General features: G+C 45.1%; 1 protein-coding gene across 5 annotated transcripts; it reads right to left on the bottom strand.

Annotated features, from left to right (window-relative positions):
• Positions 1-54,232: 54,232 nt before the first annotated feature.
• PRLR (prolactin receptor) lies at positions 54,233-904,626 on the bottom strand. 5 transcript variants are annotated; one of them, XM_069627118.1, is made up of 12 exons: positions 904,336-904,626; positions 505,897-505,983; positions 341,391-341,637; positions 281,895-281,965; positions 127,804-127,931; positions 112,856-112,988; positions 109,802-109,971; positions 101,186-101,346; positions 87,870-88,011; positions 74,359-74,458; positions 73,251-73,320; positions 54,233-59,552 (listed from the first exon to the last, which is right to left on the bottom strand). In XM_069627118.1, exons 5-12 carry the CDS (start codon positions 127,880-127,882, stop codon positions 58,569-58,571), a joined length of 1,839 nt encoding a protein of 612 aa, XP_069483219.1. In that variant the 5' UTR covers positions 127,883-127,931; positions 281,895-281,965; positions 341,391-341,637; positions 505,897-505,983; positions 904,336-904,626; the 3' UTR covers positions 54,233-58,568. The 5 variants fall into 5 exon arrangements, with proteins under 5 accessions (XP_069483219.1, XP_069483218.1, XP_069483217.1 ...); XM_069627117.1 differs by lacking the exon at positions 341,391-341,637 and adding an exon at positions 849,829-849,939; XM_069627116.1 differs by lacking the exon at positions 341,391-341,637.
• Positions 904,627-1,153,433: the final 248,807 nt, after the last annotated feature.

Genomic DNA, 1,153,433 nt, shown 5'->3' on the forward strand with positions numbered 1-1,153,433 from the left:
TCAAGTAATTTCTTAGGAGCATCTGGTCTCCCTTTTGAATAGGCAGTTCTTTTGTAGGTTCCCGAGTGTTGTTGATTTCTTGTATGTCGTTCTCCGACCTCCCCTGTGTCTGTCAAATCTGTTGAGAGATAGAAGAGCCGGTAGAAACAAGTGAATTGACATACTCGTGCATTTCTGTGCCAAATATCTCAGCAGTCCCCTCACAATCCCTGATCGCCCATGTGGGTCGAGCTAACAGGAGTTGCATTTGGCATCCTGTCACCAGCTCGTGGGGTGTGAGGTAGTGATCTGACCCGGGCTTGTTCCGCAATTCGAACTGAGCCAAGGGCAGGCAGTACAGCCAATTTTTCTTTGTGCTTTGTTGTGTTTTAGCTATGCTTTCTTTCAGGAGTCCATTGAGGCGTTCGCAGACACTATTCGCTTGCGGGTGATATGCACACGAGAACTTGTGTTTTATCCCTAGCAGGATGATTATGTGCTGGAATAACTCATTTGCGAAGTGAGGACCATTGTCAGACTGCAGGACCTTGCAGACGCTCCACCTTGGGAATACCTCTCGAATCAGAAATTTAGCTGCCCTTAAGGCGTTGGCATGGGAACATAGGCTAGCCTCTATCCACCTTGAAGAAGGGCAGACCACCATGATCATGTAGCGGTAGCCTTAACATACATTGATCATGTCAACATAGTCGATGTGGAGGTGTAGAAATGGACCTACGGGCCGAGGTATTACTCCTCTTATCACTCTTAGTGTGTGACCGGCAGTGAATTGTTGGCATGTTAGGCAATTACTTATGAAATTGGATACATGGGCATTTAAATCAGGACAGAACCATCATTCTCCAATGCGTGCTGCAATCACTTCTTTCCCTGTATGTATAGGATGGTGTAGTTTTGTTAAGGCTATTTTTAATAGTGCAAGGGGCATTACTACTTTTCCAGTGTTTCTAGTAGGTGGTTATAGCTTTCTTTCATTAGCATTTGTCTCGGCCTCCTCTCTCTTTTTGTTTTTCTTTGAGATCCCACATTTCCCCAAAATAGGAGGCATGTTTTGCGTAGAAATCTGCCGCTTCATTCTCTTTTGAAATTGGGTCTTCCCCATTAGTATGTGTTTGGCTCACTAATGCGAGTTCTGCTGGGAATATTACAACCTCTATTAGTTCTCCCAACAGGAGGGACTGTTGTACAGGGGTCCCATCCGCTCTTCAGAACCCCCTTCTTCACCATCTTGCTAGGCAAGAATGTACTATTGAAGTTACGTAGGCACTGTCCGATTATATAGTAACCCATTTCCCTTCGCTTTCTCTGTGGGCTAATATCAGCACCACTAGTTCTGCTGCTTGCGCCGAATATTGAGGGGGTAATTTAACACATTTTACTACCTCGCTCGTTCAATCTTCTTTCAATCTTACCACTGCCGCCCCTGTTCTCCTCACCCCATCACCTTGATCAATTGTTGATGAACCGTCAATGTAGAGTACCTCTCCCCCCTCAAGCGTATCTTCGTCTACTTTATGTGTCTCTGTGTAGACCTCAATAGCCTTTGTGCAATCATAGGCATATTCTCCTTTTTCATATTCTTCTGCCAGGAATTATGCTGGGTTCACAGTTTTGCACCTTACTATCTTTAGTTCACGTTGTGACAGTATTATTTCGTATCCTGTTGCTCTCTGTGTTGTCAGTGTACTTTTTGGCTTGTGCAGAATCGCAAAGAGGGCATGTTCCACATAAAGTGTGGTGCACCATCCCATAGTTATACATGATGCTTTTCCATGCTGGTTTTTTGTGTGAGTACTGCCTTCATGACCACCCCATCGGAGTGTTAGAATATAAAGAACTCCCTTTTGTAATCTGGGGTACCCAGGATCGTGGCCGTAGATATTGCCTCATTTAGCTCATGGAATGTGTCTGTCATTTCCCATGTCCATCCCAGCTTTTTTCCTACAATTTATGCTTCCTTGAGTGCTGTAAGTAGAGGACATGTGTATGTGTATGTGCTGTAGTCAAAGACACATGCTCTACAGCAATTGCATAGGCTGAGGAACTGTTGTAATTCAAATACTGTTTTTGATTAGGGAGTGTTGAGTATGGCCTGTGCTCTCATTGGTGCTATATGCCTGTCTTTTTGAGATATCCGATGACCTATGTACAGTACTTCCTTCTGGCAATAATGCAACTTTGTTTTGTCCACTTTATACCCTTTCTCTGCTAACACAGTGAGCATGTTAACTGAGTCCTTCCGGCACTCTGTTTCTGTTGTGCTGCAGATGAAAATGTCATCCACTTATTGTAAAATCGTACCACCTGTCTCAGTGTTGCATAGATCCATCTTGATCACCCTATTGAAGATAGATGGTGATTCACAGTACCCTTGGGGCAGTCTAGTGTGTTTCCACTTCGTGTTGCAGTCCATGAAGCTTGTAAGATCCTGTGAATCTGGGTGTAATGGTATTGAGAAGGCGTTTATGAGGTTAATGACCGTAAAACATGTAGCCTCAGCTGGAATGCCGCAAAGTATTGTGGCTGGGTTAGCCGCTACTGGGTATTCTGCTTCTACAATGTGGTTGAGAGGTCGTAAAGCTTGGATAAAATGCCACAAACCCCAGTTTACCTTGTGGGCGGGGTACACAACAGTGTTGCAGGGGGATTCTGATGGCATTAGGATGCCTCTTTCTATGAGGGCACTTATTGGGCCTCATTACGAGGTGGGCGGTAAGGAGTTAACGGCGCCGGTAATGGTGCCAGAGCCGTTAACCCCTTACTGCCCCATTACGAGGTCTCCTCACGGGACCCGCAAAGGGCGATTGGTTTTACCACGTAAAACCAGGCGTCCTTAGCGGGCCCCGCGAGGAGACCAGGGAGCTAACAATGGACCTGTTATTAACGGGACCGTTGTTAGCTCCCCCCCATTCCCATTGAGCCCTATGGTGGCTCGAATGGGAATGGGGATGTACCGGGTCCGGGTTCCTCAAATGAGGAATTATCGGGTCCTCCAAGGTTGGAGTGGCGCGGTAATTCGTCATTTGAGGAACCCTGACCCGGTATGCGGCAAGGAGGTAACCATGCCGCAGTTACCTCCAACCTCGGAATGAGGCCCATTGCCTCATAAATGCCCTCGTCTGCTTCTTTTGATAGGTGGTATTGTCTTACTTTGGGCAGAAATGCTCCTTTTTTCTTCAGCTTTATTTTCACTCCTCCTATGCTTTTGATACACCCTATGTCATAGGGACCTGTGGTCCATAGTGAGTTGGGTACTTTTGCCAAATCTTCCTTGCAGAACGGAGGTGGTACAAGGAGAGGCGCTTCCAGTGCCATTTCCATTTTCTGGGCCACTTCTCTGTATGTCAAGCGTAACCAGAAGTATACACTCATCCCCAGCATCATCTCACTCTCTCCCTTTTCTTGCGAGAAAAGTTCTTCATCTGACACTTGGGGTCAATCTACACCAGTGATCTTCAGAGTTTTTTGGCCAGGCCCCACCGAACATAATTTGGCAGGCTGGCCCCCCCAAAAAGGCCAAATGGACAGTATGTGTTGCGTGCAGTCACCACACCCTACTTCCAGTACAGTCCCTGGGCTCCCCCACCTGCTCCCATCACAGTCCCTGGGCTCCCCCATCCCACTCTCCCCACCCTGCTCCCACCACTTGGCCATGGTTCCCTCCCATCCTGCTCCCACCACAGTCCCTGGGCTTCCCCTATCCTGTTCCCAACACAGTCCCAGGGCCAGTGGCTGCTGGTACATATTTTAAGTGGAGGGGCATAACTATTTCCCCCAAAGATGCCATAGCGACCAAATACAGTGAGGGAGCCTGAACCAATCAAGGGGGTCTTGGGGGGATTTCCCCCACCGTGAATTTTTTTTTTTAAATAATGGGTTAAAATGTTGGATTGCAGAGCATACTTTAAAAAAAATTGGTAAATAGCTAAACAGTTTATAATTGGTGCTGAGGGGCCCAGGGGACAGGCATAACATTTTTTACTGGACATCTATGATAGATGTTCAGTAAAAAGATACCATCCCTGTCCCCTGGGCCCAACTGGGCTAAACACAATCAACATGATTACATGTGTATGCAAGGCGCTAGGGTGCCAAGGAGGAAAGCATGGTATTTTTGACTGGACATCTATGATAGAAATCCCGTAAAATAAATACCATCCCTGTATCCTGGGCTCCACAGTGCCTCAGAAGGAGAGCTGATTTTGACAGGTGGGATTCATACAGCAATCACTCTATCATTCACCCGAGCATCCATCACCATACACTCACTCATAACACAAGCATACACGCACCCATACACATATTTATATAAAAAGAAAACAAACATAAACATACCTTCTGCATTGGCCTGCGTGTGGGTGCTGAAACGCCCTGCTCCAGGCTGCTCTGTCCGCATGTGCGAGGAGGCGCAGGAGTTCCCCCTCGCACATACAGACATGCAGTGCCCAAGCCAGCATTTCCAATGAGCTATGCAATGCTGGCGAAGCAAAGCGCCCCAGCACTTGCATGGCTCAGTGAGCATGTGCGGCTGGGGAACTAAACTGAACTGTCAAAGGGAAATAGTGTTTCCCTTTGACAGTTGAGCCAGCCCAGGAGCCCTGGCTCCTTAGTTCCTCCATAACGGGTGAGGGGGCCACTGGGTGGGCACCCTCTCGCCATTATGTATGAGCCGCCAGGCTAGGACTGGCCAATAGGTCAATAGGGAAATGCCTGCCACAAAATTGCAAAATGCTAGTGTGGTCCAGTCAAAATGGGCCACCTTTGGGGCCAATGTGGGCCAGTTTGAATAGCTACTTCACTATGTAGTTAGTAATTTTGACCATTGTTGTTTAATAAATACTCTTTAAATATCACAATTTACTTACATTTCAACACAAAGCACCCCCTTGGGTACTATTCAAGCAGTCGGTGACTAAAGGAATGAATGTCCATTTACAACTGCGAGCCACTTTTTCATTGGTGCCTGAGACAGTTTCATGCTTCAGCCCGACCATGTGAGCTGCCCAGTCCATTTATTCCAATCCAAAAATAAATAAATAAATAAAACGGTATTTAAAAATATATTTTTTTTTTACATTTGATGCTGGGCTCTCACGGCCCCCCAGGGATGCGATCATGGACCCCTGCGGGGGCACGCCCCAGTTTGAATACCGCTGATCTACACCCTTCTGACCGTGCGATGATCGCCCTCCATTCCTTTCCTTCGTCGTCTAGGGCGTGTACTGCAATCCAATCTTCCCTTGCCACAATTCCTTCTATGGATACAAATGTTCCTTCCTTCTCATCCGTTGGTGTCTCTGGCCTAAAGAGGTACTCACCTGGCTTTCTCCACACCTTCCCTGCAATCCCGGGCAACCATGCGAATGCCATGTCTGTCCTGTACTGGAATATTTCGGGGTCTACTGGCTCCCCCCTCTGTACTCTTTTACCGCAATAAGCCTGAAGTATTTGCCTGGCTGTGAGCATGTGGATGCCTGGTGTGGATCATACTATGCCCTGGTCAGTAAAGGAGATGGTCATGTTTAGTCGGCTTATAATGTCGCGTCCCAATATGTTTACAGGTGCTTGCTTGGAGTAAAGTAAGGGTAGGGAGAAGTCATGATCTCCTATGGATAAGGAGATGTTATGAGTAAAGGGAACCACTTCTCAAGCCCCTGAAAATCCTTGAGTGTTCATGGCATTGCCTGACAATGTATATTTCCCCTCCCATACGCATGACCTAGTCCCCCCGTGTCAACCAGAAAGGAAAACCTTTTGTCACCTATCGCCACCTTTATGCGAGGTTCCTCCGCAGGGTTAAATGTTACAGATAGGATGGGACACAAGTTAGTCTGTGGGCTGTCCTATTGTGGGTATAGGTATTGTCCATTCCCAGTGTAAGGGTTGTGTCCCATTATTGTGACCCCTCGCATTCTCGTTACTGGCACCACCACCGTGGTGTCCATAGGTTGTGGTAAATTGTCCTTCAATTGAGTCAGTTGCTGTGCTGTTTGTATATGTTGTTGTAAGGGTGCTGTCATTTCTTGTGGTTGTTGCTGTGTTTGTTGTGGATGTAGTTGTTGTTTCACTGGCAGTGTTTGGTGTTGCACCTGTGGCTGGGGTATGCTTTGCTGTGGTATAATTTGCTGTTGTCCTGTCTAGTGGGGGTCCTGTGCGTAGTACCCATTGTGTCCCCCTTGGTAATTCTGTTGTCCTTGCTCACCCCATCCTTGTTGCATTTCCTCTGTATCTGCGCGTGCGGGAAATGTGGCCTATCTGGCTGTACGTTCAGCACTGGGGTGGTTCCCGTGCCAACCATGGGAATCCTCCTCCTCCCACCCCTGGGCCTTGCAGCCCCTGCTGTGGGTAACCCCGGAACCCGCCTCCTGGATGGTCTGCTTGTGGCCCGAAGCCCCGCCCTCTGGTAAACCCCCCTCTCTATAGTTATTCTGATACCCGCCCATACCCATATATCCCCCGCCCCCATTTGTTGTGTGTATTGCTGTGCTGTGTTGTATAGCGGATTCTGCTGTTGAAGTTGAGGTTGGGGTTGTGATACTGTTGTGTGAGTTTGTGGGGCTGGTCTGGTGATGAGTGCCCCTTCTAGAGCATATTTAGCCTCATCTGCTTTTCTGTACTCTGCCTTTTGTTTCATTTTCTCTTGCCATAATCTACAATGGTGCACTATTGTGAGTTGTATTTCTGACCATGCGTTAGCTTCCATCCCCACCAGTTTCTTCAGCTGTCTCTGCACCTGCTGGGGTAACCCTTGTATTAAAATGTGATAGAAGATAGCTAGCGTTTTGTCCCACGGCTCCCAAGTCTCAAGGTGCCAAAGCTTCTGAATCTCTTGGATGTAGCTAACAGGATCCTCATCCTCAGGCCTCTTGCGTGGCGTAATTGCTCCTATGTCTGATGTGTCAGGGTATTGCGTCCTTAGTGCCTGCCATACCGCATGCCTGCAATTGGCAAATGGTGATCCGTCATCTGTAGTATTTTGGGTGGTCACCCTAGGTAACCCCACCCTTCTCCAAATGTCATCTGCTGCGTCACCCAATTTTGATACTAGCAACCCTTTGATATCACCGACTGGCAGTCTGTGCCCTGCCGTAAATTTTGCCATTTCGTATATCCATTTCCCTGCTCCCCCACTTAAATATGGCAACCTGTGCTTAATGTTTTCCTTATCCGTGTGTTTCCAGGGTACGTACTGTGGCCTTGTCCCTCCTCTCTCTAATATTGGCATCTGTGAGTATTCAGCCCTTTCCTTTCTCAGGTGTGCATCTATACTGTCGTATCTGGATTGACCCTCTCTCGTCTTCCATGTCTGCCATTATGCCTGTAACATCTATATTGCATGACCCGTGTGGAACGTCCCGTGCTCCTGTGTACCCACCCGGCTGACATGAGTCTCCTCTATTGTGTGTTACTGCTACCCCGTCTCTCCTGCGCCCTTGGAGGTCTCAGAGGCTATTGGTGTAGGGTGTGTGCGGGGCTGCTTCTACGGTTGTGTGCTTAGTCGTGTTGCTAATGTGTTGTCCCCCGCCCCTTTCATCTTGTGTCCTGCATTCCCATGACATTCCTGTGCCAGTTCGTGTAATATAAAGCTTTTTGAGCCCTTCCTTTTCTACGTCATCACTGTCGCTGTCACCATCTGCTTCTTCTTCCTCACTACAAAATCCATCTGAGAATGTTACTTTACGTGGGTGTGGATAGCGCACCATTACAGTTTCAAGATCAATGTTTGTGAAGTCACCTGTGTTGTCTTCTTTGTTCCCCCCCTTGCCTGGGACTTCGGGCCCCTTCGTATGCACCTCAACTGGTCTTATGCTATTCTCTGTGTATACCTTCAATGCCTGCCTGTTCTGTTTTTCTTTCCGTTCCTCCTTGCCCCTCCTGTTCTTATCCAGTTCTTCCCTTATTGCTTTGCTTACCCTTTGAAGTGCTCTCTCGTCTTTGTCCATCTGATTTTGTGCTCCCCCTGCCCTCGCCAACCTTAACTCCTTCAGTCTGCTTTCTCGTTTAGCTTCATCCCTTTCCTCTTCTTCTATTGTAGTTCCCCTCTTCTCTGTACTCACCTTGCTTTTCCCTCCTGTCGTGTTCCTCTCTATTACTTCTCCCTGTTCCCTTTCCTTCAGTGCCTCATGGTCCCTCCTTTCCCGTTCCACCTTCTCCTTCTTTTCCAGCTCCAACTGCTCCTGCCTTTCCAGTTCCTTTAGCTCCAGCTGTTTTACTAGCAAATTCCTTTTTTCTTTCAATTCTGCTATTTTCGCTTCTAGCTTTGCTTCCTCTTCTTCCCGCAATTTACCTTCCCTTATATCGTGTGTTGACTTTCCTGTCCCAGCTCCAACCCCCCTATGGCCTAAGTTGAGCCTTCGACCTCCCCTGTAGTGGCCCCTTGTAACTTCAAGAGCACTTCTGCCGCTATCCATTCATCCGGGCCAATTCCCGCAAATGTGTTCTTCGCCTCCCACAGCCCACCTCTGTCGAGGCCTGGGCTGTCCACCTCTACCCTCGTCCCATCTTGCGGGGCGTTAGGGGCATGCGCCTTTGGGGCATACAGGGGTGGTTCATATGTGGGGTTTGAGTAACCCTCTGCCGCTGTTAATTCCTGAGGCTCCATAGCCTTCCTTAGTTCTCTAATCGGGTATAACCCCTGCTCCTTCTCCCCCTCCTCTACGTCATCCGAAACAATGCTGGGAGGTGCAGGAGGTAGAGCACAAGAGCCCTCTCCTCCTTCTGTGACCTCCTGTACACTCATCATCCCTGGGTAGTACCCCTGAAACATGCGGCAGAGCACAAATATCTCCATACGGTTAGCTAACTTCTTCCCCTTGTATGTGTTGTGTAGGTATGTCAGCAGTGACTGCAGCACGTCCTTGGAGAAACTGCTGTTAGGCGGCCATGGTACGGTTACCTTTCCATCCATACCATTTGTCCATTCCACACTGTATTTTACTATTCTATCTTTATAAATGGGCAATGTTTTAGAAATGTGCTGAATAGGGGTTATTAGTGTCCCGTGGCCCCCATATGAGGTCCCCCCCCACCCCTGTTGTACATCATCATTTGCTTGTAATATTACCTGACCTCTAGTTGAGCATTTTGATGTTCTACTGTCAGCACATGTGTAAAAATGTAGTTTGTTATACAGTTCAAGTTTCAGTTGTCGATGCCTATGGCCCACTACGGCCTCGCACCATGCGCGTCGTACTCTTGTACCATCCCGCCTTCACTAAGGCTGAAATACAGTTCAAATTTCAGTTGTCGATATCTACCGCCCTCTGCCACCTCGCCTTCACTAGGGATGCCGCTGCCTGGCACACCCCCTTGGTCATGCACCGCCGCTCTCCGCGCACGGCCTCCTGTTCACCTAGCCAGTATTTTCAGCACCGAGCCGCCAACCTCGTACTCATTGATAACACGGTGTCCTATGCAATGGCATATGGGTGACGTCACCAGACGAATACTTCACAAACAATTTGTCGATGTATTACGCAACAATCCCACCATTTCAATCCCACATCTATAATCCACAATTCACACAGCTGTCTTCCCACCTCCCCTGGAGTGGAGTATACTTCATCAACTCGTCTTGTGATTAAGCAGCACCCGTCTCGTCGCCTGACGTGTGATACATTTCTCACCATGGAAACTTAACCAGTAAATCACCTTCCGCAATCTAAGATAGCGCCAGCTAACTTTTATGGGAATCCGACATCTATTCACCGAACTAGAACGTTCAACTCATAGCAAAACCACACCCCTACACATATGTTCACTGTCCAGACCTATTGGCATAACAATCCTTATTTCACACGGGAGCCTGCTGCCCCACATCTGGAACGTTCACTAACACAAAAAAGGGACCATCTCTGCTCCGTTCCTTGCAACACGTGCCCGACACCACTTCGGTGCTGAACATTATGACAATGTAACATTACCCTCCATCTTATTTACACATCAACCCACCAACACAATAGTTGGTTGCTGGTTGTGTGGCCCACACTTACTTTAGTTTCACGTCTGCTGGTGGCGCTCGGCCGCTGACTCCCCCTCTCTCTTGGCTCGTCTCACCCCCTCTGGACTGCGTCTGGACTACTCGCCAACCGCGGGCAGGATGATTTTGAAGTCACCTCGCGACGACCAATGTCCGGTTCTCTCCTAATTCCCAAAGGTCTTGCAGTCCACCGGGGTACCACGGCAGAGGGGGCATCACCTGGCTGAGCTGACATCCCAAACGATCTCGCTGGGGCCTCACTCTTGCCCCCTTTTGGGGACCTCGATTTCTTTGGGACAAGGGAAGGAGTTAGGGCTTTCCGAGAGCTGGAGGTCCGCAGACCCTAGGTACAGCACTGCCGGCCCCAGAATTTACCCTAACACTAGTCATTAGGCTCCATCATGGCAGAAAAAATACAATCGGAGGGACCTTGATGCATGAGGGATTTTGGGTACACTACACGTCACATTAGGGAGAGTGTTACAGAAATGCCCATGTCGACGTCCCCTTTCGATTCTCGAAAGACAAGATGCAATACTCTGCGGTTACCACTGGATGTCGGACTATATGCACAGCATGTGAATCTAAGCAGATGCAATCATCAGAAATGTTATTACGGTGAGTAAAGCATGTCTTATATCTCTTCACAGATACTCATATTTGCTTCATGTACAACAAATAAGACTCTGCTCTAAGCCCCGAGCTGCACGGTGCCTCTCAACTTTCAGCCTGTATCTCTTCATCGATTCAATGCTCTGCCTTGTCTTTCACTTTATTTGACCTGCGCATTTGACTCTGTACTCGTGTCCAGTGCACATAAGAACACAACTAAGGAATGGGAAATTATGGCTGCACTCCGTCGTTTCGCTCCGTTAACCGCTGCTTTTCTGCAGACCTCCCACTCTCCTTCTTTGGGTTGGGGTGGTAATTCTATGCTCTTGGGCCTCTTTAACTTCCTGTCTCTTTTCCTTGGGTTTTCTTCTGACCAGTGCCCTGGGATTTACACATTTCCTCCTGCCCTGGCCCTTGTGCTCTTGCCTTTGGCCCCTTCTCTATCTTCCCTGCGCTTTGCACTGTGGTGTCTCACCCCCTTCTTGGATTCTTACAGAGCCAGAAGTCTCCCCACTCTGGGGTCCCCTCTTAATTGCCCTGGATGATGGGACTTACTTGCTTGGGGGGCATTGGTCTTTTGTCTTCTTGCTGAACCCCCTGCAGCGGCCTGGTTTGTTAATTGTCTCTCTTTTAGCTTTGAGGTCCGTTGCTTGTCTTGAAGAAGACCATCCTCGTAGCCAGTGTAGAAAAGCATATTCCATGGACTCTTCTGTATGGTTCCATAGGTAAGCTTTATTCTAGTTACACATTACATTGTTACAGTGAACGACTGGGTCCCATCACCCAGGCTAGGCTTCTCCAACTGCTCTCTCCTGGAACCTTCTCGACAGCATTCACACCCAAACATTCTCTCAGGCACAACAACATTCTCTCAGCATCATCATGCACCTGCATTCACTCCAAGCACTATACAACAATTATATACACTAACAAGCCGCTAGCCATGGTTTTCAACATAATACTAGCCAGTGGCCACAGCATTTGGCTGTGTTGACTGTGTATTCTGACATATTAATGGGCACTAGCTGTGGCCTTTAGCAATGGCCACTGACTACAGCTTTCAACGTTGTGCATGGTATTTATTTATTTTATTGATTCGGATTTGTAGAGCACGCAACAGCCCGTGTTTAATTTATTTTGGGATTTACCTGCTAGTAAAGCATTGCAATAGTCTAGTTTAGCACCAATAGTTGCTCTGGTTATTGATAGACAATTGGGTTTGGATAGGTATGGTTTTATGGCATTTATGAGCTAGGTGGTGTGCGCGGATGTGATACCGCTGACCTGTCTAGTCATGGATAGTGTGTAGTCTATGTAGACCACTAGGGTCTTAACAGATGTAGACACAGGGATGATTGTATTATCGATGGTGAAGTTGGAGTACGGTTTGTCTATTTTGGCTAGAGTAGTTTTTTGATCTAGTACAATTATTTCGGTCTTATCCCCATTGAGGCAGAGGCCATTGACTGCCATCCAGGCCTGGATGGTGGTGTATATTGTGGAAGTGCCTCGGCATCTTTATGGTATGAACCAGAGAGAGGTAAGAGTACTTCAGTATCGGCAGCGTAGTTCGTGTACGCAATACCAAGTGCATCGAGCTTGTCGAAGAGAGGCTTCGTGAACAAGTTGTACAGTGTGGGTGCTGTTTAAGAGCCTTGTGGGACTCCGCAGTGGATGGTGGTGGGTGCAGCGTTGGCTATGTTAGAGAATACCTTCATTGTTTTGCCTACCAGGAAGGAGGTAACCCAAAGAGCTGCTTCTTTAGAGAAGTTAGCTGAATTTGTAAGGTCTGATGTGAGGGTCTTGTGGTGCACCAGATCGAAAGCAGCCGAGAGGTCTAAGAGTAACAATAGGGCTGACTTGCCTTTGTCCATGATTTGGGTGATCTGATTCTTTAAATCCACCAGGGCTGTTTCAGTGCTGTGTCTTTTTCGGAAACCAGATTGCCTGGTCCCAAGAATAGAGTTGGTTTTGAGGAAGTGTTGGATCTGGTTATGGGTGGCTTTGTCCAATATCTTGAGGAGGAAGGGCACAGTGATTATTGGTCAGTAGTTATTTGGTTGTAGAGGGTCGAGGGTAGGCTTTTTTAGAAGGGGGTGGATCCAGGCCTCTTTGAGGCTGTCAGGGATAATGCCTGTTCTGAAAGAAGCATTAATGAAGGCCGTCAGGAGCGGTGCGAGACAGTGAGCACGTCCTTGAATTTAGGATGACATATGTCCCCTTTACACATAGAGGGTTTGAGGTTTTTGAGGAGGTTCATTACGTCTAATTCAGTGATGTTACTGAAGGTGAAGACTGGTTTAGTGGAGTTAGTTGGAGCGGGAGTTGAATTGGTTTGCTTAGGCCCAAGATGTAGAACCTAAGCTGATCCTGGATTTATTTTTGGAGGAGATTGATTTTGTTTAGCATGGCAGATTGAATACTGGCACACCAGGCTTCATCTTTGACGATTTTATCTGGGGTGTTGGGTGGCGAGATGAGCTTGTTGAAGATTTCCTTCGAGTGCGATTTGGCATTAGAAATGCGTACATTAAATGCATTGGCTTTGGCTTTGGTGATGGCTGCTTTGTATTTGCAGGAGATTAAGTTGAAGCTGTTTTAGGCACTGTCACTTGGGTTAGTTTGCCAGTTGTTTTGTGCCTTGTAGGAGCGCAGGGACTGTAGTTCTTCAGTGAACCAGGAATTGGAGTGTAAGGATTTTCTTTCTTTTTTACATTCAAGTGGTGCTATTGCATTAATTGCTTTAGTGAGAGAATCCTTGTAAATGTCTGCTAGGGTATTGTGATCATTGAAGAGGGCTCTAGCTCAGGGATATTAAGGTATGGGGGAATATTTTAAAACAGTGATGGCTACTAGGCATGGCTTTTAACAATGCACATTGGTATTTTTTAACATAAGCAACCACTAGCTATGTCCTTTGGTGCTGGCCAGTTACCCCAGCCTTTGTCATGGCCAAGTCCACAGCCTAAATTGTTATTAAGGTAATCAAAGTTTTCATGAGCTAACTTATAAATTATGTTATGTCTAATTCCATTATTGATGTAATCAGTTATATACAATGCAATTAGTGATGGCATCAGTGATGTGATTTGTAATGTCATCAGTGTGCCTATACAACATGTAATTAGTGATGTGATCTGTTAGGTCATCATTGTGGTCATAGTCTGTGCAACTGGGGGTACGAAGTTAAGGTGGCTTTAGCTGAATTTCCAGGGTTTTATTGCATTAGGTTCTCACCTTAACGTCACGTATTCACAGAAAGAACATTGTTAAAGGGATGTTATGGTTAAGTTGCCCTGATACAAACCTATGAAATTCAAGGGACGTTATGGTTACAAGTAAAACAAAACCCCAGAAATTCTCCAAGCTAAGCAACCATAACTCCCGCCACCACTGTGCACCACGACTAACACCCAGGACATCAACAATGAAATCACAAATGACATCACATATCTGGCCCACTTGTTTTTGTTCACTGACATATCTAGGCCAGGTATTTCTGTTCACCGACATTCAGAATATGAAAAATCAAAAGGTGCTATATATCTAGACATTAACCTTGTCATAGGTTCTTAAAGTACTTTCCTTAGGGTTTGGCCTCAGCTCATGGTGCACATACACAGAGTAATAAGCAGGCCTCACAGACACAATTCATGTGTATACATGAAGATGAACTTTAATGTTATTGGTATTTTCTGATGATGTTTCTTTCTTCCTTAATTTAGTTTCCCTGTATGTGCCTCTGATTTGTATGCATTGTGGGTCTTCATATGCATTGTTTGTACTAGCACAAGTGTATAGTAAATCTTGAATTGTTAGCTATTTATTCTATGTTTAACATTACTTAAAATTCTGATAAGTTAGCATTAATTATTTTATTATCGAAAATAACCAGATTAAAAATATTGTACTTCTATGATGCATGCTGCAGCCATTGCCTATGTGTATGTGAGATTAGGTATTAACAACAACACTCCACTATAATGTTTTGTTTAGAGAAGTACATTCTTTAAAACATAATGTAGTTCATGATAGGTCTCCCGATCACCCCTGACATCTTGTTAACAACATTATAAACAAATCCCCTTTTCGTCAACATTAATTTCATATGTGATGTCATCAGTGACATTTGTGATGTCATATTTGATGTCCTGGGTGTTAGTCTTAGCAGTGCACGGTGGTGGTGCGAGTTATGGTTGCTTATCTTACCATAACTGGGGAATATCTGGGGGTTTTCGGTTTTACTTGTAACCATAACGCCCATTTAACAAATGTTTTTCACTGATTTCATAGGTTTTTATTAGTGCAACTTAACCATAACTACCCTTAAACAAAGTTTCTACACTGACAGGGTAATTCATAGAATTTCGCACAAAACTGGCGCACGCGGCTGGCGCATAGTGTGCACGTGCGAATGTCTGCGTCAGCCGCGTGCGCTAAAATCGATTTCCGCGCACAGCGTATTCACGGATTTTAGCCGTGGCGCAGAGACCCTGCAGCAGCGGCAGTTACGCCCCCAAGAACGCCCTCGCACAAGGAGAAGCCATCAAAATCCCCAATTCAGCGCAAAGGGCCGCGCTAACCCTGGACCAGTTTACAGGGCTGCCAAACAGCAAAGCCAAGCGGGGAACGTGTATTACTGGGGTGCACGTGAAGTTTCACACGCGAAAGGGCCTGTGTGAGTGGGGTACGTGTATTATGGGGTTTGCTGGAAGTCTCACACGCGAAAGGGCCCTGTGCGAGCGGGGTACGTGTATTTCAGGGATGCGCAGGAAATTTTACACGCGATTTCAGCAGGGTATGTGTATTTCAGGGGTGCGCGGGAAGTTTTACACACAATTTCAGCAGGGTACATGTATTTCAGGGGTGCGTGGGAAGTTTTACACGCGATTTCAGCAGGGTATGTGTATTTCAGGGGTGTGCGGGAAGTTTTACACGCGATTGGCCTGGGTACGTGTATTTCGGGGGTGCAGGGGAGTCCTACACGTGATTTGGCAATGTGGGTCCTCCCAGGTGTTCCCTCTACACCCTCCACGGACCCTGCAGGCAGCCCACACCACAGGGGACTACCCTGCACCCCTGGTCATGTCCCGCAGGCAGCCCATCCACCATGGGCATGCCCCCCAGCCAAGCCACATGTCACCTTGCACTACTGATCAACAACGCATGACCCCCAGCACCCCCAGCACCCCCACCCCCAGCAGTGCAGGGGACCTGCCAGCAGGCCCCCACTCATGACCCCCTGCACCCCCACCCCCCAGCAAAGCAGGGGCACCTGCCAGCAGGCCCCCACTCATTTCCCCTGCACCCCCACCCCCCAGCAAAGCAGGGGCACCTGCCAGCAGGCCCCCACTCATGTCCCACTCATATCCCCCTGCACCCCCACCCCCCAGCAGTGCAGGGGCACCTGCCAGCAGGCCCCCACTCATGTCCCACTGATGTCCCCTTTCACCCCCACCCCCAGCAGTCAGGGGCACCTGCCAGCAGGCCCAGACACATGTCCCCCAGCACCCCCACCCCCCCATCATTGACAGGCACCTGCCAGCAGGCCCCGACACATGTCCCCCAGCCAACACGTCATCACAATCCAGATCCCTGGCTCTTATGGCCACACAAATCCCACCCCACGCCACCCCAGTCCAAACACCCAACCAAGCTTTACATCCACTCCAAATTGAAATCCCCATTACATGATAGATCACAAATAAGCAGTATGCACATGAGTACAAGTCTGTCAGACCCACACAATGGCAACACATGACTGAGAAAACCCACATTGTGACATGCTTGAAACCAATGAGAGAAGACCACACATTGAAGTAAGGAACAAAAATGTATTCAAGTCAAAATGAAGGGAATGAAATAAAAACACACAATAATGCCAATAATAATCAAAATGCAGCATGTCCCAAAAAATGATAAATAAATGAAATGAGAATCCAAATTAATCCAAATGAAAATGTGTCCAAAGTCACCGTCCAACAAAGCAAATCCAAAGGGAAAGAAAAGCGTAATATCCATTGCTCCATGGTGAAGAAAAATAAAGATGAAGGAGAAAAATCCACTGTAAAACTATGTACAAATAGCAAATCCAGGGTCCATGAGCCCAACGACATAAATGAAACCTACAATGAAACCTACCTAATTACTAACTATCTACAAAAATGTGGGGCAAAGTCCATGCGCCCCAAATGAAAGAAAAAAAAAATGAAACTTAACACTAATGAACTATATACAATGGCGGCGGGCAAGTCCAACGGCTCACTTGTTGATGTCATGGGCCAGGGCATCATCGAACTCCTGTTCAATGTCTTGGAGGTGGGCCTGTTCTCTGGCCCGGAGGTCTCGCAGGTATAACGCCATGTCGACCTCCAACTCCCTGCAAATTCCCTCGAGGCACTCAGCCCGCCTCAGCGCCCTGCGCATGGAGTTTTCCACCCTGACCATTGTGAGCCGTGCCTCCTCCGCCCGCCGCCGCTCCGCACCTATCTGCTGGCCCAACCGCTGCCACACGGAAGACACTCCAATTCCAGGGTGTCCTGCCCTCCGGCCGATGCCTGCCCCTCTGATGTAGATGGCCTCGAGCCATGATGCCTCCCACGTTGAGCCTGCCGCTGCCTCCGACGCAACTGCCTCTGCCAGCACAACGGCATCCAGGCTGATGGAATCCACCGACGCCGTCGTGCACGTGCCCTGCTCGATGATGCCGGCACATCCTCCATCTGCTGGGGTCCAGTTGCTGTGATGTCCACCCCTGCTGGACCTCCGACTCCCGACTGTGGCAGGGATGGGATCCCCACCGAGCTGGCTGCATTGGTCAGGCAGGTCCACAGGGGGCCCTGGTGGCATCTGGGCCGGAAGATGGCATGGAGAACGACTGGCGCATAGTCTCCACAGAGGAGGAGTGGGCCGCCAGAGTGGCCGACCATGGACACTCCCAACTGGGCCACGTTGGCATGCTGCTCTTCGTGATGACGTGCATGCTCCCCCCGGGAAGCACGCACGTCATCACGACCTTCTCCATACGGCCAGGGGTCCCCTCGTCCGCAGGTAGAGGAGTGTCAGATGACATGGACATCCCCCCTACCTGCGGACGGGCCTGGGATGGGGCATCCCTGGTGGTGCATGGTGGTGCAGTCACACGGTCAGGGACAGCGACATGCACAGGCCCCTCTGCGGTGACCTGTGCTGCCTCCTGCCCCTGGCCCTGGACTGCACCACTTGCACCAGTGGTACCACCCCCACCAGGCCCCATGTGCGGCTCAGTAGCGGCCTCCTCCTCCTCTGTGGAAACCACCAACCTGGATGGCTCCACACCGTTGCAAACCCCTGTGGGGGCTCACCCACCGCTTCCGCTGCAGCCGTAGTGGCAGACGCAGCACCAGTCCCCCCACTCCCGGACAATGGTAAATTCTGGGAGGGTGACTGGGCCTTGCATCGCCGGCCGGTGGGTGCATCCCTGCCGCTTTGCACCACACTGCCATCTCCGCCCTCTTCATCACTTGCCGCTGTATAGAGGGAGACATAGAACACAAGCATCAGGGTACTGTACAATGGTGCCCTAGAGAGGAAGCAATAGCAGATGAGTGGCACTGTCAAACATCACTTCCATCATGTCCCTCCACAACACATGGGTCAGTGCAGGAAAAACACATGCAGTAACAGGCATGGCGCATGCTATGAACATTAGCATACATGTCCAAGGGACTCTTGAAACATACAATGCTGGTTTGAAACTCACATGCATCATGGGTCATGCCTATCACATGCACACACTTCAGCGTAGTTTCATCCATCTGGCCTCGTACACCCCAGGCACAGTGGATACAAGGATGAGTAGGCTGCATCAGTGAATCTGAACATTGTCACAGACATGTGTCATGCATCCATGGCATTTACAAGTCACAGACACGCAAGTCAGACACACAGACATGGACAACATACATGTCCATGACAGCAGCACCCATCTCTCACACCCCATCCATGTCCAATAACAGAGACAGGCATGCATTAATGTGTGCATTCCGCATGCTGCTCCGCATGTTGCATTGTAACACATGCACCAACCATGTGGTTCACACATTACTGGTCTCACATGCATGACCATGATGTCACTGCACACACACATACGTACATGGCCTATGTCACACATACAGGCAAGTATCAGACAACCAGCACCCTGCAACATGCCCTGTCTCCCACAGCAATGCTTGGCCACTTACCGCTCAACTCCGGACGGGTCTGCCTCCAAAGGATCTGGGCATGGAGCGCTGGGCCTATGCGTTCCAGGACCCTCATCTGGATGGTACTCATGCTGCCCCGGCCGCCCTCCTCGAGGCGCCGGGCCTTTATGAGGGTCTTGGACCTCAAGTCCTCCCAGCGCTTCTTGACTGTCTTGATGTTGCGGGTTGCCACCCCCTCCGCGTTGATGGCAACCACAAAGTCGTCCCAGATCCTATCCCATCCTTCCTTGTTGGCGCGTGATGTTCCGAAGAGGGCATCATAATGCCCCAGGACATGCTCCACCAGGACACCAACTTCCTTCTGAGTGAAGCTGGTGGCCCTCTGCCCCTCTGGCTGGGGGTCGCCAGTGGTCTCAGATGGTGTTTGCCCCGACATGGCGACCCCCGAGGCAGGCGTGGGTGGGCAACTGGGCCCTGGGGCTGGGCTGTGGAGTGATGGTATGCCAGTCGGGAGTCTTCTGTTCCAGCAGGGGTGGACACAGCAACTGGACCCCTGCAGATTACTGATGCGCAGGTACCAAATAGCAGGGCACGTGGGCAGCAGGCAGTCAGGCAGCAGCAGATGGCAGGTGGGAGCGTGCTCGGGGCTCTGGGGGGCAGGAAAATGGCCTTCAGGGCAGGAGCGTGGTCTTCCGTGTGTTTTCACATGGCCAGCTTGATACGGAGTGATTTGGCACGTGAAACAATTGCACGTCAGCGTGTAATTCGAGGAAAGGCCCTTAGCGTGTAAGCGCGTCAGCACACGCACGCGATTCCATTGGACCAAAGGCCCCTATCGCGTAAGCGTGTAAGTTACATTACGCGCGCGGGCGTTTCCCTCTTAGCACGTGATGACAGAGCACACGTGGAAAAACTGCACGTCCAAGTGTCATCGCGTGTAATTGGATGAAAGCGCCCGTGTACACGCGTCTCTGACGTGTACATGTGGGCCGGTTTAAAAGCTGCGTGTAGGATGCCATTTCCTTGTACATGCTTCTCATGGAGAGCAAGTGGGTGAAATCTCTACTTCTTGTCGGTTCACACGCAATTACTTCACAGCGTTTCTAGTTCGTACTCCCTGTTACCTCTGACAGATCTTTTCTGATTTTTTGTTGGGCCCGTTTCCTCAAACAGAGTTCACTTCTCCTTTTGTCTTGTCTCCTCAGACAGCGTACAATTCTTCTTTTGATGGGGTGTTGCACACGCGCATATTTTTCACGTTCTTTTTCCAGGCAGATGGTGAGTTCTGCACGTACTTAGCAACTGTGCTTGCCCCATGTGTCGCGTTCCCCTTCAGAGGTCATTGTAGGCTGCGTGTATTACGCGTACGCTTTTTTTGTGTTCCTGGATGCCACAGCGTAGTGCGGGTTCATTTTTTCACGCACGTGGTCTACAAGGGGTTGCGTGCACGTTTATTTTTGATTTTGGGCTTCCTGTGCGTTACGTGACCCGTCATCTTCCCCCAGAGGTTACAGACAGCTTTCCTAGAGGACTAGGGTACGAATTCCATCTGGTATCCTACCCCTCTGACCCCCAATTGCCCAGGACAATAGTTTACTGCAACTCCCATATGCACAACAACATCAGTGCCATGGTTGGGAGGCGACCAAGCGGTAAGGGAGGCAAAGGTGGCCGACCCTCAAGAGGTGGGCGTGGTAGTGGACGTGGCCGGGATTTTCAGGGTGCATCTATGTGGAGGAACAATCAGGGACACCCATGCCCCCCCCATGGTTGAGGGAAACGTGGTTGACACCATCCAAGCTCAGCCCCTGTTGGACCAGCCCATTGTGGCACCTGACCTGGCACAGGATGACTCCCTGGCTGACTTCCAGGTCAGCAAGTCTAGGCCAGGTGTGGCGGTGCAAGTTTTTGTCACCAATCCACGTGGATCTGGGGCAGCTATGTCATCTGCTGCCCCAAGTATGCAGGGTGGGGAGGCTGCAGGGGCAGCTGCAGCTCCATCCGCCCCAGCTCTGACTCTCCCAGCCAGGACAGTGTAAGTCCCAGTCCATCAAACTGACATTCCCCCTGCCAACATTACCCTGCAACCAATGCCTGCATCAAGACCTATGGTCATTGTGCATTCCCACACTCCTACTACCCAGTCCACCAGTGATTCTGCCCCTACTGACCAGAGCGGCGTAAGCCACTCTAGCTCTGCTCCACCTTTAAAGAAGAGGAAGAAGGGTGCTCTGGCACGACAGGCTGAGACCCCAGACATGGCTACACACTCCGGTACCTCAAGGAAGCCTTGCTTCAATGATTTGGAACTTGATGCACTTGTGGGCTATGTGTCGGCACATAGCCACGAAATGCTGGCGACTGCAGGGTGCAAGACCACACCTGGTCAACGTAAGGCACACTGGCAGACCATCGTCGACCGCATAAGTGCCCTTGGATTTGTGAGGGGCTCAGCTGATGATTGATACAAGCGGTGGAATGACCTGAAACGCAGAGCAAAAAATAAGCTGGCCTCAAATCATGCCGCTACTCTGGTGCCTGGTGGTGGGTCTCCACAAGAGGACAACAAACTCACTGAACATGAGTCTGTTGCTGGGGCCTTCGTCACAGAGGAACAGATCCAAGGTGTGGGAGGACTACCTGATTATGATGCATTGGCCTGTGAGTGCCCATGCATGTGTGTGTAATGCATGTGTATGTTGTTTGGGTGACGGGTTCTGATTGAGTGCCAGGTGAGGGTGTGTGTGTCTGAGTGGTATGGGTCACCCATGTGCTTCATCCAAAACATTCAGCGGCCTTGGATTTGGTTGTGACAGTATCTCTTCTGCCCACATTAGTAATTTGGCTCAACATTACGGCATTTGCCCTTGAAGTGGCATCTTGCAACAACATTGTTTGTATTTTTCAGTGTTCGTTCAGGCTGATTGGTTCAATTCTCCCACTTTTGCTACGCATTCCTCAGCCCTATTGTCACATTTGTGACATGCTTCTGTCATTGATGAACCCCACATTGGACCACATGTGTTACCTTGTTAGATGAATGATTTGACCATTCAGGCTAATTGAGTATTGTCCTGATCAAAGGAATTTTTGGGGCCTGTTTGAATGTGGAACATGATAGTTGCTTCCTGTCATGTTGAAGTGACAAACCATTGATGTGTACTTTGGCCTGCAATCACTGTATTTTTGTACACAGGATGTGTTGCAGTGTGTGGAACATGCCTATTTTGTCACACTATGTAGCACTTTTCATCTCATCATGTCCATCTCACATGGATGGCTGACAATATTCACTGACATATGTATGTACTTGTGGAATGTACCATGGCTATGGTACATGCCATCTGTGTGATGGCATGTGTCATGTATGTGTATTGGACATGCCACTCACAGGCCAATGTGTGATGGCAGTGCTACCCAGCATGCTGCAAATGTGTTGCTCTTCCATGTTGGTGTCATCAGTGTCTGCCTTTTGCCTCCCCTTCAAACTCAGTGACAGTGCATGCATGGGAGGGTTATAGTCATGTGGGACATATGTAAATCATGTACTGGTTCTGTAGCTTGTCAGGCATATTTGTGTGCTATTGTGCTAAGGCCTGTTTCCATTTTGTGTCTTTCATGTTTTTGCAGGGGATGACACACTTGATGCTGTTGAGGTTGAGGAGATGGTGCAGACCCAGGAGGAATTTCAGGCACGACCGGGCACCAGTGGGAGACGTGGTGTGGTGGTGGGTGAGAACCCAATCTTGCTGCAGAGCATTCTGTTGAGGGGTGCCTCTGGTTGCACCTCCCCAGACCTCTATTCAGGTGCTGATTCTGATGATGAGACCTTTGTGGCGTCGCAGGTAAGTGTTCTTGGCGGGGATTCTGTTCTGTCCAACCCACCTGTACCAGGGGTAGAACCCTCTATGGGGATGTCAGTGTTGGTAAGTCCACCTTTGGCGGTTACGGATGCAGGGTCACACTCCACAACATCTGATCTTGTTCCTGGGCCAGCAGATCAGAGGGGGAATGCAGTCCTGCAGCCTCAGGCAGTGCCGGCACAGCAAGGCGTAGATCGCCTTGCCCCAAACAGGTGTGGTGCCCGCCAACGCTGTGGCAGCAGCAGAGGGTGATGAGAGCGACAGCAGCAGTTCTCCCACATTGGCATAGCCGTGCAGGCCATGAGCCCATGGAGGTGTTTTTTTCCCCAACATCCACACAGGTGGGTGTTGGTGCGCACCCTATACTCGGACCTCCTGGTTCCCCCCCCCCAGCCCCCACATGGCCATTTTTTTTTTTTTTTTGCAGTGTGTTGCCTTGTGTGGTTCCCGTGGGCATCCACTGTATTCCTGTATTCCGGCTGGGCACATGCAGGCTTGTCCTGAGTTTGGCTTAGATGCTTGGGTTCGTGAGACACACACCCCTCCTGCTTCCCATTTCCATTGGCTTGCAAAGGGTGTACCCAAGTGACATTGACATACACGGTGACGTAGGACTCCCATGAGCTGTGTGGGCAGTCCATAGTCAATACTGTGTATACATTCCTAGTGGATATTGTTGTTGAATTGTACACTGCATGGTGTATTGCTATGTGCTCGTGCATCCTGTCTTTCGCCTAATTTGCAGGTTAATTCCTCATGTCTTCACAAGGCCGTCTACTTTGGAGATGGAGTTCATGTTGTAAGCAGTGCAATTGGACATTTGCGTGGCAGCAGCACTGTACAGTTGGAAGTGGCCGATGTGCTGGCATGATCAGGTTGTAAGACTACCACTACTTTAACTTAGTACTGTCATGTTTATGCTATGTTTGAGGTTGTGTAGCTGCATTGTATTGTTTGTAAGTATTTGGTCATGTGTGTTGTTAGTTCTACGTTACTGGGAGCATATTGTGTGGGGCCAGTTTCCATTAAGGACACTGTACTTTGACACTTGTGTCATGTTTTGGGGATTGCTTTGTTTGCTCTCACATAGCATGCATGACATACCATGGTGTGTTGGGTGGCGGTGCTGGGGAGGGGTTGGGTGACATGACACTGTTGTCATGTTTTTTGCAAGGGGGTAATGATTTTTGCAGCATAGAAGTGTGTCTTTTGATGACACAGCATTGGTGGTGTTTGTGTAGGTAGGGATGCACACAATGTAACACTTCCAGGTGACCAATCTCAGGCTGGTATGGTTGTGACAGTTGACTGTCCCTTATGTCATCATCATTGATTGTCAGCTGCTATGTGCTAGGGCTGTGTGCACTCCACAGGGGTGTGATTTTAGGTGAAGTAATTAGCCACCAGCTGCGTACGGGCTGCCTCACCCCGTGCCCTTTCCCCTCCCATTCGCAGTGGGCGTGCATGTGGTTGGGGATGTGGGTGGACCCTGGATAGATGGCATATACTGAGGTGATGATTCCCTTGGCATCACATACTACCTGGACGTTGATGGAATGCCAGTGCTTGCGGTTTCTGTAGATGTGCTCTGATGCCCTGGGGGGACGTAGAGCCACATGGGTGCAGTCAATGGCACCCAGCACTTTGGGGAAGTGTGCCACCCCGTAAAAATCCTGGACGACAACCTGCCTTTCTGCAGGTGTTCTAGGCAGGTATATGTGCCTGTGGACTGATGGGTGTGCAGCCATGATGGCCAAGACCTGGTGTAGGCAGTGTGACTGCGTGGCCTGTGACACCCCCCTACCCACTATAGCAGTTGTCCGTTGAAATGATCCAGTGGCCAAGAAGTGCAGTACATTGAGGACCTTATGCAGGGGGCTGAGTGCTTGGGAGCACAGGGTGGGTGATGTGAGGTCATCCTCCCACTCACTGACCAGGTCGAGTATTATGTGAGGTGGAAACCTGTACCTCCCATACACCTGGTCATCAGGCATCCCAAAAAGGCTGGTTCTGGGTGTAAAAATTCTGGGCCTGACTATCCTCCTCCTCCTCCTGCGGTATCCCACGAACACTGCTGCTAGGAACGGTATATTCATCCTGGCGTCTGTGCTCGTTTGTTGTTTGCGCGCACTTTTATGCTGCGCGGGTCCACGTATGCCTACTTCCTGCTGGCGTACGTGTTTCCGGATTAGCGCGTCTTTTTTGGCGCACACGTTAGCCCTGTTCGATTCCATGAATACGTGTTTTGAAGGTGCGTGTGGGTGTTCCGCGCACTTGCCTCCTGTATTTCCCCCGTGACGCCCACATTTTCACGAGTTGTTCCCCATTCCACGCGTCACGCCCCCTGTTCCTCCTACTTTTGTTGTGTGTGCCGCGCTATGTGCGATTTCACTGTGCGCTTAGCGCACGCTGTTTGGAGACGTGTGCGCCAGCGTGCGCCACGCAGAATTTTGGCGCACATCCTGGAATTTTCTCACGCACGGACTTCCATGAATCGCTGTGCGCGGGTTTCGCTGCGATTTTCGCACTGGCACTGCGATTCGCATGCGTTCGCACGCTTGCGCTGAAAATATCAGCGCACATTAATTCCATGAATTTCATAGGTTTTTATGAGTGAACATATTTCATATATGACAGAACTGTAAACCTCCTTTAACAAACATATTTTGTGCAACGCATACTGATGTGTGTCATCAGCAGCGCATGCTGGGGACGCAAGTCATGGTTGTATTGCCTAGGGCATGAGGCTCGACCATGACCCCTACCCCACCAAACCACCCAGATTATCCACTGCACCTACCCTGCATCCTAGTTTAGTGTCTACTATATCGTCATAATATGACCAATGGTCTTTGCTCATAGCTTGCAGTCATGGCCAGTCTCCACAATCCATGGGGCATGTGCTTCAGCCATGCCGCATTCCCCAATAAGCAAATCAGAGTAGACATTTGTCCTTGCCGAGGGACAGGTCCACTGCCCATGCAGTAAAGATATATCACAATTTTTTGTATTTACGTTTTGACACTTTCAAAGAAGTAAAACACAGGACAGATTTGCAAAAGCATGCTTTCAGGTCCTTGCTGAGGCCCCTCGCGCAACTTTTCTGCAATCCTGTCCTGCACTTAGGGCTGCAGCCGCAAGCAGAATTTGTTTTCCCAATTAAACCTAGGGCTTCGTCCATGTTACATGCCCTAGTAAGTATTAAAGAGTAGACATTCGTCTTGCCGAGGGCCAGGACCACTGTCCATGCACCAAAGTTATATCACCATTTTATGTACTTACATTTTGACACTTTAGAAAAAATAAAACATAGGACAGATTTGCCGAATCATGCTTTGAGGTCCTTGCTGATGCTCCTCGCAAATGTTTGCTGCAGTCCTGTCCAGCATTTTGGGCTGTAGCCACGAGCAGAATTTAATTTCCCATTCAAATTTTGAAAAACGTTATCGCATAGCCGGTCCCCGGTGGCCATGCCCACTTTAACCCCAATGCCGGTCTCTCATGGTCATGGCCAGAAGCCAGATTGTCCAAAAGCCATGACCCGGATAATCTGGCCACTGCCCATGGCCACAAATTATAACTCAGTCACCAAAGGTATATCACTATTTTTTGTAACTACATTATTACACTTTTCAAAAAATAAAACACTGACACATTTGCAAAACCAGGCTTTCGGGTCCTTGCCAATGCTACTTGCACGAGTTTACTACAAATCCGTCCAGGTTTTATTTTTTGATAAATGTCAAAATATACGTACAATAAATAGCCATATAACTTAGCTCCCACTTGACAAAATCCATTCAGACTTTTCGCAAACATTCAAGGTTTGGTCAATAATATTTCTAAAAGCTTTTGTGCAGATTTGTCAAACAGCAACAAAGATAAGCCATCTAAAAATGTTGAGATCCCCCCTCTAATTTGGCCCCTCTTGACAATATCCCGCCAAACTTTGCATAAACATTAAAATCTGGGTCTAAAATCGTTTTGCAAACTTTTGTGCAGATTTGCCACAAAACACCACATTTATAAGCCTTTCAAATATTTTGGGACCCCTGCTCTAATTTTTACTGCGATGTCCGTGGACTACGGGCGCAGTTTGCAAATCCAAAATGGAGTCTGTTTAAAAAGTTTTGCGCACCTTACATTTTTAATTGACCAATGAGTGGACGCGTATCATGTCTGCAAACGTCTCTCTGATTGGTCCATAGGCGGCCACGGATTCAGAATAAGGAAATGAGTCCGCACACCGGTCCCAGGTATCACCGATTTATTTTTTTACTTACTTTTTAGCCATTTTAAAAAAAAAAAGCTACTGGGTGGATTTACACCAGTTTTGCAAAAGCACGCTTTCGGGCCCAAGCTGATGCTCCTTGCGCAATTTTGGTGCAAATCCGTCAAGTGGTTTGGGCAGTATGCGTGAGCAACATTTCTTTTCCATTATGTCTATGAGGATTTAAAAAATGTTGGGACCTCCCCAATATCTTTACCCACCTGGACTAAACCGCAGCAAACTTGGCAAAATCATTTTGAGGTGGCCATATACTTTTTTTATAAAGTTTGCTGGGATTTGTCAAACGGCACCAAAATAATAAGCCGCCCAAAAAGTGCTCTTTCCATGAGCTGAGCGGCTTAACCATAACTACTGCAGGCCCTGTAAAATATATATATATATGTGTGCGTTCCACAACAGTAGTAATTTTCAGCAGTCTTTAGAACAAGAGCGCGAAGGTAATAGTGTTTATTTAACAGGAATGCTTTTTCCTTATTTAGATAAGCCAGCGTTTTCCCCATGGATGAATTAAACACTTAACATCAAAATATGAATTCAGTAAATACATGGTACATTCATTTGAATCAATATCAATAAAAAACACACTTTAAGGGTTGGTTGGTGTCTTATTAAAATTATAGGGTGCTAACATTCAATCATGTTAAAAACTCAACACTATCAATTTAACAGGCATGAAAGACTGCCTCGCATTCTTTTTATTAAAATGTCACAATTATTAATCATGTTGCATATATAGTACTTCTAGGTGCCAAACAACCTATATCCTCAGAGACAACAGTTCTACTGCTAGGGAACACTATTAAACCAACAAAGTATGCATGTAAAATCTACAAATTGCATGTTGTAGAAAAAAAACACACGTGTATTAATTGTCAGATAAACTGCATTGTCAAATTCACCCCACACCCCCGCCCTTTTCCGCCTGTCATGCAACCTTTATCTTGTTCTCATCTTGCCTGTGCAGCATTTCTCTACTCTCATCTGTAGTTTAATTATAGCCTATTTTCATACTGTTTAATTAGCTGGCCTCAAGCCCAAACCCCACCAAAGGCAGTGCACTTTGATGGTTGTTGAACAAGACTTTCTAGAGATTTCCTACTGCTGGTCAGGCACTGCCAACTGTATGTAGCATGTTCTGTATAGACACCAATACATTCCCAATGTTGACATTAACAACTGTAGTTTGTCTTAAGAGTGACAGGTGATGTGTTCAATATCTTCTGACTTCATATGCTTTTTTCGAGCTCTGTTGCTTGTAGCTTTATTATATATTGCAAGAGATTAGTAATCCAATAACCTAAACAAAAATTACTAACTATCTACAAAAATGTGGGGCAAAGTCCATGCGCCCCAAATGAAAGAAAAAAAAATGAAACTTAACACTAATGAACTATATACAATGGCGGCGGGCAAGTCCAACGGCTCACTTGTTGATGTCATGGGCCAGGGCATCATCGAACTCCTGTTCAATCAATGTCTTGGAGGTGGGCCTATTCTCTGGCCCCGAGGTCTTGCAGGTATAACGCCATGTCGACCTCCAACTCCCTGCAAATTCCCTCGAGGCACTCAGCCCGCCTCAGCGCCCTGCGCATGGAGTTTTCCACCCTGACCATTGTGAGCCGTGCCTCCTCCGCCCGCCGCCGCTCCGATCTGCTGGCCCAACCGCTGCCACACGGAAGACACTCCAATTCCAGGGTCGTCCTGCCCTCCGGCCGATGCCTGCCCCTCTGATGTAGATGGCCTCGAGCCATGATGCCTCCCACGTTGAGCCTGCCGCTGCCTCCGACGCAACTGCCTCTGCAGTTTAATATAGTTTAATATAGTTTATCGTACACATTCTGTTGAACCTCCTTTTTTGGTTCTTGTAAAAGTGAACAATTGATGTATGTGCTGTTCATTCAAAGGGTTGATTTGGCTTGGATAGTTTGTGGATATGCTAGTCCATTTTTCGTTGGAAAATATGTTTCCTCCATACTTATGGAATATTCCAAAAATCCTGTTAAGAAAATGACCACCATCCCTGTCAGCATTACCATCTGGTTATGGTAGCGGAAATTAAAGCAGAAACCTGGTGCTACGAAAACCAGACGATACAACCAGATTTATGCGTGAAGTGCACACAACTCTGGGTTAGCTTTGTGCGTTGAAGCAGGATCATGGTACATTATTTAAACATCTAGAACAGTCCTTTTATCAAACAAATTTACTTTTTCTTTGCCAAAGCCTTTTTGACTCCTCAGGTATGTTTATTTTTTTAACTGAACAGCATTTGAACATCCAACAAAGAATATTTAGGAGATATTCAGAAGGTGAAATTATCTTTAATTATCTTTTATACCAGAGACCTACATTTTGAAGACATTCAATTTGTATTTTGGGTAAAAAAAATAAATACATCTGAAATTTGAGGGGATTCTTTTGAGAACGTCTGACAGTAATTGGAAGATTAAAAATATTTGAGGATGTTTCAGACTTGAACACCCTCAATTCCATCTACAATCCAATCCTGGATGGCAGATAACTGGTTATGCCTCAATATTGAGAAAACTGAACTTCTGTTGATTGGATCCCCGTCCACCTTGGGCAAGCTGGACAAGCAATACAATTGCTTCTCTGTCGACAATATTTCCATCACTGTGTCACAGGTGATTAAGACCCTCTGCGTATACTTAGAACCTAACCTGACCTTGGACAGGCAGGTTAACGTCATAGCATCCTCTTCGGCCTATCAGTCCAAACTTATCAACTCAGTTAGGCCGTTCCTATCCCAACAGAATTGTCTCACAATCGCGAGAGCAATAATTGGCTCTAGATTGGACTACTGTAATGCCCTTCTTGTTGGAACCTCAGGGAAAAACATTGCAAAATTGCAAATTGCTCAAAACAATGCCCCCGGGGCCGCCACTGGTCTCTCACATAGAGACCATATCTCAGGACTCAGGAGGCAGGTACAATGGCTCCCAGTCAAGGAGAGAATAATCTTCAAGACCCTTGCCCTGACCCACAAGTGTCTCCACGACCTGGCACCCCCCTACCTGGCCCAAAGGATCTCCAAACCCCTCTCCTCCAGGCCAGCCACAACGCCATACACTAACCTGATCACTGTTCCTAAAACTCTCAAAACTTGTGCTGGCGGCAGCAGCAGCTTCCCCACACAGGCTGCATATAACTGGAACACCCTACCTCCTCAAATCAGGCTAATTGACTCTCATGCAGCCTTCCTCAAGGCTATCAAAACTAGACTTTTTGTCTGATATGTTTGTACTTAACATGCTCTGACAACCGCAGCATCTGTAACTATGCAACCGGTGTCACACTTCTCTTGTCAAAGAACCTTCCATGGGCGGCATTCATGTAACCCAGAATCAAGCCTTCTTAATCTCCTCTTTTAGTGCCTCGATGCCCATGGGCTGTAGTGTGCTCTACAAATCTAAATAAATAAAGGTTGATAAATGAAGAATTTGTATATTCACTGCCCCAGTGAGTGTGGAATTAGAATGAATGTAAGAAACATGCAGTTCCTCGGGATGAAATGTAAATGAGTACTTGTGGGGGTGATCACCACCTTTTCACATAGAATAGTGCAAGGTTTACATTTTTCATAGGACAAACAAGGTTTTATTTTCTTAGAGCTAACTTTTATTGAATCCTTTGTTATGCCTTATGAGAAAGGAATCCACATCATTTACCGGTAGTGACTGGGGTAGTTGTATTTTGGCTACATTTGTGTGCCAACTAATCTCTTCAAATCAAGTAGAAAGGGAAGCTATTTTCTAACAGTGGTCTGTGAAGGCACATCGCCTGGGAAACTGCAAAACACCTGCAAGATCCCAGTACGATTTATGGAGATTTAAAGGGAATAATTGATTGAAAAACAGCTGAGCTGGATGGAAGCCAATGACTCTGAGATCAAAGGAAGAACATTACCATGGCTGGAGATTACAAACAACATTATAAAATGGTGTTCCCATTTCAAGCAGCGTTGAAAAAGACAGTGGTTGTAACTATATGGTTGATAATAAAATTGGCCATGTGTTTGACAAACGCCATCCACTTTTTCTGTGTACATAACAGGGGTTTTTACTGAATTAAAACACATTTTTTCCACCGTGGAGCAATGAAATGCTTGGGTAGTTCAGCCGGTGACAGGAGATCCAAGGAGCAGGTACACTAAACCACTAAGTTACACATAATTAAAAAGAGAGGAGGAGAGTGGGGGGGTAGAAGGGCATTCAAAGAATAAATTAAGCCTGGCATTGAAACAAGTAAAGTCACTCTCTCTCTCACACACACACCTTTGAATAAACTAACATATCCGATACCTGCAGTAATTAACCGCATGCATTGTATAGAATTTCTACTCTGAACAGAACCACAGTTCATCTGATGAGTGATCCCCAATTTACATATTTCAATTAAAAGCCTAGACTTCGGTTTCAAAGGTGCACTCTCTGAAGGAGCAGGGATGTGTGAGCAGTTTAGCAGCAGTCCATGCTCCTTGCTTCCTTATGGCTGCTTTGCGGCAGAGGCCGGGCAAGGAGAGCAGGCAATATGCAAACATAAGCAATAAATGATAAGTGCTAGTGCTGCAAAGTTTCAGGGGTTAGCCTCAGCTCTAAATAAGTACCAGAGAAAGACATTTCAAGCTTTCAATGTCCTTTATTATCCCTCCCTCCCAGCCATACGATCAATTCTAGGTCCCTCCGAATGAAATAGGATATACGTCTTATCTTGTGCACCTTACACACATACCCATTAAGAACAAATTGGTGCTCAGGAAATTTCTCATACCATTCAACTGGTTCCGCCTCTACCACAACAGGTCTCTCAGCAATGGGATGAATTATTATCTGCAACGTCTTAGATACCTCCACTCTAAACATACATCCAGCCGTTGGTGCAAGGGTTCAACTCACTGGGTTGCTTTGAGCAATGTCACATAAAAAATCCCTCTCCTGGATCCTAGGACTAGATGTACACCTACCTAACAGATCCCGGATTACTCAAGAAGGGAAATCGCCCAGACCTACTTGTCTGGACCATACCGCTCAGCACAGCCTCATAATTAAACACATTCACTTTGGAAAAATTTGTCGTTCTTAAATGACAGTTTTAGGTCTGAAATGTTCTAGATTGCACACAGATCATGAACTTGCCCCTTTTCATTCTTTATCCTGAAAAGTATGTTATATACTGCTTGCTTCGACAGCCAAATTCTGCAGCAAAGTATTTTTACTAAAAAATGTAAACACATCTTCAACCTATAGCCACAAGATGCATCTCAAGGATACCTATGCCAGAGGTTAAGATTAATTGCAAACCTTCCAGCCATCACCTCTTGTGTTTTGCACTAGTTTGTGGGACCTCATGCAGATTTTTAAACAGTGAGAAAATAGAGCCTTTGGACAGTCTCCTTCCCAGTCGGACATACGGTATGGATACGGGCCCTAAAATGCTTATAGCTGGCCTAGGGCAGACCCCATGGCTGATGGTTATGTTCAACACATTTGACACAAAGGGACCAAGAAAAGGGTCGCAGGCCTGAGTATACCCTTACGGGTTCACATAGAAAACTCAGGTTGATCGATTCTGTGGGGATATTTGCACAAAAAATGTGTAAATTTTGTATTTTTAGTTCACCCTTTTACTTTAACAAAACTGCTTCACAGATGAAAAAATGATTTTATTTGGTTTCTCTATCCACAGGGTATAAAAAGGAGGTACAGATAGATATAAATATATTGTGTACTGGTATTCCTTTGCTTATTTTAAAAAAAGAAGAATAGTGTTCCAAATCTCCCGTGTTTGGTCATATTCAAATAACCCCAGGGGTTATTTGAATATGACCCTTTTAATTAAACACTAATTGTTAACCACTCGTGATAAATAACGTTACTGTTCGCCCTCTCTGGTTAAAACATAACCCCCCCCCTTTTGTTTTCCAGATTCCAGAGCATGACCATTGTCTCATGTTTTTTCGGGAAGTACAAATTTCATTCTTTCCAACCACACGGATACTCGCAGGGACCCCTTTAACTAGGTAAGACCTAGGTTGAATTCACAACATGAGAGCACTGATAAACAACTGTGACACTGCTCAGAAACCATTATGGTGCCATTCACTTGCCTTTTTGTTCCCCCCCGCCCACTTATTCCCCTCCCATCTGCAGGTGGGATCCCCCAGCACGATCCAACCAGCTACCTAGACATTGACACATTATCCTGTAAGTGTCTGTCCAGCCCTGATGAATGTGGCCCTTGTGCCCCTGAAACTAGTAGGCTTCAAATATCAGGAAGAGTCTCAGACGAGTAGACAATGAATTCAAAACTCATCTGGGCTTCTGATTCATGACTCCCCACAAGAAAGATGGGAATAGTCTAATAACCTTCAAACTGGACTTTGAAAATTAAGGAAAATCATGAGAAAGATCAGAAGAGAAACACGGGAGATTTGGAATACTATTCTTTTTTTAAAATAAGCAAAGGAATACCAGTACACAATATATATGTATATCTATCTGTACCTCCTTTTTATACCCTGTGGATAGAGAAACCAAATAAAATCATTTTTTCATCTATGAAGCAGTTTTGTTAAGGTAATTCTAAGTACCCCTCTAGAGGGCGAACTAAGAATAAAAAATGAAAACATTTTTGTGCAAATATCCCCACAGAATCGATCAACCTGAGTTTTCTATTGTGTGAACTATGTTCAACACATGCCAATTGCGTAGTACTAATGATCCACTGCAATTGGTGCTTGGCAAGGGGTAAGTGTGGTATTCTGTACTTATTTGATTAGCTGTGAAAAGCCTAATCTGCACCCAACTAGCAGGCAGTGTGATCAGGTATTTAGTGCTGCTGGGGCTATCATCTCAGACAACAGGAGACCTCAATGATGCACAAGAGCTTACCTTTTTGAAAATGGAGTAGCATCATATTGCCAAAGCTTATGGTGGGAGGAAACACCAGCTCCTATTGATAGACCACATAACATAATTCTTCAGAGAAATGTTTGAGTACAAGGCAGCTACAGTTGTGCCAATGTTGGGGAAAGGTGTTGGTGACTGACTTGGACAGTAGTGGTTAATACAGAATAATGTAACTGGTCAGTGAGATGACCACGTCTCTTTAGCACAATGTATCAGCAGTGAGGTGGACTCTGCCAACGCCAGCAATCAAAGCCACATAATAACCTCTACATAGCATTACTTTTTCATTTACTTCTGCCTGCTTAACCTGAACATTGAAGCAGGACCGTACAATGAGTAAGGTCACACAGCACATTTAATTTTAGATATATTCAGTGGAAGGACTCAAACTAGTTGAAAGGAGTGTGTAAGGTCAGGAGGCATCAATATCAATACATATCAAATGTTATAAGTGTCATAAAACAATACCACATGTTTATTTTATTATTTCATCAAACCCATGGTACTATTAAAACCTCAAAACAATTTATCAAAAAACTAAGATAAAAAGTACAAATCCACAAAAAAGTGCTAGAAAGTGCTGCAAGTGATAAGTGCTGTAATGGTATGTCGGAGGCAAATAGTTCACATACCTAGATTGTTAAGCATATATATTATTCCCCAATTTATCAGAAAAAAGTACAAAAATGTCTGAATAAGACCAATATCTAAGCAAGACCGCCACTGAATACAATTTATTTAGTTCTTTAAACCAGCAGAACCAATATCTACATTCTGGTGCTGCACTAACAAACATGAGGCTCTAGCTCCCGCTGGAGACAATCCTGCATTACTACTTTCCATGCCTAGTTTTCCAGTACTCCCCGACTATCCTCTTTCAGAGTCACTTAGAAGAGGAAGGGGTGGTGCTCAAACATGGCAGTGATGGCTGTCATAGAAAAGCACATGAGGTCAATGTCACTAGCTGACAGAAGAATATGTGCCTGCATTCATCGCGTTTCCTCTCCTGCCCAAATGACACCATATTGTGAAGTTTGCAACAGCTAACATGAACATGCACTGCTAGTGGTGGTAAAGCAGCCAGGCTAGTCGATGGTGCCATTGGGTCAAGCTATGCTGGACTCGACGAGGCTGATCCAGACGATATTAGCTGGTCAAGAGTCAGGGGTATGGGGATTGCTTGTGTAGTGTATTTTAAGTACTTTTTGGCAGGTGGCTCACTCAGATGGAAAACACTGATCTGACATCCCCATTAATACAGTACCCTACTGCACAATTCAGTGCAAAGAACAGATAGTGAGGTATTCAAAAATGAGAATGGATTTAAATAAATAAAAGCAATTTAGACCAACTCCGTCTCCCAATTTAATACAATATGATATATTTATACAAAACAAAATTGTCCCTGCCAATATGAATGCATTATGAATCCACAAAGGCATCTACTGTCAATCACAACAATCCACATATAAATACACGGTAGTCTAATAAACACCAAATATACTAACATGGGTTTCTCTATGAACATTGGAACAAGTATGGTGCTAGAGAAATTTACATTACTCACTTAAAAAATATCTTTGCAACATCTGCCCAGGGTACATGGAAGGTACTGAATGTTGCAGCTAGAGGCCATATAGCAAGCACCGGCTAACATAGAGCTACATGTTAAGCCATTCACATGCAAAAGCAACTTGTTTTTATTGGCTCATGTTTGCATTCACTGATCCGGTCCTTGAGAATCTAGATTTTCTGCTCTGAATCCACATGTACTCTGTTTCCTGCATGTGTGGTTACAGTTGTCTATAGACATGCATTGTGACTCATTAAACTAGGATTTGTTCTTTCCCCCCATCAATGGTGTGTGTGTGGCTTTCCTTGCACATTAATGGATTCCCTTCTATCCAAAAACATGAACTGGTTTAAAAGGGCCTATATGTAATGCTTTCAACGTATACTTCATTGCACAAACATCCAGACTATAGTATGACCTAGACGGGCAGCATCAAAGCACAAGATCCTCCCAGGTGATAGTGATTGAAACTTGTGTTGATCCATGATAGGTCATAGTGCAAATCTAGTACTAACTACATTTGCAAATACTTGTCTCACTTTGCAGGAACCATAAATATATAAATAAGGAAACAGTGCATGCTTTTTTTCAAAGGGCAGTCCCTTTGCATTCCCATTCCATTTCTCTGCCCAGACGTTATTCCAAAGTTGGTCAATAATGGGAATTGGTATGGGTTTCTTTCGATTTACTTTTTAAGATGCAACTTCTGATTTTGGGATAAGCAGCCAGGGACCTAGTCAGTCAGGCATCATTCTGGCAGCAATACTCTTAAATTCATGTGGCTAGTTTGGAAGGAAATTCCCCAGCCCAGACTGGACATCTTTGTATGGGTTGCTATGGTTTTGCTCTCTCAATGGACCAGGCTTCCCCTTCTTTATGAAATCAATCCTTTTGCTCAACAGTTCAACCCCCTTCTTAATATTCATCACCCCAAGTCATCTTCCATAATTCGTCCTTCGATCCTATGGGCATCCCATTATATTTCCCACTAACTCCACCCATGGTTTTCCACAGAGGGGTGGTATGTCTTCCACATGGAAAAAAAAGGTTGGAGGGATGTTACTCTTTCTGAAGAAAAGCTAATGTTTTTTATCCTCTAATTTCTTACTCCCTTGTTAATGAAACTTATATTTTCAAATTCTGCATGTTGAGAGAAACATTTTGACCTATTGAATGTGGATTCTCCTTGACTATTTAACACCTTTTTGCCATTTTAAAGCAATTTCCAAAATCACAACATATACCAGGTCAAGATTCCGATAGAGTTTAGTTTTATCTACAATACATCAAAAACTCAGATTAATCGGAGCTTGCAAGACTTAATTTCGTTTTTACACATTTTAAGTGAGATTTCTTTTCATTGAAATGCATTGGGATTTTTTTGGTCTGTTATTGCAGCAGTTCTCTTCAATAGGGCAGAGACAACATGGTCTAAATAATTTTCCATGTTAACACTATTCCCAGTAAATGGTCTTGGTGGTGCATACATTTAATGACCTATAACCTTGACTAGTCCAAAGCAGCTGGCTAATGTTAAGCATCTGAGTGTCAGTGACCAATTATGTTGACGCCCCATAGGCTAATGTATATTTTACATTGATGGATGATGAAGTGGCCACAGATTCTCTTTGAATATTGAAGCTTTGTGTTCACTAATCCATGCCTACAGGAGATGTATGTAGTGTATCTGCTTTAAAGCCTGTCTTCCATAGAATGAAAGAACATTTCAAAGTTGTTTTACAATGTATCTGACCTATCTAGACCATTTAATTACTTTCTATTCATTTCCAACTGGACTGGGGGCCCTGAACTCTTCAGTATGCCTACAATCCTGCCAGATTCCCCCTTCTCTTCTCACCGGACACTCATTGCTACGCCTCTTCAGCTAGAAACCTTGGTGTCATCTTCTTCTCTTCAAACACATTCTCTACCTTCATCTCTAAAACTTCAATGGTGGCTCGCCTCAGCCTCCTAATTATCAGGAAAATCAGGGACCTCCTTCCCATCAAAACCACCAAACATTGCCTTTTCACTTTGGTCTTCTCTTAACTGGACTACTGTGATGTGATATGATTGTTTATTTATATAGCGCCTATACACAATGTGTTTCAAAGCGCTTCAAGGCAAGGGAGGGAACAAGGGAAAATACAACCACATTCTTACAGGCCATGAACAGTAAGGATGTGAAATTAACTATCGTACTAGGCCTGACGACATTTCAGATAGTGCAAGAGCTAAAACATAGATAAGGAAGGGAGGGGGGAGAGTGGGAAGGAAATGGAAACGGACAGGCGACTACCGTACTACGCCTGACGACATTTCTGGTAGAGCCGGAGAAAAACAAAAGGTGAGGGAGAGGGGTGCAGAAAGGGAGGGGAGGAACAAAACAAGCGACTATCATACTAGGCCTGACGACATTTCATATAGTGCTGGAGGGGTGGTGGGAAGGAAAAAAACAGTAATGGGAGGGTGGAAGAAACAGACGAGGTTGCTATCATATTAGGTCCAGGGACAATTCTGATAGAGTAAGTGCATAGAAGAAAGTAAGGAGAGGACATATGAAAAGAGAGAAGGGAAAGGAGGAGAGAAAAAAGAGTAAGCAGTCAAAAAGATTGGAGAAGCAAGAGTGGAAAGCGAATACAATTGCAGAGGTCAGTAGTAACACATAATGTTGCAAGCCAGGATACAAGATGAAGATGGGAACAGCATGATTCAGGGCCACCATGAGCACAAGATGCAAAGGAAGTCCAGCATGAGAGTTGAGAAAGAGTGACACACCGTGAATGAATGAAGTCCATAAAAGTCAAATCCAGCATTGGCCACAAGACAGTGGAAGGCACCAGGTGGGCAGGGCTTGCTAAGTGGTGAAAAAGAGCAGCAGGCAGGAAGGTACCAGGTGTGCGGGGCTTAGGCCAGGTGACCTAGATCCACTTGCACCTGCTCCCCATCTGCAAAGGAAAAGAAGCTGGAGGGCTCAAGTAGGGAAACAGAGCGGCAAGCAGGAAGGCACCAGGTGGACGTGGCTTGCTAAGTGGTGAAAAAGAGCGGGAAGCAGGAAGGCACCAGGTGGGCGGGGCTTGCTAAGTGGTGAAAAAGAGCAGCAGGCAGGAAGTGCCAGTATCCTCTTTGGCTTTTCAAACTATACATTCTGCCCCTTGACAAGATTATTAACTTTGCTACCAGCACTCTTTGAACTCCCTCACTTCACCCCTACTTCCTCCTATCATGCTCACTATCCCAAACAGGGCCAAACTTACATTTCTGCTACTAGTCCATAATTAGTTCATTTGTAAGGCACCACTGTATCCATCCTCTTCTATCAACCCCTTCAACCCCTACAAACCCTCTCATAGCCTTCACTCTGGAATCTGGCCCACACTGCGATTCCTCTTGCTTTTTTTTCTTGCTCTGCTTACTTGGCACTCACTCCACTCTGGAATTCGAAAAACATGATCCAGATAGATCTAGTCAAAAGCAAATGGAACACCCCCTCCTCGCTTCTGAATGATCCTTTTGACTCACCTCTTCACTCTCTTTTTTCCGCCACACTAGCACTTAATAGTTTGAGGTCACAGCTCATGCCTACACGCTGACACTTACTTTCTCCACCATATTGTTCCCGGTATCTGTCCTATATACCCAGTCTCAAACCCAGTCATCCCGCATCTTGAACTCTCCCCCATTATAATAGGCTCACTGCCTCCATTTGTCTGCTTTATTTCTGTGTGTACCTTCCTTGGCAACCAAAAGAACTTGTTTCTTGTATGTACGCAAATAAATACAAAATAAACTATTCCATTTTGAAACCAGAGCAGGTGCTTGAAGCAGAAATATATGTTAACACATGCTACTTTTTCTATGACAAATTAATGTGAGTCTTAAAAATGAAGTGAAAACATTTCTTAAGCAGTTTATTAAGGGTTTATGCCCTGGTTGCCAATCATATGACCTTCCAAATGTTTCCTTATCCACCAACAATGTTGTCCAGGATAAGCCCTGAGAACCGATTTGGGAAGGTGCTCTGGTTTCATAGGTGGCGTCAGGTGCTGAATTGCTCCCCAAGATTATTTTTTTAAGATTCAAGTTTCCTCTGTGGTCTTCGAATGCATCTCTAGGCTGATAGGTTCTCATGCATTATTGAGCATTATTGGAAGCCTCTTGTTTTAAAGCATGCCTAAAGCTTTCATAAAAAGGCATCAGACTTTAAAGGTTGAGAAGCTTCTTACAGAGGTTCTTTGGCTTCTTGACTGCCCCATTGCGTAGAAAGTGCTCTTGTAAGAAGCATGCCAAAAGCAAAACAAACAAACATATGTTGAAAATCAGCATTCTTCGAGCGCAAATTAACACATGCAACATTTTGAGTTATGCCATCAGAATCAATGATAAACAAAGGTTTGTAAGATCTAGAATTTTGAACACTAAAAGCTGCATTATGGTAGATTGACAGTTCCTAGGGTGAGTGGTGGGAGCATGGGTTAATAAGGGGAAAAAGAAAGCAAGACACTATTTGATTTCACAAGTGATTTAATTGCCCTGTATTAAAATACAATGTTGACATTGCTGGAATAATGAATGCACATAGTATCTATCATACTAAAATAATGTATTTATGCCTTCACCCAGTGTGGGGCACTGCGTAAACGAGCAAAATTCTGTGCACAGATTTACGTGAAGTAGTGGATACACTTGTAGTACATAGCTTTAGCCACTGGAAAAAATATTTCATTTATATATTATACATTATATAAAATTCTATTACAAATGCTTCAACAGCTTTTAAGAAGATTATATTTTCCACTGACAATTTTCACACAATGAACAAAAAATCACAGCCATTCACTTTCACCGTACCCGCATCACTTCCCTTCACCCTTACATTTCTGCCTAGAAGGGCCTAAAAAAACACCCCATTTCCTGTCCAAAAGGGACCATTTTCCCTCAGTAACCCTGAGATGCAGCTTACACATAATGTGCCAATTAGGAACCCATGGCCATACCACCGGTGGACAGTGACAAGCTTCTAGTTCTCCCAAGTTTCGGATAAAGTGGGGTTCTAAAAGATTGGCGTGTCCTTGAGCAGAGAGCATTCGCAAATCAGAATCACAATTTCGATACCACCTTTGATCTGCTCCAAAATCTAAATAAAGGTGTCCTCCGGCACATAGTGGGCAGTCATGAAATAGCATCAGGCTGTATTTTCTTTGTGTCAACATAAAGATTCAAAATGTCACTGATGGCTAGTTGTGTGCAACTATACTGTAAAGTTTATAACTATCCCTGGTTCACTTATCTCACAGGATATGTGAGGTACCTGATTGCCCTGTATGAAAAATGTGACTGTTCTCATTGAACATAAGTGTATTTTGGCATAAGGTATAGAAACATTAAGCAAGTCATAAAATGTGATCGTGTCCTGAGCAGCCCCTTCCGAACCAAGGTAAAAGTTTGTTCTCCTGCAGTGCACATAAAATAAAAGACTAGAACAAGTAAAGGATGGCACAGGGCTAGAAGCTTCGACAGAACTACCAAAGCCAACACGTGATGGTGTTATTGGAGGCTTTAAAAAAACAATTTACATGCCAGAGTTCTACATTAAAATAGATCTTCATTTGCATCACCCTAGAAGTCCATGTGGTAAAGAGATTCAACATCACAAGACTTAGAAATGCTTACTAGAGGGATTTTTCTAATACACAATTGTATTGAACCTGCATAGCACTGTGCATTGATATACTGTACATTTCCATAGATAAATACATACCAGTCCAATGTGAATGTGGTACACAGTGTACAATGATTGATGGATAAAACAAGTTTCTTATCTGAGCATAATTAACAGTAAAAAAGGGAAATAACCAAAGTATGCACTACATGAAAACATTACTGCCATCTGTAGCATAGATTAGCAGCCTCCATAAAGGTTTGGAGACTGCAAAGGTTGAATTATCAGTGTTATAAATTATCTTTTCATTAAGCAGCATCTAAAATGGTTTCAAATTTACTTTGCCCCAACTCACTGACTCATCACCAGAAAATTACACTATTAAAAAATAGATTTGGAAACATGTTGGCTGCATTATATGAAAATAAAGAATTATAGGCGTCCTAAAATGGTTAAAGACCTGTAGCCTATGCATGTGGTGTACAGTTCAGGGCGGGGGGGTGCAATGTTGCTCATAGGATGGAATTGAAAGGCCCACTCTCAGGCAAATTGGATTTTCTTCTAGAACGTAGACCCTGGTCCACAGAAGATCAAAATGTCCCATAACTCATCCCGTTGAGAGAAACTATGGAAGTATCGTGGGTGCTGCCATAAACCCACCTAGATGTCCAATATTGCACACTACATCTTCAACTCCAACCTCACATGCACCAAGAGCAGCTATTCAAGTGCAGAACATTGCCCTGCTGGAATTCTTTTACAGTGACCATCTGCAATTGCTTGTGGATCGCAGAACCACTTCTGCATTTTTGAAGTCTGATTGCATGTTGTATTTTGTGGATGATTATATATACGATATATATAGATAAAGGGGCACTTCCATGCACTTTTTCAATTGAAATAATTACTAGATGAACCTACAAGAACAGCAGTCTTACTCTCCCCAATGTGTCCCTGTGGGGAAGACATTTTACAAATTTGCTAACTCGGCTCCCTTTCCAGATTCTGGCTATAGTTCTGTTCTTTTTCTCATAGCAGTGGATAGTCGCATAACGTTAACACAGGTTTCTTTGCGTTTTCTTCACCGATCCACACCTTTTATCATTGCACATTTATAACCGATAGTAGAAGACATTTGCGTGATTGGATCGGCTGTGTGTGCTGCTGCATAAAGAATGCAATAACATTGTTCACACATTTCTTTAATCACCAAGTAAGCCTTGGAGAAGAGAAATTGACTTGGATGAAACTATTATTTTTCCCCCAAAACAGGTTCTCTAATCTGCCTCTGTGGGGAGACATAGATCTCTCCAATTTGTTTTAAGATTCTGGCCTCATTTCTGTTTATAGTCTATCAATATTAGGTTTCACTACTGGAAACATTCAACACTGAAGTGTAAAGTTGAAAAATGTGCTTCCTGAAGTAAGGGAGAATATTAATACATTGTAACAAAAGAACCAGGACCAGAATCCAATTGGAAGGAATGAAATTGTGAATTAAAGATACTTGTACAAGTCGAATGCTGTTTTCTAAAGTTAAACTGGTGATAACATCAATGTTTTATTTAAACATGCATGGGGTGCTCGTTGGAGTATATTGTTTCATTGATGAGGGGAACTTGATAGATTGATTCTGGGGGTGTGCCAGTGCCTATTGGCTAAGATGTAGAATGATAAAAGGCGTGGAACAGGAGAGAAAACACATAGGCCCTCATTAGGACCCTGGCGGTAAGGGGTTTGCGCCAGCGTTAGCTGCGCCGACCCCTTACCGCCAACTACGAGTTCCCATAGCGCCATGGTCATTTTTCCGCCCGCTTTTTGCGGGCGTAAAAATCCATGGCGCTATGGGACCTTGGTGTTAATTACGCCACCGTAATTTACGGTGGCGTAATTAACGCCTTCCCCACTCCCATTGAGCCCTATGGGGCCGAAATGGGAATGGGGAAGGGTAAATGGGTCAATGGGGACTTACCGCCCCGCCGACCTCGGAATGGGGCGGTAAGTCCGCCATCCGCCATGGCGTAAAGGGACTTTGCGCCATGGCGGAAAAGTCCGCCGACGGCGGAAAAAATCCGCCAGGGTCCTAATGAGGGCCATAGAAACCAATACACATTGCTATCAGAAAATGTTGGGAAGAATAGACTACATTTAAAACAATTTATTATTTTTTTATTTTAAGAGAGGCTTTCCTGTTTCCTTATGTCCTGCACGCTTACCGACGCAAAATGTAAGGCATTATGCATAAGCAAAGTTACATGGACAGGTATATCTTCGATCTTAGATAACAATTTTGGAAATTATTTTTAGTGTGGCTATAATGGCTTTTAGGTTGTACTCATCAGTACAAAGCACTGTCAAGGAACAGAAATGTAAGAGCCAGATCAGCAAGAGGACCTAATAAAGTAACAGAATGATGGATGGAGCAGATTACTACTGTCATGAGTGCTCAATATAGAGCAATGGCAATAGCCAGTGAATTCACCACTACAAGATGGGCGATCCATATTGAAAGCAATCTTGTTCTATTTATCTTTGCAGAGTGCTAAAGAGACAGCAAGAGCTGGATCCGCTAGGAAGGGGCTGGGGGCCATGGGAGGAGAATCCAAGAGGAAGAGGTTCATATTGGGGCATGCCTCACAGCAGCTGTTGAAGGAGGTTCATAATGGCAATGAAAGCCATTGTACTTCTCATGCCACTTACTACTCATGGAGAAAATACAGATGTTGAGAGGACCCAAATTAGGCCCAATTCCTGAGTCCAACATACTGTTACAGTCTTATTGGTGGCACATTCCAAGAGATGGCAAAGAACCTTTTGTAAGGCCTCCCCGAATATCTGAGCCATCAATGCTTCCATAGAAATAAAGCTCAGTGCAGATGAGCTTTGCTTATGGCAAGGAATTTAGAAACACAAAGTACTTGGTGCAGTGATTTAGTCAAGTAATCGAGTAGCAAAAACTTTATTAGAAAAGTAATATTCTTCATTAAAAATAAATTCAGAATTCTAAATTTGCCCACAGGAAGCCACACTCTCCAACACGATTAGCAAGTAAATGAATATTGACCTATGCCAAATCCTAAAGAAGCATACATTCTGCATAACAGATATTCCAAGGGAATACCTACCTGATATTACTGATAACTGTTGCATATTATTTTAACAATAACCACCCATTCCACAGGCTGAAACTGGTAGTAACGGCCTGAGAATAGCGATGGCCTTTAACAAGGGTCCTCAGTGCAGTTAACACCCGTTTCAGTCCATGGAACAGGTGATTATTACTATTAGCACCCCTGTTTACCAATCCGGTAACCCGGGGGTGATAGCAATGTCTTTTGTATGAATGAACGGGATTCCTTGCAGCGCCTGGTCATTCATACAAAAGACTGTTTCAAGATGGCCACCACGGAGCTGGAAGACAGGGCTCCTTTTGGAGCCCCTCTTCCATTTCCATGGAGGCCAGAAGGAAGATGGAGCTGTAGCAGCGGTGCTGCTGCCACTGAAGCCATCAGGTAAATGGTGGTGGGAGGGATGGGAAAATGAAGGAGAAGGGATGGGAAGTGTGGGTGGGGGCTCAGATGGCGGGGCAGGGGAAGCAGCCGTCAGGTTGCTCAGAACACAGGCTTGGATTGTGGGATTCAGCCCGCGATCCAAGCAACCTGATTTGTTGCTTCCCCCACCACAGGTTTAAAGATAATCAATTTAATTGTGTACATTCCAGAACTAGAAATGCTGGTTAAGATGTTGGCTTACTTAAGCCAGGCACTTAGTCCAATGCATTTAGTACTCAGGGCTGATTCTAAGATAAGTTCGTGAATGTCTATAAATAGCAAGAGGGACACATGTTTTTACATACAAAAAACAAAATGTATGATAGCAAAATACAGGGAATATATATATATATATATATATATATATATATATATATATATACACACACACACACACACACACACACACACACACACACACACAAACACAAACAAGCCCTAAAAAGATTAACATAAGCTTTATCAATGGAATAACAAAAAAGTGCTAGGTTGATATTTGTTAATAATTGCACATTCCTGATGCTTAAAAATACAATTTAAAGTTAATTAGATTTGTATGTAAATATGTTCATAGGATTTTATACTGACATCGAACAAATATCTAAGACAGATAAGGCCGTCTGAAAATAGAAGCATCATTTTTGATTAAGCTGTGAAATGCATTTAAGCGAGACTTATAAAAATGTTCAGATAAATATCATCTTATAAATATCCCTTATACTCATACTTTGAAAAGGTGAATCTGTAATAAATAAATCTTTTGAATGACATGACCTATGTACAAATGTACCGAATAAATGTACCGAAAATAGGCTCTAATTTATACAATACATGTATGACCCGGTAGAGGGCGGTGGAATCATAACTGCGTAGATTTGGTGTGTTGACAGCGATGTGCAATAACTGCCTTTTCCAGAAGCAAGCATATATTGGTGTTCTTCGGTGGAGCTGCGGGCTATGCACAATGTCAGACAGCCTGAACTAAAGCATGGACACTGCTCGTTTTGCTGTCACCACTGCACAAAAATCACATTCTCTTTCCATTACAGCATGAAGTGAGGAATGGATGAATGAAGTAGCCATTGGCAATCACTCTGCCCATTTCTTATTCTTTTTATGCACAAAATGAGTTCAGGTGAATGGTCACAGGTCCTGAAAGGTTTGTGGAAATGTTCATTTGTGGGCACTGAACGCATAACTATATATAGATTTTAAACAAATAAATGCACACATCAAGTAGGTTTTTCGGGGTGGAGGCTCAGTGTGGAAATTCTATTTCACAAAGTAAGATATTGCATGCTCCCAGCATAGTAATTAGCAATATTGTGAGGAGTCTCAGGTGACGACTGGCTTGTGGCTGGTCCCCTGATCAAGTTCACAAACTCTTCCAGATTAAGGTTTTCTAGAATCCCCATGGAAAAGTCAGGAAGATAATTGCTCAATAAAGGAGTTATAAATAAAAACCCATGATGAAAGCTCTTTTTAGAGTAGTGCTCTCTGAAATCCCTGCAGATGAAGGTTGAACAAGCGCAATTGAACTGTAGGTTTGCTACAAAATGCCTCGAAACAGTGATTTTGTTTGTAATCGTCCTTTGCCAAAGAGTTTCTGCAGGGTCCCCAGGGTGAGGGCTTTCTGCAGGGTCCCCAGTGTGAAGGCTTTCTGCAGGGTCCCCGCGGTGAGGGCTTTCTGCAGGGTCCCCGGGGTGAGGGCTTTCTGCAGGGTCCATGGATGAGCCCTCATGCAAGCTGCCTAATTGGGTTTTTGTCCATGGTAATGCAGGGTTTCTGTAAAATTAGGCAATCAAACTTTTCCGTAAGATCCCCAGGGAGAGATTTCGCAGAGCAGTCACCCTACGTGTTATTACAATACATTTCATGAGGTTTCTGCTGAAACCTTCTAGGATTGTCGATCGCTGCTATGAGTTTTGTAATTTATACCTGTGTTTTATGGATATCGCTGCAGAGTTACAATTTATTATTGCCAGAGAATGGAAGAAATCTTGAAACTACGTTTCTGATCAGTGACAATGAACGGAAACCACTACATAGTTTTGCTAAACTCCTGATATTACGAATAAATGAATGAATGAATGCAGCACTCCTTGTGCTACACCAGGGATTCCTGAATAACCCTTTTATGGAAGGCCTCTTTAAGTGAACTGTTCAAATATAGCAACGAACTGTCTTCACAGTCTGGCATCATCTGCTAGCTCTCAATTTGAGAGGTGGCAGGGGCTCAATTTACATTATGCTTAAGTGCATCGTTAAATAGCACAGGAGTGCTCATTTTAAGTGGTTGCACAGCATACAGCTAACTCACACTATATTGAAATCATCTTCGGCCAGTAATTTGCTTGCAAGACCAAAAAGCCCATCTAGAGCCACTCACGGTGCAAATGGAACACAAAATTAAATGGTTGGTCGGTCTCTCTCGTCAGTGAAGTATAACCACTTTCACACTTCATAGATTATAGCATTGATGTCCTGATGATGAAACTGATTTTGTTTTGGCTCTTATTTTGTGTTTCCATTGTTAATCTGGGGTTGGCCATTCCTGATACACTGGGCGACCCTTGCTGTTGCAGTGGGGATTCAGCAGCCGATGCCCCATCATTGAAGTAATTGCAACCCCTGGCTGATGCCCCTGCACCAATCTCCAAACATCCTTATGACCCCATCTTCTAAGGCTGTATCAAGCAAGGCACAGCTGGGTAGGAATCGGACCAAACTAGTTTTCTAACATGTCCAGACCAGTCACTGCAATGGGGCCGATCCACAAAAGTCATCCTTTTCAATGGAGCATAATATGAAAATATTTGATCCAATCTTGTATATGTGCCTATATTTGCACATTCTCCGTCACTGGGTTATCCTGCCCTCAATATATTCTCTCTTTCTGGCTTCAGTTAAAGGTCTACCTGCTTTCTATTTGGTCATTCCAGAACAGGATCTTTTTCAATATTCACAAGCTTAAAATCCATCTATGAGAAACGCAGTTCACAATTCCATGAAATATACTTCATTTAAATTATAAATTAAAATGTAAAAAAAAATTAAGAAATGGGACGTGCATGAACCTTATCAGCACAAGCCAAAGCTGCGTTTGTAGACATGCTATACCCTATCACAGAGACCTCTTCCACCCTTACGTTAGATGAGGTAAGGGCCGTATTTCATGTGTTCGCAACCACTATGTACAGGTGCATTAAAAAAAAGCTAGAATACATATATGTAATTTCCACCTTTATTTCCTGTTTTCTACGTAGAATTCTCCTAATAGACAGCAATGAATGATTCCAGATAATGGACGAGCAATGTATGCTTGCTAAGGCAGCTTAATTTAAAAAGCAAAATGTCAAATATCAGATACCGCTTAGATTTGCTACTCAACAGGATGTGCACTGGTAACTAGGTCACCATGTGACACCCATACAGTTGAGAACCACCTAGTACCTGTGCATTCTTAGAAGGGACATTTGATGCTTGAATGTGAAAAACGCAGACTCACAATTTTGGAAAGAACCTTTGAGAAAGTAAGCAAATTCCATCCCAGTAGGATATTGCAAACATAGGCATTCCCGAATTTAGGTTGTAACGGGGACCCCTGTTACTTCATCTGAATAGGACATCTTACAGTGTTCATTCACCGACCCCACAGGAGGAATTCCTTAAGGTACGGCAGATCCAAAAGAGGTGGATTCGAGAAGCCAGACTAAAAATAGGATGTACATTTTTAGTGACCATCACACAGTTCAGGACGTTGATGCTACTGGAAATCTGATCTCCTCACTGCTGATTCAGAATGAGTGACAGGTGATGTAACCGAAATCCTACTTCCTCCAAATCACTTTGTACACATGGTTTGTTCAAGACAGGAACTCATTGTAATAAGACCGGGTCAGCACAGACGTACTCTTTAGATTTCAGGCATGAGCAAAGAAATGAAATTCAGACACCCCTACAGCCAAAATTCAATTTTCTAGGAAATGTGCATGATATAGCATTCAGTAACGCTGTTTCAGCATTTAATTAAAGAGGCACTCCACTTTTCAAGAGGACAAGAGCCTGTGCCTTCCTTGCCAGGATCACGACCCAAGATTGTACACACTTTATCCACTGAGCTATTTTACACCAATACCCATGTGACATTGATATCATGTAGCCAGAGATCTACAATTCGTTATAGGATTTGCTTCTTTGCACAGCTTCAATTGTGCTGCAAATTTAAATTGTCTAGATCTAAAAAAACTCATCTACTTGTAGAAGAGCAATGACTTCCTTTTGCCCCAGTTCCATAGTGAGGCCTTCAATGTGGATTGGGTGTATTCTTTCCACGTCCTTCTCACTGCTCTCAGAAAAGCACAGTCTGCACCATCTTTCTGATGAGATGGGAAACGAGCTGTGCGGATACAAACCTGCATCCCATTAATAGTAATTGAAGAGAACACGTTGTGAGTTTCTAGTCTTCCTCAGGGACCATCACTGCTATGGTTTGATACTACAAGACCATAGTATCGAAAACAGTCTTCCTTCCCCTCTGCACCCCAATACTTCACAATGTACTGGAAGCTGGCTGTAAACGATCGGAGGGTCTCTGTTTTCATCATCTAGTTAATATGCCAGTGGACTGGTTGAAAATTATTTCTTCTGAATCCATTTACAACATGTGTGCTGTTGGACTTTGATCTTTTTTTTTATCCAATCAATGGTACGCCCCATTGTCTTTCTGCAAGACTTGCTCAGTCCAGTTAGCACAAATAATCAACTTAATTAGGGATTTGGCATCAAATGGAATTCTCTGTAACAGTCGACGTTGAAAAGGATAAAAGGATATTCGCAATCAAACTGATCTATTAGAAGAACCTTCTAGCATCTTTGAACTGTAATGCTCAACAGGGTGCAGAAAGGATCACCCTAGAGCTCAGACCTGATGGCAAACATGTGTAATGGCTGTGTGACCTGTGAGATTGAAATGTATGCACCTTGCTGCCCCTGCATAGCTGGGCTAAGAAGGCAGCTAGTGACGAACCGCCCCTCCCGGAGGACCTTTTGTTTCTGAACAGACCTACTCTTCAGTACAATCCACTGAACGCTTACCGCCACAATATGCACACGCATAAAAAGGAGTACTGCGTACAATCCACTGAACGCTTACCGCCACAATATGCACACGCATAAAAAGGAGTACTGCAAACCTTAATGCCCGTCTTCATTTCTAAACTGAAGCTAGATCCAAATGAAAAAAACAATATATGTAAAGAAAAATAAAGTGCATGTTGCGCTTTTCACAGCAGTCACGACAAGAACAGACTTTTCAATTTACTATATGGGATACTCACACCTGGTAAACATTCACAGATTCACACGCGTGCATAAACACACTGTCACCACCACATAAAGGAAAATGACATAGCAATCATTCTCATTTAACAATATATAGTGGTCAGACTAAAAAACGGTCACTCTTAAGACTGCTTTGCTACTGCGGTTATACCGCATTCGTGCCAAATTTACCGGTGCAAAATAACACGGCGCAACCTTACAGGGTGCTGCAAATGCAGGCGTCATAAAAGCAGTGCTGTTGAAAGTCATCCATATGTTAAGGGGGGGGGGGGGGGGGTAAATGCTGAACCATGGGTAATGCACACACAATGAGCCAATTCCGTTCCCATTCCTCGTGTAGTTCAGCAGTGGTGTGCGCGAGAAGGCGCATGCGGATGAATGGGGGTGGCAGTGAAGAATTCACGAAAATCTGATTCCCTCGCTCTGCAGAATCCTCAGCCATCCTGGCATCCAAGACTGACATCGTTTGGACAAGTACTTCGAATATCCCCCTTTGAATCGTATTGTTCTGTATTCGTGCCTCTTTAACATTACTGCTAGTCTGGACAGTAGTCGGATGCTCTTTTACGCGAGTAATCTTTTTCTCATAGCATTGGACTACTTGGTCTATCTAACAGCTTTATATGCGAGAATCTGAAGCATAACCCCACGCACACCTTTTACACAGTATTCACAGTTAGAATTGCAAATGTGCCCATTCAGCAGATACTTTCTTTAAATTACTTCTACATTATTTTTAAACACTCCTTTATTTTCCTGGCAACAGAGGTGGCCTACACTGGGCCATTCTGCAGCCTTTGATGGGCAGTTCTATGTCCTTACCTTGTGTGGTAATGTTAATCAGCAAGCCATGGCTTTACTACAAGCAGATATGCTTACCATTCATACATTTTAACATTACAACTCTAATATTGCAATTTTCTACACATCTTCTCAATAAAATTAACATGTTACTAATACACTAACCTTTCTAAACAGGAACAAATAAATTAGATAAACCTAGTACTTTAATTCAGGGCTGCATTCTGGGCTGTTGTACGGATTAGAAATCAAGTGGCAGAAGGCGCCCTTGGTTAAGAAGGTTTTATTACAAAAGGAGCTGCTCATAAACTGCAACTAACCCAATTCGTCTAGACCGATCCTTTTTCAGGCTGATAGGGCTGTTTTCCTTCACCTTATGCGACAGGAATTGGACAATATATTACGGGGCATGCTGCTGGTGCATCTGAATCGAAACACAAATACCAGAAAATCGTGCCAATGGTTAACCCCTCCACCCCCAATATAGAGGTGGGTAGCACCACCTTGGAGACAAAACTAAAAATCCTCTTCAATGAAAGACTGTACATGTGGCACAAAAGCAAGTTATTCATCAAATTTGCCGATATAACAAAATCGGAGAACAAAACATAGCAGTCTTTCAATCAATAGGAATTCAGGTATCTTTACGTCCCTAGGGCGGACACTTAAATTTGGCACACACTGACATTTGCCTTGAAGGCAAAGCCAAAAGGAACAGCAGAATTGTCCAACCAACTCAACAAATGGGAGTGCCTCAGAACAGAGCACTTCTGAAAGTGCCTTGACGGCATTTTGTAGGTTCCATGACCTCAGCTGCTCAAGTCTTGACTTCGAGATGTATGCAAGAGATTTATAAGGCACAACCCTAACTGCGGGGATGGTGTGCTGTATAAAGAGGAGACACACCTCAGGGTCGAAGGGGGGGGGTTACAGGCAAGGAGCGGGGGAAGAAAATAAAAGGACCCTTAAAAGCCAAGCAATTGTGTGTGGCGGCAACTGATCAGGAGGAAAAGGGGGAAAAACATGGATGAAAACTATAAAATTCTATTGTTGGGTAGAATCCCTGTGATGCAACCCAGAATATTACTGAGTCACTCACTTGCTGCCTTTGCTTGAATAGGGCACTCTCAATGCCTGTAGACCCGGTTTATGACATGCAGAAACAAGTCTAGAAAGGGTTCCATCTCTTACATCCTATGTCACCTCCTCTACTTCCCAAACATGATCTCCACTTTCAGCCTCGCAGGATCTCGCCATACTTCGCATTCTCCCAAGCCACCACCAGAGCGAGCTCATCTCAAGCATAGCCGCCATCCACTCTCTGTATTAAGCAATACATTCGTCGGTACATACACCTCACCGGAGACCCAGATGATGGCTAGTTGGGCAAACTGGAATGTGCACCAAAAGCCTTGCTAGCAAGCCACGCAAGCCGATGCTATTTTTATCCCTGCACGTGCCATATTAGAATCTTCGAACCAATATGACTCTCTATAAAGATACTACTTTCCTTAATATCAAAAGGCATTCAGACGGATCGTATGGACTAGGGACAATCCTTTACTCCTTCCTTGAAAGCCATTTGTGTGTAAGTTTTTGACTGCACACACAAGTCATATCAAAATGATGAGGTATGTTTTTTTTACTTTCTCCTACAGGAGAAATGGGAGTTTACACCTGAATATACCTTTTCCTGTAGGAGAAAGTAAAGAACATACCTCATTTTTGGCATGATGCGTCTTTGCACTTAATTGGGACCAGCTTTGAGTTGAACTTTTAGTTTTATTGGAAGCATTTCTGAGGTAGCGAGAGTAGGAGCCTTCCAATTCTGGGAAAGGGGTTATCATGCACACACACCTTGCCCTAAAAGCACTCTCCTTCTCACTGTGGACAAGATCACCCAACCAAACGACCACATTCGGCAAATCAGTCATTCGGACCAGTTCAAGTGAACCATCTCTTGGATTGTACTACCCATAATACAAGTATGTTCTTAACCGTATACTAACCTGAGATGAAGGCCAAGTTATGCTCCCCTTAAAGCAACGAGAACGCAGAACAGACAGCACAAAATAAGCTTTAGACAAAATGATGGACAAATCCTGGTGGTTTTATCCAAAGTGCATCGCTACTACTGGCAAAGAGGACTCTGCCAAAGAACGCAAATTAGCAAGAAAGGTCAACATTTGGAAAAGGGAAGTCTAGGTCTCAAAGGACTGAGGATGGTGGCTTTTCCAGTTTATTGCATTAGGCACAAAGCTTTAAATCAAAGAGTCTGGGTTTCAGACCCAAGCATGGGAATAAAACCCAGACGCTTGGATTTAAAGCTCTGTGCCTAATGCCATAAAGTGGAAAAGCTACTGGCCTCAGTCCTTCGAGACCGAAACTACCCAAAGCATTAAACGAGCACCCAAGAAGTGCAACAGCATGCGTTGGCCTATCCTTTGCTTCGACGGCGAGTCTGCCCATTTCTATGATTATTTGACTATGTCTGGAAAAGCATCAAAGGGCCTCCCTTAAGTGTGGTCCATGTATATGAAGCTCAAAAAGTCCCTAATGTTTAAGCAACTCACAACCTCTGCTCTTAGATTTGTCCACGCCCAACCTCTGCCACGGTGGAAGGAAACCAAGTCTGATCAAATATCATGGATGAAGGCCAGAAGAGAGGTCAAAGTGGCCAAGTGTAAGATGGACAACAAAACTCAAGACTTGTGGGTAGAGCGTAATCAATAGTGGGTGCTGCTGTTGAGAAAAGCACCATGACTGGATTGAAAGAACATAAGCAGAACCCTTGGTCAGTCCTTTAGCATGCGCATGATTATTGCAGTAAAAGGTCCCTTTTGTCTAACAGTGGGATCCAAGACCAGCCTGTTGCTTTTCTGCAACAATCTCTCCACTCCCACATGCGCATTGTGACAGAGTGTGCACCCTTACAGGTGCACAGATTGGGTACAGCACTGGGCCTCATCACGAGTCGGGCGGTAGCCCTTAAATGCGGTGGTAATGCTATTACTGCCGCATTAAAGGTCCGCCCAAACATGAGTCTGGCAGCATTTACCCCCAGCTCCAAGCTGGTGGTAAATGCACTGGAAAACATTCCCATTTTCGGGCGCAGTGCTATTTACGCCGAAAATGCCCATTTGGGTCCAATGGACCCAATGGGGAATAACCATTGCCGCCCAAACCAGCGCTAATAGTGCCGGACCAGATGGTGGTAACGCTATTAGCGTGGGCGGTATCCTGGCGGTAATACCGCCAAACTCGTGATGAGGCCCACTATCTGAAATGCCATCAACACTGAATTACCATGGCATAAGGTAAAACATAGGTTAAGACCCCTGAGCAAAAATATGGCACATATCTTGGGCAAACCATGGCTGGCCATGCAGAAAGCATGGACTAACAGGATCTGACAATAATCATAAAAACATGGAAGGAAACCCCATTTCAGATCTTGCTCAAAAATATTTATGATTATCCTCTTTCACAAGAACAATAGATTTATAATCATTCAAAAATATGTATCATATTTAAATGTTCATATTCCTTCTAGGCCGGAAATGCCCAAATATTGAGCAGATAAGTCTTAGAGCCCTGAGAGAGAAGAGAGAAATAGATCCAAGATCTCCCCAAAACATGGATATTTTTAAATAAATCACATGACACCAAGAAAGTATCCTATACAAAATACAAGAATGGCCTTCCAGAATCACAAACTAACCATCACAAAACACAAAGACGAGTCATAAGAAGAAAATATTGGCACATAGCTACACTTAATGTAGATGACATCACAACTCACATTTTCTGGTCCCCGCTCATCAATCTTGAGACTGTCTGTCTGATATCAGGACTTGCCCAGGAGCACTGGAGCACTGTTATCAGCCAGGACGCAGGTCTAGCAGAATCAATAAAGCGCTGTTAGCAGAGGACGGCCATCTAAACTGGATGCCAATACCTATTTCTGCAGGTTTACTTGTAACTCATTTTATTACAGAGGAGGTTGGTCCCAACCATTATACCCACCTAAGATGTAGGTCACTAATAGCAGATGAACGCCCCTAGATTGCTGCTACACAGAACATTGTAAAGACTTGCAGTAACACTCATGCCTGCATTTCATGCTTGCACATCAACCGATGGCAGTGGGGACTTTACCCCTGAAAGTGGGAAGTTAGAAAATTGCCTGCTTTAGCTAGTGATAGAAAAGTATTCATCAAAAATACACTGCTAAGTGTATGAGGATATAAATACAAACTACTGAGGTTAAACTATTTACAGTAAGGCTGTCTATAAGAAAGCGTTTAGTGTTGTGACAGGTAGCTGTAGAGTGTCGTTGTGCATTAGTGTTTCAGTTGAGATTTGTGTCCATAATGATACGATCCATCTACACTAATTTCTAAAAGCGCATCAACTTCTGTTGGGGTTCCTGGACGTGTCTGATTATTAGTGTTTGGTGCAGCGGCTCATCTGGTTATAGAGCCCATTCCATCGGACATTTCCAGGAGTGTCAACCAAGCTCCTCCTTTCCACAATATGGCGACCTCAGAAGGGGGCCACCATTGGAAGGACCCTACTGAATGGTTGCAGCCGTCACTGAACAAGAAAGTTGAACGGCTTTCGAATAATCGCTCCCTCAGTGCACAGATAAGAGGCCCTCTTCATTTGTTTTCCATGTCAATATCACATTGATTACACCCTACCACACCCTTGGTTTTGGGACCTTGGTAATGGCTTCGTGCAGTCTCTAAACTTTGTATTTCAATGCGTGTGAACCAGGGGGAGGGGGGGGGGACACCTAAACTACTAATTGGACAGTAACAGCGGAGCCAGAGTGTTGAGGAGTAATCTGGCAAAGGGCAGCACTCCAGCGGTGTAATGGCACACGAGAATGGTCCTTGGACCAACCCAATCAGTTTGTCAGAATGCCCAAGTACACTTAATAGTACAGGATTCTAACAGACATTTACATGAATATGCAAGTTAGTCCACCACCAGTACACTGGAAGGTGCGCACTTGCTCCAGCTGCCACGTTGCATCTAGCCCCCTGACACGCATTTGCGACTGGCTGGAATCAAGCAAACATGTTGTGAATGTCATGCACATATCGCGTTTGTGCTGTTAGGACTTAAAAGGACCTATTATCATTAATATTGTTCAGTTGTAATGCCCAAAAAGGTGCATAGTAGTCCACAGCAAGCACATGCTGCAGAGGTGAGCGAGGCGTGCATGATGAAGTGAGTCCAGGAGCCACAACAATACTAATGGGCAAAGCTTGGCCAGGTCTTCAGCTAGTGAGACTAACTGCATCGCTCTCCCTTATCAAATTGCAAGTTCTTCCTGATGAAGGTTCATCAAGGCATCAAAACTAATGGGTTTTCAAGCTGGTAAAACTCATTCCTTTTTTCCAGAAAACATTTGAAATGCTATTTTTCATCTACGGTGTTGTAGCAGGCTAGTAAACGATCAACGGGTTGAGCCCGACAGACTGTCCTGTCACTAAAGGGTATGCATCTATGCTTCAGTGCACCCTGGCTGTAGAGTTCCCTGCACTGTGGACATTGTCAGCTGCAGCTTTTCACGCCTTTTCTGAACATGTGAAAAGTCAAGTACAACAGAGACCACAAGGACGTCTGTGGAGATGGTCATATGCCATTCTTACATATTTTGCACATAATTAAGATTCGAGTCAATGCAAACAAGTAAGCTGGGTGAGCGGTCAGACCTTGTTGAAGCCTTATTCCGCATCCCATCAACACTTTATATTGTCCTTAAACTTCAAGAGGGCAACACAGGTCAGACGCTGCACTTTAAGAATCTTCCCTTCTGCTTAGCCTCTTTGGCTTTTGGTTTGGTTTTTTATTGTAATACAAATTAGCAGAGACTCCAACTACTTTGTTTCTCATCCAGGTTATTGAACCATTGCTTTTCAAGGCCACCTTTGTGTTTTATTAGATGTCTTGTTGTTTAAGGCCCTGAGATTTCACAGGGATTTCCATGCAACTAAGGGAGCGATGATTCCAGATAAGACGGGGCATTGCCACTTCATTTTTCAGAATAAAGTCAGACGATGGTGCAACAGGTGTATAGGAGATGCATGATCGAGGCCTTGAGCCCATAGTGGGTTTACATGCTAGCTGATTGCAGCAGGTGTGTGATTTCAGAAAAATGTCTATGGCAGACATCTTTCAAGCAGAAAGTAACAAATGGCATCTTTCACAAACATTGTCTAAAGGAGTAGCTCTTTGGTCAGGGTTTAATTAATAGTAGCAATTGATAAAGGCCATGAAAACACACACACAATCAGTGTGAAAGCAACACTGTACTGTCAGTTTGTGGGCTTTGGTGATGGAGTAGAGAGTGACTGGGGCAGGCTAGCAGGGCTCAGTGAATCATATCTGCTAGCAACGTGCATGCATGATTGCAAGTGGCACAGCCAACCTCCTGTGGTGAGCAAGTAGCAAGACCCTGACCCATAAAAATGCTCTACACATAGCAGCGTATGAAAATATATTGCTTAGGGGTTTAAAGATGTTATTATATACTGAACTCGGGTCGTCCACATTTATAACCGACTACCCAGATAAAGGCCCATGTGGAGCAGATGGCAAACCACCACTATACTAAATGCTTGAAGATGGAACAAAGGGAGGATCTTACTTGATCACAGTACCTATAGTCTGGCAGAGAAGCATTGGCGCCGGCTGCGTGAAAAGTATTGCACCGCTGCCAGAAAATACGGTTGATGAATTTCAGTCATGCAGTGAGGCAGTCCCATAAAAGGTGCTGCAAAGAGGTGCCCTCCATTCTCTGTGTTGGTACGGACAATGTAAAATGCTTCACACACTGGTGTCGATACCCTAAGCTTGCCCATCCGATGAATAAGAACACAGGGCAATGGCCACAGATTCACTGATCCAACCCCAACCCTCCCTACTCCCCCCCCCCCCCGCTCAACTTCTTCCAAGCACTGCATTGATGCTTAGTCCAGCACTGTGGCTTTATACACTAAACTTGCAACAATAACCCTTTCTTCTTAAAGTTACATTCATTTAACAGGAACACATCATTCTGTGGATACTTGGACATTCCATCAGTAGATCAAAACCATCAAGGGCAGAGTTCTCCAACACAATGCTTTCAGCAGGAATCCCAGGGGGGAGTGGGCAGTTGGTGTAACCAACTACAGTAGAAACGCCCATGTTGACCAATCCTTACCTGCATGTCCTCTCAATAGCCTTTGACAACACCATGCTCAACTAATAGCATATCACCCTATCAATATGCATAGTGCAAGATGCAAACAATCCCATGTCGGGCCTGCCAGTGCAAACGACATTGGTACCGGAAGAAACCGCTGGACCTTCAGTTTTTAAAAAGTACTTCTCTCGTGGCACATGACACTCAACCTCTACCTACATATGGCAATTTCTTTTTTTCTTCTTTTACTGTGGCCTTTTCAATGCTAAATTGAACTGCAAGTAATGCCCCTTTTTCGTAATGTGCATTTTTGACATCTGCCATGAAATTTGCTTGGTATGTATTTTTTTCTGCCGCTCACATTACGTACCTGGGAGCGAGAAAGGAATCAGCAATATTATAAAACAATATCATTTGTTCTGCTGTTAGCTCTTAGAAACTACCTACCTCATTGAATACAAAGCATAAAATATATGGACACTAGTAGGCTCTAGGGGTATCCAAGGTTGTAACCACTTAAACATATCGATTACTCTGTGGCTTTTACTCGAGTAAGTACTTATAATGATCAAACTTTCTTTTAACTGAACAAGGGGACAAGGGCACTGGGGTCCATGTAGCCCTGTGTGCCCATCGGACCCTTGCTTTCACTTGGACCCCCTGCTGTAAAGTTGCTCAATTTACTCTCAGCTCGGTGGTGCTGAAGGATCTGTGAATACTCCTTATAAGGTTCCCGGAGCGTAGACATGCTCTGAGACCCAGAGTCCTGCATAAGCACAAGGATGTTGTTATCCTCCACTCGGGCAACCTTGGTGTACTCCCTGCTCTGACTGGCAGAGGGATAGGGTTCCCTTCGCCCATGGCTTTCCTTCTCTTTTGGTATCAGCGCAAGTGCATTGTTTTGGTGGACCTTGTGAACTTCCACGTAATCCATCGTCTTTGGGGATATGAAAGATGCCTTCATGTTGGGCAGCAGCCACATGGTGTCCTGATCAACAGCTCTGGAGTGCATGTATTCCAGCTCATTCTGCTTCCCTGTGCTCTCCTCGCTAATCGTCTCAACAGTTTTAAAGTATCTCGGCTGCTTTTTGTCCTCATTGGTCATTAAAATGGACGAGACATTGGCATTCATGGCACCAAGAGCCAATTTACAAACTTCAGTAATGTTGTGGTAAGAAGATGCAGGAGTCGGATTGGGTAGTGTTCCTCCTTCAGGCCAAGGATTGGGCTTTCCATCACTTAGCATTGGCAGCTTCCCATCAGATATTGGGCTCTGGGCAGCCACATGTATGCTGCTTTGTCTAGCAGCATTTTCTTTTATCCCACCTGATTCAACAGTTTCAAATGCTGACGGGCTGTCGCAGCTCCCTCTACCGGAGTCATTGTCCGTCTCCACATGTGGGGACTTCATTGACTGGTTGGGGTGGCCTTTTTCATGGTTAGTGATCAGTTGCTCTTTACTGTCGTCCACCTCCAGGAATTCCACCAAAAGATCCTCACAATCAGATGTTGGCGGAAATCCTTGGCATCCCAGGGCACTCAGCAGTTCTTCCGATTTCCCAGTCTGAAAAGAAGAAAGGGAACCGTAAATGTCACATGAGGTGAAGAACACATAAAAGACAGATAAACCTGCACACATATATGAAAGGTTCCATAACTAAAAGCAGCATTGGCAAAGTCAACAGATTCTTGGTTATCATTTGTCAACTTCAACCTCAAGTCCCGTCATTATCTCATCACATGCCTAGTGTAAACATCAAATATAAGGTAGCCACAAACGTGCGACTGCTGCAAACATGTTAAGTATACCCTACGATTCTCCCAAAAATGTCATCATAATCTTGGTCCAGTCACCTTATGCAACATGCACTTTATAATTGATGGAGGTTTCGGTTCGCAGACAAAACGCTTACTAAAATGACCCAAACAAAACATTACGGTTCACACAAACAAACAAATAACAGTAGATTAGTCATTGACCAAAGTCTATACCAATAGTTTTGGCTCCAAAATGCCTTGGAGCCAAACATTAGCGGGCGGGAAGAGAGGGAATTCATCACTGTGCAATAGCAAGCCCGAGCTGCTAGTTTTTATGGGCTTTCTGAATCAAAAACATTCAGGTCTCCCGGCATTCTTTGCACTTGGTTTAGGGTAATGTGTAGTGCTGTACCAACCCTTGACTTCGAGTAAGTATTCAGCCAAATTCCAGGTTAAAAAAGAAAACTTCCACCGGCAATGACCTCAGGGGATTAGTGACATGTAGCAACATGTCGTCCGCATTTAAAGCTACTTTGTATTCCGTACCCCCGATACAGAACTCTTAGACCCGGGACTCGCTCCTGATTTTCAGTGCGAGATGCTCCAATGAGAATGTGAAAAGTGTCAGTGAAAGGTGCCTGCCCTGCCTAGTTCCCATCCCTAAACCGAGCCATCATGAGTACCCCCTCATTAACCGAGACACATGCCCTGGGTGCCGAGTATACTGCCATGATCCCTCGCAGAAGTCTTTCCCCTATACTGCACTTAATCACGTCAGCTTTCAGAAAGTCCCACTCTACCTTGTCGAATGCCTTTTTGGCGCCCACTGAGAGTAGGGTGGGGTCACCTGCTACCCTCTTTGCCTCATGTAATAGGTACAACGATTTCATCATTGTGTCTGCCCCCTGCCGGCTTTTGATGAAACCCCCTGTTCAGGGTGCATCAGTCAGGGCATGTACTACTCAAGCCTGGCCGTAAATTCCCTCACATATTTTGGCATCAATGTTGAGGAGGGAGATGGGCCGATAAGCTCCACAAGTCCTAGGGTCTCTACCCTCCTTTGGTATCACTGTGATGAGTGCCCGGGTGAAGGAGTCTGGGGACACACCACTCTCGAGTATATCATTAAAGACTTCTGTCATAAAGGGGGAGAAATGCTTCATGGAATGATTTATAGAAGCTAGCAGAGAACGCATCTTCGCCTGGCGCCTTGCCCAGCGGCATCTGCGCTACCACCCTCTTAATCTCTTCCTCTATAATGGGGCTCTCAAGGACCCCAGACTCATCTCTAGACAACTTGGCCAACGGGAAGTCTGCCAAGTATGTGTCAATACCTTCTACATCGTGTGTAGACTGATTTATAGAGAGCCTCACAGAAGGATGCAAAAGCCTCCTGTACCTGCTCCGGTGTAGACACCGGAATATTATCGTTTCCCCCTACCTCCGATACCCACCTCTCCGCTCGTTGCCCCCGCAGCCTGGCTGTTAAGAGTGCATCAGCCTTATCCCCCTTCTCATAGAATTTTTTGCCTGAGGAAATGCAGGTTCCGAATCATTTTCCCCTCAAGTAGGCGCAGTTGTTCCCTCTTCCTCCTGGCCTCCGCAAGGTATTCTCCCTTTCACGCTAATTATGACTGTGCCCTCTTCCAGTATTTTAATCTCATCCCGCAGCCCATGTTCAATGATGGTCCACGCTCCTTTTTTCTGCGCTCCCTCTCTGATCAGTTTTCCACACCAGGTTGCCTTCCCCTCTTACCACACCTTTCTCTTTGCTACTTCGTGCATGTGATTAGTGATAAAGAATTCCCAAATCTGTTTCTGGAGCTCTACCCGAAACACTGGATCCTTTAAGAGGGATTCGTTGCACCGCCATCTAGAACCCCTAGGATTCATTCCCAGGCAGCCCAGGAACAGGGTGACCAGATCGTGGTCCGACCACGAGATAGTATGAATCTCCACACCCTGAGCCACATCCCATAAGTCCCTCAAAATGTACAGATAGTGTAGCCTTGTGAATGTTCCATGAGGGGATAAAAAGAAGTGTAGCCCCTCTCCTGGGGGTGGAGGTAACGCCAGATGTCCCGTAGACCATATAAGTCTAGTGTCTCCCAGATCTTACCATAAGCCGGTTTCGGGGGCCCTTGCTCTGTCACGCGTCCCTTGCCAGTCCGTCTCAGAATCCGCCCCACCCACCCAAGAGTTGCAATCACTTCCCAGAACCAGGTGTACCGTACTTTCATATAGTATCTTGGGATGGGTACCCTTCATAAATCTCAGTTGCCCCTCGTTAGATGGCAAACGTAAAGTTCACCTGGCGAATGCCCCCCGAGACAAGAAGGGCTCATCCCTCCACATCCGACCAAACCTACTATGTCACCAACCAGAGTGCCTTTACGAACCAGAATGCCCACCCCTGCTTTCCTACAGGGGCCAGAGCTCTAGAATTCATGTCCCACTGTGCCATTAGGGATCCTCCTTTCTCCCACCCCCTCATGTATGCAATCTCCTGTAGAAAGAGGATATCCAATTCTGATCGCCTAAATTCCCTGGCCACCAAGGATCTCTTTGTTGGGGAATTGAGGCCCTTAACATTCAGGCTACCAACCCTCAGGGAGCCCAGTTACTGCCTCCATCTGTGGCAGCCATCATGTTACCCCACTGTGGGAGCACCATCTGCGCTATGCCACAGTGTCAAAATGGGAACATCGTCTTGTGTCAAACTCCAACTAGCTTCGAGACAACCTCCATACACCCCCCCAGCTTCCCATCAACCCCCCCCCCCCCCCAACTCCCTGGCGCTTGGCCCACCCTCACAATCCATCCTCGGATGTGGCCGAATCACCTATGGGACCCGCTAATCAGGTTGTTTCAACTTGGACCCTATAACCATTGAGCCGTCTCCTCGCCCCTGCTCCCAACTAGTCCTTTGGCACCAACAACGTGCAATCCCCCAGTGAGCCTTCACCCTGAAGACCCCAACACCCCAGAGGCAATTACTTCATGAGTGTAGATTTTTAAAGTTTGACCCTTCAATTTACCCCCCCCCCCCCCGTTCTCCAAGCCATGGGATAGTCAGTCATATGTGCAAGGACGCTGCTGTTTCAGGTCAGGTTTCTGCTGCTGGGGAAGCACTTCCCTGTACTTCCTGGCTCTGGGAATACTTTATTTTCCTTGGGCCCTTGACCTTCCACTGTCTCTCCTCGTTGTTCTTTACCTGCGAGCCCAAAGTGGCCTCTGCATCTCCCAGAAGCCCATTCTTCGCTCTGTTGATCTCCTCCTCCGTGACCAATTTGTGTTTGTATCCATCAATTTCAAAAGAGAATGGGAACCCCCATCTGTATCGGACCCCTTTAGCCATTTGGTGAGGGACTGACAGGGTCTTCTCTTGGCGAGGGTCAGGGATAATAGGTCCCGAAATACAGTGATTCTGGCCTCGCCGCAGGTAACAGGCCCGACCTCCTAATTCTCGAGGATCTTGACATTATCTGGGTAATTGTGGAGGCGTACGAGGACGGATCTGGGTGCCCTTTGGGCATCCCCCGCTCGGTGTATCATCTCGACTTTGATTTCATCTCTGCAGTCATTACCGAATGTAAGTTTCGTGATTTTCTACAGGTTTCTTTTCAGGTCTCTCTCCGTCTCCCCTTCTTCATTTATCCTGAAGATCCTGAGATTATTTCTCCTCTCACTGTTCTCAAAGTCGTCCATTTTTAAAGAGATCTCAGCTTGTTTGCGCTCCATTTTGGCCATTCTCATATCCTTTTGCGTTTCTAGTATGTCCAGTGAGGACTGGTTGTGTTCCACCTCCTGAAAGCCTCACCTTTAGCTTATCAATCCTCTGCGTGACCTTATCCACCTACCTGCCGATGTCTGCTCTCATGCTTCTGATCTCATCCATTATTGAGGCCACATCCTTTTTTGTTGCCATGAAGTCTTCCTCCTCCGCCATGGTCACCCTTTGACCCACAATCCATATGTCGACCCTCAGGGTGTAACCGTATCTCGAGAGCCTCAACGCCCATTCCATATGACACAATGGTCTCCACAGTGTACACCCTGAGGGAGTTTCCCCGGCTCCTGTCCTCGATTGAAAATGGTTCACTTCCATAGCTTAGGTTTTAGTTCCTTACACGGGGGTCCTAGAGCGGCTCCTGACCGTACTCCGTGTCAGGGCCCCCCGTAGGTAAGGCAGTCTCCTTCCCAATCGGGTAAACCCCAACTTCTGGTCCTGCAAGGGCAGCCTTCCTTGTAATTTCTCTGTATATCGTTATTGGGCAGGGGGTTGGGGGATCGCCACCACCCGTAGCGTCTGGTGAGGTGCACTGGGTCCACATTGGTCTTTCTTTTCCACTCCTGTACCACCCTTGGATCCAGGGAATAGCGCACCTGTGTCAAGTTTCTCCCACTGTCACTGGGCCGTCACAGTACTTGGTAGGCCTCTTGACCCCAAATGCAGGCACACGCCCGTCTCGGGGGCCCACATCTTCTGGAGTCCCTGTGTGCCCCGAGAGTGTTGCACGGCTGTTCTAGATTCCTCTGGGAGTCTCGGTTCCCCCGAGGCCCTAGACTTGTTGCACCTGACGCCCCCTCCTGCTTCTGATTGTGCAAGCTGGCTGTCGGCCCCCTCCACCCCAAGCAGTGTCAGGGGTCTCACCTCCACCGCCGTCCCCTGGTGCCTAGGGTGTGCAGAGGCGCTTCCACCACTCCAAGGTCTTGCTGGGTTGTCCCACCAGGCCCAGATAGCCAGGTTGTGGGTCCTAAGGTTGACATTCAGCCTCTCCTTGTGCCCTCCCAGTAAGGGCGTCCATCACTAGTCGCCACCCTCGGGAGGGGGGGCACACGCCCCAGTGCTGGGGGCCCTCACCTCCCTGTGCCCATGAGCACCTTGCGCACCTTGGGTGAACAAGGACTTCTTCTGGGGGCCTGCGATGTCTCCCTTGGGCCCCTGTTTGGTGAGCTCCTCCTGGTGGTTGGGTCATGCGTGGCCTACAGGGGGCCCCTCCTGTGGTATGTCCCGCGGCTGGCTTCCTCCTTTATCTCGTGGGCCACCAGGGGATTCGAGGATGCATCTTCATGCCTGACCTTATAATGATGGCCTTCTGGATTCACTCAGATGGATGCAGGGTGACGTGGCGGCAGCAGCCTTTGTTATATGCGCCACTGCTGCGTGTCTGGGTGGGGGCCACCCACCTGTGAGTCGCTGGGCCCAAGGCGCTGATCTCCACACGTGAACAGTGTCCTTCTCCAAATGCTGGGCCTCAGCTGTTCTTCCCTGACTTCTGAACTGCAAGCGTCACAGGCGGGGAAAATTACTTTCACTTTCCCGCTTTCCATGCGGCAGCTCTGATCTCCGCTCTGCGCTCCTAGTGCAGCGATCATGCCCGTTTCTTCTCCCCGAGTGTCAGGGGGGTCACAGTCCACTCATCCTCGCCGAGGTATTCTGGGGGGTAGGGGTTGGGAAGTGGGGGCTCAACTTTCTGGACCTCGTGGGCTACGAGCGCACATTTAGGCATCTGTCATCCTTGTGTCCCCTGGTGGCTTCAAACAATATGTCAGGGTTCAAGATCAATAGTTGGAAGTAGGTCCCCACTCCCCTGAACAAGAATAAAGATTGAAACAGATGGATTTGCGTTCCTTGGAATGCAGGTTAGCCTGGGCCCACTAAGGTACTTAGGGATCAACGTGACTAGGGAGCTGTGGAGACTTATACAAAGCTAATTTTGCCCCATTGATGTCCAGACTCAAGGGTGATCTGGAGAAGGGGAGTATGCTCACAGCCTTCTTGCTAGGGAGCCTTAACACCCTCAAGATGGTTCTCCTCCCAAGGATCCTCTTTTTATTCCAAAAGCTACCCATGTAGATCCTAGACGCGTATTTTCAGGAAACTAAGGGCGCCATACTGAAACTCCTCTGGCAAGGGAAGAAGGCTAAGATCCCCACTGCGATCCTCCCCCTTCCGAAAGAAAAAGAAGGGGTGGGTCTAACGGACATGAAACTCTACTACAAGGCCGTTAAGAGCACCAGGGACCAAGGGGTGCCGCGCCCTCCATCTCTGTTATCGGTGCACTAGCAGCCATTTGGTGGAAACTTGTAAGAAAGCCTGTGCTTGTGGTGCCTATTGTGTGTATCAAGCGAGAATTGTTATAGTTTCCACTCATTCGGCGCGTGTACTGTTTGTTATGCTGGGATTTACCCCATTGCTTTTTCGGCGCCTGAAAAATGCAGTTCCACAAAGCTTGTGATTTTCATTTCTTTCAATCTTTTATTCATCAATTGATTATATAGCAGGTGGTGCCGACATGCGTTTCGACCTAACAGGTCTTTTTCTAGGCTGGTAGGTAATGTAGAGGGATTGTTTTGGGTCCTGCTTGTTGCAGGCAGGTCAGTTAAGTACTGGGTAGTTGGATTGGCGAGGGCTTGGTCCACCCAGTTACATGGTTATCAGAGGTCAATACTTCTCGTATTGTATGCGTTTCTGCCTCCGGGTTGACGAGAGGTATTGACCTCTGATAACCATGTAACTGGGCGGACCAAGCCCTCGCCAATCCAACTACCCAGTACGGTTGCACTATTCTGAAAAAATGTATAAATCCTAATTTCACAATCTATATATCCATCTATTCTGCTCCACCTGAAAAATGTATTTTTTCGGTTCCTGACGAATACTTTGAGTTGTTACATTGCATTAAAGTAAGATGACAGCAGGAAATATGGAGGGCCGAATAAAAAAAGTGTAAATATCAGACTAAAGTCAATAGGTTTGTGTAGTTGAGAGGAGGAGTGGCGAGGAGAAGTGAAAGGTGAGCATGGTTTAATCCCATGGCAAAAACCTATGGAGTGACTTAGGTTCTGGGGACTAGTAGGGCTGAGGTAGTAAATTATGAATGAGAGAACGGGAAAGGGAATGAAAGAATGAGTGATAAAACTATAGAGAACAAGTGATTTTATTGTGTCCCTAACAAACCTGGTCACCATCCTATCAGCTGCCCTCTATTTCATACACTAACTTCATCTCATCTGAACACTACACCTCTTCCCACCAATTTGCCATACACAGCCATCTAGCAATCCTCAGCCCATGGACCTAAACACGAAGCAGGAAGTGAGCCGAGCAGTCCAGTAGAGAGCAGAGCCATCACAGTGCTGCAGACGGGAGAAGCCCGAAGAGCCGGAGAGGCCTACCCCAGGCCCAGGAAGTCTTGGTGGCAACCCAAACTCCCCACAAAGGTAACGGGAGGTACAAGAGACTCGAGTGGACATTGGGGTGAAAGAGGGGCAGGCTCCAGCAGCTCTATGTGGGCCCAGTAGTAGTAAGGAAACTATTGGGACGGGCAAACTGAGCATCCAAGGAGAACTTCCTTGTCGCAGTGGCAGCAACAAGCCGACGGACCAGCAGGGAAGGGCCTGGGACCCCAACACAAGCGCACTGAGCATCTGAGGCGAACATTCTTGTTGCAGTGGCAGCAACAAGCCCACTGACCACCTGAGAAACGTTGGGAGGCAGATGTATATGCCATCCATAGCTTCTGCCCAACCCCATATCCAATATCACACAGGTGAAACACGTTACTCACCAAGACAACCATACCACCCTTATCCCTGGCAGGTGCAACAAGACAGACAATCTAAGCTTAAAATGGCAAAAACAGTCTAGCTAACATTGTAACATTAGTAGGCGCACGCACTAGACAAGAAGTAGATATGCACTCCACATGACGATCATGTACACTAGGTCAAATATGCATTTATACATGAAACATCCACATGACACCAACATAACCATTGTATACGGTGAATGCAACATGAACAACACGCAAGTATAGCTCACTAACATAGAAACCAGTACAATTGGGAAGCCATCTTCTGTAAAATGGATGCCACGGCATGCTTTTAAATAGGCCAAGGGATCAAGACTTCAAGAGAACTCGAAACGCTGAATCCACAGAACTGCAGAGCTGTGCAGAGATCAGACGGTAGCTGGCAATTAAAGCCAAGGTTAAAGCAAGATAGGGAGGATGGGACCAGCAGAGCTAAGGCATGAGATAGCAGTTCCCCAGATGCAAACAGGATACTCCCAACTTCATTAACAGTATCTCTGATGGAAACCGAAAACGCTACACCCACATTAAAATAAAAAAATAAATAAAAAAAAGTTAAAATCCCAACAAATAACAGGTCAAGCACAAAGTAATTGCGCAGTCTCATGGTCCAAGGATGAAGGATGGGATCTTTATATGAACAAAGAACAGTGCATGGGCATCTCTCCCCCTGCACCCTGTCGGGCTCATATCTTGACGACCTGTCAAGTGTCCAAGGTTGGTTAGTACGATCAAAATTCGTAGTGTTTCACCGCCCATGGAATCATGCTCCATCCAACCCTTTAACGAAGAGATGATGTAGTCTTACCTTTATCAAAATAAGGGTGGTCCCATGTGGGGCCATCAGATAGGCCTAGTCTAATCAATATTTAACTCTTTGTGATCTATATGTAACCATACTGATTAACTGATCCCCGTAGGTTTTGTAAAATTGTGATGCTATGATGCCATATATATCGCATTCAAGGTACAAAGAGTTGTTTTGGATTTGCTCAATGAGAGCGTCAAAATTGTAATGCTTGTATGCTGTGCCTGCTTTATTTAAATGAGAATAATGTTGGGTTTTGCCTTGGAGTCCGGTTTCGTTTGATTCCTATTCATCTGGCATACAAGAGACGTTTGGGCCTGCCTTAACAGAAGAGTCTGGGACCCTAACGCAAGTGAACTAAGCATCAGAGGAGACATTCCTCATCCCAGTGGCAGCAATAAACCCAAGCTGACCAACAGAGAAGGGCCGGGGACCTGGACATAAGTGTACCAAGCATCCGAGGAAAGCATCCTCCTCGTAGTGGCAGGGAAAGGTTCAGTCAGGCCCCAAGAAGGATTTGGGAATTTGCTCATTCCATGAGAAGGGTGCGAAAGAAATATCAAGTTGAGAGATACAAAAAGGATTTCTCAAACACATGGAGAATGGGGTCATTCTCCTGGTGAAGAACCCGAAAGCTTTTTTGATACCCTCAAGTGACACCAGGGGAAGGGAGTCATTCCTCCTGGCTTTGTTGTGAACTATATTGTAATGTGTGGACCATTAACAGGAGAAGGGAAGCATTCTCCTGGTTCGGAAAGTTGACTGGTGCAAAGGTTTGTTGAAACAACAAGCCAGGCTAAGAGAGTCATGCCCCCCTGGTATTCTTTTGCCAAAGAACATTTCTGGGAATACCACCCAAACACCAGGAGAAGGGAGTCAATCTCCTGGAGAATGAACTTTGTTAGCTTATTCTTTAGTTGTAGTGTAAGGGATAGAAGTAGGTTTTGGCACAAGACAGTGGATTTGATGTTGGTGGACATTCTCAGATCCTTTAGTGTTCGTTACGATTTGAGACAGGGAACCCCCTCTTAGAAGATAGGCATAGTGAGGGTATACATACACATTTTTGCCAACCAAAATGCCACCCTTGCGTCAGCATCCATCTTCGACACCCTTACATTCTGCTCTCATCAGCACTTCTGGTTTCACATTTCTTCTCTCCTGCCAACCCCGAACCTCCAATAGCAAATAGCAGCAACTTTACATTGGATGTATTCTCTAGGAAGATTTGGAAGAGTGGGGCTGTGGGCGGTGGAGGGCAGTCAGGCCAGGCTATACAACCTCAGCAGCAAGTACCGCTCTACAATGCGTATCCAACAGCGCACAATGTTGGTTTATTTATATAGCGCACTGAACCCTCAGGTATCTGGGCGCATTACAACGTTGCAAGAAGTACATGGGCATAGTTCATATTTATAGCATCTAGATTACACAATATTCCATAAGAAATACATGGGCCTGGATAGGAATATACAGGAGCTAGGTTATAACAACATTACACATATATACAACATGGCAGATAATGCATTGGTTATGCTTCTTGGGCGAAGAGCCAGATTTTAGTATTTTTTCTGAAGCCATAGTAGGATGCTTCAGATCTTAGGTCAACAGACAGGGTATTCCAAAGTTTGGCTGCAAGCACGGGAAAGCTACTTCCGCCTGCTTTCTGAAGCTTGTATCGTATCTTGGAACTTTGAGGCAATGTGAGTGTACGGTCCTAGTAGGTCTGTCCGATGTGTTTCTGTCGAATTTGCAAGCCAAATATTTGGGGGCCGCTTTGGATAGGAATTTGCAGGTGAGGGTTAAAGTTTTGAACTTGATTCTATGATTCTCCATGTATCATAAAACACGCTGATAAAAGGGGAGCAAACGTTCTGAATGACTGTATATTTATTTGCTGCAACTATATTGAGAGAAGGACGGAATGGCTATAGTAGCTGCCATGGGTGCCACCATGGCTCCTAATGTAACACCAGCAACTCAATACTCAGATGGGATATGTGATGAATCCTGCAGTCATCACCAAACCCCAAGTCTCACCCATGTGGCCAGGGAAAGGCAGCCGCTACCTGATCCTAACCATCTGGGTGGAATTAGGAGTGAGGAGCACATGGGAGGAGATGGTTATCAGGGGGAAGTGGTGACTCCGCCAGGACAGACGCAGTATTCATCATCCTCTGAGTCATATTATTCCTAGATACCAAATGGCATGTGATCAATGTAGAAGTCCCTTGCATATAACTACTCAAAGAATCTGTCAAAGAAAATCATCTAGACAGAATAAGGTTGGTGCCTCTGGGGTTCAGGAATCAAATCAAATGTGAAATCCTTTAATGGGCATGATGGGATTGCAAAGCCTTCTTGCAACCTCCCCTCACCCTTATAACTCATTATATTAAACAGTCACACTGAACTGAATATAAAAAGATGAATACCCTTGTGGACTTCAGTACCCATAATGCTTATTGTACTGGGACGAGGAGGAAGGGCTCAGAGGAAGTGAGGATTCAGTATGCTATTAACCAAAAGGTGCAGTCTAGTTCTTACAGACCAAGGCACCTGGGCTGGACATTTATATTGAAATCCCAAAATGAGGTCCAGCTGGAGGAAGGCGGTGAAGGAGATACAGCAGGCAGTGCGGAAGGCATTGCTAAAGCAGAGGCTGACAGAGAGGCTGTCCGGGGTGCAGGAACAGCCACCAAGAGAAGAACGCCAGTTGAAGCCGTCAGACGATGCACAGCGAAAAGCAGCATGTTTAGAAGAAACACAGCTAATGAGGATATATGCTCCCAATTCAGCACACAGCATGTCGGTGAGCGAGAAGCCACGTGAGAGCAACAAAACTATCAGAGCTCCAGGGGAGCCCACCTGAGGTATGCAGAACATGGAGAGAGAGAGCAGACAGGACACCAGAGGTCTGCCACAACAGCCGACTGCCAGAAGGAGATGCCAAAGAAAGCCATTGAGTTGGCCAAATGCTAACGCTGACCCCGGGGCGCTCCGAATAAGACAATTATTAATAGTACATAATTTGGAATACTGAATAATTAAAGAAGCAGAGCAAAAGTGGCAAAAGCCTAAGTCCCCTTATATGGGATATCAATTGGGGAAACTTGAAACCCACACTGCCAACAGTCAAGAGGCTGTCAATAAGTCTTTAAAATACAATCTGAAAACAATGCTTCTATATTGAATTTCCAGTTTGGGGAAAACTAGAAAACACATTCCCAGGAGTCCAGAGACTGTACGACAAGGCAGTTATTGTTCAGGCCTCCTACCAAGAGAAATTGTTGTGGACAATACTTGGAATCAATATTGCCCTCAAATGTAGTTGTAGGAGTTTTCTCCCTGGCAGGCGAGTATACTAGGAAGAAGAAGATAATTTGAAGAAGTACGTTTCTGGCAAAAGGTGTGGTGGAAATAACTTGTTAACATTAAGAATTAACAAGCTGTGGCATCAACACAAGTAATTGCAGTGCTATGCTGACATAAGTATTTCACTTGAAGAAGGTGTGATATGCTAGTGATTGGTGGACATTTTTTTTAAAAGAACTATTGCTTTGTTTTTTTTTACTTATGTTTTGAAAGAAAGACATTTGCCTTTCCAAAAGGATACTGTGGAGAACAACAGTGGTCTTGATTTGTGAGAAGACATTAGTGGCATCAAGGTGAAATTCACAGTGGTTGCAAGAGACTTTTTGTGTTGCATTGAATGGACCTGTGTGGAATCAAAATATTCCTGAATTGATCCAGGTGAAAGGAACCCAACTCTGGTCACAAGGAGGGCTTTACAGAAATGACAAATGGTTTTGTTGAACTAAAAGATAGCCATACATTCCGTGTATAATGTCATTGTATGCATTAGTGCGAGGGTCAGAGACTTTTTGGATAGGTCATTTTTCTTTAGTTTGCGTGGTAGGGACCCTCCTTGTTAGGATTGGGAAAGCTAGGCATTTACCCCACCCTTTTTCATTTAATAAATGGCAAACCTTGAGAAAACATTACCTTTGTGTCCGTCTCGAATTTCTGACCCCTCAAAGATAGCTAACATCTCAGCTGACAGATCTGTCATATGGCCAACATTTACGTTTGCACAGAAACAGCAGAGACAAAAGACTGTAAGATGCATGAGCCAAATACTTGTTCAAAGCTACACTCCAAAGTTGTAAAAAGTAATCTCTAAAGAGCATCAAATGACAAAAGCTCTCCTAGGAGAAAAATCAATCAGACTGCTCAAATAGTGCATGTGAATACCTAAATACATTTGTTCAACCTGCGACAGATTCTGCCAGGAATCTTGCCTAGGGTTCTATGTTCTTAGATTGCCAGGTGCTCTTTTGCTGAGATGTTTGCCGAATATTCTCATCCGAAGAAAACTCAACATTTTATTTCGGGGTGGGGGTACCTCCCCAAACCCCCTTCTCAATCATCTAGTCTCTATTCCCCCACCCTTCCAACCCCCCATATTTTTCGATGAATATTTGCGGTCAAATAAATTCGACAAAGAAAAATCCTGCCGATGTAACATCGTACCCTTGCCTGGAATGTGGCAAGCAAGTCATTGACTCAAGCTCTAGGACAAGCAGGGGCATCATGAACTGAAGGAATTTAGTCCGGTGCACACGAGTTGAAAATTGGACAGCCTCTGCTAGGGGCAGGGGAGCTTCATAGACATTTAGCAGAGCCATCTAAATGTTTACCCAATTATGCCCGATTAGAGGGATACGTTGCTCTCTGTTTGGAGAAGGAGTGCACCAAGCTGAAATGTTTTGAAGGGTTTTGGTCTTCCAAGGCGTTTGAGTAATCTGGTGCAGCATCATATGGAGATAAGTACTGCCGGGATTTGTAAAAGCTGCTAGAAGCAGGACAATCAGACTTGCCTGACTGGACAGCAGCTTCTAGTGTTGTGATCCTATTCTCCAGTGCTGGGATGTCAGTATTTAGGGGAGGAGGGCTTGACGGTTGAGAATCATTGTGAAAGGGTTTATGCTACTATGGCATCATGGCTGGAGGCAATTTCGTGCGCATGGGGAATAGTTGAATAATTGCTCCATCAGCTTCAAGACTATGCCAAGGGAATTCAGCCTCTGTGCCTTACCTTAAGCAACTGCGTATCAAAGCCCATAATTTTAGGTCCTGGAACAGGTGGCAGGATGCAAGTCAACATGCTAGAAAGATAGATTAAAGACCAGGGTAAGAACCAATGCAACAAGTAAACAGGTTTTAAAAACATTACAAACATAGCCTCACAGGAAACTCATAACATAATTATGTTAATTGTTATAATTCTATTGCCATGTATTCTCTCAAATCTGTTGCTCAGACTAATCTACTATATAGGTATTTCGCCAAACGTATGTGACTCAGAGTTGTCCAACTGCAGGCTTGACAGGTTTTCAAGATATCCCTCATTAATAGTCACGAGAAAAAAATGTGCATATATTTACAATCATTGCATGTAAATTTACCTCATGAATATTAATGAGGGGTATCCTGAAAATCCAACATGTTTCCGTCCTTCGAGGCCTGGAGTTGGACAAGCCTGGCTCTAGCTGGACATCAAGACTGTCTTAGTCATTTGTGTAGCTGTTTTTCATGCAATGGACAGCATGTCAATTCCTGCAGAATTCTATGCACAATTCATTGTGAATTCAACCCATGCTACCACTGGAAGCCAGCAAGGCCTATTTAAGATGTGCAGTGCGCCTCTTCCAGGATAGAGGTTATTTCACAACCATCTGATCTTTCAGGGATTTCCTGCATATTCAATGTTGAACTAATTTTACGGAGGATGGATTGTGTTGTCATGGTTGTGCCCTCCCCTCCCGCCCCCCCCCCCCCAGGAATGTCTGGATTGCCCTCATCAGTTTTTCAATGATCTGTAGTTATCCAAAGGGCCGAACCATATCCAAGATGGTTTTAATTTTTCCAATCGGCCCATACTCTCGCTATTGAAATGCCATTGTAGAGCAGGCACATGTCATGAATGCTGTGCTTCGAGTTCATCAATACTGTGGGCAAGGGCAATTCCCAGGTCTGGCACGAAAAACTCAAATCCACCCCATGGTATCGGCGTATGCACCTAAACGCATTTTTCTGCTGGGAGTCAACATAGGCCAGCGGTATAATCATTAGAACCCCGTACTAACTATTTGTAGCGACATGAAAAGCAAGGTTAGATCATTGTATGCAACAGATCATTTTACCTGCAGCGTTTGAGAGCCACTGTCCAGATGATGGTCAAGCAAATGACAAACGATAACACAGCTATCGAGATCCATAAGGTCATATCCTTTCTTGGGAAATCTACAAGGGATCATTAATTAAAGTATGGATTATCCATAAAATTGAAGTGATGGTTCGGTATTACATTCATGTTTCTCTTTAGCTATGTTGAAACAAGATTTCTCAAAATGGTTGTGATTTTTGCTAATCCAAACAGAGCGTCGACTGTTTTTAAAGCAATGCAATGTTTTTCCCACAACATGGTTTGAATGGAGTACCCTTTTATCACTATGCAATAAAGACCTCTTGAATCCTGTAATATGAAATATTACAAATAAAAAACGTAAGACAAACGTAGTAACAAAATCAATAAAAATTGAGAGACCATACAGACAAGCTCTGAAAAACAATATTGCGAAATCAGAAAAAAAAGATGTTTAACTTGGCAAAAGGCAGCACAATTGAAAATAAAAGTACACAAAAATGCATCACCTGTCCAATTGCTGCTACCATTTGTTGGGCAACTGATTGCCATATCCAATTGCTGGTGCAGTTTTCAGCATCTTACTTTAAAATGGTAGGTTTTTATAATGTACCGTACATTTGTGTTAATGGTTTAGTATATGTATTGTATTGTAGTTGTCACTTATATAGCGCTTTTTCCCCATTTGCATGGCTTTAGCCCGCTTTGTGGTAGGAATGCCCTCAGGGACCGAAGTCCAGGTATCGGAATATTCTCAGAAAAGGCTTAAAAAAAGGCTTAAAATGCATGTGCGCATTTGGCCAAGATTAGGTGGCTTGGCTAGGTTACAGTAAGCAACTCATGAGGTCAGGCATGTGAATGGGTGCTGAGGGAGGTCAAGACAGAGTGCTAGTGCAAACTACACCGAAAATTGTCATAGGATGTCGCTGCATTCTAATGGCAGAGTTATTGAGGCAAGTCTGGTGTAATGGTGAAGTGGTTATATGTTCACCTAGACCGAATTTGTTGCAGTCGTAGCTGCATTCAAAAGTGTGTGGATGGATAGCCTTGCCTGTGGCAGATTTCCACCGAAGTGGTACGTTTATACATACTTTAAGCTCAGATGGAGCTCATCTTTCATGTTGCTGTGTTATTGATCGTCTGTGGGAAAGCCAGCTACCTTCGTGGCCTCTTCTAGGCACTATGAACAGGCTACGCTCAGGTCTACTAAGTGCAATAGACTGGCTGTCCTAGATCATCTTCCAGCTGAGATAGGCATAGAATCTAGGATAATGGGATCTCTGAATGCAATAGACAGGTTACCTTTATAGTCTTACTAAATAGCTTCCAAGTTCTATAAACGCTACCAACAGGAATCTACTAAATGGAATAGCAAGGATATCTGCATAGAACCACAGTGCGTTACAATTTCTAACTTAAGGACTCAGATGTACAATGGAGGGCTACCAACATACATCTTCAAGCATAGTGGGCGTGCTAACCTTATAGGCACAACACAAGATGTCCACTCCCAGTCTCATCTAATACCACACACTGCCCACTCTCTGACCCATCCAACTAATACAAGTGCAATACAGGTGCCAGCCCATCCTATTACTTCTATGTGCAACCTCATTTCCAGTCATCACAGTTATTCAGGTACAAAACAGTCATACCCAAATTCTTCTCCAAGTGCAATGCATGTGCTAACCCACACAATTGCCTCCAAGTGTAAAACAAGAGCTAACCATTGCAGTTTTCTAAAAGCAATAAATTGCTATACTTCAACATATTTCTCAACGCAATAAGCGTGCTGACCTATAAATATCCACCAAGAGCAGTACATGTTCTAATCTTCAATTAATGTACAGTACATGTGTCAACTTACACAGAAAGCTCAAAGTGTGATTTAAGCAACTTGCTGCCAAGTGGTGGGCTTAAAGATGATTTCCCCATTAAAATGATCATTATTCTCAGATTTTTCATAAGCATAACATCTAACCCTTCTTAAACTATTTCGATACAAGGTGAAACATTCTTCTATGCCAAGTACTGGAAGGTCATTAGGTCCCATTGATTTGCTTGTCCAATATAGTAGTCTTTCAGGCTTCCCTAACTATTGTCTTTGGGTGTGGATGTTAGTGCAATAGCAGTGAAATTGCTTTTGCTGGCTCTAGGGGTGAAGTGGGTCCTTCTTCGCCCCACTACTGCATATATTTTAGTTGATAGCAATTGTTTAGGTCTTCCCGACAGCTATAACCATACTATTCTCTTCTGAATGCTACAAGCTAGTATTTTACCCCAGTAGAACTGTCTTTTTGCTGGTTTTAGTTGGGAGTTGGGTTTACTTAAACCCTTCACTGTTTAACATAGATTGTAATATATAGTCACTGTAACCATGGCAGACTCATTAAGAAAGAGTGATGTGAAAGAAATCTATCCAGAGCATTTGGTGCACGAGTTATGTTATAGAATATATAGAGCGCACATTCGTCAAAGGCAGCTTGGCGTTAATAGTTCAATCCAAGTAGGAGGGCGCACCTAAACATGAGGTAATTCCCTAGGATTCTGACATCTCATGGCAGTGCATTCCACAGCTTGGCGGCTGCTACTGAAAATGCACGTCCGCCAGTTCTAACCAGTTTATAGCATGGGACCTCCAGAAGATAACCATACGGAGAACCCAGGTTGGAACAAAAAGCTGGAATTTAACCCAAAGGTATTAAGCTCCCAATCCATGTACGGCACGATGAATGACAGTGATTTAAACCTGATGCATTTTGTCACAGAGAGCCAATGAAGGTTCTGAATAGGTGTAGTATCCGTGCCGTAAGGGGAACCATTAGCCACCCGAGCCATTAGATTCTGGAGTCACTGAAGGCGCTTGATGAGATGCAAAGGCTGTGCCAAATACAGTGAGTTATAGTAACCCATGTGGCTCATTACCAGGGAGGCAACCACGGGTGCAGAAAAGTGTCTCAGGAGAAAAGGCAGAGCATGAACAATCTCCCCCTCATTTTATGGGTGAAGGAGGGGATTACAAAAAATAAAAAGGATCACCTTAAGTGGTGGCCTTTGAAGACCACCTTTTTGCACTAGTCGAAAATATTTTTTGGGTGAAAATGTAGGTTACAGGCATCTGGAATATGAAAACTGTTTCAACTTTGTGTGCTTGCGTCCATGTACGGACGAAAGGGACCCCTCTTCTCCTATTCTGAACTGCTTTCCTTGCCATTGGTTGCATTTCTTCCCTTCTGGAGGTAGGGCAAGTGTGCAACACATTACTAATAAACAGAACACCAACTTGATCCCACCCAATAATGTTACATTGTTACATGCAACAATGCAATATATTTCAATTTAAACGTTAATTAGTGCCTTTGTAGTCTAATGTGAGTTGGAGGGTGGAGGAAATGGTGGGTGGTTTCTGGATGTGGCGATTCGGTGGAAAAGTTCTGGGTACCTGTTCCCTCTGTGTGTGGTTCGGGGTTTGGTTGAAGATTAGTAGAGATGGCTGCATTGGAGCCATCTAGTAAGTGGAGGTCTCCTGGTGAGGGTTGGGTATTTGGCCGCATAGTCAAAGAATGGGTCCCATATATTCAGGGTTCTGTTTAGGGAGTCCGAGCGGATTGCTGTGATTTTTTCTGCTACTGCAATCTCCCAGCATTTGGCACACCATAGGGCGATCGAAGGGCCATTTTTGTCTTTCCATAATCGAGCCATGGTGATCTTTGCAGCTAATAGCAGGTGGTTGCATAGTCGGGAAATATGACCTGAGATTGGGAATGCTCGATCGCCGGTTTTGCCCAGGAGGACAATTCCTGGGTCCCAAGGGATAGAGAGGCCAGAGATTTCTTTAATGTGTTTCAGCACTTCTTTCCAGTATATTTCTGCCTTTGGGCAGCTCCATACTAGGTGATAGAGAGATCCGAGGGTTTGGCACCCTCGCCAGCATGTGGCGGGAAAGTCCGGGTTGGCTTTATGGATTTGGGTGGGGGTGATGTAATATCTGTAGCACAGTTTATAGCCTCCTTCCTTGTTCGTGACGCATTGTGAGCTTTTATGTAGTCTGGACCAGATTTGCTCCCAGCTTTCTGCTGCTATTTCCCGGCCAATATCCTTTTCCCATTCCGTCATATTTTTCTTTCTTTGCTGGGTCCGATCTGTCTAGGAGCCGGTATATGATGGATATTTTCCCTTTGTTGGTCGGGGATGTTAACGTGAGCTCCAGCGCTGTTGGTTCTCTCGAGCATTTGTCCCGGGTCCTTCTGTGCGACATCCAGTGTCTAATTTGTGAGTATCGGAATCTTTCCCGTTCCCCCACTCCAAATTTTGATTTGCATCTCTCGAAGGTGATGGGTAAGCCTTCAAGGAAATCGCTAGTTTTTGCCAGACCCCCTGCTATCCAGGCAAGAAAGTCTCGAGGTGGGTTTCCAGGGATAAATTATGGGTTGTTCCAGATGGGTGACATGGGTCCCAGGGAGCTGCGAAGTCCCCATTTCCGCGCTGCGGATTTCCAGCATTGGGTTGTGATGGTCATGGCAGATAGTGGCCCGGAGTTGGCTTGAGGTTTTAGTAGTGGTAGGTGTGGAAGGTCATGTAGGGGGACCGGGCACCAGGATTCTTCGATTTGACGCCATAGCGGGGGGTCTACTTCCTGCACCCAAGCGAATGCGTGCGATAGTTGAGCTGCTAGCGAGTATCTGGCTAGGTCACGGACACCCATTCCTCCTAGTGGTTTGCCTTTCATCATGATTCGTTTGTTGATCCTGGGCCTCTTCCCACCCCAGACAAATTCCATTAGTTTCTTCTGAAATGCACGTATGGCTGGGGGTGGGATTTGTAGTGGCAGGGATGCGCATTGGTATAGCCATCTGGGTATTAGGCTCATTTTCACAGCTGAGATTCGTCCGAACCATGAGATTTCTTGTTGTTTCCATCTTTTGAGATCATTTTGAGGGGTGCTGAGTAATAGTGGGATGTTCTTTGAGTATAGTCGCATTGGGTTTCCGGTGATCTGGACTCCGAGGTATTCTATGGCGTCTTTGGCCCAGGGAATTGGTGAGAGCGGTGCGAGGGCGGCCTCGTCCAGGTGGGTTAGATTGATGGGTAGTGCTGAGGATTTGGTTAAATTGACTTTAAATCCTGACATGGTGCCAGACTCCTCGTTCTCTTTCCATAGTGTCCCCAGGGAGGCCGCAAGGTCTGTAATGGTTAACAGCACGTCGTCGGCATAGAGTGCGATTTTATACTCGTGATTTCCCGCTTGGATTTCTTTTATGGCTTCATTTCGCCTGATTCTGGCGGCGAAAGGCTCCATGGATAGAGCAAAGATCAGGGGCGAGAGCGGGCAGCCTTGTCTAGTGCCTCTTGTGATACGGATGTGTTCGGACCTTGTGCCATTAACTCGGAGTTGTGTAGTGGGGATTTGATAATTAGCCATGACCCATGATGTGAAATTGGGGCCGAAGCATTGGAGGACCTTGTGAATGTATCCCCAGTCCACCCGATCAAAGGCTTTGTGGGCGTCTAATGAGATTACCGCCATTTTTGTTTTAGATTTGTGAGCGCCTTCAATTAGGTTTAGTACTCGCCGAATGTTGTCATGTGTCTCTCTGCCAGGGATAAATCCTGTTTGGTCCCGGTCGATTAGGCTTGGAAGAGTTGGGCCCAGTCTTCTGGCTAGTACTTTGGCAAAGATCTCCCCATCATTGTTTAAGAGTGATATGGGCCGGTAGGATTCTGGGAGTTCGGGGTCTTTTCCGGGTTTATGAAGCAGGATTGTGATTGATTCGGCCATGGATTTAGTGACGGCTTTCGTGGATAGGAAGGAGTTGAATAATGCAGATAGTTGTGGGGCCAGAACTCTGGCGAATCTTGTATAGAAGGCTGCGGTTAGGCCATCTGGGCCTGGGGCGGAGGGTTTGAGAGCTTTGATGGCTTCAATAATGTCTTCTACTTCAATGGGAGCCTCCAGATGTTCCAGATGTGCGGGGTTGCGGGGCGGCAGTCCGCTCAGGTATTCTAGTAGATCTTCTAGTATTAGCGGGTCACTGGACATTATAGATGTATGGTATCTCAGGAGTTTGTTTATTTTCTCCGATTGGGAGAAGAGCAGTTTTCAATTTCCTCCTCGTAGTTCAAGTATGTTGTTCCGATTACGGAGTGCCCTCAGCTTTTGTACTAATATCCTGTTTGCTTTGTTTCCTTTGGTGTAGTAAAATTGCTTTGTGTACGCCAGGGATTTGGCTGTCCGGTCGGCACAGTGCATTTCCAGAGCTGTTTTCGCCTTTCTCAGGGCCCGCTCGGTTTTCCTTGAGTATTGAGTTTTTAGCTGTGATTCGTGTAGTTTTTAGCTGTGATTCTTTTTCTAGTTTGGAGGAGGCTATGTTTGAAATCCTTTTCTGTTCAGCTCCGGCCCCTATTAGGACACCCCTAACCACTGCTTTCATTGCGTCCCAGATTGTACTGATGGGGGATGTTTGTGTGGTGTTCTCTTCAAAGTAATTTATCAGTGAGTCCTCCACTTCGGCTCTTATGCTAATATCTAGAAGGAGCGAGTCGTTCAGTTTCCAGTACCTTTGAGGGGGGGGGATTTCTGGCCTCAGATGGTTACGTTTACGGAAATTGGGGAGTGGTCAGAGATCATGCGTGTGTGGATTTCCGTGCCATTGACACAAGGGTAGAGGATACCAGGGATTAAGATTAGGTCAATTCTGGAGTATCCCTTATGAACGTTGGAGAAATGTGTGTAGTCTCTTGAGGTGCCATTTTGTATTCTCCATGCGTCTACTGTTTCTGTTTCTCTGAACAACTTGAGTAATGCCAGGGCCTGCGTGTAATCGTTATTCGTGGCGGGAAGAGTTTTGTCTATCAGAGGTTTAGGGACGGCGTTGAAATCTCCGCCAATGAATAGGTGGCCTTCCCGGAATGATAGGATCGTTGGTAAGATGTCGTTTAGGAACTTGCATTGGGAAGTATTGGGACTGTAGATTGAGACAAACGTGATGGGAAGTTCTTCGAAGATGCCTTTGAGTAGCAAATAACGGCCCTCCGGGTCTCTCCTTATTATGATGTTGCGTAATTGGATTTTGTCGCTGAGAAGGATTGCCACCCCCCTTTTCTTTGAGCCAGAGGTGGCGAAGAAGGACTGTTTGTATCTCTTGAATTTTATGCAGTGTTCATCCTCTGCGAGGAGATGCGTTTCTTGCAATGGGACGATGTCTCTGGCCAGTTGACCCAGACGGTGTTCTACCGATTTGCGTTTTCTTGGGGAGTTCATCCCCTGTATATTCCAGGAGAGGAATCTTAACTCACTTGTATTAGCCATCTCTGGCAGCTTGGCGTTGAGGCTGTCTTGTGGGATTTATCCCTGGATTGATCTGTGGGTTTTGGATAAGGCTTGATGTGTGTGATGAACTGTGGGTTTGTTTTCGTATGTTGTTGCATGTTGTGTTGCAGAGTCCTTGGATGACTCTAGGGACAGTGAATAATCGTGATGAATGGTACAGTCCTGTAAATTTCATTCATTCTTCTTTCTGTATCTTTACTCCTTTCCCAACGTTGAACTGGTAGAGGGAACGTCTACCTACTGCCACTGGGGAACTTGTGGCACCAATGCGCTCTGTGTGGCCAACTGGGCCGCCAAGACGAACCGTGTGGAAGCTCGCCGGAGGAAACGCCTCTGTATGGGTGCCTGTGAGTTGCTTGCGTTAGGCTCCAGAGGGGCCTCATTTGTTCTTGGGTGAACGCTGCATGGGGGTCCACCGCCTCCTGGACCGAGAATCTGCTGTCGCATGCTCAGCCACCATCGCCGTCTTTTTTCGGGGGGCCCCTGAGTCTGCGTCGTCTGCTGGGCTTGGACCATGACCCTCCAGGGGAATCGTCCCGGGGGGGGGACGAACTGGTACTTCGGGTTCGTCGCTGGGGACAGTATTGCTTGTGCCCATGAGTTTTTCCGCTTCTCTCAACGACTGTATTTGCCTCTGTGCTCCATCCCATTTAAATTTCACTGAGGTGGGAAAACCCCAGTGGTATGGGATTTTCTTCTCTTGTAGCCAGGTTGTCAAGGGCCGCAAGGCTTTCCGTTTCAAGAGTGTTGCGCTCGCTAGATCTTGGTAGAGTGAGATCATGGACCCTCGGAAGGTGATCTGTCTCATTTGCCTTGCTTCTCGCATAATGTCCTCCTTTATCTGAAAAAAAAATGTATTCTGGCCACAACATCTGGGGGGAGTGTGGAAGTCTTCCTTGAAGTGGTTCTGTGCACTCGGTCCAATTCTAGTGGGGAGTTGTCTGGGAGGGTGATGATAAATCAAAAGAGGTCCGATATGTAAGCTTTCAGGTCTGACTCCGGGATAGTGGTTGGGATCCCTCGGACTCTGATGTTGTTCCTCCTTGATCGGTTTTGCGTCAAGGATGTTGCATCTAGCTTCGAGGGCGGCTATCCTGTCCTTGTTATGTTCCTCTTCGAATCTTTGGTCACAGACTTCAGATTCAATTTCGGCAGTCCGATGTTCCACTTCCCCCATTCTTTTGTCCAGTGTGTTTCTTTTCTTTGTGATTTCCTCAGAGCTTTTTTGGATTTCCCCGGTTAGGGCCGCTAGTAAGTCTTGCAGATCAGCTTTAGTTGCAGCTTGTGGCGGAGTGGAATCTGCTTCTGCAGCTGGTGGGCAACTATTTTTGTTAGTATCCCCCGGCGGGTCGGCTTTCTTGGCTCTTTCAACAGCCGCGGATGTCATGAGGGTGACAATGTCCGATTGTTTTTGCGCTTTTAGACATTGTTGTGGAAGACTGGGAAGAGTGGCAGCTCTTCGGTGTGGGTAAGACAGTGGGAGCTGTGTGATATCCGGGAGGTTCTGGGGCTGGGACTCCAAGTCCAGAGGCGGGAGTCGCCTGAGTCAAGAGGGATCAGTCTAAGGAATTTTGGGGAGGGGGGTCCTGGAAGCGAGAGGAAGCCGAAGTTGGAGCAGTGGCTGCGCCTGTGTCCAGGATAGATCAGGAGGGGTCTGTCGATGTGGGGCTCGAGGGGCTGGGACGGCGAGTCCGTGGGGCCTCTCCCCGCCGCACCCCTGGAGCAAGTAGGCCGCATTCCCGCTCCCTCCCCCAACTCCTCACCTCCCGCCCCCTATGTTGGGGGGTCGCTGTGCAGCTGTAGAGGATCCGGGCACTTCCCGTAACCCGGGGTAGCTTGGGTAAGTAATGGGGGTAGCAACCCCTGCAGGTCTGTGGAGAGGTGGGCCAGGAAGGGGGGCCAGAAGATATACGGTGGTAGCAGGCCGATAAGGGGAGGGGGCGAGGAGCACCGGAGTTGGGGTGCAAAACCGGGTCTCAGCTTGATGTGATGGGCGTGCTGGCCCGGGCGGCTGGGGGGGGAGGAGGACCGCACAGTGCCCCGTGTGTAAAGAGGGAGGCCCGCAGGTCGGAGCCTCGGGGGATGCTATGTAGTTTTTTGAGGAAGTTCGGGGAGTGCAGGCTTGATGGACGGCTGGCTTCAGGTGTTGGGGGAGCGACCTCGGGCCCCCCGAGGAGGGCCACAAGCAGGCGGCCGTGCTGGGTATGTGCCTTGCAGTGACGCTTGACTCCGGATTCGGGGGGGGGGGGGGGAGGACAAGACCAGTTGTTGCGTCCCGGCAGGCGGGTGAGGGGGGAGAGGCGGCTGCTACTCCGCCCGATGTGAGGATCCGATCCGGGCGTGGATGGAGATCACTCCCATCGGGATGCCGCTGGCCAACGCTGGGTCATTAGCGTTCGCTGGGGCTGCCGGGAGGTTGGAGGATTTGTGCTGTAGGACGTATGTAGGCTGAGGCCCGTGGGGGGGAGGGGGTACCGCTGCTTAGGGCAATGCTGGCTGGGGAGGCAGGTTGCCGGGCCGGAGGCGGCGGGTCTCAGCCGCGGGAGACAAGCAGGAAACACCGGTTCGTCATGTTCGGTGGCCGATCGGCAGGGCTTCTGTGTCCGCACTGCCCCCTCCTGGGCTACATCCGACGCTCGTAGCTGCGGCGGCCATTCCTCCGCCGAGTGGGCCCCGAGGCGGTTGAAAGGATTTCTGCCGTCGTTTCAGGTTGAGGCCGGGACCCACTCGGTCGATGGGTGCTGGGGGGGGGGGGGGGTTCCCCTCGCCTGTAGATTGAATTATAGGTGAAAACGGAGGGGGAAAACGGACATTATCTGCAAGGGCGCATTGGGCCGGACGGGACCTCTCAGGGAAGCATTCCTGTTGAGTCGGCTCCAGGCCACGCTCCCCGAGAATTGGTTCTTTTTAAAAATGTTAGTTTTTAAATTCAGTGCTCCAGCAAAGTGTGTGGCTATCCCCTTCCACAAACATACTATGGCCCGATTCATAGAAGTGTTTTTTTTAATGGCGCAATCCCATAGGAAAACGTTCCATGAATCAGGCCCTATATGTGCCTGTTCACAAAAATATATTGTTGCTTTAAAAAAAAAAAAAAAAAAAAAATGGAGTGGTAGAGGTTAAAAAGCTGCAAAATAAAATGTACGCATGCCATATAATGAAGTCTTCTACGTTGATGAAATTACACGCAGCGGATACACACAGAATTCTACAATAAATGTAAAACTAAATGCAACAATGATCTCTCACAGTAGCGCCAAGACAGGCATAGAAGTGCCACATAGGTACAGATCAGTTTCAACCTACGACACCCACAAAAAAAAGGAATATAAAAAGACCCCACCCCCTTTCCTTCTGGCGATTACTCTAAAGCAAAACTTGATAATTAGATATGGTTGCGTTGGGAGAAAATAGTGCCCAAAAACTCAGATATTTCTGGCCTGCGCGACGTTGAGGCCTGCAAGAAGGCTCATGACTGAAGAGAGACGCCGGGGCAGAAAATGAGCACTAGGGCCATGACAGCTTTAGCACTTCCTGGTTGGGCTGGTGGTTGGGGTTGAATAAAATCACTGAGCCTTATGCAACTCAATTGGTTCTCTTACCCATGGATATTCCATTATCTTATAGAACCACTTCCATGACCATCCAAGATAAGTTTATGGCCTTCTACAAGTTACCTCCTGTCTTTGCTAAGAGTAAACCTGCTTCACTCCAAAGATGTTACTGTAAAAAATCGTTTTAGTTTTTGATCAATACCAAGAACGAGAAATACATTATTCATAAGTATGGATTGTGTACATCGAGTACGTGTTCTCTAACTAATATGGGTGACGTTTCCAGTCTTATTATAGAATTTATACACCTTGTGAATGTTGCTATGTTTAAGGAGTTTCTTATGATACCTCTATGAATAATGCCAACGCATGAGCTCAGTGGAAAACATGTGCGGTGTCCATCGATTTATTCGGGGGCCTTACGTAACATATTTTTGGAGGCCATGCATTGGGCTAACTAGTAAATGGAAGGAGACACTAACTTTTCAGCACTGGTGAGGAGCAGGTCTTACCCATCCAGGTTGCCGGCAAGATCCTTTTTTCATTACTTGGTTGATTGCGACATCCAGATCGATCGAATTTTCACTAGATCTGGACATATCTACTGGATTACATTGCATCCATCACTGCGAATGCGATTACATCACATTTTTACAACTCATTTCTACAAAAATAAATGCGGACGGGGGAACACCCTGCAGAATGCCCCCCCACCTTAATGATTACCCCAACCCAACTCATCGGCACACCCAATCACTCCTTCCCTGCAGCTCTCTGGTCGGCCTCTCTTGGACCTTCTCCCACTTGCAAGGCTAAAAACCTCTGGGTCATTTTCGACTCTGCACTCTCCTTCTCTCCTCACATCTCTGACGTCTCTAGGAAGTCACACTACCAGATGCACCTCCTTAGAGGTATTCTTCCTTTCCTCTCCTTGCCCCAGAAGCTCACCGTCTCCAGAGCCCTGGTCCTCTCTAAAATGGACTACTGTAACAGCCTCTATCGAAATCTGCCTGCCTCCACTCTCCACCCTCTGCAACTTATCCAGAACAGGACTGCGAGACTTGTCCTTGGCCTCAAGCCCAGGGATCTTATCTCTCCAAGACTGAAATCACTGCACTGGCTCCCAGTGGCTGCGAGGATTAAGTTCAAACCCCTCTGCATTGTACACAAGGCCTTCTGGGGCTGCAATACCTTCAACTCTCTCTTCCTAAATATCTTCCTTCTCAAGCTCTTCGCTCATCCACCTCCACCTCCATCAGGGTCAGCCGCTTCTCCAAGCAACGAGTTGGTGGCAGATCACTCTCTTCGGCAGGGGCCTCTCTCTGGAACAGCCTTCCTGCCTCCCTGAAACTCGAGGAGAACCATCTCCGGTTCCGGAAACACCTCAAAACCTTCCTCTTTGCTTCTGCTTTCTCTCCTCCCCTGCCCTGCTGAATTCCTGACTGAAATTGCACTGGTTACCTGGCCACCCTTTCTGATCTCTGTCCCAGGCCCCGTCAATTGCCCACCTGCACTGCCTCCCTGGCAACCCCTGCACTTGGGGACCGTTTTTCTGTATCCCTTCAGTCCGCCTACCAGCACGTATGTCTGCACTTCATTGCACTTACCACTAGCTGGCTGTTTTATTTATCTCATTTATTCCACTTTCCCCATGTACTGCACTTTCCCCTCTCCCTTCCCCCCGCGCACTTTCCTTTCTCCCTTCCCATGCACTTGAGCGATCTGAATGACACCTGGCCTAGTAGGATCGTTGTCTGTCCTCCCTTTGTCCCCCCCTTGCCTCATCCCGCCTTGAAACACTTGTGTATAGGCGCTTTATAAATGCCATATCATATCATCATCACCCCATCTATACTTTCGCTGAAATCCGTTGTAAACAATGCAGTTAAATTGTATTTGCAGTAATAGACTGCAATGAAATTCACATATCCCGATGTGGACATCTACATACATAGTAAGAGCGCCAATTCATTAGGGGGCCAGGTGTAGATAACGGAAATGAAAGAATAGAGGGGGGAGCTCCACACAAGAAGGTCAAGATATACATTTCTCCAATTGATCTTTTTGACACTGGCTTAAAAGAGTGAAACCATTTCAGTGTCAACCATCCCAGTGCTACTGCTGTTTCTATATTTAGTGATTGAGCAGTTCAGAAGCACCCATGTGCCGTTTCACCCCCATCTCGGATGCATACATGGAGACCCTTGACTGATGCTGGTGTAGTTTCAGCACAGAAGCTACGGGTAAACTCTCAATGAAGGCAATTGTACATTGAGATTTTAGATGCGCTTCAAGTAAGTTTGGGGTATTGTATAACGCAAACCTAGCACTGTAGCCAAGCGATGTACAAAAAGAGGGTGCAGTGGAATACAATTGGAAGAACACTGCAAGGATCTTGACATCAACTGAAATGTAGAAGGTGGGGCCATTGGTGTTGCGTTTCATTACATTTTGGGGTGGGGCTAAACTACTGCCAGCTTAAAAAAACTGGAAACAATATCTTTGTCTAGGGAGAGGATACTGTTGGTGAAACACTACTGCATAATGAGCACAGTACATAATGGAGCTAGCAATTCCTTGCAAATAGGACTATTGGATTGCAGGCAAAAATAGTTGACAACTTACTGTCCGGAATCTGGATATAACTTTCTGGGCTCCACATGCTCCAGTAACCATGGTCAGGCTTACAGCGAACTTGAACAATGTAGTTTTCACCAGGATTTAAACTGAACACCTTGAGCTGCCTTTGTTTCCCAACATGAAGTGTCTGAAAGAGGAAGAAAAAAATACATTTGTATACATGGCATTAGAACCTCCAATTTTCCTTCCCCTCAACGCACAAATAACAACTTCCTGTGCAAGTGAGGTGAAACACCCGATATCAAGCCTGCTCCTAAAGGCTTTACTGTACTATACAATTGCTCCCTGATTTAGATAATGGAAGAGGGTATTTAACATGCAGTATAGCCCTCAGTGGAGGGATATCATCACTGGAACATCCCACTCCTTGGAAAGCTGGGACACAAGGTACCATCCATTGAACTCCGACATACCACTAAAGTGTCTTCAATTAAGCTTACAACATTCCTATCAGCCTTCTACCCGAGGAGAACAGATCAGATCATAGATCATGAATGCCAAACAGAAGGGACAGTCTCCACCGTGATCAAGAAAGACAGTTGGTAGCATGAGTGTTGGTTGGGCAAATTATTTATGTAACAAATAGTAGCCCATGATCCAAAAACACAGGATCGTTGGTCAATGATATGTGGCCACATGTAACAGAATTAAGGGGAAACAATCCTGGGAAAGGAAAATGCATAAGATGGTGGGCAAAAGGGGTCAATTAACGAAGATCAAAATGTCATACAGAAGCTCCCAGAAAATGCCAAGAAAGAAAATGAAATATTTGGTGATGCAACTTCTGACAATGAGAAATCGCACACAATGCAATCAACTGGGTTGCAGACCACTTGCTCATTGCACCAAATCTGGGGGTTAGGGTGGGTAGAGAGCTCAGGCCTTCCAAACCCCAACTACTCTAAAGCCCCAAGAATGTGGCAATTAGAGTTTATTTCTCTTCATAGTGTTTAAGCCTAACAGAGGAGGTTTCTAAGGCCTTCTCCGTTTTTGGCAGATCTGGTTCCAAGCGCACCACACACTTGGCCACGCATAGACATCAGGAAACCGTGATTTAACAAAGAGCACTCTATTTGGGGTCATGGTTTGGATCTACCATGACGTAATCCTGGTTGGAATACCAGCTAAAGAGTTAAGCAGCAGATACCTTAAAGGACTACCATCTTCCCTATGTTCGTAATTGTGTTATATCCACCTTAAAGGGATAATCAGGGGGACTGCCACTGGGTAGCTTCTCATTTGTCATTTAGCCAGTCAAGCTATTAAAAAAAAAAAAGAGGGCCAATCTCTGCAATTCAGTTTTGGGCCTGTCCTCAAAGAGTGCAGTTTAGCCCAAACTGTGAGGCTAGCACACAAGCACTCAGACCTGCATGGCAGCACGGCTGCAGATTTCCCCTGGTGCTCGAAGCAGCATGGAATTCCCAGAGATTTAAGATGGGGCTATCACTGTACATCAATAACTGTATAGTACACTTCTATTCAAGACTCAATGTTATTTAGAGAAATAATTCAAATCAGTGACATAATTCAAATCAGTTACACATTTCAATTAAGTGGTGTTGCCATCACAATCCCCCCCCCCCAAACCTCAGGCACCCTTACCCTAATCCCTACTTCAGCAGCATCGATGGCACACTTGTGGGTCTCGCCCTTCTGCAAGCAGGAAGCTCGCCTCACCAGTCACATTTTACTCTTACGGTCATGCTGCAGTCTTCAATGGCTTGCTACCCCTTCTGTCTAAGAGACACAATGTGCAACACAAATGGTCTGCGTTATGTGCAGGCGCACTACATCTAATTCCAGCATCTGTTCAACACATAGGAACAGAGCTCGACTTATAGATGCTGCTGCCAGTACGGATGAGGTGCCAGGAACTCTAGTTTGAGTGTTTAGGGTTGGGGTGGGTTCTCCTCAGTTCAAGTTCACTCACTTCTGCAGCCACCATCAGCAGCAAAAGACATACACAGCAGCACTGCATATTTAACTAGCCCCAGAGGCCAACGGACACTAGATACTTAACTGGCAAGTTCCTGCAACCCAGCTGCATGTTAAATTTACATTTCAAAGCACGAATTTAAGAGTAACACTCTTGCAAGTTCAATATGATCTTTTGCCATCAGATTTTCACAATCTTCTCAATAAGGATGAGAAATATTTACAGAGCAACAATTTCTTTCTGAAAACCCAAAACGTGTTTACTACTTGGGTTGTAGAAACTCACTCTTAATTCCAGCAGACTTACAACTTGCATCCTCACACAAATACCAGACACCAAATAATATAGCAGGTACATCAAAACTGCCAATTTAATTGGATTAAAAAAAAAATAGAGCATGGAAGTTGCCATTTTCCACTGATATTTCATCACCCCATGCGGGTTAGGTTTTCCTTTCATTTGCTAAACTGTTAGTCCAGTTATATAATAATGTACACGTGATAACACATGTTAGGAGCCCACATATGTAATACTAGGTTTTCTTTTTTTTTTTTACACAAGGAAATGAAGTTCAGCCAAATGAGAAAAGTGCAAATGATTCTGGAAGGTGAGGCTATGGCCACACGTTCTTCACGATTAGCAGCTCACACAGATTCCCAAAGTCAGAACGAGCTCAATTCTCAAAAGAAAGTTATTATTAACACCAAGTGGGGTATAAGACGATGGTGAATGTATGCCACCGTTAATAAGCCAAAACATGTGTCCTAAGGGACAGAACAGGATGAAAAGGTGTACTTATTCCAGAAAAGTAAAGCTACCAGTTTGTACGAGACACAAAGATTTGCATGTAAGGAACACGACTTGAAATTATAGAACTGCTTCTTCTCACATTAATATCTTGGAGGATAAACTGGATGTTCTCCATACAAAGCTTTAGCTGAATTTTTTATACAGCGCATGGTTTAAAATTAAAACCTTTCACCAATTTCCAGTATATAACTCCCAAAACACAAATGTCAATACAATTATCCAAGAGAAAGAAAAGTAAAACTGACCAGTTTACACTTCCAACCTTGGAGAACTTAATTTTACAAGCGCTCCAGTAAAGAAAATATTTCCTTTAGGAAAGAAGGCCAGTGACATAGAAATGTACTCTCCCTGCCATCAGGATAGACCACCATTGTTCGGCCAAGATCAACGGTTGCTCGTTGACAAAGTTTCCCAGCCACTTCGTCCTGGCTTCGACTATTACTGGACAGCAAAGCACCAGATGTGTCAGCGTCTCTCTGCAATTCTGTTGCATACAAAGTCAACAATTAAAACCTGCAAGTTGGTCCATTGTTCTTACGCCTTAGATCTCTCTAGTTGGGAATAGGTTTCATCTTTAGCACAGGAACAGCCGACAATAATGGGGATTTTGGAAATGTTTGCAGGTACTTGGGGAGCGACTTTCAAAACATATTTTCCTGTAGCCTTTAAGTTCAGTTCTCTCCTCCTGGGGCTTTTTCAGTCCTGCTCAAATAAATTGCGCTTTACTTTTGTGGGGTTAGTTAACAGAGCCTTAGGAGGAATCCAGGCTCTTCAAAATACTTGAGCATATAATTTTCCATCCGTCAAGTGTGGCATCCATTCCTTCCTGTAGCACAACCTGCGCTATTTTAAAACCCAAGAGGGGTACTGTTGTAACACATTTTCTTCCAGTACAGGCTCAATGACTTCCAGACAACTGTGGCATATAGGGAGGTTAAACCCAATTCCATTCCAATTGCCTGGTTTGGATTTCCTGTCGGAAGACCGAGCACCTTCTTCCAAAATAAACCCTCCAATAAGAGCCATACAGTCGCCTTAAGGGAGAAGAATGCTTCAGCTCCGTAGGTGAGGATAGGGACCACCTTCATACGAAGAAAAGTCAGAATAGGAGAAATTGAGAATTTGTAGAACTTTTTTGAAAAAGTCCTTGCCTGTGAGGATAAATTTGCCACTTTGCTGCGTAAGATGACAATCTGGGAGCATCGATGATGCTAGCATTTAGACACATTCCCAAGTACATCATCGAGCTCACCTTAAGTAGTTTCTCTCCGTTGAGATGCCAGCAGTTCTTATTTCAATTATCAGTACTGTGGATTTTTTGCATTTATTTTTAGGCCACTGGCTTTAACATAGGTTTGTAACGCATCCAGTTGACGTTGGAACCCAATAGATGTTTGGTCCACCAGGATGCGATTTTTCATGTACAGCAATCTGCCCAGTGTCTCACACGTGATTTTTGGAGGGAAACACCATGCTGTGTTTAAATCCTGATGAACAGATGACTGAATTAGCAGTCATATTTTAACGGAGCAAGTGGGTTAGAGACCTCCCTTTCCAATTTCACAAATTTCTCTGAGATTCCATGATCAATCCCTGCAGACAGTTTTCTGAACAAGCATCTTCGAAAATACCTCACTGGACAATGTGTACATCAAATGTGAGGCAACAGCAATTTAGTGGCATTATTTTAGGTGGTCTGTTTATTTATTGTTGTATCTACATGCCACCTCGGGACCAATCACGTTTAGTTGAGAAGTTGTCAGACTTCATCCCGGGACTCCAAATGCACCATTATTCTAGGGGACTTAATTCTATACATTTACTGCCTTGTAAACCAGCCAGCCTCGACATTTCAGAACACCTCTACTGCGTTGTATGCAAGCATCCAGCCTTCAAGCCCCCCCCCCCAACACACACACACACACACCTTGGCTTCCAATGTGTCATCTTCACAGAATTCCCTTGCAGACACCACAAGTCCTGCTTCTCTCGTGATAGGATCACAGTTTGCAAAGCTTGAGAAGTCTCATAACCAACCTCTCCTCACCCACCAGGGTTCTGTTGAGCTCAGACACATGGAGCTGGTCACTTTGGATCTCACCACAGATACCTTCAAATTCCTTGATCTGCAGACATACTTACCAGACTTCCTGCTGACTAAACTCCTTTATGATTTCAAAAGAACGGTTGATGCCCTCACTCCCATCATTTAAACAAACTCAAGCAAGCAGCCATAAGAAATCACCGGTATGACACAGATTTCACGCTCTTATAAATGAAAAGCACTTGGGAGATGCTGGAGAAGATTCAAAAGCATGAAAGAGTCAGCAAAGGCTATCATACAACTATTGTAAGAAAGAAGAATGCCAAATACATTTCCACACCGCCCAAGATAACATGGCAGATGAACTCCTCAAGATCTATTGTGAACTGAGATCCCCTGAAGTCAGTCTCCCAATCATTTACCGACTCCCTTTTGACCTTTTTGTGTGACATGATCATGTCATTTCAGACTTCTATTTCAACTTGCACTAGAGCACTAGACAAAAAGGGGGATTTCTCCTTCATGGCTTTCTAGCCAATCTCCATTTATCAGTTTTGATCTGGTAAAATAAGTCAACGCCTCAACAGGACAATTCTTCCTCCGCTCAACTGAGACCATAAAGGAGAATATGGATACTTATCACCACCTTTCTCCAGCCTGATCATCCGTTTGCTTAAGACAGGAATCTTCCTGGATCGGTTCAAGAACTCTCGCCTTTCCTCAATGATGACCTGAACATCCCCTCCAACTAATGGGCAATTTTTTGAAACACTCCTTTCCTCAGAAAAATCCTGGAAAAAGCTGTAATCTAAACAAATTCAGTCTCATACATTCCATCTTCTCCTTCACAAGCACCAATATACCTTCAGGTCAGGTGTAGGCCGGAATGAGCCTTCCCTGCATGAGAGATGAGCTCCTGTTGTCCCAAGGCAAGCACAGATCTGGGCCATTTTGTCATGGGAATGTTGCTGCTGCATTTGTTGCAGCATTGTTTATGCTAATTTCTATCACCAGGTCTGCTCAAAACATGACTCAGACCATTCTCGCCCCACCTTTTGGTCATACGCTGATGACATGCAGATGGACTTCAGTATCAGGGGCTCTTCCACTGACCCACCTCACATTCTTGTGCCTCTTACATACACTGGATTAGATGATTGAGAACTGCATCCATCTTAAGACATCAAACACTAAAATCTTACTTCAATCCCTCAAGATCTCCATTTCTATCAGTGGCCTTCGTTGCGGTCCCTCATGCATTGAACCATGGTGAAAAAAACCCTGGTCATTTTTGACAGCAGGTTGCCATCACCCCACATTCAGGAGAATTCTGATAGATCCCCCTTTTTTAGCTACATATGCATAAATACAGCCTTCTCTTCTCAAACCTCCGAAAGGGTGTAGGTTACTCCAGCAGTTGTGATTGTAGGAGGAGGAGGAAGCACAGGACAGCTGGAAACTTAGGTACAGCAGGGGCTTTGCTTTATAATGACCTTCCAGTGACCTTACGGATGGACGCAAACTAGCTTTACTTCAGGAAGAAGCTATAGAAATGCTCATTTATAATAGTGCTTGAACTTTGCGCCAAGCTCTGCTCGCATACACTTTCTTCAGGCCATCACTGTCTGGCCTCTCCTCCTCTCCCTCTTCTTCCAGGATCTCCTGGCTACTAGCACTTTCCTTTGTCCAGTACTACTTGCATCTCTTCCAATGGCATGTATGCATTATTGCTCTACTTTGTGGTTTTCTGTACTCTCCTGCCTCTCCCTTGCACTTAGTGATCCGAATGTTTCTCAGGTCTGTGAAAGATCAAATATCTGTCCCGATGTACCTTCTCCTGGGAAGTGCTACAATGCAGCGGTGTTCGCACTTGGCGCCATTCAAAACTTTTATTAAAATAATATCACTGCATAATAAAACTCAGCTTCTCAGAGTGATATTAGCTAAATAAATCTAACACATTAACGCAGAAGAGCAATATTTGGCAAAGCAATGGTGTTTTTTGATTAAAAATGTGTTTATTGAGTGTTTTTATTTTAATATAAGAAAATGTAAGCTAACTTGTGTTACGCAGCAACAGTAACATTCCCCCATAAAGTGCCACCTGATCATGGTACTGCACATGCAGAAACACCATTTGTCAGTGAATACTCAACGAATGAGCATGCCTTTAGTCACACCTGCACCATTCTGAAACACCAGCCAGAAAATGAAATGGGAAAAGATGCTTTTTGGCATTTTCCCTTGTTAGCACTGAAATCTAACAATGACATGGAGCAGTGTAAGCAGAAGGGAGTTAGCCACACCCCTAATGAGATGCAGTTCTGCAAATATCTGTACAGCTAGCCGGAGTTAAAGCTAATAAGCATGCCTTCGCAGCATTGGAGATGTGTGGGTAAAGGAAGGCCAGTCTGGTTCTTATTCAGCCCAAAGCCTTCTTGGAAGAAAGGAGCAGACCTGAGCCAAGTCAACCATCGGGTCCCTTCCCTCTTTCAGCAGAGTGGCAATCCAGCAGAACATGGCCACAGACTTTTCATTGGTGCAATTAGTTGAATCAAACGTGTGTGTGGAGCCCAGGGCCAAGGACTGGTGGCACCATGTGCTTCTGTTGCCAACTGCCCAGAGACCTCGGTTGTGTACCTGCCAGAAGAGGTACATGTTCTGCAAGTGCTGTCTGTTGGTAGGCACCTTCAGTCCTCAGGAAATCATAGGATCACTCATTTTTGTTTCTGCCTGAAACAATAGTCTTGTACTCCTCGTACAGGCTTCCATTTGTACAGGGCAGATACTAATTGAAGTGTGAAATTAGCAAAATATAATGTTGCATGCTTTACATGCAGTTTTTTTGCCATAGCTTGGCACACAGAGCCAAGCTCAGCTGATCCTTTGAAATGGCTGGCTTTCCCACCTCCACAAAGCATAGTCATCAGTATCTGTCTCTCGTCCAGAGTTTCATCAGGTTCTCGACGGATCACTCCACAGGCCTTGGTTCTTATGAAAGACCCTGCAAGAGTTTACCTGGTCTAAAGATTCTCTGCATGCGCCCTGCTCTCAAAGCACACCTGTCTAAACTGCTGGTTGTGTGCCTATACGCCTCGCTACATAGTGTACCATGATCTCAGTGAAGGAATTCATCCGCCTGTGCCCATATTTAAGACTTGTGCCTACTGCCATTTACAACCAAGTCCTCACGTTGTTCATCAAGTCGAGTTCCTCCACCAGTGTTGGCAAACCTGCCAGACCATCAACCTTGGTGAATTTGGAGAGCCGGAGCAATTGGGTAGGGCTCTGAACAAGTTTGGGTTTTGCAAGGGAATCAACAGTAAGAGTCGGACACAGTGCCATTATGTTTTTGGTCATAGACATTTATTAAGACGAAATAAAGAAAGGGTTGGGAGAAAAATCCTTCCTCGCCTTAACTCTAGGAGGGGTTTCCCTGCCTCAACAAAACTAAGTTCCGGCTATGTCCGAATTTTGAACAAAAAGCGTCCTCTGTCTTGTGTCCAAAAACCCTAAACTGAGCCTTACACGCAAAACTCTATATAATGTGCAACTCAGTGTTTCTGTAAGCTATACACTTCTATCTTTCTTCCAAAGTTCCAAACAAAGTTTGAAGGTGCAGAAAATAAAAGGAATAAAGTTCCACCAGGAAAAGGGGTCCTACCCTCCGCCATGTTTCTTCTGGTCTTGCGCGTCTATTCAGGGCTTCTGGAAAGAGTCAATGTTCCACTGCTTCACAGGGGTACGAATCTTCCTCTGCGTTTCTCCTGTCATTCAATGTTTTACTTCAGTTTCAAGGGGGACAAATCCTCCCTTGTGTAGAGGAGCAGCTACATGCCTCTGCAGGAAACCCTGCCCCCTCCCTCCTATATCTTGGAAGCCTGAGATTGTGCCGTGTTTGACATCAGCAGTTGTGCCAATACTGCAACGCATGTTCAAAAGAAGATAACCATTGAGCTAACCATATCGAACGTATCCCTGAAGAGATGACAATTTGAGGGAGGACCTTGCTGAAGGAATATAAAAAAAAGAGCAAAGAAAGAAGCCTGTGACGTCAGAGTATGAACGACTTCTCAGGATACTGGCTGAAAGGGATGTATGGATCCTACAGAAACTAATTACGAAGTAAAGAATAAAGTGAACTTTTAAATATGAAAAGAAGATTACACATGCACAAAGTGCTGGAGAATCAACCGTTTAATAATTGTACAGATGCTGAAACGCAAGTAGACTGAGTTATCATAAAAGCTGGCTATATGTAGTGAATAGAATGCAGGTGACGCCGCCATTGTATAGAAGCTGGACATCGGTATCGCAAAGGCCAAGTTCAAAGACAATCTTCATGGCAGAAGGCTTGGGTGATGAGAGATGCTGGGCTAATTGGGTGGGGAGGTAGAACCAGGCTCATAGTGTTGCACATGGGTCTGCAAAACAAAGGAGGTCTGGGAATCTCTCCACCAGCACGAACACAGCCCAAGCCTGTTCTTGGGTGAATAACCCCTGGGAGAGACTCTACCAAGTCTTTAGCTCACTGTCCCTTTCACAGAGAAGAAATGTCCCAGCATATCAGTCTTTGTCCTGCCCAAGGGCAGTCCAGCACCGAAATGCTAGGCAATTCTCCTCAGAACAAGAGTACCAACAGCAACCCCATAGACGTGTTTCAGCCTTGTTGGGCATCATCAGTGAGGTGAAGCTGGGGACTAAGTGAACCGAATGTTCCAGACATGGCACAAGGATGCCAACCAATTATAGTGGTCTATATAATGAAGGACCTTCTAGTTTGAAGACCAATGAGAGACTGTTTCTAATGTTTCTGAAGATAAAATGTTTTAGAGGTAGGCATATGTTGTCCACCTGACAGTAGGCAAATTACAATCCTAGTTCCTATAGATGATATACTTAGATGTTCCCCTTAAGCCCAACCCAATCCCTAGTAAATTTTTTATTATTGCCACGTAGTATGACATCACCTCTGACGTGTTTTAGTATAAAGTCTATGTTGTGTGAAAAGATTGCTGAGAGAAATTGAGCCTACGTCCGTTGATGTTCGTTGTAACTCCCCGTTTGAGATAATTGTTAATAAAACAGTACTTTGTCATCTTCCTGAGTTGGTTTGGTAATTTGGACTTGAACCATTCTGTGTGAACCCATCCATTACATGCACGTTCCTAAAGGGTCCTAAGCTAATATTCTTTTGAATATTTAAATTTCTCAATCAATGGATCCGAGGTATCATTAAATGGGTATGGTTCTTCCCCTTTCCGTTGATTGTCATTGTTCCACAATTGTGAGAAGGAATTCTTTTGACCCCTAAACTTTCTCAATCCTTTTCCTAACCCTGGTGTACTCTCCTGCCAGGGTACTTGCAGCTTTATTACTTCTCCCATTCTCTGGGTCTCAATTAGTCTTTCAAAGAGGTATGGTTCTTCACTTTTTGTATTGATGCCCACTATTTCAAGGAGGGATCTTGACCCTTGTGTTTCACAATCCTTTTACTATCCCCGTTATACCCTCCTGCCAGAACAATCACAACGTTGTTATCTATCCTTAAGAAGGGGTTACTTATCCTTAAGAAGGGGTATTATTATTCTTTTTATATTGGTTATCACTATTCCACAATTTCAGGATGGGTTTTTTACCCCCAAGTTTTCTCACTTCTCTTCTCTCTCCCTGCAAGGGTATCGAGCTTGGGTGCGGGTTGCAGACTCACACATTGCCTGGTTTATTTTCCTGTAAGGGCTTTTAATGTCCTCACATGGGTGTGAGTCTGTAGGGAAAGTTAGCAGATGTGCAATACAGATGTGCAACATAGTGCAGTGTGGGGTTTAGTGATAATAATTCTAAATTACTAACTGCTAACAATACTAATTGTAGCACTACTGACATTAGCATATAGACTGGGGCCATAGGTCATGTTGCAGGCTGCAGGGGCATGAACATTCACACTGCAATGTTAGTTAATAGAATAAATGCAAAATTAAAAAGCTGACCATCGGTGTGCCTTGCAGATTCTGGATTCAGGGCATGAGGAGAGAGCAGGATAAGCTCTGGAAATAAGAGTTTAATTGTTCAGACTTGCGTAAATCAGGACGCAAAAAGGAAGTTTTGTTTCACATTTTATCGGATTCGGTGGTGTGTTGGACAAAATTGCTGTGCAGCGCAGAAAAGATCAGAAAAGGTTGGAAAGTTACTGGGTGTATTGATGGATTAATGATACCAGGGTGGTATCTGAGAATAGGAGAAGAAACAATAAAGAACTCATACAAAAAATGTAGGTCGATGGGAGGTGAACGAAAGAGGGCATGAAAGGTGAAGGGAGGAGAAAGAAAGGGGTTGGACATGCAAAAAGCAAGAACAGAGAAACTAGGCGAAGGAGAAAAATGCAAATAAAGGAAGTCACATTGGTATTTCTGGCCGGCTAGCTGAGCTGTGACAGTGCAGGCTATGGGGAGACATGAGCAGCATGGAGGGAGCAGATTGTGGCAGCTGTAAAAAAAGAAAAAAAAAAAAAAAAAAAAAAAAAAAAAAAAAGGTTTAACCAGTGCAGGCAGAAACTGCATACACAGATCTTGGTGAGTATTAGGTATCACAAAATAATAATTAGGGCCCTTCCCATATTCTAATTAGTTAAGTGTCAAAATGGCCATAAAAGAGCAAGAGCTCATTTGATTTTGAAGCGCTGAAGTAAAACTGGGTTTGCCTGTGCATAAATTGTAACTTGTGGAGAAAGGAATGCTAACATTTGCCAGTTATCTATTTCTAAGGATTGCATTTCAATCCGCCAAGTTTGAGTACTAGCTAGATTCGCTGAAGAGAAAGAGAAATCACTGCTCCAGGTGGGGGTTGTCAATGGAGTTTATAAATATACCGATAAAATGTGAATATAAAAGTAATGATGAATCATGTAAGCTGTGTTTATATGTTTTTTCCCTTTTTTAATGTTCTTGTGCATGTGTGTCCATGTGTGGCAAGTAGTTCTTACGTGTTGGCTGTTTTTGATGAAACATAATATAACAAAAAAATAAATAAATAAATAAATAAAAGGAGTGCTGTGGTTAACACAGACTCTAAATTTATTTTGGATTCTGAAAAAGGTGCGAGTGCGTTTACTGATTGGCATGATACCAAGCTTTGCAAATGTGCTCCCTGGAATGGTACATAAAGTGTAGCAACAAAGAGTTGGCTATGAACAAATTCTTACAAGTCCCAGACTCACTCTTTGCTTGGTTCACTATCCTTCCAGGGCTTTTCCATTAACTCTGGCTTGCATTCAGGAAATAATGGTTTTTAAGTATTGGGTCTCCGACCCCTTCTTAACAATGTTTGTATTTGTATGAACTATTCCGGTTCCTTTAATTAGGCTCTCGTGCTGTCAACAGTACGCATCATTTGTCCTCAAGCACCCCAGTGTCCCATTTGCTCTAACTGGGCTTACTGGTCTGCACTTGCCGCTTTGGCGTTCCTCGCGTATCATCTTCTTTGCTCTCTGCCTGCTGACTTGGAGTTCGTCTGGTTAGCTGCTTGGTTCCCACTTTGCCTTCCCTTTGCTGCATTATTGCTATGGGCAGTTGGACCTGCAAAAGCAAACGTCCCACGGCTTGGTTTTTCTTTGTGTCTGTGTCACAGAGAGTGTCTGTCTGTCTGTCTGTCTCTCTCTCTCTCTCTCTCTCTCTCTCTCTCTCTCTCTCTCTCACAGCATTGGTTGGTGTTTTCAACAGACTAGAACACTGCGTTGGCTTACCGCTTCTAGTCATCCTCATTACTCCATCCAACTTCCTCGTTTCACTACGTTACAAGGGGAGGGGATAAATAATTGGCCATTTTTTTCTATCTTCATCACAATAAGCCTTATAGGACTGTTGCAAAGTCACATGGGTGTCATTAAGAATTACAGCTGATGGATTATTTGGATTCAGCATTTTCCTGTCTCCCTAGAGTTTGACCTCCCCTGTGTGGTCCTCCTGCAGATAGCCACCCCCAGGGTCAAAATCAGGTAGCTTCTGCCTTTCTCTGGCTACGTAAGAGAAGCTTCCCTCCAGGGAATCAGTGATGATTTTGCTAGATTTGTCACAGTATGGATTATGCTTCATCTCTCTTCCAGCCCCACTGGGTGGTCCACTGTGCAGCTATCCATCCATGCCCTTCCTGTGGATATGCCAAAGTGAATATGCCCACACCTGTCCTGCCCAGGAGGTCATGACCCACTCTATTGTCCAATGCACCTAGTTATCTCCAGAGGAAGACTTTGATATTGCACAGGAACAAATGTCAGCCAGCTCAGAGTCCAAAACCTTCATCTCCGCTCACAAAAGAGCCCATAATGTTGATGGCTACCATCAAATTGATGGTAATGATCCAATCTTCTAAAAAGGGGCCATTTATGTTGATAGATATAGAAAAGGCGGGTGTCACGATGAAAGCTTATGAAATTACATTTTATGCTAAGTTAAATCGGTGCCAATGACCAATAACAAAGCGTATCAAACACTTACTATCTCAAACTTTGCTTACCTCCCATTCCTGTGCTTTCTCGGGTTTGAACTGCACCTCATATTCGACCGTTACCCAGCCAGACTTGATATCAGCCTTCGATGGTGGAGACCAATTCACCAGAAGATGTGGAGGGTTGTCGATTATAGAAAGCGACACGTTTGAAGGAGGTCGGAACTGAACTGTTTAGAAAGGAAGAAATACAATAGTTATTTTGTACACATTCAGACCCCTGCCTTTTTTCGAACTTAAAATATTTAAAAACTGAATACTTTAGGTTTGAGGAACTGTGGAAGCAAGCAGCATACCACTGATACTCTATGCCCAAACACTCTAAACCCAAGACTACAGAGAATTGCAAATTAGAGCCAATATAAAATATGTACACTCATTATGTTGATGCAACTAGACATCCATAAATGAATGCCCTTTATCGTTTAGGTTCACCTGCCTTTCAAAACCTCTTGTGAAGATCTCAGTACTCCCCTTCAATGTACTTGGAACTTCAGTCCTACTGCCTCCTTTTGTGTTTTTGCGGTTATGTGGTGCTTTATATTGCATTAGATTACATTTAGCGAGAAATTGCACATGAGGGACACAAAGCAAGCAGGTGTTGTTTGGTTATTTACCCACCCATTGACTGCCCACGGCCATACTTATTTCTATGGCCATTCCCACCCACTTCCTGCCCCTCCCACCCAAATCACATCCTCCTGGCATCTCTCAGATAGCTTTATCAAACGTACCATCTAACTTTGTGATCAAAGTGTCCGTCATTGTTTTTTCCAAGGCAGTCGTCTGAGAGTTAATGACGCAACTGTTAAGTGCGCTTCCGGTGTAATAAAATCATTTAAACCAGATCTGTCTTCAGCTACTTGATTTATAAGCACAATGTGTGTCCTTCACGGCTGGCAAAGCCAACAGTTTTCACTTGTGTATAAGTATTAGACATTTGCCAGGCACTGCCATTATATGGCTGGGTACTAACACCATTTTGCAGTTGCTAACATTGATGCAGGTTAATACCACGGTAGTGCCTGGCAAGTGCCTTTCACATGCTTACACAAAAGCCCAAACTGCTGGCATTGCCAATGCTGGTTTTAAACTCGGCTGGAGCTCATCATATGTGCCATTTCCCCAGCAGAGGGCTGCACTAGTAGCCCAATGTTGGTGGTAAAAATACTTTTTTTGTATTGATGGATATCAAAAAACAAATTAATTGTTATTGCAAAGTGTTCCAAGGTTTGCAGATCTTTATTTTTACTATTCGATGCCAAATTGTCATCCACCAATACAGAGATGGCAATTGCAACCCTTATATTGCTTTCAACTACTTTAAACTACTCTGCAATCGCCTTGAGGTAACCCATGCACAACTGGACAGAGGGCTCTCAGTTGCAATGGGTGCATCAGGTTTGACCAAAGCACTTCCAGCATACACAGGCTACATCAGCTGTTTGGCCTAAAGGCTGTTCACTTAGACCAGCCATATTATTTATCTGGGAGGTTTTGATGTGGTCAGGATTAGTACATTTTACAATTGGAGAATGGCACAGTAAAACGTTGGGTATTTATTCCCTGTTCCGATAATACGATATTAAATGTATATGATTTTTCCAAAACACAACAACAGTTTATATTATATCTGTGGTATTAGGTTTACATTCTTTAACACTGGTCTTCTCCCAGTCCCGGTTTTAAGGACGGAAAAGTGGTGCATGGGTATATGTTTGACAATTGCATCGGAAGCGGCCGATATATGTACCTTTTGATTCGTGGTGCCATCAGTGCGGCTTGACACGCTGTAACGTTAGGACGTGTGAGGGTCATTTCTTCTAAACTAACCTATCCTGCTACTACCCGAGTTCCGGAGCTGCTAGAGTTGGAATCAGAGGGGCTGCAAGCCTGGGCCATGGCCTGGGTGTCTTGTCTGGAGAAAAGTCCCTGAATCAGTAGTGGTGACAGAGTAGCGGGACAGGGGTTGCTAAGAGGGAGAGCCTTAGGGGCTCTTGGGTGGCGCTGTGTAAGCTACCAGAGGATGGATTCTGGTTTGTATACAGTGCTTTCCCCTCTCCCTGCTGCCTCTGTACCTTGAAGTATTCCTTCAATCGAAGTGTATTATATGGACGGTGTGGTTAGGTGCCGCGTATGACATGTACATTAGTTTGAGTGTCTGAAGCGGCCTTGGTTAGTGGTGAAGGTGCGGCTTGGCACTGTTGGCTAGTATGGTGTTCCCTGTAATCCAGGATGGCCAAACTTAAAAGGCAGAGTCTTACGAGGTACTGTAATAAGCCAGGAGTTGTTCTCCTGTGTTGGGAGTAAATATTGCCAGCTGTGAATTACATTGTTAATGCGGATTGCCTTACTTTTAGTGGCTATTATCCCCCTGGCATTTCTCCTCCAACGTGTATCCTTACGCCTGGGAAAATTAAAACCTATTCCCTGCATAGTAAGGAACAATAACATGGTAAAGGCACCTTACAGGAGAGGTGAATATAACAAGAAAAACATACAAGTGATATTGGAAATTGTTCCCACCGAGGCAAGTAACATTGCAGGGCCAATTTCAGTGGCTGGCTCAACACCATTGACTGGATGGATAGGTGTTCCATTGGTGGAGAATAGTAAGATAACTGATTTCTTTGGGGTTAAACGGGTCTCTACTGTGGGTGAGGCTTTAAGTGACGATACAATGAGTCCTGCTGCGGAGGATCTCATTGTATTATTTGGCCCCTTTGTGGTGATCATTCAAAAGCAAACACCTGTGGCTTTGAACCAACAGCCACAACTAATGATGGTGGGGGACGAATACCACTTTTGGAGGAAAATATCCCTTCTTTGTATAATAATTGCTTATTAAATCTGTGTATTAATCTGAAGAGAGAATTGTTTGGACATGTGCATAATAAGCCCCCAAGCTTACAAGAATACGCTGGAAGTAGAGGTTTGGACATTAATTTGTCCAGCTCACCAGATTTGGTGAAGATAGCAGAGGAATTGAGAGAAGAAGGTGGTGATCTGAGTATGGCCCACACTGCAAGTGTATCTAAATCCTTTACCTTGTGTATGTCAATGTCTGGATAACAGAATTATGCAATGTGGTAGCCAATAGTGTTGATATTGTTCTTGAGGATGTTTCTCAGGAAGATGCTCCTATTCCATTAATGGAATGTACTTGGAGTAATGCGGATGGAAGGCTGAATGATGAAGAGGAGAATGCATCTGCTCAATCTGATGGGATTGTTCTTGAGAAAGTGGAGGTTTTGGCACATTCACCTGACATTCAACAAGACCTAGATAAGGGTAAAGTTATTGAAAATCAGAGAAAGATTAAAAGACAGCTATGCAAGAGAACTAGAAGGAAGAATAAAAGGAAGAGATTACAGAATGTGGAAGGCATTATTTGAGCTGGTCTTGCCCGTACATTAATACATTCGATTGATGACTCTGCATTTGCTCGGGTGCTGGTGAATCGGGACAAATCTCAGAGGGTTCTTCGAGAAGACCAGGCCAGAAATCTGCAGTCAAATCTTGATAAGTGGATCAAGAAATCTGTTGGTAAAGAACTAAAGGATTTCATTAGGCCACAAGTTCTGAGTGTGTCCTCAGGTAGTAACGAAGGTTCTGTAGCTAATAGTGCCAATCATGACACCAGTGCTTATAATCTCTTACAAGCTGGTGAGCTCTCAGCTGAAGATCTGCCTGTAAAGGAAAAGCCTGTGCTTGCTGCAAATGATGGTGGAAGTCGAGATCACTGCATTGTGTCTGTTGTAGGTCCTAAGGTGGTTTTTGGGATGAAATTGAATATGGGCTTATCAGTTAGGTCTGCTGAGCCAAGACCTTGTGAGAGTTTAATGTTTACTGAACTCTTTGCAACTTCATCTAGTCTGTTCTTGAATAGAAACTGTCCAACAGATTCATTGTGTTCCATCATTGTCTGCTATATCCAGTTTAGATACTGAATTGCTGGTCATTCCTGAGAATGTTGAAATGTGCCATTGAACAATTGTGCATTTTATATATCACCAGTTATAGTTGATCTGGTACTTTCTAAATACAATGAATTCCTGAAACTGGGTTTTGAATGCGAGATGTTTTGGGAGAAACAAGATGATCTGAAGGATTTGGAAGAGTAAGGGCTAGGACAGACACGACTAGATACTACTAGAATCAATCGTGTGTTTGTAATGTGCACCGTCACCAAAGGCATCATGGCGTAATAGATACCGAAAGTGGACAGTTCAAGCAAATGGGTAGGTTTTTAACCTGTGTTTAAACAACTCACAAATGTCAGTGTCCTGTAATGACACTGGCAATGTGTTCCAGAGTTTCAGGCCAGCACTGAAAAGTGCACTGTCTTGCCTGGCATCGCCCTCAGAGGAGAGGCTAGCAGCCATTCAAGGAAAGGTGCCACGACTGTCGTCGACGAAGACGGCCACAGTGCGGCCCATGAAGTTGTTACTAGGCATGGCATTGTCCTGCATCTACTTTGCCTCTGGTAAAGCTGCCAGTGGTTCTGGATCTTCTCATCAGAGAAGGAGGCACACTCCATCACGAGCCAGGAATGCTGAACCAGAGGGGTTGGCTCCTGCAGCCCTAGAGTTTGGAGGTTAGGAGTTACTAGCGGACTGCAGGGAAATCCTCGCCAAGGACAGGGCGTCGTCGATCTTTAAGTGCTACGGTCACAAGTGGAAGCGTTTCGCTACGTGGTGGTATTCACAGAAGATTACCCCTCTGGGGGGTCATTGCCCTACTGATCCTCCCGGACTTGCCATCCTTGGCCTAGGCTGGACTGGCTCACGCATCCATCAAGGTACATCTGGCGGCTATCTCCCGCTACACCAGGTCCCCAGGAAGATCTTCACTTGGTCCCACGACTCGTCAAGGAGTATCTCAAAGGACTTCTGATCTTTTATGCTGGTGAAGACTCCTGCCCCAGCGTGGGAACTCAAAGTAGTTCTGGCGAGCCTCATGGGGGGCCCCCTTCGGGCCTATGCATCAGGCAGCACTCAAGTTTCTCTCATGGAAAACTGCTTTCCTTGTGGCCATCACCTCTACGAGAAGGGTAAGCAGCTGTACCAGACTTTCCACAAAGCAAGGGTGGTGCTTGTACACACCCCTCTTTCATGGCGAAGGTTCAGTCGGGATTCCACCTTAACAAGCCTTTGGTGTTACCTGTTTTTTTCCCTAAACTTTTGTCGCTGGCGGAAAGGGCCTTGCACTCACTGGACATTGCTCATGCCCTGAAGTTCTACGTGACACGCACAAAGTTTTCTGAAGACTTCACAGCTGTTTGTGAACTTTAGTCCTGTGAACCATGGGAAGGCCTTGTCCAAGGCTTCCATTTCAAGGTGGCTCTCCAGATGCTTCATGCACTGTCATCGGTTGGCGAACCGACCGCTGCCCGGCTGTCCGAGAGCCCACTCCACAGAGCAATCGCTGAGCTATCTGGTGTGCCCCTGCTGGACATCTGAAGGGCTGCTACGTGCAGGTCCACGCACACCTTCGCGAAGTTCTACTCCATCGACAGGGATTCCAGGGAGGAGCCCAGAGTCGGGCAAGCCGTGCCATGCAACCCGTTTGCCTGAGGTGAGCCTGTTCAAGAGGTAAGAGTTAATTGCTTCTTTTGAGCCTTAACACCTACCGTGGTTGTGTAATGTTGTACTGCTATGTATTCGTTATTCGTGAGCATGTGAAGCCATGCCAGACCCCATGCTGCAGGAGTTTTAAGTTACTTACCTGTAACGATTGTTCTCCAGCATAGGTCTGGTATGGGTTCACAAGCGAACCATCCCTCCGGCACCTCTACAGCTCTTCTTGGTCAAACTGCCATTTTACGTGCTTACCAAATCTGAAGATGGCTGCCAGAGGAGCGGCTTAGGGAGAGGACTGTCATTGGATGGGGGCAGTATGACCCAGAGGACAGTGATTGGTTTAGAGGAGAAGTACAGTTTTTAAGTGAAAGTGAAACTGTTTTTTCTTTTACCGAGGATTCGCAGCCTGACGGCGGGGAATATTCATGAGCATGTGAATCCATGCCAGACCCATGCTGGAGAACAATAGTTACAGGTAAGTAACTTAAACCATATATGTAATTATGTATGTGCTAATGTTCATAGTATAAGGCAACAATTAAATGCATAACTAATATAGAGATTCCCATTTATATTTTCCCTGACAAGCAAGGACAGTAACCTCATGCAACGCACAAGTCCTTTGGAAACTCCGATTATTATGTTTGCTACAAGCCGGTATCATCTTCAAATCCTGTTGCATCATCTACAAGGCTGTCATCCTGAAGTCCCCAAGCTACTTCGCTGAGGTACTCAGCATCTCTGGAGGCCTGCGATCCAACAGAAGTAAGGAAATGTTCAGACTAGAATTAGGACAGTGCAAGAAGGAAAGACGCAGAAGACAGGCCTTCCCTGTCTACGCTCCAAGACTCTGGAACCTTCTCCCCATCAACATCAGACTTGCCTCATCACTTCTACAGTTCAGGAAAGAGCTCAAGACCTTCCTCCTCAAGGAACGGCTCCTACATAACACCTTGGTCCACACACCCTACACTCCCCACCCTATCTGCTCCCAACTGTCCCCCCCTCTCCTCTCCCATGCTGCCAATTGTCCACCTTCCCGGTTAGCTCCCTGCTCCTTTATTCCCTGCTTCCCTCAATGTGTTCTTCCCCCTATGATTGTAAAGCACTTTGTTGCTTCCCAGAGCTAGGTCCGTGCTCAATAAATATCCTAATAATAATAATCAAAAAGATATACTTGAATAAGCAACAAGTTACCACCAGCATAGGTATGAACACAAATAAAAACTATTACTAAAACTAGTTGGTTAAAAATTAAGCAGTTTTATGATGAATCATGAACCCAAGCCAATTAAAGACTAAATAAGGAATCATTCTACAATGGACAGAATGTATGCTCAGTATCCAACCAAAACCGGTGAATCAACATACTACATGGTTAATTCTCAGCACAAATTTCATCCTTTTTTGTTTTTACGCTTCAGTGATTTCAATTCGATTACTCGTACACCATTTTTTTTCTCCCCCCTCATTAATCCTATTGATTTCAATGCATGTTTTAGCTTGGATACTATAAAATGACTGGGCAGGAAGGGATTCATCTGTTTTGTAATAGAATATTTAAGATAATTTTGAATGCATTTCTGGAAAACCTACAAGAAATTGTGTAGTACAAGATTAGATCAACAACTTCATGTACAAAATAATTGTTTCAATACAAAGGCCCTGGGGAAGCAAAAACTTCAGTCAAACATGCATCGGCCTAAGTGCATTAGATCAATGTTTGTAAATGGTCTTTCTTCAATGTACCTTAAGTTCATTTGATCCAAGTTCTGTAAAACCATTTTTTCTAACTTTTTTCCAATTGCTCTTTTGTTACAGTCTGTTTACATAGCCCACAATCAAAGAATTAATTTATCAAAATGTCTTTCATAACAAAAGCAAACTTGAGTTGTCAGAAAGTCCAGTGCTGCAAAAAAACAAAAAAACAACAAACAAAAACAAAAGATTCTTGTTGCGGATTTTAGGTATAAAAATGACGTTTACACCCTGAAGGGACTTACTTTGGAGTAGGCTTATATTGAGGAGTTTTCAAATGCTGAAATGTTAATGGGACAAAGCCCAGCGAGCAATAACTTTACAGAGAAATTGGCCATTTCCACTCCAAGTATCTCGCTTGTGTCTGCTGCAGCCTACAATAAAATACTTATGTACCGCTTAAAAGAAACCAAGATAGGGGGAAACTACTTGCAGCTTGTGAAGCCCAGCAGCGACAAGACCATGACATGTTTTCAAAGCTTGTGATAAATGGATTGTATGGAAACAAAATCACATATTTCTGCATTTTCTGAAATCCAGATGGATTCCAGACCAAAGGGGCTTCTGTGCAGGCTACGCCAGCCCTCGAGCCACAGAGTATTGATTACTGGTGGATCTTGAACTCCAGGGGCCATGTAAGATACACCTATACACACTCTACTGGAGAGGTCGAGGATGTAGATCACAGTTCAAGATCACAGTTGCGCCACAATAGTGGGCAGCAGCCAAGAGCTTACACACGAGTATTGAACAACTTCTACCTCACTGAAATAACAAACGAGCACAGTTTGTTTGTTCTAAAGATCATACAATATAATAAAAGGCCAGATGCCCGTTTGTCTGATGCAGTCATGCACAGTAGAGACTGCCTGCTTTGTGTTTTGTCACTGCTAGAGGGAGCTGTTGCCTTAGGAAATATATAAGGCCAGAAGGATGTCTGTCCGGTATTAACAATCTGAAAATGTCTCTCCGCGCGCACTTTGGCCCGTGTACACGGGCTTTCACACTAGTATAATCCTAATCGAGGATGGAGCATTGTGGGTAGCAGAAACACAAAATACAGGGTGTGTCCCCAATCGATGCTCAACTGCGTTTAGTGAGCAAGTTGTAATACTTCAGATTGACCACTAGATGACCAGCTATGCAGTGCACATGACTAAACATACTGTAAGAATATTACTTGGCAGATGCCTCTGAAAAGAACAAACAAAAAAGCAGTTTGAAAGGTTCCTGCCCTCTTGCATTATGTGGAGGATTTATTTTCATTAATATGCCCAGGTCTTACCTATATACGCTACGTCCACGAACAGTGGCTCAGAGACGGTAGTGCCCGCTGCATTGCTGGCATTAACAATGATGGTGTACATGGTCCAGATCGAGGTGTGCTTTTTATCAAAGAAACAGGAGTTTGGGCCGGACGTCTTGTAGTCTGGGCACTCTGAGTAAGTGGTTTTTCTGAAATGAAAAAGAGCAAAAGTAATCATGCCAATTCACCAACGGTGTTTTCCAGAACAAAAACTACATTCTGCAAATGTATTTATTTCGTAAACCATTTGTCCCAGCTTGCACTAACTTGTCCCCACCTGAGCTGGTCCCCAAAATAGTCCCAGATTCCAGAAACACAAGCAGGATCATCTTTTTGGGCGCCTTTCCACAGAGGTGCATCACTTCTCGTCATCCCAGCATGGGGATAAAGCGTTTATACAACTCTTTGCATCATCGGTCTCCTAATTTCTGGAGGTCTTGCTTTGGCTAAAGGGTGGCGACCTTGAGGTCTTTCTGGTCTAGGAATTAATTTAATATATAGAAACCAAAACAATACAGGAGTTACTAGCAACTCCACCCTTTCCTTCTCCGCCCACATCTTTGAGGTCTCTAAAAAGTCGAAATTCCTACTGCACCTCCTCAGAGGTACTCTGCCTTTCCTCTCCTTCTCCCAGAAGCTCATGGTGTCCCAAGCTCTGCTTCTCTCTAGGTTGGACTATTGTAACAGCCTCTTTCTAAATCTACCTGCCTCTACTCTCCACCCTTTGCAACTAATCCAGAACAGGACTGTGAGACTTGTCCTTGCCCTCAAGCCCTGGGATCGTATCTCTCCAGCTCTGAAATCTCTCCATTGGCTCCCAGTGGATGCAAGGATTAAATTCAAAACCCTCTGCATTGTCCACTAGGCTTTCTGGGGCCTGGGATCAGAATACCTTCAGCTATCCCTCTGCAAATACCTCCCCTCTCAAGCTCTTTGCTCCTCTACTTCTAACTCTCTCAGGGTCAGTTGTTTTTCAAAGAAAGGAGCTGGCAGTTGATCTCTGTCTTCGGCTGGGGCCTCCCTCTGGAACAGCCTCCCTGCCACTCTAAAACTTGAGGAGAACCATCTCCGGTTCCGGAAGCACCTGAAGACCTTCCTCTTTTCTTCTGCCTTCGCTCCCCCTCTCCCCTGCTGATCTGTTCTCTTTTAGCACTGTGTCCTCTGTGTCCTCTGTCCTCGGTGCCCAGGTACCTGTTCACCCTGCCATCCTCCCGCACTGCCTCTGGGCCACCCCTTGCACTGGGGTCTGTATCATTACCCATATAGCCCCCACTTTTTCTTCCTGCACTTGTCAGACCTACCCTGTCTGCTGCCTTATAGCTAGTACTTGCAAATTACTGGCTGCACTACCACTGTTTGTTGCCTTTATTATTTATTTATTATGTATCTGTTTCAAACAAGAGGAACGGTATTGCCCAACTACTGTGGACTTATTTCCTATACAAATGTTCAGGCAGCAAAACAATTGTAGATGCACAGTACGACTATACACCTACTACAAAGACAAGTTGCCTTGAAAAGACTGAAAGGGCCAACAAGCGTGTTGGCCAGGCTGTTGCGATTGCACACATGTGTGGCCTTGACTAGGCTATGTAAAACATCTGTGCAAGAGCATTGCTGACACTAATTTACTTAAGATAGTGAATAAATATCAGGCAATGTGTGGCTAATATACGAAGAATTCGAATAATTGTGACAATTGAAGGCTAGGATGTGTAGTATCACCATACCGGTTGCCATGGTTAGGCTGTATTAATTGACTGTGTGTCTTACTGGCTAAGACTCAATTGTGGAAATTGACTATATACGTGGCAGTGTGGCCATGTTATGTACACATTTAAATGGAACATTTGAAGATTGAATATGTATGAGGTTTTCTAACTTGAAAAGAACTGGCTGCACATGACCGCAGTGAGCTGCACACATTCCTTGGATGTGCCGCAGACTCTACGCATTTTACCAACGTGCAAGTAAATCGGCATCATCTAGTAGTACACGGCGTACGTTTCTTGTGTTCACCCCTGTGATGGAACTAAAGTGATGAACGTGCCCCTTTAGGAATGTATTCTAGGCAATAAAGGTGTGGGGGCTATGCTAGCAACCATGCCATCACCAGGTGGGCTGATGCATGGTCCCGTTTTGCGAAGTTCATGGCAGAGCGAACGGCATCGTTTTGAATGATCTGGGGTTTAATGGGTAGGAAATGTACCACACTTAGATGGAGTGTTGGGGGTAGGAAATGTGTTGCTCCTAACTAACCCTACTAAAAACTCATTCGCAATACTCTCAAACTCCGAACTAAACTCAACCATGCCTCTACCGCACCACAAACCGCACACACTTCACAACACCCAACACAAAACCATTCAGTACACAATTATACCTCAACACCACATGACGGCTACCAACCGAAAATGCATCTACGCTCAGCGACCAGTTTCTCCGAATGGAAGCTGCCAGCAGCACATCAAAGCTCGCCTGCCCTTCTCCGTCTCGATCCCACTAACATACCTCCAACCCTCCTTCCATTGCAGATCCGCCAGAGTGCCAATGGACCACGTAAGTGGCAAGAGTGCACTGTACAAGCTCGGTATCCAGTGATGTTACTGAATATAAAATAGAGAATTCAATTTTAACTAATAAATAAAATAGCGAATTTGTTCACAAAATGTATACGGGGGTGGGGTTTTAAACAGGGCAAACGGGATTTGTTGAGGGACCGCCCAAAAAACGCTATTTTTTCCGTTATTTATCATTCTTTACAATTTCATTCCCTAACTTTTCATTCGGTAAAATCACAGTAATCCTACAAGATCCATTGACATTAACAGATGTTTCTATCACCGTAGTGTTTTTTAGCTACAACCTTTCCTCTAGGCTGAGATTGCCGGCCCATAGTTTGTTAACCTCTAGCTGGAAAGATGGACACATGACAGTCCTAGCAAAGTCCTCTCATAGCAATCTTAGTATATCCCATGCACAAACAAAAGCTTCGGCATTGCTGGGCACTTGGCTGGAAGCAGAAATCCTTACCCTTCAGTTTTGTACAGCAGACTGTAGTTGGTGGCAAGTCCTCCATCGGAACCCGGTTGCCACCAACAAGAAAACGTTTCCTTCTCGGGAGTGCGGCACTTAATCTGTTCCGGCTTGCCAGGAGGCGATTGCCCTATTGGAGAAATACAAACATTTCAGTGAAGAAGCCGAGCAAGTTGTGTTTGAACATAGTATGTTCCCCTTCATTTCTTCTGCAGGCCATTTCTTTTTTTCTTTAATGTGAAACTCCTGTCTGTAGAAACACCTTCGTTCATATTGGGCTTTGTTAGGCTTTTGTGGTATTAAAATATGTTTTGGGGAAAATAGAAGCCCAATAGCCCAGATAGTAACCAATGTCCAATTTAAAGAGATACCCATCAATGACACGCACTTATATTCTTTCTAGGAAAGATCTTTCAAGGCAGCCATGAAATTTTAAAAGAAGCTCTTTATTTGATCCCCTTACAAGGCCAATCCATGGTTCCGGCTCAATACCATATCCAGGATTCAGAAATCACAGGAGACACAATAAAAGGGAACCAAAATATAAAGAAGAAAAAACAATAACGAAAAACCAAAACTAGGTGTGACGCTAAAAAACCACACAGGGGTCTGCAACCTTTGGCTCCCAGATGTGTTTGGACTACCATTCCCATGATCTCCTGACATTGACTATGCTGTACAGGCCGGATGGGAATGGTAGTCCAAACACATCTGGGAGCCAAAGGTTGCAGACTGGGGTGACGCAGCAGCACTAGTCCTGTGTGGCAATAGTGTGTGGGAAACGTACACTTCCATTCCATGAACTCAATTGCACCTAGACACTTGCTAGCTGTGCAGGGGCTGGCATAACGTTTAGAAGAAGCAGGTATAAAGATCACAGACGTCTCCTTGGCTTGCCCGGGATGCAGCTTCCTTATGAAGGGAGGTTCATTTGCCTCAGAGCCGATGTCTGCATAGTCCTACATGTGCGGCCTGCCACATCCTTACTTAGTGTGTGTGATCTGAAGCATATCCACAGTTCTTGTGGGCCTCCCAAGACCAGCCTACCAGGGAAGGACCACCATATATTCCCGCCATTGCACCGATTGTATGGCCAACACAGGCATAGGAAGGGTCCCAGGTGAGAGTACAAAATATTCAGGCACTATACCAGCACCTCTGCAATTCCATACGGCTGCAAAGAAAAGCATCACTCACCTGTAAAGGTCATTCATTTTTCGGGAAAAAGCTACCATTTGTTGAAAAGTCTAAGCTCCAAAAGAGGCACCAGTAGCCACACCAACCACCCAAGAACAGCAAGCGCCATTCCAAGCAATACAGACAACCCGAAGGCTCACTGGCACTTTAGTGCAATAGCAAGCCTCTACAAGCCAAAATAGATGTGTACACATCTTGACGCAGTGTAAATGCCAAGTTGCTTCCTTTAACCCATGGACCTTACACGAAAGTGTAGAGTGAGCAGGCCCAGACCGTGCCCATTGGTCACACTATCCGAAGCAAAGTAATAAAGAAACGTCAACAGTGGAGTCTGTCAAACTGCATGCTGCAATGGGCTTGCAAGCAAGCCACGCAAACCGTGCGCTACGAGAAAGCAGTGCCAACAGATAGCGCTGCCACACGAAGTGGTGGACTGGTCTTTGACGCTGGGATTTACTTTCCAGTTGTTGTATAGTCCTTAATTTCATTGAAGCAAACTAACTACGAGGTCAACCATTCACCTGAAACAAAACGAGTGCAGCACAACAATCCAGGTTTGACCTCTGACCACACTTGGATCAACAACACTTAAGGAGTCAAAACATGGGTGTTGACCAATCAACAGAGGCTGCATCAGGTAAGTACTGGCCTCTGCTTCTCAGTAGAGAGTCTAGGCACCAGTCCGACTCAAATAATGAGCCAAAGTCACGTGCTTGGGCAGAAGGCCAATAACTCTTCGGTCTTGGACAGCAAACTACAGGCTGTTGAGTTTTCATCTATGTATTTTGCAGACAGGATTGGCGCTTTGGTCAGAAAAAGAAAAGAAATCTACAAACAGGCAGCAGAGACACCGCTATTAATGTACCTTATCGGAGTGTGTGGGTAGAGATAGGCAGTTGCTGAGGCGCCAGCAGTAACAAAGGCGTGTCTATGTCAGCAAATTCAGGATTCCATTTTTGCAACAAGTCTAGATGCGTCAGTGAGCGTTCTAAATGGGATGTCAAAAAGGGGGGAGGGTGAGGACCCAGGTTTTCTAGTTAGCCAGCGTACCGTCAGCTTTGTTGCAAATGTCTGCAAAGTCTGGATTTTCTAAATGTCAAAAGGAAGAGCGTTCTGATGATGCAGGCCACTAAAGGGAGGATAGTTCAGGGTCAACACGCTCGCCTTGGAAACAAGGCGAACAGAGCATCAGTGGTTCGATTCCTGCATCCGCGCTTAGAAACCTCTGGTTATTAAGCCGTTATAAATAACCGATTACAAATACAATTTACAAAGAACACGAGTGGAATCATATGGCAGTGGGTGGGCGAGGGACATAGAGGTTAAGGAGGGTAAACCAGAGAGTCTGAGTGGGGGGGAGTAGAGAGAGACAAGACTCAAGTAGGTCGTGGGGAGGAAATAGGCCAAATTGATTTACAAACAACGATCAGAAACTTGACAAGGGAGAGATTCTGCGCAGAGAGCAATCACAGTGTGGCAATGGCACACACAGGAGGTGGGGAGAGTTGTGAAGGGTATAGAGCAGTGGTCTTCAAACTTTTCTGGCCTCACCCCCCTTGAGCAAAATTTGTTCAGGCCAGACCCCCCCCCCCCAAAATGCCAAATGGACAGCGAGTCCAAATGGCTATGAACTATTGCATGCCGTCACTGCTGTCCCAGTGGAATCCCCGAGCTCTCCCCACCCTGCTCCCAGCACAGTTCCAACGCCAGTGGTGGCTGGTGAATTTTTTAAGTGGAGGAGCATACATATTTCCCCCAGATATCCTATAGCGACTGAGTGTAGCGAGGGTGCCCCCACCAATCAAGGGAGGTTCGGGAATTTCCCCCTGGGAATTTTATTAAATAATGGGTTAAAATGTTGCATTTTAGAGCATACTTTTGTACAAAAAAAAAATTGGGTAAAAAGCAAAACAGTTTGCAATTGGCACTGGGGCAGTCACAGATATCCAGTAAAAAGATACCATCCTTGTGCCCTGGACCCCACAGCACCTAATGCACTCACACAATCAACCTCATTATGTGTGTATGCAAGGCGCTGGGGGGCCGAGGGGAAAAGCATGGTATTTTTTACTGAACATCTATGATGGATGTGCAGTAAACAAATACCATCCCTGTCCCTTCAGCTCCTCAGTGCCTCAGAAGGAGAGTTGATTTTGCAAGCATACACTCATCCCTACACATAATTAAATTAAAGAATAAATGAACATAAACTTCTGCCTCAGTCCTGAAGTTTCCTCCCCAGCGCTCCAGTTCCTGCATCATGAACAGGAATCGGGAAGCAAGAGCTTCCTGGTTCCTGCACATGCGTTGGGGGCCTGTGCATGGGTGCTGGAATGTCCCGCTCTAGCCTGCACGATGCGTATATGCAAGGAGGTGCAGGAGCTCCCCCTCGCACATTCAGACATTCAGTTCCCCAGCCAACATTTCCAATGAGCTATGCAAGGCTAGCGAAGCAAAATGCCCCCAGCCTTGCATGACTCATTGAGCATGTGTGACTGAAGAACTAAACTGTCAAAGTGTTTCCCTTTGACAGTTCAGCCAGCCCAGGAGCATCCTCAGCTGTAAAAAGCAGCGAGGGAGTGCTCAGTGTTCCACTGGGCTGGCCGGCTCCTGGGCTCCTCCATAATGGGTGAGGGGCCACTGAGTCGACACCACCTCACCCATTATGGACGAGCTGCCACTGCCCCACTTTTTCTTTCCACCATTTTTTTTTTCTTTCAGGTTGGGTTCTTGCGTTCCTCAGGAATGTGGCGCCCAACACAATTTGAAGACATCTGCTATAGAGGGTGCATGTAGCCCAGCTGTATTTAGTCAGCGGTGGCAATCCAAAGACTAGAGATGGAGAACGCAGAGTAGTCCAGAGCAATAGTGCAGTGCACGGCTGGTTGTTTTGCGATGCTCAAGTTCCCGTTAAGATTGCTTGAGAAATCTTTTATTTATTTATTTTTTAAAATATACGCTCCAAACATAATAATCCTTAAGAACGTATTTTTTCCCCACAAAAACACACTTGTCCCACAACAAACCCCGTGTGTGGAATGGATTGTAGAGCCAGACATACATTTGATGCCTATGAAGACAAATATTTCTGCATCCAGGTTAGAGAAGAAGCCAAGAAAAACATCAAAAAAAAAAAAAAAAAAAAGAGTGCCACATTCACAGCAAGTTACATATAAACCAAGAGTGGTCACAATGAGCAATCCCTAGTCCCTGTAAGCGTGTGTGGCCAATTGGACTAGCATGGGGTCGCTCACACTTGGGCTTCACACACTTCCATGATGTTCAGTCTGAAACTTTAATGGTGGTATTTGGCTCCCTGAATTACCGTAGCACGGCAGGACAGATTAAGAGCAGACCTTCCTTTCGGCACGGTTGGCCATGCAAATACCACCATGTAGAACTTAAAGAAAGTAGCTCGTGCACTGTTGATGAGAAGAATTTAGCTATTTTAGTTCTTGGGACATGGGCAACAGTGCCCGATTTACCTGCCAGGGGACTTGCATTACATTCAGTGCAGCCAATACCACTTTTATAAACATCTCTCGATTGCTAAAATGGAAACACTCACTTACCGAATTTCTGGTTTAACAATGTTCAAAATTCTCTGACCATCACCACTACATCAGAAAAACATATTAATAGAGGAACCCTTGCATTGCGTTTGCGGGGGGAGGGCGGTCGACTTGCAGAAGTTGTGATATTGTGAATGTCAAAATAAATATGGTTGAAATAAAGAGGAATTAAATGCTTATTAGAGAAATTCGAAACAGACTTCTGGCAGAGCGTGGTGCTGGGTTGGGAAGTGAGGAGGGGCGTAGGTGCCGAGGAGCTACGAGCCACAGACTGCACGGAATCGATGCATACATGAACAAATTAAAACGGAAACTAAGTACAGAAAAAGAGTCCACTGCATGAATGGCACAGCCTGAGCCGGGAAGATTTCTCTCGGGAGCAACCCATCAAATTCGCCCTCTACCAGCAGCTGTGGAGAAAGCCTTCCTCAGCGGCACGGACCCGTCGAGGCTGCAGAGGAACGCTCACTGTTTTGTGGAGGTATTCATTAAGATTAAGTACAAAGAAGGGGGGAGTAACCACAATTCTCAAAATGCCCTGCCTGGTACAGCATTTTCCACCGCCATCACACAACAGTATCTCAGAAGACCAGGAAATGACTTCCACGGGCATTGGCAGCCAGTTGATGTTGTGACTTGTCCTCAACGTTCAACCAACACTTAGAAATCTTTTCCAGAGTCCACTACCATCCCTTTGTAATTCTGAGGAACATGTGGGGGTTCCACAGCACCCCTGGGACTTTAGAAGCTTCGCAGCACCATATTCAACAGCTTAATAAGCACAGTTCGCCAATCAGAAAATGTCCAGATGGTACACTGGAACCGCGCCACCCCCACTCCAAAAACAAGAACTAAAGTAAAGATGTTCTTTTCACCTCACACAATGTCTGGCGACCATCAAAGACGGGATTGTAGACCACTATAAAGCTTCACAAAACAGACATCCTGCTAACCGATCAATACTCTCTGCTGGGGTGGTAAGCCACTTATAGCTAGAAGGCAGCATCAGGCTCCCCGTGAACTGTTGATGCAATAACGCCTGGCCAGACTGGAGAGCTTTCTTGGGAGAAAACGGCCTTCCAACCAAATTACAGGCTGGAGCAGACCCAAGCTCCTCAAGGAGGTCAAATGCATCATTACCAGTTGGTAAAGCAGGTCACCCACTGGTTATGGCTGTTAACATCCAGCAGTCACGAGAGTCCAGGGGCCACTTGAGGGAAGAAACTAGAAGCACAATCTCCAAATGCAGTATTTTCAGAGCGCAGGCAGCTTCACACAGTTAAAAATGGAATCCCACGCAAAGAGTGCAGCCCAGGGGAAGGAAGGCTGGAGCGCCACCATCTGAAAAGACAATGCGCCTCTTCCATTTCCATGCCAGCACTGAAGAGAGAGGAGTGGAGCAGGCGGAGGGCCACACTGGAGGAGAGTGCCGGCTCCGAGAGCCAGAAGGGAGTTGCGTGGGAGCAGAGAAGATGAGGCGCAAGGTGTTTGCCAGGCCAACTCAAGAGCGCGAAATCAAAGCCATTACCAGCAAGTAATGACCGCATTCGGATCCCTCTGCTTTGCTAATAGTGCAAACTCTTGGAGTGCTTAATTTCAATTCAGTCCTCGATCGAACAAGAACTTTGTCAAATATTTTAACTGCGCATAGATGAAAACAGGGGTTACAACTCCCCTAAAATAATGAGCGACAAATCTGAAAAATCATTGCCCTACATATCCAGTTGTATATAGAAATGTAGTCTTAGCAACTTTGTGCCTATCACAATCATGCCCCTTACCATGTAAACAGGCATTCAAATGATCCAAATGTGAGGGGGAGGAGAGGCGGTTGCAGAGGGATAAAGGAAATGGGGGTTTTGGGGGGAGACTAACCTACTTGAATTATTTCACATTCATACCAAAACTCCAATTCCACCCCCCCCTCCCCATCAATGAAGATGGTAGACAGAAACGTCAGGAAGATCCTTGTACCTCCTACCCATTGAAAACCAAAATGTTTCATGCCTTCACAGTCCGGTGTGCAACCCTGAATAATGCTGGCTGCCCACAAGTGTCCCTCTAACCACTTGCAGAGCCCGCCTCAAACGCCGGGTGCCCGTGCTACCTCTGGAAACAGGAGTCCCGCTGCCCAGCCCGCTCAAGTCTCTTGCTTGGGTGCGGTTTTAACCCTCTGCTCCCTGGACTGCAGGTGCTGAGGCACTGCCACCAACTACTGTGCGACCACCCATTCCTACCTTGCCTCTGAAGGACAGTCTGCAGCCTTTGGCCAAACACACAGGGCCAACTTGCATCTGCGGCGGCACCTCAGTCTGAAAAAACATGGCCTTCCCCTTTATAAGCTGGACCCTGAATGCGGTTCCAGGAATCCAAAGACGCCATGGTCACTGCCTTGACCACTCTCCATTCTATTGACATTCGCCTGCATCCGACTCACGTTTTCTTCACCCACAAGTGTAAGAACTTATCCAGGAATTCATAGAAGATTGCATGGCGTTAATCTTCCCTACCCTTGCTCTCAGATTCCAGATCAGGAAGCCTCTTGCAACACCCACCCACAACACAATGAGACCTCCGGGCCTCATGACACCGCCATCTTGATTTTTTTTTTAAATGTCTTGTTATGGTTGAAGAAGAAAATCAACCTTTCAATGTACACCAATCTAAATTAAAATCATCAGAAAATAAATTCGTCATCACATGTAATTTCGTACATAAAAGCATGCGACAATAATGAGAGTGTAAAATACATATTTCATGGTTCATTAGAGGGTTAACTCTAAAAATATATCGTTTTTTTACTTAACATTTGTTCTAGTGTGATTTTTAACATTTCTACAAGTCAAGAAAAAGATAAAAAGGAGAGAATGCCGTAGAGTTGGACTAAGTCAGCCGAAGTCATGGTCGCAATTCTGACACATGCGCGCTGGCTGCTGAAGATTCCGTACCACAGAGATTCTCATGGTAGGATTAAGTAGTCTTGAAAAAAACTGTTGCAAGTAAAGTTTCGCCAACAACATCGGAGAGAATACAAGCAAATGTCTCAAAGTTCATGGATCTTGGCAAAATGTGCCTACATTGTCAGACTTGGTAAAGATTCCTCGATTGGCTAGAGCATCCTTCGTCAGCCAGAAGTTCAATCGAAATCGTAAGAAAAAATCCCGTACAGTGTGCATGGGAACTTCACTAGATAAGATACTGGGGTGTGAAAGGTTTTTAAATTGAATTGTTCAAGTTTGAAATGTTGGTGAGCCTAACACCATATCGCCATAGTTTTTGTTTGGCTCGTGTTGGATTGGTCAGTAAGAGCTCAGTGGAAATATCAGCCACTGCCATGATATCGGTTATATGCTGTCTCCAAATTGCCATAAAATGGTGTTTGGTGGAGCTCACATAAACGGATAAGGCGTATAGTGGGGAGGTAGGGTTTGAGGCTAATAAATATTTCCTATATAAGAAGCACATCTTCCAAACAGAAGAAATGTTTAATGATAGCACGGCCACTTCATGCCTCAGTATGCACATTGATTGACTGTCAGCGATAGAACTTGCTTCCTAATTAGAGCCGCCAATCGCAACCAAAATAATTCTGACCTATAGGCTCTGGTTTCAGCACCATACGTAATTATGGGTACTACCTGTCGATTATAGAATTTGAGTAGTCATATAGTGGAATATCTGCTATATTTCGTATGGATAATGCAAGCTTGAGAAGCAGCTGTCTGAACTTTCTTCCTTCGTTCTAAAGAATAAGGGAGATCAGAGATACGATTATTGGTATTTAAACCTAGATAGATAGTGGTATTCATTGACCACTTGTAAACGAGTTCCATGAAGGTGCCAGGTATAGGGGTATTTTTTGATCTGGTGCCTAGATGCACAAATTAAAATGTTGGTCTTTTCGAAGGACTAAGTCATCTGCATAGAGCAGCCAGGGTACAGTTTGTTCACCTCGTTTTGGAGAGTCAGAGATGGCTTTGGCAAAATGATGCCTCATGTCCGATACAAAAAGAAGTTAACAGAGGCCAGTTAAGGCCTCTAAAAGGTAGGAAGAGGGGCCGACAGTTTGCCTTCTGAAGTCGAGCGAATCTGGATTGCTGTGTCAGTATGTAATTGTGAAATCAGAGCCTGGATGTGGGTAGGACAGGCTACGTTGGTTAGCTTAATTCTTAGCAAGTCTCTGGACACAGAGTCAAAAGCAGTCTTAAAATCAATGAGAGCCATCTAGACCGGCTACTTCGCTTGTTGTTCATGCATTTTTATCGCGTTGATGGGTTATAAATTGAATGCCGTGCCTAGTCCCAGGATGAAACCCATTTGAAAAGGATCATGCAGGTCTTGACAGAACATCCAACAGTTGAAATCTCTTAGGATTAATTGAGCATACAGTTTGCCTGGAGCATCCAATAAAGCGATGGGACGATAGTTCTCTGGTGAGAAAATTGGCACAATGATGGACTTTCGCCATAAAGGTGGAATTTGTTGCCGCTTCACAATACGAGTGAAAATGCTGTTGGGAACTTTGGCCCTGGCTTCAGGATGTGATTTTAGCATGGTGTTACTAAGCCCATCAGGCCCTGGTGCTCTAGAAGAAATTAACTTTGAGATGTAAAAAATAATGTCTTCTAGATTAAAGGCGATGGTGATGTCATTGGAAGCTGTTTTCACCCAGGGTTGTTGACAAAAAGGGGCAGGGGCATACAAGGTACGATAGTAGTGATCACAGACTTGGGAGCGCGTTAGTCTGCGTGATATGATTCGCCCGATTGAGTAGGCCCTAAATTAAAGCTGAATTTTTGGAAGCTAATGTCTAACATTTGTTCTGTGTCTTTCTGCATAATTAAGGCTCTGCGCGATTTGACCAAATTTTTGTATTATGCTTTTGCTTGCCTCAGCCTTAAGGATCTAATCGCAAGTGGCAGGCTGGAGAGTTTTCTTTTGCAAAGGCGAAAAGCGGTTTCCATTTTGTGTAACTCGAGATCATATGCATGTTTGTGTTTGTGGATGCACTTGGAAAATGAGGACGTTTGCAATTTGAACATCTGTAAAGCCACTACATAAAGACTAGAGTATATTTGCTCTGGATGTAATATGTAATCTTGATTCAAAAGGAGTGTATTTAGATGTCTCAGGCAATTCGGGGTCTATCTGAATTGGTTTATACCACCAGAAGGTGCAAGGGCAGGTCTGGAAAACTGCAACTTGGCTGAGGGAAGAGTCCAAGTTAATGACAGAAGCTTGTGATCACTATGTCTCAGGGGCTTGACCAGAAAACGTTTGATGATTGGACATAACTCATAATCTGTGTAAACATAATGAATGATCACTGTTTGCTGGTCTCTTTTCCACGTGTTTTGAGGAGGGGTGTCGCCAGGAATTGCACCATTGAGCACGATTGTCTCTCAGCCATAAGAGAAGACCAACGGTGTACGAGGGCTGCATTTTGAGGGGTGCCTATGGACAGACAATGTATACTGACATTGCCAGCTAGGAGGATATGCCCTATTGATTAGATCTAATACATATCCTAAATCTTGAAAGAATGTATCTGCCTTTATGCTACAGTGATTCCAATATAGGTGGATTAAGGCTAGTACTTCGAAGGAGACTTGATTTTTACTAGTTGAGTGAACATATTTGGAGAGGCCCACGGTTCAAGCTGTAGGCAGTTTTCACCGCAACTAAGAAACCAGCCATTGGTCTGCCTCTGGATGAAGCTTTGGCTGGAAGCAGTGCGACGTTATAGTTGTCCCAAATAGGGGGTTCAGTTAGCCACATTTCCTGAAGGGCAACGATGTCATAGGTAGTTAGTGGATTTGAGGTCGTTGTTAGAAGATGTTTAAAGCCCCTAGTGTTCCAACTGGCAAATTCGTAAGTGTGGATGTTATCAGTCTTGAGTTAATTTTGGTTCACGTAACGCGATTGTAGCGAACAATTTGATATGGAAGCATATTCTGTCTGTCGGAGCGATTCAAAGGCTCCTTGAGTGCAAGTTACTTTCAGGAGGTAGAAAAGGTGAATTATAATTTTTTTAGCGGGTACTATCGCCTGAAAATCCAGGCGTCTTAAGTTTGTTTGATGAAGGTTCCCGAGTGAGAAAAAAAAGCCCAGTTGGAACAATGGCGCTCTGGCTGAGTACTATGCCTGACTGTATCCAGAGTCTTGCAATTGATAGATCATTGTCATGCAAGAACTCCACTTGCGCTGTGTCAGAAGACCAAAGATCTTCCAGGATCGGAACATTATTAAAGATGTTCAGAATGCTAGTTCTGTTCAAATCATAAATGAAGGAGCCACATCTGCATTGAAGTAGTAAGTATTGATAGCAAGGGGAGGCATGTAGGACTTCCTTATGTTTAAGCATGGGCTCTTGCAAAAACCTCTGGGTCCGAAGAGAAGCAGTATTACTTGTTGGTAAAGATGGAGACCATAATGCAGATTTGACTGGAGGCGACAATGCTCTTGACCTATCTGCCAGGGCATGTTTCTGCATTGGTCTGTTAGAATTCCAAGTACTCACGGCTGATTTGCTTTGTCTGGTTTGGGGCAAAGAGGTAAATAAGGCAATCGACTTGTCAATTTCAATGCGCCTTTGTTGTAAGGTTAAGTTATTACTGCGAAGAGGCAGTGATTTGTGGGGGGCGAGTCTAAAGGCACACAAGAGAGGACTGACTGCGTGCACGGGATAGGCTCTGGGGCTTTTTTGTCATGAAGTTCTACTTCTTGTAGGAGGTCATCAAGTGTTTTGTACTGTAAGCAGACGGCAAAAGTCGAGGGAGAGGCTTGATTTGCAAGCTTCTTCTGCGTATCTCTTTTGGCCCGAGCTAATGTTGCATATTTTTTAGTAATAGCGGACTTGGCTATCTGGGACGGTTTGCTTGGCATGGTTAAGGAGTGAACGAAGTGCCGCAAGCCTGATGGTAGTTGTGGAAGATTTCATGTTTTTTGTTTTTTTCAAAATCGAGGGGTTTAGCAGATTTCTTCAAATTAGCAATGATAGTAAATGTTGGTTTAGTCAAAGGTTGAGGGATCGAGACCTCGGCATGAGATTGGGCATCAGGGACTATGACGACTAAATCAGCTAAGATAGGCATAGAAGCGGGAATTTCTCTGACGGATGAGGTCCCTTCCTCAACATGCATCTCACTGAGGTTACAGTTGGAGGGTAAAATCCTATCGATCTGCTCCCGAAGTGGGATCGTCGCAGATACATGCGAGTCGTGTGTTCTAAGAGTTGCAATATCAAATATGTTTTTGAGTTAATTTTAGTGTCGACATTTTCGAACAGCTTGGTTAATGACAGAAGAGCTGTATTCGTGGCACGAAGCCCCAGTTCTACAAATGGAGTAGCAGTGGCTCAAGGGGAAATAGACTGGAGTGACCGCAGGAGCGCCAACCTCCTAGTAGTGGGATTAGCAAAAGAAAGTGAGAAGACAGACGAATTATGGGTGGAATTTGCAAACATGATTGGCGATTGGGACGGGTTAGTCGGACGGGTTTGGAAGGGAAGTAAGAGGTGGTTGAAAGGAGACAGCTGTGTGCAGGGGTGAAGGGAAAGAGGTGGCATGAGTTAAATCAACAGCAACAGGGCAAAATGCCCTGTTGCTGTGGATTAGAGACATAGACTCCATGTCTAAGTTTTGAACAGCACTGGCTTGATTGCTTGCACAATTTCTTGGATTGTAGAAGTAGATGTTGTAAAGGAGAATTGTGCACCTGAGCAGTGCGAGCAGCACTGCCCATAGCGTTTACATCGATTGAGGGTTGAGATGGTATGGCTGGATGGCAAGATAGGGCAGAAGGCTGAGATGAGCTTGCTATCAACAGAGAGAAGCCAGCCGCTATTAAGTAATCCAGTGGCGTGGAAAAATCAATTAATGGCATGTTGGCACCGCTGTGTTCAATGGGGGGCTGGGCGGCTGTTCTAAGGGTCGGATTATTCTTCACAGGTTTAGAACTCGTCTTGGAAGAGGGATCGGAGGTGCAGAATCTCTGTTTTACTGGCATTAAGGCACAGATCATTGGTGGCAAACCACTCCTGAATAGCAGACAGACAGAGATGAGAAAAGGTGAAGAGATGACATAGGGGAGCTTGAAAACGAGCTGAGTGTCATCCGCATAGCAGTGAAAGTTGGAGCAGAGAGCGGCAGTGCGGTGGGTGAGAGGTGCCAGGTATTGGTTGAAAAGCCAGGGAGAGAGGTTAGACCGCTGGGGAACACCACAAGTAGAGATGGAGATAGAGGAGATGAAGGACCCAAGTTGGATCTGGGAGGGTCGATCAGAGAGGAACAAGGCCAGCCAGGCTCAGCCCCGATTGGTGATACCCAGGTTATCACAGAGACGGTTGACCAGGATGGCATGGTTGACCGTGTCAAAGGCAGAAGAGAGATCGAGTAAGAGGAGGACCGAGGGGAGATTAGAATCAAGGTTAGAGAGCAGGTCTTCACGGATATTAAGGAGAGTAGTTTCTGTGCTTCTGGCTGTTCTGAAGCCAGACTGATGGTCATCGAGACAACCAGCAGATTCAGTGTGAAGATCAAGCTGGGAGATGGCCAGCTGGCCAGCTTTTCTAGGAGTTTGCCCAGGAAAGGAGTGATAGAGATTGTGTGAAAGTTAGCTGGGCAGGAGGGGTCGGCTGAGGGTTTCTTGAGAAGAGGGTGCACAAGGGAGTGCTTTAGGGGGGGAAGGGAAGGCTCCAGTGGCGAAGGAGTGATTGCAGAAGTCAGCCAGGGCGAGGGTGTCAATGTGGTGCTTCATGGTTTTGGAAGAACAGGGGAAAAACCTGTTTTGACGAGACGTTCATAGATCTGACTAGTCTAGAAACCTCATCAGGGGAGAACAGAGGAAAGGAAGAGAAAGAGGGAGGAGGGGTGGCCATAGGGGGGCCGGAGGAAGAGGAGAGAGTAGGAGGAGAGGAGGACGAAAGGTTGGACAGGACGTCCTGGGTTTTAGAGATGAAATGAGAAGCCGGGGGCCATGCAAAGAGCTTGGGAGAGGGCAATAAGAGAATTACTGGTGAGGTGAGAGTGTTGGAGCACTCATCAGTAACCAGCTAAATAGCAAAACAGCACTTTTCAAAGCACTTCACACAAATGCACGCACAGCCTCTTAGTATAGGTACTTCCGGAGTAAGTGGTTGGGGCCAACCTGCATTCCACAAAAATGTGTTAAAATGCTGTATAATAGCGCTTCTGCAAATAGCACAGCAGCCATGGACAGCGAAATAGCACTTTACACAAATGCGTGCAGTTTCTAAATGTCACTGGGCCTAGTAAGAGTGTTGTTTTTGTTTCTCCCTTGTTCCCCTACCTTTGCCTGGACGCACTCTGAAACACTTGTGTACGAGCGCGATACAAATAAAATATATCATATCATAATCACGTGTCTGGGGTTGGTCGTGGTACTCTTGTTCAGAGGAGAATTACCTAGCATTTCGGTGCTGGACTGCTCTTGTGGGTAGGACCAGACTACTAAGACAATTGATATTTCTCCTTTGTGAGGGGTGCAGTGAGCTAAAACGTGCTTGTAGACCCTCGTGAGTGAGAAATTCCATAAAACAGGGTATTTGAGACATGAGTGCTCTCACTAGAGGGGCTCCCCCGCACCCTTGTTGTATTTGTACCAATAGTATAACCCGGTTACAACTACAGCTTCTAGTACTTAAAGAATTCATACACTCCCGAAGAGGCGAATCACACCTGTAGCCAAAATACAGGAGTCCCTACTCCCAGGTAGGTTTCCCCATGAACAATGTGAAACATAGGCCTCAAGTATTTGCATATACATCCATAAACACCGATATTCAAAATGAGGCTGAGTGTACGGCATGGTCTCACTCACTATGAAAGTCTAGTAGCTACCCCTGAATAGATTTAAAATTAACTAGCAATGTAGTATATATCAGAACCGAAGTCCACCCCATTAAAACACACACACACACACACCCTTCTCGAATATTTCACATCAATGAGGAATGAGCGGGCAACGTCACACAAAACAAAACGCTGCTGAAAAGGTGCCCACTGATGAGTTTTAAAGTACATTTCAAACTTTTGACAAATGTGTGTTGGCATTTCGGTCAAACTGCAGGAGTGGAGTACTCTCTCAAAACAACGTATGAGCCGTTCCAATGAGAAATCACTCAAGTGAGGGGTTGATTCCAAGACCTTTACTCACCATCCATCATCTCCGTGTTTATTAGAAGCAGCAGAAAAAACGTGATGGCTGAGGCAGTTACTTTTAGTTTTCGTCGCATGTTGTTGCCTCACTTCTCCTCCAGTGGGAGTTTCAGCGTCTCTGGTTCACTGGCAAAAGAAAAAAAACATTTAAATCTGGAAAAACGTATTTAAAAGAGGTTTTATATAGATACAGTGACGAGAATCGTTTGGCGTCTATACGATAGCATTTACCTCGTATGAATATGGCCACTGGAGGTCAGTAGAGTACCTTAAATGACCTCCAGAAAAAATGATTCGCGGTTTGAATAATACGATTAAAACAAAGCACATTTAAGAAAGCACATACGAAATCTAGAGCGCATCACTGTATGCTCACAGTACGAAATGAATACGAGGCATCACAATGGCAAGCCGTCAGCTGAAGGCTTAGTAAAAATGTGTAAAACCTGTATTTTTCCTGATGTAATATGTAGCCGAAAAAACTAGACTGCTCCATTTGAGTTCTTGAAGGACAACAGATCGGGAGGATTGAGTTAGTTTTACTCCATCCATATTTCCCGATTCGGGACATTCGGCTTGAACTAGGCATTACCTCCTAGAGCACAATATTTAACCTAAAGCGCTCGGCTATATGTCTTTAAAAGACCTGCCAGCGACGATGCCATGTTCTGTGCATTTGGCAAGCTACTTAGACAGTTGCCTTAACAGATGTAACACTTTTACAAATCTTTGCCAAATCATACACTGCATGCAGTGCCGGCCTTAAGGCCAGCAGCGCCCTGGGCGAACTGGCGCCCCCTCGCCCACCGCGCCCCCCTGGTTAACGGGGTGGGTCAGGATGGGCAACTTTTTTTTTTTAACCTCCTCGCTGTGGCGAAGAGGTTAAATAGGTGCCGTTAGCACCCCATTGTCATTCAATGACAATGAGGCGCCTGCCACCATGCCAGCTCAGGAGAGCGCTTGAAAGACTCCCCGGAGCTGGCGTGGTGGGGGCTAATGGCGCCTTTTCTTGTGAAAAGTGTCCACGGCGGAGGGGTGCATTTAAATGCACCCACCGCCGCGGGCACCTTTTACAGTAAAAGGCCGCCTGCTGCGCCTTGCACCACAACGCCAGCTCGGGGAGCTCTTGAAAGACTCCCCCGAGCTGGCGTGGCAGGGGCAAAAGGCGCCATGGGGGGCGTGGCGCCCCAGGCGGTCGCCCGGCTCTCCCCCCCCTAAGGCCGGCTCTGACTGCATGGCTCTCATGTGGTGCTAGATTTACCGGCTGGTCCTCTGTTGGGCTTAGGGCATCTAGGCATAGACTGAAAAGGGCATTGCTATGGGACTGGAGCAACAATGTGAATTATCTGACAAACAAGGGAAGATTGGCTGAAGTTGTGCAAGAACGTTTTACTTTTCTGTTGCTGAAAAATATGTCCGGACTTTCACAAAAATTGTAGATGACATTTTAGAAGTGGAGAAAAAAAAGGCTATCTGTTACAGGCAGTCTCTTCTCGCTTAAGGTTCTAGATTAAACATTCCCAGTGCTGAAAGAAAATGGCGTCCAGAAGACATGTACTCTCACAATGTGTGTTGGTTTCTCGGTATTCAGAACATTGGACAAGACGCGGCTTATTGTGCATCTGGCAATTCCATGATCTTCTCAAATTCACTGTGGGTGCGCTGGACTCAGATCATGGAATTAAGCACATGGATTCTCTGAAACACATCTGAAATGTTAACATCTACATTTTGATGTTACCAGATGAATTAAGGTGAATGTTACACTGATTGTATACTGTAATGATAGGTTTGCCTAGTATGGAAAGTTTAATAGAACACGCTGCTTGTAATGGCTATACTATATAATGACCACAATTTCCGATAAAGGATTTTTCTGCACAAGCAAATTTTACAACAGCAAAAGAATGGGGGCGGTCTATTTCCAGTCTTTATGCAAACAACAGAAAGTGAGGCATTAACACTTCAGAAATCTACCAGACGGCTTCATCTGGTTAGCCTAGAAGACACTATAGAGAGGGTTAATAGTAAAAAAAATCCGGGCCAACAGTTAAAGTACTGTTATTCCCCAAGCATAAAAAAGGAGACCGTGCAATGCCTCAAAAGTCCCGACTATTGCACACACTGGAAGCCGCAGCAAAAGTACTTACCGAGGCCTGTTGACCAAAGTCCACTACTGACTAAAACATTTTCTCATTCAAGTCAGCCTGGAGAGCAAGGTAAGGCACCATTTCTAGTCTCTAGGCCTTGTCGACTACACACCTGCCTTGGACTGCAAGATTATGAGCAAAATTGGCTAACTGTGCAATTCCAATGGGCCTACTCAAAAGGATCGTGGTCTCTATATGAACACTATCGGCCATGTTCGACTAAATATCAACTGCCCGCTGAGCTATACTAGACCTACTCAAAATGCCCTGAAACAGGGACTCACCTCACCTCGAGAACCACTCCATTAGTGCCTGGCAGACCTTGGAGCCGTCATCAAATCCACCAATTACTGCCCCGTGCAGAGATGCACTTTCATGGCTTGCATACAGGGGGTAATGCGGTGGCGTAAAACTCCGGCTGCATGCGTATATATATATATATATATATATATATATATATTTATCTCTCTCCCTCCCTGCCGCCCCCAAAATATAAAATGCCTTTTCACATCTAGGCTCGTTACAGGAGCTATAATTGGACCAAAACACTACTATTGGACTTGCACATCATTAATTTATTGCCACTGGGTTTCAGCAAATTTGCACAATTGATAATCACACAAAAAAAAGAAGGATCACTTAACCATCATTATACATAATCTACTTATTCAATTAACTTTCACATTCTTAAAAAAAAGACAGGGGGCCTCCTCACGTGTTTGGCGCTGCGGGAAAAAATTGGATGCAATTCCTTGACCGCCACTTTCCTGCACCGCCAAATTACAAGTTTGCCAGGATTAGGAGTGGTAAATCAGCCGATTTTTGGAGGGGAAGTTGAGGATGATGCTGAAGGTGACTCCTCCACTTGTCCTCCGCCCAAATAAAAAACATCCGTGGAATTAGCACTCGCAATTCCACCGCTCGCAATTCCACCAAGAACCTCATTGGAGTCCAACGGACTCCAGAAACTGGGAATTGACACCACCTGCCTCCACTTGTAACCCAGGGGTAAATCCTCGGGCCCAAGTGGTGGTAACTGTAAATCTGTTTGCTGGTATCTCAGAGGATTTACCTACAAAATACCTCCAAGCTCATAATGAGGCCCGAGGTCACAACCACCTTGATGTGTCCTAAAATGTAATAGAAAAATGTGCAAAGAGCCAATAACAATGGAGCTTGTTCCCTCCATCATTCCCAAAAAGCATCTGAATGCAAAGGTCACGATTATACCCATAACCTCTGAATTACACCAGACCTTTCTGGGATAAAATCCAATGTTTAGTGGTCTGGGTGGCGCCTCCTGTTCTGATCCCAGGATTTCCTACCTCTTATGTAGTAGGTTCAACCAGAAGTACATGTATGTGTTGCAGTTTTATCTGGGAATTTCTTTATGTACAGCAGTAACGCTCCACCTTTCATTGGAAGAACAACAAATCCTCGGCATAGGATTCTAGGATGTTGCTCAAGTCCCACATAGCGCTTATTTTTCTGATCCTATCCAGCAACCAAGGCACGTCTTCATGTTGGATTTCGGCAGTGGTCTCTGTGCTTATCCCAATTTCATCCCCAAAACTGGTAAAGATCTTCCATGACATAATAGCCCTACTTAATGCTTAGCCCAAGCACAAAATATTGTAATATTATGGTTTCATCCAAGATAAATAATTGTATAAAAAGTGTCGTTATTGGCCATATTATGCAAGAATAGAAATTCAAAGAAGGCCCTTCCGTTTTATTCTGTAGATCGCAGTATTTTTTTCGAAGTTCTTTCGCTGTTGAAAGATAAGCAGTGGCTTGACAGCAAACGCTTGCAAAGTAAACGCCATCATGCACATAGTGGAGAAGAAGCCCCACCCACCTCCAGGCATTGATCAACCACACCTGGCAGGCCCCGAGGTGAATGAGAGTAACCCTGGCGGAGGCCACCCTGGTACTCATAAGTACCTGGTCTCCATTGAGAGGCCAGAATGCTCTGGTTACTTACCGGTAATCTTCATTACTCCTAGTACTACTCTTCCTAGTCACTGTACTTACCTCATGTGGCCGCGCCTCATGAGGCAAGTTCTGTGACGAGGAAAAGAGCCTGATTAACAGGTCAAATACATCAGTGCATCATAAAGTAAAGAGTGTTGTTGTGCCAGTGCTGCAAAGACTATTGGGCAGTCCCCAGACCCCCAAAATGTTGGGTTATATTGACTTGACATTGCGGGCCTACAGAGCCATGGCGTGGCAGGACAGCACACAGACTATAAATGGTGGCAATTACTAAAGACAAGAATTGTATGGTTAGCGCCTGCATTGGTAAACATCCATTTTTAGGCAATTGAAATTGTGATGGGGTTCTGGGAGAGACGGGGGGGGGTTAGTACTTGCATGTAAGGGGAGTGATTGGAAGGTTGGGGGGAGAGGGAGGAGGCAGTAGACTGCCCATTTTCACAGCAGTCCTTAAGTGTGCGATTTCAGACGTGGAGAAACTTCACTGCTTGGAACATTGAATCTGCACCGGAATAGTCCCATTACACTGTGTAAATAAGTATGTTTGAACTCCCAGTGCTTTAAGTGGGGCAAGGGTTTGCGGTAGGGTGACCAGATGTCCCGGTTTTCCCGAAATCGGGTCCCGACATGACTCTTTCTGCGTGAATGGGGGCATGAGATGCTTTTCACGCCCCCATTTCCTCACCCTCCAATGAGAGGAGTGTGCCTGTGAGTACACACCCTCCCTGCCCCCCGCAACAGGCCAGAGACATAGCAGTAGGACTACTGTTTTATTTGTATTTATCTTAGTCCTACTTCAATGTCTAAGGCCTGTCCCGTTGGAAAAAAAAAATCTCATCACCCTGGTTTGTGGGGGGTGGGGTCGGACAAAGGGCATGGCCTTAGTGGTGGGGGGTTCAGAGACAAGAAGCAGGGTTCGAAAATGAATAAGCAGGAGCTAAAGGCAGCTCCTGGGTATCCAGCATTAACCAGCAACCAGGAGCTACCTCTGGGGAACAAGGAGTTAGTACGTAGTGTTCCACAAATCTACTTTTCACATCAGGTGCAAACATAATCATTATTTATGACTCGTTCTACTTGTGTATATATTTCATTGATTCTATAAAGATTTTTCTAAACAATTAACATAGGTTTATGTGTTGGCATCAGTTGGCTTGTGGAGCCAAATGTAGCTCTTGGTAGCAAGCTAACAAGGCTCTTCTAGGCTACAAGCAGGAGCTAAATAGCTTCCAGCTCCCCTCAATTCCGAACCCTTAAGCAAGAGGCGTGGGGCACCCTCTCCTTTTGTTTCTTAAGCACCAACTCAGACCCTCTGCAGGCACCACTTTCAGGTATCTGAGCAAGTGATTACGAAACAAAGGGAGCGGGGGCACCAACAAAAAATTGTGGCACACCTCCTGTTTCTTTGCGAGAGGTACCAACACCCCAGACATCCCTTTAATTCACCATAGCCATGTGGCTAATGGGCTGCCTGTGAGGCTGGGGCCTCTCAGATTTTAGTATTCAGAAGCTCCAACCTAGCAGGCAACCCTTTTACTGTACAGCTCCTTTGCAGTCAAGGGCTGCCTGAAGTGTTTGGTGCTTCTAAGGCTAGTCGGGAAGGCTCAGCTTGGGAGCACTTCTGGAACAGTACGCCCCGTTTTGATGCAGGCATTCGGTGTGGCCCATTTAGGCATGCCCCTTTCGCTGCAGAGCCCATTTTGGTGCGGCCACATTGCCGCGAGGGTCGTTTAGATGCGCCTGACTTTGCAGCCTATGTGGAAACAGCCCTCGTGTTCAACCAAGCTTTCTTGTTATCGTTTCTATGACTCAAGTTGGATCCGTGTTTGAAAACACACTGCCACGAGCAGCACATTTAAAACACGTACAGATCATTAGAAACCCCAAAGGATGGGAGAAAAGGCAATCCTTCACTGCTGAACCTGTGACCAGCGAGTTGAAAGCAGAGCTTAGCAGCAGGCACTTAGCCCCCTGCACGGTCTTATCGATAGCATAGGGTTTGTTTCTGCGTAAGGACGATTATTCCGGCCCGTGCTGCATCTCGCTTTGTATAGCCCTCTGCTCACACAGTCACCCCTTCTCAATGACAGCTATTCGGAGTATGTGAACGATGATCCTGGTCACTCGGCAGCCGACACCAAATCATACCCTTTTACTAACTTTCGCAGTGGCGTTTTCTTTGCGACAGGTGGGGAGCTGCGACGTGTTTGTGGTCTTGCAAACAGGCACACATATGTATGCCCTGTAAAGAAATCCGTAAGGAAAAGAATGTACCACAAAGCCATCGGCAGCGTCAAGGCATGCCCCTCACCCACCCCCTGTGGGGCACTATCCATTTTCTAGGACTAGCTTTAAATGGTACAATTATGAATTCACGGTCACGTGTCCATTATATGTAACTTAAGTACCACGTATTGATGTGTTCAAAGTACTGGCAAGTAAGATTCTGGCAGGTAAAGGCACAGAAGCACAGCGAGGAATATTGCTTTGCTGAGGATCACACCCCTTTGGTCATATGGAGAGGGATGCCAGGATTCGACTGCTTATCACATGGTTCCATCAATCTCCCTTACCATAAACTATAGGTTCATTTAAAACACACTGGAAACCTTTGCGCTGATTGATTATCTGATCTAGAGTGCAGTGGTATTTCAAACGTGTCCTAATGATGGCAGGCTTTGTTTCTGTGCGCCAAAACATCCTCGCGCCTAAAGGTCCCAACGCCCTGTTGGCCGCGTCCAACCGGTTGTGCTGAAACGGGACTTGCGGCAAAACGGCTGCACCAAAACGTCTGGCATCCAAATGGTCACGCTGAAACGTCCTGCTCCACTTCTTGAAGACCGCCTACTTAAAGCCCCACTCCCAACATTTGAAGTATTAATCTCCCGCACAACCCCCTCCCCACAACTCCCCCCCCCCCTCACCACGAATGTTTAGCGTTGTTCCACGCCTGAACTACATATTACAAAGCTGGACTACAATGTGAACAACCACTAGTCAACTAACCCACAGTAAAATAACATGCGTTACAGTGCATAGAAACTGGGGGAATCCTGGGCCAAGCGCTGTGAATACCGGTTATTATTGGATGAATCCAATACAAACACGATATCCTGTGAACCAACATTACACCACAGTGCGCATGGTTCACTTTCTAGCATCTTCTAACTTTGGCCGGGTTAGATCAGACGACATGAAGAATGGTTCTTGGTTGCCTGTTGACTTTTTATATCAGTAGGCGACCTCCAGATACACATCACAATGCGTGATTACTTCCTGCCGCAAATGACGTCTTTATATACATAGGATCAGCAAGACTAGCGCAAGCAACAGCCACATAGGTTCTCATTTGCTGCAGGGACGTCATTTGGGGGTCGCAACTGCCACCCCTGTGGTCTCCTTTGCTACCCATAAAAAACATTATTATTTTAATATAAGCTCCAGGACTGGCTGTGGCCAGCACCATGTAGCACATTGTTTCTGGAGGGCTGGCAACAGCAATAACAAATAATTTGTCTTTCTGGAATTCTATACAATAATTGCTAGAGTCATTAAAGGTTTATTTCAGACACACTTCAGGGGGTAAGTCACTGATTTAGTCTGTTCTTAACACCTCAACTCAGCCTTTCATCCTTCTAATGTCGATACATGAGTACCAACACAGGTTGGGTGATATTTTATGTATATTTCTTCTATATAAAGCGCTTAAGCGTAAATGCTTTATAATAAACACATCATCATTCGACGTCTGCTTGCACTCACAGTGATTTGGTAATATGGGCCTATACACTGCGATATTAATGAAACCTATGTCGATCCATTCTTGCATGAAATGTATCACAATTTAGTGATATCGTAACCATATTTTTCGTTGTGTACTTAGAGACAATGCTATGTGATGCTTCTTGTTTTGTCAAGGGGTGAAGGTCATTTTCCATCGCTTTCCGGGTTGGGTCAAATTACATCTCTTCCTGTGATGTCAATAGAGATCATGTGTTGTCACTTCCGTTCCCCCTGGCATTTTGGTAAAATTACGTCCCTGATTGGATGAAAACAAAATATATGTTTAGTTTCACACACTTTAGTCAACAGTCTGCTTTTTTAAAAATCAAAACGTATTTGTTGGGTTGGAAGATGCTGTGCTGCAACAAGGGCATTGCGAGAAAAAATATATAGAGGCTTTTCGGCCAATATTTAGAGTTTTCTAAACCCCTCGACGTGGACCACCACCTTCTCAAGCGAGTCTATAAAGCAGAACTTCCATCGATACCCACTAGAGGGCACGGTTGTGCTAGCATCCCTCACGTTTAAAAATATTGTGTCTATTTTTATAATCTCATCCGACCCTGTTTGGAAAAAGCAGGACGCGGTTCTAAAAGGGTAAACATAAGCATTGGTATAGCTAAAGGTTTTGGCTTTTGTGTAGGCATAACAGAGGCCTCGCAATAATGTTACTCGCTGGCTATAAAATGGCAAGTGAAGTGCCAGGCTATTATTGAAGTCTATGTGAAAAGGACGAGTATACTCGTCCTTGGCACTTAAGGGTTAATACCTGGACATACCGTGACAGGGCCGTTCAACTGGTTATCTAAGGCCTTGAGTAGCCAAGTGCCAAAACGGTTGGCTTTGCCCAAGCCTGTTGTCAATAGGATTTCAGTGCAAAGAACAGATGCAAAGACAAACATCCGGCTTCCCAATGAAGTGGTTGAGGGCACGCGTGGTTAAGACATTTGTTTTAATCCAGGAGCTCATTCACAGGTGCAATGAAGCAATTACCCGTCACAAAAATACTTCTAAATAGTACAGAGATCCGGGCTGGTATGGGGTTGAGAAGGGCAGATTGTTCACAGGAATGGCCATATGGTCTAGCATTGGCAGACAAAGCGTGGGTGAGAAGCAGGGATGCCAAGTACGGGGGTGCTGCGGGGCCCAGGGAACCCCCTCACCCCCCACAGAATGAAGTCCCTTTGTTCCATCCATACCGTCTCTCTCTCTGGCGGCACGGCTAAAAGCCGGGTGAAAAGCGATGTTTAGAAATTGTGGGACAGATGCAAAGCAAGAGGCTTGTGCTTTGCATCTGTCCCTCAATTTCTTAAAAATCGTTTTGGGTTGGGCATACTTCTACATCTGTGCACCAGATGGAGAGGTACACCCAACCCCAAACTATTTTTAGAAATGGAGGCACAGATGCATAGCAAGTCTGTCCCTCAATTTCTAAAAATCGTTTTGGGTTTGGTGTATTTGTACATCTGTGTACCCCTCTTGGCAAGAGGGGTGAACAGATGTAGAGGTACACCCAACCCAGAAGGATTTTTAGAAATGGAGGTACAGATGCAAAGTGAGGGAGGGGCAGGGAGAGGGCAAATGAGACTGTTTGCATGTCTCTGAGTGTGCACGTGGTGAGGGTGAATGCTATAGGCGGGGAGCGGAGGCGTATGAGCCAGCACTTTCTAGCAGAGCTGCCATATTTGAAATGGGGCAATGCTGGTACTCCTCAGTTAGCTCGCTATACACTTGATGGGATAGTACTGCTGTAACAGGGCTTCTATAATTGTTGAATCTTCTCAGTGATAATACTATGCTTTGGTTGAGGCAATGCTAGTTCATCTTAGTGGGGCCGCTATACTTTTGATGGGACAACATCAGCACTTCTCAGTTGAGCTGCTACACTCTTATTGACAAGGCCCCAGCACTTCTCAACAGATGTATTTCTTTTTATTTTAATTGGTTATTTATAATGCGTGTACTACCCAGAGGTTTCTAAGTGCTGACTGAGGGAGCAAACCTGTGTTGTGTGGACCGAGGGAGCGAACCTGTGGTGCGCGGACTGAGGGAGCGAACCTGTGGTGCGCGGACTGAGGGAGCGAACCTGTGTTGCTCCGTGTCGTCTTGCTTCCAAGGCGAGCACGTTGCCCCTGAGCTATCCTTCCGATACTCTAAAGATCGGAAGTACATTTAATGATACAGAACCAGAACTATTGAGCAAGTCTGTCATCATCAGAATAACTCAACACTGTCGTGGTTTTACAAGAGCTCATATTTAAAGGGATGGAATTACTCAGAATGTAGCAGCACTATTCAATAACCCACAGTTCTTAAGCATAGTTCATGTGAAAATACTACACTTCTCACCGTTTGGACAGTACTGCCACTTCTCACAGAGGCTTCTACACCTTTCATGGGGCAGCACTGATCCAGCCTACTGCTCACATGCTCAGAATTGTCATTTCTCAGGACTGTAACACTATACCATTGTGTTCTGTATGTTGAGTGTTTCTTCACCACCAATGGGGATTCATGGCTCTCATCCAGTGTCTAAATAGTAGATCGGTCTACATTCAATTGGCAACAGGCATGTCCGGAGCTGCCTGCTGTCCATAAGCTGCCGCTCAGGATGTTGGGAGCCGTGATGGGGCAAGGGATAGAAGGCTCGAGCCTGTCGGATAGCAGAATCAGCAGGGTCTTAAAACCTGCTCACTCCTTCTAGAGGAGCCATGGGCCAAATGAGCCTGATCCCACATACAGGGGGTTGTTACCCCTTTATCTCTCCTAAATGAAAGAATGAACCCTCTCAGACACAAGTTATCACCCCTGCCCACACATTGAATGAATATGGTATGGATCTATAGATCGAGAAAACTGGGGTGACAATTCAGAGTGTTTTAACAGAAATACAATTGTCTTCCCAGACGGGAGACTGACTCCATTAATATACATGGGGTCACTGAGATGACCAAGAGTGAAACTGTACATTCAGTTGTGAGATTACCAGCAACAGGTATACTATGCTCCAAGGAGTGAGGCGTCCACTCAATATATCACACGGTTTATAGGTGTGAGACCCATCCTGAATGCTTGCCCAAAGAGCCTTAGCCAGAGTTTCACACTGAAGAAGCTAGCATGTGATCCGGGGTCTGCAGCCCACAACACGCAGGGGATTCCCATGCTCCCACTTGCAAGATTTGCACCAAATTAGTGAGATTGGTTACAATCTTTTCTACAAAGTATTCGCATAAAGAGCCACAGAGAGTCTGTCAAGGGGCGCTACCCGATTGCGCCTTAGACGGAGAAGACAGAGATTGTACTAAGTCGAATAGTACCTTAAATTGATCAATTGCACCTTCATTGTTCACCCTGAAGAAAGATTGCTTGGTAGCAAGAATAACCTTCTTATATTTAACGGGGGCTTGACAAAAAAGTCTCGTCAACCGACCTATAGCCGGCTCTCCATTTTCTTTAACCCTGCCTGCGCTTAAGCTTAAGGAATTACGAACGTTTTTTTAATTTGCAAAGCTTACGAGGAGCAATAGAGTCAGCGGCATTACTAAACGCTGAGTCAGGGTAGTAGTGCAAGAATCAGCATTCGCACAGGCAGAAGCAATACGAGTGCCTACATCCTGCCGAGAGGCAGACTGCCATCTACCTTTCCAAATCTCCTGACAAAGAGGCTTGAAGACTGCGAATGGCACAATGGGATGATCAGACCAAATGGCAGGGAGCACTGGGGTTAGTGCTTTAGGGGAAAATATAAGATCTAAAGCGTTACCCAGCCAGTGGTCGAAGTGTATCAAAAGAAGTAGTGAACTATGTTCCCTGCTGGCCAGCACCTACTCCCCACAAACCCCATCACCATGTCCCCTCCCACACACAATACAAACCCTCAAACACATTCACCTGCTGTTTAAGGGGACGTTAAGTGCAGTGCACTGAAAGTGCACGTTTTAATTGCTTCCTATACGTTCATTTTGAAACGAAACCGTCCCGGACGGTTTCTTTTTAAAATAAAAGTATAAGAACAGTCAAATTTAATTAAAAAAAGTAGAGGACCACCGCTCCCGAGTCCTGACTGTTCCCGCTCACTTCGACCACTGTACCCAGCAAGTGCGTGGGTTCCACAACCTGCTGAGCGAAGCCCAGGTCCGTCATAGCAACCAAAAAGTGAGATACTGAAAGAACACTAGCTTTATTTACAGGGAGATTAAAATCGCCCACAATAAGTAGGTTAGGATGTTTCAGCCGCAGCTCAGTTTCAAATGTTGGGAAATCACCACAAAAGGAGCAATCGTATCCAGGTGGAAGTTAAACCAGTAGGATAAAGTGGTAGTGGCAGAAAACGAAATACCAACTAGCAAAGACTCCATCTTGAGGTTATGGTCGACCGACATAGTTGGGATTTTAAAAGAAGGATTTAAAAAAAAAAAAAAAAAAAAAAAAAATTTAAAAAAAAACTATCACAGCAATACCCCCACCAGCATGGAGGATCAAATGTTTGAAATGGCCTGTACATTACCCCTGCCATTATCCCCTATGGACGGGCAGGCGGATAATGAACAAATCGAGCAGTAAGGTCTTCGCAGCAAAGATCAGAGGCTGAGGGGTCTCCAAGGAGCAACGACTTAAATAGCCACCGCTCGTTAAAAAGAATGCGAGGATTACAGACTTCCTCTGCAAAATGGTTTTTCGAAGCCAGAGTAGGTTGGGGTAATAGCAACCGCCCAGGTCAATTTAGAAGCAGGGCCTAAAGCTTCACCCTTAGTTACAGATGCAGAGATGCTCAAGCATACAGAGGTGCATCTGGAGCAGGGTGATCTATCCAGTGCGCTGGCGACCAATTTAGCTTCCATTTACTCGGACGACCAGGACGTCCATGTTTGGTGGGGCCTGCATCCCCTTCATTTGGACACACTGCTTTTGATGTGGAGAGCAGCGTCGGACGGGCCTTAATGGCGTTAAATTATGTGTCATCTGTGTTTGCCTTGCTATTTGAGAATATTAACACACAATTCTGCTCGAGGCAATTGGCAAGAAACTAGACAACGCAGCCGACGAGGCAGAACTGAAATCTTGGTTGAACCTAAAAGAGCACAATGCAAGTACAGACCTATCTCAGGTGATATTGGTGCTACGACAGGCTCCTGGTTCATCAGTGTTCTGCAGACGCTGTGGTGGTTTACATTGATATGCATAAAGGATCCAAATTGACACATGGCTTGAGGCAATCGCCCTCTGTAGAAAGTGCCCCCTCCGTAAAGGAGACGGATCACACACGGGAAAATATAGTGTCAATTACAGAACCCGGTTGCAAAAAAGCTTTGGCCAAAACCAAAACCAACACCAGCAGCTAAGAAGACCAAGACCGCTAGAGCTCCCAAGTGCGGACAGAAATCGTCCAGGAAATTCTTGCAGAATTTGACCATAGAAGAATCTTTTGCACACGAATCATCGAATAAAGTCTCCAATACATTTAAAAGAGCAGCTCCAGGCCAGTGGAAGAAAACAGCTCACTTTTGGACTCTAGTTGGTGTGGGCAGTAAGGGATCACAAGGTTTCCGATGAATAAATAAATAAATAAAAAAGGTAGAGAGAATATTGAGTCACGTCAAGTGCAGGGGTACTTCCGTGCAACAGAGGACATGGGAATGTCTCAAAACAGAGTAGTACTGATGGATCCACCAAGGTGTAAGCTGGGTGGTCGACAGATAACTTCTAGAGCGACACCAGTGGTTAGCGTCTTGAGGGGGGCAATAGGGGAGGGAACAGTGTAAAGTGGTAACGGTTCCTGGTTTGGAGGTAAACTGAATGGATTTAAAAACGGCTCACTTGAACCAAGTAAACAGAGGTATGAGTCCGGCCCACACAGTATTATATTAGAAATATGTAGATGGGACAATGAGCCACTCATTTTGAACCACTCAATCCTGGCGATAGTAGCTGAGGTCACCAATCTGAGGGCCATATCAACTAAAGATATCTATAGGGTGGAGTTTTTTTTTTTTTAAATCATCAACGGGCGGATCGTGTAATTGCCGATATGGCCTCCAGCTTTGTACTAGAAAATATACTTTGAGAAACAGTCCTGCTTAAAATGATGCGTTTTGAAGTAAAGGAAATCAGGTTTGAATCACCCAATGAGAATTGCACTGTTGGGCCTCCAACAAAAATAAATTGTGTACATAATGCCTATATTCTGCTCCCAGATATGACCTGAGTCGCGGGGTGGTGGTTGCCCTGAGGAGGAAGCCTCCCTCTATGGAGTCCAGAGATTGGTCATGGCAGATGGGGAGCAGGTGTCAGTGGATCTAGGTCACCTGGCCTAAGCCCCACCCACCTGGTGCCTTCCTGCTTGCCGCTCTTTTTCATCACTTAGCAAGCCCCACCCACCAGGTGCCTTCCTGCTTCCCGCTGTTTTTCACCACTTAGCAAGCCACACCCACCTGGTGCCTTCCTGCTTGCCGCTCTGTTTCCCTACTTAAGGAGCCCTCCAGCTTCTTTTCCTTTGCAGATGGGGAGCAGGTGCAAGTGGATCTAAGTCACCTGGCCTAAGCCCCGCCCACCTGGTACCTTCCTGCCTGCTGCTCTTTTTCACCACTTAGCAAGCCACACCCACCTGGTGCCTTCCTGCTTGCCGCTCTGTTTCCCTACTTAAGGAGCCCTCCAGCTTCTTTTCCTTTGCAGATGGGGAGCAGGTGCAAGTGGATCTAGGTAACCTGGCCTAAGGCCCGCCCACCTGGTACCTTCCTGCCTGCTGCTCTTTTTCACCACTTAGCAAGCCCCGCCCACCTGGTGCCTTCCTTCAGCATCACTATCTTGTGGCCAATGCTGGATTTGACTTTTATGGACTTCATTCATTCACGGTGCATCACTCTTTCTCAACTCTCATGCTGGACTTCCTTTGCATCTTGTACTCATGGTGGCCCTGAATCATGCTGTTCCCATCTTCATCTTGTATCCAGACTTGCAACATTATGTGTTACTACTGACTTCTGCAATTGTATTCGCTCTCCACTCTTGCTTCTCCACTCTTTTTTACTGCTTACTCTCTTTTCTCGCCTCTTTTCCCTTCTCCCTTTTCCTGTCTCCTCCCCTTACTTTCTTCTATGCACTTACTCTATCAGAATTGTCCCTGGACCTAATATGATAGCAACCTCGTCTGTTTCCTCCACCCTCCCATTACTTTTTTTTTCCTCCCGACCACCCCTCCAGCACCATCTGAAAGGTCGTCAGGCCCAGTATGATAGTCGCTTGTTTTGTTCCTCCCCTCCTGCACCCCTCTGCCTCACCTTTTGTTTTTCTCCGGCTCTACCAGAAATGTCGTCAGGCCTAGTACAGTAGTCGCCCGTCTGTTTCCATTTCATTCCCACTCTCCCCCTCCCTTTCTTATCCATGTCATAGCTCTTGCACTATCTGAAATGTCGTCAGGCCGAGTACGATAGTTAATTTCACATCCTTACTGTTCATGGCCTGTAAGAATGTGGTTGTATTTTCCCTTGTTCCCTTCCTTGCCTTGAAGCGCTTTGAAAGACATTGTGTATAGGCGCTATATAAATAAACAATCATATCATATCATATATCATATCCAAAGCACTGATCAGGAAAGGTGATGCCAAGGAATGAAACACGAAACATGGATGGTCTATATTGTCCTTGAACTCACTTGAACACACACATCTATTCACGGATCCTTTGTGGGACTAATCCTAAAAGAGCACTTTTATTCCAGGAAACCTGGCTTTGATCTTTTTCAGTTTTTGACATTAACAGCATCCATCTCCAGGCCACCACAAGGCGAGTGGCAGGAAAACCAGTAGGCGGTTTAATGTGTGTAATTAAATCATGCCCCCGGTTTTTCTATTGGACTTGCCGGTGGGGACGCAAGTCATTGAACTGAGCCTTTCTGGTTCGATAACCAGGAAGACACTCTTTCTGAAGGTTTACTGGCATACCGAGGTGGCCGAGCTTCGTACATTTCGAGCGACTATAAGCGATCATGTATTTACCTGGAAATGCCAACATGTTCACGTCTCCTTTGGGGGCTTTGCCATCATTGCAGGTGATTTAAACTCTTCATGTCCAGGAGAGGAAGGCAATGATGGCATCCATGGTGTCAATGTGAGTTACTGTGTTTCAAGAACCACAAAGGAGAGAAATGGCCAAATATGGTAGGAGTCTATGCATGCCCAAGTTGAACGGAAATGTAAACGGGGACATGCCAGGGAAGCATACATGGTAGAGGGGTACAGGCAGTCCAGTTATAGATTCTATCTTTACAAACCCTTTGATGTTTGCCATCTACGTTGGTCAATGGAGTGATCATTGTTTCCTAAACCTTAAAGCAAATTTTGGCTGGTTATTAGAAACCCCACGTGGGCCATAGAATCTACCGATTAACGCAGGGAACCCTAGATCATGGAATAAGGGGACCATGATGAAATAGAATGACTCTCTAGCTGAAACATTCAATAGAACAACGTTTGCTTGGAAGACTTCCACATTCTCTTTGGTCAACTACGAAAGATTCCTGGTTGAAAGTCAGAAATGCATTTTGAGTGGCAAAAGAAAACCGATTAATAGGGCTAACTACACCCAAGCATATGACGCAAATGTATTACATGTTAACCGCGCTATGAGGCAAAAGATTGAAAACAAACCAAAAAAGCAATATTGCGGTGAAGGCGCAGGATAAGGACATTGTGCAAATTAAACATCAATATAAAAACTGGTGCAAACAGCATACAAGGTTAAAACAAAACGACGCAGAACTCATGCTAAAACTACTTGGGCATAATGATGTCAGTAATTTATGGAGGGTTATGAATTCACTGCAAGGTAGCCAAGTGGTCAAACAGTCAAACGCAGTTGAAGAGGCCCTTCTGTTGATCTAAAATAGTGTTCTTCCACTTATCAGAGAACGATTGGGTAAGGATGGTTTGGTTAGTTCACTTGAAATAGACTCCCAGTTAGTCGAGGATATTCTTGTGAAATGCAGTAGTTCAAGGGCCCCGGGTCCGAACAACCTATCAAACCTCTTGTTTAAAGGTGATTTGGCCCTCTGGGCCTTTATACTTACTCCACTCTTCAAAGATTATCGACAAGGCTACCTATCCTTCCTCATGCCGCACCTCACATATAGTGCCGATTCATAAAAAAAGAAGGGCTTACATCGGACACTTGCTGTTATCGTCCGATACCTTTGTTGGACGCCGACAGCAAGATTTCAGCCAGCATAGATTTACAACACTTAACGGACCCGGCCGCAGACATCGGGAGAATCTGGAAAGAACAAACCCGATTAAGGAGAATTCACTCCACTAGTCTAAATGGCTTTATCCTGAAATGTTTCCATACAATAAGGTCTATGTCGCATCCATAGACCTAAATTCGTATTTCAACACAGTGAACAGAAATACGCTGCGCAATAAATTACTTGACTGGGGCATTCCATCGAACCGGCTTAGACTCATAGTAGGGTTACATGAGCAGACCAAGGTTCAAGTTAGACTGGAACAACATGGAGTCCTATTTAGGGCCCTTGAGAGTAATACAGGACTGAGGCAGGTGTGCATTCTTGCCCCCTGCCTCTTTGATCTATGCAGATCAGATGTGGGAGATCATCTTAAAAGATAGATGAATGGTCTCCCCAAAAACAGATATTCCACATATCACTTAACTGCATACGCAGAGGACTTTACTTTTCAATTAGACCCCTTTAGGTCTGCAGAGACTGATCACAGCGTTTGCCGAATATGCAGCCTCAAACCCCTGAAAAACGTAGGTCTCCAGAACCAACATTTGGATGATCGCTAAACGAAGTAGAAGGACGTCCTTTACCGGATACCTGAATTCTGAGGTTTGGGAGGCAGTGCGGAGCATTGCATGGTTTACTTAAGATGGGAAACCCCAAATATACAAGAGGCAACACTTTGATTGGTTAATGCATGAGGCCACACTCATGGCCTCCCAGACGCTGAATATAAAACTGAAGTATCGTAGATACTCGTTGACCTCTAATTGGTTTATAGAGCCAAATGGAAGGATATCCCCCCCCCCCTCCTTCCCCCCCTCGGGATTCATTATACACCAATCTTGCAAAGGGTGTATGGGGAGGGCAGGATTCTGAATTGCATGCCTTTGTGGGGTTCTGTAGAATGGGCTTTTTGCAAATGGGACGATCGGTTGAAGATATGCAGTTTAATACAGGAGGGGTAAAAAGCGCTTTGCAACAAGAATACTGGATTCAAAAAACAGAAGGCTGCCATGGATTCAAGTCCTTGACCATTTACAGTGCGATCACCAACGACTGGGAACTTTGGCGTTCCATTTCAATCTTTTTCCATGTCCTTTAGCAAGGCAGGAATTTAGTAGATTTCGATGGAACCTACATTTAAGGTGCGAAATGATTAGGCGGCGACAAGCAATTTATTATCTACTGTCTGCACTTATTGCCTAGGCGAGCTCTAATAGTTCATGTGTGCATTCCCAGTCATTTGTGGAAAGCGAGGACATGTGGCAGAATAGTGGGGAAATCCATTTTTCTATCCCTAGCAGTGATGCGCTTAAAAAGCTGTAAATCTGGAGGGTTGAGAAAAAAAAACATAAAAGGCTATGGGGTTTTTATATCTGTGTTCACGATGTGTGGCAACTTGCGTGTTATCGGTTATGTGAAGACTGCGCAAGATGCTCTTTATTGATATTACTTTTCATGTTTTTTTGTTGCAGTAATGTTTCTAAATTGTTATATTTTGTTAAGGTTGCATTTTTTCAACCTAAATACAATAAAAACAAATAATTGTGCTACCTGGCCATACAAGGCAAAATCTGGAAAACTGTGCAATTACCTGGGCATATGGTACACGTGCCTGGCATATGTCCATCTAATACCTATAGACACGTGAATTGTTAGCTTTGCCAAAGCTGGTTTTGAACAGGACTTCAGATATAAATCAGGGGGCTGGGTAAGGCATTTTATTGCACCAGTAACACATTTTGCGATTGCAAGTAAGCCATTAGCTCTCAGCAGACTGCTATAAAATTAAACGGGCAGCTCCTCACATAGCATCTCTTTCTTAGCTGTACTGCAGGGGCTTACGGGTGGCTCTGAATCGCGACCTAAAAGCCAAAACTAAAAATGGTGCAATGACGGGTCAAATCCCAAAAGTCCTGGCAAAATTGGAGTGTCTGGTCACTCTGCTGACCAAGACTTGAATACGTGTGGGGCAACCACTGATTTGTGTCCAAGGGCATGGAAAACACTTTGCTCTATGGACATGCGTTTGTGGGTTGCACAGGCACTCAAAGAAATGCATCAGACGCAACATAGTGCAAGTGATAACTACTGGGTTGTGGCGCACAGCATGCGCTCTCCCTTTTTTTTTTAGATGAAAAGATGCAAGTTCCGATTCCAATTATAAAAAATGACAATGGTATCCCATGAGAGTTTATAATTATGGGAATATAAACTTGCATCTTACCCAAGTGTGGTATTCAATGGGGTTGAGCCCCTCGCTGCACACGGTCTCCTTTGCGCACTGTTGAGCGGCCAGTGGCGCATAGAACGTCTGGCCCCAATGCCTCATCTTAGCACCAGGGACGTCATTTCACCCAAATCCCAGGGATACAGGAAGTGACATCACACGACCCTTGACCACAGGAAGTGATGTAATGTGACTCTATACCTACAACCTTTCACCCCTTCACATAATACAAAAGGGCACCACGTAGCAATGTTCCCAAGTACACTTAAACAATATGGTTACGAGATCACTAATGTGATAACATTTCATACAAGAATGGATCACCAGATGTATAATTAATATTAGTGTGTAAAGGAACATATCACCAAATTCCTGGGAATGCAAGCAGACGTCCAAGGCCAAATAAGAACAATGTATTATTAAGCTCTTTATATAGAACAAATATACACACAATATCACCCAACTGTGTTGGTACCAACCTCAGAAGGATGAAAGGCTGAGTAGGCCTTGCCGGGATTCGAAGATGCAACCTGCAGATCACACACACACACATTGCAGCCGCGAGCGCTCAACCCACTGAACCATCTTGCAGCCTATAGTAAAATGAGCAATTACATGTCAATGTTCTCAAAGTCAGAAACCAAATGACACTCTGTAGTGGATACCACTAAACTGGTTACTGAGATTCAACAGCAGGCCAGCTCATCTGCAGGTCTGGTGCAAAGTTGGCCACATGTCAAGTCTGTGTGGATCTACTTTTCAGGCTTCAGAGGTTGGCAAAATACACACCATTGCAAGGGAGACCCCTGGCAACCCTCAAATGACGCCCCTGCAAGCGCAATTGGCATACTCCGCGTGAACAACCTGCATTTGCTTTCCTGGATATGTAGGCAGGGCAATCTGATGCTGTGTGCTGGCACAGAGAGTGGGTGAGAATCTATGTATACGCATGTATGCATGCCAGGTGTTTGTCTAAGTGCACATACGAATGAGAGCGCTGCAAGTGCATGTGTGAAGGCGAATGCGCTTGTGAATAACAGAAAAGGTGCATGGATACGCGACTGGTGGGTGAAGGGGTATGAACGAGCGTGTTCTGTGAGCAAGGCTGGGGACATTGGTGCAGCCAGCATGGTTTTTATTGTACAGTGACATGGCATGTTTTACTGGCATTTTTGGGCACATCCAACTTGACGAGTGTTATTACATGTAGGAGAGCACTACATTGAGGCAGGCAATGGATTTCTCTCTTTTTTTTTTTTTTTACTGTTGGGGTCATCTAGATTTACTTGCTTTAAAAGTCACAAGTCAGAAACTGGAGCCAACATAGAAGCAACCTGTGTCAGTAAAACAGCTGTTTTGGGTGTGGAAACGTGATCTGTTCAAAAGTCCCTCTCAAATACAATGCCTCACTGGACTTTCAAAATGAGGATTTTTTAACAGTGATTTGGTTTAGCGTCACAAAGTCTAACTCATGCGCGCTTTTTGTATGGGAAGTGAAATCAATGTAATCTCTCTCACACATATTATATAGCAAACCTAACTAGAAAGAAATTGAGGGCTGTACAATAAAGGGAGGAGTGGAACGTAATGGGGTATGGGGAAGGTTAGTCTGCTTAGCCTACGGTCCTCATTCGTTGGTAATGTTCTTTGAAGAACTGGGTCTTCGGGTCTTCCCTGAATTGCAGGATGGAGCCAGCTTGATGTTAGAAGGAAGATTCAGAGCCAGGGAGCATAGCAGGAGAAGGCGTGAATTCCAATCTGGAGAAATCTTCAAGTGAAATGGCACGATTGTTTTAGTCCTGCAAGGAGGTGTGCTCTGGCCTGTTGTAAAGCTTTCAGGGGACCAGAGCAGTGGTTGGGGCACCTGCCAGGAGGGGGTTAAGACCACCCATGTGGGAGAGCACTTGGGCCTGGACCAATCTGACGAGTTTGATTTGGTGCCGGAGCAAGCTGGTACCATGGTGTTTCTTGGCGAGGTGTGTTTTGAAGTAGAGGTCACCATCGATGGTGAAGCAGAGGGACTACACTAAAGGGGAGTTGGTGAGGAAAAGCAGTCAAAGGCCATCGGTGTCAGCCAGTTTTGAACTTCAATGCATTTGTAGGCACACCCGAGGAGGCTGAACCCTGTTTTAGTAGGGTGGTTTCTGGTAGGCACTCCACACTCTGGGTTTCTATTGGTGAATGCCATTGAGGCACTTACCCTTAAGGTATATCATCAGCATACTGGTGGATTTAGAGGTGTAATTTAGCTAAAGCGGCCTCCGGTTGCTCTGTTTAGAGGTGGAAGATAACAGGACAGGGGAGTGAGGCTTGTAAAGCTCCCCAGGTCACTCGTATTGTTGGAATCTGCAGGCGCTCATCTATGTGAGCTTGCGTCTCTTGGGGAGGTAGAATTCAATGCCCCAAAACAGGCCTTTGGTAGCGCGTTGTCATCAACTGTCGAATGAGGCAAAGAGGGTACCCAGAACCATGAGCCACGGGTCGCGTCTGGCTGCGAGGAGTGCCTTGCCGAGGACCAGGCCGGCTACACCTAGGTTGCTGTCTCTTGCTCCGATGGCGGACTTGTATTCTTGAATTAGGTTGTGTTGGGTGATCTTTTTGTGTAGTTGGAGTGAGACCGTCTTCTGGATCCTGACAATGAAGGGTAAATGGGCGATTTGGTGCTAGCTCATCCGTGTGGAGTGTTGGAAGGAGAGGTGCGAGAGCCTTTCTTGTGAATGTCTTCAGGATGCAGCCTGGAATCTGGTCACCTTCTTAGTGGGTAGCCTTGAGTGATACATGAATGCTAGAGTTCTGACCATCTTGTGGCATGCCGTGGTGGTGGCACGGCAGGGGTGTTTATAATGGGTAGGGTATCTTCAATGCAGAGACGGATAGGGTCTGAGGGACAGGTTTTTTGCATCGCTCTATGGATTTGGCACGGATACGGCCAATGCTGCGTTTGATGGCCTTGAAAAGGGGCTCTATTCTTGTTGGAGGCTTCCGCTATGGATGCTACATAGTAATTTGCTCAAGTGATGAGGGTCCTGCAGAATGAGCAGAGACTTTTTTTTTCAAATTGACAGATCTTCCTTGCAATTGTGTTTTACTCGAGACATGTTCTTGTTTGTTGATTTCAATGGTGCATGTATGATGGTGTGCAATTGAGCTGCTTTTGATAGGGGGATACCAGGCTGGTGAAGTTTTCCAACAAGGTGTTCAAGGGAATATTTCTGAATGAACGCTGAGATGTCCGTTAGTTCCAGTTGCCCTCAATGCAAGGGTTTTGAGTGTGGATCTTGATGGGTATAGTTGCGCGGTCAGTTGAGTTGTGTAGGTGGAAGGTAGTTAATGTCTGGAGATGAGGGGAGTACCAGATGAAGAGTGATGCCTTTGGAGTAGGTGGGGTCAGTCATGCACAGGAGAACAAGAGCTCTTTTGGCTTTCTTATTTTGCTTGAGTTCATGGCAGATTATGATCTCCCCGGAAGACGTGGATTGAATGGTGGACAGTTGATGCAGATAGGAGATCAGCAATTTCATCCAGGAAGGCTTGGTTACTCTGTGGTAGATCACGTGGAAGTAGCAGGACCATGTGGGCGACTAAAAAGGATATGACAGGAGCTCTATGGTTTACTTGCTTTCCAAATCCTGAGGCACACATGTCCAAGCAGTCTTGTGGAGGAGTACAAGGCCCCTGCCTGATTTCGCTTACGGTTGAGAAATCAGATGCTATATTCAGCAGGGGCAAGGACGTGCAGGGTATGGGAGATGGTAGGGGCAACCTATGCTTCTGTTATGAAGAGTGCAACAAGATTGTGCAGGCAGGGGGTATCAGCAAGGCCTGCTGCATGGAGTTCAGCAGAGTGAGTGTTGATGAGCACAAGGCTGCTCATGCATGGTTGGAGTGGGAGGGGTAGCTGCGAGTGGGATTTTTAAGCGGTTGTAGGGTTAGAGCTGGAATGGGACTTGGTGCATGCAGTGTGTTGGCATGCAAGTGTTGGGTGGCAGCGTTCTGTAGTGTTTTGCAAGGGTTCCGGCCCTTGGCCCTTTCCAGGGCTCAACAGGTTTTCTGGTTAAAACATATGTAAGTTTAGTAGCACATATGTTCTAACTTTGAGCGTACTCTCAGACGGGGCTTTGGCATTGGCGCTTCCCAACCAGGCTTCTGGAGACATTGCTGATGGTAGACCGCACCAGGATTGCTTTGCCTTCAGTCTTGCCATACTTCACTGCCAAAGTTGGTTATCTAAGTATTGGAATAGCTCCACTTTTCTTATTGTGTGCAATTTCTTCTGGAAAAATGCTTGTCATTTCGAGGCATGAAAAAAAGTAACATTCTGAGTTGGGATTTCTTCAGGAGCCCTATGGGGATGGGCCAGACACCTTTCCCCCCCGATTATTTGCTCCAATTCTGAAGGGGATTTCTGCCAGTGGAAAGATCATTAGAAGACCACACGCAAGATATCAGACTTCGATGCGCCGCCAGCCATGTGTTCTGGAGCAATCGGTAGATTTTAACATTCAACAGCTGAAGCAAGGTCAATGCCTCGTTAAGGAGAGCAGACCAGTGTTAATGGGCTGCAGTTAAAAAGAAGCAGTCAAAGCTCCCACGTTTCCCAATACACCAACCAGTAATTGACCACCGCACGCCACCTAATTTGCCCAGGTTTGAAGTGCACTTGGTCTTCCGATTGATGTAGCCTTGTTTTTGGCACAGGTTTCTGCACCACATTTGCGAAAATGATATTGAAGAGCCGAGTAATTTGACAAAATATATTTAGGACATCAAAAGAAGCCCCTTCAGGAAAGTACATTAGGTGTCGGGCCTTGGGAACTAAGAAGGGGAAACAAAACCTGGACACGAGGTGAACATGTTTAATTTACTTTAGATGACTGAGCAAAAGAGTCTTGATAAGCTGTGTTAAATAAAAATGTGGTTAAAGAAAATCTACTTAAGCAGAACAAAATTAATTGGCGCTTGTAAACCAATGGCATATCCGCGTCTACAATGTGGGTTTGTTGCATTAATGACATGTTGCTTCAATTAAACAGAATATTAAAGAATCAAGCTTAAACAAGATTCTGTTCGTTTATTAATTGTCCCAAGTGTATGTGTAGGGCCCTTAGGCACTATTTTAATAACAAGCTTTACTGTGCAAATAAGGGCCCGAGATGAAGATGCGCGTCATCCAATAAGACATGTAGGCCTCGGATACTGATACCTCAGCAGTCCAGATGCACGATACAGTGAGCTAAGGAAACTTTTAGAAATGACAGTACAAGATGAAATAGGCAGCGCATAGACCCACCCATATAATACACCTGAAAACCTTGCTTTAAAGAATTTTCTAACAAAACTGAAATTGACTAAGATAAACAAGGGTGCGGGGGAGGTGGGGTCTTCCAGCAGCAATGAGCACCCACAGAAAAATGAGAAACATGCTTCCGTAGAGTGAACATAGGTAGAGGGGAAATGGGCCGATTGCTCACACCTTCTGATGCAAACGGCCATAGTAAAAAGATTTAAGACAATTCACTTTTGCAAGGGATGTCCAGCACTGAACACAAACCTGACATCTTACTCACAACCCTACAGTTCTTTCCAGAGACTGTACATACTAGCTTGAAACCCTGTGCCAGGACTGCTACACATGAAGTACAACACATTTTCTGGTAATGGCAATGGTGGATTCACATGTGATGGTGGAAGGATCCAGCTGGCAACTGTGCAGCCGTTGTTGGTGCCTGGGAGGATCAGAGTGCTCCGTACCCGGGAGAGCCCAAGCCCTGTATTGATCGGCGCTGCTACCTGGGACAGCCGTACGAACTGGAGATGTGGCAACGCAGTGCGAGGCAATGCAATGCAGTGGCATTGTGCGAGTGTCGCCGAGGCCGGATCAGTGAGTGTGCAAGGTTGGGGCCGGGGGTTCGTCGGTCCCCGACTTGTGAAGAGCGACCGGGAGGACCACATACCTACAGCGCCGTTTGGATGATCATCTTCTGAAAAATCTGGGATGAGGTGGGAGGCCTTCCTCGGGCACACCATGGTGTGGGGTACCTTTGGTTGATGATCTGTGACAGGTCGTATCACGTGCTGCGTTATCAGGCGAGGCCACACAACCAGTCATATTTGCGATCCATCTTCCTTCCCTATTGGATCGGTGTGGAATAGATACTACAGCCATCACCTGCATAATGGTTAAAGGAGACCACAACCAGAGGAAACTTTCCTTTGAGAGTGGCATGGTGTTAAAGAGACCTATGACCCCAGTGAAGGCTCGACCAGTACTGGAACGAGTGGATGAAGGAATGGAACAGGACAACAGTCCAGTAGATGGGGGGTCAAGAAACTTTGTTGCAACTTAAGGCCGACATAGGTAAACTGAAAAACAAGATGGACAACCTGACGAGAAAGGTTGATCTGCTCCAACTGTGGTTGGATAAATACAGCACTAGGCTTGATGAGGCGGAAAACCGTATTTTTCGAATTTGGAAGACATCCGCGACAACCTCCTCCAAAATCAGATCGATTGAGGAAACTCTGAAAGTGGTCATCACAAAGAATGAGGACCTGGAAGGACTTCCGAGACGAAATAACATACGACTGGTCGGGGTAAGTCACAGTTGCTGGGGAAGATGGAGGAATTTGTTAAATTGCTGTCTAAGACGATACTCGGTCAGACTGAACTATCCTCCATGTTCACTGTGGAATGTGCGCATAGGATTTCAGCCCCTAGGCCGACTCCCGTAGCATCCCCCGCAGCACATTATTGCACAAACCTTTAATTACAGTGATCGGGATGCTATCCTGCGAATGTCCTGGGTGAAGGGAAGCCAGTCATATGGTTATCAGATACATTTCTTCCTGGATCTCTTGGTGGCGGTGCAAGTGTCCAGAAGAACTTTTGCAGGCGCTCTGACACAAACACATTAAATATTCCATGCTGTTCTCTGCCAAACTCTGTGTCCAACATAATGGCAAGAATCAATTCTTAACCCCGTACAAGACTGAGCGCCTTTGTAGATAATATCTGACATGTTCCTCCCCTTTTGGACTCGAAACAACATGCAAGTGGAACTGCAAGTTCGGAGGGGTCCTGAAGAATCATTGTTGGGAGTTTCTGGTGACTTTGCGATTTTGAGTAGGGTCCTTCTAAACAGGAGATGGGTCCGGCTGAGAGGTTACCAGGTTATTATGCAGACCCGCCTCGGGCACCAATAGTGTGTAAAGTTCATTGGGGAAACTGGGGGAAAGGGCAGAGCCTTGGCCAAGATCATGCACCCCATTGTGTGCTCCACTTCAGATTGGTTTTTAGGAGGGAGGGGGCGAATTTTGGTTGCCTTGTTGGGTAGTGGGCGTGAAGTTGGGGCTGTTCGTGTTTTTGTTTGTTGAATGAGTGGCGAGGCTTGGGGGAAAGGTGCCCGAAATGTCCTGCCATGAGGCTACCCTGTTGAAGTGGCAAGGAGTGAGTGGAATGGATGGGTCCAGTTCAGCAAAATTGTCTAACCTGGTGGTGCATGGGTCCAGTACAAATTGATTTAACCCTGCATGGCAATCGAGGTAGTCACCTGGAATATTATAGGAGGGAGGGGGTGGGGGAAGTCACCCTGGAAAAAAAACAAGAAACCCATATATGAAACGTCACAATATAAATGTAGTGTTCCTCCAAGAGCCAAATCTAAACCACACTTCCGGAGGTAGTAGGGTTGTGTAGTGGGCTTGTCACAGGTACTATTCTTCATACTCCTCCTACGCTAGAGGGGTTGCCATATTGATTCATAGTTCCCAGAGGTTCCGATTGCAAGAAGTGCTGAGAGGGAGCAGATCAGGCAATGATGGTGAAGGTGATATAGAAGGGATCCTTCCCCTTTATCTTGGCTAGCAGTCATGTCCCCAACCTGGACATTCGTAGATTCTACAATTGGGAGATAGAAGGGCTTGATAAAATTTCAGACTATGTGGTGATCTGGGGGTTGAGATTTTGATACCGTCCTGGATCCAATGCTGGATAGGTCCAAGGTCGGGTCAACGGCCTGCACCAATGTATACCCAATGTTTTCATTTTGCAACATCTATGACCTGGTTGATATATTACTGGTGAGACACAACCAGAGGGGCTACACATTCCACTCAAGGGTCCACAACACACAGATGATATGCTTGTCTCCATGATCAATGCATTGAGGTTTGGGGACGGTGACCTCCTTCCACGCAAGTTATCAGATCACTCCCCAGTGACGTTAGAATGCTGCATTCCCAAGATGTGAGATAGAAGGGCAGGTTGTCGATTTAAGGCTGAGGCCCTTCGGGTTGGGGCCTTTGATCGGGAACTGCAAGAAGAAATTGGCTCCTTCTTCACCATCAATAATGGCTCAGTTGACTCACAGGGAACACTTTTGGGAGGCGTTTAAGTTCTACGGGAGGGATGTGTGCATTGCAAAAGAGACCGGGGTCCTTCAATCAATATGATCAGACCTCAAGGCTAACTAAGAAAGACTGCTGGGTCTGGAGGAGGGGTTTCAGATAAGGGGGATGGGCGTTAATGGAGATTTGCCAAGAGTTGCAGAAGTTCAGAAAGAACACTTGGAGAGAAGTGAAATACCTGAGCAGGTCCCAACAAATGCACCAATATGGGGAAGGCCAGAAACGTGGGGCACTGTTGGCTTGGTTGCTCGCAGTGGACAACAAACCATGCCATGACGCAGTCATAAAACCACAGAGATTGCCAAAGCATTCAGAGAATAAATACTATAGTGAATTGTATACTCCAAGAAACGTGTGGCTGCAGGCACAAATCAAACGATATCTGTTCAATATTGAGCTTTACTGGCTGACATGTGAGCAGAGGGAAATACTTAACCAGGATATAACCGTCAGGAAAAATATTAAAAAGTTCATTAAATATTTTCCAGGGACAAAAGCCCTCAGCCTGGTTGGGTTAAGGATTGAATTTTATAAAAAAAACACATGCAAACGTCCTGGCCACCTCACCCCCTATCTGCATAACCTGTAACTGGAAGCTGTGGAGAGGGGCAGTCTTCCCCACATGATGAGGAAGGCACTGATAACTACTTCATAAAACAGGGAAAGCACCTGATAACTATGCATCCTATCACCTTATTCCTCTTAATGTCGATAACAAAATATATGCTTAACTATTGCCGAACAGGTTGCTTCTATAAATGTCGGGTTTGGTGATAGAGGATGAGTCAGGGTTCATCCCTGGAAGGAATACTACGTATGGTGTGCGCTGGTTCTTTGGGATTCTTGATATAATTGACAGAGATACCAGCCGTTGCAGTGTTTTTGGATGCTGAGAAGGCATTTGACTCCATTGAATGGCCGTACCCATTTGCAGTGCTCGATAGGTTGGGGCTGGGAAACCGGTTCACGTCTCTGGTGGCACTTCTGTACAAGTCTCCGGTGGCCAGGATTGCAGTGATTGGGTCGCTCTCAGAGACACTGGTGATGGGGCTGGCGACGAGACAGGGTTGTCCCCTCTCTCTGCTGCGGTTTGACCTGGCCACAGAGATTTTAGCAGCACTACTGCGGGAACAACACATACAAAAGTGCATCCAGTTATATTCCCATCAAATGATCACTTCACCGCAGAGAGATGTTATAATTATAAATGAGCCACAGGTGAATTCTATGCCGGTAGATAATACAGCCGATGAACCGTTGTGGAGACCACTCTGGTGTTCACATGAACTATGGAAAATCTGTTTTTTTCCCTCAGGCAGACCACAGCAGTTTTTTTAGGACGATTTTGAGTTCAGGTGGGATGTGGCGAACACAATATCTGGGTGTAGAGAACCAGGGACCTAGACGGGTTCTTTCGGAAAAACTATAGTACATCTTTAGACGATCTTAAGGTCAAGTGCAGAGATGGCAGGGTCTTCCTTTATCTCTGCTGGGATAGATGGCCCGGATTAAAATGATTACACTGCCAAAATGTCTCCCTCTCTTTTTTTAATGTCCCCCTCTACCTTGCAGTACACCTCTCTGGGTGGGGGTACAGCCAAGAATTAACTTCTTGCATCCCCTTGCCAATGGTGGCCTTGCACTTCTGGATTTTTAAAGGAGATTATTTGTCTGCACAGGCATACTTTCCGTCTTTCTGGTACCTTGCCCGATCTACCAGACCACATGTGCAGATAGAGAGGGGGCGATGACCGCATTGTTGCACACATTGATTATGAGCACGCCTAAAGGGACGGGCAAAGTGATGGATATAGTCATGTGTAAAACCGGCACCTGGAAAAGGCTGGCTGTTCATTTAGGAATGACATCCTCTACTCCCCTGTGATCCTAGCAAAATAAGCGCCGGTACTGGAATAACTCGTGAACGAGTACACATCAGTCTCACAACCAAGTTCGGTCTGGTTGTGTTTGGGTGCGTTTTCCTGAAGACACCTTTCTGACCATAGAATCCTTTATAGGGAAAAAAGGTACCACTCCTCTGGATATCTTAATATATCTCCGGAACAGGAATGATAAGATAGGTCATTTATAACGCTCCTGTACACAAGTGTTCTAGGCGTGACAAGACAGGGCAGATAGAGGGCAGACAAGACAAACGATCTTACTAGGCCTTGTGACTTTCAGATCTTGCAAGTGCGAGAAGGAGAAGTGCTAGGGGAAAGGGAGGGAGGAGAGCAAGGGAGAGGGGAGGGGAAAACAGGGCTGCAATGCTTTGAGCTAGCAGAGCAGCGCAGCTCTGAGTAGTGTAAGGAGAACAAGGGACTGTAAGTTACAGTCCCTAAATGCGTGGTAGGCCTGGATTTCATGGTAGGCCCCCAGGCAGTGCAAGGGTGATTGATCAAGAAAGAGCTTGGTACCCACTGAGACTCTGGGTAGCTAAGCAACCAGTCGGTACAACAAACCGGTAGGTCAGCAGGGGAGGGCGAGAGAGAAAGCGGAGGAGAATAGGAATATTTTGAGCTGCTTCTGGAACTTCAGGTGGTCTGGGCCAAATTTGACAGGGGTTGGGAGGCCATTCCAGAGGGGGGCACCTGCAGAGGAGAGAGAGCTACCCCCACTCTGCCTGGAGTAGCGTCTAACCTTCAGAGAGTTGGAGGTAGCTAAGCCAAATGAATTCAAGGCATGTTTTCCATCCTTTCCTACAAAGCCACTCACGTTCACATTGCTGCATCAAGTGATCAAGGCCCGGGGTGAGGACCGGCTAGTCTGAGATTTATAGATGGCTTCAGGGTGCCATTCCCAAAAGAATGTATGTCTCAAGAGGGTGATGGGAAATGTGTTTAGGCCCTGTGATTCCCTAAGAAGATTGGGCCTACATAATGGGTCAAAACTAGAGGGTATCTCTGAATGTCCATTATATGTTCATTCATTTTAATTTCATGCAAACATAATATACGGCAGTCAAACTGCACAAATATTAACCCTGGACAACACAAGTGCAGGTGCTGCAGACAAAGCTATGCAGATTCATCCACCTGGCATAGGCTTGGCCCACGATAACAGAGTTTTGGAGGGCGGTGTTTAATGTTGTGTCCCATGTTGCAAAAGAACAGGTGGCAGCAGATCCGGTGTTGGCGTTCCTGGGGCTCAATCGAGACACCTTAACATATATGCATAGTCTGGTTGGGCTTCTTCTGGTTTTAGCCGACAAAAGGGTGGCAGTGGCGTGGTGGAGGGAAACGGGGCGAAGGGTGGAAGCTTGCCTGTAAGGCATTACTTATTGTTATGACATGGTCACTGGGTACCTATGCATTATGCCTTCGCATGTCCGTCCCCCTAATATTTGGGGCCCTTACTTGCAATATCTGATGTCAATGCCAGGGGATGTTCCTCCCGAAGGTCACTAGGACAATTTTCTTGTTGTGCCATTTGCCCCCTGGCTTAAACTCATCCCTTCTGTCCCCTTTCCTACATCCTTGTGGGCTTGCCCCAACATGGGGACTGTACCGGGGCCTTTGGAAGCAACACATTTAGCTTCCCCCTTTAAATTTAGTATAGCGCACTCAGCCGCGGGTACGCCCGAGGCCCCGCCCTCTGGTGCCTCACCCCAGTCCCTTTTTTCACAAGTATGGTGTTGGACCCGGCAGCTGGCTCAGAGAATTCTTGAGCTTTCTGCTTGCTCCCCATTTTCTTTTTCAATCTTATTTAACTTTGAGAAACCAAAGGGTGTCTAACTTGCTAGTCCCCGGGGATCTCTCTCTCTCTGAGGTCAAAAGGGAAAAGCCATTGCCTTTGGATCCAGACCCAGGGGGTGGACCAGTGCGGGAGGATAACCTGGGTGAGGGATCTTCAGGGAGTGTGGGTGAGACAACCGACGGCGAGACGTGGTATCCCTTCCCATGCCCATACCCTGACCATATTTTATAGGATTCTTTGACATCCCAACCCCCCCTTTTCTACACAAAAGACTGGGCAGAGGAAGGAGGAGGAATGAGAGAAAAGAGGCTAACCCTTGCATATCCCATTGGACATGTCCCGTTAATAAGGTCAGGCAAAGTCAGGCACTTGACCTTAATCACATACATCTGATACCCATTCGCTCCCCCCACACGGATAAAAGGCAGAACATGGAGACAATCTCAGAGCAAGGTGGAACACGTGAATGAGCAGATCTTCCAGGGAAAAGGCAAACTGGAGCAGGATGTCTGATAGAGGGACCAGAGTGAAGGGCTGGGAAAACCTGAACATCCCTGCAGGAGGTCGTTGCCTGCCAGAAACCCTGAGAGATACCCATGGAACTAATAAAAGAACTTAGACAAGAAGAAGCCTGCAATGTGTTTCACGATTGCCAGCGATGCCAGTGATCCTCTCGGGTGAACGGCAGAGTTGGGGAGGCGATTTCAAGCCTGTGGTATTAACCTCGACTCATGAATCAAAGCAGTAGAAAGCAGAAAATAATGCACAGAACCGATGAGTTAGCGAAAGACATGAAAGGCTAGTTTGTGCAAAGAAAGATTGAAGCCACAACAGTGTATCTCACAATTGAAGGTTGCGTGTGTGCGGACGCAAAAGAAAGCAAACCTGTAGAGAACTGTGGAGAATATGACCCAAAGTAACCGAGTGGTCCAGCGAAAGGAAATAGCCCACTCAAAAGTCTCTGTGAAATGATTGAGGTTTGTTATACAACACGTGAATGAACTGTGAAATACGCGATAGTTCAGAGTAAACCTGACAAAAGGGAAAGTTAAACAATGATTGCTTTAAGACAAAGACTTCTTTTAAACATTTTGAACTACCCAGACCAAGAGACACTGGGGCCAATATCATAAGGAAGAGCTGAATAGGAAGTCAAAGTGGTTCTGCAGAGTTTTTTTTTTAGTATAGGCCATTTTGATGACATAGACCGAGACTGACCAGGACTGTGTCTTCTTTATTATTTGATGGTAGAGACTACTCCCAACATTGCTATAGGGCAAAGTAGGAGTTTTTCCAAACACCAAGATTTTAATAAAGGTTTTGAAATTTGTAACTTTTGTGTCAGTGTCATAATTGTGATAGAATGCCTCTTACACTTCCCTTTGGTGCATCGCCTGCCGGGGGATGTCAGCCACAGGAGGATTCATGAGATGTGCCTCATGTGACTGCTTGTTCCCAGTCTTAGAACCCCCATGCACTCAGTCTTGAGTGTTTGCGGCCGACCACTGCTGGGATGCATGTTCGGCTTGCAGCGCCCTCGGTGACATGGCATTGAAAAAAATCGATTGTCGCTGTGGAGGGAGATGTTCCACACTTCTCCGCCTCCTCCCCACTTTAAGGACTTTGTCACCAGGACCTCTCATCAAGGTAGGCACACAGTGCGGCAAGGCCTTCCCTAGGGTTCCCACAGATCAGGGTTCTTCAAATTCAGGTTCTGGCAGGTCTGTGGCCTCCCAAGCTGATCAAGTTTGTCTTCTACCCCACGGGGTAGGGGATCGTCAAGTGCCACCTCCTAGAGTCTGTCTGCAGCACAATCCAGTACGGCTACTGGCACAGGTGCCGAGATTGTCCAGCCTACCGGAGCTCGCTCGGTAGCGAGTCAGGGCGTTATGACTACCGGCCGTCCGGCCAAGGACTCAGCACCTACAAGGATTGATCAAAGGTCAACACCTCTGCTTTGGGTACAAGCTGTATCCTTCTGTGTCTGAGGCCTCTCTTGGCTCAGGGCCTCTGCGACCTCCTACCCAGAGCATGGTGCAGGGCTTTAAAATGGCAGAGAGGCACGTGGTGGAGCATGCCAGGCTGGTGGCCATCTTTGATCCGGCTCAGGGCCCACCAGTGCTTTCGCCCATTGAATGGGCTTTGCAAGATCCCTTTCCCAATGGAAGCGGCAGTGGATCTCATAGCGCAGGCTTCTGGTCCCCTCAGATAAATCTACCCATTACAGCACTATGGCTACACGCACCAGGCGCCTTAGCATTTTGACCAGTAGCAGAGACTCAGCGCCTCCAAGAGCCGGGTCCCTAGGGCTGCTTCATCGAGCACTTACCTTTTCATTATGCGTTCCCCTCACATGAAGGGGTTCCTGAAGGACATAATGAAGGAGGTCATCCCGCAAGTGTGCTGCCCCGACCCCCTCCTCTGGGTACTCGTCCTGTTCCTCCAGTGCCGGCCGGTCCCGTGCTGGTCCACCCTTTGTCCAGGCCCTACTGGTTGTTCTGACCCCTCCATCTCCTCCTGTACCACCAACGCCTCCTCAGCAGCCGTTGAACCCATCTGCAGCTCCTTACCTAGGGGGGACCTTGATGGCACTTGCGTCCCAGGGCCCGGATTCCCCTCAGTATGTAAAAAATGGAGGGGAGGAAAACGACGACACCCAGAGCGATGAACCCTCGGCTTCCGTTAAGGCCATTCATAACTGCTTTCTGGGCCTGGCGGACTTCTTGGGTGTCCATCTGCCCGGGGAAGTCCCCCAGGAGTCAGGAGTGCTAGCAGAGGTCTTGAGGAAAACACACCACCATCCGGTTTGGCATCCCTCTCCATATGTTCTGCAGGTGGTGAAAAGGGTCTGAGAGAAGCCCAGGGCCAAAACCCAGTTGAACAAGAAGTCGGACAGCAGGCTGATAGACAGGGATTCAATCCTCCTTGCCTCCCACCCGCATTCTCATTCTTTTTGTAAACGAAACAATCGTTTTCGTCATCTTCCTCCATGGGAGCTACCTCCAGTTGTCTCTCGAAGGAGGACAGTGTCCTCGAGTCTCTGGAAAAGCACTGTTATTCCATCAGTATCCAGAAAGCAGTGCTGTATCCGGAACCTGAGAGAACCACAAACCAGACAGTTGCGAGCAGATCCGGTGCTAGACAGATTCGGAGAGCAGAGCTGACCCAGATAGCCGGGATTTAAGAACCACCTGCCGGAATTCCCGTCCAACCTGACCAGACCGTGACGAGGCCTATTTCAAATTGATATTGTGAGTACCTAGCAGAACTGTGCAGAACCAATCTCTTAGTTAAAATAATCTAATCCAAACTATTTTAACCTAAGTAGAACAGCCTCCTAGAAATCGTGTCATCTGTCATTTTTAAAAGCTGCACAACTGTCACCTGTCAATTCTGCAGCTGCAAGCTGTCACCTGTCATTTTGAGTTTTACTATAAATCTGAAAATCTACCTTTTATTAAATCGTCCGCATCTCTTAAACCGTTTGGGCTAGGAACAAAATTCTGAAAAGCTTAGAATCTAGGCTTTCCAATGAACCTATAACCGACTTCCTACTCCCTATATTTTTTCCGCAATCGCGAGACACGCACCCGCAAAATTTACCACGATTTGCGATTTGGCCCGATTTCTTCATCTGTAGAAATCAGCAGCTTGTTGCTTCTCTTTGTTAAAATCTGTTTGCAACCTGGTAATAACTCATAGGGCATTGCTAAAGTGAGCCTGAACTAATACAACAAGTATCTCTCACTCACCCTGAACCTCTAGAGGGAATTAAAAGCAGTTTTAGCACCTTTTCACTTCCTTGCAAACCATATTAAAGTAATTCGCCTGTGTTTAAAACTCATCCCTGTTTTCTCTAAGCTTGCTGGGGGAACTGGAACTGTGTATTGCATTATAAAGTGTGATTTGTTGGGATTCTTGAAGACTGTGTGCTCTCCTTCCATTTCTTGTATTGCATAGGGGGGGGGGGGGAGTGAATTGTCAAATGAAAAAGTGATCATATTACCTTTTGCTAAAATCATAACAAGTTATTTCTGTACTGCATTTTATTCCACCTTGCATTTCCTTGAAACCATCAAGCATTTTCAGCTACCTCATCCTCTACACTACTCCCAAGTAACCAAATCAGTGTACCCATGTAACATTATCCATTGTTGATCACGGTCATATTCTGAAGTGTGATATCAGTTATCAATTTATTTATAAAGGGTGATAGATATATATTGTTGAATTGTCCAAATAAACCTTTTAAATTTGCAAAACAAACCTACTTCTTGGCTCAGTGGGTCAGGGGGATTCTAAGAGGGGGTGTGATACAAGGGTTGTCATCCAGAGTACTGAACTGGACATAAAAATACATCAATAAGGGTTTTCCTCAGCATCCCAGACTAGGCATTGACTTAGCTGTAGTGTTGATTGAATATCGCTTACAAATGCCATGGCTATGACCCCACAAATTTGGTCTATGGCGAGGAAACCCCGTTAGTACGGAACAAGACGCACTGGTGCATCATGTAAATCACCACCGGGGTCCCCGATCGTAAGGCCGCTTCGGTTCTCTCAGCTGCCGGAGCTGAAAAACCATCTATCAGCATATACAAACTCACCAGGGGTAGCGATCGGTTAGATATTCGCCTGGATGTCCATGCCCCCTCTAGTCTGCCATCATGGCCTGATTTTGGAACTGGCTGCCTGGTTCACGACCCGGGCAGCGACATTGCCTACTTTCCATCAATCTTCGCTCCCCCTGTCGCAGACTTAATGGTTTTGGCCCCCAAGTGCTTGTCTGCCCCACACCTAGGCCACGTCTTGTGAATGCACCCCCCCCTTGTGAATCTGTCCTTGAGTCTTTGCCTGTACTGGTCCCTACTCCTCTCCTAACCACTTGCCTGCCACAAACCCCTAGCTTTGGATCCAATGGATAGAGACAGATGGAGCAACTGGAATTACCGAGGATAAGTCTCCCCCTAGCTCTGCCAGGAGCACCTGGAGTGAGAACTCAATCTATGATAAAACATGCTTTTGAGATAGCTGCACATATTGAATATTCTGACACAGATATTTGTGCCCTCACGGAAACTTGGGCACACAGCGCCGCGGGTCCATCACTTAACCCGGCCATACCTGAGGGATACTCAATGCCGAGGTCAGACAGGCTGACGGGCAGATGGGGTGGGGTGGCTTTGATTTTTAAATCCCATCTTACAATCTGAGAAAATACAGGGACCATCACGGAAGGCATTGAGTCCATGCAGGTTAAAATAGGACTCAATGCTGAGACTACGCTCAACCTACTTTACAGAGGACTTATGTTGGCACTATCAAATCACTTAGCTTCCTGTTTAAAACCCTGTTCCATTTCATTGTTATGGGTGATTTTTTGGCTAGGCCACCAGGACGATAATAAAGGCCTAGAACTTGAGACAGCCTTGGATAATCTGGGCTTAGTCCAATTTAATCGTTATGCCACTCACTGCCTAGGTCACACTCTGGCCTGGGTATCAGCCACAAATGCGCTTATCAGGTATCTCCTGGTCACCCCTTGCCCATGGTCAGACCACCATTTTATTAATTTCACAATCCATTCAGCCTTTCCGGCCAAGAACAGAAGCAAAAACTCTCGCCACCCAGGTTACAAAACCACGACTCCTCACACTGGAAAAAATGTATCCATTGCTGAACATATTCCGCTCTTCATGCTTAGTAAGGAGTATGTCTAAGGCCCTCAAAACCACTCTTACTAATATTACAAATTTATTGGCCCCAGAAAAAATGAGGAAAATTAGATACTTGCTTAAAAACAAGCCATGGTTTACACCTTCCCTCTGCACGCGCACATCCTCAATGCTTAAACTGTATTATAGTTGGAAAGGGAATCCCATCTCTAGCTTCCTCACTGCATACAAAATGGCTGCCAGAGCATATAAAGCTGCCTTATTGGAAGCAAAAAAGAATTCCCTTAATGATAGGATTGTCTGCTAAATCAGAGACGACGAAAACACCCTTAAGGAGCAAGAGTCCACCTTAGCCCCAGCAATAGGCGTAGTGACGAAAGACACAGCCTGGTGTCAAGGGATCCAGGATGCCATGGGGGCGAAGTTACAGGGCATCAAGGCCAATATCCTTAGGAAAAAAGTTGCCGCCTTGAATGAGGCCACCATAACAGGTTGTAAGGAATTCAAATGTTTTTCTCAAATGAATTCTCCTTCTCACCGATTTCCTTGGAGGAGCTGAAGGAAGTTGTGGTTCAACTTTAAGACCACTAGCTGCAAAGGGGACCCATATTCTGCCGTCATTATTGAAACCTGTCCACCAACCCTCCTTGATGCCATATTTGAGTTTCTTAATGTATCATTTAGAGAGGGCATTGTGCCTGAAGATTTGAAACAGTCCTGGGTGACCCGGCTATTAAAATAACCAGACCTATCTAAGGAAGACCCACTGAACTACAGGCCCATTACAAATACTGCCTTTCTGTTGAAGATCTTAGACAGGGTTGCCTATAAATAGGTAGCCCTTCATCTTAACAATTTCTCTATTCTCAAGCACCGACAATCAGGCTTCAGAGCCGGTCATAGCACCGAGACGACTTGCTGGAGCTAAATCGAGGCTTCTTTGACTCACAGATAAAGGACAGGCCTCTATGCTCATGCTTTTAGATCTATCCGCCGCTTTCGACCTAGTAGACCAAACTTTGTTGGTCTCCAGGCTCGAAGAGGTGGCTTTCTTTTCTCCATCAGCTTCCCGCTGAGACACCTCTTTCCTCCACAATAGGGTCAGTTTTATTTGTTCAGAAATTGCAGAAGCGGCTGCAATGCAGATTAAATATTGAGTTCCACAGGGAGCCAGCCTGTCCCCCTGCTTCTATAACATCTTTACCATCCCATTCTTTGATATGTTGGAGCAGAAAGGGATTTGGTTCACCAGTTTTGCAGATGATACCCAGTGTATCATCCCGCTGGAAGGCTCCCATGTCTTTGATGAAGCCAGGCTGAATAAAGCCTACACATGCATAGACAACTGGATGACAGCGAAGGGATTAGCTCTTAACAAGTCTTAGAGCTCATGATTGTAGGGCCCCCCCCCAGCACACTCGCCAAGATGGATCCAGGATACGGGAGTTTCCAACTTGGCAAGGTGAATATTAACATTCAAGAAGGTGAAACCCCTTGGGGTCATCTTAGACCAGCATCTTTCCATGAGGGTCCACGTGGAGAGTGTGGTGTCTGGAGCAGCATACTAACTCAGGCTCTTCGCCCACATACGTCCTCTCATTTCCCAGGCCAACGCAGAAACCCGAGTGAGAACCATAGTAGGCGCTAAAATGGACTATTGGCACCTCCCAAAAAAATGTGGCCAAATTTCAAATAGCACAGAATAATGCCCACAGGGCTGCAACTGGCATCTCAAGACGTGATCATATTTCCAAGGTCAGGAGGAATGTTCACTGGCTCCCCGTCAAGGAGAGAATTACCTTCAAAACACTTGCCGTGGCGCTCAAGTGCCTGCATGGTCTTGCTCCACCTTACCTAGCTCAACGAATCAGCCTTCACACTCCTTCCAGGCCCACCAGAGCGGCCTATACTAACAGAATCATTGTACCCCCACACCCGCAGAGCGAGAGCAGGCGGTACAAGCTTTCCCAATATGGCGACAACATATTGGAACACCCTTCCCCCCTGCATTAGGGGGATTGACTCCCATGCGACCTTCAGGAAGGCCATCAAAACTAGACTCTTTGTCTAACAACGTATTTTCCCCATTTGCTGTGTAACCTGTATTGAAAATGCACACTGCCAGTTTTCCGAAAAGCATTTTAATGTTCACTGTAAACTACAACTACTGTCTGTTATCAAGTATTTCTGCTGGGGCCTCATTCATGTAACCCTGAATCAAGCCTTCCTAAGCTTTCTCATAGCGCCTCGATGCCCGAGGGCTGTAGTGCCCTCTACAAATACAAAAATAAAATAAAATATTATTGTCTCCTGATCGGCATTAGCAAAGCCGATAGCAATCGCCTGCAGGTGATTCAAAACGGGGCCGTTAGGGTGGTCATGGGCCTGGCGAGACGCGATCAGGCCTCTGCAACGAGAAAAGCCCTGCATTGGCTCCCAGTGGAGGTGAGATTTCGTTTTCACCTACTTATGATCACCTTCAAGTGTTTACAGGGAACCCTGCCTGGTTATCTGAGAGAACTGATCATGTTTAAGACCCCTACCAGAACTCTCAGATCTTATAAGTCAAAAATGCTGACCATTCCTTGAAGTAGATCAAAAAAGGCATAAAAGGGAGCCTTTGCAGTGGCGGCTCCTGCTGCCTGGAACAGCATCCCCTGGACCTCAGTCTCCTAGTGAAAACTCAAAATCTTTTTTTAAAAAAGGTTTAAAACATGGCTGTTCAAATGATCCCGGGACTGCCCTGCTTCCAGATTCCCTGTTGGTGCTGACTCACTGACTATGTGCTTATGTGTTGGTTATTTTTGTCATGTCCGTGTCATCTTTCCTCTGGGTCCATTCAGACCCATATTAATCTCTTAAAGTAAAGTAAAAGTAAAAGAACTGGTTACCTTCACTCTCGGGTGCTAGCTCCTTCCTTTAACTGCCCCACCCCCCCTCAGGCCGGCATGACCTTTTCCCATGGATGTCACCCCTCTCCCATATCACCAGACAAGGAGGTTCCTATCCGAGGGTGCTCCTGTGCACAAGTGCTTTCATAAGTAGTAGTTATTAAAAAAGTGCTTTTGACCTGGATTGTGGCACAGGGAATGGGAGGGTAGGGGAAGGGAGGAGAGAATTTGCAGGGGAAGTTCGCCAGTACCCTACCTGAGGCCTTGGGGCCCCAGCCCGTGTGCCAATCCTTGGTTTCTGTACCCAGTGAGACATGCGTTCCTAAACTAGTGAGACAGCCTCAGGCTGAGCAGTCACTACAACCCAAGAAAGCAGGTGGTCTTTCCATCTCGTGCACTAGCCCAGCAACGCTGGTGGGTTGTGCCCCAAATCTTCAGAAATCTATCTGCCTTGGGGCGAGTGAAAGTAGCATACAATGTTTTTGACCAAGAGTAGGTTTACTCAATCGTCATTCGTCATCCACATGGGGGGGGGGCAAGAAACTACTGTATTCCTTCATGGGCTACCGAAGCTGCCCCGTGCCTGGCGTGAACCAAGGACGCCCTCGCAAATAAATGCCTCCATTGGCTCCACTCTATTGGGAAATGTGCCTCTGTGACTAAGGAAGCCATGGTGGGGTGTTCTAGAATGCCCAGGGAGGGCGATTGACTTTTTGACTTTGTTAAACTGGTTTTTAGGGACAAGCAAATGGCCAAGTATTTCTTGGGGAGATCTGGGTGCCACGGATGGGTACCCAACAGTGGGATTGTAGGAGTACACACCCATACCTGTGACAAATTGGCCCCTTTGGCACTGGCTCAAGTACTAATGTTTTATCTGGTGCAAACCTCACCCCCTTGGGAGTGAGGTTACTTGGGAATCAATCTGGCCCCAAGCAACTATAGATTGAATGATGGTTGATGTTTTTCCTTTTCCCCAGGTTGAAATGTTTGGAATTGTATTGACAGATTTACTTTGATGGTTGGTCTAAGGCCGAATAAAGTTATGTATGAGATGACGAGTTACATGCTCCTGGCCACTTCTCTGCTCCAACAGCCCCTCTGCAAGTACGGTGGGTTGCAGCCTCATCCAGATTGCCCCCCCCCCACTGGCCTTCGAGACCCTAGTTTTCAATTTGCTGCAGTTGCGCACCCAGGGTCCCGCCCACCTTCAGATCTCCAGCGGGGGATTCCTGGCGCAACAGGGCGGGGGAACATCCAGACCCGGCCAAGCTGGCACTGGCGGCCTGGTTCCTGACCAGCTGTGGCTTCAACATGCTCAATTTTTGGATGACAACTGGGACATCATCCGGCAGGCCAGGAAGCCCTCAACTAGGTCCCATTATAAGAGTAAATGGACTAAGTTCTGCCATTGGGCTTGTGACAAGGTCTGGACCCCGTCACCTGTCCTCTGGAAGACATGCTGGCTTTTTCAGCACACTTGACTTGCTCTGGAGTTTAGGTGGATACTTGCCGCACTTACTTGGCGGCCATTGGAGCTTACAAGAATTCCTCTGAGCATGTGTTTGCTGTGGCCAACCTAGTGGTTAAGGCCCACCTTGATGGGTTGTCTAGGCTTTTTCCGCCTGTGCATAGGCAGCACACAGTTTCAGACCTCAATGTGGTCCTTGCAGCTTTGCAGCGCAAGCCTTTTGAGCCAATGGCCTGTGAACATCCGCTTTGTGACATTAAAGACAGTTTTACTGGTGGCAACCAGCATGAGCGAGCGGCAGGCATTGTCCTTGTGCGAGCCCTTCACTACGTTTCACAATTACAAGGTCATCTTGCGCACTCACCCAAACTTCTTTCCCAAGGTGGTCTCTCCATTTCATCTGAAGAGATCTGCCTGTCGGTGCTCTTCCTGAACCCACAGTCAGAGGCAGAGAGGGCCCTGCATTCCTTGGACCTCGAGAGGGGCCTCAAGTTTTCTCTCTCTCAGAAGAAAACTTTCAGGAAGTATGAGGCGTTGTTTGTGACTTTTGGGGGCTCCTCCTCCAGCTTTCAGGCGTCCAAGGCTTCCATCGCCTATTGGATGGTTCAGGCCATTTCAGAGGTGTACACGGCCATGGGCAGGCCTGCTTCCGAGGGACTCATGCCAATGCGGTCAGAGCCAAGGCCACGGCCGCTGCGTTTCAGAGACATGCTTCTTGGGATGTCCTCAGCAAGGCAGCTCTTGCTACTCCGTCTGCCTTCTGTAAGCACAACTCATTGGACACCAGCTCCAGGCACGATGCAGAGTTTGGTCGGGTAGTCAAGAACCTTTTGCTTCGTCCTAGATATGAGGCGGTTATCACAGCTCCACCCTATGTTCTTGAATCACCCAGAAGGATGGAGGAAAGGGGACGAGACATATGATAGTCCATAGTCCCCTTTCCTCCAAACGTCCCACCTGCCTTCCCCCGCTAGTATTTCAAGGGCTAATATGTAATAGGCGTAGCCAGGTATCCTAGCGTCCGATGTGTTCAAAGGGGACAGAGGTGATGCGCTGGAGGGAGGGGGCCTCGGTGGGGCGCCCCCGTGTGCTATACTAAATTTAAAGGGGAAGCTCATTTTTTCGCTGCCAAAGGATCCTGTACCGTCCTCATTTGGGAGAAGCCCACAAGGATGGAGCAAAGGGCACTTTTCACTATGCTGAGTAACTTAATTCATTGAATACGATTTTTATCCGTTTGGAATATTTTCCTAGCTAGCTGCCTAATGGTTAGTGTTGTAGATTTATTCCTTTCTTGTGTGTGTTGGGGTTGTGCTTGCGGTACCTGCTGTGGGGGTCCAAGAGCTGTTGGGGTGGGTTGCTATGGTTTTCCGGTTGACATGTGTGAGGTGTCACGGTTTCTACCATCATTGATGGGTCCCTTTGCCACTCATGTATTGTTGAGTTGTATGTGAAGAATAAAATCAATAAACAAATACAAAATAAAAAAAGAATTGGCCAATACCTACAAAAATAGGATGACTCCCATTTGTTACATTATAGAATGCCATTCGTCAAGAGATTTAGAAAGCAGCTACAAATACACATACCCCAGCCTCACCAGAACAACAGTAAGAACTAAACAGCATTTCAAATATCAGAGGTTTCAATCAAAATCAACAAACCAGACCTCCTTGCAATTAACCATTCAGATTTCTTTCAAAGAAACGACGCACCTTTTACACACCACCAGACTGGGTCCGTGTGTCCTGCCACCAAGCTGCTGAGGGCAGTGAAATGTGGGGCAACCCTTACCTCGCAGTTTGCTTTTCACTTTATTGAACAGAAAATCACTTTATATTGAATAGTTTTACTGTAGAACATCTAGATGGATTAGGTGTGAACTATTTATTAGTCCTTTAAAGATCTCTCTGTGGAAATTAGCAGTTATCCCCCAGGATGTACAGCATCGCTGCACGATTTTCCTTCTCCCCTCCCCCCCCCCCGATGCCCACTTGGTTATGTTCTTAATTTGTTGCGTTTCATCTCTGAACTCACTTTGTGTTAACCAAACTTATGCTTATGAGATGCTGGTTTATTGTCAAAATCAAATAAAAAGATTTGCTGAAAAAAAAAAAAAGGTTTTTCTGAGAAATGCAAGGAAAAAGGTCAATAATCCTGATCGGAGACTGTTCTTTCTAGACAGTGCTAATATTGGGGAGCGTGGCCCTTTTAAAGGCAATGCTCCAAGGCATGAAACAACAAAACACGCTATTAAAATTTGTAACAATATTATTAGGAGTTTTGTGAAGAGCTGCACGCAGACACAAAAACACTTCAGCGGATCAAAGGGGGGAGTGGAGGCGGAGGGAAGAATCATTCGGTAGAGGAAAAGAGGGGGTTGCATAATATCCACATTAAGGCCAGCGGCCACTTCCAGAAGGCCAGTCTACTCAAAGGGGGTCCAGGATGGAGGGGCCAGTGGCGTTCACACTTTGCGTGGGAGAAGGTAGGAGGGTTGACTCTGTAGGGATCATGTGGGAAAACATTGCCTGCTGTGCAGGGTTAAGAATAAGCTCCCATTTGGGAGATTAGGTTTTGTAGAAAGCGAACAGTCTTTGGGCAGCAGAGTGAAGATTAAAGTGCTGCCAAGAGCGCAGAGGTACCCCATTAAAAATGAGGACCCCTGCAATCAAAATCTATAATGGGCTTAAAGGAGCCCATTATTTGTACAACTGGCCACCAATGAAGGTATCTCGTAGCTGGGGTGATCTGAGAATTCCTGGAAAGTTTAAGGATAGTTGGGCAACCAAGCTCTGGATTGGCTCTTTGCCTTACTGCACGATGTCCCCCATCTGCTGAGCTGGTTTCCCTTTATACTGTTGGAGCTATGCAGGATTCTGGCCTGCTGCAGTTCCAATGGTTTTAAAGCATCATTTCTAGTTCCGACCAACTGAGATGTTAACTTGATTGGCAACTGGCTCATTCCTAAGCCTTAAATCATTACACAGAGATCAGTAAAACTCTTGACAAGTAAACCAGTACAGATTAGGCAAAATATTACATACTCTGTTAATAGTACACTTTCTTTTTTGTAGATGTGCTTTGAGAGGACCTGTGCTACACAGCACAAAGTCAGTCCCTTGCAGTCTCTGGGAATAGGTTATGTCCGGCAGTCTCGGATTAAACCCTGTGGAGGCCCATAGGCAGTCGAAATGTACCTCCCTCCCCCACCCTCCTCACAAATGACCTCCCAATATGTTTTTAATTTTCTGCACCGCTTTATTTTAATGCATTGTCACGGGGCCCCTAAGAGGAGTGTGGCCCATAGGCTGGTGCCGACTTGGCCTAATGGATAACCCGGCACTGACGCCTGGCCTGTTGCACGATGCATCTGCTTCAGTGCATGGAAAAAAATCAGCACTTATGTAGTTTACTGTGTGATCCTGCAATTACTGATGAGCAAGAGCAGTGGCTTTTTGACACCCAGCATGCGATCCTCCGGCTTGCATTAACATCTACACACAAAGATGGTTTTTATTGAAAATGTGCAAAAGGTTACACATTTTCATATTGGAGGAACAACAAGGAGCACTCCAAACAGTAGGAAGACAGTTTCAAAAGGCGAGGTTTCCCATCATAACTGTAAGCAATTATGGACTGGATCCCACTAAACAATGAAATCACAACGGCTTTAAATGCCCCTTATATCATGCAGTTGAGTTTAAACAGAACCAGTACAAATGCTTTAAAGAAAAAAATAACCAATAAGATTGCGTATTTATGCAGCCATGTTCCATGAGGAATATAGGGGCATGTACACTTGTATTTTAGTATTCTGCGAGGAAATGGAGAGGTTAGGAATTGAAAAATCAAATAGGAGGTTTAGTAAATTAACAGAACCATTACATATTTAAGTGTTATTATAAATTACGCCATCATAAACATTACATTTGATAAAATATCACAGGTACCCTAAAGCTGGGAACTTGGTTTCAAGTAAACAGTATGCTATGAAGAACTCTGCCCCCACAAGACAAGGAAGGTGTAGGCCTATTTCTCCATCAGTGTGATCCACACATTAAAAAGGCTTAATGGACATCTTTGTTTACCCAGAACAAAAGCGTGTGTGTAAAAATACAAAATACATATTTCAAACTCAGTATCTTTGTGGCCTTTTGTTTTTAAGACAATCGAGGTACCATAGGTTCATGGTCCGGTGGATCAGTAAAGTCCCTTCTTAATAGCACTGGCCTCGAAGAGAACCTGACCTCAGATCCTGGCATAGAAATCTGTTCCATCCATTAAAGTAGCCTAGTAAAACGATCCCTTTGTTTCACAGAATATCTGTCTTAGCGGATGTATTCCGTTGATAAAAAGGATCAACACACACACCGAATTTAAGCTACATAGTAAACATGTTTTACCTAAGAATCCCTTCACTCCCCACTTTGACACCCTGCAGTGCTTTTCTCTCTGCGTGTAGCTCATTGAAAAGTGACAAATGAGACATCTCTTGTTTTAACCCTTTGTCCAATTTGAAACCCAAAGACTGATTTAAAATTGTGCGGAATAGGGAAAATCACTTGCAAATAAAATAGGATCTCCTAAATTATATGAATTAAATCATTTGCATATTTTAATAATGGTTACGCTTCCATTCCCAGACACATGAAACATGTCTCTGAATTTAGAATATTCTTGCAAATCTGAATCTATAATTCGTATTAGTACTCGGCGCAGTTGTTGCTCACATACAAATCGATTGGTTTGTTTACAAGCCTTACCTGATGGTAAGCCCTTTAACACTTTTGCGTGTCCCTCGCGCTGCTTCTTTTTTTTCTTTTCTGGCCACCATGGAAAGGGAAAAGGGACTAGGCGTAGTCCCTTCTCTCTCTTCCATGGTGGCCATTTTCTTTGTTTACTATGGCTGCCACAGAAAGAGAAAACAGACTGTTTTCCTGTCCACTGCAGCATTTCTTTTTACATTTATTTCCCCCGGATGCAAAACGCTTCGAGTTTCGCAGCCAGGAAAATAAATGAATATTAATAAAAAGACACTGCCGGCCATTACCGCATAAGGGTAAGAGCTTGTAAAACGCAAGCACATTGGCCCTCGTCCGGGCATTACCTGCCTTAGAAGGCTCCAAACAGCATTCGTAGTTCTTCCTGCAACTGACCGCCATGGAAATGGAGAACAGATTAAGTAGTCCTTTCGCCCTTTCCATGGCGGCCATTTGTTTACGTGTTTTCACATATTTTAATGGCCACCATGGAAAGGGAGAAGGGACTACACGTAGTCCCTTCTCCCAGATCCTTTGTACGCATTTTATTCTTTTGTTTCTCGAGTCAAGTTTGCAGCGCCGTTTCTCAACTAGTGCCAGGGTACTAATGGCAAAATGACCCTCTGAGAGGGGCCATTACCGGTCGGGCTTCTAACTATGGCCCCGGGGGTATTACCCCTCCCATAATGCCCCCCCTTCTCGTGTCATATTGCCTTTTTAAAAAGGCACTGATCCATACCAGGAATTCAAATTTAAAAGCAGTTCAGTACAATTTTAATGTCACATTTTTAAGGGAAGCAGGAGAATTCAAGGAGTTAATACAAGCAAATAGATGTGTGCTGCCCTCATCCCCCTTGACCTATCTGAAGCATTTGACAAAATCGACCACGCCACCTTCATAGAAAGACAGACGCCACTCCCTATGCATCAGGGACTTTAAGATGGATCTCCCATTTCCTCTCTAACTGCATGCAAATCACCATCCTCTCTCCCTTCTCCTCGCCCCTCCCGCCCTGTCTCTCAGTGGGGTCCCTCTCCTCTCCAACCTCTATAAGGCCCCTCCCTATGCTTATCTGCTACAGCTACGCCGACATTCATGATCATTTTCAAGATTCCCAACTCCCCGGCATCCCCACACCCAGACCATGCCTACTGCCTCATGGTTATCGACCACTGGATGACAGCCAACCACCCCCTCCTCAATCCGGGCAAAACCAAAACCTTGATTTGCAGCAAGACATCACTGCTCACCCAACCCACCCCCTGGCTGTGCTCCCTAGGGAGCCCCCCGCGTGTCTCGCAGCATTCACCACAGCAAAGAACCTTGGATGCACCTCAGCTCGGGCCTTACTCTCTCTCTCGCCAAATCAATGCTGTCTCCAGATCTTGTCACTGGCACCTCCACCTAAAGCAATAATCGAAGGGGAAACAGAGTGTAGAGGAGGACATGGTGGCCGTTTTATGGAGCCGCTAAACAAGGCTTCTCCATCTCTGGATCAAACACAAGGTTAACAGACATCCCTTAACTAAACCCAAGTCTAGCAAGAATGGGCCATCAAGCCTCCTTCACTGCATTCTGGGACTTGCGGTCTTAATTAAATTATGGAAAAAGCAAAAACAACTGCTACAATGCGAAGGATAAAAATAGGAGTGAATTCCCTGAACCTACCTTGTCACAAGGTTATGTATTGGGTGAAACTGCCTAATATGTACGCCGTGTGTTGGAACCGTGCCAAATTGGTCGCATGCAAAAATGTCAAAGGTGATCCTCGGTCAAAAAGCTACTGTGATTTAATTGGTCAGCTTGAGCACAACTTTAGCTGATCACGCAGCTACTTACTGCGCCTCTAGCCTGTCTCACAGGCAACCCGTCAGCAGATCGTCCTTTTTATGTTATCGATGAAAAGGTCCACATTACTGATTCCACGCACTCCCAAACTGTCGCAAAACAATCCCTCTACATCACCCAATGCCTGTATAAGTTGCGCATCACCAGTTTCCTTATCTTCTCCTTTTTCTCTACAGAATAAGATCTGGATACCCAGGGAACAGTGACAATACACAAACCTCTAGACAAGCCAGGTGCGCCGAGTACACTGCAGTGGTAATTTGATACAGTATGAAAGCTGTGCATCACTACTTAACGTACTCCGCGAGCAGCTCGTCTCGCTCCGCAAATTGCTTCCGATATGGTCACACCTCATGCACTGTAGTCCGAGCTCTCAAGTTGTCAGTGGCTCGACCAGTCCTTTATTTTTCTATACTCACTGGGAATTTTGCTACTATATTTATAAAGGGAATGCCCCCTGTTAGGAGCGAAGTGATAAAGTATTGTTTTTTCTTTGCATTCTGGGACAGGTAATCCTGGATTTATTTTTTTATTACAAACCTTATACAACTACACTGATTAACATAAACATAACAAGTATGCTTTTGTTACTGTACCCGTTATAGAGTTTTCAGTTTCTTTAAAAATGGAATTGGACTAAATAAACTGGTGTAGGCAGTGCTTTAAGTGGCCCGGGGCCCTGCCAGGGCCCCCAGTCCCACCACAACATTGGCGAGACACATTATCCCGCCACAGCCACACCCACGAGAGGCGATGCGCCCACAGCTTTGCACTTCTGTCAGTCACTGTAAATTCCTCTGGTGACCCTCACGCAAGGGGTCGCCATAGGAATTTACTGTCCCCTTGTCCCGCCCAGGTCGCTGAGGCATCTTTAAACCCTCAGTGAACCTGGGGATTCCTTGACATATTTCGAGGTTTATAAAAGATGGTTTGAAAAGTACACAATTCAAGCAATCTTTCAGAAAGCTTTGACGACGGACAATGCCCCCTCAGGCTTTATCCGTCAAAGTTTTATACTTTTCAAGCCATCTTTTATAAACCTTGAAATGTTTTAAAAAGATGGCTTAAAAAGTGCGCTAACCATAAGGTATGCAGACAAAAATATAAATGTTATATATTTGTGTGCGCACCTTACTATGGTTTGTGTACTTTTCAAGCCATCTTTTTTAAACATACAAATATGTCAAGGAATCCCAGGTTCGCTGAGGGTTTAAAGATGCCTTATGCTACAATATGCTACACATTTCTGTTAATAAAAGATGGCTTGCATACTACACAAAGCATAGTAAGGTACGCATACAAATATATAAATGCTTATATGGTTCAAGCCATTTTTACCTGTTTGGGATTTGCCACCAGGGCTACACGAGTCATGTCACGTTTCTCAAAAATGCAGATGCATTTCTCCTGGAAGAAGGAAATCAGTCCTCCATGAAGATCAGGTGAGCAACTTCCCATCTATGCATAGATAACAGTCAGTAGTTTGCGATAAAGCATCAATGATCTCAAATCGACCAAGGTAGTAGTCCTGCATTTATAATGAGAAGGGGACAATACATCTGCTAAACGCAAAGAATAAATCTTGGATTGGGAGAGGTAGGAGACGGAGTCCCCTCTTCCCAAATAAATATTACTATGGATAGAAGCGGTCTCGTACTTCCACCAGACCTATGATCGGAATGAGGCATAAAATTGATACAGGCACCAATGAAAAAGTGGTCCACGTCAAACTGAGCATTAACCAACAAGTTGTTTTGGGTAAATGTGGTGCAAATTGTCTATTTTAAAGAATATTTGTTCAATAACTCTGGTCAAAAATACTAGCTTCACAATGAAGGACCTCTTCAAACTGTCCTACTTTGGCCCAAAAAAATTGGCGCCCACTAGCATGTTGTGCTTGCAGTTCGGGCATAGAAAGCCCGAACTGGTCATACCTCACCTTGAGAATGGAAACAAGAGAACAGGTAGGTCGTAACGTCATTGTGCTAATCGGGCTCCAGCTCCCCACTGAAATGTGAGCTGAGGGGCGGGGCTTCTGTGCTGAACCTTTAACAGTTCAAAAATCAGGAACATGGTCCTGGGACCTGGGCGCATTTTTGTTTCTTCCTAGGCAAATCTACAGTTTGCTTGGCTTGGATGATCAAGCACTGCCCGCCCCCTCCCCCTCTCCCCCCGAGTCACAGCTCTCCTGAGACAACACAGGGGGAGCCCTGGCTCTACAGACAGTGCCGTAATGAACTCGATAACACGTTTCTTTTGTCATCAGCAGCATAGCATTTCTTTTGCATGATGGCGAATTTCCAACTGAAAGACCACCAGTCACTTTGCAAATCTGTCACAGTTAAAGCGAGCAACACAATAAAAACACACTTAGACATTATGGGTATGAACAAATATTTCAAATAGCTTGATATGCTAAAAAGTAAAGTTTGCTTTGATGTCCTTAGTTGAATGTTTAAAACCATACATAACACGCTGGAAGTTGGTGACGAATCTCCAAACCTAAGTGAGTTTATTACACAACTTCAAGTGCTGAAAATATAGTAGGTAAATAGATTGTTTGCCTTTTTCAGCTTATAGTTTTCCATTTAGGATGTGTAAAATAATGGTACACAGATATTATTTTGGCTCAACATGCTGCTATAAGAATTTACATGTGTCATGGTCTTTACTATGCAATTTGTGTATCTTGCAAGTAAACTCTATTTGACAGATAATATTATTGTAGGCCTTGACAACCAAAACTAAAATATTTGTTCCAAGAAGTAAAGCATGGAAGAAGGGGTCTGTACTGCAGAGTTGTCCCTGCTTCGCTGTTTAGCTTAAATGTGTGATCCTGGGCAAATAATGTAATCTCACCCTGACTTCAACTGAAAAAATTGGAGTGCTTAAATGTGATTACGTTCACACCAGTCCAATAGGTCCGTTTTAATAAGTGTAGGGACAAATTGGTGTAACCTGTTGCTCCTCTTCTAGTGGCTCCAATACGGTCACATAGAATTGCCTTATTGCTGCACTGGCCCTCCTCCAGTCTGTATCACTTGGTTTGACAGGTAGGCCTCATTACGAGGTTGCCCATAGCCAGTCTGTGCCACCGGCGGGTTGATGCCAACCCTGTAACACTGTTTCCGCCGCCTGACATCTCTGTGCCAGCAGGACATTACAAGTCCCGGCGGCCCGGGAAGCCAGGCAGTGGGAAATGTTAGTCCCCATTTCCGTGGAGTCGCATAGGACTCCACAGGAACGGGGACTGGGAAGAACTTTCTGTTCGAACTGTTGCTAAAGGTGCCAGTGCTTCTGTGACAACTCTGTTTTTCGGGGCCATTGCAACTGGTAGGTCAGACCTGTCGGTGTAGAGGCCACGAAAAGCAGAGTTGTAGTCTGCCAGTCCGGAAAGGGTGCTGGTACATTGCTACCGGCACCCTCATTTATGGACCAGCAGACTTGTAATGAGGTCCATAGTCTCACCAGCCAGTCGGTGCACCAGAGATTGTAGTGTAACGGACTGTGGTTGAACCAACATTATATTTTCTCCCCTGTTGCTCCCAGCCACTGTAGGTGCTTGGTCCATCCAGAGGGTATACACGCATTTCGTCGACCACTTTTTCATCGTGGGACTTTTCATCGCCAACATTTGTTTTTTGTAATTTTTTTGGGGGGGGTGTTTGTGCGGGTTGGGGTATGATTATTTAAGTAAGGAGGGCGTATGGGGGGCACAGCCCCCCCATAAATAAAAAAAAACATTAAAAAATGTTGCTGATGAAAGGGTCGGTGATGAAAAGTCCCACGATGACAAAGTGGTCGACGAAATAACGTAGAACCCATCCAGAGTACTTGCCCCACACTGCTATTTCCTATTATGCTAACATTGATGTGTGCAGATCTTAAAAGACATGGTTCTGTACGGTGAACGTTTTAGATATTTTGTCAGCTGTGTGGAGCAGTGCTTAATGTACTTACTCATGTTATTGACAGAAAATTGAAGCGTGTTGCTTCTTGTTTTTGCCACCGACTCACCAGAGAGGCACAGACCAAAGAAGGGATGTACCAAAGGTCCAAAGCACAAGGGAGCCAAGGACCAGAGGAGAGTTCACCAGAGTAGCCAAGGACCAGAGGGGCAACTGACGAGAGAGGTTCACTTTTTACCTTAGTTTTACTTCATTCTATTTTTAATTTTGGCTGCAGGCCGAAACTATTGAACTGGAGTACAATTAGCCTTCCAATGGTATTTCTAAGCAGTCTGCTGAGAGTTAATGCTTAGTTACAGTTGTAAATGGCTTCTGGTGTAATAAAAAAGCCTCAACCAAGTGTGCCTTCAGCCATTTGATTTAGATATGTTCCATGCACTGCCCTCCTTTTAAAAACAAGCAATCACAAAACCAACAGTTTTGGGTTGAGGTATTAGAAAGGCATTTGCAGGTTAATGCCATCATATGCCTAGGTAATCACTAAATGTTCCAGCCGTTGCCATTTTATCACAAGACCATACAATTACATCAGTGCCTATCCCATACTTGCACACAAGCCCAAACTGACGTCTTTGCCAGTGCCTGTTTATTATTCCAGGCAATGTATAGTCTAGCCACAAGAGACATTGTAGATGGCAAATCAAAAGGTCAAACCCCATACGCACAGTCCTACCTTCCCTCCCCATCTGCCACCAACCCACTCCCATCTTTTCGGATGCAGAGTACCACAAGTTCCTTTTATCCACTTCCACCACTGTTACGAATACAGCATTTTTAACATGAACAAACAACTTTCTTGGCTCAGGATGCAGCGCCGACTCTACTTGAACGTGCCTCCTCACTTGCAAACTGTTTTTATTCAAAGAAGGTGTGGTTTTGCAATCTAATGTAAGCTTTGTATGGAATTTAAATTCATTGTGACGTGCATCAGGAGTGACGGTGCCGACAGGCAGGTACAGGTCAGGAGCACCCGAGTCTTAAGTGATGATCTTCTTCAATGGGTTTGGGGATATGTTATGAAATGCGGAGAACCCGAGGTCTGATCCCTTGAAGTGCTTTGTGGAAACCTTTGTTCCGTAAAGCATTTAATTGTTAACACCTGCCTTCATATACATACATTTTTAGGCAATTGAAATTGTGATGTGCGGTTAGTACTTACATGCCAGGAGAGTGATTGGAAGGGTAGGGTGCGGGGGGGACAGGAGACCAGTCATTCTCACAGCAGTCCTTGAGTGGGGGTTTTCAGACTTAAGGAGAGGGTTAACTGCTTGTAATATTGAAGCTGCACTAGAATAGTCTCATTACAATGAGTAATGAAATTAGATGCCCCCACACAAATATGTTTGTCACTCCTCCACCGTCTCTGAAGTTAGCGCCTCTCCCAACATTTGAAGGGTTAGCACCCGCCTACATTTTAGCCTAGGTGCGCCCCTGGATGTGTGCACTTGCATTCTGTTAGGCAGAGAGGTGAGGGAAGCCTTTGCCGAAACTTGCAGTGTTAAGGTTTCACTGTTTTTCTGCAGAAAAATGTACTTGAACAAACTCAGTAAAAGTTTAAAGCTGCTGCTTTCAAGAAAGACTTCCATCGCCTCTCTGCATATTGCGTTTTATTATTATAAATTGTTATTATAAAATGTATGAAGCACAAACTAAGGCCCATAGGATTTCTAGGCGCTGAGCGGGAAGGGGCAGGCTAAAAAATACTCTGATGCCAAGTGCTCTAGCAGAGAGCAAAAAATAGATTGACCAGATGCGTCTTCAGGGCTCTCCGGAAGGGAAGGCAGTCAACTAAAGTTCTCAGGCCTAGCGGAAGGGCATTCCACTGGATAGGCACCAGGAGTGAGAAGAACGACCCCCCCCCCCAGACGCTGCCGCCGAAATTTGGGAATCCTAAGGAGCTGATGAGAGTCCGACCACAAGTTTCTCATTGGACAATATCTTTACAGTTTATTTTTCAAGAAGCGAGGGCCCACATTGTGCATGGCTCAATGGACAATACACAGCATTTTGAACTCAATACTTGCCGCCACCGGTAGCCAGTGCAAATGATGTAGCAAAGCTAAAGAGGGAGTCAGTCGAGGCACCCTGAGCGCCAATCCAGCTGCGGCATTCTGAAGGACTTGCAGCCACTGAATCTGGTACTTAGGTTGTCCCAGATGAGCGCTATTTCAATAGTCCAACAAACCACTTATGGTGGAAGTCACCAATGTTGTCCGGTTTTCAGGGGAAAGCAAAGGGAGAATTTTCCATAAAGCCTTCAGTCTTCCAAAACCAGTGCTGCAAATTGCAGAAATCTGAGCCTCTTGTGACCCAATTAGGTAGGAATTGAACTAAGACTTTTCACTGAGGCACAAGGGAATTGGCAAGGGCCAAGTGACTCCGGCCAGTACTGTAAATTCCAGAGGTGGCCCTTCTCCTGGGGGCCAACCACTAGGACCTCTGTTTTGCTGCCATTTAATTGCAGCCAATTGGCTGCCATCTAGCTTTCCACTTTCTCCAGTCTTGCAGCTTCTCGGGAGGTGCTGCTTGGGAGGAGTCCAACCAGAACATTAGCGGTGTATCATTCGCGTAAGAATAAATAAAGAACTCCACATTCTGTGAAGAGGTCCACCAGTAGCCGAACATATAAATTAAAAAGAATAGGAGACAGAGCTGACCCCTGCGGGACTCCACAGAGTAATGGAGCCAGTTATACTTTTTTGCTCGAGCCTGGACAATAAAATCTCATGATCCACAGTATCAAAAGCCGCAGTGAGATCTAGGAGAATAAGCACTCCAGTCTCTCTGCGGTCCTAGAGCAGCGCGAGATCGTCCAGTAAGGAAATTATGGACTTGGCCCCCACCTTAGGACGAAATCCTGACTGGAACGAATGCAGGCAGTCATTCCCCTCAAAAAACGAGGAGACCTGAGGGGTAATCAATGCCTCCAGCAGCTTAATCGTAGGACGCAGGGAAATGGGTCTGTAATTTGCCAGCAATCTGGGGTCGAAATTAGTTTCTTCAAAAGGGCAGTACCACTGCATGTTTGAGGGCAGGCGGACCCACACCCATTGGAAATAAATACTGGAATGCCTGAGTCAGCATGCCAATAGCTCTATGAGGCAAGCCTTTCAAAATATGCAAAGTGACTGCATCTAACGGCAAGACAATTTAAGGCCCAAAATGGGATCAAGTTCAAAGTTGTTTATCAGACATGTAGAAAGAGTGCCATTTCTAACCTGAGTCTGTGCGGCCGTCTCCAGAGTTAGGTGATCTTTAATGGCCTTACGGATATCAACAATTTTTCCCTGAAAAAAAGTACTAATTTCATCGCATCTCAGCTGAGCATCAGGTTGTTTACTGAATTCTCAGAGGGACCAACTGATAGCTCCTTAGCTACCAGGAACAGTTCTCTGGAGCCACAAGATGCCTCAGTAATCCTAGTTGCATAGTATTTTGCTTTTGGGGAGCGGATCATCTGGCGATAGCAGAGCACAGCTTGCTTAGGAAAGGTTGCGTGTGTCGGCATCATGTATCAGGCGCCATTTTCTCTCCAAGCGTCGGCACACTTGTCTCTGAGCGCTCAGTTCCAGAGTATACCACATCTCAGAAGTTCTACTAGATAGGAAGACTCGGAGCTACTTTATCGGCAACCCTCTATAGGGCACTCAACAGGGATGGAAAAAGGGTCATCACCCTTCTCCCTGGATAGCCGGTGATCCTCACGTAGAGACTATCATACCTGTCTGATCCACTTTATGCCACTGTCTACGAAATTGTAGACCATGAGATGGCTTAGAAATTCAGGGTGGGACCTGAACCCTGAAACAGAAAGCGGACCAAAAACTGATCAGACCGGCACCGGAGTGCAGCTAGAGACCTTACCAGCGTCAGCAAAGATAAGGTCCAGTAAATGACTACTCATGAGTGGGAAGATGGTTCCACAGACCCAGGGAGAGGTCTGTCAAACAGGTCACCAAACGTTTTGCGTAATGATCCTCAGGCTCATCAGGATGAAGATTAAAATCCCACAGCGCCGCCGGGTTTGGGTGGATCGGGTGCAAGTTGGCCAACAATTGAGCTGAGGTAATAGCAAAGTCAGCGCATTTCGCAGAAGGTGGTCGATATACCAATAGGAAGAGGAAGGCCATATTCCTGGGGGATTATTGCCAAGCCCCCACCTCTATTAGAGGGGACCGGTCTATATGCACTGCAGTATTGGAGGCTGGCATTAGTTGACACAAATCTGGGCTTTAAAATGTAGTATTTGATAGTTGGTGCCCTCACCAGACTATGGTGGGGGTAGTCGAACAGTGACTGGGAAGTTTGCCCTGCCTATTTTCTGAAGTGTCCCCTCCCATCACCGCCTAGCCCCCTTAGCCCCCTCGAAATGTATGTTTCGTTGCGACCTTGGTCGTTAACTTGACTACATCCGATCCAGTGCCCGCGTACACTTTACCAATCGTTAACAGATGCGGGTTTGAGTGGATTATGCTTTCATCATCGCCAGGGGGACGAGCCAGAAAAACGGTGTAAACTCGCACAAGCACAATACGTCCACTAAAACGGAGGAAGAGAACCTGAGGCGGTGTGCGTACCTTCTAGAGATCAACAACATATATTAAAAGTGGGCATTGAAGCAATTTGTCTGTAACACAATTTCCTGTCTAATTTACGGGGTTGTTTTCACGTGTGCCTGAGTAAACATCGGGCCGCGCCCGCACCGCCCATTCGCTCCCCCTCCCCCTCTTGCGTGGATATACTTTTCTCACGCTCTGAGAATGCTCTGCAGATGAGGTCAGAAACATGTCAGACCTTCCGGCCTGCTGTGCTTCTCCCCTTGCGTTCGGAACACACAGTACTTAGCTGGCAGCCATGTCACGCGGGTCATCCTCACACAATGGTAGGCCACATATTGCCTAAAACAGTACAAGGCACGCTGGGACTCGGAGGCCCCTCGGGAGGCCATTTTATAATGAAGAGGTCGAACTTCAAGTCCCAGCATGCATTCTTTGTCGCCCAAAAAGCTAGGACTGGTAAAAAAGAGAACCTTCACGTCGCTCATCTATCCGTCCAACATTAGTAAGATATCCTTCACAGAAATCGTGGCAGTGTAGGGGACTGCTCCCCCCGCCCCCGCCCCCGCCCCAAACCGCCCCAAAAAACACACATACACAGGCTGCCAGGAGCTGCCTCGCTCCCACACAATCGTCCCACTTAGAAATGGTTTGTCCACCCCCGTTAGCTTGCATCCTGGGACTTGTGGTCCAGCATTTACAAACATACAAATACCCGAATTCTAAGAATTAAACCAGAGCTGGGTAGTCTTATCAAACCTGACACGGAACAACGCAGAAACGTTGCACTAATTGGTGTCTACCTTACCATGACAGAGAAATCGTTGTTTTGTTAACACTTTAGCTTCCGGTGCAAATCCCATAGAGAAATGTCCTTTTGGCTCGAGATCTCTGGTCCACACTATGGACTGGTCCTTAGGGTGGCCAGGTGACTAGTTTACATGTCACCAGACACTCTAGTTTTCCAGTGCTGGCGCTTTCCTGTCGCGCGCCTTTTGTATCCGGGACTTAATCAAGACTACACGTCCCAGAATGCATTTGTGTGTCAAATGCCCGTGAGTGGAACATGGTGGGTAGTGGCAAAACGAGCAGTGGCGTGTCCAGTCCCACCCACTCATTGCCCCAAAAGTCACATTTGCTGTATTAAGTTTCCCACGACGGTAGGATAATATTTATAAAATCGTTGCTCCTGTTGTCACATAATCAAAAGGTAGTGGGCATGGCCTATTGGTAGTTGCCATTTCGGATCCACATTTCCTGATAACCAGCTTGGACTGGCCTATAGGGCAATAGGGGAATGCCCGAAACAAAAATGCAAAATGCTAGTGTGGGCTAGTTTCTTTGGTCAAAGTGGGCCACTTGTTTGGCCCATGTGGGCCACTTTGATAAAATTACTTCACTGTGCGACTAGTCGTTTTGACCAGTGTTAGTGAATGAATAATCTTTCAAAGGCACATCTTGCATCACATTTTATCAAAAACCACTCCAAACCCTCCAACCTTAGGTATTACTCAGACAGTCTGTCACAAAAGGAATGAACTTCCATTTGCAACTGTGGGCCACTTTTTCATTGGTTTTCACAGTTTTATGCGCAGTCCGAACCTGATGATAACGGTGAAACAAATGTTCAGTCCCTTCTACGCATCTTCGGCAACTCCAGGGGAAGGCAATGCGCTCGTCTTGGAAGCAAGATGACGCAGAGCAACACAGGTTCGATCCCCGGGTCCGTGCTCAGAAACCTCTGGGGATTGAGCGCGTTCTAAATAACCAATTACAATTACAGGTGCTTCATCCAGTTTGATCATTTGATGGGCGTGCATCCGAGCCCGGTAAATGAAAGCCTGGGCCTGCCTGTTTACTATACACTTCGTTCTCAGTCGTCACCTGGATGCTGAGCAGGACTCTCTGATTCGGAAGCCCCCTCTATGCGGAAATCCAGCTGAGTAGGAATATAATCAAAGGCAAAGCCAGGAAGCGAATGTAGTTGGTCCCAGAGCAGCCACACAGTGCTGCTGAGTGGGCATTTATAGATTTTAGGTGGGACTTGCCTGCTCAGACACTACCCTGTTTACGCCTCACGATAATGTGTAACCTTGAAAATGAACTACGTGATTTATGTGGCTTTATTATTTAAAACCAATCAATGAAACAACTCAAGGTGGGCGTGCTTTTGGGCATCTCGCAGTCAGGAAGAGCGATGCCCGATCTCGCCAGCCACTTCTCTTTCCCAGCGCACTTTGTTATGCACCCAACAGTGTCTTCCCACTGTCTTAAGCTCTGGTGCCAAGTCCCATTTTGCATTTGCAAGCGGGACGTTTGGTTCCTCAGTCTTTTACCTACACCTTTGATTCTTGGCTGGCACCCCTTATTTGTACAGTGGGCCTTCCTCCATTCTGACCCGTGCTGCCACACCTGAGTGGGTGCATGGCCGCTCAGGTACCCTCTAAAAGTACCCTCAATTACAGCCCTTTTCTGACAATGCCTTAAAAATGTTATTTGCAAAGTTCTTGATGCCCTTGGTTGACAAGTGTACACCGTCTCGGTGAAATAAATCAGGGTTGCTTCGGGACAATCCGTGGCAAACAGAGGTTAACCCGATGTTTTTGCAAAAACTCGCTAGGCCCTTGTTCAGTTTTGTCCATGAAGTTTCTACCGCTTTCCTGGCGATGGCCCCACGCCAGTGCTGCCTGGGCCCTATCACCGACAGAAGGATTTCCATGTCCTTCCAGCAATGGGCTATGCTTCCCAGTGAGTCTCGGGAGGATAGCTCAGTGGCAACATGCTCACCTTGGAAGCAAGACGACACGGAGAAACACAGGTTAAATCCCCGGGTCTGCGCTTAGAAACCTCTGGGTATTAAACGCGTTATAAATAACCTATCATATCATATCCCTTTGAAACTGTTTTCTCCCCAGATTTGGCAGGTCATTCCTACCTAGGTGATTTACACAGTATTCTGGGGGGTTCCCTGAATCCAACTAAATCTGACAGACTATATCATATATGTCCTCCCAAAGCATTCCCGGCATCCCCTACCAGGCGGTGATCATTTTTTGGAAATACAGGCCTTGGTGGACTTCTTCTAGCCACCTGCCTGCCTATGTCACACATGAGTGACCCACGCTCCATGCCTACCTGAATGGGTCATCACCCGAGGGAGCTCTTTCCAAATACCAGCTTCCTTTTTTCCCCACTCCCTTGGGGACCAAACCCCCACCCCGCCACCCACCTAAAGGGAAGTTTGCCGGCCCTATGCAGGAAAAAAGTGGCTCTCAAATTCTGCTGGTTTCCAGCCTGCCTCTTTAATTGCTTCCTTTCGAACCGCCAGAACCTGGAACCGGCTGAAGGCCCTGCCATCCTTGCGGATTAGAAGCTGTTTACCTCGCTGTGGCAACGGGAATACTCCTGCGATGCAAATGTGGCAGTGTTTTGCTGCTTCAATGCAACACAGAGTTATTAGCCTCCCTTTTTCGCGTGCTGGTCTGTGTTGGATTTCCTGAACAATATTGTCACGCAATCTTTTCCTATGCTACCGTCCTCTAGTGCCAGCCCGTCCACCGCCAATTATGTTCTTGCCACTAGCTCGTCTATTCTAAATGCCCCCAGGTAGGCAAGGGCGAAGGCTGCCCTATATTAAGCTGTTTCATATCTGCTGGAGCATGTGCTAACCAGCACGTCTAGCAACTGTAATAGTTGACTACAGATGGGGGGTCTTCTTGCAGCTGGCCTGTTCCCCTCCAGCTTGGCCCAACCTTTCAGCGCATATCTTACCAGCGGGCTGCGTGTTGGATCGGTACCTCCTGCCAGTTTAACAGCATAAGCTACCACAGCTGGGTGTGTTACCCCTCAAGACCTCCTCTTATCCTGGAGAAATGCCGATCCCACAAATGTATTGACATGGCTCACTGCAATTTCCAGAACGTCCGCGGACTTTATTATTTCCTTAAATTTCGTAGACGCTTACTGTATTGCTTAGCCTTTTTTTTGGTCCAAAGCTTTCTTGGCCAGGTCCAGTATTAATCCCCTGGGCTCTTCCGTTTGTTCCATCAATAAAGCATCTGTCTTAATGGTGCATTCGCCCTGTCAGGCGTTATGCTTTCGCTGCGTGCCCTGTCCTGTTTGCGCCTTCCTGCTTCCTCATCTGCTCTTTCAGCACGGCCCAAGCCTCTTCTGGTGCTGTCATCATCTCCTGATCCGCGTCCGGTCTTAAACGCCTGAAGGTTTCCCACTGCGAACGAGACAGGGTGTCCGCACCATCATTCCATTGCCAGCGATGTGCCTGGCTTTTAGCATCGTATTGTTTTTCAATGCAGGTCATTATTGCCCTTAATATTTCTAGCGCCAGAGGGTATGGAGTAGAAACCCTGTTGATTACTTGGACCACTGCCATATTATCTGACCATATTGCCAGTTTGTTGTTGTGTAACTCCTCACAATCATAGACAGATAGCAACCCATATTGGTTCAATCTCGAGCAGGGCAATGTACCTGGTCCAACCATGCAAGTGCCAGTGAACCATTTCCTGCCAAGATAGCACCACAACCGCTCCTGCAGGCTGTATCAGTGAATAGCGCCCTTTTGCTCTCCTGTTTAATCGGTGTGCGCCAGATAACCGTGCCATTGGAGTTAAGCAAACACACCCCCCACATTTCCAAATCTTTCTTGGTATTCCTACCCAGCCTTACTCTGTGGTAGTTCCTTAATCGTCCTCCGGTTTTTAATTCTATAGTCCTTTGAAACACATGTTCCTGGGGTATTACCCGGCCTGCCAAATTGAGTTTTCCAGGTAGCGACTGGAACTCCCCCACTGCTGCCTTTTCCTTCTATTTTAGTGACTCAACCATTCTCATTAGACCTGTTACTTTCTCCCCCAGGTGCCAATAGAATGACCCACTCTGCTGTTATCTTCTTAAAACGATCTAATGTCCTTTTGCAGAGGTTGGACCCCTGTGGTCCCACAAATAAAAGCCATCCAAATAATGCACTATTAGGGCCTCTGGCATGACCCTTTGCAGTGCCCATTGCTAACTTACGTTCTCAAACTATGCAGATGAAATGGAACACCCCATTGGTAAGCATTTATCAAAGTAAAATGTGCCCTCAAACTGGAAACATAGCCAAGGATGTGATGCCTTATGCACCAGAAGCAATCTAAATAAAGGCTGACGGAATGTCTGCTTTTGCCAGCCAAGCCCCTCGGTCTGCTCTTTTGACCACCCCCACCACCTCCTGAAACTCGGCGTATGCTACTGATGCTCCCATGCTGGAGATGCCATTGTTTACAGACTTGCCCAGCGGGTAAGATAAGTGGTGTATTAGCCTAAATTCACCTTTCTCTTTTATTTTGTTTTATTTTGGCGGAACTAGACCCAGCCGGGAGCAGTTGTATTCCTGAAAGGGGATTTCGTCCCCTACCCTGCCCAGCTCAGTTTCTTTCTGGATTTTCGTCCTGACTAGGACTTGGTTTTCCGTGGGAGATTTCAGGTAAAGGGGGAGGTTCTGCGAGCTCTGGCCTTTAAAGGGAATCAAAAAAGCCTGCCTGAAACCTTTCTGAATAAAACGTCCTGTTTCATTATCTGGAAAGGCCTGTAACCATTTTTTCATTGCTCCCACTCTTATAGGTGATCGCCCCAGTGTAAATGGCCCTTCATGCGTTTTTGGCATCAGAATATTTGGGGGTTCTTGCTGAGGTTAGCTTTGTGTACTCGCTGCTGCTATGTTCTGCGCCTCCCCCAATTACAAACGCCTTTTTCGAATTTCCAGTATATTTAGGGGTTTCCTTGAAAAGACCCTCCCACTCCCCCCTGTGGCATGGGTGGTATGTATGTAACTGGTGTTGTGCTGCAAACTCTGTTGGCTTCCATACTGCCTCTTCCGAAAGGGCTGCCTCCTAGCCAGCTGATAGTTGCCATCGATAGGCGGGTAGCTGCTCTGCCAATAAGGTTTACCTGACTGGTTGTTTGGGAGTGGTTGTGATGCTTTCGTTTTTAATACGCTAAACATGTACGAATTGGTGTCTTCCTCCTCCCACCCCAAGTCGGGATAGCTATCCCTCTGCATATGGACTTTGGACACGCTATATTCATAAGCTATTAAAGCTGTGCCTTCCTCTAGATATTTCTCCATTATAATGGTAGCCACAATGTGGACGGCTGACAGCCAATTTGGCAAGTTCTGCTCTACTGGTGATTTCTTAAGCATACATTTTTCATCTCCTTTTCTGTCCTCCTTGTTAACGTGGAATCCCCTCCTTTGGTATTCGAGAAGTGAAAATATTTCTATAATTTCTTTACGCCAAATTATTTTTGTTACCCTTTTTTCAATGTGCCAGGTCAGGGTCTTATTAATCCACCTATGCACTGGGGTGGACCAGTGCAGGAGGATCACCTGGGTGAGGGCTCTTCGGGGAGTGGGACGCCGGATGGTGATGTGGGATGTATTGACCCACTTTTGCTCTGCCATGCAGCATCCCTGTGTTCTGATAGTGCCAGAAATCTTAAAATGGCCGCAAAACCCTTGTGCGCGCCAAAATCACTGAAAACCGTGCGCTGCAAAGCACAAAAAGATAGTGGCCCAATCTGCCATGCATGTTGTCAGTGGTGGAACAGAGATCTCACTCCTGAAACATGTCACTGGGCTTCACAACAAGTAAAAAGGGAGCACAGAGGGAAAAGCAGTGCTTTGCTGAAAGAAAACCAAAATCTTGCTTTAAAATCTTTTTTCTTGGTTGCTGAAACTGCAGAATGCCGGTACAAGACAACCTCAAACATCCAATATTCTTGATGGGTGCTACAATTCATTTAGTTCAAGAAATTATTGGGATATTACAATGTCCTGGAAAGCTGAATTTGTCAAAGAAACATCCACAGCGAAAGTTGCCTGCCTGTGGAATCTGTCAAAATCTGGGCACAGTACCCTCGGCCGCCTGTCTGACAGGTGTCAGAAGCCTGCCTGATTAACTTTAAAAATGTACAAGCTGAAAGCAAATGCTTGCAATGTAAATGGCATGTTACTGAGAGTAACCTATGTTGTAATTGTTAATCCCATGGTTTAGAATCTGAAATAAGTGTTCTAGCTGCCTGTTTTGAAATTACAAGTTGGTTTTAAGCAAAAGGAAAAATGCAACAGAAATAATATTTAAATTAAGCCTGGCTGAGCTGCAAGAACTTGAAAGGCAGGTTTCTTCCCAGAAGGAGGACACTTCCCCCCCAGCTGAAACTCACAGGGAGGTGCCAATTGCTGTGGAGCCAGAAGGAGACTGGACTTCCTCCAGCTCAAAGGAATGCCAAGTGTCAAGGGTCGTAAATGGCTTGGGCCCAGGAGGAAATGGGAGGAGAATGCTTCTGAACTGCAGGGAGGCAGAAGGAGGCGGAGACAAACAACCATTTGTGGCTGGACATTCACAAAGAACATTTTGTTTAAATACATATAACTTACCACTTTAATTTGTTAAAAACACCAAAATAACATATTTGTGAATCCAAATTCTGGCTGCACATTTTAAAAGGCGCCAGAACTCTGTCAAATGTTCTAGGAAGAAACAGTGGAAAAAGTGATATTACACAAAATGTATTTTTGATAGAAGCATGAAACTTCATACACTTATGCCCATGTCCAATGCGCACATTTGTACACATTTTCTGATAAACTGGACATTGTGTTCCTGATAAAAAGGGCGGAATTCGGTGGAAAGCAGACACAAGATCCTACAGCGACCGGGTTTTGTGGAGTACCTGCTACTCAAAATATGTAATCTATATATATGATTGTTATAGAGGTTGCACACATGGAAATATGTATTGTACCAAAAGTAGATTTGGTGTTCAAGAGGCTAGTGGTGGACTCTATGCCTCGTAAACCCACATCATCATGGTGACACCCTGTTCTTTTCCTCCTATCAAGCAAGAGAGGAGACCCTGGCCAATCCCTGGAAAGGGGGCGCGCTTAGGATAAGCCAGCACACACACCCCTTTATGATAAGCATGAATAGAGACAGCTGAGGACTGGAAAAGGACACAGAGATTCACCCACTAACCGATTGCTGGCGGAGCACCCTTATAGAGAACCATCCATCTTCCTTGCTCCATACTCCAGAAACTTGGAAAACAGAAAGGCCCATTCCATTAGTTGAACCATTTTCAACTAGGCCTTAAATTCTAGAACCATAATCCCACCACCAAAGGGGAACATCAAACAAACAGCCGGTTTGTGCTGTACTGCTGCCTGCTAAAATAATTATCATCAGAACCAAAAGATCCAATCCAGTTGTGCCGTGCTGTGACCAGAGAGCTGTGAACAGAGCCATTCCAGACCCGATGCAGTCCTGTGCCGTGCTGTGAACAACCCAGTCCAGTCCGGTGTGCCCAGATGTTTATCCCAGAACCCTTTCCCTTCCCTTACCACAAATCTTGACGGACCACAATCCTGACGGTTCTGTTTGAAACATATCTAGTGAGTATCTATAGAATAGGACTGTGTCACTAGCATATGTACTGTCCATAGTAATTCCTATCTTAAACCCATCCTCTCTTGTATTCATAAACAGTAGTGTTAGGAGTATTTTGAATTGTCGGAACATTTCTTGCGCTAAATTTCTCTCATTTGTTTTCTAAAATCATAAGTCATTAGTGTTTGTTGTGAGTAAATAAATTGAATCCCAGAAAGAAAGTGAGCTTCCACCACGTGAAGGGTCCCCGGCCAGGACTGTGGAGATTCATGTGTGGCATTCTCTTTTTCTATAGTCATAATCTAGTAAAAGAAATCCTTTTTGTCTTTTAAAATTGCATTCCTGTTTTCCAATTTTTGCGCCTATCTGAAAAAAACGACCTCCACTAAAACAAATCCATACGGTTCTCCCGTAATCGCGATTACCAGGCACGGAAAAGTTTTCCTCGAATTTCGTTTTAGGTCATTTCTGACACGTGTTTAACAGCTTTTGATTGCTTCCAACCCCAGTTTTAAGATTTCACATTGTGTTTTAGTATTAAATCATTGCTAGTGTTTGTCTGCAACTATCCAAAGCGGCTCCCATAACAATTTAAACAATTTCAGCAATTTAGCCCATATTTAGTATTTTACCCAATCCATTCTCAAGATAACTTTTTTTGACAGCTTGCCAATCAATTCTGTTTTTCTCTTGCGTTGCTGGGGGGAATTGGGATTGTTATTTTGTTTGAATTCCGCCATTCCTGAATACCTGCTCTCTCCTCCTATCTCTTTACATTGCCTATTGGGGGAGTTGAGGGGTGTGCAGGGGGAAATAGTAACCACACTGCTATTTGATTTGAACACACACACAAAAGTATTATTTCTGTGCTGCTTTGTTTTTGCTCATTATTACTCATTGTGATTAAAGCGATTGCTTAGTGTTACATCACCCCACTGGTGATTATTGTATACCCATAAACATAGTGTGATTAAGTTATAACTACATAAATAAATATTTTAACTTTGCAAACCAGCCTGATTCCTGGTTCAGTGTGACCGGGGAGGGAGGGGGTTCCAGGAGAGGGGCGTGGATAAAAGAACGTTTAGACACAGATAAATAAGGATTTCAGTTGTGCATTACACGCTAGGCGTTGACTTAGGTGAAGTGCCGGATTGAAATCACTTACAGTGAGACACGGTATCCCCTTCCATGTAAAACCTTTACTGTTACCTACGTATCCTATCACATAGGATACGTAGGAACTGTACCCCCCCCCTTCCAACACAAACACTTTCACACCGACAGTCTGCTCTGGGAGAAAACAGACTAACACTCGAGCAGTATACCTGACGTGTCAAATACAATGTTCAGGCGAGGTCAGGCAATTACTGACCATCACTCACATCTGACTTCCATTAAGCCTCCCCACACGGATAAAAGGGGGAGCACAACAATTTCAAGATGGCAGCTAAACGAGAGAAGAAAGATGGAAAAACAGGAGGGGATTGCAAGGAGGGAAATTCCCCTGACCTTTCCAACAAGAAACCGTTACTTTCAAGAGCCCTCAAGTTTAGAAAGCGTAAGATCAGGAAACCCGGCTGAAGAATCCTGTAGTGTATGTCAGAGATAACCGGGTCCCTCCTGCATCATTAATCAAGGTGGGCAGATGCAGCAGCCGCTGTGGTACCATCCTTGGCTGCAAGAACAAAGCAGCATCAGTGATATTAAAACAGCTGGAGAGTTGGGGACACTGATACAAGACTGGTCTGTGTTGAAGCCTAGGTTGCAAGCAGCAACATTGTATGGCGACCACTGGAACAAACATCGCTGGAACGCGTGTGATAAAAGACACAAGTAAAGGTGAACTGCTGATGAGTTTTTGAACTTTAAAAACAAGATACAAAACCTTTGACAGAGTGGACTGGCACTGTGTGGGTGCTCAATCAAAGGTCTCTGTAAGGTATCCAGCTAAGAAGCATCAGAAGTGAAAGTTAAAGAGTTATATTAAGACGAGAAGAAAGAAGTGTGAATCAGAGTGGTCCTGCGATGGGTCAAGCAAAATCCTGCACAGTCAAAAGTCTTCGATTTTGATATAGTAGAGAAAGTTTGGAAAATGAAATAAATTTGGTCCGAGCCCGGCGGAGGGAGACCAATTGAAGGTTTTGTGTTAAAGTGGGTCTGAGCCCATGGGAGGGGGACCTGGGTTGAACAGTGAATCATCAGAGAAATTGTGCATATGAGAATCCTGAGGAGCAAGGAACATTGAATGTTTGTTTTTCCCATCAGGCCTTCTGAAATAAGAGACTTTGAATGTCAAAGAGACTTTTGCGCAGAAGGTGCTAATACTGGTATTTTGAACTGCATGCTTGTGCTAGAAATGCCAGAGTATGTGCTAAGCTTGAGTGTGCCGCCTTGTCCCGTGATGAAAATGTGGGGATGGGAAGCAAACTGCTCAACTATCCTGACATATCATTTCTTGTACACTTTTCTTTTGTACAACATTGTTTCCCACACCATTTGTATTTAGAAGTAAGGATTGGCAATAGGTTTGTTAGTATAGGCCCTTTTATTTTGACCAGACTCCACTAGGGCTGCGTTATTATTATTTGATGTTCGTAGCTTGCTCCCATTTTTAGATTTAGGATTAGATAGGCATTTTTCAAACCCATTTGTAGTTCAATAAACACAGTTGAACTGTGATCACCTGTGTCTGTCATCACTGTTGATTCCATGCCTTCCTTACAGTGCCCTCTTGAGGCGTTTTGCCCATCCCAGATCTGCAAGAACGTAAAAATGTCAGTATAGATTTTCCCATTGGCCCTTATCGGTGCCTGTGTTGTTCTTCTTCTTGCTTCTTTTCCCTGTGCTCTCTTTTGATGCTGTGCCTGCTGCTGTGCTGGTTTCTGCTCCGCACTTCCACTTCTGTCCTCTTGGGATATCCACTGCCTCCGCTCCATCCGCCATCCGACTCGCTATCACTGCTTTCCCCGATTAGGACGGGTAATTTCTCTCTGTTGCTCCCCACGAAGCAGTGTCTCATGGACCCACTCGGCACCAAAATCCTTTTCCGCAGCTTTGACCCAGGAGAGCATTTCCCTCTATCTTGCTCCCTGTTCCACCATTGCCGCGGTTGGAGCTACGCTTCTCCTGATCGTTCTATTGGTGTGACTGTCGCTCCTGGCTCAGCTGGTGCCTGGGTAAGCTGTCCATGTGTCCCGGGGTGTGCGAGTACCATGTGTTATGGGGGCTGGCCATGGACATCGCACCGGCCCCCTATGGGTGCTATGGGACACCAGCACCTCGGAAAGGGGTTGCCGGGGGGGGAGACACCCGATCTTGGATGGGCAGGGCAGTCCTTACCCCAGCACATGTGGACCCAAGCCGCCTTGCTGGCAAGAGGGCGTGACGACTATGAAGTATGACAAAGTGGCACTATGGCAGCGGTTGCACTGAGATGGATCAAGGGGAATGCAAATTCCCTCCTGCGAGATCACAAAGAAAGAGCACTTTTACTAAATGGAATGGAATTAGAAACTCGAAAGAAATACATCCTTTTTGGAGAGTGGTCCTCGGCAACAGCAAACAGTTGTAGTTAAGGTTAAATATATCGCAAGGTTTCTTTTTACAGCTTTACGTGGCGCACAAGCTAATGTGAGTAATCTTTTTTAGATAATCATGATAGAAGAATGCCAAGTGTGCCCTTTATGGAGGGGCAGGTCCTTTCATCTGTGTATACAGCCGCTTGGGTTCCCATTACCGCCTCCATACTAAGCCAAGCAGGGGCAGGCTGAGGCATGGCCGTTGCCTAGGGCCCCGTGCTCTTAGGGGCCTGGCCCTGCAGCCACCAGCTGCCAAGAGAAGGCTGCGCGATTCCAGTCCAAGGGCTGTTTCTGGTGCCCTTTCTAATGCGGCGACACAGTCCTCTTGCAACCCCCTGTGACTCTCTTCTGCCACCTTCCCAGCAGCCCGTCAGTCCCAGTGGGGCTTCACGGGACTTATCACACCCTATGTTGTAGCAGAGCGTTTAAAGTGGAGGTTCTGTAGTATTAATGGTCCATTTAAGAGCCATTGTTTTGGAAAAGGCATTCAAAGGGGGGTAGGTTTATTCTGAAAGCGCATACAAAAAAGACGAGTTTGCAGACCAAATCTGATGACACTGAAGACAGTTAAAATATGGTAACAATATACATTTATGAACTATATCTCTAGTATTCATGTGTTCGCTTTTGGTGTCTCAAAAATACATTTTTTTGTGTAAAATGTCACATTTCACTCTCAGCATACAAACATGCCTTTGTCAAATGATACAAAACACTTGGTTACCTTTTCACATTACCTTTTGTTATCTGTTCAAGTCTTGAAAGACAGACTACAAGTGATTTTCGTATCATTTTGTGGAATTGCATTCTGGGATTTGTGGTCTTCAAGTTGGGGTGAAAATAATGCAACAGTTGTACTGTGTTTAACATATCTCTATAAGGATTCCTATATTGCTGTAGCACTTTTCATGTACTCTTTATAAAACAGAGTATTGTTGGAAGCCAAACGTTGGGCTGAGGAGCGGAAACGATCGTATTCAGAGGTCAAACTGGTTGTGATGCTTTACCAGGTCCATAGATGTGGGACGCGGTTACTGGACTGAAGTTGTTCTCCCTGGCCCACTGCTGATTTTCAGGGTACAAGTTGAGGGTGCATGTGGGTTGACAGCGTGCGCCCACTTTTTACACAGTGCGTACACTATCCTACAGGGTGCTTTTGAGGCTGGCATGCAAAAAACTGCTTGTTTGTTCAAGTGTTCTGCCACCAGGATCTGAACCCAGGTCCTCAAGCACCCAGGGCACTCACCCACAAAACCACATCAAAGAGTCTTCAAAGCACATCTTGTATTGCTGTTTTCCGTTCCATGGGATATTTCAAGATAGATTTTTGGGTTTAAAACGTGTGCACCTTTTATTCTTTTCTAGCAGTGTTATAGGAAAGTCTCCTCTATCTGGGGACTTTTCAAGGATTGATGATTGCGTTTTTGAAAGACAACATTCATTTGTGTTCTGCATTTTCTTCTATTAGGAAAGGCCAGTTGAATTAAATGTCTTACACTTTAAGATACGTTCAGTCCCTGTGTGTATGTTAATGAGCCCCCCAATTTATTTGGGACTTGAGCTCCATTATTAAGATTTGAAGACCTGCAGAATTGCTTCCCCTGACTGCCTCAGTACCTTCCCGGTAAATAGGCTGTGCTTCGATTGCACTTTAAGGCACTATGCCCCGTTACTTAACGGAAATCTTCATGACTGTTTCCTGCTTTTCTGCGTCACAGTACTTCATTTTGGGGTACCCGTCTCTACAAATGTTTTAGCTCACACTGTCGGCTACTCCAAAATAAGCCTCACTCCTGATATTGCCACATATATAAAACAAACAGTAAACATTCCTAAATAATCAAGGTCAGTTTATTGGATTACACGGATATTAATGACTCATTTTGTGACATCAGCTTCTGCGATGCAAATAAGGGGTTCCCGCACATATTTTGCGGCACAGGGCCCCGCAAGTCCTGGAGCCGGCTCTGGGAACCAACCCTGTCAACTTCCGACATATCGGTCTTGGGTGCCTAGAAGCTTTGAAACCCGTTATTAAGCGCTATGCCAAACCAGACAGATATAAACATATAGAACGGCAGCAAGGATATACCCGGAGAACATTACAATGCCCCTCTATGAATGCTGCCTCCCCTAAAACAATACAACAACAGAACACAGCGTGCACAATACATACAATGGATGCATGGAGGGAAGCAGGCGCAGTCGCTGGCGGTTCCTAACTCGGGAACGGGGTCTGACAGCTCGCTGACGCCGCCCGCCGTGCTCCCCTGCTCTTGGGCGCCATCGGCCTCTGCCGCTCGGCTCTGGGCTGCAGCCATTACCGGCCTCCCTCTTCAGCGCCGCCTTCCCGGCTCTGCAGGCCGCCTCTCTCCGTCGCCGCGGTGCCTGCCCCTGGTCCAGGAAGATCCTGCGGCCGTCGCATCCATCCCCACAGTGCGCAGCTCCTGTGGGCCGAGCGCCCTCTCCTGCCGTCACACAGCTCCCGTCTGAGCAGCTCCCCGGGAGGGAGTGCGGCTTCGCGCTGTCACATCCCTCCCCCGTGCTGACACACCCTCCTGCCGGCACGCCTGCATCCGCGCCGAACAGGTCACCTGCCCCGGGCACACGCCGAGGAGAGGGGGCGCTGGGATTAGCATCCCGCTCCTTGTGGCGGAGCGAAGGCAAGTCAGGGACAAGGCTGCTGCTGCTGCCCCTGCCCGTGTCCACCGCACTCCCAGCCCACCGGGCCGAGCACACGCAGGACGGCGCAGCTCTGCCGAGCATCCAGCTTCACAATGACCAGCTGAGCACCCGCCGCCCCCCGCTGTTATTTCCGACCCTGAGACAGAACAGCTCCCCCGAACGGGGACATCCTCCTGTAAACACACCTCATCCTTCCCCTCCTGCGCCGTGCACCGCTCCTGCTGAGGACACAGAGAGCGGGGGTGAGCCTGCGCCTCTGCCTCGCACTCCTCGGCCCACAGTGAGCCGCTGTGCGCATATCACAGGCGCTGGCGCTTCGCCTGTCTCCATCACACCGATACCATACGCTCCCCGAGGCAGCGCCTACGACGAGGCTGCAGGCCGCACTGCACCCAGCCGCATTCACGGGCTGAGCGAGGGGGGACGGGGTAGCCTGCGCCTCTTACTAGCAACCCTTTCCGCACTGGAAGCCCCCCCACCCCCACTTCACGAAGCACGGCAAGAGGCCAGGCCGTGCCTCGGGCTGTCTCCACACCGACCCAGTTTCCTTGGTTGAACAGCCACACGGCCCTAGAGTCTAGACCGTGCCTCTGCCCATTACATCCATCCCCGCTCTAAGCAGCGCCCCTTGGCTGAGTACACATGCGGTGAGAATGCGCCCCTGGCTGCCATGCAGTGCCACTGCGCTCTGCACTCATGGTCGGCGATGCTATGCCTATTTCATCACGCACAGCTTTCCAAGGAGCGTCTCCCCTGGGCTGAGCACAGACAGCGTGGGCGGCAATGCTGCTCCATCGCCACTGAGTAACTACCTGGGCTGGGCAAACACGCAGGGCAGGAGGCGATGCAGCACCACTGCCTCAAGCACCTCCACATTGACAAGCTTACATAGGCTACGCATGTCATTGCTGACCTGCACTGGGGTGGTGGGGGGGGGGGTGGTTCTTGTGTTCTATCTCCCCAATGGTGGCACCTTAAGGTCCCCCTTTGCTATGCGTGTTCCAAATGCCGCCAGGATGCCAGAGTACCGGGGGGCTAAAGGGACCCGGTGGACCAAGGATGGAAAGGGGACAACCCAGTGTGCGATTTGGAGGTTGGTGTCCATGAAGTGTGAGCTCCTATACATGGCTGGGCTTTTGCATGCAAACTGTGGTCCTCTTCTAAGATCATCTGTTATGCTCACATCCCTGTGCCCAAAGCCATCTTGCTTTGATTAGGGCTCACCATGTCTGTTCCCTCTGGGGACCTTCAACACCTGGCCAGTTGAACCCCACCCCTACGGTGGATAACAAGTTGATTTCCAGGCAGGAGGAGGCCAAGCACAACCTTTCCTTAGTGCCCAGACCTTAAATCCATGACGCCAAGGCGTAGGAACCAAGCATCACCTCACTGATGAGGCACGCCAAGGCCCAAACATGTCAGGGGCTCTGTGTGTTTCCATGCAGACGGGACGTGGCCCAGCAGTATGGGTTGGAATGCTTGTGTTCGTGACAGCACCAAGGATTAGCTGCATAATTGTGCAGATGGGGTGAAAAACAGTGGATTGGAAGGTTTCCCAAGCCAGAGGTTAAGATTTATTCTAAGCCTTCCAAATATTCAATGTCTTGAGCGGACAGTCTACCCCGAGTAACCTCATGGGGCTTGGATATGCCCAGGCAAGCTTAGAAGAGGCGAGATGGCTCTCCTGTCTTCTGATCCATAGCTCTGCTCCTGGATTTCTAGGAGAACTTGGCTCTGTATCCTGGCCACTCGTCAGGGGGATGGGTTGTTCTGAGCTGTATGGACACCTGCAGAGGCTAAGCGGGTTTCTGTATCCTTATAATCCATTGCCATTCCAACACGCTGAGCCTAGTCCTTGTTTCGGCCTTGCAGCCCTTGCTTCACTTGTGGGGGCAGTCAAACGGATGGTGTCGGCTTCCTGGATGTCAATGAGGCCTAGGCAGGATGCTGTGCGATATCTGAGTTGACACCTTCCTTTAGTTGGGCTTCGGATCACGTGCATGGTTGTGGTGGTAGATTGATCTCTGTGAATGAGTCGGCATACGAAGGATCCGATGGAGTGTAGGGGGATATCAGCTCCCCATTGGAAGATCTAGGACCCTGCCTGGGTCAAAGTCGGTTTGTCAGAGATTTGATGGAATTTTTTCTCCCCCATGATGTTTACTGTGCCACCCGAGTCGACCAGGAAGCATAACTTTCTGCTGCATATCTCCACTGGTATTCTGGGTGCCTCTCTTGCTTCTTTCTCATCTACGATGAGATTTACGTATTCATCTTGGGTGTACTGGGCGTACTGGTGACTTTCATGCTCCAGTCCATGAGGTGTTGTTACGTAATAGCTTTGGCATGGCTGTGGTGGTCCATCGTATTCATCCTGAATCTGCTGGTTCTGGTCATACGTCTCGAGCTCTTTGGTGTCGTTATCAGGAACGTGGTCCTCCATTACCCTCACATACCGTCTCGGCCCCTGCTGGTATGGGCGCATCTGGTATGTCTGGTTCTGCGGGGTCCGACTGTATATCCATGCGGTGGTGGCATGCCTAGTGTGGGGAACGGTCTGCCTTCTCTGCAGACTGACTGGAAATGGTCTTCTCTACCACAGTTCCCACACCTCTGGGGGAGCGCGGGATGTGCCCCATAGTGAGGAAATGACATTCCACAGTGGTAGCACTGCCTCTGCATCCTAGGGGCTGTCTGGTATCCCCCGCCAGAGCTCTTGTCTCCACATCTCGAGTTGCTGGGTTGTATCACCGCAAACAGCTCACCTTTGTCTTGCTTGGACGTTGTGTTACCTGATATCTGGGTTGCTTGCACATCTACTCTCTTGAAAATCCTGGCGATTTCGCCGACTTCATCGATGGTGAGAGGTTTCTTGAGCAGTTGTTTCTTGAGCATCTATGATACGCACCCTTCAATCACCCAGAGGAGAATGGCTTTGTCTAGCGAGCAGGCGTGGAACTGGCAGTGTGCCCCTTTGATCTTCAGCTGGGTGATGAATTTGTCCACTGTCTCTTCCACTCGCTGGTTACACTGATTGAACATGTACTTCTCATAGTCTCTATTGGGCTCAATTACAAGCCTCTTGTTGAGAGCTGTGACCAGTGCCGCAAAGTCAGGTTGTTCGGCTGCGGGGATGGTCTTAATGAGTGTCTTGACTTCATTGCCAGCTATATTGAGGAACATGCTGCGTAGCTTCGGGGAGATTTCCTCACCTTCTGCTTCTATAAAATTATTAAAGTCCTCTAGCCATTCTACCCACTGAGGGCCCTTGTCAACCTGTGGGGTCATAGAGAATGGGGGTGGCCATGTAGTGGCAGTGTATCTCAGAAGAGGAACTGGACCTGCCTGGGGTTGCATAGCTGGACCAGGAGGTGCGCTCATTGTGGCAGGCGCTGAAAGGAGTTGGCTGTCCCACCTGGTTGGTGATCCTAGCTGTCCCACTTATTCTTCTTGGCTTTGTGGTTTGTGGGCATGACACTGCCCTCTGGTGGCAGCTGGCGGGTGGTGTCTTGCACGTGCATGCCCCTGCAGCAGTGGATGCCCGGGTGGGGTTGCTGGTTGGGCTGTCTCTGGGGGATGCAGGCTAGGTCCAGCCTAGGTGAGCAGCGAGCGTCTCCGCCGCTGCGTTATAGCTTCTGGAATCAGCAGGAAGAACGGGAGCCACCTGTTTGGAGCTCCACGTGCTCCGCGTGCTCTGTTGATCCGCTGGCGGACTGCCGCACGGTGCTCTCCTTTGTATCCGCCGCCCGGGTGAAAATGTGTGGTGGTAGCAGGAGGAGGAGGAAGGCGGGCCCGGTGTCTGGTCCTTCAGTAGTGCAGGGGCGGCCACGGACGACGGCCGTGGATGCGGCTTGTTGGCAGCCGCAATATGAGGCACAGCTGAGCAGGATCGCCCGCATGCCCAAGGAGGAGGATTCTGGTGTGCAAGTGCAAACAGCCTCGTCACCAGTTGATACGGCCTTGCGGCCCTTCAAATGATGGACGCACACCAGGGGAACGGATAACGTCTTCTTTATGTAACATATAACTGGATACTGACTTCCCTTTTCTTTCCTCTCAGCCCCTCCCTCTTCCCACGTCATGGCACACTTGGTACTGTCCACGCGAGCCTATGTCTACCTTAAAGAGACATGAGCCCTCTAACAGCCCTCCTTATGTAACGTATCGCATGTTTTAGCACACAAGAATCTATGTGTGCCCTGCCTCTTTGCTCTATGGAGAATTGCAATCAGTGCCGGCCTTGGTGGCAGCAGCGCCCCGGGCAGAAAAAGAAATATTTGGTGCCTGACCCCTCCCTTACCCCGCCGCGCCCCTGGTCAATTGGGGGGGGCGGGGGAGTGGAGGCACCAAATGTCTTTTTGTGGTGGGAGAAATGTCATTTTAAAATTAAATGCGCTCACGGGAGCCGGCGCATTTAACAATAATAGGGTGCTGCGGTAACCTATTAAGATGATTATTGCCCCACTCCTGCACAGGAGCAGGCTGGTAATGATCTCAATAAGGTGCAAGCACGCTATTGTTGTTAAATGCGCCCGCTGCCACGAGTACATTTAATTTCAAAATGACACTTCAACAACGCCAGCTCGGGGTAGCCCTTAAAAGGATCCCCCGAGCTGGCGCCCTGGGGGCTAATGGCGCCACGGGCGGTCACCCGGCCCGCCCGACCCTAAGGCCGGCTCTGATTGCAATGCACTTCTAGGACGGTACCCCTGTGAGGCCTCACGGGGGAAGAGGCGGCTGACTGACAGGGACCCTGGAGCATAACATCGTTCGGATGTGATGCCACGCTCTGCCTCACATCCATCTCCACCCTGAGAGCTCCCCTCATACCCCCCTGGCATGAGCGCCCACAGGGCAGGAGGAGATGCGGCAGCTTTGCTGACACGCACAATCCACCACCAGCTGCACCCCTGGGCGGACAACACAATGTGCATTATGTGTTTATTTTTTATTGTCAATTTGAAAGGCACCCTCTGCCATCAGACTTGCTTTGTGGTGCCTCAAGTAAAAAGTGGGCACGATGGGAACAGAATATACAGCATAGCTTGTCAATGGAGCAACAGCCTGGTTGTTCAGATCAGGTGAAGGGGGAGGGGAAGGGTTGGTGGAACAGCAGGTCAGTAAAGCAAAGTGTGTAGGTCCAACCGTCGACTAGAGGAGTGTTCAGAGGTTGGAGGGGCATTTTCATCGGGTCGCGGCGGAACCTCAGGTAGAGTGTGGTGGCATGCCTAGTGTGGGGAACGGTCTGCAGCATAGACAATGTGATGGAACTCAGACGGGCCCAAGAGAGCAGGGGAGGAGGGAGGCATCAGTGGAAGAGTGAGGCCAACCACTCTCCAAGAAGATGGAGCCAACGAGTGCTATGGAGGGCAGAGGCCATGGATGATGGCAAGTGCAGGCGGTTGAGGGGGCAGCCCAGAAGAGTGAGGAGTAGAGGTGGCAGGGCGGAGCAGGAAGCTCCAGAGGGGAGGGGTGATGGAGCAGAGTGCTGACACCCCCGTTAGGTTGTGAACGCTTGCGTAAAAATCCACTTCTGGAGGAGCTTCTTGAATCTTAGCTGCGTTACCCCAGACTGCAGGGAGATGGGAAGGTCCTTTGGCAAGGTAGGGCCATCCTAAGGGCTAGGCCTCAATTCCACCTGTACAGCGAGAGGGTCCACGAAAAAACACGCATAGGGCAGAGAGTGCATTGCTCTACCTCTGCCTCGCGCCCATGCACACGCTGAGTGCGTAAAGGTCAGAAGGCGGTGAGGGCCGCCTGCCAGGCAAACAGCTCCAGCTCCCTGGTATTGGGCACACTCAGCGCAGTGGGTGATGCTGCGACTCTGACGCATGTGCAACTGTGTTTGAACTGGTGTGTATAGATGCAGCTCCGTAGGGTGGCTAGGCATCCGGCATTAGGCAATCTGACCACAGTCCCGGTTTTGTCTGCAATCAGTCCTACGCAAGCAACAACATGTGAATGCACGCCCAGCAGCTCAGCCCTTCTAATGCTTGCAGAGTGGGGGCCCATTTCAACAGGATGGTGGGGGTGGGGCCCTGCTTGGAGTGGAAACAGTCTGAGGCACCGTGGGGTGGATACATTACAATGGCGACACAGATGAGGTTAATAGCCGCCGATCATCATGAGGAGGCCAGCCAGCAGAGAGCTTCGACACTGCCCACTGAAGAGCTCTAAACCATTCTTTGTCAGCAAGTGGCTGATGTGGAGGATCCAGTGTTAAAAGGCAACGAAGTGAAAATACTTCTGTATATCCAGTGTGAAGAGAACACACAGCTCGCAATGCAAGCGCCGCAAAGCGCACATTTTAAGGCCCAGAACGAAAAGAGAGTAATGAACATATTGCCACGTTATGAAACTGCTGACTGACAACGTGGGGCAGTTGACGAGGGTGGCCCCTTTTATTTGAAAAGCTTGAAAGGCCCTCACGCCGTCCTTGTTCGGTTTTGGGGGGAGAGGGTGACAAAAGGCAGTACTCATTCAACGGCGCCATGGCCCCCAAACTGAAGCACACAAAGGATACACAGAACCATAAGCACACTTCACGTTTCAGCCACATAGTGGTGACGGAAGACTGCGCATACAATTGTATTAGGATGGATCGGTAGCGGTCCAGCGCGGGGAGCCCCGGTTCAAAAAGTACAGCCAGGGTTTCCCCAGCCGAGTTAATGCCCTGGCGGAGGGTCGAGCGGGGTGCAATACATGCATTTGATACATGTGGCGAGAGCGTACAGACCGATGCCGCCGCCCCTTGCATAAATCCCCGCGCGTCCCTGCAGAGATGCTGGCGTCCGCATGGTTTTCTGACTGGCAAAATCGGGCGGTATCCATAGGGTTTCATGGAAATGTGACCTACACGGCAAGCAGCATGTTGTGATTATTTCGGTGAATGGATTTACTTTTGGGATAGTCTACATTTCCGTGTCAAACCTACTGTCCGAGACACAACAAACAACATTTTACAGAGGATGTCTGACAGGCGTCTGTTATTATTCAGACTTATTTTATACTGAGACCCCCCCCCCTTGTGTACAAATATTCATTCGGAGTCCCTGCACAATCTATAACTGCTTATTTTATTTGTTTATTTGTATCGCTTATACACCCCCCCCCCCCCACACCTCCTCCTGGCCGCCCTTATGGGCCAGCCCCACAGTTGAAAGACCACTGTTTAGAGTAAGCAGTTTGTGGACTGGCCTGTAACACAATCAGGAATGCTTTATTCTGCATTACGAAACATCTGTACTAAACGCAGCCCTAGTCCTGAGGTGCACTGAAGCCGTGTTTGTATCCAAGCGGGGGTTGCCCCGGAGACCTGGGGCGCGCAGGGTTCTTTTCTCCAGGACATTACCAGAGTTCCCCCTAGAGCAATGTCTCTGAAAGGCAAGCACGCCTGCTCAGGGCCTTACTCTGCCCTGCTCTGGCACCACTCGCGAATCCCAGGCGCGCGGCCAGTCAGGAAGCTTTGAAGTTGCATTTTGGCCAGTCCTCTGAGGAAGTGGGGACTCAGGAGCAAAGGAAAGGCCCCAACGAGTTCACTCTCCCCTCTGCTGAGGTATGCCTCTTTGTTAGCCCGTTCCTTCCCTGCAGCAGCCCTAGCGGGTGGCCCCTGTGACTGGCCCGCTCTATTCTGAGCACACGCTCCCTCTCCGACACTGCTCCCCACTCCCCCACCATGTCCCCGGCTCCCTCCTAGTCGCCCATTGGTATCTATGCAGCACACCCCCCACAAGCTGTAAGCGATACCACCCCCGTCAGCAAAATCAAGGTCAGCCACGTGACGCAGTGGCAAGGTATTGAGTTCTCCCCCTCCACGCCTATCCTCCTCTCCGCTGCGCTCATCTGATCGCAGAAATACAGCGCATTACACAGGCAGGCTCCACACTTCATAGAGCTATAGAGTTCCCCATGGCATCAAACTTGCATGCCGCTGGAGGGGTGGCCCGCTCTTGGGTTACTCTGGCACACGAGCATATAAATTACCCACACTCCAATCGAGCGTAGCACGCATGACCTCTAAACTCCATCTCACGACTTGTGTGCTCCAGGATAAGCCCACCGCGCTATGAAGCTGCGCCAGTGGCAGATGTGCGCTATACACCCGGCAATGAACCTATATCATAGCTTATTATAACACATCTACCGGCTGCGCCGAGATTACTGTAGCTTTGTAAGGATGGCTCCAGAAAAGACTTCGAAGTGGATGTATTTTTCTTCTGATTTTTTGAAGTTGGGATCAAAATGATTGTTAGAGAGTAAACATGTAATTCCCTCCCCCAATGCGTGCACTTTTCAGGGCGGTAAATTGTATTTTTAATAACTTTTTGTAATCCACATTTCTTTGCATCTCATGCAGATTAAAAGACATCTTTGAGCTTAGAATGCCTCTTCGGATCGGCCAGTAATGATATTAGAGCTTCCCCCGTGGACAGCACTCTGGTGGGGCCTTGGTTGTGAAGCTATTTGTGGTGCTGTGTAGGGGGAAGCAATGGGCAAAATCTTCAGCAAGAATATTTTGACTCCCTATTTTCGTGTTCAAAATATTTGCCTGTTAGGGAGTAAAAGCGGTTGGTACACAGTTTATCGCTGGGCTAGGTCCCTGTTTACAGAGGTGAACTATCCAATATGTAAATTAGTAAAGGTCCAAAAGGTCGTTGCCCCTAATGGATGCAGAAAGGATTTTAGGCAGTGCTCCAGACAGGATTTTGAAGTGGCAGTATTTTACTCCGTATTTTTTAATTTGCGAGTACCATATTTATCAGGGAGTAAAAAAAGTAAAGGCCATTGACAGCGAGTATTTGATAAGCGAGTAAACATGTTTTAACTGTAAAACAAAAATGTTTTTGTAAAGAATATTTCTTTGCACCTAGTTAATCATGCACGTTAAAAGCTACATTTTTACCTCTTCAGTTCAGGCAGTAATAATAATGGTTTCTTGTTGTGGCACAAACTTGCTCCGGCGCTATGTGTACTACTGGCCATAACATACCCGCGGAGATGTGTGAGTCAAAGCAGGGGGACAGAATCCTTCCTATGTGTCTGTTTCCTATTTTTTTTGGGAGTCCTTCCTATGTGTATGTTTCCTATTTTTTTTGGGAGTCCTTCCTATGTGTCTGTTTCCTATTTTTTTTGGGAGTCCTTCCTCTGTGTCTGTTTCCTATTTTTTGTTGGGAGTCCTTCCTATGTGTCTGTTTCCTATTTTTTTTTGGGAGTCCTTCCTATGTGTATGTTTCCTATTTTTTTTGGGAGTCCTTCCTATGTGTCTGTTTCCTATTGTTTGCTGGGAGTCCTTCCTATGTGTCTGTTTCCTATTTTTTTTGGGAGTCCTTCCTATGTGTCTGTTTCCTATTTTTTTGGGAGTCCTTCCTATGTGTCCGTTTCCTATTTTTTTGGGAGTCCTTCCTATGTGTCTGTTTCCTATTTTTTTTAGGAGTCCTTCCTATGTGTCTGTTTCCTATTTTTTTGGGAGTCCTTCCTATGTGTCTGTTTCCTATTTTTTGTTTGGAGTTCTTCCTATGTGTCTGTTTCCTATTTTCTGTTGGGAGTCCTTCCTATGTGTCTGTTTCCTATTTTTTATAGGGAGTCCTTCCTATGTGTCTGTTTCCTATTTTTTGTTGGGAGTATTTATATGACTTTTTCTTATTTGGGAGTTTTTAAAACTATTTTTAAGGAATAAAAGTGGCCAATAAACCCCTTATCTGTGGGGCTGGTTTAGGTGGGCTGAATCCTGCCAAGTCCCAGATTGTGGAAAGTTACAAAACGCACTCGAAGGTGAGCCCCTGCTGAGTCCCTCTTACGCTGATATTGTTTTTTATTTTTCAACAACAAACAGATCACCCCGCTTCATCCCTTCACCCACACACAGGTTTCCTGCCAAGCACCCTTGTCTCTCTCACCTTTTATCTGCCTCCAGAAATGTCATTGTAGGTGACATGGCATTAGGAATCAGGATATCAATCATTGCTTCCCCTCATAACCTCTATTGTGTGATCCTGGGCACATAATTGCATCTCACTCTGCCGCAATCCTCTTACATGGCAACATTGTTATTCACTACAACATCGACTGCTATAAGAACTAAGTGATGTATAAATGCTGAAAGAAACTCCTGTGTTTGGTGATTTTGCCAGCGTGTTCACGCTGCTGGCATACAGTGCCCCCAGCGGCACGCCTGTTTACTCCCTATACAGATCAGATTGGAGAGGGGCCTAGTTTGCAAGGGCATTCAGAGGAATGGGGATGCCAGTGGGTGCAAATCCCCCACTAAAAACAGGAATGGCCACGGCGCCGTTAATTGCTCGTGGCATACACACGTAGCACGAAGACCTTACAGCAGAAACGTGACCACTCTGTTTCTCGTTTGCTTGCAGGCTCCCTTACGCAGAGAGAGATTTGCAGACAGAATTTTGGGTATACTGAAAGTTTATGAGCAAGGGCTCTGAACAGGGTACAAGGCTGGTGCAGCTCATACGAAGCTATAGCTTTCACCCCGCAGCGGGGGGGGGGGGGGGGTGGGAGGTTGCCATGGCCGGTAACGTTCAGCGAGCCCGAGGCAAGCTAGGCCCAAGCGACGCGAGGGCTGTGGGCCTTTGCCAGCCAATCAAAAAAGCATTCATAATGACCTCAGGAATAGATCAATTACTCACATCCCAATACCAAAAGGAAGGACAGAATTACTGTTTTGCTCCTGAGGAAGGGATGGAAATCCGGAAAAGCATAGAGCAAATTTATGTTTTGAAATATTTAATCATTTGAAACAGTTTGTGTCTTGAATTTTGTTTTTTGATACAAATCATGCATTGAACTGTGAAAAATTGATATATTCCTGAAGTTACTTATAATTGATCATTTTTTTATGTATAAAAATGTCTTTTGAAATACTACTTTTGTTTGTTATACAATACTTAAACGTGTGCAGGCGACGCGATTCTGTTCCACAGTTTCTGGACACCGATTTCGTTCACTATTGTTATTGTGCAACCGAGTGCCGGGTTGTTTTTCTGCCCCACACCCTCCTACTATCTTTAACATTATTGACTGTCTCACCAAGTATGCGGTCTGCTCGTGGACAATAGATTGTGCTGGTCGCTTAACGCGCCCGCAACGAGACGGCCGCCATATTGTCTTTACAATGTCTTTTGAATGCAGTAAATCACTCTTAGCTGCAGGTAAAGCGGGTAGTAAAATGTCTCTTGGCAAAGGAAGGCAAGCATGCTGTCGCTGGCCCTCAGACACACCGCTGTCCCCGGAGATTTCCAGGCTTTTCTTCTGCCCCTTTCTATGGTTTGTTTGCCCCATGCCACAACTGCTGCTTTGCCGGCCGTCTCTTCAGCTTGTCTATTTTGAGAGCTCCCAACCTTGGAAAGGACAAGCAGCGAGTGACGAGCAGAGAGCTGCTGCCATGGAGAGATGAGTGCCAGAGCCCGGCATTGAGAAAGCACACAACGGGCAGGGCTATCTAGAAGAACGTGTCCCTCCCAGTGAAGATGAGGGCAGAAGGGCACAGACCACCGTCATCCAAGCATCTTCTCTGAATGGCAGAAGGCATGTTTAGGCACGACAAGAGTGCCCACTTTCCATGCTGTGACTCTGATGCTCTTTCTTGCTGGCTGCTCGCGTCCATACTGCCACGCTGGGAGGAACTTCTTCAATGGCCAGTCCCACAGTGGTTCTTGGGCTTCCAGCCAGGGTGACTCTTCTCCGAATGCGAATGAGCAAATGAAGTCAGATAAATAAATATGCTCTATTCTTGTCCCGCTGACATGGGCTACTGATGCACAATGATTTGCTATGCTTGAGCAGGGCACACTGTTTTGCCTCCTTTCTCCCTCCGTACTATACTGCAGCAAAAAATAAATATAAAAGTGCTCTAACAAAATCCACAGGTGTCACAATGAAGGATACCTTATGTCTTCACTCAGCGCTGAGTGCCTATCAAATCCGGGATCCCAGTGATTTAGTAATTTTACACAGATTTATGGAGGAAGTAAATGATCTCACTTATGTATTGTGCAGCATGATGCTATAAAACGTGTTTTCCATTTTGCCATCTGCGGTGTGTAGGAGGCATGACATTAAGCCATGTGCGCACAGCATATGACCCACTTCTTCCAGAAGAAAGAATCGAGACGTTCCAAATACGGATCACAGAAACTCTACATGCTGTAGCATAGAAGAAACTCTTTGCCCCTTCCCAAAAGAAAATGGCTGCCCGATGGTTTATGCCCCACCTCAGAGCCCTGGGGAAAACAAACCAGAAACTCGAAGAACAGATAACTTCTCTATAAAGCAGAAATTCTAAAAGGAAAGATTCTGCACTATGCCGAACACATCTCAAAAGCAAGCAACACACAGAAAGAGATTCTGAACAGCATCAAACAGATAAGAAACCCGCCATCTTGCAAAAACGCCCCCACTACCTCCCAGGAACTCTCTGATGACCTTGTAAACCACTTTAAAAACAAAGCCATAAACATCCAACAAGTCATCAACACTGTGCCCAAAGCCATTAGCAACCATATCACCAATGCACGAACCCCAGAGGACACCACACACTGAACTATTCAACTCATTTGTTTTAAAAAACTTCGTTTATTAGACATTTGGCGGTACAGTATACATAGCGAACAGTAAGAAACAAACCTATCAGGGAAGTTTAGGTATGTTTCAACAGCCTGTGACACAACTTATAGCACGCCATTTTGTTCATTGTTCTGCAGGTGCTCCGTTCTCTGGCTTTGATCCACATGTCTGTCCACTCAAGTACCCGCGGAAGGCAGACCAAATATCATGGGGATGACAGCCCGTTGGCAGCAGAGTGGCATACAATTCTTCCATGTCATTGGCCCAAACTACACTGGCCATCCACATATCAGCAGACGGTGGCACAGCACCTTTCCATTTTAGAAGTATGCATCGCTGCCAGCAGCAGTCCAAGGTAAACAAAAAAACCTTTGGGTTACAATAGGCATATTACCCGGGACCTCAAATATGCATGTATGGGGCGTCTCCTCCACCCAGACCTCAGTAATTTCAGACAATATTTACATATCTCAGTCCAGTAAGTCCTCAGTCTCGGACAACCCAGTACATGTGTAATAGGTCAGCACTCAGAACGTAGCATCTGGGGCAATTGCCCTCACATTCTAGATTTACAAATTTGGTTCTGTCTGGGGCGTGATGTAGACTATTTAGAATTCTTTTTAAAAAAAGAGCCTGTATTTTGAGTTATTTGGACCTCCTTTGTCCATTTGCATATACCTGACCATTGTGCATGAGTGAGATGAGGTTGTAAATCTCTGCACAACGTGCATCTGGCACTAGACACAATGGGAGGCACGCCACACTGCACCAGCTCTAGCAGACCGGATACCGCTCTCCTATCTCCAACTGTACAGAGTATGGATGTCAGACACATGTGTGAAGGTGGTTCTAGTGGAAACGTGGAGCAATGCACTCTAAATGCTGCACACATGCGTCTATAATGTAGTGCTTGAAGCGGTGCTCCACCCACCCCGTATGAAGTGTCCCTCTGTCAATATGTCCCCTAATGTGTGGAAGTGCGCCACCTGCCAGGACGTACAAATAGCATTGTCCTCAGTAGGGCTTAGAACTGGGTTGTGCCAAAGAGGGAAATAGCCTTAAAAAGGGGTGGATACCCCCAGAAGACCTAATAGCTTCCTGCAAGCCAATAGTGTGATGGCCACCGGAATGAGCAATCCATCTTGTTTATAATGAGTTTGCAGGTTGGTTGCTTCTGCCACGTCCACCTCCTGCTGGACGTGTGGAGGGGCTCTGCCTACCCCCAGCCCGTGTCCTGTGAATTGCGCCCGCACAACTAAAAATTCCTCTTAAAAATCTGGTGCTCTCAAGCCTCCTGAAGCACATGGCTGTGTCAATCCGGCCCACTTCATTCTAATGGGTCCAGGTGCCCCAATGAACTCTGAGCAGAAACCAGTCAATTCTGTAAAGAAGGCTCTCCCTGGCCACATAGGTATGTTCTGAAATATATTCAGCTGTTTGGGCGGTATGGTCATCACCAGTAATGAGATTCTGGCTAATAACGAAATTGGTAGCTCACCCCATCTTACCAGATATATGATCGCAGCAAAACCATATATGCCCCATGGTTGCAATCGAACATGTAGTCGTCCAGGTGCGAGATTATTGTCCCCAAATACCTAACCGTTTCTGCTGCCCACTTAAGGCCGCCATGATTAGCTGGCTTCCTGGTCTTACGTTTAATGGGAATACTTCAGACGTGGCCCTATTTATATATAGGCCTGAATATTTTCTGAAAGTGTTTACTGCTTGAATAACAGGTTCAATATTTTGGCCTAGATCCCTCAGAAGAAGAATATCGTCTGCATATAGAGATATTGTTTTTGGGTATGCCACCCAACCTAAAACCCTTATTTCTGAGCCTGTCTCTAATAATGTCCAATAGCAGCTCTACCACCATCACAAAAGGGGGCATCCCTGCCTTGTGCCCCCGGTCAAGAGGAGAGGCAGCGGCAGCATGTCATACGTTCACACCCTGGCATAAGGCTGTGTGTACAGAAGTCTAGTCCAGCACACAAAAGCCTGTGCCAAATGCACACTTCTCCAGGACTCTAAACATAAATGGCCAGGATACTGAGTCAAATGCCTTTTGCATGTCCACCAAGATGGCCTTGCGTCGCTGGGTCCAGGAGAGATTTCACATGAAATAATCTACAGAGGTTAAAGGTTTTAGAGCACCCCGGATAAACTCAGATTTATCCAAATGGTTCGATATGGCATAAGTGGTAAGAGCCTGATCGCTATGAATTAAGCAAATGTTTTAGCCTCTATATTAATGAAGGACAGTGGGCGGTATGAGCCACATACCTCAGCCGGTTTATCTGGTTTGAGAAGTAGTATTATTATAGCTTCTCTCAGCGTCTCTGGCAATATGCCTAGAGAGAGATTCCTCCCAGAGTCGTAACATGTATGGGGCTAACAGTTCTCTAAATTCCTTGTAAAATTCAGAACACGGTCCATCTGACCTGGGCGCCTTTCCATTAGGTAGTTCATAGATAGCTGTGTGGATTTCTTCTGTTGACATGGGAGTCTCAAGCTGGGCACTAGCTTCTTCAGAAAGCAGGGACATGGGGATCCTGTCTAAGTATTGAGTGAGCTTGTCATCAGACACCTCGTTATGTGGGCAGTAAAGATCAGGGTAGCATTGATTAAAAGTATTGTTTATGTCTTTAGTTATTATTGCATACTTTACTTCTGGCTAGTCGCGCAAGTAGCCTACTTGTTCTATTCGCTTTACTGTAGTGCTCTGTCATCTGTGGTCTATCAAGATATTTAAATTACCGTTGTGCTGCCTCCCAAAAGCTATCCAGCTCAGTTTTAATCTCTAATCTAAGCAGATGTGTGGAGTTCCTAGCATAACTGTGATGAATCAACATCCGGGCACAAGTGGTGAATATCGGTTTCTAAACCATCAATTAGTCCCACACATCTAGTACACCAGAAGGGATCCGAACAGGTTTGAAACACAAGTAAATTATAAACCTCCTTGTCCAATTTTGGTAACATGGACGGAACAGCAGGCTTATCTCTGCACGGTCGTGGATCGTTTGGTAGTTGCAACACAGTGAAAATGCAATTCCTACCCAATGATAAAAGGGACTGTCCAGTATAAAAGTATCTACTTTATTATTATTACAAGAGACAGACTAGCACACTACAAAATACAGCCCACCCTGTAAAGGAACAAATAGGACAGACAGTTTTACGAAGGAAAGAGATGCACTCTGGATACTGACAGGAGGGTAGTCGGTAAAGCAATCAGTCTTAACTGTTCAAGGTTATTTGGTTTCAGCAGCAAGGGAGCAAGATGTCAGTAGGGGCCTTCGGAGAAGGACCAGTTGGACAGAACCACAATGCACCTTGTGCTTGAGATGATCTTGATGCTCGACAGCGTTGAGTCGGTTCCAGGATGCTTTGCAGCTTCTGCGACAGAGTTCAAGATGGGAGCCAGTTGCTTGTATCAGGCAGCAGTCAGTTCGGCAAGCGGGGCTGTAAGGACGGCTGCAGACTGGCCTCATGGCAGCTCGCAGTCAAGAATCGATGTCTCTGTGCTGGTTGTTAGATCTGGAACGCTGGTCGAGGCGTCTCGGACTGCTTTAGTGACTGCAGCGTGACAACAGTCAGTGGTGCATCCGGTCACGGTTAGAGGGTTCGACTGCCTCGAAAATGTCCTTAAAAGATGGACGCTGGTTGATGCTTGTTGTGGCACTTCTAGCTTTTACGCTGGGCTTGTGTCATCCTATATGGAGGGTGGCCCAAAGAATGTTTGCAGGTAACAGCCTTGTCCTTTGTTCAGAGATTCTCTGGCACTTCCCATCTAGGAAGTTGCTGGCAGAACATAGCAGTGTGCTGGTTGTGTACCAGTTCTTGAGCTGCTGGAAGGTCCTCTGAGTCTGATATCTCTTTCTGTTCCCTGGGAGATGTTTAGGGGAAGGATCTTGCTACCCTCTTGGAACTCCTGGCCTTCCTTCACTGTTGGAAGCTGTAAGGCAGACTGTACCTTCAGTCAGGTTCCAAAGGAGTCCTTCTTCCTTCCTCCAAAGTCATCAGATGATCTGCCAAACGAGGGGCTCCACCCTCTTTTAAAGCTTAATGGGCCTCACTGATTGGTGCAGAGCAAACCTACCTTATTGAACCAATCCTGGGTTCCCACCAACAATCTTCTGTTATGCGTGAGGTCATAACCAGAGAGCTCTGCAACAGGAAAGGTAAGGGGTAACAACATGTACTACTAACTCCCACCGAAATAAACATTACCATACCATACCATACCATCTTCCTGTCTGTTGTGGATCAACGTGTCTCTCTGGTTAATTGAGCTCTCTGTGACTCCCGATCAAAGTGCAGGTTTCCCTTGAAGTTTGTGGCGAGGACAGACTTTCTGTCTCCATCAAATCACATACTTTCAGCCTCTGTTAGGGGGTTGCCTGCAGGGGTTGCCTACTGTAAAAAGTTGTCCCGGACATGAAATTCACTGCCCTACATATAGACGGTTGGGAGCTAGCGTCAAGTAGATACATTGCATATCAAAGAGGTGTTAGTTTCCTGTCCGTTGTGTTAGTTCTGTGACCAGGCCTCTTTGCAGGCCTGCTTTCATTTAACTCTCATCAGTATGCACTACCGCCACGCAGAACTTTACAATAGAACAGGGTGGACCCATGGAGCCTTTGATATTTAATTAGGCTGGCCATGGCAGTAGAAAGTTGTTGCCTTCCCCCTTCCTGAGATGCTTTGATGCGCCTGTGGTTGTCACATTCCAGCTAAATGGGACAGGGAGGACTGCGCTTGTAGGCTGTCTCCCCCCTGATTATACTTGACTATGTGTTTGTTGTGCGGCGAGCATAGGAAAATGTGTGCGGATTAGCCCCACACATTTTCTGAGGTTGATCTCACATCATTCCATTTCTTACAAAATTTCAAAAAAGCACAGGTGAGCACACACTCCCCATGCGGATGGTCGAATTCCTCACAATAATGGGTCTCAAGTTCCTTAAGTCAGCCTTCAGCTTTTCCGATGTCTCCCCTAATTTGATTCAAGATACCAAACTCAGTGGATGCAGCTATAGCCCATACAAAGGTTTTAAAAGCCTGCCAGAGGGAGGCTGTGGACGCGACCAAACCCACATTGCGGTTGAAAAACAGTGTAATCTGGTCATGTAAGTTCATGGTAAATGCTGGATCTAGTAGTGTTGCTGGTTTGAACCTCCACGGGGCTCTGCTGCCAGTCCTGGTGAGACGTTTAGGACCAACTTGAGAGGAGAGTGATCCTAGTGGGTGCTGGGGTGTATTTTGCATGCTGAAACGCTATGGAGCAAGTGAGACGACACCAGCCAAACATCTATCCTGAAGTGTATTTCATGTACTGAGGAGTAGAATGAATATTCCCTAGCTCCCCTGTGCAGCGTCCTCCATGCGTTAAGGAAATCCTCTTCCTCTACACCCTGTTTTATTTCATGGGCAGTATTGGAGAGTGACCTGGTTGCTGTCCCTGTGTGGTACGGCGTTTCCTCTAAGATAGTGTTAATATCTCCACCCCAGATCACTGTGGCCATGGGGTAACCCCCGCATAAAGTAAAAAGCTCTCTGTAGAAGTGAGCTTTGAACAGATTCAAATTCCCATGTACTATTAATTAAGGACCTTGTGTGTCTATCCTAGTGTCCAGCACCTGGAATCATTGTGATTTATGCACTTGGGTCATTAAGCCTCTGCCCTGTGTCGAGTATAACATGTAGAATTTGGGGTTGCACCATTGTTTTGCAAAGGTAACGGACAGGGCCGAGGTCACATGCGTTTCCTGAAGGAATAATATGTGATCACCATTCCTCTGAACACGAGACAATACCTTCTGAGCTTTAACTGGGATTCTCAGGGCACGTACATTTCAGCTAATAAGCGGGATCCCCTCTATCACCTGATGTAATAAAGCCATGCAAGCCAAAGGTGCCATCTGCAACTAGTTTACCATAGCTGCATATTCTACCCCACCTCCTCCCATTTAGTGCCCACCAAGTGTCATTTTCATGTTCCACTCCAGTTTCCCAACTGTATCCTCCACCCTCCCCCACCACAACCCAAACGGTGCCAGTGTATTGAGTCCCACTCCAAACGGGTAATCAAAAACCGAAACAATGCATTTGCAATGGGGCTAACTTTGCATGCACCCAGCTTCGACCGTCTAAGAACAAAGTAATGAACCAAAGGTTAATAATAGAAGACACTCTCCGTTAACACGCTCTACATGGGCTATCATACAAATATTACCAAACCATTTTGTGCTTTACCTTCAGGAGGTACTGAGACGCCGAGCCACCGGGTGAGGGATCTTATCTTCAATAAATGTTTCAGCAGCATCAGCTACTGTAAAGAAGTATGTTTTGTTCTCAAACTGGAAACTGAGTGGTGCTGGAAACAATGTTGCATACAGGACATTCCTCTCCCTGAGAAGTTTCTTCACTCTGAGGAAAGATCTTCTCTCTTTTTGTACTGCAATTGAGTAGCTCGGATAGAGCTACCTGGGGCTGGATTCAAAGCGGAGGTCAATCATCTCATGAGCCGTTTTAAGAAAAAGATCTTTGTCTTTGAAATTCAGGATGCAAGCAATTATCGGGTGCGGGTAGTCGCCAGGCTTGGACCTGGAAGCCAGAGCACAGTGTGCCCTCTCCACTACAATATTTGCCAACATCAGGGGATCCACAATATTTCTCGTAGAAGCCCTTATAACGCACTCTCCATATTACCATGCAGCGTCTCTTCAGGAGCACCAATTAAACATATGTTATTTCGACATAATCGCGACTCAAGGTTGTCGCACTTCGCTCTTGCTGCCATCATGTCTTTCGTTAAGAAGTTAATGGTGCCTTACATTGTCGCAATGGCGTCTTCCGCAAAGCTGATCATATCCTCTGCTGTGTTGATCCACTGCAACTCCTTCTCAATCTGAGACTGAATGTAGATAATGTTCACTGTGATGTCGTCCAGCTTGCCATTAACAATATCAAATCCCTTCTGCATGGAAGTGAGAATTTGTTGAATATCAGGTGGGCTCACCGATTGTGTCCCTGATCTGTCACCATCACCCGCAGGGCCCTGCTGCAGCACGCGTCCCTGTTTAGGAACAGGGTGTGTAAATCCTTCCATGTCGCCCTGCCTTTGCCCAGCTTCTTTCGTCTTGCTATTCTTCTCTGACACAGATGGCCACCCCATAGCCCGCTCACCAGCTTGGCAGCCCACAGAAGAAAGATGCCCAGAAAGCGTGTCTCTCTGTGAGGGAGGCGGGAACAAGAAGGCCGCTGAACGGTGGCTGTATCTCACTGCAGGGGCCAAAATCCAACGTGTCGTTAGTCACAACAATCTCGCCAGGACAGCAGATTTATATAGACAATGATGGCTGACCAGAGAGGAGAACTTATAACTTCTTTGTGTCAATTCAGCAGGAAACCCACTGTGTAAAGGGCCGGCACTTAGCCAAGCCGATGCTCTACTGTCTGCGTGCCACGGCCAAGAACATTGAATGACGGGTGGTGGCAACCACTTGCCCACAGTGTGCATCTTCCAGCATCAGCAGCCGATGCAGTTAGCTGGTTCCTGAGGGGCCGAGCTGTCCCTCCCCCTCACTGCCGCAGGGCCACCCATGTGAGGGACAGCCTTTGCCCACGGCACAGGCCATGCATCGGATAAGGTGCTACACTGGTGAGGGTCACTGACCGATGGCCATCAGCCAAATCCCAGGGGTGTCAGAAGCTGCAGGAGCAGGTTAGCTTTGTCAGGCCTGAGCGGAGTGCACCCCTACATTGAGCAACCACCACTGGAGCATGACGCCTCGCTAAAAAGCAGCCATCTTGTGCAGCTGCTCCACAGCGCCCCCTGAACTACTTAAATCTGATGTTGAAAAAAGACTTCACTAAACTATTGAAGGAAAGCATAAAAAGCAGGCTTGACAGTAGTCACTTGCCAAACAGACATTAACAAGAACATCCTCAGCAAAGAGACACCTCTAGAATACTTCCGCAACCTTATGAACCATTCACTGGAAAAAAGAACCGTAAAAAGAAGCTGCTACATTAAACCACTTCTCAAATATCACTCAGGAAATACAGACAATCCCACCAACTACCGGCCTACATCAAACATCCCATGGCCCGCCAAACTGCTAGAAACCTATGTGTATGGACAATTCCTCAAACACGTGGAAACCATCCACCTACTAGACCAGTCCTCAGTCAGCTTGAGGCCTGTGAGAGGAACTGAACCAGCTGTACTCTCCATCTGGGACGACCTAAAAATGAACTCAGACTATAAAATCACTCCTGCCCTGATACTATTAGACCTTTCAGACGCTTTTGAAACAGTCAACCATGCAGTCCTCATCAATAGGATGCAAGAAGCTGGAATAAGCAACATTGCATTGCAATGCTTGAAACAAACCCATATTTTCCTCTTTTTTAAACATTTTATTTTAGATCTAAATGAGTGCATGGAGACCATGAAATCGCAGTGGTGCAATTTATCAAACCCATTACCATAACATGACATGATTTGGGTTATGCAGGCTCCTCCTTGCCCTCACCCCTTTTCAATATTCTATGCACCTTCACCTTGATTAATCTAATTGGGTCCTTCACTCTGGTGATATACAAGAAGTGGTCAAATCGACACACCCTTCCTATGGCTGCGTGCATATAATTCACAGCTTAAGGGGGGCAGAGAAAGTGAAACTTGCCGCATACAAAGCACACATTCACCTTGTGGGCCCCAATTCAGGCAGACAAACCCCCACTTTCTGCCACCTGGGCCCGGGGCAATGACCCAGCCCCTCAATTCCCCCTGAATAGACAGTTTAGAACCGAAGAATAATTTTTGCCATAGATCTGTTGCTTGAACTTCAAATCTAGGATGTTGGATGAACTGACGTCATCCACCAGATAACATGAGACCAAACCATCTTTTCTTTACAGATAATGGGATCAAAGCATTGGGGCAGTTGTGACACTGGTGCTAGTCAGGACAGCTCCTCGGAACTTCCAACAACACCAGGATTTTAGGAACACCACATACTTTGTAAATAACTGATTTAGCTTCACTGAATTGTGTGCTGAAATCCTGAAAATCAGGAGTGGATTGTGCTCTTGAAGACTGGGCTTTCGTGCCTGCCCGCCAGTATATGCACATCTGTAGTTCAAAGTTGCTTTAAATAGCCACTGAATATTGGGGCAGGTGAAGACCCCAGTTGCTCCACATTATTGAAAATAAGTTGAACAGTCTTATATACAAACCAAAATAAAGAAAAAAGCAAGATGATGCATTAATTCTAAGAAGACAAAGGGGAAAATCTCACTCCCAAATATCGTATGCTAAATCCCAGGAAAAAGCATTACTGTCTTCAGATACCAAATTACAATGCTTGAAAGCTGGTGGGAGCACTCGAAAAACGAGCCTATCACGCTTGATTTGATGGTAACTGCGTACCCTGTTGCATGCAATGTGTTCTACTCAGGACATTGTCCCACTGCCCTATGATATGAAATTGGGGGCTGCTTCCTGCAACGAGGCCTAAATCTTTAGTTTTCCTGAAGCACACCATGCTAATATAATTACAAGGTTTATATATAATGGCTGAAGCATCTAAGATCTCAGATTGGGAATAGAATACATTGGCAGCAGCATTTCCAGAAGTCGATTGCGGTGAGTTACATTATTCAGTACTATTCTCAGGTGAGACAGGTATTTGAACCTGAACCCCAAGACATCGCTACATTTCATTGTATTGACCGACCAGTGACAGAGCAGTCTAATAAGGTGAATTGCACTGATACTGCATAATAGGCCTTGAAAACAACCAGGTGGTCGAAACACGTGTCGGCTGTACTGCTGTATTCACATGTGGAATAAAACACATTTTGTTGATACTATAGATTTGTGCGATAATATATGTTGGCACAGCTTATAATCAGACCGCAAGTTGCCCTCCCTGATCTTTAATTCTTTTGTGCATTTTACTTCAAATCATAGTGGATGATTTGTGGGGAGTGTGGCACTTGCTGCCGATTCTGAATTCATAATCTGACAGTGGTAAAGAGCGCACAGGAATCTATATAAATCCCACTACCCTTTATTATGAATATGATGCGTCAATTTGACACAGTACATAATGGACTGGCATCTGTCAAAACATAAAGCAATTTACAGTGCCCTACTTTTACATCAACACTAAAAGTCTGATTCTGGTTTGAAGGGATGGTGAGACTTTGCCAGAACCTGGGCAAGACATGAATGGTTAGGCTTTGAGTGCACATACTTTCTGCGTTAAAGAAGTCCACTTCCCGCCAGGTTGCACGTTTTTGAAATGATACATACCAACCTTTCTATCACACCGACAACAAATATTAGTGCCCTGCTCACACTAGCATGGCGGATCTCATGCATGAATGTATAGGTGAGTTTTCAACCAGCTAGCGGGTAAGATAGCTCAGTGGGTTGAGTGCTCAGTGCTGCAATCTGCAGGTCACAGGTTTAATTTGTAGCAAGGCAAACTCGGCCTTTCATCCTTCTGAGGTCGATAAATGAGTGCCAACTTTGTTTGGGTGATATTGTATGTAAGCTCTCTGTAAAGCGCTTTGGATAAAGTGCAATATAAATAAATAATTATCATATGAGAGGACAGCCTTGCAGGTGACCCCATGACATGTAAGTCAAGTTGCCTCACCTTTGCAGTCAAGCGACTCTTTGCATTCAGAGATTTGTTATCAGTGTTGGCTGGTGATTTATTTAAGTATAGGGGTGTAAATATTTCTCAGTAATCGGTGCAAGTGATCGAGCTAGCAAGCTCAAACTAACCAAGAACATTTTTAAAAGAATGAGTTAAATGTGCCCACTTTAGAGCATTTAAAACTTTTTTTTAAAAATGTGGTTAAACGCCGTACAGTTTACAATCTGTTCTGTAGCGTAACACACGAAAAAACCCTATAGCTGCAAGGTCATCAACAGTACACAGGAGCATTTTCCAATGCAGTTTAATGATGCTTTTGCATTTAACATATACCAGCATTGCCATTGTAAAACACATTCATGTTAGCTTTGCACAATAATGTCAGTATTGCCACTCTTACAAGACATTGTCATGCTGGCTGTGCCAACATATGCCAGTAGGATCTCACTGTAAGATTACACTCATATTAGCTATGACCAACAATACCATTGTTTGCAATGTAAACACACACTCACATTGGCTATGCCCAATAAAGCCAGTATTGCCATGGTAAGAACACACACATGATAGATCTACCAAATAATGGCAATATTTACAATTAAATAAGAGCTCATGCTGGCTGTGGCAATATTTGCCAGTATTCCCACTGCACAAACACACCCCTTCTGTGCTCCCTAACACAAGTATTGTCAGTTGAATACCACTCATTGGCTACACCAATATGCCAGTATTTCCCATCTGATTACCGGAACCTTCCACATCACTCTATCCCCTCCTCCCACCCTACTGAAAACATGGCGCCTCGTCCCTGAACCCCCTTCTCCCCTTGCAAGCACCACCACCTCATCTCTTTTCCCACGTCAACTTAATCCAACCCATACCAGCATACACATAAACAATGCGTTCATTCACAAAGACACACACAACTGCTTGATGGGCAAATACACAGACACACATACATATGCAGACACACACCCTTTTTGATTTAGCCAGTCTAAAACAGGAGGACTATACACCACCACAGACAGGATGCCAGGATACCTGGAGCAGCAGGGAGAAGTGGCAATCACATGCCAGTCAACACTTCACCCCAAGTTCTGTGTGCTGCGCATGCCCCGGCAGCATGAAGCACACAACTTGTGAGGGACTAATTGAGCAGGATGTGCTGGAGCAACTCATTTTAGTTTGAATGCAATGCTCTTCATTAAATAATGCAAAATCAGAATGGATTGACACTGAAATATCAAGTAATTAATGTTAAACAGACACAACAGAATTTTCAGAAAAACATGTTATGTTGTTGGCTTTAATGAGAGAAAAAGGTAGTGCCAATGAGTTTCTGTATTGTTGCTGTTATGTGAAAGGGAAAATGCCGACTTACACAACTTGAATTTTAGTATTCTGCAAGGAAATGATAGAATCTGTATTACAAATCTTATGATAGATCCAGTTAAATCTAATGAAAGGCCTACACGTAGTCAGTAAAAATGACCTAGAACATTTTCATTTTACATTTAACCTCAATATTGTCAACTTAGTTTGAACTCTGAATTGGTTGTTTGTGCAAGTGTCAGCCTTCTTGAAATAATTATTGCAAAGGCCACATTATCCATCACCTTGATCAAGGAATTAAACAGGCTAATTTCACAGTTGTGTTTACTTGAGAGAACAGGCCTGTTATCAAAATAGAAAAAACACGTCAAAATAAATTGCAGGACTAGAGTTTTAATGATCGTCTTTTGCTGCGCTTTGTGGAAGGGGACCTTGGGAATAGATTGATATGGGTCTGGTTGACATTAGGTACAACTTCAATAGAAGGATATGCTTACACAGACCAGAACCTCCGATGGCAGAGCAATACGACAGCATGTATAGTGTGTGTGTTCCATTAGGGATTAGCCATAAAAGAAAAGGTCACCAATTTATGCATTTGTTAATTGATAAAATTCAAACAAATGGTTTCTGTTATTGCAGGGGCAACATACTCAAGATGAAAAGCAAATCAAATAATATATGTCAAAAATCAACCTTTTTAAAAATGAGCATTCACAAAATACTGGCGAAAATACGTTTTTAGTTATAACTTTGGAAACTTTGGTTCTATAAAAGAAAAGATACAGATGTAGTTTTCAGTGAGAAAACAGAGTTGAAATGCATATAAAACGGATTTTAAAATGTATGATTTATTAACAAATACACATTTTAACAACACTGTTATTTATGTAGACAAAAACATAAAGTATGTCTCTTTATTTAGAATATTCATGCACATCTGATCTTTTGCATCTTAATTGTTAATTCCCATGAAAACCGGATATTATGGTAAAATCAACCGGTTTCGGATACCTAGTCGAACTAGAGATCATTCTAGCTGAGTAGTTTATAGTATGTGAAACACTTGTGTATAGGCGCGTTACAAATGCCATATCATATCATATCATATGTGCAAGCTTAAAGTTTTGATTCTTTACATTCAAATCACATCACATTATCTGGTTCATGTCCTACCTTTCCAACCTGTAGAGGAGCAGATGGACGTGTTTTCCCAAGCTCCTTCCCCTTCACCACCGTCATATTGGAAAAGCAGGAGAAGAGCCCTATATGGGACCCCATTTGTTGTCTTTATACTGCATTGAGTGTACAAGAGACAATATGCACTCAGACAACAATACTGAATGTACCCTTGTACTGTAAGGGTGCAAGGATGTCAGCGAAGGGTGGAAGGATGTCAGCATGCAGCAGTGGACATTATGGAGCACTGATTGAAATCTGATGAGGGTAGAGTGATGTCATGAAGCAGATACATGAAGACGTACTGAAATTATATGAAAATACTTAAGAGTGACAATGTAACTGATGCAACAAGAGAAACATGTACGAAATCATGCATCATATTTGCAAAGACGACTGAAAATACGCAGGAACTCAAGATAGATGAGACATATAGAAGCTTGCTATAGAAGAAAATAAGTGGATTGGATGGCCATAATGGGAAAATGGATGCCGGACCGTGTAAGATTATTTTCAGCTACCTCAGAGAGAGACCAGGGCTGCAGAGCCAGGAGATGTTGGAGAAACAGTTTTGCAATTCCCGTGAGGAGAAGACACTTTCTTGCTGCTGCTGCTGTATTTTGTCAACGTGCGCTGGGAGTTCTAAGAACTCGCGCATTTCGCATTTCCATCTCGCCTGCTCGCTCGCTTCCAGGAGGAGGCGGAGCGCTGTGCCGTCACGTGACTGATCACCTGACCTATCCAGGCACATAAAACAGAGCTCAGCACACCCTTGCGGCGTTAAGCCCGACAGGCGTAAAGGCCAACGGCTGTTGAGCGGCTGTTTGGTGCTGGTGGCGCGATAATCAGGGAGACTGCGGAGGAACTACCTCTTTGATCCCTTCTCAGCGCCCACTCCCTCTGTGCAGTGCGCACAGGCCACATATTGAGTACTTTAGGTGGTTCCAGCTAGTCTGCCTACGGCTAGCATTATTGTACTCTCTGCAATGACTGCCCAATCAGGCCAGGGAGGCCCCCAAACAAGGAGGAAAACGATTCAACAACGACGGATGCAGAATCCGTGGACAGCCTTGAAGGCAGACACGGCTTCAGACACTTCAAAGGTAAGCACTGCTTCACAAAAACACGCGTCTAAAGCGCAACCTGAAACGGTTGATTTAACAGGAACAAAGCAATCACTGTTAATTGCTGTGTCCCCTTCCGACCCCTCTATGACTTCTCCCTCGCACGATAAATCCTTTGATGCCCCAACAACGAACACAACGTGCGCAGCAGGCAGCAAAGAGGTGTCAGAACGAGTAACAAATGACTGTCGGTTGTCACCAGGAAATTCCGAAAATCCTCTTACCCTGACAAGTTTTGCTCAAGCTAATCCTACTGCCCCTGTGCCACCTCCTGCGCTGCCCATATCGCCACTACAAACCATTGGTAATCAGATAGTTGACGGAGGCGCACACACTACGTCTGACGCCATCCTAAAGGGGGCAGTGGGAGCTGCGGGGTCTGAGGGATCTGTGCCGGCACTCACGCCTGGGGACGCCGAAACAAATGATTCATTAGAGAAGGCTGTTCCACACATAAATGTACCTCAACAAAGGCCACTACTAACTCTTGACAACTTACTTCCGATTGGCCTAAACTTGTCAAGAACATTTTCATTCAACAATACATCTCAAGCCACGCCTAACCAGATCACCTCAGAAACAGCTGATGAATTTTTTTCCCCTTTTGAACTTACGGATGCAGAACTAATGGAAGCCTCACAAGATGAGGAGGGAAACGGGCGCCTACTTGAATCTGATGAAATCATATTAACTACACAGACCTTAGACACAGACCACGCAACTGTAAGAACCATTCCGGCAACTGTTGACACACCGCGGAGAGCTCCTCGGTTTCTACAATCCAAGGAATATACGACGTCTAACACCATTCAGTCTCTCCATGGCTACACAACTGCAAAAGGCAGTCAGCAACATACATTCCAACGATATAGTCGTAATCACATCGACCATGCTGATCTCCTTCATAGATTGTGTGACAACATGGGACACATGCAGATGGGGAACTTCAAAAAAATTTGTTCGCCAATACGTGACAAACAAAATGGCGGTGGTACAGGAGAAAGTACCTCAAGTACACCTCACGTCAAGCCAAGAGGTCCAACATTCAACATGGACCCCTCCAGTAAATCGAGAAATGAGAATTTAAAGTCTACAACATTACAATCTTCTCAGGAATTACCTATTACCACGGCCGCTACCTCGACGCTGGCAAAAGATCCCAATTTGGAGAATTCAAACAGTTCACATTTAAGTCTGTCAGACAAAACCAGCACTGAGTCAAAACCAAGTTTGTCCTCAGCAGCTGCAATGCAGATCTACAATAATGTTCTAGCAGCCTCGTCTGCGGCACTCCTTCCGTTTTTGAAAATGTATGAGTCACTCCACGAGGCCTACAAAGACCAGACGTCACTCATAATAACTCTAAAAGAAAAAATGGATAAATTCGACTCTGTGACACACTTCCTGCAACTACGGTCGACACAAGAAGCAGAACAAACATTAAGATGGCAAGAGCGCCTAAGTGACCTCGCAGCGCGTCACCACTGCCAGAATGACTCTTTAGCCGACGGTTTGCTTGAAGCCGTAAAATGGATGAGACATTCAGCCATGATGAACCCAAGCATCGAAACTACAAAGCTTCAAGTGCCCTCACGATCGAGCAAAGATCCTCACAACCAGCAAGTTCAAACACAGAATACAAATGCAAATGTTTTAATTTCGAACAACACTGATGCAGCTAGTGAATCTTCAACTACGACCGGCCAGCAAGTAGTTAGAGTCCAGGTCGTGCAACCCCCCGAGTGTGGTTCCGTGTCTTTTCCGAACGAACAAGCAATCTGTTTCAATCCAAAACTGACTTCCAAAATATCTACAGCCTCATTTGGAATCTTCGAAGGTCCGGCAAAATCACTAAAGGTTTCCACGAGGCAAGTTCAAACAACCCAGAAACCGAAAGGCAGGCAGTCAGAGCCTGGGAAAAAATTGCCAGCTGAAAAACATGTACAGCATTCAAAGTCACAGAAATTCATCAGAAACGTAACACACGACTGTAGAGTTGGCTTATTCGAAAGAGCTGAACAGCCAAAAATTGATGACCAAAAAATTGTTCAGGAAGTCACAAACCACAGTAGAGGAGGCCGTCATGTCTCTCCGACAAGCAAGAGACAAAGAGTTGACGCAGACCGTGAAAGTCCCATGAGCAAGTCACCGGGATCAGCAATCGATATATCCAACTTTTCTACTTACTCTGATGAAGGCACAGCCAATCGCTTAATCGTTCCTTCCAATATGGCCACCGATGACATCCAACATGAATCCTCGCATAGGCTAAATCCAAGAGCGGGACAGGAGGCAACCTATGATAATAGGTGGACAAAGCCTGAGGACTGTCTAAATCTGCCTATATGCCTTAACCCAAAAAATCCCCGACAGCATGAAAAAAAGCAGGTCCGATACTCATCAAAAGCATCCACATCTTCGAGATCTGGAGCTAACTCGCTAATCTGCAAATTGAAACTACAAAATCTACATCGAGAAGACCATGATTTGAACCTAAACCGCAAAAACGTACTGAAACTATTTTCTTGCATTCCATCCCTCAGAACGATTTTGTCGGAGGACATTCAAATAGTTGAGTATGCTTCTGAAAAGTGTTGTGACCAGGTACTGCTACACATTTCCTCAGGATCAGTTCAAAATACAATTCTGAATGCACTAGAGGAATTGTTAACATTTGGGTTCGACATATCGGTGGAACCGACGAGCTTCAGGTCCGACATCGAAATGTCCAATACAAAAGACACCTTTCAAGGGACCCAAGAACGACGACGTGCTGAGCTTCGTAGAGAAATGGCAATCTCAGTAACCTCATGTACAAATCTTAATCATCCAGTGAAAAATGGTAGCCACACTAACATCTCTGGTCGACGTTAGCCATCAATCAGCAGTAAAAAGCGTACTCGTGAATTTATTTCATGGAATACTAGAGGATTCACTCACCTATTCAACAAATTTGAGGCTGACCTGGAAAGGGTCTTTGTCATTTGTCTTCAGGAGACATGGTTGTGCGAGCCACCATCGAGGGACGGTTCCAGACTCTATTAAATCCTGCAATAAAAAATGTAAAGGGGCGACCCTCTTCTGGTTTGGTCATTATGATCAAAATAAACACCAGGTGGCGCCTTGTTGATTCCTCCAGTCCTAATCCGTTCGTACAAAGTGCACTGCTCCAAACTACAGACGAAGACCAAGAAACAAGGAAACACCTGCTTATTATAAATAGTTACTGGAATCCGGCAAAAATAAGCACCAAAAAATTCATAGACTCAATAACAACCTGCATTGATCAGACATTGCTAAACTACAAGAATCTATCAATAATCTGTGCAGGCGACTTAAACTGCTCCTGGTTCAAATTCGATCATGCAACCAAGCAGTTCAAATTATCATCATACGATGAAGTAAAAAGTCGGGAGTCCAAATGGAGGCAGGCGCTATGCAATAGAAATTGCAATATGGTAAATGGACAAGTTCCGGGCGACAAACCACCCCAAAAAACCTGGTCATCCCCATACGCCCAATCAATAATTGATTACTTTTGGGTATCAAAAAGTTTCTTTGAAAGTGACATAAGACTATCAATAAGCTCAATGTCAAGTAGTGATCACAATCTGCTTCGGTTGGCCTGTATGGTAGAATGGACGATTGAGCAAAGAAAATACGATCTCGTAATTTCCGTAAACAGTGGCGGAAACCGGCTGAAGATGGATAGACCAACGATAGAGAAAATAAGCCAGAAATTACGGCGGACCTCTGAACAGTCTGTAAACTACGCACCGTTACTATTTGATTTCATCACAGTCAAATCCGCTGATCGTACAATGGGCTCCAAACATAAACACCTCTCATCTTCAATCCTGACACAAGCAAAACAAGTTATGAGACGAGATATAAGAACCTTAAAGAAGTCCCACAAATCGGACAGCGACACAAATGCAATCAACAACGCCATACGCATACGTCGCCAAAAATACCGTAACTGGTTAAAATCGCAAAAATCGATAATCGAGCAAGATCAAGCTGAGTACCTGATGAGGCATTTAGTCCAAAAGAATTCCTGAGAAATCTGGGCAATTTTGAACGCAGGAAACTCGAAGCACCACTCACTACCATCGAACGAGATTGATGCCGACTCATGGGAACAGCATTATGGCAACATCTTTTGTAAAACAGCTAATGAGGACGCTAGAAAACCTGCACAAGAGACAATATCTTGGGAACTTCGAATAACAGGACCAGACATAAGACTCGCCATACGATCCCTGAAAAATTCCCACGCAGCAGGCCCAGATTTAATATCAAACATGATGTTGAAAAAGAACGAGGAGCAATGGGCAATCTTCATCGAACTATTATTCGCCCGTGTGCTTACATCAGCAACGATACCTGACTCCTGGCGGAACGCAATCATAGTGCCAATCTACAAAAAGGGCAATCGGGCAGATCCAATCAACTATCGCCCGATTGCCCTGCTGGACACTATAGGTAAAATCTTTGCATCTTTTTTACGTCAAAGGCTGGCTGCGTGGTCTATGTCAGAACAAATCCCTGATATCCGGCAAACAGGTTTTACCAAAGGCGTGGGGGTGGAGGTGAACCTGTTGCTCCTAAACATTCTCAAATTAGAAAGCCAAAAGGCAAAGACGAGACTATTTCTCGCCTTCATAGATCTGAGGGGTGCTTTCGACAATGTAAACCGAAACAAACTGTGGCAAAAACTGGCAAATTGGAACTGTCCAAGAAACCTCATCGAGCCAATTAGAGCACTATATACGCAAACCACCGTCAGCATAAGACTAAACAACGAAGGCACCCTATCCAAGCGGATACCAACCAGCATAGGTGTGAAACGGGGATGCCCATTAGCTACTGAACTCTTTAAATTGTTTATTTCTGACATCCCTGCTCATCGCAAAGATGTGCGATGTTTTCCACCAAAACTGAATAACATCGAAGTAGGATGCATAATATATGCTGATGATGTGGTTTTACTGGACAGAACCGAGATAGGCTTGCAAAGCCAATTAACAAACCTTCATGACTACCTGCACAAAAATGACCTGGAGCTAAATATTGAAAAAACTAAGATCATTATTATTAGCCACAATCGTCCGAAAAGACAAAAAATCTTCAAGTGGAAAATCGATGACATCTGTCTTGAAACAGTCAATTCAATCAGATATTTGGGAATCATCTTTAACAACTCAGTCCATGAACATCACTGGAAAGTTGACATGGTCAATCGTATGACTCAATTTGGCATTCAGGGACAGTTGCTGAACAAAACGTTTGGCAAGTTCACTTTAACACCGGTCTTGATTTTCTATACCCAAAAGGTAGTACCAGCAATCACCTTTGGATCAGAATCCGGTTGGAACATAGATGTCTCGTTTTGGCAAAAATTGGAAGGAATCTTCTGGCGGCGTGTTCTGAAGCTTCCAACCTACATATCAATGACCCAAATCAGATACGAACTTTCACTGAATTCTCTACATTCGCATGTAATGTGGAAGTCCTTAACAGTAATGCGAAAGATGAATTTGTTTCCGACAGCCCCTGCATTCCAAATTTTCTCTGCGACAAGTAACACAGGGAATTCGAAACTTCTCGATGAGTGGAAGCAATCATGCTGAGAATCTTAGCCACTGCTGATCTCAACCTGAATGATCTACTAGAGAGACCACAACTAGCAAAAAAAAAGTTCGAACAATGGTGCTGGATTTCGAACAATGATTCACGTCTCTTGAAACCGACCACCTTAGACGCTGGAGTTGGGGCACTTAAGCTAAATGTTACAAGCAACTACCTAAAACACTGCCCATCTCGACATCATCGTGAGCAGTTCCTAAGGTTTCGTTTAAATGCCATAAAAACGAAAGAAATGATGTGGAGTCGTCACTTTAAAGAAGTGAGTAACAATATATGTCGTTTCTGTCACTGTGAAACCGAAACTTCTGAACATCTCCTCACTAGATGCAAAGATACCACCGCCAAACGGATGACGCATCTGGGAGACTTCACTCCTGTGGACAGTATTAGTCGAGATTGGTGGTCACATGCGGCAGCCGGACACTGTATAAAATTAAGCTGTGCCGTAGTTGACTACTTGGACTCTCTACGTCTCGACACAAACTTTATTTGAAACAACGTTTCCTCCAGGATTTTCAGAAGTGGCTCGAGCGGACGGTAATAGTCTGATGGACCTTTGCTTGTTTTGGAGAAGTCCTCTTCTCTTTTTCTTCTTCTTCCTTCTTTTTGGATACATAGGACCACATTGTAATAAAAGTCTGATGTCACAATGCTTGCATTGAGACATGTCAGACTGGTGTTTCAATAAAAAAAAAAAAAAAAAAAAAAAAGAAACAGTTTTGTATGCAAATGAAAGAAGAGTCTATGTTGACCTGGGATCAAGGATGCTATTTTAAAGAATAGCTGCAAGGCACAAAGGGAGGCAAATGGATAAAGCCATGAACATATGACATATTTCTCTCAGATTAAAGAAGAAGAAAACATTTGCAAGACCCAAGTATTGGACAATTAAAAGTGTCTAAAGTCTATACAAGATGGAGTGAGCAAGTCTCTAGAGGCCAAGAGGAGCAAGAACACTCAGTATAATTAATTCAAATAGCAGTTAATAAGTGGTCAAAATGGACAAATGTGTGGTCACTTCACATGTGATTCAGAAGTTGAAAACGTATTCATTAAGCTGTGGATGAAGATAGTGATGTGCGTATACTCCCTTGAATGTCCCAGAACAGAGAGCAGGCTACAAGGTCAACTACAGACAGGAAACGTTGGCTCATGGCTGGACTGATGAGAGATGATGGACTTACGTGATGCTAACCAAGCTGAAAGTCCATGGTTGGGTAAGAATGCCAACCAATCGGAGGGTCTATGGGGTAACCTGCTGTAAAATGTTGCATAGACCAATCCGATGCCATTTTTTCTACTATAATCAGTATTACACAAATCTAGAAGTAGTTTGAGGTGTGTCTTACAGATAAGAGGCAGCCAATGATGTACTAACCCATATGTATATCATAGGTACATTTGTTCTCCTAACCAATCCCTCCCTTCAACAGGTTTTACAGTTTGCCACATAGGATGAGGCATATTGAGGTATAAGACCTCTGTATAATCAAGTTTGTGTGTGAGTGAGCGAGCATCAGTTTGATGTCTGCCACTTTGCCCTGCTTTATTGAACTGAGAATAAAGTCGTATTTTGCTATATACTTTTGAGTCTGCCCAGTGATTTGGTTTGAGATTTTTATTTCTAATTCCATCTAGCACAAGAGACGTTTCAAGGTGCTAGGGCACAGACTGCCAGCAGTTTGTTCAGATGGACTTCTCTAGATCGCCATTGCTACCCGTCATCTGTGGAGTCCCGCAGGGTTCCACCCTCTCCCAAGTGATCTTCAATCTATACATGGAGCCACTGGGAGCCCTCCTAGCCACACACAACATCCACATATACGCAGACAATATGCAACTATACCTCAAGATGCACTCCTTCAAAGACATCCACAGGCTCAAAGCCTGCCTTTCGCTGATCTAGTCTTGGATGTCCAGTGCCTACTTGAAACTCAACCCCTCCAAGACCCAATTCCTACTCCTCACCAACAAACACCAAACACCCAGACATACAGACCTCGTTACCAACCATTAACCCTGAGGGCTGCACACACAAGCTCACCTCCTGCACCAAGTCCCTCGCGCTCCACATCAACAAACACCTCTCCTTCAAGACATACATAGCTATGAAATCTCAGACAGCTTGGTATCAGCTCTCCCTCCTGCAGAAAGTCAATCCCTTCCTCCCTTTGGACAGCTTTAGATCCTATCTCTCCAGGATGGGGTAAAAGCCCTCCCCGAAGGCCTCCCGTCATCCTCCCTTGTGTCCTAGAGAAACATCCTTCACACGGTTGCACTCCTCATGTCTCGGGAGGATAGATCAGGGGCAACGTGCTTGCCTTGGAAGCTAGACAACACGGAGCAACACAAGTTCGATCCCCGGGTCCGCGCTTAGAAACCTTGGGTATTAAGCGCGTTATAAATAAAATATCATATCATAGCAATGGTCTATGCAGATACAACCACATCACCCGGCCCTCGTCGACCTTCACTGGCTCCACTGCATGCATAAATCACCTTTAAGTCTTGCTGCATCATCCATAAGGAAGTCACCCTCAAGTCATTCAGCTACCTCACGGAGAAACTCAGCATCTCCAGCAGACAACACACCACCAGAATCCAGGACACGTGCAGACTTGATATCCACCACTGCAAAAAGGAAAGGACCAGAAAATAAGCCTCCTCTGCCTAAACTCCAGGACTATGGAACCTCCTCCCCATCAGCATCAGATTCACATCCACTCTCCTACAGAAAATAACTCAAGGCCCACCTGTTCAAGGAGTCTTTTCTCCTCGACACCTATACACCACTTGCAACCGGACTCCCTAGATGCTGTACGCCACTCTTCTCCCCGCTACCCTGTACAGCCTTAAACCTCCTATGCACCCCTCTGTATCCTACCCCCGCTGTATATCTGTTCTGGTGTTAACTCTGAAAAGCATTCCATTATGCATTTGTACTGTTGTATGCCTCTGTGAAGCACTCCGTTGTGTATCTGGATTGTATGCCTATGTAAAGCGTTCCGTTGTTTCTCGAAGCTAGGTCCGTGCTCAATAAATACGATAATAAAAAATATTACATATGCTATTGTTATTGTTATTTTCATTGTTGTTTTTCTGCACTTTTATTTCACCAAGCCGAAATAACGTTATTTAAAAGTAAAAATATAATTCTTATTAACATCACATGTTCATACCAGGGATTATAACTAAAATAATTATCCCAGGCCAGCTGCAATAATTATCCCAGCTTTGATTTCACATTCCCGAGGGGGAAGTCTAAATAACTAACACATTCCTATATGACAAAGAGAATTCAATGGACCAATGGACGCAAGTAGGAGGGTTCTGGTGGGAGAGTAGTGTAGGGAACCTATATTAAGCTCTGTTGAATCAAAAAATGATGTGGTTTGAATTGTGAGTTAACTCAAACATAGAAAGAAGGGAGCGATTTTTGGAACTCCGAAAAGGAAAAGGGCATGTGCAACAGGAGAAAAGCGGATTGATATTCCAACTGGAAGTAGCTGATGGAAAATCTCCATCGGAGGGCCTTCTACAGGTGGAACTGAATGCAGAGGCCTTTCCCAAGGCAGAACCAGATTACCTTAGTGGAGATTTGGCATTCGGTAGGCAGAGTAAAAGGAAGAGCTTATCTGTCAGTGATGTCTGAAGCCGGTTCATGTCCCTACCTGCCCTGGCTTTGAAAGACAAACCAAAAGTGAGTACCATTACCCCAAATTCTCTAGACAAATGTCCCAATGTATTTATTTATTTATGGAAATTACAGGATAGCAATGTATTTTTGGCACCAAAATGCTTACAACATTTTTAACACTGATTTATAGAGCAGAGGCACAGTGGGTGAGGAGATGTGGATATAACACCAGATAATGCAGGGGAGGTAGAAAACTTTACTTAAATTCCAAATAGCAATTACAAGTATTTCAGGGAACCCTGTTTACAATCTATGTACTGGGGATTCTATTACAAGAATTGAAATGTGGAAGGAGTTTTCTTTGCAATTGGTGTCTCCCATGATCAATGAAGCAATAGCAATCTATTCCCTAATTTTTTATTTATTTTTTAATAAAATGTTTATTGGTTTCTACATAAAAAGAAAATTAGCAAGCTCTAAATTAGCACTGAAAATTACAATTTAACCATTTACATTCTCTCCTTCTGTTTCCTAATAAACCTTCTCAACTTAAAGAAAAAAGGAGTAAAGAGATAGAGCATAACAACAATCAATCAACTAATCAATCTTCTTCATGTTTTTAGAAGTAAAAACATTGTATAAGCCAATTATTTACAATTAGCAGAAGGATTTTCAAGAGGGCAGCTAAATAGTTTACTTCAGTCTATGCAGGAATTGATGACGTTTTGATTTCCAACAGAATTGCCTCAATGAACTTTAACACCTCTAGGTACAAGGTGGTTCTTGCTCCCGTAATTATCCATTCCCACCACATTGATCTAGTTCGGTGTGAACTATTAGTTGAATCTTCGTCAAATGCAAGGTTCGTAAAGCAACCAGTTTTGGACAGGCTGTTACCCAGTGGCATAGAGTTTCAATAAATCCCTTATCTCCACAAAAATGGCAGGCTGCTTCCTCTCGCGTTATCATTTTCCTCCCCAGGGCTATTTCTTTTGTATGCAAAATGTTTAATCTTACTTGTAGTAACAAGTCTCGATAAAAGCACAAAGGAAATTTCTTCAGGAATGTGGGTAAATTGTTTATACCCCTTTTTTCTTTTTCTTTCGATGGTATATGCCAATCACAGTTTCTAGCTGCCACTGTTTCTATCCAGTCTTGTTCAATTATCTTTCTTTTTATTTTCATGGGATTAGCAACAAGCTCATCTTTACTTAGCTGGCGCTCGTGCATTTTAACGGAGATTTCCGCACGCCAATTTTGAAATGTCTTATCATGTTCCTCAGTTTCATCTGTAAGGATTCCAAATGGTGAATTTATTTCAATTAACTTGGTTTTTTGATAGAGGGCTATTGATTTCCACAATACCATGCTCTCAAGTGATTGCAGTTTTAGTTCTTCACAAATGACTGCTATCTTGAGGGCATCGGGGAGATTTAGGCATTTACGCCAAAAAAGCCCTTCTAAGGACGGCCAAATTTCCAATGGTAGACACATCATACCTTCTGCTACATATGTTAGTATAGCTGTGACCCTTTATAAAAGGTCAAAAGTGGTATCAGAGAGTATCTACCATATTTCTGGTGAATACGTTCTCCTTGAGCAGCTAATCTCTTTGTTTTTAGCCGGAGTAATTGATAGTGCGCGTTATCATTGCAGTTTTTATTAATCAATACTCCTAAGTAGGTCATTGAGTTGACTACTTCTAGTTTGATGTTATTAATCCACCAATTTTGGTTCCTAAGATTCGACAGACGAACCAAACCTAACTGTAGGATGTTTGATTTATCAGCATTGATTTTCATTTCGTTTGTCGCGAAATATTGGTAAAAACATTGTAGTCTTCTTTGTAAGCCTACTGGAGTAAGGTCTATGAACACAATGTCGTCTGCATAAAGGATCCATGGGATTGGTTTATCATTTATTTTTGGTGGAAAAGCACAAATCGTATTTTGGGCAATTCTCAAGTCAGCGATGTAAAGGATAAAGAGGAAGGCGGCCCGGGTGCAACCTTGTTTTAATCCATGCTGTGTAGGGATTCTTTTAGAAAGCGTGCCTCTGTTTGACAATCTGATTTGCACCGTGGTGTTAGTATAGAGAGCTTGGATTGCCTCGATTAGATCAATTGGACAATTCCAATTTTTAGGCTTCAACCATCATTTCTGTCGATTTAGATAGTCAAATGCTTTTTCTAGAACTAAAAAGGCTGTGTAGATTCTTGAGTTTGCTTCCAATGACTTTACTTTCAAGTTTCTCAATATGAAGATGTTTAGGGATGATCCCACCCCCTTAATAAATCCTGTTTGGCGTAGACCTAAGATTTGTGTGTTCTTTTCCCAGTTTTTTAGATCTCGAAGAAGTATGGAGGCAAATACTTTCCCCATTGAATCTAATAACACTATTGGGCGATAATTATGGGGGTCTGAACAATCTCCTTTCTTGTAGATTGGAACTATTAAAGCCTCACACCAGGAAAGTGGAACTTGATTTGTTGTTAAGACTTGTTTATATATTTGCAGTAAGACCATGCTCCATTTTTTAGGATTTTGTTTTCAAGAGGTGGTTTGAAATCCCACCAGGGCCTGCTGCTCTTGAGGAACTAAGTCTGATAATTCTCATCTCAATATCTTCTTGGCCTATGTCTATTTGCCATGAATGTGGTGGATTTAGATGTGTAAGGTCTAGGATTGTTTGTTGTACATGTAGAGGGTTAGGTAATTTACTGAGTTGTAGTTCCTCTTGTACTGCGAACAGGTTCCAATAATGGTCACACCAGCTCAGCTCGCTAATTTGAGTTAGCATATTTTCTGTTCTAAATCTCCCCCTGTTGTTTAACAATGTCCAAATATCTCTGTTATTCTTCTGGCAAATTGTTTTTAGCATCTCTTATGCTTGCATTTGCAATCTTTGGGATTTTGTAGCAATCAATCAATTCTATATTTTTGTTTCCTTAGCTGCACCTCTCTCTCCAATTAGGGGGTCTTTTCCTTTTTAGACTATGAATATCCGCTTGCATGGTCCTTTTAGCATTATATACAATTGGGTCATAAAGTGTCTTTCGAATTGTTTCTCCAATTTTACAAGGTTTCAAAAAGTCTTGTAAGATCCACGTATATTCTATTTGGTTTGAGTTAGTAGCAAGGTCTTGTTTAAATGTAAGCCCAATCTTTGTGATTTCATCTGTATTAATGTTTAGCCTATTATTGGCCCATGATACATCTACTGGGATCATGGTCTTCCTGGGTTTGTTGCTACATTCCACTTCAAAAGCCATTCCGATTAAATCATGATCACTTGAGGATTGTGGTTAAATTACCAAAAGCTTAATTCTGTCTTTTAGGTTGCCCAAAACAAAGAAATAGTCGAGACAGTATTTTAGGGGGCCTGTGCCCCAAGTGCATCCTCCTGGAGTATCTCCAGTTGTTTGACCATTGAGCATGTGTAAGTCTCTTAAATTTATTTGGAGGTGCCAAAAGCCTGTGTTGTCAGTAAGTTCTTTTTCACTTTTCGGCAAGCCTTTATTACATAAGAGATGGATATTAAAGTCTCTACAAACTATTATTTGAGCTTCCATATCACTAGTTATCACCTTGCCAATTTCTTCACTTAGAAACCTCATCAGATTTTTTCCTTGAAGTAAGTTAGACTTCCCATAAAAGTTTATCAGTGTGATCTTTTCGCTGGCATTGTTATGGGTCCTTAGTAAGGAGAGAATCTGAATGTATTGATTTGGACAGCTATGTGAGTGCACCTGTTAATCAGAGTCAGTTTTTATTAAAGTTAGAAGGCCTGTCTGAATAGGATCTTACAAATAACCCTTTCCCTGCTGTATTTAGAAAAGGCTCATAGCCATCACAAGCAGGGATGTTTCGCAACCAGGTCTCTTGCAAGCAGATTATCTCATATTTTAATAGGTCCTGTCTCTCTTCATTAAAAAAGTTTTAAACCATTGCGTGTTCCAACTGGCAATCCAGGACCAAGAGGTTACATCCAAGTTCTTATTCTATTGGCTCTTGCATTCTGCCAGGGTTTCCACTAGCCAAGTCCAAGGCATCTCTTTGTTTGAAGTAGCTGATTGTTTTTTGGTTTCTGTGTTAGTCACCGAAAAAGATATTTTCTTTAAGGCTTCTTTATCTATGGCTATCTGCTTTACCATAGACTTTACTGACTCTTGTGACTTTGCCTGGAAGTTCTGTTGATTGGGCTCAGTGTGGTTTGTATAGGATTGTTTTTCTTTACTTTCTTGCACTTTACTTCTATGAGGGTTCTCTTGGTGTTTTGATTGGGTTAGACTAGGTCAGTTCTTTAGATTACTTGTCCTCATGTTAGAAGCAACTTTCTGGATTGATTCACGTGTTTTTGCAAAGCTAATATCCCTCTGTGCTCTCTGATGGGGTGGATTTTGATACTCTTGTAGATCATATCCCAGATGCAAAAGATGTACATTCTGTTCTAAAATGGCCATTTTAATTTTCCGTTATGATAAATGGAGAATAACTACATCCACTGATTTTTCAATAGGGAACTTCACTATCTTAATATCATTTTAGGATATATTTCTCAGACTGGGTATAAATTGCAGTCATTTTCTTACTGTTAATCGATTTAGAATTGGTGCATTCCGTTCTTTGTTGATACGTTCTAAAAGGAGTTTTATATTTCCATTCCTCGATCTCAGGTTCGTTTTCTGATGGCTTCTGCTCCTTATTTTCCGGGTGGATATTGAAGATGTTCTATATTCATTTTTGGCATAGAGTTATAAGCTCTAGGGCTTCTACTTCGTGATTTCCTTTTCATTCTTATTTGTTCTCTATTTTGGGCAGCTGTATCTTTCCTTTTCTGTTCTAGTGTTCTAAAGACTTTTTCATCGTCAGCTTCTCCCATCCTTGCCTTTTCTCTATTTTCTGTTTTATTTGTATCTTTAATGTTGAGATTATCTGAGATCTTGGCTGCAAAATTTTCAATTTCAGCCCACTCAGCTTCGGATAGATTATTCCAGTGAGAGTCATCCTTATCTTTCTCTAACAGATCTACCAGCTCGCTTAGGGCTGCCAAATCATCTGCTGCCCCACTTTGCTCTTCCCCAAAACTATCGTCACTGAACATTGATGGATTTCATTACTCTTGATTGGGGCCTTGTCCACTAGGGCTAATTCTTACTTTGCTTTTTTTGAGGGCTGGTCTATGTCCAACTTGGGTGGAGTATGTAAGTTTCTGAGAAAGGCACGCGATCCGGTAGGTTTCTTCTTTTTTTTTGTCATAGGATGGTTCTTTGATTTCTTCAGTTCTTTCGTCATGACTTTCTCTTGTAATTTCTTTGTGTTTTCTTTTGATGATATAGTTTCTTTTTCAGTGAAGATGGAGAGTAAAATTTTGCTGCATTCTATTGCTTTCTCCGGCTGAGTTAAGTCCACCGACATTACTAGTGTGTCAGCATTCATTATCTCTATAGAGGGGGCGTCAGTTTGATATTGTGGATCACAATCTTTAAATGATTTCCACATAGTATGCATCCATCTACCGTCTTCCAAAATTGCTTCCATTAAGAGTGTGTTGTCATTGGCGTCTCTACGAGCCAAATTTGTCAACCTATTTTGCCATCTTATTGAAGTTTCTGCTTCATTATCTATGCGAGATTCAACTTTTATAACCAGGTTTTCGATTGATTTTAACTTGGTTTTCATCATTGCTGTTAATGTATTTTGGTCTCACACAGCTTCATGCAGAGATTCATATAACTTCATAAAGGGTGACAATGAGAGGGAAATGGAAGCAAGAATGATTCTCTGGAGTTACCTCATATCAGTATTCGTTGGAAGCAAGGCCGGGTTTGTCTCTACTAATTCCCAGCTATGATCCTCTATACTTTATTCAGAAGGGCTGCTAGAATCACTTTGCTTACTGTTTGATCGCTGGCTAGAGACTGTAAAGTTGGCGCTCTTATTCAATGTCATTTTGGAAGTTGATAAGTTGTAACTTCCCAGATTTAGTTTCATCATGGGATTTGGTAAGGATGGTATTTTCTTTGATGGTCAGCTTTATTGAACTTCAACGCATTTACAGATTACTTTATTGGTGAGAGGGTTATAGAGATGTTAGATTCAATCTCTGCCAGCCTATTCTGAAGGGAAGTCAAACTTTGTCTTTTTTAGTAGAGATTTTTTCTGCCAATTTGGTCAAGTCTTTGGCAAGCTGTTCTGCAATGTCTGAATTCTTAAGGCTTATCTTTGCAGCACCACCTTCATAATAACTATCTTTCTTTTGAGTTACTTGCTGATTAGGTTGAAAAGATAGTGGAGCTAGTTGTTAATTTGCCACTGTGCTCAAGCCATCTCCTTTATTGTACTTCTCGTTCTCTTTATTAGAGATGTCTTTAATAGCTAGATCTTCAGGGATAATAAAGACCTCATCCAGATAATATTTAGGTAGGTCCTCTGAAAGGTCACTTCTTCGTTCAGGGGAGGATGATCATTCTGGTTGACTTTAGAAGGAGTGATTACCGTGTCTGTTTGTGGCATATTTTGAATTGATGGGCTTGTTCCCTCAGGCCTTATATTAGTTGTCATTGTGTTAGCAGTTGTGTGTGATGGCTCTTCTGCAACTGTTACACCTGTTAAGGATTTCAATCAGGCGATACACCCTGGTCTCAGCCTAGTATGCAGCACACAACTGAAATGCTTATTTTGTTATATATAAGTTCAATATTTGAGAGATACACCACTCATATCACACCCCCTTTTCAAATACCCCGGGTCACAATGGGCCAGGATCCAGGCTGGTAGGTAAAGGTAATATTTATTTAGAAATTCAAGAAAATTACACACTTTTTAATATGGGGCAGCAATCACCAATGAGGTGATAATAACAATATGAATGTAAGCAATGCACTTAGTTTAACCTTCTATTGACACAACTACAAAACACCAGGGAATAGGAGCACTTTTGATTTTAGGTAAGATAGCACAGGAGTTAGAAGTTGTGGGATGTATTGACCCACTTTTGCACTGCTATGCTGCATCACTCTGTTAAAATGGTGCCGGAAATAGCAAAATGGCTGCAAAACCCTTGTGTGCGCCAAAACCCCTGAAAATCACGCTTTCCAATGCACAAAAAGATGACTGCCCAATCTGCCATGCATGTTGTCCGTGGTGGAACAGAGCTCTCACTACTGGAATGTGTCACTGGGCTCCACAACAATTGAACGTGGAGTGCAGAAGGAAAAATCAGTGCTTTGCTAAAGGAAAATCCAAATTTTGCACAAAATCACCTTTTCTTTGTTGCTGAAACTTCAGAATGCCGGTACAGAACACCTTCAAATATTCAAAATTCTTGCTGGGTGCTACAGACCACTTAGTTTTAGAAATCATTGTAAACTTGCAATGTCCTGAAAGCCTGAGAGCATAAAGAGATTTCCACAGCAAAAGTGGCCTGCCTGTTGATCTGTCAAACATCTCTGTGGAGCAGAGGGCTGCTGTGATGACCACTGTCAGTGGCCTGCCTGATTAAACTTGAACATGTATAAACTGAAAATCAAATGTTTGCAATCTAAGAGGCCTGTTACTGATAGTAACCCATGTTGTAATTGTTTTGATCCCATGGTTTAAAATCCTGAATGAGAATTCTAGCTGTTATTTGATAACAAGTTTGTTTTGTGCTAAGGAAAAGGCCACAGAATGAAACAATTAATTTAAACCTGGCTGAAGCTGCAGAACTTGAATAACATGTTTGTCTCACAGAAGGAAGGCCTTTCCCCCCAGCAGGAAATCACACAGATGTGTTAATTACAGGGAAGGAAAGAACCTGGTCTACAGTGGCAAAAGGCATAAGGAACAATGACAAGTAGTAGTTGTAGAAATTTGCTTAAAAATTGGACATTGTGTTCCTAGTAAAAAGGGCACAATTCTGTGAAAAGCAGAGACAAGATCCCACAGCTACAGGGTTTTGAGGAATAGCTGCTATGTAAAATATGTAATCTGTATATGTGATTCTTATAGAGGTTGCACATGTGGAAATATGTATTTTGCCAAAAGTAGATTTTGTGTTCCAGGGGCTAGGGGTGGATTCTCAGCCTCATAAAATTGCACCATAAAGATGACACTCTGTTTCTCTCCTCCTATCAAGGCAGAGAGTAGACTCTGACCCAATCACCTTTCAAAGGGGCAAGCTTAGGCTAAACCAGCCCACACACACCATTTATGATGTCATTTCATAGGATAAATAGAGACAGCTCACCACACATAAAGACAGGCAGATTCACTCACTATCCTGTTGCTGGCAGAGCACCCTGCTGCTGAACTCTACATCTTCCTTGTTCCAGACTCCAGAAAACTTGGCAAAGCAAAAGGCCTATTGCATAGCTGAACCATTCTCAGCTAGGCCTCAAATTCCAGAACAGAACCCCACAAACCTAAGGGTAAGCATCATAATACAGCCAGGCTGTGCTGTTACTGCTTGCCTGATGGAAATAAATATCCTCAGAACCAAGAAGGGCAGATCCGATCCAGTCCTGTGCCGTGCTGTGACCAGAGCGCCTTGCTGATCCAATCCAGTCCTGTGCCGTGCTGTGACCAGAGCACCTTGCAGATCCGATCCAGTCCGATGTGCCTAGCTGTCTTTCCTAAACCCGATCCAACCTCCTGACCAGAATCCTGACGGTCCCATTTAAAAGCATATCTAGTGAGTATAAATAGGAAGAATTGTGTCACTAGCATATGTACTTTGCATAGTCTTATCCCTACCTTAGAACCATTGTATCTTGTATTTAGAACCTGTAGTGTTAGGAGTATCTTTGCCTTGTCTGAAAACTCTCTCCAACCCATACTATCTTTGCTCTAGAACTAGTATTGTTAAATCTCTGCACTGAGTTTTTCTCATCTGAAGAAGGCGAGTTTCCTTAGCAGGCAGTCACCCTGATCAAATGACTGTGTTCCTGTGTGGTATTCATTTTGTTCATAGTGATTTTCTAGTATAAGAAACCCATTTGTCATTTTTAAAAGTGCAGTCCTGTTTTTTATTCTTGCGCCTATCGCGAAAAAATGACCTCTACTAAAACGTCTGTAACTTCCTCTGTTTTTGTGCTAGAAACGGAATTTCAACGTCTGCTTGTAGGTAACATCCATACCTATACATCACACCCAAATCAATGTGATTCTTCCGTTATCATGAATATCGCACGGTGAAATGTTTGCCGCAAATTTTCATTTTGGGAAATTTTTACACGTGGTAAACAGCTTTTAATTGCTTCCGACTTGAATTTTAAGATTTCAAATGTTTTCTTGGGATTAACTCATTGCTTGTGTTTGTGTGCAACTATCCAAAGCGGCTCCCATAAGACTTTATAACAATTTCAGCAATTCTGATCATATTTGGTGCTTTTGCCCGGTCCATTCTTAAGATAATCTGAAAAGCCATTCTGACAGCTTGACAGTCAATTACGTTTTTATCTTGTGTTTGCTGGGGGAAAGTGGGATTGATATTCTGCTTGAATTCTGCCATTCCTGAATACCTGCTCTCTCCTCCTATCTCTTTACATTACCTAGTGGGGGTCGAGGGGTGTGCAGGGCGAACCTCTAACCACAGTGCTATCAGATCTGAACCAACACAAAAGTATTATTTTCTGTGCTGAATTGTTTTGCTCACTACTTACTCCTGGTGTATTAAAGAGATTATTTAGTGTTACCTCACCCCATTGGTGATTGTTGTGTACCTCTTAAGACATATTGTGATTAAATTTTAAATACATAAATAAATATTTACCTTTGCAAACGAGCCTGATTCCTGTTTCAGTGTGACCTGGGGGTTCCATGAGAAGGATGTGATATGAGTGGTATATCGTTCAGAATAAAGAACTTTTAGACAAAATAAATAAGGATTTCAGTTGTGCACTACAAGATAGGCGTTGACTTGGGTGTGCGCCAGATTGAAGTCACTTACAAAGTTCCCCCTGCAATGGTCCCTCAACGCACAAATAATCAATTTTAAGTGGATAAACAGAATCATCAGGTAATCAGGAATGACAAATAAGAAACAGAATAGAAATCCGACTTTCCCTCCCCAAACAAGAGAGAAAAACGGATTTAAACCCTGGCAATGCTAAAATGACACTTGGAAATGGATGGATAAACCATGAATGTGTCTAAAACTCTTGAAACAAAAACAATTCTTTACTGGAGCAACACTGGAATGATACTAGCAATCACAAGCAATTGATTGAGCAAAAGCATACAATTCAAAATTTAATGGAAGATTGAAAACAGTTCAGGGTTGTTGTCGAAGAGGAAGTACCTAATCTCCCACTAAGCTTCACGTCCGTGGTGGTCTCCGTGCTGGATTCTTTATATTGCTGCGTTTTCATGAATCAAATACCTTTTTGAATAGGTAGGGAGAGGTTCTGCCCTGATTATGAGGATACAGGCTCTTCACTATCTGTATAAAGGGACGAGGGGTTCAAAGGACAAGCCCCACAGTCTCCACATGGCTACTCCGTTAACGTCTGCTTATTAGCTTCTTGCTTCAGCCGGCAGCAAGAAATCAGGAAAGAATATTGTGTTAAAAGTACTTACAAGTTTCTCATCCCGCCAAGCCAGATTACTGACCTCTTCCTTCTAATAACAGACGACGATGGAACTTTGCGAGGTAAGGCGGGCATCAGGAGCAGGAGGAGGCCACAGCTCTGTGGATGCATGCGGCAATGGCTCCCGGCTAACTGCCAACTGCTCACTTGACCCACTTAGCCCGCTTCGCTCTGCGTTTTATTGGGCTTTTGAAAGCGGTGAGCACCACGTTGAAAAAGGGGGCGGAGCCACAACGTTCTCAGTGCTCCACGTTGAATTAAAGGAACATGTCCACAGCGATCCAAAGGCAGGAAACAGGGTCAATTAAACACCACAAGCAGGTCAAAAGCAGGTCAAAAGCACAATATCCTGCAACTGCTCACTTGACCCACTTAGCCCGCTTTGCTTAATGAATACATTAATCTGGGGTGTTGAGAGGGTTTACCTGATTCCTACAGAATACTGAGGGAGTTAGCACTACTGTCCCAGTGTTCCAAAAAGAAACTGAATACCTGAACCCAAGACTTTAAAATATTTGTGATAATTTTTTGTGTCTATGTCCAAGCTAGGAGCCAATAGTCAATCACCAATAGTGTTCAAGAATTTAGATTAGAATTCGTCCTCGAATAAGATATCCATATTTTGAGTTAATATTTTTTCTCTGATGCGTACACTTGTTGATGGTTTCAGAAAAAACTAAGTGAGTTGCTTTGTTTGAAATTTTACTGGAGAACAGTCTTACCTTTTTTAATCAAACAATCATCTATTTGTGTGTCTATGCAGTGGTATGTTGTATTCTACTGTCTAGAATAGTTATTCATATTTTCTTTTCTTTATATAGACGTTTGTGCGAAATGGAATGAAAACATTTTCTGTAAACAAGCTCAAGTTATAGATTGCGGTTGACTTCTCTAGGGGGAGCACCATTAATTCCTTCATTTATTATTTAAGATCAAATGACATATTAAAAACAGCCTGTGTCTTGTCTCAGATTGTGGGTTGGGATCGTTCTTAGATCAGGGATATTTCTCCTTAAACAAATCAAACAGTATAGATGTAAATACATTCCATGGATACATGTCATTACATGAACAAAATGGCGAAGCAGTGTCCATGTGACAGATCCTGAAAATCTAGGTGTGCAAAGCACACTCTGCCGTGCATGGACATTGGGCCTGCACGGTTTGGGGAACTCTGTATAAATGGGGAACCAGACTTTCCCATAACTTCAGCTGGCCAGGCACTATCCCTCAGCTGTTTCTTGGACTGGGCCTGCCAGCTCTGACTCCTCAACAGTGGGCAGCTGAGCTGTCCATTGTGGATGAGCTGCCATTGCTTGTTTGGTTTTCCAATGCTAAATGCTTATCGAAAATGTTTTATCAAAACAAGCTAGGCCAGGCTGGAGGTATCTTCATACCTGCCACGGTGTAACTTAGCAGCTGTGTGGCTGTTTGCTGGTCATCCCACAAGAATCCTGGATTGTGTGGTTTTAAACGTCTTGATGGGTGAGGTTGTTCAAGAGAAACCACTAACATTTTGTGAGTTCTAGGTCCTTTGAGCTTCCAAACTGTTACAGCAATAAAGTTTGAAAGTATTCTTGACTTCAAACTGTGACAAGTCACACTGATCTGCCTGGGCCTGGTATTTAGGGCTTACCATATTTTTCCTATTTTAACGTGATTGCGCTGGAAATAGAAAAAGGTTTTCCTATTCCCAGCGCGTGTATACTGGAAATAGAAATAATGACGTATGTGAGCTCGCCCACGCGAACATGTTTTCGTTTACATTCATAAACATTGTGTTCATTTGTCAGGCTGTGGCAGCACCACACATTTCCTCCAGGGGGCAATTAAGTGAAACCCACTGTGGGAAGAAACATGTCAAGCATTCAGAAGAAGGGCAGATTTGTCATATCAAAAACTATAGTCAAACAAGCAATTGTTTCTTTGATATCTTTTGTAATTGTGCATTTCAGCATGAAATAGCAGCAAAAACACATAGGCGTCTGATTACAAGTCTGGCGGTAGTGTTAAGACGTCTTGTGTTTTACAGACCACATGCTTTACCTCTCCACAACATTTTGAGTCCCGAGTTTGAGAAGTGAAACACTTCAGTCCACCGGCTTTTATGGCGCGGTAGGAGCCGCCAAACAAAACCATGACCATCCGCGGCAATCACCCCAGTCTGCGTGCCTCTAATCACGCAGACCCTTCAAGTTACTGCATGACGTAGCAGTGGTTCCATTCGGTGGCCTTCCGAGAGGTAATACGGTCAAAAGCAGGCCACACAAGGTCCTTTTACAGTGCAGCCTTCCCAAAACAACATACTACCCTTGCCAAAACATTAAAACAATTGTTGTTTACTTCTTCCCATAAAATTCTTGACCCCACTTCGTGGCCATTAATAATCTTATCTTTGCGCGCCAACGTGGAACACATGTTTCCCTTTTTACCATCTGATTGGAAGGGACTCAAATTTCCGCTGGCGCAGCATTTTTGTTATTGTAACACATTCCCGGCTAAGATTATGCATCGGCCACAATGGCCTTGCCCCCACTTTCGCCTGAATTAATGCTGATGGTCCTTGTTTGGCCAGAGGTCAGGCGCACTGCGTCTAGAACGGAGTGACATTCAACCAAATGGATTAGTCCGTGACCCTGTGCAAAAATACTCCCCATAAATGTTGCATTCATCACCCAATCTAAAGACACCTCAATACCACCTAATCACAATGACGTCATTAAGAAGGAGCACCTTCCAAATATGTATTCATTTTACTTAACAATTTTGCCACAGCCTAAGCCATGCCCAAAGGCACCCGAGCACAGTACAACAACAATAAAGAAGCAGCCAAAACAAACCCTCAGGACACACCTCACTCACTGCAAAGTTCCCTTCCTGCAGACTAAGCATGAGAACATGAATTTAGATAAACCCTGAATTTTTGTTGGGGGCCTGCGATCAGTGTTGTAGACAGAGGCAGGAGGCGGCTAGTGTTGCTGAGGCTGAGGCAGAGCAATGGCGCTGGCTTTAGTTCAGGCCAAGGTAAAACATTGCCATGGGATGGGTTAGTTATTTCTTGGACATCCTAGAGTTTGTTGGAGGCAGCTAGAAGCTTTGCATTCAGTGACTGAGTGTGGCCACCTTTTTATGATCACTAGGGAGGACAACATACAGAGAGGAGAACAGCCCAGGCTTCTTTGGAAGCAGGATATTCACATTCAGTGGCAGTAACGGAGCGTGCAATACATGCGCCACATTTTTGTGACTATCACTCAGGAGGAGATAATCCCAGTGACCATTTACCGTGACATACGCACACATGTAACATTTGTTGTCAGTGATCAGCGGTGGAGAATCCTATAGTTGGTCAGAGGCAGTAGATTATATTCAGCCCATTTTCAAGAAACAAGGGAGTAGAGAATCCCACTGACCACTGGGCAAGACCTGTGCACACATCATATTTCTTTTCAGTGACCACTAGGGAGAAGGCAATCCCAGAGTTGGTTGGAGCAGGAGATTACAGTCAGTGGCTGGAGGTGAGTGTGCAATACATGTGCCAATTCTTTATCGGTACTGGGGAGGAGAAACTCCCAGTGACCACCCACCTTGCATTTGTTGTCCATGACTAAAAGGGAGAAGACCATTCCATGGTGGGTCGGACACAGGGGTTTGCAACTGGGTGTGCAACCAACAAGCAATCCTGCAAATGGGAAAAAGAGAGTTTGGACAAGGTCAGCTGAGTACCGCTGAATCTTGTATGAACTTGTGAATATTGTTGAATATACAGTGTGGCACTCAGTTCGACATGTCTTGGCTTACTGTGGGTTAACAGCACCTGTGATAAAAAAAAAATTAAATTAATATTTCTCACACCGGAGTGTTTCCTGAAGTCTAAGGACGGGTAGGAAAAATGCACATATATTATCGACAGGTTTTATGTTAAAAAAATGTGGCATTAGACCCGGAAATTTTTAATTCAAGATCTTTGAGTTTTGGATACGTGATGAGGAAAAATGGAAAAATTACTCCTCGATGGAAAACTTCCTGCAGGGAGCCACTGTAGTTTCCTTGGCAGGAGGTATTATGTCTTGGACATCTTGTTCCTGTTGTCGGCTTCGCTGAAGTGTGGATTGCAGTTTTCACACGTGCAAGTTTATATTTAGCAGAGCCTACTGACATTGGATTTTCCCAAGCCCATACTGGGAATGACTAACCACTGGACCACAGTGTGAAATTGGTATTTTGCTAAAAATGCCTTTATTGGAAATGCTGGAAGCTACTAGCAGTTGTCATGTTACTTGGATGTCTTTCCATCGCTAAGGGTTAGCTGGAGTTAACCCAGGGCTTTCACCACCAATGACAAAGGAGTGAAACTCACCCTCGGAGCCCACTCCTGAGACCAGCAAAAGGGCCCATTTCTTCCCCAGGAGCAGAACACATTGAAAGCCATGCTTGTTGCAATGAACACTTGGGCTTTCCAAAGTTATTAATGTCCCTGAGGGAGGAGATTATCTGATTATTTTATTTATTATTTGAACACGCGTGCATGGAGATGCCTAACGAGACCATCTTCTTTGCATGTGGTATTGAAGGCAGAATGAACAGCAAATCAGACATTGCAGTCAACAGTACGGCATGGGGATCGGGTTAGACACTGCTCAGAGTCCAAGCCGCTGAGAAATTTTCAACTGAAAGGAAGATAGTCTAGAACACTACCACAAAAGCCTGTATTGTCCTACTCAATTGTGTCAAAACCCTGCAGAGATCAAACAAGACCAATACATTGACAGTGCCAAGAGTGGTCTCGGTGTGACCGCCAGGACAAAAAAAACAGATTAAGAGCCCCCCAGCAGATTATTTTCACCTATGAAATTAGACACTCACTGCCCACTAACCTTGACTAACATTTCCAATCAAGGCACGATTGCCCGTTTACAAGCAATCTGGAAAAAAATGCCTCCAGTAGAGAGTAATCAAAGGTCTGCGGTCGTAGTGGACAGGGAAGTTGGAATTAGCTGTTCCCCCTTGAGGGATGCAATCATGAGCAGGGGAGGTTAGCTGCGTACTGCCCAGTGTCCTCATCAGGATGGAGATGGATTGTGTACAGTACGAGATACTGTACAATTTCCTGCACATTCTCTATTTAGCTTTTAGTGGGGCTGCTCCAGAAGCAACTCCAATCAGCACCAATGTAGCAGTGTATTAACACCTGATAGGTCAAGAACAGGCAAGCGTTCTTTGGATACTGCCCCAAGCTTAGAGTAAATGAACAGTTCGGTGAAAGATTGACCCAAAACCGTATCAGCCTTCTGTTGACTGTTCTGTACAAAACTATCTACAGCTATGATAAAAGATAAGAAAGATCGAGTGTCCACCTGATGGTCATCCACTTATGCCCAATAATTAGATCCAAAATATTTGAGTAGATATTGGATATTTCAGACAGCCTGTTCTGATACACAAAATCCTGCCAGTTATTGCCTACAGAATTAGCACCATGGGTTGGGCTCATAGCAATCCAGGAATCAGAAAGCTCAGAAAGTGGGCTGCTTTCCAGGCTCCACGAGTGGAAGCGCCCCTCGGCCTCTGACTCACTTTTCAGCATGCTCTCCCTTTGCATACATCCTGCATTTAGCATCCGCAAACGTGCAGCATGATTGGCTAGAAGAAACGTAATACAAGAAATTAAAGGTTATCATTAGATCTTGTGACTTTCTTGACTTACTTCAGTGAAAGTGGATCCGTTTGGATGTTGATTACATCATGTAATCCACACTAAAAACAGACCCCGTCTCACTGACGTAGGAACGAAAATAAGTTTGCTTGTTATTAAATTTCTTCTACACTTTAGCAACTGTGCTGCAGTTTTGTAGGTGCTAATGGCGATATTAAGCATAGCAGCAGGCCGACTCTGCTGGTAATGGCACTGCCGCCTAGTTAAGACCCTCGCTTCGCTCTGTCCCGTTACTTGGGTGACGAGCCTGTGTTTGCCTCTACCGCCATCCCCACTCCTTCCCCTCCTCTTGACTCCCCTACCGACTCTGTCGTCGCCAATCTTCATCTTGCTATCACTAACATTCTTGACATTATCGCCCCTGTCATGAGGATCTGCTTAAAACCTGCCTCCAAGCGTAACTGGTATGACTCCAATCTAGCTGCTCTGAAACGCATGTGCAAAGTTTCTGAACGGAAGTGGCAGACCTCAGGCACATCCTCTGACACACTTGCCTGTCGCCTACTCCAAAGGCAATATAATCTCTCTATCCTCTCCAAGAAGAGGGCCCACATCCAGACCCGACTCTTATCTCCGAAGCCTCAAAGAACACGGCTGAACTCTTCTAGATCTGCAAGGAACTAGCCAATCCATCTGCAGTCACCACCTCGCCTCTCCCTTCTCGGGCCCTTTGTACTGCACTGGCCACCCATTTCATCTCCAAAACTCAGGACATTCTGACTGCTCTCTCTCCTTCCCCTTCTTCCACTACTCCCCCTATCCCCTTGCCTCCCTTGGCCTCTGTTCCACCCCTCCTACTTTCTCCTCCTTCTCACCTATCACAACATCTGAGGTCTCTAGAGTAGTTCACTCTATGAAGGTCTCATGCAAATAGGTATCGCCCTGCTGCTACAGAACCATTAAGGACAACATCTCCTCCCTTGCTCTGGCTCTTGCTGACTTCTGCAACCACTCCTTAGCCTCTGGCTCTTGCTCTTCCTCGCTCATGCAATCCCCTGAGCACCCCCTGCTAACAAAGCCTTTAGCCGACCCTTCGTGTCCGGCCGACTACCGCCCTATCTCTACGACACCCTTCCTTGGGAAACTCCTTGAGAAGTTGGTCTTCCCCCAACTGACCCAATACACTGAGCTCGATGGTTGTTCACATGACCATCAATCTGGATTCCAAGCATCCTGAGGGATGGGAACTGCTCTTCTGAACACCCGTGAAGAACTGCTCACAAATCTTGACTCTAAAACTCCTGCTGTCCTCATTCTCCTTGACCTCCCATCCGCCTTTGACACGGTCAACCACTCTACTCTCACAAAGCGGCCCCATGATACCCCTGGTATCTCAGACCGGGCACTGAATTGGTTGACCTCCTTCCTCACTGATCGCCCTTCCCAGGTGCTCCTGAGCTCCTTCTCCTTCACCACCACCCTCCCTACATGTGCTATTTCCTAAGGCTCCATCCTCTCGCCTTGGCTTTTCAACATCTACCTTGCACCTCTTTCACACCTGATCTTTACCTTCTCTCCTTATTCCCAGTGTTACGCAGATGACACATCACTCTTTGTCAAGCTCCATTCTTCATCCTCCTCTATCATCTCTGACTGCCTGTCTGGTATTCAGTCTTATTGCGCCTCCAATGATCTCTGTCTTCATGCCAGTAAGACCAAGATTCTTCCTATCGGGACACCTGTTAAACCTTGGGGTCATCTTTGACTCCTCTCTCTCCTTTACTTCTCACATCTTGGTCCATGCCAAGAAGGCCCACTTTCAACTTTACCTCCTTAGAGGCATTCTCCCTTTCCTCACCTAGCCCCAGAAGCTCAATGTCTCTAGAGGGCTGGTCCTCTGCAGGCTGGATTACTGTAATAGCCTCTTCCTCAACCTGCCTCTTTCTTCACTCCACCACAACTAATCCAGAATAGGCCTGCCAGGCTTTTCCTTGGCCTCAAGTCCAGGGACCGTATCTCTTCAGCCCTAAAATCTCTCCACTGGTTCCCGGGTTGCTGCAAGAATCAAATTCAAGACTCTTTGCATCATCCACAAGTCTGTGTGTGACCTGAGATAACACTACCTGCAGCTTTCTCTTACTAATTACTCAACTTCCAGATCCCTTCGATATTCTTGCTCCAACTCTGCTGGTCAAACGCTTCTCCAAGCAGAGAGCTGGGGGCAGATCCCTCTCTTCAGCTGGCTCCATTCTATGGAACAGTCTTCCTCTCCATCTCCGTCTTGAACCGGACCAACTCAAGTACTGCAAACAACTCAAGACCTTCCCTCTCCCGTGCTAACCATCCACCCTGTCGCTGAGAATGGCAGCCTGCTCCCTCAAGAGTCCAATAGTATTGCGCCCCCCACCCAATTGCCCTCAGCACCCCCCTGCATTGCCCTCTGGGCCCACAATTGCCCTCAACACCCCCTGCACTGCCCTCTGGGCCCACGCTTGCCTGTCAGGTGGCTTGCCATCGTTCTGCACTTATCTGTTGGGTGGCAGACATCCCCCCTTTGCCTGGAACATCTCCGCCCATGCGCTTACCTGTTGCCTCCCAACAGGCCCCTCTGGCACTCTCCCCCACTCTGGGGGACCTTAATAGCACGTACCCCCTCCCCACCCTTTTTTTTCTTTCTCTTCACTGCACTTGCATGCTCTGAATATCACAAGGCCTAGTAGGACCGTTGTTTGTTTTTGTTTATTCACTGTCAATTTTCAGTGTTTATTTGCCCCCTTGTTCCCTTCCCGTTTGACTTGTGGCGCTTCGAAACACGGTCTTGCTGTATAAGTGCCTTATAAATATGCAACAGCGCTGCATAACTGGTCTCCTTCCAGGGCAAATAAGTCTCCACTGATTCAAACATGGCCGCCCGACACAGAATCTCCAATGACAATACTGTGAAATGTTCTAAGCCTGTTTCGCATGTGGGTGGTAAATGAACACAACTTAAAATCACAAAGTAGGTGCATCCCGAACGTACATTCACATATTCTCAAAGATTTGAAACTGTGGGTCGAGCAACATTTCATAGGTTTCCTGAAAATAGCAACACGGTCATCCCGTGCGTCTCACTGTGTCTATACATTTACAACATTCCAATATCCAGATGTGTTTGTATAGGGCTAATATGTTACTCATTCTGCGCCCTACTGGTTGCACCGCACATGCGTGCCTACAATTGCTATACACTAATAAGTAAGTGCTCTGCTGCAGGCCACCGCTTTTCACTCCTTCTGCACAACCCCCTCGACCCCAAAGAATCAAGCCTCTTTTCTCTTCCGCAAGCACCTTCCTCACAACATCATCCACTAAATACTGTTCCAAACCCCTCCCTCAAGCATCATTATCCCCTTTCCTCCCCACATCCCAGCTTCTTGATTTCTTCATACCACCATCCACATATTGCTAGAGCTAATTCCCTCCCTTTGAGTGCCACAATCCTCTTATCTCTTCCATAGCCTCGGGCCTAGCATCCATCCCCTTTTCTCTCCTCCCTACCCCCGTTCCTGGCACTGTTCCTCCCGCCCCTTCCTCATTTTATGCTGCAATTTCCCTGTCATGGCTTGTGTGTGGCCCTAAGAGCCAGGCCAGATGCCCTGGCTTGGTCATAGTCATGGGATCCTTGTCTCTCCCAGCTCTTTGACACATACATGCCAACATGCAAAAATCCATTTGAGACATGCCTGTCCAGACTATTTTTACTATCTTTGCAGCCTGGATTTTTACTGGGGAAATCCAGTAAGTCCAAGACGACAGAGATGGAGAGGCTTTGCTGGGCCCCAATGTTAGAGTAAAGCTGGCTAAGTGTGGAGTTAGATTGAAATATAAAAGCCAGTAGAAAACAGTGATTTCAACATGAGGCCTAGTGAATGAGCGAGAATGGTCCTCCCTCCCTTTTGTTAGAATGTACAGGCATTCAGCCGGAAAAGTGTGACACTTAGAACTGGAATATTGTTAACTGTGTCTAATGGATTACAAGGACATGTGGCATTTCAGATGCTGACTTTGTGTAAAGTGCACATGGAAGGAAATAAATACATTTGAATTACTGTGGATTTGGAAGCTAAAAGGCAGGAATGATGCCTTACATTTGAAAAACAAAGTCGAATGACAGACTGCGTTTTCCCGAATAAAGAGACTTCATTTCAGCACATAAAATGACAGCATTTATAGGGAAAGGCCTATTTCGTTTTTGCATAAATGAACACTGGTTCTTCGGTAACTGTGGCCTATTTGTGTGAACCAGAGTAATAGTGAATCTACCTCTATTCTAATGTAGTAGAAAAGAAGGTTTGTATTTATGAACAGCATGTCTAGATATAATGCTAAAATGATATATGTAAGCACATCTTGTCGGTTTAAAGCCGTATTTCCTGACGACTGGGCGCAGCTGGGGTTTTTCGCACTAAACTGAAAGGGTTGTGCCTTTGAAAATTTTAACTCAAGACCTTTGGCTAAGGACCCCAGGAGAAGATCTGGTTGTCAATTTAAATGCTAAGATATACAAAGAAGTAGATTGAAATTTTGGGATTTACAGATGACACAACCTACAGAAATGAATATTAAGGTCAGGTTCCCCATTAATGGTGATCTTTGAAGCTCAGGAAGAGAGGGTAGAATAAACATTGGCTCGAGCAGGTGGCTGGTCACATGCTTAAGGAGAAATAGAAACTTAAGAATTGGAGGGGGTCATCTGAAAGTGGGAGCACCTATTATGCAGTGCCATTGATTAAGCACTGAATACATTTTCTCGAATAAAAAGTGCATTGTGTTTCCCACTAAGCTCACCCCAGGTTCATTTTAAAGGGGATAGAAAGCCAGTTGGGACCATGTTTAAACAAAATGTTTGTGATGTACATAACTTAAGCATGATCAAAATTATGATTCTGACATTTTCATAAATTTGAGGAATTGGAAATATTGACAGTTTAATAGACAATGAAACTAATGTTGGAACTATGTAGTGTCAGAGTTGTAACTTTTTTGGTACAGCAGCAAACCGCAAAAAAAACAGTGTCTCTTTCCCAACTCGCCATAAAATGTAGTATGTTAATGTTAATGTTAAAGGACATTTGTACCGCGCACTATCACCACTGGAGTGGTCCCCTGGCACTCTGGCAGCTCTGAAAGAGGAAGGGAGGGTGTGTTAGTGGGAGGAAGCTGCAAAAGTGCAAGAGAGCAGTGATGTGCTGTTGGCGGCCTCAGCCCAGTGGGTCAGTTGGCTGGACCCGGGGTGTTTGCAGCCGGTAGTCGTTGTGTACTGTTGTACTAGTCTATGTGTTTTTTGTTTTGTTGTTGCAGTGTAGTGAAGTTTGTGTGGTTTGTTGTGCTGTAGGTTTATGGTTGTGTTTGGTCAGGAGTTTGAGAGGTGTATGCAGAGGGAGAAATTGTTAATGGAATTGGTTAGTTGACATCTCTGTCCTGAATTGGCCTGTTGGGCTAGCATAGTCTCTCCAGATGGGACGGGGGCACCCTGCGCCTTTGTCCTGGTGTGGGCCCATCCGGCATTCAGTGTCCCTTTCACATCTCGCTCCCACCTCCACCAGCCTCCCTCACAACCCCACCTGTCCTCCCTACCCACTCAAATGGCCAGTGCCCCTGCCAGTGTCCACTAACTCAGTTAGTGTGGTGATTGGCAATATCCCGATAATTCCACAACATTGTGGTACCTAGTGGCAAGTAAGGGGCGAGTGGAGATGTTGGATGGGATTGGCTGGGGTTGTTAACTCTGTCTCTATGGGTGTCGCCTGTGTTCCAGTTCTGCCCGACGTCACCTGTCTAGGTGCCGTGGGTGGTTCTCAGTCAGTTCTGGGGCTTGTCATTGTCCTTTCCGGTTTAGTCATTCTTTTTCCTTTCTGCTGTTTAGGTTTTCAGTTTTAGTCGGTGGTGTTGAAGAGCCAGGTTTTTAGCAATTTTCTGAATTTTAGGTGATCTTTGGTATATCTTATTTCTTTTGGGATGTTGTTCCAGGTTTTTGCAGCTAAGTGGTAGAAGGAGGTGTCTCAAAGTTTTCTTCTTTAGGTACAGTTTTAGTTCCAGGCGGATTTAGTTGCTTGACCTGAGGAGTCTCTTTGGCTTGTAGATTGTTATTTTCTTTTGTAGGAATTCTGCTCCTTGTCCATAGATTGCCCCATGCGTTATGCACATTGTTTTGAAGGTGTTGCATTGTTTTACTGGGAGCCAATGTAGTGTTTTTAAGGCAGGAGTGATGTGGTCTCTTCTCAATAGTTTGAGGAGTAGTCTGGCTGCTGCATTTTGGATGTGTCGTAGTTTCTTCAGGAGGTATTCTGGTATTTTCGAGGTAGAGGCTGTTTGCATAGTCGATTCTTGACATGATGAGGGCAACAATAGTGAGTGTTTTGTGCGTGAAGGAGTGGAAAGGTAGGATTGTTCTTGCTGTGTGGAGGAGGAAGAAACATTTCTTGACTGTTGCATTTATTTATGATTCTAAGGTTAGGGTGTTGTCCATCAGGATGCCCAGATTTTTTACTACCTTAGATGGTGATGGTGCGGTTCCCATTTTCGCTGGCCATGGGATGGCAGTTTCCTTCTCTTGGTCATTGGATATGATCATGATTTCTGTTTTTCCTGGGTTGATTTTCAAGTTGTTGGCATTCATCCAGTTGAAGACTTCTTTTAGGCAGTTGGTTAGGGTTGAATGATCGGGTTGGGTGGCTTTTATTTTGTAGATGATTTGAGTATCATCTGCGTAGTTGTAGCATGTAATGTTGTATTTTTTGAAGACTCTGATAACTGGGGTCTGGTAGATGTTGAAGTACACTGTTGATAGTGAGGATCCTTGTGGTACTCCACAATTGTTAACTCGTGGGGTGGATTTGAAGGGTTTAATCCATATGGTTTCTGTTCTGTCTGCTAGGAATGATTTAGTCCAGCGTAGTGCTGTGTCTGTTATGCCTATGTCTTCTAGTCTTTTGGTTAGGGTGTCATGGCTAACTGTGTCGAAGGCTGCAGAGAGGTCGAGCAGAATAAGGGCTGAGGTTGTGTTTGAGTCTGCATTTGTTTTTAGATCATCCCAGATGGATAGTAGCGATGTTTCCATTCCTCTTGCCGGTCTGAAACCGACTTGAGCTTGGTCTATCAGGTGGTGTTTTTCGACGTGTTCTTGTGTTAGTTTGTATACGTAGGTTTCCAGTAGTTTTGCCAGGTCGGGATGTTTGAGATTGGTCTGTAGTTGGAGAGGTCTTCTGCGTCGCCACTTGTATTTTTTACAAGTGGTTTGATATATGCTGATTTGAAGGTGCTCGGTACGGTTCCTGTTGCTAGTGATAGATTTAGAAGGTTTCTGTAATGTTCTGCTGGCGTTCCTTGTGCGAGGATAGATTTGTGAACCAGCTTTCTTGCTGTGTTTTACCAGCATTGTGAATGCCGCTGCTGATATTTCAGGAAAGTTTTTGAGTTTGTGCTGTGGTTCAGAGTTAGGTTTGTTTGGTTGTATGTTGTGGTTGGTTGGTCTCTGTTGAATGGTTTGGCGGATGTCATTGATTATTTTTTTTAAGTGGTCTGCCAGGTCGTTGCATAGTTTCTCTGAGGGGGTTGGTGTGTTATCACAGCCTGGTGGGTTTCTCATTTCTTTTATGATGTTAAACATTTCTTTTTGTGTGTTGGCGGCATTGGTGATTCTGTCATCATAATGGCTTCTCTTCGCCTTTTGAATTTCCTTCTTGTATGCGCGGATTTGTTTCTGGAGTTTTTTTGTCTGGGCTGTATTCTTTCCTCCATTTCAGTTCCATCTTTTTCTTTTCCTTTTTCATGGTGCTTGATAGTGTGGTGAACTATTTTGCCGTAGCTCTTTTTTTGATGGGGTGAATGTTTTTTCTGGGGCGAGCTTGTCAATTGTGTCTGCAATCCAATTGTGTAATAGCTCTGCTTTCCCGTCTAGGTCAGCTAGCTCTAGTTCTGTAGCCGAGGGTTTGGTTAACTCCAGTTGTTCGAATAAATTGCTTTCTTTGACATATTTCCAGTTTCTTTTTGTGGTAGTTGAAAGTTTGAGAGGTTGGATGCAGACTTGAGTAGGCAGAGTGATCCCGAATGGGATGATAAGGTGGTTGCCCCACAGTATTTGCATCGGCAGTGCCGTTGTGATGAGTTTTTCCTTAGTGAAAATTGCGACCAGGGTGTGTCCTGCCGAGTGTGTTGCTCCTTTTACTAGTTGTCGTAGTTTCATGGTAGTGAGTTGTTCAATCAGTATCCAAACATATATAGATTTAATTAGTTATCTGAAAAATGTGCATAGCTGCAATGTTGTTAGATTTTCAGAACCAAAAAAGGGTAAATTCCACATGTCATTTTGAGATGACAAATCTTTCTCTTCCCTCAGCCTACATCATACATATCTCCCAACTTCTGGTCCTATAAGCAGTCAGTGGGTGTTTTGGTGGGAGATGAAGGGAGAGTGCTAGCCAATCCTTACCATGTAAATTATGATAATGTAGGAGTGTCATCAGACCTATAAGAAGTCAATTTTGCATCAGAAGGGTTTATTTTCACTTTATTCCTGGAGATAGCCTGCTGCCGGACTCTTGCGAGGAACCTCTAGCAGAGAGGCCTAAATCCTTGCATTGGCCACAGTGACAGTGAAATCAAGAAGCTAGCTGGGACCCAAGCCAAGGTGCCAGAGGGAGTCTGGGTGCAGGAGAAAATTCTTTACTGAAAATCCTTGACCAGATCTGTGCTGTCCTCAGAGGAGCCCTGCTGTTTTTCCCTGACCAAAGCCTCCCATGTACTCAGAGATATCGTAAATGCCATCAACAGTCTGAGGGGGAAACTGCCAATGTTAATCTCCATCTCTCATAGCGGGTGCGAGGGGGGAACTGGGAAGGCCCTTGGCACATTGTATTAAATCCAATTCAAATCAATTCCACTATAGAAAATCACCCTATCCATTTAATTTGAATTGTTTTGGGAACAACCCACCTTAATCCTTTCCATTATATTGCGGGGATGGGGGAAGCTGTGTAGATAATTAGCGCAATGAACTGAAGTTAAATCAATTATTTACCATTTAGAAAATCACAGGATGAGTGTTGTTAGAATTCAAAACTAACAAAGTTCATGCCCAGTGTGTTATAGCCGGTATAGACCATAAAGACTTGGGGGACGGTCCTTCTGAAATCCCTGACCCCTGTCCCGAAGGGGGGAGTCCATAATCCCAAAATAAATAACCCTAAACTGGTGCTATTAAAGTGAATATAAGGGTGCAAAATGAAATTCCCCCCTTTATTCCTTTATATCCCAAACCAGAATTGCCAAGCATTGCTTCTCATTTGAAGGTGTGTTGAAAAACGATTTCCTTTTGAGTTCCTTTTCCCAAGCTTGCCTTTTAAATAAAAGTAGAAAAACGATTCCCCCATTTGAGTTCTTTTTCCCAAATTTGCCTTTCAAATGAAAGCCTAAAAACATGAAATTTCCCATTGATCACAATGCCCAAAGCATTGCCTTTCCTTTGAATGTGTGGTGCAAAACGATTTTTCCAATGTATTGTGAATGTTTTCTATTGGTTAATTTGCAATTAAATCTGATGTAAGTTGTGACTGCATATTTCAAAACTTCTACCTGTGTTGTTTTAATAATGGAAAGTAATTTGGAGTTGTGATATTGTGTAGTGCCACAACATTGATGGTTGATGTTGGTTGATAGTTTGTTTTGTCAAACCTTAAATAAATAAATATTCTTGCTATACACTGGCCTGGTTCCTATTGCATGGGTGACATAGGTTATTTGTTGGGGTTGGTGCAAGACGGGTTGGAGGCCTCAGTAATGTTGAATCTGTAGAAGCACTTTGGGTGCGCACCATCTTGCTTGCGGGGGGAAAGGAATTTGCCTGAGTTGAGTGTGACTGTCTAATAAACTGCGACAAAGCGCAATATCAAAACTAAGATTGGAACAGCATCTTGCAAATGAAGTGGGGCATGCCTCCCTTACCAAGGCCTCTTAAAAGAAAAGGATGCAGCTTTGCCTGTTCAGGTATTTATCTTCTGGCTTGGCAAAGGAAGAGCTGTTTCTATTAATAAGCAGTAACTATTTGATTTGGTGTTCTTTTTCCCCTGATACTTTGTATAGTTGATTGTTGTTCTTTCCTTTTAAAGTACACTGTTTTAGCTTGTAGAGACCATTTGGAGGCATGTTGGAAGGTAGCTAAGTCTATACAAGATGGTTTTCTCTTCTAACAGAGTAATGGGGGGTAAGAATGTCTCCTCATAGAGTTGAGCTTACGTACCTCCTTGCATTACTGAAAATGGAAGTGGAATCTAAGGAGAGGTAACCCTGCCGGTCTCCTATCTATTCAACAGGTTGGATCCCAGTTAGAGTAGATTACATTCGAATTGAAGATATCCTATGGGATCAACTAATCCTGAGCTACACCAGGTGAATGAGTTGGTGTTGGGCCACGATAGTATATCAGTGATGATAGTAGCTTGCATGAACACATGAATCCCTCATATTGATAGAGTGTATTCTTTATCTTGAAGTTGCAGATTGCCATGAAGGTTCTAGAAAGAAAGAGTGAATTGTTTCTCCTGAGGAAGAGATAGAAGTCCGCAAACGTGTAGAGAACTGATCTATTTTTGGAAATATCTAATTGTTTTAAACATTTTTTTGTATTTAATTTTTTGTACTGGACAACTATTATGTATGGAAATGTGAATCATGTGTATATTCTTGAGGGTACAATTATCTCTACATGTTTTTTAACTTTATAACAAAAGAATGTGTGATTGAATGTATTCAGATAAATATTTGAAAATAGCAACCTAAAGTTTTGTTTGTTATAAAACACTTGGTGTGCAGGGGATGCAAGTGTTCCACTGCCATTGGAAACCGGGTTCTTCACTAATATAATGAAAAAGGGGAGGATTGGATGACCTGGTAGCCAACCAGCATGGGAAACATCGGGTTTCTAAGAAGGAGACCAGCTAACGTTTGCAGGTTGCACACATTGGTTGAAACTTTTTGTTGAAACGTTGTGTTATTGGATTGCATTCTGTGCTCTGTTGCCATTTGCATGGTCTCTTGGTGCTTTAGGATCTGAAAAAGGTGCTGGATGGGTTTGTTTAGTAGGGGCGTTGCAAGCTTTTGCGTTGGTTTGCACAATTCGGAAGAACCCATATGTTTCTAGAAGGTATTTGTCAAGGGCACTTCGGCTGTGTGTATCCAGAGGATAACCTTTTGTGTGTGCAAAGTCCCAGGATCCGATTGGTTGTGATTGTGCTATTGAAATTGGTGGTAGTGATTTGGTGTACTGGTGCTTTCAGGTTGTGCTGGGAGGAGGTGTCTAAATGCTGTGTGTGGATGGCTTAATCGGTGTGCATAACATGAGCTGGAAAATCAAATGTGAGTTTTTGAAATATTAAAGCGTTAGCCAAGCCTTCTCCGAAGTTCTGGAATGCATGATCGCATGTTCCACCAGTAGCAGAGACAGCTTTTGGTGCCGGGGCCGATAATAGGGCACCAGCGGGAGGCTGGGTGGCGCACTGGGCACCAGGTGAGAGCCAGAGGGTGCGGCCGCCCTCCCCTCTCACCCCTTACAGCCACCCCCCCGGCTCCACCACTGTGTTCCACGATTGGCTTTCAGATCCCAAGTAGTAAAAGGGAACTGTGGCCAGAGTCCCCCTGTTTTCTGTCAATCTGTGTCGAATGGAGCAGGCCCATTCTGCAGGCACGTCCCCAAATGTAGCAAAGGTATTAGTCAAAGCATAGGTCTCCATTTCCACAAGACACCCTGTAAAGATTACTTTTATCTATTTTAATTTGATATTTTGGGGGACATGGTGCAGGGTGGCTAGTTTTTCGAAATAAAAAACGGAACAGGCCAACAACATAAAAGTAGGACTGCAATGCGACGGTTACAATACTGACTACCTTCAGTATTTGGAAAAGGGGGTATTTGGGGGGCCGGGGGTTTCAGACATTCTCGTGGATATTAACTGTGTGGATGTGTCTGTCACGTTACATATGTGAAAAACAAGAGCGTTAGCGCCATTTGCAATCACAGGCCTTGCTGTGTAAACCTTCTCAAGGCGTCGTGGAGACAATATCCGTTAATGCTTGTGGTAGTCAACGGAAAGGTTGGGTGTTCCAGCCCGTTTTGGGATAGCAGTGAACTGACAGTACGCGGAGATGTACAATGGAATGTTTATTTGCGTTATTATAACGGTTATGTGGAAAGGTTGTTTGGCAATCAATGCATTGGGCATTCCTTTGCCAAAAGCGGGACTGAGTTTCTAAATATTCACGGAACGGAGGAACAGACTGCCCAATTACGGGACAATCCCAACAAAATCGGGAAGTCTGGTCACCCTATTCAATTTAGAAATGAGTTGTACAGTGCAGGTCATACCTCTACTATCCATCTATCGGTATGGACCATTCTCTGTATTGTACTGCAAAGGGACTGAGAATGCCAACATCTCAGATGCCCCCATTTATATCTTCTTTGGGGACCCACGTGTCATTTTTTTTCTACCATGAAAGAATGCATTTGGGCAGTTTTTCAATAAAGTAAAAAAAAAGTTTTGAACTTTGAGGTGGTTCTTAAGATTCCTCTGTCCACCTCTTGGAGGTATAAACGAGAGTAATTTGCATGATGTATTTCCCCTCAGGTGCTTTTTAGCACATACATTATTCCCAGGAATGCCATGAACACCTCCTGCTTTATTATTTGGAGGGTGGCAAGTACAGACCGCATGTGGGTTCTTCGAGTAAATGAAGTCCACATTGTTTAGGAGAAATGAATACTGATGTTAATAGCGCAATATAAAAACAGCCGTGAAATTAAACGGCAGCTCTTCAGTGCGATGGGGTGGGGGGGGGGGTTCGGGGGGGAGTGAAGGTAGCGGGAGTCGCACCTGCCTAGGTTTAGCAGTCAGCATCCATACATTTTAGCGCCAGCTTCAGAGGAACTTTTAAATCACCCAACAAAGGTCTCCACGGGCCTTCCCTTCACATCCATAGCTTACCCTACACTAGATTACACAGGATGCCTATTTCAGAAAAGCATTTTGTTGCCAGTTTTGTCAGGTGGTGGAGATGGGGTACCTTTTCCAAATAAGGGCAAACCTGGAGATCAATTTGAAGCCCTAATTTCTGGAAATGTTCGGAAATTGAAAGAACATATGGACACGAGTCCTTGGCAAGCTCAATGCCTGTACCAGAACCAGCGCCTCGAGTCTCCTACCAAGCACAGAGGGCAAACCAACTCGCACTATAGGGGCCGCTCCTTTAGTGTAGCCTCCCGCGTCTGCAGAAGTCTCAGAATCCTCCAATCAGAAGCACAACAATCTTTTTTAAGTGTTAGAGCCTCGCCCTCCCAAACCAAAATGCCACCACGTGACTGTTGTAGACTGAACAAGAATAGACCACCTTAAAAGAGGGAAGACCTTAAGGGTCAGGAGGAAGGACAAGGCACGGGGAACAGGGGAGGAAGAGGAAGGCTACTAGAGCCCGAATAAAGAAGGTTGCATACGCCCACACCGTGCCCAGAACTCTGTCCATCCCCACAATACTTGGCCCAGTTATCAGGACCATAACAGAGACCAACCCCTCAGCTGAAAGCCATATGCCATCACATTCACATACAACCCCTCCCACCCACGAGGCCAGGCCAGTCAGACTAGCGAGCTGCACGCTGTGTGCGTGTGTACACACTTTGCACTCCGCAGAGCATGGCCACCGTGAAGTGCTCTGGGAACCTAGACCAATCAGCGCACAGGGCTTTCGCTACGCACGTGGCGCCTCCTGTCTGGGGCTCATTTTGTGTCGCTTGGTGATTTTACTGCGAGCACAGGATGTCCTAAACTGAGCTCCCAGGCACTGCCAGCTTCAGACACGGCATGCTAATAATTAACTTGTGTTGTTGTTAGTCTCACGCAGCCCAAGTAGAGGGGCTATGTTTTGCACAAAAACATGAACTTGTGGTTTTCTTACAGGTAAGGCTCCCCCACCCAACCAAATAGAGCGAATTCATCTGTGACCGACTTGCAAGAGCACGCAAAGGATCTATTCTGCCCAGTGCAGGGGTTTCATTTCCTGGCCTATCTTGTTGCATTGCAACCTGTGCCAAAATCCGATTCCCACTCAATTTGGGTAGTTTTATTAGCTGCTTCTGTCTGTGTTCATGCACTTTTATTTAAGGTTCTGCAGCCTCAAGTTTTCAGTACAAGTTTCCTTAAAAAAACAGCATTGGCAAAGCCAATACGACTGGCTCTTTTTGCAGGTGTTAGTGTTTGCTTTTGGGTGGTCAGTAAGTTGGATGGATGAGGTTGATTGTGTGGATGGCGATTGAATGGGTGGAGGAGCATGGCTGTTTAGACTGATGGTGGATTTGACTGTGTGTATATGTGGGGATGGGTGTGCAAAGGGGATGTGATTCTGCAGAAGGATGGATCGGTGTGATCAAGAATGTCCGCAATTGTGCATATATATATATCAGAGCTTGAAGTTGAAGGGAACTAAAGGGTGCGCCTTTCCTTTCCTTGTTTGAGAAATCTACAAAGGTCCCCTCACTACCTTTCATGCAGCGGGCCACTACTTCACAATACGAGAAGGCCACTTTTCTTTTTTATATCCCCCCTATGGGAATTCGAACCAGTGTTCTGCGGTTAATACACTGGTGCCATAGCTCACTGAGCTACAATCATAGCTTACTGAGCTATCCTTCCGAGAAACCCTTTCTATGCTTTTTTGATTGCTTGTTTGGGACATAACGCCTATGTTCGAATCACCACACAAAACGGCATCCACAGTGATCAGCGTTTGTCTCTTACAAATAAATATGATCAACGTGAGATTGCAGCAGGTGCACCTGTGTGTGGGCAATGGAGCTGGTTACGGTGTTTGGCATGTCCCTTATGAGGTGCAAGGGGGCTGATTAGAAGGGGGTGCCTCATAAAGTTTAGTTACTGTGGGGAACATACTACAGTTTTAAAACACAGTGTTGGAGGTTGAGTGGGGGAGAGACAGCGCTTCAGCCGGGGGCTTTGCATTGGGGGAGAGTGGGCAGGGATTATGGCCCACAAGTGGCGGACGGTTCCACCGCAGGAAGGTACACTGTAGCTGGAAGGTTCACAGAGGGGTGGGCGAATGGGAGGGGTGCCTGAATGGGACACATAGCTCTGCAACTTCGTTTGTACATTTTGGCCACTGGCTTGCATGACAAAGTTTGGATATTTGAGTGTGATTGGATGAGTGTGATTGGATGGATGGATTCATGTGATTGAATAGGTGTGATTGGGTGTTGGGGCACGGGTGGTAATAGAGGTATGCGTGAATGTATGGGTGTGAATGTGTACATGATGCATGGGGTGGTGCTGCTTGTTGGTTGGATGGATGGGTGTGAATGTGTACATGATGCATGGGGTGGTGCTGCTTGTTGGTTGGATGGATGGGTGTGAATGTGTATATGATGCATGGGGTGGTGCTGCTTGTTAGTTGGATGGATGGGTGTGAATGTGTATATGATGCATGGGGTGGTGCTGCTTGTTGATTGGATGGATGGGTGTGAATGTGTACATGATGCATGGGGTGGTGATGCTTGTTGCTTGGATGGATGGGTGTGAATGTGTACATGATGCATGGGGTGGTGCTGCTTGTTGGTTGGATGGATGGGTGTGAATGTGTACATGATGCATGGGGTGGTGCTGCTTGTTGATTGGATGGATGGGTGTGAATGTGTACATGATGCATGGGGTGGTGATGCTTGTTGGTTGGATGGATGGGTGTGAATGTGTACATGATGCATGGGGTGGTGCTGCTTGTTGGTTGGATGGATGGGTGTGAATGTGTACATGATGCATGGGGTGGTGCTGCTTGTTGATTGGATGGATGGGTGTGAATGTGTACAGGATGCATGGGGTGGTGCTGCTTGTTGGTTGGATGGATGGGTGTGAATGTGTACATGATGCATGGGGTGGTGCTGCTTGTTGGTTGGATGGATGGGTGACAGTGGATGGAAATAATTGCAGCTCAGCAGCAACTGGTGTTTTTTCCAAACCATGAACCCACGCCTGGAAGAGAGATCACCAGCTACAGGGGACATAGCAGCAGTTAAACGAGGTAAGGAGACGTGTGGGCGGGGCACCTACATTACAGTACCCACCGTTCCCCCATGCACTCTACATACCATCCTCTCCCAGCATTTTTGGGCATACCACTCCCCACGGGTACTCCGGGCGAAAAGAGAGAAAAATAAAAAAAGAAAACACCTTCACCCCAGCCTTCTTCCTTCCCTGCCTTAGTTTGGTCTTTCTGGCATCGCGCTTCTATGGTTCACATATCATCTTTCAGATCGTTACTTGTCTGTTTCATGGGGCGGTTTCTCCTCTGACTTTTGCTCTCTCCAGTTTTGTGTTCCCCGGACTCAGTACTTGGCCCTCTTCTCTTTTCATTGTACACTGCTCCTTTCTCAGAACGTATTTCCCCCTTCAATCTTTCCTCTCATTTCTATTCAGATGAGTATCACCTATTCTTCCTTCTTGGCTCTGTCTGACTCTCTTAATGCCAATGTCTCCGCCTGTCTCTTCTCTCTGCCGTTCCATAACGGATGCACTCACATTGCTGCACTTGAATCCCACAAAAACCGCGCTTCTCTTCTTTCCTGCTTCCATGCTCTCTTCCTATGCCTACCCCTCGGGCATAACAATGCCTCCTGCTTTTCTCCCCTTCTCTTCCTCAGCGAGAATTCATGGAGTTATCTTTGATTCAGCTATCTCTACAACTGCCCCCACGTTCCACTACCACCTCTACACTATTCGTCCTGCTTGTCCTTTCCTGTCTCCCCATGCTACTAAACTTCTTATCTGTTCCCTCGTCCTTTCCCATCTCGACTACTATTCTTCCCTATTAGTTGGCCTCCCTGCCTCTCTTCTTGGACGTCTCTGCTCTGTCTTCAACTCAGTTATCCGTCTCATGTTTTCTCTACTAAATCGGACCTCGATTGCCCCTAGTCTACATTCTGTGTCTCTCCTCTCTTTTGACAACTGTCTCCTATTCCACTTCCTCTGTACAGTCTACAAATGGACTTGCGGGCTGGCTCCATCCTTCTTATCCCTCTTTATACTCCAGCTTGCTCTCTCCCATCTGAATATCTTCACCTCTGTGCCCTGGCTCCCTTCTGTTCTTCTCCCTCATGCCAAAACTCTGGAACTCTCCCCCTCTACCTCGCGCTCCACCAACGTTCTTCACCTCTTTCGCACTAGTTTAAAAAAAAAAACGACTCTCATCACTATGCCTGATCGTTCTGCTGCTACATTACCATGATTTATTCTTACATTTATTGCACCACTTTTATTCTAATCTGTGTTCAGCACTGTGGTGAACGCGCTATACAACTTTAATAAAATACAAACAAGCCGAAAGGGTGCATTTCACTGCAAAATGTGTTAGAAAAATTTGCTGCGAAATCATGCAGCTTACAACTGGTTCTGTACGCTAGCACATAAAAACCATCAATAGATGGATTGTAAGTCACCACCTGTGTTTCCACTGTAAAACTCTTTCATGACAGTGCCCACAATATATGCCAATTTCCCACTGTAAAGCACATATTCATGAAGCCCATGTCTATAATATATACGTGAGCATTGCCCTGTACAATTCTTACATGCTGGATTCCCCCAAATATGCCACTATTGCCACTGTAAATGTGTAGCATGCCACTTGCTATGATGTCTGTGCCATGTCACCTGCCAGCCTGAGCTCGCGGCAGTGTACTCAAGGTTCGAGGAGGAGTGCGGACGCTGGCAGTTGGAGATGCAGACGGAGAGAATGGTGAAGACTGGCAACGCCTCTGTGTCTCCTTGAAGCCACATACTACAATGACGGCGAGGATGGCATCCATCTAAGCCCCGAACCCCGCAGCACCCCGCCGTGTGCACTCACTGCCGTGTGCCGTCCGCCGCTATGCATGCGTTGGTTCATATCCCATCCTCGTTGCCACCATAGATATGCATTCTTCGCCCTCTTCTTGACTGTGGTAACTGCCAATGCAATTGGTGGACGGCTTCTTGGTCCTGGAGCATCTTGAGAGGTGACCTTTGCCTTTCCATATGCAGCAGATCATTTTCAAAGCCGGGCATTCCGGGTTGTCTGCCCAATGGTTTGCACTATCGTACCTGAAACATCTCCTTGGAGTGCTCCTCCTCGGACTGTTTCTTCTCCTTATTCGAAAAGGCATTCTGCCTCTCCTGTCTTCTCTCCACGTGGGTTTCTGCATTCTGTCTACTGTTTTCCTTTTTACAGTATTATCATTGACAGCTGATATGGTGTCATTCACTTTCGGCAAGTTTATAGGTTGTGGTGTGACTTCTGTCTTTACGTTTGTGTCCTTCATTCTGGCTTCTAATACTTTGACACATTTCTCTGTGTGCTCTACTTGTTTAGCTACCCTCAGAACAGTGTCCAATGGGGAGTCATCTTTTGACCATAATTTTGCTCTAAGTTTTGCACTGTTGCACTCTAACATAAATTGATCTCTCAAACGTTTATCCAGATGATTGTTGAAATTGCATGTTGGCCAGTTTTCTCAGGCCTGTGATGTACTGCTCCACACTTACACCCTCTTCTTGCACTCTTTTTCTAAATTCATAGCGCTCTAGTATTGTACTCAACTTATTTTTGTAATGTTTACCAATCTTTTTGACACCCCTTTTTTATTAATTGAGATCTTCATCCTCATCTTCTGAGAGATCTGGTAAATCTTCGAATTTTTCTTAACCAGCAGGACCTAGACAATGCAACAGGATGGAGTTCATTTTTTGAATTTTTTATTTATTTATTAACATTTGGTTTTAACTTAAACCTTAGCTATACAAATACAGATCCCAACAACCATTAACATTTACTATTACATACATTTCACAAAGTACAAAATTCTTCAATAACAAATTTTTAAAACACGCCAGAGACCCAACCTCGCTGGGAGCACCCTTACTTTCTGGCGACCCTCCTCAGGGTACACAGATTACCCAATTCCCTTACTCGTCTGTTGATGCTCCCCTTACGTTTCTCCCCCTCTCTTTTTAGATTAGAGTTATTTGTCCCCTATCAATTTAAACAAATCCTTCACAAAGGCTAAAAGAGCCAAAGTCAGCGAGGTGTGGGTGCTTGACATCAGTCTCCCCCACCACTCATGCACTGACGCAGTTGTAAATATACAAAAGTACTTGGCCAGCTATTTTGTTAGAAGCTCGTTGCAGCCTGGACAATGCAGCAAAAGATGAAGCAGAGTTTCACGATCATGATTGCACAATCGACACTGGTAACCATGTGACTCCTGCGGCCTTCTTACTTCCAGGACTTCCTTAGTTGTGTAAAGATGCAACCTCACCCTCATGAAATTGTCCCGTTTAAATTTACAAGGAAGTTCCTCCTCTCAACGCTGTAGTTTGTACAACAAATTATGCTGGCATAGTGCTCAAAGGATGTTTTACATCTTTTCCAGGGTATTGCACGTTCTCCTATTTCAGCCAGAAAGAAAGCTGGTGGGTGCACACTGCTGAATGCCATTGTCGAGGCGGAGGGTATTGTAGAAGTTGAATAATGATGATTGTCAGCTTTATTCTTGCTACAGCAAACTGTCTAGAAATGTGGTTTAGGATTTGTTTGAGTCAAACGCTGGTTATAACATGTTAGCAGTGTTAAGGTACCTTTATTATACTTGTAATATTGGAATATGTGGCTCGTGCACCATGTAGTGTGGTCATAAATGTTTAAATCCCTTCTTTCTAGGTTGGAGGCAAGTGCTCTTATACACCGTACTGTACCGTAGAAATAGCCGCATTTGCCCAGAAACAGTCCTGCAGTTGGGGACGAAGAGTGCTTGGCAGCACTCGTCGCAACTGAAGGACTGTTTACTATAGGTGGATGCCGTTCGGCTTAGTGTCCGCTGCCTTAGTATTTCAAAAAGTCATGCACAAACTCTTCAATGGAGACAAAGGAATATTATGCTTCCAAGATGACATCTTAGTCTATGCAGACAGTTTCAAGCTTCACAACGAAAGATTGGATGGTGTCTTGAAAAAATTGCATGCTGCAGGCATGACTTTGAGTCAGGAAAAATGCAAAATTAATAGAAAAAAAATTGAATATCTAGGACACGGTATCTCATCCGAGGGCATACATCCCAAAAGACAACTTGCAGAAACAATTGAAAACATGCCTAGACCAGTTTCTCATGAACAAGTTTGAACATTTCTAGGAAGGGCGGAGTACTACTCCAAATGTATTCGTGATTTTGCAAAACACACTACATCCATGCATGAACTTACCAAAGGGAAGAGTATGTTCAGTTGGAGTAAAGTGTGTGAAGAAGAGTTTGAATTCATCAAAAAGGCCCTGTTGAGAACTCCTGCACTACAGAATTTCAAGAGTAACGGGAAGACGATTATAACAACTGATGCCAGCAATGTTGGTCTAGGTGCAGGGGTAACTCAGGAAGAGAATGGGAAGGAATTTCTCTTAGGCTTTGCCTCGAGAGTACTCAAGGGAACAAAGAAGTCGTATGCCACCATTGAAAAAGATGAATTGTCGATCAAATGGGCTGCAGACAAATTTAGGAATTTCATCTGGGGCATGAATTTTGATTTCCGCAGTGATCACAAACCCTTGGTGGAAATAATTACGTCAAAGGGCCTGGATAAGGAGTCAGGCCGTATCAGAAAGTGGGTGTCTCAACTGCAAGAATACAATTGCACAGTAAAGTATTTACCTGGTGTGAAGAACTTTGCAGCAGACTGTCTGTCAAGTCTGACAACCGTGGTGGAATTGAACAATGAGAAAAATCAGGAAGTGGTTTTAGCAATAGTCTCTGTGCCAGTGCTGCAGGAGGAATGGGAAGGAACCCTGAGACAGGATACTAGTTTAAGATGACTCAAACAAGAATTGGAGGCAGACAACCCTCGCAAAAGAAAACTTTTTGATGAATTGGGAGTTTTACCTTTCTGGAATGGAACAGATGATCTGTGTGTCCAGGGAGAGATGATAATGCGTGGTGACAACATTATTCCACCATATAAAGTTTGTGAACGACTCATAAGCCTTGCCCATGAAGGCTACCAAGGGAATAATAAAACCAAAGAGACGATAAGAAGTGACTACTGGTGGTCAGGCTGTGATCTGAAAATTGAAATAACTGTCAGAGATGGTATCCTTTGCAATAAGAGTGACAAAGTGTGTGTGAGTTCTACAGATAGTCCAGAATGCCCATGGGACAAATTGGAAATGGATGTTTGGGTCCTATGTGGAGTAATGGAGTACAATCCTTTTGCCTGGTAGTCATTGATTTGCTAACTAGGTGGGTTGAAATATTGATCAAACCTAAGATAACAACAAATGTTATCGAGTTTTTAGAAGAAATTAGTAAGCAGGAAGGATTGCCCAGAGTCATTGTGACTGACAATGGGTCACAATTTAGATCAAAGGAAATGGAGGAATACTGTCAGAGGAACTTCATTGGACGTTAGAAAAGCGCCATATACCATCCCCAAACCAATGCAGTTGTAAAGCGTTTTAATAAGGTTTTGAAAGAAGCAATCAGGTGGGTTTGGGCTAATGGCAGTGACTGGGAGAAAGCAGTGAGAGAGGTGATTGTTGCTCACAGGATCGTTGCTCACAGGTTTACCCCTCATTGTACAACAGGAGCAAGCTGGAGAGCGTTGTTAGTAATAGCAGGTGTAGTCAGTTGAGAAACAAAGAAGCCCACCATTGTGCTGGGACTAGGAGACACCGCACTCTTCCTACTATAGGAGATAAAGTGAGAATCAAACTTTCTCCTGCTCTCAGAGATGGGTACAGTAAATGGTCCAAGCCAAATGCAGTGAAAAATGTGTTTAGACATACTGTCAGATTGAATGATGGGAAAGTATGGAACATGGAGAGAGTGTCTTTGGTGATGGGAATGGAGAGAAGAGAGAGAGAGAATGCTGATGAGGGAGAGAATGGTGCTGAAAAATATCAGGCAGATAAATAATTTACTGAGAAAGTGAAAGCGAAAGTGTTCGAACACTGCAGAGGTAAATTTCCCTTGCCTGGTCATGCAGCTGGGAATTTTCTCCAGCCAAGGTTGGGGAGAACCTACCGGAGACCAAAACATCTGACGGAATATGTGTATGAGATGAACTTTGCATAGTCCTGTTAAGTAATCTGTGAACAGAAGGGGATGTGTAATATGGCACCTGCTATGACATCTGTGCCACGTCACCTGCCAGCCTGAGCCCACGGGGTGTGCTCGAGGTTCGAGGAGAAGTGCGGATGCTGACAGTTGGAGACGAAGATCGAGTGAGGGGCGAAGACTGGCGGGGCTCCATATATATATATATATATATATATATATATATATATATATATATATATATATATATATATTCTTAAGGACCCAAGTTATTCCCTGTAAAAACCTCTGTGTCTCCTTGAAGCCACATACTACAAAATCACATAGATAAGAATGGATGTCAGTTGTCAGTGCAGGCCCTACATTCATGGAGCTGATACAGGCCCTCATCACCACAACACGCACACATATATACGCATTGCATTCACAACACGCACACCTTTTCCCCCTTTAAAGGAAATATGTATCTGTCCATGATGCCGGTGTCCTTGTTCAATGGCTCTCTTCTGCCAGGACTCTTCTTCCTGGCACCAGCCAGCCAGCATAAGCAGCCATGTAGGCTGCATGACATGGGGCTGGGGGTAGTGTTTTGTTACAAAAATGATAATCACACCAGTGACAAGGGCGCACATATGTCATGAGCCATGGGGATAGATGGGCCAGGCCAGTGGGAAATGGGCATGTCTGATCAAAAAAATTAAACAAGTCAGTATTAACCCGCAGCCCCTCCCTCCTTCCTGTGGCTGCTCTGGTCGCCCAGCTTAGTGTCTGCTTTGGGTCTCACTGAGCCATATAGAAAGGGTTGCATAATTTGCTCAGCCGCAGGTGGCTATTGTGGATTGGGAATTCAGTTTCTATGTAGTCTGACAACATGAACAGAGTCCGCGATAAGCAAAAAGTAATAACATGAATGCAAACACAATGTAATGCAGCACTAAAGTTGAAAACATTTAAATTTACCAAGCAGCAAAAAACCAAAACATGCATCCAGCATAATAAACATGTCATACACGTGTCATGCTTCGCAGAGCATCTGGCGTCCCTGTAAATATGTACCTGCAAACGCTCTGGCAGAGAGCAAGTTCTTATAGACAGACCTAATAAACTACAGGTTTGGGAGTCATGCAGCAGGAAGGTCACTGAATGTTAATCACACACATTTCACTACTCAAAAGTGGGTGGCAAAAGAAACCTGGGAAATGATTATGGAGAAGAAAGTAAATAGAAAGGAAACTTATTCTGATTTGGGCATTGCCATATGATTTGCTGAATTTCTACTAAAAATACAGGTTCAGGTTGCCTTAAATCGCATGAGCAATATGCATATTCTAAATGCATACATTATTTAATAATTGTGCACTTAGGAGCATAGGTGTTTTTAATACAATATATAACACTTGGGAACCCTCTGAACAGACCAGCCCAAACACCTTGACATTTGAACAAGTTGAAGATAAACTAATATGGCATTCCTTCACGAATTGGTTCACTCCCCAGCTAAATTAAACGTGCTGTATTTTTAGAAATAAAAAATGGTGCTTACAATAAACACTACTGTGTATATCATTTTCATATTCAAGAAGAGTTCAACATGACTGCTAAGGAGAATCTGCTGGTAAGGTGCAGTTCTTTGCACTTGAAAACAAGTGCATGATTATTTTGGTCCGTAATGAAGCTTTATTTGTGCTTCGTGTATATTAGCACATGGAGATCGTTTTTTACTTCTTTTTAGCCAATCAGAATGGCCAGCGTGCAGTCAATAACTACTGGTATTCACTGAATTCTGAACATTTTCACTTCAGGCCGGGAAACAACAATCCAATTTTCAAGGTAAGATTTCTTTAAATAAGACTTCTCCACTATGGAAGGACCATTGTTTTCACTGCAACACCTATTTAACCATCAAAGAGGAAGCTGACTGGTGGGAAAATGCGATCACTTTCTTACAGAGAAATTACAGATTACTTTTTAAATGAGAGATTATTCATGCTCATTTTAAACCTGGTCCAGTTTAACCAGGTTTGCAATTAAAATACTTAACTTATGAAGACAACCTTGTTATTTAAATACTACAAAGTAAAACAGGATTTAATTTACTATCTCAGTTTGCCTATTTACTTTACTCTCTATTAAACTGTTTTTTACTTCATCACTAAAACTCCAAAACATGTATTGCTACAACCTGTATGTGCTAATAGCCTTCTAGACATTGATAGAGATCATTATCGCTTGGGATAGTGAGCCTTCCCCAAAGAGAGAGAAGAAAGGGATGGAGAGAGAGGGGAGAAAGATCAGAGTGAGAAAAGAGAGAGTCAGGTAGAGACGGAGAGAGAATAGAGAGAGTGTTTTACTGTGGCAAAGTAAGGGAGTGAAAAGCAAGCCGACTTGTTCATGTGTTGCTATGACCTATTATTCTTCTTGGCACGTTTGTTTTTCGTTTAGAGTGAAACACATGCAAGCAGTCTGGTATAGCTGAAGCGGGAGTTGAAAAACAAGAAAAGGATGGATGTGGATGGATATATGGATCCTATCCTGAAGATGTCTATCTATCAGGAAGGCCTGGGGTAGGTTGATTGCCAAGCTGATGGATGATTGACGCATGGCTGGATCAATCAGTGGTTGGGAGAATGGATGAATAGAGGATGTTTAGATGGCTGAGTAAATGGGTGGATGGATGAAGGAAGAGAGGGAGTGATGGTCGGGTGTGCATGAATAGATGGCTATAAGTGAACGGATGGGTGATGAGTAGGATGATTGGTGTGATAGATCAATGCATTTAGATGGATAAAATCACGTGAAAGGAGATCAAATTAAAAACGAATAAAGGAGAAAGACACATGGATGGATCCTTGGATTAATTCACTGAACGAGGTGGTGCACAGAGAGCTCCAGCACAGGAATGGCAGCCTCTTGTCTTTTACCTTGGAAGTAAAAAGCAAGTTCAACGCGTATCTCTCTGGGTTGGGTTGCGTTACACCATTTGCGGGTACTTCATAGTGCAGTGCTGGTGTGCAGTATGTGATTATGAAGCTGCAAACATAATATGTGGGACACAGCGACCTCTTTGTGCACGGACCATTCACTTACAGCACAGCTCGATGCACTGAGCGGCTAGTGTTTGTTTAAATATACTGTCAACCAAACCATTGCATTTTCCCGTGCTTTGGTTGACAATATATTTGAGCAAATAGAAATATCCCGTCACGCAGATCCCAAATGGCCGGCAGCAAAACGCGGCGTACGATTCCATTCTAGGCAGTACCCAATGCTTTAAGTGGGCTGGGGCCTGCCGGGGTGAGGCCCCGTCTGTCTCCCAAAAGTGGGGTTGAGCCGGGGTCCTGCCGGGGCCCCTTGGTCCCACCACAACGTTGGTGGGATGCATTATCCCGTTGCAGCCGTGACGGGAGATGCGCCTGCCATTAGGTCAGGCAAGTTGACAGAAGTGCCAGCCAGCCACAGTGTTGCTGTGACTGGCTTGCCCTTCCGTCAGTCACTGTAACTTCCTCTGGTGACCCCTCACACGAGAGGTCACCAGAGGAAGTTAGTGTCTCTTTGTTTCCCCAGGTCGCCGAAGGGTTTTTAACCCTCGCGAACCTGGGGACTCCTCGACATATTTCGAGGTTTGTAAAAGATGGCTTGAAAAGTGCACAATTCAAGCTATCTTTTATAAAGCTTTGCCGATGGACAAAGACGCCCCGGGCGACCTGGGGAGATGGATTTCTTATCCCACTTAAAGCCCTGGCAGTACCAATGAATGGCACTGAGCATTCATTGCAGTTCTGAGGCCAAGGGAAATCAGGGCCTAGCCGTATGGAAAGACTGCCTCTGTGACTGCTACTATTTGTACAACTCAAAGCACTCATAATGAAGAGTGAGTGAGCCCCTTTTATTCATGGTCTGGCAAGGACGCTCGCGATCTGGAGCCCACATTCGCTGTAGGGGGCAGCCACTTTGCTGCTCACACGCCCCAGTCTCAAAGCGCTACAGGAGGGTGTTATGGGAGGTAGAGGATCATTTCTTTTTAGTGCATTTGTGAACATATGAAGGGGTTTGGAACGAATTAAAAGTGTAGTGGGAGATGCTCTTTAATAACCACAGGAAAGGTGTGTTTCCTTTTGCAAATGAGAAACTCCTATTTGAGTGCATTTTAATATCTGCCTTCGTAGCCATGATAGGTGTGCGCTCTAGCTCCCCGCTGCAGATATAAAGGACTGTGGAATGTGTAGCCATGATAGGTGTGCGCTCTAGCTCCCCGCTGCAGATATAAAGGACTGTGGAATGTGTATGCTTATGGTGGCCCTAATGGATTGGAAATCTCCTTCCTAGGTAGTTTATGTGACCAACGGCAGGCCTAGACGAAAAGAATAATAGCACCACAAGCACAATCTAGTGCAGCACCAAAAGGGGAAACAAAACAAACTATTTTAAGCATCACCCAGTATCTCGCCCCAACTTAAACAGTTTCAATGATGCAACAAAATGGCCACTGCCCCGGCAGACCTTTCTCCAGTATGCACTTGTTATACAGGATGTAGCAGCTCACTTAAACAAGGGGCCTAATTTAACATGCCTCTTCATGAGGTCTGGTGGCAAGCAAAACTGTAGCCATACCTAAAAACATACTTTGGTCCATCATTTGGGGTCAAAGGCAGTGGTGTAGCAGGAGGCCCCGCCAGCACATGTCATGCAATGGGGCCCCCCTCCACCCCATGACATGGAGGCTGCAAGATCCTCTGCAGATGACAGGAACAAGTGCTCCTGGCTACTGCAGGGAGCTGAGGGCCCCGTTCTCTGGACCAATGGACTGAAAATAAGAAAATGTATTTTCTTTAAATGTGTGTGCCTGCGTGTAAGTGTGTGTATATATATGCATAAAATGTAATGTGCATGAATGAGTGAGTGCATGATGTGATGTATGGCTGCCTGTTTGCGCCTGTGTGAGTGTATGGTGAAAGAGTGCACACTTAAATTTATGGGTGGCTGGGTGTGCACGTGTGAGTGTATGGTGAAATGGAGCACACAAATGTATGGGTTGCTGCCTCGGTGGGCCTGCATGGTGAAAGGGTGCACACTTAAAGGTATGGGTGGCTGCCTTGGCGTGCCTTTATGGTGAAAGGGTGCACACTTATATGTATGTATGGCTTCTTGGGTGCACCTGTATGGTGAAAGGGTACACACTTATATGTATGGGTGGCTCGGTGTGCGTGTGTGTGTATGGTGAATGGTGTGTGTGTGCACTGAAACCTACATTTCGGGGGGGACTTACCCTTCAAATGTTGAAAGAGGCGCTAACTTCACGGATGGTGGGGGGCAAACCTATTTGTGTGGGGGCATCTAACTTCGTTACGCATTCTAATGACTATTTTAGTGCAGCTTCAATGTTACAAGCAATTAACTCTCTATTTTAAGTCTGAAAGCACCCACTTACATACCGCTGTGAGAAGGAGTGGTCTCCTGTCCCCTCTGTACCCTTCCAATCACTCCCCTGGCATGCAAAACTAAACCCACCTCACAATTTCAATTGCCTAAAAAATTATGCATTTGAATGTAGGTACTATCAGTGAAATTCTTTACAACATATTTTCCTGTGCTGCCCGACAACGGCTCTGTAGGTCAGCCAGGTCGAATCAGCATAGCCCAAAATATTGGGGGAGGAGGGCTGAAGCCCATTCAGCTCAATAGAGTTGCGCCACTGCTTGTGTTTAATGCCTTGATTACATATTGGTAATATTCATTACTCATAGCCCTATTTTTCCTCGTCGCAGTACTTGTGTATGTGACAATTTGCCTCATACACAAGTATTGGAATGAGGTAGTGGGAGATGGAGGTAATCCCTGGCTTAGTTACCTGTAATCTTCACTCATAGTCCCACTCTTCCTCGTCCCAGTACTGACCTATAAGGCAAGGTGCCTGGTATGTAACCACTGGGACAAGGAAGAGGGACATGGAGGTGGGCTGAGGAGCTGATTTTGGGGTTTGGGGAGGGAGAGGGGATGTGTGGGGGGAGGTGGGTATTGTGCAATGATTTTGTAATGGTCATCCATGTCCAGGCTAAGCGGGCATGATATGTGGTACTAGTGGATAGAGGCATTTTGGTGCAGCCTGTCTGGTCATTTCTTAGTTTGGCTTGAATTTTGTTAGCTGAGTATCTCTGAAAAAGCAGTCCTGCTATGTGTAACTACCAGGCTAGACTGGCATAGGTGTTGCCAGTCTAGCCATTTCTTACTGTGACATTGTACATTTCTCTCAGCATCTGTGATAAAACAAACATGATAAGTGTTATTGCTTTGACTGGCATTTTGGTACAAACAGTCTAGGTATGTCTAAATGTGGCCTGACATGCTTTACTGTAATATGTTATTACTTGTCTAGACTGGTCTACATTGTGTGGCCAATTGGACATGTTTTCATTGAGTCATGACATTTTTAATAGCAAAGCATTAAATTAATTAAAACATTAATGTTCCTGAGCACTGTTGGTGACTTTCATGTATTGGATTTTGGGATTGGTGTTACCCTACAAAACAATTTACAAATGCTCTGTCTTTTGTTGGGAAGGGGGCAAGATCTTCCCACATCCCCAAGTGCTACATAATATGTCAAAGGCCGCCACAGGTACTGGAAGAGCCCAGGGAGAAGATGGGTGCCCTTGAAGGCTTCTATACGATTACATTATTGCATGCTTTTTAGGCGCAGTGCACATGCAGGAATAACAGCCATCTTAAATATTAGCAGCCATATATTGCCACAAAGCTTAAACGTAGCGCAGCAGTCTGCACCCCAGGCCTAGGCTGCGTACATGGCCAAAGGAATGGGTGTATCCCAGGCACTGATGAGAAAGGCCAGAGCTACACAGATCCATAAACCCTTCATTGTCCTAAAATGTTGCCATCCTTTGCACCCTGGGAAGAATGCGCCCTGCAAGGCTATGGGAGAAGGGCTGAGTGTCTGTGAACAGCGCAATCCCATGAGAAGGAGTGCACAGGCCTGCAACCCCCACCAGTCCAGGCTATAGCACACCAAATGCTCTAGCTTTAGAACCTCTGATTTCCAAGGAACCAGCCAGTCCCAGACCACTGGTCAAAAACCTGTTAGACCCCCGATCGATCAAAAAGATCAGAATGCAGGGCATTCCTGCCTTCTCTCCCAGGTCACGTGATTTGGCTATGATGTGCAGTGAGGGATGATAGCCCAGCACGATGGTGGAAGACCTTGGAGAGATGCCTGCCTGTCTGGGAGCGAGTGAGGTGTGTGAGTTGCTATGACCTCGGCTTTGCCCCTGGGCCCCTGTCTGCTTCTATCAGGTGCTTTGTTACATAGATAGAGATGTGGTGTTTAGTTTGCAATATGAGTGCCACTTGGCCGCCTTCTGACAAATGATGACTCTAGCATCACCCACGTGGAAGAAGATGGATAGACTAGGCTGGTACCAATAGCCTGGCCTCCCCTATAGAGCAGTCATTTATGTGTAGGATCGCACCAATCAGCCGCACAGGTTTCTACTGTATGTAATGATGTCACTGATGACACTGCACACCTTCATAATGTGTTGCTCCTGCAGATTTTGGCAGAATGTACTTTGTTGGCGCTTTTCCCTTTTGTGTGGAAATAAACTTTGTTATGCTTACAAGAGGTCTATTGTGCCTTTTTCTCTAGTGGGTTGTATTTTTTCTGGTGTCAGCTTCTAGGGGCTTTCCTGCACTTTTTAGCCAATTTTTCTCAGAAAGTGTGCTTTATAATGCATTAAACACACATATATAGATATATATATATCTTTCTCCTCGTGCAGTGTGCGGCATGCCCCTGCAACAGCATGTTTGTGCGTATTGCGCACGCGTGGTAATCTAGGCCGGCCCAGAGTGTGGCACGGCGTGCAATTTGTTGCCGAGCTGGGGAAGGTGGGCGTCAGCATGGCCTGCAGGGGGTCCTCCAAATGGCGTATACTGTCAGTTCCTGTAATTTGTCACCAGGTGCTCGACGGTCATGTGATGTCACTTCCACTACCCCTGTGATTTTGGCAAAATCGTAGCGCACGCTAGGAAATGGACATTGTTTATACTAGAATTCATATTTCAGGATGATTGCAGCACAATTCACTTTAAGACAATAACTGTAAAGGTTTTACCTGTGATAGTCATGTGTGCAGGGGGGAAGGTCCTGACCTTATCTTCCTGGAATAGCTGATTTCTTTGTAACCTGGAAGAGAAAAGTGATCTCAGGTTAACACCATGACTCGTGCACTCTGAAGCCAATAACATTGCTGCGATTCCCCTACGTGCATGGTCAAAGTAGTACATTTCACCTGTATACATGGGCGGTTGTATGTCCACTGTGCCTACGACTTCCAGAATATGATATGTGTCGCAATTTCCCCAAATACCGAATGTGCGGCCTTGGCGACAGACTTACCCACGAAATGCGTCCGCTGCACAGAGGCAAAGCTGGAGCGCCAGGAGACTGGTCCTGGGTGGTAGCGGTGCACTGTATAAATCAACATAACATAACATAACACAGAGGCAAAGGTGGACCTGCCAGATAACAGATCCATGTCCAAGCCGACCGATTCTCTCGAAAGGCTTCCACCCGAAGGGCTGTGACAGAGATATTGACTGGAGGGTGCATTCCCTTGGGCTCAAAAGGAGGACGCTTGTCAGGTTTCTCTTGTCGCTCGCTTATCATGGATGATGGCAAGACATGGTCATGGTCGTCATCATTAGCAGCGCGCGGCTCCCCTGTAGCGCTCTTGTAATCAGCAGTAGTGGCTCATCCAAATCAGCAATGCTCACGATATCAGGGGTTCCTGGTCTAGCCGAAGCCAAGCTTCGAGGGCCAGATGAAGATGCCTGGGGCCCATTTCAAAATGATGTCTGAGGGGGGGGGGCTTGCTTTCAGCTGGGAAAACCCACCTGCATATGTCAGCAACAAAAATACATTGATGCATTGCAGATTGCTCTTTAAAAGGAAAAGGGTAGTGGGAAAAACAGTGTATGTTATAGTGCCTGGAGGCTATTCAAATGGCAGCGGTGCGTGGTGTAAATCCCATTAACATAAGATAATATTTCTCAGAGCAAGCAGTTTGAATATGTGCAGTTTTGTATCCTCAGTGCACTCACCTGATCGCGCAATCAATATATTACAAGGGATGGGGAGACTTCTTGGGAAATGACTCGTTTTGTTTTTCATCCTTCACCCCATGTTTATATCCGCCCTTGAAGATTACAGGTCTCCTAGATTAGCATAATGCTAAGCAAGCGGCTTCCTTGCTGAGCACATGCACCGCCCCCAGTCTCAGATTGCGCATGGATCCTCTGACAAACTCCTATGGAACCCAAAGCAAGGGCTTGCAGATTATCCTGGGAATATGGAGTGTGGGGTCCTGTGCACAGAAGAATCAAGTTAGGTGGTGGATAGGGGAGCTCAGACCCTAAATGAGCACCGAAGAAACGTCTTGAAGCGTTCATTGCCACAGACAAGTCGGGCGGGGATCTTCAGACAAGTAGGCAACATTCTCCTTTTCAAGCATTACCACTTGGGCAGACCTGCAGGAAATGCATACCAGCCTTCCTCGGGGAAATGTCCTGCTGCCCCTTTACCTTTCCCCAATCATCTGCATTCCCAATGCTCCTGCTACTGTCACTGAAAAAATCGACTTTTCCCTTATTCTTCTTCTACATGCCACACTGTGCCACCTCCCGCAAAAAGGTTTCAGACTTCAGAAGTACCCCAAATAACACAACATCATGAACCTCGTCAATGGTCAGCACCCTATACATACTGCTCTCCGGCAGGTGCATTAACCCACTGTCTAATCTGACAGGCATGGCCAACTGCGCTCCATACCTGCAAATAAATGAGTCCTCCCCTACCTTCCCCCTAAAATGGCTTTATAACAATCAAGGACGTTGCCCTCAACCAGCATACTTTGTACTCACCAGTTCAACCCTCGCTTCATTCATTCCTTTAATTTATGACCTTTCTGCGGTCGACACAATTGTCCGTAACTTTGTCTCTCCATGCTATTGATTGATTGACAGTTTATTTCTATAGTGCCTATACACAATGGGCCTCATTACGAGGTAGGCGGTAGCCATGGTGCTATTAGCACCATGGCTACCCCCTTACCGCATTCCGGGTCCGGGTTGTCGAAATAGGGACTTACCGGGTCATTCCAACCTTGGAGGACCCGGTAAGACCCCATTCCGAGAACCATTCCCCATTCCCATTCGAGCCCCCATGGGGCTCAATGGGAATTGGAATGAAGCTAATAACAGGCCCGCTAGCAGCGGGCCCTTTATTAGCTCCCTAGTGTCTTAGCGGCTCCCGCTATGGGTGCCTGATAAAACCAGGTGCCCATAGCGGGACCCGCTAAGGGACATCGGAATAGGGTGGTAAGGGTTTACCGGCACCCGTCTCCTTACCGGTGCCCGTTAACCCTTACCGCCCACCTCGTAATGAGGCCCAATGTGTTTCAAAGCGCTTCAAGGCAGGGAGGGAACAAGGGAGAATACAGTGACATTCTTACAAGTCCTTGATACATTAAGAATGTGAAATTAACTATTGTACTCGGCCTAGCGATATTTCAGATAGTGCAATAGCTTTGACAATGATAAGGAGGGGAGGGGCGGCGGGACTTGCGAATTGCTGTCACCTTCTTTATTCACCTCCAAAGTAATTTTGATGTTATTTTATTTTAGGATTTTAATATAGCGTGAACAAGGCAACAGGTGCAACAGGGAAATGTACAATAATTACATATATGAGAAATATCACAATAAAAATTATACTATTAAAAACACCATTCAGATTAGAACAAAAACACTTAAAAAACTGAAAATAGATAACAACAGATCAATAATTAAAAATTAATTAATGATGCCTACTGCTGCTTCTGTGGCAGTAAATACTTCAAAGAGCTGCATATACAAATAGATGCGTTTTTATGCAGAATGGTAAATATACATACAATGTTATTCATAAACCACTTAGTATCAGCACGAAGTCTGTGTCTAAGCGCTACAACTTTCCGCTAAACCCCAGCTCACGAGTATTCAATCTATGTTGAGGTCTTGAACAGCTGAGTTGATTAGCGATAGCCAGACTTTGAACCAACACACAGGATTGAGCAGCAGCAGCAGCATTAGTCCACTGAGCTATTTTATCAGCTTTAAAAATATGTTAACTGCTATTTAAGTGCGGGCTACAGGGGCAACGGCATCCTTGTGCAAAAGTGCTGAATTTTGATTGTAGCACAGTACATTGGCTGTGCATTTATATGATGGTTAAAGCAAAAGGGGGCTCCTTTGAAATGGGTGAAAATGGACTAACACAAATGACCTTCCCAAAGACCTCTTGTGGCTTGAATGGCATCCTAGACCATCGGATATTGTGCTCATGAGGAAAATAAGAATGCGCTTTTCTTCAGTATAAGTGACGCCCTTTATAAAAACAAACACTGCATTACTCTGTTCACTATTTGATGTCCGGCGATAAGGGCAGACATATATTTCGTTGACTGCATCCTGAAGGCCATGCAGGACCCACGCGTGCAGTAAGGCACTACAATGCAAACAGTGAACATGGGGGCCAAATTGCTGCTTCCCAAGCGTAAACAAAGCAGCAACATACATGACAAATGAACACCAACCAAACGACACGGAAATGATAGTTTTGAATAGCTGGAAGCTTACATGAGCATGCACGCTGGGTCCTAGCGTCAAATGGTTTGCATTGTTGGGTCTGTAATTCGAAAGCTTGTTAGATGACCACAGTTGACAATGCTCCCTAGGTTTTCTTGTGCACCGGGAGCTGTGTACATGTATGTATGTGTGCGAGTGTCTGAGACGCTCTTTCTGCATAAGCATGCATGCAGTTGAACACGCATGCATGTGACTCACCAATGCCACGCCAGGCCTGGTGAAACATATCCCATGCTGTCCCTGGGGGTTTAAACTGTTTCCCTCTGTAATTTAAGACAGCAAACAAATGAAAAGCCGGAGATTGGCTGATGTCCACGCTTGATAGTGGAGTATCACGTAAGGAGAATACGCTATTGGGTTTCACGCACAGGAGCCTCTCTGCTGCACAGAGGGACAGCGCCTTATGTAATGGTAGGCTGGACCTTTCCTCACAACACCCATTGACATGCAGGAGAGAGGTGGCCATCAGAAACCACAGGTGTCTCGGCTCATTAATAATGTGCAATCACGTGAGACGACATGAATACCCTTACAACTATCGGCAGCACCCAGTCAGCTGTGGGCAGATCATTGGCGTGTAAGGTACGTGTAAAGCCTTGTATTCCTCTCCTCCCCCTTCTTACTTTGATGGAGGCCTTTTCTTCGCGGGGGCCGTGGGGCACCCCTGTGCCTCCATTTATTGTCTGTTTTCAGGTAACCGTGAAAAGAATGGTAAGATGACTTGGCACCCCGTCAGAAGACTTGTGACACACAGTTCAGCTATTGGAGGCTATTTTACGTCAAGCATTTGAGGTATGTTCTTCATAACATCGGACAAACATCCGGGCCCATGTGTTTGGGTAATCTTTCCTCGACCACAGTCTGATAGAAATTAATTGGGCGAAAATAGTGAAAGTGTTTTGCAAAATGTGGGTGACGTTCCGAAAAGACTGCACACAATACCGAAAGTGCGAATGGATGAGAATTGCTAATATCATGCACAGAAACAAGCTGTTGTTAAAACGCGGCAAAGGTTTGGAACTAAACAGTTGGCCGATTGCCGTACGAATTTCAGGGCATTATGCCAAACAACTGACATAAAATACGCACCTGGAGAAGAAATCAGTCAAAATCGGAATACAGATTTTGGTTTAAAAATAGAAATTGGGTGAAGAAGGGTTTAGGTACAAATGCTGGAGGAGAGGTAGAGGTCCAAGAGGGGACTATGGGCCCGGACCGTCCCATAAAAAAAACAAGCATTGGCAATGCCAACAGTGTAGGCTTTTGTAGGCATGGGAAAAACGCTTGCCAGGCAATCCCGTAGTTGTATTAACCAGCTGTTGATGGTAGCAGGTGCAACACCGTCTGTACCTGGTCTTCTAATAGAAGTGCCTGGCAAATGCCTACAACTTCAGCGAGGGACATGCATAGTGCTTATAAATTGAGTGACTGAAGGCAGACCTGCTTAAGACATTTGTATTACACCAGTAGCATGTTTACAGCTCCAATTAAGTAATTAACTCTCAGAAGATGGTAACGCTTGATTAAAGCAAGGTCAAAGAGTTCTCATGAGGAGGTATTTTGGTCATAGAAGGGCAGCAACTGGGTGGGAATGGCCATAGGGATTACCAGGGCCATGTCCAGTCAACGGGTGGATAAATAACCAAACAACACCTACAAGCTTTGCATCCCTTCTCATATGCCATTTCTTCCTATCTGTACTGTAATGCATTTATTTCGTCTTGTAGGTGACGCTAGCACCACCTAATAGACCAAACTAAAAATGGCATTTCGCATGTTTTGTCAAAAATGCATTTGGGAACAAAACACATTGATGAAACATACAGCCGGGTTGGATGCATGTTACGCTACATTCAGCATATGACAACCACCCTAAATTCATCTCTGCAACATTTGCTCATCCTTAGTACCTCATGGGATGAATTTAGGCAAGTCAAAGTGTGCTACTGAGGCATAGTAAATCACATTCCCAGTAAGAAGGGAGTGAAATCGCATGCCCGCTTGTGCCCACGTCTGCCAAGCAGACTTATATTCTACTTGTCAACATATAGCTGGCAAGACGGAATGGGCGGATCATGTTAGCAAATCATAAAGTCTAGATTACAGGCCATATATTCAAGTATTGGCCTGCAAGCCCTGTGCTGATTCAGGATCATCTGAGGGTGTAAAGACAGCGCCATGGAAGAGGCTACTCCTGCCTTGGAGGGAAGCCCCTATGTGGAAGGACTGAGGGCTCAAAGTTAGAATATATGGAACGCAGGGTGTCCTGCCAATTATTAACTCAACATACAGTCATTTGTGTTTGTAATGATTATCAGATGTAATGGCCAGAATTAATCTGCCTTTCAAACCCATCAAGAGCCTGGTTCTGGGTTCATGGTGTCGTAGACTAATGAAATTAGCTACAACATGCTTTCTCGAGATGACCTTCTCAAATTGTCCGAATCAGTTTTATTCCTGTTTTATATTACATATAATAATTCATTTTGCTGCTGATTAATCCATTCTTATGAGTTTTTCGCTTGTTTTCCTTTCGTAGTTATACAACAACACAATTGTGGACAGTGCAATGTGTGAACAGCACAAATGTATGCAAGGGCAGTGATTATGAGCACTGCTTGGAATCCATCAGACAGTTCATAAAACATATTGTTACAAGTATTTTTTTTTTTAAAGCATTCAGCGTAAAAAAAAATACAAACTTTTGCTTATATACACATTTTTCCCTCATCCACATACACAAGCCAAACCTATTATTTTCTTTCTTTCTTAGTTCTACATCAGATTGGATCCAGGTTTGTCTGTGTGTTAAACAATTTTTGTCCATTGTGTTTTTGAACCATTTCAAGTCTCTTTAGCATCGATTCAAGAAAGATTCCCAAGGCTTTAGTAGTTTTCCTATTTGGATTGTCATATAGGGCTGACCACCATAGGTCAGAATCTAGATCACATGCTGGAGACAATGTTGGTTGTAATAGGCATCCCATTTCGGTTCTGAGTTCAGGGCAAAACATGATTAGGTGTCGAGTCGTTTCATCTTCTTGTTTGCATAATCTACAAAGTTTTTCTTTTACCAGGCCATATCTGACTAGGTTTGTCCTTATTCTTAGGATGTTCAAACGGAAGCACATTATTAGATCTCTATGATTCTGATTGGTGCTTTTTTGTAGATATCCTGGCAATATCTGTGGGTATCTAGTTATCTTTTTAGACAAGGTATGATGACTCGAGTTCACTCTCGCACATTCTGTTTCTGCCCAATCAATTGATAGCAGAAGTACTTTTACCCTCTTCGGATGTTGACATAGGGCTCTCATTGATACGTTCATATTTTGCAATCATTCCTTGCATTTCAGTTTCCATTCGTCCACAGGCCAAAAGGAAATTCTTCCTCCTTCCTTCTTTAGTATTTTGTATTGTTTTGAACAATCTTCCAGCAAGATTTTTCTATAGGTGGCCAGTGTTTTCCAGACTATTCGAGCTTGCATAGAATACAATCCCAGCTCGTGCCGTATAATACTTATTGGGACACATAGAATTTTCAGCAGTTTACGCCAGAACCTGGCTTCAAGTTTGTCCCACGCTTCCCATGGGATCCTCAGGGCCATTTCTCCCGCGTATGTTACGGTAGGGATTACTTTAGCGTTGTAAAATTCTACAATCGGGCGAATGGAGAATTTACAGAACTTTCTTTTTAGTATTAATGCCTGTGATGTTAGTTGATCCATTTTTCTCTGTAGATGATCAATCCAAGGTTGCTCACTCCAGTTCGCGCTCACGATTGCTCCCAGGTATTTTGTGTCTTTCACTATTTTTATTGCTTCATTCTCTATGTGCCATTTGAAAGCTTTATTGGTAGTAGGACCTGGTTTTGCGATTATCATTATGACTGATTTTTCTTGATTAATTTTTTGTTTGATTTCTTTCAAGTGAGTGTTTAATGCTTCCAGTTTCCTCTGTAGCCCGATTGGGGTTTTGTCCATCACTATAAGATCATCTGCATATAGTAGATGACCTATTTTTGTTTCTCCTATTTTAGGAGAGCAAGCTCTTGATGGTTCCAAACAGTCTTTTACAACCAGGATATAGAAGTTGTAGAGTATGGACGCTAGTGGGCATCCTTGTTTAAGCCCACACTTTGTTACGATTGCCTTTGTTAGATTTTCCTTTCGATCCAATCTCACACGCATCGATGTATTTGTATGGAGAATTTTAATGGCTTCTATCAGATCTCTCGAACAGCCTTTTTCTGTCATTTTAGCCCAGAGAGTTTGTCGATCCACTCTGTCGAAAGCTGCCGCCATGTCTATTGAGGCAATAAAGAGTTTTTGGTTTTCTTGGATGGTCTTTGTTTTTAATAGATTTAGAATAAGGTGGTTCAGACTACAGTCTACTTTTTCTACGAAGCCTGCTTGTCTATGATCGAAATTATCAGAAGTTTGAATCCATTCCTTTAATCTTTTTAGTAATATACCGGCAAGGAGTTTACCTATGGCGTCCAAAAAAGATATTGGACGATAATTCTCTGGACATGCTCTGTCTCCTTTTTTATGTATCGGAATAGTAATTGATGTTGTCCAAGATTCTGGAATCTGCCTTATTTTTACTATTCGTGTAAAGAGTACAAAGCACATGTTTGCCCATACCTCCGGGGCTTGCTTTAATATTTCATTTGTCAGGCCATCTGGCCCTGGGGCTCTGGATCTGCTCACTTTTGTGATCAATGCTAGGATTTCGCTTTTCGTAAATTTGATGTCCCAGCCATTTTCCTTGTCGGTGACTGGAGGGAATAACTCATTTGCAAGCTCACAGTTGTATTTTGCTTCAAAATATTGTTCCCATTTGCTTTCATGTATAGGATTAAGTTGTTCTTCACCTTGTTGATTTCCTTTTTGATTTAGCAAAGACCATAAATATTTTGCGTTTTTGTTTCGTATTGCCATAAGCATCTGTTCAGAGTCCTTTTGAAACAGTATCGCCCTATGGGATTTGATCCAATTTCGATGCCCTTTTTTCAGTGCCTTACTCTTTATTGCCATATCATCACAAGCAATATTCTGTTTTTTCAGGGCTCTTAAGTCTCGTGCTAACTGTCATTTTTTCCCCGCTATTTCAGCATTAAAATGGTGCACCCTGTTTTTTGTGTTCCTTCTTTTAGTTTCGGTGGCCACTCTGAAAATTGTAAGACAAGTTTCATACTCAACATCTTTTCCTGTTTTAGATTCCCATTTTTTATCGATTTGGTTAGCAAAGGAATCACTTTAGTGTTATTCTCAGTCTGTTTCGACCCTCATTTGTATCAACTTCAATTGGCCAAATATTCCTTTGTTCCTTGTCATTTTTATTAGCGATATTTGTCTCTGAGCAAGTGAGTATTAGAATTTTATGATCACTACTTTTTGTTGGTAGAATATTTAGAGACATTATTGTGCCAAAAGTTTCTCGATCTACAAAGAAGTATTCCAGAGTTGCGATTGAATTGTACGATGCCCATGTGGGTTGTCCTACTAAATCTCCTTGAACATTACCATTCACTTGTAAAAGGTCACGGTTCTCCATTTCCATTTGCCATTTTCTCGCTCTCGATTCTTTTTGTCGATTGTGACTTGTCATATTTGCCTGATTATTCTTATTTTTATCACAGGTGATGTTGAGGTCACCACACAGAATTAATGCCGTATTATCGTATTCTGATCTCAGTTGATCTAGATGGTTGGTAAGTGTATCCAGTAAAGTTTGTCCATCTTTGGCCTTAACATTCCAATACAAGTTAAAGATAATTAGAGTATTTGTTTTTCCTCTTTCGTTTGGATTGCCATTTCCTTCTGCTTCTTGTTGCAGAATTATTATTTGTATCTGAGAGGATGGTTGAATCGTACGGATTACTTTTCCACCGTACGTATTCTTTATAATGGTTAAGAGGCCTGCAGAAGGTCTACCTTTTTTTCCGTTGAGAGCTTTGTTCAGGTAACAGGTCGCACCATGTAAATATGTTTTTTCTTGCAGCCAACACTCTTGAATGCAAATAATGTATGCGGTCAAAATTTTGTTGTTTATTTTTTCAACCAAATGATGAAAACCTCTAGTGTTCCAGGAGGCGAATTTTGTTTTTCTTCGGAGATCCTGGCCATCGATCTAGTTTTTTGTTTCTTTAGTTTTTGTATCCAGTGTTTCTGCTAGCCATCCCCATGAGCTTTCTGTATCAATTTTTGTTTTGATGGCATGCTCAGTATTCGATTCGGCGGCCAGATTCAATTTCTCGTTTCCTTTGATTTTCATCCGAAGAGCATTTGGGCCCCGTAGTACTGTTGGAGAGAACCGTATAGGTCTATAGTCCACTTCATCATCACTTTGGTCCCCGTAGGCCTGTTTTAGCTCTTTGGAGCTTTTTTTCTTTGGTATATTCTTTTTAAGATCTTTTTCACTCTGTTGTTGATTTTCTGTTTTGACATCAAAACCCAGTACTCGGAGGTCGTCTGCTGCTTGCCATATTGAGTTCATGACCGCCTTTGATTTTAAGTGTATGCATATTCTGTCCATATGTTCTTCATGCGGGAATTCTACAATTTTTATGCCTTTCGGTTCGATAACTCTCAATTGTGGGACATTATGCAGGAGTTTCATTAAATTTGATCTATTTAAGATCAAGCCATCCTTTGCTCTTAAGACTCTCTCCATTCTTAGTTGGTATAAATGGTTTTGGTTATTGAAGGGCTCTGGTTTGTTCTTATCGCTCCTTCTATCCTTTGTCTCACCGCGTTCATAGGAGCTTTTCAATCCTGAGCTCTTATTTGCGTTTGTGCTCTTTCTTACCCGACCTTTGCTAGATTGTTCAATCACGGTGTTAAGCAAATGTTGTTGCTTTTTTTCCAAATCCTTTTTCTTCTCAATTTGCATTCTTTTTTCATGCAGAGTTTGAAAGGTCAAAGCCGGGGCTTCTAGACTTTCCAGTGATTTGTTTTCTTTGTTTCCAGGTACTTCACTATCCTCCATTGACTCTTGCGAGCTTTCATTCTTATATACTGATAAGAGTAGTAGTGATTCTTGCCTATTTGACTCATTTAAGGAACTTTCTAAAGTACTCTCTAGTTCCACATCTTTGATATATTCTCGATCCTGTTTTTTTATTTGTAGTAGATCATCCTTTTTTTTCATCATGTGCACTTGTTGAATAGGATTCGGTGTCTCTTGTCCTATAGGCTTTAGATTTCTGATAAACTGCCGTGTTCCTTCATATGTCAATCTTTTTTGGTTTGGCAAGTTTTTAGACTTTTTGTCTAATTTTTCCACGACTTCTTTCTGTCTTTTGTGTTGTTTTTCTGAGTCGTCCTTTGGTTTGTCAACCTTGTCTGGCCATTTTAATTCTTTTATATTTTTAATGGAGAATAATGAATAAATACCATTATGCTGGTTTTGGCCGTCATTATGTTGTGAGGCCTGTACCATTTGCCCGTTGTTCAAGGCATCTTCCAAGTTTCTTTCAGTTCTTCGATTGCCTGTTGGCAAATTTCGAATATCCGTTTGATCTATCACACAAGACCTTGCTGTTTCAGTTTTTCTACTCTGAAAGTCCGTCACAATTACCCTTCTTTGTTCCTCACTCGGCCTTGGGGTTGTGTCCAGTTTTTCTGTTAGGGTGCTTTTGTTCTCAGATTGGATGTGGTCTTTTTGGCTCTCTGATTTGAGTAGCTTGATGGTGTCACTGAAACAGTGCAAAAAAGCTCTCTTATCTTGCCGAGCCTCTTCAATTAGGTCACTTAGGGTTTTGATTATGCCATTTTCTGACTCTTTTTCTCGTATCTTTCTTTCTTTATCGACCTCAAACTGTTTTTCCACCTTAGTTAATTTGGTTTGGATTTGAGCCAATACGTGTGCTTGATCCTTACAGTTTCCGTGTAGTGCCTCATATAGCTTTAAATATGGTGCAAGAGTTATCGTCATCATTGACCCTACAGCAGCTTGCATGTTTGCACAAATGTCTATTAATGGCCATGGATGATCCTTTTCTTTCGCTTCCACACTATTGGGGCTTGGCACGATGTGTTCTTCGTCATCCGGCTGTGTGGCTGAAGTCATGCTGCTGCTTATTTCTTGGGGTACATCTTCATTTTGTTACAAGTATACAAATAGTATGCATAGTACAACAATTCAACATCATCATTTGGTCTATGTACGTGTCCTAATCTATGACCTAACATAGGTCGGGCTGCAGATAAGAAGTGACCAATCCTGGGTCTACGTCAGGGTTTTATTCCCTCGATATAATATGGACTCTACAACCAGGTGATTACTGGGTCCATGGACGCTTCAGCTGTAATTGAAGACGCCTTCTTCTAGGCCTTGGATCGTGTCTCTCTGGAGAAAGAGCACACGTTTATACTTAGTATGGTAAAGGTTAAAGGATACTCAAGAAGCTGGCTCTTGGTGGATTACAATGCAAATAAGTAAAAGTAAGGAAGCCATGTTTTACTTTCTAAGCACCACTGATCTTGTGAGTTCTTCCTTAGGGAAAAGGTAGAATGTGGAGTTGTTTCTATTAGACTCTGGGGGCTTTCAGTGAGCCATTGTAGAGGGGCAAATAGTCGCCATCGCTAGGTCGAAGAACATGTACCCCCGGGGAGCGTGCAGAAGGCTCTTCCTGTTTTTAGATAATCTCTGTGGGAACAAACAAAGGTACTTTGTGTAGTCACGTGCGGGGCGTGGGGGGGAAAGGGAGAGTACCTAAGGATTAAAAAGTAAGTAAGGGGTAGCTTGGAGCTGGAGGGAGCTCCCTATGGCATCTGTCGGATGGAAATTACCTTTGCAGTTCGCATGCTAGGTTGTTTGCTGTTAACGCTTTAGTAGCAGCTGTTGAGTCAAAGCTTGGAATCACTAAGAACTCATAAAAGCCTCTGCCCGTAGGCTGCTGTAAGAAATGCAAAGAGCTGTAGAAATGTAACTTAGTTAATGGGGGACAACCTTGGAGGGTACAGTATGTAACAGCTTACCTCCTCCATGCGGGTTGTGGGGAGGCGAGAAGGTGCTGGCGGCTGCGAGTGAGCACCTAGAGACCGTTGCTACGGCAAGAGAGGTGATGGCTATAATGGTGCATGGGTGTAGGATTAGTGGCAACTAGGCAAGAGAAGCATGCCTGCACAACCCAGTATGAGGGCGTTGGGGCCATATCCACAATTGTCTTATTATTGTTTTTTGTATAAATACGAAAGGAAAAACAAGTGAAAAAAAAGTGCTAAGAATTGATTAATCAGCTGCAAAATGAATTATATGTAATAGAAAACAGGAATAAAACTGAGTCGGCCAATTTGAGAAGGTCGTCTCGACAAAGCATGTTGTAGCTAATTTCAGTAGTCTACGATACCATGATCCTAGAAGCAGGCTCTTGATGGGTTTGCAAGGAAGATTCATTCTAGCCATTTCTTTTGGTAATCATTACATTCACTAATGACTGTATGTCGAGTTAATAAGTGGCAGGACACCCTGCGTTCCATATATTTTAACACATGCCCCTGCCCCATGGAAGAACCGACTCCCGCTCTAGTTTCATGAAAGAAGCTACTCCTGCTCTAGTGGCATAGAAGAAGTTACTCCTGCTGTTGTGGCCTGGAAGAAGCTGTTCCTGTCGTTACACATTTTAGAAGCTACTCATACCCTTGTGGCATGGAAGAAGCTACTCCTGCACAATGGATTACGATACTCTGCTCCTTGCAGTATGGAAGAAGGTACTCCTGCCCTTTTGGCACAGAAGAGGCTACTCCAGCCCATGCAGCACTGAATAAGCTACTCCTGGCCATGTGTGCATGGAAGAAGCTACTCCTGCTCTTGTGTCATGGAAGAAGCTACTCCTGCCGTTGTACTATGGAAGAAACTACTACTGCCCTTGTTCCTTGGTAATAGCTACTCCTGCCCTTGCAGCATGGAAGAAGCTAATTCTCCCCTTGCGCTAAGAAAGAAGCGACCCCTGCCTTTGCAGCATGGAAGAAGCGACTACTGCCCTTGTGGCATGGACGAAGCTAGTCCTGGCGGAATGGAAGAAGCTGCTCCTGCGCGAAATGGAGGAAGCTACTCCTGCCCTTGCAGCATGGAAGAAAGTACTCCTGCCGTTTTGGCATGGAAGAAGCTGTTTCTGCCGTTAGGCATTGAAGAAGCTACCCGGGCCTTTGTGGCATGGAACAAGTTACGCTTGCTTTTGCACAATGGAACAAGGTACTCTGGTCCTTGCGGTATGGATGAAGCTACTCCTGTCCTTGCAGCATGGAACAAGGTACTCCTGCCCTTTTGGCACAGAAGAAGCTATTCCTGCCCTTGCAGCATTGAAGAAGCTACTACTACACTTGCAGAATGGAAGAAGCTACTTCTGCCCTTGCATTAAGAAAGAAGGAACGCCTGCCCTTACGGCATGGACGAAGCTACTCCTGCCCATGTGGCATGGAAGAACCTGCTCCTGGATTCAGCTCAGGGCTGAGCCCCTCACCCCTCCCCCCCCCCGACCAGAGATAAGATGCAGTAAGGATGGCCCTTTGTTTTGGCTCCATACTGTGTCTCTCTGTGTCCTGGGTCTGTGGCACTGAATGCCGCAAACATTTCAAATGAAGCCCTCCCCTGTAGGCCTCATATTGGCCATATGGGTGGTTGGGCTTGGAGGGGAGGGCTTAGAGACAGGCCACCGGAAGCATTGAATATTTTGCTTCCGTTCGCCCGCAGTCTAATGCAGGCAGGAGCAGGCCCACAGGACATAACGCCAGCCGAAGCAGACAGCAGCATGTCCGGAGAAGTTGAGAAGCAGGTATATTTTTTTTGTTTTTTTGGTGTCATTTTGGGCATTTTGGCCCTTTTTTTCTTCGCCTGCTACTTTTTGTCTTCCCCCGAGGACCGCAATTCTTTTATTTGCCCAACAAGCCCCACCCTCTTGCCCCCACCCTGCATGCTGTTTTTTCCTGGTCATTTATAGTGCCCTCCCAGTCCCCACCCGTCCCGGAACATTGCCCCCCCCCGCTCACCTGCACCATTCCCTGCTCCCCACCAACCCTGTGGCTGATGCTATGCACCCCCGCGGAACTAGTGTGGCTTCATCCAAAAAGGAGGTAGTGAGGCTCGGGGAACTTTTGTTGAGTGGTCCGGGGTGGGGTACTTTGTTGAGTGGGGGTAGCCAGGATCACAAACTTTGGCTCAAATTGTTAAATTGTTGGATATCAAGGTCTACAGTTATGTCTTATAGAGTTTACTTACAAAAAACACAAATTGCATAATAAAGCTACATGACAACATGTAAAAGATGTTAAGCCAAAAGAAACCATTGTGGCTTTCATTTTCACATCCTGAATGGTAAACTACCAATCCCAGAATGCAAGATAATGGCAACCTAAACAATCAAGTTAACCCCACTGTACTTTCAGTGATTTAGGAAATGTAATAAAAGAAGTTGTGTAATAAATAAAGACAGATATACAGATTCTTTGTCACAAACTTACAGCTCGTTGTTATGATGTGTTGTTGCTCACTTTAACTATCACAGATTTGCAGGGTGGTGCTTTGCGAGCTCTTTGAGTTGGAAATGTTCCATCATGCATATGAAAGGTTCTGCCACTGATAATAGAAATGTGTCTGAAACCTGCACTCCTTAACAATCTGCAGAGCCAGTGAGTCTGCCTAGCTGTGACTTGGGAAACTTGCAGTGCTTAAATGTCCAGCCTGAGCAGATTCTATAAAAATCAATGTTTTGTTCTCCCCATTAATTCTGGAATTGTCATGTTACCTGCATATTTTCAAAGTGCTAAGAGGTCAGAAAGCGCCCCCCCTGCCCTGTATTTCCTGGTCCCCTGGACTTTTCAAATTTTAATCGCTGTCCCCACACTCCCCTACACCATTCCCCCAGTCTCCCGCAACCCCAAACCCCCGGTGGTGGCAGAGTCTGAGTCTCAGGCTGCTCTGCTGTCTGATATACATCCTCATCCCTGAAAACAAGGGAAAAGGGGGCTTTTTTAGTGTATTTCATGAAGGTCTGCACCAGGTCTCTTTTTTTATCACTGGGCGGTGGCAGGCACAAGTCTTAATGGAGAGTGCTAATGTCCCTCTTCTCTTTGAAGTCCCAGCTCACTGGGATGGGGCCATTGGCATTCCAAAGCCGCTGACTACCTCCACTTCATAAGCCCCTGTTTATTTTTATTTACCAATGACTGGTCTGTGAGTATCTAATTTGTTGTAATGTAAACTGTGCTAACAATGCATTGCGTGTTTCATATTTTCTCTATATGGTTGTGTGAAACAGTGGCTTCTGTGTTGTGACCTGTTCTCCTGGCTGGCCAAAGCACAGCATTAACATTGTGTGTTAGATTTGTTGAAGTTTTACTGGGCTATGGCAACACACACACACCACAGACCACCACAGACACAAGTTGCCTGGAAGTTTAAATATTTTCTTAGTAAATAGAAGAGACGGATGCTGGGTATCTACTCCCTAATATTACCAATAAGAAGTGAACTGTGTATTGTTTGACTATACTATTTTTAATGCTCATACATTATCTTAACAAGTTAAGAAATATACATAAATACTAAAGAAGAGTGAGAGCATGTTTAATGTGTTTCTATAAAAGCCATTATAATGCAAGTGGTTTACTGAAACTGCACGGAAGATACTTATAGCATCTAACATTAATAAAAAAAATAATGGGTAAAAAGCATAATACATATATTCACTCAGAAGGTGGACACAAAACAATGTTTCTGTCCAGTAGTAAATCTGCCCGGCTCTCAGGGGTAGTAGTTTCACTTGCACTAGAGTGCAGGGACAGAAATTCCAGAGGGTCCTTCTGGTACAGCAATACGGTCTAGTGGAAAACCTGCCATAGCTTCAAGTGGGCATTTAGACCACCTTTGGGGTGATGGATATGCTCCGGTATGCAGGGCATGATGTAGAACATGACAAGGCACTCTTGTCCTTGTAATCAGGAAACACCTTTACTTGTTTTCTCTTGAATCCGGAACTTTTTTTTGTTGTTGGTGGTAGTACTCCACCTTGCAACTGTACCTTCTGTTTAGCGAGCATGTCGTTCCTCCATCCCAGTCGTGTTGCTCTGCCTTTTGAGGGACGCTACAACCTGGATGATTATAGAGGGTTAGAGTAGGAGCAGTGATGGCCTACTGGAATGCAAGTGGAAGGCTTGTATCTCCTTCTTACTTGGCTTTAGTATATGCAGTACATGCTAGCCAATGTTTCCACTGTTCTGCGCTCCCCTTGCACCAAGTTGGCGACTACGTCCAAATGCGGTCTTATAACTGCCAGTGATATCACTTCCCTATATTTGGGCACCCCCCAGGAAATTCATAAGTAGGTTCCCCTGTTTACTGTCATAATCGGAGGCGGCGGAGGATGCAGCTGGCGCAATGCCCAGCACCGGGGCGGGAGCAGACAAAACAGCAGGAGCACGCCCACCAAGGAATTCTTCTTCCATTGCCTTGTATGAGTAAACCAAATTGGGCGTGCTAAGGACATGCATGTTTGGAATTGCACACAATAATTAATTGACTCGAGCGCCAATTAGTGGAGGAAAGGAATTGCGCAAGTGAGAAGTTCCGGTTTCTGTTTTCAGCAGTGGAAACTGGAAAATCAGGTTCCTACTATTTCGTTTCTCAGAAGATGTTTCTTAGCTATAGGGTACAGCTGACGAACACCAAAACTACGACATTTTCTTAAGTTTCGAGCACCTTGTACACAGTCAGAGATGTGGCAGATGGCTGCATGCGAGAACTAACCGCATTTTCCTGTGGTGTTTTCATATGAAGTTCTGACGCCCCCCTGAACCCCATGACCCTTTTCTACCCCCTTTGCCCTTCCAATCCCCCCAAACCGAATTCTACTGCTATCCTGTATCCCTACCGCCTCAAACCCCCTGAGGTAAAATGCAGTAGGTTATCACGATCCGGCCAGTCAGCGGTGGCCAAATGGGGGGGATAACGTAGGTTTAATGCATCAGCTTGTCTCCCTCCCAACTGGATCGGGGTCAGATGGAGGAAGGAATTTGCGTAATGCAATTATTTTGAGGTGATGGCATTAATCCCTTGACTCGATTTACTCATCAGACAAAGTATATGGAGGGGGAGTTCAGGCCCCGGATGTACATTCGGACCAGTTTAGCAAACCACAGATCTGGAATGTATTTAAAGCTCTGGATTTAGGGAAGATTTCATGGTGTATTGTGGCATTTGAAGGAGGTGGCCTAGAGATTTGCAGTTTGAAACCATTATATATGGTCAATCAGGTCCAATTGACTTGAGACTTGAGCTCCGGATAGGCGAGGCTTGACTTTTTATGATCTGCTTGTGTTAATGGGTCAGGTGACTGATGGACCTGCCAGGGGTCACTGGAATAGGTATAGTATGATATCTACCATTAATGTCTCTATAACTATGTCCTTAAGGTGATCATAAGGGTCAATTTAGTGGGCTGTAGGGTCTTATGACGTAAGCTTGTGGACCAATGAAACCCTGTCCTTTTCACTTGCTACTCTGGGGACCTCAAAGTACCTTGGGGAAGACAGGGAAACAGGTACCTGGTCCAAGGAGGACATTTCGGACTGAAGAGGGTATAGGTTCTCAAGTCAAATCTGACTATTGTACCATAACCCTTCTTTAACCCATGTTTCTGGCAACTGCTTGCTGCCGAAGGATGTGAGCCAAACGAAGATGTATGCACAGACAAAAATGTTCTCACATTACAGAGGGCGTTTGAAGACTTTCTGCCGGTCAACATATAAATATAACACCCAACAGCCATGACGTACTAAGTTTCTCAACTACTACTGCTCTTGACCGGCTAGACTTCTAACAACACAAATGCAGATGCAGGCGATTTGCCGGATCCTTCCACCAGAAAGCCATGCACTGTAGCAAGGTACACTATGAGGGTACCCTATTACAGCAGACTGAAACCCTCATATCTGAGATAACTAGCACCATATCAATCAATACAACTGTGAAAATAGGGTACCCCGCCATAATTCAATCTATTAAAAGGGACCAGGAACTGGCTTCCGTCCTCCCTTGTGCCCCTGAGAAGTGTCCTACACGCGGCTCCACGCCTCATCAAAGGTCTACTCAGATACGACCTTCATCGACCTTCACTGGCTCCCACTGCACATACAAATCACCTTCAAGTCTTGCTGGATCATCTATAGGGCAGTCGCCCTCAAGTCAGCCAGCCATCTCGCGGAGAAGCATCTCCGGCAGACGACGCACCACACGAAGGCAGGACACAGCAAGCCTTCTCTGCCCACGCCCAAGACTATGGAACCTCCTCCCTGTCAACATCAGCCTTGTCACACAGTCCTACAATTCAGAAAAGAACTCAAGACCGCCCTCTTCCTGATTTTTTCCTCCCCGACATGTAGGCCATCACGTCGTCCCTGCGCCGCTTACTTGCTAGACGCTGTTCGCCCCTCTCCTCCTATCACCCTGTACAGTTGTACCCCTCCTCGGTGTCCCTCTGTATCCTACCCCCACTGTATATCTGTTCTGCTGTTACCTCTGCAAAGAGCTCCGTTATGCATCTGTACTGTTGTATACTTCTGTAAAGCGCTCTGTTGCTTCTCGAAGCTAGGTCCGCGCTCAATAAATACAGTAATAATAATAATACTACTAATAACCACAGGATTCCCTTCCAAACTATCTGCATCACCATCCAGGCCATCCACGACACATGCTAAAATTGCTTAGGACAGTAGAGAGGATTAGGCAATAATACCTGTGGGGGGGGAGGGCACGGGTCTCCATTAAGATGGACCATAAGCCCCTGGTTGCCCTTGCGCCTCTTACTGTAGACCTGCGTAAATGAACCAACAAATCTAAACTCAGTGATTTTAGCGAATAGTTCAGGTTCCCGGAAAGGCAGCAGAATAGGCAGGGCCCATGGTGCTCATTAGAACAGAAACAGACTAGCTCACTGTTCTCAAGTAACCGCTTTACTCTAAACTGCTTGTTTTGGCCGCTGGCCCAGTAAAACATGTGCATCCCTGTAATACACTGCTTTATCTCGACCAAACATAAAGTACTGTCACATGTGTCTTTGTGTTTTCTATGCTGCTGATAGCTTTGTGATGTCAAGCCACTAGTGGCCATTTTCCATAATAACTCACAAATCGCCCACATATTTGTTAAAGATTTCTGTAAGTAAAAGTTTAAAATAATACACAACATCTCATTAGTCCTTAACAATGGGCTTGCATATAAAGTACACACATTTCTCCTTCCGGTTTCAATCAATTCACTTGTTGACCACCGAGCATCATATTTAGCTGGCAAGATGGATCAGCGAGTTAAGGGCTCGCCGCAGACATCAAGGCTCAACATGCAAAGCACAAGTACAATTCTCGGGAGGACCACCCGAGCCCTCTATGCTCCTGGGATCGGTAAACAAGTAGCAACTTTTATGAAAGCGCGTAGGGACAGGAGGAAAGGGCATGAAGCACTAAATAAAAACGTGGTATTATTAAATTACTTTGAGGAAGGATATTTTTACCAGGCAAGCCCCCCTTTGAATAATTTGCAAACCCACATAGTACAGTGCTGGGAAGGGTAAAGTGTCAACATTAAGGCCAAAGTTGCCATCCCCAATACCATAAGTACAACATGGTATGCTGGTAGAATCCATTTGGACCTATGTGGTTTATAGAGTTGACAAAATAACGTGAAATACAGAAATGTCACATTAGCTTCAATGCATCAGAGACAATTTCTTTTTTGTCCATAGAGACCAATTTGGTTGACCAATTCTGCAATAGTCTCCTCCTCCTCTGGCAACCCAACTCTCGCTTTCCAAGTTTATAGCAGACTAGCGGCACCACCCGGCTTTGCACGGTCTGCAGCTGACATGCACGTGGGGGTCTGCTATAGCCTTGTGTATGTTTTATACTGTCATAACTTGCTATTTTTTGAAAAATTGCAAAATCGACAATCTACCGAAATCACCTATAGTGGAGGGCCGACCCCACACTGTTCAGGGCGAATGGGTGAGGGTGGTCAGATTTCACTATCGCCAGTACACCCCAGACTGGTATGTCGACCTTGGGCCAAACTTTCAGCCCACCAACTGTTATGGGGCTGTAGCAGCCCCCGAACATACAAACACACTTTCACAAATATATAAATATATATAGATTAGCTAAGGCTCAGATTGTTTACCCACAAAATATTAACATCATGTTAGGTTTTCAAGAGAGCCACATTTATTATTTTTATACAGTGCCCACAATGCTATGCCTCCATTTCGGAGCGCTATTGCACGGAGGAGAGTTGTACAAAAGGCAGGCAAAAGAGGGAGGTGGAAAGCAGCAAGGAGGTGAAAGCAATGGCGAGGAGTATAGCAATGGCGAGGAGTATAGCAATTGCGAGGAGTATAGCAATGGCGAGGAGTATAGCAATGGCGAGGAGTATAGCAATGGCGAGGAGTATAGCAATGGCGAGGAGTTTAGCAATGGCGAGGAGTATAGCAATGGCGAGGAGTATAGCAATGGCGAGGAGTATAGCAATGGCGAGGAGTATAGCAATGGCGAGGAGTATAGCAATTAAAGGCCATCGTGGGGATTTTTCAACGCTTTCTGCCATTTCACATGCACATGTTCTATGCAAAGGTATGACGGATAGAGTGACAGAGCGGGTAGCCTGTCACATGGAGTCATCTGAGCCCCCCAGAACCTTAGCAACGACTCTGGTGGCGAGAAAGCAGGTTTTTGGTGACTGAAGTCTAGGATGACCGATACTAACAGAACATTTCGGTAAGACCCCTTGTGTAAATCAGTAGGCCGCCTTTCAGACGGCATACAGAGCTTTGAAGTCTGTGCACTTTTTGATTTGGGTCCAATCCAGGTATCCCACCACTAGACAGCTTTGGTGATACTTTTTATGGCCTTGACGTGACGACCTCATGATTTGGAGCCATGTGAAGTTTTCGATTGATGTAGATGTATTTTCATTAGCCGTGGTAGTACAGTGCTTCATGGTCCAGCACATATGAGAGCAAGCGTGGCAAGGCCAATACGTTTTGGCTGTCAGATGACCAGTACCATGTTAAATGTCCCCATAGACTTTATGCCATGTCTAAAGGACACCAATAAAGTTCAGACAAAGGCACACAATCACAACCATGAAAGCACATAACACAACTTAGGAACATACTTCAAACAAAAAAGGTAGGTAGAGCAAAATGAACACTTGTTTTGCCAAGCCTTAGACATCTGGTGCTCTTTCCATTAAGTTAACTGCAGGCTTTTTATGTTGCAACTAAGGCACACACCGGATGTTAACTTTTCAGCAAAACACAACGCAAGACACATACAAAAGAGGCAATACTAACATAACCTAGATATCATTATGTGTTCTGTTATCACGTGGATCCCAAGTCACCTGGGACGTCTTTAGCCATTCCTGGATTCATGTCCCAAATCACTTTGCCTGCCAGGAATTGCAAAGCGATGCTGGCTTAAAAGGTAGAATAGCTGGACGGTGTGACACATGCCAAGTGTGCATGTGACAGCAATCAATTTTGCAAAGTTCAGGCGAGACCTTGTCAGAAGCTGGCGCTTTCTGGGTGTCATTGAATTGGACCCGAGCTTACACACCCATTATGTTTTTTACGCAGCGATGGCACTATGATCCGGCCACCTGAGTCAGCGTCACTTAAATCCTAATCAATCATCGCAGAAAAGATGCACCTGCCATGGCTGGACTCATCACACCAGCAGAGGAGCACATCCATTATTGATTCAAAGACAAATTGCACCCAGATCAGGATATTAGGTGATGTAAAGAAGAACCTTCTGCATCCAAAATTCAGACTGATAATTAATGGATTGCATTTCTAGAGAAGCTGTTATAAAAACAGACTCTTCAAGGCCACCTTTAAACATAAGAATTTCTTGTCTTCTGTCCCTGGGAAGCCGCTTATCATGTTGAAAACATTGGTCTCCAGCAGGTCTTCTTTTTTTTTAAACTTTATTTTTGGGTTTTTCAATTTAATACAAACATTCTCACCCACATTAGGGTGGATTAACTTTGCGCCGTCCCCATTCCCAGACGCCTCGCTCCCCCCCTACACCCTGCCCCACGTTTGATGCCTCTATGGTTCTGTCCTTCCCCTCTCCGTAACACTCTTTTGCTGTATTAGATCGAGAGATTAGGCTGGTTACAAGTTCGTGCCCTGTGTTCATTGGATTCCTGATGGGGAGGGAGGGGTCTCCTCAGCTTCGTTGATCAGAAATAATACTACTGGTCCCCAGATGTCCGGTGGGTGTGCATGTAAGGGCAATAATTTGACAAAGTCTGTCTCCATGTCCTGGCAGTAGAGGATGTTTTTGTGCCAATTGGAGACTGTAGGGGGGGCCCCCTGACACCAAGACATGGCGACTCTCCTGCGGGCGAGTGTTAGTAACAATCCTGCAAGTTTTCTTATTGACGACGAGAGTAGTCTCGTCATTCCCAGCAGAGCCGCTGTTGGGATGGGTTGTGTCTCTTCTCCCACGATTGCAGCCGTCGTATCCAGGACTTGGTTCCAGAATGGTGTCAGCTTGGGGCAGTCCCAGGCGAGGTGGACAAAGTCGGCCATGGGGTTCCCACATCTTTCGCACTTTGGAGATGCCTCAGGATGTTGTTTGTTCTTCTTCACCGGTGTGAAGTAGGTTTGATGCAGGTAGTTAAAATGAATCACTTTAAAGCGTGAGTTGAGAGCAATTTTTTGTGTTTGTCTCAAGATGAATGTCCAGTCTTCCTCTGGGATGGTTATTTGCAGGGCCTTATCCCATCTTGCTTTTGCACGGGTATTGGTAGGGGTTGTATCGGTGATGATGGATGGTCGGAGGTTGCCGTGGAAAGGTGGGAAAAAGCGTTTGTAGGGTATATCTAGTTCTGAAGTAGATGAATGTGTCAAGGGCGGTGTCGCCGCCTCTCAGTTTTGTTTGCTGGGGAGTCATGAAAATGCCTTCTGTGAAAAGTTCGCCCAGAGTGTTTATGCGCAACTTCTCCACCCATTGGTGAAAGACCTTCTCTGACGTCAATGGGATTCTTGGTATAAATTTGACAGGAAGGAGTGGTGAATATCGTGTTTGAACTTCATACTTTTGGGCGATTCTCTTCCAGATCTTGTACGTTGAAAGTACTATATTCATGGTGTTGTTGGGACCCGGGAGCTGGCTGATGATGACTGCCCTTAGCAGATTGGGTGTTGCCAGGGCCCGCTCTATTTGTACATGTGGTCTGATCATTTGCGTGGAGTACCAAAAGCTGAGGAATTGTGCTGTGCCGCTCAAAAGTATTTCTCCAAGTCTGGATGGGCCAATCCTCCGCTGGACACCGGGAGGGTCAATGTTGAGTGTGCAACTCTGGCTAGTTTGCCCGCCCACAGCAGCTCTAGGACCATGCTTTTCAGTCTCTTTAAGAAGGGTTGTGGTAGCAAAATAGGGATGGTATGATGCACATTCCTCTGGCGGTTTGCCAGGTTTATGTAGGAGTACTATGTTGGCCTCGCGGGTAGAGTGAGGGAGGGATCCTTTTTCCAGTGCCTCCTCGTAAACTTTGGCGAGGAGGGGGGCCAGGGTATTTGCAGATGCCTTGTAAAATTCTCCCGTCAGGCCAATTGGGCCGGGGGCTTTGGAGTTTGGGAGGGTTTTGATGGCCTCGATGATCTCCTCTGGTATAATGTGTTCATTGAGGGGTTCGTGTAACTGGCCCTCTACCCAGTATAGTTCTGTGTTTTCTAGGTACTCTCGTAGAGCGTCTGAGTTTGCGTTGTGTTTTGAGCTGTATAGTTCTTGGTAGAAAGTCCTGAATTCCTCTGCAATTCCCTCGTCGGTGTGTATCGACACACCTTGTTTGGAGCGTATTCCTTCTATTGATGTTAGTTTTCTGTCTGCTTTTATCAAATTTGCGAGGAGGGCCCCGGGCCTTTGGCCTTCGCCGTATTGGCGGACTTGTCCGTAGCGATTCAGGAACTTTATTTCGCGTTCTGCTGCAGCACTGAACTTCTGTAGTTCCTCTTTTAGGGCAGCATGTGAGCCCGGATCATTCGTGTTTGGGCATCTAAGCTCAAGGTGTTTTAGTTGCTCTTCGCTGGCGGTCAATTCCCGCCTGATGAGTTTAAGGATGCCGTTTTCTTTAGCAAGGCAGACTCCTCTGGTGAAATACTAAGTTTCCCATAACGTGCTCGGTGTGGGGACAGTACCTATGTTGGTGTCTAGGAATGCAGATATCTCCTCCATTATTTCGGATGCGAATACTTGGTCCTGCATGGAGCCTGCTATAAAGCGCCAGCGCTGTAATGGGGGGGTTTTAGCTGGATGGACTGCAGATAAGGGTTACTGGGGAGTGGTCTGAGAAAGTTTTTGGTAGGATTTGGCAGGGGCCACATATCAGTGGACTGTTCACCGAAATAAATAGGTAATCAATCCTGGAACTCGTGTTGTGCACTGCCGAGTGGAAGGTATATCCTTGTTGATCTCCATTTTTCACTCTCCATGCATCAACGAGGTCGAGGGCTCTGCAGATTTCCCGTATTTGGAGGCTGGCTTTGGAGATGGGTAGTAGCGTGGTCCGCGATCTGTCTCTCGCGGGGTCTAGGGCTGTGTTCATGTCGACTCCCCAGACTATGGTTGCCGGATCTTGGGCGGAGAGGTGCGTCAGAACCCAGTCAAAGTTGTTAGCCCCATCCACATTGGGCCCATAGGAGTTGACGAAGATGATTTTTTTGGCCTGCCACAATGACGCACACCAGAAGTGATCTGCCCTCGGAGTCTTTTTCTGAGCGTACTAAACAAAAGTTGATTCTCCTGTTAATTAGGATTGCTACCCCTCTGGAGTAAGACGAGTATGAGGAGAAGTACCTGTGACAGCCCCAGTTCCAAGCCCATAGGTGTTCTTTTCCAGGAAGTAGATGCGTTTCCTGGATCATGGCCACGTTGATCTCATGCCTTTTCAAGTATTGTAGAATCTTCCTGGTTTTAGAAGGGAGGTTGCCTCCTCTAATGTTCCAAGTTGCGACTTTGAATTGAGTGTTTAATTTGTATGTTTAGTTTGATTTTGCTTACACTATTCGGAGGAGTTGTAGCATATCTTGGTCCGGAGCTTTGGCTGACATCTGGAGGGTTCTTTGGTGGTCTATGCAGGAGAAGTAGTGGTGGCAGGTAGACCGGAGGGCCGATGGGGGGCATTGAACTAGTGGTGCATTTCCCTCCCTTTTTTCCTGATTCCTTCCTTTCACAGGCAACCCCCAACTCGCACGTATGTGAACTAGAACAGGTGGTGGTTCCTGGCATGGCCAGGCCGTCGACTGGTGTCCCATCTATTAACAAAAAACTGTTGAATGAACAGATACTGTGCTAGGGGCACTCGGGCTTCCCAAGTATCCCAGCCCCGTGGTATTACGTTTAGTGTTTGCTTCGGTGACTTTGTTGTGATTAGCCAAAATGTTTCTCGCCTCCGACTTCCTTCGGTTATGGTGGGTTCCTATGGTTTCTCTCCCTCTGTGGTCGAGCCTGATTGGGATTCCGATTTGGGCAGCCTACCTGGTCTAGGAAAGCGTTTGTTTCCTCTGGTGACTGGAAAAAGTGGACCCTCCCACCGTGTTGCATTATAAGCCGTGCCGGGAAGAGCATTGAGTAGGCTATTTGGTTGTCTCTGAGCCTCTGTCTGATACTGGCGAAGGATCTTCTCTGCGTTTGGACCGCGGGGGAAAAGTCTGGGTAAAAGTGGATTTTGTCCCCTTCGTGGAGGAGATCGCCTTTCTCCCTGGCCAGTCGGAGGATGGTGTTGCAGTCTCTATACTTAAGTAGTTTCGCGATTATTGGTCTGGGCGCCACTCCAGGGGAAGGTCTGGAGGATGGAATTCTGTGTGCCCTCTCTACAATGAACAGGTGAGATAAAGCTTCCCGACTGAAGAGGGATGTGCAGAGCGACTCCACATAGTCTTCCATTTTCATCTGTGATTGGTGCTCCCTCACTCCGATGATTCGGATATTATTTCTTCTCGAGCGGCCCTCCAAATCTTCGCACTGAGCAATGGTCACTTTCATTTGGGTCTCTAGTTGTGACACTTTACTCAATAGGGTTGTGGCGCCATCGTCTAGATTGGATACCCATTGCTCAACTTCGTTTAAGCGTTCCGTGTGTGTGTCCATGCAATGTTGTAGGAGGTCCACCTTGGATGAGAGGTCATCCATTTTATTGTTCAGACTACCTTTGCCCTCCTTCAGCTCTAGCAGGAGTCCCTTGATTTCAGATGGGCTGTTCTCTGTTTCCATTTGGTGGGAGCAACCAGATATGGGCTCCAAATCCTCTTGTTGCCTAGGGGCTTTCGGAGTTGTGCTTTCTTTTCTTGGCTTGGGCGCTTCGCCGAACTCCCAATGAGGAGGGGAGCTCGTGCCAATCTGTAAAAGGTGGCGGGGGGATTGAGAGCTAGGGCGGACACCTTGTGGAGTGCGGCCTGACCACGTTTATCCAAGCCTCCGCTGTGTCTCTTTCTCTGCCTTCCAGGCCAGGGGTTGAGGTTGGTTCTGGCAATGTCGATGGTCGCACCCACCACTCCCCCCTTGGGGGGATGTCCTGTCGAGGGGGTTTCTCTCACTGAAGTGTCTGGAGCACCCGGCAGCTAGGGCCTGAGAGGCGTGCTGATGATTCGCACCTTGTGTGTTGTTTTTTGTGGGGGAGACCTCCTCCGTGGATATGGGGCTCGGGTGGGCCCTGCAGGGGTGTGGGGGTCTCTCACTGCCCCCTCCGCTAAGGGCAACAGTCTCAAAGTGCTGTGGCTTATTTCCCCTTCTCGGAATGGTGCGCGTGGGTTGGAGCCTGCCGTGCAGCGTTTATCCTGGTGGCCCACTTGTGATGGTCTGTGCGCCGGGGGGGGGGGGAGATCTAGCGTGTATATCTTGTGCTTGTGACCACGCTCCCCCCTCCTTCGCGGTACCATAATCTGACTACAGGTTACGGGGCGCCTCGCTCCGATCACCGTCGTTGTCGGGTTTCACCGGGTTCTCCCTGCTCCAATATATCCAGAGCGGCACAGCAATGTCCAGGGCTCTGAGACCCAGCGGCAGCTCCCAGCCCCGCACCCCGGGTGCCGGCGAGCAGAACTCTGAGGCTCCGGAAGTCCAGAGCGAGAGGGGGACAGTTCGCTGCTCTCCTCCCTGCCTCCCGCAGTGTGGGGAGCATGTCGCTGATGTGGTGCGTAAGGCAGGCACCCTCTCCGGAGCTGCATTGCAGATCCGTCTGGAGCGGGGGGCAGGGTTCTTCACGTGACCACTGGCTGCTGCTGCTTTTCTTCGGCGCTCGCTTATGCCGCCGCCTCGGCAACCCAGAGCGGTCGCGTGTCCCAGGTCGTACGGGCTTCGCTCGCTGTGGGGGCTGCCTTGTGTGGCCTGGCGGCTCGCGGGGCTCTCCTGGATTTCTCAGCCTCAGGGCTGGCAGGGTCGTTTGGGGGCACGGGAGGGACGATTCTGCCCCAATTTTCACAGGATGGCAACAGGACAGGTGGGAAGTCGGAAGCAAGGAGGGATAGGACGTTGTTGCACCGGGCACGGCAGGATCACGCAGGATTAATACGGGGCTGTGTGGGAGCTCAGACCAAGGTGGCCATCTTGGTTGTCCCTCTAGTGCCCTCTCCCAGCAGGTCTTCTAAATTAGACTTTGTTGAGACACTCTTAAAAGTCACCATCTGCATGCGATTTCTGATTCTGAATGTATTCATATTTTCTTTTGTAGCGATTCTTGTGATAGGAATATCTTTCCTGAGAGTGGGAGCAAAATGGTAACAACAGGAAAATGGGAGAAAGAAGGGGTTGAGAGTCAGAGAATTGAAGTGGTCAGAGGTAAATTAAAATACAAGAGAGAGAAGTAGAGTCTTGAAGAATCAGAGGAAGTGGCAGGGTTCCCCTCGTGTCAACGATGAGCTGATACGTTCCTTCAAATAGGAGCTTGGGCAGCCAATGGGCGGTTTTGAGGTGGTGCCTTGGAAAAGTCACTGTGGCAAGGAGGAAAGAGTGTGTCATGCTGGCTGGTAGATCTTCAGGAATTTCTTGTGGTATGCAGGGTCTTGGATCAAATTGTGTACCAACCTGAGAAGTTTGAATTGGATTAGGGTGCAAGCTGTTTCCATGGGCAAACAATGTTGACTTGAACATGCAGAAAAATGCAAAGCTAAAAGAAATTGTAAATATTTGTACCTTGGAGCACGATAAGAGAACACAAACCTCTCCCCATTAACCCTGCCCTAAGAAGACTTGCAACAAGAAAACTGCATAGGTGCAGTGACATTTTCAACAGACTTTTGCACTGAGACAATATGTGCCGGGGTACACACATGATAACCGAAAACATCCTAAATAAGTTGCTATGGCACTTATTTCTATTAGCAACATCTAGGTCCACGCAGGGGGTCTGCGTAAAATTAACTACAATAAACATTCTATGCAAAACCAAATATAACAAGAAATAGTCTGTGGTCCACGCAGGTGCTCTGTGTACTCTATGACCCATGTCACTCAGATCAACATTTCCATCTCTATCCCTTATATTTCCATCATCAGTCACACTATCAAACCATCTATCAATTCTCACTTCTTTCACCAACTCGTCCAGATCTTCTTCCATCCATATATTGGGCCTCATTACGACCCAGGCGGAGGACCATGGTGCTATTAGCACCATGGTCCATGCCGGTGTCCGCCATGGCGGAATGGGGAATTACCACCCCATTCCGAGGTTGGCGGGGCGGTAATTCCCCATGCCGCCATGGCCCTTCCCCATTCCCATTTTTGCCCCATAGGGCTCAATGGGAATGGGGAAGGCGCTAAGTACGGTGCCGCAAATTGCGGCACCGTACTTAGCACCAAGGTCCCTTTGCGGGTTCCTACTTTAACGGCTGGTAAAACCAGCCGTTAAGGTCGTGTCCCGCAAAGGGACCTCATAATTAAGCGCTAATAGGTTAACGGCGCCGCAGCCTTTTGTGGTGCCGTTAACCCATTAGCGCCTGGGTCGTAATGAGGCCCATTCATCTTCTTCCTTTAAAACCGTTCAACTTCATCTGTTTCACATTCCATCTCCATTTACTTTATCTGTCCATATTCTAAACAGTACTGTCTTCAATTCTAACAGACCTGCCAAATACCTCTCTTATCCTTACAAGATCAGGAAATTTAGAGCCACCTTTCCCGAGAGGCACACCCTTTTTTATTCTCACATAGTCTCCTGGTTTAAACCTACAACCATTAAAACTCCTTTTGTTGGAATTATCCTGAACTTCCTTCAAATCCTTTGCAAATATTTTCATATTGACCCATTCAGGGTTTAAAATAGTGTTGGGTTCCCTGCCCCTCATAATGGCCAACAGTTATTTTCCTGAATCCTTACATATGATGTTCTCACACACCATAATTTCTCCTCAATGGCTTCTCTCACATCCTTATTGTTTCTCACTGCTTGCTCCACTGAATCCACCATCACCATATTGCATCTTTCCACTCTCCCATTAGTTTGGGAATGATAAAGTGATGAAAAAGTTCTGTTCAATCCCAACTTTAAATGCATATCTTTGCATTTCCATGGTCTTAAACTGTACCCCAGTGTCACTCACTATTTTCCTTGGATAGCCTTCCCTTTTGAAAACCTATTTCCAAAAATGTCAACTTTCTTGATCTAATTTCTCTCCCAAGTTCACAATATGGTCCTACAATATATATTCCCATCTGTTCCTAAACTACATTGGGTTTGGCTACCTCCAAACTTTCCACTTTCTGTATTTTACATCGCTTGTCTGAATTTTGACATATCAGGTCAATTCTTACAAATCTCTCCACCATTAAATCCATGTCTGGCCACCAGTACTTTGCTCTTACATTTTGTTTAGTTATAGTAGATCCTAGATGCCCCTCATGAGCCTTTTCTATCAAACCTTTCCTCAATTCTCCTGGCAGCACCAATTTGCAACCTCGTATTACCACATCACCTTCTAAAGAACATTCATCCCTGACTTCCCAAAATGGCCTACACCCTTCATCCAGTTCACTTTTAGCCAGCCAACCCTTAACTGTGAACTCCTTTACTTTGCTAAGTACTTCATCTGTCTGTAAACTTCTCAGCCACTCACTCCTAGATAAAACATCTTGTACAGCTGCTGCCACTTCTTCCTCTTGATCTACCTCTTTAATTTCTTCATTCTCAACTGGCAATCATGAAAGGAAATCTGCTACTCTATTTTTTACACCTGGAACATACCTGACCGTGAAATCATAACTTTGTAATCTTACACTAAGTTTCGCTATCCTTTGTGTGGCCTTACACAAACCCTCTGAGTCAACAATTCCACCAGAGGTTTGTGATCTGTAAACAAAATAAATCACTTCCCCACATATATTTATGAAAGTTATTTATGCCCCATTCACATGCCAATAGCTCTCTCTCGATAACTGAATATCTTCCTTCGACTTCCTTCACTGCTCTTGACGCATAACAAATTACCCTTTCTTGTTTATCCTCTACCCGAGTCAACACTGCTCCCAATCCCACACCACTTGCATGTACTTTGAGTACAGGTTTCCTTCCAACAACAAACCCACCAAGATTAACAGCATTACAAATACTATCCTTAATGTCTCTAAATGCTTCCACCCACCTTTCATTCCAATCAAAACTTTTATCCTTTTTTAACAGTTTCCGTATAGGTTCCGTGAGGCACGCAAAGTCACGTACAAACTTGCTATAATACTTACAGAGCCCTAAAAATGACCTCACACCATGCTTGTCTACTGGGCTAGGAGCATTTTTTCTGGTATTCACAGCATCTACTTTTGGTCGTTACCCTTTACCATTTACTATATGACCTAAATACTCCACTTCACTTTCTCTGAATTTACATTTGCTACCTTAAGGCCTGTCGTAGCTAATGCTTCTAGCACCAAATTCAATCTTTCATCATGTTCTTTGGACCCCGTTCCGAATACAATTATATCGGCCTGATATACTAATGTTCCTTTGAGATCTTTTAACACCTGGGTCATTGCTCTTTGAAACACAGCTGCTGCTGAAGTGAGCCCAAATGGAATCCTTTTGTATCTAAACATTCCAAAAGGAGTAATGAAAGCTGTCAAATCCCTGGAATCTCCGATAATAATTGATTTCATGATACGCGTTAGATAATGCTATGTAGTAGATACATCTGCCCCCTCTATACAGTTTAACATCTCAGCTCTAACAGGCATTGGGTAATTATCTACATGGATATTTTTGTTCAGATCCCTTAAGTCTACACAAACTCAAAGATTGCCATTCTTCTTCACTGCTACCATGATTGGAGTCATTGATAATGATGATTCTACCTTCTTGATCACATCTTCCTTTTCTAATCTCTCCAACTCTGTTTCCAAATTCTCCATCAATCCAAATGGAACAGGTCTCGACTTCTTGTGTACAACTGGTATCACATTGGGCTTTAGAATGATCTTATGAGCATATCCTCTTAGTAACCCCAACTTTGTCTTGAAAACCTGTTCACCTTGTGTCTTTTTTTCTCTACATTCTTCCTTTCCTTCTACATACAGCACTGACTGGCTTTCGCAGGGGTCTAAACAAATTCTAAGCCTAGATTGGTCTTTCCATCCTAAAACATTCACCTCTTTCTTGGCCACATATATTTTGATCTCGGCTGAGCAGCCTTTGAACCCTCCTGGCTTTTGAATATCTGACCAGTGAAGCATCTTTTTTAAACCTTCTGAGCTTAACATTCGCCACTTGTTTTCTGTGATAATTGTATATGGCAAACAACTATCGACCATCAACTCCCACGCCGAATTATCTCACACTTAGTGCAATTTAAATCATCATCATTAAATCTTTTCGAGGCAGGCACGACTACCCTCTCTTCTTCGGTGTCTGAATCTTCTTAATTTACTGATATTCCTTTCTTTCTTCTGCATACTACAGCAAAATGTCCTCTGCCTTTACATGCTGTGCATATCTTGTCAATTGCAGGACAATTTCTAGGTGATACCTAGTGCCCTATCCTTCCACATCTAAAACATCTATCTCTATCACTGCCACTTTGTCTCCTGTATGTGTTTCTCATGGTGATCTTTTGTTTTCCTCCAAAACTGTTGCTTTCTCGGTTCCTGTTCTTGGAATTAAACTCTTTTCTCGATCATCCATCTCATTACATGGTTCCTTTTTCTTTTTAACCACTGCTACCCGTGGCTGGTCACTTGTACTTGGCACTTCTTCTTCATTGTTTTTGTCTGCCTGTTTTACTTCTTTCTTTTTGTCTTTTATTTCTTTTGAACATTTCTGAGTGTGTTCAATTCTCTTCGCGATTGCCAATGCTTGTTGTTAAGACGGGTCTCCTATCATCCACAGTCTGTCCTGAATTGTTGAATCCTTGGTGTGTATTATTATTTGATCCTGTATCAATTCTTCTCTTCTGTTGTTAGCACCGGATCTACAGGTCAATGCTAATTTCTTCAATGCTGAATTATAATCTTCCACTGTTTCTTCTTCTCTTTGTACCCTGGTATTAAAATAACATCTATTTATGGCTACATTAGTTTCCGGTGCAAAATAGTTATCAAGTTGTCTTATAACTTCTTCATGTGCATCCATGTATCAATAGTAGTTTCTTTTTTTCTGCAGCAAGATCATCATGTTCCACAGTCTTTATGTAATTTCCCCAATATTCCCTTCATTCTGGCCATGGCGTCGTCGGCTGTCCCACGTTTGAAAGGAAACTCTCCAGGGGTGGGGGGTGTACAATAATCCCTTGAATTGCCATGGTACTTATGTGTGTGTAATCTTTGTATATAAATTCACTTAAAAAATGTTTTTAAAAAACTCCCCCCACTGAGACGAGGAAGAGCAATGTGACTCTGTTTATATTTTCTTTGTGCCAAAATGGCGTTGCGTAAAATTGATGATGTAAGTTCTAATTTCTTCCATACAGCATTGAGGCCTTCATTGGTTGCTCCCTATGGGCACACTAGCACACTGTTGTAATTACAAATCCAGCCACATGAGCAGAGCCCATGCACGGACGGAAGGGGCTGCTGCTTTGTTGCTGCGCCTACTTTGTTTCGTTCAGCCTTCCACCCTGATAGCGATCGAAATGGCAAGGAGAACAGCGCTTCTACCAGATCTGCAGATTTGTAACACTGCTGCATGGCACTCAACGTGGGTCCGCTCCACTGGCGCCCATCAAATTGAAGTAATTGAAGTAAGTCACTGACTCTTAAGTGACATTAACAATTCTTTATTAGATACACCAGCGGCTGGCACAGCTCCTTCCTCCACCACCCCAGCTCTTGTTACATCCGTCCCACCCAGAACCTCCTTCACTGAACCGTATCATCATTCCAGATTCCAAAGCACTCCTAGGCTATCACAACAATTCTCTTGGAACATGCAACATAAGCAATGTTCCATGTTCTGGGAAAGAGCGAGAGAAAGAGAGGGAGCACGTGGAGAAGAGTGCCGGTGGAGCTAATGTTGGATCAATAAATCTCTTACCTAAATTCTTGTGGCTCCTTGATGTTTTTCATTTCCTAAATTTCCTTATGAATATTATGTACCAATACAGGTGTGTGACGAATCGACTTCCGGGGCACCAGTGGTGCGGGATGAATATCGCTTTCTAAACCATCAATCAGCCCCACACCTCTAGTACACCAGAAGGGATGCAAACAGATCGGAAACACAAGCGTATTATAAACCTCCTTGTCCAATTTTGGTAACTTGTACGGAGAGGCAGGCTTATCTCCACAAGATCATGGATCGTTGGTTAGTTGCAACACAGCTAAAATACAATTATTACACAATGATAAAAGGGGCTTCCAGTCAAAGTTGTATACAAATATCTACATTATTATTATTCAACACACAGTTTAGCACACTACAAAATACAACTCACCCTATAAAGGAATGCAGAGTACAGACGGTTTCAAGAAGGAAAAGGTATACACACTGGATACTGACAGGAGGGTAGTCGGTAAAGTAATTCGTTCAAGGATAATTGGTTTCAGCACAAAGGGAGAAATGGGTTGTAAAATGTTACCAGGGTCCTTCAGAGAAGGACCAGATGGACAGAACCACAATGTGCCTTGTGCTTGTTCTTGGTGCTCGACAGGGTCGAGTTGGTTTCAGGGTACTTTTCAGCTTCTGCAACAGAGTTCAAGACGGGAGACAGCTGTGGGTATGAGGCGGCAGGCAGTTTAGCTAGCGTGGCTTGACAGACGGCTGCAGACTGGCCTACATGGTGGCTCAGGGTCAGGAATGGTTGTCTCAGTGCTGGTTGGCGGGTCTGAAGCACTGGTCGAGTTGTCTTGGATGACATTAGTGACTGCGGCGTGACAACAGTCAGTGGTGCAGTCGGTTGCAGCATGCGGGGCTCGACTGGCTCGAAAATGTCCTTTAAGGCGGACGCTGTATGATGCTTGTTGATGCACTCCTCCTGGCTTCTTCACTGGGCTTGTGCTGTCCTTTAAGGCAGATGGCTCAAAGCTGAGAAGAGTGTTGCAGGCACTGGCCCTGTCCTTGGTTTGGTTCAGAGACTCTCTGGCACTTCCCACCTAGAAAGCTTGCATGCAGAGCCTAGCAGGGCATGCTGTGTGCTGGCTGGGTACCGGTTCTGGAGCTGCTGGAAGGGTCCTCTGGTTTCAGTATCTCATTATGTTCCCTGGGGGATGTTTAGGGGAGGGATCTTGCATCCCTCTTTGAAAATCCTGGCCTTTCTTCACGAGCGGAAGCTGTAAGGCAGACTGTACCTTCAGCCAGGGTCCAAATTAGTTCTTCTTGTTACTCCTTGTGAAGTCTTCAGACGATCTGCCAAAAGAGAGACTGAATCCTCTTTTAAAGCAAAATGGGCCCCAGTGTTTGGTGTAGGCTAAGCCTACCTTAATGAGCCAATCCCGGGTCCCCACCAACAATCTCCTGTATGTGTGAGGTCATAACCAGAGTGCTTTGCAACAGGAAAGGTAAAGGGGTGAAAACATGTGCTACTTAGTCCCACCCATCTTCCTGTCTGTTGTGGATCAAATGGTCTCTCTGGTTAAATGAGCTCTCTTTGGTTCCTGATTAAAAAGCAGGTCTCCCTTGAAGATGTGGCCAAACCAGACTTTCAATAACTGCCAAACCACATACTTGTACGTTCTGAATGGGGTCACCCTGCGTGAATGACTACTGTAAACAGCTGTCCCACACATGACCATGACATTGCAGTGCCCTTGATACTAAGAGTCGGGAGCTGGCTTCAGGTGGACACAGATGCATATCAAAGGTGTTGGGGGTTCCTGTCTTTTGTTAGCTCTGCGACCAGGTCTCTCTTGGGCCTGCTTGAATAATGAACTCTCATCTGTATGCATAGCTGCCACCAACAGGGCCAACAAAGGATAGGGTGGATCCATGGAGCCTTTGTTATTTAATCAGGCTGGCCATGGCAGGAGGAAGGTTTTGCCCTCTCCTTTTGAGATGCCTTGATGAACACCTGGCTGTCACATTCCAACAAAATGTAATGGGTGGGGTGGTACCTGTAGGCTGTGTCCACCCAGAGTACACAGGTCTATGTGTTTGTTGTGCAGTGAGCATAGGAAAATGTGTGCAGCTTAGCCCCACACATTTTCTGGAGGTTGATCTACCATCATTCAATTTCATACAAAACATTTTAAAAAACCAGGCGAGTGCACACCCTCTGTGCGGTTGGTCAAATTCCTCACAATATGTTTCACTAAGAAGAGGGGAGATGTGTGGCCTTCTCTTGGAACATAAGACATGTAATGAAATAGTACTTCCACCATATAAAATATAACTATAAATGCAATATTTCACATTCCCGCTCAGGGCACATAGGTCTCTTATACCTGAGGCACGGCTACATCTAGCGTTCTGGATTCACCTTGTCCATGATTATACACCTCCCATTGAGTTGCCACTTGAGCAATGTTAATGGAATTGGCAAAACACTTAAGTACTTGTACACCTGAGGGTTTCATGGTGCTGGATGAGACTGATCAGAGGAATGGTTGAGAGCTGCTCTCTTGAGAGGTTATCGCAGATGGATGGAACATGCAGAGGTAATGAGTTCCAAAGCTGGGGTGCCAGCACCAAGAAGGCAGAACCGCCAAAACATTTCCTTTGATATGGTGGACAAAAAGAGGAAGGGTATTGCTAGATTACGGAGAGGAAGATTGTCACATGGTTACTATGTCAAGTATGATTGGCCAGGGCCATAGAAACAACTAAAGGTGTCATTATAACTCATCTATACTGCACGGATTGTATTTACCTTGGCTGGATGAAGGCCTGAGAAGATAATTTGATAACACACAGAGGGCACTCATAGATCATTGCATCGGGGGATAACGCAATGAGTTACCTCACGCACTTGTATTGCCACCTTTTCCTCTGAATGAAATCACAGAAATTGTCATCTGCGAAAAGCCTTTGTGTGGTTGGCTTTGTTATTCTTACATTTGTTCACAGGGACCCACCTGGCTTCTTTATCCACGAGAATCCCTTCCAGGCATTTCTCTTAAGAGGCATTTCTGACCTTGCTTTAAAACAAGTCGCCCTGTTGGCCTACCCAGGACACGCTATTTTTATGTTGGAACATTCATTTTGCTTTTCACAAAGCAACGTTTTTGTTTCACTTCCAAAGCAAACCCCCTACAGTCTTTAGAGCAGTCATTACCATGACGCTGCTTTGCAATTAAGTAGCAAAGATTCTGAAAGGTCAATGCGGCAAGCCACACTGCAATGCCTGCACCTGGGAGAGGGGGCAGATTATTATTACTATTATGACTGTGGTATTTCAGAAGCACAATAGAGTGCTTTTCAGAGGTAACAACAGAACAGATATACAGCAGGGGTGGGATACAGAGAGACACAGAGGAGGGGTACAGCCGCACAGGGTCTCAGGGAGTAGAGGGGCGGACGTCATCTAGCAAGTTAAGTGGAGTGGGGTGGGGGGTGACGTGATGGCCTAGGTGTTAAGTAGGAGAGACTCCTTGAAGAGGTGGGTCTTGAGTTCTCTTCTGAATTGTAGGTGTGTGGGGGCAAGTCTGATGATGACGGGGGAGGTTCCATAGTCTTGGAGTGTAGGCAGAGAAGGGTTGTTTCTGGTCCTTTCCTTTTTGCAGTGGCAGATTTCAAGTCTGCACATGTCCTGGCTTCTGGTGATGACTTGTCCATCAGAGATGTTGAATTTCTCTGCGAGATAGCTGGGTGACTTGAGGGCGACTGCCTTATAGATGATGCAGCAAGACTTGAAGGTGATTCGTGTGTGCAGAGGGAGCCAGTGAAGGTCGATGAGCGCTGGGGTTTTATGGTCGTATCCAGAGGCATTGCTAGGTGGGGGCTGAGGGGGCTCTAGCCCCGGGTCTGTTGGTTGTAGCTCCGGATAGAAGCGTGAGGGCTACAACTAAAAGGCTAGCTAGCCCAGAGTCCCAACAGTCCCAACATTAGCATAGCCTCAGATCTTTTTCATACCTAGCAACACCCCTGGTCGTATCTGCGTAGGGCGTAGGCCCTTCATGAGGCATGCGGCCATGTGTAGGACACTTCCCAGGGGCACAAGGGAGGGGATACCTTCAAGGAGGGCATTTCCCCCATCCAGGTGGGATAGGACCTGTGCTTGAACGGTAGATCTAACACTGCCCGGATTGATGAAGGGCTTAACTTTCTGCAGGAGGGACAGCTGATACCAAGCTGTCTGCGTTTTTTTAGCTATGTGTGTCTTGAAGGAGAGGTGTTAGTCGTAGTGGAACCAGAGGGACTTAGTGCAGGAGGTGAGCTTGGGTGTGAAGCCCTCAATGTTCATTGTTGATAGCCAGGTATGTGTGTAAGGGTGTTCGGTGTTGTTGGTGAGGAGTAGGAAATCGGTCTTGGAGGGGTTGAGCTTCAAGTATGCACTGGACATCCAAGATTGGATCAGCGAGAGACAGATTTTGAGCCTGTGGATCTCCTTGGTGGAGTCAATCTTGAGGAATAGCTGTGTGTCGTCTGCATATTGGTGGATGTGGATGTTGTGTGTGGCTAGGAGGGCTCCTATTCGCTGCATAGATTGAATATCACTGGGGAGAGATGGCACTCTGCGGGACTCCACAGTTGACGGCAACCATTGGCAACCTAGAGGAGTCCATCTGAACAAACTGCTGGTGATTGGCGAGGTAGGACTTGAATCAGCCTCGGACAAGGTCGCTGATCCCCAAGCACCTATGTAGGGAGTCCATGAGTGCCTGGTGGTCTGCTGTGTTGAAAGTGGATAAGAGGGTGAGGAGAAGCAGGAGGCAGGGGTGGCCATCATCAAGGATGTTGAAGGCATCATCAATCACCTGTATGGTTGCAGTCTGTATGCTGCATCTGGGTCTGAACCCGGATTGGAACGTTTGTAGGAGATTGTTGGTGTAGATGTGTTGCTGCAGCTGAACGGGTACCACTTTCTCGATGACCTTACCTAATAGTTACAAAGGTTGTTGGGATCCAAAGTGGGTTTCTTTTGTGGAGGGAGGATTTGTCCTGTGTTTAGGGCCGATGGGAAGGTGCCTTGAGTTAGGGAGCAGATGGCTAACTATAAGATGCCCTTTACATATATGCAGTAAAATGTGACCACTATCCTCATAATAACAATGCATGTCCTTTCTAGAGTGCATTCTGCTACACCATTGGCAACACAATGCTATGATAGGTTATTTATAACATGCTTAATACCCAGAGGTTTCTAAGCTCGGACCTGGGGATCAAACCTGTGTTGCTCCGTGTCTTGCTTCTAAGGTGAGCACGTTGCCGCTGAGCTATCCTCCCGAGACAAGCACAATGTTACGAACATCAGCTGGCAAAGGTGGCAACTTTCCGGTAGGCCAGTGGTTACCCACCTTCATTCTGTTTGTGGTGACCTAGGCTATTCTCAGAGACACCAGTGATGGACAATCAGCCAGGCCTTATTTGTCTTTGGGTTTTATGTAGCAGAAAGCAACAAGCGTTTGCAAGCCTTTTTCTGCGATAGAAATTACATATTTCTCTGTCTCGATTTTGGTTTTGGTGCATATAATGGTGCTTTTGCAACAACCTGTGGCCAAAACAGTGCTACAGAGAGAGGTGGAGAGAAGGGGTGTTAAGGAAGGAGCAGAATAATTTGTTGGCATAGCAACTGGCAATGCTTGGGCCTTGTATCGGCCACTGGAACCAATTCGTTTTTGATTGTTCCTACATATCAACCAATCAGGGATTGTTTTATTAAATGTGTGTCAATCAGGAGTTAGGATGTAGGAAGGTTCTGTTCCTCTTTGAGCAGCATGCACTCCTCTCAGGCGTCTGTGAGAGATGTCTGCAGGAGCGTGTGCACTACACAAGTAATGTCCTTGCCTCAGCTCTCTCTCCTTCACTTTGCAATTTTTAGGCTAGCACAGGGTCAGTGTCCAAGTGGTGCACGGGTAGAGCAGGCCCACCAACCCCTGCCACCACCATGCTGCTGCTGCACTAGAAGTCCTTCCAGTGAACGCGTCAACCCGTAGACTTCCAGCCCAATGGGCGAATCTACTACTGCTGAATCACAAACCAGGTCTCCTGGGATTGAGTGACAGCGGGGCGTTTTTGCGGGGGTGGGAACACGGGCTCAGACAAACCTGGCTCCCCGCCTTTGTATGGCTCATCGCAACGAGATTAATGGCTGTCTTCTATTTTTGACCTGATGTATATTCTGGCTTCATCCACCCTCCATAGTTCTCTGTGCCCTCCTTACTAATTCGACCTTGAAATTACGTCGAGGCATTTTATCTTATATCTGCCCCCATTTCACCCCATCCCTATAGATTTGTTTTGCCTCCAAACGTAGCCTTTGAGCCAGACTTTTTATAACACGGCTGAGTTAAAGCCACCGACTTTCTGATGATAGGTGCAACTTGATCACTGAATTCAGCCATGGCACTACGTGCCTTGCCCTTTATTCTCCACCAGCATTCAAGGAAACAGCTCTGTTACCCCTGCCAGGTATAAATGGCCCAACCTTTGCCGTCTGCTTAACCCATTTACAGCAAGAAAGGCTGCACAGCTCCGGGAGTCGGCTGGGGACCAAGGGAGGCGCTGCATTCTCTTTTTCAAAGCGGCCGCCTTTTACCGCGTGCAAGCGGAAATAGCATCTTAACTGTGTGTGCTGCAAGCTGGCATACTAACAATTCTGAGTGCTCTAAGAAAAGAGGCCCTCGGTGCAGAGGGCCACCAGAAAACCTCCAGACTTCTCTTTAGGCCAGTCCGCCAATGCATGCACAGCTAATGGGGCCACATCACCTTCGTTCTGCTATGCAATGTTTTCTAGGTGCGATGTAATCATGCAATGTCTGTGGAAAGGCTCAGCCTTTCACCTCTCTTGAGTCCATACGAGTGCCCCCCAAACACACCTCATAGAGCCCAGATTTAGAAACTGCAGCGAGAAAATTTTCGAGCAGTCTGGTGTTGCATTGTGACTACAGAGCGCGCCTAGCAGCCTTCTTACTGCCACACACCTTTAGGCAGAGGTGAACAGAACTATATGAAAAGAGCTGCCTCACATTGGGAAAACACTGGTGACTGGCTGAGCGCCTCTCAGAGACACAGAAAAGCCGTACCTAGGCTTTACCTAGGCCCCATGTATTTGCTGCATTCATGCATATAAACGTAAAATGGAACAAAACAACTGCAAACTCCAAAACCAGTGTTTATGCCCATGGTTGGTTTTTGTAAGTACTCCTTTTGTAGGGACTGTGGCAGCCATAGCAGAACATGTTTGATAAATAGTAGTGGAAAGGGCACTTTACCTTTTTAAAGGGAACATCCAAAATGATCCCGTTTTCTGCTCAATCGCGAGCTTCCATGTAACAAAAATACGATTTGAATTACAAAGTAAATCCTGTTACTTTAACTTTACAAAGTCAACTAGTCCTTTGCCATGACATTGCTTGAGTTTTGCTGGAAGACTGAATATTTATTTTACAAAAGGCACTGCAATAACCTCAATGTCTCAATGTCTCCACCGATTAATGACTAAGGCCCTCATTACGACCCTGGCGGTAAGTAATCTACATTACCGCCATGGCGTAATCATTGTTTACGCCATGGACCGATGGTGTAAAGAGCGCCATATTCCGACCCATCGCGCACGAGCATTACGCCATGGCGGTAATGTAAACTACACCATGGCGTAAACAGCCCTTACCGGCATCGAATGCCGCGCTGGGTGACCTACCGCCACCCATCATTGCGCCGACCGTAATCAGCGGGCCCCGTAATCAACGGGCCCCGTAATCAGTGGGCCCCGTAATCAGCGGGCCCCGTAATCAGCGGGCACCGTAATTAGCGGTCACCGCAAATAAGCGGAACCGGAAGTAGCCTCATCGCGGCGGAGCGGGAAAGAGCACAGCGGCCATCTTTAAAAACACAATCCATTGCCATCCTACCCAACCACACTACATTCGACCCTGAAACCCTGTGAATCCCATTACCCACCCATTTCCTCACCCAACCATGCCAAAAGTTGTCAAAAAAGCCTGCGACAGGCAGCGGCAGGACCGCTTCAGTCGCGAAGAGTTAACCATGCTTGCAGAAACGCTGCAGGAGAAGGCAGACGTCGTCTTCTCATCAGAGATGACGAGACCGGCCATAGCCCGGAAAAAAGCAGCATGGGAACTCGTGGCACAACGCGTCAGTGCCGTAGGTACCACCCCACGCACCACCAGACAGTGCCGCAAAAGGTGGGATGACCTCCGGCTCCGAGTAAGGGGCATACTGTCAGCAAACCGCAACCTGGGACTGGCAACTGGCGGTGGAGCAGACTCCCCACTGAAGATGCAGCCATGGGAGGAGACATGTGTCTCATTGATCGGCATAGAGTGCATTGAGGGCGTCGGCGGAATGGAGAGAGGAGCCCCGGCATCAGGAGACACAGGTAGGTGCCTCCAATGCAGCCTTGCAAAACACCCTGAATCACACTTACATGGGAATCACAATGTCGCCCCATATGGCAAACGGAACACATCAGCAGAAGACCCACACCCTGCACACATGCAGCATGTACACTCTACAGCAGGCACACAAATTCCTGCATGCTCAACCCACCCAAAAGTGAGACAACCTGTATCTCACGTCCTACCATCTATCCATCTAAACCATGGCACTCATCACAATGCCTGCTCAATGTCCGCTGAACCATCAATAACACTTTCCCTCCTCTGCTCCACCACAGGCTCACACTCGGACACTGGCAGGGACGTGAGTGGCACCACCCCAGCCAAGAAGACCAGGACAGAGGGAAGAGGCCACCAACCATCTACCTCTGCTGGACTCATGGCCAACCCACAGCAGGCCAAAATTCCTGTTGCCGAACAGCCCAGGGCAGCAATTCCCCCCGAGGAAAGGGACATGATGGCCCCCACGGCAGACCCACAACCACTGCCGCCCACTGAGGGGATTGTGTCTGCGGGGAGCAGTACAGTCGGGGAGACTGCAGCCATCGCAGCCTTTTCTGACAGCGATGTGGCGAATGGGGATGATGACATGGAAGGTCCCCCCAACACCCAACTTACCTCCCCACACCTGTCCCCATGTAGCCTGCATGGACAGGACACACAGGGGCAATCCCCTGGAGGTTCATGGCCAGCCACTCCAAGCCCAGTGGGAGTAGGGGAGGAGGGGAGTAGTCCCATTGGGCTTGCAATTGCAACCTCCATTGTGCCTGATTTCAGCCAGGTGCTGGACCAAATATCAGCGAGGCAAGAACAACTGGCGTCAATCCTAACGCAGCATGTTGCTGATTGTGGAGGTGCCAGTTCAGGCATGGAGAGGTGTGCTGACAGCATCAAGGCAGCCATCCAATCAGCAAGCACGAACATATGCACAGAACTAGCCGCAGTGCGGAATATGATTGCTGAACTGATACGGACAATCATGGACACAAGGCGTACCGAGCAGGCCGGTACCTCCTCAGCTGCAGGTTCGGCCCCATCCAGCCCCGTCCGCAGGTCATCCAGGACCCGGAGGAGTACAGGCAGGGGGGCCCCAGGTTCCGGGACAGGGGGCTGCCAATAGTGCCCGCCCAGTGGACCACTAAAAAATTACCCACTTCACCACAGGCACTGGAACTCCTTTGCAGGGATTTCTGGGGGGAGGGGGGATTGGGTGTGTTGGGGTGTTCAGGGGGGAGGGGGGATTGGGTGTGTTGGGGTGTTCAGGGGGGAAGGGGGATTGGGTGTGTTGGGGTGTTCAGGGGGGAGGGGGGATTGGGTGTGTTGGGTTGTTCAGGGGGAGGGGTGATTGGGTGTGTTGGGGTGTTCAGGGGGGAGGGGGGATTGGGTGTGTCATAACTTTTCAGAAGCACAATACACTTTTTCGTTTATCACAAACCAAATGTGTGGACATTGCTCATTGTGTATGTGTGCTTTATTGTTGTACAGTCTACAGTGTGCATATACCAGACACACACAGTGCCCCAAGTGCCGTCCACATGTTACACGCACACGCTGTGTGTGCTAGAAGTATTGGTCAATGAGATTCTGACGCATTTCACGCCCCTCCTGTGCATTGCTGCCTCCTTGAGGTGCTGCCCCATCCCCACCCTCATCATCCTCATCATCAGGTGGTTGCAGTTCTGCGTCAGAAGGCATAGGCACGTTACGTCTGACGCACATATTGTGTAGCATGACACATGCCATGACGATCTTCGCAACCTTCTCATGGCGGTACAGGAGTGCCCCGCCAGACCTGCTGAGGCAGCGGAAACGTGCCTTCAGTAGGCCAAAGGCCTGCTCTATCACCACACGGGTACGTGCATGGGCATGGTTGAAGTCCTCCTCATGCTGGTTCTGTGGGTTCCGGACTGGTGTAAGGAGCCACCTCTTCAGGGGATAGCCTGCATCACCCGTAAATGGGCAACAATGTATGTGTCAGGAATGAGATCGCTTTCTGAACATGACGCGCCACCATGCCTTGCATTCAACTGTTACTTTGCACCAAATTTAGTTGTGCTAATGGGTTCACACTATGCAACCGGTATATGTTCATGGCTCTCATGTACTGTTTTGCATGCCAAGACACAATGCAGGGGGGACAATTGCCTTGTGAGTGCCCATCCACTGTGTCCGTTCAGGCCGTTACTTTATGTGACCTGGCACGTGTCCTGTGATGTCAAAGCTCACATGATTGCAACATTGCTGTCTGGCTCATTATGACCCCAGGGAACAATACTGGTGTCAATGGGGGGAGTTTGTGGGTCTTGCTGTCTGTGTAGTGGTGCATTGATGTTCCTGTCTGACATGTGCCTTCTTTGTGCGCAGTTATGGGGGACAGGCCTTTCAGTTGATGGTGTTTGGTGACGTGCATGTAGGTGCGTTCCTTTGGAGTCAATGTGGTCACATTTCGTACGATGCACTTGCAGATGGTTGTGTCATGGTTGGGGTACACTTTCATTCACATGTTAGGGCTGATTAGATCAGGCATCATGTATACAGTTGTCAGATGACGTGAGTGCTGCATCAGGGTATGATCTGGCTACTGCTAGTCGCAGACATGTGACGTATGCATCATTCCCCCCTCCCTTTCTGCCAGGTGAAATATGCATTGGTACGTCGATCACCTACACACTTCGCATTTCCATGCTCATGACATTAGACTCACCGAGTAGGCAGGATCTTGGGCCTGCATGTCGCTCCATGTAGCGTGGTATTGTGGAGTTCCGAAGGACCATTGAATCATGGGTTGATCCGGGGAATCGGGCACAACAATGTGTGAAGATCCTGTTGGAGTCGCAGACCATTTGCACGTTGATTGAGTGAAATAGTTTATGGTTGCGGTATGGTACCTCCATGGCATGTGGGACCACCAATTCAACATGGGTGCAGTCGATGGCACCAATGCAACCAGGTATGCCAGCTAGTGCATGGAAACCCACTTTGGTGTTGGCAATCTCCTGGGCAGACCGTGGCAATGAGATGTGGTCGTCTGTGTGCTTGAGGGGGGCATCGAGCACTTGGATCAGTGTACGTGAGAATAATGGTTGGGATATGCCATGCAAGTGGCCCACTGTGTGCTGGTAGGTGCCTGTGGCCAGGAAGTGGAGCACGGACACGACCTTCAGTAGGGGCGGGATGGCGTGGTTGTTTCTATCATGCTGACGATGTCATTGTGTATCATGTGCACAATGTTGGTGATGGTGTCCCGGTCCAGTCGGTACAGGGTGTGGATCTGCTCTGTGGTGAGGTTGAATGGACTGGCTCTGATGCGTGGGATTGGGGGCTGCCTGCGTGGTGCCACTGGCTGTGCTGGTGGGGCTTGCTGGCCCTGCCTTGCCCTCCTTCTCCTCCTGCGTCTCCTCTGTGCAGCTTGTTGTTGTTGTTGTTGTTGCAGTTGTAGCACTCGCATTGCTATCAGGTCCTCCAGCCCCAACATTGCTAGTCCTATTGGTATCATTGTGGAGTGTGACTGGGGCTGGTAGGGGTGGGGTGTGCTCTTTTTGCACTGGGAGAGTCTGTATTGCCTCCACCTGTGCTGATTCTGTGCACCTGTGGCAGCTGGGTACACTGCACATGGCCTTTTACGGTTGGTTTGCGATGGCGGAATTAGCGCCATGGCGGTAAGGTACTTTACGGCCTTGGCGATGGCGTTAGGGGCATGTCCGCTTGGTTTGTGATCTGCGTAGCTTTGCGCCATGCCGGTATTTACGGCATGGTGGGTCGCGCGCGCGCGATCTTGGTGCTGTTAGCAGCACCGTAAACTACGATGTCGCTAATTGCACTTTCGCGGGTCATAATCGGACCTAGTGGAAAACGATGCCGGTATTCATTTACCGGCATCGTTTTCCGCTTACCGCCTGGGTCGTAATGAGGGCCTAAGAGTGGATGACAAAAGGGTATAACCCAGAGGATGGATTACTGACATCTCAAGATGTCTCATGTAAGGTGCGGGATGCCCACTGACTGCTGGCCTTTAAAAATCCATCATTGTACGCTCTGCACTATGGCAAAATGAAACTATGACTACTTGACAAAAATACAGAATTCCACAAGCCTGAAATCCAGGATGTGTAAGGAAAGTAGTTATTCTACTTGTGGACTCTAAAAACAGAGAATGTAAAAAAGCCAGAAAGTGCAGAACTACTAAAACCTGACAGGGTACAACTTGAACTCTTTGTTTCTGTATATTTTCCCAAAATATTAGTTTGAGGAATTGCCATCTGGCAAGGGTGCAAAGCCCTGGCTTTTTACATTTTGTATTGACAGATGGAATGAGGGTACTTCCATCTCAAAAAGGGGTAATCTGCCAACCCGATTGCCCTTTCTGTCAACACCATGCCAAAACTATAGTGCACTCATGCCCTGCATAGGTAGTCTGATCCGTGGCACCCGCTCTGCCCGTGGCACGGAGCACATTTGAAGGTCACGAGACGCCCACTTGACAGCTGCAGAGACAGCCAAGTCCCTACAGCACTGTGACAGTACTTAGGAAATGCCCCACGTACCCAAAACTATGATGATCATAATTCACCCATGCTGGTGGCAGGGGAAACTCTAAATAAGAGCTATGCCTATGTTCAGGAGCTACTTGTGATTACAACTGCCACAGTCCCATTGATATCGCACATGCTCCTGTCCCCGTGAGTCAGCTCTGTTGTGGAAGGTGATGTGCATACTGGTCAGCCAGGTGCAACCAGCCAAATGGCAGGACCAGAAACCAGAGGGCTGGGCCTCCTCTGTGATTTCTTTGTGAGGGCAGGTAACACCATCTGCCCGAGACAGCCGCAAAGCAGGCCACTGTCCCAGTCCCTGGCAAGGGAGCACACCCATTCAAAAGGAAAAGCCTTACACCAGGGTGCTGCATTTCTAAAGGATTTTGTTCTGATAAGAGATGTGGGAAAGGGGGTGGGGTCATGATAGGCAGGAGGTCTCTGGTCAAGGGAAGGAGGCTTCCACCATCTTGATGTCCCTCCTATGTCTCTCTCTTTCCTGTCCCCTCCACTTCCTCTAGAGCAAAGCACTTTGGGTGAAGGGCAAAGTCCACTCTGTTCAAGAGTATAGATTGGACCACTAAGGCAGGCTAGCTTTAGTCCAATCACCTGAGGACGTCTGGCCTTAAATGAAGGGGTCTTCCTCCCCTTCAACAGATTCGCTCAGTTCCTCTCTCTTTGTCATTTCCAAAGCCCTCAGCCTGAGGTCAAGAAGGGAATATCCAAGACAGAAGCGAGTTCTGTCCGCTACCACTCCCAGGGCACATCAGGAGGAACCTCTGCTGTGGATCAGGACCCACCGCTCTGCACCAGAATCTCCTACAGTGGGAGAGCTGACCCTCAACCGAACCATTCTATCCTCAAGTGCATTCTACACTGTTTGTCCCTGTACATTCTATATACAGACCAAAAACCATATGTTATCCCTGTGTTAGAATAGGCACTCTTGTAAATGGGCATCCCATAGGTTCATCTGTTTGGCGCCTTAAAAGCCTACACACCTTGAATTGGCCACCTGCTTGAGATTTAACTGTGTATGTAACATAGGGTGCAGCTGGTGAGAATGTTCCGCCTATCCCGTTGCACTGTAACCCATTCACAAAACCTAAGGCTTCCTGCAGACTTAAATTCCATTCCTTTTGCATTGCATGGAGAAAGGTGATCAAGTTAATGTTTTTTCCACATTTTCTAATTTGAATAGTTTTCCCGAGAAAAATGTTTTTATCGAAGGTTTGGGGACTCATTTGTGTGAGATGTGGGGTAGATTACAAAATTCAGATCTTCCACAAGGGGTGAGAGATCTGAATGCTTTGGCACTTTCAAGGGACACGGAGCAGAAGGTATATGGACATGTTGAAAAATTGTTTGAATTTAGGAAAGATTTTGAAAAGTCGCAAGATGAGGACGACGAAGATGATAGAATATATGTACAGACACGGTTCCTTCCGTGCCGTAGATCGGCACCTGAGGAAGTACGAATTTGTACTAAAGATGCGGTTCGATGGATCTCGGATTCATCGATACCGCCAGATGAAGTATATGACACGTATAGTCAGTATACAGTAGAAATGCAAAGAAAGGTAATTCAGGTGATGGTACAGCACCTGCAAGAGGAATATGTAAGGAAGAGGGTTAGTTGCCCCATAGAATTATTGGGGATTTGTAAAAGGGCTTTCTCGCCCGATACTTCTACAGCTGCCTTAGCGCTCGACCTGGCTCTATTGCTTAGTAAGCGGCCGGAGGTACCTATATCTCAGTTGCCTATGAGAGAGGTTCCTCCGACCCTTGTCCCAAATGTTGAGATCCCCGCCAACGCTGGGACTGGTGCCCCCGCTGTGGATATCCCTGCACATTATGTATCGCAATTTGTTCACGTCCCGTTTTCACGACAGTAAGTGAACACAATTAGACAATCAGTTCCCGATATTAGGAAAAACCCGACGGGGTTTAACAAAGAAATAGAGTCCGTTTTACAGTCCTCTGTGTTCACCTTGAGTGACATTGACTTGTTATTCCCTGTACTCCTACCCGTAGATGTATGGAAACAGGTTCGGACAATAGACGATGTGCCGGGGTTGGGAGATACGTGGGCTAATATGATTAGAATTGATGGGGAAAGACCAGCTGGTGAGAAACCACCACAGGTAATACTTACTTTACCTGATAGAATTGTCGCTAAACTAAAAACTATAATTCCAGAGAAAAGGATTATTTGGGACAAGCTTACGGCCTGTGTCCAAGGGAAAACTGAAGGCGCCACTGAATTTTTTAATAGATTCTAACAGGTATTTTCTGACTTCAGTGGACAGGATTTAAGTACAGAGTCGGGGAAAAGGTTGTTCGTGGACAAATTTGTACGTGGATTGTTACCTGACATCCAGTCACAGATTATGTCCTCTGAGAGCGCTTGGCAGGCAAAATCTCAATCCGAGGTTTTGCACATGGCCCAGTATTATGAGAACCGTGTTAATAATGATAAGGAAAAAATTGAAAAGAGAAAGCGAGATTTGAAAACCAAAGTATTATTACAGCAAATTGTTAGAAACCCCAGAGGAGGCACGACACAGACTAGAGGTCAGTACGTCCCAAAAGGAAATGCTCCTTTGACTCCTGTGAATATTAATCAATGTGCTTATTGCCGCCAGGAAGGTCATTGGCGAGCACAGTGCCCTGTCCTTCGCCAGAGGTCAAACAGTGCGTTTGGGGGTATGGGTAGACGACCTAGGGGCTGCCCCGGAGCAGGGGGCCCTGACAGAGGTCAGCTTTTACAAGATCCTCAGCAACCTTTTTCACGGGAAAATCAGACCTCGAGTATGGACTCGAGAAACATATTTGATCACCCTTCTGCTGCCTACCTTTCTGAAGAGCTTCCTTCTGACGAGGCTCTGTTCCATTAGGATTGCCCGAAGCAGGGTTTGGAACCTTCGCCTATTCCCGTTAATCAGAAAGGCCCCTACGTTGAATTATTAGTAGGGAATAGGAAACACCAGTTTTTGATCGACACTGGAGCACAGAAGTGCTCCATTGATCATTCTCGGGTTCCAAACATCCCACTTTCAGGGCAAACAAATGTTTCTGTAGGGTTTTCTGGTATACCAACTGTCTGTCCGGTTTCTGCGCCGATATCCGTTTCTTTGGGTCCCTTTACGGACCATTGTCCTTTTCTTCTCACTTCAAACTGTGGAGAGAATTTGCTGGGGTTGAATTTGTCAAAGAAATTGAACGCAGTAATTCATTGTTCTTCGGATGGAGTGCGGCTGACGGTTTCACCACAGCAACTTCCTAATTCTCCGTTTTTGATTCGACCTTTACCTCCCGAGTTTAGCATTGTCCCGGAATGTTTGTGGGCAGTGGACGACAATGATGTCGGAGTGTTACAGATTGAGCCTGTTAAAATAGTTCTGAAACATGGAGTGAAACTGCCACGCATCCCGCAGTATAAAATATCAGTAGAAGGCGAACATGCTTTGAAATGCATTGTCTCCGATTTTGTGCATCGTGGGGTGATCGAGGAGATTACAGGTAGTTTATGTAACAGTCCGATCTTGCCTGTATATAAGAAAGGCGACAATGCAATTCCATACCCGTTCATAATCGATCTCCGTGCTATTAACAGAGTGGTCGCCCCACAATTTCCTATTGTGCCTGATGTGACGTCGATATTGACAATGATCCCTGCTACGGCTACGCACTTTAGCGTTGTGGATCTAAAAAACGCCTTCTTTAGTATTCCTATACATAAAGAAAGCAGATATTTGTTTGCGTTCACCTTGGGGGGACGCTCATTTACATTTACAAGGGCACCCCAAGGGTATACTGAAAGTCCCAGCATTTATAGTAGAGCTTTGAAAGAGCAGCTCGACACCCTTGAACTGCCACCTACTTGCACGCTGCTTCAATATGTTGACGATTTGCTTTTGGCTGCAGACTCTGAGAGTGCCTGTAAAGAAGGCACTGTACTGTTGCTTGTTCATCTAGCTAAAAATGGTCACAAAGCTTCGCTTAAAAAAATTTCAATATTGTTGTCAGGAGGTTGCCTATCTAGGCTACCTCCTGTCAAAGGAGGGGAGAAGATTGACACCTGAAAGAATAAAACACATTTCTGGCATGTCTGTTCCAAATACACAGAAGGAAGTCAGAGCCCTGATAGGTATGGCTTCTTACTGTAGGTTGTGGATCCCGAATTTCTCACTAGTGATAAAACCGATGTTGGCTTTGACGAAGAAGGGCATTTCTCTGCCACTGCCATGGGAATCGGAACATCAACGATCATTTGAGCTTCTCAAAACCGTGCTATGTTCGGCACCGGTTCTGGGTACTCCAAATTATGACAAGGCCTTTGTGTTGTTTGTGCATGAATGTGATGGATGTGCTTTGGCACAGGAACATGGAGGGAAGAATAGGCCGTGCGGCTACTACTCCTCCGCCCTTGATCCTGTCGCATGCCCTTTGCCAAGATGTTTGCGAGCTGTCGCTGCTGCTGCCGCGTCTGTAAAACAGAGTGAGGGAATGGTCCTAGGCCATGATTTGATTTTGATGGTAGCTCACTCTGTTGATATTCTATTGAACAAAACCCAAACGCAACATCTCACCTCTGCGCGGTTAACAAGGTATGAACTAATTCTGTTTGCCCCTCATATTCAAATTAAAAGGTGTTGTGTTCTTAATCCGGCTGAACTCTTACCTTTCCCGCAAAACACTGTTTGCGGTGACGAAGAATTACATGACTGCCTGTATACCACTGAACAAGAAACGAAGGGCAGGATAGATCTCATAGATACTCCTTTGGAGAATGCAGAAGGGGAGCTGTTTTGCGATGGCTCCTGCTTCAAACTTTCGGATGGTACATCTACAGCTGCTTATGCAGTTACTACATTGAGCAAAGTTGTCGAAACTAAGAGAATTTCGCATAACTCCGCGCAGGCCGCAGAGATTATAGCGTTGACCCGAGCTTGTGAACTTTCCCAAGGGCATTTAGTAAATATATATACAGATAGTCAGTACGCATTTGGGGTGGCTCACAACTTTGGAAAGTTCTGGTCGGAAAGAGGGTTCCTGACCTCACATGGGACCAAGATCCAGCATAGGCCCTTGATAGTGCAATTACTCTCTGCCCTCTCACTCCCTAAACAGTTAGCGATCATAAAATGTGCAGCACATCGGAAAGTTATAGATGATGTGGGCAAAGGGAACGTTTTTGCGGATTTGATAGCCAGACAAACGGCCACAGACCTTAGCACGGACATGTATGCCTCGAGGGAAATGAGAGATGCTTGCATAATGGATGAAGGTATTGGGTCTGTGCGAGATATTCAAACTGATGCCACGATAGAGGAATCTAAAAAGTGGGCTGAAGGAATGGGGAAACTGGATGATGAAGGGTGTTGGGTGGATACATCTGAAGGAAAGTGGTTGCTCCCTGATTCATATGTATTGGCAATGGTTACGATGGCACACGGTCCTACGCATGTGTGTGCCCAGCAGATCACGAAAATGCTAGAACAAGTTTGGGTAAATGACAAGATTCTGGAGACTGTAAAGAGGCACGTCCAGAACTGTATGATCTGCTTACAGCACAATGTGGGGAAGGGGACAGTGACTCCAAGGGGAAGCTTTGGGCCCCCTTCTGTTCCCTTTGAGGTTATTCACTTTGATTTTATTGAGATGGAACTATGTAATAATCTAAAATATGTTCTTGTAATTATTTGTGCCTTCGGTAAATGGGTCGAGGCTTTCCCCGTCAAAGATGCTACCGCCATGACCACTGCAAAGATTATGGTAAAAGAATTATTTCCTCGATTTGGGCTCCCGAGGATAATCTGGTCGGATAATGGTCCTCACTTTATCGCAGCAGTAATTTTGCAAATATGTACAGCCCTATGTATTGAGAAACGATTTCATTCAGCTAGACATCCTCAAAGCGCTGGGTTGGTGGAAAGACACAATGGTATTCTAAAGAATAAACTTGCAAAAACATGTGCTGATACCAAACTAAAATGGCCAGATACCTTATCTATTGTGTTATTAGCTATGCGTACCCCACCTCCGACTAGAACTGGGCTTTTTCCATTTGAAGTAGTAATGGGGAGACCTGCTAACATTTGGGGTCTCCCGAAACCTAAAGCCCTGAGGGAAGTGGAAAATGTATTGCTTGTAGACTACTGTAACCAGTTAACTAAAAACCTGTATTTCATTTATCACCAGGTGCACTCTGCTTTACCTGTACGGTTCATGGGCCCAGGACACGATATACAGCCTGGAAGTTGGGTCCTAGTGAAGGCCTACGAGAGGTCTTCCTGTCTCGCGCCTCGCTGGCGGGGACCCCATCAGGTGTTAATGGTCACCAGGACAGCAGTGCGGGTGGCTGGAAAGAAGAACTGGATTCACGCGACGCATGTCAAGAAACTTCCTCACCCGACCCCACACGCTACAGAAGAAGCAGAACCCCTCGCTGACGCTACAGTCTCTGATCTTGGAGTAGCAAACAGCGCTGTGAGTGCGTCAGAGAAGTTCTCTGAGCCTGAGGAGCTTGGGGAACAGTCCATTTCGTCTCCGCACTCTCTTGAAAAATCACTTCCGGAAAACACTGTTTCGAGCTCTGCGACTTCCGTCGCCTCCGACACGTCGCTTCCCTCAGGGAGTGACGATATCTTACTTCCGGACCAGTCAATTTTGGGTACCACCAGGTACAACCTTCGACCAAGGAAATAGAACTACGGCACAAGTTTTGCGTGCATTCGGAAAAAGGAAGTGATTGGAAATTCTCTTGTTAAGAGAAAGTTTTGTTGAGCAAAAGGGATTCTGCTGGCTAGGGTTGGGAAGGACTAAGAAATCGCGCGACCGTAGCGTCGCCAGCAACGAACATTGGGGTCGTCGATTGAGGAACTATGATGCCTGCCACCTCCGCTGCTGCCCATCGTATTGGACTTGCGAATAAGGGGGTGACCAAATTGGACAATGAACAATGTGCCTGGGCCCCGAAAACGTACTGTTGTGTGTTGATAATGATAATTGTTATTTTTGCAACTGCTGCTATAGGACTTTGGTATTTTGAAGAAATCTATCCTCTGAAACCTTTATTACCGACCGAGATTGTACCAACTGTTTTGACTCCCTCTGTACACCTTCACACTCTGTCCCCTAGAGACTCCCAACATAGACAAAAGTATCATAATAACACTCTGATGATAGTAATGAATTCTACTCATGCCATTTTTAATAAGAGTAATTGTTGGATTTGTACTCATTTACCGCAACATGGGAACAAGGGACTGGGATGGTATATACATCCTCTACCTTTAACGACTGCTTACTATGCCTCTCTTAGAGCACTATTCTTTGGCAGATGGAATGATAGCATCTCAGGGAACTTTGATGGAACTAATTTAAATGATTTCGAGAAACGTGAATTGATTCCCTGGGATGCTCGCTTTTCGCAAATAGAAGTAAACCTAACGTCGCTTCTATTAGGCCGTCTGACAAACTATCTCTTCCTTTTCAAACTCTGATTTCCTTTAAAATGGCTCTGATAGGCAATAAGGACGCTGTACCTCCTTCTTATTCTATAAATCATAGTCCTGACTCGGTTCCCTTCTGTGTACAGAGAAATGGCACTAGGCCAATGGGAGATTTTGAAGCTTGTAAAAACGTTGTAAATTTGACTGGGGAAAACAGGCCTCTGTATGTAGAGGGCCTGTTTATTTTGTTTGTGGTAGTTTAGCATTTCCCTGGTTGCCCAAGGATTGGCAGGGAACCTGTTATTTAGGAATATTGTTACCTGGGGTATTTGTAGCAAGTACATTAGAGATTTCTAAGGCTCGCCCGCGGCGAGACGGCAACGGAGATACCCCTGGGCAAGTATTGGGGGACATAGCGAAATCAGTTGTGCCCTTTTGGGGACAAATAACAAACTCAGAGAACATTAGGGGATTAGCAAGGGTACTGGAGAGAACGATCAACCAGACCACGGACATACTCTACAATATGACCTTAGAGCAAAAGGCAATAAGATTGGTAGCACTTCAAAATCGGATGGCATTAGGTGTCATCTTGGCAGAACGAGGTGGAGTATGCAAATTAGTGGGGCCCGCTTGTTGTGTTTTCTTACCAGACTCCTCGCCAACAATTTTTAAAGCCATACAGAACTTGCATACTCTCAGTTCTGAAGTCCATATCCCTGTAGGAGACTGGAACCTTAGTACTTGGTTCTGGGATTCTTTGCGATCTTGGGGTTGGAAGGTGCTTTCCGTTATTCTGGTTATTTTGGGGATCCTGTTATTCCTGTGTTGCTGTTTTCAATGCCTCCCAAGTATATGTGGAATGATAGGGGGGTGTTGTGCCCAAGCAGTGAGCGCAATAGGGCATAAAATATATGCCCCAGATACAGCATCTAAAGAATTCATGTTACAAGAGGTTTTTATGAATGACCTTATGGCTATAGACATTACAGACAATGATGCGGAATCTATGGATGATAGCACATGGAGATATTTTCAAAAGTATTAGGAATGATGTTTAGCACTTGGCATAGGCCAAAAGGAGGGTCTGTCGGAATCGAAATAATATTATACCTCCTATCGCATTGTTTGAATGTGTGTTGGCCTACGCCAAGTTGTCTAAAAACATTGTGGAAATAGATTCCGCGGCAAGGTCTTGACCTTAATGTACTGTGTTCTCTCGCAATATGGAAGTCACCCTGAACATCAAAATGGAGGTCGAATGACATTTCGAGTGGGATTCTGGCCGTTGTGACCTCCGCATACATGAATGAATAATATGCCTGCAGGCCACTTGTTGGGGTCGCGAACTGAGACCTTGTCCTATCCCTGGCCTATGTGTAAATGAACAACTGTATCAGCGAAACTGATCGAAATGCATACATTATGGGATTGACCTGGCAACGAACTCTAGGCCTGGTCCTAAGAATGGTTAACCCACGAGGGGGTTGGCCAGAGCTGGATAAAAAGTATAAAAGCACAAGTATCCAAATGTACGGTCTCTCACACTAACACAGCGAACTACCGTTGATAGTTCGTTCTGTTACTCTGAGGGCCGAATAGCTATCCGTTTGTCAATTGACTTTTTGGTAATTGTTGTAGCTTTTGAATAAAGCACTTTGTATGTTCTTTGTAACCTGTGTTGGTGTGTTTCCTTTGGGCTTCCCGGCTTCATATCAATTTCTCTGTTTCCACACTTTGGGCGATCAGAGAATTTTGAGAACGAATTTTAGCTTCTATTTCTACATATTGATGAAACGCTGGATGAACCAATTCCTTTTGATCGAAATGACATTCCAACTGTTTACAGAGGGTGTGTGCCAGAAAGGAAGGTGGCATGAATGATATGTGGGCAGACTTTGGGAGTTTTAGCTGGCACTTGTACAATGCAATTACAGATGTTCATTACAATGGTTGCACCCAAACCTGGCATTCCCTGTCCGCCCTACTGCCACCCATGCCATTTGGACAAGCTTAGTAATTAGGGCTGCAATATTTAAGAGTTAATTTCTGGATAATCAGTCTACTTCCGCTGGTGATTAAGTCAACCCACCCTAGCACTGCCACATACTGGCTGTTGCCATGATGACCACATTTGGTCCCTTTGCTCTGCAGGGGCACTAGGACAGTAGTGTTACATATTAACTTTAGGATGGCATATTATACCCTGGAGACAGGCGACGTGAGTATTCCTCACACGAGGAGTTACGTTCTGCTATGCAGGTTCATGAGGTCCAGTAACGCAATGATCACCCGTAGGCCTGAGTGTGAATCTTGAATCTCCAATCAAGATTGCAACATGCCGATTTATGAGTGGTGACCCAGTCGTTAAAACACAATGTTAAAAAATGAGCCATTGTTCTAGGAAATGGTCCATAACATGCTGTGGTATCTGTTGACTGAAATCAGCTCACCAACATCTTAGAGATTGTGGATGTAACATTGCATACTTTTTTACCCAACGATGACACTGTGGAAATCGTATGGTTTATCAAGATATGAAGACTCATTTTAAATTACATTTAAAAAAGTACAGCAAAATAAAAGAGGTGATGGCTGGAAGGTTTAGAATGAATCTTAACCTCTGGCATTGCTCCGGGCAACCCTCCAGACCATCGTTCTTCACCTGCCAAGTCATTACAAAGGGGGAAAGACCATATGCAAATCAGGCTTGGTGCCACCTCAAAAGGGGTAGGCCAACCCAAAGTGCTAGGTCACATATCATCTGCATGAGACCACAAGCATCCCCAAACATGTTCCGGCCTCGACCTTGGTTATAGTAATAAATAAAAAGCAAACAACGTTCAGCTACAAAAACACTGTTTTTGTTTAACAAATACATTTCATTATAAAAAACGAATGCATGAAATACCATTTACAAAGGAATTGTAGCTTTCTTATGTTAACGTGATGAATACCTCTTGTTGCTCAATTGTTCACACCACTGCTTGAATGCATATCTTCAACCCATTGGGAGCAAACTATTGTTGTATGTGTTTAGCAGCCCCAGTTCCCAGTGGAGCAACCTTTTTGTTGCAATAGGCACGACAAGAAGTGACATCACATTACCTTTCAACAGTGAAAACATTTCGAAAAAGGGAGGTTGGAAGAGATAAAAAGAAATGAATATCTAAAATATTACTGACCAATAAGTGCCAAACTAACAAACCACTTCCACAAAATGCCTAGTCCCCAGCCGCTTGCCAGGTGGTCACGTAGCTGCCTAAAACCCGCTGTGTGTGTGCTTCGTGTGTGCGAGGGACGGTCCATCGTATGGCACCTCCCACCCCATTTACAGAACAACATGTACGCACGAATCAGCCTACTCCCCAAATCATTCGACATGCATGTCTATCCACACGCTAACCTTCACACTTATGAAACCCTATCGCCACCATTGAGGCCTTCGGCCTCCTTTTTTCTAAATAGCCGGAACCTTTTACAATCTCTTATTGTGACTTTCATGTAAAGGCCTCTCCTTTTAAAACCTTCAAATGCCTACCTCAAATTCCTACCTCAAATGCTTCCAAATAATACCTTGACATTCGAGGCAAAGGTCTACCCTTCCTCTTTACACACACGTTATCTCCACCTGGCCAGGACAGCCACAGTATGCATCCCTCGCCAACCCTGACTATTCGCGTGTTGATCATCATTGCACCCTCTGATTGCCTGCATACGGCTCCATGTCATTTCAATGAAATTCATTACTTTGTGGTAATTTACTGCATGGAAATCACTTCCAATTTGTACTTCAAATATTTTTTTTTATGGGGTGTTCGACAGCCAAGCCTCCCTTCCCCTTTCACTACCACCTCTACTCTAAACTCCTGCCCACCCCTCTTTTAACCGTTAACTCACAAATACATATAAAAATGTGAAGTCATTACCACAAAGTAATTTACTTCATGAAACCAACGGGACACCCTGCATACTGGGTGACGAGAGCAGCCCTTAAGGAAATCAGTCAATGGGCCTCATTACGACCCTGGCGGTACGGGGTTAACAGCGCCGTAAAAGGCGCCGGCGCCGTGAACCCTGTACCGCCTCATTACGAGTTACCCTCGCGGGACACGGTAAGCATGCCTGGGAAAACCAGGCGTGCTTACCGGGTCCCGCGAGGGGAAGAGGGAGCAAACAACGGGCCAACTCGTAATGGCCCGTTGTTTGCTCCCTCTCCCATTCCCATTCAGCCCTATGGGGGCTGAAATGGGAATGGGGAAGGACCGGGTCCTGGTCCATGGAGGGAGGAATTACCAGGCCTTCTGAACTCGGAATGGCCCAGTAATTCCTCATTCTGAGGACTCGGACCTGGACGCGATTTCAGCGGCAGCCATGCCGCCAATAGCGGCATGGTTACCGCCGAACTCGTAATGAGGGCCAATGTACCTGCTGGGTAGCGGGCATGGGCTGATGTTTATCAAAAGTAATGACCCAATAATCCGCTACACCTTTTGCCCGCCCTGCCGAAACCATGCCAATACTTTTGATAATCTGTTCAAAACAAATTGACTTGAGGTGACCCTCGATCCCCTTCCGGCGCTAGATACTAGATGCACGCAGAATGAAGTTGCCTGGCCATCTGAGGACAAAGTTGGAGACAGGGTGCTCCTGGCTAGGAAGCCGCTCTGGCGTCCTGTGAAGGCTCTGCTGCAGGTAGGAACCTTGAGCGCTGTGAACGATCCCCTCAATGTAATATGCTCTTGCCCCCTCGGCACGTACTTCTCGGGGGTGTATGGGCTCGACATGGAAAAAGTGAGACAATGCCTCTTTCTTTCAGCAACACGGCAGACTCGTGAGTCAGGGGAATGAATGTCCGTAAAAGTGGCAGTCATGTTTGTGGCAGAGAACAATCTTTTTGACAGAAAGTCAAAATTAATTTAATAAAACGCGTGCACATAGTTGCGAGGATTAAGGAGTTTAATTCTGGGCATCTGCTGTGGAGCACAGGCATAGCTTACCTTTTATGTAGAATTGGTATGGAGTGAAGAGTGTGTTTCCTTAGGAGGGTTGCGTAATGTGGAGCTTTTAAGCAAGCTGAGGTCCACGGTGTTCCCTGCATAAGGCCAGCGTTTACCGAGTGCACATTTCGAAGCCTGTTCAAAATCGCTTTCCCACAGCATACAGACCTTTCTCATAAAAAATCCGCTGTTCTCAGAGAAGAAGAAAATAAATGAAACATAAGCGTTTCTTTCCTCCTGCATTGGGCTGCAAACACAGGTTTGGGGGCGAAGGGAGGGGGGTGAGGGAGAGAGGGAGGGAGAGAGAGAGAGGCTTAAAGCGTGCTCTCAATTGTATTTTTTTTTAAACATGGTAGTAAGAACATCCCAATTGACCCCCAAATTGAGCTGTATAATTTGCCTCTGTGTAGAGACATTGTAAAATGAATCTCTCCAACAGAACATGTCAAACTCAGGCCGTTTTACTGCTGTAAGAATCTTTTAACAGGGAGCTTCACTACAATGAAGCAGTTCTGACTTGATGAATGTTGTTCACAGACTAGCAGTGGCACGTTCCTAATGGGTCATGGGGCTGTGCCCTGCCACGAAACATTGAGGAGCAAGAGGAGTTATGTTATGTTATGTTATGTTATGTTATGTTAAAGGCAGTGGTCAAAGTGTACAACAAGAAGTAGTGGAACTATGTTCCATGCTGGCCTGCCCCTGCTCCCCACAAACCCCATTGCCACAACCTCTCCCACACAAAGTACACCCCCCCAAACACTTGCACCTGCCGTTTAAGGGAACGTTCAGTGCAGTGCACTGAAAGTGAAGGTTTCAACTTCTTCCTACACTTTTATTTTAAAATAAAACTATTCCGGAACGGTATCTTTTTAAAATAAAAGTATAGGAGCTGTACAAGGTAATTTCAAAAAGTATAGTTGCACCGCTCCCGATCGCTCCCGCTCACTTCGACCACTGGTTAAAGGTACTTATATAGCGCACCGTCACCAACAGAATTGGTCCCCAGGAGTGACACCTGATCACACCCACCAGCAGCAGCAAGCGGCGGAGGAAGTGCTGCTGGTTCGGGTGCTGTTGGGGGAAACTTAAATTCCCATTTGCACTGCCTGTGCAATCCCCTATGCACGGGTGGGGACATTCTGCCTCCCCTGCCTTTCAAGGCCCACTGGACATGTTGACTGAGGTGCTGCAGGCCCATTTTATGCACTGGGCAACTCCTACGCATCCCTGATAATCCATGTTTTGGGGAAGCTGCTTAGCGGCCCAGATGCATGTGCTCTAAGCAGGACCAGTGGAGAGTTATTGAATCGCACCCCTCCATGCTTCCCACATGCATGCAGTGATCCTGTGACTCTGATCCTAACCTGGCTGCGGCAACGTGGACTCTCAAGGCGAGCTGGTGGAGCCAGTGGGTAAAGCACATCTGGGTGTGTATTTATCTGTGTGCGTGCGTGTAGGCAAGGAGTTGTCTTTGTGCATGAGTGTGTGTGTTCATGTGTATATGTGTGCACCCGTGAATCTGTCTTTGCATTTGAGTACAAAGTGTATGTATCTGCCTTGGGATGAAGGCCAGTGCTTGGCTTGCACGGGGAGGAGATGTGGGCTCGGAAGGTGACTACGGTGAGATTTTTCATGGCAATCCCTGCACATTTTGGGCACTGACTGCAAGACAATGTGTTCAGGAGAAATGCTGTCATAAATTAGCATAGTTGGTATGAAAATGTCTTCTTACAGTGGCGATATTCATAGGTGCCCCAGGTCTAAGGTTGCTGCATTTACTGGTGATGCCTACTTAGGCCTCTCTCCCTCTACCCAGATGTCTCAACATGTCATTGCATTGACTGCTGTGCCTTCTTTAGGCCTCTCTGCCTCTATCACAGTGTCCCAGGTCTAGGGTTGCTACATGTGCTGCTTTGACCCTTTACCCAGGTGTCCCAAATCGAAGTGGCATTACATTGTGTTATTGTTAGCTGCATTCATTGTTGTGCCCCTATCCAAATCAAAGAGTTATTGCATTGACTGTTGTGTAGGGACTTAGGCCTCTCTCCCTCTCCCTCTATCCAGGGGTACCCGGCCTAAGGTCGCTGCATTTACTGCTGTGGCCCTCTACCCAGGTGTCCCAAATCGAAGTGTCATTTCATTGACTGTTGTGCCCTCCTTAGGCCTTTCTCTCTCTATCCAGATGGCACAAACCGAGGTGCTGTTGCATTGACTGTTGTGCCCCCTATTTAGAAACTCTCCAACTGCACAGGTTTCCCAATTCTAGGTGTGACTGCATTGCCTGTTGCACCCCTATTTAGGCACTCTCCCTCTGTCCAGGTGTCCCAATTCTAGGTGTGACTGCATTGACTGTTGGGAGATAGAACTAAAACAAAAGAACTCTGAGGGTATACTACTCCTGATTCAACAACCATAGCCAAAGGACCCCCAAGATAAATAACAAAACAACACAGGAACTAGAAAAGAAAGAACAATAAAAAAAACCGAACCACAAAGATCTTTGAACTGAGATCTCAGTTATCGACAAGGATCAGGAAACACACCAATCCAAAGAGGACACCCACTCAAAGGAATCCAACCCACAAGCCACACATCATGCCCCGCCTCAAGAAAGACAAAGAAGCCACAACAGACAACAGAAACAATAAGGAAACCCAAACCGCTCGGGAAGGTATCGTACAGCACGATCACACAGCTCCAAAAAACTGGACAATTAACAGCCCAAATGGCCCAAGGAGACATACAAAGAACAGAGCAAAGACAGACTACATAGCTCGCTACCTCTCCACATATGACTGGGTGGCAAGCACAAATGGCTCAGCACCAGAGAAACCTACATCCAACAAGGTTACGAATACAGACCCCACCAGGACACTAAACCCAACACGACTAATAATAAACCACTGCAACCCAGTCTACACCATGGACAATACCCCAACCAGATTCAGGGACAGGTTAGAACTCATCCCCCTATACACACCCTACATCACCAAAACTGGAACATACGGTTACCTAAACAATTTACCACCCGGAACGAACCAAAACTAACCAACCGCGCCATAAACTTTATCAGTCTACTTGACAAGGAGACTGATCACCAAAGAACCACACTGCCCAACAGGTTCGACCAGGAAAAACCACCAGCAACGGAAACCCAACCGACAACACAACGGGCCGAACAAACAATACAAACAACAACCCAAAAGGAAAATCAAACAAACTACACTGCAGCCTTCTCAACGTTAGACTCATGGCAAAACACTCAATAGAAATACATGACCTTCTAAGTGAAGGAGGCACAGTCGTGCTCTTTCTCACAGAAATCTAGTTATCAGACAACTACAAAGAACTCGCAAACAAAGCAATAACGGACAATTATAAATTAATACACGTCAACAGAGAAAACCGAAGAGATGGCGAAATCGCAATCATACACAAAAAACACATCTGAGCCTCTAAGCTCATCACAACCAACGCAGAAAACTATTAAGCCCTCTTCTTCTAGATAGAATTCAATGACCAAACCAAAATAGTATTCCTCCTGATCTACAGACCGCCCTCTTACAACCCCAACTTTGTAACGAAACTAGCGGACGCGGCCGCCATGATATCACTCCACCACGACAACCTTGTCATACTGGGAGACTTCAACATATGGTTTGAAAAATCAAACGAGTCCACAGCAAACGCACTCTGCGCACTCCTCAAAACTTCAAGCAAATAGTAAATGGATCCACCCACGACGCCGGACATAACCTGGTTGCAATTTTCTGCAGGGAAGGACTATGCACATCCGTTCCACCTAAACCACTGGTATGAAGCAACCACTACTTAATAGATCACATCCCAAACCCGCCTAACGGCTTTAAAGGAAATACTCCATACCAGCAAGAAAAGAAACTGGAAGAAGCTAGACCTAGAGGCCCTAACAAACCTTCTAGACTTAACCCTCCCAAGCAAAACAGAACCCACCGAAACAACCATAGACACGACAGAAGACACACTCTTGGATCACCAAGGCCCTTGACCAACTGGCACCAGCTAAAACATTCAAAGCAACACCAAAGAAACTGGCAGCAAAATGGTTCACAGAAGAACTGAAAGAACTAAATGGAAATAAAATGGAGAGAACCATACACACGACAAGACAAAATAAAATACCAAAGACATTTTAAACTATACAAATCAACAGTCCTCAAAGCAAACTAGTTCTACTACGCCACAAGAATAGACTCGGCAAACAATCCACAGAAAGAACTTTTCAAAATTATCAAAGAGAAAGAAAAAAAAAGTCTTCCTGCAAGAATTCCAGCACCCTGATACAAGCACTTTGTGACAACATTACCAACCACCGAGAACAAATATAGACACAATCCAGCATCAACCTAGACCGGGCAAATACAACCATGACTGCCGGACCACAGACACCAGGCGAATCACAGATTATAGCAAAACTCACCTGCCTAGAACCAATCACAAAAGGAACCCTAGCCACACTGATCAAGGACACCAACCTTGCAGGATGCCCAAGGGTGCACCGCCTGCCTGACATTTTCTAAGGAATCCTCAACCACAGAACCCCGGCAACACACTTCAGGAACCTAATGAATCTATCACTCAAAAGAGGACTAGTACCGTCCTCCAACAAATCAGTATACATTAAACCACTGATAAAAAAAGGAATCCGAAAGTGCAGAAGACCCGAGCAACTACAGACCGATATCTAACCTGCCCTTCACAGTAAAGATCCTGAAGAACCACATGTACAAAATCCTTCTTAAGTACGTCGAAACAAACAGAATACTCCACCGGTCACAAGTTGGCTTCAGACCAATGACAGGAACAGAATTATCACTTCTATCGATATGGGACAACGTGAAAATAAATGCAGATGACAATGTCCAATTGGCCCTCATACTTTGACACAATCAGCTACACAATACTAATAAAACTATTGATGCAATGTGGCATACAGGAATTCACACTAAAGTGGCTTACCGCATTCCTGACAAACCAAACCGAAAGAACCTACCTATCACCGTTCACCTAAAACAACAAAAATATATCCTGCTGAGTCCCACAGGGATTCAGCCTCTCTCTGCTGCTTTTCAACATCTATATGTGCCCACTGATGAAAATCATTTGAACCCAAAGACTTACAACCTACAACTGATTGTGAAAACAAACAGAACCCAGGAACAAAATAACATCCTCAACAACTGCCTCACAGACATCTACAATTGGATGGCAACGAACAACCTTAAACTGAACCCAGCAAAAATTGAAATAATGCTCTCACCAGCAGGTTTCGACAGAGGGATCCCGCAACTGGACTGGCTGATTGGCATGGGAATGCAACCAGAGACTACTGATGTAGTAAATAACCAAGGAATACTCATGGACACCGGTCAAAGCAATTACCATAAAATGCTTCTTCCTCCTACGACTACTCAGAAGATTACTCCCCTACCTCTCCTTCCCCCACAGAACCCTCACAATCATATCCCTGATACTCACAAGAATTGACTATGCAAACAGCCTCTACCTAGGAATGCCGGAAAGACTTTACCAAGAAACTCCAAAGAGTGCAAAATATAGCAGCCAGGATCCTTTTAAGACTAAACAGAAGAGACCACATCACTCCAGCACTGAAAAGCCTACACTGGTTAACAGTAAAAAAAAAGGTGTCAAATTCAAAGCACTCAGCATTGCCCACAAGGCCTTACACAGACATTCCTCCAAGATAGGATTAGCCGGTATCGCCCAGGAAGGGAACTAAGATCCAGCAACGACTTACATTACAATAGAGGGAAATTTTTTTAAAAAAAGGTAATTCAGCAGAACAACGTTCTCGCGTTCAATTGGTAACATCTGGAACAACATGCCCAAAGAAATTCGAACCACGAAAGACCACATCACCTTCAGGAAACGGCACAAAACTTGGCTATTCAGCAGACAATGACAATGAAAACCTCGAAGGGACACCAACAACACCACAGACAACCTGAGAGTAGACGAGATGGGCCAAAGAACCACAAACAAGAACCTGACTAGATACAGTCAAGTGGCAACCTAAGAACCGCACCAGAGGCTCCAACAAACTGACCGACTTACTAACCCTTTTTCTCCTTCCTGCGCTCCTCAGACATAACTGACGCCACTACACCAGACTATGGACTAACCACTATACACATAAACAAACAGAATCATTACTATGTTCACATCCAGCCTCTAAAGATGATGAAGAACACCTAAAGTGATCCACCCACATAGTCCACAAAACCATCAACAACGCAACTCAAAACAAAGATACCAGATTGATTTACAGCTACGGCCACCCGTGACTCGGAATCCCTTATGGACACTATCTAACCAGTGTGCACAACTGAAACCCACCATAAGCCACACAACACGCCAACACCGACACCAACACAAACACAAACACTACCACAAATCTGAGGCACTGAATCTTACCCATACGGTTACAATGCACGAGGCGTCTGGCACAAAATACCACATGCAAAACAACACTCACAGCTGCCAGTTCCTCTTGGTTGTAAATCTATCCTCTCACTCTATCACCACTAACCTCCCCACACCTCTTTCTCTTGCAGAGCCACGCAAGCACCTGGAGACTGCCCCTGGGTCGTAGCAGTGCACGGTATACATCATTATAACATAACATCATTAAGCAAAGCCAACATGAGCGTTGGTACAATGGCAATATTGCCAATATCATGCACAAGCAACTTCAGTGTGTTAATACAGTGGCAATACTGGCATACATTCAAACAGTCAGTATGACAATGCTGTCTTACAGTGGAAATACTGGGATAAATTGCACATCCAAAATGTTTGTGTTCTCAAAGTGTGAATACTGGCAATATCGGTCACAGATAAAATTAATATGTTTTGACAGTTGTTATATTGGTATTATTAGGCATATCCACCGGAACTGTGTTTGTACAGTTTTAACACTGACATTACTAAGCAATCAAGAGTGCCTTTGTATAGTGACAATTGTGGCATGACTGACCTCAGAGAAAATGAGTGTGTTCTTGCAGTAACAATAATGGCCTTGTTATGCACAGCCACCACTGGTGTGTTTTGACTGTAGCAAAAGTAGCATATAATGGCACGACCTATACAGAAAATGTCTTCTTGCACTGACAATACTGCCATTATTATTCACAGCCTTCATGAGTGCATTCTTACATTAGCAATCTTGGAATTATTGGGCCCAGCCAACACGTTCATTATTACATGTGGCAATACTGGCATTATGCTGCACAACAAACACATGGGTGCCTTTACAGTGGCAATACTGGCACAACTAGCATGAATATATATAGCTACAATAGTTATACTTAATTATTGGGCAGAACCAACACAAATGAATCGATACAGGGGCAATATTGCGCTTATCATGCGCAGTCAACATGAGTACGCTCTTACAGTGGGAAAACGGGCACTGTGGGGCACAAGTAGCATGGGCGTGTTCTTACAGTAGCAATACTGGTATATTCCTGTGCACCTTTGGTGACCTGGCATCTACTGGATTTTTTTCAATTGTTAACTCGCAGAATTAGTTGAAAATTGTTTCGGTTTTTCCAAATATTAACAAAAAGTGGGTCGTAAAATGCAAAATTTTAACCCATGATTTAATTAAATTTCTCTGGTGTAGAACCTCCCTCAGCCACAATTCGATTGTTGGGTCCACCACTGTACACTTGGTCGTTCACCGTTATTAGTGGGTATTATTTACACTCCACCAGTGAAAATACTCACCACCTGTCACTGTTGCTGAGACTACTCAATCTAACTGGACAACTGGGACTCACCTCAGATACACGTACAGGGCCATCCTAGGCAAACCGAAATATACATTGTGGAAATGACTTGTCTTTATTATTACATTTTTGCTGCCTTAAATCAACACATTGAATAGTGTGGCTTGATGGCCCCATTCTCTTCTTTCTCTTTTCTGAACCAGTTGTTCACCGACGTAGCCAGCATGACAATTTACTTGTGTTTCTCTCCCATTACAATGTATTAACATGCCTTTGCTTCCACATTCTGACGCCACTACATTACGAGCTTTTAAATAGTTGTATCGAATTGCTTTTTGAGAGAATAGCAGCTGACAGATCGCAGAATACATTGTACAGCTGCTGCTTAATCGGTTCTCAAATTGGATGATTTGATTCTGTGTTATTCGTTTTTATTAGTCATTATCTGTATGCCATTTTGTGTTAACCCTTTCCATTCTAAGACTCATGTGAATGTTGCATGGTGATAAATCCACTGTTGGCCAAAATGCAGTCTTCCCCGATAGCGTAGGCATACAGTTTATTTCCCAGGATTTCTATAAAATGCCTGAGCAGTTAGCTGTAGTGTGGATTTCTGGGTGTAGGAGTAGGAGGATGCTTGGCAAATGGCAGTGGCACTGATGAACCTTTTAATTGGAGGGGTATAAATATTCCCCACAGATATGCCAGTGCAACCGAGCATTGCAAGGGACAAACCAACCAAGTAGACTTTGGAGAGGGTGTGCGGGTGGGTCCCGGGAGAATTTTTTTTTTTTAATAATGGTTTAAAATGGTGGCTTATACAGCACAGTGTCTGTGAAAAATTTAGTCAAAAGCCAGAAAGTTTGCAATTGGTTTTGTAGAGTAAATCCAATTCAAAAATATAATAGATACACGTCACCAACAATACACAGGACAATTTCCCAATGCATTTTCATAATCCCTTTGCCCACAGCATATGCCAGTATAAAAACCTTTCCATGCTGGCTATGCCCAGACGTTTCCAACCTGGCTGCACCAATATATGCCTGTATTCTTATTGAACATGCTCGCGTTTGCTTTGCGCATAATGCCAGTAATTATACTATATGAAACCATGGGCACGCTGGCTCTGCCAATATATGGCAGGATCCCCATGTAAGGACATACTCATGTTGCCTTTGCCTTTATAAATGCGATGCTATAATAAGAAGACATATCCAAACTGGCTGCACGATGTAGGCCAGTCTAGACATGTAATAACAATTATCGTGTTTAGCCTTGATGCCTAGTAAAAATGCCATGCGACAGTAAGAAATAGCAAGATTGGCAGCACCAAAATGCCAGTCTAGCCACATTATAACACTTATAATGCTTGCTTTATCATAAATGCCCAGTTCCCAATGCCATGCCACAGTAAGAAATAGCTAGGCTGGCTGCACTAAAATGACAGTCTAGATTAGGTGATCCATACATGAGGCAGACTTCCCACTTTGACAAAAGCAGCAGTTGCTAATTTTGCAAGATGCATGCTAACACTTCGCTGAGCTTGAGCCCATGTCCGTGCATAGTAAGTTATAAGAGTGCCCCTTTTAATCTGCATTTTTGTTTGTTCTTGTGTGGGTGAGGGTGTAATGACTTTCCTGCTCCCATCATATAAGTAGAGTGGTGCAACTGCCACCTCTAATCCTATGCACTCAGTGCCTATGCTTCCAAACATTCCATGCGTTATGTAACCTTCTGCATGCAAAACAGTACATTGCAAAATAGATGTACCTAGAATAGGGTACTGTGAGTAAATGGTCAATGAGGCAGGGGTGAGCACACACCGCATGCCCATTTCTCCCTGAAATAAACAATAGCTTAATGGTGTTGTGGCTAATCAGTAGTTAGAAATTGTGAAAAAAATGACATGTATATAGATGTACAAAATCCCAGAGCAGACTGTTCCTGATAAACAACAGGTGGCACCAGAGGATGATAGCGGGAAACACCTATGCAATTCGTACACAAGGAGCCAAATCGATTGGCTATGCCAATTCTCGCTTTATGAATGGGCCCTTGGATAATTTCGTTTTACTGTTTTCGATCATGACATCCTATGCCTTTTTGCATTTTTTATAAAAAAGTAAACCTTCTTTGTAATTTACACACATTTTGATAGTCATTACTTGTAATCCTTGTACACCTGCGCGGAATAGGCCTCCAAATGCCTGGGGCTGACATCAGCTGCCTGCTGTGGTGTCCCAGGTGGTTAGACCTGACAAACCTTCAGGTACTTAATGTTTTCTAGATCTCCATCCATTTAAGTATATGGTCAGTCCAAAGTATGCTAACATTGAAATCGCAGCTCGCTAATTTATAGAGACAAGACATCAAAAAAGCACAACAACACTCTATTGTAAGAACAATACAAAAGAAGCAAATGTATTGAGGATCGGGCCTCCCGGGCGCTGCATACAAGTTTATTTACGTAAGATAATATACAATAATCTAAGCTGTGACTTTGCTGTAACTGGCCACTTTCAGAGCTGCCTGGAGCAGGAAGTGCCCAGTGGCTGTGACTGAGCATTGGTAGTCACTGGGAGCCAATGTACCAAAGAAAGGGCCAAAAGCTGCGCAACCGGAAATGCGGCAGATACTCCTAGAGCGCTGGTTATAAGGCCATGCACCCATAAAGTATATAAGGCCAGGTTATGAATGTACTCTTATGTATATGCTCAGTGAGTGGGGTGGTGAGTGGTGTCTGGTCACCAGCATAGAGGGCGCATCAGTTTCAGGTCTACTGGCTCCCATTTAGTGCGCTACACGCAAGCGCTAAACTGGGATGGTGGCTGAATTAGTCACCTGGCTGATGAAACAGCCATGCTGTCCACATGTGTGACCGATGTGATAATGCATAAACACATAAAAGAGAAGAGGATCCACATATGTCACAGACCATTCTTAAAGAAAGTCCGTCAGGAGCATTGCCGGGCCGCGTTATCTGAGAAAGAAACTGGTAAGGCACTATCCTGCTAAGAGGCTTCGGTCGGAAACACAATTTCTGTTCATATTCCTAAATTTTGTTGTAAGTGTCTGGGTGGCCGATCCTTTTCGGTATTGGCCCCCAGCCTATAGAATGCCTTGCCATTGCATTTGAGAGTTCAGACCGATTATCTTCCCTTTAGGAAGCTATTAAAAACTCATCTCTTCGGTTTTCTTTCTGCTCTTTAAGCCTGTGGTCTTGTCTTTGTAAAACTGCTCTTCCCAGTGCCTTGATGCCTTCGGCCCATAGTTCGCGCTTCATAAATCCTAAATAAATACATATAAATATTACATATAAATGGAGAAGAAATTCTAGATATATGTAAAGAATTCAAGACTGGTATAACCTGTTATAACTATGCTATTGCCAAAGCTAAGAAAGTGTTTTCTGCTTCATGAATAGAAGAAGCCTCTAATTTTTCCAAAGAGGTATTTACAATTTTGAAAAATTCATCTCTCACAACTTCACCATCTTCCTTGTTCTGGTGTAATGAGACCCAGACCTTCTGTCCTGAACATATTCTAATGATTAGAACTTTTAAAAGTCCTTTGCAAGCCACCCTAGCCCGGGGCAATAGAAAATTGCCTACCTCATGTTCAAGCTTGTTAGCATCATTGAGCCAGGATATCAATACATTGCTCGAATTCCACTCTGTCTCTATGATAGACACTCAATCCTTTTTGGCATTGTTAAAGCTTACAAATTGCCCTAATGTTCTATGCCCTTCTGTTCTTGTGAAGGGACGTGATAAGTCTCTAAATCCTTTAATCAGGGAGTGTATTAATACTTCATTTAAAGAATGCCATGTCTCAGAGGTCCTTAAAGAAGCATGTGTCAATCGTTTCATGAAGAAGCCTAGTCTTAACCTGGGGGATTGTGCTAGCTACTGACCATTGACTAATACCCCCTTTCTTTGAAAGGTTTTGGACCGGCTTCAAGCATATCTTGAATACTTCACCATTTAAGGAGATTGCCAATCCAGTTTTCATCCCAGTAGAATAGGGTTAGTGGCTGGGTATCAAAGATGCCTTCCTACAGAACGTAGATCATGGTCAGGTAAGACTGTTGATACTCCTTGACTTCCCCGTGGCATTTGATACCACTGGCCATCTTATTACGTTGTATAAAGGAGGTTGCTCAAGTATCGGAGAAGTCCGTTAACTGGATTTGTTCACTGATGTGTAAAAGAACATCCTGAGTCAAAGTTAATGATTATATCTCTCAAACTGATGCAGCAATAGACTGCGGTCTTCCACGGGGCTCGTGCATTTGTCACACTCTTTTATACATGAAACCGCTCCATGATCCACTTATAGAGCATGATGCAGTTTTATCCAAATTATGCGGATGATATCCAAATAGTTTTTTCTAGCTTGACCAGGTTCCAGGGACCAACGTAGCCCATAAACAACATATTTTTTGGTCTCATTGAACAATGGATGGCAGGAAACTGGCTTGGGTTGAATCAAGAAACAAATGAAATTATGCGTGTTACATCTCTTTTCATCTCTCAAAATCCCTGGTTAGCTAGCTGCATTTTTCTCTTGGTCGACATTTTATAAAAACACAAACTAAAGTAAAAATGTAGAAGTCGTTTTGGATTCCTATTTATATTCGAACCCTCAAGTTAATCAAGGGTTCAGTACATCCGTTTCTTTCAGGAGAACATTGTGCTACTATAGCTCGAGCCATTGTGGGTCTTGTCTGGATTATTCTAATGCTCTTTATGTTGGCATCACCAAAACTGTTCTGCCTCGTTTACAGGTTACACAGGTTACACAGAGCACAGCAGCACGCATCATCATCACCAATACACCTAGACATGCTCAAGCCGAGAAAGCGCCATTGGCAGCTAGCAAAAGCAGGGAGAGATTTTAAACTCCTAGCTATGGCCCATGAAGCCCTACACCTTACATCCATAATCGCTGGAAATTGTATACTTTCTGGAGATCTCTGCGATCTGCTTCTCGTTACACAATGATTATTCACTGCTTCAGACTGGAAAAAGGCCTGGGTAGATCCAACGCTGTTATTGCTGCCAAACTCTGAAATTTCCTCCAGGAAGAATTTAGCTGTATTGGTAATTTGGTGATCTTGAGAAAGAATGAAATCTCTTTATTTTATTCTCCCTTATTTCCATCTTCGGAGAGTATTATAGGATGAGTGCTTGAGTACCTTTGGGTTTTAGCACCTCCCCACATTCATAACATTACATTACATTCTGTCCAGACCTCAAAAAATAACGGTGACTGTCAGAGTCAGGGACAGCTGAAGATGCGTGGAGATCATTTCAAAATGATGTTTGGGGGGCCGCTTGCCTAGAGGTTGGAAAACCGGTATAAGACAGAAGTGTCCTGCTTAGGTCATATAAGAGTGGTTTTCTAAGGCATTTCCAATGCGAGATTGTTTTGGTTTTACCGTTGAGGGTGCATAACATAAGCCCCCACCTTGAACATCATTAATCTCCAAGCATACTCACTGCCCCACACCAAAGAGCTGAATCCATGGTAAAAGATGTCTGTGAAGTAAACACCTGCTAAATTGGTTTGCTTTGCTGGGACCTGCACATTGAAAGTGACACAGCCTTTGGTTTGTGAAAACTGAAGGTAGGATGTGCCATATACGAGCAGTCCCGCCTTGCAGCTTTTTTCTATGGCAAAGTCCAAAGTAAATCAATAGATGGAGGGGGTGAGTAGCTTTTGATTATCATGGGACAGGTTTACTGGCCCCTACACAAGAGAACAAGGAACGGCAGGCAGCGGGTGGCAAACCCTTAAATGACCACTAAACAAACGGGTGCCCTCAAGGCGTAGTGGTCAATTTCAACTGAAACGTTTGAAAGGACCCGGTGCTGGGCGTGGTCAGAGTACCAAACTCCTGTCTCTGGAATATTCTGGAACTTTGCATCTGCCCATCCAATGTGCCGTTAAGGAAGCTGTGAAGATGTTCTATTCAAACTAAGAGGGGCCGGAGCCCACCTGACATCTGAGTTCAATGTAATTTACCATTCACAAAAATCAGGAAATTAGACATTATTTTCGTTGACGCCGACCCCTTTATGTCACAATAAATCTCTTGTTCAGCGAAGTGCACAAAAGGGGACATGTTTGGCATGTAACAGAGTTCTGAGAGTGAACAATGTGCCAGGGGATAGCATTGCAATATAGGCTTCATTGATGTCCACACTCAATTCTCCTCTGCACGCACTTTCCTCATGTGATGAAATAGAAGATAAGCCGGAAGTATGTTAAGAAAGCAAAGACATTCTTGGGTGTCTGACGCCAACAGACTTCCATTTAGTTTCAGGCCTATGGATGTCTTGTGTATAACAGGAGGGTCACGTCAGCTATTCTTCAGATGTGAGGTACAGTTGGAGGATGAAGCAAATAATCCAATAGATTTCTGGAAGGCTCTGCAGAGTCCCACGGGACACCTCGTGCTGGACAAGCACGGAAGGCGTATGAGGAAGGACATTTGCTAGCTGGTGCAGAATGCTCCTTCTTGAGATTAAACACAGAGTAGATTTAAAATCTGTTGTTGAATTCGACGTTGTGTAGAGAAAAAATCACTAGTACGGTCCACAGGACCAGGTGGTTATCTGCCCATATATTTGGGACCATGAAACCAATCATTATCCTGATGCTGAGTAAACCTTTTTCAACCTTTATGTAGCATTTTTCGTAGACATGATATCAACCCAAGATACAAAAATCATCTTTCAATGTATATTTACGTTAGTGCATACCAACTGGAGCGGATGTATTCTGAGCAAACCAAGCACATACGTAGATGATGAAAGTAGTCAACGGCTGCTGCTGTAACACCAGTAAATGCAAAAAAATGCAGTTCTTATGAAAGATTGTCAGCATTTAGAACTTGCACCAGGACCCTATATCTGAACGTCTGGATTTAGACAGGATTCATTTGGAATATGTATCTTCCATTTTATTGTGCTATCCAATATCCGTTGACCAAATGTCGTTCACTCGTTTTAGTTTTTTATTATCTTTTCCTGGAGGATGAATGGCCCGTTGGATACTATGAGGATGCATTGTAGAAGCACAATCTTACAACTATAGCCGCTACATTTTAATGTTAGGATTCCTGCTAAATTCTTCACAGAAAGGTTCAATGACTTGATTGAGGAATCTGTTCATCCAGGCCCATCAGGATTTGGGTTCGCAAATAATTTATCCGAATGGGTAAATGTCTACTTACGACTACTTTCTCCTAAGGCAGCACAGATAAAACTCAGTTTGGAAACAAAGCGAAAAAGGAGTGTCCAAATATCAAATGATAATTCTAGTCAGGACTCAGACGTTGCATAAGGATGCATGTGATTTCTTTGAAAATATTTCACCTAATGGAGATTTCACCAGATCCATTTCCAAAATCTACTTTTTACTTTTTCTATATATTTTCTTTAAAGCGGGGGAGACCACCCGCAACCTCCCCTCACCCCCCCAACCCTAACTTATACCGTTACCCCAATCCCCACCTATTATGCATTAAATATATACCATTTCCCCAAACATTTTCAGTGAAATAAATTCAGTAAAATCTCATTAGGTGAAATGGTATTCAAAGAAATCTACCTGTAACGGTTGCAGAATACTTGCTTTTCAACCATGATTAGACAAGTGTTGACAATCAGTGAGGAACAGGCTGCTTTTTTAACCAGAATGCCATGAAACATAGCTGCACCAAGCATACGACCCGGACACAGAAGGTAGGAGGAGTAAGGAAGAAGGTTGATCTCATTTATTTCATTTCAAGTTCATGGGCTGAACCTGGTGATAAGCTGGTAGTAAGCTTGCATCCTTCCACCAAAGCAGTTTCATACATAGAAGGCCTGCATTATACATTCCCAAGGCTGCATTGAGTTGATCCCCCAGCCCAGTGTCGCAGATACAGGTACCGCACAAGGTAGCTAAAGCACTCCATTCTCCAAAATGACATTTTCATCAACATGCACTATTTTCAGCTGTAGAGGCAAGAGGACAAAGGCTGGAATAATGTTTCTTTTATTTAGAATAAATGTGCTACATATACTATGTCCCAAAATTCTTGTTAGGGGGAGGAATGGCTTGCATGTGGTAAAAGATTTCACCACAGTGTGACAATTCATAATCCTGACAAGAGCCAGAGAGTCATGTTATAGGTTAATTTTCGCATAAAGAGAACATGTGTGAAAAGTCTAGACCACTGTTCATTAATATCCTCTGGCAGACTAACATTGCTGTACTACTATAGCTAGGAGATGAAAAACCAAGTATTCAACTTTATCACCCGCATGTTCGACCCACCCTTATCAAACTTCCCCTGCCTCCGCCTATGAACCCAGAACTGGGTGGCTCATTATGCGACACTGATCACTTGTTCAAGTCCTTCTTCTAGTGTTCCACCCTCCACGGGCTGCTACATCTTTCAAAGAGTTGAGAGGTAGAGGCAAGAAGAGAAGAGGAGAGGTAGGCCCACTCTGAGAGGGAGAAGGCGACCTGGTCAGGTGTCATGTGGATTAGGCCTGTGTAGCAATGACAGGGGCAGGGATCCACTGCGGGAAGATCAGGACTACTCCACCTCCTGGACAGCTAGTTCTTGGTTCGGAGAGGCTATTGTAGCCATCAGGGAGGAGATTGTCAAAACTTGTGACAGAGCTGGCTGAGAACCATATCTCTGTGAGACCGAGGACATCCAGATCAAGTTATTCGAGGAGTCGGCAGATATCTGAAGAGGGTTCAACAGCAGAGCGAGAGTTGAGAGTAGTGAAGTGGAGCAGATTGCCACATTTGAAAGACGTCCGTGGAGGGATACAGGCATATTGTGGAGGTGCTAGAGGGGCCCAAGAGTGGGTAGAGGAAGAAGAAGCAGATGCTAGACAGAGAGGATGATGCGGGTGCCAGAGGGGTGGCAGAAGAGGGATGTGGTGGAGGAGCGAGAAGGGTGTTGGTAGTAGTAGCAGGTGAAGGAAGGAAGTTAATAAGACACAGAAAACGTCTATCAAAAAGGAGGAGATTGGGCTGAGAGCCCCGGACCAAGATGGTCCAATTCAGATAGACATTAATGATGGCCTTGGAGGAGTGGAAGGGCCATGAGGGCCTCCCATGCCGTGCCACCCTTAATTGGAGAAGAGGAGAAAGGGGAGAGAACAGAGACCATATGAGGGGTCCATAGGACCGGAGAGGGAACGACAAAGAGGATGTCGGTAAGGGTCTGTCTGCAGGAAGCTCTGGTGTAGGTATCAGCGATAGGGAGGCCTGGGTTGGTAACCAGGATGTCCCTCTTGAACTTCTTCCTGCCAGACTTAGTAAGCGGGATAGGATAGGAGATAGAGTAGCAGTTGGAGAAGATGGGAGAAACAGCAAGCACCATAAAGAGTGTAAAGGAGGGAGGGGAAGGGCCTGACGGAAGAGAGAGAGATGTACAGCCCTGTGGCACACAGTTCGTGGTGGGCAGAGGAGGGGGCAGGGACAAAACAAATGAAGACGCAGGAGGAGAACAAGTAACACACACCAGTGAACGGCACGCCTTGCGGGGGGATGTAGGGTGTGGGGGTCTAAAGAGACCCAGTAACAGTGCCACAGTGACCAGAATCAAAACACCCAGATCCAACTTTCCTAAAAGGGGTAAAAAGGTTAAGATTTTGTAACACAGCACAACCGCCGAGTGGTGGGGGTGAAGGCAGTAGATGCAGTCAAGATGGCCATCCCCTTCATAAACCTTCTTTAGACCGCACGTGGCACACGGGCGGAAAAGAGGCTTACCCGACATTATTGCCAGCCCAACAAACAAAACTCGTAGGAGTTAGAAGTGGACCAAACAGACAAACTCGCAGGAGTTAGAAACAATTCGATAAGTATTTGAAGAAAATACACGAGGAGATCCCACTATCTTTGGAGACGGTTGAAATCTGAAGGGACCCGCGGGGGCGGGGCTTATATACCATCACGTCCAACGGGGCGTACGTGGGCGGCCCCGTAGAGGACGCAGACGGGGATAGGGCAGAAGTTTTTTCCTATTGGAAATGACTATATATATGTGTACCGAGGGTTCCCAGTCTGACGACGGGGAATATTATAAGCATGTGAATCCATGAAAGATCCAATGCTGGAGAAGTTACGTAAGGAAGAGGTGATGTGGTTAGAGTGGCGGTTCCAGTGATGAGTTAGGCAGTGGTACAGAGTTCCACTACGTAACAGCAGTGTCGAGTACAATCGGAAAAACTGTAGGGTGTTTTCTGGGTTCAGGTCTATAGTACATGTACTGGTATAATTGTCTTTCAATCAGAAACTGGGATGGTGTGATTGGTTTGTAGCTATAGTAAAAATGCTTTTGCACCCACTATTTCATTTGATGATCTCACAAAACTTTCAAAGGTAATCAGCCTTCAGTTCCTACATATCCATACTACTACCTTTTTGGTATGTGAGGTTTAAGAACTCTCACCTACGCTGGCCAGCCAACACTGTCATCCATTCTCAGCACGCCAGCCATTGGTGACCCTTCACAATGGGTCATGGACCCTCCCATTATGTGTGGACCAGCACTGAGTCACACAGAGCACTCTTCCCTCAATCAATCTGATGAGGCGCGCTTAGTTATCGTTGCCACCTTCTGCCTACAGTCACAGCTTCCTTGCACACCCTTGTGTGCGATGGGAACCCAGACATGGGGCGCTGCTGTGACTGCAGCCAGAAGGTGGCGGCCACAAGAGCCAGCCTGCAGGAGGCCCTATGGATGTCTAACTGGAAGCCCAGCATGCGATGGCCAGTTCATGCTAAGCATCTGAATCTGAGCCCTCAAGACACATGGCTGTCGGTTTTGTTATTGTTGGAAAATTAGTTAAACATTTTTTTTTTTAAATAATACATTTTGAGGATAGCACACATTTATGACTGGCGGGGTTGGGAAGTGTGGGGCAATGAAACAACAGCTGTGAGGGTGAAGGGTTCAAAGGGGGCAAGATGGCATGAGCCATGTGGAGAGAGGCTGTAGACAAATGTCATGGGGTTATCTTAAGCAGAGACTACTGTTAGGGTTACAGGGACTTGTAGGTGTAGGCGCGCATGGTAGCAGCATTCAATATGAGGGGTGTGTGATTGAATGAAAGAAGGGCTGGGGAAGATTTGGGGACAAGAAATGAGCAAAATGGAGTGAGCCACATGATGAGATGCCTCAGTGGGGTTTGGTATATAGTGACATGTTTCATTTACTGAGAACTTTACATGTTGACAAACAAGCGAGGTAGCAGCAGAGTGACAGGAGCAGTGGTGTGCGAGCATTGACACGCTTCATTCGTAGTGACAAACTGAACGGTGCCCGTTAATTGGAAATGGACTATCCAATGGGGTTGCTGTTCGGGAGAATTCTCATTTCTGTGCTGATTCCCTTCAGCCTTAGAGACCCCAAGCTCTTTCGATGGACTGCAGGAAGCATTGGGTCCAAGCTGAAGGAAAAGGTATGTTTTCAAACAAGATGTGTTTGTGTGTGAGCCCGTGTGGACGCAGAGGGGGGGAAATGGGCACTTTTGCTGACAGTGAAACTGTGATAGCTACATGGGGCAGAACTGGGGCAGTCACGATTAGGGTGAAGAGCCAGGGTAGTGGGGGCAATTGGGTTGGGCCTGGGGCAGTCAGAGTGACATAGCTCAGAAGAGGGGCAGTGAGAGTCACGTGGGCCAGAGCTAGAGCAATGAGAGCCGCCTGGGGCAGAATGGGTCCAGTGAGGGAGAGCCATGTGGAGCAGAACTAGGACAGTGAGGGTCAAAATGAACAGAACTAAGGCAGTGAGGGTCCCATGGGAAGGAATTGCTGCAATGAGGGTCACATGGGGAAGAACTGAATCAGCGAAAGCCACATGGGGCGCACATAACTAGGGCACGGTTACTATGTTTCATGTGATCCCTACAGGACAATTAGTACATCCTCTGGCTTTTTAACCAATAGCACCACAAAGCCTTGCTCTAAAATCCACCATCTTCCTCTATTTGTAAAGACATGTTCATAGGGGGACAACCCTTGCTACCCCGAACTCAAACCCTCCTTAGTTTATGTGGGTTCACTGGCCCAGAAACCCTGGGATCAGGAAATACCCACCACTTAAAGCTTGAAGCAGACGCCACTGCTGCCAGCTTTCTACAATGAGTGGAAGGGAGAGCCCGCAGCGCGAAGAGCCAGGCACAGGTGGGGTGGCCGTGGGGGCTCGAGGTAAACACACACAGTGGAGACTTCCAAACTATTTCACTTTCGAATTCATTTGTAGTCATCTTTGTGGTTATGGGACGATGCTCCGCTTTGCAGTTGCATCGTGTACATGGAATTCAGGGGGGTGTAAAGCTTTTGCATGGGGGTTGAGGTGGTGGTTGGACTTTTTAAAAATATGAATTATGCCTACCCAATGGGATGTATCTACCCCCGGTCCTCGCAGCCTTTCACTGTGGGACATTGTTAGCGGGCGATCCCGCCGCCCCCGTGAGCCCCCACACCCCCGTGCACACAGAGACACACGGAGACCGATGCTGTTCGTGTGGGCTCCCCGGTGGCTCTGCTGCCGCCGGGCGACGCCCCTTTATTTATATGGTACGCGACGGAGTGAACGTCACTCCGTCGCGTGCTTGCCCTTAAAGGGGCCACGCCACACTCCTCCTTTTCCATAACAACAAACACAAAGGAGGATACAATTGTTCTACGTTCTACAGCACACAAAACTGACTAATCACTACTTTACAGCACACACATTAGGAATCCCACATTTATTGGCAACCACCCTGGATCCCCAGCGGTGCCTTCACACAGTCCGGCGACCCATCGCCAACATGACCCCAGATCAGTCCGTCACATAGTCACTCAGGTGGGCAGGTTTCCCACGCCCTGTTCTCAGGGGGTACCTCCTGCCACTGTCCCTTACCGGAGTACTTTAGTCGGTTCTTCCGCAAACAGGCGAGTCCATGGTGGGGACATCTCCTCCACTATCGTCGGGTAGTTCTTCGCCAGCCTCTACTCGATTCGCTCCCGGGTCACCCAGTCTCCTAAAGAAACTGGCATTTCTGGTCACCGACGATGTCCCATCTGATGCAGTCACCATAGACCCCTTCACCGCTACAACATCCAGGGGGGCGGGCTCGTATGTGAGGGAGAGCTTACCCTGCGGATGACGGTTCCTCACTAATACCTCATCCCCTGGGGCAATGTTGGGTGGCTTCAGACCTCTTCTCATGTTCTCCGCCCGAGTTCTTGCCAGCCGATCTTCCTCCACCTGCTCATTGTCAATGATGGCGGGCTCTCGGGCCCCTACCTCAGGTACGACATCCCGAGGGCACCTCTGGAAGAGGGCCTCCGCCGGTGCTACTCCCGTCGATGAATGGGGAGTGGTTCTGTATCCCCGTAGGAATACATACAGGGCCCTCTGCAGACATTCACCCTTGCCGTGGGCGATCCGGAACACCTTGTTAAGGGTGCGCATCATGCGCTCGGCCTCCCCGTTTGCCCTGGGCCAGAGGGGTGTGACCTTCCTGTGCTGAATGCCATAGTTCTTTAAGAGTTCAGCAAAGCTCTCACCCTGATACGGTGCGCCATTGTCAGTGCACACAACCGATGGAAGGCCATGGGTGGCGAAGATCTTTTCCACGGCGATCACTACGTCACCAAACGCCAGCGACTCCACAAATTCCACCTCCGGGTATCGCGACCACTCGTCGACCATCACTAGGAAGTGCGTCCCTCTAGATGTAGAGCTGAAGTCAGCATGCACTACTTCCCATGGCTTGGTTCCCCTAGGCATTGTCTCAATGGATGGGTCCCGCTGGGCTGGGGATGCGGCCTGACACCACCGACACGAGGCCACAAACTCTTCTACCCTCCGCTCTAGCTCCGGGAACCACACCTTCTGGCGAAGCCGAGCCTTTGTTTTGGGCGCCCCTTGATGGCCCTGGTGGGCGAGAGCGATTATCTGTGGGATCTTCGTCTGTGGTACCACTATTCTGTCGCCTCTCAGCAGGAGTCCCGATTCCGAGAATGCAAGTTCTTCCCGCACCTTCCAGAGCTGTTCCAGTGCCACCCTGGCTTCGCATGTTCGACGGTCAAGCGCTTCAAGCATCGTCTTCCACGCACCTTTTTGCATGGCCAGTCTTAGAATGGCGAAGCACTCGTCATCATTCGACGCCAGCTCCAGCTCCTCCACCTGCATGGAGTTGGGGGTGGCAGACTCAACGACGAGACGAACGTGTTCATCAGCCTCCTCCGCGGACACAGACGCCCAGGCATCCCCACATGGGTGACGTGACAGATAGTCTGCAGCGTTGCTTACACCAGGCCGATACACCAGCGACACGCCGTATTCAAGCAGGGCAAGCATCCAGCGCTCTATCCTTACTGGTGGTCTGGAGGAGGAGCCTGCCATGATGGGTAGCAGTGGTTTGTGGTCAGTGATGACAGTCACAGGACGCCCTAGAATGTATAGGCGAAAATGCCTGCAACCCCACAACACCGCCAGGGCCTCCCTCTCGATTTGCGAGTAGCGTTGTTCAGTGTCCGAGAGTGCCTTGCTCGCATAGGCTATTGGCCGAACTTCCTCCTCGTGCCCCACTTGAGTGAGGACCGCCCCCAGACCATAGGGACTGGCGTCCATGACTATTTCCGTCTGCAGGCTAGGGTCAAAGAACGCCATGGTGTCTTCTGCCGCTAGGGCACCCCGGATGTCATCAAATGCCGCCTGCTCGAGGGGCCCCCACTGCCACACGGAGTCTTTCTTGGTTAAAGATCTTAGAGGCTCAGAGCGGGACGCTAGATTCCTGATGAAGCGGCCACAATAAGTGACCATGCCCAAAAAGCTCCTCACCTCAGCGACGTTTTCAGGTGGGCGGGCCTCTCTAATGTCCTTCACCTTACGGGGGTCGGGTGACACCCCATCCGCTTTAAACACGAACCCAAAGAACTCGATTGTTGTCCTGAGGAATTCGCATTTCTCTTTGTGTAAGGTGAGTCCCAAGAGACGGAGGCGCTCAAATGTCTTTGCAAGGCGGGCCATGTGTTCTGCCTCTGACTTGGAGTGTACTAAGATGTCGTCACTGATGTTGATGACCCCATCCAGATCTGCTAATGCCCCTCTTATGATGTTTTGAAAAACTTCCGCTGCAGAGGACACTCCAAAACTCAGCGTCTTATACCGATACAGGCCCCGATGGGTGGTGAAGGTGGTGATGTATCGGGACTCAGGGTGCAGAACCACCTGATGATATCCTGCCCTCAAGTCCAGCTTGGAGAAGAATCTCGCCCCCTGTAATTCTGCAATGATGTCGTCCATGGTGGGGGTTAGGTGTCTCTCTCTTTTGATCGCCTTGTTGGGCAGGCGCATGTCGACACAAATCCTTACTGCATCTGGTTGTTTGGGCTTCCGTGCGACGACAATGGGTGAGACCCAAGGAGTGGGGCCTTCCACCTTCTCAATTATGTCCAGCTGAACAAGGTTGTCCAATTCCTGGTCTACCAGATCCCTGAGGTGAAACGGTATGCGCCGGTGCTTCAGAGCCACCGGTTGTATGGACTCATCAATGTGCAAGCGGACTGGTTCCCCCACTAACTGTCCAATGCCTTCAAAGAGGGATGTGTGCTTCTCCAGGAGCTCCTGGATGTCGTCAAGATATACGTTGTATGCGAATGTCACAATCCCCAAAGCTTCAGCAGCTGCGCAGCAGAGGAGCGTGTTGGTGCTCACCGGCGTGACGTAAAACCTTGCCCGAATGCCTGAGTTGCCATATTGAGTGTCAGCCACAAACACACCATCCAGTGGGATTGGATGGTTGCCTCCAAATGTGAAAATGCGCGCTCTCGGTGCCGCCAGCGGTGGTGGTGCCTGCATTGCATCATAGTGTTGCCTGGCCATCACGTTCACGGACGCCCCCGTGTCCACCAACATGGGTACTGAATCCCCATTGACCAGTGCGTCGCATCTCGGCTGTCTCTTGGAGTGCGATTTCAGCATTCTTACGCATGACACGAAGAAAACATTCTCTTCATCTTCTTCTTCCTCCTCACCTTCTTGAGGGGGGCCATCGTCGGCCTGGTCCACCTGGGCAACGTTGGATGTTCTCTGGGGGCGGAAAGAGCCAGCCCGGACAGGTCCCCTGGGGACCATTTTCGGGACCGTCCATCTGCACACTCTTGCAAAATGGTCTGTGCCCCCACATCGTCCACACTTCACTCCCGCTGCTGGACAGTCTGCTGGGTGCGGGAGGTCATATCCATATTTTAGGCACGAGGACTGCGCCACTTGGGGCCGTGGACTTTGAGTATTCATGGGGCGTCTTGATCCGCGACCTCTTCCGACTGCGCATACCTCTTCCACCCTACCAGGGCGCACACCCGCTTCCATCCTAGATGCCCGCAGCTCCGACACCTCGTGGCACCTCCCCAGTTCTAGGATGCGGGGTAGTGTTATACCAGGCTCGCGCAGGATTTGACGCCTCAGCTTACCAGAGGAACAGCCTTGAATGAGGTGGTTGCGAATCATATCATCAGGGTCATTCCAAGCACAAGGTGCCGCCAGCCTGCGCAGCCGCCCATAAAACACATCCAAAGTCTCGTCATCTTTCTGTCTGGTGTTGCCCATTAGGAACCGTTCGTAATCCACATTGGCCATGGGCAGGAAGTGATTGTGGAGCGCAGTTTTGGCGGCATCAAAAGACCCATGCGCTGGTTGCAAGGACAAGAAGATCTCGTGCACAGCAGGGCCTGCAGAATACAGGAGAGTGGCCAACTTACTGTCGTCACTCGTCTCCATCGTGGCCCTGAAGTACATTTCCAGCCTGTCCATCCACATCTTCCACCTCTGTCCCAGGCTTGATGGCGTGCCCGAGACATCAAACTCTGGCATTGGCTGTAGGGTACCGGGAGGTCTCTGCAATGGTCTTGGTGGAAGGGCAGGCGGGGGTTGGGCTGGAGCAGCAGCCTGCTGTTGGGCCACGGCGGCCGCTGCACCTTGATCCATGGTGTAAAGCGCACAGGCACCCCGTGATGGGGCCGCAACTTGGACACCAAACACAACCAGTACCTTGATGAGGATCCCAGCCCCTCAGGTGATTCAGATGATGTCCAGGTTCGAGGGTTTTCCAGGCAAATGTAGGACCACCAGGTTCCAGACTTCAGCCGGTGTAGGATTGAAGAATCCAAAAATCGAGCAGGGTAGGCCCCAGTGTGCATCCAGTAGGCCTCCAGGTAGCTCCACCCTTAAACTCGATGAAAAACAGTGAAAATGCAAATGACTTGCATTTCCACCAGCACGTGTTGCAAGCAGTGACTGTCCGCCACTGGAATCTCCAAAAATTGGATCCGGATCTCTCACAGATGCTTCGTTATGAAGCCGTGAGTTTCCGAGGCCTTGTAGTCAAAATGGCCGCCGGCCACGCGTGTCTCTCCCCTCTCCGCGGCCAACATTCACGGATGCGCTCACACGCGATCATCTGCGCATCTCGAAAACGTTGCCACCTGTCCCAGGGATCGATCCGACTTCGTCGCCATTGTTAGCGGGCGATCCCGCCGCCCCCGTGAGCCCCCACACCCCCGTGCACACAGAGACACACGGAGACCGATGCTGTTCGTGTGGGCTCCCCGGTGGCTCTGCTGCCGCCGGGCGACGCCCCTTTATTTATATGGCACGCGACGGAGTGAACGTCACTCCGTCGCGTGCTTGCCCTTAAAGGGGCCACGCCACAGACATCTTACCAAATTTTACTGTGGCACATGGGCAGCTGAATGGACGGGGTCAAGCATTGGGTACTGGGGTGGGGCCCAAAAGGGAGTAGGGTGGACGGGGGGAATGGGGTCTGTCCCCCATAAAAAAAAGGCTGCTGTGAAATGGGGAAGATTCCACTGATGTACATAGAAAAGGCCATGCAGGTGGAAATGACGGTGTAATATGGAAATCACTGCCGCAGAGCGAGCAGAGGCACTGTCCGCCTAAGGTCTCAGGGCCTTCTCACAATATTGAAAACTGCTTGTCAGTGGTCAGTGTTTGACACTTACTAGTAGCTTGTTACTATACATGATTTGAAAAAAATGTGAACCAAACCAAACCGAACCAGCAGACATTATGGAAATAAACTAGACAGACTACAATGGTGTGTTTATTTTAGTAACCCCGTTTTACCGCTTTGATAGAAAGCACTGATTGAGTAGTTAGCAGGCGTTTTCATGGGAAGGAGAGAGGTTTTCAGATTTCAGGTATCCTTTCATGATTGCGTTGTAGGCAAGTGAGGTGCACAGACACAATGGACATTGCTGCAGGGGTGGGGTAGTTCAGGATACGGTCAGCCCCTGGCTAGAAAAGCTTTTTAAAAATGTTTTTCACCAAGGCAAGTTGGCATGGCTTTGGTTTTCAGGGGGCAATGGCTTGAAACTCGGGTCCAGCTTGAGCGAGCCACTTGACCAGAGCCAGCTTGACCGCCTCATGGCTTGCCCAGCTCTATTGGTAGCTAATCACTCGGATCCCTAATTGTTTGCATGGAAATCCTATTATACCCATGTTGCGTGGGGAAACTTAAATGGGTAAATAAAAGCAATGAGAAAAATTCAAGTATATAGAGGCTCATTAGGAGTTGCCGGTCTGGAAATAAGGTGCCAGAAACAACTTGTCCCGGTACCTTTCCATACCAGCAAACTGCAAGTCTGCCAGTAGGGGCTGTGATATACCGGCAAACCTGACCTGCTGGTAGTTCAGGACCCTATTGGCAGACAATTGCCACAATCACCGGCACCAGTAATACCAGTGCCAGTGATTCCAACATCCCCATGGGAATGGGCAGTTAATGGCATCCCCACGGCCTGTAGTATCAGGTTAAGACCGGGATATCAGGCGGCAAAGACGGTACAGTAGTTCCCTGGTATCGCACCAGCGGGATACCGGGCAACATCTAATAAGCCCCAATGTCTCACTATGCAATGTGCAAGACCAGGACTGGCTGAAGGCGCCAGCCACGCATTGCATAGGGACACGTGCCACCCCAGCCCACTCCCTGGACACGCCACTGATGAAGGCGCCCCGCAGGGGTGTTGCTAGGTCTGGAAAAGATCGGAGGCAACGCTAATGTCGGGATTGTCGGGACTCGGGGCTAGCTAGCCGTTTGGTTGTAGCTCCTGAGATTTTATCCGGGGATATTATATGATATGATAGTTTATTGATTAGGTGCCTATACACGATGTGTTTCAAAGCGCTTCACAACAAGGGAGGGAACAAGGGAAAATACAACGACCATGAACAGTAAGGATGTGAAATTAACTATCGTATTCGGCCTGACGACATTTCAGATAGTGCAAGTGCTAAGACATAGATAAGGAAGGGAGGGAGAGTGGGAAGGAAATGGAAACAGACAGGTGACTACCGTACTAGGCCTGACAACATTTCTGGTAGTGCCGGAGAATTACACGAGGTGAGGGAGAGGGGAGCAGAGAGGGGGGCGAGGAACAAAACAAGCGACTATCGTACTAGGCCTAAGAACATTTCAGATAGTACTGGAGGGGGATACAACCTAAAACCCAGGGCTATAGCCCATTCAGGCCCCCCTTGCAACGCCTCTGGTGACACGCATTGCATGGGGACACGTGACGGCTATGTCTATGTCTGTGATGCTGTCAGTGGGCAGTTTGTGCCAGATGAACATGTATGGGGCAGGTGCAGTTTCTGTCGAGCCCAGTGCGCTTTCCTAAACCATTGCACCTATAATGAATGGGGCTGTACTCTGAGTGCTTGGAGGTGAGTTTCTGGAGCGTCGTGGATGGCGTCTATTTTTATCCAGAAGGATCACCCCGCCCTAGTGCATCCCTGCCCTCTGTAATTGCACTATAAGTGCACAAGTAATGAAGCTCCTTATTCACTGATGAACACACACTGCCCATGGAGGAGATGGGGAGAGGGAACAGCAGCTGCTTGCCATTTAATGGGGTGTGTACATCCAGACACGCTAAGCAGGTTCCATGCATTCCCTCTGCTTGCCTTCTGTAGCTCAATGAAATAAGAAGAGGAATAATTGCGTTAGTTTCTATATTTATAATTATGTGTTTGGACACTATTTCCGTGCCGGTGCTTTATTTTGAGGGTGGCAGCAGAGCTTCGCCCTGTGGAAATGATACTTATTTCTTTACGTTAAATGAGGCACCCATCATTATTTATGTTGAGGATACTGATAAATCAGCCATGGGACACGTTGCCTTGCGACTGCTATCGCTTGCAACACTCAATCTTCCCCAAAAACCACATCACAATCCCAAAATGAGTCGATCCACAGTGTTCGAGCCATGATAGTCAGGAGACCGTTGCGGTGGTTGAACAAAACCAAATCTGGCCAACTCTGCGGACCTTAATTACATGCACCAATGTCATCTTCATTGGTGGTTGGTTAATATTTGGACTGGAGGGGCATAAATATGTTCGTCAAAAACCCCAGAGTGGCCAAGTGTAGCGAGGGAGACCTAACCAACCAAGTGTGGTTCAGGGGGAGGGAGGTTAGCCCCCTCCCAGAATTATTTTTCAATGATGGGTTAAAATGGTGCATTTTACAGCTCACTTTAAGTAAAAGAAATTGAGGAAAAGGCCAGCTAGGCCAGATAGTTTCTAATTGGTTTTGTAGGTTAACTCATGACAAAATCCAATAGATGTGAGTCACCAACAGTGCACAGGAGCATTACCCAATGCATTTTCATGATGCCTTTACCCACAATATATTCCATTACAGAAACATTTTCACACTGGTTGTGCCCATATATGTCCATAATGTCTGCATCAATGTATGCCAGTATTCCCATATAAGAACACACTGTTTGTTTGACATATAATGCCATTAATTATAGTATAAGAAAACGTGTTCACGCTGGATCTGCGAATATGTGGCAGTACCCCCACATAAGAACATACTCCAGTTGGCTTGCCATTAAAAATGCCATGCTACAGTATGAAAACATGTCCAAACTAGTTGCATCAAAATGCCAGTCTAGCCACGTAATAACACATCATGCTTGTTTTATCATAGATGCTCAGAAAACAATGCCATCCCAAAGAAAGAGCTAGACTGGCATCACCAAAATACCAGTCTAGCCAGGTAACACATCATGCTTGCTTTATCATAGATGCTCAGTAAAAAATGCCATGCCAAAGAAATAGCTAGACTGGCAGCACCAACATTCCATTCTAGCCAGGTAATACAACTTATCATGCTTGCATTATCAAAGATAATTGGTAAAAAAAATGTTATGCCACAGTAAGAAATGGGCAGACTGGCTGAACCACAGTGCCAATCTAGCCACATAATGACACATCATGCTTGCTTTAGCATAGCTGCTCAGTAAAAAGAAACCATACAAAAGAAATAGCTAGATTGGTTGCACAAAAATGCCAGTATAGGCTGTAGTGACACTTATCATTCTTGCATTATGAAAGATGCACAGCATGCCACAGTAAAAAAACGTCCAGACAGGCTGCACCAAAATGCCATGCACTGACACTTTATGCTTATAAACCCTTGTTGTCATCCCGTATTCTTAGCAGTTGTAAGCACAATGGAAGATGTCACTGTTGTTATCTTATTTTAACTGACAAATTTAATGTATATTTTGAAAGTATTATATTATTTGTGATAAGGTTTTGCACTGCCAGTTTAACCTACATTTATGTGTCAGTGCACAACATTTTACATTTTATTTTGATAATGTGTATCATGTGAGAATTGTTTTACTTGCATATACATTTATGGCACTAAGCCAAAATACAAATGTTGGCTGACCATGTAGTAGACCTCATTAAGCTGGCGTTATTAGAGTTGCTCAGTAATGAATACCATTAGCCAGGTAATAACACTTAACATGTATGGTTTATTGAAAGATATCCAGTAAAAAATGCCATGACAAAGTCTACAAAATGGCTAGACTGGATGCACCAAAATGCCAGTCTAGCCACGTAGTAACACTTATCATGCTTGCTTTATCAAAGATGTCCAGTACAAAAATGCTACGATTACAGCATCATTCTTTACTGGGCATCTTTGATGTTGCCAGAGTTCTCCTCCACCAACCACCCCTCTTCCCCAAGTCTGCGGCCTTGCACAAATGCACACCACCACACACATCCACACAACGACATTCACAGCTCATTCACACAGCAGTCACTTGTGCACCCAAACTCTATTCTCACTCATTCATACGTGATCCCAGCACCCACCCTATGCATCATACACTCACTCAGCATTCACTCACAAATGCATGCATGCATAATACATTTGTCTTACTGTATACCCAGGCTCTCAATGCACTCATCTCCGTGCGCCAGCAGCAATGCGGAAACCATCGGTTCCCATGACACACAAACAGGAAGCAGACAGCGCTCCCTGCTTCCTGCATATGCGATGAAGATCCTGAGTCCTGCCTTGATGGTATCCCAGACCGTTTGAATGTGCGGGGAGGTGCATGAGCACACCACACACATTTAAAGGCACAATTCCTAAGCCTGCATCCCCAATGGGCCATTCAAAACTGGACAAGCAAAACACCCCCAGGCTTGCAAGGCTCACTGATCATGCACACTGGGGAACAAAACTGTCAAAGGGAAACCACAGTTCCCTTTGACAGTTTAAGACAGCCTATGAGTGCTCCTTCAGCTGCAAAAAGCTGGTAGTGTAGTGCTCAGTTTTTACACTGGGCTGGCTCAGCTGGGCGAGCGTATGGGCGGGTGAGTGCCCCCCTCTCCTATTATGGATGAGTTGTCACTGGTGATCCCAGATTTGCATCAAAACTTACACTGCCAGCAGTATCCATTGGGATCCTGCCACCCCTCCAATAAGTGCATGACACGACAGAAGGCCAGAAAACACTGCAATTCCCCATTCTATTTCGGAAGAATTGCAAGTGCACCAATGATCGATACATATGTTGAGAAGAATCTCTTCAGCCAGCCATACAGACCAGGTGCAGCACAAATCTATCCATGTGTGAATAAAGAGCCGCAAACCATGGTCAGAGACATTTATATGGACAGCCTGGACTAAGCACCAAGAAGCCATGTTGCTGACGTTGTTAGAGAAACCAAGACGTGGCAGCGTTAGATATGAAGCACACGTGCCATCCACACTTTGTGACATAAACACACACTCAAATACATGAAGAACATGAGCGTACAATTCTATAGTTAGACAGACACATATATATACTGTCATTGCTTTTATTATTTTTGCCATTAGCCAAATGCAGCAACGCAGAAACCACAAGGCACAAGAGATCCTGAGCAAAGTTTGCAGATGCTTAAAATGAAAATAACCCTATGGAACTGCAGGAGCACCTATGGGACCTGACAGAGCCAAGTATGACTAACCTATGGAGAATATAGCACTGTATGGACAATGTAGAAACCACATTATAAGGTTTAGGAAAACTACAGCAGGCCTCAGACCACTGAGCAAGAGACGAGCTGAGCTGATGCAGGCTAGACAGAGAGCAAGATGTGTAAAACAGGATCCACAGCCAAGGTCAAGAGATACAGAAGATATTACAGTCCCCAGATGACAAAGGGCCTAGCAGCAGGAAAAGGGTATACATCCTTATAATTCTGAGCTGCAGAGCTCATTTTCGTAGTCTCCGAACATGTGACGCGGCTGAAGCAGACAATGGACAGCGGTGGGAAAGGAGAGCTGGTCCCAGGCAGCCAGACACAGCCAGACACAGACTGCAACAAGTATGCAACAATATGTAACATGTGTTGCGCTGGACAGGAGAGCACTCTCATAAGTCAAGGTGGTGCACACAAGTTACAATACAGACACATAATAATTCTCATCACCTTGAAGAGGTACACAGTGAGCTGAGAACCTTTATGGGTCCCAGACCTGGGGACGTCAGCTCCAGCCAATCACAGTTTAGTACCCTAGGGGTGGGTAGCAATGGGTAAAAACCAATGGTAAGTCCACAACACTGCAACAATGTTATAGTTAGTACATTGGGGATGGAACAGGCCAGCAACCTGATATGGAAGAGTCAATAGAATAACATGTATAAGTACCCATATGGGTTATCATGCTCCTGATGGCTACTCCCAGGCTGCAATAGGTTTCTGGAGAGAGGCCCAAGTAATGACGGAGCAGCGACATGTTTCCAAGACAAAAGTGGCCTGAACGCCATTTACTGTGTGACATGCTGAACATTTTCCGAGTTCTTGTTTCGATCCCTGTTGGTTTTGGCTGTAATAAACCGCAGTTTGAACTTGCAGTGGACTGAGTATTCTGTGTATTCTGGGGGAGGGTGTTGGGCCCTCCAATTCCATGAACTTCCAGTATCGCGCTGGCACTACCTGGGAGTTCTTCCCAACACCATAAACAAACCCTGTTTGCTATTCAATATTGCAGAGCAGAGCCAGATCTTGCTCACATTCAAAGTTCTATGTAACTCTAACCAAATGCTCAATTCTATCGTATCCTACCCAGTGTAACAAATGGGTCCTGGGATGCGTCTTGTGTAAACCAGATATCGGTCCAGTGGTAGACCTATAGAATGGGTGACACATAAGCATAATCCCCAATGCAAAATGTAACTACCCAATGGCATCTGGGGTAGAGTCACTCTTTTGGGGACCAGTAGCATTCAATTGATGCCGTAAAAATCACCCGCCCCCTTTCCGAAGATATCTCATTCGGCTCTAACTCAATGACTATAAAAATGTGTATTGGCACCCTTTGTTTTATCACCCATTGTTTTATCATTGTCATGAACACCAGTTCTCAGAAATATCAATGCATCTGGTGTCACCAAGATCACCCGATATATATATATAGATATATATGTATATATATACATATATATCTATATATATATATATATATATATATATATATATGTATATATATATATAGGCATCACTATAAAGCGCCTAGAATGTCTGGTCTAGGGGATTGCTCGCAGAGCAGTCACTGATCGAACCCTACCTCATTTGAGAGTGCCGTTTTTCCACCCATAATTCCTGCCTATAGAAACCGACAGTTTCACCATTGCCTCTTTTTGCTTGGCTGGCAACCATTCTTTGGCATACCAAACCATAGCTTTCTTCACATAGCAGAGAGCCCAGGAACCACACTAATCTTGGCCAGGAGACCAGAGCCCACGAATCAGAAGACTCCACCATTCACTCCCCTTAAAACCTAAAATTAAGTAACTAATTGGCCAATCAGAGAATCGTGGTTGTCAATCAACATGAGGCTAGATGTCAAACATGACACCAAGCACAGGGTAGGCATTTGCTGAGATAGTACCAAAATGTGAAACATAGTGCTATACAAAACAACTAAATACAACACACAATCTTTCCAGGATAGTTAAATTGTCTAAAACACACATAGCTGTGATAAGGTATGTGCGCCTATAACTTAAAACTCCATGAGCAATAACAATCTCAAGACACACACTCACACAAAACACACACACACACACACGCTCATTATAAGTTTGTTTGGATTTAAAAGATGCTGTCAGTTGTCAGGGAGAAGCTGGCCAGTTAAAACAGGGCAGCAGATCCTGAGTGACACCTGGTCACAAAACAACATGTGAAGGCAGCCTTTCAGGCGTGCAAGGGAGCAAATCAAAGAGGTTGAATCCGGGTTCGCCAAGGTTTTACTAGTTGCCTTTATCATTTCAGGTGTGATTGAGAATCCATGAGACTTTTCCGAGAGTCACTTCCTGCCCTGTACCGTCCAATCTAATGCACTGTGTGGCAAAAAGGTTTTGCAAAACCTCCCTCTTGCGTAATACTCAAGCAGACTTTTTCAATTGTAGGCCACTTTTTCATTGGTACACAAATCGATTTTGTGTCCAAGTCCGATCCGGATCAAATCCTCTGTTGGCATGGAGATGTGGATGCAGGATGGGAGGCCCGCATAATCCGTGGACTTTCACCACATGCGTCCTGATGCTGCACAACGAATCTCCCTCCTGCCTAGCAGGGCTTCCGGTGGGTTGGTAACAAAGATCAACCAGAAACCCTGATGTCTGTTTATTGCAGGAGTTGCACGTGAAACATATTTGACGATTTAACTTTACTCTTTTTTTCATCATCAGGTTTAAACGTCGGTGGAAAAGAAACAGACATTCATAGGTTAATGAAGACAATAGGGGGGACCTACTTTCTCCAAACCATATGCAGCCGCAGAATTAAAGGAGAGCTCGCAATTTGCATTGTCTATGCCTGTGGCAAAGGTTTATAAATAGATCCTATTTCCATCCACCGCTGCCCACTCAGATCACTGCTGCTCACACATGCAGGCATCTACTGACCTGGCCTGAACACACCAGGTACAGACACATCCCCCCACAGCCCAAACATTAGCCAAGGCATCCGTGGCTGCAGATAGGAACTGGAAGGAGGAGCTTTACAATCCTTATTTTGAGATGTTAGGCGTACAAAGATTGTTTAAGTAAAACTCATTTCCCAATTTCGTCTGGTGTCTTTTTTATATATATAAAATATATATATTTTTGTTCAGTGTATGGTATATCAATGTAGAAATTGAAATGTGTCATAATTGTTTTGACTTTTTTAAAAAGTTGTTTTAATCAGCTATATAAAAAAAAATCAAAAAACAATATATATTTTTAAAACATGGTCATTTTACTTGTAACCGAAATAGTCTGCGTAGCATTCATTCACATAAATGGGTAGAAGCGTAGTTCATCATGTTGGCTCTCTTCCCACCGTGTGGAGCAAAGGTGCTCGGTGCAAGGTGCTGCTCCTGCCTTTGCCCTAAACACATCATTTGAGCGGTGCAGGTGGCATACGGAGTCAGGCACATGCACACCTCTCCCCCCCTATGTTTCCTTATTGGGAGTTGTGAATTGATTTTTGCTAACTACGTGCATCTGGAGCTCTGTGTGCATCACTATAGAGAACCTACCTTTATACTACCTTGCTTCCAGAAAGGCTGCAAAGCGGGTGTCTGGTCAGGACTCCTATGTACCCCCAAAACCATGACATCTAAACAGGAGTGTTTAACACCAAGTGCTGTGGTGACCCACTGGGTTTAAATTTACTTACTCTATGATATGATATGGTTCATAAAGCGCCTGTACACAAGCGTTTCTAGGCGCCACAAGGGAAGGAAAACATAGAGAGGACAAGACAAACAATCCTAGTAGGCCTTGTGTCATTCGGATCGTGCAAGTGCGACAACGTGAAGTGCCGGAAAAGGGGTGGGGGAATGTGCAAGCGAGAGGATAGGGGGAAATGCGATCAGGGCAGCATGGCTCTGAGTAATTGCAGACGGGGCGGAGCGGCTTGGGTAAGTGCAAGGAGGCAGGGGGCTCTTGGAGTCACAGTTATAGCCCCCAGGTGTGCGGTAGGCCAGGGGGCAGTGCAGAGGAAGACTGGTCGTGGAGGAGCCTGGCATCCAGTAAGACTCTGACTGAACTAAGCGCCAGTCGGAAACGAGATAGGTATGTAAGCAAGGGAGCGAGAGAGAGAAGGCAGAGGAGAAAAGGAGGGTCTTGAACTGCTTCCGGTACTTCAGGTGGACCGGCTGAAGTCTGAGAGGGGCAGGGAGGCTGTTCTAGAGGGAGGCAACTGCAAGGGAGAGAGAGAAGCCTTTAGAGTTCTTTGCTTCACTTTTACGGCTATCCAGGGATCCGAACCATTATACTTAGATAATAAAACAAAGAGGCATCTCCCTGGTAGAACTCGTAGGTCCTCCTCTCACATTACCCTTGCAATGGCAACATACTGCAAAAGACGGGAGGTTGCACGGAGTTCTTGACACTTACATCTGGAATCCGGAATACATGCCCACTCATATAAGAAACATTTCTGAGTGAGCGAATTTTAAAAAGCCCATCAAAACTAGGCAGCAGTACATCTAACCTAATAAATGTGAAGGAAACACACATTCTGTTCTTGAGTGACACGTATGCGGAGAATAGCAAGCTTGTATTATGCCCAATAAATCCATCGTCCACATTTCTGGTACCTTGCACACATATGTTTGTAATCAGCGTACTGACCTTTCAAAACCTTTGCTTACGTTTTTGATAAGGAAATGAGGAATCATTTCTGAAGAATACTTCTTATTCAGTACAGTTTCGAAAGAACTGTTGTCATTCATTTGAGCTATCGTAGCTGGATTTGGAATCTGCAGAAGGGTGTACATATATATCTCTTGCTAGGTCTCAGATAGTATTCAAAGACAGATCTGAGTATGGACTTAGCATATCAGTTTGCCCTATATGTAGGGAGCATTCTCATATATGAAATAAGTGGTTTAATGTGATGATGTTCCCTGGGAAAAAGTCGCCACCCCTGCAACCCCAAAAGCCTTCCCCCAAATAGTATAGGACGGGTAAACTTTTCTATTCCAACTCCAGTCCTAGAATATTTGTCGAAAGTGTGCAATTTTAGTGGTAGTGCAAATTTGGGGAAATGTCACCCCCCCAGGTGACCTTTTCCCAGGCGACATTATCACTGGCTACCAAATAAGTTACTTACCTATAACTATTGTTCTCCGGCATTGGTATCTTTCATAGATTCACTTTCTGTTTGACTATTCCCCGTCGTCAGGCTGGGAGTCCTTGCTAACATTAAAGCTGTTTTGTTTCACTTTTGTGCACTATTAGAGTCATTTTGGGTCATATTCTCCACAGCCAACTAGACAGGTCTCCCTGCGTGGAGGCCATCCTCAGACATGGCAGCGCACGTGATGTGGCAATATGAGCCAAGAAGAGCCATAAGAGAGTTTGGCGGGAGGGTCGCATTTGAATCAATGAACAATACCAATGCTGGAGAACAGGAGCTACAGGCAAGTAACTTATTTCTTCTCACATGCTGTTTGAATAAGATTGCAAAGCAGTACATACCACCAAAAATGGGCAGAGGCATAGGTCAACAGAAGTAACCAACTCACCTCAGGAACGCTCACCTCACGCAAACAAGTTGTGAAGCACTGCCTGGCCAACCCGGGACTCCTTCCTGGAATCCCTATCAACAGAGTAGAACCTCATGAAGGTATGGACAGACCTCCAAGTGGGTGCCCTGCAAATGTCCAGCAGGGGCACACCGGCCATGAACACTGTAGTAGAAGCCACAGCCCCCATCGAATGTGCGCTTGGTCTGATTGCAAAGGCCATTCAAGGACAGTGTGAAATACACACTGTTTTGGAAAGGAAGACTTTTAAAGGTCATTGCCTTTGCCGAAGGTCCGAAATACATGATTAATTGGGATGATTTGCAGAAGTCTTTAGTGGTCCACATAGAACTTGAGGGCTCGGCCACCTTCGTCGAATGCAAGGAGAATTCAGCAGGAGATGATGGAGAGCCAAAGAACACCGGCAGGACTAATGGTTCATTAAAGTGGGATGAAGATGGGACCTTTGGCATGAAGGAAGGGGTCGTGCGAAGGACCAACCTGGACCGATGAAAAGTCAAGTAGGGAGGCTTACAGGAGAGAGACTGTAGTTCGCCTACCCAATAGGCAAAAGTGATGGCAATTGGGAAGGCAGTCTTCCAAAGGATTAACTTCTAACAGGCTGTGTGCAGACTTCTTGAAAAGAGGACCCATCAGCTTGGACGGAACTATGTTGAGATCCCATGCTGGAGCAGGAGCTGAGACAGGAGGGAAGGAGCGAAAAAGTCCTTTAAGGAATTCCTTGACCAGTCTGTGAGATCAAAGTAAAGGCACATCTTGGGAACGCGTATAGCGTGAAATAGCTGCCAAATGCACCTTGATGGAAGTGTGTGCTTCCTACAGAAACGAGAATGCATCTCTCAGACTCCCCATCTGAGGAAACCTGCTTGCATACATTGTGCATTTCTTCTTGGCTGCCGTCCCGAATAGATTGACTTCTGGATGCCCACACCTGGAGAAGATGCAGAGAACCTGGCCTTGCAGAAGCTCCCATTCGTGGCAGGATCTGAGTTCTCTGCTGAGAGAGTCTGCTACTGTATTGTGGATCCCTGGTAGATGAAAAGGAATCTGGACCACATTGTGTGTCAGTGCCCACAACCACAATGCCTAGGCCTCTGCTGACAAAATCGGTGAGCAGGTACCCCCTTGTTTGCGAATATAGAACATGGGGGTGGTGGTGTCCGTAAAGACCCGAACCACTAGGTTTTCCAGTCGAGGCTTGAAGGACTTCAAGGCCGATAACACCACCTGCAGCTCCACAACATTGATTTGAAGCGTTTTCTCATCGGGAGGCCAGAGGCTTCAGGCATGGAATCAACTAGTGTGAACTCCCAAGCCCTCCGGGGAAGCATCTGCTGTGACCGAAGCTGATGGGCTGGGGGGCGAATGGTAGCACCTTGAGTGAGATGGAAATGAAGGCTCCACCATTGTTGAGTGTTGCAAAAGGGACGTTTTAGATGATGTTTGTCCTCCCAGGATCTGGAAATCTGCTGCCAATGGGTATCCAGGATCTCCTGAAGAGGTCTCATTCAGAGACTGCAGTGTCAGATCAATGGGATGCATGAGGACAGCATTTCCAGGAGGGACTTGAGAGAGAGGACTGAAGCAACTGACCGTGTGACAGCTGGAGGAACTTTGTCAGAACGGACTTCACCCTCTCCTCAGAAGGCACGGTTACACATGAGAGCATGCTTAAACGTGACCCCAAGAACAGTGTGTTCTGAGATGGAATTAAGCAAGACATTGCAAAGTTCACTGAGAAACCTAGCGACATCAAGCAGTGGATCGTCTCCTTTGTATGATCTGTTGCTAGTGGAAGTGATGGGGCCCACACCAACTAGTCATCTAGATATGGGTATACGTGAATCCCTGAAAGACAGAGGTGGCCTGCGACTGGAGCAAGACATTTGGTGAACATCCTTGGCACTGATTTTAGACCGAAGGGCAAGGCCTACAACTGGACGTTTTTTCCTGCAACCTTGAAGTGAGAAATAGGCTTGTGTTGCCGATGAATTGGCATATGAAAGTTTGTGTCCTCCAGGTCTAGAGAGGAGAGGAAATATCCTTCTTGCAGCTGACCCAAGATATGCTGGAGTGTGACCATGTGAAAGATTTGAGACCTGAGGGATTTGTTGACCCTGCATAGGTCTAGTATAGGCCTCTAGCCTCCCGATTTCTTCTTTTCCTGAAAGCATATGGAGTAACTCTGGTACCTTGTAGATGAACTGGGACAATTTCGATTACTCCCTTTGTGAGGAGGGATTGCACCTCCTGCAGGAGAAATGGCAGGTGTTTCCTGCCTTTGGAATGGAAAGGATTGAGGGGAGAGGCCCAATGAACTCCAGAGTGTGGTCATGCTGAGTGATGCATAGCACCCATTCGTTGGTGGTGATAGTCTTCCACTGCGTGACGAAGTTGGTAAGCCACCCCCCTACTGAGGTGTAGAAGTGGAGGGTCAGGGCCAGAGCCTGGTCAGGCTACTTTCGGAACCTGGCTTGTGGCAGAAGAACCTCATCAATGCTGGTTCCCCCAGTAGACCTGTGATCTTCCTTTGTAATCCTCTTTGGCATTGCTGGAGGGTGACGTCTACGGCTGGTAGCAAATGGAAGTCTACCACCTTGGACTGCACTTCAGGCCGGAAGTTGGTGACCTTGAGCCAACATTGAGGGTGAAATACAGCTCTGTTTCCCATCTGGCGGAATCCCGTCTCTGCGATATCCACAGCAATGAAAATGGCATGGTCTGACACTGCCTTGCCTTCCCATTGAAGTGTAAGCGCCTCCTCACACTTGTCATTAGGTAAAAAATCAAGCACCAGGCCAAGCTTAAACCAGAGCTCTCAGTCATAGAGGTGAAGATTGCCATACAATTAGCTGCCTTGATAGTGGTAGCTGCTGTGAAAATGAGACGTTTACCAAAGGCGTCCATCTGCTTGCCTTCTTTGTCTGGAGGTACCATACAAGTGGAAGAAGGGTTGACAAAGCATTTCCGTGCAGCCCCTGAAATGACAGAGTACAGGCTGGGAGGAATGCAGAGACATTTAGGGGCAGAATCCGGAGCTTTTAACTTCATCTCAAAGCGATCTTTCTTGGGTGGTGCTGAGAAGGGATTACTCGTCACCAGCAGACCATCTTCCCGAATATTGTTCAGCACCGCTATGGCCACCACAGATTTTCTCGTAGACTCACGCCTTTCATACACCTCCTTCTTCTGCTCCTCTGAGAGAAGGTAGAGTAGTTTCACTGCCTGAGATAAGACTGCGTGAAAAGAACCAATTTCATTGGGTGGGGAGATTCTTGAAGGCAGATCTGCCAACTTGCCATCATCTGCCACCAGGTTATCAAACCCATCAGTCGAGTTGGTGTGTACAAACCCAGCAGTAGGATAGTCATCAACAAAAGTATCTGTATCAGTGGGATTGGCTGGCGGGGAAAGGACAGGTACCTGAGAGGGGTGTTTCGATTGGTGGCGGAAGAACTAGGCCTTCTTCCACAGGAAAAACATGAGGTTGTGAAGGAGTAGGCAGAGATGGAGCAGAAAGACAATGCTGACGCTCCAAGACTAGTATCTGCAGTGTGGACAATATATCTATAGATACATCCTTGAGCCTGAAGGAGTAAGGAATTGCACTGGCCTTGAAGGGGTGCCTGTTTCAACAGGTGTCTGTGTGGGAACTGCAATGGGAGAGGGTTCCTGTTGAATCAGAACATGCTTCATAGGTAGCCCAGCGGATGCCGATGGTGCCCGTGGGGGTGGCATGTTCTTAGGTGGGAGGATACCACTGTCATCTTCATCCAAAAAAAACCTTCTTAAATGCCTATGTCAGTCCCATTCAGTAACAGTTCTTGAAGGGGGGCTATAACAGGACAGGGGACGGCATGTGGCACATATGGGGCCAGTGAGAACAGTGGCTGCGCAAGAGTTGGCCTTAGAAGGAACAACAGTGCTGACAGTGACCATAGGCGTCAATGAGGACATCGACAAAGTCATCGACAATAGAGCAGCCCAGTGCTTTACATCTGTGCATCCTCTTGCCTCCCTTGGATGCTAGGCCACCTGGTGAGTTTGCCTGTGCATTGTGCAGCCTCTCCATCTGTCCCTTTTTGTTCCTCCACCTCAATGGCACTCCGCGTCTCCCCCATCTATTCTAAATGTTACTACATCACCTATCCCTCCTCTCTCAACTCTGGAAAAAAAAAGATTCAAAAAGATCTCTTAGCCTCTAATCCGGGCCTACCTATTGCTGACACCTACATTAGTGCTGCTTCCAGACAGACTATCACTGATATCCTCTTCTCTGTCCCCTCTCCAGACCTATGGACCTCCCACCTGATCTCTACCCCCATGTTTTTTACCATACTGCCCATTACTAATGTACTTTCTTCATGCATGTATGTGATTTCTATGTATAACTAAGTTCTGTTTCTATTCGCTGTAACTAGCGCCACAATGCCCCAGGGCTGCTGCGTGCTCAACAAATATGAATAAATAAATAAATACCCTCTCCCCTTTTTCCTCTTCACCTATTAATGGCGGCACTAGATGGGAAGTACTCCTGGCATATTTCTCATCCTCTAGGTGCATCATTAATGCCTATCACACTGGCACTGCCATGGCCCAGAGTCCTCAACCCAATCTTTTTCTCTTTGACCAACGCCTACCGGCCCTCATCAACTTCCTTCCTTTCTCTGCACTTCCTTTACCGCCTCCCTGCATCCCTCCTCGGAAAACTGTCAAAGGTGGTAACTGGCTATATTTAGCTACTCTGATCACTCGATTTGCTGTCAAACATTCTTCTGACATATGCCTCCTTCTTGAAGACTTTGATCTCGACGTCCTCACTCTCTTCGAGACGTGGTTCAATGCTCAGTCACTACTTTTGACTCCCTTCTCCCTGATGGCTACACAATCCTCTACAAGCCTCAGCCCAACCGACCTGGTGGTGGAGTAGCCCTAATCTTCCCTGAGTGGGTCCCTTTCTCTCTCATACCCACCCATTCCTACTCCTCCTTTGAATGTCTTGTCTACAAGCTTGGTGTCTCACTGACTCTCTCTCTCCCCCTTGCCACTATCTACAGGCCCCCTACCCCTGTGTCTGTCTTCCTTTCAGAATTGGCTGACTTCACCTCTTCTCTTCTGACCTCTACCTCTAAACACCTCCTTCTTGGAGACTGCAACATCCACCTTGACTCCACTGCTTCTGCATCTTCACTCTTCCGTAATCTCTGTGCCTCTCTCTCCCTCACTATTCTCCCCTCCGGCCCTATCCATTCTGCCGGAAACACTCTAGATGCCTTCATCCCCACCGATCTCCCGTTCTCCAACCCTCTCACTACCCCTCTCTCCTGGTCTGACTACTTTCTCCTCTTTTCTCATCTGGAACCTCACGGCCCCCTGACCGTGCCTCCACCAGCACTGCCAGACTCCTTCGTGGTCATCCGACCGATGAAATGAGTGTCAGCTGCTGTGTTTGCCTCCACCTTGATCACTCCTTCTTCCCCTCCTCTTGACTCTCTCCCTGGCTCTGTCCTTGCTAATCTTCATCTTGCTATCACTAACACTCTTGACATTCTTGCCCCTGTCATGAGGATCCACCTGAAATCTGCCTCCAAGCATAACACCTGGTACGACTCTGATCTAGCTGCTCTGAAACACAAGTGCAGAGTTGCCGGACGGAAGTGGCAGACCTCAGGCTCATCCTCTGACAAACTGCCCTGTTGCCTAGTGCAAAGGTAATACCGTCTCTCTATCTGATCCAAGAAGAGGGCCCACATCCAAGCCCGTATCTCTGGAGCCTCTAACTACACAGCTGAACTCTTCAAAATCTGCAAGGAACTAGCCAATCCATCTGCAGTCTCCACCTCGCCTCTTCCTTCTTAGGCCCTCTGTACTGCACTGGCCACCCATTTCACCTCTAAAACTCAGGATATTCTGACCTCTCTCTCTTCTTTACATTCCTTCATTCCTCGCCCTCCTCCCCCTGCCTCCCTTGGCCTCTCTTCCATCCCCAACCACCCTCTCTTCCTTCTCACCTATCACAACGGATGAGATCCCTAGAGTAGTCTGCTCTATGAAAGTCTCATCCAAACAGGTGTCTCCCTGTTCTTCCAGAACTATTAAGGCCACCATCTCCTCCCTCACTCTGGCTCTTACTGATTTCTGCAACCACTCCTTAGCATCTGGCTATTTCCCTTCTTCTCTCAAGCTCTCCCTTTTGCACCCCCTCCTAAAAAGCCTTCAGCCGGCCAACTACCACCATATCTCTACTACACCCATCCTTGGGAAACTCCTGAAGATGTTAGTCTTCCTCCAACTGTCCCACCACACTGAGTCTGTTGGTTGTTTACATGACCATCAATCTGGATTCCGAGCATCCAGAGGCATGGAAATTGCTCTCCTGAACACCTGTAAAGAACTGCTTGCAAATCTTGACTCTTGCTCTTCTCATTCTCCTTGACCTCTCTTCCGCCTTTGACAGGGTCCTTCCTCACTGAGCACCCTTCCCAGGTGCTCCTGGGCACCTTCTCCTCCTCCATCACTCTCTACATGTAGTGTTCCCCATGGATCTTTCCTCTCGCCTTGGCTTTTAACATCTATCTTGCACCTCTTGCTCACCTGATCTCTGCCTTCTCTCCTCATCTACTGTGTTACACAGATAACACACAATTCTTCTTCAAACTCCCCTCTTCCTCCTCCTCTTCCTCCTCCTCTCCCTCCTGTACCATCCCTGACATCCTGTCTGCTATTCAGTCTTGGTGCACCTCCAACCATAACTGTCTTAATGCCAGTAAGACCGAGATCCTTCCTTTCGGGACACCTGCTCCCCGCTTCCATCCTGCACTCTGGCTGGCCTTTATGGGCTCACCTCCCTCTCCTTCCATAGAGGCCAGAAACTTTGGGGTCATCTTCAACTCCTCTCTGTCCTTTACTCCTCACATCTTGGACCTTGCAGAGAAGGCCTCTTTCAACTTCTCCCTTTCCTCGCCTTCCACCAGAAGCTCAATGTCTCCAGAGCTCTGGTACTTTCCAGGCTAGATCATTGTAACAGCCTACTCCTCAACCTGCCTCTTTCTTCTCTCCGTCCTCTCCAACTAATCCAGTATATTGCTGTGAGACTTATCCTTGGCCTCAAGCCCTGGTATCCTACCTCTCCAGCTCTAAAATCACTGGCTCCCGGTTGTTTCAAGGATCAAATCCAAGACCCTTTGAATTATCCACAAGGCTGTCTGGGGCCTGGGACCATGTTACCTGCAACTGTCTCTCAGTAAATACTCTCCTTCCAGATCCCTTCAGTCTCCTTGATTCAACTCTCTGCTGATCAAACGCTTCTCCAAACAGAGAGCTGGGGGCAGACTTCTCTCCTCAGACCTCTCTCCTCTACGTCTTGAACCGGACCACCTCAAGTTCTGCAAACAACTTAAGACCTTTCTCTTCAAGTCCCCATTCCCTCTACCCCTCCTGTGCTAAACATTCCCTCTGTCACTGGGATTGGCGGCCTGGTCCCTCAAGAGCCCAATAGTGTCCTGGCATTCTGCCCAATTGCCCACAGCACCCCCTCCCCTTGCACTGACCTCTGGGCCCACACCAGCCTGTCGGGTGGTTTTCCTCCACCCTGCACATACCTGGTGGGCGCTAGACTTCCCTCTTCGCCTGGGATGTCTCCGCCCATGTACTTACCTGTTGCCTCCCCAATGGGCACCTCTGGCACTTCCTCCCCTAGGGAACCCTAATAGCACTTACTTCCACCCACCCCCCCTTTTTTCCCTTTTTCTTTTCACTGCACTTGAACGCCCCAAATGCCACAAGGCCTAGGAGGACTGCTGTTTGTTTCTATTTATTCATTGTCATTTTCATTGTTTATTTTCTCCCTTGTACCCTTCACTTGTGCCTTGTCGTGCTTTGAAACACTGTTTTGTTGTATACGCGCCTTATAAATATCCAGTAAATAAATAAAATGAAATAAATCCTTATGGGTCTTGGAGAACAATTGTCAGATGGTGCAGTTATTCAAATCATGGTCCGGGTATAGACAATAGAGGAATTGCTCATGAAGATCCTCGATGTTCACGTTCTTGAGGTAACAAATCGAGCAGGCCTTGAATAGGCTTTTCTTCCGAGTGTCTGCCATGATGTCAACAGACTCGTGACAGCCTCAACGGATCGAAGCAGGACCGCAACCCCAGATGCAACAGAATAGGCCGATTTTCCACACCAGCCGGCAAGAATCTTAAAGCTAAAATTAAAAAAAGTAGACAAAATCATCAAAGATTGAACAGAGATTTTTCGAGGACCTCCAACACTTAACGTGCGGTACAAAACCTGAAGATGGCCTCCAGCTGTGGAGCTAAGGGAGACCTGTCTAATTGGCTGTGGGCAATATGACCCAAAATGACGCTAACTGAGCACTAGTAAAAAGCAGTTAAAACATTTAAAGGGAAACTGTTTTAATGTTTCAGAGGATTTCTCGCCTGACGACATGGATATTCAAACAGCAAGTGAATCTATGAAAGATCCAATGCTGGAGTAATATGCATTATTCTTGCAAAGTTATTATTCGTGCATTCCACAGGTTTATGCACTGCTTTGTGATGCTTTAATCTGAACAATTAACAATAACTAAGTGCAAAAATATAAACAGTCTGTCTTCATCTTTTGTTCAATAAGATTTGAGCTCTTATTAATGCAAGGGAGTGGATTACACAATTGTGATGTTTGACAATTGCAATTTTCAAAGCAACAGCTATCTACTCAGGACGGGCCTGTGAGGAATTGCCTGCCCATTTTATAGATTGTACCTTGCAACTACAATGTTCAGCATACTATGACCAAAGGTGTCCTTTGGATGCGTAGCTCTGTAAGAGCAGTCTATGCCTCTAGGCAGTAGAACTACGTAATAACTAACTAAGTTCTCTTATATCTGCTATAGTACTGAGAATAATAGAGTCAAACCTGGTAACTACTGGGACGAACGAACCCAAAGGAGTTATGATGAATATAGCACTGACACAAAAAAAGGAGTATCACGATGAACTGGGGAAGCCCCAGAGCTCTGTCATAAAATGGGGAGAGGCAAGAGAACATCAGAGCAGAGAAGCCCCGGAGCTTCAAACCAGCTATGAGGGGGATGCTGGTTCACATGGGGAAGACCTGTTTCCCGAACTGCTGAGAGACATTAGGAAACTGATGCAGGGATTTCCCTGGTCAATCAACAAAGTAATGAACAGCTAGGAAGCTGACTACAGTCCCAACAGGTACACGCAAGGGGGAGGCGGTGGTGAAGACGGGCAGAGAGTGAGAACCCCACAAATACCGCACACCACGACACACGTCAAAGCATATTGGAGAAGGAAAAGTAACAAAGTGAATCCCGTCCTGACTATCGTGAAACCCGAAGAGGAGGAACATGCTGACTCGTGACGCAGCCTCATTACAAACAAGGTAATTGTGAAAGTGGGAGACCCGGGGAGGGTGGCACTGTTATATGGCGCTGTTATAAAGCCAAGAGACATTTGTATGCCTACAGGAAACAAATATAATGATTGGGGCCATCCTCTTAGTCCCAGTGAAAGAGACAAATATAAGAAATGGAAAGTACAATTCCTTAATGCTAAGAATGAATATAAAGATTACTGCAGACAGTCTACTCGTCCTAGTGATTGGCAAAAGTATAAGAACAGTGAAGATCACTCAGGAACCCCTCATTCTCATCCCAGTGAATGGCAAAGGTCCAAGAAGAGTGAAGATCACTCAGGGACTCCTCATACTCATCCCAGTGATTGGCAGTAGTACACAAAAATTGAAGATCACTCAGGAACCCTCATACTCATCCCAGTGAATGGCAAAAGTCTAAGAAGAGTGAATATCACTCAGGGACTCCTCATACTCATCCTATTGATTGGCAAAAGTATAAAAGAGTGAAGATCACTCAGTGATTCCTCATACCCGTCCCTCTGACTGTGAATACTTGGTCAATAATGAGAATCACAAAGGGACTCAGCCTACTCATCCCAGTGACTGTGAATACTGAGAAAGAGTGCAAGTCATAAGGGGACTCGGCATATGCGTCCCAGTGAGCGTGAATAATTGACGAAGAGTGAAAATCACAAAAGCACACTGCCTACTCATCCCAGTGAAGGCAGATACTTGGTGAAAAGTGAGAAACAAAAAGGGATTCAGTCTACTCGCCCGAGGGAGTGTGACTATAGTAAGAAGAGTGAGAATCATAAGGAGATTCAACCTCATTATCTTGGGGAATGGAAAACCTATGAAAGGGATAAAAGAGGTCACTGGGTACAGTACACAGATCCCAGTGTGAAGATAAATGTATCGAAAGAGATAATTAATAATAAACCAAGAGCTCCTGAACTGAAAGAATTAATACCAGTAAATGAGCAGTTTCCTACAAAACATGGGGAGAGCCACATAAGTAAAGGTTTGAAGGATCACGTGCCTAGAGAGGGAATCCTGACAGTTCCAACAGAAGTAAAGAGTGCAAAGTGGAGCAATCCTTGGAAAGAATTGAATAGACTGGTAGAGGAAATAGCAAGAAGCTATTTGAAAATTCGATACTGAGAGACATTTGCTGGTTACACAAACCCAAGGAGACGAGAGCCATTCTCCTGGTCTTTAGTTATTTAGGACAAGTGGTAGGGTCAGTGAAGATTAGCTTTTGGAAGGCGGACAGTCTTATGTTGGACTATATACAAGACTACAAGCACCCTAGTTTAGTTGTGTTAGGTAGGGCAACCTTCAGAATAGGGAAAGTTAGGCATTCTTCTGTTTTAGAGTTGGTTCCCTTATGATCCACTATGATATATTCATATCATTGCATCATAAGCAGTATGCAATACCAGTGCTTGCACACCCTTTCCAGATCCCACTGACATGTGGCCTGCTGCATTAAGGAATTAACTCATAAATCAATCTTAGAAGAATTAGGAACACACATGCATACTCTACCTTACACCTAGGGGCCAGGCATAATACTTTGTATTGCACGCTCGTGGCTTTTTGTTACCAACCACATTCACCTTCTTATATGCCTTGCCCTTGGACTAGGCCACTTTCTGGAGTTGGTTCAAAGTCCTAGAATTTTTATTCCGGAACCCATAAATGGACCCCACCCCCAAAGTATTTGAAATCTACATAGCACTCCTGATTGCCTGGGCATGCCCTCAGGCCTCTCACACACCCAACACTAGACATTTTCTATCTTATAACACTCCAAAACTGCCTTGCAATTCCACGGTTTATTTTCTGCATTGTCGCTATATAGATGATCGTCCACATGTCATGGACAAACCTAAAGTCATACCAACACAAAGCATTTCCATCTGCCAAACTCCCTCTGCACATCTGCAGCTTCCATTGGTGCCGTTCCCCCTTGCCACTTACCAGCCGACTAAGGCCTAGTACTAGGTGGGTGGGCACTATGCCACAGACAAGGAGCAGTGCTTTGAAACTACTGTGGTGGTGATTTGGTGCAGTGCAAAAGAACTGTAACATACAGTTTCGTAGCATAACATAACATACATTTGAATATGACAGTAGTTGTAACTTAGATTCTAACCAGATATCGTTTAATTATCCAGGAAAACTATTTTAAAGGAATGTAAACACAAAATGAATCTCGGTCATGTAAATGGCAGCGAGCTGTACGACTCACATAACAAAACTTAATACAACATATATTATATAAGCCATATAACCAGCATCTACTGTCTTTACCAGTTGTTAAATGCCCGCCAATATATCATATCCTTCTAGATCGAGGGACGGGTGATTAACTGGGGATACTGACCTAGCCGAGGGCCTAAAGTTGGCGGAAGGTTCATTAACCCAAGTGATAATGATCCGTCCCGAAGGTCTATCTGGCTATTAGCACATATCTTTAAGGTTCCATGTAATAATGTCGCCACAAAAATCTCGCCATGCAAATATATCGCCGAAAAATGGTCGTTTTTTGTGGCAACATTATTGCATGGAACACGCGGGGGACACCCCCACAACCCCCAAACTTTTTTTTTGTCTTTTTTTTTTTGGCCCCTGTCCCCATATATATGGTCACCCAAATAATATTGTCACGACCTTTTCCCGGCGATATTATTTACGGTGACCATATATATGGCGATATTATTACCTGATACCATCTTTAACAGTTATACATTTTTAGAAGTGCTAGTGGTGAAGCAAAAACGTTATGTTAATAGTCAGAAAAACTATTGACAAACTGAGTTATTAAATTAAATATGTTTTTCTTTTGTATTTAAATAAAGTTGTCTTCAAATATTTAGCATTTTGATTGCATACTTGGTAAAACTGGATCAGGTTTGACATGTGCATACATTAGGTGTCATGTCAAAGTAAGCAGTTCCCCTTTAAGAAAGTGGGAGCATTTCCCCATGTTTTATCTTCTCTTTGTTGTGTTAAATAAGATGTTGCAGTGAAGAAAAAGATCTTCCCACAGAGAAAGAGTTTTGTTGGAAAACGTCTTGCCTGGAAATTGTATTGTTGTTTCCCTGTTTGCATTTGAAGACACAGTGTTCAGAATGCAGTCAATACCATAGATATTCACTGAACTCTGAACGATTTTACAGTCTTGAGTACAGCAAAGGCTGTTAAGGATTGCCTTTTACAGCCAGGATAATGCCCACCTGAGCACTATAAGGTGATGAGGTTAGCCTTCGGCCCAGCCACCAAGATGATATGCATTGAGACTGGGAAACATGATCAAGGCTCTCTCACTCTTGTGTGAAAAAAAGGATATGCTGCAGAAGGAGGACGACATTCGTCACTTCCTGTCCTAAAAAGTGGCAACGGGCGCTGGAAAGACATCCAGCACACATATCCCTTCCTCTTACCACATTGCTTCAATGACTTCTCTATTTGACCGCAGAAGTGGTCGCCCAGACCAGGAGATCCAGCACACAAACACAGAAGTGAAAAGAAACCAAATTCTGTAGGCAGAGAGAAAGCAAGGGGCAAAGAAGGCGCTCCGCCACATACATGTAGGACATGTGAGGCGCAGTTTTCCACTGGGAAGCCCCTTATCCCTAGTCCAAGAAACTTTGGCGCTATAACAGGAGTTTTCACCAGCATTCGAAGCAACGTAATTGGATGTAACCCACCAAGGATTTGAAACTGGGTGCAGATACATTCCAAAAGATCACTATTCATAAGGAAGAGCCAAGTGAATTAGCAAAGAACATCTGTAGAAGACAGCTTTTATATCTAAACATCTGAGGGCCTGATTCACAAAGCCGTGCACTGGAACAAGTCACGAGGTGCCTTTGAGCATCCTATACTTGCATTTGATTTCCAAAGTTTACAACGGGTGCATATGTAAGCTGCCTTTGTGAAAGTATTTGTGGTATGCAGTCATAAGGTAGACATACACAAGGAAGACAGGCTCAAAGGTCGACATGTACAGACGATAGAGAGGGATAAAATATAGACATTATAAGGTTGACATGAATATCTGTCCGAGAGAGATGTGAAATGAAGAATGGGGACGGGTGTGAACGGGCATTAAAGGGAGCGTGGGGGGCGAGAGGGGGGGGCAAACTCTCATTATGACAATAAAAGACATCGGTACGAAAGGGAAACATTGAAAATAAGTGTACCTAGGGTTGCAAGGGTAGAAGGGGAAAGCAAGACGAGGATAGGGTGAACAATCCCTTATTTAAACATGACAATCCTTTGACCTGACAGTGTTTCATTGTCAAAATGTAACACATTTTTCATGTTAAAATGGACATGTCAACCTGTCAAACTAGAAATTATATCGTGCCTCCTATTGCTATGAATATATGTATATTAGCCTACGCCAAGCTGCTAACAAGCTGCTTATAAACTAGATGTGAATAAACTCGCATTGCATGGTCCTGACCTTAGAAACCATGTAAACTGTCATTTTGGGTCAAGCCGCCATTTTAGGTTTTCTTGCTCTATAAAGTCACCATATGAGCTAAAATGGTAGCCTATGTTATTCAGAACAGAACTCGATTGTCATGACCTCTGTACAGCTAATGTATAACTTGCCTGCAGGCCACTTGTTAGGGTCATGAGCTGAGACCTTGTCCTTCTGCTGACCTGTGTGCAATGGATTACCTGTATCACCGAAACTGATCTATAATTGAATGAGAACACCTGCTTAACTATATTGTATAAATTAAGTCCCGCATTGTAATGTTAGGCCTAGAGCATACATTATTACCATTTCTTCTTGTTAATGTATAAACCTAAGATTAACTAGATTTGACCTGGCAAGGGACCCTAGAGCAGTAACTTATTTATGGAATGATTAACCCAAAGGAGGGCTGAACAGCAGGCTTGAAATGTATAAAAGCCTGACTGTTTCAATGAATATTTGCACTCACTGAGCACACCGAACCACGCTGGAGTTCGCTGTGTTGTACTGAGGGTCGATAGCTATCTGAATTTTGTTCTGTTCTTTTGTAACTGGATTCAGTATAAAATAAAGTACTTTGTATGTTCCTTTGTAACCTGTGTTTGGTGTGTTTCCTTTTTGGTTACCCTGCCTCATATTATTTCCTTGTTTTCACAGTTGCCGCCCGGAATAGGTACCCTCAAGATTGATGCCGGATTATTGAAGGTTGACGCACGCTATCGGACCGGGATCGGATGGTGTGACATAACGGGCCCGATTGAACGAGACGCGACACCTCAACAGCGCTGCACGATCCGTTCCCTGGACGATAGCCGTGTGGTCTGAGACGGCATCTTGACGAGGGTCAATTTTTTGAGGCGGCCAGATTTGCCGAAATCACCATACACAAGGTAAAATTCGTTAGGTAAGTCCTTTGTAAACCGATCGGTCCTCCTTAGGTTTGGTCAGGTGAGTCGTTACCCGACTCTTAATTCAACCCTGACAATTTGAATTTGGCGCATTGTATCTGCAAACACAATTATTGGCCAGGTAACACCGAGTATTTGAGAAATGCCTGGGAAATTGTCTAGCTGCTTTAGGGCATTATTCCGCAGCGATAGACAATCTTTTGAATTTAGCCGTCCGGCACCACAGGAGGGGTCACCGGCATGTACTATGTACTGTAAGCATGGCATTGGAAGTGTAGTATTTAATAAAATTTGGCACAGACAAACCAGACATGCCTCCGAACTTCAGTGGCCAGTCAATGGTAGTTTTGAGATCCCTTGTATTGAATATTTAGAGTCAGTCTTGTTAAAAAAGAAGTCCAGACCAGCAGCATTTGATGTTTTGCAAAATTGGAAAAGAGAAGCGTTGCAGCAGCTTAAAAATAGGGAAAAACATGTGCGCCGTCATAAAACAAATGCTGAAAAGGCGTTGTTATATGATCAGGACAAACAGTCTGAGTCGGTTAGGAATATGGACAGGGCTTTCTCACTCGGTATTCAGAAAATCTATCCTTCTTAAGATCTTCATGTTTCTGATGAGTTTATCGACAAATTGTTAAATGATTGAAGGCCTGGAGCCTCTGCACCACCTCCGTATGTTCCTCTTCCTCCTGCTGTACCTCTTCCTGCTGTTATTCCTGCTCTTCCTGCTCAACCTGTTGTTCCTATTCCTCCGGTTGTTGTTCCTCCACCTGCTCCTCTGCCTCTTCCCATTGCACCAGTAATAGTACCTCCATTGAATTTGCCTGCACCCTCACTGCCAAGTAGTTCTGTACCGCTTGTAGTTGATCAGGGTGCGGGGTCGAGGATTGTTACTCGTAATACTGTTCCTACAGAAAAGAAACAGGATTTGTTTGCATGGGCTAAGCATTGTATGGAGAGAGATGATCGAGCTAATGTTCTTGCCACACTTTCTAATATGGATAATTTTCCTGAGAAAAATGTTTTCATTGAAGGTTTAGGGATTCATTTATGTGTAATGTGGGGTAAATTAAATAATGCAGACCTCCCACAAGGGTTGAGGGACCTGAATACTTTAGCGTTTTCAAGAGATACTGTGGAGAATGTACATGAGCATGTTGAGAGGATATTTGAGTATAGTAAGGAGTTGGAAAGGTTACGGAATGAGGATGACGAAGAAGAAAGTATGTATGTACAGAAACGATTTCTTCCGTGTCGTAAATCGACATTTGAGGAGGCGGGAATTTGTACAAAAGATGCGATTAGATGGATTTCAGACATATCGAGAACTCCAGTTGAGGTATATGACACATACAGTCAATATATGGTAGAAATGCAGAGGAAAGTGATACAGGTAATGGTAGAGTACCTGCAGGATGAATGTTTAAAGAGAAAGGTTAGTTGTCCCACAGAGTTATTGAGCATTTATAAGAGAGCTTTTTCACTTGACACTTCTTCAACTGCTTTAGCGCTCGACTTAGCTCTGTTGCTTAGTAAGCGTTCGGAGTTGCCTACATCTCAGTTGCCTATGAGAGAGGTTCCTCTGACATTTGTCCCAAAGGTTGAGATTCCTGCTAATGCTGCAGCAGGTACACCTGCTGTGGACATTCCTGCACATTATGTATCGCAGTTTGTTCACGTCCCGTTTTCACGACAGGAAGTGAATACTATTAGACAAACTATTCCTGACATTAGGAAAAATCCGACAGGGTTCTATAAAGAGATAGAGTCAGTTTTGCAGTCCTCAGTGTTTACCCTAGGCGACATTGATTTGCTATTCCCTGTACTCCTGCCTGTAGATTTGTGGAAACAAGTTAGAACTATAGACGATGTACCAGGGTTGGGAGATACATGGGCTAACATAGTTAGGCTTGATGGGGAAAGGCCAGCTGGTGAAAGACCACCTCAGGTGATACTAACTTTGCCTGACAGAATCATTGCAAAACTGAAAACTATAATCCCCGAAAAGAGAATTATTTGGGACAAGCTTACGGCCTGTGTCCAAGGAAAGTCTGAGGGTGCTACCGAGTTCTTTAATCGGTTCAAACAGGTATTCTCGGATTTCAGTGGACAAGACTTAGGCACAGAGTCTGGGAAAAGATTATTTGTGGACAAATTTGTACGTGGATTGCTGCCTGACATCCAGTCACAAATTATGTCTTTTGAGAGCGCTTGGCAGGCGAAATCCCAAACAGAAGTACTGCACATGGCTCAGTACTCCGAGAACCGTGTCAATAATGAAAAAGATAGAGTCGAGAAGAGAAAAGGTGATTTGAAGACTAAAGTATTGTTACAGCAAATTGTTAGAGGCCCCAGAGGGGGTAGTTCGCAGATTAGAGGTCAGTATGTTCCACAAGGGAATGTGCCCTAGGGTCCTGTGAATATTAACCAGTGTGCCTATTGTCGCCAGGAGGGTCATTGGCGTGCACTATGCCCCGTCCTTAGACAGAGGTCGAATAACACATTTGGAAATATGGGTAGACGATCTAGAGGTCGCTCGGGTGTAGGGGGCCCTGGTAGAGGCCAGTTTTCACAGGATCCCCAACAACCTTTTTCACAGGATAATCAGACTTCGAGTGTGGATACTAGAAACATATTTGATCATCCTTCTGTTGCATATCTATCTGAAGAGCTTCCTTTTGATGATATTTTGTTTCATTAGGATTGCCCGAAGCAGGGTTTGGAACCTACACCTATTCCCGTTAATCAGAAAGGTCCCTACGTTGAAATGGTAGTGGGAAATAGGAAACATCAATTTTTGATAGACACTGGAGCACAGAAGTGCTCCATTGATCATTCTCGGGTTCCAAACATTCCACTGTCAGGGAAAACCAATGTTTCTGTAGGGTTTGATGGCACACCAGTTGTTTGTCCGGTTTCTTCACCGGTACCTATTTCTTTGGGTCCCTTTACGCACCACTGTCCATTTCGCTTGACTTCGAATTGTGGAGAGAATTTGTTGGGGTTGAATCTGTTGAAGGAATTAAATGCAGTAATTCATTGTTCTTCTGATGGAGTGCGTTTGACGATTTCACCACAGCAATGTTCTGTTTTGCAATTCTTGACTAGACCTTTGCCGCCAGAATTCAGTAATGTACCAGAGTGTTTGTGGGCAGTTGATGACAATGATGTCGGTGTTTTGCAGATTGAGCCTGTTAAAATAGTTTTGAAACATGGAATTAAGCTGCCCCGTATTCCACAGTATAAGATCTCAGTTGAAGGCGAGCGAGCTTGGAAGAGCAGTGTTTCCGATTTTGTGCATCGTGGGGTGATTGAGGAGATTGCAGGAAGTTTGTCCAATAGTCCGATTTTACCTGTGTACAAAAAAGGTGATAATGCAATTCCATTTAGTTTTATAATTGATTTACGTGCCATTAATAAAGTCGTTGTTCCGCAATTTCTAATTGTGCCTGATGTGACGACAATATTAACCATGATTCCAGCTACGGCTACTCACTTCAGTGTTGTGGACCTAAAGAATGCTTTCTTCAGTATTCCTATACATGAGGATAGTAGATACTTGTTCGCGTTCACCTTAGGGGGACGCTCATTCACATTTACTCGTGCACCTCAAGGTTATACTGAGAGTCCTAGTACTTATAGTAGGGCTTTGAAAGAGCAGCTTGATACCCTTGGATTGCCCCCTACTTGTTTTTTGCTTCAATATGTTGATGATTTGCTTTTAGCCGCTGACTCTGAGAGCTCTTGTAAAGAGGGCACTGTGTTGTTGCTCATCCATCTAGCTAAGCATGGTCACAAAGCTTTGCTTAAAAAGTTTCAATATTGTTGCCAGGAGGTCACCTATTTAGGCTATCTCCTGTCAAAGGAGGGAAGAAGATTGACACCTGAAAGAATAAAACACATTTCTGGCATGTCTGTCCCAAATACACAAAAGGAAGTTAGAGCCTTGATAGGTATGGCTTCTTACTGTAGGTTATGGATCCCAAACCTCTCACTAGTGATAAAACCGATGTTGGCCTTGACGAAGAAGGGTATTTCTTTGCCATTGCTATGGAATACGGAGCATCAACATTCATTCGAGTTGCTCAAGACTGCATTATGTTCGGCGCCAGTTTTGGGCACACCGAACTATGAGAAGGCCTTTGTGTTGTTTGTGCATGAATGTGATGGATGTGCTTTGGCTGTATTAACGCAGGAACATGGAGGGAAGAATAGGCCATGCGGTTACTACTCTTCCGCCCTTGATCCTGTTGCATGCGCTTTGCCTAGATGTTTGCACGCTGTCACTGCTGCTGCTGCGTCTGTAAAACAGAGTGAGGGAATGGTCCTAGGCCATGATTTAACCCTGAAGGTGCCTCACTCTGGAGATATTCTATTGAACAAAACCCAAACGCAACACCTCACTTCCGCACGACTGACAAGATATGAATTAATCTTGTTTGCTCCCCACATTCAAATTAGGAGGTGCTGCGTTCTTAATCCGGCTGACCCCTACCTTTCCCGCAAAATACTGTTTGCGGTGACGAAGAGTCACATGACTGCCTGTATACTACTGAACAAGATACAAAAGGCAGAGTTCATTTGAGGGACACTCCTTTGGATAACCCACAAGGGGAGCTGTTTTGTGATGGCTTCTGCTTCAAACTACTGGATGGTACATCCACAGCTGCTTATGCAGTCACTACATTCAGGACGGTTGTGGAGACCAAGAGAATTACGCATAACTCTGCGCAGGCCGCAGAGATAATAGCATTGACTCGAGCTTGTGAGCTTTCCGAAGGGCTAACAGTAAACATATATACTGATAGCCAGTATGCCTTTGGGGTGGCTCACAACTTTGGGAGACTTTGGTCAGAGATAGGGTTTTTAACTTCGCATGGCACCAAGATCCAACATGGCTCCCTGATAGTACAATTGCTTTCAGCGCTTGCGCTCCCTAGTCAGCTAGCAATCATTAAGTGCGCAGCACATCGCAAGATTATAGATGATGTAGGGAAAGGGAATGCTTTCGCTGATCAAATAGCTAGACAAACTGCCGCTGATCTCTTCACGGAGATGTATGTTTCAAGGGAGACTATAGATGACTATGCAATGGATGAGGGTGTTGGGTCTGTACGGGATATCCAAGCCGATGCCACATTAGAAGAATCCAAGAGGTGGGCTGAGGGCTTGGGGAAACTCGATGATGATGGGTGTTGGGTGGACATGGTTGACGGGAAATGGTTGCTTCCTAATGAATATATAGTAATGATGGTTACCATGGCACACGGTCCCACACATTTGTGCGCTCAACAGATCACGAGAATGTTAGAGAAAGTCTGGGTAAATGATAAGATTTCAAAAATTGCCCAGCATTATATCCAGAATTGCATGATTTGCCTACAACACAATGTGGGAAAGGGGACAGCAACTCCAAGAGGTAGCTTTGGGCCTCCTTCTGTCCCGTTTGAAGTGATTCACTTTGACTTTATTGAAATGGAGCGATGTAACAATCTAAAATATGTCCTTGTGGTCATTTGTGCCTTTAGTAAGTGGGTTGAGGCTTTCCCTGTTAAAGACGCTACAGCCATGACCACTGCAAAGACCATGTTAAAGGAATTCTTCCCACGGTTCGGTTTGCCGAGAGTTATCTGGTCGGATAATGGTCCGCATTTTATCGCTGCTGTAATTCTACAGTTATGTACGTCATTGCAAATTGACAAACGATTCCATTCGGCCAGACATGCTCAGAGCACCGGATTAGTGGAAAGACACAATGGTATCATAAAAAACAAGCTCGCTAAGACGTGTGCCGGCACCAAACTAAAATGGCCGGACGCCTTACCGATCGTGTTACTTTCAATGCGGACAACCCCTCAAGCTAAGACTGGGCTCTCTCCATTTGAGGTGGTAATGGGGAGACCTGCCAATATCTGGGCTCTTCCGAAGCCTAGGGCATTGAGGAATGTAGAAAATGTATTGCTTTCAGACTATTGTAGCCAGTTGACTAAAAACTTGTATTTCATTTATCACCAGGTACGAAACGCTTTACCCGCGCGATACGAGGGCCCAGGCCACAGTATACAACCTGGAAGTTGGGTTTTGGTCAAATCCTTTGACCGATCTTCCTGCCTTGCACCTCGGTGGCGGGGCCCGTTCCAGGTCCTGCTGGTCACCCAAACAGCGGTGCGTGTCGCAGGCCGGAAGCATTGGATCCACGCGACGCATGTCAAGAAACTTCCTCACCCAGTGCCACACGTTACAGAAGAAACAGAACCCCTCACTAACACTGCAACCAATGATCCCAAAGCAGTGAGTAGCACTGAGAGTGCGTCGGAGAATCTTTCTGAGCCCGTGAGGCTTGGGGAAGCTGCCATTTTGTCTCCACACTCTCCGAAAATTTTGCTCCCAGAAATTGCTGTTCCAACTTCACTTGCCTCTGATACGTTGCTTCCAACGGGAAGTGACAACATCTTGTTCTCGGATCAAACAATACCAGGCACAACAAGATACAACTTCCGACCACGAAGATAGACATACGGCATGGTTTTGCTGTGCATCTGATAGACATACAGCACGGTTCGGCTGTGCATTCAAGGAAGGAAAGGATCATCAAGGGCTTGCTTTTGCCCAAAAAGTTGAGGAAGGGGATTCTGTTGGCTAGGGGTTGTTGAAGGACTAAGAAGCCGTGCGACCGTAGTGTCGCCAGCAATGAACATTGGGGTCATCGATTGAAAATCTACAATGCCTGCTACCGCCACCGCTGCTGCTCGTATTGGACTTATAAATAAGGGGGTGACCAACTCGGACAATGAACAATGTGCCTGAGCCCCGAAAACGTATTGCTGTGTTTTTATGATAATATTTGGTTTTATAATAGTCACTGTCTTAGGCCTTTGGTATTTCGAAGAAACTCATCCTTTAGAGTCTTTGCTGCCGACTGAAATTGTGCCCACTGTTCCTACAGCTTTTGTACATTTGCATACTCTGTCACCTAGGGACTCACAGCATAGACAGAAGTATCACAATAATACCTTGTTGCTTATAATGAATGCAACACATGCCATTTTTAATAAGACTAATTGTTGGGTCTGCTCACATTTACCGCAACATGGGGATAAGGGGCTAGGTTGGTATATTCACCCTTTACCTTTGACAACTGCTTGTTATGCTTCACTTAGAGCACTGTTCTTTGGCCGATGGAACGATAGCATCTCGGGGAACTTTGATGGCACTAATTTGAATAGTTTTGAGAAACGTGTTCTGACTCCCCTGGGATGCTCGCTTTTCGCAAATAGGAGTAAGCTCAATATTGCTTCTATTAGGCCTTCTGATAGACTGTCTCGTCCATTCCAATCTTTGATTTCCTTTAAAATGGCTCCGATAGGCAGTAAGGATGCCGTGCCTCCTTCTTATACTGTTAACCATAGTCCCGATTCAGTTTCTTTCTGCATACAGAGGAACGGCACCCGGTCAATGGGAGATTTTAAAGGTTGTGCCAACGTTGTAAATTTGACTGGGGAAGACAGACCTTTGTATGTAGGCGAACCTATCTATTTTGTTTGCGGTAATTTAGCATTTCCATGGTTGCCCAGGGATTGGCAGGGAACTTGTTATCTAGGAATCCTGTTACCTGGGGTGTTTATAGCAAGTACTGTAGAGGTTTCGAAGGCTCGTCCACGGCGGGACGAGAATGGCGACACTCCAGCACAGGTTTTAGGAGATGTAGCGAAATCATTCTTTCCATTCTTTGGGCAGATAGCGAATTCCGAGGATATCAGGAAACTAGCGAGAGTACTGGAGAGAACCATCAACCGGACCACAGATATACTCTATAATATGACTTTAGAGCAGAAAGCGATCAGATTGGTAGCGCTTCAGAACCGGATGGCATTAGATGTCATTCTGGCTGAACGTGGTGGAGTATGTAAACTAGTGGGGTCCGCTTGCTGTGTTTTCGTACCGGATTCCTCCCCAACTATTTTTAAGGCAATACAGAATCTGCACATTCTTAGTTCAGAAGTGCATGTTCCCGAGGAAAATTGGGTTCTTAGCGCTTGGTTCTGGGACTTCTTTCGGTCTTGGGGTTGGAAAGTGCTTTCAGTCTTGCTGATTATTTTGGGAATTCTGCTATTTCTTTGTTGTTGTATCCAATGTCTACCAAGTATATGTTCAATGCTGGGGGGATGTTGCGCTCAGGCGATAGCTACAATAGGACATAAAGTGTATGCCCCGGATAAAACCTCTAAGGAGTATGTACTGAAAGAGATCTTAGTAAAATATCTAATGGCGATAGATATTTCTGACAGCTATTCAGGGTGTATGGACGATGACACATGGAGTTATTTGCAGGGAGATCAGAAGTAGTTTAGCACTTGGCATAGGCCAAAAGGAGGGTTTGTCAAACTAGAAATTATATCGTGCCTCCTATTGCTATGAATATATGTATATTGGCCTACGCCAAGTTGCTAACAAGCTGCTTATAAACTACATGTGAATAAACTCGCATTGCAAGGTCCTGACCTTAGAAACCATGTAAACTGTCATTTTGGGTCAAGTCGCCATTTTAGGTTTTCTTGCTCTATAAAGTCACCATGTGAGCTAAAATGGTAGCCTATGTTATTCAGAACAGAACTCGATTGTCATGATCTCTGTACAGCTAATGTATAACTTGCCTGCAGGCCACTTGTTAGGGTCATGAGCTGAGACCTTGTCCTTCTGCTGACCTGTGTGCAATGGATTACCTGTATCACCGAAACTGATCTATAATTGAATGAGAACACCTGCTTAACTATATTGTATAAATTAAGTCCCGCATTGTAATGTTAGGCCTAGAGCATACATTATTACCATTTCTTCTTGTTAATGTATAAACCTAAGATGAACTAGATTTGACCTGGCAAGGGACCCTAGAGCAGTAACTTATTTATGGAATGGTTAACCCAAAGGCGGGCTGAACAGCAGGCTTGAAATGTATAAAAGCCTGACTGTTTCAATGAATATTTGCACTCACTGAGCACACCGAACCACGCCGGAGTTTGCTGTGTTGTATTGAGGGTCGATAGCTATCTGAATTTTGTTCTGTTCTTTTGTAACTGGATTCAGTATAAAATAAAGTACTTTGTATGTTCCTTTGTAACCTGTGTTTGGTGTGTTTCCTTTTTGGTTACCCTGCCTCATATTATTTCCTTGTTTTCACAAACCTTTGCATCAGGTCTACTTTGACATCTACATCAACGACATACACATGTCGACTTTTGTAGCAAGTCAATCTTTTACTGTGTTCCTATTTACATGGATATCAGAAGCCATGCAACCATCTTTGTGAAGCTCAGCTGAAAGTGAGCAGCTCAGAGATGCAGTACACATTCAGTCCAGTGTAAGCTTTGTTTAGCATGTCCGCCGCCGAGGAGACTGGGCAAGAGTTAGGCAGACACACAGATCAAACAACGCATCTCCTTATTTTTGACCTCCTCTTCAGTCATTTACGAACATTATCACTGTCCTCACATTTATCACCAGTGAACATTTTACTAAACATTCTCTTTTCGTATTTACAAAGGATTTGCATATTCTCCATGTAATTGTTGGCTTACTTCTGGTCTTCCATAGCTAGAGCCCTTTTTTATCTGAAATATATATCGGCTACTGTACCCTCTGCCATACATAATAAGGATTTGGGTTGTTTGCCCGCAACGGAAAAGTTCCTGGTGGAAAAGACTGTAGCTAACTTGACCAGTACGGTCAAACAACCCAAAGTTATTGCTTCCCCAACATACCCCACAAACACCTCTACCCTTACTTACCTTTTGCTTTTGGCAGCACACTTCGTTGTGTGCCGCCGACTCCCTGCAACACTGTTCCCTTCACTTATGTGCTTGGGCACCGGCGCCGAAGGGTCCTTTCCTTTTGTATTTATTTTTTATTTACCTACTTTATTCCCCTATGCTGGGGACACCCCGCAACTTCCAATCCGAAAATGTCGAACATGGTGAGTGGGGTACACCCCCGCAACCCCTGCTCCTCATGTTCAGTATTTTCGGATTCTCAATGGAAATGCCAAAAAAGACTCTATTCCTTTGTACGAATGGTACAGGCCCTTTTCTGTCTTTTGTACCATTCGTACAAATGGATGCAGTCTTTTTGGACGCTTCCCATAATAAGGCTGTTGCAAGTCACCAAGGTGCTCTGTGACCAAATAGAGGAACAAAGCAGAAAGCATAGCTCCTTTATAATGTTACAGGTGACCTGCAATACCTGTATTACATATGATAGGGGGTATTGTTACTTATAATAAAGGGCTGCGTTGCTATGCAACGGCGTCTTGCTCACTCTAATGGGAGAGATGCTTCCCGTGTCGATGCATATAGCTCATGTAGAATCCGCGAGGATGAAAGAAAACACCATGAAGCAGTTTATAATGTGGTGTCCTCAGTTTAATACAGTGCGCATTTTAGGGACTTTTTGGGCTTGAAAGCAAGTGCTAAGATTGAGATGCATTCTTGCACTCCTGTGTTAAGCTCGAGCAGTGAGCAAAATAACTATGCTACTATCAACAGCTCCTTATAAACAAATGTTTTTATGACTCCACTATGTCACGTGCATGTATTGCAGAAGAAAGGGAATCTGAAAAGTTATTCAAGGCTTCCAATGAGTGCTCCAGTGGCAGATGGAATTCTTCTCTGTGTTGGCTCAAGCAGCAGGCAATCCTTCTCATGTCCTGAGCTGCTACAGTGACAGGAGTCTTCTAATGTTGCTCGTTTAGCAGAGTAGTGATGGCACTGCTGGACTGCGTGCTATGGGACGCAGCAACCCAAAGCCTATGCTGTAGGGACACTGCAAGTCACTAAGAAGTTCTGTGAGCGAAGACACGAAACCACAGGCGAGATGACTTGCAACCAGTGGTCGAAGTGTACGAAAAGAAGTAGTGGAGCTATGTTCCCTGCCGGTCTGCCCCACTCTCCACAAACCCTATCGCTGCACCCCTCCCACACACAGTCGAAACCCCAAACAAACACATCTATTATTTAAGGGAATTTTCAGTGCAGTGCACTGAAGTGCAAGCTTCAACTTCTTTCTACACATTTATTTTAAAACTAAACCCTTCCGGAACGGTTTCTTTTTAAAATAAAAGTACAGGAGCACCGCTCCCGACCGCTCCCGCCCACTTCGACCTCTGCTTGCAACATCCTTATAACGAACGCATGGTTCTGGGCGCCTAATCCGACTGGCATTATGATCCTTTAGAATGTCTGCGCATTGGGAACTGAGCATGTGCGGCGCTATCCTGACCTTGAGACCCAACTAAAGGTCTGTGTGGGAAAAGGAAACTGCATCAGAGCACAGCGCTGGGACCCCAACGGAGAGACTGACGTCACAGCCGGTCCATCCTCACATCCACATTCAGAAGCTGAGTAAAGCACTATACTTGGTGCAATGTTGCATGTTAATGTTGGGGTGAGTGTTGTGAAAAACCAAATGAGCATCAAGCCCAGTGTGCATTATGTATGCAAACCTATTTGTCAAATATAGTAAGCTGTGCTCACTCTCGTGTTCAAAAAATGCACTTTGATTTATGCTAAAGGCAGCATTGAACCCTCAATTGGGTTATTTACCCCCTTCTACATTCTCATAGGGGTATTTGGCAAGAGGATAATATGAGTGGGCTAGACAGTTAACCTTCCATCAGAAAATAATTTGTATAGTCGTTCTAGGTTTTGAGAAAGTGCTTTGATCAGTAAAAGAAAACATGTATACTGGTTTACTGGAAGAGATTATAATAAATGAACATTGGAAAATTGTCAAAACTGCCCAGTTACAAAGTTGTTACAATAAAAGCATTTCCTTTTTTGTATAGCTTCATTTGCAAAAAACACAGCTGCCTCTTCCTCCCCCCCCCCCAAGATACCTGTTTTCTTTTCTTCTAGTCATGAAGCTGCCGGCAACAGCTGTAGTGGCTTTAGCAACAATTTCACTGGCAATGAGACTCTTACCCACATAGAGGGGAAAGAGAGAAAAAGAGGGGAATGGAGAAGGAGTAGAGAGGGGAGTGAGAAAGCGAGAGTGGGGGGTAGGGAGAGAGATAGGGGATAGGGAGAAAGAGAGAGAGAGGGGTAGGACAGAGAGGGGGTAGATAGGATATAGAGGGGCAGGGAGGGAGAGAGGGACAGAAGGCGGACGGAGAGGGAGAATGAAGGGGTATAGAGAGAGAGGGAGAGAGAGGGGATAGGGAGAGAGAGAGCGGGATGGGTGGGAGAGAGGGAAGAGAAAGGAGAGAGAGAGCGACCTAGATTGGCATATGAGGCGCGCCAGGTACAGCTAGTTTCTTATAATAACATTGTCATTTTTTACAAGAAATACAGGAGCAAAAGTAGGTTCCTCCAATTTTACAACGTCGTCCCCAATTAATGGACTCTTGTGCCTTTTTATCCGTTCAATCGTCTTTCCTCGACTAAGCCCCTTTCTCAACTTGTGCCCATATTTATTTATTTTTAAGTCATTTTCTTTATTGTCTTAAGGGTGTGACACTTTAAATAATGTGCTGAGCTTGTGAACAGAAGGCTGTTTTTTGCTTAGCATGCCCCCTGCCGGTGTTCAGGCACTAGACGAGCTAGCAACAGTCCTTTCCAGGCGTTGGCATGTACTTTGCTAGAGCCTTGCAGCCTGTAAGAGGGTCTGCCTGTGCCATGTCCTTTCACTGCACGAGATTGTCAGGAGCCATTGAGACTGTGTTTGGGGGCCCACGAGCTCCTTCAGGTGGGAGGCTCTTCTGTAGGTTCATTTAACGTTTCCTGTCCTCGGTGGATTCTTTCTGGAAAGGTCTTTGAAGCAGTGCAGGTTATGTTCTCGAGTTCCTTTGTCTCTTTTTTTTATTTTGGTGGATGGTGCTTCCGGTGTATGCCATCAAAGGAAGCAGAATGATGTGTGCTACCATCAAACCAGGAACTCAAGTCCTTTAAGTGAGCTTTACTTAAGCAAAGTACGGGTAGTACTTTCGCATGGATATGTATAGCTCAGTGGCAACGCGCGTGTATAGCTCAGTGGCAACGCGCGTGCATAGCTCAGTGGCAACGCGCGTGTATAGCTCAGTGGCAACGCGCGTGTATAGCTCAGTGGCAACGCGCGTGTATAGCTCAGTGGCAACGCGCGTGTATAGCTCAGTGGCAACGCGCGTGTATAGCTCAGTGGCAACGCGCGTGTATAGCTCAGTGGCAACGCGCGTGTATAGCTCAGTGGCAACGCGCGTGTATAGCTCAGTGGCAACGCGCGTGCATAGCTCAGTGGCAACGCGCGTGTATAGCTCAGTGGCAACGCGCGTGCATAGCTCAGTGGCAACGCGCGTGTATAGCTCAGTGGCAACGCGCGTGCATAGCTCAGTGGCAACGCGCGTGCATAGCTCAGTGGCAACGCGCGTGTATAGCTCAGTGGCAACGCGCGTGCATAGCTCAGTGGCAACGCGCGTGTATAGCTCAGTGGCAACGCGCGTGCATAGCTCAGTGGCAACGCGCGTGTATAGCTCAGTGGCAACGCGCGTGTATAGCTCAGTGGCAACGCGCGTGCATAGCTCAGTGGCAACGCGCGTGTATAGCTCAGTGGCAACGCGCGTGTATAGCTCAGTGGCAACGCGCGTGCATAGCTCAGTGGCAACGCGCGTGCATAGCTCAGTGGCAACGCGCGTGCATAGCTCAGTGGCAACGCGCGTGCATAGCTCAGTGGCAACGCGCGTGCATAGCTCAGTGGCAACGCGCGTGTATAGCTCAGTGGCAACGCGCTCGTCTTGGAAGCAAGACGACGCAGAGGAACACAAGTTTGATCTATGGGTCCATGCTTAGAAACCTCTTCGGTATTCAGAGCATTACATTATAATTAACACTTTTATTTCAGTTTGACTTTCATCACTGTAAGCCTATGTGGTCTTGGGGCCTGACAGATGGTTTATCTTCCTAGAAATGCCAAATAATATTGCGACTAGTAGTTGTATTTGATTCTTATTACAAGCTAGTTGTGACATCATTAGAATATTGATATCTGTACCCCGCCAACCTAGAGTGCTCTCTTTCTATCTGTCTCTTTTATTGTATATTCATAAGGCGCCTATGCACAATGGCCCTCATTACAACACCGGCGCTGAACCATGGCGCTATTAGCACCATGGTTGGTGCCGGTGTTGTAACGGGTCCGCCATGGTTCAATGGGGAATTACCACCCCATTCCAAGGTTGGCGGGGCGGTAATTCCCCATTGAACCATGGCCCTTCCCCATTCCCATTTTCGCCCCATAGGGCTATGTGGGAATGGGGAAGGCACTAAGTACGGTACCGCATATTGCGGTACCGTACTTAGCACCAAGGTCCCTTTGCGGGTCCCTAATTTAACAGCTGGTGTAGACCAACCGTTAAGGTCGGGTCCCGCAAAGGGACCTCGTAGTAAGGCGCTAAGTGTTTAACTGCGCCGCAGCCTTTTACGGCGCCGTTAAACACTTAGCGCCAGGGTCGTAATGAGGCCCAATGTGTTTTCAGGTGCCACAAGAGAAAGAAGGGGGAAAGGGAACAAGGAGTTAAAAAAGAATCAATAACTGTCCTGCTAGGCCTTGTGACATTCGCTCGTGCAAGTGCAGCAGCAAGAGGTGCGGGGGTAGCGGGGTAGGGGGGTGTAGGGATCTTGGGGAAGGAGGGCCCAGGGTTAGGCAAGTGCTAAGGGGAGCCCAGGAGGACAAGTGCCAGGCGATCACTATCAGGTGCAGGGAAAGGGGTGTACCGGACTCGAGAGTGGTGCCAACCCTCCAGCTTGGTCTGGGAGGGGACCCAGAAGGGCAGTGCTAGATTGGGCGGATGATGAGGTATACTGGGCGAGGGGGTGAGGGGCCTAGTGCCCTGTTATTAGCAAGGGAGGGCAAGAGGGAAGGAAGTAGAGAAAAGCACGGTCTTGAGCCGCTTCCAGAAATTAAGATCTGGCTCAAGTCTGAGAGAGGCAGCGAGGCCATTCCAGAGGAAGATCTACCACCCACTCTCTGCTTTGAGAAATGTCGGGTCTGCAGAGAGTTGGAGCTAGAGGTCTCAAGTGCTCTAGCCGGGAGGTATTTAGGCAGAGGCTTAGACAGGGTAGGGCCTGAGCGAGCAAGGCCCACCCAAAATCAGTAAATGTCAACAGCAGTAATGTGTGGGCATTTACAGATGTTGCTGTCACTGTGGTGGGCACAACTATATCAGCACCATGCCCCACTAGTTACACAATCATGGCTACGCCTCTGCATTTAGGGAGAGAGAGTTTGATGTTGTGGGGTCCCAGGCCCCAGAAAGCATTGTGGATGATGCAGAGGGTCTTGAATTTGATCCTTGCAACCATCAGGAGCCAGTGGAGACATATTAGGTAAGGAGAGATGTGGTCCCTGGGCTTGACGCCAAGGATAAGTCTCACAGTCCTATTCTGGATTAGTTGGAGGGGGCGAAGTGAGGAAAGAGGCAGATTGAGGAAGAGGCTGTTGCAGTAGTCCAGCCTAAAGAGCACCAGGGATCTGGAGACATTAAGCTCTGGGGGAAGGTTAGGAATGGGAGAATGCCTCTGAGGAGGTGAAGCTGAAAGTTGGCCTTCTTGACAAGGTGTATGATGTGAGGGGAGAAGGAGAGAGAGGGGTTGAAGATGACACCAAGGTATTTAGCCTCACAAGAAGGGGAGGGGAGGGGACCCAAGGAAGGTGGCCAGGGAGTGGGAGGGAAACAGGGAGCAGGCGTCCCAATTAGAAAGATCTTAGTCTTACTAGCATTAAGGTAGAGATCATTAGCCGTGCACCATGCCTGAATAGCAGTCAGGCAAGAGAGATGAAGTAGAGGAGGTAGAGGAGGGAAGCTTGAGGGAGAGCTATGCTTCATCGGCATAACATTGAAAGTGAGGAGAGAAGGTGCAGATCAAGTGGGCCAGAGAAGCAAGGTAGATATTGAAGTGCCACAGTGATAGGATAGATCCCAGAGGGAACCCACAGGTAGAGTGTGAGATTGAGTAGAGGTTTGGGCCCAGTTGCACCTGGTAAAGTCCGTTGGATAGGAAGGAGGTCAGCCAAGCCAGTGCCAGGTCTGTGATGCCAAGAGTATCACAGAGACATTATATGAGGGTGGCATGATTGACTGTGTCAAAGGCAGAGGAAAGATCGAGGAGGATGAGAACAGAGTGAGAGTTGTAATCAAGATTTGAGGTCTTCACGGGTGTTCAGGAGTGCAGTTTCCGTGCCTCTGGATGCTCTGAAGCCAATCTGGAGATAGCCAACAGATTCTGTGTGTTGGATCAGTTGGGGGATGACCAACCTCTCCAAGAGCTTGCCCAGGAAAGGGGTGATGGGCGATAGTTAGCTGGACAGGAAGGGTCAGCAGTCAGCTTTTTCTAGGAGAGAGAATGCACAACAGAGTGTTTGAGGGGGAGTGGTAAAGAACCAGTGGCAAAGGAACGGTTACAGAAGTCAGCCAAGGCAGGGGCAAGAGGGTAGATGCTGTCCTTGATAGTTTTGGAGAGACAGGGGAGCACCTGTTTGGAGGAGACTTTCATAGAGCAGAATACTTTAGAGACCTCATCCGGTGCAATGGGTGAGAAGGATGAGCCTATCGGGGAGGGAGAGAGGGGGGGCCAAGGGATGCAAGAGAGGTGGGGGTAGGAGGGAGTAGCGGAGAGGACATAATGTCCTGAGTTTTGGTAGTGAAGTGGGAGGCCAGTGCAGTACAGAGGGCCTGGTAGGGGAGAGAAGAAGTGGAAACTCAGTAAGATTGGCAAGTTTCATACAGAATTTGAAAAGTTCAGCCGTGTTATCGGTGGCCCCAGAGATGTGGGCTTGGACATGGGCCCTCTTCTTAGAGCTGATGGCTAGTCGGGATTGCCTTTGGAGCAGGCGGAACACCAGTTTGTCAGAGGGCGTGCTTGAGGCCTGCCACTTCCGCTCAGCGACTCTGCACTTGTGTTTCTGAGAGGCCAGGTCAGAGTCATACCAAGAGTTGCACTTAGAAACAGGCTTCATGCGGATCCTCATGACAGGGGCAAGGATGTCCAGGGTGTTGGAGATGGAGAGATGAAGGTTAGCAAGAGCTGAGTCAGTATGAGAGTCAATAGCAGGGGTGAGAGGAGGAATGACGGTGGCGGTAAATGCATAGACTGACACGTGTTTCCTCAGTCAAATGACAGAGAAGGAGATTGGCACTGTGGGCAGAGGCGTAGTCGGGGGGCCCGAGTTCTCCAAATAAGAGGAGAGCATTGTCAGACCAGGAGAGAGGTGTACTGAGAGGGTTAGAGATAGGGATGTCTGTGAAGATGAGGGCATTGAAGGTGTGTCCGGCTGAGTGGGTCGGACCAGAGGGAAGAATTGTGAGGGAAAGAGAGTCACAGAGGTCACAGAAGAGTGTAGTGGCCGAATCAGGGGGGAGTCAAGATGAATGTTGAGGTCTCGAAGGAGGAGAAGCTTGGTGGATGAGGTCAGGAAAGAAGAGGCGAGGTTGTTCCATTCTGAAAGGAAAAGGGAGATAGGTCCAGGGGGTCTGTAGATGGTGGCGAGAGCGCGGTAGAGGATAGGAGAGACACCAAGCCCACAGATGAGGCATTCAAAGGCTGAGTAGGATTGAGTGGGTATGATGGTAGCAGGGACCCATTCAGGGAAAATCAGGGCCACTCACTTTGTGAGTGAGAATCAGGTTGCCAGGTACGTGTTTGATAGAGGCACCCCAGCCGTTGCTGACAGCTGCAAGACCAATGAGAGACCACGACAGATACATTGGGGGTTGGCTGCGATACTGTGCAAAAACCAACTATTAAAAAATGGAAATTATAGAATTGCACTAGTTTTGTATACTGTGCCTTTTAGAATTTTACAAAATTAATTTATAATCCTCACTTCCAGACTTCCAGCATATATTTTAGTTTTAATAAGAACATTGTACTTGTTTTTACTGAGAAAAGCACATTATCAAAACCTTCACTAAAATTGTGAAATATTTTCTGATAGAACGCTATCAGTCCAAATTGGGCAATACCCCTCGGACAGACGGGGACTTGACAAACAACACCTGTGAGGATTCCAGCCTGCTTTACATGAATCAAAGAGCATTATGGGAACATAAATTTAACTATAGATGTTTATCTTTAAAAAATATGTTTGTGATAAAGGGGTCACATGCTTAAGTCACTAAATAGATAATGCTCAGATAATGCTCACTGGGCTTAATGCTCCTATCTTTTTTCACAATACTCACCTTAACATTAAACTTTTAACCATATATACTTCTTTGTACAGCTTCTGGATCTAGATGCGAGGATAGAATGGCCATGACACAAGTCATTCCAGTGGAGTCAGAAGACTATGTAGATATAATCGTTGATGTCTTGCAGGGAGAACTACGTCAGTGGTTGGTTCTTGCAGTGGTAGGCTTTGTAAAAGCTCTGGAATTAAGAGATTGCCACAACATAAGCAATCTATGACCTCTTGTATTTCGGAATGCTAGACTTATTGGTTTTGGGAGGATTTATTTGTACAGTTCTTTTCTTTTTAGTATAAGAGCATACATTGTCGTGAATTAGCGTTGTATTGATGAAATAAGGATACGTGAATTAGCGTTGTATTGATGAAATAAGGATACGTGAATTAGCATTGTATTGATGAAATATGACATGTTTGGAATCACTTTGTTGTGAATATTTTTAGGTATGATATGTGAATTAGTATTGTATTGATGAAATAATGGCATGTTTTTAATTGTTCTTTTTGTTATGCATTTTTGATGAAATGTCTTTCATTGAAGACTGTCCTGAAAGGAATTTCATTATTGTATATTTTATTTCCTTGTATTCTATTCATGTTTGTTAATGGCAAATGTTGCCAAATAACAGAACACAAAATAGATAGTCTTTCTTCCCCCCACCCCCACGCACAATTTTAGCTAGGGTCTCAGCGTAAGAAGGCTGTGCTCATGCTCAGTTTCAATGCACAGACATCCTAGAAGATGTAGGCATATACAGTGCTGGTCATTGGGCCGGCTCTCGGCGGATCCGAGATCTAGCACCAGATGTGTAGCCGATCTCGGGATCTGGCCAGAGTCAACCGCCCAAGCCCATGAACCGCGCTGTAAAAAAGAAAAAAAAAGCGCCCGCGACGGCAGCACTGCCGTTTTGCCGTTTACCTTTGGCACTGGTGTGTAATGCACAATGCTCGCTACATGTACAACTGAAACGAATCAGTTGTACATGTAGCGACCATTGTGCATTACACCAAAGCCGGCGGTAAAAGGCAATGCTGCCGTTGTGGGCGCTTTTATTTTCTTTCTTTTTTTAAGTATTCATTTGATCGGATGGCCACTACCAACCCCGCCCCCTCTAGATCACGCCCCCTCTGGCACCGCCCCCAACGCCGCCCCCACCTCGGCCCTTGTGGGATCCCCCACCACATTTTTTCCATTTCCACCACTGGGCATATATAGGATGGACAGGAGTTTATCAAATAATTATAGACACACACACATGTGCACATGTATTATAAAGACATTGTATACAGGCTTTTATATGGATATTGCAGTCTGCCATATATTATAAGCTGTATAAATCCACAAATGTTTCCTTGAAACTAAATCAAGAACACGTTTAACACTCAACAATATATCAATCACGTCGATTATTTCCTTCCAAAAGGAATTTGTCTTGTGACCAGTACATATAGATTTGACTCCATGTTCCCATTTATACGCCAGCCTTTCCCACCCCACTACCCTCCTAATTGCACTTAATGAAATAGCCAACGTTCTGTTGTCCATTGAAGTCTGTAAATCAATCCTTGGTTGTGCATCTTTTAATTGGTCTCTGAACATTAAGGCACGTTTTGGGTGGAAAATGGCGCACACATATGAGAGATGTGGCACACAGCTGTTACAGCTTCAATGGAACTGTGCATGATGTCCCACATGACGGGATTAAGTGGTGACTCGAATTAAGGGTCTTATGTCACTAGTTGTGTGTCATTAGCCAAACAATGACACACAACTAAAAGCTAGGAGCATGTGGGGCTGGGACTGCTCACTCTGATAACATGTAAGAAACAGTGATCACATGTTTGCCGAACAAAGACCATGATGAAACTCCTATGGAAGCCACACTACTAGCTCGGACGGAAGCCAGGTGGTGAAACTCATATGTATGAATTAACCTATGACTGCATTGTCATGCCACCCCTGTCCTCCCCGTTCATCCCGCCTTTTTGCAATGCTATACATCATACATCAAAGACACACAATGCAAACTGGTGCCTCCACTGTAGAGTTAGGGAGAGCTGGAAATGGGCTTTTCACTTCAATCTCACAAAGTGGCAAGTGGCGGAGCCAAGCCCAACATTCCTCACCGGCTCATAGACTACAGCTGTGGTGCCGTCAAGCTTTGTTATCTGATGCGTATTTATCTGGAACAGGCTATTAACTGGCACCGTCCCTTGCCATTGATAGCACCTTTCTAAGTGATGAAATGCAGGATAACCAGCTTGCAGAATCCAGATGACAGAGTTTCTGGATCGTAGAGCTGGAATAAATATCACCGAAGTACAGGAAACGTTGTTCTGCTGACATTCAGCTTTGTTTCTTCTCTCTCCACTTATCTGGCACAAATGGTTCCCCAAAGGTGCCGGATAATAAAGCTTGTATATTGTTGCCGGTCGCTTATGTATTGTTTTATTTACAGGGATATTTCAGATTGCCCACAGAGAAAAGGAGAGGAAAATCCGTAGCACGTGCAGTCGGGCACTGTTCGCCCCCGCGCCCCATATATAACAATCAATCTTTAGCTTACTGTGCATGAATAACTGGGACCAAACCAAACTCGTCTTATTGCGGCAAAACAAGGCTGCAGCGTATTATGACATTGTAAACCCCTAAACAAGCACACCTTAACTACTGGACCATCCTTCGTGTAAACCCCTAAACAAGCACACCTTAACTACTGGACCATCCTTCGTGTAAACCCCTAAACAAGCACACCTTAACTACTGGACCATCCTTCGTGTAAACCCCTAAACAAGCATACCTTAACTACTGGACCATCCTTCGTGTAAACCCCTAAACAAGCACACCTTAACTACTGGACCATCCTTCGTTCCTGGACTCGAGGCATCTTGTGCTCTTAGACCAGTCCTCCTTATTTGCCAGATCTGTAGCCACTGCACCACTTCACCTTCAACTCTACGGACCACCCAGACGAGAAGCCTCTTGACATTTAGTCTAAACCTGCAATACCTCGACCGCCCCCCTTAAAGCATTAAGTCCGACATCGACAGCCAAACTGTAAACTACTCAACAACTTGTCTCAATACCACAGAAGCATAACTGCCAGGGCATATCCCTGTTCCAGTTAATTACAGAGAATACATCCATAATTAACAAGCCAAGTACTTCACCTCCAGTTACATGCTTAACAACTCTTAACTACAACCGGCAGGATATGCCATACACCTGGGGCTCCCTTCTGGGTCCACCTCCCGGCAGGCAGCCTGACCACAGCTCACCGAGAAACTAACCAACACGCAGAAACAAAGCTCCAAACACCAGGCTCCGCCTCTACACCACATGACACGTGTAAGCGCCCAGTCCCGTTCAAGCTGGGCTCTCTGGCAGGCTCCTATCTGGCTCTGAAGGGGTTGACCATGAACAGAGACACATGACAGCACATGCAGCACCATAGGGGAAAACAAGGGGCAGGACCACCAGGTTAGTGAAAAGCATGCGTCTGGACATGGCTGCTAAGCGTGCACTTCTCAGATGGAGTGCAGGCTATGGAGCTGACGATGGAAAACGTCCGATAAATGAAGGAGGCAGCAGGGTAACCCCTGCGGGGTCATGCCGCCGGGAGCTGGGGCCCTCACCCAGAAGGGCAAAGGACGAAAGGGCGGGACGGCGCCAAAAGCCGAATGGCCCAAAAGCCCGCGAAGGGGAAACAAAAGGAAAGGGGCGGGGCTTGCAGGATATAAGCAGGCGGGACCAGGGACCAGGCAGCTCGCTCTTGCTCTGGGACCCGGTCGCCGTCACCTGAAGCGCAAGGAATTTCGTTTGGAGCCCAGCTGATCGGACCTCGGAGGGTCGGGAGAAGGAGAAGCACGAAGCGGCGGCTGGAGGAGAAGACGAAGGACTGGCAGCTAGATCGCCCGCCCAGCAGAAGGAAGGAGGATCAGCGGCAGAGCAGGCGGGATCGCGCAGCCGGTGGAGGACAGCCGGCGGGCGTGGAGGAACGGCCCAGCCGGTTGGGAGCCGCGGCGGTAGAAGCCAGAAGGAAACGGAATGGGTCTTCGCTCTTCTGGACCAGCGCCTCTTGGGGGCCTAAACGGCGGGGGCGTCTGGTAGGAACAAATAAGGCTCAGCTTCCCCCCCAAAACAAACGGTGCTCTCCCCACCCACGGACCCCTGCACGGGCAGGATAGGAACAGGTACAATGGGTCGGGGGAGTTGGGGGCCTACTATACCAAGTACAGGGGGAAGCAAAGGAAATCCGGCAAGCAAGCGCCACACGTACAGAATGGGGTCAATAGTGTGTACAAATACTTCTGTTGTCATGGAAATAAAACTGCGGCCAATTTTGCCAATTGAAATCTTGTGTCATGCCAATTCATGGGGGATAAGAACAGTGTGTGCATGCGCAAAGATAGGTGGGAGCAAAGGCAAATGGACGGCTGCAGGGGTTATTGTCCTCTGAATGGGTGCAGCACTGCTTTGCCTGACTATAGCCCAGCTTCCCTGTAATGTCATGCATACTTCACAGTGCTTCATTTAATGAGCGCTGTTGCTGAGTTTCCTTTTGTTTCATCCATTTAAGCCGGCAGTTTTAAGTCAGCAGAGCAGTGATTATTTTGCTGTGTAAACCCTACCCCGCTTACTTTCTTTTGTTAGCTGTCGAATGCACTCAGTAGGGCAGAAGGGAGTTGTTCTCGTCAGTCAGTAACGATGATTCCGTGGCAAGGTTTACAGAGAAGTTCACAAAGCCTAGAAAAAGAGGTATTATACAGAAGACGGACAGCGCCGGCTCAATGTATTGTTTTATTTACAGAGATATTTCAGAGTGCCCACAGAGAAAAGGAGAGGAAAATCCGTAACAGGTGCAGTCGGGCACTGTTCGCCCCCGCGCCCCATGTATAACAATCAATCTTTAGCTTACTTTGCATGAATAACTGGGACCAAACCAAACTCGTCTTATTGCGGCAAAACAAGGCTGCAGCGTATTATGACATATTTACAACCATAAACTACAAAACACACACATACATGTTTTAATAACAGACGATCAGCGGCCCTTTTCGATCAGTCTTTCTCTTCATCTGCACAGCCCTTCAACCTTTGACCTATTCTTATTCATCTCCAGTCATCTCACTTTTTCTCATGCTCACCTCTTTACTTTGCACACTTTGGTCTCACTCCCCCAACCTCCCGGAAGCTCCCGCTCTGGGCGAATCACATTGACAGCCGCCATTATGTGGGGAGCGCCATTATGCTTTTCTTTCCACCAGCAAGGATGGAAGCTGACAACCAAATGGGGAGGCGCACCACTTTATCTGACCTCCCTGCCCCGCTGTGTTAGGCTAACGGGGGCTACTTACTCCTGGTCGTTCTTGTCCTCTGCCAGCAGGTTAGTTTTGGCACTGCTTGATCGCCTGTTTAACCACCTGCGGCACTACATGAAAACATATCCGACTTCCTGACATAGAATAATGTTGGGGTGTGGTTGGCGGAGCAAAGTTCTTCTGCCGCAGGGGGTTGCACGGTGGTGAAAGAGACCAATCCCCCTGCATCCACTTAATTGAGATGCCCCACTGGGGCCTCTGATGTCACCTGTTGGAGGTTGCGAAGATGCCTTCGCCCCCCAATCAGGTCCTTCCACATGGCAGGGGGCTTCCTCCCTTTCCTGCTCCAGAGTCTCTTTTTATTCTGCTATTTCCACTTCCCACTGGGTCACTCTATCCGTGGCCCCTGCTTCCTGTCTTCTCCAGAGGAGAAGGAGGCAGGGGTGCTTGGCCCCTCGGCCATGTTAAGCTCTGGCACCTCTACCCCCTTCTTCCAGGGGGCCGCACCATATGCATCTGTCACGAACATCTGGGTACAATCGGTTCAGTCAGTGTTGAGGGAAAGGAGTGGGAGAAGAGCAAGCTCATCTAAATGCAAAACAAAAAAGCGAGATAACAAAATAAAGGGTGAATTGAGAGGATTAGGAGCAGTTGCACGAGCATAGGAAGTCCAAAGGAGTAATGGCCACCCATCTGTTGAGGCCAAGAGATTTCCTGAAAGGAAAGTGGTTGTGTGTTCAAGAGACCAATCCAGCCATCTGCCAAATAGCTGCCACCGAGGAATGCTATGGAATTCAAACCCAAGACTCTGCTTCGCCTTGCAGGAACATATTTTGCCTGCTTCCTGTCATGGGTACGTTGGTCCATTGCTCTAGTAGTCTCTGCGAATGAAGCAGCGGATTTTGAGGTGCATACAGGCTCTAACAGGAAGCTGATGGAGAGACTGAAGAGCAGGCGTCACGTGGCATCTGGGTCAAAGGCCCGAATTGAGCCCAGCTGTTTTGGACCACATTGTGAAGCAGATATGCTATGGAAGCCCTTGGTTATCGCTAAGTCGTTGTGCTTCCTGCATCATACGTAGGGAGGTTGGAAGGGGAAGAGGGTGCATACGTGTCCAGTCAACAGGGCTGACGCCTTTGCATTTTCTCTATAGCGACAGAAAGCCCCTCCTCCCTGTCACTGAATACGAAGAAGCAACCCAGTGAAGCGAGGCAGGCCAACGACTCTCCAGAGGGTTTGGAGTCAGCCTGCTTCCACCATTCATTTGCTGGTTAATAAGGGGGCGCAGCGGTGCATTTTACTGGCCCTTTCTAAAAGAAATATGGGAAACCCTCATAGTGTACGACATCAAGGGGTTCTGAATGCATGAGATGTTTGCTACAGTGAGTGAAACTGTACAGCTATCTTACCAACCTCAGGATTCATCCCTCTACTACTGTAGAGCTGTCTTACCAACCTCAGGATTCATCCCTCTACTACTGTAGAGCTGTTTTAGCAACCTCAGGATTCATCCCTCTACTACTGTAGAGCTATCTTACCAACCTCAGGATTCATCCCTCTACTATTGTAGAACTGTCTTAGCAACCTCAGGATTCATCCCTCTACTACTGTAGAGCTGTTTTAGCAACCTCAGGATTCATCCCTCTACTACTGTAGAACTGTTTTAACAACCTCAGGATTCATCCCTCTATTACTGTAGAGCTATTTTACCAACCTCAGGATTCATCCCTCTACTACTGTAGAACTGTTTTAGCAACCTCAGGATTCATCCCTCTATTACTGTAGAGCTATTTTACCAACCTCAGGATTCATCCCTCTACTACTGTAGAACTGTTTTAGCAACCTCAGGATTCATCCCTCTATTACTGTAGAGCTATTTTACCAACCTCAGGATTCATCCCTCGACTACTGTAGAGCTATCGTACCAACCTCAGGATTCATCCCTCTACTACTGTAGAGCTGTCTTACCAACCTCAGGATTCATCCCTCTACTACTGTAGAGCTGTCTTACCAACCTCAAGATTCATCCCTCTACTACTGTCTTACCAACCTCAGGATTCATCCCTCTACTTTTAAACACTTCAACATTGGAAGTGAATCCCCTGTTACTGGCCAATATCGCCTCAGTACTAACACTGCAGTCTCTGAAAGTGACTGACACCTCAATTGTGTTATCTCCAGCAAGTTTAACACTGCGCACAGGTTCATTTAGGGTGCAGATTCCGAAATCTAAATACGTAAATATCTTTACGCCCCCCCCAGCCCCTCCGCCCCCGCATTGCTAAAGAATACTCAGGACCTATGCCAGCCGGTCTCCATGACACCAAGATCTGAATAATTCCCATATGTTGGTATGATGGGCGCAGGAGCCCATACAGCTTTGCAGGAACCGATGGAGATCTTCAGGCAGGTGGTGGCAATGCATTGTGCACCGAAGTAAATCACTGCTCTCCCCACATGCAGATCCCAGATGATGGCCCGTTGACATATGCCACCGCTCCATTGGCCAATTAGTAATGCACACAAAAGGTCCACCACCTACATATTTAGCAACACATCTTCATATAGGGGTGGACAGATGGCATCAAAGGGCATCATCTTGCAAAGAGTACATCTGCCCACACAGGTACAATGCCTCCCTGTTCTTCCCTTGACCTGCAGGAGCGGTTTTTGGCAACGCTTTTCCATATTTGCTTGTAGCTCCATCAGCTCTGTGATATCTGTTTCATTTGCTTTTCTTCTTTTGACCAGAGCATGAGCAAGAGAACACAATGTTCTCAAAAGGCGCCATTTGTTTATCGGCAGCTTAATGACCTCAGAGAGTTGCTGTGCGATGCCGCTGACATGTACTAGATTTATAGCAAAATACTAATAAGTTGAGCTATTAAACACTTGGCAATATTGCACTATGTTGAAGTCGTACAACAACTACGTTTTGGCAACATGATTTATTAACATCTTGTGACACAAGCAACCCAGGTCATAAGGCAGGTCATAAATAAAATGTGTTTAAACAGGTATTGTGTTGTACCTTAGCAAAGTGACTGCCAAATATTTGTGAGTACAGTATCCTGTCATACCGGTTCTTTTGTGTTTACTTAATGTGCACAGATACCAGCATAGCCTACCAGGTCAGCCAATTATGTGAAGCATGGACCATGTGTCAGAACCTTGATTACTGATCCTCACTTCTTGCTTAGGCTCTCTGACCGCTCCATTCCATTTTGAGCTCTGCTGTTAATTTTCTATGCCTGCTCCCTTTCCGTTCTCATATTTCACACTATCTTACACTCGTAATTAGCTCTCCATCCCTAATCCTCCTCCATTGTGCTACTTATGCATTATTTTTAAATGTGTTCATGGCCTTGCGCCTTCCTCTCTTTTAGCTCTGATTCCGTTTACTCTCCTTGTCGCACCCTTCGCTCTTTCCTTCTTCTTATTGGTGTTGTCATGACTGCCAAGAAGAGAGGCATACATTATAGACATCCTTCGAAGTTTTGGCAATATTGGAAGCTTGGAGGAAGACTTAATAGGTTCAACAGAGCTAGAGTTCATGGGAAAGGACAAGCAGACACCAAGCTACATGGGAGTCAGGGTACAAAAACAAGATGGCGTCCAACAACATCACTCAAAGTTAGGCCTAGGTAGTGAAGGGTATCACTTCTGGGATACAGGTTTGCAGCATAGAAATCAGATGGTAGCCTGAATATCATTGCTTAGAAACATCTCAGTCAGCTTAGGCGTGTGCTTATAGTGCCCTAGTCTTCCCACGCCAAACCGTTGCTTCAGTCTTCACTTTTCATCTGCTGGAGATTTATTTCTGGCCCTCTCACCCTTTAGTTAACTACAGTTTTTTTGTCCTTAAAACTCTGTTGAATTTTTCAGATAGAATCTTCCAGAAGTTTGGGCTTTTTGTTTTTCCTTGTTTCCTTTTTTTGAGGGATGACCTTCATATATAGACTAGCTTTTCCCCCCACATAGGCATGTTTTATTTTATGCTCTTTCCCTCCTCTGTAGTTTTTAGAACTGGGTCCTGGATCCCTAAGAATTCAGGTTTCTGACAGATTTGTTATATTGTGAGGTCCCTGCACATTGTATGAAGGGTTCAACATGTCTTGGTCATAAGAGTGCATTACTCTTCTACCAGTGTTTGGAGGTGTTCTTATGTGGCTCTCCTTATTTTCATTCTTTTCCCTAGTGGGCACCTGCCAATCTCGCATATATGTATAAATGGTTGACCTGAGGTCAAAGTGGAATCTGTTGGCCTAGAGTCTCAAAGTAACCACACTGTTAAAAATGGAGCACTGCTTTGTGTTCTGTTTTCTATTTATTTGATAGTGCATTGTTTTGTCTTTTTTTGTACAGTGCTTTGGTGAAAGCGCTCTACAAATTAGGATTAAATACATAAACAAAATATTTACTTAAATATGTGAATGATGTTTTAAAAAGTCACCTGTTAAGTCAGGACAGTTATAAGAAAGCTTCACTGACTTAATTTGCAAGTGATCATAGGCAAGTATGTGATATTGATAATGTTAGCGGTAACGCTACTCTACCCAATCATCCCAGAGGCAGAGGGTATAACGACAGTTCCAAATGATTGTCACAACATCTGCTGTGACAGACATTCACCATGAACCTTTGGCATTATTATGGGAATGAAACATATTTTCAATAAATTGACGCGAACTACCAAGGGTGCAGGTTTTTCATCCAGTTGTGCTAGTATTTACATAAAAAATGTGACAACACCTTTTCAGTCTAAATTGCGGAACGCAGGTGGGGCATTTTGGAAAGTATGTATTTTCATAGAGGTTCAACTCAACTGGTCGAATTCCCACCCTATACTACTGGATCCCAACCCACCATGTACTGTTTGGTGATAAAAAAAAGGTAAACACATTTTTTTTAAATGAGACGTGTTGAACCTCGATCAAAACACGTAAACTGGGAAAGGATTTATGAATAAATAATATTTTAAAAACTTGAAACCTCCAAAGGATCTTCTATATGCAGTTTTTAAATGGAAATCATAATACTGCCCTCCATAACACTTGTAGTAAATATTGGGAATTCTCAAGTATGCTTGCTTGATATTTTGAAACAGTAAAATCAAGACTGAACGTTCAGTGCTTACCCAGAGAAAACTGGAAGGTATGCGTGTGTATGCAGACTCCTTTCATCGACTTGCCACCACACAAGGTGCGTTGCATATTTGTCATATTGTTTCATATGCTGATTTTTTTAATAATACATTTAGAAAAAGTATAGGGCCATTAAGTAAACAAGGCTTTCAGGAAAGTAAAACAAGTCTTTGTGTCCGTTCAGATAAAGGGCATGTTCTCAAGCCTTGATCGTTATTCTTGCAACAATTTAGTCAGAGAGGAGTTTTTCTATGGTTAATACATAGGGTTCAAAATAAATATTTGACATTTGTTGAACATTATTTGTAATGTTTTTAATCAAATGGCCATGTGGTGTAATCTAGGTGGGGGAGTCCACATGCCAAATTCATTATTCAACACAAATAAGACCCTTCATTGAGCATGCAGATACTGACGTTTAATATATATATATTTTTTTTTTAATTCTTGTTTTAACCATAAGATTTTTACAAGAACATTTTTATAAGAAAATTTCAAACGTTTTCAATATAATAGTCTAAATAAAATTGATGTTCATATTCTTTAAAACATTCACAGATTTTTGTTATCTATGTGCACAATGTATACATATTCAACAACCCCCTTTTTTTTTTTTTTTTTTTCCACCCCCCTCGCCCTCTTCCTGTGTGTGTTTGTTTCCACATGTTTATAACGATTTTATATGAGTGCAGGGGTATCTAAGCACAATTTATTAAAAAAGTTCACTGATGCAATAGATAAACTCATATTTGCTGAGTTTAAAAGGAAAGCCCATCTCAAGGATGCCTGAACCGAAGCAACCACACACATATTTTTTGTTCCGAATATATTGTGTCTGATTGAACAAAGTGCTGTGCAGTCTATTAATAGATGTTTTAAGGTTTCTTTTTGAGACACATCAAGACAGAACCGGCAAAAATTCTCCGACAAGGGTATTTGCTTACGCTGAGCTAGGATGTCTCTAGTCAGCCATAAATTGAATCGTATTCGCATGAATGCACTACGCATGTATGGAGATGGTGACTTTAGCAAGTATTTTTCTGGGCATCTCATATTTTTATCCGGATAGAGGTGCGTATCAAAGTGTTTATATTTCAAACATGTTTCACGATTCGTCCGCCAATCGTGAATATACACTTTATTTTTTGCACGGACGGGATTCAGGATCAAGGTTTCAACATCAACATCTGTTGCTGCCATTATTCCATATACATATGTAGTCCATTTCACTGTAAATTTCTGAGGTGAATGAAATAGATGTTTTGCCAGGACAGCAATTATGGTGTCAGATTCAATGTTCGTTAAACATTTCCTGAGCAAGGCACAGAGCTGCCAATGATATCTGGCCCTAAGAGAAATGAGACCAAGTTCGTATCTGATACACGCAATGGGTACAGATTGAGGCAGATTCAAGAGAGTTCTCCAATATTTGGCTTAAATTTTGTCGAGCTCCTTCACATCTGAAATGTCTCGAGATTCCAGGCCATAAAGTATTATTGGTATCACTTTCTGCTGCCAATAATGTAAGATAGACTCCACTGAAAATTTGCCGTATTTGTGTAATATCAATTTGGATTGTGATATTGCAGTTGTCACTTTGCTTTGTAGTGATTGAAAATGCTCTGTTACTACTGAACTGGCTTCAAAATGAGTTCCTAAGTATTTATAGCTTGACACAATGTCAAGAACGATGTTTTTTACCCTCCACACAAACCTTGTTCTCTGAGATCGTTTCACAACGGAGGCTACAATTTGCGATTTTTTGATATTCATAGATAATTCGTTGTCATCAAAATAGATTGAGAGTACATCAATTAATTTTTGAAGACCCGTTGGTGTCTTAGATATTAGGACTAGGTCATCAGCATACCAAAGCGCTTGAATTGTAGAGCCATTCATTTTAGGTGAGTCAGAGGGTAGATTGAGGAAAATTTCTTGTACATCATGAATGAAAAAATTAAATAGCGCTGATGCCAGAATGCACCCTTGTTTTAATCCTCTCGATGTTTTGATGACTGTAGATAACAGGCCAGCAGTAGATAGACGTACTCGTATAGATGTGGATGTGTGAAGTGAAATAATGATGTCCATGATGTCTTGAGGACACTGAGCTTTCCTTAATTTTTGAAAGAGTTTTATACGGGAAACCGAGTCAAATGCAGCATTTAAATCTATAAATGCAAAAAACAATGAGGTTTTAGTTTGATGAGCTTGAGCTTTCAATGTATTGAGAATCATGAGGTTTACTGACGTCCCTAGCCCACGCACAAATCCAGTTTGATTGTTATCACGATGCTTGTGTTTGCATGTTCAGAGGTTAAAAGCCGATAACACTAGTCGATTAAAGATTTTACCTGGAGCATCCAACAGTGCAATTGGGCGATAGTTTGTTGGTGCCCAGCGATCCCCTTTCTTAAAAATTGGCACAATGACCGATGAGCGCCATGAATCGGGAATGCTGCGAGTTTTTAATATACGATGAAAGATGTTATTTAGAATTTTCGCCCATATCTGGGGATGTTGCTTAAGCATAACGTTGGTGATACCATCTGGTCCTGCCGCGCGGGAGGAAGACGATTTAAGAATGAGCGCCTCAATTAGGTTTTCAGAGCATTCTAAATTCCATGAGCCTGAGGAGTGAGATCCATGGTTATGTGTATAAAAGGCTTTATCCGAGTACAGTAGAGCAAAGTGTGAAACCCAAAGATTTTCTGGAACTCCATTAAGTTGTGATTTTAAATTATTCAAGTTAGAGTTCAGGTTGAGTATCTGCCAGATTTGAGCAGAGTTCTTGCTTGCTATAGCTGAGAGAAAAATCTCTCCATCCTGTTGAAATAATTTTCCTCTATACATACGTATCCAAGATCTGTGCTGCACTTTTAACCTTTTGCGAGCTTGAAGCCGTTCGGGCCATGAAAGCTGTTTGGTTTGTCTCAAACCTCTATAGTACTCTTTTTTTTTCTGTGATAATTGTTGATCAAATGTATGCTGATGAGGTCGGTTTGAAGGGAGGTAAAAAGTTCTGTATATGGACAAGGTGTCCACATAGGACTGTGATGTCTGAGAATCTTTTTGTTGTATAATGCTTTTATTCAATGCAGCAAGTTTGGTCGGGGTCCATCTAAAGCGAGATTTAGCATTATTAATTGATAAATGTTGTGGCATCCATTCCGATTTGGCGTGGTCTTGTTGGTTAGCTCCTAACCATGTCAATCTTAACATGTGATGATCACTTTTGATTTGGGTTATTACTTTAAATTCTTTAGACGCCATGAATAACCCTGCAGATAAAAATATGTAATCGATGGTACTTGTCGTCTTTCCTCTATACCATGTAACTTGATGAGGTATATCACCCGGGAGTGAACCATTGGCCATTCTCATGTTAAATTGTTTCATAATATGGTTCCACTTGACATGTTCAGCTGTTTTGCTCTTTGATACGTTTTTGACCAAATCAATGTTGAGATCGCCGGCCAGAATGATATCTGTTATTCCTGAAGTTTGTGCAATTAAGACAAATATTTTGGACAGATCTTTATAGAAACGGTCATCTGTGATGGCGGCTGGATTTCTGTAAACATTGATTAGTGCCAATTTTTGGACTTCATTCGAAAGTTTAACCAACTGTATAAATTTGTTTGGATTGTCCCATGCCTGTAGTTTAAATTTAGATCCCAGTTTAACAGCGACTAATAATCCTGCCATGGGTCGCCCTTTCTGGGCTGTAATCGCTGGATTGATTAAGATGTCATGATGATCCCATAAGGGAGGCTTACTTAACCAAGTTTCTTGGAGGACTATAATATCTGCATCAACCAGAACAGGTTGGACATTAGTAAGTAAATGGGAAAAACCTCTGGTGTTCCAGCTAGCCAGGGTTACTAAGCCATTATTTTTGTTGGAGGAATCTGGCGTCAGTGATGGTTATGATTGTGAGATGGTTAGAATCTCGGGTGTCAAATCAATGATATTGCATTTAGCACAGTGGCATATATTTGGTGATAGCTTTGTGTTTGCGTCTTTTGCAACGGTGGATTCATAGTTTCTTCTTTCTGGATCTTGAGCAAGTAAAAATCCCATTGCAAAGAGCTTCATTTGAGCCTGCCATAAATAGTTCATTACTAACCCTGATTTCATCCATAATCGGACTATGCCCAGGTTGGTGTCACAGATAAATTCTACTTGATTAATATCAGATGATGTGAGATCATCTAATTCGGGCACATCGCTAAAGATGTTTAAGACGCTTGCACGGGACAAATCATATTGAGGATAAGGAGCCGCACGACATTTCAGGATTAGTGTGTGGAAGCTCGCTAGTTCTTTTTTTCTTATGAGATCGCGTGTTTTTTGTTTACTCATTGAGCCTTGATTTTGAAGGATTTGATTACAATTCAAGTTACTGCTTGTTTCTATCACTTTTCGGCGTAAGTTAATGTCGTTAGCATCCTTGACATCATCAGAGAAACGAACTCTTGACAACTTTTCCGATGAGTCTTGTGACACGGGCGCTAAGTCCAAATGAGTTGCCAAATAAGAGTCGACCATTAATTTGATTTTCTCATTTGGAGTGTTCCAAAGGTCCTCCATTCGTGATGTAATTACTATCGGAGGACCATCACTACGCCTTGACGGAGTTTGGCTTCTATCCACGGAGCATTTTACCCCACTATTCTGTGTGTTTTTTTGAACTTCTACATCGTGGATTTCTGAAGTGCATTGGGATACATGTTCTCTAAGTTTTTCACAAGTTGGCTTGTCGTGATCAGCAGCCTGTTCAAACTGACGGGCATTATTCGCACAATTCTGCCCCTCACAAATCTGTCGATTAATTTTAGCTGTCGGATCACTTAATTCAGACGTTCGCCTCAGAATATATAAATCTACTGCTGCTTTGATTTGATCGATTTGAGATCCCACTGGCAGCAACGATGCATGTTCCACACTTTTATCGGCATCTATTGATTGAGCTTTTACGCTAGTGTCAGAAGTCATGTTTTTGTTAATTGATAAAGGGTCATTTAATTTCCGTTTTTCCAATACTGCAACCAGTTGGCTTAGAGGTGACTGTATAGAAAGTTTATTTTGTGCATTCAAGGTTGGATTTATTGAATTAGTGACAGGAGACTTGTGTCTCAATGAGTCATTTTCGCCTACTTGATCAGTGTGCATAGATACAGTTTTGGTCATATCCACTGTATGTGATCGCATGATGCGATTATTTGTTTTAGTAGATCGTTTTGTGGATTGGAAAGGTTTAGTTACCAGGTGCCTAGATCGACCCTTATTTCGTTGATGTTTATTAAAAAGTTCATATTGGGCTTTGTCATTTTGACATCTTGATGTTCTAGGAGAACTTTCCACACTTATCCAAGAAGTATTTTTGTGTGAGTTTTCGTTGTCTGCCTCTTCCATTGGATATATAATTTCATTGAACATAGGCAGAGTGGAAGACTGGATTACAGGGATGGCCATGATCTCAATGTCTTGGGACAGATCATTAATAGGTTCAGTAAACTGACACAAAGGCTCGTTTTCTTTTACTTGAGCTTGAATCCAAGCCGAAATTTGGTCGATTTTTGCAGATTGTAAAGTTATTTTGTTTTCAAGGGTTTCAAATAATTTAAACAGACTCTGAATTGTCGTATTTACTGCCATAAGAGTAACTTCTAATAGACCTGTGTTTGGAGGGACAAGTCCTTTTTCACGAGAAGATTCGCGATGTCTTGGTGTAGGGAGTATGTAAGATGCAGATTCCGAAATGGTTGAATCCATTGAGCCACGTTTGTAGTAATCAACATTAGATTTGTCTGGAGATGTGTTTTCTGATCTCTGCATGTTTTGCTTTTGTTCTTTTGGAAAAACATCTCCGTTGGTTGCGAAGCTTTCCTCCTCTGAGATTTCAGGGATTTGGTCCACATGTATTTTTGGATCTTTTTTGTGTTCCAACTGGGTAGTTGACTGTATCATGGTATTATCGGAGATTGGCAGATTATTTGGATCATCCCCATCGCTGGGCAAGACTTTATTTATCACCGGGTCTAATTGATTTAAGTCTGGCACAAGTGTCATTATGTTTGAGCTCATTTCATTGGTTTCTTCATTGTAACAGGGAGACAGGTTTATAACGGACTCCGTTTGTGATGATAAAGCCGCATTAGACAAAACTTGATCATTAGGATCGTCATTAGATTCTTGTGGCGTAACAGGTAGAATATGAGACGAAGAGAGATTTTTAATCATTGGGCAAAATTGTCTAATATCTTTATTTGCCATTTGAGTTTTTTGTCGTGTTTTTGCGCGCTGTGTCAAAGTAATAGAAGTTGTTGACTGGATTTTTAGCAGATTGTTGTGTTTGGATCGCGTAGCAATTGCAACCATTGGGCTGTTTGCTACATCCAGCACAAGCATTATAACTGACTTGGGTGAAGATGCCATACCGTGCAGTATGAATTATAGTGTACTTTTAGTTACTATTTAACTCACTGGGCAACACAACTCTGAATATTGGTTAGAAATAAGTATAGGCTTTGACTCACGATTCGGGATCAAAGAGGGAACACCTCCACAGTCTCCCGTCTGCTAACCGCACCACCAGCGTACAACAGCCGTATAACAGCCAATAGGCTTATGTCCACCGGGTTTACAGCCACAAGGGCGGTGGCTTCCGCAATTCAACACGTGATGAAGTCATGTGCAGGTAAGGACACGCCTCCTCCAGGAAGCGTGTAGACGATTCGAAAGTGGCAAGAGCCTCGGACGGCTCGCAGTGCCAAATCAGGTCAGTAGGCTGCTGTTGCACAGTTCACAGCCTTAGATGTGTTCCACCAAAAGGAACGCTCGCACTGAACAGCCGGCAGCCTCCGGGCTTTAAAGATGCAATTCAACACGTGATGAAGTCACGTGCAGGTAAGAACACGCCTCCTCCAGGAAGCGTGTAGACGATTCGAAAGTGGCAAGAGCCTCGGACGGCTCGCAGTGCCAAATCAGGTCAGTAGGCTGCTGTTGCACAGTTCACAGCCTTAGATGTGTTCCACCAAAAGGAACGCTCGCATTGAACAGCCGGCAGCCTCCGGGCTTTAAAGATGCAATTCAACACGTGATGAAGTCACGTGCAGGTAAGGACACGCCTCCTCCAGGAAGCGTGTAGACGATTCGAAAGTGGCAAGAGCCTCGGACGGCTCGCAGTGCCAAATCAGGTCAGTAGGCTGCTGTTGCACAGTTCACAGCCTTAGATGTGTTCCACCAAAAGGAAATCGTTTAATATTGAAATGATAAATCAAAGTCTAACTATAGGTCCAATAGCTGCTGTGAAACAAACCACTTTGGGATGCCACTGCACCTGCCAAACCTCTGGGAGGAAGGGCGCGGGCCCTTTAGCCACATTCCAAAAGTGATGAGGTTGGGTTCACTCCTTGTGCCCAGTGGACCCTTGTACCAGAGCTCGGGGCCTTGCACACAAAGGTCTTCTTTGCTGGTTGGGAACACCTGTAATTGCCCCTGGGCAGATATTGGCAGACCTTTCCTTGCTCTGCATTTGATAAATAGTATGTAGGCAACGTTGTGCTGCCCTGCCTGCGCTGCACATTGACTTATTCTATTTACTCATGCCCACTTTGATCAGCCAGTGCTGGATTAAGAGTTCTCACTGCTATGCGCAGTACCTTTTGTAAAACCACAGCTAGATTCGAATTGTTGATCAGCCCCAGATTTCAATGGTTACCTTTGTATTTTTGTATATATTATTAACACAGAGACATAGGCAAACTCACATACTTGTGTATAATCTTTTGCAGAGTGTGGTTTCTTGGAAAGCACAGCAACTACATTTCCCAGCATTCCACTGCCTACTAATTGAAACGTCAGGCGCTTCAGTGTCAAGCCGGTCTTCAGTGTCCTTGCCGAAACTCGGCGAACAGGCATTGAAGGCTTTCAATCCATTGACCAAGTAAGTCCTGGTAAATGATCTTGACCCCGTCCTACACCAACGCAGAAATACGCATATCCAACACCTTCCTCGATATGGCTATTTGACAACGGAGATCCGATAATAACTAGGAAGTGTCCAACACATGACACAGTATCCACTCTATAAGGAGGGACTAAAACACTATGGGTTACTCCACAGACCTAAATCTACTATTGGCGAGTCAGAGAGTAAAACATATGGCCATTGTAGCCCGGTACCCGGAGGCAAATGTAGACGCCTGCGATAAGTTAGCTACGCCACAGGTGAGCCCATGTCACTCTTCCGAAGCTAATATACTGCCCAAACAGAATATGACTGAGCGTCAGAATGAGATGACCTCAAATACCAGACCCACTGAAGTTTGTCACCATCTGCCACCCTGCACCCTACCACTTCAAAGAAATATGACCACTAGCACAGATAACTCAATGCTAGGGAACCACAGTCATCCCATTCTAGAGAACATGCAGGCGATCTCACCCCTTAACACATCCCATTCTCGCCATACTGAAGGATTTCGAAATCCATGCCAGCACAACGACCCAAACTTCCACATTCCAGGGCACACAATCCAACAACGGCGATATCATAAAAAAAACATCCTGCGACCTCTTAACCCCGTACCTCGTAAGGATTCCAATAAGGACAACATATCTAGTCCCCAGACAGTAAAATCACTTAAATTGGCCTCACTAAATACCAGGTCCCTCAATAAGCATGCCCTTGACATCCAGGAATATATTGTTAATCACGATCTTGACATGCTGGTTATAACTGAAACCTGGACCATTTGAGGCTAGCGGCCCAATGATCACACTAACCATTCCTGAATGCTTGTCCCTGAAGTCCCTGATCTCTTGTCAAAATAGAGATCAGGGACTTGGTGGAGGCGTGGCAATCTGATCTCCAGAGCTGTACTACCAAAATGATGACCACTACCTCTGTATCAGACCCGCCTGATCAGCTTGTTGATGTCTTCACTAGTAAGTTTGGATGCTTATTAGACACATGCACTACTCAAGACTAAATTAGTTCCAGCAATGCTGGACATCAAAAATGGTTCTCAGAAGAGCTTAGATCCCCGAAATCAGACAAAAGAAAAACCGAGAGACGATGGCTAAAATGCCCTTCACCTGAAAACAAAACCACACCAAAACATTAGCGGATTCCTACAAAACCACGATTAACGAATCCAAAAAGAATTTCTTTAATAAACAGATAGAGGAAGCAGACAACAAAGCAAACAATTTATTTGAAACCCTAAAACTCTTGGAGAAAACGAAAGCTCAATCAGCGGTGTTTGTACCCATGAATCATGACTACACGAAAGCTCAACTTGTTTTTTCCATGCTAAAGTAACCCAGGCCAGGGACAAAATAAAAAAAGAACATTCAGCCCACAACACAAGCAATTCAACTCGTTTAAAGTCCCTTGCCGACATAGACTTCCATGCATTTAACTTCGACCCAGCTTCCATCTTGGATCTACTGTGTATCCTGAGCACAGTGCACCCGTCAGCAGGTCCAGGAAATGCCCTACCCCCGAAAATGACCTTTGTGGTCCTGGAAAATATTTAAAATGTCACTGTGACTGCCCTACTAAAACAACCTGGATTAGATCCTAAGACAGCATCAATTTAAGGCCTATAACCAACTGTAACTTCTTATTAAAGATCTTGGACACGATGGCCACACAACAGATCCAGATGTTTGTAGAGGCCATTGGTGTACTACATCCTAGACAGTCAGGCTTTCGACCATCCCATAGCACTGAGATAGCCATTGTCGATCTTCAGACACATACACTGGGAATCATGGACAGGGGAAAGGCTGGCCTACTAGTCCTTTTGGACTTTTCGGTGGCATTTGATCTCCTGGACCATGAGCGCCTCCAGAGAAACGAAGAGAAACTGCCCGCTGCTTAGACAAGACATCTAAGTGGGTCCACTCATTACTGACCAGACGACTGTCTCATAGTCTGCTGGGGAGATGCCTCTACAACCCACGCCCCTACTTCTTGCAGTCTACCTTAGGGGTCTTATATGGCCCTGGTACTTTTCAATGTATACACTAGACCTCTCAGTAGCCTCTTGTACGAATCTGGGGTCTTTTATAACAACTACGCAGATGCACACAGTTGTTCCTGTAGATCTCTGGGGATTATGACATAGACACAGTAAACTTAGAACACACCTACGACCGGATCGATTCATGGTTGAGGGGAAATTGGATGTGTCTCCATGGGGGTAAAACAGAGCTATTATTTTTGGGATTGTCCCAGGCAAGAGCCACATTGAATTCCAACTACCAATCTTTTCCCATCAATGAATGTAACATCCCTGTACTGGGCAGAATAACAACTCTTGGCATACACCTGGACACCTCTCTGAGTGCAGAAACACATACTAATCAGGTTGTAAAAAACAGTATTTACTATCTAAGACTCCTAAAAAATATACGCCACTTTCTTCATGAAAACAACTGTACCACCATGGCGCGGTCTGTCATCTTGTCCAGGATTGACCACTGCAATGCCCTTCTTGTTGGTGTTGAAAAGAAGAGCATGCAGAGACTACATACTGTCCAGAATAATGCCGTCTGCATCATCAAAAAGGTCCCAAGAAGAAACCATATCTCACTTTGCAGACAGGCACTGCATTGGCTCCCTGTGAAGGCCTGATTACAATTTAAGGCAGCCACCATGGTGCATAAATGTATTCATGGGAAAAACTCTGCCTATATGCCTATATGAATTTCCTAGTGACCCACTATAAGCCAACTAGATCACTGCGCTCATCCAATTTGATGCAGGTAAACTGTCCACCTTTGAACGGACTACAGGATTGGGCAAATCCTTTTCCATACATTTAGCTAAAACCTGTAATTCTCTTCCTCTACGACGAGAAACCAACATCAGAGCTTTCAGAAGATCCCTCAAGACCCTCCTCCTCGAGTCATTTTACGGCCCCTGCTAATTGCTCTTCACCGTGTCCTGTGATATTGTTGTCTCCCTTGTGTATTTGTGCGCCCCGATACCTGCGGGTTACGGCACATTATAAATCTATAAATAAAATAATCAGGACATATGATGGGTCCCTATCAAAGCCCATGTTTACAATGTTAAATGTTAAATCCTAAAGGTATTTGTACCGCGCACCGTCACCAACAGAGTTGGTCCCAAGGCGCTCAGGCGGATCTGCAAACGAGAAGGCGGGGTGGGTTAGTAAGGTGGAGGGGAAGTAGGATAGTGAGAGAGGTGGTGTCCTGTTGGCGGCTTCGGTTCGGTATACACTGTGCGCTGAGCTTTGGTGCAAGTATCAGATCGATGTCAGGCCTTGTGTGCTGTTGGTGCCACTTATGTGTTGTTTGTTTGTTGTTGCAGTGTCGTGGAGTGCGTGCGGTTTGCAGTGGGAGAGGTGGTTGTGTAGGTTTTTGTATGAGTTAGGTATGCAGAATTTTTTTGCTTTTTTAGTTAGTGGGTTATATGTCTCGCAGCTGACCTTTGCTGTTTAGCTAAATGCCTAGGGTTAAGAATCCTGTATGTGGGGCAGGGGCCCAGGTCTCACGATACACTACGCATCACCATACAATAGACAAAGATGGAGAGTATATCTAGAATTGAGAGTCCTGTACAGTGGGAAAAGGCGTCGGTTCCATAGTAATTTGGTTTCCACATGTGAAAGACAGAGGTGGAAGCTACTCCTGGATTCAAGGGTTCTGTAGAGTAGGGGAAGAGGCCTAGGCTTCACAATACATTATACCATACAATAGACATCGATGGGTGCTATACCTGGAATGAATGTCATGTGTAGCGGGGGAGGCCTGGGTTCCGCAGTGAGTTTTAACAGGTAATAGAGAGAGAAGGAGGCTACACCTAGATCTGAGATTCCTGCAGAGCGGATGTGACAGTGGCCAATGTTCTCAGCCAAGTGCGGCACTTGCCAACATCCACAAATCAATCTAGATGCAATCAAAATGGAAACGCATTTGAAAGAGTCTTCAGCACACTTATTGTGTTAAAATGACTGCCGCAACAGCGGCATTACCACGCTTAGAGTACTACCAGCACTGTTCAGAGATGTGCCTTGTCAAAATGATATGGCCTACCAATGTACCCAGGAAACTATTATGTGCAGCACCATGATTTGAACACGTGACATTCATCATCCCACAAACTCTCAAGAAAATAATGCTTCTGATTCCATGAAAGGCCACTGTGGCAAACTTCACAAAGAAGTGACAAATGATGCTGTTCACAAAACAATTGGGCGAGATCGTCACAGAATTCATTCACAGTACGTGCACAGCCCCAGGGTAGTGCACTGCATGGAACCGAGCCGCAGTTACCCCTATATAAAATGTATCATTCTCGTAACCGTACCCATTGAAGGAAGGGGGACCTCCATCGCTGCTCGGCTAAGCTTTGTAGAATAACATTTGATTTTTAGACAAGGATTTCAAACATGGCTTCCACAAACAGATAGACTGGATGACTCTTATTTGAAATAGATTTTTAACATTTTACACAATCATAACAACTGTAGATCAGCTAACGGTAAAACATATAAGAAAAGCATTCACCCCTTGATCTCCTAAGTAACCTGGTTGCCAATATATTGAATGGTTCCTTCTCCCTGCTCTCCCTTAAGGCTCTGTAATGGTTCATTTTGTCTAGTTAGATCTAAACATCCCTACTCCCTCCTGACTTTGACCAGCAGTGCCTGGCGCCATCTAGATGCGCTCACATGACTGGTCATGTGACCCTCTCCAGTACCTCTGGACTTACTGGAACTGAGGCCGGGGACTGCTTCCTAGTTCCTGCCTTTGACCAGCAGCACCTGACGCAATACAGGCATGGTTATGCGGCTGGTGCACGCAACCATCTCAACGTGTAAGACCGTCTCCCTGGGGCATCCTGACCCCAGGCATCCTTATTAAAGAGCTGTGAAGAACGTGACAAACACTCTGAACATGGGGAGACCATTTTCACCAATTCACTATTTATGTGTATAGCCAATAACCACAAGGCATACCCAACAAGGATACAAGACTGCATCACCACTGTGTCTTATCCAGTGGTTTATCTTGATCCTGACCCTCTTTCGCTCGCCCCACAGCCCTGGGCAGAGCAGGTTTCTTTTGTATCACATTTGTTTGTGGCTTATCTTCCCTTTGGTATCTGGTCCCAAAAGGAGAATAGATCCCTCCCCGTTTCCCTTTTCTTCTTGCCAGAGGGGACAATCCCCGTCCCCTGGTCTTCTCCGGATGCCATGGGGGACAATCCACCTCCACTGCTCTTTCCTATTGCCAGGGGGGACAATACCCGTCCCCTGGTCTTATTCAACTGCCTTTGTGGGTCCTCCCACAGTACCAGTATGGGTGACCTGGGAGTGATTTCCTGTCCAATGCCCTCTAGGTTCTCCTCCCGATCCCTTAGGTAGACAAATGGCTTGGTTCCCTTTCCCTTCGGGCTGATCGTATTTGGTGCTCATCAGTGTAGGGTACCAGGAAGAGTGGGGGGGGGGCACTACCTTTATAGTACTCTTCCTGAGGGTTGGCATCCCATCCAGGTTTAAAACACCCGAATATGTGTCTCCCTCTTTCCGGATAGCTGATAGCTGTACCTGCCCACCTCCTCTACCAGGTTGGTATTGTACCTATCAGGGGACATCCCGCTCCACTGGGCTCCTCTTCGGTCAGAGAGATGATGGCTGTCAAGTGGCGTTTTCTGCTGTCCCGCTGCCGACACTCGCACCATGCGCTGAACCCTTAATCTGTGAACTTTCATCTTCTTCATGGTCCCGTTGGCATCGGCATCCTCTTCCCATCCACTCCTCGACTACTCACTCTGGTGGTCACTGTGTTCTCGGCTTCTGCTGACCTGTTCCGCTGTGGTTTCCTCTTTTGGTCTCCACTGCTACAATTGTGACCACTACTATTCCTCTCTTTCCTGCGATCAAAAGTTAATTTCTTTAACTCCTGGCGGCTCGGTTTGCTGCAGCACTAGAATGGTGCCTCTGTTTCCAGTGGGCCTTTTCTGCCTCCATGTTGGATTTTCTTGCTCTGGTATCCTCTTGCCCGCTGTATGCTTTGGCAGTGCAGACATACACTGGGGAGGAAAGACAAGAAGGGATAAATGATAACTGGGTATTATTTATGTGTTCTGAGGTCCTCCCTTTTCGGCTATCATATAGTTTGTGGGTTTGGCTTCTCCTTGAAGTTGTCTCCATTTCATTGGAGTTCTGTTCCTCGTCAAATGGCATTCATTTAGGGAAACTTGTCTACTCTGTTTGCCCCTGTGAGCGCATGCTAGCACTGGTCTGCTTGTCTCACTAGATCTGAGAACTCTCTTAACTCTTGGCTATGTGCATATATTACAATGTCTCGCTCTTGACTTTTTCTTTAATCATGCTGGTGTCAACTGCCACTCTTATTACTGGTTTCACACATACATTTTCAATCTCTTCTTTGCACTTTAAATCACACATCTTGCAGCCATTTCTCCTCTATCCTTATCTTCTCTATTCTTTCTACACCCCAAATGACATGTCTACTCCTATTTCTGTACATCTCTCATCTGGGCCTTCACCACTTTTGGCACCCCCCATCATCTGTAATCAATATCAATCTACTCGGGATCTTTTTCTCTGATCCATCCTACACTTTATCTGTCTTACTGAGACTTGGCTGACCCCTTCTAACACTACTATTCCTGGCTTCCCTTTCTCCTTTATCACACCATTTCTGGTAAAGGTGGGTATTTGTATCACTCCCTCTGGTCTCTTTCTCCCTCTCTTTCTAATCTCCCACAGTACTCCTCCTTTGATAATCACTTAGTATCTTTCTCCAAAATCCTCCCTCTTGCCTTTCTTGTTATCTAAAGGCCTCATGGTACTTGACCCTACTTCATTTCGGAGAGGTTCTGCACTCCCTTCCTTTATTTTTTCTACCCTTTAATGTTTCCTTCTTTCTAATTTGCGATTTAAGTCTTCATCTTAATACTACTTACTCTTTCTCTTCTTGATTCCACCATCTTACTCAAATCCCCTCCCCTCCTTCTGATGTCTCTAGTTCCTCTCTTGGCCTCATGTTCTCCTCATTTTCCTCAAATGCAACTAAATGTGCCTTCCCAGTTTATTTCTTCCCCCTGGCTTCCTTTCTCCTCTATTTTACTTTCTCATTCCACCTTTATCTTCAATTTTCGTGAACTATGTTCCCTTGACTCTTCACCCTTTCTCTCTTCTCTATTTCCCTCTCTTTCTCCCCACTGTTATATTTTCTATTGGCTACACAAGCTACCTCTATCCTCTCTCGTCTTCTTTCTACTCTTGATTCACTCCTATGAATGATATGATAAGTACCCAGCCTATGCCTGTGTTTGCATTTAGACATTCATATCTAGCCTTTGCCTGTGTTTGCATTTTTGACATTTATACCTAGCCTATGCCTGTGTTTGCATTACGACATTCATATCTAGCCTTTGCCTGTGTTTGCATTTTTGACATTCATTCCTAGCCTTTCCCTGTGTTTGCACCTAGGCACTCGCATCTAGCCTATGCCTATGCCTACAACCACAAACTCGCATCCAGATTACGCTTGTGCAGCATCCTGACAAACCATATCTAGTCTGGCCTATATTCAAAATTACGCTGCACAGCCATTTATTGTATCCTATGCGAGAAATCAAGCCTAGATAACCCGTGTCAGAATATAGTAGCCACCCTGTCAATTACCCGAAGAGGCTTAATTTGCATTAAATAATATTTTCAGACCCTTGCTCACTATGCCCACACACATGACGAACCTTACCAACCCTTTATTCCCCCCCTGCAAGCCTCACTACTAATCTTAGTAACCATGTCCCACCTGGCATGTTCTGAGCCCCCTTGTAATACTAATCTAGGGAACTTCGGAACTAGCCCATGCCCTAGCCTTCCTTGTATCCTAGAGGCTAGAAATGCTAGACTCCGTTCACGGCTGAGCAGAATACATGACCCACTTGTTAGATCACTACCTCCAATCAACATTAGAACCACCTACCATGCTGGCTCTAAGACTCCTAACAATACTGATCCAGACCACGATGCTACCAAAGCCAAGATTTTCCAATAAATCCAAAAGATCCCGTCAAAGATCTCCACCCTCCACTACCACCAAATCTAACCCCCCTATTAAAGCAGCACTAATAAACGCAAGGCCACTAATGGCACATGCTACAGACATTGCCGACCTAATAATATCCAACAACATCGACTTAGCTATCACTGAACCCTGGCTGCACAAAGCAGCAGGACCCCTACTTGCCTTAGCCGTCCCAGACGGCTTCACTATAATTAGACAAGACAGAGTAAACGCACGAGGCGGAGGGATCGCAATTATTGCCAAATCCAGCCTCGCTATGAGACTTGGCCAAACCCATAAGACACTCTCATGTGAAACCCTGACAGCCAAACTCCCTCTAACCAACTCTCAGACATTAACCATCCATCTCATTTACAGACCACCCGGACCTTTAGGAACTTTCGAGGAAGATATCCACACCATCCTCTCTGACAATCTTAAAACGATGTCTCAAAGACCAGTCCTAGGCGACTTCAACTTAGGTTATAATGACCCTCTTGATCAACAAGCCACAACCATAGCTAACTCACTATCTGAACTGGGACTATCTCAAAACGTTACCGAGCCTACTCACGCTAAAGGAAGAACTTTAGGCTGGGTGGCAGAATACAATTGCTCAGCCAACATTACGGCTATCACGCCCAATCCTTGGACTGACCATTTTCTCATAACCTTCTCACTCCTAACCACTAGACCACTCCTGCCTTCTATACCTACTGTGCCTCCCTGTCCAACTAGAAACATACCGTGCTACCAGCCATCCTGCCCACTCTAAATCAACTAGATGACAACCTTGACCCAACCACACTTGTCAAGGAATACAACAAAATAATGCTAACCACATTAGACAGTATCACACCCTTGAAACTCAGACCTAGCAAGCCCAAAGCACACCTCAACAAATGGTTCACACCCCGACTCAAGGACCTTATGACTCCTAAAAAGGAGCTGTGAAACCACATGGAGACTGCTCCCAACCACCGCTAACCAAATAAAACTCTCAGACATCTCCTCCAAATACAAAAAAGAGATCTTCCTCGCCAAACGCAAATCATACAACAAATGTATCTCAAGTGCCAATTCTAGTACTAAAGAACCATTCTCCATACTCAAAGAACTCAAATCCCCCATCACCACACCTGGTACCTGCACTAAGGACAAAATATGGTGCTCTGACAAACAACAGGCCCTATCAAATAAAATATTCACCCTTCAAAACAAACTATCTCTAAAAAATAAAATCCCTCATCCACCTACCTAACCCTACCACTCCTAATGTCCTACCTAAGGACATTACAGTCAACTTAACCCCCCGCTTCTATTTTACCAAAATCTGTACCCTTGAGGTCGAGAAAGTAATACGATCACTCAAGCCCACCAACTGCCAAGGAGATCTCTGCCCAGCTCATCTTATAAAAAATGCGGCAAGAGACTTGGCCCCCTTCATCTCCAAACTGATTAATGCCTCATTCACTTCTGGCACCATCCCAAGTAATCTCAAACAATCGTGGGTGCTCCCACTCTTAAAAAAACAAACCATAGACCATATTCCGACTAAGTATCGCCCCATCACTACTGTACCCTTTCTGCTCAAAATCCTCGACAAAGTGGCCTATCTCCAGATCCAAACATTTCTGGAAGAGCATAAACGCCTGGGAGCTCGTCAATCAGGTTTCCGACCCCAAAACGGGACAGAGACGGATCTTATTGACCTGAAAGCACAGGTTGATGAGTTGAGAGACAAAGTCAAAACAGCTCTCCTCTCACTTCTAGACCTCTCAGCTTCCTTCGACCTGGTAGATCACAAGGTCCTTTGCAGACAGACACAGCCGCCAACTTCTCAAAAGACTCAATAACTTGGATTGAATCCTTCCTGAGTGACAGAACCATGAGGGTTTTCATGCCTACAGCAGCAGCGGACCCTATCCCTATCACGTGTGGTGTCCCCCAGGGATCGTGCGTTTCCCCCACCTTGTACAACATATTCACCAAGCCCCTCTTCGATGACCTAGGTCATCTGGGTATCACCTACACTAACTATGCAGATGATACCCAAATTCTCGACCCACTTTCCGGGGATTATGAAGAGGATTTGGCCTTGGTGAACAGGATGTATCTCATCATCCAGACATGGATGGCCATTCACGGTCTATGCCTGAATGATGACAAAACGGAACTCATCATACTGAGCACACATGCTAATATAAAAAACTACGACAGAATTACTTATCATTCATCATTGACGATAATCTGATTAAGGTGGCAAAAGAGGTGAAAACACTCGGGTTCTACCTTGACTCCACCTTATCCCTAACTAAACAAGTTAACGCCCTGGCCTCTGCCACAGCCTACACATGCAAGTTGATTAGAATGGGCAAACCCTTCTTATCAGGCGATAACTGCATTGTGCTAGCTAGAGCCTTGATTTTATCTAGGCTCGACTATTGTAATGCCCTCTACATCGGCACCAACAAATCCATCACACAAAAAATCCAGATCCTCCAAAACAATGCCCTGAGAGCGGCAATAGGTGTGCCTAAAAGGTCCCATATCTCAGCAATAATGTGCCAAAACAACTGGCTCTCTACCTTCAACAAGATTCACCTAAAAACAGCCTCCTTGATACATAAGGCCCTGAATAATGCAGCCCCAAGTTACCTTGTAAACAGAGTCCAAAGAAGAACCTCCTTGAGACCTACTAGACTTATTAACTCTAACTGTAAAGTCACTCCAAGATTCAGACTAACCAAGATTGATGGTAACAGCTTTCAGGTCAAGGAGAGATAGTAATTGTTGTTCTGTGCTGATATAGTGTAACTTTTTGTTTTTAAGATTATTTTAATTGCGCCGTCTCACCTTTAGAAATTTTAGCAATTGTACTGCTTTGATAATAAGATTAGTCCTGGTCTGCCTTGGTCTCAGTCATGCTTCTTTTCTGTTAGTGCTGAAGATTCTGTGACATTAAAGCATCCATCTGTGTAATTGCTGCATTAGAAGCAACCGAAAGCAGCGCGAGTAGAAACACATGCCCACAGCTGCACCGAACTACAATCCCCACCAGGATTGTAGTCCGGAAGGGAATTTCTGCAGAAACCCGGCGCGAACGCGCCGGTGCGGACGAGTAGGAGCCAGTCTGCGCCAGTTCGCGGTAGAACACGACCACCTCCCTTAGCCGTTCTACCTAAAAACTACACCCGTGCTGCTGTGCACTGTAAGAGCCCACCAGCAATACACTGATTCCTAGGTGAGTTCACCTTGGCTCATTACAAGCCATTAGACTATACAGAGGGAAGGTATGGGGATTACTAAGTTGGAAAAACATAGAATTGCTTTGAGCAAGATACCTACAACAAAGGAAGAGATAGGGGCCATTAATGCATACACTCAGTTACCACACTATAGAGCCCCTATAACATTAGCTAGCCCCAAGAAAAAGAAACAAAAGGATAACAGTACTGAGCAGACTAATCTCCAACAGCAGGTCCTGGGGACTCTTAAAGTTTGTCTACTGAATACCCGGTCCCTCAGCAAACACTCAGAGAATATCCATGACCTTATCATGGAAGAAAAGCTACATTTGTTATTCCTCACAGAAACATGGCTTAAAGAGCCAATCGGACCTGTATGCAATAAAGCAGTCCCAGAAGGATGCACCCTATACCATCAGAACAGGGATACAGGGGAGGAGGTGGGGTAGCCGTAATTGCAAGAGAATCATTCAACCTCTTTAAAGTCTCAATGTCCTGCACTGGCTGTGAAACCCTCCACCTTAAATACTCCCCAACCCCTAGAGTGTGCATCAACTTTATTGTACTTTATAGACCTCCCTCGCTTGTTTCATACTTTAGCTGTGAGATTACCCAGCAGCTCAATGCGCTGAAATCTACTAACTTTTCCTCAATCTTAGTCGGCGATCTTAACAGATGGTATCAAAATCCCCTGGATAAAAAAGGCTATCAGCCTCAAAAAGTCTTTAAAAACCATTGAGTTTTCAGTCCAGAATAATGAACCTACCAGCATGAAGGGCAATCAGTTAGATTGGGTTGTAAGACACAACCTTACTACTCAGAACATATTAACCCAGCCGTGTATTTGGTCGGATCACTTCAAAGTTTTGTTTGAGATCTGTTTACCAGATACACCTAGCCATAAACATAGTCCTCATATCAGAACTACGAGTAGAAATTTCAAAGGTATAGGCCGAGAACAGCTAGAACCCTGCCTCCGCCAAATAGGTGAATGCTTTCAAACTGGTGACACATGCGAGCAACTGCTACAATACTATACGAATCATATATCAGAGATGGTAAATCAATATGCCCCCCTTAAATCTAAAATGGTCAGAAAAATTAGCAACCGTCAAAGCTGGTTCAACAGCACACTTCGGGACCTTAAGATAGAAAAACAACAACTAGAAAGAATCTGGCAAAAATATCTCTCACCTGAATCCAAGGAGCAATGGAATCAGGCGAATGTTAAGTACAGAAATTGCATTAGAATTGCTAAAGCAGAACACTAGAATAAGCAGATTGAGGCCGCAAATAATGCAGCCAGTAAGCTCTTTGATATTCTCAAATCCCATGAGAAACCTACATCCATGCCCCCCCCATACACTCCAATGGAGGAGGACTGTGAAATCGTAAAAAAGGTCTTTGAAAATAAAACTCAAAAAGCTAGAGAAGCCATCATCCTGGCCAGAGAAACCGCCAAGGGGAATTCCATCTTCCTAATGCGGCCAATTTATAGCCCTATGAATTGGACAATTTTAACTTTCAACCAATCTCAGAGGCTGAGATGGTGAAGGTGCTAGCCAAGATGAAACCATCTTCCTGCGCTGAAAACCTAATCCCTCCCAAACTTATTGTGGAAAACAAAGAACTGTTTGGCCCAGTGCTATCCAAGATATCAATGCATCCTTCCATGATGGTAAGATTTCTAAAGCCATAAAAAAGGTGACCATCACAAAAAAACCAGGCCTGGATCCTAAAGATCCCAATAATATGCGCCCTATCACTAATACCAATTTTGTACTAAAAATCATGGACAAAATTCCTTCAGGACAACTGCAGGCACACGTGGAAGCCAACAACATCCTGCATGAGCAGCAGTCGGGCTTCCATGCTGTCCACAGCACGGAAACCGTAATGTTGGATCTCCAAACACGCATGTTTTCCATAGTAGATAAAGGCAAAACAGGGATCCTAATGCTTTTTGGACCTAAGCGCCGCCTTTGACCTTTTTGATCATACACTGCTACAACATGTTCTGGAGAAAACAGCGGGGTGCTCCAAGGCAGCCCTGGCATGGTTAGTATCCTTTTCTACAAACCGTGTAGCCAGAATACACTGGGAAGAGAAGTTTTCAACATCTACGCCTAAACGCGCAGGTGTACCACAGGGTGCTAATATCTCCCCTCTTCTCTTCAACCTATTCATGAAATATCTATGTGTACTCCTAGAAACCATCGGCGTTCACTTTACTAACTACGCTGATGATACACAGCTGGTGTTTGAATTGGATGGAGAATATCAATTAGATAAGGAAAAGATTACAACCATCTATAATCTGATAGACAAATGGATGAAAGACAATTGGATGTGCTTGAATAGTAAAAAAAATGGAATTTATGATTTTCGGTTCCTGTCAAGCAAGGGGTAAGCTTGGTAAAGAATTTGAAGAGTTTACTATCAAAGACTCATGCATTAAGGTGGTCCCCCACGTGAAAACACTTGGATGATGCTGGAGGCGTCCCAGGGATCAGAATCACAAACAAACTATCTTCACAAAAATAATGCATACTATATCAGGCTATTGAGAGCTATATGCCCTCTTCTAACCGAAAATAATGCAGCCACAATAGCCAGGGCCATTATACTGGCACGCCTTGACTATGGCAATGCACTGCTGCTGGGAGCTTCCAAAAAATGCATCAGTAAATGCCAGATAATGGAGAATAATGCAATCCGGGTCATAAAAGGGATCGACAGAAGAAGCCATGTGACAGAAGCTAGAAGATCCCTCCACTGGCTTAGAGTTGAGGAGAGAATCCTCTTCAAATCCATGACTCTAGTACACAGATGTTTGTATGGAGCGGCTCCATCTTATGTTAGAGCCAAGTTCACACGATACATCCCTAATAGGGCACTAAAATCCCAAACATTAGGCAAGTTACAGATACCCCAGACATCCCGAACTATGGGTCCTGGGAAATCTTTCCCGGTTTGAGCAGCCCAGCAGTGGAACAATGTTCCAGCTACCCTGAGATCAGAGCCAAATCTGTAAATTTTTAGGAAAAATCTGAAGACCCATCTCTTCAAATAACGTGCCACTCCCAAGCCTCCCATCCACTGTTCGCCCAACATGAATCTGTCTCTCTGCGCCCTGATGCCTGCGGGCTACCAATGCATTACAAACAAACAAATAATAAGGCTGCCCAACTTTGGAACTCCCTTCCTTACCACATCAGGGCAGAGCAATCATACCCTAAATTCAGACTCAGTTACATCAACTGGCTTAAGTCGAACGACAACTAATCGACTAGGCACTTACCATGCTGGTTTTTGTATATTTGTTCTATATTGTTCTTTTGTATATCTGTACAGCACACTTGTGCGACCTCTTAATGCCTATGTTTAATGCCTATTTCTGCAATCTTTATCTCCACTAGGCATAATTATCGAATCACTTTTTCATCACCGTTTATAATCATGTAACCTGCTAATATGTTTCGCATTATCTGTACTGCTTGCACTGTGATACCCTTGGGTCCGGTGCGCACCATATAAATGAATAAACTAAACTAAAGTAAACTCTCTCCATCTAGTCTTTTTTCTCCCTCTCTCAAGCCTCTTCAACCGTGGCTATCTGCAACTCTTCATACCCTTTGTGCTTCCATTCGTCGAGCTGAAAGATGTTGGGAAAAAACACTGTGCAGCTTATATTACAGCTCTTTCATCTCTCCACCCCTCCTACAATTACGTCCTGTTATCAGCTCAAAAGTGCTATTTCTGTGATACATTTCTCACCCATGCTGATCATCTTTTTAAGCTCCTCAACCAAATTATTTTTCACAGTCCAACTGATCCCTCTCTCTTCTCCTCTTACTTCCTTTCACTTTTCTAATGACGTCAACTCCAAAGTCTCCTGTCCACATTCTTTTTTCACCCCTTCTCTGCACGTCGATTTGTCACCCTCTCATCATTCGACCTCCCTATCTTCCATCACTCTGTTTCCAACACTGCATCTTTATTAACAAATGCTCACCCAACCGATACTTCCCTTGATCCCATTCTCGTTTCTTAAATTACTTGTCTCTATCTTACTTCTCTGTTCAGTATCTCTCTTTCCTTATCCTCGTTCCCTTCCTCTTTAAATACCCAGTTATTGTTCCCATTCTAAACAAATCTCCATTGACGCTTCAAAACCTGCTAATTTCCTACCCATTTCTTTACTTCACTTTCTTTCTAAATTGCTTGACAGTGTTGTCTAGACCCAAGTGTTCTCTTTTCTGAACCTACTTTTCCTTCTTTGTCCATTCCAGTTGGGTTTCCGTCCCTCTCATTCCACAGAGACAGCTCTTCTCTTAATCTCAAACTCTCAGCTACTCATGCTAAAGCATCCTCAAAACTGTACTCCTCAATCCATCAACTGCCTTTTACACTGTCTATCACCCCATTCTTATTTCAACTCTTATTTATCTCTGGAAAGCTTTGTCTGTGTTCCAATGGTTTCATTCTTATCTTTCCAAGCTTACCTACCTTGCTTCTTGTGCAGGACGAATTGTCTCCTCATTACCTACCCAAAATTCAGTGCCCACAAAGTCCTAGAACCTCTTCATTTTCTCTCTAAACCACCCCCTTTCTGCCCTTATTAACTTATTTAACTTTTCCTGTCATTTCTATCCAGATTACTCACAGATCTTCTCCTTCACATCCTTTATTAACGCTCTTCATTGAACTGTTTCCAACCAATCTGACCAACTAGAGGCAGAGGTGTTAGCCTTGTGATTTGTTAATCCAGTCCATCTGGCCCTTTCCACTCAGACTAGCACCCTTTTTCCCTTTAACTTATCTCTGTCCAACTTCTTCCAGCACCCTGCAAACTCCCTATATGCAGGAGCCAGTAAACAGATCACTAACAAAATACACATTTTACAAAACAATGGTCTTAGAACAGCACTAACAATCCCAAGATGAGAACATACCTCAGAGGCCAGAAGAAAAAACAAATGGCTTTCAATTAAGGATAGGATTCAATTCAAACTAGTTTCCACCACCCACAAGTGTCTAAACAATGCTGCCACACGATACCTTCAAGAATAAATCACCAGAAAAACCACCTCTCGCCCTACAAGGGTTGCCAACTCCTGCAGCATCGCAGTTCCCAGATTTAACCTGAAAAGGGCAGGTGGGAACAGTTTCCCTGTGCAGGATGCTAAATACTGGAACACCCTCCCTCTGCACCTCAGAATAGACCAGATCTTCCCAAGCTTCAGGAAAAACACAAAAATCTGGCTAGCTTCGAATGACAGCTAAAACTACCTGATGCCTACAATTCGAAGACCAGACCAGACCTCTTTACAGAACTTCTAGATCCTTTGCTTACACCTTTCCACCTTTCTGTACTTTACTTGATTCCTGCTTGACCAATGTGTTACCGTTTATTCTGTATATTATGTCTGTAGTTTATCTGTGTATGTAATTGTATATAATTGTAAATATAATTGTAAACTCTCTGTAACTTTAAGTTATGCTCCCAGATACCTAAAGGTTTGGTGCAATTTACAAATCAATAAAACAAACAAACAAACAAACAAACAAACAAACAAACAAACAAACAAACAAACAAACCCCTTTATACTGTTATTATAATTTTACTGGCCTTTTGCTATCCCCAATTTCTTCTTCTTTAACCTCAACATATACTTCGGTTCTCTGTCCACTGAGTATACAATATTACTCCTGGATGACTTCAATCTCCCAGAGATGTCCAACAACTGTCATCTCTAGCTTGGCTCCAGACTCACTAACCCTTCTCTGGTTGCCATCCAACTCCAACCAACACACTGTCAGGGAATCTTTTGAGACATGATCTTCCCCTCTTCTTCCATCATCGTTTTTGCCATTGACCCCGCGCCTTGTGACTAATCCATCCTTCACTTTGATTTTTAAAACCCCAGATGCCTCACCCTGTACCCTTCTTCTACTCACATCAGTAATCACAAATTGAGACCTGACTCCCTGCTTTCCCTCCAAGCTCTCTACCCACCCAATGCTAACTCTTTCAAGCGACTTTCCTGGACTACCTTCACTTGGCTCCACTCTGAATTCTAGATCCCATCTGTAAGCCGACTGCTTAGAACCTACATGTGCTCCATCTTCATTGCTAGTTAAAGTCCCACTCAACCCTTCAGCCCATCCTTGTCTCCCGATCCCTGCTCATGCACCTCTTCTCTCTTAACTCACAACTTCTCATCCTCTTCAAAATCAGAAACCCTGATTGCAGTTCCTTCTCTCCATCCTCTTTCCTTCTTCTCTTCACTACCCCTCTTCCCCTACACTCTCTACCAGCATTATCTCCCAACACTGCATCTGAACTAGCACCTATTCACCAGTCTGCCTACATATCTGGTGCTCCCAATGGCCCATTTTCAGCACAGGCTGGCACTATAAAGCTGGTCATACCTACCCCCTCTCTTTCTGGCCTGGTTTAATGTGGATAGTACCATAGCCAGCTTCGAAAAACTATCAGCTCACTCTGAAAACCCATCCAACTATCAGTTGGCCCTTTTGGCCTCGCTACACAATAGTTCTATGATGCATGGTTTATTACTACCTACTTGGAGGCGCAAGGACTTTGACACCATCTCTATTTTGGTTTACCTAGTGGCACTTGCTAATGTCTCCAACTTTCTTGGTACTCACCACTTCAAACCTTCATCTGTTCTCACCAACCTTGATCACTTGACTGCAACTTTACAATATATACCTCTAGTCTCAGCAAACATGTATATTCCTTCTTCTCACACTAGTCATTTGCAGGCAACACTCATTTATTTTATTTTATTTTATTTATACATTTATAATGCCTCAGAAACCCGCGGGTATCAGGGTGCAACCAAAACACGAGCGAAACAAAACACAAAATGACGGGACAAGGAGACCTAGAGGGGTAAGTATGGGTTGTGGGTGTTCACTTAAATAGGAAGGTGTAGAGGAGGAGCCAATTGCCCCTACTGGAAGTCCTGCCCCTGTTTTACCTGCATGTTGGGAACCGTAAATTGTGACAAGTAAAATACCAATAATGATGCCTATAACACAAAAAGCCTTTGAGACGAAGTATCCATTGAGAAAGCATTCTTCATGTATCTTCGGAGAGCTGACGGCCTCTTAGGAGAAGTCCCGGAGGAAGTGTGAAGATTAATGCAAGAGGAGATTGGTGATGTCACATGAAGCAAAGACGACACGCCAAGAAGAGATGCCAAGAGAGAAGGCAAATGGACATTATAGAATCTGATGACGAAATAAAGAGTCGAGTAACATTTCATTTGCGGAATGAAGATTGCACATGCGTAGAACACTGAATAAAATATAAGTCGCTTTATAACTGTACAGATGCTGCAACATAAGTAGACTAAGTAACCATGAAGGCTGGCTATGCGTAGGGAATAGACTGCAGGGGGTGTCGCAAATATATATGTGTATAGAATCTGGATGTTCCACGTCGCATTTTAGCAAGCCAGGACCTCAGTAGCAAAAGGGCTGAAAGTATGGCGCAGCAGAGAAAAGCAGCTGTAGGTGGAGGAAGAATCGAGAAGGCTTGGCTGGCCCAGTACCAAGGGTTGAGGCAGCCAAGAAACTGGTTATCTATTCGAAAAGATACAATGAACGTGAGAAGTGAGGCGAGCTCCTGTTGAGGTGCAATGGAAAAACACTATGAGTGTAAAGTTTTATTCATTTAATAGTATTAAATGAGAAGAATAGGCTAAAACACGGTCTCCTGTCACATGGGGTAGATGGAAATAGACTTTGGGCAAGCAACATCGAGACTGAAGATAAGAACGTGCTTGCACTCACTTCTATTCTCAGGCGCAGTGATATTTTGCAAGGCCGAGTTCAAAGACAATTCGAATGGAAGGCAGCAGGAGTGATGATGGATGATGGGCTAAAAGGGTGGGGAGGAATGGTCAAGTCCACCCACAAGCACCTGGGGTACCAGCTTGTGTGCTGCTAGCGAGTGGAATATTCCAGAAGGATACAAGCGTGCCACCCAATTATAGAGGGCCACGTAGCAAAGAGTCCTATAGTTTAAGAGCCGATGAAGCGTTGTGTATTTGATGACAATGAAGATGACTTGCACTAGGGGTGTGGATAGTTGTCCACCTGATTATAGAGACCCAATCATAATCCTATCCCCCATAGAAAATATACTTAGATGTACCCCACAGACAAACCACAGTCGTAGATAGGTTTTCTTAGTTTGCCACGTAGTATGACATCAATGATGATGTGTTTTTGCAATAAAAGTGTATTATTTCATGTAAAGCGTTGTGAGATATGCTTTGAGACGTCCGTTGGTGTCCGTTGTACTCCCTGTTTTAGACAATTGATAGTAAAACAGCTAAAGTTTTGCCAACTTCCTGAGTCGGCCTTATTATTGGTGTAAGAGTAAATTCATCATCCCCATCCATCCAATCAAGTGTTACCTCGCTTGAAGGGCCGACGGGTTCAAAGGATTTCAAGGTTTGTCTGAAAGGCTTCAGATCCAACAGAAGTCTAAATGTCGGTGGTAGAGCATTCCAAAACGAGGTTGCTTTAACAGGGAAGGATCTGCTGATGCCCATTGAGCGTGTTACTTTTGGACCCTGAGTTAGCCCTAGGGAGGAGGATCAGAGACTTCTGGTCAGTTGATACGAAGGTACCAGGGCTTTGAGGTAGTCCGGGAGTGTGCCATAAAGACAGCGATGGTGCCCATTTTAAAGAGGATAAAGAGGATACATTCCTGGACGGGCAACCAATGGAGTTCTCTCGTGTGGTCGGAGATGTGTAATCTTCTGGGAATGTTTTTGACGATGCGAACAGCGTCATTTTGAATAATCTGACATGTCTTGAGATTTGTTTTGGAGACCCCAAATAGCAAAGCATTACAGTAGTACAGTCTGGACAGGATGGTAGCTTGGGCAATGGTGACACAGTTCTTTTCGGGTGATAAAGGGGTGGATGGTCCTAAGCAGCCATAGGTAATAGTTGCAGGTTTGATTAAGGTATTTTACTTGAGCATCCGAGTTGAGGGATGCCTCAATAACGACCCATGGTGTTTTTGCTTTCTTTTGGATTTCAATTCTGTTGTCTTGCATGTAGAAACTGCAGTATTGTGGGCTGAGTTTGGCACGGGCCTGAGGGGAGCCAAATATTAGAAGCTCCATCTTGCTGCCATTCAGGCACAGCCAGTTTTCAGATATCCAGCCTTCAATAAGGCAATCAATGTTAGACAAGGTAAGAGAGTCCTTCACATGGTCACCACTGAACTCGATGACCATTTGGGTGTGATCAGCATAATTTGTAAAACATTACTTCTTAAACACCCAATTAATGCCATAACTGCCCCCTCACATCTCCTCTGTCTCTCACCTTTCTCTCAAGGTTCTGTTGCTTCTGCTAAATTCTCCCAAAACAAAAGTGATTTTACTCATGGTCAAAAGCACTACATCCCTTTGCCTATATCCTTTCCACCTGATCGTGCCCTCTACAGAGAACAACCTCAAACTTCAGCTCGTCATCATAATGTCCACTGTGACCCTCCTGAAAATGAGATCCTTCCATCCGTACCTCACCTTTCAATCTACTAAAACCCTGCTATCCACACTTGCCCCAGTCATCTCATGCAACATTACCTCTCTACCTTTTCCACTTTTAAGACGGTATTGAACTTTTTCACCCGCACACTCTTAAACATCCCTCTTTCCTCATCCACCTTTGCCTTCAACCTCCATGCAGGATGGCGCTCCACTCCATGTACATTACTAATTATAATCTTTAAGCTGTGCCTTGGCTTGCCCCCTCGCCTCATACCTGTCTATCTCTGTAACCTGTTACTCCCCACCTCACAAGTTTGATCCCAATCATTCCTCAATCATCCTGTTCCTCGCCCAGGCTGAGCTACTTCTGCTTTCGGACTTTACCCTCCTTGCTTCTTACTACTGAAACTTTTATCCCAGAGATCAAGAGCACAGAAACAATGGGCCTCATTACACGGATGGCGGTAACTATGGCGCTGTTAGCGCCATGGTTGCCGCCGGTATTTTACTGAGTCTGCCATGGTGAATGGTGGAATTACCGCCCTATCCCAAGGTGTGTGGGGGCGGTAATTCCCCATTCACCATGGCACTTCCCCATTCCCATTTTTGCCCCCATAGGGCTCAGACGGAATGGGGAAGGCGGTAATTACGGTACCGCAAATTGCTTTTACCAGCCGTTAAGGACGGGACCCGTAAAGGGACCTCATAGTAAGGCGGTATGGGTTTACCGGTACTGGTACCCTTACCGGTACCAGTAAACCCTTACCGCCATCTGTGTAATGAGGACCATTGATTGGATTCAAGATGGCTTTACAAAAATCCTCCAATACCTGGAAGGTGCCCCTTGAATGCAAAGCAGTAGCATCTCTTCTCTGCGATGCGAGGCCTGGATCCCAGAATATACTTGTAAATGATGTATTTCATGAATCAGTAAATTATGTATTTGGTAAAAACTGTAGAGTGATCATAGTCAACACTGTCTGCCTGTCTTACCCCAATGACATACTCCCAACTTTCTCCTACCCCACCATTTGTCATGTCTGTTTCCAATTTCCATGAGTATGCAGTACTTTGCAAAGAGCTCGGGAATCGCAATGTTTTGGCCACCGCTTCACCTTATGTACAGTGTTTCTCTTCAAGGCACAATGCAATGTCTGTAGCCTCTTGGGCGGGTGAAAGTGAGACTCCCTCCAAATGCCATAGAGTTGAGAGATGCACACTCCTGCCACTGACGTCCCTCGCCGTATCGCTGGCCCTCCCGCTACCTTACACAACCGTACACTGCAAAATTCTGTCCCGCTCTGCCTGCTTGAAATGATTGAAGGCTGCACCCCAGTGAAAAAAGGCAACCACCCCTTCTCTGGACCTCACACAGTTTTAAAAACAAAGTGATCCAGTTCCTTTATGGCAACTAGGAAATTTATCAATGTATTCCCAATCCGTAACGCTATGAGAATCAGATCATACTTGTGTTAAAAGAATTGAATTACACAAATGCTGGCTAGCATATATCTGTTATGTTTCGTCCTGTTTAAAAACAACCGTTCAACTTTGTATAACCTGAATAAAAACCATCAGATCGAAGACTCCTTCCAGCCACACTTCAGATGTAGTCAGTGAAATTGACACTGGCATTTTAATTATTAATATCACTGAGCATCCTGGCACGGTGTTTCCAATAGGAAGAGACGGCTTGTTTATTGTGAAGCCGGTTCGCATAGGACGCGTCGAGCTAGCTCAGATGCCTCAGCCAATGAGCGCCCGCGTTCCCACAGAAGCGAGGGGGGGTGGAGGCGCCCGCTGTGCCATGTGTGACTAAGCTGGGGAGTTTTACTGGCAGATGTTTGAGCCGAATGTGGAACTAAAGCAGTCTCTTTAAGAACCAATTGTAGCTCCGCACTTTTGAGAAAGACACATAGACATGTGTGCCCTGCTAGAGAGGTAAAAAACAGCAAAAAGGAAGGATACAGAAAAAATAGAGGTAAGCATTACTATTACTAAAATAATTAAGCTAAAAATGAAGACAGCAAAAATAACCTGTCTTTGATTTCAAAGTATAATTTTAAAAAAAAATCAAAAGAAAACCTCTTAAAGCCAACAGCAGTATGGTTTAGAGCAAGTGTGGAGAAGGGTGGCTGTATAAGCTATGGAGGAAGAGGGCAAAGTGCTTGCCCCTTTGGAAAGTGTACCTTCCAGGTGTGACATGGGTAAGTGCAAATGAAGGGGTGCAGACTTGAGTTTTGGAGTATCCATGTACACTACTGTCACCCTTTCATACACCGCTTCATACGCAATTCCTTGCACACCGAAGCATTTATAGTAATGAAAGGTTTTATTAGCCAACTTATTGGTACTGAATTCATCCGACTCAGAAGGAGCCAGGGCTGAGTCGGCACTGCCAGTTTTTGAACATGCAAAGTGCGGGCTCGCCCCAGGTCTGAGGTGGGGACTTAACCTGCTGATCTGTCTTTCAGGACTAAATCAACAAGAGACAAAAAAACACATTCTTCAAAAAATACACACACAGTTGGACTACAGTTGGACAGGATTTCCTTTTGTATTAGAACAAAATCTAATTATACAATTAGTTATTTTAAGTGGCTTCATTTAAAATTGCTATTGTTACTGTTAACATGGCATTCACTGTAATATTGCTTGTTTTTACCTTTACATTAATATTGGTTCATTTTCTTTATTCATAGGATATTGAAATATACACATTGTCCCTATTTTTGTTCGTATGGCATAAATAAAGCATGCATTATCATTGATTAGCCACAGGGAAGACACGGGCACTAACTACTGCGAGGCGAGGTTCAGAATACACGTTCATATTGTCTTTTGCACAGAATAGGCGGAGCTTTCAGAACGCGTTATTCAGGCTATCTTTTCCCTCTGGGTTGTCATCTCGCGGATGGCCACCTCTGAGCCTGTGAGCCATGGCGCTTTCCCGGGAAATCTTTGCTCTTTGAGCGAAGTACTGTGCAGGGGATAGCACTATCGCCACCCAGTCCCAGGTGGCCCTATTGTCACCAGGAGCCCTCCTCTTTCTGGGCTGGTGCCAGCGAGGAGAGTGGGTGGTGCCCTGGGCAGTAAACATGGAAAACATGCGTGTGCCGCCAGCACTGAAAGTAAGTATCGTGCCCTGAGAAAGAAACACATAGAAACAAAAGACTCTGGTATAGAAACGGGGGGAGGGAGGCAGAGGGCGGTCTCCGAAGTCTTTTTTTTTTTAATGGGAGTTTCTCTTTATATTCAAGCTCACGACTTCCTCAGCCTGCCCTGACTGTCTACTTCTGAGTATTTGAACCTCTCTCGCACTGTGCTGCGGATATGGTATGTGTCTCTTCGTATAGGAGGTGAGAATATATTACATGTTCCCTGTTTGTCACTTACATACCGGACATCTGCCATTGGCAGAGCGCTGCAGTGCTTTCCATACATCTGATTGGTCACTGTTGTGTGCCTTGGGCGCCAATAGAACATCGTCTACGTGCATAGTCGGAGTGATGCGTTGAGTGTGTATAATAAGGCATATGCCATGGTGTTCTCTATGCCACTCTGTCCGATGTCGCAGAGTGTATGGTGTGCATTTGTGGCTGAGGGTCAGTTGCTGCAACAGAGTTTAAGCAAGCTAGAGTGATGAGTAGTGAGTGTTGATGGCCTGCTCTGCAGAGACCACCTCTGGTACCTTAACAATTCCTTGTGGCGTAGGCGTAAGGCACAGCGTGAGGCCGAAGGGGCAGCAAGTTACATTTGGATAACATTTCCGCATACTTTTATTTCGCTGAGCTCTCAAAACCCGTCTTTTCTCTTAACATAGCACACACCCTTTAGTACTGTAAATATCTTCAGCAATCCTCTCAACAGCATGTTTGTTACTACGTTCTTTTCTATGCACCTTTTCCTTTTTTTGTTTTTCTTACTATGGATGTAAGCTGCTAACTGTGAGACATACTGTGCTTCCTGACTTGTGCGGGAAATAAATAAATAAATAAATAAATAAATAATTAAATACATTTGCATTTGGGCCTCGATTTAGAGGTTGGTGGAAGGAGACTTTTGACTCCCTCCACCAATCTCTTGGCCTCCGACTCATTTCGGAACAGAGCTACTGCCAACTAGACTGTAGCTCCACCTCAACCACCCCGTCTTCCTCCCTTAATGTTGCCTACATTATACCAAGTGGTAGAAATAGCTGCTCGATTACCAGAGGGAGCTGATGGGTGCTAGCAGAAATGGTATCAATCCTGCCACTCCTGGGCTCATTTTCGCTCCGCTTACTTGTGCATATCTGTGTAGTCCTCAGCACTGTGGGTTCCATACATCTTGGCACAGAGGCTGCCCCCGAGGCCAGAGCTGGCATTTTGCCATCCTTTCCACCAGGAAATCTGCCTAGATTTTGATCAGCCTCATTCCCACTGCGCCTAGCAGCTTCTTTCTTAAAGGGCGCAGTGACTCCAATTTACTAGCCTCACTCACTACACTGAGGCCTGAGTGTCTATGTAGTTTGGCTGCTCTAGCAAAACCGCTGGGTTCACGTTAGCAAACATAATCAAGCATACCTGAGCAAGAGCCTTTGCACTAGCGTAGAAAATGATGGTCCAATGCATTGAATGCAGCAGCTGCAGCTGGAAGCACCGGAAGAGCTTATTAGGGCACCTCAGATAGATATGTGGAAATGCTGCTTCTGTGCCGTGTGCCAATCTTAATCCTGACTAGCAGGTATCCGAAGGGATGTTCTGCTTCCAAATGGAATTGGTAGAGCTCCACTTCAGGTGTTTCACAAGGACACTGTTACCTGAGGTTTGCCCCAAATCCTTGTTCATACATGTGTACAGAGTGCATGACCCGGGTAGGTGCAGGGGCGAGGATTGCCCTTTGTCTCACCACATTGGCATCATATCAGTACTCATCAGGACTTCCCACAACCCCAGTGCTAAATGGCATGAATACTTGAAACAGAGTTCTACCTGTTTCTTGGTTATGAGTGCACCCTAACATGATCCCGCTTCCAACACGCGTAGCAGATGTGTGACCTCTGTGACTGATATGCCAGGTATGCCAAGGTTTTGTGACCTGTGCAGGTGGATCTCCACTGGGATTGTCCACTTTGTAGTAGATTTGTATTGTGCTGTGATTGTGTATGGTTCAGTGCACCCTTGTAAATTGGATCCTTGTACTGGGGATTTAGGCTAGGAACTAGGATGGCCATACCAGGTTACAACACAAAGGATTCACTGGTAAACAGAGCTGGACATTAGGACAGAGTGACCTTAGAAAAGCGGTGGTGGCAACCTCGATTGGACCAGTCCGATTGGGTTTAGTAACCTCGATTGGACCAGTCCGATTGGGTTTAGTAGAAGGGGGCTATTACTTTTGGGTGAAGGGTAGTACTCGTCTTTCCTGTCTGTTCCATTGTAGTCCATTATTATTCCAAGACAGCCACCCTCCACAAGGTGGCATTCAGCAAGAGATGGCCCGTCTCAGTGGCCTGAAGGCTCCGGTGTGGGAGCTCTGTGCTTTCATCACATCCATGTGTGTGACCCGCTTCGGCCTAGTGTTGGTAGCCTTCCATAAGCATACTTGAAACACCCTCTATGCAATGAAAGGGATTCGTGGAGCTACACTGTGGCATAACAGGAGATGGGGCCGTAGGCTGCAACCTGATGTCTGGTATAAAGTTAAACAGCCAATCATAAGGTGACAGTATTGGTGTTGAACCCACATACAGGACTTGGGCCTCCACCTATCCTGTGGGTGTGTATGTATGAAACAGCACCAAAGAAAAAAATGGTGCATCATAAGATAATAGGAATCATTGTATTGAACACTGGCAGACCTAGAAAACATAGAACTCCAACAGGCACAATCAAAGAGGAAGGATAACTCAAGGGCAACACGAGATCTTGGAAGCAAGACAACGCAGCACAACACAGGTTCGAATCCGCATTATGAATGAACAATAAAATAAATAAATAAAACATGTTCGAGGGTGCTGTTATTTTCTGGATCAACAAGATGTAAACCCAGTTTGGCTATTGATGGATTGGATCTAACTTGATACACAAATATGACAGATCTTTTGAAGGGGCTCTAAGATGCCTCCAATTGCTTACCCTTGTGACAGGAACTACTAATCACTAAGAACAGTGCCCAAGACAGCGTGCTACCACCGCAAGCTCCCCAGTTCATTTCTAGGGAAGCCCAAATGAGCACCAGAACAGTGCTGCAGCTGCCAGACTCTTTCTTCTTGTGAAAGCACTCTTGCAGATAAAGCGCCTACATGGATTATCTCAGCTCTTTTAGGAGCTCCTTGGAAGGAACTGGTGTAGCACTCTGAAATACAACACCCAAATAGTGACCGGAGCACCTGCGGAGACACCCCTGAAGAGTATTCTGGTGCAGCACTTTGGCAGGAGTGCATGTGTTGTTTTCTGTACTAGCGCTCGAACCAGCACCTCCATCAATAGGCGAAGTTGGGGGCACATAAGAACGTTGTTAGTTCCCATCCAGAATGAATAATAAACTCAGCCCTGCAGGCAATGCTCGGGGAGTCTGTGATGGCTCAGAGATGCAACCTGGCTGATGGCACTAACACAAATCAGGCAATGCTTCAGAGGTTTGTAAAATCCCTCGCCCCACATCCTGCAAGATACTGTACAAGGGAGAGGCCCTGTAGAAACCAACGCCCCCCAAGGAACACTCTTCCTGTCGACTCACTATCCGCAGATGCTGCAGTAATGTCACAGCTCAGTAAGGGAGGAAAGCAATGCAACCCTCTGCTCAGCGGCGCTAGCTCCCTGGGGAAATGAAATGCAACACAGGGCAAACACAAACACTATTACTAACCCCGACACAAGCATTGGGTTAGACTGGCACCCATTTTATGGCAGTGCCCAGATTTCTGACTGCCACTGGCTGTGTTCTCCTTACATGTCCTAAAATGCTGGCCAGTAACACACCACCAAGGATATAAAGGGGGTGCAGCAGCCTCCATTTGATTCTTCTTGTTCTGTTCATTTAACATAGTATACGATGTTTGGGTTATAGGTAGCACGGGTCTTGCCAGTCACTCAGCCCCTAAACCCGTAGCACATGCGCAGTCCAAGGTAGGCCACAGGCACTATGAGTGAGAAGAGATTTGGCCGGGGCTGTAGCCTCACTGCAAGAGGCATGCTTGCCTCTCTGGTGATTACTTCATAGGCATCGACATTCACCTCACCATGGTGTCCAGGCGTCTGACTAGCTTGGCTCACTTCTGCCCCTTTGGGGTCCTAAAATGGCGGCCTGTAATACCACACCTCTTAAGAATAGGGAATCGAAAGTCTGCCACTGTTGGATTTTTCTAATTTTTCCCCATCCCTACTTACAGTGCACAAGTCCCGCTTCCTATGTGGGTCTTTTCCTCCCTTGAAAGGTAATTATAATTTGCAAGTCTTGCCATATTCCTTTTTTTGGGAGGGTTTAATGGGCGATTCAGTCCTTGCAATGCAAAATTATAAAAAATGAGCTGCGCTATCCATTTAGAAATGCATTCCTCTCTTGCTGTGCAACACCCTGAGTTAATCTGTCATGTGTAGGCTCTATCAGTCATTGGAATACAACTTTACAGTATGCAAATTTAACATACATAAGCACTACTTTTTTAAATATACCAATTTAACTAGAACAAATAATCTTAGAACATCCTAGCCATACTGTCATTTTTAGGCATTGTTATACTTGTGAATGCAGTGTTATAGTACGCAAGCCTTGAATTCTTTTTCTAGGTTATTTAACCAATTTGAATTCAAGACCATAAAATCGAAACCCAAATGTATATGTGTGATGAATTGACTTCTGCCCCTCTGGAGTACAACGATGAATAGAGGCTAAAATGCCCACTCAGCCTCAAACTTCTACAATCCAAAACCCAACACAATCATAAAGGTATGGAGGCCCAGTTAAAGCGATATACCTCCTTTGCCTTTTGTGGAAACGTGGGCAGAGGGAGGGCTATGCTCTTAAGAGGGGTGTGAATGTGATCCAGTAGTGACCCAAACAAGACAGTAATACAGTCTAAAATAAAGGGAATGTGCAATCAAGGGTCTATAAAAATATGTATACTTCAATCAAACACATCAGCTACAACAGAACTGTCTAGAAAACACTGTACAAAACCCACCCATGTGGAAAGAACAGAGGAGATGCAACAGAACGAAGAATGTTGCACTCTGAGTATGAAGACAGGGGTGATAATCAAATTATTAACCTCAAGAAAGGATACGTCTTTAGATGAAAAAAGGTGCAAAAGTGACCTAACCGTCTCCATGGACAAAGGGGGCAGTCATTGCTCAAAAAGAACTTGTTTTCGGCTCTTAGACGGTTCAACAGCGCCGAACCTCGGCTTCGAGTAATGGTGCTAGCGGATCAAGATCTGTTCTGGTATGGTGGATCGTGTGTATCCAAGCGGCAAGTGGGGGTTTTGAGTGGGTTCAAATGTGGTAGATCTGCTAGGCTCGAAGGCAGCTTTCATTGGTGCTGGTCAGGGCAGACACCAGGATCTCTTTGAGGTCGGGCCGGGTTGAGTTGGGTTGTAACCAATGCAAAGGGTTGATGAGTAATCCTGCAGCAGTTCGAGTCGGCATGTGGCGGTTATCGAAATTGTGATCCTGTTGCTCCAATGTGCGGTTGACCACTGCTGCAGTTTGAGGGCGAGTCGAGTCAAGTGACTCTCCAGCAGGGTCAGGACCCGCCGGTCGAGCAGTTCCCCTTCTATTACTGAGGTGACTCCTCTCTGCCTTGGACTGCTCCTTCTTCACCTCAGTGGTTGAGAGCTTTGGAAAGTGCAACTCTCCCAAAAGAGGTCCAATGAATCATTCTTAGTTGCTGTTCCAGAGTGAATCAAAGAAGTTGTGGGAGACCACTTCTTTTAAAGGGAAAAGTATACAGGTGATTGCACTAAAGCTAGCCTGCCTCTGTGGTCAAATCCCTGTTCTTGGAAAAAGTGGAATTTTCCCTTATGATATTACACCATAAAGTGCTTTGCTCCAGTGTATGTGGAGGGGGCAGGAAGGTGAGAGAGCAGCAGAGAGAAACAAGATGATTGAAGCCTTCCTGCACTGTACAGAGCACTCCTGACTACTCTAACCCTGTGCCTTCTTTTCTCACTATGATTAAAGGTCTTTGGAAAGGCTGCACCCTGGTGTGAGGCTACTCCCTTTGAAAGGATGTGCTCCTTTGATGCCTGAGTTCAGGGCAGCTGTCTCTGGCAGAGGGCATTACCTACCCTCACAAAGAGATCAAAGAAGAGGCATGGCCATTCAGGTTCCGGTCCTGTCATTTGGCAGGCTCAGCCTCTCTGGCCCGAACACATATCACGTTCCACAGATTGAGCTGGTTTACAGGAGCTGGCACATGTGTGATATCAAAGTGAATGTGGTTGCAAAGATCATAAATAGTTCCATGCACCATGGCTTAGCCGCGGCTTAGCTTGATTTTAGAGTTTACCCTGCCACTATCATGGATTATTTATGATCATCATAGTTTTAGTACAGTGGTTCGTATCCTAAATGCAGCTCCCATGTTGCAGAGACATGGCTGTCAGTGCAGCTGCCAAGTGGGCAGCTGTGGCCTCTGAACCGGCTCTGTGCCACTGTTAGAGCAGGTACTACTAATCCGGATACCGATGGAGCAGGGCACATGTACACACTATGCCTTTGACATGGAGCTTATGAAACGGGAATCTGATCAGGAGATTACCCTTTAAGAGAGAAAAGTACCTGCATCATTTTATTATTTAATTAAAATAAAAAAAGCCAGGGCCTTCATACCCTTTCCATTTGGCAATTCATCAAAATATGCGCACATTGGCTGATGAATGCCTGCTTTTGGATCAGCTTTTCTTTTATTTCAGTCTCTCTCAAGAATCCGTTCTCTGGTGCATATATGATTTTTTTCCATTGAATAAAACCTATGCTCTCAACAGGAACACAAACCACAGAGAGACCTTCTCTGTGAGATGGTTTAAAAATAGTAACATTCATCTACTACCGTAGACACATGTGCATACATGTACTACATTGATTCACACACAAATCATCTACCTTTCCCCCTAATACAAGAGACCACCACCCAGTGGAATACAGTCTTTGACCACTGGGCACAGGCATGTGGATAGTACAGAGAAGCACCCTACTGTAGATTGGCACTGCATAGAATTCCAAAACCCACGCCTTTGATAAAACATGCTTACAAAGGATTCAGTTTAGTTTCGTGCATCCATGTTAACCTTATAGGTTAATGTAAAAAAAGCTTCAAACATTGACGTAGCACTGATGCAATGTTAAAACTATGCTACCTTTGTCATGAGGCAAGGGTTGTAAGAACGGCAGGTTTTCAAGTACAGTACATTCTGTTCCTCAGTCCTCAGCCTGCATCCGGAAAACTGCAACATGAAACAATAAACTATGACTTTTATTAAGCACAAAATAATAAGAGGGAGTGGGGCACCCTATCTATCCCTAATCCTAAAAGGTGTTTCCCTGCCTCAACAAAACTAAGGAACATCTGAGTCAGGATGTTAAAGAGTGTCCTCTGTCCAAACCCTAAACTGCCCCTTACATGCTAAACTCAGAATACTGTGCACAGGGGGAATCTGCAAGCTATGTGGATATATCATTCTATCAATGGTTGAAAGCAAAACGTTCTAAAGTGCACAAAACAGAAGAAATAAAGTTCATCTAGGTAAAGGGGCCTTCCCTTTCCCTAGATTTCTTCTGGTGTGTTAAATGTTGCTTTATCACAGTTCAAGCAGGAGAACTCTTCCCTTGACTCTCCTTCATATACACAGCTTCTTCAGTATCTTTATCGCATTTCACTTTGTATATTCATCAAACTTAAAAGGGGCATGAATCTTCCCCTTTTTCCACCAATTTTCAAACAGGGTATGGTTCTTCCTGTTTCCACTTAGTTACCACAGTTTTCACAATATTTTTCTTCCTCTTTTTGGTTTTCCCTTCTACCAGGATGTCACACACTTGTTTCCCAATATATAGTTTTGTTTTCTCTTTTTGCACCTTGTTTACTTCCCTGCTGGAATTTTCAATCTTGGTTCACAAATATAGCTTAGTTTTCTTTCTGTACTCCTGGTTTACTCGCCTGCCAGGGCGTTTCACTCTTGGATAACACATACACTTTCACTTCTTTCTTTTACTCCACTTTTACTCTCCTGCCGGGATGTTTCACTCTTGGTTTACTCAGACAATTTCACTTTCGTTCTTTAATCCTGGTTTACTCTCCTGCAAGGATATTTCACTCTTGGTTTACATCTACAATTTCAACAGCTTCATATAATAACAATCGTAATAATAATAATATTCTTTCTTTATTCCTGGTTTACTCTCCTGCCAGGATGTTTCACTCTTGTGCATCGTGTGAGTCTCAGACTCACTATTTGCCTGGTTCACTAGCCTGCCAGGAATTTTCCAATCTTCAATTTCTTTCCTTCTCCTCCACAAAATAACATTCTTCCATTATTGGATCACCAACCGTTTCTTAGCAAATTTCACAATTACATTAATTGCCTTTTTCAAGTATTTGGTTCCTGACCATTTTCAAAACATTGTCCGGTTTAGTATAAGTCTCTCTTTCCCAGTAATGGATCATTAATTCTTTCATGACATTGTCTGTACATTTTTAAGGCTTTTTCCCCAGACAGCGGGATACAGCCCCTTTCTCATTTTCACTTGTATCCGTCTCTCTGCTGGTTTCAATCCCTCTGTCACACGCTGTCAAGGTCAAGCAAGCTTCACTGCTTATTGCTCCGGTAACCCAACCTCTCTCGTTGGTCTTACCAGCAACCTCCAGCATCCCTCATGTTCTACTATCCTTCTTGGCTTCTCAGCACTGACTGGGAGTGTGACCCGTTAGTCGCTCAGCTCCCACTTTCTTCTCTGCCCCTTCAGACAGCTCCGAATGCCTCTCGCACCAATGCAGCACACATTACCTCATCAGCTCTTCTCTGCCACCACTCTTGTTGGCTTCTGTGATACTTTGCATAAAACGCTCACGGTCAGCGTTCCAATGAGCACCAGCACAAGCTGCGTTCTTCTGCAGCCTCTGTCTCTCCTTGTGTGTCTGATTAGTTGTCTGTGTTTTAAACTTCAGGGTCCTCATGATTACTTTCTAAAGACTAGAGCACTGTGTTTGCTTCCTACCTCTAGTGATCATCAATGCTCTATCCCTCTTCCTCGTATCAGTACTACAAAGAGGAGGGGGAGGTAAACAAGGAGATTGATTATGCAGACTTGGAAATCTTCATCTACGTCACAGTAAGCCATGCAGGCATGTTGTAAGGGAATATGAGTGTTATTCAAAATCACTATTGAGGGGTCATTCTGTTTCAACAATCCCTTACATCCTTGAAATTGGCATTCCCCCATGTGGTCCTCCTGCAAATATCGACCCCAGGGTCAGAGTCAGGTAGCTTCTGCCTTTCCCTGGTACGTAGCAGAAGCTTCCCTCCAGAGAGACAGTGGCGGTATTGTTAGGTTTGCCACACCACCTGGACAATATTGCCTTGTATTTTCAGGATCCTGGCAGTGACTGAAATCTGAAAGCTGTAATTTATTTTTCCTCTTATCTAACATTTATCAGTGAACGTAATGGTCTTACTTTGGAGACGTTGCCAAGCCGCTGCCGTTTATGGTCACACATTGAGGACCCAAAAGTGGACTGATCACGGATGGCGGGCAGGGAGCAGGACGAGAGAGACATGCAGAATCCTAAACTAACATTTATCAGTGAACATAATGGTCTTACTTTGGAGACGTTGCCAAGCTGCTGCAGTTTATGCTCACACATTGAGGACCCAAAAGTGGACTGATCACGGATGGCGTGCGGGGAGCAGGACGAGAGAGACATGCAGAATCCTAAAGGGGAGGGATTTTGTGCCTTAGACTTGAGCATTCTCATTTGCAAAGACTGAGTAGCCTGTGGCGGGACCTGGAAGGCCAAGCCGTGGTGTCCAGAGGATCCCTGGTGTCTACCTATGTGTGGCCAGACACTCAAACACATCATACCTCCTGCTCCTAGGAGGGCACTAGAGTGGAAAGTGCCAGTATGGGATTCTTGAGACATTATTCAGGCAAGAAATGGATGTAGAGGAAGAAGTTTTCATTTCAAGAAAAGGGGTGAACCCATCTCAGGGAAGAAGAGGAAACAACAACATTTTATTGGAGAGAACTCCATAAAGGCCTTTTCAAGCACTTATAAAGGCATGGGAGAGACACATGAATATCCTGAGTAGCGGATGGCGAGGATATACAGCTCAATATATAGAAGTGTCTATGGTACGGAGGCACAGATAGGATGGCTCAGAGGTTCCTATGATAGCCATCCATAGAGATTTATGGCATTACAGGAATCGTTATGTGGCTCTTGTCTGACTATTAATGTCTTTTTGAAATGCAATATCTACGACTTGTAAAGCGCTCCACAGATTCCCAAAGCTATTTCTGTGCATAATAAATACCCTAATAATAATAATAATAATAATAATAATAATAATAATAATAATAATCCAATCATATGGTGGTGAATAATATGGTGGCAGTGAGCTTATGAATTGGGTCATCTTTACTGCCGGATTTTCACTGACTTTGGTAAAGTAACATTTTGCCACTTCCAGAATAAGGGGCAACATTTTTGGCTATTATGGAGATTCTTGCATGCCTGCTGCTGCCACATAAGGTAGCCACTGGCAACAGATAGACGGATGGCGGGCAGGGAGCAGGACGAGAGAGACATGCAGAATCCTAAACTAACATTTATCAGTGAACATAATGGTCTTACTTACTTGGCCTTGTTCCATTTCTATAGGTCCCATTTCTATAGGTCTATGAAATGGTAGCATTGGCTGGAGGATCCAGGCTGTTCTACCTGCCGTACATTTTGAGGAGAATCCGTGGTTGTGTGACACTGTCTGCAAGAGCATGGAACTCGGTGTCTGCCATACATTTCCCGAGTGGCTAGGTAGATGCTATTCACTTGATGAGCTTGTACGATATTATGATTTAACTGGATGAATGAGCAGAGAGCCATTGCATGTTAGGTGATAATAGCAACTATCAGAACAGTGTTTAGAAGCTGAAGAAACTTGGAAGGAACGAGCTATAGAAATAACCACTAGACCAAGACCACTGAAGAGCTTGATGTATGGGATTTATAAAAAACGCAAATCCAGCAGGGGGCAACGGGGAGCTGTATTTAAGGGCTGCACCCAGGTGATTATAGGTAGGGTTCTGGGGTAGCATGGGGTGCTTAAATGGGTAGGGAGAGAGGGCATGGGGAGTTACAGACTGGTAGAAATAGAGTTGAGTGGGGCAGCCACCGATTGGCAAGATGCTCTTTGAAGAGCGGTTTTTAGGTCCTTCATGAAGTGCAGGTTGGAGCGGGGCAGTCTTTTCTGTGTTGGTAACTTGTTGCAGAGAAAGAATGCAGGAGAAGGCATGTTTCCTGGTTCTTTCCCTTTGGCAGTTCTCTGTGTACAGTCTAGCAATGTTGTGCCTTCACGTGGTGCCTTGGCCTCTGGAGAGAGTGAGTTCATGGACAGGTAGAGTGTTATTTGCACTATGACTGCTTTGGAGGTAATGAAGACAGTCTTGGGTATGGTGCATGCCTGAAGGGGGAGCCAGTGCAGTTGTTTGAGAATGGGAAGGATGTTGTCAAATGTTCTTAGTCCTGTGATGAGGTAGGCTGCAGCATGCTGGATGGCTTTCAGTTTGGCCGTGATACCATTTGGGATTCCTACGAGTAGGGTGTTGCTGCAATCCAGGTTGGAGAGGACTGGGTCTTGGACAACAGCTCTGAAAGTTGGAGCATGGATGAAAGGCTTCACTTTGAGGACGAGCACAGCTGGTACCAGGCTCCTGGTGTATTTTGGGGGATGTGTGTTTTGAAAGGGAGGTTAGTCAATGGTGAAGCCAAGAGATTGTTCACTGAACGAGAGTTGAGGTGTGAAGCCGTTGAGATTCATGTCAGTCAGCCAACTCTGGACTTGGGCATGCTTGGTGGGGTTTCCTAGGAGAATTAATTCAGTCTTTGTCAGGCGCAGTACCTGAAGCACAGTCATAGATGAGGGACAGATGGTGCTTGAGTAGATGGCTGCCACTGATGCTATGAATCATTAGGTAAAGTGCGGAGAAAGTGGACATGCCCGCTGGGTGGACCCTGCAGGTCATGAATTGTTTGCCTTTCCTTTCGGTCCTTAACGTTTGGTGGACTCAACCCACACATGGCTTGTAGATGGCCATTTTTAGAGGTTCTTGGCCACCACACACAGCAGGCGACAACAATAAACCTTAAAACACAGATTGTTTTGCGTTACATCATGAAAGCTGATGTTGAGCTTTCAGGGTAAAGCTCAGTGAGCTGGCTCTGACTTCATATTCAGAATGAAGCAGGTTGCTGAGTGTCTCAGCATCTACAGATAACATCCTACTCTGCCGATTCCTGATGCATGTGGTGAAAAGGATAAGCACCCCTGTGAACATGACGGGAACAACTCCGTTCCTAGTTTGCATTCTGGGATGTGTAGTCCTTCATGTGCATCACAGTGGGAACATAATGCAAAGCTCAAAACCATGCCTGGGTGGTTTACTGACACCTGGCAACGGACAATCTGAGAGCTCTGAACATGTAATTGATCCATTACCATGAAGATCTGGAATTCTAGCAGCCCAAGGCAGATACGTCATTCCTTGATTAACTTTCTTAAAGTTTCAGGTTGCAAAGCACATATACAACAGCGTGAACAGTGCAGAGTGGCAACATTTGAATATTAAGACACACTGAATTTAGAAAAAGTGAGACAGTTGCAAAGGGGCTGTGATTGCAACTCGGAACATGAGCTCCTGTGTTGCTAGATATTGTGCGTTCTGTGCAGCATGAATGAATTAATTGATGGAACTCTAAAGGCCAGGCGGTTGGGTGGGAGGGGGAGCACAGCTACTCAGGTAGATACGCGGTGTTGTGTAGGCTCATGCATGCAAACTAGTGCAGTTTATTACACTTGCATGAGGCAATGGTTAGCTAGTGGCGCCTGTCTGTCTACCTCGTATCCTCTGCCAGTTAAATGGTATTTTGGACTGTGTTGCGCCATATCTTGTGTAGAATCCAGTGTTGCTCTGTTATGTAAACAGAGTTTATCTCAGGGGATGTGTGTGAAACAACACACGCGGATTCCCAAACAACCCCCGCCCCTGCTTCATTGAGTGTCCTCGGGTGACACAGGAAGGAAGCCGCTGCCGTTGTTACGAGGTTCAATCACAGGTGAAACCAAAGATCGTTAAGACGTGATGGTCTATAGCGCTGCCTGGCTTCCAAACTATGGCTGTGAGCTGTGAAAATAGATGAAATAATTGCAGGGGTCTAGTTCTAAAAATAAAAGTGGGGGGAGCTCATTCCCAACGCGATGGGATATGACATCACCAGAAATTAGCATACCAGGGCTAAATCTGCGCATTTCACTCAGTTGTCTTTGCATAACCAAACCAACTGCACAGGACCAATGGGCATTTGCCTTTCATAAAACCAACATACACAAAAAACCAAGAGAGGATGCTTACTTCTAATAGGGTTTGAAAATGTTAAAGAGGGTGCATCTTTTAAACCCCAAGAATCACTATTAATGTTTGCCAAGGAGCGTGCAGTGCCGAAATGTTACATTTCACCTTTAGTTGTTTATCTTTCACCAGGTTATAGGTTCTAGTTGTGAAGGGCCTGAACTTGGCGACCGTGGTTTGAATTCCCAGGTCACGCTTATATTTGTGTTTTTGCATTTTTGAAGAAGACAGTCAAAGTGTCTTGTTTTACACAAGGACTCTAAAATACCCTGAGGAATGGCGTCTGCCCTGTGAAAAAAAGTGGGGGATGCCGTACACCTGCTCGCCCTGGGTAATTGTCAATGATAATGCCAATTGCGTGCCACAGGCCACATCCGCTTTCCAAGTCCCTGAAGGCAAAGAAAAAAAACAGGACTGGATAAGCACCTATTGATTTGAATGGATTATGTTGACAACTAAGAGTAACTGCCAGTATGAAAATCCATGCAGTAGACACCCATAAAAGTCACGTGAAGTTTGAAATGAAGGCGGATATGGTATTCCACTACTCTGTCTGACAAAGGCATCAGAATTAGGTGGATCGTAAAAAGTGACGCTACACACTTTTATGGCCACTTTTTCTAAACCGCCTAAAAATGAAATTGACCCCCATTCGTTTAGAAATTATTTTTAGTGCACGCTAAGCCGCCCAATGCTGTGTCAAAGCGCGGGGGTGGTGGGATACGAAGATGAGAAACGGATATCACGGCAAGGCTCATGCCGCATTCCATGCGTCTCTCAATGTAGAATGCCATCTAATCTTTTGAGAAAGGAGGTAATCGGCAGCAGTTCATCCGGTCCACAGTGCAATAGGTCTACATGAAGCATTAAGGACCTTGGAGCCAGTCAAAGATGCTCAACTTGCCTCTTAAACCACTTTCAAGCTAGAGAGCTAGGGACAAGGGCATATGAATTCCAGAAACGGGGCATCACTCATCAATGCCTCTCCAAAACTGCACCTTCCTACCTCTCACAGACTGGCCCCGCCTAAACATATCAGACCCACACGCTCCTGTAACAGTCACAAGCTGATCGAACCCACATTCAAAAGTTCAAGAGATGGTGGACCGGCCTTCCCTGTCACTGCCCCCCTGCTCTGGAACTCCCTAACACTTGCTCTCAGAACAGAACCATCTTACAAATCCTTCATGAAACAACTTAAGACGGGGCTTTTCAACTGACTATTTCTCCACCTGCCATGACACTTCGCTGACTCCTTATCCCGCTGTAATGCCCTGACATTGCAACTTGACATTTCATTGATGCTTGCTATCCTCAAGTTTATCTACTGTACCTCATGTTAACAGCGCCCAGTTGTCTGTGGGCTCACGTGGGCTTTACAAATGCAAAATAAATAAGGGGCTAAGGGGCACAATCTATTTATTTCATTTATTTATTTGGATTTGTAGAGCGCGCTTGCAGCCCTTGGGCATCGAGGCGCTGGTACAAGCAGTTTGCTAGCAGGATTCATTCAAGGTTATGTTAGCAGCTCCCGACATTGGGAGTTATTAGTTACACATCTAATTGACGAGAGACAGTGCACATTACATGCGATAATTGATCAGTAGGTAACCTCATTGAGTTTCAATATCGGGGAAGCGATCATGCGAATAGCCTATCTAGTCTTATTGACTAGCTTTATAGCTAATAGTGGTACTAGCTAAGGAACCGGTGACTGGGCCTCACCCCTCCAGCTCTCTTGAACCCTCCCATCTGTAGCCAGAGTCAGGCTCACTGTCTGTGCTTTGAGTGATCTGGGATCTGTGATACTCTAGAGGAGGCCTAAACCAGTAGGCAGAGATAACACTTTCAGGATTCTGATTGATGGTCGCACTCTGGGCAGTCCCACACCAGTCCCAGCGCATCCTCCCCCAGTTAGGTACTTTTCGCCCGCAACCCTAGTTCTAAATGATGAAACTGGATTGCACTGAATTGCATTGTATATGTTTTATTTGTATCAACCTGCGAAAAATCTTTACCATGCTTTGCACAATGCTAATGAAATGAATCAATGAACCCATTCATCCCTTCATTCCTTTTTACCCTGCTAATTAATATAATAATGGGCATCACCTGCTCCATTCAGTTCATTATTGGTCACACAGCGCCTATGTACATGTCTGGAATAAGTTTTGGCATATTAGTGGTATGTCAATTAATGTAACACTACCTTGCGGATGAAAAGCAATTTGTAATAATTGATGAAAATAATTGTCATTATGCCTTGAGAAAGCAGGTGCATTGGAAATGCTTGTTGGCAGTGCCTGTTTAGGGACTCTGGAATAAAAATAGAAGGAAAAAGAATGACGACTTAGATCAGGGTTTCCTGTTGGTGAGTCACTTCTTATGGGGCACTTTTGCAGCACTGGTGCAACAGTTCTGCTGCTCGCCCCTCGTGCTCTTCCCGCTCAGGTCTGCTACCCCACCTCTGCTCCTGTTTATTCCCTTGCTCAATGGCCCTCCCGTTACCTTCTTCTGTGTTTTTTGTCTGCCAACCCACCGCTCAGAGCGCTACCAATATGTCGGCTAAGGTGGGGCTGTGTTCTATGCTCCTCCTGGTGATTCCCTGCTTCTTTAACATAACAAGTGCATTTGTAGAGGGCGCTTTCACCCCCAGCGGGGCATCTTGGCACTATTGACAGATAGATGTTTATTGTTATTCAACTTAATGGTACTCATTTCATCGATCCCAGAAGAATGAAGGGCTGCGTGGACTTGCCGGGATTCGAACGTATGATCATGAGCTCAAACACAGGCCCCTGCAGGGGATGCATTTGTGCACTGAGCCACAGACCCTGCTTCTTTCCTGGAGGGCACCCCTGTTTTTATTCTTCACAGGGAGTACCTGCAAGATCCCCAGTTTTTCTTGTTCCTGCTCCACCGGCTTTCTTCTGTTACTGCCCACCCCTTAGTTGATCCCACTCTGCACCTTTGTTATTGGGGCCAAGCTAACCTGACACGTGGCAACATACCCACGACAAGGTGACTCGGTTCTGTAGACTCAGAAAGTCTGGTTTTATTGGTGGTAGTGTTTTAACATGGAACAATAACGTTGCATTGGGTGTGCGAATCCTAAGACTAAATCCTTGCAGAAACAGGGAATCTAAAGACTAAAACCGTGCAGAAACAACCTTTCTGACAAAGAAGAAATCTGCTGTGCAAACACTCAAAATTATCTGGGCAACCACACTGTGCATGCAGACACCTCTGAGGTGGAAACCCTGCATCCAAGCCCTTCTCTGGCGGGACGTTCATTACACTGCCGAGGCAGGAGGGATGCCTTTTTAAAGCACCAATACACTTCCTGAAGGCCTGTTGAATACAGGTAGAAGACTGCATAAAAGAGTTTTAGTATATGTTTCTCTCTTTGTTTAAATGATTCACCCTGCATGCGGTTTAAGAATGTTCAGAGCTCTCACAGCCACTAAACATCTACCCTGAGCAACAAAGAGAAATCTAGCATATGATAAAGGGATGGAGGACTATGAGCCCCTTGGACACAATTCATACTTTTTTCAACTTCCTCATTGTGAGGAGATGCTGAACTGCACTGGGAGTGAGTAGAACTGAGGGTAGACATGGGGCCAACCCAGGAATCATTACAGCTCTGCCACCTGCTACTATCCTCTTTAGTTTATTTGATTACACATATTCAAAATGGAAATGTTATTGCAATATTATTGCTATAAAGTCAAGGTCATTTTCCAAAATTCAACAATAAAACGAATCAACCAATCACGTTTCTTCTATTGCTCATCTCTGATGTTGTCTGTCAACAAGACCCGTTAATCTCTCCTTCTATGGCTCGAGGTAGGTGTGGTCCCCATCCCAGTAACAGAGTGGGGGGAGTCTTGAGGGCACCGTGCCATCATATGAGAATGATCATATCTGAATTGACAAGGTTACGTCGGGTGAGCTTAAAAGCATGCACTTTGCTCTAGAAAATTATCTCCGCGTTATTGCTCCAATCACAAGGATGTCAGACAATACCACAATGATAATCCGTAATGAGGCGGAGACGTGTATGTGTGTGGTTCTCTGCATCCTTCAGAGATCTCTGTCATGGGTTGTGTAAGGAACTCATGGTGGCAACAGTAAAACAAACACAAGTGATCACAGTTCAAGGGTGTTTATTAAACTGCATTCATGGGTGAGGAAAATGCCTAAACTAAACCTAAAGCTAAAATGAGAGCAAGCTACGACCATCAAATAATAATAAGGCAGTCCTAGTAGTGTCTTGTCAAATAAAAAGGGCTTATACTAACATTTTTGAAAAACTTTTGCCAATCCTTACCACTAAGTTACAAAAAGAATGTGGGATTCTTTTGTGTGGGAATGTGGACACTGTTCACCAGAAAAGAAAGAAGTGTTCACAAAATGATAAGTCAGGATGGTATAGCAGGGTCTTCCTTTCCCACGTTTTTAGCACTGGACAAGGCAGGACTCATCAGCACAGCACACTCCTGGGCCTCTCCAGTACAAGGTTCACAAGTCTATTTCACGATACCCGAACCTTCAAGGGTCAAGTTTTTTTCCTCAAAGTCTCTTGCCTTAGAAACCCTGCTGATAAAAAAACAAACAAAAGTTCCTTCAGTGGTTTTGCACTGTAGAAAATGGGGCTTCTCCCTAGGACCTCCATCCGCCGGTCTTGGATCCTCTTTACAAAATGGGCCTGCCTCCGTCGGATTCACTACAGCCTTTCAAATATCACTCATAACATTCAGGAGCTTTAATGTCTTTTAAACAAATAATTCTGTGGACAACCCTCAACCGGGTTCACTCTTATCGACACACTGTTCCCGGGTGTATTATTCTTCACCCCAACTGGTAGGCATCCCTCAGCCGGGTTCACGTTTGCCACATATACAATTCACTCTCTCAATGCAGGATTCACTCTCAGTAACCTTTCCCTTGGCATCCCTCCGTCGGGTTCACATACCCACCTTTAACACAGTTCATGAATTTCTAACACAGTTCATGATTTGCTCATTTTCATCAGCGAGCATGGGTTCCCATCTCCTAGCTTTCTTTCGGCATCCCTCTGTTGGGTTCACACATGCCTTATTCCACAGTTCAGCATCTTATCAGAAAGTGGGGTTCCTTTCCCCTAGCTTTCTCTCTGCGATTGAGTCAGATAATTTTGATTGTACAAGGGATTTGATGTGACCCTTGTAGGAGCACTCTGACATCACACGGCACCCTTTTCTAGGGCCTTCGGGTACTTGCAGTTTCAACACAAAACAAAAGGCGCCAGCGAGAGTCCTTCGAATGAGCACTCCTGCGGCGCCTGACCACTCTGCAGCTGGCCATTGTCTAGGCTTTTCCCAAAAGTTCAAACACACACAAGTTCTTTCTTCTCAAGTTCCATGCGTTCATATAATGTTGACAGTCGTAACCTTGGGCTCAACACAGTTTGGTTTGCTATTAGCTTCCTCCGACTCACTGGCTGTGTTGAACCCGTTGGCTTGTCTTGCTTCTTGAGTCAAGGACGGTACCATGATAGCCAGTATGCCTCCCCGTCTTTTTTATCAATGCGGGAGGCCCCAGTGCACGGTTGACATCTGTTCCTCCACAGGCCAGCTGTGACTCCCGGTCTTATTATTTCCATTTTGGAAGCATTGCGGGTCTGAGTTGAAAAGGCAAAGGGCTATTCCACCTTCATCGTCCCTCCAGGTCTCACAGTCTTTCTCCTCTGTTTGAACTGTCGGTATGGTATAGCTGTGTCCTGGTGCGTTTGGCCTTCCTCGTAGTCTGCTCCCGTGCTCTGTCTTTTATCCCCGTGGGGAAGGTAAAGGGTCCATCAGGTGTGCCTGGTTATTGTCAATTGCCTGACTCTGTCTGACCCGTGTTTTGGGACATGTCAGGTAAACGACTAGCGTGTTAGTCCATTAACCGTTAGAGTGTAAGAAAGTGTTTGTGTCAGAAAAAGGGACGCAGAGCTGCTAAATGTATTTCAGGGTAGAATGGGGAAAAGATGTTACAAGCAAGGGGGTACTGTGTATTGCCCGTCGGTGTCCCATTTCCACTCCTCGAAGACCCCTCATCCAGGTGATGCTCCCCCACTGGGCCACCCCCTGGAAGTGGATCCAATAGCGATGGCTGTGTCCTGGCCACCTTGATGACAGATCCCTGGGGACTAGTAAATGAGACACCTTCAGGTTTCTCACAGTAGATAACGTTATGTATAAAATAGCACTGACCTATAAGCACACCATTTTTTGGATTGAAATGCCTGTTGTTGAGCTAATTTGCATTCCCACAACACATTGCTCAGTGGAACTAAAGTGGAGGTGCACTTCCATGGATGGCTTCTTGGGTGATGCTGTGGCATGTGTGCTGAAATGGTCTATTCTCTCTCTCCCTTTCTCTCTTCCTGCCTCTCTCTTTCTCCTCTCTCTCTTCCTCTATCACTCTTTGTCTCAAATACCACAACTGGATTTAGTAGAAACCCCTTCTGGAAGTTCCACTAGCATGAACTACTCACATTTGAGATGAAGCGGACTCTATTCTATTATTTGAAGGTGGGGGTCTTTCATGGGAATTTCACATGGTTTCAAGCAGATGCACTGGGTGAGACACCGTTTGTTACATATGTTCTGAACAGCTATGAAAAAGGTTTCAGTGGCGATGTGTCCCTCCCCATCATCCTCGCCACTAACTGCCCTTCCTCCCCTTGCCCCATCATCCTCGCCACTCACCGCCTTTCACCACCTTGCCCCATCATCCTTACCACTCAGCAACCTTCATTCCCTTGCACCTTATCCTCGCCACTCAATGCCTTTCATTTTTGGCCACCTCCCTGGATCCCTTTGCCTTATCATCCTCGCCACTCACTGCCCTTCGTCTCCCTGACCCATCATCCTCACCACTCACCACCCTTCATTACCTTACCCCCTTATCGTTGCCACTTGCTGCCCTTTATCCCCTTATCCCTCACCCTCGCCACTCACCACCCTTCATCCCATTGCCCCCGCAACCTTGCCAATCTCTGCCCTTCCTCCCCTTGCCCCATCAATCATCCGCGCCACTCACCACCCTTCATTCCCTTGCCCCGTATCCTCGACACTCACTGACTTTCATTCCCTTGGCCACCTCCCTTCATCCCTTTGCCCCCTCATTCTTGCCACTCACCCCTTTATACCCTTGCCCCCTGAGCCTCCCCACTCACCACCCTTCATTGCCTTGCCCGCTCATCCTTGCCACTCACCGCCCTTCATTCCCTTGCCCCATCACCCTCGCCACTCATTGCCCTTCATCCCATTGCCCCCTCATCCTCACCACTCACCGCCCTTCATTCCCTTGCCCCATCACCCTCGCCATTCACCACCCTTCATTCCCTTGCCCGCTCATCCTCGCCACTCACCGCCCTTCATTCCCTTGCCCCTCATCCTCGCCACTCACCACCCTTCATTCCCTTGCCCCGTATCCTCGACACTCACTGACTTTCATTCCCTTGGCCACCTCCCTTCATCCCTTTGCCCCCTCATTCTTGCCACTCACCCCTTTATACCCTTGCCCCCTCACCCTCGCCAATCACTGCCCTTCATTCCCTTTCCCCCTCACCCTTGCCACTCACCACCCTTCATTCTCTTTCCCCCTCACCACTCACTGACCTTTATCCCCTTGCCCCCTCATTCTCGCCACTCATCCCCTTTATACGCTTGCCCCTTCACCTTCGCCCTCTCATCCTTGCCACTCTCTGCCCTTCATTCCCTTGCCCCATCATCCTCACCACCCTTCATTCCCTTGCCCCCTCACCCTCACCACTCACCTCCCTTCATTCCCTTTCCCTTCACCTCACCACTCACCGCCCTTCATTCCCTTGCCCCATCACCCTCGCCACTCACTGCCCTTCACCCCCTTTCCCCCTGAGCCTCCCTACTCACCACCCTTCATTGCCTTGCCCGCTCATCCTTGCCACTCACCGCCCTTCATTCCCTTGCCCCATCACCCTCGCCACTCATTGCCCTTCATCCCATTGCCCCCTCATCCTCACCACTCACCGCCCTTCATTCCCTTGCCCCATCACCCTCGCCATTCACCACCCTTCATTCCCTTGCCCGCTCATCCTCGCCACTCACCGCCCTTCATTCCCTTGCCCCTCATCCTCGCCACTCACCACCCTTCATTCCCTTGCCCCGTATCCTCGACACTCACTGACTTTCATTCCCTTGGCCACCTCCCTTCATCCCTTTGCCCCCTCATTCTTGCCACTCACCCCTTTATACCCTTGCCCCCTCACCCTCGCCAATCACTGCCCTTCATTCCCTTTCCCCCTCACCCTTGCCACTCACCACCCTTCATTCTCTTTCCCCCTCACCACTCACTGACCTTTATCCCCTTGCCCCCTCATTCTCGCCACTCATCCCCTTTATACGCTTGCCCCTTCACCTTCGCCCTCTCATCCTTGCCACTCTCTGCCCTTCATTCCCTTGCCCCATCATCCTCACCACCCTTCATTCCCTTGCCCCCTCACCCTCACCACTCACCTCCCTTCATTCCCTTTCCCTTCACCTCACCACTCACCGCCCTTCATTCCCTTGCCCCATCACCCTCGCCACTCACTGCCCTTCACCCCCTTTCCCCCTGAGCCTCCCTACTCACCACCCTTCATTGCCTTGCCCGCTCATCCTTGCCACTCACCGCCCTTCATTCCCTTGCCCCATCACCCTCGCCACTCACTGCCCTTCATCCCCTTGCCCCCTCATCCTCGCCACTCACCGCCCTTCATTCCCTTGCCCCATCACCCTCGCCACTCACCACCCTTCATTCCCTTGCCCGCTCATCCCCGCCACTCACCGCCCTTCATTCCCTTGCCCCTCATCCTCGCCACTCACTGCCCTTCATCCCCTTGCCCCCTGACCCTCGCCACTCATCACCCTTCATTCCCTTGCCCGCTCATCCTTGCCACTCACTGCCCATCATCCCCTTGCCCCCCTGACCCTCGCCACTCACCGCCCTTCATCCCCTTGCCCCATCCTCGCCACTCATCGCCCTTTATTCCCTTGCCCCCTCATCGTCGCCACTCACTGCCCTTAATTCCTTGCCAACTCATCCTCGCCACTCACTGCCCTTAATTCCTTGCCCCTCATCCTCGCCACTCACTTCCCTTCATCCCCTTGCCCCCTCATCCTCGCCACTCACCGCCCTTCATTCCCTTGCCCCCTCATCCTCGCCACTCACTGCCCTTCATCCCCTTGCCCCCTCATCCTCGCCACTCACTGCCCTTCATCCCCTTGCCCCCTCATCCTTGCCACTCACTGCCCTTCATCCCCTTGCCCCTCATCCTCGCCACTCATTGCCCTTCATCCCCTTGCCCCCTCATCCTCGCCACTCACTGCCCTGCATCCCCTTGCCCCCTCATCCTCGCCACTCACTGCCCTTCATCCCCTTGCCCCCTCATCCTCGCCACTCACTGCCCTTCATCCCCTTGCCCCCTCATCCGCGCCACACACTGCCATTAATTCGTTGCCTCCTCATCCTCGCCACTCACTGCCCTTCAGCCCCTTGCTCCCTCATTCTCGCCACTCACTGCCCTTCATCCCCTTGCCCCTCACCCTCGCCACTCACTGCCCTTCATCCCCTTGCCCCTCACCCTCGCCAGTCAATGCCCTTCATCCCCTTGCCCCCTCATCCTCGCCACTCACCGCCCTTCATTCCCTTGCCCCATCACCCTCGCCATCCACCACCCTTCATTCCCTTGCCCGCTCATCCACGCCACTCACCGCCCTTCATTCCCTTGCCCCTCATCCTCGCCACTCACTGCCCTTCATCCCCTTGCCCCCTGACCCTCGCCACTCATCACCCTTCATTCCCTTGCCCGCTCATCCTCGCCACTCACTGCCCATCATCCCCTTGCCCCCCTGACCCTCGCCACTCACCGCCCTTCATCCCCTTGCCCCATCGTCGCCACTCACTGCCCTTAATTCCTTGCCACCTCATCCTCGCCACTCACTGCCCTTAATTCCTTGCCCCTCATCCTCGCCACTCACTTCCCTTCATCCCATTGCCCCCTCATCCTCGCCACTCACCGCCCTTCATTCCCTTGCCCCCTCATCCTCGCCACTCACTGCCCTTCATCCCCTTGCCCCCTCATCCTCGCCACTCACTGCCCTTCATCCCCTTGCCCCCTCATCCTTGCCACTCACTGCCCTTCATCCCCTTGCCCCTCATCCTCGCCACTCACTGCCCTTCATCCCCTTGCCCCCTCATCCTCGCCACTCACTGCCCTGCATCCCCTTGCCCCCTCATCCTCGCCACTCACTGCCCTTCATCCCCCTGCCCCCTCATCCTCGCCACTCACTGCCCTTCATCCCCTTGCCCCCTCATCCGCGCCACTCACTGCCCTTAATTCCTTGCCCCTCATCCTCGCCACTCACTTCCCTTCATCCCCTTGCCCCCTCATCCTCGCCACTCACCGCCCTTCATTCCCTTGCCCCCTCATCCTCGCCACTCACTGCCCTTCATCCCCTTGCCCCCTCATCCTCGCCACTCACTGCCCTTCATCCCCTTGCCCCCTCATCCTTGCCACTCACTGCCCTTCATCCCCTTGCCCCTCATCCTCGCCACTCACTGCCCTTCATCCCCTTGCCCCCTCATCCTCGCCACTCACTGCCCTTCATCCCCTTGCCCCCTCATCCGCGCCACACACTGCCCTTAATTCCTTGCCTCCTCATCCTCGCCACTCACTGCCCTTCAGCCCCTTGCCCCCTCATTCTCGCCACTCACTGCCCTTCATCCCCTTGCCCCTCACCCTCGCCACTCAATGCCCTTCATCCCCTTGCCCCTCTTTCTGTATAGCACCAGTCTGCTGCTGTCGTAGGGGCTGCCACAAAGCTCTCTACGACATTGTAAACCTTCAGAAATATACAACGATAATCACAAGATTTTGAAAAGCACCTAAGCAGGCCCGCCTGCGGGTGATAATCAGATTGGTTTCTTATTCTGGCACACTGGGGTAAAATATATGGATTTACGAAAAAAAAACATTAAAACCGGTCACAGTTTGATCATATTTTGTAGAGAAGATATTGTAAGGCAAAAATGCAAAACAGTAGACTTGCCAAGAACAGGGTAGACGCGTGACTCACTGGTTACCCAATGTTTCACTGCATAACTGCACATGTATTTACTTATCTATTTGGAAGTCAGACGTATCCTATTATGTGAGCATTTGAGATTACACATGACATATCATAGCAGCAGCTGAACATGTCTGTTTATAAGTACCCATGTGGTCATTATGACAGGCATAGGATGGCATTCTTATGGCTTTTAAAACTGCATCGTGACATATGGCAATCAAAACCTATTTCCATTGCCACTGATTTTCCTCCAAATGAGACTATTCTAAATGTCAGGGGCTCTACTGAGGTAGCAACATTCACACGGTAGTTCATCTTCAGCTACCCTGCACAACCAGGGTAGCCTAGACATTAGTGAGGCTATTACATGCTTGAATTTGCCTTTAAACATGATACAATGCCAGCGCCAACATACTTCCAAAAATATCTGTTCCTAAAGTTGAAAATGGGAACTTATGTGCATACTTGCCTTGCTCATAAAACCCAAAGACTGGACTTCCAGTGTGTTAACTTGCAGGATAACAGCACAGCATCTGGCTCATCGGGGAATTCATAACAGCACAGACTTCTGCCCTCAAGTGAAGTTCTTTAGCACGATGGCATTACATTTGCCACAGAGGATTACTGTGAATAAGATGCAGCGTTGATTCAACAAGCCATACGAACCCACCAAACATTAGCCTTAACCAATGTGACTACAGGTCTATGCAAAGTAACCACGCCTTCAGCTCCTGTTTGTTGCAGTAACTGGCTGCAGCTGGTTGTCAATTACTGGTCATTAACATGCAGCAGCCATCCGTTTCAATGATGATTGTTCACAATGGCCCTCTATCAGGGTCAAACATGATACGCAGCTTCTTCCTGTCATGTGACTATGGCGGCACGGGTCGTGTGCGGTCACTTTCATAAAGTGACTCCACTGTCCAAAACTCTGGTTTTAGTCGCGGGACAGAACTGCTAACTCAGTTTGGTATTCTGTCTCCGCGGTGAGTCGCTACCTGGATTGCTCGCCCCGCAGGACTGTCTGAACAGACAGTGCTTGAACGCATCAGGCAAAGCGCTTCTTTCAAGATCAAAACACGTGACCTACTTGCTCTCATGCAGTCAGGTCTACCTGCCACCCTCTTTTCGGGTATGGGGGTAGGGCTGGCTGCCTTCATAATGGTGATACGGGGCTGCTGGGCTTGACAATGTTGTTTTAGCCTGAATGTAGGGTCATCTCTACTCTCCTTTCCTTTCACGTTCTTCTTTCTCTGCACTCACTCTAAATGAGACACAGAGCCAAACTTGGTTCCACCTCCTTTATTCTCTCCCCTCACCAACTGCCATTTCCTTTTTCTCGCTCCTCCTCTTCCTCCCTTTCCCCCCAATGTTGCCAGTGCCACTTTTATTAAGGAAGCCCTTTCCTTAAGGTCGCCCCACAGTGTTATGCAGGGGTGTTGCTAGGTCTGGAAAAGATCCGGGGCTACGCTAATGTCGGGACTGTTGGGTTTCGGGGCTAGCTGGCCTTTTGTTTGTAGCCCCTGAGATTCTATCCGGGGCTACAACCAAAAGACCCGGGGCTATAGCCCCCTAAGCCACCCCCTAGCAACGCCTCTGGTGTTATGATACAACAAATGTGTTTGCTTCTGTTGACAAATACACATGAGGAACAGGCCACCTGCTACATATGGCGAGAGTAAAGGTGACCGACCCCTCAGCTGCACTTACGGATTACCTTATGAAGGTGAGACACAGTGAAGTGCCCTTTCTGTGGTTATATGCCAATGTGTTTTCACGATATGCCATGCCTTGGGTGACCATAGCAGGGGCTTCAGGTTTCCAGATTGATAATGCAACAGGTTGTCTGCTTTCAAACCAGTAGAATACAGTTTCCGCTAGATTCATACGCATCCCATAGCTGTTCCCTCCTCTCTATAAAAGGGAGGAACAGGAACACATGTTCGACTCAGCGACTTCGCCTCCGAAAGAAATCTACTAGCAAGACAACTGCAACGCTATTCACCAGAAAGAAGATCAAGGAGCACCCGCACATCAGCCTCAACGGGGAGAACATCAAGTGGGAGAGCAGCAGCCGCTACCTCGGTGTGACCCTGGATAGCAAACTCAACTGGGGAAGCCATATCGAGAATACTCAGCAGAAGGCAACAGGAAAAATGGTAGCGCTGTACCCACTCCTGAAGACCAAGTCCATGCCCCTCCAGACAAAGATCAACGCCTACAAGGCGAGCATCAGACCTACCCTGACGTATGCCTCTCCAGCATGGATGACCTACCATGAGCGACACCGGAAGAGTTTTTAGATAGTCCAGAACAAGGCTCCGCGGATATCGTCTGGAGCTACAATCTTCACAAGTATAGCAGACCTTCACAGAGAACTGGACATTGAGATGTTGGACGAACATCTAGCAAAGCTGAATAAGAACTTCTGCCTTGGACTGGATCAGAAGACTCATTGCCACCACTGCAACCCCTTTTGACCGCTACCCGTGGTTCATGAAAGTGAAGACCTCGTTAAACCAGCCCTACTGTGACAAGTCCACACAGACCAAGAAGAATCATAACCCACGACTACATACTCAACCCGAGAAGATGGAGTAATGACGCTCAAGCCTCGGTATCCAAAAATAACCGTTGATAGATCAAATCTATCAGTAAGAAGAAGACAGACAGGGCAGGACATGTTCAATAGACACTTTGACTGGTGCAGGGCCAGATGGGAACCTCTGATAGGGCCACTGAGCGTAGCATGCAGCATTGAACAGCTCAGGGAATCCTGAGTCACCCAATGGGCCCATGTGAATTTGCCCAGGGGCATGGTCTTCAGCCGTGGCTCTGACCCCTCAATGCCATAGATGGCCCACCTGGTTGCAGTGGTCATATTGACTGGGCCCACTACACACAGAATTGAAAGTATGCATGGATAAGGGATTTTGGCATTCCTCGAGCCCCAAACCCCATTATGCTATTGGACATGGCCTGGGCTCCTGCCCAGTGGATACTTTGACCTGGAATTGGCATTGCTGCCATGGCCAGTGGCCACTATACCACCCAAATGGTCACTAGCCATAGGCTGCTTGGGTTTCTATCAAGGCTTGGGATTCTATCCACCGGCCACAATGGTGGCTTCCTCAAAATGATGCCTCTGGCAAATAACTAGAATGACTCTCTTTCAAGAGCTAAAATTATTTTGCTGGGTCTGGGATCCACCCACAAAATGACCCGCAGACCCAGAACCAAATAGTGAGTAAAGTGGCTCAAAAGTGTTATGTGGGTCCACAGATTGTAGCTGCTTAGTGTTGGGCCCCTTTTAGCTAGATTTCAAAGAAGCAGCTTGATGGTTTTGCACCAAATTTGCAAAAGCATGCTGTTGGACCAGTTACCCACTCCACGTGAATGCGTCTAGCGACTTGGGCTACAGGTCAAAGCATACATTAGCCTACTGGAAATGAGCGGAAAAGTAAACGTTTTTGGACTCCCCTTATAACTTTGCTCCCACCCCCGATGAAGGCTTTGAACACTTTCCAATAAAGGTCAGAATCTTGTCTATATTTCATTTGTAAAGTTTCGTGAAGATTGTTCAAAATACATAGTTATATAATTATATCCTATCCAAAAAAATTGTTCTTCCAATTGGGAATCTAATTTACCAATAACTGAAGGGTCTACAAATACAACTATATTCAAGTTTGCACACCTTCATAAATTAATGCATTCTTTTAAATGAATGTAAACAAACATACCTACATACACAGATACATATTTGACTTATTTATCCTACAAATCCCCTAAGCAAACAAACCTCAGTGTGTTCTATCAGGTCTATGTTGAGTCTCCAACTCCCCTCTCATAATGTAAAGCAAAATTCCAGGAAAATCAGAGGGACGAGTTGCCTCCAGAGAGGGACAGGCAGCAGCCATTTAATAAATATGTTTTTTTTTTGGAGAAGAGCACAACCTTCCAAAAATGAAGATATTTAAGATTTTGAGTGTCTTACCCCAAAGTCCCAGAGTGCTAGGACAAAAAAAGGTTTTGGCTGGGCACCACTTTACCCCCAACCCCTGCACCTGGCAGGAGGGTCAGGACTACTGCTGTATGCAATTCCTCTTGTGGCAAAACAACACCACTTTATTAGGACATATCTACACATTGCAAGGGCGCCGAAAGGATTAAAATACTGTGATTATAATGCAGTAATTTGGTAACAATAGTGACATTCAATAATTACCAGGTGCAGAGTAATTACCCGTGTTTTTCAGACTTCATCATGTTTCAAAATGAAGGGAGTGGCACGTGACTGTGGAGCAAGTTTCAGGAGCGGTTGGGAAATCTGCACAGGTCTGCTCTTGGCGTGGGGACGCAAAGCTTTGCATTTGCAGCCTTGTGGGTGGGGGTGCACTTCAGCGCGTCTTTTCTGGGCAACATATCAAAATAATCTAGGTGTGGCAGGGTTTGCCAGTCGTTTCACTACTTAGCACAATGAGCAAAGGGTGCTTGGCATGGGATTGAGTTTAATGCCTTTCTTTCCCTACAACCACTGGGGCCAGCCTGGGCCATTTATAGCAAAACAACACACTATGCTTTTGCTAGTGCTAATTTATTTGTAGAGCACCCACTGCATGACATATCTTCTTAATTGGTGCTTGGTACTTTTGGCAGCTTACTTGGGCAGGAAGGGTGGTCGTAGTGTGGATCACCAACCTCAGATCACTGAAAGCAATATTGTCTGCTAAAGTATAAAATCACATTGGCAGGCGGCTGGAGGGAAGTTAGAGTCTGGTGGAATAGATATGGTCAGCAACTCGCAGAAAGGGCTGCATGCCCTTAGATATGCCTCAAATCAATGCTATGTTGGTGCCAGGGGATCTTGAATTGGCCACTTTAGTCAGATTACAATAGGAGATTCCGTTACAGGATCAGAGGGGAGCCCACTGGCTCCCACCACCCAGGCTACATCATTGTCAACTGTCCTGGGTGGAACCTCCACACACAGCATTCCACTCAGTAATACCCAAACATTCCATTCATGACCTCATACATCAAACACTCAGCATACATACAGGCATACGATTAAACAGCCTAACAGGAACGAGAATATCAATCCTACCACCTCTCTTCCTTCATACACCAACCCTAACAGTGCTCTACTTTGCTTTTTTTCTAATGCGTAAAAAGCCTACAGGCATCAGAGCGTACGGAGGGACTCCAGACAAACAGTTATCACGGGACATCAAGAGGAAAGCCAGCAGCGAGAATAAGACTTACTCAAACAGCCGAGTTTTTACATATTTTCGAAATGAAAGGAAGTTGTTTACTTGCCGAAGGCTCAGAGGCAAGAGAGTCCATGCCTTGGGAGCCAAGAATGATAAAGACCTACCGTTACCATTAGTACGGTATATACTCCTATGGTCGTCCCCTTTTCATCATACTGTATTGGCGTCCCTAGCTAAGGATGGGAAACAGAACCTTTTTCACTCTAAAAACTTTGCATCCCCTTTAAATTTAGATGCGCGTGGGGGTGCATCCTGGGAGCATGCGCTCCCGTGTCTCCGCCCACCGGCGCCACTCTTCAGTCCTCTTTTGCACATCGACAGGAACGGACCACTTCACCAGCGCTCCTGGGTTATACCTCTGGCCTTGCAATTCCACATGCTCTTCCCCGAAAGCTTTCTATTTTTCTTCTCTCTCTATTTTCTTCTAGATTGTCAGAGAAGACTCAGTCCTCTAGTGCCATGCTCCTCCCCGGTGCATGTCGACGACAGCGGATTTTAGCAGGTGTTTGGCCTGCAAGGGTTCCTTCCCCACATTGGACCCCTATGTGCTCTGCCTCTGGTGCCCTCAAGAATCGTTTGGCCAGGTGGAGGAAGCTGTTTGAGAAATCACCTCCAGAGGACCTCAAGACTTACGTAAGGAGAAAGACCCAAGGTAGGTGCCCTATTCTCCTCCGTACCCCGCAAGAGTGACTCCTTCCCAGATCCTAAGTCCAGCAAGGAAACCAGAGCTACTGGCCAACAGTCTGAGGGGTCACAAGACTCTCCCGGTCCCACCGCTTAGGGGCCACAAGCCTCTTGTACCGGGGACATCCCCAAGGGGCTTTACTCTACTACCGGGATCGTACCTGAGGGGGCGCCTACACACAGCACTACTGGCGTCATGGCCGAGGGCTGTCCGCCTCCCAGGTCTCTACCTGAGTTGCAGGGAAGGTCTGAGCCTTCGCTTCTTAGCTCTTCAAGCACCGGGCAGCAGGTATGTGGCATGGGGCATGACAAAATGGCCACCAGGCCAGAGAAGATGGCGGCTCATCCTGGCTTCTTCCTTCTGGAAAGCAGGCATAGGAACACACATCTTGGTCGGAATGGACCCCTCGCATGACCTGGTCCACGTCATACCCAACCACACTGCACAGGGAAGGTACACAGCTCCCAGTCGGGCTGCGGCAAGGACCCTCAAGACCTCCGCAACCACAGGGCACGGCTCCCATGCCTCCAGGCCCTTCCCCTGCATGCGAGGATAGGTTCTTCGAAATGTTCCTTACCCTCATGAAGTCACCGCAGATGGGCACCATCCTCAGGGGGGTCATCAAGGACATGCTACCCCTGGCACAGCCTCAGGCTCCAACAGGGTTGCAGACCTCGGTACCGGTTCAACCCTTGTTTGCCGCTCACACCAGGCACGCAGGTTTTTGCCTCTGGCACAGCCTCCGCATCAGCCCCCGGCACTGCCAGTCAGCCCGCCACAGCTGCCCGCGCCCAGCACGCCTCTGACACTCCGGACCTGCAGGACAAGGCAGGCGACACAGACGAGGAGGAGGACCAGGATATTCCCTCATCTGCTAAGGCTTTCCACAAGAGGCTGGCTTGGGTAGCAGAATACCTGGGGATTCCGTAGCCTCAAGTCAAGCAACCTGAGGCAGGTGTTCTGGCTGAAGTACTGACCATCCGCCCAACCACAAGAACAGGCATCCCTCTGCAAAAGGATGTAGAATCCCTTGCCAAGAAGGGGTGGGTGAAGCCGCACTCAACGCAGCCTACCAATAAACGCCTGGATGCCACCTATAGGCAGGCAGAAGGGGACTACCCTCATTTTGTCGGTGCACCCTCAACCGCATTCGTCTGTTATAGCTGCAGCCTCCCTTTACTCCAAGCCACAGTCTTCATCAGCTGCTCCAACCTCAGCACTCCTAGGGAAGGAGGAAAAGCTGTTGGAATCCTGCGGCAAAAAGATTTATTCTAATGCCACACTCCATCTGCGGCAAGCCAATGCTGACGCTATGCTGGCTGCAGTGAATCAAAAACTGTGGAGGGCGATTGCGGACTTCCTCCCAGATCTCCCTGCACAAAGTCAGGTGCCCTTTCGGGCTCCAGATTGGCAGAGGCCAAAATTGTGGCCCAAGATATCTTGGAGTCTACAGTTGCTCACATCAACACAGCAGGTAGAGCGATCTGTATCTGTATTAACCCTGATGTGCGGGAGCGCATTCTAGACCTGCCATTTGATGGGGGACTTGTTTCACTTGACCATGTACGAGGAACTGGACAAAAAGAAAAATAGCTCTCAGACAGCTAAATCCTTGTCAATCCTGAAAAAAGTCAGCACCCAAGGCCTATAGCCAGAGTCACCAGCGCTCGGATAGAGCATGTACCTTTGGCGGATTCAGTGGCTTTCAGGAGCGACGCACCAGGCAACCAGACCGGTCTCCTAGCCAGCACAGGCGCAAGCAGCACAAGGCCTCTCACAAGGGGTTTTTCCAGTCCCCCTCCCAGGCACCAGCCTCAGAGGGTAAAATGTTGTGACAACATCATCCAGATCCACGAGTCTCCGGTGGGGGGCAGGATTGCCCTGCACTTCTGTTCATGGCAGGCAAGGTTCGCGGACCCATGGATCCTCTCTTTAGTCTCCATAGGCTTCTGCCTGCCAATCCCCCCATTTCCTCTTTCCTCCCCTCCATTCCCACAGATTTGGACGACAACTCTTTTGGCGGAAATACACTCGCTCATCACTAATCAGGCGGTGCATGAATTTCAGCCTTGCAACAAGGCATGGGCTTCTATTCCCGAATATTCACCATTCAGAAGAAGAACAAGACTAGCCTGAGAGTTGAGACCTTTCTTCCTTTGTACCTTTCCCTACCCCTTCAAAAGTTCAAGATGGTTACTCCAGCGCTTATTGCAGTGACTCTGTGTGGTGGAGACTGGATGTGCTTCCTTGAGCTGAAGGATGCTTACCTGCACGTCCCCATTTGGGAGCCCCATCGTTCCTTCCTGAGGTTCAGGATCATGGGCTTTCATTCTCAGTACAGGGTCCCCACTTTCAGCCTCAACTCGGTCCCAAGGGTCTTTACAAGGTTAATGAACTTGATAGCAGCCTTGCTCAGGGCGGAGGGCCACCACCTTCATCCATACCTCGACGACTGGCTTATTGTAGCAGAGTCTCCAGAATCAGTAATTCAGACAGCTTCAGCACTCATGCACATGCTATAAGATCTGGGGTTCTCTACCTCAAGAAGTTGCAGTTACTCCCCACTCAGTCTTTACCATTCCTTGAGCTAACCTGGGATATGAGGGCAGAGAGGATCTCCCCCCCCAGCAGAAAAGATCACAGTGATCAAGAAGGCCACGAGGCATTTTCTCAGCAGACTAGTGACCTCAGCTTGGTGGTACCAGCACCTGCTCGGAATAATGGCGGCTTGTCTCATGGCTGTGCCACACATAACACTCAAAATGAGGAGGCTGCACCTATATTTCTCAGCCTCTTGGAATCGGGAGACGGGCTCCCAGGCAGCCCTAGTCAGCATACCACAGCTTCTACACCTGGACTTGGAGTGGGGAAGTGCAGAGACCAACCTGATAGTGGGCAGACGTTTCCGGTAACATACTCTGGAGATCACCATCACCAAGGACTCATCGCTAGAGGGATGCTGGGCTACACTGGACAACTACAGTGTCCATGGGGTATGGGCACGACAGGAACAGTTGGGACACATCAACTGGCTTGAGATGATGGCCATCTGGCTGGCTCTCAAAGCGTTCCTCCCCATTATCAGCAGCAAGTCAGTATGCATTCAGACAGACAGCCCCACCTGCATATATTACATCAACGAGCAGTGAGGTACCAGGTCTCCTACCCTCTGCAGGCTATCCATCAACATTTCGGAGTGGGCACTGTCGAACAACATGTATCCGTCAGTAGTCCATCTTCTGGGGAAACGAACTTGGAAGCGGACAGGCTCAGCAGGCTGGGGATCGACAACTATGAGTGGCAGTTGAATGAGGAGGTCCTGAGTGGGATCATCCACAGATGGGGTCACCCACAGGTAGACCTATTAACGATCATGAGCAACAAGAGATGCCACCAGTTCGCTTCATGGCTTGGGCAAGGCAGAGGATCGCTGGGGGATGCATTGCAGATTCCGTGGAACAACATGAATTCATAAGCCTTTCCCCCACTCTGCTGATTCACAGGGTCTTCTGCAAGGCCAGGGAGTCACGGAACCTTCGGTTCATCCTGATAGCCCCATGGTGGCTGGCAAGACCTTGATTCTCAGAACTTCTCAGTCTGGTGGATCAGCCCCGGGTACCACTCCCATTGAGCTCAGCCCACTTACTGTCCCAGGAGGGGGAAACAGTGGTTCACCCCGCTCCGCAGAGGTTAGTCCTGGAAGCTTGTTCCTGAACAAATCAGCTGGAAGCATCTACACTTGTCACAGGACAACCTGGCTATCATACAAGGGGCAAGACTCCACTAGAAATCAATACAGGAGCAAGTGGACGAGGTTCTGTCACTGGGCCAAGACCAACAAGATTGACCCGCTTACATCCTCACTGGACCATTTGCATCTGGCCCATTTAGGTGTGCAGGTGGACAACTGCCGTACGTATCTGATGGCCATATGGGCATACAATAACTCCGGAGATCACATCTTCTCCTCCTCTAATCCGGTGGTTAAAAGGCACTTGGCAGGTCTCATCAGATTATATCCTCCTGTCAAACGTCCACATCTGGTCTGGGAATCTAGCATGGTACTGGGCGCACTGGCACACATAATCTTCGAATCCATGACATCAGCAGACATCCAGCTGGTTACTATCAAGACTACCCTACTGGTTGGCCTTACATCAGCACGCTGGATCAGTGAAATTCAGGGCCTGGTGGTGTCAGAGCCATATACAGCATTTCACCAGGACAGGGTTGTGCTTAGGACGCATCCTGCCTTTCTCCTTTAAGTCATTTCCTCCTTTCAACTCAACGCGGAGATTGTACTCCCACATTCTTTGCGGATCCTAAGGATGAGGCGCAGAAAGTACTGCACTGTCTGGATGTCAGGCGTACGCTGAGATTTTATCTGGACAGAACAAAGACCTTCCGTAAATCGGTGGCCTTGTTTGTCACTTTTGTGGGTCAAAACCAGGCAGTCAGGCCTCGAAGGCTTCCATAACGAGGTGGATGGTGATGACCATCAAAGAGGCATATGAGGGGCAGCACAGACCTTTGCCAGCAAACATGCATGCCCATGCCAATAGAGCCAAAGGCACTGCTGTGGCTTTCCAAAGATACGTCCCATGGCAGACGATCAGCAAGGCAGCTACCTGGGTTTCCCCATCGGCCTTTTGCAAACACTTCTGCTTGGATGCCAGCGCCAGGTCGGACGCAGCATTTGGCCGGGCAGTTTTGAAGAACTTGTTTTCTTGACTGGCAACTCTCCTCCCTGGGGTTGCATTCAGTTGTAATCGCCCATACAGTATGGGGGAAAGAGGACGGGATGTAGGATTAATTATAAGTTACTCACTGTAGTGACTAACGTACTCCTAGTCCATAGTCCCCTTTCCTCCATACGTCCCACCATCCTTCAGTGTAATATCTCAGTGTCATTAGGCAATCATAATATTGTCGACGCATCAAAGGGGACTGAGGACTGGCGCTGATGGGTGGAGTCAGGGGAGCGCATGCCCCCAGGGCCGCGTCTCTGTGCACTTCTAAATTTAAAGGAGAAGACAAGTTTTTCTGGTGAAAAAAGTTTTGTTTCCCGTCCCTAGAGAGGGACGCCAATTCAGTATGGAGAAAAGTGGACTATGGACTAGATGTACGTTAGTCACTACGGTGATTAACTTAGAATTTCTCCGGCATGTAAGCAGTCAGGCCTCAGTAGACCTCAGTGCTCTTTTTGGCTTGTGCCTAGTCAGTCTAATCCTGAGGTAGGCAGGACCATTGCCATGGACACATTTGTGGGTCAGGATGAGGATTTTAAACTGGGCCCGAACAGCTACTGAGAGCCAGTGCAATTCTTTCCTTATGTCCGATATGTGTGTTTTTCAGGGAAGATTTTTAGCAATGTGAACAGCATCATTTTGGATGATTTGAAGTTTGTAAATACAACTTTTGTTGGCGCCACACAAAAGAAGCGTTGCAGTAGTCCAAAATAGGTACTATAATGGAACATGCTAGCATAACACTGTTTCATTCCGAAAGGAAAGGAGTTATTTACTGAAAACCAAAACCAAACTCGTGCTCATGGGTGAATTTAACCTAGGTTTCAATGACCCCACAGACCAGAAGCCCATCGCCCTCACCACAGCCTTCTGTGAGAACAACCTCACCCAAGCAGTGTCCGTTCCGACCCAGTCCAAAGGCAGAACTCTCGACTGGATACTATCAGCCAATATTCCCACCCAAGTCACCGCTATTAACCCTACACCTTGGACAGACCACTTCGTTATTCAATTCTCCATCACCCCCACACCCAAAACTCCTAGAAAAAAGGATGAACCACCACTCATCACTGACAGGCACACCCGTAAACTAACCAAAGAAATATCACCTCTCTAGAGCCAGAGTCAGACAGTATCAACCCTGAAATCATTCTCAATGCCTACAATTCGGCTAACCTCAATGCCCTCAACCAGCATGCCCCCCTCAAAACCTCATCTCATAAAATTAACCTTCACCACAATTGGTTCACTGAAGAACTCATCACACTCCACAAACTGAGACACGCCAAAGAAACCTATGAAGGAAAGACCCCCCCACCCCAAACTCGGCCTCTGCACACAAAAAGCTATCATCACCACCAAAGCCAGCATTTATACCACTCGAATCAGTGAAGCTAGCTCCAACACCAGAGAACTTTTCAAGATCCTCAAGCTCAAGGAGCTTGAAACCCCAGCACCCCCACCCCATCCACTAGCTTCACCAAAGATAAAGCCTGGTGCTCCCTGGTCCAATCAGCCCTTATGAATACAACTCACAATCTTCGCAAAAAAAACATCACAATCAAATCCCTGCTCCTCCCCACCAAGGACACCCTCAACCCAGCTGCCCACATACCCCCAAACCCCCTGTTTTCAATTCTCTGCCATCTCCCCTCACGATGTACTTATCACGATCCAGCACCTCAAAGACTCTAACTGCATAGGTGACATCTGCCTGGCCAACCTCATCACAATCTGCGCAGAACCTCTTGCACCTTCCATCCAAAAATGTATCAATGCCTCCTTCAACAACCAAACAATCCCTAACTCCATCAAAGAAGCATGGGTCACACCACTCCTGAAAAAACCCACCCTGGACCCCACCCTTTCCACCAACTACCGCCCCATCCCAACAGTGCCCTACCTCCAGAAAATCCTCGACCACACCGCCTACTCCCAACTCCAAACCCATCTAGAAGCAAACAACCTACTTGGCACCAGACAATCCGTCTTTAGGCCCAGACACAGCACTGAATCTGGCCTCCTCGATCTTAAAATCCAGCTTGATCACATCTGCAACACTGGAGACCTTGCCATCCTCCTCCTACTTGCCCTCTCGGCTGCCTTTGACCTCTTTGATCACGACATCCTCTGCCACCACCTCACAAATTCACTCAACCTCTCTGGCGAAGCAGCCGACTGGATAAAGTCCTTCCTACGCGAATTAAGCTCCAGAGTCTACGCAGGGTCTGAATCTGCAGATCCCACCCCTGTTTCCTTTGCTGTCCCCCAAGGATCCTGCCTCTCGCCCACACTCTTTGACTAACTGGATAAACTAAATATCCCCTACAACAACTTTGCGGATGACACGCTGGTCCTCCACAAACTGACCGGCAAATACGAACTTGACTCTGACAATGTCAACTGGGCCTGGGTGGCTAACCACCACCTCTGCCTCAATGATGATAAGACAGAACTACTCATCGTTGTCCCTCCCTATCACCTCAAACACCTTGACCCTGCCTTCACCTCCTTACGCATCAATGGCAACATTACTGCTGTCTCCACCCATGTCAAAACACTAGGGGTCTACCTTGACGCTGAACTAAAAATGCATAAACACGCCAAGGCTGTTGCCTCATCTGCTGCCTACTCAACAAAAGGTATCAATCTATCTAGGAAATTCCTCACTAGCGACAACTGCCTTACACTGGCCAGAGCCATCATAGGGAGCAAACTTGACTACTACAACACCATCCTTGCAGGTACCTCCCCAAAAAAACATAGAAAACTGAAGCTAATCCAAAACAACATGCCTAGAGGCATGTGGGGATGCAAAGATCTGACCACATCTTCCGCAAAGCCCACTGGCTTCCAGTCCAGGCTTGCATTGAGTTTAAAATCCATTCCATCACTCACCGCTGCCTACACAACACTGCCCCACCCTACCTCACCCATTGCATCTAAAAAAAACTTCTTACGTATCCTGCACTCTTCCGCCTTTACCTTACTAAATACCCCAAGATTCTCTAGAAAAAGAGGAGGAGGAACTAGCTTCACAGTCATCGTGCCCACCCTCTGGAACATGCTACTTCCCAACATCAAAGAAGACCCCTCTTACATGTCCTTCCGCAAAAACATCAAAATATTTCTGTTCAACAAGTGTGACCAAGTGTGATTGACTAGTGCTCTCCCTGTCCTATTATATGCCTGCATGATAACTACTGGATGATAACATGTTGGTACTGTGTGTCTCTAATGTACTGAATATTCTGTAACCTCTATTGCCGTGTTACCTCCGGGTCTTGGGTGCTATCAACAAATGCAATAAAGAAATCAAAATAAAAATACATTTGTCCAAGGTGTTTAAGGTAGAAATGTGAGTTTTTTGTATGTAATTAACTTCTGATTTCACACCCAGGGAGGCTTCAAAGAGCACGCCCTGTGTTTTGACTTTAACTAGGACTGGAATTAATCCGTTTTGACCTCGATTGGGATGACCCAAATATCATTGACATAAATACATCCTGGGATATACATAAAATAACACAAGCAAATGAAAGCATGCTCGCATGCCTTGTGAGCCACATTTATATCTGACAGAAGAAGGATGCTTCGGCGCACGATATGGAGTCGAAGGTGGTGGCGAAAGAGGTCATATAATATCTGTGAGCAGGGACTCTGAATGAGGAGAAGACCGCAACGTAGGACCAGGGGTCAAAGTGGGGGGCGGGGGGCTAAAGGGTACGATCTTCCTTACTTTATGCAACCCACAATACCATACCAGGATGGCAACTTTTTTCAAAGTACGTTTTTTTTAATTTCATCCCATTGGGGACTCAAACCTGATCCTGGGCTGATATTGAGCCAGTGCAACATTGCGCTGCGCTATCTCGCAGGTGCTGGAATGGAATTATTTATCTTAATAGGCTGCTTGGGATACAAAACCCATTCCCAAGCAGCCAAAACGGCCAACTTGATTGCGATCGGCATATGAATGTCTGTAGGCTCAGACTTGTTAGCAGGCAATGGGAGGGGTGTGTCTGTGGCTGGCCGTGCTCTTTAAGAGGTGCGAACTGAGGATGGCGAAGGGGAGGCTTCATGAAGGTGCATGCTGAGTGGGGCAATGACACACTAATGGAGGTCATTTAAATGCATTTTCTTTCATTGTGTTTTCTTCAGTCTTAAAAGAAGTATTGTAAAACACAATGTTGCAGGGTGAAGTGGACAAAAGGAAGGACCCAGGTATGGGGTTTGAATGGTGAGAGGTGGTGACCGTTAAGATGGGGGGAGATTGCAGAAAAGGGGTGGGGCAGAGGAAACATAGTTCCACTACTTTTCTTTCTACACTTCGACCACTGCGTACGGCACTTAGGCTAACAGAACCAATTGCTTTTTCAGGAATCTCCTACACTGCCAGCGGTTTGGCTCTGGGTGGAAGAAGATCTACCGGGAGTAGTTTCGATGCTGCAGGGATTGACCAGCCAAGTGTTTGTGTCTGTCCCGGCGATGGCCCCCAGCTTTAGGTAGGCTGGCAACTTGACTGCCGCTGCAGTGATGCCTTAAAAAAGCAAACATAGCTTAGGGAGATGATGTCCTTTGTGCCCCTCCTACCTCAGCTGGGCTACTTCCTCTGCACTGTCTGCAGTGCTGTGTCCGCCAGCACAGCACACACACAGGCATGACGGTATATTGGACAGCACACGCCAGCTAGGGAACTCCTTCCCCTACAATGAATGAAGCGCACAATAACATGTTTTTTATCGTCTCGCACCCAACTTCCACAAACACCCCGTGTCACAATGGACTAGGAACCAGGCCAGTCTGTATCAATAAGATATTTATTAATATTTTATTTAATGAAAATGGAAAATCAACCAAATACACAGCCACCAATGTTGTTGAACCACAAATACAATATCCTATCTAGAGCGACCAAGTGGAAATGGGCGGTTACACTCGCTTTTGTTATAATGACAAACAGGAAAATACAATCAGGTTGAAATAGACTGTTACACTTGCTTTTGTTTAAATGTCAAAACAGCAAAATAGCAATTCCACCAAGTGATAGCACCAATGGTTTAGCACTCCCCCTGCAACCCTCACCCTAAACCTCAAAGAAACTTGAATCCTTTGAATGGAAGACAGTGGCAAGGAGTAGGAATAGAGAGGGTTTTGGGGTAAAGCCCACCACCACAAGTTGGGATGCCAGCAAAGAAAGGGAAAACCCGATTTTGGATCAAAATGGCAGAATGGGATTTTGATTATTACTCACAACTGCTAGGGGACAGAATATAAGAACATTTGTATTGCTTACACTTAGGAGATAGGCAAAGTTTTAGAGAATACTAATCAGCACATCAGGGAAAATATACATGAAGTAGGAAAATCATTTTTGGGAGAAAGCCAATGCAAAGGAAAAATACTATGTCAAATGAAAATGCATTTATACTGAGGCTTACAATGACAGACAGCACATGGAAGAGGTTTAGTTTACAATAAAAAATCGGTTTTCAGTGACAGGACAGAGGCACATAACAGGTAGACTTCTAGGCAAAGGGGTTGCTCACACTAATGAACCCAGTTGGGGTTTAAACTGACAGGTGCAAATAGGAATTTGTTTGGTAATGCACATAATACACTGAAAATGTGGTTTTTAGTTACAAGGAGAATAATTCTTTTGAGGCAACACTTTAATGACTATAATAATTGAATAAGAACACCAGGAACAAGATGGTTGATTTCGAATTGCGACAATCTTGTACCACAAATTTCAATGGGGGAATTAATTGATTTGCTTACAAAAATACTAAGGATTTACACAGACATCTGAGAGGTTTTTCAAAGGAGATATGCTAACATACACAGGCAAACAAGAGATTATTCTATGGGGGGATGACTGGGCTGCATAGGCAATTGGGGTTTTCAATGGGAAATATTGGATGTCCTACTACAAAAATGAAGGGTTTATGCAATTTAGGGCTGGGGTTATATGCTACCTACAAAGCAAGCCTTGGTTTAGGATCCAGGAAAGCCAGCTGCATCTCAGGACACTCTGGACAGATAGGGCAAGGGTCTGGTCACTGCACTCTCAAAGATGGTAAGGTTCAGGAGCCTTCTCTCCGTCCTCCTTCTCCTGTCTCCTTGGTTTTTGCATGTGCCCAGAGTCCTAGTACAGTCCCACTTATATAGCAGAAATGACATCATTAATTTTACAATCAAGGGGGAGTACCCTGTAATTATCCCTGCCACTCTGATTGGACAGCTACCATCCCTCTCTCTGCCCCCTGTCAGGATTGGTTCAGGGGAGGAGAGCACCATCTGTCTGTTTGCATTTATTACCATCCTTTGTGCTCATTACAGCGTTTTGGCAAAAACGAGTTATGCATCATAACTTTATAATTATACTAGCAACACCCTTATGAAATAGATATTTGGTTTTAGCTGGTCATGGGGAATTAGATAAGCTGATCGCTAAATCCGTACGATGTAGCATGGCCATGTGGCATATCTTTGTCATTTTCATAAAATGTACAACAGTTATGAATCTGCAAATGATCAAGCGTGTTCCTAATTTAATTTTCCATCTTTTCACCAACTGTCACATTTGTAATATGTTCAGATAACCCAGAAAATTAGTCTAACTGGCCATTACAGTCCCCAAAGTCCCAGGTAAAATCAATTTATATCCCCAAAACCACCTGGAAATTACATGAAAAATGCCAGAAAAATTGAAATAAATCCTTAGTCTGATGGCTGTGCAAAAATGCCTAAAAAGAAATAGTCTTTTTATATTAATTGGGAATGTTGTTTTCAAAATGTGGGCGGGCCACTTTATCACCCAGGAGCCATTTGTTCCCCTGGGTCAGCCTGGGACCAGAGGGTTTTTATGAATCTCTATGAAATTGACAGTTTGCTCTTTGAAGTGTGTGCACCAATGACTCACACCTTCTTGTCATATGTCAGTCACATGTTTCCTTCCTTTGAAATCTCTGGGCTCCTGCCATCATGTCTGCAGAATAGGGAATTTTGACGCCCTCATCAGTATCACATTTTATTGCAGGATTGTTAGAGGATATGTGTGAAAGCCAGCTGAATGTGCGGCTTGTCATGGTGAAGTTCCTGCCTCAGCAAAAACAGTTTTTTCCTGAAGTAGTGTCTCTTCACAGGTTACAGGGGTTTTGTGGATGAAACCTAATATACAATTTCAGCAGCCGCACAGACCTGCAGAACAGACCGGACCACAGGGCCCAACAGGAGCCACTGTCTCAACAGGACAACCCATTACCACGGACCAGGACTCCATATTGGGCTAAAGATTGTATACAAGAACCTTGATAAAGACCCAGGGGTCGAAACACGTGTCGGCTGACAAACAAGGGACACAATTGCCCCTAAAAATTTACTAAAATGCATACTAACTGTATGCCTAATTCAACTCAGTAATAGCACAAATAAAAGCAAAACCGTGTATCGCATCAACCACTGTGTTAGATCTATTCTTTGAACTGCTGAAGCAAGATAAACCAGGAGAAAAGCAAAACCGTGTATCGCATCAACCACTGTGCTAGATCTATTCTTTGAACTGCTGAAGCAAGATAACCAGGAGAAAAGCAAAACCGTGTATCGCATCAAACACTGTGTTAGATCTATTCTTTGAACTGCTGAAGCAAGATAACCAGGAGAAAACTTTCCTTTTCCACTAATATACATTTGCTTTGGTCACTCCCCACATCATGGAATCTTTTTCCATATTGGCTTTTTTAAAGCCGTTTTTATTTGCAAATACAAGTGCAGGCCGTGTTTGCTTTTAATGTTTAAAATCCTGTCTTGCAGGTCACAGGATTATTTGCTTCCTTCTCCTTGAATTAATTCACATTGCTGCTTGTCCATAGATGATGAGGGGTAGGCCTCTTTCCACATGGTTCTTTAATTTTACATAAGCACAAAAGAAAAAACCAGGCCGTTTTTGGTTGCAGTGTTTAAAGGGCTGCTGTTCATGTGAATAGGAAAGCAAAGCAGGGTGGTTTTTGGTTGCAGTGTTTAAATTCTTGCCACTCACGTGAAAAATAAAAGTAAAGCAAGGCCGTTTTTGCGTTGCAGTGTTCAAATGCTTGCCACTCATGTGTCAGAGAAAGCAAAGCAGGGCCGTTTTTGATTGCAGTGTTTAAATGCTGCTGTTCAGGTGATAGGGACTGCTGTTTGGAGCCATTAAATGCACTCCACACAGGGCGGCAATCAATGCTGCTGCACAACAATGAAGAGCTGTTAAGTTCCCCCTGCAGCCAACAGCAGCCCCTCCAATCAGAATGTAGCACACAAAAGAGCTAATGATGGGTTATTAGTGACTTAACGGTTTTTGCCTACATTCTGATGGGAGGGGAGGTGCAGCGGGTGTGGTAGTTGGTGTGCACAAAAGATTCTCATCAGGAGTGCTTCTGATGTCACACAATGCCCTTTTATAGGGGCCCCCTACTTTTGTCTGTGGCCCCCTGTGTATCCCTCCTAAATTTGATTCCTGGTGACCCCACTGGGTGAGAGGAGGCAGGTTTGCGCCCCATCTTAGAAAGATCCCATTGAAATAGTCTAGGCGGGCCATGATGAAAGATGGGACAAATATATTTCTTTGTGGGATCTGTAGAGAGGGGAAGGATTGTTTTTAGTGATCAAAGGGGGTAATCATAATTATTATTTTTAATAACACCCTTAATACTGAAGAGGTTTCTAAGTGCGGACCCAAGATTCAAACCTGTGTTGCTGTGCGTTGTCTCGCTTCCAAGACAGCGTTAGCACTGGGCTATACCACCCGTACCATGCAGAGTCTCAATCATTACATTTTGTTTACTACGTTGTTTGGTGTGTGCCATGAAAGCGAGGTTGCTTCAACGATATCAGCGCATGCAAAGACATTCCTCTTACGCTGCCACACTTTGCAAAGGGAGTCCTGCTTGGGTACACTTACCGTTATCTGTGGCACGATGCAGGAGAGCATGCATTCTTGCTTTGCATTCGCTTACATTTGTTGTGTTTCTACAAGTGTAGTTTTTCCCCCGGGCGCTGCAACCTCGTACCACTGCTAAATGCTGCTAATTCAATCCAGGACTTGCTGACGCCATGGCCGGCACCTCACAGCACCGTGCAGAACATGTTACACTGCCTGGGGACACAAACGCAATTACTCTTTGATGGTACAAAATGGACATTTTCCAACTGATCGCTAACGCATCACGAGGTTTAAATGTTCCCGTTCAATTCAGGACATGGCTTGGACTTTTTCGGTCTCCCGCCAATTAAAGAGAAAACAAGCCACTGGCGTTCGGCTGCTGCTAGAAAGTGCACCGGCGGATGTCAGCGCAAGGAGACTGGTGTGTACTGGCCGACTCAATTCCATGTTCCGATTTCGGTTTACGATTGGCCGCGTAATTTATCTGTTGGAACAAACTGAACTTTTGCCATCAGCGGCTGCCACGCTCCCTATAATTTACAGCGCTATAAACGCGCTGGATTTTAATCAGCGGTGCCTTCTCGCTGCAGCCCAGAAGACTGTTGGATTTGGTTCCCGAGCGCTTTTATCGGGGCAGGGTCCCCCTGGGATCAGAATTTACACAGCTATGTTCATCTCACCCACACAGACATGGCAACCCTGCCTGGAAACCTTGTCAGCTAAATGTGGGCTGCTGTTATAGCCATTTTCCTTTCATAGTTGTTATTTAGTGTACTCGGCACAATCTGATGGAATATACCGAGAATGTTCTTAATTAATTAAATCATCAACTTGGTCTCAGGAATTGCCAAAATCAATGTCACCCGTCTTTTCTAGCGAGCGCCCCCTCAAGCTAAGACTGTTCACCTACTTTATGGGGAAATTCCTTACAAATTAATTCCATTCACCACCCCCCCCCCCCACTTCCCCAAAAGTCCTACCAGGTAATTGTTTCAACATGAGTTGCGTGCATGAAATGGCCGTAGACGAAGTCGCATACCTTGCCCTTTCACCGCTAAGGCGCTATATTCGGGACTTGCCGCATTGGTTAGTGGCTGACAGAGAGCAGGCATGCTGACGTCTGAAGTGCTGCATGTTTGTGCTGCACCATCAGCAGCTGAAAAACCGCACTGTCTGCTCAATTCAAGATGTAGCCTCCCACGCGGAGGCCTGCAGAGCCATCAACTGGTTTCTCAGGGTCGAAATGCCTTCTTGAGCAAGGAGCAGGTGATTATCAATAGATGTCGACTTCATTAAGTCACCGGGGGCCCACTGTTTATTTTCACCTGCACTGACAGATTGTGCCGCCCCATTTCTGAATGCGAGAGCATTCTCAGCTCATCATCAGAGCCTCCCGCACAGATCTGAACCTCCCTCCATCAGTATCTACAAAATAACTAAGCAACCAGGACTAGCACCTGCCTTCCTAGCCATGCTCAACACCCCCATCAAGCTGGAGGCACCCCCGACTTTAAAACAGCCTTTGTTAAACCTCTCCTGAAAAAAACAACAACTGACCAAACGACCCCACTCCATTTACCGCCTCATCTGCACTGCACCATTCATCGCCAAAACTCATGTGAATTTCATCAACGAACAGCTGCAGCAATACATTGAAATCAACAACCTCGCGCCACGAGTCATAACATGGATGTAGAGCAACAAGAGGAACAGAATCCATACTATGGGGGTCATTACGGGTTTGCCGGTAGCCCGCCTGTAATACCAGTAGGTTACCGGCAAAACTGCCTTTCCGTTACCGGCGCCTGATATCCCGGTGTTACCAGGATATTACGGGTGTCAGCAATGGCGGTAAGTTCCCATTCCATGAAGTCCCATAGGACTGAATAGATTGGGGCCAATCTTTGCCAGTAGGGGCCTGAACTCCCGGCAGGCTAGGCATGCCGGTAGTTCAATGCTCCTACTGGCAAACTCAGAGTGTCGGTCCAGTAAAAAGGCCGGATCTGGTATTGCCAGCCTTTTTTCCAGCATTTTTACCAGACCGGCATACTCATAATGAGGCCCTATGTGTGGAATCGAATTTACAAAAGAACATGGCTGACACACCTGGTGCACACATCCTACTGAACGTTTCCTCCGCCTTTGATTGGGACGGCTAGAGTGGCATGGGGATTGGGAGTGAAACACTAACACCAATGAGCAGACAGAAGGACTACATTGCTCTGGAGGACTATAGCATGCAGCATTGTCTGACTTCCTCACACTCCCTTTCACAAACATTACTTTCACCATCTTAATTCGCACAAGTGCCTACCAGTGATGCCACTTGCCCATTGAGCCATACTGACAGGGGGCTGTGGCATCACCCACAGTTCACAGAAGTGCATTGATGCGGACTATGCCACAAGGTGAGAAGGTGGGGGTCATGTCTACCCTGACTTTGACACCCTCAGTTCTTTAGATTCTGATATGAAACTCCCAGGTTAACAAGTCTCCAGCTGCAGCAATTCTGGTGTGTCTTTTATTTTCCGATTGATCTGTTTGATATCGAAGAGAGTGCTGCATGGGGCAGCACAGACCATAGAACTCCCTAACTGTGACCCACAATCATGGCTACACTGCCGGACCCTACACTCCTGGCCTTCCTAGGCTCTGGGTCCTCAGGAGAGCACCGACTTGGCTTGCTTTGAGGGGTATGCCATTTCCTTTTGCCCTAGATCAGTAACCAGGCGGCGTCAGGTCGCACCTTTTCCCTTGCAGCTCTGCAGCGGTTTCTTCTGCATGCAGCGCGGTTTCCTTTCCCTCATACAGAAAACCATCCCTTTCGCAAGTTAGATACATTGGAGAAACTCCTCCATTCATGTTGCTAAAAGCTTCAAAAGCAAGCATATGCTTCCTGGTTTTACTTCTATTTTCAAAAACATAGATTTGTAGGGTTCTTGTCGCCGGTGCAAACACTCTTGCTACCCACCCACCCACAGAATGTAAAGAATGCAGAACTAGAAATGCAACCATTTTAGAATGCAAGAATACAGGACTGGGTGATCACAGCATGCACTGGATACAATATTGCTAGAATTGAAGGCGCAAAGGCTACAAAAATGCAAGAAGAAACAAATACATGGCACAGAATGTAGCATGGCAAAGATAAAGGGAATTATGAATGCATTCATACAATAATGCAACCAATGAGAAAAATGGAGGAATGCAAGACTACGGGAATTGCAGAGTTCTGTAGCACAGACAAAATGTGACATTAAATATTGCAGAAGCATATAGAAACTGTGCCCATGCAGCTTAACAGCACTCGATCAAATACCAGCTGCTGTATGAACATGCTCGCTATTAGTGATATTGCCATGCCATGATAAGGCACAAGGTCCCATAACGATCACTTGATATGCATGCAGATTGTGCCATCGGCAGACACAGACTTCATGGCATCCGCTACATTTAGGCGGGCCTCTTGAGTGTGGCGGTAATGGAAGAAAACAGGCAGTATTTGGGTTGCCGCAGCTTTCACTGATGACACTCATTGGCGCGGGACGTTTTTACCTCTTGTGGTATTTCACGCTTAATGCTTCAATATAAACACTCAGGGCCTGATTCATGGAATTTTTTGCACGGCTCTGAGTGACTTTGCACTGCTGAAAAGTGACTTTGCACTGCCGACACAAACCCTGATTCATGGAACTGTGCAAAGTGTATTTTTGCCGTGCAAAGTCCGTGCAAAGTCATTTTGTACTGCACAAATTATTATGCACTGACTTTGCAGAGACCTTGCTCTGCAAAAATACACTTTGCACAGTTCCAAGAATCAGGGTTTGTGTCAGCAGTGAAAAGTCACTTTTCAGCAGTGCAAAGTCACTCTGAACCGTGCAAAAAATCCCATGAAGCGGGTCCTTAATGATTATAAAGTGTTATAGTCTCAACAAATCAATAAAATACCCCATACCCCACCCCACCCCACCCAAAAGCTGGAGGCATACATATTCCTCACACGTGCTTCTTGAAAACATTATACCCCGTAAGCTCATCCGTTCTACTTATGGCGCAAAATGTTACAGGGGACCCCACCTCAGAGATTCACATTGTCATCCCCGCGATGCAAAAATGCACAGAAGGGTCTTTAATGAACCTTCTGAGTGTTTTTCTCTGGTGTGAACTAACCACATATGCCCCTGTTACAGGTTTGGAAAGCCACGTTGACATGTTTTTATAAAACGGCGCACGGTGTGTTTATGAAATACTGCATGAGACCGCGTCCACAGGATGTTGTCACGGCCCTAATGGTGGTAAGCCGAGAATCCAGGCAGATCCGCGAAGGTTACCACACGCTGCAACATTAGATGCCACATGCAGTAATCCGGAGGGAAAATAGGGCGACGTGGTAATGACCCCCTTCCAGGCCATTAGTCAGAGGACTAGGGATGTACTTGACACCACCAAGAGATCGATGTTTATGTAAATCCTGCCACCTGGCGGCCATTTCCATGGAAACATTATCACTGCATGCCAGAGATCCACAAGTAGAATCAAGTCAAAGGACAGAGGGGTCGGGGTAACATCTGTCAACATGTTTGACACGCTGTCAATAGGGCATGGCATGCCAAGACCCACCACAAAATAAGAAACGGAAAACAGTAAAATACACATTTTAAGATATTAAGCAACACACGATGAATTAAATAGGATCACACATGCACAGAAGGTTCAGAAAACCTACTGTAACTTCGTGTTGGTGAGGCTCTGCCCCCTGAATAGTTATTACAGACAACTGACACCTGGAGATAATGGCCTGGACATCGAAGCCACACACAGTGAACTAACTGCGTGGTAATCGATTTGCACATGCTCGGAATATTCGAATGAATGAAGATTCTGTCAAAGAACGCCTGAAAACATGTTACTTTCTGTATCAAGAATGGACTTTCTCCCAACAGGAGACGGCTGCAACCTTTGGATCTCCAGATGTTCTTGGACTATATACCCCATTAGCGCCAGACAGCAGAGGCAATTGTGAAGGATCATGGGAATCGTAGTCCAAAACAAACCAGAGAGAGCTGCAGGGTGCAAGCCCACGCTGAAAGCAGAGACCTTTCAAATACTGGAGAATTACTGGGGCCACAAGCCAAGAAAAGTTAAAGACAACGGCGCATTGGGATCATGTTGGCTGTCGCCTCACCAGCTGGTAAATAAAAAAAAGGAGTTGGGAGTAAAGAAATAACAAACGGCTGCAGTAACCACGGAAGCACATAGTGTTAAATCAGATGATGAAACCATGGACTATTACAATTTCGGGATTGAACGGCGATATCACCAGCATATAAAGAAATGGAGCCGGTCCTATCCACAATAACATTCAAGCAGCTCTGGACCTGCTGCCCCAGATAGCCGTCATTTCCCAGGCCCTGGACAGCGAGACCACATGACGCCCTGGCAACGTACTGCATGTAGGAAGGTTCTATGTTATTAGGCCGAAAAGATTTGATCACAGTAGATTTCGTCTAATTTTTTTCAAGGTTGATTTTATAAAACGGTTGATTTTGCTGCAAATGTATGTGGGGGAAGACCCCCCCCCCCTCACACGAAGCTCCCCCTTAATGCCCCTACATTAATTATTAGCCTAACCCCCCCCCCCCACAATATTTGCGGCAAAATCCGGTGAAACAAATTATACGAAAACCACTTCGATGGAATCTGCTCCGACCAAAGCTCATGTAACCTGTTTGCACTGTGCTTTATTAAAAAATAAAAGGCTGCTATGATGCAGCGGAGCGCTGTACATGTATAATGAGGGCACGGGATGGGTTGACCCTCCCTGCCTCCTCTCTAGGAGCCTGGGGTTGAGGAGGGGCTCAGGGAGGTGGGGAGGTCATGTGGAGTGGTCAGGTGTTGTCCATTCGGTGTTGCCCGCAGCTGCTGCTGTGAAGAACACCACTTCCAGAGGGACTCAAAGGTCAGAGGCCTTTTTTGACATGCCCAAACTTGAGCGAGAGGTTTGTGCTTGTCACGGCATGCCAGCAAAAAATGCGACTTTACTAGGCTGCCCTCTGACACGATCCTGTTACGTAATGCCGCATAAATCAGTAATAATTAACCACAGCTTGAAGCTGATTATTTTTTCACGGCGTGAGATCTAGAGCGAAGCCCGATTGAATCTATTAACGTGGTCCTGCCGAGTGCTTCAGGACTTTGCCTTCATTAGTGCAGCGTGATGTGCCAAGTCATTACCCCATAGAAGGCGCTTGCAGGGGGATCTGAGGTCTTAGAGGCTGGCAAGCCTTGCCTGTTGCGCACTCCTTCGCATGATCCTTAGATCCTGGGCTCATGGCGTTCCCGGAAGCATCCCCGATGCAGCTTTTATCAGCGACCTCTTGGGATGAAATCAATCCTTGCTTTTATAAGCGGGGAGCCCATTCGATTAAGGAGACTGTTACTGAGAGGAAATGTGTATCGGCCAATTAAAAGAAGCCAGCTTCAGAATACGCTGCTGCCCATAGAAAGAGTACAGCAGAACGCTTGGAATCGAGCAGGTTGTTATGTCCTCGTCACAGGCGGAATACCAAAGGAGAAACCATGGATAGTTGTTATATTTGAAATATTTGTAAGTGCATACATCCATCAGTGCCTGGGGCAAAAGTGGGTTGGAAAATATACTCACTTCCCCCAAGTGGGTCCAGTAAACCATTGAGACAGGGCCTTCCTCCTCGATGTTGCCTGCATTGCTTAGAACTCTGGCATGGGCCCGCGGACTCACACTGAGGATAAGGTGGGGAGAGAAGGGACGGAGGGAGCTGGTGTGGCCCAGAGTTCCAGACTGCCCTCCCACCCCCACTCACGCAGTGGAGAAACTTTGCTGAAAATGTTGGGGGGGGGACATGACCTCTGAAGAAAAGGTGCCCAAAATAGTGTGCCATGAAAGTTGGGGGGGGGGGCAAATACCCCTGTCTCCCCTAAAATTACCCCCATGCGCTCACGCATAACATTTGATGAGCAAGGTGATTGGCTCATCAAGCACTGCCATGGCTTGCAGGTGTCCAACAAATCAATATTTGTACTACTGATTTCTCAGCCATGAAGCACCTGAGAAAGATTGAGTTGACAGTGGCCCCTTATAAAAGCCTCATTCATTAGTTATTCATTCAGGAACTATAAAGAAGGCAGCCCTCACGCCGGGATACAGAGCGTTATCAAAGATACCTTATTAAGGCTCCAGGTGATAATGTCGCCTGGAAAAAGTTGCCAGCTAGGCGACTTTTATTTTCCTGACCCCTAAAATACTTTCCTCAAATATTCTAGGAGGGGTATAATTTTATATTATAAACTCCAAACCTAGAATATTTGGTGAAAGTGTTAGATTTTACAGAGGTTGCATTTTTGGAGAAATGTCGCCCCCCCCCCGGCAGTCATTTCCTGGGCGACTTATCACTGGACACCCTTATTTACTACCTTGAGGTTTAAATAATCTGGCCTTGAGGGTTGATGGAAAATAGGGAGATATTTAAGGGACAAGCTATCATTCAGTGAGACCTCCCCATGGACTCATGGTAGCCCCTCACGCCAGAAGCCTCAGCTCTAGCCCAGACACCATCCACAGACACTTCTATGACTCCTGCCTTGCGTTTGCCTAACAAGGATGTGAGTGGGTCTGTGGGCTTTTGGTGGGGGGAGGGAGGGATGAGTGACTTCAACACATGGAGTCAGTCACTATCTCCCAACAGAACTATCTGACATCACAGCCCTCCTAGTGCACAGTGGTCAAGCATAGACTTGTTCATTGAGTGTGTGCTCATTCCCAGAATCCCTCTCACGTGTCCACCTTTGGGCACTGCAAGTGACTGCATGCAACACTCGCTGTGTGTGGCAACACTTTTAATGGCTGCCACGATTATTCATTAAAGTCGGAGTCGAATGGGTAAGATACATTCATGTGTTTTGAGGAGCTTTCCTTTGATAGTACATTTCAGGAATGTTGCTGTTCCGTAAAATAATCTGGCATGCGTGTCACATGCTACATGTGTCATGCCCCCCATGCTTGGTCTTACCTTGCCGTTATTCTTGCCACTGATCGTTGTTGTCATTTCCCTGCTTTAGGACCCTCAGTGGAGCGTGGTCACTATGGCCGAGAGCGCCTAGAAGGGAAAACACATCATCACTCATTTGGAACAAACAAAGCCGATGCGCGTCAACAGAGCGAAACAAAATAGATCTTTTCAAAGAGCACATTCTGGGAAACCTAAAGAAACCTTCACGCACAAGCCCACGTGCCTAAACATCCAAGGGACATTGCATACAGACGCTACAACGTACAATACAAGTATAGTGAATGTATTTACTGTGCTGGAGATAGCAGCCAATCATGTCACGGTAACTCTGACTAGATACAGTAATACCATCAGCGGATTTTATTTACACCCTTTCACCATTTATATAGAGCCAACTGCAAAGCAAGTCACTTCGTGGCACCCAAAGTGATACAGGTGAAGTTTGCAAACCAAAGGTCACATGTTTTGACCAAAACCCAAAAAGCACAATACTTGTTGTGTCTTGTCTTTATGTTATGCATTCTATCTACTGAGCAGCTTCCCTGCCTGCCATCCCAAGGGTTAGAATGCGGGTGAGTGTTGTGACTGACAGCCCACTGAATGTTGTTGTATGATGATTCATGAGTGTTCTTTGGTTGTCAGTTGAGGCCTGAGCTGCAGATGCCCGAGGGTGGCTGGTGGGTGTCTCCCTGCAACATACTCATAAGAGCAACTGGAACCTTGTAACATATGTGAATAAAGCTATGTGAGCTTCTAATATGGAGCCTGGAGCCATCTGTCATGATGTCCTGTTTACTGAAGAAACCCACTTTACAACACTGTGTAGAAAACATGAGGCGTTTGAACTGTTTGCAATGACAAGAGACAAGTGGCATTTCAGAAACAGGAGTTGAACTAATGGCTATTAATGCCAGGTGGGAGGTTGCCTCAGTGGCGTAACACAACATGTGGGGGCCCCCCTGTGAGCCACGCTGAGCCCCCCCTAACTTGACAACAAATCACAGGACGCGCTACACTCTGGCTGCCCTAGATTACCACACTTGCGCAATACGCACAAACGTGCTGCTGCGGGGGTAAGCCGCACACTGCACTAGGAGAAAGATATAAATATGTGTTTTAATGCATTATACAGAACACTTTCTGAGAAAGATTGGCTAAAAGGCCAGAGCGTTTGCAATTGTTTTGAGGGTAACGCTAATCCAAAAATCCAATAAATGCAAGTCAACAACAGTGCACATGAACATGAATGCTTTAATTAATGTAATGCTTTGCTATTAAAAATGCCATTCCACAATGAAAACATGTCCAACTGGCTGCACAATGTAGACCAGTCTAGAACCGTAATAACATATTACAGTAAAGCATGCCAGACCACATTTAGATATACCTACACTGGTTGCACCAAAATGTCAGTCAAAGCAAAAACACATATCATGGTTATTTTATAACAGATGCCCATAAAAATATACAATGTCGCAGTAAGAAACGGCTCAACTGGCTGCAACCAAATGCCAGTCTAGCCAGTTAAATACACTTAGCAGGACTGCTTTATCAGAGAAGTCCACTTAAAAAAAGTCAAGCCAAACAAAAAAATGACTAGACTGGTTGCACCAAAAAGTAACCAAGGGATTAAACACAAGTAGTGGTGCAACACAATTGAGCGACTGGGCTTCAGCTCTACCCTCCTCACAAATCCCCCCTGAAATTTTGGGCTATTTTGAATCGACCTGGCTGACCTACAGAGCTGTTGCCGGACAGAACAGGACACAGATGTTAAACGGCACCTGGGTTTTGCTGTTAACAAAGGCCCGGTAATTACTAACGTAAAGCATTTCCCTGTTAGTACCTGCATCCAAATGCATACTTTGTTAGGCAATTGAAATCTTGATGTGGTTTAGTTCTTGCATACCAGGGAAGTGATTGGAAGGGTAGAGAGGGGAAAGGAGACTGCTTATTTTCCGAGCAGTCCATAAGTGGGTGCTTTCAGACTTAAAGGAGAGAGTTAACTGCTTGTAACATTGACGCCGCACTAGAATAGTCTCATTAGAATACACATACGTTTGCCTCTCCCCAACCGCCTGTGAAATTAGCATCTCTCCCAACATTTGAAGAGTTAGGCCCCCACCGGAAATTTAGGTTTTGCTGCGGCCCTGAACACAAGCACACACATCATTCACCATACGCACACACACACACACGCACACCCAGCCACCCATACAATTAATTGTGTTCCCTTTCACCATACAGGCACACCCAGGCAGCCACCCATACATATAAGTGTGCACCCTTTCACCATACAGTCACATCCAGGCAGCCACCCATACATTTAAGTGTGCACCCTTTCACCATACAGACACACACACTCAGGCAGCCACCCATACATTTAAGTGTAAACCCTTTCACCTGTCAGGTGTATTGACCCACGTTTGAGTCATTAAGCTGCAACATTTGGTGCTGTGGGCTTAGAAAATCCAAGATGGCCAAAAAGCCCACATGTGCGCCAGAATCCAGGAAAACTGCGCAGTTTGTGCGCACACCAAAATGGTCACCTAACCTCCCACCCACCAGTGCGAGCGTGATGGGCCAGGGGTGCCATGAGTGGAATGTGTGCCAAAGGAAAAACAGCAGTGCCTGTTAGCTTAAAAAGCCCTTTGAAACCACCTTGGTTTCTCTGAATGCAAGCTAAAAATGCCTATGTCAAACATTGCCGGATATTCAAAAATCTCACTGAACACCAGCAGACATTTGGCAGAATGAAGTTTTGTGTGCATAAAACATCTGGAAAGAAAAAGAGCCCAAAACAATGTTCATAACAAAATTGGCTGAGCTGTGGAGGTCAACAGCTTAAGTTAAACTGAACTGAAAACCACTAAAATCGAAATGCTTAAATTAAATGAGGGACCTACTTTTGAGTGTCACATAGTTTGTAACTGTTGAAATGTCATAGTTTTGAACTTAGAATCAGAACTCTAGCTGCATGTGTAAAAATTGTCAGTTTGATTTGAATGTAGAAAACTGGGAACAAAAAGTGACATTTAGCTGAAACCTGGCTTAATGAAACTGGATTCTGCCTGACAACTACCCCCGACAGGAGTTGAAACTGGATCAACAGCTGTGTTCCCAGGCTTGGCTGCATTCTGCTGCCCCCACAAAAAGGAGGTGACACCTCTCTGATTGAATTACCTGGGGACTGCAGGAAACTGAACAATGGACTCAGGCAAATGTTATATTGGGGGAAGGGGCGTAAAGTGGCTTCCTCTTGGGAGAAGTGGGAGGAGAAGTGCCTGTGAGAGCCAGCTGAGCTTGGGGGAAGTGGATAAACCAGTTCTTCCACCATGTGATGTGGGAAGCCACACCCCTTTTTGACCAGGGCATAAGTTAAAAATATAGATAACTCAAAGTGCGGACTGGTCAAAATTATATAAGTAATACCATTATTCTTGTGATTTTTCTGTGCACGTTTTAAGAGGCGTTAGGAACCTGTGGTGTATTCAGGAGGGTTGCTACCGGAAAATAGGGTCTCACTCCAAATGTCTGCATGTTAAAAATCTGACACTTCATCAATTTATGTCCATACTCCTTGCGCACATGTGTGTAATGTTTGGTAAATGTCCGCTATTGGTAAACCAGTCAAAAAGCGCAAAATGTTGTCATTTTTCAATGCAAGCCCCCAGGAAGATCAGAGGCAGACAAGCATGGACCATAAGGAATATATAATGTGTACATGTAATTTCAACAAATTGTGTATCTGGGAAATATGTATTTGAATCAAATATAGATTTGTGGGCAAATTGACCAGGGGAGGATCCTCTGACCCATAAACAGACCTCATCATAATGACAATCCATTTCCTTCCCCCAATCATGGGAGAGGGGAGAATTGGGCCAATGACAAGTCGAGAGGGGCAGGCTCAGTTATGCCACGCACACACCCATTTTCAAAACACATAAAAAGAGACTGCTGGGACAGGTAGAGACATTCAATTCCATTTTCTGCGGGACGCTCTGCCGGGAGACTCCAGACTTCACATCCATCAATCTTCAGAGACCAGAAATTTACTTCAGAACTTAAAGCAAGGGCCTAAACCCACAAACTGAGAACTCTTCTCAGCAGGCCTCAGCATCCTTAAAATCATTTGCAAACTATTCCACAGCCGGGCGAGCTGTCTGAATTCTTTTACCAAGAACTTTTGCCAGGACCCAGAAAGCAGTGTTACATCCAGAATCCACTTGATCCGGACCGGAAAGCAGAGCAGTAGCCAGAACCAGAGGCCACTGTATCCAGAGAGGCTAGACCAGCAGAGCAGAGCTGACCCAGACCGCTGTGAGCAGAACCAGAGATCCGGATCGCTGTGAGCAGAACCGGTGCCTGATTGACCCGCCGAGCAGACACAACCGCCGCCGGACGTGTTGACCAGATCTGTGACGAGGCCTAGTTCAAATTTATATTGTGAGTACCTAGCAGAACTGTGCAGGACCAATCTCTTAGTTAAAATAATGTAATTCAAGCTATTTTAACCTAAGTAGAACTGCCTCCTAGAAATCGTGTCATCTGTCATTTTTAAAGCTGCACTCGCGAAATTTACCGCGATTTGCGATTTTGGCTCAATTTCTCCACTTGTCAAAATAGCAGCTCCGTTCTTTCCTTTGTTAAAATCCGTTTGCAACCTGGTAATAACTCATAGAGCATTGCTAAAGTGAGCCTGAAATAATACCAACAAGCATCTCTCACTCACCCTGAATCTCTAGAGGGAATTAAAATCAGTTAGCACATTTTCCCATTCACTGCCATCACATTTAAAAGCATTTTGGGCCTGTGTTTCAAACTTCTGCCTGTTTCCTCTAAGCTTGCTGGGGGCGGGGGGGAACTGAATTCCGTATTGTATTTGATTGTATTCCAGAAGACTGTGTGTGTTACTTCCATCTCCTTGCATTGCATATAGGGGGGGGTGAATTGCCACCAGGGGAAAAGTGATTACATTGTCTTTTGTTGAAGCCATATCAAGTTATTTTCTGTACTGCATTTCATTCATCATTGCGTTTCCTTGAACCATATAAAGCATTCTTTCCCACCTTTTTCTTCTGTTCCTATTCATAAGTTACCTCTTGCTGATTACTGCTCATATTCACAAGTGTAATATCCATTATCAATTTATTTATAGAAGTGTGATATATATATATATATTGTTTATATTTCTCAAATAAATCTTTTAAATTTGCAAAACAGACCTACTTCTTGGCTCAGTGGGGTCAGTGGGTTCTAAGATAGGGGTGTTATATAAGGGTTGTCATCCAGAGTACATGAACTGGACCTAAAAATATATCAATAAGGGTTTCCCTCAGCATCCCAGACTAGGCATTGACTTAGCTGTAGTATTGAAGTGAAGCCGCTTAACACACCATACACTCACACAGGCAGCCACATATACATTTAGGTGTGCACACTTTCACCATACACTCACACAGACAACCACCCATACAATGAAGTGTGTACCCTTTCACCACACAGGCACACCCAGGCAGCCACCCTTACATATAAGTGTGCACCCTTTCACCATACAGTCACATCCAGGCAGCCACCCATACATTTAAGTGTGCACCCTTTCACCATACAGACACACACACCCAGGCAGCCACCCATACATTTAAGTGTGCACCCTTTCACCATACACTCACACAGGCAGCCACATATACATTTAGGTGTGCACCCTTTCACCATACACTCACTCAGGCAGCCACCAATACATTTAAGTGCACCCTTTCACCATACACTCACACACGCACAAACCACAGAGCTCCCCCCACCCCATGACATGGAGGCCTCCAGCCTAGGGGCTCCCATGTCATTGGGTGGGCAGAGCCCTTGGACTTAAAACATAAATAGCTTCTTTTTGTAGTCACTCTGCCCTCATAAAGAAATGATTTCTGTTATGGTGTAACAGAAATAATTTCTTTATGAAAGCAGAGTGGCAACAACAAAAAATGTAATTTTTTTTAAAAGTCCAAAGGGGACCCCTCCCAGGACATGTGGTGGCGGGGCCCCCTGCACTCCGGAAGGCTGCAGGTACCTCGTTATGCCAGTGAGTAGCCTTCTAATTTATAAGATCAGACAGGTCGAAGAAACTGTGAGATGCAATGGTTATGACAAAATATCTGTACAGTTATACTCTGTACTGAGGAGGAAGGAGTTAAAGTTTTGAGTATTGATCTGGAGTACTTGCTAGTTTAAAGCTCAAGGAGAATGAGCTGAGCTGAATTGTATGTTAAAGGAGAAATGTGAATTAAAGCGACACGTGTATATGGATGTCATTTGGTCGGAGTTGAATTAACAGCTGTTCCGACTACATATATGCTTCAAGAAGGAAGCATGCGTGCGTTTGGAAATAAAAAAAGGTTCTAATACAGCACAGAGGCTGGAGCGTCTAGCACGGTTTTACTGGGGGCAGACTGTGTATTGTGAACAATAATGGGCGTTTAGAGTGTCCCGGGTGACATTGGAAAAGTGCACTCATTCCCAGGAATTGGGATGGAGTTCCGCATCTAACGGAACAAACGGAAAGCCTGGAGGTGTACTTTTGAAGTGTTTCATCTAGCGATGAAAGGCTTATCTGGGATAGAGCTGTAACCATAACCTTAATGACATAACACGCCACAAGGTGTGTTGTGTCTTGTCTTTATGTTATGTACTATATATACTGAGCAGTTTCCCCAGGCATTGTTGCTTGCTGGTTGTGAACTAACTCGAGTTGTTAAGGTGATAAAATGCACTGGTGCTTGCTGGTTGCAAACTAGCTCAAGGAAAGGGTTTCTCAATGTGCTTCCAGTGGTAAAAGGCATTGTTGCTTGCTGCTGGTGAACTAACTTAAAGGCATTGTTGCTTGCTGGTGGTGAACTAACTTAAAGGCATTGTTGCCTGCTGGTGGTGAACTAACTTATGCAGGAAGTTGTGATAATGTTTTCCCAGTGGTAAAAGGCATTGTTGCTTGCTTGTGGTGAACTAACTTATGCAGGGAGTTGTGATAATGTTTTCCCAGTGGTAAAAGGCATTGTTGCTTGCTGGTGGTGAACTAACTTATGGAGAGAATGTGTAGCGCTGTGTATGACTACTCTTAGTGGAGTGGAGAATAGCTTGCATATCCACGTATGTGTCTATTGTTGCATGCATTTATACAAGTAGGGATGGCAAGGCACTGGAGATGGTCTCCATTGGGGGAGTTAGGTGGCTTGGAGCTTAACGCTAGAATAGTGCAATCCTCCGATAGGTATCCAGTTATTTAATCTAATTTTTTTTTTCGAAATACAATTATGTCGAAAACATTTTGCCAAATTTTTTTTCTTCGAATGTATTATTTTTTAGTTTATAGTTTTTTTTGTTGTTTCATAAGTAAAAAAAGGTTTCTAAAAAAAATGGTGGGTTGGGGGAACCCAAAAGGTTTTTTTTTAAATGGGGGCTAGGGGGAACCCCCTATTTAACCCCCCCATTTAAAAAAAAAATAAAAAAATAAAAAAGACATTCGAAATATTTTTTTTCGGCAAAATGTTTTCGACATAATGGCATTCGAAAAAAAAAATGCCATTCGAAAAAATCACTATAAACCCTTGTGTTGATGGGTGTTGTGGTTTGTCCGTGTTGTCCGTGTTTGCATCAGTTGCTGTTGTGGTTGTTGGTTTACTCACCTCACATGCAAAGAGAAGGAGGTGTGCCATGTTTTGTCATTGTGCAACGTATCATATGTACTCAGCATCTTAGGTTAGGCATTACCACATGCAAAAGGGAAGGAGGTGTGTTGTGTCTTGTCTTTATGGTAAGTATTATATGTACTGAGCAGATTCCCTGCCTGCCATGGCAAGGGTTAGAATGCTGCGGGCTGTTGTGATTGACAGTCCACTAAATGTTGCTGTATGATGATTCATGAGAGTTCTCGGGTTGTCAGCTGAGACCTGCGTTGGAGTTGCCTGAGGATGGCTGGTGGGTGTGCCCCTGCACCATAGTGATAAGGGTAACTAGAACCTTGTAACATATGTGAATAAGTGAGCTTCTAACATGGAGTCTGAAGCCATCTGTCATGGTATCCTGTTTACTGAAGAAACCCACTATACAACACTATGTTACTTGTTATGTATTTTTAGATTACATGTTAAAAAACATCTAGGGTTCACAATGGTTAAAGTTCTTAATACAAATGTTCTACAAATAAGTAGCCTAACGCAATATATGTGTTCTATAGATACATTGATACACAAAGCAAATCCTGTGAAATACCAAACCTATATAAAACAGGCAACTTGGTACGTATGCTGCGCTCAGTGGCACCACGTAGAAGTGTGCTCTTCACCACAGGTAACCCATCTTCTACACACACCTCACATTCATATTACAAAATGCAGAAAAAAATAAATGATAGTTTCTTACCTTCGCTTTCCTACCAACTCAACCCCCCGTGCTCTTCTTCCTAAAGCTAGACCCCGGTCCATCTTTCCCCTCCTGAACACTTATAACACGTAGCTGAGTTGCAATTATGTGTTTTATTTATAAGGATCCATTTCTTTATGTGCACTTTGTAACGTGAATTACCTTAATTAGGCTAACAAACTCATTTAGTTTGCTTATTTGCAAGCTTTTGTGGTATTTTACCACTTCCTCGGGCAAGGATTGAATGAAGCCTTTGAAAAACATTACAGCATTATAGCTTAAACAGCCCCTCCCGGAAAGACCCCATTATCTGCGCCACCTGTGTACTGATTGTATCAACACTCTATTCAAGCCTTGGCTAACACAGTACAAGCAAACTGAACTATATATATATATATATATACATATATATATATATATATATATCCATATGTATTTGTCTTGCGATTTACTTTGTTTACTTATTTATTTATTTATGTATTTATTTTTACATTTGTATAGCACTAAGCCCAGAGACGTGTTTACTTCACGAGTTACTCAGATGACAGTGCAGGCATAATAATAGAGAAGCATAGCTTTCAGGAAAATAAGACTGTTTTTAAGGCTCTCCGGAATGTCCAGTAGCAGTGTTCAGCATGTAGAGTGAGCGGTAGAAGGTCCAAAGTTTGGCCGCAATGGCTGGGAAGCTTGTGCCTCCAGCTTTAGCCCAGATTTAGGTAAGGTGATGCAATGAGCATAGGCTGGTCTGGTGGGTCTGGTGGATGATGCTATGGAGATGTTTTGGGATAGGTACAGTGGGGCATCCTTAGATAGCCATCGGTGCGTGATGGAAAGAGGTTTGAATAGAATCCGTTCACGGATGGGGAGCCAGTAGGCTTTTTTCCGTGCGGCAGTGATATGTTCAGAATTGGGGCTGTTCACGGCAACTCTGAGTGCGTTATTCTGAATGACTTGCATTTTCCGGATGTTGGTGTCAGCGGTGCCTGCAAAAAGGGCATTGCAATAGTTGAGTCTTGATCCTGCAGTGGCTCGGGCAATAGTGAGGCAGCTTTCTGGGGAGAGGAAGGGTCTGGAAGAATTTATTAGCTTCGTTGTGTATGCAGCAGAGGAGACGATGGCATTGGCATGCTGTAGGAGGAATAATGTAGAGTCAAGGTAGACACCAAGCGTTTTTACAAAGGGTAACACTGGGATTGTGATGCCGTCAATGTTGAAGGAGGCGTATAAGGAGTCAAGCTTCCTCATCACTGATGAGGGGCCTACGAGAAGAATTTCTGTCTTCTCGTCATTCAAACATAGGCGGTGGGTGTCCATCCAGGCCTGGATGCTCATGTAGAGAGAGTTTAAGGTGTTGGAGTCATCAAGGTGGTTGACGGTGAGGGGAAATAAGATTTGCGTGTCATCCGCATAATTTGTTTAGGATATGCTGATGGACTCAAGGAGGGCAAATAATGGCATGGTGAATATGTTTTATAAAGTTTGTGAGACGCAAAAGCCTTGGGGCATACTGCAGGTGACAGGTGCTGGTGGGGCACTGGCATTCTCTGCAAATACTCAGAGGGATCTGTCCCCTAGGAAGGAGGTGATCCAAGATATGGCTTCCGGCAAGCAGTTGGCTGGATAGGATAGGTGTTGGCTAAGGATATTGTGGTCCACGAGGTCAAACGATGTTGATAGGTTGAGAAACAACAGGGTGGGATTGCCTTCATCAATCTGAATCATTAGGTCGAGTAATGCTGACTCTTCCTGTGGCCTGGGCGGTACCCAGCTGATGGACACCAAGAATATGGTTGGCTTTCGGGAAGCGCTGGATTTGCAAGTAGGATACACATTCTAGGAATTTTAACAGGAAGGGGACTGATGTGATGGGACAGGGATTGGTTGGGATGGAGGGGTCTAGTGAAGGTTTTTTGATGAGGGGGGAGTACCCAGGTTTTCCTTGAGGCAAGTGGGTACTGTGCTCGTGGAGGGTGTCCAGTCATTTGGTCGACAGACAAATGGTCGACAGACAAATGGTCGACGCAATTTGGTCGAAAGACAAATGGTCGAATTTTTTTTAATTTATATATATATTTTTCAGGTTTCGTTTAGGAAAAAAAGGTTTTTTTAGCAAAAAAAGGGGTTTGGGGGGACCCCCCCAACAAAAAAAAAAAAACAAGTGAAAATACAAAAAAAAAAATAATTCGACCATTTGTCTTTCGACCAAATTGCGTCGACCATTTGTCCTGTCAACCATTTATTTTCGACCCAATGACCGGTAACCCTCGTGGAGAAGGTGGCGTTGTTGAATGCTGAAATGAGGGGAGCAAGGATGTGGGCGCAGTCTTTAATAAGACTCAGCGGACAGGATCTTCTTTGCAATGAGACAGTTTAAGACTTTTTAGAGTGGTAATGACTTCATGGTTAGAGACATTAGTGAAGTAGAACAAGGGGAGATATTGTATACTGATAGTGAGGGGGGAGTGATCATCTGAGAAGCTCGCAAGGGGTCAAGGATCACGACATACCTCACAAATCAAGGTAACCCCAGTACTGGGAATAGAAATGATTTACTGAGGGGTCCCATCAGCCACCAGGAGATTTCAGGGAAGCGGCTCGGGTGGGTGTTATATGTTTTCAATCCCCCCAGCCCAACACAAAGAAGATTTTTCCTTTCAGGAGAGATTAATCACTAACCCCTGGAAAATAACCATGAGAGGAAAGTTTTGTTTCCTATAAAGTTGCAAGCAAAGTTTAAACGTTGCCCACCTTTTAAACCTAAAAAGACTGTCGTTAAATATTTTCTACGGTAGTGTCCTACCAAGCCATTTCACACACCTCCTGACCTGACGTTCAAGTGGTCTTTATGCGTGCCCTGACATTGTAGATTCGAATCCCGTCCAGGCAACGTGCAAGCAGGTCAAAAGCGCTGAGAAATCTGAAGGATGCAAAAGGATTTCCCGGCTCCGAGATCCACTGAGAAATGTCATGGCGTATCCCGCATCCGGGAAAATCCGGCCCAATGACCAGCAGTGGGCAACCCTTCAGCATCTCAGAGGTCCTGATACAACTGAACGATGCCCAAAATCTCCTGTATGCGAACGGATTCTAGTCCTCGTTCTATTATACTAAGGAAAGACGTAGGTGTGTTATATGTTGCATAATGTTAGTTAAGGTATTACCTAAACATTAACCAAACTGTAAATGACTTCAGAAAGGCACTAAGGGAATGCAATATGTCACAGGACCCCACTATTAACCCCAATTTCCCTGATTGACAAACAAGATGAAGGAACAACAAGCAAGGGGGTAAATGCCCCTGCGTGCAAAAAACTAGATGCAGGAGGAGCATGCAAGTGGGTAAATGCACCTGCGTGCAAAAAAACAAGATGCAGGAACAACAAGCAAGGGGGTAAATGCACCTGCGTGCAAAAAAACAAGATGCAGGAAGAGCATGCAAGGGTGTAAATGCCCCTGCGTGCAAAAAACTAGATGCAGGAAGAGCATTCAAGTGGATAAATGCCCCTGCGTGCATAAAACTAGATGCAGGAAGAGCATGCAAGTGGATATATGCCCCTGCGTGCAAAATACTAGATGCAGGAAGAGCATGCAAGTGGGTAAATGCCCCTGCGTGCAAAAAACTAGATGCAGGAAGAGCATGCAAGGGGGTAAAGGTATATGGGTGCAAAAAACAAGCTGCAGGAAGAGCATGCAAGGGGTAAAGGCCCACGCATGCCAAAACAAGATGCATGAAGAGCATGCAACGGGGTAAAGGCCCACACGTGCAAAAAACATGATGCAGGAAGGGCATGCAAGGGGGTAAAGGCCCACCCGTGCAAAAAACAAGATGAATGAAGAGCATGAAAGGGGGTAAAGGCCCACGCGTGCAAAAAACAAGATGCAGGAAGAGCATGCAAGGGGGTAAATGCCCCTGTGTGCAAAAAAATAGATGCAGGAAGAGCATGCAAGGGGTAAATGCCCCTGTGTGCAAAAAATTAGATGCAGGAAGAGCATGCAAGGGGTTAAATGCTCCTGCATGCAAAAAAATAGATGCAGGAAGAGCATGCAAGGGGGTAAAGGTATACGGGTGCAAAAAACAAGATGCAGGAAGAGCATGCAAGGGGGTAAATGCCCCTGTGTGCAAAAAAATAGATGCAGGAAGAGCATGCAAGGGGTAAATGCCCCTGTGTGCAAAAAATTAGATGCAGGAAGAGCATGCAAGGGGTTAAATGCTCCTGCATGCAAAAAAATAGATGCAGGAAGAGCATGCAAGGGGGTAAAGGTATACGGGTGCAAAAAACAAGATGCAGGAAAAGCATGCAAGGGGGTAAAGGTATACGGGTGCAAAAAACAAGATGCAGGAAGAGCATGCAAGGGGGTAAATGCCCCTGCGCACCGAAAACAAGATGCAGGAAGAGCATGCAAATGGATAAATGCACCTGCGCGCAAAAAACAAGATGCAGGAAGAGCATGCAAGGGTGTAAAGGCCCACACTCGCAAAAAACGAGATGCAGGAAGAGCATGCAAGGGGGTAAATGCCCCTGAGTGCAAAAAACTAGATGCAGGAAGAGCATGCAAGGGGGTAAATGCCCCTGCGTGCAAAAAAAAAGATGCAGGAAGGGCATGCAAGGGTGTAAAGGCCCACCCTTGCAAAAAATAAGATGCAGAAAGACCATGCAAAGGGGTAAAAACCCACACGTGCAAAAAACAAGCTGCAGGAAGAGCATGCAAGGGGGTAAAGGCCCACGCATGCTAAAAACAAGATGCATGAAGAGCATGCAGGGGGGTAAAGGCCCACGCATGCAAAAAACATGATGCAGGAAGGGCATGCAAGAGGTAAAAGCCCACCCGTGCAAAAAACAAGATGCATGAAGAGCATGCAAGGGGGTAAAGGCCCAGGCGTGCAAAAAACAAGATGCAGGAAGGACATCCAGGCAGTAAAGGCACACACGGGCAGAAAACAAGATGCAGGAAGAGCATGCAAGGGGGTAAAGTCCCACGCGTGCCAAAAACAAGAAGCAGGAAGAGCATGCGAGAGGGTAAAGGCCCACGCGTGCAAAAAACAAGAGCATGCAAGGGGTAAAGGCCCATGCGCGTGTTACTCCCACATCTTCTAGCTGCAAGTCCACTGATTCACCAAGGGGCCTTGCGTGCAGGAGGAGGGACTGTGTGAGAGTCAAGGTCTGCAGCTCTTTCCTGCATATCTAAGTGTTGTTCACACTCCCGACACACGCATATAAATATGCACTGGACACCAGCCCCCACGGGGATAGGTGCTGAGGCAGCCCTCCACCTCACTGGCCTGAGTGAGGAACAGGTTCGGTGAGCCAGACTTTCAGTGACAGTGGGGCGATGGGCCACACTTCGAACCCAGGAACCCGACCTCTCAGACACGCCTCCTCCCTCCCAATTGTTCTCCGCGCAGTAACCCTGAGCTGCAGATCAAGTACAGATTATACGCGCTTTGGCAAACCTCGAGTGATAACAAAAGGGAGGACACGATGTACTTTTGTGAGCTTGAATATAAACTTGTGGTTAAATATTCGCCTTTGTTTTGAGATCTTTGCAGCTCTTGAGGTCTGATCGTAGATCAATGAGCGTGACTTGTGGGGGAATGTATTCCAGGCCACTGCCCCCAGGGCCTGAGAAGAAAGTGCTCAGTGATTAGCCAAAAAGGGAGGGGACAAAACAGGGCTGTGTAGGAATAGCCACTGCAGTGACGGCATCAGGGCCTTTCAAGCTTTAGAAATGAAAGGAGCCTCGAACCCCAGGAGGTCCCCCAGTAACTGCCCCCATGTTGCCAGTCAGCAGTCTCACAACCCAGCAAAACATCAATTTCTCTATTTTCGTTTTGGGGCTTAAGATGTGCACTTTGCAGCGATCGCATTACAAGCTGCGCTTTCTCTTCCCCATGGTATATACAGAAGGGTTATCACACTATTGCCTTCTAACACTGGTTCCCCCACATCATTCCCTTGCTGACAAAGAAGGGCTTAGAGCTCTTCATTGAGCATTTAGTGTTTACGCTCCCTGCTGGCTGGATCCTGATAATCAGCAGCTATTAACCTTATCTTTGTTGCCATTGTAATGTAGGTACCCCAGGGGTGCCTTAGACTGTTTTTGCTCTCAGCGGGAGGAGCCCCATTCACCCATCATGTTGAAATGGGCACCCACACATCTTTTGCTGGGCCTGATCCAAGGCCTATGCATTTAGAAAAACAAAGCATGGGGAATAGGTTGTAAACTGTGGCTAGGCCAGCCTGTTAATGGCTTTCGTCCCATGGGCAGTTCATCTAAAAGCTCTCTAATATGTTGCCTGCAAATGGTGCCAGGTGGAAAACTGGCATACCAGGGTTGGTAATGAAATGATGCTGTCCCGGTTAGTGGTGGTGCTAAATGGATGATTTATGCACCCTAGACATAATGGACAGACCCGGCTGAAGATGTGAGTGTGCTGCGACGAATCCCAGGATGTTGTTATAGCTTCCATAGGGAGAGGTCCTTTTCGTGGGACCAGGGAGGTGAGGCCACTACCCAATGGTTCCCCAGCGGGGGTGGTACTCAGAGGGTGGATCTCGTGTGACGACTATAGTGGGAGAACAAAGTATTCACCCGCCCCCTACACCTCATATTCATCCCCACTCCCTTTAATCCCATATACTTCTATAGTGTGATCCCATATACTTCTATAGTGTGATCCCATATACTTCTATAGTGTGATCCCATATACTTCTATAGTGTGATCTTCTATAGTATGCAAGACGTAGAAAGGACTGGAATGAGGAAGAATAGGTAGGAATACAATGAAGAGAAAATGGCGAGGCAGAGGTGCGGATCCGCAGGGATCATTCAGATGAACCTATCTGAACGGTCTAGTCTTCAGCCACAGAGCTTACTGAATGCAGACATTAAAACTGATAATGGACATACCGAAATGTCAGATGGTCCGGAGAGGTATCGCAAGAGGGACCGATGCTTAAGGGGGAGAGCAGCAGGACAGGCCGGGTGAACTAAAACAATGGCTGGGGAAAGTTCCAGCAGCACAGCACTTGAGAACCACATGGTCCAGCTGGGAGAGACATGCCGAACAGACACAGAAACTGGGGAGCCGCTGCAGGAAGCCAAGGAGAGCCAGAGAGCGCCAGCGAAGCAGAGAAGGCCATGGGAAAGCCTGCGATGGACCAGAAGTCTGCAGACAAGACCCGAAAGGTATTTGGGTGGCCGAGTCTTTGGCTGGGGGTCCCCAGAGGGTACAGGAAATCCTAAAACCCACAGTAGCTGGAAAGTGGGGAACAGGATAATTGTAATGGGACACTATGAGAAACGCTATCAACAAACAGTAACAAAAGGAGTAGGGTCTGGGACCTTTACAAACGAGAGTCACAGCACACAAGAAGGATATCACATCTTCTTTGTGACATTACTTGGAGAGAAGGCAGCCCAGGGATGTAAATTAAGAAAGAGGAAAGTAAAGAAAACTATGGCAATAAAACATATGATGACAGTACTTGGCAGAGAAATAAACCAAGTCAGTATGTGAAATCAAGAAACCATAAGGAGAACTGTGACAGTGATACACACAAAGACGTTACTTGGCAGGGGAGTAAACCAAGCCTTTATTTGAAATCAAGAAACCATAAGGAGAACTGTGACAGTGATACACACAAAGACGTTACTCGGCAGGGGAGTAAACCAAGCCTTTATGTGAAATCAAGAAATGATAAGGAGAACTGTGACAGTGATACACACAAAGACGTTACTTGGCAGGGGAGTAAACCAAGCCTTTATGTGACATCAAGAAACCATAAGGAGAACTGTGACAGTGATACACACAAAGACGTTACTTGGCAGGGGAGTAAACCAAGCCTTTATGTGAAATCAAGAAACCATAAGGAGAACTGTGACAGTGATACACACAAAGACGTTACTCGGCAGGGGAGTAAACCAAGCCTTTATGTGAAATCAAGAAACCATAAGGAGAACTGTGACAGTGATATATACGAAGACAGTAGTTGGCAGGGGAGTAAACCAAGTCTTTATGTGACATCAAGAGGCCATAAAGAGCACTGTGCAAATAATACAGGAACACAGAGCTTGACAGGGCGAGTAAACCAAGTCTTTATGTGACATCAAGAAATCATAAAGAGAACTGTGAAAGTGATATATACGAAGACAGTAGTTGGCAGGCAATAAACCAAGTCTTTATGTGACATCAAGAAATCATAAAGAGAACTGTGAAAGTGATATATACGAAGACAGTAGTTGGCAGGCAATAAACCAAGTCTTTATGTGACATCAAGAGGCCATAAAGAGCACTGTGCAAATAATACAGGAACACAGAGCTTGACAGAGCGAGTAAACCAAGTCTGTGTTTGGGACTAAGAGAACTGATAGAGTTGGACACCAGGTCTGCCAACCAGGGTCAGGGACCCACCACAGGCATGGAAGAGCACCCACGCTACTCCTTTTTGTCGCAGTACCTGGTAGAAGCAAACCAGACCTACCAACCAGGGTCGAGGACCCATTTCAGCTTGGCAGAGTATCCAAGTCACTGCTCTTTGTCGCTGTTCGTGGTAGGAGGAGAACAAGCCTGCCAACCAGGGTCTGGTACTCACTACAGTTTGGAGATGCATCCAAACTCCTCTTCTTTTCCACAGTGTCTGGTGGAAAGGAAACAGGTCTGCCGGTCAGCGTCAGGGAACAAGAAACAGGGAAGAAGCCTGAGAGGGGCCAATTGGGGAACAGAGATATTCCCCCACACATTAATGAACTGTGTTATAAGCCTGAAGAAGAATGGGGTAAGGGAGACATCCCCCAACAGTTGATGAACTGTACGAGAGGCCTATGGAAGGCTGGGAAGGGAGACATTCCCCCAAAGCTTGAGGAACTATACATTCCAGAACTCTTTTTGTACAGGCCAAGGGAGTCATTCTTTTCTGCTAGGAAGACCATATTTTAGTTAGTTTTACTTAGAGTGTAAGGATAGAGCTAGGATTCTGCCATTGGACATTGGGACTTTTGCTTTTGACATCCTGACTGTGACACTAGTTATTTTGGTTGAGGCAGGGACACCCCTCTTGAGTTAGGGCAAATAGGGTTTTTCTTTTTCACTTGAATAAAAGTGTATGCCAACCACTATGACCCCTCCATGTCAGAGTCTTACTTCTGCATCCTTACTGTGCTCATTTCAACTTGATTGGTGTGCCCCCCCCCCTTGCTTAGAGCGGAAAATAGGATGAAGCACCGATGGGGTGCATACATTATAATGGAGTCAAAGAAATACTGCTGGTGGTTAATAGCCACCGATTATCACAAGACGGACAGTCAGCTGGGACCAGAAACACTTATGGCCCTCTAAATCGCTATAAATCCTTCTTTGTCAGTAAGTGGCCGATGCGGAGGAACTGGTGTTAAAAGGCAACAAGGTGATAACACTTCTGTATATATTACTAAAAGATTGCAGAAAGGAAACATGGGAGCAGTTAATGGTGGCCCCACTGAGTCTCGAGGCCCCTATTAACTGAAAAGGTTGAAAGGCCCTAATGACATCACTGATAATGGCGGATTTGGAGAAAAGGTGTAGAGGAGTGACATTCTGAATTTTTATCCCCGAAATTTTGCAATTCTTGTATTTGTTTGCATCAGGCTAATGAATATTTCAGCCATTTGAAGGCACCATATAATGTGGTCTCCTACTTGCCTGAAATATGTAATAGACCTGCCCAAAGCAAAAATGGTGACAAATATTGCTACTGCCAGAAGCAGTGAATTTGGCTGCCGTTTCACCATACCTGCAAAGAGGAACGGTAGGTGGAATCTGCCACTTTCTCTTCACTGGTGAATATTTCACCCACTCTTAGTTGGACACCCTTCAGGGATGCAGTTGCCCGTCTCTCATCCGAGTGGCCCTTTGAAGCAAGAGGGAGGAGCAAGGGGCACTCTCACAACCAATCAGCGCAACAGCCCAAGAGCTCACGATATGAAGATTTCAGAAGAAGCACAAACACAAATACAACTGTTACTGAACTAGCAGTGAAGTTTAGACCCAAAATGTAGTCAGCATGTCATTATTTCCCCACTCTATTCCATAGTAATTTCACAGGAAAATATACAAAAACGTCTACAAAATAGTGTTGAATAGAAGCATACAGTATCTGCCTTCTCAGAACAGAGCCTGGATGAAGAGGACATTGACATTGGCTAGTGGGTACCCTCTCAGCTATTAACATAATGCTGTCACTGCCAGGCTCTTGGTCCTGACAGCGAGCTAAGAAGAGAATGTAATCAATATCACCAAGCACATGTGGCTAAGGTCAAGGCATTCTGGCATTGCCCAAAGAAAGTATTTGGCTGCTGTTAGGAAAGATTGCATTGTCTTGGGAGGATAGCTCTGGGGCAACACGCTCACCTTGGAAGCAAGAGGATGTGGAGCAACACAGGTTCGATCCCCGGGTCCGTGCTTAGAAAGCTCTGGGTATTAAGCGCGTGATAAGTAACAACCAATTATAATTTATGTGTAATTTTCCTTCCAGTTGTGGACCCCCCAAACATTTTGCTTTTGTTTGGCTTTCCTATCCTGAGTTTTACCAGTGGAGCCAAGCCTTCAGCTGAACTCCCCTGGGCTTTTGCTTACTTGTTATGGGGAAGCTGACACATCCTTCAGACTGTCAGTACGGGGAAACTAAGTTTCCCCTAGTCTTTGTCAATGTTGCCATTTCTTGGTAACTTTTTAACAGTTCACAATGTACCTTCTAGTACCGCACCTTGGGGTCCTTTTTGTTTTATTGCCCTAGACATCCTCAAAGGATTTTTCATTGATTGTACGAGTGTGCCTGGGATGAACTGGTGGCAGCAGTTACTTTTTATAGTGTTTTACTTCTTTTTACTGAATCACATCGTGTTTACTGCATTTGGTTCCAGACTGTGGCCAGGTCTGAAAGTGGCCGAGCCACAAAGTCTTTTGTTCTGTCCCATTGCCTTTTGCCCCTTGCCTTCACCCAGGTCGAGTAACCCAGGATTTTCTTATTTGGACATGCAGCCTCCCGCGAAAACCGATCTCTTTCGCAGGCTTCTGCCTGTCATGTGTGTGTGCCCAGGAAGCGGGTTGGTACTGTCTGGTCCCAATCCACAGTACTGGTGCCAGGATGTCTGGAGTGCCTGAATGACTGAGAACACAGCGGACCGTGATTAGTCCACGACTGAGATGTCTGCAAGAGAGCAGATCTTCTATTGGAAGTCCTCGATTTTTGCGCAAAGCTAATCTTGTATAAGATAAGGGGCTCTCCATCCATTCCCGGTCGATCACCTGAGTTCACCCAAATTACAGAAGGAGTCAAGTATCCTGCACAGAAGAAATGGACTTGTGAACCCGCCGGCGTCACTTTTGAAAGTTTGGCACCCTTCGCCCTCTGCTATCCCGTCAGACCCCTGTTTTCTTCATTAGTCAAGAAGGCCTGCCAAAGCGCTTCGCCCTTTTGAATAGTGGTAACAGCTACTCTCGGCACCCCCTACTTACCCACCGAACGAGCCACTTTGGAAGTGTTCCTGGACCATCCAGTGAACTGACCAGCTCTACCGCAGGCTATCCCTTTGAACCTCTGCATTCTCAAGTTGAAACCTGTTACTTGGGACATTGCTTGCTTGTGGTTCCGTGCTCTCTCCTGCCAAATTTCACAGGCCTATCTGCTCTGGGTCCAGAACTAGGAGAGTGTCTAATGGTGCGCACATCCGTGATTCCCGAATCACTACCTGTTGGTGACAGTCGCTGTAGGTGTCTTGCTGACCTGCTCTCCTGTGCTCTAAGGCCTGCTGCACTGAACTTTCTTCATACCTCCTTCGGAAGCTGAGAAAAGGCAACTGTCTCATCATGGATGACCGTTCTCCCCCGCAACTGCTGAGAGCCAGAGCACTGTGAAACTGCAGGCCTCGAACCTACTAGCGACCTCAACTAAACTAGCAAAGTTTGGTCCGGACCGTGCCGAGGGTCGGTGAGTACTTGCATCACTTACCGGGGGCCCCTGGCACAAACGATCCATTTTACGCACGAATATTCCCTAAAGGTATTCGCTTTTGGCTGGGTTAGCCTGCGCTCCCTAGCTATTCTCACCTTTTGAAAACTGCTCTGTCACCAAGGGCAGATCCTACTCGAATAGTGGGAATCAATTCTTCATTGCCCCAAGCCCCTTCCTGACTTGCTACAGCCCTCCTGAAGAATACCAGTTATTTGCTTCACTGGCGTGATCATACGTCTTTATGCACAACTTTACTGTTGAGCACAAGGCTCCCCACTTCTTAGGACTGGACTCAAGTTAGGGAACAACTCCAAAGAATTGTGTAATGCTCCTAGTGTGTTAATCAACCCTTCTCTTTACAGGTTGTGGCTGTGTTATCTTCATTTTTTGCGCATTAGGAAACATATTCTATATATGTTATATAACAGAGTATTTTGTGTGATAACTGTTTTTGCATCACTAACGTGTACTTGTGTCTATTGGTCCGGCCGACAATAAATGTATAGATATTTTTCATATACACTTGTCTAAGAGTAATTTGTGGTTCGTTGCTGTGTGTGCTCATTATGGGCTTCCGATCACTCTCACCCCTCCTGAGACTTAGTCTTGACCGCCTGCCAAGCTAGCTAGATTGGCCTGGCTTGTCCAGAAGGTTCCCCTGTTTCACTAAACCAAGGGTGGCCTCCTATACCTCTGCCCACCAGGTCAGAGTTCAACTAAATGACTGGAACAAAATGGTTTGCCACAAAGGTTGTGGGGGCAAACACCCTTGCCCCCGCCCTAAGATCACACCCATAGCATGGACTCACTCAGATCACTTCCAGCTGTGTTACCTGCACTTTGTCTTGTTTCCCATGGAATGAGTGCGCTTGGTTTAGGGCTCAGCACATGATAATATCATCTGTTAGTTTCGACTGTGCGGCAGTCACTGGCTCATTATTCAAATACACAGAGCTTCAATGCCACCCAGATGTTCTAGCACTGCTTCCTTTCCTCCATGAAGCCTTCAGCTACAATTTTCTTCAGGCATTCCAATATCCTTATGGAAAAAAAACTATTTCTGATGTATGCGCATGCAGGAGGGCTCCAAATGTAACTACAACAGTTGGTGATAACACAATTATTTGATGGGAGCGTCAGGTAATTGCTTTGAATTGGAATTTTTGTGGCCGTAAAATACGGACCGAAAATCCAGACTGCTCATCAGCAGAGCAATGTATGAGCACAGTGGCACAGTAAATATGAGGCAGGCGTGCCTAAACCCCTGAGTCATGCCAAGGCAGGACTCCTAATGCATGTATACTCTCTCTTTACTACCAACAACCAGGAAAGCAGTCACACATTCATGTGTATTTATTCTTTATTTTGTATTGTCATATGGTTGCAATACAACACATATGAAATGTTTTATATCATGAAATACTTTATCCTATTCTATTTTGCTGTGTATTATATGGATTCTTATGGTTTTTATGTTTCTGTAAAGACTGAATTATCGGTCTATATCACAATTAAAAATTATTATTATTAACAACACATATAGATTTAAAATATTAAACATAAAACATCATAGCTGCATCACTATTCTTCACAAATACTCACTGTAAAGCTATCAATTCAATTCATACAAATTCAGCTATAATTAAACATCATTTCACATTTTTAAAAACCTCCCATTTATTAAAATGGCTTTATCAACAATTAATAAGACTAATCCCTAAACGGGTTCTTGGTTAAAAACACATTCCACCGAACACAGGACTCGTCTCCCCGATAAATATGGCAATGGATCGAGGAGTTTTAATCAAATTGTGCACTCAAAATATCCCCTGTCTGTTGAGCTTGGCCGCTGAGCTTCCGGTCTTAACGGGTCTTTCTTCTCCTTGAAAGCCTATGCAGTGTATCAAAGATCCCAGAAGTTGAACGGGTCAAGGGAGGAAATCCCAGGCTATCTTGAATGGTGATAATGCACCACTCTTATCACCGAAGCCTCATCCTTTCCCACCCTCTGGTCTGCAGAACTTGCCACAATCCTGGTAAGTGTCGGGGTGATTATCCCGGGGGCCGGCAGAGCCGTCCGCGGACCTCCGGGCTGGGGAGGCCCCAACTCCTCCTGCATCCCCAAAAGGAGTATGAGACACACACACAAGGAGCAAGGTGGTTCTGCTGTTTATTATAACAACGGCAGGGATGGGTCTCGGATCGTACGCGTCCGATGAGACTCTCACTCTTAGTGGGGCTCACAGGCCCTTTTTACAGCAGTATGACGCGCTATCCGCGTCACCTGGGAAAGTTAGCAAAAAACCTATCGCCACTCTGGATTGGTTCCCCGAGTGGTAAGGTTAGTATAGGTAGCAAATGGAGAAGGATATTAGTGGGTAAGGATGGGTCAGGTGGTACACTTGGGTTGTCCCTAATAGTTGTTACTTTAGAATCGTTACAAAGGGACCCCTGGTGATTGGCTAACACTAATGGCGTCAGTGATGAGCCCCCCTTTGTTCTGATTGGTTCTCCCGCCAGCCCCCAAGCCTGGGACCATAGTCGTTCCCAGCTCGCGGTGTACCTGTCATTAGCAACAATGTGCAACTATGTGTTTGTGCAGGCAACGGACAGGTCTGCTCATAGGCTTGTGAGCGGGTTGTTCCCATCGCTGTAGGTGTCCATCTTGCCGCTTCGCTGTTGCAACCTGTGTCCCAGACGTGGGACCCAGGTGGCTTTCTGCCTCGTGAGCCTGGCACCTTGTCAGTTCGGCTTGGTCACGTGTGGAGAGACCGTAGCTGGAGCAGAATTATGAGCATTAGATTTGTATTTTGCTTCTGTGGGCTTGGCATTTTACAGATATAACCTTGGCGCTGGGCTCGCGGCTTGCCAGTTGCAACATCGTGGCCTTGGCTGCAAGTTCTTGCTGGGGGCTCATTCTGCATGATCAGCACTTGTACTCTTGTTCTGAGAGGATTTTCATGGCGAGGCTCTTGCCTGGGTGACTCTTGCTTGCGGCCTACCCGGGCCTAGTACATGGGTGGCGGTACATAATCCATGGTATGGGAGTCTCGGGTTGACAGGGCATCACAAGCAGTATTAGATATACATGATGGTGTCGTCATATGGGTGGGTGGCGGGAGAAGCGTCAGCAAGCATATACACGAGCTCTTCAGGCGTCTTGCATTTCTGCGGTATTGTGAAAAGGCCTACGTGAAAAATAACAACGATGCACATCAGTGGGTGTGTCAGTCACCTACGTCATAGCACTGTGTATGTTCTTCGTGTAGGTTGGTGTGTGAGTAACCAGTGTGCATGGTGGCACGTGTGTTCTTGGCCGTTGGCTATGTCGTTATGGCATCTCTAACGATGTGGATACTTGTGGCTGTTGTTCTTAGTCGAGCTCATCCATGTCGCAGGCGCCGACTTGAGCCGGGCGGGCTGGTGCGGGGCGTGCTGGTGGGCATACTCCTCTTATGTGTAAGTTTCTGAACCAGGGTATTTTGTCATCTGGTAAATAGATGAACCCGTCTCGTGGGGGGTGTCTGGGTCGTGATCCTCTTGGCCATGGTCTGGATGAGATTGGGGGGAGGGTGTTGTCCCATTCTCCCACTTCATAAGATTATTGCACGATCTAAAGAAAGCGATTTACACAGTCGGTATATCAGGAAGAATACCAAAGAAGATCTGAATGTTCTGAAGAAACAGTGTCTTAAGGTTTCTTCCACTTATTCTTTTTATTTCCTCTCTTAAAGCCCACATCAGTGGGACATTGTGAGGGCTTCGACCACATTTGGCGGCACATGTTATTCCTTATCTGAGCACCCTGATATCCTATCTGCTCTTTTCTATGCCAAGGCAACATAATCCATCTCAGATATTCTGTTTTGTCTTGGGTTTAGCGTACAGCGTAAATATTTTTGAAAATGTGACAACTTCCTTATCTGTCTGCAATGTTTTGTGAGCACAAGTAAATAAATAAGATATGAAGCGAACTTGACATTGCAGGTTTTTTAAATACGTGAGAGGCTTATGTGAAAACCTATACTCAATGCTCCTATAATTTATGTTTTTATTTTATTTATTGGACATTTCTATGGTGCCTATTCGCAAGTGCTTCCAGAGGCCACAAGGCAAAAAGAGGAAGGAGGGTGGGAGAACATGGGGAAGAAAACAACAGTAATGGTCGAAGTCATCAATGCGCTAGCTGTTGGACAGGTTACAAGGCAATCATGTTTTTAACAGTCAGGGAGTGTCATGGAGTAGGAGCCTTTGCAGGGGGTCCTCTAGATTAAGAGGCACATTTTAAAATGTTTGTGGAATGACCAGTAAGACTGCACAGATCTCAGGGTCAGTGGTAGTGCCTTCCAGAGTTTTGCCGCAATGACTGGGAAGCTGGTTGAATACTATTAGTCCCGGTTAACAAGATAATGATGCAAGTTCACCATCATATTTATCTATTGTGGTGAGGTTCTGATGCCAGGGCCAGCAGAGTGACAAAAGCAGGTACCTGAGTGCAATAGCCACTACCACTACCACTTACAAACCTATTTATATCGATGGCTCTTTCTCAACCCTACGGTATGAACTTTCCTGCTACTACACACGCATTAGCTGCTCGTGGTATATGCTGTACTCCGTGCACTATTGGTGTTAAGGGCAAGAGAGTATTAACACAAAAAATTAGGCAACACACAACTGTATAAAGGCTACTAGCAACAACCTGAAAACCCAAAGATAGGTCCAGATCGTAAAACCAAACCCTATAACAAGGTTTTATTTATTTTACTTATTTAACTGTGGGGTGGACTCACATCTACTCAAAGAAGAATAGAACAAGGTTGTGACTGAAGACAGGAGAATAGAGCGAAACAAGGGTACTATCCCTACCTAAAGTGCGCTCTTAGCTAGGTTGCGGTGTTACAACGCCTGTCTATTAGTGACAGAATAAGAGTAAAATTGCCACTTCTATAGTATGTAATACATTCAACCTTGAGAGTCTCAGCCCACTCTCTTCTCGATTGGCTTAAATCGGAAGAGACTAGCAATAATTTGACACGAATTGGCCTATACGGAGTCAGAGGCATCAACACGTGACAAGCAAATGCGAGTCACGTGACGCACGAAGGAAAGGCCGTCGCGCCCTTGTCTCCTATTCCTGCGAATAAGAAGCTGTTGATGCCATGTAATGATGGGCACGAGGCAAAGGGGTACGAAAGAAGGAGTTGTGCACAGTTTTGTCAATGCAATTGATTGTTGATGTGGTGCACTAAGACCTGCAGTTTCTTTTTTGAGCTGTATAGCTTGAGGCTATTCTGGGCCATCCCCATTTCCTTTGCTTTTCAGGCCTCTAGATAGTGTCTTGAATATAACTTTCACGCCCTGCTGTCGGGGCTAACATGGCGTTTAATGACCCGCCAGCCCGAGCTTTGGTAGGCCCGAGCGAAGTGAAAGTTATTTGCACCGCAGGATTTCCCAGAGTGTGGATAATTTTCTTTTTTTTGTGTGTTTCCCATGAATGAAATAAAAAGTCAAAATATGTTAAAAAATGGCTGCAGTCATTCGAAAAGGGACATAGTCCTTTTTTGATTTTTATGGCAGCTGTCATTTTAGTTGACTTTTATTTACTATCTCCATAGTGGAAATCACGCCCGGGAAAGGCAGATTCCGATTGGTCAATCTGCCTTTCCCGGGTGCGAATTGGCTTTCTTTACCCATGACCTGCACGTAGGTTTGCGAGACATTGGTATCTGAGTGGATGGTTCTGTACGAGGTCCATCAATGATTAGAAAGCAGGGCTCAAAATGTTTAACCATGTGAGACACAAAGAGTCCCAGTTATGAGGTTGCCTAGAGTAATGCTCTGTTCTCTGCAAGAATGACCGGAGCTAAGTAATTGGGGGTGGGGGTGGTTTGTGACCCTAGCACCTACAGGCGATGACGCAGTGTGTTGTGATCTTTTGTGTTGAATACTGCTGAAAGATCTAGCTGGATGAGAAAGGACAGAGAACCTGTGTTGGCAATGTTTAAGAGGTCATCCAAGACTGATGCGATTGCAAAGCCTGTGTCATGCTTTGTGCATGTATGTCTAGCACTTAAAAAGTACACTGTGAGCCTCCTAGTCGAGGTGAAGTTACGCAGATAAAATGTACAGGGCAGTCCTGCTATTGGCTGGCAGCATAGTTCAGAAGGTTTAAGGGAGGGATGTTGTAGGGTAGGGGTGGCTGGATTTTGGGACACTTCCCTTTTGCAGTGAGTTGTCGATACATGATTTTAGGGGGGTGAAGATCTATGTTTCAGTGATCTTTGCAGTGCGGGAGTCACCTGACTTGTTGCCTGCTCTGAGACATTGGACCCATTGCAGGACTCTAGCTTCTACAGTGGTGAATTAGAATTCCAAGACCTCTGGAAGAGGGGGGGCTGCTTTCATGGGGTGTTGCAGATTAGGTCCGGCGTTCTGTTTTCTGTATTTTGTATGTCAAGCATTAGCATAGTTCGCTGCAAGATCCTGCATTTGAACGATCGCTGTTGTGGTGCAGTCATGGGCTCTAAAGTTCTGCACCACTTTCCACAGCTCCCTGGGTTTGTTGATGGTTTCCAGGAGTTTTCTCGGCTCAGAATTGGATTCCATTTTTGGAAAGGTGAATATGTGCCAAATGACAGAGAGATGGATATATAAGATGAGCTGTGCGCTGTTTAGAGAATACCGATAGGTTGACAAGTATGGTTTCTGAAGTTTGCTGACATCAAATGGAGTGGAGGAGGGCAGCTTTGGTTGCAGCCATGATTTCATGTGCTTTAAAGAGTTGCTTCGGAGGCAATGCACATTTTCTACGAGTTTAGTCAAACTGTTCATTGTAGATTTCCAACCCCTCCATTCCTTTTGCTTGATAATGCCCCATCCATTGCGTGGTGGTTATTTTGAAACTTCAGAGAAAACAACTGAGTAAATATCCTTCTGAACTGGCTGCACACAAAGAATTAAAATGCTGATAATTTTGCCGGAAATACTTAAAGATAATACCACATTACTACAACAGCATTTTGGAACATCATTTATTATAAATCTCTTCTTCTCATCCCCATTGTCCACCACACATAATGCGCAGAGACAGCTGGAACTTAGCTAATGCGTTTCGGTCCAGATGGCCCTTCATCAGGGCAGATTCTAAAAAACAAACATAACACATGTATGACAGCGAATCACAGATTCTAAAAGTGAGTCTTAAGTACATGCACATTACCACCAAAAAAGCTATTTTGAAATGTCAGCAAAAAACACAACACTATATAAAAAAAGCTGTGGATGTAGAAAACTGGATACTTCAGACATCCCACTGCCCAGCTTTCATAGCTGATCAACAGTGGTCCGACCCGAGGGGATAAAAACCTATTTGGAAGACAAATACATTCAAGTTTTATTTTTCCTTTGTTCCATTTGAGCTTGTTGCCTATAAAATATGATAAAGGTATTTAAAAATCATATATTGTCTTCTTATTGTATTTACTGAGCATGAGCTTAGCTTTGAGAAGGAACAGAGCACTTTACAGATGTATACAATGGTTTATAGTCAAAATGTCGAAAAAAAATGTCGACAAACAAAAATGTCGAAAAAAAATGTCAAAAATAATAATGTCGACATCCTATACTTATAATGTAAAAAGTCATTTTTTCGAAAAAAAAATGTCGACAAAAAAAATGTCACTTAAAACTATCAACACCTCACCCAACACCCCCCTGCCACCCCCCCACACCCCCCACCACCACCCTCCCACCCCTCATACTCAACACATTCTAATTATATATTTATTTATTTATTTTTTCAATAAATAAATAACCAAAAAGAGTATCATTTACTATTGTGGGGGGTCCCCCCCAACCCCCCCTCACCCAACACCCCCCTGCCACCCCCCCACACCCTCCCCAACCACCCTCCCACCCCTCATACTCAACACATTCTAATTATATATTTATTTATTTATTTTTTCAATAAATAAATAACCAAAAAAAGTATCATTTACTATTGGGGGGGGTCCCCCCCAACCCCCCCTCACCCAACACCCCCCTGCCACCCCCCCACAGCCACCCAATCACCCTCCCACCCCTCATACTCAACACATTCTAATTATATATTTATTTATTTATTTAATCTTACAATAAATACAAAATATCGAAAAATGTCGACATTTTTGTTTGTCGACATTATTGTTTTTTGACATTTATTTGTCGACATTTTGACTGTCGACATTTTGACTGTCGACATTATGACTGCACACCGTATACAATAATACACATACACAACGTAGCACTTTACAGAGGTATACAACAGTACAGATGCATAACATAGTGCTTTTCAGAGGTATGCAACAGTACAGATGCATAACGTAGCGCTTTACAGAGGTATAGAACGGTAGGATACAGAGGTAGGATACAGAGGGGCACAGAGGAGGGGCACAGCTGTACCGGTTGCTGGGACGTAGAAGGGAGGGCGTTGTCTAGTGTGTCAGGTGGTGCAAGGGGCGACGTGAAGGTGTTGAGGAGGAGAGTAAAGTGTGAAGCATAGTCTTGCGTATGAGCTGGTGTCTGGTGATGGGGTGGGAGAAAAGCACACTGGGAGGGGGCATTGGGGCAGGCTCATTCTGTACAGCATTCAGGATCCATTGCATGTTGCGTCTCTGAGCCACAATCCTTTCCCACTGTGCTCACACATTCGGGTGCCTCTTACATGTAGGGATGTTTCCAGCGTTTCCTAGACTCTTTTAGTGAGGGGAGAAGAGTTGCACAAAAAGGGACTTGGTGGATTTGTTGGGTGCAGGGATCGAAATTAAGATCAGATAAACAAGAGCTAAAAGCAGCTCCTGGGTATCCAGCATTAACCAATGACCAGGAGTTTCCACAGGAAGCCAGGAGCTAGCACATTGCATTCCGCAAATCTAACTCATCACTTCGTCCATTATTTATGACCATTATGCTTTAAATGTCAAATCGATGTGTCCTAATGTTTGTTTATTGAATGTCTCAAATGCACATAGTAATATTCACAAAGGTGTGTGTGTGTTCGGCATCAATTGGCCTGGGGAGGCACTGGGCACATACTGACCCTTTTTGGGGTAAAGCACAGTCTCCTGGGGGCAGAAATCAAGCATGGCTTGCAGTGGCAGGTTATTACTGAATTCCTGGCTTTGCTGTGGGAATCGGGAGAAGCCAAGATGGGGGGTGAGCTTCAAATGAGGAACCCAAGGTGGCACAATCCTGTGACTCACCCCTAGGCTCAAAGCAATGTGTTCCTACTGAGTTGTCCTCTTATCCACTTCCATGCCCTTGGTCATCAGCAGAAGAAGAACAATAAGAAATCAAAAGAAGCAGTGATGCTTGCAGTGCTTCCAACAGCTGATGCAGATTGGACTACACCCACCCCTCCCTATGTCCCCCCTCCATTCTGCCAACTTTTAAACATCTGCTCCAGCTTCTGCTGGACACCACCACTTCTTCTCAACCTGCTTTTCTTCCAAAAGCGAACACCACCCCATCCCAGCTACAATCACGACGCTCTTCCGGCGCAGGATGGTTACCCGCTGCAGCAGTCTCCATGGGGCTCCCAGGCCAGGGCGGACAATGAACAAATGTAAACCCAAAGCATTTTCTCATTGATCCTTTTCAGCACTAGGCCCGGCGAGCAGAGGTACTATCATTCAAGTGGCAACACGCCGCAGCTATCGGAGTGGTGATATGAAGAATTAGGAAGGATGCACCCTCACTATCACATGCACAATGGCACCACCATCACCTTGCAGGAGTATACACGGGAACGTCAACTATTTGGCGAAATGTGTCAATGTTCCCTGCGCACCTCCGCTCTTCACCTCAGCCCACAGCGCCTCCCAAACCATTGTGTCAGGATTGCTCCAGTTGTTGCCTGGGTGTCACAAAGAGCACACAGCCATATCTCAGCTACAAACCACACTGCATCTTGGCCTCATCCCCATTAGCACCCTGATGGGGGTCGCTAGCCAAACTGAATGCTCAGAATGCCCCCCCCCCCCCACCCCTTCACTTTAGCACCCGTGTAGTTTCCTACACAGGTGCTAATGGTGGCTTTGTTTTTTTTTTAAATAAAAAAAAAAAGAAACTTACCTTGGCTGTGGCGCCCGGTGCCATGCAGTGCTGCTTTCCCTGAAATCTGTTTTCATGTTGATGACGTCACAGTTATCAACAGTGATAATGGACTTCTAGGACACAAGCACTGTGCTGCACTGGGTCGCCTAGCCAAGGTAAGTTTCTTTTTTTAAATGTTTTTTTTTTAAAAGACACCATTAGTACCTATCTAGGAAACTACACAGGTGCTAATAGCGATATGGCTCTGGGCGGTGTGCAGACACTGGGCCTCATTACGACCCTGGCGCTAAGGGGTCTGCGCCAGCGTTAGCTGCGCGGACCCCTTACCGCCAACTACGAGTTCCTGGAGCGCCATGGTCATTTTTCCGCCCGCTTTTTGCGGGCGGAAAAATCCATGGCGCTCTGGGACCTTGGTGTTAATTACGCCACCGTTTTTTACGGTGGCGTAATTAACACCTTCCCCACTCCCATTGAGCCCTATGGGGCCGAAATGGGAATGGGGAAGGGTAAATGGGTCAATGGGGACTTACCGCCCCGCCGACCTCGGAATGGGGCGGTAAGTCCGCCATCCGCCATGGCGTAAAGGGACTTTGCGCCATGGCCGGAAAGTCCGTCGCTGGCGGAAAAAATCCGCCAGGGTCGTAATGAGGGCCACTGTCAGTAACGGCACAGCCGCCTTCGTTAAGGGACCCTCGCGGCATATCACCTCATTATAACATTCTAGAAATGCAAAAATGCTCCAGGCTGTTCTATCTGTAACTCACACAACCATGCAGTTGACCTGGTAAAATGTACCTGCGCCACACGAAGCACCACACACGTCCTAACCCCCTTGGCTGTAGCCGGATTGCTGTGTCAGGTGACATTCAGAAGAAATGTAATCTCCCTCTGCTGACTGAGAATATTGAAACAGTGCAATACTATGCGGAATCACCTGTATGCACTGTGGGGCTGTCATTTCAATGTGGCTATCACAGTCTGCATCAAACTAGCGGGGCTCTCAAAGACATGCACGTTTTCATCTTTTGAAATAGTGATTGTTTTCAGCATGACGGTGAAGGGAGAGTAAACATCCTTTGCTCGGGTCACCTGCATGGCATTCTGCCTCCCCAAGACCCCCAAACTAAGGACCCCTATCTGGCATCCTACCTTACCACCTCTCATAACACGTGATCCCTGCCAGACGGTCTGTGTCTGCAACCCCCACAATGAAAGGCCCATACATGACCCTGTGCCTTCCTCCCCCACCACAAAACCTATGCCTGGCATCCTGTATTCAACTCCTTCCCCTATGCCATAGCACATACGCAGGGAATATAAGCAATGATGCTCAGGTGGCAGAGGTGCTGCCACCGCAATGGGACAGGCTTAATGATCTTCTTTTTAGGGGCAGGTGGTGATGGAGTGGTCAACCTGCCCTGGTGATCGATTGCCAGGGAAGCAGTGAGAGAGATTGGTGGTGACCGCCTGCTGCTGGCATATCAATGCAGGGTGAGATTTTTTTTGGGAGGGGAAAGGTGCAAATGAGGAGCATGGCTGCCCAATATTGTAATGTCACGAGGATGCATAGTGCGGAGGGGACAGATGGAGGAATCATTGACACTCACCGTGTCTGCATTAACCAGAAATGTCCCTTCCATGGCCAAATATCCCAACCAATGCATAGCTATGAGAGGCAGTAGGTCGGACAGTCACAGTCTGCCCCAGCGAGGTAGGGCCTCATGGCTTGAGCACAACGGCTGGATGCGGAAGGCATGTGTTTGGAGGGAGATAGGCAAGTAATTGTCAGGGCAAAGCATAGCCATTGCCTTAGCTATGGGTGTGCAGTGGGAGGGAAAGCACTCAAAGAATCCCTGGTCCACATGCCAGCACCTCCTCTCAAGCCATCGCCGTCTCACCTCGAAAACCGACACCTTTACTTGTGGTTCACTAGGTAGCTGACCAGCCTCAACCCTACCGTCCATGGAACCGCTCATTAATAGCAGCGTACATGTAACAGACAGTTGAGGGTATTTGTCCTACACTAAATTATTTATTTTCACATTTATTTCTAATGAATTGTACAGAGGCTTCCAAATGGTTGATGATAGTAGTAGAGATGGTATAGACTGCTGAAGAGGGCCATCGTCTATAGGAACCTTGAAGTGCATCCATCATTGAATGCCCATCTTGCTAAAAGCTTTGTAAATTAAGACTACTGTTAGTGTCAAACCTGTGCAGTTCCCTCTGGGACCACTGCAAAAGATTTAGGACTACAGGCGTTGGCGGTGAACCCACTTGGTAGCAGTCTGTACCACACAGATTCACTTGGTAGCTGTGGCTGAGCAGTCAGACTTCTCTCAAGAAAAGTTGGTCAGTATGTGGAGTATACAACATAGGGCAATTCTTCCCAGCAAGACAAGCAAACACGCAACGAGGCTTAGTGTAAAGATATTAAGGTATTTATTTATAACACAACATCTATGGAAAACACTAAAGCAAATCACGGCAAACAAATCAAACACAATTAATCTACGAAGTAGAAAACGATCAATCCCCCTAGCAAAATATCGACAACTCTAGGTTCTACCGGTACCACTTATTTTCAGACAGAGGTGTATACCTCAACCTAGATGACACTCGAATATTAGTTAGGACGGGAGAGAAAAAGATAGGCAGGTTATGAAATCAACACAGTTCAATCCTATGCGGATAAAATGCAAGGCAGGAAGGCAAGAATCACAATAGATCGTAAAGTTCAGAGGCCAGGCCCACTCGGAGAGAGGCAAGGCGCGATGTCCCAAAAAGTCTCTAGTGGAGATGCATTCAAGTCTTTATAGCAAATTGTTATCGGCAGATTGAACCAGTTCAGAACAAAGAATGAGCAAAGCTTGGAGGCGACCCAGCGGAACGGAGAGGATTAAGACACCTCACTCGAACCGAACGAAAGGGAAGCCAGGCGGACACAGTACCGTGTTGTGGAGGGCAGCTCCGGCGGGGGCAGTTGTTCCTGGTGGTGGATGCACGTCGGGTCTTGGCCAAGAGTAGAGATGATCTCGTCGTCGAAGGAAAGTGAAGTCCGGTGCACCACCAGGGAAGAGACCAGCCGCGGAGTGCTCCGCCACAAGGCACCACCTTTTGGTCGCGGTACAGGGGTAGTGGCTATCCGGTTGCCGAGGTGCTCTGCACGGGCAATTCGACCACTGTGTCCTGAGGCAAATAAAAAGCAAAGGGGACTGGTTGTTCCCACCAGCCAGGGGAAGAGACTCTCCGGCAGGGAGATCTCCTCTGTCGTTGGGAAGTGGTGAGTCGGTTCCGCAGGGCTCCACCGGAGGTGTCGTCGTGCAGGTCGGCTCAGCGTTACCCTCGTCGGATTCTTAGGTCCTGTGGCGACTTCTGAAGATCCAGTCCCAAAAGCCCTGCTTTTATGCAGAAGACCCCCATTCATTCAGCCTAGCTGTCAATCAACACATGCTAAGTGGTGAGCGGGAAGGCTCACCACCTGGGCCAATCACTCCAGAGTGCGACCTGAGTTGGCAAGGCAACTCGGTCCAGGGTGCCTAAACCCCCTCCAACTCCCCTGAGGTAACCCAGAGAGAATGGCACCACTTTGGAGGGCCTCTGTACAGAGGCCCGCCAAAAGTGGAACAAAGGGCTCAACCTTTGGTTTAGGAGTCACAGAGGCGAACACAGACGCCATTTTAAAACCGAGTTCTGGCAGAAAATACCACTCGATAAACTTATTTAAGATAAGTAGATCGGTGGTACGTCAGAAATTAATAAGAAAAAGTATCAATCTCCAACAATGGGACGAATCCCAAAGGGTTATGTTCTGGATCGAACATAACAAGTAGTTTCCACTGCCACCAGCCAAAACTCGACGAGGGGGGACGGGACAGTGCCCCCTCGAGTAACAGATCCAGGATTAATCGAATTACCCCTACTAGTACGTCCACAATAAGATGGTTGGTACTAGTTCTGTTAGTAAATTTAGGTCTAGTAAAGCCAATGGTGACTTTACATGCCCGGGGAGACAGTAGTCAGTCCCCGGGAATGGAGTCTATGGTGGGGGACCCGCTCGGGCGCCCCCGTGTTACGACACGTAGGGTGCGGTGTAACACACATAGAAAAACATATGAGACCCTATGGAGTAAAAGACCCCATAGCCCATCGAACACATTGGCCCTCATTACGACCCTGGCGGAAATTGACTGACCGGACCGCAACAGCGTAAATAGCGTTTCCGCCATAGCACGAAGGAGCAAAGTGCGGCCAATCACGACCCATCGGGCACGAGCATTACGCCATGGCGGAATCCGAAAGGCTGCGATGGCGGAAATGACCCCAAAACGGCCCTTACCGCCGCCGTACGCTGCACCAGGTGCAATACCGCCACCCATCTTAGCGGTCACCGTAATGAGCGGTCACCGTAACGAGCGTGCACCGCAAATTACGGCCACCGTAAATATACGGAAACGGAAGTAAAAGCATGTGGCCGGAACGGGAAACAGCACGCCGCACAACTATAAAATCCGAATCCCAACACAACCATAAAAAATCCGACCCTGACACACATCCCAACCCGTTAGCAACCCCAGTTAAAAAAATAAATATGGGAAAGGTAGCCAAGAAAGCGTGTGACCGCAAGCGGCAGGTACACTTCTCCCGAGAGGAACTGACCGTGCTCACCGAGACCCTACAGGAAAATTCCGCCGTCGTCTTCTCCAGTCAAATGACCAGGACGGCCCTTGCCAACAAGAAGGCCATATGGGTCCTGGTGGCACAGCGCGTAAGTGCGGTGGGGACAACACCCCGCACGCCACAGCAATGTCGCAAGCGGTGGGACGACCTGCGGATCCGCGTACGCAGCATACTTTCTGCGAACAGGAACATCGCCACAGCTACCGGGGGGGGTTCAGAGTCGCCCATCAAGTTGACCCCCTGGGAGGAAATCTGCGCCTCCACCATAGGAATGGAGAGCATAGAGGGAGTCGGAGGGATGGAGAAAGGAGTGCCGACATCCGGAGAATCAGGTAGGTTGGCCAAGAGAAACAATGCGAAATCCACAAACCACGAACATGTGCAGTACCATGTGACCCCATAGTGCAATACATACTTAGCCCTGACAGCGCCCTCTAAAAGTCAGAATGAACAAACAAATCAATCAAGAAGCCATAAACAACCCCTACATGTGCAGCATGCACCCCCTAACTGCAGGCAGCCAAATGAATGCATCCCCAATCCACACGAAAATGAGACCACCTCCAAGGCCCAGTCCCAAATCAGCCTCATGTACCACCCCAATGCATTTGATACGTTGCCATTCCAAATCCGACAGACCCATAACTAACGCTCGCCCCTCTTTACTCCACCACAGGGTCCGATACCAACGACGAGCTGCAGGACACCCCTACCAGCACGCCTGCAAAGAGGGCCAGGACCAACGTCCCAAGAGCCTCCACCTCAGGTGCAAGGATCAAGACACGGCAGCAGCAGGAATCAAGTGGCAGCACACTGGAGGGGACTGCAACAGGCACCCCAGCAGCCAGCAAGTCCACAACCCCAGCACCACAGGTCCCCCCAAAGAACGTATCTGATGGCACTGCCTCTGGTGGTAGCAGCAGCATAGGTGACACAGCTGTCATGCCAGCATGCTCCGACACGGAAAACAGTGCTGGCGACGTAGGTACCATCCATGACCTTTCCCAATCCCCCTGCATGTTCCATCCCCTACACCATGACGAAACCACGCAGGGGCACCCTGAAGACGACGACTGGCCAACCCCCACAAGTCCTGTGCCAAGGCAACATGTGTTGAGCAGCCCCCCTGTCACACCACCGCAAATGTCCATGGCCCAGCAGAGGCAACAGTCCCTCGACCTGCTGATCGAGCAACAGCAGGAAGCGTCCACGCTACTCAAGGACCATGCAAATGAATGCGGGGGTTCCAGGGCAGCCATGGAAACATCCACCGAGACACTCAGGGCACAAATAGAGAAAAGTAGTGAGAGCCTCAGGGGAGAAATGGAGAGAAGCACCGAGAGCCTGAGAGCACAAATGGAGAAAAGCACCGAGAGCCTGAGGGGGGAACTGCATGCGACGTCCAAAGACGTCTGTGCTGAACTTGCTGCTGTGCGCCGTGTGCTCTCGGAGCTCTCACAAACCCTCAGAGACATGCATGGACGCGAGCAGGCAGAGACCTCATCCGTGGCAAGTTCCGTCCAGGGCAGCCCCCAACGCAGATCTGGCAGGAACCTGCGCTCCACGGGCAGGGGTGCCCCTGATACCCGTAGAGGGGGCTTGCAATAGCGTCTACCCACGGACAGCATGCATATTTGGACACTGGTGTTGGGGGGGGAGGTAGTAGGGTGGAGGGGGTGTGTTGGGCTTCACTGGGTGGCGGGTCCATAGGGTGTATAAATCAAATCACATCAACAATACAGCACCTCATTATCATCCAATGACATGTGTGGACATTGATATTTGCGTACGAGGCCTTCATAGGCGTACAGTCCACAATGTGCCTGTACTACACACACACAGTGCCACAGGTCCCCTTTCCGTGTAATAGGCACCATGCGTGGTTGCTAGAAGCATGCATCTATGATGCTCTGTCGGATTGCACGTGCATCCTGTGCCTCATGGACTCCTTGAGGTGCCTCCACATCCCCACCCTCATCATCATCATCATCTTCAGGTGCATGCAGTACAGCGTCAGGGGGCATGGGCACATTCCTACGTATGCACATGTTGTGCAGCATGACACATGCCATGACCATCTTAGAAACCTTCTCATGGCTGTATATGAGTGCCCCGCCAGACCTGCTGAGGCTGCGGAAACGAGCCTTCAGTAGGCCGAATGCCTGTTCAATGACCACACGGGTACGTGAGTGGGCATGGTTGTAGTCCTCCTCATGCTCGTTCTGTGGGTTCCGGATTGGTGTAAGGAGCCATCTCTTCAGTGGATACCCGGCATCACCTGTATGAGACGAATAAAGGGTGTCAGTGGAATGATAGTGCTAAGTAGCCCCCCCCCCCCTGCAAGGTCATTGACGCATCAAATGGGCCACGATGTCATGCATGGAATGAGACTCACCGAGTAGCCAGGATCTGTGCCCTGCGTGTCGCTCCATGTAGCGTGGTATTCTTGTGTTCCTCAGGACCATAGAATCATGGGTAGATCCTGGAAATCTGGCACAACAATGCGTAAATATCTTGTTGGAGTCACACACCATTTGCACATTGATTGAATGAAATTGTTTCCGGTTGCGGTACTGGACCTCCATGGCATGTGGGACAACCAATTCAACATGGGTGCAGTCGATGGCACCAATGCAACCCGGGATGCCGCCAAGTGCATGGAATCCCACTTTAGCGTTGGTAATCTCCTGGTACGTGCGTGGTAGTGTGATGTGGTCGTCGGCGTGCTTCAGGAGGGCATCGTGCACTTGGAAGAGTGTCCGTGAGAACAGTGGCTGTGAAATGCCATGCAACTGTCCCACTGTGTGCTGGTAGGTGCCTGTGGCCAGGAAGTGGAGTGCAGACACCACCTTCAGTAGGGGTGGGATGGCGGTTGGGCTATCTATCATGCTCACGAGGTCAGCATGTGTCATGTCCACAATGGCGATTATGGTGTCCCGGTCCAAACGGTAGAGGGTGTGGATCTGCTCAGCAGTGAGGTTGAACGGATCGGCTCGGAGGCGTGGGATTGCGGGCCGCCTGCGTGGTGGTAGTGGCAGTGCTTGTGGGCCTTGCTGACCCTGCCTTGCCCTCCTCCTCCTCCTCCTCCTCCGTCTCCCCTGTGCGCCCGGTTGTTGTACCTGTTGTTGTTCGTCGTCTTCTTGTAGTTGTAGCACTTGCAGTGCTATCTGGTACCCCAGGCCCAACATCGCTAGTCCTGCCGGTAGCATTTTGGAGTGGGAGTGGTTGTGGGAGGGGTTTGGGTCTGCAATATATGTGCTGTCGGCCTGTATGGCCTCCACCTGTGCTGATTGAATGAATCTGTGGCAGATGCAATCCCTTCTGGTCGAGCACGGCCCGCACGTAAGGCTGCATTTGGCCGCATGGCATCTTGGGATTGGAATCATGTATCAAATCCCGATGGCAGTGTGATGTACTTTGACTGATTTTCATGCAATGCTCCCATTGTTACACATGCTATGATTGCAGCCGCTTACATACCTGTGAAGAGTCAGTGGTATGTAGGGCTCGATCGATGGCCGACCCTCATGCAGCACAGTAACGTACTTCACCGACGGGCGTGGCGTCCCATTTGTGATTGCAGCCAGTTAGCATCATGACACACAGCCGCACTACATTGATGTAATTGTGAATGCAAGCGTTCACAGAAGCCTTTTCGACGTAATGTTGCAAGTGAGGAATTCGAAGGCCAGCATTTTGGGTTTTGAAGTAGCGGCGAGGATACGCCCACAGGTCTGGCTGGAAATGTAACGTTCTATTGTAGAATGTCCTTGGGACATGGCCCATAACGAGCAGGCAATGAATGATATGAATTGAAGGGGATGCGCAATAGCGTAGTGGACGATGAGGCAGGACGTTCCCAAATCCATCTTGCTTCACAACACTACAGATCCGGCCAGGGGCACAGTGGTTTTTGCGGACTGCATTACGCACAGACGCGATGGAAGTTTCACATATTATGTGAGTGAATATTCATGCGTTTTCATTGCGGGATGAGGGAATGATGTGTGGATGCATGGACTGATGAATCCGTTTAGGGTCTGCCATGTACATGGGTTTTTTGGTTCACTCCCCTTCCCCTGCGTTATGTGATGCAAGGCTGCCATAGTGGGACATACGTCTCTCTGCCCTTGTCGGATCCTCCCTGTCTCGACGCGCCTTCATACACTTGTGTCTAGGCACGTTACTAATCCCATGTCATGGGTTCTATCTTGACGGACGCATGCACAGTAACCGACGTTGCCAATGGTGTATTTAGCTCGATTGGTTTCGTTGTGATTCGATACTGGATTAGGGGTGTGTATATTCCTTTGGAGTGGGCTAGCATGCATATGGGTGTGGATTTGGTGTGTTGAATGAAGATTGTAATGCATCATGAGACCCGTAATGCAATCGGTTGATTTGTGTTTCTTTTGGGTGACAGGTATCTCCTGCCCTATTGCAGATGCCATCTCTACGCCACTCCTCCAGATGGTTTTTACTCTCTACTCCTGCAGCTTCGGGTGAATCAGTGGAGCACCATTTCGATCATATGGGACGATCGCCAATGGGCCACATGCCCTTACGCTGTACTGGTGGCTAGGTGCAACATTTCGGCCTTTCAGCTCGACTAGTGCCTGCCTCATGGGACGGACCTGCGGTTCTTGCCGCTTCCATGTTGCCTTTTGGAACGTTGATGTAAGCCCTGTGTGCCATGATGGTACAGGGCGTCACACAAGTGGAAGCCGGTCAATTATTGCAGATGCAGCCCTCAGTGATGATGGTTGTTTTGGTGGGATTTTGCAAATTGATGTGGGGCCTTTGTCATTTGGATGTGCATTTAAATTGTATTCCGATATTTGTCGTGTTGCGTTGTTCTTTGCAGGTGATGTGGCGATTTTCGCTTTGTGGCGGTATGTATTGCGTGATGATCTGCTTTGTGTTCCGCCTTCTGAGTTGAGTTGTGTGGTACAGTACTGGCCGCGTTTGCCTACGTAGCACAGTATGGTCACGGATAGAGGCTGCCATTGTGTCTGTTTACATGATGTGCTGTTCAGGGGCGGGGGATTGGCTTTTGGCCGACTGGTGCCTGTCAGCCAGGTCGATTGGTGGAATGATGGGTTGTTCAGAATGTGGCTGGTCACAGGTGACTGTGTTTGCGTGCGTTTGTTGGAGGGGGACTGGGGTCATGTCCATTGGAATAGCTTCTGTATTGATGCCATCTGTGCCCTGCAGCTCCCATCGGCCCCTCTTGGGATGAGCCTGGCTGCTCAGTCACTCTGCCAACTTGTGTGGTACATGCTTCTGCTGATGGTTGGTTTGTTTACTGGCATGAGTACAGGGCTGGTGCAATCCCCCTCAGGATGCTGTTGTGGATGTTGCCTTGCGCTGGTGGCAAGCGATGGGGGACTACTGTTGTTTTGTGTCATGTGTTCTTGATTTTCATTTTGATGTGTTGTACCTTCACATGCCTGTGCTGCGTCAGTACGGCTATGGTGACATGCCGTACATGGATGCCCACTCACGGGGCGCTTTGAGCCCCTGCATGCTTTTCTACGTTGGCATGCATGGGTGAATAGTGGATTTCACTGGTTGCATAGTGTGAGTACATTGCGCCTGCCAGGAGTTGTGCAATGAGGCCAGGGAGTGGAGTACAGGCACTCAGTGGGCCATTTACGGTTGGTTCGCGTTGCCGTATTTCTCGCCATGGCGGAATGGTACTTTACGACGTGCTTGATGGCGTTCAGTACATGTCCGCTAGGGTCAGAATTCGCGTACCGTTGCGCCATGGCGGTGATTCCGGTTTTGCAAGGCGCGCGTGCGCGTACTTGGTGCAGTTAGCGTTGCCGTTCACTGCGGTGTCGCTAATGGCATCGTACTTTACGGTGACGGGTCATGATCGCAACGAGCGGTGTTCGATGGCGGTATTGCATTTCCGCCATCATTTTTCCATTTCCGCAAGGGTCGTAATGAGGCCCATTGACATTTCAAAGGAATTACACACATACATGTCCAAGAGTGGGAGAAAAGAGTCCCACTCTTGGCAGGATGGAAAAAAACAAACTCCAGAAATACAGCAAAGCTGCTGGGGACTCACTAGGTTAGGAAATTCAGCCTAAACAGAGAATTCTCCCTAACAACTACCTTTGTGGCTGTCTACGAGAAACTCCACACCTTTTCAGGCCTGTGGCCCCGTTACTGTACCATGATGCTCTCAAGAGTGAGCTACCACCAGTGCTTTAAGTGGGCCGGGGCCTGCCGGGGCCGGGCCCCGGCAGTCTCCAGAAAGTGGGGCTGAGCCGGGGCCCAGCCGGGGCCCCCCGTCCCACACAACATTGGCGGGATGCATTATCCCGCCACGGCCGCGGGCCGCGACGGGAGATGCGCCCTTCATTATGTCGGCCAAGCTGACAGAAGTGCCAGCCAGCCAGAGCGACGCTGAGGCTGGCGGCACTTCTGTCAGTTAGTGTAACTCCCTCTGATGACCCTCATCAGGGTCATCAGAGGGAGTTACTGTCCCTTTGTTTTCCCTCCCCAGGTCACTGACCCCCGCGGGCTCCGTGATCTAATATGCAGATTAAATCACGGAGCCCGCGGGTTCGCAGAGGGTGAAAGACGCCTCGGGCTCAGTGATCTATGTGCTCTGAGCAGATAGATCACAGAGCCCGAGGTGCTTTCTCCGTCGGCAAAGCTTTATAAAAGATGCCTTGAACTGTGTACGTTTCAAGCCATCTTTTATAAAGGTAGAAATATTTCTATGTTTATAAAAGACGGCTTGAAACGTGCACAATTCAAGGCATCTTTTATAAAGCTTTGTCGACGGACAAAGCCACCTTGCGGTTTGTTTTATCCGTCATCAACGCTTCATAAAAGATGCCTTGAATTGTTTACGGTCAAGCCATCTTTTAGAAACATAGAAACATGTTACAAATATCTATGTTTATAAAAGGTGGCTTGAAAAGTACACAAACCATAGTAAGGTAAGCACACAAGTGTGCGTAACTTACTATGGTTTGTGCACTTTTCAAGCCACCTTTTATAAACATAGAAATATGTAACATTGCTATGTTTATAAAATATGGCTTGAAAAGTACACACACCATAGTAGTACGCATACAAACATATAAATGCTCACATACATTTATATATTTGTTTGCGCACCTTACTATGATTTGTGCACTTTTAGGCCACGCCCACAATGAAAACCACGCCCCCAAACGAGGGCCCCCCCTCAATTTCTTACCCCACTTAAAGCACTGGCTACCACCAACATAACTAAATACCAACCTAGCCACACTAAGGCATTTTGAAAAAAACAACTTTGAACAGGCTGCTCCTCCATGTCAGTATGGCCTCTGTTTTTAAGACAGTGGACCATTGCCTCTTCTTCAGAAGAAGAAGGGGGCGATGGTCAGCACTCAACAGATTTTTACTAATACTTTACTGGATCACACACTGATGTTTTCCAATGAGTAAATATTGACCGTCATTTCTATGCCTGTTCTTCAGGGGTCACTGCGGGGGAGTGGGTATCCCTCTGGCCAATCTATCTTCTGAACGATTGCCCATTGAGTAGAGATATGCCCTTTGATGTGTAGCTTTAGATCTTGCACTCATACGCCACTCTGATATCGTAGTAGGTTATCCATACATCTGGATGATAATTCCCTTTTACTTTGTCCTGAAGAAGACTTGGATCCAAACTCATCGATGAGCCGCACCATGCTGAGCTCTATAAACCCACCCATGACAGAAGGCTGCTCCCACAAAGCCGCCGCAGCCACCTGTGACCATTGAGAGATCAGGATGTTTTATTCGTAAATATTCGTTAATCCTGGCCCCAGATACTGACCACTACGTATGATTTGCAAATGGAAATGTACAGTTTTTTTCACATGCACCCATCCCAAAAAGCACCTCACTTATGTCTTCATTCATAGATCACCTTCGCTAAGGCACTTAAACCACACATTAACTTGACATGAACTTTCTAGCTTAGTAGTGCAAATCTGCCGAATTTTGAAGCAGTGAATTCTTGATGAACTCTTTGACTGCCATTAACAGTACATAAATATGTCGGAAATTGTCTCATTTTGCCCTGGAACCAGATATGTTTTTTCTCGTGCCAGGCTGTAACCCAGGAGGCAGGTCGGCAGCCCGGCAGCCAAAGGGTTAAGCATATTAAGTCCTAACATGTATTTTGTTTGATGCGCTCTTATTGGTGCACAGAAATAATCTTTTACGCCACACACATTGCAATATGATAACATTTTTTAAAACATTTGCCCTCGTGGGAATAACACCGTATTTTTCAATTTCACATTGCCACTGTATAATGAAGAGCTAAATGCCCATGGCAATATGTGCAGGCCTTAATCTCCACATCTATGAATGAAGTTCAACCTTACAGCTTACACTGACACATGCTCAAGTTAAAGGATTTATTTCATAAGTGTCTTGCATCTGTCTTTTGGCCTATTTGTGAAGATTGAGCTAAGCCATGCCTAAAGTCACAAGGTAGTTCATACACTGTTGCCAATTCAGAATGCTTTATTCGCATAATCAGTGGATGGGGTAGCTGATATATACTGTATGTCTCATGAAAGAACGTTACCTTTGCAACATGATCACTAAGGGCAATGCTGTGTCTTAGATAACATAGACCTTAGAAGACTACGTTTCTGCCGAGATCTCAAACTTCTTCATGTGATGACTACCATTTTGTCACTCCAGGCATTCTGAACCCTAACACTACTTGCCACGTTGTGCCTGCTTTTCCTCCCAGCTCTTCATTACACGTTATCCTTTAGCACTGTGTGTGCTCACATGACATGCCTCTGGGTATTGGAGACTCGTCCATTTAGGAACTGTTGGCTGCTGTCAAGACATCAAGCCTTATATCTGCCTATTCTTTATTGACCCCGTTTTTGTTTGTTTATTTATTTCTATTGCGCACCAAACCCAAAGGTAACAGGGCGCAGCAGTAAGGAAATGCATAACTTACAGGGTTACAAATAGGTCACAGTAATAGAAAAAACAACATACAAAGTATATTTACATTTTCTGCTTCTGGACCTGGGTATGTGCAGCCTTTGTTCTTATGGCCTGTACAAGGAAGCCCAGTACATGTTAACTAGAAGGGCTGAATACCTTGCACAGGACTCGGGATGCCACCAGCTTGCATTGGCGTGGGTGATGCTGATGGACCTCCCATCAGCATCAGAAGAAACACTCTTAGACCTCTTGAGAACCAAGATCCAATGTACCACTTCCCAGCCGGATGTGTCCAGTGGATGCATTGGTGTAGGGGTTTTCAAGTATTCGCTCCACAATCTTCTTTAACCATAAGCCACATTTACTAGGCAGTGGAACCAAGACACTTTAGTTTAGGAATTCCCCCTTTCTCATTGACACCCACTATATGTTATTTCACTTCGACAGCAGCACATTCAACTGATTTGACTATTTTGCATTCAGTCCCTCTCCTCTGTGTTCTATTGTGCCATTGGCAGAGGTATGGCTGTTAGAGTATGCCATTGCAAGCTGGTATAAAGACATATAATTGGAAGGCATAATGAGGGGTTGGTGAAGCATGAGCATTTCTATCATTGGTGGTATCTTTTAATGTGCCATCTTATAGGTTCTCATATACTTGTCTTAATCTCCCTTTTCAGATGCAATAGTTATCTTCTGAAGAACTGCCTCAGTGAATAACCTTTTTCAATGTCTGTGTGCTATCCTTTCTTCACACATGCGGCTCATGTACCCTATACGAGGTGCTGAACCCAACCTTTCAAAGTGTGTACCGACCTCTCTTGGCACCCTTCGACTTTTGTGTCAGAGCTCCATCCTAGCTTCTCTCCAGGCTCCACTCACATTTGCAATAGTGTTGGTGCTGTTACTGTTGGAAAGGAGCTGCAGCTGCTTTGACTTCTGACGGATGCGTCCTGTGTTGTAATCCCCTCATTGTCCCACAGTCAGGAAGGGATGACAATTCAAATAGATTGGGTTGGTTATAAAGCTCTACATGGTTATGAAACCTAAGAACTCTTTGGCATCGTTCCAACTCAGGACACTTTGTATTCTATTGATGCCGCTTGAATGAACTTGATTGACCCTCCAAACCACTTGAAGACCCTCCTACCTGGCATCACTCTGCCAAACGAATGTCTAAGTTAGTGAGTAAGTAAGCAAATAAATAAATAGATAACTACATCATGAAACTTCAAACAGAACCATGTGGATTGAAATGCTGGCTAGAGTGTTACCATGTATATGCCCCTGTGCCAATGTAAACATAAGGGCCTGTGTGTTGATAGTGTCCAACAAGCCGGCACTCCCCTTGAAAAGTATCAACCCAACATTCCATATGACGGATTGGTCTATGACAAATGTCGGCACTGGGATCAAATGGATCATTCTGCACCATTTGGAAGCCTTTGGTAATAAAACGGGGAGTAAAAAGGTTTCTCTGATGGGTATTAATGCTCACATTTTGCATCAGAGCAAAGCAAAGGTATTCGAAAATGTGTCCACGCAAACCAACTAAGAAACAAGCAACCAGAATTTGCTACAAACTAACCAATGGCATATTTCACCTTTCAAAAATTTAATGAAAATAGTTTCCCCCATCCTTATTATGAAAGAAGCAAATATGCCACCCTCCACTCTAGTGAAAATGATTCTGTGAGAGGTTTGGAGAGACACTCTTGTACCAAAGTGGTATTGTTATGAGCAGTGGAGTGGGGCAAAGGGTTAAGAATAAATAGGGACTAGTAAGTCACATTACACACTAAGTGACTTAAACCAAGTACCATAACAGAAGAAAGGTGGCAGATGGCATTTCTCATCCACTGTGTTTAGGCCAGATAAAGTTCCATAGAATTAATTCCTATTACAACTTGCAAAGCAGACCCGTCTCTGACAGCAAGGCGAAGTCCATCTGCGAATGAGAACTTTCACTCTCTGCAACAGTCTATAGAACTCTAGACTCGGATTGTTCAGAATTTTCATAATGGCTACCAGACCGATGAATACCAAAATATTTTAAGGGTGGCTCACATGGTGGAGATTTCAATGAGCCAGCCATTTTAATGAAGCAATTCTGCAGGTGGCCTTAGTAGAAATAAAGAATATTGATAAATATACACACAACATCCATGCATTGGAGAGTGTCCTATCCTCACATAGCTATGTAGTCTAATGTCAGCGGTACATGAACAGGCCTGATCCGGAGATGCAAAGGCTGATCTGCATGTGATTGCATCCGAGAGAAAAGGCAAACAGTATTGGAGGGAAGCTAAGGACGTTAGAATGATTCCTGTGCGGGCCAATTGTGTGATATTTATTTACCATGTGAATAAACGTTGTTATGTTTTGAAAAGGTTCAGCACATTGTAATATGGTTGTTGGAAACATGGTTGTGTCACCTAATGAAGGTTCAACCCGTGAAAGTCTCGCTCAGTTGGGGATTGCTTCCTTTAGAGGAAAGTTATCCTTAGAATATTTTGAAGATCCTTCTTTTGGCACAGGACTTACATATCCTCATAGGATCCCTGACTGTAGCTTCCCTGTAGCATGCTTCCCCGTCAACTGCTGAGACGGAATCATGTATGTTCAATCATGCTGATAGGATCAGATTTCTAACGTGGGATCATCACATTACGGAGCATTCAGACTTCATAATTGAGTCAAAGGAAGATCTTATCGTAATAGCAGAAACCTGGCTTTAGGACGTAACTTTACATACTGCTCAGATTGCTACTCCAGATGGATAGAACATCTTGTGATCGAGAGGGGGGTGTGGCATTGATTTTTAGAGAGCACCTAAATATATTTAAGTCTGCAATTCCAGTTTTTGATCACTGTAAATCAATGCTTGTTAAAATGACGTTAAATTCTACGACTACACTTAATATTTCCATACTTTATCATCCTCCTAGGTTGACCCCGATATTTGACTAATAACTTCTAGCCTTTCTATGGGCTGTTTTCAAACCATCATTAACATTTTTGATTCTTAGAGACTTTAATTTATGGGCTAATGATTTGTTAGAACAAGTTGCCTCCGAATTGTTGAACCTTTTTGAGGGTCTTTGTATTGTATTTGAACAACAAGTAAAAACAGCTACACATAGAGGGGGGCGATATCCTGGGCTGGATTGTGACAGAAAATCAGGTAATCTTGTCTAATGATATTCAAATGTATATCTGGTCGGACCATTTTCATTTACAGTTCGAAATTCCACTCTTAGATTCTCTCATTAAAGAGAGTTGTACGGTTTCACAACCAGTCCTATACAGGAATACTCGTAAAGTTACAAGTGAGGCGTTTGAGTCATTGGTTGTCCCTCAGTTATCTCTTCTTAAGGATAACATACCCCTTGATGATCTTGTTGGCCAATTCGGAATATAACCAATGATGCTTTTGATACGTCGGCAGCATTGCGTACTATTCTTAAAAAGATAACGACCCATAATCAGTGGTTTTCAACTGAAGTTCTGGCAGCCAGGAAAGTAAAACGTATGGCTGAACACAGCTGGAGAAAACATCCCTCTAATTCTACTCTTGGAGTCTATAAGATTGCGGTTGAAAGCTTTAAGGCAACTATTTCTAAAGCTAAAGAGATTACATTAAATGTGTGAATTAGTGTAGCTAAATCAAACTGTAAAGAATTATCCATTATTTTACATGAATTAAAAGGCAAACCTAATGAATCACATGTTGTCATTTATAACAACTGGTGTCAAATAATTCATGATGGTTTTACAAAGAAATTTAACCCACATCAATCCTGTATCACAGATTGTGTAAAGAGACTAATAAATACAGGAACTGCGACAACTGTTCACTGCTTATCAGTGACAACAGATTCGCCCACTTCTTTTGTTTTTATGCAAGTATCGGAAACTGATGTTTTAAATATAGTGTCTTCTTTTGTTTCATGGGTCACTGGTTTCATAAAACGCTCTTTTTTGGAAGGTTTTATTCCTAAATGCCTCAAGGAGGAGTGGATATCACCATTGTTAAAGAAATGGAATCTTGATCCCAACGACCGTGCAAATTATAGACCTACAACGAATGTTCCTAATATGCTAAACATTCTTGATAGTGTGGCTTACCATCAATATCAGGACTTTGTTGATCAACATGGTATTCTTTCATTGGGACAATGAGGCTTTCGGATGAAACATGGTACTGCGCCAGCGCTCTTAGACTTAAAATCTAAAATAGTTAAAATGATAGAAAAATGCAGTTTGGTTATACTTCTACTTCTCAACCTATCTGCCGCTTAGGATACAATCATGAGATGTTGGCAGAAAGACTGGTTGGGATTGGAAAATACTCGGGAATAGCTGGGAAATGGTTTAAATCTTTCCTTGGTCCCAGGATGGAAAGAGTGGTTAAGGAAGAGTTTCAGTCATAGCAGGTTCCTCTTAATTGTGGAGTGCCACAGGGCTCATGCCTTTCACCAATATTGTTTAATGTTTATTCTGGACTAGTGTATGAATTTCTGGATGGTCTGGATGTGCAGTTCGCCAATTATGTAGATGATGTCTGGATCATTTAACAAAGATCTAGCAAGGACACATTAGGTTTTTGGTGCCACTCAGTTGCGGATGGCGTTGAACTCACTTGCCTTAAATGATAAAAAAAACAGAAAATCTCCAGCATAGGGTCTGGCATGGATTCACATGCTCATGAATATTCCCCGTCGTCAGGCTGGGAATCCTAAGTATAAGAAAAAACTGTTTCACTTTCACTTTAAAACTATATTTCTCCTCTAAACGAATCACTGTTCTCTGGGTCATACTGCTCCATCCAATGACAGTCCTCTCCCTAAGCCCCACCTCTGGCAGCCATCTTCAGATTTTAACCGCATGCTTCAGAGTCCTCAAGTTGCTCTCCGGGCTATTTGTATGTGTTTTTCGATGAGAAAAGTACATTTTTTGTTTCAAAGAGCCCGTGTGCCCTTTTCTTCATCTGCCGACAGGAGGGATCCATTGTCGGTGAAGTTCTGCGTCCCGCATTGGCTAGGATTCATCAAAGATTCTCAAAAGCCATCTTGGGCCTACTTTGCGCCCTCTGACTATGATGGAGAAGACGTAGGAGGAAATGTCCCTCTTCAGGCCCTGCAAAAAATGCAGGCTACAGAATGTGTTTGTGGAGGACAAGCACCTACAATGCCTCTTGTGCCTTCACCCGGACCATAAGAAAGTAGAGTGCGAGATATGCCTTGGTTTTTCTAAGAAAATGATGAAGGATAGACATAGTAGGCTGGTGGCATAGCTTAACACAAACAAGGCCTCTGACCTGTTCTCCAAGCAGGGTCATGCCTCGTCCATGACCGGCCGATCCGAGGAGCGGTCTTCTAAGTCCTTTGAAGGCGCCTTGTCTGTGGGGGCCCAAGATAAGGCCAAGATCTGCAAGTCCGAGTCCACCAGTTTTGGCGCTGGTGCAGGTCCCAAAGTGGATGGGGCGCGATCAGATCAGCATCACCTTTAGGCCTCCATTGCCAGCCTAACATCAATCTCCTCTTTAAAGAGGAAGTCATCTACCTCGGCTACGCTATGGGAGAAATCTGAGAAGCCACAGACAGAGGAGAAGAAGGTCACGCAGACTAAGCAGGCTCAACCGGCACAGGCAAAGACCTGTTGGCGACTCCATTGATGGCTACTACTTCCACGGCATCTACAGGCGCTGATGCTACGAGGGTGGCTCGCACAGCGCAGAAAGTGTCCCTGCCCTGACGGTGCGATACCACTGCAGAGACTTTGACAAAGTCTGCAGGCACCCCAGAAGGGGTGAAGATACCGGCCCAGGTCTAGGTTCATAACCCTCAGGAAGTAAAAAAAAAGGGGGACAGACTCTTGTGGAAGATGGCTTTCCTTGTGGGCATCACCTCTGCTAGATGTGTGGGTGAGATCCAGGCCCTATGGTACTGCATACACACCCCCTTTCATGCTGAAGGTTCAGTCAGAATTCCACCTCAATGAGCCTTTGGTGTTACCTGCTTTCTTCCTGAAACCTTTGTCGCCGGCGGAGAGGGCCTTACACTTGCTGGACATTGCTTGTGCCCTGAAGTTCTACGTGACAAGCAAAAAGAGTTTTCGGAAGACTTCTCAACTGTTTGTGAACTTTGGTCCTGTGAACCATGGGAAGGCCTTTTCTAAGGCTTCCATCTCTAGGTGGCTCTCTGCCTGCATCACGCACTGTCATCGGTTGGCGAACTGACCGCTGCCTGGTCGTCAGAGAGCCCACTCCACCAGAGCGATTGCTGCAACAATGTTGTTCCTTTCTGGTGTGCCCTTGCTGGACATCTGCAGGGCTGCTATGTAGAGGTCCACGCACTCCTTCATGAAGTTCTACTGCATCAACAGGGATTCAAGAGAGGAGTCCAGAGTCGGCCAAGCAGTACTACACAACCTGTATGCTTGAGGTGAGTCTGTTCCAGAGGTAAGAGTTCATTGCTTCTGTTGGGACTTGCCACCTCCTGTGGTTGTGTGATGTTATACTGCGGTGTATTTGTTATTCATAACCATGTGAATCCATGGCAGACTCCATGCTCGAAAGGTTTAAGTTACTTGTAACTATTTTCTCCAGCATGGGTCTGGCATGGATTCACATGCAAACCCTGCCTCTGGTCCCTCTGTGGTCATGCTGCCACTTTACATGCTACCAAATCTGAAGATGGCTGCCAGAGGCGGGGCTTAGGAAGAGGACTGTCATTGGATGGGGCAATATGACCCAGAGGACAGTGATTGGTTTAGAGGAGAAATACAGTTTTAAAGTGAAAGTGAAACAGTTTTTTCTTCTACCCATGATTCCCAACCTGACACCAAGGAATGTTCATGTGCATGTGAATCCATGCCAGACCCATGCTGGAGAACAATAGTTACAAGTAACTTAAACATTATCATTCTTGGAATTGGTGCTAAATTGAAAAAACTGGATCCCCAATATAGCAGCATCTTGATTGCTGGTAACAATATTCACGTCTCCGAGAATATAAAAACACTTGGGGTGTTTTTTGACTCGCAATTAACCTTCAAGAAGCATGTCTCTCATCTGAGCGCTTCCTGTGCCTATATGACCCATTTGCTATGGCAGATTCGCCCTTACCTTTCAGAAAGAAATTGGGCTTTGATCGCAGCAGCAACGATAAATACAAAACTCGATTATTGTAATAGCCTTTTGGTCGGTATCACTAAGACGAATGTTAAAAGGCTACAAGTTATTCAAAACGGACCAGTTTGTGCAATTTGTGGCATAGATAGACGGTCTCATATTTCTACGGCTTGTCGGAAACAGCATTGGCTCCCTGTTACTCAGAGAATTCAATTTAAGGCATCCAGTATAGTATACAAATGTTTGGCTGCTGATACCCCTTTATATTTTGTTCTCGAATTAAGAGAGCGCCTATTAAGCGCACCCTGCGCTATACGTTGCTTTTCTGGCTCACCCTCGTTTCTCCTTGAAGAGAATTGGAGGGTCCAAGTTTGATTCATGGGCTCCCATCACTTGGAATTCTTTGCTGTGTTCGATTAGATCTGTTCCAACAATCGCACAGTTTAAAAAGTGCCTAAAAATATTTCTCTTTGACAATGGAGCTGATAGATGATCTGTGATTCATTTTTTACACCTTTTTTCTCTATGTTATTTAGTGTATGTCCATGTGAGCGCTCGGAGGCCTTTGGGTGAATTGGCGCAATGTACAAACTCTATAGAATAAAATAGAATAGAATAGGACGCAAAAAGGGATAGGTCTTTAAATCAAAGTCAAATCTTGTAAAACGCTGAAAAGTTACTTGAGTGTTGAACAACCCAGTAGACCTGTGAGTATGAATATATTGCTACCCCAGAGTCATCCACGGAACATACCGAGTTGATCCCATCGGTCGCTTCACGGGTTTTTCCAGACGGTAAACCCCTCTTTTCCCCACAGAACTTGTGAGCCGCACGTCAGAACTTTCAGCATTCGATCCTTTTCTGTTTATGTCTTCTGTCGCCACCCTCACCAGCATTTTCTGCCGCTTCCCCATATTCATCACGGTCCAGAGCTTTTACCCGAAACATGGTGTAATATATACATTCCATGACGTTCTTTGCAATCTGCCTTCCTGTTGTTCGGCTCTTCCGATGTTCACTTCAGTCACTTTGAAACACTCCTGTCAGCGATGGACCAATGATTTCATTCAACATTACAGGTGCTCTCTCATTGGATGAGTGGCTACAAGATAATCCAACCAAAACAGAAGACAGACTAACACGCAACCCCTCATATTCTAACAGTATTGAACCACCAAACATTGCCAGTGGAATTGGTAGCTAACATGCTACTATATACAGCAGTGATTTGGATTCCATTGAGTTAAATTGATCTGAAGTAAATACACAATCTGCAACTAAATGGGCTGTGAACACATTAAAAGTTTGGCTAACTCAAAAAGGCCTTTCACCTAGTTTTTAACTGGAACCTCTCCTTGTACTGGCTTCCCTATTGCGCCAATTATATGCCAAAGTGCGCACTGTATCTGGCACCGAGTACCAACCACAAAGTTTAATATCTCTATGCTCCGGAATGAACTGTCATTCAAATATTCCACCCTTTGGTCTCAAAGTAAACATCATGCACAATAAGCAGTTTTTCTCAGAGCCAACAATGTGTTTGTCAGCATGATCAAACGTGTCAGACATGATTGGAAAGACCTGGCTGTTCACAAATCTCTCCTTTCACATATGTACATGCAAAAGCTGCGCACTTCCAGCATTTTCAACACTGAATATCCAGATACCTTGCAATTCAAAGCGTGGTTTGATATCCAACTCCGCTTCTCCCGCCGTGGTCGAGAAGGTCTCAGAATGTTACCTGATAATGCCTTCCAAGTGATGAAAGACTAAAATGGAAAGCAGTATGCAACCCTCACTTCCAATGAACTTACAGAAAATCACCACTCCTTCCTCGAAAGGCACCGCAGTGTCTTGTGGCAGAATGTATGAAGTCCCAAATGATGCCGACTGTCCTGTGCATTCACTACTCTGTTACATGTCAAGGTTCCCAAGCAATTAACCCTGCTTTTTTGTTCTACCACGAAGATTGAAAAAGGAACAATGCACAAATGAAAGAATCTGGTACACTAATCAGGCTTTGGGCAAAAATACTCTTGCCACCCTTATGACCATAATAGGCAAACTTGCCCACCTCAGCACAAAATACACCAACCACTCAATTCCTGCCACTGCAATACAACTTCTTGCCAATGCCGGACTTGAACCCAGACAAATTATGTCCGTCACTGGACACCGACATGCCTCCTCTATTGAAAGCTGATGGCAAACTCAACCAACCGAGCGTAGTGACTAGTCAACAATCCGCCACCATGCTGAATTGAAAATGTACCCATCAAACAAACAGTCCATTGCACTCATCTAATTTATTCCCCTACTGTTTACCCATCTCCGAACTTGCTCCACTTCGACCGTACCTTCTTCCACCACCTTTTCTACTAATAAGGTCATTGGCCCTCGCCGGGGCGTTCCCCCGACCGGGAATCCCTCACCACCACAATGTTCCTTCCCTTCTGTCTCTGGCGGACGCTGTAATTCCCCCTCTGGCCCACCACACGGCTGGATGCTGCCATCTTCCTCTGCCGGGAATCGAGGTATGTGTTGTTCCACCCCCATCCCTCCAATGCAAAGAATCCCCTCCCCACCCTCCCAACGCCACTTAACTTCTTTTTTGTCCATTTCGGGAGTAAACACGCTGGGAACACTTCTGTGCCCAGCACGTCCACTCCCGATCTGCGACACTCCGTCATGGAAAGGAGAAGGGACTACAGGTAGTCCCTTCTCCTTTCCATGGCGGCCATTTTATTTCTTTACATTTTTCCCAATTCTTTTAATGTCCGCCAAGGAAACGGAGATGGGACTTCTCCCTTTCCATGGCAGCCATTTTGTTTGTTTACTTTTTCACAGTCATTTTCAATGACCACCATGGAAAGGAAAAACTGATGTCGTTTTCCCTTCCCTGAGAGCAATTTGTTTGGCATTTTTATTTTCTGTTCCGAAATGCCAGAGCGTTTCGGATCAGAATAAAATGCTCTTAGTACCCCTGTCTTATGGACCGGGGTACTAATAGCCATAGGCCCCTCGCAGGTGTGGGCATTATCACTTCAGATAATGCCCCGTGGCCCATAGTTACGCGAGGGCCTTAACGAAGGCCCCGGGGCATAACATGAAGTGGTAATGCCCCCGTGCTCAGGGCCTATTGATCAAATAACACCCTGCACATTTAAGCATTATAGTGGTACTGTCTGTTATGATATTTGATTCTTGCTACAATTTTCAAGTTAGTATTCTGTTCATTTTAAACTTTTTGCATATTATTCAAATCATGTATTAATTTTCCCAAATTGCTAATGTGTTCAAAATGTTATTCAATAAATAACTGCCTGCCGTAATATTTGTTTCTTGCAGCAATGTTCAAGTTAGTATTATGTGCAAAAGTTAATTCAATGAATGTTGCCCATATTCTCAATAGGCACCATATTGAACTTCCGACATGGCCGCCATACATCCAAGGAGAACACAAATTGTGTGGTCTAGTGTCTCACCTAATTGTAAGCAAGGCAACTTTAAGGCAGCGCTCGGCATCAGCCTTTGCCAGTTAAGGTCAGGCAGCAAGACTGTGACACCGTTCAATTTAGTATCCTGGGAAATACACCAGGAAACTAATAGCAATAAACCCCTCGCCTGATGGGTGGGGGGGCGGGTTTGGATTACTGGGTTTGGCCCCAGGGCCTTCGTTAAGGCTTTTGCTTCGCGCTGGCCTGTAACTGGGGCCCGGTGGATTACCGGACCCGGTAGTGCCCCCCCAGCTGTGGGTTTATTACTTAAGTAGATTTGTTCATTATTTTCTTTATTCTAGTTATCGACAAAGAAAACAACAGGATCACCCCAGTTTAGCAACATTGAACTTGATGGACTGTGCCTATTCAATTAGGTAGTGGTGTCTAAATGAAATAGTGGACCTTAGGCACACCTCAGCCAACAATCAAGAATGATGGTACTATACTTTAAGAAGCAGTGCTGCTAAATGCGCATACAATGACATAATAGAACGTAATGCTACAATATTAAAGTCCAAGAAAAACAAATTGGAGTGAAATAATAGAAAGAAAAGATTTTTTTTTTAAATACAGAAATTAAGGATCCGAATTAGAGAAGACAGCACAATGTAAGCGGACCAGCTAACAGGAAGTTATGTGTCAGCTCGGGGTGGACTAAAACCCCATTTTCAGCAACATGGATCAGAATGGCAGAATGGATGGCAAATCTGCCACCCCCATCAGCTCACCCACGGTGTGGAATTTAGGTGTTGGCTCCATCAGCAGAATCTGGGAGGCTGACAATTCCTGAAAATAAGGGTGCCCTGCTATTTCGCAAAATGACAGCGTGTCCTGATTAGCTACAATGGCTGGTGTTCCAGCCAATCAGGTAACCAGAATACCTTGGACATTCTTATTGTCTAGGTTGCCAGGCATTACAATGAATAATGGCCCTGCCTGACCTGGCGCCCTTATGGCAGAAATTGTAATAGAATCCTTGGAATTCCTCTTGATAACAGCCCGGGAATGCACTTCCAATTCCACTCTGCCCCAAAATATCTCCCCACACCCCACATTGGTGCTCCAGACTGAGATATTTGCTTGATGCACAGGTTACATGTCTTACCGGAGTGGATTCATTTTTATCAAGGTTGATGAATTGATTGCTTTTAAATCGGTCACTAGTACCTGTTTACAGTGCTACAAAGTAGTGACGCACTTGAAAAAACGGATGCCCCTGATTCCTTTCAGAAAAAAATGATATTCCAACTAACCAATTTGAGTAGTCCTGGAAGTGCGAGTCTTTTGCTGTCCCATAAGCATTCTGGTAGATCTGTCTTTTGTGCAAAAACTTCAGCTTTTTCCAGGAGAATCTAGAACATTTTTGCAGACCGTTGGGAATGCTGAGATTTTGTGAGCATTCCCAGTTTTCTCATGCTCTGTCCCCCTGCGCAGAACATCCGACACAGAACGAACGCCATATGCTGCCGGAAGGAACACAACGTCCAGAGTAATTGCTGTCCTGCTTTGAAGGAAAGATTTGCCCGCACACACCAGAAAGCCAAGTCACTGGCACGAGGGTCTATTCCCGGACGTCAGATTGATGGGGACCCCCGCACTCAGGACCAGTCGCGGGTGTTTTTTAGGAGCTGCCGCTGAGGGCTGACGAGCAGAGCCTTGGAAACGTCCATATGCGGGGGCTGCGTGCAATGCGATCCCTGAAGGAGCGACAGCGCCTCCGTCTCACCTCATCCTTCCGCGCACACTGTTCCGTAATCCAGCAAACACTCACGCGGCGACTTCGGTTTCTGTTACTCGGCGTGAGTGACTGACTGCGCCACACGCCATTACATGCAAAAAGGGAAACATAACGAGGGAAAAGGCCGCCCGCCCATTCCTTTCCCGCTCACGTGCAGACATGGATTATTTATTATGTGTGAATTTCCAATTTACCCCTCAAGAGTTACCATGAGAAAAGTGGTTCTGTGTGCGTTATCGTGTATTCGGCCGCCTGAACCAGGAAGGGAACACGGCGAGCTAACCCTTGGTGCAGAGATCTCCACTGACAACCTTCTTGGCCAGGTTGTTAATCCTGCGTGGTAAGGGGTGGGGGGAGGGGGAGATAGGGGAGTCTATTTTACAGTATTTAATTGAAGGTCAATTAAAACATCTTTTTGTTCTGCTACGAAATGGCAAACCAGCTGTATTGAGAATAGTTTGTAATAAACCAAGTTTTATAATATTTTGCATATTTGATCTTTTGTTTATTGTGTCTCTTTCATGCTGGAAGTGGTTGGAGGAGAGATTGTTTTTTTCCCTATCCAGTCCATATGGTGCCATACTCTGAGGGTGACTGGCTTGCCCAACGTGCTCTGCTGGCTGCAGAGCAGAATTTGTGGGAATAAATAGTACTTTCGATTGGCGTTTAGTTCCGGCTTATTGGTGGAGCAGCCATCAATGGCCAACTGTTTGAGTACACCTAGGAAGACTGAGCGATCGCCTAAACCAAGCACTGCAGCGATGCCTTCCACAGAGCCCTGAGTGCCTACATCACTTGTTATCAGGCCCAGCTAGAAAAGACATCATGGCTGGAGCCAGGCAGCATAGGAAAGGGACACTGCTCGCACCCGCCACATCCAAACCCACATCCGTGGGCACGGTAGAGGTGGCTCCTCCAAAGCATGGGAGAACATTAACACTGCTCCCTCTCCTTTTCAGGCAGCCTCCCTAGGTGGTTAGCCGGAGGTCGGGGAGTCTGCTTGCCAGGAGAGGTAGCAGCCGTGCTGTCCCCGCTTAACCACACACCCAGACTTTGGAGCTACTGCGCGGATGGTGTGCTAGGGAATTTAATAGCAGTCCCAGGCAATGTGAGGGAGTATTGCATTACATGGCAGTAAGTTGTGACGTTGTGAGGACCTTGTCAGTTGATGACAATGCCTGGTATTTTTCTCAGTATTTGGGCTTTGGATGGTGTGAGGACCGGAAATGAACTGAACACTTGGGCATTTGGTTGAAATCTCTGGCAATGTTGTGCATACCAAGGCCTTTGCTTGCAGACCGCACAAATTCTTTGAAATCCTGCTAGACATGCAGGTCGAGTAACTTAGTGTACCTACTCGACCTACGAGAAATGCATACGACCCATGGCAACAGGTGACACAAATGTTAACAGTGCTTTTTGCAAAATGGTGCACGTCACCATAATACGATTTCCTGTTTGGCACAATGCTGCCACATAAAGGGCAGCAACACAGACTGAAACACTTATTTGACATGCCAATCTGTGGTTAATGATGTGAGCACATGATCATTTAATGGACAATCCTGGCAGTGGTGCGGTTCCTTGGTCTTTCGGTGGACATATTTCCTGTATGATAACAATACATGTCACGTGATGTGATTACCAGTGCACGTTATGGAACTGCCTCTGGCATATTATGGTAACTGGGCTTAAATAATGAATGCCTGGAAACTGCCTAGTCTGCCCACAAAACAGTAAAGAACATTGGCTTTGTTAGTGCTTGTTTTCCTCTCTACAAAACCCAACCTATCTAGTCAAAATCTAGGATTTAAAATCTCATGTTTCTTGTTCCTATGGAGTGCTCCAGGGCTCAGTCTTCTCCCCCAGGCTGCTTAATCTATATAATGAGCCCCGTGGAGAACTATTTATTAACATGGGTGTCTCTGTCAACCATGCATGAGAACAATGACCATCTATATCTCAAAATCACCTCTGAACAAGCAACCTCCAGGGCTCGCAATTAGGATTTGTTGACCAGAAGCAAAAAGTAGCTCCCGGGTATCAATCATCAATTGTTAGGCAGGAGCTGCCACTGAGGAACCAGGAGGTTGTAGATAGTGCGCAGCAAATCTAACTTGTGTGCAAAATGCAAACTCTAACCTTTTGTCAGGTCTTGGAGTCGGATGCTTCTAGGAAAGAAGAGTGGCCACGGAAGGGATAATATTACTGGGGGACCAGAACTATGCCCCTGGGAGGCCAGTTTATGATTCACCAGGCACCAGGGCTAGCTATAGTACTGGCATGTTGCACTAGCCGGTTCCAACAGTAAGAATGGATTTCTGCGTCTGTTATTGCTTGTTGAAGTTCTCCATTCCAAACTTTATCCAAAGTTAAGAAAGTCAATTGAATAAAATCCAACGACTTCAAAAGAGAGAGAATTTGTCGGGCGAAGTTCCCTTCTTTAGAATGATTCCATTTAGATGAGTTAAGTCATACCTTGACACGGGAGACAACCCTCTATTCATGAAAATGCAACACTCAGTGAAAAACAAGAGTCTAGGCCATTCAATGTCACAGGCAGACACTTATCAGTTGCTTGCTGTCATTGGTGATCTAGTGTGAGAAGTGAGCTTTGAGCTTGGCAGGCTCACAAGAAAACATGGATTTTTCACTGTAGGCAGTTAACACCCAAGGTTTCAGTCTCTTGAAATGCATGGCGCTTAATAAGTGCTGCATTGTGTGAAAGGCCTTCATCACGACAGACATAATGATAATGAAGTGTACTTTGAGACCATATATCATTGACGAGAAGTTTTTTGCATCTCAAACTCCTCTGCGAGTTCCTAGGTGCTCCACCCTTTCCTTCTTCGCCCACATCTCTGAGGTCTCTAAAAAGTCACATTTTCAACTGCACCTCCTCAGAGGCACTCTGCCTTTCCTCACCTTCCCCCAGAAGCTCATGGTATCTCAAGCTCTGGTTCTTTCTTAGTTGGACTATTATAACAGCTTCTTTCTAAATCTACCTGTCTCTATTCTCCGCCCTCTGCAACTAATCCAGAACAGGACTGCAAGACTTGTCTTTGGCCTCAAGCCCTGGGATCGTATCTCTCCAGCTCTGAAATCTCTCCACTGGCTCCCAGTGGATGCAAGGATTACATTCAAAACCCTCTGCATTGTCCACGAGGTATTCTGGGGCCTGGGTCCAAAAAACCTTCAGCTATCCCTCTGCAAATACCCCCCTCTCGAGCTCTTCGCTCCTCTACCTCCAACTCACTCAGGGTCAGTCGTTTTTCTAAGAAACGAGCTGGGGGTAGATCTCTGTCTTCAGCTGGGGCCTCCCTCTGGACAGCCTCCCTGCCACTCTAAAACCTGAGGAGAACCATCTCCGGTTCCAGAAGCACCTCAAGACCTTCCTCTTTTCTTCTGCCTTCGCTCCCCCTCTCCCCTGCTGATCTGTTCTCTCTTGGCACCGTGCACCTGGCCACCCTCTGTCTTTTGGGCCCAGGTACCTGCTTATCCTACCACCCTCCCGCAGTGCCTCCGGGCCACCCCCTGCACTGGGGTCTGTACCCATACAGCCCCCCCTTTTTCTTCCTGCACTTATCAGACCTACCCTGTCTGCTGGCGTAAACCTAGCACTTGCAAATTGCTGGCTGCATTACCACTGTTTGTTGCCTTCATTATTTATTTATTGTTATTTCTCTGTTTCTCCTCTGCTTCGCACTTTCCACCTCTCCCTCCTTCCATGCACTTTTCCCCTCCCCCTCTCCCATGCACTTGCTCGTTCTCAATGTCACTGGGCCTAGTAAGATTGCTGTTTTGGTCTCCCCCGTTCCCCTCCCTTGCCTTGTCGCGCTCTGAAACACTTGTGTACGAGAGCGATAGAAATAAAATATCAATCAATCAATCAATCAACCTGCTGATGAGCTACTTTAACTACACCTCTTTCAGGAAATGTGCTCCAAAGGTGCACACACTGTAGTTGCATCCGAAATGCTGCACAGGCCTTCTTGCTCTGAGTATCTAAGCTTTGGATGCGAAGTACATATAGCGAAGATCACCAGAAGCCAGCAGTGCACCTCAGGACTGCAAACGCCTGTCAACAAGCGTCTGCTGAAACAAATGGGGTACCAAATAAACCACATTCTCAAAATGTGGTCACATTTTTCAATGAAGAAATGAACAAACATCCAGAATTTCTAGATCTGGGTAATTATTGAGCCAAGTCAAACACAGGTGATTTGAATTTGAAAAATGTATGGCAGTATCAAAAGAGCATTAGACGAAGGGTATGCTTTAATAGCCAATCACCAACACCAGTCTCCGACAGAGCACGGCACGCCATGCTTATGTATCTTCCTAGCAAGTCTATCCCAGAACTAAACAGGACATGACCCATACATAGCAGCCAGAAGTCTAGGGAAAGGTGAGGCCAGGGAGCTCTCTTGCAGCAGTGGCTCCTGGGAGCATTCTGGGAGCATTTCTGTTCTTTCTCCAGAATACCTCTGTGGTGTGGAGCAGCTGAGAATGGTTTAAGTAGATTGCACACTGCCAGCATTGTCAGACACACGATCGGTGTCGCCTATGGAAATACTTGTGACAAGCCTTCTCAAGTCCCACTCTTCCGAGGGGCTGTGAGGTCACCCCTCTGAATATGTATGTTCTGAGACGTTGAATGTTCTGGTCAAATGCACTGAGACGATTCCAAGAACTTCAAGCAGCATATATGCTCCTGTGGACACCAAGATCTTTCCATACAGTAAACTAGTCTCAGGCTTATTATAGCAGAGCAGAAGTCTCCTGGTGGACAAAGATTTTTACAAAGAACTTGTGTGCATCCTCTGTGTGTGTGACATATTTCTTTCTGCATCTCGACAGCGTATGCCCTGGAGTGCATATGTTATTGGGAGTAGACATCAGGGTGTTCTCAAGTGAGCCTTGAGAAATCTTTAGTCGGTCAGGGAAAATGCTCAGCCGCAGTGGCTACATTCTTATTGGGCCGTGGTTACACGCTGAGTAAAGTATGCCACTAACTCTTCATTTGCATACTGCTGTTTCTAATAGGACACCACCTGAGTAATTCTTTGCACCGCGTCTGTTTCATAAGCGCGTAACACCATAGGAAGTGACATGCTCATCCTTGGTGTAACAAACAGTTTTAGCGGGATCAACTTCCCGGCTATGGGGATTGACATTAGAGTGTTCTCCAGGAGCCCACAGTTCAGTGTGGCCTTGTACAAGTTAGGAACTCGCCTCATATGCACTACCTGTGCTCTTTCCATAGTGTCTAGTCCCCCACATCCAGATAGGAGGGAGACCAAGAGGGGTGGGAAGAATGGAAAAAGAGGTCAATCATCCAGGTTCCAGAAACTGGTGAGTGAGAAGAGCAGCTGATCCTCGGAAAGGAACCTCATTGGCCAATGCTGACCACAGAAAAGAGGTAGATCAAAGGTCTTGGGGCCTCATTACGAGTTTGGAGGTAGCCTTGGTGCTATTAGCGCCATGGCTGCCTCCAAACCCGTGTCCGTGTAGTCGGAATGGGGACTTACCGGGTCATTCCGACCTTGGAGGACCCGGTAAGTCCCCATTCTGAAAACAATTCCCCATTCCCATTCGAGCCCCCATAGGGCTCAATGGGAATGGGGAAGGAGCTAATAACGGGCCCGCAAACAGCGGGCCCGTTATTAGCTCCCGGGTGCCTTAGCGGCTCCCGCTAAGGGCGGCTGGTAAAACCAGCCGGCCCTAGTGGGACCCACTAAGGAACCTCGGAATGCGGCAGTAGGGGGTTAACGGCACCGGCATCCTTACCGGTGCCGTTAATCCCCTACTGCCGTACTCGTAATGACGACTTGGTCATGTAGTGTGTTCCAGGGGAGTCCTTGACTTTTATTTTAACTGAGCGCACAGGGGTGCCTATAAACCTACATGAAGATAGCCAGGGGGATCTGCGGATGATGCCCGCTTGATGCCATCTGGCTTCAGGTGCAGGTAAGCACCAAAGGGCTTGCCGATGCAGTCTGTGCCACTCGAGATGCTCATTATAGCTCACCAGTCCTCAGTCCTCACCTGTCCGATCTTTGGGGGTAGTGCGACTTTTCAGACCCTCTCTTGCATTAGGAAAAATCGCCTTAAAGCATGGCAGAGTGACAGGCCCACACCTCCAGCTGCCTTGCCAGTATTTGGCAGCCGCCTCGCTCGCCACCGGCGCGTGGCAGGGCTCATTGCTGGGGCCGGTGCCCATTTATATAAACACCTACACACAGCAGGGCTCCATCAGTCGGCTAGACACCACGTGGCTCGTGTGGGTTCTAGGGATGGTGCGCCTACTCGTCATTTTATATTAGCTGCCTTTTTACCGAAGTTATAAATAAAGTGTTTATTAATACGGATGATGATGAATGCAGTCACATAGTAATGCCAACCAATCATTCTTTGTTTGCTGTTTTTGCTTTGCTGCCTCCTTGCTATTTGGCTCTCAATAAAGTATGCTTGAAGTTTAAATTAAGAAGGTGGCAGTGCCTATGTCTTATCCTGGCAGTGCTGCTCAGGAGGTCTCTGTCCCCTATCCATTCCTCTCCTCTCTGGGAGTAATAGACTGGCACTGGGACTGGAGCAGATACATGATGAATACTAGAGGTAAAGCGAGTGTTGATTATTAAAAAGTACAAAGTACACAACCCAGAGGAAATTAGGTAGCTGATTTCTTTTCTCCAAAAAATGGCAATAGAACAATATACCTCTAGAAAAGGAGGAGGCACCTTTAGAGCAATGCGCATGTGCTGCTATGGGTACACAGGGCTCTTTACCAACCCCTCACTTGAAATTGCTGATGCCTCATTGGACAGAAGTCTGGTCACCGACACCTGTCAATGTCAAATCGCAGTACGCTGGTCAAGGCCGCCTGTTGACTAGTGTCAACCCTGCGACAGGAATCACCGATGGCATCTACTCCAACAGCATGAACCCTGGGAGGTCCATCTGCACCTGGAAGTCATCTGATAAGCCACTGGTGGTGGTAATACGGCATCCATGTACCCAAGGAGCTGGTGCGAGGGGCAGTCCAGACGATTTGAAATGGAATGTATTCCTTTGAAGTTCACTTATTATTTAGTCTGGGTACAGGGAAGCTGGGAAGCACTTGCGTAGGACCTGTCCCCTTAGGAGCTCTTCTCTAAGCTGCTCATTTTCAAAAGGAGAGGAATAATCACATCTTTCTCACAGAGCCTTGACATGTCATGGAAAATATAAGGATCCAACTTTCAACTAGCGTCCAACAAACGATGAATGGATATAGACCAACGCTCTTTCTGTGCGTGATACCCGTCTATCTGTTTTTATCTATCTGTTTTTTATGTCTCTTTATATCCCTCAAAGACTTTAAGGTCCACCAGCTCTGCTGATCAGCGAGTACATGCCAGTTGATTCTGATTTAATCTTGTAACTTGTTAGCCGGGACTATTCATGTCTATTCGACCAGACGTATGAAGTCCGCTGTCCAAACACCTATGAGCTGCAGGTTCTCAACTAGAAGAGAAATTTGCTCCAGGGCCATTTCAATGTGCCCGCCCACCTCTCTATCGGGCTGTTTTCATGCATCCAGGACTATCTCCACGTATCCGCCCATCTGTCAATCAGCTTCTCAAAATATCAAATGGCGTGCAGTCTCTATGTGGTACACAGGAATGCAAACAATATCAAACAGGAGATATTTTGAGTTGGTGCTCCCCAATACACCTCGATGAACATTACTGCTGGATAGGTTGGTGAGTTCACCTGCGATCGTTAACATAGAAGTAAATGATGCTTTTACTGATGCTGAGGGGTTGGTGGGGTGTGTAGGATAATGGGCTCAGTCAGTGTGTCCATAACGTATACCACAAACACAAGAGTCTTTTCATTCTTAAGTGTTGGTATCACCATCACCAACTCGAGGAAACTATTTTTACCGATGTTGGAAGGATAAAAGATTGAGTCAGACCATGCCGCAAGTTTGAAGGTGAAACATTTGTGTTAACTATAGAAGTCTGGCATCGAGTTGCTGACGACCCACAATCCAATCACATTTCCCCTAAGAAAAGGAAAATGAAAGGGACAAGTCAACTCTTGGATTGGGGATAACCCTTAATCCGAATTTTTAGAAAGAAAATCACACCTAGCTAGTTTGTGACTATATCAGACTAAAATGGTGCAATATATCAGAGAATGTCAGAAGACAGGCAGCCATCAGGCTAGAGTGGAAAATGTGTGTTGATGTGGCCTAGAAAAAATATGGCACAATTAGGAGTGAAGAAAGAAGACTTGGCTGAAAAGATAGAACATAGAACAGAACCATTTGGTAATCAAATGAGAAGCAAACACAGGTGACATAATGGCCTGAAACTTTTTAAAACATTAAATGCAAATCAGTTACAACTAGTCTTTTCTCAAAGAGCAGCAACTACAGACCAAGAGTCAAACAAGCTCCATATTCCCCCACCCAAAAGATAAGACTTGAATCATCTCTTGAAAAGAAAACCGAGTTAGGTGCAGACACTGGGCCTCATTACAAGGCGGGTGGCCCGGAAATAAGGGTGCCGGTAGCAACGTACTGGCACCCTTTCTGGACTGCCAGACTATGGTGCTCCCGGCAGGTCTGCAGGCATGGTTTTCATGGAAGCGCCAGCACCGTTAGCAATGGTGCCACTACTTCCGTCTTACTGCTTATTGCTTCCGTCTTAGTCCACAGGAATGGGGATTACACTTTACGCCACCTGATATCCCAGGCCAACAGGACTTGTCCCGGTGGCACTGGGATCTCAGGTGGCAGAACATTGTTACGAGGTTGGTGGCCACCTACCTGCATCACTGGTGGGTTACCGCAAACCTTGTAATGAGGCCAACTGGGATAACTCAATGCCTGGATAATGCTTGTAACGCCTCAGAAAGTATACGCTCCTCCTGCAGTTGGCGACTGAGCCCATTTTCTCATGATATGCTGTGGTAGTGGGCATTAGACATGCTGGGCTGAGTGTCATCAGCTTACTGGAAGCAAGTCCAAAACGATAAGGGCCTCAGTGCTAACTGTGTGGAAGTGGCCTCATGGCTGTGGCAAGGCCACCGCTGGCTCATCTACATCTTTCTATTACAGAAGCTCCGATGCACCAGGTGGAGGGTCTTGCTGTACTGCCAGCGGGAGTGGAAATGGGTGGTTCTGCAACAGCGTGGGGGTGTTCTCCATGCTAATTCACCCTTGTCCTGCTGAATCTGCATTATTGCACAGCACCGCTGCTCTAAAGTTAGGCTCATTTCTAAGGGGGCATGCGCGGGTCTCTCTGTTATCTGAGATATGTGAGGGTAAAGGGGACTGCTATCTCCTTTAAGGAGGGGTCAACAAGGGTACCTTCCCTGATGAGGGGGCGTGGGGTGATCCCTGCTACCGGGTAGATGTAGTTCCCCCCGGAAGATAGTTGAGCAAAATGGCCAGGCATGCATGAAACCGGGCCAGTCTGCTCTTTTACTACCTGCTAGAGCCAAGTTCAACACTACTGTATGCATGCTCTTAAAAATAAGAATTACATTTACCTTGGAACTAGGGATATATGAGTCACTCCTAAGAGTGATTGGGGTTATTACGAGTTTGGAGGCAGACATGGCGCTATTAGCGCCATGGCTGCCTCCAAACCCAGGTCCGGTCTGGCTGAATGGCGACTTACCGGGACATTCCGACCTATGCGGACCCAGTAAGTCCCCATTCAGTTAACCATTCCCCATTCCCATTTGAGCCCCCATAGTGCTCAAAGGGAATGGGGAAGGCGCTAATAACGGGCCCGCAAATTGCGAGCCGTTATTAGCTCCAAGGTCCCTTAACGGGACCCACAGAGAACGGCTGGTCAGACCAGCCGTTCCTGCTGGGACCCACTAAGGGACATCGGAATAGCGCGGTAAGAGTTTAAAAGCTTAAGAAATTGTACTCATCATTATTTCATGGATAGAAACTGTAAGTCAGCATACTGAAGCCTCTTGTGTAATTGACATTGGCTTTAATTTCAAATCACATTTTGTTGAGGGAGAGGAGCAAACCATCACCTATGGCACTCATATTAAACACAACGAGGTTCAGAGCAATGGCGTGTCCAGGGAGTGGCATGGGCTGGCACGTGCTGCACATGGAATCTGATTGGCCACCCCAGGTGTCACCCGAACATCTGAAACTATGATCGTTATGTGTGTGCTCGTACTTCATGACACCCCTGCAAATGTTAGTGTCGTACTTGGGCCACCCCAGTCAAAAGAGTCTGGCCACACCACTGGGCCATAGAGCAGACCGTCAAGGAGTCAGAAGCACGACTGTGAAGCCTTTGATGCGATTCTCAGGTCAGGGATAACAACCACTTTCAATAGTATGAAAATATCAGAGAGCGAGGGAATGGCTACCACGGCAACCATCCGCTTGGCCACTATAACTTTGTTTCAAGGGATAACAAACAGCTGATATGATGATAGGTCAAAACAAATTTAAGTTTAAGTTGACCAACATAATGCACTTTAGCCAGGCACATGAAAACTAGATGTGGGAGGAGAGGTGTCATGTTTCACTGGGCTCAGGGTAGCTTCTTGCTTTGGAAATGAATAGGTAACACATACCATCTTTAACACATACTGTGGGCAAGCGTAGCATTCCTTGAGTATTCTTTAAGCAGAAAGATCCAATGTGTATACAACAAACTATACTTGCAACACACAATGAAAGGACTGAAATTAAGGTAAACTGTGCAACCCCATAGTGAATTACAACGTCATCATTACTCATAATTATCTCATGAACTTACACACCCATCTGATCACTCAGCCACCTATGAAACCCCCATCCAGTCACTCTTACTTATGATCATGTCATCGACTCAATCATTCTTTCGATCATTCACTTGACCCAGTCCCTGACCTGATCTGATCTTTCATACTGTGCATGTCTCGGCTTGCCTGGGTATGCCTGTGTGCTCCTACATTGGTCCCATTCCAGGGGCATGGTGGTCAATGTTGTCCACAACAGGGAAGGCAACATGGTTGGGGGGAGGCAGGATTCAGAGAACTGTCGTCATCTGAGGTCTCTGTCCTGGCTCGACCAAGATCCACTTCCCAAATCCTCTTGGGGGTTGTGATAAGGCAAATGTTTGCGCCAAGAGCTACCACAGTGTCCGTGGTGTTCGGGGCGAGGGGTTGTAATCATATGGTGTCACTGATATCCAGTGGTCTCTGCAGGCAGTCTGCAGAAGCACAGACACTTGTCGGAGGTTGGGCTGCAAATAGTAGACTGTGACTAGCAAGGTTTTATGAAAGCAGGTTATGGCAAAGGCACAAGAGCTACAGCAGCCTGGAGATAACATGGCGTTGGATTACAGACAATGTGGCAGATGAGATTTGGAAACACTAAACCCTCTGGAAAGAAAAGGGGCAGAAGTACTTCGGGGGAGGGGGAGAACCTGGGTAGGTGCTACAAAAAGAGCTGAGACGTCTCACAAGGAGCACTTGAACCTAAGAAGTCTTGAGAGCCACCAGATCTTGAGAGGTTCTGAGAACCCCTTGTGCCAGAGAGGTGTTGTGAACCCTGAGAAGCGCTTGTGCCCAAGAGGTACTGAGAGCACTGAGATGCACTTGCAATGTGTGTGCAAAGTGCTTAATGTCTATGGCTTAACCATGGTCAGACTTTTGAGCCTTCCACAGTGCCATGGTGAGCAAAGGCATGTAAAAATCATGCCCAAGAAAACAGAGCAAGCAAAGCCCCTCTGTTCACTCCCCTGAACCCCAATGTGTAGGTACTACACAATGGAAAGCTGGAAGGAAATATGGGCACATTTAACTGAGGGTGGATTTCGGCTGGGGCTTCCTATGGACAGAAGTCCATCTCCGTCCTTCCTAGTGGTTCCTGAGTCTTTCGAGGGCTTTAAAGTAATGGTTATATTGGTGTGTGAGGCAGGAAACCGCTCCGTTTGGGTGCTTATTGGAGCTCATTTACATATTACAGCCTTTGACTAGCCTTCTCACCCTCGGCCGCAGTTACTGTGTCCTGTTAATAGAGGGCATCATGCAAATGTTAGGTCAAAACAGGGATGTAGGGTGCAGTTAACAGATTAGGTTTCAACGTCTAACATTCTAGTTTTTCTTTTTTGGTGTGTAGGGAATTTGCTATATGCTGTCGGATGACTGCATTAAAGGCTCTTTAAAATTAGTAATTTAAAACATTCTAACAAAACCTCAACACAATATAACATGACCAAACCAGCTAGAATAGAAGAAAACCAACATCATATTGTCCCCCCTCTTCCAAAGGAGTGCACCAGTACATACAATTGCACTCAGGTACATTCTAGTTAACATGTATTTAGCTTTGGGGAAAGAACACATTGATCCCAGCAGATCCAGACATTACACAACATGTTTCTACAGCTTGAAGCACGACATGGTGTAGCATAACACAACACAACACAGAGTATCATACCAAACTTAACTGAGTGTAGCACTTCAAAACAGAGCAGGGAAGAAATATTATAGCTTAGTGCAGGCAAATAGCAAAACATGCTATCACTAGGCATCCCAAACAAATATTTATGCAACTCAGCAGAAATAGCACCGTAAACATAGCATACACACACTGTGATCCAGACTCACCGTTTCTGGGTTTGAAGTCTTCTGCTGCTCTTGGGAACTAAAAGGTGCTAAGAATGTTGAGAATGATTGAGCAGAAGTGCTTGGAATCTGGAGTGACAGATTGCTAACGACAGACCCCAAGCATGGCCAAATAAAAGTAACTGCTATGGGGGGAGTCTCAAGGAGGACACACTGAGATTGAAACCCTGGTGGATAAAACATGACGGCATATATAGCATGTTTACGCCATTCAGTTTTCTCTCTCTACACCATGCTATAAGAATATCATGGAATCCCAATTTATAATTAGGTGGTATGGCGCTAAAGGTAAGAACATGTGGTCAATTTCAATACCACTTGCTTTGAGTGTTACCATCCTACTCACAGTGAAGCCCAAACTGCTTTATGACTCAATCTGTGGCATATATATATGTGCAAATATACATATTTACCCCATGCATTACATTCTATGCAAGCGCCTTGAACAAACCCATGGTTGTACAGGTTTTTAAAAACAAGTGGTATTTAAAGTGCGAAAGATTTTTGCCATTACCCCCATACTCATAATGACGCCCACAGAGACTCAAGTGCAGAGGCCAGCCTTAGAGCCCCAGCTCCAGGTCTGAGGTGAGCAGTTTAACCACAAGCTGGGTAATGGGTGCCGCGTGGCTGCATGGATGAAAATCAGTCCCAAAGAAGGAAATCATTTGCATATAAATCCCAATAAAACCAACAGATTAAATGTTATGAGGACCTGGGCAGAACATCAAATATGTAGAAACACGTTTCACAATATTACTAGAGATGTTTAGACCCAATGAAGTTCAGGTTACCCGTAGTAAGGATGTAAGAAGGTCATTTACATATAACATACTAAATTAGAGATTATTTGCCTATTTTTTCCATTCACTACAAAAACGCAAATGAATTTACCATTAGGCAAGATGATGAGGTTAACAGCTCTAAATTGCATACCGTTTCCCGGCCTTCCTGTTACAGGGAAGTGCTGAACACAATATACTTCAATGAGGAACACACACAAAACAAAGGACTTCACCATGGAAACAGAAAGCGGTGCAACGAGGTGGGGCATGATTCAATGTGATGTGACTTGTGGTGGAGGCAGGTCACACAAAGAAATAAGCATTATTAAATCCCATAGGTTGTTGCTGTCATAGGTACAGCCTCAGATGCCCCCAAAGAGTCATGCCAAGTCCAACAAACACCAATAATGCTCACACCATTAAGAGTGGTAACGATCATTGAATTACTTAACACAAAACAGGCAAACATTTCAAACACAAAACAGAACTAATCAAGCACTGTTCTGTCAAACGTGAGTATCTGAGACTCGGCAGAAGCAACCAATTGCAACTAAGGTGCACACAGGGTGTTCACCTCTCAGCAAATCACAATTCCAGACAAATAGAAAAGGAGAGAATCCTGATACCACTATGGCGGAGGTGTATGAAAACACATTTCCACCTATCACTATGTTTGACAATACTTTTTCCTCCACTAGGACTTGCTGAAGCGGTTCCGATGAGCTAAAAACGAAAAGAGAAAAATACTTCCAGTTTTTTTTAGGTTTGACACATTTATGCATCCGTTTTTGGCATTTCTACAAGTGAAGGCAATACGCCAAAACCGACATCACAGCAGCTTGCATAGTATTGGACGGCATGATGACTTGTTGATTGATTCTAAGCAATACACCATCTATCGTGCTCATGTTTACAATCTCTCAGATGTTTGTCTGGAAGATTTTGAAAGTTGCCACAAAAATAAGTTTGGCTTTAGCACGCTCCATGCAGACCAATACCTGGGAGACGGCCTTGTCCCTGATGGTTGTCTGGGAGGCGTGAGGTCTTCTTGCCAGATTGTGGTCTGATAGTCAGTGCTGGAATTGGGCCACATTTCAGAAACGGGCAAAAACTGTCTCCCGGAATCCAGATCCAGGGAAAAGAAAAGCCCATGCCCGTGCTGCCCCACCCTGCACCTGCAGTGATCAGCTGTTGCCAGTGCTCTGAGGCATACTTCCGGGCAGTGCTGGGTTTATTATTTGTTGTTTGCATTTAACCTATAAAAGTGCAATTACGCGAGATAGCTGCCGATGCAGCATCAAGTGGGTGATTTGCTGTCACTTAAGAGGAGTGGATTAGTGGATGATTATAAATGGGAGGAGTACATGCGCTGTATGCTATGTGAAGTAATGGCTTCCTTCGGTTCCATATCATATTGCCGCTTTTTGAAGGCTGCACAACAGATTTATTTCGGCCGTTATTGTGCGGCCTTCAAACAGTCTATATATCACCCTTTTGGGCAGGGAGGGATCACCGCCCCAACCACCAGGCAAGATGTTCTCCTGCCTGCCCCACCCCCATCTCAAATTAATAATGACAAAAGAAAAAAGTCAAACAGAAAACAGACATTTTTTAAAAAAATTCAAAAGAACTGTTGAAAAAGTAGATTCACAAGCCAAATAATAAACGCTGTGTGAGCTCAATTCTATCTGCATGATGTGAGCTGGATTCTAGTATAGTGTCACTCTATCTGCATGATGTGAGCTGGATTCTAGTATAGTGTCACTCTATCTGCATGATGTGAGCTGGATTCTAGTATAGTGCCCCTCTATCTGCATGATGTGCATGATGTGAGCTGGATTCTAGTATAGTGTCACTCTATCTGCATGATGTGCGCTGGATTCTAGTATAGTGTCACTTTATCTGCATGATGTGAGCTGGATTCTAGTATAGTGTCACTCTATCTGCATGATGTGAGCTGGATTCTAGTATAGTGTCACTCTATCTGCATGATGTGAGCTGGATTCTAGTATAGTGTCACTTTATCTGCATGATGTGAGCTGGATTCTAGTATAGTGTCACTTTATCTGCATGATGTGAGCTGGATTCTAGTATAGTGTCACTCTATCTGCATGATGTGATCAGGATTCTAGTATAGTGTCACTCTATCTGCATGATGTGAGCAGGATTCTAGTATAGTGTCACTATCTGCATGATGTGCATGATGTGAGCTGGATTCTAGTATAGTGCCACTCTATCTGCATGATGTGAGCTGGATTCTAGTATAGTGTCACTCTATCTGCATGATGTGCATGATGTGAGCTGGATTCTATTATAGTGTCACTCTATCTGCATGATGTGAGCTGGATTCTAGTATAGTGCCACTCTATCTGCATGATGTGAGCAGGATTCTAGTATAGTGTCACTCTATCTGCATGATGTGCATGATGTGAGCTGGATTCTAGTATAGTGTCACTCTATCTGCATGGTGTGAGCTGGATTCTAGTATAGTGTCACTCTATCTGCATGATGTGAGCTGGATTCTAGTGTAGTGTCACTTTATCTGCATGATGTGAGCTGGATTCTAGTATAGTGTCACTCTATCTGCATGATGTGAGCTGGATTCTAGTATAGTGTCACTCTATCTGCATGATGTGAGCTGGATTCTAGTATAGTGCCACTCTATCTGCATGATGTGAACTGGATTCTATTATAGTGTCACTCTATCTGCATGATGTGAGCTGGATTCTAGTATAGTGTCACTCTATCTGCATGATGTGAGCTGGATTCTAGTATAGTGTCACTTTATCTGCATGATGTGAGCTGGATTCTAGTATAGTGTCACTCTATCTGCATGATGTGATCAGGATTCTTGTATAGTGCCACTCTATCTGCATGATGTGAGCAGGATTCTAGTATAGTGTCACTATCTGCATGATGTGCATGATGTGAGCTGGATTCTAGTATAGTGCCACTCTATCTGCATGATGTGAGCTGGATTCTAGTATAGTGTCACTCTATCTGCATGATGTGCATGATGTGAGCTGGATTCTATTATAGTGTCACTCTATCTGCATGATGTGAGCTGGATTCTAGTATAGTGCCACTCTATCTGCATGATGTGAGCAGGATTCTAGTATAGTGTCACTCTATCTGCATGATGTGCATGATGTGAGCTGGATTCTAGTATAGTGTCACTCTATCTGCATGATGTGAGCTGGATTCTAGTATAGTGTCACTCTATCTGCATGATGTGAGCTGGATTCTAGTATAGTGCCACTCTATCTGCATGATGTGAACTGGATTCTATTATAGTGCCACTCTATCTGCATGATGTGAGCTGGATTCTAGTATAGTGCCACTCTATCTGCATGATGTGCGCTGGATTCTAGTATAGTGTCACTCTATCTGCATGATGTGAGCTGGATTCTAGTATAGTGTCACTCTATCTGCATGATGTGCGCTGGATTCTAGTATAGTGTCACTTTATCTGCATGATGTGAGCTGGATTCTAGTATAGTGTCACTCTATCTGCATGATGTGAGCTGGATTCTAGTATAGTGTCACTCTATCTGCATGATGTGAGCTGGATTCTAGTATAGTGTCACTTTATCTGCATGATGTGAGCTGGATTCTAGTATAGTGTCACTCTATCTGCATGATGTGATCAGGATTCTAGTATAGTGTCACTCTATCTGCATGATGTGCGCTGGATTCTAGTATAGTGCCACTCTATCTGCATGATGTGAGCAGGATTCTAGTATAGTGTCGCTCTATCTGCATGATCTGCATGATGTGAGCTGGATTCTAGTATAGTGTCACTCTATCTGCATGATGTGAGCTGGATTCTAGTATAGTGTCACTCTATCTGCATGATGTGAGCTGGATTCTAGTATAGTGTCACTCTATCTGCATGATGTGAGCTGGATTCTAGTATAGTGTCACTTTATCTGCATGATGTGAGCTGGATTCTAGTATAGTGTCACTCTATCTGCATGATGTGAGCTGGATTCTAGTATAGTGTCACTCTATCTGCATGATGTGCGCTGGATTCTAGTATAGTGTCACTTTATCTGCATGATGTGAGCTGGATTCTAGTATAGTGTCACTCTATCTGCATGATGTGAGCTGGATTCTAGTATAGTGTCACTCTATCTGCATGATGTGAGCTGGATTCTAGTATAGTGTCACTTTATCTGCATGATGTGAGCTGGATTCTAGTATAGTGTCACTCTATCTGCATGATGTGCGCTGGATTCTAGTATAGTGTCACTCTATCTGCATGATGTGAGCTGGATTCTAGTATAGTGCCACTCTATCTGCATGATGTGCGCTGGATTCTAGTATAGTGTCACTTTATCTGCATGATGTGAGCTGGATTCTAGTATAGTGCCCCTCTATCTGCATGATGTGCATGATGTGAGCTGGATTCTAATATAGTGTCACTCTATCTGCATGATGTGAGCTGGATTCTAGTATAGTGTCACTCTATCTGCATGATGTGAGCTGGATTCTAGTATAGTGCCCCTCTATCTGCATGATGTGAGCAGGATTCTAGTATAGTGCTACTCTATCTGCATGATGTGAGCTGGATTCTAGTATAGTGCCACTCTATATGCATGATGTGCGCTGGATTCTAGTATAGTGCCACTCTATCTGCATGATGTGAGCTGGATTCTAGTATAGTGTCACTCTATCTGCATGATGTGAGCTGGATTCTAGTATAGTGTCACTCTATCTGCATGATGTGAGCTGGATTCTAGTATAGTGTCACTCTATCTGCATGATGTGCGCTGGATTCTAGTATAGTGTCACTTTATCTGCATGATGTGAGCTGGATTCTAGTATAGTGTCACTCTATCTGCATGATGTGAGCTGGATTCTAGTATAGTGTCACTTTATCTGCATGATGTGAGCTGGATTCTAGTATAGTGTCACTCTATCTGCATGATGTGCGCTGGATTCTAGTATAGTGTCACTCTATCTGCATGATGTGAGCTGGATTCTAGTATAGTGCCACTCTATCTGCATGATGTGCGCTGGATTCTAGTATAGTGTCACTTTATCTGCATGATGTGAGCTGGATTCTAGTATAGTGCCCCTCTATCTGCATGATGTGCATGATGTGAGCTGGATTCTAATATAGTGTCACTCTATCTGCATGATGTGAGCTGGATTCTAGTATAGTGTCACTCTATCTGCATGATGTGAGCTGGATTCTAGTATAGTGCCCCTCTATCTGCATGATGTGAGCAGGATTCTAGTATAGTGCCACTCTATCTGCATGATGTGAGCTGGATTCTAGTATAGTGCCACTCTATCTGCATGATGTGCGCTGGATTCTAGTATAGTGCCACTCTATCTGCATGATGTGAGCTGGATTCTAGTATAGTGTCACTCTATCTGCATGATGTGAGCTGGATTCTAGTATAGTGTCACTCTATCTGCATGATGTGAGCTGGATTCTAGTATAGTGTCACTCTATCTGCATGATGTGAGCTGGATTCTAGTATAGTGTCACTCTATCTGCATGATGTGAGCTGGATTCTAGTATAGTGTCACTCTATCTGCATGATGTGAGCTGGATTCTAGTATAGTGTCACTCTATCTGCATGATGTGCATGATGTGAGCTGGATTCTAATATAGTGTCACTCTATCTGCATGATGTGAGCTGGATTATAGTATAGTGTCACTCTATCTGCATGATGTGAGCTGGATTCTAGTATAGTGCCCCTCTATCTGCATGATGTGAGCAGGATTCTAGTATAGTGCCACTCTATCTGCATGATGTGAGCTGGATTCTAGTATAGTGCCACTCTATCTGCATGACGTGCGCTGGATTCTAGTATAGTGCCACTCTATCTGCATGATGTGAGCTGGATTCTAGTATAGTGTCACTCTATCTGCATGATGTGAGCTGGATTCTAGTATAGTGTCACTCTATCTGCATGATGTGAGCTGGATTCTAGTATAGTGTCACTCTATCTGCATGATGTGAGCTGGATTCTAGTATAGTGTCACTCTATCTGCATGATGTGAGCTGGTTTCTAGTATAGTGCCCCTCTATCTGCATGATGTGAGCTGGATTCTAGTATAGTGCCCCTCTATCTGCATGATGTGCATGATGTGAGCTGGATTCTAGTATAGTGTCACTCTATCTGCATGATGTGAGCTGGATTCTAGTATAGTGCCCCTCTATCTGCATGATGTGAGCTGGATTCTAGTATAGTGCCCCTCTATCTGCATGATGTGCATGATGTGAGCTGGATTCTAGTATAGTGTCACTCTATCTGCATGATGTGAGCTGGATTCTAGTATAGTGTCACTCTATCTGCATGATGTGAGCTGGATTCTAGTATAGTGTCACTCTATCTGCATGATGCGAGCTGGATTCTAGTATAGTGCCCCTCTATCTGCATGATGTGCATGATGTGAGCTGGATTCTAGTATAGTGTCACTCTATCTGCATGATGTGAGCTGGATTCTAGTATAGTGTCACTCTATCTGCATGCTGTGAGCTGGATTCTAGTATAGTGCCCCTCTATCTGCATGATGTGAGCTGGATTCTAGTATAGTGCCCCTCTATCTGCATGATGTGCATTATGTGAGCTGGATTCTAGTATAGTGTCACTCTATCTGCATGATGTGAGCTGGATTCTAGTATAGTGTCACTCTATCTGCATGATGTGAGCAGGATTCTAGTATAGTGTCACTCTATCTGCATGATGCGAGCTGGATTCTAGTATAGTGCCCCTCTATCTGCATGATGTGCATGATGTGAGCTGGATTCTAGTATAGTGTCACTCTATCTGCATGATGTGAGCTGGATTCTAGTATAGTGTCACTCTATCTGCATGATGTGAGCTGGATTCTGGTATAGTGTCACTCTATCTGCATGATGTGAGCTGGATTCTAGTATAGTGCCACTCTATCTGCATGATGTGCGCTGGATTCTAGTATAGTGCCACTCTATCTGCATGATGTGAGCAGGATTCTAGTATAGTGTCACTCTATCTGCATGATGTGAGCTGGATTATAGTATAGTGCCACTCTATCTGCATGATGTAAGCAGGATTCTAGTATAGTGTCACTCTATCTGCATGATGTGCATGATGTGAGCTGGATTCTAGTATAGTGTCACTCTATCTGCATGATGTGCGCTGGATTCTAGTATGGTGTCACTCTATCTGCATGATGTGAGCTGGATTCTAGTATGGTGTCAGTCTATCTGCATGATGTGCGCTGGATTCTAGTATGGTGTCACTCTATCTGCATGATGTGAGCTGGATTCTAGTATGGTGTCAGTCTATCTGCATGATGTGAGCTGGATTCTAGTATAGTGTCACTCTATCTGCATGATGTGCGCTGGATTCTAGTATAGTGTCACTCTATCTGCATGATGTGCGCTGGATTCTAGTATAGTGTCACTCTATCTGCATGATGTGAGCTGGATTCTAGTATAGTGTCACTCTATCTGCATGATGTGAGCTGGATTCTAGTATAGTGTCACTCTATCTGCATGATGTGAGCTGGATTCTAGTATAGTGTCACTATCTGCATGATGTGAGCTGGATTCTAGTATAGTGTCACTCTATCTGCATGATGTGAGCTGGATTCTAGTATAGTGTCACTCTATCTGCATGATGTGAGCTGGATTCTAGTATAGTGTCACTCTATCTGCATGATGTGAGCTGGATTCTAGTATAGTGCCCCTCTATCTGCATGATGTGAGCAGGATTCTAGTATAGTGCCACTCTATCTGCATGATGTGAGCTGGATTCTAGTATAGTGCCACTCTATCTGCATGATGTGCGCTGGATTCTAGTATAGTGCCACTCTATCTGCATGATGTGAGCTGGATTCTAGTATAGTGTCACTCTATCTGCATGATGTGAGCTGGATTCTAGTATAGTGTCACTCTATCTGCATGATGTGAGCTGGATTCTAGTATAGTGTCACTCTATCTGCATGATGTGAGCTGGATTCTAGTATAGTGTCACTCTATCTGCATGATGTGAGCTGGATTCTAGTATAGTGTCACTCTATCTGCATGATGTGAGCTGGATTCTAGTATAGTGTCACTCTATCTGCATGATGTGCATGATGTGAGCTGGATTCTAATATAGTGTCACTCTATCTGCATGATGTGAGCTGGATTATAGTATAGTGTCACTCTATCTGCATGATGTGAGCTGGATTCTAGTATAGTGCCCCTCTATCTGCATGATGTGAGCAGGATTCTAGTATAGTGCCACTCTATCTGCATGATGTGAGCTGGATTCTAGTATAGTGCCACTCTATCTGCATGACGTGCGCTGGATTCTAGTATAGTGCCACTCTATCTGCATGATGTGAGCTGGATTCTAGTATAGTGTCACTCTATCTGCATGATGTGAGCTGGATTCTAGTATAGTGTCACTCTATCTGCATGATGTGAGCTGGATTCTAGTATAGTGTCACTCTATCTGCATGATGTGAGCTGGATTCTAGTATAGTGTCACTCTATCTGCATGATGTGAGCTGGTTTCTAGTATAGTGCCCCTCTATCTGCATGATGTGAGCTGGATTCTAGTATAGTGCCCCTCTATCTGCATGATGTGCATGATGTGAGCTGGATTCTAGTATAGTGTCACTCTATCTGCATGATGTGAGCTGGATTCTAGTATAGTGCCCCTCTATCTGCATGATGTGAGCTGGATTCTAGTATAGTGCCCCTCTATCTGCATGATGTGCATGATGTGAGCTGGATTCTAGTATAGTGTCACTCTATCTGCATGATGTGAGCTGGATTCTAGTATAGTGTCACTCTATCTGCATGATGTGAGCTGGATTCTAGTATAGTGTCACTCTATCTGCATGATGCGAGCTGGATTCTAGTATAGTGCCCCTCTATCTGCATGATGTGCATGATGTGAGCTGGATTCTAGTATAGTGTCACTCTATCTGCATGATGTGAGCTGGATTCTAGTATAGTGTCACTCTATCTGCATGCTGTGAGCTGGATTCTAGTATAGTGCCCCTCTATCTGCATGATGTGAGCTGGATTCTAGTATAGTGCCCCTCTATCTGCATGATGTGCATGATGTGAGCTGGATTCTAGTATAGTGTCACTCTATCTGCATGATGTGAGCTGGATTCTAGTATAGTGTCACTCTATCTGCATGATGTGAGCAGGATTCTAGTATAGTGCCCCTCTATCTGCATGATGTGCATGATGTGAGCTGGATTCTAGTATAGTGTCACTCTATCTGCATGATGTGAGCTGGATTCTAGTATAGTGTCACTCTATCTGCATGATGTGAGCTGGATTCTGGTATAGTGTCACTCTATCTGCATGATGTGAGCTGGATTCTAGTATAGTGCCACTCTATCTGCATGATGTGCGCTGGATTCTAGTATAGTGCCACTCTATCTGCATGATGTGAGCAGGATTCTAGTATAGTGTCACTCTATCTGCATGATGTGAGCTGGATTATAGTATAGTGCCACTCTATCTGCATGATGTAAGCAGGATTCTAGTATAGTGTCACTCTATCTGCATGATGTGCATGATGTGAGCTGGATTCTAGTATAGTGTCACTCTATCTGCATGATGTGCGCTGGATTCTAGTATGGTGTCACTCTATCTGCATGATGTGAGCTGGATTCTAGTATGGTGTCAGTCTATCTGCATGATGTGCGCTGGATTCTAGTATGGTGTCACTCTATCTGCATGATGTGAGCTGGATTCTAGTATGGTGTCAGTCTATCTGCATGATGTGAGCTGGATTCTAGTATAGTGTCACTCTATCTGCATGATGTGCGCTGGATTCTAGTATAGTGTCACTCTATCTGCATGATGTGCGCTGGATTCTAGTATAGTGTCACTCTATCTGCATGATGTGAGCTGGATTCTAGTATAGTGTCACTCTATCTGCATGATGTGAGCTGGATTCTAGTATAGTGTCACTCTATCTGCATGATGTGAGCTGGATTCTAGTATAGTGTCACTATCTGCATGATGTGAGCTGGATTCTAGTATAGTGTCACTCTATCTGCATGATGTGAGCTGGATTCTAGTATAGTGTCACTCTATCTGCATGATGTGAGCTGGATTCTAGTATAGTGTCACTCTATCTGCATGATGTGAGCTGGATTCTAGTATAGTGTCACTCTTTCTGCATGATGTGAGCTGGATTCTAGTATAGTGTCACTCTATCTGCATGATGTGCGCTGGATTCTAGTATAGTGTCACTCTATCTGCATGATGTGCGCTGGATTCTAGTATAGTGTCACTCTTCTGCATGATGTGCGCTGGATTCTAGTATAGTGTCACTCTATCTGCATGATGTGCGCTGGATTCTAGTATAGTGCCACTCTATCTGCATGATGTGAACTGGATTCTATTATAGTGCCACTCTATCTGCATGATGTGAGCTGGATTCTAGTATAGTGCCACTCTATCTGCATGATGTGAGCTGGATTCTAGTATAGTGTCACTCTATCTGCATGATGTGCGCTGGATTCTAGTATAGTGACACTCTGTCTGCATGATGTGCACTGGATTCTAGTATAGTGTCACTCTATCTGCATGATGTGAGCTGGATTCTAGTATAGTGTCACTCTACCTGCATGTTGTGCACTGGATTCTAGTATAGTGTCACTCTATCTGCATGATGTGAGCTGGATTCTAGTATAGTGCCCCTCTTTCTGCATGAGGGGCACTATACTAGAATCCAGCTCACATGTGCATGATGTGAGCTGGATTCTAGTATAGTGTCACTCTATCTGCATGATGTGAGCTGGATTCTAGTATAGTGTCACTCTATCTGCATGATGTGAGCTGGATTCTAGTATAGTGTCACTCTATCTGCATGATGTGAGCTGGATTCTAGTATAGTGCCCCTCTATCTGCATGATGTGCATGATGTGAGCTGGATTCTAGTATAGTGTCACTCTATCTGCATGATGTGAGCTGGATTCTAGTATAGTGTCACTCTATCTGCATGATGTGAGCTGGATTCTAGTATAGTGTCACTCTATCTGCATGATGTGAGCTGGATTCTAGTATAGTGCCACTCTATCTGCATGATGTGAGCAGGATTCTAGTATAGTGTCACTATCTGCATGATGTGCATGATGTGAGCTGGATTCTAGTATAGTGTCACTCTATCTGCATGATGTGAGCTGGATTCTAGTATAGTGTCACTCTCTCTGCATGATGTGCATGATGTGAGCTGGATTCTAGTATAGTGTCACTCTATCTGCATGATGTGAGCTGGATTCTAGTATAGTGTCACGCTATCTGCATGATGTGCATGATGTGAGCTGGATTCTAGTATAGTGTCACTCTATCTGCATGATGTGAGCTGGATTCTAGTATAGTGCCACTCTATCTGCATGATGTGAGCTGGATTCTAGTATAGTGCCACTCTATCTGCATGATGTGAGCTGGATTCTAGTATAGTGTCACTCTATCTCCATGATGTGCGCTGGATTCTAGTATAGTGACACTCTGTCTGCATGATGTGCACTGGATTCTAGTATAGTGTCACTCTATCTGCATGATGTGAGCTGGATTCTAGTATAGTGTCACTCTATCTGCATGATGTGAGCTGGATTCTAGTATAGTGCCCCTCTATCTGCATGAGGGGCACTATACTAGAATCCAGCTCACATGTGCATGATGTGAGCTGGATTCTAGTATAGTGTCACTCTATCTGCATGATGTGAGCTGGATTCTAGTATAGTGTCACTCTATCTGCATGATGTGAGCTGGATTCTAGTATAGTGTCACTCTATCTGCATGATGTGAGCTGGATTCTAGTATAGTGCCCCTCTATCTGCATGATGTGCATGATGTGAGCTGGATTCTAGTATAGTGTCACTCTATCTGCATGATGTGAGCTGGATTCTAGTATAGTGTCACTCTATCTGCATGATGTGAGCTGTATTCTAATATAGTGCCACTCTATCTGCATGATGTGAGCAGGATTCTAGTATAGTGTCACTCTATCTGCATGATGTGAGCTGGATTCTAGTATAGTGTCACTCTATCTGCATGATGTGAGCTGGATTCTAGTGTAGTGTCACTCTATCTGCATGATGTGAGCTGGATTCTAGTATAGTGTCACTCTATCTGCATGATGTGAGCTGGATTCTAGTATAGTGCCCCTCTATCTGCATGATGTGAGCAGGATTCTAGTATAGTGCCACTCTATCTGCATGATGTGAGCTGGATTCTAGTATAGTGCCACTCTATCTGCATGATGTGCGCTGGATTCTAGTATAGTGCCACTCTATCTGCATGATGTGAGCTGGATTCTAGTATAGTGTCACTCTATCTGCATGATGTGAGCTGGATTCTAGTATAGTGTCACTCTATCTGCATGATGTGAGCTGGATTCTAGTATAGTGTCACTCTATCTGCATGATGTGAGCTGGATTCTAGTATAGTGTCACTCTATCTGCATGATGTGAGCTGGATTCTAGTATAGTGTCACTCTATCTGCATGATGTGCATGATGTGAGCTGGATTCTAATATAGTGTCACTCTATCTGCATGATGTGAGCTGGATTATAGTATAGTGTCACTCTATCTGCATGATGTGAGCTGGATTCTAGTATAGTGCCCCTCTATCTGCATGATGTGAGCAGGATTCTAGTATAGTGCCACTCTATCTGCATGATGTGAGCTGGATTCTAGTATAGTGCCACTCTATCTGCATGACGTGCGCTGGATTCTAGTATAGTGCCACTCTATCTGCATGATGTGAGCTGGATTCTAGTATAGTGTCACTCTATCTGCAAGATGTGAGCTGGATTCTAGTATAGTGTCACTCTATCTGCATGATGTGAGCTGGATTCTAGTATAGTGTCACTCTATCTGCATGATGTGAGCTGGATTCTAGTATAGTGCCCCTCTATCTGCATGATGTGAGCTGGATTCTAGTATAGTGCCCCTCTATCTGCATGATGTGCATGATGTGAGCTGGATTCTAGTATAGTGTCACTCTATCTGCATGATGTGAGCTGGATTCTAGTATAGTGCCCCTCTATCTGCATGATGTGAGCTGGATTCTAGTATAGTGCCCCTCTATCTGCATGATGTGCATGATGTGAGCTGGATTCTAGTATAGTGTCACTCTATCTGCATGATGTGAGCTGGATTCTAGTATAGTGTCACTCTATCTGCATGATGTGAGCTGGATTCTAGTATAGTGTCACTCTATCTGCATGATGCGAGCTGGATTCTAGTATAGTGCCCCTCTATCTGCATGATGTGCATGATGTGAGCTGGATTCTAGTATAGTGTCACTCTATCTGCATGATGTGAGCTGGATTCTAGTATAGTGTCACTCTATCTGCATGCTGTGAGCTGGATTCTAGTATAGTGCCCCTCTATCTGCATGATGTGAGCTGGATTCTAGTATAGTGCCCCTCTATCTGCATGATGTGCATGATGTGAGCTGGATTCTAGTATAGTGTCACTCTATCTGCATGATGTGAGCTGGATTCTAGTATAGTGTCACTCTATCTGCATGATGTGAGCTGGATTCTAGTATAGTGTCACTCTATCTGCATGATGTGAGCTGGATTCTAGTATAGTGTCACTCTATCTGCATGATGTGCATGATGTGAGCTGGATTCTAATATAGTGTCACTCTATCTGCATGATGTGAGCTGGATTATAGTATAGTGTCACTCTATCTGCATGATGTGAGCTGGATTCTAGTATAGTGCCCCTCTATCTGCATGATGTGAGCAGGATTCTAGTATAGTGCCACTCTATCTGCATGATGTGAGCTGGATTCTAGTATAGTGCCACTCTATCTGCATGACGTGCGCTGGATTCTAGTATAGTGCCACTCTATCTGCATGATGTGAGCTGGATTCTAGTATAGTGTCACTCTATCTGCATGATGTGAGCTGGATTCTAGTATAGTGTCACTCTATCTGCATGATGTGAGCTGGATTCTAGTATAGTGTCACTCTATCTGCATGATGTGAGCTGGATTCTAGTATAGTGTCACTCTATCTGCATGATGTGAGCTGGATTCTAGTATAGTGCCCCTCTATCTGCATGATGTGAGCTGGATTCTAGTATAGTGCCCCTCTATCTGCATGATGTGCATGATGTGAGCTGGATTCTAGTATAGTGTCACTCTATCTGCATGATGTGAGCTGGATTCTAGTATAGTGCCCCTCTATCTGCATGATGTGAGCTGGATTCTAGTATAGTGCCCCTCTATCTGCATGATGTGCATGATGTGAGCTGGATTCTAGTATAGTGTCACTCTATCTGCATGATGTGAGCTGGATGATTCTAGTATAGTGTCACTCTATCTGCATGATGTGAGCTGGATTCTAGTATAGTGTCACTCTATCTGCATGATGCGAGCTGGATTCTAGTATAGTGCCCCTCTATCTGCATGATGTGCATGATGTGAGCTGGATTCTAGTATAGTGTCACTCTATCTGCATGATGTGAGCTGGATTCTAGTATAGTGTCACTCTATCTGCATGCTGTGAGCTGGATTCTAGTATAGTGCCCCTCTATCTGCATGATGTGAGCTGGATTCTAGTATAGTGCCCCTCTATCTGCATGATGTGCATGATGTGAGCTGGATTCTAGTATAGTGTCACTCTATCTGCATGATGTGAGCTGGATTCTAGTATAGTGTCACTCTATCTGCATGATGTGAGCAGGATTCTAGTATAGTGTCACTCTATCTGCATGATGCGAGCTGGATTCTAGTATAGTGCCCCTCTATCTGCATGATGTGCATGATGTGAGCTGGATTCTAGTATAGTGTCACTCTATCTGCATGATGTGAGCTGGATTCTAGTATAGTGTCACTCTATCTGCATGATGTGAGCTGGATTCTAGTATAGTGTCACTCTATCTGCATGATGTGAGCTGGATTCTAGTATAGTGCCACTCTATCTGCATGATGTGCGCTGGATTCTAGTATAGTGCCACTCTATCTGCATGATGTGAGCAGGATTCTAGTATAATGTCACTCTATCTGCATGATGTGCATGATGTGAGCTGGATTCTAGTATAGTGTCACTCTATCTGCATGATGTGAGCTGGATTATAGTATAGTGCCACTCTATCTGCATGATGTAAGCAGGATTCTAGTATAGTGTCACTCTATCTGCATGATGTGCATGATGTGAGCTGGATTCTAGTATAGTGTCACTCTATCTGCATGATGTGCGCTGGATTCTAGTATGGTGTCACTCTATCTGCATGATGTGAGCTGGATTCTAGTATGGTGTCAGTCTATCTGCATGATGTGCGCTGGATTCTAGTATGGTGTCACTCTATCTGCATGATGTGAGCTGGATTCTAGTATGGTGTCAGTCTATCTGCATGATGTGAGCTGGATTCTAGTATAGTGTCACTCTATCTGCATGGTGTGAGCTGGATTCTAGTATAGTGTCACTCTATCTGCATGATGTGAGCTGGATTCTAGTGTAGTGTCACTTTATCTGCATGATGTGAGCTGGATTCTAGTATAGTGTCACTCTATCTGCATGATGCGAGCTGGATTCTAGTATAGTGTCACTCTATCTGCATGATGTGAGCTGGATTCTAGTATAGTGCCACTCTATCTGCATGATGTGAACTGGATTCTATTATAGTGTCACTCTATCTGCATGATGTGAGCTGGATTCTAGTATAGTGTCACTCTATCTGCATGATGTGAGCTGGATTCTAGTATAGTGTCACTTTATCTGCATGATGTGAGCTGGATTCTAGTATAGTGTCACTCTATCTGCATGATGTGATCAGGATTCTTGTATAGTGCCACTCTATCTGCATGATGTGAGCAGGATTCTAGTATAGTGTCACTATCTGCATGATGTGCATGATGTGAGCTGGATTCTAGTATAGTGCCACTCTATCTGCATGATGTGAGCTGGATTCTAGTATAGTGTCACTCTATCTGCATGATGTGCATGATGTGAGCTGGATTCTATTATAGTGTCACTCTATCTGCATGATGTGAGCTGGATTCTAGTATAGTGCCACTCTATCTGCATGATGTGAGCAGGATTCTAGTATAGTGTCACTCTATCTGCATGATGTGCATGATGTGAGCTGGATTCTAGTATAGTGTCACTCTATCTGCATGATGTGAGCTGGATTCTAGTATAGTGTCACTCTATCTGCATGATGTGAGCTGGATTCTAGTATAGTGCCACTCTATCTGCATGATGTGAACTGGATTCTATTATAGTGCCACTCTATCTGCATGATGTGAGCTGGATTCTAGTATAGTGCCACTCTATCTGCATGATGTGCGCTGGATTCTAGTATAGTGTCACTCTATCTGCATGATGTGAGCTGGATTCTAGTATAGTGTCACTCTATCTGCATGATGTGCGCTGGATTCTAGTATAGTGTCACTTTATCTGCATGATGTGAGCTGGATTCTAGTATAGTGTCACTCTATCTGCATGATGTGAGCTGGATTCTAGTATAGTGTCACTCTATCTGCATGATGTGAGCTGGATTCTAGTATAGTGTCACTTTATCTGCATGATGTGAGCTGGATTCTAGTATAGTGTCACTCTATCTGCATGATGTGATCAGGATTCTAGTATAGTGTCACTCTATCTGCATGATGTGCGCTGGATTCTAGTATAGTGCCACTCTATCTGCATGATGTGAGCAGGATTCTAGTATAGTGTCACTCTATCTGCATGATCTGCATGATGTGAGCTGGATTCTAGTATAGTGTCACTCTATCTGCATGATGTGAGCTGGATTCTAGTATAGTGTCACTCTATCTGCATGATGTGAGCTGGATTCTAGTATAGTGTCACTCTATCTGCATGATGTGAGCTGGATTCTAGTATAGTGTCACTTTATCTGCATGATGTGAGCTGGATTCTAGTATAGTGTCACTCTATCTGCATGATGTGAGCTGGATTCTAGTATAGTGTCACTCTATCTGCATGATGTGCGCTGGATTCTAGTATAGTGTCACTTTATCTGCATGATGTGAGCTGGATTCTAGTATAGTGTCACTCTATCTGCATGATGTGAGCTGGATTCTAGTATAGTGTCACTCTATCTGCATGATGTGAGCTGGATTCTAGTATAGTGTCACTTTATCTGCATGATGTGAGCTGGATTCTAGTATAGTGTCACTCTATCTGCATGATGTGCGCTGGATTCTAGTATAGTGTCACTCTATCTGCATGATGTGAGCTGGATTCTAGTATAGTGCCACTCTATCTGCATGATGTGCGCTGGATTCTAGTATAGTGTCACTTTATCTGCATGATGTGAGCTGGATTCTAGTATAGTGCCCCTCTATCTGCATGATGTGCATGATGTGAGCTGGATTCTAATATAGTGTCACTCTATCTGCATGATGTGAGCTGGATTCTAGTATAGTGTCACTCTATCTGCATGATGTGAGCTGGATTCTAGTATAGTGCCCCTCTATCTGCATGATGTGAGCAGGATTCTAGTATAGTGCTACTCTATCTGCATGATGTGAGCTGGATTCTAGTATAATGCCACTCTATATGCATGATGTGCGCTGGATTCTAGTATAGTGCCACTCTATCTGCATGATGTGAGCTGGATTCTAGTATAGTGTCACTCTATCTGCATGATGTGAGCTGGATTCTAGTATAGTGTCACTCTATCTGCATGATGTGAGCTGGATTCTAGTATAGTGTCACTCTATCTGCATGATGTGCGCTGGATTCTAGTATAGTGTCACTTTATCTGCATGATGTGAGCTGGATTCTAGTATAGTGTCACTCTATCTGCATGATGTGAGCTGGATTCTAGTATAGTGTCACTTTATCTGCATGATGTGAGCTGGATTCTAGTATAGTGTCACTCTATCTGCATGATGTGCGCTGGATTCTAGTATAGTGTCACTCTATCTGCATGATGTGAGCTGGATTCTAGTATAGTGCCACTCTATCTGCATGATGTGCGCTGGATTCTAGTATAGTGTCACTTTATCTGCATGATGTGAGCTGGATTCTAGTATAGTGCCCCTCTATCTGCATGATGTGCATGATGTGAGCTGGATTCTAATATAGTGTCACTCTATCTGCATGATGTGAGCTGGATTCTAGTATAGTGTCACTCTATCTGCATGATGTGAGCTGGATTCTAGTATAGTGCCCCTCTATCTGCATGATGTGAGCAGGATTCTAGTATAGTGCCACTCTATCTGCATGATGTGAGCTGGATTCTAGTATAGTGCCACTCTATCTGCATGATGTGCGCTGGATTCTAGTATAGTGCCACTCTATCTGCATGATGTGAGCTGGATTCTAGTATAGTGTCACTCTATCTGCATGATGTGAGCTGGATTCTAGTATAGTGTCACTCTATCTGCATGATGTGAGCTGGATTCTAGTATAGTGTCACTCTATCTGCATGATGTGAGCTGGATTCTAGTATAGTGTCACTCTATCTGCATGATGTGAGCTGGATTCTAGTATAGTGTCACTCTATCTGCATGATGTGAGCTGGATTCTAGTATAGTGTCACTCTATCTGCATGATGTGCATGATGTGAGCTGGATTCTAATATAGTGTCACTCTATCTGCATGATGTGAGCTGGATTATAGTATAGTGTCACTCTATCTGCATGATGTGAGCTGGATTCTAGTATAGTGCCCCTCTATCTGCATGATGTGAGCAGGATTCTAGTATAGTGCCACTCTATCTGCATGATGTGAGCTGGATTCTAGTATAGTGCCACTCTATCTGCATGACGTGCGCTGGATTCTAGTATAGTGCCACTCTATCTGCATGATGTGAGCTGGATTCTAGTATAGTGTCACTCTATCTGCATGATGTGAGCTGGATTCTAGTATAGTGTCACTCTATCTGCATGATGTGAGCTGGATTCTAGTATAGTGTCACTCTATCTGCATGATGTGAGCTGGATTCTAGTATAGTGTCACTCTATCTGCATGATGTGAGCTGGTTTCTAGTATAGTGCCCCTCTATCTGCATGATGTGAGCTGGATTCTAGTATAGTGCCCCTCTATCTGCATGATGTGCATGATGTGAGCTGGATTCTAGTATAGTGTCACTCTATCTGCATGATGTGAGCTGGATTCTAGTATAGTGCCCCTCTATCTGCATGATGTGAGCTGGATTCTAGTATAGTGCCCCTCTATCTGCATGATGTGCATGATGTGAGCTGGATTCTAGTATAGTGTCACTCTATCTGCATGATGTGAGCTGGATTCTAGTATAGTGTCACTCTATCTGCATGATGTGAGCTGGATTCTAGTATAGTGTCACTCTATCTGCATGATGCGAGCTGGATTCTAGTATAGTGCCCCTCTATCTGCATGATGTGCATGATGTGAGCTGGATTCTAGTATAGTGTCACTCTATCTGCATGATGTGAGCTGGATTCTAGTATAGTGTCACTCTATCTGCATGCTGTGAGCTGGATTCTAGTATAGTGCCCCTCTATCTGCATGATGTGAGCTGGATTCTAGTATAGTGCCCCTCTATCTGCATGATGTGCATGATGTGAGCTGGATTCTAGTATAGTGTCACTCTATCTGCATGATGTGAGCTGGATTCTAGTATAGTGTCACTCTATCTGCATGATGTGAGCAGGATTCTAGTATAGTGTCACTCTATCTGCATGATGCGAGCTGGATTCTAGTATAGTGCCCCTCTATCTGCATGATGTGCATGATGTGAGCTGGATTCTAGTATAGTGTCACTCTATCTGCATGATGTGAGCTGGATTCTAGTATAGTGTCACTCTATCTGCATGATGTGAGCTGGATTCTGGTATAGTGTCACTCTATCTGCATGATGTGAGCTGGATTCTAGTATAGTGCCACTCTATCTGCATGATGTGCGCTGGATTCTAGTATAGTGCCACTCTATCTGCATGATGTGAGCAGGATTCTAGTATAGTGTCACTCTATCTGCATGATGTGAGCTGGATTATAGTATAGTGCCACTCTATCTGCATGATGTAAGCAGGATTCTAGTATAGTGTCACTCTATCTGCATGATGTGCATGATGTGAGCTGGATTCTAGTATAGTGTCACTCTATCTGCATGATGTGCGCTGGATTCTAGTATGGTGTCACTCTATCTGCATGATGTGAGCTGGATTCTAGTATGGTGTCAGTCTATCTGCATGATGTGCGCTGGATTCTAGTATGGTGTCACTCTATCTGCATGATGTGAGCTGGATTCTAGTATGGTGTCAGTCTATCTGCATGATGTGAGCTGGATTCTAGTATAGTGTCACTCTATCTGCATGATGTGCGCTGGATTCTAGTATAGTGTCACTCTATCTGCATGATGTGCGCTGGATTCTAGTATAGTGTCACTCTATCTGCATGATGTGAGCTGGATTCTAGTATAGTGTCACTCTATCTGCATGATGTGAGCTGGATTCTAGTATAGTGTCACTCTATCTGCATGATGTGAGCTGGATTCTAGTATAGTGTCACTATCTGCATGATGTGAGCTGGATTCTAGTATAGTGTCACTCTATCTGCATGATGTGAGCTGGATTCTAGTATAGTGTCACTCTATCTGCATGATGTGAGCTGGATTCTAGTATAGTGTCACTCTATCTGCATGATGTGAGCTGGATTCTAGTATAGTGTCACTCTTTCTGCATGATGTGAGCTGGATTCTAGTATAGTGTCACTCTATCTGCATGATGTGCGCTGGATTCTAGTATAGTGTCACTCTATCTGCATGATGTGCGCTGGATTCTAGTATAGTGTCACTCTTCTGCATGATGTGCGCTGGATTCTAGTATAGTGTCACTCTATCTGCATGATGTGCGCTGGATTCTAGTATAGTGCCACTCTATCTGCATGATGTGAACTGGATTCTATTATAGTGCCACTCTATCTGCATGATGTGAGCTGGATTCTAGTATAGTGCCACTCTATCTGCATGATGTGAGCTGGATTCTAGTATAGTGTCACTCTATCTGCATGATGTGCGCTGGATTCTAGTATAGTGACACTCTGTCTGCATGATGTGCACTGGATTCTAGTATAGTGTCACTCTATCTGCATGATGTGAGCTGGATTCTAGTATAGTGTCACTCTACCTGCATGTTGTGCACTGGATTCTAGTATAGTGTCACTCTATCTGCATGATGTGAGCTGGATTCTAGTATAGTGCCCCTCTTTCTGCATGAGGGGCACTATACTAGAATCCAGCTCACATGTGCATGATGTGAGCTGGATTCTAGTATAGTGTCACTCTATCTGCATGATGTGAGCTGGATTCTAGTATAGTGTCACTCTATCTGCATGATGTGAGCTGGATTCTAGTATAGTGTCACTCTATCTGCATGATGTGAGCTGGATTCTAGTATAGTGCCCCTCTATCTGCATGATGTGCATGATGTGAGCTGGATTCTAGTATAGTGTCACTCTATCTGCATGATGTGAGCTGGATTCTAGTATAGTGTCACTCTATCTGCATGATGTGAGCTGGATTCTAGTATAGTGTCACTCTATCTGCATGATGTGAGCTGGATTCTAGTATAGTGCCACTCTATCTGCATGATGTGAGCAGGATTCTAGTATAGTGTCACTATCTGCATGATGTGCATGATGTGAGCTGGATTCTAGTATAGTGTCACTCTATCTGCATGATGTGAGCTGGATTCTAGTATAGTGTCACTCTCTCTGCATGATGTGCATGATGTGAGCTGGATTCTAGTATAGTGTCACTCTATCTGCATGATGTGAGCTGGATTCTAGTATAGTGTCACGCTATCTGCATGATGTGCATGATGTGAGCTGGATTCTAGTACAGTGTCACTCTATCTGCATGATGTGAGCTGGATTCTAGTATAGTGCCACTCTATCTGCATGATGTGAGCTGGATTCTAGTATAGTGCCACTCTATCTGCATGATGTGAGCTGGATTCTAGTATAGTGTCACTCTATCTCCATGATGTGCGCTGGATTCTAGTATAGTGACACTCTGTCTGCATGATGTGCACTGGATTCTAGTATAGTGTCACTCTATCTGCATGATGTGAGCTGGATTCTAGTATAGTGTCACTCTATCTGCATGATGTGATCTGGATTCTAGTATAGTGCCCCTCTATCTGCATGAGGGGCACTATACTAGAATCCAGCTCACATGTGCATGATGTGAGCTGGATTCTAGTATAGTGTCACTCTATCTGCATGATGTGAGCTGGATTCTAGTATAGTGTCACTCTATCTGCATGATGTGAGCTGGATTCTAGTATAGTGTCACTCTATCTGCATGATGTGAGCTGGATTCTAGTATAGTGCCCCTCTATCTGCATGATGTGCATGATGTGAGCTGGATTCTAGTATAGTGTCACTCTATCTGCATGATGTGAGCTGGATTCTAGTATAGTGTCACTCTATCTGCATGATGTGAGCTGTATTCTAGTATAGTGCCACTCTATCTGCATGATGTGAGCAGGATTCTAGTATAGTGTCACTCTATCTGCATGATGTGAGCTGGATTCTAGTATAGTGTCACTCTATCTGCATGATGTGAGCTGGATTCTAGTGTAGTGTCACTCTATCTGCATGATGTGAGCTGGATTCTAGTATAGTGTCACTCTATCTGCATGATGTGAGCTGGATTCTAGTATAGTGCCCCTCTATCTGCATGATGTGAGCAGGATTCTAGTATAGTGCCACTCTATCTGCATGATGTGAGCTGGATTCTAGTATAGTGCCACTCTATCTGCATGATGTGCGCTGGATTCTAGTATAGTGCCACTCTATCTGCATGATGTGAGCTGGATTCTAGTATAGTGTCACTCTATCTGCATGATGTGAGCTGGATTCTAGTATAGTGTCACTCTATCTGCATGATGTGAGCTGGATTCTAGTATAGTGTCACTCTATCTGCATGATGTGAGCTGGATTCTAGTATAGTGTCACTCTATCTGCATGATGTGAGCTGGATTCTAGTATAGTGTCACTCTATCTGCATGATGTGAGCTGGATTCTAGTATAGTGTCACTCTATCTGCATGATGTGCATGATGTGAGCTGGATTCTAATATAGTGTCACTCTATCTGCATGATGTGAGCTGGATTATAGTATAGTGTCACTCTATCTGCATGATGTGAGCTGGATTCTAGTATAGTGCCCCTCTATCTGCATGATGTGAGCAGGATTCTAGTATAGTGCCACTCTATCTGCATGATGTGAGCTGGATTCTAGTATAGTGCCACTCTATCTGCATGACGTGCGCTGGATTCTAGTATAGTGCCACTCTATCTGCATGATGTGAGCTGGATTCTAGTATAGTGTCACTCTATCTGCATGATGTGAGCTGGATTCTAGTATAGTGTCACTCTATCTGCATGATGTGAGCTGGATTCTAGTATAGTGTCACTCTATCTGCATGATGTGAGCTGGATTCTAGTATAGTGTCACTCTATCTGCATGATGTGAGCTGGATTCTAGTATAGTGCCCCTCTATCTGCATGATGTGAGCTGGATTCTAGTATAGTGCCCCTCTATCTGCATGATGTGCATGATGTGAGCTGGATTCTAGTATAGTGTCACTCTATCTGCATGATGTGAGCTGGATTCTAGTATAGTGCCCCTCTATCTGCATGATGTGAGCTGGATTCTAGTATAGTGCCCCTCTATCTGCATGATGTGCATGATGTGAGCTGGATTCTAGTATAGTGTCACTCTATCTGCATGATGTGAGCTGGATTCTAGTATAGTGTCACTCTATCTGCATGATGTGAGCTGGATTCTAGTATAGTGTCACTCTATCTGCATGATGCGAGCTGGATTCTAGTATAGTGCCCCTCTATCTGCATGATGTGCATGATGTGAGCTGGATTCTAGTATAGTGTCACTCTATCTGCATGATGTGAGCTGGATTCTAGTATAGTGTCACTCTATCTGCATGCTGTGAGCTGGATTCTAGTATAGTGCCCCTCTATCTGCATGATGTGAGCTGGATTCTAGTATAGTGCCCCTCTATCTGCATGATGTGCATGATGTGAGCTGGATTCTAGTATAGTGTCACTCTATCTGCATGATGTGAGCTGGATTCTAGTATAGTGTCACTCTATCTGCATGATGTGAGCTGGATTCTAGTATAGTGTCACTCTATCTGCATGATGTGAGCTGGATTCTAGTATAGTGTCACTCTATCTGCATGATGTGCATGATGTGAGCTGGATTCTAATATAGTGTCACTCTATCTGCATGATGTGAGCTGGATTATAGTATAGTGTCACTCTATCTGCATGATGTGAGCTGGATTCTAGTATAGTGCCCCTCTATCTGCATGATGTGAGCAGGATTCTAGTATAGTGCCACTCTATCTGCATGATGTGAGCTGGATTCTAGTATAGTGCCACTCTATCTGCATGATGTGAGCTGGATTCTAGTATAGTGTCACTCTATCTGCATGATGTGAGCTGGATTCTAGTATAGTGTCACTCTATCTGCATGATGTGAGCTGGATTCTAGTATAGTGTCACTCTATCTGCATGATGTGAGCTGGATTCTAGTATAGTGTCACTCTATCTGCATGATGTGAGCTGGATTCTAGTATAGTGCCCCTCTATCTGCATGATGTGAGCTGGATTCTAGTATAGTGCCCCTCTATCTGCATGATGTGCATGATGTGAGCTGGATTCTAGTATAGTGTCACTCTATCTGCATGATGTGAGCTGGATTCTAGTATAGTGCCCCTCTATCTGCATGATGTGAGCTGGATTCTAGTATAGTGCCCCTCTATCTGCATGATGTGCATGATGTGAGCTGGATTCTAGTATAGTGTCACTCTATCTGCATGATGTGAGCTGGATTCTAGTATAGTGTCACTCTATCTGCATGATGTGAGCTGGATTCTAGTATAGTGTCACTCTATCTGCATGATGCGAGCTGGATTCTAGTATAGTGCCCCTCTATCTGCATGATGTGCATGATGTGAGCTGGATTCTAGTATAGTGTCACTCTATCTGCATGATGTGAGCTGGATTCTAGTATAGTGTCACTCTATCTGCATGCTGTGAGCTGGATTCTAGTATAGTGCCCCTCTATCTGCATGATGTGAGCTGGATTCTAGTATAGTGCCCCTCTATCTGCATGATGTGCATGATGTGAGCTGGATTCTAGTATAGTGTCACTCTATCTGCATGATGTGAGCTGGATTCTAGTATAGTGTCACTCTATCTGCATGATGTGAGCAGGATTCTAGTATAGTGTCACTCTATCTGCATGATGCGAGCTGGATTCTAGTATAGTGCCCCTCTATCTGCATGATGTGCATGATGTGAGCTGGATTCTAGTATAGTGTCACTCTATCTGCATGATGTGAGCTGGATTCTAGTATAGTGTCACTCTATCTGCATGATGTGAGCTGGATTCTAGTATAGTGTCACTCTATCTGCATGATGTGAGCTGGATTCTAGTATAGTGCCACTCTATCTGCATGATGTGCGCTGGATTCTAGTATAGTGCCACTCTATCTGCATGATGTGAGCAGGATTCTAGTATAATGTCACTCTATCTGCATGATGTGCATGATGTGAGCTGGATTCTAGTATAGTGTCACTCTATCTGCATGATGTGAGCTGGATTATAGTATAGTGCCACTCTATCTGCATGATGTAAGCAGGATTCTAGTATAGTGTCACTCTATCTGCATGATGTGCATGATGTGAGCTGGATTCTAGTATAGTGTCACTCTATCTGCATGATGTGCGCTGGATTCTAGTATGGTGTCACTCTATCTGCATGATGTGAGCTGGATTCTAGTATGGTGTCAGTCTATCTGCATGATGTGCGCTGGATTCTAGTATGGTGTCACTCTATCTGCATGATGTGAGCTGGATTCTAGTATGGTGTCAGTCTATCTGCATGATGTGAGCTGGATTCTAGTATAGTGTCACTCTATCTGCATGATGTGCGCTGGATTCTAGTATAGTGTCACTCTATCTGCATGATGTGCGCTGGATTCTAGTATAGTGTCACTCTATCTGCATGATGTGCGCTGGATTCTAGTATAGTGTCACTCTATCTGCATGATGTGAGCTGGATTCTAGTATAGTGTCACTCTATCTGCATGATGTGAGCTGGATTCTAGTATAGTGTCACTCTATCTGCATGATGTGAGCTGGATTCTAGTATAGTGTCACTCTATCTGCATGATGCGAGCTGGATTCTAGTATAGTGTCACTCTATCTGCATGATGTGAGCTGGATTCTAGTATAGTGTCACTCTATCTGCATGATGTGAGCTGGATTCTAGTATAGTGTCACTCTTTCTGCATGATGTGAGCTGGATTCTAGTATAGTGTCACTCTATCTGCATGATGTGCGCTGGATTCTAGTATAGTGTCACTCTATCTGCATGATGTGCGCTGGATTCTAGTATAGTGTCACTCTTCTGCATGATGTGCGCTGGATTCTAGTATAGTGTCACTCTATCTGCATGATGTGCGCTGGATTCTAGTATAGTGCCACTCTATCTGCATGATGTGAACTGGATTCTATTATAGTGCCACTCTATCTGCATGATGTGAGCTGGATTCTAGTATAGTGCCACTCTATCTGCATGATGTGAGCTGGATTCTAGTATAGTGTCACTCTATCTGCATGATGTGCGCTGGATTCTAGTATAGTGACACTCTGTCTGCATGATGTGCACTGGATTCTAGTATAGTGTCACTCTATCTGCATGATGTGAGCTGGATTCTAGTATAGTGTCACTCTACCTGCATGTTGTGCACTGGATTCTAGTATAGTGTCACTCTATCTGCATGATGTGAGCTGGATTCTAGTATAGTGCCCCTCTATCTGCATGATGTGAGCTGGATTCTAGTATAGTGCCCCTCTATCTGCATGATGTGCATGATGTGAGCTGGATTCTAGTATAGTGTCACTCTATCTGCATGATGTGAGCTGGATTCTAGTATAGTGTCACTCTATCTGCATGATGTGAGCTGGATTCTAGTATAGTGTCACTCTATCTGCATGATGTGAGCTGGATTCTAGTATAGTGTCACTCTATCTGCATGATGTGAGCTGGATTCTAGTATAGTGTCACTCTATCTGCATGATGTGAGCTGGATTCTAGTATAGTGCCCCTCTATCTGCATGATGTGCATGATGTGAGCTGGATTCTAGTATAGTGTCACTCTATCTGCATGATGTGAGCTGGATTCTAGTATAGTGTCACTCTATCTGCATGATGTGAGCTGGATTCTAGTATAGTGTCACTCTATCTGCATGATGTGAGCTGGATTCTAGTATAGTGCCACTCTATCTGCATGATGTGAGCAGGATTCTAGTATAGTGTCACTATCTGCATGATGTGCATGATGTGAGCTGGATTCTAGTATAGTGTCACTCTATCTGCATGATGTGAGCTGGATTCTAGTATAGTGTCACTCTCTCTGCATGATGTGCATGATGTGAGCTGGATTCTAGTATAGTGTCACTCTATCTGCATGATGTGAGCTGGATTCTAGTATAGTGTCACTCTATCTGCATGATGTGCATGATGTGAGCTGGATTCTAGTATAGTGTCACTCTATCTGCATGATGTGAGCTGGATTCTAGTATAGTGCCACTCTATCTGCATGATGTGAGCTGGATTCTAGTATAGTGCCACTCTATCTGCATGATGTGAGCTGGATTCTAGTATAGTGTCACTCTATCTGCATGATGTGCGCTGTATTCTAGTATAGTGACACTCTGTCTGCATGATGTGCACTGGATTCTAGTATAGTGTCACTCTATCTGCATGATGTGAGCTGGATTCTAGTATAGTGTCACTCTACCTGCATGTTGTGCACTGGATTCTAGTATAGTGTCACTCTATCTGCATGATGTGAGCTGGATTCTAGTATAGTGCCCCTCTATCTGCATGAGGGGCACTATACTAGAATCCAGCTCACATGTGCATGATGTGAGCTGGATTCTAGTATAGTGTCACTCTATCTGCATGATGTGAGCTGGATTCTAGTATAGTGTCACTCTATCTGCATGATGTGAGCTGGATTCTAGTATAGTGTCACTCTATCTGCATGATGTGAGCCGGATTCTAGTATAGTGCCCCTCTATCTGCATGATGTGCATGATGTGAGCTGGATTCTAGTATAGTGTCACTCTATCTGCATGATGTGAGCTGGATTCTAGTATAGTGTCACTCTATCTGCATGATGTGAGCTGTATTCTAGTATAGTGCCACTCTATCTGCATGATGTGAGCAGGATTCTAGTATAGTGTCACTCTATCTGCATGATGTGAGCTGGATTCTAGTATAGTGTCACTCTATCTGCATGATGTGAGCTGGATTCTAGTGTAGTGTCACTCTATCTGCATGGTGTGAGCTGGATTCTAGTATAGTGTCACTCTATCTGCATGATGTGAGCTGTATTCTAGTATAGTGCCACTCTATCTGCATGATGTGAGCAGGATTCTAGTATAGTGTCACTCTATCTGCATGATGTGCGCTGGATTCTAGTATAGTGCCACTCTATCTGCATGATGTGAACTGGATTCTATTATAGTGCCACTCTATCTGCATGATGTGAGCTGGATTCTAGTATAGTGCCACTCTATCTGCATGATGTGAGCTGGATTCTAGTATAGTGTCACTCTATCTGCATGATGTGCGCTGGATTCTAGTATAGTGACACTCTGTCTGCATGATGTGCACTGGATTCTAGTATAGTGTCACTCTATCTGCATGATGTGAGCTGGATTCTAGTATAGTGTCACTCTACCTGCATGTTGTGCACTGGATTCTAGTATAGTGTCACTCTATCTGCATGATGTGAGCTGGATTCTAGTATAGTGCCCCTCTATCTGCATGATGTGAGCTGGATTCTAGTATAGTGTCACTCTATCTGCATGATGTGCGCTGGATTCTAGTATAGTGTCACTCTATCTGCATGATGTGCGCTGGATTCTAGTATAGTGTCACTCTTCTGCATGATGTGCGCTGGATTCTAGTATAGTGTCACTCTATCTGCATGATGTGCGCTGGATTCTAGTATAGTGCCACTCTATCTGCATGATGTGAACTGGATTCTATTATAGTGCCACTCTTTCTGCATGATGTGAGCTGGATTCTAGTATAGTGCCACTCTATCTGCATGATGTGAGCTGGATTCTAGTATAGTGTCACTCTATCTGCATGATGTGCGCTGGATTCTAGTATAGTGACACTCTGTCTGCATGATGTGCACTGGATTCTAGTATAGTGTCACTCTATCTGCATGATGTGAGCTGGATTCTAGTATAGTGTCACTCTACCTGCATGTTGTGCACTGGATTCTAGTATAGTGTCACTCTATCTGCATGATGTGAGCTGGATTCTAGTATAGTGCCCGTCTATCTGCATGAGGGGCACTATACTAGAATCCAGCTCACATGTGCATGATGTGAGCTGGATTCTAGTATAGTGTCACTCTATCTGCATGATGTGAGCTGGATTCTAGTATAGTGTCACTCTATCTGCATGATGTGAGCTGGATTCTAGTATAGTGTCACTCTATCTGCATGATGTGAGCTGGATTCTAGTATAGTGCCCCTCTATCTGCATGATGTGCATGATGTGAGCTGGATTCTAGTATAGTGTCACTCTATCTGCATGATGTGAGCTGGATTCTAGTATAGTGTCACTCTATCTGCATGATGTGAGCTGGATTCTAGTATAGTGTCACTCTATCTGCATGATGTGAGCTGGATTCTAGTATAGTGCCACTCTATCTGCATGATGTGAGCAGGATTCTAGTATAGTGTCACTATCTGCATGATGTGCATGATGTGAGCTGGATTCTAGTATAGTGTCACTCTATCTGCATGATGTGAGCTGGATTCTAGTATAGTGTCACTCTCTCTGCATGATGTGCATGATGTGAGCTGGATTCTAGTATAGTGTCACTCTATCTGCATGATGTGAGCTGGATTCTAGTATAGTGTCACTCTATCTGCATGATGTGCATGATGTGAGCTGGATTCTAGTATAGTGTCACTCTATCTGCATGATGTGAGCTGGATTCTAGTATAGTGCCACTCTATCTGCATGATGTGAGCAGGATTCTAGTATAGTGTCACTCTATCTGCATGATGTGCATGATGTGAGCTGGATTCTAGTATAGTGTCAATCTATCTGCATGATGTGAGCTGGATTCTAGTATAGTGTCACTCTATCTGCATGATGTGAGCTGTATTCTAGTATAGTGCCACTCTATCTGCATGATGTGAGCAGGATTCTAGTATAGTGCCACTCTATCTGCATGATGTGAGCAGGATTCTAGTATAGTGTCACTCTATCTGCATGATGTGCATGATGTGAGCTGGATTCTAGTATAGTGTCACTCTATCTGCATGATGTGAGCTGGATTCTAGTATAGTGCCACTCTATCTGCATGATGTGAGCAGGATTCTAGTATAGTGTCACTCTATCTGCATGATGTGCATGATGTGAGCTGGATTCTAGTATAGTGTCAATCTATCTGCATGATGTGAGCTGGATTCTAGTATAGTGTCACTCTATCTGCATGATGTGAGCTGTATTCTAGTATAGTGCCACTCTATCTGCATGATGTGAGCAGGATTCTAGTATAGTGCCACTCTATCTGCATGATGTGAGCAGGATTCTAGTATAGTGTCACTCTATCTGCATGATGTGCATGATGTGAGCTGGATTCTAGTATAGTGTCACTCTATCTGCATGATGTGAGCTGGATTCTAGTATAGTGTCACTCTATCTGCATGATGTGAGCTGGATTCTAGTATAGTGTCACTCTATCTGCATGATGTGCATGATGTGAGCTGGATTCTAGTATAGTGTCACTCTATCTGCATGATGTGAGCTGGATTCTAGTATAGTGCCACTCTATCTGCATGATGTGAGCAGGATTCTAGTATAGTGTCACTCTATCTGCATGATGTGCATGATGTGAGCTGGATTCTAGTATAGTGTCAATCTATCTGCATGATGTGAGCTGGATTCTAGTATAGTGTCACTCTATCTGCATGATGTGAGCTGTATTCTAGTATAGTGTCACTCTATCTGCATGATGTGAGCTGTATTCTAGTATAGTGCCACTCTATCTGCATGATGTGAGCAGGATTCTAGTATAGTGTCACTCTATCTGCATGATGTGCATGATGTGAGCTGGATTCTAGTATAGTGTCACTCTATCTGCATGATGTGAGCTGGATTCTAGTATAGTGCCACTCTATCTGCATGATGTGAGCAGGATTCTAGTATAGTGTCACTCTATCTGCATGATGTGCATGATGTGAGCTGGATTCTAGTATAGTGTCACTCTATCTGCATGATGTGAGCTGGATTCTAGTATAGTGTCACTCTATCTGCATGATGTGAGCTGGATTCTAGTATAGTGTCACTCTATCTGCATGATGTGCATGATGTGAGCTGGATTCTAGTATAATGTTACTCTATCTGCACGATGGTAATAGTAGGCACAAAGACACCCTTGTCAAGATCAATATGAAAAATTAAAACATTTGCATGAATGAATATGAATACCCAAATATAAGTGGCAGGAGGCCCCGATTGTTTCAATTCTACTTAGCCCATAGTCCTTTCACAAATAGGGTTGTGTCTTCCCTCTTTCGGGCTACTCGCTGAATGTGAACCCCTGCGCTCACCCATGTAGGTCGCAAGGCTAACAGTTCGATTTAGACAGAAAGCTCTGAGCGGTCTCCAAGCGGATTTTCTAAATCTTGTCTTTTTCAATATCCTTTACTTAAAAAAGACATTTTCACTCCTTACCCTTCATTCAGGTCATCCTAGTGCATTTTCTTTCCCTGCTTTTCATTCTCCTTGATCGTAAATTGAAAACCAGATTAGAATTTGTTCAGCTAACATTACTTTGCATGCTGGTAATTGTAGGCTTTCATTCAGGATGCACAAAACTACTATCATACTTCTTTTGCTCAACATGTTACTTTCATGATTTTAGTTCGTTGGGAATGTTTATTATGCAATAGGTGCACATTTCAAGGCATCCCTATAACCAGATGCAGACTGTGAGAGTGCCAGTAGATGGCTGTTCGGCTGTGCGCTACTTTCTTCCTGCTCTACTGCTCGCATTTCTATTGGTTGAGGCCAGCCATCCTACTTGTTCTAGGAAGCAAATGTATTGTGGAAGCCGCGCACACCTTGAGAGTGCCAGTAGAGTGCTGTTCGGCTCTTTGGCTGTGTCAGCTAAGTTGCTGTGACTTAACTTTAAGTAAGGTACAATGTTTTTCAATTACACTGCTCTCTTCCGCATTATGAACATTGGGGCAAAAATTCCAGTAACTGCACGCACTTATCATTTGTGCTATACGCCGGGTGGCACTAATGCGCGGAACCGCAGCCAGTCATTGGCAGATTTGGTTTCTCCATCCTCGGTGGTGCAGAAATCAAAAAAGGATAAAGCAACTTTTGAGGATGTTGTGCAGCAGATCATTACGCTCTTTCCCTGTGCTATTCAAGTTCAGGAGTGTGTTTGCTTTCTAATAATGAATCACTACTTCTACAGATAATTTCTGATTCTCCGTTTGACAATAATTCTTGATCAACCTTTGTTACGTCTTAAACAAGGAATCCATGGGCTCAGCACATCCTGGGTCGTCGCATGCCGTAGCACAAATCTATGACAACATTATTGGCACTAACCTCTCCGCTTTGACAAATATAGCTGCTCTGTTCGCCTTGGCCACCCAGGAGCATGAAGCAAGTGAGCGGTCTTCACTATCTCGCCTTGTCTAAGATAAACACGTGGGGCGGGAAGCGATGGCTGCCATCTTGGATGCAGTGTTTGGCCTATGCTCATCTATTATGAAAGAGCAGCATGAATTGAGTATGGTGGTCTCCGAAATCGTGAACATCATTTTGGCTAACAGCAATAAGCCTATCTGTGAGACCGATAACTCATATTGTTCTAATCCTGCGACCAATGAATCGCTTGAATCTGCCAATTCGATTCTCTTTGAGTCTACAGCTAACGAGCCACCAGAGAGGGAAGAGCCGAATGAAGATGTATCGAATGAGGTGAACCGAAATTCGGTAGTACAAGTTTGTGGCACTTCTGCCCGACTGGAAGCTGAAGGAAATTGTGTTAATATATATTTCTCTTTTGTGGATTCATGTAAGACTGAAGCATCAGTCTCCTCTGAGAATAATTAAATGTCATATAGCAAGCGTAAATGATTACTCCATAAGTGAAAAAATAAGAAATGGCAGAAACAACTAGCAACAGCACTGGAAGTACTAAACAATTAAGAAAGAATTGCTGTAGCCTTGGCAGAAGTGGATTCGAATCATATCAGATGGGCTGTTACTGGCACTAAAAGTGAGCAGATTCCTATTGCTCAGGTGTCAGGGATAAATCATAAACCTACCTGTTGTCCAGTCTTGAGTGGCCCTCTTCACATGTGGCTTAACGCACCAAACAAACTGAGTTGTTCGCCTAACTTAACATATCTGGAAGCCCTGGTAGCACTCTTTCCCACTAAGAAGTCTATACCAGCTCATTCTGAAAATGGCAATCAACGCTTCTCTACTCAGGGAGATGAAGTGTTTAAACAGTGTTTTTCCGAATGATGAAGCTACGACAGGTGTACTGGCCTTGAAACAAGCAGTTACGGATTCTACTGGTGAGAACCCCATGCACGCATGGTTCCCTGCAGGTGTTTTGGGGGAATCTGTGAAATTGATGGAACTATTTGCCACGGTGAAAAGTCCGTTTTTAAATCGAGGAAGATTTTTTTAACGTTTCCATCATATTCCCCAATTAACCTCAATCTGCTCGACGGACATTGTTTTGGTTGAACTGCCTGACCTATATAGCACAACTAACTGGGCATTTAGTCCAACGTGTTACCCCCTTCAGAGTTCAACTCATCATGTCATATTCAGAATCTTTGTTAAAACCTGTCTTTAGCATCATAGTGTTTAAAAAAGGTTGGGCAGCCTTCTGGTGTGGGTATTTGGATAGGGCTCGCCCACCTAATTCCTTTCCTACAGAGAGATTGAGCTTACTGAATGCTATATCCAAGCCTGCAATACATAGAGCTTCTGAAGTGTTTCTGAGCTTCTGATGTGGATTCGATACATTGGATCCCAGAATCAGTAAAATTGCTGAATAATTGAAATGATAAATCTTGGAAGGGCTGTTGCCTCCTCTCCTGGAATACTAGGGGTTGTAATTATTTTCTTAGCTTGGCCGGCCAGTTAATGCTGATCCAACGTGACAGAACATATGTTCCAGGAGACATGGCTTTATATGGATATGATATGATAGATTATCTATAACGTGCTTAATACCCAGAGGTTTCTAAGCGCGGACCCGAGGATCGTACCTGTGTTGTTCCGTGTTGTTTTGCTTCCAAGGCGAGCATGTTGCCCTGAGCTATCCTCCCGAGACAATGGGCCTCATTATAATGTTGGCGGGTACGGTGTGAACGGTGCTGGGAAGGCACCGGCACCGTTCATACCGTACCGCCGAATCACGAGTTATGCTCGCGGGTGTCTGACAGGATGCCAAATCTTACCTGGCGGGCTGTGCGGCACCCGCGAGCAGAACTCGTGATTGCATCAGCATCTTTATCAACGGTGCCGGTGCATCCATGCTCCCCACCCCCATTCTGCCCTATAGGGCAGAATGGGGATCGGGAGCCCGGCAATACCGCCACCCGCGAATGGGATATTACTGGCCCATTCAACTCGAAATGGGCCGGTTATTGCCCAATCGTGGGTGCCGGTAGCGATTTTGGCGGTAGCCATGCCTGTAAAATGGGTACGACTACCACCAAGTTCGTAATGAGGCCCAATGGCTTTAATATCTTATTTAGACCACCTATTAGTAGCGGGAGAGGCTGCCCTTTTGGTGGACTGTGTTTTAGAGCATATTTGTCTTTTATTTTGGCTCAGTTTGATTCTGGAGTTACATCCACCTATGTCTTATTTGCTGTCCTGTCAACAAAGGCAGCACTGTGTGAGGAAGCATTGTTTGTTAATCTAGATGTCCCTCCGTGTGGGAAACACACTGCTTCTATTCAATCCACACTTGAGTTCATTATTGAAAAATTGAAAACTATCCATCCTAAGGCGGGCAATATAGTGGCAGAAGACTGTAAGTCCTATTGCTCTGCTGGATTAGATGATTCACCTTTTCCTAACACTGAAAAGTATGATTGTAGCTTAACTTCATTATGGAATGTGGATGTTGTGAATAGTAAGCAACTTAGTAATCAACGGGCGAGACGTCGCCAGTGGCTGAAATTCATGTACAAATTTAAATTGCAACTTGTTGACCCCCTGCTATTTTCAGCTGCTGATACCATCGATACTTGGTCTAATGGCAAAACCTCTTTGCAAATCGATTCTCCATTCCTGAATTATACTACCAAAAATCTCCTAAAAGCGTTTTCAAATGGAATCTACTGCCCATAGTGATCATCGTAGAATTTGGTTTACGGTTGATTGGGCACAGATAAAGTATTTACCTTTATTACAAACCAGTACTGATGTCAACGACCAGGGAAGCAAGATACTGTGGTCTGAAGCTAATGTTGTCAGATTTAATACCATGCTGAGTTCTTGTATTGAATTGAATTCCTCTTGTTTGTGGGATAATCACCTGACTATTTTTGATACCCTTGCTAATCTGATGAAATATGCCACAAAAACTACGGTAGCTTGCTTTAATGCAAAGAGTCGCAGAAATACTTATGACATCATTGTAGTAAAAGGAAGAAGTAACTTAGGAAAACGACAAGACAAACAAGGGCTTGTAGGTCACTGGATAAGGATAGGAAATTGAAAACAATTGCGCAATTATACTTCAAGTACACAAAGTTGCTTAGGATGCATGAATATGATGCGAATAATGCTAATTGGCGTTTAATATTCAACATGGTTAGATCTAATGACAGCAAAAAAATCAGACATCTTTACAGGACACGTTTCACTGAGGGAACGACAAAAGAGGCGAACCTGATTATGGAAAAACAGCAGGTTGCACACATAAAAGATGTCTATTGCTTTGGAGATAGTGAGTGTACTACATTAAAGGATACTCCCCCACATGGAATAGGCTCCCCCTTTTTTTGATGTTCGTGCCTTGAAACACTTGTGTATAGGCACGTTATAAATGCCATATCATATCGTATCATGATGGCTATTGATAGATTTAAGAAATTGCGGGCCCCTGGCACGGATGGCATTGCAAATGTCCTTGTGAATCGTAATCCTGAACTCTGGGCACATTTGTTTTTTAAGACCTTTGTCATAGTTTGGAGTGCAGGAGAGATTCCAGGTAGTTGGAAATAGTCCATTCCTGTGCCTGTGTCTAAAAAAGGGGATAGGGATGATCCTCTGAACTATTGTCTATTGGCAATGATTGACTCAGGATTCAAGATCTTTCCCACTTTATTGCTAAAGAAAGTCAATCAGTTGATTGATGAAAGTAGGTTGGAAATGAGTGGCGTTGCAACAGCGTGGGGGTGTTCTCCATGCTAATTCACTGAGTCTGCATTATTGCACAGCACAGCTGGTCTAAAATTAGGCAGATTTCTTGGGAGCATTTGTGGGTCTCCCTGTTATCTGGGACATGTGAGGTTAACAGAGAACCCTATCTCCTATAGGGAGAGGTCCACAAGCCCCCCACCCCCTTGATGAGGGGGGAGGGGAAGTGAGGCAAACAGATCCCTGCTACCCGGTAGATGTAGTTCCACCCGGAAGACCCATAGATGAGCAAAATGGCCAGGCATGCATGAAATTGGGCCAGTCTGCCCCTTTAGATACCCGCTAGAGCCAGGTTGAACTACTTTATGTATGCTATTAAAAATAAGAATACAATTTACCTTGGAACTAGGGATATAAGAGTCACTCATTAGAGTGATTGTGTATTTCCAAGCCACTAATTGTAATGCAGTGTCCCAACTGGTGGCCGACCTTAGTTTTGAGTTTTGCTTGTCTTAGGGGATTTTACCTTTCGCCCCAATAACCCTGCCGACTTACAGGTGGCTCACCTCATTTTAGACTGTGCGGATCTGGGCCTTGTCCAGCTGGTGCTTGCTCCTACCCATCACCTGGGGAATACTCTGGATCTCATCTTTGCCCCTGCGTCCCTTGTTACATTATCTGCTCATTTGCCTGTTCTGTGGTCTTATTACATGGTTCTTCCTACCACCGTGGATTCTCCCTCTGGGCTTTACCCTCTGGTATTGCCCCGCCCCCTAAGAGGTTCTGGGGTAAAGGTAAACACTCTGATGTTGCTTTGGCTATCACTCATCTTCAGCCAGTCGATGCTCTCTGCACTTTTCACACTTTTGCCTCGATGCTGCCTGACATTGCTGATTCCTTGGCACCCCTCAAGGCCTACAGACCCTGTACTCGCCCTTCCGAACCCTGGTTCTCTATGGACCTGGCAGCTCTCCACCTGGCTCGTAGACAAGTGGAGTGCAAATGGTGTTTGTCGTACTGCTCTTAGTCTCGCCTCGCCCTCCGCCAGGTGACGACTGTTTACCAGGTGGCGATGACGCAAGCTAGTGTGTGTTTTTTGCCACCAAAGTTAAAGCCACTACCAACTCTTCAAAGGAGCTCTTTAGGGTAGTTCACTACCTCTGTTCACTTTCCCGTGCGCATGGTGGGACTCCCTCTCAGAGCCTCTGTGATTCACTGTTCACCCTTTTTGACGATAAAATCTTCTCTCTTCATCAGAAAATTCTGGCCTCTGCTACTGCCTGACCGGCTATGGTGAGCCCTAGTCCTCCTTGTGCTCCCTTTCGGGTTTGGTCCTCCTTTCCAGGTTTTTTTAAGAGTCTGCTGTTTCTTTGGTGGTGCTTGGTCTTAAATCTGCCTCCCGGGGGACCCTATTCCTCTTGGCATCCTGAAGGATATCTGCCCTGGCATTTCGCACTTGCTCACTGCTGCGGTCAATGAATCTCCCTCATCTGCTCACATTCCGGTCCTCTTAAGCACGCTCTCATTCTCCCTCCCCTTAAGAAGCCAAACCTTGATTCTTCAGTTTTGGCAAACGTCCGTCCCATTTCTCTTCTCTCCTTTCCTATGAAACTCCTGGACAATTTGGTTACTCCCCTCCTCTGCTGCTTTCTTGAGGAGTCGGGCTGTCTTGACCACTTACAGTCTGGGTTTCGGCCCCAGTGTTGAACTGAGTCTGTTCTGGTGCCAGTGGTGGATGACTTGGCACAGATCATGGATCAGGGTGGTACCACCGGCCTGATCCTCCTGGACCTATCCGCTTCCACTTACACAGTCAACCATGGCATTTTGCTGGAACAGTTTCTCAGGCTTAGTCCTGAATTGGCTTGTGTCTTTTCTAACTGATTGTTCCCACTCCCTTTCACTTCATTCATTTGTTTCGATTGCGCAGCCCCTCACCTGTGCGGTGCCTCAGGGTTCTGCACTTTTCCCTCTTCTTTTCGTTTTACATATTCGGCCACTTGTCAGTCTGATTCACTCATTTGGGTTTCAGTGTTTTTCTTATGATGATGACATATAGATCCCGTCAAGACTAGACCTATCCCATTCTGCCTCGGCGGAACGCTACCATTCCTGCCTGTTGGCTATCCATCTTTGGATGGGTAAAAACTAGCTTCACTTTAATGGCGAGAAGATGGAAGTTCTAGTATTAGGTCCATCTCCGGTCCCTGCGGGATGGTTTTACCCGATTTGGACCATCGGAACTTGGTCCTCTGCCCACGCCCTCTGTGGTGGTGAAGAACCTGGGGGTTAAGCTCTCTGCGTCTCTGTCTCTCTATCTATGCAGAGTCAGGTCAGTGCTGGCTGTCAGTCAGTTCACTTTAAACTCTGGATTCTTCGGAAAGTGCTTCCTTATCTTACTACTCATCTTCCCTCTTTGGTTGCATCCTCTCTCACTGCAGGTTCTTTAGACTACTGTAATGCTCTGTACCTAGCTCATCCAGCGTACCTTCTTCAGCGGCTGCAGGTGTTGCAAAACTCGGCAGCCTGACTGGCAGTGGCTGCTTTCCGGTTCTGCTTTTCCACAGTGATTCTGGAAAACTGCATTGGCTCCCAGGGGCAAAGCATATTAAATGTAAGCCTTTATGCGTGGTCCACCGTGCCTTCTACGGGAAAGGTATGGGCTTCCTGCAGGTGAAATTTAGCCCCTATATTCCAACTCGGAATCTTCAGTTTCTTCTCTGAGAGTTACCGTGCCCCGGTTTAGGCTGGCTCGCGTAGGCGGCTGCTCCTTTTCTGTGGTGGTGGCTTCCCTGTGGAACTGCATCCTCTCTGTTCCTGCAGGCACTTGAGGATCACCTTTCTTTTTGCTGTGCCCTGAAACCCTATCTTTTCACAGCCTAACTGCTGCTTTTGCTGGTTGGTCTCTGAACTGCCTGTGCCAAGATGCCCTTGCTGGTGAATGTGCGCTTTATACATTTGCTTTACATTTCTAATTGAATGTCACTGTTGATAGAGTTGAACTAAAAAGCTTAAGAATATTTACTCATCATTATTTCATGGATAGAAACTGTAAGTCAGCATACTGAAGCCTCTTGTGTTATTGATATCGACTTAAATTTCAAATCACATTTTGTTGAGGGAGAGGAGCAAACCATCGCCTATGGCACTCATATTACACACAGCGAGGTACAGAGCAATGGCGTGTCCAGGGAGTGGCCTGGGCTGGCACGTGCTATCCCAGGACTCTGATTTGCCACCACAGATGCCACCCAATTATCCTAAACTATGATCATTATGTGGATGTGCGCTCCTACTTCATGCCACCCCAGCATAAATCAGTGTCCCGCTTGGGCCACCCCAGTGAAAAGATTATGGACACGCCACTGTGCCACAGAGCAGACCGCCAAGGAGCCAGAAGCACGACTGCGAAGCCTTTGATTAATTTCTCAGGTCAGGGGTAGCAACCAATTTAAATTGTATGAAAATATCACGGAGCGAGATAATTGCTACCACGGCAACCATCTGCTTGCACACTATCACTTTGTTTCAAGGGATAACATCAGCTGTTTCTCTCTTGATTACTGATTTGATGATAGGTCAAAACCAATTTAAGGTTAAGTTTAAGTTGACCAGCTTCATGCACTTTAGCCAGGCACATGGAAACTAGATGTGGGAGGAGAGGTGTCATGTTTCACTGGGCTCAGGGTAGCTTCTTGCATTGGAAATGAATAGGTAACACATACCATCTTTAACACATACTGTGGGCAAGCGTGGCATTCCTTGAGTATTCTTTAAGCATAAAGATCCAATGTGTATACAACAAACTATGCTTGCTACATCCAATAAAAGGATTGAAGTTAAGGAAAACTGTACAACCCCATACTGAGTTACAACATCATCATTACTCATCATTATCTCATGAAATCACCCACCCATCTGACTACTCAACCACCTATGAAGCCCCCTCATTCAATCACTCTCACTTATGATCATGTCATCGACTCAATCATTCTTTCGATCATTCACTTGACCCGGTCCCTGACCTGATCTGATCTTTCATACTATGCATGTCTCTGCTTGCCTGGGTATGCCTGTGTGCTCCTACATTGGTCCCATTCCCTGGGCAGGGTGGTCAATGTTGTCCAGAACACGGAAGGCAACAGAGTTGGGGGAGGGGGGTCGGGATTCAGATTACTGTCGTCCACAGAACCCTCTGTCCTGGCTCAGCCCATATTGATTTCCCAGATCCTCTTGGGGGTTGTAATGAAGCAAATGTTTGTATTAATAGCTACCACAGTGTCTGTGGTGGTAGCGGATAGCTGCATGGTGTCACTGATATCCAGTGGTATCTGCAGGCAGTCTGCAGAAGCCCAGACATTTGTCTGAGGTTGGGGTGCAAGTGGTAGACTGTGAGTGGCAAAGTTTTATGTAAAAAGGGTATGCCAAAGGCACGAGAGGTGCAGCAGCCTGGAGATAAGATGGTGTTAGATTAGAGGCAATGTGGCAGATGAGATTTGGAAACGCTAACCGCTCTGAAAGAGAACGGAGTAGAAGCACTCCCCGAGAGGAGGATGACCTGGACTGGTGCGAGGTGCTATAAAAGAGCTGAGAAGTCTCACAAGGAGCACTAGAACCTAAGAGGTCCTGAGCACCACCAGAGCATAAGAGGTTCTTAGAAGCCCTTTTGCCTGAGGGGTGTTGTGAACCCCGAGAAGCACTTGTGCTCAAAAGGTACTGAGAGCACTGAGATGCACTTGCAATTTGGGGGTGATACGTGCTTGAGCCTTAGATGTACTGGTAGATGCAAAAAGCTCTTGAGCCTTACAGGTGTTGAGAACCCTGAGACAAACTTGAACATGAGCAGTGATGAGTGACCTAGGAAGTTATGTTTTCTTGCATAGGCATAGTGCCTCCTCCCATAGTTTATGGTGTTGAAGTGCTTTCGTCAGTCAGAGAGGCAAAGGAGGAGTATGATAGAACATTCAGTAGTTTTAGTGAGGAGCAAAGTCAGGTAGATAGTTGGGATGAGGGCAAGTGATAGATGAGAACAAAATGTTGGAGGAGCTATGGGTACAATTATCATGGGACTCAAATGTATTCTACAGGGCGCAGCGCCACAAGGAGAAATAGCTGGAGAAGAATCGCTGGCTGAGCCAGGGGGTATGTCTGGAATGTACTCACTGCATGGTGAGTCTGAACATATTGAAGCCACATCAAAGAAAACAAAGTCGGCAAAGCCCTTCTATTTACTTCCCTAGGCCCCCAACATTTGGGAGGGGCTGTATGTCAGAAATCCGAATTTGCCAAGTTTTCAAAGGCTCCCGGAAATGCAAGCAAAAAGAGCCTCACATTTCATGGTTTCCTCATTTATGTCATGGTTACCAAAACCCTAGGATTGTGCGCAAAGTGCTTAATGTCTATGGCTAAGGCACAGCCAGACTTTTAAGCCTTCCACAGTGTTATCGTGAGCCAAAGCACGTACAAACCATGCTCCAGGAAACACTGCGCGCACAATTCCTCTGCTTACTCCCCTTAGGTCGGAACGGCTTGGGACTATAGGATGGAAATCTGGAAGGAAATATGGGCACATTTAGCTGAGGTTGGGATATCGACCAGCGCTTTCTTGGGGATAAAAGCCTCAGTCTGGCCTTCCTGGAGATCCATGAGTCTTGCTAGGGGCTTTAAAGTTTTGGTAACATTGGTGTGCAAGGCAGGAATCCTCTTAAATAACATATTTATCCCATCAGAACAAGACATTACACACCATGTTTCTACAGCTTAATGCATGATATGGTGCAGCATAACATAGCACAGCAAAGAGTAGCATACCAAACCTGAGTGTAGCACTTCAAAACAGGGCAGGGAATGGATAATATAGCTTAGTGCAGGCAAATAGCAAAACATGTTATCACTAGGCATCCCAAACAAATAATGATGCAACTCCACAGAAACGGCTGCAGGTAGCGTGTCACACACATGCACAAAGTGCACACATACATACAGACACACATACAAACATACCATTAAATGCCACCGATTGAGTCATCAAGCAGTTTGGGCTTCACTATGAGTAGGATGGCAACACTCAAAGCAAGTGGTAATGAGATTGACTACATGTTTTTACCTTTAGTGCCATACCACCTAATTATAAATTGTGATTACATGGTATTTTTATAACATGTACAGAGAAAAAATCTCCATGGTGTAAACATGCTATAAATGCTGTTATGTTTTATCCACCAAGGTTTCAATCTCAATTTGTCCTTCTTGAGACTCCACCCATAGCTGTTACTGTTAGTTCGCCATACTTGTAGTCTGCCGTTTACAATCTGTCACTCCAGATTCCAAGCACTTTGGCTCAATGATTCTCAACATTCTTAGCACCTTTTAGTTCCCAAGAGCAGCAGAAGACTTCAAACCCAGAACGGGAGTCTCATTCCTTCTTGAGCACCTTATCTATCACTTGCCTTCATACCAACTATCGACCCGACTTTGCTCCTCACTACCTCTACTCCTTTGGCAGGCAAAAGCGCTTCAAAACCATAAACTATAGATGGAGGCACTATACCAACAAAAGATAACACTGTGCTCCAGGCTCACCGTTTGAAGTCTTCTGCTGCTCTTGGAAACTAAAAGGTGCTAAGTATGTTGAGAATCATTGAGCCGAAGTGCTTGGAATCTGGAGTGACAGATTGCTAACGACAGACCCCAAGCATGGCCAAATAAAAGTAACAGCTATGGGGGGAGTCTCAAGGAGGACAAACTGAGCATTAAACCCTGGTGGAAAAACAAGACGGCATATATAGCATGTTTACACCATGCTTTTTTCTCTCTGTACACCATGCTATCAAAATACCATGGATCACAACTTTTAATTAGGTGGTATGGCGCTAAAAGTAAAACGTGCGGTCAGTTTCAATACCACTTGCTTTGAGTGTTACCATCCTACTCACATGAAGCCCAAATTGCTTTATGACTCAATCTGTGGCATATGTATTTGTGCAAATAAATATGAATATTTACCCCATGCAGTGCATTCTATGCAAGCGCCTTGAACAAAACCCATGGTTGTGTGTTTTTTAAAAACAAGTGGTATTTAAAGTGCGAAAGATTTTTGCCATTACCCCCATACTCATAATGACGCCCACAGAGACTCAAGTGCAGAGGCCAGCCTTAGAGCCCCAGCTCCAGGTCTGAGGTGAGCAGTTTAACCACAAGCTGGGTAATGGGTGCCGCGTGGCTGCATGGATGAAAATCAGTCCCAAAGAAGGAAATCATTTGCATATAAATCCCAATAAAACCAACAGATTAAATGTTATGAGGACCTGGGCAGAACATCAAATATGTAGAAACACGTTTCACAATATTACTAGAGATGTTTAGACCCAATGAAGTTCAGGTTACCCGTAGTAAGGATGTAAGAAGGTCATTTACATATAACATACTAAATTAGAGATTATTTGCCTATTTTTTCCATTCACTACAAAAACGCAAATGAATTTACCATTAGGCAAGATGATGAGGTTAACAGCTCTAAATTGCATACCGTGTCCCGGCCTTCCTGTTACAGGGAAGTGCTGAACACAATATACTTCAATGAGGAACACACACAAAACAAAGGACTTCACCATGGAAACAGAAAGCGGTGCAACAAGGTGGGGCATGATTCAATGTGATGTGACTTGTGGTGGAGGCAGGTCACACAAAGAAATAAGCATTATTAAATCCCATAGGTTGTTGCTGTCATAGGTACAGCCTCAGATGCCCCCAAAGAGTCATGCCAAGTCCAACAAACACCAATAATGCTCACACCATTAAGAGTGGTAACAATCTTTGAATTACTTAACACAAAAAGAGCCCACATATTAAACACAAAACAGAACTAATCAAGCACTGTTCTGTCAAACCTGAGTATCTGAGACTCGGCAGAGGCAACCAATTGCAACTAAGGTGCACACAGGGTGTTCACCTCTCAGCAAATCACAATTCCCGACAAATACAAAAGGAGAGAATCCTAATACCACTATCGCGGAAGTGTATCAAAACACATTTCCCATCTACCATTATGTTTAACAATAGTTTTTTCTCCACTAGGACTTGCTAAAGAGACTCCTATGAGCCAAAAACGAAGAGAATAATACTTCCAGTTGTTTTTAGGTTTGACACATTTATATATCAATTTTTGAGAAAGGTCAACACTTTGGCATGCCTACAAGTGCAGGCAATACGCCAAAACTGGCATTGCAGCAGCGCGAGTATTGGACGGCATGGTGACTTGTTGATTGATTCTAAACAATACACCGTTTATCGTGCTCATGTTTACTATCTCTCAGATGTTTGGCGGTAAAACATTTTGGATTGTTGCCATAAAAATAGGATCGACTTTCGCACGCTCCATGCAGACCAATACCTGGGAGACAGCCTTGTGCCTGATGGTTGTCTGGGAGGCGTGAGGTCTTCTTGCCAGATTGTGGTCTGATAGTCAGTGCTGGAATTGGGCCACATTTCAGAAACGGGCAAAAACTGTCTCCCGGATTCCAGATCCAGGGAAAAGTAAAGCCCATGCCCGGGCTGCCCCACACTGCACCTGCAGTGATCAGCTGTTGCCAGCGCTCGGAGGTAGCACTAGGGGTTATTATTTGTTGTATGCATAGCTGCAGACGCAGCAGCACATGGGTGGTTACCGTCACTTAGGAGGAGTGGATTGGTGGATGATTATAAATGGCAGGAGTACTACGCTGCATGCTATGTGAAGTAATGACTTCATTTTGTTCCATGTGATATTGTTGCTTTTTGAAGACCGCACAACAGATTTATTTCTGACGTTTTGTGTGGGCTTCAAACAGTGCATATATCCAACTTTGGATGGAGGGATCACCGCCCCAACCACTAAGCAAACAGTTCCCCTGCCTTTCTCCACCCCCATCTTCACTCACGTTGGTAGGTTTTCTCAGAAATTGTGTGGTGCAACCCCCAACGCCTCTGTCCTCCCCTGTTGCCTCCTCCCTTCCCCCCAAATCATTCCCCCCAATGCAGGCATACTGTTTCTGAAACAAAAACACAAACACGCCCACACGTTTACATATTTACACACTCCTTCGACCCCTTCCTTCTCCGCCCCCCAACTGACACAAACAGACGAACACTCAGACACACACACACACATTTAAAAAACACATACCGGTGACACTTCCCTCTTTCAGGCCATTCGCTGCCTGTGAGCCTCTGTGTACACTCCTGAACCTTTCATTGGCTGACAGTTCAATGTAGAAAGCAGAGTTCCTGAATTGGTCGTTTTCAAATTCGTTAATTGAAAAAAAGACATTTCCACTCCTTACCCTTCACTGCTTTTCTTTTTGCTTGATCTTAAATTAAAATCCAGATTAGAATTTGTGCAGATAAAATTACTTTGCATGCTGGTAATTGTAGTCTTCCATTCAGGTTGCACAAAACAAAAATACTATCATACTTATTTTGCTCAACGTGTTGCTTTAACGATTTCTAGGTCGTAAGGAACGTTTATTATGGAACCAGTGCACATTTTAAGGCATCCGTATAACAAGCTATGTTAATTTAATTATGTATGTGTTTATCCAATTTTCCTCATTGTTGCTAGTTGCGTTTTTCCCACATAGAGGTTGCCCATAATGGAGGCATTGAAGGGCTTACAGTCTTTTGATCTGTGAGTCCAGGATAGCTCTATGACTGTGTTTGAGATGTTAGACTTGTGGGGAAGTCATGTTGAGGTGACTGTGAGTGGGAACTGGTTGCGTTAATTGTGTTCAGGTGTGGTTGGATAGGAGTAGCAGATTGAATGGGGGAGGAAACTAAGTAGGGGGTCGTATGTCTTTATACCCTCATATTTTCACATCTCTTCAGATAAATTTCCTCAATGTTATGACTTAACTCTTCTCAGCAAGGGCATATTAGTTGTGCCTGTCAGTGGTCTCGTCACTATGTTTGTTACTTTTGTGTCTATGTCATCGGCCCGATGCCTGCAGGGTTTCTGAGCTATAGAAGTAAATAAATAAAAATAAAAAAATATTTGCTCTTATAGTTACCATTATCATGAGTGTCTCCCTTGACACGGTGCAGTATGTCCGGCTTTAAAGGTAAGGGATCATTTAAGCACTAAAATATGTGATATCCATTGACTATTTCATCTACCCTGCTCGACCATCCTGTTGTTCATAAATACCTTCACCCAGGACTTGACCAATTCCATCCATCCATGCATCGATTCATCCAAATATTTATATCTGTACATATTCACTTTCACTTATTCATCAATAACAGTAGGTATTTTGGAGTGGCAATTTACTAGCCTTGTTACAAAGTAGAACCATCGTACTTTTCTACTCGAGACAGAAAAGCCAACTGTGGGGTATAATCAAAGGCCCCAAACTGAAGGTCCAAGTGAAAAATGGCTCCCTGTCATTACCACAGTAAAAGCAGCATTTTAATTCACAAAGGAAGAAGGAATTCAAAGGTCCCTTTAACATGAAAAACTGGATTTTTAAACACTGACACAAAAACGGCTTTGCATGTGTGTTTCCAAGTTAAAGCAGTTTAAATGTGAGGGAAAAAGACATGGCACGTGTTGACAAAAAGTAATGTATATTATGTTTTTTCATGCAAAATACCAGCAGACATCTGAAAATAAAAGCACACTCAATTTCCATGAAAAAATTTCTGTAGGCCCGAGGCAAACCCTTTGCTTGCTGTGGGACAAATGTCACAAAGAACCTCACCATGGAAAGCCTGGGTTACACCCCCCCCCAGCTATTTTACAACTGCAATAAAATGTGACTCACTTGGAAGGTGTGGAAAACCAAGGGCCCTCTAGACTTGCTGTCTCTGCAGGACAATTTCCCTTGGCTGGAGCATGATTAGAATGAAAGCAGGAAGTGTGAAAACAGGGGCTACAATTAAGGGAGGCTGAAACTCCAATTTCAAAGATCAAACACCAATCACAAAGAGACCAACAGAAACACTGGCTCAGTGAGGAAAAATGGCGTGGAGGTAGGGAAGTTCATATTTGTACACAGGAAGATCCCCTTTGTTTAAAAGGTCTATTATAACTTAGGTCTTTTGCTCAGCAACCATAAGTAATACTGAGCACATGTATGTGTCAGTTATTAGGTAATTTCCAGGGTATTTTGGTGACATAAAATTCATCCACCTACGACTCAGAGAACTGTAATTGCCATCTAAAATGGGTCTCATGCTGATCCGAAAATGTTCCAAATGTGAGAGTTGGTGAACGGGTGGAGGGTAAAATTAGGAATAGGGGTAATAAATTACATGTTCCTAACTATTACAATTTTTGGTAAAAATTATGGAAAATTGTCACATCGCTGTGCAAAATGGTGTGGACCTGGCTGTCATCTCATTTAATTCCCCATGATTAGTTGAATTGGAAAATATATATATTATGGCAGTTGTGAATACAATTATGATATTTTGCTACACAACTTGGTTTTGCAAAAAAAATTGACATGAGAGCAAATGAGGATTGTAAATGGAACTGCCATATGTCTGCCCAAGACCCTTAAACCAATCCATAGAGTGATGGGCTGGAGTTGGGAGTAGAGAGAAGGTTAACTGTCAAATCATAGTTGCGAGAACTCTTGCAGAGTACTCTCCCAATATTGTCAACTTGATGGTGTCGGTGTCATCACTGCTATATAAGGGGGCATGCACTATGAGGGGGACAGAGCTGCTGAAACTTACTATCTGACAGCTGCAAGGAAACACCAGAGGAGATTGCTGAGAGTGCATCTGGGGGGAGCTGTCTATTTCTAGGAAGGCCAGAAATTCTGACTGGGTCCTGTGGTGGGGAGTGGGAGGCCATCCTTGAGAGTGAAGTGACCATATCGTGGCCCTATCTTTCCAGAGGGTCCTGACATGCAGCTAGCTCTCCTGAACTTTAAACAGAGTTGTTCAATGTAAGTAGACTTGAACCCTTTGTAACCAAAAGGCGGGGAATCTGCTGGCCTTAAATACTTTCCCTTTATAGTGTGTGGGAGGGTGGTGACAAAACTGTGTCAATCCTTAGCCTATTTAACTAAAAATATTAATTTAATTAATTTCCTTTGGCAGAACACTATGGGTTGATTTTTGTTGAAATTCGAAATTAACAAAGCTCACTTCCCAGTGTGAGCTGAAAAATAATTTCATTGGGTAATCCTTTTTGTCCTGTTAACCCCGACTTCTTTAACTCCTTAAGTGCCAAGGACGAGTATGCTCGTCCTTTTTGCATAGACTAGCATAATAGCAGTTAAGGGGTTAAGGAAGAGGGGTGTCTTTGTTCTTACATCAGTCAAATCTTCCCCAATGCAGGCCTTTCAGCAGAGGGGGGGTCTGAAATCCAAAACTTTCCAATCATCCTAATTTTTCTGTCAGACTTCCAAACCCAGACCAAAGTAGGGGGAGGGGGTCTTAAAACAAACATCTAAAACACCAGGTGTTTATTTTAAACCAAAAGTGTGGGTGAAATCAAAATTGGCAGATGTATTTGTCCAAATATGAAAAACCAAACTGTTGGCCCCTTAGGCGCGCAGCAAAATCGAAATTGCACAGAACTACATTCGTAAATTGTGTTCACTGACCAGTGCTAATTATTTCTTGAAGTGAAGTTTGTAGAAAGAAAAACATTGTGATTTGTGTCCTTTTCAACTCACTTGTGTTATTTATGTTGAGAGAAGTTTATTGTGTTGTGCCACGGATAAAGTGGTGTTTGATATTTCAGTGCGAGTTTCGTAAAACATCTAATTCAAATAAATAAAAATATCTATTATCTTAATACCCCAAACTGGTTCTTGGCTTAGTGTGGCACAGGGGGAGAAAGCCTTGGTGATACTATATGTTGTTCAGACAGGGCTGAGCAAACTCAATATTAAAAAATATTTGTTTTGGCACTTTAACCGGGGGGGAATGGTCCTTCCTGTGTTAATAGTGGTCCTCAATAGATATTGTTACACACCTCAGAAGGCAACCTAATCCAAGAGTAAGAAATGCAATTTGTGAAATTTGCAAAATATTTTTAAAGCTGATACAAGAAAAAGTATAAACCAGAGCCCTGCATTCTGGGCGTTCTCTGGCAAACTCATTGGATATTATGTTATGTTGGTTGCTTGCATCACACTGTACAGCAGACTCAAAGTATCACTCTCAAAGAGCTAAGAAGACTGCTCATCATCTGCTGGTGTTGAAGTAAAACATTTGTGGACAAGAAGAAAATATAGCTGCAGAAATGGGTGAATTCTGGGAAATGTTTGCTTATAGAAAATAGTAAGGAGAGTGACAATACTTCCTTCATTTAAATTATGTGTGGGCTTGGAAACAGTGGGCACTGGATAGCGGGATATCAGCTAATTTGTCCTTTAGACTAATTAAAAAGAGTAACAGGTGCGCAAAATACTAACTTCTGCCCCACTTCAGCAGCATTTCAGAAATTCTGCAGCACACATGGGAACATCAAAGTCTGCAGTACTTGTTTTGAACGGGCCACCCGTATACACTTAATGGTCTTGCAAATGGTGATGAGGAGAGAGGAAATAGCTAAGGGATGGAGGCAAAGCGTTATGGCCGGGTTTGCTAGTTACTGCATTAAATATTTCTAACATCTGCATTGGCATCTCCAACATAAAATAAATAAATATATATATTATAGCGTGGCGGTTGCTGCACTATAGTTAAGTTGAGTAACAAGTTCCGTTAGAAACCTGAAAATTGAATTGCTACTAACTTTTGACATGAATGACGGATTTGGCTGATATTTTGCAAACAAAGTGTTTGTCACAGGCCTCCACCCCAGACTGGACATTTTGGGAAAGATTCATTAAAAAATGAAAATGATATTGAGAAAGCAAAAAAACACTGTTTTCGGCCTCCTCCAGAAATTCTGCCCAGCATGCAGCATACAGCAAAAAACGCTGGATGGAATTGGACCAGGTACCTAACAAGTTGGGCACAAAGTGTTGACTCGATTTCTGGAAGGGGTCTGGGGTTATTCCATCCAGCACTTGTTAAAATATTTAATAGAGAAGGGGGTGCCACTGTGACTAATCAAATGCCAGGGCACCAGTTGTCCAGGGATGAATATCGGTTTCTAAACCATCAATCAGCCTCACACATCAAGTACACCAGAAGGGATTCGAACAGATTGAAAACTCAAGCAAATTATAAACCTCCTTGTTCAATTTTGGTAACGTGGACGGAACGGCAGGTTTATCTCCAAAAGGTTGTAGATCGCGTTAGTTGCAATATAGCAAAAATACAAATATTACCCAATGATGAAAGGGACTGTCCAGAAAATGTTGTATACAAATATCAACTTTATTATTATCACAACAGACAGTTCTAGCACACTACGAAATACAACCCACCCTGTAAAGGAATGCAGAGGACAAGCAGTTTCAAAGAGGGAAAAGGGATGCACTCTAGATACTGACAGGAGGGTAGTCGGTATAGTAAATAATCGCAACAGTTCAAGGATACTTGGCTTCAGCACAAAGGGAGCAATGGGTCATAAAATGTCACTAGGGGCTTTCAGTGAAGGACCAGGGGGACAGACCCACAATGCACCTGGTGCTTGTAGGTGTTCTTGGTGTTCGACTGGGTATAGTCGGTTTCAGGTGCTTTGCAGCTTCTGCGACAGAGTTCAAAACAGGAGACACCTGAGGGTATCAGACGGCAACCAGTACGGCGAGCAAGGCTGGACGGATGGCTGCAGGCTCGCCTACACAGCAGCTCGGGGTCAGGAATCGTGTCTGGCTGGCCGGTGGTTCTGAAGCACAGCTGTTCCCATTGCAAAGCCCATGAGCACATACATAGTATAAGAAAAGGGAATCACAATGACATGCAAAATGGCATTATGGGGGACATCAACAGGAATTCGCTGAGTTAAGCTGGTCATGACTTCCCACACCTGCTGAATTTCTAAGGTTTTTTCAGTGAATATTGTAATAACTGTTGGAAGAGCATAATGCGTATTTCCGTCACCTTAACATATTGATATTTAAATTATGCCAAATGCTTAAGATGAACTATTTAGCTAAAGGTATACGTTTCATCACATTTATTTACTGTAATCCATGGAGTTAGCTAAATACAATTAATTTGTATTAGATTTTCAATAGATTGAAATTAAAACTTTCTTATACACTTTGCAACTATCATATTTATTTTATATCAAATGTATCACATAATGATATGATATGATATTTTATTTGTATCGTGCAAAGGCAAGGGAGGGGAATCAGGGGACAAAAACAACAACGATCTTACTAGGCCCAGTGACATTGAGAACATGCAAATGCATGGGAAAGGGAAAGGGGAAAAGTACATGGAAGGGGGAAGTGGAAAGTGAGGAGCAGAGGAGAACAGATAAATAATAAATACAAATAAATAGATAATGTAGGCAATAATATGAATTGGATTTCTATATGTTGTATCAGTGCACTCAATGTTCTCAAGAAAGTTAGTTGCCATTGCGGCAGGTGTGTTATTTTTGGGATGGAGCCGCAGCTTTGACACTTATACCATTATATATACATGAGAAATTTCACAGATGTAGGCTATGCGGGTTTACATGAGTAACAAAATAAAATCCATGTTTTTCGGTCTAAAGTCTTTCAAGGAAGGATGGTCCTACTGGACGTTCCACTAGGCAGAAGCTCCCGACCTTTAAAATGGCCGACTAAGCTGGAGCAGCCATGTTCCAAAACCGAAAGGCCTGGCAGTGAAATGGGAAGCAGTCCCATGCCATGCGCTTTGCATAACTGCCACAGCTAGGTCAGGTTCTTAGCACCTACAGACCTTCCGCGTCTATAGACTACTGACAAGACTGGGTTTTGGACCTCAAAGCTGTCATGTCCCCCCCTCATTAACTGCATTGGGATGTATATTGGTCTTCAGACAAAATCCTGCACGGATCCTAGGCAGGGGTGGGCTGGGAACCAAAAGAGGCCCTGGAAATAATTTTAAAAAGTGGCCCGATATTTCACATTTTCAGCACGCCCAGCTCGTTTTTTATGGGAAAGTGTGGAAATACCAGGGGTCAAGTCCTAAAAAAGAAATTGTGGGGGGACTATTTAGCGTAGCTTTCCATAACCATACACACAGGATGAATGGCATGTGCCTTTCATAACATCAACACCCACTAAAAACGGAGAAGATATTTTCTTCTAATAGTGTTAGAAAATGTTAAAAGGTGTGTATGTTTTAAACTCCAAGAATCAATGCCAATGTTTGTCCTGGAACATGCAGTCCAGAAGTATGCCATTTCAACTTTATTGTACTATATTAATTACCAGGTTATACGTTGCAGCGTTGAAGTGACAGTCAAATGTTTTGTTTTTTACACAAGACCTCTAAAATACCCAGGGGACTGCGTCCAGCCTCTGAAACAAGTGGGTGGACTATGTCCACCCGCGTGTCCCCTCGACTTCAGGCCTGGGAAATACCACACAAAAGGGGTGCAGAGGCCTGCCGGGACACTTCCAGAGTTCCCTGTAGGCCTGCCCACCCCTGGTGTCTGGGGGCTCTTAACCATATGCTGCATTCGGCTTCGGGAACATATCTCCACGCCTTCTATGACCCTGTAAAAGGTCAAATGTTGCTGCACTAGCGGCCGACTGCACACCAGAGGTTGACTTCCCGAAATGCACTGGGCAGAAGCCAGCCAAACTAAAAAAGGGTTTTGTTGAAGGAATGTTCCATTTCCAGGGCTCGTTTCCCTGGGGCACAGCCCCCTAAGCCCCAGTGTGCATGCTTTTCCAAACTCTCACCAAACATTATTCCCTGTGAATCCCCATTTCAACCCGGTGGATGCCACCCCCCCATGCTTAGACGTTACCACGAGGGGCAAAGAGCATATTCCAAAAACTCATCAATGAAAAAACAAATAAATAACAACCACATGGGCAGCGGCTCTGTCTCCTTCCTTCCCAGAGGATTCTGGCAAGTGTCTAGTAGATGTCGGCAGGCAGGATTGGCCCACCTGTGCGCAGGCAATGCTTCACAGCCACATCCCATCAGTTATCAGCACATTCCCCGCTATGAGTAGTGGGAGGAGCTCAGCAGGTCCCGATCAGTTTCATTTACATTGATGGGCAGGGAGGGTGTGCTGAGAATAGCTCTGCAAAACCCTGCTTCCAGTTCCCAGGCGCCACAGTCATGCTGCATATCCACCCCGCACATTCCATATTGCGAAATGCCACCCCCGTGCTGCGGGAGGCGCAGCGGTGTGTTTGCATGTCTAAGTAATGGCCACACACCTGACACTTTGGCTGCCAACACCCCTGTGAATGCAGAGAAGCGGAGGATCTGGTGAGATCATGTTGCCCAGCCCTAAACACTTCACTCGCTCTGGTCCAACAAGTCACTCATTCATTAAGCCTTAAAGTGCCAGAGTGTGAAGTGCCTACTTCACCTTTCCAGACACATTGAAAGATATCCAGTGCCCTTGAAGGCTGCTATAGGCGACAGGAGGGGCTGGGGCTTTACATATACAAATGCCCCTCTCTTGAATCAAGCAAGGGCCCACATAAGCCTAGAGGGTCCATCTGCACAGATCCACCAGCCTGTCATCCGGAAAGCTCCCCTGAAAGGCCCAGGGGGCTTCCTAGCAGGGCAACGAGTTTGGGCGTGCAGGGTGATAGGGAGAGGAGTTGCAGCGCAGAAATGGGCAAGACCAAGTGAAGCACGTCGTGTTCCTAGAGAATGGGGGAGGACACATTTTCAGGGAACAAACAGAGGAAATAATCCAATGAGCGACCCAACAAAAAAGCTTGACAGATACGGAAGCATTTGTTTATTTATTTATTGTTTGCATCTTTGGCGCGTATACAATATGAACATACTGTTTCAAAGCGCCCACAGGCCAGGGAGGGAGTTTGGGAAATAAATTACAACAATACAATACAATATTTAAGAGCAGAGGGGGAAGAGGGAGGCGAGGGCAAACCTACTTATGCCTTGTGAGTATTCAGAACGTGCAAGTGCAGATAGGAAGAGGGAAGAAGGGGTAAGTGCTGGGGCATCCAAGCCCATGGGTGAGCCAAGGATGAAGGGCTAGGAATGAAGAGTGCTACACAGCCTGGGTCGCGGGATGTGTAAGTGCGAGTCTTCAGCGCGGGGGGTGTGCAGATACAAAGTGCTGTGGAAAGACAGGAGCTGGTAACAATTGGTGTGGGAGGTCAAGGCCCCAAAGACACATAAGGGCGAAGGACACTGATTCAGCAACTGTGGGATTAACAGACTAGAGAAGGAGGGAAGTAGGAGGAAAAGAGGAAACTCTTAAGGAGCTTCTGGAAATTGAGAAGATCCTGCTCAAGGCACAGGGGAGGCTGTTCCAAAGGAGGGAGCCCACAGAGGAAAGTAAGCGATCCCCTGCCCCCTGTTTAGCAAAACGCTTTACAAACAAAGAGTTGGTGCCAGAGGAGCGAAGTGGTAAGAGGGAGAGTATTTAGTGAGGTTAAGTGAAGATAGTGTGGTCCCCGGGCACAGACCGCTTTGTGGATGATGCAGAGGGATTTGAATTTAATCTGTGCAGCAACTGGGAGCCAGTGAAGACATTTTAGTGAAGGAGGGATACGGTCCTTGGGCTTAAGGCCAAGGATACGTCTTGCTGCTCTATTCTGGATAAGCTGCAGGGGTCGTGGAGTAGAAGAAGGACGATTCAGGGGAAGGCTGTTACAGTAGTCAAGTCTAGAGAGAGAGAACCAGGGCCTGAGTCACAGTGAGCCTCTGAGGGAAACTGAGAAAAGGTAGAATTCCTTTGAGAAGGAAGAACTGATAGTTGTACTTCTTGCCAATGTCCTGAGTGTGAGGGAGGAAAGAAGAGTCGAAGATGACTCCAAGGTTCCTGGCTTCAGTTGAAGGCACAGGGGGAGAGGCCAATGTGGAAGGCCAGAGTGACGAAAAGGAGGAGGGAGTAGGGGGATAGCTCAGTGGGTTGAACGCTCGCTGCTGCGATCTGAGCGTGCTCTGCAGGTCGCAGGTTCGAATCCCGGCAAGGCCAACTCAGCCTTTCTTCCTTCTGAGGTCAATAAATGAGTACCAATTTCGGTTGGCTGATATTGTATGTAAATATGTGCTCTGTAAAGCACTTTGGATTAAGGCGCTATATAAATAACACATCATTATCATTATCAATGAGGAGTCTGAAGAAGAGCTGTGTGTCATCTGTGTAACACTGGAAGTTGGAGGAGAAAGAGGAGATGAGGCGTGCAGGGAGAGCAAGGTAGATGTTAAAGAGCCGGGGGGAGAGTATAGAGCCTTTGGGGACACCACAGATGGAGATGGAAGTAGTAGAGGAGAAGGAGGCCAGGATGACTTGGGAAGAGCGGTTAGTGAGGAAAGAAGACAGCCATTCCAGTGCCCATTCCGAGATACCAAGTGTGTTGTGGAGCCTTTGTATGAGGATGGAATGGTTTACTGTGTCAAATGCAGAGGAGAGATCGAGAAGGATAAGGATAGATGGGGAGTTGGAATCCAGAGATGCGAGCAGTTCTTCACGGGTGTTCAGAAGAGCAGTGTCCATGCCTCTGGATGCTCGGAATCCAGATTGATGGTCGTGGAGGCCACCGACAAGTTCGGTGTGAGAGTTAAGTTGGAGTAAGGCCAGCTTCTCAAGTAGCTTCCCCAGGAGGGGTGCTGGAAATAGAGCAATAGCTGGCAGTTAGGGTCAGAAGATGGATTTTTCAGGCGTGGGCGTCCAAGGGAGCGCTTAATGGGGAAGGGGAAAGATCCAGTGGTAAAAGAGTGATTGCAGAACTCAGCGAGAGCAGGGGCAAGAGAGCCAATCTTATCCTTGATGGTCCTGGATGAGCAGGGGGAGACCTGTTTAGAAGAGACTTTCATGGAGCGGACAACTCTGGTAACTTCTTCAGGTGTGACAGGAGCGAAGGAGGAAAATGAGGGAGTAGCAGGGAGGGGGTGTGGTGGGGGAATGGGATGGGTTGTGAGGGAGTGTAGAAAGGGTGGTAAGAATGTCCTGGGTTTTGGTGGCAAAGTGTGAGGCCAGTGCATTGCAGAGGGCCTGGGAATTGGAGGAGCGAGACTGCAGAGGGTTTGGCTAGTTCCCTGCAGATTTTAAAAACTTCAACCGTGTTCCTCTGTTGATGCAGCTCGGTAATGCGTAATTTGGGGAGCACCCATTGGTTTCTAAGGATTTCGAAACAAAGGGCCTGATTCACAGAGCATTTTTCAATGGGATGGCACCATTATAAAAGGCATCTGTGCATCAGACCCAAATAGATAAAGTGTGACAGTGCATGTGTAATGTTGCCAGGAAAGGCCAGCGCAGGAACAGAGGCTAAGCAGAGTGTCCTGGTGCTGCAGGCATTCCGATGAGAGAGTGAAAAGGGACACTGGAATGCTTGCTACTATATGGTATGGCTATATTTAAAGGTTATTAAATGAAATGTGGCTGCGTGTCACTGGACACCGCTCAGTTCATGTCACAGGTGGCAATGGCAATCTATTGTTAACTCAGGTGAGCTGGCACCTAATGTTTGCAGGGCAGACACATACTGAAATGTGCCTTATTGGTTTCCTCTGCCAAGAGGACATTTCTATGGTGGCACACACATTTTTAAAACACGTTGACGCCATGAACCACTTGTGTACAGGCGTGTTATAAATGACTTATCATATTATATGTATGCGAAGATGTGAAAGTCCGAGGAAATGGTTTCAACAGTGGGTTGGACTGGTACTGATAATAACATAGCATTTAATTTATACATTGCTTATTAATTACTGGATTTCAGGGCACCCACGTTTGCTTTACACTTTCGTAGAATTCCAGGGGGGCAGATTAAATAAAGTGCACTGAAGCCTTGTCGTTTTGGACTAGTGCTTAGAAAACGTGCAGTGAGGTTTGTAACAGAATTTAAAATAGCCGACTAGTGAAAAGAAATGACAACTGCATTGACACACAAATGCAAATACAGCATTTTGCAGGAGTTGGTCACTCCATGTTTCCATATATAATTGCCAGGATAAATATTGTTTCCAACAGCATCCATTTTTCCAAGTTGTATAGACCTGAACTAGCAAAATGCAGGACATTGGTTATTATCACAAATGGCTCAGTAGCAGAGAAACTTCTAGAATCTTCCCCAAGAGTTTCCACTGTCATCTTCACTTTGGGGAGGTGCATTACTAGGTGCTGGTGCTCTGGGTATAAGCTCCCGCCCCCACTGCCCAGGGGCAGGTGGACTCTGAGGAGGGGTGGACGTGCGGGACCTTTTGGAGCTCTTGGAAATTGCACAGAAATGCGTGAAAAAATGTGTTTATTTGGTACCAATTCCACCCCCCCCCTCCGCCTCCCTTTAAAATTCGCATTTTCCGGTGCAAACACGTTTGCAGTTTCGTAATTTCACATCAATTTTTGCAGATGAAATTGCCGCGCATTTTTGAAAATGCAGCAATGCCTGCAAAATACAGCCTTTTACAGAGGTGACATTTTATGCGTGAAATGCCTTTTTGCGAAAGCGATACATTATCATATTCTGGAATTTGACTAGGCCGCTGAAAGTTCGCGCACCCCTGCTCCTCGCTTGTTGGTCGGCTGAAAGTTGGCACACCCCTGCTCCTCGATTGTTGGTCGGCTGAAAGTTTGCGCACCCCTGCTCCTCGATTGTTGGTCGGCTGAAAGTTTGCGCACCCCTGCTCCTCGCTTGTTGGTCGGCTGAAAGTTTGCGCACCCCGGCTCCTCGATTGTTGGTCGGCTGGAAGTTTGCACACCCCTGCTCCTCGATTGTTGGTCGGCAGAAAGTTCGCGCACCCCTGCTCCTCGCTTGTTGGTCGGCTGAAAGTTTGCACACCCCTGCTCCTCGTTTGTTGGTCGGCTGAAAGTTCGTGCACCCCTGCTCCTTGTTTGTTGGTTGGCTGAAAGGTCACTCACCCCTGCTCCTCGCTTGTTGGACGGCTGAAAGTTTGCACACCCCTGCTCCTCGTTTGTTGGTCGGCTGAAAGTTCGCGCACCCCTGCTCCTCGCTTGTTGGTCGGCTGAAAGTTCGTGCACCCCTGCTCCTCGATTGTTGGTCGGCTGAAAGTTTGCACACCCCTGCTCCTCGATTGTTGGTCGGCTGAAAGTTTGCACACCCCTGCTCCTCGTTTGTTGGTCGGCTGAAAGTTCGCGCACCCCTGCTCCTTGTTTGTTGGTTGACTGAAAGGTCACTCACCCCTGCTCCTCGCTTGTTGGTCGGCTGAAAGTTTGCACACCCCTGCTCCTCGTTTGTTGGTCGGCTGAAAGTTCGCACACCCCTGCTCCTCGCTTGTTGGTCGGCTGAAAGTTTGCGCACCCCTGCTCCTCGCTTGTTGGTCGGCTGAAAGTTTGCACACCCCTGCTCCTCGTTTGTTGGTCGGCTGAAAGTTTGCACACCCCTGCTCCTCGTTTGTTGGTCGGCTGAAAGTTCGCGCACCCCTGCTCCTTGTTTGTTGGTTGGCTGAAAGGTCACTCACCCCTGCTCCTCGCTTGTTGGTCGGCTGAAAGTTTGCGCACCCCTGCTCCTCGATTGTTGGTCGGCTGAAAGTTTGCGCACCCCTGCTCCTCGCTTGTTGGTCGGCTGAAAGCTTGCGCACCCCTGCTCCTCGCTTGTTGGTCGGCTGAAAGTTTGCACACCCCTGCTCCTCGATTGTTGGTCGGCTGAAAGTTTGCGCACCCCTGCTCCTCGATTGTTGGTCGGCTGAAAGTTTGCGCACCCCTGCTCCTCGCTTGTTGGTCGGCTGAAAGTTCGCGCACCCCTGCTCCTCGCTTGTTGGTCGGCTGAAAGTTTGCACACCCCTGCTCCTCGTTTGTTGGTCGGCTGAAAGGTCGCTCACCCCTGCTCCTCGCTTGTTGGTCGTCTGAAAGGTCGCTCACCCCTTCTCCTCGCTTGTTGGTCGGCTGAAAGGTCGCTCACCCCTGCTCCTCGCTTGTTGGTCGGCTGAAAGTTTGCGCACCCCTGCTCCTCGCTTGTTGGTCGGCTGAAAGTTTGCGCACCACTGCTCCTCGATTGTTGGTCGGCTGAAAGTTTGCGCACCCCGGCTCCTCGCTTGTTGGTCGGCTGAAAGTTTGCGCACCCCTGCTCCTTGTTTGTTGGTTGGCTGAAAGGTCACTCACCCCTGCTCCTCGAATGTTGGTCGGCTGAAAGTTTGAGCACCCCTGCTCCTCGCTTGTTGGTCGGCGGAAAGTTTGCGCACCCCTGGTCCTCGCTTGTTGGTCGGCTGAAAGTTCGTGCACCCCTGCTCCTCGCTTGTTGGTCGCCGGAAAGTTTGCGCACCCCTACTCCTCGCTTGTTGGTCGGCTGAAAGTTCGCGCACCCCTGCTCCTCGCTTTTTGGTCGGCTGAAAGTTCGCGCACCCCTGCTCCTCACTCGCTTGTTGGTCAACAGCACTTTGGATTCCAGGCATGGAATAGCACGAAAGGGTGTCAAAATTGGTGCTATGATTAGCCAAAGAAGGGTATGCAATATATTAACCACAGAAGGGTTATGAACGATTGCACCTTGCCAAGATTCGAACCCATGACCGTTATGGTGAACACAGATTCCTGAGGTCAACGCTTATTCTGCTGCGCTTTTCAGAGGCACAACCACTTACCTCAGTCAGATATGTTTACCCAATGTAAGGGCATGCAACACACCAACCTCCAAAGGGTTATTGAAGGAGTGCACCCCCACCCTGCCAAGATTCGAACCCATGACCATCAGGGTGAAAACAGATTTCTGCAGCTAAAGTGCAGAGCTATCAGACTTGACTTTCAGGAGCGCCAACACATACTGCAGCCTTATATTTTTACCCAATGTTCCAAGGTGCATGCAAAACATGAACCTTGGAAGGGTAAGGGATCAATTGCACAATGTCAAGATTCGAACCCATGACCGTCAGGGTGAAAACAGATTTCTGCAGCTAAAGTGCAGAGCTATCAGACTTGACTTTCAGGAGCGCCAACACATACCGAAGCCTTATATTTTTACCCAATGTTCCAAGGTGCATGCAAAACATGAACCTTGGAAGGGTAAGGGATCAATTGCACAATGTCAAGATTCGAACCCATGACCGTCAGAGTGAAAACAGATTTCTGCAGAAAATGTTTAATGCGCTGAGCTATCAGAGCTCAAACACCTCGGTGAGCTATTTTTAAGCAATGTGAGGGGATGCAGTACATCAGCCTTAAAAGGGTTATTGAACGATTGTACCATTCGAACCCATGACTGTCAGGGTGAAAACAGATCCCTGCAGCTGACGTTTAATGCGCTGAGCTCTGAGACTGGCTTTTAGGAGCGCCAACACTTACCTCACTCAGCTATTTTTATCCGTCTTAATGTCACAGTACAATAGAAGTGACTCATGCATAAAATGAGCAATTTTACATCATTTCAACACAGATGCTTTCTCAACCCTTTCTGTTCCTTCTTGTTCTGCCCCTTGCCAGATCTGATCTTGTGTCCCACCGTGCACCTCGAGGTGGCGCAATCTGCAGTGCTGCACTCTGAATAGAAAGACTGCACGTCCAATCAAATTATAGGTGCAATGCATGTGGCATTAATCACAAGGGAACCTCCCCTCTAAAAAGGGGGCAAAATCCTAGCAATGTGTCTGAATTGCATCCTCATTCCGATTCAGGCGCAATACGGCGCGGATCCGGGAAAACACGAAAAGGCGTGCTTCTCTGATATATCCGTGTCTTATGATCTGGATTTCCACTGTTGGCGTGAGGCACATAGCGGGACATACACTCCATGCGCCTCCTTACTCCAAGAAGGGAAACCGGCAGTGCTCTGCCCACAGGCTTGGAATCCTGCACACTAGCTGGAAAATTGCCACAATCTGCCAGAGCACATGATGGAGGTGGTCCTCTGCAAAGGAAGCACCAGTTCATTCACAACGAGATCTTTGTAAATCCTTCCACAGAATTGCCTGACAAAACATGCCCTTTCCTTGCAGAACACTGATTGCAAAATGCTTCACAATCTCTCACCCATCTGCAGAATGGTAATAAAAAGGGAGGGATAGTGGGCACAAACACCTACCCACTCTAAAAGTAGCTTAACCAGATTGATATGATATGATATGATATGGCATTTATAACGCACCTATACACTTGTGTATCAAGGCGCGACGAGGCAGGGAGGGGAGCAAAGGGAGGAAAGACAACGATCCTACTAAGCCAGGTGACATTGAGATTGCACAAGTGCATGGAATGATTAAATAACAGCGACTCTAAAGCATTCTACAAAGGATTCAAGCTGCAACGCATCGGCAACAGATCACTACCGGACCCAGGAATCTGAAGCATTCTATTGGACTTGCAAGCAGCAATGCATGGGCAACAGATCACTACCGGACCCGGGAATCTGAAGCATTCTATTGGACTTGCAAGCAGCAATGCATGGGCAACAGATCACTACCGGACCCGGGAATCTGAAGCATTCTATTGGACTTGCAAGCAGCAACGCATGGGCAACAGATCACTACTGGACCCAGGAATCTAGAACATTCTATTGGACTTGCAAGCAGCAATGCATGGGTAACAGATCACTACCAAACCAGTGACTCCAAAAGATTCTACAAAGGCTACAAGCAGCAACACATCGGTAACTGATTGCTACCAGACCAGGGACTGGAAAGCATTCTACAAAGCGTGCAAGGAGCAGCACATAGGTAACAGATCACTGTCAATCTAGTGACTCCAAAGCATTCTACAAAGGCTGCAAGCAGCAATGCATCGGTAACTGATTGCTACCAGACCAGGGACTGGAAAGCATTCTACAAAGCGTGCAAGGAGCAGCACATAGGTAACAGATCACTGTCAAACTAGTGACTCCAAAGCATTCTGCAAAGGCTGCAAGCAGCAATGCATCGGTAACAGATTACTACCAGACCAGGGACTCGAAAGCATTCTACAAAGCGTGCAAGGAGCAGCGCATGGGTAACAGATCACTGTCAAACTAGTGACTCCAAAGCATTCTACAAAGGCTGCAAGCAGCAATGCATCGGTATCAGATTACTACCAGACCAGGGACTCGAAAGCATTCTACAAAGCGTGCAAGGAGCAGCGCATAGGTAACAGATCACTGTCAAACTAGTGACTCCAAAGCATTCTACAAAGGCTGCAAGCAGCAATGCATCGGTAACAGATTACTACCAGACCAGGGACTCGAAAGCATTCTACAAAGCGTGCAAGGAGCAGCGCATAGGTAACAGATCACTGTCAAACCAGAGACTCCAAAGCATTCTACAAAGGGCACGAGCAGCAACGCATCGGTAACAGATCACTACCAGATTAGGGACTCCAAAGCATTCTAAAAAGACTGCAAGCAGTAACGCATGAGTAACAAATCAATTACAGACTAGGGACTCCAAAACATTCTACAAAGGGTGCAAGCAGCAGCATAAGGGTTACAGATCACTACAAGACAAGGGATAGGAACGTATGGGTAACAGATCGCTTCCAACACCGACACACATGATTGTGTACAGTACTCGAAAGTGCAATGGGAACATGCCACGGTGGCTTTAAAAAGTCAAACATCAGCACATTTACATCTATATGGATAATCCCATGAAGAGCTGAGAAGGTCAGTCTCCTGCGCTAATGCAGCGTAACTGATGCTCCTGGATTAAGTGATGAAGGGATTTTGTACAATGGATTTCCTTCTAATTTAACTCCACTTTAGGGACAAGGCTAGAGGTTACCCTTTCAGAAGACGGACAGCAAGTATGGTTTATCCATGACTTCTTTAGAGCCCGGACCAGGTCTGTTCAGGGTTGTAGTGTTTTACACTAAGTGTGCAAGGTGCCAGGCAAGATAGACGTGCTGGTGAACTCAATGTTCATGCCGGTGCTGCAAAGGCGGTGCCTAAACATGACCAAGATTTGAATCTTTCAGAAAAAGATTTTAACATTCGAGGGTTAGACATCATTCTAATATAATGGTGCCATTGGAATCTGAAGGAGGTAGAAAGTACATGTAGAGACATGTGCCCACGTTTCGATACACTGAATGGGCATGCATGGTCAAAGCGGACCCCAAGACCCTCGCCTGCTGCTGCAGCTATTGGGGATACCAGGATAGGCAGCCATTGGCAATGTGCAGGGGCAGATGTCTGGGCCTCTAAAAGTACAATCTCAGTTTCTGCCCCACTTAAAGGGGGCGGGGTGGGGTAGTCTCATTCTTCCACCATTAGCTAATACTGAAGGATTTGGGGGGAATGCTTTTCGAGTCTGCCTCCTCCCCCCACCACCACCTCTGTCTCCAGTTTTTCCACCAAGTGGACACGATTAGCGTGGATCCGGAATATGTAAGTACTCATTATTCCAGCCGCGCGGAGCACCTGAGGAGGAGCCCTGCGGATCTTTGCAATCAGATGGGGCACATGCTGGCCTAGCTCCCCCTCCCTCACCCCCCATTGTTTCTGGAGCCACAGAGGCAGGTGTTTGTTCGTCCTGCTGCTCTCGCTTCATATTGTCAAACATGAGTCAGGGCATGTTAATACATCAGACACAGAAAGTATGCAGAGAGCCTGCACAGCATTGCTTCCCATGGTGCCATTCGGCCAGTCAGCAATTATTATTACTAGTTCCTTAAAAGTTAGAAAGAGGGAGAGAGAGAAAAAAAGAGAGCGCAAGGGGTATGTGTTTGTGTGTGCATGCATGTGGGAGAGAGAAAGAAAGAGACTAGTTATTTGAAATTTGTAAAGAAAATGATATATAGAGAGGGAAAGAGAGAAAACATAGGTTAATAGAAAGAAGAGAGAACGAAAGTGAGCTAGATACATAGAGAAGAAAGGGAGCAATGGATAGGCAAGAAAGAGAGAGAAACAGAGGCTGAAAAGAGGCAGGATGTACCCTAATTCCACACTATAAATACCATTTTTTTAAATAAATAAATAAAGGAAATGTCCTTTACATGTATGAATTAGTGTAGGTTTTAGATCCAATAATTTAGCTGAATGTCTTCTTGTCTTCACATTTCCCCAAAGAGCTGGCCCACTGCCTTTGGATGTCAGTCTGTCTTTCAGTGTATGATATTTTTCTGCTTCCAGGGTAAAAGGATGATATAATTATAATTGCTGTTTTATAACGCGCTTAATAAAAACGAGTGGTTTCTAAGCGCACGATCGTGTTTCGAACCTGTGTTGTGTTGTCTTGCTTCCACGACAAATGCTTTGCCCCTAAGCTATCCTTCCTCAGAGTACACACATTATGAAGGCACACTTAAAGGCATTAACAGTACGGCGGCTGTCCTTTCTGGTAACAACCTGCAAGCATAGTAGTTGGACCCAGTTCATGGAATCTGCCCCTTCAATAATAATGCTCAGACCGCGTGGCACACTCCACTGGCTGACACATTAACTGGATACCATGAAAATGCATGGGGATACAAGGTTCTCGGCCAAGTTCTAGAAGGCATTTGACAATTTATGGACACCAAAGTCACAGAAGTTAGTTCGTAACCCAATAAAGAGACATTTTTCTATCATGGCGTACAAAGCATGGCCCCTGTGCAGCATATATACACAGACATATACCTATGCAAATACATATACAGTGAAAATAACGTTGTTAAAGGGACGGTATGGTTAATCTGCACTAATGAAAACCTATGAAAGAAACTGAAAAACTACGTTAAAGGGACATTATGGTAACGTTCTACTAATAAAACCTGTGAAATTCTGTGCAAAAAACTTTTGTTGAAGGGATTACAAAGTAAAATCGAAACGCCCAAGAAATACGCCGTAAGCTATGCAACCATAACTAGCACCACCGCCATGCACTTCTAACACCCTGGACATCAAAGACGACATTACAAAATACATCATTGATTTTCACTGAATTTCAATGGTTTTTATACATGGAAATGTTTCCTGATGTTACAGCACTACATGAGTTCTTGATAATTCCTCTTATAACATATAGGAAACAACAATAAACCTTCTTTATCAAACATATCTTTTGCAACACATACTGATGTGTGTTGTTTTCAGCAGCGCATGCTGGTGCTGCAAGTCATGGTTGAATTGCCTAGGGCATGAGACTCGACCATGACCTCAGCCCCACCATACCAGCCCTGTTATCCACTGCACCTCACCTGCATCCTGGTCCAGTGTCCATTATACCCCCATCATGTGATCAATGGCCAGAGCTCACATCTTGCAGCCATGGCCAGTCTCCACAATACATGTGGCATGGATTTCAGCCATGCCACAGAATGCATTAAGCAAATCAGAGTAGACAACCCCATTGCTGTTCCCAGAAGTGTTTTTCCTTTCAAGCCTATCACGATTTTACACATTTTATCAGCTAGCTGGTCCCTGGTGGCCCATTGCCATTCCCAAGTGGCCATGGCAGTGGCCAGATTGTCTGGGGCATGGCCTTCGGCCATGCCTCAGTCTCCAAAGTTATAATCAAACTTTGCACAAACATTCAAAGGTGGGTCTGTAGCCTCTTTGCAAACCTTTGTGCATCTTTATCAAATGGCACTAAAGATATAAACCAGGGGTGTCCAACTCTGGGCCTCGTGGTGCGGAACCTGATGGGTTTTCAGGATGTGCCTCATTAATTTTTAGAGGAAAAATGTGCAAACATTTAGAATCATTTTATGCACATTTATTTCATGAATGTTAATAAGTGGTATATTGAAAACTCAACATGGATATGAACCTCGTGGCCTGGAGTTGGACAACCATGCTATAAGCCATCTAAAAATGTTGGGACCTCCCCTTTAATTTTGCCTCCTCTTGACAGAATTCCACCACACTTTTAACGGTGGATCTACAGTCCTTCTGCAAACATTTGTGCAGATTTCTTTTTTTTAAATTGTTTATTCAACAACGAGATTTTTACAATATTGTTGTCCATTCACGTCTTTCTTAATCTACTTGTGTTACACGTTTGGAGTTAAAGAGTCTTTACTGTCGTTGTAACCGTCTTTCTACCTGATCACGAGCGGACGTTGAGAAGATTGTCAATGATGTGTTCCAGGATTTTTGCCGTGGCGATTTGCCAACTTGTTCTGTCGCCCCCGATGAGCCTGCACCACCATGTTTCTTCCTCTTGTAGGATGTCTATTCCAGCGACATGAGATATTGGTGTCTTATTGCGCGAGTTGCAGGACAAACCATCAGTAGGTGTCGTATTGTTTCTTGTGATGGCAGCGATGTATCAGGGCATAATCGACATCTAGAAGATTGAGCAAGACCTCTGATATGTAGAATTTTGCTCGTTTTCAATAAATTTAAGTGTGCGCGCAATATTAAGTTGCAAGCCTGTCTATTCGGAAATTCCTTTATCAGGTGTTGCAGTTTGTTTCGTTTTTTCGTGTTGACTGGGAGATGTGAAGTGAGATGTGATTTTGCTGCTGTTTATATTGTCTTTGCCCAGTCAGCATCCGTAATTTTACGTAAGGTTCTGCACGAGTTATGGACGAGTTCTTCTTCGTCTGATGCAATCATGTGAAGTAGAGCTTTATTTTCACTTTGCCAATTTGTCAGCATGTCAGATTTGCCTGTGTCCATCTCGCGTTTGATCATCTTGAAGATTTCGTTACTGTCAGCCATTCTGCACTTCCTATATAACATGATTTTATTACAGCTCACAGTGCATTCTAGGGACTGGAGGCTCAGTTTGCGTCTTATTACGACTCCCGAGGTTGAGTTTGGGAGCTTGAGCACCTGTCGCCAGAACGAGGCTTCTAATTTGGGCCATAGTTTCTTTGGGATAGTTGGCATTGCTTCGGTGCCATATGTTACAGCGGGCACCACCTTCATTTTGTAAAAATTGATTGTCGGAATAAGGGAGAACTTCCCAAATTTGCTGTCAATGGCCTTTGCCAGGGCCGCTAGCTTTTTAATCTTTGCGTACAGCACTGATTGCATGGTGGTTTCGTGCGTCGAGCTGTCCAGATGTACTCCTATGTATTTAAAGGTTTGGACGATCTCAATTTTTGCTTGTCCCAGGTGCCAATTTGTGTCATTGGTTTTCCTTTAGTGTTTTTGTAAAATCATGATTTTGGTTTTGTCTTTGTTCATTTCAAGAAAGTTGTCGTTTGCATAGTGTAGGATGCCATTGAGTTGCCGTTGCAGCCCTATTGGCGTCTGGTCGAATAGCGTGAGGTCGTCGGCATAAATGAGGTGTCCAATCGCTGTGTTTTCGATTTTTGGAGGAAAAGCTCTGATCAGCTTCTCGCTTTCTTGGAGGTCCCCAATGTAGGCCAGAAAAAGGGCTGAAGCTAGCGGGCACCCCTGTTTCACCCCAAGTGTGCTGGGAATTTCTGCCGATAGTTCTCCTTCGCGACTCAAGCAAACCCTCATCGAGGTGTTATGCTGTAGGGCATGAATTGGGGCTGGAATGTCTTCTGGACAATTTCAGGCTTTTAGTTTCTTCCACAAGCGAGATCTTTCGACGCGATCAAACGCTTGGGTAAAGTCTACAAACACTAGAAACAAATGTTGACTGTGTTGTAGGGCTTTACTTTTCAAAATGCTGTAGACCAAGATGTCACCGGTTGTTCCAGCGTTTTTTTTTTAAGCCTGCTTGAAGATCGTCGTTTCATTTTGCAGTCACTGCCCAGGTTTGAAATTTCTTCAGGAGCAGTGTAGCGCAGACTTTTCCCATGGCGTCCAATAGGGCTATCAGACGGAAATTCGAGGGATCCATTAGGTCTCCCTTTTTGTAGATTGGAATGATTGTGGCTTTTATCCATGTTGTAGGTAGAGATCTTGTTTCAGCACAGCACCGAAAGATGACACTCAGCAGGTCAGCCCACTCCTTAGGATGAGTCTTGAGTTCGAAGTTGTTGATGCCGTCCGGGCGCGCTGCTCTTGAGTTTTTTTTATTTTTTATTATTTCTATAATGTCTTCTATGTTTTCCAAATTGATCCACTTCGAAGATCCTTGTTGTGGGTCTCCTGTACTTTCAGTTGTTACGGCTTTAAACACTGTTGAGAAATGCTTTTCCCAGGTGATTTGGTTAATGTTATTCAAGATTTGGTTCCCCAATGGCTTGTCTATGGCTCTCAGTACAGACCAGAAGTCTCTTGTGTTGTTCGTGACGAGCGCTTTTGTAATATCTTCTGCATCCAACTGATACAGTTTTTGTCTGTGAAATGTCACCCAGGCTTTATATTCTGTTTTCAAGACTTTGATTTTTGCATTAACGTTTGTTTCAACAAACAGCAACAAATGTATAAGCTGTTCAATCATTTTGGGACCCCCCATTTAATTTTGCTCCCTCCTTACAAAACAGCAGCAAACTTGGCAAGAACAGTCATAGTTGGGTCTAAAAACATATCGCAAACTTTCATGCATTTTCATTGAATGGTGCCCACGTTGTAAGCCTTCTAAAAATTGCTCTTCACCAACACTGTGATGCAGAAATATGCATGGAAGTCCTTGAACTAAAGTCAAGTTTGCGAACATCCCAAACATATCCCGGAACATCTGAGATGTTCATGGACATTGGCGATGAAAAAACACCAGATTCTCTCATCAACCCTCACATCCCCAGAGATTGTTTCATTTGTTTGACAAGTGTAATATGTTTTTAATATGTTTTTACCGCTCTGTTCGCGGACTATGAGTGCAGTACGGAAATTCAACATGGCATTCGTTTTGACGCATGTCACGTTTATAAGTGCCCAATCAGCGGGTGCGTACGATGTCAGCGAATGCTGCATGGCTCTCTGATTAGTTCAGAGGTGTCTGCGGACACTGAATCAGGAAGTGAGTCTGCAGACCGGATGCAGATATCACTAGTTTTTTTACTTACATTTTGGGCATTTAAAAAAAATCTACTGGACAGATTAACACCAAATTTGCAAAAGCACAATTTTGGGACCAGGCAGCTGCTCCTTGCTGAAGTTTGGTGCAAATCAGTCCAGCAGTTTGGGCTGTAGGCACAAGCAAAATGTTTTCCCATTCATGTCTATCCAGATTTCAAACGTTTTGGGACCCCCCCCTATACTTTTTTGTCCCATGATGTAACAGCACGAAATTTTGCAAAATCATTCAGAACTGTCCATATACTTTTTTTCAAAGTTTCCTGCAAATTCGTCAAACAGCACCCAAGCCATAAGCCACCTAAAAACTGCTCTTCCTATGGGTTGAGCAACTTAACCATAACTACAGAGCTGTTACCGCAGGCCCTATATATATGCATAAAGGAAAATCCATTGGAGCCAAGTCACACACTCCACAGCGCCCCTACTAGCCATTGCTGGACGTTCAGCTCCAGTTCTGTATATATATATATATATATATATATATATATATATATATATATATATATGCCATAAACTGCAGCTGCACCTCACGCCATATAAATGCTGTTCATCGAATCACTAGATGTGCCAGTTGCTCTCGTCCAACGAACAGTTTTCTTATTTTGTTTGCTTTTTATTTTGATTGCCCCTCAAAAACCCCAAAGGAAATACAAGGTTACAATTGAGGGCCAGGCTAGATCTGGCTTGCAAAGGTAACAGTATTTCGTTTAGTGGCTATCAGCAAATTGAATACATGGAGCTTGGAACAGCCCATGGAAGGCATGAGACTAGGAAACGTGAACTTCAGTGCTCATGGTCATGGAAAGAAGCACACAACACAATGAGACATGATTAAAAAAATCTAGCCTCAAATGCCTTCTATCCCAAAGGGCAAATTCTTTGACAAATGTAATATTTCGGCAAAACTGCTGCAGGACATCTTGCATTTTATCAATACAGTGTTTCTTTCCCTGTGAATTGCAGACATTTATTTAGTTGATTTAACTTATACATATTTTTCATCCCTAAATCCCTCTCGGATGTACATTTTGTGTGAAACTTGTTACTTAGAGATTGCACAATAGTTCATATATAGTCTGCTATACGGTGGATATCGCTATAAATGACGACAAGCTCATTTTTGCACAGAGCGCAGAAGACTCCCAACTTCTGTAAGTCACATGGACATCTGTCTGCTGTGGCTTTCCGCACCCAATCACTTTATGTCTCATTGTTTGCTCTGATAATGTCCTCTGATTCACTCCGGCGATAGAACCAGGCGGAATCCTGGCCTTCATACAAGGAAGGGACAGCAGGGTAACGCAATGCCCTTTGAGTCTTAGTGAAGGCCCTTTTTTTCAACGTATCACCGCTTTTCTTCACTACTACAAACCTCGCAGCCTACATCTGCCCAGAGTATTCCTCATATCTCACCCTACACCAGAAGGCACCAGGTCAGGCAATATGACACCAGACTCTGGTTGATCCGACCCCTGAGCTGTGCAGCAGATGGACTTTCAGACGAGGATACAATGCATCACAATCATACCAAAGGTAGCCGTGCGCTGTACAAAGCACCTTACACTTTCATTGCCTAGCGGACACAGCAGAGGACCCTGAAAGCCCACGTGCTTGCACTTACTGCCATTTTGAAGTCCCAACAGAGGTCTGCCTTATTTGTAGCTTTTTCCAATGGATAGTTGTGAGAGAACATCTGGACCGTTATGCTGCGCTGTGGAAATGCTGCTGGTGGCACCCATCTATATGCCTTGTTCATCCATCCCAGGGCATCTGCTGACCTTCCCTCTTGGTGTCTAGTCAAGACCCCCCAAGGGATGAAAGGTAACTGACTGAAGCCCAATTGGAAGCAGAAAGAAAATAGCAAGAACAGGCTGTGACTGATGGCTCGGATGGGTTTGAGGTTCATCAGCAACTCTATCTGAAGGCTTTGTCTCCGGTTGATGTTCTCTGCCTTAGGGGCTGTCTTGGGGTAATCGAGGACTGGATGTCCACTCCCAATCTTAAACTCAATCCTTCATTCACCTAACTTGCTCCACTCACTTCTTTAAATTTCACTCTCTCTTCGGTGCCTCCTGTTATATCTCTTGGTGTTTCTTTAGATTCCAAATTGAACTTTAAGGCCCGTATTTCTCCTCTTGATCAATCCTGTTGTTTCCAGTTATCCCTGAATCATAGGGCGTCATCATTCATTCCTTCTTCATACTTCTGTTCTGCCGTACAAGAGTGAGCCTCTTCCCATTTGGATGGTGGCCAATAATGCTGCCGTGATGAGTTTTTCTGCTCCTGTCAAGGCATTGCTCGACGCAGCTGCTCATTTAATCACGGGCACATGGATGTTTGAACACATCACCCCTTCTTTGATCTTTCGCCATTGGAGTCCTGTTCATGGGCAAGATGTGTTGTGTCACTTACAAGGCTCTGCTGCTGGGTCAGCCATCTTATCTGGCAGTGAAGCCTTGTATATTTGGGGGCCTAAGGTTTTGCATCCGATCATTCCTTTGCTTAAACATGCTCTCTACTTAGCTGAGCCCTTTTTCAGCTGTTCCTCGATCCTGGAATTCTCCTATCCCCCTCTATTTGTACCCTTTCTTACTTCAATTGAGGAAGGCTTTGAAAACACATTTATTTCCAACTGCTTAGCCGCAATGACTTTTGATTTGCCATTTTCTTTTTGATTCTATCCTTCTATGAGTTTGCAGTATGTTTTATTTTATTCTGACTGGTATCATTTTAGTTGGTATATATTTTGATCTGCACTTTGTACAATTGTAAAAGTATTGCTCAATGGTACTTTCAGAGTAGACCCACCTTCCTTGTATTATTGCGGTTAATGCGCCCAATCGCCCAATATATCCCTGTACTGTAGTGTACTCCATTACTGAAGTCTACAAATGATATCGCAAATTGTAGCCAGAGGGGGAACTGGATTTGACTCTCACGGGGGTTGTAAGCATGCATGCCAGCTTATGATCTGTATTAAAGCTTTAGTGCATTTTATGATGGTGTGTATGGAGTAATGGGATGCACTATGCACAGAGATGTACCCTGGAATAACTGAAGATGCAGCTGCTAGTGGTTGAAAGGGATATTCCAAAATGAGGCATAATCACCATCCTCCGTGATCAGCGCTAGTGCCCGGTAACATGGCACACATCCTTTAAGCTGCCTCTTGAGGTCTACAAAGTTTAGCATCGTTTAAGGCAGCTTACTTGCATTGCTGACTTTATATCCATGTAGAGGACCAGTACATCTTCATATTGTCAGGAACATCACCATTGGCCAAGATCAACACTTTTCTCCCTATACTTTCGAGCAGGCTCTTCTTACATTTGTACCCCGAAATGGGATACTCGCTGCGTATTCAATATATTTTTTTTTTTTTAAATTCAGTTTTTATTAAGATTTTGATGGTTATAACATAAATGATGCAATTGTACAATCGGCAAAGTGAACTTTACAAAGAAAAAAGAAAAATTTGAACACAACTTATTCCCCCCTCCCGTCCCTTCCATCTCCCCTCCCTCCCCCCTCCCATGGTTCGGAGGATAGTGATAACAAAAGGGTCCATCTTGCTAACTAACAAAATCGCGTCACTGGCATAGGGCCGTTTTGGAGCGGGTGTGGGTCGCCCTACTGGCCAGGGCCAACACATGGAGGGAGCTTCGCCCATTCCGAGCAACATCCTCATGATCAAGAGGGGGTGACAAAACCACAATGGTCAGGGCCGGGAACCCGTCAGGGATACATCAGATACTCTTATGCTGTTTTTCCATACTTTTCGAAGAAGGGAAGCCATAGGCTCTCAATGTTTGACTTGGATTCATCGATCAGGTGGGTCAGGAATTCCATATCGTATATTACCCGTATTTTAGAGACCCAATCCCTCTCCCCGGGGGTCGGGGTGATTTCCATTTTTGAGCCCAACAACATCTGGCTGCAACCAACATTACATGCAGCATATGATCATGCTTAACCTTTGGACCCCCTTCCACCTCAATACAAAACAACATTAGCCAAGGGGATAAGGTCCTTTCCATCCCGTCCACCTCCTTTATCCAAGACAGGACCTCATTCCAGTAGGTTTGTGCCACCCGACACTTCCACCACATATGTACATAATCCCCTTTTTCAGTGTGACATTTCCAGAAGTGTGGATTGTAGCCCTTTTTCATTTTGGCTATGCTCTGTGGGGGGTAGTGCCATCTATGGATCAGTTTAAGGGCCTGGTGGCGGTACTGGGGCGCAGCTGTGGAACGGTTAGCCTGTCTACACATCTTAAGCCATCTTTTTTCAGCAATAGGTGTGCCTAGGTCCCTCTGCCATTGTAGCTTGGAGGATGGGGGGTCCCGTGGGGTAGAGAGTAGCAAGAAGCTATAGAGTCGTGATATAACCCCTCTGGTTCCTTTGTGTGTGATGAGGAACTTTTCAAAGTCTGTTAAATCTCGCCTAAGAGTATCGCCCCATCTGCTTTCGGTCAAGGCACCTTTGAGCTGCAAATAACGAAAGGGAGAGAGATTGGGGAGGCCGGGGCATCTTTTAAATCCTCCAATGATATGAACACCCCCTCCCTCCAAAGTTGCCCAGCTCTACAGAGGCCTGCCTCATACAACTGCTGGAAAGCTAGTGGCTCATTGATCCCTTCCCAAAGTGGGGGGGCCCAAATGTCAATATTTTGTTTAATACACAAGAATCATTTTTTGTCTTTTGCTTGTTAGTGTATGCTGGTTGTTTTATGCTCAGCTGTGTTGATGATGCTAACAGCAAAGATGGTGATAATCCTGGTATGGCTGACACTACCTCATTCCCCTTCCCCCATTTCTTCACTCCACCCTTCTGTAGGCTACTCAAATCACACCTTGAACTCCTGTTGAAACACCTCGACGGCATATCCTTTTGAGCCATTAGACCATCCGCTAACACCAGGGTGAGACTGGAACACAGCATAATTCCAGTGTTTCGTGACCTCTTTCAGTACAGACTGTAGTATCTGTTGGGGGGTGGGGGGTTGGGAAATGCAGTGTTGCATGGTGCCTTTTCAAACAGAGGCAGGTAGTACTCGTTAAAACGAGCCGCGCTGCACTCCCATTAAAGTGGTCCACAATGCCCTCCAAAAATGACCTACACGGGCCTGTCAGGCCAACCCTCCAGGTATTGCCCGATGGACTAGTCCCAACCTGACTCAGATCCCATTTTCTTTTCCTATCATTGTTACCAAATTAATGTAGATGGTTACCTACGAAACAGTTCCCATCATATAGTATCATACATCTTTAGGGCGCTGTCCCATTATTGCCCTCAATTTGTAAACTATTGTGAATCACACAGACATCACCCACAAGGTCTGTGCTACTCTATGTAAGATAACACATGAATAGCTTTATTTACATATACTATATATTTTCAATAGATGTTACATTTATGTCTCTATTTGTCTGGGACTTCTGCTCCCTTAAGTGCTCCCAGTCCTATTGGCACGAAGGACCAGTGTTGTTTAGTTTCTGGTGCTCATCTATTTACTCCTCTGCCAATATATTCTTCTGTTCTCATTTTTTTGCTATTTTTCTCCTCCCCCTTTTTGCTATGCCTTATTTCTGCTCTTCTCTTATTCCAGTCGCTTACCTCATCTAGATCTTTCTACCCGTAATCTTGATAACTCAATCCTCCAATCCCCGATTTAGCTAACGCTGTCAATATTGTGCCCTGGAACTCCCGGTCACTTTGTAATAAAGTCCATTTTGTACTATATGTCTTTTCCCGATGTCATCTTTATTTTCTTTGCCTTACGGAAAGTTGGCTCTGCCCATATAATATGGTTACTCCTGCTGCTCTTCTACATCTTCTTCATTTGTCACTCACACCCCCCATTCATCTGGACATGGAGTTGGTGTTGGTATCTTATCATCCTCCCCATCTTGTCCAATTCCTGCTTCTCTCAATCTCCCGTTGCTCTCATCGTTTGAGTACCACTATTCTTTTATTTTCTCATCATACTCCTCTTGCCTTTCCAGTTCTCTATCACCCTCTTGGACCCATTGCTACTTTCTGCAATGATCTTGACACACTTTTATTTTCTTTATTTCCATCTGGGCCCTCATTATTTCTTATGGGTGATTTTAACCTGTACTTATCTTCCTCGCAGTCTAGCACCCCACTATTAGTGTTCCTCAACTATTAACTCCAGCACCAATTGTCGACCCCCCATCACACCAGTCTGGGTCATCCCTTGATTTCATCTTCTCCACCCTTCCCATTTCCTCTGCGGTCACTTCCTTTTCACTCATCATATTATTCTCTTCTTTCCTTTTCCTTTCTTCCTTCTGCGTCTTCATTCCCTTCTCCTTCTTCAGCCACTTTCTTTCACTGCGATCTCTGTTCATTTCATTTGCCATTTTTTACCTCGCCACTTATATTTCTCCCCTCTATTGACACCTTTATGTCTTTACCTACGGGTGTTGCTGCATCCCCTTTTTTCTTCTTGTCTTACTGACACTATTCTTTATCCTTCTTCTCCTTTCCCCCCATTGTGCAAATCACCCCAATCTTGAATCTCCCTGTTCCTCCGCTCCATCCACCAACCTCTATGCCGCACCTTCACTCTGATTATGACTCCTTACTCTTCTCTGCTAAGCAGCAACACTTTCAATCCCTATTTGGTTCCCTGTCTTCTCAACCACGTCAGTTATTCCAGAATCTCAACCGCATTCTTTCCCCTCCTACCCCGGATCTTGCCTCTCTTTCTACCCTCTCTGCCTCTGACTTCTCTTCAACCATCTCTCAACTCTGCACCACAATTATTCCCTCTGCTCCACTATCTCTTTCTTCACTTTGTTCGTCTCCTCTCCCTGTAATGACATTTCAACCATTCTCTAAGTCTGACGTCTGGAAGATTATTGCAAAGGCCTATCCCACTGCTTTTCCTTCCAAACCTCTTCCTTCCTCCCTTATCTCCATGGGTTTTTCCTGCTCTTCTAACTTTTTTCACTGCCCTTTTTAATTCTTTCCGGTTGTCTGCTACTTTTCCTTCTTCCTTTAAGCATGCATCTATTGTCCCTATCCTGAAAAGGCCATCTCTTGATCCCTCTTTACCTTATAATTTTCGCCCCATCTCTCCTATCCAAACCTCTGAAGCGTATTGTTTACTCCCAGGTGTCTGCTTTTTCTAGCACTCAATCTCTTCTTCCTTGTTTTTTTCGAACTGGCTTTCATCCCTTACACTCTACCGAGACTGCCCTTCTAGCTGGCTCTGATTCTCTTCTGTCTGCAAGCTATTTTGAACTTTCCTCCCTTCTTGTTCTCCTTGACTTGTCAGCCCCGTTTGATACAGTCAACCATACTATTCTCATGTCTTCTCTGCATAATCTCAGTTTCCGTGGTTCAGTTCTGGAATGGTTCCACATTTCTAGTCACTCCTAGTCTGTGTCTTGGGCTGGTCATGCTTCTTCCACTCATCCTCTTTCCAATGGTGTTTCCCAAGGTTCTGTCCTGGGTCCCTTCCTTTTTTTTCATTACTTGAGTCCCCTCACTACTGTCATATCTTCTTTTGGTTTTTCTTATCACTTATATGCAGACAACTCTCAAATATTTTTCTCCTTCGCTTCTCTTTCTGACTCTTTGCACTTTTCCTTTACTGCTTGTTTGCACGCTATTCAGACCTGGATTTCTAACCACTATCTAAACCTCAGTCCATATACAACTGAAGTTCTCTTCTTTCCCACTGCCACTATTCCCCCACCCCTTCCTCCTTCTTTATCCTTTCCCTCTTCTATTATTCCCATCCCTTCATCTGCTCGTAATTTGGGCATCATTTTTGATTCATCTCTTTCTTTCTCCTCACATATTTTTACAATCTTCTGCTTCTGTCACTTTCATCTTTTTAACATTCGTATATTGCTCTTCCCTTCTTCTTGGTCTTCTTGGTCTTCCCGATTGTCACTTGCCCCACTTCGTTCCATCTATCACTCTTCAGTTTGCACCTTATACAGTCTTGCCCCACTTCGTTCCATCTATCACTCTTCAGTTTGCACCTTATGCAGTCTTGCCCCAAGGGATTCCATCTATCACTCTACAGTTCACACCTCATGCAGTCTTGCCCCACTTTGTTCCATCTGTCACTCTTCAGTTCGCACCTTATGCAGTCTTGCCCCACGGGATTCCATCTATCACTCTACAGTTCACTCTTTATGCAGTCTTGCCCCATAGGATTCCATTTATCACTCTACAGTTCACACCTTATGCAGTCTTGCTCCACATTGTTCCATCTATCACTCTTCAGTTCGCACCTTATGCAGTCTTGCCCTACGACATTCCATCTATCACTCTACAGTTCACACCTTATGCAGTCTTGCCCCACGGGATTCAATCTATCCTGCTTTACTTTCCCTGCATTGGTATCCTTGGAATCTAGTCTGCATGTTAGCCTTCTTTGTCTGGTTTTCAAGTGTCTTCACAGTTTATCTCCTCCCTATTTATCTTCTACAATCTCTTTTTACTTTCCACCTCGTGCCCTCCGTTCCCGGTCTCTCTTTCTTTTGTCCACTTCTTGCCCCCCTTGTGCCTCTTCTTGTTTTCACTCCTTTTCACCAGCACTGGAACCTTCGCTCGCTGTCTCTACACTCTGTGTCTTCCTTTCCCCTATTGAAATCTCATTTGAAACTCTTTCTCCTGTTTAACTAATTCATTTTCCTTTTGTCATGTGAGATGATTGTACCGTTTTTTACTTCTCTGTACAGCGCTTACGTGACAAGTGCTATAAAAGATTCAATAAAATACAAAATACAAAATATATTGAAATACCAATGCAAAAGCTGTGAATTTATGGGCAGTGACTCCTTTATTCTAAAAATAATGCAGATTGATGTAGTGAGGCTATGATTATGATCCTTCCAGGGATTGGTGACTGATTTTCAAAAACGCCTTCCGATGAATATCAACACCCTGACCTTAATCCGAAGAAAAACAACCATCTTCCTGGAGGACGACTGCACTTTCTAGCTCAAACATGAAACCAAAAGAAAGTCTTGATGCAAAAGACAAGAGCCATGGTTATCACCCCCTCATGATGCTTTCAGCCTGATGTGAATTATGATGCTACCGTACATCGAGACCATAAGAGCACATCCAGCGGTAGAGTAATACATTGCAGACTAGGCAGATGTTGAAAGCTTGCCAGGGTCCTCGTTCCTGAGACAGTCCAACTTTACATGGAAGTCAAGCGCAAGCCTCCTGGTGAAGAAAACACATTCTAACACCAAACGCAAAGTACAGCAGTTAATTCGATGTAGCCAGCCCTTCAACCAAGCCAGGATCTGGCAGAACATGTGTAGAAGGTAACAACATGCGTCCATCAAAAACATTGCCACTCCCTTGCTCCAGTATTTATAGCCAATCTAGTGGGAAAAGAGTCTCACTCCATTTGTATTTGTTAATTGTGTGGAACGAAAGTATTTCAACCGGAACCACTTATAACAACACTTAGGGCAATACCCTGTCAATTTATAGAAATTGCCACATTGTTTGTTAATAACCACTTATAACAAGACCACCAGCATATGAATAACTTGCCCCCACGCTCAAACAATTTAGAAAATAACTCAACCCACCTCTTCAAGGAGTTTCTCCTCCTCAACACCCAGGCCATCACGTCAACCCCCACTCCCCACAGCACCTGCCTCGCTAGACGCGGTCGCCCTTCTCCCTGCCACCCTATACAGCTGTACCCCTCCTCTGTGCCCCTCTGCATCCTACCACCCGCTGTAGATCTGTTCTGTTGTTACCTCTGAAAAGTACTCCATTATGCATATGTACTGTTGTAAACCTCTGTAGAGCGCTCTGTTATGCATCTCTACTGTTGTATACCTCCCTAAAGCGCTCCATTGTGTATCTGTACTGTTGTTTACCTCTATAAAGCACTCCATTATGTATCTGGATTGTTGTATACCTCTATAAAGCACTCCATTGTGTATCTGGATTGTTGTATATCTCTGTAAAGCACTCCATTGTGTATCTGGATTGTTGTATATCTCTGTAAAGCGCTCTGTTTCTTCTCTAAGCTATGTCAGCGGTCAATAAATACAATAATAATAATATTAATAATGATAATAATAACAACAATAATAATGAGAACATCCTGAAACAGGGGCCCTACATAAGGGGTGAATGGCAATGAGCAACAGAACAGTTGATGTCAGGGAAAGCAAGATACATAAACCAGGGACAGGACACAACAGATGGCTGCCCGTGTGCACTAGCTATGTAGAAGACCCCAAATACAATGGCGCTAGGGACGGGGTATTCATGAATGGTCTGCCAGGGTGTTTGGGAATTAAGGGTGCGCATCTAGGCTTAGAAGGTGGAGCACCAATGTAAATTTAATGGAGTGGATGGTAGGAGGTTTTTGTTCTGGATGGGTCGTGCATTCCAGTGGTAAGGAGCAAAGCGGTAGGAGGATGCGTAGGTTGGTCGGAAGACAGAAATAAAAAGGAGGGTGTTAGAGGAGCGTTGGTTGTACCAAGGAGTGTCAGCTCAGTGGGTGGGTGAAGACAAGCAGCAGGAATTTGAAAATCGACCAGCGTCTTATTGAGCGCCAACCAGTGTGGAGAGGAGAGTGCGAGAGATTATAGAGGGTGCGTGTGGCGAAGCTGAGTATTTTGTCAATTTGGGAGAAGACGTAAAGGGTGAGGCCATTATGTTAATGTGAATTAACATATTAACCCACATTGAGCCGAGAATACATTTCAGCTTCAAAATCTCATACTTACGTTTTGTTATATTTTTGCGCTAACATGGGTAAAAACCTTTCTCAAACATATTTCATACAACTCAGATTTATAAACAACAAAACACGTCGCCGAATGCCTGAATGAATGCCAAGCTCTTGCCTTTGCCTCGGTCATCACCTAAACCTCTCTGTCGTTGGGGAACAGGAAGGGAGCCACATATAAATCTTCTTCCATTCCTCCAGATAAGCTCCATAAGGACAAAACTAACATATGTTCCGTTCCACACGTAGCAAAGGGCCTCAGGAGATCGAGGTAGAAAGGGGTCCAATCCATAGTAAAGTCCGGGTTCTGTGACACCCTGCTGCATTGCAGCGGTTACTTGGGACTCTCTAATGTCCATTTAAGAACACTGGGTGCCGGGGAAAGCCTGCTCCACTGTTTCTCAGGACCATCCTGTAAGCAGTGCCATACATTGAACATGACTTTATATAACAACTATAGTCCATCTCCATGGACCCGCACAACCTTTATTTTTTAGCACCTAAATCCTTTTTAGGCAATGCAGGAGACATGTATGCCACAAGTGTCCGGCAATAGTTGCCCACTCCTCTGATGCTAAAACCTTTCAGTGAGTTTAGATGCTGCATAACTGATCATGGTACCCATCCAGCCAACACATTGTTCCCTACCTCGTGTACTCTTATATATTTTAATATTGGTACTACTGCTCTGTATCATGCCAATACATCCCCTAGTTGCTGCATCAACACCTGGAAGCAATTACGTTTTCTGTGTGCTGTTTGCAAAAGCAAAATGAAAAGCAGACATTTACCACAACTGCCAGGGCGCAACCAGAGTTCCCTTGAACCCAACTATCACAGCATTGGTTAGAGAGCCATTTAGGCGCAGACAGGGAAACGGTATAACGCAGTCCTCTGCTTTCAAGAAACAGAAATGCAATTTCCCAGCAACATTTCTATTAACAAGGCTGTCTCTGTGGGTATCTTTAGTTCACTGCATGTTCACCATGGCAGGCAGCAGTCAATGTAACACGCAGGACTGAACACCTCCTACAGTGCAAGTTGCTGCAGAGCTACAGGAACACACTAGGAAGGTTTGGAGTTGGGAGCCTTGGGGACGAATTGCCTGGGGCAGTTGACTGTATGTGCTGTGACCCAACTACCAGGGCATTATTCAGAGAGCCCATGAACCCAGCTCCCGGTGCATGTGGTAGAGAGCTGCCTGGCCCAATTGTCAAGACATTTGCAAGAGTGTGCTCTGACCTAGACTTCCAGGTCGTTTGCTAGAGAGCCCAACTGCCAGGAGGTTTACTCAAGAGACTCTCTCCCCATCCATCATGGCTTTAGCTACAGAGCCTTTGAACCCATAAACAAGACGATTCTCTAGCCAGCTCTTGGATCGTCCTGCCTGGACATTTACTGTAAGGCTATTGAACCCAACTGCCCGGGCATTTGCTTTGAAGACACTGGATTTAACTGTCAGTGCTTTTGTTTGCCAATTTGTGTTCCCAGTTGCCAGTGCATTTGTAAGGAGCCCTCACACCCAAAGACTAGGAGATTAGCTCGCAAGCTCTTGGATCAGTCAGTAATTTGCTAGAGAGCCCTTAGACCAGACTTCTTAGGCAGGGGTCTGCAACCATTGGATCTGCAGATGTCTTGGACTACAACTCCCATCAGCACTAGCCAGCATAGTCAATGGTGAGGGATCATGGGAGTGCAGTGCAAAACAGAGGCTTTAGACCTAGCTGCCAGGCCATTAGCTAGGAATCCCCTCAACCTAACTGCCAAGGCATGTGCTAGCGAACCCCTGAACCCAACATCAGGGCATCAGTATGTCTTGCAGTGAACATTGAGAGATGACTGCTGCCCTTAGCTGACCTTTTGAATTCCAGCTCCGGTAAATCAGCGCAGAAGGCCTTTTCTGAGAAGCAGCTTCTACCCCATAACCCAGTCACTGCGCTTATTACAGGAAACATTGCTTTAACAATAAGTAACATCGGTAGATCTTCATAACACTGACATGTGGGGTCAATCTCAGTCTATATAAATGCACAACCAAGGACTTGCATGTCATAGACTTTGGAAAACAAAATCTGCTATCTGCAGCCAGGTCTGTGTGCTGGACATATATTCATTGATAGGTGTCCTTAATTGACTGACAGAGGGTACGCGATTAATCAATCCCGCGCAGAGCTGCAGTTACACCAGGAACCGAGAGATCCCACTCACCTGTTAAAATTAGAAACAGACGTGGGAGACAGAACATCATTAGTGTGAGAGGAGACGCTTACCTAAGGAAGGACGTTTTCTCTCTGTGAGTCAGTCTTTCTGTAGCCGGCGACGTTCTGAAGAGAGCGTCCGCCTCCGTGTAGGGTCCACTGGTGTCGGTAAGGCCATACTCGATTTCATTCCGGCCCCACCTTCTTGAATGTTTAACCAATGCTCATCTAGTGTTGTGCGGTGGAGTATATGGTGCCAGGTCTAGTGATTACTGGCCCGCACCGGTAGTAACTATGCTCTTGGGATCCCCACCAACCCACGTCCTGATTCATGCCTGCTGAGGGCCCTCTGCCGACGCTGCAATTAGACAGTCTGATGCATAAAGTTAAAAGAGTTTTTATTCCAACAGAAATGGCAAAGTTCTCCAATTCTGCCCCAACATCATGACTGCACTACTGTTTTGAAGCAGTCTTTTTGAAACTCGATTTGTGGTGGTAGTGAGCTGAATGCAAGAGGTTCCCAAAGGTGTTCTTGGGTGTGTGTTAGAGCCTGGTTTCTAAATGCACAATACATGTACAATAGAAATAATAGCTTATGGTTTCCTAAAGCAAGTACCGCAGAGTACTCTGTTTGCAATGCTGTCAGTAAAGCGTATTTCTACATGCAAGTCATACCGACCTCCTTTCAGCAAATCAGATTGCTCGAAATGTGCTCAGTACAAAATGTTATAGAATGCATTCTGGGCACTCCGATTTGTGGACGCAGACAGGGAAACAGTAGAACCCATTCCTCTGCTTTCAAGAAACAGCAATGCAATTTCCCAGCAAGATTTCTATTAACAAGGCTCTCTCAGTGAGTACCTTTAGTTCACTGCATGTTCAACATGGCAGGCAGCAGCCAATGTAATACGCAAAACCGAAAGTCAAAACATAGAAAATGCTTTAGCCTAGGTATATAGAAACCGTTTACTTTTAAATGACATGCTCATGTCAAAACCGTTTCAGGCCAACCAAACTTTCAATGAAGACCCTATTAAAGACCTCCCCCAGTGTTTAATACTACAAATAAAACCATATTTAATTTACTATACGCAACATATGTCCTGCTGCTGTGCAATTCGCCATAACTTGTGGGTGGGTCATTACTCAATGATAATGACTGTTCCCTTCAATGTTCCCTCTAATTATTTTTCTCTATGTGCGGAACCGGTTGGCTGTTGTGCGCACATTATTTTCCATGTGCGCAACTGACTAATGAGGTAAGCCACTTTGTGAGCTACCGTCGCAGAACAGATTTTGGAAAGGAATTTCCTTTTCCCAGCCACTGCAATTTTTTAAAAATCTTACAATACTTTTTCCAAACACATGAACCAAAATCAAATGTATCATATGTGATTATACAGAAAACTCATCAACCAGTCCAAGACTTCAACATCTGCCACAGTACCTTGCAAACGTACTTCTGCACAGAGAAAAATGTCAGCCTCATTATGAGTTTGGCGCTAAGTGGTAAATTTGGCGGCAACTCCATTGCTGCCAACTTTACCACTATGTCAAATTACGATTTCGGGCCTGGAGTGGAAGATTTGCATGCAGGAAAATCCTGGAGGTAAATCCTCCAACTCGGCACTGAAATCGTTGGAATTTCCACTGCGGTAATTCAGCCAAAAAGCCACATTTAGTCCAATGGACTCAATATGAATAGGGAATTACACCACTACCACCAGTTGTAATCCAGTGGAAATTCCTCCGGACCAAGTAGCGGTAACAGTAATCCGTTTGGGCGATATTCTGAAAGATTTACACATTGATACCGCCCCAAGTCTTAAATGAGGCCCTGTATGTTTTATGCCACTGGAAAATCACAAATTTGTATTACAAAACACAAATATCTCTTAGTAGTGTTCCCAGATATCTCTTGCAACCAATATTTATTCTTAAAGAAATGTTTCTTTGTATTCTGATTTTTCAAAAAAAAGGGAATTTTTTTCTTGATGCGATAATCTCTTGGTCAGCCGGTACACGTTTCGACCGAAAGGGTCTTCATCAAGGCTGGTGCGTTATTGTTCATTGACTGTTAGGTAGGTTAGCTCTTGGTGGTGGGTTGGGGTAGGTGGGTTCCACTCCTTGAATAGGCTGGCTTGTCAGCCTGTTACTGCTGCAAACGACATCCCTGGCGTTTGTGGCCCTCAAATATCTCTTGTCATAACTGATGTGGCTGTCAAGAAACTCACACAGAATACATTTGCCAATGGATTAATGGCAATTAAAAAGCAATGCGTCAAATTTGCTGAAAGGAGTTCAAGTGGCACTTTAATGAAGTAATTCAAGGGTCAGGACAACATGCTTCTAATAATTTGTGCAAGGATGACAATTGCATCAGAATAACTGCACCTTAGAATTTGATGAACCAAAATCCCTGTGCCTCTGCTTACGATCCACATTACATTCTCCTGTGGGTAGTGGTAACACCAGCCTTAGAGCTAAGAGACCTATGCATCATGCATTTCTAATCCCTAAAAAAGGAAAATGTGCCTAACAAAAACGAGAAACAATGAACATATCATTGCTTCAACCCACAAAGCTCTACTGATATTTTTTCGAATTAGTGACCAGTAGAGCAGTGGCATAGGAAGGAACAAACTCTAATATTAATGCCGATCTCAAATGGAATTTTATAGGGAAAGAACATCTTTTAATAAGCAGAAAGTATCCCTATTGGCAAAGATAATTACTTTTTTTACTCCCTGAAAAATCATTTGACTCCAAGTAGGGAGCAAAATCTGATTAGAGCCCTGTTTGTACCTCTGATATAGGGAGTGAAATGACAGGGCACATAATAAAGTGTATAGTTTTGCCCAACCTGCCACACCACATCCTAGATCAAATTAAACAAGAGCCTTACTGAGGTTTATTAGGGAGACCTGTTGAAGAAAATCACACATATGTGCCTTTTTAGTTATTTGCATCAATTCATCAGAGATACAAATTATTTAGTGCCTTCTTCTATAACTATGCATCTCTCTTATGTAATTTTTTGTGATTAGTTAAATAAGATGCAGGGAGATGCTAGAGACTGCACACACAGAACACATGGTTATATTGAAAAGCCCTCAGCAGTTGAGCATAGAAAGAAAAAGAAGGTGCTGTTCTCTAGATGGGTACTAGAATTTACTAGCCTTTAGCAAACACGCAACACATTTCCTTCAGTGCACTTCCGAAATGTTGGACTTCGTCTTTGAAATGTGCTGCTTTGTTCATCACCCACAAGGAGTGATGCTTCCACCCATACCCTTTCCCGGCCACTGTGCGCTTGCCTCCAATACTAGTTGATAGAGCACTGTAAAAAGTGAGGTATTGTAGCAGTAAACACTCACTGGGATATTTGCAGACCCACAATACTTTGCAAGCAAGGCATATTTGAATGCCTCAACATATGATGTGCATTTTAAGGATGTCATGACTCTGCATGTACACAATTCTTTTGCAGTGCATACAAGATTGTTTGCAACATACCCCACCCTTATTTCATTGTGTAGGATTACACAAGCGCTCAGTGAAACTGTTTTTGTATAGAAGCGAGTTACCACATAATGTGTGAAGATCTATGTCCAAAGGAACTCTGAACACTTGGAAATTATGCAGATTGTGTGAAAAGCATTCTCCTGTCTGAATATCCAGGGCCCTGATAGTATGGAAGAGTAATCCCAGGCATAGTGCATACTCATTATCCCTAGTAGGCTAAGTAAATGATATTGCAATGTTGCTCTCTACTTATAGGATAATGTTAGTAATGCTAAAGTAGGAGACGCTGAACATCAGAGGACAAATTAATATTTGAGTTTCATAATGTATTTGCTTACAAATGGTCTGCTTCAAAGCACTTGCGTGACATATGTACAAAGAGGAAGTATGGGATTTGGTTACGCATCCAAGTAGCCTGCTTACTTACAGTCAGTATCCGATATTTGAGCTGGTGGTTAGATTATATAGTGTGGGTGATGCTTTTGGTAAGGCACAATGAGTAACAGAAATTCTGGCGCGTGAACGTTATTCATGTTACAATAAACATAAAATAAGTGGATGTAGGTACACATCTGCTAACATTTCGCAGTGCCAAAAGAGGAAGAGTCAAGGTTGTCCGGTAGTATCTTAATGTACTCTGAGGCAGAAGTTAGTCATAAGGTGAAAGTGTGGTAGAGTCAGGTTTAGGAGCCATGGGTGGGACGGGAAACATTTAGTTTGATGTGTGCAGGCATATCTTGGTTAGATTCTTCTGCTCCCGGAGCCAGTTTTTCATATTAGTTTTTTACCTCTTCTGTTGTATTTTGCTGTTAGGAATTTTAGGTGCATAGTAGTGTAATGCAAATTAGCAGAATATCAAGAATAGTTGCTTATTTTAATAGAGAGACAATTTCAGGTAATTGCTGTGGTTTGTGCCTTATTAAATATTTTTGAATAGGTGAGAATTGTCTGTGTGCGCTGCTAAAAATCTTCTGAGCGGCACCCAGAAGGAAGCTGGGCAAGCGCCATGCGCACAGCTTAGAGGGAACATTGGTTCCCTTCGTCTATAACACTATACTGGGATCCTTCAACTTTGCTGCAAACCTGTGGCCCGCAGATCTGAATATATGGTGCCATCGCATGTTCAGCCATTTCCCAGGACATTATTTTTAATTTAGGCTCATGTCATTCTGTGGTTCCTTTCTTGGGGCGCATAGTCGAAGCCTATATAACGAAAACAGGGCTTTCTTTTTCATGAAGACAGTACTACAGCCGCTTGACTAGACAATGATGCATGTGCAGGCAGACCTCCTTTTTTGATGTCTTACCAAAGAGAAAATGTTCTTCTTTCCTGTAGACATTTGGGCCCGATTCATGGAATCGTGCACAGCAATGGCACAAAGTCCGTGCGCCGAGAAGGACCCTGCGCGAGCTGTGGCGCAGAAATATTTTTGCACGCCACGTGTATTCATGGAATTAAAGATGCATCATTACCAGTCGCGCAAGTAAAACACTGTGCAAAGAACGCCCACAACACGCACCCAAGCACACCGGAAAGCTAGCAAAAGGACAAACTCAGTGCAAGTCCCTGCGCCACCCCTGCCCCACCATCCAGTACCCCTGTGTAACGCACGCCTCACCTTGCAAGCCCAGGCTGCACCCCAGCAAAATCCTGTGCCTCACCTTGCAAGCCCAGGCTGCACCCCAGCGAAATCAAGCATCTCACCTCGCTGGCCCAGGCTGCACCCCAGCGAAAACGCAGGTCTTCCGTCACAAGCCCATGCTGCACCCCAGCGAAAACGCGGGTCCCCCCTCACAAGCCCAAGGCTGCACCCCTGCGAAAACATAGGTCCTCCCATGCAAGCAAGGCTGCACCCAAGCGAAAACGCAGGTCCTCCCTCGCAAGCCAGGCTGCACCCCAGCGAAAGCGTGGGTCCTCCCTCGCAAGGGCATACTGCACCCCAGCGAAATCGCGCACCTCACCTCGCAAGCCCAGGCTGCACCCCAGTGAAAATGTGGGTCTTCCCTAGCAAGCCTAGACTGCACCCCAGTGAAATCGTGCACCTCACCTCGCAAGCACAGGCTGCACCCTCCAGACTGGACACCACGCCCCAGCCCCCCTCACCTGTGACACCCCCCTACACAGCCCACTCCTGACTGGACACCACCAAGAAGCAGCCCCCTCCAGACTGGATACCCTCCAAAGGCAGGCCCCTCCAGACTGGGCACCACTCACAGGCAGACCACTCCAGACTGGACACCCCCCACAGGCACGCCCTCCAGACTGGGCACCACCCCCAGACCCCTTCACCTATGACCCCCCCAGTCAGCCCACTCCAGACTGGACAACGCCCACATGCAGCCTACTCCAGACTGGACACCACCCCAGCTCCCTCACCTGTGACACCCCCCAGACAACCCACTCCAGACTGGACACCCCCCACAGGCAGGCCACTACAGACTGGGCACCACCCACAGGCAGCCCACTCCAGATTGGACACGACACCCCCCACAGGCAGACCACTCCAGACTGGGCACCACCCCAAAGCCCCCTCACCTATGACCCCCCCAGTCAGTCCACTCCAGCATGGACAACCCCCACAGGCAGCCCACTCCAGACTGGGCACCACCCCAGCCCCCACACCTGTTGCACACTTCCAGGCAGCCCCCATCCAGACGTAGCAGCCCTCACAGAAGTCCCCTTCCAGACGGGACACCCCCCCCAAGGCAGCCCCTTTCCGAACTGAACACCCCCAATAGGTGACCCACTCCAGACTGGACACCCCCCACAGGATGCTCATTCCAGGCTGGACACCCCCACAGGTAGGCCACTCCAGACTGGACAACCCCACAGGCCACTCCCTCCAACTGGATACCCCCACAGGCAGCCCACTCCAGACTGGACACCCCTCCATGCAGCCCCTCCCCGGACTGGACACAGCCCACAGGCAGCCCTCTCCAGAATGGACACCCCCAGGTAGCCCCATTCCAGAAGGGGACACCCCTCAGGCAGCCCCCTGACAGTCTCCTACAATACCAGTGCAATGCAGGTCTGCATCTCACCTGAACTTCCGTGGTCTGACAGCACCATGAAGGGCAAAACCAACATGTACACTGCAAATACGACTAACTGGAAGCACCAGAGGCCCATCCATGAGTGGAGCATCTACTCACACACCCTTCCAGGCCTTCATCAGCCACCCCTATACACATGTGACAAGTGAATGCAAATCCATGTGCATGTTGTCCACATTGCCAAGGCATCAAAGCACAGTAACTGAATGTGTGCTCACGACCGAAGCAAACCTACCAAAAGATGTTGCAACATACACAAACAATGGCCAGGCGTGTCACAGCTTGAGCATCAGTGACCTGGGTGGAATGGGTGGCAAAATACCTGTCAGGGAACAATCACATGGCAGGGCCATGCATGGGTGTATGTAGGGCAGCCAGAGAGAGCATGACTCACAGAGACAGGAGAATTGTGCAGCCCCTCCGGAAGAGCAAACATGTCACACTACTGCATTCCAGTGGTAGAGGTTGAGCGACACATGAGAGAAGGCAGTGTGTGACTGCATATGCTGGTGGGTGTGTCTGCATGACATGGGTTTTACACAATGCCAAAGAAACATGCTATTACCGTGACCATGTAACTCCTCTACAGTGAGCACACCTCCCTCCACCCCAACCACACTGATGCCAAACACACAGTGATGCTGCACAGGTAAATGCTAATGAAAACAGACAGTGCAGACCCAGTTGTCTGATGGACCCACCTCCACATGTCAGGCACATGAGCATCCTACCATCCGTAAACCATCCCAGCAACAACAAAACACAAGCAAGCATGCCACAAGACACATGACCTGCAATGGAGAGATTCACTGGCTGAAAATAGAAGTATCAAAGAGGCTGACACACAAATGAACTGTATGAAGCGTGGAATGTAACAAACAGAACAATGTGTTGGACATAAATATGTACAAAAATAAAAAAGGGAATCAAGCTCAAAGTAGTTCAGAGGAAATAGGAAATAAAACAAATATCCTATGCCTAAACAACTATATACAATAAAAACATGGAAAGAAAGTCTTCAAAGTCTGGGTAAAATAATAAATTAAAAAAAGGAAATCTACACCTAAATAACTATGTACAAAGGCAGCGGGCTAGTCCCCCTCCTCTCCAATCTCACTCAGCCTTTCCACCAGGGCTGAGTCCAGTGCCACGTCCTCACCCCTCAGGCGGGCCTCTGTTGTTGCCTTGAGGGCTTGCAGGGTCTCCAGCATTTGTGTCTCTATCACTCAGACGTCCCTGCAAGTGTTCTCCAGGCTGGCAGCCAGCCTCCTTGCCCAAAGGTTTGCAATTTTAGCCCTTGCCATCACAACCCTCGCTCCCTGCGCCCGCTGCCTCTCTGCTCCGATCTGCTCTTCACATCCACGCAACATGGAAGACATCCGGTCCCTCAGGTCCACGTGTGCCTCCTGCCTTGCACTTTACACCTGCCTCCTTACGGTGGTCTGCCCTGAAACAAATAGCCTCCTCCTTGTTGCCACCTGCTGCCACAGTGCCTGGTGCCTGCTATGTGGGTACGCCCTCCCGGCAGATGATGATACCTGGGGGAGTAAGGCACCTGCACTGCTCATGGGTACCTGCTGTCCAGCCACTGCCAATGTCCGTGTCGCTGCCTGGGTAGGCATGGTGACCACCTAAGCTGATGTGCCTTGGACTCCCAACTCGGGCAGGGGTGTGGTCTCCACCAGATGGGGCATTGTGGTTGGGACTGGTGTACTGGAGGCTCTAGTGGTATCTGGGCCAGAAGGCACCCCGGAGGATGACTGGCGCCCAGAGGAGGAAGACGAGGAGGTGGTCCCAGCAGAGAACATCCCATGGAGGACACCATGCAACAGTCATGTTTCAAACCAGTAGATGAGGCGGGATAGCTCACTGTGATGATGTGCAAGCAGACTATGAGTAGCCTGCACATCATCACAAATGAAAGCTGACCTCCTCGCCAACCCAGCCAGCAGGGGTAGTACATAATCCTGAATGGCAACACCAGATGGTAAGAGGGTGTCGGTCTGGGTGGACACGTCAGCTAACACCGGGTTGTGCGTCTGGGTGGAGGCATCCGGGTAGGTGCAAACAGCTACATCCGATGGCCCAGGGACTATATTTTGCACAGCCACCTCTACGGTGGCCTTCACAGCCTCATGCCCCTGGGACATCCCTGTAGCCATGCTCCACAGCACTGGTTCTACCCTCTTCATCAGATTCAACTGCGGAAAAGAAGACACAGAACAGAAGCACCAGTGTACCAGTGCACCAAATCGGGCATGGCAACACCAACATTCACTTGACCATGACTAGTCAAGGGAACAACCATCAACCTCCACACACATGGACATGCAATCCACATCCATGCAGACACCTGCCTGGCCATCACTCTACGCATTCACATCAAGCTACCTGCCAATGTCACAACCAATCAATTGCGTATGCTATACACAGAAGCATCATTGACACATGCACGTGTTAGCATGCCACAGCAGCAAGCACATACATATGTCATGCACACACATCAACTGAGAGGCCCCAGGTAGTGCGATGATCAATCACATCAAAGTCCCGAGAACTGCAATGCTCCTACGCGACTAAGCCAGACATCCAAATGCACGTGTTGCATCCAGGCGTGAGTGATGCCCGATCACACATTCCCATTTTTGGTACATACACATCAACATCATGAATGCACATGACACGGGAAACAGTACCTCAACTGTCACACTTGTCACCCTGGCACGTCTCAGACACAAGTAACATTGAATGTGCACGGTCTGAAAGCCAGCACTACAACACACAATGCAAGTGATAGCACATTCAAAAAACATATAGGTATGAATGCACACATGGAGAGCAACGCCAGGGGCATGCACACAGACATCTGTCTCAGAAACATACTTGCTGCAAGCCTAACGGGGTCACTGGCAACATGTTGCTACATGCACACAGCACATGCACGGTAGAGCATTGCACCACATGTCTACTCACCAGTCGACTCCAGGCATTCACGTGACTCGCAGACCTGGGTGTGCAGCACTGGAAAGAACTTCTCCAGGAGCCGCATGCTGTTAGATGCACCTCTGTGGCAGCACTGGCCTGGATGTAGCACAGGGCCTTGCTGTGGGTCCTGCATTTCTGGTCCTCCCAGCGCTTCTTGTCACGGTCTTGAAGGTGCGGGGTGCCAACCCCTCTGCAGTGATGGCATCCATTATCTGTCCCAGATCTGCTGACGTCCTTCCTTGCCGCGTTGCATCACAGGGTTGAAGAGAGCATCATAATGCTCTGGGACCTTCTCCACCAGAGGTCAATTTCCCTGGTAGTGAAGTTGACAGCCCTCTGCCTCGCTCCCTTGGGGTTGCTGCTCTGGGCTGATGATGATGGTGCAGACATGGCAACCCCCGGGGCAGGTATGGGTAAGCAAGGTGGTCCTGGAGCTGGCTGTGGAGCGGTGGTGGTGGAATGGCACAGTGGGAGTCCGATGAAGCAGCTGAGGTTGTCACAGGGTCAAAGACAGGAGCACAGGTAATGGCTGGACAGCAGGCACTCCAAAAGTAGTGCAGGTGGGCAGCAGGCACGCACACCAGACAGGCAGAAGCAGATGGCTAAGTTCTGGAGGCATCACAGGGCAGTGGGAGGCAGGTAAAATGGCACAGAGGCAGGGGCATGGGTATTCCGTGTCTCGCAATGTCGGCAGCCGGAAATTGAGTGACAGGACTTTGGGTGTAAAAAATGGGAAAAGCGTGGACATGTGAAATCCGAGGAAAGGTCGTCAGTGCATATCTTACGTGACACGCGAAGCAACTCTGAATGTGCGTGCAAAGGGAAGGAGACGGACAAGTGGAGTACTGCGTATTTTGGGGTGCCACGCAATCCTTTCAATTCAGGGACCCTACGAACTTCTTATTTTGGTGAGGGATTTGCCTCTGTGCATACGCGCATCTACTTTTGATTTCTACAAGGCTAATAGTGAATTGCGTATGCATTTTTTCTCAATTCATACCCGTGTATCACATACCACTATTCTTACCTTTCTTGTAGCTTACCGGGGTTCGCGTACGCATTTTTTGGGTTGCTGGGTGCCACTGCTTTTCTCATACTGGTTTTTTCGGAAGCAATCCTGGTCCTGCGTACGCATCTTTTTTTTGGGGTGCCTGTGGGTTACGCTTACCGTATATTTGACACGTGGGGTACATTTATGTCTTGCTGGACCCCAGAACTACATCTTCCATCAAGTAGACTGCCCCCTCACTCAAATTGTCCTGGAAAATTACTTGGTGTGCCTTACATATTTCCGTTACACCAGGAACATGAGGGAAAATCTCCAAGAGGGAAGAGGGCAGACTTGGCTGGGGTCAGGGACGTGCTGCGGAAGCAGCTGCCCCGGCCCCAAGGGTTCCGGTACGTGCTGCAGAAGCAGCTGCCTAAGGGTTCTGGGACGTGCTACGGAAGCAGCTGCTCAAGCCCCAAGGGTTCCGGGACGTGCTGCGGAAGCAGCTGTCCCAGCCCAAAAGGGTAAATGACGTGCTGCAGAAACAGCTGCCCCAGACCAAAATCGTAATGGATGTGCTGCGGAAGCAGCTTCCCCAGCCTTAATGGGTAAGGGACTTGCTGCGGAAGCAGCTGCACCATCCCCAGGGGGTAATACCATGCCCCAGGCCACTTATGGTCCCGCATCTGGAGTCCAGAGTGGTCCCAGCCACACAAGGGTGGCAACAAAACCTTGTGGCAAGAAGGCAAAGCCTGCACAACAGGAACAGGCTCAACCCCATGACATGGCACAGGACACTGGCGCATTGAGGAAGAAGAACTTTCGTGATGAAGAACTCAAGATCCTCATAGATTATGTGGCCTTTCACCACCGTGACATGTGCCACCAACCGGGGAGCACACATACATCTGCTCATCGTATGGCGCATTGGCATCATGTCATGGATGAGATCAACACCTTAAGGTTTCAGAAGCGCACTGCTGTGCAGGTAGTGAAGCGCTGGAATGACCTCACCCGTCGCACCCAGTCCAAGCTGGGTGCCAACCTAGCTTCTACTCTGGCAACTGAAGGGTGGTCACCAGAGGAGGAGGAGCTGACTGAGCATGAAGAGGCTATGAGCCAATTCATTCTATTGGAGTGGCTGCAAGGCGTCGGAGGCCTGGAAAATTATGAGGACACATCTGGTGGGTGACCAAGATTGTTCATCCTGAGTATGTAAAGTGAAGCATCACCAAGTTGTATAATTGTGGTGCACATCTGGCTGCATTTGAATGACTGCCCCGGGTGAACCATGTCGTGGTGTACTGACTCCTGTCCAGTGTACGCAAGAGTGGATACAAACCATGTGTTCCACATCAGTTGAACATGGCCGTGTGACAGCACTCATCCCCCACTAGCATAACAACATCTGCAACATGATACCACAACATGCACTTGTTAGCTGCATCCTTCATTTCAGTGACTCTGCTCTGCTAGACATGCTGCTTGTGTCCGAAATACGAGTTACACTTCATTCCCTGCAGGGTATGGAATATCTTTTCACACATGTACATAGGTTCTTCCATGCTACATAGAACAAATAAGATGACAACCAACATGCCTTATGACGTGCCCTGAGAGAGTTTGCATATGTCTAGACTGTGCACACCCCCGCTGTCCCAAAGGCAATGACTCCTGAGGCAAATTGTTGTGAGGCCTGATCCCTGTTACCCTCCTACACTCAGCCCACACTACAAGGGTCCATGCCCCTCTCCCTCTTGTGGGTCACTGTACCTTGTTCTTATCTACTACTCCATTGACTTACTCTCTCAACTTCACAGACCTTGCCTAGGTGGTACTCTTACAGCCATACATTAACTGTGACTGCTTCCTTTTTCACACACTTACGGCATGTTCCCATTGTGTACAGTCCCTGTTGCAGGACAACACTGGTGTGGCATGTGATTGATGTGGACTGGGATGTGGATATGTGTGTCTTTCTGTTGCCATGTGATGTAATTGCACATCACATAACCACATGGCCATGCACATTTTACTGGTATTAGTCAACAGTTAGCTGTGCCATGGGCCATAATGTGCTTCTTAAATACAATATTTGTTGGCAATGTATCCACTGGCAGCATGGCCCTGAGTAGGGAATGTTGCTGTCAGTCTGCATATGCCATGCTCAGATAACCTATTGTCCATATAGTGTGGATGCTATATTTCATATGTTGACATGCCCTGCATTTAGTTGCATGACAGCAATGTGATACACATGTTTACTTTAGACATGTTGCACATGACTCCACATGTCTTTTTCTGTCCATGTGCAGGTGAGGAGGCACTAGATGCAGACGAGGAGGAAGAGGAGGAAGAAGAGTCTGTGGTGCTTCAGACCACCAGTGGAGGACGTGGCGTGGCAGGCAGTGATTCTCCAATGGTGCTACAGACCTCCCTGAGCCATGCTGCCGACACTTCTGACTCTTTGGACTCAAGTAGCTCTGATGCTGAACCGGATGTGCAGTCCTCAATGCTGATGGAGGTGCGTGCACCAATGGGCAGAGCAGTTGGAGCCCGTGATTCTGCAAGGGGTCAGGTGCCTTCACAAGGCCAGTCGGTGGTGCCACGCCCGTCTGTGGTGGTTACAGCTGCAAGACCACACTCCTATGTATTGGTTCCTGGTCCTGGGGCAGATGTCCAAGGGAGGGATGCAGTCCCGCAGCCAGAGACAGGGGTTTCACAGCAAGGGCCATGGTACCTTGGATAAGGCAGGTGGGGAACGTGTGCAGACAGTTTGGGAGCAGCAGATGTTGCGTTCTGCACCAACAGGTTGCAGCCTATGAGAGCGTGGCTGAATGCATGGATAGGGTGGCCAGTTCCATGATCACACCAGCAACACAGGTGGAGCAACAGCTGCAGGTCATGCGGTCCACATGCCGCTAATACAGGCAGTGCATGTAGGCCAACATCAAGGGGCGACGGGCAATCTGCAGTGTCTGCAGGCATCCCTGCTTGCAGAGGGTCAGGCACACAGGGAAGCCCTGAGGCGTGAGTTGTTGGTCCACATAGCTGCAATCTGTGAGGAAAAGGCAGCCAGCAGAGTACTGTTCAGCCAGGAGATGTTATCATTGAGGCAGACAATCACGGAGGAACTCCATGCAACCCGTGAGGTTGTGCACAGTGACCTCCAAGCCCTGTGTCTGCTGGTGCATTCATCAGTGTCATGCATGGCAGCTGCCACTGAGGACCAGGCCAGGCACTGCGTAGTGAGCCTCCACCACCAATTCCACCTTCTGATTCAACGCACGATGGTGGTGCCAGCAGAGACATGCCTCCCGGTCCACCGTAGCCGTGCAGTCCATGAGTCCAAGGAGGTTTTTTTAAATGTATTTTTTACGGCCACCCATGGACATTGACATGCACCCTGCCCCTCCCCCACCTCGGTGTATTGCCCTCCACCCCTGATCCATAATGGACATTTATTATTTTTTTGTTAATTTTTTGAAACTTTAGTTGACCCCAGGCCTGGATGTTGCCATCTTATTTTTGAGTTGCTCTTTTCAGGTTTTATTATTATTCTTTTTAATTATTTTTCCTTGAGTTGAGTTGTGGAGTTAACCTCTAAAAAAGCCATGACGTTAGCAGTGGTATGCATGCAGGCATGCCTAATGAGGTCAACTTGCATGTTTGCATGCTGGTGCACAGGATGGCATGTGCAGGTAGCTTTTGGTTCAATGTTTCCCCTCACATGTGTGCTGTGTGAATGGTACTTCATTATGCCTGTTGTAATGTCTTCTCACATGTTGTTTAAATAACCTGTGATCTGGCAGTGACTGCTGTCCCGGGGGAGACACCCTGCACCCTTTGACGTCCATGCTCTCCATGCCCTCCACCAGGCACTGTCTCTCCTGTCACTAATTTGGAGACACAGCTCCTGGTGAAGGTGATGCGGGATTCACACCATGCCGGTGCAGTCAGCGGGTAAGCATGAGCACTGTCTTGCATGTTGAGCATGCGTCATTGGTCACCATTTTTGCTGCATGTGCAACTTTACTTATGTGCTTTGCATTCTACCATGCTGGGTTGGTTATTTAAGTAGTACTCATGTCACTGTGTTACCTACCTCGGTCAATTCATCTATATGGCCGCACCTACTGTGGTGTAGTGAATGTAATTGGCCGTCTCCAATCCAGGCAGTGTACTCGTTGATGTGTTTTTAACTTGGCCTTGCCTCTCACTATCGCTCTCTCTCCCTCTCTCTGTTGTTGTACGCTGCACTCATGAGCAGATCACAATCTATGTCCTGTCACCCTCTTGCACCCTGTAGTGCTTCTGCGGTGGGTGCTCTCTGCACATTTCTGGAACAATTAATGTGTTGTCATGGTTGTGCATGTTCATTCTGTTGTTACTATGCATGTCATTGTATTTAGGGTATGCGTCTCCCGATGGGTTTCATCGTATGCAAGGCAGGTGGGTACCCTCTACAGGTAAGTGAAGGGCATTTGCAGATGCTTGTGTGGTGTTTGGCTGGGAGTCTTGCACTGTGTGTGATCACTTGGGATTGACTTGTCTTGTGGGGCACCAGTACTACTTCATGGGTGCATGTTTCACAGGGTGAGGGTCTGGTGATATGGCTGGGCATGGTGTTGTTTCTTTGGATTGCTGGTGCCACTGGTTTCATATTCAAAACTGTGGGAGTACCAAATGAGTGGCCATTTCTTGGGTGTTTGGGAGTGGGCGGCAGGACCAGCTGTTTGTGGCCTGTGAGAGGTGTTGATGGTTGTGCTGGTGTGTGTCTCATTGAACTTTGAACATGTGTACTGAGTGACACTTCACATCTCTTGCAATGTTTGTGGGGTAATGGTTTGATGGCACATTTGGCATCTCTTGCTTAGGGTTCCACAATTATGGTGTGCAGCCCCAGTTACAAGCCACAACCATGGTAACATTGATGCACATTTTTGGGATGCTATGTTATCTACCAGCACATTACGTTTAGCAGTGTTGGTGTTTTCACATGCATGTCCCATGCATGCTGCAGCATGGTGTTTGCAGCTTCAAGTTGACCGCAGCTGGGTGCATGGTACTGCTTCATTCAATTGAATGCAGAATTGGACCAGTTGTATGCTGTCACAATGAAGTCTGCATTCACCTTGCACTTTTAATTTGCATCCTATGTTTAGCATGCATTTATGCTTGCTTGCAGTATCACATTGCCTTGTCTTGTCTGCTTATGTCTTCCACGGCAGTTGCCTCAGTAGCCAGCCTTCCAGTCTGACATTGGCCTCTGTGAATTGCTGCGTCAAGCATGATCCTGCCAGGAGTGCGAGAGGTGAGTATTTGTGTACTTGCATTCTTGTGCTTTGCATCATGGCTGAACTCTTCAAAATCTGCAAGGAACTTGGCAAACTGTCCGCAGTATCTTCTGTCCCTACTCCTGGCCAGGCCCTTTGTGATGCACTTGCCTCTCACTCATTTTCCAAAACTCAGGACATATTGAACAGCCTTGTCACACACTCTTCCAACCCAACCCAAGTCCCGCCACCCCCCACCACCCACCCTCCTCCTTCTTCCTTCTGCGCCTTCGCTCCTTTCTCCCCTGAAGAAGTAACCAGAGTTGTCAACTGCATGATGGTCTACTCCAAACAGGTTGCCCCATGCGCCTCCAGAACCATCAAGGACAACATCTCCTCTCACGCCCCTGCTCTTGCTGATCTCTGCAACCACTCCTTTGCTACTGGTTCTTTTCCATCTTCCCTCAGGCACTCCCTTGTGTGCCCCCTCCTTAATAACCCATCTGCAGAACCTTCCTACCCAGCCAAATACTGCCCAATTTCCATCACCCCTTTCTGGGGAAACTGCTAGTGAAGTTGCCTCTCCTCCAACTCAACGCCACAAGTCTGGATTATGAGCATCCAGAGCCACGAAAACTGGTCTCCTGAATACACGTGAAGAACTGCTAGCATCGTCAATTACAACTCCCCTGCTGTCCTCATCCTCCTTGATCTCTCATCTGCATTTGACACAGTGAACCATTCCATCATCAAAATACATCTCCATGATACCCTTGGTACTTCGGAATGGCCACTGGACTGGCTTACCTCGTTCCTAAACGACTGTTCCTCCAAAACCATTCTGGGCCCTTTCTCCTCCCCTACTTCCTCCTCCACCTGCGGCGTACCCCAGGGCTCCATTCTTCCGACCTGGCTCTTTAACATATACCTTTTCACTGCTGGCATGCCTCATTGTCTTGTTCTTTCCCAACTTCCAGTGATACATTGATGACACACAACTCTTCTTCAAACTTCCTACTGACGCCTTTGCACCTTCCTTCATTCCTGTCTGCCTCTCCGCCATCCAGGCATGGTGCTCTGCTAATGACCTGTGCCTGAGCACCAGCAACACAGATATTCTCCCTATCGGATCCCATACACCATAGTTCTTCCCTTCATTCTGGCCTTCCTCCCTGGGCTCCCCCCAGCACCCTCTTCTGAAGCCTGGAGACTTGGTGTCATCTTCGTCTCCTCCCTTTTCTTCATCCCTCATATTAAGGACATTGTCAAAAAGTCCCACTTTCATCTCTTCCTTCTCAAAGGGACTCTACCTTTCCTCATCTTCCCCAGAGACTCAAAGTTACCCGTGCTCTGGTTCTCTCCAGGCTAAACTACTGCAACAGCCTCCTCCTTAATCTTCACTCGTCCACCCTACAACCGCTCCAGCTAACCCAGAATAGGGCAGCAAGACTTATCCTTGTCCTCAAGCCTAGGGACTGCATCTCCCCTGCCCTACAAAGCCTTCGCTGGCTCCAGGTCTCAGCAGAGATTAAATTCAAATCCCTCTGTATCATCCACAAAGCTATCTGGGGCCGGGTACCATTCTATCTTCAACGCTTCCTTATGAAATACTCCCCTTCTAGACTCCTGCGTTCCTCTGGCACAAACTCCTTGCATATGAAGCGGTTTGCTAAACAGAGAGCTGGTGGTGGATCACTTTCCTCGGCGGGCTCCCTCCTGTGGAATAGCCTCCCTCTCCCTCTGCGTCTTGAGCAGGACCTCCTTAAGTTCAGAAATAGCCTCAAGACCTTTCTCTTCTCTTCCTTTTCCTCATCCCTTCCCTGCTAATCATACAGTAGCGTGACTGATGTGCAGGGCCCTTATGTATCCTCGGGCCCTGACCCCCATTTCTCTCCTCCAAGCCTCTGTCTATATACTGCATTTACTCAGGCTCAGCCTCCCCACGGGAGGTTGCACTTATGTTTTTCTTTTCTTTTCTTAGCACTTCACCCCGAGCATTTCTCCATGAGCACATCAGCATCTTTTCCATTACCCCCTCCTCTCTGCACTTGCACGTACTGAACACTCACAATGCATAGTAGGTTTGTCTCCCCTCCCTGTTATTCTCATCATGTGTTTGTAATATTAATTCAATTATTTATCTTTGTTGTAATTCATTGTCTACCTTCCCCTGGCCCCACCGTGTTACACTGTGGGTGCTTTGAAACAGTTTTGCTAATTGTATGAGTGTCTAACAAGTGAACAATAAATAAATAAATGGGCTCCCATGGCAGTGTTCAGTGCACTGTCCCAACATTACGCAGGTGCTGGCATGCCTTGTCATGTCATTGGTAGTCTTCCAGAGGTGTTCTTTTTTTGTGGGCTCATTTATTTTCATATGTGATGTCTCATTTTCATGCAATATGTTGACTGATGCATGTGTTGTGTATGTGCCATTGTCTTGTGAATGGGGATATGTGACATGTACATTTGCTGCATGTCATTGGGGGGGACAGGCAGTATGGGTGTTGTTGTTTGTCAGTGTGTGTGTTTTGGTTTTTTTATTTACATGCAGTGTGCAGGTGTTGCTGGATGTGTGGTGGGACACATGTTGATGGTTGTCTTGTGAGTTACTGTTTGCATGTGTTGTATGCCACTGAGGGGGCCCATGGGTCTTGATTATTTGGGTGCATGGACGTGTTAGCTGCACTCTGTTTCATTTTGTTCATTGTCTGCAGATCCTTCTGTCAGGGAATGATGGCTATTTCATGGGCTGAAATTTGGCTGTCGACTGCATGCCAAGGGGACATGTATCTTGATAGTTATGGAATGGTTACTTCAGTTGCTGCATGTCTGGATGTGGCAATTCTGGTGTGTCCCCCTCTTTGTCACAATTGTAAATTACTTCTTGTAAAAAAGTTTATTTTGAATGGGGTTTATTGTGGTCATGTTGCCAAATTGAATAACCTGTTCATCGATACTGCACTGCTTTTCTACACCCCACAATAGGGACATGTTTGTGTGCCTCATGCACATTCTAGGACATGTGTCCAGCTATATGTCATTGTGCTTGTTGTATTTTGTGTCCATGTTTATTTTTGTGCCATTTATGGCTTCCAGCGCAGACATGTTTCTGGATTTATCGCTCCATACTCATTTGACAGGTATGTTAGTTAGTGATTTGGGATGTTTTTGGTGCCAAAGGGGTGCTTTTATAAAATGATTGGCATGGTGGTAGTGGTGTCCCCCTCCTTAAAGGGATGCACACAAATTTGCACTTCCAAGGGCACATTCTCAGAGTGGTTCTGTGAGCACAGTGGATTGGCCCATTGTCATCATTGAATGGCACCTGGGATTTGGCAGGAATGTGTGCACTCCACAGGGGAAGGATTTTATGTGAAATAAGACTGCACAAGCTGGGTACGTGCAACCTCTCCACATGCCCTTTGCCCAGGCAAGCGGTGTGCCTGTGGGTGTGGATGGGTTGCCACCACCATGTCCACCGGGAAAGCACCCTGTGTTGCATCATTGTACAGGACACATGCTGCCACAATGATCCTGCAGTCTATTGGTGGTGCATATAGTATCACACCACCAGAGTGGTCAAGGGAACGTAAATGTGACTTGAGCTCCGAATGTGCGCTCCACTATGCCCCGAGTTGCAATATGGGCAGTGATGTACCTTACTTCGGCAGGTGTGTTAGGGGTGCGTATGGGGGTCATCATGTATGTGCTCAGATGGTAGGCACTGTCTCCTGTAGAGGTGAGAATGGTTGTCATTGTCATTTGTTGACAGTGTCTATTGGTCTGTGTGCAACATGCATGCATGTGTATGGTCATTCATACTCACCAATGAGCCATGTGTTGCCATGCTTCCCAGCTTCCAGGGCCTGGGGTAGGGGGGACATCCTGAAGATGTAACTTTCATGTGTGCTGCCAGGATAGTTGCCATATACTTCAGTAATGATGCCCTTGGCACCACACACAACCTGAACATAGATGGAGTGCCAATGTTTCCGGTTGCGGTAGATGTGCTCTGTTGCTCAAGGTGGATGTAGATCAACATGGATGCAATCAATGGCACCTAGCACTTCTGGGAAGTGCACCACACAATGAAAATACTGGACCACTGCTTGCCTTTCTGCCGGAGTTCTGGGTATACAGATATGCTGGCGGACAGAAGGAAGTGCTGTTATGATTGCCAACACCTGTGGTAAGCAGCGTGACTGCATGGCCTGGGAGATGCCACCTACTATGGCAGTGGTCTGCTGGAATGAGCCAGTGGCCAAAAAATGGTGACCAATGAGCACCTTTTGCAAGGGGCTCAGTGCTTGGGAGCACATGGTGGGCGATGTGTGGTCATCTTACCACTCCGTGACCAGGTCGAGGATGATATGGGAGGACCTATACCTGTCATAGACCTGGTCATCAGGCATCCCAAAAAGGCTGGTCCTTGGGTGGAAGATCCGGGCTTTGGCCAGACTCCTCCTCCTGAGGTGTCTCTGGATGATTGCTGCAACAAATGGTGCACTCACCATGGCTGTATCCGTGCATTTTTTGATTACGCATGCTATTTATGCATCAGTTACTCTGCGCGTTAATGTTTACGCCTGCTATCGTGTGACGTATGTGTTTCTGGATTTGCGTGTGCTTTTTCGCATGCCGGCCTTCCCTGTTCCATTCCATGAATACATTTGTTTTGCGGGAATATGGGCGATGCGATTTTATGACAGCGGTACATCCCTCTTAACGCCCACTTTTTCGCTTGTTCTTCCTCATTTAATGTGTTCTGCCCCCTTTTTAGGTGGCTGCGCAGGCCCTGCCGGCCCTTCTCTTAGAATCTCGCACAAGGCGTTCATCGGGTCGCAGTGGCGTGGAGGACCGGCGCGGATTCCTCTCAAGTCCCGGATAAGCTCTGCACATTGTGTTCCATGAATCGACTAACAGGGGCTTGCGCCCGGTTGCTGTTTTTTACGAGCAGATTACCATGAATCGGGCCCAAAATTGTCATGAGATTTGTAGCTCTTGTAATCCCGACACCAAAAAAGTGTGTGCATTAGAAGAACCAGATAGAGAGATCTGACCAGGATCTTTCTTTACTCCCTTTGCCCAGTAGTCGAAGTGTATGAAAACAAGAAGTGGAACTATGCTTCCTGCAAGAATGCCCCCACTCCACACAAACCCCTTCACCATGCCACCTCCCACGCGCTATCCCAAACAAATGCACCTGCTGTTTACGGGAAAGTTCAGTACAGTGCACTGAGGTGCAAGTTTCAACTGCTTCCTACACTTTTATTTTAAAAGTAAACCATTCCAGAACGGTATATATATAAAAAAAAAGTATAGGAACCGTAAAACTTAAAATCCTTTTTTTTAAAGTAGAGCAGCACCGCTCCCCCCCACTTTGAGCACTCCCTTTGACTGTTACTACTGCTCCATCTGAACTCCATCTTTTCTTGCATCTTTGGTTCTTTCTTCTTTTGGCCTCTGCTCTCCATCTCCATCCTCACGCGCTGCGCCTGCTGCTCCTTCTCTCCCTGACTTTAAAGCGCATGCATTTCCGCTGCTTCACGGTCAAAATAATGTAATTGTCAATGAGACACTGGTTTAGAAATGTGACTTGCACATAATGTCTCATTAGTGCATAAACCAATTACCATTTTCTCAGAAAGCGCGGTGGAGAACGTATTTAATTATCGTTGCCGCGACCCAGCCTGCGACGCAAATCATTTCACTGAAAAAGGCAACGAAGAGTTTATGTAGAAAATGAAAAGCGAACGCAGACTCATTTTTGCATGTCTAAATTAAAATTTGTTAGATTAAAGAACTTTCCAATTGAGAGTGAAACTTTTGCAATCCTGCTGACATTCTGTAAAAAGTAATTTACAGGCAAAAACATGTCTGCAGTTAAACTGAAGGCAATACCTCAGAAACTGCCGGGTCTGTGGATTGCTACTCTGTACCCGGTTTACTGCCCTCACGCAGCCAAAACTGGTGCAGCCCGCCCGCCAAACACATATGTGCCCATGGGCATCAAGCATTCATTTATGTGGTAGATTTGCAGGCCAACACATGCCAGTGGGAAAGACAGGTTTAGGGTGCTGGCAGGTAAAATGCCATGCGTCTGAGTAAACCAGGGTGCAATGATACAAATGCACAGGCTAATGTACAGAACACGTTCATTATTCTGCAGCGCAACAAGCACATGTTGTGGAAAGCCCGATTACTTACCGGTAATCTGCATTGCTCATAATCCTACTCTCGAACGCCCCAGTGTGGTGTGGCCCCTTTAATTGAGGCGGGTTGCCTGTTTAAGAAAACGAGTCGCACTCTGTGCGCACGTGCAGGCACTGCAGCAGACACCCAGAAAGAGGCAACCCTGTGTCTGTGTCAATGTCTGTGGTGTGTGAGCGGTGTGCCCACGACCTGTGTTGGATCCGTAGTGCACTGGATGATCCCAGAGTTGGTGTCCCGTTGGGTGATCCCGACCCCCTGCGTGATTGCAGTACCCCTGTCCAGCCGGGTGCTCCACGCTGCCGTGTGTCCTGCTCGGGTGCCTCCAGAGCAGGACACGACACCCAGTGCATAAATTATGAAGGCAATCTGTCTCTCTTCTTCTTTCGTTTGTTTCTACACCCGGGTAGAAATGGCGGCCATTTATTCATCATTCTTCTGTACTTTATATTCAAGCTGGAGGAGCCTCTCTCACTCTGGGAGGGTGTGGAGCTATGTGTAATTACTGGGCCGAGGAGTGTAGGACCAGGAGTAATGAAGACTAACAGTACATTTTCAGGGCATTACCCCCACATCACTCTTCCTCGTTCCAGTCCTACATCATGAAGTAGACAATTCATAGAGTGCTCTGATCTCACATCCCAGAAAAGATCTGTGGAAGCACCATTTGTTGAAAACTCAGATAAACTTGTATGAGTGACGTTTTGAAACCCAAACACCGTGCAGCAGGTTCTCAAAATGATAATGGTGGAACCTGGCAACCTAGGTGGAGAGATGCTGGGGGTAGCCTAACCTTTGCCCACAGGTTGTAGTTCTCCAAAATACTGTAGCTACTCTTTAAGGCACAAAAGTTCTCAGGTTACTTGTGTGCACAGCTACATAGTTTGCGATTTGTCATTGTTACCCCCACAGTATATGTCATGGGGTGAGGTTTATGAACCCAGGTGTGTCTGTGCGCGTGTCGCAGTACAGATTCAATCAGGAATCTGTATTCATATTACATCCATCATTTGTCTGAAAAATTCTGCACTCCCTGTGCTTGTGTGTTGTGAATGTCTGCACAAATATGCATTTTGTGTATACGTTGAGCCCCTGAGAGGGCATCAATGTGCATTTCTGCAGAAATTCATGTTTTTGTGTCTGTATGTGTGATCCATATGCATGATATGATATGATATGGCATTTATAACGCGCCTATACACAAGTGTTTCAAGGTTGTTTGTGTGTACAGGCATGAAATAATGTTTTGTTTGGGTGAGTGTGCATCCTTGTGTATGCTCTCCACAAATCTGCATTTTGCATGTAAGTGTGCATCCGCTTGTATGTCTGCAGACATCTACATTTTGTGTGAGTGTGCATCCCTCTTTAGATCTGCACAAGTTAAGCTTGTTGCAATGCCAGTTTGGCTTTATGCATAGTGACATGCGGCCCTAAAGATAAGGAGTTTATCGACAACTTTTACTCCCTAAAAATAGGCAAAAACTCCCAAAAAATAAAAATGGGGAGTAAAAATACTGCCAACAAAAAAGAAAACAGACACATAGATCCTTGTTTTCTTTTTTTTTACTCACTCAGCTCATGGATATTTTTGGACCAGTAGTGCACATACTACCACAGGAAAAAACGATTATAACTGCCTGATCAAAAGAAGTAAACATCTATCTTTTAATGTGCATGAATAACTAGGTGCAAATAAATAATTATTACAAATTTTCCAGTTAAAATATTTGTACATGCTTATAAAAAATACTTCCATTAAGAATTGGACTTACATTCTTTCTCCCTAAAAAATCATTTTACTCCCAAATTTAAAAGATAGGGAGTACAATACTCCTACTTCCAAATCTTATAAAGTATACCTTGCTCACAATTCCATCCCTCCCCCGGCTCCCTCCTTCTCATCTCCTTCCATGTTTCCCTCGCTTTCCTCTCCATCCCATTTCTCCCTACGTCTCCCACTGAACTACCCATTCATCATCACTCTAGCAGTCTATCCCGCACTACTATTGATCCATTTACACCACAAATTGATAATAAACTTTCACCCATTACCTCCACTCACCCCTGCCCACATTATTCATCATGTCTCTTTTTACTGGTATCTTCCCAGCCTAATACAAAACAGCCACAGCCATACCATCCTTTAGAAATCAAGTGCTGGCCCCAACAACCACACATTCTACAGACCATTCTCTCTCCTTATCTACCACTTTAAAATCGTTGATGGGAGTCATCAACTGCTTAGTCAACAATCTCAAGGTATACTCACATGCTGACCTACTCAAATGTGGATCTGGACCAAACAATGCAATGAAACTGTGCTCTTCCACGTCACCATTTCTCTTACAACGTTCACCTTGACCTTGCTTCCATTTTAATTCTACTAGACCTTTCTACTTTGACACTGTGGATCATCTCTCCTTTCTTAAATCTCTTTCTCTCCTTGGTTTTAAGAAGACCATACACCACTGCGTTTCCTCCCATCTCTCTATCGGCACCTCCTGAATCTCATCAGTATCAACAACCTCGTCCATATCATTCCTTTTTGCCGGTGTTCCTCAAGAATCAGTCCCATGCCCACTCCGCTTCACCCTATACCCCTTCTTTTTCTTCGGTAATCTCATTTTATTATTTGGCTTGAACTATCATCTCTTTGCTAATGATACTCAGATATTCCTCCACTCCCATGCCCCTGCAACTTCCTAATACATAATCAATTGCCTAATCAGCATCTTCCGCTGGATGACTCTAGGCTGCCTCATGCTAAACTCTTTTAAAACAGAAGTAATCTTTCTCCCTACCACCAACTCCAACCCATTCTCCCATCTCTTCCCTCTCTGTTCTCCCCATCCCCTTACCCGTGGCTCACAACCTTGGGGTTCTCTTTGACAGAGAAACAATACCAGTTCATCATGGTCATTGCAACTACACCCAAACCGAACACCTAAACATTAAAAAAATCTGCCCACACCTCATGCACTACTCAACTAAAACTCTTATGTCTCCTCTTGTGCACAGCAAACTGGACAACTGCGCAAGGCTACTTCTTGGTGTACCCCTCTTACTCTTTTGCTTCTCTCAACAAAGTCCTCAACTTTGCATCGTTCACCATGTTAAACCCATCCAAATCCTCCCCCAACTCTACCTACTGCCACAATGCTGGATTGCTCTACATACAAAATGGCTCTCCCTCTTCAAATTACTGTTATTCGCATATAAATCCATATATGGTCTTGCGCCCCACTTGCTCGCTGAATTCACCTTCCTGAACGAGAACTGTCCACTCCTCATCTCTTCACAAAATATCAGTCTTCCACCATCTTGTGCCTCCTCCTGCATTCATTCCCTTTCCCTACTTGCCACACGCCACTCGAAAGACACTCCCTACTTGACACACTCCACTGGACCGCTAGTCAGTCATGGTGTGCGGTTAATGATATCTGTCTTAATTCCAGTAAGACTGAGATCCTTCTCATGGGTACTCCCCCTCTTTTTTCACCCTACTCTCTGGACGCCCTCCTTGGGCCCCCTCCCCTCACCCTCATATGAGGCAAAAAACCTGAGTGTCATCTTTGACTTCTTTTTCTCCTTCTCACCTCATATCGCTGACCTTGCCATGAAGGCTCACTTTCAACTACACCGCCTCAGAGGCATTCGCCCTTTCCTCACCTTCCCCCAGAACTGTGGTTCTCTCTAGGCTAGACTACTACAACTGTCTCTTTCCTTGCATCGCCCTCTTCAACTAATCCAGAATAGGACATCAAGACTTATCCTTGGCCTCAAGCCCAGGGACTGCATCTCTCCAGCCCAAAAATCTCTCCACTGGCTCCCGGTGGCTGCAACAAACGAATTCAAGACCCTCTGCATCTCCAAAAGGCTTTCTGGGGCCTGGGACTGGGTATCCGGTCATTACATCGAATACAAACCATCGACAGACCATACCATAGAAAAAAATGCATTGAAAAAAAACATGGAATGCATTTTTTTCAATGGTAAAGGGTTTAGTTTGGTAAAAATTTGTTTTATTGGTTTAAAAAGAGGGGTTCGGGGGAACCCCCCGATAAAATAAATTTAAAAAAGCATTCCATGTTTTTTTAGATGCTTTTTTGTCAATGGTATGGTTGTCGATGGTTTGGCTGTTGATGCAATCACTGAGAACCCTGGGACTGCACTACATCGAACTTTCTCTCCCTAAATACTGCCCTGCTAGAGTCCTGTGGTCCTCTAGCTCTCATTAAGTTTTGGAAGCTTCTCAAAACCTTCCTTTTCTCCTCCTCCTTCTCTCTCCACCTTCCTTGCTAATGCCCCGCCTGCTGATGCAACCGGCTGCCTGGTCCATCTGAGTGATACAGGGGCTAGGCCCTCCCTCGACCAGTCTGCCTCAGCACCCTCACCCCCTTACCAGCATTTGCCTCAGGGCACCCTTCACTACTTGGCCCTCATCCCATCCCCCAGCACACTTGCCCTCCCTAGCACTTACCCAGCCCCTGGTGCCCCTTACCTCTTACTTCCCCCTCCCCCTACCTTCCCTTGACCTGACCTGCCCCCCGCACTTCCTGGTTACTGCACTTGCACGGTCCAAATGTCAAAAGGCCTAGTAGAACCGTTTATTGTTGTTTATCCTCCTCTGTTCCCCCATCCCCCTTAGTCTTGTGACGCCCAGTAACACTTTCTGCTGTACAGGCGCCATACAAATGTTCAATTAATAATAACTAAAAACAAAGCTCTCCATCTGTCATCAAAGCCATCTCTTCAGTGGCACTCTTCAAAACTCTATCATCTCCACCTTCTGATTGAATCTAATTGCCCAATCCACCAGGTATACATCAATCAATCCAACAATGCTCTTATACATCATTCAATCCAACAATGCTCTTAGGCTACCCTAGGACTATCAAACATCTCAAATATTGCCCACCTTTAAAGCCATTTCTGTTAGAAATGACATCCCGTTCTTAAATAAATACAAAACCAAATAAGTGTTCATTGAGCAGTGTGATCTTTGAGAGGACAGATAGTGCACTAAAAATCAACCCTACAGATAAGGGGAGTGTCGGCCACTTTTTACTCCCTAAAAATAGACAAATACTTTCACAAAATTGAAATAGGTAGTAAAAATACTCCCAATAAATGACAGGAAAAAGACACATGGGACCTTGTGCTCCTGCTTTCATCCACTTGGACTAATTTGCATACCCACAATGCCTTGCTGTTGTGGCTCAGAATGGAGGTGAACTTCCAGCAATGGCTACTAGGGGCGTTGTGGAGTGTGTGACTCGGCTGAAATGGATTTCTTACTATATATATATTTATATATATATATATATTAGAAACCCTTCAAAATTCTATTGTTTATTGACTTTTGATTCGAGTAACGGATTTGGCCGAAATTCTGAAACTGATTAAAAGTCTGCGGGCCCACCCACAGACTGTACAGTTCGTAAAGATTTGTTAAAAAATAAAAAACGTAATTAAGTGTCCAAAATATTTTCTTTTTCCAAAAGGACGGCTTACTTCCCATTTTCCCATAGACAAAAAGGGTACATTTTTTCCAAAACGCACAGCCTAAACCTCTCTATGGATTTGGACCAGGTGCGAAACAACTTGGGGACGAAGCGTTGACACGCGATCCATTCGTGGTTTGGGGTTATTCTGCGCCATACTTATTTTCATATTTGACTGGGAAGGGGGGGCCCCTTCCCCAAAAATTATAGTTATATCTCACATGGTGCATTGCAGGATAATGGTTTTCAGGAATGAAAGTACTGCCATCTTGTTTTTCTCTCAATGAGAGAGATAGTCGAGGCTATAGCCGAGGTTATGGGAAAATGAAACGCAGCAAAAAGCTATTTGCAGGTCAATAAGCATGCAAATGCCATCAGGGTAGAGGTGGGGGGGATGACTATAAAGCACTGAGTGAAATGTGGGAGTTGGAGGGGGTCCAGGGACCGGGTTTGCAACACAAAGCTTTCTGCAGCCTCGGCTATAGCCGACACCTGAAAGCAAACTGTGTCACAGAAGCAGCGTGTGCTCTGGTGTGAAAGGGAGAGGGCTGGGGAGGTGAGGAGGCCGTCTTGGGAATGGGGGAAGCTGGCACAGATGAGGGGTCACTTGGTGATGGCCTGGGGGGCAGGGAAGCATTTTATTTCCAGCTGTTTTGCCGATATTTACGGTTATATCTGAGTTTAGAAAGGTCTCCAGATAACCATGGGTATTTGTAGTTCGGTACCCGTGGTTACATTTTTTAAATATATAACATCCCTGTAACTAAAGATTTTTCCCTGAATTTCTATTACAATGTATTACTCATCTTAACCTCCCTGCAACTAACGTTTTTTCCTTGAATATGTACATATATATATATATATATATATATATATATATATATATATATATATATATGCCTTGAGATGAGCATGATCCAATTTGCTATTTAACTTATATAAACATATTTGAGAGTTATCTCACTTAAAGGAAAGTGCTCCAGATCTGGGTAACGAGTGCACTGCGAGGCGAGTCCACTAACTGGACAGCATTTTGATTTTGTTTGAATACTATTAGTGCCAGTTCTAGTCGTATCTTTTGATGTTGTTACATTTGCGTTGGCAGGCATGTACCAGTCACCAGGATACCATCTTTTTATGTTTAGTTACAGTCACATGTTGTATTGAAACCTTGTCAACACCACTATGTTTTCTAGGATAAGCTGCCTCTCAGTGACGTAGGTCCAATTCTCATGATGTGGTGTCACCCGCCTTCAATGATAATTATCTAATGTATCTGGATACCGTTGTTGACCCACCGGGAGAAAATCTAAGCTTTTGTCTGGCCCATTAAATGTTCTAGCTGAGGTTCTTGGCGTCAGCGCCAATTCGCAATTTGAAGTACATTTGGTGTTTTCATGAAGCATGGAAGGGGGTTTGTTTTAATAAAAGCATCCAATGGATTTGATAAGCAGGCGAGTTATTCCAAAACAGAAATCTGGAGATTGTGCTGTACTGGCATTGGGTGGATTTCGCCTTGCTTAGGCAACATGCCTACAAAGGAAATTACTGTGAATTATTTCAGAGGGCCCTCTGCCAAGGTAAGTTAGTAGCATACCCATAGATTCCAGCTTACGTCTGTGCCCGTGAAAAGTTTCCTAATATTATTGCACAACTGGATGCCTTACAAATAACCTTTTGATTCCGAGGGTAAATATCCAGCGCCTGCCAAGTTTAGGCAATTTAGATCTAGGCTGCGTGCTTGCTGTTATAAAGGTCATGGAACAAATAAGGAGAGTGTGACCAAAGCAGTTTTAACTAGAACTCACCGGGTCAGACTGCTGGATTCAACAGACTGCCAGGGTATCTTGAAAGTAACTCTGGGAAGTATCGCTCACCAACTCCACCCGATGTGACTGCCTCTGTGTCATCGCAACGGCCTACACAAAGGTACTGGCCAGAGAGAATATCCCTCGTCCCTGTTACCACTCGGTCTCTGTATAGAACGCGGGAGGAGACCTCAGCTGTCTATTGGTCTTCCCGCGTTGATATGTTTCCCTATTCAAAGTCCTCCTGTCAGTGAAAATGTTTTACAGGTAGGTATACCTGTATCCTTCTACACAACAAGGTAGGTCAGAGACAAAATAATGATGATTCTGTACACCAGAAACAAAGATGAAAATAGTCCAAGCACAATATCTAAGGCGCTGTACACCCGTCATCTTTCTTAACTACACTCTAACTGGAGTGAGTGGAACCAGGCCGTCTACACTTGCTTTTTTATTATTAAACAAAGATTTACTACAGATTGTATGAAGTAGCTTAATATGTTGCTTCTACATTTTGTAATGTTGGGAAGATACACTTTATGTAAATTTGGGGATATATCTCACTGTTAGCAGAGAGGGAACCCCAGATATTAAGGTTCTTCTTTTCACAGACTTGTGTAATAGAAATGTAGTTAACCATAACTAATCACAACCAAAATGTATTATTATTATAATGTAAAACCTTGGTTACTGGTAAAGTAAATACACGGGTCTGTTTCCTGGAAATTGCAATATTTCTACAAAAAAACACCTGTAAAAAGTGCTTTGGTAAATGAGTACTGAAACGTCACAATTGGTGCTGACTGCAATGAGCCTCTGATGGCAAGGAGAGCATATCATAGCAAAGATATGAACCCCCCCTCGCCGGCTTGTCTCATAGAAAATGATGCATTACCACTCCTACAACTGATGGTCAGCTTGGGATGATGTTTGAGCTCTGACAACAATTTAGTCAGTGTTACTACTATCTACCTGTAACGTTAGCTTCAGACTCTTTTCAGATAATGTCCAGACGTTAGCCTCTTTTTCCTTTCTTCTGTTTCCATCTCTCTGTCGGCGCCCGTATTCCCCCGGGCCACTTTGTTTGCGTCTTATAAATAATGTAATGTAATGTAACGTTATCAAATATATGTAAAGAATTCTTTTCATACACAATTGGTCTGCATTGAAGTCTCTCACATTTTTCTTTCCACACAATTTCACCAGGATGCCGCTACAATGAGGCCATCACAAACCGCAGCAGAGGGGCAGCGTCTGAAGAGGCATCGATCTTTGCTCTGGCCCTTCTATGTCCGGTGTAGACACAAACGTGGACACATGTTTCGGTTTGAACTTTTGGGATCTTAGGATGATTTGTAATAGGCTTAATTTTAACTATAGGGATACTTTCCTTCCTCTTAAATCTTGGATTTCTGATCATCATCTGGGATCTTCTACGCTGGACTCTTTTGGTATGTCATGTTTTTCTTCCAGTAAAACAGAATGAATTCATGTTAAGACTGAAATGAGCTCTCATATAATGTTGAATATGATTTGCCACAAAGAATAATTAAGATGTAAATATTAGGTGAAATGTTAACAGGGAAAAGAAAGTCCATTTGAAAAACATTGTAAGCCCACGCCTTCTTCACATGTAGATTCAGACAGCTCTAACACGACACCCGACCAGAAGTGTGTGTGTTTGCGTACACAGACTATCCCCCCACACACACACACACACTCCCGCACACACAGACTCACACAAACACACATACATACATGCACACATGCAAGCACATGCATCCATACCCACACAAATGCATCCATGAGTCACACAATATCCTTTTCCATCCCAATTATATGAGGTGATTTGGAAAATAAATAAGGGGTAGGCCATACCATAAAAGGAAACACACACACGCAGGCACATGCACCCACACACCCATGAGTCACCAGGAATCCTATTCCATCCCTGTCATGTGATATGCAAAATAAGAAAGGTGTGGCCAATACTATGAACACATTCCCAACAATTAAGACATAAGATGTGCCTAAGGAGAAAGGATGCTATAAGATATGGTCCACGTGCTCTGACAGAGACCAATCACAGCATCTGGGGGCCTCTCCTGCACGTCAGCGTGCAACCAATAGTAAAAAGCACAGACACGCTCATCCGAACGTTCTCCTTTAGCAATAACTCCAGCCGCAATCTCTCAATCTCTCGATGGCCCAAACAAGTATTTTGGCTATCCTAGCCAGGTGCAAATGGAACACTGTAAGGATTAAACACAATCCCGATCACATTTTAGCCCATAAACAACTGGACCCAGTCGGGTCCCACTTGTTAGTCGAGCAAACGCGTTAGGCAGCACATGTGACAAATTGTGAGCTCATATTGTCAGAAACATTGTGTGCTATTTTCTTTTCACGCAGCCAGCAAACCACGTTAGAGGTGATTCATGAATGCAAAGTGCTATTCTTAACATTAATTAGCTGTTGTGAACAAGCTGACTGTAAGGATTCAGTTCCTGGCCTATTTGACTAAAAGGCCTTAACATAGCTCTTTAATGCAGCGAGCAACACAGAGGCTTGGCCCCCTCTATCTCGGCGTGGCATCCGATGGGAGCTAGGAATATCTGCTGTGCATCAGCTGCGGCCTTTTTGAATTCCACCGGATACTGTCTTATGGCCCTTCATTAGAGCGTGCACAAGTGGATCCCACTTTATGGTGCGGGGCAGATCAAGCGCACTGTAAACGTGCAGTCTGTCTTTCAGTCATGAAAACTCTTCAGCTGCCATTCACGATGCGGCTTTTTTCTGCTTTTGAGATAAAGTTCAAATGTGTCAGGCTTATTAAGTAAAGTATTAAAAGCCCCATTTAATCAAGCAACGGGGCACTGAACATTGCCACACCGTTACAAAATAGTTCTATAGTCCAATAGCACTCTGGAGCCCTCATGAATCCTGCATCACATGGTGCATTAACTTAGAATTCTCCAAACCTGCCTCGAAAACACAAACTTTTAGGACACATCCGCCTCCTGCATTTTGCAGGACCATGGTCGCCCTAATAGGACTGACACGCACCCAAGCTATCACAAAAGATTCTTCCCCCACTGCCTTCCAGTTCCTCGATTAGTAGCACCTGTTTCCTCGATTCCCCATTCTCTTATCTTACCCTTGCCTGTGTTCTTTCCTTTAGCGGGCTACGGTCTGGCTACCCCTGGTGGGGCACAGTACGTCACCCCATGGACAAGCCTTGGTGCTCTGAAACTAGTGTGGTGGTCATTTGGCGTAGTATAAAATTATACTGACATCAAGACAAGAATAAACGGTGCACAGAGAGGTGAAGAAATGTTATACTATAAGTAAAATATATGCATTGAAAGTTATTATGGGCTTGCTGTTTTCTGTTTTGCCATGGGGTTCTCTGTAAAGGTGAAAGGTGGTGGAGTATGTAATTGTTTATGTATATATATATATATATATATATATATTCAGTGAAAAAACGTTGTTAAAAGGGACGTTATGGTTCCAAGTAAAACCGGAAAACCCCTGAAATTCGCCAGTTATGGTAAGCTAAGCAACCATAACTCACGCCACCACCGTGCACTGCTAAGACTAACACCCAGGACATCAAAGATGACATCATTTATTAGTGTAATTTAACCATAACGTCCCCTTAACAAAGTTTTTTAATTGAATTTCATAGGTTTTTATTAGTGCAACTTAATCATAACGTACCCTTAACAAAGTTGTTTCATTGAATTTCATAGGTTTTTATTAGTGCAACTTAACCATAACGTCCCTTTAACAAAAAAAAATGTCAGTGAATTTCATGGGTTTTTACCAGTGCATGCTATTTTCCTACAATTTAGTAAAATCATACTTACCCAATATAGCAATATTTGTGTCCCATTTACAAAGTGTCACCTTAAAACTCTGCCATTTCCCACCTTCCGTAATCATTTTTAACATTTCCATACACTTTTTGCAACTAATTCAACTAGTTTTGCATCCTTAAAAGTCTACGAACATCTGACTTCATAGCGGACCTTCTGGACAGTGCCACATGACCGTACGCTGACGAGCAGCATGATGACGTGTCCGTGAACCCGTCCGCACTCCAGGATAAGATCTCTGCTTCGCGGACAGTTCAGAACTGCATTTTCTACTGATCTAGGAACTTTCAACTTCAAAATTTCCCTTGCACAGGTCCAACACCTATTCCTACTCATTATCCATTAACAATCTAGTGCACAGTACATACTTTTAGCAAAACTGCTATTTATCTTAAAATGGCATCAGCTAATGCCATCCCTCCTCCCCAAGAGCCACCACCACTGCTGTAATCAAGGAGCATGAGAAACACTGCCTCCTACCTTAGAAATAAAACACGTGCAACATTTTCTCTTGTCCACCTACCCCTCCATATTAGTGTTTGGTTCCTCCTCCCTCATTTTCCTCCCCACCTTTCGCTCTCAGCTCTCCTGCCAAATAAAATACATCCAAAAACCACAAAAGACATATTCCTTTAGGAACCACCTTTCAGAGTTAAAAAATAGAACTAAAAAAAACATGTATAGACTCCATCTACTTTATATTTCTCAGTAAAGTACATATACTCAATAAGATTTTCCGACATTCCCATTTGCATTTTGTGTTATGATAATGGGAAAATTGTGGCGTTCATCCTCCGTTACAGGGACTGGATTGGTGGATACCGGCACAGCAGCCGAAGTTATCAGCCCAAGCGAAGCGAGGGTGGATAATGAGGTCTCTGGACCATTATCCCCCCATTCCAGCCCCTGAAATGGGGGATGAAGGCCATTAGCACCCCAGGTTCCCAAAGCGGGAACCCGGGGTGCTAAAAAAGAGGATTTTTCTTCCTACACCAGAACGCCTGCGGCGTCCCGGTTTAGGAAGGAAAATCTTTTTCCAAAATGGCCACCATAGAAAGGGAAGGCGAGGGTTCCATACATGGCCCTCTTCGCTTTCCATTGCAGCCTGCAGAAGGCAAAAAGAGAACCCTATGACCATATTACCACAAGCACATTTTTCTTCCCTTTCAGATCTATCCTAATTTCGAGTAACTTTAACACAAAGCCAGTCCCAGGTGGACATGGCCACTTGAATCCTATGTTTTGTCCCTTGTGGTCATGGCCAGTAGCTAGATTGTCTGTATCATGACCATGGGCGTAGGACATGGGGGAGGGACAGGGGGGACAAATCCCCCCACAATTTTAAGTGGGGGGGGGATGTAATGTCATTTATCCCCCCCAGAATATGTGTTTGGTGTGTCGTGCAGGGATCTGTTTTTGAAGTTGGGGAGGGGCTGCTGCCCTCTCCCCCTGTCCCCGAAAGCATTGGGGCAACACCCTGGGGGCGAATGGGTGATCATCTGCCCCCAGGGAAGGGGGGCAAACAAAAAAAAAGATTTCTTTTTTTTAAACGTAGTTTTGGGTGGGGTGGGTCTGGGTGGGACCACTATTCACCAGGGATTTTTGCAATGGAGGTAGCCCTTTCCCCCCACCCTAAGTGGGTGGGGGTACCTTATGTAGCCCTCCCTGGGGGCAGATTTCTGCCCCTAGAAAGGGGTACATGAGATGCCCTTCATCCATTTGGGGTGGGAAGGAGAGGCCACTGCAAATATTGGCAGAGCCACCCCTCCCAAGCCTGGGGAAGTATGTTTTGACCCCCTCCCGGGGGCAGATAGTCACACACACATGTGCCCATCTGCACCTAGGAAAGGGCAAAACCAATACATATATATATATATATATATATATATATATATATATATATATATAACTTCTTTTGGGTGGGTGTGGGGGAGGGCCCACCAGACCACCAGGATGTTTTGTGTTTGAAAGGGTGGGTGGCCCTCTCCCCCCACCCTAAGTGGATGGGGGCACCTTATGTAGCCCTCCCTGGGTGCAGATTGCTAGCACAATCTGCCCCTAGGAAAGAGGAAAAACAAAAACAAAAATAAAAAAATGATAACTTGTTTTGAGTGGGTGTGGGGGTCACTAAATCACCATTTATGTTTTTAGTGGAAAGGGGGTGCCCAAGGGTGTCTTGTTTTCGGAAATGCATGGGAAAAGGCTAACCCACTGATAACCCTAAGCCTTTCGGCAAAGCAGATTTTGCTCATGTGGACAACCTACAGATTTTGGCCTAGGGTGTCGAAGCCACCAAGGAAAACAGGGAACCCCATGCATTTCCAAAAAGAGGACACCCGTGGGAATTCACAGAGGTCTGACTTGCGCAAATTGCCCCAGAATGTATTACCCACATTCCCCGGCAAAGTAGAATTTATTGAAAAAAATACAATTTTCAGACATTTCCCTCTTGCCACCCACCAAAACACGCCGTCAACTCCACATGTCCTACCTTCCCACGTTCCCACAGGTGTCCCAACGTAAACGGTACCTCACATGTGTGGGTGCACCTACCTGGGCGCAAAGGGAAAAGGCTAAACCACTGGTAACCCCCAAAGGGTTTGGGGAGACAACCTACAGATTTGGGCCTAGGGTGTCGAAGCAACGGAGGAAAATGGTACCCCATGCATTTCCAAAAGGAAGACACCTGTGGGAATCCACAGAGGTCTGACTTGCGCGAATCGCCTGAGAATGTATTGCCCACAATCCCAGACAAAATGAAAATTGTGTTTTTTCCACCAAATTTCAGACTTTGTCAGTCATAAATTATGGGGCGATTTGGACCTCTGTGGATTCCAACTGGTGTCTTCTTTTCGGAAATGCATGGGATCCCCTGTTTTCCTTCGTGGCTTCGACACCCTAGGCCCAAATCTGTAGGTTGTCCACATGAGCAAAATTCCTGAAAATCTGCTGTGCGAAAAGACTTGGGGTTACCAGTGTTTTAGGCTTTTCCTTTTGCACCCAGGTAGGTGCACCCACACATGTGATGTACCGTTCTTTTTGTCGGGATACCAGTCGGAACGCAGGAAGGTAGGCCATGTGTTGTTGGCTGAGTGTTTTGGTGGGTGACCAGAGTGAAATGTGCGGAAATTGTGTTTTTTTTTCTGTCATTTTCCCGATTTCCCCCCAAACTATGGAATCTTTCCCTACATAGTTGTTGCCTGACCTGCGCAAATCACCCCTTTCTAAACTTGGAATATTGTCTACTTTTCAGAAATGTATGCCTTTCTGGCTTCCCATTCAGCTTTCCTACCCTTTTCTTCCATTCCGTCCACGCATGTCCTATTGGACAAAAAAAACGCCAAAATCGCCTACCTCTCACAAAACGGCTGATTAACATATCAAAATATGTTATTTTGGTTTCCACTCAATCTGTTCTTGAAAGCCTGGAAATTGGCGAATCCAGCAAAGCAAACCATTTGTTACTAGCACTTACAAGGAAAACACCACAGGCTTCTTTGTACAACATTTTATTGGCATTTTCTGAAAAAACCCCAAATGTTTTCCTTTTTGGTTATTTTCTCTCACCCCCCTACAGAAAACTAGGATTCCTGGGTGGCGTTACGACCGCCTACATGTTGGAAAAAAGGGGCCTACTTTGTTCGAGATATCTCATGTAACAAAGAAGTTACAAGGGATTGAATGGCGACATACCGAAATCACCAAAAAGGCCTTCACACTGGGGGGAAATACCCATGGCAGTTAAGGGGTAAAGATGGTAAAGCCCCAGAGGAGATATCATTTGTAATGTAGCTCAGTTAGTTAATGCTCCAAATGCAGATTGTGCACAGGAATATGTAACACCTGTGTTCACTTCCTGGCTTAATCTTCCGGTCGGATCATAGGCAGAGTGAATGCATTCAGCTTCCGATGCAAAACAGCATTTTTCAGGTCAATTGGTTCAGAAAAAGTGGTGGAAAACACTATTACTGTGGCTTTTTCTAATTAGCCAGATTTTCGTGCATTTTCTGGGTGGAGTTCGGGAGCCGAGTCGACATACCAGGACCCCCTGTATTTCACGCTCCACCAGACAAATGCGGCCTTACTGCCAGCATGGATTCTCATGCTGGAAATAAAAGTGGGCGGAGTCCAGAGGAAGCCATTGTCAATTCTGCCAGCAATCGCTAATTGTGCGAGGTATTTACACTCTTCTAAAGTGGAAAAGTAATGTGATTTCACCTGCCTTTTACGCTAAAATCTTCCATTTTGTGGCGGAAAAGTTCAAACGTGCATCAATGGAAGTGGTCCACTTCATGCAGTTTACTTTGCGCCTTAATGGTTGGGGGTTTGCGTGATGCTACACATCTAATAAATAAATAAATACATTTAACATGACCCCAGATAAATGGCAATTTGTGATCAGAATGAGTGAGCATGGGATTTTGCTGGTACGAGGGTGTCCTGTATTTCTTGAGTGCGTTGGTAAATGCCCTTAATTGCCATCTCGCGTTAAGCAGGTGCTTAAAACCATCAGTGTGGATTGCGCAATAATAAGTCGACAGAGGTATTTCAAATGGCCAATTCCGCTTTTTGGGTGAAATTGTCAAAGTGGGAGAATGTTGCCCAGCATGTGCCACTTTCTCTGCAGAGTGAATTGTGCCCACCCCGAGGAAGAAGTGTGAAAAACCCACAAGGGCGCTGTGCCCTGCTCTTTCTGCGTGTGTCTTCCCCGCAGGGCGAGAGATGACGACTCAGACATGGGTAAGTCTCAGGTAGCAAGCCTGATGTGGCAAAGGATTCCAGACTTCTGAGGCTGATAACATTAGTAGCATTGCGTTTCATGCCACCTGACAGGTATGTGTGATAAAGTTGAAAAGCAGAGCTATTAGTGGGCTAAAGCAGCAGGCAATGTCTGCCCACCCTCAGAGGGTATGTACAACCAAAAGTAATAGGCCCCTCCCCCCATCATGGCAGTAGGGGCCAGGTTCCAAACCAGGGCAAGAATGCCCTCCATTCATCCATGCCTACGAGTAGGGCACCCCTCATTCTCCAGGAACCCTGTTGAGCAACCTCTGTGCTTTCCAGGTGATACTAACGTTATTTAAAGCCAGAAGTCTAAAAGGTAATCGCTTAATTGCAGCTGGAAATTAGATCCTGGCATGATCAAAATGCCTTAACCAAGTATGACAACATCCCCTTCATTTATAAGCAATATGTGTGTTCTCGCGTTTCTTCATCCACTGAATTACTGTTAGAAACAAAGGCAAGAGTTGTCTCTTGTGTAGGCATTAGGAAGGCAGTTGCCAGCCTCTGGCATAATATGCCCATGTTCTTCCAATATTGGCTAGCTGTTGCCCTCTTATGGTCAGGTAGAACCATCATGGCAGTGACTGGCAAATGCCTTTCCCCTGCAGACAGTAAAGCGGAAATAAGAGGCCAAATAGAAGTTAAGACAGACTGCAGCTGCCATTGCTGTGTTAGGGAGAATATGTTGAGTGTTCAAGCAAGGAGGCATGTATTAAGCAAGCAAGCAGTGAGACAAGGGAAGGGCAAAGAAAGGCCAGAGGGGCTCTTTGAATAATGTAACAGAGCAGAGGACCCATGCTCTGCCGTCCTAGTAACATATGAGAGAATCAAATAGATCAGGCTTTGCAGCAAATGTTAAACGAGAAAGGAGCTGAGTCCAGCTCTGCATTCAGAATAACAAAGGCAAAGAAAGGCTAGGCTCTGAAGCCAGCATGAGATGGAATAAGAGGGACCAGACTCATAGTGCGAGGCTGGCCCGGCCCTCGCAGGGACGCTAGAGGGACAGCCCACATAGCGGGCTGCCCCTCTGGTCACCCCCCTGGGTCCACATACACCCCACCTACTAGGCATCCCCCGGGTCCGACACATCTGGCCGCGGACCTCGGGAGTGCTTATAAGGGGGTGGGCTTGCAATCGCTCATCCTCCTTATTTGTTGTACCCCCCACCCGTCGGAGGACAGTCAAAGCAGCATCATCACACACCTGGTCCCTCTACTCCCATAACAGGGCTTACCCAGGGGCACAAACAAGATTTCCTCTTTCTTTGAAACCCCCATCCTTCCATTCCAAGAGACACACACGTCTCCTTGCCCCACACAAAAAAAGTAGCAACTTGCAGTTGGTAGAAAAGGCTGCAACTCCTTTATTTGGCAGGAGTCCACTTACAGGTGATCTGCATCTTAACAAGCAGGCATCCTAGCTGTGGCCCACTGGAAGTCATTGTTATTTCCTCTCTCTTACCATGAGCTCATAGTCAGATGATAAATCCAGAAATGCAACATACAAAGACATGTTCTTTGCTGCTGCATCCTTTAATTTTCTTCTGTTTTCTTATTTTCTCTTGTTTTATACAGTGATATTTGTAATTTAATACGGACTGCTACTTTAATTCTAATTTTTTGAAAAGTCGAGTTCTTTGACTAAAACACAATAAATAAATAAAGCAAAGCCCCCAAGATGTCCCCTGTCCCCCCCAGATTTTATGTGTCTCCTACGCCCCTGATCATGACCTTATTCCATGACCCGGACAATCTGGCCACTGCCCATGGCCACAGGCTACCCCTCAGTCACTAAAGGTATACCGCGATTTTTTGTAGCTACATTATGACACTTGTCAAATAATAAAACACTGGCACATTTGCAAAACCATGTTTGTTGGTCCTTGCCAACGCTCCTTACGCAAGTTTGCTGGTAATACAACCATGTTTTATTTTTTCAAAAGTGTCAAAGGTATGCACATACAATCGTCATATAACCTAGCCCCCACTTGACAAAATCCATTCAGACTTTACGAAAACATCTATATCTAGATCTATAATCGTTTTGCAAACCTTTGTGTAGATTTGTCAAATGACACCACATTTATAAGCCTTTACAATATTTTGGGACCCCCCCTCTAATTTTGCTCCCTCTTGACATTATCCCACCAAACTTCGCAAAAACATGTGTATCTAGATCTATTATCAGTTTGCCAAATGAAGTGTAGATTCGTCAAATGGCACCTCGTTTATAAGACTTTACATTATTTTGGGACCCCCCTCTAATGTTGCTCCCTCTTCACAAAATCCCACCAAACTTAGCAAAAACAATTATATCTCAATATATTATCAATTTCCCAAATTAAGTGTAGATTCGTCAAATGGCACATCATTTATAAGCCATTGTATTATTTTGGGACCCCCCTCTAATTTTGCCCCCTCATGACAGAATCCCACCAAACTTGGCATACTCTCTTAGAATCAGGTCAGGAATATACATGCAGTTCCATTAAGTGGTGCCAAAGTTATAAGCCATCCAAGATGCATTTCACCAACCCTTTATTGCTGAGGTGTCCGTGAACTTTCACAGAACTGTTCGCGAACATCCAAACTGTTCGCAGACTTTCGCAGCAAAACTCACCTGTTTTTTTGCTTCTTGCAGCCATATCCCATCCCATTCTCATCACACCTCTCCTCCCCACAGATTATTTCATAAGTTTAACAACTGCAATGTTGTGTTTTTTCATAAGTGTTTACCGCGATGTCCGTGGACAGCGGCAAAGTACGCAAATCCAAGATGGCGGGCGTTTCCAAAAATCTGACGCACTCTTTTCTTGTATTGTCTGTATTTTTACTGTTAATTGTGCGCTCTGAGGCCTAAGGGTATGTGGCGCCATATAAAAAAGCGATAATAATAATAATAATAATAGTATTGCTGTTTAATGCTCCGATAATTACAACATTTGCAGGGGACTGACATTGCATACCCATCATTTGAATGTGTCTGGTATTGCCATCATATGCTCAGAAGCACTGCTTGCAAGCTTGGCATCATATGTCCAGGCAGTTGCATCATTTGCCAGGTATGGTATCGTATATCCAGGTTTTGACATCATCTATCTGCTGGAGGCCAGACAGAGCAAGGGGGGAAAGAGAGAATCCTTGTTCTGCTCGCGCTAGTGTCTTCCTGTAGTGGCGAGTGTGGAGAAGCAAGCATCCCGGCTTATCCACTTCCCAGTCCTGTCCAGTTTCCTAGCTCTGCTGCAAAGGCATCAGGACCAGGGAAGTGGGCAGGGCAGGGCAATATCTGGACTCCTGAAGTCAGGGCCCAGACCCCTCTGCCAAACTGTGGCAAGGGTGCTCAGCCCCAACCAAAAGGGCCTTGCAGGTGTCCAAGCGTGATGGGAAATGTCTTGTTTCGCCTCTAGGCCAGCAAGCCTCTACTTCGGACTAGGTATATTCAGCCGAAAGCTGATCTTTCAAAGTGAATCCCTTGCATTCACTATAAGGCAGCACGCCTCTGTGTGGGGTCGGGCATGGCCTTTGGTGACTGTGGTCTCAGGTGACCCATGTTTTGCAACCACAGCTAAATCAGTTTAAAGTCCTCAACTACAATCCTATTAACTTCGAAAATGGGAAACACTTAGAATTGGCTAAGTACCATTATATAACAATACTAATGTGCAAATAAAAGCAATTCTCTAGAACCGCATCATGTTAGTGCCTGGCTGCTTCATACAATCCAGTGCGGAATGTTCCACGAATGCAGCCCATGTTCAGCATTGGAAATCCTGGTGGAATAATCATGTGTGACTGCCTCTGCCACAGCACTGCACGCTTTTTATAGAACACTGGACTTCTGGCAAATATACTGTCGGGAGGATAGCTCAGGGGCAACGCATTTGTCCTGTAAGCAAGACAATGCAGAGCAAATCAAAGTTTTTTGGGGTTTTTTTTGCATTTTTAAAGCGCTCCCACAGCCCGGGCATCGAGGCGCTGTTATAGGAATTGTTTGTTTTTTCAGTTGCGTAATTGGTTTCTTTTTTTATGTCTTAGTTACGTATTTATAATGCGCTTAAAACACCCAGATGTTTCTAAGCGCGGACCCGGGGATCGAACCTGTGTTGCTTCGTGTCGTCTTGCTTCCAGGGCGCGCACGTTGCCGTTAAGCTATCCTCCAGGGACAAGTTTGAGACCTGGCCCTGTACTTAGAGACTGGCCTCTGGCATTAAGAGCATTATGAAATAATAATTTATTAATTTGCTTCAGAAGCCAGCAGTGTTGGGAGACCTCCTGACCCCGGCATGTGTCTACTTTGTGTAATCCTGGGCCAATCTATTTAACATCTAGCACCAAGCTTTCCGTATCTGCTAGAATCGGGAGCTCTCAGAAAATGGCTAAATAATGCGCCGGTAGCCTCTGGGCCTGGTTCTGCGCTATATAAATAAATAAAATACAAACATAGGTGTAGGAGTACATGAAATAATGATGTCAAGTCCATGCGGTGAAGTTCAGATTGTGGCATAAACGGATACCCTCTCATTTTAGGTTTTGTACAAGAGTGGCTTGCTCCTGTACATGTATGAACTGGCAGATTTGACATGTATTACGGTTTTCATTAGCAGAGTGCAGGGGTAATCCTACACAAAATATCAAATGGATTTTTAGGAGGTCGACTGTTAATGAAAAATATTGTTATGCGCTGTAGTGTTTGCAATACAGCTGGGCCCAAACCAAGAAAAGCAAAGAGTTCCTCTTTGTGGTGCCTAGAGCATCAGCTTCAAAGAGTTCCATGTCATTTCATCGACAGTAATTACTTTGTGGTAATTTACTACGAAGTAATTACTTTGAAATGTTATTTTAAATGCTATCTTTTTATTTTGGCGGCTCCACCCCACATTCCCCCTTCCCCTTCCTTACTACACTTGTCCAAAACCCTCCCCACCCCCTTTTTGCCTCTTAACCCATAAAAACCCATATTTGTCAAAGTCATTTTGAAGTAATAACTTTGTAGTAAATTACCACGAAGTAATTACTGTCCAGAAAGAAACGGGATACCCATCAAAGACCAGTAAGGTAGCTTGCCATGCGATTGAGCCTCTGGTGCTAAGGGCTACCACAATTAAACAGAACTTTGCAAATCAAATTTCAACAATGTCCATCACAAGTCAGGGAGAGGTATTTGTGAACTGACTCCAGGTAAATGTGTCCTTCCCTTCAACCAGCGATAGAAGAGGCTTCATAACAGCTCGGTTGAATTCATTGGGAACCATTAATTTGATGAAAAGATGGGGTCTCCCAGATCAAGCAGAATGTTCATGTAACTTTAGAGATGTTGAAAATCTGCAGCATGTCCTGCGGAAGAGTCTGTGGTACGATCAGCCTAGAAAAAGACTTTTAGGAAGCAGCCTGATTTTTGCAGGCCTCATAGAAACGTCAGAACTATTGGTCTACTTGCTCGTAGGCTTCTCTCTGATGCTACCCAAAGAGTGGCAGAATTCCTTCCACAGTCCTTGCTTATGAGACGTAATCATATTCAACTTGGTACCACCGGAAATTGCTAATAATTAATTACGGAGATCAACGCAAACTTGAACTTGTCCAGCAATTCAGTGTAGTACTCGTGCATCATTGACTACAATGTCATGACAATGTGCCCACATGCAATATGTGTGTGCGAATGTGTGCATGTGCCTCTAAGTGTTTGTGTGCATATGTATTCTCCCTATTTCATTTCATGCAATGCATTGCTCCACTTGGCATGTCTTAATGTCTGTGGGAGGAAACTTGGAGTGTGTGCAGAATTTTGTGAAGATAATAAGTGTGGGTTGGGTTCTGATGAAGGGCTTGGGGGTTGTTTCAGAACTTGAAGACAGTGTCAGTCTCCCTGTCTGGGCAGGGCTGTTGCTGGGTCTGGAAAAGATCTGGGGCTATGCTAATGTTGGGACTGGTGGGGCTCAGGGGTAGCTAGCCTTTTGGTTGTATCCCCAAAGATTCTATCCGCTGCTACCACCAAAAGACCCCGGGCTATGGCCCCCTCAGAACCCCCTAGCAACGCCTCTGTTGTCTGGCAAATCTGGATGTTAGTATTTCCAGTCTGAGGATGTTCAGCTGTCTGGGGACCCTCTTCAGTGTTTATGCATAGATACATTTGCAAAAGTAGGTGAGAGTAGTGGTCATGAGGCATTCGTAGGTAAGTACTTTTAAAAGGATGATGTCCGTTTCTCTTTTCTTACGGCCTTTGAGGTGCACGCCCTTCACACTTTGAACCTTTTCTAGGCCTCTGGGATGATGCTCATGGCAGCCTGCTTTCGGCAATTAGAATAATTGTAAAATGTATTTACAAGTTCATCAACCAATCTTGCAGGTAGTTTGCAAAGCTCCATTGAAGTGTCCCTGTGTGGCGTTTCGCCTGGAGAAAGGTTCATCTGGTTATCCCATTAACCTGGGAACTCAGGCTGTGGTCATTGCCTCAGGAAATCCCTACATCTTTGCACAGGAATAAGTGGGCCTTTGTGGACAAGGAGGATTTCGCTTTTAGTGTCATTGAGTTTCGACCAGACGACCCTGATGTTCTTGGTTGTCCTCGGCATAAGAGTTGGAGGGGGAGAAGGCTATGACCTGTAGAGAGGTTGGACAAACAACCCTAACATGTTGTAAGGTAGCAGTGATTGGAAAAGTCTGGAAGGATGCTGTGGGTCTCTCTGTCGGTTTTTAAAACTAACAAATCCACCCTTCGCACAGGAGGTTCTTACATCAAGGTGTGCAGTTCTAAGAAAGTTAACACGGTATGTGTGGCCTTAAAAGGTGCTACATGTACCCAGTAAAAGCGCAACTCCTGTGCATACATTGATTCCTTGCAGCCACATAACACCCCACATGATGTAAATGGTAACAATGCATGCAATGGTGGGATGTTAGGCCGAAGACACAGTAACTTCCGCTCATTAACAGCTCCCGGGAAATTGAGTAAAGGGAGGCATTGTCTTGCGTCCGTTCTCTCAACATTTTGGATTACTTACTGAAGAGACTTTGCAGATTTATGTAGTAATGTTTCCCGGGGGTTGAGTGGACGTGGGGAGAGTCCCCAAATGTTCACCCTTATTAATGATCATGAATATGCAAACGTGTTTGAAGCTCCATTTTCCTCAGTGGCCTAATCACAGGTAGGGTCATTGGGGATAGGGAGTTTTGGCCGGAGAAGATTTTGTCGAAGAAGAATTCATTGAATTTTTTAAAACGTATTTTGCCTCAAATATATGTGGGGGTTGGGTTTAGTCGAATAATTTATGTTGGGGTGTTAATGAGGTTTGGGGGGCACAGGGGTCTCCCCTGCATATATTTATGGCAAAAAAAGAATTTGTTGAAATCTTCTTCGATGAAAACTTTTAGATCAGATTACATACAACCGAGTCAATGTAGTGGATGCCTAAAAAGGACCAAGTTTAGTTACGCAGAGGTCCTGTGGGGTGTTTGGTGTGTGTTCCTTTGACATACTCATTTCTAATAATGCTGTTTGTCACTCACCAAAAGGAACAATCAGCCATTTTAAAGGTAATGTTCTGATGTGTTTACCCCAAAAGTAAATATTAACAGGAACAAAGCTGACACTGATATTTGCTTTGAGGGACAATAAATATGAGCACTTGGTGAGAACGCAGCCATTAGACCAGCTTAGCGGGCATGCATTGTACCGTGCAGAAACAAGTCTATTCATCAAGGATTATGCATGCCAGATGGGCGTGTGTGGCTTCCTTGCGGACATGTCTTTGGCACTGATGAACATGTGTTGACACGTGGCCTATCTCACCTGGCAAGACTAGGCAGGGCCTTTTTAGATATCAGGCCTCATTTCGAGTTTGGAAGCAGCCATGACCTTAATAAGAGCATGGCTGCCTCCAAACTCGGGTCCGGGTCCGTGGTCCATGAATGGGGAAATACCGGGCCATTCCGACTTTGGAGGGCCTGGTATTTCCCCGGACATAGACCATTCCCATTCCCATTCCCATTCGTGCCCCCATAGGGCTAAATGGGAATGGGGAGCATGCAAACAACGGGCCTGTTAATGACGGGCCCATTGTCAGCATGCTGGTCCCCTCGCGGGGACGTCCAGAGCAGGTCCCGCGAGAGGACCTCGTAATGAGGCAGTACGGGGTTAACGGTGCCAGCACCTTTACCGGTGCCGTTAACCCCTTACTGCCTCAATTTTAATAGTCTTAATGGTCCTACACTTGACCCCTCCTCGGCACCCATGAGAAAGACCCATCGCTCCGTCCAAATGTGCTACTGTGGTAACATAGTGGGGAAGGCCTGACTTTAACCCGTCCTCGGCACCCATCGAGAAAGGCCAAGCATTAACTTACACATGCCTCATTGTGCCAAGTGCAGCCCTCCTCAGCAACCACAGAGAAAGACCAAGCCCCGCCATACACGTGTATCCTCGTGTTAATTGCACTGGCTACCTTGACAGCCTCTGATCTCGCGCCCAGGTCCATCCCCCGCCAGCGTCACACACCTGCACTGCCCACCTGGCAACCCCCGCACTGGACTGTTTCTGTATCCCTACAGTCTCCCTACCAGCTCTTGACACCTGATGTCTGCACTTACCCATGCACTTTCCACATGCTGGCCAGCACTTTACTTATTGTTATTATCTATTCCCATTATCTATTAACTCGTTGTGTATAGGCGCGTAATAAATGCCATATCATATCATATCATATCAAGTACAGGGTGTTGTTTTAAAGAAAACTATCAAAAACAGCACAGGATCTTGCTAAATTGATACATTTAAAAGGCTACCTCCTTATTGCAGTCTGCTAGCTCTAAAGACCATATGTGTCTCTTCCTCAGGCAGTGATAGTTGAAGCGAAACAACGGAAAAGGAAGAAACGCGTTTGCATTTTATGGTGTATGCAAGAGAAAAGCAAATTTGGTGGAAAATTATCGTTAATGTAATTTCTTATTGACCCATTCGTTTCAATTGCATTTGCAGCGTGTTTGTAAGGCGCAGGTGTAGTATACACGTGGGTGTCACATCCAGCTGTCCTGCAGATACAATCACTTACAACATAGAATTGCAGGTTCTATGTGATTTTGTCAAAAAGATTGTATCGAATGCGATTTAATCGAATTTCATTTTTTTTGTTAGATGATTTTGGCAGAAATATATGCGGGGGTGACCCTCTGCAGCCTCCCCTGGCCCCATAAACCCACTATAATATTTATTCACCTAAACTCACGCCTCACATATATTTTGTGGCAAAAATTCGTAAAGATTAATTTGATTAAATCCAATTGCACACACTCTGCTGCAGTAAAACCTCCCCATCCCCATGTCGAGTGCATAGGCAAGGACACATTGATTGGATTACAGGTGGGCAAAGGAAAGAAAGGGACATGTTTGTATTTTATGGCGTTGGTGGGAGAAAGGAAGACTGTCAGCTTCCTTTGTTATCCATTCATGGCAATAGCATGCTTCAGTGAGAGGAAGCTGTAGGGTTGGTATAGTTACACATCATATCCTTGATGTCAGGTGCTGGGCTCATAACAATGTTCCCCAACAGGGAGCTATTTATTTCTGTGGGTAATGCTGTAGCAATGTGTGTTCATGCATTCTGTCAGTGTCGGCCCAGTTTCGGCAACACAGGCGATCGCAGGTGGGAATTTAGTGAATGGAAAATACACCACATTGGTGGAAGGGCACGCAAATCGTGTTGCTTTGTGTTGTACTGGGACCTGTTTTCTTTTGGCTCTGAGACTGTGTCTCCTGTTCTGTCCTTCGGTTTGTGACTTTCCTTTTAAGAGTCGCTTGTTTGGCGTCATTAGGTTATCTGAAGGCTATTAAATGGGTTTCTGGGACGACTCCTCTACATAGTCCATCTTCATGTAGAGTGGGTTGAACTGAGCTTCCAGTAGGGGACAGTCCATACCATTGAGGTGGGTACAGTCATTGGGCTCTTTCTGTTTCCATTGTAGCTGTTCATTACAGGGTATTTATTACTGTTGCTCAATGGATCTGGTCATCCTGTGGATTTAACCACCATTTATGAATTCCCTCCTGGGGATGTCAGGTTGTTGGCCCCCTGCGGCTTTTTCAGAGCATTATTGCTAGTTTAGCCAAAGGGTATTCAAAATTCTCAATGTGTGAAGATATTGGAGTAGGCCTGCCCTCACACCCTCCTCAGCACCTCATTAATGTACAAATGTATCATTGTGTAAAGCCAGCAAAAGAGGGGCAACACTCAATCGCTCCACACCGAGCAAATGCTCATTGTGGAAAGATTATGTAAAATGTCATACACTCAACCCCTCCCGGGCACCCATAAACAAGAATATGCATTGGGGGCCTTAAGAATGGAGGCCGGTCTAGCCGTTGGATGGGGACAGAATTTACCTGAGGAGGGGCAGTGGGATAGATTTATGAGTGGAAATGATCATGCCTGTATTGTGTTTTTTAGTCTGTTTTTGAGGAAAATTGAAAAATCATTGTGATGGGGAAGCAGGTTGGTGCTGCCCCATACGTTTTAGTTGGGGTATTAGGAATAATTAATGTTATTTTAATTTTAACTGTGATGTTTTGGATGGGATTTTTGAAAAGTTGAATAAACTAAAACACAATTAAAAAAATTAAAATAAAGAACAGACCCTAATTTACAAATATCTTAAATCAAATTTTACTGAGAAGAGATTCTTGACTCTGCATAGAAATTGGCAAACAACAGCAATGCTTTTAATAAACACAATGGAATCAAAAACCAAGGAACTATACCTCACTAGGCAAAAATAGGATAACTAGCGCATCACGCAATTCTTATTTCGTTTAGTACGCTTTCGCCCTGCCCTGACACATAAGTATGTTGGATGTTCTGCTAATATGAATTAAGTGATGTAGCAGAACTCAGACATGTGTGAAGGGGAGAACAGGGATCGGGAGGAACATCAAACATGCTAAGAATCTTAAGGGCTTAGGGTGGAGATGCCCCACTCACACTCAGTCTTATGGTCCTAAGTGTATTGTTCAAACACGGGAGATCAATGAAAACTGATGAAGTGCAGTGCAAGCCTGTTCCTCATCTTCTAGAAGAACCAGAAGCCAGACTTTCCCTCACTGATCATTTAGTCTGCATTACATGGTTCAATGTTTCTAATCTGACCTGCCATTCTGTTTCAGAACTGAATATAGCAGGCATGTACATGGTGTAAGAGAGTTGGCACTAAAGGGGCAGTGTTGGAAGTATCTTTGAGGGCGTACGATGTGGTCACCCGCAGGAAGGGGGGAGGGCATCATGGTTATGATATGATATGATATGACATTTGTAACGCGCCTATACACAAGTGTTTCAAGGCGCGACGAGGCAGGGAGGGGGGAACAAGGGGAAGACAGACAACGAGCCTACTAGGCCAGGTGTCATTCAGATCGCGCAAGTGCAGGGGTAGGGGGAAGGGAAAAGTGCAAGGGGAAGGGGAGGGGGGAAGTGCAGTACAAGTAAGTAGAATAAGTAAATAAATAGGGCCAGCTGGTGGCAAGTGCAAGGTAAGTGCAGACAAGTGCTGGGAAAGGGGGGGCTGTAGGGATACAGAGACAGTCCCTCAGTGCAGGGGTTGCCAGGGAGGCAGTGCAAGAGGAGAGTGGCTGGGACCAGGACCGAGGTCGGTGAGAGTGGCCCAGTTGCAGATTCGGTGCAGATTCAGTCGAGACTTTAGCAGGGGAGAGGGAGAGAGAAAGCAGAAGCAAAGAGGAAGGTTTTGAGGTGCTTCCGGAACTGGAGATGGTTCTCCTCAAGTTTCAGGGAGGCAGGAAGGCTGTTCCAGAGGGAGGCCCCTGCCACGGCGAGAGATCGACCCCCGACTCGTTGCTTCGAGAAGTGGCTGACCCTGAGGGAGTTGGAGATGGATGAGCGAAGGGCTCGGGAAGGAAGATATTTAGGAAGAGCGAGTTGAAGGTATTTAGGCCCCAGGCCCCAGAAGGCCTTGTGGACAATGCAGAGGGTTTTGAACTTAATCCTCGCAGCCACTGGGAGCCAGTGTAAAGATTTCAGTCCTGGAGAGATACGGTCCCTGGGCTTGAGGCCAAGGACAAGTCTCGCAGTTCTGTTCTGGATGAGTTGCAGGGGGCGGAGAGTGGAGGCAGGCAGATTAAGATAGAGGCTGTTACAGTAGTCCAGCTTCGAGAGAACCAGGGCTCGGGAGACAGTGAGCTTCTGGGGGAAGGAGAGGAAGGGAAGAATACCTCTGAGGAGGTGCAGCTGGTAGTGTGACTTCTTAGAGACGTCTGATATATGAGGAGAGAAGGAGAGTGTGGAGTCGAAGATGACCCCGAGGTTTTTTGCCTTGCAGGTAGGAGCAGGAGGAGGGCCAAGCGAGGATGGCCAGAGAGCTACAGGGAAGGAGGGAGTGGGTGTGCCGATGAGTAGAATCTCAGTTTTACTAGCATTAAGGCAGAGGTCATTGGCGGCACACCATTCCTGGATGGCAGACAGACAGTCAGAGATGAGGGAAGGAAAGGAGGAGGCCGAGGGTAGCCTGAAAATGAGCTGGGTGTCGTCCGCATAGCACTGAAAGTAGTGGCAGAGAGCGGCGATGCGGTGGGCAAGGAGTGCCAGATACTGGTTGAACAGCCAGGGAGAGAGATTAGATCCCTGGGGAACACCACAGGTGGAGAAAAAGATGTCAGAGAGGAAGGACCCAAGTTGGACCTGGGAGGGTCGATTGGAAAGGAAAGAGGTCAGCCACGCCAGAGCCTGACCAGTGATACCCAGGTCATCACGGAGACGGTTGAGCAGGATGGCATGGTTGACAGTGTCAAAGGCAGAAGAGAGATCGAGCAGAATGAGAACACACGGAGTGTTGGAGTCGAGGTTCAACTAAACTTGAAGTCGAGGTTGCTACAAACTTTGAATTAATTTCTTTTAGTAAAACATTAGAGAAATTAAGAACACCCCGAGAAACTAACAAACTCAACAGCAAGGAAGCGTAAATGGGCCCTACAGAGGATCTGGGTCAATTCCCTCTGTAGTCCAGTCCTAGAAGGCTGCAATCAGCCAGCTGAATAAACAAGCCAAAGGAACACTGAGAGTATAAAGAGGCAAGAGCAGAAGGGACATGAACAGCACTCAATATCGAGCTAGAAATCGAACAGCAAGGGGCCGGTTACATACTTTGAGCCGGGGTGGTGCACATTAATATTGTTGTTTTAAATGGCATTAGTATTTTTGTGTGAATGTGTTGAGTAGATGTAAGCACATATCGCCAATACTTAAGCCATTTAGCCGCACTGAACAAAAATAACAGAAAAAAAGGAAACAATCTTCATTTGCACCGCCCCTTCCAGTTAATGTAATTCTGTGCAATATATTCCGATTAGCAAAGGTCTAGAATTCAGAATGTTACGTGCCATGTCGGATCATAAGTGCACACCCACTTAAGAGAACTGCTTGACCGTTTTTTGTTTGTAGATTGCCTGGAGAGTTGTGTGTTGTTTGAGTTAGTGTTTTTCTCAGTCGTGTTTGCCTGTGGACATTAACCACTTCACTACAGGAGTGGGCATTCGGGACGAACACACTCGCCCTTGGCACTTATTAAATCCTGCTGCTTTTGCTAGCTCGTTGTTTCCAGGCTAGCGAGTGGTACAGCCCAAAATAAAGTCCCACCCCCCATGCTGCGGCCACCCAGGGCTTGTGTGAATGCCGGGTGCTTTAGATTACTGGCAGCGCCTCCACCACAGTGCCTGCGTGATTATCGGTTGTGCCCCCCCTCCACTGCTAAAGTAAAGTGAGAGGGGGGGCATGTCTGGAGCAATTCGTGTGCTGCTGCTGGGAAGAGGGAACAAGGGCGGGTTCGCAGCAATCCATGAAAGGCGTTAAACCGCCCCAAGGATCATCTTTCTGCAGAGGAATGCAGCAATAAAACAGCAGCAGCCAAAGTCACCAGGCCAACTGCAAACACAGCCTGGGACATTTTCAATACCGCCTTTTGTTAGTGAGTGAGCAGTTCCGATTTTCTAGCTGGTTTCTAGGATCTGCATGTGTTTTAAGGAATCTTGCCAGTATTGATTTGTAGATGAGCCCCCTCTGCCCCCCCCCAGGGGCGTTGCTAGGGGGGGCTAAAGGGGCTATAGCCCCTGATCTTTTGGTTGTAGCCCTGGATAGAATCTCAGGAGCTACAGCCAAAAGATTAGCTAGCCCCCAGTCCCAACAGTTCCGACATCAGCTTAGCCCCGGGTCTTTTCCAGACCTAGCAACTCCCCTGCCCCCCCCCCCCCCCAGTCATTCACTGCCCTCCGCACTTTGAGAGAAGGGTTCTGTGTTAGGAGGCCCTGTTTCTTTTTGGCAGAGTGGCAGAACTGATGCTGCAGGAATAGCAGCATACGAAGCCGGTGTAGAAATACGGAAGGCACTCCACATAATGTGGCAATGCCCCCAGATACTACGCAGATTCTGGCGCTTGACTCCCGAGTAGATCGCTCTGGCGATGGGTTCGGATACACCGGAAGACCCGAAGTTGTTACTGCTAGGGGTGCGGTGTGAAACATCCTATAATCGGTATGAGAAACTCTTCCTGTCCACTGGGGTAAAGCTGGTGAAATGGAATCGTGCCATGTAAGGGGGAAATGCTGAGATACCCAGCTATGGCAAATGGTCTTCGGACGTTGATATTTGTATGCTACCTGACGAAAGAATCGATCATTCCTGGGGCTGTCCCCAAAACTTTCGGAACATATTGGGTAAATGGAGAGATGCATGACAGAAACCTATTTATTACCTTGTGAAATTGATTGATGGGCATACCGACGTCACTGTCTTTTGTTTCTTGTCTTACATTTTGACACTAATGGTTGCATATTGAAATTTTTCTTTTTTTCTATGAAAATACCAATACATTGTGTTAAGCATGAGGGTGGAAAAGGGATGCAGCGGGACATACTCCACATAAAATTATAGATGGGAGGCTTTCAACTGACGTGAGGGTTCCTAGTAAAATTGGTGACAACTCAAGCTTCACACTTGTTGGCTATTAGATATCACTCGGGGCAAGAACTCACATTATCGATAGACACTGTCAAAACAAACAATAATAACAAAGCGGCATGGAGGATCATTGAAGACGCAGAAGGGATCGTAGGGATCCTCTATGCATCCTCTATGGATCCTCTATGCAAGACGTTTCCATGACTATGTGAAAAACGTAGGGGTTAGTTGAAAACGCTGTCATTTCCCAGGTGATGTGCCCTTCATGCCCTCCACGCAATTCATATACAGACCCCGAGTGGCAACGACCACGGGCACCCGTTGAAGTCGGGTATATGTGGAGGCCAGGAAATGGACCCACACTGCATCTCTTCCTGCCCTGCAACTGTAGGGCAATGATATCTATGAAATGGGATCTGAAATATATTGGATACGGCATTTAAAATATACCAGCCATACACAACAACACAAGAAAGATCTCACGGTCAGTTTCACAAGACCGAGCCCCCCCCAAGACCTTATGATCAGTTTGAAAACAATTCTGCGTGGTACACTGACTAAATGTCCTCCTCGCCCGCGTACTACCATTGACATACTGAGAGGCCGTCCACCGCAAGTGCCAGTGGTTTGGTATATTTCAGGTGGTGGCAAAAAACTGGAGACGAAATTAGGTTATTACTTTCTTGGATCTGAAGGTAGCCTTAGACGTTGTAAACAGGATTGCCACTGCTCACGTGGTAAGTGGAAGGGACAACTTTCAAATGGCTTTGTCCCTTGCAACACGCTGTTTCCTAATTCCACGTAGTATCAACAATGCAATAGGTTTGCTTTTATCTGACCACACAGTTTTTGGGGGGCTTTAGTGTATGGATTTCTGACGCAGTATTCACTGGTCACCACCCACACCTGAAGCAGTATTGGCAGAAGGAGAACTTGATAAAATCATAGAATATACATAAAAATGGGGCAAAGAGTAAAAAAGTCTAATTACTTTACGTGGAAGTGATATCAAACAGCGCTCCGCAGAATACACTTAGTCGTTTTGGCAAATATAACTATTAATGAGGCTAGCTATGCAGTTACATTTGTGATCAAGAGGAGAATTTAACAATTTATAAACCTCCTTCCATTACAGTGTGAAATATTTTTTACAATTAAGAGTCGGTATGCCGCCGAAAATCAACATCTCCCAAGGGAAGTGGAGCTAGGAATACTAAAAATGAGCAGGTTTTTTAGTACAAGATCTGCTGCCTTCCGAGTGCAGGTCTCCTCAGAAGAACTTCCCTACACAAAAGGTTCTGGCAGTGGCCCAGCCTTCCCTTCAGAGGAATGTGGAATGGGGCTACAGTGGGGCAATAACTGTCAAATGTGCATATGCTATTAATATAAATAAGTCAACTGCCAGGGTCCATACACCTAGGCAGACGCAATAACGAGTCGCAAAGAATCAGAACTCTGCGAGGTTGCACCTTACTAATGACGGTATCCCCAGTCACTCAGGGTTTGTGCTTTCTAACACTCTTCCATGTGTTGTTTAGAACAGTTCATAACGTGTTATTTGTTGTGGTTAACAAATTGTTGCCAAGGAGGACTGGAACGACTGGAGAACAAAACAATAGCGTGGCTTTGCTTTTTTTTGTCTAAGTAGACATATGACAATATTACACAGTAGGCCTCGCCAGAGTTACAAAGCAAAGCGTTGCTATGCTCTCGCCTATGAGAATAAAATGGTTAACCCTTTACTTTCATCTCATAAGTCTTACCTTAGTCAGCCTCACCAGAGGTACAGAGCATGGTGTTGCTACGCTCTCACTTCTGGCCAATGGTGTTTTACCATTTACTTGCATCACATAAGCCTTACTTACACACTAGGCCTAAACCAGAGAAACACAGTACAGTGTTACTCTGGTTTTTATTACATTAGAAGCTCTCGCTTCTAATGTAATGGTGGTTATCCCTTTACCAGCACCTCTTAAGTCTTACTTACACAGTAGGCCTCACTAGAGTTAGAACGTAGTGTTTCTAAACTCTCGCTTCTGGGGCAACACTGGTTAACCCTTTACCTGCACCTCATAAGTCTTACTTACACAGTAGGCCTCACCAGACTTTCACAATGTGCCGTTGCTATGCTCTCGCTTCTAAGGCAATGGTGGTTAACCATTTACCTTCATCTCATAGGTCTTACTTACTCACTCAGACTCTCCAGAGGAGCAGAGCATGGTGTCCCTACTCTCTCTTTTCTAGGGTCATGGTAGTTAACTCTTTAACTGCAGCTAATAAGCCTTACTATCATGCTAGCCTTCATCAGAGCTGATGAACACAGCATTGCTATGCTCTCGCTTTTGGGGCAATGGGGGTATACCCTTTACCTGCAGCTCATAAGCCTTATTTACACTGTATGCTTCACCAGAGTTACAAAAGACAGTATTGCTACGTTCTCGCTTTCGGGCCAATAGTCTTATCCTATCGCCTATCTTCAGCGAACATCATGTGACTAAAACTGAGAGGGGAGTGGCATAAACCGGTGATAGCATTGAAGGTGCTTCTGTGGCAAAATGTTTGGAGCTTTAATGTGTATCAATCCACATATGAAGCCCGACCAGTGCCTGCAGTGTATTTTCCAGACACACGGCCCTCGCCAATGTCCCCCAGCTGCGTCATTATTATTGTACTATTGTTTCCCATAGTCTGCCAGGCCCCCTTGAGCCCACTGAATAGTCAAGTGATAATAATAATGTTAATGTTAAAGGACATTTGTACTGCACACTATCATCACCGGAGTGGTCCTCTGGCGCTCTGGCGGCTCTGAAAGAGTAAGGGAGGGGGGTTTAGTGGGAGGAAGCAGGAAAAGTGCAAGAAAGCAGTGATGTGCTGTTTGCGGCCTCAGTCCGGTGGGTCCGTTGGCTGGGCCTGGGGTGTTTGCAGCCGGTAGTCGTCGTGTATTGTTGTACAAGTCCATGTGTGTTTTTGTTTTGTTGTTGCAATGTAGTGAAGTTTGTGCTGTAGGTTTGTGGTTGTGTTTGGTTTGGAGTTTGAGAGGTGCATGCAGAGGGGGAAATTGTTAGTGCAATTGCTTAGGTGGCATCTCTTAACCTGAATTGAGGCGCTGGGCTTGTGTAATCTCCCCAGTTGGGGTTCGGGAGCACTCTCCTGTGCCTTTGTCCTGATCTGGGTCCATCCGGCCTTCAAGATCCCTTTCACATCTGGCCCCATCCTCCACCAGCCTCCCTCACAGCCCTACCTGTCTTCCCTTCCCACTCATATGGCCAGTGCAACTGCCAATGTCCACAGCTCAGCTAGTGTGGTGATTGCCAATCCCGACAATGCCACTACCCTGTGGTACCTGGTGGCAACTAAGGGGCGAGAGCGGGTGATGGGTGGGATTAGGTGGGGTTGTTGATTCCGTCTCCATGGGTGTCGCCTGTGTTCCATTCTGCCCGGCGTCACCCGTCCAGGTGCCGTGGGAGCTTCCCAGTTGGTTCTGAGAGCTGTCTGTGTTCACTCCAGTTAAGTCGTCCCTTTCCTTTCTGTTGTTTCGGTTTTCAGTTTGAGTCTGTGGTGTTGAAGACATATGCGTGACGGGGGGTCACCAAAACAATTGCAGCGGGGCCAGGGGGCTGCTGGCTCCAAAAGAGATCACCATGTGATACAGGAATGTCAAAAAACAAGTTTTTATTTTAACTAACCAAAAGACATATATTTAACTAAAGACTATCAATTTGAAAGGCAACTCCTGGACCTTAAATTCCTTTAATAAATTGTAAAACCAAATGGTCTGTATACATAATCAAATGCCCCTGTGACCTCATGTACGTAGGCAAATCGAAAAGGGAAATAAGGCAGCGTATTTGCGAACACCGTTCTTGTGTGCGCAATCAAATCTAAGACAATCCCCTGGTGGCACATTTTAAAGCTAAGAATCATACCCACAATTACATCTTCTGGGCAATACTACAAACAGCGGGTAACCCATTCCGCAGAGGGGACAGAGATCTTGCCCTACGCAAACTTGAGCAGAAATGAATTGATCGCTTGAACTCTGTTAAACAGGGCCTCAACATTTCAATTGAATGGAACCTCTTTTTTTAACAAATAAAGCTAATGTAAATCCGGCAGAACTCTGTTATTCTGAGTTGTCTAAAGGTCTTGAGATAAAATGTACATATGTATGAGGATATAAATTGCCAACATTGTATTACTGATGATATATGCCACAGTATCTGGAACTGTTGGGCTAGTTTTTCTGTTTTGTTTTCAATTGCCAATACCAAATGCGCATTGGTCAGATGTAAATGTGACAATCAGTAGACCACTTATGATATATGCCACCTTGCTAACAACTAAATGCTTTAAGATGCCAGCCATATGTATAATCATAATATGTATAATTGATCGCTTCAATATGACCGCCATATGTACAATCAGTAATATGCTTACTTGTTGTTAAACACTCCGCGACTGTGTCCAATTTTTACGTAGTCTCCATGATAGCAGTGGTTTGACTATTGAAAACTAAGACAGAACAATCTGAGACCCTCTTTTTGACAATTAATTTTTCCTGTTTAACAAGACACCTCCATACAGACACCACTCTCCCGCAAACATGTGCAATGGACCTGTCGCTTTCCCAATAGATAAAGCGCCCCTCTGACACGCATGCGCAAAGCCAATTCCTAGCGCTCTCGGAGTGACACAGCTCATTTTGAAACAGGTAAGACCTATGCCGACGCACAGCTCCTTTTTCATCCCTGATTGATTAGGAAAACACTCAGCCTATCACGACTGCACTCCACCCACGTACATTTTGTACTTGCGGGCTACGTCCCCGGCAATCCTCTTTTCCACACTTTAATCTTTTGATCACAAACCAAGTGCATTGCATTTTACAATGCACAGGGCTCCACAAAATGGAAAACAGCCACGGTTTGCACCCTCTTCATTTATACGAGGATCAAGTAGTCTCGTTTTTCTACCGTTATTTCTAACACGTTGCACTAACAATTAGTGTTTAAATCAACCATGAAACACGTCTTGTTCAGCTCAGTAGCCCACGTCCACATTCAAGAGGCACAGCTACTTTGCACTCTAAATCTTTAGATGCACCTCAGCGGTTGACACCACCACCCGATTTGACTTATCCTGTTTTATAATTTTTTATAATTGTCTCACTTAGATTCTGGCATCTAACTCATGCAGACTGCTTCCCAGCCGCATTACTTAGCAACTGGTCCAATCAGGACTTCAGACAAGGCGTTTACTTACCTGGACATTGTAGGTGCACCCTTTTGCAGCATTTTCCATTTTTGGGCATCACCTCTCTATCCTTAACTAACACAGTCCCCTTCAACTCTAGGTGGACGGCCTTTTCATTTAACAACGTCCCGACCACAACTATTTGTCCTGAAGACAGTTCGGTACACCATAGCAGCGCTGCTTCAACCTGTACAGCCACTGCCTACCACCAACAATATACCGAACCAGAAACACCCACCAGTGTGTCGACAATGTTAACGTATTGTTATTGTAAAACAATACAAGAAATAAAATAAAATGTCACTCTGTCTACTAACTCACTAAATGTGCTCGATCATGCATATTCCACGTGCGACGGCACTCTCTGTAAATATGTCTTTTTGTTAGTTAAAATAAAAACTTGTTTTTTGACATTCCTGTATCCCACAGTGATCTCTTTTGGAGCCAGCAGCCACCTGGCCCTGCTGCAATTGTTTGGTGACCCCGCGTCACGCCTATGTCTAGGGTAGCTTATGACTCTATCTCTCCTCTTTTCATTGTACTTCCTAACCCTTTAGAGTCAGGCCCCCTTACAAAAAAGAGGGTTCCGCCCATATCTCTCACATGTGGTGTTGAAGAGCCAGGTTTTAAGTAATTTCCTAAATTTTAGGTAATCTTTGGTGTTTCTTATTTCTTTTGGGATGTTGTTCCAGGTTTTTGCGGCTAAGTGGTAGAAGGAAGTACCTCCAAGTTTTTTCTTGAGGTATGGTTTTGGATCCAGGCGGATTTCTTTGCTTGACCTGAGGAGTCTTGTTGGCTTGTAGATTGTTATTTTCTTTTGTAGGAATTCTCCTCCTTGTCCACTGATTGCCATGTGCGTTATGCACAATGTTTTGAAAGTGATGTTTATGTTTTACTGGGAGCCAGTGTAGTGCTTTTAGGGCAGGGGTGATGTGTTCTCTTCTTGATAGTTTGAGGAGTAGTCTGGTGCTGTATTTTGGATCCGTTTAGTTTCTTCAGGAGGTATTCTGGTATTCTGAGGTAGAGTCTGTTTGCATAGTCGATTCTTGACATGATGAGAGCAACGATAGTGAGTGTTTTGTGTGTGAAGGAGAGGAAAGGTAAGATTCTTCTTGCCGTGTGGAGGAGGAAAAAGCATTTCTTGACTGTTGCATTTATTTGTGGTTCTAAGGTTAGGGTGTTGTCCATCAGGACTCCCAGATTTTTTTACTACCTTAGATGGTGATGGTGCAGTTCCCATTTCCGTTGGCCACGGGATGGCGGTTTCGTTCTCTTGGTCTTTGGATATGATCATGATTTCTGTCTTTCCTGGGTTGATTTTCAGGTTGTTGGCCTTCATCCAGTTGAAGACTTCTTTTAGACACTCGATTAGGGTTGAATGATCGGGTTGGGTGTCTTTGATTTTGCAGATGATTTGAGTATCATCTGCGTAGTTGTAGCATGTAATGTTGTATTTTTTGAAGATTCTGATAACCGGAGTCTGGTAGATGCTGAAGTACAGTGGTGATAGTGAGGATCCTTGTGGCACTCCACAGGCGTTAACTTGTGGAGTTGATTTGAAGGGTTTAATCTATACGGTTTCTGTTCTGTCTTCTAGGAATGATTTAGTCCAGAGTAGTGCTGTGTCTGTTATGCCTATGTCTTCTAGTCTTTTGGTTAGGGTGTCATGACTTACTGTGTCGAAGACTGCGGAGAGGTCAAGCAGAATAAGGGCTGAGGTTGTGTTTGAGCCTGAATTAGTTTTGAGGTCATCCCAGATGGATAGTAGTGCTGTTTCTGTTCCTCTTGCAGGTCTGAAACTGACTTGAGCTTGGTCTAGCAGGTGGTGTTTTTCTATGTGTTCTTGGGTTAGTTTGTATACGTAGGTTTCCAAAAGTTTTGCCGGGTAGGGAATGTTTGAAATCTGCCTGTAGTTGGAGAGGTCTTCTACATCGCCATTTGTGTTTTTTAGAAGTGGTTTGATATATGCTGATTTAAAATTCCTCGGTACAGTTCCTGTTGCTAGTGATAGGTTCAGAAGGTTTCTGTAGTATTCTGCTGGTGTTCCTTGTGCAAGGATTTATTTGTAGATGTCCGGGGAACAGGGATCCATGGGTGATCCAGCTTTGTTGCTCTGTTTTACCAGCTTTGTGAATGCCTCTGCTGATATTTCAGGAGCGTTTTTGAGCTTGCGATGAGGTTCTGTGAAAGGTTCGCCATGGTAGTGTGTTGTGGTCAGTTGGTATGTTTTGTCGGATGTCATTGGTTTTTTTCTTGAAGTGGTCCGCCAGGTCGTTGCATAGTTTCTCTGAGGGGCTTGGGGTGTTGTCGCAGCCTAGTGGGTTTCTCATCTCTTTAATGTTAAATGTTATATGTTAAAGGTATTTGTACCGCGCACCGTCACCAACGGAGTTGGTCCCCAGGCGCTCTGGCGGATCTGCAAATGAGAAGGTGGGATGGGTTAGTAGGTGAAGCAGGAGTAGGATAGTGAGAGGAGTGGTGTTCTGTTGGCAGCTTCAACTCGGTATACACCGGGTGCTGAGCTTTGGTGCGAGTATTAGATCGATCTCAGTCCTCTTGTGCTGTTGGTGTGGCTTATGTGTTGTTGCGGTGTTGTGAAGTGTGTGCGGGTTGTTGTGCGAGAGATGGTTGTGTGAGATTTTTGAGTGAGTTAAGTCTGCAGAAATGCTGAGTTTTTTGTTAGTGGGTTATATGAAGTTTAACATGCTAACATTCAGAGCTCTGTCCGAGTGTGGCGCTTGCCAATCCTCCCAGTCTCATCAGGGTGGGCAAAGGGGTTACGCCTGGCAGGGTTTTAGGTTTGTGTGAAGCGATCCTTGTACTGTTCTAACGTGCTCTGTAAGTGTTCTAATTGCTCCTCGCCGTTCTATTCTAGCAAGCTCTGTAGGAGTTCTAATGCTGATGGATTGATTAGTGTGGGTCCGGTGTCTATTCTCCTCCTTGGGTGCTGGAGCTGGTGTTGTGGTCTCCTCTCACAGACTTTCTATCTAAATGTGTCTGCTGGGGGTTTAAGGTTATGGTACCCCGGGAGGCAGTGGATGAGTCGTTTAGGAGTTTTCATCTCGGTCTGAGTATGTGATCAGGCTATGGTGACCTCCCTTTGTGGCTATTTCCCATAATATCTTATGGTCTGTCGTGGGGTCTGTTCTTTGTGTTCTGTGTATGTCCATTTTGGGAGCGACCGAGGTTGGTGTTATTTTCATCGTTGTTTAACGGGGTGGGCATTCTAGTGCATCGCTGTTGTATTTACGCTGTGAAGAGCCATGGTTTGAGGAGTTTCCTGAATGCTAGGTGGTTTGTTGTGTTCCGTATATTCTTAGGTAGGTCATTCCAGGTTTTCGGTGCCTGGTAAGAGAAAGAGGATCCTCTGAGTTTTCTTCTGTTATAGGGTTTTGGTTCCAGGCGGATGCCGGTGCTTGATCTCAGTGTTCTTGTTGGTTGATGTGGACGTAGTTTATCGCTTAGGAATTCTGCACCTTGTTTGTGTATTGCTCTGTGCGTGATGCACATGGACTTGAACTTTATTCGTTGTTTTAATGTTAGCCAGTGTAGTATTTTTAGCGCAGGTGTGATGTGTTCTCTTCTGGGTAGCTTGAGGAGGAGTCTGGCTGCCGCATTTTGTGTGCGTTGTAGTTTTTTTAGAAGTCGTTCGGGCATGCCCAGGTATAGGCTATTGGCGTAATCTACTCTGGACATGATCAGAGCGATGATGGCAAGTGTTTTGTTGGCGAATGACAGGAACGGTAGGATCCTTTTTGCTGCTCGCAGGAGGAAGAAGCATTTCTTCAGTAGAGCGTTTACATGTGGCTCTAGAGTGAGGCTGTTATCCATCAGGACCCCTAGGTTTTTTACAGTTGATGATGGAGCTGGTGTGGTGCTGAGCTCTCTTGGCCAGGGGATGCAGCTGATGTCTCCTCCCTTTTTTGAAACAATCATTATCTCTGTTTTGCCTGGGTTGATTTTGAGGTGGTTGAGGTTCATCCAGTTGAATATATCACGAAGGCAATTTTCTAGTGTAGTGTTTTCTTCTCGGGTGTCTTGTATGTTGAAGATTATTTGAGTATCGTTGGCGTAGTTATAGCATGTGAGGCCGTGTTTTTTGATGAGTTTGATTAATAGGTACATGTAGATGTTGAATAGAAGCGGGGAGAAAAATGATCCTTGTGGTGCTCCGCACGTGGAATCTCTAGGTTTGGACTTAAAAGGTTTAATCCATACGGTTTCGGTTCTGTTTGTTAGGAAGGATTTGATCCATAGTGGGGCGGTGTCTGTTATTCCTAGTCCTTTGAATCTCTTTATGAGGATGTCATGGTTGACAGTGGCGAAAGCTGCGGATAGAGCAAGGAGAATCAGGGCGGTACTGTTGTCCGAGTCTGAGTTCGTCTTTAGGTCGTCCCATATTGAGAGGAGAGCTGATTCTGTTCCTCTCATTGGTCTGAAACCAACTTGTGCCTGGTCTGGTAGGCAGTGCTCTTCTATGAAATTTTGGGTTATTTTGTAGACGTACGTTTCTAGCAGTTTGGCTATGTTGGAAATGGGCCTGTAGTTGGATAAGACCTTTACGTTTCCTGCTGTGTCTTTGAGTAGCGGCTTGATGTAAGCCGATTTGAAGGCCTTTGGTACTTTACCTGTAGAAATTGAAAGGTTGAGGAGATTCCTGTGGTATTCCATGGGGGTTCCTTGTTTGAGAATTGTTTTGTATATGTCCGGGGGCAGGGGTCTTCAGGAGAGCCTGATTTGTTGCTTTGGTTTACCAGTTTGACGAAAGTCTCCACTGATATTTCTGGGAAGCTTCGTTGCTTGTTTGGATATTCCTCATCGGTGTCGATGGGGTTTGAGGTGTGATTGCTTGGTCTGTTTTGTATGGTGTGTTGGATGGAAGTTATTTTGTTTTTGAAGTGGTCTCCTAGGTCATCGCAAAGTTTCATCGATGGAATTGGCGTGTTGCTGCAGCCCGGTGGGTTTTTTAATTCGTTTATGATTTTGAAGAGTTCTTTTTGGGCGTTTGGTGCTCTGAAGATTCGGTTGTCGTAGTATTTCCTCTTCGCTTTTTGTATTTCCTTTTTATATGAGCGGATCTGTTGCAGGAATTTCAATTTGTTTGCAGTGGTGTTGTTGGTCCTCCATTCAGATTCTAGTTTTCGTTTTTTTCTTTTCATGGCGCTGAGTAGTGGGGTGAACCATTTTGCTGTTGTTTTCTTACGTGATGGGGTGAAGGGCTTTTCTTTGGCGATGTCATCTAGAGTTGTTGCGATCCAGGTATGGAATAGGGTAACTTTTTTGTCTAGGTCAGCTTCTTCCATGGTTGTTGCTTGTGGTTTGCTGAGTTCCAGGAGCTCGGTTAGGTTGGAGTTTTTTATGGTTCTCCAATTTCTTTTCAACATGATTGGTGGTATTTCTTGTTGCTTCTTTGTTGAAGCGGCCGTTGTGATTATGAATGGAATGATGAGGTGGTCGCTCCAGAGTATTTGAATTGCGGGTGCCGTGGTGATGAGATCCTTGTTGGCGAAGATTGCATCAAGTGTGTGCCCTACTGAGTGTGTTGCTCCTTTGACTAGTTGTTGTAGTTTCATGGCTGCTAGTTGGGCGGTTAAGGATATGTGTGTGGTTGTGGTTTCTTCGTTGAACCAGATGTTGAAATCTCTAAGGATGATCAGATGATTGTACTTGATGGCTAGGATGGTGATTGCTTCCATGAAGGCGTCTATGAAAGTCGCATCGTAGGTTGGTGGTCTGTATATCAGTATGAATTTCAGGTTTGTTTTGGGGTTTACTGATAGCCGCAGTATTAAGGATTCGCATTTATTGTTTTGATGTTTAGTGGATCTTCTACTTTGATGGCCAGTTGCTCCTTGTGGATGATCGCTAGTCCCCCCCCCTTTTGGATTTCCTGTTTGCTTGGATGCATTTGAAATTTTCAGGCAGGCAGTTGTGGAGGGTGATTGAGGGTGATCTTGTAGTTGTCGTCTAGCCATGTTTCGGTTACAAATAGGATGTCTATGCCTCCTTCTGATAGGTGGTCGTATATTTCGGTTGAAAATTTGGGCATTGACCTTGCATTTACTAAGTTACAGTGGATTTTCTGGGGGTGATTTTGTTTTGTGTTTATTCGTTGTTTAGGTTTGTAGTTGTCCGGTCATGGTGTTTCCGCATTGATGTTGGTAGGATGAAGAATGCCGACAGCTGCTTCTTCCTTGAAGCGGTCCAATAGGTTGATAACAGGGCTGATCAATCGTGGTGCTTCTGCTGTGATGATACTCGGTTGAAGATCAGCGATGGCTTCTTCTTCATTGAGTCCGATTGTTAGGTTGGAGGTAGCATTGTTGGTTGTCCTGGCTTTGTCGTATTGTGTGGGATGTTGTGGAAATCGATGGTGCCCCTCTGTTCTTGTGATGTAAGGGGTAATGGGGCTGGTGTCATCCCACTTTCTTGTTGAGTGCTCCCGTCTTTTTTCCGGGTGTTTCGTGAAATTCTTTGCATGTCTCAAGGTTTCCGTGTTGAGGTGTCAGTCTTCCGTGGTTGTCGCAAGGTGGGGTGTGAGGTATAAGGATTTTTCTCTTACATAGTTTGTTCCGGTTATGACTGCGTTAGGCGTGTTTCCTGCCGATGGGGCTGCTTCTTCTAGGTTCTGTTGGTGTTGTGTGTTCGCGTCCCTTGTTGCACGATCTTGCTCTCTTTCTCCGCGTTCTTTTCTGGGTCGGGCCATTTTTCAGTTCAAGGTGCAGACGTAGTATGGTAGTTGGTCCTCTATTCTGTGTTGTGCAGGCGCAGTAATCTCGGTTTTTCCTTCTCTGGATATGCTAGGGTGTTCTCTGGCTCAATATGTCATTCTGTCGGTGGGTACGGTGTGTTTCCTAGGGGTGCACTGTCGGGGAGGGTTATGGGCGTTAAAAGGTCTGGCGGTATGGAATTCAATTAAGCTAGGTAGTGATGGGTTTCCGGGATTAAGAGAGTACTGAACTAAACACAGTTAGATTAGGGGCCCTGTATATTGGGCGAAGGCCAACGCCTAAGAAGGCGACATAGTAGTGGACCCAACACAGCTAGATTTGAGGGTCAGCCGAAACAGTGGAGCACGATACCAAGCACAGCTAGATTTGAGGGTCCTGCACCATGGGAGAGATGCCCACGCCTAGGAGAGCAGCAGGGTATCAGACTAAACACAGCTAGATTTGAGGGTCAGTCAGTAATGATATTAAACATTTCTTTTTGTGTGTTGGTGGCATTGGTGATTTTGTCATCATAATGCCTTCTATTCACCTTTTGAATTTCTTTCTTATATGCGCAGATTTGTCTTTGGAACAGTGTTTTTTTGTCTGGGTTGTATTCTTTTCTCCATTCCAGTTCCATCTTTTTGTTTTCCTTTTTCATTGTGCTCAATAGTAGTGTGAACCATTTGCCATTGCTCTTTTTTTTGAAGGGGTGAATGGTTTTTCTGGAGCGATCTTGTCAATTGTATCTGCAATCCATTTGTGTAGTAGTTCCGCTTTCCTGTCTATGTCAGCTAGCTCTAGTTCTATAGTTGAGGGTTTGGTTAACTCCACTTGTTCGAGTAGGTTGCTTTCTTTGACGTGTTTCCAGTTTCTTTTTGTGGTGGTTGTGAGTTTAGGGGGTTGGATGCAGACTTGATTAGGCAGCGTGATTACGAATGGGATGATGAGATGGTCGCTCCATAATATTTGTATCGGCGGTGCTGTTGTGATGAGTTTTTCCTTGGCGAAAATTGCATCGAGGGTTTGTTCTGCCGATTGTGTTGCCCCTTTGACTAGTTGTCGTAGTTTCATGGTAGTGAGTCGTTCAATCAGTGAGTTTTGGGAGTTGGCGTGACTGTCTTCAAACCAGATGTTGAAGTCTCCCAGGATGATTAGGTGTTTGCAGTTGATGGCTATGTTGGTGATGGCTTCTATAAAGTAATTTTCCGACAAAGGTTGCATCATAGGTCGGTAGTCTGTACACCAGGATGAATGTGATGCTGGTTTTTGGGCTTGCTGTTAGGTGTATTACCATGGTTTTGCAGTTGAGGATGTTGAGCGGTTCGTCTGTTTTAATTTTCAGGTGTCCTTTGAATGCAATTGCGATGACTCCTCTTTTTTTGTTCTTCCTGTTTATTTGAAGCCATTTGAAGTTGGCTGGAAGGCAGCCCTGGACTGCGACCCCATAGCTGTCATCCAGCCAGGCCTCCGCAATGAACAGGACGTCAACGCCGCTGCCATCAAGTAGGCCGAAGATCTCTGCTGAGTGTTTCGACATGGATCCCACATCTACAAGACTGCAGTGGAGTCCGGAGGTGCTGTGTGGTCTGGACTCCCTCGCTGAGGTTGTCCCCTGAACGGTGTTGAGGCCTCCTTCCTGGTAGATCTCCTGCCAAGGTGTAGTTTTTTTGGCATCAGCATCTTCGAAGAGTTCTTCCAGGTTCTGTCCTGGGCTTTTGCCTTCATCGGGTTTGACCCGCAGGAGTTGTGGTTGTTGACTGGAAGCTCCTCCTGCTCTGGTGATGCAAGGTGTCATCACGTCGGTCGTGTGTTCACTGTCTCTTGCGTTGTTCATCCCTCCTCTCCGTGCTTGTGCTGGATAGCCTGATGTCGCTGCCTCCAGCACCGGGCTGGTCTGCTCTGGTGACCAGTTGTCAGCGAGGCAAGGAGTCAAGTAGAGGGACCCTCCTCCTCTCTCAGCGCTTGCCCGATTTCCGCCCCTGACTGCAGGGGTGCGCTCTGGAGCCGTGGTTCTTTGTTGCTGTTCCGGAGTGTTTGTTCTTTCTTCTCTTTTTCTTTCCCTCGGAATGGGTAGTTTGCGTGGCATTATCAGATAGAGAGTTGTTTAGTTTTTATTGTTTGCTGATGTCCAGTTGGCTCTGCTTTGGTCTGGTTGTCCCGCGGTGCATCAATGGGTGCGGAGGGGCATCTGCTAACAGTGAGGGCTCTGTCTGTAGGTGGTATTTCCGGCTGATGTTGCCGCCTCGCTCAGTCGCCGTCTTGAGAGGGGTAGGGGAGGCGGCTAGGTGCTATATAGTTGGGTGTCATCGGTGGTTCTCTCCATTGTCCGTCTCCCTAAATGCGGCTCACCGCAGTGAACCAGCAATGTGGGCTTAAAAGGATATCTACTAGTTGAAAGGTGATTTAGAGGGGCAAAGCTAGGACTTACGCCTCATGAGACGTGAGCCCCCAATCAGGGTGTCACTCCAAAGTAATTTATTGGTGGGTTCTGTTTCACTTTCTTTAGAGGAGTTGGTCAGCGGGATTTGAGAGACATGTCTAGAGGTCTATCAATGTGATCTGAATATTGTACTATGTAGCCTGGAAATAGAGCCCCTTCTAAGCTTGAGACCTGTACAGTGGGAGAGAGGCCTATCAATGCAATCTAAATATCACACAATGCAATATGGACACAGAACCCCTACTAAACCTGAGACACCTGTGTAGTGGGACAGGGGCCTATCAATGCATCTAAATATCACCCAGTGCAATATGGATACAGAACCCCTCTTAAATTTGAAAGACCTGTGTAGTGGGAGAGAGGCCTATCCATGCAATCTAAATATCACACAATGAAATACGGACAATGAACCCCTATTAAATTCGAGAAACCTCTATAGTGGGAGAGTGGCCTATCAATGTAATCTAAATATCACACAATGCAGTATGGACACTGAACCCCTATTGAATTTGAGAGACTTGTATAGTGGGAGAGAGGCCTATCAATGCAATCTAAATATTAGACAAGCAATATGGACATAGAACCCTTATTAAATTTGAGAGACCTGTATAGTGGGAGAGAGGCCTATCCTTGCAATCTAAATATCACACAATGCAATATGGACACAGAACCCTTAATAATAATAATAATAATAATAATAATAATTTGGCATTTATATAGCGCTACAAACCCTCAGGTATCTGAGCGCTGCTTATTATTACCCACGGTGTGTGGTGCTCATTTATCCACCTCAGAAGGATGAAAGGCTGAGTTTGGCCCCGCCGGGATTCGAACCTGCGTTAGCAGGCTCTGCACGGATGTCAAAGCGAGCGCTCTACTCGCTGTGCCACTTGACCTTATTAAATTGGAGAGACCTGTATAGTGGGAGAGAGGCCTATCAATGCAATCTAAATATCACAAAATGCAATATGGAAACAGAACACCTATTAAATTTGAGAAATCTCCATTGTGCGCGAGAGGCCTATCAATGCAATCTAAATATCACACAATGCAGTATGGACAGAGAACAGCTATTAAACCTGAGAGACCTGTATAGTGGGAGAGAGGCCTATCAATGCAATCTAAATATTACACATGCACTATGGACATAGAACCCCTATTAAATTTGAGAGACCTGTATAGTGGGAGAGAGGCCTATCCATGCAATCTAAATATCACACAATGCAATATGGACACAGAACCCTTATTAAATTTGAGAGACCTGTATAGTGGGAGAGAGGCCTATCAATGCAATCTAAATATCAAAAAATGCAATATGGACACAGAACACCTATTAAATTTGAGAAACCTCCATTGTGTGCGAGAGGCCTATCAATGCAATCTAAATATCACACAATGCAGTATGGACAGAGAACACCTATTACATCTGAGAGACCTGTATAGTGGGAAAGGGCCTATCAATGCAATCTAAATATCACACAATGCAATATGGACACAGAATCCCTATTAAATTTGAGAGACCATTATAGTGGAGAGAGGCCTATCAATGCAATATAAATATCACACAATACATTCTGACACAGAACACCTATTAAATCTGAGAGACCTGTATAGTGGGAGAGAGGCCTATCAATGCAATCTAAATATCATGCAATGCAATATGGACCCAGAACCCCTATTAAATTTGAGAGACCTGTATAGTGGTTGAGAGGCCTATCAATGCAATCTAAATATCACACAATGCAACATGGACACAGAACCCCTGTTAAATTTGAGAGACCTGTGTAGTGGGAGAGAGGCCTATCAATGCAATCTAAATATCACACAATGCAATATGGACACAGAACATCTATTAAATTTGAGAGACCTCCATCGTGGGAGAGAGGCCTATCAATGCAATCTAAATATCACACAATGCAATATGGACACAGAACCCCTACTAAACCTGAGACACCTGTGTAGTGGGAGAGGGGCCTATCAATGCATCTAAATATCACCCAGTGCAATATGGATACAGAACCCCTCTTAAATTTGAAAGACCTGTGTAGTGGGAGAGAGGCCTATCCATGCAATCTAAATATCACACAATGCAATACGGACAATGAACCCCTATTAAATTCGAGAAACCTCTATAGTGGGAGAGTGGCCTATCAATGTAATCTAAATATCACACAATGCAGTATGGACACTGAACCCCTATTGAATTTGAGAGACTTGTATAGTGGGAGAGAGGCCTATCAATGCAATCTAAATATTACACAAGCAATATGGAAATAGAACCCTTATTAAATTTGAGAGACCTGTATAGTGGGAGAGAGGCCTATCCTTGCAATCTAAATATCACACAATGCAATATGGACACAGAACCCTTATTAAATTGGAGAGACCTGTATAGTGGGAGAGAGGCCTATCAATGCAATCTAAATATCACAAAATGCAATATGGAAACAGAACACCTATTAAATTTGAGAAACCTCCATTGTGCGCGAGAGGCCTATCAATGCAATCTAAATATCACACAATGCAGTATGGACAGAGAACACCTATTAAACCTGAGAGACCTGTATAGTGGGAGAGAGGCCTATCAATGCAATCTAAATATTACACATGCACTATGGACATAGAACCCCTATTAAATTTGAGAGACCTGTATAGTGGGAGAGAGGCCTATCCATGCAATCTAAATATCACACAATGCAATATGGACACAGAACCCTTATTAAATTTGAGAGACCTGTATAGTGGGAGAGAGGCCTATCAATGCAATCTAAATATCAAAAAATGCAATATGGACACAGAACACCTATTAAATTTGAGAAACCTCCATTGTGTGCGAGAGGCCTATCAATGCAATCTAAATATCACACAATGCAGTATGGACAGAGAACACCTATTACATCTGAGAGACCTGTATAGTGGGAAAGGGCCTATCAATGCAATCTAAATATCACACAATGCAATATGGACACAGAATCCCTATTAAATTTGAGAGACCTGTATAGTGGAGAGAGACCTATCAATGCAATATAAATATCACACAATACATTCTGACACAGAACACCTATTAAATCTGAGAGACCTGTATCGTGGGAGAGAGGCCTATCAATGCAATCTAAATATCATGCAATGCAATATGGACCCAGAACCCCTATTAAATTTGAGAGACCTGTATAGTGGTTGAGAGGCCTATCAATGCAATCTAAATATCACACAATGCAACATGGACACAGAACCCCTGTTAAATTTGAGAGACCTGTGTAGTGGAAGAGAGGCCTATCAATGCAATCTAAATATCACACAATGCAACATGGACACAGAACCCTGTTAAATTTGAGAGACCTGTGTAGTGGGAGAGAGGCCTATCAATGCAATCTAAATATCACACAATGCAATATGGACACAGAACATCTATTTAATTTGAGAGACCTCCATCGTGGGAGAGAGGCCTATCAATGCAATCTAAATATCACACAATGCAATATGGACAGAGAACACCTATTAAATCTGAGAGACCTGTATAGTGGGAGAGAGGCCTATCAATGCAATCTAAATATCACGCAATGCAATATGGACCCAGAACCCCTATTAAATTTGAGAGACCTGTATAGTGGTTAAGCGGCCTATCAATGCAATCTAAATATCACACAATGCAACATGGACACAGAACCCCTGTTAAATTTGAGAGACCTGTGTAGTGGGAGAGAGGCCTATCAATGCAATCTAAATATCACACAATGCAATATGGACACAGAACCTCTATTAAATTTGAGAGACCTCCATCGTGGGAGAGAGGCCTATAAATGCAATCTGAATATCACACAATGCAGCCTGGGAATAGAACCCCTACTAAATTTGAGAGACCTGTATAGTGGGAGAGAGGCCTATCAATGCAATCTAAATATCACACAATCCAATATGGACACAGACCACCTATTACATTTGAGAGACCTCCGTCGTGGGAGAGAAGCCTATCAATGCAATCTAAATATCACACAATGCAATATGGACACATAACCCCTATTAAATTTGAGAAACCTGTATAGTGGGAGAGAGGCCTATCAATGCAATCTAAATATCACACAATGCAATATGGACACAGAACACCAATTAAATTTGAGAGTCCTCCATCGTGGGAGAGAGGCCTATCAATGAAATCTAAATATCACACAATGCAATATGGACAGAGAACACCTATTAAATCTGATAGACCTGTATAGTGAGAGAGAGGCCTATCAATGCAATCTAAACATCACACAATACAATATGGACACAGAACCCCAATTAAATTTGAGAGAGCTGTATAGTGGGGGAGAGGTCTATCAATGCAATCTAAATATCACACAATGCAATATGGACACAGAACACCTATTACATCTGAGAGACCGCCATCGTGGGAGAGAGGCCTATCAATGCAATCTAAATATCACACAATGCAATATGGACACAGAACATCTATTAAATTTGAGAGACCTCCATCGTGGGAGAGAGGCCTATCAATGCAATCTAAATATCACACAATGCAATATGGACACAGAACCCCTACTAAACCTGAGACACCTGTGTAGTGGGAGAGGGGCCTATCAATGCATCTAAATATCACCCAGTGCAATAGGGATACAGAACCCCTCTTAAATTTGAAAGACCTGTGTAGTGGGAGAGAGGCCTATCCATGCAATCTAAATATCACACAATGCAATACGGACAATGAACCCCTATTAAATTCGAGAAACCTCTATAGTGGGAGAGTGGCCTATCAATGTAATCTAAATATCACACAATGCAGTATGGACACTGAACCCCTATTGAATTTGAGAGACTTGTATAGTGGGAGAGAGGCCTATCAATGCAATCTAAATATTACACAAGCAATATGGAAATAGAACCCTTATTAAATTTGAGAGACCTGTATAGTGGGAGAGAGGCCTATCCTTGCAATCTAAATATCACACAATGCAATATGGACACAGAACCCTTATTAAATTGGAGAGACCTGTATAGTGGGAGAGAGGCCTATCAATGCAATCTAAATATCACAAAATGCAATATGGAAACAGAACACCTATTAAATTTGAGAAACCTCCATTGTGCGCGAGAGGCCTATCAATGCAATCTAAATATCACACAATGCAGTATGGACAGAGAACACCTATTAAACCTGAGAGACCTGTATAGTGGGAGAGAGGCCTATCAATGCAATCCAAATATTACACATGCACTATGGACATAGAACCCCTATAAAAATTTGAGAGACCTGTATAGTGGGAGAGAGGCCTATCCATGCAATCTAAATATCACACAATGCAATATGGACACAGAACCCTTATTAAATTTGAGAGACCTGTATAGTGGGAGAGAGGCCTATCAATGCAATCTAAATATCAAAAAATGCAATATGGACACAGAACACCTATTAAATTTGAGAAACCTCCATTGTGTGCGAGAGGCCTATCAATGCAATCTAAATATCACACAATGCAGTATGGACAGAGAACACCTATTACATCTGAGAGACCTGTATAGTGGGAAAGGGCCTATCAATGCAATCTAAATATCACACAATGCAATATGGACACAGAATCCCTATTAAATTTGAGAGACCTGTATAGTGGAGAGAGGCCTATCAATGCAATATAAATATCACACAATACATTCTGACACAGAACACCTATTAAATCTGAGAGACCTGTATAGTGGGAGAGAGGCCTATCAATGCAATCTAAATATCATGCAATGCAATATGGACCCAGAACCCCTATTAAATTTGAGAGACCTGTATAGTGGTTGAGAGGCCTATCAATGCAATCTAAATATCACACAATGCAACATGGACACAGAACCTCTGTTAAATTTGAGAGACCTGTGTAGTGGGAGAGAGGCCTATCAATGCAATCTAAATATCACACAATGCAATATGGACACAGAACATCTATTAAATTTGAGAGACCTCCATCGTGGGAGAGAGGCATATCAATGCAATCTAAATATCACACAATGCAATATGGACAGAGAACACCTATTAAATCTGAGAGACCTGTATAGTGGGAGAGAGGCCTATCAATGCAATCTAAATATCACGCAATGCAATATGGACCCAGAACCCCTATTAAATTTGAGAGACCTGTATAGTGGTTGAGAGGCCTATCAATGCAATCTAAATATCACACAATGCAACATGGACACAGAACCCCTGTTAAATTTGCGAGACCTGTGTAGTGGGAGAGAGGCCTATCAATGCAATCTAAATATCACACAATGCAATATGGACACAGAACCTCTATTAAATTTGAGAGACCTCCATCGTGGGAGAGAGGCCTATAAATGCAATCTGAATATCACACAATGCAGCCTGGGAATAGAACCCCTACTAAATTTGAGAGACCTGTATAGTGGGAGAGAGGCCTATCAATGCAATCTAAATATCACACAATCCAATATGGACACAGACCACCTATTACATCTGAGAGACCTCCGTCGTGGAAGAGAAGCCTATCAATGCAATCTAAATATCACACAATGCAATATGGACACATAACCCCTATTAAATTTGAGAAACCTGTGTAGTGGGAGAGAGGCCTATCAATGCAATCTAAATATCACACAATGCAATATGGACACAGAACCTCTATTAAATTTGAGAGACCTCCATCGTGGGAGAGAGGCCTATAAATGCAATCTGAATATCACACAATGCAGCCTGGGAATAGAACCCCTACTAAATTTGAGAGACCTGTATAGTGGGAGAGAGGCCTATCAATGCAATCTAAATATCACACAATCCAATATGGACACAGACCACCTATTACATTTGAGAGACCTCCGTCGTGGGAGAGAAGCCTATCAATGCAATCTAAATATCACACAATGCAATATGGACACATAACCCCTATTAAATTTGAGAAACCTGTATAGTGGGAGAGAGGCCTATCAATGCAATCTAAATATCACACAATGCAATATGGACACAGAACACCAATTAAATTTGAGAGTCCTCCATCGTGGGAGAGAGGCCTATCAATGAAATCTAAATATCACACAATGCAATATGGACAGAGAACACCTATTAAATCTGATAGACCTGTATAGTGAGAGAGAGGCCTATCAATGCAATCTAAACATCACACAATACAATATGGACACAGAACCCCAATTAAATTTGAGAGAGCTGTATAGTGGGGGAGAGGTCTATCAATGCAATCTAAATATCACACAATGCAATATGGACACAGAACACCTATTACATCTGAGAGACCGCCATCGTGGGAGAGAGGCCTATCAATGCAATCTAAATATCACACAATGCAATATGGACACAGAACATCTATTAAATTTGAGAGACCTCCATCGTGGGAGAGAGGCCTATCAATGCAATCTAAATATCACACAATGCAATATGGACACAGAACCCCTACTAAACCTGAGACACCTGTGTAGTGGGAGAGGGGCCTATCAATGCATCTAAATATCACCCAGTGCAATATGGCTACAGAACCCCTCTTAAATTTGAAAGACCTGTGTAGTGGGAGAGAGGCCTATCCATGCAATCTAAATATCACACAATGCAATACGGACAATGAACCCCTATTAAATTCGAGAAACCTCTATAGTGGGAGAGTGGCCTATCAATGTAATCTAAATATCACACAATGCAGTATGGACACTGAACCCCTATTGAATTTGAGAGACTTGTATAGTGGGAGAGAGGCCTATCAATGCAATCTAAATATTACACAAGCAATATGGAAATAGAACCCTTATTAAATTTGAGAGACCTGTATAGTGGGAGAGAGGCCTATCCTTGCAATCTAAATATCACACAATGCAATATGGACACAGAACCCTTATTACATTGGAGAGACCTGTATAGTGGGAGAGAGGCCTATCAATGCAATCTAAATATCACAAAATGCAATATGGAAACAGAACACCTATTAAATTTGAGAAACCTCCATTGTGCGCGAGAGGCCTATCAATGCAATCTAAATATCACACAATGCAGTATGGACAGAGAACACCTATTAAACCTGAGAGACCTGTATAGTGGGAGAGAGGCCTATCAATGCAATCTAAATATTACACATGCACTATGGACATAGAACCCCTATAAAAATTTGAGAGACCTGTATAGTGGGAGAGAGGCCTATCCATGCAATCTAAATATCACACAATGCAATATGGACACAAAACCCTTATTAAATTTGAGAGACCTGTATAGTGGGAGAGAGGCCTATCAATGCAATCTAAATATCAAAAAATGCAATATGGACACAGAACACCTATTAAATTTGAGAAACCTCCATTGTGTGCGAGAGGCCTATCAATGCAATCTAAATATCACACAATGCAGTATGGACAGAGAACACCTATTACATCTGAGAGACCTGTATAGTGGGAAAGGGCCTATCAATGCAATCTAAATATCACACAATGCAATATGGACACAGAATCCCTATTAAATTTGAGAGACCTGTATAGTGGAGAGAGGCCTATCAATGCAATCTAAATATCACACAATACATTCTGACACAGAACACCTATTAAATCTGAGAGACCTGTATAGTGGGAGAGAGGCCTATCAATGCAATCTAAATATCATGCAATGCAATATGGACCCAGAACCCCTATTAAATTTGAGAGACCTGTATAGTGGTTGAGAGGCCTATCAATGCAATCTAAATATCACACAATGCAACATGGACACAGAACCCCTGTTAAATTTGAGAGACCTGTGTAGTGGGAGAGAGGCCTATCAATGCAATCTAAATATCACACAATGCAATATGGACACAGAACATCTATTAAATTTGAGAGACCTCCATCGTGGGAGAGAGGCATATCAATGCAATCTAAATATCACACAATGCAATATGGACAGAGAACACCTATTAAATCTGAGAGACCTGTATAGTGGGAGAGAGGCCTATCAATGCAATCTAAATATCACGCAATGCAATATGGACCCAGAACCCCTATTAAATTTGAGAGACCTGTATAGTGGTTGAGAGGCCTATCAATGCAATCTAAATATCACACAATGCAACATGGACACAGAACCCCTGTTAAATTTGAGAGACCTGTGTAGTGGGAGAGAGGCCTATCAATGCAATCTAAATATCACACAATGCAATATGGACACAGAACCTCTATTAAATTTGAGAGACCTCCATCGTGGGAGAGAGGCCTATAAATGCAATCTGAATATCACACAATGCAGCCTGGGAATAGAACCCCTACTAAATTTGAGAGACCTGTATAGTGGGAGAGAGGCCTATCAAAGCAATCTAAATATCACACAATCCAATATGGACACAGACCACCTATTACATCTGAGAGACCTCCGTCGTGGGAGAGAAGCCTATCAATGCAATCTAAATATCACACAATGCAATATGGACACATAACCCCTATTAAATTTGAGAAACCTGTATAGTGGGAGAGAGGCCTATCAATGCAATCTAAATATCACACAATGCAATATGGACACAGAACACCAATTAAATTTGAGAGTCCTCCATCGTGGGAGAGAGGCCTATCAATGAAATCTAAATATCACACAATGCAATATGGACAGAGAACACCTATTAAATCTGATAGACCTGTATAGTGAGAGAGAGGCCTATCAATGCAATCTAAACATCACACAATACAATATGGACACAGAACCCCTATTAAATTTGAGAGAGCTGTATAGTGGGGAGAGGTCTATCAATGCAATCTAAATATCACACAATGCAATATGGACACAGAACACCTATTACATCTGAGAGACCTCCATCGTGGGAGAGAGGCCTATCAATGCAATCTAAATATCACACAATGCAATATGGACACAGAACCCCTATTACATTTGAGAGACCTCCATCGTGGGAGAAAGGCCTATCAATGCTATCTAAATATCACACAATGCAATATGGACAGAGAACACCTATTAAATCTGATAAACCTGTATAGTGGGAGAGAGGCCTATCAATGCAATCTAAATATCACACAATGCAATATGGACACAGAACCCCCATTACATTTGAGAGACCTGCATAGTGGGAGAGAGGCCTATCAATGCAATCTGAAAATCATACAGTGCAGCCTGGAAATATAAGCCCTATTACATTTTAGAGACCTGCATAGTGGGAGAGAGGCTTATCAATGCAATCTTAATATCGCACAATGCAGCCTAGAAATATAACCCCTACTACATTTGAGAGACCTGTATAGTGGGAGGGAGGCCTAATCACACTGTTTAACACTGGTTTGCTAAGTGGTTAGGATTTTGGGGTAGAGTTGTTGCTCTCCCCTAAACCAGGCCACTTCTACCTTAATAGTCTTTGTAGTTGATGGTTGACGGTTGGCTACCGTCTTCCCCTGCGGACACCCGCTGACACTTCCTGGAGAAGTCTCTGTTGGAGCCGCCCCCCGGCCCCGGTGTCCCTTGTCACAGGGATGCCGTGGGGGGTTTGTTTAAGACAGGGGAGGAGACAATCACCAGAGAGGGAGGGATAGGGAGGGGGAATAAGAAAGGCTGGCAAGTGGAAGGGAAGAAGAGTATACAGGCGGGGGTGCCCACAGAGGCACAAATATAATGCAAAGGCCCGGAGGGTCTTGAAGGGCCTTTAGTCACCTGCCTTGCTTGGGGTAAAGTGCAGGCAGGGGGAGAGACATAGCCGTAGGGCCTACGAGGCTCTGAAGCAGGAGCCAATCACCGGAGGGGGAGGGCTAGGGAGGCGGGAATAAGAAAATATCAAGAGGGGTGGGAGGGGACAACGATGGCACTGCAAGCGCAAAGACTACCCTGCAAATATCCAAATTAAATGCCCAGGGGGCTCCTCAGCAGCAACACGCACTCACCTGCCTCAGATGGTAAGAGGCGTGGGGCGAGGAAAGCAGGTCTCTAGGCCTGGAAGCACCGGCGATATCTGCCAATCAGGGGAGGTGGGAGGAATGAGGGAAATGGATGCCGGAGGGGTGGGATGGTGGGGACAACAACGGCGCTGCAAGCGCAAAGACTACCCTGCAAATATCCAAAATAAGGGCCATGGGGTCTCCTCAGCAGCAACACGCACTCACCTGCCTCGGATGGTAAGAGGCGTGCATTGAGGGAAGCAGGTCTCTAGGCCTGGAAGCACTGGCGATTTCTGCCAATCAGGGTAGGTGGGAGGGTCGGGGGGGCGAGAGGAATCAGGGAAATGGATGCCGGAGGGGTGGGATGGTGGGGACAACAACGGCGCTGCAAGCGCAAAGACTACCCTGCAAATATCCAAAATAAGGGCCCAGGGGTTCCTCAGCAGCAACACGCACTCACCTGCCTTGGATGGTAAGAGGCGTGTGGCGAGGGCAGTAGGTCTCTAGGCCTGGAAGCACTGGCGATTTCTGCCAATCAGGGGAGGTGGGAGGGTCGGGGGGCGGGAGGAATCAGGGAAATGGATGCCGGAGGGGTGGGATGGTGGGGACAACGGCGCTGCAAGCACAAAGACTACCCTGCAAATATCCAAAATGAGGGCCCAGGGGTCTCCTCAGCAGCAACACGCACTCACCTGCCTCGGATGGTAAGAGGCGTGCGGTGAGGGCAGCAGGTCTCTAGGCCTGGAAGCACCGGCGATATCCGCCAATCAGGGTAGGTGGGAGGGTCGGGAGGCGGGAGGAATCAGGGAAATGGATGCCGGAGGGGTGGAATGGAGGGGACAACAACGGCGTTGCAAGTGCAAAGACTACCCTGCAAATATTCAAAAAAAGGGCCCAGGGGGCTCCTCTGCAGCAACACGCACTCACCTGCCTCAGATGGTAAGAGGCGTGCGGCGAGGGCAGCAGGTTTCTAGGCCTGGAAGCACCGGCGATATCCACCAATCAGGGGAGGTGGGAGGGTCAGGAGGCGGGAGGAATCAGGGAAATGGATGCCAGAGAGGTGGGATGGAGGGGACAACAACGGCGCTGCAAGCGCAAAGACTACCCTTCAAATATCCAAAATAAGGGCCCGAGGGTCTCCTCAGCAGCAACACGCACTCACCTGCCTGGGATGGTAAGAGGCGTGGGGCGAAGGCAGCAGGTCTCTAGGCCTGGAAGCACCTGCGCTATCCGCCAATCAGGGGAGGCGGGAGGGTCGGGAGGCGGGAGGAATCATGGAAATGGATGCCAGAGGGGTGGGATGGAGGGGACAACAACGGCGCTTGAAGCGCAAAGACTACCCTTCAAATATCCAAAATAAGGGCCCAGGGGCTCCTCAGCGGCAACACGCACTCACCTGCCTCGGATGGTAATAATAGAGAATTGTTATTTTGAGAGGGCATAGTGCTCACTGCCTTCAGCCACTGTTGAGCCTCCAATTATCACCCTGTGCGCCTCCAACTCCTGCCTTCATAATTTCCACTGCTGACTACCGTATCAGAGGACAACTGACCTCAGTCTATGTGTGGTGGCAACCAAAAAAACATCATGTGGACTGCACCATCCTCTGGATTTTTTGAAGATTAGAAGATATGTATTTCCTTTGAAAGAGAGGAAATAGCTATTTTGTTGCAGCACCCTGTTTTAACATAAGCCATTCCAAGCGCTTGGCAGATCACCACAGCGCAATTCTGATTGACGAGTGTACCACACATGACGCGCGCTTTCACCTTGTACCGACCGGCTGATGGTGCTGGAAAATACCACCAAGAACTGTCCTTTTTCACGCCAATGGTGGACTGCCAAATGGGATTTGTCAATGCTGATCAACTGATATGCCTTAACAAAAGCCTTTTTGTGTTATCTGTGAGCATCGTTTGCGCAAACGCACATTTGCGCTGGTGCAGTTGTTTGGAAATTGTGTTTATATGATATACAGAAATGATTCAGACACCAGAATAATTTGCCACAAGCAGATACTACACAATGACACAGCTGGAGCTGTTGCCGGTGCTCCTGCAGAGTTGCTTAGGAATAACATTGCAATTGGCAAATAGATTTCACGAGGCACTTTCCCAAAAAGAAAGTAAGCTCTGCTTCACCCAGAGCGTTGGAGATGGATAGCACCAGCTGTGCGCTGCACCGTCTACTGCATTTATCGGAATAACTGCAGTGGAGCCTGCCAATCCCAGGGCTGAGATCTTCCACTGGGAAAGGTTTCCAGTGCATTGTAAATGCCGGCGGAACATTGAATGTGTGAGGTGGACATAGCATTCTAATGACCAGGCCTCACCAGCTGCCCGTGCACGCATGCCACGAGTTCCATGTGAAGTGCCGAACTACTACAATGCTAAAACCTCCAGACTGAGCTGCTAGCTTCAAAAACTGCAATATTCTGAAACTGGCTCTATTGGGTAGCCATTGACATGGTTTTAAACCTTCCATTGGGTCACAATGGCGCCCTCATTGTACATAATGTGCACAATCCACAGAGATGGCCGCGGCCGCTAAGAACTCCTCAAGGTGCAATTTGTGATTGTTTTGTGCACTGGGTGCAGAAATGTCACGGGAAAGTGTGGTCCATTGTTTCTGTGCCTTTTTGAAGCCAGTGCACAAAGCATTCATCAATGCCGCCATGAACAGACGGAATAGCTAGGGATTCACGCATCCATACTCCATGGACTGGTTCCATGTAATAATGTCGCCACAAAAATATCGCCATACAAAAATATCGCCGAAAAATGGTCGACATTATTGCATGGAACATGCGGGGGTCACCCCCGCAACCCCCAAATTATTATTATTTATTAAAATTATTATTATTATTATTATTTTTTTTTTTTGCCCCTATCGCCACATATATGGTCACCCAAATAATATCGCCACAACATTATCCCGGCGATATTATTTACGGCGACCATATATGTGGCGATATTAATACCTGATACACATGGACTGACATATTAACTGGACACATCTTGGAGGTGGAGTGGACTTTACACTCTGTGCCAAGCTCCATCCTGGAAAGAGGACCAACATGGGCCCGAACGTGTTTTGTTAATATAGCACTGGCCTCCACCAGTAGCATATGCTCTGACCGAATCTCGACCCACATCCAAATAACCTTGCTATTATGCTTTTGAGTATAATCATTTCTATGCAAACGTGGCATATTCTTCAGAATCATGCTCACGCCTCTTCCGATTGGCCCAGCCGCTGCAGTGGGAGTGCGCCTCCAGTTTCATATTATGCAGCTGATTATTGGTAAGTGTAAGGGGAGGGATATTCTCCTTCCAGCTTCTTTGTGAGTCATTTGGGGTAGGTTGCAAAGTGGAAGCGAGCTGGGAAAGCGCAACCGTGTATGATAAACCGAAGCTGCAAGTTGCAGGTCACCACCTGCCCAATCTGGGCCTTTGCCATTGCGGCTGAATCCACAGAGGAGCATTTACAGAAGGACTGGCGAGCAGCCCAGTTCTTCAACCAACAGATTCCGTAACCTGTCTATATAGTCATTGATGTGGCTGATATGTGCCTCCGACAATCGCGTCTCCTGTAATATGCAACAACATGTGAAACTACACAGCCTATGGCACATGGTGTGAATGGCTGGTTACGCAGGACAGGCATGGGTGACAAGCAGTGAAACATGCAACAGAACCAGATCGAAACCAAGTCTCCTCTTGACATAACTAACATGCAAGCTGGCCCTCAATGATCACCAAGATTAGTGGCATAGTTAAAAGCCAACAAAAGGTTACTAGGCAGAGAACACATAGGAGGAAACAAGCGTGCAAAGCATCACAAATAGGGATTTCATGATACTAGGATCCCCCATAAAGAAGATTTTCAGTAACTGGTGAATTCCCCATTGGCAACCGCCTCACAGCAGACTCTTTCGTAAAGCAACTTGGCTGATTTGTATAGCAAACAACAGCAAAACCAACCAATCTACTGCAACAACACAATACGAATGCCACATTCAACGCAGCAAGGGGTTAACCTAGGGGAGTTCATGACAGACACACACATCTAATACATGAAAAATACGTCCTTAATGGGGGGGCTGCACTCCCCCAAATCACAATGACCCATGGCCAAACATATTTGGCTCCAGGGTGATGCGAGTATTCACAGCATTAATTGGACCAAGATCAAAGAATCTTGGTGAATGTGGGGTACCTCCAGTCCCATAAGGCCAACACACTGTTAAACAAAGAAGTAGCATAAGTAACCAGGGTGTAACATGGATTGGAACCAAAAAATAAGCAACAGATCAATGAATGGATGATGTGATTGTGAATAAAGTAATGCCATAGGATAGTTACTGCTTACTTTAAGGCTAGACCATGTACACATAACAAGCGACAAACTGCTCCTTTCAGGCCAAATGATTGTGTTAAAAAGCAGCGAGGCTAAGAGAGAATACTAGTGGCCATGATATCTCCCTATGGGATAACAGGCGTTGCGATTCCAGAGGCAACAAGCCCAGTTTTCAAGCCTTGCCAACGTGCTGCCTGATCAACACCAGTACTGCATTGCCAGGAAATGCTGCAGATCCGTGAAATCTAGGTTTTCCAGAAAGGCAACAAATGAGCTACTGTCTTAGTGGACAATGTGGATTTCCTAGTATTCCTTGATTCAACCAGCATGTCTCGTTACCAAACCACAACGCGATGCCACGTTGAACTTAGTCTACTTGCGCGTCATTGAAGGTCAACCACAAACCGAGACAAATTAGTCCATGATATTATGCCAGCTATTAATCGCGGCTCGCATGCCTTGCACTTGCAAACAGGTGAGTGAAGAATCAATCATCCACTCAACCATGGAGAGCGTAACCGAGAAAGCCATCCTCTCATATTTCAAGTTTAACCACAGCACCTCTGGGAGAATGTGTTCCCAAAATGACACAAGGCTTTGATGTGCTGTATTCTATTTATGGTCCTGTCCCATGGTAGGTGGCTTCTAATAGTGCTTGGAATTGGAAGTGAGACCAATTCGGGGAGCCATTTTGTGCAACTGATGATATCAACTTTATTTAATAATTATAGACCAAGGGAGGGGTCATTATCGCGGGATAAGGACCAGCCACCAAGTAACACCCGAGGCGAAGCCAAGGGCCATAGGTTCGGAAATGGTCGTTATCCCAAGTGATAATGACCCCTCCCGAGATCTATAAGGTCTATAAGGCTATTAGCTCATTGTTGTAGTAGCAATACATCTTTTGGAGTTTTGGTGGTTAAGTAAAAACTTTACTTTAAAAGTGAGTAAAGTAAATAGACACGCCGAGTGAGTACATTTTATGTGTTTTTATTTTATAGTGTTTAAATAGCAAGGTTGTCTTCATAAGTTAAGTATTTTAATTTCGAACTTGGTTAAACTGGAGTGGCTTTAACATGAGCATGCATGCCATGCAAAAATGAAGGGTTTATCTGTATATTCCGATGTATTAGCTTTCTCTCTGGAGTGTTGAACAGGATGTTACCACGCCCTCCTAGAAAAGAAGGGTCTCCGTGAAAGAAACTTTGCCTGGAAAGTGCAGTGTGGTTTCCCTGTCTGCTTTCGAAGTCAGAATATTATCAGAATACAGTCAAAACTAGTAGTTATTGAGTGTGCTTTCAGCATTCTGAGTGGTTGAGAGGGGGTCGATAGCAATCTCCATGGGCTAATAGGGTTATGGCCCCCTCAAATGCGTAGGAGAACATGAATATAACCTAAAAAGCATACACGTTTCCAAATAGGTGGGACATGTGCCTCAAAGAAAAAAGCAGGAAATTCTCATAATTAACAGGGATCAGAAAAAAAGAAATCGGAGGTGCACGTAACACATATATGTAGAGTTCCTCGAGCTCAGGATTGGCATGCCAAGGTCCTGGCGAAATGTAGGGAAATGGCGTGGATATGACACTAGACGACTGAAGATTATTCTAAACAAAGAGCCGGAGGCAAGAAGAGAGCCCTGGGCAGCTTGAGCCATCCTCACAAATGGTCATACAGGTAGTTTGATTTACAGCAAAGCCGAGGAGAGTTTTTTTTTCCACTCGTGAAAAGTCTCCCGTGTGAAGGAACCATCGATCGACTCTCGACTCTCGGAAGGCAAGTAGAATCCTGGCAGGAGGAATGGGGCACGCACTTACGTATGAACCACAGATCTAATCTGGCAACCAAGTTCTAAGCAGGGTCGCGGAGGCAGACTTTATTTTGTAACCATGTGCTAGGTTCTGTCGTTGATTCAAGGCTAATGGAGACCAGAGAACATGTGACATAGAAGACGAAAAATACCTATAACAGTGGCAGTAATTAGTGCTATGTTATCGTGAATGTACTTCATCTACATATCTACTGGGGGTGTGCACTGAGTACCAAGCTCACGCCAGGCAGCAGCAGAGTGCTGGGCATCGGTGCAGATTACATGCATATGTTACATGTTTGCAGGGAGGAACAGTCCTTACATAGGAGCTTTCATAAGCAGGGTGCTATTTTGGGAAGATGGGAATAGTTACCATTTCCGGGTATTAGAAAACACATAAAGGCATAAAAAGTGGGTGTGCAGTAGAGGGTGGTCATTAGGAGGGGTACTGTACTGTGTGGGTTCAGGGGATGCATCCTATGGGGAGTGAATCCTGTACCCCTTGAAGAGGAGGTTCTTGATTTCCTTTCCGAGTTCCAGGAGGGTGTGTGTGAGTCTGTTGTTTATTGCTATGAAGAAGTGCCGCAGTGTTGGAGCATAGTTCGAGAACGCTCGCCCTTTCTCCTTTTCTGCATTTCTGCTCCTCTATTCTGACCAGGTCCTGTCTTCTGGTGATGCTCTGACCACCAGATATGGTGAGCCTGGACTCCAGATAAGCGGGAGCGTGTGCTTTGATAGCTTATAAAATGATGTGGTTGGCTCTGAAGGTAACGTGTGCTCGTTAGTGTAGCCAGTTACGTTCCATGAGAAAGGGCACTATGCAGTGGAGTAGCTTTGCTGAAAATGTTGGGGGGACATGACATCTAAAGGAAAGCGGCGCGTGCAAAATGAGGGTGACAACACGGTGTGCCACAAAAGTTGGGGAGGGACAAACATCCTTGCAACCCCTAAAATTAAGCCGATGACATTATCTGGTCACATATGTGGAGACTTCTGATTAGGCAGGCAGCCTTCTCGTTTATGCTATGGTGGCAGCCAGAGTGAGCTGGGGGGTTCCACAGAGGAAGACTGCGGGCCTCATTACACGGTAGGCAGAGAACCATGGCGCTATTAGCGCCATGGTTCATGCCGGTAAAATACCGGCACCGCCTTGGTGGAAAGGGGAATTATCGCCCCATTCCAAGGTTGGTGGGGCGGTAATTCCCCCTTCCACCATTGCCCTTCCCCATTCCCATTTTTGCCCCATAGGGCATAATGGGAATGGAGAAGGCGCTAATTATGGCACCGCAAATTGCAGTACCGTAATTAGCTCCCTGGGTCCCTTTGCGGGTTCGTTTTTAACGCCAGCAAAAAGCAGCCGTTAAATTCCCCAACCCGCAAAGGGACCTCGTAGTAAGGCGGTAAGGATTTACCTGTACCGGTAAAATACCGGTACCGGTAAACCCTTACCGCCTACCGTGTAATGAGGCCCTGCGTGTGCATGCTCCAGGGCACCTCCCATTTCAGTCTGAAGAAAAGAAAACAAAAAACGGAGGGGCGCAGTATCAGTGGGAAAATATGGTAGAGGGAGAGAAAGACAAAAAGGCAGAGGAACTCGAGCGATGCAGAGAAAGTGGAGAATATAAACAATGAAGAAAACAAGAGGAGAGAAGAGTGGCAGAGGGGAGGCTAGAACGAGGAGAAGTTGGGGAGCGGACAGAAATGGATAGATAAGGATGGGTTAGCAAGTAGCAGAATGAGAGGCACGAAGTAGTCATTAGCCACCAACCATGCCTGCTCGAGAGAGTCTTTCAAGGGCTCCCCGAGCTGGCGTGGTGGGAGATGGCACTGCAGGTGCCCTATTGAAATTAAATGCGCCCGCTCTCAGCAGCGGGGCGCATTTAATAACAATAGGGCGCTGGTGCTTTTACATTGGCGTCTATTGAAAATTGTGGCGCCTCCCCTGCATGACATGGAGCGTGCTGGGGGATACGGGGGTGTCACATTTTTGTTTGCTGCCCGGGGGCGCTGGCGCTGCAAAGGCCAGCCCTGATAGTAGGGGGATAGGTCTCATCGGAATAATAGGCACCCTTTTAAGGGAACGCCCCAGTCAAGTACTCTTTTTGGTGTGACATGTTTCACTCATATGTTATCAATATCTGGGACTACAACAATGCATACCCACAGATAATTGCACAAGATTATCATTTACAAAGCCAGCAAGCAAGACTAAAGGTAAAGTGGAACAATCAACAATGACGTAAGGAGGTAGCACTGCATCGTGACAGGACCCACGTTACAAAATGCTGTCAGCGTGAATACTCTGGGAGATGTATAAAGCTACCGCTGGCTGTAGTTCCCACATGTGGGATCCACTTAAACCCAGCACATGCCGGAGTGTGTGCTATCTAATTCGGCAAAGGCTGAAAGGTGTTCAGGAACGTAGGCTTGGATGTAGGTAAGCCTTTAAAATGTTGGTACAACACATGCACCTGCCACTCAAGCCTGGGTTTGCTATTTCAAGCTCAGCAGAGCTTAGCCCTAAGCATAGTGTTCCAACGTGACAAAATGCAGCACAGACTTGTCGCAAGAGAAGGCACGACACTCAGTTTCTCTTGCAGCAGTTGTGATACACAGCTTTTAAGTATGACATACGTGCGTCCGCATTGCCCCAAAGAGCCCACTTCGCAAGTTGGATATTTTCCACCAGGGGTGTTGCTAGGTCTGGAAAAGATCCAGGGTTATGCTAATGTCTGAGCTTGCGGGACCCGGGGCTAGCTATGGCCTTTTGCTTGTAGCTGATGAGCTTCTATCCGGGGCTACACCAAAAGACGCCTCTGTTTTCCACCAACAGCTGAGCTGAGCCCAAGACACGTGTTTCGGAGCTCAATGCATCAGTTCGCTGGCTTGAGACTTAGCATCGCAGTCCAGAACACGGATTGTTTTCGAGTAGTTGTGTTGATGCGGTGTTTCCCTATGGAAACCCATCCGCCTGAATTTAATTTAATAATAACTACAGCAATGGAAACAGTGCGAGGGTTTTAACAACTGGAAGCCCTGACGTAGCAGGCATACATCACTAGTGGTGTTTGGAGGCATTCCATTTAATAACAGTTTAGGAGTCCATTCATCATCTTTATTATCTGCCATTCTTGATTACAAACTATCTTTTTATCTCTCTCTCTCTCTGTCTGTATCTATCTATCTATCTATCTATCTATCTATCTATCTATCTATCTATCTATCTATCTATCTATCTATCTATCTATCTATCTATCTCTATTTATCAAAATAGTTTTTATTTTGCACCACTCGCCCATAGGCCCCAGAGCACTCACAAGACATCCAACGGGAAACTCACAGGTCATCGGGAGGAAGGGCCTATTGGGCTGGCAGAGAATTTAACCTATTCCATTATAAAACAGAAATGTTTGTAAGTGCTTTTTGAAGATGACAGTGAGGGCCAATGTAGTGATGTTCCATAGGGCTGGCGCCCAGACATCAAAGTTTGGCCCGCCTTTTTGTTTTGGGGTTGTTCATGGTTGATGTTGTCTAAGTGTATTGCTAGAATGATCGGTACGTCTAAATTGGATCATATTAATTCTAGAGGAAAGATAGGAAGGCACTTGACTCGGAAGACACTTAAATACCAAGGTCAGGCACTTAAACTGAATCCTTCGCTCCACTGGGAGCCAATGCAGTTTCCTCCGCGATTCAGACACTGGTGCTTGAAGTTTCAGGCCACATACCGCCCGTACCGCACCATTTTGTGTGACCTGCAACTTTCTTATGTTGGTCTTGGAGGTCCCTACTAGCAGGCTGTTACAATAATCCAAAGTTGTGTTGATAATGGCAGCAGTGATAAATGCTCGGTTTGCCTCAGAAAGATATGGGCAAATCTGCCACAGCAAGTGGATATAGTAGGCACAAGAAGATTCGAGGTAGGTGATATGCTTCTTAAACGAGAGGTGGGAGTACAACAAAACTCCCAGTCTTTTGACATAATCAGAGACTTCAATATTGTTGTCAGCAATTTTAACATTTTTATATTGGGGGTTTAGGTTTCTCATTTTTTGTTGGGTCCCTAGGATAAGCAGCTCTATTTTAGAGTTATTAAGAGCTAGCAAATTCATGGCCATCCACTATTGTATTGCTAAAAAGATATCATTAATTTTTCTAGAGTCGTCTGTATAAGATCCCAAAAGCTTCAAAACAATCGGGGTATCGTCCACATAGTTTTCGAACAATATCCCTCAGGAGGAAAGAAGATCACATAATGGTTGGGAGTAAATTTTAGAAAGCAGAAGCGATAGGCAGGAACCTTGGGGAACTCCACATAGAAGAGAGGTTCTGCACGATTGGGCGTTTTCCGTTTGTGGTTCTTGGTCCAAGAAAAGATTTGAACCAGGAAACAGCAGAGGGGATAGAATTGCCAACTAGTCCGTCTACTAAAAGAGAGTAATCGACTAAATCAAATGGGGCAGAGAGATCTAACAATAGAAGCAATGCAATGTCGCCACCATCTATAATGTTTGTAATATTGGACTTTAATTTTAAAAGCCCAGTCTTTGTCCCATTATTGGGGTGAAATTCAGATTGTTCTAATGCAAGAATGTCCTGTTGCTCCATGAACCTTTGGTATTAATTATATGCAATTCTGTCCAATATTTTGAACACAAACAGAACATTTGTGATGGGTCTCTAATTAGCCACATCTGTGGGGTCAATGTTATCTTTTCTTAGCAATGGTGTGATCCATGCCTCTTTGATATTGTCAGGAACAAAGGCTTCCTGGAAAGATCGATTGATAAATATGGGACCCAAGGTGCGAGTGTTTTAGAGAAGTCCTTAAACATGGAAGCGGGAAAGATATCCCACTTCCATGATGTTGGTTTTAAATTTCATATAACTTCCATAACTTCATCCTCCAATACCTCTTTAAAGGTGAATTATGGCGCATCAGGAGAGGTAGTATTACTGGGGGGAAGAATTACTTCTGCGTTCTACATTATTTTCACCTGGTCAGAGTTGTGCTGTTCATGTTTTTGAGTTTTCTGGATAAATCCATTATTAATATTCTGACACCAGTCGTTATCAATAGTCATCGAGGATTTAATTGTAGCCCCCGTTAATTCCTGTAAAATACTGAACAGTTCTTTGGAACTGGATTTTGCTAGTTCTATTCTGGCATTCAGTTGGACTCTTTTGCTTTAAAAACAGGGAACTTATAAAGTTTGGTTACAAGTTTATAAACTGCATGATTTTTATCTGAAGGACATTTTCACCAGATACATTTGGCCTTACGTTTGGCTGTTCTAGCACTCAATACTTCTGGGAATATCATCCTGCAGCGAGGAAAGAAGTGGAGTAACTGTGACCTCAAACGTTTCACGCGTTACTTTTCTAAAATTTCTAATCTGACTAAAAGGTTAATCTGACTGGAAGTTTCTAATGACAGGATGAGAGGAGTATATCTCGAAGGGTAATGAAGAATGATCTGACCAGATACATTCATGGACTAGAATGGGAGACACTGTTTGATTTTGTTTATAATATCCAGTCTAAAGTATTACCATCTTTATGAGTGGGGAGGATGACATGCTGAGTAAATACAACAGATTGAAGTGTTTGCAGTGGCAGTACTGCATCATAATCCAGGGGATCATTGGTCCATAAATTAAAATCACCAAGTACAAGAAGGGGCGATTGATATTTAGACATGCTACCCACAAAAGCTAGGAGTTGTTCCTCAAATTTTGGCGTCATTATGGGTGGTCGATATAAAAGTAATAACCTGAAAGTACAAACAAATCCATTTTAGCTTTAAGAAGCATAGCCTCACAGTGATCCAAGTGTAATGTGTCTGATATATAGAAATTAAGATTGTGTTTAAAAATGAGGGCCACTCCCCCTCCTCTATTCTCTAAATGAACGTTATGAAGAGATGCGTAGCCAATGGGGGTGGCCAATTGCAGTACATGATGGGCAACCTTATGGAGCCCTGTCTCAGTAATGGCTAATAAAACAAGGTCAGATTACATAATATAATCAGCTATTTCAGCTGCATGTCGGACCACCGACCGTGTATTTAATAAAGCACATTTTAATAGGTTTGGTACTGATGGAGTAATATGCGCAGTGTCCATGCACCCACTATGTTCAGTCACAGTGCTTAGCTGGACTTGAGTGTCTACAATACTTGTGTCCATGTGACTTTCAAGTAGGGGTGCTTTAATGGTCTCGGGCATGATCGTGGTTGGCATACAATTAGATATCTCACCACCTGATATGCCTGTAACATGAATAGTTTCCTTAGACATGTGCAAGAACCTTGCTACACGGTTCCTCTGAATCGCGGATAGTAGCTTACAGCGTGTGGGCATTGTTGTAACAAGCAGATTAAAATAGGGGACTGACAAACAATGCCACTCACCGTTACACGAACCGGCACAACCGGCTTAGATACGCTTGCGCTGATGTGCCTGACAACGTGTCAAAAAGCTGAAAGAACTACAAGAATCCTGGGGAACGTAGTTCCTACAATTCAAGGCGATTTACTGAATGTGTGCAGTGCATCGAGTGGAGAAGATTGTAGTTCAAATCATGCAGGTTCAATTCATTCGGTCAGTAGAAGGATCTATACTCCTAAAAATGAGACTAAAAGCCTATGTTCCTGAACAATAAAATCTAATAAAATCTCACCAAATGAGAGCATTCAAAGTAGCAGCAAGGGATTAAAATATAGCAACAGTGAATTAATAAACAAGAAGTGCTACTGAGGCGATTAAAGTATATGTAGCATTCTATGTACAGTTCTACCAAACTGTACATGTTGGCTTAATCACCGAAACGCTGCGCTGATCAATATTTACCTAGTAATTAATCTATATGCTGTCTCATCATGTCTTTAATCAGTGCCGAGATGCCCGATGGCTTCACGCGCTTCTATCAAAGGAAAAGTAAATAAACAATAAATACATTTACACGCAGTAGTCCAAGGCATTAATAATCACGCAGGACAAAATAGCACACAGAAGTCCATTTTTGACTGGCCTAATTGTGATGAATGTGCAAATTACTGTGTGCACAATGGTGACCTGCACATTTGCCGGGGGCTGTGATGCATCATAAATGATGCATACCATACCAGTGGTGGTGGGTAGGCCTACCAGCGGGTGCAAGGAAATTCCTATTCCACAGGCAAGGTTGGAGAGAGATTCCGACACTGACAGCGGGCTGTGCAGCCCAACTCTGCAGATAGGCCTTGTGTGGACAGACCTGCATTTGCATGGGGTGGGGTGCCCCATGAAAACCCAGGTCAATTCTCAGCTACTTGGTGCTCTTTGTAACGTACACAAGTGACATTCAACTGCTTTCTCTAATTCCACTCCCAGGGACATTACTGACTGGCAGAAGCAGTGGCATTAAATATTATGTAATAGAGTTCCAAGTCGGTAGTTTCATAATAGGTTTGTGCAAAAAACGAAAATGCATAGTGAACTTTTTCTACATTCCGCCTGGGGTGCAAATTCAACTTGGAAGTGTGGTCCTAGGACACGTTGATGTGCATTAGATGTCAGGCCTAGTGAGCTATGTGTTGTGGAGCTCCGGCCCTAGTTTCACATGAAAAGCATGAGCGCAAAGGCCATTTGAGGCCTGTTTTTACATACACTTTCCCCCTACCATCGCTGAGCAGACCCTCATGGCTTGGCAGTCTTTTTGTTATTATTTGTTTTCAATAAAAAATGAGTTTCTAAAGCGATTGTTGGTGAAATGGAGGCCTACTGTCAGCCTGGGGCCAATCGACAGAAATAGAGCTGGGCGATTTTGACTTTAAACGGCACGTTAGCCGCAATTACTGATAACAGCGCAGCGTGCTGCTAGGGCTTCTGAGCCTTGAGGCACTGAATGTTCTAGCCATGTACAAATATGAATTTTGCAATTTGAGCTGTGCCATGTGTCATATACTCCGGCACACTGTTTGTCCCTAACATGCAGCACAGACATTATATTCGTCTTACCCTTAATCAGTGCTTTAAGTGGCCAACAAAATCGAGTCAGACTCTTATTGGGCTGTGGCCGAAAAGGGGCGTAGCCTGGCCGGGGGTCGGCACCACAACTAAGGTGCAAAACTTGCTTCACCTGAATGCTGCCTGTTAGGCCATACCCCAGTAAGAGCCCGGGCTCAGTTTTGCCAAAGAGCTATGGTCTAACAGGCAGCATTTAAGCGCTGACCCCCTGCTAGGCACCACTTTGATTCGATCATCACCCTCTCACCTGGGGTGCAAGGGTGATGAACCCTGCATTTCTAATGAAAGGGGTGTCTGGTGGACGGTTGGCGACACAATGAAAAGGTGAAGCTTTTTTTCTAGTGGACTAGGGTGAGCAGGAGACTTCAGGGAGCCCCGGCAGGACCCCCGTCTCGGGCAGGGATGTCATTTGGAGGTCACCAGGGCTGTGGGGGCAACACCTGTGGTCCATGCAATGACCCCTGCAGTCTCCCTTGCGCCCCTACATTTCAAAAAAAGAAACAACACTTTTCTAAAAAAAAAGAAACAACACAATCTATTGTGTCAAGCTGGAGCACAGACACAAGTCTGACGAGCGTGTGAGATATGTCCTCCTGGACCATTCAAAGTTTCCAAAGGCAAAATTAACACAAAGGTGTCCCAGAATCTATTGTGGCTCCTTTGGGTGAAGGCCATTCCTGCTACCAGCAGAAAAACCTGTTCTGTGGCTTCCACAGCCCAACCAATGCATTTATTTACATATTTATATATTTATTTTTCCTGAGCCCAAAAGGCATGGCTGTTAGAATAAAACATTATATTATAGTTAAACCAAACCCCCCCTCCTTACATTTTTAGGCAAGGACAGGGCCTTATTCAACATTACACTTTTAAAACAGGCATTTTTCCTTGTTTGCAACACCACATTTTGACACATAGTGAATTCTGCTGGGATGTCCCTTTCAAATTTGGTTTTCTCTTCCATCTGAGTTCCATATTCCATACACTGTTTGCAGCCCTAGTCAATTTCTCTTATACAGCAGCCTGTTCAAGGCACAGGTCCACTGAAATTGACATATGCCCAGAGAGCTAGGGTTTCTTTCGAAGTTTTTTTTTTACATTTTGTAGCGCAAAAGTCAAGCGTGTTTCCGTACAGCTGAGAGTAAAGCTGTTTGTGATTTTACAGATTTCTCTTGACACAGCCTGTCATTCAGCGATAATGCTCTCTTTTGCTGGAGCACAATCTGAATATGGATGGGCACAGCAGGGTCCCACTGATAAAAGCAGTGTAATGTTGAACAGATGAAAAGAGAATCAGGGCGCCATCATTTTAAATGTAAAATATTTCCCTTTTTCAATGGGACACTTTGAGCTAGCAGCAAAGTAGCGCTGCTTTTCAATTCTCTTCTTTGGTGCAAGTAAGAAAACACACTGGCAGCCTTTCCCACCGCAAGAGGGGCAGTCCAGCCGGAACTGCTAGGTCACATCCCTTATGCAAGAGACCACAAGCATCCCCAGACATGTTTCAGCCTCATTGGGTGTCATCAGTGAGGGGTAGCCTAAGTCTATAGGCCCAGCAGGCTTTCTAGGGGTGATGTTGTGGAGCTGCTGCTGCCGTTTACATTTTCAAATATAAACAGCAATTACTGTGACCTGCAACAGATCCTTCACCTCTATCTCCCAGCTAACAAAAACAACTTTGTGTTACTTACTAAATAAGCAACACAGAAAGGTGATGGCTGGAAGGTTTGAAATCATTCATAATCACTTCACAGCTCTGGACAACCCTCCAGACAATCATTTTTCTGGTTGGACTTGTGTTGTCAGGTGATGTTTCCAGTCTGTGGCTAGACACTTATCAGGCACTGGATGTCTGCACTTTGGGGCTTAGGCCTTTTCGAGATGCTCTGTCTGTTTACAGTTTAGCCCTAGTGATATACAATAGTCCAGGTGGTTGTGTTGGAAATCCGCTTACATTCACAGTAATTTGGTAATATGGGCCTATACACAATGATATTAACGCTACATATGGTGATACATTCTTGTATGAAATTTATATCTTATTACAGTGATATTGTAACCATATTTTCTTAGTCTATTGAGGAACAATGCTATGTGATGCCACTGCCTGTTTGACAAGGGGTGAAAGATTGTGTGCCATCACTTCCTGTGATGCTACTTGGGGGTGGAGGTGAAGGGTTTTGTGATGTCACTTCCACTACCCTAAGCATTTTCTCAGGCACAATTTTCAGAGCCTAAGCCCCAGCTAGCCCTGGCCCACTTAAAGCCCTGCCCTTTAAAACAGCTGCAAAACTAGAGAAACTTTATGCTCCGTTTTTATTGTCTTAAAAATAAAATATATTTGACACATGCTGTAGGATTTTTTGTGTGGTGGGCAAGCTGGTGTCTGCATTCTCTTTGCATCAGCATTGCACACCAAACAGTGGCTCTTTGCAATATTTCATGACCCGTGACTTCCCAAGCAGGCACGCTGTTATCGACCACTCACATGGTATGGTGCTGTGCTTAGTGATGCACCACAGAACCGCAACCACAATCAAAGCAGAGGACGGTCAATTACAGTGCGTCACCAACAGGAGGCATTGAGTGACAACAAGCCCACTGCGATGAAACCTAATGTAAACGAGGGAGTAGGACGTAGTCCGGCCTACTGTGAACGACTGTGCTTCCCTGAAGGGCAAGGCCACCCTTCGTGTGATTGTTGTTCCAAATTCAGCCAAATAAACAACTGGCGGCCCAGGTGGTATCTTACGAATGCCGCCGAATATGATCCCTGAGCGGCCGGGCCGGGGCCTGGGAGTAGAGCTTTCAGCAATTCCCAAATGGATAGCATTACTGGGAGTCTGACACTCAACACCTTGGTTGCGCCGTGGGATACTATATTAGTAATGCTTGGGAGAGGCGTCCAACTGGGTAAGAGAGCGGACGAGAGCGGGGCCATTAATGCAGTAAGGCCCTCATGGCTCACCACAGCACACATGGGGCCTCATTACGAGCCAGGCGGTAAGTTACCGCCTGGGCCGTGACTTTACCACCATGGCGTAAACTACGTTTACGCCATGGTGGTTGGCGGACTTACCGCCCCATTCCGACCTTGGCGGGGCGGTAAGTCCCCAATCCCCATTTACCCTTCCCCATTCCCATTTTTGCCCCATAGGGCATAATGGGAGTGGGGAAGGCGTTAATTACGCCACCGTAATTTACGGTGGCGTAATTAACTCCATGGTCCCTTAGCGCCATGGATTTTAACACCTGCTAAAAGCAGGTGTTAAAAGCGCCAAGGCGCTAAGGGACCTCGTACTCAGGCGGTAAGGGTCGGCGCTGTTAACGCTGCCCTAAACCCCTTACCGCCTGGGTCGTAATGAGGCCCAGTCTTCGTTGCAATCCATCGAAGCATAATGTAAGATTTTTTCAAAATGATAAAATAATGTAGGGGTCATACACAGATTATTTGTTATAAAAAGAGATCTCACACATTCATAAAACGTGACCCAGAACAATGAATATAAAAGAATGAATCTGTCTGGATAACATTAATTTTAGAATTTCTGTGAGGTGTAAATCTCAGGGGTGGTGCAATTATTGCATGTTAAAACCGCTAAATATATTTACAACGCAACTTGTCGATCTCATGAAAATGATGACTTTGTCTCAGCCTGGGGCGCCCAGAATCGATTGTGCTTGATAAATACAGTTAGACCACTAGGGATCCACACTGGCCGGGTGCTGTGAGCAGCTACACACACCTTGCGGGTCTAGCATCTGCTGCGAGTGCACAGCACCCAAGGTCGGTGCTCTTGACTAGCAGGAAGGCGTTGTGCTGCGAGTGCACAGCGCCTAAAGTCGGTGCTCTTGACTAGCAGGAAGGCGTTGTGCTGCGAGTGCACAGCGCCTAAAGTCGGTGCTCTTGACTAGCAGGAAGGCGTTCTGCTGCGAGTGCACAGCACCTAAAGTCGGTGCTCTTGACTAACGCATGGATTGCGAAATGCCAGCAAGACGCTCTCCTAATGCGGCGTAGCCTGCAGTTTCCTTAGCGATTCCTGTTTGTCTTGTTCGACGAACACTCCCTTTGAAAGGCGTACACAAATGCCAAGCCAAGAAAAGAACACGTATGTCTACACACGACCAACGCAATCTCTGCAGCGCTTCATGTATGCAACGCCAGCATCCAAGCACTGTCCTAGTACAGCACCTGGGAGTGAGGCGTGGTAGGCCTGCAGTCCCTCAGAATCTATCCTCATGATCAGCACACCAAATCAGCCCAGTAACTATGACACCTGGGTGTTGTGGCTGAAGAAAGAGTGGACAACGTCCCCCACTCCCACCAGGTCTGGTGTTGGCGATTGGCAATGCTTGCACACAAGTTGGTCTTGATGTTATGGAAGTTCCATGCAAGCACTTTAATAGAGGGCTGGAGTGATGCTGCCAGGGTCACTATGCACTCTAGCAAGCACTATGCAAGCGCAAGGAGGAGATTAGATCCGCCCTTTCGCCGTATGCTTCTGCTGGTTAATGCAATCAATGGGGATTGAAAGAGGCAACGCAAATCGACAGATAGACCGGCATATATTCGTGGAGAAAAAACGAAACGAGTTAAGGTTATTAGCTATAAAGAGCTGATTCATAGAGCGTTTTCCAATGGGGTTTTGCCATTATAAAACGTGTCTGTCCTACTATCCCATAGACCCTTGCTGTATTCCAAGAAAATGCAAAACATAGCATCCTATTCCGCCCTTATGATCCGAAAGTAAAACCTGTGGCCTGTACCCTTTGGCCTCAATAGATTGGTGGGAGAGCAACAAAGCCTCGAAACACTATCCCAGCACATCTTTACACAATGAGTGTTCACCAGGTGTTTAGGCACCAAGTAAAACCCGACCTAATTTCTGGCTCGGTCTTTCGGTAGCCCCACCCAACTTGCCACACTGACACATGCTTCATGGATCTCACTGCCCTTGGCATAACATTAGGAACACCGACGCATTTGTATTTTGTATTTGTTGAAAAGCAGGGGTGTCATTTTAAACTGAACTGACTTACAAAGTGACCAATAGCAGAGTGTAGTCCTTCAGTCCAGTGACGTTACAGAAAGCACATGTATGGAATGAGCTGGGCCAGTTTGAGAATGGCAGAAGCAAAGTGAACAAACTGATGATATGGCTTAAGTAGTTGCATGATTTTCAGATCAACAGGGAAAATACATGAATATATTTGGAACTATATTTATGAGACATAGGGGGTCATTCCGACCCTGGCGGTAAGCGGTTAACGGCACTGGTAAGGATGCCGGTGCCTTTAACCCCCTAACGCCCTATTAGGAGGTTCCTTAGCGGGTCCCACCAGGAACGGCCGGTCTGACCAGTCGTCGTTAGCGGGACCCGTTAAGGGACCATGGAGCTAATAACGCAGCCGCAATTTGCGAGCCCGTTATTAGCTCCTTCCCCATTCCCATTGAGACCTATGGGTGCTCGAATGGGAATGGGGAATGATATGGTATGATAGGTTATTTATAACACGCTTAATACCCAGAGGTTTCTAAGCGCGGACCCAGGGATCGAACCTGTGTTGCTCCGTGTCGTCTTGTTTCCAAGTCGAGCACGCTGCCGCTAAGCTATCCTCCTGGGACATGGTTTTCTGAATAGGGACTTACCGGGTCCCACAAGGTTGGAATGACCCGGTAAGTCCCCAATCAGAGACCCCGGACCTGGGTTTGGAGGCAGCCATGGTGCTCGGAATGACCCCCATAGAGGCAAATCTCAATGTTAAGTGTGTCTTCTGGAGGAAAGCATCGGCATGCATATTGGTAAGATGAACTCCACTGCACAAAATCAGCAAAGGCTCATTCTATGCAGCATGATACGTGGTATCAAGAACTTTAGTAACCCATGTAATTTACATTTACCAAAGCTGTGGGTGGAAGCCCGTCAGCGACTTTCCTTACAAACTAAACTAAGTCTGACTGGCAATCAGATGTCATCTGTCTTGGTCTCTGGTAACACTGCACAAGGAAGTTGGCTATTGTAACTAACATTTAGGGCCTGATTCATGGAATTATTTGCACGGTTCAACGTGACTTTGCACTGCTGAAAAGTGACTTTGCACTGCCGACACAAACACTGATTCATGGCATTGTGCACTGCTTTAACTTGACCATTATGGATGTTGAATTCTGCTTCAATTATAATTAAATTGTATACATCTGGGGTATTGGCATCAAGTAATTAGAGTTCTGCCTTTATAAAGTACCTGAGTGGGCGAAACCGTTGGGCGCGCTGTTGGCAAATTACAGCATAGCATATATCATGCTCGTAAGTATTCTGTGAATGACGGTTTGGTGCGATGTTCGCTCCTTTAGTGACTGTCTAATCTTGATAACACAATGATCACCAGTCATTGTTTGAGTTATTATATATTGGACAGGAAGCCACTTTACTAAGCAACATACACAAGGAATCCTTATGTTTTGTTGGATGAAACAACATTGCTATGTTACTTGGTGTTGTAAATAATTGGATTTGGAGATATCAAGTCGAATTGCATTACTCTACAATAGAGTCAGAATCTTTAAATTTCATTTTCAGGAGCGCCTACTTGTTGGGAATTTCATTCATAACAGTTTGAGAGTGGTTCACAGGTCGAACATACACCAAGGGCAGAGACAACATGACAAGACATGAATATTCATGACATAAAGAGCCTAATGCCAGTATTGAAATCATAACAGTTACACAGACCAGTCCTGAAAGCCCTAAACAAGCAAAGTGGACTGGGCAGTCAGTTAAGCTAGTAAAGTGGGTGCATAAGGGCAGGGCACCTTAATTCGCTAGTGGGTGCACATTGATCGTACATTTAAAGATTCCCACCCTTGTGATGGCTTTGATTCTCAGGGGAAGCGGCGGGGGAGCGTTCCCGTGGAGTGTGGCTAGTAGGGAGACGGAGCCAATGCAGGACTGGGCGTGGCACAGAGTGGAATGGAGGGAGAGTTGAAGTAAATAGGAGGGAGACTATGGATGGATTTAAAGGTGAGTAGCAGGATCTTGAAGAGAGATTGTTTTTGCAAGAAGAGCGTCCTGCATGGTGATGGTTTGAGGAGGCGGGGAGGAGTCCGCGTATGTTGAGGAGAGTGCCTGCCACAAAGTAGGTCACTTTAAAGGGAGCAGAGGGGTAGACCGAGAGTGCAGATTGGGGATTTGTTGCATGGGCGTGTGGAGGGGGTGGATTTTTCTAATGCATAGGAGGTTGAGTCTGGTTGTGGCAAAATTGGGTCTGATGAAGTGGAAGAATTTCAGGTCCTTGTCAAAGAGAACCCCAAGGCTGCGAGCCATGGGTGAGGGGGTGAGGACCTAAAGGAGGAATGAGAGGGGAGAATTGTATGTTTGTGCTGGGGGCTGCGGATGGCTTTGTGCATTTCTGGAAATATTCTTCATTTAGATTTGTCTCTCCAGCCCTACTGTGCTCCTGCGGTGGCTGTACTGCGTGCTTGGTGTGACAGCTCATCTTGTGGGTTTTGGTTTACATGTTTCATTTTCCAGTATGTTTTCATGTTGTTATGTCCCTCTGATCTTACAGCGCATGCCAGAAATGGGGTGTGTTTGGGGCGTTGCATGTTTGTGCTTTTTTCTGTATAGTTTTATTCCTATCCCTCTGCACCTAGGACACATGTTTGGAAATATCAATAATTGTTAGGGTGTCAATAAGTATGCATCTGGAATTTGGTTGATGCGATTTTCGAAATTCTTGCTGCGTGCACCTGTGCGCCTTGAAGCCTGCAACAGATGGCATGTGCCTCTAAACCCTCATGGGCCTTTTTTTTGGCCGTTTTTTTTTATCCAGCAAAGACCAAATTCCAAGGAGCAGCTAAACCTTTTTCAGAGATGACTCATTATAGCAGGAGCGGTGCCCAGATCCAGGGCTACACATTGAAGGGTGTAGGGCCTAGACTCCATTTGAGACCAGATGTCTTCATTAAAGGTGTGGACACATTCATCTGGAACAGTACTAGAAAGTATTATGTGCATTTTACAATACACATATTTACAATTTGCGAACTCATAAGTAGTTACTATTTGAAGCATTTTCCCCAAATCACACCATAATAATGGATGAAGTGCAGTAGCTGGGATTATGGCTTCGGGTTCCAAATACGGAGATTGTAGTTATTACAGAAGAAAAGTCGCCAACGTAATCACCCACCCAAGACTGCTGCTCAGCCAGGCACCAATGCAGGTGGCATTGCAATTATACATAACTACTAGCGGTAAATACTTTTGTGGGTAATTAATGGCATCTGTAAAGATAAAAGGCCCGATTTACAAAAATGTTTTAACTCGAGCCTAGAAACCCTTGTGTACAGGCGCGTTATAAATGACATATCATATCATAGCATGGGAGAGTCCCATTGAAAACATATTTGCAAATACGGGCCTAAGACAGTGAAACACATATCCGCATCTTTTCAGGCCGCTACACACATACAGCTCCGGATACACACTGCTGGTGTAATAACCGCCGGTACAAAACAAACAAAAAACCAGCAACCATGACATAGTTGCATTTTACAGGCTAGCATGTGGTCACAAAAGCACAAACCACTCCTCTGTCATCAAATGTGTGTGCACTGCTAACACAGGGACCATTCTATACACGGGAGCAGCTGGTTATGGGCAGGGGTCAAGTCCTAAAAAGCAAGTGGGGGGACTCATGAACATACCAATTGAATGTGGGGTCACCAGAAATTAGCATATCAAGACGCCCTCTGAAAAAAGTGGGGGAATCCATCCACCCGTGTGTGGCCTCGACTTGAGCCGTGGTTATGGGCGCTACCTGTTTCAAGGCCAGCCCAGAGCTGGTTTTCCTTTGTGCAGGGTACGCAGCCATAGTCTGGATATGTTGTGATCCTTAATAACCCAGCAGAGTGGATTTTAATGGAGGCACTATGTTCCCCCTTTGGTACTGGGAATGTCATATAAACCGGTGGCAGTTAACAGCTACTGCCGGCAGTATTCAGACTAATTGCTCTTTAATATGGTCCTTCGCCATCAGATCACGTTTAAAGGCATTTGTGAAATGTAACACCTATCACTAAACACCCGGTGATGAGATGTGCAGTCATGTAATCAATATTATACACATGTGGGTGCAGATATCCTAACATCCCGGGCAGTCCATATGCACAGGAGATCAGCTGTCCGGCTAAGTGCGTTTACTTGTGTTAAGGCTTAGAGGGATGTGCCTTATAAATAGACCCCGGCAGGGAATTCCGTTGCAATGGAAACCTGGAGCCCAGATCAGCCAGGCAGGTGACTTCTCCCCCTGGGCCTTCGACATATTGCATAATGTGCGTGGAAGGCTTGCTGAGCTCGCCTCGCTCCCCGACTACAGCTGCTTATATCTCAGCCAAAGATAGGAACCCTAGTCAGGCACAAGTCAGGCAAGTCACCCTGCTTTTCATACACGGTGCCTGGGCAAGTTTAGAATGGAAATTAGAATGGGTATGGAAACCCCCCAAAAGCCCGATTTGCACCTGTTGTTTGTCATTGAAAGCCAAAGGGTTCATTGCAGCGAATTGGCGCGCCTCACCTGGGCGACCAAACACCCTGATTTGAGCCCACAGTCAGTATGCGCTGCAGTTGGCAGATAAGCTGCCGCTGGAGCACGACTTGTTGACACATAGGTCTGCCCCCGTTTTCACCTCCGTGGGCAAGGGGCCCTATTGCTGCCTGTAGCAGAACCAGTACTACAATAGCGAGTGCAAGAGAGCAACACGCACCCCGAGCACCACAAAATTAACAGCGAAAAAAGAGAAATAATACATAGCTCTTCATCATAGATATATTTACAACAAGGCCTACTAGGCCCAGGCCTAGGGTGCAGATTGCCAGAGGAGCAGTATTTTATTGCAGTTTATTTTCTATTAACTGGCTGTCATTTTTTAAATATAAAACCACTTTTGTTTCTCTGAGTCTGATCCACAACATTACAATTCATTTTGAGTTGTTAGCAGTCATTCCACTCGTTTAGCGAAAGTTTTTGATAGCCAAACTTGTTTATATATGCTTGATATTTACAAATGTTTTATAGTTAGTGTGTCTTTTTTTTTTTAAACGAAACGCATGCAAACGCAGCGCTCTTTAGATATTTAGTGATTCAGTCATACAACCCTCACAGACATATATGACAGATGTAAAGCTCTAAGGTCATTCTTATCTTCCCAAAATGCCCTTTAATATGCAAAATAGCCAAAACCTCAATTGTTTTAATAGTGCCACTTCACATTATCGTTTGAGTTATTTTTAATCAATACACACATACACTGTGTTAACATGCATGTTTTAAACTATTTCAAAAATGCGGATTTTCCCTTAAGAAAAGTAAAGGTTAAAATTATGCATCCTTTTACAATATTAAAAACATGCCTATGATTAAGTCAAGCACAGTGTTCCCCCAGGTGGCACTAAAATGATGTTTGGAAGCAAGCACTCATTTCCCTCCCCACATTTCAGAGCTCTGTGGTCCCCCAAAAGGTGCAAGCATGAAATAGATCATAGAGGAGTTAACTTGGCAAAGAGTAAATCTGAATGCACAAGTGCATCAAGAAACCTGTCAAAGGATACCCAAAGACATATAGAAGGGTGAGAACAAAAAATGCGTACCAAAGGTACACACTGTTCCACAGCTGTATTTTAATGATGTTCCAGCGCAAGGGATTAGAGATACATCTGCTGCAGCAGGTAACTTTCCTTATTCACATTCTGCCCCTGCTAACACCAGAGCAAGGGGGTTGAGGTCTTTTTATTCAACATTTGTATAAGATGTGCCTGTCCCCCTTGCATATATTCCTTATGTAAACGTTACCATTTGACAAGACCGGATGTAGAAATGCAGTTATGCTGCATTAATATTACAGACCAGTCTAGGTGCTTCTTATAGAGTGACAGTAGGCAATTTGGGAGAAAAAACAGATATTAGCATTGAAACCAAAATTCCTCGCCCCAACCTGATCTCACTTGTCTCCAGTTGGCAGGCAGGTTATGTTCTTATTGCCTCCTCTAAAAGATTGTTTTCGGACCTAACCATATGTAGACAACTAGCTGTAACAATTACCTTGAGTGCACTGAGCTGTAGAGCACACTGCCTTCTCCAAATCTTGGACAGCAGAGATCTGAAAACACTCTTTGAACTAACATAACATGGAAGATGACAGGCTTAATAGAGAGGAAGTAATAGATTACTAATCCCTGCAACCTTAAAAACATTCTTATAGTGTTATGGAGCCAAAATGGGGGCGTAGGGGAATGGTTTGAGAAATGTGGACACAGTTTGATGAAGGGGCGGAATCTGGTGAAAGTGCACGGTCTGGCAGGGGTGGAGTAAAGTTGGGGGGTGCATGCATTTATTTGGGCCTAGCGCAGCAGAAATCCTAAATACGCCACTGTGCTTCATGCCAGATTCCTCCTAGCAGACATGTAAAATGCGACAGTCACCAGACCCATGTATTTTGTCCCTTTCCGACCCTCTCCCAAGACCTAGATCTGACCTTGTCTACAGCTTTTAGTCCTAATCCCTGGACTCTATTTTATTGATTTACTGTTTTTGTTTTGCTTCTTCTTCTGGGAGTTTTTCCGCTCTTTCATGACTCATTCAGTGCAAAAAGAGGTACTGTGGTTATTCTTGAGTCTCTTACTTTCAGTTTTCCAGCATGACAGAGCTGCGGGCATTTGGAAAAACTGGCTTGCCTCTTGTACAATGTGTTTCCCCAGCGGCAATCAGCAGGGGTGTTGCTAGGTTTCTGAAAGATCCGGGCTACACTAATGTAGGGACTGTGGTGAATCAGGGCTAGATAGCCTTTTGGTAGTAGCGCCTGAGCTTCTATCTGGGGCTACAACAAAAAGACCCGGGACTATAGCGCCTCAGCCAACCCCCTAGCGACGCCTCTGGCAATCGCACTATTCCTATCATTGCCACCATCTCATCTTTAGTTTGTTAAGCATATTCTAATGGAGAAATGTCTGTTCCATAAGACAACAAGGAAACCAAGTAGGAAATTCTTCTTGTTCGTTAAGGAAATAAAGAGGGCCATGGACTCAACCTGAGTGGAAACAAACTTTTCCAGAGGGTACCTAGCAACCAAGGAGATGTGAATGATTTGATATCACGTTGTTACATTTTAGGCAGACGCAAGCTAGATCAACTATGGATTTTTTTCCACGTTGATCCATGAGTCTAATTTCCCTTTGGGGGTGCCCTGTTCCCTCATTATGTATTTTCCCAATTGATCCCAGTGGGAATATTGGGACTCCATACCGGCTTTGGAAAGCACTGTAGCTGAATTTACCCATAGCCAGGAAGCGTGGGCCTTTCGTGGCATTAGATGACTTGGTTCTGAACGTCACCGGTGGAAACATATTGGCGCAGTAGAATATTATACGGAAAAAGTGCCAGTTTTGAGCAGTCGCTCCCTATTTCCTACGGCATGATCAAAGTTCACCTTCATACAGCCAGGTCTAGTCTGCTTTATGTAGAGTTGTAAAGTGTTCATATATTTATTTATGTATTGTTGTTTTTAGTTCAAATGAACTTCTGCAACAGTACAAAATATATTTACATAAGTCAAAACAGAAATACTACAATTCTGCTCATAAACTGAAAAACGGTTCCTTGGTGCTGATGCTCTACCAGAAAGCACAGGAAAAATGGCACATTTGAAGAGAGCGTTGGGGGAAAAAGGAGGGAAAATGGCCAATCTGAATGCAGATGGAGATGGAATTCCAGAGGGTGAGGAGGACCAGGATTGAAAGGGCACAGCCACCACCGAAGATATGATGAAAGCAGGTCGTGGTCAGGAGGGTAAGACTGGGGTCATCTGATAGGACGATAGGGAGAACATTTGGATGAAGGACAATAGGCACATGCAGGAGAAAGGCAGTGATACATGATGCAGAAGGCCTTAAAGTGAATATGCTTCTTTTCCCGAAAGTCAATGCAGTCGCCAATGTAGTCGTGGCATAGATCGCAGCATTCTGAAAACATGTAATCCAAAGGAACCCAAGGAAGAGAGTGATGGAGTAAGCAAGCCTTGACTGAAGCACCCGAGAAACAGGCGGGAAGTAAGGAAGACCAGGGAACATTCTGACGAAGGCGGAGCCAGGAAGATTGACAGGACGATCAGCATCCCTCCCGAGCACTGGGACTTTCCATCAAATCATCTGTGCTTTTATAGTACCAAAGAATGTTCAATGAGAAAGCAAATGCACACGAAATGGTATGTGGTTTATTGCCGTCCTTATTAATTATGTTGTGTACATACTGAAGAAATAAGTGTACGTTATTCCTTGGGTGTCTGCCAAAGTCAACCACACACCTCATTAATAGAGGCCTGGAGAGAGCAGCTCGAGGGGATGGGGAGAAGCAATTGTTTTTGTATGTTCGTGCGTCACCCCACGAGTGATAGTGTTTTATAGCACTTTTGTATGATGTTTTTTTCTTTAATGCTTGAAAGTCTACAATGAATTATGGGAGCCAGACGCCATAAGTAGATTTCCATACTCACGTTCCTCTTGAAAGAGCTGGGCTGGGGCCAGGCGACAGCAACGTGGGCCAAGGCCCATCATTTAAGTCGCTGATGTAAGCCTAGGGCTGAGACTGGGCCATGAGTGTACAGAGCTGGCCAGAACGGCCACGCTCGCTACAGAAACCTGGAGCCACACCATCGGGGTCGGACTGGGACAAGAAAAAGGCCCGGTCACCAAAATAAAAAGTGGCCCACCCCTTGCCTCAAAAAAGTGGCCCACCCCTCGCCTCACGACCCTTGACCTCTGATGACATCACCGGAAGTGATGTCATTTGATCCCACCCCAAAGTGACATCCTGAGAAGTGATGAAACACGACCTTTCACCCCTTGATAAAACAGAAAGTGGCATCAAATAGCATTGTCCCTAAGTACACTCAATTACTGTGAATCCAAGCAGACGTCCAAGGCCACATGATAATATGTTATTGTATAGCACTTACGCTTAAGCTCTTTTTTATAGAACAAATATGAATAAAATATCACCCAACCTGTGTTGGTACTCATTTATCAACCAAAGAAGGATGAAAGGCTTTTTGAAAAAAATAAAATGGAAAAAAAAATATTCTTTTACTTTCTTCCAAACCGGCCCAGGCATGGCCAGAAACTGGCCCTCACTCCCCAGGGAGGTCCGAGGGGCCAATCTGACCCTGCACACCATTTAGGCCATCCTCTTCTTGATAAAAAGCCGTCTTAGGCATTGCTCCCTCATAAAAGACTGGTCGAAGTACAGGATGTATAACGAGACCCCTAGGGTAGGTAATAGCACTTGCACTAAATGCAGCCTACCGCTGTGTGGGTGATGGGAAAAGCACACTGTGAGAGGCGCTCAATAATACATTTCAGGGCTAGGGAGGGGGGCTCCGATGTCACCTCTATAATGGCGCATGGACACGGAAATTGAACCAACCAGTAGATGCTGATCTGTGGCTGGTCTGCTGTGCAACTATAACCCCGCTTCTAACATGTCACGTTAACCATGTGCAATTGTTCGCCTTAAATATGTTGGTGAAATAAAAATTCTTATATAAAAACATGTCCAACAAATAACCTCGCCTACTTAAACATATTATGCTGTTAAAAGATCTGTCCGCCTTGGGGAACCTTTCCTTGGCACTATACATAGTGACCGAAGTCCGGCCCACAGAGTTACCTACCTCCATATGGTGACGAGAAAAGGAAGGCGGGAGAAGCATAAATAGAAGAAAAAAAACACAAAATGGTGGCCTGGTGCAGGGGCTTATGCGCAGCTTTAAGGTACAGGGTATTGTAAGGGTAGCAGTGACCGGGATCTTGAAGAGTGAGGCATCGGTTGTGGAGAATGGAGGCAGGACAGGAGGGGCAAGAGCAGGTGGAGGAGGGTAAGCACAAGGTAGGCGAGGAGGAAAGGAGGTGCTGTGAAAAAAGGGTGTTGAGGTGAATAACTGAGACATATTCAGGGAAGGGAGAGTGTGATTGATGGCTTTTGGGGATCCCCCCACAAAAAATGGAGAGGCGGTAATGAAGAGAGAAAAGCAAGCGAGGTAGTTCAGAGAGTGAAGCACTCGCTTCAGATAGCCATGTTGCTACCTGTAGTCAGAGGTTCGATTGCAGCCGGGCTGACTCAGCGCTTCATCCTTTCGAGATCTGAAAAAGGAATACCATTAAACTGTGTAATAAGAGCAAGTTTCATTAAAGGGCTTGGAATCTTGAGAAATCGGAGAGAAATTCCATATTTAAAAACATGATATTAATGATATTGTATTTTTGATGGAATGTGGAAAAATTATTGGAAACTGAATGTATTATATTGAAATGCAATGATATTAAAAATGACATTATTAAAGCTGAATTGTAAAGAATAAATTCTAGAAGAAAAAAAATGAAAATACATGTTGTGCCTAATCAGACTAGTGTACTTAAAACGACAACAAACGGGATCCCAATTTGGAAGCTTATGAAAGGCCTGCTGGGTAATGACCTGTGCCAGGAATGTGGAAGATTGACAGAGTCTTTCTCTCGCCTTCTATGAAATTGTCCCAATATTATAAGGGGTAGGTAATTGACAACAGGACTTCTGCCTGAATCAAGAAAGTAGTTACTACTAGGGTTACACATGCACTGATCATATGACAGTTGTGTAAGGTTTCCAGGTTTCCATGTTAGCTCTGCGGAGTGTCAGCAGGGAATATTTAAATGGAGGAGACTAGGCACCAGAAGAAATAACTTAATTTGACATGTATCCACCAAACTGCAAATTCTGTGTAGACACTTACGTTACACCAAGGCATTCTAGATGCAAGCGCTGAATGTGAAGTCTGAGCGGAGGTCCAAGTGCACGCCAATGTGTGATGCAAGAAGGGATGCGTGGTAGACACATATTCTTGATTACAGAAAGTAATGTTTACAGAGAAATGTGCAAAATTCAATGTTTTTCCTGTCTAATTCGAGTCAGGTTGCTCGTTGATCAATTCTGGCCATAAGTGTGGCTTTTCTGTCAATCTCGTGTAATTTACTGCATTTACAGAGTAATTAGTTACACCTGATTTCCTTGCAGAATCCGTTTCCGGGTGTAACTTTGACTATACCGATGCATATCTTACTCCACCAACAGGAGTTTTTGTGATTCACCCTCAAGGTTTCTGGAAAGAGGTTGCTGCTTGAATCAACCTAATCCCTAAACCGGTTTACCCTTTATTCGTTGTGAGAACAAAACGCTTCAGATGCTTCCAAAACCAAGCAGATTCAGGCTTTACCCGAGCAACATATAGCGTTCACAGACATTGGGCCTCATTACGACCCAGGCGGTAAGTTACCGCCTGGGCCGTGACTTTACCACCATGGCGTAAACTACGTTTACGCCATGGTGGTTGGCGGACTTACCGCCCCATTCCGAGTTTGGCGGGGCGGTAAGTCCCCAATCCCCATTTACCCTTCCCCATTCCCATTTTTGCCCCATAGGGCATAATGGGAGTGGGGAAGGCGTTAATTACGCCACCGTAAATTACGGTGGCGTAATTAACTCCATGGTCCCTTAGCGCCATGGATTTTAACACCTGCTAAAAGCAGGTGTTAAATCCGCCATGGCGCTAAGGGACCTCGTACTCAGGCGGTAAGGGTCGGCGCTGTTTACGGCGCCGTAAACCCCTTACCGCCTGAGTTGTAATGAGGCCCATTATCTGGAGATTGTAGCAATATACTAATTCGTTCTCGTGGGTGAGAGAACCAATGATTTGCTGCACACACATCAGTCATTGAAAGGTGCCACAGGAATGTGTATGAAAAGATATGGGCACAAGCTATGACCTCGGAATTATAAAGAAGCTCCTATTATTGCATGTGATGATTATGATCGAGTAGTACGTTTATAGTAACCTTCCTAAGCATCCCAGGCTTTCCTTCCATGTGCAGGAGATCTCATGCCAGAGAAACATATTTTAGGACCCCAGCAGACATGTCTCAGATAAGCGAGTACATGCAATAGATCATTCCCGGGTATGTTCCTAGATCATGGTGGCATTATTCAACCCACATCTGCGGAGAGGAGCACTCTTAAGCTCCGCCCCCTCACCTCCATCATGTTGGAACAACAGTGAAAGAGTCGTATGTATGACACAAGGCATTGTCCCGATGCCGCATTGCTTGTTCGAGACGTTATGCGCTCAGACAACCGTATCGAATGTCCCCTCGTACTGAGACAGTAGACGGATGCAGTGGTCGAAGTGAGCGGGAGCGGGCGGGAGCGGTGCTCCTCTACTTTTTTTAATTACCTTTTACAGCGCCTATACTTTTATTTTAAAAAGAAACCGTTCCGGAATGGTTTCATTTTAAAATAAAAGTGTAGGAAGAAGTTGAAACGTGCACTTTCAGTGCACTGCACTGAACATTCCCTTAAACAGCAGGTGCAAGTGTTTGGGGGTGTGCATTGTGCGTGGGAGGCGACGTGGTGATGGGGTGTGTGGCGAGCGGGTGCAGGCCAGCAGGGAACATAGTTCCACTACTTCTTTTCGTACACTTCGACCACTGGACGGATGTCGACATATCGCGATGCACATTGAAGAACTGTACATATAACCTAACAGCTGGAGAGTGATGTTTTAATGTAAAGACACATGGACGAAATGAAACAATCTATGAGTATTCAAAATAATAAAAGATGTAACTGAAGCAACAAGAGAACTCATGAGTATCAAAGAAACAAGTGAGAAGAGGCAAAGTAAATGTATATACGTGGAAAAGCAGGGTACAGGAGACATATAGAAACTTTGTGCTGTGATATAACCTATATAGAATGTGACTAAAGCGACCATAATGCATAGATGGAAAAACAGCTCTGTGTGAAGGATGGAGAGGAGCCTCTTGGATTGGGATCAAGGGTGCTACTTCAAGGAATAATTGAAAGGCACAAGAGGAGTCAAAAGGACAAGCCATGTATGTAAGACCTATTTCTCTTAGATTAAGTGAAGAAGAAAACAGCTGCAAGGGCCAAGTATTGGACAATTAAAGATGCAGGAAGTCTATGCAAGGTGGAGTGAGCAAGTCTCTAAAGGCAGAGGGAAAGTAATAGCACCTAGTACAATTAAATCAAATAACAGTAAATAAAAGATCGAAATGGACACATTCGTGGTCTCAAACGTGACTCAGAGGGTGAAAACAAGGGCCATTTGTTAAGCTCCGGATGAAGATAAGGGTGTACCCACACTCCTTCAAAGATCCCAGAGCAAGGAACAGGCAGCAAGGTCAACAACAAAGGAGAAACTTTGGCTAGGAGCCTGACTGATGAGAGATGATGGATTAATTGGAGCAAGTTGGTAGTAGTCTGACGTTGTTCTCTGCACCTGGGTTTAGTTTTGCTTACATGCTGCTAACGAGCCAAAAGTCCAGGGTTGGGAGAGAATGCCAACTAATCATATGAGGCCCATGTAGCAACCTGCTATACAACGTTGCACAGGCCAATCCGCTTCTGTATTCTGTTATAATCAGTATTAAAAAGTATTTAGAGGTAGTTCAAGGCATGCCTACTAGATAAGGGTCAGCCAATGACGTTATAAACACTTACATATACTATAGGTACACATTTTCCATTAACCAACCCCTCCCTTCAATATGTTTTAAGTTTGCCATGCAGGATGGTGTCATAGTTGATGCATATTGAGGTATAAAGCCTTTGTGTAATTAGAATTGTGTGTAAGTGTGAGGACTACTGCTTGTGGTTCACCAGATTGCCCTACTTTATTTTGAAATGAGAATAAAGTAGTACTTTTCCATATTATTTGGGTCTGTTCGGTTATTTGAGTCTGGGGTCATTTAGTATGGTAATTTCACTCTGCGCATAAAATATGCTTCAAGGTGCCATTGCACATTTGCACTAATGTGTGAATCTTGCATGACCCCATTCCAAAGTCATGAAAAGGTGTGTGAAATCAGAGGTTATCAGCGCTATTTCTTGTTGCACTGCATGTTAAACAGGAACACAAGTGTTTAAGCACCTTTCACTGGAGTCTTTGAATCCTATTGCCTCCCCCGGTATGATATGTATTGGCTTGAGGACTGAGGGAGGTCATTCATATTGTAGTTGTGTCATGGGCGTGTCCGGGGAGTGGCCTGGGGTGGCACATGCTACCCCTGGAATCTGATTGGCCAACCCAGGTGCCATCCCAATCCTAAACTATGATCATTATGTGTGTGTGTTTTCATATACTTCATGCCACCCCTGCATAAGTAAGTGCAGCACTTGGGCCACCCCAGTCAAAAGAGTCTGGGCACACACACTTGATTGCAACCTTCCACTAAGGCTGCACTTCCGGCCTGGTGTTATATACGGCTGAACCTCTGCTTCCCCCCCTCATAGTAAAGGGCAGTAGCAGTGCTTCACCTATCCCGATCCCTACAGAAAACCTGCAGGAAATGCCTCTGATGGTTTGCACATGAATCACCACCGAGTGGCTGGCCTCCCCATCACAAACTGATGGACTGCCCTGGGTGGCGCATGCAGTCTGCCTGTGGCACCAAGCAAATGCCTAACTGTCACACAGGAAGCTGCATCATAACATCCGAAGGGGCTCAGGACTAGGACCTTAACAGGTCCAGCCTTAGGCTTTATTTTACATTTATAAAGCGCACACACAGCCCACAGGCATCAAGGCGCTGTTACAGGAATTGTTTGTTTTTCTTAGTTGCGTAATTGTGTTTGTTTTTTTTTTTTGTCTTATTTCCATATTTATAACGCGCTCAAACACCCAGAGGTTTCTAAGCGCGGACCCAGGGATCGAACCTGTTGTTGCTTCGTATCGTCTTGCTTCCAAGACGCGCACGCTGCGCTGAGCTATCCTCATGGGACTTTAGGGATGTCAGACTGGGAGCTATGAGACCTAAGCTATGGAATGAACACCCGCTGGCTTTGACAAGCAAAGAAAAACACCTGCATTCCAAGAAAGAGCTAGGCTGCTTCTCCTGGCAAGTGTGGCCCCTGGGCCTATCTAATGCACCCCTCAACCCTGCATGACAAGGCATTCAGAATGAGTTTATCTCACTATGCCCTGGTTCTTTGGCACTCTGCCAACTTTCTGCCCTGGAAGCACCATGCAGCAAAGACCACCGGGATCCACCACACCCTAAGGACATTCTTTCTTTTTAATCTCTAAGAACAAAGCTCCGTGCTTTGACTATGATATCGAAGCCCCTGGAACGACTGTGCTCTACACACAGAAGCTGATGGCTCTCGGGATTTTGAACTAGACCCCAGACTGAAACTATGCTGAATAGTCAGGCCTGCATGGCAGGCAACCTTTGGGGGTTACTGATATTGTGGTGGCCCTCAGACTCTCTCTCAGTTACCCACATCATTTGAGTCTGTTTCCTTCCATCCGTGTTAACCCACAGTTTCTTTTCTTACTGTCCCATCCTTAGCAGTTGACCCTTTGCATGTAGTGCATAATAAACAAATAAATAAAGCCTCCCCTGGTGGCAATAGATATGGCCATGCAGAGGTGAAGTCAGGTACCCCCACCAAAAGCTCCACCCCCATGCTGCCTATATGTTGGCAGCAGAAGTTGCAGACCTGCCAAGAGAATAATGAGTCAAGAGAAGGGGTGTTGCTAGGTTTGTAAAAGATCCGGGGCTAGAGCCCGTTGTAAGTTTGGACTTCACATCATCACTCTCCTTATGTCGCGCCTTGAACCACTTGTGTATAGGCACATTATAAATTCCATAGCATAGCCTATCATATGCTCGTCCATTTAAATATAGCCAGTGAACGCCATGTGGCATTTAAAGCTTGTGACTGCTACGGGTTGACTCATGATGAGGGACTGTCGGGGTGGCATGGATGGGGAGACAAGCCATGTGGGAGGTGCTCACCGAGGGGTGACAATCAGGATGTGCTGGTGTTAATTTGGGGCTCGCAGTAGGAAGGGCTTTCACATGGGGGCCAGCCAGCAGCTAGACACCACGTTTATCATCATGCACACGAAGACCTGAGGGGGCATCTCAAGTAAAGCTCAGGGAGGGTGGCACTGGCAGCCGTCCAATTATGACAGCAGATGCAATCTGCTCCAAGCACCAATGGGAAATGGGTCCCCTGTGACATTAACAAGCAGGGGCGATGGGTGGAGACAAATATCCCACGTCAGAACAAAGAAACGCCAGCCCCAGCCACCCCGAATTACCAACTGCAACCATTTGGCTGAGAACTGTCACCCCGTGACAATGTGTGACAAAACAAAGACTACTTTCACAAAGCCCAACACAAAAGTCATCTCTGCTGGCCAGCCACTGAAGCCCAAACACTGAATAGCAGTTAATTAATTTAACCCAAAAAAAACAATATCTTGGATGGAGCATGGGCACAGGCGTAGCGGTCCTTGGCAGGGGCAACAGTCTCCCATGCATGCCAGATACGCCGACATGCATCGATCCCAAGTTACATATCATACACAACTGGTGGCAGCTGCCTGACCATCAATCGACATCTGGCTGAATGTATAACAAGTTACTTTGCCAGAAAGCCAAGAGTGATTAACAAAAGCAGTACGCGGTCAGGGTGATAAATCACAGATGTGCTTAGTTGGCCCAGCCCTCCCCATGGATACGGATAGACAGTTGGTGCTTTCTTTCTTACACACTCACAGTAGACAATCACAATAGCAGTAAAGGAAACAACTCAGCGCACTGACTCGCAGCAAGGCAGGCCTCTGGCTTAGACTGTGATGGTGCTTGAGGCTGCTTCTTAACCTCCAGCTCGCACTAGCGTCCGGCGACCCCCCTGCAGAGTACAGTGCAGATCAGCCTGCAGTGACAGGCCCCCATAAGGTCTAGAGGCCTTCGGTGCCAGGAGCAAACTTCACCGAGCCACAGTGAGTGCAATTGGTTTCAATGCATAGTAAACAGATTTTACAAGTACCCCCTAAATGCTACTCATTTTATCACTGCATATGGATTAAAGTCAAGGTAGCCTCCTGAAAATTCCAACATACACATGCAGGCTGCACAAAGGCCTCAGGCGATCTACATATATATGCACCTGGCCACATGGGAGGACGTCATGTAACTGGCAGGCAAATGGAATCACTTCCACTGCACAGCAATGATCCACATGCAGAGTAACTGCTCAGTATGTGGAGAGAGACTGCAGGCCCCCAGAGCTGGTGATGCAGGCAGAGCACTGGCCACTTCTCTCACCTGACATCACCCCTGCACACTCCTGGTGCTTTCCTGTAAATCCTGGTGCAATCCTCTAAAGTGTATAAATGCTGCACTGCATGTCCCAGGATGCAATATAATATGAGCTCACAACTCTGGAAGAGGCGATTATTTCACACTTGACATTGAACACATTGGGAGCTCCATAAACTGTCCTATAGGCCTCACTGAGCTCAACACTGAACCCCCACTCCCCGGAAGAGCCTATGTGATACACCCACCAGATTGTAGTAAGTGCTAGACAAAGGCATGCCTGTTTAGCGCACCTAACATGCACACTTGCGCATCAGACACTCAGCATTGACTAAAGCTGACACTTTGCAGAGGGCCACCCCTACACTGTTCAGGGTCACCTCTGAAGCCATTAATTACAATCCTGCCAAGTAGAGGGGCATTTCTGGGAACAAAGACCGCGTGATAAAAAAACAGGATTTGCTGCCCAGGAATGGCCTGCAGCTGAATCCTTTTCTATGACTGCAGAGCAGCCATTTAGGCCGTCAAGGGGCGGCAGGTGGGCATACAAGCCCCATTTCCCTTCACTCTGTCCTTCACTCTCCTTCCTCCGGACCCCATGCCGGTGCACTGCTGGATGGGGCACCGGGAGTCAGGATAGTCCGAAGACCACCTTCCACCACGCCTCCCTGTTCCCCACTTCTCTTCTCGTGCTCATGTTCCTATGTCATTTTATTAATCTATTCTTCAACTTCATTGTGCTATCTTCCCCTCACCTTTCTCTGTTGCTACTTTCCTCATCCCACCATCCTCTCCTCCATGTTTATTCTTTCGCTCCTTACCTCTTTGCTTCCCTCCACCCTCATCGCCACTCTTTTCTCCATAACCCCCCGCCACCTCTTCCTTTTCTCTTTCCCACCCCTCCCTGTGCAGTGCCCACCTGGAGATCAGTAAACATCTGGGTTATTTATTTATACTCACCTGAAACTAGGAAACTTATAATTAACCCTTCCCGCAGAGCATGTGCCTTTGTTACACCCCAGCAAGCGGCAGGGCCTGGCGTTGCGTGCCTGTATGGCATGGCCAGGGCCCAGGAACTTCCATAAGAAGTGTAATTACTTTATTTACAAAACCAACAACACGCATGTCACCTGACCCAGAGGTGACTAACTCCGCACCTGAAAGCCCCAAACACACTTCACCAAGTTAGTACAAGAGTGAATCAAGTAATCAGCCATCAGCGATTGCCAACATCATGACATTAATATCAGCAATCATTACAACAGGTTGCTTTGCCACCAAAATTGGAGAAAAATATAGACTTGCAACAAAACCTCACAATACTGTCTTTCCCAGGGGAGGGCAGAGGGGGCTGCGGACTGCAGCCTGACTTGGAGACTCATTTTGTTTTGTGTCTCTGCATCTCTGATCATCCCCAATCCCTCCAGAACGGTACCAGCTGCTGCAGCCGCCGTCGTCCACCGGTGTTATCAGGCCCCATCTCAGGCTGAGGGTTCAACACTTGAATTTGTCCGTCAGGCTGCCTGCAACTAGTGCCGGTGACTGCAGCAGCACTTTGTGTCGAAAAGGGCATGTTAAGTGGGGGTTCCAGCCGCCATTCTTCGTTACTAATCTGGCCTCTTCCCGATAGATAATGATAATGATGCGTGTATTAATAGCGCTTTTCTCATGTTTTTATATAGCGCTTTGCTGGAGGCAATCATGTATATGTGGAAATCCCTCTGCGTGCTCAGGAACATGTTACTTGCTTTTAGAGGCGCACTGCGGTGGAGACTGAATACTCTTTTAAACAATAAGTTGGACGACATCTTTGGTAGTGCAGTCTGAGCCCCCTGGGGGTCATTAACGAGAGCTCACTTCGGCACCCGACATTGTGAAAACTAGACTTTGGTGAACGGCTGGACACTAGTAGCTACGGTCGATTAGTCGACTGTAAAAAATGCAAACTGTTCTACGCAATGCTCCTGCAGTGTTCTACTACACAATGCCCTTACACATACAGCATAGCCAGGCCACACTCTGTCCCTCGAACAACGCACCTCTCCCCGACTTCGCTATGAGAGACTACTATGGTCGGAGTTTGCAGTGGATTCCCAACAGTGTTATTTAAGTGATGCCGTGTTTCACCTCTAAGTGAGTCCCGCTACGTCTGGGTTTGCGATGGGTGTATTCATGTGAATTGAGAAACCCTGCTAGCAGACTGGGGGTCAGACTGTCACTGGAGCGTTTAATAATTCTCTCAAAAAGGGAGGAAGGAGCAATACATTGCGTGGGAGGTCCGGGGGGGGGCAGTGACAAACAGTTTTTCCAAGAATTCTACTTTTTTGTTTTTACATATGACGTCACAACAAAAACATGTAAGACAGACGCTTGACAGACTAGACGAACACCAGCTGGACACAGATATCTCTGACTCTAATCATTACCCCTTCATGGAGTGTAAACGTACCCCTTTCATGACGTCTTTAACCGTTGTGGTAGTCTGTTTGTTCCCCATTATGTGGGACTCTGGGTACACGTTTCTTCTAGCCGCTATATTAAAGCATAGGAATAAGGCAAATCCTCTCACTTCTTGGTTGTCTGCTCCGGAATCCTCTCTCTTCTCGGGTATCCTCCCTGGTAACATTTATTTATTTAATTATTCCCGAGTCATTATCCCTTTATGTATATACAGTCTTCTCTACTTCTAACTATATTTAGTTTTTTCCCGCCTCCCTCCTTTACCTTTTCCTGTTACTTGTTCTAGAGCATGCACTTTTGCCAGAACATTAGTCTTTTTCACTCACCGTTTGCATGGTTCTTCTCTGGACCCTCGAGATCACTGCCTTTGTTACCGCCATCTTTGACTTTTTGCCCGTTCAGCTGCCCGTTGGAATTGGAAGGGATGCGTGGGGAACAAGGGTCCCTTCACGCCCACATCTGCAGTATTTCTCTTTATCTACCAGGGTCTATGGGGAGCTTCATGGTCTACTCAGCCAAATGGCAAAGGACTCGTGATATTGCTGAAGACCTAGAGTTACTTCATGTCAACGGTCAAGAGGCGTCTTATTCAAATCAATAATCGATGACCATCCAATCTCTGCTACCAAGTGTGCTCAGGAGACCCCCGGCCGGCCCATACAGCCGAGGTTTGCTCCGAAAGTACTTTAAGACGAGACAGCTGTACCTTGAGATGTATGGGGGTGCAGATCTATTACTCCAACACCAATCAATAAGGACAACTCAATGGTTTGGCAAAGGGAGTTTGTTTAATGACAAGTACAAAAAACAGGGAGTCATGGCAATCAACAGTGATGCGATAGTCCGTCTCGCTTCAACTCCAATGAACTTCATACAACAGTGACATTTATACTCAAAACTCATCATAATGACGTGTTACACTTAAAAGTTAGCATGCAATTCTATTGGCTAGGTACTATATCTGTATATGGTAACAGAGTGAGGGGATTGGGTAAATACTGTTAGGTGGGCGTCTAAGCCATTCCTTCAAAATGACTACTGTAGACGTCACTAAAAGTACAACGTCCCATTGGTTCTACTAACTATATGACCCTAGATTATTTGATCCATTGTGATTGGGTTGGCACCAACCCCATCCATAAATTTCCACTTTGCTTAACAGCACGCAGAATGGTCAGCCAGGTGCAGGGTGCCCCCTCAGCTACCCGACCTTCCTCCAATTAAGGTTACAATCAATCATCACTTCAACAATTATGTGTCAATTATGTTACTGTGGTTGGCCTTGAAACTACATCTTCTGTCTGGGAAAGTTCCCATATCTCTTCCTGGGTGGATGCCAAGCGTAGGTGTGAACTCGTGCTTCTCCTCGCTCAGATGGTCACGTGATGCACACACCGTGAATTTACCTAGTTTCTCTCGATTTGTGCATTTAATTCTTATTTGGCTTGCCACCTGCCTATGCTTCCTTATCTTGACCTTCCAAAGACAGGATATTCTGTTCTTAAGTTTAATTAGATGTAGCTACTGTTCGTTCCTTTTATTGGTATGTCCTTGGCTCTCCTGGCACAAGTTGCATCTGCTGTGTTTCAATTCAGCCGTCTCTTCTCATTTTGCTAGAATATGAATCTTGTCTTGTTTGGCCTCTAGTAACCTGAGTTGATTCTGCTTTTCGTGCAAAGTGGAATCACACTTATAATACTGTGCTTCGTTTTGAGGTAGATTATGGATAATGGCGCTTGCCGCTCTATTCTTCTCCTTAGCATAGCAAGCTCGACGGTTTTCTTAGCTTTCTTGCGGTTCGAAGCATATGTACAGGCGTAAACTGATCGACTGTATTCATTTTGCTTACAGCTTAACTCTTTTACACTTTGATAGCTTCCTATCACTTTACGCTCACAATCTCTTTTCTCAGGGCGTTTCGTCTCTTTGCGTCATTCTTGGTTCGTCATTTGTTTTATCTGTGAGTCCGTCCGGCTCTTGTGGCGTCACCATTCGTCTTCCATTAAGGCCTTTTTGGTGTCTTCCGGGACGGGACTTGGGGTATCTTCATTTCGTGTCATTTGTTGGTACGTTTTTCTCAATGGATACCTTACTGTCCATGGTTGTCTGGGTATTGGTACTTCAATAGGTGTTGCTCTTCTGATGGGTACTGGGCAGAGCCCTACTGCGGCTCTCTGCTGGTTTATTTGCTCATCATATGTCACATATTTTGGTGTGAACGCTCCTAGTACTTCAAAATGGGCGATGGGAGTGCAGGCTTTATTTGTAACCTCCTCTACACTTATGCTGGTGCACACGTTGCTCCAACAACAAAGGATTTGATGGGCTTTTGTGGCTGGAAAGCACATCCCTCCAATCCTTCCACCTACCTCAGAAAGGAGGAGCTGGAAACTGGGGGAGAATATCTGCTTTCCACTCCAGTTTTTTCCATAGGTCTGAATCGGTCCCTCAGTCAGATAAAAGTAACCTCTACATTTTGACTGCAAGATCATTATATTTGTGGTGTGTGCTTTATAAATGATCAATGTAACATTTCAAGTATATGTGAGACTTCGATTTCCAAAAGGGTTTTTTTGCATGGGAAGGGGTGCTTTTTCTCTCCAAACACATCTTCTGCTGTATTTTTTTATTTTTGCGGGTGAGTGGCTGGGTTCTGGGTCCTGATAGTGGCTGTGGAAGAGCTTTCCCTTAAACCTGTGTGGGCTCTAGTCAGAGCATGTATGCTCTCGCTGGAAAAGAACATTATTAGCGATATTATACTAAATCAGTGGTCTTCAAACTGTGGGGGTGGCCCCCCTAGGCGGGCCTGAAGGATGCCCAGAGGGTCTCGAGGCTCTTCAAAAAGGGATTACGGTGAATGATTATAATACAAAATATAGCAGATATGGCATCTGGGGGGGCCCGGCAACAATATGCTTACTCAAGGGGGCAAGGGAGGAGCTGCCAGCAATATTTTTACTGAAGGGAGGGCTCCGCATAAAAATAGTTTGAATACCACTGCACTAAATTATGGAATCGTGCAAATTATGTGAGTAGACAGAGGGAGAAAAACCCTTTCTAGAGTGGCTTTCATTAGTTGCTGTACAATTTATAAGTATTAAGCCGAGGGTGCCTGAGAATGCCACTCTACCTGGTGCTTTATAGAATCACAAATAAAGATGGCCTGCGCAATACTCTAACGCGAACTGCGGAAACCAATTGTGCTCTTTATAGTCTATAAGACATGAAATTAAAATAATTTTGGAAAGCTTCAATTGAAGGGATTTAAATTAACGTTAAAGGCAGAACATAATAGAAAGGCATTGAGGTAATAACTGGGAGGCACTTTCCCCCTGTGAACGAAAGGCTGAATGTACCCTGCTGTATCGCAGCACGAGACTGAAATATTTAGTTTGCAATATGTGGATAGATTTTTAGTCAATCCGGAGGCTCCTTTCAAAGGATTAAAGGGGGTCTAAATGTGTCCCTCCATAAATGAAGGTAGCCTCCTATAGAAAGTAGTATGCTGGGTAGACAGTTCACGGGTTAAGCTTCAATTCAATCATGGAGTCAGCTTGTATTTTCAAATCCTGGCAGTACCAACTCACCCCTTCATCCTTCTGAGGTCAATTAATTGAATACCATTGAAATGGCTTAGAAGTACTACTGTTATTACAGCACAAAGAAGCGTGAGGAATCTGGCAAAAGGTGCCACAAAAAAACTGTCCAATAATCCACCAAATATCAATTTGCAATGCACTTTTAGGCTAGAACATGTGGCGCGCTGAAGTGCCATTGACAAGACACATTGTCCCTATCTGAGGTCATGAGACTGTGGCTCAATGGAGCAAAGAAAAAGAAGTGAGGGAGGGACCAAAGGTTGAGCTGCGACGATGTGAGGTGAGGCTATTTTGATGAATTGCCGACACCATGTCTGAGGGCACCCACTATTCCACTAGAGCTGTGCCGGGAAGCTGAATGGCAAGAGGATCAAAGCACATAGACCTCAGGGGGCAACCCTTTTAAATGCTACCAAGAGAGGATGGAAACAAACATGCAGAGGGGTGAGTGAGAGGAAGGAGTGGCAAGAGATTAAAAGTTCAGATACAGGCGGAAGGAAGTGGTGAGATTACACTGGAGCAAGTGATGTATTTACACTAAGGCCGACTCGGCAAATTCTTAAAGGGCAGTACATTTTTATGTGCATTTCGTATCAATGAGGAGGAGCGGCTGCGAGCAGTGCTCCTATTCTTTTATTTTTTCACCCATTCCTATACTTTTATTTTAAAAAGAAACCGCTCTGGAATGGTTCTTTTTGAAATAAAAGTATAGGATTCCCAGTCTGACTACAAGAAGTCAATAAATCACGACACGCAGCAGAGTCTCTCTATGATTGAGCTGCAGGCAGGCAGCAATATCTGGATCGCAGTCACACAGCCCATGCCCTGGTGGCCCACGCCTGAGCATTGAGCAGCGGTCTGGCTGACATTTTGTAAGTCTGCACGTGCTCTCAAAGTGCGCAAGCATGGGCCCGCCAAGTCTAACACCTAAGTGTTAAGGATCGATATCTGTGTGACTGACTGTGATCAAATAAGCAGCAGCAGCAGGATGCAGACGCCAGCCAATCTACACACTTACACATCGAACCACAGGCACAGCAGGTAGGTAAAAATCAATGCAGGGTGACTGACTGTCCACATTATTCAGTGTTCTATGCTCTTGTGTATCATTCTGGGGTCCCCGTTGCGTTGCACTCTCCTCAGGCCTGCCTGCACACGCCGTTTTACACACTGGATGTTCTATTGTTGGTTGCATTTGCATATCATTGACTGCCACCTTTTGTTTGTGTGCCACACTGGTGGTCAAATGCAAACCTGGCTGCTGTTTACAGTAGCGTGTGCTCGGCTGGTCCTGGTCCCCTTTGTTACTTCTTGTTAGGGGGCCTGGCCTGGATCACAAGGCAGGCCCCAGACACAGGTCGGGATCACCCGACATAGCTTTTCAGTGCGGCGTACACGCCGCAAACCAAGGGGTGGGGGTCACCCCACCCGCCGCGGAGCACCGGAGTGACCCACATGGCTGGGGGCACCCAGCACACTGAGGCCCCGGCTCTGGGGGCACCCAGGCCGGGGTCGCCCCGGCTGCAAAAGAGGGCGGCGTTGCCCAGCAGGGGCGCCGACCTTGTGGAGGGCCCCATCCCTGGGCCTACTCCACACGGTGGTGCACAAGCCTGGTGCACATGAGGAACGACACCAGAGCCAAGTTCGGAGTGACTGACAAGCCGGAAACAGCTCATGCTTTTTATTAACTTGGTCACATGGTTTCCCATGTGACCAAGAAAAACATACTGGGATATACCATGTCTCACAACAGGGGTGACATGCAACACTTCTAAGCACCCTGTACTGATGGCCACGTCAGGTAGCAGAACATAAAAGGAAGCCCACGCCTGTGTGGTTCGCTAAATTCATTAAAGATCTCCAGGGCAGGGTAGAAATGCATTGCTTGTTTAATTGTGTTTAATGTTGCTTCTGCCCACACGCTGGTCCTCTCCAATTCCACAGGCTGCTTACAGAAAGCCCCCACGTGCCTCCTGACTGACATCCCCACGGCACACTGGAACCTCAACTGGCATGATTTGCAAGAAACAACCACAGTGCATGACTTCTGCGGCCAGTGCACCAAGCCACGAAAACCCTGATTGCCAAGAGGCCATGCAAAAGACGAACATTGCACCTTACAGACACTACCACAGAAAGCTAAAATAGCCCCATCCACTTCCAATTGCCTCCTGTCTCGTTGCACGCGCACATCCAGCTCACAGCCCTGCTTTCCACATTTGGTAAATTCTGGCAGCGGAATCCTGAGAAGAGTAGTAAGGGGTCTGGACTAGACCCTTGCCAGGCTCAGAACAGGGGCCTCGCTAAGGCTGTAGGGTGCTTGCAGAGGGTACATTTGAAAGGATTAGGGGTGAAAGACGAGGCTTCCCTCGTCGTGGTTGTATTTGGAGTAGATTTAGGGAGTGTCACTACCTACTTTCCCCAAGTATTCACCGTAAAAGGGGGATAATTGGAGAGCCCTCAATAACCCTCTCCCTGCACAGACCGGGAAGGGTGTCGGGGAGAGCAGGGTGACCGAAGGAAATCTGGTGATGCTTGGTTTACAAGCTCACAGAAGTTCTGTGAAAATGAAAACAACCAAAGGCGAATATTTGTTTAACTAAGTACCTTAAATAAGGGTGCAGACTCGCGCAAAGCAGCTCCCCTTCTTCCAGCTAGTAGAAGGTAGGCACATAACAATACATAGATTTTCCCAGGATCGCAGAACTTGATCCAGGGTCAGGGTCTGAAGCCACACTTTATAGTTTGTTTGCCACTCGTTCAATTCCCTGCACCGGGACTTGGTTCTCCGATGGCACAGTAAGCGCAAAGGTTGGCCTTTTCAGTGGGGAGTCTGCTGGTGACCTTGATGCCCATTGGGCTTTGGGTTCTCTGAGGAGCGTGGGGGATGGTCTGGTCCCGCTGTGGTGGATAACTGGAGCACAACCCCACCTGGGGGGGGAATGGAGGGTTCTGCGGAACTCTGGTAGGCTTGACTTGGTGAAAGGGATGCAGTGGTCATCCTCGTGGCAGACTTGCGATATGCATCATGGCAAGCGGTTCCAAAATGCGAGATACACGCAGCAAATTCTGGGCGATTAAGTTAATAAGCCCGAGCTGGCTGGTGGCTGTGCATGTGGATGCATTTGGGGAGATCTGTCCCACGTGGTCTCCCTGGGGTATTAACTGCTTTGCAGTCTCGGCTACCGTGTTTCCTGTTTTAAGCGAATATCGATTGTATGTGGTGGGGGGGAAGTAGACAAGTCTTGCAGGGGGCGCATTCCTTGCAGGGTGTGGCCCCAGGGGCCGACATGGTGCTTTCCTGAAGTGCCTTGATGTGCCTGTCCAGTCAGACTTCAGTGGACTGTGCACAGAAACGTCATATGCGATATATCGATGATGGCGTTGTATGTGCCATCGGCAGGACCCCAGAGCACCGTCCCTTGCTATAAAAGGTCAATTGTGTTTTTGATTGATTGATATTTTATTTCTATCGCGCTCGTACACAAGTGTTTCAGAGCGTGACAAGGTAAGGGAAGGGGAACAGGGGAGAACAAAAAAGCGATCTTACTAGGGCCAGTGACATTGACAATGCGCAAGTGCATGGGAGAGGGGGGAGGGGAAAAGTGCATGGAAGGGGGAAGAGGTGGAAAGTGCAAAGCAGAGGAGAAACAGATAAATAACAATAAATAAATAATAAAGGCAACAAACAGTGGTAATGCAGCCAGCAATTTGCAAGTGCTAGGTTTAAGGCAGCAGACAGGGTAGGTCTGATAAGTGAAGGAAGAAAAAAGGGGGGCCTGTATGGGTACAGATACAGACCCCAGTGCAAGGGGTGGCCCAGAGGCAGTGCGGGAGGGTGACAGGAGGAGCAGGTACTTGGGCCCAAAAGACAGAGGGTGGCCAGGTGCACGGTGCCAAGAGAGAACAGATCAGCAGGGGTGAGGGGGAGCGAAGGCAGAAGAAAAGAGGAAGGTCTTGAGGTGTCTCAGGAAACGGAGATGGTTCTCCTCATGTTTTAGAGTGGCAGGGAGGCTGTTCCAGAGGGAGGCCCCAGCCGAAGACAGAGATCAACCACCAGAGTGTTGACAGGCAAAAGCCTTGGCATACAAAAAAACACTGCCAGAATATCTCTGGCAGAGAGAAAGAAGAAGTCAGGGCTTAAATAAAATGAACCTGGGGTTGACTGTGGCCCTTGGGTGGAAGGAAGAGCAGGAGGCTTGCAGGCTCTATGCTGCTGCATTTGAGGGGGGGGGGCGGTGGGGAGAGGGTCCTCATCTGCTGCAGGATGCATGCATCAACTACGCGTTCCCCCGTAGACTTGCCGGTGCTAGGAGGGGAGCATATTTTACTGTGTATATTGTGGCCAGTGAAGTACTTTACAAGAGGAACAAAGCAAGGACACCACGTGTAGACCCCGCGAGATGAGCTGCCGCACCCCATTGTGGGCTGTCCTGCCCTTCATAAGGAGTGGTCGCCCCTCCAATGGAAGGTGCCGCATTGTCTGCTTCCAAGGACCACGCTCTTTGTGTGCCAGGAATCGATGGTGATGGGCGGTGCCAAGGATGGGGGCAGAAAGGCAGTGCAAGACCTGGGTGCTGCGCCAGCAGGGCTTTAGTCTTCTCATTTCTGAAATATGCAGAAACGCCCAAAATGCAAAGGGGATCAAATGTTCTTTTCCAATTGAATTGTATTCATGAATCTATATCTTTTACAGTAATCAAGGCTGAAGGGTGTCTGGTGAAGGGGCGGGGTCTGGTAAAGGGGGCAAAGTAAAGTAGGGGCGTAAGCACTTTGCTGGGCCTAGGGCAGCTGACATCCTAAATACGCTACTGACTGGAGCGCTGGCATCGCTCAGACACTGAGGAAATCAGACACTGAGGAAAGGCCAAAGGGAACAGCACGCGGGGAATTGGGATTATGGCACCTTGCACCAGAGAGTTAAGGATGGTGGGAAACTGAAAGAATGACAAGAAGAACTGTATGTTGGGCGTTGCAGTCCGATCACTCCTAAAAGTGTCAGAAGAGGCACTAAGAGAGAGGAAGCGAGCCAGTAAGAATGATGTACTACTGGGTTGAACACTTCTCAAAGTGACTCACGAGACACTGAGAAAATGCAGGAAAACCAAGGTGGACAGTCTTCTGGGAGTTTAAGTCCTGTCACACTCCAGCATGGCACAAGAGGCGCCAAGAGGAAGAAAGATAACCAGTGAGAATGGTTGGGTCGAAATTGTGGTTCTAGCACTTCGCAAGGTAAACCAGGAGGAACTGCAAAGCATCAAGAGATTCAAAGACACGTGTCTTCTGGGAGCTTGAGGCCCTCATTAGGACCCAGGCGCTAAGTGTTTAACGGCGCCGTAAAAGGCTGCAGCGCCGTTAAACACTTAGCGCCTTACTACGAGGTCCCTTTGCGGGACCCGACCAGAACGGCTGGTCTAGACCAGCCGTTAAAGTAGGGACCCGCAAAGGGACCTTGGTGCTTAGTACGGTACTGCAATTTGCGGTACCCTACTTAGCGCCTTCCCCAGTCCCATTGTGCCCTATGGGGCAAAAATGGGGAAGGGCCGATGTTCAATGGGGAATTACCGCCCCGCCAACCTTGGAATGGGGCGGTAATTCCCCATTGAACATTGGCGGACTCGTTACGATACCGGCACCAACTATGGTGCTAATAGCGCCATGGTTTAGCGCCAGTATCGTAATGAGGGCCTGAGTCCTCTAACTCCTCAAACTGGTGCTAAAGGCACTGACACTGAGGAAGCAAAACAGTGAGGAAGATTTATTGGAATTTGGGGAAGTAACACTCCACAAGACAGAGAGTGCAGCACTGATGAGACTCCCGAGACCCAAAGGAAGCTGTCTATGATGACGTGAAGTCCAGTCAGTCCCAAATGGCAAAAGAGACAGTTAGAGAGCGACATCCTCAAGTAAAAGAGGGCAAGCAAGATCAGTCATTCTGACACAGGGAATCAAGGGGTGCAGCGCAACATGAATTATGCCACACGCTAATTGCTAGCCCGCGCGAGGCCCTGCTGAGAGAGATTTAAATCAGAAAAGGAAAAAGAATCCCAGACTTAACAAAAAGGAAGTCTTTCCTTTTATTTGTTACTTTAAGCAAATACAGAGTTTGAATCAGTATTTGAAGCTGTGACGTCATCAACGGAGGTGACCCACCATATAGTTTATTTTTCAAGGTGCATTTGCATATGCAGGCCACAATGATCAGTGGGGGTACATTGGTCTTTGCACCATACTAACTGCTAGGTGGTAGTAAGGGCCAGGAGGACAGAAGGGGAGGAAGTTGAAAGGTAAGGGGTGGCCAAGGAATGGTCAGAGTGTGCACAATATATTGCAGTATCTAAACGTGTACATATAAAATCTAGTTAGAACACAAATTTAGATCAGAATGCTAGGGAGAAGGCTGGTTCTCAGTGCGGACACTGGGACTTAAGTTAGAAAGCATCACTGGTAACGGAATGCTTGGGGGCCATACTGAATTTCAGGCAGCCTTTGGGTAGTCTCATGTCTTTAGTTAGCTTACTCCTCAACAGTGGGTCAGGATGAGTCACTCCATTGTTACCCCTTAATGCTGACCCCACGAGACTAGCATAGCCATCACTGAACATCATTAAAGGGCAAGGCCGTTGGTTACTGTGCCACAAATAGGTTTGGACCCCAAATGTATTTGCATTGCTGGACATAACTTCAGTGAGTGGTGCTAGGGCACTGACCCTGGGCCATTGGACCATGAGTATGGACCATTGGGGAAAGGGCATAGCTCAGACGCAGTTGGGAAAGAACCAGTAGGTATAAACCCTGGGGTCTGGGCACAGATTGGCATGCACCCTTGGGGTAGTCATAATAAGGGACATGTACATTACGAGATCTGACAAGGCAGTGAGCATTGGCTCCTGGGGCATGGACTATGGTGTCGAAGCCAAGCTCTTAGGCATGTCAGCACTTCGCCAGCAGCATTGACGGACAGTACATCAAACAGCGTTCGCAATGAGCATTATATTGAAGTACCATGGCATCAATGGACATTAACACATTAGTCTCGTGTTGCACGTGGAGCCTTGGGAACTGATGGCCAATTATACTGGGCAACGTGTCAATAAGTGGCATTAACCCAGTCGGATATTGGCAGTACTGTTCATTGGGCACCATGGCACCAGTGTTCTGGTGGCGGTTGCAACCTTTGGGAACCGCATCGCCTGTTTTCATGGTCATGGTGGTACTCACTACTCTGAGAGTCAGACCGTTGCGAGACTCCAGAGTAAACTGGCACGCAAATAGAAAACCACGCAACAGGCCTTCTCTTGCTGCGCCCAAGCATTCTGGGGCACCATTCTGCTCACCATCAGGACCGCTCCAATGCTTCTGCAGTTCAGTAAGGAACTCAAGACCCTGCTCTACATGTAACTTAGGACCTGCTACTCATAGGTTTATGTCTCACCTGTAGTATAGGACATCCAAAGTATTATAACCTCACCTTCGCCTGACCTATGTTAATCCCTAACTACTTGTACAGCAACCTGTTGCTGCGTCTGTACGCTTGCACCATATAACCACAAATACTAATATATTAATAGTCACTAACACCAAATGTATGAAGTCAGACTGATTTCAAGCCCTGTCCAGCTTTAAGCACTATCTTTTCTTGGGGATTAGGCTCCTAAATCTACTTATGTGAATTAAATCAATTCAGCATTTTTTTTTATCAGTTTTGATTATTATCATATTAACCCTTTATTTACAGTGTTTTCCTTTGTTGATCACTTCCACATGTAGCTGGCTTGCGGTGCTGACCTTGATTACATTGACGTTCAAAGGTCAAAAGCACCCTATCTGCACTGTTGTGGTTAAATCATGTTTTTAAAAAAGGTTTAGCTTTGCGGCACTTACAAGCACTTCTCTCAGCCCAAGACATGGAAGCACTGGTTTGTTATGCCTTTCTATCAGTATAATTAGATTGTGGAAACACCCTGTATTCAGAGCTGCCCTTACAATCCTCGTGGAGACTGCAGCTTCAGCAGGCAAGAGCAGCATAAACACTGAGATGAGTGAGTGTCGCTACACATATAGTGCTTACCGCGGAGGTAGAGATAATTAGAGACAAGACTTTTTTGATTGGAGTATCAGACCTGTATCGAGTGCCTGAAGGTTGCATGGTGTACAAAATCCTATATTCCGAGGCCAAGATGTTCCAGAGATTATGATTCCAGATTCTGAAAGTCCACCCCTTTCTGAGTGGCAATGGTGAGAAGTCTTGTCATGACATTCAAGGAGCCTGATTTCACTACTTCTTTCATTTGAGATATCAAGTTTTACCCTAGGTTTATTCTTTTATTCATTGTATTTATGTAACGCCCAAACCCGGGGGTATCGCAGTGTTTCTGCAGAGAACGTAAAATAGAGCGGACACAGGTAAGCAGTTTATGGGATGGCGGTACATTAGTCATATTTGTTGAACAGCAGGTTTTTACCAGTTTTCTGAATGTCGGATGGGTAAGGCCTGACTAAGATGGTGTCTGTCTAGCGTAACTGAGCAGCCATGGTCTTTGCTTCAACGGAGAGAAAAAGTGGTCCCAAGGATTTCCAAGTGTTGGAACTAAGTCTCTTGCGTAAGGCCAGCTGCAGAGCAAGAGGTACTGACAAAATGGCACCTCCTACCCGACCAACAAAACCACCAACTACCAACCAAGCAAACGCTTCATATCTGCTTCCTCCATGAAAATCACTTCCAGCCATGCCAATAAAAGCAAGAACAGGAATAAGCTTCTCTCTAACGACCTCCCGCTGGAAATCCATGTTCAAGAACATCCAGGTGGATGCTCAAGAAATCACATGACCTTGAACACGTTTCACACACTAGAGATGCCTGGATGTCTATTTACTGATATTGAAACTATCCTTAAGAGAGGAAGTGGTTGACAATTTCCTAGGAGGTCGGGGGTGGGCGGCGGGGGTGAGGCGGCAAAGCATTGTTTGTTCTGTCCCCTGGTTTGCTATCCTTGAACAATTGTCTTCTGGGTTCCTGCTTCTCTAGACCCCACCCTTGTTTCTCCCCCTTGCTCACAAAGCTCCCAGAAGTGGATATTTTTCTCCATGGCGCACTCCGTGTGCATATAGTTTGTTTTGCAGGGGCGGGGATTGATTTTCAACACCCTTTCTCCTGCACTCGTGCAAGAGCCAAGCCACGAGCACTGGCTGTGTTGGGCAGGCAATGTCTATAGACATGGGCCATGTACAATTCCCCTTCCCTATGCGGCCTTGTATTACATTGCGTTTAACTCTCTCAGTTTTGCATCTAATGTAAATGAAAAGTGCACTAATACCACGTAAAGTGTGAGGGGCGTGGCGCTGTGTTCCAAAATACTTTAATGAAATGAATGGGGCTAAGTTACACTCTGATTTCCATAAACACCATGAAGACACTACAGAACCCTACCCTTTTGCCATTGTGCGTGCACCAAATAATCCACAAGTGAAATGCGTGTGCTATTGCTCAATGGGCGCTTTACCAGCTCTCAAGTTGATTTAATATTGGAATTAAAAAGTAGAGGGCGTGCCTTGTGAGGAGTCGAAAAGGGCAGTTTGTCTTTTCAAAAAAAGGCGCCATCTTGAATTTCGAACACCTTCATTAGGCTAACACCACATATTTTTCCTATTGCAAACGTTCAAGCCGACAGTACGACACTGCTGCAGGCGGTTAATAATGGCGGAATCCTGCTGGCGCACTTCTTATGACATCATCATCCTTTTGGGATTATTTGTAAAGAGTGCATGTGAGAAGAAAATGATGTCGTCACCGCTCAGCATTTCTTTGTATTTTCCTTGGCCTTGTGTTACATTTCTCAATAGCCGTAAGGCTGTCGCATGGCTTACAGGGAGGACAAGAAATGAAATAGCCATATGCAGACAGACCCCCTGTGGAGATGCTAGTACAGTCACAGGTCCGTTTCCATCTTTCCACAATCCAGTAAATGTAATGAACAAATTAATATCAACTCCGATTGGTTTATTTAAACAATCTCGGCGCGATGTAGAGAGAATATATCCAGCACTTGGAGATTTGGGGTGAATCTCAGGACATTGCAAGCTAAGGAAGGAGATTCCATTAAACTGTGGAGGTAATTTCTCGTCTGGGCATGGCACTCATGAGGTGTGACGCATATTGGCAAGGGATGCAGATCGCGGGTAGCCATTTGCGGAAAACAATTGGATTTTATTCAGGGAGGAGAAAGCGTGCACAAGGAATATTTTTCATGAAAATGAAGCCCCTGTAACGCTGCTGCACTTCACCACAAAGTCATGTTACCCCACTGCTGCTGTTCATCTAGCTATTCATGCAACACTGAGGTGACTTTGCGGACTTAGGCCATTCTGAGAACTTATGAGGACTGGCATGATTGTGCTACCCTGTCGGCCCCTGAGGGAGATCTCTGAGAGGCCTCTCTGTTCCTGTCCTGTGTGGCACGCCAGCTGGACAAACCATCCCTGGTCATCCGCAGTGGCTGATGGAGCACCCGACAGAAGGGAAGTCCCCAGTGGGTGCAGCCGGTAGAATATGAATGAAACCCTGGTTGGTTTGTAGTGGATCCCTCCCATGCAGGCAGGGCCTGGCACCCCAGACAAGCTTTAACACATGGTGCAGATGTACCTTCTTCACAGCCAGGCACCAAAACCACTCTTCGCGTAAGGAAAGTTTTTGTTTGAATTCCCCCTTGTCCAGGTACCAGTTGCTCAGCCCATGTGGTTGGGCCACTGTTTGAAAATTCTAGCTGTCCATCAACCGCCTGCCACCTGTAGCCTTTCCACCTGGGGGTTGCACACTGCTTCACACTGTATTTTATTTGTCTGGCAAGCCAGATGTTTATGTCTCCTAAAATGAAGTCTTAATCAGCCTTTGCTTCGGGGTTTGTGATCAATTAAGACCATTCTGAGAGCAAGTGGATTCCTGTGGGGTGGTTGGTGATTTGAGTTTTGAGATGCTTTGGCTGCCAGGGAATGGAAGTTCATTCATGGCTCAAGCACAGGCAGCGGGCCTGGGTGGGCCTGGGGCAGGCCAATCTCTTGTGTAAAGCAGAGTGTGTGTGTGTCTTCACAGTGATGAGGCAAGGATGATGGGCACGTCCCAACAGGCATTTAACTCATCTTTCTTTCTCTTTTGAGTGCACAGGTAGTGCAGGACCACCAAATATTCATTCCATAGTCCGGATCGTCTGCTCCTGCTCTCCCTGGAAGTAGACTGAAGTGCCCAGCTGCTGTTGTATGAATCAATGCTGTTCTAGTTGGCTACCGTTTGGCATCCAGGCTGTGACACATAGTTTCATAAAATAACGAAATGACATCTGCGCTTCAGGAGTACAGGGATGAGCAGTGGCTAGAATGCCTACCCAGGCTAGCGCCACACTACTACTCAGCCTGCAGTGATCCTCGTCATAAAGATGAGACAGGCAAAGCCCGACAGGTATACTTCCTTCGACTCTTTTGGTAACGTGGGCTGAGGGCAGGCTGTTCTCATCAGGAGGGGTGTGAGCTTTTACAGTTGCAACACAAACAGCACTAGTATGGTGTTACCAAAATTAAAAAAAGTTCAACCAAGGTTCTAGAAAAATATGAACTTTAATAAAAAAAAAAAACAATGCATACAACTAAATAAAAAACACTAAAGACCCAACCCTGCAAAGTAAACGAGAGAAAGCAGACTTTGACAGTAAAGGGGGCACTCTGGGTGAAGACGGGGTGCATGCAACTTATTCAAGCAGCAAATGTCAAATGCACTTGGAAATGTCTTAAAAATACAAAGAGGGGGACGTATTAGTTCCTGGAGCCATTTAAGGCAGGACAGGGGTGTCAGACTGCTGCAAATGCATTTCATACTTGTCTTTGGGGCTCGACTGTGTCAAACTGGACTTCTTGATGCTTTTAATGCCCGAGTCAGAATCTAGTTGTTTTGAATTGGCACTTCCCAGTAGAACACAGGCATCGAGACACATAGAGTTGGCTGAAAGCGTGCAATGTGGTCGCTGCAGCAATCATCACGCTGATGAGCTTCATCATGCGAAGCACAGGCAAACAATGGGTCAAGTCAGTGTCACGATCTGAAGAGTCAGCTTGAGGAGTTGCAGCAAACAGTTGCAATGGTTCATCGGCGATCAGCTCGAGGGCGTTTGAGTGCCTGCATGCGATGGGTCAAGTTAGCGCTCGACAGCAAATTAGAAAGCGGCGAGTGTTAAGAGCAGCTTCTGTTGTTTGTGACTGCTCGAAAAGCGTTTTGAAGTGGTCGAACTAGCTTGAAATGGATCAAAGCAAGGAAACAGGATCTAGAGATGCGCCATGACTTCTTGGATCTGAGGAGATCCAATGCAGGATCCCCAGCGGCCAAGTGAGACCTTTCTATCTTCAGCTCACAGCGTTGGAGAGCACACTTGCAGGGTTCTGCCACCTCCAGTGAATATGTTCCAGGGCACCAGTGTCTCACTTGCAGTAAGCCTTGTTAAGCCAGCTGGTCACCTCAAATGTGCCCTTGTGATGGGTAGGCAACAGAGCATGCCACTGCCTTGAACCCTTCTGTCTTCACCTCAATGGCAGAGGACTTTGGAATAGACTGTATTCCCAACAGAGTTCCAGTGACTCATTCCCTTCTTTTAAGAGTCCAAAGATGAATACATCCAGAGATGGATTTCCTTCCCTTGTAAAGTCATATTTCTACATCAGATTGATCCAAACAAGCTTGTGGTCAGGTGGCAAGTGCAGGCTGCTGTAACAAGTGTCATTTGACCTTGGATGCCATAGCTAGAGTTTGTTGTATGCAGAAAGTTGGGAGGGGGCAGGAAGTGTAGGGAGATCTGGCAGAATTCAAATGGTGGAATCTGTATCTTGGCCTAAACCTGTCCTCTGGCTTCCCCAACGCCACCCCCATTCCCATGTCTCCCTACTTCTAAAGGCCTCCAGTGACCAGGACCCTGGTGAGAGAGTGGCTTTATGTTATGTAAGCATTGTCTTTAAAGCACTCTTTCTAGAGAAGTAACAGGAGAAATTCCCATCCAAGGTATATGAGTGCACTATTCTTTTGGCACGAATTAATGAAAGTGGGCCCTGATTACAAAATCTCACTTCCAGAAACGTAATTACCTGCATTTTTTTAAATCAATGCAAATGTTAAAAAAACAAAGGCATTTACACCGTCACAGATGGCATTTGTTCACACATAGATCCCAAAAAAGGAATTGAAGCATCAGTTACTTTCATTGAGAAGCCATCAATTTACATTGATTGCTGAAATTAAGGCTGGTACGGCTAGGGCTTTAAGGCCATTTCAATACTAGTATAGTCCATCTACTCCACAAATGATCACTTCTATTCTGAAACTGTTTTCAGCCTCAGCACCTTATGAAATAATGTATTACATTTTCAAAACAATAATGCAGCTAAAGGAAATAAAACAATGCATAAGCAGGCCTCAAAATGTGCCCACTGCACTAGCCATTGGCGAGTAAGAAATGGTGTCCTGCGTGCATGTGGAGAATTGAGGGAGCAAGTGCCTTTTTATGTCTCACTAGTAGCTTGCAACTTGAAATGGTTACCCCTTCCCAAGTAAGTCTCTTGTGAACACATCTTAAGTCAAACACTCTAACAACCAGAGACGTCTTTATGGCAGGGCAAAAAGAGCACTTGCCCAGGGGCCCCTTTGAGGAGGCCCCACAAGGTAGCCTGATCTAAAGTAAGATTCCATTGTTTACCAGACTTAAATAGCACACGCCAGGAGATTTTATGGCATGCTGCTGAGGTGCTAAACCTATTGCCTGTCTGTTTTGACAAGTAAATTCTGCCTTGATCAATTAATCATATAATGCTTTCTGTGTTCACTGTGGAATACATAGTTTGTGTGTTCCGTATGGCACAGCTTCTGTGGCATTCTTTAATTCTTATGGGAGTTATGTTGATCATGTGCAATAGCCAAAGTTGAAATCCATATTGATAGGTTGAGCGCCACAATGGTTCAGAAGTTAGCACAGTGTGTTAAGCACTCATTGCAGAGATATGTGTTCATATGAAAGATTAGAAGAGCACTCCAGCAAGGCTGGCTGAAGCTTTCCGATATCTGAAGTTTATAAACCTACCTGCATATGTATTTGGTTTTGCAGCATAATAGGTGCTATTATCAGCAATGTTCCTGCACCAGATAGAGGTTGCTATAAAAACTAACATGCCATTCATATGGTGAAGGTCTAGAAATTGTTTGTTCAGATGGGGCATTCTAAAAGCTAGGCAATCTCCTCCAAAGATGAGCATAAGCTATTAGTCCAAGAGGTGAATGAAAGACTATTGAAGCAAAGTGTTCATGCTTGTATCCTGACTTTGCCAGCAGACAATACACTGATCCTGGTCAAATCATATATCTCTTGCATTACTGTGCTGTCTTCTGTGAGGTTTTCCTTCTTGCATGCTGGTAGCATCGCTTAGCTTATTACTTGATCTTTCTTCTTATGTAGGTCATTTGAGAGGAAGGGGTGGTAGACAGGAGAGAGCGGACCAGATGTTGTAGGCCTTGGCCAAGCATATTTTAAGGTCTGCTCGTTTGGCAAAAAAAACATTTTGCTTTTTGTATAAAAGTCAAAGGTTTTTTGCACATTTATGAATCACAATTTCACAAGCCATTGTTTTGGAAGTATTTCAAGTTTAAAAGTACAAAAGACATAACTAAATTAAATCTGTTAAATCACATCGATTGGTAAATCATTCCCATTTTGCGTAACACCCTTCTGTAATATCTTGTTTTTAAAAATTGTCAGGTTTGGAAATGTGATTTGTGTACTTTTCAAATCAGTGGTAAGAGCTGGAAAAGAAAGTGTTCAAATTCAGAAATTGCAGAGTTGGCACAAATCCCAGCTTCACCCCTTAACCTTAAGCAATGTGTGATCCTGAGCATCTCATTTAATCTTGTATTGCCTAACCTCTCAGAATTGCCAGTCCCTAAACCTTTAAAAATTGTCAGCCCTTCAGAGTGATTTCCTTCTCAGAGTATGATCTTCATAAAAGCCTCACTCATGGTTTCACTGGCTATAGGGTTGCTTCCACTATAATAGTGAGCATTGATATACTGCACACCACAGACACTTGTTCCCTTGATCTCTAATTACAACACTATTTGAAAACCATGGCCCACTTCTAATCTCAACCTGTCTGGATAGAGACACCTTCCTGGTAGCTTCTAATCTGCATTCACTACCCATGCTATGCTACTTGTAGCTTTCTCCTTCCTTACAAATGGTGTACTCTATCCATGCTTGAACACTTTTGCATTCTCTGAGGCAGCTAATGTGAGTTATCTGCCTATTCTGGGTTACATGTACCTTTTACATACAGTCATGCATTAATACTACAGGCTGCATACCTTCTAGGATGATATTGATAAAAAGTATCCTGTTTCTATACTAGAAGAGAAGTAATCTCTTCGTAGATTGCTAATGTTGGCCTTCAAATGCTACTTGTGTATCATTCTGATTAGAGCAAGACTGAAGATGTTAAGGGGACTTAAATGGAGTAAACATGCTTATTTCTAATGCTGCGAGGTGGCATATCTACCTATGGGTTATGCTCACAGTGGGAGAGAGAGAGGGGTGGGGGGGGTACCACCAAATATTCTTGATCATTTGGTTTGGTGGACGGGGCCCCAAAGATGTCCATGCCCAGGGCCCCAAAAATGCTTAAAATGGCCCTGCTAACAACCCTTGCCTCAGAAATGATTTCCTTTTAAAACAACCTTCACCTTGGGAGTGCACCATCCCTTCTGCAGGGAGACACACTCCAAATCCTGTAATTGCAATCTCAGAACAGTGTGTTATCGAAATCAAGGCCGCTGGTGGTTACATTGCTCCTCGGTGATCCCAAGGAAAAAGAAAATGGTATCAGGCACATTCCTCTGCAAAATCCACCTCGGAAAAGACCTATTCTGAGCAGTTTCTGTGCCAACTAAATGTAGGCTTGCAGGGTTCCCCCAAGCAGAAGATACAGCTCCCCCACCAGAGGGAATAGTCTTGCCTGTCTAGGATCCGGTTCCTACCACGCACTTCGTACAGAAAGTATGCATACCTGTTTTTGCTGCTTGCATTTTAAATGTAGAGGCAAAATGGAAAACAAAAATACATTGTGTTCATAGCTAATTGGCTTTAGTTAGTTACTTTTAGCACATTGGCAGCAGTAAGTACACTGTATAAATAAAAACAACATAACATACTGCTCCTGGGCTCTGAGACTCTCACAAGGGGGACTCTAAGTATCCCACCTCCTGATTTTTTCTAGCCCGCAGAAGGAGCAACTTTGTGAGCTACGCGCTGATTGGAGGTATGTCTACATTCCTCCTAGCAATTTACATTACTCTGATGTGTCGGCCTTCTACTCACGCCATCACCTAGTACAACCCTAACTACTGCTCACCCTAGATGGAGTCTGCCACCAGCTTGCCCTCCTTTTCTGATGAAAAGGAGGGCAAGCTGGTGGCAGACTTCATCTACCAAGTTAGGGGACCTACGAGTCCTACGTGCAACTAAAATCAGAAACATGGCTGCTGCTGACTAGGTGCACTGCCACCAGGCCATTGAATGCACTTGCATGACTAATTAAAAGCCATTAGCATGAGGCCGGTGAGCTGTGGTTGGGGTTGTACTGGGCGATGGCCTGAGTAGAAGCCCGACATGACAGAGTAATGTAAATTGCTAGGAGGAATGTTGAGAGAACAGCATGGATGTGGGCCGTGAATGCTGGTTTGCGATCAGTAATGACACCCGGGATAGTAGGTGATACAGTGATAAGTCTTTCAATAGCTTTGAGAATGCAGAGGTGGTGTGTGCTGAGCAGACTGATAGGGGAATGCTGGATAAACGGCAGAGGTCCTTGCCAATGAATATATCCAATGCACCCCCACAGCAAAGAACAGTGCAGCAACGCATCATAGCTCTGAGAAAACCAGAAGAAAGCTCCGGGAGAAGCCTGCAATCACACCTGTGCTACCTGTTCTACATTTCCAATGCATAAGTCTTCATACACGGGGCGTGTAAAGAAAAAGAACCATAGGCATGTCTGCATGAGAAAGGCTACATCCTATATGGGGACCTCAGCCATGACCACCAGTCTGCAGGTCCACCCATATATGGCAAGCGAAAGGGGGTTTCCAGAAGCCGCTGACCATCTGCATGGCTCACAACAGCATGAACAAGCTTCCGGGGACAGTCACAGCCACCAGTGTCAGCATCACATGCAGCAAGGATACCAGCAACAATCCGCGTGGTGGCTAGGGCACTGCCAACCAGGCATTGAAGCTTGAGGCAGGGCATCTCAAAGGGTGTATGTGCAGTGATACAACTATCGACCGTGTTAGTATGACTGCTGCTGTCATATACCCCCAAGAAATGTTTTAGAGATGGACTATGGCTCTCAGCCGACAGATTGCAGGTGACTGCAACATGCTCCCCAAGATGTTCCATCCACCTTGTACCAGCATTCCCAGGGACCACCCTTACCAAAGCCGCATGGCACATTTGGGGCCTGATTTATAGAAGCGTTTTATAATTGAGCAATCCCATAGGAAACGTTCTTTGAATCAGGCCCTTAGTATTTAACACGTCTTTTTATAGTAGTCAAGGACTTTAGTTCAGGTTTTTTTAGTACACCCAGTATTCTTTTTGCAAAAGCTAGTCTTGTTAAACAGGATAGCATATTGTGCCTCCTTTTTTGTATATATTGGCGTAAGCCCAGTCGCTCTGCAAAGAAAACCGCGTTTCAAAGTTCAGATCTTCGATCAACTTAGCCGCCATTTTAGGTCCGTCCGCCATTTTGATTTCCATTCTAAAGTAGTTCTGTGTTCTAAAATGGTGGACAGTGTTTCCCGCTTGTAACTGGGCCATCCTGCACTTTGTACATTAGTTAATATGTAAACTGTCCGTTGGCCGAATGTTTGGGTTGAGTTAAGAGATCTTGTCCCATGCCTGACTTGTAGACAGAGGATTACCTGCGCCAACAAGTCTGATACGCGGACATACATCAACTACAATGCTGTCTAAATACTGAACGTGGCCACTCGCTGAACTACATTGTATAGGACATTTGTTAAGACTTACTGTTAAATCCGAGAATACACTGTTGCCATTGTGACTTGTTGATATACAAACTGAAGATAATCCGTATGCATATAGTTGGACAAACTAGAGGTGAACTCGGCACGAACCCTAGACCGAGTATCATTAACCTGTAGGGGGGCTGGACATTATGATCAGAAATGTATAACATGTGTAAATGTTTAGACGTCCAGTACCTCTCACTTCTCACACCGAAAGGGCTGGTATTCGCTGTGATGTACTGAGGGCCATATAGCAATCTGATACTTTGTTTCTTTCTAAACTGTACAGTTTTAGAATAAAGATCTGTGAATCTTTATTGGTGTATTTTCTTTTGGGGTACTCAGCATCGATATTTTCTCATGCTTTTACAGATGGCGCCCGAATAGGGACCCTCAAGATTGATGCCATCTCGTTGAAGCTTGACGCGGCTATCGGACCGGGATCGGACGGTGTACAAGGGGGCCCCTTTCTTGGATGAGACGCGACACCTCAGCAGTGCTGCATGACCCGATCCCTGGACGGTGAGCCCGTGGTCTGAGGCGGCATCTTGCCGAGGGTCCATATATCGAGGCGGGCAGATTTGCCGAAATCACCAACCACGTGGGACCTTAGTTAGTTCTTTGAAATCCGATCGGACCACCTTAGGATTTGATCAGGTGAGTCGTGACCCGATTCCTAATTATCCTGATAATTTGTTTTGCCGCATTGCACTCGCGAGTACAGTTATTGACCAGGTAACACCAGTATTCTGATATGCCTGGGAAATTGTCTCCCTGCTTCAGGGTGTTATTCCGCAGTGATAGACAATCTTTGGAATTTGGCCGACCGGCACTAATGGAGGGGTTGCCGGCATGTACTATGTACTGTAAGCACAGCATTGGCAGTATAGTGCTTAATGATATTTGGCACAGAAAAACTAGACATGCTTCCGAACTTCAGTGGCCAATCAATGGTAGTTTTGAAATTCCTCGTATTGAATATTTAGAATCCGTATTATTAAAGAAAAAGGCTAGACCTGCAGCATTCGATGTATTACAGAATTGGAAGAAAGAAGCTATGCAGCAGCTTAAGAGTAGAGAAAAGCATGCGCGCCGTCATATGACGAACGCCGAAAAAGCGTTGTTATATGACCAGAATAAACAGTCTGAGTCAGTTAGGAATATGGATAGGGCTTTTTCACTTGATGTCCAGAAAATGTATCCTTCTAAAGACTTTCATGTATCTGATGAGCTGATCGACAAACTTTTAAATGAACGAAGGACTGGTGCCACTGCGCCACCTCCATATGTTCCTCTTCCTGCTGTTATTCCTCCTCCCGTAGCTCCTCCTGCTCCTCCTATTGCTCCTCTTAATGTTCCTGTTGTTCCTCCTCTTGTCATCGCTCCTCCACCTGCTCCTCCATCTTTGCCTGCTGTTACGGGTCCGGTGGGTTTGCCTGCTGCGCCAGTGATAGCACCTTTGTTTTCGAATGTACAAAATGTGCCTACTCTCCCTCTTCCAAGTGGTTCTACACCGCTTGTAGTAGATCGGGGAGCGGGATCAAGAACTATAACTCATAATATTGTATCTTCAGAGAGAAAGCATGAATTGACAGCATGGGCCAGACATTGTATTGAGAGGGGTGAACAAGCTGATGTTTTTGCCACACTTTCGAAACTTAGACAATTTTCCTGAGAAAAACGTTTTTATTGAAGGATTAGGAATTCATTTATGTATAATGTGGAATAGGCTAAATGATATAGATCTCCCACAAGGGTTAAGGGATTTGAATACTTTAGCATTTTCTAGGGATACTGCGGAGAGAGTACATGAGCATGCCAAGAGGGTTTTTGAGTATAGAAGGGAGTTGGAAAGGTTAAGGAATGAAGATGTAGATGGTAATAGATTGGACGCTATGTTAGTACAGACACAGTTTTTTCCTTGTCGCAAATCGATAAATGAGGAAACACGAATTTGTACGAAAGATGTGATTAGGTGGAGTTCAGACACGTCGATAACTCCCGTTGAAGTATATGACACGCACAGTCAGTATACGCCAGAAATGCAGAGGAAAGTGATACAGCTAATGGTAGAGTACCTGCAGGATGAATGCATAAAGAAAAAGATTTATTATCCCGCAGAGTTATTGAATATTTATAAGAGGGCTTTTTCATTTGACACTTCTTCGGCTGCTTTAGTGCTCAATCTAGCTCTGTTGCTTAGTAAGCATTCGGAGTTGCTTACGTCTCAGTTGCCTATGAGAGAGGTTCCTCCGACATTTGTCCCAAAAGTTGAGTTTCCAGCTGACCCTGCAACGGGTGCAGCTGCTCAAAATATTCCTGCACATTATGTGTCGCAGTTCGTTCACGTCCCGTTTCCGAGACAGGAAGTGAACACCATAAAACAATCTATTCCCGATATTAGGAAGAATCCGACAGGATTCTATAAAGAAATAGAGTCTGTTTTGCAATCATCAGTATTTACTTTAAGCAATATTAATTTGTTATTTCCCGTACTCCTGCCTATTGACTTGTGGAAACAGATTAGGACTGTAGAGGGTTAGGAGATACATGGGATAACATGGTTAGACTCGATAGAGCAAGGCCAGCTGGCGAGAGACCACCACAGGTAATACTAACTTTGCCTGATAGAATAGTTGCAAAATTAAAAAACTATATTTCCAGAAAGAAGGATTATTTGGGACAAACTTACTGCCTGTGTTCAAGGAAAGTCTGAGGGTGCTAACGAGATCTTTAATCGGTTCAAACAAGTATTTTCAGATTTCAGTGGAGAAGACTTAAGCACAGAGTCTGGGAAATGACTATTTGTGGACAAATTTGTGCGTGGATTGCTGCCTGACATCCAGTCGCTAATTATGTCTTCAGAGAACGCTTGGCAAGTTAAGTCTCAGTCAGAAGTATTGCATATGACTCAGTACTATGAGAATCATGTCAATAACGAAAAAGAAAGAGTTGAAAAGAGAAAAGGAGACTTAAATACAAAAGTTCTATTACAGAAAATTGTTAGAGGCCCTAGAGGGGGTAATTCGCTATTCAGGTGAAAGTATGTTCCACAGGGAAATGCACCATTGGGTCCTGTAAACATGAACCAGTGTGCTTATTGCAGACAAGAGGGTCATTGGCGTGCACAATGCCCGATCCTCCAGCAGAGGTCGAATAATGCATTTGGGAATATGGGTAGACGATCCAGAGTCCGCCCTGGGGCAGGGGGTTCTGGTAGAAGTCAGTTTTCACAGGATTCACAGCAACCTTTTTTTCACAGGCCAATCAGGCACCAAGTGTGGATAATAGAAACATTTTTGATCATCCTTCTGCTGCTTACCTTTCTGAAGAACTTCCTTTCGACGACATTCTGTTTCGTTAGGATTGCCCGAAGCAGGGTTTGGAACCAATGCCTATTCCTGTTAATCAGAAAGGTCCCTACGTTGAGATGATACTGGGAAATAGGAAGCATCTATTCTTGATAGATATGGGGGCACAAAAGTGTTCCATTGACCATTCACGGGTTCCAAACATTCCACTGTCAGGGCAAACCAATGGTTCTGTAGGGTTTTCTGGCACACCATTAGTCTGTCCGGTTCCTTCGCAGGTACCGATTACTTTGGGTCCATTTACGGATCACTGTCCATTCCTTTTGACTATGAATTGCGGAGAGAATTTGTTGGGGTTGGATCTGTTGAAGGAATTAAATGCGGTAATTCATTGTTCTTCTGATGGAGTGCGTTTGATGATTTCACCACAGAAACCTTCTGTCTCTCAATTCTTAACCAGACCTTTGCTGCCGGAATTCAGTGATGTTCCGGAGTGTTTGTGGGCAATTGATGATAATGATGTCAGTGTTTTGCAAATTGAGCCTGTAAAGATTATGTTGAACATGGAGTAAAGTTGCCACGTATTCCCCAGTATAAGATCTTGGTCGATGGTGAGCAAGCTTTGAAATGCATAGCCTCCGATTTTGTGCATCGTGGGTTGATCGAGGAAATTGCAGGTAGTTTGTGCAATAGTCCAATTTTGCCCGTGTACAAGGAAGGTGATAATGCAATTCCTTTCCATTTCATTATTGAGTTACATGCCATCAATAAGATCGTTGCTCCACAATTTCCTATTGTACCTGATGTGATGACTATACTAACTATGATCCTGGCTTTAGCAACTCACTTTAGTGTTGTGGATCTAAAGCACGCCTTCTTTAGTATTCCTATACACAAAGAAAGTAGATACTTGTTCACGTTCACCTTAGGGGGACGCTCGTTTACTTTGACCCGTGCACCGCAAGGTTACACTGAGAGTCCTAGCATTTACAGTAGGGCTTTGAAAGAGTAGCTCGACACACTGGAGTTGCTGACCACTTGTACACTGCTTCAGTATGTAGACCACCTACTCTTAGCTGCTGACTCAGAGAGCGCCTGTAAGGAGGGCACAGTGTTGTTGCTTACCCACTTAGCATGACATGGACACAAAGCTTCACTTAAAAAAGTTTAAATATTGTCGACTGGAAGTCGCCTATTTAGGCTATCCCCTGTCAAAGGAGGGAAGGAGGTTGACACCTGAGTGGATAAAAATCATTTCTGGCATGTCTGTCCCAAATACGCAGAAGGAAGTTAGAGCCTTGCTAGGAATGGCTTCTTACTGTAGGCAGTGGATCCCAAACTTCTCCTCAGTGATTAAACCAATGTTGGCTCTGACGAAGAAGGGCATTTCTTCACCATTGCTGTGGAACTTGGAACACCAGAAAGCATTTGATTTGCTCAAGACTGCATTGTGCTCGGCACCAGTTTTGGGCACACCAAACTATGAAAAGGCCTTTGTGTTGTATGTGCATGAACGTGATGGATGTGCTTTGGCTGTATTAACGCAGGAACATGGAGGGAAGAATAGGCCGTGCGGCTACTTTTCTTCCGCCCTTGATCCTGTTGCATGTGCTTTGCCAAGATGTTTTAGAGCTGTTGCTGCTGCTGCGTCCGTAAAACAGAGCGAGGGAATGGCCCTAGGCCATGCTTTAACCCTGATGGTACCTCACTCTCTAGATGTTCTATTAAACAGAACACAAACACAACACCTCACCTACGCACGATTAACAAGATACGAATTGATCTTTTTTGCACCGCACATCCAAATAAAGAGGTGTGGTGTCCTTAATCCGGCTGAACTTTTACCTTTCCCGCAAGGTACTGCTTGCAGTGATGAAAAGTCACATGACTGCCTTTACACTACAGAGCAAGAGACAAAAGGCAGAATCGATCTAAAAGACACTCATTTCAACAATCCACAAGGGGAGCTGTTATGTGATGGCTCCTGCTTCAAACTTCCGGATGGTACATCCATAGCTGCTTATGCAATCACCACATTGAGCACGGTTGTGGAGACCAAAAGAATCATGCATAACTCTGCGCAGGCCGCAGAGATTATAGCATTGACCCGAGCTTGTGAACATACATCAGTCAGTACTGACAGTCAGTATGCCTTTGGGGTGGTTCACAACTTCAGCAGACTTTGGGCAGAACAAGGTTTCTTGACCTCACATGGCAAGACCCAGCATGGCTCCTTGATAGTACGGTTACTCTCAGCGCTTGCACTCCCTGCTCAGCTAGCAATTTTGTAATGCGCAGCACATCAGAAGATTATAGATAATGTAGGAAAAGGGAACGTTTTCGCTGACCAGATAGCCAAACGAACTGCGACTGATCTCTCTTCAGAAATGTATACTTCAAGGGAAGCAACAAATACCTGGACTTTGGATGAGGGTATTTAATCTGTAAGAATAATTCAAGCAGATGCCACGTTAGAGGAATCTAAGAAATGGGACGAGGGTTTGGCAAAATTGGATGATGATGGGTGTTGGGTGGATAAAGTTGAAGGGAAATGGTTACTGCCTGATGTGTATATTATGATGATGGTTGTTATGGCTCATGGTCCCACCCATATTTGTGCTTGTAAAGTCACCAAAATGTTGCAAAATGTGCGGGTAAATGATAAAATCCCTAAGGTAGCTGAACGCTTCATTCAAGGGTGTATGATTTGTTTGCAGCATAATGTGAGAAAGGGCACATCGACTCCTAGGGGTAGTTTTGGTCCACCTTCTGTCCCCTTTGAGGTAATACATTTTGATTTCATTGAAATGGAGCGTTGTAACAACTTCAAATATGTACTATTTGTTATCTGTTCTTTTAGCAAATGGGTCTAAGCTTTTCCTGTTAAAGATGTCACAGCCATGACCACGGCGAAAACCATGCTGAAGGAATATTTTCCTAGATTTGGGTTGCCAAGAGTCATCTGGTCAGACACTGGTCCGCATTTTATCGCTGCTGTAATTCTGCAGATATGCGCGGGATTACAGATCGATAAACGGTTCCATTCGGCTAGACACGCACAGAGCGCTGGACTAGTAGAAAGACACAACGGCATCATCAAGAACAAGCTTGCTAAGACGTGTGCCGGCACCAAACTAAAATGGCCAGACGCCTTACCGATCGTGTTATTGTCTATGAGAATGACCCCTCAAACTAAGACTGGGCTCTCTCCATTTGAGGTGGTCATGGGTAGGCCAGCTAACATTTGGAACATACCGAAGCCCCGTTCTTTAAGTGAGGTCGAAAATGTACTTCTTTCTGACTACTGTGGGCAGTTAACTAAAAATCTGTATTTGATTTATCACCAGGTGCAAGAAGCTTTACCGATAAGATACGAGGGCCCCGGTCACAGCATACGGCCGGGAGACTGGGTCATCACCAAGTCATTTGAGCGATCTTCTTGCCTCGCACCTCATTGGTGTGGCCCCTATCAAGACCTCCTGGTCTCACAGACACTGTTGCGAGTGGAGGGCAAGAGGCATTGGATCCACGCGTCTCACATCAAGATGATTCTCTACCCTTTGCCACACGTTAAAGAAGAAACAGAACCCCTCACTAATGCTGTAACCAATGATCACGAAGCAGCAACCAGCATCGAGAGTGTGTCGGAGACTCTCCCTGAGCCCGTGGGGCCTGGGGAAATAGCCACTTCGTCTCCACACTCTCCAACAGTTCCAGTTTCAAAATTAGTTCCGAATCTTGTGTCCGATCTTGCTTTGCATTAGTCGCTTCCATCAGGGAGTGACGACACGTTGTTCACAGATCATTCAGTACCAAGGATCACAAGGTATGATCTGCGTCCGAGGAAGTAGACTTACTGCACGGTTCGGCTGTGCCATCAAGGAAAATCATTGAAGGGCTTGTCTCTTTGGCCTGATCTTTTTGTACATAAGGGGATTCTGTTGGCTAGAGTTTGTGAAAGGACTAAGAAGACGCGCGGTCTGGAGATCGCCAGCAAAAAATCTTTGGTGCAATCGCTTGAAGAAACAATGCCTGCAACCGCTCCCACTCGTACGGAACAGATAAGAGACTGTCCGACCAGCCACGAAAATGAACAATCGAATGTGTGAACCCCTAAAATGTACTGTTGTCTTGTGATAATGTTAACTGGTTTTACAATGGTCATTGCCTTAGGTTTCTGGTATCTGGAAGAAGTACATCTGCTTGAAAATGTGTTACCTACTGAAAATGTACCCACTGTTTCTACTCCTTTCGTGCATCTGCACACTCCATCTCCTGGAGACTCTCAGCACAGACAGAGTTACCACAACACCACTCTATTACTCATTATGAATGCTACACATGCCATTTTCAATAAGTCCAATTGTTGGGTCTGTTCGCATTTACCGCAACACGGGGATAAGTGGCTGGGTTGGTATATTCATCCTTTACCTTTGACAACTGCATGCTATGCTTCTTTAAGGGCACTATTCTTTGGCCGCTGGAACGATAGCATCTCAGGAAACTTTGATGGAACGAACTTTTTACGATTTTGAGAAACAAGTTCTAATGCCCCTGGGATGCGCACTCTTTGCGAATAGGAGCAAGCCTAATGTTGCTTCTATTAGGCCTTCTGATAGACTGTCCCGTCCTTTTCAATCTTTGATCTCTTTCAAGATGGCTCCTATAGGCAATAGGGATTCCACACCACCTTCTTACACTGTTAACCAAAGCCCCAATTCAGTTTCTTTCTGCATACAGAGGAATGGTACTCATTCAATGGGTGATTTCAAGGGTTGCGCCAACGTTGCAAATTTGACTCGCGAGGAAAGACCTTTGTATGTAGGTGGACCTGTCTACTTTGTTTGCAGTGATGTAGCATTTTCATGGTTGCCCAGGGATTGGCAGGGAACCTGTTATTTAGGGATTCTGTTACCTGGGGTATTCATTGCTAGCACTATAGAAGTTTCAAAGGCTTGTCCACGGTGGGACGAGAAGGGCGATACTTCAGCGCAAATTCTGGGCGATGTAGCTAAATCCGTTGTGCCATTTTGGGGACAAATGCTGAACTCTGAAGATATCTGGAGACTAGCGAGAGTACTGGAGAGGACCATCAACCGGACCAGTGACATACTCTATAATATGACTTTAGAACAGAAAGCAATAAGGTTAGTGGCACTTCAGAACCGGATAGCATTAGATGTCAACGTGGTGGGGTATGTAAATTGGTGGGGTCTGCTTGCTTTGTTTTCGTGCCAGATTCCTCCCCAACGATTTTCAGAGCAATACAAAATCTGCATGTCCTTAGTTCAGAAGTGCACGTTCCTGAGGGAAACTGGGATCTTAGTGCTTGTTTCTGGGACTTATGCGCACCTGGGGATGGAAGCTACTTTCGGTCTTGCTGATTATGTTAGGTATTCTGGTGTTTTTCTGCTATTGTATACAATGTCTTTCTGGTATGTGTTTGATGTTAGGAGGATGTTGTGCACAAGTGATGGGTACATTAGGACACAAGGTACACGCCCCAGAGAAAATATCCAATGAATTCGTGCTGAAAGAAATCTCAGTATCTGACCTCATGGCAATTGATATCTTCGATAGTGATTCAGGATGTATGGACATTGAGACGTGGAGTTACTCGTAAAGTGACTAGAAGTAGTTTAGCGCTTGGTTTAGGCCAAAAGGAGGGTTTGTTAAACGGGATAGCATATCATGCCTCCTTTATTGTATATATTGGCCTAAGCCCAGTCACTCTATGAAGAAAACCGCATTTAAAAGTTCCGATCTTAGATCGACTTAGCCGCCATTTTAGGTCCGTCCGCCATTTTGATTTCCATTCTAAAATAGTTCTGTGTTCTAAAATGGTGGACAGTGTTTCCCGCTTGTAACTGCACCGTCCTGCACTTTGTACATTACTTAATATGTAAACTGTCCGTTGGCCGAATGTTTGGGTTGAGTAAAGAGACCTTGTCCCATGCCTGACTTGTAGACAGAGGATTACCTGCGCCAACAAGTCCGATACCCGGACATACATCAACTACAATGCTGTCTAAATACTGAACGTGGACACTCGCTGAACTACATTGTATAGGACGCTTGTTAAGACTTACTGTTAAATCCAAGAATACACTGTTGCCATTGTGACTTGTTGATATACAAACTGAAGATAATCCATATGCATATAGTTGGACAAACTAGAAGTGAACTCAGCATGAACCCTAGACCGGGTATCATTAACCTGTAGGGGGGCTGGACATTATGATCAGAAATGTATAAAATGTGTAAATGTTTAGACATCCAGTACCTCTCACTTCTCATACCAAAAGGGCTGGTATTCGCTGTGATGTACTGAGGGCCAGATAGCTATCTGATACTCTGTTTCTTTGTAAACTGTACAGTCTTAGAATAAAGATCTGTGAATCTTTATAAGCCCGTGTTTGGTGTATTTCCTTTTGGGGTACTCAGCCTCAATATTTTCTCTTGCTTTTACAGTTTGAGGAGACCGTTCAATGTTTCAATGTCCTGGAAATTCTGATCGATGTGCATACTGCGAGAGAAAAATTGGGCAAGACAAAAATTTCGTTTTTTTTTCTGACATTTCAATGCATATATATGCGGGGGTACACCATCGCAACCCGCCCATACTCTCCCGACATTATTTCTTACCGTAACTCTCCCCACATATAATTAAGTTAAAATACAATAGGGTGATACCGGAAATTCATTGATTAATAATAAAAAACACATCAAATACTTGTGTTGTAATCTTTTAGTCTTTAATTGGTACTGTAGAGTACATTACCACTACTGAGAAAGCAAAGCTAAAAAAGAAAAGATTTAAAGAAGTTCTCCCCTTTTGGTGAATGCCCAGAGGAAAGAGGGCAAGAAGATGGACATTCTGAGCATCTGCAGCAATAGCGAATGAAGAAGCTGAGGCTGCCTGAGCCGGCAGGAGGTCATTCTGCACGCAGCATGCTCTTCTCGCAGGCTCTTTCCTTGGTGGAAATAGGATGCATAGCTTTACTTGTGTTCCTGGTGGTAGGAGTCTCCTCAGCCACTGACTCCCTACACATGGATTGATGCGATGCATGTAAAGACACATCAGAGCAAGGAGGTCAGATAATAGTGGCACCCATGCTAAACATCTTTGAGCAGAGAATGTGGGGTGATCCACTCCACTGCAAGATGAGGGTGTGTTAGGCAACAATTCTGGTCCATATTCTGCTTGAAAGACTCATTTTCCCGAGCCCTATCCAAGCTGGAATAGTGCTCAGTTACGTGGGTGTTACTGAGGTAGACGCAGCGCAAGGACAGTCTTTCTGTCTCAAAAGTCAAGAAGCTATGATGATCCCCTCATCCCGGCCAGCTTCCAGGGTACGCACAACTCCAAAAGAAGACCCTTTGCAGGACTCAATTTAGATTACATGAACAAGGGTGAACAATTCAGGATATTTATAAAAGCCATATGTGACAAAATTGATCTAGGAAAAACAATTTGGAAATAGTCAACTGGAATTTGTATAAGGGCACATATTTCAGGTGAAAAGCATTAGACAGCAGAGCCTAACGACAACAGGAGTGACAGGTGTCAAGTGGCTCTGCGCACGATTCTACTAAATACAACAGTGGCATTTGTATTTTCAATCTCTCAGGCGATATGCCTCAAGGTGGTGGGCCGACCATGTAGGTAATGGCCCACCACCCAAGTTAAGGGCCCGAGTAGAGCAGGGGTCCCTTAACGAGGGTGGTGGCCCGTTACCTACAGGATCGGCCTGTCACCTCTGGGCATATCGCCAGTAGCACCTGTGTAGTTCGCTACATGGGTTATCATGTTTTTTTAATGGATACTATTTTCTCTCTGGGACCGTGACACCTTGCAGCGTCCTTTTCACAGAGAGAAAATACTATACCAACATGGTCACCAAGAAATAGGAAGGTGGGGCTCTGTATGGAGCCCCTCTTCCATTTCCATGGCAGCCAACGGGAGCTAGGACAGGAGTTATAAGAGCTGCAGCTGCAGGACCCGCCGCAGTAGAAATCAGGTAAGTGGGATTGGGGAGGGAGAAAAAAAAGCAGAGTTGGTGGGTGGAAGATGGCGGGCAGGGAACCGGCCATCAGGTGGCTGGAACGCAGGTTAACACTAGCAGTGTCAGCCAGCGTTCCGTGCCTCCTGATTGGCTGGCTCCCCCACCGAGGGTGCTAATGGACTATATATACATATGCAGGTAATAATCAGTGAACACGTAAACGATAACAATAAACTCATTTTAAGAACATATTTTCTAGCAAATCGGGAATCACAAAAACCCATATGTGAGCAACTGGATCCAATACGCAATATCTGAAAATTGTTTTTATGGGGTCCAGTGTTCCTTTTAGGTGTTTACCTGACAAAGAGGTACCCCATACAAATGCCAAAAAAAGAAATAGGCTCCTTTTAAGCACCACAACAACATACATTTGGGTCAATATTTAACTCCAATGCTTTTTACATTCATTGCATAGCACACATATGGCCATAGCCTTAAACACGCTTCTACACATAAACACTTTGCTAATACTATTAATAAACACTCTTTCCATATGCCTTCAAAATCCAGTTTTAGAAAAAAAGCACAACGTTTTACTTATGTGTACATACTTTTTTTTAAACAAAAAATGCAAAGGTCAATAATAATTTATTTGATGTGTTACAGTTTAGTTGATAAACTTTACACATAACAACCAATAATTAAACAAGAAATAATTCTGAAATCATATAACACACAAAGGTCAATAGATGTAAGCTTGCCCAATGAAAATGAAAAATCAACGCAAACCACAACTACTTAAAGTGCATTATGGGAGCATCATCATAGATAATTGACTGGAAAAATGACAAACAACATCATTGTTTGCAAAACAGACAATTAATAGGCTCCCTTTTAAGCCCTCCCTCACAAGGCCACAAGGCAGGGTTCGTTTCTTCGAAACTTTCAAATCTGGGAGGGCTGCCCCAATAACTTGGAAACTGCTGGTCTTAATGAGTTTTATTTTACTCATGGCCTTTTGTCTTTGACCAGTACCTCCTCTCATGCCTGCGGACATGCCTTGGAGCTCATTTATCATAGGGGCATATCTATGAAATTGGTTCCATGTCTTTACATATATGCATTTACATCCTTCCGCATTTGCATCAGTGAATTTGCTTAGTGCATCCACATAGAGTGGTCAAGCCACCTGAACCCCTCCATTTTTTATTTCTATACCCGTTGCTCTTTTTTACATCTGTTTTCCTTGTTCCCTGATGCATAAGTAAAATCGATGTAAATACACAGATGCAAATGGATAAAGGTGCAGATGCATCGATGTACAGACACCCTGGGGAGGATGATCTTGGGGCTAATATAACTAGAAGCCACAAAATAACTGGTGGGAGGGTGTTTTAAAGCAATTACTTGGCAATCGCACTCCCTCACTGGCCTCAGCCTTCCTCGAGGTTTGGATGTAGGGGCCCCACTGCAGAAAAGGAAATGCAAGCTAATATCAGCCTTCAGCTGCACACCTAAATTAAAATCACTAACACATAATTTAAGCAAGGGAGGGCCCAGGTGCTCAAAAGTAACCAGGATATAGTGAAAGATGCACTCTTAAGCAACACAAAAACAAAAAAACAATTCCTATCATACATCACTAAGGAAACAGTATGTTTTGTAAATGTTGTAGGTATATACAACATAACCACTGATCAGAATTGGAAGATGAAACCATCAGAAAGGAGAATACAGTTAAATATCTACAGACCAGTAATAGAAAGGCAGAGGTATAACTTTTAAGATATGTTGGAGCAGCATGAAATGAAATCATTTCCTATTTCCGCAGACCCTTAGCTTGACACAGTTCCTTGGAATGAGAGTCGGTTGAGAGAAGGTTTCCTCCGTAGCTTGCACTTGTGAAATCTGAACGGCAGCATGAGGTCAATTAACCCTTGCCGTGTACGCTCTATTTTGTTGTATGCCAACAATGCCGGCCTGACATGGGTGGGGAAAGGGTGCAGGCATACGCCAGATCTATTCCGCAGCCTATTCACACTCCTAGCATTGCTTTTTGGCTACACTAGGTGTCACTGAAGAAACAAGTAAGAGCCACAACATAAGAAGCCACCATTGAGATGTCTTTACCTGTTAACGCCTCGTATGGTCTATAAGCCTTAACTATTGCGGCGCTTAGAAGCTGGAAGACTACACCACAAGGTGCGATATGAAAACCAGATACGATTATAATGATTAAAGGTGTTCTGTTTTTTTAATAAAGTGCTATAACTACCACCTCTATACATGCGATTCACGCATGGTACATAACACATGCTTTGCTATAAATTTAATTGAAAGCTGTTTAGTAAAAAAAAAAAAAAAAAAAAGATGAGCTCGCGCTGCTGGTAACGAAATAAGCAACCTCCAGGTGACACCTGGATCTACGCAGCAGGCACGTTATCCCTCTGAGGTATCTTAGTGACTATGCGCAGCTGAATTTATGACTTGACTGTCCTCTAGCTCCTTCTGAATTTCCATGGAAACCCAGAACCAAAGTAGCCGCAACACGGCCCGGGGCGATGTTGCTTGTTACACCGCGCAGCCGCTTTCCGTGAAGTTGCGACGCTTGCGCGCATTGTGACAGTAATAGAACGCGCCAGGAGGTGAAGGCCACCCTCTCATTCGGGTGACATGACTCATGGCTCTTAAGTGAGAATAACACCCCCCTCATCCCTAAGCTGCAGGCACTCTTGAAAGTCTAGGACTTCAGGAAAAGAAAAACCTGTTAAGTGTTTGTAAGGACCCGGACAAGTAGTGCTCAGATGGAATGCGTGGCCGTTAATGGAGTCTGATGTAATTCAATAGTTTTGATATCTTTGTCCCTCAACGGTACACTGGGCACAGACTGCTTTCCGCACTTAACAGGGTCGTAAAAATGGCACCTGGCGTTGCAAACGTGTAAAATACAAGACCAAGAAACCCCCCACAGAGCTATAAGAAGATGGACTTATGCATAAAAAACACAATGGCGCTCTTCTTCCAAATCTGTGTAAATTGCACTGCACAGTGAGAAAAAAAAGCTGTCAAAGCAGCCAAAATCACCTTTACACCGTGTTTTTCTACTTCACAGTGCAATTTATGTAAATGCCCACGTGCAGGGCCATCTTAAGCATTTTTGGGGCCCTGGGCATGGACATCTTTGGGGCCCCCTCCACCAAACCAAAGGAATTAAGTGATCAAGAATATCTGGTGGTACCCTCCCGCCCCTCTCTCCCCCACCGTGAGCATAACCCATAGGTAGATATGCCACCTCGCAGCATTAGAAAGAAGCATGTTTACTCCATTTAAGTCCCCTTAACATCTTCAGTCTTGCTCTAATCAGAATGATACACAAGTAGCATTTGAAGGCCAACATTAGCAATCTACGAAGAGGTTTTCTGTTCTAGTATAGAAACAGGATACTTTTTATCAATAGCTTCCAGGAAGGTATGCAGCCTGTAGTATTAATGCAGGACTGTGTGTAAAAGGTACATGTAACCCAGAATAGGCAGATAACTCACATTAGCTGCCTCAGAGAATGCAAAAGTGTTCAAGCAGGGATAAGAGTAGACCATTTGTAAGGAAGGAGAAATCTACAAATAGCACAGCATGGGTAGTGTATGCAGATTAGAATCTACCAGGAAGGTGTCTCTATCCAGACAGACTGAGATTAGAAGTGGGGCATGGTTTTCAAATAGTGCTGTCATTAGAGATCAAGGGAACAAGTGTCTGTGGTGTGCAGTATATCAATGCTCACTATTATAGTGGAAGCAACCCTATAGCCAGTGAAACCATGAGTGAAGCTTTTATGAAGATCATACCCTGAGAAGGAAATCACTCTGAAGGGCTGACAATGTTTAAAGGTTTAGGGACTGGCAATTCTGAGAGGTTAGGCAATACAAGATTAAATGAGATGCCCAGGATCACACATTGCTTAAGGGCTGAAGCTGGGATTTGTGCCAACTCTGCAATTTCTGAATTTGAACACTTTCTTTTCCAGCTCTTACCACTTACTTGCAAAGTACACAAATCACATTTCCAAACCTGAAATTTTTCAAAACAAGATATTACAGAAGGGTGTTATGCAAAATGGGAATGATTTACCAATCAATGTGATTTAAAAGATTTAATTTAGTTATGTCTTTTGTACTTTTAAGCTTGAAATACTTCCAAAACAATGGCTTGTGAAATTGTCATTCATAAACTTGCAAAAAACCTTTGACTTTTATACAAAAAGCAACATTTTTTTTTGTGTCAAACGAGCAGACCTTAAAATATGCTTGCCCAAGGCCTACAACATCTGGTCCGCTCTCTCCTGTCTACCACCCCTTCCACTCAAATGACCTACATAAGAAGAAAGATCAAGTAATGAGCTAAACGAGGCCACCAGAATGCAAGAAGGAAAACCTCACAGAAGACAGCACAGTAATGCAAGAGATATATGATTTGACCAGGATCAGTGTTTCGTCTGCTGGCAAAGCCAGGATACAAGCATGAACACTTTAGTTCAATAGTCTTTCATTCACCTCTTGGACTAATAGTTCATGCTCATCTTTGGAGGGGATTGCCTAGCTTTTAGAACGCCCCATCTGAACAAACCAATTTCTCGACCTTCACCATATGAATGGCATGTTAGTTTTTATAGCAACCCCTATCTGGTGCAGGAACATTGCTGATAATAGCACCTCTTATGCTGCAAAACCAAATACATATGCAGGTAGGTTTATAAACTTCAGATATCGGAAAGCTTCAGCCAGCCTTGCTGGAGTGCTCTTCTAATCTTTCATATGAACACATATCTCTGCAATGAGTGCTTAACACACTGTGCTAACTTCTGAACCATTGTGGCACTCAATGTATCAATATGGATTTCAACTTTGGCTATTGCACATGATCAACATAATTCCCCCAAGAATTAAAGAATGCCACAGAAGCTGTGCTATACGGAAAACACACAAATGATGTATTCCACAGTGAACACAGAAAGCATTACATGATTAATTGATCAAGGCAGAATGTACTTGTCAAAACAGACAGGCAATAGGTTTAGCACCTCAGCAGCATGCCATAAAATCTCCTGGCGTGTGCTATTTAAGTCTGGTAAACAATGGAATCTTACTTTAGATCAGGCAGCCTTGTGTGGCCCCCTCCAAGGTGGGGGCCCTGGGCAAGTGCCCTTTTATTGCCCTCCCATAACGACGTCTCTGCCCCCGGGTTTACGCACAACAGGTAGCGTTTATAATCGTCATCCTATGCTTTTAGCAGACATAAAAATCAGGCGGATTCCATAACAGCCCACTCGATCGGAGGCTTCATTAAATGCACGTGGAGTTGCTTGTCAGAAACCATGGAGGGGCAGGGGAGGGTAAACTGCAATTCTGTTCCATTTGCCCTCTCCACCAAACAAATCAATAAAAAATGTGCCGTGGCGTAAAAAGCAGGCGTAAATGCATGTTACCATACATCACGATGAACATGACCCACCCAATGTATAAAGTACATGTGCACTCACGCAGATGGTGATACTCCATACAGTGACAAGCATGTTACAAATATGTGAGGGGTTCTGTAAATTGAATATAATTTGACAGTAGCGACACTTTTTAAAAATATGAATAATGTTCCAAAATATGTCTTCAGGATAAAATGCATAATGTGCACGTGGGAGCCAGCCTTGCAAATGATTGGAATCATTGCTATGGAACATAAGTCACTGAGGACACATTCAGTTTTCTATTCATTAATATGTGATACCGATAGGCAGAAATGATCTCTTTTATAAACAAATAGCCATGTGGAGCATAGGGTGGACACCACACGTGCCACGTGTCTTTTCCTGCCATATTAGAGTGTGGCAGGATGAAGGTGATGGAAAGTCCTTGGCTGCAGGCCCTCTTTCCTGGACCACTGCTCGCTTATTCCTGAACAGGGAAGTAAGCTGCTGACCAGGCACCACAATGCCTTTACACGACCCATCGCCCATTTCACTACGTGCATGTGGCATGCCTTTAGGTGGGACTGGGCCCTCAGGGATGGGTCCAGTCGGATCTTGAAAGTCAGCCCAGGGAGAGAGGGTCCTGGTGGGGTCACTTACCATGGGACTCTCGCGACTCTCCCCCAGTGCCTCCACATGCTGCCTTTGCCATGGCAGAGCTTATCCTTCAACACTTGGAAGCACAGAAGGAGCAACACTGAAACATGAAATGTTGATTTTCCACTTTTTAGGGTGTTGGGTCACAGGTCTCTTATTTAATGAAGAGGTTAAATCGTGCATGTTACACAAAGAGTAATGGCAGCAGGCAAACTGATCCCTTGACCGTCATGGAATTAGAAGTTTGAGTCTGCAGGGTACACAGATAAATCTTCAGCAGGCACTTTACCACCCTGAGCTATTTTGGATGGATCAGAACCTTCATTGACATATTTTCATTGGATTTTGATACTTAGAATATTTTTATATCAGTAGACCTTTTCACTGCTGAATAATATGGTTTCTTGAAATAAAATTTTTTTAAAAAAAAACTTTGCCCCTCACATGCCAGGTATATTTTGAAATAGATAGAACACCTGCTCTGTCAGCCTACGCTTGTTATATCGTTTGCTTAGTTAGTTCTGCTCCTTTTCCGTCCAAATGAATATTGTTTTGTGGGATTTTATTGCCCCCATCAATATTTCATCCCACTTAAAACACTCCTTGTGGTTAAGAAATTCTGTGCAGTATATTAATAACGCAGAATAAACCAATAATGGCATGAATATATGCCGGTGTTATTTCTTTTTACATGGATGATGTAGACTGGATCACCAATGAGAGCAGGCAAAACAACTCCCTGAACTTGCGCGATGTCTGTGGTCGTGACCCTCCCCATATTGTACTTAAAGTGGTTCATATGGAAGGATTTAAGTGGAGTAAGAAATCGTGGGGAGGGGCCTCTTTTGGGGGCGTGGCTTGTGGGGTGGGCGTGGCCTAAAAAGTACACAAACCATAGTAAGCTACTCAAACAAATATATAAATGCATGTAAGCATTTATATATTTGTATGCGTACTTTACTATGGTTTGGGTAGTATGCAAGCCATATTTTATAAACATAGAAATATGTAACATATTTCTATGTTTATAAAAGATGTCTTGAAACGTACACAAACCATAGTACGGTACGCACACAAATATATAAAATATATATATTTGTGTGCATACCTTATGGTTTGCGTACTTTTCAAGTCATCTTTTTTAAACATTTCTAGGCTTATAAACGATGGCTTGAAAAGTACACAATTCAATCTATCTTTTATAAAGCTTTGACGACGGAAAAAGCCTGAGACGTCTTTGTCCATCGGCAAAGATTTATAAAAGATGGCTTAAATTGTGTGCTTTTCAAGCCATATTTTATAAACCTCGAAATATGTCAAGGAATCATCAGGTTTGCCGAGGGTTAAAGACGGCTCGGTGATCTGGGGAGGGGAAACAAAAGAACAGTCATTTCCTCTGGTGACCCCAAGCGCGAGGGGTCACCAGTGAAAGTTACAATGACTGAAAGAAGTGCCAGCCAGTCACAGCATCGCTGTGGCTGGCACTTCTGTCAGCTTGCCTGACTCAATGGCGGACGGATAATGTGTCCCGCCAATGTTGTGCCACACTTTTGGAGACTTTTGGAGACTCCCGGGGCCCAGCCCGGACGGGCCCCGGCCCTCCTAAAGCACTGTTCATATGTCTCACATGTCTCTGAATGGGATATAACGTTCTCCAAATATTCACTGAAACAGACACAAACAACCTCAAATGCTTTTATCCCTAAAATTGACCTAATTGACCCCTATAACTCCTCTCAAGAGCCTTGCGTTTCAGAACTACCATGATAGTGTAAAGTTGACTTCCCAACTAGCTAGAATCAGTGCTAATACAGGAATCCTTGGGTCGGTCTGCCGTATAATATCCATGCGTTTACCAGCCAAAGCTCTTAATCGAGCTAAGAATTCAAAACGTCAAGGCAAAACGCTGCTAGAATGTGCTTTATTTTTGGCTATCTTTGCAGTGGCAAGGCCTCATCAGAGCACTATCGCAGAAGGTAGGAACATGTTAGGAGAACTGGGAACTTCATAGGCCAGTCCAAAAAAAGCTGCATTTTCCAACCCTTCCATAAACTTCACAAGATCTGGCTCTGTGCGGTGTAGAGCAAGACGAGAGTTCCAGTCTAAGAAATGACAAGAACTTGCAGATGTGTTAAAATCTCTGTTGAGAGTCATCACAGAATGGCATGTCCAGCATTGATGCAAGTATAACATGATAACAACTGGTAGGTTGGGGGTAGTTCTGCTCACCCTGCGCTAACTGTAAAGTGCTTAAATGGTGTGGCCTTTCGCTGCCCCAGACTCTGGTAGCTATGCCCGAACCTTAGTCTGAGTTGTGCATTGGGTTGGGTACCTGAGTATGGCGCTGGTCCCTTCAAGTCAAAACATGATGTACAACATAAGGTTAAAGATGAATGTACAAAAGTGCCCTCATGTTAAAGGGTGCCCCTATTGTTGACACGTGTTTTGAACAACTCTAGACTTTATCAAAACTGAGCACTGATACTGAATTATTAGCAAAAATTCAACATACATTTGTGATGAACAACAGTATAATATAAAATACAATATGAATGCAAATTTAGCACAACCAGTGGCATGAGTAAATTATCAAAGGTTGCATGTGACAGTGCATCAGGTTATGCAATTAAAATTAAATAAGTACGTCAAAGGAATGCAAGGGGTGGACACGGAGGAGGTTCAGAGGGAGGAGAAAAGAAAGAAAACAATATCCATAAGTAACTGACATTTATCAAAATAAGTAAACATGATACCGTAATCTTTGATATTCAGATGTGCCACAAAGGTCATTAGATCTTCACCATTGCCTTTCCATATCATATGAATATTATTGATATATCTGCGCCTTGTTACTGCATGGGAGATGTACCCGAGGTCTTGGTAGACCATTTCATCCTCAAACATACACATGAACAGGTTTTCTAGGACTGGCGCGTGTTTAACCCTCATAGCTACTCCTTGGGTTTGGCAGGAGTATGTGTCATTGGAAATGAACTAGTTGTGGTTGAATGTCACCTGTAGCATCTCTTTGAGCATCTCTACATGTCTGTAATATGACACAGAACTGTCTTAAATGTATCATCAATGGTTTGGATTGACAAATCCTGCTTTATTGAGGTCTATAGAGCTTTAATGTCTAATCTTACCAGCAGATGGTCTGGTGCCCAAGGGATTTGATTTAATAAGTTAAGTACTTGTGTGGTATCTTTTAGATAGAAAGATCATTTGTACTTGAGCGGGGGGCTAAAGAATGAGTCGAGGTATTCTGAGATTTTCTCTGTCACCCAGGTGATTGTATGGGTCTGGCTTCTGGTATTGTATGGTAATCCTTAGGTATTTTCGGCAAGAAATACATCACTGGCATCATAGGTTCCTTCGCAGTCAGACATTTTTTTTCAGAGTCGGTCAGTACCCCTTGCCTGTACCATTTGAGAATGTATTCTTGAAGAACACGTACTGATTCCTGTCTTGGGTCTGCTTGAGGTCTTGATAGCGACCCAGAGTGTCAAAGTGTGTGTGCCGTCAGCAGGTATTCTCTGCGATTCACAATCACTATGTTACTGCCTTTGTCCGCTTCCCTGATTACAATTGATGTATCAGTTCTCAGGTTGTTCAATGCTTGGTGCTCCATATTAGAAAGGCTCCCCCTTAGTGAGTTCCTTCTGTTTGTCTATGGCTTTGGGGATGTCTTTGGTAACCGCCTGATGGAACGTCTCAATCACATTATCTGGTGCAATAGGTGGTATGAATTTGGACCTTTGCTTCAGTTCTTTCATTTCCACATTTGTAGATCTGATATTAAGATCTGTAATGTTTTACTAATATCTATATATGCTTGCTCATCTAATGTTGCTAGTCTACAAATAGATCTATTCAAATTCCCTAGAAAATTGAAACTCAAAAATGCTTTTGCTACCAGAACATCACAATTCGGGTATTAGGTAATAAAATCTCGGCAAAAATGTCGCCGGTAAAAACAACAGCAGCAAAAATGCTGTGGTTTGACCCAGTAAAGGTGTACCCCATTATACCATTTAAGGGAAGCGGAGGATGCGTGGGTGTCCCCTGCTTCCCTTAAATGGTATAATGGGTCCAGGGATTGTGGGGGTGTCCCCCGCATCCTTCATATGATTGTGGCGGCAAAACCACAGCATATTTGCCACAATATATTGTATTCACAGCCACTTTTGCCGAGGTTTTAAGACATGGAACCACAATTCCAACAGGAAGAAGAAGTGGTAATCCACAGTAAATACACCATCCATGACATTGAGAACACTCATCTACAAGCAACATTAGACGGGCAAATTGTGACTTATTAACTACTAAATATGCCAACGATATTTGTTCTTTTAATGCCCAATTCTATCTGCAGAATTTTTAATGATGCATTATCCTGTGGATTTCATCCTGCTAGAAAGAAATCAGTAGTAATGAGTCCCTAATGGAACCTTCACCCCGTTTCCCAGTGGCTATCCTTAGCAAAACAAACTGAAATAAAGCAGCCTCCCATCTCACTAACTTCATTGTAGCTGACAATGTCCTGGACCCACACCAGTCTACTTCTCAACCAGGATCTAGCAATGAATCAACCTCCATGCTTGATCACCCCTCATGGAGGATGGTGGTAGAGGCACTGGGTTATATCACTACTCGATTTGTCATCACCATTTGACAGAGTGGACCACTGAATCCTACTCAGTCGATTGACCACTGAAGGTATGGGTGGAACCGTATTGAAATTGATTTCTATCTACACATCCCATAGGCAACAGGATGTAAATCTTGGCTCTTGTTTCTAAGACTATCAACCAGTGAGTTGTGGAATACCACAGATTTCAGTCCCTTTCTCCCTTAGTATTTAATATATAGGTTAATCTATTAGTGCAAACGATACGTGATTAAGATCTTTCTTTATACATTTCATGGATGAGTTATTGAGTGACAGTAATCTTTATTCCAATCAACTAAAAGAATGCCTAGTTGAAATGAAGTCTTGAATGGACACTACCCTGTTGAAAACCAAGGTAATCATAATCAAGACTCACGAAAACCCTGGGACTAAACATTTTTGCAGGAATTCTTGCAACCTGACCCACATTATAGTTGGCAAAACAATATCTGGGTATTTATTGTAGACTTAGAGCTTTCTTTGAGCTCCAGGGTATCTGCACCTCTCAAGGTCTGTTTTTCCCGCTTCGCACTCTGATGAACCTTTTGAAGTTTTAATCTGCTTTGAATGCCTTTATCTCCCCCAGGTTTGACTTTGGCAACTCAACGTACCTGTTCCTTACCTCGAAATAAATAGCTCCTTTACAGAGGATTCAAAATGCAGCAGTGAAGGTGCTTCTAAAAATTATAAAAAGCTCAGCAGGGGTTCCCCATGAAAAAGAGGGTTCTTTTTAAGGTGCTATGTCTGGCACAGGCCAGTGCAAAAGAAATCTTAATTGAATGGAAGTGCTAACCTAAAAGACAACACGTGGAGCAGCCAGCGCACATCAATCTGAGAAGAACACACATGCAAGCAAAATGTGTTATATTTTCAAATCCCATATAACCAGAATAATCGAAAAGGCCAGAGATGAACATTTTAAGTAACAGAAAATAACCTGAAACTGTTGTTAAAATGGGGATCTGCCTAACCTGAGGAGAAAGAATAGAAGTTTAAGAAAGCAAAACGGATTTACCTTCATGCAGCTGTGCATGTTTATTTTCTTTTACAGAAATAAAGAGTCAGGATTAGGCAACCTACCAATATAGAGAAAGAATATGAACTGTTGAAAGGAGTCTGATAAGTCAATGCAATTCGAACTGTGGTGTTTTATGAAAATCAGCAAACAAAAAGCTGCAATTGTGACTGAAACCAACTTTAAATGGAGCCAGTACTGAATTCTGATATAAGGGAATATTTTCAAATCACAAAGATCCCAACCCCCCAGCATACAGAATGGGAGGACAGATACATTCCCTTCCCAAGCTAATAAACTCACTTCGTGAAGCCTCCCCGCTCAAGATAAGGATCCTCCTTCAAATAGGCGAAACAAACCTGACAGCGCGATAATGTTTAAGTGTTGAGTTTTATTACTTGCCCTGTGTGTATGTTAGGAGGCACATTTAAAACAAATAATTTAAATTCAGATGAATCTTTGGTCGTGCTCATTCAAATCTATCATCACCATCTTGGAGGCCCTACTGAATGAAAAAATGTAACACTTGACAGGAGTACATGTCTGGAAACTTCTCAAGAGCAGGCACGAAAGAAGCCGTAAAAGCCCCAAGAAGTGCAAACTTCAAGGGATGTCCAGGGCCCGTCATAAATACCTTGCATTAGCAGCATAGACAACAGATATCAGTTAAAAAAAGCAAAGATGCTAAGTGTTAATTTGTATATTAAAAATGCAACATCAGATTCACTGTTTTGCCCATAACTCTTGAACAGAACCTTTCTAGAATTCTTTTTATAAATAGTTTACTTTCAGTTGATCTATTTGGGGCTACCAAAATCTACTAATGTGAGTTTCAATTATGCAAGTTAGGTACATTTGTATGTTGATACATAGAAATGGTGTACACCTGGGAATTATATCTCATAGCATTCATAGGGAGGAACTTGTCCCTTCTAGATGGGAAAATAAGTGAATATAAATGAAAAAGTTAGTTAAATGGAAAAAATCTATAACTCGGAAATTATTAGTGTTATGATGATAACACCTGAATCAATTTGTTTGTGCCAGAGAGAGGAATCTGGCGAGCAAATTAATAAAATGGTGATATAAGTGGAATTTAATGTTTCACAATGTGATGCATTTTAATGCCAGAAACCTCTTAGATGACATCATATTAAATGGGAGGGAAACCGGATGTAGAAGTTACTCCCATTGGCGCCCCCCTTCATTAATATGCCCAATGACTACCGATGTGAAGATCTACTGTGATGCCACTTTGGGAACATTGTCCAATCATTGTCCAATCATACACATTGATCAATTAGATTGGGGAAATCATGTGTTCTATAAAATGTCAAACACACGCACAAAGGGGACAGACACTGACACAGACTCACTTGCTCACTCACTGACAGAGAGAAAGAAGAACTGATACCAACAGGAAGGAGAATGAATAGATTGGAGTTCTGCTAACATACTGCTTAAACATACCTTTTCTACAAGCCATTCACATACCCAAAGGACCAATAGTAGGTTAAAATGATGTTGAAATTATGAAAGGTATATTGAAAAAGGGGGGGTGGTATCTATTTTGAATAAAGGGGAAGTAGCGAGAATTGGACAGGTAGGGATATTTTAAGTACTTTGTTGTTTTTCGCTACAAAAGATTCCTCTTGGACTCTCATGCATTCAATCCATGATCCCTGCATGCTCAAGGTCAATTAAATGCATAGATACCTATGGTGATGGGTGCGTTACAAAAGTCTCGATAACTGTACCTTTGCAAATTGAAGTGACTAGCTTGTTGATTATTATTTTTCAATGCAAATGGAGTTAATAGAAGTGTAACATATTTTTCTTGATATTGAATCATTTATCTCTATTTGATTAATAAATATAACTTCTGTGCAACCCTGGGTGTTTCTTGTTCCTAAAGGGAAGGGAAGCTATAGCATTGGGTACCAGACCAACATCCAACTTAAGAGGTTGTGTTGCTATAAAATGGGCAGATAACATGGATCTAAAAACACATCTCTGATTTCTAAAACTAACATCAATAAGTTGAGAACTGGCAAAATAACTTTTTCATACCTAGTATTTGGGGTTCTCTCCCGCTTAAACTCTGCCCGGACCACAGCTTCTTAGTGCTCACAAAGAAACTTAAAACATAGCTGTTCAGAAGTTGTGCAGGACCCTTAGTGGGATTTTATCTGGTCACAGGACTTGGCCAGTATATTATCTCTATAGTGCCTTGAAGCATTTTTGGTGATATGTATGCTTAATAAAAAACAAATCACATTATATCACACATCTTCCCTTTATGAACCCCCTGTCCCTCCTAAGGATGGGGACAACTGAAATATTGATTATTTATGCCACCAATCACCTGCGGTCACCATGTCTGACACTTTTAATTCTTAAGAGGCATCTTGTATCCGTCTGGGTCCCCCAGAGAGCTACCATATGTCTGTTTCAACATTCTGGCAGCACAGTGTCTGGAAGCCACTCCAAAAGTGTGTGGCTACAACTAATTGTTTTCCCCCACCAAATCATCCAGATTGGGTGTCTTTGACTAGCCAATCTAGTTACCCCTTACTGATACCTGAAAACAGAGAGATGCTCATGAGAACATATAAGCCAATCACCTCACTGAAAACAAGGAGGTTGCCCTCAGAAAGTCCAGCCGAAGTCAGACATCAATAACAGGATTTTGTCTACATTTTGCCAGATATAAATAAAAAGCTGTGTGGATTTGCACAAAATATGAAAATGCACGCTATTCGGACTACAGACCCACCACATCTTGTGCGTTTATAACATAACAGACGTATTTGTAAAGCGCACGTTCACCCCCGAAGGGGCATCTTGGCACTAACAACAGATGTTTATTGATACCCACCTTAATGGTACTCATTTTGTCGACCTTGGAAGGATGAAGGGCTGAGTGGACCTGCCGGGATTTGAACCTGTGACCACGAGGTCGAAAACAGGTCCCTGTAGTGGATGCATTAGTCCACTGAGCCACAGACCCGGCTAATGTCCACCCGTTTGGGCTGCATGGGAGAGCAAGCTTTTGCCTAGGGGAAATTAATTGAAAAACGTTTTTTGTCTCCATAATGTAACTTTATAGCCCTTGACAGAACCTCACATAATGTTCCTAAAATTCATAAATGGCTGTATATGTTCTTGGAAAGTTTTGTTAATATTTTTTAAACAGCGTCAAAATTAAAAGCATCTAGAAGCAGTTCAAAACAACCATAACTACAAAGGACCGGATTTAGCGCTTGCCATTCTGCACACAAATTCCTGTTCATCGATTCATGGAATCGAATGCACAATACTTTTCCTGTACTTGTGTGGAGTTCACGCAGCCTCGGTATGTCTCAGTGAGTTGTCGAGGTCCTTGCGCGAGATTCCATAGTAGAGCGTGGCTTGCGCATGGGGCTCTGAAGGGGGTGGAACACACAAAATGGGGAGAACTTGCTCAAAAATGGGTATTCATGAATTTGATCAGGCAACCTCTCAGCCGGGAAATGGCCACGCAAGTCCTTCATACTATCTGCCACCTGAAGGCAGGCGTAAGTACGCTTGCGCGTAGGAGTCGCAGCATGGTGGTGGGATTGCATGTCGGATTTCAGGGTGTGTGTACCCAACAGGGGTTTCCGATTTAACATAGGGGTGCACGTATGTAGTTTAGCGGGTTGCAAGAATGGTTTACGGGGTTTCGCTTGCAGATTTCCCGAGTAATTACTGAGTTACGATTGTTGTCGGCATGCCGGATACAGTTATGGGGATCCCACACACTGTTTGAAGGGTGTGTGTATTTGCACCCGGGGTAGCATGCAAAGGTAGCTGTTCTGGCTGTTTATGCTTTGTGTATGGCCGTGTCGGGGGTGCAGCCGCGACTTGCAATTACGGTTACTTTATGCAGTAAATTCAATGAAAACATGGGGCGTGCATTTTTCATTCTGCGTCAAGGCTTGCGCAGTGTCCTTGTCGGCGAGTGGCCCTTGCAGGATTTCTGCGCACATTTCCATGAATCGGGCCCAAAGTGGCTATCGTCGACTTTGCAATAGTGAAAGCGCAACAGGGTGCTAAAGAATGCTACTGGAGAAGAGTCCTACAAAACCATGCACATGTTATTCGATTTCAAATTAGGCTTGTGCTTGAGGAAACACCCAGAGGCCACTTCTCAGGATGAGCTGAAGAACACACGTCCATACTGCACGAACAGCGCAAGGGAACGGCAATGCCAGCTTCTGAAGTGCTTCCCGCCCCCAAGGGCATGAAAGGTGATCCTGCGTGGGCCGTGAAGCGCTGCCTGCCTTCTAGCACTTCACTTGTTGTGGCTGCTCAGTAGGCCCTGCACAGAGCTAGCGAACTTTGTGTAATTACTCCAGTTTCCAATAAACACATGCATTTATTCTGCCTTTACCTGGGCGTGATGTTGCCGATTTAGGGAGATTTTCAATTTGTAGCATGTTTTCGAATACAAGCAACGCTGGCCATTGAACCAATGTCTCCCACTATTCGTGCCCATTACTGTAAAGTATCCCCGAGACCTGGATTCGAGCTCGGATCAGCAGGTCCAAAGTCGTGTGACTTAACCATTGGACTACCGGAACTTCTGGACAGGCCGTTTGTTAATATTCCTGTCAGGACTGCACACTGCAGAAAACAGCTTTGCACATTTAAAAGATGTGCACCTTTTCTAGTATACTGGCAACATTACAGGAAACTCCTTTTTCTTGAATAATGTATTAATTAATCCTCTGAAATGTAAAAGTTTATTAATGGGGGCGGGGTGTGTTAAGAAAAATCTTGTGAGTTCTCTCGCACTTTAACTTACAACTCCCCGCAAGCACATGCTCCTAAAAAAAACTGCCCATCCGCATCCCCCTCCTCACCCCAACCACCCTACAAGCTCCTCCCCCAAGCCCCTGCGGCTGGTGGGATCCCACATTTGATGATTTACATTTCCAGCACTGAATACAAGGCTGTGAGTGGGCGGGTGTGTTAACAGGGTTGTTGCTGTAATATTTGTAGGCAATACCGGTTCTACTTGCCTGAAGATCCATTACCATCTCCGTGTGATGTGGTTTGCATGAGCATTGCGATTCCCTTACAACAAAGCACGCCTCTTCGGCTCCTGACCTATCATGCCTTCCCTTATTGCCACACCCACTGACCTTCGAAAGTCTACAGCAATGTACTCTGACGCCAGAGAACATGCAGAACTGGAAAAGGTTCAGGCACAGGGGGCCACTTTAGCACTTCCAGGGCCATAATGCCTGCCGGCTTGTCTGCCTGCTGTAATACCAGCTCTGTCTTTGCACTAGTGAAATGAGCACTCCCCTCGCTTTCACTGATCTAGTACTGGCTTCGCTACAAGGCAGTTCCACTGGTTTACATATAGTTCAGCTCAATTTGATATTATATTTCAAATTTGAAATCACATATTCATTCATTAATCATTACTCATAGGCAGATCATAAAATGTATAAAATAAAATTCACAAAATAAATATAACTTCTATCAACTTCAACTTCATCAAGCAATGAATTTCATAAGGACACAAATGTCTATGGTTACCTAACATTCCTAAGATTTCCTAACATTTCCTACAATTCTCTCGTTTTATAATTTCATGATTTTCATAGTTCACATAGACTTACACACAAATCACATAGAGTTTAAATTCTTTATAGGGCATGAGCGCACAACCAAGGCACTAATCGAGGATAATATCCCTATTTTAGTACAGAGAGTCTTAGCAGCACAGGGCTACAACATTAGTCATGGGGGCATAGACAATTGGAGTAGTATAAATTCAGCGGTTCGTTACTAGGAGTCATTTTTTAATGCTACGCAAAAGCCAATATAGCGAAATATGGAGCGCTTCCGAGTTTAGACAATAAGTCCAGAATGCCTCACTTTTAATTGAGTCATAGCTGTAGACATAGCCCCAGAGTATAGTCATATAGATAGTTCCCAGGAGGCTAGAGTCTGTAAACACATGTTTGGGTGTCTCACAACAGCCTGTCAGTTTACATGTATGTCAAATGTATTGATCCAGGGCTATTTGTAACCTAGCCCCCTGGCAGACCATTACAGGAAGTTGGCTGGTACGCAGTCTGAGCTATAGGACACACTGGACACATGTTGATATGTTCTCAGAGTTGATAATTGAGTATAATTGTTAGACCAGTCCCAACCTTCCAGCTTTCTTTTAAACAATGCTTTTAGAATGACATAATTAGTACGCCGCTTAAAGTCAGGGATCCCGACAAGACTCTCATACAGCTGGTAAATCAAACGGGCAAAAACTCCCCCTCCACGTTTCCATTCACACCCCATGTCTGATCCCACAAGTGCCAGTAATTTACATTTAGGATGTGAATTTGCTTTCAGATGGAGCGCTGCTTGTCTAAGTAACAGTTGGCCCCTCAAGGAGACCAACCCAGCTCCAGTCGCAGATATTCTACTGGTACTGTGTTTGAGAGGTTTAGGTCCCGCCTCCAAAAGTAACCATCAACTCTGTCTAACCAGCTCAGGTTGGTCATTTGAAGGGGCTCCAAGCCATATAATATCATTGGATAAAAACCTTGGTGATATAGGGCCAATATGCTCTCCAATGAGTAGTCTGCCGTATAGCGGGCGAATGTGTCTATCAGACTTGTCATCCCATGGCCTTTTACTGTCTTGGATTCTATAATATGTATATAAGACCGACTTGGGCTCATGTCAAGCCCCAAATATGGGTACTTATTAACATATGGTAAGTTGCCCAAGCTGGTATCTAGAACAGGGCGGTTTATCTTTGAGGCCGAGACCAACATAATCATTGTCTTGGTCATATTAACCACCAAATTTTCAGTAGCATACACAACCAGAGTTTCAAACATGTCTTTTATGCCACTGAAAGTATGCTTAAAAATGGCCAAGTCGTCAGCATACAAAAGGCTAGGAATTGGCACCCCTCTAGTTCTTGGGCAGCACCCCGCCACATTATTAAAGCGTGTGGGTAGGTCCGCCTAGTATAAATTGTACAACAGACATGCCAGGGTACACCCCTATTAAGGGGAAATGAGGAGGACATAGTGCCCCTATTATCCAGTCCTTCCTGGCCTGTCGTGTTTGGGTGCAGATTTATCAAAATATCAAGTAACTACCTCAGGCAGCCCCACCATTCCAGTTTAGCCCATAGCTTAGTCTGACTAACGCCATCAAAGGCCATGCAGAAATCAACAAAGATAACGTACAGAGGAGAGCCGCCTTTAGATGCAGAGTCTCGGGCTAGTTTATCCATGGTTCACAAATTGTGGGTAGTAGAGCTACCTGGGCGAAAACCAGTTTGTGTGAAATGAATGCCATTTTCGTCTGCCCATGACTGTAGCTTTCTTAAAACCAACGTGGAAAAATTCTTACCGGTAACGTCCAAGAGGGACAGTAATCTATAATTACCTGGCGATAGTCTGTCTCATCCCTTATAGATTGGTAAGAGTATAGACTGGCACCATGAATCCAGAGCATTCTGATCAGAGCATAACCTGGTAAATAGGATTTTTAGGAATCTAGCCAAACCCACCGGGTCTTGCTTTAAGACTATCTTAGCCAGCCGATTAGGGCCCAGGCCATAGAGCTCTTTAGGCCCATTTGAATCCCCTCAATAGTTTCAGTAGTTATTATTAAAGGGCATCTGCCTGGCCGAGGTTCCACCCAATCAATTTTGGGACTCCCCAGCCACTCTTCTTCTTGAATGGGGTTCAAGATAGTCTTCATTCTTTCACCCTTAACTGCGGACAGAATCTGCCATATTTTAGCAGCATTTCTGTTTCATAGAGCCCCGATCATATGTTGCCAGTGGGTATTCTTATTAGAAAATCGCCACCGCTTAAGCCATTGCTTATACTCCAACTTGATTGTCCTTTTCAGCCAACTCTTAACAAAAGTGCAACTACCTGACCCCCTAATTGTCCTCATTTACTCCTCATAGATATTTTTGCATCCCAAATGGCTAAGTCAAATTTATGTGTATCAAACACAGCCAAATCTCCACCTTGTACCTCCCCAGTAGTTAGTGTTCATGATCTTAGCCAGTCTCCTATTTAGTTTCCTTTCCACTGAGCGAGATCACCAAAGTCCCTGCAAAGGATATGTGTGAATAGTTGGTTGGCATTGTGTACATTCCTTGCTGTCCATCAAATGCGATTTCCCGCATGGTTTGGTATAGCTCCCCTAAGGACTTGGGTAGGGTCATCAGGTTAATGGCATTCCAAGCTTAGGGCCAATATAACATGGTCACTAAAACTGTTCGGTATAGTTTTTAGTTCTTTTGTTTTGAGCAGAGCAGCATTATTTTCTAAGAAAGAGTCTAGCGTTGCTCTGCTCTTATCTGTGCTCCAGGTGTATTGGCCTGGTACATCACCCCTTGCTCTACCATTCAACAGAGTTACCCCCAGTTACCCAAAAACTGTACCCATTGGTCACCTTTATTGTTACCCTTACTCTGCAGCATTAGACCTTCTTTGGCAACATTAATATGGGGGGGGGACTCTTGTGCATCTATACAGTGAGTATTAAAATCCCCTCCTATTAAAATCAACCCATTATCACTGGTACCAGCCCAATCGGCCAGAATCTCACCCAGTAGGTCAAAGGTTTTGTTCTAGCTGGTAGTATTGGAGCATGTACACATTAACTATTAGCATTTTTACTCCCAATCCCTCACTCACCCAGCTTACCTCCAGATGAATACATTACTTACAGATGAAAGGGCTATTTGTCGCGATGTAAGTGCTTGGGTAACAACTATTACCAGACCCCCAAATGGTCTTCCCCTAGAGCCCTGATTGGACTTAGTTTGTTAAACACAAAACTCCTCGAAATACATAGAAGCCTACAACCAAGCTTCCTGTAATAGGAAGATATCATATTCTCCACTATGGGGGCAGGCCCATCTTTAACCATTAGATGCCAGTTCCCCCTGGTATTCCAACTTGCCACAGCGCACCTTCAGAGGTCAGTTGACCAGTAGGTCCCTGGGGAGGCCAGGTCATCATACGATAAGGACCGGCCCACCCCTCTCTCCCTTATGCTCCTCTATTCCGCCCTATCTACTTGGCAGGGGGGGGGGCAGCAGGGCTGCTTGTTTCCCAATCGTTGATTATTGGGTGGGATAGCCTGGGGCCCCGGGGGAGCCCCATAGTTCCTAGCCAAACCCTCTAATCTCTTTAGCAGTAATACCTGAGGGTCTTTAATCATGTGAGGATAACAACCATAACATAATGTCAGGTTGTACCCCATACCCCGAAGGCAATCATAGCCCATGCATAATAAAGAGACTGTCACAAGGGATACCAAGTTAACCAAAGCCCAATTTGTCTGACTGTCCCAAGTTGGGAGTTCAATTTGGGACTCTCTGCTGGTAATCACTGAAAGGCAGGGGACACTCCTCCAGATATGCAGCAAGGTGGATCAGTTAAAAAATTGGCTGAAGGCAGTTGGATACAGTTCCTCCAGTTTTCCAATAGTTCCCAATACGGATCTCTCAGCTCGGGGATAGTCCACCCATTGGGAGTCAAGGGGCACATATATATCTGGGGTATTGAACGGCCCCTCGTTGGTACAATCAGAGACCTCTTTTTCCAATCCTCAGTGCCCCTTGCTTACTGTTTGCTGATGGAGGCAATCATGGTTTAAGCCAGTGTTTTTTGCACCGTAATTAGTCCTCTATGGCAGGTGATTTAAAGCAATACGATCATCTACCGCCCTTCTCCTTTGGTTGGCTAAGCCATTGTTAGGGAACAGGGTAGGTTGCTCAATTCGGAGGGCCAACCTCAATGGGGTATGCTGGGGAGCATGTTTTGGGTAGGCCCATGTATTGAATGGGCCACGTAGTATTACTTGGCGAAGAGATCCATCATCTTGGATCTTACTGACCCGTTTTTGCCCCCGTAAAACCCCTGAAGGAGCCCTTTCTGGGGCTTCTGTACATCTTGTAGTAATCTTGTTTGAAAGGGATACCTGTTTACTAGGAACGTGCATAGGTTTCTTACAATCCACCCGAGGAGGTGTGCCAGGGCTGATGGCAGTTCCACTGACCATCGTGGATATTTCTTTACATAGCGCTTCTAGCGCATCGTCTCCATCATGGGCCACAATGTTCAAGGAATCCGGGCAGGTTAAGTGAGTGTCTAGACAACTGGCATTAGTGTCAATAAGCAAACATCTAGCCCTTATACCAGGCTCCCCGGGTAACAATCGCAGGGTGAGTTTAGGGTTGGTGCTCTGGATGCCCCTTAAGTCAGATACGGCCCTTAAGTCGGGTACAGTACCAGTATCCAAAATCTCGTCTTTTGCTGGGCAGCATTGCACAGAGTGAGAATGAAGGATAATGCCAGCAGTGTTGCCCGTTATAGACTTCAATTGTAATTGGTCAGCAGCCATGTCCGAGCACAAGTCTGTAAATTGACAATTTTAGTTGTTATTATGTCAAGTCGTTGGATCACTGCTTTCATCCCTGCTTGCATTTCTTCTCTCAGGGGCTATAGCACACTGGCCTCGGTTGAACATTCATCCTCCTCTAAATCTGAGTGGCATGCCAAAGCAGTTAAGTTAGGGCCACTGGACAGGTTTGCCTTAGGATCATTATTTATAAAAGCTGCGTAAAGGCCCAAGGAGTTACGTTTCAGCGTTTGGCACAGCTATAGGAGTGAACCATTGTTGCATATGGGGTTTAAGACATGTTTGTTGAACTCTTCCGTCATTCTGGTCGCAGATTCAGATATTGTTATATAGGAGACCGAGCTCTCTTCACTTCATGCCTGTGTATTCTGCAGGGCACTGGTGGAATTCCCCCTGTGTAAATCCAAAGCAAGGCAAGTGGATGGAAGGGATATCCTGCGATTACTTACAACTTTGAAAAAGCCCATTAGCGTAGGTTGGAGGAAGGGGGCTTCTCCAGCCTGGGCGGTAAATCTCCTTTTCTGTTCTTCTTAATCAAGGGTGTGTCTAATAAATCCCCCGCAGTGCACACCATGCTCCCTGTGCGTTTTGCCCCCTTCTTAACCGCACTCCGCAGGCCCGATCTGCGCTGGAAGTTGTGTTTCGTCATGCCTGAAGCAGGGAGGCGGCAGGGAGTCGCAGGGGGAAGTAAGACCTAGAGAGTGCAATATTATTGAATAAGCTTTGACCAAGGCCGGCTCAAAGGCACCAAGTCTTCGGTCACTGGCCTGGCTAAGAATAGAAAGCTTGTTATGCGCTGGGTCAGTTTTTCGTATTATACCACCACCGTTAAAAACATGTGGGGGGGTTATTAATGTCTCCTCGTTTACTCAGGGTGCAGCATGCACTCACTGAGAGTCACCGGGAGGCATGTAACCCCCCACTACCTTTACCACTACTTCCCACAGCGCTAGTTCAATACAGTCCAGTACAGGTCAGAAACTCGGGACACAGCGCAAGGGTCTCCCCCACTCGCTTAGTTACTGCACTTTTCCAGGCTTTTTTTATTGAAGCTCCATGGGCTTTTTAGAACCACTGTGCAGCTTCTATGGACAATAGCCTGAGGGGGCAGCTGCGAGGTCAGTTCAGAGAGTTGTCTGTGTCTCTCTTGTATCACATAGTTTCTGCGTCCCTTTGTGCCTGCAGCTGCAGCCTAGTGGAATGGACCCATAACAGAAACGTCAAGCCACACTGCAGCCAGGAAGCCTACCTGTGGTACACCAGAGTCAGCACAGTGGGTCACCTTACCGGCTTACCAGTCTGTCACGATCTGGACTCTCCTTCCCACAGCCATTTAGCACAGCACCTGACACCCAGCTCTGGGTCCAAGGCGCAGGAGTTGCCTTTCGCCCGTAATGATTCTCGTCTCACTGACACCAGAGGAAAGGACCAAAGGCCGTGTCAAGCCGCACTTCCGTTCCTAGAGTCACGTTATCAGCCGCCTCTGACACAATTCCACTTATTTATGGAATAAGAACTTGATAATGAGTCTTTCTTACCGGGCAACTTTCTTTTTGTGAACATTTTTGGTAAAACCACTTTTATATAAAGAGGCTCGTTTTCCCTGCAAATATATATATATTTTTTCGATTAAATACATAGGTACTGCATGCACTAAGCACCTTATATACCTTCATAAAGGATACCTTATCAGCTGCTATATTGCTATTTGCACTTTACCCATCTGGGTAAGCTATTGCAATTGTGCACATAGGCACTTGCACTTTACGCATTTCTATACGTGGTATATCCATAAAGCTGCTTCTTTATGCACTGAGCACTTTATTAGCAACAGACTGGCTTCGGCTTTATTACACAGGCAGTCTAAAGGCATTTGCACTTTAAATAGGTAATGCCTAGATCACAAGTAATGGTTTGGACAAGTACTCCAATAACCCACACATATTACGTTGTGATATTGTTCTTTGAAATCTGCATTTGAATTTTAGGAACAACAATTTTCACCTTGCCAAGTAACCTGGTTTACGAGAAACACTTGTTTTAAAATTAACTGGCCATTTGTTTGTGCACTCACTATACAGTTCATACACGTGTCTGATGTATAAACTAATGCGGACATAGTTTATAATGTCCGAATTAAATGACATGGTTAATGACTAGCTCTATATCAAGAGCAGACTCAACAAGTGGAAATTCCAGCATGAAACTAACAAAAAATGTGTTGCATTTGCAAATTGTGAACATAATAATGTTTATTGTGTATGTTCTATATGTGGAGAAAAGAGAAACACTATTAGTCCATTTGGTGTTTTTAACAAATGTGTTTTCATGCATTTTAGTGTATTTCACACGCCCCACTTGGGTTCACTACATGTTTAAACATGGCGGATTTTGTGCAAATGCATGCTTACAATTGTGCACGTTACTCTATCCATGCTCACCATAGAGAGCGCGCAAGGTTTAAATGTCCTTCTTTTGTTTCTGTACCTTAAACGTGATCAAGCGGTCAGCTTTGCTGCAAAACGCATCATTTTCGTCCACTTTTCTTCTGTCCATGGCATCAAATTGATTAAAGAATATTTTGGATGCTTGGAGCTTTGTTGGTCTTCTTGAAACTCTGGGTCCAATGTGGAATTTCTACGCGGGTCTATTTTCTGGCGTGCACTCTGACAGCTTTATACCGAGGTACAAAGCAACCTCATATATATATTAATTGATGGTTACAAGACAATGTCTGGTCATCGAAGTATGCTGCTAAAAGATTGCACTATGCACTAGCACTTTAATACTAAAAAGCTGCTATGCACTCGCACTTTAATCATAAATTGTCTTTTATGCATATGAACCTACATAATGCCACACCAGTAGCTTTTTGTAAAAGAGCTTGAAATACCATACCATACCTGCATATGTCCTATTAACAACGTCACTACAATGCTTATTTAATTTTGAATGCTCGAATCTGACTAGCTGTATTACACCTTAACAAGTTTTTCCGAATTATTTTTGAAACTAATATGGAATGTATATCTATACAGGGACTATCTGGAAAAATCTAAAAATCTATAATTTGTCAGGCCTTGAGCAACATTGTCTATATGCAGACTACAAGATGGCCGAATGTAAAAACGTCATCTTTGTTAGTCACCTTTTCTATGTTCATGAGGTATGCCACGGGTCAAAAGAGCTCCCACAACAGGGTGGAGCTACTGTGAACAAGCCACAGGAGTGTGGCGAAACGCGTCAGGTAGCCTTCTCTCTGCTACTGGGAAGCCGTTTTTCTACTGCATATTACTTTTTGAATTAAAATGTATAACTTTTTAAAAAAACAAACTTTTGGCAATGCAGTGATTTATTTTTCGGCGTGCATTTGTTGCTGAACATTGATGGATTTCGTTTACCAAAAGGGAGTGCAACTTCAAAAGGAACTCGACCTTGCGGTCTGTGTTTACCTTTCAATTTCATATATATATATATATATATATATATATATATATATATATATATATATATATATATATATATATATTTATTTTTTTTTAATTTGTTTTTATTAAAATTAAACATTTATAATGAGAGTCACACATAGAAAATAAAAATACTTTAACATGAGTAGACGATTTACCCCTTGGGTTCAAATGGTAAGCGGGTATCAGATCTGTGGGCAGTTCAGTTTCACAACTTTAGAGTTAGGGCTGGTGGGACTTTGATCGTGTCATTTATAGGCCTCGAGGAAGGGGGCCTATTCCATTTTGCTACTCAGTGAGAATTGATGTAGGAGTCCAGTAATGTCTTCCATCTCATATAGGTCTTTGGCTTTCCGGGCCAATGTTGCTTCGGTAGGTAGATCTTTCCATTTCCAGCTTATGGTGATGCAAGCCCTGGCCGCTAATAAAAGGAAATGTGTGATGTGCGGAACTCGTTTCCAATGATCGTCTTGTTGCTCTAGTCCAAACAGAACCAGCCTGGGGTCTTGCTCTTGAGGAATTCCCTCGATCTTTCTGATCCAGGCCAGGAGCTCTTTCCAGTATGCTTGTGATTTTGGGCACGCCCACCACATATGCCAATAGTCAGCCTGGGCTTTGCATCCTCTCCAGCACATAGGGCTCGTTTGGGCAAACATTTTAGAGAGTCTCTTGGGGTCATACTGCCACCTATGCAGCAGCTTGATTCCGTGCAGTTTGTATTGTGCTGAGATTGACGTTTTATGCGCTGATCTGCCAGGAGAGTCTTGTGTAACCTTGAGATTAGGCCTTTGGTAAGGACTGATTCACTTAAATTGGGGGTGAGATCTCTCTTGAGCTTTTCCTTCCATTTGGCAGCCGTCAATGTTCTCTTCAGTTACATGAATTTAAACATGTCTAGGGGCCCAATATTCAGGCCGGACTCCAGTTCTTGTATTGTTATGCACCAATTCGGTTTTATTATCTGGCCTATTCTTTCGAGGCCTGCCTCATACCATCGCTGGAAACGTAGCGGGTCTCTGATGCCATTCCGGATCAAGGGTGCCCATATGCAGCTCATGGGGAAGGGCCATGTCGTGAGTCCTTTCATTTCACCCTTGTTCCACCATAGCCATAGGAGTGATCCCATTGCAAAGTGCTCAATAACGCTGTTGGGGAAGGACTTCCTTGTGGCCCATAGCCATTCTCCTAACATCACTGGCCTGATACAATGGTTCTCTATTGCCACCCATTGTTTTTGTTTATCTCCTCTCAAATGTGGAACTATTGCCTTGAGCTGGGTTGCTCGATAGTATGCATACATGTCTGGGAGACCTGCCCCTCCTTTTTCCTTTGGTTGGGTCAAGGCTCTGTAGGCTATGCGCTGCTTTTCCTTTGCCACAAGAATTTATGTAGCATCCCCTTTATTTCTGTGAAGTGGGATCTTGGGACGGTGATTGGGAGCATTTGGTACTACCATTTTTATGGCATTCAATCGGCCTAGCCACGATATTGTTAGTGTTGCCCACCTCTCCAGGTCCTTGACTATTTCATTTAGCAGAGGTGGTAGGTTCGCCTCATATAGCTTCTATGTTGCTCTTGTGATGTTTATTCCCAGATACCTTAGGCTTTGGTACGTGGTCGGTATACCCCCTGCAGCTGAGGTGGTGCAGCCACCTGACTGGGGGGCCTTGTAAAGAAAGAGCGTGGATTTGTCGGTGTTCCTCAGCACAGCCCATAGGAAGTCCCATTCCACCCTATCAAAAGCTTTTTCTGAGTCCATGCTGAGAAGCGCATTTTTTCCATTGGATCCTCTGGTGTGCTCCATAATATCCAAGGTCTTCCGCATAGCATCTGCCCCCTGTCTGTCTTTTATGAAGCCTACTTGATCCGGATGGACCAAGCAGGGCATGATGTCCTCCAAGCACGTGGCTAGTACTCTTGTGTATACTTTGGCGTCCGCATTCAAAAGGGAAATTGGTCGGTATGACTTGCAGCATGTGGGGGCCCTTCCTGCCTTGGGGAGGGGAGTATGTGAGCAGCTGAGAATGAAGAGGGTGCTCAGCCCGATGTTCTTATGTGGTTAAACAGATCGGCTAGGTGGAGGGGATAAGATTTCTGCAAATTGTTTGTAGAACCCCATGCTATAGCGTCCTCTCCTGGGGCTCCTCCCGGGGGAGTCTTTTTATGGCCGCTTGTACTGTGATGTTATTTCTCAGTCTAAAGAGGTTTGTTATGTATCCTTGAGATGTGTTAGCCCTGCCTCTTCAATGTAGTTTTTCAATTCGCCTTACCCACGGACCCCCTCACAAGGATAGAGGTTTTCATAATATTTAGCAATTTGGCTCGCTATTTCTTCTGCCGATCGCGTGCATCACCCCTCTTCTGTTTGTATTGCTTCAACCCATCTTTCTGCCCTTTGTGTTCGAAGTCTATAAACTAACATTTTGTCCGCCTTATCCCCTTTTTCATAACATTTTTGTTTTAGGAATTTCAACTGCCTTATTACTTCTCCCTTCCCCAATGCTTTCAGTTCTTCCCTTTTCCCTTTGAGAATTGTCAGATGTTCTGCACGGTAAGTGCCTTGGGCATGTAATTTCCCCTTAAGGGCTGTGATCTCACCCCTCAGTTTCTCCTACAATAGCTTGCGCTCACTTTTTCGCCTAGCCCCTTCTCTCATGAGGTGACCCCTCCATACCGCCTTTCCCGCTTCCCATACCATGCAGGTAGCCACTTCCACATTATTGTTAAGCTGGAAGTATTCCTCTATAGCTGTTCTTAGTTCATGGGCATAAAGTTTGTCCCTCCAGAGTGAGTCATTACATCACCACCTTTCGTTTTAGCGGCTTATTCCCTCTATTTCTAGGGAGCTGTGACCATGTCGTGGTCCGACCAAGCTCCTGGGCGGATTGCACTATCATGGATCCTGGATCTATTTTCTTCATTGACCAACACGTAGTCGATCCTTGTATAAGTATCATGGACCTCAGATTTGAATGTATAACCCCTTCTATCCGGATTGCAAGATCTCCAAACATCCACCAGCCCTTCCCTCTCGAGGGTGAACACAAACCTGCTGGTTTCCTCCCTGGGGATGCTTTTGGTCTTCACCCTTGTTTGCTGCCTGTCCATTTGGGGATCTGCCCAGGTGTTGAGGTCCCCCCTATACCACCAGTCCCTCACTGTGTCCCCTTATGGTGGCTAGGGCAGTCTCGTTGAACACCCCCTGTCATTGGTTGGGTGTTTAGATTGCACCCAGAATGATTTGCAAGGCTTCCCATTCACCCTGCACAATTAGATGTCTGCCTTCCATTGACGATTCCACTATTGGGTTATCCAATCTTATCCACTTGTTTAGGATCATCCCCACTCCCCCTTTTTTCTGTTCTCCGAATGCCCAGAATATTTGCCTCACACCTCTTCCCCTCAGCGCTCTTTCTTCCCTTGCTTTAAGTCTTGTTTCCTGTATAAAGAGGACGTCTAGGTCTGCTCTTTTGAATTCTCTTGTTTTTAGCGATCTCTTGGTTGGTGAATTGAGCCCTTTAACATTGAGAGTGCCAACCTTTAGTATAGCTGTTCTGAGTCGTGCTACACTAGATGCCCTTTGATAGCCTTCACCTTTTACCCCGTCCTGTGGCTGCCCATTCCCCCATCCTCTCTGTCTGCCCCAGCTGGTTTTGCTTAATCATTTGCCCCCCATAACAGTGAACTTGGGTAACAATATTAACTGAACCGTGGTTATTGTGCCTGACCTAGGTTCCCTGGGTTGAGACGCCCTCCTGGAGTTGAGGGCCTAGGGCTTAGGACACAACCTTAGTGGGGGAGCTCTTTTGCGACTTTTGTGTCTTCATGGGGGCTTTGCAGGTGACTCTGGGCTTAGTTTGGCATACTTTCTACCTGCTTTGGCTCTCTTTCGCCATTGGGGCGGTCTGTCTGTCTCTTGGCCCCTCGACAACTGGCTTTGACTGGGGTGACAACTCAGTATTTCTCTCCTTTCCATTCGAAGGTGAGGTCGAAGGGGTATCCACATCTGTATCGCACCGCTTTTTCAGTTAGCCACGTGGTGAGGGGCTTGCATGCTCTTCTACTTAGTGTGAAATTTGATAGATCCTGGAATATCTTCAGTTTAACCCCTTGGAACAGAATTTCTTGAGTCTGCTTCGCTTTGAGGAGGATTTCCGTTTTCTCCTTGCAGCTTAAAAAACTTTACTACTATCGATCTTGCAAATATATTTTTTAATGTGTTACTGAAAAACAATATTACAAAGGGCATGGCTCTGTACCCATATTTTCAGAAAATGTGTGCCATAAAAAGAAAGCACTGTGAAGATGTGAAGTGGTTACCAATAACTTCTCACATTTGAGAAACACCCCTCCCTACTTTGACAACCACCTCCCCTCAGACTCATCCCAACTGTTTTTCCTCTCTGATTTTGGTCATTCTTTTGTCCAATTTCTCTTACACATCACCTACTCCATAAACCTGTCCTTCCTTTAGACAGACGAAGGTCTGGCAACACCATGGCAGGGTCACACTATGCCACCTTTCAGACACGGCCAGGCACACAGCACATAACATGACAGCCTCTTGACAGCTGAGTCTTACACCGGTTCTAAATCTGTAAAGAGGCTTAGTAAAGCATGAACATTTATGTATCTCACACTTACCCTGAAGCTTTCATGCCGATGAGAGCCTGGATGCTGCTCAGTTCCACACCTACCCTGAAGCTGTCAAATGACTAAAAGAACATAGCGACTGCTGAGTCTCACACCTGCTCTGAACTTATGAAGAAGGGAAAAAGAGCCTTCGCGTTGCTGAGGTTCTCACTGTGAACCCTGGACCCGTGAAGAGGCTGGAGACAGCCTGGATCCTGCAGTCTCCCTCCTCCTCTTACGATGTAAACAATCTGATCCGAGCCTCAACACTGCCGAGTCTCACACCTATCCTGAAGCTGTAAAGAGAATGATGAAACTCTGGATAGCATTGAGTCTCACTACACACCTTGAACATGTGAAGAGAGCCTTGAGACTACTTTGTCTTACTACCAACTGTGAAGCTGTGAAGAGAGGTTGGAGAAAGCCATGTGCCTGTTGAGTCTCAGTACAAACACAGAACCTCTGCAGAGGGTAAGAAAACCTTACAACAGTTGAGAATCACTACAAACTCTTAACACCCTTCACACGGTTATAGACTAATTACTTGGCCTCTCATCTCTTCACTCTGTGATGCTTTATATTGGCTATGGTTATCTGAGTTATAAAGCGCGCCTGAGACCTACTTGACCCAGTGGCTCTGTTTTCAGTGGTGCAGCTAGGGGTATGCAACTTCTTTATTGCATGTATTCACACTTATGGTATTGGCTTTTCAGAAATAAAATCATGAGCATACATCCATGCGTACTGTTGTGAATACTGCACAGACGCATATAGTGAGTGATGTTGCTTTGCCTGCTAACCCGCAACACATTTTCCTCTTTGCCATTCCGGCATCTCAGCATGCCCCTTGCGCACCCTACTGTATCTATAATGTACATGCCCATATTTCTACATTTTTGTTTCTACATTTTTCCTCATTTTCAATCCATTTGGCCTTCCCTCCGTTTACCACTCCCATTTCCGCCTGCTGAGATTATCTATTTTTCGTAGAAGCCAGTTGTTTTTCCCTTTTGCCACATTCTTTCAGTAGAACTGGTGATGTATTCTATCATTGTGCATTTATTTGACTTGACCTATCTTGAACTTCCTTTATCGCTGTGAAGGTTTGCTGCTATTCTGCTGGAACCTTTTTGCTGCATTGTTCCATACTTGAAAAGTGTATTTTCCAGTCCAGGTCCCTTTAATTAATATGTACTGACTTCATCACTATGTCAAACCCAGGTGTTCTTACAGTGTTCTTCCTCTATGTCAGGTGTTCTCCCACTATTCTCAGGTGCCAGGTGTGCCCCCCACTGTTCCTAAATCTCAAGCGTTTGCCCTTTCTTGTTAGGTCTCAGGTGTGTTCCAATTGCTGGTAGATCCCATGTGTTTCCCCAACCCTTCTTAGATTCCAAGACTCGTCAATTGTTTTCTACACTTAGGGGTGCACCCACTGTTCTTGGATCCCAGGGATTCTCACATTAATTTTAGTTCTTAGGTGCTCTTCCACCATTCTGAGATGCAGGTGTTCTCTCATTGTATTTGGATCCTATGTGTTCCCCATACTGTCTCTAAGTACTGTAAGTACAATGGGACCAGCGATGTTCTCTCTATGCTATTGGATTTCTTGGGTGTTCTCACAGTTTTTAAATGCCAAAAATGGTTCCACTGCTTTTAGATCCTATGTTCACTCCAGCAGTTCTAACATCCTGTCACGGCTCGCCGGCGCCGCCGTTCTCTTTGGCAACGCTGGAGGATGCGAGCGCTTTCTATTTTCCCTTCTTCCAACATGGCTCCTCATCCCCTGAGACGCGGTGCACTGTTTTCACGTTTGAATGTCAGACGTCCTCTGACGTCATCATGTTGTTCCAGGGATTCCGGATATGGCACAGCAGATCCAAAGCTCTGTGCATCGCTTCTCTCTCCAGACCCTACGTGAGTTTGCAGCTAGGGTGCATGTTTACCCAAATCCTTTCCTGTACTTACCCTTTTTCTCCTGTTCTTCCTCGCAGCCTTGCTTTTCTGTCCTGCCATCTACATCCGTTGTTCACGATCTTCAAGAAGCTTTGTTAGGCTCCCCTTCCCGACACGCTAGGTACATTCCGAACCATCTACATTTGATTCCCTTAGTATTTCTGTTCCTTTGCTAATTCCCTGGTTGTTTTTTCAGAATCCAGACTTCATCGGGATTCCGTGGCAAGAACCTGTGAGTCCTTTCATCTTGAAGAGCTACATCCAGAGGACGACTTGATCCATCCGGCTCCACATCCATTCCAGCAGGGTTTTATCCCCCAGGAGGGTTTCCCTGGGATCCCTCGCACAACCCTTTCTTTCCTTTTGAAGGGGGGCAAGGGGGTGTTAGGGGCTTCAGGGACTCCCTATTTGCCTTGTTAATTGCTGCACGAGACAGGTTAGTGTTGAATTGTTACACATCCCATTTGGGATTCCATAGTTCGTAGATTCCACTTAATCACCCAGAGTCGATGAATCCCTATGTTCTCCACTGTTCTTAGATTTCAATGGGTGATCTGCTGGCTGTTTTTGGATGCCAAGTGTTCTCGCACTGCTTCTAGATTCCATGTGTTTGCTAAAAATTATAAGTACTACATGCGCTCCTACTGTACTTTGATCCTATGCGTGCCTCCACTGTTGTTATATCCCTTTGTGTCCCCACTTGGATTTGTACTTTATATAGTGATTACGCCAAAGCGCTGTACATAGAACATATTTTACATACATTAATCATCCCAACCAAAGTTGTTACTCATTTATCGACCTCGGAAGGATGAAAGGCTGAGTTGGCCTTGCCAGAATTCAAACCTGCGACCTGCAGATCACACATAGATCGCAGCAGCGAGCACTCAACCTGCTGAACTATCTTACTGGCTTACTTCTTAGATGATGCTTCTGCTCTTACATGCCAGGGGCATTTATTTATTTATTTATGTATTTATTTATTTATTTATAACAGCGCACAAAGCCCTTGGGCATCTAGGAGCTAGAACCAGCGAGATGGCTAGGGTGTGGGGGCTAGGGGAAAGTGTCAGTTGCAAATGTGGGTCTTAAGATGTTTTCTGAATGCAATGTAGGACAGTTTGTTTCGAAGATAGGTGGGTAGCTTGTTCCAGAGTGTAGGAGCGTGGATAGGGAAGCTGGCTCCACCTGCTCTAGACCGTTTGAACCTGGGTGTGGTAAGGCAGTGAGTATAATGAGATCTGGTAGGTCTTGAAGATTAGGTTTGGGTTATTTTCTCTGCTAGGTAACGAGGGGCGTCGCTCCATAGGCAACAATGAGTGAGGGATAGAATTTTGAAGTTGATTATATCCGTGACTAGTAACCAGTGGGCAGCTTTCCTGGCCTCGCAGATATGGTCCCGTTTGCCCAAGTCAAGTGTGGCCCTGAGCGTATTGTTTTGGATTGTTTGGAGTTTGTGTAGGTTTTTTTCAGAAAAGCCACAGAGTAGGGAGTTACAATAGTCTATTTTTGACCCAACAGGAGTCCTAGCAACTTCGAGATGGTTTGATGTGGTAAGAATGGGTTTGCTGGAATTGATGAGCTTGGTGGCATATGCAGAGGTTGATGCAATGTAGTCGACCTGATGGGACATAGTCAAGGAGGAGTCGAGGTAGACGCCAAGAGTTTTGATGGAAGCGACAGCAATGTTATGGCCGTCAATGATGAAAGAGGTAAAGTTATGTTTTGTCATCGTTCAGGCTGAGACTGTGTGTGGCCATCCAGGATTGGATAGATTTGTAGATAGAGTTGGTTTTGAGGGTGTATTTGGGGTAGTCACCAGTGAGGAGGATGAGAATTTGGGTGTGGTCCGCGTAGATTGTGTACAAGATACCCAGGGCATCAAGGGGGTTGAACAGGGGCTCTGTGTTTACATTGTATAGGGTCGGCGAGGCACAAGAGCCATGCGTTACTCTGCAAGCTGTGGGTGTTGGTGTGGCCAAGGCTTCACCAGCAAACACTTGTGACGATCGATCAGCTAGGAATAAGGCGTTCCAGCTGGTGGCTTCTATGGAGAAGTAAGCTGAGGATGTGAGGGAATGACAAAGGATCTTGTGGTCAACGAGGTCTAACGCCGCAGAGCGGTCCAGAAGCAGGAGCAAGGAGAGTGTGCCCTGGTCGTTTGCTTGATCGAGCAGTTTTTTAGGTCTAGTAGGGCTGTTTCAGTCCTGTGCTTGGGGAGAAAGTATGATTGCTGGTCCTCCAGGATAGGATGGCGTTCTAAGAAGGACTGGATTTGTAGATAGGCCACTCTGTCCATGTTTTCAGGAGGAATTGTACTGTGGTGATGGGCCAATAGTTGGTGGGGATGGCTGGGTCAATTGAGACTTGTCATCATGGGAGACACTCCTCTTATGTACTTATGCAAGGCATTACCAAAGTACATGCATAAGCTCAAACAGTAAAGTGCGAAATGCAAGAAAGTCACGGAAGATAAAATGTTCATCCCGTGGCCACAAGGGGGATCATTTTCAAAAGCGGTGACAACATACTTGCACAGTGCGTACATGGGGAAGAAATTAGAGAAAAGATTAGCGATTCTAGAGCTCTGGAAAATATATCAGGAAGATAGAGAGGATCTGCTACCTGAGGAGTGGATGCTTAGCCAGTGTAAGGAGGAAGGTGTTGAGCCTTCAGCTCCCCTTACCTCGCCTGAAGTAAAAGGCGCTAGTGGAGATGAAATAGGGTTATATCCATTAAAAGAGTTGAAATAGTTGAAAGTGGCGACGGGGGATAGTAATCCAATATATAAACCTCCCGCTTATAGCAGCGATGATAGTCCAGAGGAGAATAAGAGATCTGTAAGATCATACAAGACAAAGAAGAGAAGATTGAACATTCGAATGTGTAGACAGCAATAGAAAGGAAGATTAACAGATGGAAAGGAGAGAAGGATAAAGCTGACAAGATAGCGTTCGTGCAGAACAAATGGATAGGTGGACAGATATTACTTAGAATAGATGGGAAAAGCATTGAGGAAGTGAGGCAAAGAGAAGATAAGAACGAACAAGAAAGAAGAGATAAAGAACGAGAGTAGAGATTGAAAGAAGACAAACAGAAAAGGAAGAACCGCGAGTGACGAGAACAGATGTATCAGGAGGAGCAAGAGAAAAAAAAAGAATCGGCAGAAGAACAAAGAAAATATGACAATAGACAGAGAGTGATAGAAGACAGGGATAGAAGAGAAAGGAAGAGAGAAGAGGAGAAAGTTCAGAAATTAAGGGACAAAAGAATACAGGGATGAAGGGAAGAAGAAGATGGAAGGGAAGGTTTAAGGAGAGAAAAACGAAGGCAAGAGGAAGAAAGAATTAGATGGGATGCGAGAAAGTGAGGAGAACTAGATGAAGAAATAGATCGAAGAAGGAGACAGCGGGGTCTTGATAAGAGTCTTATTCGTAGGGAGTATAGTGAGAAGGGAGAATCGCCGCCCTAATGGTGATTGGGATGATAGTCACACTAATTGGGGACAAGACATGTCTGATGAGGAAAGAGAATCCTGTCTTGGGGTAGAAGGAGGAAGCGATTGCGCCCCCGAAGGAAGCCTGCAAATGAATAAAGAAGTAAGATGGTCGGATCTACAACAACCTAAGGATAGGACGCCAGATCCCACAGCATATCCAGAGCGTCCCCTAGGACGATCGTATAGTGAGAAGGGAAAATCGCCGCCATATGCGAGCAGGTTAGGGTCGCTACCGTAAAGAAGATGGTTAAGGACGATTGTCCCTGCCATGGATAAGCTAACGATGGGAGCTGACAGTGGGTTGGGGTTTACACAGTTTCCCTTATTGGAAAAAGGGGGAGCAAGACCACAGTATATTCCATGGCCGCAGATGGACAAGGATAATTTAAGGTGTAAGCTCCCGAGTTTGACTTGAGGTGCTGGGAAATGGATATTTAAGTTAGAAGTGTAATCCATATATGTCATGAATGTGTCTGCATTGTATTACTTTTAAAATGAAAAATAAAGTGTTTAAAAAAATGACAGGAGGAAACACGCTGGCCATAGGGGACATAAAAGGTCTTCTGGCAGCTATTCTTGGGGAAAGAGCTGATGACATATGGGGAAGATCAGGATATTCAAGTGTGACAGCCCAAAACACAGCACATGATGGAGCGCTGTTTAATAATTGTAAAGGAGATATTTGGAGGGCTCTCACGGTACAGTACCCCGATACATCAGATATGGGTGCAATTATGACACATAAGATGAAGGAAGATTAAGACCCTATTGCTTACATTCAGGACATTCAAGAGAAGTGGCAACTTGAAACTCGCGAGCCGTGAGAAAAACAGTGACATTATTTTACCACATTTAATGCCAGGTGTTGCCTGAGCCATTGCAGAGGCAGATGAAAAAACAAGTGGGAATGGAAGCAAAACCGTGGGCTGAGATACAGCTGATGATAGTGCATCACTGTCGGCTATTGCAATAGAAAAATAAGAAGAAAGATGAGACTAGGATAATCGAGGAAGCCAAGTTACAGAAAATATTGTCTAAATTTGCCATGGAAGGGGCGGTATTGACAAGTGGAGAAGGATTGGGAATGCAGGAACCAATGGGTACATCACAGGCGAATGATAAGTCCCTGATGGATCAAGGTGGATACGGGTTCTTGCCACGAGGCAGAGGTATGGGCTAAAGAGGAAGAGGAGGATTCCAAAATAATCAAGGTTGGTTTCAGAATACACAGAATGAGAATCAGAGCACCCAGGGAGGATATAACCAAGGGGGACTTGTCAGGCAATCAGCCCGGTATGATGGACTTATGGGATGACAGGGCACATTGCACAGGTATGTGGTAGCCAAGGGAATGTACAGAATGGCCAATTTTCAAGAGAGGGGACAGCTTATCCTCCAACATATAGCACACATACAAGGGAAGGGATTGCCCAAGATCACACAGTGTATCAGACACAAGCGCTGCAAGTACAGCAGGTACAGCAGCAAGAGCGAGTGCAAATGAATCCACCACAAGGGCAGTCACACCCAGAATAGGAGGTGTCACTGTGGTAGGAGGACATCCTTTCACAGGGACGGGGATGAGCTTGTAGCCACAATAGGACAGCTCACAGGGTGACTTGATGTGTTCAATAGTATCTGTGACACCAGACCACCAAAAGGAACCAAGGGCCGATGTGACGATAGGAGGCAAATCTTTTTTTTTTCTTGTAGACACTGGAGCAACTCATTTGTGGATACGAGAGGGAAAATATCCAATGTCAGGTATTGCCAGGAATGTTCAAGGGTTCTCTGGAGCTACGAGTCGAGTTCCTTTTATTGATAAATTACTGGTCTACATAGGAGAATGCGACATGTCCGTTCCTCTGTTATACTCACGACAGGCACTGGTTAATATTTTAGGAAGAGATTTAATGATGAATCTTAACATGCCGATTTTAATCACTGATCAAGGAATAGTGTACTCCACTCCAGGAATACACTAGTTAAATGAGGGAGAGTTCATACCAGCTTTCACAGTGCAAGTGGCTCTGCGGGGCATCTGTGTAGATCCAGAGAATTTTTTTATATGGAGTAAGCATTTTATTGACGTGGCTACCTGGTCCGGTGGGAAAGATTTTGAGAATACCTGATGAGTTTCTATTCAGACCACAAATACCCATGGATGAGGAAGGTGGACAGACTATTCCTATAGAGTTAGAAGCAACTATAGTACAAAAAGAAATGGCAATGCTCGAAAGAGTAGACGATGAGGGTAGACCGTGGAGAACAGTGATAGCTCTTGAGGAAGGGTATAGATTGACTGACATAACTGATGACGATATGTTCAGGGAGGACCGAAATGATGATGAAGTAGTTTTCTTCATGAGCATTACGTACTGACTAAGGATAGAGAAAAGGGAAGTTCCATAAAGAATGGCGATAATGTAGCAGCGACCAGCATTCTTTCAGGGGGACCTTAAAGAGGTGCAGAGTGCCTTATGGACTACAGGCCCTTATGATGTAGGTTTATTGAAAGGGATAGGGGAGGTCAAAATAAAGCTTAAGCCAGGAGCAATTTTACCTCATGCAAAACAGTACCCCATGTCTCGAGAGGCTGATGAAGGTATATTTCAGACTATTTCAGCACTGATGAATCAGGGGATTCTGGTGTAATCAGAATCATTGTGCAATACCACAGTGTATCCGATTAAGAAATCTAAAGCGGGGTTGTGGAGATTTATTCAGGATATGAGAACTCTTAACCCAATTGTAGATGCTGAGTTTCCTTTAGTTCCCAATCCGGTGACAATATTGTGCAGTGTCCCCGTAGAAACTCGATACTTCATGGTGATCTATTTGAAAAATAGTTTTTCTCGATCCCGTTGCATAAGGATTCCCAGGACTTGACTTCATTTACATTTTGCCAAAAAAGACTAAAACATAGTAGGCTACCTCAAGGGTACTGTGAATCCCCGTCGATCTTTAACAGAGTCCTACAGATGGATCTAGGCAATATCGATCTTGAAACGGCAGTGACAGAGTACGTAGATGACATATTGATTTGTAGTGCAGACATGACTCTATTCGATTAATGACTATTCTAGCAGACAAGGGATATAAGGTAGACAAGGAGAAATTACAGTATTGTCAAGAAGAGGTGTTATAAAAAGGTCAGTTGATTTTGCATGAAGGAACGAAAGTGACACCTTAGAGAGCTGAGGCAATCATGAAAACATCAAAACCAAACACAGTGAGACAAATGCAACAGTTTCTGGGTCTGTGCAATTATGTTAGAGCATGGGTGTTTGATTATATAATACGTACACAAGGTCAATTCTGCAAGCATTAAAGAAAGCACAAGTTGGTAAAACAAAGCTAGAATGGACTGCAGAAATGGAGGAAGGATTTGAAGAATTGAAAAAAGCTATTTGTACAGCCCCAGTTTTAGGGATTCCCAATTATGCTGAGGAGTTGTATTTGTTCTCACACACAGATGGGTCAGTAATGAGAGCAGTGCTTAAACATAGAACCACATTGGAGCACCCACCTTTGGCATATCACAGTAGGTTTCTATATGCAGTTATGAGAGGACACTTCTCTTGCGAACAATCTTTGGCAGCCGCCGCGTTTGCAATTGAGAAGTCCACACATATTGTCATGGGCTGCTCTATGACTCTTTGCGTGGGGCATGCTCTATTTGCTATTCTAGAGAAACCCAAAGGCACATTGACATACCAAAGAGCTTCAGTTTATGAGGTAATGATTTCTAAAACAGCGATTAAAATTGTAAGATATAAAATAGTGAACCCTGCTACGTTCATAGCTGAACCCGTAGAAGAAGGTGATCATGTGCATGACTGTGCTATTTATGTTGACTTTTATGATGACATACCCTGTGTAAAGGAGAATGCTTTAGCGGGAGGGTAGATTCTGTTTATTGATGGTTCTTTGAAAATTGATCAGACTAGTGGGGAAAGGCATTCAGGCGCCATGGTAGTAAGACACAGATTAAAAGGTGAATTTGAAGTAGTAGTAAGCGAAAGACTACCGTCTCACTTTTCAGTGCAAGCAGCAGCATTAGTAGCGCTTATTGTCGCACTTGAGAACCATGAAGGGAAGGAAGTGATGGTGTACAGTGACTCTGCCTATGTGACATCAACCATACACGCAGGGTTGGCACGTTGGAAGAGGAGGGCCTATCTCCACGCAGACGGCACTCCAGTGCAACATGGGTCCTTATTGGAGAGACTCATTAAGGCACTACAACTCCCAGTATCCATAGCGGTTGTTAAATGCACAGCGCATACTAAGTGAACAGCTTTTATTTCTTGCGGTAATGAAGCCGCAGACTTAGAAGCCAAAAGGGATGTATATTCTCCATACATTTTGAGTTTTGATAATGAGAGCATTAAAGCAAACTCATTTACAACTATGTTAGTACAAGAGGGGTTTAATAAATTGTCAATAACCAAATTAAAGACATTCAGGGAAGTGCACCACAGGAAGAGCAAGAACTGTGGAAATGAAGGGCGTGTTCTTTATCCCACACGGAAGCATTATGGTGACAGGACAGCACTGGAAAGCCAGTGATGCCAGTAACTTTATTAAAAGTCCTGCTTGAACAGCTACATTGCCCTGTGCATGTAACTAGAGAAAGTCTTACTGCTAGTATTGTAGAAGACTGGTTAATTCCTAATATGTTGGAACATGTTGCACTATTTATGGTGAAATGCATTGTGTGTCAAAGGTTTGCTGCTGGGCCTAAACTGAGAACAATTAGAGGAGTAATACCTCGAACGAGTGGTCCTTTTCAACATTTACATGCTGCAGACATGTAATGGATATAGGTATCTATTAGTGGTGGTGTGTCCCTTTTTTAGGTGGATCGAAGCAGGTCCGTGTACACACACAGATGCCACTTCCACAGTGAGGTTTTTAGTGCACAAAGCATTTCCGAGGTGGGGTGTGTGTGAAGTATTGAGATCCGATAATGGACCACATTTTGTTAATGAGTTATTTGAACAAATAGGGCTTTGATTAAGCATAAAACACACGTTTTCTTCTGTGTATCACCTGCAAGCGATCAGGATATGTGAGGGACTCAACGTCCACTGCAAAGAAAGGATTGCCAAGATCAAATTGAGTCTGAAAAAGGGATGGCTCTATTGCCTACCCCTGGCCTTACGTGCCCTTCGGAATCAGCCAGGTTCGGACCACCACTTCACCCCGCACAAACTAGTGACAGGGCATCCAATGAGAACGCCCATTACACCTCTGTCTAGGATTAGGAGCGATGCCCAGAGTGTAGCTAAAACTTTAGGTGATGAGATTCATGATTATTTGACATGTATGACCTCTAGTATTTCTTTCATTTCAAATCAAGTCAAGCATCAAGGCGGTCGGTCTAGAAACACTGAAGAAGATAATTCTGCAACCAATCCAAGTGAACTATTACCAGCACCTACGTTATATGCTGGGGAGCTAGTGTTGATTAACAGTTTTACCAGGAAGTGGCATGAGCCACGTTTACATGTCCCTTTTATTGTTGAGGAAGTGTTCCCTTCTGCTATTAAAATACACGGAAGAAGAGCTTGGTTGTAAGGAAAGACCTTCCCTCCCATTGTTACCGATCCAGAAGCAAGACAAGAAGAAGAATTTCCGCGTGTACAGACCCGAACGATGACCAAGAAGAAGGATGATAAAACAAGTGATTAACGAATACTTTATTTGGACTGGAATTCAATAAACACTCCTTACATATATATTTTAGCAGAGAGTGCAAAGACTTGCAGAGAATTCCAGGAATTTTGAAATAAACTTTAAGAAATACATTGGGGCAGAGAATAATACATCAGAGTTATGATTAAACGTCAGTTCTTGATCCGAAATTGGAAATGAGATCAGTATCCAGATTCATTTTGTGCAGAACATTTGTTTTGAAGTGATAAAAACATATGGTACCTGCCACAAGTGACATTCATCGGCTTCTGCTTGCTGTCTTTGTGTTCATACTTCAGTCTTTCCCTGCTCTTGTTAGAAGAGACGTTAATATTCACATTTTCTTGAAGGATCCTAAAAACGGTCCAATGATAAGAAGACTTCTTATTGCTATAATTGAACACATTTTACAGTTGCAAATATAAAAAAACTTGATGATTGTATTTGAAATGATTAATGAAGGAAATGGCACGGTTATAGAGAATGAACAAGTTCAGCAAGTAGTAGGATGGCACGAGAAATGGATGCCCTGATTTTTATGCATGATATATATTTGCATAGTTGTTCTCCTCTTTTTGGTCCTCATATTTCACAGTGTCTCTCATCTCAGTACTTCTGCTGAAAAAAGAGTTTTTATGGTTCACCCTACCGTGAAAACAAATAAGACAGTCTTTTTGATTTCTATAAGTATATTGGGAGACACAAAAAAGATTCAGAGGAATATAATGAAGGGATAAATACCTATCTGGATAACACAGCTCACCTGGGAAATAACATGTGGTATCAAAACATGAAAAAAATGGGGGAAAAAGCATCTAAGGAGGATTGTTACGTCTGCTCTCTCATCCCCTATGCCATGAATACAGTAAGGACTTGAATTGCAAAAGAGGTTCTAGGGCATGATGCAAAGTGCCTCAGTCCTCTTACAACATTTATTACATGAGGACAATTCCAAGCAAGTTGGGCAGCTTTGCGATGGAGATCAAAATGGACGTTTCCATCCCAGGATGACTACATCAAAACCATACAAATAGAGAAGGAGCCTGGATGGAAGACGAAGATGCTTGCGTATCCTGCTGCAGGACAGGACAACGTGATCATTGAAGAAATGAAGATAATGAATTGCCCTGATGTGATGGAAATAGCCAGATCACCTGGATGTTGGGAACAAACTCAATTATTGATCTATGGATGAGTGAATTCTAAGAACGGATGGGGAGAAGCAATGATGTCCTGTGCAGCTCATCTGCTGAAAACATATTATGTACAAGAGGTACAGAAGGTGAATTATGGATGCTTAAAGTCATGGGTCAAGCACTCCAAACTGTTGACATGGGTAGAAGACGAATCAGGCCCAGTAGTTGTAATCCCACTGGTTAATGCAACACTATGCTTCAGAAGACACAGGAAGAACCATGTGGGATATAACAAAAAATGCAAAACCACAATTGATGTTCCCAGGATGGGAGGAGGTACAGCCATCCTTATGGACCGTTATTGGGTTTGTGGATCTAGAGCATACATGAGGTTGCCCAAGGATTGGGGCGGAGTATGTTCTTTGGTGTTCATCCATGTTCCAGCTTTAGTGATTCCCCAGAGTGATTTGAACATTGGAGAATTTCCAAAAATAGATGCCCACTTGAGTAAAAGAAGATCGCTTGAACTTCTCTGACGGGCAAGAAGAGAGAATTACTTCTCAGCCAAATCGATAACAGCATATGACTGACAATACTGACAACTATATTCATGCCTGGGATCCAAAGTCTGGCGAACGCCAAGTGGTTACGGATCACTAGATGGGAGCTTCTGCAGACAATCAATGCTATCATAAAGGGATTCAATGCCATTAAGGAAGAGTTGAGGGCCATATGACTGATGACCCTCCAGAATAGGTATGTCCTTGATATGATCACAGCGATAGAATGAGGTGTTTGCGCCAAAATTGGGCCATCATGTTGCACATTCTTACCTTCTCATGATGAACAAAATGGAACCCTGAAAGAGGCCATAATGTTGTTGACAACCCTGCATGACAAGAAAGATGGAAGTTGAGACCAATGACATTGAAGATGGCAGCTGGTTTGCCTCTCTGTTCACGTGGATTCTACAATGGTTGGAAAATATATTCAAAATTCTTGGAGTAATATTGGTACTGGTGATGTTTGGATTCTGTATAGTCAAGATAGTGATTGCCTAATGCAAGAAAATGGCAAAGAAAGTGGTGGCGATGAAGATTATGATCGACGTCAGACCTGAACCAAACGCTAAGGAGCTGACTGATGATGCTGTCAGGAAATACATAGAGGCCAGAATTATAGCACATGCAGGAACGATGTTTCTGTACCCAGAAGTATGTGGGACGATGGGTCTATTGTACCCCGAATGGAAAAATGCAATTACATGACCTGGAGTGTAGCTGAACATGTCAAATCAGCAGGCACCCTGAGGGAGTTGATGAAGATCTGGACACCAAAGAAATACTTCTTCAAGAGAAAATATCAGGATGTGGAAATAATTGTGGAGGCCGCCGAGGACTCGACCAGAGGGGGAATGTCGAGGAGCAGCTGCATGCCTATGCAGTAAACCATGCTCCCCTACTTCCCATATGTTGGAAGCCTGAGCTTGTGCCGTGTTTGACACCAGTAGTTGTGCCAATATCGCAACATATGCTCGAACGAAGATACCCATTGAGACAATCCTATCGAATGTATCCCCGAAGGATAACAATTTGAGGGAGGAACTCCCTGAAGGAATATAACAAAGAGTAAAGAAAGAAGCCTGTGACTTCATAAGAGGGTATGAACGACGTCTCAGGATACTAGTTGAAGAGGATGTATCGATCCTACAGAAATTAATAATGTAGTAAACAATCAAGACTTTTATATACGAAAAAAAAAGATAACACTTGCACAAAGTGCTGCAGAGAATCAACCATTCAATAATTGTACAGATGCTGAAACGCAAGTAGACTGTGTTATCTTAGAAGCTGGCTATATGTAGTAAATAGAATGCAGGTGAAGCCACCATTGTATAGGAGCTGGACATCGGTATCATGAATTTTAGTAAACCAGGACCCATGAAGGAGAATGGGAAAATTGTGTTGCAGCAAGAATAAGCTGAATCATGAAGCCGCATGACGAGGTTGTTTGGCCTCAAATCAAGACTGAAGCAGACAATTTCAGCTATCTATTCTGGAAAGGAGTGGACGTCCAAAGGACGAATCATCTCTTGTTAAGGTGCAAAGAAAGAATGTCAATAGTGCCAACTTTCATTAATTTAAGACATTTAAAAGCTGCAAAATGGACCAAATCGTGGTCTCCTGTCAAGTGAGCCAAGGATAAAAACAGATTTCGGACTCAGAGTGCTAGAACACAATAGTGAGTACCTGCACTCCCGTGTATTCTCAGAGACAAGGAATTTGGAAGGCCAAGTTCAAAGACAATCTTCATGGCAGAAGGCATGGGCGATGAGAGATGTTAGGCTAATTGGTTGCGGGGGTAGAGTCAGGCCCATCTCCTTTCACCTGGGCCTGGGCTTACATGCTGCTAAGTGAACCGAATGTTCCAGACATGCACAATTGTGCCAACCAATTTTAGAGGTCCATATAACGAGGGACCTTATAGTTTGAAAACCAATAAGAAACGATGTATCTAATTTTTTCAAAGATGCCATGTTTTAGAGGTAGGCATATGTAGTCCACCTGACAGTGGGCAGCCAATTACAATCTTAGTTCCTAGAGATGATATACTTAGGTGTTCCCCTAAAGCCTATCCCGATCCCCAGTTGTTTTTTTTTATTATTTGTCACGTAGTATGACGTCACCTCTGACGTATTTTGTAATCCAAAAGGTATGATTTGTGAAAAGATTGCAGAGAGGAATCGAGTGTACGTCCGTTGATGTTCGTTGAAACTCCCTGTTTCAGATAATGGTTAATAAAACAGTACTTTGCCAACGTCCTGAGTAGATTCGGTGATTTGGACTCAGAGTTATTCTGTTTGAACCCATCCATTGCATGCATTTTCTTAAAGGGCCCTGAGCTCAGGAAGGTTTTGTGAGATTTGTTAAATTTAATGAGTGTTTTCTTCTTCCTAAATTCCCTGGGAAGACTATTTCACTGTATGGGGCCATATACTGCAAACCATCTGTCTCCCCTGGAGACATAGAAGGATGGCGGGACAACCAAAAAACGTTTATCGCAGATCGCAATGCCCGAGATGGTTGTTATGGTATCAGTTGTTTGGCCAGGTAGATTGCTGCCAAGCTATTCAAGCAGTTGTAGATCAAACAGAGGATCTTAAAATCGATTCTATCGCTCACCGACAGCCAGTGAAGGGACCAACTGCCGCATTTTGTGCCTTCTGTAACTGGTTCAGATGTTTTCGTGGAATGCCAGCTAACAGGCCGTTGCCATAGTCTAACTGGGAATTGATCAATGCCCCCACAACAGTGGCATGGTGGTCAGATGGTACATATGGAAGAGCGATCTGCAACAGGCACAAAGAGTGGAAGACTGTTTGAAGTTTCGTGCCTACCTGATTTTCACATCCTAGATTGTCTTGCCCAATACAACCCACATTTTTGATCTTTGAGGCAAAGTTGAGGTTGAAGCCCAAAAAGCATGTGTTGGGCGATTGCTTCTCGTCATCTTATATAAGTTGTATGCGTGTAAATCATAATAAATAACTACATACATACATACAATATCTTATCTTGTCTGAGTATGTCCACAGAGGTTCATAAGAGGTAATGTGTTATGGATGGTCAGCTAACCTTGCAATCAGACTTCTTTTTGCCTACACCCACATAAAAATGTACTTAGAGTTCATCACTCTACCTTTGTCCCTCAAACTGCATGTATATTTTGTAAAAATATGGAAAAAGCAACTGTACAGTAGGCAATTCAGTAGTGTCCAATTTACAGGTCCAGTTTACCAGCCCCTCTCATCCTGAATTCTGTAATCTGCTGCCCACATAACGTGCTGTGCCGTGAATAGCTCCTTATGTCTGAGATACTCCTGCTGCTGCTACAGCGCTTCAATAATCCTAGGAGTTATATGAAATACCTAAATGCTGTTAGAATTATTATCAAATAAATCATAATTTAAATGGGTGCTTTTTATAGTGCTTAATGCCCGAACCGTCTAGCGTTTAAGCGCTGCAATAATCGCTGTCATTATTATTACTCACTCCTGGTTTTCAATGTATCAGTATCGGCTGGATGAAGGGCTCAGTCGTCCCCACTGAAGTTTTTAACACGTGTTGCACGGCACTGTCCTGTGCCCAATGAAAGCACGGTGTGCTTGAGCTACCCGCACAGTGTGTTAGCAATATATTTGTTTTCGTTTTATTTGTGTTTATAATATATGTTATCATTGAACTTGGTGTCAAGCTACATGTATGTTTTTCAATTTTCCTTGCCCATCATGACACACATCACCAAGGATCGGGTGGCCTACAGGGAACTCTGGTCTGCACCCTGGGCTTCTTTTGTGTGGTTACCTATGTTATTTTCAAATTTTCTTGTAAAAAAAGGGTTGGGTTTGCTGAAGATCTGTAATATTTGGCCACTTTGAAAATGTTTTCCAAGGCCTCTTTTGGTTCCCAGTCCACTCCTGCACATGCCCGTAAAAAACCTGCATGCATTTACGTGCAATCATAACATGTGATCCGTTCTCGGGTAACACTTGAGGTGCTGTGGTGCAAGCGGAAGACAAACAGAAAGGGATTACAAAATACCTCAGCACAAACAAAGAGCAATGATGTCATCCATCAAGCAATACGAGTTGGGAAACATCCGTCACGCACGCACGCTATCCTCACACGAGAACAGAAAGACTCCAGAGAAAATTGCAATGTACACAGAACAAGCCACTCCCTGTTGGCAGAGGCAGGACTCCTACCTGCAGCGCCTTCCTGGAACAGGTCAGCCTTAAAGCAGGAAATAAAGAACACACAGCGACTTCCGGGAAAGCCGGGATAATACCTTCAGCTGACCCAAGCCAGCCCATTCTGAGTGCCACTAGATGCCAGCGCCCATTGTCACTCACAATCTCTGACCACTGTACATTCCTCTTTCACTGGACGGCTGTTCTGTAGAACCTATGTTGTAATATATCGATTCGTCTATACAGTCCCCCGGAGCGGGAATACACACCCAAATTGAAAGCTCCCCATCTATAATTTTATGTTGCCCATGACAACCTTTTGAACAGCTAGCTAGGGTACAAGTTAACACGTGCAAAGAGTTCCCACATTTCCTGTAACATTACAAGCCTGGCCACTCCGAGTGGTAAATTGCTGTGATCTGAAACATCCTCCTGCAGCTGTGCACAAGCCTATTCTTTCATTGGGGTCCGAGGAAGCCTCATTATACCTCAGTTTACCTCCGGGCCTAGGGCACTGTACAAATGCATAACTAAATAACTAAATAAATAAATAAATAAATACTGGCCTCATAAACCCTCTGTATACCAGCTCCAGATTTAGGGATGTCATTTCACCAAAATGCTAGGGGTAGCGAAAATGACACCACACGACCCTTGACCTCTGATGACATCACAGGAAGTGATGCCATCTGACCCCACCCCGATGTAGCATCACGGGAAGCGATGGAGCTTAACCTTTCAACCCTTGACAAAACAGGAAGTGCCATCACATAGCATTGTTATGTAATAAATTATTATTATTGTTTCTAAGTACACTATGAAAAATATGGTTACGGTATCACTGTAAAGTGATATACATTGCATACAAGAATGGATCACCTTATGTATCATTAATATCAGTGCGTATAGGCCCATGTTACCAAATAACTGTGAATGTAAGCAGACGTCCAAGGCCAAACGATAATGATGTGTTATTATATAGCACTTACGCTTAAGCGCTTTATATAGAACAAATAAACATACAGTATCAACCAACCTGTGTTGGTACTCATTTATCAACCTCAGCAAGAAGAAAGGCTGAGATCACCATGTTGGGAATCAAATCTGCAACTTGCAGATCACACACACATTGCAGCGGCAAGCGCTCTACCCACTGAGCTATCTTACCGGCTATAGCTACCAGAAAACCAACCACTCCAGAAACAAACAGCCACATGCTGCTGGCCAAAACCGAGGAGCCTCAACAAAAAACAATAAAAATGTTTATTTTTTTTTCTCTTTTTTTAGGTGTAGCAAGGGAGGCCACAGGGGTAGCAAGGGATACTTCAGTGGTCGCAATTGCGACCCCTGGCTACACCCAAATGATGTCCCTGTCCAGATTTGGGTGGGTACAGTTTATGGGCACTCTTTCTTGTGTTAGAGCGATAAGAAATTGTATTATGTGCACCTTAAACTCAAAATATGGTTGGTGACTTCTCAAAGCACTGACAGAAACATATTCCAAATGGGAAATGTTGCCATTTTCAAATCTCTTTGCCATGCTACAACGTGTTACTGTGGAGAGAAAGAATTTCAACTGCGTTCTCAGTTGTTAGGTCCAATGTTCCCTCTAAGCTGAGCGCATGTGCGCTTGCCCAGCTTCCTTCTGGGTGCCGCTCAGAAGATTTTTAGCATCGCACACAGACAATTCTCACCTATTCAAAAATATTTAATAAGGCACAAACCACAGCAATTACCTGAAATTGTCTCTCTATTAAAATAAGCAACTATTCTTGATATTCTGCTAATTTGCATTACACTGCTATGCACCTAAAATTCCTAACAGCAAAATACAACAGAAGAGGTAAAAAACTAATATGAAAAACTGGCTCCAGGAGCAGAAGAATCTAACCAAGATATGCCTGCACACATCAAACAAAATGTTTCCCGCCCCACCCATGGCTCCTAAACCTGACTCTACCACACTTTCACCTTATGACTAACTTCTGCCTCAGAGTACATTAAGATACTACCGGACAACCTTGACTCTTCCTCTTTTGGCACTGCGAAATGTTAGCAGATGTGTACCTACATCCACTTATTTTATGTTTATTGTAACATGAATAACGTTCACGCGCCAGAATTTCTGTTACTCATTGTGCCTTACCAAAAGCATCACCCACACTATATAATCTAACCACCAGCTCAAATATCGGATACTGACTGTAAGTAAGCAGGCTACTTGGATGCGTAACCAAATCCCATACTTCCTCTTTGTACATATGTCACGCAAGTGCTTTGAAGCAGACCATTTGTAAGCAAATACATTATGAAACTCAAATATTAATTTGTCCTCTGATGTTCAGCGTCTCCTACTTAAGCATTACTAACATTATCCTATAAGTAGAGAGCAACATTGCAATATCATTTACTTAGCCTACTAGGGATAATGAGTATGCACTATGCCTGGGATTACTCTTCCATACTCTCAGGGCCCTGGATATTCAGACAGGAGAATGCTTTTCACACAATCTGCATAATTTCCAAGTGTTCAGAGTTCCTTTGGACATAGATCTTCACACATTATGTGGTAACTCGCTTCTATACAAAAACAGTTTCACTGAGCGCTTGTGTAATCCTACACAATGAAATAAGGGTGGGGTATGTTGCAAACAATCTTGTATGCACTGCAAAAGAATTGTGTACATGCAGAGTCATGACATCCTTAAAATGCACATCATATGTTGAGGCATTCAAATATGCCTTGCTTGCAAAGTATTGTGGGTCTGCAAATATCCCAGTGAGTGTCTACTGCTACAATACCTCACTTTTTACAGTGCTCTATCAACTAGTATTGGAGGCAAGCGCACAGTGGCCGGGAAAGGGTATGGGTGGAAGCATCACTCCTTGTGGGTGATGAACAAAGCAGCACATTTCAAAGACGAAGTCCAACATTTCGGAAAAGTGCACTGAAGGAAATGTGTTGCGTGTTTGCTAAAGGCTAGTAAATTCTAGTACCCATCTAGAGAACAGCACCTTCTTTTTCTTTCTATGCTCAACTGCTGAGGGCTTTTCAATATAACCATGTGTTCTGTGTGTGCAGTCTCTAGCATCTCCCTGCATCTTATTTAACTAATCACAAAAAATTACATAAGAGAGATGCATAGTTATAGAAGAAGGCACTAAATAATTTGTATCTCTGATGAATTGATGCAAATAACTAAAAAGGCACATATGTGTGATTTTCTTCAACAGGTCTCCCTAATAAACCTCAGTAAGGCTCTTGTTTAATTTGATCTAGGATGTGGTGTGGCAGGTTGGGCAAAACTATACACTTTATTATGTGCCCTGTCATTTCACTCCCTATGTCAGAGGTACAAACAGGGCTCTAATCAGATTTTGCTCCCTACTTGGAGTCAAATGATTTTTCAGGGAGTAAAAAAAGTAATTATCTTTGCCAATAGGGATACTTTCTGCTTATTAAAAGATGTTCTTTCCCTATAAAATTCCATTTGAGATCGGCATTAATATTAGAGTTTGTTCCTTCCTATGCCACTGCTCTACTGGTCACTAATTCGAAAAAATATCAGTAGAGCTTTGTGGGTTGAAGCAATGATATGTTCATTGTTTCTCGTTTTTGTTAGGCACATTTTCCTTTTTTAGGGATTAGAAATGCATGATGCATAGGTCTCTTAGCTCTAAGGCTGGTGTTATCACTACCCACAGGAGAACGTAATGTGGATCGTAAGCAGAGGCACAGGGATTTTGGTTCATCAAATTCTAAGGTGCAGTTATTCTGATGCAATTGTCATCCTTACACAAATGATTAGAAGCATGTTGTCCTGACCCTTGAATTACTTCATTAAAGTGGCACTTGAACTCCTTTCAGCAAATTTGACGCATTGCTTTTTAATTGCCATTAATCCATTGGCAAATGTATTCTGTGTGAGTTTCTTGACAGCCACATCAGTTATGACAAGAGATATTTGAGGGCCACAAACGCCAGGGATGTCGTTTGCAGCAGTAACAGGCTGACAAGCCAGCCTATTCAAGGAGTGGAACCCACCTACCCCAACCCACCACCAAGAGCTAACCTACCTAACAGTCAATGAACAATAACGCACCAGCCTTGATGAAGACCCTTTGGGTCGAAACGTGTGCCGGCTGACCAAGAGATTATCGCATCAAGAAAAAAATTCCCTTTTTTTTGAAAAATCAGAATACAAAGAAACATTTCTTTAAGAATAAATATTGGTTGCAAGAGATATCTGGGAACACTACTAAGAGATATTTGTGTTTTGTAATACAAATTTGTGATTTTCCAGTGGCATAAAACATACAGGGCCTCATTTAAGACTTGGGGCGGTATCAATGTGTAAATCTTTCAGAATATTGCCCAAACGAATTACTGTTACCGCTACTTGGTCCGGAGGAATTTCCACTGGATTACAACTGGTGGTAGCGGTGTAATTCCCTATTCATATTGAGTCCATTGGACTAAATGTGGCTTTTTGGCGGAATTACCGCAGTGGAAATTCCAACCATTTCAGTGCCGAGTTGGAGGATTTACCTCCAGGATTTTCCTGCATGCAAATCTTCCACTCCAGGCCCGAAATCGTAATTTGACATAGTGGTAAAGTTGGCAGCAAGGGAGTTGCCGCCAAATTTACCACTTAGCGCCAAACTCATAATGAGGCTGAAATTTTTCTCTGTGCAGAAGTACGTTTTCAAGGTACTGTGGCAGATGTTGAAGTCTTGGACTGGTTGATGAGTTTTCTGTATAATCAGATATGATACATTTGATTTTGGTTCATGTGTTTGGAAAAAGTATTGTAAGATTTTTAAAGAATTGCAGTGGCTGGGAAAAGGAAATTCCTTTCCAAACTCTGTTCTGCGACGGTAGCTCACAAAGTGGCTTACCTCATCAGTCAGTTGCGCACATGGAAAATAATGTGCGCACAACAGCCAACCGGTTCCGCACATAGAGAAAAATAATTAGAGGGAACATTGGTTAGGTCCCTGGCTGGAAAGAGGGGGGAGAGTAAACTGTGAGATACGTAAATCACATCTATTCCATGTTGCGTTCTCTCTTAGCGGTGTCTGGTGATTTTTTTAACTGGAGAGGCATAAATGTATGCATGGAATATGTATGAGCGACTGAGCGCAGTGATGGAGCTCGAACCAAACTAAGGGAGCTTTGGGAGTGGAGGGCCTACTCCCCCACCACTGATGATTTTTTTTAAAAAAAAGAATGGGTTAAAATGGTGCACTTTACAGCACTTTTTTGGGTAAAAACTGGGTACAAACCCCAACTGTTTATGATCAGTTTTGTATAGTAGCACATGAAAAAACACAATAGATGCTAGGCACAGAAAGTGCTAAGGATAATTTTCTAATGCATTTTCATGATGCATTTGCCCACAAAATGGACCAATACATACAACATTTTAATGCAGGCTGTGCCCATGCATGGTCATGCAGGTTGCATCAATATATGGCAGTATTACCATATAAGAATCACCTTCCAGTAAAAACTGCCATACCACAGGACACACACATGGCTCACCTGCAACCACCAATGTAAGCCAGTCTAGCCACATAAAACCACTCATCATGTCTGTTTTACCCTTGATACCAAATAAAAAGAAAAACATGCAATCCAACATTAAGAAGGTAAATGGGGTCCTCAACAAAGAAACAAAAGAAATGCATAGTGGGGGACCCGCCCCTGCTCAGAGGCAGGCTGCACAGTCTCCTGTGCAAATAAAGCACACAGTGGACTGTGCTGCCACTCAGGTGAGGGGGCGGCCTGCCAATCAGTAAAGGGGGATGCGCCCCCTCTGCCCATAGTGATAGGCCGCCATGGCCCCTTTTGTAATCATATCACTGGTTATAACACTAGTGAATAAAATTACATAGCACATTTAACTAATGTGAGCAACTCTAGGCACTATCAGGTGTTATGAAGTTGATAGAATGAGTGCTATAAATCATACAATCTGAAACTGACTAGGGGTTGCCTAGCAAGACGTTCATTATAGACCGGCCTCTTGATAATTAAGGCAATCCACTGGGGTTCAAACCTGTGACCATCATATTACACACAGATCTCTGCAGAAGAGGGCTTAGCGCACTGAGCTATCTGACCTCTCCTCAAGGATTATTCGTGAAGCTGAGTATGCTGGTAAGTGCTTGCCCCAACTCATGTGGGTGATTTTGAAAAAGGAAACATAAGCATGAATTCTGGACATCCATTTAATTGCACTGGAATAAATAAAAACATCTATTTATCCATAAGATACAAATATAACAGTGACCAGCCTTGGCGACGAGGCGGAACACTGCAAGAAATTACGCACCCGTGCATTCATGTTAGAATAACTTATAAGGTAGCTCAGTTAGTTAAGATCATGCTTCAGAGATCTATGTGCATCATGAAGGCAGTCACGTTTTGAAACCCAGCAAGGCCGACTTAGGCCAGTAAATTGAGCAGCGTCAAATTGGCTAATAACAGTTCCTATTATTAAAGTGCTTAGAAGTAGGAGGAATCAGACATTAAATGTTATATTAGCCTGATATTATTGTTATTAGAGGAACTATGTAAACACTTAACATTCATTAACTACATTTTCAGATGCAAACAAGTCCAGAAATCAGAAGAAAGCTAACTGACCTTTTTTTTAAATATTTGATTGCAAAAAGGCAAACGCAAGGAAGATGATCAATTAAATAGGCAGCATTTTAAGAAAGGTACGAGGACGGAGACGTGAACAAGGGAAGAACATACCATGTTTACCATCAGTGACAGGACTAATAAGATAGAGGTAAAAATTAAACGTGAACATAAAAGGCTACAAAAATATATAGCAAATTAACCAGCAACGACTGATGTGTTCCAGCCTGAAGCGGTCTATAAAAATGTAACATTATCATTAGTCATTCTTTTTTGTGCTACTGAAACACCAACATTTTCCGGTATAGAATGAGACATAAAAACATGATATCATTATGCATGTATTTGTGATAAGGAAACAAGGTGACTAGAGACTACGGCAAGATGACCCCTAATAATTCAGCTCCATGACCAGTTAATTAGACAGGGTAGCCAAACACAAGAGGTGTTGGCTGGAAGGCTTAGAATAAAAAAATGTGTATCCTTTATTGTGCATATAGTTTTAAAACATGTTAACACCTTACACAAATTCATCATAGTTCATACATTACCACATCATAACAAGTCTTGTTTTATCAAAAATTCATCTAAAAACATTTCATTATGACCTCTTCTACATTTTAAAACCTTTCAAGCATATCATTTATATATTTCAATAAATATGTTTAAATTTCATTTGAAGGAAATGACCATTACAGACCTAAAATTCAATTTGCTCACTCTGCCTTCCCACAGGATGTTCCGACTCTTCATATTGTTTACTAGTTTAATAATCGTTAAGAATTGAAACAGTGCTTTGCTCAATGGGTAAGATATTTTTTATCTGCACATACTCCAAAGTATTTGTCCAGTGATACTTCCACATCGATCTATACATTTCTTAAAACATAGCATTCGTTGGTCCATTAGATGTTGTATTGACTCACTCTCTTTTACACAATATCTACAGCATTCCACGCCCCCCTCCATTTCCCCAAATTGAATCTAGTCGGTAAAATATTAATTCTAAATCTCATTAGAGTGTAGCCTACTTTCCAGGAGGGATAAAAGGTACTGCGCACAGACACTCAGTCTTTTGTGGTAACTACCAATATTTTGGTATCTTTCATAGCTTCCTATTACGTCACATGTTCTGCACCAGTTAGCATGCCAGAACCTATGTTTAAAACTCCCAGGGACCTGATCAAGTAGTGTTCTCTCCAGGCCCTGGTCTTCCAGCGCCTTTATAGTTGCCCCAATTAAGCTATTACAGAGGTGTTCTTGTTTTTCTGTGAATTCAGCAAAAACATACTTTTTTCTAGCCTACTTTTGAACTCATGGCATGATAGGATTCTTTCCATACAATATAGGTCTCCAAAGATAGCAGTCCCAATTCAAATCTAATTACACCAATGGGTACTGCTCCTGGAAGCCTTAAATCCTTCTTCCAAATAAAAGCCTCCAGGTCGCAAAAGTCCTCTTAGTAAAGAATATGGTGAATCACTTAGGATGATCTTAGTTTCATAAAATTTCAGTAGAGGATTTATGGAGAATGTACCAAATTTATAGTTAAAATTCCTCATCTGTGCCACCGCTGTTACTGCCTTTGTATAAAAGCCTTCCATTCATTTTTTTCTTAGATGGGGTGTTCAAAATATCAATACTATCGGCCTCTCTCACCTGTATTCCTCCAAGCCAGAGTGGCCCTTTTTTTTGCTCGCTTTCCTGCCGTTAACGTGATCAAGAGGGTTTTGCATATGTTTATAACTAAGTCATTTTCTGAGCAGTATTCAGCCAGGCTATTCAAGAGTCTTTGGATTCCCACTTTGGTACAGTCTAACAAGATCATATCTGCGTAGGGAATCCAAAAGACTCTAGTGCCCAAAATGTTAGGGGCAAATGATGAAGCCTATTCTAAGCAATTACCTACGTCTGCCGTATAGGGATTAAAAATAAATGGTGCCAGGATACAGCCTTGGTGAAGGCCATTGTTAGTTCCAATTTTACCTGATAGTAGGACCTCCTGATTTAGACGCGTCCTAATGACTGAGTTTCCGTGTAAATGCATTAGGGGGGCCAATTAACCATTCAGAAGTCCCCAGTCAGCCAGCTATTTTCATAACTTGTTTCTGTCTACCCGATCGAAAGCCGGGGATAAATTGATCGATGCTATGCATATTTCTTTGTACTCGCCCTCCCATGCCAGATGTTGAGCCTATTTCAAAATCCACCCTGCTAGGATCATACCAACATCCGATCGAAATCCCAGCTGATTCGGTTTAAGAATATCATTTGCTCTGGCTGATTTTTCTAATGGAGAAAGTAGTATTGCCCCAAATATCTTAGAATCAGCATCAAGGAGGGCCACTGGCCTGTAATTTTCTGGTTCCTCTCGATCTCCTTTTTTTTACAAAAAAACAGTATGCGTGCTTCCTTGCAGGATTCTGGGGTAGCTCTTACCTGGATAATCAAGCAGAAACATTTCTCCAATGCTAGAAACCACAAGCTAGGATTTGTGTTCATGACCTTATTACAGAGGACATTTGGCCTCAGGGCTCTTGAGTTACTTCTTTTGCATATAATGTTCTTAATGTTTTCTGCTGTAAGTACTATTTCCCAATTTACTGATTTGGAGCTTTCCCAATTGCTTGTACAATCTGCTGATTTGTTGTATGGTTGCGAGAAATAAGAGATCAAACTCTGTTCCCTAATAGGATTAGATTGGACTTCATTCTGATATTTCTCTTTTTGTTTTATCAGTTTCCAATTATTACTATAATTTTTTCCCCACATACAAGTCAACATTTTTCACTGTTTCTTTGTTAAGCCTTAACTTTCAAGTCTTTCAGTCTATTTTCATAGGCCTGTTTTAATTTCTTTAAACTATTTGTATTTGTAAAGTCGCTCCCCCTACTTTGATGAGCCTTCTTATTCCTTTCCTATATTCACTTTCCATTAATCGAATGTTCGGGTTATAACTAGGCCTCTTTTGTGTCATCCTGGGTTTCCTCGGGTTAAGGGAATTATTTTTCTAAACACTGGAACTTTGTGGATTTATCATATTTCATTGTGAATTTTACCATGACAGTCCCAGATACCTTCATCCATTTTTTTGGTTAAAATTATTTATGTCCCCTACTGCCCAGGTTAGTCTATTTTTTCCCATAGATGCTTCTATGTTAGTCATATAACTCGCAGGACCTAAAGTCAGGAAAGCATACAAAGTCACTAATAGCCACGCATGGTCACTAGGGAATCCGTTTGCACCCCGTACTTATATTTACATTTTTGAAGTTCCCCTTATGTAAAAACAAAATCGATCAAAGAAGCTTTTTGTCCAATATTCCAAGTATTAGATGGCCTCCCCCCCAGGTCCTCTTTCTAGCTGAGACTACTTACATTTCAGCCCTACAAAAAAGGTATTCCATTTCACCCCCTGGAGTGTTGCATGACCTTTTCTTTACGACCATGGGAATATATCTCGAATCTTAGAATTTGCATTGAGGAGGGCCATAGTCCTGCGATTTTACAATTCCTATCTATCTCCCTTTTTAAGAATAGGCACTATGTGTGCCTCCTAGGTATGACTGTAATTTTCGGATTCCTCTCTATCTCCTTTTTTTAAAAAAAAAAAAAAAACACTATGTGTGCCTCCTTTCAGGATTCAGGGGTAGCTCTTACCTGGATAATTGAGCAGAAAAACGTCTCCAATGCCAGAGACCACAAGCTAGGATTTGCCTTCATGACCTTGTTACAGAGGCAATTTGGCCCTAGGGCTCTTGAGTAACTTCGTTTGCATGTAATGCTCTTAATGTTGTCTACTGTAGATACTAGTGCCAATTTACTGATTTTAAGCTTTTCGCAATTGCTTGTACAATCTGCTGATTTGTTGTATGGTTGCGAGAAATAAGAGATCTAACTCTGTTCCCCAATAGGATTAGATTGAACTTCATTCTGATATTTCTCTTTTTGTTTTTATCAATTTCCAATAATTACTATAATTTTTTTCCCGCAAACAAGTCAACATATTTTCACTGTTTCTTTGGTAAGCCTTTACTTTCAAATCTTTTAGTCTATTGTTATAGGCTTGTTTTAGTTTCTTTAAACTATTTGTATTTGTAAAGTTGCTCACCCTACTTTGATGATCCTTCTAATTCCTTTCCTATATTCCCTTTTCATTAATTGAATGTTCGGGTTATAATTAGGCCTCTTTTGTGTCATCCTGGGTTTCCTCTGGTTAAGGGAATTTTTTCATAAAAGCCGGAAATTGGTGGATTCAGCATATTTCTTTATCAATTTTAGCATGACAGTCCCAGATGCCTTCATCCATTTTTTGGTTACAATTATTTATGTCCCCTTCTGCCCAGATTAGTCTATTTCTTCCTGTAGATGCTTCTATTTAATCATATAACTCGCACGTTATAAGGTCAGGAAAGCATAGAAAGTCACTAATGGCCGCGCATGGTCACTAGGGAATCCGTTTGCCACCCCATACTTATATTTACATTTTATTGAAACCAATAAAAACTTTACTATATATATATATATATATTTACATTTTTTGAAGTTCCTCTAATGTAAAAACAAAATCGATCAAAGAAGCTTTTTGTCCACTAATCCAAGTATTAGATGACATACCTCCCGCCCCCTCAGCTCCTCTTTCTTGCTGAGACTACTTAAATTCCAGCCCTCAAAAAAAACATTCCATTTCACCCCCCTGGAGTCTTGTGTGACCTTTTCTTTATGACCATGCAAATATATCTCGTAATTTTGGCCATTCAGGCAATTTGCATTAAAATCCCCTGCTATTATAATTAGGCCTTCCGTCCGAGACTCTTGCCACCCACTTAGTGTCTCATTTATGTTCTAAATCAATACCTTTTGATCATGATCCCCATAATTACAGTAGACGTTTATAAGCAAAACATACACATCACCTTCCTTCACAGTTAAACAAAAAATCAGTATGCCTTGCACATCATTATCCACAATTTCCAAGTTAGCTATAATGTCATTCTTTACCACAGTCAGCAGCCCGCCTTTTAGGAGCCCTGCTGAACCACAAGCTGCCATTTGTTGGCAAATGGAGTAGCCGTCAAAAATCACCTTTTCCATCAGGAAGGCTTCTTGAAAGATCACAACATCATATTTGGGCAAATCTTCTGAAGAACCTCCCTGCTTCATTAAGTGACAAAAAATTCCAAGACACTATGCTAAAGATTGGACTCCACTCTCCAGCCCTCAATGCCCTTGGTGCAAGAGGGCTGAGACAAACACAACCCATCTCTAGAATTTACTGCAACGTTTTCCCCTTCCTCTCCTTCTCCCATAGGTCATCATTTATTTTTGTTTTTAGGAGGGCCTGCCTTTCTTGGTTGTGTGTCGCCCATCCACACTTATCATACTTTTCCCAAATAGTTAATGTTGGCGATTCGATAATGTTACAGATGTCGAAGCATCTTTGGTGAATTTCTTCAATATAGAGCACGATTTTTTCTCTTGTCAATCTAGAACAGAGCGTGATTTTTGCCACATCTCATCTTTCTCCGTCGCAAAATTCTACATGATCAATGTCTCTGGGGCAACATTTTTTAAAGCCCAGGATGTCATTTGGGATTATCCAAATCTGGGGCCTATTTAAATACATTAGGTACCGATCTTTAAAAATGGCCTCCATAATGAAGCTTTCATGAAGTTCTTGTGAGGCTGTCGGTCTCGAGAGGGGTGAGACAGAGATGTTATTCAGGTGGATTCACTTCCATGGGCCCGCATTGCCCACCTTTTGATCATCCTTGTTGTTCCTTAAAGTAGGCAGATATTTATGAGCTACAATCTCTCCCCATTTTCTTTCGGGTAGAAATGCTGCCATCAACCTAGTTAAATCCGATTCCTTCCAACTCATCTGTTTCACCAAAATAGATATATTATTTTAGTTATCTTATTTGGTTTCTGGCTTGTCCCGTGTGGATGTCTGTGGTTTATGGGCCTTGTAACAATGCTGTTGGCTGTTTATATATCTCTCCTTCCAACTGATTCGTCGTATTTACAGTTTCTGGTATTAGCCAATGGGCCAGGACTCCCCTCTGTTTCACAGGACAAACTCACCCATCCTTACGAAAAGCCTGTAAAGAATGTCCCATATGATAGGCTGGTTTAAATGTTATTGGTAGATCACTAGCCGGGGCCAGTAGCCATACATTTTGGTTCAGACTTTAGGAATCATTACCTTTCATGGGGTTTAAATGAAGAACTTCTTGTGGCATTTCCACTGGGGGGCTTAAAAGTATTTCCCTGCAGGAGTTCATCTTACTTACAGAGGGGGCTTCTTTGTCTTTCTGACAATTTAACCCCCCATCAATGTCAATCAGCGAGTACTGTGAAGCATATTCTCTGCAGCCCTTAGCAACTGTTATGATATAATTTCTTAGGAATAGTGTGGCTACTCTCAGGCCCTCCTTTGATAGCTCTTTCTTCCGGCCTTCTCCATATCCCCGAATGAATGTAATTAATTCTGCCCCAGATTTCCTAAGTCCCTGGGACTTAAGCATTTTTGTTTTTTTCTTCTCCATGTTCGCCACGTGTCTTCTCTTTCTAATGATTGCTTGGATTTTTGTTGTTCTATTTATTGACCCATGGTTTGTGATTTTTTCCTCTGGGAAAATTGGATCCTTTAATCCCAAGGACTGGTCTATATCCACTTTCATTAAACCAAGCCATAATAGTTCTTCAAGTGCTTCAGCGTCGGGAAGGGTGTCCATAAAAATAGATGATTCCCTCCTTGGGACTGTTGTTGATGTGAAACTTCCTAACAGCGTCCCCGAGATGATTTGCACACTTAATTATGATTTCCTACTTTCTAAATCCTCCAATTTAGGGGGATTTCCAGTTGACATGGTAGTAATTTGATTTTGCATATCTTCAATTCTTGTTACAGATTCAAGGACTTTTCCATGGAAAGGCAGCTAAATAAATTCTTTCTGTATATCCAGTACATTGTTTACGATTTCCTTCACTTCATTTTTGAAGAAGTATTTCACTTCGTCCCTTTTGGGAAAGGATTCTAAAATAGAGGTCATTTTCTTAATTAGTTTCTTCCTTTGAAATGTCACTTTGACCAATGAAGTTAATACAAAATTCAATGCAACCAATGACTGATGTCCATGCTTATCTCTGTTAGGTTGCCACATACAGAAAGCTTTAGGTGTTCAGATAAGTCAAGGTCACATGATATTTCTTCTTCGATTGGGGTATTGAAAAGCTCGTGTGGATGGATAAGGAGTCTGTTTGTAGGCATTCCTTTGATGATTCCCCCTCTCCTTTGGGGTAGGGTTTCTCACCCTCGAGTAAAGTGGCGATGGGGTCATGCTGACCTTCCAAGATCAGTAGCCCTTCACCCATTTGGGGGAGGCCGGTTTTTAAGGCACCGGCCGGGTTGATTGCAAAACATTCCCATATTTTTCTCTGTATCGAATGGCTGTTTAAGCCGGAGTCCAGATTAGTTGATTTTTCCGGCCGGGCTTTGGGCTGATTCACTACCCCCAATCTCTGCTGATTGCAATCGGAGATTTCCCCCTGTCCTTACACATTTCAAATACGTTGCATGCTTGCTCGGTTTCCAATTCCGGCAGTGAGTTTATGATTACCTCATTACAAGGAACCCCTCCCTTGTCCTCACTTCTTAGTTTCATAATCATTACAGGGTGTCCTCTTGAATGCTTCTATTCCCGTTTGTATTTTGCAGACCTCTTTTAAGTGTGTTCACCCCGAACGTATTGCTTTGTGCAGTAACCGTCACTGCAAAACTCCCGATTTGTGGGGCGAATGCCACAGGACAATTATCTTCTGGTCTTCATTTCTGCAAGAGCGCACCCCTCTTCTAAGGTTTATTTTCTTATCAATACTCAAGTAGTCCTCCGGAAATAGCCCCTACGCCGGGATCTCCACCTTTCACCATCCTTCCTTTTCACAAGAGTTTGTCTTCACTGGTCCCCCAACATAGAGTCTTCCGCCAACTCCGGCGGTACACTGCAGAACACTTCATCAACACTTTTGCTACGCTATCGCTGCCGAACCACGTTATATTAGCTGCAGGGTCCTCTGGGCAAATTCCTTAAAGGTACAATGGCCACAGCACGGCAGCACGTCAGCTCTCCACACAGCTATGGCTCTCCACCTCCACTGCAGAACACTGTATCAACACTTTCACTACGCTTTCGCTAGCAAACCATGTTATATTAGCTGCAGGGTCCTCTGGGTAAATTCCTTAAAGGTACAATGGCCACAGCACGGAAGCACGTCAGCTCTCCACACAGCTATGGGTCTCCATTGCAGAACACCTTATCAACACTTTCGCTTTAGAATTCATCTTTAGAATGAATCTTAACCTCTGGCATTTGCTCTGGGCAACACTCCAGACCATCACTTTTCAGCCATGTCATTGCAGAAATGGAATAGACCATATGCAAACTAGGCTTAAGACAGGATAGCTCCCTGGCAGAGACCCCAGAGGTTCCACCAGCCCCTCTTAAGCCTGAATCCCACGGCCAGCTCTTGAGGACCAAACAGGCTACGCTAAATGTTACCATGTTAGGAGGTGGTGGGAATGGCTGTTATTCATGGCTGCCTAGGGGCCCCATGCCATGCGTGACACCTTGAGCCAGTCCAGGCTTTTCACTTTGCATGCTGGGGCTTGTAGTGCAATACCTCCAGTGAGAAAAACGAAACTCCAAATCCTACCATGCCCAGTGATAATGCAGGACTGGTTTAAGGTGTCATGCTGGGCGGAGGGCCTCTTGGTAGACAGGCAAACTTTGGACTGGCTGGAGTGAGCTCGCGAGTGAGTGGGCCAGGCGTGTGGGTGAGTGGCTACGATCACTTAAATTGGGAACATTCTGTGTTGGGAACCAGAAAGTGAGAAGGCAGATTCTCTGAACCAGAGCGAAATAATCTTGATTCACCACCACTCTACCCTTGGAAAAACATAATCTCACCGCCCAAACCCCCATACCCCACACTGAAGAACTCTGGGTTAATTCTCTTTTACTGATGAGGAAATGGACCAGCCCCATTTTCCATTCCTTTATTGACGGGTCAGAACTCCTGGCTGCAGCATGCCATGTCATGCTCCACGTGGGGGGCAAGTGCTATTCTACGAACCAACCTGGTGATTTAACCATTCTAATCGCTCAACTTTTACAGCAAATCATGCATTTAGATTTCGCAATTTCTACTAACCAGCTGGTGTTGCTTTGTGTCAATCACTGTGTCTCAAAAAGCGACAACCTCGAGTTTCCCCAGATGTTGTTTTAACAAGCAGACTATTGAAGGGGGCAGGTTGCACGATGCAACTTCCCGTCACTAGGGGTCAAAGGGCATGGCACGTATTTTACAATGTTCCTATGAGTTTTGTAAATAGACAAGACAGTGACAGAGGCTATAACGACTGGAGTCTTCTGTCCCACATGCTATTGGTTCAACTTGCTCCTTCCTTGTTTTAAAACAGAACATTCTACCCTAATTGAACTCTGGCCAAGGGCTGTTACTACATGGAAATGCCCTTGGAATAAACCATTATCCAGAATCCTCCTGCTTCTAAGTGCTGTAATATTAATATGAGACCATTAAATGTTACTCAGTTTATTGACTCTGTAAGGATGAAGTGGCCAATAAACCCAGCCTCCGTATTCACAAGTGTGGGCTGGACCCATGTGAGGGGGTCAGCACCTAACTCACTGGCTATCTACCCAGAGATCTGAATGTATTCATAGTCTAGTTTGTTCAGATTCCCACAGGTAACCTGCATGAAACTTGTAATATAAGACCGCCTAACTTTTTTGGTGCATTTCTGTTGCCGAATATTACCATTTCGTCCAGTTTTAATCCTGAAAATCAGCCCCCTCGCAGAAACACCAGCTGTGCAGCTGTAACAAAGGTGGCATTTCTGACACACCACTAGAAGCATTTCAGTTCATTTAAAAAAAAGAAATGATTATACTTTCGTTTCCAGCCCCACCTTGAGGATGGACATGGATTATGTGCAGAAGCAGAGCATAGCCCCACTGCTTTTTTTTTAATGGCGGTGACCATTTTATGCAATACATGGTAAAGGGGGTGAAAACGTGACCATCAAAGTCCGCGTAGAAAAACGTTTTGTCTGTATTGAAGGTAAGTGCTTCCCTTCGGTACAGGGATTTTTCTATCAATAAGTCCAGGGGAACTTTCCCACTTTTTATCACCATCCCTGGGATGAAGGTAAAAAAAGAAAAGATTTTCAAGGTAAATTGGCTGTTATTACCACCATACGGTACGCGGTAAGGCCCATGCGAGTCACAATAGTAGGTTTGGCAAATGCCAAGCAGCCGAAGGTTCAGAGCGTTCCTGCTGCTTGGCAAAATAACAATTCAAGAACATGATTATGCATGCTATGAGTCACACTCGAGCACAGTCTGGGCGTAGCCACAAAAGCACTTACCCGCACATTTTGTCTCACCTGCCATCCCTTGCCTTTGATGCGAACAAAGTTCCCTTTACACAGGATATTTCAGTTGGCGATTACTGATCTGCAGAGAAAAGCGGCAGCAAAACTACGACAGGGACGTCTAAAACTCCTAGCACAAAATCAGGCATCTGGTTTTTGGAAAACTCACCATTGATGTTATCCAACACTGTGCTAGAAGCAGACAATCGATAGCTCTCAAATGGGCCCTTCGTATCATACTTGTAAGTCCTTTCACCAAACTGACCTTTCATAGGTGGGGGAGGCGTTTCAACCCAGCATTGCCCTGGCACTGATTGAATAGTAGAAGCCCAGCATCGTTCTGAGACCCGTGAAACCGATTAAACCCAGCCGAACCTGGCAGAACCTTGTAAGGCCGGCATTACTCTGGCACTGGAGGAACCGTGCAAGCCCAGCATCGCTCTGGTGGAACCGTGCAAGCCCAGCATCTCTCTGGTGGAATCCCGCAAGCCCAGCATCGCTCTGGCACTGGTGCAAACGTGCAAGTCAAAGATCGCTCTGGCTGGGCCTGTAAGCCTAGCATCACTGTAGCACTGGTGGAAGGGCGTACACCAAGCACAGCTCTGGCTGAACGGGATAGGGAAAAGTTTTTTAGATTAATTTTGCTGCAAATATATCGGGTGGGGTGATCGCGATAATAAAGAAAGGGAGAGGTTGGGGCGGTGGAGGTGAGGAGGGGGTGTATGGAGTTTCCCCCGCATATATTTGTGGCCAAATGTAAAAAAAGAAAAAAAAGAAATTTTACGAAATCGAATTCGACAAATAAAACTCGACCAAATCACATAGAACCGGCTGAACCCTACAAAACCAGAATCAGCCTGTCGCTGGTTGAACAATGTAAGCCCAGAATCACTCTGAGATTGATGGAACCATACAAGCTCAGCTCCTCTCCTCCCTCCCTCATTCCTGAATGTCTATCCGCGATTCTGGATTGGTGCGCCTCTAACGATCTTTGCCTTGATGCCAGTAAGACAGAGATCCTTCTCATTGGGACCCCCAGGGCGCCCTCCTTGGGCCCTCTACACTCGCCTTTCTGTAAGGCAAAATAGATTGGCATCATCTTTGACTCCACCCTCTCCTTCTCTCCTCACATCATGGACCTTGCCAAAAAGACCCACCTCGAGTTGCACCTCCTCAGAGGTATTCTACCTTTCCTCACTTTCACCCAGAGGCTCACTGTCTCCAGAGCCCTGGTTCTCTCCCGGCTGGACTACTGCAACAGCCTCTTTCACAATCTGTCTACCTCTACTCTTCGCCCCCTGCAATTAATCCAGAACAGGACTGTGAGACTTATCATTGGCCTCAAGCCCAGGAACCGTATCTCACCAGCCCTGAAATCTCTCCACTGGCTCACGGTGGCTGCAAGGATCAAGTTCAAGACCCACTGCATTGTCGACTAGTCTTTCTGGGGCCGGGGACCGCACTACACCCAAATCTCTCTTCCGAAATACCTTCCTTCTAGTGCCCTCTGCTCAGCTACCTCCAATTCTCTGAGGGTCAGACGCTTCTCCAGGCAGAGAGTGGGTGGGGGGGGGTTAGATCTCTCTCCTCAGCAGGTGCCTACTTCTGGAATGGCCTCTCTGCTCCCCTCAGACCTTAAGGGGCCTCTGGATCACCTGAAGTTCCGGAAGCAGTTCAAGACCCTCCTTTTCTCCTCTGCCTTCTATCTCTCGCTCTCTTGCTAATTTACCTGTCTGTTGCGCCGACAGGTTGCTTGGTTCCCCCAGAGTCCCACTGGGTACCAGGCGCTTTCACGACCGGTCTTCCTTTGACTGACTCATAGCCTACCGCACACTTAGGGGCTGTAACTGTAACCCCTGCAGCCCCCCTGCCTCTTGCACTTACCTAGAGCCAGCTGCCCTGGTTACACTTCTCCCTTTTCCTCACCCTTGCACTTCCTCCTCTCCTTCCGTTTTAACTTCTATTGTTGCACTTGCACAGTCCAAATGACACAAGGTCTAGTAGGAGCGTTTGTCTTGTTTTGTCCTCCCTATGTCTTCCCTCTCTCGTCTTGTGGCACCTAGAAACACTTGTGTACAAGCGTGCCATAAATGCCATGTCATATCATATCGCTCTGGCTGAGCCCTGTAAACCTAGCATCACTCTGGCACCAGTGGAACCGTGCAAGCCCATCATCACTCTGGCTGGATCTGTAATGCTTGTATAATTCTAGCACTGGTGGGACAGCATTCACTCAGCACGACTCTGGCGGAACTCTGCAAGGCCAGCATCGGTCTGAGACTATGGATTGGGATAGGGAGTTTTGGCCGCAGAAGATTTTGTTGGAGAATTCATTGAATTTTGTACAACTGATTTTTACCCTAATATATGTGGGTGGTGGGTTTAGTCATATAATTAATGCAGGAGTGAGAAGGGGGGGTGGTTGCAGGGAGTCTCCCCCCCCGCATATATATGTAGCAGAATCGACCAGTAAAAAAAGAAATTCAATTAAAATTTTCAGATCAAATTACTTAGAACTGATGGAACCATACAAGCTCAGCATCGCTCTGGCTGAGCCCTGTAAACCTAGCATGACTCTGGCACTGGTGGAAGTGCATCAGCCCAGCATGGCCCTGGCACGGATACACATTGTAAGCCCAGCATCTCTATGGCAATGGCAGGGCTTCATACTGCTTGGTTTATTTAGTTACATAATTTGGGGATTTACTGATTTGTCGACCCTGGGTGGACACTTTTGCCAACTAATGCTGCCATTTTGCCTGACTGCCTGTAGAAAATCTAAGGTAGGTTTATGCCACATCTTGTCTTCTACTTTCCATGAGGAGATACAGTGAGACCTTTATGTCCACATGATTTCGAAGCTCACCACCATGGGCCTCATTACGAGCTTGGTGGTAACCGAAAACACAAGCAGTGTTTAGAAATACTGGCTATTTTCATCATCTGACTTATCATGTGCCCATTGGAATATTGCATGCAGAAATTTCCACCATATCATGAGTTTGAGTGGCTAATTTTTAACTCCAGCTTTTACTTCCACCCAATAGGGTCGACGTACGGCAAAAAATATCCCTTAAGTTCAAACATTTTCTGTAGTGAAGGGCAAGCGCTTCACTTGAATATTGCAAAAAAAGTTTTTCTCTGGCCGAAATCTAAGAGGATTACAGCCCACCTTTGATGTATAATGCACAGAAGGGTCAGAAGAGACCATTTTGCGCATTTGAAAAAGATTGTTCAGTAGTGGTATGACTCTCTGCTTTATACAATACAGTTGTATCCTAAAAATGAAGATGACGCAATGGATAAAAAGAAATAATACATGATATGGGCAGATTTCCAGAAAACGTACATACAGTATTCCTAGAAATTCTTGTCTTACCTGACGACTACTTGTAATGAGGCGGTTTGGAAGAATTACTGTATCCAGTAATTCTTTGAAAACAGCGGCCTAATTTGTCATAAGAGCCATTGGTGGGCCTGATGTCTGGTGGTAGATACTGGAGTGGTCAAGCTCCATTGCCCCAGGGTCTCTACATATTTGAAAGATGGGAAAGATTGACCAAGCCCAACGGTCAGGCCCATGCAACCGTGAGACAAGGCAGTGTCCGCTCTGCACTTTTGTGGTCGTATTGGGAAACTGCGGGCTGGCAAAAGGTACCCAGTGAAAACATTGACTACAGTAAAAAACGCCACATAACTACAACTACACACATATTGACCTACAAAAACTGGTGACTGATTAAAAATAGAGGTCCCAGTTTTAGAACTGGGGTTGGCAGTTGGTTGCTGAGTACTAAGGGTGAGGCTTAACATTGCAAGGGGTAGTCACAGAGGAAAGTAAAAGCCTGGGGAATGCTTGTGACTTTCTCTTGTGGAAGTGCCGGTGAGGGCATAGTAAATGAAAGATCCTTCAAAGTGGTTAAGCAACGTCTCGGTGGGTGGGGACCTGATGAAAGAGAAACATGATGAAAATATGAGATCAAAACTGCATTTAGATGGATTTTGGGGGCAGGAAATGTGATACACTTAGATGGATTTAGATAGAATTGTGCAGGTTAGCACAAGGAATATTGTGAAGGCTAGTACATGTTCTGCTCTTAGAAGAATTGTGAAGGTTAGCACATGTAGCGCACATGAAGAACTGTGACGGTTAGTACATGTGCTGCTGTTAGAAGAATTGTGAAGGTTAGCACATGCATTGCACTAGAAGATCTATAAGGTTGTAGAGGAGCAGCTGTATACATCTGCAGGAGATACCGCCCCCCCTACATCCTCTATATTGGAGACATGAGACTGTGGCGTGGTTAACACCAGCCGTAGTGCCAATGACGCAGCAAGTGTTTGGAAGAAGATACCTATTAAGAGAACATCATCGAATGTACCCCCGAAGTGAGAACAACCCGCAGGAGGAACTCCCTGAAGGAATATAAGAAAGAGCAAAGAAAAGGAGCTAGTGACGCCATAAGAAAAAGTATAAAAGAAGATTACATGTGCACAACGTGCTGCAGAGAACAACCGTTAAATAAATGTAAAGACGCTGAAACGTAAGGTAGATTAAGTCATTATAGAAGCTGGCTATGAGTAGTGAACAGAATGCAGGCGAAGCCGCCATTGTACAGAAACTGGACATTGATATCAAGAATTAAGTAAGCCAGAACCCATGAAGCGGGAATGGAAAACTGTGTTGCAGCAAGAATAATAGGCTCATGGAGCTGCGTGGCGAGGCTGCTTGGCCTGAAGTCAAGATTCTACAAATCGAGGTGAGCTATCTACTCTGAAGTAGAACGAGTATGCAGAGTAAGAACTTTCTCACGTTAAGGTGAAAGAAAGAACACAAAGGATGCCAAGTTTTGTTTCATTTAGAGCACTTAAGAACTGCAAAATGGACCAAATCTTGGTCTCCTGTCATGTGAGTCAAGGATAGAAATATAGCTTGAACTTGGAGTTCCAGACACGATAGTGAGTGCCCTCACTCTGTGCATTCTAAAAGACAAGGGTACACTGCAGGGCCAAGTACAAAGACAATTTCATGGCAGAAGGCATGGGTGATGAGAGATGCTGAGCTAATTGGGTGCTGAGGTTCTTTCATGCCCTATCTCCTTGCACCTGGGTCTGGACTTACGTGCTGCTAAAATAACCGAATGTTCCAGACATGACACAAGCGTGCCAACCAATTATATCAGTCCATGTAACGAAGGACCTTATAGTTTGAAGACCAATATGACATTGTGTATCTGAATGTTTCTGAAATTACATGTTTTTAGAGGAAATCATAAGTTGTCCACCTGATAACGAACAGTAAATATTGATCCTAGCTACTATAGAAATGTATACTTAGATGTCTCCCTTAACCGTTCCCGACCCTTGATAGGTTTTCTCACTATTGCCACGTAGTATGACATCACTCTGACGCATTATCACTATAAGAATAGTATTTTTTGTGGAGATCATTAAGAGACTGAGCATACGTCAGTTGATGTTCGTTGTAACCTCCCTGTTTTGGATAATTGTTAATAAACAGTACTTTGCCATCTTGCTGAGTTGGTTCCATTATTTGTACGCAGAATTACCCTGGTGTAATCCCATCCATATGCACATTCCTAAGGACCATAAACTCAAGGTTAGCACATGTATTGAACTCAGAAGAAATTAAATAGGTCAGCACATGTAGAACCTTGATGGTTAGACGAATTAGAGGGTGGGCAGTGTGTTGCACTTAGATGGTTCTAGGTGTGGGCAATTTCAGCCTGTTGATTACGTGTGAAGATATATGATGTTAACCTATCTATAGCAATTAGAAAAAGTGTACGGTAGCCATTGTAACACATAAAATATATATGCAGGTATCCTTGATACTGCATTTAGAACACACCTTACAGTAGCCTATGGCAGAACTTAGAAGATATATAGTAAGTCTATAAGGGTAGCCTTTTTATTGTGCTTAGAAAACCCTACGAACCTTGATATTAGGGTAGCCTCTCTGTCATGCCTAGAAGATGTACTAGGATTGCTCTTAGAAGAGTTTGAGGGTAGACTGTCTATCGTTCCTAAAAGAGTCCATGAGGGTAGCTTGTCTTTTCGAATAGACTATCTGATCACACATCTTCATCAAAGACAACGCTCCATCTGAGTTCAAGGTACATATAAACGCACCACGTCGGTGGACATCTGCTGGAGGCACGGCTATCCATCCAGGAACATTAGAATGCAGCTACGACATAGGACAAAATTCGGTCTAGCTGGACACTTACGTTTTTGTTTCCTTACACCAGACTTAATCTCAAAACCTCTGCCATTAGACTACAGTGACAACCTAAGAGATACATTCGGTCTAGCTGGACAATTAGCTAGTCTCTTGTACTCGCACAGTCTCGTGACCTCCCTTAGCATCCATTCACATGCCTGACCTTTTGGGTTGCTTACTGGAGCCTAGCCAGCCCACCTAATTCCTAAATTTAGCCAAATGCACACACGCAGTCTAAGCCTTTTCTGAGAATTTCCCCATACCTGGACTTCTGTCTCCGAGGTCATTCCCACCACAAACGCGTTGAGATCACAGTAATCGGAAAGGCTCTATATAAATGACTTCTACTACTACTGCTTATAAAAATGAACATTTTCAAATTAGTAAATAGGTAGCAGACAGTGTTGGACTGGGGCATAAAATTGCCTCGGGCACCAATGAAAAAGTGGCCCACAGTTTGTGACGGACTCTTTAAATAGTAGCAAAGGGGGAGTTTTGGGATAAAATGTGATGCAATGTGTGCAATTTAAAGAATATTTATTTGGCAACACTGGTCAAAACTATTAGCCACATAGTGAACTCATTTATCAAACTGGCCCACATTGGCCAAAAAAGTGTCTGCTTTGACCAACAAAAACTTGCCCACACCAGCATTTTGCGTTTTGGGCCCTATAAGTCAGTCCGAGCATGGTAGTAGACACTTTTCTATATTTTTGTCGTTTTTTTTCTGTAGTCTGTATTTTTGTGAGCAATATTCAGTTCCTCAAAAACTGGCTCGTCCTACTTGGTTTAGGCTATATTTGACGACTCCGGTTACATCATGCTGTTTCCTAAAACTTGATGAATTGGGAGCACGTTCATTTGACTTGGAATCCCTGAATTCTTGCTTGGTTGCAACTATTCTTTTCTCCAATGCCATTTCCAAGGCCAGAATCACGTTTCGCTGCAGCCCTTCGGCGAAACGAGGGCCGAACGTTTTAAGGGAGCGAAAACAAACACCACCAAATTCCGATGCAGGTTCACCCTCTGGCCCCAGTGCTCAGCTGCTGTGGCTGCGGTGTTTTCACAGGATCGCCCGCGTACGTGCCAACCTGTGAGCTTGCGCCTGGTGGACGTGCGTGCGTCAGGTCGTATAACCTCGGATGAATGGGCGCCCTGTCGCCTGGCTCTGCGTCCTGTTGCGGTTTATTTGCAGATGAATGAGTGAGGCAGGACGCGGAGAGTTAAAAGGACTAACACGGAAAAAAGGGTGTTGCTGGGCTTTATCCTTCTGTTAGCTCATCTGGCTTTGGTTAGCGAACTCCCAGACACCAGATCTCTTTTTTTGTAGCAACCTGAAAGGTCTCAGTTTGGCGTTTCCTCGCCGCCACCTCGGTATCTGGTGTCGGTACAAGCTTGGGACAAAAGGCAGATTTCGACGGTGCCTCGGGACATTGCTGCGCAGTGAAATGAAAGTTCACCCAGGACTGGTTCCAGCTCTGTTTAGCTGGATCACTTTCTCCGTTGTGGACTTAACAAAACTGGAGCAGAAGAAGAATACAGAAAAAGGCCAAGTGAACAATGCTATCAGAAATACAATATTCTTGTTTCAGGACTGCTGGAGAGCGATGTACCTTTAGACCTCAAAGACGAAGCGGGAGGTCCAGAACACATCCGCCATACCCGGAAGTGCACACACGAGTCTCATTCCCAGAGGGGGAGCAACTCAAAGTTACCTCCTGACTAACAGAGGCGTTGCTAGGGGGGGCTACAGCCCCCAGTCTTTTGGTTGTAGCTCCAGACAGAAGCACAGAAGCCCAGGGACTACAACCGAAAGGCCCGCTAGCCCTGATTCCCGATAGTCCTGACATTAGCCTAGCCCAGATCTTTTACAAACCTAGCAACACCCCTGTCAGCTATTCTCCTTGTTTTGTACATTAATCAATAGGGTGACCACCTTTTCAAGATGAAAAACCGCAACAAACAACAACACAAAAGAAGGGCTACCCCCTCACAGCCCAACCCTGTATCCGCCCACAAAGAGCCCCCCTTTCTGCCCCGACCCCCCCCCCTCCATCCCACAGTATTTCCAGAACTGCTCCTGCTCGTATAAACTGCACGCTTTTTCCTGGATGTAAGCGTATTGATAATAAAAAAAGAGCTTTCGCTTTGATACATGTTACAAGCCTTTATGTTCATTCATTTACCAACTAGTCTCTGTGGCACAATCAGTTAATGCGAGTGCCTGCTACCTATAAGGGTGGGAGTTTGAGGCATAATTGTGTGTGTATTTTTATGTATACTCATTTTATAATCAGTGGTCGAAGTGAGCGGGAGCGGTCGCGAGTGGTGCTCCTCTACTTCTTTAAATTCAGTTTTACTGTTCCTATACTTTTATTTTAAAAAGAAATCATTCAGGAATGGTTTCATTTCCAAATAAAAGTGTAGGAAGACGTTGAAACTTGCACTTTCAGTGCACCCCACTGAACGTTCCCTTAAAAAGCAGGTGCATGTGTTTGTGGGTTTGTGTTGTGTTTGGGAGGGGGCATGGAGATGGGGTTTGTGGGGAACGGGGGCAGGCCAGCAGGGAACATAGTTCCACTACTTCTTTTTGTGCATTTCGACCACTGTTTATAATTGTTGGCGACCATCCCTTTCCACAAAAACCGGAACTGGCATCCTCCCCTCCACTTTTCCCAAAACCAGGACAGGGTTTTTAATTTTGAAAAAAAAACTGTCGAATAGGAGGATGCAGGGCCCAATTCCAGGACTGTCCCCGCAAAACCGGAACGTCTGGTCACCCTATTATTTAATTAAGGTAGAACTTCTGCGAGGTGGCTGGCTACATTGCCTTTTGATAGAGATCTGCTCCACAGCTGGTACCCCTCCACTGCAGTTCCACATCTGCAGTCCTTCCACTGCAAAGCGACTGCTCCACAGGAGCTGCACCATGCCTGGTAAATCTGGAGGAGGTTTTTGTGACATGAGATCACAGAGCAGTGGGATGCAATGTTTATTTTTTTCCCAAGGGATTTTAGGGCATTACCGTGAGTGTTTTTGTGGTTGAGAAGTACTTTATTTTTGTATCCATAAAGTTTTGGCAAGCTCCTGCCTATCATACATGATCCACTGGGACACAGCCAGCTTCCTGGGAGCTATAATTAGTTTCACTCGCTGGTGACGTACAGCGGTAGTCTAGTGCCATCAGCATAGGGGCCACCCAGTGCTCCAGATAAAATGTGAACATGGGAGCATTTTGCTCTGTATTTATTAAAGTTGTTAGTAAAATGATTTTTAGGGAGTAAAAATGTAAGTACAATTCTCAATGAAGAAGATATGTTTTTAATGAAAAACAGAAATGTGTTTGTAATGTTTATTTCTTTGCACCAAGTTATTCATGCACATTAAAAGATACATGTTTACTTCTTACAATCAGGCAGCTGAAGCAGTAGTTTCTTCCTGTGGTGGTACTATGTGCCCTACTGGTCCAAACATATCCATGGAGCTGTGAGGGTGAAAGCAGGGGCACAAGATTCTACAGGTCTTTTTTCTATTTTGTGTTGGAGTATTTTTACTCCGAATGACTTTTTGGGGGAGTATTTGCCAATTTGTAGGGCATACAAGTGGCCAATACACCCCTTAGCCGTAGGGCTGGGGCCACCTATGGTCTTAAATGCTGGGTGGAGGTAAATGTAAGAGGGCACTGGTTACAGTGGTGATCCCTGAGGGACTCCACGTGAGACCTGGTAAATGTTAGGTAGGTCAGGAGGTGAAACATCCTTTTATTGGGATGTATACAAATTGACCTAATGACAATTGATCGCAGGAGAATTGGTCTAATTTAGAAGGTCAGTTAGGACATATATGCAGGAGAAAACCCCCTGCAACCTGCCACCTAATCCAAAAAAAGACAATCCCCTTATATTATTTATTATCCCAAACCCACCCCACATATGTATAAAAGAACTAAAATAAAGGTAAAGGTCAATTGTGAGAAGGTCAGTTAGGACCACTATTATTAGTAGGTCAATTAGGACAAAAGGTCAATTTGAAAAGGTCAATTTGGGTAATACCTTTTATAGAAGGTTTGTGGCATGCTCTGGAGGAATAGATTTTGTGTCTGCTGCGAGATCTGTTATTCAAATAGGCCCCTCTGCTCTATACATGAATTTACTTAGTTGTTTGTAGGGACCAGCCAATAAAGAATACATGAGTGGTTTGCAGATGATCCTCGCTAACATATACCAAGAGAATTTGGGTGATTTATTTTTTCGCAGATCTCTGAAATGTGTAGTAATTCATCCAAAATGTTCAGCCGGTAATACACTTCTGTAGCAGATTGCTATCCCCACACTGAGCCCTATAACATGTCATATTAAAGCATGCCTCAACGCACTGAAGCACCTAAACAGCAAAGATAGGGCAGTGGGACATGTTTGCTTGGCCCTCTGTGCTAAAAAATAGTATATGTTCTACTCCTACCAAAGGTTGAGAAACAACCAGTCCTCCAGATAAGAGTTTGAAGCACCAGTATTTTACTCCCTATTTTTTTTTAAGTTGGGAGAAAAATAATTGTTTTAGAGAGCAAAAAAGTATGTCCCGTATTTTGTGAGTACAATTTTTTTGAATGTAAAACAGAAATATTTTTGGAATAAATATTTCTTTGCATCTAGTTATTCGTGCACATTAAAGGATACTTTAGTGCTACTTCAGTTTCGGCAGTAATAATATAAGTTTCTTACTGTGGCACTACATCTACTTCTGGTCCAAACATGTCCAAGGAGCTGTGTTTTTCCTGTTTTTTTGTCTGGAGTATGTTTACTCCGTATTTTTCTCTTCAGGGAGTATTTGCCTACTTTTAGGGAGTAAAAGGGGCAGATACACCACTTATCGGTAGAGCTGGAAACACCTACTGCCTGCACTATGAACAGAAAAGCTGAAGGCCTTTGGAGACTTATCCAAGTTGCATACGCTGCCACTGAGTATCCACCATAAGCACAGCACTCAGAGACTTTTGAAAATAGGCAATGCCAACGCAGTGCCTAGGCCTTTCGGGGCACCTTCTCTGCCTCACTTCTGCTTGATCCCAAATGGGAGAATGAGACGGATTTTAGGAATGTGTCAGGATCCCTCTCAAAGAGTGAGCATCACAGCCCTCAAGCTGTCTGAAGCTCCCCTCCCAGCTCATGATATACTCTCTGGGATGGCCAAAACAGTTCCTTATGCAAATCGCACTACTATGGGCTGGGGGCAGCTTCACTGACAACCTGCAAAGGGAATGTACAACAAGGGCGTGGGAGGGATCAAACCTTCATCTGTACGCTTAAGAACACGACAACCCTACCGGGGAGCTCATGTACACATATGGTCCATATTTAATAAGGTTTATAACGGGGCACACATGGAGCAAATGGATTTAGCAATCACTTCGGTTTTTTATTTTTGGGAGAAAGCTTTCGCTTCACTATTGAAATGCAAAAGATGGTGTTAGATTGGACCAAAAGTAGTCTGCGTTGCTCCTAGTTGCGTCATAGCAAGACATAGTAGAAACAAATGCCCTGCTTTTTTGGCATACACACAATATGAATGTGCAGCTTTGCGAAGTGAATACATTGTGTGCATTAGGGGCCACCAGAAGCTCAGGTGCAGTACTGCACTGGCAAATGGCCACTCGGTGCCACAGTGCCACACATTTGGAAGTTTAGCACTTGACATATACAAACTACATACCGTGTTTAAAAAGCAAAACACGTTTGCACAAGAAGCAGAACCGGGGCAAAGTAGGTTGCTCTATTTTTGTTCAAGAGCCAAAACGTTCGTGTTGGCTGAAGCGGGTGCGCGGATTTAACCCATTGCGCACTTGCGATGAAGCTGCAGCACTTCACAAAAGATCGTGGGCCCTTCTCCAAAGCCCTTTTCACTGGGGTTTAGCCATTCAAAAGTCTTTTTTGTAAATCAGGCCCCGTGTCGCCGTCCATCAGGAAAACGCTTTACTCCGTTATGTGACTCAAGTGGACATTGGGCTTTTAAAATGTAAAAATTGCATTGTTTTCAAGAACAGAGGCAGTATAAAAACCTCGAAGTGTTGGTGAAAACCAGTTCCTGAATATGTTAAAATAAACGCCACCATTAAACAGAGTTTGGTATCAGTATTATAGAAATCCACATGAACTGTGAACAAAGGGGCACCATCAGACATCCTCTTCTCGCTAGGTGTTTGCAGGCTTATTGGATTCTATAAAAACTGCTACACACTGATGGGAGTAGGAGAGCAGATCTTAATACATAAATATTTCAGCTCAAACTATGGAGGAGTCAGCACAAACAAGAGTTCAGGATTTAGTGTTTTATTAAACAAGGGCCCGATTGGTGGAATATTTGCCCTGTTCAAAGTGAATTTGCACTGCTGAAAAGTGACTTTGCACTACTGACACAAACCCTGATTCATGGAACCGTGCAGTGTGTATTTTTGCTGTGCGAAGTCCGGGCAAAGTCATTTTATACTGCAAAAATGACTATGTACTGACTGCGCACGGACTTTGCACGGCAAAAATACACTTTGCACCGTTCCAGGCAGTGCAAAGTCACTTTTCAGCAGTGCAAATTCACTTTGAACTGGGCAAATATTCAATTAACCAGGCCCTAAATGAATATATATATATATATTTTTTTAAAAAATTGTTTCATCTTTTTTTATTTTGCGAACAAAGAAATTAACATAGATAATTTATTTTAAATAATATAAATAAATGGAGTGATATACTATATACTATGATTGGAGGGGAGGGGTTCATGCAGGCAAAAAGGTTGCATGTTTTCTCCCCAGCTAAAGCTGTATTTACTTTAATTATTTTAATTAAGTATGTTTTTTTGCTTTGTTTAAGGGTATGAAACACTGGGGTGTGGAACCCTCTACAGTTCTAGAGAAGCGTGGCAAAAACTAGTAAACAACAAACCACATGGCTGGCTCATGGAAACCTGCGGAAAACTCAGAAGCATGTTACGCACTGCTGTTGGAGTAAAGCACTGCACTCCCATTCAAAGCACCACAGTCATTGCGCTCTCCCAGTCCACAGACAGCAATGTATAAAATCATCATAGATCGAAGGCGTGATAGAAACATGTTCAGGAAAATTCTGACCCGACATCATGTGGATAATGATGTCATCTAAAGCTAATTGGGTGCTCAAGTCTGCTAATCCACTTGGCCCTTGACGTAAGTAGAACAGCCATGGGCCTGATCACGACCTCGGTGGTAACGCTAACGCTATTAGCGCGGGGGCTATTAGCGCGACGCCATAGCCCCCGGCGCTAATAGCGCGGGATCACGAGTTGGCCGGACTTGGAAGTCCCCATTCCTCATTGAGCTCATTCGGGAATGCCCCATTCCCCATTGGGCTCAATGGGGAAAATTTGCGCTCGTACAGCCGGCGGATTTCCCGCCGGCGGTAATAGCGCAAATTTTCGATGGATTTCCCCCCAGCCAAGAGCTGGGGCGAAATCCGCCAAAGCCCTGATTTGGCGGACCCTTAAATCCGGCAGTAATAGCGCTACCGCCGGATTTAAGGGTTACCGCCGAGGTCGTGATCAGGCCCATAGTCTGCCATTTCCCTCCCACTGTTCGGCCATCTTGCACCAGTCATAGTTGCTTTGTTCATTGGCAGAATGGCAAGGACTGGTGGCTGTAAAAGCTAGGCAGCAACATTCAGAGTTTGCTCTCGGTTTCCTGTCTGTTTGACAGGTAGACCCCTTCTTGCACTAAATGGCCCTAATTCACAGAACGTTTCACGCGGAGCAAAGAGATTTTGCACTGCAAAAATAAACTTTGTGCCACCGGGCCGAATTTACAGAGCAAAGTGACTTTGTACTGCAAAAGTACTCTTTGCACTGTGCTAATTGGGCCTAATTCACAAAAAAAGCTCTAAGTCTGCACAGAATTGGTGCTTTTGTTGTGAATTGACCCCCATTAGCGTGGTGCAAAGTGTACCTCTGTGTATTAGCGCAATGTGTATTTATTTTACTAAGAAGGAAGAAGCACACAATGGGCTGGTGTCAGGATACGTTATAATTCTACATATGCAGTACTTCCGTGTGTGGTCCTGGATGCAGAAAGAGTAGCCCGAGAGCGGGGGAATCCACGTGATTCCACCACAGAGCACTGGGCTGGCTAGGGTGGGATCCAGTCGTGTGGTGATAGGAGACTGACCATGAGACACTCTCTCTGGAGATATTACTTTTATGGGCAAAAACTGTACCTTTTCATATATGTTGTCGGAAGCTGGGACGGTAAAATGGCACAGTTGCTAATCCCACAGATTCTTTCCCCCAATAAGCTTTAAGAAGCAGCAATTGCAGGAGATCGTGTCTATTACCAGGGGCTCTTACAGTGGGCTGCATGCCTGCTTCACCAATGATCTTGCTGCAACGTCAGATGATCCAGCAATGTCACATGGTTCAGCAACGTCACATGGTCCAGCAACGTCACATGGTCCAGCTCAGTGATATTTTCATCAGACTTTTCAAGGATTTGAAGAGAATTAAGGTTCCCATAGGTAAAAACGTGCCTTTGTGTTAGCATCGCTGTTGGCCTTCCTGGGTTTATTATTGGCTGTATCCCCTGGATGGAAATTCAAGAAAAAAAAACGCCTTTCAAAACAACAAACTCAAAAAAACAATCTAGCAACTTTATCAAACTACTGCATAAGTATTGCAAATACGATTAAATATCTTTCCCATTTTAGCCTTCACGTTTCTTTCATCTATAGCCAATATAATAATATACCCAGAGAAGTCAGGAAAATATCGCAAATGTGTTTGTGTCATCTCTCCAGCCATGAGAAAGGCTGCATTAAGACTCAGCCACTGGGATTCTCCATAATGCAACTGGCTCAAATGCAAACTCAATGGATGTATTTCACCTTCTCAATCACAGTAAATAGGTTTTTTGGTGCATTTCATCTCAATGCAAATCCGCAAATATTTCGGTTATTTCTTTCTGTATTTCAATTTGTTTCAATTATACCTCTCTATTATTTTATGTAAAATGGAGCTAAAGGTTCCACCAACCCAATTTTTGACCCGGTCCGGGTCCTTTGTCTTGCCCTTTATGTTGTATTGCTTTAGTGCTGTTTCTTTTCTTTTTTAAAAGTACTATTCCTCCTTGCTGATTATTCCCTAAATACTCACAATTTTTCAGTTGTGACATGTGACTTTTGCGTCTATTTATGATATACATTTTGGAGATTCTTGTTAATAACTTGATAAGTGAATGTCAATGATGGATGCATTTGAGCCCAGGTTGAAGCTTCACCCGCTAGCTCGTGATGTGGCAGCCCCACAATCTCTCTGCCCACCTTAGGCCGATGCTCAGCAGTTGCATATATGTACCTATCTAATTACTGGCCCATGGCCTCAATGCACCCTATATTTATGGATGTCTCTCTGTCACCAAGTGCCCCCTTTAACTGTCCAAACTCATTACTCCTGCACTAACAGGCTTGCTCCTGCCACAATAACCATTGAAGCTACATAAAGACACTCTGAAAAGGCACTGCCCCATTGACCGTTTTTAGTTTGGGCTATTAGATGTCGCTTGTGCTACACCTATAACCCAAAACTATTGAAATAGAGTACAGATAGGGAGAAATGGCAAATGAGGAGGGGCACACAGCTTTTAGGTGTTGTTTGTGTATTCGCTCACCCATTGGCTTGCTCACTGCCCAAAGCACCTCGTCATGGGAACTCTTTGAGTTTGCTTTAATCAAGCCTTACCATCAAACGTTGCACTCATGTGCCTGTCAGTATTTTTTCAAAGCTGTCTTCTGAGAGTTAATTACTTAATTGGAGTTGTAAACCTGCTACTGGTGTAATAAATATGTTTTAACCAGGCCTGTCTTCAGCCACTCGATTTACAAGCACTCTGCGTGTCCTTCACTGTATTCCTGTTAAAAACAAGCATTGTCATAGCCAACAGTTTCGGCTTGTTTATAAATATTAGGCATTTTCCAGGCACTGCAATTAGATGCCCATATACTCGCACCATTTTGCACCTGCTACCATCAATGGCCAGTTAACACTGCGGCAGTGCCTGGCAAGGGCCTTTCTTATGCCTACACAAAAGCTCAAACTGTTGGCATTGCCAATGCTTGATTTCTGGATGTACGACACCTCTCTTGGAATGTTCAACCAAAGAACTAAAGAGCTCCAACATTAGGTGCTTACTTTGAGTTTGTTTCTTAATGACTTCCATTTGAGTTGAATACATTACCATAAAGAAAATGGGGCCAGACCGCAGGATGCAGAGCTACCCTCCAGAATGGAAGGGAGAGATGCATCTGGGGGTCCCACTCTTGCCTACTCCCACAAGCCCTGCAATGTCACACTGTGAGCCACTACGGGGATGGCATGCCATTTCAAGTTGGAAAACGTGTCTCAGCTGAAGAGACCTAAATTATTGACACATCATGAATAAATTACACTTTGCGTTGTTGAAGATCATTATTCAAGAGTGGCTTCATTGACAGTAAAACAAAACTGCAAAGAGGATATGGCATAAGCAGAAACCATGACGCAAACTATTCCCAACAGATGAAATAAAAGGGACATGGTGTAGCTCATTTAATTGCATTTGATTAGACGCATTACTGCTGCTTCGGACTCTAGGTTGGTCAGGACGTGCAGCATGCGATGGCGCGGGTATCAGTTCCAGCAGGTACGGCACTGTGGAAATCCTGCTGTCCGTGCTGGGCTGCCATGGGGTAGTTTGATTTAATTTTGAGGTATTTGTGTCACCACTAACGACCCTTAAGGTATCTAATCGCTCAGAGAGTCCCAGTGTATCAATCAATCAAAAAGTCTGGAACACTGAGGGGAACTAAAAAAGAAAGGTGTTTAGCTTTTTTCTGAAGGCCAGCAAAAATGTTATGCCACATAGTTCTAGAGGAAAAGAGTTCAAGGTGGAAGCCGCCAGACCCTGGAAAGAGTGCCCAAAAGCTCTTCAAAACGTCTACAAAATGGCAGAGATGAGAAATGGATGATTAGGTCTTACGTTTCTCAAGAGGGAGTGCCATTTAATAAGATCTGTCATATAGTCAGGAGCATTTCCATATAAAGCTTTGTGGACCAGGGTCATGGCTTTAAACATCACCCTACCTTCAATGGGAAGCCAAGGCAAGTCTCTGAGCACTGGGGCCATGTGAGCCCTCCGAGGCATGGTGGTCACGATGCGGTCTGCTGTTGTCGAGCCTTACCTGGTCTGACATCAAAGCGCCAAGACATTACCGCAGACACAACTTCAGAGGAAGGGGAAATCACCTGCTAGTCTCCACTTGTTTCCCTCTGGCAGCGATAGTGCCAGATTGCAGCGTGTGAGGGTATTAGTGGGTGCAGTAGAGCTGGATCGCAGCATCTAAGGGTATCAGTGGGTGCAGTAGAGCCGATCGCAGCGTGTGAGGGTATCAGTGGGTGCGCTAGAGCCGGATCGCAGCGTTTGAGAGGTATCAGTGGGTAACCCATGTGTATGCTATGATAATGCCATTGCACACCATGGTTTGTTAGTAAATGAGATGGACTACCTTAGCGAAATAAATGCCTGCCTCTTGGGTCCGATGGCCAGTGCTTGTTCACCACCCAAAGTAAAAGAATCCCATTGTTGTTGAATATGCATTTTAGCTAGTAATATTTCATATTCAGTGCATAAACAATACTATATTCAGATACATATATCCATAAAAGCAACAACATGCATAAAAGACATTTGTAAACATCGTACTAAACGTACACTATACACTCTATAACTTGAACATATATTCCATTTCAATGGCTTTACATAAAATGCCACTCCAAACTAAAAGTGTGGAAAAATACAGCATTACAAGTTTCAACCTGTCACAGCTGCTCCAAAAATTAGAATGATGTAAACTCCTTCAGTTTCTTTTCTCTTTCTGACTGAGGTTTTCATATAAGTACAAACAGAGCCCGTGCCGTAATGGGAGATTCAAGTAAAGTGCTGGGTGGTACTGGCTGAAACTATTATCCTTGAAAATAGGCACCAATAACTCTTTCCTCAATATTGTACACATGGGGCAGAAGAAGAAGAAATGTGGTAAGTCCTCCTGTTCCACCTGGTACATAGTACACTTAGTCTGAATGCTCAGTCCTGACCTCTTGGATAACAGTACAAAATTAAACATCTTTTTATGTTACCAGTTGCTAAAATCATAAAACGTCTATTGGCTGGTTTAATTATTTCCAAGGTTTCCCTTTTCTTAATAAAGCAAATGTTCACTCTTTCTTTGAGACCACGACTCATTGGATTATTTCATTGGATTATTTAATAAGGATGCATTATTAAAATTGGTTGTGACGTTAATGTTCCGTAACATCTCTTTCCAAAAGAGATGATTGAAGACTGGTGGAATAAAGGCCTATTGAATGATGAGGAATACCCCTACACGAATATAACATGACCAGTAATGGCCATCATTTTTTACCAAAAGTTCACAAAAACTACGACAAATTTCCAGCATGCCGACCGATCATAAATGGCATAGGTTCCATAACAGAGAAGATCTCTCAGTACATTGACATACATTTGCAACCATTGGGAACGAGTCTAGCGTCCTTTCTCAGGGACACTAAGAATGTAATACAACAATTGGAACAGATTCCCTGGGAAAACAATTACATGTTTGTTACCTTGGACGTAGTCTCTTTGTATACAAGTTTAGAACATAAGAAAGGCCTGGAAAGCACAGAATGTTTTCTGGAAATCAGATCAATTTCATATACCAATCAAAATGAAATGATACACAAAATGTTAAAGTTTGTGTTAGAGAATAATATCTTCACATTTGACACAGTGATCTACAGTCAACAACAAGGGACGGCAATGGGCACGAAATTTGCGCCATTTTTCACAAACCTATTTATGGGGCACCATGAATTGAAGCATGCGTGGCAACATAATTCGTTCAATAAAAACAATTCAAAAAATATTGTCTATTAGGGACGATACATAGGCAACGTTCTTATGATTTGGAATGGAGAAGAATCTGGGCTCCATGATTACGTCAACTATTTAAACAGAAATTATTATAACATCAAATTTACAATGAACAGCAGCAGAGAGAAAATAGATTTTCTAGATCTTGAACTGTACATAGCCGGAGATAAAATTCGTACTAACCTATTCATCAAACCCACAGCAGTCAACAGCATCTTACATGCGCAGAGTAACCACCGCAAACACATTATCAAGAACATACCATACGGAGAAATACTAAGAGTGAAAAGAAATTGTAGCACAGGAGAAACATTTAATATTTAATAAACATATGAAGCCTATGAAAACAAAATTCATGCAAAGAGGCTACTATCTAAAACATTTAAACAAAGCATTTAGCAAAGCAGAAAACACCCCAAGAGACTATGGGCCTCATTACACGGATGGCGGAGAACCATGGCGCTATTAGCGCCATGGTTCATGCCGGTAAAATACCGGTACCGCCTTGGCGGAAAGGGGAATTACCGCCCCATTCCAAGGTTGGCGGGGCGGTAATTCCCCCTTCCACCATGGCCCTTCCCCATTCCCATTTTTGCCCCATAGGGCTCAATGGGAATGAGGAAGGCGATAATTACGGTACCGCAAATTGCGGTACCATAATTAGCTCCCTGGGTCCCTTTGCGGGTTGGTTTTTAACACCTGCAAAAAGCAGGCATTAAATCCCCCAACCCGCAAAGGGACCTCGTAGTAAGGCGGTAAGGATTTACCGGTACCGGTATTTTACCGCTAACGGTAAATCCTTACCGCCATCCGTGTAATGAGGCCCAATATGTTAAAAGATATACAAAAAAACTAAGAAAAATTAGACCAAATTAAGTCTTGTTACTATGTACAGCAGTGATGCTCGGATCACAAGAGGTATTCTGAAAAAACACTGGAATATATTAAAAACAGATGACAGCATTAGGAAGTATATAGCTGAAAGTCCATCAATTATCTTCTGGAGAGCTCCCACAATACAAAAACAGATAAGTCCAAGCAATCTGAAAAAAGAACCACCGAAAGACCTCAGCAGCTTTGTAAACATACCACCACCCAAAGGAATGTATAGATATGGAAACTGTAGGATTTTCCCACAGATTCTGAATGGAGTCCAAAATCAAGTCCTACCAAATGGGAAAAGCAAGACGTATCAAACAATTCATCAATTGTAACAGTACATTTGTAATATAGGGGATCATATGTGTGTGTCAGAAAATGTATATCGGAAGTACTAGCAGGGCCTGGAAATAAGACTGCTCGAGCACTTGAGAGCAATCAGAAATAGAGACTCAAGATACCCGATGTCAATGCAGTTTCAGTACTGAACAAAAAGACTCAGAAAAGGAAAAAATTAAATTCCTGTGACTGCAAAGGTCAAAACCCGGGAGAGAGGAGGAAATAGATAACTGGTACTCAGAAGAAAAGAATCTGAATGGATTTTTCTTATGGACGCGCTTACCACAGCTTTAAACACGGAACATGAAATGGCCTACTGGCTATACCAAAAAAAGAAAACCAATAGATTGTATGAAGACTCCTGACTTGCCATGTTTACTAAGTAACAACAAAAGAATGTTCTGACTGTATCATATCTTTGCTGGTTTTTAGTTTTGTTACATGTTACATAAATAGAGATGGGCAAAAGTATGTCTGAATAATCGGAAAGTGTTAAGATGGGCACAGTTCCCTATTTGATCATGGTGGTCAGAATAACTGAGAAAGGTTAAGGTGGAAAGAGGTTAGGTTTTCTAAAGTCGGTCTCTATAAATTATTCGTATACACAATGCAATGGAAAATAATAGGTATCACTTTAATTTGCAGGCATAATTAGGTTAATCTATCAAAGTATAGAAAAGAGTTAAGTGACATGCCAATCTGACTATAAAATGTCAAATTCATACTAGGAACAGTAGAGGCATCAAAAATCACCATGATACGCTAATATGCAGTGACACGAGACGTAAATACGTGATGACGTCAACACCCACAGAAGCGTGGTGACGTCATTCACGCAAACGGGTATAAATTAGCTCAGAAAGAGCCTGAATATGGCACGGAACGGATCAAGTAAGGACAATCACATCCTAAGAACAACTGAAACGGGCAAGGGAGTGGTAACTAACTACTAGGTTGCTGCAATTTGATCACACACAGTATTAGAAGGTCTGATGCTTAGGGTAAGTTAGAAGAGTAAAGGTTCACTCTAGTCTTCAGTATCTCTCTAAAGAGGAGTTTGATTTGGGAGGAGGTAAAAGGGTGATAGTCTACAATAATTGATAAACAGGAGAGGAAAAGCCTGAATCTAAATGTAAGCTCAGTCAAGTCAAACAAAGGAAGACCAAAAAAGGGAAATTAATGGGAAGCAGGATGGTTGGAGCATCCAATGAATATAAATAGGCAACTAATCACATTAATCACAGTTTAATTTTAAGGAAACAACTACAAGACAAACAAGCAAAATCTGAATTACTACAATTGAGAGAAGAAATAAAGGGAAAGACAGAATTCTCTCCTGAGGAACCCTGGGAATAGACCATGGGGAAACACGTGTTGAGAGACAAAAGAGAGAATTGAAGTAATCATGTTAAGTGAGAACTTGATCATATGAGAAATAAGGAACATACATGATTGATATTAAGAAGTTGAACTATGGAAATGTATGAATTTAAATACATGCCAAATACGGAATGAGAATACAAGAAATAAAGAAGTATTTGGAGCAAAAGATGTGAAAGAAATATGTTTTCCTTCTTTTTGACCATTAATGTACCATTGGAGTTAAATCTCAAACAATAGGTAAACAACAGGTAAACCATACAGTTAGAGCACAGCAACGGGGCACGGTCATGAGTAACTAGTGTCGGGGTCGATAGAATCGGTCACAATCAAGGTGTCAATGCATGCAGACAACTGGAAATTCAGAAACAGCAAGGACAGGATTTGCTTGGAAAACAAACGAACAATTGACCGAAATTGCTGAATATGAAATACAAAATATGTTTACAAAACAGCTTGTTTCCTTTCCCAGAGTGTGGGTTGGATTGTTGTATTTTTGAATCATTTAACTGGGGTGCTCTCAACCCTACCAGATTCTGTCACAATGAATGGCGTGGCCCCTCCTTTGGGGTGGTTGTTCAATTGCCCTAAATGATTGTTGCACAGTAAAGCATATGGCAACACAACAGCGCCAGATCCCATCATGCCCAATAAGTAGGGCAATTCTAGATCCATTTACGCCCATTTAGCACAATAAAGCCTACTTCCATTACCATGCCCAGGGTCAGCTTGCCCATCATAGCTTCCAAAGTTTAAATAGAAGAAGCATGACTGGAGGAGGGAAGCTCTCGCACACATTCAATCAGCAGACACAACAATGACAAACTCAAAGTTCGGGATCCCTTCCAAGTGCAGACTGAGCAGTGGAACGTTCCTGAAAGGTCACGCGTACAAGATACACCGAGAGGCAAAGAGGGCTAAGGGAAGGGGCAACGGTGCATGCATTGTGTAAAGTCCCATTGGCACCAGAAACACCCCAGCCCTGAAAGGCAGATGAAAGATTCACGCGCGACAGGCCTGGTCTGCAAACGAGTAACCTGATTCTAGCGAGCCGGGAACGCAGTGATCACAGGCACCTGCAGAGTGAAGAACTTCTATCTCTGTGGCTACAACAGTGCCTGCAAGCTTTCTCCCCAGACGTACCCACAGAGAGGGTAAATGTTAATATGGCAGGAGTCGCCTTAACTTAATGGAAAGTTGAATACATATAACACTGTTAGAAATCCCAGATTAATTATTATCCCTAAATGGAAGCGCTATCAAAAGGTGGCGACAGCTTTACCGAGCCAGAGCCAAATGCAAGGCAGCATCTTGGCTTTGAGCTGCCAAGCTTCCTCTCCTCCTCCTCGAATCATGCCTTTAAGCCTTGGTTTCACTAAGGAACGTGTCTACCATCAACCATAGCTCTCAACTCACACGCTTTTGGTGGGTGTCACCCGCCCTGTAAAGGGCTGTATCACCCGCCAAGCCTCCTGCACGCTCATTCATTCCAATCGGCGTCTTACCCGCCAAAAAACAAAATTGGGTGATTTCAGCCGCCTTTGCAGCACAAATGGTTGAGAGCTATGCATCAACGGTGCTGTGTACTGGGCTTAATACGTGTAGTTACTCAGTCAAACTCCCTTACACTGCAATAGTTGTCGAAGAAGAGCACCCTAAACTGAATAGACTGGCCCTGTGAGCCCGCACACCACAACACAAAAACATTTAGAGTATGAGTCTGCACAGCATACACACACAAACCTACCGCTTTCACACTCTAGACAAGCATACCCACTCTAAGCCACCTAACACACAATGAGGCCTATCAGTCGACAACTGGCCCAACCAAAGGCACCACTAAACTACCACACTCATTCGACGGTTTCTGTGACAGAAGGCCACGCTTGCTCTTTGTACACCCAAGCCACACCAACACCTGCAAGTACACGCTGTTCTAGGCCAAATCCCAGAGCTGTGCACAACACACATTCCACAAACCCGACCGAGCGATGCAGCCATACCAATGGCAGATGTGCACAATACAAATAAGATACAATGTAAAAAAAGAACACATAACATAACTCACTGATTTAGTGACCCAGTGAATGCCATGAACTCTCCCTCACTCACACACACTCACTCACGTGTGCTCTGATGGGTATCTGTTTGTAACGCTGATGGAGGTGGATCAATGTACAAGTCCTACATCCTTCCAAAATCCTTGCGCCCCTCAACGTGTACGCCTACAGCTGGCCCTTATACCCTGGCACCCTCCTTTCTCTCAGTACATGTAATCCATGCCAGATGGTCAGCAGAATGTACAGGTATATATAGATCTCTTCTCGCCAGAGATTAGCTTGCATTTGCAGGGATAACAAAGCCTGATTTAGACCTCTGATCCCTGATCTTGCACTTCTTACATCAGAGGTTTTTGCATGGAAGGGTGACCCTACGACCCCAGAGCACTGCAGTAAGTCTTCTTTTGAACCAGCTCGAGAAAGCTTTGGCTCTATTCTAGAACTCTTGCTGACATATCGTAGACTAGACCTCTCTGGTCTATCGGGTCTTCCGCAACGCAGAGACTGCCCCTCCCACTGATCCACTCCTTCTTGTTTGTAATTCCATCATCTTATCCTGCATCCAAAAAAACACACAGGCTATTCCAACTGTACAACCAAAAATTGCTTCTAACAGAATGTTCTCAAACGCATCCATTACTCCTGTTTTAGTATCTATTGGCACATGGATACAGTTTGATTGTAAGCACTCCACAATTCATGAACTCTACTTGATTAAGCTTTGATTTATGCCAAACACTCCCACTTGCTTATAAAAATGTATTTTTTATTCAAGAATCATCTTTTTGAAAAAATTATTTCATTTCATCATATTTTTTTTTACTTTTTCAATGTTTCCCGCCCCCTGATCGCATACATTTTTGTGCTTGAATAAATATACGTATATGACATGGGTAACTAAAACCAATTCCTACACAAAGACATAAAACCTGCATATCTCCGTAAATGAAATAGATGCACCAAAACTATTCTTCAGGTATGTATTATTGCTTCCCACCACCTCACGCTAGCCAATCCTCTGTCTAATACATTAAAGTGCTATTGTGCTCTGTCCTCATGTGGGATAATGAAAAACATACGTAATGAAAATATATGGCTTGTCATGTGTTCCATTTTTCCTCTGCACCAGTTTGTGTTTATTAGCCTTGTCACCTCAAACTCTGACAGCCTGTCTTCATTCAATGTATTTGCATATCGGCGGGAATTGTCGCCCTACGCATTCCCAAAGGGGGAAATGAAAGCTGCTGAGACGTTTCGGCAAACATTTTTCAATGGTAGCCTTGCCTTCATCATGACAGATTAGTCAAACTGAACTTGTGTGTGGACATGGACATCCCCTAAAAAAAATCAATAGATGTGCACCATCACCACCTACTGTGAACATGTGTAAAATGCCTCTTTTAATTAAAAATGTGATAATAGTGGCCTATTTTACTTGCCCTCTAACCTGCGCTGCCCCGGAGCGCGCGCAAATCGCTGTGTTCTCAATTCAGTAGGATGGCATCTATTGGCGTTACATTCCTTGTCGAAATGATGCCTGTAATAATCATTAGAATACTTTGGTTTGTGTATTGGCCTGCCTTTGTGAATGTAAAGACTCTTTCTTGTGAAGCCTGCCCTCTAGAGCAGGGCGCAACACTCGTACTCTGTACATTTATAAAGCCAGGCCTTTTGGCTTTGTCAACGTGTGTTCGTGGTCTGTCTTTCATTTTCTGGCCATGTTAAACAGTGTCTGTATGAGTGCAGGAGGGGCTCGGCTACTGTTCTGGAGCCCTCGACTTACTACTCCCCACAACACAAAACAACAACACCCACTGTAGTCTCGTGTGGTGCCTCGTGGCCAGAGACCAAGATGGCCGAGCGGGAAACTCGCCGCTGATAAATGCTGTCTTTTTTAAAGCCGCTCCTGTGTGAATCCAAAAGAGTAAACATTGATTTTTCGGTGACGTGATCTTTTCGGAGGATGGGAAGTTCGTAGCATCTGCTGACCGGTGCGAAACGCAGCAGCTGCTTGCCATCAAAAAAACAAAAAAAAAACAATAAAACTACAAACAGCGCACAATATGGGCACACAAAAAAAAATATGCGTTCTCTTTTTTATAATTCATCTTGCAAAGAGAAATACTTGAACACACATTGCATGCAAATGGTATATAGTACATGCTGTACTGCAGATTAAAATGCCCGGCCAAAGCGCACTTCACCCGCTGTTCTTCACTTTCTCTTCAGCCAGGGCCATTTTATTTCCCCGCCGTTTTGTACAGGTTTACCTCATGGTGTGTTCCCTTGACGCATACGGTGCTTTTACTAACGGTTGGACGTCTTCTCTTCTCTGTGCGTCACTGTGTGCCTTGCCTTCTGTGGGTTTATTAAATATTCCCTTTGGTGTACTAGTATGCCTGCGAGCCCTCGTCCCAGTCGCCTCATTGTGTAATCTGCGTTAAATGCGTGCTGTCAGAGCACATATTACGTGTGATGGTCTGTCTGACTCCTGCGTCGACGTGGCGCTCGACGGTGGCAACGTCTGTCAAGATGGACATACGCTGCTCTTCGCCGCCGGGACGCAGGACACTGCCCAATGACGCCCTGCGACAGGTAAACACGCTCACCCTTCCCGCTGCGTGGTTTTGACAGGAAGAGCAGTGCCTGGATGGCCCCATTCCCGTTAGCCAGATATCACGCAGAAACCGAGTGTGACGCGCTGCGCGCGACAGCACTTGGGGTGTCCACTACCTGGATTTGCTTTCCTTCCCAGTTCAGCCTTATACACTGGTCGCTCGATATACAAGTGTGAATAGCCCTTTGCTTGGAGGCAGGGTATGGACCGTGTCGGTACGCAGTGCATTTTCTAGCCAATATAAGGTGCCGGAAGAAGTACAGCACACTGCAAACCCCGTGCACCCCGTGCCTTATAATATAGGGTGCAGGAATAAGCACACCACACTGCACTTCGTGCTTCTTTAAGGCACGGGGGTACATGGCGAGGTTTGCAGTGTGGTGTGCGTCTTCCTGCACCCTATATTATAAGGCACGGGGGTGCATGGAGAGGTTTGCAGTGTGGTGTGCTTCTTCCTGCACCCTATATTATAAGGCACGGGGTGCATGGCGAGGTTTGCAGTGTGGTGTGCTTCTTCCTGCACCCCCTATATTATAAGGCACGGGGTGCATGGCGAGGTTTGCAGTGTGGTGTGCTTCTTCCTGCACCCCCTATATTATAGGGCACGGGGTGCATGGCGAGGTTTGCAGTGAGGTGTGCTTCTTCCTGCACCCTATATTATAAGGCACGGGGTGCATGGCGAGGTTTGCAGCGTGGCGTGCTTCTTCCTGCACCCTATATTATAAGGCACGGGGATGCATGGCGAGGTTTGCAGCGTGGCGTGCTTCTTCCTGCACCCTATATTATAAGGCACGGGGGTGCATGGCGAGGTTTGCAGCGTGGTGTGCCTCTTCCTGCACCCTATATTATAAGGCACGGGGTGCATGGCGAGGTTTGCAGTGTGGTGTGCTTCTTCCTGCACCCCCTATATTATAGGGCACGGGGTGCATGGCGAGGTTTGCAGTGTGGTGTGCTTCTTCCTGCACCCTATATTATAAGGCACGGGGTGCATGGCGAGGTTTGCAGCGTGGCGTGCTTCTTCCTGCACCCTATATTATAAGGCACGGGGATGCATGGCGAGGTTTGCAGCGTGGTGTGCTTCTTCCTGCACCCTATATTATAAGGCACGGGGGTGCATGGCGAGGTTTGCAGTGTGGTGTGCCTCTTCCTGCACCCTATATTGTAAGGCACGGGGTGCATGGCGAGGTTTGCAGTGTGGTGTGCCTCTTCCTGCACCCTATATTGTAAGGCACGGGGTGCATGGCGAGGTTTGCAGTGTGGTGTGCTTCTTCCTGCACCCTTTATTGTAAGGCACGGGGGTGCATGGAGAGGTTTGCAGTGTGGTGTGCTTCTTCCTGCACCCTATATTGTAAGGCACGGGGGTGCATGGCGAGGTTTGCAGTGTGGTGTGCATCTTCCTGCACCCTATATTGTAAGGCACGGGGGTGCATGGCGAGGTTTGCAGTGTGGTGTGCATCTTCCTGCACCCTATATTGTAAGGCACGGGGTGCATGGCGAGGTTTGCAGTGTGGTGTGCTTCTTGCTGCATCCTATATTATAAGGCACGGGGTGCATGGCGAGGTTTGCAGTGTGGTGTGCTAATAGCCCCTCTTCAGCAAGTAGTTATTTAACAAGTTACATTTACTGAAACTAAGCACAATAATGAGTGATAGCAATCACGAGCAAGACGTCGAGACACTGAAAACATGTGCACTATTCACATAACCTTTGCCTCTTCCAGTGCGGCAGTATAATCAATAAAGTGGGTGTTTTCTTTATTAGTATACAGTGCAAAGTGAATAACTTCTATGGACTCACAGTTTTGGAGTTAACACACAGCGGGATAAAGTAATTTGCCCAGGATCACACACTTTCATTATTTGATGAAGGCACGATTTGAGCCGAGTCTGCTATTTGGGCACTTGACCAGATATTTCCCCAGCTCAATTTGGTACAGCCATGTGTTAATGTTTGGCTTCCCAGTGCTAAAATAATATTCTGCTTTATAAATATCACTTGAAAAAAGATTGAAAATCACGTGATAAACCAACCTGACAAAATATAAGTCCTTACCAAAAACCTGTTGACAAGAAAGTAGTATGACTGTACCTTCATGTCCAAATCCTGAAGAGCCATAAAGACACAATAGGAAATAAACTGCACAAGGTCACGTGCGTGTAGCCATTGCTACACACAGCATGCACTTTATGGACCCATTATAGCTCTAGTCACTCTACTATCAGTTCTCTGAAGAGACATTCGGGTAACAACAAAAGCTAGTACCAATTACCTACTCAGTTCTGTCTCTGCATCCATACATTAATTGGAAGTTTAAAATGCCCTGCTGATAACCAAGAGGTGCTCATTGCTTTACACGTGAAATGCACAGTGAAAATAATAGAAAAACAGGAACAGAGACCGCTAAGCAATGGCTGGGCACAGCTGATCCTGCACCCTTAAAGTTCACCTGTGCCAAGGGCAGCTGTTAGTTTCGCCCACTGCAAGATACGGCCCCGTGTCTATGGAAAACATAACAACGGCAAAAGAAGTAATCAATTTCAATTATTTGTTCATCTACCATGCTATCTTTCTGTTTAACCATACACTTATTCACTTCTGTATATATGTATATGTCGTTAGGTCTGGTCTCTGTTTGTTCATCTAACCATCTATCTCACAGAGACTTAAATAACTATTTTTGCACTATACCTATCCAACACAATACACTTGTGTATTACAGTATCATGCACACTGCACATTCATAAACTGCTTGCTAATATTAGAATCTATTGAATTTCCTTGTACCGAAGGTGAGGGACAGGGGCAATGTTTTGAGTCGATTGTAAACGGTTCTCTGTATCTACTTCCTGCATCAACATGGACACCCGCCCCTCAAACCCCCCGCCCCCCACCCCTGAAATAGCTTTATAAATTATCAGACAATATGCAAGCTTGTTCTGGTCTATCTAACCAAATGAGTCCGTGATTTCTCTCAACAATCCCGGTACATGCACAAATAATCAGAAAATAACGAAGATGTCCTAGGCTAATTCAGCACAGGCGTTGGAGAGATCCCTAAACAGTGTTGCCCTCTGCACAAATACTCACCCAGTAACCAGGCTTCCCTGATGTATTTCACCAAATGAGTTTCCTTTCAACAGACATGGTTTCTGAACAAATATCCAGGCAATAACCAAGCTTCCCCAGGTTTATTTCACTACATGTGTTGGGTATATCGTTAAACAACCCCAATTTCTGCACATATAATCAGGCAATAACCAAGCTTCCCCTTTCTATTTGATGGGGGTTTCTCTTGATAGTCCTGACTTTTCCCTATTAGGCCCTGATTGATTTAATCATTTGCGTGCAAAACAGGGATTTGCGTGACATTCTGTGCGCAAATCCCCGTTTGTCGGATGGGGATTTTCAGCAGAACGGCACGAAAATCCCTGTTTTACACGCAAATGATTTCATGACCCTATTCATGGAATAATTTGCATGGAAAAAAGGGTTCTTGCGTGCCAAACTACGCGCAAATCTGTGTTCGTCGATTCATGCAATCAAATGGGCAATACTTTTCCCGGACTTGCGTGGAGAGCTGGGAAAGGGGCAGAACACCAAAAATAGGGAAGGACTTGCTAAAAAGTGAGCATCACGAGGGGCGGCCTGCAGGCAGTCTTTCGCACGCCCACAATTGCATGGCACGAGACGTATTAATGGTTTCGATCGCCCAACCTCCAGGCCGGGAAAAGGCCAGGCAAGTCCTTCATACGATCCACCCCCCACCCGAAGGCAGGCATAAGTACACTTGTGTGTAGGATTCCCAGCAGGAAGGTGGTGGGTTTGCATGTCAGATTCAGGGGTGCATGTACGCAACAGGGTTCCGAACTTACTTAGGGGTGCACGTAGGCAGTGTAACGGGTTGAAGGAATGGTTTACGGGGGTACGCATGCAGATTTTTTTCGAGTTTAGACCGAGTTATGATTTTTCATATCGATGTTGTCCGGGTGCCAGGAACAGTTACAGGGGTCCCTGCGCAGGGTTCCCCAAAATTCTGACCTGCTTGCGGGGGACCCCACAAACTGTTTGAAGGGTGTGTTTATACCGGGCGAGCACGCAAAGGTAGCGGATCTGGCTATTTATGCTTTGCGTGTGGGCATGTCAGGGGGCGTTCCAGCCGCGACTAACGATTACAGCTACTTTGCGCGAACAAGTCCATGAATATGCCAGGCATGCCTTTTTATTCTGCGTGCAGGCTCGCGCAGTGTCCTTCTCGGCTCTCGGCCCTTGCTGGATTTCTGCACACATTTCCATGAATCAGGCCATTAGTCTCCTAATACACTGCCCCCACTGCTGACCAAACTAGGGTTACTGGTTCTTTGATGAAAGGCTTCTTTGCATTGCATGCATTGGGCAGTGTGCGCTGCAATAAACAAGCATTGTTTAGCTGAGCAAAGAGAGCAGGAAAGGGAAGCCATAGACAGCATACAATTATCGATGGATGGTTGTCAAATAAGGGGTGTACTCCACTTCACATTTCCTAGTTACATCATAAACAATTTGTGTTTCTCCCTTGTTGTGTATCAGATGTCACTTGAAACTCATGGACATATCGCCCTAGTGGATTATGAATTCAATTGTAACTGTTTGCAAGGCAGCCACACGCACTTGTGCTGACAATGGTGAGGATATATGTTACACCACTGACCACCACTGCATCGGCTGTTTGGGATCTAATGTGTGATAAAGGACTAGTGGGTACCAATGGGATCCCACTTGGTGCACATGTGATCAGAACAACATTATTATGATGCAGTATTCTTTGCAAAATAGGCTAAGCATACACACACGCGAAGTAATTGGTAGATAGGTACTCCATGCATACATGCGAGAGGCGCACACCTCAACACAAATTAACATATCTGACCGCACGTACATACAACTGCAGGCACGCAGAGCCACCTGCACATGGAAACAAAACGTAGACACATACGTGCCGCTTTGACAACAGCAGAACGGACTGGGTATGTGAGTCTATAGGAACCCGATTCACAGACACACGCATCTACAAATAGACAGGCAACCATTTCATGCACGCACTGAAAGACACACGCCCACCGACTGCAAGCAACCGCTCGCAGACCAGCATACATGCGAGGAGAACGCAGGCAGAGTCATCTCCACAACACACGGGATGCCACACCGCCCACGAGCCGGTCATGACATTGCACGCAGGTAAACAAGGCTGCGAGAACAGGTCGAGCCGGAGGACTCACCCCTTCCTGGCCGGGGATGCAGGTCTGCCGGGATCCGTGTCGCCTCATGGGGCTCCCCCGCTTGGTGTATGCGGCAGCCTCCCGTGTCTCTGCGGCTCCGTGGGGAAGGTGTGCGGCGCCCGCCGTGTCAGCCAGTCCGGGCTGTGGGAAGAGAGGACGAGGAGCCGGGGAAGCCTGTGGAAGAACCGCTGCCGGATGCTCAGCGCCCGCCTTCTGCTCTGCCAGGATTACTGTGAGCACAGAAGGCTGCCCTCAGCAGAGGAGGAGTCACGGTTGCAACATTCATGTTCCTCGCTGCGGGCGAAACTGATTTCCATCACAGCGTAAAATGTGCACAGAGCCTGCCAGTAGAGAAAGGTTAGGGAGTAATTAAGACTGCAGGAATGTGGGCAAACAGATTAACATTCTTGCAAATAGCCATGCAGCATGCATGTGCACTGCAGAAACGTATTTCAGCACTCATCACCAGCACACGGAATCATCCCCGCGCACTTCCGGACTGCACCCAATGAGACACTGTTTTATTTTTTAAATAGCGCTTCACCTGCCATGTTTGAGGGTATAGGAACTGAGGCACAAGGGGTTACAGAACTTTGCCCAGGATCACACACTTTTGGTCAAGTGTGGTAGCCATGATTAGATCTCAAGTTTCCAAATTCTCCTCAGTCGTCATATCTGATAGAAAACAAAAGTGAAACTGGAGCTGTCCACGATGTCACTCAGTACCCCGAAGTGAAATGGACCCTGTATTTGAGAGCTACCAGTCAATAATGTTATGTTGTGTATGGCCTCGCTGTGCCCGCACTGTCCCTTGTGGACCAGCATTGCAGGCGGTGTAGAATGGAGGCATGAGGGACTATATACAAGATATGATATACCAAGGGCCTCCTTACAAGTTTGATGGTGTTAGAAAAAGGGGCCTTAAAGTCACTGTTATCCTATTACTGACCCTTTCCTGCCAATTTGCACACAGCCACTTTTTGAGTGTATGTGTAAAGTGGAGGAAATAGCTCCATAACTTGCTGAAGAATTTCCTTCTCCTTATCCCCAAAAATTGAGTTTGTAACGCAGGTGGAAGTGCCACCATAAATAAATCCTACAAATCTGAATGAAGCTCGAAAGGGGTCAACAATGCCATTCACCCACTCATCACTAGATTGCTTTTCCCTGATTGGGAGTGGCAGAAAGGGTATATGAGTTTGGCAAAATGTCTGCAAGATGTGCCACCAAAATTGTTTTGAGGCCCCAAGTTCCCTCTCCCCTCCCCATACAGCACTCAAAGTAGTTTATTAGGACTTTCATGATCCTGTGCTGTGACAGTACAGTAGGAGGATACAGCATTTTGAAAATCGAAACAGTTACCATTGAATTCATAATCCATGCGCAACATGCAGAATTATTCGGCTATCTAGCTATCAACTAGGGCGATATATTCATCCCACGAGTTTCAAGGGACATCTGATTGACAACAAGGGTGAAACACACATTGTTTATGATGTAGCCTGGAAATGTGAAGCGGAGTACACCCCGTATTTGACAACCATCCACTGATAATTAGATACTGAATATGGCTTCCATTTCCGACTCCTGCACTGTCCTCATGGGCCAGCATGGCAGGAACAATGGACTACAGGGAGGAAGGACCTATATTCACCTTTTCTAAATACCAAGTTCTACATTCCTTCGCCCCAGAGGAAATAAAAATATACCTGGCAGAGAAAATGCTGTATCCCCATGCCGTGACATCATAGCAGTTGATTATGAATTCCCTAATCTTCCGACATGACGTCAAAATGGGAAGATACAACATTCAGAAAAGGCATCTAGATGCTAATAGGTTTCCATGAAGACATACTTAAAAGACATATAATGCTCTAGACCACACACATGTGCACTGTTCTTGGTCACATACACTGTTATAGACCACACAGACATACACTTGTCTAGGGTGCACATACACCAATAGCCAGCTCAAGACCCCAAAGATCTACACTATTCCTGACCACACAGTTACATAAATACATGTACATATGCACCCAGCTCAAGGTCACAAAGACCTACACTGTTTTAGATCATTCAGACATACACTGGTCGAGGCCACCTCTTCGTATGGTGTCCTTCTCGACCAAATACCTACACCGTTCATTCCCACATTCACATATTCTGTTCTAGACCATGCATTCACAAAATGTCGGAATTATTTAAACTTTATGCCAGATTCACAATGCCTCAAACTGGAGCAAATCTGTAGATTGCCGAGTGCAAATCTTTGTGAATCACATTTGTGCAAGGCTATCTCAAAAAGGTGCCAGGCAGCTCCAGACTGAGACTCTGTGAATCTGATTCAAGGCAGCGGGTGAAAATCTGAGATGTTCACTAGAGTCTCCTGATTCTTCTCCAGTGCAAATCTGCGTGAATCAGACCCAACTTGTTGTAGGTGACATTTCCATACACTGCATTAGACCACATAAACAGACACTATTCCAGACCAAGCCCAATGCCCTGATTTTAACAGGCCTCACGAGTTAGTGGCTCAGAATTGTCTGATTGCCTTATGTAAACGTGAGAGCATCCTTCCAGCTGGCTTGTGGGCGGCACATTTTATTTTAAATGTGTATGGTAGTTGCATGCCTAAAAGGGAGGGTTGTATTTTTCAGTTTGTTGAAAAATCTGTTGTTTTTCTATTGTTGAATGTCCCATAGGGTCTAGGAGAAATATCAGGGCCACAAGGGAACATCCTTTCTTCACTCTGGTGTACCATATTGTTTCTCCAGCCTTGTCTTTGAACAAATATTTTCAAATGTATCCTGTATCCTTTCCAGGGAGGTTTTAGTTTTGGATTCCAGTGGAGCCTTTGGCACAATTACATGGCAACGTATTGCATTGCTACATGGGTGTGGGGGTCGTGTCTCGATTTAGAAGCAAAACACATGCAAATAGGACACTTTTTTATTTTCTTGGTTTTCTCTCTTTTCAGGGTGTTCAGTTGAGCATTGACCTTTTTGCTAAATATAATAGTTTTGAAGTTTGGATAAATGTTATCCCTTCAGCAAAGCCACACTGTGGAAAGATGGTATAATAATGGTGAACTCGATAGCTAATTTCATAAAGGATAAAAAGCCAGTAGCCGCAAACAAGCTTTGGGTATAACAGAACTTGCTTCAAGGAGAGGAAATCCATCATTATCAGAGATGGACTTTGAAACTTCAACCCTCAGTTATGCATTGACATATTCACCATATTTGCAATATATCAATGAATGCAGCCTTAAACATGTTATAATCATTCATCAAATTACACTGACAGATCACGTGAAAGTGCTTGTTTCACTAATTCAAAATAATGAGGACGCATCATGTCGATGTTGGGATGCAAGTACAGCGTCGCAGCGAGGCAAAAGGTTCAGGCTAAGAAAAATCTATTAGCATGTACCATCGCATGAGCAGGGTGAGTTTTGCACGGCAGAAGGTGCACGTATCATTTGTAATTAGTTTTGACACATATTAGATACTCAGATATACAACTCAGAAAAAGCAACAAATGTATTACTGTTGCAGAGGTTATGGATAGGGCAGTGTATAGTCTCTGTGTTTACTAGTTGTAAACAAAGTCATTTTCTTTAGTGAGGTGTGAGGAAAGAACTGAACTTGGTGGCAGATGGAGTCTGACAGATACTGAGGGAGGAGAGGAGCGAGGTCAGTGTGTTAACCTGGCAGGAGTGCCGCCATATTGGATGTTGTGGCCTAGAACACAATTAACAGAATAGAATGCAGGCCTTGATGCAGAGTTGCAGCTCAGTTTAGCTCAGTACCAAGACAATTTCCTTTTCCGTGACCCAGGAGAGACTCTGAGGTCAGAGGTACCCGCGGTGTACAGATAAACGCTAATTGTATCCAGCTGCAGGGATCGAACGTAGTAGGAACTGAATGTTAGGTGTAGGGAAATCCGGTAGGGATATGATATGATGTGATAGGTTATTTATAACGCGCTAAATACCCAGAGGTTTCTGAGCGTGGACCCGGGGATCGAACCTGCGCTGCTCTGTGTCATCTTGCTTCCAAGGTGAGCACGTTGCCACTGAGCTATCCTCCCAAGACAAAGTGCCCTTTGAAGAACAATTTAATGAGAACAGGGCATGCGCACTGGTGTAGTGGGGTCCCCGCAACCCCTGCTGTGTGGGGGGGCCCAATCACCACATGTCCTGGGAAGGGGCCCCCCAGACTAAAAAAGAAACAAAAAACGATTACAGCATATAATAATTTCTTTATGGAGGCAGAGTGACTTAAAAAAGAAACAATTTCTTTTTGAAGTCCGAGGGCTGCCCCAACCCCATGCCTTGGAAGACTCCAGGCTGAAGGCCTTCATGTCATGAGGTGAGGGGAGCCCTATGACTTAAAAAATAAATAGTTTATTTTTTAAGTCACTCTGCCTTCATAAAGAAATTATTTCCGTTACAGTTCAGCTCTTTAACAGAAATAATTTCTTTATAAAGTCAGAGTGACTTCAAAAAGAAACCATTTCTTTTTGAAGATATAGGTCTCCCTTCCACCCCATGACATAGAGGCCTCCAGATCCTATGCAAATAATGTGAACAAGCATTCCTGGCTGATGCAGGGAACTTAAGGTCTTGTTCCCTGGACCAACGGATTAAAGGTAAGAAAATGCGTTTTCGCAAAATGTGGGGGCCCCATTGAAAGCCATGCTGAGGGCCCTCCCTTTCCCCCAGCTCGGAAACTAATCACGGGTCGCGCCACACTCTGGGCCGGCATAGATTACCATGATTGCACAATATGCACTGCACTAGGAGAAAGATAAAACTATGTGTTTTAATGCATTATGCAGAACCCTTTCTGAGAAAGATTTCCTAAACAGCTAGAGCATTTGCAATACTTTTGTAAGGTAACACCAATCCAAAAATCCAATACATGGAAGTCACCAACAGTTCACAGGAACATTAATGCTTTAATGAATGTAATGCTTTGTTATTAAAAATGCCACAGCACAATTAAAACATGTCCAACTGGCTGCACAATGTAGACCAGTCTAGACAAGTAATAACATATTACCGTAAATCATGCCAGGCCACAATTAGACATACCTAGACTGGTTGCACCAAAATGCCAGTTGAAGAAATAACACTTATGGTTATTTTATCACATATTCCCCGAAAAATATACAATGTCACAGTAAGAAATGTAAGACTGGCAGCACCCAAATGCCAGTCTAGCCAGGTAATAACACTTACGAGGACTGCTTTATCAGAGATGTCCATTAAAAGAAAGCCAAGCCAAACTACGAAATGACTAGACTTGCTGCACCAAAATGCCTCTCGAGCCACTAATACCACATATCATGCTTGCTTAGCCTGGATATTGATGACCATTAGAATTTATAACACAATTCCTGGCCAACCCTACCCCGCCACAAATCCGTCTCCCTCCCACCCCAGCCCCAACCTCCAAAATTAGCTTCTCAGCCCAGAATTACCCCCACGTACCTCTTCCTTGTCCCAGTGCTTACGTATGAGGCACATTGCCTCTTAGATAAGAACTGGGACGAAGAAGAGTGGGACAAGAAGTAATGAAGATTACAGGTAACTAAGCCAGGCAATACTTCCATGTTCCTCTACTTCATCCCAGTACTTGTGTATGAGGAAATGTGCTTCATCACAAGTACTGGGACCAGGAAGAATAGGGATAGGAGTAATGAAGATTACTAATAAGTAATCAAAGCATCAAACACAAGCAGTGGCACAACACCATTGAGCTGGCTGGGCTTCAGCCCCCCCACCCTGCAATTTTGGGCTTTGTTGGCTCGACCTGGCTGCCCTACAGAGCCATTGACGGACAGAACAGGCTACAGATGTTAAACAGTGTCTTGGTTTCGCTCTTAACAAAGTTCCGGCAATTACTTACGTAAAGCATTTCACTGTTAGAACCTGCATACAAATGATACATTTTTTAGGCAATTGATATCGTGATGTGGGTTTAGTACTTGCAAACCAGGGGAGTGATTGGCAGGGTAGAGAGGTGACAGGAGACCACTAATCTCATTCTCACCAGGGTCCATGAGTGGGTGCATTCAGACTTGAAGGAGAGAGTTAACCAGTTGTAATAGTGAAGCTGCACTACAATAGTCTCATTAGAATGCATAAAGAAGTTAGATGTCCCCACACAAATAAGTTTGCCCCTCCCCCACCACTTGTGAAGTTAGCACCTCCCCCAACATCTGCATGGTTAGCCGTCCCCGAAATGTAGGTTTTGTTGTGCCCCTGAACACAAGCACACACACCATTCACCATACACACACATGCACACCCAGCCACCCATACATTTAAGTGTGAACCATTTCACCATACAGGCACACCCAGACAGCCACTCATACATTTAAGTGTGCACCCTTTCACCATACAGGCACACGCACACAGGCAGCCACTCATACATTTAGGTGTGCACCATTTCACCATACAGGCACATCCAGGTACCCACCCATATGTTTAAGTGTGCACCCTTTTACCATATAGTCACACCCACCCATGCAGCCACCCATACATTTAAGTGTGCAACCTTTCACAATACACTCACACATGCACACCCAGCCAACCATACATTTAAGTTTGCACCCTTTCACCATACACTCACAGGCATACCCAGGCAGCCACCCATACATCATGCACTCAGATATACACACACACACATTTAAAGAAAATGCATTTTATTACCTTTAATCTGTTAGTCCTGGGAACAAGGCCTTGAGCTCTCCGCAGAAGCCAAGAATGCTTGTTCCCTTCATCTGCAGAGGATCTTGAAGCCTGCATGTCATGGGGTGGACGGAAGACCTATTACTTCAAAAAGAAATGGTTTCTTTTTTAAGTCATTCTGACTTCATAAAGAAATTATTTCCGTTAAAGGACTGAGCCATAATGGAAATAATTTCTTTATGAAGGCAGAGTGACTTCAAAAAGAAACTATTTCTTTTTTTAAGTCATAGGGTTCCCATCAACTCATGACATGGAGGCCTCCAGCCTGGAGAGTATAAAAACAGCAAAAGAATGTCCCAACGAAGATGTATGAATACATGCTGAAACTATATGAAAATACCTAAGAATTAAAATGTAAATTAAGCAGTACGAAAAACATGTGCTCCATGATGCAGTATTCATGAATACAAAGAAGAATGAACTGACACCATGGTCAATAATTGTAAATACGCTGAAACTTAAGGTTGAAAGAATACATATAAGCTAGCTTATGATATGAGCGGTATATATTCAAAGTTTAGGGCTACCATCAGGACAAGATGGACGACGGCTCATATCAATCAACCGAACTACCTCAAAATGCGAGCCCAGAGTTTCAATTTGGAAAGATGATGTAGAAGCTGTTTTCCTTGCGGAATAGGGGAGAACATTGGCTTTGAACCAAGGATGCTATTTCGAGAGATGACAGAAAAGCACAAAGGGAGTCTACGAGCAGACCATGTGCAAGGACATATTTATCAAAGATTAGGAGGAACACGAACATTTAATGATGCCAAATATTGGATGATTAAAAGGCATAGCGTTAATATAGTATACAGTGAGAAGTCCCTAAATGCTAAAGAAAGAACTACACCCAGCAAAAGCTGAATCAAATGAGTTTAAAAGCACCAGTGATATGGACAATCTCATAGTCTTGCAACACGTGACAAAGAGCTCGCAAACAAGGGCTATTTATTAGGTCTGGAGCTAATATAGCGGTAACCTACACTTCCTTGAATGTCCCGAGACAGTGCAGACTGGCAAGGTCAACCTGCAAACAGAAGACACTGGCATGAGGCCTACCGATGAGAGAGGGTGGCCTAATTGGGAAACAAAGGTAAAGCTGACGTATCTCCAACCACCTGCGTTTTGTTTCTATGTACATGCTGCTAACAAGCCAAATGTCCAAGGTTGGATTTGGGCTGCCAACCAATTAGAATAGCCTGACATGCACTTTTACATAAAATATTCCGCTGCCACATTTTCTGCTATGACGAATACCCTAAATCATGTGATTAGAAGTAGCTCAGGGTGTGTCTTACAGAACAGAGACCACCAATGAGGGCCTAACACGCACTTTTCCTATAGGTAGAGCTGATCACCTAATCCAATCCCACCTCTCGATAGGTTTTTGAAGTTTGCCACGTAGGATGTTTTCATAGATGACTCATCTAGCATTATATGAGCCTTAACTAAATGATAAAATAGAGTCATCTTGCATGAATCGAGTTGATGAATGTTTATTCATCCTGCTTCTTGACATAAAAGCAGTACTATACCATCTCCTTTGAGTCTGTCCGGTTATTGGGTCCGAAGTATTTTCTTGGTAATTCAATCTAGCACAACAAATGCTTGAAGGTGCTAGAGCACATTTGGTAGCAGTGAGAATGGTTCTGGTCTAATGGACCTAGAACTCAGACCTAGAACCCATATCTACCCCTGCCATAATCCAACCGAGTGCAGAGTTCCCTGTGGTGAGTGGTGCGCTAAACCAAAGTCATGTGATTGATATATGGTTGACAGGCCTCCCTTTGAAAAAATTCCTGTTCGGTCCCTGCAGGTGCCCACGGACGAAAGGCAAACTGGTTGATTACGGGAAAGTCGATACCGGGGGACTCGAGCTAGGAAGACCATCGTAGTTGGTAAACGCACATAGGGGAGGGATTGTAATTATGTTATGTTGTGAACAATAAGCATAGAGAGTAACTGGAAATTTGGGAAATATATAAAGAAGAAGGGATAAGAATACCTCGAATTCATTGGCTCAAGAGTGACGGAAAGGACACACACTATAGTTCTATAGCAGAACATTGAGGATTCCTACTGGCAGAGCCAGGTAAAAGACGAGTGTCAAACCCCCAGAGGGAGTAAATAAAAAGAGAGGAGAATACACCCATTAAGGTAGTGGGAGAAGATGTATGTATAGGGGAATATATATATATTTATGTTCAAAGTACACATATATAAAGGGTATGATATGATTGAATAAAAGATAATGGGCCTCATTACGAGTCCGGTGGTAGCCATGCCGGTAAAACCGTCAGGTGTCACCAGACCCGTTGTGAATTAACGGCTCCGGACTTGCCGGAATTACCGGGGCATTACAGCCCCGGTGGTCTGGTAAATCGGAAGCCGGCAATTCTGTTAATCCCCATCCCCGTGGAGTCCGATAGGTGCCATAATGGTGCCATTGTTTCCGTGCATCTCTGCGTGTGGGTGCCGTTCTGCCCGCCAGGTCACACCTGGCGGGTGGGATGGCACCCACTCGCAGAGCACGTAGTTTGCCGGTCCAGAAAACGGTGCCGGTACGGTTTTACCGGAACTGTTAATTCCGGACCGGAAAACTTGTAATGAGGCCCAATGTGTTTAAAACGAACAGCAAACACAAAGAAAGAATAGCACAAGGTAAATAAACAAATAATTACATAATTTTTTTCTTTACACTGTTTTGACAACGGATCAACGTCGAACAATATGTTTTAACAGAATTAAACAAAACCAAAATAGAAGTAAAGAAGACAGTCTAAAGATACTAAAAAACCAAGAACGATATAAAAATAATTAATGGAAAGCGTAAACAACGGAGTTAGAAAAATAGCATTAAATAAATGTTGTCCTCAAAAATAAAAAAACAAAGATAGGGAAAATATCCTGATCTTTTAGAATACGAATGGCGATTGATGGTGCCTACTCAAAAATATTGAAATGATATATTTGATTAATTTGGAAGTAAGAAAGAAATGTGAGTAAGTATTGACAGCCTAAATCGGCTTGTTGTAATGGAGGAGACACCTCTCACACACCTATGCAGGATACTACCAAGATATGCAACTAAGATTATACAGTATAATTCAGAATGGATTAAGGGCACGATCAAGAAAACATTTATGCCCTGGCCCCCAGGAGGTTAATTCTCAAATATAGTATTACGAAATCCGATGACATATTAGCATGCCATGTATAAGGGAAAGAAGCTGGAGAAGAGATTGGCAGTATTAGAGCTTTGGAAAATGTACCAGAATGAGAAAGAAAATCCAGTCTATAAGGCGTGGATGCTTAGTCAGCATGATGAGGAAGATGGAACGTAACGACTTCTGCTCCTCTTTCGCCTCCTGAGAAACAAGACGTAGAGAATAAAGAGGAGGGGTTTTATTCTCTAAAAGGAATTAAACACAGCAGCGGATTATGTTAATCCACCATACAAACCCCCTATCTATACTAGTAAAGAAACGGAAGAAAAGAACAAAAGTAGAGAATACAAATATATACAGACACGCAATGAAAGTAAACAGGATGAAGAGAAGAATGACAGACAGAATAAACAGATAGAGATAGAAGAAGAGGCAGAGAAACAAAGGAGAATAACAGGTACAGCTAAGGGTACGACAATAGTACAGTATGATTGGATGGGAGAACAAATACTACTCAAGTTAGATGACAAAGGTATTGGTGGAGTTTGAGAAAGAGAGGAAAGGGAAGAACAAGACAAACAAGTGAAATAGAAGGAAGTCGACAGGTTATTTAAGCAGGAGAGAGAGACAAGGAATGTAAACAAAGCGAAGAGCGAAGAAAACACAAAGTGAAAAGGGAAAAGGAGAGCTCAGAAGAGGAGAAACGCAAAGAAGTAGAAGCCCAAAGATTGAAAGCACATAGGTTACAAAGAAGGCAAGAGGAAGATGAATCAAGGAAAATAAGGAGAAGGGAGGAAAAAATGAACAGAAGCAGGGGACTTAAAGAATATGGGCCTCATTATGGGTCTGGCGGTAGCCATGCCTGTAACAAAGGCACTGCTGTCGCCGGACCTGTGATTTTACTGGCACCCGTGAATGGGCAATTACCGGGTCATGCCAATGTCGGCGGACCCGGTAATTGCCCATTCATGGGTGCTGGCAATAAGTGACTCCTCATCCCCATTCAGCCTTATAGACCGAGACCCGCAAGCACAGCTCGTAGTATGGCGGTCTGGGAACTATGGTACCCGCATGCTTACCGTTACCATAGTTCCCAGACCGCCATGCTTATATATGAGGCCCAATGAGATTGATTATTTGTGCTGTAGAAGCATGATACCCATAGAACACAAGAGCAAACCAAAGAAGATAGAGGATTGCAACCATCCCATGGGGATGGCGAGGACTATTACATATGCCTACATGGAGAGAAGATACAGAGTATAGGAACAAGAATGGGGAGACTATATAGGCAAATAAGTGATAAGAAGGGGTTTAGAACTCAAGAGGGCGAACAAGGAACATCCTTTAGGGGAACAGGAGGGAGCTTAGATGATGTCAGAAAAAATGATCATAGGACTATGTCCGTAAGCGGGTTAGATCTTGAGGATGTTGAAGAGGACAGTAACCATGTGAGTTGGGGTATAAGTATGTCAGACGAGGAAAGGAAACAAAATAAAGAGATGCGAGAAGAAAGCACATATGGATTGTCAAGAGAATCATGCGTAGATAAAGGGGTAAAATGGTTAAATCTAGAGGACCCTATAAGAAAAATACCAGAACCAATATCATATATGAACAACGACAGATGCGGTCGCATAGTACAGGGGATGTGCCCCTGCCCTATATGAGCAGACTACGGGCATTGCCAGGGAGAAGATAAGTAGGCATTGATAATGCTGCCTGGAAGACAAGGAGTGTCGGCAGGTATGACAACGGATCAGGGTTTTCACAATTCCCACTATTAGAGAAAGGAGGGGGTCGACCACAATATATGCCATGGCCCCATATGGATAAGGATCATTTAAAATGTACACTGCCAAGTTTGACTTCCTTTGTGAGAAAATGTATTAAGGAATTAGAGAAAAGGACGTCAGCAATTACGTAAGCTATAAGCGATATAAAATGACTATTTTCAGCCATTCTAGGGGGGAGAGATCTGATGACATTTGGAAAAGAGCAGGGTACCCAAAAGTAACTGCACAAAACACAGTGCATAATGGAGCGCCATTCAATAATTGTAGAGCAGGCCTATGGTAAGCGCTTAGAGTACAGTATCTAGATACATTGGATATTGGGGCGATATTGACTAGGAAGATGAGGGACGATGAAGGCCCATTGCTTTTATTCAGGATATTCAAGACAAATGAAGTGCAGAGATGCATGAACCATGGGATGAAACTAGCGTTATTTTACCATATATTATTTCAAGGACTGCCAGAGCCAGTGCAGAGGCAGTTAAAGAAACAGTTGGAAATGGAAGCAGAGCCATGGCCAGAGATACAATTGTCAATTATGCACTATTGCAGAATGTTAAAAGAGAAAGACAAGAAGAAAACTGAGGGCAGAAAGGGAGAAGAAGCGAAGTTGGTGCAGAAAAAGTTATCAAAGTATGCCATAGAGGGAGCAGTGTTGACAAGCAATGAGGGAAGCATGGGGCACATTGTACTGATCCACAGCAGAATAACATAGTCAATGCCCAAGATCAGAATGGGAATAATTATGTGCCAAGAGGCAGAGGGAATGGGCCTCGAGGAGGAGGACGAGGAGGATTTCAATTCCCTAAAGGAAGGGGAGGATTTAATGGTGGACAGTCATTAATATGTTGGAATTGTGGAAAGTTATGGCACATGGCTGGAGTATTGAACATCAAGCTTCTTGTATCTATGTATACCTTTCAGAGACAATGGCAAAGGAAAAATCAGGTGCCCGGGATGCTTTTTCAGCCGTCTTTATTAGATGAGGTTACAAGACACTCTGGAAAAACACTCAGCACTTTTTGCCTTCAACCTGCTTATATAGGCTTTTTGGATGATGCAACATCTTCATGCAACCGACTACTTTGTTAGAGCATGTATCTGATAGGTTCTCTTAATCAGAGAAAAAAACTCACTTTGCCATGATTAGGTGGCTTATCTGGTGCACCCTAAACTCACTTTAGCATAATTGGCAGTAACAATTTTTCCTGACACACAAAACTGATAAGCTTATTTTAGACCTGACTGAACATTTCTCAACATCTGCCAACGACAATTTCATCACATCACTGTCGAACCTTTATCTACTTTTCAAAGTACTGCCAAGTTAATTAATGCCTTATACAGTGGAGAAATGAATAACCTCAATTATATGATGCCTAATAATACAGCTGGCCTTGTCAAATTGGTATACATGAAATACAGTACGCTCTCCTTATTAACAACATAGATAAATGTATCGAAGTTTGCTTTGCCTTATCTAACTTCATCATCAATCTTGTCTGCTTTTCCTGCCAAGTTCCAAGTTTAACCTCCCAGGCTCAATTATCTCACCTGCGAGATGCTGCCAAAGATCATCTCATTTGTCGGCCTCTGTTGCTTATCAGCATGAGTCAGGGTTTTCACACATGCCTTAACACTAACCACCATTTTGTACTGGAATCATCCATTTTGAAATATATCTCTGCCTTCCTACTGTATTAATCCTTCAGAGAGCCATTATATATTAATTTAAGTATTTCTCACTTTGTATCCCTTATTCATGATATATCCTTATACAAACATAATATGTGTTTGATATTTAAAGCACCTTTCACTTCCTGGGTCATTCTAACCCAAATATGTGCAGCGCCATGTGCATTGTTTTACTTTAAATAAAGGCACTATAATTCGAATTTCTGCAATATATAATCCACTTTATCCGCCTATCATGTTGTCGTTACTCAATTGAGGGGGGAGGAGTTGGCACCCCTATACACACACCCCTTTGGTCGATATTCGACCACTATTTAATATATGACCACTATACCCAATGTCCTCCCTCCCCCATATACAGTGTACCTATGCATCCATATATTAACCAACCCCCTCGGTATGGTGCTTTATCTCAACCTGGGAGGTATCATAAAAGACACTTCTAAAGAATCAACAGTGTCTTCAACCATATTGTATGCTCCTAATCTAATATATATATATTTCCATCTCTTTTCTGTCAAAAGACCATGGCATATGTTCCACCCCTTTTTTAATCTTTATATGTACATATCCCCAAACAATAACTTTGTTTGCCCCTATCTGGATCCCACCGCTGTTACCCAATTAAATATTATATACCATGCACAACAAGGGCCCTTTAATTCTTGGCCAGTCTTTTTAGATCCACTGTTTTCATGACCACAGAGGACTCTCAATATTCTTTATTCACATAAAATAGTCAAGGGGCGGCATTCAACTGTTTCTGGGAAACACAGGGATGGGGAAGTCTCATAGGAAAAAAAGTCTTCAAACTTAGTTGCACTGGGCATCTGGCTGGGTAACTCAAAACCCTTTTCACAATGGGTTTTTCTCCCTCTATGCAGGATTGGATGTTGTCAATCACCTGGTGTGCAGGTACCTCCTGTCCATCTGTAATATAAAACTGAATGAGTCTTGAAGAATAAGTGCATTTTTATCATCAGTACTGGCTCCTCAAACCCAAACCTTTTAATAACCATGTCGTTCCTTTAAGCATTCCTATCTCCTAAAAACAATTGCTATATACATTTCCTGCATATCTTGGTGTCATTTATGCTTCATATATACTGGCTGATACCGGTATGTGGCTATGATATGAGACCATAAAGCACATATGTCTTTGCTTTTTCCTGTTTTCGCTCCATATTTCCATGGGCTTTCATTGTAAAAATCTTATAGTGTACTTATATTCTAAATAACAAAGGAAGCATGTTCTTTGTGGTTGTCATTCTTGACACCAATAGAGTTTATGCAGTTTTCTTTTTTTAGAATAGAAATAAAGACAAAACAAACAACATAACAAATTCAAAGTCTTTTTTCGAAAAAAGGATGTGGTCTTCAGCCGCTTCTTTTCTTTCTTGTTGTTGTATCCATAGCTGAAGAAGAGGATGGTGGTGTGGTTTCTTGCCCCCTGTAGAAACCAAAATAGAGGCATAGACATAATAAACTGGCAAAGCAATTAGTTACTTCCTTAAAATAGGCCTTTATTTTTTCTTTCAACATGATGTTGCTGAGGTCATCTCTTGGCATTCTCAGTACAATAAAATACAGCATTGTTGTTCTGAAAAATAAATGTTGGTGCACTTTTAATTTCTTTCGAATTCTCATAAGTGTAGTGACAGGCCTTTTTTTAGTCTCTTCTGCTATGCTGAAAATGTTCTCTGTACTTTTGAAGTTCTCCTCACGATGATGTGGAACCGCGGTCTCTTCTTTCTTTGCTGTGGTTATTCTGTTGAGACATAATTAAAAAATTATGTTGCCCTACCTAAACTAATCTTACCTACCCATGTTATTTGGAAACCAGCACTGATCCTATTAAGTGCATGCACGTGTGGCATATAGGAATACATTGTTTTGCCTATCCTTAGAATTCCATGCATTTGCCATATTTGACTTCTTTGTGATCATGGTTACAAAAAGGTTAATCCCTGTTTTATCCAAAACATCTTCTACATTCTTTTCATTAGATGTGGCCATACTCACCTATATATGCTATCACACCTACTTACACCTTTCCTGGGAAACATACTATCTATTTAAAAGTACTGTATCCCTTACTACCTTTTTTCTGTACTCACCTTGTTCTTCTTACTCCTAATAATGATCAATAAGGTTGTTCACACACTTACCTTGTCAACTAGTACTTACCTTTAATTATTCTACTTGTCCACTAGTACTTACTTTTGTCATAATTTTTCTTCTCATTGTATCGCTATACTCGGCTAAGACCATATAGACATTTTTCCAGTGCTCCAAAAATGACAATTCTTTTCATCTGTAATACATAAATCAACATCTTCCTATAAAAAATACACAATGCTCTTGTTACTCTCATATGTTCTTTGTGCACTTCTACTAAAAGTTCTCTCCTATTGTTAGATCAATCTTGGCCATCCATACCTTTTTGGCCTTTCATTAATCGCATTTTATTTTCATTAAATATACTACACTGATCCATTGAAATAAGCACCATCCGTTGTGCTCATTGTTTGAAACCTGAATATTTTACCTACACCTTCCCCCATCACCCTTGCCTCACAACATTATTCTTTGTTTCTTTATTTGCACCTTCTATCAACTTGTGTTTTTAGCTGTTTTAATATTCATTCACTCGTTTATCGTCATTTATTATTTACTTATTTATTCATTTAGCCCCTGGAATGACGTCAAACGTTTGGTTTTGAACTTCATACTTCAGCACTTTTAGTTTTAACTGTTTATTATCATCTTACATTAATTAGTCTAATCTCAAAACAAACTCTCATACATTACATATTATAAACCTGTACATGTGTGTACTTTTATTTTGTTCCCCTATTCCTTTCAATAGACCTACGTCATAAGGGCCTGTGGTTCACAGAACACTTGGCACCTTTTTCAAGTCTTCCTGAAATTATGCTGGGCACTACCGCATTATTGCCTTAAGCATATTTCTCTATTTTTAACCAGTATGTGATGCTCCTAAAATCACCACTTTATCGTCTGTTGGTCCCCTCTAAACATATCGTCATCAGTGATGTCAGTCAATCTGTACCCTTCTTCAAGAGCTATCACTGTTCTCCATGGTCTATCCTCATCGTCCATTCCTTCAAGCGCCACCATTTCCCTTTGGACTATGGCTGCTTCCAATTATATTTGGATTGTCTGCCCCCCCTCTTTGTCCATAGGTATCTGTGGTCAGAACAAAAACTCATCAGGTATTCTCACAGTTTTCCCCACTAAACCAAATAGCCAAATTAGTAGAATGCTCACTCCATAAAGAAAAACCTCTGGTTCGACTGGAATGCCTTACAGAGCCATTTGCCCAGTGAACGCCCTGTGAACGAGTATAAATTTGCCCACGTTTAAATAGTGTATTTCTGGAGTGGAACACACTATCCCTTGATCAATAAATGAAATTGTCATGTTAAGTTTTGTCAGCAAATCTCTTTTCAAAATATTAACTGATGTCTGTCGCAAATATAACAAAGGAACAAATATGTCACACTCTCCTATAGAGACTGATAATTCATCAATTATCTACTTGCAGCTCCAGAGAACCCTTGAGCATTTATGGCAATTCCCGACATTGGATGCTTTCCCTCCCGTGTACATGAACATGTAGCCCCAGTGTCTACTAGAAAAGCAAAGGTTTTGCCTCCTACTGTCACATCAACCCTTGGTTCCTCTTGGGGGTCTGGTGTCACTGATAATTCTGAACACATCAATCGCCCTGGGAGCTGTCCGATTGTGAATGCATGGATACCCCCGTAATGGTGAAAGGATTTACTCCTACCACAGTGGCACCTCCTATTCTGGGTGCCAACACCTGTCCTGTGTTTGCGTATTGTTGTGTCTGCATGGGGGCTTTGTTAAACGGGAAAACATATCATGCCTCCTTCTGTGTATATATGTTGGCCTAAGCCCAGTCGCTCTGCGAAGAAAACCATGTTTCAAATGTGCCAATTTTGGACCGACTTCGATGCCATTTTGGGAACATCCGCCATTTTGATATCTGTTAAAATGGAACTCTGTGTTCTTAAATGGTGGACTGTGTTTCCAACTAGTAACCAAACCTTCCTGAACTTTGCACTATAGTTAATGTTTAGACTGTCCGTTGGCCGAATGTTTAGGCTGAGTAAAGAGACCTTGTCCCATGTCTTACTTGTAGCCTAAGGATTGTCTGCGTCAATGAGCCTGATCCACGGACATACATCGACACAATGAAATACAAATATCGAACGTGGACACTGGCTGAACTGCATTGTGAGGGACATGTGCGAAGGCTTACTGCTAAACCTGGGAATACACTGTTGCCATTGTGACTTATTTATAGGTAAACTGAATGTAATCCATGTGCATATTGTCGTACAAGCCATAAGTGAACTCGGCACAAACTCTAGACCATGGATTATTAACTTGCAGAGGGGCTGGACATTATTACTGAAAAATGTATAAATGTACGAATGTCCAGATGTGCAATACTTCTCACTTCTCACACTGAATGGCTGGTATTCACTGTGATGTACTGAGGGCCAGATAGCTATCTGATCTGTTTTGTTCTTTGAAAACTGTGCAGTTGTAATAAAGATCTGTGAATCTTTATAAGCCCGTGTTTGGAGTATTTCCTTTTGATGGTACTCAGCCTCAATTTTTTCTCTTGCTTTTACAGATGGCACCCGAACAGGGACCCTCAAGATTGATGCCATCTCGTTGAAGGTTGATGCGGCTATCGGACTGGGATCGGACAGTGAAAAAGGGGGCCCCTTTCTTGGATGAGAAGCGATACCTCAACAGTACTGCACGACCCTATCCCTAGACGGTGAGCCTGCGGTCGGAGACAGCGTCTTGATCATCTTGACGAGGGTCCATATGTCGAGGCGGGCAGTTTTGCCGAACTTACCAACCACGTGGGTCCTTTGAGTCCTCAGAAATCCGATCGGACCTCCTTAGTCCTTTGATCAGGTGAGTCGTGACCCTATTCTTAAGCATCCTGATAATTTATACAATTATTGACCAGGTAACACAAGTAATCTGACATGCCTGGGAAATTGTTTGCCTGCTTCAGAGCGTTATTCCGCAGTGACACACAATCTTTGGAATTTGACCGACCGGCGCCAATGGAGGGGTCGCCGGCATGTACTATGTACTGTAAGCACGGCATTGGTAGCATAGTGTTTAATGATATTTGGCACAGACAAACTAGACATGCTTCCGAACTTCAGTGGCCAACCAATGGTAGTTTTGAAATTCCTTGTATAGAATACTTAGAGTCTGCGGCATTTGATGTATTACAGAATTGGAAAAGAGAATCTATGCAGCAATTTAAAAGTAGAGAAAAACGCCGGAAAAGCGTTGTTATACGAGCAAAATAAACAGTCTGAGTCAGTTAGGAGTATGGATAGTGCTTTTTCACTTGGTATCCAGAAAATCTATCCGTCTAAAGACTTTCATGTATCCGATGAGCTAATTGATAAACTTCTAAATGAACAAAGGCCTGGTGCCACTGCGCCACCTCCGTATGTACCTACTCCTGCTGTTTTTCCTCTTCCTGCTGTCGTTCCTCCTCCCGTAGTTGTTCCTGCTCCTCCTATCGTTCCTCTTAATGTTCCTCTTCCTCCGGTTGTTGTTCCTCCTCCTATTGTTGTTCCTCTACTTGCTCCTCCACCTTTGCCTACTGTTAGGGGTTTGGTAGATTTGGCCTCTGCACCAGTATTAGCACCTTTGTTTCCGAATGTACAAGACTTGTCTTCTCTTTCTCTTCCAAGTGGTTCTGTCCCATTTGTAGTCGATAAGGGAGCGGAATCAAGGATTGTAACTCGTAATACTGTACCTAAAGAGAGAAAGCCCGATTTGACTGCATGGGCTGGACAATGCATGGAGAAGGTTGAACAAGCTGATGTTTTTGCCACACTCTCTAATCTAGCAAGTTTTCCTGAGAAAAACGTTTTTATTGAAGGATTGGGAATTCATTTATGTATAATGTGGAACAGACTAGGTGATATAGTTCTCTCACAAGGTTTGAGGGATCTGAATGTTCTAGCATATTCAAGAGACCCTGCAGAGAAAGTACATGAGCACGTTGAGAGGGTTTTTGAGTATAGAAGGGAGTTAGAAAGGTTACAGAATGAAGAAATTGATGGTGATAGTTTGGACGCTATGTTTGTACAGAAACGGTTTCTTCCTTGTTGTAAGTCGATAAATGAGGAAACACGAATTTGCACAAAGGATGCGATTAGGTGAATTTCAGACATGTCGATATCTGCCGTAGAAGTATATGACACGTATAGTCATTACACGCCAGAAATGCAGAGGAAAGTCATACAGGTAATGGTAGAATACCTGCAGGATGAATGCAAAAAAAGAAAGATTTATTGTCCTGCAGAATTATTGAATATCTATAAGAGAGCTTTTTCGACTAACACTCCTTCAGCTGCTTTAGCGCTCGATTTAGCTCTGCTGCTCAGTAAGCGGTCGGAGTTTCCTATCTCTCAGTTGCCTATGAGAGAGGTTCCGCTGACATTTGTCCCAAAAGTTGAGATTCCAGCGGATCCTGCAACAGGTACTGCTGCTCAGGATATTCATGCACATTATGTGTCGCAGTTTGTTCACGTCCTGTTCTCGAGACAGGAAGTGAACACCATTAAACAATCCATTCCTGATATTAGAAAGAATCCGACAGGGTTCTATAAAGAGATAGAATCTGTCTTGCAGTCATCAGTATTTACTTTGAGCGATATTGATTTGTTATTTCCTGTGCTCCTACCTGTTGATTTGTGGAAACAGATTAGGACTGTAGACGATGTAGCAGGGTTAGGAGACACGTGGGTTAATATTTTTCGATTAGATAGAGAAAGGCCAGCTGGCGAGAAACCGCCACAGGTAATACTGACTTTGCCTGATAGAATAGTCACAAAACTAAAAGTCATAATTCCTGAAAGAAGGATTATTTGGGGAAAGCTTACTGCCTGTGTCCAAGGGAAGTCTGAGGCTGCGACCGAATTCTTTAATCGGTTCGAACAAGTGTTTTCAGATTTCAGTGGACAAGATTTGAGCACAGAGTCTGGGAAACAACTTTTTGTAGACACATTTGTGCGTGGATTGTTGCCTGACATCCAGTCGCAGATTATGTATTCGGAGAGTGCTTGGCAAGCTAAGTCTCAGTCTGAAGTATTGCATATGACTCAGTACTATGAGAACCGAGGTAATAACGAGAAAGAAAGAATCGAAAAGAGAAAGGGAGACCTGAAAACTAAAGTTCTATTGCAAAAATTGTTAGAGGCCCTAGAGGGGGTACCTCACAATTTAGAGGACAGTATGCTCCACAGGGAAATGTGCCGTTGGGTCCTGTAAACGTGAACCAGTGTGCTTATTGCAGACAAGAGGGTCATTGGCGTGCACAATGCCCGATCCTCCAACAGAGGTCGAATAACACATTTGGTAACATGGGTAGACGATCCAGAGGCCACCCTGGGGCAGAGGGTCCTGATAGAAGTCAGTTTTCTCAAAATATGCAACCTTTTTTGCAGGATAATCAGGTACCAAGTGTGGATAATAGGAACATTTTTGATCATCCTTCTGCTGCATATCTCTCTGAAGAACTTCCTTTTGATGACATTCTGTTTCGTTAGGAATGCCCGAAGCAGGGTTTGGAGCCGACACCTATTCCCGTTGTCCAGTACCTCTCACTTTTCACACTGAATGGCTCGTCTTCGCTGTGATGTACTGAGGGCCAGATAGCTATCTGATCTGTTTTGTTATTTGGAAACTGCGCAGTTGTAATAAAGATCTGTGAATCTTTATAAGCCAGTGTTTGGTGTATTTCCTTTTGATGGTACTCAGCCTCGATATTTTCTCTTGCTTTTACAGCTTCTTGTGACTGCCCTTGTGGTGAATTCATTTGTACTCACTCTGGCTGTTGTATCTATTGCACTCTCGGCGCTTGGGTCTGATCTTGGGCGAACCCTTCTCTTGTCTCTTCTTGAGCCAGTAAATTCAGAGTATCCCTATCTCTTCCATTTATAGTCTCCAAAATCTAGCTACTCTTATATCATATTTTAGCAAAACATAGGGCCTCATTACACGGAAGGCGGTAAGGGTTAACGGTCACCGGTAATGGTACCGGTGACCATTAACCCTTACCGCCTTACTACGAGGTCCCTTTGCAGGTAGGTACTTTAACGCCTGCTGTTTAGCAGGCGTTAAAAACCAACCCGCAAAGGGACCAGGGTGCTAATTAAGGTACCGCAATTTGCGGCACCGTAATTAGCGCCTTCCCCATTCCCATAGGGCCCTATGGGCAAAAATGGGAATGGGGAAGGGCAATGGGGGAAGGGGGAATTACCGCCCCGCCAACCTTGGAATAGGGCGGTAATTCCCCTTTCCACCAAGGCGGTGCCGGTATTTTAACGGCATGGACCAAGGTGCTAATAGCACCTTGGTCCTCCGCCTACCATTTAATGAGGCCCATAATGTCCCTATCTCATATTCCTAATTTAAAGCGACAACATCCTATGTGTGTGTGTTTCTCATTGCAGTATCACATTCCTTCTCTAACTACCTATATGTGCTTTTATGTGAATTGAGCCTGTGATCCATTGATTGCCTGTACTTTCCACAAGATCATATGTCTATGTGCATGTATGTATGTGTGTGTGTGTGTGCATGTGTTTGTGCATGTGGGTGTATTTATATGCATGTATGCATATGTGCATGTATGTGTATGTGTGTGTGCAAGTGTGTGTATGTGCGTGTATGCATGTGTGTGTGTGTGCGTATGTGCATGTGTGTGTGCGTGTATGTTTGTACATTTGTGTACATTTGTGTGTGCGTATGTGCATGTGTGTGTGCGTGTATGTTTGTACATTTGTGTACATTTGTGTGTACGTATGTGCATGTGTGTGTGTGCATGTATGTGTGTGTACACTTGTGTACATTTGTGTGTGCGTATGTGCATGTGGTGTGTGCGTGTGTGTGTCAGTATGTGTGTGTGTGTATGCCTGTGTCACTTCCCCTCTTCTTATAAGCATATCATGACAGGGACTTTGACCTAATTATCTCTATTGTTACCCAATCTTATGAAAAGAAATGTCTTCACTTTTCATATCTCCAATGTCTGCTTCTCCTAATAAATCAATTCATCATGCATAATAGTAATCAATATCGTGCTCAGTAATTGTGCCAAGCCTTCCTTGTTTTTCCTTGTCAGTGCCCAGCCTGCTTGTACTTATTCATAAATATATTTAATTTAAGCAAACCCTGCAGACATTTAAATAATGCACTCCATATTCCAGAAAATAATACTAATCAGGGGGTGTGCTCTATAGAAAATACTCATTTGACCTAAGGGCAGACTCCTTTACTTGTTCAAGCTTTAAAACATACTAGCGTGATTCCTTGTGTGTCTTCACAACCAATCCCTGAACTAGTGCATGTTATTTCATTTATTTACTGAGATATCTTCTCAGTACAACTGTTAAATGTATAATGCCCTTTTCTCTATATTGTGTATAACCTTAACCTTGGTGTGTTTGAGAGTGCTTCCCCATTCTAAATACAAATGTTTGCATCAATACATGCACTTTTAACATTGTTGCTGAAGAAGGTGTTTTGTCTTTTTAATTCTTGCTATTCCCAATAAATATTCACTATGGTTAATTTAATATCATTCATTATTGCATTAATCTTCTTTTTAATGTAATTTGCACTCATAATTACATTTTTATTCTCAGCACCATACTTCACAAATTGCTTGATTTTTGGCCATTCATTTTTTTCTCAAAATGCCTATATACTGTGCAGTGGGGAAATTCTGCCCCCCCCCTCTTGAAACCTATCCAATCTGCTGTGGACCTGGTGCACATGCCTGAGTCTGCATGTATAACATCCCCATGACTCTGCATTGTATTATGGTGCATTTCCCTAGCCTCCTCTCTCTGTCCCCAACTACCAATATTCTCACTGTTCTGGTCATCCACAGCACTCTCCTGTGCTTTCATTTGCAATCTCTACATCCCCCTTGCTCTCCCAATCATCCCGCGTCCCTTTCTCATTCTCCTTCTGCTGACATACTTCCTTGCCCTGTGTTTCAATTTCTATGAAAATGAACTGCATGCATCTGCTCTTCCTTTTGTCAGTGCACTGAAACCTCTTAGCAAAGCACTTTTCCTCTTTTCCTCATCTGTGTGATTGGCCCATGCATGCCTTATGATCTATGTTCTTTCAAAATGTCCCATTTATCACTAATGAAAATGCCTATATTGTTTTAAAATGAAATCAACAAATAAGGGGTACTCTAATGTTTGCTGAACGGAAAAGGTATCAAGCATTGAATCTGAAATAATGAACAAACCGTTTAAAATAGCAAGTGACTTGTGTGATTTAAAAAAGTGACCTAATGGGGCCTCCTTAGTGCACATATGTACAATAACTGGGGGCTGCTTCTAGTCTAAAACAGTGAATTCACAATAGGGTTCAATCACATAATATCCCATAATGTCATATAATTCAATCCAGTGCTTCAATAAATATGCACAAATGGCAAAAACAATGCTTTTCTCAAAACCTACTCAATTGTCAATTTCTTCATTTAATGTTTGTGATACGTACCTACAGCTGAGCGTCCCTATTCAAAAACACAAGCATTACATGGGTGGATCACAAAAAAACCTTAAAAAATAAAAAATCAATTCATTGAGTTCTGGCTCACTCAGAGCTTTGTGTATAAAAGATGAATATTTCTAAAAATATACAAAAAGACCACTCCTTGTTCCAAATAAATTATATATACATCAGCTTTGGCCGTACTCATTGCACTCGTTTCAATAATATCTTCGTGACTTCTTTTTTATTTTTCTGTTTCAGTGTTAATACACATACATATATGTTTCTAAATTTGTCATAATTTCACTCATATTTTATAACAGATATTGTCAACAGCATATTGCTGTTTCTCTGTGCAAAACTGATACATAGCAGTTTTGCTCGCAGGGCTATCTCATGTTTTAAAAAAAATACACAGCCTTCCTTTCCTGCACTATTAATCACTCCCTGGCTCTATGTCTATGCGCCCGGTTGCCCCTGGGCCTGGTGCGCTATACAAATAAAATAAATACAAATGTCAGCCGAAGGAGCCTAGGCTAATCCTCAAAGGCGCTGTGGTTTCAAACATAAATCACACTGTACATGCCAGTGCGTGGCTTTTACCACCGATGTACTTTCTGCTTTTTCACAAAATGAACACATTTCTTTCTTCTGGTAATTTTAGAGTATGTCATGCACAAAAATATCTTTATTGGTTCAAACAGAAAAGGAAATTACAGTTGGGTTTTGGCCCCCACCCCAGTTTAAGAACTTTTTTTTCAACTATGCAATTTTTTCCTTGTTAGGAAAATAATTGCAGAATCTCCTACATGTCTTATCTTTTCCTTGGTTTTAGTGTTTTGCTTGTTGAATTTCTATCGTTCAAAGCATTTCAATTTGTGAAAAGCCTTCTTATTGTGCGTACATAATTTGTAATTGCCTTTAACCCTTTACTTGATTTCACTCGCTTGTTTAAAGTGTAGAGGAGATTCACAATTGACTGCATATTTTTAGCAGATCTTTAAACACAGCCTCCAAACATTTCAAAACAATAAAAATGAGCGTGCTCCATCAATTGCTTGCTCAAGCCTATAATTTCAATAGCCTATCTATTCTTTTGATTGGCATGCACCACTTCCCTAGATAGTCCGTTTAGCTCCTTAACTTCATTTCAATTCCTTTACAACATATATTACTTTTGTACTTTTGAACACCTTAACTTAACACAAGTACAAACAGACAGACTAGTCGACTTTTCACATTTACTAAAAATTACTCTTTGATCAATTTTTTCTCCTTGCCTCTAATCAATGACTCTGTAACAGAGTTTAAATCATCTCCTTATGCAAACCTTTTAACACGTAGCCTAAAGACTCTGACTGGAATGTGAGACGATTTCTTCTGACAACTCCCTTGAGCCAGGACTTGTTAGGTGCTATTTCTATCTCTTCACATAATATTTCCTGTTACTTTAAAATTACCACAACACTGTCCCCTTAATATGTACATGATCATGTTTTCTTTTCTGTTGCCTCTGTCCCTCATAATACATACCATAATTCACAGATGCCAAGTGTGCCATGCTGACGGTAACCGGGAGACGCCACCGTCAGAAATTAGAGCACACTGCAGTTTTGCCACTCACCTTGTCACTGTCAGGCATCTCCCCATCTCCATCAGCACACCAACATGAAGCCTGGGTCCTTGTCCCTGAATCTTATGAAAGACTTTAGGGTCCCATCTGTAGGTGCCAAGTGAACATGGGTTCCTCTTCCCATCAAGATTCTGGCAACTACAAATACTTTTCAGAGACAAAGGCAAAGGAAAAATCAGGCGCCCGGTAGGTTTTCTCAGCATTCTTTATTATATGAGGTTACAAGACACTCTGGACAAACACTCAGCACATTTTTCCTTCAACCTGCTAATATAGGTGATTTGGATGATGCAACATCCTCATGGAAATGACTACTTTGTTATAGCATGTATCTGATAGGGTCTCTTAATAAGAGAACAAAAACTCACTTTACCATGTTTGGGTGGCTCTCCAAACCCACATTAGCATAATTGGCATTTAAATTTTCTCCTGATGCACAAAACTGATAAGCTTATTTTAGACCTGGCTGAACATTTCTCAACATCTGCCAAAAACAATTTCATCACATCACTGTCAATCCTTTATCCATTTTTTGAAGTTCTCAAGTTAATGAATGCTATATACTGTGGAGAAATGAATAACCTCTATTATATGATGCCAAATAATACAGCTGGTCTTGTCAAATTGGTCTACATAAAATACAGCATGCTTGCCTTATTAACAATAATAGATAAATGTATCCATGTTTCCCTTGCCTTGGCTAACTTCATCATTAATATTGTCTGTTTTTCCTGCCAAGTTCCAAGTTTAACCTCCCAGGCTCAATTATCTCACTGTGAGGTGCTGCCAAAGACCATCTTATTTGTCAACCTCCGTTGCTTATCAGCATGAGTCAGGGTTTTCACACCTGCCTTAACACTAGCCACTATTTTGTACTGGAATGATCCATTTTGAAATATATCTCTGTCTTCCTACTGTATTAATCCTTCAGAGAGCCATTATATATTAATTTAAGCATTTCTCACTTTGTATCCCTTATTCATGATATATCTTTATACAAACATAATATGTGTGTGATATTTAAAGCACCTTTCACTTCCTGGGTCATTCTAGCGCCATGTGCATTGTTTTACCTTAAATAAAGGCACTATAATTTGAATTTCTGCAATATATAATCCACTTTATCCGCCTACCATGTTGACGTTACTCAATTGAGGGGGGAGGAGTTGGCACCCCTATACACACACCCCTCTGGTCGATTTTCGACCACTGTTTAATATACGACCACTATACCCAATGTACTCCCTCCCCCAAAAACTCGATTCAATCGGGGAACTGTTGTATAAAATGTGATGCCAACGAATATCAAACATTAAAACATCTGGTAATTAAGTGTACTGGTACAAGGGAGATGAGAATTTTGAGATTGAGAAGATTTATACACGATATCAAGTGGTTAGATACGGAGGAATTTTGGTATAGAGCTTCCTCTGGTACTGAAACTTTCCTAACAGCAGAAATGGTTAGATTAATGAGAGATCTAAAGCTAGATAACTAGTAAGGGGATCTGGGATGAGAGTTGTAATTTTTACTAAGGTTTTAGTATGAATATTTCTTTATTTCTTTTCGTTATTTATTTTCTTGATATGGTTCAAATGTTTTAAGATGAAATATGTATTGTTGTCGATTTTTTTTCTTTTTTCATTTGGAATTCTTTTGTTTGTAAAATGTTTTATATGTAAAGAAAAGTGTAAAAAGTCATATATTCTGGCTAATGCACAATAAATGAAAAAAAAAGTAGCCACTATTTTGAACTGGAATCGTCCATTTTGAAATATATCTCTGTCTGCCTACTGTATTAATTCTTCAGGGAGACATTTTTTTAAAATTAATTTAAGCATTTTTCACTTTGTATTCATGACATATCCCTATACACTCATACTATGTTTGTGATATTTAAAGCACCCCTTCACTTCCTGGGTCATTCTAACCCAAATATGCGCAGCACCATGTGCACTTTTTAACCTTAAATAAAGGTACTATAATCCTGATTTTTGCAATAATAAAACCATTTGATCCACCTATCATGTTGTCTGTACTCAGTTGAGGGGTAGAGGTTGGCACCTCTATACAGTATGTGGAAGTAGAGCAGCCATGCCACAGCAGAATTGGCAATCTTCAAGAGGGGGATGGGCTATGCTCCGCAGTATAACACAGATTCACAAGTATGTTATGTCCAAGATCACACAGAGAATCAGGCATATGTGCTGCAACCACAGCCGTTTCAACAAGTACCAATGCAGACACAAGTGTCACAACCACAGCAATTCCAACAAGTACCAATGCAAACACAATCCTTACAGGGGCAGCAACATCATGCACCTATGGAAATGCAAAAGGCGCCCACTTAACAGGTACAATATATTACTGACAGATTTGACAGATGATGACTATTCAGATGACAAATTAGTAGTCTTTATAAGTCTCACTTACTGGATTAATGTTGAAAGTATAGAAGTACCAAAGAGAATGGCGTGGGTAAAAATGAAGCTGCCATTTTTTCAGGAAGACATGCAAAAAGTGCCAAGTATCTTATGGACCACAAGTCCATATTACGTGGGTCTACTGAAGGGAGTTGCAGCAGTGAAAATTAAGCTTAAACCAGGAGCTATTTTGCCACGAGCAAAACAGTATCCAATGTCCAGAGAAGCGGATGAGGGGATATTCAAAACCATATCAGCACTAATGAAACAAGGCATTCTGTTACCATCAGATTCACTGTGCAACACGGCCGTGTACCCTATTAAGAAATTTAAGGGGGGGGTCATGGAGATTTATCCAGGACCTTTGGCCTTTAAAACATACAGTCTAAGCAGAGTTTCCTTTAGTTCCAAACCCTGCAACAATATTATGCAATATGATTGAATTTGGAGATGAGCATCGCACCAACGCCATCTTCATTGATTTAACTTCTCCGATGGCCAAGGGTATGTTGAAAGAGGCTGCAGAAAATCTGCTAATGCTGGGCTTCGACCTCACACAGGTAAAGATGCCAATGGAGGCAGAGGTGTTGTCCTCAGAGCTACTGCAAAACATGGGAGCTATGAGAGTGACATCAAGACATGTAAATAGCCAACTTTCTCAGGGAAATCATGAGCTAAAATGTATAACAGTGTATTAGGACCCCCTTCAGATGAGTTGAGTCACAGAGGGTCCAGAAACCTATTGAGCGTGACCATCAAACCGGATCTGCACTTGAGTAAAGTTAGGAATGTTAGAACCATCTCTCAGGCCTTACTAGAGAGCGGAAGCCTATCGGATTGGTCATGGCTCACTTGTGTATGAGTGCGATAAAAATAAAATATCATATCACATCATATTCGCCTTGACTCTACTCGAACAAAAGTAGCCACTCAAGAAACCTTACGACCTCTCTGTAAACAGACTGCCAAAAACATCTCAGGATACACAAGGGCTGATATATCTCAAAATGGCCTCATGGAACACCAGAGGCTTTCTATGCCTTACTAAAACAAGTGACATAAACGTTTGAGACTATGAACTAATGTGTTACCAAGAAACTTGGCTATGCGAAAAACCAGTACTTGATGGATACAAACTCGCTCTGAGCCCGGCATCAAAAGGTAATAAAGGGAGACCAACATCAGGCCTATTAACAGTAACCAAATCAAGGAGTGCACTTAATGTTTTGATTTTATTCAAATTATCTCAACCTATGCTCTTGAACTCCTTATCAGATGGCAGGCCCCTGCAACACCTCAAGGCCTAAACAATATAACAAAATTGGTCATTCTAAACCTATACTGGAATCCACAAGCCAGCACGTGTGAGTGATTCATAGACATAACAGCAAATCTGATTGTTGATGTATATATTAACCAGCAGACCCCTTACATCATCATATGCGGCGACCCAAATGCTAAATGCATAGAGGAGGGAAAGCTGTCGATGGGATCAACTCCAGGGAACACACAAGCTGCAAGAGGCATCTCGTAGACATCATTAATGAGCTCAAAAGATATGCACATACTAAATGGCCATATTAACGACTTGTGTGAGCCGGTCAGATAGCACAGCGAGTAGAGCACTCGCTTTGACATCCGTGCAGAGCCTGCTGATGCAGAGTCGAATCCCGGCAGGACCAAACTCAGCCTTTCATCCTTCCGAGGTCGATAAATGAGCAACACATACTGTGGGTAATAATAAGCTACTGTCAGATGCCTGAGGGTATGTAGCGCTGTATAAATGCTAAATTATTATTATTATTATTATTATTATTATTATTATTATTATTATTATTATTATTATTATTATTATTATTATTATTATTATTATTATATACTGCCATAGTCAACATGGGAGAGATAAGATCGATCCTCTATAATACACAATATGTTCGTATCGAGACAGCTTCTCCCTTTTGTCTCAACATTTAGGGTGATAAAGACGATGAACAGTGAACATCACTTGTCAAGCATGGTTTACCACTTCACCTGGAGATAGACAAACCATGCCAGAGGTTGTGTGTGAATGCAACAGAGGAACGCCATTAAAACTGGTAACATGCAACATCTAAAAGCTTATCAATGACTTAGTTGATATATAAAAGGGATCATTATACTATATCCCATTTTGCTGATCTAAGTACATATATGGAAGTGTGTGCCCCACATTCATAAAACCTGCGGTCTTGAAAAAATAGACTCAGTGTTAGTTATTTCTAAAAAAATACTTTCAATTTTTAATCATTATTTCATCATTAGTTCAAAAATATATAAAAACACTTATAAAAGTGTTTGGTATGAGTAAAACCCAACCTCACACAGCATGGTACTAAACAACAATACAAATATACAAATTCACATACATACAAATAGAACAATAAAAAACTTTTACAAAACAGCAGTGGATGAATTTAACAATTTTCCAAATACTGAGTATAATAACTCAGATACTAATAGCTCCCGACATGTTTCAGTTCTTGGTTTGCTCAAATGCATGAACTTTCTTCAGGGGAATAAAGATTTCTGAATTTCCACCTTGCAATCCAAGGAAAGGGTTCTGGGTTCTCACAAATTTCCTAAATCAGGAAAACAAACAGAAAAGGGCAAGTCACCACCCATATGTACTAGTCACCTACAATAGGAAACAAATTCCATAACTCAGTGTTATTTGTGTAATACATCACAAACCACTGATAAAGTTGGGACATGATTATATTTTATCAGTCCGCCAAAACAAAACTACATACCTCTTGACTTGGTACCAGTAGTGCCAGTGTAGCCCCACCACAAATTAGCCATAAACTCCAAAATCGAGTCCTTGTTTATTTGATAGCTCCTGGTAGCTAAGGGCTCACTTTCCAAGCTGCAAACCAAACAGTACAAACTATTCGTCACAACACACAGTAACACACAGCAGAGAAGACATTAACCCTGTTAATAAAAACACACACCCCTGTGTGTCTTAAAGCATCACCATCACCACACCGTGATGCCTAGTATACATATTACCACCAATATTAAGCTTGGTCATCAGCAAAAATGGTGGATAATAGCGTCACCGTAGTCCCAGAAATGCCGTGCAAAGGTTGTCCCCTATGTCAAATTGTACATAATACCCTCTCTTAATTGTGTATTGGGTCCATCTTAAACCCATTCCTTTACAACCTAGGACAAGGATTACTATAATAGAGCCTGCGGTGAAGCGCCATGCCTTACTCTATGCATATCTTGTTGTTTACTAGATAAAAGCGGACACGATGCGAACCACTCGTACTGCCTATATAACAGACATACCTTGTAATTCGCTTGATGCAGAGAGCGAATACTCATAGACCGGCCAAAAAGTGCCGTGCCAACATTTAAAACGCGGTGCACTATTATAAATAGTACTCGCGTGGAGTGCTCCGATATACAAGACGGACTTAAGTTGTCACCAAACATAAAGGAGGGACTGATGGACTCCAGTAGATGTAAAACACAAAAGAAGGACAAAGGCAGACTTAAAGTGTCGCCAGCCATCAAGGGAGGACTAATGGAACCCGGTGGAAGTGAAAACACAAAAGAGGGACAATAGGACTAGCCTGCAGCAGAAGCTACATAACAACACAGTGGGTATTATGGAAATCTACAACAACACACATAGTATAACTGTAAAAAAGACAGGAAACATGAATATCAGCCATATTCCCCACAGTACACCGTGCTATGAAGAAATATGTTCACATTAAGAAAAAATAAAAAAATAAAAAATGAAGGACTCCAAAATCAAGTGTGTCCCGGTAACCAATATATTAATGCCAGACAACATCAAAGAAAATAAACAAAGTATATTAAAAATTCAGATTCAGAGGAGACTGGGGGAATCAGATACAAACTCGCAGCAGGGCGAGGAATCAGTGGTAATTAACCTATCCAACTATACTTTGAATAGTGATGAAGAAAAAGTACTAAATAAAGGTTTGAATTTTGTGACCACTAAATTCCACGATCCTTTCGAGTTTAGATCTGAATTTCATAGTTTTATGCGCAAAGTGCACCTGAATGAGTATTTTCAGAATGATAATGTTTATGAGAATCTCAACCACACGGGTTTGAGAAATAAATCTACTTTATGTGTTCCCGCACATAGTTACACGCCTGAGTCCAAGGTGTTTGAGAAACAAGTTCTGAAAGAAGTTCTTAAATTGGAACGATGTGGTATACCTAATCATTCCAACTTTGGTAATACCCAAAGGGCCCTCATTCTCAAATTGGCCACAACAGAGGACGTCATTGTAAGACAAGCCGACAAAGGAGGGGCTATTGTTCTCCTCAACCGCATAGATTATGTTGGTGAATGTTTACGGCTTCTCAATGACGCCAATAGTTATCGCCACTTGTCCCATGATCCATCTATTGCCCTGATGGCTTTGATTGAAACCAAGGTATCTAGTGCTTATGAGGCTAATATGATTAGTAAGCAAGAGTATGAGTACCTTACTAGAAAACAAGGGCGTGTGCCGGTGTTTTACATCCTTCCCAAAGTCCATAAAAGTCTGATTAACACCCCAGGTAGACCTATTGTATCAGGGGTAAATTCGATATTAGAACCTCTGTCGAAATTTGTGGACTATTATTTGAGGCCTTTTGTTTCAAAAATGAAGAGCTACCTAAGGGATACTTCTGATGCCATCAATAAAATTGAGAACTTGCCCTACAATTGTAACAACTTCCTATTGATCAGTTTGGACATACAATCTTTGTATACGGTTATTCCACAAAGAGCTACGCTTCAAGTAGTTGAAGAAATATTGAGAGATAGAGAAGATGGGCATCCAGTTAGCAGTGCTTTCATTATGTGGTGTGCTGAACTAGCATTGACCAAAAACTTTTTTCAATTTCAAGGAATTTTCTATGAACAGATAGAGGGTACGGCCATGGGTGCAGCCATGGCGCCAAATTTGGCTAACCTCTATGTAGAGTATTTCGAAAAATTGGTCATTTATCCCGACACTAATCCTTTCAAAAAACATCTCATCAAATGGCTAAGATATATAGATGATATCTTCATAGTATGGGAAGGGTCAGAAGCTGAGGCTCTTTCATTTGTGGAATGGCTTAATGCACAAAATCCTTTTCTAAACTTCACTAAGGAAATTAACACTCAGGAAATTAATTTCCTAGATAGTACTATTTTCCATTACGAAGGTAAATTAAAGGTAAAACCATACAATAAAAAGACGGATAAAAACGCCTTATTACATTTTTCGAGTCATCATGCCAATCACATTAAAACTAATTTACCCTTCGGACAATTTTTACGACTAAAAAGGAACAGTAGCCTACAACAGGATTATGTTAGTAGTGCAGCTGCTTTGTCTAAAAAATTGTGCAGTAAAGGTTATCCAAGGAAATTGGTGAAAATGTCGTCCAAAAGAGCATTCAATAACAACCGTGAAGCTCTTTTGGAGACAAGGGAGAAAGGGACAAACAAGGAGAATCGTATTGTTTTTGTAAACACCTTTTCCAATCTATCCTATAAAATTAAAGGTATTATTAACAAAACCTGGAAAAAGGTGTACAATGACAAATCTATACATCCTCCGTTAATAGCTTTCAAAAAAAGTCAAAACATTAGAAATATGTTGATTAGAAATGATATATCAGCAAAACATTTGCCAGCACCCAGACAAACAACACTGTGGGGTTTACCACCCGTCAAAGGACATTTCCCGTGTGGACAATGTATCATGTGTGCCTATACCAAAGAAACGAAAGAGGTTCAACTGAATTCATCTTTAATGTGGTCTCTGAATGACATGACAAATTGCAACACTGAGAATGTGATTTATTTAATCACATGCCCATGTGGTTTGCATTATATTGGGAAAACTAATAGAAAGTGTCGAACTAGGATGGTGGAACATCGTAGCTGTATTAAGAATCAGATTATTACAGCCCCCATGGTTAAACATTTTGTGCAAATGAAGCATACACATGAGGATTTGAGATGGGTAATTCTTAAGAAAGTGACAGGCAAAAACAAACTGGAAATTGACAGTAAATTGTTACTGTTGGAACAGAAAATGATATTCAAATGTCAAAGTCATATTGTGGGTCTTAATGAAGAAATTGAGTGGCAACATACACATGAGTAAATCTGCCGTAATAGCTGTGTCTGATGTGTGTAAAACTAGATTCCGGGCATTTATCTGAATTTTTAATATACTTTGTTTATTTTCTTTGATGTTGTCTGGCATTAATATATTGGTTACCGGGACACACTTGATTTTGGAGTCCTTCATTTTTTATTTTTTAATTTTTTCTTAATGTGAACATATTTCTTCATAGCACGGTGTACTGTGGGGAATATGGCTGATATTCATGTTTCCTGTCTTTTTTACAGTTATACTATGTGTGTTGTTGTAGATTTCCATAATACCCACTGTGTTGTTATGTAGCTTCTGCTGCAGGCTAGTCCTATTGTCCCTCTTTTGTGTTTTCACTTCCACCGGGTTCCATTAGTCCTCCCTTGATGGCTGGCGACACTTTAAGTCTGCCTTTGTCCTTCTTTTGTGTTTTACATCTACTGGAGTCCATCAGTCCCTCCTTTATGTTTGGTGACAACTTAAGTCCGTCTTGTATATCGGAGCACTCCACGCGAGTACTATTTATAATAGTGCACCGCGTTTTAAATGTTGGCACGGCACTTTTTGGCCGGTCTATGAGTATTCGCTCTCTGCATCAAGCGAATTACAAGGTATGTCTGTTATATAGGCAGTACGAGTGGTTCGCATCGTGTCCGCTTTTATCTAGTAAACAACAAGATATGCATAGAGTAAGGCATGGCGCTTCACCGCAGGCTCTATTATAGTAATCCTTGTCCTAGGTTGTGAAGGAATGGGTTTAAGATGGACCCAATACACAATTAAGAGAGGGTATTATGTACAATTTGACATAGGGGACAACCTTTGCACGGCATTTCTGGGACTACGGTGACGCTATTATCCACCATTTTTGCTGATGACCAAGCTTAATATTGGTGGTAATATGTATACTAGGCATCACGGTGTGGTGATGGTGATGCTTTAAGACACACAGGGGTGTGTGTTTTTATTAACAGGGTTAATGTCTTCTCTGCTGTGTGTTACTGTGTGTTGTGACGAATAGTTTGTACTGTTTGGTTTGCAGCTTGGAAAGTGAGCCCTTAGCTACCAGGAGCTATCAAATAAACAAGGACTCGATTTTGGAGTTTATGGCTAATTTGTGGTGGGGCTACACTGGCACTACTGGTACCAAGTCAAGAGGTATGTAGTTTTGTTTTGGCGGACTGATAAAATATAATCATGTCCCAACTTTATCAGTGGTTTGTGATGTATTACACAAATAACACTGAGTTATGGAATTTGTTTCCTATTGTAGGTGACTAGTACATATGGGTGGTGACTTGCCCTTTTCTGTTTGTTTTCCTGATTTAGGAAATTTGTGAGAACCCAGAACCCTTTCCTTGGATTGCAAGGTGGAAATTCAGAAATCTTTATTCCCCTGAAGAAAGTTCATGCATTTGAGCAAACCAAGAACTGAAACATGTCGGGAGCTATTAGTATCTGAGTTATTATACTCAGTATTTGGAAAATTGTTAAATTCATCCACTGCTGTTTTGTAAAAGTTTTTTATTGTTCTATGTGGTTGTATGTATGTGAATTTGTATATTTGTATTGTTGTTTAGTACCATGCTGTGTGAGGTTGGGTTTTACTCATACCAAACACTTTTATAAGTGTTTTTATATATTTTTGAACTAATGATGAAATAATGATTAAAAATTGAAAGTATTTTTTTAGAAATAACTAACACTGAGTCTATTTTTTCAAGACCGCAGGTTTTATGAATGTGGGGCACACACTTCCATATATGTACTTAGATCAGCAAAATGGGATATAGTATAATGATCCCTTTTATATATCAACATATTTAGGTCACTCCCTGACCGTGTGGGAACATTTTTTGTAATAGGGTGTTTTGCCTTTTATGAAGTACTATCAATGACTTAGTACATGAAGGTGTAGAGGTGGAGTACACCCGCCTTCTGGAACACTATCACACAAAGAAACAGAGTTGCCAGCAACTGCGTCCAAACAATTTGCACACCTTCAACGCCAAACTTGTTTAAAAAAGAAAAGCAAAGAGGAAGGAAGGCCATACGGTTGGCAAGGAAATCCAAGCAACCGGACTATGAATCCTAATGCTCCCTTGGCCCCCCTCCTACCTCCACCTGCGAGGCTAAGAACCTCGGGATCATCTTTGACTCCACGCTTTCATCTCTGCCCAAATCTCTGATGTCTCTAAAAAGTCAAACCTCCTACTGCACCACCTCAGAGGTATTCTGCCTTTCCTCTCCTTCCCCTAGAAGCTCACTGTCTCCTGAACCCTGGTTCTCTCTAGGTTGGACTACTGTAACAGCCTCTTCTTAAATCTACCTGCTTCTACTCTCTGCCCTTTGCAACTTATCTAGAACAGGACTGTGAGACTTGTCCTTGGCCTCAAGCCCGGGGATCATATCTCTCCAGCCCTGAAATCTCTCCACTGGCTCCCAGTGGCTGCAAGGTTTAAATTCAAAACCCTTTGCATTGTCCACAAGGCTTTCTGGAGCCTGGGTCCAAAATAGCTTCAGCTATTCCTCTGTAAATACCTCCTCGCTCAAGCTCTTCACTTCTCTACTTCTAACTCCCTCAGGGTCAGTCGTTTTTCAAACAAACTGTCCTCAGCTGGGGCCTCCCTCTGGAACAGCCTCCCTGCCACCATGAAACTTGAGGAGAACCATCTCCAGTTCTGACAGCACCTCAAGACCTTCCTCTTTGCTTCTGGCTTCATCCCTCCTCTGCCCTGCTGATCTGCTCTCTCTCAGCACCATAAACCCGGCCTACCCTCTGACGTCTGAGCCCAAGTACCTGCTCATCCTGCCACCCACCCATACTGCCTCCTGGCAATCCCTTACACTGGGTTCTGTATATGTAACCATACAGTCTCATCCCCCTTTTTCTGCACTTACCAGACACACCCTGTCTGTTGCCCTAATCCCAGAACTTGCCACTTGCTGGCTGCACTACCACTGTTTGTTACTTGTTTATTTATTTATTTATTTATGTATTTATTTATTTATTATTTATCTCTTTTCTTTTGCTCATCACTTGCCACTTCTCCCGCCGTCCATGCACTTCTCCCCTTTCCCTCTCCCATGCACTTGGGCGTTCTCAATGTCACTGGGCCTAGTAAGATCGTTGTTTTTGTTCTCCCTTGTTCCCCTCCCTTGCCTTGTCGCCCTCTGAAACACTTGTGTACAAGCACGATACAACTAAAATATCAATATCAATATGCAAAATCTGCAGTAAGGAAGTACAAAACAAGACTAATCGTGTAACACAACGATGCTGAGACTTTGCTTTGAGCTATTTGTGGATGAAAGACCTGCAACCTTTGGGCCCTAGTCAAATCTAGAGGATCTACTCATACCACCTCACAAGTAAATCCTGTAAGTGAACAACAGTGGATTCAACATTTTGCCCATACCTTTCCTGGCAAAGGAGGGTCCTGTAAGAACAATAGACTACTCCACCAGCTCAGGAACCTGGAACATTCTGCATGAAGTTCAGGACATTAAAGATCTAATCCTAAAGCTAAATCGCTCATGGGCCCCAGGTCCAGATGGGTTAACAAACTATGTTAAAAGAACATCCAGAGGAATGGGTGCTATTTATACATATACATTTTGGCCAGATTAACAAAACACAACAGATACCTAGGTCCTGGAAGAAGGCGATAGTGGTCCTATCATTAAAAAAGGGATCTGAGAAAATCCTAAAAACTATTGGCCTATTGCCCTTCTGGATGTAATTGGCAAAATCTTTTGGCTCACTAACCTGACAGCAATTCCAAAACTGGTGAGAGAAGCCAGGTTGTAACGATCCCTTCCAAACAGGTTTTGTTAAAAGCATCAGCACGGCAGTGAATTTAATTTTACTCAACATGCTTAAAGGACGGTTTTGAGAAGGCAAACAGAAAATATTAACTTCTATCTGGCTGCAATAAAGGAATCTCAGACATCAACTAGTAGTTTCCCAGCAACAGTAGGAGGAGTCCAGCTGCCACGCTTACTTTATGCTGATGATATGGTCTTGATAGACCAAACTCCATTAGGCTTACAATGGCTGTTGGACACCCTCCAACGTTACACCAGGATAAACGGGCTAGAAATAAATAAGAACAAACTAAGATCCTAAGTTTTGGAAACTCCAAAAGAGGGAGAAATCGATACAACTGGTCCCTGGACAACCCACCAATTGAAAAAGTTTCAGCGTTCGAATAACTAGGTGTGTGGCTTAGCGATTTCCAAATCGAAAGGCCAATTATAGACCACTTAACAATAAAAACTAATTCCTTTATCCTTAAACAAGATATTTGGTTGTTTTACCATACTGCCAGTACTAAACTACTACAATTCTAAGGTGATTCTGTCTCTTAATTATGGAGCAGAAGCAATGTTTGACATCCTAAAGACAGTATGGCCTGGCTCGAAGGATTGTTTTGGAAAAAGGTTCTTGGTCTTCCACAATCCACACCAATTCAAATCATTCGCCGTGAGCTAGGCCTCCAATCCTTAAAACACAACAGAATGGAGCAGTCTGGCATTGAATAGGAAATGTTTTACATCTCCTCGACCCTTGATTCTGGATATAATTAACAAGGAACTAACATTGCAAAAATGTTTGATGCTAAATAAGTGGGCGAGAAATAACATTGAGAAATTGAACGCAATGGAATATTCAGTCAAAGTTTTTCTGACTAACCCGACAAGAGCGAAGAACAAACTAAAAGAGATGGACTGGATATGAACACAGGACGCTGCAGCAGGTTATCGCTCCACAGCTCATTTGGAGTGGGAATCAAGGAAACTAAACCTTATAACCCCCTATCTGTCAACATTCCCAAACAGAATGTATGAAGACCAATTCCTCAGAGCTCGATTAAACCTTCTACCCACTATACGTCCTAAATCTTTGCAGAATAACTGTTGCATCTGTAAAAAGGACTCAATTGTGGAAACACTGAAACATCTATTTTTATAATGCCCCGCTTTGAAAGACGAGAGAAGTAAGCAATTTGGACAGATGATGTCTAAATACTTGACACGGCACATAGAATATTGGTGGACCATTTAGATGAATGGCAGCCAGACTTCACACGTGATAGCAGTTTTCATGTTTCTGAACAATGTTTTTCAGGATATTTAGTTGATTTTTTCCTCTTTTTAACCATAACATGGGATGAAATGGAATCAAATTTCTGTCTTTTGCTAAAAAAATTGCAATCAGTTAAAGCAAATAAAAAAATATATATATTATACAATGTCCTGTCACCAGTCAGGTATTTTACTGTTGTCGATTTGAAAAATGATTTTTTCTCAATTCCCTTACACGAAGACTCGACTGATTTGACTTCCTTTTCATATAGAACAATTTGCCTAAACATACTAGATTACCTCTGGGGTACTGTGAGTCTCTTTCATCTTTAACAGAGTCCTTCAGATGGACTTAGGAAATATTGAGCTTGAAAGTGCCATTATTCAATACGTGGATGACATTATAGTGTGTAGTGAGACAGAAGAGAGATGCAGAGAAGACTCTGTCAAACTTATGACAATACTCGTAGAGAAACGGTACGAAGTATACAAAGAAAAATTACAGTACTGTCAAGAAGAAGTATTATACATAGGAAAGTTAATATTGCATGAAGGGAAAAGAGTGACACCTGAAAGAACAGAAGCTATTATAAGAACTGTGCAGCCAGACACAGTGAGACAAATGCAGCAATTTCTTCGGTCTAAGCAATTACTGCAGGGCTTGGGGCTTTGACAACAGTACACATATTCAACCACTTTTGAAGACGCTTAAAGAAGCAAAAGTGGATAAAACTAAATTGGTGTGCACAGACGACATGACTGAAGGTTTTAATGAATTAAAAAATGTGGTCAGCACAGCTCCTATGGTATGGATTCCAAATTACAGTGAAGAAATTTCTTATTTTTCCATTCAAATGGAGAAGTCATGACAGCAGTCCTTACACAGACATGGTCCTAAACCATTGGCTTACTATAGTGGGATTCTAGACCCTGTTATGAAAGGACACTATCCTTGCAAACAATCTTTATTGGCTGCTGCATTTGCCATAGAGAAGACTTCAAGTATAACTATGCGGTGTTCCTGTGAGGAGTTTGACCATCCACACAGGGAGAGTGCGCTCGCCTGAGATTTTTTGATTTTTTGATAAATTAAAATGAATGATGGGAGACCAACCTGTGAGAAATTAGTGCAGCCATTCCACACCCATTTCATCTGCTTCCCGCACCAAACACATAGTCACCTGTACTATGGGAAGACACAGTAACAGGCGCCGTCTTCCCCTGTCATATTCACATGGAATGTTACACCCCTGGGTACATCAAAGCATTCCAAAAAGGGGAAGGCACACCTTCCTTTAGCCATGAGCAGCCTAATTAAAATATCAAAGGCTCCATGGTTCTGCATTCGTTTATTCTCCAGCCGGTGGCAGTGCATGCTAATAAGAGATAATTGAGGCAAGACTGCCGAGTGGGCTTGGTTCCTGGAGAGACAACATGGAGACGGGATTAACACCCCTTTGGTGTGCAATTTGTCAACCTGAAGCTAGTTCCCACCCCTCTGTATGAAAGGCAGTGAAATGCATGTATGGGTCCACTATTTACTGTAGGCAAACCCCTGCAGAGCTGACCCCTTTCAGAGGGGTTGAAGTATGTGGTTTGGGGGAGACAGGAAGTCTGCTCCCAGAATATACTTCAAGGGAAAACCTGCACTTTAATGAAGAGTCACAGAGGGGTGAGTTAACCAGAGAGAGACACTTTGATCTACAACAGACAGGAAGATGGGTGGGACTAAGGTATATGTTGTCACACCCTTGTCTGTCCTGTTGCAGAGCACTATGGTCCTGACCTCATGCATAACAGAATATTGTTGGTGGGGACCCAGCATTGGTTCATTAAGGTAGGCTTAGCTTCACCAATCACTGGGGCCTATTTGGCTTTAAAAAAAGGGATGAACCCCTCACTTGGCAGATCATCTGAAGACTTTGCAAGGAGTAAGAAGAAGGGCTAATTTGGATCTGAGCTGAAGGTACAGTCTACCTTGCATCTTCAGCCAGTAAGGGAAGGCCAGGAGCTCCAAGAGCAAGCAAGATCCCTCCCTTAAACATCTCCCAGGGAACAGAGGGAGATACCAGACTCTGAGAACCCGCCCAGCAGCTCCAGAAACCAGTTCCCAGCCAGCACACAGCGTTTCCTGCTAGGTTCTGACAGAAATCTTCCTAGGTTGGACGGGCCGAAGAGTCTCTGGACAAAGGACAAGGCCATTGTCTGCTAACACCCTCCTGAGCTTTGGGCCATCCGCCTTGAAAGGACACAAGCCCTGCGAAGAAACTAGGATGAGTGCCACACAAGCATCATCCAGCGTCCATCTTTGTAAGAACAATTTTGAGTCAGTCGAGTCCTCGAACCGCATCCGGCTGGACCGCTGACTGTTGCCACGCCGCAGTGACCTGAGCCATCCGAGACGCCTCAACCAGCATTCCAGATCCACCAACCAGCACAGAGACTGATTCATGGCCCGAGCCACCACGCCGGGCAGCCTGCAGATGTCTGTCCAGCCTCGCTTGCCGAACTGCCTGCTGCCTGGTACCCGCAGCTGACTCCCGCCACTAACTCTGTCTCCAGGGCTGCGAAGCCCCTTGAAGCTATCGAGCACCAAGAACTTCGTCAGCACCAGGTACATTGTGGTTCTGCGCCTAGAAGGCCCCTAGAGACAGTTACGACCCTTTGCGCCTTTGGGCCTTTGGTGCTGGAACTAATTAATCTAAGACTGATTACTTTACTAACTACCATCCTGTCAGTATCCAGAGTATCCAGAGTACATCCCTTTCCTTCGTGAAATTGTCTGTCCTCTGTGTTCCTTTACAGTGTGGGTTGTAATTGTAGTGTGCTAGAACTGTGTGTTGTAGTAATAATAATGTAGATATTTGTATACAACCTTGACAGTCCCCTTTATCATTGGGTAATAATTGTAGTTTCCGCTGTGTTGCAACTAACCAACGATCCATGACCTTGCAGAGATAAACCTGCCGTTCCATCACGTTACCAAAATTGGAAATCGAGGTCTTATAATTCACTTGTATTCCAATCTGTTCGGATCCCTTCTGGTGTACTAGAGGTGTGGGGTTGATTGGTGGTTTAGAAACCAATATTCATCCCTGGACCACCGGTGCCCCGGAAGTTGATTTGTTACAGTTCCGTAACTCTATTTGCAGAACATGCGTTATTTTCAATTCTAGAGAAGCCCAAGAAAACGTTGACCACTCAAAGAGCATTGAGGTATAAAGTAATTATCTTAAACCCAGCGATCAAAATTGTAAGGTGCAGTATAGTAAATCCAGCAACGTTCATAGTCAAACCAGTGGGAGAAGATGATGATGTGCATGACTGTGTTACTTACACTGAGTGTTATAAAGATATTCCCCATGTTAGAGAAAATGCTCTAGGAAGAGTGGCAGTGGTTTTCATTGATTGTTCATCCAAAATCGACTAGCTGACTGGGGTGAGAGATTCTGGGTCGACAGTAGTAGGTGATCCGAGTTGGTACCTTTGAAGTATTAATGAGCAGACGACTACCGTCAAACTATTCAGCACAGGCTGCAGAATTAGCACCACTTATTGATGCACTACGAAGCTTTGAGGATGAGGAAGTGAAGGTGTACTCTGACACTGCCTATGTGACTTCAAGCATAAACGCTGTCCTAGTATGTTGGAAGAGGAGGGGCTTCTTCCGCGCAGATGGCACTCTAGTGCAACATGCGGTGCTATTAGATAAACTCATTAAAGCCTTAAGTTCCCAACAACCATAGCCATCATGAAATGCGCAGCACATTCAAAAAGAACAAACGTAATATCTCACCAAACATGCCGCATATTACTCAACTATGTGTAAAGATGAGTTAAAAAAATTTGATGAAAGCAAAAGGACGATGCATGTTGGTTAAAGAAGGATTTAATATGATGTCCATTGTACAGTTAATTGAGATACAAGGACGAGCATCACAGAAAGAAAAGGAGTTATGGAAAAAGCACAGGTGTTCCTTATCCCCCACTGAGGCAAATTGGAGGCAGGATAGCACAGAAAAGCCAGTTATGTCCATAGTATTATTGAGAGTAGCATTGGAACAGCTCCACTATCCTGCGCATGTGACATGAGAGAGTCTAGTTGCTACTATAGCAGACGACTGGCTTGTACTGAACCTCAGTGAGCATGTGGCACAGTTCATTGTAAACTGTATTGTTTGCCAAAAATTCACAGCAGGGCACACCCTGCGAACAGTGAGAGTAGGAGTAATCCCCAGACCTAATGGCCAATTCCAACATTTGCTCATAGACTATGTGGATATGTTGCAAATATGTAACGGCTATGGCTACATGAAAGTTGTAGTAGTTTGTCCCTTTTCCAGATGGATTGAGGCCGGTCCATACATGCATCCTGATGCTGCATGGCCTGCAAAGTTTTGGGTCCGCAAAGTCTTTCCAAGATGGGGTGTGTGCGAAGGTTTGCAATCCGATAATGGACCGCATTTTGAGAATTAACTCTTGAAAATATAGTCTCACTATTAGGCATTAAGTATAAGTTTGCTACGGCCTATCACACACAAGCCAACAGGATATGTGAATGATTAAATGGACTTCTTGTCATGATGCCTGCCTCCAAGGAGCCAAACCAGGCCCGGCAACCTCAGAGACAGACACCATGCATTCAAGGGAAGTCCCAGCAGCCCCAGATGGGGGCCCTTTGGACTCAGTCCTGGCGCCGTTGGCGTCAGGCTCATAAGGGACATCAGTCCTGGCGCCATCGGCGCCAGGCTCATACAGAAGTAGGTTGGGAGTAGTGCTTGGTGTAAACTTACCTGTGCAGACCATGCTGCAACTTCCAAGACTGGAAGGAACTATTTTTCTAGGGACTACTTGATCTCTAGGGTGTGACCGGTGGAGGAATACATATTTCTGGGGGAAGAATACATACCTGGAACTACTTGAAAGGGTATTTAAGCCACACCCAAGCAGCAGACCACGCTTCGCGTTGTTCTGCACTTAGCAGCTGGATGCTCACCTTGCCTGCTCCTGCCTTGGTCCTCCATCACGCCTGTCAGCATCCTGGAAACACCTAAAGAAGAAAAGGGAAGCCAACAGGTGAAAACAAAAACCTTACCTGATACATCTGCACTCCGGATTCTGCACGCCGACGATCCTGCAAAGAAGGCAAATATTTTAAACGCGCATGGCGGCGCGCGCAGCACGCTGCATTTCACTCACCTGGACGTGGTGTTTTCGAGTCCTGCGACGTCCATCCGGAGCTTCCACCGCCATCCAGCACATATTGGAAGGAAGGAGAAAGAGAGGTGAGAAGGGAAACACGAATCTAAGTAGAACTTAACTGTGGTTCACTTCCCTCTCCGCCTTCGGGTTTGTGCCATACCTTCGGCATCTCAGCACCCCGGCCCCTAAGGGGAAAAGAAACAGACATTGTATTAGTGAGAGCATATGAGAACATTAGCAATACGCTCACTCAAGACTTACCCATTTGCAAGAGAGACACAGCAGCTCTTTTCGGGTCGGCGCCTTACTTCCAGCATTGCCGTACCCCGACCCCTATGGGGAAAAAGACATTGGACATTAAAGGAGATACTTAAAACTGCAAAGGAATCTCTCATCGGAATTCTTACCAGAATTTGGCTTCATCCAAAGCGCCTGCAGCCCGGAATCTTCTCCAGCATCTGCGAAAGAAAAGAACAGATGAGTGAATATAAACCCAAACTTGCCATAAACATTTGCGGTACGACGGGAATGGACAAACTAGTTTAAACTCATCAATCCAGTGAAGTAACTGGAATCACAACGCGCCCCTGCATCAGAAGCAGGATGGAGAGCTCATCATTTTGGTCCCTAAGGTGAGTCTTCGCAGGGAATCACAAAAGGGTTTCACGGAGGGAGAGAAGGGAAGTGGGAGGTCGGAACATCACCCGCAGACTATTAACCCTTCCTTTTCACACACAGTGGGATATTCCTCTGAGCCAGAAAAGCCAGGTTGGGGAATCCAGGGCAGTCCATCTTCCGGGTGTTACGCATCTCTGCAGAAGAGGTCACAGCAGTCCCAGCCGTGCCCGTGCCTCCGTGGGAGCCAGGTGAGCGTTACACTTCTGAAGGAAAGGATAGCAAAGCTAAAGTTAAATAATGGATGGCTACATTGTCTACTTCTTGCATCATACGCACTGAGGAACCAACCTGGTTCAGATCACCATTTAACGCCCCATGGTTTGGTGACTGGATGCCAAATGAGAACTCCTCTCACACCCCTAAACCCTCCCGACTAGGGCAAATAAAAACACCCATAGTGTAGTAAGGGGACTAGGTGACGAAAAGCTTGATTTGTTTTAAAAACAATAGTATCCCTTTCATTTCTCTACAGGTCAGGCATCAACAGGAGGGGTCAAATGTAAACAAAGAGGACAAGTTGCCTAACAATTTGGGAAATGCACTAAAGGAATTGCCAGTATATATAGGGGACAAAGTGTTAGTACGCAAATGTGTACACGCCTGGAGCACCCCTCGATTTGAAGGGCCATATAAGGTGGAGGACATAAGCTCTACTGCAATAAAATTAAAAGGAAGAAGGGATTGGATCCACCTGAATGATGTTAAACCTTTTAAAAGTAAAGCAACATTGACCTCCCCTGCACCCGTCTCCAGTTAAGCAAGTCCCCACAGTGAATCAAGCATTTCCACCACAAGATCGATGGTCAAGAACTTGGATAAAGAAAGCAAACACTTTTAAATTAGGATTAATTTATGGAGTAATTCATCTACAGTAATCTTGAAACATTTTATCTAGACTGGAATAAAGAAAACTATGAAATAATCAAAGAGGGAGTAGAATATTTGAGCGTTTATGTTGCCACTCGTCCATACATACTTACTTGCTGTTTTCTCTTACTTCAATCTTACCCAGCTTTAATTCAAAGAAATACAAATGATGTGACATTTTTCAGAGTCTCAAAGAATGGCTTAATCATTTTAAGAATTGTTTTGGCAATCATTTAGCAGTTTTTGCTATAAATATATGAATTGAGGTGAGAGCTGTAGCTACAAGAAAAAGATGTACCAAACGCAAAATAATTAGTGGGATTTTTTGTGGCATTCTGATTTTGACTATTCTCCTTATAATGTTGGCATTCACAAATATTATAAGCAGTGAGAAACCAGGAAATAAGACAGCCCCCAGCAGCCCCATTATTCTTATTTTCCAGATTGAGAGAGTAAGAACCCAATTACGTTCTGATATCAAAAAACCCTTTTCCCGAGTGAAGACAAATGCTGGAGAAGAGAATGAAAGTATTACCTCATATTTAGATAAATCGGCTCATTTGGAAAATAATGTATGGTATCAGCACATGAAAGAGGTGGGAGAGAGAACGGCAGAAGAAAGTTGCTATGTCTGTTCCTTAATACCGTAGGCCATGAATGAGGCAAGAACATTTATTTCAAGAGAAATGTCTCCAAACAATACAAAATGTCTCAGTCATTTAGCAGCCTGCACTACGAGAGGACAATTTGAAGGTTGTGGGCAACTTTAAGATGGCGATCGAGACAGACTTTTCCATACGAGGATACATATGTAAAAACAAAGAGGATGGAGAGTGGATTAGGGTGGCCAAACAAAATCGTATATATACATCCCAATTTGGAGAGAATATACAAGTTATTGATTTGAAGGGAATGAATTGCTCCGACATTATGGAAAAATTGGGAGAGCCAGGATGCTGGGAATCAACACAGCTGTTGTTGTATGGGCATGTAGCAACCAGCCCTGGATGGTAAGTTGGCCTAATATCATGCCCTGCACCCTATTGAAGATGAAGAAAGAAGGAATCCAAGAGGTGCAGAAGGTGAATGATGAATGCCTAGAATCATGGGCCAATCATGCAAGACTACCAACCTGGGTTGAAAGCGAAGTAGGACCAGTGCATATATTGCAAGTGAAGAATGCGACAACCTGCTTAAAGAATGATGGCAAGGTCTATGTGGGAAAAAACAAAGGGTGTGGAGAAACAATTGAAGCACCTGGGATGAATGGAGGAACTGCAGTTCTGATGGGCCAATATTGGGCTTGTGGACCCAGAGCCTGCATGCAGTTACCTAATGATTGGGAGGAGTGTGTTCCATAGTAAATGTACGTATCCCAGCACTAGTGATTCTGCAAAGTGACCTCCATATTGAAGAGTTGCCAAAAATTAATGAATCTAACAGAAGGAAGAGATCATTTCATCTTCATTGACTGAAGACAGAGAATTACTTCTCATCGAAGTCGATAGAGGCTTACAATGACATTTCAGATGAATACCAATTATTCAGCAAAACCGCCATGATAATGATGTCTATATTCACAACAGGACATCAAACGGCAGTGAATGCCAAGTGGCTCCAGATTACAAGATGGGAGCTGTTGCAGACGATCAATGCAACAATAAAATGATTCAATGCAATAAAGGAAGAGTTGATAGCTATCAGGCTGATGACTCTCCAAAACAGGTAGGTTCTGTATCTGATAACAGCAATGGAAGAAGGCGTGTGCGCCAAGTTGAAACCTTCTTACTGTACATTCACACCTGCTCATGATGGAGAAAATGGGACATTGGCAGAGGCAATAACAATGCTGACAACCTTACACAAACAGATGGAAGATGAAACTGATACAACAGCAGGAGATGAATGGTTTTCATCATTGATTGGATCGATTCCAGCTTGGTTGGCAAATGCTTTCAAACTACTTGGAGCAATATTACTGTTAGCAATGTTGGGATTCTGTCTCATAAGGATCATCTTGGGACAATGCCATAAACCAGCCAAAAGAGCTATTGCAATGAAAATTATTGACATTAACAAACATACTGAAGAACAGATGGAAACAGAAGAAGGTGCCTGAGAAAATATGAAGAAGAGCTCTCTTGCACTTCCAGGAACAAAGTTCTATTATCCCCAGGATCTGACAAAATTTGTGGGACAATGGATATTTTGTGCACTGACAGGAGATTGTCATTTGATGACCTGTAGTATGGATGAACATATAAAGAATACTGGCCACCTGAGAGGATGACAAAAGTATAGGTTCCAAAGAAAAGAAAATATGATTAGATGATTGAAGAAGATAAAGCAGGAATTGCAGAAGAGGAGGCGAAGAGTCTGGTCGAGAATGCAACCAAAGGGGGGAATGTAGAGGAGCAAGTGGGTGCATTCTCTCTGGTCAATGCCCCTCACCCGCACCCTATTGGAGTGACCAAAGAGGGGCTACAATTGGGAACCCATGCACAAGTTTATGTGACATGTCCTTATCAGGTCGGCTATATGAAAAACGATATGCACTCAGGCAGCCATTCAGAAGATATCCTCACGTTGAAACAGTGGAAGAAACCTAACAAGAAGGATGTCCCTTGCTGAGTTGTCAGAAGGCAGCCATGAATAAAATGGTGCGTGACATGGATGTACATTAAACAAAGTCTAAAAACAGCAAAAGAATATCCCAACGAAGATGTATGAATCTATGCTGAAATTATATGAATATACTTAAGAATGACATTGTAACTGAAGCAGTAAGAGAAACATGTGCTCCATGATGCAGTCTTTACAAATACAAAGAAGAATAAAGTGACCCCATGGTCAATAATTGAACATACGCTGAAGCGCAAGGTAGAAAGAATACATAGAAGTTTGCTTATGAGAGGTATATATTCAACGTTTAGGACTACCATCAGAACAAGATGGACGATGGCTCATGTCAATCAACTCAACTACCTAAAAAAATACGAGTCCAGAGTTTCAATGTGGAAACGATGCACAAGCTGTTTTCCTTTTGAAATAGGGGAGTACATTGGCTTTGAACCAAGGATGCTATTTCGAGAGATGAAGGAAAAGCACAAAGGGAGTCTACGAGCAGGCCATGCGCAAGGACATATTTTCCAAAGATTATGAAGAACACAAACATTTACTGATGCCAAATATTGGATGATTAAAAGGCATAATGTCAATAGCGGATGTAGTGAGCAAGTCTCAAACAAAAATAAAGAGAACTGCACCCAGCAAAAGCTATATCAAATAAGGTTTAAAGCACTGTCGATATGGACAATTTTGTGGTCTTGCAACACGTGACAAAGAGCTCGCAAAAAAGGGTTATTGATTAGGCTTGGAGCTAAGAAAGCAGTGTACCTAACACACCCTGAATGTCCCGAGACAGTACAGACTGGCAAGGTCACCCTTCAAAATGAAGACACTGGCATGAGGCCTACCGATGAGAGAGGGTGGCCTAATTAGGAAGCAAAGGAAATCTGAAGTATTTCAATTCACCTGATTTTGCTTCTATGTACATGCTGCTAACAAGTCAAATGTCCAAGGTTGGGTTTGGGTTGCCAACCAATTAGAACATCCTGCCATGCACTTTTACATACAATGTTGCAAAGTATTTTATCCGCTGCCACATTTTGTTGTATGACGAATACCCTAAGTCATGTGATTAGACGTAGCTCAGGGTGTGTCATACAGAACAGAGACCACCAATGAGGGCCTAACACACACATTTTCTCTATGTAGAGATGATCCTTTAATCCAATCCCACCTCTCGATGGGTTTTTGAAGTTTGACAGGTAGGATGTTGTCATAGATGACGTATCTAGCATTATATAAGCTAGAACTAAATGATAAGATCGTGTGATCTTGCGTGAATCGAATTGGTGAATTGATGACTGTTTATTCGCCCTTGTTTACTTCTTGAGATTAAAGCAGTATTTTACCATCTCCTTTGAGTTTGTCCTGTAATTGGGTCTGAAGTATTTTCTTGGTAATTCCATCTAGCACAATAAATGCTTCAAGGTGCTAGAGCACAAAGTCACTCTGCCTTCATAAAGAAATTATTTATGTTACTTTGTAACAGAAATAGTTTCTTTATGAAGACAGAGTGACTTAAAACACGATTTTTCTTTTATTTTTTTATTTTTTTTACTCTTAGGGGCCCCTCCCAGGAAATGTTTTGGTGGGGCCCCCACACAGTAGGGCATGCAGGGGGCCATGTACGCCAGTGCTGCCTCTCTGCTCCCCCGTTGGTAGGGGAGGTGAGCAGGCTAGAGTAGGCTATGGTGAGGGTAGGGCTGCAGGGCTGCTCTCCCATTGCTCTCCGAAACATGACAGAGATCAGCATCCCTGCTGTACCCCAACCCTGCCTTGTTTGAGGTACAACGGAATCCTCATATCCAGCGGGCTCTGGCGGCTCGTGCGCATTGCAAAGTGGATTCCATGTTATGCAATTTATTTGATCTGCCACAATTACTTGTGTATTTAAGTTTATTTTAGTGCAACACTGATAACGTTTATGTGCATATGATATGGATGGTCATGTTCTGGGGTTTTCAACAATCAAGTCTAAAGAGTATTGTTTTAAATACACAGAATCAGGATTTGTGATTGGTTTGCCTTGTACAAATATGACTCGGTCCTAGGTATACAGTTTAACAATGTATTTTGGTGTCTAGGGGCTGCGAACCTCTTCACGTGGTCGCATTTGTTCTGTATTTTTTGTTTCAATAAACTGCACAATATAATGTGTTCGTTGCTTGTGACGCCCATGCCTCTGATACATAGCAAACCATATTGAAAGCAGCAATAGAAATAGCAATCCACAAAAGAATACGTGTTTTCCTTTAGTTTAGAGCAACCATTAAGCTGGTGATCTTTCAAAGCTGATGGGCGTAAACACCCATCCAAATTGCACCGAATACGCGAGTGAAGTGAGCACGTTTTATACCCCACATAAAGGTTTCTGGGTGCCCGCAACCACATGGAACATTTTGAAAAAATGCAATTCCAAAAGCAATTGGTTAAAATGCTGGATATTTTATAGGCAGTACCAAACAGCCAACTCATGAAATATTCAAATACTTCATGGATCTGGCAGGTGACCATGGGAAACGTGGGGGGAAGTTGAGAATAAAAGGCCACAATTTCCTAAAGAAATTAGACAAAGCTCATACTAGTTCATTCAAAAAGTGATTTTGCAGTCGCAAATGTAATTAGCACCCAACATGTCCGAATTCCGACTTACACTAATTGCGCTTCTGACAAAATGACTCCGGCTCGCTCTTCAGGAGTATAGGGATGTGTGCACAATATTGCAAACCAACAGTGATTCCAATCATAGAGGTGAAAAGTGCCCAGTGAAGAGATATTCCTGCTTTGCCTTTCATGGTAACTTGCGGCCAAAGGCAGGATCTACTCTTAGGTGTGGTGAGTCCAAAATAAAGGAATGTCCAATCAAGGTTCTGTAAAAATATAGAACATATGCATGTATAGGGCAATAGAACATGGAATCAGCTGCGCTGGTGGTTTGTGTATGGTAGACTCCCTGCTGAGTGTGTGAGGGTGAAGTGAGACAGTGCCCAACCATACTGAATGAAGTTTAACATCAAGCAGAAAACCCCTACCACAGCTGCACTGGGTTTGAACTATCTTTAAAACGGATCTCAGTGAACATTCAATTGAATAGCGATTCTTCAAATTATGTTATCACAAAAGTTTATTGCTACAGCCCAGGATTAAAATGCTCCCCCCCTTATCAGCTTCCTTTAGTAGGATATCTGTGCCCCTTTTCAAATCATTCAATGCCTTAATTTCTACCTTATTTAGATTCTTATTGGTTGTGTTCCTACTGTGTATCGCCCAGTCTTCCAATTTGTGAATATCTAAGGTTACAGCTTTATGGAAAATATCAATAGCGTTATCACCTTGTAGAGTTGTAGTAAATTTCGATTTCCTTTTTTTACCAATACGTTTTTATTAGAAGTTTGCATTTTAACAACATCAACAATAAACTTCCCCCCTTACCCCTTTCCCTGCAGGTCAGAGCAGCTCTTGAGTGGGCCTGATGTTGCTTGGGCCCAGTTTGTCGGGTTATTGTCTCTGCCGTTTTGGATAATGAGCCATATAGTTCTGGGCTCCTTATGGGTCTTCGTCTTCTGGATTAGCAATTATTCCTAGCAGGCCCATCGCTCTGGGAGTCCACGCCTGGCGGGCTCAGTCCCTGAGGTATCTCAGCAGCGAGGCCCATTCAGCTTTAAATTTGCCGTGGTCCCCTTGTAGCGAGTAAGTTAGCCATTCCATGGCGAGGAGTGACCATAGTTTTGCGATCCATTTGTGATCTTGGGGGGCTTGTGCAGATTTCCATTTGAGCTAGCACCAATGCTGCCGCCATCATCATGATGACATATAGTGTCTGATCCGTTTTCATGTGGATTCGCCCAAGGACCCCATTCAGCCCTATGATGGCCCGTCCTCTGTTGCCCCTGAAGTTGATCCCCAACACCTTTTCAATTGCATTGTGAACTGATCCCCAGAAGAGGTTGAGTTTTGGGCACTCCCACCATATATGCCCCCAGGTGCCCACCTCCCCACATTTCCTCCAACAAAGCTGAGATACCTTCAGGTATATTTTGTGTAGTCTAACTGGGGTCAGGTGCCACTGCACCATTAGCTTCAGCCAGATTTCCCTAATTTGGAGCGATCTTGTCAATTTTGGTATTTGCCGCAGAGCTGAGTCCATTCAGGCGCTGTTATTGTGGATCCTGTGTCAGCTTCCCATTTGCCCATGTATGGTCTGGTCGGGGGGTCTGCCCCTCCTTAAACAACTTGTAAATGTTCGCTACCACCTTCTTTTCTCCTGTGTTTGTGTCAGGTATTTCTCAAACGGTGTCAACTCACAGGCCCCTGCTTGGGTTATGACAGGGTGCGTTAGCCAATGTCTCAGTTGGACGTATGGGAATCTTTGACTTTCCCCCAGGCCAAAGTCTGCTTTGCATTCTTCGAAGGTTTCAATCAGGTTCCCGGTGATCATGTCCCTGACTCTGTGGCATCCGCACTGTTTCCAGGCATGAAATGCAGACGTTTTGTGACCGGGGTGAACTGCGGATTGTCAAAGAGTGGTGTGTACGGCGAAGGAAAGGAAGTAATGCTTGCCCTGCTCACTGCGGCGTCCCATGCTTTTGCCACTGTGCCTGTCATTAGGCTTGTGTACATTTGTGCCGATCTATCTGGCTTAGGCTTCCAGAGTATTACCTCCAATGGGGCCCCCGCCAACACCCTGTCCATAGGTTTCCAAATTTTCCCTCTATCGTCCCTTTGCCAATGCCTGATGACCCTTGTTTGGGCAGCGATGTAGTACACCTTGAAGTCTGGTGCTCCCAATCTCCCCCTTGCTATGGGGCTCCTGAGGACCTTTGCTGTAGCTCTACCATCTTCAGGGTGTTTATGCGACCAAACCAGGATATGGCCTGAGGTCCCCAATCAATTAGTTTCGATTTGAAATTCTCTAAGAGGGGAGGATAATTGGCTTGATATAGGTTGTCCACTGACTTGGTCAGTTTCACCCCCTGGTAGGTTATGGCGTTGTCTACCCATTTAAAGTGGAAGCGGGCCTTGAGTTCCTGTGCCTGTGGGCCTGCAAGAGTAAGGTTAAGGATTTCTGATTTGCTTATATTAACTTTCAGACCTGCTATAGCCCTGAAGCGATCAAGCTCCCTTTGCACTGCACCCAGAGATGTGTCTGGCCTTGATAATGTCAGTATCAGGTTGTCCGCAAAAGCGGCAATTTTGTGTGGGGTCCCTCCGAAGGGTATTCCTGTTATGCTTTCTTTATCTCTTATGGTTGCGAGAAAGGGTCACAAGTGCGGGGCATACAAGATAGGAGACAGCGGGCAGCCTTGTTTTGTACCCATTGTGACTTTAACCGGGCCGGAAATGTGCCCGTTTATTGCTAACCGAAGGATGGGGTGCTGATAGTTAGTCATGACTCTCCGAGGAACCGCGGACTGAAACCCATCTCTGCCATGGTTGCCAAGAGTAATCCCCACTCCACCCGATCAAAGGCTTTTTCAGCGTCGACTGGTAGGAGGAGGGCAGGTATCCCTCTCTTCTGGGCTTTTTCAATAAGGTGGGTTATTCTCCTTATATTGTCTCCCGTCTGTCTTCCCTTGCTAAAACCTGAAGGGTCTGCGTGAACCAGTTTGGGGAGGATCGCCTTGAGCTGTTGTGTGGATTTTAGCGTCCACGTTTATGAATGCAATGGGGTGATATAACTGGCACTCGGCCGGGTCTATTTCCACCACAAGATCGATGGTCAAGAACTTGGATAAAGAAAGCAAACACTTTTAAATTAGGATTAATTTATGGAGTAATTCATCTACAGTAATCTTGAAACATTTTATCTAGACTGGAATAAAGAAAACTATGAAATAATCAAAGAGGGAGTAGAATATTTGAGCGTTTATGTTGCCACTCGTCCATACATACTTACTTGCTGTTTTCTCTTACTTCAATCTTACCCAGCTTTAATTCAAAGAAATACAAATGATGTGACATTTTTCAGAGTCTCAAAGAATGGCTTAATCATTTTAAGAATTGTTTTGGCAATCATTTAGCAGTTTTTGCTATAAATATATGAATTGAGGTGAGAGCTGTAGCTACAAGAAAAAGATGTACCAAACGCAAAATAATTAGTGGGATTTTTTGTGGCATTCTGATTTTGACTATTCTCCTTATAATGTTGGCATTCACAAATATTATAAGCAGTGAGAAACCAGGAAATAAGACAGCCCCCAGCAGCCCCATTATTCTTATTTTCCAGATTGAGAGAGTAAGAACCCAATTACGTTCTGATATCAAAAAACCCTTTTCCCGAGTGAAGACAAATGCTGGAGAAGAGAATGAAAGTATTACCTCATATTTAGATAAATCGGCTCATTTGGAAAATAATGTATGGTATCAGCACATGAAAGAGGTGGGAGAGAGAACGGCAGAAGAAAGTTGCTATGTCTGTTCCTTAATACCGTAGGCCATGAATGAGGCAAGAACATTTATTTCAAGAGAAATGTCTCCAAACAATACAAAATGTCTCAGTCATTTAGCAGCCTGCACTACGAGAGGACAATTTGAAGGTTGTGGGCAACTTTAAGATGGCGATCGAGACAGACTTTTCCATACGAGGATACATATGTAAAAACAAAGAGGATGGAGAGTGGATTAGGGTGGCCAAACAAAATCGTATATATACATCCCAATTTGGAGAGAATATACAAGTTATTGATTTGAAGGGAATGAATTGCTCCGACATTATGGAAAAATTGGGAGAGCCAGGATGCTGGGAATCAACACAGCTGTTGTTGTATGGGCATGTAGCAACCAGCCCTGGATGGTAAGTTGGCCTAATATCATGCCCTGCACCCTATTGAAGATGAAGAAAGAAGGAATCCAAGAGGTGCAGAAGGTGAATGATGAATGCCTAGAATCATGGGCCAATCATGCAAGACTACCAACCTGGGTTGAAAGCGAAGTAGGACCAGTGCATATATTGCAAGTGAAGAATGCGACAACCTGCTTAAAGAATGATGGCAAGGTCTATGTGGGAAAAAACAAAGGGTGTGGAGAAACAATTGAAGCACCTGGGATGAATGGAGGAACTGCAGTTCTGATGGGCCAATATTGGGCTTGTGGACCCAGAGCCTGCATGCAGTTACCTAATGATTGGGAGGAGTGTGTTCCATAGTAAATGTACGTATCCCAGCACTAGTGATTCTGCAAAGTGACCTCCATATTGAAGAGTTGCCAAAAATTAATGAATCTAACAGAAGGAAGAGATCATTTCATCTTCATTGACTGAAGACAGAGAATTACTTCTCATCGAAGTCGATAGAGGCTTACAATGACATTTCAGATGAATACCAATTATTCAGCAAAACCGCCATGATAATGATGTCTATATTCACAACAGGACATCAAACGGCAGTGAATGCCAAGTGGCTCCAGATTACAAGATGGGAGCTGTTGCAGACGATCAATGCAACAATAAAATGATTCAATGCAATAAAGGAAGAGTTGATAGCTATCAGGCTGATGACTCTCCAAAACAGGTAGGTTCTGTATCTGATAACAGCAATGGAAGAAGGCGTGTGCGCCAAGTTGAAACCTTCTTACTGTACATTCACACCTGCTCATGATGGAGAAAATGGGACATTGGCAGAGGCAATAACAATGCTGACAACCTTACACAAACAGATGGAAGATGAAACTGATACAACAGCAGGAGATGAATGGTTTTCATCATTGATTGGATCGATTCCAGCTTGGTTGGCAAATGCTTTCAAACTACTTGGAGCAATATTACTGTTAGCAATGTTGGGATTCTGTCTCATAAGGATCATCTTGGGACAATGCCATAAACCAGCCAAAAGAGCTATTGCAATGAAAATTATTGACATTAACAAACATACTGAAGAACAGATGGAAACAGAAGAAGGTGCCTGAGAAAATATGAAGAAGAGCTCTCTTGCACTTCCAGGAACAAAGTTCTATTATCCCCAGGATCTGACAAAATTTGTGGGACAATGGATATTTTGTGCACTGACAGGAGATTGTCATTTGATGACCTGTAGTATGGATGAACATATAAAGAATACTGGCCACCTGAGAGGATGACAAAAGTATAGGTTCCAAAGAAAAGAAAATATGATTAGATGATTGAAGAAGATAAAGCAGGAATTGCAGAAGAGGAGGCGAAGAGTCTGGTCGAGAATGCAACCAAAGGGGGGAATGTAGAGGAGCAAGTGGGTGCATTCTCTCTGGTCAATGCCCCTCACCCGCACCCTATTGGAGTGACCAAAGAGGGGCTACAATTGGGAACCCATGCACAAGTTTATGTGACATGTCCTTATCAGGTCGGCTATATGAAAAACGATATGCACTCAGGCAGCCATTCAGAAGATATCCTCACGTTGAAACAGTGGAAGAAACCTAACAAGAAGGATGTCCCTTGCTGAGTTGTCAGAAGGCAGCCATGAATAAAATGGTGCGTGACATGGATGTACATTAAACAAAGTCTAAAAACAGCAAAAGAATATCCCAACGAAGATGTATGAATCTATGCTGAAATTATATGAATATACTTAAGAATGACATTGTAACTGAAGCAGTAAGAGAAACATGTGCTCCATGATGCAGTCTTTACAAATACAAAGAAGAATAAAGTGACCCCATGGTCAATAATTGAACATACGCTGAAGCGCAAGGTAGAAAGAATACATAGAAGTTTGCTTATGAGAGGTATATATTCAACGTTTAGGACTACCATCAGAACAAGATGGACGATGGCTCATGTCAATCAACTCAACTACCTAAAAAAATACGAGTCCAGAGTTTCAATGTGGAAACGATGCACAAGCTGTTTTCCTTTTGAAATAGGGGAGTACATTGGCTTTGAACCAAGGATGCTATTTCGAGAGATGAAGGAAAAGCACAAAGGGAGTCTACGAGCAGGCCATGCGCAAGGACATATTTTCCAAAGATTATGAAGAACACAAACATTTACTGATGCCAAATATTGGATGATTAAAAGGCATAATGTCAATAGCGGATGTAGTGAGCAAGTCTCAAACAAAAATAAAGAGAACTGCACCCAGCAAAAGCTATATCAAATAAGGTTTAAAGCACTGTCGATATGGACAATTTTGTGGTCTTGCAACACGTGACAAAGAGCTCGCAAAAAAGGGTTATTGATTAGGCTTGGAGCTAAGAAAGCAGTGTACCTAACACACCCTGAATGTCCCGAGACAGTACAGACTGGCAAGGTCACCCTTCAAAATGAAGACACTGGCATGAGGCCTACCGATGAGAGAGGGTGGCCTAATTAGGAAGCAAAGGAAATCTGAAGTATTTCAATTCACCTGATTTTGCTTCTATGTACATGCTGCTAACAAGTCAAATGTCCAAGGTTGGGTTTGGGTTGCCAACCAATTAGAACATCCTGCCATGCACTTTTACATACAATGTTGCAAAGTATTTTATCCGCTGCCACATTTTGTTGTATGACGAATACCCTAAGTCATGTGATTAGACGTAGCTCAGGGTGTGTCATACAGAACAGAGACCACCAATGAGGGCCTAACACACACATTTTCTCTATGTAGAGATGATCCTTTAATCCAATCCCACCTCTCGATGGGTTTTTGAAGTTTGACAGGTAGGATGTTGTCATAGATGACGTATCTAGCATTATATAAGCTAGAACTAAATGATAAGATCGTGTGATCTTGCGTGAATCGAATTGGTGAATTGATGACTGTTTATTCGCCCTTGTTTACTTCTTGAGATTAAAGCAGTATTTTACCATCTCCTTTGAGTTTGTCCTGTAATTGGGTCTGAAGTATTTTCTTGGTAATTCCATCTAGCACAATAAATGCTTCAAGGTGCTAGAGCACAAAGTCACTCTGCCTTCATAAAGAAATTATTTATGTTACTTTGTAACAGAAATAGTTTCTTTATGAAGACAGAGTGACTTAAAACACGATTTTTCTTTTATTTTTTTATTTTTTTTACTCTTAGGGGCCCCTCCCAGGAAATGTTTTGGTGGGGCCCCCACACAGTAGGGCATGCAGGGGGCCATGTACGCCAGTGCTGCCTCTCTGCTCCCCCGTTGGTAGGGGAGGTGAGCAGGCTAGAGTAGGCTATGGTGAGGGTAGGGCTGCAGGGCTGCTCTCCCATTGCTCTCCGAAACATGACAGAGATCAGCATCCCTGCTGTACCCCAACCCTGCCTTGTTTGAGGTACAACGGAATCCTCATATCCAGCGGGCTCTGGCGGCTCGTGCGCATTGCAAAGTGGATTCCATGTTATGCAATTTATTTGATCTGCCACAATTACTTGTGTATTTAAGTTTATTTTAGTGCAACACTGATAACGTTTATGTGCATATGATATGGATGGTCATGTTCTGGGGTTTTCAACAATCAAGTCTAAAGAGTATTGTTTTAAATACACAGAATCAGGATTTGTGATTGGTTTGCCTTGTACAAATATGACTCGGTCCTAGGTATACAGTTTAACAATGTATTTTGGTGTCTAGGGGCTGCGAACCTCTTCACGTGGTCGCATTTGTTCTGTATTTTTTGTTTCAATAAACTGCACAATATAATGTGTTCGTTGCTTGTGACGCCCATGCCTCTGATACATAGCAAACCATATTGAAAGCAGCAATAGAAATAGCAATCCACAAAAGAATACGTGTTTTCCTTTAGTTTAGAGCAACCATTAAGCTGGTGATCTTTCAAAGCTGATGGGCGTAAACACCCATCCAAATTGCACCGAATACGCGAGTGAAGTGAGCACGTTTTATACCCCACATAAAGGTTTCTGGGTGCCCGCAACCACATGGAACATTTTGAAAAAATGCAATTCCAAAAGCAATTGGTTAAAATGCTGGATATTTTATAGGCAGTACCAAACAGCCAACTCATGAAATATTCAAATACTTCATGGATCTGGCAGGTGACCATGGGAAACGTGGGGGGAAGTTGAGAATAAAAGGCCACAATTTCCTAAAGAAATTAGACAAAGCTCATACTAGTTCATTCAAAAAGTGATTTTGCAGTCGCAAATGTAATTAGCACCCAACATGTCCGAATTCCGACTTACACTAATTGCGCTTCTGACAAAATGACTCCGGCTCGCTCTTCAGGAGTATAGGGATGTGTGCACAATATTGCAAACCAACAGTGATTCCAATCATAGAGGTGAAAAGTGCCCAGTGAAGAGATATTCCTGCTTTGCCTTTCATGGTAACTTGCGGCCAAAGGCAGGATCTACTCTTAGGTGTGGTGAGTCCAAAATAAAGGAATGTCCAATCAAGGTTCTGTAAAAATATAGAACATATGCATGTATAGGGCAATAGAACATGGAATCAGCTGCGCTGGTGGTTTGTGTATGGTAGACTCCCTGCTGAGTGTGTGAGGGTGAAGTGAGACAGTGCCCAACCATACTGAATGAAGTTTAACATCAAGCAGAAAACCCCTACCACAGCTGCACTGGGTTTGAACTATCTTTAAAACGGATCTCAGTGAACATTCAATTGAATAGCGATTCTTCAAATTATGTTATCACAAAAGTTTATTGCTACAGCCCAGGATTAAAATGCTCCCCCCCTTATCAGCTTCCTTTAGTAGGATATCTGTGCCCCTTTTCAAATCATTCAATGCCTTAATTTCTACCTTATTTAGATTCTTATTGGTTGTGTTCCTACTGTGTATCGCCCAGTCTTCCAATTTGTGAATATCTAAGGTTACAGCTTTATGGAAAATATCAATAGCGTTATCACCTTGTAGAGTTGTAGTAAATTTCGATTTCCTTTTTTTACCAATACGTTTTTATTAGAAGTTTGCATTTTAACAACATCAACAATAAACTTCCCCCCTTACCCCTTTCCCTGCAGGTCAGAGCAGCTCTTGAGTGGGCCTGATGTTGCTTGGGCCCAGTTTGTCGGGTTATTGTCTCTGCCGTTTTGGATAATGAGCCATATAGTTCTGGGCTCCTTATGGGTCTTCGTCTTCTGGATTAGCAATTATTCCTAGCAGGCCCATCGCTCTGGGAGTCCACGCCTGGCGGGCTCAGTCCCTGAGGTATCTCAGCAGCGAGGCCCATTCAGCTTTAAATTTGCCGTGGTCCCCTTGTAGCGAGTAAGTTAGCCATTCCATGGCGAGGAGTGACCATAGTTTTGCGATCCATTTGTGATCTTGGGGGGCTTGTGCAGATTTCCATTTGAGCTAGCACCAATGCTGCCGCCATCATCATGATGACATATAGTGTCTGATCCGTTTTCATGTGGATTCGCCCAAGGACCCCATTCAGCCCTATGATGGCCCGTCCTCTGTTGCCCCTGAAGTTGATCCCCAACACCTTTTCAATTGCATTGTGAACTGATCCCCAGAAGAGGTTGAGTTTTGGGCACTCCCACCATATATGCCCCCAGGTGCCCACCTCCCCACATTTCCTCCAACAAAGCTGAGATACCTTCAGGTATATTTTGTGTAGTCTAACTGGGGTCAGGTGCCACTGCACCATTAGCTTCAGCCAGATTTCCCTAATTTGGAGCGATCTTGTCAATTTTGGTATTTGCCGCAGAGCTGAGTCCATTCAGGCGCTGTTATTGTGGATCCTGTGTCAGCTTCCCATTTGCCCATGTATGGTCTGGTCGGGGGGTCTGCCCCTCCTTAAACAACTTGTAAATGTTCGCTACCACCTTCTTTTCTCCTGTGTTTGTGTCAGGTATTTCTCAAACGGTGTCAACTCACAGGCCCCTGCTTGGGTTATGACAGGGTGCGTTAGCCAATGTCTCAGTTGGACGTATGGGAATCTTTGACTTTCCCCCAGGCCAAAGTCTGCTTTGCATTCTTCGAAGGTTTCAATCAGGTTCCCGGTGATCATGTCCCTGACTCTGTGGCATCCGCACTGTTTCCAGGCATGAAATGCAGACGTTTTGTGACCGGGGTGAACTGCGGATTGTCAAAGAGTGGTGTGTACGGCGAAGGAAAGGAAGTAATGCTTGCCCTGCTCACTGCGGCGTCCCATGCTTTTGCCACTGTGCCTGTCATTAGGCTTGTGTACATTTGTGCCGATCTATCTGGCTTAGGCTTCCAGAGTATTACCTCCAATGGGGCCCCCGCCAACACCCTGTCCATAGGTTTCCAAATTTTCCCTCTATCGTCCCTTTGCCAATGCCTGATGACCCTTGTTTGGGCAGCGATGTAGTACACCTTGAAGTCTGGTGCTCCCAATCTCCCCCTTGCTATGGGGCTCCTGAGGACCTTTGCTGTAGCTCTACCATCTTCAGGGTGTTTATGCGACCAAACCAGGATATGGCCTGAGGTCCCCAATCAATTAGTTTCGATTTGAAATTCTCTAAGAGGGGAGGATAATTGGCTTGATATAGGTTGTCCACTGACTTGGTCAGTTTCACCCCCTGGTAGGTTATGGCGTTGTCTACCCATTTAAAGTGGAAGCGGGCCTTGAGTTCCTGTGCCTGTGGGCCTGCAAGAGTAAGGTTAAGGATTTCTGATTTGCTTATATTAACTTTCAGACCTGCTATAGCCCTGAAGCGATCAAGCTCCCTTTGCACTGCACCCAGAGATGTGTCTGGCCTTGATAATGTCAGTATCAGGTTGTCCGCAAAAGCGGCAATTTTGTGTGGGGTCCCTCCGAAGGGTATTCCTGTTATGCTTTCTTTATCTCTTATGGTTGCGAGAAAGGGTCACAAGTGCGGGGCATACAAGATAGGAGACAGCGGGCAGCCTTGTTTTGTACCCATTGTGACTTTAACCGGGCCGGAAATGTGCCCGTTTATTGCTAACCGAAGGATGGGGTGCTGATAGTTAGTCATGACTCTCCGAGGAACCGCGGACTGAAACCCATCTCTGCCATGGTTGCCAAGAGTAATCCCCACTCCACCCGATCAAAGGCTTTTTCAGCGTCGACTGGTAGGAGGAGGGCAGGTATCCCTCTCTTCTGGGCTTTTTCAATAAGGTGGGTTATTCTCCTTATATTGTCTCCCGTCTGTCTTCCCTTGCTAAAACCTGAAGGGTCTGCGTGAACCAGTTTGGGGAGGATCGCCTTGAGCTGTTGTGTGGATTTTAGCGTCCACGTTTATGAATGCAATGGGGTGATATAACTGGCACTCGGCCGGGTCTTTGCCCTTCTTGGGTATCAGCATTACCTTGGCCTCTTCCATTAATTTTGTCAGTGTATTGGATTGCGCGATGTGATTAAACAGTTTCGCTAGGTGGGGAATTAGTTCTTCTTTATGATTTTTGTAGAACTCAGCACCGTATCCGTCGGGTCCCAGGGCCTTGTTGATTGGGAGTGAGTTTATGGCAGCCCTGACCTCATCCCTCGTAATTTCCCCTTCCAGCGTGTCTCTTTCTGCCCCTGTTAGCTTTTGTAGGCCAATCTCCTAGAGGTATGCTTCCTGGGCTTCTACGGATGGGTCTTCGGAGCTATATAATTTGGAGTAGAATTTCACAATTTCACTTTCTATATCCTCGGTTTTGGTACTACTCGGACCTCCCTGTCGGTTAATTTTCAAGATAGTTCTGTCCCCACTTCTTTGCGAAGCATTTTGTCTAGGAGTCAATCTGCTTTGTTATCTTTGACGTAGTACTTTTGTTTAAGGCACAACAGGGTACGCTCCGCCACCCTGGTTTGTATGATATCTAATTGTCCCCTTATCACCCTATAATCCCTTTTCATTGCGGGTGCGTGTTTCAGACCCATTTTGGCTGTGATCTGTTTTAACTCTGCTTCTATGCGGGCTTCCTCCCTCCTTAACTCTTTGCAGCGTCTTGCTTTTATCGCTATGATTCTGTCAGGTTTGGCAGGATGTGTCTCCAATTTTATTGGCCTCAGTGAAGTTTCCGATTTCCTCCGACAGCTGGTGCATTAGAGTTAAATCTTTGAAGAGTTGGGCAGGGTATCACCACTTCCAGAGACCCGGAGGACCGCTGTTTCTTTTCATTATTAGCGCCATTGGTGTATGGTCTGATAGGGTGATCGCTCACAGCGAAATGTCGGTGACCCTTCCCAGAAGCGGGCTAGATAACCAGACATAGTCGATCCTGGAATGTGACATATGCCCATGGAAGCAAAACGTGTAGCCTTCCCTATCTCCCTGGGTTAGCCTCCAAGTGTCTACTAGGGACAGCTCCAATATTTTCCGTTTAAGGTCCCCGGAGGGTAGGATCTTCAGGCCATGGGTTCTTGTGGACCTGTCTCTAGCCTCGTCCCAGGCCAGGTTGAAATCGCCCGTCAGGGTGACCAGCGATTTTGCAAAGTTTCCTAGGCGCATGAACGCTCTGTATATATAGGTGTCCTGGCCTGTATTTGGGGCATAGATGGTCGCCACTGTGTAGGCCTCCCCCTCTTCCTTCTAGTGCAAGCACCATGTATCTGCCTTGGTTATCCTTCTCCATTGCCTTTACTGATAAATCGAGTCCATCTTTCAATGCAATAAGGACTCCTCCTTTCTTGCAGGCCTTTGTGTTCTGGAAGATCCTGTTATACCCCCAAACTTTAACCCTGTGAGCATCCTGCGTGCGCATGTGGATTTCTTGCAGCGTGACTATGCGCGGGCCCTTTCTTCTCAGGTACCTCTCTACCTTCTTTCTCTTGATTGGGGAGTTGAGCCTGTTAAGGATTAGCGAAAGTACCTTTAATTGGTCCGGTTGGGCCATATGTGGTTTCTTGGGTCATTTTTATTGGGTTGTCTGCCCCTGGCTCTCCCGGCTCCTTTCCATCAATCCCCCCTGTTGTTTTAGCAGGCTCCCTTGGCTGGGTCCTCGCAGGTTGGTTCTTCTCCTGCTACTCCACCCCCCCCAGTGCCCCTCTTGCGCCCTCATCTCCTCTCCTCGCCCCCCACTCCTGTTCCTCGCCCCTCCCTTTGCTGGATGGGTCTAGCTGGCCCTTCGCCCCCCTCGCATTGTGATCACGAGACCTAGATCATCGTACCAACCCTACTTGTCCCCCCGTGGGATCTCCCAATCCTATTCCAATCAACCACTCCCCCGGGTCCCCTCCCTCCCGCCTGCCAAACTGTGATTTAATTTGATTCCTTACGGGTCTAGCCCCTACCTTATCTCATCAAACGCCCTCCCCATGGATGCTGTAAGTGCCAGAGTCGTGGGCTCCACACAACTCATTTGACCGGTTTCTTTGTTCGACCAGGTTCGATGGAGTCTACTTTGGGTGGACGGGTCCCACGGGGGAGGGTTTGCTGTCCCCCTTTCTTGCTTATTCTGTACTCTACCATCGACCACTCCCAGGCCTTCCGGGCAGTAGTTAGGTTGGGTGGTGAGGGGTGCTGTAGGTGCGGTTCTTCTTCGATTCCAAGAATAGCCGCGCCTTGCTCACATGTTGTCACTTTGTGGTGCTTCCCTTACCAGGTAAAGCTCAGCGCAAATGGATGTAACCACCTATAGTGCACTTGTTGGCCATGCAGGTGAGACACTATCGAAGACATGCGGCGCCTTCTGTTTAGGGTGGCTTGGGAGAGGTCCTGGTATAGTTCAATTTCTGCTCCTTTATAAGTGATCTGATTTCCGGGCTTTTTCCAGAATTTGTTCTTTAAGGGTGTAGCTGTGGAATTTGGGCATTTCAGACCCGCTCTATGAATCCTATCGAATTGGATATCTATATTCTGCTTGGTATCCAGCAGGTCACCGAAGATGGACTTCATGGTCTGCGTCAGGTCTTGGTTTTGGACAGTCTCTGTCAAGCGTTTGACCCTTATGTTGGAGCGTCTAGACCTGTTTTCCAGATCCTCCACCCTTAGTTCGAGGTTGTGAGTGGCTACTGCCAGGGTCTCCAAGAGATTGTCTGCTTTCTGTGCCTCCTCAGTAAGCTCCTGGATGGCCCTCTCGTTGGTGTCCACCCTCTCCTCGATCTTGTTGATCTCTCTTCTAATTTCTTGGATTCCCTCTGCCAGATCCTCCCTTAAAGTGTCCATTTGTGCTTGTCCTGCACTTGTGATCTTCTCTACAATTTCTCCTAGTAGGCCCTTGAGGGATGAGTGGGTCACCGGCCTCTCCTAATCATCTTGCCTGTTCTCCGTGCCCTCGTCTGCTCCACAGTCATTGTTGTTTTGGGCACCCATTGTGTCGGTGTCACTGGCCCAGATCTGTGCCAAGGTTCCCTCCTGGGTCTTCCTTGCCACCTTGGAGGGCACTGGGGTGTCCTTGTTTCTGTTCCTGGACATTGCGGTGGGAGGACGCCGGGCAGGGGGACTCCCGATGCATTCTGTTAAGTGTCTGTTGTACTCCGAGGTCCGTTCTGGCTGGAGGCTGTGGTGCTGGAGTGGTGGTGGGGTCCAACCCTTGCTGATCCTCCAGGTGTCTGTGTGTAGCCTACGTCTTGGCCCGGCTCGTTTCTCCCCAGCCAATGACTCCTCCCCAGTTGCTATAGCCAGTGGTGCGGGCACTTGACATGTGGTGCAGTAGGACTCTCCTTTTGGTATGTCTTGCTCCGGCACCTCCCCGGCCTTGCTCAGTGGAAGGGGCACGAGGTGCCTAGTGTCCGTAGGGGGCACCAGGGCTGCAGCAGAGCCCTGGTATGCGGTGGCGGCAGGCCCGCCTCCGACGGTTGTGTTCCGCTGCAATCCTCAGTGGCTGGTGCCGCGGTCTCCTCGTGTGCTGGGGTATGCAATAGAGGGGGGTAGGGGTTCCCGTGCGCAACTGGCGGGGAATGCCCACAAACAGGGGGAGCCAAGGGGCCCCTTCTACCACAGGCCACCATCGCCCACCCCCCCCTGCACTTACTTGGTGTGGCGGATGTCTGTTCTTGGGTGGACAGGTCACTGCGTAGTTCAAGCCGCCTCTAAGCCGGTGTTGCTGCTTGTGGGGCAGGGCTCACCTCCTTGTGGTAGTCGCCCCCGATGGAGAGGTGTCCTCCCTTCGTTGGCAGGACAGTGGCCCCAGGCGAGGGGGGTCAGGAGCCTCCTCTGATGGGTCTGGGTCGATGTCGCTCCCCTCAGCTGGCCATATGCACTAATGACGGGTGGAGAGGAAGGCTGCTGGATGTCGGGTCGGTGCACTTTTCATTCCCTGCCTGGAAAGTACTCTGAAGTGCACTCGTTTGTTGTTAGAAGGGGAGTGCCCGGTGGTCAGTTTAACGGGCCTCCCTTGAACCCGGGAGCCACCAAGGGTCCTTGTCCTGGGCCGCGGGCCTCACCTGGCAAAGTTTGGCATGTGCGTCTCCCGATTGATGTGAGATGCAGTGGGTGGTCAGGCCCGCAGAGAGTTCCCCCTCTCACACTGCTGGTGTTGGGGTTGGCGACCATTGCCGGGCTGTTCACCAGGGGGGGGCGCCTTGACCTGGAAGGGCGGGAGTATCTTTTCTTCTCTCTTCTCTCCTTGATGTACCTGCTCTCCCCCCACCCCTACCGATGCAACGAAGGGACTTTCCTCAGTGGGGCGCCGGGGGGGCCGTTGTGTTACTGTGGCTAGTTTTGAGGGTCACCCTCGCTGTTCCCCGGAGAGTGATGCCAGCAAGCGTGTGGGAACCGTCGGGGTTGGTGGTCTTGTTTGCTTCCCTACTGTTCCGTGCGGGATGCTTGCCACTCTGACTAAGCGGGTCGTCACTCCCTCCATGCTGTCCTGGACTCCGTGGCGTAGGATGGGGGTCCGCCTCCGACCACCTCGGGCCCCCCTCCCGGGAGCACCTCCAACGCAGGACCAAGGCCTCAGTGCTCGGCGAGCGCCATCCTCTGCTTTCCCTGAGGGGTACGGGGGATGGATCTGCCGCCACTGCGGGCTCCACTGCTCCCAGCGTCGTGTACCCACTGCAGTGGCTCCTGGGGAGGGCTTGTCCAGCTGCTTTGGGGGCTGATTTTACTTCTTGTGGTGCGGGAGCTCGGGGGAAGTGCTGCCTATTCAATCGCGGCCATCTTGGATCCTCGATTTCCTTTTTAATTCTGATGTGTTAATACATTGTGCTTCACTATCAAGATAGTCTGTTCATTACTGCTTGGAAATCTTGTCTAAGTCATCACCTTCTTCTAATGAAAAAAACAGATACATATAAGTAAGGTGTTCAATGGTAATGTCACTAATGGATGATCTAGCACTTTGTCTAGTACTCAAATTGGATTTCCTGGCAAAGTATTTTTCCAGTTTCAATTTGTGGGTCTATCTAAAATAATTCAATGTGAACATCTCTGTAATTGATAGAGCTAAAGGGGGCAAAAGATAACCCTTTATTGAGAGCTGATTCTTCCATTGGTGTAAGCAAGTGCCTGGATCAGTTTAAAACTAAACCGGATGTCTCTCTTCCCTCAATTGTTTCTGATAACGAGAGATTTTGATTGGATGGCCTTCTTCTGGTTATATGCCTTGACTTATGTGTGCCTCCTCTGTTTCCTCTGGTCTCCCTCTCCGTGTTAAAGCATCTTGTTCTATGGGGTGTTGGAAATGTATATGTTTTACGATGGTTCTCTGATTTCCTTTTTTGTAACATCTTATTTGGCTCTAAAAAAGAAAATTTCTGTGGAGTGTCTAAGAACTGTGTGCCTGGTGTAGATGTAGAGGGATTATCAGTAGCATTTTCAGACTCATTGTCCACATCAGAATACTGGATGATGTATTTGGGGTGCTTTCGCAAGAGGAAATTTGAGGCGGTGTCATCATATTTGGATTGGAATGTAAACACCCTATCAACCTTGTGGTCTTTATCATCTCTGGAAAGCATTGCAGACTTTCTTAATTTAGTGCCATCCTGATGTTTTTTGAGTATCTCATGCATGGTTCTATAATTATTTTCTTTAGTAGCTGCCAGGGGGAACCCATGCGCTCCATTTCTCTCTTAAGATTTTCAATTAATGTAACGGTCTTAAGGTGTTCACGACCTGCATGCTCAATAAGAAGCTGTAACATGACCTTGGATCCAGATATATGATTGCCTTCCCATTTCTGGGCAAGGTCTGCATCTTCAGGATTGTTAAAATCCGGTAAAATGAGAATCCTTAGACCCTTAGGTATTTTTCATTGATTTAAATAATTTTGCAAACTTTCTGCCAAAATGTCTTAATTTCTTTGGTGCAGAGTGTCTCTAATCTCACACATTTCTGTCTCAGCATTTCTGTTGAGGTTGATCTATTTCTAAACACATGATCGGTTGATCCTCTTGGAGTAAATAAAGCTTTAATGTCATCATCTCAAGTTAGGAGATATTCGGCCATCGTGATTTGAAAGTGGACCCTGAGGTACAGCGATTCAGTTCTAAAGACAATAGAACAAATACATGCATAGAGCACTAGAACATGGATTGAAATGTCCCCACCCTTGTCAGCTTCATTTATTATGATTCCTGGGTCCTTTTTCAAATCATTTAATGCTTTGATCTTGGGCTTACTTAGATTCTTATTGGTTGTGTTCCTTCTGCGTCTTTGCCTGACTTCCAATATATGAATATCTAAGGTTATAGCCTTATGGAAAATATCAATAGCATTATAACCTTGTAGAGATGGAGTACATTATGATTTCGTTTTTAATTCAGGTCTGTTTATGCATTGTTCTTCAATATCAAGATAGTGTATATTGCTACAATGTGATGCACCAAACCAAAACACAGACTAACTAATCAAAGCTAATTGAAATATTTCAATAACAGGGTCCTCACCAGTCCCGGGCGCCTGTTTAAAAAATCGTGGAGTAGAAATCACTCACGAAAATACACCAAATCTTTTCCGCTGAGTCTATATCCCATAATTTATACCACCAGATATTTACCAGTATTTACTGCTCATCTCGATCCCCCTGCCTTCATGTTTCCTCAGCTTCCCTCTTGTTTTCTACCTACTTCACTCTCTAGGTGCCTGCTGTCTCTTCCCTCTTCTTGACTTCATCCTGGCCTCCATACTCTCCCCTATTACTCCTTCTCTTGCCCTACTACCTCGCTCTCAGTTTTCAGTCTTCATTCATCTCTTTCCCTCTCCGCGGGTCCTATACAGTCCCCCATTGCCCTGATCTCTGATCACACCCCTCTTTCTCCTCTCTCTCTCTCTCTCTCTCTCTCTCTCTCTCTCTCTCTCTCTCTCTCTCTCTCTATCTCTCTCTCTCTCTGTCTCTCTCTCTCTCTCTCTCTCTCTCTCTTCTTTCCCCATCCCTCCGTTACTGTGTCTCCTGCTACACCTTCCCTCTCCCCCAAGTCTGTCCTCTGTGGCTCTCACTCTGAGTTTGAATAAAATGGGCCTGTTTTCAGGGTTTCTGGGATAAAGGATTTGGTTTAAAGGTACGCATGTTTGTTCCTCGGGTGGGGAAAAGAATCGTTGAGTTTCTGGCCCCCTCATTATTTTAAGTTGTGGATAGCGGATAGAGGGTGATTTATATAAACCTTGTGCATGAATGGTTCATATATGTTGTAATAAAATGAGTATTTTATTGCACAAGTTAACCTGTATCAATGATCAATCATGTGCACTCAGTCATATGAAATCATGAAATCATGAAAAATCTCATGTTAAGGAATATCCTAAAATCCACAAGTGTGGAGCCCTACCCACGTTATTGTCTTCCCTGCCCCTTCCTCTCCTCTTACTCATTCTTCTGCCATCCTGTTCATCTACTCATCCTGCTCCCCTTTTTCCTCGTTTATGGGCGCCCATCGAAATCTTTCCTCATGTTTCATCCTCTGTCTCCCTACTCCTATTCCCTCTGACTCTCCATATTATTTGCTCTTCTTCCCCCTTCCTTCAAACCATAAGTGTCTCTGTGCCCTTCCCACTCTTTACTCCTGCTCCATTCTCTACTGTCTTACTACTCTTACTCCCTCCTCTGCTCCTGGTCTTACTTCTTCTAAGCTCTCTTGCCTCCTTACTCTTATAACATCCCTTTGTCCAGATGCTTTACTGTTCCCCTGACCTTCAAACTCTAACCATACCTCTGCCCTCCTTTCTCTGTGCCTTACTCCTCCCGTCTTGTTTCCTGTGCCTCCCTCAACCATCCGGTTTATTCCAAACCTCACCATTTGGCTCTTCCTCTTCCCACCTGTCCCTTTCCCTTTCAGCCTGACTATTTTCTGCTCCTGTTCGACCCTCTGGGTTGTGGGCTATGGTATTTCCCACGCACAATTAACTGATAAAACAGCTATCCAGATTTTCATATGCACTGGCCATATTGTGCAATCAGGGAGCCTGCCACTGTTTCTCCAGTGTATAACTGTCACCGCGTTGTATTGCCATTGCATACCCACACAAAAGCCCCAACTGTTGCCTTTGCCAATGCTGTTTTAAACTGTTTCCACTTTGCAAGGGCGAACATCCTACAGCTTCTACTCTCTCTCTTTTGAAAAATTGCAGTTTAGAGTGAGAGACATGGACTGTCAGACATAGACAAATATACGTTTTGACAACAAACTGCAGCTTTCAATGGCCTTGCAGAACTAACCTGCATAGATTTGAATAAGAATAAAACAAACCATTTCCTAAACCTCGTTTTTCTGACATGCCGCACATCAATGATTTGTGGGGTCAACTGACAGTTAATCCGAGGATTAACAAACTGCTATTGTGCTGGCTGGGGTAGAAACTCAAAAAGCGAGGTCATCCCATGGCTAAGTGCGCAATGCACCGTCCATGTAAAAGGCTTGACAGCTTTCAACAGTATGATAATCATGTTGGGTGCTTCGCTGGGGGCTGTGGCGTTAGAGGGTTTGGAAGGCCTCGGCCCATGGGTCAGAAATTAGTGCTTCTGCAGAACAAAAGGTTGAGGGGAGCAACTTCACAGAGTATTTGCTTCTTAGGGCATATGTTCAGATTCAACCAATATGTCAAAATGAGTAATCACTCATGTCTTGCCTTTCGTCAGTATTCCAATGTTTCAGTCACAGTGCTGGGATATGCTACCCTCCCCCCTCTCACAGCCCAACTCAGACCACCAAGAACACACTCTTGTTTGCGTTCCGCACAGCACTGGTGGGCTGATTTTATTAAAGCAGGTGCTCCTTCCGAAATGGACTGTCTGTTAACAGGACTTCAGATCTTGGGCTGACAACTGACCACCATTACAACTATGTGTTCTCTTTGTCTACAGTCTATGTGCAGGTCCTGTATATTCCCCCATCCCCATCCAGGTCCACCCACACCTCCCTGTACCATTGTAATTCACGTGGCTCTTTGATGGTTGTGTGGTATAAGTTATATACCCTGTCCCCATGCTGGTGTTATACAGCTGTCAGCCGATACTTTGGTGGATTTGACTCCCCAGTTTGTATTTGAGCATCTATCATGGTTGCTACCGTTGTCGATTTGTCCGTTGTTACCATCATCATTGTTGAACTAGGCATAGACTTTGCAAACATCGTATGCCTATCTTGCACACACAGAGAAATAGAAAAACAAAAACGATGACTGGAACAAAGGTTTTCATCATGACGCTGAGCCAGGTTGGTATCCAATTGAAGATGTCATCAAACCAGTTGCTTGGCTCTATTCCTCCTTCCTTCCTCATTCTCTCCCCCAGGATGTGCACTGCCGAGATGACATGGGAAAGGGTCTCATTATCCGTGTCTTCAGAAGGTACGAATGTACAGCATGCACTCCCCATTTTTCGGCAAACACCGCCGTCCATTGCTGTGAGGAGGTCCAGGACGTACCCTTTCTGCATTGTCATTAAGCGCAGGGCGCGAAGTTCCACTTTTATAACATTGAACCCTTCTTCAGTGTCGTTGGCCAATTGGATCAGCTCCCAGCGCACCATTTGCAGCCATTTGGCGTTTGTCTGTGCTTGAAGTCCTGGCGCCAGGAGGGAAGCAAAGAAAGTTTCAGCAAACTTGTCTTTCCCTTGTCTTTCCGTTATGGAGAAATTTGGGTTTGTAAAAAGAGAGCTTTAGGCTTCCTCAAATTGAAAAGGAAAGGTATCTAACTAGCCTGCAGGGTATTACAGGGGTTTAGAGCACGATCTAAGCCTCTAGGTTTGGTATGACCATATGGGCCAGTGGGATGAAAGGGACTGGACCCCAGAGACTGGCCAGTGAAGTGGCAATGTGGCCAAGGGATCCTCTCCATGCCCCCTTCAGATCCAACATCCACAAGCTCAGGGTGGGACCGGAACTGGCACCCTAAGTCCCTGCCCTGGTATTTCCCAGAAACAGGCAGGGACTTAGTCACGTGCCCCACTGTGTTTTTGTTCATTATGTGGCCTGCGCATGCATGGCGCCTCCTTCCCCTCAGCACAGTGTCAGCTGTCATTGCAGGAGATCAACAGACTATTTGAGCCAAGACATGAGTTCACCTTTACTGGATGCAACACAACAGGGGATTATGATTTAATGAGCCTAGATAGCATGATTGGGGAACATGTTTTAAAACATTTGTTTAGGTCCATCCATCCCTCCATCTCCTGAACAGTCCCTTGCAGTCCTTTGGGATTTCGAGTGTCCTGCGTTCCTTTCTTGGCATCTTTCAGGGTATTAGTTGGTTTCATCTGGTCTATTAAGGATGTCTCCTTTGTTCACCTGAACTTACGAAATATCTGGCACCAACACCCTTGGTACCGTGGACCCGCAAGACTGTTGCCAGGCACCACTCTTTCACTGGTCAGACGCCAGGCTTAGCAAACCTTTCTTCCCAGTGCCTGTGTTGTTGGTCCTGATCAGCTGTTTTTCCTTTGAAGGCTTCAGCTGCCAACTGGCCTGTCTCGATCACTGTTTGATTCTGCTTGGGGACACGCCTTTGGAGGCTTTTGCCCACTCTTCTCTTATTTCCTTTCCCCATTTATTTCTCTTCTCCCTTTCAGCCTTTCCCTCACTACATCTTTCTCTGATCCTTCCCTCCTCACCAGTCTCTGCCAGCCTAGCCATTGGGCCATGAAGCTAGTTCCTTCTTGACCACTCCACCTTTCCCTTCTTTACTGGGTCACATTTATCTGCTCCGGTCTCTCCAAATCTCGAGTTCCTCCCCATTGTTCTTCTTAATTTCATCTCCCTTGTATCTCACATTTTCTCTTCTTGAACCCTCAATTCACTTCTTGTGCATCCCTCCTTCACTACCACACTTATACCTTCTCAACCTTTCCACCTCTGCACTGCAGTCTTACCTCCACTCCTGTTCCTCTTCTGCTCTTTTCTCACGCTCTTTACTCTCCCACTTTCCACCTTTGCCTCATTCTCTCTATGCCTTCCTTCCACGTCACACTGCGCACAGTTCAGACTCCCATGGTATTTGTCAGCTCCTGTCCCCTTTCATCTCAGCAGGGCATTTTGTCTAGATTCTTCAACTCGGTAAAGGTGTTTAGCTGTGATGGTGGTATTAAGTAATACCTCAATACTTATTTAAGGTACAGAATCAGCAGGTGAGAGGTTTGTTCGCGGTCACCCCCGTGGGTGAGCAATATACACTGTTCAAATTGGGGCTACTCCCCTCTGGGGGAAAACCCACTAGGGACTAAACCTTCCCCTAATGCGAAGGCGGCCTCTAAGGATATGGCGGGACCTGTAAGAATGATCCTCTGGAGACTCGTCTAACAACGCCAAAACCATCACAGTGGTGTTACAAAGAGGGCGCAAAAGTAGATCAGCAGAAGCACTGGTCCTTTTGTAGTCATTAACCCAGGGTGCAATCAGGTCTTTAAGTGCACTGAATGCTCGTCTGCACCGCAGCCTTCACCAGGCCAGTAGAGCTTCAGAATCAGTAATCGGTAACAAGATGAGGACGGTTGGTTGAGAACGGTTAGGATCTGGAGTGGTGGGGGGGCAATCTGACAGTTTGCCTAGGGTGACACCATTTTTTGCACCGGCCCTTCATGAAAGCGAGCATGGGGTAGAGGGGTTGACCCGAATGAGCTCTGGTGGACCAGGCCAGTAAAAGGAGAACACACCATTTCAGGCTTGTGATATCCTGTTCCACCGACCGTCAATGAGCAGGTTGGGAATCCGGGGACCAATCCAATATGTACATCAGGTTCGCTACTATTATTGAATTCCAAAGAGTCGTTGCATTTAGACCCCCCTAAATTTATTTGCCTGCAGACCCTGAACGGCAGAGCGGGGAATCTGAACTGGCAATGGAGAGACTCCATAGGGAAGCCATGGAAGAATGTTCATTTTAATTGTCGTGATCAGACCTAACCATGAGATCTCTAAGTTCTCCCACCTTTCTAAATCATCCCCTAGCACTCAAAACTAAGGTGGAAAGTTAGCTCCATAGACAGAATCATAGGAGGGCATTAGTTTAATGCCCAGGTAGTATACTAACTCCATCAAAACGGTAATCTGTATCTAATGATGTGAAGCGTAGCAGAAGATTCTGAAACATTTAGTCCTACGATTTCCTCATGTTAATGGAATAGGCCAAAATCTCCCGGAAGGCCTCTTGATCTAGTAAGAGTGCGGATAGAGTGCAGAGTATCCAACATCATCATCAGATGTCGTCAGCATACATAGCCATTTTATGCTCGGTTTGTCCCCCTCGGACACTCTGTATTTCAGTTTTCCACCAGAGTCGTCTCTCCAAGGGCTCCATAATCAGGACAAAAATTAGGCGGTAGAGGGGACATCCCTTACGTGTGCCCGAAAGTCAACCGTTAAACCGAAACCTTTACCTAGGGAGCTAACAGCCCGCCATAACACGCATAATTAAATTGCATCCAAATCCAAGCTATTGAAGTGTTAAATGAATGAATCCCCAGTCAACACAATCAAACGTGTTATTGTCGTCAAGCACCAGCAGCGTCATAGGAAATTTGGCCCAGTTACTATAGTCCATGACATTGATCGCTTGCCTAATATTTTCCTGCGTTTTGTGCTCCAATAGGAAGCCAGTCTGATCCAGATCTATAATTGACCAGAGCACTTCTATCAATCTATGAGACAATACTTTTTCTTAGATCTTTGCATCCATATTGAGCAGAGAAATTGTGTGATATGAGTCATAGGCAGAAGGGTCCTTTTCTGGCTTTAAAATAAATGTGGTCACGGAATCCGCCATGGTAGCTGTTACCACTCCCAAGTCCAAGAAAGAATTAAATAGAGAGGTCAGACTGCCAACTGATCCAGCAAAGTATTATATAACCGGGTTGAAAAACTATTCGGCCTTCAAGGGAGGAAGGTATCTGACAGCTCTTTTAATCTCCTCCACTGTGATGGTATCCTCCAACTCATCATAAATAATTTGTGTGATTTTAGGGAGGTCGGCCTTTTTAACAGATTCCAGTTTTGCTTCCAGGGAGAGAGCATCCGCAGTAAGCTACTCTCGGTTAAACAATGAAAGTATTGAGCTTTGCCCCCTTGTTATACTGGGGAGTGCCTTCTGTGCCCATCGCATACTCAACATGATTCCTGGATTTAAGCCGATGTAGCTTGCAGGCCAACAGTGTTTTGGCCTTATTGCCTTGCGCATAATGAAATTGCTTAGTGCGGAGCAGCATGGTCACCGTCTACACCGCTAACATTGCCTCCAGATCAGCTCTGGCCAATCATTCTGCCCTTTATCCTCTCTTAGACCCCCATCGGGAATGGATTCTCTCCTTATCGCAGATCTCGCCTCCGAGGCGTTGCCTAGCCTTTCTTCTGGATGAAAAGTGGGCAGTAGGGTGGCTAAAGATCTCACCCCTGATGACTGCCTTTAAAGCATGCCAAATCACCCCCTGGGGCAGTCCACAAACAGCATTTGTCAGAAAATATTTGGTCATCACTGCTGCAATATCCACGTGAAAGACAGTATTCTGATGAAGCGGATCGTATAATCGCCATTCTCTGGTAGGCGCGTGAATCACCCATTGAATTCTAATGGAGCCCTTAACCGGAGCATGGTCAGAGAACAATTTAGGCCCGATAGTAACCTCTGCTACATATGGGACCCAGGAAGTAGAAAACAAGAAAAAATCAATCCGGGAGTGACCCCAATGCACTTGAGAGAAATGTATATAATCTCTGTCCGTCCCATGAGAGAAGCACCAGATCTCTATGAAACATAGCTCCTGCAACACCCAAGCCAAAGCATTGGCGTTTTTTAAAATCCGGCTGAGAGGAGGGCAAAGTCTTGTACAGAGTGGGGTCAGAAGCGAGGTTGAAATCACCTTCAAATAGAATCTCCCCTCAACAAAAAATGTCAGTGAAGGAAGGAAAGAAGAAAGATAGTCGCTCTGTCTTGCGTAAGGAAGATAAACAGATAACATGGTCATAAAATAACTGAACAAGTGCCTCTTCACTGCAAGGTATCTGCCTTGACGATCCTGCAATATGCTTGACGGAGTAGCGCTAGAGAACAGGACCTCTCCTTCCCTCAGATGCTCACTGTCTCCCAAGCTCTGGTTCTCTCTAGGTTGGACTATTGTAACAGCTTCTTTCTAAATCTACCTGCCTCTACTCTCCACCCTCTGCAACTAATCCAGAACAGGACTGCAAGACTTGTCCTTGGCCTCAAGTCGTGGGAACGCATCTCTCCAGCTCTGAAATCTCTCCATTGGCTCCCACTGGATGCAAAGATTAAATTCAAAACCCTCTGCATTGTCTACAAGGCTTTCTGTGGCCTGGGTCCATAAAACCTTCAGCTATTCCTCCGCAAATACCTCCCCTCTCGAGCTCTTCGCTCCTCTACCTCTAAATCCCTCAGGGTCAGTCGTTTTTCAAAGAAACAAGCAGGAGGTAGATCTCTGTCTTCGGCTGGGGCCTCCCTCTGCAATTGCCTCCCTGCCATTCTAAAATTTGATGAGAACCATCTCTGGTTCCGGAAACACCTCAAGACCTTTCTCTTTGCTTCTGCCTTCGCTCCCTCTCTCCCCTGCTGATCTGCTCTCTCTTGGCACTGTGCACCTAGCCATCCTGTGTTCCCCTGGGCCCGGGTACTGTCATGATGCCTACCCCCGGGCATCAGGACCAAGCCCATCAGCTCCGGGAGCAGGCATTGAGACACTTATTAAAACCCCAACAGCCCCGACTGGGGGCTGTTTGGGTTCAGTCCTGGCGCCTTAGGTGCCAGGCTCATCATAGGAATCAGTCCTGGCGCCTTAGGTGCCAAGCTCATAGACTTTACATACCTGATGCAGACCATGCTGCAAGTGAGTCCAAGCCAACGTGAGGCCTGGATGGGACTATTTTATTACAGGGACTATTTTTTACTCGGGCGTGGTTCTGGGGAACTTCTTACCTGGAACTACTTTGGAGGCTATTTAAACCATGCCCGAACAGCAGTACACGCTTCGCGTTATTCTGCATCCAGCAGCGTAACGCTCACCGTGCCTGCAACCAGCATCCAGTCTTCTGCCACGCCCGTCTCGAATCTGGAGCTCCTAAAAACAAGAGGAAAGAAAAGGACAAGGTTAGAAAACTAACTATTTTCAAATTCCTCACCTGATTCCGAATCCATCTCGCCTCCGGACCTGGAAAGAACATCATTTCAGTACGCAACGCATCTCCAGCTGCAGCGCCGCGCCATACTCACCAGTCCTCGCAGCATCTTCTGATTCGGCGCTGCCTCCATCATTTCTTCGCCGAACTCTGGCACCTGGGGGACAAAAGAAAACAACAAGGTGAGCCGAGAAAACATACCTGATTTACCACTGGAGGCATTGTTCTATAACTCTCCACATCTTCATGTGCCGCCCCTGCAAAGAGAGAGAAAACAACACGTTAAACACGTTAAACATTTACTGGATAGCGTCGGGTAATACAGACTCTTACCTGAGCGCCACCAGCTACCACAAGAGCATCTTCTCACAAACTCAGCTGCAAGACAAGGAAGGAAGGGGGGAACAAGAGTGAAACATCAGACATATTGAACTCTATGAACTTGATACTTACTGGTCCTAGCCAGGAACCTCAGAGTCAATACCCTCCGGAACTCTCCCACGCCTTCAAACCAGTGAAGTAACTTGCATCAACGCACCCCTGCAATCCATGCGGGATAGAGAGCTCATCTATCCAAAGGTTTAAGGTGAAATTGCTGAAAGGGCACTTCAGGAGTGATAAGTGGGGAGGACTGTGGGGGGTGCCATCGCTTGAATCCACGGGTGGCTAAATCCATCTCTCCACTTGCAGGAGAATACTTCTACGGGTCAAGCAGACAAGATTCGGAGGGCCAGTCCAGTCAGTCATCTCTGCACTACGCATCACATTGGTGGAGACCGCAGCCATCCGGGTCCAACCGACGACCCTGTGGGAGCCAGGTGAGCGTAACAGGTACCTGCTCACCCTGCCACCCTCCTGCAGTTCCTCCTGGCCACCCCTTGCACTCTGGACTGTATCTGACACCCATACAGTCCCTCGCACCCCTGCATTTTCTCTTTTTCTGCACTTATCAAAATGACCCAGTCTGCTGCCATAAACACAGCACTTGCCACTGGTTTATAGTCATAAAGTCGAATTAAATAATGTCGAAAGTCATAAAGTCGAAAAAATAATGTAAAAAAAAAGATATTCGAATGTCTTTTTCACTACGTTTTTTATACGAAATGGGGGGGTTCCCCCCAAGCACCCCTATTTTTTTTTGTTTTGACCTTTTTTTTTACATGCAGAACCCAAAAAAACATATAAATAAAAAAAGAAAGCATTCAAAATTTTTTTTTTCGACATTACGTTTTCGACTTTTTTGTAATTCCACATTATTTTTTCGACATTATGACAGTACACCCTTGCCACTTGCTGGCTGCACTACCACTGTTTATTGCCTCTATTATCTATATATTTTTTATTTATTATTATTTATCTGTTTCCCCTCTGCTCTGCACTTTCCACTCTGCCCCTTCCATGCACTTTTCCCCGTTCCCCTTCCCATGCACTTGCACATTCTCAATGTCACTGGGCCTAGTAAGATCGTTGTTGTGTTCTCCCCTGTTTCCCCTCCCTTGCCGTGTCATGCTCTGAATCACTTGTGTACGAGCTCGATACAAATAAAATATCATATCATATCATATCATAAACTTGTCTCCAGAAAGAAAACAATGTCCACCCGATTTCCCGAAACCTGTTAAAAAATTATTTCCTTTTAATCGGAGAGTTCGAGCATGGGGCTTTGAGGGTAACTTTCCCCAATTGTTTCCATCTTTGTCCCCTGTAAGGAACTCATGGTGGCAACAATAAAGACAGACACAGATCACAGTTCAAGGGTGTTCATTAAATTGTATAAATGGGTGAGAAAAATGTCTAATCTAAGCCGAAATCTAAGATGGGAGCAAGCTACAACCATCAAATAATAATAAGGCAGTCCTAATGGCCTCTTGTAAATAAAAAGGGCCTATACTAAAAAAACCTATTGCCAATCCGCTAAGTTACAAAATAGTGTGGGATAATGTTCATCAGAAAAGAAAGAAGTGTTCTCAAAATGATAAGTCAGGATGGTATGGCTGGGGTCTCCCTTCCCCACATTTTGAGCACGGGACAAGGTGGGACTCCTTAGCACAGCACACTCCTGGGTATCGTCAGCACGAGGTTACAGCTTGTTTCCAAAATCACAGTGCCTTCTCTGGCCAAGTCTATTTCACACAAAGTCTCTTGCCTCGGAGGACCTGATGTGTTACAATAAACAAAAATAAAAGTTCCTTCAAAAAATCTTCATGGGGCAATTACTCTTCCCCTTAGGACCCCCCTCTGCCGGGCTCCAGTCCCTTGTACAAGGTGGGCCACCCTCCCTCGGGTTCACTACAGCCTTTCTTTCAAAGTATCAACAGCTTGTAATATTCAAGAATCACAACGTTTTTTAAACAACCATTCACTGTGGACAACCCTCTACCGGTTTCACTCTTGTCGACACAATTTTCACGGGTGTATTATTTTTCACCCCAATTCAATGGCATCCCTCAGCCGGGCTCACATTTGCCAAATACACTGTTCACTTCGCTTTCTCACATTGCAGGATTCACTTCCCTTTATTCTTCTTCTTGTCAACGTGTCAAAGACTTTCGATTGTACAAGAGGTTTGACTCGACCCTTGTATGACCCCTCTGACTCCTCTCGCCGGCCTCTTGTAGGGCCTCCTGGTACTTGGAGTTTCATCAAAGGAGACCAGCCAGAGTCCTTTAAATGAGCGCCCATGTGTCGCCTGACCACTCTGCAGCTGGATCTTCAGTGGACTTTCTTTCAAGCTTAAATACACACAAGTTATTTGTTCACAAGTTCATACAATGTTGCCATTTGCAACCTTGGGCTCAACACTGTCCAGTTTTCTATCAACTCTCTCTGACTCACTGACTGTGCTGAACCCGTTGGCTTGTCTTGCCTCTGGAATCAAGGACTGTATCACAATAGCAAGCGTGCCTCCCTGCCTGGGTTATCAATGCGGGAGGCCCCCGTGCACCGTTGACATCTGCTACACCACACGCCAGCTGTAAATCCCAGTCTCATGATTCTTTTCACTGAGGCTTTGTGGGTCTGGGTTGAAAAGTGCAAGGGTACTTCCCTCCTTGTCGTCCTCTCAGGTCTTGCTACCTTTCTTCTCTGTTTGAACTGTCGGCTCAGAATTACTGCTTCCTCATGCGTTTGGCTTTGCTCGAAATGTGCTTTCGTGCTCCGCCTTTTATCCCTGTGGGGAAGGGAAAGGGCTGTAAGGTGTGCATAGTTATTATCAATTGCCTGACTCTGCCTGAACCTGATGTTGGAACATGTCAGGTAAACGGCTTGGATGTTAGTCCATTGTCTGTCACGGTATAGGAAAGTGTTTGTGTCGGAAAAGGTAGGAGAGTAGAGCTTGTACATATCCTATGGGGTAGGATGGGAAACAGGTTTTCAAGGGAAGGGGATACTGCGTCTCAACCTTTGGTGTCCTACTTCCACTCCCCGAAGACCCCTCATCCAGGTGATCCTCTCCCACTGGCCCCCCCAGGAACTGGATCCAATAGCGATGGCCGTGTTCTGGCTACCTGGACGACAGATCTCCGGAGACTAGCGGGTGAGGCACCTTCAGGTTTCTTACATATCCTTTCTCCATGCAATGCAGCCGCATCTGCCTCACAGGGGAACCAGAAAAGGAAATCTACATTTCCCTGGTCTTTACCCGTCCAGTGTTCCACTGTGAAGCAGTAGGGCTGCAGGTCAAGAAACCATCGCATGACACATGCGTTGGAGTCTTTGCATTAGCTAATCCAAACTAGGGGAGAATGGTATGTGACTAATGTGAACTTTCTTCCCCAAAGGTAGTATCTAAGGTGGATAATGGCCCATGGCCAGGGCCTCTAATTCCTGCACAGAGTAATTTGTTTCACGTGGGACAAGTTTGCAACTTGAAAATAAGATGAGGTCTTCTAATCTGTTTCAAATTTAAGATAGTCTGTCTGCTATATTAAATCCTAAGAGAAATCTACGACCTTCAGGATCGGGTTTGGCACAGGGTTTGCTTTGAGGTGTTATAACTTATGTCCTCTTTGTCAGACAAATGAAGTTTCTGAAGTTCTGCGTTCTTGAGTTTATCTGTTTAGTCTAGCAGTTTTGTCCAAAAGGTTTGGGATAAACGTACGGTAATATCCTATTAACCCTAGAAAAGCTCTCAGATCCCTTTTTGGGTGTAGGTGTATCTAGGACGGCTTTCACTACCTCATGTTGGGGTTGTACGTTCCCATTACCTAAAAAGAAGCCGAGATATTTCACAGCTGAATGGGCCAGCCTACATTTGGATGGATTAGCAGTTAGGCCAGCCTCTCTGAGGACTCTCATAATAGCATGAAGATGGAAAAGGAGGTCTTCCCAGGTTTTACTATAAATTACGATATCATCAATATAAGCTCTGCAGAAATCGCAATAGGGTCATAAGATCTTATCCATTAGGCGTTGGAAAGTGGCTGGTGCTCTGTGTAAGCCAAAATGGAGGACTTTAAATTGAAACAGTCCTAGATGCATTAAAAATGCTGTATTTTCCTTGTTGGGTCCATATACTGGTACCTGCCAGTAACCTTTTGTTAAGTCTTAGGTGGATTGAAAGGTGGCTGCTCCGAGTTGATCAATTAGGTCATCAATGCGTGGCATGGGCTAGGCATCTAAGTCGGAAATTGCATTAACTTGACGCAAATCTATGCAAAACCTCCAGTATTGGTCAGGTTTAGTGACTAATATGATAGGAGAGGACCATGGACTCGAAGAAGGCTCGATAATATTTGCTTGCAACATTTTGTTTACTTCCTCAACCATTATCTGTTTATGGGCCTCCATGAGTCTATATGGTTTTAAATGAACCACTTTTCCCTTGGGTGTTTTAATATAGTGGTAGGTGCCTTTAATTCTTCCTGTTTTTTCTGAAAATACATTGGGGAGTGATGTAACTACATCTTTTAAATCTTCTTGTTGTTGCATAGATAGTTCTGGAGGAAATAGGTCAAAGTTGTCTAGATCTTCTGACCCAAACAAGATAGTACTTTGGCATCGGTGGCAGATGGGTTCTCTTTGCACTCTTTTAAAAGATTGACGTGATATAAATGGACCTTTTGTTTTCTGTCCGTTGGGCTACTTTCTTTTTTTTCTTTTTTTGTAACATCTGTTTATTGGAAAGTTTCTTGCTAAAACAATATATAACAACAACCACAATGGAGAGGAGACATTCCTCAGCTCCTGTCTCAAGTCCCCACCCAGAATCTGCCCCCACCTACCCATGTTCGAGATGGGGTCTCCGGATGGGTCCCTCATTGTCCATCACATCATAGGCCCGCCGAGTACGGCGTTGATATAGTCTCTTCCTCAAAACAAAATCCCCAAACTAACCCTTTCTACCCACCTCCCCCAACTATTCACAACTATTACTGCTACAGTTCGGGGTCGGAAAAGGTTCCTTGAAGGAGTCGAAGTGTCAAGGTTAGTAAGCGGTTATACATATCGGGAATTCCGATGCCACTCGCGTTATTGGGAAATGGAGTTACGGGATGTAAAGGTTGAGGACCGTCGGTGGTCGACAGATGTGTCAGGGGCTGCCTGTGTTTGGGATAAGTCCTGTGTTTTGGCAGGAGTCGATCAGGCCCGGTGGGGGGGGGGGTTGAATAAGTCCCAGAAAGTACGTGCTAGTTCAGCTTTGGGTGGGTTAATTCTATTTTGTGCACTCCTCTCCAGGGAACATATTTTGGTTACCATAGTGGTCAGTTGTGGATCGGTGGGCGGCGCTTTAGCTTTCCAATTCACTATTAATAGTTTGCGAGTGGCAAATACCTCTGTGTTCAGAACCCTGCATACAGACGGGTCTGTGTGCCAGTCCTTATAGTTGAACAGAAGGAGGTAGAAGGTGCACACTCGTGGATTTATGAATAAAAGGTAACAAACTTTAAAGGAAAAAGTAACAACAACTGTTGGGTGCGGGGGAGGAAAAGTGGCCCTTGCACAGGGCTACCTAGATACACAAAGAAAGAGGAAAGAGGATCCAAACTGGAACTCTCCCGTCCCCTGCACACTGTAGTAATGCGTCAGTACGACGCTTTGATATTAGAAGATTATAGTGTCAGTACACATTTTACACATTTCATTGAAAGAACTGGTTTAACTGAAGTTAATAATGCAATCCATTCTTTAAATGTAAAAAACAAATATTATTTAATCCAAACGCAGAAGCCAGAGAGAGTTCAATTCATTGAGGACGGCTGACGCGTTTCGAGAAGTATATTCTCTCCTTCATGAGCCAAAGGTCATGTACAGAACAAGAACAAGTCGATTCCGCAATCTATCTATCGATTGTATGATAAAAAATACTAGATAGATTGTGGAATTGACTTGATAGCAACACTATCCTGATTGTGCTTTTCTTTATTTTCTCTACATTTTTTACATCCAGTTCTTGTACATGATCTTTGGCTCATGAACCAGTTAAACCAGTTCTTTCAATGAAATGTGTAAAATGTGTACTGACACTATAATCTTCTTGAACTAATATCAAGGCGTCGTACTGATGCATTACTACGGTGTGCAGGGGACGGGAGGGTTCCAGTTTGGATCCTCTTTCCTCTTTCTTTGAGTCCTTATAGTTGACCCCGAAAAGCAAGTCCGCCGGGGCCAGAGTGATGTTAGCATCTGGGAAGTGGTCGATCACCAGCCAATGTACCTTTTGCCAGTATATTTTGATTCTTGTGCACGACCATAAGACGTGTCCCATAGTGCCTATCTCGCTGCAACCTCGCCAGCATAGAGGAGAGGGTATCAAACCCATTTGTGCATTTTGGACGGGTTATATTAGAGGCGTTGAATTGTTTTTAACGGGATCTCCCTGTTTTTTAAATTCACGGCGATCCCAGAAACGGCTGCGAAATACAGATACACATCTCCCATCTCGATCAGGGTGTCAAGGTCGTGCGCCCAGGCATCCGCGAGGGTGGAGTTCCTCCCCACATTGTTTGGGATGGCCATGGAATAATAGATACGAAGATCCGGGTGATCCCATTGCTGACATTCAAGTTCTAATTCGCAGGGAGCCGGGAGGCTTGTCTTGAGATATGCATGGTGTAGCGCGCTCAGCGCAAATCGCGCCGTACTGTAGCCACTGACCGCGTGAAGGTCTAATGGAGTGCCGCCTTCAGCAAAAGGTTGTATTTTTGGCCCGTTGCATAGATCAAGTATTTTGACTTGCGCTCATCAGGTGGTTTGTGAAGGGTGGAGTATGGGTACGATTGAGAGGAGGCCCTTGATCGACATCCATGTGGGTGCCATTTTGGTGTTGATACCCAGTTGGGACCGGAGCTTGTACCAATGGGCCACAGTACGACCAACTACGATGTGTGATTTAAGCCAGCGTAGTAGGTTTGTCGGGGGAGCTGCAAGGGCCTCTAGCGGGGACAAGGGGGTAAGCAGGCCAAGATCCATCCCTCTCCAGCTAGAACCGTCATCAGGGTTTAGCCACTGTTTGGCCCAGCAAATTTGAGCAGCCAGGTAGTAGCGCCTCCATGATGGTAGCGCGAGACCACCATCCTGTTTGGATGCAGTTAGGGGCCCCGCGCGAAGATGCACTTTCCTGCCTGCCAGATTAATTTAGATAAAGCGGCTTCTATAGTTTTGTACATCTTTGGAGTAGGGGTACAGGGTCGCATCATCGGCAGGTAAATGAGTTTGGGCATCGAGTTCTTCTTGATGGTATTGATTTTTCCGATCAGGGATAGCGGTAAGGTGATCCAACTAGTAAGATCAGAGCGTATCCGCTCGATCGTGTATGGATAATTGAGGTCACATAGCTCCCCGATCTACGCGCTAATGTTGACCCCCAGATACTTGATATGGTCTGGAATGGAGCAACTCCTCCCGGGTCCCAAGGGATGTCAGGTCGGAGTGGTAAGAACTCGGATTTGGCCCAATTGACCTGATAGCCCGCCATTGGGCCATACTGCTGTAGGAGATATCACACTTTGGGGAGGGAGGCCGGGGTGTTGCCAATATATAAGAGAACATCTTTGGCATAAAGTGATACTGTGTTCAATTCCACCTCGCCATAGTCCCCGCCATTGTGGGTCCGACCGCAGTATTTTGGCTACTGGTTCAATTGAGAGGGCATAGAGGAGGGGGGATAACGGACACCCCTGGCACATGCCGTAGAATAAGGCAAAGGAAGGGGATGTGAGGCCGTTGGTGGTTACCGTCACCTTAGGGTCCGTACCAAACAGTCTATTCAGAGAGGGAGGGAGTCCGAAGGCCACAAGAGCGAGGAACATAAAATCCCATTCGACTTGATCAAAGACCTTCTCTGCATCGATTGTAAGGATCACGTCCTCTTTTCCTGATTCTCCCGCGATTACATGCAGTAGCCGACGCACATTGTCTCCTGAGTGCCGTTCACGTATACATCCTGACTGATCATTGTGGACCAGATCGGATAGGGCTGTTTCTAGTTTCTATCCCAGGCATTTCGCAAGGACTTTAGAGTCAGAGTTAATCAGCGAAATGGGCCTATATGATCTGCATTCGTCGTCGGGCCTCCCTTTTTTGTAGAACACCACAATATTGGTAGTCATCATTGACCTCAGCAATTGGCCGTTATCGGCAGCCTCTGAGATTACCGCATGGAGTTTTGGGGCAATATCCTCGGCCATGCACTTACACAGATCTATCGGGATCCCATCGGGGCCCCAGGCTTTGCCCGAGTTGAGGGTGTGGATCACCCGTCGGATGCCGGCCTCTGTCACGGGGGTGGCCAGCGCTTTGCATTGGTTGCGGGTGATCTTAGGCAGTCGAATTGCACTCAGGAAACCTTGCTTCGGCTGTGGGGTGAGTGATTCAGGCTTTGCATAGAGGTTTGCGCAAAACTCAGTGAATTTGCAGTTAATGCCAACATCCCCTACGATTAAATTCCTGTGTTGAAATGCTGCAGATATGTAGTGGATATAGGTATATGATAGTGGTAGTGTGCCCTTTCTCGAGATGGATTGAAGCTGGTCCATGTATATATCCTTATGCCACTTGCACAGCAAAGCTTTTAGTTTGAAAAGTATTTCCTAGATGGTGAATATGTGAAGTGTTGAGGTCTGACAATGGTCCACATTTTGTAAATGAATTATTTGAGCAGATATGTTTGTTACTGAATATTAAACATAAATTAATCCAGTCACCTGATAGTGACAGTGACTGGATTATGTGGGAGACTTAACGGCCTTCTCAAAGAAAGAATCGCTAAATTGAAATTAAAACTGAAGAAGGGATGGCTGTATTGCCTACCCTTAGCATTATATGCATTAGGCATTAGGGAATCAGCCTGGGTTAGACCACCACCTCACACCCCATGAACTAGTAACAGAGAGGCGAATGAGAATGCCTCTGACTCCTCCAACGAGGAATAAAAGTGATGCCCAGAAGACAGCAGAATGTTAGGAAATTAGATAAGTGACTATTTGACATGTATGACCGCTAGTATCTCTGTTATTTCAGATCAATACAGCAGCAAGGCGTGTCGGTCTCAGTATGCAAGCAAAAACCATTCAGCAATTGGACTATCAGAATTATTACCTGTACCTAGATTATACGTGGGAGATTCAGTCCTAATTTGAAATTTCACAAGGAAGTGGCATGAGCCCCGTTTTGTTGATCTGTTTGTGATAGAGAACATTATCCCTTCAGCAATAAAAGTCCAGGAAAGGCGTGCCTGGATTCACTTGGGAGATGTCAAGCCGTATGCCGGAGAGACCGATCCACCCTCACCTGTTCAATCGGAAGCAAGTGAACACAAAGTAGTTCAGCACGTGCAGACTCGATCGATGACGAAGGAGAAGGACAAAGAAGGTGCTGACAGAATAAATGCAAGTGTGCATTTGGACTATGGCTCCCTTCAAACACTCCTTATAGATATTATAGCAGGTGTGAAAACCAGTTGCTTGAGCCACAGGGAACGTTTAAAAATTTTTGGGGACTTTTGAAAAGCATTGAAGTCAAGTCCTGAAAGAAGTATGCCAAATCTTGAGTTTCTATTTGATGACTGGAAAAGGAAGCAGTTCCCCAATTCCTTCCTTACTGAATTCTTGTTTGGTCTTCCTAATGGTGTTGCCTGATGTCGACACTCATCGGCTCGTATTTGCTGTTTTTCTTTTTATTTTGCGAGCATATCCTGCACTGGTGGGGAGAAATGTTGATATATGTGTTTTTTTGCAAGATCCTAAGAATGGTCGAATCGCAAGGAGGATGTTCTCAGTTATTATTGAGCAAATTCTACAGCTTCCTGAGCATCTGGCAAACTTGCCTGATTAATTACATTTTTTGTTCCTTAAAAAGTAGTTCACAGGCATTATGTGGAGTCCTGATAGTGATACTATAACAGGCAACGAAAGAGTACAGTGGTGTATGAGGAATCACCGCTGGTGGGGATTGATGTACTACTGTATAATATATTCATGCACCACGTTCATTATTGTTTTTCTGTTTCTCACAATACACACTGTTTATTATGTTGGTCCAAAAAGGCCAGCAGTTGCCTTGAGCCTCCCCACACAAGTAACTGTTGCAGATATAACTGTTCAACGAAAGCCAAGACTCTGTGTGATTATTCCTACACCAATGACAAGTGTAGAGCCACCTATCTCTTTGACAAGTGCCCCTATGATTCCCCCGGTAGGAAGGATGTATTATGATATATTTCATGAGTTACTTGCATGTTCTCTCCTAGCAAGAAAGAGGCCCAAAAGAGGTGTAAGAGAAGATTATTATGAGTTAAATAGTTATCTTGACAGTGCAGCACATTTGGGGAATAATATGTGGTATCAGCACATGAAAGAGGTGGGCAAAAAAACTTCTGAGAAGAGTTGCTATGTTTGTGCTCGCCTACCTTATGCATTGGGGAACTCTAAGATATTTATAGCTATTGAAATATACTTCCAGACACCTCATTACCTTACTCACCTTGCACTCTGTCAATTCCAGGGCCGAACAGCAGCTTTAGTATGGGTGACAGAATGGTTAGCACCAGAAGAAGATGATTATGTTCAAGATTTGAAATCAAGAGCAAGATCGCATACCAGAAAATATGTGATGAGATACGAATAGCCTGGAATGAAGATAGCAGGAAATCAGATGGGAGATAAAAACAAAGCTCAATTACCAAGGGAAGACTGAAGAAGAAATACAAAGTTGCAAGGAGACAGGACAAATGCAGATATGGGGAACAGTGCTTTCACCATATGGATGGGAAGAAGTTGTATGCAGAGCATTGGCAGTGAAAGGATACCGCAAATCCACTGTGGAGAATGTGGAAAGGATATGCAAACCACTATGGCCAAAGCTTGCCAAGATACTAACCTGAGTTGAAGATAGAGGAGGCCCAGTACAGATAGTGCCTCTGGCAAGTGCAGAACAGTGTTTTAGAATCAACAGTGCAACCGAATCATCAACATACCAGGAATGAAGGATGGGACCACTACTGGGCCTGTGGATCCCGAGCATGCATGAAGTTACCCAGAGACTCGGTAGACAAGGATCTATGGTGATCATTCATGTTCCAACACTAGTGATTCCAAAACGTGACCTGAACATTGGAGAGTTTCCTAAAGCTGATGCTCATCTAAGAAAGAAGAGATCACTCGAAGTTATCAAGCAAATGAAAAGGGAGAATTATTTCTCAGCAAATTCAATAGCAGCTTTTGACTCCATTCCATATGAGCACAGGTTGGTCAGCAAGACTGTCTCAACATTCGTGCTTATCTTCATGCCAGGGATACAGACGATGGCTAATACTAAATGGTTGCAGATAACCAGATGGGAGCTCCTGCAGATGATCAACCCTACCATAAAGGGATTCAACGCAATAAAAGAAGAGTTGAGACCTATAAGACTAATGACACTCCAGAACAGATATGTCCTAGACATGATCACAGCTATGGATGGATGGATTTGCGCCAAATTTGGAGAATCATGTTGCACATTCATACTTTCTTACGATGAAGAGAATGGGACTTTGACAGAGGCCATAACGATGCTGACAAACGTACACGTCAAAATGGAAGATGAGGTACAATATGTTGCAGAAGACAGCTGGTTTGCATTGACATTCTCATTGGTACCTCAGTGGATGGTGAACATTTTCAAGTTGCTTGGAGCACTTCTAGTAATGATAATGCTTGGATTTGTGCGATCAAGATAATCATAAAACAATGCAAGAAGACAACAAAGAGAGCAATAGGGATGAAGATCATGAATGATGTTGAATCTGGAGTTGAACCAAAGGAGCTGACGTATGAAGAAATCAGAGACCACATAAAGGCCAGCATCCATGCACCTGAGGGAACAAAGTTCCTGCATCCAAGAGACCATAAGAAAAATGTAGGAAGATGAATTTATTGTAACTCAAGTGGACAGTGCAGTCACATGGTTTGGAGCGTTGATGACCATGTAAAATCAGCAGGATCTTTGAAGGGACTGATGAAAATCTGGACTCCGAAGAAGCACTTCTGCAAGAAAGGATGTCTAAAGGCGGAAAGTGATGAAGGAGTGGTTTATGAATCAACCTGAGGGGGGAGTGTAGAGGAGGAGCCAAAAGCCTCTACCAGACCCACCCCTAACTTGCCTATATGTTGGGAGCCAGAGATAGCGACAAGGGGCAACACCTGTAATGATGCCAATAACACAAGCAGCCTTTGAAGCAAAATACCCATTGAGGAAGGCATTCTTTATGTATCCACAAAGAGCTGATAGTCTCTTAGGAAAGATTCCTGAAGAACGAGAGAGAATGAATGAAAGAGCAGACTGGTGATGTCACAAAAGCGTAACATGACACACTGAGAAGAGACAGCAGTGAAGAATGTAAAGCGAACATATGGCACCTGATGACGAAGTAAAAGAATCAAGTAACCTGTTATGTGCAAAATGAAGACATGTGAAAAGCACGGAAGAAAAAGCAAGCCGTTTTACAATTGTACAGAGCCAGCAACGCAAGTAGACTAAGTGATCATAGAAGCTAGATATGTAGTATATAGATTGCAGGTGGTGCCGCCAAGGTATATATAAAGCATAAGAAATCTGGATGTTCCACATCGTGTTTTAGCAAACTGGGATCCCATGGACAGAAAGTCTGAAAGTGTGTCGCAGTTAATAAACAGTAGCTGACGAGCAAGAAAGAATCAAGGAAGCTTGTCTGGCCCAGAGTCAAGAAAGGCCAGGGCACCCGAGAACTGGTTGTCTATTCAAAGGATACAAATAATACAAGAGACGAGACAAGCTCCTGCCCAAGGTGCAGCTGAGACACAATGAGTGCCAAGTCTTATTCATTTTAATACCATCTAACATTAAATTGAAGCTCGAAAGGTGTTCATCAGTCATGTGACCAAGATGGAAATATACCTGAGCAGACTCTGGAGAGACGGGAAGATGCAAGTATATCCATACTCCCTTTTTATTCCCAGGAGTTCTGGAGCCTACACGGCCATGTTCAAAGACTAATTGAATGACAGAAAGTAAGAGTGATGATGGATGTCAGGCTAATTGGTTGGGAAGGTATGGTCAAGACCAGCCCACCAGCACCTGGGGAGCCAGCTTGTGCGCTGCGAGTGAGTGGAATATTCCAGAATGGTACAAGTGTGCCAACCAATTATAGAGGGCCACATATCAAAGAGCCTTATAGTTTGTGAACCAATAGATCATTGTGTATTTTGTGACTATCAAGATTAGTTGCACTAGAGAAGGACTTAGTTGCCCACCTGACAGTAGAGACCCAATCACAACTTCAACCCCCATAGAAAGTATATGTAGATGTTCCTTATTACCCTATCACAACCCCACATTCATTTTATAGTTTTGCCATGTAGTATGATGTCAGTGATGATGAATGTTTGCTATAAAAGTATCTTTTTTATGTTGATCATTGAGAATTGCTTTGAGACGTCCGTGATGTCCGTTGTACTCCCTGTTTTAGATAATTGTTAATAAAACAGCATGCACCTTGCCAACTTCTTGAGTCGACCTGATTATTGGTGTTTGAGTAATTTCTGCATCCCCATTCTTCCCATAAGAGCTCCACCTCATGTTAAAGAGCCCCTTTCAAAAATTCCTTGGGCAATTTGATCCCCACGATGTTCTTCAAATGGGATTTCACCATGAATCTGCTAAAATGTCTATACTGAACTTCCACAATAGGTCAGATTTTGGGGCTAACCTTATGTAACACCCTGTAGGGGGTATCAAAACCAGATCGGTAGGAATCATTTCTCTTTTCCAAGGGGGAATGGCAGCTTCCCTACTGATACAGATATCAAAACCTATTGATTCGTTCTTGCTAACAGAGGGGTTAAAAGCTTGATGACTACGTTTTTGAAATTGTAGGGTTCCCCAATTTGATTCAATTGAGTCAGATCCCACTGCTGACACCATATGTAAGGAACTCATGGTGGCAACAGTAAAGACAGACAAAAGTGATCAGAGCTCAAGGGTGTTTATTAAACTGTATAAATGGGTGAGAAAATCAACTAATCTAAACCTAAATATAGGATGGCAGCAAGCTACGACCATCAAATATTAATAAGGCACTCCTAGTGGTGTTATGTAAATTGTAAATAAAAAGGGCCTATACTAAAACAAAATATTGCCAATCCGTACCACTAAGTTACAAAATAGTGTGGGATAATGTTCATCAGAAAAGAAAGAAGTGTTCTCAAAATGATAAGTCAGGATGGTATGGCTCGGGTCTCCCTTCCCCACGTTTTTAGTTGGCACAAGGCGGGACTCCTTAGCACAGCACACTTCTGGGCCTCGCCAGCACGAGGTTACAGTTCGTTTTCCAAAATCTCAGGGTCTTCTGTGGCCAAGTCTCTTTCACACAAAGGGCCTCATTACACGGACGGTGGTAAGGGTTTACCGGTACCGGTAAGGGCACCGGTACTGGTAAACCCTTACCGCCTTACTACGAGGTCCCTTTGCGGGTTGGTACTTTAACGCCTGCTGTTCAGAGGACCTGATGTGTTACAATCAACAAAAATAAAAGTTCCTTCAATAAATCTTCATGGGGCGATTTCTCTTTGCCTTAGGAGTCCCCTCTGCCTGGCTCTGATCCATTGTACAATGTGGGCCTGCCATTGTCGGGTTCACTGCAGCCTTTCTTTCAATTCAACAGCTTGTTATATTCAAGAGTCTCAATGTCTTTTTAAACAACAATTCACTGTGGACAACCCTCCGCCGGGTTCACTCTTGTCGACACAATGTTTACGGGTGTATTACTTTTCAGCCCAATTCACAGGCATCCCTCAACTGGGCTCACGTTTACCAAATACACTGTTCACTTTGCTTTCTGACAATGCAGGATTCACTTCCCTTTGCTTCCTTCTTGTCAACATATCAGAGACTTTTGATTGTACAAGGAGTTTGACTCGACCCTTGTTACACCCCTTTTACTCCCCTCACCGGTCTCTCTTAGGGCCTCCTGGTACTTGTAGTTTCAGCAAAGGGGACCAGCCACAGTCATTTTAATGAGCGCCCACGTGGCGCCTGACTACTCTGCAACTGGTCCTTCAGTAGACTTTCTTTCAAGCTTAAACACACACAAGTTCTTTGTTCACAAGTTCAGACAATGTTGCCGTTCGCAACCTTGGGCTCAACACAGTCCAGTTTACTATCAGCTGTCTCTGACTCACAGCTGTGCTGAACACAATAGCTTGTCTTGCCTCTGGAATCAAGGACGGTACCCTGGTAGCAATCGTGCCTCTCCACCTGGCTCATCAATGCGGGAGGCCCCTGTGCACCGTTGTAACGCTCACCTGACTCCCACGGAGGCGCTGGCCTGGTTCGCGCTGCTGTGACCTCTTCTAAGGTGATGTGCAGGGTTCGGAAGACGGACTGGACCGGGCCCCCAAGTATCCTTCTGTAGGCGAAAATAGGGGATCAACTGCCTGCGGGGTAATGCAATCAGCCTCCCACTTTCCCCTCTCACCCTCCTCGAAACCCTTCTGTGATTCCTCGTAGCGTCTCACCTTAGGGTCTGGAAGGACGAGCTCTCCATCCTGCTTCTGATGCAGGGGCGCGTTGGTATCCAGTTACTTCACTGGATTTTCGGATTGGTGAGAACCAAACTTGCTTGGCTTCCAGCTAAGTTTTTTGATAAGAGGTTCCCCTTGTGTCCATGCATTAATGTTCTAATGCTAGTGTCTTTTTCCCCATAGGGGCCGGGGTACGGAATGCCGGGGAACAGGCACCGACCCGAGATGAGAGGTGAAATCCTTGTAGAAATCAGGTAAGTCTTAATGAGCGTTTTTTGGTAATGTCTTTTCATTCGCTCATTAACGCTGATGTCTCTTTTTCCCCTTAGGGGCCAGGGTCCGGAAATGCCAGGATGCGGCGCGGACCCGAAATGAAGAGGGAATGAATCAACAGGTAAGTCTTAACATGGAGATTTAGCTTTCCTTATTCCCTTCTCTCTCTCACCTTTGTTCTGGTCTTTTTCTCCCTAGGCGCTGGAGCGTGACTGCGAATCCGGATGATCGCTGCTGAACATGGAGGCGCCCAGTAAAGGTGAGTGGAATGCGGCGCTGCAGCGATCGACGCGATGAGCTTTTAAATAAAAGTCTTCCTTTGCAGGATTGTCGGCGAGATGTCTCCGGGATGCGGATTTACCAGGTAAGGACTTTTCCTTCTTCTGTTCTCTTCTTCTCTTCCTTTGCAGGTGATCCAGGATGCTGGCAGGCGTGGCAGAAGTCAGGATGCAGGAGCAGACACAGTGAGCGTCCAGCTGCTAGATGCAGAACAACGCGAAGCACGTGTGGCTGTTCGGGTGGGCCTTGTTGGAAGAAGTTCCAGGTATGTATCCTTCCTCCAATCAAGTATGTATCCTTTCCCGACCACACCCGGATGGTAAATTAGTCCCACAGGTAAAGTAGTTCCTTTCAGGCCTCAAGGAGGCCGGGATCCTGCAGCATGGTCTGCATCAGGTAAGTGCACCCAAGCACATCCATGATGAGCCTGGCGCCTATGGCGCCAGGACTGATGTCTTTTATGAGCCTGGCGCCATAGGCGCCAGGACACTGTCCAAAGGGCCCCTATATGGGGTTGCTGTGTCCTTCTTTGGGGACCGATGTCCGCTTTCGGGGGCGCAGAGCTTGAACCGGCTCCCCGGGAGCGGGCATCATGACAGCACTCCCCCCCAAGGCCCCTCCCAAGGTTGTTCCCTCCGGGGGTTTTGGTTTGTCTGGGAAGAGTCGGTGGAATTTCCTGACTAATCGAGGTGCATGCACATGGTCGCTGGGTTCCCACGACCTCTCCTGAGGTCCGTACCACTTCCAATCAATTAGGTAGAACAGTTTTGACCTGAACATTTTTGAGTCTAAAATGATCTTCACTTCGAATTCGGGCTCCCCATCTATTAGAATAGGTTCTGGAGGTTTGAGTAGTCGGGTTCCGGGTACCACTGGTTTCAGAAGTGACACATGAAAAACAGGGTGAATTCGCATACTACTGGTAAATCAAGTTTAACAGCCACTGGGTTAATTATTGCCGTAATACAATAAGGTCCCAGATATTTTGAGTTAAAAGTTCGAGGCCCTTTGAGTGGTAAATGTCTGGTAGCTAACCACACTTGATCCCCAATCTGATACAGAGGTGCTTCACTCCGATGAAGATCAGCATTCTCCTTGTATTTTCTCTTGGCTTGTTGTAAATGCGCAGTTGCCTCTTTGAAGGCTTGGGTAATTGTAGAATGCAGATGTTCTACTGCAGGCATTCCGAGGTTCTGAGGTGGGTCAAGGTTTGAGGTTCGAGGGTGATGCCCAAACAAAGTATAAAAAGGACTGTGGCCAGTTCCAGAGTGTACCGAATTATTATATGTGTATTCGGCTATCCAAAGAATGTCTTTCCAGTTGCTTTCAGATTGCTGTAACATACACCGTAACTATTGCTCAAGGGTCTGATTTGTCCTCTCGGTCTGACCATCAGTCTGAGGGTGGTGACTGGTCGATAATCTTACGTCGATCTGCGCCATTTGACATTATTTGCGCCAGAAGTGCGAAATGAATTGGCTTCCCAGGTCAGAGATTAGTATAGATGGGAATCCATGTAGCCGAACAATATTTTCGAGGAATTCTTTGGCTAGGACAGAAGCTGAAGGTAAACCTTTCAAAGGAATAAAGTGGGCCATTTTGGAAAACAAATCCACAATTACCAGAATAGTATTGTACCCCGAACAAGGAGGCAGGTCCGTAATAAAATCCATTGATAGGGTGTGCCAGGGTTCTGACGGTATGTCTAGAGGTTGAAGGAGACCGGCTGGTCTTTTCTTTTGACTTTTATTTTGGGCGTAAACACCACAGGACATCACAAAAGATTTAACATCTTTTCGCCAAGAAGGCCACCAAAATTGTCGTTTCACCTTTTCCTCTGTCTTGGCAATACCGGGGTGTCCCTCTATTAATGCATCATGATAACCGGAAATAACTAGTTCGTGTAATTCCTTATGTGGCAGGAATAAGCGTCCTTGAAAATAAGGTAAACCATTACCTTTGGTAAAGTCTGATCCCTTTTGTATCCAATCCTGTAAGGTTGTAGGGTCCAGGAGTTGTTTCACTCTGGCTTGAATGTCCTCAAGCGTCTGTAACAAAGTCATGCCTAGAATCCTCTGTTAGGGAATTATTGGTACTGGTTCTGAGTTTGTATCAGATTCTCCCATTCCAATTCGGGATAAGGCGTCTGCTTTGCCATTCTTGCAGCCAGGTCGATAGGTAATCATGAAATCAAATTCAGCGAAAACCAAAGCCCATCAGAGCTGCCGTGATGACTGAGCCTTGGCGGTTTTCAAATACTGTAAATTCCGGTGATCAGTGATCACTGTGATGGTATGTCGAGCGCCAAGCAGATAATGCCGCCAGGCTTTAAAAGCGGACTTAATGGCTAACAGTTCTTTGTCCGTGATTGCATAATTAACCTCGGGTGCCGAGAATTTTCTGGACCAAAATGCTACGGGATGCAGTTGGTTGGTTTCAGGATCTCTTTGAGACAGGACAGCTCCCATGGCTAGGGTGGGTGCGTCAGTCTCGACGACATAAGGGAGATCTGGACGCAGGTGTTTCAATATAGGTGCAGAGGTAAACTTAGCTTTTAAATCCTGAAAGACCTGCTCGGCTTCTTCAGACTATTCAAAACGTTTATTTTTCCTCAAGAGTGCAGTAATGGGTTGTACCATGCGTGAAAATTCCAGGATAAACCTGCGATAGAAATTGGCAAAGCCGAGCATGCTTTGAACCCCTTTTACAGAGCTAGGGGATGGCCATTTGAGGATGGCATCCACTTTTCTTGAGTCCATTGGGTGTCAGGATGAAACCTAGAAACTCAACTTCTGTGGTATGGAAAACACATTTCTCCAATTTAGCAAATAGTTTGTGTTGGCGCAGTTTTTTAAGTACTGCCCTGACGTGTTTTCTGTGATCAGATTCCGAAGAGGAGTACACCAGAATGTCATCGATGTATACAACAACACAAACATCGATGAGTTCCCGAAGGACATCATTCATGAAGTATTGGAAGGCAGCCGGCGCGTTACACAATCCAAAAGGCATCACCTGGTACTCGAATAATCCGTATTTAGTACGGAAGGCAGTTTTCCATTCGTCGCGTTCTTTAACTCGTACCAGATGATAAGCCCCCCGGAGATCTAACTTGGTGTATATGCAAGCGTCCTTCACCTGGTCAAGGAGTTCAGGGATCAGAGGCAGAGGATAACGGTTTTTAACCGTTATCTGGTTCAATGCGCGGTAATCGATACAAGTTCTAAGGTCGCCTTCTTTTTTGGCCACGAAGAACAAAGCCGAGGATGCCGGGGACTTTGACGGGCGAATAAAACCATTAGCTAGGTATTGATCCAAATATTGTCTCAAATGCAGATTCTCAGGTTCGGTAAGGGCATAAATCCTGCTACAAGGGTGTTGTGCACCGGGCACCAGATCGATTTGGCAATCGTACGATCTGTGAGGAGGTAACGTGTTGGCCTGTTCCTTTTGGAAGACGTCCTGAAAGTCTTGGTATTCCGGAGGTAGTTGCATGGAGGCAGAGGTTACAGATGCTAGATTAATCTTCAGGTTTTCTGGGTAGCAGGTTTGTGTACAATCGGGGAAGGTTATTCTCTTAGCTCGCCAATCAATTCGAGGATTATGTGTCTCTAACCAAGGGATTCCAAGAATAACCTGAAACTGTGGAGCCTTGATTACATCAAACACAACACCCTCCCGATGGCCGTCGGGACCAATAAGAGTCACCTTAGTAGTGGAATGTGTTACCGGTCCAGAGGCAATTTCAGTTCCATCGACTGTGGTGATGACATCTTTGCTGGTTTTAGGACGGAGAGGGAGGTTAATCCTAGAGACCAATTCACGATCCACATAGTTTCCAATTGCCCCACTATCGATGTATGCCTTTATTGCATGCAACCGCTTAGGCTGTTCTGGATCTACGAGAACCATTGGCACAATGAAATGCGAGGTCTGAGAATTAGTTTTCAAGCTCGGCAAGCGGACCCCTACACTTGTCGGGCAGAGTCGTTTCCCGAAACAGAGTCTTCATGGTTTTTATCAGCGGCTCCTACCGCCTTTCGGGGCGGTTTTGCCGGGCAATCTCGTAGAAAGTGTCCAGAATTCCCACAATAAAGACATAATTTTAACTGCCGCCTCCTTTCACGTTCCTTTTGAGTTAAGGGTCCTTTAACCCCTCCAATTTGCATAGGCTCAGAGACATCAACTGCCTTGGGATTAGCATGGGTCTTGACCAACACCCGGGTCTCAAACCTGGACCGATCTGCTTTTCTGTTTTGAAGTCTGTGATCCAATTGGACCACGAAGTCTATATACTCGTTGCATTCTTGGGGCGGATTTACAACTTGGGCCAAGACATCTTTAAGTTCTCCGCGTAGGCCTCGAAAAAACAACGTGACTCTTTTATCCTCTGGCCATCCCGTTTTCACAATTAGTCTATTAAAGGTTGCAATATAGGATAGGAGGTCCTGATTGCCCTGTCGCAGGGATAGAAGTTCATCATCCAGAGCCTGCCCCTGAGAGAGTCGAGCAAATAACCTTTCCATGCTTGCTTGAAACCTTTGAAAATCACAGAGAATCGGGTCATCTTGAGTAACCAGTGGAACTGACCAATCGGCAGCGCAGCCGCTGAGATATGACAATACAAAGGCTACCTTGGTCTGATCATTAGCGAAGGCCCCAGGTCTGCATAGGAAGTGCAAACGACACTGATTCATGAATATGGCGAATCGTTTGGGGTCCCCAGCAAAGCGTTCGGGTGGGGCCAGCGGCATGTTTCCAGGTAGATTAATCTGCACAGGGTTACTGTAAACCACAGGAGCGGGGTTCCCTCCGGAACCGGCTAGAGGAGTTTGCCCAGCTTGACCTTGCAAAAGCTGTCTGGCCAGGTCATCAGTTCTTTCCTTTGATATTATTAATTCCCTCCTGAGGGCATTAGTCTCTTGACGAGCGGCATGTACTTTGGCCTGTAATTCCCCCAGTAATTGGGCCAACTGATCAGTCTCAGAACTTTCCATAGCGCCTGGGTGGGAATTTGTAGGAAGGCTTCGCGTTCTGTAACGCTCACCTGACTCCCACGGAGGCGCTGGCCTGGTTCGGGCTGCTGTGACCTCTTCTAAGGTGATGCGCAGGGTTCGGAAGACGGACTGGACCGGGCCCCCAAATCTGGCTTGTCTGGCTCGCAGAAGTATCCTTCTGTAGGCGAAAATAGGGGATCAACTGCCTGCGGGGTAATGCAATCAGCCTCCCACTGGGACATCTCAGGTCAACGGCTCAGGTGTTAGTCCGTTGTCTGTCATGGTATTGGAAAGTTTTTGTGTTGGAAAAGGGGGGATAGAGCTTCTACATATTCTACGGGTAGGTTGGGGAACAGGTGTTAATGGGAAGGGGATACGGCACCTCAACCTTTGGTGTCCCACTTCCACTTCCGAAGACCCCTCATCCTGGTGATCCTCCGCAACTGGTCCACCCCCAGGAACTGGATCCAATAGCGATGGCCATGTCCTTGCCACCTGGACGACAGATCTCCGGGACTAGCGGTTGAGACACCTTCAGGTTTCTCACACCCCGCAAGCAAACTATACCAAAAGCTATCAAGGCAAAAGATCCTGGAGAAATGCCCGCCCAATCCCTGAGGGCACAGCCCCCTTCATTGACCGACAAAGAAATGTTAAGTGGTATTTTTAAAAAAAACAAACAATTAAACACTCACCTAGATGAGAACTAAACACAAAAACACAACCAAGCAATCTGTCGCCTATTGCGATTTGGGGGCACAGGCTGCACCACCCTGTGACAACCAAGAGACCCACGTAACATCCCAGAAGCCCCATCTTCCCTCTGGATGCCCCATCCTCCCTCTGGATGCCCTTGTCCATCAATCCCCATCCACATCAAAGCAGCCCAACATCATAGTCAATGACAGCCAGGCACCTTGCGCTTATGGTATCATTTTGATTTGATTTGATAGTTATTTATAACGCGCTTAATACCCAGAGGTTTCTCAGCGCAGACCCGGGGATCGAACCTGTGTTGCTCCGTGTTGTTTCGCTTCCAAGGCGAGCATGTTGCCTCTGAGCTATCCTCCCGAGACAGTTGCCCAGGGCCCAAGAGTAACTAACATCAGCGTTTGTTGTCTCAGGCCAGCCCCTGCTGCAAGGAATCCCTGACCGCACCAGTCTTATTCCACCCCCTGGGCCTGCCAACTCTTGACCATGGACACACATGCAGATATTGAGGGCCAGAGGGATCGGAGGATTCTGATGCAATAGTTCCAGATTGGGAAGGAGCGGCATCTCTCACTGTGGGATTCATTGTGAGTGTCACCTCCTGTATGTTCTTGACCACCTTCCATTCACCATCGATAGCACAGCGAATGGAAAGCCCCATCTGTACTTAAACTTCCTCTCTCTGAGCCGTATAGTGAAAGCACAGAACGCCCTCCTCTTTGCCAAAGTCACTGGAGCCAGTTCCTGAAGAAGCATTATCCTGACCGCATTGTATGAGGTCTCTTGCAATATCTTGTCCTTAATTTTGTAAAAGTGGAACCTTGTTAAGACAGCTGTAATAAGATAATTCCATAGCAAATCCACTGAGAAGACCTTGTGCGTGCATGTGATTCAGTTCTACCACCACTGGATCCATGCTATCAATGCCGGCAAGGAGGGTGCAGAATAATTCATGTACGTGGGGCTGCACCTCAAAGTCCTTAATATGAACCGCGATACCCCGAATCCAGATGTTATTGTTTTGAGATTTATTCCCAGCATACACCTGGCATACCTGCAGGAACCTCTGCTGTTCCTACAACACAGTGATCCTATTGTCAAAAAGCAACAGAACTTAACTTATCGACCATGTGGCTTTTTCCATGTCATCAATTCGCGCCTTGGCCTCTGGAACCCTGTCATCTATTGCTCAAACTTTATGCGTGATTTACCCAATAGATGACTGAAACTCTCTTTTGATTTCAGCCAGCATCTGTGCAATATCCTGCTTCATTGTGAGGACATTTTAATCTGTCCCCTCCACCAAACCTGCTCTCACCATCATCTCTGCAGAGGATTCAGGCTTTTGCAGTCTTTCCGGGGTGTGCATCATGGCCATCACATTTCCCGTCTTACCAGACTTCCCAGACTTGGATACCATTCTAGTAGCCAAATGCCTCTCCAGGAAGTCCTTCCCCCATTTTAGCTATAAGTTGGAAACCTTAAATTGCGACATGCGCAACACCAGTAATGATGCCAATAGCACGAAGAACCTTTGAGACAAGGTATCCATTGAGGAAACCCTGTTTTATGTATCGCTGTAGAGATGACAATCTACTGGTGGAAATCCCCAAAGGAATATGAAGATGAATGAAAGAGAAGATTGGTGACGTCACAAGAAACAAGCGTGACACACTGAGGAGAGAAATCGGAGAAGAGAATGTATAGTCTGTATAGAATCCGATGATGAAGTAAAGAATCGAGAAGACTTTCATATGCGGAATGAAGATTGCATGTGTAAAGAGCACTGCAGAAAATGCAAGCCGTTTTATAACTGTACAGATGCTGCAACGCAGGTAGACTAAGTAATCATGAAGGCTGGCTATACATAGTGAATAGACTGCAGGCGGTGCCACCATTGTATAGATGCCATTGTATAGATGCCATTATATAGATGCCGTAATATAGAATCTGGATATTCAATGTCAAAACTTTAGTAAGCTCAAACCTGTGGAGAAAGAAGGATTGATAACTATGCATGTGTCACAGCAAAAGCTGAAGCTAGAAGATAGACCAAGAAAGCTTGTCTGGCCTGGTGTCAAAGGGTGAAGTAGCCAAAACTGGTTATCAGTCCTCGAAGAACAGTGAATGTGAGATGACAAGGCATCCCTTGTTAAGTTGGAAAGAGCGAACGCCATGGGTGCCAAGTTTCTTTATTCAAGACAGTTAAATGCTATAATATGGGACGATTCACGGTCTCCTGTCACGTGAGTCCAGGATGAGAATAGAAGTGGGCGTACAGACCAGAATTTTGATAAGCATATGCTCACACTCCCTTATATTCCCAGAGAAGAGAAGCTACCACAAAGCCAAGTTCAAAGACAATCTGAATGGCAGACGGCATGAGTAGTGATGGATCTCGAGCTAATTGGGTGGGGAGGCATGGTCAAGTCCAGCAACCAGCACCCGGGGTACCATCTTACATGCTGCTTGTGAGTCAAATATTCTAGAAGGGTACAAGCGTGCCAACCAATTTTAGAGGGCCATATAACAGAGGGCCTTATAGTTTGAGAGCCAATGATATGCTGTATACTTAATAACTGTTGAAGATGACTTGCACTCGGGGTGGGCATAAGTTGTCTACCTGACTATAGAGACCCAATCACAATCCAATCCCTTATAGGAAGTATACTTATATGTTCCCCTTAAGCCAACTACAATCTCACATAGGTTTTCTTAGATTGCCATGTAGTATGACGTCACGAATGACGAGTTTTTGCTATATAAGAAGGTTTTTTATTAAATTCACTGAGCGAGCTATGCGACGTCCATTGAGATGTCCGTTGTAACTGCCTGTTTTAGACAATTGAAAATAAAACAGTCTATTGAGACATTCTTTGCCAACTTCCTTAGTCGGTCTTATCATTTGGTCTAAGAGTTATTCTGCATCCCCCTCCATCGTACCCCAATAAAAAAAAAAAAAACATAAGGGTTCACTTGGTAGCATTTTGGATGGTTGGAAAATAAGACCCATCAGCCTGTAGACTCTAGAGTTTCAGATGATCGAGCACCCTCCCCCATCTAGATGGAAGATCACAGGTTTCCAGTGGAGAGCGGCCGAATTGAAATCTTAGAAGAAAATCGAGACAGTGGGCAGGGTCCATCCTTGACAAAATCCCTACCTGGTTTCCACATGCGCTTTGAGACTGAAGGCGAAAGTGGTCCACTGGAGGAGGGAGCCGATACCAAAGGCCTTTAGCTGAACGAGTGAATGGTGAGTAGACTAAGGGGAATGCCAAACTGAGGGGATGGAATTGTGGTAAATTAGAAAGTAACGGGAGATTTTTTTTATGTAACGAGAGAGAGAGAGAAGAGAGCCCCAGATTCCTAACCCAAGGGGCTTTTTAGAAGAAATTGTTATACACTTCATTTGAAGTAAACTAGGCGACATACAGGACAGGTCCGTATAAGATAACAAATTAAACTATGTAATCAGAGTATTATTAGTGGCAGAGATTAAGATTGATCACTAAGGATTAATGTGAAGGGTCGACTAGTCTGTCTGTATATTTGTGTCAAACTAAGGTGTCGAAGAGCGACATATGTAAAGGAATTAAAAAAGAAAGTCAAGGAGTCATATTGTCTACCTAGGGAAACTGTCGATACCGTCTCAGAGGTAGATTGAGATGGTTTAAAAACAGAGGTTTTGAGAGGCAAGTATTGGAGCACGCTCATATTTGTTGTTTTCATAAAAGTATTTTTGTAAACATTGGTAAGTATTGACAGTCACTTGAGACTTGTCACAATGGGAGATATTACCCCCCTGATGTATTTATGTAAGACATTGCCAAAACACATGCCCAAGCTCATATAGTACAGTGCAGAATGGGTGAAGTGCACAGCAGACAAAATGTTCATGCCATGGCCACAATGGGGATCGCTGTCAAAAGCAGTATTGCAACACATGACCACACTCTTGCACGCTGCATAAACAGGGAAACAATTGGAGAAAAGTTTAGCTATTTTAGAGCTTTGGAAAATGTATAAGGAAGAGAGAGAGGATCCACCTCCTGAGGAGTGGATGCTTAGCTAGTGCAGGGAGGAAGGTGTTGAGCCTTCCTGCTCCCCTTGCCTCGCCTGAAGTCAATGGCGATAGTACAGAAGACATAGGATTGTATTCGTTAAAGGAATTGAAAGTGGCGATGGGGTATAGTAATTGATATACAAACCGCCTCCCTGTAACAGTGACGATAGTCCAGAGGAGATCAAGAGAAAGTAAGAGATCTTTAAGATCTTGCAAAACAAGGAGGAGAAAAGTGAGCAATCAAATACATCGACAAACATAAACGAGAGATGGAAAGGATAGAGGGATAAAGCTGTAATGCTTGTACAAAACAAATGGATGGGAGGAAAAATATTACTCAAGCTAGATGGGAAAAGCATTGAGGAAGTCAGGCAAAGGGAAGATCAAGACGAACAGGATAGAAAAGACAGGGATAGAGGAAAAAGATTAAAAGAGGATGAGCACAAAAGAAAGAGCAGGCAGCGGCAAGAACAGATGTATCAGGAGGAGCAACAAAAGAAGGAAGAAAGGGCAGAGGAGCAAAAAAAGAAGGATAATAGGCAGAGAGCAATAGAAGAACAGGATAGGCAAGAAAGGGAAAAAGAAGAGGAGGAAGCACAGAATTTAAGGGATAAAAGAATACAGAGATGAAAAGCAAGGAGGGAGGGGATAAGACAAGAAGAGGAAAGGGTTTGATGGGAAGCGAGAAAGCGAAGAGAGTTAGACAAAGAGATAGAATGAAAAAATACGAAGGGGCAGTATAGAAGAGTTCCTCCCATTACAGGGTGCAACGTCATGGCCGTCTAGAGTAACCTTAGAAGAAAACTTCAATATAGGAAACATCAGTGATAGGATCGATAAAGCCGGCAACTAGCGAACCCCTTTCCCCCAGCCAGACCTGACAATAGACAGCAACGGGTGCGAAAAAATCCAAGACGCCCTAACTGCAAAGGCCAATTCCCTCAAAGGAAAAACGTCTCTTCTGACAAGAGCACGATAAGCTTGAAGGATAAAAACAAAAACAGCAAGTATAAGTCTGTGGACATCTCCTTCTGTTAAAACCATAGATTCAACCAAAGAGAAACTCAGTGAGAAACGTGTCTGGAAATTGCATGCGTTTCCAATCGTCAAATTCAAGATCAGGCATATTTGTAATATGTCAATACTTTCTAAAGTTAATTTTCCAAAAGATTCCTGTGACTCTCAGCAAGGGTATGCTCTCCCGCTATAATATCTATAAGGAGTGTCCAAACGAATCACAGTCCATATGCAAAATCTGCATTTATCGGCTTGTCAATTTATCGTCCTTCTTCGCCATCGGTTGAGTATGCACACACTGAGATTCTTCTTCTTGTCTTGCTTCTGGATCAATAGCTGGTGGTGGTGTGGTCTCGCCGGTGTATAGCTTCACGTTGTTCAAATGAATCCAAGCTTGTCTGCCTTCAACTTTCACTGCTGAGGGAGTTACATTTTCAACACAAAAGGGGCCATTAAATCTCGGCTCGTGCCACTTCCTAGTGAAGCTGATAATAGTTCAAGAGGTCCGTTTGCTAAATGGTCTTCATCTGTGTTCTGAGACCGAGCCCCCTGGTACTTGAGTTGATCTGAAATGGGAGAGATGCTAGAGGTCATACATGTCAAATAATTGTGCAGCTCATTGTGATGCTGGAAATGCATTGGAGGGACAGGGCCTCCTGTCCTTGTCCTGTACTCCTTTTATCATGTGTGTTCTGTGTTATTTTCTGCACAGGAGTCCATGTGGGACTTCTGGCAGTGCAGCTCTTCCTCTTTTTAGTTTGGTGAACAGACCCTTGGGATACCCTTATGGCACCCATGGGTGGGGGTACAACCCTACAGCCCTAGTGTATGTTTTTGGGCACCTGTGTGTGGCCCAGAGAGCAGGGTATGGGCTAGTGGCAGCTCCATTCTGAATTTGACAGGTGCGCTGAGTATCCATAATTTTGGGATACCCAGGCCCTGCCATTGGAACCAGTTGATTCCTGATAGGAGACAAGATGGCCCATGTGGCCTCTTGCTTACTATTGCCTGTTAGCTTGTTTTCCCAAAGTCCTGGAAAGCCCTGACTCTGTCCCTTTGTCATGATATGCCTACCCCCGGGCATCAGGACCAAGGCCCTCAGCTCCGGGAGCAGGCATCCAGACATTTGTTTAAACCTCAGCAGCCCCGGCTAGGGGCTGTTTGGGTTCAGTCCTGGCGCCTTAGGCGCCAGGCTCATCATAGAAATCAGTCCTGGCGCCATAGGCGCCAGGCTCATAGCCTTTACTTACCTGATGCAGACCATGCTGCAAAAGAGTCCAAGCCTACATGAGGCCTGGATGGGACTATTTTGTTACAGGGACTATTTTTTAATCGGGCGTGGCTCTAGGGAACTTCTTACCTGGAACTACTTTGGAGGCTATTTAAACCACACCCGAACAGCAGCACATGCTTTGCGTTTTTCTGCATCCAGCAGCGTGACGCTCACCGTGCCTGCAGCCAGCAACCAGTCTTCTGCCACGCCCGCATGCCTGCAGCCAGCATCCAGTCTTCTGCCACACCCGCCTCGAATCCGGAGCTCCTAGAATAAAGAAGAAGAAAAGGACAAGGTTAGAAAACAAACTTATTTCAAATTCCTCACCTAATTCCGGAACCATTTCATCTCTGGACCTGGAAAGTACATCAGTCCTGCACGTGTCGCTTCGCCAGCTCCAGCACAGCGCCATACTTAGCAGTTCTCACAGCATCTTTCGATCCAGCACTGTCTCCATCATTTCTTCGCCGTAATCCGGCACCTAGGGGACACAAGAAAAAACAAGGCGAGCCAAGGGAATCAACAAATACAACCTCTTACCACCATAGACTTACCCGATTTACCACCGGCGGTATTATTCCATAACTCTCCACATTTTCATATGCCGCATCTGTAAAGAGGGAGAAAAACAACACGTTAACGCATGCAATAGTTACCGGACAGCGTTGGGTAACACAGACTTTTACCTGAACGCCAGCAGCAGCTACGAGACCTTCTTCTCACGAACTCAGTTGAAATTTAAGGAAGGAAGGGGACAAGAGTGAACATCGGGCACATTGAACTCTTTGAACTTGATACTTACCAATCCCGCCAGGGACTTCAGAGTCAATACTTACCGGAACTCTCCCAACGCCTTCAAACCAGTGAAGCAACTGATATCTACGCGCCCCTGCAAGACACGCAGGATGGAGAGCTCATCTTTTACGAACATAAGGTGAGGTTACTAAGGGGATATCGGAGGAGATTAGTGGGGGAGAGCAATAACCGTTGGGAGGCCATCACTAAAACCCACAGGTGGTTAATCCCTGTCTCCACTTGCAGGAAAATACTTCTTCGGTCCAGCAGACAAGACTAGGCGGGCCAGTCCATACAGTCATCTCTGCACTACGCATCAAGTTGAAGGAGACCACAGCTGTCCGGGTCCGATTGACACCCCTGTGGGGTCCAGGTGAGCGTAACAGAACGCAAAGCCTCTCTACAAATACCCACCTGGGTGTTATGGAAACTTCGTAAACCGACCAACTGGCCCAATTATTGGGGGAATTTAGGGCAGAAGTACATGCTGCTCGCCAAGAGACTAATGCCCTCAGGAGAGAACTGATTGTCTCAAAGGAGCGCACGGATGATCTGGCTAGGCAACTACTGCAAAACCAAGCTGGGCAAACGCTCCTACCTGGATATGGGGGAAACCCAACCCCCGTTTCATCAAACAATCCTGTGCAAGTGGTTTTACCAGGAAATATTCTGTTAGCTCCACCCGAACGCTTTGCTGGGGACCCCAAAAAGTTTGCCGTGTTTTATGAACCAATGCCGCTTGCACTTTTTAGGCAGACCGGGAGCCTTTCCAAATGACCAAGCCAAAGTAGCCTTTGTATTGTCATATCTTAGTGGCAGCGCAGCGGATTGGTCCATTCCATTAGTCAACCAGGATGATCCTCTGCTCCGGGATTTTCAGGGTTTTCAAAAGAGCATGGAAAAACTATTTGCCAGACACTCACAGGGTCAAGCCCTGGACAACAAACTTTTATCCTTACACCAAGGTAACCAGGATCTGCTAACCTATATTGCAACCTTCACTAGGTTGGTGGTGGAAACCGGCTGGCTGGAGGAAAAACGAATTACATTGTTTCATCGTGGACTTCGGGGAGAACTCAAAGATGTCTTGGCTCAAGTTGTGAACCCACCTCAGGATTGCACAGAATTTATAGACTTAGTGGTCCAGCTAGACCACCGACTTCAGAACCGAAAGACTGATCGAGTTAAGTTCGAGAACCGGGTATTGGTTAAACGCAACGTTTCCCCCAAAGGAACAGATGCATCTGAACTTATGCAGATCGGGGGGGGTTAAAGGACCCTTAACTCAAAAGGAAAGAGAAAGAGGACGACAGATGCAGTTGTGTCTGTACTGTGGAACCTCAGGACATTTTCTATGGGATTGCCCTACAAAACCACCCAAGAAGGTGGTAGGAGTTGCTGATAAAAGCCACATAGAGCCTTTTTCGGGAAATGACCACGCCCAACAAGCGTAGAGGTCCACTTGCCGAGCTTAAAGAAGGACACCCAGACCTCGCATCTGATCATCCCAATGGTCCTACTTGATCCCAGGCAGCTATCACGTATGCACACAGTAAGGGCATACATAGATAGCGGGGCTGTAGGAAACTATATGGACCACGAATTGGTGTCAAGGATGAATCTACCTCTTTGTAAAAAGACCACGGATGTCATTACCACAGTTGATGGAACTGAGATTGCCTCGGGGCCTGTAACTCATTACACTACAGAGATGACACTGTTGAGTCAAGATGGGCATCGAGAGACTATTGTGTTTGATCTAATCAAAGCCCCACAGTTCCAGATAATACTGGGGATGCCATGGTTGGAAACACATAATCCTTGTATAGATTGGCGAGAGAAGAGAATAACCTTCCCGGATTGTGCACACACCTGTTACCCGGAGAAAACTTTGAACAAAGGCCTGGCTACAGTCATTAATCCAATTGTGCAGTTACCTCAGGAATACCAAGAATTTCAGGATGTTTTTCAAAAAGAACAGGCCAATACATTACCTCCTCACAGATCATACGATTGTCAAATCGACCTCCTACCCGGTGCACAACCCCCATGCAGTAGAATCTACGCCCTCACGGAACCTGAAAATCGTCACCTACGGACCAATACCTTGCTAATGGCTTTATTCTTCCTTCCAAGTCTCCTGCATCCTCAGCTTTATTCTTCATACCAAAAAAGGAAGGTGACCTTAGAACGTGCATAGATTACCGCGCATTAAATCAGATTACGGTAAAAAACCGATACCCATTGCCTCTGATCCCCGAATTACTAGACCAAGTAAAGGATGCTTGTATCTACACTAAGTTAGATCTCCGAGGGGCATATCATCTGGTACGTGTCAAGAAAGGCGACGAATGGAAGACTGTCTTTCGCACCAAGTACGGATTATTCGAATATCAGGTGATGCCCTTCGAGTTGTGCAATGCACCAGCAGCCTTCCAGTATTTTATGAACGATGTCCTTCGTGAACTCATTGACGTCTGTGTCGTCGTATACATAGATGATATTCCAGTGTACTCCTCCTCAGAATCAGACCATGTTAAGCACGTGCGTGCAGTCCTTGAGAAACTACGGCAGCACAAGTTATATGCAAAATTGGAAAAATGTGTTTTTCATGCTACGGAAGTTTAATTTCTTGGATTCATCCTGACTCCAAAAGGGGTCCGAATGGACTCACGAAAGGTGGACGCAATTCTCAAGTGGCCATCACCCAGTTCAGTCAAAGGGATACAAAGCATGCTCCGATTTGCTAATTTCTACCGCAGATTCATTCCGGACTTCTCCCATGTTGTACACCCCATCACAGCACTTTTGCGAAAAAAAAACGCTTCTTGTGGACCGAAGAGGCTGAAAAGGCCTTCCAAGAGCTGAAAGCGAAATTCACATCAGCACCTGTCTTAAAGCATCCACGCCCTGAGCTTCCATACATAGTAGAAACTGATGCATCCAGTTTAGCCATGGGAGCTGTCCTGTCCCAGAAGGATCCTGAAACCGGTCAACTTCACCCAGTCGCGTTGTGGTCCAGAAAGTTCTCAGCACCTGAGTTAAACTATGCGGTTACCGATAGAGAGCTATTAGCCATCAAATCCGCCTTTAAGGCTTGGCGGCACTATCTTTTTGGTGCCAGGCATACTATTACCGTAATCACTGATCACCCGAACCTGCAGTATTTAAAAACAGCCAAAGCCCAATCATCGCGACAACTTCGATGGGCATTGTTCTTTGCCAAATTCGATTTCGTGATCACTTATCGACCAGGCTGCAAAAATGGCAAAGTAGATGCCTTATCCCGAATAAGGATTGGAGAAGCATATGCAAACCCGGAACCGGTGCCAATAATTCCAGAGCAAAGAATTCTTGGCATAACTACTCTACAGACACTAGAAGATATTCATGTAAAAATCCAACAACTCTTCGTTCCACCAACCCTGCTGGTCTGGGTAAAGAAAGGCCCGGACTACTCAGTCGTCAATAACCTACCTTACTATCAAGGACGACTATTTCTACTACACAAGGAAATACAAGAACTAGTCATCTCCAATTACCATGACACCCTGATGGAAGGGCACCCAGGTATCGCAAAAACTGAAGCGAAAATTAAGAGACAGTTCTGGTGGCCCACTTGGCGAAAAGATGTAAAGTCAGTTGTGATGTCTTGTGGCATTTGCGCCCAAAACAAAAGCCAGAAGAAAAAACCTGCTGGCCTTTTACAACCTTTGGATATTCCACCTACACCATGGCACACCTTGTCTTTAGACTTTATTACAGATCTACCTCCATGTAATGGATTTAACACCATCCTAGTTATTGTGGATCTTTTTTTCAAGATGGCCCACTTTATTCCTTTAAAGGGGTTACCTTCTGCTTCGATTCTGGCCAAGGAGTTCCTCGAAAACATTGTTCGATTACACGGATTCCCTTCCGTATTGGTTTCTGACCGAGGTAGTCAATTTATCTCGCATTTTTGGAAGACATGTTGTCAACTGGCACAAATCGACGTGAGGCTATCAACAAGTCACCATCCCCAGACCGATGGTCAGACGGAAAGGACCAACCAGACCCTTGAACAGTAACTACGCTGCATGCTACACCAGACCGAAAGCAATTGGAAAGATATTTTATGGATTTCCGAGTACGCATACAATAACTCTGCAATTCAGGAACAAAGCCCTTTTTATACCATATATGGACATCACCCTCGAACCTCAGAACTCGATTTGCCTCAGCACTTAGAAATGCCTGCAGTTAGTCATTTGCACTCTACTATTACACAGGTCTTTAAGGAAGCCACAGAACATTTGAAACAAGCAAAAGAGAAATACAAGAAAAATGCTGATCAACATAGAAGTGAAACGCCACAATACCAGATTGGGGATCAAGTTTGGCTGGCTACAAAACATATACCTCTGAAGGGAACTCAGGCTTTTAAGCCTAGATATTTGGGACCTTACACCATTAACGCTATTATCAACCCGGTGGCCGACAAATTGGAATTACCTTCTAATATGCTAATTCATCCTGTCTCTCATGTTTCACTTCTAAAACCAGTTCAACCAGGGACAAGATTAACCAAACCACCTGACCCCATCTTGATAGATGGAGAACCTGATTTCGAGGTGAAAAATATCCTGGACTCCAAGCTGATTTAATCAAAACTTTTTTATTTGATCGATTGGAAGGGCTACGGACCACAAGAAAGATCATGGGAGCCTAGCGACCACGTTCATGCACCTCGGTTGGTGAAAAGATTCCATCGGAACTTCCCAGACAAACCGGGGCCAGGGGGAAGAACAACTTTAGGAGGGGCCTTGGGGGGGAGTGCTGTCATGATGCCTACCCCCGGGCATCAGGACCAAGGCCCTGAGCTCCGGGAGCAGGCATCCAGACATTTGTTTAAACCTCAGTAGCCCCGGCTAGGGGCTGTCTGGGTTCAGTCCTGGCGCCTTGGGCGCCAGGCTCATCATAGAAATCAGTCCTGGTGCCATAGGCGCCAGGCTCATAGCCTTTACTTACCTGATGCAGACCATGATGCAAATGAGTCCAAGCCTACATGAGGCCTGGATGGGACTATTTTGTTACAGGGACTATTTTTTACTCGGGCTTGGCTCTAGGGAACTTCTTACCTGGAACTACTTTGGAGGCTATTTAAACCGCAGCCGAACAGCAGCACATGCTTCACGATATTCTGCATCCAGCAGCGTGACGCTCACCGTGCCTGCAGCCAGCATCCAGTCTTCTGCCACGACCGCCTCGAAACCGAAGCTCCTAGAATAAAGAAGAAGAAAAGGACAAGGTTAGAAAACAAACTTATTTCAAATTCCTCACCTAATTCCGGAACCATTTCATCTCCGGACCTGGAAAGTACATCAGTCCTGCACGCGTCGCTTCGCCAGCTCCAGCACGGCGCCATACTTACCAGTTCTCACAGCATCTTTCCATCCGGCACTGTCTCCATCATTTCTTTGCCGTAATATGGCACCTAGGGGACACAAGAAAAAACAAGGTGAGCCAAGGGAATCAACAAATACAACCTCTTACCACCATAGACTTACCTGATTTACCACCGGCGGTATTATTCCAAAACTCTCCACATTTTCATATGCCGCATCTGTAAAGAGGGAGAAAAACAACACGTTAACGCATGCATTAGTTACCGGACAGCATTGGGTAACACAGACTCTTACCTGAAAGTCAGCAGCAGCTACGAGACCTTCTTCTCACAAACTCAGTTGCAACTTAAGGAAGGAAGGGGACAAGAGTGAACATCGGGCACATTGAACTCTTTGAACTTGATACTTACCAATCCCGCCAGGGACTTCAGAGTCAATACTTACCGGAACTCTCCCAACGCCTTCAAACCAGTGAAGTAACTGGTATCTACGCGCCCCTGCAAGACACGCAGGATGGAGAGCTTATCTTTTACGAACATAAGGTGAGGTTACTAAGGGGATATCGGAGGAGATTAGTGGGGTTGAGCGATAACCGTTGGGAGGCCATCACTAAAACCCACAGGTTGTTAATCCCTGTCTCCACTTGCAGGAAAATACTTCTTCGGATCCAGCAGACAAGACTAGGCGGGCCAGTCCAGACAGTCATCTCTGCACTACGCATCACGTTGAAGGAGACCACAGCTGTCCGGGTCCGATCGACACCCCTGTGGGGTCCAGGTGAGCGTAACACCCTTCCACTGACTGAGTGTTGGGTGGAAGTTCCATATATAGTATTATGGGGAAGTCCAGGCCAGACTGGCTGGAGCCTTCCCAGTGATTTTATGTTGTGGGTTTACCCTTGGGGTGGGACATGGGTGAATGGAGTGTGTGACCAATATGCACTTAAAGTTATGGGTGTCTAGTTTCTGGTGTGTAAAACAATGACTGAGACAGCCCTGCCCGAAATGAGTATGAATGCACTGTGGAGTGCTGAATGGCTGAGTGCTTGTCCAAATCCACATTCCTTGCTGTGAGTGTCTGGATAGAGAAGAATGGCCTGAATAAACTGTGAGCCTGATTGGCTGCCTGTCTGCATAAATGCCCTTCTGAATGATTGGTTGCCTGAGTGTGACTCAGCAAAGTGGATGTGAGATAGAACAGTATATCTGGGGGCCTCTCACTGCTAGAAATCGTTCAGAAGCTGAAGTCGAAACTTAAGGTTATTCTCGAAGCCGAGCCGGAAGAAGGTTAACTGCTGTTCCCTTTGATGCATTCTGAAAGCTGCTATGTCTTCAAGGAAGTGATCCAAGAGAGGACCTGGCTAGGAGACCTCTCACCGAGCTACGAGGGACCATCGTGCACCAGCTAGCCTTCACCAAGGCTCCCTGGAAGTCAGCCTTCGAAAGACTGTCGACCGGAGACGGGGACCGCCGAGGAGACTGAAGAGAAGTGCACGGACATTCCGTCCACCGGCGTTGACCAGCGTTAGGAGGATCGCCGTAACCGCTGGAAGCCCATTGAAGCCATGTTGCCCAGAAATGGGGACAGCTTGACGCTGTGCTGCTGACAACCGGAGCTGCAACGCTCATTTGCCTAAGAACACTTTGAATCAAGGACTCCCTTGCCCATCACCGTCGACTGCTTTGTCCCGCCGGAGAAAGTCATGGTCGCCGCCGAACTGTGGAGAATCAACCAGTGGGTTTCCCTCCACCCGAAGACCACAAAGACACTGACGACCTGACACCCTTGCTGGGCAAAAGTTCTTCATTGACTCTTTGCAGCAACTAACTATCGTCGTCGAGGATCACCGCACGCCTCATCTTCGCAGGACATCCACGACAATCATCAACGAGCACTGACAGGACCGAAGCTGCTGCCTCAACGCCATTGTTCACCTTTTCTTCAAGGGATCTCAACGATCCATGGCGCCTGCCTCTAAGAGAGTTCACTTAAGAAGGTTCCGTCGACGACCCGACGTCGAACTCTGCTAAACCAGGTACATTGGGATAGTAGAACCTTTTTAGAGGGAACCGAGACTGTATTGAACAATATATGGACTGGGCTTGTTAAATTGCATTATTTACTGGTTGCCCAGGTGGGGGGATCCTCACACAGAACTGTGACTTAGTAGCTAGAGTACTATTCTGCTAATTGTTTAACCAACTTGTTTTCCTCCTGAAGTCTATTGTTGGTTCACTTTATTAATTGATTTGTATGCCATTTGAAACTGTATGCAGTTGATGCATTTTAATGGAATCAAAGAGTAATTGTGGTACCACATAGCAACTGTATATATTTATCAATATAGAATTGCCTGAGCTCCAAGTGTGTTATTGTATGAGTACATAATTAAAGCCTTATTTACATAAAGAACTGTGTTTTCACTAAAATAGTGAGTGGACATTCCTTTGTGGGTGCTTGGGGACAACACTGTGCTTAAGAACCAGCCTGCATCACCTCCTGAGAGCTTAAACTTTGATTGCCTGTCCAAAGTTATCAAATAGAGAATCTTGGGTGGGGGGCTCTGGGCTTCTAATCTGCCATATAGAGAGCAGGAGTAGAGATACCCCCCTGCAGTCTTTCACTCGTCACCTAGCAATTTCGCAGTACTCTGGGCAACACTTCTACTCCTCGATGGAGGTGTAAGAGGATTTCTCATTTGCCTCTCTGTTACTAGTTCGTGGGGTGTGAGGTGGTGGTCCAGACCAGGCTGATTCCTTAGGGCAAATAAAGCTAAGGGAAAGCAATATAGCCATCCCTTCTTCAAAGTTAGCTTGAGTTTGTCAATCCTTTCTTTAAGGAGGCTGTTGAGTCTCGCACATATTTTGTTCGCTTGCGGGTGATAAGCAGAAGAAAACGTGTGCTTAATGCTCAACAATTGTCCTCTCTGTTCAAATACTTCATTGACAAAATGTGGCCCATTATCGGATTTCAGCACTTCACACACACCCCATCTTGGAAATACCTCATGTACTAAAAATGTTGCTTCACAAGTGGTGTCAGGGTGTGTACATGGACCTGCTTCAATCCACCTAGAGAAGGGACACATCAACACTATCAGATACCTGTATCCATTACACACCTGCAGCATATCAACATAATCGATATGTAAATGCTGAAAAGGACCATTTGGTCGAGGAATAACTTCTATAATCATTCTCAGTGTATGCCCAGCAGTAAACTCCTGACACATGATGCAATTCACTACAACAAATTCGGAACAAACTAGTCTTCCGCATTTGTTGCAGCAAGACTGTCCCTAGTCACATGCGCAGGGTAATGCAGCTGTTCTAGCACAACCTTTAATAATGCTACTGACATTACTGGCTTGCCACTGCTATACTGTCTCCATAATGCTTCTGTGGGGGATAGAGAACACCCCATTTGTTTCCATAATTCCTGCTCTTCCTGTAGCACACTTCCTTGAATCTCTATTAATTGGGTCCTTGGCAAATGATTAAACCCTTCTCGCATTACCATAGTCCTGGGTACTCCCTTTCTTAGACTTAGAGTAGCAAAACTCAATATGTCTCAAGAACTTGCAACCCATTTGGCTTCTACATCTGCGGCTTCGTTACCGGAACAGATACAATCTGTTTGCTTAGTGTGAGCTGCACATTTAACTATCGCTATGGCTGCTGGGAGCTGTAGTGTCTTAATAAGGCTGCCCAACAAGGATGTGTGTTGCACTAGAGTGCCCTCCGCTCGGAGGTAGCCCCTCCTTTTCCAACATGATAGCCCTGCATGTACGGTTGATGTTACATAGGCGAAGTCACTGTATACTGCCTTTGTGTTTCTTGAGCACCACAATAAGCGCCACAAATTCTGCTGCTTGTGATGAAAAGTGAGATGGTAGCCTTATGCTCACTACAACCTCAAATTCTCCATTGTTATGCTCACCTGGTCTCTGTGGAGGCATTGGGACACGGTTGCAGTCCTCCCGGGGGTGAGGTCACTCGGGTCTAACTTCGCCCTTTGCGCTTATGTGAGGACTGGTGGTATAGAGGGTGCTAGAGGGCCATCCAAGATGGCCTCTTTCAAGTGAGCTCTGTGCTACCCGGAATAAATCCTACAGAATCCTGCTAGTTTAAGCTCCCTCCCGCCCTGACCGAGCACTAATCCTGCTGCCTGTCTAAATCCCTGCTGAATGGCGAAATCCCGGGGAGAATCGCCGTTCCATAACCCCAGAAATCCGTCCACATCTGTGAGCCCCGTGGACCGTTGAGAGGCCCTGCCGGAATCCAGGCACCCGCGCTCATCCTCAGAGCCGGGTGCAGCGTGGGCCAGGAGAGTCGAGGCAACCACCCACCCAGCCAGCAAGCCCAAAGGAGAGTCTCCCATGAGTGTGCCCAGATCAGGGGTCCTGTGGCGCTGCTCGCGGCGTATTGTTGCCGGCCCCCCGCACCGAGCTGCGGTTGCCACGCCCATCGGGCAGCCGCAGAACGCGCCGGGAGGTGGCGGGGAGCCTGGCGCTTTGGGAGCGGGCTGTAGTGGGAGTGAGCGGAGAGACGCTGGGCTGCGGTGCATCCCTGGGCCTGGCTGGACCGCCGCAGCTGGCCTGCCCCTGGCGGCGGACGGTGCCTGCCCACGGCACCGCTCGGAGGGGAAGGCTGTCAAAGAGACCCGGCAAACTCCTGTATCACGCCGCGAGGAAACACACGGATCGAGCTGGAGGGAGCCCGCGGCAGTATCTATGAGTGATACAACTCATTAAAGGTACGGCGCACGCTGCATGGACTCGGATAATCTCCTGCTGAGAATATAACGCTGCTAGCGACCATCAAATCACACCCCAGCCAACCTGCTCACCAGCCTGCAAGCTAGTTCACTGGGCAGCACTCACCTACCCCCCAGGGCATAGCTGGGGAGACAAACACCCAAGCCTAAAGACTGAAGCACTCCACTCATAACATCCTCCTGCACTCTATTGTTCCTCAAGTCAAGTTTCCGCCCCTCCACCACCCTGTCCACAGAGGGGGAGCAGGCAATCTGGCCAGTGAGAGACTTAACAATCCACCAAAAAGCGCCGCACTGGTCCCTAACACCCAGCCCACAGTGCTCACATCACCCACAGTGCATAGGCCAGCCAAGGTCCCAAGTGAAGTACATAAGCTCCAGAAAACTTATTGTGTGACTCCCGCCCAGTTGGTGGAAAATGGGGAAAACGGATAAGTCACAGAGGAGGCTGAATTTCGACTCCGGCTCAGCGGCCAAGACTCCCAGAATACAGGAGGAGCCGGAGCCCTTGAGGGTCACCCCACGGCATGCCAGCGAGGAGTCAGGCTCCACCGATATCAAGAAACTCTTGCTAGACCTGAAAGCAGGCATAGGGAGCCTGAACAACAAGATGGACGGCCTCTCCTCCAAGGTTGACCTCCTGCAACATCGTCTAGATACCCACTCAGAACACCTCAATGAAGTAGAACAACGTGTCTCCAATCTAGACGACGGCACAAGTTCACTGACGACCAGAGCAGCCCAAATTGAAACCCAAATGAAGGCAACAAATGCCCGGTGCGAAGAATTGGAGAGCCGGTCGCGGTGCAACAACATTAGAATTGTCAGAGTGAGAGAACAACAGCACCAAACGAAAATGGAAGACTTTGTCGAGTCACTATGCACCAGTCTATTTGGGCAAGAGGCCATCTCACGCCTTTTCGTGGTGGAAAGAGCACACAGAATCCCATCTGCCAAGCCGATCCCAGGAGCCCCCCCAGGCAAATAATCGCAAAGCTACTCAATTATAAAGACCGAGATGCACTTCTCCGGCTCGCCAGGGAAAAAGGGGAGCTTCACCATGACGGAGATAAAATCCACTTTTACCCTGACTTTTCCCAAGCAGTGCAGGCTCAAAGAAGATCCTTTACGGCTACCAGACAAAGGCTCAGAGAAAATCAGATAGACTACTCCATGCTCTTCCCGGCACGGCTTAGAATACAACACGAGGGGAAAATCCACTTTTTCCAAACGTCTGAAGAAACAAATGCATTTCTTGATCAGGTGGGGTGCCCCGGGTTGAACCCCAATAATACACGCATGCAAAGAGGCGGCAATCAGAGGATTCAGAGGTAGGTCACCTTGGTCATCGGTGGGAGGATAAATCCTCTTACCTAAGTTTATGTTTCTACTGAAACGAGAACCTGAGTTAAGTACCTCCGGGGACCCACAACAAAAGTTAGATCACCAGTTCAAGGTTTTACAAAAAGGGGGGATCCAGCTGACGGACTCGCATCAATGCAGTCCACACCCCACTTAAGTTACTCAACGGGCCAGTTGTGGGTTGCCCGTGGAGAGGATTCATCATGGGAAATGGGAGGGAATTGCGCCACACATTCGACACCTCCCACCGACCCTTCATCTCTCATCTCTCAATCAAAGCTGCTGCGCCATCCAGCAAATGACCCCTCATGCGATGACCAAGCCGCCGGACCAAAACTAGCCTCAACATCACCAGCTAACATGAACAAAATGAGAACCTACAGATGCTTTAACCGACTCCATTCAAAGTCATAACATGGAACATAAGAGGAGGTAACATCCCGGCTAAAACCAGGAAAATCCTGCAGTACCTGAGAAGACATGAGATCGACGTAGCCTTGCTCCAAGAAACACATCTACTCTCGGGGAAAGAACACCTCTGGGCCAGAAGTTGGGGTTGCCACAGGTACTTCTTCTCATATTCGTCCTACTCCAGAGGAGTCGCAATCCTTATCCACAGGAGAACCAACTTCTGGCTAGTCCACTCCGCAAAAGATTCCGAAGGCAGATCTATCCTAGTAAGTGGCATCATAGCTGGCCAAAGAATAACCCTTTTCAACTCCTACGCACCGAACATGGACGGCCCTGAGAACTTTGGTTGGGTGCTAACCCATCTCTCCGCCCAGGACCAGACAAGCATAATTTGGGGGGGTGATATGAATACAGTGCTCGGCCCGACGAGACACAGATCACGGACTACACCACAGCCCATGTCCAAGGCCAGCCTTCAAATAAGAGAAATATGCAAGGCATTTGACCTGAAGGACGCATGGAGAGCATCCAATAGAGAGCAGCAATACTACACCTTCCACTCGGCGGTACACAACACGAGCTCCAGGATCGACTACCTATTCACCTCAGCACATGGCCCACTGGTAAGTGGCTCATGTCACATCCTCTCAAGAACTCTATCTGATCACTCCCCAATAATCCTCAGCCTTAACCCAACCAATCCCAAATCCCCACTACAGCGCTGGCATTTCAAAAATGGCTCCATGCAAGATGAGGTATTCGTGGCCGAACTGAGAGAGGAAATCACCACGTTCCTGGAAGCAAACATTGGGTCAGTCCCCTCCCCCGTCATAGTCTGGGAAGCGCTGAAATGTTTTACAAGAGGATTCTGCCTCACCAAGGAAAATGGTATCCTCAAACTCATCAGGCGAGAGCTAGCAACCAGCGAAGGACATCTAAAGAACCATGAACGGCAAATCATAAGCACAGGTGACCCCAAAATAAAAGCCGCCTTGAACGAGGAACTACAGAAGTTCAACAGCACAGCAGAGCGCGAAATAAAATGTCTAAATCGTAACAGCCAAATCAGACAGTATGGCGAGGGCCAAAAGCCTGGTGCTCTCTTAGCAAACTTGCTAAGAGCAGACAACAAGCTGTCTCCTATAGAAGGAATATGCTCCAAGCAAGGTGAGCTAATTCACACAGACGAAGGAATGGCAGAGGAATTTAGGCTCTTCTACCAAGACTTCTACAGCACCAAACATAACAGAGACTCAAACGCCCCACTGGAATACCTCGAAGACACGAGCTGTATTGGGTCGAAAGTCAACTACGAGAACCACTTAATGAAATGATCACGCAAGAGGAGATCATCGAGGCCATCAAGACCCTCCCGAGCTCCAAAGCTCCAGGACCGGATGGCCTAACGGGGGAATTTTATAAAGCATTTGCTAATATCCTAGCCCCCCTCCGAGCAGCAGTAAATGAAGAGGCACTCGAAAAGAAGGCCCTCCCCAATCCATCTGTGAAGCCAACATTATCCTTTTACACAAACCCGGCAAGCCACCAGAGGATTGCGCGTCCTACCGTCCCATCTCTCTACTCAACCTTGACAACAAAATACTAGCAAAGGTACTCACAAACAGGCTGATGCCACTGATGCCAGCCCTGGTGCTTGCAGACCAAGCAGGGTTCATACCCGGCAGCAATACGACCTTCGGAATCAGAAGACTGTTCGGCGTCTTCGAAGCGCTAGATCCCTCACAACAGCCAATCGCAGTCCTTCTTGATGCCGAAAAGGCATTCGATTCAGTAGAATGGCCATTCCTGTTCGCAGTACTTACCAGGATGGGACTGGGAGCCCGATTCATCAAACTGGTGTCCCTTCTTTACACCAAGCCGCAGGCTAATATCATTGTGGGAACAGCTAAATCAGCTCCCGTAGAACTGCAACACGGAACCAGACAGGGTTGCCCGCTATCGGCGCTGATCTTTGCCCTGGTAATGGAGCCTCTAGCTTCCAACATAAGAGAACAATGACAACACAGGGGACTCATCATAGGACCACACAAGCTCATCATATCCCTTTACACGGACGACGTGGCGCTGTTCATACGCGACCCCGCAGACAACCTGAACCCAGTTATGAGGGAAGTCATTACATTCGGAGCAGCCTCAGGGTTAAAAATCAACCAGTCAAATCCATCACTGACCCCGTCGACCAAGCCGTTTGCAGATGACTTTCAGTTCACATGGAAGGCATACAAAGTCTGGTACCTGGGGATACAGATGGCGCTAACCCATCAAGAGGTATTCTGGGACAACTATGAAGAGGTCAACAAATCCTTGCAGGAAAAAGTGGCACGATGGAAGACCCTGCCACTAACTCTCTGGGGAAGAGCCTCCCTGGTTAAGATGGTGATCCTACCGAAGCTCCTGTACATTCCCATAATACTGCCACAATCCTTCCTGAATAGACTGAAAAGCATGGTCCTCGAGCTGCTATGGGCAGGCAAACCAGCCAGAGTGGCACACTCAGCACTTTGTCTTCCGGTGGCAAGCGGGGGGCTGGTCCTTCCAGATCTTGAGAAATACTTTTGTGCGGCACCAGCACAGTTCCTCAGCCATTGGTACGCCACACAAGCAGTCAGACCCCACGTGCAAGTGGAGCGGGCTCTGGCGACACCCAACCTGTTGAGTGCTGTCATCTTTGGCCAGACCCCGGTCCCCAACAATACCATGAACATGATGCTCTCGACGTAAAAGATCTGGAAAAAACTTGCCCAAAAATATGGAGTGCAAATGCGTTACTCACCCCTTCTTCCCGCCAAGTTCATACCAGGGCTGCAGCTGACATCAGAGAAAGTTTTCCACCAATGGGTTGAAAAACTGCATATAAATACCCTAGGAGATTTCTTCATCGAGGACAGCTTTATAACTCCACAACAAGCCAAACAGAGAGGCGGCAACACTGCACTTGATATATTCATCTACTTTAGAACCCGATACACCCTGCAAGCACTCCTTCCTGAATTCCCACGCCAGCCACAGACCTGGCAATTACTACATAATGCAATACAAGCAAAGGGAGAAGGCAGACTGGTATCGCAGATCTACAAATCTATTATTATCGACACAACCACCAACAACACCTGCGCAAAAGCCAGATGGGAAAAGTCCCTATGCATAATCATCCCAGAGGAAGACTGGACCTACATTCTGAGACAAACGCAGAAGATAGCTCTCAACTCACGCTTTAAACTAATTCATTTTAATTTCCTTCACCAAACCTATTACACGCCAGCAAAAGTGAATAAACATCATCCTGAAGCATCTGCAAAATGTGAAAGATGTGGGATGCCCTCAGCTGACTTTGACCATTTCGCGTGGGACTGCCCCAAACTAACCATGTTCTGGAGCCAAGTTCTAGAGACGACAGCCGCGATTGTGGGGGAAGCGATACAACCCGCCCAGACAGCAGCCCTACTTGGAATGACAAAGCTACTATCAGCACCAATAAGGAAACTGGCAGGACTGCTGCTAACACTTGCCCGCAGGAGAGTCGCCAAGGCCTGGAGCCTAGGACCCCTCCCTACTGTCACTGCTTGGCGCAAAGACATCCTCTACTGCCAAGATATAGAAACAGTCTTCGTTAAACTATTGCCCTTACATGCCCGTCCACCAGACATCTGGGGCCCCCTGATACTTTACTTGATGAACGAAGCTGAGGAAGCCCCTTCCTCCCCAGCAAACATTGAATAAAAAGAGGCTACACTCCGGCAAGCCTTCTGGCCTAGCGCTTCCATCTTCCTGGGACATTGGACTGGAATGGTGCAATAGGTACCAATGTAGCTACTGAACTATTGGGTGAGGTGCGGGGGAGTGTCGGAGAGGGGGAGGGAGAATGGGGTTTGGCGCAAGTTAAGTCCACCCAAATGTGGGTGTGAAGTTGTATTATGTTCTATATAAAAACCAAAACAAAGGTTTTAAAAAATAAAAAAAATGTGAGGACTGGTGGTAACAGGTGATGCTGCTCGGGACTGATCCTGTGAGGAGAATAGGGGGCGTGAGTATGCCAGCTTGTGCAAATGATCCCCTTCGAGACCCCTTCTCTGAAACCGTGGTACCCGTGGGATGCGCTGTCCCTGGAAAGCTCACCTGTTGATTAGTTTTGGTGAGCACTCCATCCTGCTGCTTCTGGCAGGGGCGCTTGTATGATCTGGACTGAGTTCCTTCACTGGTCCCTCGCACGTGGTAGACCAGTCCTGCTGCGACTAAGCCACTATACTTCAGGTAAGTGTTTCTGTTTACCTTTGTCTTTCCTCGTCTGTTTTTGTTGTATTGTAAAGTTTGTTGTCTTGTATTGCTGTCCATTCCACTTTTGATGTTTTCTCTTTTGCTTTCTTCCCTTGCAGGTGATGTTGCCGGCCTGGCAGAAGCTGCAGAGCTCTAGGTGGCAGCCGGAGGGAATGAGGAATGAAGCTGCAGTGGTCCAGTAGCTGGTAAATTGTTAACTAGGGGCGCGCAGGGTTCAAATGCGGTGCGGCCCTAGGAGGGATGTTCTAACCTTGCCTTTCTTCTTCTTCACAGGGTCTGACTTTCTGGATGCGGAGTGCGGTACTGCAGCGTCGGATCAAGATCACTGGATGTCAGGAGATGAGTCTTCAGATGAAGCGATGAAGTACCGGTTTCCTGGAGGTGAGAATGCAGATGAACGCCTGGTTTCAAAGGTAAGTAAACTGGTCCAAGCGTCGGTGAGCATCATGTTGCACGCGAGTGCACAGTAACGCGAAGCACCGGCCTTAAGGATGGAGCAGCTTGTATAGCTGAGCTTCTGATGCCACGCCCACCTGGTTCAGCCTGCCTGCCACACCCTGCCACTCCCAATGAGTCAGCACATGAAGACCAGGCCTAAGGAGCCACACAAGATGAGTCAGTACATGAGGATGTTCTCTGGAATAAAGGCTTTCAGCTCCTGGAAAGTTCTTGTAAAATAAAAGCACTCCTGCACTGAAATAAAGTAAAAGCACTCCTGCAATGAAATAAAGTGTTCCTGCTCACATCTCTATATGAGCCTGGCGCCAAAGGCGCCAGGACTGAGTCCAGCCAGGGCCCATGTGTTTATGGGTCCCAAAGGGACATAGTTGAGTCAAGTGACCCATTGCCCCCATCACTAGATGGTGTGGTTTTTTGTGTTCTGGGGCCTGTGGCCATGAAATACATTTGCTGTATGCCTTACAACAGCTGCACCAGAATGTATTTCCCCACTTCTTTGTTCAATTTTTGAAGAACCATCAATAAAGAATATTTCCCCTCCTGACAAAACATTCACTTTCACACACGTTGTATCATCATAATACTCAACATAATTCGCACAGTCGTGTACATGATCACTCTCTGCCACTGGTTCATCTACAAATGTGGCAGGAGTCACTATTTTACATCTGACAATTTTGTATCATTGGCTTCGAAATCATTACTTCATAAGCAGAAGCTCTCTGGCATGTCAATGTACGGGTTTCTCTAAAATGGCAAACAAAGCATGTTCCACAAAAAGCATCATAGAGCAGTTCATTGCAATACCTTTAGACTTCTCCATTGCAAACGCGGTGGCTACCAATGACTGTTCACAAGGAATGTGTCCTTTCATAACTGGGTCTAGAATCCCATTGTAATATGCTAGAGGTTTGTACCCTAATGTAGTCCGCTGTGTAAGCACTGCTGTCATGACGGTCCCATTCGTGTGCGAGAATAAGAAAAACTCCTCAGCATGATTGGGAATTCCCAAAACAGGAGCTGTGCAAATTGCTTTCTTTAACTCCTCAAATCCACATATGCTTTCTTTAAACACCCAGGCTCTAACATAATTACATAGCCCCAAAAATGTTGCACCTATTTCACTGTGTGCTGTTTTGCAGTTTTCATAATTGCCTCAACCCTTTCAGGTGTCACCTTTTTTCCCTCATGATAAATCAACTGTCCTATGTATAACACCTCTTCTTGACAATACTGTAGCTTCTCTTTGTCTACTTTGTATCCCTTGTCTGCTAGAATAGTGTTCAACAGAACAAGTCCTGTCTGCCCTCATCTTCTGAAGTGCTACAAATTAAAATGTAATCTAGGTACTGTACGACGGCACTTTTTCAAATCAACATTGCCTAAGTCCATCTATAGGACCCTGTTAAAGATTGATGGAGACTCACAGTACCCTTGGGGCAGACCAGTATGTTTCAGACGAGTCTGGCGAAAAGTAAATTAAGTCGGGTCTTGTAAGTCCTTGTGCAACGGGATTGAGAAAAACACATTTTTCAAATCAATCAACGTGAAATATCGTGCTTCCACTGGGATACTACATAATATCGTCACAGGTTTAGGAACTAAAGGAAACTCTGCATCTACAATATGGTTAATCAGTCTCATGTCTTGTATCAATCTCCACGCCCCTCCCTTTAATTTTTTCACAGGATACACCGCACTGTTACACTATGATTTTGATGGCACCAGAATACCTTGTTTCATCAGTGCTGAGATCTTGAATATACCTTCATCAGCTTCTCGAGAAATGGGGTACTGGCTTGATCGAGGTAAAAACACCTCTGGCTTCAGCTTTATTTTGACTTCCCTTATTCCCTTCAATAGTCCTACATCATAAGGGCCTGTAGTCCATAGGACGCTTGGCACCTTTTCCAAGTCTTTGTCAAACAATTGCAGGACACTGCTGCATTATCACCATATGCTGTGGGATTTTCCTCTTCTCTATGCTTATCCAGTATGTAATGCTCATAAAGAGCACTACTTCATCATCTGTTGGGTCATCTCTAAACATGTCATCATCAGTAATGTCAGTCAGCCTGCACCCTTCTTCGAGAGCTATTACTGTCTCCATGTTCTACCCTCATCGTCCGTTCCTTCGAGCATCGCCATTTCCCTTTGTACTATGGCTGCTTCTAATTCTAGGGGGATAGTCTGTCCCCCATCTTCGTCCATAGGTATCTGTGGTCTAAAGAAGAATTTGTCAGGTATACTCATAGTCCTTCCAACTAAGCCAGGTAGCCATATCAATAGAATGTTCTCCCCATAAAGAAAACCCTCTGGCTCTACTGGTACACCTCGCATAGCCACTTGCCCTGTGAAAGCCAGTATAAATTTGCCCACATTTAAACAGTGTATTCCTGGAGTGGAAAACACCGTACCTTCGTCGGTTAATGAAATCGTCATGTTAAGTTTTGTCATCAAATCTCTTCCAAAAATGTTAACTGGCATCTGTGGTGAATACAACAATGGAACAGACATGTCAAATTCTCCTATAGTGACCTGTAATTCATCAGTAAAAGGAACTCAAGTCGTAGCTCCAGAGAACCCTTGAGCATTCATGTCAATTCCCGACATTGGATATTTTTCCTCTCATATACATGATTGAGTAGCCCCAGTGTCTACTAAAAAAGAAAAAGATTTACCTCCTATCGTCACATCAACCCTTGGTTCCTTTTGGGGGATCTGGTGTCACTGATAGTACTGAACACATCAAGTCGCCCTGTGAGCTGTCCTATTGTGGGTATATGCATACCCCTGTACCTGTGAAAGGGTTTCCTCCCACTACAGTGGCACCTCCTATTTTGAGTGTCAGCAATTATCCCGTGTTTGCATACTGTTGTGTCTCCATGGGGGGCGAGTTGCAACTGCCCTTGCTGTGGATTAATTTGCACTTGCTGTGGTTGCTGCGTCTGTTGCATTCGCTGCACTTGTGTCTCATACACAGTCTCATCTTGGGCAAATCCTTCCCTAGTTTGTGTACTATATGGTGGAGGATAAGCTGTCACCCCTCTTGAGAATTGACCATTCTGCACATTCCCTTGGCTCCCACATACACGTGCAATGGGTCCTGTCATCCCACAAGTCCAACATACAGGAGGAGCTTGTCTGACTAGTTCCCCTTGGATGAATACTTCTTGCGCATTCTAATTCTCATTCTGTGCATTTTGAAACCCACCTTGATTGTTTTGGAATCCACCCCTTCCTCTATAGCCATGCCTCTACTTCGTGTAATGAACTCATTCCTTCCTTGGTCCATCAGGTGCTGATTATTCACCTGCGATGTACCCACTGCTTGCTGTATTCCTAAAACCTTCTCTGCTTGCCAATACTGCCCCTTCCATGGCATACTTCGACAATTTCTTCTGAACTAATTTGGCTTTCTCAATTTTCCTTGCCTCATTTTTCTTCTTGTTTTTCTCCTGCAATATCCGACAGTGATGCACTATCATGAGCTGTATTTCAACCCACGGTTTCACTTCCATTCCTACTTGCTTCTTCATTTGCCTCTGTACTTGCTCGGGAAACCCCTGACATAAAATGTGGTAAAATAATGCCACAGTTTTTTCCCACTGCTCCCTCGTTTCAAGAGCCCAAAACTCTTCATCTTACGTGTCATAATTGCACCCATTTCTGATGTGTCAGGATACTGCACCTTGAGAGCTCTCCAAACATCTGCTCTGCAATTATTAAATGCTGCTCCATCGTGCGCTGTGTTCTGAGCTGTCACACTTAAATAGCCTGCTCTCCTCCATATGTCATTAGCTCTTTCCCCAAGAATGGCTGCTAAGAGACCTTTAATGTCCCCTATGGCCAATGTATTTCTACATCGACAACAATGTGGGGATTGTGAGCAGCTGGGGCATAATCTGGGAGGCACTGAAAGTTGTGGTTAGGGAGGAAGTAATCGCCAGCACCGGGGGCATCAGAAAGACATATAGGGGCTGATTCATGGAATTATTTGTGCCGAAAAACAGGGATTTGTGCGCCATTCTGCCCGCAATTCCCCATTTGCCAGACAAGGATTTGCGGGCAGAACGGCGCACAAATCCCTGTTTTTCGGCGTGAATAATTCCATGAATCAGCCCCTTAGGGAAGAACTGAAGGCAGGTAAGGGGAGGGTCAGACAGTTGGAAGCCAGTGCTTGGAGAACCAGGGATGCGGAGGAGGAACTGTCAATAATCAGGGATGACTGCCAAAGGGCCTGTGCCAGATTAGCCAAATTTGACTACATCACAAAAACTACTAGGGAATACTTGGAGGGGGACAAACCTGGTAGATGGTTGTCGTAGCTTTGCAAAAGGGAGAACCCGAAACACACGATTGTGGAAATTAAAGACCCAACTGGTCTGGTGCATATGTCGCAATCAGCAATTAACGATGCATTTGAGTGTTTTACTCCCAACTGTACCGACCCAACACAAGAGTGCCCCAGGGGGACATATCGGACACACTAGACAAGATAGGACTCCCTTCACTGGATGATGCCCAGCGCGATATGTTAAATGGGGACCTGACTGTCGAAGACATAAGCGAGGCGATAAAGTCGCTAACAACCTGCAAGACCCCCGGGAGCGATGGGTTACCCCCCAAGTTGTACAAATTATTCGACGCGGAACTAGCTCTAGCCCTTTATGAGGTTTTCAAGGAGTGGTACGAAACTCAGGTGCTGCCGAGCAGTATGAGGGAGACACTGGTGGTCCTGATACCTAACCCCGGGAAACCACTAACCGAGTGCGGTTCGTATAGGCCGCTAGCCATGCTCAACTATGATATTAAGATCTTGACAACCATATTGGCTAAGAGACTGTCCAGAGTCATAGGGACCATAGTGTATGGGGACCAAAATGGGTTCATACCAGGTCGAAACACGGTGGCAAACCTGCATAGGATACAACATATTATCGCGCAAACAACGGACTCGCGAGAGCTGTATGCAGTAGTCTCCCTGGACACCATAAAAGCATTTGATTCTATATATTGGGAATGGCTTCTAGCTGCTCTGAAACAATTTGGGCTGGGCGACTACTTTATCAAGGCTGCCGGGCTGGGCGACTACTTCAGCAAGGCTGCCGCACACCTAGCTAAAGAGCTCTCTCACATGGGGTTCGAACACAAAATCACTACACCAACTCATTGCAAAGGTCGGACCATTGACTGCATTGCAGATCATAACTGTTCATCTGCCTTCACCTCCATCTCAGCCCTTCCATGGATGGATCACTATTGCATCCAATTCTCCATTCCCATTAAGCCTACCCACAAAACCCTCATTCATGCCCCCCCCCGCTAAAGTGAGAAGCTCCAAAAAACTCACTGCTATCAACCTCGCTCCTCTTCTAGATATTCCTGAACTCAAACATCCATTTAACCAAGACCCCACCTCTTTCGCCAACATTTATACCAATACTCTCACCAAAGCCATTGAAACGATTGCACCTCTAGAAGATAAAAAAGAAAAAAAATCTATGCACTCCAACTCCTGGTTCACAGAAGAACTATCCGCCTTGGGTACCAAGAAATGAAAAGCACTATCCAGCTGGCATTTAGCACCTAACCAATCCTCTCTCAACGAGTTCAAAGAAATTTCACGGACCTACAAAAATGCCATATTCCAAGCTAAATCTGAATCCTATAACCAGAGAATTACAAAAGCCAGCTCCAAATCAAGAGAAATATTCTCTATATTCAAAGAACTCACCACTCCCGCTTCCAGTCCTGATGAAATCATCAAGGATGAAGCATGGTGCACAGGCATCCAGACTGCCCTCCTCAATAAAGTTAAAATGCTCAAAGATAAAATAGCATCCCAACGTAAAGCCCTCAATACCCACTCCAGGCCTCCCACACCTCCCTCTCACAATCCCCACTTGCAAATACCCCTCTTTGCTTTTAGAGAAGTCACAGAGCTCCGACCTTCTCAAAAACATCAAACCATCCACTTGCAAAGGGGATATATGCTCACCCACCATCATCAAAGAGTGCACAAAAGCACTCAGCCCTACCATCACAGCATTCATCAATGCTTCATTCTCATCTGGAACCATACCACAATGCCTAAAAGAAGCCTGGGTTCGCCCGCTTCTAAAAAAAAACTCCCTGGATCCCACCTCCCCCAACAACTATCGCCCCATCACCACCGTCCCCTTCCTCCTCAAAATCTTAGATAAAGCCGCCCATAACCAAATCCAACACTACCTGGAAACCTTTGCCATTCTAGGCAGAAGACAATCGGGATTCCGCAAAGGCCATGGGACCAAAACTGCCCTCCTAGATTTAAAGAATCAAATCACCAAAATAATGGACACAGGCAAACCTGCCCTTCTCCTACTGCTCGATCTCTCCGCAGCATTTGACCTAGTGGACCATGGCATCCTCACCTCTCACCTTTTCAATGCAGCTCACTTCTCTCACAAAGCAACCACATGGATCACATCATTTCTAGAAGGTAGAGCCATGAAAGTGTACTCCGACCAGGCCAACACTCCCCCCACCACCATCAGCTGTGGACTTCCACAAGGGTCATGGACTGCACCGACCCTCTACAACCTCTTCACTGAACCGCTCTTCGACTTACTGGACACTCTCGGGAAAGCTTACACAAACTATGCCGACGACACACAAGTACTCCTCCCCCTCACTGGAGACTATGACCAAGACACAGAAAAGCTCCTCAACATATACACCACTATCCAAACTTGGATGGCTATTAATGGTCTTTGCCTTAACTGCGACAAAACCGAGATCATCATCCTGGCCCCTAGCAAAACTCTAGCCAAGCTCAGCAAAGATTATTCACACGTGACCATTGACAACATTAACATACCTGTCTCCTCTGCCGTAAAGACCTTAGGAGTCTACCTAGATGCCACACTCTCCATGACAAGACAAGTCAGCGCCATTTCCTCCGCATCCGCACTGACCACCAAACTCATCTATGCCATAAAACCCTACCTTACTGCATCCAACTGCCTCTCCATCGCCAGAGCCACCATAGGAGCCAGACTGGACTACTGCAACACCCGCTTAGCCGGCAAATCAACCAAAAACCTAAACAGGCTCCAAATAGTGCAAAACAATGCGCTCCACGCTGCACTAAACATCCCCAAATTTGACCATGTATCACAGGCCCGGAGAAATGCACACTGACTCCCAGTCAAGGAAAGAATCCATTTTAAAATACTCACCATCACACACAAATGCATCAATCACACTGCACCTTCTTACTTATCAGAAACCATAACCAGGAATTCTTCCCTCCGTCCTAAAAGAAGCCACCATGCTAACCAACTCCAAGTTCCCACTATAAGAAGAGCCAAAGCTGGCGGCATTGGCTTCCCACACATAGCACCTAAGCTCTGGAACGTTCTTCCCAACTCTCTCAGAGCCGAACCCTCTATGTACTCCTTTCGTAAATCCCTCAAAACCACACTTTTCACATAATCTCTATCTTTTGCCCTCCTCTCCCCTGACCTTCAACTGTACAATAACGATTTATGTCTGTAATGCCAGCATTTGTAACCAAATATGCTCCGGTAAAGCAAATTGCATTGTAATCATATCTGCCTTCCTTTGTAACCAGCCTAATGTCTCATATGTAACAGCGCCACGTTGCCCTCGGGCTGTTGTGCGCTTTAAAAATATGAATAAATAAATAAATAAATAAATACATCCAATGGATTCGAATCCTATATGAGTCACCGGTGGCCAGGGTGAAGACTGGAAGAACAGTATCAGCACCGTGGGAAATACAAAGGGGCACCACACAAGGCTGTCCGCTGTCGCCGATGTTCTATGTCTTGGGGCTGGAGCCACTGGCTATATAGATCAGGAAATAATTCTTCGATGCTGGCATCAGGATAGGAGGACAGTACCACGTAATCTCCTTATATGCAGATGACGTACTACTGTACTTAAGGGATCCACACCTAAATGTACCAGTAATTTTAGAGGTACCGGAGAATTTTGCACGAGTATCGGGGATTTCTTTCAGCACAGAGAAATCATGTATATTTCTTCTGGCAAGGCTGGCAAAGGTCGAGGAGGCAGACCTCCCGAATGTAGGAATTCGGTGGAAACTACACTTGTTTAGATACCTAGGGGTCAATATCTGGCACACACCTGAACTGATGCATGGTGGCAACACATTACTGGCGGTGCAGGGGCTCAGGAAGTCCATATGGTTCTGGTCCAAATTGCTGCTATCAGTGATGGGCATGGTTGCAGTCACTAAAATGATAGTGCTACCACGGTTCCTATATTTCTTCCACAACGTTCACTACTATATACCAGCATCCTTTTTCCAACTGATAGAAAAGTTATTGAGGGAGCTGCTGTGGGGTCCTGCCAGGCACAGGTTAGCCCTGAGCACGCTGATGCTACCATATAAGGCCGGCGGGGTTCAATTGCCGGATCTGGAGAGATATTATCTGGTGGCACAACTCAGCTTTGTGGCCAAGTGGCTAGCAGACAAGACCACCTCGGAACCGAGACTATTAAAACAACTGGTAGCACCGGCGCGCCTGAAGGAAGCACTGTGGGTCCCGTTGGGATGCTTAGGGGAGGCACCAATGATCATAAAGCTGAGCAGAAGAGTTTGGGGCTAGGCTCTGAACCTGATGGGATGCAGGTATCTATATTCCCCCGAGACTCCGATCGCCGTGGATGTATGTGCAGGAAGGGCGGACCTGGCGCCAGTACGACAATGGGAGGGACACGGCATCTACACATGGGCGGATGTATACGAGGGAGGTGTCTTCAGGGAATTTGAAACCATGGGAGAGAGGGAGGGGCTACCTAAAGGCCAATTCTTATGCTACTGGCGGATCAGAGAGGTGGAAAAAAGGAAGTGGAAAGAGTGGCCGGAGGAACCTGAGGCAGACCTGACACTAACACTGCTACATAACCTGGGTGGAAACCAGTGTACAGGCTATATACTCAACTCACAGATAGACCCAACCCTAAAAGCGACACACTAAAACAGATGTGGGAGACAAACTTGGGGATCAGCATAACTGAGAAGGAATGGGAGAGGGTTCTATTATAGAGAACATATATGACACCATGCAGAATAGCCAAATTCAGCAAAAGCACGAACCCATCGTGCCACTGGTGCAGTTCAGCAGAGGCTGGAATGTCACACATTTTCTGAAGTTGCCCGAAGATACAGCACTTCTGGGCCAAGATAGAACAAGCCTGCAGGAGGGTGGGAGTGACGCAATATGAATGGTCATTGAAAGAATGCCTCTTGGGAGCCTACCCATGAATAAGTAAAGTTAGGCACATTGTTAAATTTATGGACATGGTTTGCGTGCTGGCCAAGAGGGCCATTGCAATGGCGTGGAAAACAGCAAGGGGCCCACAATATGTCAGATGGCATAGTGAACTGGAACACTGGATGGGGCAGAAAATAGAGTCTGGGGAGATGGGGTAGCTAAAGCAAGAGGAGATGCAAGCCCGGCCTATGAGTCCTGGAAAACTCTAATCTGGGACATGTTTCACCCATCGGACGATAAACCCCTGTGAACGGTCCGAGCTCACTTACATGGTGGTAGGTGATCATTAAGGGGTCAACCTTAGTGGCGAAGACCCGGTCCAGTGCGTCGGACCACCGAATTCCCCAGCAACACCCCCAGGTGCTAGAATCACTTAGAAGACGGGGCTGTTAGCCTCTGAGTGAGAACTCTGTAGTAAAGACTGTTTGTTTATTTGTGGTTATAATACCTGTTATGTGTTGATGTTAACATATTGTAAGCACATGCTAGCTGTTGAATGAAACTAAGCGGTGAATGTCAAATGTACAATATATATGCCAATAAAAAACACTTCCTCCTAAATTCATAAATCTATTTTCCCACACCCAATGTCAAACTCAGGAGTTTGCATCTTAGATTATCCTTATCCATCTGTGGTCATGGACTATACTGTGGTCATGCTCCCACTTTTTCCAATAAAGCAAACTGTGTAAACCCTGATCCGCAATCGGCTCCCATCATCTGCCTATCCATGGCAGGGACTATTGTCCCTGTCCGTCTCCTTGTCGGTAATGACCTTAACCTGCTCACATATGGTGGCGATTCTCCTTTCTCACTATACGATCGTCCTCTGGGACACTCTGGATAAGCTATGGGATCTGGCATCCTATCCTTAGGTTGCACTAGATCGGACCATCTTACTTCTTTGTCCATCTGCAGGCTTCCGTCAGGGGCACATCCACCTCTTCCCCACGAAAGTAATCTCTTTCTTCGTCTGACATGTGTAGTCCCCAACTAGTGTGACTCATGTCTCCTTCGCCCTTATATAAGTTCAGTCTGCTCAAGGACAAGGCTCTGTGTTTGAGGCTGAACAGATTTTCTCCTTCGTCTCATAATTGAAATACTGAGGATTGATCTCCCTTCCCTCGGCTTCCTGATTTGCTACTTTCCTTTAATTCTTGATAGGCTTTATTGATCCTGTCTTTGATACTTCCTATATCAAAGTTCTCCTCGTCTAGTGCTACTCTAGATGCCCCTGATGTTACTCCCTTTAACGGAAGGAACTCTTCTATTCTGTCCCATTGTATTGCTGGACTTGGCCCCATTAGCTCCTTTTGAATGCAGTTAATATCAAGCTTCTGCTGTCTCCTCTTGTGTTCTAAATCTTCATCTTACTCTCTCTGGTTTCTCGCCTCCCTTCTGATTCTCTCCTCCTCTTGCCTTTGTTCTTCTCTCCTTACTTCTGCTCTCATTTCTACCTCTTCTCTTCGTCTCTGTATTCTTTTGTGTTACGCTCACCTGGCTCCCACAGGGGTGTCGGTCGGAACCCGGATGGCTGCGGTCTCCACCAACGTGATGCGTAGTGCAGAGATGACTGACGGGACTGGCCCTCCTAATCTTGTCTGCGTGACCCGTAGAAGTATTCTCCTGCAAGTGGAGGGATGGATTTAGCCACCCGTGGATTCATGTGATGGCACCCCCCACAGTCCTCCCAACTAATCACCTCCAAAGTGCCCTCTCAGCAATCTCACCTTATATTCTTGAAAGATGAGCTCTCCATCCTGCATGGATTGCAGGGGTACATTGATGCCAGTTACTTCACTGGTTTGAAGGCGTGGGAGAGTTCCGGAGAGTATTGACTCTGATGTTCCTGGCAATGTCCAGTAAGTATCAAGTTCATGGAGTTCAATATGTCCGATGTTTCACTCTTGTCCCCCCTTCCTTCCTTGCTTTGCAGCTGAGATCGTGAGAAAATGCTCTCGTGGCAGTTGGTGGAGCTCAGGTAAGAGTCTGTATTTCCCGACGCTGTCTGGTAAATGTTGCACGTGTTTAACGTGTTGTTTTCTCTCTCTTTGAAGGTGCGGCATATGAAGATGTGGAGAGTTATAGAATAATGCCTCTGGTGGTAAATCAGGTAAGTCTATGGTGATAAGAGTTATATTTGTTGGTTTTCTCGGCTCACCTTGTTGTTTTCTTTTGTCCCCCAGGTGCTGGAGTTCGGCGAAGAAATGATGGAGGCTGCGCTGAATCGAAAGATGCTGCGAGGACTGGTGAGTATGGCGCTTCAGCTGGAGATGCGACGCGTACAGAAATGATGTTCTTTCCAGGTCCGGAGGCGAGATGGATCCGGAATCAGGTGAGGAATTCGAAAATAGTTGGTTTTCTAACCTTGTCCTTTTCTTTCCTCTTTGTTTTAGGAGCTCCAGATTCAAGGCGGGCGTGGCAGAAGACTGGATGCAGACTGCAGGCACAGTGAGCGTTACGCTGCTGGAATGCCGAATAACGCAAAGCGTTACTTTTGTTCGGGCGTGGTTTAAATAGCCTCCAAAGTAGTTCCAGGTAAGAAGTTCCCTAGAACCACGTCCGAGTAAAAAATAGTCCCTGTAATAAAATAATCCCATCCAGGCCTCACGTTGGCTTGGACTCACTAGCAGCATGGTCTGCATCAGGTAAGTAAAGTCTATGAGCCTGGCGCCTATGGCGCTAGGACTGATTTCTATGATGAGCCAGGACTGGACCCAAACAGCCCCCAGCTGTTGGTGTTTTAATAAGTGTCTGGATGCCTGCTCCCAGAGCTGATGGGCTTGGTCCTGATGCCCGGGGGTAGGCATCATGACAGCACTCCCCCCCAAGGCCCCTCCTAAAGTTGTTCTTCCCCTTGGCCCTGGTTTGTCTGGGAAGTCCCGATGGAACCTCTTCACCAACCGAGGTGCATGAACGTGGTCACTAGGCTCCCATGACCTTTCTGGTGGTCCGTAGCACTTCCAATCTATTAAATAAAAAGTTTTGATTTAACTATCTTGGAGTCCAGGATATTTTTTACCTCGAATTCAGGTTCTCCATCTATCAAGATGGGGTCGGGTGGTTTGGTTAATTTTGTTCCTGGTTGAACTGGTTTTAAAAGTGAAACATGAAAGACAGGATGAATTCGCATATGAGAGGGTAATTCCAATTTGACGGCCACCGGGTTGATAATGGTCTTAATGGTGTAAGGTCCCAAATATCTAGGGTTAAAAGTCTGAGTTCCCTTCAGAGGTATATGTTTTGTAGCCAGCCAAACTTGATCCCCAATCTGGTATTGTGGAGTTTCACTTCTATGTTGATCAGCATTTTTCTTATATTTCTCTTTTGCTTGCTTCAAATGTTCTGTTGCTTCTTTAAAGGCTTGTGTAATAGTAGAGTGCAAATGACTAACTGCGGGCATTTCTAAGTGCTGAGGCGAATCTAGTTCTTAGGTTCGAGGATGATGTGCATATATGGTATTAAAGGGGCTTTGTCCGGTTCCTGAATATACAGAGTTATTGTATGCATACTCGGAAATCCATAAAATATCTTTCCAATTACTTTCGGTCTGGTGTAGCATGCAACGTAGGTACTGTTCAAGGGTCTGGTTGGTCCTATCCATCTGACCATCGGTCTGGGGATGGTGACTGGTTGATAAACTCACATCGATGTGCGCCAATTGACAACATTTCTTCCAAAAATGTGAAATTAATTGACTACCTCGGTCAGAGACCAATACGGAAGGAAATCTGTGTATTTGAACAATGTTTTTGAGGAACTCCTTGGCCAGAATTGAAGCAGAAGGTAATCCATTTAAAGGAATGAAGTGGGCCATTTTGGAAAAAAGATCCACAATAACTAGAATGGTGTTAAATCCATTACATGGAGGTAGATCTGTAATAAAGTCTAAAGATAAGGTGTGCCATGGTGTAGGTGGAATATCCAAAGGTTGTAAAAGGCCAGCTGGTTTTTTCTTCTGACTTTTGTTTTGGGCGCAAATGCCACAAGGCATCACAAATGACTTTAAGTCTTTTTGCCAGGTGGGCCACCAGAATTGTCTCTTAATTTTAGCTTCAGTTTTTGTGATACCTGGGTGCCCTTCCATCAGGGTGTCATGATAATTGGAGATGACTAGTTCTTGTAGTTCCTTGTGTGGTAGAAATAACCGCCCTTGAAAATAAGGTAGGTCATTGATGACTGAGTAGTCCAGGCATTTTTTTACCCAGTCCTGCAGGGCTGTTGGATCAAAGAGTTGTTGGATTTTTACATGAATATCCTCTAGTGTCTGTAGAGTAGTTATGCCAAGAATTCTTTGTTCTGAAATTATAGGCACCGGTTCCGGGTTCGCATATGCTTCTCCCATCCCTATTCGGGATAAGGCATCTGCCTTGCCATTTTTACAGCCAGGTCGATAAGTGATCACGAAATCGAACTCGGCAAAGAACAATGCCCATCGAAGTTGGTGCGACGATTGGGCTTTGGCTGTTTTAAAATAATGCAAGTTCCGGTGATCGGTTATTACAGTAATGGTATGCCTGGCACCGAGAAGATAATGCCACCAAGCCTTGAAGGCGGATTTGATGGCTAATAACTCTTTATCGGTAACCGCATAGTTTAACTCGGGTGCCGAGAACTTCCTGGACCAAAATGCTACTGGGTAAAGTTGACCGGTTTCAGGATCCTTCTGGGACAGGACAGCTCCCATGGCTAAACTGGATGCATCAGTTTCAACTATGTATGGAAGTTCAGGGCGTGGATGCTTTAAGACAGGTGCAGACGTGAATTTCGCTTTCAGCTCTTGGAAGGCCTTTTCAGCCTCTTCGGTCCACAAGAAGCGTTTCTTTTTTTTCGCAAAAGTGCTGTAATAGGGTGTACAACATGTGAGAAATCCGGAATGAATCTGCAGTAGAAATTAGCAAATCCGAGCATGCTTTGTACCCCTTTAACTGAACTGGGTGATGGCCACTTGAGAATTGCGTCCACCTTTCGAGAGTCCATTCGGACTCCTTTTGGAGTCAGGATAAATCTAAGGAGTTCAACTTCCGTAGCATGAAAAATGCATTTTTCCAATTTTGCATATAACTTGTGCTGGCGTAGTTTCTCAAGGACTGCACGCACGTGCTTAACATGGTCTGATTCTGAGGAGGAGTACACTAGAATATCGTCTATGTATACGACAACACAGACGTCAATGAGTTCACGAAGGACATTGTTCATAAAATACTGGAAGGCTGCTAGTGCATTGCACAACCCGAAGGGCATCACCTGATATTCGAATAATCCGTACTTGATGCGAAAGGCAGTCTTCCATTCGTCGCCTTTCTTTACACGTACCAGATGATATGCCCCTCGGAGATCTAATTTGGTGTAGATGCAAGCATCCTTTACTTGGTCTAGTAATTTGGGGATCAGAGGCAATGGGTATCGGTTCTTCACCGTAATCTGATTTAATGCGCGGTAGTCTATGCACGTTCTGAGGTCACCTTACTTTTTAGGCACGAAGAATAAAGCTGAGGATGCAGGGGACTTGGATGGACGAATGAAGCCATTAGCAAGGTATTGGTCCAAGTATTGTCGTAGGAGAAGGTTTCCGGGTTCCGTAAGGGCGTAGATCCTACTGCATGGAGGTTGTGCACCGGGTATGAGGTTGATTTGACAATCGTATGATCTGTGAGGTGGTAAGGTGTTTGCCTGTTCTTTTTTAAAAACATCCTGGAATTCTTGATATTCCTGAGGTAACTGCACGACTGGATTAGCGACTGTGGCCAGGCCTTTGTTCAAGGTTTTTTCCGGGTAACAGGTGTGTGCATAATCCGGGAAGGTTATTCTCTTCTCTCGCCAATCTATACTAGGATTATGTGTTTCCAACCAAGGTATCCCCAGTATTATTTGCGGGGCTTTGATTAAATCAAACACAATAGTCTCTCGATGCCCATCTTGACCCAACAGTGTCATCTCTGTGGTTGTCATGATGCCTACCCCCGGGAATCCAGATCAAGTCCAGCAGCCCGGGAAGCAGGCATCAAGTTATTCCAAGCAAGCCCAACAACCCCTGCTAGGGGCCATTTGGGTGCAGTCCTGGCGTCTATGGCGCCAGGCTCATATGGAGAGTCAGTCCTGGCGCCATAGGCGCCAGGCTCATAGATTAAAACTTACCTGATGCAGATCATGCTGCAAACTTACCTGATGCAGACCATGCTGCAAGAGCTTCAAGCCAAAAGAGGCTTGAAAGGGACTACTTTACCTTGGGACTATTTTCTACTCGGGTGGGGTCGGGGAGGAATACTTACCTGGGACTACTTTGGAGGCTATTTAAACCATGCCCGAAGAGCAGCACACACTTCGCGTTATTCTGCATCCAGCAGCGTAACGCTCACCGTGCCTGCAGTCAGAATCCAGTCTTCTGCCACGCCCGCCTCGAGTCTGGAGCTCCTAGAAAAAGGGAGAAAGAAGGAGAAAAGGTTAGAACAAGAGCAATACCTTTGATCCTTACCTGAATTCCGGATCCACCGCGCCTTCGAGCTGGAAGAAAGAAGTTATTTTATGCGCGTCACCTCGCCTGCTGCAGCGCCGCGCTGGACTCACCGGACTTCGCAACATCTTCATTATCCACCGCATCCTTCTGCATGTTCCCGCCGCACTCCGGCACCTAAGGGGAACACAAGAACAGCAAGGTGAGCCAAGGGAATAAACAGAGGCAATATTAGTTACCCCCATAGACTTACCTGATTTTACCACCGGAGGTACTATTCCTCTTCACGGGTCGGAGCAGCCTCCATCGCATCCTCGCCGTACCCCGGCCCCTAAGGGGAACAAAAGGACAGCAAGGTGAAACAAAGGGACAAACAAGGGGAAACCTCCTCGCCACAATAGACTTACCTAATTTTACCACCAGAGGCATCATTCCCCGAGACTTCATACTTTCTCTCAACGCCTGAATAAGGGAGAAAGCAACATCTCATGTTCTGGAACTCACCAATTCCTTCGAACCAGTGAAGCAACTGGTTATCTACGCGCCCCTGCGCTCAATGCAGGATGGAGAGCTCATCTTTCCAAACCATCAGGTGAGACTATAAGAGGGGACATCAAAGGTGATCAGTGGGGAGAACAGCAGGGGTGGGGGGTTTATGCTCAATTCCATGGATGGTTAATTCCCTTTCTCCATTTGCAGAAGAATAATCCTACGGGCCAAGCAAACGAAGCTAGGTGGGCCAGTCCAGTCCGTCATCTAGGCACTACGCGTCACATTGGTGGAGACCGCAGCTGTCCAGTTCAGATCGATGCCCCTGTGGGAGCCAGGTGAGCGTAACAGTGGTGGAATGAGTTACAGGCCCAGAGGCAATTTCAGTTCCATCAACTGTGGTGATGACATCCGAAGAGGTTTTTTTGCAGAAAGGTAGATTCATCCTAGAAGCCAAATCGTGGTCCATATAGTTTCCTACAGCCCCGCTATCAATGTATGCCCTTACTGCGTGCATACGTGATGGCTGCCTTGGATCAATAAGGACCATTGCTATGATTAGGTGCGAGGTCTGAGTGTCCTTCTTCAAGCTCGGCAACCGGACCTCTACGCTTGTCGGGCGTGGTCGTTTCCGGAATCAGGTTCTGTTTGATTTCTATCAGCAACTCCGACTACTTTCTTGGATGGTTTTATAGGGCAATCCCGTAGAAAATGTCCTGAGGCCCCACAGTATAGACACAATTGCATCTGCCGTCTCCTTTCTCTTTCCTTTTGAGTTAAGGGTCCCTTAACCCCCCCGATCTGCATAGGTTCTGCTGCAATTGTTCCTTTGGGGTGACGTTGGGTTTAACCAATACCCGATTCTCGAATTTAGCTAGGTCAGCCTTTCTATTCTGAAGTTGGTGGTCTAACTGGACCACTAAGTCTATATATTCTGCACAATCCTGGGGTGGGTTCACAACTTGAGCCAAAACATCTTTAAGTTCTCCCCGAAGTCCACGATGAAATAGTGTAATTCGTTTTACCTCTGGCCATCCGGTTTCCACCACCAACCTATTAAAGGTTGCGATATAGGTTAACAGATCCTGGTTACCTAGTCGTAGGGATAAAAGTTAGTTATCCAGGGCCTGTCCCTGGGAATGTCTGGTGAATAGTCTTTCCATGCTCATTTGAAAACCCTGAAAGTCCCGAAGAAGAGGGTCATCCTGATTGACTAGTGGAGTCGACCAGTCAGCTGCACTGCCACTCAAATATGATAATACAAAAGCTACTTTGGTTTGGTCATTTGGAAAAGCTCCAGGTCTGCATAAAAAGTGCAAGCGACATTGGTTCATAAACACGGCGAACCTTTTTGGGTCCCCAGCAAAGCGTTCAGGTGGAGCTAAAGGAATAGCCCCTGGTAAAACCACTTGCATCGGATTGCTCAATGAAACAGGAGTTGGATTCCCCCCGAGTCCTGGTAAAGGTGTTTGCCCTGCTTGGTTTTGCAGCAGTTGCCTAGCCAGATCGTCAGTGCGCTCCTTGAGACAATCAGTTCTCTCCTGAGGCATTAGTCTCTTGGCGAGCGGAGTGCACTTCCGCCCTGAGCTCCCCCAATAATTGGTCCAGTTGGTCGGTTTCTGAGGTTTCCATAACGCCCGGGTGGGGATTTATAGAGAGGCTTCGCGTTCTGTTACGCTCACCTGGCTCCCACTGGGGCGTCGGTCGGATCCGGACCGCTGCGGCCTCCACCAACGTGATGCGTAGTGCAGAGATGACTGACTGGACTAGCCTTCCTAATCTTGTCTGCGTGACCAGTTGAAGTATTCTCCTGCAAGTGGAGAGATGAATTTAGCCACCCGTGGATTCAAGTGATGGCACCCCCCACAGTCCTCACAACTAATCACCTCCGAAGTGCCCTCTCAGCAATCTCACCTTATATTCTTGAAAGATGAGCTCTCCATCCTGCATGGATTGCAGGGGCGCGTTGATGCCAGTTACTTCAATGGTTTGAAGGCGTGGGAGAGTTCGGAACAGTATTGACTCTGAGGTTCCTGGCAAGGTCCAGTAAGTATCAAGTTCATGGAGTTCAATATGTCTGATGTTTCACTCTTGGCCCCCCTTCTTTCCTTGTCTTGCAGTGGAGATCGTGAGAAGATGCTCTCGGGGCAGCTAGTGGAGCTCAGCTAAGAGTCTGTATTTTCCGATGCTGTCCGGTAAATGTTGCACGTGTTTAACGTGTTGTTTTCTCTCTCTTTGCAGGTGCGGCACATGAAGATGTGGAGAGTTATAGAATAATGCCTTTGGTGGTAAATCAGGTAAGTCTATGGTGATAAGAGTTATATTTGTTGGTTTTCTCGGCTCACCTTGTTGTTTTCTTTTGTCCCCCAGGTGCCGGAGTTCGGCGAAGAAATGATGTAGGGTGCGGTGCTGCAGCTGGAGATGCAACGCATAGAGAAATTATGTTCTTTCCAGGTCTGGAGGCGAGATGGATCCGGAATCAGGTGAGGAAATTGAAAATAGTTTGTTTTCTAACCTTGTCCTTTTCTTTCCTCTTTGTTTTAGGAGCTCCAGATTCGAGGCGGGCGTGGCAGAAGACTGGATGCAGACTGCAGGCATGGTGAGTGTTACGCTGCTGGATGCAGAATAACGCGAAGCGTGTGCTGTTGTTCGGGCGTGGTTTAAATAGCCTCCAAAGTAGTTCCAGGTAAGAAGTTCCCTAGAACCATGCCCGAGTAAAAAATAGTCCCTGTAATCAAATAGTCCCATCCAGGCCTCACGTTGGCTTGGACTCACTAGCAGCATGGTCTGCATCAGGTAAGTAAAGTCTATGAGCCTGGCGCCTATGGCGCCAGGACTGATTTCTATGATGAGCCTGGCGCCTAAGGCGCCAGGACTGAACCCAAACAGCCTACCAGCCGGGGCTGTTGGTGTTTTAATAAGTGTCTGGATGCCTGCTCCCGGAGCTGATGGGCTTGGTCCTGATGCCCGGGGGTAGGCATCATGACAGCACTCCCCTTCAGTTCCCTTCAGTTCCCTTCAGAGGTATGTGTTTTGTAGCCAGCCAAACTTGATCACCAATCTGGTATTGTGGAGTTTCACTTCTATGTTGATCAGCATTTTTCTTATATTTCTCTTTTGCTTGCTTCAAATGTTCTTTTTCCTCTTTAAAGGCTTGTGTAATAGTAGAGTGCAAATGACTAACTGCGGGCATTTCTAAGTGCTGAGGTGAATCTAGTTCTGTGGTTCGAGGGTGATGTCCATATATGGTATAAAAGGGGCTTTGTCCGGTTCCTGAATGTACAGAGTTATTGTATGCATACTCGGAAATCCATAAAATATCTTTCCAATTACTTTTGGTCTGGTGTAGCATGCAACGTAGGTACTGTTCAAGGGTCTGGTTGGTCCTTTACGTCTGACCATAGGTCTGTGGATGGTGACTGGTTGATAACCTCACGTCGATTTTTGCCAATTGACAACATTTCTTCCAAAAAATTGAAATTAATTGACTACCTCGGTCAGAGACCAATACGGAAGGAAATCTGTGTATTCGAACAATGTTTTCGAGGAAATCCTTGGCCAGAATTGAAGCAGAAGGTAATCCCTCTAAAGGAATAAAGTGGGCCATTTTGGAAAAAAGATCCACAATAACTAGAATGGTGTTAAATCCATTACATGGAGGTAGATCTGTAATAAAGTCTAAAGATAAGGTGTGCCATGGTGTAGGTGGAATATCCAAAGGTTGTAAAAGGCCAGCTGGTTTTTTCTTCTGACTTTTGTTTTGGGCGCAAATGCCACAAGACATCACAAATGACTTTACGTCTTTTCGCCAGGTGGGCCACCAGAATTGTCTCTTAATTTTAGCTTCAGTTTTTGTGATCCCTGGGTGCGCTTCCATCAGGGTGTCATGATAATTGGAGATGACTAGTTCTTGTATTTCCTTGTGTGGTAGAAATAGCCGCCCTTGATAATAAGGTAGGTCATTGATGACTGACTAGTCTAGGCCTTTCTTTACCCAGTCCTGCAGGGCTGTTGGATCGAAGAGTTGTTGGATTTTTACATGAATATCCTCTAGTGTCTGTAGAGTCGTTATGCCAAGAATTCTTTGTTCTGAAATTATAGGCACCGGTTCCGGATTCGCATATGCTTCTCCCATCCCCATTCGGGATAAGGCATCTGCCTTGCCATTTTTACAGCCAGGTCGATAAGTGATCACGAAATCGAACTCGGCAAAGAACAATGTCCATCGAAGTTGGCGCGACGATTGGGCTTTGGCTGTTTTTAAATACTCCAAGTTCCGGTGATCAGTGATTACAGTAATGGTATGCCTGGCACCGAGAAGATAATGCTGCCAAGCCTTGAAGGCGGATTTGATGGCTAATAACTCTTTATCGGTAACCGTACAGTTTAACTCGGGTGCCGAGAACTTCCTGGACCAAAATGCTACTGGGTGAAGTTGACCGGTTTCAGGATCCTTCTGGGACAGGACAGCTCCCATGGCTAAACTGGATGCATCAGTTTCAACTATGTATGGAAGTTCAGGGCGTGGATGCTTTAAGACAGGTGCAGACGTGAATTTCACTTTCAGCTCTTGGAAGGCCTTTTCAGCCTCTTCGGTCTACAAGAAGCGTTTGTTTTTTCGCAAAAGTGCTGTGATAGGGTGTACAACATGTGAGAAATCGGGAATGAATCTGCGGTAGAAATGAGCAAATCCAAGCATGCTTTCTACCCCTTTAACTGAACTGGGTGATGGCCACTTGAGAATTGCGTCCACCTTTCGAGAGTCCATTCGGACTCCTTTTGGAGTCAGGATAAATCCAAGGAATTCAACTTCCGTAGCATAAAAAACGCATTTTTCCAATTTTACATATAACTTGTGCTGGCGTAGTTTCTCAAGGACTGCGCGCATGTGCTTAACATGGTCTGATTCTGAGGAGGAGTAGACTGGAATATTGTCTATGTATACGACAACACAGACATCAATGAGTTCACGAAGGACATTGTTCATAAAATACTGGAAGGCTGCTGGTGCATTGCACAACCCAAAGGGCATCACCTGATATTCCAATAATCCGTACTTGGTGCGAAAGGCAGTCTTGCATTCGTCGCCTTTCTTTACACGTACCAGATGATATGCCCTCGGAGAGCTAATTTGGTGTAGATGCAAGCATCCTTTACTTGGTCTAGTAATTCGGGGATCAGAGGCAATGGGTATCGGTTCTTCACCGTAATCTGATTTAATGCACGGTAGTCTATGCATGTTCTGAGGTCGCCATCCTTTTTAGGCACGAAGAATAAAGCTGAGGATGCAGGGGACTTGGATGGATGAATGAAGCCATTAGCAAGGTATTGGTCCAAGTATTGTCGTAGATGAAGGTTTTCGGGTTCCGTAAGGGCGTAGATCCTACTGCATGGAGGTTGTGCACCGGGTATGAGGTCGATTTGACAATCGTATGATCTGTGAGGTGGTAAGGTGTTTGCCTGTTCTTTTTGAAAAACATCCTAGCATTCTTGATATTCCTGAGGTAACTGCACGACTGGATTAGCGACTGTGGCCAGGCCTTTGTTCAAGGTTTTTTCCAGGTAACAGGTGTGTGCACAATCCAGGAAGGTTATTCTCTTCTCTCGCCAATCTATACTAGGATTATGTGTTTCCAACCAAGGTAATCCCAGTATTATTTGGAACTGCGGGGCTTTGATTAAATCAAACACAATATTCTCTAGATGCCCATCTTGACCCAACAGTGTCATCTCTGTGGTGGAATGAGTTACAGGCCCAGAGGCAATTTCAGTTCCATCAACTGTGGTGATGACATCCGAAGAGGTTTTTTTGCAGAAAGGTAGATTCATCCTAGAAGCCAATTCGTTGTCCATACAGTTTCCTACGGCCCCGCTATCAATGTATGCCCTTACTGCGTGCATACGTGATGGCTGCCTTGGATCAATAAGGACCATTGCTATGATTAGGTGCGAGGTCTGAGTGTCCTTCTTCAAGCTCGGCAAGCGGACCTCTACGCTTGTCGGGCGTGGCCGTTTCCCGAATCAGGTTCTGTTTGATTTCTATCAGCAACTCCGACTACTTTCTTGGATGGTTTTATAGGGCAATCCCGTAGAAAATGTTCTGAGGCCCCACAGTATAGACACAATTGCATCTGCCGTCTCCTTTCTCTTTCCTTTTGAGTTAAGGGTCCCTTAACCCCCCCCGATCTGCATAGGTTCTGCTGCATCTTTTCCTTTGGGGGTGATGTTGGGTTTAACCAATACCCGATTCTCGAACTTAGCTCGGTCAGCCTTTCTATTCTGAAGTCGGTGGTCTAACTGGACCACTAAGTCTATATATTCTGCACAATCCTGGGGTGGGTTCACAACTTGGGACAAAACATCTTTACGTTCTCCCCGAAGTCCACAATGAAATAGTGTAATTCGTTTTACCTCTGGCCATCCAGTTTCCACCACCAACCTATTAAAGGTTGCGATATAGGTTAACAGATCCTGGTTACCTTGTCATAGGGATAAAAGTTAGTTATCCAGGGCCTGTCCCTGGGAATGTCTGGCTAATAGTCTTTCCATGCTCATTTGAAAACCCTGAAAGTCGCGAAGAAGAGGGTCATCCTGATTGACTAGTGGAATCGACCAGTCAGCTGCACTGCCACTCAAATATGATAATACAAAAGCTACTTTGGCTTGGTCATTTGGAAAAGCTCCAGGTCTGCATAAAAAGTGAAAGCGACATTGGTTCATAAACACGGCAAACCTTTTGGGTCCCCAGCAAAGCGTTCAGGTGGAGCTAAAGGAATAGCCGCTGGTAAAACCACTTGCATCGGATTGCTCGATGAAACAGGAGTTGGATTCCCCCCGAGTCCTGGTAAAGGTGTTTGCCCTGCTTGGTTTTGCAGCAGTTGCCTAGCCAGATCGTCAGTGCTCTCCTTCGAGACAATCAGTTCTCTCCTGAGGGTATCAGTCTCTTGGCGAGCGGAGTGCGCTTCCGCCCTAAATTCCCCCAATAATTGGGCCAGTTTGTCGGTTTCTGAGGTTTCCATAACGCCCGGGTGGGGATTTATAGAGAGGCTTTGCGTTCTGTTATGCTCACCTGGCTCCCACAGGGGCGTCATCGGATCTGGACGGCTGCGGTCTCCACCAATGTGATGCGTAGTGCAGAGATGACTGACTGGACTGGCCCTCCTAATCTTGTCTGCGTGACCCGTAGAAGTATTCTCCTGCAAGTGGAGAGATGGATTTAGCCACCCGTGGATTCAAGTGATGGCACCCCCCACAGTCCTCACAACTAATCACCTCCGAAGTGCCCTCTCAGCAATCTTACCTTATATTATTGAAAGATGAGCTCTCCATCCTGCATGGATTGCAGGGGCGTGTTGATGCCAGTTACTACACTGGTTTGAAGGCATGGGAGAGTTGCGGGGAGTATTGACTCTGAGGTTCCTGGCAAGGTCAAGTAAGTATCAAGTTCATGGAGTTCAATATGTCCGATGTTTCACTCTTGTTCCCCCTTCCTTTCTTGTCTTGCAGCTGAGATCATGAGAAGATGCTCTCGTGGCAGCTGGTGGAGCTCAGGTAAGAGTCTATATTTCCCGACGCTGTCCGGTAAATGTTGCACTTGTTTAACGTGTTGTTTTCTCTCTCTTTGCAGGTGCGGCACATGAAGATGTGGAGAGTTATAGAATAATGCCTCCGGTGGTAAATCAGTAAGTCTATGGTGATAAGAGTTATATTTGTTGGTTTTCTCGGCTCACCTTGTTGTTTTCTTTTGTCCCCCAGGTGCCGGAGTTCGGCGAAGAAATGATGGAGGCTGCGCCGAATCGAAAGATGCTGCGAGGACTGGTGAGTATGGCGCGGCGCTGCAGCTGGAGATGCAACGCGTACAGAAATGATGTTCTTTCCAGGTCCTGAGGCGAGATGGATCCGGAATCAGTTGAGGAATTCGAAAATAGTTCGTTTTCTAACCTTGTCCTTTTCTTCCTCTTTGTTTTAGGAGCTCCAGATTCGAGGCGGGCGTGGCAGAAGACTGGATGCAGACTGCAGGCACGGTGAGCGTTACGCTGCTGGATGCAGAATAATGCGAAGCGTGTGCTGTTGTTCGGGCGTGGTTTAAATAGCCTCCAAAGTAGTTCCAGGTAAGAAGTTCCCTAGAACCATGCCCGAGTAAAAAATAGTCCCTGTAATAAATTGGTCCCATCCAGGCCTCAAGTTGGCTTGGTCTGCATCAGGTTAGTAAAGTCTATGAGCCTGGCGCCTATGGTGTCAGGACTGGTTCTATGATGAGCCTGGTGCCTAAGGCGCCAGGACTGAACCCAAACAGCCCTCAGCCGGGGCTGTTGGTGTTTTAATAAGTGTCTGGATGCCTGCTCCCAGAGCTGATGGGCTTGGTCCTGATGCCCGGGGGTAGGCACATTTTGTCTCTTCATTTTCGTGCTATCTCCTCTTCCCTCTTCCTTTCTCGTTAGTCCCTATCTTCTATTGCTCTCTGCCTGTTGTCATACGTTCTTTGCTCCTCTGGCCGTTCCTATTTTTTCTCTTGCTCCTCTTGATACATCTGTTCTTGTCACACCCTGCTCTTTCTCCTATGTTTGTCTTCCTTCAATCTTTTTTCTCGTTACCTGTTTTTTCTATCCTGTTCGTCCTGATCTTCTCTCTGCCTTACTTCCTCGATGCTTTTTCCATTTAAGTTGAGTAATATCTGTCCTCCCATCCACTCGTTCGGCACAAGCGTTACCTTGTCAGCTTTATCCTTCTCTCCTTTCCATCTCTTAATTTCCTGTTCTATTTCTGTCGATACATTCGATAGCTCACTTTTCTCTTTTTAGTTTTGTATGATCTTAAAGATCTCTTCTTTTCTCTTACTCTCCTCTGGACTATCATCACTGCTATAAGCGGGCGCTTTGTATATCGTATTTCTATACCCCGTCGCTGCTTTCAGTTCCTTTAAAGGATACAACCGTACATCTTCCGTACTAGTGTACTACTTTTACTTTGGGCGGGGCAAGGGGAGCTGAAAGCTCAGCACCTTCCTCCTTACACACTCTTCGGGTGGCAGATATTCAATTTCTTCTTGATACATTTTCCAAAGCTCTAAAATAGCTAACCTTTTCTCCAATTTCTTCCCCGTGTATGCAGCATGCAAGTATGTGGTCATGTGCTGCAATACTGCTTTTGACAATGCTCCCCCTTGTGGCCATGGAATGAACATCGTATTTGTCGTGCCTTTCACCCACTATACTGTTTGAGCTTTGGCATTTGCTTTTGCAGTGTCTTACATAAATGCATAAGAGGAGTGTCTCCCATTGTAACAAGTCTGAATTGACTGTCAATACTTACCAGACCAATTTTAAAACAACAAAGATGGGCGTGCTCCAACAATCGCTGCTCGAACCTCTATCTTTTCAAATATCTCTGGATTGGTACCAACCACTTCTCTAGATAGATTATATAACTCCTTGACTCTATCTTTCACAATTCTTTCACAACATATATCACTCTTTGACATCTTTTCTTCACACAAATACACAGGCAGACTAGTCGACTTTGCACATAAAAACTACAGTGATCACTCGTTTTGCCTCTCATATCTAATTAATACTCTGATCACAGAGTTTAGCTCGTCTCCTTATGTGAACCTGTTCACATGTAGTCTAGTGACCCCTGTTGGGGTGTGAGACAAGCTCTTCTGGGCCCTCTTGGGTCAGGCTTCTAAGCGCTATCTCTATCTCTATCTTCACACAACATTTCCCGTTACTCCTGTTACTTTAAAATTATCACAACCCCGTTCCCTTAGTTTGCCATTCCCCTCAATCTACTCACCATTCGCTCATTTGACCTTGGTATCGTCTCCTCCTCCAACCGACCACTTTCACCTTCTGTCCGCAAAGCGCCTGTGGAAGCCAGGTAGGGATTTCATCAAAGATGGTCCCTGCCCACCATCTCAATTTATCTTCCAAGATTTCTATTCGGCAGCTCTCCACAGGAAACCCTGCGATCTTCCGGCTAGATGGCGGAGGATGTCCGATCATCCAAAGTACTGGAGCTTAACAGGTCGATGGGTTTTAAACCATCCTACCACTGCTACCATGTCATTTTATGGACCTTAAATGGGTAGCAGTCATGCAGTAGATGGGATGCAGAGTAACTCTTACACATAAGAAGGCAAGTCGTTACACTGTTTTAATATCAAATGTCTAAAATTGGGAGTTACAACAGACATCAACAGACGCCGCACAGCATTATCTTTCTCGGCTCAACTCAACACGTTTCATAAAAAAACATACTTTTATAATGGAAACTCATCATACGTGATGTCGTACTACATGGCAAATAGGAAAACGCTATGAGGGGTTGTGATAGGTTCAAGGGGAACATCTAAGCATACTTTCTTTAAGGGATTGGGTTGTGATTAGGACTCTACAGTCAGGTGGACAACAATTTATGCCCACCCCTAGTGCAAGTCATCTTCACAGTTATTAGGTACACAGTATGGGCCTCATTACAACTCAGGCGTTAAGGGTTAACGCCGTCGTTAACCCTTAACGCCTGATTCTGATTTTAACGGCTGCTTTTAGCAGCCGTTAAAATCCATGGCGCTAACCCGCCATGATGCTAATTACGCCACCGTAATTTACTGTGGCGTAATTAGCGCCTTCCCCACTCCCATTATGCCCTATGGGGCAAAAATGGGAATGGGGAAGGGAAAATGGGAAATGGGGATTTACCGCCCCACTCACCTTGGAATGGGGCGGTAAATCTGCCATCCACCATGGTGTAAACATAGTTTACACCATGGTGGTAAAGTTGGCGTACTTAGCGCCTGGGTCGTAATGACCCCCTATATCATTAGCTCTCAAACTGTAAGGTCCTTCGTTATATGGACTTCTACAATTGGTTGGCATGCTCGTGCATTTCTGGAACATTCGGCCCACTAGCAGCAGTTATGCTAGTACCCAAGATGTCAGTGGGTGGATTGGACCATGTCTCCCCACCCAATTAGCCCACCATCTCTCATCACCCATGTCTTCTGCCATGCAGATTGCCTTTGAACGTGGCTTTGCAATGTATCCTCATCCCTGGGAATATATGGGAGTGTGAGCATGTGCTATCTTAAGTCTGGAGCTGCATGCCCAACTTCTTTTTTTGTTGTTGATTTTTTTCATTTGGTTAGTTGATAAAATCAACTTTTCAAATATAATAACATAAAAGCATTACATATATTAAATTTTTGGGAAAAATATAACAACACAATACATTTCATAATAACCAACTCATAATAACAACTCTATATACAATCACTTATAAAAAGAAGAAAAAGAAGAAGAAAGAAATAAACAAATATATAAAAGGACCCTAGAATACCAAATACAAAATACATCAACCAAAACACTGACAAAACCAAATAAAGCGGTATTTAATCTTCGGCATCAGATAGTATTGCTTCAAGAAAGTGCACTATTGCTACCTTTACTCCCAATCTGGGGCTTGAAAAGATCAATTTCCATATGTTATTTGAGTGCAACGGACTATTCAAAACAAACAGTTTTCTAAAAAACCTCTATCGCGTTGGTGTTAACATTGGACAATCTACAACGAGATGTTGTAAAGTCTCTATTTGTGAGGTATTTAAGCAGGAGCGGCAATGATTCTGAATCAAAGGTTTTTGCTTTTGCCTATACAATACCTCATGGGTATGCCAGGATTAAATCTAAATCGCATATATTGCCTGCGTATGTGAGGAGAAGGGCATTTAATTAAATGGTCAGCCCTGGATCTAAATCTCTTATGCCCAAAGAGAGATACATCAAAATCATTATATGCAATACAGCATGAATTATTGCAGATCCAGTCATTTTGGAAATTTTTGATCTTTGCACGACCCGGATTGAAGATCATCATCTTCAGAGTTACTGAAGCATCTGCTAAGGCATTGAATATGAATTTGCGCCAACTAACTGGAAGGTCGTTTTCAGATTTTAGAGGATGATAAGCTGCAATGCCTAAGATATTAGGTGTTTCTAGATTCAACCGACATTTCCTCAGTAATGCACACATCTTCCACAGAACTTGAGAATACATCGATAAGGATCCCAATTTGAAACGTATCAGTGGTAACAGTGTGCAAGATGTTAACCTTAAGACTTGTCTCCAGAACCCGGCTTCCAACAAATCCCAAAACTTCCGCTTTCTGGGTAATATGGCTTCAACTCCAGATAATAAGGTGGGTATTACTTTCTGCTGATAAAATACCATTATGTGTTTACATGAGAATTAACCAAATTTATAAACAAGTAATTTGGCTTGAGATATTAGCCCTTGCAATTTACTTTTAATTTCCAACTCATACATATCCCTCTTGCTAGAATTAATGAATGACACACCTAGGTATTTATATTGAGGAACTATTTTAAATTCACTCTCCTGAAGAGTCCACTTATAGCTGGATCTTTTGTGGTTAGCGTTATTATTACATACTACAATGTGTGTTTTGTTGGTGTTTATCACCAGATTGTTGTCTTGTGCATAACGGCAAGCTTATGTAGCATGTTTTGCAGCCCTACTGGTGTTTGCGATAGCAACACCAGATCATCTGCATATAATAGGTATCTTATATTTTGCCTGCTCATACTAGGAGAATCCCCCATTATATCCACAAAGATTGTTCCCATATCTAATATAAAAAAATTAAATAGGAAAGCAGCAAGGGTACACCCTTGTTTGAGGCCTCTTTGGGTGGAGATTGAAGAGGAGAGTTTTCCATCTAGTGTTAGTCGAACTTGCATAGATGTTTCAAAGTGAAAAAGCATGATAAGTGCAAGCACTGATGGAGGGCAGTAGTGAGCTCTTAGTTTGGTGAATAACAAAGTATGATCAATGGAGTCAAACGCCTCTCTGAAGTCTATAAATGCTAGATAAAGCAATTGCTTCCGGGCGGCAAATTGTGACTTGATCGTATTAAGAGTAAATATGTTTGGAATGGTACCTAGGCCAGTAACAAATCCAGCTTGAAATAGATGTATAAGATGATATTTATTTGATGACCATTCATTTAATTTTCTCAGTAGTAGACGGCAATAGATCTTACCTGACAAGTCTAACAAGGAGATTGGTCTATAACTAGATGGACTCTGCCGATCACCTTTTTTATATACTGGCAGTGTTAGCGAATGGGTCCAGGTTTTAGGTAAAGATTGTGTAAAATTTATAGATGAAACAATCTTGAATAAAATAGATGCCCAGCGCTCCGGATGCTGTTTGAGAGTGTAATTAGACAAACCATCTGGGCCAGCAGCTTTTGAATTTCTTACTTTGTTGATATAGAATAGAATATCATCTGTATCAAACAAAAAGAAAGTTCTTGGGGATATCTAAAGATGTTAAACTTCTAGTATCTTGTAAAGTGCGATATCCACTTATCCTCAGTAACATTACTTAGCTGAATAGTAGTTTGTGATCCATGTGTAGTTTGATTTATAATGGACCATGTTTTAGCCATGTTCTTAGTTACAATGGCAGTTAGCATATCTACACCATCACGTTGGTATAACTGGGCCTTGTGATTTTGTAACCAATTTTCGTATTTATTTCTTATTTTTTTAATCAGAATATCCTTGATAACAGAGGGGTTGCTCTTAAATGGGATCGGTAGAGTGTTTTCCTTGTTTTTACCTCATGGTCAAATATATGTAGGTGGTAATGTTTTTTTAGACACCCATGATTTTTGTTGAAAGAGTTGCATTGTATCGCTATATACTATGCCCACATCACTAGGGAGGCTAGAGCTATACACCAATGACTCAGCCAAATAGTTATCAAATTGGCATAAAGCACTCTCTGACCATCAAAGGCGATTTAACCCTGGATTTACAATCATATAGCTTTTACAGTGTGCACTTAAAGAGTTCACATTTACACAATCGCAAGACCATTTCATTTTAAGCATATTGTGATCTCTTAAGTCAGATTTTGAAACACAGTATTTTAAAATCTTCGGCAGAATGATATCGTTCACATATATGTAGTCAATTATTGCTACACTCTTCCCTCTACTCCATGTCGGATGTGGTGGAATATCAGAGTGGTAAGAACCATTTAGCATATAGACTACGAGACTTGTTAAGATGGTTCCAACAAAGAAGTTTGCCTTTGTCATGTGACGTGTTAGACAGAAAACAATTAAAGTTAAGATTGCCAGCTAATATAATTTGCGTTACCAATTTATCACATACAACCAGATCTAATAATGCATTTATATCATTTATGAAGCAGTATTCAGAAATTCCCACCGGATTACAGTATACATTAATCACAGACACACAGTCGTTTGAAGTGTGACCTTGACCAATAGCATGTACTTATTGGGAGCTGTCCAAAATTCAGCTTTGAGACCCCTATCTGTTTTTATGGTGGTAAGCAAACCAGAGGAGGGTCTACCTCGGGTAGATTTTATGGCAGGGATAATAAAAATATCATAGTTATCCCAAGATGGAGCTGTGGATAGCCATGTCTCCTGGAACAACACAATGTCATATTCTCCAATATGACTTTGGTCATTATTAGTGAAATTATTAAATCCCCTAGTGTTCCAACTTAAAAGGGAAATATCTCTATTCCAATTCACCCCTTCTAGTTAGTGTTGAGTCTTACCACACCTACAATGACAGCATTTGTGATCTTGGGGAATCCCCTTTTCTTTCAGATGAAGAGTAGTAGTTGGGTTGGGAACATGCACCGCTTGTATACTGGGGTTGCAATCCATAGTAAGTTCCAACACAGCTGAGAGTGCGGAAACCAACTCATATAAGGACTCTTTAGAAGCCCAGATTATGTTCAGAAAAACTCTTGACTTCATCCAAAGTCTTATGGCAGATAAACATTTGTCATTCATAAACTCAACTAATTCAATGTCGGAGGAGCTTATGTCTTCTAGCTGTGATAAGTAAGAAAATATTGCCATCACCGAACCACGATTAAGCCTTACTTGGGTGTATGGCGAAGGGCAACAGGCTAGTAATAATGAATATGGAGCCTGTCGTATGGGAGGGTGAGACTTTAGGATTTTAGAGGCCAATGACTTTTGAGATTTTCCACTCGGGGAGTTGATTAAGGGGCGACCATTGCCTTCAATCTTCAATAATGCAGATTCAATTTGGTACAGAATTTCTGATGATAATTCTGAGGGAGCCGAGTTTCCACTGCTATGAAGAAGAGGACATCTAGTTTCAAAGGCTTCAGAACCAGGATCACTGTGGTCAAGATTGCATGGCGGTGCTGGAAAAGACCGTAAAGAAACAGATACCATTTCAGGGATACCAGACTCCGCTGAGGAACCGGATTGAGCTATTGACACCGGCTCTTCGTGGGTTTGACTATTAGAATCTATCTTTCCCTGTGATGAAAGATTAGTCACATTATTCAATACCGTAACAGTTGGAGAGTGATTATTGTCACAATTAGGGACCAAACTTACTATAGCTGGATGACCTGCCATATATGCCTCCACAGCTTTTCGTATTTCCTGCCGATGGAAATCACGAGAATTCATTTAATTTGATTTTATTTGGTCAAGCAGTGCCAGAGGTTTGTGCGGTTTTACAAGGCTAGCCTCAGGAATTATAGGCCCACTAGCATTTTGCAGAGACACCTCTTTGACTAGGTCGTCCAAAGGGGCATAGGCAAGACGAGGTTCATCAGTCAAAGATTTGTTAGTGCTTAATTTAGCTTGGGATTGCAAACAATATTTTTTGATGACAGCCTGAGAGGCTATTTCCACTCTCTTTTTGGGCAGGTTAATCGCTTTGAAAAACTGTTTCGATCGAGATGTAGAGGGGTTATTTCTCAACTGCTATTTCCATCCATAGCCCATGTGACAGGAGACCATAATTCGACCCATTTCTAGAATTTTATTGAGCAAAACATGGCAGTCATGGTGTTCTTTCTTTGCACCTTAACAAGGGATGACTCAGCCTCTCACGTTCGCTGTTCTTCAAGGATAGCTAACCAGTTCTTGGCTACTCCAGCCTTTGATACCAGACCAGACAGCCTTTCTAGGTCCTTGCACGATTCCAGCTGCTTTCTTGTTGCGACACAGATTAAAGCCATCTTCTCCATGGGCTTGAGCTTACTAAAGTTGTGATACCGATGTCCAGATTCTATACAATGGCGGCACCGCCTGCAATCTATTTACTACGTATAGCTAGGTTCTATGATCACTTAGTCTACTTGCATTGCTGCATCTGTACAGTTATTAAATGGCTTGCACTTCCTTCAGTGCTCTTTACACGTGCAATCTTTACTTTGCATATCATAGTGTACTTGATTCTTTACTTTGTCATCAGATTCTATAAGGTCCATACACTCTCTTCTTCAGCCAGTCTTCTCAGTGCGTCACCCTTATCTATTTTAACGTCACCAACTTCTCTTTCTTTCATTCTTCATAATCCTTTGGGGACCTCCTCCAGTAGATTGTCATTTCTTCTGGGGTACATCAGATAGGGTTTTCTTAATGGATACCCTTTCTCAAGACTCTCTGCGGGATAGTCACAGTCACTGGTGTCAAACATGGCACAACTTCTGGCTTCCAGCATATAGTCGTGAAGGGGACGCGACTTCCTGTAGGGGCACTGGGCTGCTCCTCTACACTACGCTGATGACACGCAGCTCCTTATCCCCCTCTCCGGATCACATGCCCAAGACTCAGAAACCATAACCTCTGCTTATCAGGTCATTCAAAATTGGATGGCTTCTCACCTACTCTGTCTTAACAAAGAAAAAACTGAAATCCTCATTGTCGGCTCAATCTCAACACTTCGCAACATTGATCCAGCATACAAGGAATTCATCATTGATGGTAACAACATCACCACCTCTACCGCTGCCAAAACTCTCGCCGTGGATGCCAACCTAAATCTCTCACGTCAAGTGAACTCAACCGCTTTAGTGGCAGCTTACACCGCCAAACTGCTTCATGCCAGCAGGCCCTTCCTCTCCACTCCACACCACCTAACAATAGCAAGAACTATCACTGGAGCCAAGCTCTACTATTGTAACTCCTTATTTACTGGCACCTCTGAACGGAACCTGAACAAACTCCAGATGATCCAGAAGAATGCCCTCCGAGTGGCCTTTGGCCTCTCCAAATCGGATCATATCTCAGAAACCAGGAGAGCTGCACACTGGTTGCTCTTCTGGTAACGGATTACATTAAAAACATTGTCCCTTGTCCACTGATATCTCTCCAACACTGCCCCAAGTTACACCCCAGCCCATCCTCTGAGATCATCAAACTCTCACCTCCTGAAAACCCCCAACTGCAACCGCCTCTCAGTAGGGGGCAAGAGATTCCCGGTCATGGCGGCCAAACTTTGGAACAATCTTCCACTAGCACTCAGAAAAGAACAGGTCTACTGGACCTTCTGCAGAAACTTAAAGACATGGCTGTTCAACTGACTGTATTCTCCTAAGACTATTGCATTCCCCCAGTGCTTCACCCCACCCCTTCCTCTCTTTTCCCTAATGTAACATGTAACTTTGTACCTTTGTACCTCTTTTTCCAAATGTAACATGTAACCTTGTACCCTAATGTAATTAGTGCCGACATACCCGAGGGTTTTGTGCGCTGTAACAAATGCAAAATGAAATAAATAAATCAGTGGCACCCCCCCACTTTTGAACTCAAGTTTGGGTCAATGGTGCAATAGGTAATACAATTCAAATTTGAGGCTCCTGCCTCTGTTGTATGCTCTGACTCAATCTTGGGTACTGTTCTACTAAACTATGTGGTAGATTTGTCCTCAATAGATCCACTATTCACAGGGTTCATGCCCAAAAATGGGTTAATCTCCTTGATCAGGGAGTATGCTTCCCCTTTAATTTTCATGGGTCCTGGTAAATAATTATTTCCGATATGGTCCACTGAAGCTACTAAGAGCTTTTGTTTAACTAACCATATCTTGCACTTGTGAGCTACTTGAGCTCATCCTGTGGTACTGCTACATGGTGGATCAAGGGCGCTTTGGAAGGCCGGTGGGCTTTTGCTGTTAAAGCCTTTCACCTTTAGCTCCATTTCTCCCATTCCTCACGGTTCTGCTTCCATTCACAGATACGGGGCCATGCCAGTAAGGTATCCTCCTCGGATCGCTGAACTCCCTCTGCGACGCCAAAATCCTGCACTCTTACCCCTGTGGGCTTCACCCTGCCCGGGGAGGCAGGTAAAGAAGTTGTAGAGGGGGCAGAGTCTCAGCTTTCTCTGCTTTGTGTCGGCTCTGGAAAGCCAAATTCCCGCGCCTTTACCCCTGCAGGCTTCACCTGTTGTGGAGGGGTCACGGGCTTCCACTGCTGCTGTGTCGTCTCCGGGACACCAAACTCCTACGCCCTTACCCCCTTTGTGCTACACCCTGCCGGGGGGGAGGCCTGGAAAGCAGTTGTGGATGGGGCATGTTCTCAGCTTCCTCTGCTGTTGTGTCGGCTCAAGGAAGGTGGGGGGAATAATGCCAGTGTACTGGGGAGTCTCCCAGCTGGGCCCATAGAGTCGGGGTTTGCTCCGAAGTACTTTAAGACGGGATAGCTGCACCTTTGAGATGGATGGGGGTGCATATTTATTACTCCAACACCAATCAATAAGGACAACTCAATGGTTTGGCAAAGGGAGTCCGTTTAATGACAAGTACAAAAAACGGGGAGTCATGGAAATCAGCAGTGATGCGATCGTCCGTGAACTTCATAAAAACATCATCATTTATACTAAAAACTCATCATAGCTGACATATAATACTCCAAAGTTAATAAGCATTTCTATTGGTTCGGAAAAGGTAACTTTAATATAGGTGCTTTATCTATATATGGCAACGGAGTAAGGTGATTGGGTAAAACACTGTCAGGTGGGCATCTAAACCCTTCCTTCAAAATGACTACTGTAGACGTCACTAATAGTGCGACGTCCCATTGGTTCTACTAACTATAGGACCCTAGATTATTTGGTCCACTGTGATTGGGTTGGCACCAACCCCATGCATATTCGTCCACTTTGCTTAGCAGCACGCAGAATGGTCAGCCAGGTGCAGGGTGGTCACCCTCATCCACCCAACCTTCCTCCAATTAAGGTTATAATCAATCATTGCTTCAGGAACTATGTGTCAATTATGTTACTGTGGTTGGCCTCGAAACTGCATCTTCTGACTGAGAAAGTTCTGCTATCTTCTCATGGGCGGATGCGACGCATAGGTGTGAACTCGTGCTTCTCCTCGCTCGGATGGTCACATGATGCAGACATCGTGAATTTACCTAGTTTCTCTCGATTTGTGCATTTAATTCTTTTTCGGCATGCCACCTGCCTACGCTTCCTTATCTTGACCTTTCAGAGGCAGGATATTCTGTTCTTAAATTTCAATTAGATGTAACTACTGTTCGCTTCTTCAATTGGTATGACCTTGGCTCCTTTGGCATGAGTTGCATCTGCTGAGTTTTGATTCAGCCGTTTATCCTCGTTTTGCTAGAATATGAAGCTTGTCGTGCTTGGCCTATAGAAACCTTAGTTGATTCTGCTTTTAATGCAAAGTGGACTCGCACTTATAATACTGGGCTTTGTTTTGAGGTATATTATGTAAACATGGCGCTTGCCGCTTTATTCTTCTACTAAGCATAGCAAGCCATACTGTTTTCTTAGCTTTCTTGCATTTCAAGCATATGTATAGGCGTTAACTAGTTGGATATCTTCATTCTTGCTTACAGCTTAAGCTCCTTTATGTTTCAACACCGTTCTCTTTTAGGTTCACAATATCTTTATTCATGGCGTTTCGTCTCTTTGCATCATTCTCTGGTTGTCATTTCGTCTATCTTCAAGTCAGTCCGGGCCTTCGTGAAGTCACCATTTGTCTTCCATTAAGGTCTTTTGGGTTCTTCCGGGACTGTACTTAAGCAATCTTCATTTCGTCTTATTTGCTGGTAGGGTTTTCTTAATGGCTACCTTACTGTCCATGGTGTTCTTGGTATAGGTACGTCAACAGGTGCTGTTCTTCTAATGGGTACTGGGCAGAGCCCTACTGCGGCTCTCTGCTGGTTTATTTGCTCGTTGTACATCACATATCTCGGTGTGTATGTACCTGGTACTTCAAAATGGATGATTGGAGTGCAGGCTTTCTTTGGGACCTCCTCTACACTCCCCCCTCTGGGCGATTCATCGACCACTTTCACTTCCTTCTCTAGATCAATTTTGTTCTGTTCTTCTGTATTCTTCTACACTTCTTCTCTTGGGTCCATTCCTTCTTCATCTTCTGGATCTACACATGATGGCCTGAAGAAGCGTCTCTTTGGAGTCCATGGGCCTCATTACAACCCAGGCGTTAAGGGTTTAACGGCGCCGTCGGCGCCGTTAACCCTTAATGCCTGATTATCATTTTAACACCTGCTTTTAGCAGGCGTTAAAATGCAAGGCGCTAACCCGCCTTGGTGCTAATTACGGCACCGTAATTTACGGTGCCGTAATTAGCGCCTTCCCCACTCCCATTATGCCCTATGGGGCAAAAATGGGAATGGGGAAGGGTAAATGGGGAATGGGGATTTACCGCCCCACTCACCTTGGAATGGGGCGGTAAATCCGCCATCCACCATGGTGTAAACTGAGTTTACACCATGGTGGTAAAGTAGGGAACTTACCGCCTGGGTTGTAATGAGGCACCATATATTTATAACTCCCTTCAGGCTTCCTGAGTTTCTTACATGTTTGTCTTTGTTCCAGGTCATCAGTTGACATTGTCAATTCGGGCTGCAGTAAATCCATCTTCCCACATAGTTTCTGTGCTTCTTGGGATTGAGAAATGTTGTACCTTCTGACGCGTGCCTGCTGGCCTTCAGAAAGTCTCCCATTTCTTCATCAATCAGGTCTTTGGGCTTCCATCCTGGCTCGACATCAATCATGATCTTCATCCCTATAGCTTTCCTCGCAGTTTTCTGGCATTGTGATATTATTATCTTCATAACACAAAATCCTAGTAATATCATCACTAGCAGGGCTCCTAGAAACTTGAATATGTCTGCCATCTATTGTGGGACCAATGAGAACAATGATCCAAACCAGCTGCCATCATCAACTTCGTCGGTTTCATCAATCATTTGGTTCTGTAATTTTGTCAGCATACCTATGGCTTCAGTTAAGGTTCCATTCTCCTCATCGTGTGATGGTATGAACGTGCAACATGATTCTCCTATTTTTGCACAAACTCCTCCATTCATAGCTGTGATCATGTCAAGCACGTATCTGTTCTGGAGAGTCATCAGTCGGATAGCTCTTAATTCTTCTTTAATCGCATTAAATCCTTTTATGGTCGTGTTGATGGTCTGCAGTAACTCCCATCTGGTTATCTGCAACCATTTAGTATTTTCTCCAACCTGAAATCTCGGCATGAAAATCATTGCGAACACAGATGAGGTGAGGCTAAACAGCCTGTGTTTGTATGGGATTGCATGAAAGGCTTCTTCTGATTTGTCAGAGAAGTAATTCTCTCTTTTCATTCCAGTTGTCAGTTCCACAGATCTCTTCTTCCTCAGGTGAGCATCTGCTTTCGGGAAACTGTCAATATTCAGGTCACTTTTCGGGATGACCAATGCTGGAACATGGATGTTCACTATTGTGCATATGCCTCCCCAGTCTCTTGGCAGTCTGATGTATGCTTTGGATCCACACGCCCAATAATGATCCATAATCCCTGCAGTTCCATGTACCATTACTGGAGCGTCAAAAACTCGTCACAGTTCTGATTTTCTCCCATCTTCCTTGTGCCGTTATTTCTGAAACAGATCTTTGGGCTTTCTAATGGCACCATCTGCAAGGGTCCTCCTCTGTCTTCGACTCATGTGAGTAGTTTTGCACATTTTGGCCATAATGGCTTGCATCCGTTTCGTACTATGTTGATGGTTGGCTCGTAGTGACCGAAGACCATCCCTGCTCGGCATATCACTACTCCTTTCTCCCATCCGTCTGGTGAAAGCACTGTTCCCTAGATTTGCATTTGGCCTCGATTCTTCCATCTCTGAGCTTCTTCTGAGTTTTCCCTTGAACATTTAGCTTCTGATTTGCTTCTCTTCTAATCTCTGCTCCTTTAACTCCAAGCTTCTCATAACTTATCACAATGTGTTTTGTCTTTCCATTGTTTCTTGTCTTAATGTCCTGGACATAATCGTCTTCATTTGGATCAGTTGCTTCAGTTGCCCATTTCAAAGAGACATCACTACCCATGAACTGGCCTCTACTCTTGCACATTGCTACGTGCGACATACAGTGTGCTGTCTGGACATCAATTTCTACAGCCACAAAGACCTTGGACCTCCCCGTGCTGTATGGTAGGAGTGCACATACAAAGCATTCCCCTTCTGAACTTCGTCTTCCAACTTCTTTCAAATGTTGTTTCCCAGATGTGCTGTGCTGTCCAGGTAATCATTTAGTTAATTGTCATCTCCATGCTTGCTTCTCTTGATTTTTAGTGTTTTCCTGTAGTTGAATATGACTACATCCCTGAAGGCATCTGTATGGATTTTTCTTGCTGGAGGACTCTCATCTGCGCCATTTCAGTTCATCGTATTCTAGCTGCTTTCTCTTGTTCTTTCTATAGTTCCTTTTCTCTTTCTAGGAACATTCGTACCCATACTGGCATTGGTTTGGTGTATGCCTGTACTGTGGAACTGGTGCTTGTTCCTTTCGTTGGGACATATATGTTTTGCAATCTAGTTTCTGCGGTTTTGTTTTTCAGTTCCTCTTGCAGCTTCCTTGCTCTTGCTATGTGTGGAAACAGTGGGCCTCATTACGAGTCTGGCGGTAACCACGGCGGTAAAACCACCTGGTTACCACCGGACTCGTATTACCATTCCACCTCCGTGACTCCCGGAATTACCAGGGCATTACAGCCCCGGTGTCCCGGGAGTCACTGGGGCAGAATGGTGTTAATCCCCATTCCCATTGAGTCCCATAGGACTCAATGGGAATGGGGAAGTGGAAACACCGGCACCATCATCTCGTGATGGTGCTGGTGTTTCCACGTCCGCCTGCAGGCGGGAGGTGTTCAACCCGCTAAGTCAGACCTGGCGGGAAGATCGCCTTCCGCCTGCAGGGGTCGGGATCGGGCGGTCCGGAATTAACAGTGGCGGTGGGTTTATCGCCACTGTTATTTCCGGACCCCCCGACCCGTAATGAGGCCCAAAGAGTCTACTATCCATTGTGTCCATGTAGTGAGTTTCTCCGAGTTGGCTCTTGTTTCCTTAAGAGTTTCTGGTATGACGGTTTCTGTTGGCTTTCCTCTTAACTCTTGTTTTCTCACAATATCTGCTGTGGAGTTTCTTATGGCGGGCAGTCTCTTCTTCTCTGCTGTTTGTGTTTGTGGTTCTGTAGTCATTGACACTAGGCCTGTTTCGTGTGCATTCAGTGTTTGCGTGCGTGTAGTTGTCAGTGATGTTACTTCATTCATCCCTTGCCAACCCTGTCTCCGGGTCTCCTTTCCATTTGTTACCACAAGAGTGTGTGTATCAGTGCTAATCACATTCATTTCAAGTTCATTCATACTGCCATCAGATTTTCTAGGGACTGGAATGACTATATAAGGTCTGGGTGCTTTTGTGGGTTTAATGCGTACATCATTAGGTGGGTGCACTGAATTTGGAACGCTTTGCGCACCAATAAAGAATGCAGTTCTGATTGTTAATGACAATAAAATAATGATGAATATGATGCATAGGTACATTATGCCCCTGTAAGTCAGGTGGCAGCATTTACTTCCAGAGAAGCAGGGGTTCCTCTCTTCTTGTGGGAGGACCAGGTTGCTGTTCTGGGCCCCCATCTCGATCATTCGACAAAAATGTAAATTTTATTATTTCCTTAACCAATATTGTCTTTAGAATACTGCGCTTATGAGTGTCAGATGTTCCACAAATGTCCCCCCTCTCGCGAGTGACAGATTGTCTCTTATTTCAGGATACAGTTCCTCTGTTAGACTATGGGAAAATCAGATTATATAACACTTCAGTGAGTCCTCTTTACTGTGCATGTTTAAAATAGGTGAGCTCCCAATCCAACCCCCTGATTTGCTTCAATCCTGAGGACATGGTGTATGTTGGTCAGATACGAAGAGTAAGGACAGAGAATATCAAATGCAATGAAGTTCTTGACGCTGCTTCCTCGGTCTGTCCCTTGGCAAAAGCTTTTTAGAATCTCCTCAGATAGCTCCTCTGATGGTTAGAAATTTCCACTTGAAGTATGATTCCATGCAGGAGCATTCCCATCTGTGCAACATTAGTTGGATCTCTGATGAAAGTGAGCACGTCAACATCGACTGGTCTCCCCATTAGCTCTGGAAAGTCAGTGACTAGGCGAAAAAGGATGTTGTGTGCCAACCTGCTGTCTTCTGGTGACAGGGACATCTGTCCTGTCTTTGTTGAGGTTCAGGATTACATGTTCTTTCCTTAATATAAACAATGCCTGCACTGTCTGGTTGCATGGAGTGCAACCAGAATGATTATCATTTTCAAGAGATGGCTCAAATATTCTGTATTTGCTGGATCTCGAAGAAATGTGATTGTGTCTGTTGTTCTTCCAATGAGAGTTGGACAATCTTCGATTAGACGAAAGAACAGTGTGTTGATGAGCTCATCTATTTCCGCCTGTGTTGGGATCATTTGGTTCTTCCTCACTGTACTCAGGAAGTAGAACAAATCTGTCAGCTATGACAGTGAGCAGTTGTCTTATTATCTTTTCATTTTCGGGATCTTGTAAAAAGTCAGTGACACTGGTGAGCCTTCCTACCAATGATGGGTATGACTTTAGCACTACGTCAAAATAGGTAATCACACATCCTTTGTGATGTCTCTACTGTGGGACACCACAAGTGATTCCGAACAGGGTTATTGTGCAGAAAGAGTCAGGATATTGGTTTTTCTTCCAGCTTATGTGTCCTCGATCAAAACTTCTCATGTTCTCCTTCCTTTATTAAGTCTTTTTGCATGCCTTAGTCCAAAGTTCAATAGTTAATGACCTGTGTTGTGGCTTACATGTGTGATTTTCTTCTTCACCCTGCAACTAGGATGCACAGAGTGTCTGTTTTTATGTCATTATCCCCTTTTTGCTTAGAGGAAGTGTCCAATTTAAGCCACAACTTGCAAAAAGTTCTTTGTCTTTGTCTGGCTGGACACGCGTCCTTCTTCCTCGTCATGGATATCGTCTGCACGTGCTGTGGTTCTTCCCCATCGCTCGTCGAGTCCTCTCATTGGGATGCAGGCAGTTGGACTTCTCCGATGTAGGGTTGATATCACTGAGAAAAATCCATGCTCTCCTGCCTTTCAGTTTCACAGCGGATGGAGTGCAGTCCTCTACTGTAAAAGGTCCATTGAACCTTGGCTTGTCCCACCTTTTCCTTGTATGGTTACTCACCAAGACGGCTTCGCCAGGGAAGATGAGTGGAACACGTAGACCTTGAACTTGGTCTGTTGTAGTATCTCCTTCTGTGTTCTGTGCTGCGCTGCACCCTTTTCGTCGTCGCTGCAGCTGGTCTGAAATTACAGTAAGGCAAGACGTCATGCATTTCAGATAGTTTTGCATTTTAGATCCTAAAACCTCTCCTGTTGACTGGGCATCACATCTAGCTCTGTCTCGGGGGGTTAGGGGAGTTCTCATTCTTCTTTCTGTGGCTTTCTCATGTGGCGTAAGGTGATGGTCGGAGCCAGGTTGGTTCCGAAGAGCATACAATGCCAGTGGAAGGCAGTGCAACCATCCCTTCTTTAGAGTGAGCTTCAACTTGGCTATCCTTTCCTTTAGCAAGCCGTTGAGCTTCTCACAGATTCCATTACCTTGTGGATGATACGCAGATGAGAATTTGTGCTTTATACCAAGCAGTCAGTTAATCTGCTCGAATACAGTATTGACAAAATGAGGGCCGTTATCTGATCTCATGACTTTGCAGACCCCCCATCTGGGGAAAAACTTCCCTCACTAAAAATGTGGCCGCACAGGTAGAGTTTGTGTGTGTACATGGACATGCCTCAATCCATCTAGAGAATGGACACACCACAACAATTAAGTATCTGTATCCGTCACATACTTGAATCATGTCGACGTAATCGATGTGCAAATGCTGAAAAGGCCCATTTGGCCTGATGATGACTCCTCTCATTACTTTTAATGTGTGCCTGCTGTAAATTGCTGGCAAATTAAACAGTTCACCATAAAAAATGCAACATGCTCTGCTAAATTTGGTATGAACCAGTCTTCCACGAGCGTTGCTGCTAGATTCTCTTTAGTCATATGTGCTGGGTAATGTAACTGCTCCAGCACTATTTTTAATAGGGCTACAGGCATTACTGGTTTACCAGTGTTGTCTTGTCGCCACAAGCTGTCAGAGGGGTTTAAAGAACACCCTCGACGTTTCCACAGGTTCTTCTCTTCCTGTGGTGCTTCCCCTTGGAGTTCCATTTGTTGTGTTTGCCTCAAATCGCTATAGCTCTCAGACGTGGTTCGTGCCACCAGAATCATTTCATTGATATGGATGACTTCCACTTCCATAATCGTCTCACTTTTGGATGCCATGCGCTTGGCCTCCGTGTCTGCTGTGTGATTTTCACATCCATTGAGAAAACCCTATCTGATGTATCCCCATAAAGATGACAATCTCTTTGAAGAAATCCCCAAAGGAATATGAAGATGAGTGAATGAGAAGATTGGTGACGTCACAAGAAGCAAGCGTGACACATTGAGAAGAGTGGCTGAAGAAGAGAATTCATAGTCCATATAGAATCTGATGACGAAGTAAAGAATCGAGAAGACTTTCATATGCGGAATGAAGATGGCACGTGTGAAGAGCATTGCAGAAAATGCAAGCCGTTTTATAACTGTACAGATGCTGTAATGCAAGTAGACTAAGTAATCATGAAGGCTCGCAATACGTAGTGAGTAGACTGCAGGCAGTGCTGCCACAATATAGATGCCATTATATATGTATATAGAATCTGGATATTCAATGTCACAATTTTAGTAAGCTCAAGCCCGTGGAGAAAGCAGGATTGATAGCTTTGCATGTGTCGCAGCAAAGAAATAAGCGGAGGCTCAAAGATAGACCAAGACCGGCTGCCTGGCCTGGTGTCAAAGGGGAAGCAGCCAACACTGGTTATCAGTCCTTGAAGAACAGTGAACGTTACACGCCGAGGCATCCTTTGTTAAGTTGCAAAGAGAGAACGCCAAGAGTGCCAGGTTTCTTTATACAAGACGATTAAATGATATAATATGGGCTAATTCACGGTCTAATTCACGGTCTCCTGTCACGTGAGTCCAGGATGGAAATAGAAGTGGGCATACCGACCAGAAATTTGATAAGTATACGCTCACACTCCCTTATATTCCAAGAGAAGAGAAGCTACTGCAAGGCCAAGTTCAAAGACAAATTGAACGACAGACGGTGTGAGTGATGAGAGATGTTGGGCTAATTGGGTGGGGAGGCACGGTAAAGTCCACCCATCGGCACCTAGATACCAGCTCACGTGCCAACCAATTGTAGAGGGCCATATAACGAAGGGCCTTAAAGTTTGAGAGCAATGAGATGCTGTGTACTTAATTAATAATGAAGATGACTTTCACTAGGGGTGGGCATAAGTTGTCCACCTAACTATAGAGACCCAAGGGGGGCGTGGCCAACTGGCCATGGAGTAGGACGTGCTCTGTGCCGAGCTCCTGCGAGATCCGCCGTAGATCCGACTAAGTACGCACGAAAATTCGACTGAAAAGCCCAGAACCTGGAGATATGGGCGTTGGAATGCATGGACTGAAGATGCCATGAAAAGCAAGCTGTTCGCATTGGCAGATCGGGAGTTAAGCGAGAGTTGGAGGAAACGGCCGCCTGGATGCGTCGTTGGCAAGATGGCGGAGAACAAAGGAAAGGGACCACGAAACTCCCCATTGACCAGTGCATGAAGCAAATGACCGGAGAGATCTGACCAGCCCTTTCCCAAGCAGCATCGGGCACACGGAGTAGCGCTAGTAAGCGCAAGCAATTGTAGTGACGGGGACTTGCTACAAAGTTGCGGCGAGACGGCCTCGGGGGCCGCGATCCCCGAACAGCTGATTTTCGCTGCGGCTCAGGGCTGCGAGAACGCCAGCCGCCCACGACCAGCACCAAAGCTCCTGGGAAGTGAAGCCTGCGCGCAAGCAATTGTAGCGACGGGGACTTGCTGCAAAGTTGCGGCGAGACGGCCTCGGGGGCCGTGATCCCCGAACAGCTGATTTTCGCTGCGGCTCGGGGCTGCGAGAACGCCAGCCGCCCACCACCAGCACCGAAGCTCCTGGGAAGTGAAGCCTGCACACGGAGTAGCGCTAGTAAGCGCAAGCAATTGTAGCGGCTGGGACTTGCTGCTAGGTTGCGGCGAGACGGCCTCGGGGGCCGCGATCCCCGAACAGCTGATTTTCGCTGCGGCTCGGAACTGCGAGAACGCCGGCCGCCCACGACCAGCACCGAAGCTCCTGGGAAGTGAAGCCTGCATCACGAGCGGACAATTACAACGCAGCCCCCTGCTGCTCACAAGCCACGAGCTGGGCAGTTCGTTTCTAGGGGGCTGGGCAGTGGAAGGAACTTTTGTTGTGAAACGGGAGTGCCTAGAGGCAGTGCAATTAAGTGCGGGCCTGATGCCAGTAGACCGCACAGAGCCCACGGTGCGACCCCTGCACTAGATTAACCATTTGTGCAACATAGGCCCCACGCTCGGAGGTGTGAGTGCTGCAGCTGGGCCCCGCAGCGTGTCTGGCTGACACTATAGCCTGTCTGAAGCGTTCATAAACGAAGCACCATACGAAATTCTGCATGGGCGACTGGAGGCCCTGCGTTCAGGTGTGCGCACCAAGAGCGAGTGCAAGTAACTGGGCCCTGCAGTGAGTTAAGCTGCTCCATGTGACTCTGACCCGGGTGTCATAGGAGTTCAAGTATATTGGTGGAAGGAACCCGACATACGTGGGAGGCCGCAATCCATTTGATCGGCACTTTGATTTGGCAGTAGACTGTTAACATAAGATGGTGCTGCATACGGGCGGAAGGTACCAGCATGGCAACGAAACCTGCCAAAACCAAGGCCAGGCAACCCACCATAGAAGTTTTCACAAGGACGCAGAGGACCCCTACTGTGCTAACTCAGAGCAAAGAAGGGGCAGGCGCAGAAGACGCTCCGGAAGGAGACAAGCAGCAGATCCTGGAGGCGATAACAGAGATGAGCGCGAAATGGGGCCTAGCAATGGCAGACTTACGGGCTGCCCTGGAAACTAAGATCGATGCAGTGGGGACCGAACTAACCCTGCTGAGACAGGATGTCAGAGCGCTGGCAGACAGGACCAGTGGCTTGGAGAGTGCAGTACAAACCAATACGGAAGTTGGCAGTAGTAATGCCAAAGAAATCCACGTGCTGAAACAGCAGGTTGCCAATCTGGAAAATAGGGTTGAGGAAGCGGAAGGAAGGGCGAGGAGGAACAATATACGGGTTGTTGGCCTGCTGGAGGGAGAAGAAGGCCGGGACCCTACAAACTATATTGAAAAAATGATTATTCAAGCAATAGGGGCCGAAAAATTGTCCCAGGGGTTCACGGTGGAACGCGCGCACCGCGCATTGATGCGGAAACCACGACCCGGGGCCCCACCAAGGCCTATTATCGCTAAAATCTTGAATTATAGAGACAGGGAAAAGATCCTGGAATTTTATCGTAAGGGCGGTACGATTGAGAGGGCGTCTACAACTGTTACAGCATACCCGGACTACACGATGATGGTACAGAGGCAGAGATATAATTATGTGGCTGTCAAAAGGAGGCTGCGGGATGCAGGCATCAAATACATGCTTCTGTACCCGGCTAAACTTAAAGTGCTGCATAAGAACAAGGCGTTCTTCTTCGAAACCCCTGAGGATGTCGTGGCATGGTTGGACTTGCTGGGGTGCCCCGAGAAAGAGGCGGACCGGGACAGGCAAGATGGCGATTCTTGAAGGACATGGCTATTCGAACAGGGGGGTAAGTGGGTGGATGATCCGGTTTGCACTGGGAAACCAGACAGATAAGACACTGATTAAAAGGCGGGCCTTGGCTCGTAATGGACTGGAAAATAGTGGGAATGTATTTAAGGTAATTTAAACAGTGACACAATGCGTAATAATTGACGAAATTGGAGTAACGGAACTGGAGTAATCCTCCCCCAAACACTGTTAGTTAAGTGGCCGCTAGGGCTGCTTTACCCTGCTGGGCCCTGGACGTAGGAGTGTGTTAGTCGGGGCTAGATGCGGGAGTGCCTGAGATCCAGGAATGGAGCTGGGCAAAAGTTGAGAGGGGCGTGGTTGGGGGATGGGGGGAGGTGGGAGGTGGGCAGGGAGGGGGGAGGAGTGTGTAGAGTGTATATAGTTTTGGGGAATGGGGAGTTTGGTGTGTTTTTGGTTGTGGGGAGTTGGGGTTTGGAGGTGAGCCGGCGGGAGGAAGTAGAGACCTCAGGGTCGGATAGTGCCTGTGGGAGGATGGAAGGCGCCTGGAGATGCCATGGGGGACCTTAGAATAATGACATGGAATGTGAGGGGACTAAATAGTTACCTGAAAATAAATAAGGTCATGCTCTACCTGCGCAGGCAAAAAATAGACATTGCACTGCTACAGGAGACCCACCTGACCCGGGAGAAAGCAGATATGGTGGCTAGGAAATGGAAGGGAGTGATGGTGAGTTCATCTTACTCTGCCTATGCTAGAGGTGTGCTTATTTGGGTGGCACCGCATGTCCCATTCCAACGGTTACAAGAGGTGGCGGAAAGTGATGGGAGGATGGTCATCCTGAGAGGGATGGTGGAGAATAGGGAAATAAGCATAGTGAATACATATGCCCCGAACCAGAATACGGCGGCATATATCCGGACGTTGTGTACCAACATAAGCAAATGCGTGGGGAGTGCAGTGATATGGGGGGGGGGACTTCAACTGCGTACTTGACCCGAGGGTGGATAGGTCGGATAGGAAGGTAGATAGACCTGCTCCTGCGGCCAAGGCATTGCAGATATTACTAAATGACTTTGGGCTTGTGGACGCATGGAGAGAGTGTCACCCTCTGGAGAGACAGTACTCCCATTATTCTGCCCCGCAACAATTGTACACGAGGCTGGATTATTTTTTTATCACGCCCGAGGTATCTGCAGAGATGGTACAAATTGAATATAAGGCGAGAGTACTCTCGGACCACTCGCCCCTAATCCTCGCTTGGCGGTATCGCCCCTTGAGAGCGAGGATCCCGACATGGCACCTGCGAGCGGAAGCATTGAAAGATCCCCTCTTCAGGGAGGGTATAAGGGAAGAGATCGTACATTTCTTTGAGGAAAATACGGGTAGTGTGGACTCAGCGGGAACGCTGTGGGAGGCCTTCAAAGTGGTGATCAGAGGGACAGCTATTGCAAAATCCAAAGGTTTACAGGGTGGCATTCTGGCTGATTTACAGGAGACGGAAGAGAGATTGGAAGAGGCTTTAAGAGGTGAAGATGACGCTAGACGGGGGCCAGAGTTGATTCTCATGCTGCAACAGAAATGTGCAGAACATTGGGACAGATTGTGTAATCTGAATTATAGAAAATACGTAGAGAGGCAACACGCGGGTGGAGATAAACCAGGTCGACTTCTAGCATGGTTGTATAAAAGCGAAAATCCCAAGGTCACGATCAGGACTATCACTAGAGAGGACGGCAGTGTAGCGGACACACAGGAGGGAGTCAACCAAGAGTTTGTAGACTATTATGGGGCATTGTATGCAGACCACGGTGAACACTGCTGGGACACGATAACAGAAACATTGGAGGATATAGGGTTGCCTAAGTTAAGCGAAGAGGAGAGAGAGGAGCTGGACTCACCAATTACCCTAGAGGAGCTTGGGGAGGTGGTACGACAGTTACCCACTAGTAAGACGCCGGGGACAGATGGGTTACCGAGTGAGTTCTATAAGGCATATGCGGAAGAGCTCCTCCCCCCATTGCTGGACGTATTGAATGAGACATTTGAGACAGGGAACTTACCAGAGTCCATGAGAGAAGCGATTATATTACCGCTACTCAAACCTAATAAACCCCGGCACAACTGCAGTTCGTATCGGCCTTTGTCGATGCTTAACCAAGACAGCAAAATACTGATGGCTGTGTTGGCAAATAGACTGACGAGGGTGATTGGCAGTCTCATACACCCTGATCAAACAGGATATGTCCCAGGCAGGAACATCTCGAACAACCACAGGCGACTCCAGCGAATTATTGAAAGTAGTAATGGATAGACTGAGGAAATGGTGATTGTGTCATCGGACGTAATTAAGGCCTTTGATTCGGTCAGGTGGCCATGGCTAATGGCGACCTTGGAAGGGTATGGAATGGGTCCAGGATACCTACGGTGGGCGCAGATATTGTACAGAGAACCGCTAGCTAGGGTCAAGACAGGATCGGTGATATCGGACAGGTGGCAGCTAGGCCGGGGCACCAGACAGGGGTGTCCATGGTCCCCAATGCTTTACATACTGGCCCTGGAACCTCTAGCGATATATCTTAGACAACAGTATGATATGATAGGCATTGAGGTGAAAGGGGAAAAGCATTTGATTTCTCTCTATGCGGATGACATGTTACTGTATCTAAGGTACCCGAAAGAGAATCTCCAATACATCCTGGAGGTAATGGATAGATATGCAGGTCTTTCTGGTATAGCAGTGAACCCCCAGAAGTCTAGCATGTTCCAGTTGGGCAGATATGCGGGTATACCCTGGGAAAAGTTGCCTGTGCTGCAGGTGCCATGGGCAGTGGATACGTTTCGATACTTGGGGATAGACATTTACCACACGGTAGAGGAAGAGCATAGACATAACACTGAGACAGCCCTGGCTAAAATCGGAAATTGCATGCGTTTTTGGGTGAAGTTACCCTTGGCTCTGATGGGGAGGGGAGCGATGCTTAAGATGGTGGTTCTGCCTAGGCTCTTATATTATTTCGCGAATATCCCACATTTGATCCCGAATAAGTTTTTTGCCAAACTGAATAGTATGTGCAGAGATTTCTTATGGCATGGCACGCGAAATAGAGTGGCGTTATGGAAGTTACAGAACTTCCACGAAAAAGGGGGGATAAAATTGCAAAACTACGAGGTATATTATGTGGCCAGTCAACTGCAGTATGTCGCTAAATGGCTTTCGGACGAGGAAACCTCCGAATTTAGATTGCTTGGGCAGGATTGTGCACCCTTCTACTACGTCTACGTCCCAAGATGATGTTGCTGGGTTGGAAAATGTGGTGCCGAGCGTGTAGGATGCTGGAAAACGCGGCTCCATGCTCTCCGCAGATACCATTGGTCACGCTGATGGGGGCAGATGCTCAGTTACGGAAAATAATCAGGAACCATTGGGAGCCGGTGGGGCTTGCAACCATGGGAGACATTTGGCACGAGGGCTCAATAGTTGCCTTTGAGGAGTTGCGGGATATGTCTGGGTTACATCCAGGTCAGTACATTGCATATTATAGAATAGTGAAAGAAGTGAAGACACTGTGGCCGGAAACTGTGCTAGAGGGCGAGCCAGATGTAGTAGTAGATATGATATACGACATAGCGGAGGGGGGGCACGAGATATCTAGATTATATGAGATGTTGATGCTCAGAGTGGGGAAAGAGGTCGTCCAACTGAGATTGGATTGGGAGACGGAAGTGGGGACCCTGATGGAAGACGAGGTGTGGGAACGGGTGCAAGGGTACCATAAGAAAGTGTCTAGAAGGTTTATAGTGATAATACCGAAAAAAAAAATCTCGAAAAAAAAATCTCGAGTTCAAAATCTCGAAAAAAAAAATCTCGAATTTTTTTTTAATACGTTTTTATCTCGAAATGGGGGGGTTCCCCCCCAACCCCCCTTTTTTCTATTTTTTTTTATTTTAACCCTTTTTTTTTACTTACCTGACCCCAAAAACACATATAACTAAATAAATAAATAATTCGAGATTTTTGTTTTTCGAGATTTTGGATTCGATATTTTTGCAGTTCGAGATTTTGTTTTCGGTTTTTTGACTGACCACCGTCTAGAAATGCCAGGTTGCAGCAGATACAACTATATGTCATGCACAGAGCTTATATGACGCCACGGAAAATATCAAGGTTTGCGGGTGCGGGCCGACAGGCATGCCCTAAATGTGACGAAGAGAATGCGGACATGGTACACATGTTCTGGTCATGTCCGGTCATTGCGCGCTTTTGGAGGGAGGTGGAATGTAAACTAGCCCAGAAGGATGTCACGATTGTTGTAGACACGGTATGGGCCTGTCTGTTGGGAGTGTTTCCGAGATCTAAGAAGTTAAAACATGTGAGCAAGCTGAAAGATTTAGCATATGTGTTGGCAAAGAGAAGAATAGCCATGGCATGGAAGACATGTCACAGTCCACGGGTGGAGGTGTGGTGGAAGGACCTGCAGAAATGGGCAGAGGCAGAAACAATGGTTTGGCAGGATGCAAGCAGGATCGGGGATCTAGAGGGGACAGAGTCCCTGATGGCCTGGAAATCACTAATAGCGGAACTGTCTGGGTCGATTCCGGACCCAAATGACTCCAGGGGGACGGATCACCTACCACAGGATGCAGATACGGAATGAGAAGCCGGTTGAGCTCAGACGGGGGGGTGGGGGGAGCAGTGCATTGATGTGGATTGTACAACGGTTTTTGATAACAAATGCTCTGTTTTGTTTGTACTGTTTTTGTTGGCTTTAATAAAAAATTAAAAAAAAAAAAAAAACTATAGAGACCCAATACCAAACCAATCCCTTATAGAACATATACTTAGATATTCCCTTTGAACCAACCACAATCTCACATAGGTTGTCTTAATTTGCCGTTACGTATGACAAATGTTTGCTATATAAGTATGTTTTTTTATTAAATGTTTTGAGACTATGCTGTGTGACACCAGTTGATGTCTGTTGTAACTCCCTGTTTTAGACAATTGAAATTAAAACAGTCTTTCGAGACACTTTGCCAACTTCCTGAGTCGGTTTTACCATTTGGTGTAAGAGTTATTCTGCACCTCCCTCCATCGTATGATGTGTTACCTCAATTAAAAGGACCATAAGGGTTCATCACAATTGTAAATGTTTTGCTGAGCATATTTCTGTAAGGGTTTATATATTTGTTTGGGTACTTTACTATGGTTTGTGTACTTTTCAAGTTCTTTTTATAAAACAGAGTATTGTTGAAAGCTAAACGTGGGGGTGAAAAGGGTAAAGATGAGAGCGCAATGTCATCAAAGCACATGTCACCTGTTTGGATTTTGATTTCCTTAGAATATTTCATTAACAAATGTTGGGTTTAAAAAGTGAACACTTTTTATACTTTGCCAGCATAGTTATTGGAAATTCTCCTCTCTCAGGTTATTTTTCTAGTGTTGATTAATTTTTGGAAAGGCAAATACTCATTTGTCTTGTGTACTTTCTTCTAAAGGGAAAGGCCAATTGAATCAAATATGAATATTTCACTTTAAGATATGTTCACTTACCGTGCATATATTAATGGGTGGCAGCTTTTGATTTATGCTACGGGGCAGAGATTCCCACACTGAGTGACGCAAGGGAGCTGTACCCATCCCCAGGTTGAAGCAATACATTTTATAGCACATTTTGCAGCAGGAATAGAAAAGGATATATGATTTAAACTCTCTGGGCTATCAAATTGTGACACAATGGGCCTCATTACGAGGTAGGAGGTAGCCTACCTACCTGCTACCTCGTATTAGCATCATGGTTACCCCCTTACCGCATACCGGGTCCGGGTTCTCAGAATGGGTACTTACCGGGTCATTCCAACCTTGGAGTACCCGGTAAATCCCCATTCTTTGAACCATTCCCTATTCCCATTTGAGCCCCCATATGGCTCAATGGGAATGGGGAAGTAGCTAATAACGGTACCGCAATTTGCAGTACCGTTATTAGCTCTGAAGTCCCTTAGCGGGACCCGTCCTTAACACCTGGTCAGACCAGGCGTTAAGGAAGGGACCCGCTAAGGGCCCTCGGAATATTGAGGTAAGGGATTACCAGCAACAGCACCCTTATCGGTGCCGGTAATCCCTTACCTCCTACCTCGTAATGAGGCCCAATATGTTGTAGAATCAATTATGCAGTTAGAAAAAAAAACATTTATGAGGATATCTACCCACAAACTTCACAAGTCTGTTTAACAAAAAATATAGCACTACAATGATCAGGTTTACTGGTGCCGCTTGACATATCCCTGCTGCTTCTACGGACTGTAATAATAAAAGTTATGTTAATAAGAAATGTAACCTCCATAGCCAACACATTAACAAATGATGTGGTATGGGCATTTAACGATACATAGCTGGTAAAATAGCTCAGTGGGTTAAGTGCTGACTGCTGGGGTCTATGTGTGTTCTTCCAGTCATAGGTTTGAATCCTAGCAAGGCCTACTTAATCATATATTCCACTGAGCATATAGCTCAAACATGTATGGTTAATAACATATAATGTCAGCGGCATATAGAAGTACAATGCCGTGGTGTCATCCTCTTGGTCTTCCTGATAATGAACCATGTATGTATTCCCTTTCAGTTTGTGTATGAACTTATGATTATATTGCCTCTACTAACTTGACCTTGATATTATGATGAAAGGGTTCTCTGATAAAAGAAGAAATAAAGGGTTCTTTGTTACTAAATACAGTGTGCAGGGTTTTGTTTCAGTTTGGATGTTCCTCTGACTTTACCACATACCAGTTGTATGAGTCATCAACTGATACTGGTTGGCAATACTGGACATTTAAGGATGCACTTTACATATGAAAGGATCAGCTGGACATATAAAGATGTAACTTACATGTTGTGACCATACTTTAAGGCTATAACAGATATGGTGTGGCACTATGGTCAAAGGATACAATAGCCACTACGTATTATGGCACCCCCAGGGAATGTGGGGCATGACTTGACCCATGATTACGTGACATGTGCACCAATAATTGGTATACGTTGGCAATACATTGCCATATGAGACTAAAGTAGCATATTCATGGCAGTGTCCCTGGCTTATTTTGGTTCTAATGTGTCTACCTCTGTAAACCCATGACCACCTCCATGTAATTTTAAGGCAACTTCATTCTTAAAATGTGGCTGCTATCTAAAAAAAGTTTGTATGTTTGCTTCAGTACCAGTTTGGTATTTCATAAAAACGTAATCTTTTGTGTGTTTTTATACCTGTCTGTGACTTTAGGTCATAACAACAGGGTTAAATGCTATGTGATGGCATCTAGGTCAAATGTCATATGACATCACTTCCTGTGATGTAATCAGGTGTGTGATGTCACTTCTGCTACCCAATGCATTTTGGTTAAATGATGTCCTTGGCATGGCCTTGACAAATGTGGTTCAGTCTAGTGGATTATAAACTTACTAAAGGAAAAGGTAAAAGATTGGCAAGCCTACTGGTTGGAAGTTTGGGAGAGGCATTTGACAGGCCTATGATTACCATACTGCCAATAATTATTCATGAAAGGTATGAGAACTGAGAATTCAGGAATACCGTATGCTTGCCATCATGAAAACGCAACTACCAGAAGGGGACACCCGCTGAATTAGAAAAATCAGGGAGGTTAGAACTTGGGGAAAGTCATGTAAGCCCTATTGATTGGTGCCCAGTGGAAAGATATTTGTGTCTTAAAAACCATTGGATTTTAGATATATTTGGATATCCTTCTTTAGTGACAACTTCGTTACATCTCATGTAAAAACAAATCTATGACCACCACTTTTCTTGATTACTATGTTTCTACATGCTTTGCAAATTCAAAAACTGTGTCCTGCAAATCCCTTATGGAGCGAGTGCCTTGAAGAGACTTGTTCCATCATACACATGGGCTAATAGTCTGCAGGGGCCCAGTGAAGCCCCTGAAGGGGGATGGAAGACAGTGCTATGCCACCCATAATATACCATCCTTCCCAAAAATAATATGCTTTTCACGGCTCTCTAGTAATAGAAATCTAGATTTCCTAGCCATAACGGAGACTTGGCTTCACCCTGCAGCAGGACCATCTCTCTCTATAGCTATCCCAGATAACTACTCTATTATAAGAACAGACAGAGAAACCTCTAGAGGGGGCGGTATTGCCTTTATTGCCAAAACACAACTAGGTCTAAGAATAGCATCCCCTCTACCTTTCCCCTCAGGTGAACTTCTTTAGATCTATTTGAGCCCAGCTAACTCTCTCAAATACCTGATGATACCGCTTGTCTCTTTTGTTTACTTTGTATGTTTTGTGTTGATGCGCCCTGATACCTGCAGGCTTTCGGCGCACTGTAAGCATATAACTAATAATAATAATAAATTAATCAGTAAAATTACCTCTATCAGCTTCCAGAACTATCACTATGCACCTCATATATGGACCACCAGGTCCCATCTCTACGTGTGAGGATGACATAACTGCCTTACTCACCACAAATACGAAACCCGGCTCACAAATCATAATATTAGGAGACTTTAACATTGGCCTGAATGACCCTAATCACCCTAATGCACCTTTCTTGCCAGTACGATCTCTGAGCTTGGCTTCACCCTCAGAATTAATCTGCCTAGACAAACAAAAGGACACACCTTAGATTGACTTGCTGACCTGAACTGTGAGACCTCTATAACATCTATTGAACCTTGTACTTGGACCGATCACTACCTCATTTCATATGCTATTCAAGATTGTCTCCAATCTAACCGCTCTAGTCAAATGGCCCATCCAGCCATAACTAGAAATAAGCAGAATACAACTGTATCTTACCTATTACCGCTTATCATGCATATCAGGAATATTACAGAATCCAGTGCTAACCTAGCAATGCTAGTAGAGCTTTACAATTCAATGATTAACAAAGCCATTGATAAATTAGCCCTGCTTAAATCTTGCAAAGGGAAACCTAGAGCTCACTTCAACTCTTGGTTCACCCCCAACCTTAAAGCTATACGGAAGGAAAAAAGAGAGACGGAATCCTGTTGGAAAAATTACCCTTCGGTTCAGACTAAGGAGAACTTCAGCAAAATTTCTGCTAGATATTAATCTAAGATCCTTCATACCAAAAGAGACACATTCAACCAGAGAATCTGCAAAGCTAACTCTAGCACACAGGAATTGTTCGTCATCTTACGTGAGTTAAAATCTCCCTCTCCCCCTACTGACACGTGCACCAAAGACAAGATTTGATGCACCAATATCCGAAACGCGTTATGCAATAAAATTTCTCTTCTACAAAAGAAAATCGAAGCTAAAAAACTAAAGCTCTCATCTAATGATTCACTGGGCCATGAGGCACTAAAGAGTCCCTTAAAAAGGTCAATCAGTTTAAATTTGCCCAGGTCTCCACCTCTGAAGTCGAGAACATAATAGCCTCACTTAAACCTTCCAGATGCCAAAGGGCCACCTGTCCAGCTGCTATAATCAAAGAGGCAGCTAAGGATCTCGCCTTTCATTACCAATATAATCAAAACTTCCTTCAAAGCATGAACAGTCCAAACTAATCTTAAAGATGCATGTATTCTCCCCCTCTTAAAGAAACCTAATATTGACCGTAGCATTCCCACAAACTACAGACCTATAACAACGGTCCCATTTCTTCTAAAACCTTTAGAGAAAAGGGGCATATATACAGATTCAAAAATCTCTTGATGATAACAATTTGCTAGGGCTCTACCAATCTGGATTCAGACCAAGACATGGTACTGAAAAGGCGCTCATTGGCTTAAAGAACCAAATGGATGAGTTAAAGGATTAAGGCGAACCTGCCCTACTCCTCCTACTGGACCTGTCTGCTGCCTTTGACTTGGTGGATCATGAAGTGTTCTGCAACCATCTGACCTCAGCTGCCCATTTTTCGGCGGAAGCCACGGCCTGGATCCAATCCTTCCTGGAAAATCTTCCACATCTTCAGCAGATCCAGTACCAGTTACATGCAGAGTTCCCCAGGGCTCATGCGTCTCCCCTACTATGTATAACATATTCACTAAACCGCTCTTTGATGAACTAGACAATCTGGGTGTCACCTACACTAATTATGCAGATGACACCCAGATTCTCATTCCCATCTCAGGTGACTATGATATTGATATGGCTTGGCTCAATAGAATTTACCTTATTATACAAGCCTGGATTACCACCCACGGTCTGTGTCTTAATGATGAGAAGACAGAGCTGTTGCTCCTAGGCTCGCCGGGTAGACTTAATAAACTCAGCAATCAATTCCAGTCCTTCAACATTGACGGTACTAACATTCAAGTCTCTAAGGAGGTTAAAAACCTTAGATTTCTACTTAGACTCAGCACTTAATCTGAACAAACAGGTTAACTCAACTGCATCACCTACCAGCTACACATGCAAACTTATCAATGCATGTAAACCGTTTCTCTCCTCTAGCAGCTGTACTACCTTAGCAAGAGCTCTAATATTAGAGCTTAGCAATGAGCACCACACACCGTGGGTAAAAATAAGCAGCGCTCAGATACCTCAGGGTTCGTAGCGCTATATAAATGTCAAATTATTATTGATATTGTCAAAATTAGACTATTCCAATGCACTCTATCTCGGAACGAGCAAACATATTATCAATAAACTGAAAACCTTACAAACTAATGCTTAATGAACAGCGCTAAGCATTCCCAAAATGCAACACATCTAAAATGCCAGACGTGAGCCGAAATGGCTTGCAATCAAAGATAGAATCAAATTGAAATCATTATCCCTGACACACAAATGTCTATCTAATCTGGCCCCCAAATACTTAGTGGATATGTTCTCCAAACATTCATCCGAATGCCCCACAAGACCTATGCATGCCAACTGCCTCAAAGTCCCAAGATTCAAGTTGAAGGAAGCAGGAGGAAGCAGTGTCCATGTTTTGGCAGCCCATTTGTGGAACTTCCTTCCCACAACATTAAGAGCAGACTCCTCCTTTTACATTTTTAGGAAAGAAATTAAAATTTGGCTTGTCACCATGGATACATAAGCTAGTTGGTAGTAACAGCTGTATATGTAACTGCAATATGTAAACATGTAAATGCGTTTTTCATATGTATCTCTACATTTTTTCTCACCTTTATTGGAATTACCTCATTGTACATTTTCATAATTTGTATTGTAATTACTTCACTATATGTACTGTCGATACTTGTTATGCAACTTGAAGAAATGCGCCCAGGTGCCATAGATTGCCATTGTAATTGTTTATTTATACAGTGCTTATCCACAGGTGGAGTGCTTCAAAGAGCTTCAAGGCAGGAAGGGAGCAAGGGAATACAGTAAACATTCTTAGGCCTTGAAGTTTCTGAATGCTTCAACAGAAAAAACTAGCATACTAGCCCTGGCGGCATTTCTCATAGTGCAAGTGCAAGAAATGTTACAGTTGCAACCTGTTAGACCATTTTCACAATGTTTGTCTCTTTCAAATGTAAACTCAGCTGCAACATACATACCTCTGCCCAATGCTTAGCAAAAGGACTTTAGCACATGCTTTTTGAAGTGCGCCTTAAATCTTTAAAGTGGTATCAAGATTTTAAAAATTTGCAAGGTGTCCTTTGGAGGGTGCAAATAATATTGCCGGTCCAGTCTTTTAAGTTCACATCATTTGCATTTTGGTAAAACTTGCAGAACGTCACATGCAAGTTCATTCGTGGTTAATACAAATACATTAATAAATATGTTTAAATGCACATCGAGTGATGTGAGGTGCGACAATTATGTAGGCAGTGAAGGATATGCACATGCAATCCTATTCCCCAGGCCCAGCAAAGTGGTAAACAATTATAATATTTTGCACAAACCATGAATGTGCATGTGTACACTGAAGAGATGAATTAACCGTATTGTATGGATTATATTACATGCCACAGCTAAAAGTTATCATGTACAAAGAAACCACACAGAGACCATCAAGATTATAGGGATTTTTACTATCCCTAAAAATCAAAAAATATGTTGCCTCCCACTACATTTTCATTCTGCTTTCCTCTTGATGGGGCACAGTGAGAGCAAAGAGCACCCCCTTCAGGTTGCATGTTGAGACTCTGACAGCAGGAGATGCAGTCTCATAATGATTACAGAGGTGCGTCAGTAACAGAATTTCAACTCTGTTACTGCTGCATTACTGCACTGCCGTACTACAAGTGACACGATTCTTATAACCCCTACCTCCAGAGCTTTCTCTCCACCCCCAGGGGAGTGTGTAAGACCCCCACCCGGGCCTGTGGTAGGAGTAAAGGTAGGGAGAAGCATATACCTGTCACAGTGCATCAGCAAAGAGGGTAGGCGACTACCCCCTGCAGTTGACAGCTAATCTCTTTCATCAGCACAGGAGAGGCTTACTAATGTCACATTATATTTTATTTATAGTCCACTGCTCATGCCTTCCAGTAGCCCTTTGAGTGTTTAGACAGGCACCATATATAACATATAAATACACAGTACAATTAAACAGATGCCCCACACATCCTGCTCATATTCAAAATGCTTCTGACAGATTTCTCACTAATGAACACTCAATGAATGTTCTTACAGTCTCCTGTATAGTATACATTGTTTAATCATGAGAAATAAATAATATAGAAACTTTTCTACTAATATTGTATCTAAACATAACAAACTTAATATGGAAAAAGTTATTAATGTGTAAGCAGCTATCATTGTCACTGCCTCTAAGACTACCCAAGCCTAATCAACCTTCTCAGAGACATCATAGCCACCTCAAAAGCCACCTCAAAAGTAACTGCCTGCTTCACCAGGTCTCGCTAGGCAACCTCATCAAATCTTGCTAGGCAATCTTCATAAAAGCACCTGACCTTTCAATACCTCAATACCTTTATAAGTGTGAAATCAATGATGGGTAAAATCTCTCATACTCACTATCTGTACAATTGTATTGTATTTTTATTTCTATAGAGCGCCATGCCCTTGGGCCTCTGGGTGCATTTCTTACATTGGTGAAGCAAGGTGATTACATTTTCATACAATGGGTTAATTACAAAGGTTGGCAATTGAAAGTAATACAGTAGGTGGTTTACAAGGGTTTACAAATAGTTACAGAGAAGTAGATACAGCGTAATTACAAAGGGTAGCGATTTATAGTAATAAAGTAGGTAAAATACTGGGGCTAACAAATAGTCATAGAGAAGTATATACATGGTAAGCTTGAAGTACAAATGACAAGTGCGCAAGAGAAATATCCAAAAAAGAGAAATATCCAGCCGGTGAGGTAATCATTCTAGGAGGAATTAGTAGCGTGGAGGATCAGACAGTTTGAGCCATGTTACTACCTGACTTCTGAAAGTATTGAATGAAGGCTCAGCTCTAAGTGTTGCTGGAAGCGAGTTCCACATTTTGGCAGCACGGACTGGGATACTACTGCCGCCTGCCAAATGGAGCTTGAACCTAGGAATGGTCAGACAATTGGAATATGCAGATCTGGAAGGCCGGTCTGAGGATTTCCATATGTCTGGCTGTTTGTCTCTATGGGACAGACAGCCAGTGCACACTGTGCCTGAGTTCTGAGATGTGGTGCGATCTGGGGTGGTTGGTTGCTGATCTGAGTGCACTATTTTGTCAAGTCTGTTGAGTCTGGCTTGAGTTCCCACAAGGAGCAACTCCGTATTGTCGTCGTTGAGACATAGTTCGTGTTTGGTTATCCAGGCTTGGATGATTTGATAGATGTAATTTCGTCGCTTGGAGTCAGTGATGTAGTCGACCGAGATGGGGATAAGGTTTTGGGTGTCATCCGTGTAGTTTGTATAGGAGACACCCAAATGGTCTAGTAGTCGAAGAGGGGCTTCGTGAAAATGTTGTATAAGGTGGGTGAGGTGCAAGATCCTTGGGGTACTCCGCAGGTGTTGGGGACTGGGGTCGCAGAGGCAGAAGGAGAGAAAACTATGGTGGTTCTGTTGTTTAAGAAAGACTGAATCCAGGAGGTGGCTTCGTCAGAGAAGTGTGCTGCAGATGTGAGGTGCTTGCAGAGGACTTTATGATCCACCAAATCAAAGGTGATTGATAGATCTAGTAGCAAGAGGAGTGTCAGATTGCCTTTGTCTTTAATGAACTTCATTTGCATTACAAGATCTAACAAGGCTGTCTCTGTACCATGTCTGGGTCGGAAACCTTTTGGCGGAGTACCAGTAGGTTTCTGCTTTCCAGGTAACGCTGGATCTGTAGATGGGCAGCCCTGTCCAGAATTTTAAGGAGAAAGGGCACAGTTGTGATTGGTTTATAGGTCGTAGGTGTGTTCGGGTCTAGGGTCAGCTTCTTTAGAAGAGTCATGACCCAGACATCCTTCAGATTTGTCGGTACTGTGTTAGTTGCAAAGGAGGCATTCTTTAGAGTTGTTATAAAGGGTGCAAGCTCTTTAGCTGACTCTTTAATAAGTGAAGCCGGCCATACATCTCCTAGGCATCTGGATGCTTTTAGACTAAGGATAATCTCCTCAACATCCTTTATGGCGAGTGGTGTTAATTTGAATTGGTCTTGTTTAACAGAAGAGGGTGTTTGGGTTGTAGGAGGGGCCAAGTTGCAGGTCAGGCTTGCTCTCTTTTTCTCTATTTTAGTTTGTAGCAGCTCAATTTTGTCTGAGAGAGCCAAAGGTAGGGAGATGAGGGCTGGGGAGGACTGGATGCCTGGAGTGGTCTGCATAATCCAAGAATAATTCTCCAAAATGTCAAAAACCACCTATCAAAATCCCATAGGACTCCGTGGGAATGGGGATTAACAAATATACTAGCACCTGACTTTCAGGCCGCCAAACTCGTAATGAGCCAGTGGCATCGGGAGGTCTGTGGAGTATTTTTATCCATGCCACTGTGCCACACTGCACCCCTTTGCCAAGGGGGAAAGAAAACTGCCAACAATGGAGGCAATAACCCCTGTGCGCACTAAATCTGCAAAATTGTGCAGAGTTCATAAACCTCCAAAAGAGCTGCACGCCATGCAACATACACAGGCAAAGTGGTGTAAAAGCAGGAATCACTGCTGTCATCTGTCATCTATCACCTGAAACAAGGCCACAGAAGGGCCTAATCCGAAAAAGCCCTTAAAAATTCAGTCATTTTCCCAGAGAATTATGGAAAGGAAAGTGTGCTGAAATCATAGATTCTCCAGGCAATCAGAGGAATCCAGGCATCACTGCCTGACAGATGCCTAAGTAAATTGGCTGTCAAACCCAGTTTAAATGTTTCCTTTTTCCTGAAAAATTGCAAAATCCATTATTTCAAGCATGTTTGTGAAGGGCTAATTCTTTTAGAATGTTTAAATCCTTTATAAACTGTGCTTATATTTTATATGGGAAATGAAAAGACTTAGGGCCTGATCACGACTTTGGCGGTAATGCCGGCGGTATTACCACCGGCTGTGTAATTCCCCATTGAGCCCATTCGGGAATGCCCCATTCCCCATTGGGCTCAATGGGGAAAATGTGCGTTCTTACCGCCGGCGGATTTCCCGCTGGCGGTAATAGCACAAATTTTCGGCGGATTTGCCCCCAGCTCAGAGCTAGGGTGAAATCGGCCGAAATCCTGATTTGGCGGACCCTTAACTCCGGTGGTAATAGCGCGACCGCCGGATTTAAGGGTTACCGCCAAAGTCGTGATGAGGCCCTTAATGTCAAAGAGCCCAGTCTGGGGGCAATCCACTATTTAATTCTGATCTGACAGCCTGGCCTGGAAAAACTGACATCTACGCTTGACACTCCCTTGAGAACAGGAAGGATAATGGCTGTTAATGGTTCCTGCATAATACAAGCAAACACACAATGGGGCCGCATTAGACATTCGTCTGCTCGCTGACCAAAGAACAAAGGACAGGCTGAGATTGACCTCTTCAAGGAGGTGCAGGATATGGAGGAGGTTTCTCAGTGAACTTCAAAGGACTGGACAGCTGCTGCCTGAAAAGAGGAGGTTACGCAGGAGGACTTTGGTTGAAATCCTTATTCTTGATTAAAGTTTATAACTCTTTAACTGAGCAACGTACAGAGGCATACATCTGAAACTTGGTAGACATTAAACTAATTTCAGCCTTGTGATTTAAAGACATTGAGGAAACCCGTACCATTTAAGGTACCAAAGTTATGAAAAATGTCTGATTGTGGCAAAACTATTAATGTTGCAAACTTACAATTGTATGTACACGATCCACTGATAAGCGCCCAGAGATGTATCGAATTAGAAATGATTAATCCAAAGTGTTATGGGTAAAATTGATTTTAAAAATCCATAGAATGACCAATACAGCTCTCACAAAGATTGGAAGTGATTGTAAATGTAGACAATCGAATATAAAGTATATGTGTCCAATTTTATGAGGGTTAATAAACGGTAGAAATGTACATTTGTGCAAAAGTAAGTTTTGGGTAAAAATCCAGGTGTGAGTTCCTAAATCCTGTCATAAAATGACAGCTCTGTTCAGGCTGCCAACCAAAACAAAGTACATGCCTGTAGCCACTCACAACCATGGGGGTCTGTTTTGAAGTTCTACCCAGGCCATAAAATTTGTAATGGTTAAATATAGGAGTTTCACTACACACAGTCACACATTGCTTCCAGACACACAGCTTGCAGAACACATCCAGATGTCTGCGCAGCACCTTATTGCAGAACTCTTCATCTTGTAGCTGACTCCAGAATTCTTTGAAAGATCCAGATTTCTTTGCAGAATCCAGACTCTAGCATAGCACACTAATTGCTAGCCTGCCCCAATTGCAAATATCCCAAACTTGAAGGGATTTCATTCTGATTCAGCTTGGCTTGCTACCATTAAGGCTTGCCCACTGCAAACTTGCATCCTGCTATCTACCGTGTCCAGTAACCAGAAGGGGCCCTTCCAAATCCAGTCTGAGGTGCAGTCCAGATTGACCAGAACCGCCTTTATGATCCAATCCTGCTAGAGGAGCCCTGCTGCTGGTAGACCAGATCCAATTCATTGACCAGAGCTGACGGTCCAATTTAATAACTTCTTCTGTAAGTATTAACAGGAGGAACAGTGACCCATAGTATATCTGCATTGTATTATCCCTATCTCAACCCATCCCATCTTTAATTCAGAACTCCAGTATTGTTATAATCCTTCTTGCGATAATGGTCTCACCTGTGTTCCAAAACCATAACTCCCTAGTGATTCTGAATAACTAAAGTAAATCACAGGAAGAAGTAGAGTATCCACAAGGTGACAGGTTACGCTGATCCCGTGACTGTAAGATCCATCTGTGGCATTCTCTTTTTCATATTCATAATATGGTGTAATCAAACCCATCTGTCATTTTCAAAGCGAATTTCTGTTTTCATCTTCGCGCCTATTTTGCAAAAACGCCTCTCACTAAAACCTCTATGAATGCTTCAGTTCTAAGGATAGAAACGAAATTTCAACTCTCACTGATACCTAACATCCTTAGCTACATCCATAACTAACCGCATCGTGGAACAATGTATTTGACCAATTTTTCTTCAATATTGCATAGTAAAAGTTTACCACGAATTTGCAATTTTAGCCAAAGTTACACGTGTCATTTGCCCATTTCAAAGTGCTTCTTCCATCCTATCCTGATCTAAAGTGTGTATTGTGGTTCATATTATAACTCATGTGTGTTAGGACTTGTTTAGAGTTGCTATCCTTAGAATTTCTCTCCATTTAAGTATCTTTTCACCCTTTTACAGTATCTCAAAAAGCAATTTTCACCTGTCATTTTCAAAGTGTCTTTTGCCAAAATAAGGTTTTCATTCTTGTTTGGGAGGGAGGATGGCCTATAAACGTTAGACCTTGTATTTTACTCCTGAATACCTGCTGATTACTCACAGTGGTGTAGGATTGCTCATTTGTATTTAAACACAACTTTGCAGGGGGAATCTTAACCTAAACGCTATCTGTGCACAAACCAAATTGTTCTCTTTCCTGTGATTCTATTCTGCATTAGTATAAGTGAATTCAATTGCTTTGCTTATTTTTTAATTGTATTGTCACCCTTTGGGTGATTGCTGCCCCATATATATATCTATAGTAAACCTATGTGTGATTTGAATATTAAAATAAATAAACACATGTTTACCTTTACAAACTTGCCTGATTCCTGGTTCAGTGTGACCTGGGGGAATATTTTGAGAAGGGTGTGATATAAGTGGTATATCATTTAGAATATTGAACTTATAGACAAAAATAAATAAGGGTTTCATTGCGCACTACATTGCTAGGTGAAACCTGGGTGTGTGCCTGATTGAAGTCCCTTACAGCTAGGCGCTGGTAAATTATTACGGGTCTGGCGGCAACCCACCGGTAGCACCGGCAGGGTTACCGCCGGACCCGTAATGAGGCCCAATGTCAAATGGGTTGAACCATGAAGCCATCATCAGCCAATTCGGAATAAGATCTGTTCATAGGTGGTCAACTGCTATGCCATGGGCAGAAATGAAAAATACTTCCCTTAAAGCTCAATCCAAAATAATAGTTCTTCTCCAAAGCTAAGAGAAAAAGTCCTCCTGCTTCTCAAAATGCCATAAAATCCAATTTCAGAGGATTGATAAAGTCAGACAGAATAAAAGAGAGATTTTGCCCCCCCCCTTCCACAGGGTTTGCATGAAGAGAGTGCTCCCAGTCTGCCTATGTCCTTCAGCTCTCATTTCCCTCCTGTCTTCCTCTGCCAACTCACATCTGGTCCCCACAGAGCTAATCTCCTGCTTGGTCTTCATATGTCGGCCATTTTAAACTATCTGAGCAAAAGCTGTCAACTGCCCTTATTAGCATACTATCTAACGGAAACAAAAAGCTATTTAGATCAGCGGCCGATTGTCAGTGGCCAGCATCTTCCACAGAAGCAAACAGCTGGTTAGATCATTTTCCCATTATCAGTCCTCGCCATCTTTCAGAGAAGCAAAAAGCTTGTTTAGGATAAATGCATGGCAGATTGTCTAAAACCTTTCACGCAGTTTGACGAGCTGCTGTCTTATCATACTGTGTCTACAAGCCTTGCAGGAAATGCTGTAGAAATAGCTGCTATTTTAATTATATTTACTATAGCCGAGGCACTTGGAACACTTCTCAGAAAGTCTGGAATGCGTCTTGGAAAGATTGTTTATGCGATTCACTTGCAGTGTTCCATAACAAGATATGGTCTGGTGTAAAGCCTGGAAATCCAAACTTAAAGTTATTTTCTGCACTTAATTGTGAATCCTACTTATTGCTTGAATATATCAAATGCATGTTGGGAGTTAGATGAATATGTCATCCGTAACTTCTGCCCCTGCTCCGCATCAATACTGCAAAGGTGAGAGATGTTCCTCACTGAGGCAGCCGTTCCACCCTAATCCCCCACAGGTACAGCAGGGTTTGGGAACAATGTGAGCTGAAGATGGCAAAAGCATTCAAACTAACGTTGTAAAAGTAGAAAAGCATGCACTAGGCACAAAGCAAATATGCACTCCACATGAAGAACATGAACAATAGGTTATATATATATTTAGACATGAAGAAAAATAACATAGCATCAACAGACATGAAGAACACTAACATGATCATTATATAAGATGAATGCAACATGAACAGCACGTCAATATAGCTTGCTAACACGGAAATAATAGAGTCACTGGGCAGCCATCTTCTTAAAAATGGAAGCTGCAACATGTCTCTAAATGAGCACAGTCCTCAAAGCCTGGTGAAAACTCAAAAGGCTGAATCCACAGAAATATGTATCCATGCAGAGCTCAGACAGTAGCTGGCAACTAGCGCCAAGGTTAAAGTGAAAGTAGGGAAGATTGGTATGACTGAATAAAGGACGATATAGCAATTCCAAAGATGCAAGCAGTATACTCCCAAATTAATTAAATGTTTTATAAGTGCACAACCAGCCTTTGTTATCCAGATACAGTACAACAGTAAGCCAAAAGACTTTATGAATAATTACACTAGAGAATGTACCCAGTGGCAATAGAAAACATGACAGATGCATTAATATTAGCTGAAATCTCAATAAATAAGAGGTAAATCTATTCCAAATAAGGTGCCATCGCACATGACCCATAATTAAAAAACACTGGCCATTCATTAGAAGCAAACACAGAGAGGACACCTGCCATACTCCCTAAACACACACATAGACATGAGGTGCCCCACAAGGCCAAGTACAAAGGGATTGCCGATCTTGCAGCCTGAGAATGAGGCATGGTGAATTTAATTGCAGGAGGAATGTTCCATGGGCCTCTCTTCCCCTACTCTATGTCTGGCTCATATCCTGATGACCTGTCAAGTGTCCAAGGTTCGTAAGCAATGTGCCAACCTATCAAAATCCTTAGAGACATGCTGCCCATCAAGTAGTATGCTAACCAACCCCTTGATCTGAAGATGATGTAGTTTAGCATTTGATCAATATAGGGGTGGTTCTAGGTGGAGCCATCAGATACCTATAACCCAATTAAATGTTTTACCTGTATGGAATCTATATGTAGCTAAACCCACTAACCTATCCCTGTAGGTTTTGTAAACTGATATTATGTCATGATGTCAGTGATGATAAGTTTGGAGTACTTAAGCAATTGTTTTTGATAAGTATTGTTAGAGCAAAACGATGTCAATGCTTGTATGCTGTTCCAGCTTTGTTTCAATGCGAATAAAGTTGGGTTTTGCTGTGCACTTTGTCTACTCCGTAATTTAGTCTGGTTTGGATTGATTCTGTTTCCTCTGGTCTTACCTGGGACTTTTGCGCCAACTTAATACCCATATTAAAGGCTACACGGCTGGGAATTACCCTCAGGCAGCATACCCAAAGCACAGTTAAAACTAAAAATACATCAAACAAGTTGAGGCTGAAGTGTAGGATTCACCTCCAGCACAGAGCTGGGGATAAATCTGCCACTTTTCTGCAAAAATCAGCAAAATCAGCAAAATAATCGGAATTACAGCATTACTGCAGCATTAAATCTGCCGAAATCCCCACGAAGTTCTATGGACTACAATTAACGGGCAGTAAAACCGCCTACCATCACTTGCAATTCAGTGGTAATTACACCCGACAAAGTGACGGTAACAGTAATTCTGTTTGGTGGTATCTCGGCAGATTTACGACTGAAATACCACCAAACTCGTAATGAGGCTCTTGGGCCTCACTACAAGTTGGGTGGTGCAGGAAAAATTGGCAGTAATGCAGTGGTGATTCTGCTACTGCCCAACCACGGGTTTGGAGATAAGGTGGAGGAAAAACCTCTAGTAAGAAGCTGGAGGAAGATCCTGCACCTTACAGCCAAATCTCAGCAAAATCAGCTGAATTACAGCCTAGGACCACTTGCAATCCACCGGTAAATTCACCAGACCAAGTGGCAGTAACGATAATTCCTTTTGGTGGTGCGCCAGAAGATTTACCACCAGAGTACCGCCAAACTTCTAATGAGGCCGTTTGACTTTTAAAAAAATAATTTTAACATTTAGAGTCTCTCAGACAGGGTACGAACAGCTGCACTCCCAGTGTATTATGTATGTTTGCACTTGTATGTTGTGTAGTAATTTCACAAAGAGCCAATTCTTTGCCTTTGTAAGTTTTCTCAATTGCAGGATGCTTTGATTGAGGGCATGTTTGGAGGTGTGGGGGCATTCCTCTCGCCTTGCTTGGACTCGTTTTTCCACTCGAAGAAAACACCATGCATTGTTTATACTTTATTAGCTTCACCCTTCTAGGAACACTTTAGCACCACCTCGAAAAGTGCTCTCCTTCATTCACTTCAATAAGCTCACCCACCAAAAACCTGATTTCACCCACCTCAGGAACTGAGAGTTTCAGAGGCCTGAGTGGGGGTGCCAGGTACCTGTCTGTAGTGGGGGCTGATGCAGGATACAAGGTTTACGTAGTCAGGAAGCCCAGGATGCCTGGCATTGGTGGGCATATTTCTAAATCACTGAGTTTTAAGTTGGTCGAATTCAGATGTTTTTGCAAGGTCACCGCTTTGAAGTTAATGCCCAGGACCATTTTTCTGCAGAGGGTGATAATGTTTAGCTGGAAGTGTGATTTCACGGAAGTCTACATAAAGGCACGACCCTGGTATGGGGTTGTGTTTGAGGCTGGAGGGGGATTTAGGATGTCACCCCAATAACCTTACCTTCAAATCTCTGCATACCTAACTCACCCGAATAGTCACAAAACCTACTCTCGCTCAGCAAACGGCACACACTTCACCACACTGCATCAACAACAAACTAACAACACATAAACAACACCAACAGAACACATGGTCGCGCCTCTTTGGATACTAACACCAAAGCGCAGCGCATGGTGTACACCGAGCTGAAGCCGCCAACAGCACACCACCTCTCTCACTCTCCTACCCCCTCTTCTCCCGACTAACCAAACGCCCCCCCCCCTCTCTTCTTGTGTACAGATCCACCAAAGTGCCTGGTGGCCTGCTTTTTGGCGGTTGAGCCAGGCACATCCTCTGTGCAGTAGTAGGGAAGGCCGAATGCCGGGCAAGCATCAATGTTCAGATGAGAGGGGAGGCGGCTGTTTGTGTGCTGGATGCGCGAAGCAGGACACCAAGTATTGGTTGTGTTTAGTGGCATCGGGGGCGGGATGCCAACAAACAGTATTGGGGGTAAAAGGGAAGTGGGAAGGCAGGACACCGGGTTCTGATGTGCCATGCAGCGCAAGGGGTAAAAACCACTGACGTTTAGTTTAAAACGGCCAGTTTTAAAGTGCAGTCCTCTTTACTTAATATACGTTTTCTTTTGGACAGAAAAGATGCAAAAGTAATATATTTATTTGAAGGAAAGTGCTGAGAAAATAAATGAAGTCATGTGCACACAATTTGGAATCTTTTGCCGCAAAATGTTCAAGTGCACCCCGCAGTATCGCGGTGGGTCTGCACAGTAAACAGTGACCTCATCGTGGAACTGGCATACGCACGTACACAGTGACATGGTCTGGCCTGCCCTGGAGTGCCCAGGTAGTGCTTCAGCGAAGATGCAGTGTGCCAATGTACGGCAGGATGAGAAGCCGAATCTTGTTTTCAGAGCCTTGTTATCGCATTCTTTAGCCGCAACGACACAAAGAAAGTGAGTTCTGATAACAAATAATAGAATTACATGTACCATGCAGCATGAATAATAGTAACAGCTAAAGCAATGCAATGCAGCCAACAGTAGAAAAGGGCGTGTGCATGATACAGCATGGAAACAGAAAAAGCACCTAAAAGTGACACTCAACAACTCTCTCCCCCAAGTTGACACAATAACGGTGCAATGGAGCACTCTGTCTGCATCCCAGAGCCGCTGAGTGACAACAGAGGCCACCTCATGCGGTTCCGGCAGTCATCTATAGCTCTCTCAGCCGGACCTACACATACTGCCTAGGTCAGGAGGACCAGTAAGCTGCATTCGCTGGCCATTTCTATCGTGTCACGCTGTTAATATCATACCTCTGAAATCAGCGAGAGCCAATTTAGCGGCCACTATGTTGTGCTAAACTATGCTACATTATAAAGACTACATTGTGTTATGTTAGGATACGTTAAGTAATCCTATGGTGTCTTACATTGTGTTATGCTTAGTTGTGTTATGTTATTTTGTTGCAATAATATGTTACATAATTAAGCTATATAACGGTATTACGCTTACATCATAATAGATTATGACCTTTCACATACCACACTTGTTCTCCCCAAACGATATGATCACAGTACCATGTTGCTTCAGCCAAAGAAACACATATGATATGATAGGATATTTATAACACACATAACTACCAGAGGTTTGGTCAGCGCAGTGCTGGGGATCGAACCTGTGTTGCTCCGTGTCGTCTTGCTTCCAAGGCAAGCACGTTGCCCCTGAGCTATAACACTATTCACTGGGGTGCGGGTCACGACCTTGAGTTTTCCGAAGGTTCAGATGGTCCAGCTCCTAGCACCCTTGCAGCTATACTAAGTAAATTGAGGGTGCTGTGGTACTTCTTTTTTTTATAGCTATTCCTATTGCAGTTTTTGTTCCTTACCTGACTGGACAGAACTCCAAGGCACACGGCCAGGAAACCCCAAGTCAGCACGTTCCGCCAGGGGATTTCCGTATTTGCTTCGTAGGTTCCACATTTTAATGAAGCGATTCCTTGGAACACATGCCAGCACAGGAGGTGATCTACAGTATGTCATGTACCGTTGCACGACCCCACAGCACTAACACATGAACACACTCAGGTGGCTGCCGAGTCTGGCGCTCAGGATGAAGGACTGGGAACCAAACGTGGCTCTGTACATGTTTTCCATTGTGTGAGCAAGCCCAACCCTTTATCCCACTAGAACGTGTGGTAAAAATGCGTCCACAGAGTAAATTTAAAACAACATGTGTCGGTATTCAGGGATTAAAAAGTAGTTAAGCATAACAAGAGAGATGCTTTATAGCGCAAGCTGTTCTTCAAGGGCCTGTGAGGGATGAGGATAGAGGGAAGCAAAGGTCCCGGGTGTATGGGAGAGGTGCATAACACCAGAGTACCCAGACAAAGCTGCCCTTGCTGCCGTGGCCCACTGGGAAATCTCCAAACTCCTCGCTGTCCAGTCCAGCTCTGAATATAAAGGGAGCTCCAGATCGCCACGTTTCCTAGGGAGAGCTCTGGGTTTAGCCCCCAAGGAATACTATTAGTATTTTAGTATACAATGTTTTTGTACCACCGTGCTTTATGGCCTTGCAGATTGGTGGGCGAAGAGACGCATGCGGGAAATACTAATGTATTCAAGAGTATGGGGGCCATAACTTTAGTACAATTGAATGGAAACCGGATTGGCAATCGGATCACCAAAGCCTGCAAAATAAATGAGTAACCAAACTGGAAAGGTGGGATTAGGCTTCCAATTGTATGCATCTTGCAAAACAAAAAAAATAAGTTGAGAAGTTAAAATTAATAGATACATTTAAGGTACCTCAAAGTTTCTTATGGTTGTGTCCATCTCCCACCTTGCGTAGATGTGTGTTACTCAGTGTTGGAAGTGAGCTGGAACGTTCGGGAACGGTGTTCCACTACTTTGATTTATTTATGTTTACCATTCCTCTACTTTTTACGACGATGTGCTCCATTCTATACAGAGAATTTGTTCATTGACGTCCCTGGGCAAGTTGAACTAGGAGCCTTAGACTATTGCAATGTCTCCCCCTCTCCTAGTCGCAGCACTTTTCACATGTTGCACTATGCTTCCACCTACCCTCTTCCCTGCCAACACCACAGTTCCACTACTTTTTTCGGTACACTTCTACCACTGGTGTTACTTAATAGATAGCCAGTGCTGGCAAATGCAGGTCCGGAATTAGGGATAGCGACAGAAGACAGGGTTTGCCGCACATGTGGTAGTCAAGGTTGTATAGAAACGGCGCAACATGTTTTAATGAACTCTCAAATGATTAGCCCATTGTACATGACTATGTTGGGGAAATGTGTTAATGATTATGAGAGCATAAAGATTGACGTTTTTTGGGCTAATTGCCTTAACACTGAAAACAATCCCAGCATGAATCTCTGTACCAAGTGTGGCTTAGAGTTAACACCCTTTTAAAGCAGTCTGAGTAAATAGACAGGACATTGAGGACCTGACATGTGGGCATTGGTTGTGCATTGTAACAATTGTGTATGAATTATATGAACAGATTTTATATTGTGTTTTATATGTATTTAATATAATGAAGTATGTGATATAATATGTGAAAAGTTCATAAGAAGTAAAACACATTAAATAAAAAATTAAAAAAATGAAGGGAGCTCAGTTTCCTACGTATGGCTAGGACTCTGGAACTTGCAACTAGTCGTGTGTGCACAGGGGGTGCACTACGATTTCCCGCAGCCTGCAAACATGAAGTAGTGTGCTCACCCATAGAGGAACATAACATTGGTGATGAGGTGGGCCACATCTCACCCATCGTGACATCGTGACTTATGAGGGAGACATGGCAGTATTTGCTGTGCTGTTGAGGTCATGGCAGGCAGCTTCGTCGGCTCTTATCCTGCCGTTTCTTCGCCATGGAACGTCAGCATCTCCAATACACCGGGGTGCAACCGATGCATGACACATGCCACACACTATCTAAAAGCTCTGGAGTAGCCAGATCCGCGGCCAATGAACTTCATCCTGTTACACCGGGTGGGGGATGATGTGCACAGGACCTTACTGACGCTGCAGAATGAAGAATTGAATTGAATATTGTTTTGTAAAGTGATGAAATTTCTCCTAATCCAAGCATCTTGGTAGTATGAGAAAAATAAAAAAATATTGATAAAAATGAAACATTGGCAGGCCGTGTCAGCAGAAAGAAGTCTTCTGGTGGAATACTGCTCTTGCTGGTGCAGAAGACAAGCACAGAGCCGTGGTGGCCGCCCTTGACACCCACTCAATGCCCAGCTGAATGCCAATCATGAAGGTTTTGGGATGCAACAGGCCAGACACGTTACAGGTGAGTCAATCAACCTTTTTTCAGGCTTTTCACGCTTTTCACGCATGACTGAGGAAACCTGTCATCCCCGCAGGACCATGGTCTCTGATGAGGAAGCACATGCCAAGATAATCCAGGTTTCCAAGCCAGGGAAGCCATGGGACTGATTCTTTAGGATCCAGGCTTTTTCCTGAGCACCTGGAGATCATGCAGATAGTCGCATGAGAGAGCATTGTTCATGGAGGCTGTGCAGGTTGGGGTAGTGATGAGACAAGAATCGGACACCACGATTGATTGCATAATGGTACAAGGCACTTGCCTGCAAGGGTCAGCAAAGTCCAGTCAGAAAATGTAGGCGGTGCCATGCAGTTGCACGTCATGTGGCAAGTTACGAAACTATGCCAAAGTCTGAGGTCGACGACTTGCCCGTAAGAAAAGCTGAGACACATCTGAGGACCGCGGGAAGTGCAGAAGGCAGAAGGCAGTACGAATAAAGGGCAAAGGAAAACTCTAACAGCTTGTCCTTAGATGCAGGAGGCAGGACATGGAGCTACTGTATTACATGTCGCTCACAGAAACCAGCACTCAACTGAAGTCCTACATGCAAGGGTGGCATTGAAGGGTTGAATAAAAGGGAATGATAGGCACAGGTGCGTCCACCTCCAACTTAGTCCAAGCTGAAACGCCCATCAACAAGAATCGATGATTAAGACAACGCGTCTCTCATATCACCGAGGAGGGCCTCCCAGATCACAACAAGACATGAGGAAGATTGTGTGAAGGCAAACATACTTATCTAAGAAATTGGGGCAGGCACTGTTCTCAGCTGCACAATGGCTGAGGCACTTCAGGTAATAGGCTTTATGAGGAGTGGGATCATTTGTAAAACTTGATGACATCTTCCCGGAATTCCAAACCCTGTTCATGGGAGTTTAATGTTTTCAAGGCAAGCTCTGACACTCTGGGACTTCCCCTTCCCTTGTCACACCAGAGCCGAGGTCGATAATTAAATGGTTAAAATTAGAAAAGGTGGCATCATAGATACAGTTGAAGGGCCAACTATATAGGGTTTCCCTGTGGGCACCACAAAGGAGCTGAAAACTCTGTAGAGGTGTGTCTATACATAGAGAAATGACAGCTAAAGAAAATGAGTGAAAAATATCACTCTAACCATTGATAACATACTGGCATATCTTAATGGGATCAAGTGATTCTTCAAACTGGATCTAAATGCGGAATACAAACTTCACTTGACCACCTTCTCCTTAACATGAAAGTGTGAAGGTACAAACTCCTCAGTTTTGGCATATCATGAGCCGCAGACATTTCTCAGAATGCAATATATACAAGTGATATAATTCTCATACATGAAGTGACAATGTGCAAAGGACACAAGCAGCTCAAAGGCTTAATGAGAATGAAATAACCCTGTACAACAGCCAGTGCAAATTTTATCAGAAAAAGGTAGAATTCCTTGGACATGTCCTTTCTGTTTCGTTTTATGGAGTGTCAGCAGACTCCGAGTAGGGTCAGGAGGCAAAATCAGCCTTGGTTCTCTTCTGTATTCAGGAAGTATTGAGGCCACTGGATATGATCATCAACTGCAGGGGACTCATCCCAAACCTGGCCGCTCTTGCGAGAGTTGCTACACAATACCGCTGAACATTGAAACACTGGTAGTGTTTTTAACACTTGAAGGATACTTTTCCTGCCAGAACTACCCTCACTAGCCCATTGGCTATAAAGCTTTCCAAGGATGAGAGTGTAAAACATACCTGCAGAACTTGAGCATCACCGAACATCATTTTGCTGTCCAATAGTTGCAAGCCAATGGAGGGGGAGGACTCTATATGATGATATACAGTAAGATGCTACACATTAAGGTGCAACAGGGCCAATAGCCATACTGCATACCAATTTCAGAGTTACCACTGCATTGCCACTACTTTTTCCCGCAGCTCTGTACTCGTAAAGAGGGCTACTGTCTCCTTATTCAAAGGAATCCTAGGCCATGTGAGGTCAGAATGTAGTGAACCAAAAACACCCAATGAAAAAGGACAGCGAAGGATTGCTGAGGATGGACATGATGTTGATGTGCTAACAGTGACTCTTGTGTAGTGCTGACAACCAAGTCGAATCCTCATGACCAGATAACAGTGCTAGAGAGGTTCCTTCAAATGCACGTAGAACACCTGGTGTCTATATCCAAGTAGGACAGCACATGAAACTTTGCTGTAAGATATTTTAGAAGATTAGTGCACCCCTACTGCAGAGATCAAGGTATAACCTGCATGTCTCAGGTTTGAATCTGAGTAAGAGGAACCCACTCTTTCATTATTCTGAAATTGATACATTTTTTTTATTTTTTTTATTTATTATTGAATATAGTTGAAATTATATCAACTTTTTCAATTTATACAGATTAGAAAATTCTTAAGCATAAAATCTAAAATAAAACAGCGAAAAACTATATCAATTCATATTATACAATCATCATCATCATTCTAGGTTCAAGGCCTGTAAAAAATTGATTGTTGCAATTCTTATACTCATACATTCAGTAGCAGCCAAGGCGACCCATCTATTTTTTGGGTCAAGTTGTGCAAAGTATGCAGAATGGTTAACAAAGTGCAATTTTCTTAGTGTACTAAGTGCAGGGCATTCCAGTATTAAGTGTTGAAGAGATTCTACAATCATAACATTTTTACAGAACCGACACCAGTTATGGTCTGAAGCAATTTGTTTCCTTCTTGTTTTGACCTCCCCGGTAGGCCAGATGTTAAACCTTAACCGAAGAATCGCAGATCTTAAAGCAGCAGATGGTGCTAAACGTAAATAGGACGCAGTGTTTTTATAGCGTTTTGGACCAAAGATTGTAGGATCAAAGTCTTTATAGGTTAGACACAAAGTTCTGGTGTCAATCCAGTCCATCATATACACCTTCTTCTTCGCCAGCTCTGGGTGAGCAATAAGCAGTTTTAGTGAAATGTCGGCATGTACCATGAGTGTTAGAATTTTCATAGTCCAGTATTTCGGAAACATTTCTGTAGAGTTAATCAGGTAACTTGAAATAGTGGATAATGTAGAGTTACCATATGTAGACAGTAAACAATTGCGAAATAGGGCACATAAGCGCCAGTTATATAGTGCACTTAGAGAAATTAAACCTAATTCATATCTTATTAACACTCCTGGAATACATTGAGGTAGATTTAAGATTGCACGCCAAAACTTGGCTTCTAATAAATTCAAAAACCCTAAGGGGACAATTAGTGTTTCCAGACCATAAAGGACGGTTGCTACAACATTCTGATCCCAATAAGTAATGGCAGCTTTGATGGAGAATTTACCATATTTAGAGATGATTACTCGTGTCTGACAAATTGCTGTGATTAGCTTCTGCTTAATTTTATTCAGATGTGAGTCTAACGTTGGGGTGCCTCAAAGATCAGGCCCAAATAAACATAATTTGGTACCGTCCTTAAGGGTATCCCGTCAATCTGCCAGTTCATTAGGTGTTTGCGTGCGCCTTTAGGAACATATGCAACGATTTGTGTTTTACTCGTGTTTACTACAAGTTCATTTTCTTTGAAATAGGAGCATAGAGCTAGCAGGAGATTGTGTAAACCACTTGGGGTTTTTGATATCAACACAAGATCATCTGCATACCACAATGCACAGATTTTTACATTGTTCAATTTAGGAGCGTCAGCGATTACTTTATGAAAGATATCCTGTACATCATTAATAAAAAAATTAAATAAGGCAGCTGCCAAAATGCATCCCTGTTTCAGCCCTCTAAACGTTAGAATAGGAGTTGATAGAAGTCCCTCAGAGTTTAGCCTTACATAAACCTTAGTTTGTGAGTGGAGGGCAAAAATAATGTCAGTAAGAGTGGATGGGCAATCCGCTTTGACTAACTTATCTATAAGTTTTGGTCTTGAGACCGAATCGAATGCGGAATGAAGATCTACAAACGCAAAATATCTGGCTTGCTTCGTATATATTGCTTGTTGTTTTATAGCATTTAAAGTTATTAAATTAATGCCCGTGCCCAGCCCTGCCACAAATCCAGTCTGTGCTGGGTCACGCTGATTTACTTTATTTGTCCAATCATTAAAATCTCTTAGCACCAGTCTACAAAAAAAATTTCCCGGTACGTCTAGTAACGTTATTGGACGATAATTTTTCGGGTTAGTCCGATCACCTTTTTTATAGACTGGAATGATTACAGAAGAACGCCATGATTGCGGAATATTTTTAGTTTGTAGTATCTGCTGAAACATATTATTCAAAATCAATGACCACTCTGTTATATTTTGTTTAAGCATTACATTGGTCAGCCCATCTAAGCCTGCCGCTCTAGATGACGAAGAAGCTTTGATGAAAGTTTGAATATTCATTTTTGTAAAAATGCAAAGACCAACTGTTTCCAACATTACTATTGTGAATATAATGGTTCATCATAGGATCATTATACAAGGATGAAAAATGTGTAACCCACATCGATTCAGGTACGCCGTTAAGCTGCACATGGGATTGGGCTGAGATGTTACATTTATTCAGGAGTTCCCATATTAGGGCTGAATTTTTACCACGGCAAGCTGATAGAAAATATTCACTATCTTTTTGATACAAAGTAGCTCTCCTTGCTCGAACCCAGTTTCGGTATTTCGAAGAAGCATTTTTAACAGCCTTATTTTGATCAATTAATGATAATTTCTGAGAAATTCTGATCTCTCTTCTATAGGCTTTCTTTCGTTCATACAGCGCTAGATCAAAGCCATGAACATGTCTTTTACCTGGTTTACTATGAGCAGGAAGAAGATTCGCGAAGGTGCTAAGAATTTCTATATAAGAACTGGGCCTGGATGAGCTTTGATTTTTTAGAATTGCATCATTCAAAGCCAGTAGTTTGTTGGCAGACCATTTGAATCGATTTCTACCATTATTAACAGATAGAATATGTTTATAGTACACTGCAATTTTCGTGTGGTCACCACTTTCTACCGACCAATGTAAAGATAAGAGGTGATGATCACTAGATGTTTGTTTGATTATCTCAAATTTGCTAGTGTTTGTAAATATGGAGTTCGATACAAAGATGTAATCGATGGTAGATTTAGAGGAGTGTCTTTCCCAGGTATTCATAGGTAGAATATCACCTGTGATTGCACCATTTATCAATCTTAATCCATGATCTTCCATAAAGGAATTCCATCTTGCACCTTCTCGACTCCAATTCCTCTTATTAGAATAGAAGCAGGAGAAGTTCAAATCACCCATTAATAGTATTCCAGCAGTGTTAGCTTCATTTGAGATAAGCTCAAACATACGGGAAAGGGCATCATAAAAACTATCATCAGTGATGCCTACCGGATTTCTATATAGATTAATCAGTGCATATGTCTGTGAGTTGAAGAGAATCTTAACCAATTGAATGAATTTATTTGGTGTTTGCCAGTGGAAGATTTTCAATCCTCTGCTAACTTTCACTGCTACTAACAACCCGGCTGTAGGTCTACCTTTACCGCCATGTGCTGCTGGCAGTAAACTAATCTCATGATCGTCCCAAATGGGAAGATTTAGTAACCATGTTTCTTGCAGGGCCACAATATCATACCCATTCAAACCATTATCTAAATTCCACTGCAAATGAGAGTACCCTCTAGTATTCCAACTAGCAAGTGAAAAAGTATTGGTGGAAACGGATACTCGTGGTTACGAATAGGTATTGGGTCCTGCATTGGGATCAGATGACGAGTGATTAGTACAATAATTGCAGATACACGAGGGTTCGGAATTTAGACCACCAATATACTTGTTTCCATCAGTCTCCTTAGATTGCTGGCGTGCTGGGTCTTGGGCTAACAAAAAACCCAGATTAAACAATTCCATTCTGGCATTCCATAGTGTATTACGAACAATACCAGATTTTATCCATAGCCTAACGATGGAAAGGTTCTTATCACAAAGAAACTCCACTTGGTCCACATCTGAGGAGGAAATGGCTTCTAGTCCCTCTATGTCTCCAAATATGTTGAAGACACTAGCACAACATAAATCATATTTCGGGAAGGAACCATCACGACATTTCAGGATCAGAGTATGATACTGGTTAAGTTTCTTTGAGAAAGCAGCACTATTGTCGTTTACATAACGTTTATTACTGCCATTGTGTATATTCAAGTTACACCTATTTCTATCTTTAGATTGATCTCGAAGGTGTTGCATATTAGAAGAAGGAGGCATATTTTTCATCCAATTATCAGATCTGTTTTTAAGAACACGAGCCTCATTTTGTGAGTTTTTATTAACATTATGTGTCTGAGGGGGCTGTTCAAAGGTATGTGAAGTATCAGGTGGCGCTTCAGATCTTCTATTAAATAGATAGGAATCAACAGCATTTCTCAAAGCAGTTAAACGATCTTCTACTTTCGCTATCGGAGTGCTAGGGAGGGATACCTTTGTCGCACCTGTCGAGTCAACCTCATTTTGGATCACTATTTTCGTATGTGCATTCGAGCAAGATTGTGTTGTCGGTATGTTATCAGGTTTAGATGTTAAAGGAAAGACCAGCTCATTCAACGGATCATAATTGGGGGATGATTTAGGAACTTCTGATAGGATCCTGTGAGAGGGAGCAATATTAGGGGGAGGAGGGGTGTCTTGTAAAGCTCCGTCAACACGCGTATTGCCGGTTATATCGACAAAGTCGTTATTAGGTATCTCATTGCCTAAAACTAGCGAGGCAGCAGATCTATGAGGAGGAGACGTAGTAACATCTGACAAAAGAGGTATCTGCGGTGTTTTTTTAGCTCTGATAGAGCTTTTTTATTTTTTTGTATAAGTTTAGATGACAACAGTTTAATTTTTCTCTTATTTAACAAAGCACCTCCCCCCTTCTGTGGATTTTGGATGAGGTCTCGACATGACTGGCCTGGTATAGATTGACCCACAGTTCTCACAGGGGAATCAATACTAATCCAAGATTCGTTAGGTTTAGCTGTGTCTTCTTCGTCAACACATTCAATAGGCCGAATTATATTAGTAAACATTGGTAAAGCTGGCGTTATTATTAGAGGATCTTGCATCATCCTCTCCAAGTGTGATATACGCTGAAAAATAGATGGCCCTGAGTGTACATTTGAGCCTTGATAAGATGACCAGTTGGATTCAAGCTGTACAATCCTTTGTTCCAAGTTTACTAAAGATAACTCCTTGGAACATTTAAGAGAGGTGTCTTTCATCCAATCACTTATTTGATTTAATTTATCAGTTTGGGTAGCTAGCTTCTGATCCAAAGACTTAAAGAGCTTAAATAGAGTAGCCATAGTAGTATTAATAGCCCCCAGAGTAACTTCCAATAAGACAGGGTTCAGTAAAGATTCAGTTGGTTGTCGTTTCTTATTGGAAGTTTGGCAGCGACGAGGGGTAGGTTGCAAAAAAGAGATCTCCTCATCTTGTCTTGTTGAATCCATGGAACATGCCTGTGCATAATCAGTCGTGATCGAAACTCTTGAACTTTCAAGGTCTTTACATTCGGGAGAATTTTGTAAAAACGCAGAGAGAGACTTATTATTATTAGAGGCATGTCCCACGTCTTCAATAATTACTGAAGCTAATGTAACATTCTCCAATAATGAAATTTGACATTCGTTTGTCATCACATTTGAGTCTAAGGTTGTCTCTTCTAAAACAGTAGGGCAAATTCGCATAGGTTTAATAATTCTAATCGGCGAATGGGGTACAGTTAGTAGAGTTAGATCAGATACGGAAGAGCTCAAAGGGAGAGCAGAAACCTCATTGTTTGAGTTGGGAATTGATATAGAAATCAAATCATTCATATCGCCATTAGATAGTACCGTATCTGCACTAATCGATACTGGGGGAGTAAGCGCAGCCAAATTAGAACTCATTAAAACCTGTGGTTTTGTTACATAAAAATTGCGTATATCATTTGGGTTTTTGTTAATAGGGGTCAAAATGATGTTTTTTTTTGATGTACGAATTCGAATTTTGGTCCTTTCATGTGAAGTAGATAGATTTTGGTTAATGGGGGTTTGAGGAAGCAACGCTAAATCCAGTGTATTAGTCATGATGGATGATGTAATAGTCATTGAGTCTCTAGTTATCTTGGATGGCATGCCTGTTCGTAAGGTGAACATAAGGTATAAAATACACTTTCTTTTTTGGGAACAACACTATGTAAACTTTAGAATTATAAAATAACAACCTTAGATGTTAATAGCTTTGGTATCTAGAATAAAATTCCTGAGTTCATCACAGTTTTTGGCTCTGAAGTGTGGGCTGGAAGATAACACTCGTTGCGTACAGTACCTTAGGTGGGCAATTCACTTTTATGACCATCCGCCAAACAGCCGCACAACAGCCAATGGGCTTGACGCCACAGGGGTGGCTCGCAGCTGCTTTAGTAGCAGAAGGCAGTCACGTGTGCCGTCACGTGACACACGCAGCTCCGCCTCCTCCAGGAAGCAGGTATGAGGAGAAAATATCGGCAATAGCAACGGCTCGCAGTGCCAATTATAACAGGCTGAAGGGTTCCACACAGCACAAATAAAGCGATCCTTCGCTTTCAAACTTAATGCGCCGCTCGGGCGGCTCGCAGCTGCTTTAGTAGCAGAAGGCAGTCACGTGTGCCGTCACGTGACACACGCAGCTCCGCCTCCTCCAGGAAGCGGGTATGAGGAGAAAATATCGGCAAGAGCAACGGCTCGCAGTGCCAATTATAACAGGCTGAAGGGTTCCACACAGCACAAATAAAGCGATCCTTCGCTTTCAAACTTAATGCGCCGCTCGGGCGGCTCGCAGCTGCTTTAGTAGCAGAAGGCATTCACGTGTGCCGTCACATGACACACGCAGCTCCGCCTCCTCCAGGAAGCGGGTATGAGGAGAAAATATCGGCAAGAGCAACGGCTCGCAGTGCCAATTATAACAGGCTGAAGGGTTCCACACAGCACAAATAAAGCGATCCTTCGCTTTCAAACTTAATGCGCCGCTCGGGCGGCTCGCAGCTGCTTTAGTAGCAGAAGGCAGTCACGTGTGCCGTCATGTGACACATGCAGCTCCGCCTCCTCCAGGAAGCGGGTATGAGGAGAAAATATCAGCAAGAGCAACGGCTCGCAGTGCCAATTATAATAGGCTGAAGGGTTCCACACAGCACAAATAAAGCGATCCTTCGCTTTCAAACTTAATGCATTTATTGGAATTTTGAAGTGGGGAAGTGTAAGATTGCATGTCAGACCATCAGAGTCAGTCACATGTCAAGCATGCCTGGGTCTGCGTTTTTATCTTTCAGAGGTCAACACATTCTGCAATATTGAAGTTCACATTAAAATACAGACGATTCATAAACCACCATGGACTTTTGAAAAGCCTATAGGGCTGAGGAAAAGTCAATCATGCAGCTCTTATTGTATTGCCTTGAACCCATTCACTGTAGAGTTTATCGTCAGCAACAGCTCACACCTGGTAAACTGCAGCCATTTCGTGTTGGTATATGTCTGGACTGCTGGAACTATTGATGTGAAAAACATTTCATTTCTACTAAATTACCTATGTGCTGGTTGTACATCATCTAGCAGTGTTTCTGATGCATCTGAGAAATGGTTGCTTCTTTTCACTCTTCTCACTTCCTCAGACCTTTTCTCGCTTCCCTTTACTTCTGTTTTCACTGACCTCTTCTTTCTTGAGTTAGTGTCCACTTTTGGGACATCATTGAGCTTTATGTCCTTGTGGGGCAATACCAGTGATGACATATTGATGTGTACCAATGAGCAAACTTCACCCCAGTTGGGTGGTAGCTTCTCGTGTGCCTTGGATCCACACGCCCAGCAGTGGTCCATCAGTACTGCAGTGCCTATCTTCATTGCTGACTGCTTTTCAGAGTACCGGCATTCTATGTTCTCACCAACTTTCACTTCTCCCCCATTCCTGTATCACAATGCTGGTTTCTTCAGGGGTATTATAGGCGTTGGTCCAGCTTCATTTTCTACCCAAGTGATCAGCTTTCCACTCACATCCCATTCTTTCAGGCACTTGTCATTTTCTACTTGTACTGTATTCACTGGTGCTTGTACTGGGGTGTGTGCTTTGCTTCCTACTATTCCATCTTTCCATCTGTCTTCTGTGTATACTTGGCCATACACAAGCATCTGTGGTCTTACCCAACATCCTGGTTCTCCACCTATTTCCTTCACCCCCCTCCTCAGGCAGGACAGTTCTTTCAGTGTTTTAGTTTTTGTGTCGCCTTTCCATGGCCCATCAGTCATGTAATGGGTAGCTTGATCTAACTGTCAATAATTGTTCATCTTGTCAAGAGTCTTTATGTAAATGTCTTCATATGGGAATGTCGCCTGAGACATCCATCTCAATGTTGCGGTTTTCCCTTGAAATCTGCTTCGAGTTGTGACCATAGACAGGTACATCAGGCCTTGGGCTCTTGTTGCTGGTATTTTAGTTGCTATGAAGTTCTGGAGGCGCTCATGGCATAGGGGATCAATGAGCAGACAAAACTGGTGGTTTCCCTGGTGGTTTCCTTACCTTCTTTGGTCATATGCTTGTACCACATGTTATTAGACACACAAGCAGTTTCAGTGGGATAGAGATCCACCCCCCTCATGTCTGTGTCAGCACTGTGCTTACCTATCAATACTGTGCCTTCAGTGCTCTCCTGTCTACCTGCCATGCTCGTTCTACCTGCTGTGGTCAGGGTAATGTTAGCAGAGGATACAGCGGTTTCACTAGATACGAGCGATATTCACCAGAATATGAATACAAATACCCCACTAGGAAATAAGAGACACGACAAAATAAGCCAATTTTTAATTATTTCACCCATCTTTACCTGTGCTACTGGAACCTTGTGCAGTTTGAAGATATCAGTTGCCCGCCTGAAATGCACAAAAGTGAGCATTATTGTGTTAGTGTTAGATTAGTTTTAAGCCCCATGGACCATATAGTCGCTCATGGCAAAAATTAATAGCTGTTCCCACACAGTTCTAATTCCTGGGTCTCTTAGTATGGCAAGAACTGAAGGGTTTCCACGTTCAAGTTGTGCATAAGCTTGGACCAAATATGCTATGAAAACAAGATAATAGACCCTAGGTGGACGTGCTCGGAATCGATTGGGTCTTCTAATATAATGGACAAATTGGCCCGAAAAGGTATCAGGTTGTAGATCATTGGGCAACATGAACAAACATCAAATATCACAGCTGCACTTTCATGAAGAATGTGTATAGAGAATAAAATCATAAACAGACAGTGTACTGAAACCATAGACCTAGGGCCCTTTAAGACGAGGTAGCAATACTTTGAGATGAATGGAGATGCAGATGTTACTCAAAGATCAATAATCAAACCTATTCAGGAAGTTGGCAAAAGTTGATGCTGTTTATTTGCAATTGCCTAAAACAGGGAGTTACAACGGACATCAACGGATGTTCGCTCGATTTCTCTCAGCGCATATCCCAAAAAACACAACTTTTATAGCAAAAACTCTTCATAAGTGACGTCACACTACGTGGCAAACTACAAAAACTTACTTCGGTATGTGATAAGGTTGCAGGGAACATCTAAGTATATGTTTCGTGCTGACGCGGTAGTGATTGGGTTTCTACTTTCAGGTGGGCAACCAAGCCCATCCCAAACTGTAGGGCTCTTTGATACGTGGCCCCCTACCATTGGTTTGGTACCTTTGTACCCTTCTGGAATATTCCACATGCTAGCAGCACGCAGGCTACCATACCAGGTGCATGGAAGGTCGGCGTGATCATGCCTCCCCTTACAATTAGCCCCATATCTATCATCACTCTTGCAGTCTGCCAGTCAATTAGGCTTTGAACTTGGTCTTTTAGAAGCTCTATGTGCCTGAGAAAGAAAAGGAGTATCTTCTTGGTTTCGGTGTAGCTCGACCCAATGTCTATTTTGATCAGACCATGTGACTGAGAGACCGCATTTTCAAGCCTTTTAGGGCATTTAATTCTATTAAATTATGAACTTTTGACACCTTTAGTGCTTTTCCATTCCATTTCAAACAGAAATTAGTTTCTTTTTCACGTTCAATCTAACTACTGGATGAACAACTAGGCTCAGGGTGGCCTCGTCTTCTTGGTGCTGGGCCAGCCAAGCCTTTCTTGTAGTTCTCCATCGACTTTAGTTATTTTCCAACTGCGCCACACTGAAAAACCCCTTTCCAATCACGGGGTTTCAAGCATTGCTTAAAATACACTGTGGAATATCCAGGTTCTATACATTCCTGTGTATTATACATTAGTGCATCGCTGCAAACTATTCAATACACAGCCAGCCTTAAGATTACTTTGTCTATTTGCGTTACTGCGTCTGTACAAGTGTAAACTGATTTATATGTTCTTCAGCATTGCTGTAGCATGAGCAACTTCATCACGAGCCTGAAATGTTGCGCATCTTTACCACCTCCTCTTCAGAGTTTATAGAACGTCTATAGTCTCCTGCCTCGTGCATCTTTTCCAGGTGCGTCATCATCTACTCCATATGATGTCACCAGTCTTCTCTTTCACTCATTTTCACACTTCTTCTGGGACTTTGTCCAAAAGGCCATTATTTCTTTGTGGATGCATATAAGGTTTTCTTAATGGATACCTTGTTTCCATGATTTTCTGTGATACAGGCCCCCTTACTGGTACTGCACGTGTTGCAATTTCCAGCTCCCAACATATAGGCAGCATGGGGGTGGAGCATTTAATGGGGTTACTTTACTCCTCCTCTACACTCCGCCCTCTGGGTGATTCATCGACCACTATCTCATCACTCTTCACATCAAGACATACTCGTCTGAAGAAATGCTTTTTTGGGACCCATATCTTTATGACTCCTTTCAGGCCTCCTGCTGATTTCACATGCTCATAAACACTCCAGGTCATATGCAATTGTCGTGAGAAGGTATGAATGTGCAACACGATTCTCCGATTTTGGCACAAATACCTCCATCCATAGCTGTGATCATGTCCACGACATATCTGGACATATCTGTTCTGAAGTGTCACCAGTCTTATGGATCTCAGCTCCTTTTTGATCAAATTGAATCCTTTTATAGTGGTATTGATCGCCTGCAAAAACTCCCATCTAGTTATTTGTAACCATTTAGTATTTGCTCCCATCTGGATCCTGGGCATGAAGATTATCGTGAATATTGATGAAGTTTTACTAATCAATCTGTGTTCATATGGGATGGCATAAAAGGCTTCTATTGACTTGGCTGAGAAATAATTCTTCCTCTTTATCCGATTCAAGTGCTCAACAGATCTCTTCTTCCTCAGGTGAGCATCTGCTTTGGGAAATTCACCAATGTTCAAGTCACTCTTTGGGATTACCAATGCTGGAACATGGACAATTATCATAGAACATAGTCCTCCCCAATGTCTGGGCAACTTCATGTAAGCTCTGGATCCACAAGCCCAATAGTGATCCATTATCACTGCTGTCCCGTCCTTCATTCCTGGTATATCAAAGATTCGAGCCATTGCTGAGTCTCCCCAACTTTTCTCATGCCATTGTTTCTGAAGCATAGTTCTGCACTAGCCAAAGGCACTATCTGCAATGGTCCTCCTTTATCTTCAACCTATGTAAGCAATTTTGCAAGCCTTAGCCATAGAGGTTTGCACAACCATTCCGCGTTTTCTACAGCTACTTTATGCGATCCCTGTGTTGCATGTGCTTTGCATATAACCACACCTTCTTCCCACCCATCTGGAGAAAGCACTGTTCCCCAGATCTGCATTGAACCTCTTCATCAGTGTTTCCTTGACAATTGAGTATTCTGTTGATTTCCCATCTGATTCATCCTCCCTTCATACCAGGCTGTTCATATTTTATCACATGATTTCTGGTGTGTGCTCTCGCTCTTGTCTTTACATCTTGCACATAGTCATCTTCATCAGGTGCTAACCATTCTGTTACCCATATCAAAGATGCTGTTCGGCCCTGGAACTGACCTTTTGTAAGGCAGAGTGCAAGGTGAGTAAGGCAATGAGCCATCTGAACATCTATTTCAATAGCTATGAATATCTTAGACTTCCCCATAGCATGAGGCAGGAGTGCACATACATAGCAATCCTCCTCAGAGTTCTCCTTCCCACCTCTTTCATGTGCTGGTACCACATGTTGTTCCCCAAATGCGCTGTACTAACCAAATAATCATTCAACTTATGATCAAACTGACTTGCACTTCTCTTAGGTCTCTGTTTCCATCCACCTGCAAGAATAATTAAGTGCGAAAAATACAAGTACCAGAATCCTTAGAGTCAATTAACTTGCCACACCTGAAAAGGAAATGAAGACACGCCTGAAAAACCAAAGAAACACAGCCTCCCTGAAGATTGATGGAGTCATGAAAACGTGCGTTGGGAGGAGTAGATAATGCAGGAAAACCTGACTGGCAACAGAGCGCCTGCCTTGTAACCAATTGTTAAACTCTGTTTCATTCTTGACAAATGTGTTTGTATATGCAGATCATGAAATACATCAGTATAAATTCTCCCTACTGGGGGAATCATAGGGACACTTGTTCCATTTGTGTGCGAGAATAAAAGGAACACCTCAGATTAATTGGGAATCCCCAAAACTAGCACTGTGCATATCACCTTTTTTAGTTCATCAAACCCCTCCTCCATTTCCTCAGTCCATTCAATTTTTCCTGATTCACCTGTGCCTATTTCAGGGCTTGCAACCAGGGTCTTGTGTAAGAACTATAGTCAAATACCCATGCTCTGACATAGTTGCACAGTCCTAAAAACAATTGCATTTGCTTTATTGTGTGCTGTTTTGCTGTATTCAAAATTGCCTCAGCTCTTTCAGGAGTAACCTTCTTTCCTTCTTGTGAGATTAACTGTCCTATGTAAAACACCTCCTCTTGGATTTTGTACTGCAATTTCTCTTTGTCTACTTTAAATCCTGTCTCTGCTAGAATAATCATTAACTGAATGGAATCCCGTCTGCACTCCTCTTCTGATGTGCTGCAGACCAAAATATCATCTACGTATTGCAGTACGACACTTGGCAAATCAATATTAGGTCCATCTGCAGGACTCTATTGAAAATCGATGGAGACTCACAATACCCTTGGGGCAAACGTATATTTTTCAACTTAGTCTGATGAAATGTAAATGACGTAAGATCTTGGGAGTCTTTATGCAATGGGATTCAGAAAAACACATTTTACAAGTCAATCACCGTGAAATATCGTGCCTCAACCGGGATACTGCATAGAATCATCAGCAGATTTGGAACTAGAAGAAACTCTGCCTCTACAATCTGTTTAATCGGCCTCATGTCCTAAATTAAACGCCACAAACCCCTTTTTGATTTTTTGATACGGTACACTGCAGTATTGCATGGTGACTCTGATGTCACTAAGATGCCTTGATCCATCATGGCTGATATACTCTTAAAAATTCTCTCATCACCCTCTCGAGACATAGGGTACTGCCTGTTCGAGGTAAAATTTCTCCTGGCTTCAGCTTAATCTTGACTACTCCCACCCCTTTTAATAGGCCTACGTCATAGGGGCCTGTAGTCCATAAATAAGTTGCTACTTTTTCCATATCTTCATAAAAAAATACAGGGCGCTACCGCACTATCATCAATTTCTGTGGAATCTCTCCTCTCTCTGTCCTGAACCAATATGTAATGCTCATCTAAAAAATGACTAAACATATCCTCGTCAGTGACGTCGGTCAATCTATCCCCTTTCCCAATAGCAATCACTGTTCTCCATGGTCTACCGTCGTCATCAAACCCTTCAAGCATGTCTAACTCCCCTCATACTACAGCTGCCTGCAACTCTTAGGGAAAAACCTGTCCCACCTCTTCGTACATGGGAATCTGTGGCCTTAACAGGAATTCATCAGGTATTCTCATAACCTTACCCACTACACCGGGTAGCCATATTAACAAAATGCGTACCGCATAGTGAAATAATTCTGGCCATGGACGTCATTTGGGGGTCACCAGGGGTCACAGTTGTCATTCCTGATGTCACTTCCGCTACCCCTTTCATTTTGGTGAAATGACGTCCCTACCTCTGGCTCTAGTGGCGCTCCTTGCATGGCTATTTGTCCTGTAAATGCCATGATAAATGTGCCCACGTTTAAATAATTTATTCCTGGTGTTGAACACACTATGCCTTCATCAGTGAAGGAGATTGTCAAATCTGTGAGCTACACTGACCCACTTAACAGAATTTCTCCAAAACCAAGCAGCGCTTCAGCTGAAACAGCAAAATTTTTGCGCTGGTTCCAGTTAGCACAATGGCCTCAAAACTGTGTTTTGTAGTGACCAAAAGATGCATCACCATATTGCCAAGCACATATTGGGCTGGCTGGAACAAGGGGGCACACTGAGGAAGCTGTTACGCTCACCTGGTCTCTGCAGAGGCATTGGGGCACGTTTGCAGCCCACCCGGGGGTGAGGTCGCTCAGGTCCGCCTTCGCCCTCTGCGGTGGTGACTGGTGGTAATAGGTGATGCTGCTCGGGGCTGCTCCTACGTGGAGAATAGGGTCGTGAGTATGCCAGCTTGTGCACCTGATCCCCTTCCAGACCCCTTCTCCCGAACCGTGGTACCCGTGGGATGCACTGTACCTGGAAAGCTCACCTGTTGATTAGTTTTGGCGAGCACTCCATTCTGCTGCTTCTGGCAAGGGCGCTTGTATGATCTGGACCGAGTTCCTTCACTGGTCCCTTGCACGTGGTAGTCCAGTCCTGCTGCGACTAAGCCACTATACTTCAGGTAAGTGTTCCTGTTTGCCTTTGTCTTTCCTCGTCTGTTGTTGTTGTATTGTAAAGGTCGCTGTCTTGCATTGCTGTGCGTTCCACTTTTGATGTTTGCTCTTTTGCGCTCTTTTGCACTCTTCCCTTGCACGTGATGTTGCTGGTCCGGCAGAAGCTGTGGAGCTCGAGGTAGCAGCCGGAGGGAATGAGGGAATGAGGAAAGAAGCTGCAGCGGTACAGTAGTTGAAAAGTTGTTAAGCAGAGTTCCAATGCGGCACGGCCCCAGGACGGATGTTCTAACCTTGTCTTTCTTTTTCTTTACAGGGTCCAAGTTCCTGGATGCAGAGTGCAGTGCTGCGGCGTCAGGATCAAGATCACTGGATGTCAGGAGATGAGTCTGCAGATGAAACGATGAAGCACCGGTTTCCTGGAGGTGAGTATGCAGGAGAACGCCTGGTTTCAAAGGTAAGTAAATTGGTCCAAGTGGCGCAGAGTGTCACGTTGCATGCGAGTGCACAGTAACGCAAAGCACCGGTCTTAAGGATGGAGCAGCTTATATAGCTGAGCTTCTGAAGCCATGCCCACCAGGTTCAGCCTGCCTGCCACACCCTGCCACACCAGATGAGTCAGCACATGAAGACAAGGCCTAGGAAGCCACACCCAATGAGTCAGCAGATGAGGATGTTCTCTGGAATAAAGGCTTTCAGCTCCTGGAAAGTTCTTGTAAAATAATAGCACTCCTGCACTGAAATAAAGTGTTCCAGCTCACATCTCTATATGAGCCTGACGCCAAAGGTGCCAGGACTAAGTCCAGCCAGGACCCCTGTGTTCATGGGTCCCAATGGGACATAAGTGAGTCAAGTGACTCATTGCCCCAATCACTAGATGGTGTGGTTTTTGTGTTCTGGGGCCTCTGGCAATGGCAGTACACCCCCTCAAGGCCCCTCTCATGGGTGGTTTCCCCCCTGGCTCTGATTTAGTGGGGTTATTGCGGTGGAACTTTTTTGATTAATCGTGGAGCATGGACATGCTCACTGGGTTCCCAGGTCCGATCTTGGGGTCCATAACCTTTCCAGTCTATAAGGTAGTATAACTTGGACTGGACCATCTTAGAGTCTAGGATTCTTTTAACTTTGTATTCTTGTTTTCCTTCAACTATTTCGGGATTCAGTGGAGTATCGATCCGCGTACCTGGTCTCAGTGGTTTTAGGAGGGAGACATGAAACACTGGGTTATTGCAGTGGAACTTTTTGATTAATCGTGGAGCATGGACATGCTCACTGGGTTCCCAGGTCCGATCTTGGGGTCCATAACCTTTCCAGTCTATAAGGTAGTATAACTTGGACCGGACCATCTTAGAGTCTAGGATTCTTTTAACTTCGTATTCTGGTTCTCCTTCAACTATCTCGGGATCCGGTGGAGTATCGATCTGCGTACCTGGTCTCAGTGGCTTTAGGAGGGAGACATGAAACACTGGGTGGATCCGCATGTGGGCCGGTAATTCTAATTTCATGGCCGCAGGGTTGATCACAGCCTTGATAGTGTAGGGTCCCAGATATCTGAGACGGAATGCCCGTGGTCCTTTCATGGGGATGTTTTTGGATGCTAACCAAACCTTGTCTCCGACTTGGTAGTTGGGAGCTTCCTTTCGGTGTCGATCCGCAAAATGCTTCTGTTTCTCTTTGACTCTGGCAAGATGCTCTGCTGCTTCCTTAAAAACCTGGGTGATGGTTTTGTTTAAGGTCGTTACAGCGGGCATTTCTAATGATTCGAGTGGGTCAAAAACAGATGTCTGTGGATGTCGACTGTACACTATGTAGAATTGGCTTTGTCCCGTACTGGTGTGAATGGAGTTGTTATATGCGTATTCTGCTAACCAAAGTATGTCCTTCCAGGTATTCTCGGTTTGTTGCAGCATACACCTCGAGGGTCTGGTTAGTCCGTTCGGTCTGGCCGTCGGTTTGGGGGTGATGGCTTGTAGATAACTGGAGGTCGATTTTGGTAATTTTACAACACCTTTTTCCAGAATGCAGAGACAAACTGAGTTCCTCGGTCTGATATCAATATTGATGGGAACCTGTTTAACCAGACGATCTGTTCCAAAAACACGGTAGCCAGATTAGAAGCAGTTGGGAGACCTTTCAGGGGAATAAAGTGGGCCATTTTGGAACACAGATCTACGACGACTAAGATGGTATTGTATCCGTTACAGGAGGGAAGGTCTGCAATAAAATCCATTGATAGCGTATGCCAAGGTGCTGGGGGTACTTCTAAGGGATGTTGCAGACCTGCAAGTCTTTGTTTTTGGGACTTGTGTTGTACACAGGTGCCACATGTTGCGATGAACTGGAAAATGTCCTTTCGCCAAGTTGGCCACCAGTCATTTTTATTTATTTTAGCTTGGGTTTTGGCTATTCCTGGATGCCCTTCTATTAATGAATCGTGATAGTTTGCGATGATTTGATTCTGTAATTTCTTATCTTTGGTAGTATGGTAGGTTGTTCACGATTGTATACTGGCCTCCCTTCCCTAGCCATTCCTGTTGCGCTGGTGGACTCATCAAGTGTTGCAGATCAGATTTTAAGTTGCCTAGAGTGGTGGTTGAGGGGCAATCATGCCTTGGATTTGTCCTTCATGGATGACGGCCACAGGGTCTGGTATAGTGAATGCCTCTTCTCCCTCACTCATGTGAGTCAGGGCATCCGCTTTTCCATTGCATACTCCGGGTCTATAGGTGATGACAAAGTCGTATTCCGTAAAGAAGAGAGCCCAGCGGAGTTGGCGTGATGATTGCGCTTTAGCGGTCTTCAAATATTGTAGATTGCGATGATCCGTGACGACGGTGACTGTATGTCTAGCTCCAAGAAGATAATGTCTCCAGGCTTTGAACGTAGCTTTAATTGCTAGCAGTTCTTTATCAGTGATTGCTTAATTCAATTCAGGGTCTGAAAACTTGCAATACCAGAATGCCACGGGATGCAACTGACCTGTTTCAGGGTCTCGTTGTGACAGGACTGCTCCCATTGCTATGTTGGAAGCATCAGTTTCGACCACGTATGGTAGTTTGGGTTGAGGATGCCGTAGAATTGGTGCTGTGGTAAATGCTTGTTTAAGCTCCTGGAGGGCTTTCTCTGCCTCTGCAGACCAATTAAATTGTTTATTTTTCTGTATTAAAGAGGTGATTGGGTGGACGATCTGGGAGAACCCGGGATTGAACCGGCGATAAAAAGTTGGCGAACCCCAGGACACTCTGTACTCTCTTTATGGATGTCGGTAAGGACCAGTTAAGGATAGCATCTACCTTGCGCGTGTCCATGCATACGCCCCGTGGTGTGAGAATAAAGCCGAGGAATTCTACCTCTGTCACATGAAAGAAGCATTCCTCCAATTTGGCATATAGCCGGTGTTGCTGCAGTTTCGCCAAAACTGTCCGGACATGGTTGACGTGGTCCTCCTTGGTGGTCGAATAGATAAGAATGTCATCAATATAGACAAGAGCGCAGACGTCCAACAGCTCATGGAGCATGTCATTCATGAAAAATTGGAATGCCGCCGGGGCATTACATAGTCCAAAGGGCATAACCTGATATTCATAAAGGCCATATTTCGTGCGAAAGGCCATCTTCCACTCGTCTCCTTTTTTGACTCTTACTAGATGGTAGGCCCATTCTCGTAAGTCTAGTTTTGTATATATCTGAGTTTTTGACTTGATCCAAGCGATAACGGGTACCATATTTTTACCATGATCTGGTTAAGTGCTCTATAGTCAATGCAAGTTCTCAGGCCTCCCTCCTTTTTAGGCACAAAAAAGACGGGCGAGGATGCAGGGGACTTGGACGGACTAATGAAGCCATTTGCCAGATACTGATCGAGGTAGGTTTTTAGATGCTGCTTTTCCTGTTCTCTTAGGGCGTACATCAAGCTGCAGGGAACTTGAGCTCCAGGTACCAGATCAATTTGGCAGTCATAAGGTCTGTGCAGAGGTAGGGCGTTTGCTTGCTCTTTTTGAAAGATATCTTGGTAATCCAGGTATTCAGGTGGTAGTGAACTGGTGAGGCTCAGTATCGTTTGTTTCTTCGACGAACCTGGGTTGGTAAGACTTTTTAATGAGAATCCCTTGCAATAACAGGTGTAGGCACAGTCTTGGGGAAAGGTCAGAACTCATTTATGCCAGTTAATCTTGGGATTGTGGGTCTCCAGCCAGGGCATTCCCAATATCATCTGGAACTGAGGAGCTCCGATGAGATCGAAGGTCATGTCCTCTTGGTGACCGTCCTGACACAGAAGCGTGACCTTCTCGGTATAATGCGTCACTGGGCCGGATGATAGCTGAGATCCATCAACTGCTGTGACGTTTTCCAAAACCTGATTCTGTCGGAGAGGAAGGCCTATCCGGGTAGCCAGATCTTGGTCCATTTCCCACAGCCCCACTGTCAATGTATGCCTCCAAGGAATGTATTTTCAACGGTTGCTTGTGGTTTACCAGGAGCACAGGGTTGACTAGATGTGAGGTCTGTATAGGTTCCTTTTCACCGCTTGACAAGTGGACCCCTACGCTTGGTGGACGTTAGAGTTTCCCAAGTCCTGTTCTTCTTCTTCACCCATGTCAGTTGCTCCAACTGCTTTCCTGGGTGGTTTCACTGGACATTCTTGGAGATAGCGACCTGCCTTACCACAGTACAAACAAAGCTACTGCTGTTTCCTAATCTCCCTTTCTGCCTTGGTGAGTGGGCTCCACAAGCCTCCGATTTGCATTAGCTCGGACTGATCGTGTGATTTGGTTTGATTCTCAAGGGGTCACACGTAGAAGGACCGTCCCTCGGCCTTGGCCCGATCTATCTTCTGATGCTGCAATCTGTGATCAAGCTGCACTGTCGGGTTGATGTATTCAGCACATCTTTCCAGGGAATCTACTACTTGGGCTAATACGTCCTTAAATTCCCCTTACAAGCCTCGGTAAAAGAGCGTAGTTCTTTTCTCCTCTGGTCAGCTAGTTTGTACTATCAGACAATTGAAGGGAGTGATATATGTTAGTAAGTCTTGATTACCCTGCCGTAGTGATAACAGTTAATTGTCCAGAGCCCGCCCTTGAGTATGCTGTGCAAATAGTTTCTCCATTTCACGCTGGAAACCTCCGAAGTCTCGAAGCAAAGGATCATCCTGGTTCACAAAGGGTATTGACCAGTCCGCTGCACTACCTCCCAAATATAAGAGTACAAATGCCACTCTCGCTTGATCGTTAGGGAATGCCCCAGGTCTGCACAAGAAATGTAGGCAACATTTATTCATAAGAATGGCATACTTATTCGGATCGCCTGTGAAGCGTTCTGGTGGGGCCAGGGGAACCCCCCCTGGAAGAACCACCTGTACTGGCGTGGGCTGTGGAGGCATGGCAGGAGGGGCATACCCCGGCAGTGGGACCTGGTCTGCCTGTGCCTGAGCATTTGCCTTGCTAGTTAATCTGTCCGCTCCCCATTCACAATTAGATCCCTCCTTAGGGCATTGGTTTCCTGTCTTGAGGCATGACCTTCAGCCCGTAACTCTTCCAGTAATCGGGCCAACTGGTCCTTTTCAGAAGTTTCCATAATGCCCAGGCAGATATACAAAGAGGCTTTGTGTTCTGTTACGCTCACCTGGTCTCTGCGGAGGCATTGGGGCACGGTTGCAGCCCTCCCGGGGGTGAGGTTGCTTGGGTCCGACTTCACCCTCTGCGCTTATGTGGTGAATGGTGTTAATAGGTGATGCTGCTCGGGACTGCTCCTGCGTGGAGATTAGGGGGCGTATGCCAGCTTGTGCGCCTGATCCCCTTCCAGACCCCTTCTCGCAAACCGTGGTACCCGTGGGATGCTCTGTCCCTGGAAAGCTCACCTGTTGATTAGTTTTGGCGAGCCCTCTGTCCTGCTGCTTCTGGCAGGGACGCTTGTATGATCTGGACCGAGTTCCTTCACTGGTCCCTTGCACGTGGTAGTCCAGTCCTGCTGCGATTAAGCCGCTATACTTCAGGTAAGTGTTCCTGTTTGCCTTTATCTTTCCTCGTCTGTTTTTGTTGTATTGTAAAGTTTGTTGTCTTGTATTGCTGTCCGTTGATGTTTGCTCTTTTGTTTTCTTCCCTTGCAGGGGATGTTGCCGGCCCTGCAGAAGCTGCAGAGCTCGAGGCGGTAGCCGGAGGGAGTGAGGAACGAAGCTGCAGCGTTACAGTAGCTGGTAAGTTGTTATCTATGGAGCTTGCAGGGTTCAAATGCGGCGCGGCCCTAGGACGGATGTTCTAACCTTGTCTTTCTTCTTCTTCACATGGTCCGAGTTCGTGGATGCGGAGTATGGCGCTACAGCACCAGGATCAAGATTACTGAATGCCAGGAGATGAGTCTGCAGATGAATTGATGAAGCACCGGTTTCCTGGAGGTGAGTATGCAGGAGAACACCTGGTTTCAAAGGTAAGTAAACTGGTCCAAGCGTCGGTGAGCACCACGTTGCACACGAGTGCACAGTAACACGAAGCACCGGCCTTAAGGATAGAGCAGCATATATAGCTTAGCTTCTGAAGCCACGCCCACCAGGTTCAGCCTGCCTGCCATACCCTGCCAAACTTGATAAATCAGCACATGAAGGACAGGCCTAGGGAGCCACACCAATGAAAGCTTGTCTGTGCCTAGCAATGAGAAGGGGTTGGCTGCTGGGAAACACATATGGGCTGTCTATTCAACAGGCTTGTTTTTTTTTTGATTTAGGACCAAATAAAAGAAAATAAATGTTTTAAACTGCCTTGGCTAGATTTTGCGAGCTTCCAAAAACTGGTTATTCCAGTTGGCAGAGCTAAGGTTTCCCCCAAGAAAGGGAACCACTATAAACTCTCAGTATATCCTAACACCTCAGTGATAATTACTAGGTTGAACAGAATCTGGTCTAGGCTGAACCCTTTGACAATGGAACCTCCAGGACATGGACATGTGAGAAATACAGTCACACTTCCTCGTGATTTCTACAGGAAGCTTCAAGGGAATCTACATGATGACCCTGCCCCTTAATGGAGGTAGCCTTGGAAGACAGGCCCACACATGGGGAACAGATTGAACATTTGCCTCCAAAGACTATTTATTAATAAAAATGTAAAGACTTTTATCTCTGCAGCAAGACTTTGTAAACATGTTAAAATCTCGCAGTTTAAAAGTGATTTTGTGGTTTATAATATGAGACATTGTAGAATTCACTGACACCTTGGGAACAGAAATGACAAAGAATTTGGGATTATAAGGAAAGTATCCATGATGCCATTGCAAATTTTAATACTTACATCCCTCATGATAATCCACACACGTGTACAAAGTTACATAATTTTAGGCTGAATCTTTCATACTCAAAATTACCAAAAAGTACTAGAAGGTTGAAAAAATGTCTCACATATTTCAGAGTTGGAGTGGAATGGTCTGCATAAAATATGTAACCTGTTTATGTAATTTGCTAAGAGACTTTAACTGTATAAATTTGTGTCAAAATCAGATTTTAGCTAAAGTAACTGTGGGAAGTTTTTGGACAGTGTAAAACTCACATCATAAATCTGACCTCATTCTCTTAAAATCCAACCAGCTGAGAGCGAGGCGGGGACTATCACCCCTGACCAATCAGGTAGTGTAGTGGCATGCTTAGCAAAGCCTGACCAGCCATATACTTTGATGACATCACTATGTATTATAAATAAGACTCCATGACAAGACTCTAGACAGACACTCTTCATGAAGTTCCTGTGCTGCGTTCCTGATCTGGTCCAGCCATCTTGCTGATTCCAACTACAAGGCCTAGGCATTGCTGATCCTATTCCCAAAGCAAGGCCATTTATCCAGAACAAACCCACTAATCTCCCAATAACAAAAAGGGGAAAGCTGTGGTACCTGTTGCATCCTGAAATCAGGCTGGCTTGCTGCCCACTTCCTGCATGCCCACTGCAATACTGCCATTCAGCTGACCTTTGCCAGGAGAATTACCATCCAGTTACCCGAATTGCCCAGCTGTTCTCTACCCAGTGACCAGACCTTTCCCAGCTGTCTTTTGCCAGGCGCGCCAGCCGTGTGATGACCCGACCCTGTTGACTCTCCAAAAATCCCAAAACTAGAAAGTGGACTGTGTGTATAATCCCTACCCCTTATAAATAAATAGCCTATCTTGTCTTGCCTTTGTCCTTATCTCACTCTCTAAGCAATCCTATCTTACCCCGATAACTTGTGGAAACTATTTGAATTATTCTCGCATCCTGTCCTTAAATTTTAAGTGCTAGCGCCATCTCTTTTCAATTTTGTCTTGTGTAATCCTAAACCATTAGTCATATTTCGAGGGATCGGAACTAGTTTCCACCAAGGTTAGGCGCTGGGGTGGCAGGGTTGAACTCGCGAATCAACCTTGGATCTTACTGTGTTCATCTTTGGTGGTCTAGTCTGAATACTCTAGTTTAAAGTAAAACTGTTCTTTTTCACAACTGATTTCCTTTCCTATTTCATGGCTTCATTTTACTCAAAACGTACCTTTTTATATGTAGCATAACTCACCCAGTTTCATAGCTAGAGACCTATTTTCAACTCTATAGTGTCCCTTTGATATATATCTATCCCTCAGCCCAAATCAGAGCATTTCACCCATTTTTCAAAGAAACCATTTGGGTATTTTAAAGTGGGAAGTGAGAAAATTGGAACCTTTTGAACGTGTCATTTGGCTGCAGCATGCTCTAAACTTTCCACTCATTTTTGAATTGTATGCCCTTTGCTGATCCATTGCCTTGTGATTGTCAGTAATAAAACATACATGCTATTGTGATAAAACATATGTATATTATAATTTAACCACACATTAATTAATTATTTGCCATTGCTGAGTGTTATTTTGGGCCTTTGCTAAGGGTTTAAGTCAGTTTTGCCTCTTATTCTGTGAGGGAAGGTCAGGTTTATTCTGTCTTCTGTCTCTCATTCCTGATTACCTGCTGCTTCTTTCTATCAACTCAGAATTCGATTATTTGTGGGTTCAGGGAACATTGCAGGGGGAAACCTTAACTTGGGTGCTATCTTTCCTAAATCAAAAAGTGTTCCTATTCAATTGCTCTGTGTATATGTTCTAGGAGAAGGGTGACCAAGTGTCTTGATTCCATTTTCATTGTGAGTATCACCCCATTGGTGATTGCTGCCCCATATTAAAAATTGTATGATTTCTTTTGAATTTTAAAATAAATAAATAAACATTCATGTCACCAACCAGCCTGGTTCATGGTCCCTTGTGATCTGGGGTATTTGAAAAAGGGGGTGTGATCTGAGTTGCGTACCATCTCACATTGAATCTGCATAACATAAGGAGAAAGGCATCTCAATCGTGCGCTACATACTAGGCCGAGACCAAGGTGTGTATTGCTAGATTGAAATCCTTAACATATTTAGCTATGTTATCAAATCTCTGCCCAGTATATCAACTGGTGTCTGTTTCGAATACAACAATGGAACATACAGGTCACATTCTCCTATAGAGACTGGCAATTTCTCAGTAAAAGGAACTCTACTTGTACCTCCTGAGAACCCTTTAGCATTCATGGCATTACCCGATAATGAACATTGTCCCTCTCGTACACATGAGCGAGTTGCCATAGTCTCTCTAAAAAAGAAAAGGATTTGCCTCCTATTGTGGCATCAACCCTTGGTTCCTCTTGAGGATTAGGCGTCACAGATAGTACTGAACACATCAATTCACCCAGTGAGCTGTCCTATTGTGGGCAAATACTTATCGCCATACCCATGAATGGATTCCCTCCCATGACAGTGATACCCCCTTCCCTAGGAGTCAATATCTGTCCTGTGTGTGCGCTATTCTGTATCTGCATGGTGCATGCCTTGACTGCCCTTGCGGCGGATTCAATGGTGCTTGCTGTGGTCAAGTGGCACAGCGAGCAGAGCGCTCGCTTTGACATCCATGCAGAGCTTGCTAAGGCAGGTTCGAATCCCGGCAAGGCCAAACTCAGCCTTTCATCCTTCCGAGCACCACACACCGTGGGTAATAATAAGCAGCGCTCAGATACCTGAGGGTTCATAGCGCTATATAAATGCCAAATTATTATTATTATTATTATTATTAAAGCCTGCTGTGCTAGTGGTGCCTGTGCTTGATACACTGACTGATCTTGGGCGAACCCGTCCCTGCTTTGTGGGCCATAGGGTGAAGGATAAGCTGTCTTGAGAATTACCCATTCTGTACATACCGTTGGCTCACACATATTCACGCAATGTGTGTCATTCCACATGTCCAACACACAGGAGGGAATAGTTTAACTTTCCCATCCTACATGGCTTGATTACCACATTGGCTATTCTGAAAACTTCCTTGATTATTCTGAAAGTTTCCCTAATTATTCTGAAAGCATCCACTTCTGCGGAAGCCTCCCCTGCCTCTCGGCATAAATCCATTCCCTCTTTGATCCGACTGCCATTGGTCATTCACCTGTGGCGTACCTGATACTTGCTGTGATCCTGTCCCTTCTCCACTAGTCAGTATCGCCCCTTCTGTAGCATACTTTGACAGTTTCTCCTGGACTAACTTAGCTTCCTCGAGCTTCCTAGCATCCTCTCTCTTTCATTTTTTCTCTTGCAACAATCAGCAATAATGTGCGATGGTCAGCTGTATTTCTGGCCATAGTTTCACCTCCATGCCCACCAGTTTCTTGAGATGTCTCTGTACCTGATCTGCCAACCCCTGACATAAAATATGATAGAACACAGGTATCGATTTCCCCCAAGGCTCTCGAGTTTCCAGAGATCACTGCTCTTGAAAATGTTGAATATAAGCAAGTGGATCTTCCCCTTCCTGCATTTTACGTGCCATTATATCGTCCATATCTGATGTCTCAGGATACTGTACCCTGAGCACTTTCCAGACTGCCGCTCTACAATTTTTGAACAGTGCTCCATCATGCAATGTGTTCTGTGACACTTGCATACTCTGCCCTCATCCAAATATCATCAGCCCTATCCACAAGGATAGTTGCTAGAAGGCCCTTTATATCCCCTATAGCCAACGTGTTTCCTCCTGTCATTTTTTCTAATTCATAGATCCATTTTCTGGCACCCAAAGTCAAACTCGGGAGGTTGCACCTTAGGTTATCCTAGTCCATTTGGGGCCACGGGATACACTGAGCTCTGGTCCCTCCTTTTTCTAACAAGGGAAACTGTGAAATTCCAGAATCGCAATCAGCTTCCATCGTCTGGCTATCCATAGTAGAGACAATGGTTCCTGATCACCTTCTTCCTGGCAATGACCTTAGTCTGCTCATGTATGTTGGCGAATCCCCTTTTACACTATGGGATCTCCCTTTAGGTCAATCTGGCCACGCAAAAAGCTATGGCATCCTTGGTTTAGGTAGGTCCAGATCCGACCATCTAACCTCTTTATCTGTCAGGAAACATCCCTTGGAACTGCATGCACCATGTCTTCGTCTGACATGTCTTGTCTCCAACTTGTGTGGATGTCCTCTTTCTCTCCTCTGTTTAGAGTCAGCCCGTCCAAAGACAAAGCACTGGGCTCAAAACTAAATGAGCTTCCCGCCTTACCTTGTGACTGAGAAATCTCATATCGATCATCTTTCCCTTTATTTTTTTATTGATTTTTTGTCCTAATCTCTCGATAAACCTTGTCAATTTTATCTCCTATATCTCCTATCACAAAATCATCCTCTAAATTTACTCTGGTGGGCCCTGCAATTGGTTCTTGTGATGGGAAGAACTACTCTATGTCCTCCCATGCTACTACTGGATTTAACTCTATTAGCTCTTTTTCAATGCGATCAATGTTGCATGCTCTCTGTCTTCTTATTCGTTCCATCTCCTCATCAAATGTTTTTCGTTTCTTTGCTTGATCTCTAACCCTCTCTTCCTCCTGTCTTTTAGCTTCTCTCCTCTCACTTGCCCTACGCACCTCTTCATCTTTGCATTCTTTTCTCTCTCGATTTATGTTCATCCTCTTCTTCTCTCTTCTTTTCTAGCCTGTCTCCTTCTTCGATTGCTCTCTGCCGCTTATCATACTTCCTTTTTTCTTCCACTCTTTCCTCTTTTCTTTACTGTTCTTCTTAATACAGTTGCTCTCGTCCTAGTCTACTTTTCTTTTTAGCCTTGTCTTCTCTCAATCGTTTCTCTTGGTCTGTGTCTTTATTTATCTTGCTTATCTTGATCTTCTCCTTGCCATACTTCCTCAATGCTACTTCCATCAAGCAATATCTGACCATCCATCCATTTGTTCTGTATGAGAGCTATCTCGTTAGCTTTGTCTTTTTCTCCTTTCCATATTTTAATTTCTCGTCCTATATCTAGAGTCATGTTTGATCGTTCACTTCTCTCTTTTTCCCGTGGGACTTTACAGATCACCTCCTTTTCTGGAGATTTTTCTGGACTTTCGTCACTACTACTATACTACTTACTATATCCTGCCACTGCTTTAAGCTCCCTTAGTGGATATACTCCTTCGTCTTTTGTACTATTACCATTTTCTTCAGGTGCTATATGGGGAGCAGAAGGCTTGTCACCCCCTCTTTACACTGGTTAAGCATCCAGTCTTCAGGAGGCAGGTCTTCCCTTTCCTCCTGATATATTTTCCAAAGCTCTAGGCTAGCTAATCTTTTTTCTAACTTCTTGACTGTGTACACTGCATGCAGGTATGTGGTCATGCGTTGCAAAACTGCTTTTGCCAGTGATCTCCCTTGAGGCCATGGCATGAGCATTTTATCTGTTGTTCCCTTAACACATTCTGTACTTTATTGTTTAAGCTTGGGTGTGTGTTTTGGCAGCTGTTTGCTTCCATCATGACAAGTCACAATCAACGATCAATACTTACCGTCGTTTTACACAGAAAATACTTTTTTCAGAAAAATAACACAACATGAGCGTGCACCAATCATCGCAGCTCCAATCCTGTATGTCTCAATGTAGTTCAGTCTACCTCTTCACTCAATACCTTTGTCAACTAAATAAATAAATAATCTGTTCTCAGCCTTTTACCACAATCTATAAGTTGTCGCTCTCGACATTTCTTTATTTCTTTATCACATATAATACATACAATTATACAGACAGACAGACAGACTGACTGGCCCACATATACTTCCGCCAATGCTCCTTGTGGCTACTCTTGCCCCTAATAATGACTTCGATCAGAGTGTGATTTGTCTTCTCTAACAAATCTATTTGTACGCAGCCTAGTTTAACCCGCTCAGGTTTTAAGACAAATTCCTTCAAGAAGTCCCCGGACGTAGGATTCTGGACTTATCTTGGATCACTCCTCATCCACAACTAAATACTTCTACTTGACACTCTTCGTCATTACCTCAACTACCCCTCCAACCCTCCGTTACTTACTCCCCATGATCACTTTCCCCATTTAGTACACATTATTTTTGCCAGCTCTCTCAATCTACTCACCATTCGCTTTTCAGCTCCTGAACCTCGGGATCGTCTCCTCCTCAACCGGCCACCTTAGCTTTGGTCCGCTCAGCTGCCTTTAGAAACCAGGAGGGGGATTGCGTGAAAGAGGGACCCGTCCCACCTGCTCCATTTTTTTACCAGATTTTGTTGGGGCCACTATCCACAGGAAGCCTTGTGGTCCTCTAGCTAAATGGCAGAGGACATCTGATGTTTCTGAGACCCTTAAAAGCCTACTGGGTCAACGGACCTCGATCCATCATCTCTCTGCTACCACATGAATACATAGACCTACGGCCCTTTAAGACGAGGTAGCAATACTTTGAGATGAATGGGGATGTAGAAGTTACTCAAACATCAATAATCAAACCGATTCAGGAATTTTGCAAAAGTCTATGCTGTTTTATATGCAATTGTCTCAAACAGGGAGTTACAACGGACATCAACTGACGTTCGCTCGATTTCTCTCAGCGCATATCACCAAAAACCCAACTTTTATAGCAAAAACTCATCATAAGTGACATCACTCTATGTGGCAAACTACAGAAATCTACTTGGGGATGTGATAGGATTACAGGGAACATCTAAGTATATGTTCCATACTGACAGGGGAAGTGATTGGGTTTCTACTATCAGGTGGGCAACTAAGCTCATCCCAAGTGCAAATCATCTTTCGGTCACTCTAATACTCGTCACTTCATTGGTTATACAAACTATAAGACTCTTTGATACGTGACCCCTACCATTGGTTTGGCACCTTTGTACCCTTCTGGAATATTCCACACGCTAGCAGCACTCAGGCTACCATACCAGGTGCATGGAAGGTCAGCGTGCTCATGACTCCCCTCCAATTAGCCCCACATCTATCATCATTCCTACAGTCTGCCAGTAAATTAGGCTTTGAACTTGGCCTTGTAGAAGCTCTCTGTGCCTAAGAAATAAAGGGAGAATCTTGGTTTCGGTGTAGCTCGACCCAGTGATTATTTTGATATGACCATGTGACTGGGAGATCACATTTCCAAGCCTTTTGCAGCATTTAATTCTATTAAATTATGAACTTTTTATGCCTTCAGTGTTTTTCCATTCCATTTCAAACTGAAGTTTGTTTCTTTCTCGCGTTCATTGTAACTACTGGATGAACAACCAGGCTCATGGTGGCCTCGTCTTCTTGGTGCTGGGCCAGTCAAGCCTTTTCTCTTATTTCTCCATCGCCTTTAGTTATTTTCCAACTGGGCCACATTGAAAAACCCCTTTCCAATCACGCGATTTCAAGCCTTGCTTGAAATGCACTGTGGAATATCCAGGTTCTATACATTCCTATGTATTATACATAGGCACATTGCCGCAAACTATTCACTACATAGCCAGCTTTGTGTTACTGCGTCTGTACTAGTGTAAACTGATTTACATGTTCTTCAGCATTTCTTTAGCATGAGCATCTTCATCTTGAGCCCGAAATGTTGCTCATCTTTACCACCTCCTCTTAAGAGCTTATGAAATGTCTATGTTCTTCTGCTTCCTGCATCTTTTCCAGGTGCATCATAATCTACTCCGTGTGACATCACCAATCTTCTCTTTCACTCATTTTCACACTACTTCTGGGACTTTGTCCAAAAGTCCTTTATTTCTTTGTGAATGTGTATAAGGTTTTTTTAATGGATACCTTGTTTCCATGATTTTCTGTGGAAGAAGCACCCTTACTGGTACTGCATATGTTGCAATTTCCGGCTCCCAACATATAGGCAGCATGGGGGCAGAGCTTTTGATGGGGGTACTTGACAGCTCCTCTACATTATCCTTATTCTGGATGTGTAGGAAGTCCTTGTCCTAACCTTGCTGCCCTTGAGCGAGTAACCATTGGGTGGCCTCCACTTGGCAGTTTAAGCTCAGAATTATCTTCTTGTTGCTCTTGCTGATGATCATTGTCCCTGTCGATCTCATTGCCAGGTGAGCTCACAGCTTTGTAGGGCTTGATGTCTGAGTGGTGGTTCCAGACTGTTTTCCCTTCTAATAGTATATGGACTGGTGAATCTGGGTTCGTCCCACCGACGGACGACATTCCCCAGAGCACACTGTCCCCGAGATGAACAAGTCGTTCTGTCAGAGAATCCTTTGTTTAGTTGACACTGTTGCTTTCTCCGCTGGCTTCTGGGCCACCCTGGTGTTGTATCTGCAAGAGATAAAAGAGGCACTGGCAATCAAGGAAATAATGTAGATGAACATTTCATGTCCTAATACAGTTGCACTACTCTCCGCATCTTTTAGCGCCATAGTGGCAGGAGCTTGGGGAAGTTGCATGTGCCGTCCTGTCACCACCTCATGTGGGGTTAAATGGTGGTCGGACCTGGGCTTGTTGCACAATGCAAAGAGTGCCAGTGGTAAGCAATGGAGACAGTTCTTATTTGTAATCTTCTTGTTTTTGGCAATGCTTTCCTTTAAAAGGCCGTTGAGACATTCACACATTCCATTTGCTTGTGGGTGATAAACGCAGGAGAATTTGTGTTGAATGCCAAGCAACGTTGTATTGTGCTTGAACATTCCATTGGCGAAGTGAGGGCCATTGTCAGACCACAGGACCTCACACACGCCCCAATGCGGGAACACTTCCCAGACTAGCAAGTTAGCAGCCCTGAGGGCATCAGGATGGGAACATGGGCCTGCCTCAATCCAATGAGAGAATGGGCACACTACCACTATCATGTATCGGTATCCTTTGCAAACTTGGATCATTTCAACATAGTTGACATGGAGATGTTGAAATGGACCAGCTGGGCGTGGTATGGCTCCCTTCACAACTCTCAATGTGTGTCCGGCAGTAAACAGTTTCCAGAGTAGGCAATTGGTCATAAATTCAGTCACGTATTCTGCCAAACAGGACACAACCATGTGTCTCCAATATGGATGGCAAGCACTTCCTTCCCTATGTGTGTTGGATAGTGTAACTGAGTCAGTGCTGTGTGTAACAATGTGAGTGGCATGACCAATTTCCCGTGTTGTTCTTCCACCATAGGGCATCTGTGGGAGATACTGCATACCCTCTCCTAGTCCACAAGTCTTTCTCCTCCCTGGGTGCAGCTCCCTGCAGCTCCATTATTAGTGTTGTTGGCAATACATTGTACCCCTCCTTCAGGATCATTGTCCATGCATAGTCACAGGCATGTGACAAAGCCTCCATTTCTAGGAGTTCCCCAATATATGCGACACAGTTTCCTTCTGCGTCTGCTGCTTTGTTTCCCCTTGAGATGGGGTCCTCTCCCTGTGTTAAGACGGATTTCTGAACTCTGACCTGGAGGGGCAGAGGTTCAGAAGGCCAGCCAAGTTTCTTGGAACAGGGTAACCTCTGGACCAGCCAGACCAATCAGGGTAGCAATGGTGGGGTCAACACTAAGTCTCAAGAGGGGTGAGGGTGACTGAAAGACCTCAATGAGCATACAAAGCAAGGACACTTACAAATTACTGTAGACAGGTGTTATATTAAAAATATAGACACAGTTATTACAAGGCCTTTGTAACATTGACCATAGTAAATGAATCACAGTAACACTATATAAACCAACACATCACAATCAATACGATATATATACAAGACCAATGGGGTCTAAAGGGTAAATGCACAAAGTATGTTGACAACCTAGAGGGGAAGAAAACAGGCAGTGCAAATAGTCTTTAGGCCCAGTTCCGCCTCAATAATACACCTAACTAAGAGGCAGTCCAAGCCCTACGAAGAGAGGAGCCTTGTGCTCAAAAGTACATGCTATGCAGGTGCACACGCTTGTGGCAATGTGCAGGATAGGGTCTCTTCCATGGTCTCTAGCAGCTCCTGAAGGTGGATGTGGCGATGCAGAACAAGTTCCCACTATTCAAGAAGGGCCTCCATTGGGGGCAGAGGCAGTTCGAGAGTGCAGGATGGGGTTGCTATTTCGCAATAGCGGTGGAAAGGAAAGGGACCCGCAAGGGCCACTCATGCATATAAATGGGCTCTTGCGCTAGGGGCCACCGGTTGGGATATGGAGTACTCACCGGTCCCCGACGCAAGCAGACCCAGACTTCGCCAGTGCGATCCACTTTGCTGGCAGGTTCGAATGCGGCAAAAAGGACGTCTCAGCAAGAGGGTCACGAAGGCAGCGAACTTGCACTGGTCGTTGCCGCAGCAGGGCAACACGGTACCATGAATACTCCAGTCCGGGCACACTTGTCTCACTTCAGACCTGGGAATGTTAAGTGTATGAAATCCGACGTGATGGTGCCGTGGACACAGAGTTTGCAGTATACCAGGTTTCGAGGGCCTCCTCGAAACGGCGGCGGTGACAGAGCAAAGGTCCTGCATAAACTGGTCAGCCCACTGGTTGGCCCAGGGACACTTCTGAGAAGGCTTACTTGCAGGGTTTGATGAAGGTGCCGAGAATGGTTGGTCCCACTATTCCAATGGGTCAAAGCATCTTCGCAGACCTTCTTGGACGATCAGATGCAGAGGGATCCCACAGGACGACAGTGGGATCAGGGTGCCAAACCTTCCAGCGGGTCACCAGTGGTTCCTCGACTCGGCTTCTTGTTGCAGGATACTTGGCTCCTTATCCTTTGTTTGGTGTGAACTCAGGAGATCGACATGGTAGTGGTGTTTTCAGCCTCCTCTTATCCAAAGTTCCCTTCGTGCCAAAACGGAGAGGACCTAATGGGAGATCTGCTCACAAACACTCACTCCATATGTGGACCAATCATGGACCACAGTGGTCCCAGGGATTCAGGACACGCCAGACTCTCTGGCACCCAGGATGTGTATTGGGAACAGACATCCCAGCCCATATCCTGGAGGCACACACACAAGGCATGCAGAAGCCCGTGAAAGCATTGGGATTCGTGGGAAAGTGCATGACCAAATAAGGACGGCCCCGGGTCGACTCGACCTGGGGAAGGGGCAAGATGGCCAAAGGACAGGACAAAGAACCTCGTGGCATGGCCATTTTGGGAGCCAGGCCACCTGTTCGTGCCAAACGCGGTTAACGCGGTTAACATGGCAAGAAAGGGTTGAAAATATAAGAAAACGATAGCTGCCACCAGTCCTGTCCATGACACATCTGCACAGTTCATAAAAGGTCCAGCGAGAGTTTCTAGGGCCTTTGGAAATGACTAGAGACCCAATTGTGCTGAATGTTAAGATACTGTGCCCACTTGTTACATGCTGCACAAAAGCTGCAATATGAGAAAAGTCTCCCAGTACTGATTGTCTTAAGGGCATGTCAGTTTCCCCATAAAACGTGAGTGAAAGTCCAGAGGAGTGCAGCTGAGGGCTGTGCTTCTCTGGCAAAGTCAGTCAATGGTGTTTAAACAGCAGAAAAAAGTTTGGGGGTTGACACATGGAGGGAAAATTACATACAATTATGACATCTTTTCTAACACCCTGCATGTTTGGTGGAATTTCACTATGGCTATTTGCTCTGGATACTGCATAAATTCTACTGGCATGCCCAACTAAAGTGCATGCTGTACCAGGGCCACGTCAGCTCTTCTGAAGCCCCTTCTCATCCATCGTGACAGTCCTGAGTGTACTGTGGACATCACGTACACTGAGTCTGAATAAATGGTCACCTCCTTCCTTCTGCTGTGCTCCAATGCCAATATTAATGCTACCAGTTCTGCTGCCTGTGCTGAATAATGTGATGGCAATCGCGCACTGATCACTACCTCACTTGTTCCATCCTCTCTTAGCCTCACCACTGCCGTTCCCGTATGTCTGACCCCCCTGTCTGATTAATTGTCAATGACCTGTCAATGTAAAGCACGTCTCCCCCCTCAAGTGCATCCTCCTGTACCTTGCAGGTATCACTGAATTCCAGTTGGTTTTCTGGGCAGTCATGTGCATAGTCACCGTCCTGCAATTTCGGCGAGAAAAGTCACTGGGTTAACGAGTCTGCACCTCTCTACCTTTAGCGATGGGTTTGATGGTAACACATGTACCTTATGTTATCTGTATTGTCAGTGTGCTCTTTGGTTTCTCCTGTATTGCAAACATGGCGTGCTCCACGTAAAGAGTGGTGGTGCACCCCATGATAATACTTGCTGTTTTGTCCAATGCGAATGCAGCAGCAGCCAAAGCGTGTTTGCAAGGATAGTGTCCTCCAGGGGTGTTGATAGGTCTGGAAAAGAGATGGGGCTACGCTAATGTCGGGACTGGGGGCTAGCAAGCCTTTTTGGTTGTAATCCCTGAGCTTCTATCCGGGGCTACAACCAAAAGACCCGGGGCTATAGCCCCTTCAGCTCCCCCCTAGCAATGCCTCTGGTGTCCTCTCATTACTGGGTCAAGCTTCCCACTGTAATATGCTAGTATCTTGTGCCCCATGCTTGTCTTCTGTGTCAGAACTACTGTCACCACTACCCCATCGGAGTGTGAGAACAAAAATAATTATGTTTTGTAATCTGAGATACCTAACATGGGAGCTGTGCATAGCGCATACTTCAGCTCATTGAATGCCTCAGTCATTTCTGTTGTCCATTGTATTATCTTACATCCCTTCTTTGCTTCCTTCAGAGCACTCAGTAGGGGCCTGGTGTAAGTGCTGTAGTCCAAGATCCATGCTCTTCAGTAACTGCATAACCCCAAGTATTGCTGCATATCTCTCACTGTCGTGGGTATTGAAGTCCTGCGGATTGCCTCCAACCTTTCTGGTGTCACCTGTCGGCCATTTTTGTGAAATCATCTGTCCAATGTGTAGCACTTCTATCTGACAGTACTGTAGTTTGGCTTTGTCCATCTTGTATCCTTTGTCGGCTAACACTGTCTGCATATGTATGGAGTCATTTCTACACTGTTCTTCAGTCATGCAACAAATCAAAATGTTGTCTACGTACTGTATGACTGTGCTCCTCATCTGTACATTGCCTAGGTCCATCTGTAGGACCCTATTGAATATGGAGAGTGACTCAAAGTGTCCTTGAAGAAGTCTTGTATGTTTCCACTTCTGGTGTCTATACATAAAGTAAGTCAAATCTTGTGAGTCTGGTTGTAGTGGTATAGAGAAAAAGGCATTATTCAAGTCTATGACCTTGAAGCAGGCAGCTTCCGCTGGAATGCTGCATCAAATTGTTGCTGGATTTAGAACCAAAGTATACTCTGTCTCTACTATATGATTAAGAGGACACACGTCCTGGATAAAATGCCATGACCCCCCTTTTTCTTTCTTGACTAGGTATACAGCAGTGTTGCATGGTGATTCTGATGGTACTAGAATGCCCCTCTCCACTAATGCTGCAATTGTCTTGTAAATGCCATCGCCTGCCTCCATTGATAGTGGGTATTGTTTTACTCTGGGTAAAATTGCTCCTTGCTTCAGCTTTATCTTCACTCTCCCACTCCTTCCAAAAGCCTCACATCATAGGGACTCGTGGTCCATTGGATGCTGGGCTCTTGGCCAAATCTTCCTCGCAGAAGGTTGGTGGTGCTTTCAGCGCCATCGCCATCCTCTGTGGTACCTCTCTGTAGTGTGTATTTAGCCAATATGTCACACTCATTTCGAACACCATCTCCTGGTCTGATCTGTTGTCTCTGAATAGTTCTTCGTCTGTCACTGTGGTCAACTTGTATCCTTCAGCTACAGCAATCACTGCTCGCCATGATCTTCCTGTGTGGCCCATCTTATGTACTGCTTTCTACTCGCCTCTCACAATCACTGCCTCGATCTCCAATGGTATTATTGTTCCTTCAGCCTCATCCAATGGTATCGCTGGTCTGAACAAATACTCATTTGGAACGCGCCACATCTTCCCCATAATCCTTGGGAGCCATGTAATTGCAATATCAGTCCTTTATTGGAACAGCTCCTCATCCACTGGTACTCCCCTCTGTACCTTCCGTTCACAATATGCTTGAATGATTTCCCTTATGTTACGAATTTGTATCCCTGGTGTGGAGCACACTATCCCCTTGTCTGTGAATGAAATCGTCATGTTGAGTTTGCTCATGATATCTCTCCCCAGTATGTTTACAGGTGTCTGTCGAGAGTAAATGAAAGGCAAAGTTAAGTCATGTTCCCCTATGGAAAGGGAGATATTGTCTGTAAAAGGAACCACTTCCATAGCCCAAGAGAATCCTTGAGTATTCATGGCATCACCTGACAACCTATATGTTCCCGCTCGAATGCAGGACCTTGTCGCCCCTGTATCTACAAGAAAGGAAAAAAAATGTGCCACCTATTGCCACCCCTATGCGAGGTTCCTCCACAGGGTTGTGTGTGATCGACAGGATTGTTGCTATGGAGTCTTGTGTGCCACTGTCCCATTGTTTGGCTGCATGCTGTTCTGCATCTGTGGCACCTGCTGTGTGCTGTTTTGAGTCTGGGGTGATTGCAAAAACAGTGGTATCAGTGCTTGCATTTGTGGTATCTGTGTTATGGGCTGGTGTGCTTGTGGGTCAGCGCTTGGTGTCAGTCTGTGCTGTTGCTGAGGTTGGTCCTGTATGTAGTTGTCATCCCAGCCCTCTTGATATGCTTGCTGCTACTGTGCTCCACCATTCTGTTGCATCCCCCTGCTTCTGCACACACTCGAAATGTGTCCCATTTGCCAGCATGACCAGCACTGTAGTGGCTCCCTCCCTAGCCCCTGGAAACCCCCTGCATAATCCCCGGGCCTTGCTGCACCTGTTGCCCATATCCTCAAAACCCTCCTGTGAAACCCCCTTGGTTGTGATGTATTTGTGGCCCACTGGCACAATATGTGGTAAAATAAAGCTACTGTTTTGTCCCAAGGTTCGTGCGTTTCAAGGCGCCAAAGCACTTGGATCACCTGAATATAGTGTCGGGGTCTTTGTCCTCCTCCATCTGGTGGGCCTAAATCGCACTAATGTCTGACTTGTATGGGTATTGTGTCCTTAAAGCTTGTCATGGGGCAGCTCTGCAATTTGTGAACGGCGAACCATTGTGTGCCGTGTCCTGGAAGTTCACTCTTGGGAACCCCACCCTTTTCCATGCGTCATCACTGGCCTCCTCGAGGTTTGCCACTAGTAGTCCCTTTACGTCCCCCACTGCTAATCTCTGTCCCGCTGTCATTCTTTCCATCTCATATATCCATTTCCATATCCATTTCCCAGCACCTGCGATCAACAAATGTAACCTACATCTCACGTTTTCTTTGTTTTCCTAGTCAATGTGTTTCCATGGTATATATTGAGGTCACCCCCCCCCCTCACTTTTCCAGCAGGGGCATTTGTGTGAACCCTACCTCCCCATTCACTTCTCTAGGCAGTCTAATGTGCTTGTTGGCGCCCCTAACTTCAGTGTATACGTCTATTCGCTCTACTCTGGGCAGATGCGCACAGTTGTCAGATCCCCTCGTGATCCTCTCTCTAGAACCTACTATAGCTGTCTCCCCCTTCCTTTGTCCTGGGAGATCCCTGAGGCTCTCAACATATGAGAGTGCATGGTCCGAGTCACGTGATGCTGCTTTGGTCCGTGGTGTCTGACCGTCCCTATCTTCCTTTGTAGACCCCATATTTCTGCCACCTCCCCATGTCATACTCCTTTCCGTGCTGTCCCCGGAGACCTATACCTTGGTCGCCCTCTTTTATAATCCCCAATTCCCCCCTGCGCCATCTTCCGACTCTGTCTCCATATTGCTGCAAAAATAGTCCACGAACCTCAGTATTCTAGCGGTTGCCCTCCCCAGCCTTTCCTCGAGTCGTTCAAATCTATACCACCCTTATCTCCATAGGTTTCCATGTCCATGCCTTCTGCTGCTGTCGGGGTTCTTGCCAGGGTTGTACTGTCTGGTTCTGCGCACCTACCTCCTCCCCCTATGCTTATGCTGTCTGTTGGGAAGAATTCTCATTCTATGGCTTACTCTCCCTCGGCCTCAGCAGACCCATCACCAATTGCATGTGGAGTACCACAAGGTTCTTGTGTATCACCCACGATGTACAATATATTCACAAAGCAACTGTTCGATGATCTTGACCATCTGGGTGTCACCTACATTATTATGCAGATGACACCCAGATACTCTTACCGCTCTCTGGCGACTACGATACAGACCTGACCTAAGTGAACAAAATGTATCTAATCATTCAGGCATGGATGGCAGCCCATGGCCTGTGCCTGAATGATGACAAGACAGAGCTCTTGATCCTAGGAGCCCCGCCTAACCACAAAAAACTTAGCGACAAATACACATCCTTCAGTATTGATGGTATTGCCATCAAAGTTGCAAAGGAGGTAAAAACCATTGGTTTTTACCTAGACTCAGCTCTTAACCTGGGCAAATAAGTTAATGCTACGGCCTCTGCAACAGCATACACATGTAAGCTGATACATGCTTGTAAACCCTTCTTATCCACAGAGAGCTGCATCACATTAACGAGAGCCTTAATTCTCTCAAAACTCGATTATTGTAACGCCCCGTACTTAGGTACCAGCAAATACATCACTAAGAAACTTCAAATACTATAAAATAATGCACTTAGAATAGCTTTAAGTAACCTAGGAGACAACACATCTCTAAGGCCAGGAGAAAGTACAACTGCCTATCAATCAAGGATAGGATTCAGTTCAAAACAGTATCCTTTACTCATAAATGTCTAAATAATGCTGCCCCACAGTACCTAAGGGAAAACATTGTCAAAAAATCATCAACAAGTCCCACGAGGACTGCTAACTCCTTCTGCATCATAACTCCAAGATTTAAACTGAAAAGAGCAGGTGGCAGCAGTTTTCCTGTCCTGGCCGCCCAACACTGGAACACACTCCCTTCTTATCTGCCAACTGACCAGACCTGCCGTAGCTTCAGGAAAAACACCAAAAGCTGGCTAGCTATGAATGACATATAATTTCCCCCTGGACACCTACGACCTTTGATACCATAGCTGTGAAGTTTGTTGTAATATACCTTATTTTGTATTATACTATATGACACCTGCTGTATTATTCTATATAATGTTTGCAACTATTCTGTGTGTAACTTTTAATCCTGAAATTTCTTGTAAAGCGCCCAGATACCTACGGATTTGGTGCACTATATGAATCAATAAACAAACAAACAAACAAACAAACATGACAGGGGAGGAAGGCGCTGTAAACTGTGTCCTCCGGGAGTACACGTGACCATGCGTTTTGTGTGGTGAGCAGGGAAAATGTGTGCGGAAACGCCTCACACATTTCAGAGTTTGATCTCCCATCATTCATTTTTATTTTCAAAAAATCAAAAAGCCCAGGCGAGCACACACTCCCCGTGCGGATGATCGAATTCCTCACACACATATCTACAGTATGAGGCCAATTGGTGCAGGGAGCACCAGAGATGTTCCTGATAATAATGTATGCAAAAGGGGCTGGCCAACTCATAATTTGTGCTGCAACACAGAACCCTGTAAGTGCACAGGCCACCTTTGTTAATGAGGTGACTTGTAAATTTCTCAAAGTAATGCATATAAAAATTGTATCCTCTGCATAGTTTTTATTGTGAATTTGTCATTTTTTTTAACAATACTTTGTCAGCTGCAAAGAAAGCCTTAATTTGTTTTTCCTTATTAACAAAACAGCCAGGTGCAAACCACCAGCCATTGATAAACTTTACAACATCCCTGGCAGGAATGTTTCTGAACCGTTCCATTAACTTTATTCTTAGGTTGCATGGAACATTTTCTAGCAGGAAACGGTCTGATCGTTTGGACCTAATATTTAAAGCAACGTTTCATCAGCATCAATTGGCATAAGCTTCAACAAATCTGTGGACCCGAATCACTTAAAGGTTCGAATAAACTCGAATCACTCAAATTCAGTGAACATTTGCATTATTTGGCCAAATGTATTAACCCAGGGTTAGTGCCACTGGCACTTACTCAGACTTGTATGCAGGCTGAGGTCGGTGCACAGGATAATGAGAGTTTCCTGCCCACGGACAGGATTGGAGAACTGCAAGTAGTGACGAGTATTTCTAGTTTGTACAGTGTTCACGGCAGGCTCACGAGACACACACACACATCCACCCCCCATGGCTTTAATCTGAATCCCTCACAGTCTGCATATATTAGTAGTTTTACCAACCCAGCGGATCATAACACCCCCATGGGTGTCCATATGCTGGCACAAGGCCGAATAAATGTTGTTTTCATTTATGTTATCATTGTAGTGTTGATTGGCTAAATGCATAAAAACTATAACAAGAGTTCATCACAATTAATTCATGACATAACAATTATGCAATCACAATCCACCACAGATTATAGTTCATTAATCCCCTTTATGCCCTTCCCCCCGTGTTTCATCCCTCCCGCCCGGTAAGAGCAAGACCACGTGCCAAGAATTTCCCAGTCATCAAAATCAAGTGTCTCTAAAAATGAACATAGTCCCAGTGTCCCCTACCACATGGAATAGTTCATCTTCGCAACCATTGGGTCTGTAATGATCAGTCTGGCCTGAGGCAATTGTCCACGGTTCGCTCACCTCCTGTTGGTCTGACCTGGTGCCCCCCCCAGAGGGGTACTGGTATGGTCCATCATATGCACAAGAGTACAACTCTCCCGGCTACCCTATTTTACACCCACTCACAGGGACACCTTAGTACCCGCCCAGATCTTATTCCCGTCGCCGTCTGCTCCACTACTGGGTGTCCTGCCCTGTGGTGGGATCTGTGCTACCACCAGACCCGGCCTTAGTGGAGGGCGGGCCGGGCAACCGGCCAGGGCTCCAGCCCCCCCAGGGCACCATTAGCACCAACCATGCCAGCTCGGGGGAGACTTTCAAGGGCTCCCCCAAGCTGGCACTGTGCGATAAAGCGCGGCAGGCAGCCTTTTGCTACAAAATGAGCTCGCCGTTGCGGGCACATTTAATAACAAAAGGGCGCCATTAGCCCCCCAGTATGCTAGCTCTGCAGAGTCTTTCAAGGGCTCCCCCGAGATGCTGTAGTCGCAGAAGGTGCGGCAGGCGCCCCTTTGTTATTAAATGCGCCCATGGCAGCGGAGCGCATTTGATAACAATAGGGTTCTGATGCACCCTATTGACATCATTACCTCCTGGTAAGAAAATTCAAAAATGTGTCAAATCCTGGCTCTGCCCCCTGTTGACCAGGGGTGCCCGGGGAGGGGGTGCCGCCAATTCGTCCAGGGCGCTGCTGCCCTAAGGCCGCCCTAGCCACCACCCAATGCTCCCTCAGCGGAGTCCTTGCGACAAGGCATGGGCATCTTCGCTGGAATAAATATTTTTTGTTGAAGAAGCAACTTGTGACAATTCTTGTCATAAAGAAAGCAGCCCCTCCTAATCTAAACAACAGACCTTCATGGGTATGCAAATAATACCTGGCAAAATTATGGAGTAAGCATTATAGGTCCTTGATCTAGAAATTAAAACAAGGAAAATGCTGCATTGCAAATATGGAGCTGGGTAATCTGGTGGACATTATAAAGTGAAGCATTGAGAAATCTAACAGTAGCAGGCAGAGGCAAGGCCTACTAGTCTGGCTGTGTACATTTAGAGACTAGACCCTTTTTGTTCCGTGGGTCTTTCCCATCAACATTTACAAAGGCAGACGAGACCTATTAACCGTTGCCAGTGTTTCTTTCAAATGTAATAGGGATACGTTAAAGAGAAAACAGGACAATTCACTGTGAAAAAGTAACTTTTCCAAGTACAAAATGTCATTTCAGAAGCACAAACAGGGAAGCAACATACTGGCATAACCCTCAGATTGACTCAAGAAGGTCCGAGGGTCATGCGATGCTGATTCGCCGTGTGTAATAACATCACACTCTCACGTCGCTCTCCTCTGAGCATTCACTGCTTCTGGCCCAAGTGCTCATCTCGGACACGACGTTAGAAATGTCACGCTCTTCACAAAGATTTAATTATTTCCCAGCGTGTGCCCCCACTTCATGACGTCTGTGAAATGTGCGCTGTCAAAACGAAGCGGCCTCAGAAAATGAGGTGTAATTAACGGAAGCACGCTCTGTGCTCCTCAAGTACTGAGTTCGTCATCGAAAAAGTCAATCAAGAGGCAGCTGAGACTACTTGCTGCTCCTTGGTAAAAACCAAACAAACAGAACTTGCGGATTTATAAAGCGCTGTTTTGCAGTTAGAGAACCCCCTTCAGCAGAAGGAAAAGGGGGGCATAGGAAGTGAGGGCTTGCTTCATGGCAGGGAGAGGTCAAAGAGGGAAGAAGTCGCACTATTTGGAGCCATTTTTCATAACTTTCTTGAGCAGTGAACCTCCAAGCACTGCTTGGCGGGGTTTGGCTTTCTGGCACAGTGTAATTTGATGCCACTTTGAAAAAGTTTTCCTGGGCCACGTTTTGCTCCCAGCCTAGCCCTGTTTGCCAGGTATGTTGGGATCAGAAGGCAGTGTAATGGCGGCCTCACTGCAGTGTCGCACCAAAACCTACCTTTCAGGTGTGCGGGATGCTAACCCTACAAATGTTGGGAGAGGCGCTAATTTCAGAGACGTGGAGGGGAAAACTTATTTGTGGGGGAACATCTAACTTCTTAACGCATTCTAATGAGACTGTTCTAGTGCAGCTTCAATGTTGCAAGCAGTTAACTTTCTCCTGGAAGTTGGAAAACACAGACGTAAACACTGCTGTGAGAATGAGCTGCCTCCTGCCCCGCTACCCTTCCAATCACTTCCCTGGCATGCAAGTACTAACCCCCACATCACGATTTCTATTGCTAACAATGAAATGCTTTACGTTAGTAATTGTGGGCCTTTGTTAGCAGCTACACCCAGACACTGTTTAACATCTTAACATCTGTGTCCTCTTCGTCCTGTTCGGCCACCGCTCTGTAGGTCAGCCAGGTCAGCTCAGCCCAAGATTTCGGGAAGGGAGGGGTGCTGAAGCCCAGTCAGCTGAATGGTGTTGTGCTATTTACTCATTTACCCTGCCTTCCCACTTCCCCAGTCACAGGTAAATGTATGTCCCTTCTTTAAGCAACTTCACACTGATCACAAGAGGTCTCTGTGAATGTTTTTCCTGACTGCCTCAAAATCTACATTTGGCTCCGGTTTTTGATCCCTGCCAAGGCTTCCGAATCCAGCGGGCACTGATTTTTCAAGAACCTGTCTCTAGCTATCCTGGGGCCATTTTATTCAGGAATAAGGTGGGCCTCTGAACTCAATGGTGGGAACTCAGTTGCATCTTTCATAAACTATATTTCACCCTGGAGAAGTTTGGATCCCTTTTTATTTTGGGTCTTAGGTGTCGCTTGGGACACCTATGAGCTGAAACTATTGCATTAGATTACAGATAGGGAGAAATTGTATATGAGGAGCAACACACAACATGTAGGAGTTGTTTTGTTATGTGCCCATACATTGACTACTCATGGCAATGCTAATCCCTATGTCTATTCACACCCAGTTCCTTCCCCTCCCCACCCAAAAGACCTCGTCCTGGGAACTCTTGAGCTTGCTTTAATCAATCCATACCATCAAAAATGTCTTAACCTAGTCTGCCTCCAGCCACTCAATTTACAAGCACTCTATGTGTCATTCATTAAAGGGCTGTTAAAAACAAGCATTGGCAAACCCAACAGTTTTGGCTTGTATATAAGTATTAGGCATTTACCAGGCATTGCTATTAGATGCCCAGGTACTGTCACCATTTTATACCTGCTACTATCAATGGCCAGTCAGTACCACTACGGCAGTGCCTGGCCAGTGCCTTTCCCATGCATACACAAAAGCCAAAACTGTTGTTATTGCCAATGCTTGTTTTTGTAGGGTCTATATTGGATTGGGCTACTTTTTCTTTGATCATAAGTATTCTTCTGCTAGCATTAGTGTTAGAGGTCGGGTTAATCAAAAAGGCCCAAACGGTGTAAGAGCAAAGAAATATCGAGGCTGAGTACCACAAATGAAATACACCAATCACAGGCTGAAAAGATTCACAGATCTTTTATTCTGCACAGGTTACAAAGAAACACAGAAAGCTATCTGGCTCTCAACACCCCACAACGTATACCAGCCTGACAGTGAGAGGTGAGAGAGTGCTGGACATCTAACATTCATACTTTTGTACAATTTCGAATAATATTGTCCAGCCCCTCTTCATGTTAATAATCTGTAATCTAGAGTTCGTGCCTAGTTCACATACATCTTATACAATAATATGCAACAAGATTACATAGGTTTGAATTTCCATGAAGGCAGAATGGTGGTGTATGTTCTCGGATCCCGCAGTAAGCCTTAGTCTATAATCGAACACAATGCAGTTCAGCCTGTGTCTACGCTTGAGGTTTACTTTACATTGTTCCAACGTTTACACAGGGATGAGCTTTATTTGCGCAGACAATACTCAGATGGCAGTTCATATGGAATGCAAGGTCTCTTTACCGAGTCTAAACAGTTGGCTCTCGGACAACCTAAACATTAACAGGACTCAAAGGTCACGAGGCTTGGTTGCAAGTTGAAAACACAGACCACCATTTTAGAACAGAGAATTGTGCGAAAAGAAATCAAAATGGCAGATGAATCTTAAAATGGCGGCGAAGTCGATCCAAAATCGGAACTTTGCAACGCGATTTTCTTCGTAGAGCACTAGGCTTAGGCCAACATTAATCACAAAGGAGGCACTTTATATTTACTGTTTCACAATGGAGTTGTGTGATATTAAACTAAATCTGTATTTATTAAAGATCATAAGCAGCATGTATAAACAGCGGCCTCTGGCCGGGACCAGGCAAGTCAACTGACAACCTCTGGAACCCTGCAGTGCTCCAGACCTCCCAGTGGTTCCATGTTCCTGACAACGACAGGCAGGGCCCAGAGCCTTGCAGAACATTTATGAACTAAACTGAATATGCAATGATAACATGAACATAACTTGAACTGAAACGTGGAAAGATGAATACCAGGGGTACATGGAACCACTTCTAACACCTCCCTTCCTCCCACTTCTCTCAAAGCATCAACTAACAATAACATTCCTTTTGCGTAACATAGCCACTCTTTCTTTGTTCCAAACACCTCCACTGCTCAGCAAGACAGATGTTCCCAGATCCTTAACAACAACCTTGGCTCTGAAAATCTGGAATTACCCTTTCTCACTTTGATCAGAAATTTTATTTTGATCACATCGCCAGGTTTGACCTCAAACCTTTTACAACAGTTCTTCTCATCAAATATTTTCATGGCTCTGTAACCACTGACCATCAGTCCTCCCTCACACACTCCACATTCTCACATCTTGACCTGCCCATCCAACCTGGGCACAAATGGTTATTTGGTTTCCTACCATGCAACAATTCCAATTGTGCAACTCCTGTCATGACATGTAAGCCAGCCTGTATTGAAATGTTCTCTCCATGACGGTTCTTATCCATTACCTACTAGTGGCAACTGCAATTCTAACTGCATCCATCAACGTGGGTTTAGTTCTTTCTACATACCCATTTCCTTGGGGAAGATAAAGAGCTTTTGTCACCTGTTCAATGCCATACCTCTAAAAACAATTTGAACTCCCTCGAAACAAACTGGGATGCATTGTCTGATAGATACCGTTGAGGGAAGTCCTCAAGCCAAAATTAAGGCTCCAAGAACCTGTTGATATTGCTGCTATTGACCTCCTTCAGAACGCATACCTCCACCCATTTGGATAAAAGATCAATAACAACCAGTAGATATGTGTCCCTGGAACCTCTGATATTGAAAGGCCTAATAAATCCAAAGTGATTTAATCCCAGGGAACCTTGGGACTGTTTCTCACTTTCATGTGAGGTTTGTGCACCTGAAGACCTTTGTCCTCATCCAGACACTTAGAGCAACCTTTTACCATATCTTCCACTCCATTATCAACACCAGACCACCAATAATCAGATCTAATGAGACCCTTGGTTCTTGCCAACCCTAAATGTCCTCTGTGGCCCAAATCCATAACAGCCTTGTGCATGCCAACGAGAACCACCAATTGATGCCCCTTACACAAGAATGAATCCCTCACATACAATTTTTCTTCACCTTATGAATGTTAGCATGTGCCATACCCAGATGGAATTCTTAACCTTAGCTTGTTTCGCATCTAGATAAAATGTTAATGTTAGCATGTGCCATACCTAGATGGAATTCTTAACCTTAGCTTGCGTCGCATCTAGATAGAAATGTCAATGGTAGCATGTGCCATCCTAGATGGAATTCTTAACCTTAGCTTGCATCACATCTAGATCGGATTATGAATGTTAGCATGTGCCATACCTAGATGGAACTCTTAACCTTAGCTTGGGTCGCATCTGGACAGGATTATGAATTGTTGGTATGTGCCACACTTGAATGAAACTATGAATGATGACAAGTGCAACACCTAGATGGAATCGTGATTACTGGCCTGTCTCACATCTAGACAGAATATGGAAAATTAGCAAGCGCCACACTCCGATAAAATGGAGAATGATGGCAAGCATCATACCTAGACATAATTGCAAGGACAGCAATGCCATCTAACAAATCCACTAACAATTTCATCCCTCTGCATACACCTCTCAGACTCTAACCAAACACAACCATAAGCCTAAAATGCAGCAATCCGCACAAACTTCACTACACTGCAACAACAAAACAAACTACACATAGACTTGCACAACAGCACACGACGACTACCGACCGTAAAACACCCCAAGCCCAGCCAACGGACCCAACGGGCTGAGGCTGCCAACAGCACATCACTGCTCTCTTGCACTTTTCCAGCTTATTCCCACTAACACGCCCCACCTCTCCCTTTTTCAGAGCCGCCAGAGAGCCAGGGGACCACTCTGGTGGTGGTAGTGCACGGTACAAATATCCTTTAACATTAACATTCACCTTCTTGAACTCTTTTACCTTCTCATCTCCAAACTCAAACAAGTTACGTTTCACTAAGTTGAGTGCCACCTGATATGAATCATCATCAGCACATGCTACATCCTTTGAGGCTCTCCTGTACCAAAAACCCCCTCCTCTTCTTCACAATCAGGTTCACCACCTTCCAGATCACCCAACGCAGATCTGGAAAGAGCATCAGCAATGACGTTATTCTTCCCTTCAACATGCTCCAACTGATACTGTAGGCCCTGTAAACTACTGACCGACTTCATTATTCTACTGGAGATCACTTCTAAACCACCTTTTGAAAAAAATACTCATCAAAGGCTTATGGTCAGTCCTAATCATGAATTCCTGATTCCACAAGTACCTTTTGAACTTATTGACTGCCCACATGCAACCCAAAGCTTCTGTTTCTACAACCGAATACTTCGCCTCTGCCTCTTTCAAAGTCCTGAAGGCAAAAGCTATGGTCAACAAATCTCCCTTTCAACACCCACCTCAGGCATCCATCATGTTCATTAATCATCCACACCACATATCAATACATCATCTTGATAGAATAACACCCCTATTTCATTGTCGAGCAGGCAAAACAGAACATTCTGGAATACACTCGCTGCTGACACCAAACCAAAAGGCATTCTGCGGCACCTAAATAGACCAATGGGTTTTATGAAGGACGTCAGGTCCATTGAGTTCTCATGAAGCTCAACCTGATGATAAGCCGCCCTGAGATCTAGAATGGAAAACACTTGAGCTCCAGCAATGCCTTTTAGCAAATTGTCAATCCTGTGCAACGGAAACTTCTCCGCCACAACATTGTTATTCATGTTCCTCAAGTCTATGCAAAGTCTCACGGAGCCCTTGGGTTTCCTCACAACAACTATGGGACTAATCCATTCAGAAGCTTCTGTCTTCTCCATAATGCCTTCATTTTCCATCCTAATAATTTCTTCTTCCACATCTTTTCGCAATGCCAATGGTACCCTCTCAAAGTTTGTATGAAATTGGGACTGCCCCTTTCTTTAATTTGATGCGGTGCACAAAACCCTTTGGACATCCCAGTCCCTTTACAAACACTTTGGGACCCAACCAGCAATTTCTGAGCTCCCATGTCAACTTTCAGTACTTTGAACAGCAAAGATTTAATCGGGATGACGAATATCCAAACGAATGGCCAGTTTCACCTGAATATCCTGTGAAAGCAATTCTTCACCTTTGCTCGCCACATATATTACACTCATGGCTCTCCTGTCCTTGAACTCTAGTGCAGCGTTGAATCGAACTGCAATGTCAATGGGTATGCCGACATAGGCATTTGCTTTGATTTGAGTTTCCAGGAGAGTGCAACAAGCAAATGTACTCCTCCACACTTGTAAACCCACCAGAGTGTAACCTGTTCTTCTGTCTACCAACTTGGACACTCCTACTCCATTTATGGAAATCATGGTGTACGGTTTGCTTCTTTTTGCCCTTCCAGACACTGCTTGTATGGAGTTGATCACAACCTTCCTTTGCCTTCACATTCATCTTCCTCATCTTTGAATACCTCCCTGAGTTGACCAAAGGATTTGAAATTCTTGAAGCAACGAGATAGATGACCCTTGCGTCCACACTCTCAACACACACTGTGAACTGCCACACAGTCTTTGTCGTTGGCCAGGTGGGTGGTACGGCCACACCTGTAGCACCTCCTGATCTGTGTAAAGTTCGGCTCCCTGGAGGGTGCCCATGCCCATCCCGAGTTTTTGTTGTTGTGAGACATGACATCACCTTGTGTTTCTCTTCCTTTCTTGTCATTCCTCCTTCCAGAAGTCATACCTTGTCTCTAAGGCACCTTGGAAGTCTTGTTTATCTCTCCCTCATCGTGAACCACCGTGTGACTCTCTGCATTCTTGTCAGATTGAAGTGCTTTAATGCAGCTCTCAGTGTGCTCTATGCACTTTGCTATCTCGGTGGCTCTTGCCAAAGTAGGATTGCGCTCCTTCCACATCGCCTCGTGTATATTTCATTGGAGCACTTTATCATTAGTTGATCTCAGAGATGTTCTTCTTAACAATGCATGAATTGGCATTTTATTGCCAACCCCCTCAACACTGTGATGTTCACAAATGAGTTCACTACACTCAATAGGCCAGAGACAACCATTATCCAGGAACTAGCCCCATCCTTCAACATGGAAATACAAATACACCGCATCTACCCTAACTTCTTCACTTTTGTAATCTTTTCTTCAGTGTTGGAGCCACAAAAGAACAAATAATTACACATACATTGCATTAGATAAAATTTCATGGGATTTCAATACATATCCATTACATTGTAGGAATCTTTATCCTGGCAAGTGAGTAAACCAGGAAAGGGATCAATAGTAGTTAGTCCTGGCAGGTGAGTGGACCAAGAAAGAAGAAGATATATTGAAACAATGGCCCTCATTATAAGTATGGTGGTCTGAAAATAAGGGTGCCGATAGCAACGTACCGGCACCCTTTCTGGACCGCCATACTACAACAATGCTGGTAGAGCCAAAGATCCCCAGCAGGCCTGACCTGTCGGGTTTTCAGGTCCCTTACCATCATAGTTGTCACTGAAGCACTGGCACCGTTAGATGGCAACCTCTGGTTTCCTAGCCTTACGTTTTTTAATCTGAAGGATTCTGAAAAGTAGCGGTTTCTCACCAGCAAAGTCAAGGGTATCTCCATCCTTGCGCATCCTTCTTAGTTTGCCATATTTCTTCCCTCATTCAGCTGCCGTCTGGAAAATACCGTTCCTTCGTGTGCTTTGCCTCGCTCAGAATGTGTCCTTGTGCTGGTGTCCCACTCCCAAAGGCCCCTCACCCAGGTGATCCTCCCACACTGGTCTACCCCCAAGGTCTTGATCCAAAGGTGATGGGTCTGCCCTGGCCACCTGAGAGAGAGACTCCAGGGGACTAGCGGGTGGGACACCTTCTGGTTTCTCAAAGGCTGCAAAGACCTATGTGATTCAACCGACCATGACAGCACAGCCATCCGTACAAACATGAGAGAAAATTCCTTTTCGCAAAGGATCGGTCACTCATTACAATGGAGCAAGTGTTTTTGGAGGGAATCCTTTCTCGCTCCCCAGTGCTAATATGTACCAAGGGTACGACAGCCCCACAGGTATCTCTGACTCTGATATGTCCAATCCTGTCCGTTACTACTGATCCAGACGATTAACCCCAGATCGGTGTGTAGGTAGATGACCAAACGTTTTCTTTCATGGTCGATAAAGGAGCTACAAAATCTTGCATCAAGGAAGGTGTATCTCCTTGTCAGGCAAAACGATGGACACACAGAGATTCTCTGGGGCTATCCTATCAGTTCCTTTAAATGAAGATCTATGTATTAAGGTAGGCACACAAAATGTATCTGCTCCTTTGTTGCATTGTACAGATACCCCATCGGCTCTC

The sequence above is a fragment of the Ambystoma mexicanum genome, chromosome 6p (genome assembly GCF_040938575.1).
Source record: "Ambystoma mexicanum isolate Mex_15411 chromosome 6p, UKY_AmexF1_1, whole genome shotgun sequence".
NCBI lineage: Eukaryota > Metazoa > Chordata > Amphibia > Caudata > Ambystomatidae > Ambystoma > Ambystoma mexicanum.

Coding starts and splice junctions, on each gene's coding strand:
- PRLR (XM_069627116.1), bottom strand. CDS start 127,882: ATGCGACGAAAACTAAAAGTAACTGCCTCAGCCATCACGTTTTTTCTG. Junction 112,989..127,803: donor AAACACGGAGATGATGGATG/GTGAGTAAAGGT, acceptor TTTCTCCAATAG/GGCAATCGCCTCCTGGCAAG. Junction 88,012..101,185: donor AGAAAGCACAGGAATGGGAG/GTAAGCAAAGTT, acceptor TTCCTCTTTCAG/ACACTTCATGTTGGGAAACA.